The sequence below is a fragment of the Eurosta solidaginis genome, chromosome 2 (assembly GCF_040869045.1).
Source record: "Eurosta solidaginis isolate ZX-2024a chromosome 2, ASM4086904v1, whole genome shotgun sequence".
NCBI classification, from domain to species: domain Eukaryota; kingdom Metazoa; phylum Arthropoda; class Insecta; order Diptera; family Tephritidae; genus Eurosta; species Eurosta solidaginis.
In genome coordinates this window covers 132,669,687-133,823,119 of record NC_090320.1, presented here as the reverse complement: position 1 = coordinate 133,823,119, position 1,153,433 = coordinate 132,669,687, and the positions used below count along the sequence as shown (strand labels likewise).

The 1,153,433-nt window shown below is 38.4% G+C and overlaps 4 protein-coding genes, 2 long non-coding RNA genes and 4 pseudogenes across 24 annotated transcripts; 4 read left to right on the top strand and 6 right to left on the bottom strand.

Annotated features, from left to right (window-relative positions):
* Window positions 1-84,523: 84,523 nt before the first annotated feature.
* Window positions 84,524-85,852, bottom strand: LOC137241655 (methionine synthase reductase-like; annotated as a pseudogene).
* A 32,359-nt stretch (window positions 85,853-118,211) lies between these two features.
* Window positions 118,212-130,176, bottom strand: LOC137241654 (histone deacetylase 6-like; annotated as a pseudogene).
* A 37,845-nt stretch (window positions 130,177-168,021) lies between these two features.
* On the top strand, window positions 168,022-169,350 carry LOC137242367 (uncharacterized). 2 transcript variants are annotated; one of them, XR_010950204.1, is made up of 3 exons: window positions 168,022-168,450; window positions 168,505-168,582; window positions 169,086-169,350. It is a non-coding gene; the product is annotated as an uncharacterized lncRNA (long non-coding RNA). The 2 variants fall into 2 exon arrangements; XR_010950203.1 differs by having other exon boundaries at window positions 168,505-169,014.
* Window positions 169,351-169,576: 226 nt separating this feature from the next.
* LOC137241653 (proton-coupled amino acid transporter-like protein CG1139) lies at window positions 169,577-172,694 on the top strand (annotated as a pseudogene).
* Window positions 172,695-189,447: 16,753 nt separating this feature from the next.
* LOC137242366 (uncharacterized) lies at window positions 189,448-196,122 on the bottom strand. The gene is made up of 2 exons (XM_067769680.1): window positions 192,537-196,122; window positions 189,448-192,472 (listed from the first exon to the last, which is right to left on the bottom strand). The coding sequence occupies exon 2, from the start codon at window positions 191,504-191,506 to the stop codon at window positions 190,388-190,390; it is 1,119 nt and encodes a 372-aa protein (XP_067625781.1). The 5' UTR covers window positions 191,507-192,472; window positions 192,537-196,122; the 3' UTR covers window positions 189,448-190,387.
* Window positions 196,123-202,494: 6,372 nt separating this feature from the next.
* LOC137240235 (uncharacterized) lies at window positions 202,495-212,990 on the bottom strand. Of its 3 annotated transcripts, XR_010949643.1 has the most exons (6): window positions 211,142-212,990; window positions 210,689-210,816; window positions 210,435-210,623; window positions 209,905-210,067; window positions 209,630-209,841; window positions 202,495-209,577 (listed from the first exon to the last, which is right to left on the bottom strand). XR_010949643.1 is itself a non-coding variant. In XM_067766242.1 (5 exons), exons 1-5 carry the CDS (start codon window positions 211,161-211,163, stop codon window positions 209,702-209,704), a joined length of 642 nt encoding a protein of 213 aa, XP_067622343.1. In that variant the 5' UTR covers window positions 211,164-212,990; the 3' UTR covers window positions 202,495-209,701. The 3 variants fall into 3 exon arrangements, 2 of the variants coding, with proteins under 2 accessions (XP_067622343.1, XP_067622344.1); XM_067766242.1 differs by having other exon boundaries at window positions 202,495-209,841; XM_067766243.1 differs by lacking the exons at window positions 209,630-209,841; window positions 209,905-210,067.
* A 131-nt stretch (window positions 212,991-213,121) lies between these two features.
* Window positions 213,122-1,148,214, bottom strand: LOC137240233 (protein abrupt-like). 16 transcript variants are annotated; one of them, XM_067766228.1, is made up of 10 exons: window positions 1,147,798-1,147,927; window positions 922,656-923,187; window positions 886,866-887,302; window positions 886,441-886,774; window positions 697,691-697,942; window positions 697,440-697,638; window positions 570,650-570,799; window positions 444,655-445,311; window positions 229,455-229,799; window positions 213,122-213,703 (listed from the first exon to the last, which is right to left on the bottom strand). In XM_067766228.1, the coding sequence occupies exons 3-10, from the start codon at window positions 887,219-887,221 to the stop codon at window positions 213,339-213,341; spliced, it is 2,658 nt and encodes an 885-aa protein (XP_067622329.1). In that variant the 5' UTR covers window positions 887,222-887,302; window positions 922,656-923,187; window positions 1,147,798-1,147,927; the 3' UTR covers window positions 213,122-213,338. The 16 variants fall into 16 exon arrangements, with proteins under 16 accessions (XP_067622329.1, XP_067622327.1, XP_067622326.1 ...); XM_067766226.1 differs by lacking the exon at window positions 922,656-923,187 and adding an exon at window positions 921,038-921,999 and having other exon boundaries at window positions 1,147,798-1,147,921; XM_067766225.1 differs by lacking the exon at window positions 922,656-923,187 and adding an exon at window positions 1,097,481-1,097,585 and having other exon boundaries at window positions 1,147,798-1,147,915.
* Window positions 220,100-229,050, bottom strand: LOC137240234 (uncharacterized). The gene is made up of 7 exons (XM_067766241.1): window positions 227,268-229,050; window positions 226,815-226,942; window positions 226,562-226,750; window positions 221,959-222,121; window positions 221,723-221,895; window positions 221,472-221,631; window positions 220,100-221,399 (listed from the first exon to the last, which is right to left on the bottom strand). Exons 1-7 carry the CDS (start codon window positions 227,287-227,289, stop codon window positions 220,891-220,893), a joined length of 1,344 nt encoding a protein of 447 aa, XP_067622342.1. The 5' UTR covers window positions 227,290-229,050; the 3' UTR covers window positions 220,100-220,890.
* Window positions 829,776-830,148, top strand: LOC137240237 (V-type proton ATPase subunit e 2 pseudogene; annotated as a pseudogene).
* LOC137240238 (uncharacterized) lies at window positions 859,536-861,287 on the top strand. Its single transcript, XR_010949644.1, has 4 exons — window positions 859,536-860,199; window positions 860,260-860,489; window positions 860,546-860,888; window positions 860,942-861,287. It is a non-coding gene; the product is annotated as an uncharacterized lncRNA (long non-coding RNA).
* Window positions 1,148,215-1,153,433: the final 5,219 nt, after the last annotated feature.

Here is a 1,153,433-nt window from a genome sequence, read left to right as displayed (position 1 = left end):
ACGCCTTGTATGTTTTAAATTTATCAAAAACTTCGTTCTTCGTTTTTAGAAAATAAATACTAATAAACCTTGATTTATCATCAATTAGTGTCAAAAAATAACGCGAACCACCTACTGATTGTATATTTATCGGGCCACATACATCTGAATGTATTAGTTCTAGCTGTTAAAATGGGGCTAAAATTGCGAATATATATATATATATTATATATATATACTATATATACCACCATATATATACTATATATACCACCGATCTGTATGATTTTTTCAGACAACAATATATGCTATATACGTAAGCATTCGTTGAAATTTGAAGCCTCTAGCTCTTAAAATAGGGTAGCAATTACGAAAAGATTCTTATCTGAACAATCGGTTGTGGGGGATATATATTATATATATACAACCGATCTCATGATTTTTTCAGGCAACAATATGTGCAATATACGAAATTATATGGTGAAGTTTGAAGCTTCAGTCTGTTAAATTGAGTAAGATATTACAAAAAACCTCTTTTTCTGAAAAATTGGTTGTATGGAGGATATATGCTATAGTGGTCCGATCCGGCCGGTTCCGACAAATGTCTAATCGGACAACCAAATACATCCGCTCACCAAATTTTATCAAGATATCTCAAAAATTGAGGGACTAGTTTGCATACAAACAGACAGACGGACAGACGGACATGGCTAAATCAACTCAGCTCTTCAACCTGATTATTTCGGTATACTTAAAGGTGGGTTTATTTATTTTCCTTTAAGGACTTACAATTTTCGGCTTCGTGACGAAATTAATATACCATTTCATTTTCATGAAAGGTATAAAAATAGGTAGGTACTTTGTGTGAGGATGCAAAGTTTCAGTTTTTTTGTGGTCTGCGTGTAAAAACTATGACTACGAAACACGTATTTCAACAATATATGACGTAAACGTAACTATTTGATGAAATGTTATGAATTTTGAAGCTTCTAGCCGTAAAAAAGGCGCAAAAAAAATACAGTTTATATGGGGTATATAATATATGTACCACCGATCTCTTTGATTTTTTCAGACAAAAATATACGCTATATACGTAAGCATTTGGTGAAATTTGAAGCTTCTAGCTGTTAAAACGGGGCAGAAATTAAGCAAAGTTTCTTATCTGAACAATCGGTTGTATGAGATATATACTATATATACCACCGATCTCAATGATTTTTTCAGACAACAATATATACTATACACGTAACCATTTGGTGAAATTTGAACATATCTAAACGATTTTTAAGATAAATATAAAATAAAAAATAGGTAGGTACTTTGTGTGAGGATGTAAAGCTTCACGTTTTTGTGGTCTGCATGTAAAAACTATGACTACGAATCACGTATTTCAAAAATATATGAAGTAAACGTAACTATTTGATGAAGTTTGATGAATTTTGAAGCTTCTATCCGTAAAAAAGGGGCAAAAATGACAGTTTATATGAAGTATATAATATATATACCAACGATCTCTATGATTTTTTCAGACAACAATATATGCTATATATGTAAGCATTTGGTAAAATTTGAAGCTTCTAGCTGTTAAAATCGGGTAGAAATTGCGAAAAGTTTCTTATCTGAACAATCGGTTGTATGAGATATATACTATATATACAACCGATCTCTATGATTTTTTCAGAAAACAATATATGCCATATACGTAAGCGTTCGGTGAAATTTGAAGCTTCTAGCTGTTAAAATGGGGCTAAAATTTCGAAAATATATATATATACTATATATATACAATATATACCACCACATTTGTACTATATATACCACCGATCTGTATGATTTTTTCAGAAAACAATATATGCTATATACGTAAGCATTCGTTGAAATTTGAAGCCTCTAGCTCTTAAAATAGGGCAGTAATTACGAAAAGTTTCTTATCTGAACAATCGGTTGTGGGGGATATATACTATATATACGACCGATCTCATCACTTTTTTCAGGCAACAATATGTGCAATATACGAAAGTATATGGTGAAGTTTGAAACTTCAATCTGTTAAATTGAGTAAGATATTACAAAAACCCTCTTTTTCTGAAAAATCGGTTGTATGGAGGATATATGCTATAGTGGTCCGATCCGGCCGGTTTCGACAAATGTCTGATCGGACATCCAAATACACCCGCTCACCAAATTTTATCAAGATATCTCAAAAATTGAGGGACTAGTTTGCATACAAACAGACAGACGGACAGACGGACAGACGGACATGGCTAAATCAACTCAGCTCTTCAACCTGATTATTTCGGTATACTATTTTCCTTTAAGGACTTACAATTTTGGATTTCGTGACGAAATTAATATACCATTTCATTTTCATGAAAGGTATAAAAATAGGTAGGTACTTTGTATGAGGATGCAAAGTTTCAGCTTTTTTGTGGTCTGCGTGTAAAAACTATGACTACGAATCACGTATTTCAACAATATATGACGTAAACGTAACTATTTCATGAAATGTTATGAATTTTGAAGCTTCTAGCAGTAAAAAAGGGCAAAAAAATACAGTTTATATGGGGTATATAATATATGTACCACCGATCTCAATGATTTTTTCAGACAACAATATATACTATACATGTAAGCATTTTTAGGCAATGTAGGCAATTTATTTAGGCAATTTAATTATTAGTACATTAAGATAATTAAATCTTTTATAGTACAACGAACAGATGTCATAACCATTGTGGTTTATATAATATTAATTAACTTACATATATATAGTTCTATATCTTAAGCTGTGTTTCAAAATATAGAAAATAGATGAGAGTGAAGTAGAAACAGAAAGGTTAAGGAGTATAGAGAAATATGTAGATATCAAAAATGCCAATAGATAAAAAGCTCAAGTGCTATCACTAGAGAAAAAACTATAAAGAATCTGTTTATATTTGTTTTGGTTCAGAGAGTTTCTTACAGCAGTAGGAATAGAATTCCAGAGACGTATGGTGTTGACGAAAAACAACCTAGTAGACTCTACGTAGTTCAAGATAGGGACAGCTAAGTTGCATGATCTTGTCGATTTATTAAAGACTATTTTATCGTATAAGTACAGCGGCGTCTTTGTTGAAATAAGACGGAAAAGAAAAATGCAGCTCCTAGCCTTATGGTAATCGAATATGTTGCATCCTAAAATTCGATTTCTCCATGCTGATATATGGTCGAACTTGCCCAGTCCATAAACATAACGCATAACTTGATTAAGCACAACCTCAATTTTATGAGCCGACCTTGAGTCTAGCTTGTTGTAAACTAACTCAGAATACGTAATGATCGGGACCATGAGTTGGATGGCAAGTTTTTTCCTGATTTGAAGAGGGGTATAGGGCGCAGTTTGCCTCAAATTACGAAGAGTCCCATATACCTTACCCACTACTGTGTTAACATAATCGATCGCAGTGAAGCTCGAGTTCAACACAACTCCAAGGTTTTTAGCTTTATTGACGGTTGTTACAGCAGCGTTCCCGATGCTTATTTTAGGTATTTAAAGCCTCGAAGCATCCTTTTTCGCAATGGGCAAGCAGTACGATTTTCCAGCATTGAGGCACAAGCCATTGTTATTAGTCCAATCAAATATCGCCGATAAATCGCTATTGATTTTAGGCAAAGATCAGGAGTTGCACTAAAGTCACCAGCCAAATACAGCTGAAATACATCATTGAACACATCATTAATAAAAAGACTAAAAAGCAAAGGGCCAAGTATAGATCCCTGGGGAACCCCCGCTATTATTTCCATCGGCTCTGACACATCTGTTCCATTCATAACAATTTGAATCCTACCTGATAAATAGCTTTCCATCATCTTTCGAGCATTATTACTGAATCTAAAATAATTTTTTAGCTTATAGCACAGTAGTGTGTGATCGACTGAGTCAAAGGCTTTCGAGAAATTGAGTAGACACAGGATTGTTAGTTGGCCTTTGTCAAAGGGTACGCGTATGTCATCCAAGATTTTTATAAGAGCAGTTGAGCAGCTGTGACCAGCTCTGAAGCCTGACTGGTATGGCGAGAGTAGATTGTGTACAGACACGTGGGTCCTGATTTGTTCCGCCAAAAAGCTTTCGAACGCTTTTGATAAAATCGGTAAGATATTAATAGGCCTGAAATCTCCCGGGGAAAACGCTTTTCTATTTTTGGGGTGAGGTCGAGCTTTGGGCACTTTCCACGATTCCGGGAAGCATGAGGTTGTTATCGAATGGTTGATTATATGGGTAACTGTCCCGACAATGAGAGGCAGAATCATTTTTACAAATGTAATTGGAATTCCATCTACTCCGATTTCTTTGGTCTTAATTTTAAGAATGCATCTTATTACATCGGCTTCCGGTACCGTAGAGAATTCAAACGTGAAACCTTGAAAACAAGCAGATTCACTAAAAACATTCGTTGGACTTAAAGTAGATACGGCACTACTAACAAACGCATTATTAAGGACAGTTGAGCTCAGAGTAGACTCAGGAAGATCTTTACCACATACTCGCAGACTTTTAAGATTTCGCCATAGGACATTAGGCGGAAGTTCAGGACCGAGACGTGATGAAAAATACCTACATTTTTCTATTCTAATGGTCTTTGTGGCGAGATTCCTCGCATTTCTGTAGGAGTCCCATTCCGAGTTACGTCTTTTCTTCTTCCAGTTAAAGTACGCCTTATTCCGCCCTTTTATTGCAGCTATAACTTTGTTATTAAACCAAGGACATGATACGGACTTGACGTTTCGGGTGCGCAGGGGTACATGCTTATCAAAAGCTTCAACTATTTTATTATTTCGAAAGTCAAGCTTGTCATTAACAGATGGGAGACGCCAGCATTCACACCAATCGACACTGGACAAGTCGGAGAAAAGGGCATTATTGTCAACTAAACGGTAGCCTCTAAAACTATATGTACTTTCTATACTGGGTTGGTCAAATCTAAAGTTCAGGGCACAAAAAATTAAGACATGGTCAGACAAGAACGAAAGCTGGTCAAATTTTAAAACACTTTTACGATCAGAAACAATGAAGTAGTCCAGCAGACTAGGACAGCAGTTATTGGCATATCTTGTGGGTACGTTTCTATTAACAATAGAAAGGCCAGCCGCGGCAACATTCTCTAATAATCTATCACTGTAGCAATCAGAAGCAAGTAAGTTAACATTTAAGTCTCCACAGATAACGAAATAATCAAAGTCTACTAAATACGAGGCTAAGGACGAAAAGAATGTGTCGAGACTTATAGACTTATGGGGGTTGTACACGCAAGACACTAACATTTTAACAGATCTATTGAATAGCTTAACAATTAGATATTCTACTCCTGGGCCTTCAGATATTAATATTGGCTGCATTTGAATAGTATTTTTATAATAAATTGCAACACCCCCTCCCCTCTTATGCATTCTGTCGTTTCGAATCAGCCTGTAGCTATTGATATTAAAATGAATGTTGTCCAATTCATGTGTAAACCAAGTTTCGGTCACGCAGATTACATCAACGGCAGACGACTCAAATGCAAATTTTACGTAGTCCATTTTTTCATTATTAAGGCTTCTCGCGTTAAAGTGCACTATGTTAAAGCCTTTATGTTGATGGCATAATACGTTTAGCATTACAAAGCTGTTATCGACTGCACCACCAACGTCTCTACTAGAAGACATAAACAACCGACATAAAACCCAAAACAACTATAACATTACCAGAAAAACATATAATTATAATGCATGGATTGAGTATAGCACTTGAATTAAAAATCTTTACAATAAATATTAGGTGAAGCATGGTTTGAAAGGAAAAGAGAAGAAAAGAAAAACATAAAAATAAACTTATACAGGAACAAAGCGAATGTTTGTCAATATCTCGTTTCATATTAGTTTATGCATGTATTAAGCTCATCAAGAGTTGATATCTTTGTTGGCTGAGAGTCTTGGTTTTCTCTTATGTAGACTTCGCCTCTTAAGGTGAACGCAGACTTAATTTTACCTACTCTTTTAAGCCGTATTGCAGCTTGTAAGAGTTTTCTTTTCTCCACTGGTATACTCTCAAATATTCTAAAGTGGCCGTCGAGCCCAACCACAGATAATGATATCGCTGTTTTTGTTTGCTTACGATGCTCTCTGAAAGAGCGCAGCGTCCTATTCCTATCGTGAGGGCTATGAAATTTTATTATTACAGCGCTACTTGCTCTTTCCGCCTGCACTGTACGGAAAATATCACGAATTTGTGGAACGAGAAAATCGATAGAAAGGCAAATTTGGTTGAAAATGCTTTTTAAGTTTTCTCCATCCACGTATGGTACACCAAAAATGACAACGTCAGCAGCTAAGTCCGAAGTCAATTTCGCTGACTCTAATATTTTTATCTCACTTTGTAGTTCCACCAATTTGTTGTTGATTTGGTGAAATTTGAAGCTTCTAGCTGTTAAAATGGGGAAGAAATTGTGCAAAGTTTCTTATTTGAACAATCGGTTGTATGAGATTATATATACCACCGGTCTCTATGATTTTTTCAGACAACAATATATGCTATACACGTAAACATTTGGTGAAATTTGAACATATCTAAACGATTTTTAAGATAAATATAAAATAAAAAAATTTAACATATCTAAACGATTTTTAAGATAGATATAAAATAAAAAATAGGTAGGTACTTTGTGTGAGGATGCAAAGCTTCACGTTTTTTGTTGTCTGCATATAAACACTATGACTACGAATCACGTATTTCAAAAATATATTAAGTAAACGTAACCATTTGATGAAATTTGATGAATTTTGAAGCTTCTATCCGTAAAAAAGGGGCAAAAACGAAAGTTTATATGAAGTATATAATATATATACCACCGATCTCTATGATTTTTTCAGACAACAATATATGATATACACGTAAGCATTTGGTGAAATTTGAAGCTTCTAGATGTTAAAACGGGGCAGAAATTGCACAAAGTTTCCTATCTGAACAATCGGTTGTATGAGATATATACTAAGTATACCACCGATCTCAATGATTTTTTCAGACATCAATATATGCTATACACGTAAGCATTTGGTGAAATTTGAAGCTCCTGGCTGTTAAAATGGGGCCGAAATCGTAAAAAAAATATATATATACCATATATATATACTATATATACCATCATATATATATTATCACGGATATTAGCATCACTAAGTTATCCCATCACTAAGGCGATGCTAATGCCACGATAAGCAGTATTTACGTCAATAATCAAATCATGTATACACATATATAAGGCAGCCGAAATAAGTCACACACAGATGCATTTACTTATACGCCTATTTATGCGCGAGAGACTGTAAACTACAAACATTCACATCAATAATTCAATCATTATGTATCTACATAAACGAATAAATAATTGCGTCTACACATATGTACGTAAACGAACAGCGGAGCGGCAATGCACAAACACATGCATATATCTTATCTGAGTTGTCACAAGAGAGAGCAATAATTTGTGCACGTAGTTGTGGCTGGCGATTTTGTAGCCGAAACAAACTAGTAAGTTCTGGAAATCGAAGAGCCTAGAAGTATGCAGCGTAAACTATAAAAGCGGGACAGGCGAGTAAGAAGTAATTCAGTTTGAGTTGAGCTATCAATCAGTTTGCTTAAGCACGCGATCTGGCGGCCAATAGTAGAGTTTCATTTGAGTTATTAATCAGTTTGGTTATTAAGCCAGCGAGTAGCAAAGTATAAGTGTTATTGTGAAGTACTTTAATAAATGCCATTTTTCCATCATTCAATATTGGAGTTATTTATTCAACAGTTTAGTGATTCGAACTTAGCAGAGGATTGCAAATAAGAGGATTTGCAGCAAATTCGTTACAATTGGTGTCAGAAGAGGAATTGTTGAATAAATTCCAGAAGACAACAAGGATATGGCAAAGTTCAGTGAATTAAAGATCCAGCAACTGAAGAAGGAGTTGGAGAGCCGTGGATTGAATACAAGCGGCGTTAAACTCGAACTTCAGGCACGGCTACGAGAGGCAATGGAAGCAGAAGGAATTGATGTGGAAGAGTATGTCTATCACCTTGATGGCGAGGAGACAACAAAAATTGAAGAGAAAAACGAAACATCGCAGACGGTTACCAGCACAGACTTGAACATGATTTTGGCTGCAATATCTGCTCAAACATCGACAGTGACTTCTCAACTGGAATCTCAGAAGACAGATATAACATCTCAACTGGCATCTCAACTAGAAGAATAGAAAACGTATATGTCATCACAGATGGAATCTCAAGAGACACGAATAACATCGAAGATAGAAGCACAAGAAACACGTATTTCAGAAATGTCGACACAAATTTCTACATACTGGAATCGCAGGAAACCCGTATAAATCAAAGATGGAAGAACAAGAGGAGCACTTATCATTGCAGGTGGCACAAATGTCTTCACAGTTAGAAGCACAGGAAGCAAGGGTAACATCAAAGCAGGAAGCGCAGGATGCAAAAATCGCTCAATTTCAGGCAGAAGTCGATGATTTGAAGGGTCGTATGGAGCAGTTACAATTAAATCGTCCAGCAGTTTCAGCGAGTAATCCAAAGGTAAAAACACCATCCTTTGACCTCCTCCAGGTCTTTAAGCTACAGTTTGAGAAGACCGCAGCAGTGAACAACTGGAATGCGGAAGATAAAGTTGCTGCACTGTTCGTGGCATTGAAAGGACCTGCAGCGGAAATCTTACAGACGATTCCAGAGTACGAACGGAACAGTTATGAAACATTGATGGCTGCTGTAGAACGACGTTATGGAAGCGAGCATAGGAAACAGATATTCCAAATTGAGTTGCAAAACCGCTACCAAAAAGCAAATGAGACATTGCAGGAGTTTGCTGCAGATATTGAAAGGTTGGCTCATCTTGCAAATGCGGACGCACCCGTGGAATACGCTGAAAGGGTAAAAATCCAGAGCTTCATAAATGGCATACGAGATGTGGAAACGAAGCGGGCTACATATGCGAATCCAAAACTAACGTTTGCTGAAACGGTATCGCATGCACTGACTCAGGAAACAGCCTCACTTTTGAGTAAGCCAGCGTACAAAGCTCATCGAGTGGAAGTGGAAAAGCCAGACTGGGTAGGCGCAATTTTGGAAGCATTGAAGGGATCACAACAGAAAAATGCCGGAGTGATTAAATGTTTCAAGTGCCGCAACCCAGGTCATATTGCACGACATTGCAGCACCGGTTCCAATAGCTCCAAAAATATGGGTGGCCGTAAACGCAGAGCTGAAGGAGATGAGCAAATATCCAAGTCCACTCAATCGTTAAACTAAAGCGAGTCAGCCGCAAGGGGCGACAGCTGGCTCCCTCAATTGAATGCCCCATAATCTCTATTTCACAAATTGGAAGAAGGTCAAACAATCTTACTGTCGGAGGACATGTGGATGGAAAGGAACGTTTACTGACTGTAGATACGGGTGCATCTCATTCCATCATTCGAGCGGATTTAGACCATTGCATGGAGCAAGATTGCGTACAGCCACTGGAGAAGACAGCACGGTTCTAGGAGAAGTATCATGTGAAGTCACAATTGGGAACGTCACGGTAGTACACAATTTTATAGTGGCAGAGATTGTTGATGAAATCATAATTGGAGTGGACTTCTTAATCGACCAGGGCATCAAGATTGACATGCAAAGCAAGACGATGCGATATAAGAACATGGATGTACCACTTAATTTCGGCTACGAGAGAGGCTACAGCAGTAAACGAGTGCTGGTGGAAGAGAGTCAGCGAATACCACCAAAATCCGAAGCAGTCATCTGGGCAAAGGTTGATGGAGATTGTGGGTCAAACAAATTGTGAGTTGTCGAAGCAGCAAACAAATCAGCACTGAACATACTTGTAGGAAAAACCCTGGCGATGACAAAACAAGATGGACGTATTCCGGTAAGAGTACTCAATGAGTTCAAGTCACCACTCAAACTGACTAAAAGAGCTATTTTGGGAAGATGCCAAGAGGCTGAAGTAGTTACTAACTGTGAATAGCTCCAGGAACACGTCTCAACTAGTAATACTGATCTTTCAAATGACATCACGGCATGGATGCAGGGGCTAGAGGACGCCTATCAGAGTAAGGCAAAACAACTGCTAATAAAGTACGCGATCATATTTGACCAGGATGGTTCCAAACCAGGCCGCACCAATGTTGTGAAACATAAAATTGACACTGGAGACGCGAGGCCGATACGTCAAGCTCCACGTAGTGTTCCACTGGCGAAGCGGGAAGTTGTTAGTCAAATCATACAAGAAATGAGCGGCAGCGGCGTTATCGAACCATCAGCTAGTCCGTGGAGCTCACCGGTAGTACTTGTAAAGAAGAAGGATGGAAAAATGAGGTTTTGCGTGGACTACCGGAAGTTAAATGACGTTACGAAAAAGGATAGCTACCCATTGCCAAGAATTGACGACACTCTGGACTCGCTATCTGGTATGAAATGGTTTTCCACACTGGACTTGAAAAGCGGCTATTGGCAAGTTGAGGTGAAGGAGGAAGATAAAGAGAAAACAGCTTTCAGTGTCGGTGATGGTCTTTGGCAATTTACAGTGATGCCTTTTGGACTTTGTAATGCACCAGCTACTTTTGAGAGACTCATCGATCAGGTACTGAAAGGACTACATTGGAAAACATGCTTGGTGTACCTGGACGACATCATCGTATTGGGCAAGAGTTTTGATGAACATCTTAAGAACTTGGAGGAAGTTTTCCAGAGAATAGCTGGCGCTGGTCTGAAGTTAAGTCCCAAAAAGTGTACGCTGTTTAAAAAGGAAGTAAATTATTTGGCCCACAAAGTAACTACAGAAGGTGTCTGTACAGCGAATGAAAAGATAGAGGCAGTAAAGGATTGGCCAAGGCCACAGAACCTACATGAATTGAGAAGTTTTCTTGGGCTGTGCACATATTACCGCCGATTTGCACCAAATTTTTCCACCGTAGCCCATAGCCTCCATGAGCTTACAAGAAAAAACAAAGCTTTTGAATGGAAGAAGGAGCAAGAAGTGGCTTTCCAACATTGAAGGAGCGTTTATGCACTGCCCCAATGTTAGCATATCCGATTCCAGGAGCAACATTTATTCTAGATACAGATGCGAGTGGATATGCTATAGGAGGCGTTTTATCACAACTGGTCGATGGACAGGAGAAGGTAGTTGCATATTACAGCCGTTCGATTGGAAAACCAGAGAGGAACTACTGTGTTACGCGGAGAGAGCTGTTGGCATTGGTAGAGTGCATTAAACATTTTCACAAATACCTCTACGGCCAGCGATTCCGTGTCAGGACAGATCACGCAGCGTTGAAATGGCTTCTGCAGTTCCGTAATCCGGAAGGACAATTGGCACGGTGGATCGAGCGACTACAAAGCTACGACTTTTCCATTGAGCATCGAAAAGGTAGTACCCATGGAAATTCTGATGCAATGTCACGAAGACCATGTAGTTTGGAATGCAAGCACTGTTCAAAAGCCGAGGCTAAAGAAGACATTATAGATGTCCGGCTAATGAATATAACATGTACAGATGAATGGGACAAGGAACGGCTAAGAAAGATGCAGATCTGTCACGTGTTATGCAAGGGCTCGAACGAAATGAAAGACCAAACAGAGAAGAGATGTCAGCAGAGAGTCCCATTGCGAAGTCATATTGGGCACAGTGGAACAGTTTAGAATTGATATCCGGTTGCCTTCATCAAGTATGGGAGAGTGAGGATGGTAAATACAAGAATAAACTGATAGTTGTTCCCAGAAAGAGGATTCCTGACGTGCTCAGCGAGCTGCATAATGGTCCAAGCGGAGGTCATCTTGGAATCACGAAGATGCTCGAGAAGATTAAACAGAGATTCTATTGGGTTGGTTGCCGTCAGTCGGTCACTGAGTGGATTGGGAACTGCGATGTTTGCAGCAGAGCGAAGGGCCCAGAACACGAAGTCATTGGCCAGATGAAGCAATATAACTCAGGTGCGCCATTTGAAAGGATCGCCATGGATGTCGCAGGTCCATTTCCTACTAGCAACCGCGGAAAAAAATACGTACTGGTGGTTATGGATTATTTCAGTAAATGGCCAGAGGTATACCCAAATCCCAAACCAAGAAGCAGAAACAGTAGCAGAAAGTGGTTAAAAACGAATGGGTTACAAGGTATGGTGTACCAATGGAGTTACATTCTGACCAAGGCAGGAATTTCGAATCAAGCTGTGTTCCAGGAAATGTGTAAGTCATTGGGCATTCGAAAAACACGGACAACTGCATTGCATCCTCAATCCGATGGTATGTAGAACGATTCAATAGAACATTGGAGGAGCACTTAAGGAAAGTAGTAGACAAGTACCATAAAGAATGGGATACCCGCATACCATTATTCTTGATGGCTTACCGATCAGCAGTGCATGAGACAACAGGCCAACCCCTGCAAAAGTAATTTTTGGCAATGACCGTAGACTGCCAGCTGATTTGAAGTTTGGGATAGATGCCAATGCGGAGAGAAATGTCAGGAATCCACTAGTAATTTGGAAGAAGAGCTAAGAGAAATACATGATCTGATAAGGCAACGAACAAAGATTATGAGTGACAAGATGAAAGCCAGATATGATAAAGCAATTAATTCAGAAGGTTTTCAGGAAGGAGATTTGGTGCTGTTATACAACCCACAACGTAAAAAAGGTTTGTCCCCAAAATTGCAGTGTAATTGGGAAGGGCCCATACAAAGTTGTAAAATGGATCAACGATGTAGTGTACCGCATACAAACCATCGATAAACCACGAACCAAAACGAAAGTGGTCCATTTGGAAAGGCTGGCAACGTTTAGATCGAGAGATTTGTCTGACCGGGACGATCAGACTTAGGTGGAGGCAGTGTCACGGATATTAGCATCACTAAGTTATCCCATCACTAAGGCGATGCTAAGTCCACGATAAGCAGTATTTACGTCCAATAATCAAATCATGTATACACATATATAAGGCAGCCGAAATAAGTCACACACAGATGCATTTACTTATACGCCTATGTATGCGCGAGAGACTGTAAACTACAAACATTCACATCAATAATTCAATCATTATGTATCTACATAAACGAATAATAATTGCGTCTACACATATGTACGTAAACGAACAGCGGAGCGGCAAGCACAAACACATGCATATATCTTATCTGAGTTGTCACAAGAGAGAGCAATAATTTGTGCACTTATTGTGCTGGCGATTTTGTAGCCGAAACAAACTAGTAAGTTCTGGAAATCGAAGAGCCTAGAGTATGCAACGTAAACTATAAAAGCGGGGCAGGCGAGTAAGAAGTAATTCAGTTTGAGTTGAGCTATCAATCAGTTTGCTTAAGCACGCGATCTGGCGGCCAATGTCGAGTTTCATTTGAGTTATTAATCAGTTTGGTTATTAAGCCAGCGAGTAGCAAAGTATAAGTGTTATTGTGAAGTACTTTAATAAATGCAATTTTTCCATCATTCAATATTGGAGTTATTTATTCAACAGTTTAGTGATTCGAACTTAGCAGAGGATTGCAAATAAGAGGATTTGCAGCAAATTCGTTACAATATTATATATATCACCGATCTCTATGATTTTTTCAGACAACAATATATGCTATATACGTAAGCATTTGTTGAATTTGAAGAATCTAGCTCTTAAAATAGGGCAGTAATTACGAAAAGTTTCTTATCTGAACAATCGGTTGTGGGGGATATATACTATATATACGACCGATCTCATCAATTTTTTCAGGCAACAATATGTGCAATATACGAAAGTATATGGTGAAGTTTGAAGCATCAATCTGTTAAATTGAGTAAGATATTACAAAATCCCTCTTTTCTGAAAAAATCGGTTGTATGGAGGATATATGCTATAGTGGTCCGATCCGGCCGGTTCCGACAAATGTGTAATCGACACCCAAATACACCCGCTCACTTTATTTTATCAAGATATCTCAAAAATTGAGGACTAGTTTGCATACAACAGACAAGACGGACAGACGGACATGGCTAAATCAACTCAGCTCTTCAACCTGATTATTACGGTATACATAATGGTGGGTCTATATATTTTCCCCTTCAAGGACTATACAATTTTGGTTTCGTGACGAAATTAATATACCATTTCATTTTCATGAAAGGTATAAAAATAAGGTAGGTACTTTGTGTGAGGATGCAAAGTTCAGGTTTTGTGGTCTGCGTGTAAAAAACTATGACTACGAATCAGGTATTTCAACAATATATGACGTAAACGTAACTATTTGATGAAATGTTATGAATTTTGAAGCTTCTAGCCGTAAAAAAGGGGCAAAAAATACAGTTTATATGGGGTATATAAAATATGTACACCGATATCAATGATTTTTTCAGACAAACAATATATACTATACATGTAAGCATTTGGTGAAATTTGAAGCTTCTAGCTGTTAAAACGGGCAGAAATTGCGCAAAGTTTCTTATCTGAACAATCGGTTGTATGAGATATATGCTATATATACCACCGATCTCAATGATTTTTCAGACAAACAATATATACTATACACGTAAGCATTTGGTGAAATTTGAAGCTTCTAGCTGTTAAAATGGGAAGAAATTGCGCAAAGTTTCTTATCTGAACAATCGTTTGTATGAGATTATATATACCACCGTTCTCTGTGATTTTTTCAGACAACAATATATGCTATACACGTAAACATTTGGTGAAATTTGAAGCCTCTAGCTGTTAAAATAGGGCAGTAATTACGAAAAGTTTCTTATCTGAACAATCGGTTGTGGGGAATATACACTATATATACTACCGATCTCATCAATTTTTTTCAGGCCACAATATGTGCAATATACGAAAGTATATGGTGAAGTTTGAAGCTTCAATCTGTTAAATTGAGTAAGATATTACAAAAATCCCTCTTTTTATGAAAAATCGAGTTGTATGGAGGATATATGCTATAGTGGTACGATCCGGCCGGTTCCGATAAATGTCTAATCGGACACTCAAATACACCCGCTCACCAAATTTTATCAAGATACCTCAAAAATTGAGGGACTAGTTTGCATACAAACTGACAGACGGACAGACGGACATGGCTAAATCAACTCTGCTCTTCAACCTGATTATTTCGGTATACTTAACGGTGGGTCTATCTATTTTCCTTTAAGGACTTACAATTTTGGGTTTCGTGACGAAATTAATATACCATTTCATTTTCATGAAAGGTATAAAAATAGGTAGGTACTTTGTGTGACGATGCAAAGTTTCACGTTTTTTTGTGGTCTGCATGTAAAAACTATGACTACGACATCACGTATTTCAAAAATATATGAAGTAAACGTAACCATTTGATGAAATTTGATGAATTTTGAAGCTTCTATCCGTAAAATTACAGTTTATTATGAAGTATATAATATATATACCACCGATCTCTATGATTTTTTTCAGACAACAATATATGCTATACACGTAAGCACTTGGTGAAATTTGAAGCTTCTAGCTGTTAAAACGGGGCAGAAGTTGCTCAAAGTTTCTTATCTGAACAATCGGTTGTATGAGATATATACTATGTATACCACCGATCTCAACGATTTTTTCAGACATCAATGTATGCTATGCACGTAAGCATTTGGAGAAATTTGAAGCCTCTAGCTGTTAAAATGGGGCCGAAATCGCAAAAAAAAATATATATATACTATATATATATACTATATATACCACCATATATATATTATATATATCACCGATCTCTATAATTTTTTGACACAACAATATATACTATATACGTAAGCAATCGGTGAAATTTGAAGCTTATAGCTGTTAAAATGGGGTAGAAATTGCGAAAAGTTTCTTATCTGAACAATCGGTTGTATGAGATATATACTATATATACAACCGATCTCTATGATTTTTTCAGACAACAATATATGCCATATACGTAAGCGTTCGGTGAAACTTGAAGCTTCTAGCTGTTAAAATGGGGCTAAAATTGCGAAAATATATATATGTACTATATATATATACTATATATACCACCATATATATACTATATATACCACCGATCTGTATGATTTTTTCAGAAAACAATATATGCTATATACGTAAGCATTCGTTGAAATTTGAAGCCTCTAGCTCTTAAAATAGGGCAGTAATTACGAAAAGTTTCTTATCTGAACAATCGGTTGTGGGGGATATATACTATATATACGACCGATCTCATCAATTTGTTCAGGCAACAATATGTGCGATATACGAAAGTATATGGTGAAGTTTGAAGCTTCAATCTGTTAAATTGAGTAAGACATTACAAAAATCCTCTTTTTCTGAAAAATCGGTTGTATGGAGGATATATGCTATAGTGGTCCGATCCCGCCGGTTCCGACAAATGTCTAATCGGACACCCAAATACACTCGCTCACCAAATTTTATCAAGATATCTCAAAAATTGGGGGACTAGTTTTCATACAAACAGACAGACGGACAGACGGACATGGCTAAATCAACTCTACTCTTCAACCTGATTATTTCGGTATACTTAATGGTGGGTCTATCTATTTTCCTTTAAGGACTTACAATTTTGGGTTTCGTGACGAAATTAATATACCATTTCATTTTCATGAAAGGTATAAAAATAGGTAGGTACTTTGTGTGAGGATGCAAAGTTTCAGGTTTTTTGTGGTCTGCGTGTAAAAACTATGACTACGAATCACGTATTTCAACAATATATGACGTAAACGTAACTATTTGATGAAATGTTATGAATTTTGAAGCTTCTAACCGTAAGAAAGAGGCAAAAAAATACAGTTTATATGGGGTATATAATATATGTACCACCGATCTTAATGATTTTTTCAGACAACAATATATGTTATACATGTAAGCATTTGGTGAAATTTGAAGCTTCTAGCTGTTAAAATGGGGAAGAAATTGCGCAAAGTTTCTTATTTGAACACTCGGTTGTATGAGATTATCTATACCACCGGTCTCTATGATTTTTTCAGACAACAATATATGCTATACACGTAAACATTTGGTGAAATTTGAACATATCTAAACGATTTTTAAGATAAATATAAAATAAAAAATTTGAACATATCTAAACGATTTTTAAGATAAATATAAAATAAAAAATAGGTAGGTACTTTGTGTGAGGATGCAAAGCTTCACGTTTTTTGTGGTCTGCATGTAAAAACTATGACTACAAATCACGTATTTCAAAAATATATGAAGTAGACGTAACCATTTGATGAAATTTGATGAATTTTGAAGCTTCTATCCGTAAAAAAGGGGCAAAAATGAGAGTTTATATGAAGTATATAATATATATACCACCGATCTCTATGATTTTTTCAGACAACAATATATGCTATACACGTAAGCATTTGGTGAAATTTGAAGCTTCTAGCTGTTAAAACGGGCAGTAATCACGAAAAGTTTCTTATTTGAACAATCGGTTGTGGGGGATATATACTATATATACGACCGATCTCATAAATTTTTTCAGGCAACAATATGTGCAATAAACGAAAGTATATGGTGCAGTTTGAAGCTTCAATCTGTTAAATTGAGTAAGATATTACAAAAAACCTCTTTTTCTGAAAAATCTGTTGTATGGAGGATATATGCTATAGTGGTCCGATCCGGCCGGTTCCGACAAATGTCTAATCGGACACCCAAATACACCCGCTCACCAAATTTTATCAAGATATCTCAAAAATTGGGTGACTAGTTTGCATACAAACAGACAGACGGACAGACGGACATGGCTAAATCAACTCAGCTCTTCAACCTGATTATTTCGGTATACTTAATGGTGGGTCTATCTATTTTCCTTTAAGGACTTACAATTTTGGGTTTCGTGACGAAATTAATATACCATTTCATTTTCATGAAAGGTATAAAAATAGGTAGTTACTTTGTGTGAGGATGCAAAGTTTCAGGTTTTTTGTGGTCTGCGTGTAAAAACTATGACTACGAATCATGTATTTCAACAATATATGACGTAAATGTAACTATTTGATGAAATGTTATGAATTTTGAAGCTTCTAGCCGTAAAAACGGGGAAAAAAATACAGTTTATATGGGGTATATAATATATGTACCACCGATCTCAATGATTTTTTCAGACAACAATATATATTATACATGTAAGCATTTGGTGAAATTTGAAGCTTCTAGCTGTTAAAATGGGGAAGAAATTGCGCAAAGTTTCTTATTTGAACAATCGGTTGTATGAGATTATATATACCACCGGTCTCTAATATTTTTTCAGACAACAATATATGCTATACACGTAAACATTTGGTGAAATTTGAACATATCTAAACGATTTTTAAGATAAATATAAAATAAAAAACTTGAACATATCTACACGATTTTAAGATAAATATAAAATAAAAAAATAGGTAGGTACTTTGCGTGAGGATGCAAAGCTTCACGTTTTTCGTGGTCTGCATGTAAAAACTATGACTACGAATCACGTATTTCAAAAATATATGAAGTAAACGTAACCATTTGATGAAATTTGATGAATTTTGAAGCTTCTATCCGTAAAAAAGGGGCAAAAATGACAGTTTATATGAAGTATATAAATATATATACCACCGATCTCTATGATTTTTTCAGACAAAAATATATGCTATACACGTAAGCATTTGGTGGAATTTGAAGCTTCTAGCTGTTAAAACGGGGCAGAAATTGCACAAAGTTTCTTATCTGAACAATCGGTTGTATGAGATATATACTATGTATACCACCGATCGCAATGATTTTTTCAGACATTAATATATGCTATACACGTAAGCATTTGGTGAAATTTGAAGCTTCTAGCTGTTAAAATGGGGCCGAAATTCGCACAAAAAAATGTATATGCTATATATACCATCATATATATATTATATATATCACCGATCTGTATGATTTTTTGACACAACAATATATACTATATACGTAAGCAATCGGTGAAATTTGAAGCTTATAGCTGTTAAAATGGGGTAGAAATTGCGAAAAGTTTCTTATCTGAACAATCGATTGTATGAGATAAATACTATATATACAACCGATCTCTATAATTTTTTCAGACAACAATATATGCCATATGCGTAAGCGTTCGGTGAAATTTGAAGCTTCTAGCTGTTAAAATGGGGCTAAAATTGCGAAAATATATATATATACTATATATATATATATACTATATATACCACCATATATATACTATATATACCACCGATCTGGTGGAAAACAATATATGCTATATAGTATGTAAGCATTCGTTGAAATTTGAAGCCTCTAGCTCTTAAAGTAGGGCAGTAATTACGAAAAGTTTCTTACCTGAACAATCGGTTGTGGGGGATATATACTATATATACGACCGATCTCATCAATTTGTTCAGGCAACAATATGTGCGATATACGAAAGTATATGGTGAAGTTTGAAGCTTCAATCTGTTAAATTGAGTAAGATATTACAAAAATCCTCTTTTTCTGAAAAATCGGTTGTATGGAGGATATATGCTATAGTGGTCCGTTCCGGCCGGTTCCCACAAATGTCTAATCGGACACCCAAATACACTCACTCACCAAATTTTATCAAGATATCTCAAGAATTGGGGGACTAGTTTTCATACAAACAGACAGACGGACAGACGGACAGACGGACATGGCTAAATCAACTCTGCTCTTCAACCTGATTATTTCGGTATACTTAATGGTGGGTCTATCTATTTTCCTTTAAGGACTTACAATTTTGGGTTTCGTGACGAAATTAATATACCATTTCATTTTCATGAAAGGTATAAAAATAGGTAGGTACTTTGTGTGAGGATGCAAAGTTTCACGTTTTTTGTGGTCTGCATGTGAAAACTATGACTACGAATCACGTACTTCAAAAATATATGAAGTAAACGTAACCATTTGATGAAATTTGATGAATTTTGAAGCTTCTATCCGTAAAAATTACAGTTTATATGAAGTATATAATATATATACCACCGATCTCTATGATTTTTTTAGACAACAATATATGCTATACACGTAAGCATTTGGTGAAATTTGAAGCTTCTAGCTGTTAAAACGGGACAGAAATTGCACAAAGTTTCTTATCTGAACAATCGGTTGTATGAGATATATACCATGTATACCACCGATCTCAATGATTTTTTCAGACATCAATATATGCTATACACGTAAGCATTTGCTGAAATTGGAAGCTTCTGGCTGTTAAAATGGGGCCGAAATCGCAAAAAAAAATATATATATACTATATATATACCAATCATATATATATATTATATATATCACCGATCTCTATGATTTTTTGACACAACAATATATACTATATACGTAAGCAATCGGTGAAATTTGAAGCTTATAGCTGTTAAAATGGGGTAGAAATTGCGAAAAGTTTCTTATCTGAACAATCGGTTGTATGAGATATATAACTATATATACAACCGATCTCTATGATTTTTTCAGACAACAATATATGCCAATATACGTAAGCGTTCGGTGAAATTTGAAGCTTCTAGCTGTTAAAATGGGGCTAAAATTGCGAAAAATATATATATATTATACTATATATATATATACTATATTTACCACCATATTTATACTATATATATACCACCGATCTGTATGATTTTTTCAGAAAACAATATATGCTATATACGTAAGCATTCGTTGAAATTTGAAGCCTCTACCTCTTAAAATAGGGCAGTAATTACGAAAAGTTTCTTATCTGAACAATCGGTTGTGGGGGATATACACTATACTATATACTACCGATCTCATCAATTTTTTTCAGGCAACAATATGTGCAATATACGAAAGTATATGGTGAAGTTTGAAGCTTCAATCTGTTAAATTGAGTAAGATATTACAAAAATCCTCTTTTTATGAAAAATCGGTTGTATGGAGGATATATGCTATAGTGGTCCCATCCGGCCGGTTCCGATAAATGTCTAATCGGACACTCAAATACACCCGCTCACCAAATTTTATCAAGATATCTCAAAAATTGAGGGACTAGTTTGCATACAAACTGACAGACGGACAGACGGACATGGCTAAATCAACTCAGCTCTTCAACCTGATTATTTCGGTATACTTAATGGTGGGTCTATCTATTTTCCTTTAACGACTTAAAATTTTGGGTTTCGTGACGAAATTAATATACCATTTCATTTTCATGAAAGGTATAAAAATAGGTAGGTACTTTGTGTGAGGATGCAAAGTTTCAGGTTTTTTGTGGTCTGCGTGTAAAAACTATGACTACGAATAACGTATTTCAACAATATATGACGTAAACGTAACTATTTGATGAAATGTTATGAATTTTGAAGCTTCTAGCCGTAAAAAAGGGGCAAAAAAATACAGTTTATATGGGGTATATAATATATGTACCACCGATCTCAATGATTTTTTCAGAAAACAATATATACTATACATGTAACCATTTGGTGAAATTTTAAGCTTCTAGCTGTTAAAATGGGAAAGAAATTGCGCAAAGCTTCTTATTTTAACAATCGGTTGTATGAGATTATATATACCACCGGTCTCTATGATTTTTTCAGACAACAATATATGCTATACACGTAAATATTTGGTGAAATTTGAACATATCTAAACGATTTTTAAGATAAATATAAAATAAAAAATTGGAACATATCTAAACGATTTTTAAGATAAATATTAAATAAAAAATAGGTAGGTACTTTGTGTGAGGATGCAGAGCTTCACGTTTTTTGTGGTCTGCATGTAAAAACTATGACTCCGAATCACGTATTTCAAAAATATATGAAGTAAACGTAACCATTTGATGAAATTTGTTGAATTTTGAAGCTTCTATCCGTAAAAAAAGGGCAAAAATGACAGTTTATATGAAGTATATAATATATATACCACCGATCTCTATGATTTTTTCAGACAACAATATATGCTATACACGTAAGCATTTGGTGAAATTTGAAGCTTCTAGCTGTTAAAACGGGACAGAAATTGCACAAAGTTTCTTATCTGAACAATCGGTTGTATGAGATATATACTATGTTTAGCACCGATCTCAATGATTTTTTCAGACATCAATATATGCTATACACGTAAGCATTTGGTGAAATTTGAAGCTTCTAGCTGTTAAAATGGCGCCGAAATCGCAGAAAAAAAAATATATATACTATATATATATACTATATATACCATCATATATATATTATATATATCACCGATCTCTATGATTTTTTGACACAGCAATATATACTTTATACGTAAGCAATCGGTGAAATTTGAAGCTTATACCTGTTAAAATGGGGTAGAAATTGCGAAAAGTTTCTTATCTGAACAATCGGTTGCATGAGATATATACTATATATAAAACCGATCTCTTTGATTTTTTCAGACAACAATATATGCTATATACGTAAGCATTCGTTGAAATTTGAAGCCTCTATCTCGTAAAATAGGGCATTAATTACGAAAAGTTTCTTATCTGAACAATCGGTTGTGGGGGATATATACTATATATAACGACCGATCTCATCAATTGTTTCAGGCAACAATATGTGAGATACACGAAAGTATATGGTGAATTTTGAAGCATCAATCTGTAAAAATGAAGTAAGATATTACAAAAATCCTCTTTTTCTGAAAAATCGGTTGTATGGAGGATATATGCTATAGTGGTCCGATCCGTCCGGTTCCGACAAATGTCTAATCTGACACCCAAATACACCCGCTCACCAGATTTTATCAAGATATCTCAAAAATTGAGGGACTAGTTTGCATACAAACAGACAGACGGACATGGCTAAATGAACTCAGCTCTTCAACCTGATTATTTCGGTATACTTAATGGTGGGTCTATCTATTTTCCTTCAAGGACTTACAATTTTGGGGTTTCGTGACGAAATTAATATACCATTTCATTTTCATGAAAGGTATAAAAATAGGTAGGTACTTTGTGTGAGGATGCAAAGCTTCACGTTTTTTGTGATCTGAATGTAAAAACTATGACTACGAATCACGTATTTCAAAAATATATGACGTAAACGTAACTATTTGATTAAATTTGATGAATTTTGAAGCTTCTATCCGTAAAAAGGGGCAAAAATGACAGTTTATATGAAGTATATAATATATATACCACCGATCTCTATGATTTTTTGACACAACAATATATATTATATACGTAAGGAATCGGTGAAATTTGAAGCTTATAGCTGTTAAAATGGGGTAGAAATTGCGAAAATTTCTTGTCTGAAAAATCGGTTGTATGAGATATATGTATACTATATATACAACCGATCTCTATGATTTTTTCAGACAACAATATATGCCATATACGTAAGCATTCGGTGAAATTTGAAGCTTCTAGCTGTTAAAATGGGGCTAAAATTGGGAATATATATATATACTATATATATATATACCACCATATATATACTATATATACCACCGATCTGTATGATTTTTTCAGAAAACAATATATGCTATATACGTAAGCATTCGTTGAAATTTGAAGCCTCTAGCTCTTAAAATAGGGCAGTAATTACGAAAAGTTTCTTATCTGAACAATCGGTTGTGGAGGATATATACTATATACACGACCGATCTCATCAATTTTTTCAGGCAACAATATGTGTAATATACGAAAGTATATGGTGAAGTTTGAAGCTTCAATCTGTTAAATTGAGTAAGATATTACAAAAATCCTCTTTTTCTGAAAAATCGGTTGTATGGAGGATATATGCTATAGTGGTCCGATCCGGCCGGTTCCGACAAATGTCTAATCGGAAACCCAGATACACGCTCACCAAATTTTTTCAAGATATCTCAAAAATTGAGGGACTAGTTTGCATACAAACAGACAGACGGACAGACGGACAGACGGACATGGTTAAATCAACTCAGCTCTTCAACCTGATTATTTCGGTATACTTAATGGTGGGTCTATATATTTTCCTTTAAGGACTTACTATTTTGGGTTTCGTGACGAAATTAATATACCATTTCATTTTCATGAAAGTTATAAAAACATAAATAAAAAGCCTAAAAATAAAAAACAAAAATAAAAAAATATAAAAAAAAAAAAAAAAATTAAAAATTAAATGTAAAAATAATCGAATGAATTTACCTTCTATCAAGATTACAAAATATATAATTTTCTTCCTAAAAAAAATAATATAATTTTATGAATTTCGAAGTTTTTACAGTGTACTTTTTACTAGCTCCGTCGCCATATTTTTTATTTTTGGATTTCAAAGTAGGTGTGGTCACGCTTCCATAAGAAGCTGGTGGCGATCCCCGGTTTACTCCTATAAAAAAGCAAATGGAAATACATAGAGTCACTGTTACTCATACGCCCAGTGCTTATAAATTTGTTAGTTATATTTTTGGAACGTTTTGTTGTGCGGCCAACGTGGTGTGATGGTAGCGTGCTCCGCCAACACCGTATGCCCCGGGTTCAACCCCCGGGCAAAGCAGCATCAAAATTTTAGAAATAAGGTTTTTTAATTAGAAGAAAATTTTTCTAAGCGGGGTCGCCCCTCGGCAGTGTCTGGCAAGCGCTCCGAGTGTATTTCTGCCATGAAAAGCTATCAGTGAAAACTCATCTGCCTTGCAGATGCCGTTCGTAGTCGGCATAAAACATGTAGGTCCCGTCCGACCAATTTGTAGGGAAATTCAAGAGGAGCACGACGCAAATTGGAAGAGAAGCTCGGCATTAGATCTCTTCGGAGGTTATCGCACCTTACATTTATTTTTTTATTTTTTTGTGTATGCAGCTTAATAGCATAATTAGCATAATTAAGTGCAAGTCGTTAGAAGTTATATATGGTTTTGAGTATCTATTCACTTTCCGCAATAGCGTTTTCTCAAAAAATCGTACGTGTAACGTCGCAGTGATATGTTGTAATGTGGCAGTGCTCAAAAATATACTTATAACGTATGCTGTAATGAGCTTTTACGCAAACAGAAGGTGTCTATCTATGATCTCCTCTTTTTCCCATGACACATAAAACAGGGAATATTATCAGATTCGTAGATTCGCAGATTTTTCACAAAACTTCCCATAACAGCCGAAACCACTTCCGAAATTACGTAACGTGGCAGTGCAACTAAAAACGGCTTAGCTTTAAATTTATAACAGATATAAAGAAATGCCAATATAAATACAATGCTATTCATCGGTCTCTTTATACGTGCATAGTAGATTATTCATTTAGTATATACTTTGATAGTTTTAAGCTTAAACAAACTACGACTGTAACGTGGCAGTGGGAAATTTTGACCATATGTGCATACGTCTATAGCCATACCTGGCCATTAATATTTTTGACGTAGTCGGGATAGTGTCTTGTGCATACCGCCATGTCCAGCCGACGGTGAGCTGTGAGACGACTCTACCAGCCCCGGTCGCAACTCAGACTGAACGCAGAGCTTCCAGGTCTGGTCCGCTAGGAGATCATCCCCCTGTCGAATTGCGTCCGTTTTTAAACGTAGCCGTCTGACAGACAAAAGTCGGGTAATTTGTCCTTGTTCTCGGTCACCGTTTTCTTTAACTCCGTATACTCCTCCGACTTGAAGTATGGCGACTCGAAACACACGTCGATGGCTCTGTCGTTCGTCTGTATTTCGTCCATGTGCATTCGTGAGAGTGTGTCAGGAATCACGTTTTGTGCACATTTTCGATATTGGATATCGAAATCATAACCATGGAGTTTCAAACTCCACCTTGCCAGCCTCCCAGAAAGATCTTTCTGATTCATGAGCCATTTGAGGCTGGCATGATCAATGTTCCCTCCACGTAAGGTCGGAATCTCTTGACACTCACGATGGCGGCGTAGCATTCGAGTTCCCTAATGCTGTAATTTTTCTTCGCCTTATTTAATTTTGCCGAAAAGTATGCAATAGGTCTTTCGTTCTGGTAATCGTTCAACTGAAACAAAACCCCCCCATTCCGTCAGTCGATGCGTCACATTGTATATAAAAACGACGATTAAAGTCAGGATGTGTGAGCACAGATGCAGAAACCAAACTCTGCTTTAAAATTTCAAATAATTTTGTTGCTTCGTCCGTCATTGCAAACCGTTTGATTTTGTCTTTCTTCAGGCAGGCGTGCAGCGGAGCCGCAATAGTCGCGTAGTCTTACATGAAACGTCGGTACCAGCCCGACATGCCCAGGAACCGTCGTAGTTGCTCCGGGGTTTTCGGAACTGGAAAGTCCCTCACAGCTAGCACTTTGTTGGCGTCCGTTCGTACCCTAAATATCGTACCTCCTTAAAACAAAACTTGCTCTTTTCTACATTAATTGTTAGCTTAGCCTCACGAAGACACCGAGCGACCTTTTCCAATAAACACATATGAGACGCGAAATCTTCGGAACACACTAACAAATCGTCAAGATAAATAAAAGCACACTCACGTAAAGCGGCCGGAATGACTTTGTCCATAAGACGACACATACGTTGTGCTGCATTGCACAACCCGAAAGGCATAACAATAATTGGTATAGGGGTCGGCCAGGGACAGTGAAGGCAGTCTTCTCACGTAATTTTCTCTCGAGGGGAATCTGCCAGAAAGCGTCCTTGAGGTCAATTGCAGAGATATATATAGTGTTATATAGCTGGCTGAGTATTCCAACGATGTGGGGTAACGGGTATGCGTCTTTAACTGTTCTCTCATTCACCTTACTAGCGTCCAAGCATATGCGATTCTTTTTTCCTTTAATGAACAGGGAGACCGGTGAATTCCAGCTGCTATTGGACTCCTCTATAACTCCCATGCCTAGCATCCTGTCTAACTCTGCATATATTAATTTTTGTATGGCTGGTGATATTTGATAATGTCGTTGCTTGACTGGCAGATTCTCGTCCACCACCTCGACGACGTGTTCCTCTTTGTCTGTCCGGCCTAACCGCAGTACCGCGAAGGGCGGGTATAGGGCCTTCTCACGCTCCAACATATTATGCTGTTCCGTCGTTAAAACGTGGTGCACGGCATCGAAAGACAAGTCACCCTCGGCGGGTACAAGCTCAGCCACACTTGGCAACATTTGGACACACATTCCCATTCATACCTTTACTCACAACACCCATACCAAAGGCTGCAAAAGTCTATCCCAAAATATACTTCCTGTTGCTTCAGGAACTATCAAAAATTCCAATTCTCTGGTCGTATTATCCCACACGACTGGTAACTTTATGACCCCTACCACGGCGGTTTCCTCCCCGTTCGCGGTTCGGATATTTTGGCCCTTGATTGGCACAATCGAGGCCTCTTTACTACAAAAGAGTGCCGCTGAGCATTTTCCTAAGCAGGTGGCACTCGCCCCTGAGTCTAAGAGAGCCAATACTTCCTGACCTCCCATATTGTTTTTAGCAAAAAATCGATTGTCTCCTTTCTCGGTCACAATTGTGGCAACTTATTCTTCTAAAATGTTTCCTCTTTTCCCTCATCTTTTCTATTTTCTTGAAGTTTCTACTTTTCCTCCTGCTATTAAATGCCTCGCAAAATATTTTTCTTCTAGCCTCCTCGTATTCTACCTTCCTCTGATGTAAGCTCTTTATTTCCTGCCTTTCGGTTACCCCTCCCTCTACTTTAATAACATTCTCCTTCTTTTCCCTCCTCAAAATCTTTACTGATGGGTTGCCGGGTTGCGTATCTCCTGGCTAGAGTTCCCGGTCAACTCCGCCAGCCTGGGGTTTCCCTGTTTTGTTTAAAAACACAAAAGGAAGAATCACTACTACAAGAAAAACATACCATATTGTGGAATGATGACGAACATTTATTTGGCTTTTTGTGCTTCTGCCGGGATGTTCACAAAGTGATCCACCGGCATACCACACGAAAAACACCACATTAAATGGAAGGGTGATGCACAGAATGAATTGACGGTAGACTTGGACGTAGACGGATTAACACAGGGACTAGTACTACTAGGATTGGCTGTGGTTGGGATTTGGAGTTGGGGTTGGGGTACCTAGCAAAAGCTTCTACCTTCCTTTCTTCTGACATTTCAGCCCTTTCAAAATCTAACTCATTAACCACCCTTGACCTATTTTTATTATCCTTAATGAGTTTTTCGGCTCTCTTGCACTCAGTTTTGAGCTCCGCCAGAGAGTCCATTTTTATGGCGAAGGTCAAGTTGGCTAGGTATGGTTTAAGATATCCCCTAATTATGCCAACCAATTCCCTCTCAGGGATTTTCTTCCGCAAACGGAATGTCAAATTATGTGCTTCGCTATAGAAGTCGTCGAAAGCTTCAGCAGGTTGCTGCTCATCTCCTTGATTTCACGGATTATTTGATAATCGGACTCAGCGGCCTTGAAGTGGCTTAGCATCTCCGCTTTCAACTCGAAGTAATCGAAATCGGGCTCATCGGCATGGTCTTCGAGGACCTGCCAATACCACTTCAAGGCACCGCCGCAAACCAGAGAATGAAAGTAAGTGAAAAGTTGGAAGAAGGAAATAGCATGTTGTTCCCGCATTCGGTCAACACGAAAGATGAAGCTTTCAACGCTCATCCCTTTCTTGGTCACATCGAATTTGATGTTCCATTTTTCCAAATCTAACTTTTTCCACCTGGGGGGTTACTGGAATCTCGCCCGGCACTCCGATTTGCTCATCGATATTTCTAGTGCCCCCCCCCCCCCCCCCCCCCCCCCTCCCTTCCTATTCTGATGCTGGGGCGTGGACGACAAGGCGGACCGATGTCCCGACGCTTGCGCAGACGCCCCCATCTCTGCCACGCGGCCACCAAGGTTTCCAACATTGGTTTTGATGTTCCGCACCTCTGTCGCCCTTTCTACAACCAAATCTTGCTGTTGCGCCAGCATTGCCATCATTCGGCTCAGCTGTTCAACGTTGGTTGCGGTTTCATTGGCATCAGCACGAGCAACACCAAGATCGGAAGCTGTTGGTGGTGCGTTCCCCACCGGAACACCGCCTCCCTGGTTACCCACTTCCTCGCTATCTACCATCTGGCACACCAAATCGATTTTTGGGAAAAATTCAGGCTGTCCCCTGACTCGTTGAAAGACACCCTGTTTGCGAAAAAGTCCCTAAGCGGACGTTCAGGCCAACAGATCCGAAGATCCGCGAAGCGCACCTATTAAAATAGTCTGTGGGCACAAAGTCTACGGTCCGCGGGATCCCAGTGTCGATCTGGTTGAAAACCGAACCCGCTATTTGGTTTTGTAGAGCGCGTGTTCAGCACCTAGTAAGACGCCTATTGGAATATAATATTCCTAGTCCCCCGAAAGTTCATTCCTCTGTCTCCTCTTCAGACATTCATTGCCTGGGTCGTAAGTTAAAGCAAAGAAAAACTCCAATAAGTTTGGTATTGGACACCCCAATGTACCTAATGTACGTTTTAGCTAAAGACGCTGCCATCATGATGATCCCTGTCCTAAGTCGGAAGATGTAATAGAGATCAAGGTTTCGAAAAAAAAGAAAGGGTATAAGTAGATGAAAACTTTGTAATTAAGGATAGACACAAGAACAGCAGGAGTGTGATAAAAAGAAAATATGAAGGCATAATTAAAAAAATGCAAAATTTAAAATGACAAATGAAAAGTCGGTAATCTAGCATTAAAACAAAATTTTAATTTGTGTTTACGCGGTGTAGCCTGTCACCTGTCCCATCTCCCTCCTTTTTTTATACGTATCGCTATGAATTTATATATATAACCCGTACTTGGTATTATATTCGACTATTGAATTGTATTATATCGAATATCTATGAATTTATATATATATCCCGTCTCTTGTATTGTATTCGATTATTGAAGTGTATTATATTGAATTATCCCCTAAAATCAATGCATTGTATTTACCCTTAAATTCCCTATTGGGAATCCTCATGTCCGTGTGGCAGCCTCCACCGCGCAAAATCCACCAAATCAAATTCGCCGCAAGGACAGGATGGCGATCTGGCATGATCGCCATCTGTCAGAAAACCACCACCGTTTTTATTATTATATTTTGTGCTATCGTGCGAACTAAAAGTTTTTATTTTTTGATTGGCATTTTTTTTTGATATTCCCTTGTGATATGCAAATCAGCATCGGCTTGAAAATTTCTTATTATTGTTATACTTTGAGCTCAATAAGCTTAATCAAAATTGCTCCGCGGTTTGTGGTAAATCGCCTTTTTCACGGCTAAAGAATCATACAGTGAACTCAGATTCAAATTAAATGTACAAAATTTCTCGAGTAAATCAGCATTGTGTTGCTTTCTGAAACCTCATTTGTGAATTTGCGATTATATACTCATACTAATTTGCCATTTTATTGTCATTGAAAATCATCGAGCGAAAAATAAAAGTTACAGCATTGAATCGCAGCATTTTCTAATGAAAACAACTCTTTCTAAGTAAAAGGTGAAATCTATTGATATAACGACGGAATACTTATATGCGAAAGCGTATAGCATAAAGAAGCTCCTAGTAGTGTGAAATACGTTCCCTTGGGGAAAGGTCAGCGACAGCAGGAACCTCAGTAAAAGCAGCACAGAATCACCACCATCGCCGTCACGGAGTCATTGCTGTCGGGCACATCCTCAGCAGCCTATATAATCCGCAACACTGCATATAAACTGGTGAGTACCATCCCATAGTAACTAATGGTCCTTCGTCGCCATTGACGGAACCAGCGTCTTTCAATAATATACATACATATACATATATTCGGTATATCCCCACGAATAAATTTTGGTGGCTCCCGCCAAATACAAATTTCTCCCGCCAGAATTATATTTTCCCGCCCAAAAATACATTTTATACATATGTATATGTACATTCTCACACCAATTTACACCTGTACATAAAAGCGGTGCATTAAAAAATTTCGAGGCAAATCCCACACACTTGCACAAAGTTAGCTCATTGCCCTTTAATACTTGAGTTCCTTGCGGTATAATTTAAATACATATCCCCACTTCTACATTGTTAGCGACACCCAGCAAAAAATTCAGCCATATTCACATACTTTGAAATACCCAGCAGCAAATTCTGCAGGTCATCCCAACTGGTCCCAGACTACTCCCAATTGAGTCTAACTGGTCCTAGCCTACTATACTCTCGACCAATAGGAAAACTTATCCCTTTGGTTTTCCCGCATAAATAAACCCTCGGCAATCTCCAAAAATAACCAAAATAGCCAAAATTAAATTAAGCAAGTCCCTCTTCAGAATGGCCAGCGTAGTCGAAAGTAAATTTATATCCGAAACGGATCTCTTTTCGGATTACTGCGCTCGGTTCGGTACAACCGACATCCAAGATAACACCGAGGCATCCCTAAAAATAAAAGACAAAAATATCGATGTGTTCTGGGAAAGGCTACAGAGCGCATATGACGCTGTCGTAGAGTCAGATGACAATGATCTTCCCGTCGACTTTAAGGCCTCAGCCTTCAATAAATACCGCGACTGCCTTATAGCATATGAAGACACAAAGGCAAGAATAGGCGATCAGCTCCAGCTAAGGGTACTAAGCAATCCCGTCCCCGCTACATCCACCACTCCCCAAGAAAGTTCCGGGATGCACCTCAAAGTACCCGCCTGTGACACCGAAGTATTTTACGGGAGTTATGATCAATGGCCGTCCTTCCGTGACATGTTCACGGCGGTCTATATCAACCATCCCAAACTCTCAAGCGCCCAAAAACTGTACCACCTCAGGTACAAAAACCCAAGGAAAAGCCGGCCAGATAGTAAAGCAATTTCCACTGAGTGATGACAACTTTGCTCTGGCTTGGGAAGTTCTTAAATCCCGTTATGAAAATAAAAGAGTCCTGGTCGACAATCAAATAAAAGTCCTCATGAACCTCAAGCCCATTCCGACTGAAAAACAGCGAAGACATTCAGCGATTGCAATCCTCCGTTAATAACTGTCTCCAGATATTAGCAACCCAACAAGTTTCGACAGATAGTTAGGACCCCATATTAATATATCTGGTAATCTCAAAACTCCCGGAAAATACGGTTGCGCTTTGGGAGCAATCTTTAAGCTCTAGAAAAGACCTACCGAACTGGTCCCAAATGGATCAGTTTCTGCTACTCGCTACGAGATAGTGGAAAGGGTGGATCAATGGCGACCAGCCAAATCCCGATATAATCCACCCCTCCACCAATTTCTCAAAGCCTCCCTCAAGTCAAAACAATCCCCAGTTCAGGCAGGCTCCAAACCCCTAACCAAAACCGCAACCCCCCGCAGAACAACAACTACTCCCAAAATCGTACAAATGCTCATGTGGCCGAGCATCAAAAAGCATACGCCTGCAGAATGTGCAAGCAGAACTCCCACACGCTACAAAGCTGCTTGCATTACACAAAGCGTGCAATCCCTGAACGGAAAAAATTCGTGAAGGAAAACAATCTGTGCGAAAATTGTCTATCTCAAACCCACCTCCTAAAAGACTGCACAAGCACAAGAACGTGTCTCTACTGCCAAGGTCGCCACAACTCCACCCTCCACGATACCGGACTATCACACCAAACCAATGGCCCTCGAAGAGCGGCAGCCCAAGTAGCAAATAGTCAGGACGTTACCAACCTAGATTCCAATGAGGAACCAACCACCTCAAACGCTGCCCGCATCCAATCTTTGCATGCAGAAAATGATAGCAAGATCATTCTCCCCACAGCGATAGTGTCCATAGAACACCTAGGGGACTGCTTCAGGCTCAGAGCCTTAGTGGATCAAGGGTCAGAGCGTAGCTTCATCTCGTCGAAAGCTCAAATCAAGCTAGGCTTCCCATATACCCACTCCCTATTTGAAATATCGGGAATGGGAGGCGAAGTAGTACAAACCTCCAACAAGCTATGCTCACTGACCCTAGTCTCAAATGACCACAAGGTGAAAATAAAGGCCCAGGCAATAGTGCTACCTCGGCTCACTAGGCAACTCCCAACACTCAGGCTAAATAAGGACCAAATGCGTAAATGATCCCATCTCAAGCAAGCAGACCAGAACACTCAGAACCCCTCCCAAATTGATCTGGTATTAGGCAGTGATCTTATCCCACAAATAATGCTAAATGGCATAGAAAAGATCTCGCCCACACTGCTAGCACAAAACACGATATTTGGCTGGATAATAAGTGGCCAAACCCCCGAAAAGGTCGGATCACACTCTTTTCAAGCGTGGGAAGTGACGAATGTCCAGCTGAATGAACAGCTAAGGCAATTCTGGGAAATCGAAGAAATACCCAGAATGCGAGTGGAAACCCCAGAAGATAAAATGTGCGAAGACTTTTATCAAAGCACAACCACTCGCATGGATGACGGTCGATATATGGTTCGGCTCCCCTTTAAACCAACATTCCCGAACGATATCGACCTAGGTCAGTCCCGTACTGCAGCCCTACGACAGTTCCATGGCATGGAACGTACTCTCGCAAAAAAGGGCGATCTCAAGCAGCAATACGACCAGGTACTCGAGGAATATCTGTCCCTAGGCCACATGGAAGAATGCAGTCCCAATGAAATAAAATCCCTTGGTAAATACTGCTCATTCTATCTCCCTCACCATGCATTCGTAAGGCCAGACAAAAAGACAACAAAAGTCAGAGTTGTGTTCAACGCCTCCAAAAAGTCGGGTCCCGGTCACTCCCTCAACGATGTTTTATGTACCGGACCAACCCTCCAACCCGATCTCCGACTTATGTTGCTGAAATGGCGAACATATAAATATGTGTTTAATGGCGACGTCGAGAAAATGTACCGCCAAATTCTCTTGCACCCCGATGACCGAGACTACCAACGGATAATATTCCGAACCCCCGAACACAGTCCAATAAAGGACTACAAGTTAAAAACGGTCACCTTCGGGGTTAACTGCGCGCCTTTCCTGGCTATTCGCACTCTACACGAGCTGGCGAAAGACATAGCCGACTCCCATCCACGCGCAGCCCCAATACTAAAATCCGAGACGTATGTTGACGATATTTTATCTGGCAGTCATGATCTTCAATCAGCCCTGATCTCTCCAGTTTTTTCGCCTCGCGAAACCTGGCATTGTCACCGACTAAATCTTCCGCGACCTTATTTACAACATGGACGCCCCAAATGTCGACCATATTGAACATCCACGTCGATGGCACTACGCTACCGACTGTCCTACACCCCAAAATCTTGGGTGTGACGTTTGATCAGGATCTACATTTTGGTGCGCACGCAACCGCAATTGTTCCAAGAATTCAGAGCCGTAATAAAATCCTCAAATCCCTTGCTGGCAGTACCTGGGGAAAAGATAAAGAAACGCTCTTGACCACATACAAAGCAATTAGCCAGCCGATTACGTGCTACGCGTCACCCATATGGTCGCCAAGCCTAAAAACCACCCACTGGAAGAAACTACAGGCCTGCCAAAATACTGCTCTCAGAATCGCCACGGGCTGTCTTCTTATGTCCACAGAACACCATCTGCATAATGAGAAGAGAATACTCCCCATCAGGGAGAGAAATGAGATGCTGACTAAACAGTTTCTGTTGAATACCCAGAAACCTGGGCATCCCAACAGACATCTGATTGACGAACCAGCACCGCCTAGGGGCCTAAGGAGTCATCTCCGTAAGCATTTTGAGGAAATACGGCACCTGAGAACCCAGCCGTATGAAGCGGAAAAACACAAGCAGGTCCTTGGTGAACTCCATAGACAGGCGTCGGACCTTTATGTCGGGAATTGCCCGGTGAATCCAGTACTTGAAGAAAAATATCCAGAACTCGCAGAAGAGGAACGCATACTCCCCAGGGAAACGCGTGTCACTCTTGCTCAACTTCGTTCTGGATACTGTAACAGGTTAAACTCTTACCTATCCAGAATCAACTACGACATACAAAATGTATGCCCTGCTTGCAATGTGTCCCCACATGACACCAACCATCTCTTTAATTGTAATGTGGAACCAACGCCTCTAACACCCCTTTCCTTATGGTCCACCCCTGTTGAAACGTCAAGTTTCCTTGGACTCCCGTTAGAGGATATTGATGACAATTTGTGATCGGTCGCGCCTATTGGGTGGGGCGAGCATTGCTACAACAACAACAACAACATCTTCAATCAGCCGAGCAATCCCTAACAGAGACTACAGACGCTCTCAATTCAGCCGGCTTTCCCCTAAAAAAGATCACGGCAAACCATCCCAACATCCTCCAAAAAATATCGAAAACTGATCTGCTGGAAACAAACTTTCTCGAGTTCGAAAAGACTAGCACAGCCAAGACCCTGGGCATCCAGTGGAACGCCCTAACCGATACATTCTCGTATACCGTCGACTTAAATCCGGCATCCACTGCAGCCAGGAAGCGGCAAATCCTCTCCTCCATTGCGAAATTTTCGATCCCGCAGGGTGGCTGACGCCCATAATGATCCAAGCAAAAATCTTGATGCAAGAGCTATGGCTAGACGGGACTGGCTGAGATGAGCCAGTGAAGCCCCTCCGTCTCATCAAGTGGGCGCAGTTCGCCGAAAATCTCCCAACGATCTCGGAGATTCAAATACCACGCTGGATAAACTACAACCCCGATAAACCAGTTGAGCTCCATGGCTTCTGCGACGCCTCGGAAAAGGCTTATTGCGCGACACTTTACGTAAGAACCACCGTAGGAACTTAAGTCTTCTCTCACCTTTTAGTCTCTAAAGGGAAAGTGGCCCCCCTAAAAACCATAAGTTTGCCACGACTAGAGTTATGCGGCGCGGTCTTATTAGCCAAATTAGTCGCAGTTGTCCAATCCCATCTCGGCCTCAGTCAGCGAAAATTAACCATGTGGTCTGACTCCGAAATCGTTCTAGCCTGGCTTGAGAAACCACCTCATTCCTGGAAAACCTATGTCTCCAACCGAATTGCGCAGATCATCGACCTCATCGGCAATGCCACTTGGCGTCATGTACGCAGCAAGGATAATCCCGCAGATATGGGCACCAGAGGATGCACCCCACTCGAGCTAGCTAACTCATCGCTATGGTGGAATGGCCCAGAGTGGCTTTCCCGACCCCCCGAGGACTGGCCAACACCAACGGCCAGAAATATTGTACCCCCCGAACTTCGCCGAGTCGAATCACTGCATGCAGCGGAAGAGTCAGAAGACTTCTTGGAACGGTTCTCCTCTTATCCCCGCGCCCTACGCGTAACAGCGTACATGTTGAAATTTGTAACTCGGCTGAGAAATGCTGTAGGAGGCAATCGTACCCCTAACGATCCCGCCCTCTCTTACGCCGACGTCATTCGCGCGAAAAACAGTCTGCTGAGTTTGACTCAGTCGATATGCTTCGCTTCCGAAAGAGCCTCCCTCGAAAATTCAAAACCAATCGGAAAGCGAAGTCCACTACTGGCCCTTGACCCCTTCCTGGATACAAACGGGATTCTCCGTGCCAACGGAAGATTAGTAAACGCCGACATGAATACAATGAGTGTCATCCCATCATTCTCCCCGAAAAGGCTAGATTTACTACCCTTTATATAAGGTTTCTGCATGAGAGCTTCCTCCATGCGGAAGTCCTACTCCTGCAACAAGCTATGAGGCAGGAATTCTATACCCCCCGAATCAAACCTCAGCTGAAAAAATGTATTTTCCAATGTAAAGTCTGCACCATTCATAAGCGACAAACGCAATCCCAAATAATGGCAGCTTTACCCCCCCCCCCCCCCCCCCCCAACGATGCACTGTCGCGCCCCCCTTCACCACTACTGGCGTAGACTTCGCCGGCCCGTTTCAAATCAAAGCTTCGATTCTCCGATCTCCAACCCTCGTAAAAGTTTATGTGGCCGTTTTCGTTTGCTTCACTACCAAGGGATCCACCTGGAATTGTGTTCGGATCTCACTAGTAAGGCTTTTCTCGCTGCCTTCGCCCGGTTTGTAGGGCGTCGAGGGTACCCGAAGCAAATGATGAGCGACAACGACACAACATTCATTGGTGCTATGCGAGCTACCGAAGTAGAGTTCGTCACCTTCCTCAACGAAGTCTCGACAGATATTGTCCAAAAGTATGCGCCACAAGGCATCGATTGGAAATTTATACCCCCCGGCGCACCCCATATGGGCGGATTATGGGAATCTGCCGTCAAAAGCTTTAAAACCCATTTTAAAAAGGTTGCCGGAACACACAGCTTCACCTTTGAAGAATTCTCAACTCTATTAATTCGTATCGAGGCCGTTCTCAATTCTCGCCCTATCTCCCCGCTTTCCCAGGACCCAGCGGATCTCACCGCCCTTATACCTGGCCACTTTCTCCGAGGCGCACCCCTCCTCGCCATCCCCCCCGAGCCGAACTATGAACACCTCTCTATGATCAACCGTTGGGACCGGTTGAAAGTTTTACATCACCAATTCAGCAAGCGCTAGAAGAATGACTATCTCATGGAGTTACACAAGCGTTATCGATGGCAAACCGCTCAGCCTCCCCCTAAAATCGGCGATCTAGTCGTCATCAAGGAAGACAACCTACCCCCTACCGAATGGTGCCTAGGACGCGTGGAAGACACCCATCTTGGAAGAGACGGCCATATCCGAGTAGTCGACGTACGCACCCAGAATGGCGTTCTCACCAGACCGCTGACAAAATTGTGCTTCCTGCCACCAACAGAGCCCGACTCAGATCCCCATGGTTCCCTATCATCGCCCGAACCAACTACAGACCACTAAGCTTACCTATCGACACTATTTCAGAACCCAACTGAATCGTCCCGTGTCTCTCACAGGCAGTCCCTAACTCGACGCGTCTTCTCAGGCGTAAAACTAACATACATCTATATGCTTTCTTCCGACAGATGGATCGTCAGCGCCCTCCGGTTCCAACCCCCGACGCTCGCTGTCATCGCAAGTGGTTGTGCCCGTGGCCCGCTCGCAACGTAACGAGACAGTGCCGGATTATCTAAAATGCCGATTGTGCATGCGGCATCACGCACTCCTGAGGTGCCCTGTCTTCGCAACTATGCAGCCGCAACAACGTACGTTAATCGCTAGGGCACACCAGTACTGTCTCAATTGTTTGGCGCTGCCCCATCGCACCAACGAGTGCACCTCCACCGAACGCTGTCGGGTCTGCGGGCATCCTCACCATACATTGCTACACCGGGAAACCGGAGGTCGCCAGCCGCCGTATGTCGTACCGTCACAACAGGCAACTTGTTCGCAACCACGTCATCCGGAGCAGCGCCGTCCCGATCCCGCCGTTCAACATCGCACTGCTCGTCGTCAACAATCTAATGGGCGCGCACCACCCACGCATCCAACCCCGCGACCTAGCGTCGGAGACCGTACCATCCGGTGCACTGCCACCGGCTTGCGCACATCCATGTATAAAAAAAAGGTTGGAAAGATCCTGATCCAGGAAGCAGTACGCGCCTTGCAGGAGCTGAAACAGACATTAGGCGCTTAGTGCGCCTAGGCGGCCCAGGATGTTAACGCGGTGTAGCCTGTCACCTGTCCCATCTCCCTCCTTTTTTTATACGTATCTCTATGAATTTATATATATAACCCGTACTTGATATTATATTCGACTATTGAATTGTATTATATCGAATATCTATGAATTTATATATATATCCCGTCTCTTGTATTGTATTCGATTATTGAGGTGTATTATATTGAATTATCCCCTAAAATCAATGCATTGTATTTACCCTTAAATTCCCTATTGGGAATACTCATGGCCGTGTGGCAGCCTCCACCGCGCAAAATCCACCAAATCAAATTCGCCGCAAGGACAGGATGGCGATCTGGCATGATCGCCATCTGTCAGAAAACCACCACCGTTTTTATTATTATATTTTGTGCTATCGTGCGAACTAAAAGTTTTTATTTTTTGATTGGCATTTTTTTTTTGATATTTCCTTGTGATATGCAAATCAGCATCGGCTTGAAAATTTCTTATTATTGTTATACTTTAAACTCAATAAGCTTAATCAAAATTGCTCCGCGGTTTGTGGTAAATCGCCTTTTTCACGGCTAAAGAATCATACAGTGAACTCAGATTCAAATTAAATGTACAAAATTTCTCGAGTAAATCAGCGCTGTGTTGCTTTCTGAAACCTCATTTGTGAATTTGCGATTATATACTCATACTAATTTGTCATTTTATTGTCATTGAAAATCATCGAGCGAAAAATAAAAGTTACAGCATTGAATCGCAGCATTTTCTAATGAAAACAACTCTTTCTAAGTAAAAGGTGAAATCTATTGATATAACGACGGAATACTTATATGCGAAAGCGTATAGCATAAAGAAGCTCCTAGTAGTGTGAAATACGTTCCCTTGGGGAAAGGTCAGCGACAGCAGGAACCTCAGTAAAAGCAGCACAGAATCACCACCATCGCCGTCACGGAGTCATTTCTGTCGGGCACATCTTCAGCAGCCTATATAGTCCGCAACACTGCATATAAACTGGTGAGTACCATCCCATAGTAACTAATTTGAAAGAAGTCTAAAAAAAAAAAACTACCAAGTTGTCTTGTTAAGGATATAAGATATAGCAAAAAAAAAAAAAAAAACAAAAACTGAGAGCAAATTTTGGAAACTAAAAGGTTAAGTACTTAATTTAAATGATAGTTAGAAGTTAATGCGGATAACAAAAAAAAAAAAACTGAGAAAACTTGAAAGTAAAAAATGACTGAAGAAAAAAAAACAAGGAAAAACTAAAAAGAAAGATGATCGGGCTATTATCGTTGGGCGCCATTGTTACGTGGCTGACTGTTTGGATGGCGAGGAGCGGCGGCAAGCAGGTATGCTTGCATTCCAGGTTAGCTCGTCAGATTGGGCGGGGTATTGCACCACCGTCCTCATCCGCAACCTGCATTGTGGAAAAGAAAAGAAATTGCTGAAAAAGATGTAAATATACATGTTCTGACTGCTACTTCCTTACGGTAAAATGAATGCAATTTTAATTTGTGAGGTCGATATTTATATATGCACAAAAAATAAATTGGCAGAGAAGAGCATAACGCATAATGCTACAGGTTCCAGGGCACCCATCTCAGATCGCTATTTAAAATGAACGAAATCGGATTACAACTACGCCCACTTTTTCGATATCGAAAATTTCGAAAAACAGAAAAAGTGCGATAAGTCATTACCAAAGACAGATAAAGCGATGAAGCTTGGTACGTGGGTTGAACTTATGATGCAAAATCGAAAATTTATTAAATTTTGGACAGTGGGCGTGTCACCGCCCACTTTTAAGAGAAGGTAATTTAAAAGTTATGCGAGTCGTAATTTAGCAGTCGTTGAAGATATCATGATGAAATTTAGCAGGAACGTTGCTCCTATAACTGAATGTGTGCTAAATAAAAATGAGCAAAATCGGATGACGAACACGCCCAATTTTTAAGAAAAAATTTTAAAGTCAAATTTTAACAGAAAATTTAATATCTTTACAGTATATAGGTAAATTATGTCAACATTCAACTCCAGTAATGATATGGTGCAAAAAAACACAAAAATAAAAGAAAATTTCAAAATCGGTGCGCCTCCGCCCTTTTTCATTTAATTTGTCTAGAATATTTTTAATGCCATAAATCGAACAAACACTTACCAATCCTTGTGAAATTCGGTAAGGGCATAGATTCTACGGCGATAACTGTTTTCTGCTAAAATGGGCGAAATCGGTTGAAGCCACGCCCAGTTTTTAAGTAGAAGAAAATGAAAAGTTCTGCAGGGCGAAATCAAAAGCCCTTGGAATATTGGCAGGAATACTGTTCGTGGTAGTATGTACATATATAAATAAATTAGCGGTAGCCGACAGATGATGTTCTGGTCACCCTGGTCCACATTTTGGTCGATATCTCGAAAACGCTTTCACTTATACAACTAGGGGCCACTCCCTTTTAAAACCCTCATTAATACTTTTAATTTGATGCCCATATCGTACAAACACATTATAGAGTCACCCCTCCACCTTTATGGCGATATTTCGAAACTAAGGCCCACTTCCTTTTAAATAATCATTAACACCTTTTATTGGTACCAATATCGTACAAACGCATTCTAGAGTCACCCCTGTTCCACCTTTATGGCGATATCTCGAAAAGGCGTCCACCTATAGAACTAAGGATCACTCCCCTTTAAAATACTCATTACCACCTTTCGATTGATACCCATAACGTACAAAAACATTCTATAGTTACCCCTGGTCCGCCTTTATGGCGATATCCCGAAATGGCGTCCACCTATAGAACTATGACCCACTCCCTTTTAAAATACTCTTTAATACTTTTCATTTGATTCCCATATCGTACAAACACGCTCTAGAATCACCCCCGGTCCACCTTTATGGCGATATCTCGAACTAAGGCCCACTCCCTTTTAAAATACTCATTAGCACCTTTCGTTTGATATCCATACCGTACAAAGACATTCTATAGTCACCCCTGGTCCACCTTTATGGCGATATCTCGAAAAGGCGTCCACCTGTAGAAATAAGGCCCACTCCCTTTTAAATAATCATTAACACCTTTTATTGGTACCAATATCGTACAAACGCATTCTAGAGTCACCCCTGTTCCACCTTTATGGCGATATCTCGAAAAGGCGTCCACCTATAAAACTAAGGGTCATTCCCCTTTAAAATACTCATTACCACCTTTCATTTGATAACCATAACGTACAAAAAAATTCTAGAGTCACCCCTGGTCCGCCTTTATGGCGATATCCCGAAATGGCGTCCACCTATAGAACTATGACCCACTCCCTTTTAAAATACTCTTTAATACCTTTCAATTGATTCCCATATCGTACAAACTTGTTCTAGAATAACCCCTGGTCCACCTTTATGGCGCTATCTCGAAAAGGCGTCCACCTACAGAACTAAGGCCCACTCCCTTTTAAAATATTCATTAACACCTTTCATTTGATTCCCATATCGTACAAACACATTCTAGAGTCACCCCTGGCCCACCTTTGTGGCGATATCTAGAAAAGGCGTCCACCTACAGAATTAAAGCCCACTCCCTTTTAAAATACTCATTAACATCTTTCATTTGATACCCATATCGTAAAAAACACATTCTAGAGTCACCCCTGATCCACATATACGGCGATATCTCGAAAAGGCGTCCACCTATAAAAATATGGCCCACTCCATTTTAAAATACTCATTAGCACCTTTCATTTGATACCCATATCGTACAAACACATTCTAGAGTCACCTCTGGTCCACCTTTATGGCGATATCTCGAAAAGGCGTCTACCTATAGAACTAAGGCCCACTCCCTTTTAAAATACCCAGTAACACCTTTCATTCGATTCCCATATCGTACAAAGACATTCTAGAGTCACCCCTGGCCCACCTTTATGGCGATATCTAGAAAAGGCGTCCACCTACAGAATTAAGGCCCACTCCCTTTTAAAATACTAATTAACGTCTTTCTTTTGATATCCATATCGTAAAAAACCCATTCCAGGGTCACCCCTGGTCCACCTTTATGGCGATATCTCGAAAAGGCGTCCACCTGTAGAAATAAGGCCCACTCCCTTTTAAATAATCATTAACACCTTTCATTCGTACCCATATCGTAAAAACGCATTCTAGAGTCACCCCTGTTCCACCTTTATGGCGATATCTCGAAAAGGCGCCCACCTATAGAACTAAGCATCACTCCCCTTTAAAATACTCATTACCACCTTTCATTTGATACCCATATAGTACAAAAACATTCTAGAGTTACCCCTGGTCCGCCTTTATGGCGATATCCCGAAATGGCGCCCACCTATAGAACTATGGCCCACTCCCTTTAAAATACTCTTTAATACCTTCCATTTGATACCCATGCCATACAAACACAATCCAGGGTTACCCGAGGTTCACTTTCCTACATGGTGATTTTCCCTTATTTTGTCTCCAAAGCTCTCAGCTCAAAATGTAATGCTCGGTTACATCCCAACTTAGCCTTCCTGTTGAAGACATGAGCGATAACCTTATAGAGTTTGAGGATTAAAATAAATTTATATATATAATACATACATATTATCTGAAAAGAAAAATTATAATTATACTGAAATGAATTAATTTCTAATACTTACATTATAAATATTTACCTTTTACTTACCTTTGAAATATTTACCTATATGAAATATTTGCTTAAAATTACTTACCTTTATTCTATACTCACCCTTTTTGGAATACCATGTATATTTACCTGTTTGAAGAACCCTGTAAATAAGAAACATAATTACTGTTTAGCGTACACATATCTATGTATACCCACATACATATGTATGCTCTCAGCAAAAGAAGTAAACGGTCCAGTGGAATGTGCTGGGCCGTTGTAAAGTTAGTTATTCGCCATCAACCTAACTAATCACGCCGCTAAATATAATAACTACGAAAACGTGAAAATTGTTAAATTAAATAATTCAACAAATAGAAATAAAGTTTATATTTTTTATACGTTTAACCTGAAAGTTATCGCGTTTTTTATTTGATAAAGTGACGTACTACCGCCCCTTAATCCCTCAGTGCACCAACTTCATAGTGCAAAAATTATACATGGTCCTTTGGTACCATACAGTGAACTAGTGACCTAGGAAATAGTGAAAATAATAATTAAATATTAATTACATTGAAAACAATATATTAGAACACTAAAAACCGGTAGACGCGACGCGCTAACATATTAATCTAATACAAAGTGCTGAAAATATAAAAAGAAACAAAATTTTTAAAATACTTTAAAAATACATTACAAGTGCTGAAAACATAGAAAGACAAACAAAAGTTTCAAAATACCTACGATATATACATTATATTAAAAATTATTAGAAATAAAATAAAAATACAAATTAAGTGAGAAATATTAAAGAATACAAATATACAAGTACAGAAAAAGTAAAAGCAACAAAAGTGCATCCAATTTTACTGAGAAAGTGAGTGAGGTGAAGTGAAGAACGCAAACGGTGAAGCTACAGTGGCGAAATTCTGAAAAAAAGACGGTGAAAATAAAAAAGGAATAAAAACCTAGAAATTATTAAAAAGAAAAAGAAGAGATATTATATAGAAAAAGTTGTCGAAAAACAGGAAGAAAAACAAAAGTTTGAAAATATTAAAAAAGGAAAGAACGTAGGAAAATAAAAGAATTTTTATAATAAAAAAAAAAAAACGTGGAGCGCTTGTTGAAAAAAATAAAAATAAAACCAAATTAGACATAATTTACAAAAAAAAAAAAACGATTTTCAAAGTGGTTTGGAAACGCATCCACAAAGTTTTTATTTTTAAACCACGAGCAGTAGACCTGCAAAAGTGGTACCCGGCAGCAAAACCGACGCAACAACAACAAAGCAGTACTGCCGCTAGCGCAACAGCATCAGCGACACCGAGCGACAACAACAACAACAATCCAGCAACAGAAAAATCAGGTGGTAAAAGCAAATATGCCAAAGTAAGTACACCTTGCCCAAAACATATGCATATATAAGTGCAGCGGAATTCCCCTAAGCAAATAATCGCACTCATCTACGGTAAAGTTGACAGGATCTTGGAAAGAATCCGTACAAAACACCGCTTTGCGCAAATCTCTCTCATTTAATAAAATTCCGCTGAGCTCTTCTTATATATACATAGGTATATTGGTAATACTCTCAAATTTGTGATTCTTACATATATCCATATATACTCATACCCATATCACATATTTACTTATATACCAACCCGCTGTAAGATTTGTCGGGTCTTATACTAGAATTTCCCCTTAAAATTTTACCGTATACCGTTTCTCACAGCCACCACAACAAATTTGCTCTCCTAGAATAAATTACTTTGGATATTGGTTGCGACTTACAAAAGTACAAAAGTTACATATATACACATATGTATTCGTCCCAAATCAAAAGGCAAACTCCGCCTTAAAACTGCAAAATATTTAATGCTGTTTCGGTCCCTGAAACATTCAAAGTTAATCAGCGCAGTATTGACTCTCTCAATTCCTTTTAGGTGTACTTATTATAACACCATTTAATTTAGGTAATTTGCAAATTAACTCCGCCCAACACTATTTATTTCTGTTCGCTGAATATATATATTTGTATGCACATAAACATACTTGGACTTAGATGCGCTAAGACAAGTATTTCCCACCCTCACTTGTTTATGCAAATCCGGCTAGTCAAAAGTACAGTGGCCCTCAACTTATAAAAAACAACTCAAAATACAGTGGGTCAAAAGAACTCAAATCACCCTGAAACTTTTGATACAATTTTAGAACCCCTAAATCAACTTCTTCCTATTGAATTAAATTCACAATGGGCGGCACAGGTGAAGAAAAACCACAATCCCTTCTACCCCAAGCACCAAAGAAAACAAGAGCGAAATCTCAGAGTGACGAAGAGGAAGCAGCAATCTTTAATAAAAAATTCATGTTTGAAGCCACAAGATTAGAGAAATTTTGCGACAAGTGGTGGAACATTGCGGAAACTGACCACTCGGAAGCTGGCCTCAAGACCTATCTGGAGCAACTAAACAAACACATGGCTTTGGTGGACATGGCGAATGAAAACCTTCAGATGAGCAACATTTAAGAGACAATAAGGAAATCGAGTGAGGAAAGATACGACCACATCAACGATTCAGGATTAAATACGAGACTACGGATAAATGAGATCCTCAGTAGTATTAGGCCAGCCCCAGAAGAAGATAGCAGAACCGATCCGACTCCGCTGGCAACGCTCCCCCCTTCTAATCAACCCAATTATTTAAAGGTACCTGCATGTGACACAGAGGTCTTCTACGGAGGATATGAAGACTGGCCATCCTTTAGGGACATGTTCACTGCAGTGTACATTAGTCACCCCAAACTCTCTCCTGCCCAAAAACTTTACCATTTGAGGCAAAAAACCCGAGGTAAAGCAGCCCTCCTTATTAAAAATTACCCGCTTAATGACCAAAGTTTTGAGCTTGCGTGGAATGCATTAAAGCATCGATATGAAAACCGCAGAATTCTCGTCGACAACCAGCTCATAACCCTCTTTAATATCCAACCCGTAACCAGCGAAAATGGTGAACGCATACAATATGTGCAAACCACAATCAATAATTGCCTCTCAACCCTTCAGGCAAACGGAGTATCCACAGCTAATTGGGACCCGATGCTAGTATATCTCTGCTCCTCCAAATTGCCAGACGAAACCCTAGCTTTATGGGAGCAATCCCTCAACTCTCGTAAGGAGTTACCTCTTTGGTCCGAATTGGACCAGTTTCTGACTACTCGGTATGAGGTGGTTGAACGCCTAACCACATATAGGCCTAACAAACCAAAGCCTAATCAATCGAATTTCACCCCGCGGTCTTCTACTCCTACTAATAACTCGTTCCACTCAAGGAACTAGACACACTCATTGCACACTGACCCAAAAAGGCAGGCTTCGTGCAAATTGTGCAACAGTAATCACTCGCTGATGAATTGTGTCAAATTTAAAGAGCTCTCAGTTCAAGATAGAAACAAATTCGTAAGGGAAAACAGGTATTGCCAGAACTGTTTGGCTTACTCCCACTCAGAAAGACAATGCGGAAGCAGTTTCACTTGCGTTTACTGCCAAAAGCGACACCACTCCCTCCTACACTACTCAGCCAACAACCAAACGCAAAACAGCTCAAAACCGAAGAAAAATCTCGTCACATCTCACGCGACCATCGATGAAGAAAAGCCTTGTACCTCTCAACAAGCGGCATCGATGAACTCTGAGCTAGCTCCTCAAAACAGCACGAAGAACGTACTCTCACACTTCTCTAGTAGTAGAGAGCGAACCTTGCTCCCTACAGCAAACATTCCCGTGTTACACAAAGGAGAAACCTTTAATATTCGTGCTCTTCTGGACCAAGGATCCCAAAAAACTTTTGTAACCTCTAGAATACAAAAGCTACTTGGTCTACCCGTTCAAAAGACCAATTACGAAATATTGGGAATGGGCGGACGAACAGTCCAGAAAGCAGATAAGGTGTGCTCAATCACCATATGTTCTCCAGATCTCAATATTAAAATCGCAACTAATGCTATCATACTCCCTCAACTGACGCAATTCTTGCCAACGTTTAAAGTCTCTTATATAGACCTCAAAGAGTACTCAACACTCTCTCTAGCAGACCCCAACTGTTTCGCGCCTGCCAAGATAGATATGGTACTAGGTAGCGACATACTCCCTCAAATACTGATTCCGGGCCTCAAAACCAATGTAGCTGGAAGTTTAATAGCCCAGAACACAATCTTCGGGTGGATATTAAGCGGGCCACTTAAGGAACAGATCTCAACATTCTCAACTCAAGTAGTTGAAAGGCAAAAGGAGTTCCTCGAAGACCTACTCAAAAGGTTTTGGGAACAAGAAGAAGTGTCATCGGCTTCCTCTCTCAAAGACGATGATCTAATATGCGAAGAGATCTACAAAAGTATCACAATCCGAAGAAATGATGGCCGCTACGTAGTAAAACTCCCATTTAAAGACTCGTTTCCCAACTCAATAGCTTTAGGGCACTCTAGACCCGCTGCTCAGCAACAATACCTCAGCGTAGAACGAAGCATTGAGAAAAAACCAGAGCTTCGAACGACCTACTCCAACGTCTTAGCGGAATACTTAACCCTAGATCATATGGAGCCCACAACCCCTCGGGAAATTATACGTTATGGAAAGTATTTCTCGTTTTACTTACCACATCATGCCGTACTCAAACCCGATAGTAAAACTACTAAAGTCCGAGTAGTTTTCAATGCATCCAAACGATCTCACTCCGGCATCTCACTCAACGACGTGCTTCATACAGGTCCCGTTTTACAAAATGATTTAATGGTCGTTATACTCAACTGGCGACTCTACAAATATGTATTTAACGGCGACATTGAGAAGATGTATCGGCAAATATATGTCCACAAGGAAGATCAAGACTTCCAACGAATACTCTTTCGTCAATTTCCTCAAGGCCAAGTAGAAGATTTTAAATTTAAAACAGTAACCTTCGGTGTTAGCTGTGCTCCCTACTTGGCGATTCGCACCCTGCAGCAGCTCGCAGAAGACTGCAAAGCCGAACTCCCCCTCGCTACCAACGTTCTCCTGCGAGAGACCTACGTGGATGATATTCTCTCAGGCGGACATAACATACAGTCCATTCGCGAAACCATGACTCAGTTGATCGAAGCACTAAAGTCAGCAGGCTTCCCACTCAAAAAAATGACAGCGAACCACCCAGAAATATTGGAATCAATCCCCGAATCTGATCTTCTCGACGCGGACTTTCTAAAATTCCACGACTCAAGCTCCACAAAAACTCTTGGAGTACGCTGGAACGCACTCGAAGACTCCTTCTCTTATTCTTACAACCCCATATCAGACGCACACTCGGCAACCAAGCGATATATTCTCTCGTCCGTCGCGAAACTTTTCGACCCGGCAGGAAGGCTATCGCCTATAATGATAGTAGCAAAAACTCTCCTGCAACAGCTCTGGATGGAAGGAACGGATTGGGATGAGCACGTCAAACCCGGTTCACTTCTCAAATGGAAATCCTTTACGGAAGACCTCTCAGCAATTGGAGATATAAAAATTCCACGTTGGGTTCAATTCACCCCCAACGTGCCCACTCAGATACATGGTTTCTCCGACGCCTCTGAAAAGGCATATTGTGCCTGCGTCTATTTAAGAGTTCAACACAGCGATAACTCTATATCCTCTCACTTACTCGTAGCAAAAAGTAAAGTTGCACCCCTACAAACAGTGAGCCTTCCCCGATTAGAGCTCTGCGGAGCGTTACTCCTCTCAAAATTAGTAAAGCATATTCGAACTTCGCTTAAACTCACAGAGAGCAACTTGACTCTGTGGACAGACTCCTCCATAGTGCTGGCTTGGCTCGAAAAGCCACCACATACATGGAAAACCTATGTAGCAAACCGCGTATCCCAGATACTCGACAATGTCAGTAACGCAACGTGGCGACATGTACCCAGTGGAGAAAATCCAGCCGATATGGGCACTCGGGGATGTCGACCCCAGGACTTGGTCGACTGTTCACTCTGGTGGAACGGCCCAAGGTGGCTCGTACACTCCCTTCCTGACTGGCCGAAAGATAGCCATCATAATGACTCACCCCCAGAACAACGACGGATAGAAGCCCTGCACTCACTGGAAAATCATGACTTTCTGGACCAGTTTTCGTCATTTGCTCATGGCAGTTTATCCCTCCGTACGCCCCCCACATGGGAGGATTGTGGGAAGCAGCAGTGAGAAGCTTTAAAATTCACTTAACCAAGGTTGCCGGAAATCAGAAGTTTACCTTTGAGGAGTTCAACACTCTCCTCATTCGCATAGAAGCGGTCCTCAACTCCAGACCGCTTTCACCAATGTCACAAGACCCCGTCGACCTAAAAGCTTTAACTCCAGGTCATTTTATACGCGGTGCTCCCCTTCTGTCTATTCCTGAGCCTAACTGTGAGAACCTCTCTTTAGTGAACAAATGGCAAAGGCTAAAGGTACTGCATCACCAATTCAGCAAATGCTGGAAAACCGAATACCTTCAGGAACTCCACAAGCGATACAAATGGCAACGCAAAGAAGCCAACATTAAGGAAGGTGACCTCGTCGTCATTAAAGACGATCTCTTACCACCCAACGAATGGCGGTTAGGCCGAATCACAAAACTTTATACTGCTCGTGATCAAAGTGTTCGCGTAGTAGATATCCGAACCGAGGGCGGAACTGTCACTCGCAACATAACAAAACTCTGTCTGTTACCCCCGCCTAATCGTATTCCTCAGTTTTTATAGGACCCCTCATGATATCCGAATGTAATCTCTCCTCATCACACATACCCCCTTCTAATAAGGTTTCGACGTTTTTTCCAGATCCAAGGATTATCGGAAGTGCCGCCTCTGCTGCCGCATTCACTCACTTCGATTTTGCCGCGCTTTTCTGGCTATGACTCCAGACGAGCGCTATGAATCCGCAAAGGCGCACCGTTACTGCATAAATTGTTTAGCCACCTCACATGTAACGGGCGCCTGTGACTCTCCAACAAGTTGTCGTCGCTGCGGGCTAGCACACCATACTCTGCTTCACAGGCCCCCCGCGCTCTATCAAAACGCTCGCCAAATCATGACCGCGAAACAAATCGACCTCCGAGGAATCAGAAACAGCGAACTAGCACGGCAAGCAGGCCGAAGTCCACTACTCAGTCCCAGCGCAGTCGTGTAGAGAAGCCGCGCCAACCACGTCGTCCTATCCTCCAAAGGCGTCTTCGCGGCTTATTCAATCAAGCCAAGGAAACGCTGGAGGAGCTGCAGGATCTCATGCAGATCACCTCGCCCCAGGCCCGCCGGCATGTTGAAGACATGAGCGATAACCTTATAGAGTTTGAGGATTAAAATAAATTTATATATATAATACATACATATTATCTGAAAAGAAAAATTATAATTATACTGAAATGAATTAATTTCTAATACTTACATTATAAATATTTACCTTTTACTTACCTTTGAAATATTTACCTATATGAAATATTTGCTTAAAATTACTTACCTTTATTCTATACTCACCCTTTTTGGAATACCATGTATATTTACCTGTTTGAAGAACCCTGTAAATAAGAAACATAATTACTGTTTAGCATACACATATCTATGTATACCCACATACATATGTATGCTCTCAGCAAAAGAAGTAAACGGTCCAGTGGAATGTGCTGGGCCGTTGTAAAGTTAGTTATTCGCCATCAACCTAACTAATCACGCCGCTAAATATAATAACTACGAAAACGTGAAAATTGTTAAATTAAATAATTCAACAAATAAAAATAAAGTTTATATTTTTTATACGTTTAACCTGAAAGTTATCGCGTTTTTTATTTGATAAAGTGACGTACTACCGCCCCTTAATCCCTCAGTGCACCAACTTCATAGTGCAAAAATTATACACTTCCTTACTTGTTATTATTAATTATATTATTTATTTGGTTCTCTAATGTTTCTAAATGGTCATGATCTGGATTTCCAGAAATCCGTTTCCAAACTTTTCATATTTATTTTATTGGTTTTTGAAATTTTTAGGTTTAAGTCTATTTAGATATGTTTGTGTTGGATTTAATTCATGAATGAATGAGGTAATAGGGAACTTTCTGCAGTTATCTTGGTTTAATCGTACTGCTTGTATTATTCAGTGTTCTTTGGCATTCTTCTAAGCCTATATTATGTATAATTCTATACATATTGTTACGAATATTAGCAAAACTAAGGGGTGCTGCCATCTCTAAGCCGATGCTAAGCAGCGCCTTGCATGCACATCCGTAGATCAATCATTATGTATGTACATAAACGAATCAATCATTATGTCTACACATATGTAGGTACACGCAGCTGAGAGCAACGCACAAGCACATGCAGATATCTTATCTGGAATGCTCCTAAAGGTATGCAGTTGTGATTGTGGAAGTCTCGCTCACACATACAAGCGCATGGGGTATGAGAGAAGCCATAAAAATTATACATCGGTAGTTGTAGCTGAGAAATTTATAACTAAGTAAATTCTGGAAGCGCCTAGAAGATGCCACGAGGAAATCACAGATTATAAAAGCATCAGCGGTAGAGGCGCTATGAGTAGTTTTCAGTTAAGCACGCTATCTGTCGGGCAATAGATCAGTTTCATTTAAGCTATCAGTCGCTTTGGTTACTAAGCAAGCTAGTTGCAAAGTATAAGTGTTATTTTGAAGGACTTTAATAAAGTCCATTTTTCCATTATTCAATATTGGAGTTATTTATTCAACAGTTTAGTGATTCGAACTTAGCAGAAGATTGCAAATAACAGGATTTGCAGTAAATTCGTTACAATATGTTCCTGCTTAAATTTTCGTCAGCACGTTATCGAAACGTGCAAATTGACAATTTGTATTGTCTATTATTTGAAGGTCGGCGTATACTAGGTGCACAAAAAATCTGCAAGAGAGAGAAAATCTTCACTAGATTTATTCTCTTTTACGATTTCTTTTCTATATGTAGCCGTTAGCTTCTTCTAACTTAAATTATGTCTCGGGGAGCGTATGTTTTGATTAGTTTCCGTGGTTTATATCAATTTCCATGCCTTTTCTTGTCTTTTATGAAGAGTTGCTATATTTTCGAGAGTCTTAATATTGTTTTGGGTCTATCGAAACGCGTCTACCGAAAAATGTTTCTATATGCCGTTTTCTTGCTGCTGAGTGTATAAGTAGTTATGTTCATATGTGCATCGATCTATTAGTTTGGATGCAACGCACAATTTTATATAAATGGGATCAAATCTCTCGTATGGGGGTGATGCTGAATTTAAAGTCTTCTCTTTGTCCGTAAGTATTGTTTTGGGTATACCGAAAGCGAAAGTTTTGGTTTATCAGGGTGGCGATCATATTTATTCTCGTTACAAATTTTGCAGAGTTTAATTATGTTTTCTATTTTTGTTTTCAACTTAGGAAAGTAACATCTTTGTATAGCGTGCTCCGCCTACTACACCGAAGATTCTGGGTAAAGCAACATCAAAATTTTAGAAACAAGTTTTGTCAATTAGATGAAAGTTTTTCTAAGCGGGGTCGCCCCTAGGCAGTGTTTGGCAAGCACTCCGAGTGTATTTCTGCCATGAAAAGCTCTCAGCGAAAACTCATCTGCTTTGCATATGCCGTTCGGTGTCGGCATAAAAACAAGTATGTCCCGCCCTCCAATTTGTAGGAAAAATTAAAAGAAGCACGACGCAAATTGGAAGAGAAGCTCGTCCTTAAATCTCTTCGGAGGTTATCGCGTCTTTCTTTTATTTATTTTATTGCTATGTCCCCGTTTGTGTTCCTTTAGTATATCTTCTTCTTCATTTGCTATATCTTATATTTTTATATGAGCGTAACGAATTTTATAATTAGAAAAATGAAGTGGGTAGATTCCTTGAATTTTTGCCATTATTTCCTCAGAGGTATAAATACCATTTATCACTGAAGGATTTAGGTAGCGTTTCAATAATTAAGTTAAATTTTCTATAGAAACATCGGTTTTACTGATTACATGTGAAGCTCAAGATATGTTAAATATGTATATGTGTTGGGTCACCTGACGATACACCCAGCATGTTGCCGTAGGTCAGGAATACTTGCAAATGCATTTACTTTAAAAGGTTTTTTGTGGTCTGCATGTAAAAAATATGACTACGAATCAACAATATATGACGTAAACGTAAGTATTTGATGAAATTTGATGAATTTTGAAGCTTCTATCCGTGAAAAGTGGGCAAAAATTAGAGTTTATATGGGGTATATAAAATATATAACACCGATCTCTATGTTTTTTTCAGACAACAATATATGCTATATACGTAAGCATTTGGTGAAATTTGAAGCTTCTGTCTGTTAAAATGGGGCAGAAATTGCGCAAAGTTTCTCATCTGAACAATCGGTTGTATGAGATATATACTATTGTAACGAATTCACTGGAATTCCTCTTATTTGCAACCTTCTATTAACGCTCGAATCACTAAACTGTTGAATAAATAACTTCAATATTCTATAATGCAAAATGTTCTTTATTAGACTACTTTCAAAATAACACTTCTATTGCTCGACAGATAGCGTGCTTAATCAAACTGATTGTCGTGCCTCTACTGTTGCTGCCTTTTGTACTCTGTGATTTCTCGTTCGCATTCTCGCATACTTCTAGGCGCTTCCAGAATTTACTTAGTTACTGCTATAAAATTATAACTACAGATGCACGTGTATAGCTTCTCATATGCGCGTGTATATGTGAGTGACACTTCCACAGATAATTGGCTACTTTTGGGAGCATCTCACATAAGATATATGCAAGTGTTTGTCTTTTCTCCGCTGTTCGTATCGACATATGGGTAGACATAATAATGGATTTGTTGATGTGCATACGAGTCACTGCTTAGTATCGGCTTAAACATGATAGTACCCCTTAGTGTTGGTAGTAGTTGTCACACTGCCCTCCATCTAAGTCTGATCGTCCCGATCACACAAATTTCCTGATCTAAACGCCGCTAGTATCTCCAAATGTACCACTCTTCTACTTCGTGGTTACCCAATGGTTTGTATGCGGGAGATGGTGTCACTGATCTTCTTCACAACTTTGTACGGGCCTTCCTAACTGCACCGAAATTTTGATGGAACACCTTTCTTCCGGTGAGGGTTGTACAACAGTACCAAATCTCCCTCCAAGAAACCTTCCGAATTATTGTTCTCATCGTACATGCGTTTCATCTTACTACTCATTATCCTGGATGGTTTCCTCGCACTCTGTTGTTTGGCCAATGAAGAACTATTTCGCAGAGCTTGATCTTGACCAATCGACTTTGCATCTTCAGTATCGTCTTGACGGTTCACAAGAGTAGTGCGCGCTGACTTGAAACCACCTTTGCATTTTTTCTGGAAAATTTTTTCAGTCGTTTTAGTGCATCCATTAGGGTTTGTCAATGCCAGTTTTTTTCTCGCAGGTACCTTTAGTTTTGATTTGTTTGGCCCATTCGTTCCATCAACGCTTGAACGATCTGCTGCGCTCCTCTTGTGGTTCCATCTTGGATGTAATCTGTGTCGATATTTCTGAAATACGCGTTTCTTGTGCTTTCAACTACTCAGCCAATTGCGATGTCATATGTCTTCTGTTCTTCAAGTTGAGTTTCCATTTTAGATTCCATGTGGGATTCTAGTTGAAATTCCAAGTGCGACAATATTGAATGTACTGTCGATGTTTGTGCAGATATTGCAGCCAATATCAATTCTGTGCTGGTAACTGTCTGCGATGTTTCGTTTTCCTCTTCAATTTTTGTTGTCTCCTCGCCATCAAGATGAAAGACATACTCTTCCACGTTAAATCCCTTTAATTCCATTGCCTCTCGTAGTCGTGCCTGAAGCTCGATTTTATTGCCGGTTGCATTCAATCCACGGCTCTCCATCTCCTTCTTCAGTGGCTGGATCTTCAATTCACTCCACTTTGCCATGTCCAAGTTGTATTCGCAATCTTCGGAATTTATTCAACAATTCCTCTTCTGACACCAATTGTAACGAATTTACTGAAATTCCTCTTATTTGCAACCTTCTACTAACGTTCGAATCACTAAACTGTTGAATAAATAACTCCAATATTCGATAATGCAAAATGGTCTTTATTAGACTACTTTCAAAATAACACTGCTATTGCTCGACAGAGAGCATGCTTAATCAAATTGATTGTCGTGCCTCTACTGTTGCTGCCTTTTATACTCTGTGATTTCTCGTTCGCATACTTCTAGGCGCTTCCAGAATTTACTTAGTTTCTGCTATAAAATTATAACTACAAGTGCACGTGTATAGCTTCTCTTATGCGCTTGTATGTGGGAGTGACATTTCTACAGATAATTGCCTACTTTTGAGAGCATATCAGATAAGATATATGCATGTGTTTGTGCTCTTCTTCTCCGCTGCACGTATGGACATATGGGTAGACATAATGATTCATTTGTTGATGTGCATACGAGTCCCTGCTTAGTATTGGCTTAGAAATCATAATACCCCTTAGTGTTGCTAGTATTCGTCATGTAGTATTCGTATGTATGCCACCGATCTCTCTGATTTTTTCAGACAACAATATATGCTATACACGTAAGCATTTGGTGAAATTTGAAGCTTCTAGCTATTAAAATGGGCTGAAATCTCAAAAAAATATATATATATATTGTAACGAATTTACTTGCAATCCTCTTATTTGCCCTTTTTGCTAAGTTCGAATCACTAAAATGTTGAATAAATAACTCCAATATGTAATACTGCAAAATGTCCTTTATTAAAGTACTTCACAATAACACTCAAACTGTGCAACGAATAGCTTGCTTAATAACCAAACTGATTGATAGCTCAAATGAAACTCTACTATCGGCCGCCAAATCGCGTGCTTAATGAATAACTGCTGGATAGCTCAACTCAAACTGAATTTCAGCGCCTCTACAATTGCCGCCTTTTATACTCTTTCATTTCAACCTTCGCATCTTCTAGGAGCTTCCAGAATCTACTAGTCTACCAGCTCTCAAACTTCTCAGCTGTAACTGCAATTGCACAATTTTATAGTTTTTCTCATTGCATACTTATAGGAGTATCTCAGATATATGCATGTGTTTGTGAATTGACCCTCCGCTGCTCGTATACGTAAATGGTACATATATGTAGACGCAATTATTGTTTCGTTTATGTAGATACATAATGATTGATCTATGGATGTGAATTCACGTCACTGCTTAGCATCGGCTTAGAGATAGCAGCACCCCTTAGTTTTGCTAATATTCGTAACACTGCCCTCCACCTAAGTCTGATCGTCCCGATCAGACAAATTTCCCGATCTAAACGTCGCTTGCATCTCCAAATGTACCACTCTTCTACTCCGTGGTTTCTCAATGCTTTGTATGCGGTAGATGGTATCACTGATTTTCTTCACAACCTTGTACGGGCATTCCCAACTGCACCGAAATTTGGCTGGAACACCTTTGCGCCGGTGAGGGTTGTTTAACAGTACCAAATCTCCTGCCAAGAAACCTTCCGAATTAAAGTTCTTGTCATGCCAGTGTTTCATCTTACTACTCATTACCCTGGGCCGTTCCTTCACACTCTGTTGTTTGGCCAATGAACTACTTCGTAGAGCTTGCGCTGGACGGATTTGCTTTGCATAATCAGTATCGTTCCGACGCTTCACAACAGTAGTGTGCCTTGGCTTGAAACCACCCTTGCATTCTTTCTGCGAAATCCTTTCGTTCGTTTTAGTACGTCCGTTAGGGCTTTTCAATGCCAGTGTTTCTTTCACAGGTACCTTCGGTTTTTATTTGTTTGGCCCATTTGTTCCATCAACCTTTACCTTTGAATTTCGTGGCCTTTGTCGAGTCTTCTCCACCAGTACCCGATTACTGCTGAACCCTTTTTCCAAACTAAAGTTAAGTGGTATGTCCTGGTTCTTATAGCGCATAATTTTTCTCCGCATATCGATCCTGATGTCATGGTCAACCAAGAAGTCCACTCCCAATATGACTTCATCGACAATCTCCGCCACAACGAATTTGTGTAAAACCGTGACCTTCCCAATTAGGACTTAACATATGTGACCTGTGACCGTACGCAACCTTGCTCCAGGTAATGACTTTACTCTCCTGTATACCAAATCAGATCGAATCAAGGAATGAGATGCGCCTGTATCTACAGTCAGTACATGTTCTTTGCCATCCACATTCCCTCTGACGGTTAGACTGCTCGATTTTCTACCAATTTGCAACAGAGATATCACAGGACATTCAATAGCTGGATCTAGCTCTCGATCTCTACCTCTTACTCGATCTTGCTCATCTCCTCCAGCTTTGCGTTTACGGCCACCCACATTGTTGGAACTATTAGGATCAAGATCGCAATGACGGGCAATGTGACCGGACTTCCCGCATTTGAAACATTTGATAACTTTTTCACTCCGCTTATGCGATCCTTTCAGCGCCTCCAATATTGCGTCTACCCACTCTGGCCTTTCTACTTCCACACGGTGTGCTTTGTAAACTGGCTTACACAGATGCGAACCTGTTTCCTGAATCAGAGCATGTGATACCGTTTCTGCGAATGTTGGCTTTGGGTTTGCGTATGTAGCTCCCTTTATTTCGACATCCCGTATGTCATTTATAAAGCTCTGAATCTTTACCCTTTCAGTGTAGGCTTTCAATATTCGACGCAAACTCTTGCAATGTTTCACCAGGCCTCTGGAAGCGGTTCAGCAACTCAATTTGGAATATCTGTTTCCTATGCTCGCTTCCGTAACGTCTATCTAAAGCGCTCATCAATGTTTCGTAGTTATTCCGCTCGTACTCTGGGATGGTCTGTAAGATTTCCGCAGCTGGTCCTTTTAAAGCTACGAACAATGCAGCAACTTTATCTTCAGCATTCCAGTGGTTCACTGTTGCGGTCTTCTCAAATTGTAGCTTAAAGACTTGGAAAGGAACAGAACCGTCAAAGGATGGTGTTTTTACCTTTGGATTACTCGTTGAAACTGCTGGGCGATTTAGTTGCAACTGCTCGATACGTCCTCTAAAGGCATCCACCTCGGCCTCGATTTTTTCTTCAAACTGTAAAATTTTTGTATCTTGCGCTTCCAACTTCGAAGAAATACGTCCTTCTTGCTCTTCCAGTTGAGCAGAGATTTGCGATGATATCTGTGCTGAAATTTGCGCCGACATTTCGGATATCCGTGCCTCTTGTGCTTCAATCTTCGCTGTTATACGGTTCTCCTGCGATTCCAGCTGAGTTTCCATCTTGGATGTCTTGCGATTCCAATTGCGATGACATATTGGTAGATATTTGGGATGACATTTCGGACATTTGTGCCGATATTGCAGTCAATACTATGTTCAGGTATGTGTTCGCCATTGTTTGCGGTGTTTAATTTTTCTCTTCAATTTTTGTTGTTGTCGCGTCCCCATCAGGATAAAAGACATACTCGTCAACATCAATTCCTCCTGCTTCCATTGCCTCTCGTAGCCGTGCCTAAAGTTCGAGTTTAACGCCACTTGTATTCATTTCACGGCTCTCCAACTCCTTTTTCAGTTGCTGGATCTTCAATTTACTGAACTTTGCCATGTCCTTTTTGTCTTCTGGAATTTATTCAACAATTCCTCTTCTGACACCATTTGGAACGAATTTACTTGCAATCCTCTTATTTGCCCTTTTTGCTAAGTTCGAATCACTAAACAGTGGAATAAATAACTCCAATATGTAATAATGCAAAATGGCCTTTACTAAAGTACTTCACAATAACACTCAAACTGTGCAACGAATAGTTTGCTTAATAACCAAACTGATTGATAGCTCAAATGAAACTCTACTATTGGCCGCCAGATCACGTGCTTAATCAATAACTGCTGGATAGCTCAACTCAAACTGAATTCCAGCGCCTCTACAATTGCCGCCTTTTATACTCTTTGATTTCAACCTTCGCATCTTCTAGCCGCTTCCAGAATCTACTAGTCCAGCAGCTCACAAACTTCTCAGTTGTAACTACAATTGCACAATTTTATTGTTTTTCTCATTGCATACTTATAGGAGTATCTCAGATATATGCATGTGTTTGTGCATTGACTCTCCGCTACTCGTATATGTACATGGTACATATGTGTAGACGCAATTATTGTTTCGTTTATGTAGATAAATAATGATTGATCTATGGATGTGAATTCACGTCACTGCTTAGCATCGGCTTAGAGACGATAGCATCGCTCAGTGCTGCTAACATCCGTTACAATGTATATATACTATATATACATATATACTATATATACCATCATATATATATTATATATATATCACCGATCTCTATGATTTTTTCGCACAACAATATATACTATATGCGTAAGCAATTGGTGAAATTTGAAGCTTATAGATGTTAAAATGGGGTAGAAATTGCGAAAAGGTTCTTATCTGAACAACCGTTTGTATTAGATATATACTATATATACCACCGATCTCTATGATTTTTTCAGGCAGCAATATATGCTATATACGTAAGCATTTGGTGAAATTTGATGCTTCTAGCTAGTGAAATGCTGAAATTGCGAAAAAAAATATATATACTATATATATTGTGACGAATATTAGTGACACTAAGTGATACTCACATCACTAGTCTGATGCTAAGTAAATGAAGACACAACAGCAATAAAGCAGGCACCCAACAAACACTGAAACCAAAAATTTCAAATGTTTGAGAAAAACATTGATTCTCAGTTTGATATTCAACATTATTTATCATTTGAAACAAAACATTTTCTCGACTTTTTCTCAAACTTCGATCTTCAACTTGAGAAAAATTTGAGACATACTTGACCATTTTTTTTCTCTGAAATGTTTGAGAAAACATTAATTCTCAGTTTGATATTAAGCATTATTAATAATTTGAAACTAAATATTCTCTCTACTTTTTCTCAAACGTTGTTCTTCAACTTGGGAATGGTTTGAGATATATTTGCATTTCGTTCCATTCCTGAAATGTTAACGTAGCAAAGATATAGAAATCTATCAAATTGGTGGATAATCGTTGATCTCTAATTTGCATACTTTAGCTGGAAATGTAGACAAGCGATTTTATTGAGTGAAGTTGGATATGAAGTGAAAAAATAATGTAGTATTTATATATTTTAAAAATATTAAGTGATATTGTACTATATTATGCATAAATCTAAACGAGTGAAAAGTGAAATGATTCAAATAATAAATTTGCTTAGCGAAAGTGGCACAACAGTGGTACCACGAATAATAGAAAGTTCAGGAGTAGGCGCCAACTTAGGCGAAGGCCCTTTTATTTCCAATAGTGTTATTTATGAGCGAGGTGATTCAGAAAGTGTGTATTATTCCGACTATTCGGAATCTGACATTGATGCAGAAAGTGAAATGGAAAGTGTTACGAGAAGAGCTAGCTGGATGGACTGTCCATTTTAATATTTCCACTGATGCAACTAATGGTTGTTAGGAATACTTCGGAAATATATTACTGGCATTCCAAAAGATGGCGGGACATAGACATGTACTCCCAAGATACCGCCAGTGAAAAAAATGGGGGTAACGTTTTACAAGACGGTGCACCGCCTAATTTTTATCAAAAATTATCAAAGGTGGTACCAAATAACGGGTATCGACCTCCGTTTTTAGAATCCGGAAGGGGAAAATTAAAATTTTTATTTCTTGTAACGAAGCTTTTTTCCTGCCCCGGTGCTTCTTCAATAAGTGCTTGGGGTATACTCGCCGTGTCCAAGGTTCACTTACAATAAATTTGTAATTCGGGACACCTTGCAAATCGTTTTCATATAAAATTCACTTTATTTCCTTAACTCTATATATTTTATAACTATAATAAAAATAATGTAATAAAAGAAAGATGTATTTGTATTATTCACTTCGCTCTGTGCTTGCTCTATGGTTAGTGGTGGGCTAACGGTCCTCGTGTCCCGTTAGGATCGTCCCGTTAGGACGCCTTGCTGGTCCTTGCCTGGGTGTGTGTAAATGTATTTCTGTGACGCCCTGCGTCGGCGTGTCCCTCGTACGGCTAGCGACTGCGCTGTCTCTGCTGCTGCTTATGTCGGTGCGTCTGCGTGCGTGTGTGTAACTCTAGTATAGTTGACGTCGTGTATTTGCGTAACTCTGCTGCGGTCAACGTAGTATGCTTGCGTAGCGCTGTTGCGGCGAGCGTCGTAGGTAGGCGTGACTCTGCAGTGGCCCACGTGGTATGTTTGTTTAGTGCCGTTGCAGCCGGCGTAGCGTGTTTGCGTAGCGTTGTTGCGGCCAGCGTCGTATGTTAGCGTAGTGCGGTTGCGTAGCGCTGTTGCGGCCAGCATCGTAGGTTATCGTGACTCTGCTGTGGCCAACGTAGTATGTTTGCGTAGTGCTGTTCCGGCCAGCGTAGTGTGTTTACGTAGCGCCGTTGTGGCCCGCGTCGTATGTTAGCGTAGTGCTGGGACCAACGTAGTGTGTTCGCTATTGCGGCCAGCGCCGTATGTTGGCGTGACTCTGCTGTGGCCAACTTCGTATGGCTGCTGTGGCGCAGGCGGGCGGACGTCACCTGTTCTCGGGTGCGCGTTACTGTGCAAGCCGTTGCTTACGAAGTATCAAGCGGTGTTTGGTGGTATAACCGACACATTCACCACTTGAGGCCACGACTCACTCCTATGAAACGATCTCTCCGGATGGTAAAACCGATAACTTCGAGGGACGCTCCACTGGTAGCTCCGGTCACGACCACAGCTCCGTGCTAACTAGCTTCTGTACTGCTGTGTCGCTCCTGGTGTTGCTAGCTCAAATGGTTGCGTTGCCATGGTTACCGTGTTCCTATTCAATGTTGCGAACGCTCGTTGTTTTGCTGAGACTTGTTAGTTTGTGGTGTTGCTAATTAAGTGTTGTGATTGCTAGTCGTGTTGCTGAGACTTGTTGGTTTGTCGTGTTGCTAGGGCCTTTGTGACTGGCTGTTGTCTTAAAGCTGTGTTGAATATGTTGTGGGGTCGTTTTGTGTGGGCCAAATTAATGGTGTTTTATTTAGTCCTCACAATCCCCCTCCCCCCACCCGTCCCCGTGTTGGGCCTCGGTCGTTATTACTTGATGGCCTCCTGTTGTTGGTCGTGGCTTCGTTTTGGTGTCTGGTATCAGGGAGTGAGTGTCGTCTTCGGTGCTTGATTGTGGAACTGCGTGAGGGTGGTATGTGGTTGTTGTTGTTGTAGCAGTGCTTGGCTCCACCTAACAGCCGCGACCGATCACAAATTGTCATCAATATCCTCTAACGGGAGTACAAGGAAACTTGCTGTTTCAACGGGGGTGGACCATAATGAAAGGGGTGTTAGAGGCGTTGGTTCCAAATTACAATTAAAGAGATGGTTGGTGTCATGTGGGGACATATTGGAAGCGGGGCATACATTTTGTATGTCGGGGTTGATTATGGATAGGTAAGAGTTTAACCTGTTACAGTATCCAGAACGAAGTTGCGCAAGAGTGACACGCGTTTCCCTGGGGAGTATGTGTTCCTCTTCCCAAAGTTTTGGGTACTTTTCTATGAGTACTGTATTCACTGGGAAATTCCAGACATAAATGTCCGACGCCTGGTTGTGGAATTCATCAAGGACCTGCTTGTGTTTTTTTGCTTCATACGGCTGGGTTCTCAGGTGCCGTATTTCCTCAAAATGCTTACGGAAATTACTCCTTAAGCCGCTAGGCGGCGTTGGCTCATCAATAAGATGTCTGTTTGGATGCCCAGATTTCTGGGTATTCAACAGGAACTGTATGAACTGTATGTAGACGGTGTTCTGGGGACATAAGAAGACAGCCCGTGGCGATTCTGATAGCAGTATTTTGGCAGGCCTGTAGCTTCTTCCAGTGGGTAATTTTTAGGCTTGGTGACCATGTGTGTGATGCGTAGCACGTAAACGGCTGGCAAATCGCTTTGTATGTAGTAACGAGCGTTTCTTTATCTTTTCCCCAGAACAATTGTGGCTGCGTGCTCACCAAAATGTAGATCCTGAACAAACGTCACACCCAAGATTTTGGTGATGTTCAAACTGGTCGACATTTGGGACGTCCATGTTGGAAATAAGGTCGCGGAAGATTTAGTCGGTGATAATGCCAGGTTTCGCGAGGCGAAAAAACTGGAGAGATCAGGGAGGTAGCCGTTTATTCTGTTGCAGAGCTCATCGATCTGTGGGCCTGGGCCTGTGGCCATTATTGTGCACTCATCGGCGTAGGAAACGATAGTGACTCCTTCTGGTGGTGAAGGTAGCTTAGATATGTAGAAATTAAACAAAAGTGGGGATAGAACACCACCCTGTGGCACCCCTTGTTTAATTTTTCTTGGTTTTGATGTTTCGTTTCTAAATTGCATCGATGCCTGCCGACCACCCAGATAATTTTCGGTCCACCTTTTAAGACATGAGGGAAGGGTAGACCCTTCCAGGTCTTGCAGTAACGTGCCATGGTTGACCGTATCAAAAGCTTTTGATAGATCTAGCACTAGTACTGTTCTGTGGTGGGGGTTTTGATTTAAACCGCAATTTATCTGGATGCTGATGGCATTTAGCGCGGTGGTGGTGCTATGGAGTTTTCTGAAGCCATGCTGATGAATGGCTTCAAGCGTCTTTGATACTGGCGATAGGAGAGATATCGGACGATGCGACTCTCCTATGTTAGCTGGTTTCCCAGGCTTTAGTAGCGGGACCACCTTGGCCATTTTCCATTTTTCGGGTATGACAAAGGTGGAAAGAGACAGGTTGAAGACATGTGCTAAGTATTTGAAACCCTCTTTCACTAGGCTTTTAAGCATCGGCATGGCTATGCCGTCTGGGCCCACTGCTTTGGATGGTTTAGCTTGACCAGTGACATCTTCAACCTCTCTGGTGGTGATGGTAATTGGTGACGCGCTGAATTTATGTTTATATGCGTGTCTGTTGCCCCTCCATCTATCTTTGTCGACCGTAGAATGCATTACATATTGACGGCAGAAAGCGCTCGCGCATTTTTTCGAATCCGACAGCACTTTATCGACGAAGGCGATGGAAACTTTGTCATTGTGCTTAGACGGATTTGATAGGGACTTTACGGTGGACCAAAGTTTACCCACACTGGCAGAGAGTTTACAACCTGTTAGGTGCTCCTCCCGTTTCGCCCGCTTGTGTTCATCCACAAGCAATCTGATGCGTTGGTCGCCTGGGTCGAGCTGGCTTATAAAGTCAAGTTCTCTCGTTAAATTTGCGGCCTCCGCCGGGAAGTGGAGCCGAATATCGGAAATGAAATTCTCCCGGCGGGAATGAAACGTGCCGAGGCGGATTCAATGACCTTGCGGAAAGCACGCTCCCCTTGGCGGGAATCAGTCGGAATAGGGAGGGCAGCAAAGAGGTTGTCTGTAAAAGATTTGTATTCGTCCCACTTTCCTTTTTTAAAGTTTATGAAAGTGCGTCTTTCTGTAACGATGAAGTCGGCGCTACACTCGAACGAAATAAATATAGGTAGGTGGTCGGATGCCAATATTACTATCGGCTGCCAGTTGACGCAGTTTACGAGTTCTGCGCTCACGATTGAGATATCCGGCGAACTTTGACAGCTTCCTACCATACGTGTGGGGGCATCTCCGTTTATTGTGCAGAACGTCGTTTCTTCTACATGATCCGCCAACATCTCACCCCTACTGTCCGCCCGCAAGTTTGAATGCCATAGATCGTGATGGGCATTAAATTCGCCTAAGATAATGCGATTGTTGCCAGTGAGTAAGGCGCTAATATTAGGGCGGTATCCACTGGGGCAACAAGCGGCAGGAGGGGTGTAGATGTTGATGATTTCTAGGTTTGCATCGCCTGACCGGAAGGATAGGCCTTGCCGTTCTAAGACAATGTCCCTGCGGTCGATGGCAGGATCAAATATATGATTTTGCACAGAGTGGTGTATGATAAAAGCGAGGCCGCCTCCATTTCCGCTCATGCGATCTCTTCTATGGATATTATACCCAGAACAGGTTTGCAGTGCAGATATTGCTGCGAGTTTAGTCTCTTGAATCGCAGCAATGCGGATGTTGTGCCGCTTCATGAAATCGACTATCTCCGTGATCTTCCCAGTTAGTCCATTACAGTTTAACTGCAGAATTCTGAAGTGCATAGGGGGAGACGTCGCCACTCTGGGTCGGGTGACTACGCCTGGGTTGAGGAGGGCCAGGATGCAACTGCCGTTGTGGCCCTGGGACTGGGCGTCCTTGGGCAAGCATTGGGGTTCCAGGTAGATTGGGGTTTGCGACCTGGCAACATGGCGTAATGAAACCCGTCGGGGGGTTGCCTTCGCGGAGACCAGAACATCTAGGAAAGTAGCACCGCCCAAGGCAGGAGCTGCATTGTGCGGATGTCGTAAACATATATATTCTGTGCTGGCAAACGGTGCAATCTTGGTAAGGGACTAAGAGTCTGTTTCCCTGACCTACACAATTGCTGCCGGAAAAGAGGGGGGAGAAGACGGGGGCAGGGGCTGATGCTCAGCATTGCTATCGACCCTGCTACGAAGATAGTAGTTATGAGTGGTAGCAGCTGTTTGAGTTGTTGGCGCCGCGGAGCGGGAGCAGCAGCGGGTACTAATTGTGGCTTGCTGAGCAGCTGGGCTGCTGGAAGGTAGTGGGGGCGCTAAGGCGTAGACTACGGGACGCTTTTGGACGTGAACAGCAAGGAGCCAGAAAAGATTTATAAAAGTTACGTGGACGTCGAGTTTTGGGATCAAGCCCAGAACAACTTGTCCGATGCAACCATCCCTTACACGAGACACACTGAACAGAGTATGACCATCCTAAAAAGATTCTTTTCCGGCAGATGGGGTGGTATGTGGTGGTAGTGTTTTAATTGATCTCCTGGGGTTTTCGACCTTCTCGTAGGAACCGTGTCAGCATTTCTGTGCACTTCTTGCTCACCATTTCCTCCGTGAACGGCTGTCTACACAGTCCAGGTGTTCCTTCTCCGCTCCCCGTGTATCGTAAAATCCTCTCCATATTCTCGGCTACGTAGACGCCACAGTCGTTGTTGTTGTATTGTTGTGGCAACTCGAGTACTAGCTCCTGAGCTTTAAAACCGTGGTGCCCGTACCGCTGTATGTATTCCCACCGGAGGGAATCTGCCCAAGCCTGTGTTGCGTGCGGAACTTTGGCCCTGTGCATTGAGTCCGCTACCCATACATATCGCTCCTGCCAGCATTCCGTTTCGGCAACGTGGTTGGTGACTGCTGCGTTTGCCAGACCGAGTAGGTACCAGTATTTGGCTGTGTTTTGGGGTGCTAGGATCACACTCTTGCCAAACAGGTCGACGTTACGGACCCATCGGTGAATGCGTTGGTAGTCTTTCTCCGTGTTCCTCTTCTGGGTTAGCTGCCAGATCAAGAACCAGTCCCTTTGCCCAAGTGTCAATGATGGTGTCGGTCAACCATTTCGATCCTTTGAGGGTGTCGAGGTCAGTATAAATGGGTATGCCGCCTGGTCCTGCCGGGAATATTATCTTAGGCGTTTATCTCGCCGGTGGGGCTGTGTCCTCATCCGAGGAGAGCTCGTTGATTTTCGGCGACTGTGACTTTTCCGGTGGAGCTGTGCCCTCACTCGAGGAGAGCTCGATGGCTGCCGGCAAATGCCCTGCCTCCACGTCTATCTCACCAAGTGTGACTGTTAGCGGTGAAGTTCCGGTCCCATTGTGCGCCTTGACCGCGGCTGATTCGGTGTTCGTGGTGTTGGCGTCGGTGCCCGTAATTTGTGGTGGTTTAATGATGCATGCAACGTTTGCGCGTGTAGTTGCACGCATGTTGTTGACGTCGCCGCCTGTAGTGTTTAATGGTGTAATGATGCGTGCGACATCAGCGTACGTGTTTGCTCGCATAGTTGCACGCATGTTGTTGACGTCGCCGCCTGTAGTGTTTAATGGTGTAATGATGCGTGCGACATCAGGGTACTTGTTTGCGCGTATAGTTGCACGCATATTGCTAACGTCGGCGCCAGTAGCTCCTTCCAGCAGTACGGCCCTAGGGCGTTTTGCTTTCTCCTGCTGGCGCATACGCTTGACGCTGTTGGTCAGTTTAGCGTTATAGCTCTGCATTGTAGATTGTTGTTTTATGAAAAAAATTCGTAGCAAAAGAAAACGTTGTTGTGACCTCGGTGGTTTGCGATAGAATGACCGGTGCTTGCTTATTCTTGATATTAATTAATAATTTCCCGCGATGATCTCTGCTGCATGATATGCCTTTAGCTCTGCGATGTTGACCGATTTCTCCTTTCCTCCGTTGGGCTTTCGTATTTTAAGTATCACTGGGACACATATCCTAGGATTTGGTAGGGTCTGTCATATTTGGGGTCAACTTTGCGGCGAAATTTTCCCCGGCCTTGGAGAGATGGTGTTCGTTTGCGAGCACTAGTTCGCCGACTAGGGGGTCCATTTTCTACGTGGTAGGTTGTAATGCCGTGCTTGGTCTGCCGCGGCTCGTTCCATGTTCTGCCTTACTATTCTGAATGCCTCTTGTATTCTGTTGGATTTTTCTTCTGCCGTGTTGGGGGCTGTGCCCGTCCCCAGGTTGACTTCGTCAAACAATGCCCCTGGTAGTCGCGGCTCCCGTCCTTGTACGAGGAAAGCTGGACTGTATCCGGTGGACGCGGTCACACTGGTGTAGATGACCAGCTCGATCTCTGGGAGAAAGTCGTCCCATCTGTTGTGCTGTGATCTGGTGAATTGCGCTTTGGTCCTCTTGACTATTCTGTTTGCGTTTTCCGTTGGGTTTTCTTGCGGTGTGTAGGGCGCCGTGAATTGTTGTCGTATCCCCATTTCCCTGAGGTAACGCTGCCACATTGTGCTGGTGAACTGAACGCCGTTGTCCGATATTAGTATCTTGGGAGCACCAAACCTTGCGAGGATGCGTTCTCTGAACGCGCGGCGAAGGCCCTCTGCTGTAGCACGCCTCATGGGGACCAATTCCACCCATTTGCTGAAGCGGTCGTAAAATACTAATAGCATCGTGTTCCCGTGTGTGGATCGTGGGAGTGGTCCGACGAAATCGACGCATACCGTGGCGAATGGTTCTTGGGCCTCCTGTGTGAGCATATTTCCAGCTGGCTTTTGCTGTGCTTCCTTGTATTTCTGACAAGACTCGCCCTGTCGTACATATCGACTGATGTCCCGAAACATAAAGGGCCAGTAATACCGGTTGACAATCCGCGCTACCGTCCGGCGGATGCCCATGTGCCCAGCGCTAGGGAAGTCGTGGTTTTCTTCTAATACTCATTGTCGCAGTGGTGTGGGTACATAAAATTTCCAAGGGACCTCTTCTTCATCGTGTGACCGGCAGGGAGTATGGCGGTACAGTTGTCCATCTTGTATTATGTAGTCGGCGTATTTTGCGGGTTGGTGCGTACTTCGCCGACGCGCTTGTGCCACCACATGCATTGTGGCTTTGTTGTCGTTGTAAGTCGTATGCGATCCGCCTCGCCATGTGTGTCGTCGTTAATTCGATTAATGTTGTCGTGCTTGTAGTTACTTCTGCTCGGTGGTGTTACACTCTGAATGGTTCCTGACGTGGCTCCAGGGGTGTCGTACCTGGCTTTGCTCGTACTCGCTGGTGTTATGCTCTGAGCAGTTCCAGGGGTGTAGTACATGGCGTTACTCGTTCTCGCTGGTGTTATACTCTGAATAGTTTATGACGTGGCTCCAGGGGTGTCGTACTTGGCATTACTCGTCCTCGCTGGTGTTATACTCTGAATAGTCCCAGGGGTGTCGTACCTGGAGTTCCTCGTACTCGCTCTCGCTGGTGTTATACCTGGCGGTCGTACCTGGGTGTCGTACCTGGCGTTACTTGTCCTCGCTGATGTTATACTCTAAATAGCCCCAGGGTTGTCGTACCTGGTGTTTCTCGTACTTGTCCTCGCTGGTGTTATACTCTGAATAGTTTCTAACGTGGCTTCAGGATGCGGTGTGTGCTGAGCACGGGATATGGTTAGCACGAGGTGGCCTTCTCCACATGATGTGGTGGCTCCCATGCTTCCTAACGTATCCAGGCCCAGTATGATATCTTCGATCGCCCCGGGCATGACGCGTAAAACTGTGTGGAGTGAAGCTTCTCCGAGGCGTACCTCAGCCCTTATGGCGCGAAGATTGTGATGCTAGTCCCGTTTTCCATCGTTATTTTGATGGCCACTCTCACCACTTCTCCGTTTCCAGAGTTTACTACACGTTCTGCAAGGCTGCTCGAAACGAAGCTTCTCGATGCCCCTGTGTCGATCACCGCCTCGGCTGATTCCGCGCCGAGCCTGGCTACGGCGTAAAGGCACCCATGCTCTTGGTACATTACCACTGCCGATTCGGCGCTGGGTTTTTGGGCTCACTGCGCCTTATTCTTCGTGAAGCCCTCTGTCGTTTCCCTGTGGTCGACGGCAGCATTCGATTGTGCGTATATCACTGCGTGAGTTTCGGCATCTATTGGCGTATTGTCCTTGTTCGCCGCACCTCCTGCATACGTTGTTGGGGTCGAATCCCTGATTGCCGGGAGGCATGTGGTACGGTATGTTCGGTGGTGGTGGTGGTGCAGGTTTGGTGGTGATACCAGGGTCATGTCACTTGCGATGTGGCGCGTAACTTCGCGGTGGTACCCCCCTGATGGTCTTCAATAGTCCTCACGTATGCTGTCGTATTCCTCGGCAAGGGTTAAGAGTTCCGCGAGATTGGTGAAGTCCCTCCGACTGATGTAAATTTGGTAATCGGGGTGGCCGTTACGGAAGATTTGTTCCAACTGCTGTTCGCTGTATCCACGTTTAGCGCGTACACTTCAACTAACTCCTCCAGCCGGGTCCCGTCCACCTTCATATTTTACCGACCACTTTCTTACCTCGTCGATGATGGGTGCGAATATAACGGTCGGTGCCTGAGATGTACCGTTGGATGGCACCGCTTTTCCTGACGATAAGTACTGGTGTGGGGGTGCTGTACTCCTGGGAGGGAACGCGAACTGGTCTTGCTCCGCTGGTCTATCGGCGAAGTTCGTGGTGCCCCCCCCCCCCCCCCCCCCCCCCCCCCGTTAGATGGAATTGGTGTCTTAACCTCATTTAAATCACTCGTATCTGTAGTTTCCTTATAAGCGGCTTCTAGGGATAGAAATTTTTCGCGTATTTCCGAGTCCACGTTTGCTCTCGAGGGCAGTGCTGCTATGCACTTTCGGATTTCTCGTGTGGAACCAGTCTGCTCAATACCCAATTCCTGTGTGATGGATATCAGCTGCTCCTTTGAAATGTTGTCTAACCACGTGGTATCGATCTGGTCGGCCATTTTATGGTTAGGTTTCTAGTCAGGAATGATTCTTCTGACGTTGGACGATTTGCGGGGTTCCTGCTCGGGCGCCAATTGTAACAAAGCTTTTTTTTTCCTGCCCCGGTGCTTCTTCAATAAGTGCTTGGGGTATACTCGCCGTGTCCAAGGTTCACTTACGATAAATTTGTAATTCGGGACACCTGGCAAATCGTTTTCATATAAAATTCACTTTATTTCGTTAACTCTATATATTTTATAACTGTAATGAAAATAATGTAATAAAAGAAAGATGTATTTGTATTCTTCACTTCGCTTTGTGCTTGCTCTATGGTTAATGGTGGGCTAACGCTCCTCGTGTCCCGTTAAGATCGTCCCGTTAGGACGCCTTGCTGGTCGTTGCCTGGGTGCGTGTAAATGTATTTCTGTGACGCCCTGCGTCGGCGTGTCTCTCGTACGGCTAGCGACTGCGCTGTCTCTGCTGCGACTTATTTCGGTGCGTCTGCGTGCGTGTGTGTAATTCTAGTATGGTTTACGTCGTGTATTTGCGTAACTGCTGCGGTCAACGTAGAATGCTTGCGTAGTGCTGTTGCGGCCAGCGTCGTAGGTTAGCGTGACTCTGCTGTGGCCCACGTGTTATGTTTGTGTAGTGCCGTTGCAGCCGGCGTAGCGTGTTTGCGTAGCGTTGTTGCGGCCAGCGTCGTATGTTAGCAGAGTGCGGTTGCGTAGCGCTTTTGCGGCCAGCGTCGTAGGTTATCGTAACTCTGCTGTGGCCAACGTAGTATGTTTGCGTAGTGCTATTGCTGCCAGCGTAGTGTGTTTACGTAGCGCCGCTGCGGCCCGCGTCGTATGTTGGCGTAGTGCTGGGGCCAACGCAGTGTGTTCGCTATTGCGTCCAGCGTTGTATGTTGGCGTGACTCTGCTGTAGCCAACGTCGTATGCTTGCGTATGGATGCTGTGGTGCGGTCACAGTCGGCGCAGGCGGGCGGACGTCACCTGTTCGCGGGTGCGTTTTCTGTGGTAGGGCCGTTGCTTACGAAGTCCCAAGCGGTGTTTGGTGGTATAACCGACACATTCACCACTTGAGGCCACGACTCACTCCTATGAACCGATCTCTCCGGATGGTAAAACCGATACCTTCTAGGGACGCTCCACTGGTCACGACCACGGCTCCGTGCTAACTAACTGCTGTGTCGCTCCTTTTATAGCTGTTGTGTTTGGTGTTGCTAGCTCAAATGGTTGCGTTGTCATGGTTACCGTGTTGCTATTCAATGTTGCGAACGCTCGTTGTGTTGCTGAGACTTGTTGGTTTGTTGTGTTGCTATTAAGTGTTGTGATTGCTACTCGTGTTGCTGTGACTTGTTGGTTTGTCGTGTTGCTAGGGCCTTTTGTGACTGGCTTTTGTGTTAAGGCTGTGTTGAATATGTTGTGGGGTCATTTTGTGTGGGCCAAATTACTGGTGTTTTATTTGGGACTCACATTCTGTCAAAAGATATAAGCAAAAAATCGGTTATAATTTTCATGTGGTTGTTGTTTTTTGTCATATTTGTTGTACACACACACACACTAATGCATAAAAATATTCTGCGCGCATTTAGTTTTGATCCCCACCCGATCATCCCCCACCCAGGGTAAATTTTTATAAGCGCGGCCGAAGGCCGCCAACGCAGAAAGGTGTTCTATGCAAAAAACTATGGATATGGCCCCGATTTCGGACTTTCTCGTGTCATTTTACGGTTTTTTGCGAATAACTTTCGACAGAAATAAAATTTTTGATTTCCGCTTTCCGATTCTTAAAACGGAGGGCGATACGCGTGAATTTTCCAAATTTGAAGCAAAAATTCGAAGCTTTGAGAATAAATATAACGATTTGGTGAATATCCTAACGATTTAGCTATTCAATTAAAATGCAGCTATTTTATACATGTTTATTTTTTCCAGGTGGACGAACTGCAGACCATCATCTGTGCAAGTACAACTAAATTCATAAAAATGGCTTGGCGCAAAATAATAACTGACAATGTTGCGCAATCGTATTCCTGGCAAGGAACTAAAACAAAGGCACCAGCTAGGGCGCTAAGGCTAATACTGTTTTCACACAGACGGCTTATTGAATAATAAAGGCAGTTTTCTACATTGAGACGCTTATTGAGCTCAATCTTCCCTACAAAATTCGAATCTATTATTATTTCATTAGTAGCTAATCGAATGCCTAATGAAGTCAAAAGCACAATGCAACTCTGTTGGCAGCGTTCCGCTTCCGTTTCCGCTTCTTAGTTTTCAAAGCAAATGTCATTGTCTGCATGGCGGAACGATACAAGGTGGCCGCATCGAACAGCTGATTATAACCTTTTTTATTTGATTTGATACATCAACTACCGGCGCAGTACGATTTTGACATTTGTCCATCGAATTTACAAGTACAGGGAATTTTTTTGTTTGTAGGTATGTCACCATGCTCCCACCTTGTATCGTTCCGCCATGATTGTTTGTCTCATCCTTGATACTAATCGAGCAGTTACTTCTGTGTGAAAGCAAAAAATTTACGTTAGCAGATGAAATTATATCATTAAGTTTCTGTGTGAAAACATTATAATAGGAGCACTGAAACGTAATTACGCGTATGATCTTATGTTGTGGCTTTAATTATTTTGTTGATAATATTTAGAAGCCTTTTATCTCCTAATGTGGCCAACGACAGTGAGTTTGAACGAGCGACAATCAATTTCTTCCAACACGCTAGTACTAGGCTAAATAAAAAGGTTGATTACCAAAAACAGAAGAATGCTAGCTTGCAATAGATTATAATCTATATATAATAATTGTTAGATGAATTTTATTTATTTATTTGTTTATTTATTATTTAATTTTCGTTTTTCTAAAAAACGCAGGATATTTCTGTTGTACTTTTGAACTACAAAAATGTAGTTTGAATTTTTGTATTAAATTCTTTTCACTTCTTCAACTAAATTGAAAGAACGTTTATATGTGTAACCCGTAGGAGTTTTTCTAGCTCATATGCATTTTTTGTATCCTCTTATGTAAATTTATTCTTTATTTATATGAAATAATAGGCCTGTTCATTTACAAAAAAATTGTTACTGGAATTCACTAATTGTTGATGTTTTGTATGATCAATGACAGAAATTCGTAATTTCCAGTAATAATTTTTTTGTAGATGAACAGACCTAATATGTTAGGTTTGTATACATGCCACTAATGGGAGCTTTTGTACCTCCTCTGCACTTTTCTTTGCAACCTTAAATTTTTGTGCCTAATTATTTTGTTTACCTATATATGTACCTAATCAACATGAAATAATTTTTTAATGTATTCACCATATATATATAACTAGTTCGAGTTTCTCTACATCCTATGCAACCTTAAATTTTTGTGCCTAATTATTTTGTTTACCTATATATGTACCTAATCAACATGAAATAATTTTTTAATGTATTCACCATATATATATAACTAGTTCGAGTTTCTCTACATCCTATGCTTCCTTGTAACATTAAATTTGATCTTATTTTTTTGATTTTCTTGAAATAATGATTTTTTTATAATATAATTTTAATTTTCTTATTGACGTATCTATCAACATTAAATAATATAAAATGTATACATATTTGTAACAGTATATTTTAATATAATAGCAAGATGGTTGAAAAACTGGTATGTAAAACTAATTGTTTGCATTGATATAATTTTTTGAATTAACTAAATAAAGAAAATTTAAAAAATTTGTCAAAACTCATAAAAAAGAACTCTTATTATTAAAACTGGGTATTTCTTTTACTGCGTAGGTAACACTGAAGAAACAATTAAATTCGAGTGATTGGATTCCATCTCGTTCGCTTTATTATCGCTTGAGAAAAAGTTGAGAATCCAAAAATTCTCAATTTGAAAATAAAGAAAAATTCCATAATAAAAATGAGCCGTTTAGCTTGAGCATGCTATCAACGGTTATTTTAAATGCATTTGAAAACTAACGTTCGAAATGTGAGAAATGGGCTGATTCTCAAATGTATCTCAAACTGAGAATTGACAAAAATATTTATTGGGCAGTCACTTGAATCTACATAAACGAATCAATCATTATATCTACATATATGTACGTACACGCAGCGGAGAAGCGACGCACAAACACATGCATATACCTTATCAGAGATGCTCCCAAAAGTAGGCAATTATCTGTGGAATTGTTACTCACATATACACACGCATATGAGAAGTTATACACGTGCATCTGTAGTTATAACTTTATAGCAGTAACTAAGAAATTTCTGGAAACGCCTAGAAGTATGGAACGAGGAAATCGAAGAGTATAAAAAGCTGCAACAGTAGAGGCACGACAATCAGTTTGATTTAAGCAAGCTATTAGTTGCGAAGTATAAGTGTACTTTCAAGTAGTCTAATAAAGACCATTTTTGCATTATTCAATACTGGAGTTATTTATTCACAGTTTAGTGATTCGAACGTTGGCAAAAGATTTGGAATAAGCGGAATTGCAATAAATTCGTTACAATATATACTATATATACCACCATATATATACTATATATACCACCGATCTTAATGATTTTTTCAGACAATAATACTACATGCTATATACGTAAGCACTCGTAGAAATTTGAAGCCTCTAGCTCTTAAAATATGGCAGTAATTACGAAAAGTTTCTTATCTGAAAAATCGGCTATGGGGATATATACTATATATACAACCGATCTCATCACATTTTTCAGACAACAATATGTGCAATATACGAAAGTATATGGTGAAATTTGAAGTAATGTGTTCTCAACAGATGCATTAGGACGCATTTATGGAGTTCATCCAAATAATGCTGAGTGTTTTTACTTGCGACTGTTGTTAATTAATGTTCGTTGCCCAACATCACTCCAAGCTTTAAGAACAATTAATGGTGAATTGTGCGCTACATATCGTGAAGCATGTCAACAATTAAATTTGTTGCAGTATTATAAACATTGGGAAGACACGCTTGCCGCTTCAGCTGTAATAGCCAGTCCAAATCAAATACGAACATTATTTTCGATAATAATTGAATGTGCTCCCCATCTAATCCATTGAAGTTATGGAATAATTTCAAAGATTATATGGCAGATGATATTTTAAAGCAAGTGCGTCGAAATACTGCAAATTGTGAGTTGGAATTCACACTGGAAATTTACAATGAAGCATTGATAAAGATTGACAACATTTGTTTGTCGATTTCAAATAAATCGTTGGTACAATTGGGCAGTAAATCGTCCAATGCATGATGTTTAGGCAGGATGCCTAACTTGCGATCCCCCCAATGCAACTCTGCAAATCGATACTCAATACTCGAGTTAATTTTTAACCACCCACACCATCACCCTCATGCATGTACATGCACGTGTATGTGTGCTTTTTGTCAGCACTAATGCATATGCATGTCGGGGTTGATGTGTGGGTGCCTCTCCCCTCCAAAACGGGGTATTTTGCGGGTCAACGGTTGTAGCTTGCTATACAACCGCTCTCTTGGATTTCAATAGGCGTACAGCTCACATCTGCCGCCTGCGATATCTGCCGTTTGTCAAAAATATATTCAGGTAATATTGTAACCAACCAATTTATACATTTACCCAATAAAACATCTATTATAACGAGAAATCTCGTATTCTCTTATTTGTATTTCCACACGCCATATTCCCACTGAGATCGATCCCGGTGCGCCCACCTCTCGCAAGGATCAGACGCACCCCGGCCGAACATTTGGTCATATCTCCCCGAGAAAGGAATTAAAGCGCCTATATACAGTCCACATCACAAGATATTAAAGCTGACCGCACCACAAAGGTTATCCGACGAAAGTTATTTGCCACAATCAACAGCTATAGGACAAAAAGTCTGATATTTAATACCAGCGTGCAAAACATTGAGCAAGCGACAGCAAGTAAAGCCACTGCAACACATCAAGTCATCTTGCCACATCAGCACCATATAAATCACCAAAAAGTTCAAAGTAAATGCAATATTTCTTGCCACATTTTTTTGGTTAAAATAATAAATAAAAAGTGCGAAAAATCGATTTAAAGTGCATACGTGATTGTAATTAACCGCGAAAAGTGTGAAAAAACTGTGTAGTGACAAAAAGAAAATAAGTGCAAACGCGGATCGTTAACGTTGTTAAGATTCCTTGTGACTATCTGGCCTGTCCCCCCACCAGCGGCAAGGCTCTCCGGACACAGCACAAGGAATAGGTGCACATAACCTCACTTTCACTAAAATTTTACGCCATTCGATTGCGGCAAATTTCAATTTCTCTTTTGCATCACTATTATTTTTTTTTCACTAGTTTTTCTAATCAATTTTTATTACACAGTTTTTCTTTGTCTTTGTTGCACAAATTTATCACACGTTTTCACAGTCTTCGTCGAGATTCATATCAGCGCGCGCACTTATTTATAATAAAGTTGAACGTTTGAGTGGCGAGTGGCCCCCTTTATTTCCGTCAAAGACACTGTTGTTGTTTTCCCCTTCTCCCTGATTTTTCGGTAGGAAATCAGCTGCAGTGACAGAAAAAATAAACAAATTAAGAGTAATAAATCAATTTTGCTTAATTTTAATAGTTCTTGGTTGGGTGATTCGCTCAGGTTTTCAAAGTTTTTTATCCCTTGGTTAATTTGCTCTCCACCTTTCAACCATGAACATGGATTCTTACATTAGATTGGCCGATCGAATAATCGAATTCGAGGCCGATTTTAATGATATCAATGCGGCTCTGCACACTGTACACACTCTGGCAATACACCAAAAGGAGTTGCAAGCTAAGTGGGAAAAAGCTGAGAACGCCCTAGAGGAGTTGCTTGGCTCTGACACGCTCGACGCAAAGAAAATTGCAGCGGTCAAGATCAAGCATAAAGCGGCATAAGCCGTATTCTTGCGATGCATGTCGAACATGGCTGAACTTCAAGCCAAATTGAAGCAGGAAAGAGATAGTCAGGTTCGACATGAAGGAGAGCGTGCGCGTGAACACAGTATCCGCCTGCCAGCTTGCGATACTGAGGTATTCAAGGGCGACTACCTATCTTGGCCAACGTTTCGTGACCTGTTCACGGCCATCTATAAAAATAACAGTCGCTTAAGCCCGGTAGAAAAGTTGTTCCACCTTAACCAAAAAACCAAAGGTGAGGCAAAGGACATTGTCAAGAAATGTCCTTTGACAAATGAAGGCTTCGAAACAGCCTGGAAAAACCTATGTGAGAGATACGAGAATAAACGGATTCTCGTAAGCTCACAACTACAAATTTTGTTTAATCTAAAAAAGATAGATAGCGAGTGCGGTAGCTCAATCAAAACCTTACAGCGCGACATAAATAATTGTTTAGCATCCTTAAAACCCATCAGATTTATGTTTCAAATTGGGATGCGATTATTACTTATTTATGTTCGACAAAATTACCTGAAAATACGTATGGGAGCAGAGCATTGGCCACAAAACGGACATATCCAAGTGGGAGGATATGGACAAATTCTTGTCAAATCGTTTTCAGACAGTTGAAACCGTGTCTGGTTTTACAGGGAATGCCACTTCTAAAGTGCAAAAGTCAAACACGTCGCGCCAGTCGACAGAAAACCCCACAAAAAGATTTGGTGCTTTTCAAACAAAAGTAACCAAGCAAACAACAAAATCAGTGTGTAAAATGTGCAAATCTACGGAGCACAGATTACGCAACTGTTCACGTTTTTGCGATTTAAACCCGGTAGAAAGGATTAAATTCGTCAAATCCACAAATGGCTGCCTGAATTGTTTATCCCCAGGACGCACAGTGACGAGGTGCACCAGTTCGTACAACTGTTCCAAATGCCACTCTCGTCACCACACGCTCCTGCATGCGGACACACTTCAGCAACCGGCGGTGCGCAATCCTTTCAAAGATGAGGATAATACCCCGGCAACTTCGGCACAGGCAAGGAAAAGTCAGGAATCGGGACAACCACCTTCCTCTGCGAATCATAATGTCAAATTCTGCCATGCCAATTCCAGCATAGGTGTGCTATTAAGAACTGCTCGCGTACACATTCACCATAATGGTACCGACTTCTCCGCGCGGGCATTAATTGATTCTGGGTCTGAATGTTCCTTTATAACTGAAAGACTGAAACGCAGAATAAATTTGCCAGCGTGGAAAATGCATGCCCAGGTTTCAGACATCACAAATGCGGTGTCAGCTCAGGTGAAAGAAGCATCCACCATCGAATTACGTTCACCAGTGGATCCCTGCTTCAGCCTGACTACACCCGTACTAGTTCTAGCGAAACTCACTGGGAATCTTCCATCCTGCCATATCCACGCAATGACTATGCAGGCATTCCCAGACTTGGTTCTGGCAGACAAGAGTTTCTACGTCAATGAAGACGTAGACCTCATACTTGGCGGAGACATATATCCCCAAATTATAATGAGCGGTATAAAAAAGAATGTGCTAAACACACTCTTAGCCCAAGAGACAGTGTTCGGTTGGATACTAACGGGTCGTATCGAATCGCCGAATCCAACGAAGAGCATTATGTCTTTCTACAACGAGGTTGCGTTAGACAATCAACTCAAAGCTTTCTGGGAGGTAGAAAATGTACCAAAAAATAAAATATTAAATGAAGATGAGAGGTATTGCGAAAAATTATTTAAAGAAACAACGAAACGTGATGAAGATGTAAGATACACCGTATCACTACCATTCAGGCAGGATTACCCTAATAACATTAATTTAGGACCGTCCCTGAAACGCGCATGCTCTCAATTCTCCCGGAATGAGGGGCGGCTAATAAAGAACTCAGATTTAGGGTTGTCAGAATATCAAACGTTCGGACATATGGGAAAATTAAAAAAGAATATCACATCCGACGATTCGGATCATTACTTCCTGCCCCACCACGCCGTTATTAAAGCGGAAAGTACCACTACAAAGGTACGCGTAGTATTTAATGCCTCGAGCCCTACGGCCAACGGTAATAGCCTAAAGGATATTCTCCTCCCAAGCCCAATTCTACAAGCCGATCTACCCATCCTTATCTTACGATGGAGACTATACCGTTTCGTCTTCAATAGCGACATCGAAAAGATGTATCGACAAATTTGGGTGAACGAAAATCACACCAAATTTCAACAGATTGTGCATCGCACTTCCCCGAATGACCCTATTAGTCTTTACGAATTAAAGACGGTTACCTTCGGAGTGAATTGCGCTCCATATCTCGCGATAAGAACGCTCCTACAACTAGCTGACGACGTCGGAAATTCACACCCTACAGCGGCTAGCATACTAAGAGAGAGTATGTACGTAGATGATGTTTTATGTGGAGGATACACAATAGCGTCAACCATCAAAGCCAGAGATGAAATTCGTCAAATCCTACACTCCGCGGGCTTTCCACTTCGCAAATGGACATACAATTCAGAGGACATTCTAAGGGACACCCCCAAAGCAGACTTCCTCAGCGAAAACTTCCTGGCCTTCGAAGATACCAGTTCAGTTAAAGCATTAGGAATTCGATGGAGTACCCTCTCCGATTTATTTTATTTTAAAGCAGGGACGCTGGACAACCCGGAAAACATTACAAAGACAGCGATACTATCAGCAATCGCCAAACTTTTCGTCCTCGCGTGGATAAGGAAATCGCCTTGTTCCTGGTCCACTTTCGTCGCACATCGGATCACCAAGATCATCGACATGGTCGGAAATAAGGACTGGTTGCACGTAAATTCAGAATCAAACCCACCAGATTTAGGTAGCAGAGGATTACCTGCGTCTGAGTTGGTCAACAATTCGTTGTGGTGGCAGGGACCTTCTTGGCTGCAAGAAGACACTTACCAATGGCCAGCACAAGAAAGTGACTACATCACCTCCGTAGAGGAAAAGAGGGCGAAGACCTGTGCAACAACAACCGTAAATACTGCCGATATTCTTCAACGCTTTTCCGACCTACCTAGGGCTTTACGGGTGTTATCATTCGTTATGAGGTTCTACCGAAGAACTCACCCCAAAACAAAAAAATCATTTCAGGTCAAGTCACCTTTAATCTCCCCTGATGAGATCAAATCAGTAACTCAACTTGTCATTAAAATCTATCAGAAACAACATTATAGTTCAGAATATAATGACCTAAAGGCCGGAAAACCAATTGCAGGGAAAAGTGCAATACTCTCACTTAATCCCTACTTAGACCAAGATGGCATCATTCGGGTAGGAGGGCGACTCGGGGCGTCAAAGGACTTAGCTTTTAATGAACGCTAACCAATCCTCCTCCCATATAACTGCAGGTTATCCCGTCTGACAGTCCTAATGTTTCATCAACAAAGTCTGCATGGGGAAAACCAACTCATGTAACGTCTGATACGCACCCAATACTGGATACCTAACATCAAAACCATGATTAGGTCAACCATTTATAATTGCAAAAATTTGCACTATATGCCGAAAGCGTGCACAGACCCAACTTATGGGTATTCTCCCTCGCGAACGCACGACATTCAGCCGCGCATTCACGAATACTGGAGTCGACTTCGCCGGACCCTTCGACATCAAAAGTTACCGCGGTAGAGGGTGTCGACTATCCAAAGGCTATGTCTGCCTTTTCGTGTGTCTTTTCACACGGGTGATTCATCTGGAGGCCACTACTGACCTCAGCACCCCATCATTTCTTGCGGCTTTTGCCCGTTTTATATCTAGACGCGGATGTCCCAAAAACGTCTACTCCGACAATGGGAAAAACTTTGTCGGAACTTCACGATCTCTACGATCGGAATTCAAAACTTTCATTTCACAAGCCCGAGACAATGCTGTCTCGAAGTACAGCCACCAATCACTCACTTGGCATTTCATCCCCGCGGGCGCTCCCCATATGGGAGTGCTATGGGAGGCTGCAGTGAAAAGCTTCAAAAGCCACTTCAAAAAGATAGCCTCACCACACAAATTCACCTTCGAGGATTTCCATACACTCTTGTGCCGCATCGAGGCATGCCTGAACTCGCGGCCACTCAGCCCGGCATCCAATGACCCAACGGACCTAGAGCCACTTACTTACTTACTTACTTAATTGGCGCTTAACCGTCTAAACGGTTATGGCCGTCCAACAAGGCGCGCCAGTCGTCCGCCAACCGGCGCCAATTGGTCACACCAAGGGAGTTTAAATCTTTTTCCACCTGGTCCTTCCAACGGAGTGGGGGCCGCCCTCTACCTCTCTTTCCATAGGCGGGTTCCGATAGAAACACTTTCTTGGCCGGAGCATCATCTTTCATTCGAATAACATGGCCTAGCCAGCGCAGCCGCTGCGTTTTAATTCGCTGGACTATGTTGATGTCTGCGTAAAGCTCGTACAGCTCATCATTAAATCTTCTTCGGTACTCGCCATCGCCAACGCGTAGAAGTCCATAAATCTTTCGAAGAACTTTTCTCTCGAACACTCCCAAAGCCGCTTCATCTGCTGTTGTCATGGTCCATGCTTCTGTCCCATATAGCAGGACGGGTACGATAAGTGACTTGTAGAGTATGATTTTCGTTCGCCGAGAGAGGACTTTACTTTTCAATTGCCTACCTAGTCGAAAGTAGCATTTATTGGCAAGATTGATTCTTCGCTGAATTTCAGTGCTGATGTTGTTGCTAGTGTTGATGCTGGTTCCCAAATAAACGAAGCCACTAGAGCCACTTACCCTAGGTCATTTCCTCACTGGAAGCCATCTACTGGCTCCGCCAGAGCCGGATACTAGTGAGAGCCCTGCCTCGATGGTCAATCCGTGGCATAAACTCAAAGCCCTCCACAACACTTTCTGCAAGCGATTGGAAACCAAATATCTCACCGAGATCCAGAAACGATACAAGTGGAAATATCCACAATCTAATCTAAAACCCGGAGACCTAGTTGTTATCAAAGAGGACAACCTCCAACCCAACGAGTGGAGAATGGGGAGAATCGTCAACACACACCCAGGCTCTGATAACCGTGTGCGTGTTGTTGACGTCCATACAACCAAGGGACAAATAACTAGACCAATTACGAAATTGGTACTCCTTCCGTCCCACGACAAGGAGGATTAAATGTAAGGGGCCAAATTCCGCCCTACAAAAACCCAAAACCCAAAATTCTATGTCCCCACACTACCTAAAATCAGAGGCCCACGGTTAGTGATAGCACTCAAAGCATATCCAGGAACCCGCATCTTCGTGTCTCTCTATCCCTAAGCCTGTGTTTCTCCCGAGCCATATATTATAATCAACCCCCCGGTCTCATGATGGTGCGAGTCTACCGGAGGGGAATTCTAAAACGTACTACGCGATGGCAATGGGGAAAGGGAGCGCGGGACATAAAGACGCGTTCAACCACTCGCCGTGATGCCCCGCTATCCCTAAGCTTGTGTCTCTCCCGAGGCCCTGGTTCTAATCAACCCCCCGGTCTCGTGATGGTGCGAGTATACCGGAGGGCGATCCTACATCTTACTACGCGATGGCAATGGGGAAGGGGAGCGCGGGACGTGAAGACGCATTTAACTATGCGCCGTGATGCCCCGCTACTCCTGAATGTGTTTCCTCCCGAGCCATGTATATCGTGTGTTTTTTTTTTTGTTCTCTACCCCAGGTCTCGTGTCAAGTCTACCGGGGGTAATCCTAAGCCTTACTACTGGTGGGCAATGGGGAAAGGGAGCGAGATGCACGAAGACACGGGAGAGCTTACCAAAAGCTCGCAAAACCAAAATGCAAAACTTAGGCTTCATAATAAGACTAACCGGGGCCCCTTGAAGGAACTATCCCACGATTTACTCGATCACCCCGAGCGAGGACCCCAGAAACCATTCCCATTCACTCGTCATCCCATATCGAGGACACCAGAAACACCAAAAAATTCACTCGTTCACCCGAAACAAGGCCAACCAACAAGCCTATCACAGATCGGCGAACCGATCTGCCACCGAAAACCTAGCTCTCGTTCACCACGAAACGTGGCTAACCATACAAAATGCTAAAATGTACAGCGACAGCTAGTTGAAAAGTGTGAGTCCTAACTCAAAGACAAACCTTTCGAATCTATACCAGTTTTCGCACAGAGACTTAATCGAAAAGCCGTCATATTTAATGAAATGCTTAAGGTTCACTCTTCATACAGGGCCTTCCGCTTCATTAAAACTCCGTGTGAAACTGGCATTAACCGCATAAGCACAGGTATGGAATACCGCAGTTTAAATTAGCCGTCAAAACACAGCTATTGAGTTTCGAACTTTGGAATTAGACCGATCATAGGTGGTTTTTGTGTTTAACTTATGCCGTATCTCAGAAAGAATTCGTTCAAATGCGCCATTTCTCAAATTTTATTTCCGTTCCAGAACTCACACTCACAAATTTTTTTTAAATTTTTTTATTTTTATTCTGGTTTTGTTTTCATAGCAAAATATAACAAACCGCAATATAAATACCGATATTACTAATTGCGTTCTAGCATCAATATTAAGATATTTGACGCAAACCCGAATTTTTTTTATTGGTGGAAAAAAAAATCTCCACGCCCACAATTTTCAGTTCTAAATATTTTGTGGTCTCCACCAAAAAGAAGCATCAGGCCACCATCCTCTTCTGAGGAATTTTCTTCGACGAATTATTGGTTAGAAATTTATCTGCTTCTGCGCGACTACAAAAAAAAAAAAAAAAAAACAAGAAAAAAAAACAAACCCAATTCACTCTAATTGAAACTTGTCATCTACTTTCACGCTAGAAAGTGCACGAGTAGCGTAGGCTTCTAATACGGGTAAAGAATTCGGAACGATATCAAACAAAAACCACCTGGTACCTCGCTGGTATCTTTAGGGTTCTCGTGCTTAAAAAATCGATCGTAGAGTCTTACTTCGAATTTAATAGGCTGTGAGGCCCATTGTATAAATGCCTTGGGCTTTTTCTTTTTTCTCGGTTTTTCCTGCATATGCACATTTACAAATAACTAACTCAACTCTGCCGGTGAAACGTCCTGAATTGCACCTTTACTGAGGGTGGTATTAAGATATTCGCACGGCCAACAGCGAACTTTGAGGTCGATTATTCAAACCAGTATGGAAAATGTTCCCTCTATGATCAATAAGTTCCCTACATCTTTATAGAACTACTTACCTGCATTCCATTTATATATAGTCTGCATCTATACGCACGCGGATAGGAATTCTGACGCTCACACCGGTGCAGAGTTAACATACCGTTTCGTTTCGAGCTCCCTTAATTGGCCAGGCAGTGTGGCGGTGAAGCCGGCAGCACCAGCACCTTCGACTATGCATCCCTCCTCCACGGCTAAACGTAATATTGAAAAGTGCGGCCCATACGTCACTTACCACAACAACCTTGTCAATGACAGCCGATGACAGTGCCAAAGAATTAGAACCCACAATTGGAACCAGCAAACTATCAGCTAATGAACTATTTGGTGGTATTTAAACGCGTAACCCCTTCTCCAATGCGCGAGGACAACTGGGACGTATGGTGTTCTGTTTACGATTTTATGAAAGTGAGTTTTCACGCTCGAATGTCCGTGAAAGCGGAAAATCACAAAACTATCTACCAACGTTAGTTTATTCTACATAAGCATGCAACATTAATCATAAACCAATTACAACCATCCATCGTCGCGATATTTGCTATTCCTTTTAAAAGTTTTCGTAACTTCCTTAGCTTCATCCCACGTTATTTTCTGCACTTGCGCTAAAAATTCAGTAATGGCTTTGTCGATTGATTGTGATATTTGTCCACCATCAGCACATGCGTACAAAACAGTATTTTCTCGCATTAAGATTTCGACGAATTCTACTCCCAATGCTGATATTTGAGCTTGTATATAACGATAGCTTGCATCCGGTACACGAGACAGACATTCAAAATAATGTTGAAACACATCCGATTCGTTATACGCCAATCTGCGTTCTCTTTGAGGTAGACTTCTCTCTGTAGTAGCGCCAACAAAAAGCCAAGTTTTACCAAATGATTTAGCTGTGTTATCGGCAATCAGTTGTGTTTTCAGTTCAAAAAAAAAAAACAAACCTAAAAATGGTGAAATAGCTGTACGAACACCAATTAATATATGATCATGTTCGCCGGCTGCTTTTGCAGTGAAACGAAATTGATTTGTTTGTCGTCCAAACGCAATTATTTTGGGCAAATGCTCAACAAGTTGGACTAATCTTGGTCTACAAGATGGGCATAATATTAACAACTCGCATAATATTAGTCCGAGATCTAAAACAAGTTTGCTATAGAAACCGCTCCCTTCTTTTGAAGATAAATACTTCAGGAATGCGCATTCAGCTGCATACGTGCAACTGTTGGCAAGCGCGCTAAGGAATTGCCTTTGGTATGTCATGTATATTAAGACAATCGCGCAGCCATTGATATGGTGGGCAATAACGAGGAATGTAAGGTGGGACTTTTCAAGTTATCTTCGTGCACTTGGATGAAAGTTGCCGTTGAAAAAAATGTTTTCGGATTTTTTCACCTAGTTGCATGTGGTTCAGTAACTTATATATCTCCTTAGAATCATTGGATGGTAACAGGGCAACCGCATCTCCTGGTTGATAAGAATCAGTTGCATATTCCATAGCCATTGTTAATTATACTATACGTTTCGGATTTCTGTCATTTGCGTTGGTAAGCAATCAAACAGCCTTAATGGGAACTTCTGTAGGAGAATTTCCACATCTGTTAAATGGCCAAACAAGATTTGAGCATCGAAGCTGTGCATGTTTGGCCAACCGCCTGCATCTCCACTACCATCCACGTGAAAAAATAAGAAAAGAAATCAAAAGTTGTCAATGAAATAAAAGAAATAAAAATTTACATTAATGAAATTGAAAGGAAAATCTAACCTACGACATTACCGCGTACCCTTTTTTCAATGGAATTGTCATATTTTTTTTCACGTCACGTACCGGTTTGCAATTCCACCACAGCAATCACTACACACAATGGAATCAGAAATGGAAGAGTTGCCATGTTAGCTAACTCGACCACACAATGGCGCGTTTCACTACGTCTCTGTCAGTGTCATGGATGTTTTTTTTAATCACAACCGACGACTACGATGATTACTACCAACCGCTTCGGGCAATCCCAGCACCGAAACGGAAGCAATCTCATATGCCCATTTAAGTGAGCTACTAGACCCGAAACGGGAGAGATGGTGCGGGTGCACACACGGCATTGGAACGCACCGTGGGGTGGCCGCCGCCACCACAATATGCCCTCGAGACTCGCGTAGAACGTCCTGTACCAGGCGTTAGTATTCCCACGCATGTGAACCGCAAGAGGCGTCCGCCTCTGTTGTTTTCACCAACAAACATCACAAACACTCATTATAAGGGTTCGGTACAAAAACAATCCGAATCCCGAAATTAAAGAGTCCAGAAAAGAATAAGTCCCGAAATTGAAAAAAGTCAACTGTTTCTACTGGCTTAGTGTGCCACTGCCCCACTGACCTAGTTTTGTTTTTCAAGGGCAAGCAAATACATATATGTATATATATATACTCGCACGCCACAAATTCACCATACCAGCTGTCAGCTAACCAATAAATACACGACAGGGTTGCATTGAATCTGAGAATGGTACGTGCAGATAGAACGCGTCGTGGAGAACGCATCGCCAATCTGCACGCAAGCACCGGTAGTTGCTACACTTTCGATTTTAATTACGATTTGCGCTATTCGTCATGAGCTGTCGCACAAAATTAAATCCATACCTTAGTCGGTCCCTACGCTTCGTGTTAAACTCGCTTTATTCATCTATTTTAGTATACGTTTTGTAACAAAACACATCCGCTTCACCCAACCAACCTCACGGCCGCACGCCCCGGCACATCCATAAAATGCCACAGTTGCCTTGAGAGCGATACGACAAGTTAGACGCTGGAACGGAGACCTCGGCCTCTTCGTCCAGCCCAGAAAAACCTCAAATCCTCGAGTCTGGAACGCCTCTTCGTCCAACCAAACAAAAAAAACCGCAAGTCTGGAACGGAGACCTCGGCCTATCCATCCGGAACAAACAAAAAAACAAAGAATAACAAAAAAATGGTGCCATTCTGGAACGGAGACCGCGGCCTCTTTGTCCAGCCTTACTGGCCATCGATTATACATATATCACGTTCTGAACTTCTATATATTAGAGTTACGTATAAACCAATGGCAAGAAATATTCACTTCTAACTGTTCATAACCGCTAATTTTCTCATCTTAGCTCAGGTGGCATGCTAAGCAAGTCGGAAAGGATTCCCGGCAATTTTGCGTCGCAGACGAACTCCTCATTTAGATTAAGTTTAGTGTGTAAGTCTTATATTCATTTTTCTCGTTTCCGCGGAGGTCATTGGCGGAAAACGATGTTGCGTATCGCAAGGGGGCTGGCATGTTTAGGCAGGATGCCTAACTTTCCGAATCAGATTGCGATCCCCCCAATGCAACTCTGCAAATCGATACTCGACTTAATTTATAACCACCCAGACCAACACCCCCATGCATGTACATGCACGTGTATGTGTGCTTTTTGTCAGCACTCATGCATATGCATGTCGGGGTTGATGTGTGGGTGCCTCTCCCCTCCAAAACGAAGGATTTTGCGGGTCAACGGTTGTAGCTTGCTATACAACCGCTCTCTTGGATTTCAACAGCCCTACAGCTCACATCTGCCGCCAGCGATCTCTGCCGTTTGTCAAAAATATATTCAGGTAATATTTTAACCAACCAATTTATACATTTACCTAATAAAACATCTATTATAACGAGAAATCTCGTATACTCTTATTTTTATTCCCACACGCCATATTCCCACTGAGATCGACCCCGGTGCGCCCACCTCTCGCACGGATCAGACGCACCCCGGCCGAACACATGATATGTTCAATCGAGAACTGCTACACTTTCGATTTTAATTACGATTTGCGCTATTCGTCATGAGCTGTCGCACAAAATTAAATCCATACCTTAGTCGGTCCCTACGCTTCGTGTTAAACTCGCTTTATTCATCTATTTTAGTATACGTTTTGTAACAAAACACATCCGCTTCACCCAACCAACCTCACGGCCGCTCGCCCCGGCACATCCATAAAATGCCACAGTTGCCTTGAGAGCGATACGACAAGTTAGACGCTGGAACGGAGACCTCGGCCTCTTCGTCCAGCCCAGAAAAACCTCAAATCCTCGAGTCTGGAACGCCTCTTCGTCCAACCAAACAAAAAAAACCGCAAGTCTGGAACGGAGACCTCGGCCTATCCATCCAGAACAAACAAAAAAACAAAGAATAACAAAAAAATGGTGCCATTCTGGAACGGAGACCGCGGCCTCTTTGTCCAGCCTTACTGGCCATCGATTATACATATATCACGTTCTGAACTTCTATATATTAGAGTTACGTATAAACCAATGGCAAGAAATATTCACTTCTAACTGTTCATAACCGCTAATTTTCTCATCTTAGCTCAGGTGGCATGCTAAGCAAGCCGGAAAGGATTCCCGGCCATTTTGCGTCGCAGACGAACTCCTCATTTAGATTAAGTTTAGTGTGTAAGTCTTATATTCATTTTTCTCGTTTCCGCGGAGGTCATTGGCGGAAAACGATGTTGCGTATCGCAAGGGGGCTGGCATGTTTAGGCAGGATGCCTAACTTTCCGAATCAGATTGCGATCCCCCCAATGCAACTCTGCAAATCGATACTCGACTTAATTTATAACCACCCAGACCAACACCCCCATGCATGTACATGCACGTGTATGTGTGCTTTTTGTCAGCACTCATGCATATGCATGTCGGGGTTGATGTGTGGGTGCCTCTCCCCTCCAAAACGGAGGATTTTGCGGGTCAACGGTTGTAGCTTGCTATACAACCGCTCTCTTGGATTTCAACAGCCCTACAGCTCACATCTGCCGCCAGCGATCTCTGCCGTTTGTCAAAAATATATTCAGGTAATATTTTAACCAACCAATTTATACATTTACCTAATAAAACATCTATTATAACGAGAAATCTCGTATACTCTTATTTTTATTTCCACACGCCATATTCCCACTGAGATCGACCCCGGTGCGCCCACCTCTCGCACGGATCAGACGCACCCCGGCCGAACACATGATATGTTCAATCGAGAACTGGAGCGTGGATACCATTATGATTGTAATGAACTAAGCACATTTGTAACATCAAATTAAAAAAAAAGCTACGACCAAAAGCAACATGTTTATGATACAACCATGAATAATGTTAGCCATGGAACTGGTGGATTGTTTTTCTTGGATGCTCCTGGGGGAACAGGAAAGACCTCTTTGATTTCATAGATATTAGCAACAATTCGATCAGATAATAATGTTGCATTGGCATTCCCTTCTTCCGGAATTGCAGCTACATTACTGGAAGGAGGTCGCACAGCACATTCTGCATTAAAGTTGCCTTTGAATATGCAGGTAAATGAAACACCAACATGTAATATTTCGAAAACATCTGGAATGGCAAAAGTTCTTAAAGTATGTAAGCTCATCGTATGGGACGAGTGTACTATGGCACACAAGAAATCATTGGTATAAAAAAATTATGTAATGAGAAATAAGGCAGAGTTTCCTAAAAAAAATTTAAATGAAAGAAAAAAAAAATAAAGTACTTAAAGTGCGAAAAAATTAAGTGATGTGAATGTGAATATAAAAACGCAATAAGTGCACTTGGACCTTTTTCCGGGTTTTAATGTTATCATTGTGGAAATATGAAGATTCTAATATTCGGATATTTAATGTTGGGATTCCCATTGAGATCTATGTACGTAATTAATTTGTATAAAATTTGTAAACATTCATATTCATGAAATGGAGATGAATATATATGACCATATCTACCATAAAATATCGTCTGTGAACGATATAATACTAAGATATAGCAAAGCAGAATAAATTAGAAAAAAAGAAAAAGAAACAAAAACATTGACATTATTCACGCAAACATATTTGCTAAAATAAAATTGATTTCATAATTTTAAGCGACATAAACAAATTAGGATTAGGGATCTAAGCATCCGATTAATGGGCATATAATCAAACAAAGTTAGCCTAATAATAAATATAGTGGGTAATATACTGCCTATGCAATATTTCGACGTAAAATCGAAAACGTTTGTGGGTCGTTTTTTTTTCGTTTAATATACGACGTGAAATTTTCCGATTCAATCAAATTGCATTTAAATAATAATAAACTAAGTTGATAGTAAAATAAAATAAGAAATAAAATAAATTAGCATAAAAGACAATATAAAAAAATTTTATTTTATATTTTTGTAACAAATTTATTTTTTTTTGTTCAGTATAAGACGTACTTTATCTGAAATGAGGATTAAATCTGCAAATGCATAAACATTTTCGGGCAAATTTGCCATTAATTGTTCTAAATAAATTTAGTTTGTTTCAACAAAAGTTAAATCATTATTTGATAATTCATGTCTTTTTGAAAGCAACTAAAATAACAATCAAAGAATCTGTTAAATAAAGACCTATGTATTTACGTGTAAGTGAAATTGGCACAAAAAATGAGCCGGTTCAAAAATTAATTCTATTTAAGTTTTTTTGTACGCTACAAATTATTTTGAAACATTTTTTTAGGATTTACAACTTACGCAGATGACGTTGCAATTGTCATAACTGGAAAGTGCCTTCCAACGATTAGTTCTTTGATGGATCGGGCACTTCGGGATACTCATACCTGGGTAATTAATGTCGGGTTGAAAGTCAATGTGGAGAAGACGGATATGGTCTTGTTTACAAAGAGGTACAAGGTCCCAAATTGGACCAGACCTAAGTAGGGAGGGGTGACCTTGCAGGAGAGACCTTGCACAAAATATCTAGGAATCATCCTAGACAGTAAGCTGTCATGGAAGCTCAACGTGGAGGAGAGGGTCAAGAAGGCCTCAAAGGCACTCTATGCACGTAAAAGAATGCTGGGGTGTGCGTGGGGCTTATCGCCCTCTTTTTCTCATTGTGTTTTTACAGCGAATGTAAGCCCTATTCTATACTACGGAGTTCTTGTTTAGTGGAAAGCAACACAAAAAACAACATACCTCAAAAAATTAGAGGGGGTGTGCAGACTATCGATGCTTAGCATTACCGGAGCCCTGAAAATAACCCCGACAGCTGCACTGTATGCCATTCTGCACATTCCACCTGTAGACCTGGTAGAAAAGAACATAGCATTAACATTCGCAGCCAGGCTCGGTGCCTCGGGGCAGCTTGTGCGCCGACCATATGGCTATAGTAGTATAGCGTCATCAATCACAAGACGAACAGACTTCCTGAATCCCTATCTGCGCTTCGAGGGAGATCTTAAGGCCACAATATAGGTGGACGGTTGGCGCAAGGGTGCGCAAATGGCGGACGAGGCTATACATGTGAACACAGATTGTTCCAAAGCAGTGGAAGGAGTAGGGTCTGCGGTATAGTGCTGATCCGGAAATAGGCAGATCCTACAGGCTGCCGGATTACTGTAGCGTTTTCCAAGCGGAAATATTAGCCGTAACCAAAGCAGTAGAAACCCTAGCAGAGAATAGCTTAAGCTGCAACCGTTTTAACTTTTATATTGACAGTCAATCAGCAAATAAGCAATAATCTCGCATAGCACAGCATCTAAATGCGTGTTAGAGTGTAAGCAGTCTGTGGAGAGACTCGGGATAGGGAGAAGCATAGAAGCATACATCTATATTGGGTCCCAGGGCATATGGGAATTGATGGGAATGAAAAACGGGCGAACTAGCTAAAAAGGGCGCATCCCTTGAAGCTTACTCCGTAGACGTCAAATTCTGACTGGCCACTGCCTTCTAGCGTCACATGCCTTTAAATTAGGCTGCACTTGTCAGGCTAAGACTCCAGCTGTTAGGAGTGATACAGCTGTCAGATCTAGAAGCAGCAAGTGGCTTAAGTCCTAGGAAGCTTCTAGTATTTGCCAGGAGGACGGAGTTATTTTATAACATAGGTCCTGGTTTTAGGGTTTTTAGTTTGGTCGATAAAACAACTTCTGGTAACACTACGGACCCAATCAGTCTATGTGAGGTCCTCATGGACCGACCAGTTCAACCTAACCTAACCTTTAGGATTTTGATAGAGGCCACCAGAGGTAAGTGGCAACAATGGGAAACCATGTTTTATTATTTCACCGTTTGGCGCGTACGCATATGTATATAGGTGAATCATTTGAGCAACACGACTACACAGCTTTTCGAATTCATGTGTGTCTTAGAGAACTTACATAATTGGTCCTACAGATGGTGCGCTTTTGTGCACGAAAATAAATTTCGATATTTGGAGATTGTTCGAATTTACAAAAAATTTTTCTATTAATTATAAACAAATAGAGTAATATTTGTTACCAAAAATAGGCCGGTGCACTGCGGCTAATCCATGCGAACCGATTCATATAACTTTTATATGAATTTACGCATGCTAAGTATGCGAAACAGCCTGTCAGTTGATTGTATGACAATTTTGTTAGCGTATTAATATATAGATAGTAGGTAATATACGGCTTATGCAATACGGCCGCTAGATGCCGGTTGCCTATATCGAGCAAATGAGAAACATATCAAATAAGCTTTTTTTACAAATCGCTTGGTTGCGATTTTCAATTGTTGATTTAACTTAAGGTGTTATGCCACTATTTTTCAGCCAGCCTATTTTCAAATAGGTAATTTTTCCAACAGCAAAATATACTACAGAGTTAGACAGCCTTAAAAATCAGCTATGTAAATGTAGGTATATGTATTAGAGCACTTACAATAATTGGTCCTACAGATGGTGCCCTTTTGTGCACGAAAGTAAATTTCGATATTTGGAGAGATTGTTAGAATTTATAAAAAAACTTTTTCTATTAATATAAACAAATAGATTAAAATTTGTTAACAAAAATAGGCCTATGCACTGCGGCTTATCCATACGAATCGATTTATTTAACTTTTATATGATTTTACTTATGCTAAGTCGCATACTTAAGCAGCATTTCGAATTTCGAATTCGGGTTCGTGTCTTACAGCACTTACATAATTTCTCCCACAGATGGTGCGCTTTTGTTTACGAAAATAAATGTCGATATTTGGAGATTGTTCGAATTTACAAAAAACTTTTTCAATTAATTATAAACAAATAGAGTAATATTTGTATGAGTTAAGCGGGGATTGCCCGTATTGCTTTAAATGTATGAAAACATTTATTTGAAGGAATTTTTAATTTTATAATTTATTTAATAATTTGGGAAAACTTAAACAACGTGACATCAGGATGGACAAGTCGACAGTGGTATTTGCACCGGCACTCCTACGATGGTTGAAGTGTTACAAACGCATTCAACCAAGTCATGCCTTAGTTGTTGTAAAGTTTTTCCCAATTGCCTTGTTTGCATATTTTGTTCTTTTACCCACTACATACTTGGTATGTAATTATGTGTTAAAGTTATGCTTGTTGGCAAGGCGTTTTTCAAAGAAACTGGTATTGTTGTTGTTTTTGTTCTGTTTTATAGAACTGCAACGAATTAACCAATGTTGTATATTTGTATGAGTTAAGCGGGGATTGCCCGTATTGCTTTAAATGTATGAAAACATTTATTTGAAGCAATTTATAATTTTATAATTTATTTAGTAATTTGGGGAAAATTTAAACAACGTGACATCAGGACGGACAAGGCGAAAGCTGTTTCGATTATACCTTGTAAATCTCTTCAAAACCTTTTCTCCCGGGAGTGGGTTTCTTTTAAAACCGCCTTAACAAAAGCATAACTTTAACACATAATTACATACGAAGTATGTAGTGTGTAAAAGAATAAAATATGCAAAGAAGGCAATTGCGAAAAACTTTACAACAACTAAGGCATAACGTGGCTGAATGCGTTTGTAACACTTCAACCATCGTAGGACTGCGGGTGTAAATCCCACTCCCGGGAGAAAAGGCTTTGAAGAGATTTACAACCAGCCAGCTTCCTATACAATTAATGGCCAAACTCGGGAAAGCGTTGATGTTTTTGTCGACTTGGGAGTTACAATGAATTGCAAACTTAGTTTCAACCCTCATAATAATGCCACAGTCAATAAAGCGAGAGGAGTTTTAGCATTTGTGAAAAGATGGGCAAAAGAGTTGAGTGATCCTTACGTTACAAAAACCCTTTTTACATCATTGGTGAGGCCGATATTAGAATATGTATCGATAATTTGGAATTCACGTTATCAAGTTCATGTGGATAGACTAGAATCAATTCAAAAACAGTTTTAACTTTTCGCCTTGAGAAATCTTCAATGGGACCCTCCGTATAATCTTCCTCCTTACACTAATCGGTTAAAACTAATAAATCTTCCTACCCTTGAAAGTCGTAGAGAAATGCTAGGTGTACTATTTATGGCTAGACTTTTAAATGGATCGATTTCAAGCGCGTTTCTTTCGAAAGAAGTAAACTTGAATGTTCTATGTATGAATTAAAAAAAACAAAAACAAATTAAAAACCAATAACAGGCTTAGCCTGTTTCATCGGGCCACTTGAGGGCAGTGCGCTGCCACAACGTCCGAGAAAAAAAAAAAAACAGAAAAAAAAGATATAATCGAAACAGCTGTCGCCTTGTCCGCCCTGATGTCATGTTGTTTAAATTTTTCCCAAATTATTAGATAAATTATAAAATTAAAAATTGCTTCAAATATATGTTTTCATACATTTTAAGCAATACGGGTAATCCCCGCTTAACTCATACAAATATACAACATTGGTTAATTCGTTGCGGTTCTATAAAATAGAATAAAAACAGCAACAATACCAGTTTCTTTGAAAGCCGTCTTATCAACAAGCATAACTTTAACGCATAATTACATACGAAGTATGTAGTGTGTAAAAGAATAAAATATGCAAAGAAGGCAATTGGGAAACACTTTACAACAACTAAGGCATGGCGTGGCTGAATGCGTTTGTAACACTTCAACCATCGCAGGAGTACGGGGTCAAATCCCACTCCTGTTACAAAAGGCTTTGAAGAGATTTACAAGGTATAATCGAAACCGCTGTCGCCTTGTCTGTCCTGATGACATGTTGTTTAAACTTTTCCCAAATTATTAAATAAAATAGAGTAATATTTGTTAACAAAAATAGGCCTATGCACTGCGGCTGATCAAAAGGAATCAATTCATATAACTTTTATATGATTTTACGTGTGCTAAGTATGCGAAACAGCCTGTCAGTTGATTGTATGGAAAGTTTGTTAGCGTATTAATATATAGATAGTAGATCATATACGGCCGCTATGATGCCGGTTGCCTGTACCGAGCAAATGAGAAACAAATATACAAATTAGCTTTTTTTTACAAATCGCTTGGTTGAGATTTTCAATTGTTGATTTAACTCAAGCTGGTATGCCACTATTTTTCAGCCAGCTTATTTTCAAAAAGGTAATTTTTCCAAAAGCAAAATATATTACAGCGTAAGACATCCTTAAAAATCAGCTATGTACATGCTGGTTTATGTCTTAGAGCATTTACATAATTGGTCCTACGTATGGTGCCTTTTTATGCGCGAAATTAAATTTCGATATTTGGAGAGATTGCTCGAATTTACAAAAAACTTTCTATTAATTATAAACAAATAGATTAATGTTTGTTAAAAAAAACGGCTATGCACTGCGGCTGATCCATACGAATCGATTTATATAACTTTTATATGATTTTACGTATGCTAAGTATGCGAAACAGCCTGTCAATTGATTGTATGGAAATTTTGTTAGCGTAGTAATATATAGATAACTGTCGCACTGGCATTTCAATATTAGAGCATGAATTTATAATACAAACAGACATGTATGTATGTATGTACCCACATAATTAATATACACAAACGCATGTATACCTACCTAATCGTGATAGATTTTGTCACTTTGCCATTTCCATCCTTCGTGTATATTCTCGCACGGTTCGTGGTAGCACGGAGAATATATATGTATACTAGTAGACCCGGCAGACATTGTTCTTCCCCAAATTTGGCCTATATGCATACATTTTAATAAGCTTTTTCCGTCTAACTCTACCTCCCCCCCTCCTCTTCACTTTTTCCTAATCCTTTTATTCACTCCTCACTCCGTCTTTTTCGCTTCATCTATCTCCATCGAAAACGAAAAGTATAAATGGATGTATTTCCCTGCGGCTATCGAACATTTGTACGTGGTAATGTGCTTGTAGTCAGTTTATTTATTTATTTATTTATTTAAAATACACATATAAGACATAGTCTTTTACAGTGCCATATTTGTTATTATTCTTATTACTAGTACAAAGAAAGTTTAAAAGCAAGAAACAAAAATAGAAGTAACATTCAAACCATACAGCATATGTTCCATGGTGGTAAGTAAAAAAGAAAAAGTAAAACACATAAGAATGTTCAAGAACAAAGGGTACGATGTATAGCTAATTTGAAGCGCTTAGGATTTGATTCTAACTTTATTTTATTAGGCAAAGCATTCCACAACTGCACAGCCCTAACGAAAGACATTCTCGATGTTACTGAATACTTAAAATGCGGTACAATTAGATTGCAAGTACGGGATGATTGTGCGAATGTGAGTTTTACAAAAAGGTATTCCGGTGTACGAGAAAAGATATTCTTATGTATAAATATTAGTAAACGACGGTCAAAGAACGCTGATAAACTGCATTCAAGAATAGTTTTTGAGAAGTTCGAAATATGACCATACATATTTCCGTTTAAGATAGATATATCTGGCACAATAATTAATCAGTAGTTGATATTTGTTCATGGAAGCTTTATCCAGGTAACCGTATATCAATTCATGGTAAGATATTATTGGTATTAATAGACTTTTGACAAGTTTAAGTTTTATATCTTCTCGAATAAAATAAGCCGTTTTCCATAAATGCCTTAACATATAATATAACATTGAGGAATTCACAGGATCAACAGAAGTAAGATGCTTATTTAAGATAAATCCAAGAGTTTTGACAGTCTTCTCATATTTCACAACAATTCCATTTATAACTATCGGAGAAATGCTATTCAGATTGTACAAAAAATGTGTAATAGCGATCGCCTGTGTTTTGGATGCATTAAGGTGTAGCCTATTCATATTAGACCATTGAAATATAGCTTCTAAATATTCATTTAATCGGCAAACTAAATCCTCCATTAAGCCAAGAGGGGCAGAAAGGTATATCTGAGCATCATCCGCGTAGAGATGAATGGATACATTACGACACCATTTTTCTATTTCATTAATGTACAAACTAAATAAAATTGGACCAAGAATAGAACCATGTGGTACCCCAGATTTTACTGGTAATAACCTGGACCCACTATCCCCACATATTACCCGTTGGTACCTGTATGTCAAATAGCTCTCAAGTAGCTTTACAGCATCGCTACTGAATCCAAAATATTTTTTTAGCTTATGCAGGAGGATTCTGTGGCAGACCATGTCGAATGCCTTAGAAAAGTCCAACAACGTAAGAATTGGGAGTTCGCCATTGTCAAAGTTTGGTCGCATGTCTTCTAAAACCTTGAGCATAGCGGTTGAGCAACTATGTCCAATGCGATAACCTGATTGAGCAGATTTTCTTCAGTCAGATATTTCCTAATCTGGTTCGATAAGATATTTTCCAAAACTTTTGATAAACATGGAAGAATACTTATTGGCCGAAAATCACATGGTTTAGAAACATTACCCTTTTTTGGAATAGGTATAATATTAGCGACCTTCCAAGCATCAGGAAAACTTAGAGATGTTTAAGCAAAATTTAAAATATGCGTCAATGGCGCAATCACATATAATGAATTTCATATCAAAGGCTGAAAAAAATGTACATTTTGAACCCGACACCCTCAGAATTTGATGAAGTTTTGCATGGGGTTACATCTTACCCACCCAAACACAACCTCATTTTTAGAAATTGCATTTTCGAAAAATTGTGGGCGTGGCAAGGTATCGAAATATTCGAAAATATTAGAAAAATGACGATAATAGGTACTTTTAAAGTGTGATTACTACGGAATGGCTTTACCGATTTCAAAGATCTTCATACCATTAGAAAGGTATTGAAATAATCTTTCAAAAAAATACACCGTAAAAAATTTTTAGTACACTAAAAAAAATTTTTTTTTTAATTAAAACTTAAAACTGAAAAAACACTTCAAAGATCAAGCGATTTTGAAAAATAAAATTTTATTTTAGAAAGGTCTATTTAATATATATAACATATCTGAAAACTAAAATGGGGGGTTTTTTTTTAATGTATTTAAGTAAATGCATCTCTTGGTTACTTTCTGATATTTTGATATCACGCGTAAATTAATCAACCAATTTGAAAAATTTTTATACCGTTAGAAAGGTATTAAAATCACCTTTGAAAACATATACTGTAAAGATTCTATATTACACTGAAAGAAAACATTTTTTTTAATTTTTTTCTAAATTTTTTTTTTCAAACTGGGAAAACACTTCAAAGACCAAGCGATTTAAAAAAAAATTTTTTAGAAAGGCGATTTAATATAAAAGCTAGAATGGTGTTTTTTTTTCTTTTAAAAAAATTTATAAGTAAAACCATCTCTTGTTAACTTTTTTTTTTATTTTGCTATTATTGTGTGACAAAAAAGTACCTAGCTATACTTTGGAAGTTATACAGATACAGAGACTATGACTAAGTATTCTAATAGATTCGAACAAGAATCGTATTATCAAATTTTTCAGACACGCACAATAAATAGACATACACTTAATGAAGTTAATTTTTTATTTTTATTTATTTAGATTTAATATACTACCTTGCGCAGCTCATACTGCTGACTTTCGGAATATTTGCTTACTTTTGGTGATGTTTCATCTAAAGGTACAAAAGAATGGAAGCTTTGAGTTCCCGTAATAGGCTTGGCATTTTTGTATCTTGAAAGTAGCTCTTCTTTTGTTTTGTTGTATTAATCAGCGTCTGCGTAAGCAACTTCTATGGAGGTGTTATACGTTTGTGAAGCTCAATGATAAAGGTCCTTCGCCGTTTGAATTTGATTTTTATTTGCCATGCTATAATCCCGAGCGCCTCTTTTTAATGTCCCACCTAATTCGTAATTTTCGTAATTGAATTGCTTATATTAGTCTTAACAAAATTAATCATTTTTGAAATATATACATGAACTGCTATGCTATCATGGATATTACAATCGGATATTATGGCAAAGGTTCTATTAATTAAATTATCGTTATCTTTATTCCAATGATATCCTTGAATGACATCTTGTATAACAAACGCATAGTTTTCAGCGAAATCCATTTGAATTAGCAGTTCTCCTGGCAGCAGTGTCATTTTTCGTTCACTTACGAAGCGGGACTGGCGCTTAGCTGTGAAATGATGTGACACCAGCTTATTGATGTGTTGTACAAAATCTTCAACAAATGTTTTTGTAGTAGAGGAAATGGTTTCGAAATTACATCTGAGTGTTGTGTTCCATTTTTTGTAAATGACTTCTTGAATCGAATTTTTTTCGTAATATTCCAATATCATCGTTCTAAGGTTCGTAAGGTCGTAGCACCGACCACACATTGATACGCAACACTCGCTGTTTTCTATATTACCATTACAGACAACGAATTTAATAACTTCTTTATAGCTTCTGAAATTATGTTGACCTTCCATCGATTTCAAACCGGATTTTTCGAACATCAGTTTTACATTCTGATGCAATGTGCACACACAAATATTTTGCTGGTTTCCAACCCCAAGTTTGATACTATTCTCTGGTCGCAACATGGTAAATTTTGTAAATCCTAATTGAAGGGAAGGATGTATTTTTCTAAATTCATAGTAAGTTTCACGAAGCGATGACAGCATTAGTCTTTTTTGAACTTTCTCGCGTATGTTTCCTTGTCTTACTACAATTGAGTCTTGTGACCCAAGCATGATTCGGCTGATTTTATCATCTTCATAAAACAATTTTACTGTGTTTAAAGTTTGTTCAGGTAAACTACGCCTGTCCATGCTAGAGCGTTTGACGTCCGAAAACTTTGTTTTATTTTTTGTATATCTTTGCTAATTTTTATCAATTCTTAAGATAAATCATGCCCAAAAATGTCTTTAATTTCTTTAGATGTCATGGTGTTTGGTAATAGAGATAATATTTTTTGCTTATCCAAATTATTTGAGCAGTTTTCGATTTGATATTTCATGTTCTCCAAAATTTGTTCGTAGTAAGCTTTGATCTTCTTTAGGTCTTCTGATAAAGTTGACAGTGAACCACCTCCAAGTGAATCCGAAATACTTTGCGCAATTTGCTGTGTTTTTTCTTTTGCAGTATGAATCCCTTCCTAAATATTTTCGCTTCATTGGCGATGGATGGCTTCCAAGATGAGGAATAACATGCTTATTTATATTGTCGACGAGTTCGTTGCGTTCGAGTGATTTAGTATAGCTACTGCATGTTGGAACTTCCTTATATTCTTGATACAATTCACCGCTAGTCAAGATTTCTTGTGCCTCTTCACTTTCCGTTTCAGTAGAACGCTGATTATTAGCAATCTTGATAGCATCCTTAAGTTTAAAGCGACAACTTTCGCAAATACGGCAACGATGAATGTCGGAGACTGCTGGAAAATGCTCAGATATCAGCGCTGCTTCGTTTAAGCTAATGTTTCGAAGTTGAGAGGAACATTTTCTTGATAGCTGCACACATCTGTATTTATTAGTTGATTCCATATCAATGCCTAGTTTCGTTCTGGTCTGTGTCTATCCGTTGCGTTGTTTTTTATAGTCCATGGGTGCTGTGGCAGGTAATGTCAAACTATGTGTCCGTGGTAGGTAACGTTAATATGCGTGTGTGTGCGCGCGGTATTGATACGTCCGAATTGTTACCTTTTCCAAGGGTTGTTTTTGTAGGTATCTAGACATACCGCTTGTTAGCTAAGCGGTAGGTTGAGGTAGGTAGAAATCGGTGATTTTTGCCGTTTGGTAAATTTTTCGTTTTTGCTTGTTCATTGTTCCGTGTTTGGTTGCTGTACCTTCTGGCTTGTGCTGTTTTTTGTAAACTAGTTTTAAGAATTCAAATATTTCGTCAGAGATAGTGTTGGTTTGTTCGTTTATTATCCTGCCGTCAAATGTTTTTAACTTGTATATCTCCATGTTCTCAAGTACATTGAGCCGCCGACCTTTTCCTTGTACGTGAAGTATTCGAGCCGTTGCTTTGATGTTAGCTGGGGTGCACCTAACTGTATAAAAATTTTTGAAATCGGTTGATTAGTTTACGCGTGATATCAAAATATCAGAAAGTAACCAAGAGATGCACTTACTTAAATAAATTTAAAAAAAAAACCCATTTTAGTTTTCAGATATGTTATATATATTAAATAGACCTTTCTAAAATAAAATTTTGTTTTTCAAAATCGCTTGATCTTTGAAGTGTTTTTTCAGTTTTAAATTTTATTTTAAACAATTTTTTTTTTCAGTGTACTAAAAATTTTTAGAGTGTATTTTTTTGAAGGCTTATTTCAATACCTTTCTAATGGTATGAAGATCTTTGAAATCGGTAAAGCCATTCCGTAGTAATCACACTTTAAAAGTACCTATTATCGTCATTTTTCTAATATTTTCGGATATTTCGATACATTGCCACGCCCACAATTTTTCGAAAATGCAATTTCTAAAAATGAGGTTGTGTTTGAGTGGTGATGTAACCCCATGCAAAATTTCATCAAATTCTGAGGGGGTCGGGTTCAACGCATATTGGATTTGATATGAAATTCATCATATGGTAATATAAGTTTAATAAACCTTAGACTTATTTTATCTTCCCCTGTTGCATTTGATTTTGTTGAAAGTATGGACTGTATTGTTTCAGATTCAGTGATATTAGAAAAATTAAATTTACTGCACCAATCAAACAAAGAATCGTCGTTGGAAATATTTGACTCACTCTCATTCGGTAACATGGTAGCAAAGAAATCATTCATTACATCAGCCTCAATCGAGCATTCCGATTTTAAATCATTCTTAATACCAAGTTGTTTTAGATTATTCCAGAGAATCTTTGGTGGTAGGCATACATCAAGTTTGCTTTGGAAATAACCCCTTTTGGCATACTTAGTAATTTTCGTAGCTCTGTTTCGCAATATTTTATAAGCCTGCCAGTTTTCTTCACAAGAGGATTTCCTCCAAAGTGAATAGCTTTTAATATTTTGTTTTTAGGCTAATTGACCTATTGTGGGTTCCAGTAAGAAATAAAAAGATGGTAATTATTCCACTGTTGCGGCCCTACGTTTCGCTAGCCGTCCTAGCTTCTTCAGGGGCGAAGTCTATTTATTTTCAACAATAAAACATAAGAAATAATTACATTAGTTTTTTGGTCACAATTTTTGAAATTATTTACATCAACAACAATAAAGTGTCACAAAACAACAATTTTAGCTAAGCTAATACTAATTAAGGTACAAAAAGGACGCACATACATATATACACGTAAACAAAATTAACATCACTCACATGATATTTTTTTTCTTAACTCTAAAAATTGTTTGGTACCACTTACAATGGGTATCATAGTCATACTAAACATAAAAATATTATAAAAATAAAAGAAAGCTTGCTGCAATCGCTTCTGTATCCTCCTTCTTGTTTATCGTGATTTCCCTTTTTTGCATTATTCGGAGGCTCTCTAACGTGTATCGGACTTTTCCTCTTTTGTTTTTGTCTATTATTGTGGTATTCGCGAGATCAGCTGTATGTCCAGTTGATGTTATGTGTTGTGATAACGCAGTGTTGTTCTTTTTCTTCTGTATGTCAGCTTCGTGTTCTCTTAGTCGTACGCTTAGATTTCGCTTTGTGGTCCCAATATATACCCGGTTGCAATTTTCGTTAACTTTTTTGTTTCCCATGCAACTGATTTCATACACAACATTATTTTGTTGTAGGATCTCGATGTGAATAGCTTTTATTTCTTGCTTTTATTGCATGAAGTACATCTCAATTGAAGCACGGTTGCTTATTTTTGTTCGCTCTAATTTTCTTAAGTGGGACATATTTATTAAATAGGTAGTTAACCAATTTGGAAAAATGTTCAACTTTTTTATTTATGTCTGCTTCAAACCAACTGTCATTCAAAGGAAGTGAATATGCTTCAGCAGCTAAAGCTCTGACATTGATTCTATTGTAATCATGGACGTACAGGTTGCCAATGGAGATAGTATTCGTAGATTGCAAAACTACATTATAACTCAAAAAAATTAAGTCATGGTCGCTAACACCTCCCAGAGAAAGCTGATCAAAATGTAAGACATTGCTCATGTCAGCCGCACAAAATACATCTAGTAAACTAGGTTTGCAATGGGGTCCGAAACGAGTAGCAAGTTTATTTACAAGTTCCAATCCTACGCCTGATATGCTATCAACAAAATGTTTGGACCGATCGTTTTCCACAAGCAGATCTATATTTAAGTCTCCAAGCAAGAGTATGTGTTCATAAATTGCACTATATTTATCGAAAATTTTAAAAAATTTACCCAAATAATATGACTTTTTCGGATTATATACAAATACAACAAGGCAACGCTCAGAATTATTGAAGAACTCAAACATCAAAAACTCCACAGGATCAAGTTGATCTGACCTGTCAATTACTCTTCCCTGTACTGCCTTTTTATAATGAATCGCGATACCACCACCGAGCTTGACTTGCTCTCTGTCATTCCTTACAATACAGTAATCAAGAAATTGGTAATTATAATCAGCCATATCATTTGGAAACCAAGTTTCAGTAATACACAGGACATTGATACACGCAGAGCTAAATACGTGATTTAAGTAATCAAGTTTTGTTTGATTCAAATTTCTCGAGTTAAAATGACAAACCTGAAATCCAGGATGACAATCACTCAAAATCTTCAGTACTATCTTATTGTTACATTCGTTAGAGCCAACAGCTGAGCTATTTACCTTCATATATAAATCCACAAGTGTGCGTTTCAAATTGCCAACATACTAGGGTGCATAACATCGAAAGGTTAACAGGAGAGTACATATGAAAAGTGATTAAATAATAAAATAAAAACTTATACATATTAATAAATATTCCTAATTCAAAAAAACAAAGAAATATAACTAAAAGTATGGTCAGTTTTGTAGTTAATTTATGTATTTTATTTTGTAGTTTATCTATGTTTCCGCTGGGGATATGGGTTAATTCTCTGGGATTTCGTTTTTTTTTGTTTTCATTTCTTGGACTTGCTATCTGCACCTTTTTGTTGACTTCTGCTTTTTTTTTAATTTTGAAATAAAAGTTTTTATTTTTTACGCCGATAGATAATTACAGCCAAAATGCACCAAAGACGCCATTATGAAATTCCTACGTAAAATCACCCCCTGATTCCGAAAATCAAGGTTATTTTTAATTCTATAGTAACGGTTTTGAGATATTTACGAATAACCGTTTTTTTCAAAAAAAAAAAAAAAAAAACAATTTGGTCTACATAATCATATATATCTCAAGAACTATATACTATAAACTATGCATACAACACTTTTTGCTAGACCCTGCGGATTCAAAGATAACGAATAATCATTACGGATTTTTCCAATTTTTTTTTGTAAAAATATAAATGATGTTGTTTTTATTGTTATTTAAAAATATAAATAAAATTGTACTTTGTGAGAAAGGATCTCGAAAACTTTTTATTTTTTACAGATTTTTTTTCTCTAAGCTCTGTTTTATTACAAAAAAATATGCTTTCATTCAACAAAACGATAAACTAATACAAAAGTTATAAACATTCAAATAAATATATCCTTATAGTAAAACTTAAGTACCCTACAAATAATAGCATATGTACATATGATTCTGTCTTAACTCTATGATCTTATTTTATAATTGAAAAATTTATGTGACTTGTTTTGACGCTTATTTAGATTAGGATCGATTTCTCTTATGAGAAACCAACAGTAGTCACCCATCATAGCGACATCCCAGAATCCTTAAGACCGATGATTGAAATTTCATTTGCTGGTGAAACCTTTCGCCATGTTCGTCACTTTCGTCGCCAAGATTTTGCGGGAAAAAATTTAAATGGGAGTATAGAAAATGAATTTTTAAAGACATATATACTCCTGAAAGAAAATAAAAAAGTATATTAGATAAATACATAAGTCACACATTAGTATATAATTTTCTTAGGCTGGAATTATTTTTCAATTCAGAACAAATTTTTTGTTTACATTTTTCTCGTTCTTGTTTGTTCGGAACTGGACGATGAATTCAGATTCAGGGCTATATATTCTCAAGTAAATTTAAAAATTTTCATACAAATTTTTGGTTTATCGGGCAGATAGGTTTTGAAGTTAACTCAGAAAACGGTCTTTAATTGGTTTTTTTATTTACCCATTTCCGCATAGTTTTTGATTAAGTCGTTCACTATTATCTCGTAGTTAGGACTTTTGTGTTTGCCTAAAAAAGAAGTACCGACCTTTTCAAAAGAATTCCACGCTGCTGCCTCCACTGGTGACAATAGTTCTTTGAAATGGTTGTTGGTCATCATTTTCCTTATTTGCGGTCCCACAAAAATCCCTTCCTTTATGTTCGCTTCTGAAATCTCTGGAAAGATTGTCTTCAAATTATGAAAAGCTTCGCCTTCTTTATCCAAAGCCTTGACAAAGATTTTGATAAGGCCGAGCTTGATGTGGAGCAGGGGTAGAATTATTTGTTCCTTCTTTATAAGTTGGGAGTATTTTATGTTATCCATCCCAACGTGCAACTCGATTCGTTCTGGTCAATCCATTATGTAGTGGTCTTGACGAGCTCGGCTATCCCATTTGCATAGAAAGTAACAGTATTTTGTTTATCCACTTTGTAGACCACATAGCATTCCAACGACTTTAGATCGGCACATATTTTCCAATCATATTCCTCGTATTTGATTAAATTGAGCAAATTTTGCATTATATCATACGTTTCCTTCATATTTACTGCATCCGTGATCGGGATAAATGGCTTTTGGTTGCAAATATGGAATAATACGGACTTTAAATTCAATTTATTACCGTCTATGAACAATCGCCACTCTTTTGAATGACATGGTTCACCAAACTGTTTGAATAGGCCAGCAATGTCTTTGCAGTAACAAACACTGTCCTCCTTCATATAGTACTTGGAAAATTGTTCGTGACGAGTTCTATATGTTACCTTAACATCGGATGAAACAAATTTAAATTGTTGCATACGAGAGGCGAGTAGTTCGGCCTTTTCCTTTCACAATTCCAAATCCTTTATCCAATCATTGAGTTTTGCTTGTGACAAAGAGTTTCTTTCGATTTCCGTTAGAAATCCAGTACAACATGCCGCGTAATCAGATACTGCTGTTGACAATGAAACTGGAGCCGGAACTAAAGTTAAATTTGTTTCTGGTAATGTAGCTTCCGTTTAATTTAGTTCTGGTAATGACACTGTAGATACGCTGGCATAGGTAACTTTTCTTGACTTTGCAACCCCAAGTACTTATGTAGTACAAATATAGCAGTCCGTTGAATGGCGAGTTGGTTCCCTCCACTTCATTGGTGTAATACATTTCATATATCCCCAAAATAGATAGTTTCAGAAATTAGTCAGCTATGCATTAAAGGGGAGCAAATTCCTAATTTTTACAACGCACCTTTTTGTTCCGGTTTCCGAAAAAATCAATTCGACTCGACATGTGGTGCACACCATATTCGGTGTTCATGGTTTTTCATTGTTTTTAAGCTCATTTCCAAAATATTTATAGTATGTAACTTTCAAAGGATTTGAAACCACACGTTGCATCCTTTTAACGATAAATTGACTGCAGGTGAAACAGAACATATCTGGATCATTTGTACACTCAAACTATCGCGCTCTTTTATTCATATTATATTTTTAAGTAAATGACGGGTTATAAACTGGATATACTTACTTGAATGCTTATAACTTTTGTATTAGTCCATCGATTTTTTTGAATGAAAGCTTATTTTTTTCTATAATAAAACAGAGCTTAGAGAGAAAAAAAATCTGCAAAAAAATAAAAAGTTTTCGAGATCCTTCCTCGCAAAATACAAATTTTTTATATTTTTCCAAAAAAAAATTAAAACATCCGTAATGATTATTCGTTATCTTTGAATCTGCAGGGCCTAGCAAAAAGTGTTGTATGCACAGTTTATAGCAAATTTTATTACCTTTTAAAAGCTTCTAACCGTTTTGGAATGGCTCAATTCGTTCTTGAGACATATATGATTAAATGGGCCTTGCTTTGAGTTTTTTTTTTGTTTGTTGAAAAAACGGTAATTCGTAAGTATTTCAAAAACGTTACCACATAATTAAAAAGAACCTCGATTTTCTGAATTAAGGGGGTGAGTTTACATAGGAATTTCATAATGGCGTCTCTGGTGCAGAAAAAAAATTGGAATTTGTGATCCAGTGTAATTAGATGTGGCATTACCTATTCTGACGAAGTGGAATGTCTTAAGTTTCTCCACTTGTGTCAATGGCGGGGGGAAGAAGGACCAGTTTGGCCAAAGGCCTTGTGATTTGACCTTTTTCAGTTGCGATGTCGACTACTCTAACAAGATCGTCTGATCCAGGGTGTAGTTTGACTACTCGTCCCAACCTCCATTCATTTGGAGCGAGATTGTCTTCTTTCAAGACGACGAAATCACCTAATTTAGTGTTGGCTTTCGGGTGTTTCCGTTTAACCCGCTTCTGCATTTCTAAGATATACTCTCATTTCCATCTTTTGCAAGAGGTTTGATGCAAAGCCTTTAGTTTGTGCCACCTATTGACTATGGAGTCAGTATTCTCATTGGGATCTATTTCAGGCGGTGTGAGAAGATCTCCGCCCACCAGGAAATGACCAGGGGTTAGGGGTTCTAAGCAATCGACTCGTCAAGCCTCTATTCGGCAGAGTAGGTTTGAGAATTGCTCGAAGGAATACTTATACCCAGATGCCACTTTTCCAAAGTGCCTTTTGAAACTTTTTCCCCTGCCTCCCTGTTTAGGCAGGATGCCTAACTTTTTCCGCATCTGTCTACGATCCCCCCAATGCAACCCTGCGAATCGATACTCGATACTCGAATTAATTTGTAACCACGCACACCCTCACCGCCACATGCATGTGCATGCATGTACATGTACGTGTATGTGTGTTTTTTGTCAGCACTCATGCATATGCATGTCGGGGTTGATGTGTGGGTGCCTTCCCCTCCAAAACGGAGGATTTTGCGGGTCATCGGTTGTAGCTTGCTATACAACCGGCCTCTTTGATTTCAACAGCCAACCAGCACGCATCTGCCGCCAACGGTCTCCACTGTTTTCCAGAATATATTCACGTAATATTGTAACCAGGTTATATATATATTCACATAATAAAGTTCACCCATTATAACGAGGAAAATCCTCCCGTGTTCTTCTTTCTTTTCTATTGAGTGAATCATCCATTGAGCGAGATCGACCCTTGTGCGCCTACCCACTGCCGGTTTACGACGCACTCAGGCCGAACATTTGGTCCTTCTCACCAGGAATTAGAACAGAGCGCCTATATACAGTCCACATCCACACAAAATCTTCTATATACACTTTGATGGTAAAATTCTTTTAAGAAGCTGAAATACACGTTTGGTGGTACACTTTGGTGGTAAAATTCTTTTGGTGACATTAAAATCATAGCTGATCGCACACACTTAAAAATTCCTCATAAAAAATTTATCCGGGAAAAAAGTATTATTTTCACATCAGCGTCAATCACTGAGCAATCGACAGCGAGCGGAAGCCACTGCAAGACATCAAGCCATCTTACCACATAAGCACCACTATACAAATCGCCATAAAAAGCCAGAGTAAGTGCAATATTTCTTGCCACATTTTTTTGGTTGGTTAAAAACAATAAATAAAAAGTGCGAAAAATCATTTAAAGTGCCATACGTGATTGCAGTTAACCGCGAAAAGTGTGAAAAAACTGTGTAGTGCCAAAATAGAAAATAAGTGCAAACGCGTTGCATTAACGTCGGCTAAGATTCCTTGTGACTATCTGGTCTGTCCCCCCACCAGCGGTAAGGCTCTCCAGACACAGCACAGGGAAGAGGTGCACACAACCTCACTTTCACAAAAATTTCACGCCATTTGACTGCGGCAAAATTTAATTTCTTTTGCGTCACTAATTTCCTTAATCAATCTTGTTACACAGTTTTTTGTTCTTTGTTGCATAAGATCTATTTCACGATTTCACACTTTTCGTCGAGTTTTATATCAACGCGCGCACTTAATAAAATTAAAGATTGAATTGGCGAGTGGCCCCCTTTGCCTCACACAGCACACATTGGTGTTACTCCCCCTGCTCTCTGTCTGACAGCACAAATAATCTGCAAATTTATTTACACACACCGATACATACATACATATATATACGTGCGGGTGGCAATAGGTTACACCATTACCTATCTTCACTTTTGAGAAAATATCAGACAAGTCGGCCAAATCTAAAATAAATAAATAAAAGCGACTTTTCAAAGCATTGTTTCCTTTTTTGTTCAAAGAATTAATTTGTTTTTAGTTGGGTAGGAATAATTTGTTGAGAAAATGGAAAATTATGTCCGATCAGCTGAGTTAATCTCAGAGTTTGAACAGCAGTACAGCCTTATTCCAGAGGAAAGTCATAACAAGCACACTCTTGCGATACAGCAAGAAGAGTTGCGCTCCTTATGGAAGAAGGTTAAGTCTGTGTTTGACTCACTGATGGGATCAGAAGATGTCGACGCAAATGATGTGTTGGCCATCCGGAAAAAGCATATGACTACCTACTCAATATATATGCGATGCTTATCCGCAGTATCTGCTGAGGCAGAGAAATTTAAAAAGGTAGAAAATATTGCTATCTCTGAGCAAGCACCCCCAGCCGCACCTCGCGGGCATAAGATCCGCCTCCCTCCTTGCGACACGGAGATTTTCAAAGGTGACTATTTATCATGGCCAACCTTCCGTGACCTGTTTACGGCCATATACATAAATAATTCCGACCTACAGGGGGTGGAAAAACTATTCCATCTGAACAACAAGACACAGGGCGAGGCCAAAGATATTGTAAAAAAATGCCCTCTAACAAATGATGGGTTCGATATGGCCTGGAAAAACCTCTGCGAAAGATATGAAAACAAGCGTATATTAGTCAACACGCAATTGCAAATTCTTTTTAATTTAAAGAAGGTAGAGAGTGAGTGTGGGAGCGCGTTAAAGAAATTACATAGCGATATAAACAATTGTCTATCGTCCCTCAAGTGTCACAAAATCGACACATCCAATTGGGATGCAATACTAACTTATTTGTGTTCGACAAAGTTACCGGAAAGTACCCTGGCTCTATGGGAACAAAGCATAGACCATAAAATGGACATATCTAAATGGGAAGATATGGACAAATTTCTATCAAATAGGTTTCAGACACTGGAAACAGTGTCTAGCTTCACCGGCACTAACGCCCAAAAGGGACAAAAGCCAGCGAATACTCGGCATACAACCGAAACCCCCATAAAAAGACTTGGTGCCTTCCAAACGAAGGTATCCAAAGCTACCTCAAAATCAACATCAAGGGTTTTTTGCAAAATGTGCAAAGCTGAACACAGGTTACGGAATTGTCCCCGATTCTGTGATCTGACCCCAGTGGAGAGAATCAACTTCATCAAATCCACGGGGGGATGCCTGAACTGTTTATCCCCACGACACACAGTGACGAGGTGCACCAGTTCGTACAACTGCGCCAAATGCCATTCTCGTCCCCACACGCTCTTGCATGCGGATACAGTTCAGCAAACTACGAGGCGCAATCCTTTCAAAGACGCGGATCATATCCCGTCAACTTCAGCACAAGCACAAAGAAGACAGGAATCGGGGCAACCAAATTCTTCTGCGAACCAGAATGTAAAATCCTGTCATGCTAATTCCAGCACAGGCGTGCTATTAGGAACTGCTCGCGTACACATTCATCATAATGGTACCGACTTCTCCGCGCGGGCATTAATTGATTCAGGGTCTGAATGCTCTTTCATGACAGAAAGACTAAAACGCAGAATCAATTTGCCGGCAAGGAAAATGCATGCCCAAGTTTCAGGCATCACCAACGCAGTATCTGCTCAAGTTAAAGAGGCATCCACCATCGAGCTACGTTCACCAGTGGACCCATGCTTTAGCTTGACTACTCCTGTTCTAATTTTAGCCAAACTAACTGGGAATCTGCCATCCTGCCATGTCGAAACAATGACGATGCAGGCGTTCCCAGGCTTAGTTTTGGCAGACAAGAGGTTCTACGTCAATGAAGATGTAGACCTCATACTTGGTGGCGATATATATCCCCAAATTATACTAAGCGGTATAAAAAAGAATGTACTTAATACACTTCTGGCCCAAGAGACAGTGTTCGGTTGGATACTAACCGGTCGTATTGAAGCACCGAATCCAACAAAGAACATTGTGTCGTTTTACAACGAAGTCGCGCTGGACAACCAACTAAAAGCTTTCTGGGAGTTAGAAAATTTGCCAAAAGGCAAAAGCATTAATGCAGATGACGCATATTGCGAACAGCTGTATAAAGAAACAACAAGAAGAAACGAAGATGGGAGGTATATAGTATCCCTCCCATTCAAGCAAGGCTACTCAGAAGAGCTGAGTTTAGGAGGATCCCTTACGCGCGCATTCTCACAATACTATCGAAACGAGTCCCGGTTAATAAAAAATCCGGACTTAGGGAAAGAATATATTAGGGTACTCTCAGAATACGAGACTCTTGGACATATGAAAAAAATCAGCAGTGTCGTCGCAGCAGATGAAACAAATAATTACTTTCTGCCACACCACGCCGTTGTCAAAGCAGAAAGTATAACGACGAAAGTCCGAGTCGTTTTCAATGCCTCAAGCCCGACGGCCAATGGCAGCAGTCTAAACGACATTCTCCTACCTGGTCCAATACTACAAGCAGATCTCCCAATTCTTATTCTGCGTTGGAGACTCTATCGATATGTCTTCAATAGCGATATAGAGAAAATGTATAGGCAAATTTGGATGGATGCCAACCATACCAAATTTCAGAGGATTGTTTTCCGAAAAGACATTAGTGAACCAATAGGCCTCTACGAGTTAAAGACTGTGACGTTCGGAGTTAACTGCGCTCCATACCTGGCCATCAGAACGCTTCTACAGCTAGCGGACGATGTGGAAAATTCCCATCCAACAGCATCGAGCATCCTGCGAGAATGCATGTATGTAGACGACGTATTAGCGGGAGGACACACCATCGCATCGGCCATTAAGGCAAGGGATGAAATACGACAGGCACTACAGTCAGCTGGTTTTCCACTTCGGAAATGGACATCAAACTCGGAGGCAGTTCTAAAAGACATCCCGAAAACTGATCGACTAAGCGAAGACTTTCTGGCGTTCGAAGACACCAGCACCGTGAAGGCATGGGGCATAAGATGGAATGCGCACTCCGATCTCTTTTATTTTAAAGCAGGACCACTGGAGGATCCAGAAAAACTAACTAAGCGAGAAATATTGTCAGCCATCGCCAAGCTGTTCGACCCATTAGGGTGGCTCGTCCCAATGGTCATAGTGGCGAAAATATTAATGCAGAATATTTGGTTAGAAGGCACCGGATGGGATGAGCCTGTCTCACCAAATACATTAGAACGGTGGAAAACCTTCACCCAACACTATGGCGAAATAGATAACATACGGATACCGCGGTGGGTAAATTTTTCCCCGGAAGGCGAAATAGAAATCCACGGGTTCTGTGACGCTTCCGAGAAAGCATATGCTGCAGCGATATATATGCGCGTAAAAAGAGACGATCAGGTTTTCATACACTTACTCTTAGCAAAAACCAGAGTAGCTCCAGTGAAAACCATCTCGCTACCACGTTTAGAACTCTGCGGCGCCGTGCTTCTCGCAGAAATGATGGAATCAATATTCCGAAATATTCATTTGGGACCAGTAAAAGTTCGCCTCTGGACGGATTCAACCATCGTACTCGCATGGATACGCAAGCCGCCCTGTACTTGGTCAACCTTCGTCGCACATCGAATCACCAAGATCCTCGATATGGTCGGTAATAAGGACTGGCTTCACTCGGAATCTAACCCAGCGGACTTAGGGAGCAGAGGACTACAAGCGTCAGATTTGGTCAACAATTCGTTGTGGTGGCAGGGACCTTCTTGGCTGCAAGAAGACAATTCCCACTGGCCAGCACAAGACACCGAATACAACACGTCAATGGAGGAAAAGCGGATAAAGGTTCATGCAGCGTCAGTAAACAACAACCCTAACATCCTTGATAGGTTCTCCGACCTTTCAAGGGCGCTGCGGGTTATATCTTACATTTTTCGATTTGCCCGCCGAACACATCCCAAAACTAGAGTTTCCTTCAATAGGCAGTCTCATACAATCGCACCTGATGAAATCGAAACTACGTCACAACGATTGATAGCTATATGCCAAAGGAAATATTATCAAGCAGAGTATGCCAACTTGAAGTCAGGGAAACCAATTCATGGGAAGAGTGAAATTTTACCCTTAAACCCATTTATCGATTCTGATGGTATAATCAGAACTGGTGGTAGGATTAACGCATCCAAAGATTTGCCCTACAACGAACGACACCCAATTATCTTGCCGTACACTTGTCGGCTATCCAGACTCCTAGTTGAGTTTATACATAAGATCTCCCTCCATGGAGAAAACCAGCTGATGCTACGCTTTATTCGCACTCAGTACTGGATACCGCGTGTTAAAACCATGATTAGGTCTGTCATCCACAAATGTAAAGTGTGTACTATTTACAAGAAGCGGGCACAAACTCAACTCATGGGCATCCTTCCCAAGGAGCGCACCACTTTTGCCAGGGCCTTCACAAATACAGGGGTAGATTTCGCCGGACCTTTTGACATAAAGTCCTACCGAGGGAGAGGGTGTCGGACCTCAAAGGGATATGTATGTTTGTTCGTCTGCTTTTCAACGAAAGCTATTCATCTTGAAGCGACAAACGACCTTAGTACCGGGTCCTTCTTGGCTGCCTTTTCCAGATTTGTATCCAGACGAGGATGCCCAAAAAACGTCTACTCCGACAACGGTACAAACTTTGTCGGAGCTTCACGATCCTTGAGATCGGAGTTCAAGACATTTCTTCGGGAAGCGAGGGACGATACCATGAATAAATATAGCTACCAAACTCTCGCATGGCATTTCATACCCCCAGGTGCTCCTCACATGGGAGGCTTGTGGGAGGCAGGGGTAAAAAGTTTTAAAACCCACTATAAAAAAATCGCGTCCGACCATAAATATACCTTCGAGGAGTTTACGACCCTGTTATGCCGAATAGAGGCATGTCTTAACTCTAGACCACTGAGTCCCTCATCAAATGAACCTTCCGACCTGGAGCCGCTTACTCCAGGCCATTTTCTTGTGGGTGGGCATCTGTTAGCTCCACCCGAACTCGACTGTGACGAGAATCCTGCCTCAATAGTCAACAGATGGCAAAAAATGAAGGCCTTGCATCATACTTTCTGCCAAAGATGGAAATCGGAATATCTCACCGAGATCCAGAAACGATATAAGTGGAAACATCCACAATCCAATTTAAAATCCGGAGACCTGGTCGTTATCAAGGAGGATAACCTCCAACCTAACGAGTGGAGAATGGGGAGGATCGTCAACATACACCCAGGCTCTGACAACCGTGTGCGTGTTGTTGACGTCCAGACAACCAAGGGACAAATAACTAGACCAATTTCGAAATTGGTACTCCTTCCGTCCCACGACCAGGAGGAGGAAATGTAAGGGGCAAAATTCCGCCTCACAAACCCCCAGAAAACCACAACACTATTTCCCCCGACTACCTACAATTAGAGGCCCACGGTTAGTGATAGCATCGAAAGCATCTTAAGGAACCCACGTCTTCGTGTCTCTCTATCCCTAAGCTTGTGTTTCTCCCGAGCCATATATTATCATCAACCCCCCGGTCTCGTGAGGGTGCGAGTCTACCGGAGGGGAAACCTAAGGCGTACTACGCGATGGTAATGGGGAAAGGGAGCTCGGGACATAAAGACGCGTTCAACCACGCGCCGTGATGCCCCGCTATCCCTAAGCTTGCGTCGCTCCCGAGGCCCTAATTATAATCAACCACCCCGGTCTCGTGATGGTGCGAGTCTACCGGAGGGCGATCCTACATCTTATTTTTCTCTTTTTTTCTACCCCCGGTCTCGTCGTGTCGAGTCTGCCGGAGGGAATCCTACACCTGACTACTGTTGGGCAATGGGGAAAGGGAGCGAGATGCACGAAGACGCGGGAGAGCTTACCAAGAGCTCGCAAACAAAAAACATTTTTTTTTTCTGAGTTTTTTTTCAACAAGACTAACCGGGGGCCCCCTGAGCAGAAAACCCCACAATTCACTCGCTCACCCAGAGCGAGGCGCCAGAAAATAACCCAGCTCTCGTTCACCCCGAACGAGGCCAACACACCGATATCCCAGCTCTCGTTCACCCTAAACGAGGCCAACCAACAATCCTAACGCAGTTACGCAACCCGCTACAGAACCTAAAGGCATTCGGCCCATTATATTTAATAATTTTTAAAAACCCATCCAAAATTCACTCGCTCACCCAGAGCGAGGACACGAGAACCCTGACGCAGACTCACGGTCTGCCACGGACGCCAGCTTCTGAAAAGGATAATTACTTGAAACCAATGTTACATCATTGGAAGTATTGACATTTGCAAATAGTGGAAATGCCAGCTATTTGTCGATAATAGCATACGTCGTTGAGGTTCATCAACTAAAAATCAATGAACATCCTCTCAGATTTTGACGCACATACTACTGCACGGGTGCGGGGTGTACCTATGACCCAACGTTCATAAACGTTTTACATCGCCATATGGGCGAACGTTGTTTCAAATTGAATCATATGATCTGGCATCAACTGATTTGGACACACATGATACGACGTGACTTCATTTAATACGATTTGCTATGATTTCTCACGTGATATACTTTAAAAAGCTTTGGGTTTGGTTTAACACGATAATATGGGATCTAATATCTCATCTCTGCTTAGTAATTTTACTGATCTTAGCGCTATAATTTTTACATTTAAAAGGATTTTCATACGCATTTTGTCGAACTTTCCGACTGTTTTAGATATTTCAGCATCTGACGCTCAATCATTCCATCCGTCAATGACGATGTTAACAGATGCGCCGTTTTATACAGCTTTTGATTATGACGTCACACGATACAGAGATCACATCTAAACAGACTAAAGTAACGGACCTGAGCTCTATAACGTTTACTATCAAAAGTTTTAAATGCATTTTTCAAGTTTACTTGATCTGATATCTGATTTAGTTTGACATTTTAAGTTGTGTGCAATTTCTACATTTTTCAAATCAATATTTATTTGCACAGTTCATTTTTTTTATTGGTACTGAAGAGTTTAATTTGAAGGGCATATAATTGTAATGTAAATCCGCCTTATAGGTCACAAGCCAGCCTAATAAAACCGCACTGCGTTTCTTTGCGCACGCAAACAATCGGCGTTTTGCCCCAACCCAAATAAGCATGGGTGCAAACGTCAAATCTAAATGTCACGCAGAACAAAAAATTGGAAATCGAGTTAGGATTTCACGCAGCAAATTCAATTTGGCCTGCTCTCATTCAAGTTGTATGTGCATGAAACATTTTTGACTGAAAATGACTTGCGTGCGTTTACATTAGGTTGGCTTGTCAAACCGTTTCAAAACCAGTATAAAAGAACTTACTATAAACTAACGTGGTCGTTTCCACCAAATTAAATTCGACTTACGTTCTTGGTCGCAACGTCGGTCCAATCGCTAATGCATCGTTTGAGGAACGTGATTCTTGATCTGCAATTGTTTGTGTAGTTGCCTCGCATGTATGTCCTGGACACACCTGCAAATTTCAAAACAAGACTGAGAAACTAATTCGTCATCAAATTCAGCGCTACTGGGTTTATAATTACCTGGTCAACGAGTTTTTTCCGATAACGGTCAGATATTAATTATGCTTCAAGTAGTAATGTGCTCAGAGTCCCGTAACCCATCTTGTGGGGGAGGTGAAAAAGAGCAGACCCATAATTCGAACGTTTCTCTTCTTCGCAAGACGTCATAAAAGCAGTCACAGCTACTTCACCCACTGCAGCTACGTACAACAAACATGCGTATGCCATCCATACGATTTGCTGTAAGCATCTCATGCGGGTTAATATATTTTACAGCCATAAACGATACACTGTCCGCACCGATAGTGCGATATACAGTGTGCACACCATTGGCATTGACGATATTCAAACGTCCATCTTCGCGAACGGTAGCTATCTCCTTTTCCTACGTTGAAGTACCAGTGCATGGGGCTGCATCTCCGCTGCCATCAAATTTGTGGAAAATGTCACTTTGCGGTTTCTGCTTCAAAAGATCTTCAACTGCGCGCTTTACCTCTAGTATGCTTATACGATCATCCGCACCGCTAACGGCACAAAAATCATTTCCTATGAATTCCATGACCGGAGTGTCGCTATTAAAGGATTGCCTGTCACTGCACTGTGAGACAAACTCTCGAAAATTTTCCCGAATTAAATTACGCAGCTCACGATCTAATTTTTGGTAATTCGAATAGTGGCTGTAAATTTGGAATGACCTGCTTCTCGAGTATCTTATTCAATGAATTATACACGCCTGTACGTATTTTATCCTCATGCCTTACATCAAAATTTTTCATAATACGGCCAAGAAAATCCAATAATGTGCTGCTAACAAAGGGATGCTTACGTATTGAATGATACATTACTAAATTGCCCAGTTCCATGTTCATAATATTATCCTTGATTGGAGCAAAAAAAAAAAGGAGCCAGTCGTAAAATAATGATAGCTTAGCATTCGCCAATGCAATCGGATTTGTACAAGATGATATAAGCCAACCGATTAGGGCCCCCCGTGGGATAATATTCGAACAAAACATACCGTTTGCAGGATGTATTACATTTAGTATAAAGCGTATTAAATCCGAACGCAAACTATGTGATTCTGGTGTTGCGAAATATTCGTCCTGAAACCAGTCCTGATAGCGCTTTCGATTACCAAGTTTGACTGATGATGCCAGAAATGTTAGTCTTTTTTCGATTTCTGGAGTTAAACGGCTTTGCAAAAAAAAAAAAAAACCGCGACGGACAACTCTCACAACGATAGATAGTTAATTTCTTGGTTTTTGCTTCTTACGGCTTTTGAGGCCGGTGTTTTGACAATTTTTAGTTTATTCCTTGCGCTTCATCAGAGATTTCCATGATGGACATCCCAATCAATGATTAAAACTCTATTTAGACCGTGATCTCTTATGGCATATTGCGCAGCTATAGCAACATTATTGAATATACACAAACCATGGGGTACATACGGCTCGGCGTGACCAGGCGGGCGTACAATGCAAATACCGCTTCGGGCCTCACCCTTCAAAACTTTATCAACCACTTGCAATACCGAACCTGCCGCCATTGTAGCACCTTCAAAAGTTTTTGGATGAAAATAAACTGAATTATATTTTTCACCCATACCTTGCAATTCATCCTTATGGCTTATGCGTCGAATAAAATTTAGATGCGCACGCGTATGCGCTAAACAAATTTCATCTGTAGTTGCTGTACGTGGTGGCAGATGTTTCATGCGTTCCGTGAGTTGATAGTCTTGAGGCATTTCATGAATACGTTTAATGTGCTCGGGCTGTTCGGGATGACCCTCTTCGAAGGAGTTACTATGCTGAAGCATTAAATCATCATATACATAACAAACGCGTATTTGTGGAGAAAGCAATTTGGTTTCACTTTGTAAATACTTCAAGCGCTTCTCATTCTGTGCAACAATTTCTGGTGCTATAACCAGGGCAGTGTTTCTTGTAGGAAAACGTGCAGGCAGTGACTTACCGCCAATGAATAGGCGACTAATTTTATGCAACTTTGGCTGCGGATTAACATTATTCAGTTCTTCCATGGTATATATGGGCTGAATTTGCAAAGAGCGCCAATAAGAACGATGTGCATAAATGCAATTGAGTATTGCATCTTGTACAACTTCACGGGGTGGATCAAGTTTTTCTACTAGCCTTGGGCATGTCCCGCCCAAAAGGGTGCGTAGGGTGAGTGCTGCACCTTCTGCTAGCGAGTCCAAACAGTAACCACCTTCTAAAACCACAGCTACATGCGATTGCGACAATTTCATTAATGTACTTAACATATGCGGATAAAATGCTGGTGTGACTTCCATTTCGCCTTCCGGACAGCCTAAAGCTGCATCATAACCAGCCGATATAATAACCAATTCAGGTTGATATTCCACAGCAACCGGTATAAGTAACTGTTGAAAGATTGCCATGTAATCACCATTGCCCATTTTTGTTTTATTTAAGGGCACATTAAAATTATAACCCAAGCCATTGCCATAACCAATAGCATCAAAATCGGATTCCTTTAGATTGGCCAAAAAGGTGCCATGCTCAAAACGATGTATAGAAAAATAAGAACCCTTTGATCATTGTAGAAGAAACGTTGCGTACCCTGTCCATGATGTATGTATATCCCAATCGACAATTCTCATTTTGCTTAACTTCAAAATGTCTAAAGCGTATTGTGCTGCTATGGCCACATTGTTGAAGAAACAGTAACCGTTGAATAAATTTTCTTATAATCAACGTAAATTTAATGCAAATAAATTGTGTTTTGCTGGATTCTTAAATTTCTTTACGCAAAAATTGTGCACAAGAACCTTTCATCACCAATACCTGAAACGAGAAAAGACAAAAGTAAAGAAGTTAGAAAATGTACAAAACACTAAAAAACGGAACGATACCGGCATACTTACCCATCCACTGTTCTGGACCTCCACCACCAGTCACCTGAAAAAGAAAAGAAAATGTATTAAAAATCTGAAATAACATAAAACATAGTTATTGAAATAAAATTATTGCAAAATGTTTTACTACTTACCCTTGTGTCCAGCAACGCGTAAATTTCACATGAAGTGAAGAAAAACGGTAAAATAAATCTTTCGATTCATTTTTGTTTTTGCTTCACTCTCTATACTGGAATGTTCAACCAACGTAGGTATGTATGAATGATACATACAAGAAAACGAGAAACGGCAGAGTTGCCACGTTACCTAACGCGACCACCAAATGGACCGTTTCACAACGCCTCTGCCAGGTTGACCACGATCCAAATAAGAACATCGACAGTATTTGTGAGCATTAAATTTTATTCCATTTTATTTTATAACACTTCATACAACTCATAAGTACAAAAAAAAAAAAAAACAAATTCAAATGTCAAAAATTGACTGATTAATGCATCCGTTTGCGGTGCAGGGATAACGCAGCCGAAGACGTATACCGCTTTAGACAATCCCCGCACCGGTACGGGAAAAAGCCCATATGCCCATTCAAATGGGTAATTAAGCACGCGAACGAGCTTAGTGCCCGCTGGCACACCCGGCAACTAAACTGCCAATGAGGCACTGGATCCTGGTGCGGCCGCCGCACCCATAACACTCCCTCACACCCGCGGTAAAACGTGGAGTACCACGTCGTGGCCCTCCCGCGCACCCTCACGACAATGGGCGTCCGCCTAGCACGGAGCACCCCGGGGTCGGCGCACCGCAGCGCCTCCCTCACTGCATGCTGCAGAACCTCGACCGGCGCAAAACATGGCCAGGAGCCCCTTCGCCGCTCCGTATAGCGGATGTCCGCGACCACCTCAATGGGTTCCGCACCCTCATCCGCTGACTCCAGTGTCACATAGATGTACTGCCTTGGGTCCATTTGACACTGAAAAGGAAAGAAAATAGAAAACCCATTAGAAAAAATTATGAAAAATTCGTTAGGAACCCGTCATACTTACGGTTTACTTTACCAGCTTGAAACTTCTTTTGTAAATAACAAAGTGGTGGGGCTAATTTATCCACCACAATCCTGCATTACTGTATCCTGGAAAATTCCTGTTACGGGAAACCAACTGGATGGCAACCCGCAACCTAACAACGGCAGCCTCATTAGTGCTGTCCAACTAAGGGCGAATACCGAACACTCAATAGACAAAATCAGTACCGAAAATCGCAAAACCTCAAAATTGGGACTGACGTGTTTTTTTCTATTTTTTCACTCATATGGGCATCTCATGCAGTACCAACCAGGCATACACAACCAAAAAAAAAAAAGGAAAAAACAAAAAAAAACCTCTCTTTACACAAAAATTTCACATTTTTTTTACAAAGAATTTTTTTTTGATTTTTCCACCCTTTCCGTTTTTTGGGTACGGTTTTCTGGCGGGGGGCAGGACTTGTTGTTTTTCAACAACAAACAGTCATTATAAGGGCTCGGTACAAAACAATCCGAGTCCCGAAATAAAACAATCCCGACACGACAAAATCCCGAAATGGGAAAAGTTTACTGTTTCTACCGGCCTAGTGTGCTACTGCCCCAGTGACCTAGTTTTTTTTCAAGGGCAAGCAAATACATATATGTATATATATATACTCGCACACCACAAATTCACCATACCAACTGTCAGCTAACCAAGAAATACACGACAGAGTTGCATGGTACATTTAGCATAATGGTACGTGCAGATAGAACGCGTCGTGAAGAACGCATCGCCAATCCGGATGCAAGCACCGGCAGTTGGTACACTTTCAAGTTTAATTACGATTTTCGCTATTCATCATGTGCTGTCGCACAAAATTAAATCCATACCTTCGTGAGCCTCTCCGCTTCGATTTAAACTCGGTTTATTCCCCTATTCTAACGTACGTTTGTTAATAAAATAACACGCGTATCACGAAAACAGGTAATTTTGCGCGGGTGGCTTGGAATCACGTCCGCTCCAACCTCCCACACACCGCAACCTTGCTGGTTATGTTGAAATATATAAGCTGCTCGAAATCACAGCACTAACTACTTTGCAAAAACGCTCTCGTCACTCCACGTTATTTGACTAGTCATTTTACGGTGACAGGTTATATTCGTAGTCACATTTGCATGGGCGTGGGTAGGTGTGACCAGGTGTTTTGTAGGGTAATAATATAATACACAACTGACGAAATACATGCGCTGCAGTGAAAACGCGCATCACCCAACCAACCTCACGGCCACTCGCCCTGGCACATCCATAAAATGCCACAGTCGCCCTGAGAGCGACACGATACATTAGACGCTGGAACGGAGACCTCGGCCTCTTCGTCCAGTCCAGAAAAACCTAAACCAAAATAATGCGAGTCTGGAACGGAGACTTCGGCCTCTTCGTCCAACCAAACAAAAACAATGCGGATCTGGAACGGAGACCTCGGCCTCTCCGTCCAACAAAAAAAAAAAAATTTTTTTCTGCCAGTCTGGAACGGAGACCTCGGCCTCTTCGTCCAGCACTATTGACCTTCTACGTCATATCACTTATGGATCCTATCTATATCTAAGAATTATGTATGACCAAAGGCAAGAAATATTCACTTTCCTCCACTTCTAATGTTTATTTTTATCCTAGCTTAGGTGGCATGCTGCGCAAGTCGGGCAGGACTCCCGGCCACCCGCGACGCTGGCGAAATACGCGATTTTAGGTTGTTTAGTTTTAATGCACACGTTTTTTTTCTCGTTGCTTTTCAGCGGTCGGAGATCGGTGGGGGTAAAAACGATGTTGCGTATCGCAAGGGGGGCCGGCATGTTTAGGCAGGATGCCTAACTTTTTCCGCATCTGTCTGCGATCCCCCCAATGCAACCCTGCGAATCGATACTCGATACTCGAATTAATTTGTAACCACCCACACCCTCACCGCCACATGCATGTGCATGCATGTACATGTACGTGTATGTGTGTTTTTTGTCAGCACTCATGCATATGCATGTCGGGGTTGATGTGTGGGTGCCTTCCCCTCCAAAACGGAGGATTTTGCGGGTCAACGGTTGTAGCTTGCTATACAACCGGCCTCTTTGATTTCAACAGCCAACCAGCACGCATCTGCCGCCAACGGTCTCCACTGTTTTCCAGAATATATTCAGGTAATATTGTAACCAGGTTATATATATATTCACATAATAAAGTTCACCCATTATAACGAGGAAAATCCTCCCGTGTTCTTCTTTCTTTTCTATTGAGTGAATCATCCATTGAGCGAGATCGACCCTTGTGCGCCTACCCACTGCCCGTTTACGACGCACTCAGGCCGAACACTCCCACAAACCTCCCATATATGGAGAGGCGGTGGGGATAATATGCCATTGCAGAAGTTGATGAGCGTATTTAGATAATGCGTTCTCACGCGAATCTGTTATAACCGCCTGAAATTCAGATATCAGAGATCGTGAGGCTCCGACAAAGTTAGTTCCATTGTCGGAGTAAACATTTTTTTGGAATCCCCTCCTGGAGATAAACCGCGAGAATGCCGCAAGGAAGGATTGGGTGCTGAGGTCGGTTGTGGCTTCCAAATGTACATATGGCTTTCGTACTACAGCAGACAAACAGACAGACATAAACTTTTGATATACGGCACCCTTTACCTCTATAACTTTTGATGTGGAATGGTCCTGCAAAATCTACTCCGGTGTTGGTAAATGGTCGGGAAAATGTGGTACGTTCCTGAGGAAAATTCCCCATGAGTTGGGTTTGTACCCGTTTCTTATAGATCTTGCAGACCTTACAGTTGTGAAAAATGGACATTGTCATATTTTTAACCCTAGCAATCCAGTATTGGTTCTAATAAGCCTAAACATTTGTTGATTTTCTCCATGCAAAGAGATTTCGTGGATAAACTGAATTAAAAGGCGGGACAATTTGCATTTGAATGGTAAAATGATTGGATGGCATTCGTTATAGGGTAAGTCAAGAGACGCCCGTAAGCGAACACCAGCCCTAATGATGTCATCCTTATCTAAGAAAGGGTCAAGAGGAAGCACTTCGCTTTTAGAATCGACCGGTTTACCTGATTTCTACCGGAGCTACTTTTGTTTTTGCCAACAGCAAATTGATGAGAACTTGGTCGTTGTTTTCCCTTCGTAGGTATACCGCCGCGGCATACGCTTTATCTGATGCATCACAAAAACCGTGGATTTCCACTTTGTTGTGCGGGGAGAAGTTCCGTAGTAATTGGTGATACCAGGTTTTTCCCAAGATTTAGCGCATAGTGAACATCTGGTTGATGGTAGAGTTACCAGGGTCTGAAGCCGCACTGATAATATTCAATCAGCTGATTCACGGTGGGCTTCATTCAGTTGACCTTGTATTGCTATATTAAGAAGGCTGATTCCTCGACAGTTTGCGGGACCCCCTTTCTTGCGAACTGCTCAAATAACACTTGGATTCCAATCGGCGGACTGCACTCGTCCGACCATATTTTGCAAAGAAGCTGATGCATGCGCCTTACCAACTTCTTGCAGCCGTATTTGAATAGGTTAGGTTAGGTTTGGTGGTAGCTGCCCTGAGAGGTAAAACTCACTTGGACAACATGAAGTCCGTTGTGATACCACATACAGTAAAATAGCGGTGATTTAAATATACGTAGCTACTTACAGAATCCAATTACTTCGGCAGACCTCCTGCCATCCACTGGATAAGAAATTCACTGGAGTAGCACTGGATAGCATTTCATCCACAGCATCATTAATCGCAGCAACTTACGCTTGAAATACACTGCAGTGATCAGCCAACTTAAATTTGCGGCTCATATTTAGCTCTTGACGAAAAACCACCACCAACCTTTCCTTCGAATTTCGACCCATCCGTAAACAAGTTACCCGTTCCCCTGCCCCAGATGAATCCTCTTCCTCACTCCTCTCTCGGGGAATAGCTGGGGTGAAGGTTGTATAGGGTGCACTTATCGGCATAAAATAGTCCGTCCTGTCCGGGATAAAATCGAACATAATAAGAAGGTTAGGGTGTCCCAAGTCAGAAAGCCCATAGCCCATATCACGAAGCCTGACCAACTAGATAGGGTATCGAATTAAAGGTATTAATAAGGGTTTTAAAAGGGAGTGGCCCTTAGTTGTATATGTGAAGGCGTTTTCGAGATATCGACCAAAATGTGGACCAGGGTGACCCAGAACATCATCTAGCGGATACCGCTAATTTTTTATATATGATTTGTTATTTAAATGTCAAATTCTTAAAAATGTACAAATTTTTATTCAATTAGTTTCGTACTTCATGTTCGCTGTTTTCAAAATTTCAATTTTCATGTCGTTAAATTTTAATTTACATATGTAAATGCTCTTAAATATTTCTTATTGTAGATTTAAATTTTTTCAAATTAATGTCCATTTCATAATTTCAGGGTCAAACGTTGAACCGGCTGGTGTTGGCATATCCAATATTGCCCATGGCAAAGGGGCCCGCATGTTTAGGCCAGTGGCCAAATTAATTTCCTATCGGGTAGCCGCCCTCGACTTAACTATTTTTTCGTTTGTCAGCAAGGAACGGCTGACTTCCAATCGTCCTCTTGATCCAGCATTTTCTTTCGTTTAGAGCGAAAATTCGTGGTTCGGTGGCGATTTGGAAGTTGCCGTCGGCTCTGATTTAGTTTGCAATTCAACAAGTCACCAGCTGCTCTTGCGTTTGCCGAGTTTTCATCTTTGCATATTTCAAACATAATAAAACGTAAGTTCCTATTTCCTGCATTCTTGTGGTATTTATACATATAGACGAAATAAAGACTGATTTTAATTATTATACATATTTCTAGGTATAAATACTAACTATCGTGTTTTTATTTCTTTTCCGTAAAACACAATTGGTTTCATTCCCGCCAATTGTATCCAGCCAGATTTGGGACGGTCCGAGCCGTTGGAAACTACACGAGGTTTCAGACACAGTGCACCGTATAGTGCTATTACTTTCTGAAGGTATATTATTAGGCTTTTCCGGTCTAAGTTTTTTTTGTTTTTTTAAGTGCGAAATAAAATTACATTATTCCACTTTTCTAACCCAACGTTTCGCTAATAACTTTTTAGCATCATCAGGGGTATGTGTTTATTTGTTAAAACTGTTACAAACAACAAAATACAAAAAATGTTAAATTATATACAAAATATATTGAGTTTGATAAATCCGTGTGAAAAATCAACTAAAAACAGATAATAATACATAAATATTGCACCCTGCCGAGGGTTTTTCCTCTTTTGAAATTATTTAAAACTATTGTTTTTGAACATACCCCACTTTTGAAAAACATAAAAACATTGAACATTTATGGACAGTAAATCAATACCATCTTAACACTATGGTAATCTCGTCAATACTAAAAGCTATTTTCCTAAACACGTAATGTAAGCAGATGCTATATTTTCTGTATCTCCTTTCTTGTTAATCGTCTTTTCTCTTCTTTCCATGATTCCCAGGCTTTCTAAAGTGTATCTTGTTGTTTCTTTCCGTTCCCTGTCAATAATCTTCGCATTAGTAAAGTCAGCTGAGTGTCCACTTGATATTCTGTGTTGTGATAACGCTGTACTGTTCTTTTGTTTTCTTATATCCGCTTCATGTTCGCCCAGTCTAACACCTAAGGGACGCTTTGTTGTGCCAATATATATTTTGCCGCATTCGTCGTTTGGTTTTCCTTTGCAAGTAATTTCGTAAATGACGTTGTTTTGTTGATGGAGATCTACAGGACACTTTGTTCTTGTAAATATCGTTGACAAAGTGCGGTTTGACTTATAGGCAATTGTTGTGTTTGTTGTTTTTATTATGCTGTGTCCAATATTTTCGGTAAGTTTGGGTATGTATGTGACGCTGTAAAACTTTTCGCTGCTTTCGTTTCTAAATTTGTTCTTTTGTTAGGTTGGTTGCTGGATTTCATGATTTCTTGGTTTATCAGCTCTCGTATTAAATTATTAGGATAATTGTTGCTGCGTAAAATATTATAAATTTTTTGCATATTGGCACTATGAAAAGTTTTGTGGCTTAAGGTCAAAATTGTATGTATGAAATTGTTTGCTGTATTAATTTTATATTTGGTCGGCTGCGGGGAAAGGTAGTTTATTAAGCGTCCAGAAGAGGTAGGTTTTTTCTTTTATTTGGTTCCATTTTCCTAGAATTATTTTCGAGGCTAACATTGTTGGTATGTCAGTGAACAATGAAACGACATCAAAGGACACTAGAATATCATCATCACATAACCTTATATTGGCTAATCTATCTTTTAGGTTGAACGAATTCTTAACATTGTATTTTCCCGATATTAAAACTTGTAGAGTATCTCCAACGTACTTTGACAATTTGTAGCAGGGGACCATAACTGAAGAAACAATAGGACGTAAAAGCATTTCAGGCTTATGTATTTTTGGCAATCCATATATTCTAGGTGCCGAAGCGGCTGAGCAAATGAGTTGTTGTTTCTCTCTATAATTGATATGTTTGTTTTTGTAAAGATCGTCCACTATTCTGTTGTTTTTCTTTTGTAAAGTATTTGTAGGGTCAGTTCTTGTTCCTTTATAAGTGCTTTTGTCTTCGATTAGCTTACTCATTTGCTCTGTGTACTCAGTTTTATACATTGCTACAGTTTTATTTCCCTTGTCAGCCTCTGTTAAAACAATTGCGTTCTTGTATTTGCCGACGAACGCTTTCGCCTTATAAAATGCCGCTAATATAAATTTTTGGGCTTCATTATGATTAGTGTTACGCTTAAATTGGAGAATTCTATTGCTCACTCTGTTACGCGCGATTTCTTTATCCTTTTCGTTTTCTAATGATTGTATAATTTGTTCAATTTCGGCTATGATGTGTATAGGTGAATAATTTGATTTTGTTGTTGGTAATGTGAACTTTTTCCAAGTGACAATATCTATTTAACTTCGTTAGGGAAATCAATCGTTGTTTTATTTACGAACCAGTTATCGTTTGTTGTTATTTTAAGTTTCTTCATTTTTTCGTTCTTTAGTTTATTTATTTTCGACGTAAGTATAGTTCTCTTTCTTTCTTCGATCCTGCGACTGAGGAAACCTTGTTTATTGACAAATGTGTTAAATTCTACCTCATTAAAAGTATATTTTAATTGGTGTTGAGACTGATTTAATAGATCTTTTGTAAGCTTGGTGTTAATGTTGGTTTGCGTGATTTCTAAATTTAATATTTTCATCAGAAAACTTTGTTTTGACTTATCAATCTGTTGTCTTACCTTTTCAGAAGTGGTTTCAACGTGTGTGATTGAATTTGTTAGGTGATAAGGGATAAGTCCGTATCGTTTGCATTCTAAGAGAACTTTTAGATCTCCTTTATGCTTAGATAGTTTCTATATTTGTTTGCTGTAGTGTTTGAGGGATATGCATGCTAAATTTCCATGCTTATAGCTTATATGCTTGTGAAAATGCTCATTTTGGTTGGCTTTGTAAATATTGTTCGTAGCAGAAAAAATAAAGAGATTATTCGGCAGGCCTTCCGAGTTTGAATATCATGTATTTCCGACCAGTTCTTGTTGAATCTGAAGGTATATTATTAGGCTTTTGAGGTCAAAGTTTTTTTTTTTAAGTGCGAATTAAAATTACATTATTCCAATTTTCTAACCCAACGTTTCGCTAATAACTTTTTAGCATCATCAGGGGTATGTGTTTATTTGTTAAAACTGTTACAAACAACAAAATACAAAAAATGTTAAATTATATACAAAATATATTGAGTTTGATAAATCCGTGTGAAAAATCAACCAAAAACAGATAATAATACATAAAAAACCAACTTACAATATTGCACTCTGCCGAGGGGTTTTCCTCTTTTGAAATTATTTAAAACTATTGTTTTTGAACATACAACACTTTTGAAAAACATAAAAACATTGAACATTTATGGACAGTAAATCAATATCATCTTAACGCTATGGTAATCTCGTCAATACTAAAAGCTATTTTCCTAAACACGTAATGTAAGCAGATGCTATATTGTCTGTATCTTATTTCTTGTTAATCGTCTTTTCTCTTCTTTCAATGATTCTCAGGCTTTCTAAAGTGTATCTTGTTGTTTCTTTCGGTTCCCTGTCAATAATCTTCGCATTAGTATAGTAAGCTGAGTGTCCACTTGATATTATGTGTTGTGATAACGCTGTACTGTTCTTTTGTTTTCTTATATCCGCTTCATGTTCGCCCAGTCTAACGCATAAGGGACGCTTTGTGGTGCCAATATATATTTTGCCGCATTCGTCGTTTGGTTTTCCTTTGCAAGTAATTTCGTAAATGACGTTGTTTTGTTGATGGAGATCTACAGGACACTTTGTTCTTGGAAATATCGTTGACAAAGTACGGTTTGACTTATAGGCAAGTGTTGTGTTTGTTGTTTTTATTATGCTGTGATCAATATTTTCGGTAAGTAAAACTTTTTCGCTGCTTTCGTTTCTAAATTTGTTCTTTTGTTATGTTGGTTGCTGGATTTCATGATTTCTTGGTTTATTAGCTCTCGTATTAAGTTATTAGGATAATTGCTGCTGCGTAAAATATTATAAATTTTTTGTATATTGGCATTATGAAAAGTTTTGTGGCTTAAGGTCAAAATTGTATGTATGAAACTTTTTGCTGTATTAATCTTATATTTGGTCGGCTGCGAGGAAAGGTAGTTTATTAAGCGTCCAGAAGAGGTAGGTTTTGAATACCAGTCAAGAAAAAGGTTGTATTTCTCCCTATGGATGCAGACATCAAGAAAAGGTATTTTGGAGTTGGCTTCCATTTCCATTGTAAATTGCAGTTTTTTGTGATATTTATTCAGAATATCTAGAATAATGTTCGCGTCGTTACGTTTAGTTATATCCAAGAGATCGTCCACATATTTACATATAAATTTTATGTCTATGTCAAATCGTTGCTTAAGTTCCAAAATAGCATTGTCAACGATTGTAGGTGAAATTGGATTGCCCATAGGCATTCCAAACGTTTGCGTATAAAGCTTATTATCAAATATAAAATAATTATTATCTTTAAGGCAGAAATCTAATATCTCCTGGAATTTCGGCTTTGGAATATTGGTTTTTTCTTTTATTTGGTTCCATTTTCCTAGAATTATTTTCGAGGCTAACATTGTTGGTATGTTAGTGAACAATGAAACGACATCAAATTACACTAGAACTTCATCATCACATAACCTTATATTGGCTAATCTATCTTTTAGATTAAAGGAATTCTTAACATTGTATTTTTCCGATATTAAAGCTTGTAGAATATCTCCAACGTACTTTGACAATTTGTAGCAGGGGATTATTACTCTCATTTGATTCTGGAGAAAATTATGCTAGCTGCAGAAGTTAACCGCTCTGAAAAAATAATCTATACACGCATGCAATTAGTGGCTTACGACATTGACATCATGGGCCTAAACACCCGCGCCGTAGGTTCTGCTTACTCCAAACTGGAAAAGAAGCGGAAAAGATGGGTTTCATGTTGAATAAGAACAAAATACAGTACCTGCTGTCATCAGGAAAAGAGTCGGCGCATTTGCGTTGGAATTCATCGTATCCGTCCTGCTATATGGTACTGAAGCATGTACCATTACAACATCAGATGATGTGCTGTGAGGGTGCTTGGGAGAAAATTTCTTTGAAAGATATATGGACCCCCAGCGAATTAAAGCACAGTGGATACGTTGGCTAGGCCAATTTTTACGAATGAAAAATGATCATTGTACAGTTTTTGTTGAATTTTTTCGTAGGCTAATCCAATCTCACCACTGCTTAGTGCAAATGAAACATTCCACTATTTTTCCCGACTAAAACTTTTTTAGCATCTTCAGGGGCATTTCCATTTTATTCGCTGGTGAAGAAAGGAATTACAAATATAAATTTTAGTTCAAAGGCCATAACAAACATATCTACTTGGTAATCCCAAACATTCACGTAGACACATATAACATAGTCAATTGACTCACAATATATAATTCACATAATGTGACCGGCATTTCATCTTCCAGCTCACAGAAACGACAAATTTGGGTATCGGATAGATTTAACTTACTTAGGTGATATCGTATCCTCGCGATGGAAACACATCTTGCCGCGACGCGAGGGCTTAGTCGCTGACCAAGGGAATATGCTACCCAGTAAGATGGAGGTTCATATGGATCTCAATGACTGCGGTGGCTTAGTACTAGGGTGAGCGATGACCAAGATCTGCCCCTCCCAATCCAGGTTGTTATGCGGCACCGTGTTCATTGGATGTTTGCAGCCAGGAGGTTAGTCTGGCTGTATTTGTACGGAGCCTCTCTGACACCGGCCGCCTCAGAGAGTAGAAATGGTCTTACCGCGGTAAGGGGCTCTGTCGCGGCTGACGACACTTTTTCGCCTTTCCAATAAATTGACCCTAAGCTGGTCTCGTCTAGCAATGGGACGTACGAACAAGATGAATAACGACAAAAAGCATCAAGTAAGGAAGGCTAAGATCGGGTGTACATACTCAGCTGACAGCTTAGCTGCGTTGGTTTCGTATATGGTTTATAAGTGGATTTTGATTCCATATCACATACGTTTGGAAATATCGACCAAATTGTAGACCAAGGGTGACGTTTTTGGAATGATTTTCCTTCATCCTTTGTCAAATAAGGCAAAATCTTCATGTAGGAAAATGAACCCAGGGTAACCCTGGAATGCGTTTGTATGACATGCGTTGTGGTTACTGTAGCAGTGCTTCGCCCCTTCCAATAGGTTCAACCCATTACAAATTGTCATCAATACCCTCTAACGGGAGTCTAAGGAAACTTGCTGTTTCAACAGGGGTGGACTATGTTGAGAGGGGTGTTAGAGGCGTTGGGTCCACAATACAATTAAAGAGATGGTTGGTGTCATGTGGGGACACGTTACAAGCAGGACATATGCTTTGTATATCGGGGTTGATTCTGGATAGGTAAGAGTTTAACCTGTTACAGTATCCAGATCGAATATAAGCTAGAGTGACACGCGACTTACGGAATTACCTTTTTGTGAGGTACTCCAATTTATATGCTTCAGCACAGTAATAAAAGTTCTCGTACTGGATTTGCTATATTTAGCAAATATAACACATGTTTTGCCGCTTTCAGCAAAAATTATCACTTTTCTTTCGAAGTTTAAATAAATCAACACCTTTTAATAGAGTTATTTTTATTTTCCTTTAATCTAGCATGAATTAAATTAAACAAAACACTTTAGTTTTCGTCACCAACTTTAACTTGTATGTTTTAATTTAATTTGTATGTTTGCGATTGAGCAAGGTATTGTTCTTTGAGTACAGTATTAACCGGGCACATCCAGGCATACAGGTCCGACGCCTGTTCGTGAAGTTCATTGAGGACCTGCATGTGTTTTTTGGCTTCATACGGATGTGTTCTCAGTTTCCATATTTACTCTTAATGCTTACGGAGATAACTCCTTAAGCCCCTGGGCGGTGTTGGCTCATCAATCAGATGTCTGTTGTAATTCCAAGGATTCTGGGTATTCAACAGGAACTGTTTGGTTACCATTTCATTTCTCTCCCTAATGTGAAGTATTCTCGCCTGATTATGTAGATGGTGTTCTGGGGAGGACATAAAAAGACAACCCGTGGCGGTTCTGAGGGCAGTATTTTGGCAGGCCTCTTCCAGTGGGTAGTCTTTAGGCTTGGCGACCATATCGGGGACGCGTAGCATGCAATCGGCTGGCCAATTGCTTTGTAAGTGGAAACGAGCGTTTCTTTATCTTTTCCCCAAGTACTGCCAGCATGAGATTTGAGAATTTTATTACGGCTCTGGATTTTCGGTACAACTGCGGCTGCATGATCCCCAAAATGTAGATCCGGATCAAACGCCACACCCAAGATTTTGGGATGTAAGACAGCCGGTAGCGTAGCACCATGGACGTGGATGTTCAAAATGGTCGACACTTGGGATGTCCATGTTGTAAATAAGGTTGCCGATGATTTATTCGGTGATAATGTCAGGTTTCGCGAGGTGAAGAATATGGAGAGATCAGGGAGGTAGCCGTATATTCTGTTGCAAAGCTCATCGATCTGTGGGCGTGTGCCTGTGGTCATTATTGTGCAGTCATCGGCGTAGCAAACGATAGTAATTCCTTCTGGTGGCGAAGGTAGATTTGATATGTAGAAGTTAAACAAAAGTGGGGATAGGACACCACCCTGTGGCACCCCTTGTTTAATTCTTCTTGGTTTTGATGTTGCCTTTCTAAATTGTACCGATGCCTGCCGACTACCTAGATAATTTGCGGTCCACCTTTTAAGACTTTCGGGAAAGATAGACCCTTTCAGGTCTTGCAGTAACGTGCCATGGTTGACCGTATCAAAAGCTTTCGATAGGTCTAGGGCAACGAGTACTGTTCTGTGGTGGGGATTTTGATTTAAACCGCAATTTATTTGGGTGCTAATGGCATTTAGCGCGGTGGTTGTGCTATGAAGTTTTATAAAGCCATGCTGATGACATGCTAGTTGCAAATTTGCTTTGAAATAGGGGAGCAAAATGGCCTCAAGCGTCTTGGCTACTGGCGATAGGAGAGATATCGAACAACATAAGCCTCCTATGTTAGCTGGTTTCCCAGGCTTTAGTAGCGGGACCACCTTGGCCATTTTCCATTTCTCGGGAATGACAAAGGTGGAAAGAGTCAGGTTAAAGACATGCACTAAATAGTTGAAACTCTCTTCTCCTAGGCTTTTAAGCATAGGCCCACTGCTTTAGATGGTTTAGCATGACCGATGGCATCCCCAACCTCTTTGGCGGTGATGGTAATAGGGGACGCACTGAATTTATGTTTATGTGCACGTCTGTTGGCCCTCCATCTAGGTTTGTCAACCGTAGAATGCATTATATATTGTCGGAAAAAAACGCTCGCGCATTTTTTCGCATCTGACAGCACTTTATCGCCAAAGGCGATGGAAATTTTGTCATTGTGCTTGGACGGACTCGATAGGGATTTACGCCGCGTCAAAGCTTACCCACACCGGCAGAGATGTTACAACTACTTAGATCCTTCCATTTCACCCGCTTGTGTTCATCCACAAGCAATCTGATGCATTGGTTTATATCCTTTATTTGGGGGTCGCTGGGATCGCGCTGTCTTATATGGTCATGTTCTCTCTCTAGATTTGCGGCCTCCGCGGAAAGTGAGGCCGAATTTCGGATTCAATGACCTTGCGGAAAGCACGCTCCTCTTGGTGACCATCAGTCGTGACAGGGAGCGCAGCAAAGCGGCTGCCTGTAAAGGATTTTATTCATCCCACTTTACTTTTTTAAAGTTTATGAAAGTGAGTTTTTCAGTGACGATGAAGTCGGCGGTACGCTCGAGCGAAATAAGTGTTGGCAAGTGGTCGGATGCCAATTTTATCATCGGCTGCAAGTTGACGCAGTTTACGAGTATTGCGCTCACGATTCATATATCGGCCGAATTGTGACAGTTTCCTACCATACGAGTGGAGCTTATCCGTTTATAGTGCAGAACGTCGGTTCTTCTATTTGATCCGCCAACATCTCACCCCTGCTGTCAGCCTGCACGTTTGAATGCCATAGATCGTGATGGGCATTGAAATTGCCTAAGATAATGCGATTATCCCCAGCGATTAAGTGGATACCGCCACTGGGCCAACAGGTGTCAGGAGGGATGTAGATTTTGATGATTTCTAGGTAAACATTGCCTGACCGGACAGATAAGCCGTGACGTTCTAAGACACAGTCCCTGCGGCCGATGTCGAGATCAAATATATGATATTGCACTGAGTGGTGTATGATAAACGCGAGACCTCCTCCATTTCCGCTCTCGCGATCTTTTCTGTGAACATTATGCCCAGAACAGGTCTGCAGAGCAGATCTTTCTGGGAGTTTAGTCTCTTGAATCGCGGCAATGCGGATGTTGTGCCGCTTCATAAAATCGACTATCTCCGTGAACTTCCCAGTTAATCCATTACAGTTTAACTGCAGAAATCTAAAGTGCAGCGGGGGAGACGTGGTCACTCTAGGGGTAAGTGACGGGTGACTATGCCTGAGTTGTGAAAAGCTAGACGCAGTTGCTGTTGTGGCCCTGGGACTGGATACGCCTGGGTAAGCATTGGGGTACCCGGTGTATTTGGGTTTGCGGCCTGGTTACATGGCCAAATGAAACCCGCCGGAGGGGGGGGGGTTGCCGTCGCGGAGACCAGGACATCTAGGAAAGTTGCACCGTCCAAGGCAGGAGCTGCATTGGGCAGATGTCGCAAACGTATATGTTCTGTGCTGGTGGAAACGGTGCAAAAGTTGTGTGGACTAAGAGTGTGACCTACACGATTACTGCCGGAAAATAGGGGGGAAGAAGACAGGGGCGAAGGGTGATAGCCCGCATTGTTACCGACTCTTCTACGGAGATTGTAGTTATGAGTGGTAGCGGCCGTATGAGCTGGTGGCGCCGAAGGGCGCGAATAGCAGCGGGTACTTATTGTGGCTTGCTGAGCAGCAGGGCTGGTGGAAGGTAGTAGAGGAGGGGGGCGCTAAGGCGTAGACTACGGGACGCCCTTAACGTAGACGTCGAGTTTTGGGATCTAGCCCAGAACTACCTGTCCGACGCAACCATTTCTTGCACGTGATACACTGACAAGAGTATGACCATTCTAAAAAGATTCTTTTCCGAAAAACGCAGCAGAACCACTTTTCAAGACCGGGGTCAGGAGCCGGACCTGGATTTTGTTCGATACCTTCCCATAGCAGGAGAGAATGGAGCAATCGCGCTGCAAGCAGCTGCTGGGAGGATGGCAATTTGTGGGAGGGACAATACAAATTAAATGGGGTTACACTGAAATGACAGTCCTTGGTCGCGAAAAATCCATAGTCGCTCCGATACATAGAACCGATTTCCTTAGGAAGCATATGACATGGGTATCAAATGAAATTTATTAAAGAATATTTTAAAAGGGAGTGGGCCTTAGTTCTAAAGGTGGACGCCTTTTAGAGATATCGCCATAAAGGTGGATCAGGGGTGACTCTATAATGTGTTTGTACATTATGGGTACCAAATGAAAGGTGTTAATGAGTATTTTAAAAGGGAGTGGGCCTTAGTTCTATAGGACGCCTTTTCGAGATATCGCCATAAAGTTGGACCAAGGGTGGCTCTATAATGTGTTTGTACGATATGGATATCAAATGAAAAGTATTTTTGAGGGTTTTAAAAGGGATATGTGAATGCTTTTGTGAGATATCTACCAAAATGTGGACCAATGTGACCCAAAACATCATCTGTCGGGTACCGCTAATTTATTTATATATGTAATACCACGAACAGTATTCCTGCCAAGATAAAGTGAGTTCAGATAAGTATTTGAACTAAGTTTAGTAAAGATATATCGATTTTTGCGCAAGTTATCGTGTTAGCGGCCGAGCGGAGGGGCAGACGGTGGACTGTGTATAAAAACTGGGCGTGGCTTCAATAGATTTCTCACATTTTCACAGAAAATAGTTATCGTCATAGAAGCTATGCCCTTACCAATTTTCACTAGGATTGGTAAATTTTTGTTCGACTTATGCCATCAAAAGTAGTTTAGACAAATTAAATGAAAAAGGGCGGAGCCACGCCCATTTTTATTTTTTTTAATTTTTTTATTTTGTTGCCCATATCATATCCTAATTTTTATTTAGAACACATATAATAATATGAGTAACGTTCCTGCCAAACTTCATCATAATATCTTCAACGATTGCCAAATTACCGGTTATAAAACTTTTAAATTACCTTCTTTTCAAAGTGGGCGGTGCCACGCCGTTTTACTAATTTTCTATTCTACGTCATAAGGTTGACTTACTAAGTTTCATCGCTTTATCCATCTTTGGTGATGAATTATCGCACTTTTTCGGTTTTTCGAAATTTTCGAAAACGAAAAAGTGGGCGTGTTTATAGTCCGATTCCGTTCATTTTAAATAGCGATCTGAGATGAGTGCCCAGAAACTTACATACCAAATTTCATTGAGATACCTAGAAATTTACTCAAGTTATCGTGTTTACGGACGGACGGACGGACATGGCTAAATGAATTTCTTTTTTCGCCAAAATCATTTTGATATATAGAAGTTTATATCTATTTTATGTCGTTACGGGGTACCGTTATGCGAACCAAATTAATATACTCTGTTAGCTCTGCTCAGCTGAGTATAAAACCAATATCCGTCCTCCCCCACAAGAGGAAGGACAACAACAAAGGAACCCATACACCCTTTGTACTAGGTAGGCTACCACGAATAGAGGGAAGGTGACTTGGCGGGGGTCGGTACCAGTATGGCGGCGAAGGGAGTTGCGCTGGCAACGGCGAACCCTGACGCGCCTGCTGATGCCGGACACCGACTAATCGCCGGAACGGCAACCATTTTTCCCACGGCTGTGGCAGGGGTCTCCCCACCTGGCCACTCCGAGCTAAGGGAAAAGGGGCCGCAACAGCCATTTCTACCGGGGGAACGACTGCGTTGGAAACGATGGGTCAGCTCCCCACGGACGACAAAAGGGCAACTTCATTAAATTCGGTCTTAAGTGATCTGACGGGGCAAGCACCAGTATGGCGGCGAAGGTAGTTGCGCTGCGAATGGCGAACACTGACGCGTCTGCTGATGCTGGGCGCCCGTCCGACGCCGGTACGGAGACTGTTCTCCCCACGGCTCAGCAAAAGGAGAAAGGAGCCATGAACAAGACATCATCCGGGGGTACGTCCACGAGGGCAACTACGGGTCGGAGCCCTCTCAAGAAGAGTCCCACAGGGGATGGTTCCAAAAGAACAAAAGAAAGACTGCAAAAATACTGTCAAGGTATGAAGGCATTTCGCTGGAAACGCTGTCAGGGAACGCCAGGAATTCGGAGGAGACGGCGCGAGCTTTGCTGCCGAATTTTCGGGGTTCTCTGGCAACAAAAGTAGAAAGCGCAACCCCTTTACAAACATCTAAGTTCCGACGAGGATATCAAACCCCCGCCCAAAAGACGCCAGAATCGCCCCGCGGTAGCCAAACCCGCTTTGCGAGTTAGACAAGGGCCGGATCCTTATAGGAATTCTGGACCGAGAGAATAACCGTGGTGCATTCCCTAACGCCGTTCTCGACGTACTGATGGAGTCTCCGAGTAGTCCGCCGCGAGGATCTGACCCAGGATGGTACCAGTATCAGATAAAGTCCTCGCTTGCGAAGACGCAAGGTCTGTTGCGCTGTACAAGGCAGCAGCCGCAAAGCTGGGACAAGTATATGCCGGGACGATTATTGAGGTCGTCGACTGGAAGGACATTCCGGCTCGGCCAAGGGCATGGGTTCCAGCAGTTCCAGCAGAACTTGAGAGAATTTTCAGGATGCTGCAGCTAATGAACTAAGCTCTCCCAACGCAGAATTGGAGTGTCATTCAGGTCGAGGACGCTGGCCCCCGCGCCCACCACGTACAGTGGTATGTAACCAACTTTTATTACTAAAAACCGTAAAGAGGTCATTGACCCCCTATTTGTAGCGAAAGCGTTTATGGGTGGGTAAAAAACGGCGTGTTCTTGAGGAACATTCCTTCTCAGACCCCCGGTATATTGAAGTAATATTAGAGTTCTTCGTTGATCAGCCCATTGCGAGACGTAAACCACGTAATACAAACTGGGAACTACATAATGAGCTGTTACAAGTAGAACTACCAGCACTGCCCTCACAAAGTCCCTCATCAACGGAGGAGCTAGAGGGTCTGGTAGAAACCTTCTCATCGGCATTCTCAAATGCCCTAGAACACGCTTGTCCAATGCCAAAACCGCGCGGTAAGCGTAAACCTCACTGGTGGTCCCATGATCCGGACTTACTTCGTAAATCCTGTAGAGAACAGTTTAACAAAGCCAAATTCCTTGATAATCGGTCACAATGGCTAGAATACAAGGGCACACTAAGGACCTACAAAAAAGTCCTGAGACAAGGGAAAAGAATTTCGTGGAGAAATTTCTGCACTAGAGTGGAAAGTGTCACTGACACATCAAGGCTACGGTGCGTGCTTTCTAAGGTGCAAACAGCTATTAGCTTTCTGCGGAGACCAAATGGTACCTGGACCAGCACAGAAGGGGAAACCATAGAGCTGCTCCTGGACACATATTTCCGGGGAAACATGACCAACGCACCGGAAGTACTTGCAGTAAACCAAGCTGTAAATATACCGATCACTGAGGAGAGCGTTAGGCGGTCAAGTAAAAGTTTTAAACATTTTACGGCTGCTGGACCAGACTGGATTGTCCCCGCTCAACTTATCTACTCTTTGGAGTTATCAGCCAACTGGCTGCGGCACATATATAACGCTTGTTTGGCTCTAAACTATATGCCGTGTGCATGGAGGAGGGCCACGGTCATATTCATTCCTAATGCAGGCAAAGCTTCTCACTACAAACCGAAGGACTACAGACCTACCAGTCTTTCATCCTGCGTACTCAAGACCCTAGAGAAAATAATTAGCAATTTTCTCACTACAAACATTGATAGGAACCTCATTTTGGGCTGTCAACACGCGTACACCCAAGGTAAAGCTGCGGAGACTGCGCTACAGAGCTTAGTCTCTACTATAGAAACATCATTGTTCGAAAAGGATTACTATTTTGTTGCCTTCCTCGACATTGAAGGAGCATTCAACAATATAAATCCAGACGTCGTTAACAATGCTTTAACTGGTCTGGACGTAAATAGACCTCTAGTGGGACTGATTGATCAACTGCTCAAGGGAAGGAAAGTGCTTTCCTCACTGGGGAAGGTTGATATAACACGATTTGTCGCAAAGGGCACGCCCCAGAGTGGTGTTCTTTCCCCTCTACTATGGAACCTAACGGTAAACTCGCTATTAAGAGATACTAGTTGGGGGAGCGGGAAGGTTGTGGCATATGCTGATGACCTAGTGATTGTCTACAGAGGCAAGTTCCCTCAAACTTTATGCAGGTAAAAGTTGAGCTTATCTTATATACCAAACGATACAAAACACCATCGTTAAACCTACCAGAACTAAATGGTCGACGCGTCGCCTTGAAAGCAGACGTAGGGCGACACCAACAATCAGTTTGGGGAGGCAGGTGAAGGAAGACTTGGCCTCCCTTGTTTGTTGTTTTTGTAACAATAAGGAAACTCCCCGAAGGTTGCGAGAATGTTATCGATGTTGATGGTCCTTTGCCGGATATAGATTCGGTACTTTCCGGTAACAAGTACTAATAAGGTACTAGCCCGAACATCTCGGAAACGATCTAGATTCATGAAACTGGATTCGCCACGGGTAGGTGAGGTTGGAGAAGCTATTAATTACGCTGGCGACCCCTTGACAGGCTGCGCTACACAACCCATCGAATCAATTTGGTATTTTACTCGCCTTTTACGACAGGCATACCTGCCGCGGGTATATTCTAGGCCCTCTAACTCTCTGGGGATTCCTCACTACGTGTTTCCTATTGGCGTCAGTTATCGCGCTAGTTAATGATGATGATAATCTTTAAATTTTTTTCGAAATGGGGAAAAGAATTCTCGTGGCTCAATTTAATGTTTGTCAAAGAAAATAAAGTGATCGTCGTCACGAGTGGACGTGGTTTTCGGTGTGTGTGGGGTGCGCGCATTTGATTATTTCGTTTCACTAAACTGATTTAGTTTTTTCTTTTTTTTTTCTTTTACACTAAATAATTTACATAAATAATTATGAACTGTCAAGTTTGCAAGCAAAAAGTTGACCGCGCAGATCCTGCCAAAGTCACCTGTGCAGATTGTAAGTGGATATTTCATTGTTTGTGCGCCAAGATGGACAAGGCTGATGTGGAATATATGAAAGCCAATAATTTTAACTATAGATGTGAGGGATGTTCCATCCTCCGTCGCAAATCGATGCAGACGCAGCCTCTGGCACCAATGGAAGCTGTTTCTGATCCACCTGTCGCCTCCACAACTCCCACTGCGCTGGACACTAATTCGGCTACAGCAGGTGCAGAGCAACAAAAACAACGTGCAGCTCAGTGTAACACACATGCCAATACGATTAGCATGAAAATTGAAGGTAATAATCAAATAAAAAGTCAAATTCAGGCATCTACGGGTTAACAACCTTGCGGTTTACCGAATAGCAGCAAAAAGCCAATAACTCTACAGCTGCTATATGAAGAGATAGTTGCCCTCAAAAGTGTTAACTCTGAAATGCTTAGCACACTGATTATGCTTGCTGATGAAAACAAAGCATTAAAAGAAAAGGTGACTACGTTAGAGAGCAAGCTTAACTGGAGAGACCAGAGAGACCTTAACAACGTGATTGAAATTGCTGGCGTTCCACATGAACACAGCAACAATGCGGAAGAATGTATGCAGAAAATCGTGGACACTTTGGGCATCTCAGTAACACCATCTGCGATTGAAAAATGCGTAGTAAGAAGCATAAAGCAAAAAAATGACGCTTCGCTCACCCGCAATGTTATACGCGTGCATTTCTCCTCAACTGATACCAAGAAGAGAGTTATGGCAGCGAGAAAAACAAAATCACGTAAGCTGACAGCGCGAATGTTTGATGGAACTAGCAATAACAAAATATATATTAATGATGCACTCACAGGTTTTAATCGAGCTTTGTTTACGGCAGCATATAAATTAAAGAAAGAGAAGCACTACAAATATTTATGGTTAGGGAAATCGAGCTTCCTATTAAAAAGAGAAGAAAATGACAGGGTTATCAACATCAGAACTTTTGAAGACATAAAATTTTTGTTGATTAGCTACTCTGTAGCTATACTCTTTGTTCTTTTTTTCTTCATTTATTTTTCTTCGATGTTTGTTGACGTTCTGATTGATGATAACCCAATCATCGCTAGCAAAAATTTTTTTCAAAAAGCGCCCTCAGTAGGTTCTAACGATATAAAAGTTGTGCATCAGAATATACGTAGCCTTAGGCAGAATTTTGATTCATTTTTAAGTCATATCGATGCATTAGGTTGCCTACCAGATATTATATTTTTAACGGAAATTTTGATATATTCTTATGAAGTAAGTGACTACAGCATACCTCATTTCAATTTTTATGCCAATGCGAATGATAGATACAGTGCGGGAGGTGTTGGAGCCTTTGTGCGCGATACTTATGAGTGTACCTCAGTAAGTAAAAATCTTTATAGTGCTGATATGCTACAACTTTCTCTTAATATAAAAGGCGAACAATTTGTTTTCCTAGGGGTATACAGACTACAATCTGTTCCTATTTCTGTATTTATTCAAGAATACTCCAGTTTCGTGCTGTGTGAAGAAACTACAAACTTTTTCATACTGGGTGATTTTAATTTAGACCTTTTGCATCACTGTAATACAACTGACGATTATTTGCCCTTGATGGTTGGAAATGGTTTTAGTTCCTATATTAATGAGCCGACGCGCTTAAGTTCGGGTACGTGTATTGATCATATTTCTTGCCGCTTTAATGCCGTACCATATAGATATTGTAATAGTTTTAACATTAACTTGCAAGTAACTGATCACACGATGACGGGTTTGCAAATATTTGGAATTGTTTTCGACAAACCAAAAGCAAATCGCGTTCAGAAATCATATACCAAAGTTAATTTCCCTATGCTGAACCATAAGCTATGTTTCGAAAGTTGGTCGAATGTCCTCGCTGAAAATGACATATCAGTAGCTTTTTACATATTTTTAGATACCTTAAACGCGCACATTCTCAACTCTTCGTATACTGTGAATAATCGTAAAAAAAATGTGAGACTTAAGCCTTGCATTACTCGGGATCTCCTAAAGAAAATAAAGCTCAAAAACCAACTAAGAAAAAAGTGTGCTAAGCATCCTAGTAATAGAAGGCTCCGCACTAGATACAACAAAATAAGTAATAGCACCAATAAGGCCATATGACTGACGCGGGAAAACTTCTTTCGAAACAAGTTTAATTCAGCACTTGGCAATATTAGGAAAGAATGGGAAGTTGTCAATAATCTTCTTAATCGAAACGGTGAAAAAGATAATAAGCCAATAGTATTGAAAGCTGGAAGTCAGTCGATTACGTTTGCTGTGGAAGTAGCTAATAAACTTAACACGCACTTTACAACGGTTGGGAACACAGTATTAACTAACTGCAATTGTCGGTTTGCGACCCATTTACCATCGGGCCAAGATGCTCGAAATAGCTTCTTTTTTGACCCTATCACAGGTTTCGAAATTATAAGTATTATAAAAACCTTAAAAAACTCTAGTTCATGCGGTGAGGATGGTATTTCCAATTTAATTTTAAAAAAAATATATTTTAATGTGGTTGATATACTGATATACTTATTCACCACCAGCATTACTCAGGATATTTTTCCCGATGGTTTGAAATGTGCGATTGTAATTCCGATCTTGAAAAAAGGGGATAAAAAACATGTTAATAATTACAGACCTATTTCACTACTCTCGGCCATATCTAAGGTTTTTGAAAAGGCTGTTAAAACCAGAATTGTTGATTTTCTAAATAAAGCGAGCTTTTTTAGCTCCATTCAGTTTGGCTTTCGTTCTGACCTTTCAACAGAAGACGCTTTGCTAGATTTTTGCACCAACGTCTACAAAGCTCTGGATGAAAAAAGAAGTTGTGCTGGTCTCTTCGTGGACATAACAAAAGCTTTTGATATGGTCGATAAGGGTGTACTATTGGATAAACTATATAGTGCAGGATTCCGCGGTGTTATGCATAAGTGGCTTAAATCGTATCTATCGGGCAGAACACAAAAAGTTAAAGTAGAATGTAGCTACAGTAGCTTACAGCTTGTTAAACTGGGCGTTCCCCAAGGCTCAGTTCTTGGTCGAATATTGTTCTTTGTCTATATTAATTCAATATTTAAGCTTCCATTGAGAGGCAAGGCCACTGCCTTTGCAGACGATCTTGCAATTGCGTACAGTACACCGAATTACTTTGAATTAATATGTGACATTAACCATGATATACATTTGTTACGAACCTGGTTCGCTTCACAAAAACTGATTGTAAGTAGTAAAACTAGACTTATGTATTTCAGTCATGTTCTCAAAGAACAACCAAGTTATGATGTCATATTTCACTCCGCAGTGTGCTCTCGCTTAAACATGCACCATATAGCGTGCACTCAAAGTGACGCGATGAGATCTTTTGATTGTAATAGAAACTATAGTGAGAGCTGCTTCAGGGTTGAAGTTGTTGAAAATTTCAAGTATCTAGGAATTATAATAGGCAACCGCTTGAGTTGGTCTGAGCACATTAATGCTCTAAAAAAATACTTTCTCTATATATCGTCTGAAAAAGTTATGTTCAATATCCACTCTAAAAACAGTTATTACGGAATATTTCAATCTAAACTGCAATATGGTATCACATGCTGGGGCGGCGCTTCGGCTAATAAGCTGTCAGCAGTGGTAACAATTCAAAAGGGGGTTATAAGGCGAATCTGTAGGGCAAACTATAGGTCTCACTCTATGCTATATTTTAGGAAACTAGATATATTTCCGTGTCGACATCTCTATCTTTACAAAGTTTTAAAAACATTCTTTATACGGTGTGGCTACCTGGAAAGCTTTCCTTCGGAAGTCTACAACTTACGAAGAAATCTACTTCCTATGGTACAAATTCCGCATACTAGGACGTCGCACTTTAGAAGTTTTTACACATACACGTCGTGCAAATTTTTCAACTCCCTTCCTGCCACTGTACAGGTAATAAGAAATGTCAACTTATTTAAAAAAGAACTTAAGCTGCATCTTTTTGGTTATAATCACTTTGAATTAGAAACGATGCTGAGGACGACCCTATAAACCGTACATACCTTAGGAAGCTGGAAATGATTAGTATTGATTCTCTTTCATATCTTTGATGATTTAATTTAATGTATATCTTAAACTCTTTATGAAATTTTTATTTTTGTTTTAATGAGTGGATACTCTTTATTGGTTCTTCAGTAAAAAGTCTAAAAGTAGTGTTGTTGCACAACATAAACGAATATGTCCCGATTCCGGTGCCTCATTCTGTAGAAATGAAAGAAAATTACGATTCGATGTCACTAGTTCTTCAAGCAATAAAATATTCAGAACATTCTTGGTTGAGTTGTGGTGACTTGAAAATAATAACCATACTCCTGGAGCGGCAGTCTGGTTACACAAAATGTCCATGCTTCTTATGCGAATGGGATAGCCGAGATTGGAAAAACCATTATTTGAAAAAAATGTGAGGAATCTTTACAACCTGGTTCTAAGAATGTTCTTAAAGAGCCGCTTGCTGAACATTAGAAACTTTTACTACCACCTCTCCACATCAAACTCGGTTTGATTAAACAGTGGGTGAAAGCTCTAAATAAGGAAGGGGAGTGCTACGGTCACCTGAGGGAAAAGTTTCCAAAAGTAACAGAAGAAAGATTGAAGCAAGTAGTATTTGACGAATTTTCGTCAAGAAAATGCTAAAAGAAGAAAAGGATGCGTGGCTAAGTTTCAGAGGCGTCGTCAAACATTTTCTTGGAAATAATAAAAGCGAAGATTACGCAAAAATAGTAGTTGCTATGGTAAAAAACTATAAAAAAAAATCGGTTGCTTGATGACTCTGAAATTGCACTTTTCGGATTCTCATTTATATTACTTCCCGGAGAATTCGGGCGATTTTAGTGGGGTATAAGGAGAAAGATTACATCAGGACATTAAGGCTATGGAGAATCGTTATCAAGTTCGGTGGGACATCAACATGCTGGCTGATTTTTGTTGGTGTCTCAAACGAGACATACCGATCAAAGAAGAGAGTGTAAGACGATTGTCCTTACACAGATCATTTGAAAATAAGAGTGAGATACCACAAAAAGAAAGAATAGATGCAACGACCATATATGGTCGTATAAAATTCAATAAACCCTGTAACGACAGCCTGTCTCCATACTGGCTTGAATGAGTGGCAGCGTGTATATATGTCTATGTGTTTATGTGTTTTGTGTCCAGGTTCGGGCCTTAGCCGCAATGTTGCCACTAAGCTAATAACATCGCATACTGACAAGATTGTAGCTATAGCTAACATAATGTTGCGGCGGAAGTAAAGCGCCAAATACACGATACGAACATTTCCGCGAACATTTCCGTTATGTCATGTTTCTGCGTCCTTTTCTGTCGTGTATGGTGGTGTTTGCCAGTTCGCCAAAAATCAAAATATTTTTATTTTTGGCGAACATTTGCGCGAACTGTTCGTGCGTGTATGGCGAAATAGCTCATAATCGTAGTAATTTATGAACGTGTAACGAAGCTTTTTCGTGCCCCGTTGCTTCTTTGATATTTGCTGGGGTACACTCGCCGTGCCCAGCGTTCGTTTACAATAAATTTGTATTAAAGAGGCACCTTGCAAATCGATTTAATATAAAAAAACTTCACTCTCTTTATTGGTTCTAAATTCTATAATATAAAATAAAACGTGTTTGTATACTTCATTTTCAATTTCACTTGGATTATCTTGCGGTATCCTTGATTGCGGTGGCGGGCTTTAGCGGTCCGGCCGTATTCCGTTAGCTGGGTCCCGTTAGTATGTGGCGTCGGTGCCTTGACGCGCCTTATGACGGCGTCTGTCTCTGCTGCGGTGCTCTGTCGCGCCTTACGTCGGCGTCTACTTGTATTGCTGAGGCGATGCTCTGTCGCCGTGTTCCGTTAGACGGATCCCGTTAGTATGTGGCGTCGGTGCCTTGACGCGCCTTACGTCGGCGTTTACTTGTATTACTCTGCTGCGCCTTGCGTCGGCGTCTATTTGTATTGCTGGTTGCTGGGTGATTCTCTGCCACGCCTTGCGTCGGCGTCTACTCGTATTTGCTGGGCGATACTCTGTCGCGCCCTACGTCGGCGTTTACTTGTATTGCTGAGGCGATGCTCTGTCGCGCCCTACGTCGGCGCTTACTTGTATTACTCTGTCGGTGTACCTCTGCTGCGCTCTGCCGCCGCGCTTGGCGCTGGCTTAGCCTGGATTCGCTATGCGTCGCCGCGTTGACGTGACCCCTGTCGGCGTACCTCTGCTGCCGCGGTTCGCGCTGGCTTACCCTGGTTACGTTGTGCGTCGGCGGACCTCTGCTGCGCTTTGCTGCCGTGCTCTGCGCTGGCTTACGTGCGTTGCCGCTCTGTTGCGGCCTCTGCCGGCGTACTTCTACTGACGGAGGTGAGCGGGTGTCACCTGTCGCGGTTGCGCGTTACTGTGGCGGGACCTTTGGTCTTTGGGGGTGATGCGTAGAGAAGGTCAACCGCAATCACCATTCCACGACTCGCTCCTATGGAGTGGATTCCTATTGCATAGAGAAGGTCAACTGCAATAGGGATATACTTCGCTAGTAGCTCTGGTCACGACCACAGCTCCGTGCTGACTCACTGCTGGTTTACGTGCGTTGCCGCTCTGCTGCGGCCTCTGCCGGCGTACTTCTACTGACGGAGGTGAGCGGGTGTCATCTGTCGCGGTTGCGCGTTACTGTGGCGGGGCCTTTGGTCTCTGGGGGTGATGCGTAGAGAAGGTCAACCGAAATCACCATTCCACGACTCGCTCCTATGAAGTGGATTCCTATTGCATAGAGAAGGTCAACTGCAATAGGGATATACTTCGCTAGTAGCTCTGGTCACGACCACAGCTCCGTGCTGACTGCCTGCTGTGCTGCTGTGTCGCTCCTTTTATGGCTGTTGTGTTTGGTGTTGCTAGCTCAAATGGTTGCGTTGCCATGGTCACCGTGTTGCTGTTGAATGTTGCGAGCGCTCGTTGTATTGCTGAAATTTGTTGGTTAGCCGTGTTGCTGTTAAATGTTGCGACCGCTCGTTGTGTTGCGGAGACTTGTTGGTTGATCGTGTTGCTAGAGCCTTTTGTGGCCACTTGTTGTGTTAATGTCGTGTCAAATATGTTGTGGGGTCGTTTTGTGTGGGCCAAATTAATGAGGATTTATTTGGTCGTCACACTCGCCCTCCCCACTTCAGAAATTTAGCCCTCGGTGCCCAGTATTCGTATGCGGGCCCTGCCTTTTACCACCGTGACGGTGTATTCCCGTGTGCGAAAACTTACGCGGGAGCGTCCTTTGCCTTCGGCGATGCATCGGAAAATGTCTCGCACGCTTTCTGCAATTTTCGGGAATTGGTTTAGCGTTGGTCCATCCGTGTCGTGGGCCTCGATTACCACCTCTTGGTGGCCTGCTGTTGTTTGTTGTGGCTCTGTTTCGGCGTCTGGTGCTACCGATTCAGTGTTGTCTTCCGGGATTGGTTGTTTGACTGTGTAAGGATTGTATGTGGTGGTTATGGTTTGCGTAGTCTTCGTGGACTCTCGACCGTCCCGTAGAAATCGGTTGAACATTTCCGTGCGCTTCTGGCTCACCATTTCCTCGGTGAACGGCTGTCTGCACAGTCCGGGTACTCCTTCTCCGCTCCCTGTATATCGCAATACCCTCTCCATGTTCTCGGCTACGTATACGCCACAGTCGTTGTTGTTGCATTGTTGAGGGACCTCGAGTACTAGCTCCTGGGCTTTAAACCCGCCATACCCGTACCGCTGTACATACTCCCACCGAAGGAAATCCACCCAAGCCTGTGTTGCGTGCGGAACTTTGGCCCTGTGCATCGAGTCCGCTATCCATACGTACCGCTTCTGCCAGCATTCCGTGTCAGTGATGTGGTGTGTGACTGCTGCGTTCGCCAGGCCGAGTAGGTACCAGTGTTTGGCTACGTTGTGGGGCGCAAGGATCACGCTCTTGCCAAACAGGTCGACGTTCCGGACCCAGCGGTGTATGCGTCGGTAATTTTCCTCCGTGTTCCTCTTCTGGGTCAGCTGCCAGATCACGAAAGGGCTGAGAGTCGTATTGTGTTGTCCGTGTTGCTCTTCCAGTCCCTTTGCCCAAGCGTCAATGACGGTATCGGTTAGCCATCTAGATCCCTTGAGGGCGTTGAGGTCAGTCGCGTAGAGTGCTATGCCGCCTGGTACTGCCGGGAATATTGTTTTGGTCGTTTCCCTCTCTGGTGGGGCTGTGTCCTCATTCGAGGAGAGCTCAATGATCGCTTGCTGTTGTTGTTCCGGTGGGCCTGTGTCCTTGCCAGAGGAGAGCTGGATGGCTGCCGGCAACTGCCCTGCCTCCACGTCTATCCTACCCAGTGTGGCTGTTAGTGGTGATGTGCTGGTCTTGTTGTGGGACTTGGCCGCGACTTCCTCCCATTTAGATATGCGCGTGGTGCGTGTCACGAGTTCCGTTGCCCGTCTGGCTGCTTCCGCCGCGCGTCTGATGTTGGTGCTGGCATAAGCTGCGGCTGCGACTGACTCGGTCTTCGTGGTGTTGGTGTAGGTGTCTGCAGTGTTTGGTGATGTAATGGTGCGTGCGACGTCAGCGTACGTGTTTGCGTGTGTAGTTGCACGCATGTAGTTGACGTCGCCGCCTGTGGTGTTCGGTGGTGTGATGATACGTGCGACGTCAGCGTACGTGTTTTCGCGCTTAGTTCCACGCGTGTTGCTGACGTCGGCGCCGGTAGCTCCTTCCAGCAGTACTACCCTGGGGCGCTTTGCTTCCTCCTCCTCGTAATGCTGGCGCATACGCTTGACGCTGTTGTTTAGTTTGGCGATTTGGCTCTCCATTTAGGTTGTTGTTTTTTTATTTTGGAAAAGAAATTCGTAGCAAAAGAATGTGTTGTCACCTCGGTGGTTTGCGACAGAATGACCGGTGCTTGTTTATCCTCCCATCTTTGATATTAATTAGATTATTTTCCCTGAATTTATTTTAATTTCCCGCGATGGTCTCTGCTGCATGATATGGCTTTAGCCCCCAATATTGACCGTTTTCTCCTTCCCGACGTTGGTTTTTCGTACTTTGAGTATCACTGGTGATACATATACTAGGATCTGGTAGGGTCCGTCATATTTGGGGGCCAACTTTGCCGCGAAATTTTCGCCGGCCTTGGAGAGATGGTGTTCCTTTGCGAGCACTAGTTCGCCGACTACGGGGGTCCATTTTCTCCGCCGTAAATTGTAGTGCCGTGCTTGATCTGCCGCCGCTCGTTCCATGTTCTGCCTCACTATTCTGAATGCCTCTTGCATTCTGTCAGATTTCTCTTCTGCCGTTGTGGTAGCTGTGCCCGTCCCCAAGTTGACCTCGTCAAACCATGCCCCTGGTAGTCGCGGTTCCCGTCCTTGTACGAGGAAGGCTGGACTGTATCCTGTGGACGCGGTCACACTGGTGTTGATGGCCAGCTCGATTTCTGGGAGACGGTCGTCCCATCTGTTGTGCTGTGATCTGGTGAGTTGTGCTATGATTCTCTTGATTGTCCTGTTCGCCCGTTCCGTCGGGTTTTCTTGCGGGGTGTAGGGCGCCGTGAACCGTTGTCCGATATCAGTATCTTGGGAGCACCTAATCTTGCGAGGATGCGTTCTCTCAACGCACGGCGTAGGCCTTCTGCTGTCGCACGCCTCATGGGGACCAGTTCCACCCATTTGCTGAAGCGGTTGAAAAATACTAGTAGCATCGTGTTCCCGTGTGTGGATCCTGGGAGTGGTCCAACGAAATCGACGCATACCGTGGCGAATGGTTCTTGGGCCACTTGTGTGAGCATCTTTCCGGCCGGCTTTTGCTGTGTTTCCTTGTACTTCTGGCAAGACTCGCACTGTCGTACGTATCGACTGATGTCCCGAAACATGCCGGGACAGTAGTACCGGTTGGCAATCCGCGCTACTGTCCGGCGGATGCCCATTTGTCCAGCGCTTGGTATATTGTGATTTTCTTCTAATACTCGTTGTCGCAGTGGTGTGGGTACACAAAGTTTCCAAGGTACCGCTTCCTCATCTTGTTACCGGCAGGGAATATGGCGGTACAGTTGTCCATCTTGTATCATGTAGTCAGAATATTTCTCGCGGTTAGTGCGCACTTCATTCACGCGCTTGTGCCACCACTTGCATGGTCGCTCTGTTGTCGTTGCCAGCCTTAGGGTCTCCAGTGGCTGTCGTGATAGTGCATCCGCTGCCAGGTTTAGCTTTCCTTTCCTGTACTCTATGTCGAAGGTGTGCTGCTGAAGTTCCAAGGCCCATCGTGCTATACGGCCGGAGGGGCTTTCGATGGAGTTTAGCCACTTTAGAGACATATGGTCCGTGATTACCCTGAATCGGTACCCTTCCAAGTATGGCCTCATCTTGCGTATTCCCCAGACGATCGCGAGGCATTCCTTTTCGGTAGGCGAGTAGTTGGTTTCCGCCTTGTTTAGTTTCCTGCTGGCGTAGGCGATCACGCGTTCCCCGCCTTCCAAATCCTGTGTCAATACGGCGCCTAGCCTGAAATTGCTTGCGTCCGTTTGCAAGGTGAAGGTCTTGGTGAAGTCCGGACAGGCAAGTATCGGTGCTTCCGTTAGTTTTTGCTTTAAGACCCCGAAGGCTTCCTGTTGTTCGGCTCCCCACTTCCAGTGTTTGCCCTTTTTCAGCAGGGTTGTGAGTGGCTAGCTGATCGTCGCGAAGTCGGGCACGAATCGTCGGTACCAAGATGCTATACCGAGATATTGACGCACCTCTTTCGCGTTCGTTGGTGGTTTCAGGTCTTTGATGGCTGCAACTTTCTCGGGGTCGGTGTGAATTCCCCTGTCGCTTACTACGTGTCCTAGGTATCGAATTTCTTTCTTGAAAAACTCGCATTTCTCCGGATTTATTCTGAGGTTGGCGCGCGGTAAGCGCGAAAGCGTAGGGTTCCATCTCCGGTCCAATAACCTGATCTAGTGCTCTTTGAAACGTTGCAGGTGCGGAGTGTAGGCCGAACGGCATAACGCGCCACTGGAATAACCCGCGTCCCGGTACCGTGAAAGCTGTGTAGGGACGGCCCTGGGGCTCCAGTGGTATTTGCCAGTAGCCATTTTTCAAATCCAAACTGCTGATATACTTCGCCCGTCGTAGCTTGTCCAATATATGTTGTATTCTGGGTAAGGGGTACGCGTCGGGTACGGATCGGGCGTTAAGCTGCCGATAGTCCACGCATAACCTCCACTTCCCGTTTTTCTTCTTGGCTAGTACGATTGGTGCGCTGTGTGGGCTACAGGATGGCTCGATGCATCCTTTCTGAAGTAATTCGTCAATTTCGTTGTTGATGATGGTCTGCATAGCTGGGTTGCGTGGGAAGTAACGTTGCTTGATAGGGCGGTCGTCCGTCAGGATACTCCTGTGCTCGGCTATTGTCGTCACCCCACTCATGCTCTCAAATTTTCGGAGTTCTTCTGCCAGAAAACTGTGCACTCGTTCCGCCTCGTCCTCATCTTAGGCCCCATTGATCCTGTTGATCCTATCATCTATGTTATTGCTGCTCTCACCTGGTGGCGGTACCTCCTCCGTGATCTGTGTCGGCTCGGCTGATGGCAATGTATGCTGTGTGACTGGCCTGGATAGCGCGAGGTGACCTCCTCCACAGGATATGGTGGCTCCCATGCTCCCTAGTATATCTAGGCCCAGTATTATGTCGTCGATTGCTCCGGGCATGACGTGTAAAACCGTGTGGTGTGACGCTTCTCCGAGGCGTACCTCAGTCCTTATGGCGTCGAAGATTGTGGTGCTAGTCCCGTTTGACATCGGTGTTTTGATGGCCACTCTCACAATTTCTCCGCTCCCAGAGTTTACCACACGTTCTGCAAAGCTGCTCGAAACGAAACAACTCGACGCCCCTTTATCGATGACTGCCTCGGCTGATTCCGCGCCGAGCCTGGCTACGGCGTAAAGGCGGCCGTGCCCTTGGTACATGGTTACTGCCGATTCGGCGCTGGGTTCCTTGGGCTCACTGCGCCTTGTTCTTTGTGAAGCCCTCTGACGTCGACGGCAGCATTCGATTGTGCGTATATCACTGCGGCCACACTCCCAGCAAAAAATTTTCCGTGGGTTTCGGCATCTATACGCGTAGTGTCCTTGTTCACCACATCTCCTACATACGTTGTTGGGGTCAAACCTCTGATTGCCTGGAGGCGAGTGGTGCGGTATGTTCGGTGGTTGTGGCGGTGATGGGGTTACAGGTTGCGGTGGTGGGGTTACAGGTTGCGGTGGTGGAACCAAAGTTGTGTCACCTACGACGTGTCGCGTAACTTCGCGGCGATGTCCCTCTGATGGTCGTCGATAGCCCTCATGTATGCTCTCGAATTCCTCAGCAAGGGTTAAGAGTTCTGCGAGATTGGTGAAATCCTTCCGACGGATATAAAGTAGGTAATCGGGGTGGCTGTTACGGAAGATTCGTTCCAGCCGCTGTTCGCTGGTGTACCCTGCGTGTCTCATCAAGCTCTGTATAGCTAGCACGTAATCCTTGTACTTTTCCTTGTTATGCTGCCTTCGTTGGCGTATGTCGTCCTCGAGACGCTCGAAATACCTGACTGGCAGGAAGAAAAATAAAAAATCCTGTTTGAAGCTTGTCCACCTTTCCCAGTGCGCATTGTTATTCCGATACCATTGTAGCGCGGTGCCCGCTAGTAGCTCTGGCATGGTTTTTGGTAGGAGATCCACGTTTAGCGCGTACACTTCGGCTAACTCCTCTAGCCGCTCGATGAACGCTAACGGATCCCGTCCACCGTCGTGCTTTACTGACCACTTCCGCACTTGGTCGATGATGGGTGCGAACACAACGGTCGGTGCTTGAGTTACCTGAGACGTATAATTTATGGCTGATGCCCTTGTCCCTGATGGTAAATACGGTTGCGCGCGTTGCGTATTCCGTGGAGGAAATTCCAGTGGGTTCTGCTGTGGTTGACCCCCGGTCGTGGTTCCTTCTGCGGCCTGAGGGATTGGTGTCTGGGAGGTGCCGTTGGCTGGTACTGCTATTCCTGATGATAAGTTCCTTTGTGGGGGTGCTGTGTTCCTGGGAGGAAACGCGAACTGGTATCGCTCTGCTGGTCTATCAGTGTTGTTCATGGTTTCCCCTCCGTTTGACGGAATCGGTGTCTTAACCTCATTTAAGTCACTCGTGTCTGTAGCTCCTTTATAAGCGGCTTCTATGGATAAAAATTTTTCCTGTATTTCCGAGTCAACATTTGCTTTCGAAGCCAGGGCTGCTATGCGCTTTGGGATCTCCCGGGTGGTGCCTGTGTGCTCAATACCCAATTCCTGTGCGATGGATATCAGCTGCTCCTTTGAAATGTTGTCTAACCACGTGGTATCAATCTGGTCGGCCATTTTACGGTTAGGTTTCTAGTCAGGAATGTTCCTTCTGACGTTGTACGATTTGCAGGGTCCCTGCTCGGGCGCCAATTGTAACGAAGCTTTTTCGTGCCCCGTTGCTTCTTTGATATTTGCTGGGGTATACTCGCTAGGGTTCGTTTACAATAAATTTGTATTAAAGGGGCACCTTGCAAATCGATTTAATATAAAAAAACTTTACTCTCTTTATTGGTTCTAAATTCTATAATATAAAATAAAACGTGTTTGTATACTTCATTTTCAATTTCACTTGGATTATCTTGCGGTATCCTTATTGCGGTGGCGACCCTTAGCGGTCCGGCCGTATTCCGCTAGCTGGGTCCCGTTAGTATGTGGCGTCGGTGCCTTGACGCGCCTTATGACGGCGTCTCTCTCTGCTGCGGTGCTCTGTCGCGCCTTACGTCGGCGTCTACTTGTATTGCTGAGGCGATGCTCTGTCGCCGTGTTCCGTTAGACGGATCCCGTTAGTATGTGGCGTCGGTGCCTTGACGCGCCTTACGTCGGCGTTTACTTGTATTACTCTGCTGCGCCTTGCGTCGGGGTCTATTTGTATTGCTGGTTGCTGGGTGATTCTCTGCCACGCCTTGCGTCGGCGTCTACTCGTATTTGCTGGGCGATACTCTGTCGCGCCCTACGTCGGCGTTTACTTGTATTGCTGAGGCGATGCTCTGTCGCGCCCTACGTCGGCGCTTACTTGTATTACTCTGTCGCTTGGCGCTGGCTTAGCCTGGCTGCGCTATGCGTCGCCGCGTTGACGTGACCTCTGTCGGCGTACCTCTGCTGCCGCGGTTCGCGCTGGCTTACCCTGGTTACGTTGTGCGTCGGCGGACCTCTGCTGCGCTTTGCTGCCGCGCTCTGCGCTGGCTTACGTGCGTTGCCGCTATGTTGCGGCCTCTGCCGGCGTACTTCTACTGACGGAGGTGAGCGCGTGTCACCCGTCGCGGTTGCGCGTTACTGTGGCGGGGCCTTTGGTCTTTGGGGTTGGCCATGTTGCTGTTAAATGTTGCGACCGATCTTTGTGTTGCGGAGACTTGTTGGTTGGTCGTGTTGCTAGAGCCTTTTGTGGCCACTTGTTGTGTTAATGTCGTGTCAAATATGTTGTGGGGTCGTTTTGTGTGGGCCAAATTAATGAGGATTTATTTGGTCCTCACAAACGGAACAGACGTGCGCGGAAAAGTAAAATGGACAATAAAAAATTGCTGCTCGTTTTTTAAACCATTCTTTGCACCAAATTCTTTTTTTGCGATCTTTTCTCTTTTTTACGCTTAATTGCCACAGCGAGCAATATTGCTGCAGCACAATTGTTGTCCGTATTCATCGCTGGCTGAAAGAGAACTAATGTTCGGCCAAAAGTTCGTATGGTGTATGGCCAAAGCTGCGAACAAGATTGCGGAATGTTCGCGGAAATGTTCGTATCGTGTATTTGGCGCTTAAGAAGTCGCTTGGGCATCACTTAGTGCATTAACAACAACCATGTTGTCAAAGGCGTAGCAACATTGCGGCCAAGACACGAACTAAATGTATCTGTGTAAGTGTTGGTTTGCGCAAGCATTTAAGTCTGTGAATGTATGAGTGTGGAGATTAGTAAATGAAAATACGGGAAAGCCGAAAGATAGTTTTGTACGTATAGGTAAAAAGTGAAGTGCGCGACTTTAACAACGAACAAAAAAAGTGCCAAAGTGTAGTGAAGTGCGCGGCTTTAAATTCGAACAAAAAGAAAAAAGTTTTTGTTTTGTTTTTTTTTTGCTGTGCGCGCCGCAAGTTTTCGCGCGTATCCTCACCAGTGTCAAGCGAGGACCACGAAAACAGGAAACCTGCCCAGAAAATCGAGAGTCGAGGTAAGTCAAAACCATCTGCTACTTGGCATGCATACAGGTAATTTGTAAATTTCCCAAGCAAGCCAAATAGAAAATTGCATTAATACGCAGATGTGTGCATATGCGTCTGCGGCCTAGCAAACACAAAAACCGCCGATGTACATACATATGTCTGAAATTGGTGAAATATTAAATAATATATACCCGACCCCTTTAGAATTGGCTGAAAGTTTTTCTTCTTTTTCTAGCTTACGAAAGACGTTTTTCAGAATTTTTCAAATTTTTTCATACAACTCAAAAAAAGTTATGAATTTTTAGAAAAACACCGTTTTTATTTTCAAAATGCTATAAATTTTTCAAAAATTGACCGTTTGGGATCTTTTTTTTAAATTTTTTTTTTAAATATACTTTTTGAAAAAAATACAAAAAAATTTTTAAAGTTTTTTTTTTAATTTTTCAGTTTTTCGAGATTTTTCGAATTTCGCCATTTTTTTGTCTCTCATAAAAAACTTCAATCAATTCTGCAATCATCCCCACTAATCCCGGAGTGGGCCAATTCTTTTTTTTAATTTTTTTTATTTAATATAACAAAAAAATGTAAGAAAATGGTTTTTAAGTATTCGTTTTTTTATATATTATGGTAATCCACGATTAAAATAACCAGGATTAATGACTGACACAGTAAACATGTAATTTAATCGTAGATTACCATAATATATAAAGAAAAGAATACTTAAAAATAATTTTCTTACATTATTTGTTATATAAATAAAATTGATAAAAAATTTTTTTTTATTTTTGAAAATTTTTTTTTTTCAATTAAATAAAAAAAAAATATAACAAAAATCGGCCCACTCCGGGATAAGTAGGGATGATTGCAGAATTAATTGAGAAAAATGGCGAAATTCGAAAAATCTCGAAAAACTGAGAAATTAAAAAAAATACTTTAAAAATTTGTTTGTATTTTTTTCGAAAAGTACATTTAAAAACAAACTTTAAAAAAAAAAGATCCCAAACGGTCAATTTTTGAAAAAGTTATAGCATTTTGAAAACAAAAAGGTGTTTTTTTAAAAATTCGTAACTTTTTTTGAGTTGGATGAAAAAATTTTTAAAAATTCTGAAAAACGTCTTTCGTAAGCTAGAAAAAGAAGAAAAACTTTCAGCCAATTCTAAAGGGGTCGGGTTCAAAATTGGTCGAAATGGGATGGAATACCCCATGGTAATCTACGATTAAAATAACCAGGATTAATGACTGACAGTAAACATGTAATTTAATCGTAGACTACCATAATATATAAAGAATAGAATACTTAAAAATGTCTTTTTTTTGTTTTATAAATCAAATTAAATAGCATTTTGAAAACAAAAACGGTGTTTTTTTAAAAATTCGTAACTTTTTTTGAGTTGGATGAAAAAATTTGAAAAAATTCTGAAAAACGTCTTTCGTAAGCTACAAAAAGAAGAAAAACTTTCAGCCAATTCTAAAGGGGTCGGGTTCAAAATTGGTCGAAATGGGATGGAATACCCCATGGTAATCTACGATTAAAATAACCAGGATTAATGACTGACACAGTAAACATGTAATTTAATCGTAGATTATCATAATATATAAAGAATAGAATACTTAAAAAAAAATCTCGAAAAACTGAAAAATTAAAAAAAAACTTTACAAATTTTTTTGAATTTTTTCCGGGAAAGTACATTTAAAACCAAATTTAGAAAAAAAAGATCCCAAACGGTCAATTTTTGAAAAAGTTAGAGCATTTTGAAAACAAAAACGGTGTTTTTTTAAAAATTCATAACTTTTTTGAGTTGGATGAAAAAATTCTGAAAAACGTCTTTCGTAAGCTAGAAAAAGAAGAAAAACTTTCAGCCAATTCTAAAGGGGTCGGGTTCAAAATTGATCGAAATGGAATGGAATACCCCAAATATACTATTGTACATTAAGTAATCTCCACCAACTTTCATTCCAGGTCACACCGCCTACGCAAAAACCCACTAGGCACCACTTCCGGCATAGCACGCCTACAACAACAACGGCACACAACCCCAACAGCAACACCACCATTTAATTTCACCGACAGCACATCACGTTTACAACAGCTACACGCATTGGCTTTTTTGGACTGCACGCAACGCCTTCAACAACTACACATATTTTTTCACCGATGGCACACAACGGATGAAACAACACCACACATTTTTTTATCAACGGCACACCATTTGCCTTCACCAGCAACTACACATTGTTTTTTTGTCATCGGCGGCTCAACGCCGACAACAAGTACGACACCTTTTTCTACTGGCAATTAAAATTCCCACCTGCGGCCACATACTTTGGTATCGGCAACATATTGTCACAACAACACCATCTTCATCACCAACCAGATCAACAAATTATATTTTTCAGCATCACCCATATAATAAAGAAGCCTAAAAGCGGTTTTGGTGGAAATCACTTCCGACTACAAAAACAAACCACAACGGCAGCAGCAGACAAAATCAAAATCTAATTTCAAAAATTTGTGTTTGTTTTGTTTCCAACAAACTATACTTTTGTATTTTCTCACATACCTTTTTTAGCATATTTACGCATATTGCATATTTATTAGACATAAGCTTTCGTAGGAAAAGGTTGGTAAAAAGCTAAGGGCTTTGAGCTTTATTGTCGTGGTCTTCTTTAAAATCTTTTTTTTTTTTTGTAAGCAATCTTTTTGTTTGCCAAGTAATTTCACTTCGCTTTTAAAGTTTTGTTGGTAACTTTCATTTTTATAGCTGAGTAATTGCACTCCGCTTTTTAAATTTTTGTTGGCAATTTTGCATATACACGTTTTCTTCTTTTAGACACTTATTTGATTTTCTTTTGTGGATAATTACTATATTCAAAGTACACCGATCTTTACCGGCGTGCTCTGCCTATATTCCCACTTCCGCACATGATTTTTTTTCCTTTTCTGTTAGACCGCGACTAACTCGATATTATGAAATTTTGAATATCTAAGATTTTTTTCTTTGAACAGATTGCGCATACAGATATTCGTCAGAATGTTTCCGGCAAAGTTACCTGTGTCCTTCCGGCATTTAGAATTAGGGGCTTGCTTAAAAACACCCACATTTAATTTCTTTTATCTTTTCCATATTTTTTTTTACGATTTTATACGTACGTTTTTTCCTTGGACATTGTCATCACGGTTAAAATTTATTACTAACTATACACTCATTATCCAAGATCGTAAGCGATCGATCTGGATCTGTGTTTGAGCGTGGTTATATGTACATATGTATGCTTGAGTTTTTTTTTTTTGTTTCAGCTAATCAACGGCAGCGGCGACGTTGGAGAAGAAGAGTAATTGGTGAGTGTTTTGAGAGAAACATTAAAATTTATCAAAATACACCCGTTTAGTTGTATGTACATATCTTAGCAAAGATTCCTGCTCTTGCAAAAATAGAACATTAATTAACAAATAAGAAAAAGAACAAAAGATCCCAACGAACATATGTGCATCCATAAAAATTTCACAAACATATATTTACACTTACATAACTTTTTTTGATTTACATATAAATTCTTTTTACTTCGATGTCCAACTTTTTCTTTGTGAAAAATTGATTTTGGATCTACTTGTGCGTTTGCGGTAAGTCAGGGATAAGTGTTTTGAATTTTTTTGTTCGCCGTTTTATTTTATTTCGCTTGCATTTTGTATATGCAGAGTTTAAGATAGGAGTTGGTAGAATAAGATATTAGGGTGGTCTATAAATCTTTTTTTACTTGTATAAGAAACCTCACCTCTCGTTTTCTTTTTTACTTTAATTGTTTTTTTTCTTTACAAACAATTGTATCGAACTGAATTGAATTTAAATCGTATATTATTATTTTGTTTTGCTTTTGAGCGGTTTTTTAGTTCTTACAAATATCGCTGGTTTTCATCATGTAGGTTAGGTAGCTCTAGGGTGTAGACTTAAGCGATTGAGTTGTTAAATAAAATTTTGAAATGTGGCTGAAAACATAGGTTTTTTAATAATGCAAGGCTAAGTACGAATTCTTGGTGTTGGTGCTGCGCTTGTGCGTGGCAAAGTAAAGAGAAGGTGAGTGGTAGGGAAAAATGACTGAGTGACAGAAGAACAGTCTAGTGTCAGGTTTGGGGGAACTGTAAGTAGATAGGAGTCAGCAGAGTGCCCATGGTGCAGTGCAAGTTGCACTGCAGAGGGTGGGCAGACTCCACTTGACAGGAGAGGCTATCACCTTTTTCTTCCCTTATGCTTTCCCCTTTATAAATTTGCCCCTCACGTCTATTAAATCTTCTTCAGCTTTTCCTTTCACTACACATGCAGGTATGAACCCTTTTTGTTCATGTGGCTGCGGGTGAGGACGGTGGTGTAATACCCCGCACAAGACGACGAGCTAGCCTGGGATGCAAGCATACCTGTTTGACGCCGCTCCTCACCACCCCAAACAGTCAGCCACGTAACAATGGCGCCCAACGATTATAGCCCAATCACCTTTTTTTTAGTATATCAATTTTTATATATTTTTTTTTCAAATAATTTTTTAATTTGTAGTTTGTTTTGCAGTTTTTTTTTCATCTCCATTAATCCTTCAAGTTCCGCTTTAATTTTTTTGTTTCCAAAATTTTCTTTCGGTTTTTAGCCTTTTTATTCTCAAAGCAATAGCCAATAATCTTTTAATCTTTCCCATATTTCCATCTAGTTGCAACCTCTTTGTACATATTACAACCTTTTTTTCAGTTCCCAATGTAATAAACAAATGACGTTTTGTTGCTTACAATTTTTTTTATTTCACCCCTTTTGTTTTTTCTCATTTTCGCTACTTTTAAAGCTTTTTCTCCCCACTTTTATTTGTAATCTAGATCCCTATTTCCGTCTTTTGACAGGACAGGGACCGTCATGATGACAACGCCGATTGGGCTCGCCTGGTCGAGATGTATCATCATGACAAAAGTATAAGGAGTAGCTTAGGTGCATGCCAGGGTTCCTTTTTCGGGTTCCTACAATTTGATCAAGCGGTACATGGTATGATATACCATAAAAATATAAAAAAAAAAAATCGGCCCACTCCGGGATAAGTAGGGATGATTGCAGAATTAATTGAAGTTTTTATGAGAAAAAAAATGGCGAAATTCGAAAAATCTCGAAAAACTTTAAACTTTAAAAATTTGTTTGTATTTTTTCCGAAAAGTACATTTAAAAACAAACTTTAAAAAAAAAAGATCCCAAACGGTCAATTTTTGAAAAAGTTATAGCAGTGTTTTTTAATAGTGTTTTTTTTTTAAATTCGTAACTTTTTTTGAATTGGATGAAAAAATTTGAAAAAATTCTGAAAAACGTCTTTCGTAAGCTAGAAAAAGAAGAAAAACTTTCAGCCAATTCTAAAGGGGTCGGGTTCAAAATTGGTCGAAATGGGATGGAATACCCCATGGTAATCTACGATTAAAATAACCAGGATTAATGACTGACACAGTAAACATGTAATTTAATCGTAGATTACCATAATATATAAAGAATAGAATACTTAAAAATGTCTTTTTTTTGTTTTATAAATCAAATTAAATAGCATTTTGAAAACAAAAACGGTGTTTTTTTTAAAATTCGTAACGTTTTTTGAGTTGGATGAAAAAATTTGAAAAAATTCTGAAAAACGTCTTTCGTAAGCTAGAAAAAGAAGAAAAACTTTCAGCCAATTCTAAAGAGGTCGGGTTCAAAATTGGTCGAAATGGGATGGAATACACCATGGTAATCTTCGATTAAAATAACCAGGATTAATGACTGACACAGTAAACATGTAATTTAATCGTAGATTACCATAATATATAAAGAATAGAATACTTAAAAATTTCGAAGTTCGAAAAATCTCGAAAAACTGAAAAATTAAAAAAAAAAACTTTACAAATTTTTTTGAATTTTTTCCGGGAAAGTACATTTAAAACCAAATTTAGAAAAAAAAGATCCCAAACGGTCAATTTTTGAAAAAGTTAGAGCATTTTGAAAACAAAAACGGTGTTTTTTTAAAAATTCATAACTTTTTTTGAGTTGGATGAAAAAATTTGAAAAAATTCTGAAAAACGTCTTTCGTAAGCTAGAAAAAGAAGAAAAACTTTCAGCCAATTCTAAAGGGGTCGGGTTCAAAATTGGTCGAAATGGGATGGAATACCCCATGGTAATCTACGATTAAAATAACCAGGATTAATGACTGACACAGTAAACATGTAATTTAATCGTAGATTATCATAATATATAAAGAAGAGAATACTTAAAAATTTCGAAATTCGAAAAATCTCGAAAAACTGAAAAATTAAAAAAAAAACTTTACAAATTTTTTTGAATTTTTTTCTGGAAAGTACATTTAAAACCAAATTTAAAAAAAAAAAAGATCCCAAACGGTCAATTTTTGAAAAAGTTAGAGCATTTTGAAAACAAAAAGGTGTTTTTTTAAAAATTCGTAACTTTTTTTGAGTTGGATGAAAAAATTTGAAAAAATTCTGAAAAACGTCTTTCGTAAGCTAGAAAAAGAAGAAAAACTTTCAGCCAATTCTAAAGGGGTAGTGTTCAAAATTGGTCGAAATGGGATGGAATACCCCATGGTAATCTACGATTAAAATAACCAGGATTAATGACTGACACAGTAAACATGTAATTTAATCGTAGATTACCATAATATATAAAGAATAGAATACTTAAAAATGTCTTTTTTTTTGTTTTATAAATCAAATTAAATAGCATTTTGAAAACAAAAACGGTGTTTTTTTAAAAATTCGTAACTTTTTTTGAGTTGGATGAAAAAATTTGAAAAAATTCTGAAAAACGTCTTTCGTAAGCTAGAAAAAGAAGAAAAACTTTCAGCCAATTCTAAAGGGGTCGGGTTCAAAATTGGTCGAAATGGGATGGAATACCCCATGGTAATCTACGATTAAAATAACCAGGATTAATGACTGACACAGTAAACATGTAATTTTATCGTAGATTATCATAATATATAAAGAATAGAATACTTAAAAATTTCGAAATTCGAAAAATCTCGAAAAACTGAAAAATTAAAAAAAAACTTTACAAATTTTTTTGAATTTTTTCCGGGAAAGTACATTTAAAACCAAATTTAGAAAAAAAAAAGATCCCAAACTGTCAATTTTTGAAAAAGTTAGAGCATTTTGAAAACAAAAACTTTGTTTTTTTAAAAATTCATAACTTTTTTTGAGTTGGATGAAAAAATTTGAAAAAATTCTGAAAAACGTCTTTCGTAAGCTAGAAAAAGAAGAAAAACTTTCAGCCAATTCTAAAGGGGTCGGGTTCAAAATTGATCGAAATGGAATGGAATACCCCATATATACTATTGTACATTAAGTAATCTCCACCAACTTTCATTCCAGGTCACACCGCCTACGCAAAAACCCACTAGGCACCACTTCCGGCACAGCACGCCTACAGCAACAACGGCACACAACCCCAACAGCAACACCACCATTTGATTTCACCGACAGCACATCACGTTTACAACAGCTACACGCATTGGCTTTTTTGGACTGCACGCAACGCCTTCAACAACTACACATATTTTTTCACCGATGGCACACAACGGATGCAACAACACCACACATTTTTTTATCAACGGCACACCATTTGCCTTCACCAGCAACTACACATTGTTCTTTTTGTCATCGGCGGCTCAACGCCGACAAAAAGTACGACACCTTTTTCTACTGGCAATTAAAATTCCCACCTGCGGCCACATACTTTGGTATCGGCAACATATTGTCACAACAACACCATCTTCATCACCAACCAGATCAACAAATTATATTTTTCAGCATCACCCATATAATAAAGAAGCCTAAAAGCGGTTTTGGTGGAAATCACTTCCGACTACAAAAACAAACCACAACGGCAGCAGCAGACAAAATCAAAATCTAATTTCAAAAATTTGTGTTTGTTTTGTTTCCAACAAACTATACTTTTGTATATTCTCACATACTTTTTTAGCATATTTACGCATATTGCATATTTATTTATTTATTTGCATAAGCTTTCGTAGGAAAAGGTTGGTAAAAAGCTAAGGGCTTTGAGCTTTATTGTCGTGGTCTTCTTTAAAATCTTTATTTTTTTTTTTTTTAAGTAATCTTTTTGTTTGCCAAGAAGTTTCACTTCGCTTTTAAAGTTTTGTTGGTAACTTTCATTTTTATAGCTGAGTAATTGCACACCGCTTTTTAAATTTTTGTTGGCAATTTTGCACATACACGTTTTCTTCTTTTAGACACTTATTTAATTTTCTTTTGTGGATAATTACTATATTCAAAGTACACCGATCTTTACCGGCGTGCTCTGCCTATAGTCCCACTTCCGCACATGGGTTTTTTTTCCTTTTCTGTTAGACCGCGACTAACTCGATATTATGAAATTTTGAATATCTAAGATTTTTTTCTTGAACTCACTTTTAAAATACTCATTAACACCTTTCTTTTGATACCCATATTGTACAAACAAATTCTAGGGTCACCCCTGGTCCACCTTTGTGGCGATATCTCGAAACGGCGTCCACCTATGGAACTAAGGATTACTCCCTTTTAAAATACTCATTAGGACCTTTCATTTGATACCCATAACGTACAAACGCATTCTAGAGTCAACCCTGATCCACCTTTATGGCTATATCCCTAAATGGCGTCCACCTATAGAACTATGGCCCACTCCCTCATAAAATAATCTTTAATGCCTTTCATTTGATACACATGTCATACAAACACATTCCAGGGTTACCCTCGGTTCATTTTCCTACATGGTTATTTTCCCTTATGTTGCCACCATAGCTCTCAACTGAGTATGTAATGTTCGGTTACACCCGAACTTAACCTTCCTTACTTGTTTTGTTTCAGCTAATCAACGGCAGCGGCGACGTTGGAGAAGAAGAGTAATTGGTGAGTGTTTTGAGAGAAACATCAAAATTTATCAAAATACACCTGTTTAGTTGTATGTACATATCTTAGCAAAGATTCCTGCTCTTGCAAAAATAGAACAGTAATTAGCAAATAAGAAAAAGAACAAAAGATCGCAACGAACATATGTGCATCCATAAAAATTTCACAAACATATATTTACACTTACATAACTTTTTTTGATTTACATATAAATTCTTTTTACTTTGATGTCCAACTTTTTCTTTGTGAACATTGATTCGCCCTTTTATTTTATTTCGCTTGAATTTTGTATATGCAGATTTTAAGATAGGAGTTGGTAGAATAAGATATTAGGGTGGTTTATAAATCTTTTTTTACTAGTATAAGAAACCTCACCTCTCGTTTTCTTTTTTACTTTAATTGTTTTTTTTTTCTTTACAAACAATTGTATCGAACTGAATTGAATTTAAATCGTATATTATTATTTTGTTTTGCTTTTGAGCGGTTTTTTAATTCTTACAAATATCGCTGGTTTTCATCCGGTAGGTTAGGTAGCTCTAGGGTGTAGGTTTAAGAGATTGAGTTGTTAAATAAAATTTTGAAATGTGGCTGAAAACATAGGTTTTTTAATAATGCAAGGCTAAGTTCGAATTCTTGGTGTTGGTGCTGCCCTTGTGCGTGGCAAAGTAAAGAGAAGGTGAGTGGTAGGGAAAAATGACCGAGTGACAGAAGAACAGTCTAGTGTCAGGTTTGGTGGCACTGTAAGTAGATAGGAGTCAGCACAGTGCCCATGGTGCAGTGCAAGTTGCACTGCAGAGGGTGGCAAGAATCCACTTGACAGGACAGGCTATCACCTTTTTCTTCCCTTATGCTTTCCCCTTTATAACTTTGCCCCTCACGTCTATTAAATCTTCTTCAGCTTTTCCTTTCACTACACATGCAGGTATGAACCCTTTTTGTTCATGTGGCTGCGGGTGAGGACGGTGGTGTAATACCCCGCACAAGACGACGAGCTAGCCTGGGATGCAAGCATACCTGTTTGACGCCGCTCCTCACCACCCCAAACAGTCAGCCACGTAACAATGGCGCTCAACGATTATGGCCCAATCACCTTTTTTTTTAGTATTTCAATTTTTATATATATATTTTTTTTTCAAATAATTTTTAATTTGTAGTTTGTTTTGCAGTTTCTTTTTTTTCATCTCCATTAATCCTTCAAGTTCCGTTTTAATTTTTTTGTTTCCAAAATTTTCTTTCAGTTTTTAGCCTTTTTATTCTCAAGGCAATAGCCAATAATCTTTTAATCTTTCCCATATTTCCATCTAGTTGCAACCTCTTTGTACATATTACAACCTTTTTTTCAGTTCCCAATGTAATAAACAAATGACGTTTTGTTGCTTACAATTTTTTTTATTTCACCCCTTTTGTTTTTTCTCATTTTCGCTACTTTTAAAGCTTTTTCTCCCCACTTTTATTTGTAATCTTGATCCCTATTTCCGTCTTTTGACAGGACAGGGACCGTCATGATGACAACGCCGATTGGGCTCGCCTGGTCGAGATGTATCATCATGACAAAAGTATAAGGAGTAGCTTAGGTGCATGCCAGGGTTCCTTCTTCGGGTTCCTACAATTTGATCAAGCGGTACATGGTATGATACTTACCTAGAAGACGGACGTTAACAGAAGGTCGTGGCGAGCTTTTTAAGCTACCTTACCGCGATTCCAGCACTGCCGGTGAGTGAGGTTTGCAGTCGTCGCCACGATGGTTATGAGAAGAGGTGTGGCATCCACTCTTAGGGTCTAGCTCATGAGCGTGGTATGCCACACTTCCACGGACAGTACGAAAACTGAATAGACAGTAGTTAGATACGGACGAGCATACTGCCTTCACCGAACCTTCGCTAAGGCAGCACCGAAACACCAAAACAGCAATTCAATTTCAACTTTTAATCTTTCTTTTGCTCTGATTCTCTGGTACTACTCTCGCATACACCCGCAACCTGGATTTTGTTTGCATACACAAACATTGTGTGGGAATTTTATGTCAGTTTTAAGTATTTTTTTTTTTTTTTTTTTGATATATGTATAAACATAATAGTTTTTTTTTTGATTTTGGTTTTTGGAAAAATTTTTCTTTTTTTTTTAATTTTTATATATGTATTTTTGTGTTTTATTACCTTGAGAAAACACATACACCTTCACACGTAGAACGTCAATCAGAGTTTTGGATATACATACATACATACAGCCAATCAAACACACAAACACATTTCTTGAATTTCAGTTTGTTTGATATACACACATTCCTGAATTTTCATTCACATACATACATCCACACAAATTTAGTTTTTGAATTTTATTTTACACACACATAATACCTGAATTTTCACATACATATATACAAACATATTATTGGAATTATTTTGATATACTTACATCTATCTTTTGATTGATTTTTGCACAAACGGCAAGCTATGGGAACACATTGGCGTGTTCTTCCGTTTTAGAGCGCTTCAGAGTGAATCCAGTCATTTCTGGAAGTGGGAGCGTTTAGTATTATGGTCGTGTTGTGCTTGTTGGGTGGCCAATGGTGTTTGGGTGGAGTAAAAGTTAAGATATCCCATATATTTTCGCAAAATAAAGCAAGAAATTTTAATTGAAATAAAAGATTAAAGGCCATAAGTAAATACTTATTTGCCCAAAGAAACGAAAAAACTGATTTTAGCACCTTTATTTCGACTTTTGTCGACATGTAGTGTGGTATTTGCGTGTAGCAGCGCATGAGGCCTAATGTCGGTATTGGCGTGCATTGACAGTCACAAATGAAGCGTAGAAATTTGACATTTGCTACGCTTTTTCATTTCCTGAATAGTAAAAAGGTCATTAATTTAACACGCGGTGGTGAGTATACTTGTTGCAGATTCGGTTATCTTTTTATTAATTAATTTTTCTTTTTCTTTTCAGGTAAACAGTTACAAATGTATCCAATAAAGGAGAAGCATAGCAGTGAAATGTTTGAAATACGCAAAAATTAATAAAATATAGTTTAATTGACGAATTAACGGAATTAACAACCATCCGTCAATCCATGGTAAAACAAACGAGTGCCATTTTAGATATCGTCGATACATCGAACAACATTTTGCTGCAAATTTAAACTGCGCGAAGCAGCAGCAGTACAAGTTACTCCCATATCAATAAAACAAACAATCCCCCGCTCAAAAATATGCACACGCTTGCAGTTGGTTTTAGTACGTTTTTATGTTTGGTGGTTATACCAACGCATATTTTCACGTTGCTAATAATACTCTTAATTCAATTCGTGTCGACGACACCTGTTCCATACGTTCTTCAATCAGACTCAACGAACTTGAGTACGTTAATATTTGGGATGCTAAACGTAAATCCGTAATATATCAATGTATGGTAGCTGATAAAATGTGTATAATTTTAGAGCACGTAGCAGATAAAATTGTTGGAAAAGAATGCATAAATTCTCGTATCATGAATACATCACCGAGCAACTGGAGGGGTATGTACGTTTTAATAGTTTTATAAAGGGGGGGGCAAACGTTGATCAGTACGCTCCAAGTCGGCAGTCTAAAGCAAACAAAGCTGTACATTCCGCTTCAAAACGCTCTATTAGTTTTGCTCGCTTCTCTGCTTTCGACGTTCAGAGAATTATTGTATTGCACGACTAAAAATCAGCAATTACTACACCAAAATTGATTATAGACCAACAATTTGCCAGTAAATCTATTCTTGGTGCCGTTTTCGTTGCATAAAATTCGTATTTACGAAGATTTCTGCTTATGGACCCTTTAAGGACAAATGGCTTTGCGGGGTGGGCTATCGCCAACAGAGCAACAAGTATTCGCATATTTGTATAGGGAGGTATGCGTTCAAGACGCAAACGTGCACTGGATTGCTATAAAAATGTGCCCAAGCTCAAACTCATGAATGTGTATGATAGCCAACTTATTGATGAAGACACCATTCCTATACTTAATGCAATTTTTCTTGGTTTCCCCGCAGGTTTCCTATATATGAAATACGCGGCCATATGCAGTTCATATTTCAATGCACTTTTTTAGAAGCAACGTAAGCACCTGTCCTTTCATAGAAAGTTCCAACATCGATGGCGATATTTTCAGACGTTTAATCACCTTTGATATACCGGAGAGAGATAAAAATGGTATGTGTGTTTTTCGTATTTTTATTAATAGCGAAAGTGTGTGCCAATATTTATATATATTAAAACTTAATAAACGCTAATATAGTAAGGGAACATGTCTCGTAATCTGACTATCACATATACTTATTTTGTGCTTTTTTATTGGCACTACATTTGCTACAAGCTGCACTAGTCCCTAAGTGAAGCATAAGTATCCGCATATTATGTACGCATAGTAATCCAAACACGATGCAATGAATTGATTCACGATCCTAGAATAAATAAAGGAACAAACGATTGCGAAGAAGTAACTATTTGCACTTGTGTTTCATTGGAATATCAAGAAAGATCAATGGAAGGCATAACGCCTCTCACAAATCTTAAAACAGCTGTAAATACCTAATCAGTGAATATTTTTTCCGTTTCCTGATATTCTAAGTTAAACTGTTGGCCCAATAGTAAATAAGAAAATGACTAAACGACAACCTATCTGGCTTCAGTCCGATGTTACGGGCTCTGAGGACTGGCAATTACCTCGTAAGGATATCTGAAGTTCTCCTGATAATACATTAGTAAATGTTCAAAACGTTTGTGGCGATTCAACTGTGAGTATGAACAAATCTGCATATAATCCTTCTCCACACCGACCGTTAAAGCATCCGACATCCTTTTTTGACACATTAGTGCACTTGTTAAAAGGCAACATCGGCACAGGAAATTTGGCCATGCCAGATGCATTCAAAGTTGCTGGTTTATATGTCGGACATGTTGGAACGCTCATGATAGGTGCCATTTGTACGCATTACATGCACATCTTGTGAGAAGCTCTCACGAACTTTGTTGACGATTTGACGATTTCAACAGCCTTCACTATTTTTTTTGTTTGCTTTTGTCAGAAGTAGCCTTTGTTCTTTTGGTACAAAACCAAGTGGTTTACGGCGTTATTCTCGTGTTGCGGGACGTATGATAACAACGTTCCTTTTCATAACTTAAATTGGGTTTTGCTGTGTGTATTTTGTTTTTGTGGCAGTTAATATGAAGAAAGTGGTGGATCGTTATTTTCCAAATAATTATATATATGTTAACGTATTCCTGAGTTTTGTCTTATTTCCGGTTTTCCGAAGAGGAACTCTTAAATATTTAACGCCAGTTTCGCTAGCGGCAGCGTTGCTTAACATTTTAAGATTGGCATACTGGGGTTTCTACATTATGCGCGATTTGCCTTATACAGACACAGTAAAGCCAATTGCAACTTGGGCACAACTACCATTGTATTTTGGAACGGCTCTTTATGTAATGGAAGGTATCGGTGTTATATTACCCCTTGAAAATAATGTGAAGAGACCAGAGGATTTTGGACGTACAACTGGAGTGTTAAACACTGGATTGACTGTTGTGGCATGTCTTTACACAACGGTTGGATTTTTGGTTCCCTGAAGTATGGAGAAAATTTCAAAGGGAGTATTACGCTGAATTTGCCCCCAGGTCAGCTTCCTTTGCAGTTCGTTCGCTTCGCCATGGCTATAGCAATGGCTTTATCTCCCCACTCCTACACTCTCCAATTCTATGTACCTGTTAATATTGTTGACCCCTTCATTCGCAATCAGTTTGTGGATCAAAACAGAAAAGAATTAGCATCGACGGTGCTGAGGATTGTATTAGTCATATTTAAATTTCTCTTGGCTCTCTGCGTACCAAATTTGGGTAAAATTATTTTCCTAGTGGGCGCTGTAAGCAACTCAGCATTAGCGTTTATTGCACCACCAATTATATCATATTCTATCCGGTTGGTTTGTGCAAGTATAAATGGATACAGTAGAGGCTCACAAATTATAACCACTTTGTTTTTAGGGTGATTCTAATTGCTGAAAAATTGTAATTACTGGACGTTTTTTTATTTGCATAAAACCTTAAAAATTAATTCAACTTGCATTAAAAAAATACAATGCAATTTTTTCTTGTTCAATTTTATTCACAAAAAACGATAAAACACAAGATAACAATCCCGTACAAGTCATATCAAAATTTTTTTTATTTAATATAAATATATGTATATATATGCTAAATCAAAAAAAGATCCGAAAAACAAAAACTCCAATTACAGTAAATATATTTTTTCATTAAAAGTACATGAAAGATCTATAGAAATATATTAAAAAAGGCAAAAATTAATCAAAAACTTAATAACTAATATTCAGCGATGTGCAATGGTTCCTTGTTAGCCTCATGATAGGTATTAGAAACAGCGATTAGAATTGATGATTTATTCGATTTGATAAAGCTGATTGCAGATGGAGCAGGATCAACTTCTAGGGCTAACCGTTTCCCTCAACACCCTTGTCAAGCTTTTCCAAGATCTGAACTTTGGTTTCCAAGGACAAAGAATTTCTCTTACGTTTATTTGGCATTTCAGCGAATTACTTTTACTTTTAAACAAACAATGCCTAAAGACGTGCACGCGTATCGAATTTCGCGCAAACTAACAAAAAGTGTACAGAACCGCGACGAAAATCTAACGACTACCGACTGTAATGCTTAAAAAACACATTGCCGAGCGGCGACGATATACGCCTCGTCGGGCGATGACATTACGCCCAGACATTTTGTCTACTTAAAACACAATGCCGGACGAAATTGACGCTGTTTATTCAGAGTGGCCATTATTTGGAAATAAAGATGAAAACAATTAAAACTTTTTTTAATTCTAAATTTAATTCAGACGAACAGACAGACATATCCCTTTGAGGTCCGACATCTCCTCCCTCGGTAAGACTTTATGTCGAATGGTCCGGCGAAATCTACCCCTGTGTTGGTGATTACCATAGTAAAGGTGGTTCACTCCATTGGAAGTATTCCCATAAGTGGACTTTGTGCCCGCTTCTTGTAAATAGTGCCGATTTTACAGTTGTGGAAGACAAACTTAACCATGTTTTTAACACGCGGATTCCAGTACTGAGTGCGAATAAGGCATATATATGTATAAATTTAACTAGGAGTCTCGTTAACCTACAAGAGTATGAAAAGATAATGGGGTGACGCTCATTGTAGGACATGTCTTGGGATGAATCGACCCGCCCACCAGTTCTGATTATACCTTCAGTATCGATGAATGAGTTTAAGGATAAAATCTCACTCTTCCCATGAATTAGTTACCCTGACTTCAAATTTGCCTACTCTTTTTGATAGTATCGCCTTTGGCATATTGTCAATCGTTCTGTCGTTGTTTTTATTTCATCAGGTGCTTTTAAATGAGAGTGCCTTCTGAAAAAAGCTTTAGTTTTCGGATATGTGCTTTGGAAAAAACGAAAAATGTATGCTATAACCCGCAGAGCCCTTGAAAAGTCGGAGAATTTATCAAGGATGTTAGAATTATTATTAACAGACGTTGCTCGAACTTTAACCCTCTTTTCCTCAATATTCGTGTTGTAATCTTCAACCTGTGTTGGCCAATTTTCGTTGTCTTCTTGTAACCAAGAAGGTACCTGCCATCACAAAGGATTGTCGATTAGATCCGAAGTGAAGAGGCCTCTGCTCGAGAAATCTGCAGGATTTGACGCGGAGTCTATGTGCAGCCATACTTTGTCTCCTACTTTGTCAATGATTTTTGTTATTCGATGTGCCACGAACTTTGACCACGAACATGGTGGTTTTCGTATCCAGGCCAGCACTATAGTTGAATCTGTTCAGAGGGTTACTTTAATGTTCGAAACTGCACCAAACTGCACCGCAGAGTTCAACTCGAGGCAAACATATGGCTTTGACTAGGGGCTACTCTCGTCTTAGGCGCCAACAAGTTGGTGAAGACTTGATCCTTGGTTTATACCCGTAAGAGAATTGTAGCGGCGTATGCTTTTTCCGAGGCGTCGCTGAAGCCATGTATTTGGATGTTGTTCTTCATTGTATAATGGACCCATCGCGGTATGCGTATGTCGTTGATTTTCTCGTAATCTGTCATGAACGATTGCCGCCGATGTAAAGTGGTTTCAGTCACGACTTCATCCCAGCCTGTACCTTCCAACCAACATTTTAAACTTCCTTAAAATTAGTAAAAGTTGACATATTGCTGACAAAGAAAATATATTTCAGTCCCGAGGACTTTAAATGATAACTAAACGTCACATATAACAGATAATAACAATTTATAATTTATAATTATTCAACAAACATTTATTGGCTGTAACTCGATGGATGTGTTATTTTCATGGTGGTGTGTCACGGTATGGTCTGGTACCGCTTACGTGCTCCACATAGATGTCCCGAGACTAGCGGATGGTATCGCTTATCATGAGCCTCCTCATCAGGCTTGCATAATAGCGCGTGATGTTCAGGAGGTTTATGACCCGTTCGTTTGCCGGGTCCCATCCGCCCAGCGCTTCAACTATAAAGGCCTCCACTCTGACTTCGTACCAAAGTGTCGACAGCTGGTCAGCAAGCGGCTGGTATTTCTGTAGCTTTTGCTGCCGAGCATCCTTAAAATCATCGCCTCTATTTGCGAACGGAATAGCCACGTCGATCAGAGTGATTCGTTGGCTTACGTCGTCACGTATGACGATGTCCGGTCTTAGGGTGCCAGCAGTACCGTGGGAGCCCTCTACGATTCTATTTACTCTCACGTTCCCGGGGCATCTCAGGGCTCATACGAGTCTGTCTTGGACGTTGTTGTGGCGCCGCTGACGTGCCGCGGAGTAGGGGGTGCAGTGGTTAAGCACATGTGGTATTGTCTCCAGGTCTCTTCCGCATTTGCGGCAGCGCTTGTCTGCGTCTATAAGCCACCTCTTTGCAGCGTTCAATGGGAGGACATTGAGACGTGCCGGTGTAAAAAACGCCAGTCGCAAAAGCGGGTGAATTTTCCCGAGCGGAGAAAGTGGTTAGCTGGTGGTGTCTTGCACGTCACTTCGAACACCTTGCCTTGGTCGGGTTTGTTTATTAGTATGGCTGCGTAGTGTTGTGTCACACACCGTCGAAGTGTCGAAATGATGCGATGGGTGTCCCCCGATTCGATAACTGTGAAGTTCGGATCAGTTGGTGTACCGCACTGGATCCAAAACTCGGACTCCGGTGAGGATCACGTCCGACGTAGTTTTACCTTGCTGCTAGTTCTGGCCGTTGCCGTCCTCACCTTAGTCCAATGGTTCTCGATACTGTTTGAACGCGGGACGTTAGATTCGCTAGACAGATAACTCGCCATGTCTATATGACATGCTGGTTTTCTTTGCCTTTCCGCCGTAGCCTGTATCAGCGATGAAACTGCTATATCACTCACGACGTGGTCTTTTGAGTTTAACATCTTAAATGCATGGGCCACGGTGAGGAGATCCGTCAGGTCTGCCAGGGGTAGCAGCCCGCCACCAACTTTGTGGGGCGGTATGAAGACGAGTTCTGCACTAGCCCGTTGGGGCAGGTTCATCCAGCGTTTGGCTGTTCTCTTTATTACCTTATCGGCCTCGCTCAGATACTCTTTGTCCACGTCTGCCCCTTGCAAAATAAAGTCTAGGCGTGGCAATAGAAACATTGCCGTAGCATCTATCTTCTGCCATGGGACCAGCCCTGAGTGGTCCAGTGTACGCACGTTGCTCAGCAGTCCAGTTATGGTGCTCACCGGTGTCTGGCTAATCTGGAAGCCAGAGAGTATTCCGAGTTGGTCGTAATACTCCCCTGGCCCCAATGCTCGAACAGGCTGGCCCTGGACTAGGAAGTTCGTAACCATTGCGTCATTGCCCCTCCCTGGTATGTGGAGCGTTGCGCATTTGGCAGTATTATATTTAAGCACAATAGCCCTCGCCCGCTTTCGGATACTGGCCGGGGTATCAGCTATTAGCGCCACGTCGTCGGCATATGCCAGGTTATTAATTAGGGCGTTGCCCAGTTGGTATCCGATCCCTTCTTGGGCCACCGTGCGAACGACGACCTCCAGAGTGAGATCAAACACTATAGGACTCAAGGGGCATCCCTGGCGAACTCCGGCCTGCATGGTAATGGGCGGGGCATGCCCTCTGATACCTTGAGTCGTGTTGTCATGCCGGTGTAATTCTGATTGATTGTATTAATTATTTTTCTCGGTAGGCCATGTGCTTCCAGAAACATAAAAATTATAGAGTGTGGAACGAATGTGAACGCGTTGGAAAAATCTAGCCACGCGACTACCGCTTCCTTTTTATTTTTCTTAGCGACACGCAGTACTTCCTGCAGAACGTAATTGTGCTCAAAACACCCTTCAAATTTCAAAAACACTTTTTGGGAGGGGCTTATACGGCTATTGGTCATGGCCCACTTTTTTCGCCGGTCAGCTAGTCTCGCGGCAAAAGCTTCGGCACCGTGTCCCCTAGGGATATCGGTCTCCAGTTTGCCACCTCTTTAGCGTCGCCCTTTTTATACTCAGTTGAGCAGAGCTCACAGAGTATATTAAGTTTGATTGGATAACGGTTGGTTTTACATATATAAAGGAATCGAGATAGATATAGACTTCCATATATCAAAATAATCAGGATCGAAAAAAAATTTGATTGAGCCATGTCCGTCCGTCCGTCCGTCCGTCCGTTAACACGATAACTTGAGTAAATTTTGAGGTATCTTGATGAAATTTGGTATGTAGGTTCCTGAGCACTAATCTCAGATCGCTATTTAAAATGAACGATATCGGACTATAACCACGCCCACTTTTTCGATATCGAAAATTTCGAAAAACCGAAAAAGTGCGATAATTCATTACAAAAGACAGCTAAAGCGACGAAACTTGGTAGATGAATTGAGCTTATGACGCAGAATAGAAAATTTGTAAAATTTTGGACAATGGGCGTGGCACCGCCCACTTTTAAAAGAAGGTAATTTAAAAGTTTTGCAAGCTGTAATTTGGCAGTCGTTGAAGATATCATGATGAAATTTGGCAGGAACGTTACTCCTATTACTATATGTACGCTTAATAAAAATTAGCAAAATCGGAGAAGGATCACGCCCACTTCTAAAAATAAAATTTTTTTAAAGTAAAATTTTTACAAAAAATTTAATATCTTTACAGTATATAAGTACATTATGTCAACATTCAACTCCAGTAATGATATGGTGCAACAAAATACAAAAATAAAAGAAAATTTCAAAATGGGCGTGGCTCCGCCCTTTTTCATTTAATTTGTCTAGGATACTTTTAACGCCATAAGTCGAACAAAAATTAACCAATCCTTTTGAAATTTGGTAGGGGCATAGACTATATGACGTTAACTGTTTTCTGTGAAAATGGGTGAAATCGGTTGATGCCACGCCCAGTTTTTATACACAGTCGTCCGTCTGTCCTTCCGCATGGCCGTTAACACGATAACTTGAGCAAAAATCGACATATCTTTAATGAACTTAGTTCACGTGCTTACTTGAACTCACTTTATCTTGGTATGAAAAATGAACGAAATCCGACTATGACCACGCCCACTTTTTCGATATCGAAAATTACGAAAAAAGAAAAAAATGCCATAATTATATACCAAATACGAAAAAAGGGATGAAACATGGTAAGGTAATTGGATTGTTTTATTGACGCGAAATATAACTTAAGAAAAAACTTTATAAAATGGTTGTGACACCTACCATATTAAGTAGAAGAAAATGAAAAAGTTCTGCAGGGCGAAATAAAAAACCCTTAAAATCTTGGCAGGTATTACATATATAAATAAATTAGCGGTATCCAACAGATGATGTTCTGGGTCACCCTGGTCTACATTTTGGTCGATATCTGGAAAACGCCTACACCACTCCCTTTTAAAACTCTTATTAATACCTTTAATTTGATACCTATATCGTACAAACTCATTCTAGAGTCACCCCTGGTCCACCTTTATGGCGTTATCTCGAAAAGGCGTCCACCTATAGAACTAAGCCCCACGCTCTTTTATAATACTCATTAACACTTTTCATTTGATACCCATATCGTACAAACATATTCTAAAGTCACCCCTGGTCCACCTTTATGGCGATATCTCGAAAAGGCGAACACCTATAGAACGAAGGCTCACTCCCTTTTAAAAATACTCATTAGCACCTTTCATTTGATACCCATATCGTACAAACAAAGTCTAGAGTCCCCCTGGTCCACCTTTATTACGATACCTCGAAAAGGCGTCCACCTATAGAACTAAGGCGCACTCCCTTTTAAAATACTCATTAACTCCTTTCGTTTGATACCCATATTGCACAAACGAATTCTAGAGTCACCCCTGGCCCACCTTTATGGCGATATCTCGAAACGGCGTCCACATATGGAACTAAGGATTACTCCCTTTTAAAATACTCATTAACACCTTTATTTTGATACTCATATTGTACAAACAAATTCTAGGGCCACCCCTGCTCCACCTTTATGGCGATATCTCGAAACGGCGTCCACCTATGGAACTAAGGATTACTCCCTTTTAAAAATACTCATTAGCACCTTTCATTTGACACCCATATCGTACAAACAAAGTCTAGAGTCCCCCAGGTCCACCTTTATTACGATACCCCGAAAAGGCGTCCACCTATAGAACTAAGGCGCACTCCCTTTTAAAATACTCATTAACTCCTTTCGTTTGATACCCATATTGCACAAACGAATTCTAGAGTCACCCCTGGTCCACCTTTATTACGATACCTCGAAAAGGCGTCCACCTATAGAACTAAGGCGCACTCCCTTTTAAAATACTAATTAACACCATTTGTTTGATGCCCATATTGTACAGACAAATTCTAGGGTCACCCCTGGTCCACCTTTGTGGCGATATCTCGAAACGGCGTCCACCTATGGAACTAAGGACTACTCCCTTTTAAAATACTCATTAGCACCTTTCATTTGATACCCATAACGTACAAACGCATTCTAGAGTCAACGCTGATCCACCTTTATGGCTATATCCCTAAATGGCGTCCACCTATAGAACTATGGCCCACTCCCTCATAAAATAATCTTTAATGCCTTTCATTTGATACACATGTCATACAAACACATTCCAGGGTTACCCTCGGTTCATTTTCCTACATGGTTATTTTCCCTTATGTTGCCGCCATAGCTCTCAACTGAGTATGTAATGTTCGGTTACACCCGAACTTAACCTTCTTTACTTGTTGTATAATAGAATTGTGTGGCTTTCTTTCCATTTTGCTGGAACCGACTCCGTTCTCAGCACTGCGTTGAACCACGCTGTCAGCACTTGAGCCTTTGGGTCGGCCTTCCGCAGGTCGGAGTAGATCAGGGCCGGGAGATGAATTTGCCCAACCTTTCAGCCTGTCCATAACCTCTTCTCTGGTGAATGGACGAGTCAATGCCTCGTTGCTTGAGGTGGAGGGGTCTTCACGACCGAATACATTCAGCCAGTCTTCCTCAACATCCGTAGGCGCAGCCAGGGTACGAAAGTGGTGCTCGAGGGTTGCTAAAGGTATCTGGCAAGTCCTATTGGAACCTGTCAGAATTCCTTGCACCGCTTTCTTCCTGTTGTTCCTATAAAGACGCTGTAGTCTGGCGGCCTCCCGCATACGATCTGAAGCCCTCCTCTGCATGGGGGGTTTCTTCCAGCACGACCTGGGTGAGTTCCTCTCACAGTCTGTCGGTCTACACGGACGGATAACTTCGATAGGTACCTCATAGCCTCGACTGAGGCTTCATCTAATTGCCCTTGGTCGTTTGATAAGTTCAGAGCCTCGATTATTCGCCGTTTATCTGCGTTTGTACCGAAGGGGGGGGGGCATTTAATGGCTCTACTGGTGATGGTGAGTTAGTACCCACCATTGGTATGGGGTATAGCGTGGCCACTAACGGTGGGCTTGTATGTGGGGTTACTCTTTGCGAATTAGCCTCCTCTGACTACACCGGGGACTACGGCACTGGCGGTGATTGCATGGAAATTAGTATGTTGCTATTGGCTATTGTATTTCCTGCTATTTCCGTTGGTGTAGGTGTTTGGATAATAATTGCGGGTGGGGAGGGTGTCGCTGGTGGTAACTGATCGGCATTTACCAGTGTGTTATCAGAAATTATGTTTTCAGTTCTTTGTGTAGCGGCAGTTGAAGTTGACGACGGGTTCGATGAACCCGAAGCATCCACTGCATACACTTCGTTACTCGTGAGCGGCTGCGTAAGCAGTATAGTCGCTCTTGATTCTATTGTTGAGCGTGTACCACAATTATGACTGGTACCAGCCAGTCAAGAGGGTCGAACAATTTTGCGATCGCAGAAAGTATTGATCTTTTTGCTGCAGCATGGTTATTGTCAAAGGGCTTCGCTGTAAAGTAGAAGTAGTCTAAATGGGCGTTCCACCTAACACCGAGTGCTCTTACCGTGCTGGTGTCTTCAAACTCAAGAAAATCTTGCCCTTGTTGCACTTTCGATGCTGTGTCCACCGGCGAGTACATCATCAACGTACATACAATTTCGCAGGATATCTGCTGACATTGGATGCGAGGTCTCCACGTCATTAGCGAGTAGGTGCAGCGTCCGAATCGCAAGGTATGGAGCACAATTGACCCCAAAGGTTACCGTTTTTAATTCCGAGAGGCTAATTGGGTTCTTGGGGCATTTTCGAAATATGATTCGCTGGTATTTTTTTTTTGGTCTTCGTTGACCCATATTTGGCGATACATCTTCTCTATGTCGCTGTTGAAGACGTATTTGAACAGCCTCCAACGAAGGATTAGGATAGTTAGGTCGGACTGAAGAATCGGACCTGGATATAGGGTATCATTTAGACTTTTGCCGTTCGTGGTTGGACAAGATGCATTAAATACCACTCTGACTTTTGATGTTGTACTTCCCTCCTTTATAACAGCATGGGAAGGGAGGAAGTAACAGTCGGTTGAGTCTGGCGGGATATTACTGACTAGTTTCATATGCCCTAAGGTTTCATATTCAGATACAGCTCTATTGTATTCTGTTTATAAATCGTTAGTTTTAATTAGACGTGTCTTTTTATGATAAAATTGAGAACACGCACTTTTTAGAGAGGGACCTAAGCTAAATTTCTTCCTAAAGGGTAAGGAAACCACGTATTTGCCACCATCTCTCCGAACTGTTTTAGATTTGAAAGCTCCTTGCAGTACCTATCCTCGCTGTTGATGCTTCTTTTCCTTGGAATCTCCTCTAGTTCCCAAAATGCCGTCAGCTGTTTTTCCATTGTGACCTCGTTAAAATATGACACTAAGGTTTTATTTGTATCAACCGCATCTGTCCGACCTGTCAAACACCGAACACCGTTTTCTGTGCTATTAATGTGGTTAGCACATCTTTCCTAATGCCGCCTAACATAATTTGGGGGTATATGTATCCGCCCAGAATTAGATCGGCTGGCTCATTGACAAAGAATCTTTTGTCAGTACTAAGTTAAGCATTCCCTTGCCTAGTCATAGCGTTTATGTGAGGAGTTGGAAGATTCCCTGTTAGTTGTGTTAAAACCAGCATGATCGTATTGATCTCGATTAGTGGGTCTGTTGGTGACCACAGTTTTATGTTGTACGCTTCTTTTACTTGTGCAGACATTGTATAATTGATGCCCGAAACTTGGGCATGCAGGTGTTTGGATGGCAGATTAATTCAGCGCCTGGGTTTCTCGGTAATGAATAAGCAGTCAGATCCCGGGTCTATTAGGGCTCTCTCCGAATAGTCAATACAATTAAAATGAATGTTGACTTGAGCTGTCCCTAGTAATACCCTTTTACTTGTATTTGCGAAACATGAGCTCACATTATTAATCGGAGCATTATCTCCTTCAGCATTGCGCCGTATTTGAGCTTCTCGTGAAGTTGATGCTCCGATTGAATCTGAAGTATTTGTGGGTTTTGGCTGATTCGAAATAACATGTGGCACAGTTCTTTTGACTGGTGCACTTTGTTACCGAATGGCCATCAGAAAGGCAGTTTATACACCCACGACTGCTCTTAATTTGTTCAAACCGTTTAGTAGGCGTTAAACGTAAGAACTTTTCACACTTTGAAATTCGATGTGCAGGACTTTTGCACATCTTACATGTAGGTTTGGCTACACTTGCCTGATAGGACCCCAATTTTTTAGCCGATGTATCTGTTGTCGAACGAGATACTAGTGGCTTAGAGGGTTTGGAAACTATATCCCCTCTCAAATCACTCACGGTTTCTAGGGTTTGGAAACGATTGGATACGAATTTATCCATATCAGCCCATTTTGAAATTTCCTTCTTGTTTTCAATGGTTTGCTCCCAGAGTGCCAGTGTGGTTTCCGGCAGTTTTGTGGAACATTGATATGTAATAATTGCATCCCAGTTTGATATGTCGGTATGATGACACTGTAGCGCTGATATGCAATTATTTATTTCCCGTTGCAGTTTCTTTTTGGAGCTATCGCATTCACTCTCAACTGCTTCCAAACTAAAAATAATTTTTAATTGGGTATTTACTAAAATACGTTTATTTTCGTATAGGTCACATAGATTTTTCCATGCTGTTCCGAAACCGTTTTTCGTTAAAGGACATCGTCCAACTATTTCTTTAGCCTCACCTTGAGTCTTTTGATTTAAATAATATAACTTGTCTACTGCTTCGAGGTTATTGTTACGTATATATATAGCAGTGAGCATGTCTCTAAATGACGGCCAAGAAAGGTAATCTCCTTTGAAAACGTCCGTATCACATGCTGGCAGGCGCACCCGATATTCCCTATCTCCTGAGCTTTCTTCTTTCTTTTCAGCTTTCTCAAGTTTTTCCGAAAGTTCAGCCATTGCTTCCTGGCACTTGAGAACGATGAAGTGTGTAATTTTGTGCTTCTATGGCCGAAAGCTCCTTTGGCTCGAGTTCTGAGGAGCTGAAGATTTCTTCATATGTCCGCTTCGTCTTTTCCCATAGCGATTTCAACTCCTCCGTTTGGAATAAAAGGGTGTGTTTTTTATGGGCTGAAGGGAACATATCATTATAGTCATTTTCAAACTCTGTAACTGCGTCTGCTTGGCATATATAGGTATCCATTATATCAGAAAATTTATTGAAATATTAATTAATTAATTGCCTTTGCAGATAGTATTAAGTGAAAATGTGCTGGAATGGAGGACTGTTAGAGAGAGATTTCTCGGGGAAGTGGCCTTTAAGCTTGCGAAAAAGCTAGTAATTTAAAAGAATGTGCTAATGCAGATTTGCTAATAAATTTGTAAGCCAATATGTAATGGCTAGTGAAAGTGGTGTTAGTGAAAAAAGCTAAAAACTCGTTATGGACTTTTTGATGACTTAACCAAGGACTGTATTTAGACTTTATAGTACTTAGTGATCTTTTCTATATCACTAAAAAACAGATCAGTCAAAACTTGTATGTATATTGCCGCAAGTGAAAATCAAATATTTCAATGTTTTTGAAAAATTGAACAACAAATAAGCCTATTGGCCTATTGAAGTCGTACTGCTGGTGTAAATGCAAGTGATTTTGTATGTGGAAACATTTGTTTAATTGGATGTACGCGTAAATTTAATTTACAGGTTTCTATTCAAATAACCTTAACAAATCAAAATTTATTTCTGTGAATATTTTGAAAATGAAAATTATGCTAAAATGAATATAGAAAAGTGGCGCAAAGCGGTGTTTGAGGTTATGTTAACCTTTAGAGCAGTGTTGTTCTACCTTGGGCATTGTCCGGTCAATCTTACCGCGGGTGGGGGATTGTTGCAGATCGTCTCAAGACGTAATGCACACACTTTTAATAACGGGTTAAACGCCCCGCCTCGAACGACCATGAACAAATGCGTAATGGCAACGGCACGCACCCACGTATTTATGTTCCGGCAGTGAACGCACCACCAACGTGTTCCGGCGGTCTTAGTGCTCCGTGCCCGGGAGCCAATGAAAATGCAACCAATGCTGAACAGCTGAGCCGAATGATGGCGATGATGGCACAACAACAAGGCTTTGTTGTAGAAATGGCGGCAGTTTGAAACCGTGGTGGTCGCGTAGCTGAGATGTAGGCATATGCGCAACCGTCGGGACACCGGACCGCCTTGTCATCCACACCCCAACCTCATAAGCAGGGGCGGAAAACTACCGGACGCGATGGTACCCCGACTGGCAATCGGACTACCGAGCGAGATAGTAGTAATCTTCAAAGATGGAAAAAATTTGACTTAGAAAAATTGCACATCAAATTCTATAGGACCAATAGGGGCATAAGCGTCCAAAGCTTCATCTTTCGGGTTGAACGTATGCGGGAGCAACATGCTGTTTCCTACTTCCATCTTTTCACGGACTTTCATTATCTGGCTTCCGCCAGCGCCTTGAAGTGGTACTGGCAGGTCTTCGAGGACCATGCGAAAGAGCCCGAATTCGGCTATTTCGAGCTGAAGGCCGAACTGCTAAGCCACTTCAAGTCCGCCGAGTCCGACTATGAAATCATCCGTGAAATCATTGGAAAGGAAACGAAAAGCCGAAGCTTTCGACGACTTTTATAGCGAAGTCCACAACCTGACATTCCGTTTCCGGAAGAGAATCCCTAAGAGGGAATTGGTTGGCATACTTAGGGGAAATCTCAAACCGTACCTAGCCAACTTCATCTTCGCCATATAAATGGACTCTCTGGCTGAGCTCAAAACTGAGTTTAAGAGGGCCGAAAAACTTATTAGGGAAAATAGGGGTAGGTCCAGGGCTATAAATGAGATAGATTTTGAAATACCAGATTTAGGTGAGAGAAAAGTAGAAGCGTTCGATAGGAAACCCCACCCCCAACGCCAAATCCCAACTCATCCTAATACTGCTAGTCCTTCTGTTAGTCCTGCGTCTAAGTCCACCGTCAATTCTTTCTGTGCGTCTCCATTTCACCTAATGTTTTATTTTTCGTGCTGTATGCCGGTGGGTCACCATGTGAAAAGCCTGGCAGAAGCACAAAACCCAAATAAATGTTCGTCCTCGTTCCACAATATGGTATGTTTTGCATGTGGAAGTGATCCGTCCTTTTGTGTATTCAAACGCAAACAGGGAAACGCGAGATTGGCGGAGTTGACCGGGGACTCCAGCTGGGAGGCAGGCAACCCGGCAGCGCTCTAGTAAAAATATTAGAAAGATAGATAGAAAATCGGGGAGAAGTCGGGAAGGCGGATACTACTGAGAGGAAGAGGGAGGAAAAATTTACACCAACGAAAATTAGAATATGAGAAGCTAGGCGAAGAGTCGATGAAAAAGGATAGGAATAAGAGTAGAAATTTGAAGAAAGTAGAAAAGATTGAGGAGAAAAGGAAATTTTTTAAAAGAGTAAAAAATAAGACTGTTTCAACCATAGTTACCGTGAAAGGTGATAACAGATTTTTTCTAAAACCGAAAAGGAGGTCGTGAGGTCCTGGGTTTCTTAGACTCAGGGGCGAGTGCCAGCTGTTTAGGAAAAGGCTCAGCGGCATTCCCGGGTAGTAAAGAGGCCTTGATTATGCCAATCAAGGGACAAAACATCCGGACCACGAACGGGGAGGAAACCGCCGTGGTAGGGGTAAAAAAGCTACATGTGGTGTGAGATAGCACCACCATAGACCTTGAATTTTTAATTGTTCCCGGCCTCCAGCAAGAGGTATACCTTGGGGTCGATTTTTGGCAGGCATTTTGAATGAGTGTGGTCAGTAAGGGAGTGAATGGTAGTGTGAATGTTGCCAATGCGGCAGAGCTCGTGCCCGCTGAGGAAGACTTGTCTTTTGACACCGTGCAACATGTGTTAACGCCGGAACAAGGCGCAGTGTTGGAGCGTGTAATAGCCCAATTCCCGTCCCTCGCCGTATTAGGGTTAGGCCACACCGACAAAGAAGAGGTTGTCGACGAAAATCCCCGATTTCACCAGCTGTTCAAAAACTAATTTGTGCCAAGTTGGATCGTATGATAAGCTTGGGAGTGATCGAGGAGTCCAACAGCAATTGGAATTCGCCGGTATCACTGGTAATAAAAGGGACGAAAAACCGCCTGTGCCTTGACGCTCGCAAAGTTAACGAACGAACAATTAACGACGGCTACCCCTTACCCCATATCCTCAGCCGGCTAAAAAATACAAGATTTATAGCCGCGATCGGTTTGAAGGACTCTTTCTGGCAGATTCCTCTGGAGAAGAAGTCAAGAGAAAAGAGTGCTTTTACTGTCCCTGGCCGACCATTATACCAATTTACTGTTATGCCTTTCGGGTTATGTAATGCAGCACAACGTATGTGTCGTCTTATTGACAAGGTCATTCCGACCGCTTTACGTGAGAAACTTTTCGTGTATCTAGACGATTTTTTAGTTTTTTCTGAGGATTTTATGTCACATATGTGTCTGTTAAAAAAGGTCGCTCGGTGTTGTCGCGAGGCAAGAGTGGCTATTAATGTAGAAAAAATCAAGTTCTATTTTAAAGAGGTGCGATATTTAGGATACGTAGTCGGGGATGGGTGCAGGACGGTTCCTGGGTACGTCGGGTTGGTACCGACGTTTCATACACGACTATGTGACAATTGAAGCTCCGCTGCACGACTGCCTCAAGAAAGACAAAATAAAGAAATTTACTATGACGGACGAAGCAATCAAATCATTTGAAATTTTAAAGCAGAGTTTGGTTTCTGCACCGGTGCTTACGCACCCTGATTTCAACCGAAAATTGTATATAAAATGTGACGCATCCACTGACGGAGTGGGAGGGGTTTTGTTTCAACTGGACGATGACCAGAACGAAAGATCTACAACTATATTGTTCTTTTATTTCCTCATAGGCGGCGAAACACCGACAACAAATACGAAGCCTTTTTCTACTGGCAATTACAATTCCCACCTGCGCCCACATATTTTGGTATCAGCAATATATACCACAACAACAACTACAACAACACCATCTTCATCCACCAACCAGATCAACAATTTAAATTTTATCAGCATCACCCAGATAATACGCTACATCCAGAAAAATCGTGTTGAATCAACACTTTTTTTAACACTTTTTGTGTTTAAAATTTTTCAAACCGAAGCAGGGTGTAATCTTCGTATTAAACGTGTTAATTCAACATGTACTTAAAGCGCTTATTCAACACTATGGAAAGTGGTGATTGAACACTAAAATTTGGTTACTTTAACACGACGGTGGTTACTATTAAATTAACAGGAATTATTGTAAAAAGTGTTAATTCAACATTAACTTAAAGTGTGTTTTTAACACTATGAAAAGTGTTGATTTTACACCAAAATATTGTTGATTTTACATTCTATTTAACATGATACCTATGGTTAAACTAACAGGAATTAATGTTGAATTAACAATGTATGATCGTGTTAAACCAACAGTAAATCATGTTAAGTTTAACACTATCCCCTATTGTCTTACCCTTAAGTAAAAGTATTATTTTAAAGTTTACTCTAAAATGATTGTATTTATTAAACACATGCAATATACCTTTGATTAGATTATGGAGGGAATACTTCTCAGCTCTCCTAAATGGAGGCAGCAATTCACCGCGCAGAGATGAAGAACCCGATCCCGCAATCGATGATTATGGAATATATCCCCCCCCCCCCCGATTATGACGAAGTTAGAATAGCAATAACCAGATTGAAAAACAACAAGGCCGTGGGCGCTGATGGATTGCCCACGGAGCTATTCAAGTACGGCGGCGAGGAATTGGTAAGGCGCATGCAGCAGCTTCTTAGCAAAATATGGGCGGACGAGTGCATGTCCGACGGTAGGAATCTAAGTGTTCTTTGCCCAGTCCACAAGAAGGGGGACACTGCAAAATGCACCAACTATCGTGGAATCAGCCTTCTTAATATCGCATATAAGGTCCTTTCAAGTGCATTGTGCGAAAGATTGAAGCCCACCGTCAACCGGCTGATTGGACCTTATCAGTGCGGTTTCAGACCTGGTAAATCTACCATCGATCAGATTTTCACAATGCGCCAAATCTTGGAAAAAAACCCGTGAAAATAGAATCGACACACATCACCTCTTCGCCGACTTTAAAGCCGCCTTCGACAGCACGAAAAGGAGCTGCCTATATGCTGCTATGTCTGAATTTGGTTTCCGCGCAAAACTTATACGGCTGTGCAAAACGACGTTGAGCAACACCATCAGCTCAGTCAGAATTGGGAAGGACCTCTCCGAGCCGTTCGAAACTAAACGCGGTTTCAGACAGGGTGACCCCCAATCGTGCGATTTCTTTAATTTGATGCTGGAGAAAATTATACTAGCTGCAGAACTTAACCGCACTGGAACAATGTACTATAAAAGCGTGCAATTACTGGCATATGCTGATGACATTGATATCATCGGCCTAAGCACCCGCGCTGTTAGTTCTGCTTACTCCAAGCTGGAAAAAGAAGCGGTAAAGATGTGTTTGATGGTGAATGAGGACAAAACGAAGAACCTGCTGTCATCCAGCAAAGAGTCAGCGCATTTGCGCCTTGGCAACCACGCTACTGTTGGCAGCCATAATTTCGAAATAGTAAAAGACTTCGATTATTTGGGAACCAGCATCAACACTAGCAACAACATCAGCACTGAAATCCAGCGAAGAATCAATCTTGCCAATAAATGCTTCTTTGGACTAGGTAGGCAATTGAAAAGTAAAGTCCACTCTCGGCGAACGAAAATCATACTCTACAAGTCATTTATCGTACCCGTCCTGCTATATGAGGCAGAAGCATGGACCATGACAACAGCAGATGAAGCGGCTTTGGGAGTGTTCGAGAGAAAAGTTCTTCGAAATATTTATGGACCTCTACGCGTTGGCGATGGCGAGTACCGAAGAAGATTTAATGATGAGCTGTACGAGCTATACGCAGACATCAAAATAGTCCAGCGAATTAAAACGCAGCGGCTGCGCTGGCTAGGCCATGTTATGCGAATGAAAGATGATGCTCCGGCCAAGAAAGTGTTTCTATCGGAACCCGCCTATGGAAGCAGAGGTAGAGGGCGGCCCCCACTCCGTTGGAAGGACCAGGTGGAAAACGATTTAAACTCCCTTGGTGTGACCAATTGGCGCCGGTTGGCGGAGCGATGGAGCGACTGGCGCGCCTTGTTGGACGGCCATAACCGTTTAGACGGTTAAGCGCCAGTTAAGTAAGTAAGTAATATACATATATTTTTAATTTAAATCTTGTGATAAATGAAATTAATTCAGCGTTCTTACATTAGTATACTTATGTAATCAGACTTGAGAAAAATCTTATGCGAATAATGCCCGCTATATATAATATATAATAATAATATATAATATATAGTAATAATTTAAATAATACTTTATTTCTTTTAAAAAACTTTTCAATGCTCTTTAAGGCGTCTTGTTTTACTAACATATTTTAGGCTTTTTTTAAATAATTTTTATATACTTAAATAAGTTTTACAATTTTGTTTTTAATTTTTATTAGTCCAGGCATATTAGACGAAAAATCAATACTCTTTCGGACCATAGCTTCCTTTGGTTTATCGAATTCTCCCACTAATGAATATGAAACGTTGAAAAAAAAAATTTCCAGAGTATACTTTGCCGCAGCCATTTAAAGTGCATTTTTTGGGTTTTTTTTTTATTATTTCGAGAATGGCAGCCCCTGTCAAAAAATGTTTGGTTAATTTTTTCAACGTTTCATGTTCATTAGTAGGAGAATTCCATAAACCAAAGAAAGCTATGGTCCGGAAGAGTTCCACCTGAAATGCTAATATGCCTGGACTATATTTGAAATACGAGAATGGCGAACATATTTATATGTCTTTTTTATTCCACTATTATGAAAAAAATGTATGTTTAACAATAAAATAAAGTCTCGTATGATATGAAAATTCAGCATTTTTTATATACATATGTAAATACATATATATTTGTATATTCAGTCTTCCACAAAATGTGTAGATAATATATATGTAACTTTCTTTATAAAAAATATTAATATAAAACTTGTTCCTATACATACATATGGGACAAATCATGTTTTTAAAATGTTGTATTCATATCAAAAACTTTTCAAATATATAACCTTTTAATTATTTCGTAAAATATGTGCATGTAGGGGTGGAGAATATATGTCCCCACTATTTATAATAAAAAAATTGGGTGATTTTTCCCCAATATATATGCTTGAATATGTGGACTAAAACTTATATTATATTTTGAACATATGAAGAAAAGACTTTGTAAAGGGCAAACAGCAATGTCTTCAATTTCAAATAAAGTTCAAGTTGCTCGTTGTGTAACAAAAAAAAAAAATTCTCTTGAATTCTAAGCCTTTGTAAGTTATTTTGGAATAGAATTGATATTTCTGTAACTCTTATTTAATTTGAAAATCCGTAGTATATTTTGATACGTTACTAGAATGTAGGAGAAATTTAATATTTGAAATTAAATCTGGTTGAAAAAATATTTAGTTTTCTAAATTCTAAACAAATTTTAAGGAGGCTTTTATGGAAAGACTCCAAAGCACATTTATTCTAGAATTCATTGAATTTGCTTAAATCTTGAAAACTTTATGAACTGCTTAAAATCTCATACACCAAATGTGTTTTAAAGGCCCACATTTTTTTATTGATGTAACGTAGTGAACAAGAAAATGAAATTTCGGTTTAGATGTTTATTAAAAAGTGATATATACAAACTATTATGCTGTTTAATCAGAGAATCTAATCGTTTCAAATAAACTTCATCTATATCAGACATCATAAGAATATCCACAATTCGAATTAGAATAAAAAAAAAATCTATATTTCATCATTTTCAAGAACTAAGTCACCAATTATTAAAGGAAGATGGTGCAAGAAAGTCATTATTTCCCTAGCTGACATACGAAAGTTAGAAGTTTTTAAATTAACTAAAGTTATAGGAGGACAAATATTCCCGATTTCTGTCTCGCCGTACTGAAACATTTGCTTACGATAATTAAGGGTTTCAATCCTGAAATACTTTTTCGTTACAATAAATTTAAAAGAACTTCAGAAATATCATAGCTACAAACACCTTCAAATATGTATATCGTGCATCATATCAAAATAGAAATTATCAACTGCGTCAAAGCTTTGTATGTCGTTTAAAATACATGCTTCCTTAATACCAGTCAGTGCTTCATTTTTAAGGGAACAGTCAAGAGAATAATTTTCTCTGTCTCAAATATTCTGGAAGCTCTTCAACATCTTACCTTAAATTTACTTTTTGTCTTTTACAGTTTCGACAGTAAACATTTGAATTGAAACTAGTGGTGAACCCCAATATTGACTTCAAACCTAAATTATCACCAATTATTAGCGCCAATACAAACTAAACACGATATTCTCCATACGAAGTATTTAGAATCAATCCTTCTGTTTCTAATTGTTGAATAACCTCTACTAAAGGTCCGAATGAATACATATTTCCATATTCCTTTCGATGTATCCATTTGAAAAATCCTGCAACAAAATTTATTTTCTAATGTGGACTGGCTGTGGTTTGATATAGTAGCAAAGCTGTAATAAATTCCGCAAACAGTTTGAACTGCAGCATGTGATCCCAGTGGATTATCAATTCCAAAATCATCATAATATATAATATATGGAATAACTAGTTTTTCATTGAAGTCGCAAATCTTCTTTTCCCAAGTTTCACCATGTATGACATTTGTATAACATTGGTTGTTATATTTTAAAGTTTGCATATTTTCCAATGTATCTTTTAAATTGCTTTTCGATTGAAAATATTTAGCAATTTGAAATTTTATGGGCATAATGACTCCTACGACTTTATTGGAATGCAATCCGGGACTATTATTGATAACAATTTCGGAAATCTCTTCACTAATAGTATATGAAGAGGGAAATTTAAAAATTTCTTCGTTTTCTATAGATTTCAAAAAACGATACTCGCTAGAAATATGTTCAAAAGGTGAAACAAATTTTCGGAATTGATTTTGGATAAATATTCTTTGATTGAGGTCTGGTATTAGTGGTGAAATTGACATTAAAACATGTTCCTGAATTAGTTTTAAAATTTTTTCATTTACATTGTCTAAAACATAAAGCACATCCTTTCTATTAAAATTATTTTTGTCATGTAGAGATAAAATGAATCGATTAATATCCAACTGAGCTATATTTTCACTGCTTGCAGTAGGGCCAATTTGTCGTACGTTTTCGTGTGTTTCCCTTGCACTGTAAAATGCTTGTTGTTCTTGCGAACTCGTAACTACAGCCGAACGTGCGTGAACTCTCTTTAAATGGATTTGAAAGGTATAAACGTTTGAAAAGCACTGCCCACATTTAGGTACATTACAAATAAATTTTTTTATCTTATTAAACGTATGAAAAGTTTTTAAATGAGCGACCAAACTTTTTGCGTCTAACGCAACAAAATTGCAAAGAAAACATTTAAACATGCTGTTAAATTATTTTACGGCCTGTAGGTAGCTTGTAAGTAAGACAATATTTGGAGTTGCTATGAATTCAATATCAAAAAAAAAAATTTGTTGTATAAAGTTGTACAGGTTTTTCGCTTCCGCAGGATACTCAAAATTCAGGAAATGAAATAACTTAAATATAGTATCAAGTGCCTTTAAAAATGTAGGCACCTTATATAGAATAACATCGAAAAGAATATAAAAACAAGCCAAACTAGCTATATCTGGCCCAATAACTAAAATTATAGGTTGCAGTGGAAGTTCTTTCCCCATAACCTTCAACTTAAGTTCTTCATATAGTCTTTGGTAATCATTAATGCATTTACAGTGCAGTACTGTAACGTTTTGAGCATCGCCTATAGACGGCTTCCATTTCAAACGTTTGCCGGTTTGAGCACAGCATGTAAAAGCAACGTAATTATACAATCTTTTGAATCTGCGATAAAAAGTAAATTACATTAATACATATATGCTTATATACTTATTATTTATGCTAAAGTATAGGTATTAAATTACCGTCATTAAGGGATGTCTCAATTTTAGCCAATAAATTTTTGGATGCTGAATCCTTTACTTTTTCCTTCTGACAGCCGGATATCGAGATAATACATAGCCAATATTAAAAACGTTTGTTTTTTAAAATCTTACCAAATCTTCTATAGGAAATAATACTATAATTTGTTCTGAAAAATTAATGATATCCCTCATTATCATAGGGATCGACCGCTCAGAAAAATTTTGGGCTATGATATTTACCAAGGCTTGGCGATGTTCGCCTAGCAACAAACAATGTTCCTTATATTGTTGCAAAATGGTTTGGCCCCATGGAATTGCTTTTAGTATTTCACCTAGACTCTTCACAGGTGTACTTGCTGTGACAGGTTGAGATTTGTGGCTGCAACTAAGCGAACTATTTGAAGATTCCAAAAAACACATTATATTTTCCTGCAATAAAAAATGAAATGCAAAAAAATATATATGTGAACATTTAACTAAACCCAACGCTTACTTTATTTTTCTTCAAATTGGCTAGCCTTTGCTTAAATTTAATTCTAGTCCCAAGCATTGAAATAGGGAAAAGCTCATTGATATCGTCTTCTTTAATTAAAAACAGGCTCTCAATGTCCATTCCACAGTCTGAAAATATAAAATCGCAATATGTATATTTATGAATATAGGTGGGCCTTCTTTTGCAAATTTGTCAAACAAAGAAAGAATTTGCTGACCGTTAGCAATTTCTGGTAGGTTGTCGCATTGTCATATCTTGAAATATTTCCACAGATCACGTTTTCACTACCTAACATACATTTCCGAAAGGTTCTTGATTTGTTCCTTAATTCAAATTTGCCTCCATACAAATATGGTGCACACTAATATGAACACTTATTAACAAACATACAATTGAAGATTGAACGAATAGGTTCCGGTTCATAAAAACTTAATTAAATTATCTTACCTATCATTCTTTTGTCACACATCTTCGCCAAAATCCATTTTTCCGCAAATTATGTCCCTTAGATTCGTGTTCTCGCACGTCGGAGCTGCTGTGGTGCCGCTCTGAGGCAGAAAAGTCTCAATTTCACCAAAAGACAGCAGCTCACCACTGGGCCCAATAATAAATATTTGGCTGGATTCTTGGTCAAAATCACTCACTACACTGTTCATTTTATTAACGAAATGCTTTAATTAAATATTTATGAAACAACTTGCGCAATTATCAAAACAAAATAGATTTTATTAACAACTCACAATATTATATTGCAAGCGACGCTGACATTTCGAGAAAATTTACGAATTTGTAACGGGATAGTTGCTGTTATTCTTTTTTCAACACTTTTCAGTGTTACTTTAGCAGTAAAATATTGTTATCGGACTACTTAATGTTACATGAAGTCGAAGAAGTTGTTGCTGTTGTTCTTTTTTCAACACTTTTCAGTGTTACTTCAACAGTAAAATATTGTTATTAGACTGCTTCATGTTACATGATGTCTAAGTCACCATTTTTAAATGTTACTTGAACAGTAAAATAATGTTATCAGACTACTTCATGTTACATGAAGTCGAAGAAGTTGTTTCTGTTGTTCTTTTTTTCAACACTTATCAGTGTTACTTCAACAGTAAAATACTGTTATCAGTATACTTCATGTTACATGAAGTCGAAGAAGTAAAAATCTTGTTTGCCAGATCGTGTTAATTTAAAAAAATTTCAAAAATTGTTGTTGCTTTGCATGTTAAAACCGATCGTGTGAAATTAACATGAATCGTGTTACTTAAAAATTACGATTTTTTCTCTGGGTGCACCATATAAGGAAGACTAAAAGCGGTATTGGCGGAGATCACTTCCGACTACAAATACAAACCACAACGGCAGCAGCAGAAAAAATCAAAATCTAATTTCAAAAATTTCCAACAAACTATACTTTTGTATTTTCTCACATACTTTTTTTGGTATATTTAAGCATATTGTAAATTTTTTTAGACATAAGTTTTCGTACGAGAAGATTGGTAGAAAGCTAAGGGCTTTGAGCTTTATTGTCGTGGTCTTCTTTAAAATATTTTTTTTTTAATTTTTTTAAGTAGTTTAAGTAATTTCACTTCCCTTTTAAAGTTTTGTTGGTAAGTTTCATTTTTTTAGCTGAGTAACTGCACTCCGCTTTTTAAATTTTTGTTGGCAATTTTGCATATGCAATTTTTCTTATTTCTGACACTTATTTGATTTTCTTTTTTTGGAAAATTACTATATTCAAAGTACACCGATCTTTACCGGCGTGCTGTGTCTACAGTCTCACTTCCGCACATGCGTTTTTCTTTGTTTTTTTTTTTTCATTTTCGGTTAGACCGCGACTAACTCGAAATTATGGAATTTTGAATATTTTTTTCTTTGCACAGATTGCACATACAGATATTTGCCAGAACGTTTCCAGCAAATTTACCTGTGTCTTTACGGCATTTAACATTAGGGGCTTGCTTATAAGCACCCACATTAAAATTTTTTTATCTTTTTCATACTTTTTTGCACACGTTTTTTCCTTGGACATTGTCATCACGGTTAAAATTTATTACTAGCTATACACTCATTATCCAAGATCGTAAGCGATCGATCTGGATCAGTGTTTGAGCGTGGTCATATGTACATATGCTTCATACAAGTGAAATTGGTGAGTGTTTTGAGAGAAACATAAAAATTTATCAAAATACACCTGTTTGGTTGTATGTACATATGTTAGCAAAGATTCCTGCTCTTGCAAAAATAGAACAGGAATCAGCAAATAAGAAAAAAACAACAGATCGCAACGAACATATAATTTTTTTTACTTTGATGACCTAGTTTTACTTTGTGCAAAATTGATTTTGGATCTACTTGTGCGTTTGCGGTAGGTCAGGGATTAGGGCTTTCAACTTTTTTGTTCGCCCTTTTATTTTATTTGGCTTGAATTTTGTATCTGTAGATTTTAAGATAGGAGTTGGTAGGATAAGGCATTAGGGTGGTTCATAAATCTACTTTTTTTTACTGGTATAAGAAACCTCACCCCTCGTTTTCTTTTTTAATTTATTTGTTTTTCTTTACAAAAAATTGTATCGAATTGAATTGAATTTAAATCGTATATTATTATTTTGTTTTGTTTTATGTTGAAATAAAATTTTAAGCGGTTTTTTTATTCTTACAAATATCGATGGTTTGCACCCGGTAGGTTAGATAGGTTTAGGGTGTAGACTTAAGAGAGATTGAGTTGTTAAATAAAATTTTGAAATGTATGGCTGAAAACATAGGTTTTTAGTAATGCAGGGCTAAGTTCGAATTCTTGGCGTTGGTGCTGCGCTTGTGCGTGGCAGGGTAAGGTGAAGGCGGGTGGTAGAGAAAAATGACCGAGTGACAGACGGACAGACTAGTGACTGGTTTGGTGCACTGTAAGTAGATAGGAGTCAGCACAGTGCCCATGGTTCAGTGCAAGTTGCACTGCAGAGGGTGGGAAGACGCCACCTGACAGGACAGGCCTTCACCTTTTTCTCCCCTTATGCTTTCCCCTTTGTAACTTTGCCCCTCATGTCTATTCATATCTTCTTCAGATTTTACTTTCACTACACCTGCAGGTATGAACCCTTTTTGTTCATGTGGCTGCGGGTGAGGACGGTGGTGTAATACCCCGCCCGAGCAAGCCTGGGATGCAAGTATACCTGCTTGCAGCCGCTCCTCACCACCCCAAACAGTCAGCCACGAACAACTCACGATTAATTTTAAGACTTATAAGTTATACCGCCTTTTTTCACTTTCCTCATTGTGTCTAACATCACGTCAAGTATAACAGAACAGATGAGGTTAGGTTAGGTTAAATTATGTTGTGTAAAGTTAGGTTAGCTTAGGTTAGGTCACTTTGTAGGTTAAGGCGCATTAGACGAATTTTGGTTTGGTTATATGTTGGTGGTAGATCAGAGGATATCAAGTAGTTTAGGTCAGGTTAGGTTAGGGTAGGTCTCCTTGTAGGTTAAGGCTTACTAGCTAAAATTTTTTCTATGTTGCTGTTTGTGTGTTACAGCATATCGAATAGGTTAGGGCAGGGAAAGTTAGGTTATGTAGGGTCAGGTTAGTTTTGGGTGCATTCTGTAACATTTTTACGCTCACAGTTTTTTTCTGCGGCTCTGGATTTTTCTGCCCAAGTTTTAAGCCTGCACCATTTAAGAACAAAACTCCACGGTATTTTTGATCGAATTTGACCGTTTTTAGGTTAGGATTAGTTAGGTTGAGTCACAAATAATGTTTTGATATATGTTGAGGGTTGAGTTATCAATATCCAAGGTCATTATCGTATTAAGTTACGAGATTGAACTCGTTAATTGTTCCTATGTCTCAAAAACTCGAAAAACGGAGTTTTTGAGGTTAGAAAAAAAAAACAAGAGCTAACATTTGAATTCTGACAACGGATTCGTGATCAGCGACCAAAAATCCATAAGAATTGACCTGTCTGCTCAGTTGAACATTCCACTTTTTTTTCTGTGGATTTTGATGCGCTGAATCCAAATCTGGCCCCAAAATTGCTCTATCAGCTCTGGTTTGGAGTAGGTGTAGGAAAATTTAGAAATACGAAAATTTCAAAATACGATATCTCAGCAAAAAAAAAATGAGTTTTGAGCAAGCTCAACACCATTGGAAAGAAGAAGAATTTTATTTAAAGATGCCACCCTTTACTTTTGGTGAAAGAAAACATTTGCAAGGCTACAAAACCTCAAATATGGGCAAAAACGGTGTTGTTTGGACTTTTAGGTTAGGATATCTCGAAAACCAGAGCTGATAGAGCAATTCTGAGGCCAGATGTGCTTGTAAGTAAGACAATATTTGGAGTTGCTATGAACAATATAAAAAAAAATTGTTGTATAAAGTTGTACAGGTTTTTCGCTTCCGCAGGATACTCAACATTCAGAACATGAAATAACGTAAATATAGTATCAAGTGCCTTTAAAAATGTAGGCAACTTATGTAGAATACCATCAAAAAAATATAAAAACTAGCCAAACTAGTTATATCTGGTCCAACAACAAAAATTATAGGTTGCAGTGGAAGTTCTTTCCCCATAGCCTTCAACTTAAGTTTTTCATATAGTCTTTGGTAATCATTAATGCGTTCACAGTGCAGTACTGTAACGTTTTGACCATTTCAAACGTTTGCCGGCATTTGCTTGCTGGACAGAAATCATTGATGGCTTGAGCACAGCATGTAAAAGAAACGTAATTATACAATCTTTTGAATCTGCGATAAAAAGTAAATTACATTAATACATATATACTTATTATTTATGCTAAAGTATAGGTATTAAATTACCGTCATTCAGGGATGTCTCAGTTTTAGCCAATAAATTTTTGGATGCTGAATACTTTACTCTTTCCTTCATGTATGGAAGTATAGTCGTTGTAAAATTAGGCCATTCGGTGAACAAACTTTGGGATTTGTCCTGGTATTTGAATTCGAAATCAATTTCAATCTACGTATATATGTATGAAGAAAAAAATTTTATGAATATACTTTTTACTTACATATGATCATATTTAAAATTCAAGGTCAATTATTCTTACCCAGGAGTATCCAAGTGAATGTTTTAAAAGCGGCCATTCAATAAGCATATTTTTGCTTTTTTTTTTTTTGACATCTTCTGTTCTTAAGGCAATCGTATCTCTCCAGTTTTGTTCTACAACACTCCATGGTTCCACGTTGTGTGAAAGCCATACTTTTTTGCCCAAAGCATCTTCATCTACCAATATAATAAAAATAAATATAACAAAACACAAATTGTACATTTAAACAAAATGTATACCTTCGGTTTGAGGGTCTATCTGTTCGATTATTTTATAACTATTTATATCGATTTCCAAATCCTTGACTTTTGTACCCCTTTTCATTTTACGGCGGACATTTGTTGCTTTGTCATATAATTTTCCGGTAGGATTTTTCCATTGCGTTTGTTGCAGTAATATCTCTGTATATATATACATAAGTAAAATAATGAAGCAAATGATTTATAAGGGAGACCCGAATTCAGATGCCATTTTGGAATAATCATAGTATTAAATCTAAAGCTTTGTATCGTTTGTGAATTCACTTTACCATTACTCGGCCAATACATTAAATCAAACATGGCACAACATTTTAGCTTTGATACTACTTATAACAAAACTGACAGCCGGATATCGAGACAATATTAAAAACGTTTGTTTTTAAAATCTTACCAAATTTTCTATAGGAAATAATAATATAATTTGTTCTGAAAAATTAATGATATCCCTCATTATCATAGGGATCGACCGCTCAGAAAAATTTTGGGCTATGATATTTACCAAGGCTTGGCGATGTTCGTCTAGCAACAAACAATGTTCCTTATATTGTTGCAAAATGGTTTGGCCCCATGGAATTGCTTTTAGTATTTCAGCTAGACTCTTTACAGGTGTACTTGCAAGGTTGAGATTTGTTGCTGCAACTAAGCGAACTATTTGAAGATTCCAAAAAACACATAATATTTTCCTGCAATAAAAAATGAAATGCAAAAAAATATATATGTGTACATTTAACTAAAACCAACGCTTACTTTATTTTCCTTCAAATTGGCTAGCTTTTGCTTAAATTTAATTCTAGTCCCAAGTATTGAAACAGGGAGAAGCTCATTGATATCGTCTTCTTTAATTAAAAACAGGCTCTCAATGTCCATTCCACAGTCTGAAAATATAAAATCGCAATATGCATATTTATGAATATGCACTAGGGTGGGCCTTCTTTTGCAATGTTGTCGAACAAAGAAAGAATTTGCTGACCGTTAGCAATTTCTGGCAGGTTGTCGCATTGCCATATCTTGAAATATTTCCACAGATCACGTTTTCACTACCTAACATACATTTCCGAAAAGTTCTTCATTTGTTGCTTAATTCAAATTTGCCTCCATACAAATATGGTGCACACTAATATGAACACTTATTAACAAACATACAATTGAAGATTGAATGATTAGGTTCCTGTTCATAAAAACTTAATAAAATTATCTTACCTATCATTCTTTTGTCACACATTTTCGCCAAAATCCATTTTTCCGCAAACGATGCCCTTTAGATTCGTGTTCTCGCACGTCGGAGCTGCTGTGGTGCCGCTCTGAGGCAGAAAAGTCTCAATTTCACCAGAAGACAGCAGCTCACCACTGCGCCCAATAATAAATATTTCGCTGGATTCTTGGTCAGCATCACTCACTACACTGTTCATTTTATTAACGAAATGCTTTAATTAAATATTTATGAAAAAACTTGCGCAATTATCAAAACAAAATAGCTTTTATTAACAACTCACAATATTATATTGCAAGCGACGCTGACGTTTCGAGAAAATTTACGAATTTATAACGGGATAGTTACTGTTATTCTTTTTTCAACACTTTTCAGTGTTACTTCAGCAGTAAAATATTGTTATCGTTACATGAAGTCGAAGAAGTTGTTGCTGTTGTTCTTTTTTCAACACTTTTCAGTGTTACTTCAACAGTAAAATATTGTTATCAGTATACTTCATGTTACATGAAGTCGAAGAAGTAAAAATCTTGTTTGCCAGATCGTGTTAATTTGAAAAATTTTCAAAAATTGTTGTTGCTTTGCATGTTAAAATCGATCGTGTGAAATTAACATGAATCTTGTTGCTTAAAAATTACAATTTTTTCTCTGCGTGTACCATATAAGGGAGCCTAAAAGCGGTATTGGCGGAGATCACTTCCGACTACAAATACAAACCACAACGGCAGCAGCAGAAAAAATCAAAATCTAATTTCGAAAATTTCCAACAAACTATACTTTTTTATTTTCTCACATACTTTTTTTGGTATATTTAAGTATATTTTATAATTTTTTAGACATAAGTTTTCGTAGGAAAAGATTGGTAAAAAGCTAAGGGCTTTGAGCTTTATTGTCGTGGTCTTCTTTAAAATCTTTTTTTTTTTTAATTTTTTTAAGTAATCTTTTTGTTTGCCAAGTAATTTAACTTCGCTTTTAAAGTTTTGTTGGTAAGTTTAATTTTTTTAGCTGAGTAACTGCACTCCGCTTTTTAAATTTTTGTTGGCAATTTTGCATATACAATTTTTCTTATTTCTGACACTTATTTGATTTTCTTTTTGTGGATAATTACTATATTTAAAGTACACCGATCTTAACCGGCGTGCTGTGTCTACAGTTTCACTTCCGCACATGCGTTTTTCTTTGTTTATTTTTTTCCTTTTCGGCTAGACCGCGACTAACTCGAAATTATGGAATTTTGAATATTTTTTTCTTTGCACAGATTGCACATACAGATATTTGCCAGAACGTTTCCGGCAAATTTGCCTGTGTCTTTACGACATTTAGCATTAGGGGCTTGCTTATAAGCACCCACATTAAAATTTGTTTATCTTTTTCATATTTTTTTGTACACGTTTTTCCCTTGGACATTGTCATCACTGTTAAAATTTATTACTAGCTATACACTCATTATCCAAAATCGTAAGCGATCGGTCTGGATCAGTGTTTGAGCGTGGTCATATGTACATATGTATGTTTGAGTTTTTTTTGTTTCAGCTACTCAACTGCAGCGGCGCCGTTGGAGAAGAAGAGTAATTGGTGAGTGTTTTGAGAGAAACATCGAAATTTATCAAAATACACCTGTTTGGTTGTATGTACATATGTTAGCAAAGATTCCTGCTCTTGCAAAAATAGAACAGGAATCAGCAAATAAGAAAAAGAACAACAGATCGCAACGAACATATAATTTTTTTATATGATGACCTAGTTTTACTTTGTGCAAAATTGATTTTGGATCTACTTGTGCGTTTGCGGTAGGTCAGAGATTAGGGCTTTCAACTTTTATGTTCGCCCTTTTATTTTATTTGGCTTGAATTTTGTATCTGTAGATTTTAAGATAGGAGTTGGTAGGATAAGACATTAGGGTGGTTCATAAATATTATTTTTTACTGGTATAAGTAACCCCACCTCTCGTTTTCTTTTTTAATTTATTTGTTTTTCGTTACAAACAATTGTATCGAACTGAATTGAATTTAAATCGTATATTATTATTTTGTTTTGTTTTATGTTGAAATTAAATTTTAAGCGGTTTTTTTATTCTTACAAATATCGATGGTTTGCACCCGGTAGGTTAGATAGGTTTAGGGTGTAGACTTAAGAGAGATTGAGTTGTTAAATAAAATTTTGAAGTGTATGGCTGAAAACATAGGTTTTTAGTAATGCAGGACTAAGTTCGAATTCTTGGCGTTGGTGCTGCGCTTGTGCGTGGCAGGGTAAGGTGAAGGTGAGTGGTAGAGAAAAATGACCTAGTGACAGACTAGTGTCTGGTTTGGTGCACTGTAAGTAGATAGGAGTCAGCACGGTGCCCATGGTTCAGTGCAAGTTGCACTGCAGAGGGTGGGAAGACGCCACTTGACAGGACAGGCCTTCACCTTTTTCTCCCCTTATGCTTTCCCCTTTGTAACTTTGCCCCTCATGTCTATTCATATCTTCTTCTGATTATCCTTTCACTACACATACAGGTGTGAACCCTTTTTGTTCATGTGGCTGCGGGTGAGGACGGTGGTGTACTACCCCGCCCGAGCAAGCCTGGGATGCAAGCATACCTGCTTGCCGCCGCTCCTCACCACCCCAAACATTCAGCGACGTAACAACTCACGATTAATTTTAAGACTTAGTAGTTATACCGCCTTTTTTCACTTTCCTCATTGTGTCTAACATCACGTCAAGTATAACAGAACAGATGAGGTTAGGTTAGGTTAAATTATGTTGTGTCAAGTTAGGTTAGCTTAGGTTAGGTCACTTTGTAGGTTAAGGCGCATTAGACGAATTTTGGTTTGGTTATATGTTGGTGGTAGATCAGAGGATATCAAGTAGTTTAGGTCAGGTTATGTTAGGTCAGGTTAGGTTAGGTCAGGTCGCCTTGTAGGTTAAGGCTTACTAGCTAAAATTTTTTCTATGTTGCTGTTTGTGAGTTACAGCATATAATAAGTTAGGGCAGGGAAAGTTAGGTTATGTAGGGTCAGGTTAGTTTTGGGTGCATTCTGTAACATTTTTACGCTCACAGTTTTTTATTCGGCTGTGGATTTTTCTGCCCAAGTTTTAAGCCTGCACCATTTAAGAACAAAACTCCACGGTATTTTTGATCGAATTTGACCGTTTTTAGGTTAGGATTAGTTAGTTTGAGTCACAAATAACGTTTTGATATATGTTGAGGGTTGAGTTATCAATTATCGTATTAAGTTACGAGATTGAACTCGTGAATTCCTATGTCTCAAAAACTCGAAAAATGGGATTTTTTTGAGGTTAGGAAAAAAATCAAGAGCTAACATTTGAATTCTGACAACGGATTCGTGATCAGCGACCAAAAATCCATAAGAATTGACCTGTCTGCTCAGTTGAACATTCCACTTTTTTTCTGTGGATTTTGATGCGCTGAATTCAAATCTGGCCTCAAAATTGCTCTATCAGCTCTGGTTTGGTGTAGGTTTAAGAAAATTTAGAAACATGAAAATTTCAAAATACGATATCTCAGCAAAAAAAAATGACTTTTGAGCAAACTCAACACCATTGGAAAGAAGAAGACTTTTATTTAAAGATGCCATCCTTTACTTTTGGTGAAAGAAAACATTTGCAAGGCTACAAAACCTCAAATATGTGCAAAAACGGTGTTGTTTGGACTTTTAGGTTAGGATATCTCGAAAACCAGAGCTGATAGAGCAATTCTGAGGCCAGATGTGCTTGTAAGTAAGACAATATTTGGAGTTGCTATGAACAATATAAAAAAAAAATTGTTGTATAAAGTTGTACAGGTTTTTCGCTTCCGCAGGATACTCAAAATTCAGGACATTAAATAACTTAAATATAGTATCAAGTGCCTTTAAAATGTAGGCAACTTATGTAGAATACCATCGAAAAGAATATAAAAACTAGCCAAACTAGCTTTATCTGGTCCAACAACTAAAATTATAGGTTGCAGTGGAAGTTCTTTCCCCTTAGCCTTCAACTTAAGTTCTTCATATAGTCTTCGGTAATCATTAATGCATTCACAGTGCAGTACTGTAACGTTTTGAGCATCGACTATAGACGGCTTCCATTTCAAACGTTTGCCGGCATTTGCTTGCTGGACAGAAATCATTGATGGCTTGAGCACAGCATGTAAAAGCAACGTAATTATACAATCTTTTTAATCTGCGATAAAAAGTAAAATACATTAATACATATGTACTTATATACTTATTATTTATGCTAAAGTATAGGTATTAAATTACCGTCATTCAGGGATGTCTCAATTTTAGACAATAAATTTTTGGATGCTGAATCCTTTACTTTTTCCTTCATGTATAGTCGTTGTAAAATTAGACCATTCGGTGAACAAATTTGGGATTTGTCCGGGTATTTGAATTCGAAATCAATTTCAATCTACGTATATATGTATGAAGAAAAAAATTTTATGGATATACTTTTTACTTACATATGATCATATTTAAAATTCAAGGTCAATTATTCCTATCAAGGAGTATCCAAGTGAATGTTTTAAAAGCGGCCATTCAATAAGCATATTCTTGCTTTTATTTTTGACATCTTCTATTCTTAAGGCAATCGTATCTCTCCAGTTTTGTTCTACAACACTCCATGGTTCCACGTTATGTGAAAGCCATACTTTTTTGCCCAAAGCATCTTCATCTACCAATATAATAAAAATAAATATAATAAAACACAAATTGTACATATAAACAAAATATATACCTTCGGTTTGAGTTTCTGTCAGTTCGGTTATTTTATAACTATTTATATCGATTTCCGCATCCTTGACTTTTGTACCCCTTTTCATTTTACGGCGGACAATTGTTGCTTTTTCATATAATTTTCCAGTAGGATTTTTTCCATTGCGTTTGTTGCAGTAATATCTCTGTATATATGTAAGTAAAATAATGAAGCAAATGTTTTATAAGGGAGGCCCGAATTCAGATGTCATTTTGGAATAATCATAGTATTAAATCTAAAGCTTTGTATCGTTGGTGAATTCACTTTACCATTACTCGCCCAATACATTAAATCAAACATGGCACAACATTTTAGCTTTGATACTACTTATAACAAAACTGACAGGTGGATATCGGGATAATACATAGCCAATATTAAAAACGTTTGTTTTTTAAAATCTTACCAAATCTTTTATAGGAAATAATAATACAATTTGTTCTGAAAAATTAATGATATCCCTCATTGTCATAGGGATCGACCGCTCAGAAAAATGTTAGGCTATGATAGTTACCAAGGCTTCGCGATGTTCGTCTAGCAACAAACAATGTTCCTTATATTGTTGCAAAATGCTTTGGCCCCATGGAATTGCTTTTAGTATTTCACCTAGACTCTTTACAGGTGTACTTGCTGCGACAGGTTGAGATTTGTGGCTGCAACTAAGCGAACTATTTGAAGATTCCAAAAAACACATGATATTTTCCTGCAATTAAAAATGAAATGCAAAAAAATATATATGTGTACATTTAACTAAAATCAACGCTTACTTTATTTTCCTTCAAATTGGCTAGCCTTTGCTTAAATTTAATTCTAGTCCCAAGCATTGAAAGAGGGATAAGCTCATTGATATCGTCTTCTTTAATTAAAAACAGGCTCTCAATGTCCATTTCACAATCTGAAAATATAAAATCGCAATATGTATATTTATGAATATGCACTAGGGTGGGCCTTCTTTTGCAAATTGGCCAAACAAAGCAAGAATTTGCTGACCGTTAGACATTTCTGGCAGGTTGTCGCATTGCCATATCTTGAAATATCTCCACAAATCACGTTTTCACTACCTAACATACATTTCCGAAAAGTTCTTGATTTGTTCCTTAATTCAAATTTGCCTCCATACAAATATGGTACACCCTAATATGAACACTTATTAACAAACATACATTGAAGATTGAATGAATAGGTTCCTGTTCATAAAAACTTAATTAAATTATCTTACCTATCATTCTTTTGTCACACATCTTCGCCAAAATCCATTTTTCCGCAAGTGATGTCCTTTAGAGTCGTGTTCTCGCTGCTGTGGTGGCGCTCTGAGGCAGAAAAGTCTCAAGTTCACCAGAAGACAGCAGCTCACCACTGCGCCCAATAATAAATATTTGGCTGGATTCTTGGTCAACATCACTCACTACACTGTTCATTTTATTAACGAAATGCTTTAATTAAATATTTATGAAAAATCTTGCGCAATTATCAAAACAAAATAGCTTTTATTAACAACTCACAATATTATATTGCAAGCGACGCTGACGTTTCGAGAAAATTTACGAATTTATAACGGGATAGTTGCTGTTATTCTTTTTTCAACACTTTTCAGTGTTACTTCAGCAGTAAAATATTGTTATCGGACTACTTAATGTTACATGAAGTCGAATAAGTTGTTGCTGTTGTTCTTTTTTCAACACTTTTCAGTGTTATTTCAACAGTAAAATACTGTTATTAGACTGCTTCATGTTACATGAAGTCTAAGTCACTATTTTTAAATGTTACCTCAACAGTAAAATAATGTTATCAGACTACTTCATGTTACATGAAGTCGAAGAAGTTGTTGCTGTTGTTCTTTTTTCAACACTTTTCAGTGTTACTTCAGCAGTAAAATATTGTTATCAGTATACTTCATGTTACATGAAGTCGAAGAAGTAAAAATCTTGTTTGCCAGATCGTGTTAATTTAAAAAATTTTCAAAAATTGTTGTTGCTTTGCATGTTAAAATCGATCGTGTGAAATTAATATGAATCGTGTTGCTTAAAAATTACGATTTTTTCTCTGGGTGTACCATATAAGGAAGCCTAAAAGCGGTATTGGCGGAGATCACTTCCGACTACAAATACAAACCACAACGGCAGAAGCAGAAAAAATCAAAATCTAATTTCGAAAATTTCCAACAAACTATACTTTTTTATTTTCTCACATACTTTTTTTGGTATATTTAAGCATATTGTATAATTTTTTAGACATAAGTTTTCGTAGGAAAAGATTGGTAAAAAGCTAAGGGCTTTGAGCGTTATTGTCGTGGTCTTCTTTAAAATCTTTTTTTTTTTAATTTTTTTAAGTAATCTTTTTGTTTGCCAAGTAATTTAACTTCGCTTTTAAAGTTTTGTTGGTAAGTTTAATTTTTTTAGCTGAGTAACTGCACTCCGCTTTTTAAATTTTTGTTGGCAATTTTGCATATACAATTATTCTTATATCTGACACTTATTTGATTTTCTTTTTGTGGATAATTACTATACTTAAAGTAGACCGATCTTAACCGGCGTGCTGTGTCTACAGTCTCACTTCCGCACATGCGTTTTTCTTTGTTTTTTTTTCCCCCTTTTCGGTTAGACCGCGACTAACTCGAAATTATGGAATTTTGAATATTTTTTTCTTTGCACAGATTGCACATACAGATATTTGACAGAACGTTTCTGGCAAATTTACCTGTGTCTTTACGGCATTTAGAATTAGGGGCTTGCTTATAAGCACCCAAATTAAAATTTTTTTATCTTTTTCATATTTTTTTGCACACGTTTTTTCCTTGGACATTGTCATCACTGTTAAAATTTATTACTAGCTATACACTCATTATCCAAAATCGTAAGCGATCGATCTGGATCCGTGTTTGAGCGTGGTCATATGTACATATCTATGTTTGAGTTTTTTTTTTGTTTCAGCTACTCAACTGCAGCGGCGCCGTTGGAGAAGAAGAGTAATTGGTGAATGTTTTGAGAGAAACATCGAAATTTATCAAAATACACCTGTTTCGTTTTATGTACATATGTTAGCAAAGATTCCTGCTCTGGCAAAAATAGAACAGGAATCAGCAAATAAGAAAAAGAACAACAGATCGCAACGAACATATAATTTTTTTACTTTGAAGACCTAGTTTTACTTTTTGCAAAATTGATTTTGGATTTACTTGTGCGTTTGCGGTAGGTCAGAGATTAGGGCTTTCAACTATTTTGTTCGCCCTTTTATTTTATTTGGCTTGAATTTTGTATCTGTAGATTTTAAGATAGGAGTTGGTAGGATAAGACATTAGGGTGGTTCATAAATATTATTTTTTACTGGTATAAGAAACCCCACCTCTCGTTTTCTTTTTTAATTTATTTGTTTTTCTTTACAAACAATTGTATCGAACTGAATTGAATTTAAATCGTATATTATTATTTTGTTTTGTTTTATGTTGAAATTAAATTTTAAGCGATTTTTTTATTCTTACAAATATCGATGGTTTGCACCCGGTAGATTAGATAGGTTTAGGGTGTAGACTTAAGAGAGATTGAGTTAAAATTTTGAAGTGTATGGCTGAAAACATAGGTTTTTAGTAATGCAGGGCTAAGTTCGAATTCTTGGCGTTGGTGCTGCGCATGTGCGTGGCAGGGTAAGGTGAAGGTGAGTGGTAGAGAAAAATGACCTAGTGACAGACTAGTGTCTGGTTTAGTGCACTGTAAGTAGATAGGAGTCAGCGCAGTGCCCATGATTCAGTGCAAGTTGCACTGCAGAGGGTGGGAAGACGCCACCTGACAGGACAGGCCTTCACCTTTTTCTCCCCTAATGCTTTCCCTTTGTAACTTTGCCCCTCATGTCTATTCATATCTTCTTCAGATTTTCCTTTCACTACACATACAGGTATGAACCCTTTTTGTTCATGTGGCTGCGGGTGAGGACGGTGGTGTAATACCCCGCCCGAGCAAGCCTGGGATGCAAGCATACCTGCTTGCCGCCGCTCCTCACCACCCCAAACAGTCAGCCACGTAACAACTCACGATTCATTTTAATACTTATAAGTTATACCGCCTTTTTTCACTTTCCTCATTGTGTCTAACATCACGTCAAGTATAACAGAACAGATGAGGTTAGATTAGGTTAAATTATGTTGTGTCAAGTTAGGTTAGCTTAAGTTAGGTCACTTTGTAGGTTAAGGCGCATTAGACGAATTTTGGTTTGGTTATATGTTAGTGGTAGATCAGAGGATATCAAGTAGTTTAGGTCAGGTTAGGTTAGGTCAGGTCGCCTTGTAGGTTAAGGCTTACTAGCTAAAATTTTTTCTATGTTGCTGTTTGTGAGTTATAGCATATAATAAGTTAGGGCAGGGAAAGTTAGGTTATGTAGGGTCAGGTTAGTTTTGGGTGCATTCTGTAACATTTTTACGCTCACAGTTTTTTTTCTGCGGCTGTGGATTTTTCTGCCCAAGTTTTAAGCCTGCACCATTTAAGAACAAAACTCCACGGTATTTTTGATCGAGTTTGACCGTTTTTAGGTTAGGATTAGTTAGTTTGAGTCACAAATAACGTTTTGATATATGTTGAGGGTTGAGTTATCAATTATCGTATTAAGTTACGAGATTGAACTCGTGAATTGTTCCTATGTCTCAAAAACTCGAAAAATGGGAGTTTTTTGAGGTTAGGAAAAAAAACAAGAGCTAACATTTGAATTCTGACAACGGATTCGTGATCAGCGACCAAAAATCCATAAGAATTGACCTGTCTGCTCAGTTGAACATTCCACTTTTTTTCTGAGGATTTTGATGCGCTGAATTCAAATCTGGCCTCAAAATTGCTCTATCAGCTCTGGTTTGGTGTAGGTTTAAGAAAATTTAGAAATATGAAAATTTCAAAATACGATATCTCAGCAAAAAAAATGACTTTTGAGCAAACTCAACACCATTGGAAAGAAGAAGAATTTTATTTAAAGATGCCATCCTTTGCTTTTGGTGAAAGAAAACATTTGCAAGGCTACAAAACCTCAAATATGTGCAAAAACGGTGTTGTTTGGACTTTTAGGTTAGGATATCTCGAAAACCAGAGCTGATAGAGCAATTCTGAGGCCAGATGTGCTTGTAAGTAAGACAATATTTGGAGTTGCTATGAACAATATAAAAAAAAAAATGTTGTATAAAGTTGTACAGGTTTTTCGCTTCCGCAGGATACTCAAAATTCAGGACATGAAATAACTTAAATATAGTATAAAGTGCCTTTAAAAATGTAGGCAACTTATGTAGAATACCATCGAAAAGAATATAAAAACTAGCCAAACTGCTTTATCTGGTCTAACAACTAAAATTATAGGTTGCAGTGGAAGTTCTTTCCCCTTAGCCTTCAACTTAAGTTCTTCATATAGTCTTCGGTAATCATTAATGCATTCACAGTGCAGTACTGTAACGTTTTGAGCATCGACTATAGACGGCTTCCATTTCAAACGTTTGCCGGCATTTGCTTGCTGGACAGAAATCATCGATGGCTTGAGCACAGCATGTAAAAGCAACGTAATAATACAATATTTTTAATCTGCAATAAAAAGTAAATTACATTAATACATATGTACTTATATACTTATTATTTATGCTAAAGTATAGGTATTAAATTACCGTCATTCAGGGATGTCTCAATTTTAGCCAATAAATTTTTGGATGCTGAATCCTTTACTTTTTCCTTCATGTATAGTCGTTGTAAAATTAGGCCATTCGGTGAACAAATTTGGGATTTGTCCGGGTATTCGAATTCGAAATCAATTTCAATCTACGTATATATGTATGAAGAAAAACATTTTATGAATATACTTTTTACTTACATATGATCATATTTAAAATTCAACGTCAATTATTCTTATCAAGGAGTATCCAAGTGAATGTTTTAAAAGCGATCATTCAATAAGCATATTCTTGCTTTTATTTTTGACATATTCTATCCTTAAGGCAATCGTATCTCTCCAGTTTTGTTCTACAACACTCCATGGTTCCACGTTATGTGAAAGCCATACTTTTTTGCCCAAAGCATCTTCATCTACCAATATAATAAAAATAAATATAATAAAACACAAATTGTACATTTAACCAAAATGTATACCTTCGGTTTGAGTTTCTGTCTGTTCGGTTATTTTATAACTATTTATATCGATTTCCGCATCCTTGACTTTTGTACCCCTTTTCATTTTACGGCGGACATTTGTTGCTTTGTCATATAATTTTCCAGTAGGATTTTTTCCATTGCGTTTGTTGCAGTAATATCTCTGTATATATGTAAGTAAAATAAAGAAGCAAACGTTTTATGAGGGAGGCCCGATCTTTAGATGCCATTTTGGAATAATCATAGTATTAAATCTAAAGCTTTGTATCGTTGGTGAATTCACTTTACCATTACGCGCCCAATGCATTAAATCAAACATGGCACAACATTTTAGCTTTGATACTACTTATAACAAAACTGACAGGTGGATATCGGGATAATACATAGCCAATATTAAAAACGTTTGTTTTTTAAAATTTTACCAAATCTTTTATAGGAAATAATAATATAATTTGTTCTGAAAAATTAATGATATCCCTCATTGTCATAGGGATCGACCGCTCAGAAAAATGTTGGGCTATGATATTTACCAAGGCTTGGCGATGTTTGTCTAGCAACAAACAATGTTCCTTATATTGTTGCAAAATGCTTTGGCCCCATGGAATTGCTTTTAGTATTTCACCTAGACTCTTTACAGGTGTACTTGCTGCGACAGGTTGAGATTTGTGGCTGCAACTAAGCGAACTATTTGAAGATTCCAAAAAACACATGATATTTTCCTGCAATTAAAAATGAAATGCAAAAAAAATATATATGTGTACATTTAACTAAAATCAACGCTTACTTTATTTTCCTTCAAATTGGCTAGCCTTTGCTTAAATTTAATTCTAGTTCCAAGCATTGAAAGAGGGATAAGCTCATTGATATCGTCTTCTTTAATTAAAAACAGGCTCTCAATGTCCATTCCACAGTCTGAAAATATAAAATCGCAATATGTATATTTATGAATATGCACTAGGGTTGGCCTTCTTTTGCAAATTTGCCAAACAAAGCAAGAATTTGCTGACCGTTAGCCATTTCTGGCAGGTTGTCGCATTGCCATATCTTGAAATATTTCCACAAATCACGTTTTCACTACCTAACATACATTTCCGAAAAGTTCTTGATTTCTTCCTTAATTCAAATTTGCCTCCATACAAATATGGTGCACGCTAATATGAACACTTATTAACAAACATACAATTGAAGATTGAATGAATAGGTTCCTGTTCATAAAAACTTAATTAAATTATCTTACCTATCTTTCTTTTGTCACACATCTTCGCCAAAATCCATTTTTCCGCAAATGATGTCCTTTAGATTCGTGTTCTCGCACGTCGGAGCTGCTGTGGTGCCGCTCTGAGGCAGAAAAGTCTCAATTTCACCAGAAGACAGCAGCTCACCACTGGGCCCAATAATAAATATTTGGCTGGATTCTTGGTCAAAATCATTTTATTAACGAAATGCTTTAATTAAATATTTGTGAAAAAACTTGCGCAATTATCAAAACAAAATAGCTTTTATTAACAACTCACAATATTATATTGCAAGCGACGCTGACATTTCGAGAAAATTTACGAATTTGTAACGGGATAGTTGCTGTTATTCTTTTTTCAACACTTTTCAGTGTTACTTCAGCAGTAATATATTGTTATCGGACTACTTAATGTTACATGAAGTCGAAGAAGTTGTTGCTGTTGTTCTTTTTTCAACACTTTTCAGTGTTACTTCAACAGTAAAATATTGTTATTAGACTGCTTCATATTACATGATGCCTAAGTCACCATTTTTAAATGTTACTTGAACAGTAAAATAATGTTATCAGACTACTTCATGTTACATGAAGTCGAAGAAGTTGTTTCTGTTGTTCTTTTTTCAACACTTATCAGTGTTACTTCAACAGTAAAATATTGTTATCAGTATACTTCATGTTACCTGAAGTCGAAGAAGTAAAAATCTTGTTTGCCAGATCGTGTTAATTTGATAAATTTTCAAAAATTGTTGTTGCTTTGCATGTTAAAACCGATCGTGTGAAATTAACATGAATCGTGTTACTTAAAAATTACGATTTTTTCTCGGGGTGCACCATATAAGGAAGCCTAAAAGCGGTATTGGCGGAGATCACTTCCGACTACAAATACAAACCACAACGGCAGCAGCAGAAAAAATCAAAATCTAATTTCGAAAATTTCGAACAAACTATACTTTTGTATTTTCTCACATACTTTTTTAGTATATTTAAGCATATTGTATATTTTTTTAGACATAAGTTTTCGTAGGAAAATATTCGTAAAAAGCTAAGGGCTTTGAGCTTTATTGTCGTGGTCTTCTTTAAAATCTTTTTTTTTTTTAATTTTTTTAAATAATATTTTTGTTTGCCAAGTAATTTCACTTCGCTTTTAAAGTTTTGTTGGTAAGTTAAATTTTTTAGCTGAGTAACTGCACTCCGCTTTTTAGATTTTTGTTGGCAATTTTGCATATACAATTTTTCTTATTTCTGACACTTATTTGATTTTCTTTTTGTGGTTAATTACTATATACAAAGTACACCGATCTTTACCGGCGTGCTGTGTCTACAGTCCCACTTCCGCACATGCGTTTTTCTTTGTTTTTTTTTCCTTTCGGTTAGACCGCGACTAACTCGAAATTATGGAATTTTGAATATTTTTTTCTTTGCACAGACTGCACATACAGATATTTGCCAGAACGTTTCCGGCAAACTTACCTGTGTCTTTACGGCATTTAGCATTGGGGGCTTGCTTAAAAGCACCCATATTAAAATTTTTTTATCTTTTTCATATTTTTTTGCACACGTTTTTTCCTTGGACATTGTCATCACGGTTAAAATTTATTATTAGCTATACACTCATTATCCAAGATCGTAAGCGATCGATCTGGATCAGTGTTGTTTGGACTTTTAGGTTAGGATATCTCGAAAACCAGAGCTGATAGAGCAATTCTGAGGCCAGATTTTGATTCAGCGCGGTTTCTGGGTGTGAGATGCTGTCGGCCTCTGTAATCTTGAAATTTGTTTCAAAATAGGGGAAAGAATTAAATTTTTTCGTGGCTAAATTTGATGTTTGTCAAAGAAGGATAACTTCGTTGCAAGTACGAACAAGATTTTAAAAATTTTTTCAATAATGTTGTTCTTGACTTTCAAATGAGTTTACGTCAGCGTCACAGTATCTAAATGATAAAAATTTTTGAGTAGCCTTATGTGAACGTACGCATGTAACAGTTTTTGAACCGTGAAAGATGCAATTTATTACTTTACTATTATAATCAGTTATGACATATGAACTTTTGCCAAATATAGTGGATAATATCAGCTAGGCTAATAGTATTTCACCGATAATATGTCAATTATTAACTTCATCTTATTAACATGGTTCTGCTTTTGGCGAAGTGTCTTCTTCCAGATGAACAACCTCATTTTCAAAATTGTTTAATTTACTCTATGAGGAGTGAAGCTTACTGGCTGACATTTGCGCTGTTTGCATTGATTCGCACTCATCTCTCTTGGGGTCGTTGAAAGAATGTTCCATATCTGCCGTTGATGAGGATAGTGTTTGAATATTCTCGCTGAGCGAAACACCGCAAGAAAGTTGGTGTCTTAAAATTGGTTCAGGGGAACGGTTTGGTTTTTCAGAGAGATTGCTCACAAATGCTTCCTTAGTAATGGATTCTGTAGACAAATTATATTTTGAATGCATCATTGTAGATGGAAAGTTTTCAAAGCCTTTTCCAATAGCATTTAATTGTACCATTTTTGCTGCTTGTATTGTAGCTGTAGATGTACGATCTTGCGATATTCCCATACCTGCAAAACATAAATAAAAATGTTTATAAAAAATATGTAACACATGAATAAAAAGTAAATTGCTTTAAGACAAAAATTAAAGCTTTACAACTTTTCCAGTTTAAGTTCAGAAAATTACAATTCAAGTTCAGAATTTCCAATCTAAATTCAGAAATTTACAATTCAAAGTCAGAAATTTCCAATTAAAGTTAGGAAAATTACAATTTAATTTCAGAAAATTACAATTCAAGTTCAGAATTTTTATTTCAAATTCAGAAAAATTGCCACGTATTTTTTCTTTCATCCTATTGAAATAAATGTGTGTAATTGGTATCTATGTCTTTACGAAGCATTTTACTTCTTAACTCGTTTAAATCAATTTTGCGAGATGGCGAAGAAAAACCCCTTTCCTCTCTTCTCTCTCGCTCATAAAAAGCGATTGCAATGCCATCCAGCTATATTCTTAGTGCCACAACCATTGATCTGCACTGAGAATGGCAACAGTGATGACGAAGATATGACCACTTAAACAGTCAACGGAGCGTCCACACTCCCGCAAGTAACGTATAGGTACTGCCTGCATAGATCTTGGCGCCATATGTCAAAATATCTCAACTTATTCGCCATCATCATCATGAATTGGCACTTAATCGCGATTTTTCGAGTTTCGTAACCAATCACGCCAGCTTTCCCTGTTTCGCGGTAACTCTGTGGAAGTCTCTCCCTTCCACTGCTTCCAAACTGCAGTTTCGACTGAAGTACTTTCTTGGCCGGAGCGTCATCATGCACTTGTTGGAAAGAATTATCCTCCGTTTGATTTCAAGGTTCGGATGTACACTATACCCAAGCAACGGTTTTGGCAACATGGTCAACGAAGCATCAACACTTCCGCAAGTAACATATAAGTACAAAATTAATTAATTAAAATAACTTTTGAAAATTAACACCCTACTTATAAATTTCTGAATTTGAAATATAATTTTCGGAACATGAATTGTAATTTTGTGAACTTGAATTGTAATTTTCTGAACTTGAAATGAAAATTCTGAACTTGTATTTCAGTATGATATCGTGTAAACAAAAAATTAAGTAAGGTCGGTTTGAACTGGGTGTTCATTAAGGACCGCACACGGACTGAATGTGTCTGAGGTGTTACCAGAATTGTCAAAAACGATCAATGGTGCTATCCTTCCGCCATCCTTTATCCTTCAATTGTTTTTATTAACACACTTTTACTACCTTTACCTGTATGTTTGTTTGTTTGCAACCCTTCATTCGCTTCATCGCGGCAGCTGCTTATTAACATGCTTTTACAATTAGCTTAGCCATATTTTAATCATTTTTAAATGGCTTTCGGGATCCCGCCTGGGTCATTTCGGGACTTTTTCGAGACTATTTCGGGGTCATTTTGGGACTCTTCCGGAATCAACTCTGAATGGTTTTCGGGATCCGTCCGGGATTCCTTCGGGGTCGTTCCGGGACTATTTCAGGATCATTTAGGGACCCTTCAGGTTTCATTTCTGGATAATTTTCGGGATTCGTCCGGGATCTCGTCAGGGTCATTTCGGGACTATTACGGGATCTTTGAGGACCCCTCCGGCATCATTTTTGGATGGTTATAGGGATCCGCCCGGGATACCGTTGCGGTCATTTCGGGACTTTTTCGGTACTATTACGGGATCATTTTGGAAGACTTCCAGGATCATTTCGGTATGGTTTTCGGTATCCATCCGGATCCCGTCGTGGTTATTACGTGACTTTTTCTGGACTATTTCAGGAATGATTTAGGGATCCTTCCGAGATCATTTCGGGACTATTTCAGGATCATTTTGGGACACTTCCGGGATAATTTCTGGATCCGTGCGAGATCCCGTGGGGGTAATTTCGGAACCTTTTCGGTACTATTTCGGGATCATTTTGGAAATTTTCCGGGATCATTTCTGGATGGTTTTCGGGATCCGTCCGGGAGCCCCTCAGAGTCATTTCGGACCTTTTTCGGGATCTTTTGGGTACCCTTCAGGGATCGTTTCTGCATTGTTCCCTGGATCAGTCTAAAAAACGTCGTTGTCATTTCGGGACTATTCCGGAACCTTTTGGAGACCCTTCCAGGAGAATTTCTGGAGGGTTTTCGGGATCCCTCCGCGATACCGTCGGGGTGATTTCGTTGCTTTTTCTGGACAATTTTGGAGTCATTTGTGTACCCTATCCGGCTATCAGCTCATTTGGTTCTATTTTTTACTCTATTAAAAATAAAATACATAAAACAGAAAAAATGGTTAAACAGATAACTTGCTAATCAGGCTAACGTGAATAGCCCATATATTTACTTTTTTCCTTGCAGCGTCCCAGCAAAAGCCTAGTAATATTATAAATGCGAAAGTTTGGGTGTTTGGATGCTTGAATGTTTGTATGGCCAGAAGTTTGCTTTTGTGACTCAATCACGCAAGAACGGCTGGACGGATTTGGATGAAATTTGGCACACATGTAGCCAATAGTCTAGAAGGATCGACAAGCAAAATGCTTTCGAAAAGGGGGGAGGGGGCCCCCTATTAACAGTTATAATTTAACCCTCAAACAGGCAAATCTTCAAAACTAAAAAACAAAGTGCAAATATATTTTTTTTTAAGTTAAATTGTAAACCAAGAAGTAAGGTAGATACGATTTTCAAGTAAAAACTATTTTCATTTCTGCATTAGAATGGAAAAAAGGAAGGCTGCCTTAAGGCATCCGAGCCTGTTGCGGTATATTTTAATAGAAAGGCACGGAAAGTAACGAATACAATTTTATTCAAAAATATATATATATATAAAATACAGAGTAAAAGTTTTTGATATTATTTTTTGGCATGGTATTCGGCAAAACAATTTTTCGAACTCGAACAGCATAGGTTTATTTGGCATTTTTGGCAAATGCATTACGTCTGTGATGATTTACAAAACATGCATTTTTTCTTACCGTGTTCTATTTCCAGCCACTTTGGAACGTGGTCATATCTATTGTAACGAACGTCATCAACCAGATGCTTTGCTCTCTTGCCTATTCCGATCTCTACCCCTTCTTTTACCTTTTCAAGTGCACTTGCTTCTCGTCCCGGAGGTCGTCTCTCCCTGTAAGCTACTAGACCAGCTGCAATTTCTTCGCGGAATTGTGGTAATTGATACGTTTTTTCTCCACTTGTACTACAGCTAGAATCGCTTGACTTTTCAGAAAGCGTTCGACGGTATAAAATATACGAGTTTGTTGCAGCCATGTCAATCAGATGATAAAAAATTCGAATCATTGGATTTCGAGTGTTCGCTCTAATATGGTACCGGCCCATAAGACCGTCCATTAGATCAACCCCACCCATATGCTTATTATAATCCCTTATTATCTGAGGGCAGTCTACTTCGAGGTACTTTTTCTGTTTCCGATCGTAGCGTGCCACCTTTGACTCCTGAAGTGGGGGATTTGACCTGGAAAATGGTTCAGTTCCAACGTATGCTGACGCTAATCGTACACTCTTATTGTATTTCCATAGGACTGTATTTATTTCAACGCCATACGATGATGCAACAAACTCTACTGAAAATCCTCTCCCTTGTTTTTTCACTTCGAGGTCGGAAGGTAATTTACAGTTAGGAATCCTATTGACCCTGATTGTACCTAGACTAAAAATTCCACGTGCTCGTAAATATACCAATAACGGAAGCGTTGTGTAAAAATTATCAAAATAAAGGATATGGTTTCTAAAATTTGGTATTGTTTGGGACAACCGAACAAAAACATTGGCCGTGCTTCCCAAGTCCGGTGAGTTAAGTAAGATAACATTGTCACATGCGCCATCATAAATTTCAAAGCGATAAGCAAATCCATTAGTATCGCAGATTACAAATAGTTTTAAATGTTACTTCAACAGTAAAATAATGTTATCAGACTACTTCATGTTACATGAAGTCGAAGAAGTTGTTGCTGTTGTTCTTTTTTCAACACTTTTCAGTGTTACTTCAACAGTAAAATATTGTTATCAGTATACTTCATGTTACATGAAGTCGAAGAATTAAAAATCTTGTTTGCCAGATCGTGTTAATTTGAAAAATTTCAAAAATTGTTGTTGCTTTGCATGCTAAAATCGATCGTGTGAAATTAACATGAATCGTGTTGCTTAAAAATTACGATTTTTTCTCTGGGTGTACCATATAAGGAAGCCTAAAAGCGGTATTGGCGGAGATCACTTCCGACTACAAATACAAACCACAACGGCAGCAGCAGAAAAAATCAAAATCTAATTTCGAAAATTTTCAACAAACTATTTTTTTATTTTCTCACATACTTTTTTTGGTATATTTAAGCATATTGTATATTTTTTTAGACATAAGTTTTCGTAGGAAAAGATTAGTAAAAAACTAAGGGCTTTGAGCTTTATTGTCGCGGTGTTCTTTAAAATCTTTTTTTTTTTAATTTTTTTAAGTAACCTTTTTGTTTGCCAAGTAATTTCACTTCGCTTTTAAAGTTTTGTTGGTAAGTTTAATTTTTTTAGCTGAGTAACTGCACTCCGCTTTTTAAATTTTTGTTGGCAATTTTTCATATACAATTTTTCTTATTTCTGACACTTATTTGATTTTCTTTTTGTGGATAATTACTATATTCAAAGTACACCGATCTTTGCCGGCGTGCTGTGTCTACAGTCTCACTTCCGCACATGCGTTTTTCTTTGTTTTTTTTTTTTTTCCTTTCGGTTAGACCGCGACTAACTCGTAGACCGCGACTAACTCGTAGACCGCGACTAACTCGTAGACCGCGACTAACTCGAAATTATGGAATTTTGAATATTTTTTTCTTTGCACAGATTGCACATACAGATATTTACCAGAACGTTTCTGGCAAATTTACCTGTGTCTTTACGGCATTTAGCATTAGGGGCTTGCTTATAAGCACCCACATTAAATTTTTTTTATCTTTTTCATATTTTTTGCACACGTTTTTTCCTTGGACATTGCCATCACGGTTAAAATTTATTACTAGCAAAATCGTAAGCGATCGATCTGAATCAGTGTTTGAGCGTGGTCATATGTACATATGTATGTTTGAGTTTTTTTTTGTTTCAGCTACTCAACTGTAGCGGCGCCGTTGGAGAAGAAGAGTAATTGGTGAGTGTTTTGAGAGAAACATCGAAATTTATCAAAATACACCTGTTTGGTTGTATGTACAATTGTTAGCAAAGATTCCTGCTCTTGCAAAATTAGAACAGGAATCAGCAAATAAGAAAAAGAACAACAGATCGCAACGAACATATAATTTTTTTTACTTTGATGACCTACTTGTGGATCTACTTGTGCGTTTGCGGTAGGTCAGAGATTAGGGCTTTCAACTTTTTTGTTCGCCATTTTATTTTATTTGGCTTGAATTTTGTATCTGTAGATTTTAAGATAGGAGTTGGTAGGATTAGACATTAGGGTGGTTCATAAATATTATTTTTTACTGGTATAAGAAACCTCACCTCTCGTTTTCTTTTTTAATTTATTTGTTTTTCTTTACAAACAGCTGTATCGAATTGAATTGAATTTAAATCGTATATTATTATTTTGCTTTGTTTTATGTTGAAATTAAATTTTAAGCTGTTTTTTTATTCTTACAAATATCGATGGTTTGCACCCGGTAGGTTAGATAGGTTTAGGGTGTAGACTTAAGAGAAATTGAGTTGTTAAATAAAATTTTGAAATGTATGGCTGAAAACATAGGTTTTTAGTAATGCAGGGCTAAGTTCGAATTCTTGGCTTTGGTGCTGTGCTTGTTCGTGGCAGGGTAAGGTGAAGGTGAGTGGTAGAGAAAAATGACCGAGTGACAGACGGACAGACTAGTGTCTGGTTTGGGGCACTGTAAGTAGATAGGAGTAAGCACAGTGCCCATGGTGCAGTGCAAGTTTCACTGCAGAGGGTGGGAAGACGCCACCTGACAGGACAGGTCTTCACGTTTTTCTCCCCTTATGCTTTTCCCTTTGTAACTTTTCCCCTCATGTCTATTTATATCTTCTTCAGCTTTTCCTTTCACTACACATGCAAGTATGAACCCTTTTTGTTCATGTGGCTGCGGGTGAGGACGGTGGTGTAATACCCCGCCCGAGCTAGCCTGGGATGCAAGTATACCTGCTTGCCGCCGCTCCTCACCACCCCAAACAGTCAGCCACGTAACAACTCAAGATTCATTTTAAAACTTATAAGTTATACCGCCTTTTTTAACTTTCCTCATTGTGTCTAACATCACGTCAAGTATAACAGAACAGATGAAGTTAGGTTAGGTTAAATTATGTTGTATCAAGTTAGGTTAGCTTAGGTTAGGTCGCTTTGTAGGTTAAGGCGCATTAGACGAATTTTGGTTTGGTTATATGTTGGTGGTAGATCATAGGATATCAAGTAGTTTAGGTCAGGTTAGGTTAGGTTAGGTCGCCTTGTAGGTTAAGGCTTACTAGCTAAAATTTGTTCTATGTTGCTGTTTGTAAGTTACAGCATATCGAATAGGTTAGGGCAGGGAAAGTTAGGTTATGTAGGGTCAGGTTAGTTTTGGGTGCGTTCTGTAACATTTTTACGCTCACAGTTTTTTTTCTGCGGCTGTGGATTTTCTGCCCAAGTTTTAAGCCTGCACCATTTAAGAACAAAACTCCACGGTATTTTTGATCGAATTTGACCGTTGTTAGGTTAGGATTAGTTAGTTTGAGTCACAAATAACGTTTTGATATATGTTGAGGGTTGAGTTATCAATATCCAAGGTCATTATCGTATTAAGGTACGAGATTGAATTCGCGAATTGTTCCTATGTCTCAAAAACTCGAAAAACGGAAGTTTTTTGAGGTTAGAAAAAAAAAAACAAGAGCTAACATTTGAATTCTGACAACGGATTCGTGACCAGCGACCAAAAATCCATAAGAATTGACCTGTCTCCTCAGTTGAACATTCCACTTTTTTTCTGTGGATTTTGATGCGCTGAATCCAAATCTGGCCCCAAAATTGATCTATCAGCTCTGGTTTGGTGTAGGTGTAGGAAAATTTAGAAATACGAAAATTTCAAAGTACGATATCTCAGCAAAAAAAAAATGAGTTTTGAGCAAGCTCAACACCATTGGAAAGAAGAAGACTTTTATTTAAAGATGCCATCCTTTGCTTTTTGTGAAAGAAAACATTTGCAAGGCTACAAAACCTCAAATATGTGCAAAAACGGTGTTGTTTGGACTTTTAGGTTAGGATATCTCGAAAACCAGAGCTGATAGAGCAATTCTGAGGCCAGATGTGCTTGTTAGTAAGACAATATTTGGAGTTGCTATGAACAATATAAAAAAAAAATTGTTGTATAAAGTTGTACAGGTTTTTCGCTTCCGCAGGATACTCAACATTCAGAACATGAAATAACGTAAATATAGTATCAAGTGCCTTTAAAAATGTAGGCAACTTATGTAGAATACCATCGAAAAGAATATAAAAACTAGCCAAACTAGCTATATCTGGTCCAAAAACTAAAATTATAGGTTGCAGTGGATGTTCTTTCCCCATAGCCTTCAACTTAAGTTCTTCATATAGTTTTCGGTAATCATTAATGCATTCACAGTGCAGTACTGTAACGTTTTGAGCATCGACTATAGACGGTTTCCATTTCAAACGTTTGCCGGCATTTGCTTGCTGGACAGAAATCATTGATGGCTTGAGCACAGCATGTAAAAGCAACGTAATTATACAATCTTTTGAATCTGCGATAAAAAGTAAATTACATTAATACATATATACTTATTATTTATGCTAAAGTATAGGTATTAAATTACCGTCATTCAGGGATGTCTCAATTTTAGCCAATAAATTTTTGGATGCTGAATCCTTTACTTTTTCCTTCATGTATGGAAGTATAGTCGTTGTAAAATTAGGCCATTCGGTGAACAAACTTTGGGATTTGTCCGGGTATTTGAATTCGAAATAAATTTCAATCTACGTATATATGTATGAAGAAAAAAATTGTATGAATATACTTTTTACTTACATATGATCATATTTAAAATTCAAGGTCAATTATTCTTACCAAGGAGTATCCAAGTGAATGTTTTAAAAGCGGCCAATCAATCAGCATATTTTTGCTTTTATTTTTGACATCTTCTATTCTTAAGGCAATCGTATCTCTCCAGTTGTGTTCTACAACACTCCATGGTTCCACGTTATGTGAAAGCCATACTTTTTTGCCCAAAGCATCTTCATCTACCAATATAATAAAAATAAATATAATAAAACACAAATTGTACATTTAAACAAAATGTATACCTTCGGTTTGAGTTTCTGTCTGTTCGGTTATTTTATAACTATTTATATCGATTTCCGCATCCTTGACTTTTGTAGCCCTTTTCATTTTACGGCGGACATTTGTTGCTTTGTCATATAATTTTCCAGTAGGATTTTTTCCATTGCGTTTGTTGCAGTAATATCTCTGTATATATGTAAGTAAAATAATGAAGCAAATGTTTTATAAGGGAGGCCCGAATTCAGATGCCATTTTGGAATAATCATAGTATTAAATCTAAAGCTTTGTATCGTGGGTGAATTCACTTTACCATTACGCGCCCAATACATTAAATCAAACATGGCACAACATTTTAGCTTTGATACTACTTATAACAAAACTGACAGGTGGATATCGGGATAATACATAGCCAATATTAAAAACGTTGTTTTTTAAAATCTTACCACCCTCGCGAAGGGCAGACATCTTGCCGCGATGCGAGGGCTTAGTCGCTGACCACGGGACTATGCCACCCAGTAGGATGCAGGTTCACATGGATCTCCATGGCTGCGGTGGCCTAGTCCTAGGGTGAGCGATGGCCAAGATCTGTCCCCTCCCAATCCAGGGTGTTATGCGGCACCGTGCCCATTGGATGGTTTGCAGCCGGGAGGTGGCTATATTTGTACGGAACCTCTCTGACACCGGGCCGCTTCAGAGAGTAAAAATGGTCTTACCGCGGTAAGAGGCTCTGCCGCGGCGGACGACACTTTTCCCCCTTTCAATAAGGTGACCCTAAGCTGGCCTCGTCTAGCAAGGGGTCGTACGAACAAGATGAACAACAAAAACAAAGTAAAAGATAATTCGTCCTCCTCCACAGGGAGAAGGACAACAGCATTGGCATCCATACGCCCTAGTGAACGAGGGAGGGCTACCAATGCTACCAACGCTAAAGGGAAGAGCGACTTGGTGAGGGTAGGCAATAGTATGGCGGCGAAGGGAGTTGCGCTGGCAACGGTGAACCCTGACGCGCCTGCTGTTGTCGGACACCGACCAAGCGCCGGAACGGCAACCTTTATTCCCACTGCTGTGGCAGGGGTCTCTGGACCTGGCCACTCCGAGCCAAGGGAAAACGGGGCCGCAACAGCTACTTTAACGCGCGCGAGCGACTGCGTTGGAAACGACGGGTCGGCTCCCCATGGACGACAAGAGGGCAACCTCAGTCAACACAGTCTTAGGTGATCGGACGGGGGCAAGCACCAGTATGGCGGCGAAGGTAGTTGCGCTGGCAACGGCGAACACTGACGCGCCTGCTGATGCTGGGCGCCCGTCTGACGCCGGTATGGCGACTGTTCTCCCCACGGCTGTGACAGGGGTCCCACGATCTGGTCACACTGAGCCAAAGGAGAAAGGAGGTATAATGAAGACATCATCCGGGGGTACGACCGCGAGGGCAACTACGGGTCGGACCCCTTCTCAAGAAGAGTCCCACAAGGGATCGTTCCACAGGAACAAAAGAAGGGCTGCAAAAGTTCTGTCAAGGTATGAGGTTGTTCCGCTGGAAACGCTGTCAGAGAACGCCAGGAATTCGGTGGAAAGGGCGCGAGCTCTACTGCCGAATTTTCGGGGTTCTCTGCCAACAAGCGCAACCCCATATAAACGTCAAAGGTCCGATGAGGACATCAAACCATCGCCGAAAAGGCACCAGAATCACCTCGCGGTAGCCAAACCCAGCTTTGCCGAGGTAGCCAAGGGCCGGATCCTTATAGGAATCCTGGACCGAGGGAATGACCGTGGTGCAATCCCTAAAGACCAGTGGCCGTACGTCCGGAATGAAATCGGCAGGATGGTACCAGGGCCAAATCAAGGTACTCGCTTGCGAGGACGCAAGGTCTGTTGCGCTGTACAAGGCAGCAGCCGCAAAGCTGGGACAAGTCTATCCCGGGGCGATTATCGAGGTCGTTGACTGGAAGGACATTCCGGCTCGGCCAAGGGCCAGGGCATGGGTTCCAGCGGTTCCAGCAGAACCTGAGAGAATTCTCAGGATGCTGCAACTGATGAACCCGGTTCTCCCAACGCAGGACTGGAGTGTCATCCAAGTCGAGGACGCTGTAGGACCTAGGAGACAGGTCGTGTTAGCCCTGAATAAGGAAGCTCTCGAGCCCCTTAGACGGAGCAAAGGAAGAGTGTTTTATGGCCTCGGGGAGGTCGTAATTCATGTATACCGTAGGGACGCACAGCGCGCATCCCCTTCGAGTGCCTCTTTGGACACGGACATTGAGGCATCCGAAGTGGAAGCGGAAATCTCCGACGCCGAAAGCCTGGTTTCCGCCACGTCAAATTGCGCAGGGGCTCTGGGCAATTTGTCGATGAAGGATGCTCTGCTGGATAGCGACGGAGAGGATCCCAACATCACGGTGATGGAGGCAGGGGAGTCTGAGCAAGCTCATGCTGAGGTTGCTCCAGATAAACCTGCACAAAAGTAAGGCAGCCTCGGCTGCTCTCATCAGTCGCCTTTCTAAAGGCGACGTCGAAGTGGTCCTTATCCAAGAACCCTGGGTGAACAACTCAAGGATTTGCGGATTGGGGGCCACTGGGTTTAAGCTCATCCGAGCTGCAGATGAAGGTAAATTGAGAACATGCATTTTGGTAAAGTCTGAGCTAAATACCTTTCTCTTGCCTAATTATAGCAATGGTGACGTCACAGCGGCCAGCTTGGCAAGCGGAGGCACCCAATTAACGCTAGCCTCCGTTTATATGCCGTACGACGCAGAGGAACCTCCTCCGCAAAAGACGGTAAAGGATCTGGTGGCCGACTGAAGCAAAGGCCATCTGATAAATGGGACAGACGCAAACGCCCACCACGTGCAGTGGGGTAGTTCCGACATAAGCACTCGGGGTGAGTCACTTTTTGAGTACCTTTTAACAACTAACCTTGTAGTTTGCAATGTAGGTAATGAACCAACTTTTATTACTAAAAACCGTAGAGAGGTTATTGACCTCACTATTTGTAGCGAAAGCGTTTATGGGTGGGTTAAAAAATGGCGTGTTCTTGAGGAACATTCCTTTTCAGACCACCGTTATATTGAAGTAATGTTAGAGTTCTTCTTCGATCAGCCCATTGCGAGACGTAACCCACGTAATACAAACTGGGAACTACATAATGAGCTGTTAGCAAGAGAACTACCAGAACTGCCCCCACAAAGCCCCTCATCAACGATGGAGCTAGAGGGTCTGGTAGAAACCTTCACATCGGCTTTCTCAAAAGCCTTAGAACAGGCCTGTCCATTGCCAAAACCGCGCGGTAAGCGTAAACCTCACTGTCCCATGTCCCATGATCTGGACCTACTTCGTAAATCCTGTAGAGAACAGTTTAGCAAAGCCAAATTCTTTGATAACGGGTCACAATGGCTAGAATACAAGGACAAACTAAGAACCTACAAAAAAGTCCTGAGACAAGTGAAGAGAATTTTATGGAGAAACTTCTGCACTGGAGTCGAAAGTGTCGTGGACACATCCAGGCTACGGTGCGTGCTTTCTAAGACGCAAACAGCTATTAGCTTTCTGCGGAGACCGAATGGTACCTGGACCAGCACAGAAGGGGAAACTCTAGAGCTGCTCCTGGACACACATTTCCCGGGAAATATGACCAACGCACCGGAAGTACCTGCAGCAAACCAAGCTGTGAATATACCCATCACTGAGGAGAGAGTGAGATGGGCAGTCAAAAGTTTTAAACTTTTTAAGGCTGCTGGACCAGACGGGATTTTACCCGCTCAACTTATCTACTCTTTGGAGGTATCAGCCAACTGGCTGCGGCACATATATACCGCTTGTTTGTCTATGAACTATATTCCGTGTGCATGGAGGAGCGCCACGGTCATATTCATTCCTAAGGCAGGCAAAGCCTCTCATTACGAGCCGAAGGAGTATAGACCTATCAGTCTTTCATCCTTCGTACTCAAGACCCTAGAGAGAATATTTAGCGATTTTCTCACTACAAGCATTGATAGGAATCTCATTTCGGACTATCAACACGCCTACACCAAAGGTAACAGTCAAGCCGACGAAAGATGGCTACAAACACCGGGATGTCGAACGTCGAAAGAAACCTGGCCTAAATGGGATCCTAAAAGGTCCCGTCACGTGTACAACCTAAGAAGGGATACAATTTCCACACTTGTGGGGGCACTAACGGGTCATTGCTCATAGGTAGGCATGCAGAAAGGCTAGGAGCGCCTTATCGTCGTTGCTGTAGGAGTTGTAAAGAAGATGAGGAGGAGGAAACAGTGGTTCGCCTCATTTGCAACTGCCCAGCGCTAAGCGGAGCACGGCAGCGATTTTTGGGAGCTCCATTTCTTGATACTATGAGTCAGGTTGTGGAGCATGCCGCCAAGGACCTGGTAGCTTTCATCAGGTCCTCAAAATGGTTCGAAGAGGAGAGGTAACGGTGTTTTTCGTGGTATCACAACGGGCCTAGTACTACTGGCCTAAGTGTGCCCTCGGGCAGCCACCCCAACCGAACCTAACCTAAAATCTTACCAAATCTTTTATAGGAAATAATAATATAATTTGTTCTGAAAAATTTATGATATCCCTCATTGTCATAGGGATCGACCGCTCAGAAAAATATTGGTCTATGATATTTACCAAGGCTTGGCGATGTTCGTCTAGCAACAAACAATGTTCCTTATATTGCTGCAAAACGGTTTGGCCCCATGGAATTGCTTTTAGTATTTCACCTAGACTCTTTACAGGTGTACTTGCTGCGACAGGTTGAGATTTGTGGCTGCAACTAAGCGAACTATTTGAAGATTCCAAAAAACACATGATATTTTCCTGCAATTAAAAATGAAATGCAAAAAAATATATATGTGTACATTTAACTAAAATCAACGCTTACTTTATTTTCCTTCAAATTGGCTAGCCTTTGCTTAAATTTAATTCTAGTCCCAAGCATTGAAAGAGGGATAAGCTCATTGATATCGTCTTCTTTAATTAAAAACAGGCTCTCAATGTCCATTCCACAGTCTGAAAATATAAAATCGCAATATGTATATTTATGAATATGCACTAGGGTGGGCCTTCTTTTGCAAATTTGCCAAACAAAGCAAGAATTTGCTGACCGTTAGCAATTTCTGGCAGGTTGTCGCATTGCCATATCTTGAAATATTTCCACAAATCACGTTTTCACTACCTAACATACATTTCCGAAAAGTTCTTGATTTGTTCCTTAATTCAAATTTGCCTCCATACAAATATGGTGCAGCTTAATATGAACACTTATTAACAAACATACAATTGAAGATTGAATGAATAGGTTCCTGTTCATAAAAACTTAACTAAATTATCTTACCTATCATTCTTTTGTCACACATCTTCGCCAAAATCCATTTTTTCCGCAAATGATGTCTTTTAGATTCGTGTTCTTGCACGTCGGAGCTGCTGTGGTGCCGCTCTGAGGCAGAAAAGTCTCAATTTCACCAGAAGACAGCAGCTCACCACTGCGCCCAATAATAAATATTTGGCTGGATTCTTGGTCAGCATCACTCACTACACTGTTCATTTTACTAACGAAATGCTTTAATTAAATATTTATGAAAAAACTTGCGCAATTATCAAAACAAAATAGCTTTTATTAACAACTCACAATATTATATTGCAAGCGACGCTGACATTTCGAGAAAATTTACGTATTTGTAACGGAATAGTTGCTGTTATTCTTTTTTCAACACTTTTCAGTGTTACTTCAGCAGTAATATATTGTTATCGGACTACTTAATGTTACATGAAGTCGAAGCAGTTGTTGCTGTTGTTCTTTTTTCAACACTTTTCAGTGTTACTTCAACAGTAAAATATTGTTATTAGACTGCTTCATGTTACATGATGCCTAAGTCACCATTTTTAAATGTTACTTGAACAGTAAAATAATGTTATAAGACTACTTCGTTACATGAAGTCGAAGAAGTTGTTTCTGTTGTTCTTTTTTCAACACTTATCAGTGTTACTTCAACAGTAAAATATTGTTATCAATATACGTCATGTTACCTGAAGTCGAAGAAGTAAAAATCTTGTTTGCCAGATCGTGTTAATTTGAAAATTTTTTTAAAAATTGTTGTTGCTTTGCATGTTAAAACCGATCGTGTGAAATTAACATCAATCGTGTTACTTAAAAATTACGATTTTTTCTCTGGGTGCACCATATAAGGAAGCCTAAAAGCGGTATTGGCGGAGATCACTTCCGACTACAAATACAAACCACAACGGCAGCAGCAGAAAAAATCAAAATCTAATTTCAAAAATTTCCAACAAACTATACTTTTGTATTTTCTCACATACTCTTTTAGTATATTTAAGCATATTGTATATTTTTTAGACATAAGTTTTCGTAGGAAAATATTCGTAAAAAGCTAAGGGCTTTGAGCTTTATTGTCGTGGTCTTCTTTAAAATCTTTTTTTTTTTTAATTTTTTTAAGTAATCTTTTTGTTTGCCAACTAATTTCACTTCGCTTTTAAATTTTTGTTGGTAAGTTAAATTTTTTTAGCTGAGTAACTGCACTCCGCTTTTTAGATTTTTGTTGGCAATTTTGCATATAAAATTTTTCTTATTTCTGACACTTATTTGATTTTCTTTTTGTGGTTAATTACTATATTCAAAGTACACCGATCTTTACCGGCGTGCTGTGTCTACAGTTCCACTTCCGCAGATGCGTTTTTCTTTGTTTTTTTTTCCTTTCGGTTAGACCGCGACTAACTCGAAATTATGGAATTTTGAATATTTTTTTCTTTGCACAGACTGCACATACAGATATTTGCCAGAACGTTTCCGGCAAACTTACCTGTGTCTTTACGGCATTTAGCGTTAGGGGCTTGCTTAAAAGCACCCATATTAAAATTTTTTTATCTTTTTCATATTTTTTTGCACACGTTTTTTCCTTGGACATTGTCATCGCGGTTAAAATTTATTATTAGCTATACACTCATTATCCAAGATCGTAAGCGATCGATCTGGATCAGTGTTGTTTGGACTTTTAGGTTAGGATATCTCGAAAACCAGAGCTGATAGAGCAATTCTGAGGCCAGATTTGGATTCAGCGCGGTTTCTGGGTGTGAGATGCTGTCGGCCTCTGTAATCTTGAAATTTGTTTCAAAATAGGGGAAAGAATTTAATTTTTTCGTGGCTAAAGATTTTAAACATTTTTTCAATAATGTTGTTCTTGACTTTCAAATGAGTTTACGTCAGCGTCACAGTATCTAAATGATAAAAATTTTTGAGTAGCCTTACGTGAACGTACACATGTAACAGTTTTTGAACCGTGAAAGATGCAATTTATTACTTTACTATTATAATCAGTTATGACATATGAACTTTTGCCAAATATAGTGGATAATATCAGCTATGCTAATAGTATTTCACCGATAATATGTCAATTATTAACTTCAACTTATTAACATGGTTCTGCTTTTGGCGAAGTGCCTTCTTCCAGATGAACAACCTCATTTTCAAAATTGTTTAATTTTCTCTATGAGGAGTGAAGCTTACTGGCTGACATTTGCGCGGCTTGCATTGATTCGCACTCATCTCTCTTGGGGTCGTTGAAAGAATGTTCCATATCTGCCGTTGATGAGGATAGTGTTTGAATATTCTCGCTGAGCGAAACACCGCAAGAAAGTTGGTGTCTTAAAATTGGTTCAGGGGAAAGGTTTGGTTCTTCAGAGAGATTGCCCACAAATGCTTCCTTAGTAATGGATTCTGTAGACAAATTATATTTTGAATGCATCATTGTAGATGGCAAGTTTTCAAAGCCTTTTCCAATAGCATTTAATTGTACCATTTTTGCTGCTTGTATTGTAGCTGTAGATGTACGATCTTGCGATATTCCCATACCTGCAAAACATAAATAAAAATGTTTATAAAAAATATGTAACACATGAATAAAAAGTAAATTGCTTTAAGACAAAAATTAAAGCTCTACAACTTTTCCAGTTTAAGTTCAGAAAATTACAATTCAAGTTCAGAATTTCCAATCTAAATTCAGAAATTTACAATTCAAATTCAGAAATTTCCAATTAAAGTTCAGAAAATTAAAATTTAATTTCAGAAAATTACAATTCAAGTTCAGAATTTTTATTTCAAATTCAGAAATTTTGCCACTATGGTATCTATGTCTTTACGAAGCATTGCACTTCTTAACTCGTTTAAATCAATTTTGCGAAGAAAAAACCCTTTCCTCTCTTCTCTCTCGCTCATAAAAAGCGATTGCAATGCCATCCAGCTATATTCTTAGTGCCACAACCATTGATCTGCACTGAGAATGGCAACAGTGATGACGAAGATATGACCACTTAAACAGTCAACGGAGCGTCCACACTCCCGCAAGTAACGTATAGGTACTGCCTGCATAGATCTTGGCGCCATATGTCAAAATATCTCAACTTATCCGCCATCATCATCATGAAATGGCACTTAATCGCGATTTTGCGAGTTTCGTAACCAATCACGCCAGCTTTCCCTGTTTCGCGGTAACTCTGTGGAGGTCTCTCCCTTCCACTGCTTCCAAACTGCAGTTTCGACTGAAGTACTTTCTTGGCCGGAGCGTCATCATGCACTTGTTGGAAAGAATTATCCTCCGTTTGATTGCAAGGTTCGGATGTACACACCTTGAAGAAAACTTGGGGTACACTATACCCAAGCAACCATTTTGGCAACATGGTCAACGAAGCATCAACACTTCCGCAAGTAGCATATAATTACAAAATTAATTAATTAAAATATCTTTTGAAAATTAACACCCTACTTATAAATTTTTGAATTTGAAATATAATTTTCGGAACTTGAATTGTAATTTTGTGAACTTGAATTGTAATTTTCTGAACTTGAAATGAAAATTCTGAACTTGTATTTCAGTATGATATCGTGTAAACAAAAAATTAAGTAAGGTCGGTTTGAACTGGGTGTTCATTAAAGGCCGCACACGGGTTGAATGTGTCCGAGGTGTTACCAGAATTGTTAAAAACGATCAATGGTGCTCTCCTTCCGCCATCCTATATCCTTCAATTGTTTTTATTAACACGCTTTTACTACCTTTACCTGTATGTTTGTTTGTTTGCAACCCTTCAGTCGCTTCATCGCGGCAGCTGCTTATTAACATACTTTTATAATTAGCTTAGCCATATTGTAATCATTTTTAAATGGCTTTCGGGATCCCGCCTGGGTCATTTCGGGACTTTTTCGAGACTATTTCGGGATCATTTTGGGACTCTTCCGGAATCAACTCTGAATGGTTTTCGGGATCCGTCCGGGATTCCTTCGGGGTCGTTCCGGGACTATTTCAGGATCATTTAGGTTTCATTTCTGGATAATTTTCGGGATTCGTCCGGGAACTCGTCAGGGTCATTTCGGGACTATTACGGGATCTTTGAGGACCCCTTCGGCATCATTTTTGGATGGTTTTCGGGATCCGCCCGGGATACCGTTGCGGTCATTTCGGGACTTTATCGGTACTATTTCGGGATCATTTTGGAAGACTTCCAGGATCATTTCGGTATGGTTTTCGGTATCCGTCCGGATCCCGTCGTGGTTATTACGTGACTTTTTCTGGACTATTTCAGGAATGATTTAGGGATCCTTCCGAGATCATTTCTGGATTCGTCCGGTATCCCGTCGGGGTCATTTCGGGATATTTCGGGACACTTCCGGGATAATTTCTGGATCCGTGCGAGATCCCGTGGGGGTAATTTCGGAACTTTTTCGGTACTATGTCGGGATCATTTTGGAAAACTTCCGGCATCATTTCTGTATGGTTTTCGGGATCCGTCCGGGAGCCCGTCAGGGTCATTTTGGACCTTTTTGGGGATCTTTTGGGTACCCTTCAGGGATCATTTCTGCATTGTTCCCTGGATCAGCCTAGAAACACGTCGTTGTCATTTCGGGACTATTCCTGAACCTTTTGGAGACCCTTCCAGGATAATTTGTGTACCCTATTCTGCTATCAGCTCATTTGGTTCTATTTTTTACTCTATTAAAAAATAAAATACATAAGACAGCAAAAATGGTTAAACAGATAAATTGCTAATCAGGCTAATGTGAATAGCCCATATATTTAATTTTTTCCTTGCAGGGTCCCAGGAAAAGCCTAGTAATATTATAAATGCGAAAGTTTGGGAGTCAGAAGTTTGCTTTTGTGACTCAATCACGCAAGAACGGCTGGACGGATTTGGATGAAATTTGGCACACATGTAGCCAATAGTCTAGAAGGATCGACAAGCAAAATGCTTTCGAAAACGGGGGAGGTCCCCGCCCCCTATTAAGAGTTATAATTTAATTGTTGTATTTTTCGTCTTTGTGACTGCATCACGCCAGAACGGCTAAACGGATTTTGATGGAATTTGGGACACAGATAGACAGTAGTCTACTGGCGAAATTTTTTTCGAAAATGGAAAGGGCGGGCGACCCACAACCCTTCGAGCGTTTACTTTTTAATAGTTTTTACACATTATAACTTTACGTATACTGACCTTCACCAGTATTACAAACTCAATGGGTCAAATAAGTCCAGGGCTTACGAAGTGAGCAGTGACTGATTCGCCACCCCCCCCCCCCCCCCCCCCCCCCCCCCCCCTCCTCCCTCCCTTCTCCGCCACTGGTGCAAAATCTATAAATTGTTATAACTCAATATAAATTTTCTCATACTTATATACATATCGAGATCTAAAAAAATTTGGAAAAACGGTCGGTGGTGCTCTCTTTCTCCTTCCGCCATCTTCCTTCCTTCAACTGTTTTTATTAATACGCTCTATTACCTTTGCCTGTATGTTTGTTTGTTTGTAACCCTTCATTCGCTTCAAGGCGGCAGCTGCCTTATTAAGATGCTTTTTTAATTAACTTCACCATATTTGTAATCATTTCTATATGGCTTTCGGGATCCAGTCGGTGTCATTTCGGGACTATTTCGGGAACATTTTGCGACCCTTCCGGTGTAATTTCTGAATGATTTTCGGGATATGTCCAGGATACCGAATGAGTTATTTGGGGACTATTCCTGGATCATTTATGGATGGGTTTCGGGATCTCGTCGGGGCCATTTCGGGACTATTTCGGGATAATTTCGAGACCATTCCGTTATCATTTCTGCATGGTTTTCGGGATCCGTCCGGGATCCCGTCGTGGTCATTTCGGGATCATTTGGAGACCATTCCGCCGTCATTTATGGATAGTACTGGGGACCCATCTCGGACCCCGTCAGATATATTTCAAGACTTTTTCGGGATCATTCGGGGACCTTCAGGGATCCTTTATAGACGGTTTACGGAATCCCGGCGGGGTCATTTCGTGACTTTTTATGGATTATTTCGGGTTCATTTGGGGAGCCTTCCGGCATCAGTTCTGGATGGTTTGCGGGATAAAACTGGGATCCCGTCAGGGTCATCTCGGAATTATTTCGGGATTATTTGAAGATCCTTCCGGGATTATTTCTATATGGTTTTCGGGATTCGCTCGGAATCCCTTCAGAGCCATTTCTTGACTTTTTCTAAACTATTTCAAAATGATTTGGGGTCCCTTCTGAGATCATTTCAGGTCCCGTCCGTGATCCCATCAGTGTAATTTCGGAAAATTTTTGGGACTATTCCGGGATCATATGGGGGTTCTTCCGGTATCATTTCTGGGTAGTTTTCGGGATCCGTCCGGGATCTTATCATGGTCATTTCGTGACTTGTTCTGGAATATTTCAAGATCACTTGGGGACCCTTCTAAGATAATTTCAGGTACGGTCCGGGATCGCATCAGGTTTATTTCGGAACATGTTTGGGTCTATTCCGGGGTCATTTGAGGACCCTTCCGGCATAATTTCTGTATAGTTTTCGGTATCGGTCTGAGATCCTCTCGTGGTAATTTCGGGATCATTTGGATATTTCTCGGGATCCATCTGTGATCCCGTCGGGGTTATTTCAGGAATTTTCCTGGACTATGTCGGGATGATTCGGAGAGCCTTCCGGGATCATTTGTGGATGGTTTTTGGGATCCAGTCCGGGTCATTTCGTGACTTTTTCTGGATTATTTCGGAATGATTTGGGGACCCTTCCGGAATTATTTCTGGATGGTTTTCGGGATTTGTGCGGGATCCCGTCGGCATCATTTCGGGACTATTTGGTATCATTTTGTGACCCCTCCAGGATTATTTAAGGACCCTTGGAAAACGGTAGTTCAACACACATACCTTTTTAAATTATGAGCTTTTATGGCCATGGATTTGCTGCAAATTACTCGTAATTAAAACTCGGTATGTTTTATCTTTAATATCTAACACATCTTTTTCGTTCTATTTTTGATTTTTTAAATGAATCCTGTAACTAACTATTATAACTATAATTACACCATTTGTAATATTTTAACCAATTAAATACCAGAAAAGCAACACTAGTTTTATATAAAAAATTCTCTTTGGTTTTAGCTAATTGTAGTTTCATTCCTTTGTTGTATGAATAGTAATTCCTCCACTCCTATCATATAAATAAAAATAACTTAAAAACAAAATGCATTTTTTGCTGAGCTGGCGACCCCTATACTCTATTACAAAGACGAGTACAGGGATCTACTGAGGATCTACAAGCGTGAAATTTCCAGGGCGAACACAATCTTACGGATACGTTTCGTAAGTCTAAATCGCCAGGCCCAAGCTACAAGTTTCAAGCAGAGCGGTCGTTGATTGGTTTAAAATAATATTCAATGGGTGCATAAGACTGAATTATGTACCACACTCTTGGATAACTGCTCCTAAAGCTTTCCTACCAAAGGCAGGGAAGATCGGTCACGTGTATCCCAAAGACTATAGACCCATTAGTTTAACTTCATTTCTGCTCAAAACCTTTAAGCGGCTGATAGATGTGTACATAAAGTCCAACGTGGATGAAAAGCTGCTCTCGACAACACAGCATGCGTACACCAAAGGCAAGTCGGTAGACACCACATTGCATAGGGTGGTAATAAGCATAGAGAAAGCCCTAGAATATAAGGAATATGCTCTAGGAGTCTTCTTAGACATTGCCGGGGCTTTTAATAATGTTTCTAAATGGGCGATAATGGATGGTCTTAATTAAATTAACGTACATCCAGCCTTAACAAGATGGATCGGCTACATGTTAAATTTCAGGAGGATTACTTCACAATGGGGATTGTATGAGGGCACGAAATCAGTGGACAGTGGCACGCCGAAAAAAGGGGTACTACCACCTTTGCTGTGGACGCTGGTCATCAACCAACTCCCAGGCGATCCGATGAGGGACCCGTAAAACTTACGGCTTAAGCAGATAACGTTGCAATTGTCATAAGTGGAAAGTGCCTTCCAACGATTAGCTCTCTGATGGATCCGGCGCTTCGGGATATTCATACCTGGACATCTAATGTCGGGTTGAAAGTCAACGCGGAGAAGATGGATATCGTCTTGTTTACAACGAGGTACAAGGTCCCAAATTGGACCAGGCGTAAGTTAGGAGGGGTGACCCTACAGGGGAAATCTTGCAAAGACAGTAAGCTGTCATGGAAGCTCAACGTGGGGGAGAGGGTAAAGAAGGCCTCAACGGCACTTTATGCATGTAAAAGAAAGCTGGGGTGTAGGGACTTATCGCCCTCTCTTTCTTATTGGGTTTTTACAGCGATTGTAAGACCTATTGTATACTATGGAGTTCTTGTTTGGTGGAAAGCCACACAAAAAACAACCTACCTCAAAAAATTAGAGGTGGTATGCAGATTATCAATGCTTAGCATTACGGTAGCCTTGAAAACAACCCCGGCGGCTGCACCGTATGCCATTCTGCACATTCCACTTGTAGACCTGGTAGCAAAGAACATAGCGTTAATAACTGCAACCAGGGTCGGTGCCTCGGGGCAGCTTGAGGGCCGACCATACGACTATAGTAGTACAGCGTCATCAATCACAAGACGAACAGACTACCTGATTCCCTATCTGCATTTCGAGCGAGATCTTAAGGCCAAAATAGATGTGGACGGTTGGCGCAAGGGTGTTCAAATGGCGGACGAGGCGATACATGGGTACACAGATGGTTCTAAAGTAGTGGAAGGAGTAGGTTCTGCGTTATACTGTACTGATCTGGAAGTAAACAGATCCTATAGGCTGGCGGATTACTGTAGCGTTTTCCAAGCAGTAGAAACCCTGGAATAGAATAGCTTAAGCTGCAACCGTGTTAACTTTTATATTGACAGTCAAGCAGGAATTAAGATAATAATCTCGTATAGCACATCATCTAAATGCGTGCTAGAGTGTAAGAACTCTCTGGAGAGAATCGGGACAGGGAGAAGCATACACCTATATTGGGTCCCAGGACATATGGGAATAGATGGGAATGAAAAAGCGGATGAACTATCTAAATCGGGCGCATGCCTTGAAGTTTGTTCCGTACACGTCTCAATTAGACTGAGTGAGATTAAGCGAAGGCGAGAGGTGCACATGATCGACCAAGCGGGAAAGGCGTGGGTTCAAGCGCGGGCTGTAAAGTGTTGAAGATTATGTGCAGGTCTTACAACCTTAGACTAACAAAGATGCTTCTATCATTAAAAAGAGAGGACTGTAAACTCATGACGGTTATTCTGACTGGACACTGCCTTCTGGCGTCACATGCTTTTAAATTAGGCTTAGTCAGTGATAGCAGGTGTAGGAAGTACGGGTAGGAGGAGGAAACGATCGAGCACGTTCTGTGCTCGTGCGCTGCGCTTGCCAGGCTACGACTCCAATTATTAGGAGTGATACAGCTGTCAGATCTAGAAGCAGCAAGTGGCTTAAGTCCTAGGAAGCTTAGAGTATTTGCACAGAGGAGGGAGTTATTTTATAACATAGGTCCTGATTTCTGATAGGGTTTTTCAGTTTGGCCGTTAAAACAAACTTCTGGTAATAGTACGGACTCATTCAGTCTATGTGAGTTCCTCATGGACCGGCCAGTTCAACCTAACCTAACTCGATTACAAAAATAAAATACATTAGACAAAAATAATTTTTAAACAGATAACTTGATAAGCATGCAAACGTGAATAGCCCATATATTTTACTTTCTCCTTGCGGATGGGGCCGCGGGAAAAGCTAGTACATAATTAAAAGCAAGGTAATTATATTACAAATTTGAAAGTAAGTATTAAAATGTAAGTATAAAATAAATAAATAAATGTAAGGCGCGATTACCTTCGAACAGATTTGATTTTGAATTTATCCTATATATTAGCGGAACGGGTCGGGACCTACTTGTTTTATGCCGCTTAGAAAATGTTTCATCTAATTGAAAAATCTTGTTTCTAAAATGTTTGAAGTTGCTGTACACAGGGCATGAACCCAGGATCCTCGGTATGGTAGGCGGAGCACGCCTATGGTATAAGTATGGTATATTTTAATATGTGTAAATATATTAATCCTTTAATTCACTCCTCCCTCCGCCTTTTTCGATTCATCTATCTCTATTTCATCTCACTCTATCTCTTTCTCAGCCTCCTTCTCCTTCCCTCTTTTCTATTCTCTCAAGTTCTTCTCATTCTCCTTCATCCCTTATTGCCAGTCCCAGAGGGTGGTATGGAATTTGATCCAGTCCTATTCCGAGTCCCAGTCCCACTCCGAGTCTCAGCTCCAGTCCTAGTTTTAATCGCAGTCCTAGTCCGTCTCTGGTCTAGTTCCCGGAAAAAAGGATCGTAAATACTAATGCAGGCAAGTTAATACACCAAATTTCAGGCAAATCGAATAGGACGTACATATGTATATAGTTATGTGGGTATTATTAATTCATGTCGTTATTTCGGATTCGCATGCTTATTTATTTGTTTTGCCAGGTCGATGCGACTAAATCGAATATGACAATGGAAATTATTTTAAAGCTCTCAGCAACAGCTTTCGTTTGATATCCATATTGTATAAACACATTCTAGGGGTACCCGGTCCACGTTTTGGCCTATATCTCGAGACCCTAGTTACCAATAGGTATGAAAATTACCCTGTACTAAAGCACTCATTAACAGATTTCATTTGATATCCGTATTGTATAAACACATTCTAGGGGTGCCCGGGTCCACGTTTTGGTCTATATCTCGAGATCCTAGTCACCAATAGGCATGAAAACTACCCTGTGCTAAATCACTCATCAACAGATTTCATTTGATATCCATATTGTATAAACACATTCTAGGGGTGCCCGGGTCCACTTTTTGGCCTATATCTCGAGACCCTAGTCACCAATAGGTATGAAAACTACGCTGTACTAAAGCACTCATAAACAGCTTTCATTTGATATCCATATTGTATAAACACATTCTAGAGGCGCCCGGGTCCACGTTTTGGCCTATACCTCGAGATCCTAGTCACCAATAGATATGAAAACTACGCTGTACTAAAGCACTCATAAACAGCTTTCATTTGATATCTATATGGTATAAACACATTCTAGGGGTGCCCGGGTCCACGTTTTGGCCTATATCTCGAGACCCTAGTCACCAATAGGTATGAAAACTACGCTGTACTAAAGCACTCATAAACAGCTTTCATTTTATATCCATATTGTATAAACACATTCTAGGGGTGCCCGGGTCCACATTTTGGCCTATATCCCGAGACCCTAGTCACCAATAGGTATGAAAACTACACTGTACTAAAGCACTCATAAACAGCTTTCATTTGATACCCATATTGTATAAACACATTCTAGGGGTGCCCGGGTCCACGCTTTGGCCTATATCTCGAGACCCTAGTCACTCAGGGGTACAAAAAATACCCAGTATCAAAGTACTCATCAACAGCTTCCATTTGATGCCCATATTGTACAAACATTTCCTGGAGTTACCCGGGTACATGTTTTGGCCTATATCTCGAAACCCTATTCACCCGGTATCAAAGTACTCATTATACACACCTTCCCCGTGGAAAAATACATATATATACCAATTTTCATAATAATCGGTTTAGTAGTTTTTGAGTTTATCGGTGACATACATACAAACTTTCATTTATATATATATAGATGTTGGTACTGGTGCTTGATGAAACTTGACTCATATACTCAAGACACAATATCATGGACCAAAATAAAAAAAGAACACGTAAGGAAGGCTAAGTTTGGGTGTAACCGAACATTACATACTCAGCTGAGAGCTTAGCTGTGTTGGTTTCGTAGATGGTTTTTAAGTGGTTTTTAATTCCATGTCACATACGTTTGGGAAATAGCGACCAAATTGTAGACCGAGGGTGACGTTTTTTGGAACGATTTTCCTTCATCCTTTGTCAAATAGGGGAAAACCACCATGCAGGAAAATAAACCCAGGATAACCCTGGAAAGTGTTTGTATGTCATGGGTATCAAATGAAAGGTGTTAAAGAGTATTTTGAAAGGGAGTGTACCTTAGTTTTACAGGTGGGCGCCTGTTCGAGATATCGCCATAAAAGTGGACTAGGGGTGACTCTAGAATATCTTTCAGCGATATGGGTATCAAAGGAAAGGTGCTAATGAGTGTTTTAAAAGGGATTGGGCCTTAGTTCTATAGGTGGACGCCTTTTCGAGATATCGACATAAAGGTGGACCAGGGGTGACTCTATAATGTGTTTGTACGATATGGATATCAAATTAAAGGTATTACTGGTTTTAAAAGGGAATGGCCTTTAGTTGTATATGTGAAGGCGTTTTCGAGGTATCGGTCAAAATTTGGAATAAGGTGACCCAGAACATAATCTGTCAGGCACCGCTAATTTATTTATAATTGTAATACCACGTATAATATTCCTGCCATGATTCCAAGGGCTTTTGATTTCGTCCTTCAGAACTTTTTCATTTTCTTCTACTTAATATGGTAGGTGTCACACCCATTTTACAAAGTTTTTTCTAAAGTTATTTTTGCGTCAAAAAACCAATCCAATCCAATATTTCATTCCTTTTTTCGTATTTGGTATAGAATTATGGCATTTTTTTCATTTTTCGAAATTTTCGATATCGAAAAAGAGTGGGATTTTGCCCATTTTTAATACCAAGAGAAAGTGAGTGCAGATAAGTACGTGAACTCAGTATAGTAAAGATATATCGCTTTTTGCTCAATTTATCGTGTTAACGGCCGAGCGGAAAGACAGACGGCCGACTGTGTATAAAAACTGGGCGTGGCTTTAACCGATTTCGCCAATTTTCACAGAAAACAGTTATCGGCATAGGAGCTATGCACTTACCAGATTTCACAAGAATTGGTAAATTATTTTTCGAGTTATGGCGTTAAAAGTATTCTATACAAATTAAATGAAAAAAGGGCGAAGGCACGCCCATTTTGAAATTTTCTTTTATTTTTGTATGTTGTTGCACCATATCGTTACTAGAGTTGAATGTTGAGACAATTTACGTATATACTGTAAAAATTTTAAATTTTTTGATAAAATTTGACTTTAAAATTTTTTTAAGTGGGCGTATTCGTCATCCAATTTTGATAATTTTTAGTACCGTTCCTGGCAAATTTCATCATGATATCTTCAACGACTGCCAAATTATAGCTTGCAAAATTTTAAATTAACTTCTTTTAAAAGTGGGCGGTGCCACGCCCATTGTCCAAAGTTTTACTAATTTTCTATTTTGCGTCATAAGTTCAAACCACCTACTAAGTTTCATCGATTTATCCGTCTTTTGTAATGAAATATCGCACTTTTTCAGTCTTTCGAAATTTTCGATATCGAAAAAGTGAGCGTGGTTATAGTCCGATTTCGTTCATTTTAAATAGCGATCTGAGGCGAGTGCCCATGAACTTACATACCAAATTTCATTAAGATACCTCAAAACTTAGTCAAGTTACCGTGTTTACAGGCGGACGGACGGACATGGCTAAATGAATTTCTTTTTTCGCCCAGATCATTTTGATATATATAAATCTATATCTATCTCATTAGTTTATGCCGTTACGGTGTACCGTTATGGGAACAAAATTAATATACTCTGTCAGCTCTGCTCAGCTGAGTATAAAAACGGAGCAGGCGCTTGTAAATGCGGAGATCGCAATGTCATTGATACCACAGGAGGAACTGGAGCACGCAAGACACATGTGCAGGGAAATAATAAAAATGGAGGCTAAAGCACAGGAAGGACCAAAAGCTAATGCAGAAGAGAAACAATAAAGAATCTACAGTATAAACTTAGGAAAAATAATATTGTCGCAACCAAAGCCGATAAAGGAAACACCACAGTGTTAATCGAAAAAGAGGAATACATTACCAAAACCAAAGAATTCATAGAGGAATTAAAATGAAGTAGAAAAGAGATAATCCCACGGATGAATACCAGAAAGGAATGCAACAGATATAGTAGATTCTAAGATGGCACATTGATTGGAATGAAACCTTCGGGCCCGCCACAGATTGCGCTACTAAAAATCCACAAGCCGGATACTCCAATGAGGCCCATCTTTAATTTTAAATTTAAAAATGATATTGAAAGATAATCTGGAACTAAGGTATTGTAACGAATTTACTGAAAATCCTCTTATTTGCCCTTTTGCTAAGTTCGTATCAATAAACTGTAGAATTAATAACTCCAATATTGAATAATGGAAAAATGGCCTTGATTAAAGGACTTCACCATTACACTTATACTTTGCAACTAGCTGGCTTAATAACCAACTTATAGCTCAAATGAAACTGACTTTCAAAATAATACTGCTACTGCTCGCTAGATAGCGTCTTAATCGAAACTGCCCATAGCGCCTCTACCGCTGATGCTTTTATACTCTGTTGTTTCCTCGTGGTATCTTCTAGGCGCTTCCAGAATTTTACTTAGTTATAAATTTCTCAGCTACAGATGTATAATTTCTCATTTGAGTAATACTTGCACAAATTATTGCCCTCTCTTGTGACAACTCAGATAAGATATATGCATGTGTTTGTGCATTGCTTCTCCGCTGCTCGTATACGTACATATGTGTAGACGCAATTATTGATTCGTTTATGTAGATACATAATGATTGAATTATTGATGTGAATTCACGTCACTGCTTAGCATCGGCCTAGAGATGGCAGCACCCCTTAGTTTTGCTAATATTCGTAACACTGCCCTCCACCTAAGTCTGATCGTCCCGATCAGACAAATCTCTCGATCTAAACGCTGCTATCCTCTCCAAAGAAACCACTTTCATTTTGGTTCGTGGTTTGCCAATGGTTTGTATGCGGTACACTACATCGTTGATCCGTTTTACAACTTTGTATGGGCCTTCCCAGTTACACTGCAATTTCGGGGACAAACATTTTTTTCGTTGTGGGTTGTATAGCAGCACCAAATCTCCTTCCTGAAACCCTTCCGAATTAATTGCTTTATCGTACCTCGCTTTCATCTTGTCACTGATAATCTTTGCTCGTTGCCTTACCAGATCGTGTATCCCTCTCAGCTCTTCTTCCAAGACACCAGTGGATTTCTTGACTTCAAATCAGTTGGCAGTAGAAGATTATTGCCAAAAATTAGATTTGAGGGAGTTTGGCCCGTTGTATCATGTACTGCCGATCGGTAGGCCATCAAGAATAATGATATGTATGTATCCCAGTCCTTATGGTACTTGTCTACTACTTACCTTAAATGCTCCTCCAATGTTCTATTGAAACGTTCCACCATACCATCGGACTGAGGATGCAATGCAGTTGTCCGTGTTTTTCGAATGCCCAACTTCTTGCACATTTCTTGGAACACAGCTGATTCAAAATTCCTGCCCTGGTCAGAATGTAACTCCATTGGTACCCCATACCTTGCAACCCATTTGTTTGTAACCACTTCTGCTACTGTTTCTGCTTCTTGGTTTGGTATTGGGTATACCTCTGACCATTTACTGAAATAATCCATAACCACCAGTACGTATTTGTTTCCGCGGTTGCTAGTAGGAAATGGACCTGCGACATCCATGGCGATCCTTTCAAATGGTGCACCTGAAATATACTGATTCATCTGGCCATGACTTCGTGTTTTGGGCCCTTTCGCTCTGTTGCATACCTCGCAGTTGGCAATCCACTCGGTGACCGACTGACGGCAACCAACCCAACAGAATCTCTGCTTAATTTTCTCGAGCGTCTTTTTGATTCCAAGATGCCCTCCACTTGGACCATTATGCAGCTCGCTGAGCACGTCAGGAATCCTCTTTCTGGGAACAACTATTAGTTTCTTTTTGAATTGACCATCCTCACTCTCCCATACTCGATGAAGGCAACCGGATATCAATTCCAAACTGTTCCACTGTGCCCAATATGACTTCGCAATGGGACTCTCTGCTGACATCTCCTCTCTGCTTGGTCTTTCGTTCCGTTCGAGCCCTTGCATAACATGTGACAGATCTGTATCTTCTAGCTAACACTTTCTTAATTGTTCCTTGTCCCATTCATCCGTACACGTTATAGTCATTAGCCGACATCTATAATGTCTTCTTTAGCCTCGGCCTTTGAACAGTGCTTGCATTCCAAACTACATGGTCTTCCTGACATTGCATCGGCATTTCCATGGGTACTACCTTTTCGATGCTCAATGAAAAAGTTATAGCTTTGTAGTCGCTCGATCCACCGTGCCAATTGTCCTTCCGGATTACGGAACTGCAAAAGCCATTTTAACGCTGCGTGATCTGTCCTGACACGGAATCGCTGGCCGTAGAGGTATTTGTGAAAATGTTTAATGCACTCTACCAATGCAAACAGCTCTCTCCGCGTAACGCAGTAGTTCCTCTCTGTCCAATCGAACGGCTGTAATATGCAACTACCTTCTCCTGTCCATCGATAAAACGCCTCCTATAGCATATCCACTCGCATCTGCGTCTAGAATTAATGTGGCTCCTGGAATCGGATATGCTAACATTGGGGTAGTGCACAACCGCTCCTTCAATGTTTGGAAAGCCACTTCTTGCTCCTTCTTCCATTCAAAAGCTTTATTTTTTCTTGTAAGCTCGTGGAGGCTAGGGGCTACTCTGGAAAAATTTGGTACAAAACGGCGGTAATATGTGCACAGCCCTAGGAAACTTCTCAATTCATGTAGGTTCTGTGGTCTTGGCCAATCCTTTACAGCCCCTTTTTTTCGTTCAAAGTGCAGATGCCCTCTGTCGTTACCTTGTGACCCAAAAAATTCACTTCCTTTTTAAACAGGGTACACTTTTTGGGACTTAACTTCAGACCAGCGCCAGCTATTCTCTGGAAAACTTCCTCCAAATTCTTAAGATGTTCATCAAAATTCTTCCCCAATACGATGATGTCATCCAGGTACACCAAGCATGTTTTCCAATGTAGTCCTTTCAGTACCTGGTCCATGAGTCTCTCACAAGTAGCTAGTGCATTACAAAGTCCAAAAGGCATCACTGTAAATTGCCAAAAACCATCACCGATACTGAATGCTGTTTTCTCTTTATCTTCCTCTTTCACCTCAACTTGCCAGTAGCCGCTTTTCAAGTCCAGCGTGGAAAACCATTTCGTACCAGATAGCGAGTTCAGAGTGTCGTCAATTCTTGGCAATGGGTAGCTATCCTTTTTCGTAACATCATTCAAATTCCGGTAGTCCACGCAAAACCTCATTTTTCCATCCTTCTTCTTTAGGGTAGAAGTGGGAAGCTTCGACATGAGGGAGGCTTCGACTTTTTCAAATTTGAAAAAACTCTGGAAAAACCGAGGTACACTTTTTGGGACTTAACTTCAGACCAGCGCCAGCTATTCTCTGGAAAACTTCCTCCAAATTCTTAAGATGTTCATCAAAATTCTTCCCCAATACGATGATGTCATCCAGGTACACCAAGCATGTTTTCCAATGTAGTCCTTTCAGTACCTGGTCCATGAGTCTCTCACAAGTAGCTAGTGCATTACAAAGTCCAAAAGGCATCACTGTAAATTGCCAAAAACCATCACCGATACTGAATGCTGTTTTCTCTTTATCTTCCTCTTCCACCTCAACTTGCCAGTAGCCGCTTTTCAAGTCCAGCGTGGAAAACCATTTCGTACCAGATAGCGAGTTCAAAGTGTCGTCAATTCTTGGCAATGGGTAGCTATCCTTTTTCGTAACATCATTCAACTTCCGGTAGTCCACGCAAAACCTCATTTTTCCATCCTTCTTCTTTAGGGTAGAAGGGGGAGGCTTCGACATGAGGGAGGCTTCGACTTTTTCAAATTTGGCCGCCGTTATTACTGCCATTGTTCTTATTCCACCAATAAACATTAACCAAATTGAGTGTGACGCTGTCATGAAAGCTATTCAGTGCTTGTTCAACGGCGATAGTATGCAGACGAGATTTTTTATTTTTGAAAAGTGTTGATGTAAAAATTGCTGGTAAGTGTTCGCGTGTAAAGTGTACAATATAGAATATATAACATGAGTTTTCTGCCCATTATTATTGCAATAAAATTAAGATTTATTGCTTTTAAAGACTTTTTCAATAACACTAAGATGTATATTTTGGAGCGAAAAATCTGAAATAAGTGCACGGGGGAGGGTTCGACAATATGTTTTGGGAGGCTTCGACAAAGTTTTTACTTAGCAAGTAATATTTTACAGGCTTCAAGATGCCAAATATCTACAAAAGAAAGTTCCCTGAAAAGATCATCAACGAAGACAAAATGAAAAAAGCCATCGAGGAGATAAAACAAAAAAAAGAAACGCGCTGTTATACTTCAAGAAATGTTCAAATCTTCATCATGGATTGACGTATGACTAGGCTAGACGATTCGTTTTTGTTTTTGTTATTATGTTCACTGACAAAACAAATTTCTTTTACACTGGTGTAGTCGTGGAATTTGAAAATTCGACGTGCGTCGCGAAATTCCTCAGACATCAAAATAAAACCCAATATTTCTATGAACCGATTGTAGAAGACAGACACTTGTTTTCAAAGCAGGATATAATAAGTATATTGCCCGCAACTGAACATCCACCAGGAACTTCACGTGCGCAAAGCAAGTTTATTTTTAACTTTGATTTTTCAAATTTAGATGTTCGTTAAAAGTGCAGTTATACTTTATTTTTCGCTTAAATTTTTTATGTTTTTGTTTGAAAAATTTGTTACTGTATTGAAATAAATAACATCAAATATGAATTAAAAATCGTATTTAGAGTTTTTTCCAACATCCTTTTTTTGTTTTGCTGGTTAAATTGCTATATTTGATAAATGTCGAAACCTCCCACGCAATGTCGAAGCCACCCAGATGACTGACGAAGCCTCCCGGAAAAAGGGAGGTTTCGTCATATTTTTTGTTTTTGGTTATTTGATTATAACTTAGAAAAAAAAGCATGTGGAATATTAACCACAAATCCGAAGTGTCATAAACATACATGGCATCAGTAATTATGGAAGGAGTTATCTATTTCTCATTCTAATTTCTCTAAAAAAATCATTTTCTCTTAACCTGTCGAAGCCTCCCCCCTCTACCCTAAAGGTACTACCGGTGAGCTCCAGGGACTAGCTGATGGTTCGATGACGCCGCTGTCGCTCATTTCTTGTATAATTTGACTCACAACTTCCCGCTTCGCCAGTGGAACACTACGTGGAGCTTGACGTATCGGCCTCGCGTCTCCAGTGTCAATTTGATGTTTCACAACATTGGTGCGACCTGGTTTGGAACCATCCTGGTCAAATATGTTTGCGTACTTTAGGAGCAGTTGCTTTGCCTTACTCTGATAGTCTTCCTCTAGCCCCTCCGTCCATGCCGTGATGTCATTTGAAAGATCAGTATTACTAGATAAAACGTGTTCCTGGAGCTGTTCACAGTTAATAATTACTTCAGCCTCCTAAAATAGCTCCTTTGGTCAGTTTGAGGGGTGACTTGAACTCAGTGAGTACTCTTACCGGAATACGCCCATCTTGTTTTGTCATAGCCAGGGTTTTTCCTACAAGTATGTTCGGTGCTGATTTGTTTGCTGCTTCGACAACCCACAATTTTTTTGTCCCATAATCTCCAGAAACCTTTGCCCAGATGACTGCTTTGGATTTTGGTGGTATTTGCTGGCTCTCTTCCACCAGTACTCGTTTACTGCTGTAGCCTCTTTCGTACCCGAAATTGAGTGGTACATCCATGTTCTTATATCGCATCGTCTTGCTTTACATGTCGATCTTGATGCCTTGGTCGATTAAGAAGTCCACTCCAATTATGATTTCATCAACAATATCTGCCACTATAAAATTGTGTAGTACCGTGACGTTCCCAATTGCTACTTCACATGCTACCTCTCCAATTACCTTGGTGTCCTCTCCCGTGGCTGTACGTAGTCTTGCTCCAAGCAATGGTCTTATCTCTTTGTTGACTAAATCTGATCGAATGATGGAATGAGATGCACCCGTATCTACAGTCAGTAAACGTTCTTTTCCGTCCACATGTCCTCCAATAGTGAGGTTGCTCGATCTTCTTCCAATCTGCGATATAGAGATTATGGGGCCTGCATTTGCCGGAGCCAGCTGTCGCCCCTTGCGGCTGACTCTATTTAGTTTAACGATTGAGTGGTCTTGGAGATTTGCTCATCACCTTCTGCTCTGCGTTTACGACCACCCACATTGTTGGAACTGTTAGGGTTGGTGTTTCAATAACGCGCAATATGCCCTGGCTTCCCACACTTAAAGCATTTGACTGCATCATTATTCTTCTGCTGCGTACCCTTCAATGCTTTCAGAATTGCGTCTACACAGTCTGGCATTTCCACTTCCACGCGATGAGCTTTGTATGCGGGCTTACTCAAAAGCGACGCTGTTTCTTAAGTCAGTGCATAGGATACCGTTTCTGCGAATGTGGGTGTTGGGTTTGCATATGTCGCTCGCTTCGTTTCTACGTCCCGTATGCCATTTATAAAACTCTGGATTTTTACCCTCTCGGTGTACTCCACGGGTGCGTCCGCATTTGCCAAATGAGCCAACCTTTCAACATCCGAAGCAAACTCTTGCAAAGTCTCATTAGCGTTTGGTAACGGTTTTGCAATTCTATTTGATACATCTGTTTCCTGTGTTCGCTTCCGTACCTTCGTTCTACAGCAGCCATCAATGCGTCATAACTGTTCCGTTCGTACTCTGCAATAGTCTGTAAGACTTCCGCGGCAGGCCCTTTCAGTGCCACGAACAGAGCTGCAACTTTATCTTCAGCATTCCAGTGGTTCACTGCTGCGGTCTTCTGAAACTGAATCTTAAGCACCTGTAAAGGAACAGAACTGTCAAAGGATGGTGTCTTTACCTTTGGATTACTCGCTGAAACTGTTGGGCGATTTATTTGCAACTCCTGTATACGACCTTTCAAAGCTTCTATCTCGGCATCCATTTTGTCCTCGAGCTGTACAATTTTTGTATTCTGTGCTTGTAAATGCGAAGACATTTGTGCCACCTGCAATGATAAGCACTCCTCTTGTGCTTCCATCTTGGATGTAATCTGTGTCGACATTTCTGAAATACGCGTTTCTTGTGATTCAATCTTCGATGTTATTTCTGACGACATTTCTGCAATACGTGTCTTCTGTTCTTTTAACTTGGATGCCAGTTCAGATGTTATATCTGTCTTTTGCGATTCCAGTTGAGATGACATTTGTGACAACATTTCTGAAATACGCGTTTCTTATGCTTCGATCTTTGATGTTAATCGTGTCTCTTGGGATTCTATCTTGGATGTTATACGGTTCTCCTGCGATATTAGCAAAACTAAGGGGTGCTGCCATCTCTAGGCCGATGCTAAGCAGTGACGTGAATTCACATCAATAATTCAATCATTATGTGTCTACATAAACAAAACCATAATTGCATCTAAACATATGTACCATGTACGTATACGAGCAGCGCAGAATCAATGCACAAACACATGCATATATCTGAGATACTCCTGAAAGTATGCAATGAGAGAAGCTATAAAATCTTGCAATTGTAGTTACAGCTGAGAAGTTTGAGAGCTGATGGCAACTAGTAGATTCTGGAAGCGCCTAGAAAATGCGAAGGTTGAAATCAGAGAGTTTAAAAGGCAGCAAATGTAGAGGCGCTGAAAGTCAGTTTTCATTTGAGCTATCAATCAGTTTTGTTATTAAGCAAGCTATTCGTTGCAAACTATTAGTGTTATTGCGAAGTACTTTAATAAAGGCCATTTTTCCATCATTCAATATTGGAGTTATTTATTCAACAGTTTAGCGACACGAACGTTGGCAGAAAATTGCAAATAAGGGGAATTGCAGTAAATTCGTTACAATTGGTTTCAGAAGAGGAATTGTTGAATAAATTCCAGAGGACAACAAGGACATGGCAAAGTTCAGTGAATTGAAGATCCAGCAACTGAAAAAGGAGTTGGAGAACCGTGGATTAAATACAACCGGCAATAAAATCGAATTTCAAGCATGGCTACGAGAGGTAATGGAATCGCAAGGAATTGATGTGGTTGACTTTGTCTTTTATCCTGATGGGGACGAGACAACAACAAAAATTGAAGAGAAAAACGAAACATCGCAGACAACTACGAGCACAGATGAACATCGACAGTATCATCTCCGATGGAATCCCAAGAGAGACGAATAACATCGAAGATTGAAGCACAAGAAACGCGTATGTCAGAAATGTCGACACATATTACATCGAAGATTGAAGCACAAGAAACGCGTATGTCAGAAATGTCGACACAGATTACATCCAAGATGGAAAATCAACTGGAAGAGCAAAAGACACATATGACATCTGAGTTGGCTGAGCAGTTGAAAGCACAGGAGGCCCACATATCCTCGCAGCTGGAGGCATAGTAGATAAGGGTAACATCAAAGCTGGAAGCACAGGATATACAAATTTTGCAGCTCGAGGACAAAATTGATGCCGAGATAGAAGCTTTGAGAGGTCGTATACAGGAGTTGCAAATGAATCGCCCAGTTGTTTCAGCGACTAATCCAAAGGTAAAAACACCATCCTTTGACGGTTCTGTTCCTTTCCAGGTGTTTAAGATTCAGTTTGAGAAGACCGCAGCAGTGAACAACTGGAGTGCTGAAGATAAAGTTGCTGCACTATTCGTGGCGTTGAAAGGGCCTGCAGCTGAGGTTTTACAAACCATTCCAGAGGGCGAACGCAACTGTTATGAAGCATTGATGGGCGCTCTAGAGAGACGATACGGAACTGAGCATAGGAGACAGATATACCAAATGGAGTTGCTGAACCGCTTCCAGAGGCCTGGTGAAACATTGCAAGAGTTTGCGTCGGATATTGAAAGGCTAGCACATTTAGCGAATGCGGACGCATCCGTGGAATACACTGAAAGGGTAAAGATTCAGAGCTTTATAAATGGCATACGGGACGCCGAAACAAAGCGAGCTACATACGCAAACCTAAAGCCAACATTCGCAGAACCGGTGTCACAAGCTCTGATTCAGGAAACAGCGTCGCTTCTGTGTAAGCCAGTTTTCAAAGCACGCCGTGTGGAAGTAGAAAGGCCAGAGTGGGTAGACGCAATATTGGAGGCGCTGAAAGGATCGGAAAAGCGGAGTGAAAAGTTATCAAATGCTTCAAATGCGGGAAGTCCGGTCAGATTGCACGTCATTGCGATCTTGGTCTTAATAGTTTCAACAATGTGGGTGGCCGTAAACGCAAAGCTGTAGGAGATGATCAAGAGCGTGTCAGATGTAAAGAACGAAAACTTTCCCCAGCTATTGAATGTCCTGTTATATCTGTGTCGCAAATTGGTAGAAAATCGAGCAGTCAGAGGAAATGTGGATGGCAAAGAATGTGTAATGACTGTAGATACGGGCGCATCTCATTCCTTTATCCGATCTGACTTGGTCAACAGGAGAGTAAAACAATTCCCTGGAGCAAGGTTGCGTACGGTCACTGGCGAGTATAACCAAATCCAGGGAGAAGTGATATGTGAAGTCCTATTTGGGAAGGTCATGGTTTTACATAAATTCGTTGTGGCGGAGATCGTTGATGAAGTCATATTGGGAGTGGACTTCTTGTTTGACCATGATATCAAGATCGATATGCAGAAAAGGGTGATGCGTTATAAGAACCAGGATATACCAGTATCTAGTACTGGTGGAGAAGACTCGACAAAAACCGCGGAAGTCAAAAACAAAGGTTAATAGATAGAATGGGCCAAATAAAGCCAAATCAAAAGTACCTGCAAGAGAAACACTGGCATTGACAAAACCTAAAAGACGCAGGAAAACGAAGCAACGAATTTCCGAGAAAGAATGCGAGGGAAGCCGGAAGCGCACTACTGTTGTGAAACGTGGGAACGATACTGATTATGCGAAGCCAATCCGTCAAGCGCAAGCTCAACGAAGTAGTTCATTGGCCAAGCAACAGAGTGCGAGGGAACGATCCAGGATAGTGAGTAGTAAGATGAAACACAGGTACGACAAGGAAAATAATTCGGAAGGTTTCCGGGAGGGAGATTTGGTACTGCTATACAACCCTCACCGGCGGAAAGATGTTCCATCCAAATATCGGTGCAGTTGGGAAGGCCCGTACAGAATTGTGAAGACGATCAGTGATGTCATCTACCGCATACAAGCAATTGGGAAATCACGAAATAGAAGAGTGGTACATTTGGCGATGCTAGCAGCGTTTAGATCGAGAGATTTGTCTGATCGGGACGATCAGACTTAGGTGGAGGGCAGTGTTACGAATATTAGCAAAACTAGGGGGCGCTGCCATCTCTAGGCCGATGCTAAGCAGTGACTTGAATTCACATCAATAATTCTATCATTATGTATCTGCATAAACGAAACCATAAATGCGTCTACACATATGTACCATGTACGTATACGAGCAGCGGAGAATCAATGCACAAACACATGCATATATCTGAGATACTCCTGAAAGTATGCAATGAGAGAAGCTATAAAATCTTGCAATTGCAGTTACAGCTAAGAAGTTTGAGAGCTGATGGCAACTAGTAGATTCTGGAAGCGCCTAGAAGATGCGAACGTTGAAATCAGAGAGTATAAAAGGCAGCAAATGTAGAGGCGCTGGAAGTCAGTTTTCATTTAAGCTATCGATCAGTTTGGTTATTAAGCAAGCTATTCGTTGCAAAGTATAAGTGTTATTGTGAAGTACTTTGTTATTGTGAAGGCCATTTTTCCATTATTCAATATTGGAGTTATTTATTCAACAGTTTAGCGATACGAACGTTGGCAGAAAATTGCAAATAAGGGGAATTGCAGTAAATTCGTTACAATAAAAAAAAATTTGCAAATCACAAACACGCTAAGAACCACTTTGCGTCAAAACTATTTTCAATTCATATAGACAAACAAACTGTCTTGGAATGTGAAGCCCCACATCAGCCATTCTTATGGAAGTGTTCATGCCAAATCTGGAAGAAAAGTAGATTCAGGAACAGAAGTTCACATTAGGCGTGTCATTCTACGCTAGATACGTGGATGACACAAAATGCGTTTTAACTACTAATAACGAAGAGTACCTCAACAAGCAGCACGGGAATATAAAATTCACAATGAAACCCGAAAATGAAGGAGGAATCAACTATCCCCACGATAAATATTGATAAATTTTCCAAAAGATTTCACTACGACATATATAAAAAGCCAACGGTCACCCACAATAATGCATTATACCTGGCACGTACAGAATCAAGGTAGATTCTCTTTGAAATGGCTTTGTCATATTTCGCGAAGAAAATGACTTTAATAATCTCTTGATGCCCGAAAAATTTAACACGTGAAATTTTATACTGCTCACCCCACTTTTTCCCTTTATTGACTGACAAAAGAAAAAATGTATTGCTTTTATATTTTGTATATACAATGTACATTGTACATGTATTTTGTATATAAATGACAAAGAATGGTGTGTTCCTGAAGACTTATATCAAACTGAGTTATGTTATATGGCGTGTTTCCATACTGATCGGTTCTGAAATCCATCATTCTTCCGGCCATGGGAACATTGTTGTCACTGGACTTGCGTTAAACAGGCTGTATATCAAATCCAAATGACTTTACTTGGAGGGGAGAATAAGTGACTGCACCAAATTTGTGTAGCAATAGTTGTTTCTGTTAAAGAACAACTTGTTATACTATGTCCGTAGACCGAAATCCCGTAATTTAGGACAGGGAATGCTTGTAAGGGGTCCCACCACTACGTTGTGTGCACTGGTTCTTAGCCGGAGCTTTAGTTTCGTAGGTTCAGGTAAATAGTCGTGAGACCTAGCCTTTTCCCTACCAGCCTAGGTAGTAACAAGACAGTATAATATTTGCACACGCGAAGCTATGTACATACCTCTACAGCGCAAGGTATCACATTTTTGCAGGAAAAGAAAATAATTTTTTTTTTTGGAGTCGAAAAAGTCCTGGTCAAAAAATTGTCCTAGGTGAAAATGTTTGAGTTTCCAGGTATCCCTATAGCAATATCATGTCGAATCATGCATCCTTTTTATTTTGCGAACTTCTTCCATAAAATGCCACATATAAAAGTAAAATCTGTATTTTTAATTTTTGAGTCCGATAGAACTAGTTACACTCGGACTTTTAAAAATAAAAGTCCGGAAATAAAAGTTAATTCAAGACTTTTATTTTTTAAGGCTGAAATAAAAGTCCCGCTTGGTAACAAAGAAACGGCTTATTCGAATTAAAAACAAAAAATTATTTCGGATAAGCCGTTTCTTAGTTATCTAGCGGGACTTTTATTTTTAAAAGTCCGAGTTTAACTAGTTCTATCGGACTCAAAAAATAAAAATCCGAAAATAATTTTTATTTTGATCCAAATATATTTAAAGTCCAAAATTAATGGTTTTGCAAGGAATTATATTATAAAAGGAATAAAGGTCTCAGCCCCTGCATTTTTGCCCATAATAAGAATAGCAGCGTAGATATATATGGGGTATTCCATCCCATTTCGACCAATTTTGAACCCGACCCCTTTAGAATTGACTGAAAGTTTTTCTTCTTTTTCTAGCTTACGAAAGACGTTTTTCAGAAATTTTTCATATTTTTTCATCCAACTCAAAAAAAGTTATGAATTTTTAAAAAAAACATCGTTTTTGTTTTCAAAATGCTATAACTTCTTCAAAAATTGACCGTTTGAGATCTTTTTTTTTAAATTTGTTTTTAAATGTACTTTTCGGAAAAAATACAAAAAATTTTTAAAGTTTTTTTTTTAATTTTTCAGTTTTTCGAGATTTTTCGAATTTCGCCATTTTTTTTTCTCATAAAAAACTTCAATCAATTCTGCAATCATCCCCACTAATCCCGGAGTGCGCCGGTTTTTTTTTATAGTTTTTTTTATTTAATTGAAAAAAATTTTTCAAAAATAAAAATTTTTTTTACCAATTTTATTTATATAACAAAAAAATGTAAGAAAATGATTTTTAGGTATTCTTTTCTTTATATTTATGGTAATCTACGATTAAATTGACTCGCTTTCTGTGACAGTCATTAATCCTGGTTATTTTAATCATAGATTACCATAATATATAAAGAAAAGAATACTTAAAAATCATTTTCTTCCATTTTTTGTTATATAAATAAAACTGATAAAAAAAAATTTATTTTTGAAATTATTTTTTTTTAATTAAATACAAGGCTATCAAAAATCAGCAATATGATTAAATAAAAAAATATTAAAAAAAATCGGCCCACTCCGGGATAAGTGGGGATGATTGCAGAATTGATTGAAGTTTTTTATGAGATAAAATGGCGAAATTCGAAAAATCTCGAAAAACTGAAAAATTAAAAAAAAAACTTTAAAAATTTTTTTGTATTTTTTCCGAAAAGTGCATTTAAAATCAAATGTAAAAAAAAAAAAAGATCCCAAACGGTCAATTTTTGAAAAAGTTATAGCATTTTGAAAACAAAAACGGTGTTTCTTTTAAATTCATAACTTTTTTTGAGTTGGATTAAAAAATTTGAAAAAATTCTGGAAAACGTCTTTGGTAAGCTAGAAAAAGAAGAAAAACTTTCAGCCAATTCTAAAGGGGTCGGGTTCAAAATTGGTCGAAATGGGATGGAATACCCCATATACATATATAAATTCGTTATAGGCTTTTGTTGGGCTTCTGTTCACCCACCCTTCCATGGCATTGTTGATGGTAATAATGCCCCATTAGACAACCTACACTCCCTTTCCAATCAAATCAACTATATATTAAAATTAGAAATCCATTATCTTATTTATTTTTTTAGAATTCAACTCATTATATATTACAGTTATACGCTTAGTCCTTTAGTAACTATAAATATTACTATAATTTGTTTTCTGTTAAACTGTCTATTTACTGTAGTAAATATGACTCTAATAATAACTCACTTTTTTGTTTCTTTTTTTCTTTTTTGAGAGTAACTTGAACAACAAACCCTAACCTACCCCAACAGCTGTTTCGTTATAAGCTCATTGACCCTCATTTCTAGTTAATCAAATAAGTAAAAGAAAATATTGGCCTATCTATATATATACGTATACATGTTTGCTCGTACGAAAAAAAAACCAAATCTGAGAGCCCTAAAGACAATTTGTGATTGAAATCAGGTATATGTATATGTACATATATGGCTATAGATATACTTATATCAATAGTTGTCATAGACAGATTGGGAGAGTTCTCAAATAAAAAAAGATCAGTAGTTTAAAACACAACAAAAATGTTAATCAGCTACTGCATTCATATGTACATCGAAATATCACTCTCCGTATTAGATTGCAACAACAAGAAAAAAAAAACATTGCACTAGCGATCCTGGCTCAATCTCACCTATTCGCCTGCTTACATATTTGTGTACTTATGAATGAATAGCGATAGAGATATAGAACATCATAGCTTGTAGAAAAAACAAATTTACTTACTGGTTTCGCCGTCCCACCTAGCGTCGAGGCCTCACCGCTGTGTAGTCGTGCTGCTTTAGTTTTTATTGATTACACTGAAAAACAAATTCCAATTTTTTTTCTACACCAGCGACGCCATTATGAAATTCCTATGTAAAGTCATCCCCTGATTCCGAAAATCAAGGCTATTTTTAATTCTATGGTAACGTTTTTGCGATATTTACGAATTACCGTTTTTCAAAAAAAAAAAAACAAGAATAATAATAATAATTGGGTCCACTTAATCATATATACCTCCAGAACGAATTGAGCAATTCCAAAATGGTTTGAAGCCTTTAAAATTTGCTATAAACGTGCATACAACACTTTTTGCTAGATTTAAAGATAGCGAACAGTCAATACGGATTTTTTTTAATTTTTTTTTGTAAAAATGTAAAAAAATTTGTACTTTGCGAGGAAGGATCTCCAAAAACTTTTTAGTTTTTTGCAGATTTTTTTATCTCTAAGCTCTGGTTTATTAAATAAAAAAATAAGCTTCCATTCAACAAAATCGGTGGACTAATACAAAAGTTATAAGCATTCAAGTAAATATATCCATTTAGTACTTAAGTACCCTACTGGTACATATGTGTTAGATTTCATATATCAGTTAGTTAGCATGTAGATTTTCCAAGGGTTATTAGATACAAAAAAATGTTAGTGTCGTTTTCTCAAACCCAGGTACATTTCAAACAAGAGCATATTTTTAAGGCAGGTAGTGTTTTCTTTGTAAAACCAGGGAACTATTTTGTCTAGGTAGGCTTGAATTTTTACTTGATCTAAGTATAAATAATAGTACATGCGCCTTGTTCCTTCATAATATCTGCAAGGCTCGCCGGATACTGCTCAGTTTATAATTGCAGTCATTTACTTAAAAATATTATATGAATAAAAGGGCGCGAGAATTTGAGTGTACAAATGATCCAGATATTTTCTTTTTCATCTGCGGTCAATTTATCGTTAAAAGGATGTGACGTGTGTTTTCAAATCCTTTGAAAGTTACATACTATAAGTATTTTGGAATTGAGCCTAAGAACCATGGACACCGAATACTGTGTGCACCACATGTCGAGTGGAATTGATTTTTTCGGAAACCGGAACAAAAAGGTGTGTTGTAAAAATGAGGAATTTGCTCCCTTTGAATGCATAGGTGACCAATTTCTGAAACTATCTATTTAGGTGACATATGAAATTTATTACACCAATGAAGTGGAGGGAACCAACTTGCCATTCAACGGACTGCTGTATTTCTACTATAAAGTACTTGGGGTTGGAAAGTCAAGAAAAATAACCTATGCGAGCGTATCTACAGTGTCAATGCCAGAACTAAATTCAATGGAAGGTACATTGACAGAATCAAATTTAACTTTAGTTCCGGCTCCAGTTTCATTGTCAACAGCAGTATTTGATTACGCGGCATGTTGTACTGGATTTCAAACGGAACATGATAGAAACTCTTTGTCACAAGCACAACTCAATGAGTGGATAAAGGATTTGGATTTGTGAAAGGAAAAGGCCGAACTACACGCCTCTCGTATGCAACAATTTAAATTTGTTTCACCCGATGTTAAGGTAACATATTATAGAACTCGTCACGAACAATTTTCCAAGTACTATACGAAGGAGGACAGTGTTTGTTACTGCAAAGACATTGCTGGTCTATTCAAACAGTTTGGTGAACTATATGATTCAAAAGAGTGGCGATTATTCATAGACGGCAAGAAATTAAGTTTAAAGCCCGTAGTATTGCATATTGGAAACCAAAAGCCATCTATCCCGATCGCGCATGCAGTAAATACGAAGGAAACAAAGAGATAATGCAAAAATTGCCCAAATTAATCAAATACGAAGAACATGATTGGAAAATATGTGCCGATCTTAAAGTCGTTGGAATGCTATGTGGTCTACAAAGTGGATACACAAAATACTGTTGCTTTCTATGCAAATGGGATAGCCGAGCTCGTCAAGACCACTACATCATAAAGGATTTTCCAGAACGAATCGAGTTTCAAGTTGGGGTGGATAACATAAAATACTCCCCACTTAAAAAGAAGGAAAAACTAATTCTACCTCCGCTCCACATCAAGCTCGGCCTTATCAAAAACTTTGTTAAAGCTTTGGACAAAGAAGGTGAAGCTTTTCATTATTTGAAGAAAATCTTTCCAGAGATTTCAGAAGCAAAAATAAAGGAAGGGATTTTTGTGGGACTGCAAATAAGGAAAATGATGACCAATAACCATTTCAAAGAACTATTGTCACCAGTGGAGGCAGCATAGTGGGATTCTTTTGAAAAGGTCCTTACTTCTTTTTTAGGCAAATACAAAAGTCCTAACTACGAGATCATAGTGAACGACTTAATCAAAAACTATGCGGAAATGGGTAAATAAAAAAACATATTTAGGACCGTTTTCTCAGTTAACTTTAAAACCTATCTGCCTGATAAACAAAAAACTTGTACGAAAATTTTTAAATTTACATGAGAATATATAGTCCTAAATCTGAATTCATTGTCCCGTTCCGAACAAACAAGAACGAGAAAAATGTAAACAAAAAATTTGTTCTGAATTGAAAGATAAATCCAGCCTAAGAAAATTATATACTAATGTGTCACTTATGTATTTATCTAATATACTTTTTTATTTTCTTTCAGGAGTAAATATGTCTTTAAAAATTCATTTTCTACACTCCCATTTAAAACTTTTCCCGCAAAATCTTGGCGACGAAAGTGACAAGCATGGCGAAAGGTTTCACCACCAAATTAAAATGATTGAAAGTCGGTATCAAGGAATCTGGGATGACGCTATGATGGGTGACTACTGTAGGTTTCTCATAAGAGAAATCGATCCTAATCTAAATAAGCATTAAAACAAGACACATAACTTTATCAGTTATAAAATGAGATCATAGAGTTAAGACAGAATCATATGTACATATGCTATTGTAACGAATTTAGTGCAATTCCGCTTATTTGCAACCTTCTGCTTACGTTCGAATCACTAAGCTGTTGAATAAATAACCCCAATATTCGATAATGCAAAATGGTCTTTATTCAAGTACTTCCAAAATAACACTTCTATTGCTCGGCAGATAGCGTGCTTAATCAAAACTGATTTTCGTGCCTCTACTGTTGCTGCTTTATACTCTGTGCTGTGTCGCTCGCATACTTTTAGGCGTTTCTATTTCTAGAATCTACTACTTATTTATCAGCTATAAACTTATCAGCTATAACTACAGATGCAGATGATTTTATAGCTTCTCTCATAGCCCATGCCTGTGTATATGTGAGTAATACTTGCACAACTATTGCATACTTTCGGGAGTAACTCAGATATATGCATATGGTTAGGTTAGGTTAGGTTGAAGTGGCTGCCTCCGGTGTCCAAGCGGAGACTCACGTAAGCCGTTGTGGGCCGTTGTGCTACCACGCGGGGGGGTTTCTATTTCCCTACTTCCGAAGAATGTTTAGACCCCAGTGAGGCTAAACCAGCGCGTTTGCCTGATGAAACGCAAGATGTCATTTGTGTGTGCAGATTCAAGCTCCGAAAGACCCTCAAAGGATCCGTGAATAGAGATCGCAAGCAGTTCTTGCAGGTGTTTAGAGGAGGGCTGGCCCAAGCAGCGGAGCTTATTGTTTGCAGATTGGTGCCTTCCCTAGCTAGCTCGTCCGCAGCGCAGTTTCCTGAAATGTCACAGAGGCCAGGAACCCATATAGTGCTCAGGTTGCATTTTTCAGCTAGCTTGTTGAGGGTTTCCTTGCACTTCAACGCCACTAGTGACGAGGTGTTGCTGCATTGGAGGGATTTTATGGCAGCCTGACTGTCCGAGAAAATTGAAATAGAATTGGTCACCTGCAGGTAAGCAAGATAGAGGCCTGCTTTCCAGATAGCTATAAGTTCAGCCTGAAAACACTGCAGTGGTCGGGTAAGCGTAAGCTTTCGCTTAGATTGAGCTTCTCTGAGTATATTCCGCTGCCGACTCTGTTGTTCAGTTTAGAGCCATCTGTAAAAACGGAGATTTCGTGAGATCCCGGCTCCCTGCCGTTTGCCCACTCCTTCCTCTTTGGGATTCTTATGGAGAATTTGTTGTCTCAGCAAGGGGACGGTATTGTATGTTCCAATTTTAAGAAGGTTTCTGGGGCCTGATCTGCAGTCCATACATGGCTCGATGGAGTTGAGCCTTGCCGCGTTGCAGGAGACACAGTATTTTCCATACAGATCAGTGGGGAGAAGGAATATATGGTTTCAAGAGCTTTGGTGGGAGTGGGGAAGGGCACATCTAGTAAGCATTGCCGCCATTCTCTGCACTTTCGTTACTTTGCTCTTGTTAGATGCGATATCGAGTGCCGTCCACCATACGGTGGCGGCGTAGAAGAGCATTGGTCTCACCACTGCCGTGTAGATCCAATGCACGATGCGGGGCTGGAGACCCCACCTTTTTCCTATTGTCGACTTGCAAGCGTAGAGAGCCATTGTGGCTTTCCGGGATCGCTCCCCCACATTCCTCTTCCAGTCTAACCTCCTGTCTAGAATAACTCCGAGAAATTTAACCTCGGTAGAGAGTTTGATTTCCCTCCGTTTAGGGACGGGTGGGTAAATTCCGGTATAATGCGTTTGCGGGTAAACAGCACCATCTCAGTTTTATCACTGCTGAGTCCGCATTCCCTAGACCAAGTATTTTTTAGATTAAGAGCATATTGCAAGATTTCGCCAACCACGTTTGCATGTGATTGTGCGTTGCTTTTCCGCTGCGTGTACGTACATATGTGTAGACTTAATGATTAATTTGGTTATGTGCATCCAAGTCACTGCTCAGTGTCGGCTTAGAGATGATAGTACCCCTTAGTGCTGCTAGTATTCGTCACACTGCCCTCCACCTAAGTCTGATCGTCCCGATCAGACAAATCTCTCGATCTCAACGCTGCCAGCATCTCTAAATGAACCACTCTTCTATTTCGTGGTTTCCCAATGGTTTGTATACGGTAGATAGTATCACTGATCTTCTTCACAACTTTGTACGGGACGCCCCAACTGCACCGACATTTGGATAGAACACCTTTCCACCATTGAGGGTTGTATAGCAGCACCAAATCTCCCTACCGGAACCATTCCGAATTAAAGTTCTTGTCGTACCTGTGTTTCATCTTACTACTCATTACCCTGGGCCGTTCCCTCACACTCTGTTCTTTGGCCAATGAAGAACTACTTCGCAGAGCTTGATCTTGACGTATTGACTTTGCATCATCAGTATCGTCTTGACGTTTCACAACAGGTGTCCGCGCTGGCTTGAAACCACCCTTGCATTCTTTCTGGGAAATTCGTTCCTTCATTTTTGTGCGTCCATTTGGTTTTGTCAATGCCAGTGTTTCTCTCGCAGGTACTTTTGATTTCGTTTTATTTGGCCCCTGAAGTTAAGTGGTATATCCTGGTTCTTATAACGCATAATCCTTCTCTGCATGTCGATCCTGATGTCATGGTCAACTAAGAAGTTCACTCCCAATATGAATTCATCAATAATCTCCGCTACAACGAATTTGTGTAGAACCATGACCTTCCCAATGAAGACTTCACAGATCACTTCTCCCAGGAACTGGTTATACTCGCCAGTGACCGTACGCAAGCTTGCTCCAGGTAATAGCTTTACTCTCCTGTAGACCAAATCAGATCGAATCAAGGAATGAGATGCGCCCGTATCTACAGTCAGTACACGCTCCTTGCCATCGACATTCCCTCTGACGGTAAGACTGCTTGATTTTATTGCAATTTGCGAGACAGATATCACAGGACATTCAATAGCTGGGGCAAGTTTTCGAGCTTTACAACTGACTAACTCTTGCTTATCTCCTCCAGCTTTGCGTTTACGGCCACCCAAGTTGGAACTACCAGGACCGGTGCTGCAACGACGAGCAATGTGACCTTTATTACCGCACTTGAAACATTTGATCGCACAATTATTCTTCTCTTGTGTTCCTTTTAAAGCTCCTAAAATTGCGCCTACCTACTCTGGCCTTTCTACTTCCACACGGCGTGCTTTGAAAACTGGCTTACACAAAAGCGACGCTGTTTCCTGAATCAGAGCATGTGATACCGTTTCTGTGAATGTTGGCTTTGGGTATGCGTATGTAGCTCGCTTTGTTTCGACATCCCGTATGCCATTTATAATCTGAATCTCTACCCTTTCTGTGTATTCCACGGGTGCGTCCGCATTCGCTAAATGTGCCAGCCTTTCAACATCCGACGCAAGTTCTTGCAATGTTACACCAGGCCTCTGGAAGCGGTTCAGTAACTCCATTTTGTATATCTGTCTCCTATGCTCAGTTCCGTATCGTCTCCCTAGAGCACCCATCAATGCTTCATAACAGTTCCGTTCGCCCTCTGGAATGGTTTGTAAAATCTCAGCTGCAGGCCCTTTCAATGCCATGAACAGTGCAGCAACTTTATCTTCAGCATTCCGGTTGTTCGCTGTTGCGGTCTTCTCAAACTGACGCTTAAACACCTGGAAAGAAACAGAACTGTCAAAGGATGATGTTTTTACCTTTGGATTATTCGCTGAAACTGCTGGCCGATTTAGTTGCAACTCCTGTATACGACCTCTCAAATCATCGATTTCTGCCTGAAATTGAGCGATTTTTGCATCCTGCGCTTCCAGCTTTGATGTTACCCTTGCTTCTAACTGCGGAGACATTTGTGCCACCTGCAATGATAAGCGCTCTTCTTGTTCTTCTATCTTGGATGTTATACTTTTCTCTTGCGATTCCAGTTGGGATGCTATACTTGTCTTCTGTTCTGCCAGTTGAGATGACTTTGTGACGACATTTCTGATATGCGTGCCTCCTGTGCTTCCATCTTGGATGTTATATATGTCGACATTTGGTTCAACACTGCTAGTATCGCATTAGCGTCAACACTTGCCAATGGATTCGGAGTCTCTATCTTCTCTTCCCTTTAGTCGCTGGCTCTTCCACATCAGGATAAGAGACATACTCGTCTACATTAATTCCATCCAACTTTAATACCTCTCGTACCGTGCTTGAAGTTCTATCTTATTGCCGGTTGTATTCAATACACGGTTCCTCAACTCCTTTTTTAGTTGCTGGATCCTTAATTCACTTAACCATGTCCTTGTTGTGCTCTGCAACTCAGGAATTTATTCAAGAATTCCTCTTCTGACACCAATTGTAACGAATTTAGTGCAATTCCGCTTATTTGCAACCTTCTGCTAACGTTCGAATCACTAAACTGTTGAAAAAATAACTCCAATATTCGACAATGCAAAATGGTCTTTATTAAAGTACTTCCAAAATAACACTTCTATTACTCGACAGATAGCGTGCTTAATCAGAACTGATTTTCGTGCCTCTACTGTTACTGCTTTTATACTCTGTGCTGTGTCGCTCGCCTATTTCTAGGCGTTTCTATTTCTAGAATCTACTACTTATTTATCAGCTATAAACTTATCAGCTATAACTACAGATGCAGATGATTTTATAGCTTCTCTCATAGCCCATGCGCGTGTATTTGTGAGTAATACTTGCACAATTATTGCATACTTTCGGGAGTATCTTAGATATATGTATGTGGTTGTGCGTTGCTTCTCCGTTGCGTGTACGTACATATGTGTAGACATAATGATTAATTTGGTTATGTGCATGCAAGACGCTGCTCAGTATCGGCTTAGAGATGATAGTACCCCTTAGTGTTGCTAGTATACTTAAGTTTTACTATATGGATATATTTATTTGAATGCTTATAACTTTTGTATTAGTTCATCGATTTTGGTGAATTATTTTTTTGTAATCAAACAGAGCTTAGAGAGAAAAAAAATCTGCAAAAAAATAAAAAGTTTTCGAGATCCTTCCTCGCAAAATACATATTTTTTTATATTTTTACAAATGAAATTGAAAAAATCCGTAATGATTTTTTTTCACAGGTCGATTTCTATTCCTGCATGTATTATGTGTTCCAAATATGAGCCAAATCGGACCCCAAATGCGAATTTTGCGAATATCTCGATCCTTGCGCCACCTAGCGGCGATTTTTTTTCTTATTATTGCACTGTCATCGGGTTCTGAACTATATTCCAAGTTTCAAGCTTGTAGCTTATCGGGAAGTTACTTAAATTTCAATTACAAGATTCGTTCACAACGGCCGGCCTGTCAACTCAAGCTAAATAAAACTGTTTAAAAATAGAATGTGTGAGATATTTCTGCATACATATGTACATCCGAACATTGGTAGGAGTTAGCTTTTGCGTTAGTTCTCAATATTTATAACGGTGTCTTTTTTTGTTTGGTGGTCAATACTGCTGCTAAAGATTTAGTAAAGATGTAAAAAATTTAGTATGATATGGTGCGGTAAGCTATTCATTTCGCGATGACAACTAGAAGTAATATTTGGATGTATTTCGAAAATAATACAGACACGGGTTTAGCTATTTGTACAAAATGCCAAAAGAAGCTTAAAAATAATAGAGTGTCTAATTTAAAAGCGCACTTAATTAATTTGCACAAAATTTATTTAAACGAAAGTGAAGTGGAGTCGTCAAAAAGTTTAGTTAAAACCATACGCAAAAAGAAAATTAAAATTGAAGTCAATAAAAAACAGTTAATGAGGTCATATATAGGATTGGTAACTGATGACTGTATTCCATTTAACATTTTAAATTCACCAAATCTTCGAAATTTCATTGATCCTATATGTGATGGTCTTGCTGCTGTGGACGGAAAAAAATGACTTTGAATGCATCAAACTGCAAAAAAACATTACATACTATTGCTAATAAAATTAAATTGGAAATCGCCAAAGAAGTTAAAGGTCAGTTGTTATCCTTGAAAATAGACAGCGCTACACGACTGTCCAGAAACATATTTGGTATAAGTGCTCAACTTATTAGTGCCGGTCAAATAAAATCTATTATTTTGGGAATGATAGAATTAAAAGGATCTAGCACATCCAAAAATCTCGCTGTTGAAGTTTTAAATGTGTTCAACCGGTATGACATTAAATTGAATCAAATAGTCTCGATAACATCTGATAACGGTGCAAATGTGCTGAAGGCCACAAATATTTTATCTTTCGTGTCTGAAGAGGATGTAGAAGAAAACGATGAGTTATATACAAATGATGAATATATAAAAAAAATGAACTTGTGGAAAGGGTACCAAATGTTTTAATAGGAATATACAAGTTTGTCGATGTGCAGCACACACAACACAGCTAGTGGCTCTTGATGTTACCAAATACTCCAACGTAGCTAAATACCTTTGGAATTGCCGTAATCTCACTAAATATATAAGGAAAACGTCAAATGGATTTCGTGAAATATTTGAATTTAAACACTTTAAAATGCCTCAACTTGATTGCCCCACTAGATGGGGATCCACATATTCTATGTTAGAGGATTTATTAGCAGCCAAACATATGCTTGCAAAGATTCACTCAATCAAAAATTTTTCTGAAGATGAAACTTTCGAAGTTGATGCATCGTTTTGGGATTTTATTGAGTGTTACTGCATAGCTTTTCATCCCTTACAAAAAACAATAAAAATATTTCAAGAAGAGCAACTACACTATGCTAATTTTTATGCACAGTGGCTGAAACTAAAAATTAAAACTGAAAATCTTGTTAACGACTCAAGTCGGGAGCTTGTAAGAAAAATTGGAAGCATGATATTGCAGTCGATTGAAAAAAGAAACAAAATTTTATTTGATAATAAATTCTTAGTTTCGTGTTTGTTTTTAGACCCTCGATTCCACCATTCTTTAAACCCTCGACAGAAAAACGAAGCTATTTCTCACTTGAAAACAGTTTGGGATAGAATTTATGAAATCAGCTCAATTGAATCGCTATGCTCACAACCAACTTCTACTTGGGTACAGGCTGACAATTATATTGATGAGGAAGACGAACTAATGTATAACTATTTAGTTCAAAGCGCTCAAGTGGAAACCAAAGGGCCTCTCGACGCTCATATTAAAATTGAAAATTTTAAACTCCCCTGTCAAAGAATTGATGATGTGTTGAAGTTTTGGAAGGGAAAACAGTATTCCGATCCAGAGTTGATCGCTATAAGCAATGTTTGTTTTGCAGTGCCACCAACTCAGGTAAATATAACGATTTCATTCTACAATAAGATTATGAAGCTGTTCTAATATTGCAAGAGTTTTAAACCATAAGATTTATGTTACCATTCATTCATTCATTAAAAAATATGGAACGAACTCATATTTATTTCATAAGTATATACCGCTGAATAAGCGATCAACTTTATTTTCGTTTGTTATTATTTAGTATTCACAAAATAATACTAGCATGTGCCTAGATAACCATATAACCATAAATATTGACGAAAGCTGTAAATATTTTCATTTGTTTTAGGTCACCATTGAACGAGCATTTTCAACACTGAGGCTGGTGCTTACTGACTACCGCAATCAACTCAGTGAAGAGACACTGGAAGATATTTTATTAGTAAAACTTAACCCAAGTTTTCTTGACACAGCCATAGAAAATTTACCCCTTTTTGACCATGAGGATTTTTAACTATCGTTTTGCTTTATTATTTATTTATTTATATTTCAATTAAAGACAATTACATGAATTTAAATTTAAAATGTTTCAAAATAAAATATAACATATGTACATATGTACATATGTATGCAGAAATATCTCATATTCTATTTTTTAATATACTTGAAATGGAAATGTATGTATGTACAAAAATATTACAGCGCATTACGTACAGCGCTGTAGGGCCTCGTCTCAGTAAACAAAAATCATAAGAAAACGCAAAAATCAGTCGCTTGCAGTTCGCAAAAAGCGTTGATTTTCATATTTCACGACTGCTGCTTTTTGCGACTGTTGATTTCTGCGACTGTTAATTTTTGCGACTGTTAAAATCAACACTTTTGATTTTACAGCGACTGTGGGAACTGACGAAAGCCGCAGTAATATCAATAATTAAATATACGAAGGCGCGACTGTTTACGGCATTTCATTTCTTTCGCTTTTCGTTTTTTGTTTGTGCTAGAACTGAGACTGTTGTTTTTCTCAAAATCGCAAGTACAAGCAAAATCAAATAACATAACAGCTCACACAGTTTTTTAAACACTGATGCACAATGAGTAAGGCCATTGTTGTTGAGATAAGATTGTACGCACCTTGAAACAAATTACACAGCTTCGAATGAGACGACGAGCATGGTTGCGAACATCTAAAATACAATAAATTTGTCGAATTTGACTGACGGTGACTTGGGGCCCTCCATGTAACGTGAGGCGAGGATAATGGTATACGATTAATGTCGTTAGGTGGCTCTCTGATGGTAGTATTATTGGAAATTTCTCTTCAAACGACTTATAAGCATTATGCAAGCGGCCTATGGCACGAATAATATTATCATAGCGATAAATGGATTAAGACGAAATAGATTGCTAGATTTTGGAATTGGTTGCTTAGTGTGAACTGTTTTGAGCTCGGATGAGAATTCCGTGGATTAGATCCAGCGGATGAGTGACAATTCGATAACTGCAGGAGGAGGGATATGTTGAATTAGTTGGCTCATCGGGTTCGAAATCATTGCATTTAAAGGACGTTGCCGATTGTGTTTGATTGAAGACCTCACAAGTTTCACAAAACGGGTGGCATATGCGACAACACGAACAAGGCGATTGAAGTTCGAAAATCGTTTAAGGAGTGTTTCCAATCCACACTCTTCTTTCGTAGTAAGATTTATGGTTTTGAATCGTGAATGTTCGTATGATGAGCTTTACCATTCAGCTTGAGATAAAAAAAGAAATAGAGGTCCGTCCTGCCATAGTGAAGAATTGCACAATTCGACAATGGTTAGACACCGACAATTGAGATCGGCTCGATTAGCTAGGGAAGAGACATGATTCTATTGTACAACTTCAGTCGACGCAAGAATTTTATGAACGCAACAGCATACGGAGACAACCCAGCGATTGGGATCTCCTCGAGTCCATGATAATACGACTGAACCCTCCAAGAGGGTGTCGACTGGAAATGGACACTACAGTATTGAGCCTGTGCGATGTGATGACGGTGTCCACCTAAGATCAGGAATCAGGGCTGTGTGCCTGACTCATTAATGGTCTAGTTATACGATTCTTGACCATGGTATCTGGGGTATCTTTCTATTACTTTTTCTTTCACTTTTCTTTCTTTCCTTCTAGGTGGCTGGGTCAAGGCGTTATGCGTTTCCGTGCCGAGGATCAGCCAGGCTGGGCCCCTAAATAGTCCAGTCACGAACAGAGCCCTCCTGGCACCAGGTCGCACCAGGCTGTACGAAGGCCTTATCCGGGTTTTGCGGATCTCTGCACGGGTTGACCTTCCTTTTCTTCGCCACTCGTGGGAACATGCGTAAAAATAAATAACAACAAAAAATGCAACAAAACAAAAAGAGAGAATCGCTCTTCAAAGGCCGGAAGGGCTTCTGCCCACCACAACGGTGACCAGTGCGATGCGGGTCATTCTAACCGCCAGAAAATGGCTAAAAAAGGGGATGGGTCAGGACCAGTGGCGATGCCGGGTCAGAACCCTCTCCCCATCAAAACTTTTGGCAGTATAGCAGGGCAAAGGGGCATTCTCCGGGCTACTCCTGGCACGAGCACAGACGCAGTAGGTGTGCATAATGCAGCCTAAGTTGAAGCTGGTGCACAGGCCCCGCTTGGTCCACCACCAACACCCACGGCCTTCACGAAGCCTAATGAGAGGCCAAACCCCAGTGAAGTTGGAGACAACGTACGAGAAATCCTGGCGGAAATTAATTGGGTGAAAGAGGTGATACCGGACTTTCGTCCGGCAAAAGAAAGGGAGCCACAAGGGGCAACCAGAAGGGCAAATTCAGCGCAAGTAGTGCCAATCAAACCGAAGAGGCCGAACGTGCATGGGCACTCGTTTCCAGAAATGGCAGAGGACAAAATCCTGCTAGTGGTCCTTAACGACAATCAGGAAGACGGCGCAGTCAAGAAGGAGAAATGGAAATGGGTGAAGAGCGAGCTGTCGAACATTACCCTGAACGTGCTTATGCGCAATCCTGGACCGCTACCGGTATGCAAGAACGCCGTGTGGTTCCATGGCAACATCAAGGTCGTAACATGCGGCCCGCAGCTATATATAAAAAGGCGATAGAATCGGTAGGTGAAGTCTACCCTGGAGCGAAGCTCAGGCCGGCTGACTTCAAAGATATATAGACACGATCACGAGCAAGGGTGTGGCTACCGACAAAACCAGCCGAACCGGAGAGGATATTCAGTATGGTAAGTACGGTAAGTGTAGCATTACTTTGAATGCACTTCTTTCAAATGGTACTATATACATACACTCATATCGACCGCCCAAATATTCAAGTTAAACCGATATACATAATTTGAATACAGAGGGAGTCCAACATCACTCGTGCATGCCCACGCACACGACACTTGTTTATTTACATTTGTCAACTCGTCACATTGCACAACACACTTATCGATCAGTCAACGATCATTGTGACTGCCAAAATATTTATATGCATCTAAGTACATCTGTCCATAAATAGGTCATTGTAATAATAATATGCTGACTTGGTATATATACACTAGGAATGCAGGTACTCTTTAGTTTGTAAGTATTAGTGTAAATACGTATTTGTAATTTAAGAAATTTTGTATAAAAGAGAAAGTATTTTCCAATAAAAATCAATTATTGTCGGACGATAACCAACTCCGCTTATGTTTTATTTATTTCACTTATACTTTGAAATGAGCAAGAATGATAACGCATACGCACATACGCAAACGCAATCGCAAACAGGAATCATGGAATTATTTCCAAACAACCAAATTACAAGCAATTTTGAAAGCACTACAGCATGAGAGAATAAAACAAAGGGGCGGCGTACCTGCAACACATCTCATAGCAATCAACAAACCTCCTCTATTATGCATAAAAAGGGTGGAATAAATACTATCAATGAAAATCCAGCAATTTTGACTGGCAGCAAAAACAAGAACGGCAGAAAGACAAGACTGGCAGCAAGAGAAAAATAGTTAAAATAGAATAAGTATAAAATTTAGAACAAATTTAGCAGCCTCACGGCCGCTCAAGCAAGAGCAGACATTTTTAATTTCTGCTTAGCATTTTCATACCCAGTTGAGCAGAGCTCACAGAGTATATTAAGTTTGATTGGATAACGGTTGGTTGTACAGGTATAAAGGAATCGAGATAGATATAGACTTCCATATATCAAAATCATCAGTATCGAAAAAAAATTTGATTGAGCCATGTCCGTCCGCCGTCCGTCCGTTAACACGATAACTTGAGTAAATTTTGATGTATCTTGATGAAATTTGGTGTGTAGGTTGCTGGGAACTCATCTCAGATCGCTATTTAAAATGAACGATATCGGACTACCATGCCCACTTTTTCGAATTTCGAAAAATTGCGATAATTCATTACCAAACACGGATAAAGCGATGAAACTTGGTAGGTGAGTTGAACTTATTACGCAGAATAGAAAATTAGTAAAATTTGGACAATGGGCGTGGCACCGCCCACTTGTAAAAGAAGGTAATTTAGAAGTTTTGCAAGCTGTAATTTGGCAGTTGAAGATATCATGATGAAATTTGGCAGGAACGTTACTCCTACTACTATATATATGCTTAAAAAAATTAGCAAAATCGGAGAACGACCACGCCCACTTTAAAAAAAAAATTTTTTTTTAAGTCAAATTTAAAAAAAATGTGAATATCTTTACAGTATATAAGTAATTTATATCAACATTCAACTTCAGTAATGATATGATGCAACAAAATACAAAAATAAAAGAAAATTTCAAAATGGGCGTGGCTCTGCCCTTTTCCAATTAATTTGTCTAGGATACTTTTAATTCCATAAGTCGAACAAAAATTTACCAATCCTTGTGACATTTGGTAGGGGCTTAGACTCTAGGACGATAACTGTTTTCTGTGAAAAAGGGCGAAATCGGTTGAAGCCGCGCCCAGTTTTTATACACAGTCGACCGTCTGTCCTTCCGCTCGGCCGTTAACACGATAACTTGAGCAAAAATCGATATATCTTTAGTAAACGTAATTATCTAAACTCACTTTGTATTGGTATAAAAAATGGCCGAAATCCGACTATGACCACTCCCAATTTCTCGATATCGAAAATTACGAAAAATGAAAAAATTGCCATAATTCTATACCAAACGAAAAAAGGGATGAGGCATGGTAAGTGGATTGGTTTATTGACGCAAAATATAACTTTGGGTTTGACACCTACCATATTAAGTAGAAGATAATGAAAAAGCTCTGCAGGGCGAAATCAAAAGCCCTTGGAATCTTGGCAGGAATACTGTTCGTGGTATTACATATATAAATAAATTAGCGGTACCCGACAGATGATGGTCTGGGTCACTCTGGTCCACATTTTGGTCGATATCTCGAAAACGCCTTCACATATGCAACTACCACCACTCCCTTTTAAAACCCTCATAAATACCTTTAATTTGATACCCACAAACAAATTCTAGAGTCACCACTGGTCCACCTTTATGGCGATATCTCGAAAAGGCGTCCACCTATAGAACCAAGGCCCACTCAATTTTAAAATACTCATTAACACCTTTCATTTGATACACATATCGTATATACAAATTCTAGAGTCACCCCTGATCCACCTTTATGGCGATATCTCGAAAAGGCGTCCACCCATAGAACTAAGGCCCACTCCCTTTTAAAATACTTATTAACACCTTTCGTTTGATACCCATATTGTACAAACGCATTCTAGAGGCACTCCTGGTCCACCTTTATGGCGATATCTCGAGAAGGCGTCCACCTATAGAACTAAGGCTCACTCCCTTTTAAAATACTTATAAACACCTTTCATTTGATACCCATATCGTACAAACAAGTTCTAGAGTCACCCATGGTCCACCTTTGTGGCATATCTCGAAAAGGCGTCCACCTATAGAACTAACGCCCACGCCATTTTAAAAAACTCATTAACACCTTTCATTTGATACCCCTATCGTACAAACAAATTCTAGAGTCAGCCCTGGTCCACCTATAGAACTATGGCCCACTCCCTCTTAAAATACTCTTTAATACCTTCCATTTGATACACATGTCATACAAACATATTCCAGGGTCCCCCTAGGTTCATTTTCCTACATGGCGATGAAGCTCAATAAGCTTCAATTCAATATATATTTTCAGGTCAAATTTATTTTATTTTATAAAAATTTTCTTTTTCAACAATTTGATTTTAAACATATAACTTCTAAATTATTTTATATATTTTTAGCAAGTTTCAAATTGAACAAGTTATAAAGAAAATATGAACACTACATATACTCCCCCTTCAAAATAAATAAGGATGATAATATAATAGTTATTATTATTAAAAATAATCATTGAAAATTCAGCGTTATAGTTATTTAAACTAAACAAAATGTATCTCTCTTTTTAGGTTTTGTTTGAATATTGTTAAAATTATTCTCTATAAATGCTGGTTTAATTCTGTCAATTGATATATTTTTGTAAGTGTTGTGTATTTGTATTTTAAAATATTTTGGATGCCTTTCAACGACTTCGTATGGTCCTTCATATGGAGGTTTAAATCCTGCTTTATTGTTATCAGCTCGTACAAAAACTTGTTTACATTATTTCAAATCCTTAGTTACATAAATTTTATTTAAATTTTTATGATGTGATACACCCGAATGAAAATTTTGAAAATGGAGCCTAATTTTTGTAAGAAACTCGTTAAAATTAAAATTGTCTTCAGACTGTACTACTATTTCACTAGGTAAACCCAACCCAACAAAACTATAGGATGTTCATCAGACCAATTTAGAGAATTTCCCCTTGCTAAAATAAAAGCTTTCAACTGTCTATGAAAACGTTCAATCATGCCATTAGCTTGAGGATGATATGCAGTTGTTGTAACGATAACTTCTAAATTATTTTATATATTTTTAGCAAGTTTTAAATTGAACAAGTTATAAAGAAAATATGAACACTACAGCGATTTTCCCTTATTTTGTCTCCATAGCTCTCAACTGAGTATTTAATGTTCGGTTTCACCCGACCTTAGCCTCTCTTACTTATTTTTTAATATTTTAGGATGAACTAAAAATTTTTTTTTACATAAAGTTTGATATCAGCTTTGAAAATGGCACAAACTCAGCCTAAAATAGGGAAAAACTTGAAGCCCAAAGTGGTGTAGAAAAGACAATAATAGCATAAAAATTAATTTTAAACAATACTTTGGGAGAGCGACGAGGACGTAGATATGAAAGCATATGGAGGTGAGCCGGATACGTTGGACGGCTACACCTCGTCTACCTCGTCTATGGGTATAGCCGGGTTACACCTGCAATACACGGCGTAGGAGCTGATGATGGGAGATTGGGCCAACTCCACGCTCAAGGCAGTCAAGCAGCGCTAAAAGCCCTTGACTATGTCAAAACTAATTCTGAAACTGTATTAAGCTGTCGCAGATCACTTAACGTGATGACTGAACAGTTTACTCCGCATCTGGTATTGGTTCCGGGGCATAGGGACATGCCAGGTAATGAGATGGCTGATGAGCTTACAAGAAAGGGTACCTCCCTTCAACTTTCGCCAGCTCGAGTTGGGCATGCCGCTCTCCACCTGACAGCTCAAGATTAAGGAGGCTCTACTGATGGAAGCGGGAGCCAGGTGGAAGCATCATGATGGACAGCACACCGCAAAACTCATATGGCCGTAATGGAATGAGAAGAGATCGTGTGAGCTTCTCACCCTGCGTAAGAGGGATCTTTCCTTAGTTGTGGGTCTTCTCACTGGTCACGTTTGTATTGGAACGCATGCGGAAAGGATTGGCGCTCCGTTTAATGATTATTGTAGAAGCTGCGGCAACGAAGAAGAGACTGAAACTGTTAGGTATCTACTCTGCGAATGTCCATCTCTCCGTAGAAGAAGACAACGTTTTATGGGCAAGATGTTTGTCGTTGATCTGACTGATATAGCTGAGGTCAATACACGATGCTTAGTTGGCTTCACAAACTCAACGAAGTGGTTTGATTAGGAGAGTAGAAAAAATTCGTGTGGTTTCACAATGAGCCTAAAGGCCTAGGTGTTCCGCTCCGATACGGACGGCAGCCACTTGAACCTAACCTAAGTCTAAATGATTGTTTGACAGCATCAAGTAATGCGACCGCCAGCGTCCCCACATAGTTCTGCTCTAGGTGTAGTTAAATGTTTTCGAATTGGTGCCAGTTTACTCTTTGCTGCTAATATGTTGACATAGACGTATCCGTTTACGTCGACCGTTCGGAAATAAATTGATGTGGCGTATGCCTTGTTTGAACTATCGCAGAAAACGTGAAGTTGGTTCTGTCTGTTAGTTGAGGATGTATGGAACTAGCGAGGTATTCCAATATGCTTGATTAACTGAAGGTTATCCATGGTTTGGTTAAATTCAGACTGTAGATTGATGTACGTTATTGTTTAATCCCAATCAAATTTCTGCTCCCATAGCTTGTTTAGAAAAAAATTTCCTTTGATGACGAATGGATTCAACCTACCGGGTGGGTCGAACATGTAGAAAACGAGGTTTGAAGTTTGGAAATAATAATAAAACACGTCTTTTCGTTTCAGCTTTACTAAGAATTATAATTAAGGTTTTATTATTAAGAGTTGAGTAGGTAGATAACTGCAAGCTATATGTATGTACATATATTTCCATACACTTGTACATAGTATGTATAAGAGAATTTAAATAACAGTAAGAAATGAATAAATGTGCACTGTGTGCAAGATAGGTAAATAATTTCTATAAAATTAATTCCAACACCTTGCCTTAGAAAATATTTACTTTTTGTTAACTTATTAAATCATTACAAGTTTCAATAAATTTTCATTGCTATCAAGTTTCAGTATACAATTACCAGATATTTCATTTCAGTGACTTCAATAATTAACTATTTAAAAATATATTAATTAATTTTCAATTCAAATTTAGTTCTTTAGAGCAAAATAATTGTTTGTCCGCCTGCATTGGCTTTGTAAGAAAATCTGCGACATTGAGTTTAGAATCAATATGATTAAATTTAACATTCTTAGATTTTACATGCTCACGTAAGAAGTGATGTCTTATATCTATATGTTTTGTTCGCGATTGATATAAGTTATTATCCGCCAGACAAATAGCACCCCTATTGTCACAGTATATGGAAATCGTGCCTGGTGCATTTGCCAATAATTCACGTTACAGATTGCGAAGCCAAATTGCTTCTTGTGTTGCAGAACCCATTGCCATGTACTCTGATTCGGTCGTTGAAATGGCAACAGTAGGCTGCTTCTTTGAATTCCACGATAAAGGACCTCCTTGAATAGTAAACATGTATCCAGCCGTAGATCGACTGTCATTTTCATCGCCAGCCCAGTCCGCGTCACAGAAACATTTCAGATCAGATTCGAGGTGTTTGTTGAACGTCAATTTATAGTTCAATGTACCTTTTAGATAGCGCATAATTCTTTTCACAGCAACCCAATGACCATAACCGAAACTGTTGTTGTATCGACTGACTGCTCCAACCGCGAACTGTATGTCACGGCGTGTTGTTTGTGCCGCAAATAAAAGGCTTCCAACAGTCTCTTGATACGGAATCCCTTTGATTTTCTCAAGGGCCGACTCATCAGAAGGACACATTTCCTTAGTTAAACGCTGATTAACATCGGCTGGAGTACTGACCGGATTACATTCTAACATAACTTCGCCAAAATGTCTTCGATTTAAAGCGATTGATCGAGTGATATTATACCCTTATTCCAATCTCTCGTAATATTCATGCCCAGCAACTGTTTTGCCGCTCCTAAGTCTTTCATACGAAACCTTTCGTGCAAAAAGGTTTTTAATTCATCTCTACAGACAGAGTTGTTCGATAAAATAATCAGATCGTCTACGTAAATGGCAACTATCAAAAAGCTATTTTTATAATTTTTCTTATAATCACATGTGTCTGTCAAACACGACGAAAAGCAAAATTCTTTGAGAGCACGGTCAAGCTGATGGTTCCACACACGACTTGCTTGCTTGAAGCCGTAAAGCGATTTGTGCAAGAGACCTACCTTTTCTGAACCATCAGAAAACATTTCAGGTTTACCCATATATATCTCCTCCTCTAATTCTTCGTGTAAACACGCAGTAACTGCATCCATATGATGGATGTGTAAGTCATATTTAGCGGCACCGACTTGAGATTGCCTTTCGTCCTGGTGGCAAATCAGTTAGCGTCCGTGTTTGGTTTTCTTTCAATGATTGCATTTCCGTTTGCATAGCTTTGATCCAATGAGAAGACTTCGGACTTGACAAGACTTCCTTCACTGAATTGGGATCACCTACCTGTGCGGTCATCGCCAACTGATTTAGACGACTAGCTGACCTCAGTATCGGACCTTCGTCATCGGCAGTTTCATCTAGTATGTTTTCCGGTGGAACGTAAGTTTCATCATTTTGATCATAGCTTGACAGTACAGTCTCATCTTGCTCCTCCCCATTGTTATTACTAAAGTTCGATTCGTCTGCGCTTGTAATTCGTCAGCCCTCTCCGACTCAGCTCCGGAAAACGATTCATCTTTGCTTACATTGATTGCTTCGGGGTTGGTATCCACTTCATTTGTATTGTCGTGAACATAGAAATACAAATGACTAGAATTATTTGAAGTGCAATCAATTACATCTGACTCCATGAACACTACGTCACGACTGATGAAAATTCTCTTTGATTCTGGGTTAAACAGTCTATAAGCCTTACTGTTTTTATCATAGCCCACAATAATGCATTCTTTCGATTTGGATTGGAGTTTTCCACGTTTTTGCTTTTCGATGTACATTAATGCTTTGCATCCGAAAACTCGAATATTACTGACGTCTGGTTTTCTCCCTGTCTATATTTACTCAGAAGTCTTTTCTATACAACTTGCAAAAGGAGAACGATTAATAACATAAGCTGCAGCGCATACAGCTTCAGCCCAAAATCTACTGTCTAAGTTGCCATCAAGCAATAAACATCTTACTTTTTCTACCACCGATCGGTTCATCCGTTCCACTGTTCCATTTTGTTGTGGTGTGCAAAAATTTTGGAATATAAAGATATTGCATGCGCGGTGGAAAGCAGCGGAGCGTAACAAAATTCTAGCAGGTCAGTTTCACCACACCAAAAACTTTAACACAATTTTTAACATAATTTAAGCACAGAAATACACTGATTGGAGTTTTAGTGAGTAAAAGTTAACATTCTGAACACATTAGCTGAAAAAAAGTGTACAAATAATTATTAAATAACAAATACAGACAGTGGTAGTTTAACAAATTCTGCTGTGGTAAGTAGTGAATGTGACCTACTAGAATTTTTTGAAGCTTGCCTCACACTATTTTTCGTCTATGCAATGTCTCTCTATTATATCGTTTATGTGGTGTGTATGGGGCGCTTAGTTCATGGCGAATTCCGCATATTCGTAGAAAATTTTCGAAGCTTTTTCCGCAAAATTCGCCTCCGTTGTCGGTCCGAAAAGTCTTTATTTTTGCATTGGTTTCATTCTCCACCATCACTTTGAAATTCCTTGAATTTTTGGAATACGTCTGATTTATTTTTAATAGGAAAGGGGAATATCTTTTTGCCAAAGTCATCTAAAAACAGTAAAAAGTATTTCGCACCTCCGAAAGAGTCAATTGGCATTGGCCCACAGACAGCATGAATTAGCTCGAGTACACGCGATGTCTTAGATTCACTTCGTTTGAATTGCAAACGTGATTGCTTACTATTGACACAAATAATGCATTGATTCGGTATTACTTTTTTAAGATCCAAACCCTTAACCGTGTTTGTCTTTAACTTGTTCAAATACTGGTCACAAATGTGGCTAAATCTGCGGTGCCATAAATCTTGTTTCGCTTCCCGTGAGGCATAAAAAACTTTGTCGCTCATAACATTAAGTTTGTATACGTTATTTTGTAAGTCAGCCTTGCCTACAATTTCTCCCGTTTTGTCCCGTATTGTGCACGAACTATCATTAAAGACAACTGTTTTGCCATTTTTCACCAATTGACTGACAGATAATAAATTCGCACTAAGGTTTGGGACACATAATACGTCATTTACGTTAGCTACTGCTGCAACTCCGTCAATACCCAGGTTCAGTTTAACTGTTCCAGAGCACTCAACATCAATATTATTACTGTTTGCAACAGGTACACTTTCTTGCTGTGAAACGTTTTGGTTTTTAATTAGATTTCTGTCGTGGGTCATATGAGCTGACGCTCCTGAGTCTATGTACCAGTCATTCGATTTTACAACTCCAGTCGCTAGACAAGTGTAACTAAACTCACGATTTTGCCCATATTTTCTTTGTTTTTCTCTTACGGCACAGTCGCGAACATAATGACCTTCTTTTTGACATTCGAAACATTTGACAAACTGCTTTGATTCTTGATTCGATTTAGCCGATCTAGAGTACATTGCCATTTCACCTTCCCTGGATGTATAAGTGTCCTGAAGCAATTTCCTTTTGATAAAATCTGATGAAATTGCTGTACTAAAACTTTCAATCGCCATTATCATTGGCTTGTATTCTTCTGACAAGCCCGCCAATAACAATGTGCCAACCAAATCATCACTTATATCGAATTTAGCGTTTCTTAATTTGTGAGCAGTGGCAACTATTTTGTCTACATACTGCTTTATGTTGTTACACTCTCCAAGCCTAGTGCTGATCAGCGTCTGCAACAAACCAACACGTCTGGCTAGCCCCGAATCGTCAAAAGCTTTTTCCAAATTGTCCCAGACATTTTTGGCAGTCTTAGCATCTTGTATATGGGATATATTCACTGGATCTATGAGCAAAATCAGCCTAGAACGCGCTATAGACTCCTGCCGTAGTTTTTTCAATTCATCTTTTTCGTCATGTTCACCCGTAACATAACCACAAAGTTCTTCAGATTCCAGATATGCACGCACAACAAATTTCCATGTTGCGTAATTGTCGCTTCCTCTTAACTTTTCAATGGTGTTTAAAAAGTTATTTGCCGCCATCTTCCCTAGTTTTCGTAAACAAAAAAATGCTAAAATATTGATTAATAAGAAATTCATATATTTTATTTATCCCAGTGCAAAAGGTCCATAACCTATAGAAAACGAGGTTTGAAGTTTGCAAATAATAAAACACGTATTTTTGTTTCAGCTTTACTAAGAAGAAGAAGTTAAGGTTTTATTACTAAGAGTTGAGTAGGTAGATAAATGCAAGCTATATGTATGTACATATATATTCATACACTTGTACATAGTATCAGGGCCGTAGAGAGAAAATCCGGCCCCGGGACTAAACAATTTACGGGCCCCTATAAAAAATCCACTAATACATTTCTGTGGAATTGTGACAAAACAATTTATATCAAATGTAACAACTTTTCAGGAGAGCAAAATATGTGATTTGAATAAGACTGAAAAATATTTAAGGCAAAGTATACAGCGGATATAATAAAAGGAAATTGGTTTCGTATTTTAAAATGTATTTCCTAATTTTTAATGCAGTACTTTTCTTTAAAATGTCTTTAAAATTAAATATGTTGTTATGTCAAATTTTTTTTTATGTAAAACTTATACTTATTTCAATTATGCTGTTTTGTTAAAACTATTTTCTACACAAAATAGATACAAATTTCCACTTATTTTAAAATAGGTTGTTTTGCAAGCAAACAAGTGTGAAATAAGGTGAAACGTAAAAAACACATAGCATATTTTTATGGAAATCCAATAACTTTTATGAATAGTTACACATGCATTTATTCAAAATATTATATTTTATTATTATTATTAAAATCTCGTTATTCATTTTCTTCGATTTCATTAATATTTGAGTCTACTTCCACTTCGCAATCGCCTTCAACTTTTAAAATTTTGTAGTAACAGTGGAACTCTGTATTTATATAAAAAAAGGTAACACATCTGTTTAAGCGACTTAAACTATGACTTTTTTTCTTTCGTTTGTTTCATTAGCCATTGAGTGTGCTTGTAATTCTCAACTTGTTAGTGAAATATTCTAAAGACATAGTTTTAGTTTTTAATTTAAAATTGAGGTCCTTCGAGTAGAAGATGGGCTGCCAATACCTCAGAGCCCAGTGCTCGCCTCCATATCACATTTTTTAAGGGTTCTTCAAATAGGAGATGAGGTGGCTCATTAGAGGGAAACCTCACATCCCCCAGTGCTCGCCCCCAATGAATAAATACAAGAGGTTCTTCAAATAGAAGATGAGGTGGCTCATTAGAGCGAAACCTCAGAGCCCCCAGTGCTCGCCCCCAATGAATAAATACAAGAGGTTCTTCAAATAGAAGATGATGTGGCTCATTAGAGCGAAACATCAGAGCCCCCAGTGCTCGCCCCCAATGAATAAATACAAGGGGTTTTTCAAAGCAAAACAAGGTGGCTCATCCCGCAGCCAATACCATGGAGCCCCCAGTGCTCGCCCCAATGAATAAATACAAGGTGTAACAGGTACATAGTGACTTCTCTCTAAACAAATTTAAAAATAACAAACAAATACATTAAAATAAAGATATCATAAATAAGGTGTACCGATGCTTTGCATCGTCCCGTATTTTAAATACACCATAAACAAAGTAAAATAACATACAGTCCATTAAAATAGTAATTTATAAAATAAAAAAGATAATAAATTTAAAAAAATGCTTGCTTGCAGTGGGCTTTGTACCCGCAACCCCAAACGTGTGAGTCGGGTACGTCGTCCACTGTGCCACGACTCATACGCCTACAAGCACATCAAATTACTCCCTTATAACTCACATTAAACTGCTCGCCCTCAACTGCCCCAACCTTAGCTAACATCCAACAAGTCTTTCTTCTTGCTGAAAGAAATAGCCAGGGTTCCTGCGTTGCAATTATTTAACGAAAAGTCCAAATTTTTTCGTCGTCTTTGATTAATATTTAAATCCTTGAAACTTTCATTACAGTCAAGGGAATTTTTATAATGCAATACGCCTGGTGTAGACTTTTTATACCGCAACCAGCGTATCTTTTTCCATTCGAATTTCTCGCCTGTGGGAAAACATAATTTAAAAGTGCATAAATGAAGTATATATTTATACATATCATCAAAAGTTTAAAATGCTGCCTCCGGGTTTGAAAACGTCTCTTTATGACTATTTCAAAAAGAAATTTTTGCAGTGTGCTGCTTATTCCATTTTTGAAATCCATTTTTGACAACTTGTGAACCGGGAAAAATATTTTCTACTATAGCTTAAGATAATATGATAATGCTTAACAGATTTGTAAAAGCAAAACGGATTCGCATAGTTTTACAGATATTATCGAAGTCTGAATGTATTATCAAGCTATCTTGGCTGCAAGTTCGAAAACGATAAGTATAAGAAAAAGGTTTGATAACGCTTATCTCAGAATTTTTCTTTAAATCCCATATTTTAGTGGATAATGTTTTGAGCTTATGCTGAAACAAATAAGGTGTTATTAAAAAAAATACTGGCATAGGGCGCTAAGAAAATTCTTATAAAGTCCTTCAAAGATATAGAGTTATAGTATAGTAGATTACTGAGACAGGGCCTTCTCGAAACGCCAGCGCACCTAAAATAATTTTTCACTCAGACTTTGATAAAATAAAGTATGTGTGTACCTGAGCTATTTGCTGTTTTCCAATTAAAGTTATTTTTAACACGCCGGAAAAATCAAAGAAGTCGTTTTGTTTAAGTTCATGAACGATACACTTTTTGTTCGCAGCTGCTATAAGGTTTGCCAAGTCATGTGGATACTGGATAGATCCTGAAGATTTTTTTTCTTTTTTTCGATTTGGGCATGTACTGTGTCACATTCCATATGGGTGTGACCAACTACAAAAAATTTGTGGTCAATAGTTTCAATAGTTGTGCTTTTTAAAATCATTTGAAGCATTGCACAGATATTGGCATTACGATTTTGTACAGAGAATGAGTCACTATATAAAATCATGTGTTTGACCATCGGAGGTACCGTTGAAAGGCATTTAAAAATACACGACCCTATATCATTTGATCCCCTCTTTGCGATTGTCTCATTCCAAATGAAACAATGGGCTTTGTTTTTATATCCCTCATGCATTGTGAAATTATATTTCCATAACGGACGCTTGTAAAAAACATTGATGCATTTATATGTGGAGACGGCAAACATTGTTGTAAATCCATTGAAAACATCATGACAGTTTTGTCGGCTACAGAAAGTTGTTTTTCGACTATAGGCAAAGTCTGGTGGGTCGTGATGCTCTTTTTGTAGTGACTTAGAACTAGGATTTTCTTCGGCATCCAAAGGATTTTGTATTTGCACCACAAACTTCTCGCAAATGTCGCACAAAGGTGCGGCTTTTTGAATTTGATATTCAAAGAACGAAAAATTTCACAATATTTCGATTATGGAACTGGATCATCAAATTTTTCCACATACAGAATGTATAACTTCGAAATATTGAGATCACTACAACATGTTGGTGTGTTTACGGCTATTATGACTTTGATGTTTTGGTATGCTGCCTATGTGCTCCAAAACTCCATTATGCTTTTCGATTGAGAGTTTGTGTGATGCAGCGTGTTATCCGCGGCGATCTCCCTTAATAAGTCCACCACACTCCAGCTGAACTTTGTATTTGTTTGCTGTTTTGATCATTTTTTCTTTTTACCCAAATATTTTTAAGAAACACATTTTACATACCCGATGTCTTTCGGAACTAATCTCAAAGTGATACAAATAGTTATATTTGCGATCTCGAGGATTTTCTGATTTTCGAAAAGTTTCAGAACTTTTCGCCTCAACTTCAATTATACTTGATACAAATTGTCGGCGTTTAGTGTAGTCCCCCAAACTCCAATAATTTTTAAAAAGGGTTTTCTGCTGGTCAAAGTTTAGTTTTAAGTGACAGTTCCTGCAGCATTTTTTTAACCTTTCAACTTGTTTAGCTGGCATTTTTTTATTTTTATTAGTATAGTACTCTTTACCCAAATTTATGTTTTCCTTATTAAGTTTTTTCATTTTCTGCATTCTTGGGGGAGAATTATTTTCTTCGGGTAGATCCCAATTATTACTATAACTTGCGACTATTGATCTGTCTTTGATATTCTCCGAAGTAGAACTCAAATTCGACAGAGTAGATGGTATATAATCTGTAAAGAAAATCTGTCTCATAAAAAATATCTTCATTATCACAAGATTATGAACTTTCTGTATCACTTTCACTGTTTTTCGTATTTTGTTGTTGCACGTTATATGAATTTACTATATCAATAACACCAGTATCAAAAGTTGTCATTGTTTCATTAGGTAGTGGCTGTAACACTAATCCATCATCATGAAAATATGGCTTTGACACACTTGGCTCTGATAAATGAACTAGATTTGTATTTTTAGACACCTTCCTAGCCATATCTGCCATCTGGCGTCCCCTTTGCATATTTAGTTTTAATGGTTTTATTGTAACCGAAATCCCTTATTTTTGAAATTTTTTCAATACAGCACTTGGCAAAAGCATTTATTTATAGATACAAAATATATTGAACACTCTTTTCACTCTACAAAAGTACGTATTTCAAAATAAGACGTATTGTTTTTTCAAAATTACCCCGATACCAATTTCACAAAACAAGCTATTTCAACATAACTTGCCAAAAAAATTAATTGTAATTTGACATAACAATTTATTTGGAAAAAGGTTGCTTTGTGCAATACGATTTTTATTTTCATGGTCGCCTTAAATCGAAATAAGTTGTTATAGAAAAACAACAATGATTACAATTATTTGAAGTTTTTTGAATTTTTCGACTTAACTGAGAAAAGTTGTTTTCACCGACGCACAGTGTTTCGTGTAGAACAAGCTAGCTGGACAAAAACAAAGTTCTTATTCCAAGAAAAGTGTAATGAGAAATGAAAGAAAACAAACAAAATAACGGGATTTTTGCTTTTTTTTGATATTTTTGCTCATATACATATATTGAGTAATTGAAGTAAGAAGGCAGGAGTGGCCGTAAAATGCATTGATTAATTTGCAAAATTCTTGTTGAATATTAAGCTTCATATTTCTTTTAGGTGAACACTTTTATACAATTTTTTTGATGGATTCTAAGCTCGAAGGTAAGTAAAATTTTTTAATAGTAATTCTTTCGCAATTAGGGTATTTTCAATATATTTAACATTCCGTTATTAAGAAGAAAAGTTATTTTTCTCTATATTTTTAACTTTAGGGACAAAAAAGTTACATACACCCGCGGATATCGGGGCTAAATTTTACATATGTTATAGTCGCAAGTATTCTCTAATAGTCGAAAGAAAAAACCATTGCGAATTCTTTGTACATATTTTTTTAATTTTTTATTTTGTAGATTTAGTTATCTCTACATATAAAATATGATGTATGTACGTACCAGCTCCGACGAGATATTTTAACCTCTAAAGCTGATCTACAAGCGGCAAAACCAATTGCCAGGTACAGGGAACAAACACGTAGCCATAAAACACACAAAAATAAACGCGCAAGGTCAACAAGAGTACACCAAAAGCAAAAAGGCGAAGATGACTGACTTCAACCTGACACAACCTACCGCACCAGTCACCAAGGCATAAAAACAAGTACATAAAAAGCAATCCTAATGCAGGTATAACCACACAGGAACGCTACACAAAACAACCCCTTTTGGTAGCATCTACGCCAATACCTGAATGTAATATAAATACTGCACAACTGATAACAAATCAGAACGATCAACGACACTTGAGATGGCAGCACATCATCAACTATTCACCCTGTCGGAAAATCAACAACACAAAGCAGTTTAGTTATAACGTACCAAGAACGGAGTTTTTTGACATTTGGGTTCAACATTCGAAGGAAATCAGATATAAAGAATTATTGAGTTTTGTTGTATTTAACTACGATGCAGCCGAGTATTCGATAAATAGTTTAAGCTTACAAATATCGGCATATTCGTCGAAGCTGGATCAAAAGTGGAACACCCCTGGAAGACATAAGGAGCGATTTTTGAATAAAATCTCGGAGTGGCTTTCGGGTCCAGACTTCACATTTACAATAACTGTGGATTCAAAGTTGCCATCAGACCAACCAACCACTTCTTCAGGTAACCCCGGCCCCGAAAGATGAAAGAAGGACTTTGTTAGCTGCAGTGAAGAAACCAAGCGGCGTCGAGTGGATGACCTCTTGCAATCTAGAAGTCCTGGTAAGTTACTTTATGTGGCAGAAGTATCAACGCGTATTTCCGGCAACAGAAATGTTCCTAGCATTATAAAAAAATCACCGGAAACCACTCAAATATCCGGCAAAAAGATGACATGTGAGCCAGATGCAAGATGCTTGAGCAATGTAGAAGCTTTAGCATACTACGTAGATAGCAAGTCGACGACTCATGGGTACAAAACGACTCGGAAGTGGAGCATCAAGGCTGGCCATAAGGTTTATCCATCATTTTACAGTCTAAGAGAAGCTAAGGCAGAATGCTATCCAATTGAAATTGATGTGGGTGAAACACGTGCGGAAATTAAAGTCCAGTTCGTATTAGATAAAACTATTGAGCGTTTAGTTTTAGCAAATCAAGAAGTTTTTGTTAGTTTATTACCTACAAACTTGACGTATACTTTAATCAACAAGTGGGGTTGCGATGTAAGCTCTGACCATAGCACATATAAGCAAAAGTTTTCATGCAGTTCTGACACTGATGAGTTTTTGTTTATATTTTCTTTTGTTCCTCTTCAATTACGCGATGAAAAAGGTAACATTATTTGGCAGAATTCCCGACTTTCTTCTACCATGTATTGTCGTCCAATTATATTTATTTTTTCTAAAGAAACAAAAGATTTTATTGTTTTTGAAACGAACAAAGTTTTAGAGGAGATAAATGCGTTGTTGCCAACAAAGTACATGCCCGAAGAATACGAAGTTTCCGTAAATCACAATATGCTTCTAACAATGATTGACGGAAAAGTTTGCATTGCTTTCACTGAAAATTCTTCCGCACAAAAGTGTTATATTTGTCGTGCCACTCCAAAAGATATGAATAATGAGTTACGGGACTTTACGCCTAACCGAGATATTCTTGGTTTTGATTTGTCTACTCTCCATGCATGGATAAGATGTTTTGAATGCTTGCCTCCCATAAGTTATCGCCACGAAGTAAAAAATGGCAGCTTGGAATGAGGCAGATAAAGAGAGTGTAAAGCTACGTTCCAACGAAATCCAGAATAAATTTAAAACTGTACTTGGATTGATAGTAGATAAACCAAAACCAGGTTTCGGCAATACCAATGACGGCAACACTGCTCGTAGGTTTTTCGAAAATTCTGAGCCTAGTGCTGAGATTACGGGGATTGGATGTAACGCTCATCAAAAGATTCAACACTCTCCTTCGCGCATTAGCATCTGGGCACAATATAAATATCCAAAGATTTGAAAAATTTGCGGTCGAGACTAAAAAACAATACATAGATCTCTATCCATGGTTTAATATGCCTGTTACAGTTCATAAAATCTTAGTGCATAAGTAGTACTGATATTATAAATAAAAAGCAGTTGCGTGAAGCCACGAATAGAGATCTTTTGAATATGTTGTTTATAACATCGGATCCTTTATGTTTGCTGGGTAGGAGCTGCTTCGGCCGATAGATTAGTGAAGAAAAACCAAAAAGTTTTTACTTTTTCCCTCTATGCATTTCGGCGCTTTCGCGTCATCATCAGGAAGGTCTACATTTATTTTAAAAAACAGAAACATGAAAACACAAAATGAAATATAAGAATACAGCACAATCAATTGACATAAAAATTAAGATTTGGAACTTTACTCACATTAATTTGATTAATTTTTTAAATTACAAAAACATCACATATTAAAATTAAACATATTGTTTTTATATTATTATTTGTTTACATGTTTGATGACAGCTGTGTAAGCGCTGTTTGTGTTGTCCACGTCTTCTTTAAAATTCATTACGTTTGTGAGTTGCTGTTGAATTCGGAGACTTTCCAGTGTCATCCGTCTTTTTTCTCTTCTCTCAACATCCAAAATCCTAGCGTTCGCAAAATCAGCTGTGTGTTCATTTTCGATCAGGTGTTGAGAAAGCGCTGTTGTTGTTTTGTTGTTTTTCACGTCCATTTGATGTTCGTATAGTCTCGATACTAATGCCCTTTTAGTTGTGCCTATGTAACACTTATTGCAGTTATTGTTGTTGTTACTTTTGCATTGGATTTCGTAGACTACGTTGCTTTGCTGTTCCTTGTCTATCCTGTCTTTTGTTTTTGGAAAGATTCTCCTTAGTGTATTGTGCGGTTTATAGGCAAAATTTATGTCGTCATTTTTCATTATTTTTCTTAGCGCTTGATTGTCGGTTAGGCCAGGCACATATGTAACGCCGATGAATTTTTTGTTGGTATTTGCTTCGGTTAGCTCATTTGCAATATTAGGTTGGCTCATTTTTTTCGTAGTATTATTTAGTAAATTTTCTATTAACTTATTAGGGTAGTTATTTTTAAATAGAATACTTCTTATTATCTTCTTATTTTCTTCAGTGAATTCATTATCGCTTAGGAGATATATTTTTCTTATTAGGCTGGTTGCCGTATTTATTTTTTGTTTCCATGGGTGATTTGAATGGAAATTAATAATTCTACCCGATGATACCGTCTTTGCATACCAGTTAAGAATCAAGTTCTTATTTCTTCGATGTATTTCCACGTCTAGGAAGGCAATTCTGTTGTTTTGTTCTATTTCCTTTGTAAATTGTATTTTGGTATGCTGTGCGTTAAAAATTGTCAATATGTCTTCCACGTCTTTGGTTTTTACAATAGCGAATATGTCATCTACATATTTGGCTATGTATTTGGATCCTTTAGTTAACAGTTTTAGGGAGATACCTAAGAAAAAATTTAAGAGTCTAACTTCAGAAGTCTTAAATTTACTGTCCCCCGATAATGTTGAGGAGTCAACAAATACCCCAGTTGTTTCAAGCTTTCACAGTAGTGTTGCTGATGCTCATGACTATTCCACAAGTGACTCATCGGATGAAAGTGATGATAGCGAATAATAACATAATTATAAAAGATAACCTACCCTATAACTTTTTGTTGGATCAGGTTTTATTTAATTTAAATCTATTGTCTTTTCTACTTTGTATGATACTTTACTTATAAGTTTTTGTAATAAGTAATTTTCACATAATTAATTTAATTATTTACATTATTATTATTATTATTGTAATTCACTTTTACATTCCTGATTGGTACTATAAAATAATTTTGTAAAAATTGTAGTGCCAGGATAAATACTCAAATAAATACAAAATATGTATCTACAATGTACAGTCACTCACATAAATAAGTAGACACCCCTTTTTGGACAATTCTTACAATTTTCGCTTTCGCAAATTTATTTTAACTAATTTCCTATAAGAAAATTTGTCACGATCTATAACAAAAACTAAATTATATTTAAAAAATGTTTGAAAAATTCGACAAAACTTTCATATTTTAACTAATTTCCCATAAGAAAATTTTTCACGATCTATAACAAAAACTAAATTATATTTAAAAAATGTTTGAAAAATTCGACGAATTTTCATAAAAAATTTTAATTTTTTTTCCGAATTTTTAAAATTTTTTAGAGTACTGAGATTTGTAGTCCATTCAATTAAAGTACAATAAAGTAATATTCTTAAGTCCATTGAATTTTTTGGATCTATGTCACTTATTCACATGAGTTACTGTGTATGAAATAAGCAAATGTATGCATATGAAGTAAAATTTTGGAAAAAAATAAAAAAAAGAACATATGGCTGAAAAAAATGACGTATTTGTAATAAATGACTGCATATGAAACGGGAAATCTCATAAAATAATTTTGTCCAGCTAGCTTGTTCTACACGAAACACTGTGCGACGCAGTTTGGAAAAAAATGAGTTAAGTTGATTTTTCGGATACTGTAGCCCGTAAGACCAAAATATACATACCAAAGGAAAAAATTACATGCAATTAATATCTAAAATATTTACCTACTACCTTGAGATAAGTTGTTTTGTCAAAACTCCACAGATTTGATTTACTTGAATTAATGGCGTCTCTTTCATGAATCATTATTGATGGATTACATTAAAAAAAATGTTTGCCACCTAAACTAAATGATTTTTAGACTAGGATCTGACAATAAAATTAACACAGAATATTCCATATATGTAATACTCCTATATTGCTACAAAACGCTAGGTATATTCCCAAACATCAGAGTGCCGATATATTGCTGTTTAAATGGTTTTGTTTTTGTATTCAATAACCGAGTGTACCTAAATCTAAATTTTTTCTTGTCACACTTATGCTGCTAAAATCACAAAAATTTTATAGGCTGTCTTGTTTTGATTTCGAATTCAAAACACATTGCGAGTGTTTTCTATTAGCAATATAGGAGTGATACATATATGGAATATTCACTATTTATACTATTTTATTGTAACGTAGAAATAAAATCTCTTTTAACAGCCACACATTGTTTCAAATAATCTTTTCTAGTTATTTGGTAACATTTTATAGAAACATATTCGATTGTTTCTTAAATTTAAGGAACTGGTTTTTAATTTAATAATTCAATTACAGAGTTTAATATTATATTTGAAATTAATTAATAGAATGGGATTTTACGATTTTAGTTTCTCCGATTGATACGCTTCGCTTCCTCGTTAACTACTACAGTCCTTCGTTAATTGGATTCGTATCACCATGTTTCTTCTGGGTTGCCAGTGAGAGTTACAACAGGGTCGTTATTGTTAGGTCGATAGCGGGGTTGCTTGCAATCGGCCATTCGACTCAATGGGAATGACCTCGTTACCGCAACCAGGATCAGAGTCTCGATCAGGTTCATCATCGATTTCTTCTTCGGGTGGCAATGAGCACCACCTTTTCAATTTATCGGCAGAAAAGATAGATGTATAATGTTTTTGTGAGCGTTTTGATTTTGGTAAGTCTTCAATCACGTATCGGTCTTTGTCGAGAACCTTCGTGACGATGAACGGGCCCTTAAAACGAGGCTCGAGTTTCCGTGAACACCCAGTGCTAGGAGGCTCGTTTTGAGCAAGTACTAAATGGCCTTCTTCAAAAGACTTTGGTTTTACACATTTTCTATCGAAGCGTAGCTTAGCGGCTGCTCGTTAACTCGCTGCGGTAGTTCGAATGTTTTGGAGTTCCTCGTCGCTAATATAGTCGCTGTTATGTAGGCTAGAGACGATTTTATTCTTCAGGATGTCGCGTGGTTGAAAACCATATAGTAACTCATAGGGAGTACAATGCGTAGTTGAATTGTTTATGGTATTGATGCACCACTGGTGTTGCGGATATTTTCATCCCAGTGCTTGTCGTTTTCAGTGGATGGGAGAAGCATCGACAATGTGGTGCGATTGGTTCGTTCGGCGTGACCATTTGCTCAAGGCGTTCGCACCGCAGTTAGGATATGTTTGACGTTGTTGTCGTCGCAGTATCTCTTGACATCACGCGAGGTAAATGCTGTTCCGCGGTCGGTGACAACTCGCTCGGGTATGCCTGTGAAACTACTTACATCATTCAATATATTAATTACGCATTTAGTGGACGTGTTCTTTACTGCTCGCAGAATAGTAAAATTGGTGAACGCGTCGACGATGACCAAGAGATGTTCATTTCACTTAGTGCTCTTGGGGAATGGTCCGAGGTGGTCCATGTGAACAGTTTTAAATGGGATGGACTCAATATCGTCGAAATGGTACTAGGCTTCCATTTTCCCACCCTTATTCATGTAGAATGCACACTCCACGCAAGAATTTAAATAGTTTTTAACGTATTTGCCCATCCTGGAAAACCAGAGGTGATCCATCAGTCGTTGTATTGTCTTCTCCACCCCCATGTGTCCAGCACGGTCGTGAGCGTTTGCTTGTGGTCTACTCACCGAAATAGCCTATTATCTTTAATTACGTAGTCTCCGTCGGCTGATAGACCCTTAGCCTGGATTTCGTTGATGATACCTCGCAGTGTGTCGTCCTGGAGTTGCATGCTGAATAGCCAGTCTGTTTCGTCGATCACTACTTTGGTACGCGTAGATGTACTGTATCTGATTCTATCGATTCTTCCACTGGAGCTCGGCTTAAGGCATCGACATGCTCCATTCTTCTGCCAGGTCTTTGTTGTATGTCAATATCATAATCTTGAATCTTCAGCCAGCAACGCCCTATACGTGGAATCAACTCCTTTTTCTTCAATGCCGTTTGAATTGCATTGCAATCGCATCTTATGACGATACTCTTGCCGTATATGTAATTCCTGAAACGTTCAAGCGACTCCACCACAGCCAACGCTTCCAGCTCGAAACTGTGGAACTTCTTTTCATTGGGAGACGTTGCTCGGCTATAGTAGGCAACAGGCTTGATGTCGTCACCTTCTCGCTGCATCAGAATACCAGCCAACCCTGATGGAGCTTGCATCTGTGTGGAGTTCGTGTTCAGCATCCACTCGATAAGCAGTTAGTATAGGTTTTGACGTTAATGCACGTTGGAGTTGGGTATATACCTCGCTTTGCTCTGATGACCATTGGAAATCGACGCCCTTCCTCAAAAGTTTTCATAACGGTTTAGAGATCAATGCAAAGCCAGGGATAAATTTTCGCAAATAGCCGCTAAGTCCGAGAAAACGGCGAACGTCATTTACGTTCTTTGGTATAGCAAATTCTGATATAGCTTGTGTTTTCACCTCGCCTGGCGTTATACCGTCAGGGGTGATTTCGTGGCCCAGGAAAGTTATAGACATTTTTAACAAGTAAGGAAGGTTAAGTTCGGGTGTAACCGAACATTACATACTCAGTTGAGAGCTATGGTGACAACATAAGCGAAAATAACCATGTAGGAAAATGAACCGACGGAAACCCTGGAATGTGTTTGTATGACATGTGTATCAAATGAAAGGCATTAAAGAGTATTTTATGAGGGAGTGGGCCATAGTTCTATATGTGGACGCCATTTAGGGATATAGCCATAAAGGTGGATCAGGGTTGACTATAGAATGCGTTTGTACGATATGGGTATCAAATTAAAGGTGTTAATGAGTATTTTAAAAGGGAGTAATCCTTAGTTCCATAGGTGGACGCCGTTTCGAGATATCGCCACAAAAGTGGAACAGGGGTGACCCTAGAATTTGTTTGTACAATATGGGCATCAAACGAATGGTGTTAATGGGTATTTTAAAAGGGAGTGGGCCTTAGTTCTATAGGTGGATGCCGTTTCGAAATATCGTCATAAAGGTGGACCAGGGTTGACTCTAGAATGTGTTTGTACGATATGGGTATCAAATTAAAGGTATTAATGAGGGTTTTAAAAGGGAGTGGTGGTTGTTGCATAGGTGGTCGCCTTTTCGAGATATCGCCATAAAGGTGGACCAGGGGTGACTTTAGAATGCGTTTGTACGATATGGGTGTCAAATGAAAGGTGTTAATGAGTATTCTAAAAGGGAGTAATCCTTAGTTCCATAGGTGGACGCCGTTTCGAGATATCGCCATAAAGGAGGACCAGGGGTGACCCTAGAATTTGTTTGTACAATATGGGTATCAAAAGAAAGGTGTTAATAAGTATTTTAAAAGGGAGTAATCCTTAGTCCTATAAGTGTTCGCTTTTTCGAGATATCGCCATAAAGGTGTACCAGGGGTGAATTTAGAATATGTTTGTACGATATGGGTATCAAATGAAAGGTGTTAATGAGTATTTTAAAAGGGAGTGGGCCTTAGTGCTATAGGTGGACGCCTTTTCGAGATATCGCCACAAAAGTGGAACAGGGGTGACCCTAGAATTTGTTTGTACAATATGGGCATCAAACGAATGGTGTTAATAAGTATTTTTAAAAGGGAGTGGGCCTTCGTTCTATAGGTGTTCGCCTTTTCGAGATATCGCCATAAAGGTGGACCATGGGTGACTCTAGAATGAGTTTGTACGATATGGGTATCAAATTAAAGGTATTAATGAGAGTTTTAAAAGGGAGTGGTGGTAGTTGTATATGTGAAGGCGTTTTCCAGATATCGACCAAAATGTGGACCAGGGTGACCCAGAACATCATCTGTTGGATACCGCTAATTTATTTATATATGTAATACCTGCCACGATTTTAAGGGTTTTTTATTTCGCCCTGCAGAACTTTTTCATTTTCTTCTACTTAATATGGTAGGTGTCACAACCATTTTATAAAGATTTTTCTAAAGTTATATTTCGCTTCAAAAAAACAATCCAATTACCTTACCATGTTTCATCCCTTTTTTCGTATTTGGTATAGAATTATGGCATTTTTTTCATTTTTCGTAATTTTCGATATCGAAAAAGTGGGCGTGGTCATAGTCGGATTTCGTTCATTTTTCATACCAAGATAAAGTGAGTTCAAGTAAGAACGTGAACTAAGTTCATTAAAGATATGTCGATTTTTGTTCAAGTTATCGTGTTAACGGCCATGCGGAAGGACAGACGGAGGACTGTGTTTAAAAACTGGGCGTGGCATCAACCGATTTCGCCCATTTTCACAGAAAAGAGTTAACATCATAAAATCTATGCCCCCACCAAATTTCAAAAGGATTGGTTAATTTTTGTTCGAGTTATGGCGTTAAAAGTATCCTAGACAAATTAAATGAAAAAGGGCGGAGCCACGCCCATTTTGAAATTTTCTTTTATTTTTGTATTTTGTTGCACTATATCATTACTGGAGTTGAATGTTGACATAATTTACTTATATACTGTAAAGATATTAAATTTTGTGTTAAAATTTTACTTAAACAAGTAAGGAAGGTTAAGTTCGGGTGTAACCGAACATTACATACTCAGTTGAGAGCTATGGTGACAACATAAGGGAAAATAACCATGTAGGAAAATGAACCGAGGGAAACCCTGGAATATGTTTGTATGACATGTGTATCAAATGAAAGGCATTAAAGAGTATTTTATGAGGGAGCGGGCCATAGTTCTATAGGTGGACGCCATTTAGGGATATAGCCATAAAGGTGGATCAGGGTTGACTCTAGAATGCGTTTGTACGATATGGGTATCAAATGAAAGGTGTTAATGAGTATTTTAAAAGGGAGTAATTCTTAGTTCCATAGGTGGACGCCGTTTCGAGATATCGCCACAAAGGTGGACCAGGGGTGACTCTAGAATGTGTTTGTACGATATGGGTATCAAATTATAGGTATTAATGAGGGTTTTAAAAGGGAGTGGTGGTTGTTGTATAGGTGGTCGCCTTTTCGAGATATCGCCATAAAGGTGGACCAGGGGTGACTCTAGAAAGCGTTTGTACGATATGGGTATCAAATGAAAGGTGTTAATGAGTATTTTAAAAGGGAGTAATCCTTAGTTCCATAGGTGGACGCCGTTTCGAGATATCGCCATAAAGGTGGACCAGGGGTGACCCTAGAATTTGTTTGTTCAATATGGGCATCAAACGAATGATGTTAATGAGTATTTTAAAAGGGAGTTGGCCTTAGTTCTATAGGTGGATGCCGTTTCGAAATATCGCCATAAAGGTGGACCAGGGGTGACTCTAGAATGTGTTTGTACAATATGGGTATCAAAAGAAAGGTGTTAATGAGTATTTTAAAAGGGAGTAATCCTTAGTTCCATAGGTGGACGCCGTTTCGAGATATCGCCATAAAGGTGGACCAGAGGTGACCCGAGAATTTGTTTGTACAATATGGGTATCAAAAGAAAGGTGTTAATGAGTATTTTAAAAGGGAGTGATCCTTAGTTCCATAGGTGGACGCTGTTTCGCGATATCGCCATAAAGAAGGACCAGGGGTGACCCTAGAATTTGTTTGTACAATATGGGTATCAAAAGAAAGGTGTTAATGAGTATTTTAAAAGGGAGTAATCCTTAGTTCCATAGGTGGACGCCGTTTCGAGATATCGCCGTAAAGGTGGATCAGGGGTGACCCGAGAATTTGTTTGTACAATATGGGTATCAAAAGAAAGGTGTTAATGAGTGTTTTAAAAGGGAGTAATCCTTAGTTCCATAGGTGGACGCCGTTACAAGATATCGCCATAAAGGTGGACCAGGGGTGACCCGAGAATTTGTTTGTACAATATGGGTATCAAAAGAAAGGTGTTAATGAGTATTTTAAAAGGGAGTAATCCTTAGTTCCATAGGTGGACGCCGTTTCGAGATATCGCCATAAAGGTGGACCAGGGGTGACCCGAGAATTTGTTTGTACAATATGGGTATCAAAAGAAAGGTGTTAATGAGTATTTTAAAAGGGAGTAATCCTTAGTTCCATAGGTGGACGCCGTTTCGAGATATCGCCATAAAGGTGGACCAGGGGTGACCCGAGAATTTGTTTTTACAATATGGGTATCAAAAGAAAGGTGTTAATGAGTATTTTAAAAGGGAGTAATCCTTAGTTCCATAGGTGGACGCCGTTTCGAGATATCGCCATAAAGAACGACCAGGGGTGACTCTAGAATGCGTTTGTACGATATGGGTATCAAATGAAAGGTGTTAATGAGTATTTTAAAAGGGAGTAATCCTTAGTTCCATAGGTGGACGCCGTTTCGAGATATCGCCATAAAGAAGGACCAGGGGTGACCCTAGAATTTGTTTGTACAATATGGGTATCAAAAGAAAGGTGTTAATGAGTATTTTAAAAGGGAGTAATCTTTAGTTCCATAGGTGGACGCCGTTTCGAGATATCGCCATAAAGGTGGACCAGGGGTGACCCGAGAATTTGTTTGTAAAATATGGGTATCAAAAGAAAGGTGTTAATGAGTATTAAGGGAGTAATCCTTAGTTGCATAGGTGGACGCCGTTTCGAGATATCGCCATAAAGGTGGACCAGGGGTGACCCGAGAATTTGTTTGTACAATATGGGTATCAAAAGAAAGGTGTTAATGAGTATTTTAAAAGGGAGTAATCCTTAGTTCCATAGGTGGACGCCGTTTCGAGATATCGCCATAAAGAAGGACCAGGGGTGACCCTAGAATTTGTTTGTACAATATGGGTATCAAAAGAAAGGTTTAATGAGTATTTTAAAACGGAGTAATCCTTAGTTCCATAGGTGGACGCCGTTTCGAGATATCGCCATAAAGAAGGACCAGGGGTGACCCTAGAATTTGTTTGTACAATATGGGTATCAAAAGAAAGGTGTTAATGAGTATTTTAAAAGGGAGTAATCCTTAGTTCCATAGGTGGACGCCGTTTCGAGATATCGCCATAAAGGTGGACCAGGGGTGACCCGAGAATTTGTTTGTACAATATGGGTATCAAAAGAAAGGTGTTAATGAGTATTTTAAAACTGAGTAATCCTTAGTTCCATAGGTGGACGCCGTTTCGAGATATCGCCATAAAGGTGGACCAGGGGTGACCCGAGAATTTGTTTTTACAATATGGGTATCAAAAGAAAGGTGTTAATGAGTATTTTAAAAGGGAGTAATCCTTAGTTCCATAGGTGGACGCCGTTTCGAGATATCGCCATAAAGAACGACCAGGGGTGACTCTAGAATGCGTTTGTACGATATGGGTATCAAATGAAAGGTGTTAATGAGTATTTTAAAAGGGAGTAATCCTTAGTTCCATAGGTGGACGCCGTTTCGAGATATCGCCATAAAGAAGGACCAGGGGTGACCCTAGAATTTGTTTGTACAATATGGGTATCAAAAGAAAGGTGTTAATGAGTATTTTAAAAGGGAGTAATCCTTAGTTCCATAGGTGGACGCCGTTTCGAGATATCGCCATAAAGGTGGACCAGGGGTGACCCGAGAATTTGTTTGTAAAATATGGGTATCAAAAGAAAGGTGTTAATGAGTATTAAGGGAGTAATCCTTAGTTCCATAGGTGGACGCCGTTTCGAGATATCGCCATAAAGGTGGACCAGGGGTGACCCGAGAATTTGTTTGTACAATATGGGTATCAAAAGAAAGGTGTTAATGAGTATTTTAAAAGGGAGTAATCCTTAGTTCCATAGGTGGACGCCGTTTCGAGATATCGCCATAAAGGTGGACCAGGGGTGACCCGAGAATTTGTTTGTACAATATGGGTATCAAAAGAAAGGTGTTAATGAGTATTTTGAAAGGGAGTAATCCTTAGGTCCATAGGTGGACGCCGTTTCGAGATATCGCCATAAAGGTGGACCAGGGGTGACCCTAGAATTTGTTTGTACAATATGGGTATCAAAAGAAAGGTGTTAATGAGTATTTTAAAAGGGAGTGGGCCTTAGTTCTATAGGTGTACGCCTTTTCGAGGTATCGCAATAAAGGTGGACCAGGGGTGACTCTAGACTTTGTTTGTACGATATGGGTATCAAATGAAAGGTGTTAATGAGTCTTTTTAAAAGGGGTGGGCCTTCGTTCTATAGGTGTTCGCCTTTTCGAGATATCGCCATAAAGGTGGACCAGGGGTGACTTTAGAATATGTTTGTACGATTTGGGTATCAAATGAAAGGTGTTAATGAGTATTTTAAAAGGGCGTGGGACTTAGTTCTATAGGTGGACGCCTTTTCGAGATATCGCCATAAAGGTGGACCAGGGGTGACTCTAGAATAAGCTTGTACGATATGGGTATCAAATTAAAGGTATTAATGAGAGTTTTAAAAGGGAGTGGTGGTAGCTGTATATGTGAAGGTATTTTACAGATATCGACCAAAATGTGGACCAGGGTGACCCAGAACATCATCTGCAATGATAAATTTTTACTCACATTATTTTAAAGGGTGTTCCAACGATGTTTGCGCAAACAGCAGGAAGTATTGTGGATACCGAAATGAAAATATGCCACCATCTTATAAACTAATTACTTAGAGTTCTTTTGCGAGCGTAAAAAAAATGCTATTCTTTTGATCAATTATTTTTTTGGTTTCTTTTCGTCTTTTTGATTTTAAAGAGATTTAAAACAAAAAGCAGAAAATTAATTTTAATGGCAAGTTTTAACTGAGTAAATACCATATATTCATACATATATACACATATGTGAATGCGTATAAGTTTATATATTAAAGTTCTTGATTTTTTTTTCTTTCCTTTTTTTTTTTTTTTTTGTTACTTCATATCAATTATTGTTCTTATCAAAAGTTAATTAGGTTTGACCCAAGAGTTTACAATTTATCAATTCATACAGGAAAAAAAATATATGTAGGAAAATGGGGATATGCAAAAATTAGTGAGCGAATCCCTAACAAACTGATGTTTAGGATTCCCCCTTTTTCTTTCAAAGATTTTTAAAAACCAAACCACACTTTAGCTCGGAAAAAAAAGACGAAGTTTGGATGCGCTGACAAGTTGTGTTCACCGGCAGCTTATGGCTTCTCTCGAGTTATGTAAACCCCACGTGTCACTCCAACAATCTTCCTAGCTGAATTTAGTTATTCTGGGCGTGCTCAGTGTTTCCCTTGGATGATTCTGAGTAGCCTTGGGAAGCGTTCTAATAGGAATGAGTACTAAATGAAATTGTTCGATCATTTAACCTAATTTAAGTGGGCTTACCCGTAAATAACAATTTGTTCACTTTTCATGAAATAATGTTAATTATATTGAGGTCAGTGCCGCGTTATGGTCGCAAGAACGCGCAGTCCTCCAGCGGATGCCTCAGGCACGTGGGCCAAATGTGCTCCACTCACCTTGGTATTCAGGGATTAAAGTTTCTCTGTTACGACGAAATTAAATTTTACATAGCTGATAGATCTCGATATACACACAACAGGATTCCGGTAAAATTCTTCGATTTCTTATTCTTTAAAATTATATATATACACAAAAGCATATATATAGTCACTTTTTAATTTATTACCAAACATGTGGTTCACTACCGCTCTCAAAATGAAATGGCGGAAGAAATGATCGTGACAAATGAAAAAGGTCGATTTTGGTATTCAAGCCAGTGTTGTATAGCGAAAAAAAAATCAAATGATTAAGATACCTTACGACTGCTGTTCGTGGTGAGATTAATTTTAGGTACATAAACATAATGATTGTACAAGATATGTTATCAAGGCAAGGTACTAAGTTAATCAATTTTTGCTGGGTTTTTTTTTTTTTTTTCATAATGAGTTCTCCGTCAGCCATCACACAAGGCGAGTAATCCGCATTCGAGTTTTTGTCGAGAATGTGACGTAGTGCTCCTTTGTAAGCTTCTTTCATATTGGCGCCGTTATCGTACCCTTGTGCACGACAATCTTTTAATGGGATTTCATGTTTACCTAGAGTATGGCAAGTTAGATCAGCGATTTTCTGACCAGTTTTTTGGTTACAATTCACGAAAGCCAAAGACCGTTCTTGAATTGTAAAATTTGTTGCTTTCGAATTAAAATCGAGTTAACGCTAAATGCATCAGGCATAGCATCAACGATAATAGCAAAATACTTGGCTTACTTGCCTTGATCTAATATAGTTTCCCTTACGTGCTTTGCACAAATTTCTATAAACTCGTTCTGAATGTCTGGGGAAAGATACTGAACTTATAAACGTTTGTGCTGCTGTTGTGAAATCCTAACTTTCTCCAAATGATCTCTAAGTATCGGATCATATTGGTTTATGAGATTTTAGATGTCCATTATTTTGTTCACCAAGATATACATATACTTCCGCCTTTGAAAGCTAGGCGTCTTTCACCCAAAAATAAAATAGTGTCCAAAATTCTATATAAAATTTCTTTCCACTTTTGAGTTTCAGTGATTAGCTGTTCATTGATAAGCTTCAATTGTAGCCTCCTTTTGAATTAGATTTTGTAAAGATCGCCATTGAATATAACATTTAATGTGATCTTGAGTATTTTCCTGTGATGGCATGTTATCGCATAGCTTCTTCCATACCTGGAATTTTGAATATCCACAAGGACAACAAATTTTAAGTCGATTTAAAGTATTGGTGCTTAACAGACAACATGGCAGGCAATAAAAAGCATTGTTACTGGCACTCCACACTAACCAGTCCCGCTCAACTTTCTCTCCATTTGGCAAGATTCTGTTTAACAACGAGGTAGGAAATGCCTCGCCATGACAATCACGAGGAAAAACAAGTAAGGAAGGCTAAGTTCGGGTGTAACCGAACAATACATACTCAGCTGAGGGCTCTGTGAGCTCTGCTCATCTGAGTATAATTATAGCTGCGTTGGTTTCGGAGGGTTTCGTAGATGGTTTGTAAGTGGTTTTTAATTCCATATCACATACGTTTGGGAAATATCGACCAAATTGTAAACCAAGGGTCACGTTTTTTGGAACGATTTTTCTTCATCCTTTGTCACATAAGGGAAAATCATCATGTAGGATAATGAACTTAGAGTAACCCTAGAATGTGTTTGTATGACATTGGTATAAATGAAAGGTGTTAATGAGTATTTTAAAAGGGAGTGGGCCTTAGTTCTATAGGTGGACGCCTTTTGGAGATATCGCCATAAAGGTTGACCAGGGGTGACTCTATAAGGTGTTTGTACGATATGTGTATCAAATTAAAGGTATTAAAGATGGTTTTAAAAGGGAGTGGCCTTTAGTTGTATATGTGAAGGCGTTTTCGATATATCGAGAAAAATATGGACCAGGGTGACCAAGAACAGCATTTGTCGGGTACCGCTAATTTATTTGTGTAATAACACGAACAGGAACCTTTCATGATTCCAAGGGCTTTTGATTTCGCCCTGCAGAACTTTTTCATTTTCTTCTACTTAATATGGTAAGTGTCACACCCATTATACAAAGTTTTTTCTAAAGTTATATTTTGCGTCAAAAAACCAATGCAATCACCATGTTTCATCCGTTTATTCGTATTTGGTATAGAATTATGGCATTTTTTTCATTTTTCGAAATTTTCGATATAGAAAAAGTGGGCGTGGTCATAGTCGGGATGATAAAGTGAGTTCAGATAAGTACGTGAACTAAGTTTAGTAAAGATATATGGATTTTTGCTCAGGTTATCGTGTTAACGGCTGAGCGGAAGTACAGACGGTCGACTGCGTATAAAAACTGGGCGTGGCTTCAACAGATTTCGCCCATTTTCACAGAAAACAGTTACCGTCATAGAAGCTATGCCCTTACCAAATTTCACAAGGGTTGGTAAATTTTTGTTCGGCTTATGGCACTAAATTACAAATTATACAAATTAAATGAAAAAGGCCGGAACCACGCCCATTTTGAAATTTTATTTTATTCGTTAGCAAAATAGTAATTAACGGTGAATGCCTCGAGAAGGAATACGATATAGCCAATGCCCTAAATACATTTTTTGTACAGAGCATAGCTGAAATTAATGATAGCATTGAAATAATTCCAATTGCGGCAGAAACAAGTGTAAATAATGCAATTAAAACTTTTCAATTCACCGACGTAGAGTTAGATGATATAATGAACATTACTAAATCTTTTAGAAACAAATATGGTGGAAAAAAGCTTTTGTCGGAGGGGGTATTTAAAGATGCCATGATTTACATTGCTCACTTCTACAAAGATATAATAAATGAATCAATAAACAGTAGCATTGTTCCAAATTGCTGGAAAGTATCAACTATAGTACCTGCGGAAAAAGTCAAAAATACAGTAAGGCCAGAGGAACTGCGCCCAATTAATACGCTACCCGCAGATGAAAAAATTATGGAAACGGTGGTTAAAAATCAATTAGTGGCATATCTAGATAAATACCAAATTATTATACCTGAACAATCTGGGTTTAGGAAAAGCCATTCTTGCGAAACCGCACTGAATATGGTTATTGCGGAATGGAAAGAGGATATAACTGATAAGAAAGTTGTGATCTCAGTCTTTTTAGACTTAAAACGTGCTTTTGAAACTGTGGATAGAGAGGAACTGCTGAATGTTATGTTTAATAATGGGATAAGAGGAAAATCCTTGGAATGGTTCAGAAGCTATTTGAGTAATAGAAAACAGAAGACGATAATTGGAAGTGCAGTTTCACCGGTTGCTGATGTACATATTGGGCTACCGCAAGGTTCAGTATTGGCACCGCTATTGTTTACAATATATATTAACGATATTAAAGAATGCTTGAAATATTGCAATATTCGACTATTTGCGGATGATGCATTGATAACCATTAGTGAAAGAAGTGCGGGCTTTGCGGTATCGAAAATGCAAGAAGACTTAGACTCCCTTTACACATGGCTATGCCATAGAAAGTTGAAAGTGAACGTGGATAAAACCAAAAGTATGATATTTTGCAAAAATCAAAGCATTATGGGTGCCAATAACCTTAGCAATATTACTCTGAAGATAAGAAATGTTGAAATTCAGCAAGTAGACAAGATCAAATACCTAGGAGTCTGGATCGACAAAAACCTTAGATTTGGAGAACACATAAGTTATTTAGAAAACAAAATTGCAAAAAAAATTGGTTTTATGTACAGAACTTGTAAATATATTAGTCAACGACACAAATTATTAGTGTATCGATCAATTATTGAACCGCACTTTATCTATTGTCCAACAATCCTGCTATTAGCAAATGACACACAAATAAAAAAACTGCAGATACAACAAAACAAGGCAATGCGATTAATTTTAAAATGTTCGCTTAGAACACCAAAAACTACAATGCTAAATATGTTAAACTGGCTCAGTGTAAAACAGTCGATATATTATTTCACATTGAAATTTATACATCATATGAAATTAGGAATAACACCGAATTATCTCAACGGGAGAATACATTTTAATCATGAAATACATAACTATGGAACTAGAAGCAGCGGAAATATAAGACTGCCTAGAGTAAGGACGGAGTTCGCGAAAAAGACTTTAGAATATATAGGTTATAAAATGTACAATGAATTACCAAATGCGATAAAAGACTGTGAAAATATTAATAAGTTTAAAGCAAAATTATTTTTATACTGTAAGTCATTAAGCATGTAATGTATACAATTTATTTATATATATATATATTTTTTTTTTTTTTTTACCTTGAACTAGGTCTTAAAGACCGTAAATAAATAAATTATTATTATTATTATTATTGTATTTTGTTGCACCATATCATTACTGGAGTTGAACGTTGACAGAATTTACTTATATGCTGTAAAGATATTAAATTATTTGTTAAAATTTGACTTTACAATTTTTTTTTTAAGTGTGCGTGTTCGTCGCCTGCCAAATTTTATCACGATATCTTCAACGACTGCGAAATTACAGCTTGAAAAACTTTTAAATTAAAAAATAAAAAAAAAGTGGGCAGTGCCACACCCATTGCCCAAAATTTTACTAATTTTCTATTTTGCGTCATAGGGTCAACCCACCTACTAAGTTTCATAGCTTTATCCGTCTTTGGTAATGAATTATCGCACTTTTTCAGTTTTTCGAAATTTTCGATATCGAAAAAATGGGCGTGGTTACAGTCCAATTTCGTTCATTTTAAATAGTGATCTGAGATGAGTGCCCAGGAACTTTCATACCAAACTTCATTAAGATACCTCAAAATTTACGAAAGTTATCGTATTTACGGACAGACGGACATGGCCAAATGAATTTCTTTTTTTAGCCCAGATCACTTTGATGTATAGAAGTCTATATCTATATCGATTAGTTTATACCGTTACGAGGTATCGTTATGCGAACAAAATTAATATACTCTGTGAGCTCTGCTCAGCTCGACGGGACTTCGTTGAGGCTATTATGAGAGAATTAGCAAGTGAAACAAGCATTAAAGAAAAGGAAAGCCTGGAAGAAAAAATTGGTTTACAATACATTATGATAGAAAGAAAATGGAAGGACGTCTATCGTAACAATTCAAAATTTCTAAGTAAGCATGAAAAGTGGCTAGCTGACAAAACTTGTTTGGATGAAGAAACGCCTAGCACGTCAACCAATCCAACTAGAGGGAGACCAACAAAACCCATAGAAGAGTGTTCTACCTACACAAGGAAAAGGAAGCTGTCTGATACCACAAAAGCTATGGCCACGACTCATCTTTCAGAAGCTCTGACTTTTAAATATAAAAAAGACGAAGAAAACGTAAAGTCTTATATAACAGAAGCAGTTGGGGTAGCAAGTCCAGTGCGACTGATGAGGATCAAAAACAGCATTCCCACACCACCAAATGCGCTACCTAGGAAATGCACTCCCGAAGAACCTTTGGATCTCGGTTTAACGAAGAAAAAATATATTATATTGCGTAAGTCATTATTGCAACGTAATGCCGATATTTTACCTGGATACAAAAACATTACTCAAGCCAAGAAAGAAGCAGTTCCTCTGAGTCCCAAAATAACCGAAGTATCAGCTGAAATTGAGCTACAAAACCTAATGGATCACACGTCTACACGACTCCTTCAAAGTTTTACTGAAGAAAAGTTGAAATCGCTGCCAAAGGAGCTAGCATTGATAACTAAGTGGGGATGTGATGGATCATCAGGACTAAGCGCATACAAACAAAGAATAAATTTAGACGATGAAACAATTGCAGATAGTAATATGTTTTTGGCTTCTATTGTTCCATAACGACTAAAAGATGAAGCTTCAGAATATTGGAAAATCAACGTCCGTTATATAGTTGTGCCGTATACTAGTTGTGTCGCTCCATATTATATAAATACGAGAAGGAGTCTTCGGAACTCATAAAAGCTACAGTGAGTGATATAAAAAATCAAATTGCCAAATTAGAACCACCAATAATTGAAATTGAAGAGGGGAATGTCATTACAATAAAGCATGATTTTCTTCTAACAATGGTCGATGGACAAGTTTTGAACTTAATAACAAATACGACATCTACAATGATATGTCCAATTTGTAAGAAGAGCCAAAAGGACTTTGAAAATCTTGATGATTCAATAACTGGCGAACTAAATTATGAGTATGGAATATCTCCTTTGCATGCTAGGATAAGATGTATGGAATTTGTTTTGAAGCTGGCTAATACACTACCAGAACAAGAGAAGTTTTCGGCGACAATACAACATGTAAGGAGAAACAAAACAGGAGAAAAAAATAATTCAATATGCGTTCTATAAAGAAATTGGTCTTAGAGTTGACTGTCCAAAGTGTGGATACGGAAATACAAATGATGGTAACTCCTCAAGAAGATTTTTTGAAAACGATGAAGTGACTGCTCGCATAACAGGAGTTGACATGGATATTGTGAAAAGATTGGGAGCAATTTTAAATATTTTAAACTACCATGAACCAGTTGATGGACCCAAATTTGGAGAATATGCATCTAAAACTAGAGAGTTGCTGCATCTAAAGTATCCTGAGAAGAAACTTACACCAACGGTACATATAATTTTAGCACATGGAAAGATTTAATAGAGTACCAGTGCTTACCATTAGGAGAATTGTCTGAAGAAGCTCAAGAATCTAAGGAACAGGACTACAAAAAATATAGATGTATGAACACCTGCAAAGTATCACGAGTTAGACAAAATGAAGACCTTTTCAACATGTTAGCTATCTCTTCTGATCCATTCATATCATCTATGAGGTATGTAAGAACACAAAAAGATCTTACAGATGCTTATAGCTCAGAAATGGTTGCTTTGTTAGATATATGTTCCAGTGACGATGACTATGTTAAGATAAAATAAGTTTCTCACTTCTTATCACAACAATGAAAAAGAGATTTACTAATCAATTTTGTTACTTTATTGAAAAATAAGATATCTATGTAGAAGTTAATTTTTTATTTCAAATAAAAGAATTAATTAATTTAGTAATTTATAAATATATACTTTTCGTTATTGCATTTCTCTAAAGTTTATCAAATTTATTTTAAAGCTTAGGCATTTCGCCTTCAAACGAGTATTAAATTTTTATAGAAATCAATACGAAGATCAAACTTTTTAGCATAAATGGGCAGTGCCACCCCCTTTTACAAAATTCGTTGGCTGTTTAATCTTCAGCTCAAATAAAATTTCATTGAACCACTTTCAATAACTTTTAGTTATTAATAAAATACATATTTGGCTTGTAAATTAAAAAAAAAAAAAACATGTAAAATTTTACGATGAATTTTGAAGCACCTTGTTATTGTGGCACCAAAAACGGACATTTGAGTTTTATAAGAGTATTGCCATTTAAAAGAAACAATACGTCTATCGATTTGTGATAGTTATTGATTACGTGACTACTTAGATACAACTTTTCATCATAAGTGGGCAGTGCCACGCTATCTTATCAAAATCATTCGTTTAGCTTATTCAATGCTGAAATACGTCATTATAAGACAAATCTCGTTTTATTTTTTTTATTTTTTACTAAAAACATTTTGTTTTTGAATTTTGCTAAACATTTTTTTTGAAGCACCCTGTACCTGTGACATTCTGAGGTTTTCCACAATAAAACTTCAAATAATTAGCTTTCATTCGCGTTTTAAATTTTTAAAATATCTTCATTGGTTCAAAAGTTATGATTTTTGCAAAGATAAAACTCAAAAGGCGCCACTGTGCGTCGTAGCGGTTGAAAACGTTGAAGTGAAACTTCGTATGAGATAGGATTTGAATGGTAGACGCACCATAAATTTTCCATGGTAAAACCTTTCTGTCCATGTATTTTCTTCGGATACCGATCTGACAGTAGGTACTTCCTCCAGTTCATAAAACCTTGTTGTGGAAATATGGTTACACTGAGTTAATGGTAATTTCTCAAACAAAATCCACCCTAAAGCCATGCATTCAGCAACAGGATCGCCGATCTCACCCTACACACCCCGTTTTCAAGAATGCAGCCCTATATGTACATCGCCGGCCAATAACAAAATTGACTTGATATGCATCGGAGTTGCATAGTGAGGATCAGCCTTCCTGAAAAGTTTTCATAACGGTTTAGAGATCAATGCAAAGCCAGGGATAAATTTTCGCAAATAGCCGCTAAATCCGAGAAAACGGCGAACGTCATTTACGTTCTTTGGTATAGCAAATTCTGATATAGCTTGTGTTTTCACCTCGCCTGGCGTTATACCGTCAGGGGTGATTTCGTGGCCCAGGAAAGTTATAGACATTTTTAAAAACGTACACTTCTTTGCGTTTAGGGTAAGCCCGGCTTGTCTTAAGGCAGAGAGTACGCGTCGCAACTTATCTACCATTTCGTCAACCGAATTGCCGCCTATCAAAATATCGTCCATGTATAATAGCATATCGCCTTGTTTCGTCTTATCCTGGACTTTCGCCGTTAATCGTTGAAAAGCTATAGGAGCATTCCTGAGGCCAAAAGGTATCATTTTGAACTCATATAACCCGTCCGGAGTAATAGAGGCTGTAAACTTTCGAGAACTAGTAGCCATTTTTTCTTAACCAGGACGAGAGTAATAGCATATTCTCACTCAGATTTGGTTATTATATCGTTGGTTTCGAGTTCACTTATCATTTGTGTAACTAAAGCTTTTTTTGGTGCCGGTATACGATACGGAGATTGCGCTATGATTTTATTATCGTTAAGTTCGATGGTCATTTCGATTAGATTCGTCTTACCGATGCCGCTTAAGCCGTCCGCGAACAGATCACCGAATTCTTCTAGAACCGCGTATACTTTTGAACGATTTGACTGGTCTTGTATATCTGCCACCAATTGTCCAACATCGAAATTTTTACTGTCATATACTACCACGCGGTTGATTACCAAAATTGGCTGGCCATCGTTTACTTCGAATTTTACCGATTTGTTCGTTAATATATCTTGACCGATTAGAAAGTCTGTTTGTAACAATAAGTCATCAACCACGTAGAATATAGCATTAACATTCGCTTCACCTATTTTTATATTCAAAGTGCACATTTCTGGTATAACTTGACTACCGCCCCAAAGCCTTTTAGTTGCATTTGACACTGGTCGAGTGTCATGTTTAGTGTTTTAGCTACCGACGACCGCACCATACTACACTGGCTGCCAGTGTCTATAAATGCCTTAAAAGTTTCAGAGCCAACTTCGATTGGTTTTGTGAAGCACTGATCTAATTTTGACATTTCGGTTCGACGAACATCATATTCCCGCTTACCACAATTTTGTGGTTCATTTTTAGCATGTACATTGCTACAATCTACACACCTAGCGCCGCTGCAGCTTGGGACATTTACTAGAAATATGATCGACCTCTTTGCAGTTATAACACTATATTGATGATTTCGTTGTTTGCTGTGGTTTTTGTTCCTGCACGTTTACCGACACATTTCTAGTTTTTACTTCGCTGATTTTATTACGATTGGAAAGATAGTCTTCTATTACTTCACGCATTTCTTTGACAGTTTTAAATATCATCGCGGAAATTGATATTTGCAGTTCACGATGTTGTAAGCCGGCGCGTATGTAATTAATTATCGCGGATTCACTAAGTCGGTATTGTCTACCAAGCGCGCAAATACGGAAACAGTAATCTTTAATTCGCTCATTTTGTTTAAGCGACTTAAACTATGACTTTGTTTTCTTTCGTTTGTTTCATTAGCCATTGAGTGCGCTTGTAATTCTCTACTTGTTAGTGAAATATTCTAAAGACATAGTTTAAATTTTTTATCCCAAAGAGGGGTTGTTCAAAGCAAAACAAGGTGGCTCATCCCGCAGCCAATACCTTGGAGCCCCCAGTGCTCGCCCCCAATGAATAAATACAAGGTGTAATAGGGGGTTTTCAAAGCAAAACAAGGTGGCTCATCCCGCAACCAATACTTTGGAGCCCCCAGTGCTCGCCCCCATTGAATAATACAAGGTGTAATAGGGGTTTTTCAAAGCAAAACAAGGTGGCTCATCCCGCAGCCAATACCTTGGAGCCCCCAGTGCTCGCCCCCAATGAATAAATACAAGGTGTAATAGGGGTTTTCAAAGCAAAACAAGGTGGCTCATCCCGCAGCCAATACCTTGGAGCCCCCAGTGCTCGCCCCCAATGAATAAATACAAGGTGTAATAGGGGTTTTTCAAAGCAAAACAATGTGGCTCATCCCGCAGCCAATACCTTGGAGCCCCCAGTGCTCGCCCACAAGGAATAAATACATGGTGTAACAGGTACATAGTGACCCCTCTCTAAGTAAAATAACATACAGTCCATTAAAATAATAATTTATAAAATAAAAAAAGATAATACATTTAAAAAATGCTTGCTTGCAGTGGGCTTTGAACCCGCAACCCCAAACGTGTGATTCGGGTACGTCATCCACTGTCCACGACTCATACGCCTACAAGCGCATCAAATTACTCCTTTATAACTCATATTAAACTTCTCGCCCTCAACTGCCCCACGCTTAGCTACGGTCCTTCGAGCCGGATGACCGGCTCCTATGGAATTACAACTAGACGACTAAGCCGTCTAGGGGGAGCATGTTTAAGCGTCTTAAACTATGACTTTGTTTTCTTTCGTTTGTTTCATTAGCCATTGAGTGTGCTTGTAATTCTCAACTTGTTAGTGAAATATTCTAAAGACATAGTTTAAATTTTTTATCCCAAAGAGGGGTTTTTCAAAGCAAAAAAAGGTGGCTCATCCCGCAGCCAATACCTTGGAGCCCCCAATGCTCGCCCCCAATGAATAAATACAAGGTGTAATAGGGATTTTTCAAAGCAAAACAAGGTGGCTCATCCCGCAGCCAATACCTTGGAGCCCCCAGTGCTCGCCCAAGGAATAAATACAAGGTGTAACAGGTACATGGTGACCTCTCTCTAAGTAAAATAACATACAGTCCATTAAAATAATAATTTATAAAATAAAAAAAGATAATAAATTTAAAAAATGCTTGCTTGCAGTGGGCTTTGAATCCGCAACCCCAAACGTGTTAGTCGGGTACGTCATCCACTGTGCCACGACTCATACGCCTACAAGCGCATGAAATTACTCCCTTATAACTCACATTAAACTGCTCGCCCTCAACTGCCCCACGCTTAGCTACATTTGATTTTCGAAAATTTTCACCCATCACCCGATGTATCTGAGCCTCTTCAAGGTGAACACCAAATTCCGCCACTAAATCATTTGAAAAATCGTTCAATGAGGTGTGTACTCTTGGTTGGGCATCGAGCCACATACGAGCTACGCCACGCGATCTACTATACACAGTTAGAAGTACATATTTTTCATCAAATTGATACGCTTGCACAACGCTACTAAGCGATTGGGGGTTTGTCGGATCAAATTGCTGAATTGTTTCACTTATTTCTTTAACAGATTCTTTCGCTCATTCTGGCTTTGCAAACTAGTTGTTGTCATAGGAGTTGTTACCGATTCGCGCGAAGGTTCGTTTTTTACATTTTCAAAAGCGCCCCGAAGCTCATTTATTTGCTCTTGAACATTAGAACCCGCACTCACATTTGCATTTGAATTTACTCTTGACATCACCGGTCGCACTTGCATCTCAATTTCGTCACAACCATTGTTGTCAAGCAAACGCTGCACAAGTTCAGCGCGAGAGCCAGTCGTTGCTAAATTTCTTTGCAATAATACCTATTTGGGGAATATTTTGAATAAGGTGCCACAATTTTCAAACTTTTGTTGATTTGTAGGGGTAGAGGGGATCCTAAAAATCACAAAATTATCATCCGCAGCTCTAGGAAACTCTTAGTTTATGAAATATAAGCTTTTTAATTTCCAAATTTAGTAAAATTTTAACTTAAGTCCTGCACTTAAAATTCGGGTCGCACATATCGATAGCGGTATAAAAAGACGCGTATTTGCGTCAAGATTCAGAATCCGAAAGCAGAAACTATATTTTTTATCTCGTTTAAAAGTTATTCGCGGAAAACACGTCGGTACTATTGTCGCTTTTTTCGTTGTTGCAATTAAACAAACGAAAACAAATGAAGGTGGTGAATAGTGTTGCCAGCTCCGCAACAATATCTTTTTATCTTGGTAGAACATTATAAGGTGGTGGCACGTCGACATAAATGCAAACACACAAATGAAATTTGACAAATGAATAATTTGAAATTATTGTATTTAATTGGAACAAGTGCAGAATACATACATTTGTCAAAAAAAAAAAAAAATAAATAAATAAAAAATCGGACTTTATAGAGATTTTTATGCTAATTCCAACGGTAATTCTGCGTAGAACACCTTTCTGCATAGGTGGCCTTTGGCCGCGCTTATAAAAAATAACCCTGGGCTACGCCATGCCAAGTCCGGGCGTGTGGTATAACCGTGGCTACCGCCACGGTGATGTCCTTCTGCGTAGTACACCCTTCTGCGCAGCAGTGTTTTACAAAAACACCTTATAATGTTCTTCAAAGATAAAAAGATATTGTTGCGGAGCTGGCAACACTATTCACCACCTTCATTTGTTTTCGTTTGCTTAATTGCAACAACGAAAAAAGCGACAATAGTACCGACGCGTTTTTCGCGAATAACTTTTAAACGAGATACAAAATATAGTTTCTACTTTCGGATTCTGAATCTTGACGCAAATGCGCGTCTTTTGATACCGCTATCGACATGTGGGACCCGAATTTTAAGTGCAACTTAAGTTGAAATTTTACTAACTTTGGAAATTAAAAAGCTTATATTTCATAAACTAAGAGTTTCCTAGAGCTGCGGATGATAATTTTGTGATTTTTATGGCCCCCTGTACCCCTGCAAATCAACAAAAGTTTGAAGATCGTGGCACCTTATATAAAATCCAACCCACCTATTTTAATTGATCGATTTTCATATGGACAATTTTAATTACGGCCACCGTGGTGTGATGGTAGCGTGCTCCGCCTACCACACCGTATTCCCTGGGTTCGCACCCCGGGCAAAGCAACATCAAAATTTTAGAAATAAGGTTTTTTAATTAGAAGAAAATTTTTCTAAGCGGGGTCGCCCCTCGGCAGTGTTTGGCAAGCGCACCGGGTGTATTTCTGTCATGAAAAGCTCTCAGTGAAAACTCATCTGCCTTGCAGATGCCGTTCGGAGTCGGCATAAAACATGTAGGTCCCGTCCGGCCAATTTGTAGGGAAAATCAAGAGTAGCACGACGCAAATTGGAAGAGAAGCTTGGCCTTAGATCTCTTCGGAGGTTATCGCGCCTTACATTTATTTTTTATTTAATTTTAATTACTTCACATTGATCGTTCTGCTGCATATCACTTTGCACTTTGTTTTGTTTTGGTTTCTGATTTCCACCCATATTTTCGTTTTTGTTTTGTTTACGACTTTGCCGTTCACATTTCGTTTCAGTCGTTTCTTTTTATCGCTTTTATTTTTCACTAGGTTCTTTGCTTCGTTCAACCGATTCCGCCGTTTATTTGTCGCACTTATTTTCGTTTGTTCTTGCCTCGTTTTCACACGTTTGAAATTTTGTCGTTACTCGCTAATATTTACGTTGTTGTTGGTGTAAATGCTATTCGCGTTGCAATTACACTACCGCACATGCGCGCACAAGATATGATGAAATTCACTAACACACCGACGTCAGTAATTTCTCGAACGTTCGGCACGTGTATGTATGTACGTATGTTGCAAACCGATTTCACCACGAATATCCCAGTTAAACTTTTCGACCGTGCATATTCTATATGTCGCAAAGCAGTTATAAGTACAAAACTTTATATTTTACATAAACTCATGCGTAATCATGCATATTTTTATGCCAACACAGTTTGTACAGAGATTTTTTCACTGCGCGCACGCATATCCATACATATAATTTGCAAAATCACTCACACTTTATTTTTCTTGGGCAATAATCCCTTCTTCTGAACTATAAAAACATATCCGATTGTTTTTTTTAAATTTGAGGAACTGGTTTTTAATTTAATAATTCAATTACAGAGTTTAATATTATATTTCAAATTAATTTATAGAATGAGATTTTACGATTTTAGTTTCTCCGATTGTTACGCTTCGCTTCTTCGTTAACTACTACTGTCCTTCGTTAATTAGATTTGTATCGCCATGTTTCAACTGGGTTGCCAGTGAGAGTGACAACAGGGTCGTTATTGTTAGGTCGACAGCAGGGTTGCTTAAAATTTTAATACATTTCTGATAAATTTAATGGTGATTATAAATTTTAATTATTCAATATAGAAGGTTCGGATATCAAAGAGTGGATTTCTTGCTTTTTCGCTGCAAATTTTTTTATAATAATATGAAAATTTAACTGCCTTGCCGAAACGGATTCAACACAAATCGTGGTAAGTTCTGAAGCGTGGAAAGTCCTGAAGGAACGTTCTGCACTAGCCACAGTGACAGGTATAGTGCAAAATATACGCAAAGCGACACAAATGTTGGGGAAAATTGTATACAGATTTTGAACATATGTAGATGGCATTTAGCAATTCCAACCTTTATTCAAATTTGCTTAGTAAATGTGTTTCAAGTGAATTATTTCTCATTCTAAGCTTTGAGAAATGTCAGACTTGTATTTTTCAACAAATTTTTTTGCGATCGCCCGAACCGTAGTTTCATCCATGTCTTTAAATTGCCACAAAAAGGAAAACGTCTCGCTCAAATTTCTCATAGCTGCAAATCGTTCAGTAATGCCAATGATTACCGAATAAACGATCACCAGGAATGCATTGTTTTTAAAATCAGACTCTGAATCATTCTTAATCATCTCATTTAAATTATCTTCAGAACGTCCTTTGGGTTTTCTCTTTCGAATATCCGGAAACTTTGGCGCGATGTTCAATTAAATAGCAACTGTTTTCCATTCGTTTAAAAGTGTTTCCCATTGGTTCCTGATCAACTTCAAATCAGCTAATAAGGCATATAGATGTCTGACCCCAAGACCTGTGGTGGCGTCTCTAGCTTGGAGGACCACGTTTCTTTCATTAATGGTAGTCAGTATTTTGAACCAAATTGAGGACAGCAAGATACATTCGAACTTGTGGATGTACTTGAGAATGCCGATAACATCTCCGTATGCTTGCGCAGTCAAATTTGGCTTTTGGCTGAAAGACTATGAAAAAAGCTCGGTACATATTTTTAGGATGTCCCATGGTTGTGGAGTGCTGTTGAAAATAGTAAAACATGTCTGTATAACTCCGAAGAAAGTAATTGTAGCCGTACAACATTCTGCAGCAACAACACCACATAAATTGAGACTGTGGGTTGCACAAGGCGAGTAAACAGCATTCGAGTTTTTGTCGAGAATGTGACGTAGTGCTCCTTTGTAAGCTTCTTTCATATTGGCGCCGTTATCGTACCCTTGCGCACGACAATCTTTTAATGGGATTTTATGTTTACCTAGAGTATGGCAAATTAGATCAGCGATTTTCTGACCAGTTTTTTGGTTACAATTCACGCAAGCCAAAGACCGTTCTTGAATTGTAAAATTTGTTGCTTTCGAATTGAAATCGAGTTAACGCTAAATGCATCAGGCATAGCATCAACGATAATAGCAAAATACTTGGCTTACTTGCCTTGATCTAATATAGGTTCCCTTACGTGCTTTGCACAAATTTCTATAAACTCGTTCTGAATGTCTGGGGAAAGATACTGAACTTATAAACGTTTGTGCTGCTGTTGTGAAATTCTAACTTTCTCCAAATGATCTCTAAGTATCGGATCATATTGGTTTATGAGATTTTAGATGTCCATTGTTTTGTTCACCAAGATATACATATACCCAAAAATAAAATAGTGTCCAAAATTCTATATAAAATTTCTTTCCACTTTTGAGTTTCAGTGATTAGCTGTTCATTGATAAGCTTCAATTGTAGCCTCCTTTTGAATTAGATTTTGTAAAGATCGCCATTGAATATAACATTTAATGTGATCTTGAGTATTTTCCTGTGATGGCATGTTATCGCATAGCTTCTTCCATACCTGATATTTTGAATATCCACAAGGACAACAAATTTTAAGTCGATTTAAAGTATTGGTGCTTAACAGACAACATGGTAGGCAATAAAAAGCATTGTTACTGGCACTCCACACTAACCAGTCCCGCTCAACTTTCTCTCCATTTGGCAAGATTCTGTTTAACAACGAGGTAGGAAATGCCTCGCCATGACAATCGCGAGGAAAAACAAGTAAGGAAGGCTAAGTTCGGGTGTAACCGAACATTATATACTCAGCTGAGAGCTCTGTGAGCTCTGCTCATCTGAGTATAATTATAGCTGCGTTGGTTTCGGAGGGTTTCGTAGATGGTTTGTAAGTGGTTTTTAATTCCATATCACATACGTTTGGGAAATATCGACCAAATTGTAAACCAAGGGTCACGTTTTTTGGAACGATTTTTCTTCATCCTTTGTCACATAAGGGAAAACCATCATGTAGGGTAATGAACTTAGAGTAACCCTAGAAGGTGTTTGTAGGACATTGGTATAAATGAAAGGTGTTAATGAGTATTTTAAAAGGGAGTGGGCCTTAGTTCTTAGGTGGACGCCTTTTGGAGATATCGCCATAAAGGTGGACCAGGGGTGACTCTATAAGGTGTTTGTACGATATGTGTATCAAATTAAAGGTATTAAAGATGGTTTTAAAAGGGAGTGGCCTTTAGTTGTATATGTGAAGGCGTTTTCGAGATATCGAGAAAAATATGGACCAGGGTGACCAAGAACATCATTTGTCGGGTACCGCTAATTTATTTGTGTAATAACACGAACAGGAACCTTTCATGATTCCAAGGGCTTTTGATTTCGCCCTGCAGAACTTTTTCATTTTCTTCTACTTAATATGGTAAGTGTCACACCCATTTTACAAAGTTTTTTCTAAAGTTATATTTTGCGTCAAAAAACCAATGCAATCACCATGTATTGGTATAGAATTATGGCATTTTTTTTCATTTTTCAAAATTTTCGATATAGAAAAAGTGGGTGTGGTCATAGTCGGGATGATAAAGTGAGTTCAGATAAGTACGTGAACTAAGTTTAGTAAAGATATATCGATTTTTGCTCAGGTTATCGTGTTAACGGCTGAGCGGAAGTACAGACGGTCGACTGTGTATAAAAACTGGGCGTGGCTTCAACAGATTTCGCCCATTGTTACAGAAAATAGTTACCGTCATAGAAGCTATGCCCTTACCAAATTTCACAAGGGTTGGTAAATTTTTGTTCGGCTTATGGCACTAAATTACAAATTATACAAATTAAATGAAAAAGGCCGGAACCACGCCCATTTTGAAATTTTATTTTATTATTGTATTTTGTTGCACCATATCATTACTGGAGTTGAACGTTGACAGAATTTACTTATATGCTGTAAAGATATTAAATTATTTGTTAAACGACTGCGAAATTACAGCTTGAAAAACTTTTAAATTAAAAAATAAAACAAAGTGGGCAGTGCCACACCCATTGTCCAAAATTTTACTAATTTTCTATTTTGCGTCATAAGGTCAACCCACCTACTAAGTTTCATAGCTTTATCCGTCTTTGGTAATGAATTATCGCTCTTTTTCAGTTTTTCGAAATTTTCGATATCGAAAAAATGGGCGTGGTTACAGTCCAATTTCGTTCATTTTAAATAGCGATCTGAGATGAGTGCCCAGGAACTTTCATACCAAACTTCATTAAGATACCTCAAAATTTACGAAAGTTATCGTATTTACGGACAGACGGACGGACGGACATGGCTAAATGAATTTCTTTTTTTAGCCCAGATCACTTTGATATATAGAAGTCTATATCTATATCGATTAGTTTATACCGTTACGAGGTATCGTTATGCGAACAAAATTAATATACTCTGTGAGCTCTACTCAGCTCGACGGGACTTCGTTGAGGCTATTATGAGAGAATTAGCAAGTGAAACAAGCATTAAAGAAAAGGAAGGCCTGGAAGAAGAACTTGGTTTACAATACATTATGATAGAAAGAAAATGGAAGTAGGACGTCTATCGTAACAATTCAAAATTTCTAAGTAAGCATGAAAAGTGGCTAGCTGACAAAACTTGTTTGGATGAAGAAACGCCTAGCACGTCAACCAATCCAACTAGAGGGAGACCAACAAAACCCATAGAAGAGTGTTCTACCTACACAAGGAAAAGGAAGTTGTCTGATACCACAAAAGCTATGGCCACGACTCATCTTTCAGAAGCACTGTTAAATATAAAAAAGACGAAGAAAACGTAAAGTCTCATATAATAGAAGCAGTTGCGGTAGCAAGTCCAGTGCGACTGATGAGGATCAAAAACTGCATTCCCACACCACCAAATGACCTACCTAGGAAATGCACTCCCGAAGAACCTTTGGCACTATTTATAGATCTCGGTTTAACGAAGAAAAAATATATTATATTGCGTAAGTCATTATTGCAACGTAATGCCGATATTTTACCTGGATACAAAAAAATTACTCAAGCCAAGAAAGAAGCAGTTCCTCTGAGTCCCAAAATAACCGAAGTATCAGCTGAAATTGAGCTACAAAACCTAATGGATCACACGTCTACACGACTCCTTCAAAGTTTTACTGAAGAAAAGTTGAAATCGCTGCCAAAGGAGCTAGCATTGATAACTAAGTGGGGATGTGATGGATCATCAGGACAAAGCGCATACAAACAAAGAATAAATTTAGACGATGAAACAATTGCAGATAGTAATATGTTTTTGGCTTCTATTGTTCCATAACGACTAAAAGATGAAGCTTCAGAATATTGGAAAATCCACGTCCGTCATCAACTATATTGTGTCGCTCCATATTATATAAATACGAGAAGGAGTCTTCTCATAAAAGCTACAGTGAGTGATATAAAAAATTAAATTGCCAAATTAGATCCACCAATAATTGAAACTGAAGAGGGGAATGTCATTACAATAAAGCATGATTTTCTTCTAACAATGGTCGATGTACAAGTTTTGAACTTAATAACAAATACGACATCTACAATGATATGTCCAATTTGTAAGAAGAGCCAAAAGGACTTTGAAAATCTTGATGATTCAATAACTGGCGAACTAAATTATGAGTATGGAATATCTCCTTTGCATGCTAGGATAAGATGTATGGAATTTGTTTTGAAGCTGGCTTATACACTACCACAACAAGAGAAGTTTTCGACGACAATACAACATGTAAGGAGAAACAAAACAGGAGAAAAAAAATAATTCAGTATGCGTTCTATAAAGAAATTGGCCTTAGAGTTGACTGTCCAAAGTATGGATACGGAAATACAAATGATGGTAACTCCTCAAGAAGATTTTTTGAAAACGATGAAGTGACTGCTCGCATAACAGGAGTTGACAGAGATATTGTGAAAAGATTGGGAGCAATTTTAAATATTTTAAACTGCCATGAACCAGTTGATGGACCCAAATTTGGAGAATATGCATCTAAAACTAGAGAGTTGCTGCATCTAAAGTATCCTGAGAAGAAACTTACACCAACGGTACATACAATTTTAGCACATGGAAAGATTTAATAGAGTACCAGTGCTTACCATTAGGAGAATTGTCTGAAGAAGCTCAAGAATCTAAGGAACAGGACTACAAAAAATATAGATGTATGAACACCTGCAAAGTATCACGAGTTAGACAAAACGAAGACCTTTTCAACATGTTAGCTATCTCTTCTGATCCATTCATATCATCTATGAGGTATGTAAGAACACAAAAAGATCTTACAGATGCTTATAGCTCAGAAATGGTTGCTTTGTTAGATATATGTTCCAGTGACGATGACTATGTTAAGATAAAATAAGTTTCTCACTTCTTATCACAACAATGAAAAAGAGATTTACTAATCAATTTTGTTACTTTATTGAAAAATAAGATATAAGAATTAATTAATTTAGTAATTTATAAATATATACTTTTCGTTATTGCATTTCTCTAAAGTTTATCAAATTTATTTTAAAGTTTAGGCATTTCGCCTTCAAACGAGTATTAAATTTTTATAGAAATCAATACGTCTATCGAGTTTGGTACAAATTGGTAATGCGGATACTAAGATCAAACTTTTTAGCATAAATGGGCAGTGCCGCCCCCTTTTCCAAAATTCGTTGGCTGTTTAATCTTCAGCTCAAATAAAATTTCATTGAACCACTTTCAATAACTTTTAGTTATTAATAAAATACATATTTGGCTTGTAAATTACAAAAAAAAAAAACATGTAACGTTTTACGATGAATTTTGAAGCACCTTGTTATTGTGGCACCAAAAACGGACATTTGAGTTTTATAAGAGTATTGCCATTTAAAATAAACAATACGTCTATCGATTTGTGATAGTTATTGATTACGTGACTACTTAGATACAACTTTTCATCATAAGTGGGCAGTGCCACGCTATCTTATCAAAATCATTCGTTTAGCTTATTTAATGATTAAATACGTCATTATAAGACAAATCTCGTTTTATTTTTTTTATTTTTTACTAAAAACATTTTGTTTTTGAATTTTGCTAAAAATTTTCTAATTTTTTTGAAGCACCCTGTACCTGTGACATTCTGAGGTTTTCCACAATAAAACTTCAAATAATTAGCTTTCATTCGCGTTTTAAATTTTTTAAATATCTTCATTGGTTCAAAAGTTATGATTTTTGCAAAGATAAAACACAAAAGGCGCCACTGTGCGTCGTAGCGGTTGAAAACGTTGAAGTGAAACTTCGTATGAGATAGGATTTGAATGGTAGACGCACCATAAATTTTCCATGGTAAAACCTTTCTGTCCTTGTATTTTCTTCGGATACCGATCTGACAGTAGGTACTTCCTCCAGTTCATAAAACCTTGTTGTGGAAATATGGTTACACTGAGTTAATGGTAATTTCTCAAACAAAATCCACCCTAAAGCCATGCATTCAGCAACAGGATCGCCGATCTCACCCTACACACCCCGTTTTCAAGAATGCAGCCCTATATGTACATCGCCGGCCAATAACAAAATTGATTTGATATGCATCGGAGTTGCATAGTGAGGATCAGCCTTCCTCAAACGTTTTCATAACGGTTTAGAGATCAATGCAAAGCCAGGGATAAATTTTCGCAAATAGCCGCTGAGTCCGAGAAAACGGCGAACGTCATTTACGTCCTTTGGTATAGCAAATTCTGATATAGCTTGTGTTTTCACCTCGCCTGGCGTTATACCGTCAGGGGTGATTTCGTGGCCCAGGAAAGTTATAGACATTTTTAAAAACGTACACTTCTTTGCGTTTAGGGTAAGCCCGGCTTGTCTTAAGGCAGAGAGTACGCGTCGCAACTTATCTACCATTTCGGCAACCGAATTGCCGCCTATCAAAATATCGTCCATGTATAATAGCATATCGCCTTGTTTCGTCTTATCCTGGACTTTCGCCGTTAATCGTTGAAAAGCTATAGGAGCATTCCTGAGGCCAAAAGGTATCCTTTTGAACTCATATAACCCGTCCGGAGTAATAGAGGCCGTAAACTTTCGAGAACTAGTAGCGATTGGTATTTGATAGTAGCCGCTATTTAAGTCTAAGACCGTAAATAATTTGTACTGCTTCGCCTCGTACAAACGCTATTCTATATTAGGAACCGGAAATATTTCTTTTATCATTAATTGATTCAACCGTCGATAATCTACGCAAAGGCGATCGCCGCCGTCTTTTTTCTTAACCAGCACGAGAGTAATAGCATATTCTGACTCAGATTTGGTTATTATATCGTTGGTTTCAAGTTCACTTATCATTTGTGTAACTAACGCTTTTTTTGGTGCCGGTATACGATACGGAGATTGCGCTATGATTTTATTATCGTTAAGTTCAATGGTCATTTCGATTAGATTCGTCTTACCGATGCCGCTTAAGCCGTCCGCGAACAGATCACCGAATTCTTCTAGAACCGCGTATACTTTTGAACGATTTGACTGGTCTTGTATATCTGCCACCAATTGTCCAACATCAAAATTTTTACTGTCATATACTACCACGCGTTTGATTACCAAAATTGGCTGGCCATCGTTTACTTCGAATTTTACCGATTTGTTCGTTAATATATCTTGACCGATTAGAAAGTCTGTTTGTAACAATAAGTCATCAACCACGTAGAATATAGCATTAACATTCGCTTCACCTATTTTTATGTTCAAAGAGCACATTTCTGGTATAACTTGACTACCGCCCGAAAGCCTTTTAGTTGCATTTGACACTGGTCGAGTGTCATGTTTAGTGTTTTAGCTACCGACGACCGCACCATACTGCACTGGCTGCCAGTGTCTATAAATGCCTTAAAAGTTTCAGAGCCAACTTCGATTGGTTTTGTGAAGCACTGATCTAATTTTGACATTTCGGTTCGACGAACATCATATTCCCGCTTACCGCAATTTTGTGGTTCATTTTTAGCATGTACTTTGCTACAATCTACACACCTAGCGCCGCTGCGGCTTGGGACATTTACTAGAAATATGACCGACCTCTTTGCAGTTATAACACTTTATTGATGATTTCGATGTTTGCTGTGGTTTTAGTTCCTGCACGTTTACCGACACATTTCTAGTTTTTACTTCGCTGATTTTATTACGATTTGAAAGATAGTCTTCTATTACTTCACGCATTTCTTTGACAGTTTTAAATATCATCGCGGAAATTGATATTTACAGTTCACGATGTAGTAAGCCGGCGCGTATGTAATTAATTATCGCGGATTCACTAAGTCGGTATTGTCTACCAAGCGCGCAAATACGGAAACAGTAATCGTTAATTCGCTCATTTTGTTTAAGTGACTTAAACTATGACTTTGTGTTCTTTCGTTTGTTTCATTAGCCATTGAGTGTGCTTGTAATTCTCAACTTGTTAGTGAAATATTCTAAAGACATAGTTTAAATTTTTTATCCCAAAGAGGGGTTTTTCAAAGCAAAACAAAGTGGCTCATCCCGCAGCCAATACCTTGGAGCCCCCAGTGCTCGCCCCCAATGAATAAATACAAGGTGTAATAGGGGTTTTTCAAAGCAAAACAAGGTGGCTCATCCCGCAGCCAATACCTTGGAGCCCCCAGTGCTCGCCCCCAGTGAATAATACAAGGTGTAATAGGGGTTTTTCAAAGCAAAACAAGGTGGCTCATCCCGCAGCCAATACCTTGGAGCCCCCAGTGCTCGCCCCCAATGAATAAATACAAGGTGTAATAGGAGGTTTTCAAAGCAAAACAAGGTGGCTCATCCCGCAGCCAATACCTTGGAGCCCCCAGTGCTCGCCCCCAATGAATAAATACAAGGTGTAATAGGGGTTTTCAAAGCAAAACAAAGTGGCTCATCCCGCAGCCAATACCTTGAAGCCCCCAGTGCTCGCCCACAAGGAATAAATACAAGGTGTAACAGGTACATAGTCACCCCTCTCTAAGTAATATAACATACAGTCCATTAAAATAATAATTTATAAAATAAAAAACGATAATAAATTTAAAAAATGCTTGCTTGCAGTGGGCTTTGAACCCGCAAACCCAAACGTGTGATTCGGGTACGTCATCCACTGTGCCACGACTCATACGCCTACAAGCGCATCAAATTACTCCCTTATAACTCATATTAAACTGCTCGCCCTCAACTGCCCCACGCTTAGCTACGGTCCTTCGAGCCGGATGACCGGCTCCTATGGAATTACAACTAGACGACTAAGCCGTCTAGGGGGGAGCATGTTTAAGCGACTTAAACTATGACTTTGTTTTCTTTCGTTTGTTTCATTAACCATTGAGTGTGCTTGTAATTCTCAACTTGTTAGTGAAATATTCTAAAGACATAGTTTAAATTTTTTATCCCAAAGAGGGGTTTTTCAAAGCAAAACAAGGTGGCTCATCCCGCAGCCAATACCTTGGAGCCCCCAATGCTCGCCCCAATGAATAAATACAAGGTGTAATAGGGGTTTTTCAAAGCAAAACAAGGTGGCTCATCCCGCAGCCAATACCTTGGAGCCCCCCGTGCTCGCACCAAGGAATAAATACAAGGTGTAACAGGTACATGGTGACCTCTCTCTAAGTAAAATAACATACAGTCCATTAAAATAATAATTTATAAAATAAAAAAAGATAATAAATTTAAAAAATGCTTGCTTGCAGTGGGCTTTGAACCCGCAACCCCAAACGTGTGAGTCGGGTACGTCATCCACTGTGCCACGACTCATACGCCTACAAGCGCATCAAATTACTCCCTTATAACTCACATTAAACTGCTCGCCCCGAACTGCCCCACGCTTAGCTACATTTGATTTTCGAACATTTTCACCCATCACCCGATGTATCTGAGCCTCTTCAAGGTGAACACCAAATTCCGCCACTAAATCATTTGAAAAATCTTTCAATGAGGTGTGTACTCTTGGTTGGGCATCGAGCCACATACGCGCTATGCCACGCGATCTACTATACACAGTTAGAAGTACATATTTTTCATCAAATTGATACGCTTGCACAACGCTACTAAGCGATTGGGGGTTTGTCGGATCAAATTGCTGAATTGTTTCACTTATTTCTGTAACATATTCTTTCGCCCATTCGGGCTTTGCAAACTAGTTGTTGTCATAGGAGTTGTTACCGATTCGCGCGAAGGTTCGTTTTTTACATTTTGATTCGGTACGCTTTGTTGCAATAACGCGGCTATATTATCAAAAGCACCCCGAAGCTCATTTATTTGCTCTTGAACATTAGAACCCGCACTCACATTTGCATTTGAATTTACTCTTGACATCACCGGTCGCACTTGCATCTCAATTTCGTCGCAACCATTGTTGTCAAGCAAACGCTGCACAAGTTCAGCGCGAGAGCCAGTCGTTGCTAAATTTCTTTGCAATAATACCTATTTGGGGAATATTTTGAATAAGGTGCCACAATTTTCAAACTTTTGTTGATTTGTAGGGGTAGAGGGGGTCCTAAAAATCACAAAATTATCATCCGCAGCTCTAGGAAACTCTTAGTTTATGAAATATAAGCTTTTTAATTTCCAAATTTAGTAAAATTTTAATTTAAGTCCTGTACTTAAAATTCGGGTCGCACATGTCGATAGCGGTACGAAAAGACGCGTATTTGCGTCAAGATTCAGAATCCGAAAGCAGAAACTATAATTTTTATCTCGTGTAAAAGTTATTCGCGGAAAACACGTCGGTACTATTGTCGCTTTTTTCGTTGTTGCAATTAAACAAACGAAAACAAATGAAGGTGGTGCCAGCTCCGCAACAATATCTTTTTATCTTGGTAGAACATTATAAGGTGGTGGCACGTCGACATAAATGCAAACAAACAAATGAAATTTGACAAATGAATAATTTTAAATTATTGTATTTAATTGGAACAAGTGCAGAATACATACATTTGTCAAAAAAAAAAAAAATAAATAAATAAAAAATCGGACTTTATAGAGATTTTTATGCTAATTCCAACGGTAATTCTGCGTAGAACACCTTTCTGCATAGGTGGCCTTTGGCCGCGCTTATAAAAAATAACCCTGGGCTACGCCATGCCAAGTCCGGGTGTGTGGTATAACCGTGGCTACCGCCACGGTGAGGTCCTTCTGCGTAGTACACCCTTCTGCGGAGCAGTGTTTTACAAAAACAAACTACATTGATAGTGTATGTTTGTTTGCATTTATGTCGACGTGCCACCACCTTATGTATAATGTTCTACAAAGATAAAAAGATATTGTTGCGGAGCTGGCCACACTATTCACCACCTTCATTTGTTATCGTTTGTTTAATTGCAACAACGAAAAAAGCGACAATAGTACCGACGTGTTTTTCGCGAATAACTTTTAAACGAGATATAAAATATAGTTTCTGCTTTCGGATTCTGAATCTTGACGCAAATACGCGTCTTTTGATACCGCTATCGACATGTGGGACCCGAATTTTAAGTGCAACTTAAGTTGAAATTTTACTAACTTTGGAAATTAAAAAGCTTATATTTCATAAACTAAGAGTTTCCTAGAGCTGCGGATGATAATTTTGTGATTTCTACGGCCCCCTCTACCCCTGCAAATCAACAAAAGTTTGAAGATCGTGGCACCTTATATAAAATCCAACCCACCTATTTTAATTGATCGATTTTCATATCGGCAATTTTAATTACGCCCACCGTGGTGTGATGGTAGCGTCCTCCGCCTACCACACCGTATTCCCTGGGTTCGCACCCCGGGCAAAGCAACATCAAAATTTTAGAAATAAGGTTTTTTAATTAGAAGAACATTTTTCTAAACGAGGTCGCCCCTCGGCAGTGTTTGCAAGCGCTCCGGGTGTATTTCTGCCATGAAAAGCTCTCAGTGAAAACTCATCTGCCTTGCAGATGCCGTTCGGAGTCGGCATAAAACATTTAGGTCCCGTCCGGCCAATTTGTAGGGAAAATAAAGAGGAGCACGGCGCAAATTGGAAGAGAAGCTTGGCCTTAGATCTCTTCGGAGGTTATCGCGCCTTACATTTATTTTTTATTTAATTTTAATTACTTCACATTGATCGTTCTGCTGCATATCACTTTGCACTTTGTTTTGTTTTGGTTTCTGATTTCCACCCATATTTTCGTTTTTGTTTTGTTTACGACTTTGCCGTTCACGTTTCGTTTCAGTCGTTTCTTTTCATCGCTTTTATTTTTCACTGGGTTCTTTGCTTCGTTCAACCGATTCCGCCGTTTATTTGTCGCACTTATTTTCGTTTGTTCTTGCCTCGTTTTCACACGTTTGAAATTTTGTCGTTACTCGCTAATATTTACGTTGTTGTTGGTGTAAATGCTATTCGCGTTGCAATTACACTACCGCACATGCGCGCACAAGCTATGATGAAATTCACTAACACACCGACGTCAGTAATTTCTCGAACGTTCTCCACATGTATGTATGTACGTATGTTGCAAACCGATTTCACCACGAATATGCCACTTAAACTTTTCGACCGTGCATATTCTATATGTCGCAAAGCAGTTATAAGTACAAAACTTTATATTTTACATAAACTCATGCGTAATCATGCATATTTTTATGCCAACACAGTTTGTACGGGGATTTTTCACTGCGCGCACGCATATCCATACATATAATTTGCAAAATCAATCACACTTTATTTTTCTTGGGCAATAATCCCTTCTTCTGAAATATAAAAACATATCCGATTGTTTTTTTTAAACTTGAGGAACTGGTTTTTAATTTAATAATTCAATTACAGAGTTTAATATTATATTTCAAATTAATTTATAGAATGAGATTTTACGATTTTAGTTTCTCCGATTGTTACGCTTCGCTTCTTCGTTAACTACTACTGTCCTTCGTTAGTTGGATTTGTATCGCCATATTTCAACTGGGTTGCCAGTGAGAGTGACAACAGGGTCGTTATTGTTAGGTCGATAGCAGGGTTGCTTAAAATTTTAATACATTTCTGATAAATTTAATGGTGATTATAAATTTTAATTATTCAATATAGAAGGTTCGGATATCAAAGAGTGGATTTCTTGCTTTTTCGCTGCAAAATTTTTTATAATAATATCAAAATTTAACTGCCTTGCCGAAACGGATTCAACACAAATCGTGGTAAGTTCTGAAGCGTGGAAAGTCCTGAAGGAACGTTCTGCACTAGCCACAGTGACAGGTATAGTGCAAAATATACGTAAAGCGACACAAATGTTGGAGAAAATTGTATACAGATTTTGACATATGTAGATGGCATTTAGCAATTCCAACCTTTATTCAAATTTGCTTAGTAAATGTGTTTCAAGTGAATTATTTCTCATTCTAAGCTTTGAGAAATGTCCGACTTGTATTTTTCAACAAATTTTTTTGCGATCGCCCGAGCCGTAGTTTCATCCATGTCTTCAAATTGCCACAAAAAGGAAAACGTCTCGCTCAAATTTCGCATAGCTGCAAATCGTTCAGTAATGCCAATGATTACCGAATAAACGATCACCAGGAATGTATTGTTTTTAAAATCAGACTCTGAATCATCCTTAATCATCTCATTTAAATTATCTTCAGAACGTCCTTTGGGTTTTCCTTTCGAATATCCGGAAACTTTGGCGCGATGTTCAATTAAATAGCAACTGTTTTCCATTCGTTTAAAAGTGTTTCCCATTGGTTCCTGATCAACTTCAAATCAGCTAATAAGGCATCTAGATGTCTGACTCCAAGGCCTGTGGTGGCGTCTCTAGCTTGGAGGACCACGTTTCTTTCATTAATGGTAGTCAGTATTTTGAACCAAATTGAGGACAGCAAGATACATTCGAACTTGTGGATGTACTTGAGAATGCCGATAACATCTCCGTATGCTTGCGCAGTCAAATTTGGCTTTTGGCTGAAAGACTATGAAGAAAGCTCGGTACATTTTTTTAGGATGTCCCATGGTTGTGGAGTGCTGTTGAAAATAGTAAAACATGTCTGTATAACTCCGAAGAAAGTAATTGCAGCCGTACAACATTCTGCAGCAACAACACCACATAAATTGAGACTGTGGGTTGCACAAGGCGAGTAATCCGCATTCGAGTTTTTGTCGAGAATGTGACGTAGTGCTCCTTTGTAAGCTTCTTTCATATTGGCGCCGTTATCGTACCCTTGTGCACGACAATCTTTTAATGGGATTTCATGTTTACCTAGAGTATGGCAAGTTAGATCAGCGATTTTCTGACCAGTTTTTTGGTTACAATTCACGAAAGCCAAAGACCGTTCTTGAATTGTAAAATTTGTTGCTTTCGAATTAAAATAGAGTTAACGCTAAATGCATCAGGCATAGCATCAACGATAATAGCAAAATACTTGGCTTACTTGCCTTGATCTAATATAGTTTCCCTTACGTGCTTTGCACAAATTTCTATAAACTCGTTCTGAATGTCTGGGGAAAGATACTGAACTTATAAACGTTTGTGCTGCTGTTGTGAAATCCTAACTTTCTCCAAATGATCTCTAAGTATCGGATCATATTGGTTTATGAGATTTTAGATGTCCATTATTTTGTTCACCAAGATATACATATACTTCCGCCTTTGAAAGCTAGGCGTCTTTCACCCAAAAATAAAATAGTGTCCAAAATTCTATATAAAATTTCTTTCCACTTTTGAGTTTCAGTGATTAGCTGTTCATTGATAAGCTTCAATTGTAGCCTCCTTTTGAATTAGATTTTGTAAAGATCGCCATTGAATATAACATTTAATGTGATCTTGAGTATTTTCCTGTGATGGCATGTTATCGCATAGCTTCTTCCATACCTGGAATTTTGAATATCCACAAGGACAACAAATTTTAAGTCGATTTAAAGTATTGGTGCTTAACAGACAACATGGTAGGCAATAAAAAGCATTGTTACTGGCACTCCACACTAACCAGTCCCGCTCAACTTTCTCTCCATTTGGCAAGATTCTGTTTAACAACGAGGTAGGAAATGCCTCGCCATGACAATCACGAGGAAAAACAAGTAAGGAAGGCTAAGTTCGGGTGTAACCGAACATTACATACTCAGCTGAGGGCTCTGTGAGCTCTGCTCATCTGAGTATAATTATAGCTGCGTTGGTTTCGGAGGGTTTCGTAGATGGTTTGTAAGTGGTTTTTAATTCCATATCACATACGTTTGGGAAATATCGACCAAATTGTAAACCAAGGGTCACGTTTTTTGGAACGATTTTTCTTCATCCTTTGTCACATAAGGGAAAATCATCATGTAGGATAATGAACTTAGAGTAACCCTAGAATGTGTTTGTATGACATTGGTATAAATGAAAGGTGTTAATGAGTATTTTAAAAGGGAGTGGGCCTTAGTTCTATAGGTGGACGCCTTTTGGAGATATCGCCATAAAGGTTGACCAGGGGTGACTCTATAAGGTGTTTGTACGATATGTGTATCAAATTAAAGGTATTAAAGATGGTTTTAAAAGGGAGTGGCCTTTAGTTGTATATGTGAAGGCGTTTTCGATATATCGAGAAAAATATGGACCAGGGTGACCAAGAACAGCATTTGTCGGGTACCGCTAATTTATTTGTGTAATAACACGAACAGGAACCTTTCATGATTCCAAGGGCTTTTGATTTCGCCCTGCAGAACTTTTTCATTTTCTTCTACTTAATATGGTAAGTGTCACACCCATTATACAAAGTTTTTTCTAAAGTTATATTTTGCGTCAAAAAACCAATGCAATCACCATGTTTCATCCGTTTATTCGTATTTGGTATAGAATTATGGCATTTTTTTAAATTTTTCGAAATTTTCGATATAGAAAAAGTGGGCGTGGTCATAGTCGGGATGATAAAGTGAGTTCAGATAAGTACGTGAACTAAGTTTAGTAAAGATATATCGATTTTTGCTCAGGTTATCGTGTTAACGGCTGAGCGGAAGTACAGACGGTCGACTGTGTATAAAAACTGGGCGTGGCTTCAACAGATTTCGCCCATTTTCACAGAAAACCGTTACCGTCATAGAAGCTATGCCCTTACCAAATTTCACAAGGGTTGGTAAATTTTTGTTCGGCTTATGGCACTAAATTACAAGTTATACAAATTAAATGAAAAAGGCCGGAACCACGCCCATTTTAAAATTTTATTTTATTATTGTATTTTGTTGCACCATATCATTACTGGAGTTGAACGTTGACAGAATTTGCTTATATGCTGTAAAGATATTAAATTATTTGTTAAAATTTGACTTTACAATTTTTTTTTTTTAAGTGTGCGTGTTCGTCACCTGCCAAATTTTATCACGATATCTTCAACGACTGCGAAATTACAGCTTGAAACACTTTTAAATTAAAAAATAAAAAAAAAAAAGTGGGCAGTGCCACAGCCATTGTCCAAAATTTTACTAATTTTCTATTTTGCGCCATAAGGTTAACCCACCTACTAAGTTTCATAGCTTTATCCGTCTTTGGTAATGAATTATCGCACTTTTTCAGTTTTTCGAAATTTTCGATATCGAAAAAGTGGGCGTGGTTACAGTCCAATTTCGTTCATTTTAAATAGCGGTCTGAGATGAGTGCCCAGGAACTTTCATACCAAATTTCATTAAGATACCTCAAAATTTACGCAAGTTATCGTGTTTACGGACAGACGGACGGACGAACATGGCTAAATGAATTTCTTTTTTTAGCCCAGATCACTTTGATATATAGAAGTCTATATCTATATCGATTAGTTTATACCGTTACGGGGTATCGTTATGCGAACAAAATTAATATACTCTGTGAGCTCTGCTCAGCTCGACGGGACTTCGTTGAGGCTATTATGAGAGAATTAGCAAGTGAAACAAGCATTAAAGAAAAGGAAGGCCTGGAAGAAAAAATTGGTTTACAATACATTATGATAGAAAGAAAATGGAAGGACGTCTATCGTAACAATCCAAAATTTCTAAGTAAGCATGAAAAGTGGTTAGCTGACAAAACTTGTTTGGATGAAGAAACGCCTAGCACGTCAACCAATCCAACTAGAGGGAGACCAACAAAACCCATAGAAGAGTGTTCTACCTACACAAGGAAAAGGAAGCTGTCTGATACCACAAAAGCTATGGCCACGACTCATCTTTCAGAAGCACTGACTTTTAAATATAAAAAAGACGAAGAAAACGTAAAGTCTCATATAACAGAAGCAGTTGCGGTAGCAAATCCAGTGCGACTGATGAGGATCAAAAACAGCATTCCCACACCACCAAATGCGCTACCTAGGAAATGCACTCCCGAAGAACCTTTGGCACTATTTATAGATCTCGGTTTAACGAAGAAAAAATATATTATATTGCGTAAGTCATTATTGCAACGTAATGCCGATATTTTACCTGGATACAAAAAAATTACTCAAGCCAAGAAAGAAGCAGTTCCTCTGAGTCCCAAAATAACCGAAGTATCAGCTGAAATTGTGTTACAAAACCTAATGGATCACACGTCTACACGACTCCTTCAAAGTTTTACTGAAGAAAAGTTGAAGTTGAAATCGCTGCCAAATGAGCTAGCATTGATAACTAAGTGGGGATGTGATGGATCATCAGGACAAAGCGCATACAAACAAAGAATAAATTTAGACGATGAAACAATTGCAGATAGTAATATGTTTTTGGCTTCTATTGTTCCATAACGACTAAAAGATGAAGCTTCAGAATATTGGAAAATCCACGTCCGTCATCAACTATATTGTGTCGCTCCATATTATTTAAATACGAGAAGGAGTCTTCGGAACTCATAAAAGCTACAGTGAGTGATATAAAAAATCAAATTGCCAAATTAGAACCACCAATAATTGAAATTTAAGAGGGGAATGTCATTACAATAAAGCTTGATTTTCTTCTAACAATGGTCGATGGACAAGTTTTGAACTTAATAACAAATACGACATCTACAATGATATGTCCAATTTGTAAGAAGAGCCAAAAGGACTTTGAAAATCTTGATGATTCAATAACTAGCGAACTAAATTATGAGTATGGAATATCTCCTTTGCATGCTAGGATAAGATGTATGGAATTTGTTTTGAAGCTGGCTTATACACTACCACAACAAGAGAAGTTTTCGACGACAATACAACATGTAAGGAGAAACAAAACAGGAGAAAAAAAACAAGTAAGGAAGGTTAAGTTCGGGTGTAACCGAACATTACATACTCAGTTGAGAGCTATGGTGGCAACATAAGGGATAATAACCATGTAGGAAAATGAACCGAGGGTAACCCTGGAATGTGTTTGTATGACATGTGTATCAAATGAAAGGCAATAAAGATTATTTTATGAGGCAGTGGGCCATAGTTCTATAGGTGGCCGCCATTTAGGGATATAGCCATAAAGGTGGATCAGGGTTGACTCTAGAATGCGTTTGTACGTTATGGGTTTCAAATGAAAGGTGCTAATGAGTATTTTAAAAGGGAGTAATCCTTAGTTCCATAGGTGGACGCCGTTTCGAGATATCGCCACAAAGGTGGACCAGGGGTGACCCTAGAATTTGTTTGTACAATATGGGCATCAAACGAATGGTGTTAATGAGTATTTTAAAAGGGAGTGGGCCTTAGTTCTATAGGTGGATGCCGTTTCGAAATATCGCCATAAAGGTGGACCAGTGGTGACTCTAGAATGTGTTTGTACGATATGGGTATCAAATTAAAGGTATTAATGAGGGTTTTGAAAGGGAGTGGTGGTTGTTGTATAGGTGGTCGCCTTTTCGAGATATCGCCATAAAGGTGGGCCAGGGGTGACTCTAGAATGCGTTTGTACGATATTGGTATCAAATGAAAGGTGTTAATGAGTATTTTAAAAGGGAGTAATCCTTAGTTCCATAGGTGGACGCCGTTTCGAGATATCGCCATAAAGGTGGGCCAGGGGTGACCCTAGAATTTGTTTGTACAATATGGGCATCAAACGAAAGGTGTTAATGAGAGTTTTAAAAGGGAGTGGTGGTTGTTGTATAGGTGGTCGTATTTTCGAGATATCGCCATAAAGGTAGACCAGTGAAATGTTAAAAAAGATGTTTAGCTTTCAATGTTCCAACATTAAATCTTGTTTTATTAAATAAATTCTTGTCTTTTATAGTAATTTACTTAACCTATACATTCATAAATATCTTAATACTAATAACTAAAAATAAGTACATAGGAAATGGGTTATGCATACATGTACGTTTGTATACAGTCTTTGTATACATGTAGTTTTGTATGCATAACTCCATACATGTAGTTTTGTACATTTAGCAGCGTCAGCAGATCAATTTGAGTGTTTTAATATTTTCCCACCATGGGTTGTATGTTTGTATGTATAGTTTATGAGCTGTGAATGGATATGGGTCTCATATTCGGCATTCCATTGATGTTGGTTAGCCGTCTGGGTTAGTTCAATAATTTATGTTGGAAAATATTGTAATATGATTATTACTAAAATATATTTGGAGTTTGTTATGCGTAATGTCGCGAATATGTTACAGTGAGTGTGACGTATAATGATACAATACAGTGGGTGTGACGTATAATGCTACACCAGGGGTGACCCTAGAATTTGTTTGTACAATATGGGTATCAAACGAAAGGTATTAATGAGTATTTTAAAAGGGAGTGGGCCTTAGTTCTATAGGTGGACGCCGTTTCGAAATATCGCCATAAAGGTGGACCAGTGGTGACTCTAGAATGTGTTTGTACGATATGGGTATCAAATTAAAGGTATTAATGAGGGTTTTGAAAGGGAGTGGTGGTTGTTGTACAGGTGGACGCCATTTCGAGATATCGCCATAAAGGTGGACCAGGGGTGACCCTAGAATTTGTTTGTACAATATGGGTATCAAAAGAAAGGTGTTAATGAGTATTTTAAAAGTGAGTAATCCTTAGTTCCATAGGCGGACGCCGTTTCGAGATATCGCCATAAAGGTGGACCAGGCGTGACCCTAGAATTTGTTTGTACAATATGGGCATCAAACGAAAGGTGTTAATGAGTATTTTAAAAGGGAGTGGGCCTTAGTTCTATAGGTGGGCGCCGTTTCGAAATATCGCCATAAAGGTGGACCAGGGGTGACTCTAGAATGTGTTTGTACGATATGGGTATCAAATTAATGGTATTAATGAGAGTTTTAAAAGGGAGTGGTGGTTGTTGTATAGGTGGTCGTATTTTCGAGATATCGCCATAAAGGTGGACCAGGGGTGACCCTAGAATTTGTTTGTACAATATGGGTATCAAAAGAAAGGTGTTAATGAGTATTTTAAAAGGGAGTAATCCTTAGTTCCATAGGTGGACGCCGTTTCGAGATATCGCCATAAAGGTGGAGCAGGGGTGGCCCTAGAATTTGTTTGTACAATATGAGTATCAAAATAAAGGTGTTTATGAGTATTTTAAAAGGGAGTAATCCTTAGTTCCATATGTGGACGCCGTTTCGAGATATCGCCATAAAGGTGGACCAGGCGTGACCCTAGAATTTGTTTGTACAATATGGGCATCAAACGAAAGGTGTTAATGAGTATTTTAAAAGGGAGTGGGCCTTAGTTCTATAGGTGGACGCCGTTTCGAAATATCGCCATAAAGGTGGACCAGGGGTGACTCTAGAATGTGTTTGTACGATATGGGTATCAAATTAATGGTATTAATGAGAGTTTTAAAAGGGAGTGGTGGTTGTTGTACAGGTGGACGCCATTTCGAGATATCGCCATAAAGGTGGACCAGGGGTGACCCTAGAATTTGTTTGTACAATATGGGTATCAAAAGAAAGGTGTTAATGAGTATTTTAAAAGTGAGTAATCCTTAGTTCCATAGGCGGACGCCGTTTCGAAATATCGCCATAAAGGTGGACCAGGGGTGACTTTAGAATATGTTTGTACGATATTGGTATCAAACGAAAAGTGTTAATGAGTATTTTAAAAGAGCGTGGGGATTAGTTCTATAGGTGGACGCCTTTTCGAGATAACGCCATAAAGGTGGACCAGGGGTGACTCTAGAATGAGTTTGTACGATATAGGTATCAAATTAAAGGTATTAATAAGAGTTTTAAAAGGGAGTGGTGTGAAGGCGTTTTCCAGATATCGACCAAAATGTAGACCAGGGTGACCCAGAACATCATCTGTTGGATACCGCTAATTTATTTATATATGTAATACCTGCCAGGATTTTAAGGGTTTTTTAATCCGCCCTGCAGAACTTTTTCATTTTCTTCTACTTAATATGGTAGGTGTCACAACCATTTTATAAAGTTTTTTCTTAAGTTATATTTCGCGTCAATAAAACAATCCAATTACCTTACCATGTTTCATCCCTTTTTTCGTATTTGGTATAGAATTATGGCATTTTTTTCTTTTTTCGTAATTTTCGATATCGAAAAAGTGGGCGTGGTCATAGTCGGATTTCGTTCATTTTTCATACCAAGATAAAGTGAGTTCAATCAAGTAAGCACGTGAACTAAGTTCATTAAAGATATGTCGATTTTTGCTCAAGTTATCGTGTTAACGGCCATGCGGAAGGACAGACGGACGACTGTGTATAAAAACTGGGCGTGGCATCAACCGATTTCGCCCATTTTCACAGGAAACAGTTAACGTCATAAAATCTATGCTCCTACAAAATTTCAAAAGATTTGTTAATTTTTGTTCGACTTATGGCGTTAAAAGTATCCTAGACAAATTAAATGAAAAAGGGCGGAGCCACGCCCATTTTGAAATTTTCTTTTATTTTTGTATTTCGTTGCACCATATCATTATTGGAGTTGAATGTTGACATAATTTACTTATATACTGTAAAGATATAAAATTTTTTTTTAAAATTTTACTTTAAAAAAATTTTTTTTTTAAAAGTGGGCGTGATCCTTCTCCGATTTTGCTAATTTTTATTAAGCGTACATATAGTAATAGGAGTAACGTTCCTGCCAAATTTCATCATGATATCTTCAACGACTGCCAAATTACAGCTTGCAAAACTTTTAAATTACCTTCTTTTAAAAGTGGGCGGTGCCACGCCCATTGTCCAAAATTTTACTAATTTTCTATTCTGCGTCATAAGTTCAACTCATCTACCAAGTTTCGTCGCTTTAGCTGTCTTTTGTAATGAATTATCGCATTTTTTCGGTTTTTCGAAATTTTCGATATCGAAAAAGTGGGCGTGGTTATAGTCCGATATCGTTCATTTTAAATATCGATCTGAGGTGAGTGCTCAGGAACCTACATACCAAATTTCATCAAGATACCTCAAAATTTACTCAAGTTATCGTGTTAACGGACGGACGGACGGACATGGCTCAATCAAATTTTTTTTCGATCCTGATTATTTTGATATATGGAAGTCTATATCTATCTCGATTCCTTTATATATGTACAACCAACCGTTATCCAATCAAACTTAATATACTCTGTGAGCTCTGCTCAATTGAGCATAAGAATTCAGTATGCGTTCTAAAAAGAAATTGGCCTTAGAGTTGACTGTCCAAAGTATGGATACGGAAATACAAATGATGGTAACTCCTCAAGAAGATTTTTTGAAAACGATGAAGTGACTGCTCGCATAACAGGAGTTGACAGAGATATTTTGAAAATATTGGGAGAAATTTTAAATATTTTAAACTGCCATGAACCAGTTGATGGACCCAAATTTGGAGAATATGCATCTAAAACTAGAGAGTTGCTGCATCTAAAGTAACCTGAGAAGAAACTTACACCAACGGTACATACAATTTTAGCACATGGAAAGATTTAATAGAGTACCAGTGCTTACCATTAGGATAATTGTCTGAAGAAGCTCAAGAATCTAAGAAACAGGACTACAAAAAATATAGATGTATGAACCCCTGCAAAGTATCACGAGTTAGACAAAACGAAGACCTTTTCAACATGTTAGCTATCTCTTCTGATCCATTCATATCATCTATGAGGTATGTAAGAACACAAAAAGATCTTACAGATGCTTATAGCTCAGAAATGGTTGCTTTGTTAGATATATGTTCCAGTGACGATGACTATGTTAAGATAAAATAAGTTTCTCACTTCTTATCACAACAATGAAAAAGAGATTTACTAATCAATTTTGTTACTTTATTGAAAAATAAGATATCTATGTAGAAGTTAATTTTTTATTTCAAATAAAAGAATTAATTAATTTAGTAATTTATAAATATATACTTTTCGTTATTGCATTTCTCTAAAGTTTATCAAATTTATTTTAAAGCTTAGGCATTTCGCGTTCAAACGAGTGCTAAATTTTTATAGAAATCAATACGTCTATCAAGTTTGGTACAAATTGGTAAAGCGGATACTAAGATCAAACTTTTTAGCATAAATGGGCAGTGCCACCCCCTTTTCCAAAATTCGTTGGCTGTTTAATCTTCAGCTCAAATAAAATTTCATTGAACCACTTTCAATAACTTTTAGTTATTAATAAAATACATATTTGGCTTGTAAATTAAAAAAAAAAAAAAAAAAAACATGTAAAATTTTACGATGAATTTTGAAGCACCTTGTTATTGTGGCACCAAAAACGGAAATTTGAGTTTTATAAGAGTATTGCCATTTAAAAGAAACAATACGTCTATCGATTTGTGATAGTTATTGATTACGTGACTACTTAGATACAACTTTTCATCATAAGTGGGCAGTGCCACGCTATCTTATCAAAATCATTCGTTTAGCTTATTTAATGCTTAAATACGTCATTATAAGACAAATCTCGTTTTATTTTTTACTAAAAACATTTGTTTTTGAATTTTGCTAAAAATTTTCGAATTTTTTTGAAGCACCCTGTACCTGTGACATTCTGAGGTTTTCCACAATAAAACTTCAAATAATTAGCTTTCATTCGCGTTTTAAATTTTTAAAATATCTTCATTGGTTCAAAAGTTATGATTTTTGCAAAGATAAAACTCAAAAGGCGCCACTGTGCGTCGTAGCGGTTGAAAACGTTGAAGTGAAACTTCGTATGAGATAGGATTTGAATGGTAGACGCACCATAAATTTTCCATGGTAAAACCTTTCTGTCCATGTATTTTCTTCGGATACCGATCTGACAGTAGGTACTTCCTCCAGTTCATAAAACCTTGTTGTGGAAATATGGTTACACTGAGTTAATGGTAATTTCTCAAACAGCATCCACCCTAAAGCCATGCATTCAGCAACAGGATCGCCGATCTCACCCTACACACCCCGTTTTCAAGAATGCAGCCCTATATGTACATCGCCGGCCAATAACAAAATTGATTTGATATGCATCGGAGTTGCATAGTGAGGATCAGCCAGTGCTAAATTTGCAAGATGAGGCCAAGAATTCACTCCGACTGGATGCAAAAGCAACTCCGATGTGATTGATGGAAGAACTGCAAATTTCGATTTAAAATTAAAGTTAGGATTAACAGGTGATTGAATACTGAGGATAACGCGCTTATCAGCAATTTTGTATTGAGATTTCCCCATGGGCCGATAACCTGTACAGAAAGGAATGAAGGGTAATTCCAATCGTTGAGCCACGCGTGTTGGAAAGATGGATTGCTGCGAACCATTGTCGATTAATGCACGGAGCCGGACAGGCTGGCCAGATGCATTAATGGCATTGACAATTTCTGTTGCAAGTAGAATTGTGGAATCTGTATGTACCAAATTGTTGGAAACAATTTGTGGATTAACTAAAGCGCATGGTTGACGTGAGGTGAGTTCGATACCGGTTGTGGGTGTCGAAAAGATGTTGTATTTGATGATAAATTTGATGGGTTGAAATGCAGTAAAGTGTGATTACTACCAACATATGTGAAACAAGTATGTTTGCTAGAAGCATTGTGTTGAGGTTGAATGATCGCGACAATTAAAGCACAGCTTATGGTTACTTGCGAACGCTTTGCGGTCAACAAACGTCCATTGGAAAAATTGTTGGCACTTGCGAAGGACATGTAATCCCTTAGACCCTTCGATCGGACAAATGATTGATTTTTTCGCTACATGAAGATTTCGTATTTCCTTTCTGCTAACAGGTTTAATGGAGATATTGTTAGACTTTGCATTAAGTGGTGGTTTGGAATTGGTGTGGTGACTTACATGAGCTGCGGCATCAACAATGAGACATGTCGATTTCAGAAATTATAGTATTTGTTGAAGTTTTGCAACTGTCTTCGGTTCCTCATGAGTGATGTAAAGAGAACTTGATCATTACTATAACGATCCTTTAAAGCATTGAGGGCTTCATCAAATGTCTCATCCATAACCTCCTTGCGGTATCTTTCTAAATCAAGATTAGAGCTTTTCGAGTAAATGGAACTTAAAAAACTCACAATTTTCCTCGGTATGAAACTTTAGGTTCTTCAATTGAACAACGCAAGCACGTGCAGAGTCATGAAATGATTTAAGCTCAGCTGCCGATTCATCTTGTCTATAAGTCGGCAAATTCATAAATTTTCTCATGAATTTTGTAAAGAGAACTTGATCATTGCCATAACGATCCTTTCAATCATTGAGGGCTTCGTCATATGTGTCATCCATAACCTCGAAATGAGCGATAGATGATGTTACGTCTGTGGTAGGAAATGATTTAAATACACAAATTGTTGGTGCTTTGATAACTTTGGATTATTATAGATAGCTTGAAATAATGCAAAAAAGGTTGGCCATTGACTTGGTTCGCCGCCAAATTTTTCTATTTTCAATTCAAGAGGTCTAAATGTACTATCGGTGTGAACTTTGCGTATGATCGTATTAATCGTTTCCGTCGTGGTAGCAGCCGGTGCAGCATAATTAAGAGAAGTGGTTTGGTTTTTATGTTTTTCATTTGGATACAGTTGGTCGAATACATTTTCAATATAATTGATTGCATCAGCATGCTCAGATTGAAAAGACGCTAAGATGTACCTTTCTATATATTCGTCACACCGAGATAATCTGTAACGTACCAATATGCGATGATTCGCATTGAAAATTAAAAGAGTCTGCGAGATTCGATTGAGGCGTGTAGCAAACTGGCCCTTAGAACGTCGATTTGGTCCATCTTTAACGAAATTTGGTCGCTCTTTACGTAATCGTTGGAGCAAATCGGGTTGTTCAGCTACCAGCTGCTCTTCTTCAGTGAGAGCTACTGATTTCTCAGCCGGTGACTCATTTTCCGGCATATCGTTAGATAAAAAAAAATTGCAAACGAAAAGGTAAAGTCACTTACCTCGAAATTCTGTTGCCTTTCGTCATAATTGGTTTTACAAATTCGAAAGGCCTTGATAGTGTATGCTGATAAAGCGATGGGTGCCAAAATCTCTTAACAAACTATACTTCCAATTCTTCGTAATTCAACGAAAGAGATGTGATGAGCGTTGATCTCTTATCGATTCCAAACAGTCAGATTTGTTCGCGTAACGAATGAATGACTAAGCGTGTTTGGCGATGCTATTTGAGGTTATGCTGATATAATCGAGCGGTAAATGTATTGCGATTTTCTGGACATTAGGGCTGATTACATCCAACACGGCGCTTACATATCATAATCACAATAAAGCAAAGCATGACGACAACCGTAGCCAAGCATTGGCTTCTTGATTACTTTGAAAGCAGCAGCCAGCAATATAACTTACAGCAAACAGTAGAAGAAAAAATATTAATTATGTTTAAAAATCGCCCAAAAGGATGATTTTTGCTTTTATTGTCTGGTATTTACTTCTATTTTAGTTTTTATTGACAAAATGAAAACTCACTACTCAATGTTGCTTCCCAAAAATAGAATTAGGTTTAATCTGGCTACGACAGCTTTAGTAGTTGATTGTCGTGAAGCTCTGTTGCGCTGAAAATAACGACACTCATAATGTGGGGGCTATACCGCCGTCGTGAATGTGATCAGCCCTATTAAGTTAATTAATTTACATTTCGCGAAAACTGATCCCGATCGAAGGACCAGTGGCGCGTACAGAATCAAGGTAGATTCTATTTGAAATGCCGGTTCATATTTCGCGAAGAAAATAACTTAAACTAGTATCGCCTGTGGTCGAAATTCGAACAACTTGTTGGTCAAATGAGCAACTATTCCCACAGAGGTCGCGTCACCCAGAACACAGAACACGTTAGCCAACACTCCACACTTGACACAAGCAGACAAATACACACATATACATAGAAACTTATTGTAACAAAACACATCACACCTGTCAACCTCTTGTTTACATGTTTATCACAATTTTGCGTACATCAACGCGACAACACGACGATCTATTGTGCCGCCAATAAAGTGCTTTCCTTCGCCTCAAACTCGTGTGTTACGATTTATTTAAATTTGCAATCGAAGTAAGTAGTACCATGCAAGTGCCCCTTGGTCTCTCTTGAGTGAGTGAAACGCCCCAAAGTCAGCTGCATCACGCTGGAACCCGCTTTAAAAAAATCCAAATTTTTTTTTGTGATTTCTATAACTATAAACGATGCAATTGACTGTAGTGAAATTCATTTTTTTGTAGTTCTTATAGTTACTCCGAAAATATAATACATTGTGCGGAAACCAAGCAATTTAAGTAAATTTGGTTTTTTTCTTTTTGAAATACGTTTTAAATCGTTTGTAGTTTTTCATACGAAAAAAAAAAATTTCTTTGGTCCACAGGTTTCGGAGATATCGCTAACGCATCTCAAAAAAACCAAGAACGCAGCAATTTGGAAGCACTAAAAGTACTTTTCCTATAACTAAAAACAATGAGATTGATTGTAGTGAAATTTATTTTTTTGTAGTTTTTATAGTTACTCCGAAAATATAATACATTGTGCGGAAACCAAGCAATTTAAGCAAATTTGGGTTTTTTTCTTTTTGAAATACGTTTGAAATCGTTTGTAGTTTTTCATAGGAAAATAAATTTTTTTTTGGTCCACAGGTTTCGGAGATATCGCTAACGCATCTCAAAAAACCAAGAACGCAGCAATTTGGAAGCACTAAAAGTACTTTTCCTATAACTACAAACGATGAAATTGATTGTAGTGAAATTCATTTTTTTGTAGTTTTTATAGTTACTCCGAAAATATAATACATTGTGCGGAAACCAAGCAATTTAAGCAAATTTGGGTTTTTTCTTTTTGAAATACGTTTTAAATCGTTCGTAGTTTTTCATAGGAAAACAATTTTTTTTTGGTCCACAGGTTTCGGAGATATCGCTAACGCATCTCAAAAAAGCCATGAACGCAGCAATTTGGAAGCACTAAAAGTACATTTCCTATAACTACAAACGATGAAATTGATTATAGTGAAATTAATTTTTTGTAGTTTTTATAGTTACTCCGAAAATATAATACATTGTGCGGAAACCAAGCAATTTAAGCAAATTTGGGTTTTTTCTTTTTGAAATACGTTTTAAATCGTTTGTAGTTTTTCATAGGAAAAAAATTTATTTTTTGGTCCACAGGTTTCGGAGATATCGCTAACGCATCTCAAAAAAACCAAGAACGCAGCAATTTGGAAGCACTAAAAGTACGTTTCCTATAACTACAAACGATGAAATTGATTGTAGTGAAATTCGTTTTTTTGTAGTTCTTATAGTTACTCCGAAAATATAATACATTGTGTGGAAACCAAGCAATTTAAGCAAATTTGGGTTTTTTCTTTTTGAAATACGTTTTAAATCGTTTGTAGTTTTTCATAGGAAAAAAATTTATTTTTTGGTCCACAGGTTTCGGAGATATCGCTAACGCATCTCAAAAAAACCAAGAACGCAGCAATTTGGAAGCACTAAAAGTACATTTCCTATAACTACAAAAGATGAAATTGATTGTAGTGAAATTCATTTTTTTGTAGTTCTTATAGTTACTCCGAAAATATAATACATTGTGTGGAAACCAAGCAATTTAAGTAAATTTGGTTTTTTTCTTTTTGAAATAAGTTTTAAATCGTTTGTAGTTTTTCACACGAAAAAACATTTTTTTTTTGGTCTACAGGTTTCGGAGATATCGCTAACGCATCTCGGAAAAACCAAGAACGCAGCAATTTGGAAGCACTAAAAGTACTTTTCCTATAACTACAAACGAAGAAATTGATTGTAGTGAAATTCATTTTTTTGTAGTTTATATAGTTACTCCGAAAATATAATACATTGTGCGGAAACCAAGCAATTTAAGCAAATTTGGGTTTTTTCTCTTTGAGATACGTTTTAAATCGTATGTAGTTTTTCATAGGAAAAACAATTTTTTTTTTGGTCCACAGGTTTCGGAGATATCGCTAACGCATCTCAAAAAAACCAAGAACGCAGCAATTTGGAAGCACTAAAAGTACTTTTCCTATAACTACAAATGATGAAATTGATTATGGTGAAATTCATTTTTTTGTAGTTTTTATAGTTACTCCGAAAATATAATACATTGTGCGGAAACCAAGCAATTTAAGCAAATTTGGGTTTTTTCTTTTTGAAATACGTTTTAAATCGTTTGTAGTTTTTCATAGGAAAAAACATTTTTTTTTGGTCCACAGGTTTCGGAGATATCGCTAACGCATCTCAAAAAAACCAAGAACGCTGCAATTTGGAAGCACTAAAAGTACTTTTCCTATAACTACAAATGATGAAATTGATTATGGTGAAATTCATTTTTTTGTAGTTTTTATAGTTACTCCGAGAATATAATACATTGCGCGGAAACCAAGCAATTTAAGCAAATTGGGTTTTTTCTTTTTGAAATACGTTTTATATCATTTGTAGTTTTTCATAGGAAAAAACATTTTTTTTTTGGTCCACAGGTTTCGGAGATATCGCTAACGCATCTCAAAAAAATCAAGAACGCAGCAATTTGGAAGCACTAAAAGTACTTTTCCTATAACTACAAACGATGAAATTGATTATAGTGAAATTCATTTTTTTATAGTTTTTATAGTTACTCCGAAAATATAATACATTGTGCGGAAACCCAGCAATTTAAGCAAATATTTTTTTTTCTTTTTGAAATACGTTTGAAATCGTTTGTAGTTTTTCATAGGAAAAAAAATTTTTTTTTTGGTCCACAGGTTTCGGAGATATCGCTAACGCATCTCAAAAAAACCAAGAACGCAGCAATTTGGAGGCACTAAAAGTACATTTCCTTTAACTACAAACGATGAAATTGATTATAGTGAAATTCCTTTTTTTGTAGTTTTTATAGTTACTCCGAAAATATAATACATTGTGCGGAAACCAAGCCATTTAAGCAAAGTTGGGTTTTTTCTTTTTGAAATAAGTTTTAATTCGTTTGTAGTTTTTCATAGGAAAAAAATTTTTTTTTTGGTCCACAGGTTTCGGAGATATCGCTAACGCATCTCGAAAAAACCAAGAACGCAGCAATTTGGAAGCACTAAAAGTACTTTTCCTATAACTACAAACGATGAAATTGATTGTAGTGAAATTCATTTTTTTGTAATTTTTATAGTTACTACGAAAATATAATACATTGTGGGGAAACCAAGCCATTTAAGCAAAGTTGGGTTTTTTCTTTTTGAAATAAGTTTTAATTCGTTTGTAGTTTTTCATAGAAAAACATTTTTTTTTTGGTCCACAGGTTTCGGAGATATCGCTAACGCATCTCGAAAAAACCAAGAACGCAGCAATTTGGAAGCACTAAAAGTACTTTTGCTATAACTACAAACGAAGAAATTGATTGTAGTGAAATTCATTTTTTTGTAGTTTTTATAGTTACTCCGAAAATATAATACATTGTGCGGAAACCAAGCAATTTAAGAAAATTTGTGTTTTTTCTTTTTGAAATACGTTTTAAATCGTTTGTAGTTTTTCACAGGAAAAAAAATTTTTTTTTGGTCCACAGGTTTCGGAGATATCGCTAACGCATCTCAAAAAACCAATTTTTATAATTACTCCGAAAATATAATACATTGTGCAGAAACCAAGCAATTTAAGTAAATTTGGTTTTTTTCTTTTTGAAATACGTTTTAAATCGTTTGTAGTTTTTCATACGAAAAAAAATTTTTTTTTGGTCCACAGGTTTCGGAGATATCGCTAACGCATTTCAAAAAAACCAAGAACGCAGCAATTTTAAAGCACTAAAAGTACTTTTCCTTTTGTAGTTTTTATAGTTACTACGAAAATATAATACATTGTGCGGAAACCAAGCAATTTAAGCAAAGTTGGATTTTTTCTTTTTGAAATAAGTTTTAATTCGTTTGTAGTTTTTCATAGGAAAAAACATTTTTTTTTTTGGTCCACAGGTTTCGGAGATATCGCTAACGCATCTCGAAAAAGACAAGAACGCAGCAATTTGGAAGCACAATACATTGTGCGGAAACCAAGCAATTTAAGCAAATTTGGGTTTTTTCTTTTTGAAATACGTTTTAAATCGTTTGTAGTTTTTCACAGGAAAAAAAAATTTTTTTTGGTCCACACGTTTCGGAGATATCGCTAACGCATCTCAAAAAACCAATTTTTATAGTTACTCCGAAAATATAATACATTGTGCGGAAACCAAGCAATTTAATTTAAATAAATTTGGTTTTTTTCTTTTTGAAATACGTTTTAAATCGTTTGTAGTTTTTCATACGAAAAAAATTTTTTTTTTTGGTCCACAGGTTCACAGTCAAATTCATTTTTTTGTAGTTTTTATAGTTACTACGAAAATATAATACATTGTGCGGAAACCAAGCAATTTAAGCAAAGTTGGGTTTTTTCTTTTTGAAATAAGTTTTAATTCGTTTGTAGTTTTTCATAGGAAAAAACATTTTTTTTTTGGTCCACAGGTTTCGGAGATATCGCTAACGCATCTCGAAAAAACCAAGAACGCAGCAATTTGGAAGCACTAAAAGTACTTTTCCTATAACTACAAACGAAGAAATTGATTGTAGTGAAATTCATTTTTTTGTAGTTTTTATAGTTACTCCGAAAATATAATACATTGTGCGGAAACCAAGCAATTTAAGCAAATTTGGGTTTTTTCTTTTTGAAATACGTTTTAAATCGTTTGTAGTTTTTCACAGGAAAAATTTTTTTTTTTGGTCCACAGGTTTCGGAGATATCGCTAACGCATCTCAAAAAAACCAAGAACGCAGCAATTTGGAAGCACTAAAAGTACATTTCCTATAACTACAAACGATGAAATTGATTGTAGTGAAACTCATTTTTTTGTAGTTTTTATAGTTACTCCGAAAATATAATACATTGTGCGGAAACCAAGCAATTTAAGCAAATTTGGGTTTTTTCTTTTTGAAATACGTTTTAATCCGTTTGTAGTTTTTCATAGGAAAACATTTTTTTTTTTTGGTCCACAGGTTTCGGAGATATCGCTAACGCCTCTCAAAAAAACCAAGAACGCAGCAATTTGGAAGCACAAAATGTACCTTTCCTACAACTACAAACGATGAAATTGAGTGTAGTGAAATTAATTTTTTTGTAGTTTTTATAGTTACTCCGAAAATATAATACATTGTGCGGAAACCAAGCAATTTAAGCAAATTTGGGTTTTTTCTTTTTGAAATACGTTTTAAATCGTTTGTAGTTTTTCATAGGAAAACAATTTTTTTTTGGTCCACAGGTTTCGGAGATATCGCTAACGCATCTCAAAAAAGCCAAGAACGCAGCAATTTGGAAGCACGAAAAGTACTTTTCCTACAACTACAAACGATGAAATTGATTATAGTGAAATTCATTTTTTGTAGTTTTTATAGTTACTCCGAAAATATAATACATTGTGCGGAAACCAAGCAATTTAAGCAAATTTGGGTTTTTTCTTTTTGAAATACGTTTTAAATAGTTTGTAGTTTTTCATAGGAAAAAAATTTATTTTTTGGTCCACAGGTTTCGGAGATATCGCTAACGCATCTCAAAAAAAACCAAGAACGCAGCAATTTGGAAGCACTAAAAGTACTTTTCCTATAACTACAAACGATGAAATTGATTGTAGTGAAATTCATTTTTTTGCAGTTCTTATAGTTACTCCGAAAATATAATACATTGTGTGGAAACCAAGCAATTTAAGCAAATTTGGGTTTTTTCTTTTTGAAATACGTTTTAAATCGTTTGTAGTTTTTCATAGGAAAAAAATTTATTTTTTGGTCCACAGGTTTCGGAGATATCGCTAACGCATCTCAAAAAAACCAAGAACGCAGCAATTTGGAAGCACTAAAAGTACATTTCCTATAACTACAAAAGATGAAATTGATTGTAGTGAAATTCATTTTTTTGTAGTTCTTATAGTTACTCCGAAAATATAATACATTGTGTGGAAACCAAGCAATTTAAGTAAATTTGGTTTTTTTCTTTTTGAAATAAGTTTTAAATCGTTTGTAGTTTTTCACACGAAAAAAAATTTTTTTTTTTGGTCTACAGGTTACGGAGATATCGCTAACGCATCTCGGAAAAACCAAGAACGCAGCAATTTGGAAGCACTAAAAGTACTTTTCCTATAACTACAAACGAAGAAATTGATTGCAGTGAAATTCATTTTTTTGTAGTTTATATAGTTACTCCGAAAATATAATACATTGTGCGGAAACCAAGCAATTTAAGCAAATTTGGGTTTTTTCTCTTTGAGATACGTTTTAAATCGTATGTAGTTTTTCATAGGAAAAACAATTTTTTTTTTGGTCCACAGGTTTCGGAGATATCGCTAACGCATCTCAAAAAAACCAAGAACGCAGCAATTTGGAAGCACTAAAAGTACTTTTCCTATAACTACAAATGATGAAATTGATTATGGTGAAATTCATTTTTTTGTAGTTTTTATAGTTACTCCGAAAATATAATACATTTTGCGGAAACCAAGCAATTTAAGCAAATTTGGGTTTTTTCTTTTTGAAATACGTTTTAAATCGTTTGTAGTTTTTCATAGGAAAAAACATTTTTTTTTGGTCCACAGGTTTCGGAGATATCGCTAACGCATCTCAAAAAAACCAAGAACGCTGCAATTTGGAAGCACTAAAAGTACTTTTCCTATAACTACAAATGATGAAATTGATTATGGTGAAATTCATTTTTTTGTAGTTTTTATAGTTACTCCGAAAATATAATACATTGTGCGGAAACCAAGCAATTTAACCAAATTTGGGTTTTTTCTTTTTGAAATACGTTTTATATCGTTTGTAGTTTTTCATAGGAAAAAACATTTTTTTTTTTGGTCCACAGGTTTCGGAGATATCGCTAACGCATCTCAAAAAAATCAAGAACGCAGCAATTTGGAAGCACTAAAAGTACTTTTCCTATAACTACAAACGATGAAATTGATTATAGTGAAATTCATTTTTTTATAGTTTTTATAGTTACTCCGAAAATATAATACATTGTGCGGAAACCCAGCAATTTAAGCAAATTTGGCTTTTTTTCTTTTTGAAATACGTTTGAAATCGTTTGTAGTTTTTCATAGGAAAAAAAAATTTTTTTTTTGGTCCACAGGTTTCGGAGATATCGCTAACGCATCTCAAAAAAACCAAGAACGCAGCAATTTGGAGGCACTAAAAGTACATTTCCTATAACTACAAACGATGAAATTGATTATAGTGAAATTCATTTTTTTGTAGTTTTTATAGTTACTCCGAAAATATAATACATTGTGCGGAAACCAAGCAATTTAAGTAAATTTGGTTTTTTTCTTTTTGAAATAAGTTTTAATTCGTTTGTAGTTTTTCATAGGAAAAAACATTTTTTTTTGGTCCACAGGTTTCGGAGATATCGCTAACGCATCTCGAAAAAACCAAGAACGCAGCAATTTGGAAGCACTAAAAGTACTTTTCCTATAACTACAAAAGAAGAAATTGATTGTAGTGAAATTCATTTTTTTGTAGTTTTTATAGTTACTCCGAAAATATAATACATTGTGCGGAAACCAAGCAATTTAAGCAAATTTGGGTTTTTTCTTTTTGAAATACGTTTTAAATCGTTTGTAGTTTTTCACAGGAAAAAATTTTTTTTTTGGTCCACAGGTTTCGGAGATATCGCTAACGCATCTCAAAAAAACCAAGAACGCAGCAATTTGGAAGCACCAAAAGTACATTTCCTATAACTACAAACGATGAAATTGATTGTAGTGAAACTCATTTTTTTGTAGTTTTTATAGTTACTCCGAAAATATAATACATTGTGCGGAAACCAAGCAATTTAAGCAAATTTGAGTTTTTTCTTTTTGTAATACGTTTTAATCCGTTTGTAGTTTTTCATAGGAAAACATATTTTTTTTTTGGTCCACAGGTTTCGGAGATATCGCTAACGCCTCTCAAAAAAACCAAGAACGCAGCAATTTGGAAGCACAAAATGTACCTTTCCTACAACTACAAACGATGAAATTGATTGTAGTGAAATTAATTTTTTTGTAGTTTTTATAGTTACTCCGAAAATATAATACATTGTGCGGAAACCAAGCAATTTAAGCAAATTTGGGTTTTTTCTTTTTGAAATACGTTTTAAATCGTTTGTAGTTTTTCATAGGAAAACAATTTTTTTTTGGTCCACAGGTTTCGGAGGTATCGCTAACGCATCTCAAAAAAGCCAAGAACGCAGCGATTTGGAAGCACTAAAAGTACTTTTCCTACAACTACAAACGATGAAATTGATTATAGTGAAATTCATTTTTTGTAGTTTTTATAGTTACTCCGAAAATATAATACATTGTGCGGAAACCAAGCAATTTAAGCAAATTTGGGTTTTTTCTTTTTGAAATACGTTTTAAATCGTTTGTAGTTTTTCATAGGAAAAAAATTTATTTTTTGGTCCACAGGTTTCGGAGATATCGCTAACGCATCTCAAAAAAACCAAGAACGCAGCAATTTGGAAGCACTAAAAGTACGTTTCCTATAACTACAAACGATGAAATTGATTGTAGTGAAATTCATTTTTTTGCAGTTCTTATAGTTACTCCGAAAATATAATACATTGTGTGGAAACCAAGCAATTTAAGCAAATTTGGGTTTTTTCTTTTTGAAATACGTTTTAAATCGTTTGTAGTTTTTCATAGGAAAAAAATTTATTTTTTGGTCCACAGGTTTCGGAGATATCGCTAACGCATCTCAAAAAAACCAAGAACGCAGCAATTTGGAAGCACTAAAAGTACATTTCCTATAACTACAAAAGATGAAATTGATTGTAGTGAAATTCATTTTTTTGTAGTTCTTATAGTTACTCCGAAAATATAATACATTGTGTGGAAACCAAGCACCTAAGTAAATTTGGTTTTTTTCTTTTTGAAATAAGTTTTAAATAGTTTGTAGTTTTTCACACGAAAAAAAAATTTTTTTTTGGTCTACAGGTTACGGAGATATCGCTAACGCATCTCGGAAAAACCAAGAACGCAGCAATTTGGAAGCACTAAAAGTACTTTTCCTATAACTACAAACGAAGAAATTGATTGTAGTGAAATTCATTTTTTTGTAGTTTATATAGTTACTCCGAAAATATAATACATTGTGCGGAAACGAAGCAATTTAAGCAAATTTAGGTTTTTTCTCTTTGAAATAAGTTTTAATTCGTTTGTAGTTTTTCATAGGAAAAAACATTTTTTTTTTGGTCCACAGGTTTCGGAGATATCGCTAACGTATCTCAAAAAAACCAAGAACGCAGCAATTTGGAAGCACTAAAAGTACTTTTCCTATAACTACAAATGATGAAATTGGTTATGGTGAAATTCATTTTTTTGTAGTTTTATAGTTACTCCGAAAATATAATACATTGTGCGGAAACCAAGCAATTTAAGCAAATTTGGGTTTTTTCTTTTTGAAATACGTTTTAAATCGTTTGTAGTTTTTCATAAGAAAAAACATTTTTTTTTGGTCCACAGGTTTCGGAGATATCGCTAACGCATCTCAAAAAAACCAAGAACGCTGCAATTTGGAAGCACTAAAAGTACTTTTCCTATAACTACAAATGATGAAATTGATTATGGTGAAATTCATTTTTTTGTAGTTTTTATAGTTACTCCGAAAATATAATACATTGTGCGGAAACCAAGCAATTTAAGCAAATTTGGGTTTTTTCTTTTTGAAATACGTTTTATATCGTTTGTAGTTTTTCATAGGAAAAAACATTTTTTTTTTTGGTCCACAGGTTTCGGAGATATCGCTAACGCATCTCAAAAAAATCAAGAACGCAGCAATTTGGAAGCACTAAAAGTACTTTTCCTATAACTACAAACGATGAAATTGATTATAGTGAAATTCATTTTTTTATAGTTTTTATAGTTACTCCGAAAATATAATACATTGTGCGGAAACCAAGCAATTTAAGTAAATTTGGTTTTTTTCTTTTTGAAATACGTTTTAAATCGTTTGTAGTTTTTCATACGAAAAAAAATTTTTTTTTTGGTCCACAGGTTTCGGAGATATCGCTAACGCATTTAAAAAAAACAAAGAACGCAGCAATTTGAAAGCACTAAAAGTACTTTTCCTATAACTACAAACGATGAAATTGATTGTAGTGAAATTCATTTTTTTGTAGTTTTTATAGTTACTCCGAAAATATAATACATTGTGCGGAAACCAAGCAATTTAAGCAAAGTTGGGTTTTTTTCTTTTTGAAATAAGTTTTAATTCGTTTGTAGTTTTTCATAGGAAAAAACATTTTTTTTTTGGTCCACAGGTTTCGGAGATATCGCTAACGCATCTCGAAAAAACCAAGAACGCAGCAATTGGGAAGCACTAAAAGTACTTTTCCTATAACTACAAACGAAGAAATTGATTGTAGTGAAATTCATTTTTTTGTAGTTTTTATAGTTACTCCGAAAATATAATACATTGTGCGGAAACCAAGCAATTTAAGCAAATTTGGGTTTTTTCTTTTTGAAATACGTTTTAAATCGTTTGTAGTTTTTCACAGGAAAAAAAAAATTTTTTTTTGGTCCACAGGTTTCGGAGATATCGCTAACGCATCTCAAAAACCCAATTTTTATAATTACTCCGAAAATATAATACATTGTGCGGAAACCAAGCAATTTAAGTAAATTTGGTTTTTTTCTTTTTGAAATACGTTTTAAATCGTTTGTAGTTTTTCATACGAAAAAAAAATTTTTTTTTTGGTCCACAGGTTTCGGAGATATCGCTAACGCATTTCAAAAAAACCAAGAACGCAGCAATTTGAAAGCACTAAAAGTACTTTTCCTATAACTACAAACGATGAAATTGATTGTAGTGAAATTCATTTTTTTGTAGTTTTTATAGTTACTACGAAATTATAATACATTGTGCGGAAACCAAGCAATTTAAGCAAAGTTGGGTTTTTTCTTTTTGAAATAAGTTTTAATTCGTTTGTAGTTTTTCATAGGAAAAAACATTTTTTTTATGGTCCACAGGTTTCGGAGATATCGCTAACGCATCTCGAAAAAACCAAGAACGCAGCAATTTGGAAGCACAATACATTGTGCGGAAACCAAGCAATTTAAGCAAATTTGGGTTTTTTCTTTTTGAAATACGTTTTAAATCGTTTGTAGTTTTTCACAGGAAAAAAAATTTTTTTTGGTCCACAGGTTTCGGAGATATCGCTAACGCATCTCAAAAAACCAATTTTTATAGTTACTCCGAAAATATAATACATTGTGCGGAAACCAAGCAATTTAAGTAAATTTGGTTTTTTTCTTTTTGAAATACGTTTTAAATCGTTTGTAGTTTTTCATACGAAAAAAAAATTTTTGTTTGGTCCACAGGTTTCGGAGATATCGCTAACGCATTTCAAAAAAACCAAGAACGCAGCAATTTGAAAGCACTAAAAGTACTTTTCCTATAACTACAAACGATGAAATTGATTGTAGTGAAATTCATTTTTTTGTAGTTTTTATAGTTACTACGAAAATATAATACATTGTGCGGAAACCAAGCAATTTAAGCAAATTCGGGTTTTTTCTTTTTGAAATAAGTTTTAATTCGTTTGTAGTTTTTCATAGGAAAAAACATTTTTTTTTGGTCCACAGGTTTCGGAGATATCGCTAACGCATCTCGAAAAAACCAAGAACGCAGCAATTTGGAAGCACTAAAAGTACTTTTCCTATAACTGCAAACGAAGAAATTGATTGTAGTGAAATTAATTTTTTTGTAGTTTTTATAGTTACTCCGAAAATATAATACATTGTGCGGAAACCAAGCAATTTAAGCAAATTTGGGTTTTTTCTTTTTGAAATACGTTTTAAATCGTTTGTAGTTTTTCACAGGAAAAAATTTTTTTTTTTGGTCCACAGGTTTCGGAGATATCGCTAACGCATCTCAAAAAAACCAAGAACGCAGCAATTTGGAAGCACTAAAAGTACATTTCCTATAACTACAAACGATGAAATTGATTGTAGTGAAATTCATTTTTTTTGTAGTTTTTATAGTTACTCCGAAAATATAATACATTGTGCGGAAACCAAGCAATTTAAGCAAATTTGGGTTTTTTCTTTTTGAAATACGTTTTAATCCGTTTGTAGTTTTTCATAGGAAAACATTTTTTTTTTTTTTGGTCCACAGGTTTCGGAGATATCGCTAACGCATCTCAAAAAACCAAGAACGCAGCAATTTGGAAGCACTAAAAGTACTTTTCCTACAACTACAAACGATGAAATTGATTGTAGGGAAATTCATTTTTTTGTAGTTTTTATAGTTTCTCCGAAAATATAATACAATGTGCGGAAACCAAGCAATTTAAGCAAATTTGGGTTTTTTTATTTTTGAAATACGTTTTAAATCGTTTGTAGTTTTTCATAGGAAAAATATTTTTTTTTGGTCCACAGGTTTCGGAGATATCGCTAACGCATCTCAAAAAAACCAAGAACGCAGCAATTTGGAAGCACTAAAAGTACTTTTCCTATAACTACAAACGATGAAATTGATTGTAGTGAAATTCATTTTTTGTAGTTTTTATAGTTACTCCGAAAATATAATACATTGTGCGGAAACCAAGCAATTTAAGCAAATTTGGGTTTTTTCTTTTTGAAATACGTTTTAGATTTTTTTCCTATGAAAAACTACAAACGATTTAAAACGTATTTCAAAAAGAAAAACCCAAATTTGCTTAAATTGCTTGGTTTCCGCACAATGTATTATATTTTCGTAGTAACTATAAAAACTACAAAAAAATGAATTTCACTACAATCAATTTCATCGTTTGTAGTTATAGGAAAAGTACTTTTTGTGCTTTCAAATTGCTGCGTTCTTGGTTTTTTTGAGATGCGTTAGCGATATCTCCGAAACCTGTGGACCAAAAAAAAAATTTTTTTTTCGCATGAAAAACTACAAACGATTTAAAACGTATTTCAAAAAGAAAAAAACCAAATTCACTTAAATTGCTTGGTTTCCGCAAAATGTATTATATTTTCGGAGTAACTATAAAAACTACAAAAAAATGAATTTCACTATAATCAATTTCATCATTTATAGTTATAGGAAAAGTACTTTTAGTGCTTCCAAATTGCTGCGTTCTTGGTTTTTTTGAGATGCGTTAGCGATATCTCCGAAACCTGTGGACCAAAAAAAAAAATTTGTTTTCCTATGAAAAACTACAAACGATTTAAAATGTATTTCAAAAGGAAAAAACCCAAATTTGCTTAAATTGCTTGGTTTCCGCACAATGTAATATATTTTGAAAGCACTAAAAGTACTTTTCCTATAACTACAAACGATGAAATTGATTGTAGTGAAATTAATTTTTTTGTAGTTTTTATAGTTACTACGAAAATATAATACATTGTGCGGAAACCAAGCAATTTAAGGAAATTTGGGTTTTTTCTTTTTGAAATAAGTTTTAATTCGTTTGTAGTTTTTCATAGGAAAAAACATTTTTTTTTTGGTCCACAGGTTTCGGAGATATCGCTAACGCATCTCGAAAAAACCAAGAACGCAGCAATTTGGAAGCACTAAAAGTACTTTTCCTATAACTACAAACGAAGAAATTGATTGTAGTGAAATTAATTTTTTTGTAGTTTTTATAGTTACTCCGAAAATATAATACATTGTGCGGAAACCAAGCAATTTAAGCAAATTTGGGTTTTTTCTTTTTGAAATACGTTTTAAATCGTTTGTAGTTTTTCACAGGAAAAAATTTTTTTTTTTGGTCCACAGGTTTCGGAGATATCGCTAACGCATCTCATAAACCAAGAACGCAGCAATTTGGAAGCACTAAAAGTACATTTCCTATAACTACAAACGATGAAATTGATTGTAGTGAAATTCATTTTTTTTGTAGTTTTTATAGTTACTCCGAAAATATAATACATTGTGCGGAAACCAAGCAATTTAAGCAAATTTGGGTTTTTTCTTTTTGAAATACGTTTTAATCCGTTTGTAGTTTTTCATAGGAAAACATTTTTTTTTTTTTTGGTCCACAGGTTTCGGAGATATCGCTAACGCATCTCAAAAAAACCAAGAACGCAGCAATTTGGAAGCACTAAAAGTACTTTTCCTACAACTACAAACGATGAAATTGATTGTAGGGAAATTCATTTTTTTGTAGTTTTTATAGTTACTCCGAAAATATAATACAATGTGCGGAAACCAAGCAATTTAAGCAAATTTGGGTTTTTTTATTTTTGAAATACGTTTTAAATCGTTTGTAGTTTTTCATAGGAAAAATATTTTTTTTTGGTCCACAGGTTTCGGAGATATCGCTAACGCATCTCAAAAAAACCAAGAACGCAGCAATTTGGAAGCACTAAAAGTACTTTTCCTATAACTACAAACGATGAAATTGATTGTAGTGAAATTCATTTTTTGTAGTTTTTATAGTTACTCCGAAAATATAATACATTGTGCGGAAACCAAGCAAAAAACCATAGTTACTACGAAAATATAATACATTGTGCGGAAACCAAGCAATTTAAGCAAATTTGGGTTTTTTCTTTTTGAAATAAGTTTTAATTCGTTTGTAGTTTTTCATAGGAAAAACATTTTTTTTTTGGTCCACAGGTTTCGGAGATATCGCTAACGCATCTCAAAAAAACCAAGAACGCAGCAATTTGGAAGCACTAAAAGTACATTTCCTATAACTACAAACGATGAAATTGATTGTAGTGAAACTCATTTTTTTGTAGTTTTTATAGTTACTCCGAAAATATAATACATTGTGCGGAAACCAAGCAATTTAAGCAAATTTGAGTTTTTTCTTTTTGTAATACGTTTTAATCCGTTTGTAGTTTTTCATAGGAAAACATATTTTTTTTTTGGTCCACAGGTTTCGGAGATATCGCTAACGCATCTCAAAAAAACCAAGAACGCAGCAATTTGGAAGCACTAAAAGTACTTTTCCTATAACTACAAACGAAGAAATTGATTGTAGTGAAATTCATTTTTTTGTAGTTTTTATAGTTACTCCGAAAATATAATACATTGTGCGGAAACCAAGCAATTTAAGCAAATTTGGGTTTTTTCTTTTTGAAATACGTTTTAAATCGTTTGTAGTTTTTCACAGGAAAAAATTTTTTTTTTGGTCCACAGGTTTCGGAGATATCGCTAACGCATCTCAAAAAAACCAAGAACGCAGCAATTTGGAAGCACTAAAAGTACATTTCCTATAACTACAAACGATGAAATTGATTGTAGTGAAACTCATTTTTTTGTAGTTTTTATAGTTACTCCGAAAATATAATACATTGTGCGGAAACCAAGCAATTTAAGCAAATTTGAGTTTTTTCTTTTTGTAATACGTTTTAATCCGTTTGTAGTTTTTCATAGGAAAACAATTTTTTTTTGGTCCACAGGTTTCGGAGATATCGCTAACGCATCTCAAAAAAGCCAAGAACGCAGCAATTTGGAAGCACTAAAAGTACTTTTCCTACAACTACAAACGATGAAATTGATTATAGTGAAATTCATTTTTTGTAGTTTTTATAGTTACTCCGAAAATATAATACATTGTGCGGAAACCAAGCAATTTAAGCAAATTTGGGTTTTTTCTTTTTGAAATACGTTTTAAATCGTTTGTAGTTTTTCATAGGAAAAAAATTTATTTTTTGGTCCACAGGTTTCGGAGATATCGCTAACGCATCTCAAAAAAACCAAGAACGCAGCAATTTGGAAGCACTAAAAGTACGTTTCCTATAACTACAAACGATGAAATTGATTGTAGTGAAATTCATTTTTTTGCAGTTCTTATAGTTACTCCGAAAATATAATACATTGTGTGGAAACCAAGCAATTTAAGCAAATTTGGGTTTTTTCTTTTTGAAATACGTTTTAAATAGTTTGTAGTTTTTCATAGGAAAAAAATTTATTTTTTGGTCCACAGGTTTCGGATATATCGCTAACGCATCTCAAAAAAACCAAGAACGCAGCAATTTGGAAGCACTAAAAGTACATTTCCTATAACTACAAAAGATGAAATTGATTGTAGTGAAATTCATTTTTTTGTAGTTCTTATAGTTACTCCGAAAATATAATACATTGTGTGGAAACCAAGCACCTAAGTAAATTTGGTTTTTTTCTTTTTGAAATAAGTTTTAAATCGTTTGTAGTTTTTCACACGAAAAAAAATTTTTTTTTTGGTCTACAGGTTACGGAGATATCGCTAACGCATCTCGGAAAAACCAAGAACGCAGCAATTTGGAAGCACTAAAAGTACTTTTCCTATAACTACAAACGAAGAAATTGATTGTAGTGAAATTCATTTTTTTGTAGTTTATATAGTTACTCCGAAAATATAATACATTGTGCGGAAACCAAGCAATTTAAGCAAATTTGGGTTTTTTCTCTTTGAGATACGTTTTAAATCGTATGTAGTTTTTCATAGGAAAAACAATTTTTTTTTTGGTCCACAGGTTTCGGAGATATCGCTAACGCATCTCAAAAAAACCAAGAACGCAGCAATTTGGAAGCACTAAAAGTACTTTTCCTATAACTACAAATGATGAAATTGATTATGGTGAAATTCATTTTTTTGTAGTTTTTATAGTTACTCCGAAAATATAATGCATTGTGCGGAAACCAAGCAATTTAAGCAAATTTGGGTTTTTTCTGTTTGAAATACGTTTTAAATCGTTTGTAGTTTTTCATAGGAAAAAACATTTTTTTTTGGTCCACAGGTTTCGGAGATATCGCTAACGCATCTCAAAAAAACCAAGAACGCTGCAATTTGGAAGCACTAAAAGTACTTTTCCTATAACTACAAATGATGAAATTGATTATGGTGAAATTCATTTTTTTGTAGTTTTTATAGTTACTCCGAAAATATAATACATTGTGCGGAAACCAAGCAATTTAAGCAAATTTGGGTTTTTTCTTTTTGAAATACGTTTTATATCGTTTGTAGTTTTTCATAGGAAAAAACATTTTTTTTTTGGTCCACAGGTTTCGGAGATATCGCTAACGCATCTCAAAAAAATCAAGAACGCAGCAATTTGGAAGCACTAAAAGTACTTTTCCTATAACTACAAACGATGAAATTGATTATAGTGAAATTCATTTTTTTATAGTTTTTATAGTTACTCCGAAAATATAATACATTGTGCGGAAACCCAGCAATTTAAGCTAATTTGGCTTTTTTTCTTTTTGAAATACGTTTGAAATCGTTTGTAGTTTTTCATAGGAAAAAAAATTTTTTTTTTGGTCCACAGGTTTCGGAGATATCGCTAACGCATCTCAAAAAAACCAAGAACGCAGCAATTTGGAGGCACTAAAAGTACATTTCCTATAACTACAAACGATGAAATTGATTATAGTGAAATTCATTTTTTTGTAGTTTTTATAGTTACTCCGAAAATATAATACATTGTGCGGAAACCAAGCAATTTAAGTAAATTTGGTTTTTTTCTTTTTGAAATACGTTTTAAATCTTTTGTAGTTTTTCATACGAAAAAAAAATTTTTTTTTTGGTCCACAGGTTTCGGAGATATCGCTAACGCATTTCAAAAAAACCAAGAACGCAGCAATTTGAAAGCACTAAAAGTACTTTTCCTATAACTACAAACGATGAAATTGATTGTAGTGAAATTCATTTATTTGTAGTTTTTATAGTTACTACGAAAATATAATACATTGTGCGGAAACCAAGCAATTTAAGCAAAGTTGGGTTTTTTCTTTTTGAAATAAGTTTTAATTCGTTTGTAGTTTTTCATAGGAAAAAACATTTTTTTTTTGGTCCACAGGTTTCGGAGATATCGCTAACGCATCTCGAAAAAACCAAGAACGCAGCAATTTGGAAGCACAATACATTGTGCGGAAACCAAGCAATTTAAGCAAATTTGGGTTTTTTCTTTTTGAAATACGTTTTAAATCGTTTGTAGTTTTTCACAGGAAAAAAAATTTTTTTTTGGTCCACAGGTTTCGGAGATATCGCTAACGCATCTCAAAAAACCAATTTTTATAGTTACTCCGAAAATATAATACATTGTGCGGAAACCAAGCAATTTAAGTAAATTTGGTTTTTTTCTTTTTGAAATACGTTTTAAATCGTTTGTAGTTTTTCATACGAAAACAAAATTTTTGTTTGGTCCACAGGTTTCGGAGATATCGCTAACGCATTTCAAAAAAACCAAGAACGCAGCAATTTGAAAGCACTAAAAGTACTTTTCCTATAACTACAAACGATGAAATTGATTGTAGTGAAATTCATTTTTTTGTAGTTTTTATAGTTACTACGAAAATATAATACATTGTGCGGAAACCAAGCAATTTAAGCAAATTTGGGTTTTTTCTTTTTGAAATACGTTTTAAATCGTTTGTAGTTTTTCACAGGAAAAAATTTTTTTTTTTGGTCCACAGGTTTCGGAGATATCGCTAACGCATCTCAAAAAAACCAAGAACGCAGCAATTTGGAAGCACTAAAAGTACATTTCCTATAACTACAAACGATGAAATTGATTGTAGTGAAATTCATTTTTTTTGTAGTTTTTATAGTTACTCCGAAAATATAATACATTGTGCGGAAACCAAGCAATTTAAGCAAATTTGGGTTTTTTCTTTTTGAAATACGTTTTAATCCGTTTGTAGTTTTTCATAGGAAAACATTTTTTTTTTTTGGTCCACAGGTTTCGGAGATATCGCTAACGCATCTCAAAAAAACCAAGAACGCAGCAATTTGGAAGCACTAAAAGTACTTTTTCTACAACTACAAACGATGAAATTGATTGTAGGGAAATTCATTTTTTTGTAGTTTTTATAGTTACTCCGAAAATTTAATACATTGTGCGGAAACCAAGCAATTTAAGCAAATTTGGGTTGTTTTATTTTTGAAATACGTTTTAAATCGTTTGTAGTTTTTCATAGGAAAAATATTTTTTTTTGGTCCACAGGTTTCGGAGATATCGCTAACGCATCTCAAAAAAACCAAGAACGCAGCAATTTGGAAGCACTAAAAGTACTTTTCCTATAACTACAAACGATGAAATTGATTGTAGTGAAATTCATTTTTTGTAGTTTTTATAGTTACTCCGAAAATATAATACATTGTGCGGAAACCAAGCAATTTAAGCAAATTTGGGTTTTTTCTTTTTGAAATACGTTTTAGATTTTTTTCCTATGAAAAACTACAAACGATTTAAAACGTATTTCAAAAAGAAAAACCCATATTTGCTTAAATTGCTTGGTTTCCGCACAATGTATTATATTTTCGTAGTAACTATAAAAACTACAAAAAAATGAATTTCACTACAATCAATTTCATCGTTTGTAGTTATAGGAAAAGTATTTTTAGTGCTTTCAAATTGCTGCGTTCTTGGTTTTTTTGAGATGCGTTAGCGAAATCTCCGAAACCTGTGGACCAAAAAAAAAATTTTTTTTTCGTATGAAAAACTACAAACGATTTAAAACGTATTTCAAAAAGAAAAAAACCAAATTCACTTAAATTGCTTGGTTTCCGCAAAATGTATTATATTTTCGGAGTAACTATAAAAACTACAAAAAAAATGAATTTCACTATAATCAATTTCATCATTTATAGTTATAGGAAAAGTACTTTTAGTGCTTCCAAATTGCTGCGTTCTTGGTTTTTTTGAGATGCGTTAGCGATATCTCCGAAACCTGTGGACCAAAAAAAAAAATTTGTTTTCCTATGAAAAACTACAAACGATTTAAAATGTATTTCAAAAGGAAAAACCCAAATTTGCTTAAATTGCTTGGTTTCCGCACAATGTAATATATTTTCGGAGTAACTATAAAAACTACAAAAAAATGAATTTCACTATAATCAATTTCATCGTTTGTAGTTATAGGAAAAGTACTTTTAGTGCTCCCAAATTGCTGCGTTCTTGGTTTTTTTGAGATGCGTTAGCGATATCTCCGAAACCTGTGGGCCAAAAAAAAAATTTTTTTTTCGTATGAAAAACTACAAACGATTTAAAACGTATTTCAAAAAGAAAAAAACCAAATTTACTTAAATTGCTTGGTTTCCGCAAAATGTATTATATTTTCGTAGTAACTATAAAAACTACAAAAAAATGAATTTCACTACAATCAATTTCATCTTTTGTAGTTATAGGAAATGTACTTTTAGTGCTTCCAAATTGCTGCGTTCTTGGTTTTTTTGAGATGCGTTAGCGATATCTCCGAAACCTGTGGACCAAAAAAAAAATTTTTTTTTCGTATGAAAAACTACAAACGATTTAAAACGTATTTCAAAAAGAAAAAAACCAAATTTACTTAAATTGCTTGGTTTCCGCAAAATGTATTATATTTTCGGAGTAACTATAAGAACTAAAAAAATGAATTTCACTACAATCAATTTCATCGTTTGTAGTTATAGGAAATGTACTTTTAGTGCTTCCAAATTGCTGCGTTCTTGGTTTTTTTGAGATGCGTTAGCGATATCTCCGAAACCTGTGGACCAAAAAAAAATTTTTTTTCCTATGAAAAACTACAAACGATTTAAAACGTATTTCAAAAGGAAAAAACCCAAATTTGCTTAAATTGCTTGGTTTCCGCACAATGTATTATATTTTCGGAGTAACTATAAGAACTACAAAAAAATGAATTTCACTATAATCAATTTCATCATTTATAGTTATAGGAAAAGTACTTTTAGTGCTTCCAAATTGCTGCGTTCTTGGTTTTTTTGAGATGCGTTAGCGATATCTCCGAAACCTGTGGACCAAAAAAAAAAAATTTGTTTTCCTATGAAAAACTACAAACGATTTAAAACGTATTTCAAAAAGAAAAAACCAAAATTTCCTTAAATTGCTTGGTTTCCGCACAATGTATTATATTTTCGGAGTAACTATAAAAACTACAAAAAAATGAATTTCACTACAATCAATTTCATCGTTTGTAGTTGTAGGAAAAGTACTTTTAGTGCTTCCAAATTGCTGCGTTCTTGGTTTTTTTGAGATGCGTTAGCGATATCTCCGAAACCTGTGGACCGAAAAAAAAAATGTTTTCCTATGAAAAACTACAAACGAATTAAAATGTATTTCAAAAAGAAAAAACCCAAATTTGCTTAAATTGCTTGGTTTCCGCACAATGTATTATATTTTCGGAGTAACTATAAAAACTACAAAAAAATGAATTTCACTATAATCAATTTCATCGTTTGTAGTTATAGAAAAGTACTTTTAGTGCTTCCAAATTGCTGCATTCTTGGTTTTTTTGAGATGCGTTAGCGATATCTCCGAAACCTGTGGACCAAACAAAATTGTTTTCCTATGAAAAACTACAAACGATTTAAAACGTATTTCAAAAAGAAAAAAACCAAATTTACTTAAATTGCTTGGTTTCCGCACAATGTATTATATTTTCGGAGTAACTATAAGAACTACAAAAAAATTAATTTCACTACAATCAATTTCATCGTTTGTAGTTATAGGAAATGTACTTTTAGTGCTTCCAACTTGCTGAGTTCTTGGTTTTTTGAGATGCGTTAGCAATATCTCCGAAAGCTGTGGACCAAAAAAAAAATTGTTTTCCTATGAAAAACTACAAACGATTTAAAACGTATTTCAAAAAGAAAAAACCCAAATTTGTTTAAATTGCTTGGTTTCCGCACAATGTATTATATTTTCGGAGTATCTATAAAAACTACAAAAAAATTAATTTCACTATAATCAATTTCATCGTTTGTAGTTATAGGAAAAGTACTTTTAGTGCTTCCAAATTGCTGCGTTCTTGGTTTTTTTGAGATCCGTTAGCGATATCTCCGAAACCTGTGGACCAAAAAAAAATTTTTTTCCTATGAAAAACTACAAACGATTTAAAACGTATTTCAAAAAGAAAAAAACCCAAATTTGCTTAAATTGTTTGGTTTCCGCACAATGTATTATATTTTCGGAGTAACTATAAAAACTACAAAAAAATGAATTTCACTACAATCAATTTCATCGTTTGTAGTTATAGGAAAAGTACTTTTAGTGCTTCCAAACTGCTGCGTTCTTGGTTTGTTTGAGATGCGTTAGCGATATCTCCGAAACCTGTGGACCAAAAAAAAAAAATGTTTTCCTATGAAAAACTACAAACGAATTAAAACGTATTTCAAAAAAAAAAAAAACCCAAATTTGCTTAAATTGCTTGGTTTCCGCACAATGTATTATATTTTCGGAGTAACTATAAGAACTACAAAAAAATGAATTTCACTATAATCAATTTCATCATTTATAGTTATAGGAAAAGTACTTTTAGTGCTTCCAAATTGCTGCGTTCTTGGTTTTTTTGAGATGCGTTAGCGATATCTCCGAAACCTGTGGACCAAAAAAAAAAATTTGTTTTCCTATGAAAAACTACAAACGATTTAAAACGTATTTCAAAAAGAAAAAACCAAAATTTCCTTAAATTGCTTGGTTTCCGCACAATGTATTATATTTTCGGAGTAACTATAAAAACTACAAAAAAATGAATTTCACTACAATCAATTTCATCGTTTGTAGTTGTAGGAAAAGTACTTTTAGTGCTTCCAAATTGCTGCGTTCTTGGTTTTTTTGAGATGCGTTAGCGATATCTCCGAAACCTGTGGACCGAAAAAAAAAATGTTTTCCTATGAAAAACTACAAACGAATTAAAATGTATTTCAAAAAGAAAAAACCCAAATTTGCTTAAATTGCTTGGTTTCCGCACAATGTATTATATTTTCGGAGTAACTATAAAAACTACAAAAAAATGAATTTCACTATAATCAATTTCATCGTTTGTAGTTATAGAAAAGTACTTTTAGTGCTTCCAAATTGCTGCATTCTTGGTTTTTTTGAGATGCGTTAGCGATATCTCCGAAACCTGTGGACCAAACAAAATTGTTTTCCTATGAAAAACTACAAACGATTTAAAACGTATTTCAAAAAGAAAAAAACCAAATTTACTTAAATTGCTTGGTTTTCGCACAATGTATTATATTTTCGGAGTAACTATAAGAACTACAAAAAAATTAATTTCACTACAATCAATTTCATCGTTTGTAGTTATAGGAAATGTACTTTTAGTGCTTCCAACTTGCTGAGTTCTTGGTTTTTTGAGATGCGTTAGCAATATCTCCGAAAGCTGTGGACCAAAAAAAAAATTGTTTTCCTATGAAAAACTACAAACGATTTAAAACGTATTTCAAAAAGAAAAAACCCAAATTTGTTTAAATTGCTTGGTTTCCGCACAATGTATTATATTTTCGGAGTATCTATAAAAACTACAAAAAAATTAATTTCACTATAATCAATTTCATCGTTTGTAGTTATAGGAAAAGTACTTTTAGTGCTTCCAAATTGCTGCGTTCTTGGTTTTTTTGAGATCCGTTAGCGATATCTCCGAAACCTGTGGACCAAAAAAAAATTTTTTTCCTATGAAAAACTACAAACGATTTAAAACGTATTTCAAAAAGAAAAAAACCCAAATTTGCTTAAATTGTTTGGTTTCCGCACAATGTATTATATTTTCGGAGTAACTATAAAAACTACAAAAAAATGAATTTCACTACAATCAATTTCATCGTTTGTAGTTATAGGAAAAGTACTTTTAGTGCTTTCAAAATATATTACATTGTGCGGAAACCAAGCAATTTAAGCAAATTTGGGTTTTTTCCTTTTGAAATACATTTTAAATCGTTTGTAGTTTTTCATAGGAAAACAAATTTTTTTTTTTGGTCCACAGGTTTCGGAGATATCGCTAACGCATCTCAAAAAAACCAAGAACGCAGCAATTTGGAAGCACTAAAAGTACATTTCCTATAAATACAAACGATGAAATTGATTGTAGTGAAAATTCATTTTTTTTGTAGTTTTTATAGTTACTCCGAAAATATAATACATTGTGCGGAAACCAAGCAATTTAAGCAAATTTGGGTTTTTTCTTTTTGAAATACGTTTTAATCCGTTTGTAGTTTTTCATAGGAAAACATTTTTTTTTTTTTTGGTCCACAGGTTTCGGAGATATCGCTAACGCATCTCAAAAAACCAAGAACGCAGCAATTTGGAAGCACTAAAAGTACTTTTCCTACAACTACAAACGATGAAATTGATTGTAGGGAAATTCATTTTTTTGTAGTTTTTATAGTTACTCCGAAAATATAATACAATGTGCGGAAACCAAGCAATTTAAGCAAATTTGGGTTTTTTTATTTTTGAAATACGTTTTAAATCGTTTGTAGTTTTTCATAGGAAAAATATTTTTTTTTTGGTCCACAGGTTTCGGAGATATCGCTAACGCATCTCAAAAAAACCAAGAACGCAGCAATTTGGAAGCACTAAAAGTACTTTTCCTATAACTACAAACGATGAAATTGATTGTAGTGAAATTCATTTTTTGTAGTTTTTATAGTTACTCCGAAAATATAATACATTGTGCGGAAACGCAAGCAATTTAAGCAAATTTGGGTTTTTTCTTTTTGAAATACGTTTTAGATTTTTTTCCTATGAAAAACTACAAACGATTTAAAACGTATTTCAAAAAGAAAAACCCAAATTTGCTTAAATTGCTTGGTTTCCGCACAATGTATTATATTTTCGTAGTAACTATAAAAACTACAAAAAAATGAATTTCACTACAATCAATTTCATCGTTTGTAGTTATAGGAAAAGTACTTTTTGTGCTTTCAAATTGCTGCGTTCTTGGTTTTTTTGAGATGCGTTAGCGATATCTCCGAAACCTGTGGACCAAAAAAAAAATTTTGTTTTCGTATGAAAAACTACAAACGATTTAAAACGTATTTCAAAAAGAAAAAAACCAAATTCACTTAAATTGCTTGGTTTCCGCAAAATGTATTATATTTTCGGAGTAACTATAAAAACTACAAAAAAATGAATTTCACTATAATCAATTTCATCATTTATAGTTATAGGAAAAGTACTTTTAGTGCTTCCAAATTGCTGCGTTCTTGGTTTTTTTTGAGATGCGTTAGCGATATCTCCGAAACCTGTGGACCAAAAAAAAAAATTTTTTTTCCTATGAAAAACTACAAACGATTTAAAATGTATTTCAAAAGGAAAAAACCCAAATTTGCTTAAATTGCTTGGTTTCCGCACAATGTAATATATTTTGAAAGCACTAAAAGTACTTTTCCTATAACTACAAACGATGAAATTGATTGTAGTGAAATTAATTTTTTTGTAGTTTTTATAGTTACTACGAAAATATAATACATTGTGCGGAAACCAAGCAATTTAAGGAAATTTGGGTTTTTTCTTTTTGAAATAAGTTTTAATTCGTTTGTAGTTTTTCATAGGAAAAAACATTTTTTTTTGGTCCACAGGTTTCGGAGATATCGCTAACGCATCTCGAAAAAACCAAGAACGCAGCAATTTGGAAGCACTAAAAGTACTTTTCCTATAACTACAAACGAAGAAATTGATTGTAGTGAAATTAATTTTTTTGTAGTTTTTATAGTTACTCCGAAAATATAATACATTGTGCGGAAACCAAGCAATTTAAGCAAATTTGGGTTTTTTCTTTTTGAAATACGTTTTAAATCGTTTGTAGTTTTTCACAGGAAAAAATTTTTTTTTTTGGTCCACAGGTTTCGGAGATATCGCTAACGCATCTCATAAACCAAGAACGCAGCAATTTGGAAGCACTAAAAGTACATTTCCTATAACTACAAACGATGAAATTGATTGTAGTGAAATTCATTTTTTTTGTAGTTTTTATAGTTACTCCGAAAATATAATACATTGTGCGGAAACCAAGCAATTTAAGCAAATTTGGGTTTTTTCTTTTTGAAATACGTTTTAATCCGTTTGTAGTTTTTCATAGGAAAACATTTTTTTTTTTTTTGGTCCACAGGTTTCGGAGATATCGCTAACGCATCTCAAAAAAACCAAGAACGCAGCAATTTGGAAGCACTAAAAGTACTTTTCCTACAACTACAAACGATGAAATTGATTGTAGGGAAATTCATTTTTTTGTAGTTTTTATAGTTACTCCGAAAATATAATACAATGTGCGGAAACCAAGCAATTTAAGCAAATTTGGGTTTTTTTATTTTTGAAATACGTTTTAAATCGTTTGTAGTTTTTCATAGGAAAAATATTTTTTTTTGGTCCACAGGTTTCGGAGATATCGCTAACGCATCTCAAAAAAACCAAGAACGCAGCAATTTGGAAGCACTAAAAGTACTTTTCCTATAACTACAAACGATGAAATTGATTGTAGTGAAATTCATTTTTTGTAGTTTTTATAGTTACTCCGAAAATATAATACATTGTGCGGAAACCAAGCAAAAAACCATAGTTACTACGAAAATATAATACATTGTGCGGAAACCAAGCAATTTAAGCAAATTTGGGTTTTTTCTTTTTGAAATAAGTTTTAATTCGTTTGTAGTTTTTCATAGGAAAAACATTTTTTTTTTGGTCCACAGGTTTCGGAGATATCGCTAACGCATCTCAAAAAAACCAAGAACGCAGCAATTTGGAAGCACTAAAAGTACATTTCCTATAACTACAAACGATGAAATTGATTGTAGTGAAACTCATTTTTTTGTAGTTTTTATAGTTACTCCGAAAATATAATACATTGTGCGGAAACCAAGCAAAAAACCATAGTTACTACGAAAATATAATACATTGTGCGGAAACCAAGCAATTTAAGCAAAGTTGGGTTTTTTCTTTTTGAAATAAGTTTTAATTCGTTTGTAGTTTTTCATAGGAAAAAACATTTTTTTTATGGTCCACAGGTTTCGGAGATATCGCTAACGCATCTCGAAAAAACCAAGAACGCAGCAATTTGGAAGCACAATACATTGTGCGGAAACCAAGCAATTTAAGCAAATTTGGGTTTTTTCTTTTTGAAATACGTTTTAAATCGTTTGTAGTTTTTCACAGGAAAAAAAATTTTTTTTGGTCCACAGGTTTCGGAGATATCGCTAACGCATCTCAAAAAACCAATTTTTATAGTTACTCCGAAAATATAATACATTGTGCGGAAACCAAGCAATTTAAGTAAATTTGGTTTTTTTCTTTTTAAATACGTTTTAAATCGTTTGTAGTTTTTCATACGAAAAAAAAATTTTTGTTTGGTCCACAGGTTTCGGAGATATCGCTAACGCATTTCAAAAAAACCAAGAACGCAGCAATTTGAAAGCACTAAAAGTACTTTTCCTATAACTACAAACGATGAAATTGATTGTAGTGAAATTCATTTTTTTGTAGTTTTTATAGTTACTACGAAAATATAATACATTGTGCGGAAACCAAGCAATTTAAGCAAATTCGGGTTTTTTCTTTTTGAAATAAGTTTTAATTCGTTTGTAGTTTTTCATAGGAAAAAACATTTTTTTTTGGTCCACAGGTTTCGGAGATATCGCTAACGCATCTCGAAAAAACCAAGAACGCAGCAATTTGGAAGCACTAAAAGTACTTTTCCTATAACTGCAAACGAAGAAATTGATTGTAGTGAAATTAATTTTTTTGTAGTTTTTATAGTTACTCCGAAAATATAATACATTGTGCGGAAACCAAGCAATTTAAGCAAATTTGGGTTTTTTCTTTTTGAAATACGTTTTAAATCGTTTGTAGTTTTTCACAGGAAAAAATTTTTTTTTTTGGTCCACAGGTTTCGGAGATATCGCTAACGCATCTCAAAAAAACCAAGAACGCAGCAATTTGGAAGCACTAAAAGTACATTTCCTATAACTACAAACGATGAAATTGATTGTAGTGAAATTCATTTTTTTTGTAGTTTTTATAGTTACTCCGAAAATATAATACATTGTGCGGAAACCAAGCAATTTAAGCAAATTTGGGTTTTTTCTTTTTGAAATACGTTTTAATCCGTTTGTAGTTTTTCATAGGAAAACATTTTTTTTTTTTTTGGTCCACAGGTTTCGGAGATATCGCTAACGCATCTCAAAAAACCAAGAACGCAGCAATTTGGAAGCACTAAAAGTACTTTTCCTACAACTACAAACGATGAAATTGATTGTAGGGAAATTCATTTTTTTGTAGTTTTTATAGTTTCTCCGAAAATATAATACAATGTGCGGAAACCAAGCAATTTAAGCAAATTTGGGTTTTTTTATTTTTGAAATACGTTTTAAATCGTTTGTAGTTTTTCATAGGAAAAATATTTTTTTTTGGTCCACAGGTTTCGGAGATATCGCTAACGCATCTCAAAAAAACCAAGAACGCAGCAATTTGGAAGCACTAAAAGTACTTTTCCTATAACTACAAACGATGAAATTGATTGTAGTGAAATTCATTTTTTGTAGTTTTTATAGTTACTCCGAAAATATAATACATTGTGCGGAAACCAAGCAATTTAAGCAAATTTGGGTTTTTTCTTTTTGAAATACGTTTTAGATTTTTTTCCTATGAAAAACTACAAACGATTTAAAACGTATTTCAAAAAGAAAAACCCAAATTTGCTTAAATTGCTTGGTTTCCGCACAATGTATTATATTTTCGTAGTAACTATAAAAACTACAAAAAAATGAATTTCACTACAATCAATTTCATCGTTTGTAGTTATAGGAAAAGTACTTTTTGTGCTTTCAAATTGCTGCGTTCTTGGTTTTTTTGAGATGCGTTAGCGATATCTCCGAAACCTGTGGACCAAAAAAAAAATTTTTTTTTCGCATGAAAAACTACAAACGATTTAAAACGTATTTCAAAAAGAAAAAAACCAAATTCACTTAAATTGCTTGGTTTCCGCAAAATGTATTATATTTTCGGAGTAACTATAAAAACTACAAAAAAATGAATTTCACTATAATCAATTTCATCATTTATAGTTATAGGAAAAGTACTTTTAGTGCTTCCAAATTGCTGCGTTCTTGGTTTTTTTGAGATGCGTTAGCGATATCTCCGAAACCTGTGGACCAAAAAAAAAAATTTGTTTTCCTATGAAAAACTACAAACGATTTAAAATGTATTTCAAAAGGAAAAAACCCAAATTTGCTTAAATTGCTTGGTTTCCGCACAATGTAATATATTTTGAAAGCACTAAAAGTACTTTTCCTATAACTACAAACGATGAAATTGATTGTAGTGAAATTAATTTTTTTGTAGTTTTTATAGTTACTACGAAAATATAATACATTGTGCGGAAACCAAGCAATTTAAGGAAATTTGGGTTTTTTCTTTTTGAAATAAGTTTTAATTCGTTTGTAGTTTTTCATAGGAAAAAACATTTTTTTTTTGGTCCACAGGTTTCGGAGATATCGCTAACGCATCTCGAAAAAACCAAGAACGCAGCAATTTGGAAGCACTAAAAGTACTTTTCCTATAACTACAAACGAAGAAATTGATTGTAGTGAAATTAATTTTTTTGTAGTTTTTATAGTTACTCCGAAAATATAATACATTGTGCGGAAACCAAGCAATTTAAGCAAATTTGGGTTTTTTCTTTTTGAAATACGTTTTAAATCGTTTGTAGTTTTTCACAGGAAAAAATTTTTTTTTTTGGTCCACAGGTTTCGGAGATATCGCTAACGCATCTCATAAACCAAGAACGCAGCAATTTGGAAGCACTAAAAGTACATTTCCTATAACTACAAACGATGAAATTGATTGTAGTGAAATTCATTTTTTTTGTAGTTTTTATAGTTACTCCGAAAATATAATACATTGTGCGGAAACCAAGCAATTTAAGCAAATTTGGGTTTTTTCTTTTTGAAATACGTTTTAATCCGTTTGTAGTTTTTCATAGGAAAACATTTTTTTTTTTTTTGGTCCACAGGTTTCGGAGATATCGCTAACGCATCTCAAAAAAACCAAGAACGCAGCAATTTGGAAGCACTAAAAGTACTTTTCCTACAACTACAAACGATGAAATTGATTGTAGGGAAATTCATTTTTTTGTAGTTTTTATAGTTACTCCGAAAATATAATACAATGTGCGGAAACCAAGCAATTTAAGCAAATTTGGGTTTTTTTATTTTTGAAATACGTTTTAAATCGTTTGTAGTTTTTCATAGGAAAAATATTTTTTTTTGGTCCACAGGTTTCGGAGATATCGCTAACGCATCTCAAAAAAACCAAGAACGCAGCAATTTGGAAGCACTAAAAGTACTTTTCCTATAACTACAAACGATGAAATTGATTGTAGTGAAATTCATTTTTTGTAGTTTTTATAGTTACTCCGAAAATATAATACATTGTGCGGAAACCAAGCAAAAAACCATAGTTACTACGAAAATATAATACATTGTGCGGAAACCAAGCAATTTAAGCAAATTTGGGTTTTTTCTTTTTGAAATAAGTTTTAATTCGTTTGTAGTTTTTCATAGGAAAAACATTTTTTTTTTGGTCCACAGGTTTCGGAGATATCGCTAACGCATCTCAAAAAAACCAAGAACGCAGCAATTTGGAAGCACTAAAAGTACATTTCCTATAACTACAAACGATGAAATTGATTGTAGTGAAACTCATTTTTTTGTAGTTTTTATAGTTACTCCGAAAATATAATACATTGTGCGGAAACCAAGCAATTTAAGCAAATTTGAGTTTTTTCTTTTTGTAATACGTTTTAATCCGTTTGTAGTTTTTCATAGGAAAACATATTTTTTTTTTGGTCCACAGGTTTCGGAGATATCGCTAACGCATCTCAAAAAAACCAAGAACGCAGCAATTTGGAAGCACTAAAAGTACTTTTCCTATAACTACAAACGAAGAAATTGATTGTAGTGAAATTCATTTTTTTGTAGTTTTTATAGTTACTCCGAAAATATAATACATTGTGCGGAAACCAAGCAATTTAAGCAAATTTGGGTTTTTTCTTTTTGAAATACGTTTTAAATCGTTTGTAGTTTTTCACAGGAAAAAATTTTTTTTTTGGTCCACAGGTTTCGGAGATATCGCTAACGCATCTCAAAAAAACCAAGAACGCAGCAATTTGGAAGCACTAAAAGTACATTTCCTATAACTACAAACGATGAAATTGATTGTAGTGAAACTCATTTTTTTGTAGTTTTTATAGTTACTCCGAAAATATAATACATTGTGCGGAAACCAAGCAATTTAAGCAAATTTGAGTTTTTTCTTTTTGTAATACGTTTTAATCCGTTTGTAGTTTTTCATAGGAAAACAATTTTTTTTTGGTCCACAGGTTTCGGAGATATCGCTAACGCATCTCAAAAAAGCCAAGAACGCAGCAATTTGGAAGCACTAAAAGTACTTTTCCTACAACTACAAACGATGAAATTGATTATAGTGAAATTCATTTTTTGTAGTTTTTATAGTTACTCCGAAAATATAATACATTGTGCGGAAACCAAGCAATTTAAGCAAATTTGGGTTTTTTCTTTTTGAAATACGTTTTAAATCGTTTGTAGTTTTTCATAGGAAAAAAATTTATTTTTTGGTCCACAGGTTTCGGAGATATCGCTAACGCATCTCAAAAAAACCAAGAACGCAGCAATTTGGAAGCACTAAAAGTACGTTTCCTATAACTACAAACGATGAAATTGATTGTAGTGAAATTCATTTTTTTGCAGTTCTTATAGTTACTCCGAAAATATAATACATTGTGTGGAAACCAAGCAATTTAAGCAAATTTGGGTTTTTTCTTTTTGAAATACGTTTTAAATAGTTTGTAGTTTTTCATAGGAAAAAAATTTATTTTTTGGTCCACAGGTTTCGGATATATCGCTAACGCATCTCAAAAAAACCAAGAACGCAGCAATTTGGAAGCACTAAAAGTACATTTCCTATAACTACAAAAGATGAAATTGATTGTAGTGAAATTCATTTTTTTGTAGTTCTTATAGTTACTCCGAAAATATAATACATTGTGTGGAAACCAAGCACCTAAGTAAATTTGGTTTTTTTCTTTTTGAAATAAGTTTTAAATCGTTTGTAGTTTTTCACACGAAAAAAAATTTTTTTTTTGGTCTACAGGTTACGGAGATATCGCTAACGCATCTCGGAAAAACCAAGAACGCAGCAATTTGGAAGCACTAAAAGTACTTTTCCTATAACTACAAACGAAGAAATTGATTGTAGTGAAATTCATTTTTTTGTAGTTTATATAGTTACTCCGAAAATATAATACATTGTGCGGAAACCAAGCAATTTAAGCAAATTTGGGTTTTTTCTCTTTGAGATACGTTTTAAATCGTATGTAGTTTTTCATAGGAAAAACAATTTTTTTTTTGGTCCACAGGTTTCGGAGATATCGCTAACGCATCTCAAAAAAACCAAGAACGCAGCAATTTGGAAGCACTAAAAGTACTTTTCCTATAACTACAAATGATGAAATTGATTATGGTGAAATTCATTTTTTTGTAGTTTTTATAGTTACTCCGAAAATATAATGCATTGTGCGGAAACCAAGCAATTTAAGCAAATTTGGGTTTTTTCTGTTTGAAATACGTTTTAAATCGTTTGTAGTTTTTCATAGGAAAAAACATTTTTTTTTGGTCCACAGGTTTCGGAGATATCGCTAACGCATCTCAAAAAAACCAAGAACGCTGCAATTTGGAAGCACTAAAAGTACTTTTCCTATAACTACAAATGATGAAATTGATTATGGTGAAATTCATTTTTTTGTAGTTTTTATAGTTACTCCGAAAATATAATACATTGTGCGGAAACCAAGCAATTTAAGCAAATTTGGGTTTTTTCTTTTTGAAATACGTTTTATATCGTTTGTAGTTTTTCATAGGAAAAAACATTTTTTTTTTGGTCCACAGGTTTCGGAGATATCGCTAACGCATCTCAAAAAAATCAAGAACGCAGCAATTTGGAAGCACTAAAAGTACTTTTCCTATAACTACAAACGATGAAATTGATTATAGTGAAATTCATTTTTTTATAGTTTTTATAGTTACTCCGAAAATATAATACATTGTGCGGAAACCCAGCAATTTAAGCTAATTTGGCTTTTTTTCTTTTTGAAATACGTTTGAAATCGTTTGTAGTTTTTCATAGGAAAAAAAATTTTTTTTTTGGTCCACAGGTTTCGGAGATATCGCTAACGCATCTCAAAAAAACCAAGAACGCAGCAATTTGGAGGCACTAAAAGTACATTTCCTATAACTACAAACGATGAAATTGATTATAGTGAAATTCATTTTTTTGTAGTTTTTATAGTTACTCCGAAAATATAATACATTGTGCGGAAACCAAGCAATTTAAGTAAATTTGGTTTTTTTCTTTTTGAAATACGTTTTAAATCTTTTGTAGTTTTTCATACGAAAAAAAAATTTTTTTTTTGGTCCACAGGTTTCGGAGATATCGCTAACGCATTTCAAAAAAACCAAGAACGCAGCAATTTGAAAGCACTAAAAGTACTTTTCCTATAACTACAAACGATGAAATTGATTGTAGTGAAATTCATTTATTTGTAGTTTTTATAGTTACTACGAAAATATAATACATTGTGCGGAAACCAAGCAATTTAAGCAAAGTTGGGTTTTTTCTTTTTGAAATAAGTTTTAATTCGTTTGTAGTTTTTCATAGGAAAAAACATTTTTTTTTTGGTCCACAGGTTTCGGAGATATCGCTAACGCATCTCGAAAAAACCAAGAACGCAGCAATTTGGAAGCACAATACATTGTGCGGAAACCAAGCAATTTAAGCAAATTTGGGTTTTTTCTTTTTGAAATACGTTTTAAATCGTTTGTAGTTTTTCACAGGAAAAAAAATTTTTTTTTGGTCCACAGGTTTCGGAGATATCGCTAACGCATCTCAAAAAACCAATTTTTATAGTTACTCCGAAAATATAATACATTGTGCGGAAACCAAGCAATTTAAGTAAATTTGGTTTTTTTCTTTTTGAAATACGTTTTAAATCGTTTGTAGTTTTTCATACGAAAACAAAATTTTTGTTTGGTCCACAGGTTTCGGAGATATCGCTAACGCATTTCAAAAAAACCAAGAACGCAGCAATTTGAAAGCACTAAAAGTACTTTTCCTATAACTACAAACGATGAAATTGATTGTAGTGAAATTCATTTTTTTGTAGTTTTTATAGTTACTACGAAAATATAATACATTGTGCGGAAACCAAGCAATTTAAGCAAATTTGGGTTTTTTCTTTTTGAAATACGTTTTAAATCGTTTGTAGTTTTTCACAGGAAAAAATTTTTTTTTTTGGTCCACAGGTTTCGGAGATATCGCTAACGCATCTCAAAAAAACCAAGAACGCAGCAATTTGGAAGCACTAAAAGTACATTTCCTATAACTACAAACGATGAAATTGATTGTAGTGAAATTCATTTTTTTTGTAGTTTTTATAGTTACTCCGAAAATATAATACATTGTGCGGAAACCAAGCAATTTAAGCAAATTTGGGTTTTTTCTTTTTGAAATACGTTTTAATCCGTTTGTAGTTTTTCATAGGAAAACATTTTTTTTTTTTGGTCCACAGGTTTCGGAGATATCGCTAACGCATCTCAAAAAAACCAAGAACGCAGCAATTTGGAAGCACTAAAAGTACTTTTTCTACAACTACAAACGATGAAATTGATTGTAGGGAAATTCATTTTTTTGTAGTTTTTATAGTTACTCCGAAAATTTAATACATTGTGCGGAAACCAAGCAATTTAAGCAAATTTGGGTTGTTTTATTTTTGAAATACGTTTTAAATCGTTTGTAGTTTTTCATAGGAAAAATATTTTTTTTTGGTCCACAGGTTTCGGAGATATCGCTAACGCATCTCAAAAAAACCAAGAACGCAGCAATTTGGAAGCACTAAAAGTACTTTTCCTATAACTACAAACGATGAAATTGATTGTAGTGAAATTCATTTTTTGTAGTTTTTATAGTTACTCCGAAAATATAATACATTGTGCGGAAACCAAGCAATTTAAGCAAATTTGGGTTTTTTCTTTTTGAAATACGTTTTAGATTTTTTTCCTATGAAAAACTACAAACGATTTAAAACGTATTTCAAAAAGAAAAACCCATATTTGCTTAAATTGCTTGGTTTCCGCACAATGTATTATATTTTCGTAGTAACTATAAAAACTACAAAAAAATGAATTTCACTACAATCAATTTCATCGTTTGTAGTTATAGGAAAAGTATTTTTAGTGCTTTCAAATTGCTGCGTTCTTGGTTTTTTTGAGATGCGTTAGCGAAATCTCCGAAACCTGTGGACCAAAAAAAAAATTTTTTTTTCGTATGAAAAACTACAAACGATTTAAAACGTATTTCAAAAAGAAAAAAACCAAATTCACTTAAATTGCTTGGTTTCCGCAAAATGTATTATATTTTCGGAGTAACTATAAAAACTACAAAAAAAATGAATTTCACTATAATCAATTTCATCATTTATAGTTATAGGAAAAGTACTTTTAGTGCTTCCAAATTGCTGCGTTCTTGGTTTTTTTGAGATGCGTTAGCGATATCTCCGAAACCTGTGGACCAAAAAAAAAAAATTTGTTTTCCTATGAAAAACTACAAACGATTTAAAATGTATTTCAAAAGGAAAAACCCAAATTTGCTTAAATTGCTTGGTTTCCGCACAATGTAATATATTTTCGGAGTAACTATAAAAACTACAAAAAAATGAATTTCACTATAATCAATTTCATCGTTTGTAGTTATAGGAAAAGTACTTTTAGTGCTCCCAAATTGCTGCGTTCTTGGTTTTTTTGAGATGCGTTAGCGATATCTCCGAAACCTGTGGGCCAAAAAAAAAATTTTTTTTTCGTATGAAAAACTACAAACGATTTAAAACGTATTTCAAAAAGAAAAAAACCAAATTTACTTAAATTGCTTGGTTTCCGCAAAATGTATTATATTTTCGTAGTAACTATAAAAACTACAAAAAAATGAATTTCACTACAATCAATTTCATCTTTTGTAGTTATAGGAAATGTACTTTTAGTGCTTCCAAATTGCTGCGTTCTTGGTTTTTTTGAGATGCGTTAGCGATATCTCCGAAACCTGTGGACCAAAAAAAAAATTTTTTTTTCGTATGAAAAACTACAAACGATTTAAAACGTATTTCAAAAAGAAAAAAACCAAATTTACTTAAATTGCTTGGTTTCCGCAAAATGTATTATATTTTCGGAGTAACTATAAGAACTAAAAAAATGAATTTCACTACAATCAATTTCATCGTTTGTAGTTATAGGAAATGTACTTTTAGTGCTTCCAAATTGCTGCGTTCTTGGTTTTTTTGAGATGCGTTAGCGATATCTCCGAAACCTGTGGACCAAAAAAAAATTTTTTTTCCTATGAAAAACTACAAACGATTTAAAACGTATTTCAAAAGGAAAAAACCCAAATTTGCTTAAATTGCTTGGTTTCCGCACAATGTATTATATTTTCGGAGTAACTATAAGAACTACAAAAAAATGAATTTCACTATAATCAATTTCATCATTTATAGTTATAGGAAAAGTACTTTTAGTGCTTCCAAATTGCTGCGTTCTTGGTTTTTTTGAGATGCGTTAGCGATATCTCCGAAACCTGTGGACCAAAAAAAAAAAATTTGTTTTCCTATGAAAAACTACAAACGATTTAAAACGTATTTCAAAAAGAAAAAACCAAAATTTCCTTAAATTGCTTGGTTTCCGCACAATGTATTATATTTTCGGAGTAACTATAAAAACTACAAAAAAATGAATTTCACTACAATCAATTTCATCGTTTGTAGTTGTAGGAAAAGTACTTTTAGTGCTTCCAAATTGCTGCGTTCTTGGTTTTTTTGAGATGCGTTAGCGATATCTCCGAAACCTGTGGACCGAAAAAAAAAATGTTTTCCTATGAAAAACTACAAACGAATTAAAATGTATTTCAAAAAGAAAAAACCCAAATTTGCTTAAATTGCTTGGTTTCCGCACAATGTATTATATTTTCGGAGTAACTATAAAAACTACAAAAAAATGAATTTCACTATAATCAATTTCATCGTTTGTAGTTATAGAAAAGTACTTTTAGTGCTTCCAAATTGCTGCATTCTTGGTTTTTTTGAGATGCGTTAGCGATATCTCCGAAACCTGTGGACCAAACAAAATTGTTTTCCTATGAAAAACTACAAACGATTTAAAACGTATTTCAAAAAGAAAAAAACCAAATTTACTTAAATTGCTTGGTTTCCGCACAATGTATTATATTTTCGGAGTAACTATAAGAACTACAAAAAAATTAATTTCACTACAATCAATTTCATCGTTTGTAGTTATAGGAAATGTACTTTTAGTGCTTCCAACTTGCTGAGTTCTTGGTTTTTTGAGATGCGTTAGCAATATCTCCGAAAGCTGTGGACCAAAAAAAAAATTGTTTTCCTATGAAAAACTACAAACGATTTAAAACGTATTTCAAAAAGAAAAAACCCAAATTTGTTTAAATTGCTTGGTTTCCGCACAATGTATTATATTTTCGGAGTATCTATAAAAACTACAAAAAAATTAATTTCACTATAATCAATTTCATCGTTTGTAGTTATAGGAAAAGTACTTTTAGTGCTTCCAAATTGCTGCGTTCTTGGTTTTTTTGAGATCCGTTAGCGATATCTCCGAAACCTGTGGACCAAAAAAAAAATTTTTTCCTATGAAAAACTACAAACGATTTAAAACGTATTTCAAAAAGAAAAAAACCCAAATTTGCTTAAATTGTTTGGTTTCCGCACAATGTATTATATTTTCGGAGTAACTATAAAAACTACAAAAAAATGAATTTCACTACAATCAATTTCATCGTTTGTAGTTATAGGAAAAGTACTTTTAGTGCTTCCAAACTGCTGCGTTCTTGGTTTGTTTGAGATGCGTTAGCGATATCTCCGAAACCTGTGGACCAAAAAAAAAAAATGTTTTCCTATGAAAAACTACAAACGAATTAAAACGTATTTCAAAAAAAAAAAAAAACCCAAATTTGCTTAAATTGCTTGGTTTCCGCACAATGTATTATATTTTCGGAGTAACTATAAGAACTACAAAAAAATGAATTTCACTATAATCAATTTCATCATTTATAGTTATAGGAAAAGTACTTTTAGTGCTTCCAAATTGCTGCGTTCTTGGTTTTTTTGAGATGCGTTAGCGATATCTCCGAAACCTGTGGACCAAAAAAAAAAATTTGTTTTCCTATGAAAAACTACAAACGATTTAAAACGTATTTCAAAAAGAAAAAACCAAAATTTCCTTAAATTGCTTGGTTTCCGCACAATGTATTATATTTTCGGAGTAACTATAAAAACTACAAAAAAATGAATTTCACTACAATCAATTTCATCGTTTGTAGTTGTAGGAAAAGTACTTTTAGTGCTTCCAAATTGCTGCGTTCTTGGTTTTTTTGAGATGCGTTAGCGATATCTCCGAAACCTGTGGACCGAAAAAAAAAATGTTTTCCTATGAAAAACTACAAACGAATTAAAATGTATTTCAAAAAGAAAAAACCCAAATTTGCTTAAATTGCTTGGTTTCCGCACAATGTATTATATTTTCGGAGTAACTATAAAAACTACAAAAAAATGAATTTCACTATAATCAATTTCATCGTTTGTAGTTATAGAAAAGTACTTTTAGTGCTTCCAAATTGCTGCATTCTTGGTTTTTTTGAGATGCGTTAGCGATATCTCCGAAACCTGTGGACCAAACAAAATTGTTTTCCTATGAAAAACTACAAACGATTTAAAACGTATTTCAAAAAGAAAAAAAACCAAATTTACTTAAATTGCTTGGTTTTCGCACAATGTATTATATTTTCGGAGTAACTATAAGAACTACAAAAAAATTAATTTCACTACAATCAATTTCATCGTTTGTAGTTATAGGAAATGTACTTTTAGTGCTTCCAACTTGCTGAGTTCTTGGTTTTTTGAGATGCGTTAGCAATATCTCCGAAAGCTGTGGACCAAAAAAAAAATTGTTTTCCTATGAAAAACTACAAACGATTTAAAACGTATTTCAAAAAGAAAAAACCCAAATTTGTTTAAATTGCTTGGTTTCCGCACAATGTATTATATTTTCGGAGTATCTATAAAAACTACAAAAAAATTAATTTCACTATAATCAATTTCATCGTTTGTAGTTATAGGAAAAGTACTTTTAGTGCTTCCAAATTGCTGCGTTCTTGGTTTTTTTGAGATCCGTTAGCGATATCTCCGAAACCTGTGGACCAAAAAAAAATTTTTTTCCTATGAAAAACTACAAACGATTTAAAACGTATTTCAAAAAGAAAAAAACCCAAATTTGCTTAAATTGTTTGGTTTCCGCACAATGTATTATATTTTCGGAGTAACTATAAAAACTACAAAAAAATGAATTTCACTACAATCAATTTCATCGTTTGTAGTTATAGGAAAAGTACTTTTAGTGCTTTCAAAATATATTACATTGTGCGGAAACCAAGCAATTTAAGCAAATTTGGGTTTTTTCCTTTTGAAATACATTTTAAATCGTTTGTAGTTTTTCATAGGAAAACAAATTTTTTTTTTTGGTCCACAGGTTTCGGAGATATCGCTAACGCATCTCAAAAAAACCAAGAACGCAGCAATTTGGAAGCACTAAAAGTACATTTCCTATAAATACAAACGATGAAATTGATTGTAGTGAAATTCATTTTTTTTGTAGTTTTTATAGTTACTCCGAAAATATAATACATTGTGCGGAAACCAAGCAATTTAAGCAAATTTGGGTTTTTTCTTTTTGAAATACGTTTTAATCCGTTTGTAGTTTTTCATAGGAAAACATTTTTTTTTTTTTTGGTCCACAGGTTTCGGAGATATCGCTAACGCATCTCAAAAAACCAAGAACGCAGCAATTTGGAAGCACTAAAAGTACTTTTCCTACAACTACAAACGATGAAATTGATTGTAGGGAAATTCATTTTTTTGTAGTTTTTATAGTTACTCCGAAAATATAATACAATGTGCGGAAACCAAGCAATTTAAGCAAATTTGGGTTTTTTTATTTTTGAAATACGTTTTAAATCGTTTGTAGTTTTTCATAGGAAAAATATTTTTTTTTGGTCCACAGGTTTCGGAGATATCGCTAACGCATCTCAAAAAAACCAAGAACGCAGCAATTTGGAAGCACTAAAAGTACTTTTCCTATAACTACAAACGATGAAATTGATTGTAGTGAAATTCATTTTTTGTAGTTTTTATAGTTACTCCGAAAATATAATACATTGTGCGGAAACCAAGCAATTTAAGCAAATTTGGGTTTTTTCTTTTTGAAATACGTTTTAGATTTTTTTCCTATGAAAAACTACAAACGATTTAAAACGTATTTCAAAAAGAAAAACCCAAATTTGCTTAAATTGCTTGGTTTCCGCACAATGTATTATATTTTCGTAGTAACTATAAAAACTACAAAAAAATGAATTTCACTACAATCAATTTCATCGTTTGTAGTTATAGGAAAAGTACTTTTTGTGCTTTCAAATTGCTGCGTTCTTGGTTTTTTTGAGATGCGTTAGCGATATCTCCGAAACCTGTGGACCAAAAAAAAAATTTTGTTTTCGTATGAAAAACTACAAACGATTTAAAACGTATTTCAAAAAGAAAAAAACCAAATTCACTTAAATTGCTTGGTTTCCGCAAAATGTATTATATTTTCGGAGTAACTATAAAAACTACAAAAAAATGAATTTCACTATAATCAATTTCATCATTTATAGTTATAGGAAAAGTACTTTTAGTGCTTCCAAATTGCTGCGTTCTTGGTTTTTTTGAGATGCGTTAGCGATATCTCCGAAACCTGTGGACCAAAAAAAAAAATTTTTTTTCCTATGAAAAACTACAAACGATTTAAAATGTATTTCAAAAGGAAAAAACCCAAATTTGCTTAAATTGCTTGGTTTCCGCACAATGTAATATATTTTGAAAGCACTAAAAGTACTTTTCCTATAACTACAAACGATGAAATTGATTGTAGTGAAATTAATTTTTTTGTAGTTTTTATAGTTACTACGAAAATATAATACATTGTGCGGAAACCAAGCAATTTAAGGAAATTTGGGTTTTTTCTTTTTGAAATAAGTTTTAATTCGTTTGTAGTTTTTCATAGGAAAAAACATTTTTTTTTGGTCCACAGGTTTCGGAGATATCGCTAACGCATCTCGAAAAAACCAAGAACGCAGCAATTTGGAAGCACTAAAAGTACTTTTCCTATAACTACAAACGAAGAAATTGATTGTAGTGAAATTAATTTTTTTGTAGTTTTTATAGTTACTCCGAAAATATAATACATTGTGCGGAAACCAAGCAATTTAAGCAAATTTGGGTTTTTTCTTTTTGAAATACGTTTTAAATCGTTTGTAGTTTTTCACAGGAAAAAATTTTTTTTTTTGGTCCACAGGTTTCGGAGATATCGCTAACGCATCTCATAAACCAAGAACGCAGCAATTTGGAAGCACTAAAAGTACATTTCCTATAACTACAAACGATGAAATTGATTGTAGTGAAATTCATTTTTTTTGTAGTTTTTATAGTTACTCCGAAAATATAATACATTGTGCGGAAACCAAGCAATTTAAGCAAATTTGGGTTTTTTCTTTTTGAAATACGTTTTAATCCGTTTGTAGTTTTTCATAGGAAAACATTTTTTTTTTTTTTGGTCCACAGGTTTCGGAGATATCGCTAACGCATCGCAATTTGGAAGCACTAAAAGTACTTTTCCTACAACTACAAACGATGAAATTGATTGTAGGGAAATTCATTTTTTTGTAGTTTTTATAGTTACTCCGAAAATATAATACAATGTGCGGAAACCAAGCAATTTAAGCAAATTTGGGTTTTTTTATTTTTGAAATACGTTTTAAATCGTTTGTAGTTTTTCATAGGAAAAATATTTTTTTTTGGTCCACAGGTTTCGGAGATATCGCTAACGCATCTCAAAAAAACCAAGAACGCAGCAATTTGGAAGCACTAAAAGTACTTTTCCTATAACTACAAACGATGAAATTGATTGTAGTGAAATTCATTTTTTGTAGTTTTTATAGTTACTCCGAAAATATAATACATTGTGCGGAAACCAAGCAAAAAACCATAGTTACTACGAAAATATAATACATTGTGCGGAAACCAAGCAATTTAAGCAAATTTGGGTTTTTTCTTTTTGAAATAAGTTTTAATTCGTTTGTAGTTTTTCATAGGAAAAACATTTTTTTTTTGGTCCACAGGTTTCGGAGATATCGCTAACGCATCTCAAAAAAACCAAGAACGCAGCAATTTGGAAGCACTAAAAGTACATTTCCTATAACTACAAACGATGAAATTGATTGTAGTGAAACTCATTTTTTTGTAGTTTTTATAGTTACTCCGAAAATATAATACATTGTGCGGAAACCAAGCAATTTAAGCAAATTTGAGTTTTTTCTTTTTGTAATACGTTTTAATCCGTTTGTAGTTTTTCATAGGAAAACATATTTTTTTTTTGGTCCACAGGTTTCGGAGATATCGCTAACGCATCTCAAAAAAACCAAGAACGCAGCAATTTGGAAGCACTAAAAGTACTTTTCCTATAACTACAAACGAAGAAATTGATTGTAGTGAAATTCATTTTTTTGTAGTTTTTATAGTTACTCCGAAAATATAATACATTGTGCGGAAACCAAGCAATTTAAGCAAATTTGGGTTTTTTCTTTTTGAAATACGTTTTAAATCGTTTGTAGTTTTTCACAGGAAAACATTTTTTTTTTGGTCCACAGGTTTCGGAGATATCGCTAACGCATCTCAAAAAAACCAAGAACGCAGCAATTTGGAAGCACTAAAAGTACATTTCCTATAACTACAAACGATGAAATTGATTGTAGTGAAACTCATTTTTTTGTAGTTTTTATAGTTACTCCGAAAATATAATACATTGTGCGGAAACCAAGCAATTTAAGCAAATTTGAGTTTTTTCTTTTTGTAATACGTTTTAATCCGTTTGTAGTTTTTCATAGGAAAACAATTTTTTTTTGGTCCACAGGTTTCGGAGATATCGCTAACGCATCTCAAAAAAGCCAAGAACGCAGCAATTTGGAAGCACTAAAAGTACTTTTCCTACAACTACAAACGATGAAATTGATTATAGTGAAATTCATTTTTTGTAGTTTTTATAGTTACTCCGAAAATATAATACATTGTGCGGAAACCAAGCAATTTAAGCAAATTTGGGTTTTTTCTTTTTGAAATACGTTTTAAATCGTTTGTAGTTTTTCATAGGAAAAAAATTTATTTTTTGGTCCACAGGTTTCGGAGATATCGCTAACGCATCTCAAAAAAACCAAGAACGCAGCAATTTGGAAGCACTAAAAGTACGTTTCCTATAACTACAAACGATGAAATTGATTGTAGTGAAATTCATTTTTTTGCAGTTCTTATAGTTACTCCGAAAATATAATACATTGTGTGGAAACCAAGCAATTTAAGCAAATTTGGGTTTTTTCTTTTTGAAATACGTTTTAAATAGTTTGTAGTTTTTCATAGGAAAAAAATTTATTTTTTGGTCCACAGGTTTCGGATATATCGCTAACGCATCTCAAAAAAACCAAGAACGCAGCAATTTGGAAGCACTAAAAGTACATTTCCTATAACTACAAAAGATGAAATTGATTGTAGTGAAATTCATTTTTTTGTAGTTCTTATAGTTACTCCGAAAATATAATACATTGTGTGGAAACCAAGCACCTAAGTAAATTTGGTTTTTTTCTTTTTGAAATAAGTTTTAAATCGTTTGTAGTTTTTCACACGAAAAAAAATTTTTTTTTTGGTCTACAGGTTACGGAGATATCGCTAACGCATCTCGGAAAAACCAAGAACGCAGCAATTTGGAAGCACTAAAAGTACTTTTCCTATTACTACAAACGAAGAAATTGATTGTAGTGAAATTCATTTTTTTGTAGTTTATATAGTTACTCCGAAAATATAATACATTGTGCGGAAACCAAGCAATTTAAGCAAATTTGGGTTTTTTCTCTTTGAGATACGTTTTAAATCGTATGTAGTTTTTCATAGGAAAAACAATTTTTTTTTTGGTCCACAGGTTTCGGAGATATCGCTAACGCATCTCAAAAAAACCAAGAACGCAGCAATTTGGAAGCACTAAAAGTACTTTTCCTATAACTACAAATGATGAAATTGATTATGGTGAAATTCATTTTTTTGTAGTTTTTATAGTTACTCCGAAAATATAATGCATTGTGCGGAAACCAAGCAATTTAAGCAAATTTGGGTTTTTTCTGTTTGAAATACGTTTTAAATCGTTTGTAGTTTTTCATAGGAAAAAACATTTTTTTTTGGTCCACAGGTTTCGGAGATATCGCTAACGCATCTCAAAAAAACCAAGAACGCTGCAATTTGGAAGCACTAAAAGTACTTTTCCTATAACTACAAATGATGAAATTGATTATGGTGAAATTCATTTTTTTGTAGTTTTTATAGTTACTCCGAAAATATAATACATTGTGCGGAAACCAAGCAATTTAAGCAAATTTGGGTTTTTTCTTTTTGAAATACGTTTTATATCGTTTGTAGTTTTTCATAGGAAAAAACATTTTTTTTTTGGTCCACAGGTTTCGGAGATATCGCTAACGCATCTCAAAAAAATCAAGAACGCAGCAATTTGGAAGCACTAAAAGTACTTTTCCTATAACTACAAACGATGAAATTGATTATAGTGAAATTCATTTTTTTATAGTTTTTATAGTTACTCCGAAAATATAATACATTGTGCGGAAACCCAGCAATTTAAGCTAATTTGGCTTTTTTTCTTTTTGAAATACGTTTGAAATCGTTTGTAGTTTTTCATAGGAAAAAAAATTTTTTTTTTGGTCCACAGGTTTCGGAGATATCGCTAACGCATCTCAAAAAAACCAAGAACGCAGCAATTTGGAGGCACTAAAAGTACATTTCCTATAACTACAAACGATGAAATTGATTATAGTGAAATTCATTTTTTTGTAGTTTTTATAGTTACTCCGAAAATATAATACATTGTGCGGAAACCAAGCAATTTAAGTAAATTTGGTTTTTTTCTTTTTGAAATACGTTTTAAATCTTTTGTAGTTTTTCATACGAAAAAAAAATTTTTTTTTTGGTCCACAGGTTTCGGAGATATCGCTAACGCATTTCAAAAAAACCAAGAACGCAGCAATTTGAAAGCACTAAAAGTACTTTTCCTATAACTACAAACGATGAAATTGATTGTAGTGAAATTCATTTATTTGTAGTTTTTATAGTTACTACGAAAATATAATACATTGTGCGGAAACCAAGCAATTTAAGCAAAGTTGGGTTTTTTCTTTTTGAAATAAGTTTTAATTCGTTTGTAGTTTTTCATAGGAAAAAACATTTTTTTTTTGGTCCACAGGTTTCGGAGATATCGCTAACGCATCTCGAAAAAACCAAGAACGCAGCAATTTGGAAGCACAATACATTGTGCGGAAACCAAGCAATTTAAGCAAATTTGGGTTTTTTCTTTTTGAAATACGTTTTAAATCGTTTGTAGTTTTTCACAGGAAAAAAAATTTTTTTTTGGTCCACAGGTTTCGGAGATATCGCTAACGCATCTCAAAAAACCAATTTTTATAGTTACTCCGAAAATATAATACATTGTGCGGAAACCAAGCAATTTAAGTAAATTTGGTTTTTTTCTTTTTGAAATACGTTTTAAATCGTTTGTAGTTTTTCATACGAAAACAAAATTTTTGTTTGGTCCACAGGTTTCGGAGATATCGCTAACGCATTTCAAAAAAACCAAGAACGCAGCAATTTGAAAGCACTAAAAGTACTTTTCCTATAACTACAAACGATGAAATTGATTGTAGTGAAATTCATTTTTTTGTAGTTTTTATAGTTACTACGAAAATATAATACATTGTGCGGAAACCAAGCAATTTAAGCAAATTTGGGTTTTTTCTTTTTGAAATACGTTTTAAATCGTTTGTAGTTTTTCACAGGAAAAAATTTTTTTTTTTGGTCCACAGGTTTCGGAGATATCGCTAACGCATCTCAAAAAAACCAAGAACGCAGCAATTTGGAAGCACTAAAAGTACATTTCCTATAACTACAAACGATGAAATTGATTGTAGTGAAATTCATTTTTTTTGTAGTTTTTATAGTTACTCCGAAAATATAATACATTGTGCGGAAACCAAGCAATTTAAGCAAATTTGGGTTTTTTCTTTTTGAAATACGTTTTAATCCGTTTGTAGTTTTTCATAGGAAAACATTTTTTTTTTTTGGTCCACAGGTTTCGGAGATATCGCTAACGCATCTCAAAAAAACCAAGAACGCAGCAATTTGGAAGCACTAAAAGTACTTTTTCTACAACTACAAACGATGAAATTGATTGTAGGGAAATTCATTTTTTTGTAGTTTTTATAGTTACTCCGAAAATTTAATACATTGTGCGGAAACCAAGCAATTTAAGCAAATTTGGGTTGTTTTATTTTTGAAATACGTTTTAAATCGTTTGTAGTTTTTCATAGGAAAAATATTTTTTTTTGGTCCACAGGTTTCGGAGATATCGCTAACGCATCTCAAAAAAACCAAGAACGCAGCAATTTGGAAGCACTAAAAGTACTTTTCCTATAACTACAAACGATGAAATTGATTGTAGTGAAATTCATTTTTTGTAGTTTTTATAGTTACTCCGAAAATATAATACATTGTGCGGAAACCAAGCAATTTAAGCAAATTTGGGTTTTTTCTTTTTGAAATACGTTTTAGATTTTTTTCCTATGAAAAACTACAAACGATTTAAAACGTATTTCAAAAAGAAAAACCCATATTTGCTTAAATTGCTTGGTTTCCGCACAATGTATTATATTTTCGTAGTAACTATAAAAACTACAAAAAAATGAATTTCACTACAATCAATTTCATCGTTTGTAGTTATAGGAAAAGTATTTTTAGTGCTTTCAAATTGCTGCGTTCTTGGTTTTTTTGAGATGCGTTAGCGAAATCTCCGAAACCTGTGGACCAAAAAAAAAAATTTTTTTTTCGTATGAAAAACTACAAACGATTTAAAACGTATTTCAAAAAGAAAAAAACCAAATTCACTTAAATTGCTTGGTTTCCGCAAAATGTATTATATTTTCGGAGTAACTATAAAAACTACAAAAAAAATGAATTTCACTATAATCAATTTCATCATTTATAGTTATAGGAAAAGTACTTTTAGTGCTTCCAAATTGCTGCGTTCTTGGTTTTTTTGAGATGCGTTAGCGATATCTCCGAAACCTGTGGACCAAAAAAAAAAATTTGTTTTCCTATGAAAAACTACAAACGATTTAAAATGTATTTCAAAAGGAAAAACCCAAATTTGCTTAAATTGCTTGGTTTCCGCACAATGTAATATATTTTCGGAGTAACTATAAAAACTACAAAAAAATGAATTTCACTATAATCAATTTCATCGTTTGTAGTTATAGGAAAAGTACTTTTAGTGCTCCCAAATTGCTGCGTTCTTGGTTTTTTTGAGATGCGTTAGCGATATCTCCGAAACCTGTGGGCCAAAAAAAAAATTTTTTTTTCGTATGAAAAACTACAAACGATTTAAAACGTATTTCAAAAAGAAAAAAACCAAATTTACTTAAATTGCTTGGTTTCCGCAAAATGTATTATATTTTCGTAGTAACTATAAAAACTACAAAAAAATGAATTTCACTACAATCAATTTCATCTTTTGTAGTTATAGGAAATGTACTTTTAGTGCTTCCAAATTGCTGCGTTCTTGGTTTTTTTGAGATGCGTTAGCGATATCTCCGAAACCTGTGGACCAAAAAAAAAATTTTTTTTTCGTATGAAAAACTACAAACGATTTAAAACGTATTTCAAAAAGAAAAAAACCAAATTTACTTAAATTGCTTGGTTTCCGCAAAATGTATTATATTTTCGGAGTAACTATAAGAACTAAAAAAATGAATTTCACTACAATCAATTTCATCGTTTGTAGTTATAGGAAATGTACTTTTAGTGCTTCCAAATTGCTGCGTTCTTGGTTTTTTTGAGATGCGTTAGCGATATCTCCGAAACCTGTGGACCAAAAAAAAATTTTTTTTCCTATGAAAAACTACAAACGATTTAAAACGTATTTCAAAAGGAAAAAACCCAAATTTGCTTAAATTGCTTGGTTTCCGCACAATGTATTATATTTTCGGAGTAACTATAAGAACTACAAAAAAATGAATTTCACTATAATCAATTTCATCATTTATAGTTATAGGAAAAGTACTTTTAGTGCTTCCAAATTGCTGCGTTCTTGGTTTTTTTGAGATGCGTTAGCGATATCTCCGAAACCTGTGGACCAAAAAAAAAAATTTGTTTTCCTATGAAAAACTACAAACGATTTAAAACGTATTTCAAAAAGAAAAAACCAAAATTTCCTTAAATTGCTTGGTTTCCGCACAATGTATTATATTTTCGGAGTAACTATAAAAACTACAAAAAAATGAATTTCACTACAATCAATTTCATCGTTTGTAGTTGTAGGAAAAGTACTTTTAGTGCTTCCAAATTGCTGCGTTCTTGGTTTTTTTGAGATGCGTTAGCGATATCTCCGAAACCTGTGGACCGAAAAAAAAAATGTTTTCCTATGAAAAACTACAAACGAATTAAAATGTATTTCAAAAAGAAAAAACCCAAATTTGCTTAAATTGCTTGGTTTCCGCACAATGTATTATATTTTCGGAGTAACTATAAAAACTACAAAAAAATGAATTTCACTATAATCAATTTCATCGTTTGTAGTTATAGAAAAGTACTTTTAGTGCTTCCAAATTGCTGCATTCTTGGTTTTTTTGAGATGCGTTAGCGATATCTCCGAAACCTGTGGACCAAACAAAATTGTTTTCCTATGAAAAACTACAAACGATTTAAAACGTATTTCAAAAAGAAAAAAACCAAATTTACTTAAATTGCTTGGTTTCCGCACAATGTATTATATTTTCGGAGTAACTATAAGAACTACAAAAAAATTAATTTCACTACAATCAATTTCATCGTTTGTAGTTATAGGAAATGTACTTTTAGTGCTTCCAACTTGCTGAGTTCTTGGTTTTTTGAGATGCGTTAGCAATATCTCCGAAAGCTGTGGACCAAAAAAAAAATTGTTTTCCTATGAAAAACTACAAACGATTTAAAACGTATTTCAAAAAGAAAAAACCCAAATTTGTTTAAATTGCTTGGTTTCCGCACAATGTATTATATTTTCGGAGTATCTATAAAAACTACAAAAAAATTAATTTCACTATAATCAATTTCATCGTTTGTAGTTATAGGAAAAGTACTTTTAGTGCTTCCAAATTGCTGCGTTCTTGGTTTTTTTGAGATCCGTTAGCGATATCTCCGAAACCTGTGGACCAAAAAAAAATTTTTTTCCTATGAAAAACTACAAACGATTTAAAACGTATTTCAAAAAGAAAAAAACCCAAATTTGCTTAAATTGTTTGGTTTCCGCACAATGTATTATATTTTCGGAGTAACTATAAAAACTACAAAAAAATGAATTTCACTACAATCAATTTCATCGTTTGTAGTTATAGGAAAAGTACTTTTAGTGCTTCCAAACTGCTGCGTTCTTGGTTTGTTTGAGATGCGTTAGCGATATCTCCGAAACCTGTGGACCAAAAAAAAAAAATGTTTTCCTATGAAAAACTACAAACGAATTAAAACGTATTTCAAAAAAAAAAAAAACCCAAATTTGCTTAAATTGCTTGGTTTCCGCACAATGTATTATATTTTCGGAGTAACTATAAAAACTACAAAAAAATTAATTTCACTACAATCAATTTCATCGTTTGTAGTTATAGGAAAAGTACTTTTAGTGCTTCCAAACTGCTGCGTTCTTGGTTTGTTTGAGATGCGTTAGCGATATCTCCGAAACCTGTGGACCAAAAAAAAAAAATGTTTTCCTATGAAAAACTACAAACGAATTAAAACGTATTTCAAAAAAAAAAAAAACCCAAATTTGCTTAAATTGCTTGGTTTCCGCACAATGTATTATATTTTCGGAGTAACTATAAAAACTACAAAAAAATTAATTTCACTACAATCAATTTCATCGTTTGTAGTTATAGGAAAAGTACTTTTAGTGCTTCCAAACTGCTGCATTCTTGGTTTTTTTGAGATGCGTTAGCGATATCTCCGAAACCTGTGGACCAAACAAAATTGTTTTCCTATGAAAAACTACAAACGATTTAAAACGTATTTCAAAAAGAAAAAAACCAAATTTACTTAAATTGCTTGGTTTCCGCACAATGTATTATATTTTCGGAGTAACTATAAGAACTACAAAAAAATTAATTTCACTACAATCAATTTCATCGTTTGTAGTTATAGGAAAAGTACTTTCAGTGCTTCCAAATTGCTGCGTTCTTGGTTTTTTTGAGATGCGTTAGCGATATCTCCGAAACCTGTGGACCAAAAAAAAATTTTTTTCCTATGAAAAACTACAAACGATTTAAAACGTATTTCAAAAAGAAAAAAACCCAAATTTGCTTAAATTGCTTGGTTTCCGCACAATGTATTATATTTTCGGAGTAACTATAAAAACTACAAAAAAATGAATTTCACTACAATCAATTTCATCGTTTGTAGTTGTAGGAAAAGTACTTTTAGTGCTTCCAAACTGCTGCGTTCTTGGTTTTTTTGAGATGCGTTAGCGATATCTCCGAAACTTGTGGACCAAAAAAATAATTTTTTATACTCAGTTGAGCAGAGCTCACAGAGTATATTAAGTTTGATTGGATAACGGTTGGTTGTACATATATAAAGGAATCGAGATAGATATAGACTTCCATATATCAAAATAATCAGGATCGAAAAAAAATTTGATTGAGCCATGTCCGTCCGTCCGTCCGTCCGTCCGTCCGTCCGTCCGTTAACACGATAACTTGAGTAAATTTTGAGGTATCTTGATGAAATTTGGTATGTAGGTTCCTGAGCACTCATCTCAGATCGCCATTTAAAATGAACGATATCGGACTATAACCACGCCCACTTTTTCGATATCGAAAATTTCGAAAAACCGAAAAAGTGCGATAACTCATTACAAAAGACAGCTAAAGCGACGAAACTTGGTAGATGGGTTGACGTTATGACGCAGAATAGAAAATTAGTAAGATTTTGGACAATGGGCGTGGCCCCGCCCACTTTTACAAGAAGGTAATTTAAAAGTTTTGCAAGCTGTAATTTGGCAGTCGTTGAAGATATCATGATGAAATTTGGCAGGAACGTTACTACTATTACTCTATATGTGCTAAATAAAAATTAGCAAAATTGGATTAAGAACACGCCCACTTTTTAAAAAAAATTTTTTTTAATTCAAATTTTAACAAAAAATTTAATATCTTTACTGTATATAAGTAAATTAAGTCAAAATTCAACTCCAGTAATGATATGATGCAACAAAATACAAAAATAAAAGAAAATTTCAAAATGGGCGTGGCTCCGCCCATTTTCATTTAGTTTGTCTAGAATACTTTTATTGCCATAAGTCGAACAAAAATTTACCAATCCTTCTCAAATTTGGTAGGAGCATAGATTCTATGACGGTAACTGTTCTCTGTGAAAATGGGCGAAATCGGTGGAAGCCACGCCCAGTTTTTATACACAGTCCACCGTCTGTCCTTCCGCTCGGCCATTAACACAATAACTTGAGCAAAATCCGATATATCTTTACTAAACTTAGCCCACGTACTTACCTGAGCTCACATTTTCTTGGTATAAAAAATGGGCGAAATCTGACCATAACCACGCCCACTTTATCGATATCGAAAATTACGAAAAATGAAAAAAATGCCATAATTCTATACCAAATACGAAAAAAGGGATGAAACATGGTAACTGGATTGGTTTGTTGACGCAAAATATAACTTTGGAAAAATCTTTGTAAAATGGGTGTGACACCTACCATATTAAGTAGAAGAAAATGAAAAAGTTCTACAAGGCGAAATCAACAGCCCTTGGAATCTTGGCAGGAATACTGTTAGTGGTAATGCATATATAAATAAATTAGCAGTACCCGACAGATGATTTTCTGGATCACCTGGTCCACATTTTGGTGGATATCACGAGAACGCCTTCACATATACATCTAAGGGCCACTCGCTTTTAAAACCCTCATTAATACCTTTAATTTGATATCCATATCGTACAAAAACATACCAGAGTCACCCCTGTCCCACCCTAATGGCGATATCTCGAAAAGGCGTCCACCTATAGAACTAATGCCCCCTCTCTCTTAAAATGCTAGTAACACCTTTCGTTTGATACCCATATCGAACAAACATTCTAGAGTAACCCCTGGCCCACCCTAATGGCGATATCTCGAAAAGGCGTCCACCTATAGACCTAGTGTCCACTCCCTCTTAAAATGCTCAGTAACACCTTTCGTTTGATACCCATATCGTACAAGCATTCTAGAGTCACCCCTGGCCCACCCTAATGGCAATATCTCGAAAAGGCGTCCACCTATACACCTAATGCCCACTCCCTCTTAAAATGCTCAGTAACAGCTTTCGTTTGATACCCATATCGTACAAACATTCTAGAGTCACACCTGGCCCACCCTAATGGCGATATTTCGAAAAGGCGTCCACCTATAGAACTAAGGATTACTCCCTTTTAAAATACTCATTACCACCTTTCATTTGATACCCATATCGTACAAACATTCTAGAGTCACACCTGGCCCACCCTAATGGCGATATCTCGAAAAGGCGTCCACCTATAGAACTAAGGATTACTCCCTTTTAAAATACTCATTACCACCTTTCATTTGATACCCATATCGTACAAACACATTCTAGAGTCACCCTGGCCCACCCTAATGGCGATATCTCGAAAAGGCGTCCAGCTATAGACCTAATGCCCACTCCCTCTTAAAATGCTCAGTAACACCTTTCGTTTGATACCCATACCGTACAAACATTCTAGAGTCACCCTTGGTCCAGCTTTATGGCGACATCTCGAAAAGGCGTCCACCTATAGAACTAAGGATTACTCCCTTTTAAAATACTCATTACCACCTTTCATTTGATACCCATATCGTACAAACACATTCTAGAGTCACCCTGGCCCACCCTAATGGCGATATCTCGAAAAGGCGTCCACCTATAGACCTAATGCCCACTCCCTCTTAAAATGCTCAGTAACACCTTTCGTTTGATACCCATATCGCACAAACATTCTAGAGTCACCCTTGGTCCACCTTTATGGCGATATCTCGAAAAGGCGTCCACCTATAGAACTAAGGATTACTCCCTTTTAAAATACTCCTTACCACCTTTCATTTGATACCCATATCGTACAAACACATTCTAGAGTCACCCCTGGCCCACCCTAATGGCGATATCTCGAAAAGGCGTCCACCTATAGACCTAATGCCCACTCCCTCTTAAAATGCTCAGTAACACCTTTCGTTTGATACCCATATCGTACAAACATTCTAGAGTCACCCCTGGCCCACCCTAATGGCGATATCTCGAAAGGGCGTCCACCTATAGACCTAATGCCCACTCCCTCTTAAAATGCTCAGTAACACCTTTCGTTTGATGCACATATCGTACAAACACATTCTAGAGTCACCCCTGGCCCACCCTAATGACGATATCTCGAAAAGGCGTCCACCTATAGACCTCATGCCCACTCCCTCTTAAAATGCTCAGTAACACCTTTCGTTTGATACCCATACCGTACAAACATTCTAGAGTCACCCATGGCCCACCCTAATGGCGATATCTCGAAAAGGCGTCCACCTATAGACCTAATGCCCACTCCCTCTTAAAATGCTCAGTAACACCTTTCATTTGATTCCCATATCGTACAAACACATTCTAGAGACACCCCTGGTCCACCTTTATGGCGATATCTCGAAACGGCGTCCACCTATGGAACTAAGGATCACTCCTTTTCAAAATACTCATTAACAGCTTTCATTTGATACCCATATCGTACAAACACATTATAGAATCACCCCTGGTCCACCTTAATGGGGACATCTCGAAAAGGCGTCCACCGATAGACCTAAGGCCCACTCCCTCTTAAAATGCTCAGTAACACCTTTCATTTGATACCCATATCGTACAAACAAATTCTAGAGTCAGCCCTGGTCTACCTTTATGGCGATATCCCTAAATGGCGTTCATCCATAGAACTATGGCCTATTCTCTCTTAAAATACTCTTTAATACCTTTCATTTGATACACATGTTATACAACCACATTCCAGGGTTACCCCAGATTGATTTTCCTTATTTTGTCTCCATAGCTCTCAACTGAGTATGTTATGTTCGGTTACACCCGAACTTAGCCTTCCTTACTTGTTTTCCTATGAAAAACTACAAACGATTTAAAACGTATTTCAAAAAGAAAAAACCCAAATTTGCTTAAATTGCTTGGTTTCCGCACAATGTATTATATTTTCGGAGTAACTATAAAAACTACAAAAAAATGAATTTCACTACAATCAATTTCATCGTTTGTAGTTATAGGAAAAGTACTTGGACCAAAAAAAAAATTTTTTTTCGTATGAAAAACTACAAACGATTTAAAACGTATTTCAATAAGAAAAAACCAGAATTTACTTAAATTGCTTGCTTTCCGCACAATGTATTATATTTTCGGAGTAACTATAAGAACTACAAAAAAATGAATTTCACTACAATCAATTGCATCGTGTGTAGTTATAGAAATCACAAAAAAAATTTGGATTTTTTCAAAACGGGTTCCAGCGTGATGCAGCTCCCAAAGTCCCCTAGCCCTTAGAACCCGGAAACATTGCGCGAGTGCGAATACCCCTGAGCCCATACCCAATTGTGTATGGTCCATCTGAACCACTAGGAAAGGCACCTGTGGGTATTTGAAAAGAAAAAAAAAACACAAGCTACAGTCCAAAACAAAAAGAAAAAACGTAAACTGAAAGTGAACAATATACATTTTAAAATAAAATATAATAATTTCGCGCACATAACAATTAAAAACAAAAAGTGCTGTGAAGACAAATTCCCATACATACATACTCAAAAAACCAAAAAGAAAATAACGGTGAAAGAGGAAAAAACATATATACAGTAGGGTGATTCAAAAACTGAAAAATAAAAAAGTTTAATAAAATCAAAAATTAAAGAATACTGAAATATTGAAAAAGACTTATAAACTTACCAGCAAAAAAATCACCTGTAAACAACAAGAAACAAAATCAACATCGATACGAAATCCACGCCAACAAGAAAAACAAAGGCAAAAATAACAACAACAACAACAGCAGCAACACCATAAGAAAGAGCAGGAACGTAGATTGACTGACAACGAGGGAATCAACTAAAAAGAAAGTTTGGATCCATCCACCCCCAAAAGAAACATTTTAACCCCCTAAAAAATCGCAGTGAGTTGTATCGTCACCAATTTCCATATATTTACATATATTGATATTATACGGTCTTTCTTCTAAAACCGTATAGGTAGCTAGAATTTGTTTCTCCTGCAAACAATCTAATTTCTGTGGAAAATTCCAAAAAAAATCACCTGGTTACGTACGGTATAAATACATATAAGGTATCCCCCGTTGGTTTCAAACCACCTACCAATTTCATATTACTTTACCGCAGAACACAAAAAAAATAAACACCCAATATTAAACACATTTATATAGGCATACATACATATATATATATATATATATATCTATTTAAAATACCTATTTAATATACCTATTTAAAAATAAAATATCGAACTCGGCTCTGCTGCTTATTTCTTCGTGTTGTTAAACACCAATAATCCTCCAACAACAACTTCAAATTCAAGTATCCACTTATATTCATAAGTCTAGCAAAGGCAGGATTGTGTAAAGAAAATAAGCCGTAAAAAAATAAAAAATAAAAATCTAACTGCTTTAAATCCCAACAAATTATCATACAGCGTACGTATATATTAAATATACACACGCTCAAACGCTTGGCAAGCTACAAAGCGGCAGTCCAGAACTGCATAAGAAATTAAGTTCCTTGCACACAACATAAGGTAATTTAGCGAAAAGAAAATCGAACCAAAACAGAGAACTGAAACAATTTGATCTGTTGCTTATTATTTTATACCTATAACAATAGGCATAGACAGAAATGTGTATACAGCCACCCTCGCTAGCTAATAAACCTACATATCGATGGCTTAATATAGAAAAGTCGTATCTACACTTTTCGTTTCTTTTCAGGAGAAGGAAAAAACTTAATAAAACCTTAAAAACTTAAGATGCGAAAAAAATTTCTATTACAATTTTTATTCAAAAAAGGTAACAAATTCAATTCTGGTATAATTTTGTTATTATTTTTAATTTCTTTTAAGTTATTTGAGATTAGGCTTTTTATACTCAGTTGAACAGAGCTCACAGAGTATATTAAGTTTGATTGGATAACGGTTGGTTGTACATATATAAAGGATTCGAGATAGTTATAGACTTCCATATATCAAAATAATCAGGATCGAAAAAAAATTTGATTGAGCCATGTCCGTCCGTCCGTCCGTCCGTCCGTTAACACGATAACTTGAGTAAATTTTGAGGTATCTTGATGAAATTTGGTATGTAGGTTCCTGAGCACTCATCTCAGATCGCTATTTAAAATGAACGATATAGGACTATAACCACGCCCACTTTTTCGATATCGAAAATTTCGAAAAACCGAAAAAGTGCGATAATTCATTACAAAAGACAGCTAAAGCGACGAAACTTGGTAGATAAGTTGAACTTATGACGCAGACTAGAAAATTAGTAAAATTTTGGACAATGGGCGTGGCACCGCCCACTTTTAAAAGAAGGTAATTTAAAAGTTTTGCAAGCTGTAATTTGGCAGTCGTTGAAGATATCATGATGAAGATTGGCAGGAACGTTACTCCTATTACTATATGTACGCTTAATAAAAATTAGCAAAATCGGAGAAGGATCATGCCCACTTTTAAAAAAAAAATTTTTTTTTTTTACAAAAAATTTAATATCTTTACAGTATATAAGTAAATTATGTCAACATTCAACTCCAATAATGATATGGTGCAACAAAATACAAAAATAAAAGAAAATTTCAAAATGGGCGTGGCTCCGCCCTTTTTCATTTAATTTGTCTAGGATACTTTTAACGCCATAAGTCGAACAAAAATTAACCAATCCTTTTGAAATTTGGTAGGGGCATAGATTTTATGACGTTAACTGTTTTCTGTGAAAATGGGCGAAATCGGTTTATGCCACGCCCAGTTTTTATACACAGTCGTCCGTCTGTCCTTCCGCATGGCCGTTAACACGATAACTTGAGCAAAAATCGACATATCTTTAATGAACTTAGTTCACGTGCTTACTTGAAGTCACTTTATCTTGGTATGAAAAATGGCCGAAATCCGACCATAACTACGCCCACTTTATCGATATCGAAAGTTACGAAAAATGAAAAAAAAATGCCATAATTCTATACCAACTACGAAAAAAGGGATGAAACATGGTAAGGTAATTGGATTGTTTTATTGACGCGAAATATAACTTAAGAAAAAACTTTATAAAATGGTTGTGACACCTACCATATTAAGTAGAAGAAAATGAAAAAGTTCTGCAGGGCGGATTAAAAAACCTTTAAAATCTTGGCAGGTATTACATATATAAATAAATTAGCGGTATCCAACAGATGATGTTCTGGGTCACCCTGGTCTACATTTTGGTCGATATCTGGAAAACGCCTTCACACCACTCCCTTTTAAAACTCTTATTAATACCTTTAATTTGATACCTATATCGTACAAACTCATTCTAGAGTCACCCCTGTTCCACCTTTATGGCGTTATCTCGAAAAGGTGTCCACCTATAGAACTAAGCCCCACGCTCTTTTAAAATACTCATTAACACTTTTCATTTGATACCCATGTCGTACAAACATATTCTAAAGTCACCCCTGGTCCACCTTTATGGCGATATCTCGAAAAGGCGAACACCTATAGAACGAAGGCTCACTCCCTTTTAAAAATACTCATTAGCACCTTTCATTTGATACCCATATCGTACAAACAAAGTCTAGAGTCCCCCTGGTCCACCTTTATTACGATACCTCGAAAAGGCGTCCACCTATAGAACTAAGGCGCACTCCCTTTTAAAATACTCATTAACTCCTTTCGTTTGATACCCATATTGCACAAACGAATTCTAGAGTCACCCCTGGCCCACCTTTATGGCGATATCTCGAAACGGCGTCCACATATTGAACTAAGGATTACTCCCTTTTAAAATACTCATTAACACCTTTATTTTGATACTCATATTGTACAAACAAATTCTAGGGCCACCCCTGCTCCACCTTTATGGAGATATCTCGAAACGGCGTCCACCTATGGAACTAAGGATTACTCCCTTTTAAAATACTCATTAACACATTTCTTTTGATACCCATATTGTACAAACAAATTCTAGGGTCACCCCTGGTCCACCTTTATGGCGATATCTCGAAAATACGACCACCTATACAACAACCACCACTCCCTTTTAAAACTCTCATTAATACCTTTAATTTGATACCCATATCGTACAAACACATTCTAGAGTCACCCCTGGTCCACCTTTATGGCGATATTTCGAAACGGCGTCCACCTATAGAACTAAGGCCCACTCCCTTTTAAAATACTCATTAACACCTTTCGTTTGATGCCCATATTGTACAAACAAATTCTAGGGTCACGCCTGGTCCACCTTTATGGCGATATCTCGAAACGGCGTCCGCCTATGGAACTAAGGATTACTCACTTTTAAAATACTCATTAACACCTTTCTTTTGATACCCATATTGTACAAACAAATTCTAGGGTCACCCCTGGTCCACCTTTATGGCGATATCTCGAAATGGCGTCCACCTGTACAACAACCACCACTCCCTTTCAAAACCCTCATTAATACCTTTAATTTGATACCCATATCGTACAAACACATTCTAGAGTCACCACTGGTCCACCTTTATGGCGATATTTCGAAACGACGTCCACCTATAGAACTAAGGCCCACTCCCTTTTAAAATACTCATTAACACCGTTCGTTTGATACCCATATTGTACAAACAAATTCTAGGGTCACCCCTGGTCTACCTTTATGGCGATATCTCGAAAATACGACCACCTATACAACAACCACCACTCCCTTTTAAAACTCTCATTAACACCTTTCGTTTGATGCCCATATTGTACAAACAAATTCTAGGGTCACCCCTGGCCCACCTTTATGGCGATATCTCGAAACGGCGTCCACCTATGGAACTAAGTATTACTCCCTTTTAAAATACTCATTAACACCTTTCATTTGATACCCATATCGTACAAACGCATTCTAGAGTCACCCTTGGCCTACCTTTATGGCGATATCTCGAAAAGGCGACCACCTATACAACAACCACCACTCCCTTTCAAAACCCTCATTAATACCTTTAATTTGATACCCATATCGTACAAACACATTCTAGAGTCACCACTGGTCCACCTTTATGGCGATATTTCGAAACGGCATCCACCTATAGAACTAAGGCCCACTCCCTTTTAAAATACTCATTAACACCATTCGTTTGATGCCCATATTGTACAAACAAATTCTAGGGTCACCCCTGGTCCACCTTTGTGGCGATATCTCGAAACGGGGTCCACCTATGGAACTAAGGATTACTCCCTTTTAAAATATTAATTAGCACCTTTCATTTGATAGCCATAACGTACAAACGCATTCTAGAGTCAACCCTGATCCACCTTTATGGCTATATCCCTAAATGGCGTCCACCTACAGAACTATGGCCCACTCCCTCATAAAATAATCTTTAATGCCTTTCATTTGATACACATGTCATACAAACACATTCCAGGGTTACCCTCGGTTCATTTTCCTACATGGTTATTTTCCCTTATGTTGCCACCATAGCTCTCAACTGAGTATGTAATGTTCGGTTACACCCGAACTTAACCTTCCTTACTTGTTGTTATTAATTTTCTTGAAAATAAATTTAAGTTAGGGCTTTTTGTTTTAAGTTAAAATTAGGACAAACTTATATAATAATTCATGTTTGAAGTAAAATAAATAAATAATTAAAACTAAAATACATATTTCAAGGCAGATGTTATTATACTGAAAACAAATTAGGTTTTATAAGGTAAATTGTCATAAAAATGGTGGCAACCTGCTGGAAGAAATTTTTTTAGATCTTGCAAATGGTCCCACTTTTTTTAGATATGGCTATTTTCTCTTTATAAAGACAATCGGGGGACACATTTTCAATTGGAAACTTCGATCTCTGTGGGAGTAACTGATATTCATTTGCTACATTTGTTTTAAAATAAATTGATCCTGACGAGTCATACGCCAAGGTCCCTGCCTGTAATTTAAGAAAAGCTTAAGTACATATACATATATATCAATTAACGTTTTATAGTACGTTTTATATTTTTTAAAAAGGTAGCGGACTTGTGTCCGCTTTCATATTTATTGGTTGTGATTCAACTTAAGAATAATTACAATGAATGTCTTAACTTAAAATTACACCTATCATTGGCCATACGTCACGTTGCATTTGCATGTGTGCCCTATTTCTTGTTATTGCCCAAAATCGAGCTATTGCTGATTGTTGTTTACTGCGATCGTTGCTGACTGTTGTTTACTGTGCTTATTGCTGACTGTTGTTTGTTACAATTAAACCGATGATGAAGCATTTAATGAAGTTGCGCGTGCAGGCCGTTGGTAAGGGTCAACTTGGTAAGGGTTGCCTTAACTCTTCCCCCTTTAAGTGTGAGCGTCCTCGATCATTAGTAGAATGGCAAATTGTTAAAACTCACATATGTTGGAATATGATTTTCTTGACTTGACTGGCTAACTTCTTGATTCGTAATGGATTGTACTGGCTTTGCTATTTCTTCTTTTACATATCGTATTTCCACGGATCGTTTCCTTAGGGAGAAAATAAGTATTATGATTATTAGGAATGCTGCCGTTGTGAAACTTCCGACAGAGAGTGTCGCTTTTTTAATAGAATTGATTTGATGCGTGTTTTTGATGTGCAGGTCTTTTAAAGCTTCTAGGGAGAGTAATTCAATGTGGTCTTTTTCTAATGGAGTTGGCTGTAGTATTGCGGGAATGGTTTCAATTGGTCTTGCTTCAACATTTTCGAATGTTTGGCCGTTTATTTTTATTGTTGCATTGTTAAATATTATCACATGCGTTCCATTGATTGGTTGAGATAATTTATCAGTTTGCACTTCGCCTTCGAACCGGTTTAGCAATATTATTCCGGGTTTGATTTCTTCTAATGTAGGGACGTGATGGCCGTTTGTTGTCGAACAAGTCGAATTTAATCTATTTATTATTCTAGCTACACATAAGTCTTTACTTAAATCTATAACATTTGTTTCTTTACAGATCCTTAGATCATTATAACTTTCACAATCATTTTTTATTCCGTACAGTGAATATTTTCCTTTTAGTATTTCATTATACTCAGTTTTTATTATAGTATTTTTTTCCCTTTTAACAGGTCGTATGATAATTCTTCTAAATATTTCTTTCACTGTCAGCGGTATTTTAACCATGTATAAAATTTTCATTCCTTTACTTAGTACATTTATTTGTGATATTTCTAGTGCTTCTTCGGCACTTTTAAATGGTATTTTTTCCTTTTTCATCTTGTTGATTGACAATTTTATTTCTTCTTTGCTTAGTATTACAGAGTTCAATATATTTTCTTTTGCCCATTGGATGGCATATTTTATATTTATTAATTCTTCCTTAATTAACCTAATTCTATTTTGCAAATTTATTATGATTTCCGTTACAACATTTTCCTCTTTTCTAATAGTGTTTATCATTCTATTAACTATATTAGTTATGTTATTTATTCTTTTTTCAAATAGGTTATTAATTACTACTTGCTCATTATTATTTTCGTTTAGATTATTTAAATTATTGGTTATTATGTTTAAATCTTCGTGGTCGGGAGATCCAGCTATGTATTTCCATGCCGTTCCCAATATATCAATGGATCTTCTAGTTTTATAATTGATGTTAGAGGGTTTAAGTGTATTTAGGATTTCAAGGGTTTGAATGGTTTCATGTTTGAGGAGGGGATATAGGAAGTGATCGTTAGGGATTTGGTTATTTATCTCTTCATATGTCTCTGTCAAAAATTGTTCGTATTTTTCTAAGTCGATGAGGTGAATAAGTCTAAATGTTCCGTCTTGTATTTTCGCTTGTCCATTGTCTATTGTTACTAGTTGGGATTTGCTGTAGTCTAGAATTCGAACGTCTGAGGAAGAGGTAGTAGTAGTAATGAGGAGAATAAGAAGTTTGTAGAGGTACATTTTGCCTGGAAATTTAATTAGGTTTTTATTAGAGATTTGTGAATTGTTCGTCCTGATTCTGTTTTAACTGTTGTCCTGTGATTTTCCAAGACTTCCTCCTTTTTATACTTTGGAGTTAGCTTGGAACCTAGTCTCTTGTTAATTTTAACATAGATTATTTCTCCTATGGGGAAATCTTTATTTTCAGGTCTGTTTTTGTTGTGATACGAGAGATCCTGTTCTTGTTTTTTCCTGAGTAAGGCAATGTTTTCTTGCCTTTTCTGTTCTAATTGTTGTGGGTCATTGTAAAGTCTATTTCCGAAAAATATCTCTATGGGTTTGTTCTTTGTGGTTGAGTGAATCGACGAATTGTATTCCTGTACCGATTTAAATAGAAGTTCTTTGAATGTTATTGTAGGCTGATTGCTTTTGAGACATCTCATTATTTCTGAAAGTGTGCTGTGGAATCTTTCTACGTGACCGTTACTTGTGCTACTGTACGGTGGTGTGGTGTGGACATTAATGGACATTTCATCCTTAAGTAAGGATGAGATTGAGGCAGAGTTAAGAGATTTTTCGTTATCAATTACTACGAGTCTTGGTATTCCAAATGCGATCATTAGTTCTCGAATCGGATCTTTAATATGCTCTATTTCTCTAGAAGGTATCATTTTAACCTGGGCGTATTTAGAGAATTTATCAATTGCGGTAAGTATTAATTTTTTCTCAGTGGAATATATGTCAACGTGAACTATTTCACCTGAAGACTGAGGAATGGGGGTCGGCTGAATTTGCGGTTTTGCTGGATGCCTATCGTATTTTTGGACGCGACAAGTTGAACATTTTTTTTTACAAATTGTTCGATTTTCGCATACATTCTTGGAAAGTAGAATTTACGTAAAATTTGGGTTTTATTTTAGCGGCTGTTTCTGTGAGCTCGTTGATGTTCTTCGCTTATAATTTGATCCTGTTCTGTTTCTGATGTGACGTCCTGAAGTACAGTTTGTGTGTAACGAATTTTAACATTACTAAAGTGGAGAGGAAATATTTCCTGAATTTTACCCATCAACCATTCTGTAGTGTACAGACCGTTGACGAGGGCTGGATCTAAATATCTTTTAAATATATCAATGATGTCCTGTGTAGAAAAGTTTGGCTTTGTAATTGTATGTCTGTGGAAAGTAGGGAATGGTAACTGGAACGAGTAGCTATCCTCGTTGCCAAACATTAGAAACAATTGATTCTTAAAAGCATTTATGGGGGCTTCAGTGGCAGGAATGAGAGGGTGTGAGGAGCTTTCGTTGCTATGTTCTGTAGTTGTGAGGGTGTTAATGTCAATTTGTGGCGGTCTTGATAGTGCATCTGCAACAACGTTTGTTTTTCCGGGCTTGTACTTCATCTCATAGTTGTATTCTTCCAGGATACACTTCCATCTTTTCATTTTTCCATTGTGGTTTTTATTGCTCAATGCAAAAGTGAGTGGCTGGTGATCGGTGAAAATTACAACCTTTGCAGATCCATAAAAGTAGTTTCGTAAGGAAGTGAGGGCCCAAATTATTGCCAGCATTTCTTTTTCATTTGCGGCATAATTCTCCTCAGTTTTTTTTAGTGATCGAGATATGAAAGTTATCGGTTTCCCCGATTTTTCAAGGACGGCACCTAAAGCGTAGTTTGAAGCGTCTGTGGTGAGGTGGAATTCTTCTTTGAAATTAGGGTACGATAGTATGACTTCTTACGATGTTAATGCTGATTTTATTTTATTGAAGGCATCAATAGCGTCATTATCGAACACAACCGGCTTTTTGTTGGAAGAATTTTTGGACGCATGTCCATCTTCCCCTCTTAAAAGCGAGGTCAGAGGTTTTGCTAGCTTAGCGTAATCTCTGATGAAGCGTCGATAATAGCCCGAGAGGCCAAGAAAAGATCTTAGGTCTTTCAATGTTCGTGGACATGGGAATTCTTGAATGGCTTTTACTTTAGCGGGATTGGTCTTTATACCTGTGGGGGATATGATAAATCCTAAAAATTCGACCTCTTGACGAAAAAATTCGCACTTGTCGAGCTGGACTTTCATGTTCGCTTTTTCTAGCGTATGAAAAATTTTTTCGACGTTTTGAAGATGGCTTTGTTCGTCTTTGCCAAACACTATTATATCGTCTATGTAGACATAACATATTTTTCCTATGTGCTCCTTCAATATATCGTCGAGTGCACGCTGGAAAATAGAGGGTGCGTTCTTTAGTCCGAACGGAAGTCTTGTGAATTCGTACTTCCCGTTGTTAATCGAAAATGCTGTCTTTTCAATGTCTGATTCTTTTAATGGAATCTGATGGAAGCCACTTTTCAGGTCGAGAACGGAAAAATATTTGTTGTTTCCCAGCTGTGAGATAACCTCATTGATTTCTGGGATTGGGTATCTGTCAGCTATTGTTTGAGTGTTAAGTTTTCTTTAATCTATTACTAGTCTATATTTTCTTTGTCCTGATGCATCAATTTTTTTTGGCACAACCCACACGGGTGAGTTATATGGTGAACGGGATGGTCTGATGATTCCATCTTTTAATAGATTTCCTATTTCTTTTGTTACGAAGTCTCTCATAGCAAGGGGGTATGGGTAGTATCTTGTATAGACTGGGGTATCAGAGGAGGTCCTGATTTCTCCTACTACTGTAGTGGTGTATGTTAATTTTTCATCGGGCTCTGAAAAAAGATGTGGATAACGTCTAGTCAAATGGTGTATGTGTTGTTTTTGTGTAGCTGTCATATGGTCAGTTCTAATGTCAATTTTATTAACGGTTGGAGAAAGTTTTTGTTTAATTTTTATTCTTAGGCCATTACCTAATGTCAGGGTATCGTCGCGTATATTTATTGTTGAACAAAGGTCCTTAAGACTGTCATTTCCTATTATTCCATCAAAGGATTTTAATGTGGGAAGTAAGAAGAATTTCAAAGGTGTGTCATTCTTGCCGAATATATTAATGATGGTATGGTGGGTAATTGCAACCTGTCCGGCAATAGAGTTCGCGATGAAGGGTTCGTCGTTGGGTATTTTCTTTGGGACATGACAGGGTTGGATATAGTTTTTGCTCGATCCTGTATCGATCAACATTTTAAGAATTTTCCCGTTCTTCGTTCTACATTCGACGTAGGGTAACGAAGAACTTTTCATTCTAAAAAATGGATATCAATATGGTCCTGCTTTTCAGGATATGAGCATCCCTCAGCGTATTCCTGGACTGATTGTCCATTTCCTTCTGCTGTTAATGCTGTCTCGTACTCCTGTGCAGTAGGAGTCCAGTTTGGTTGATAGTATTGGTCAGTGTTGTATTGTGGATCTTGTTGGTAGTTTTGTTAGTGGTCTTGCTGGTAATCTTGCTCACTTGCCTCTACGTGGAAATTCCTCTGCTGTTTTAGGGGTACTTGTTGTGAGGAGTTTGATTGTCTCTTCACACCATTATTGGCTTGTGGTCTATTCATATAGTTTACCACTCTTGAATGTAGGGATTTGTCGACGTCCATTGTTTCTGGACGTGGATGTTGAGGCTTGAAAGGGGTTTGTTGACCAAATGGTCTATTTGGTTGATTATTTTGGAAATTGTTAAAGGTAGGTTGAGGGCGATAGTGATACGCAAGATTCTGGGCTTGCATCTGAGGTCTTGGCATGTATGCCAACTGGGGGTAAAATTCATTGGCTGGTCTTTTGGGTGGTAGAAGTGGTCGGAAGTCATGAGGCTTCCTATTTGCGCTATTGCTATTCATTGCGTAATGGGAACGAAAGCTTTGGTTCTCCAATTTTAGGCACAAGTGTGAAGAGCCTGGGGAAGATCTACTGGCTCTCTCATTCCAAGCAATCTTGGTAGATCACCTTTCAGTCCTCGTATGAAAGTGTCGAGGGCTTTATCACGGTATGTGCGGGTAAGTAAATGCATATATTCTGCACCGACTTCCATGCATCCGAGCTTATTGAGGATAAGGGAGAGATGGGAATAGACGCGTTGGTAGAATTCTTGAATAGTGAGGTTGCCCTGCACTAGAGAGGTCATTTGGTACTCGAGAGTACCTAAATCTCGCTTATCGGCGTAATGGAGAGTAAGGCATCTTGAAATAGCCTTCCAATCCAATGGTGTATTGTAAGATTCGAGAGTAATATCGGCGTTGCCCACAACTTTGTTCCTTATAACATTAAGGATGCCGTAGTATTTTGGCGTTCCTTTTAGGGGCTCGTAGATCTGAAGGATACGATCTACGCTTTTTTTCCAAGAGTTAAACTCTCCTGGATTACCAGAAAATTCGCGGAGGCATCGAACAACGTCCGGTATTTTGTCGAGTTCCGTTATGTTGTTCAAGTGGTTTTCGTCTATGGTTACGTCAGATATGTTGGAAAAGCAAGCGTTTGGGTTAAGGGCTGCCTGTACTAAATTTCGTCCTTCCTGCTTAAGCATATTGGTGACAAGTCCTGTCACTATGGTTGTTAATTGATCCATATTAAATTGGCCTGAAGGAGCGGTAGTTGGTTGAGAAGGTGGGTTAGGCGCATTTGCATTTAACACAGGGGGTCGGATTATGCCATTAGGGTTTGACATTGTTTGAAAAATTTATATTATTTCAGTTTGCTATTATTAATACTATTATTATATTTTTTTTTCGTGTTATTATTCTCTGGAGGGTCCCTTTGGTGGTGAATCGCAGAGAATATTCGCTGTTATAAGCTGGAGGCTCCCCACGAACGTGGTGAATCGCAGCTTTGAATTATATTATTTTATGGCAGGACATCTCCCAAAACACGCGTGGACTCCTTAAACGTCGAACACTTTCTCACCGCACTTTTTACACAAAATCGTGATGAACATGGCTCTCCTAATTGCCTAGAAGGTTTTTGATAAAGTTCTTTTTTTGATATACCCAAATATTCCACGCCTTCCCTTCTTTTTTTTTTTTTATTTACATTTTGTTTCCATTCGGATTTGTTAGCAGTATTTTTCCTTTTTGGTACACCATCTGAATAAGAATTTTCTTTTGCACCATTCATGTTATTAAAACTTTCAATAAAAAACTGTTTCCAACACAAAAACGTTAATTGAACTGACACAACAAAAAAAAAAAAAAAAAACGCACCGACGAACGCAACGTAGCACAGAAAATATTCTAGTGCTAGACAAACTCGGGGAAATCCCTTCTTCTTTTACAGTAAATACAAAAGCAAAACAATAAGAATAGACGCACAATCAAGGCAACAAAAAAATTCGCCAAGAAAAAACCTAAATTTCGCCATATTACAAGCAATTATATTCTGCGAAATTTTAGTGTTGGCTCGGCGAATAGCTTGGCGAATTTTGGTATGGCAATTTCTGTTGTGGCTTTGATTGTGTGTCTATTTTAAATTCAACTTTAAATGACTTAGGGCTTTTTTCTTTCAAAAAAAACTTCGAATAAGTTAGGGCTTTTTTTATATGACTATAAATCCGTTATTTGCGATCATAGCCCACTAATTTTTTAAGGGGAGGTGTATTTGACAGTGGTCTACCAGAATACATTAAAAACTCGATTTCGAAAAAAATGTAGATACGCCTTTTCTATATTAAGCCATCGATATATACATTTCGGTAAACCGTAACCCACCAAAAAATAGTGAAAGTGCTTACACAGTAATTACATACAAAAATACTGTAAGTACTTACAAAAAAAAAAAATATAAGGTAAAAATAAGCGGTAGTAATTCGAATTAGCCTTTGGCATATATTTAGGATAAAAAGCCAAATTAGAAATAACACTTGCGAGCAAAATATAAGCAGCGCATACGAATAAAACCTCATACCCACAAAAATACACCTAAAATTATACATTTACTTACATACATAATAACACCTTTTTTGTTAAAAAAGAGAAAACCAACGTAAGTTCAAAAAATGACCCCACCCCCGAAATTAGTTGTATCAAAGACGGTTGATGAGGAAAAGGCCCAAAGTAACCCTGCCGACAACACCCGCTCAAAACAAGGGGCAACACCAAAAAACAAAGAATTTTCGGTCACAAAATTCATTGCGGAAGGTGACAGACTTATAAAGTACTGCACAAAATTTTCGCAGTCCGCAATCGAAGACAATACAGAATTAGTTCTGATAATAAAAAAAATTAGTCTCGATGATTTTTGGGCTGGCTTGCAGCCCATATACGATAATATCTTGGCAGCTGAGGATTCCGATTTACCCGATGGCTTCAAAGCTTCCGCGGAATCTAAATATGAACACTGCCTTGACCCATATGAAAGACGAAAGCCAAGATCTCCGATCAGCTCAACATATTAAAGCCAAGAAGTGCACCTGCTCCACCCCCGAGAGTCAACGAGCCTCAGATGAAAGAGGTCAACTCAGGCATTTACCTCAAAGTGCCAGCTTGTGATACGGAGGAGTTTCACGGAGGATGTATACCGCCGTGTACATAAACCATCCGAAACTATCACCAGCACAAAAATTGTATCACCTCAGGAACAAAACAAAAGGCCAGGCAGGCACTATAGTTAAACAATTCGCTCTAAGCGATGATAATTTTAGTCTGGCTTGGGAAGCTCTTAAAGAGAGATACGAAAACACTCGAGCACTGGTAGCTAAACAAATAGGGATTTTAATGAGTTTGCCAAAAATTCAGAGGGAAACAAGCGAAGAGTTTATTAAATTACAGTCCAGATTACTGGGATCCGATTCTGGTACACATATGCCCTCAGCATTACCAAAAAAGTCGCTATTATTATGGGAACAGTCGTTAACGTCCCGTAAAAAAGTCCCTACATGGCAACAAATGAAAGACTTCCTAACCACCCAATATGAAATCGCAGAGAGAGTAGATACAAAAACACTCAATCCCGAAAATGCACAAAATGATAGTTATAGAAGTTTCACAAAACCCCAAGCCAGCAATAAGAATAACAGAAATCGAAGCTACAATCGATCACTAACGTATATGTCTGAAAATAGATATGGTTCGTGCGAAGCCTGCGGAGAGAGTCATGCCCTAAGATCTTGCGAGAAATTCAAAAGGATGTCAATAAATGACAGATACAATGTCGTAAAAACCAAAGGTCTATGCATCAATTGTCTTTCACACTCCCACCTTTTGAAAGATTGTGACAGTAATTTTGACTGCGAGTATTGTCAAAGGAGACATCATTCAATGCTCCACATGAATGGCAATACAAATACCCCCCAAAATAGTTCTCACCACAGAAGAACAACAGGTCTAGTTGCAACAGCTAGAACCGATAGTACAGAGACGCAAAATACCGAAAGGCAAAATCCCGAAATGCACCCTGAGCAGGGGTCTTGCTGCTCACATGCATCGAATGTACAAGCACTTCATTCGAATAATGAAAGCAGAATATTATTGCCCACTGCCATAGTCTCCATCGAGCACCGTGGAGAACTATTCAAACTAAGAGCTCTAATCGATCAAGGCTCACAAAGATCGTTTATCTCTTCTAAAGCACAGAACCGGTTGAAACTTACCACTCAAACCTCTAGCTTTGAAATTTCAGGAATGGGCGGACGAGTTGTACAAAACTCTAATAAAATCTGCTCATTAACTCTAGTTTCCCCCGATGCGGATATAAGAATACGGGCACAAGACATTGTATTACCGCAACTAACAAATATGCTCCCCAACTATAAATTAAACAACAAAGATAGGCAAAAATTTGCACATCTGAAGCTGGCAGACCCCAATTGTCATACACCTGCTCAAATAGATATGCTCTTAGGCAGTGACCTTATACCCCAGATAATGCTAAGTGGTATTGAGAAAATCTCAAATTCATTATTAGCTCAAAATACCATCTTTGGATGGATTCTGAGTGGTCAAGTGACGGAACAAATCTCCTCGTTGACAACTCAAGTGACAGATATATCAAATGAATATCTGAACTCCCACCACAAAAAATTTTGGGAGCTGGAAGTACTTCCCCCCGTGCAAGTCACTACACCAGAAGACAAAGCTTGCGAAGACTACTACGCAGCCACCACAACGCGTCCCGAAAACGGTCGATACACCGTACGACTCCCCTTCAAACCCGAATTCCCCGACACACTCGCATTAGGTCGCTCCCGAATCGTTGCGCTTCAGCAGTTTTTAAGTATGGAAAACAAGCTGCTTAAAAAAGGCGAGTTAAAATCAGTATATGATGGTGTCCTGGAAGAGTATATCGAATTGGATCATATGGAAAAGGTAAATCCATATGAGAAAAGAACCCAAGGTAAATACATCTCATTTTACCTTCCCCGTCACGCGGTGGTAAAACCAGATAAAAAAACCACTAAAGTCAGAGTAGTCTTCAATGCCTCCAAATCAACAAGCTCAGGTAATTCCCTCAATGATGTTTTATACACTGGCCCCACATTACAACCCGATTTAATGCTTCTCATTTTAAATTGGCGTATGTACAACTACGTATTTAATGGTGACGCCGAAAAAATGTATAGGCAAATACTGATGCATAAAGACGACCAAGATTACCAGCGCATCATATTCAGAAATTCCCCAAATAGTCAAATACTTGACTATAAACTAAAGACGTTAACATTCGGCGTCAATTGCGCTCCCTTCTTAGCCATTCGTACCCTGCATGAACTAGCAGAGGAAATAAGGTACAAATTCCCCAAGGCAACCCCGGTGTTAAAAACACAAACGTATGTAGACGACATCCTGTCGGCCAGTCACAGTTTACCACTTGCATGTGAATCACTATCCCAAGTGATAAAAGCGCTCAGCTCAGCAGGATTCCCGCCGAAAAAGATTACAGCGAATCACCCCGAAATCCTCAAGGATATAGATCCAGACCATATGCTGGACTCGAATTTTCGAATATTTGAAAAAGAGAGTACCTCTAAAATTCTTGGTATTCAATGGAATGCGATAACAGATACATTTTCATATACCCTCGAAACAATATATGCTATATCGGCAAAGACAAAACGGCAAATTCTGTCGTCTGTGGCAAAACTTTTTGACCCCGCAGGATGGCTATCGCCAGTAATGATACATGTCAAAATGCTTATTCAAGAGCTATGGCTAGACAGAACCGAAGGGATGAGTCCGTAAAACCACTCCGCTTACTAAAATGGTCCCAATTCTCGAAAAATTTACCCTCAATTTCATAGATACAGATACCTCGATGGGTCAAGTTCTCCCCCGACCATCAAGTCGAAATACACGGTTTCTGCGACGCTTCCGAAAAGTCATACTGCGCAGTTATATACGTGCGAACACTGCGAGCCGATGGCAAAACGACAAGTCACTTGTTAGTCTCAAAAAGTAAAGTCGCTCCTCTAAAAACTGTGAGCCTACCACGGCTAGAGCTATGCGGCGCACTTCTATAGCCAAGTTAGTCTAAACCGTACGAGCTCATTTAATTCTCAACGATCGGAAACTGTATCTGTGGTCTGACTCCGAAATCGTCTAAGCCTGGCTGGAAAAACCACCCCATACATGGAAAACGTACGTTTCCAATCGCACAGCCCAAATCCTTGATTTAGTCGGACCAGCCATTTAGCGACATGTAGCCAGTGGTGATAATCCCGCTGAGCTTGGTACAAGAGGCGGCAATCCCCAACAACTAGCCAGCAGCGCTTTATGGTGGAATGGCCCAAATTGGCTAGTAGAATCGCCAGAATCCTGGCCATATGCTCCAGCGCGGAACATAATACCCCCGAAGGTCGAAAAGTTGAATGCTTTCACATTTCTATGGATGAACCCGACATCCTTGAGAGATTTTCTTCATTCCCCCGAGCCATGCGAGTCGTTGCGTATATGATTCAATTTATACAACGCCTTAAAAATAAGGTAAATAATAGGCCGAACCCCCCACATGCCGCTCTGAGTAACCAGAATCTACAGAGAGCAAAGGTATATCTCATAGCGGTCACCCAATCACGCTACTTCAGTCGTGAAATATCAATGCTTCAAACCTCCAAACCCATTGATAAAAAGAGCGCACTTCTAGTCCTCAACCCGACATGACGGGCTTATTTCGTGCCGATGGACGGATAGTAAATTCGACCTACACTTATAACGAACGATATCCAATAATAATTCCGGAGAAGACCGCACTTGCTTCTGTGTACTTAAATTTTCTCCACCTGTTAATGCTACATGCTGAACATCGCCTGATGCAACAAATGGTCCGTCAAGATTTCTACATCCCACGCCAAAAGCCGCAAATCAAAAAATGCATTTTTACGTGTAAAATATTTACGTGTAAAACTTGCACTATGCATAAACAAAGGATGCGCACTCAGATCATGGCAGCTCTTCCCCCGGAACGCTGTAACTTCGCCCCGCCCTTCACCATCACTGGTGTTGACTTTGCTAGGCCTTTTCAGATAAAAGTCTCCATGTTAAGGTCTTCCACCTATTCAAGGGGCTATGTGGCCGTCTTTGTTTGTTTCACAACAAAAGCGGTACACCTCGAGTTATGTTCTGATCTGACCACAGCGGCTTTCTTCGCGGCATTTGCTCGCTTCGTCGGACGGCGAGGATTTCCCTCTAAAATGATGAGTGATAATGGAAAAACTTTTGTCGGAACTAAAAGAGCAACCGAAAGACAATTTGTCAAATTCGCGGAAAAAGTCTCCCCAGAAATCATAGCAAAATACGCACCCCAAGGTATCGATTGGCAATTCATCCCACCTAGGGCCCCACATATGGGCGGCTTATGGGAATCAGCTGTAAACAGCTTCAAAATGCATTTCAAAAAAATCGCTGGAACTCACAAGTTCAATTTCGAGGATTTTACCACCTTACTCACCAAAATCGAAGCCGTTCTTAACTATCGTCCACTCTCTGCGCTCTCGCAAGATTCCTCCGATTTCACAGCCCTCACCCACGGGCATTTTCTTACAGGAACACCACTTTTGGCCACCACTGAACGAAGTGTTGACTCTATTTCCCTTCTAAGTCGATGGGAACGAATAAAGGTTCTACATCACGAATTTAGCCACCGATGGAAGGAGGAATATCTCAAAGACCTCCATAAACGAAACCGGTGGAAAGACACACAAAAGGCCCCAAATGTTGGAAAATGCGTCCTAATAAGCGACGACATGTCACCACCGCAACGTCGACAAGTGGCAGCCGCGCACGGGTACTGCCCTAATTGCCTGGAACACACGCATGTCGCAACGGAGTGCACATCAGGCAAAGTGTGCCAAATCTGTTACCAACCCCGCCACACGATGTTCCATCGAGGCCCACAAGGCCATGAGAAACCGCCGCCGTCGAAAACCTGCAACGTCGAGAGAAACGCAGCGCGCCGGTAGTTACGCACCCGTCGCAACCTCACGAAGCAGCCGTCCCGTAGTACGTCAAACTTCTCAGCAGCCGCAGCAGCGTCGACTATCTCGGCCTCCCCCAGCTACTCATCGTCATCGTCAGCCGCCCCGATCGCATCACCGACGCGCCACCGGGCTAAGCAACGTCGTGGAGACGTTGCAACAGTTACAACGTTTGCTAGGCAAAGTATACGCCTAGGGGGCCGGGATGGTCAAATGCGCAACTATTCCCACAGAGGTCGCATCATACAGAACACAGAACACGTTACCCAACACTCCACACTTGACACAAGCAGACAAATACACACATATACATAGAAACTTATTGTAACACAACACATCACACCTTTCAACCTCTTGTTTACATGTTTATCACAATTTTGCGAACATCAACGCGACAATACGTCGATCTATTGTGCCGCCAATAAAGTGCTTTCCTTCGAAGTAAGTAGTGCCGTGCAAGTGCCCCTTGGTCTCTCTTGAGTGAGTGAAGCGCCCCAAAGTCCCCTAGCCCTTAGAACCCGGAAACATTGCGCGAGTGCGAATGCCCCTGAGCTCATACCCAATTGTTTACTTGTATTATTTTCAACTCAGTCTATGCATCCAGTGTTTGGGGTAGTGCAATAATGCGTTAATAGTTAAGCAGTGAGTGGAAATATAGTAAACTGGTATAACTTACTTAAATTTTTCATTAAAATTTTGAATTTGATCTAAGACGTTTTACTTTTGATTTTATTTTCTTAAATTTTCTACAAACTTTTCAAATGTAACGCTTGGTATGGAGCTCCTTAAACAAATATAAAACAAGTAAGGAAGGCTAAGTTCGGGTGTAACCGAACATTACATACTCAGTTGAGAGCTATGGAGACAAAATAAGTAAAATCACCATGTAGGTAGGGTAACCCTGGAATGTGGTTGTAGGACATGTGTATCAAATGGAAGGTATTAAAGAGTATTTTAAGAGAGAGTAGGCAATAGTTCTATGGATGGACGCCATTTAGAGAGATCGCCATAAAGGTGGACCAGGGCTGACTCTAGAATTTGTACGATATGGGTATCAAATGACAGGTGTTACTGAGCATTTTAAGAGGGAGTGGGCCTTAGGTCTATCGGTGGACGCCTTTTCGAGATATCGCCATTAAGGTGGACCAGGGGTGACTCTAGAATGTGTTTGTACGATATGGGTATCAAATGAAAGGTGGTAATGAGTATTTTAAAAGGGAATGGGCTTTAGTTCCATAGGTGGACGCCGTTTCGAGATATCGCCATAAAGGTGGACCAGGGGTGTCTCTAGAATGTGTTTATACGATATGGGAATCAAATGAAAAGTGTTACTGAGCATTTTAAGAGGGAGTGGGCATTAGGTCTATAGGTGGACGCCTTTTCGAGATATCGCCATTGGGGTGGGCCAGGGGTGACTCTAGAATGTTTGTACGATATGGGTATCAAACGAAAATTGTTACTGAGCATTTTAAGAGGGAGTGGACATTAGGTCTATAGGTGGACGCCTTTTCGAAATGTCGGCATTAGGGTGGGCCAGGGATGACTCTAGAATGTGTTTGTATGATATGGGTATCAAATGAAAGATGGTAATGAGTATTTTAAAAGGGAGTAATCCTTAGTTCTATAGGTGGACGCCTTTTCGAGATATCGCCATAAAGGGGGACCAAGGGTGACTCTAGAATGTTTGTACGATATGGATATCAAACGAAAGGTGTTACTGAGCATTTTAAGAGGGAGTGGGCATGAGGTCTATAAGTGGACGCCTTTTCGAGATATCGTCATTAAGGTGGGCCAGGGGTGACTCTAGAATGTGTTTGTACGATATGGGTATCAAACGAAAGGTGTTACTGAGCATTTTAAGAGGGAGTGGGCATTAGGTCTATAGGTGGACGCCTTTTCGAGATATCGCCATTAGTGTGGCCCAGGGGTGACTCTAGAATGTTTGTACGATATGGGTATCAAACGAAAGGTGTTACTGAGCATTTTAAGAGGGAGTGGGCATTAGGTCTATAGGTGGACGCCTTTTCGAGATATCGCCATTAGGGTGGGCCAGGGTGCCTCTAGAATGCGTTTGTACGATATGGGTATCAAATGAAAGGTGGTAATGAGTATTTTAAAAGGGAGTAATCCTTAGTTCTATAGGTGGACGCCTTTTCGAGATATCGCCATAAAGGTGGACCAAGGGTGACTCTAGAATGTTTGTACGATATGGGTATCAAACGAAAGGTGTTACTGAGCATTTTAAGAGGGAGTGGGCATTAGGTCTATAGGTGGACGCCTTTTCGAGATATCACCATTAGGGTGGGCCAGGGGTGACTCTAGAATGTTTGTACGATATGGGTATCAAACGAAAGGTGTTACTGAGCATTTTAAGAGGGAGTGGGCATTAGGTCTATAGGTGGACGCCTTTTCGAGATATCGCCATTAGGGTGGGCCAAGGGGTGACTCTAGAATGTTTGTACGATATGGATATCAAAAGAAAGGTGTTACTGAGCATTTTAAGAGGGAGTGAACATTAGGTCTATAGGTCGACGCCTTTTCGAGATATCGCCATTAGGGCGGGCCAGGGGTGACTGTAGAATGTTTGTACGATAAGGGTATCAAACGAAAGGTGTTACTGAGCATTTTAAGAGGGAGTGGGCATTAGGTCTATAGGTGAACGCCTTTTCGAGATATCACCATTAGGGTGGGCCAGGGGTGAATCTAGAATGTGTTTGTACGATATGGATATCAAATTAAAGGTATTAATGAGGGTTTTAAAAGCGAGTGGCCCTTAGATGTATATGTGAAGGCGTTCTCGCGATATCGACCAAAATGTGGACCAGGTGATCCAGAAAATCATCTGTCGGGTACTGCTAATTTATTTATATATGCAATTCCACTAACAGTATTCCTGCCAAGATTCCAAGGGCTGTTGATATCGCCTTGTAGAACTTTTTCATTTTCTTCTACTTAATATGGTAGGTGTCACACCCATTTTACAAAGTTCTTTCCAAAGTTATATTTTGCGTCAATAAACCAATCCAGTTACCATGTTTCATCCCTTTTTTCGTATTTGGTATAGAATTATGGCATTTTTTTCATTTTTCGTAATTTTCGATATCGATAAAGTGAGCGTGGTCATAGTCGGATTTCGGCCATTTTTTACACCAATATAAAGTGAGTTCGGATAAGTAGGTGGGCTAAGTTTAGTAAAGATATATCGGTTTTTGCTCAAGTTATTGTGTTAACGGCCGAGCGGAAGGACAGATGGTGGACTGTGTATAAAAACTGGGCGTGGCTTACACCGATTTCGCCCATTTTCACATAGAACAGTTACCGTCATAGAATCTATGCCCCTACCAAATTTGAGAAGGATTGGTAAATTTTTGTTCGACTTATGGCATTAAAAGTATTCTAGACAAACTAAATGAAAATGGGCGGAGCCACGCCCATTTTGAAATTTTCTTTTATTTTTGTATTTTGTTGCATCATATCATTACAGGAGTTGAATTTTGACTTAATTTACTTATATACAGTAAAGATATAAAATTTTTTGTTAAAATTTGAATTTAAAAAATTTTTTTTTAAAAAGTGGGCGTGTTCTTCATCCAATTTTGCTAATTTTTATTTAGCACATATATAGTAATAGTAGTAGCGTTCCTGCCAAATTTCATCATGATATCTTCAACGACTGCTAAATTACAGCTTGCAAAACTTTTAAATTACCTTCTTGTAAAAGTGGGCGGTGCCACGCCCATTGTCCAAAATCTTAATAATTTTCTATTCTGCGTCATAACGTCAACCCATCTACCAAGTTTCATCGCTTTAACTGCCTTTGGCAATGAATTATCGCATTTTTTCGGTTTTTCGAAATTTTCGATATCGAAAAAGTGTGCGTGGTCCGATATCGTTCATTTTAAATAGCGATCTGAGATGAGTGCCCAGGAATCTACATACCAAATTTCATCAAGATACCTCAAAATTTACTCAAGTTATCGTGTTAACGGACAGACGGACGGATGGACATGGCTCAATCAAATTTTTTTTCGATACTGATGATTTTGATATATGGAAGTCTATATCTATCTCGATTACTTTATACCTGTACAACCAACCGTTATCCAATCAAAGTTAATATACTCTGTGATCTCTGGTCAACTGAGTATAAGAATATGTAAAATCAAATGAAATTGACATAGAATTATAGTGAAATTACTTGCAATTGAATTGAAAAATAGCTTTTTCCACAACACCCGGGAGGTCCCCGTTGGCGCTCTACCGAAGTTACTGTTGGGTGCTCGGTTCCTCAGTAGGCCTATATCACCCATTTACTTCAATAGTGGCACAATTCAAAAAACACGAACTTTTAGTTAAAACGAATAAACGTGCTGAAGGAATTTAGCCTATTTCACGCCACCCGTTAGGTATGCAATTGGCGCTTTACCGAGTTTATCTTCTAATATCGGTGTTAGAGGCGTAACGGTGTTAGAGGCGTAACTTCTCCGAAACGGCTGAACCGATTCTCATGAAATTTTGTGGGCATATTGGGTAGGTCTGAGAATCGGCCAATGTCTACCTTTTTTTTCGCTACGTGCCTAGGGTCTTGAGATCAAAACGTGGACCCGGTTACCCTAGAATGTGGTTATATAATATGGATATCAAATGAAAGCCGTTGATGATTGCTATGGTACAGGATAATTTTCATACAACTGGGAGGCTAGGGTCTCGAGATATAGCCCAAAACGTGGACCCGGGTACCCCTAGAATGTGTTTATACAATATGGATATCAAATGAAAACTGTTGATGAGTGATTTAGTAGAGGATAGTTTTCATACCCCTGGGTGACTAGGGTCTGGAGATATAGGCCAAGCGTGGGCCCGTGAACGCCTAGACAATGTTTATACATTGTGGGTATCAAATTGAAGCTGTTGATGAGTGCTTTAGTACCGGGTAGTTTTCATACCTATTGGTGACTAGGGTCTCGAGATATAGGCCAACACGTGGATCAGGGTAACACTAGGATGTGTTTTTACATTATGGGTATCAAATTGAAGCTCTTGATGTGTGCTTTAGTACAGAGTAAGTTTTATGCCGCTGGGTGACTAGGGTCTCGAGATGTATGCCAAAACTTGGACCCGGATACACCTAGAACGTGTTTTTACATTATGGGTATCAAATTGAAGCTGTTGATGTATGCTTTAGTATAGAGTAAGTTTTACACGGCTGGGTGACTACGGTCTCGAGATATAGGCCAAAACATGGGCCCGGATACACCTAGAATGTGTTTTTATATTATGGGTACCAAATTGAAGCTGTTAATGCGTGCTATAATACAGAGTAAGTTTTACACCGCTGAGTGACTAGGGTCTCGAGATATAGGGCAAACATGGACCGGGATACCCCTAGAATGTGTGTGTTATGGATATCAAAAGAAATCTTTTGCTGAGAGCTCTAAAGTTCATTGTCATATTCGATTTAGTCGCATCAACCTGGGAAAACTGATAAATATGCATGCGAAGCCGAAATAAAGGCAAGAATTAATATTACCCGCATACCTATTTACATACGTCCTATTCGATTTGCCTGAAATTTCGTATATAAATTTGCCTATATTAGTATTTACGATGCTTTTTTCCGGGAAGTATACCAGAGACGGACTGGGACTGGGATTAGGACTAGGACTGGGACTGAGAATGAGACTCGGAGTGGGACTGGGGCTGAGACTCGGAATGGGACTAGAACAAAATACGTACCACCCTCTGGGATTGGCAATAAGAGATAAAGAAGAATGAGAAAAAATTGAGAGAAGAAAAAAGAGAGAAGGGTACTGAGAAAAAGATTGTAAAAAATGAACTAAATTTCTTGAACCCGGCTTTAGCAAATAAATAAAACTCTTCAATTAAAATACTTTAAATTTATTTCGATTATTTGACAAATTTAAAAATAAGGTTAAAAATTTTTTAGTTTTGCTGCTGTCCGTTTCAAGCGAGGTTTTCAGAATGATTTTTCATACTCCCGTTTGCCAGTTGCTAGCCACGCCGCATTCCGCGCCGGGCCCTCTAGAGATTTTCGGAGCCTCAAAAGGTTCTCCGCACCGGAAAACCCACATAGCTCAGTTGTTTGGTTGAAAGTGGCGTAAAAGAGTGGCCACTCTGATGGCTAGCCATCGAACTTAGGTATTTCCTTAGCGATGCTACTTCGAGCGGCGATTTGCTCTCTTTTTCCTAAAATTGTCTGAATTTATATACAAATATGAACATATTTTGGTCTGTGGTGACTTCAACACAGACCTATTAAACAATGACTTGAGGTCAATGACATTAATGGATAATTTGTATTCCGCTGGATTAGACGTTGTCAATAAATCTCCTACTAGATTTTCACCAAATTGCAAATTTGGCTTGCTAGACCTGATATGTACCTCGGAATGTTCCATTGTACTTTATTTTGACCAGTTCTCAGTTGCGAGAATATCGGATCATGATATGTTGTTTATATCGTATGATATAGATTTTAATTGCAATGCCGAAACACCATTTTATTATAGGGACTTTAAGTCAGTTAATCTCTCTGAACTAATGTGCGAAGCTGATTCTTTACATTGGAACCGCGTATGGATGTTTTCAGATATTAACCAAAAACTCAGTTATTTCATGTTTCTTTTAAATTACCTATTTACTAAATATGTTCCTCTAAAGGCGGTAAAGTCGCAAACAAATAAACAGCCGTGGTTCACAAAAGAGGTTCTGCTGGCTATCAAAGCTCGTAGTAAGTCTTACAAAATTTGGAAGCAACATCCCACAAATGAAAACTGGCAATATTATCTGGCCAGAAATCATGCTACACTCACAGTAAGAAATTCTAAAAGACTTTTTTTTCAAACAAAGCTTGACGCGAAATTATCAACCAAGAACTTGTGGAAAAATTTCAAATCAATAGGGATTGCATGTAAAAATGATTCGAAATGCGATTTGGACCCTGACTCCATCAATGGCTTCTTTTTACAGTCGAGTAGTTATATAAATAATCAAAATTTCAAACTTAATGAAAATGTGATATACACACCAGATAATAACAAATTTAAATTTTTCGGAGTTACAGAGGATGATGTCATAAGAAGTCTATTCTCAATAAAGTCCAATGCCGTTGGTGACGACGGTATAAACTTTAGGTTTGTAAAACTTATTGCAATCAACATTGTTTCAACGTTAACACATATTATTAACTTTTCGATAACGACTTCAACTTTTCCCGATGCTTGGAAGATAGCAAAAGTTATTCCTATTGATAAAAAGCCATCGGCTGTTTTGCCAATGGATTTTCGGCCGATAAGCATATTATCCGCTCTTTCTAAAATTTGGGAAAAGTTAGTGGTGGCCCAAATCACCGAACACCTCAATAAGAACAACCTTCTCTCAGAAAGCCAGTCTGGTTATAGAGCGAGCCATAGTTGAGCGACGGCTTTACACAAGGTAACTGAAGATATCCGCCCTGCCTACGATAGGGGTGATTTGACTGTGATGTCACTTTTAGATTTTTCGAAAGCCTTTGACACAGTAGATCATTCCATTCTCTAAATGAAATTACGACACTACTTTGGATTCTCTTCTAGTGCTTCAAGATTGCTCGAAAACTATCTTACAAATCGTTGGCAGAAGGTAGTAGTTAAAAGTGGCTGCTCTGAGACGAAGTACCTGTGCTCGGGGGTGCCTCAGGGATCTATACTTGGACCAATTTTGTTCAGTATGTTCATTAACGATATTACTCATTGCTGGAAAAGTGTTTCAATACATCTATATGCTGATGATGCACAAATATATTTATCTCACCCTATTGGCTTATCTGAAGATTTGGTTTGTAGGATGAACGAGGATCTCGGAAGCATCTCTTCCTGGTCGAGTGATAATAATTTAAATCTAAATGCGTCTAAAACAAAAGCTATTTGCATTTCGCACTCTCCGCAACTAGTAGAGAGTTTGCCATCGGTTATACTACAGGATATTACCATTGAGTATGAGTCGGTCGTTAGTAGTTTAGGGTTCAAACTAAATTCCAATTTTAACTGTGTTGACCATATTAACTACGTTTTATCAAAAATTTATTATGTGTTAAGGAAATTGTGGTACACAGCTGCTTTCATTCCTCCAAATGTCAAATTAATGTTAGTCAGATCACTAATAGTTCCTTTCATTTCGTTGGGAGGGTTAGTGTTTGGTAATATAGACTGCATGTCTAGAAATAAGCTACAAATTGCATTGAACAATTGTGCAAGATATATCTAAATTTGACCACATATTATAGTTTTCGTTTAAAATACTTGATTGCAGTCTTACTACCTTCCTAAACTATCGCAATCTAATTTTCCTGAATAAATTATTTTATAAAAAACAACCAGAATACCTATTCCGAAATTTATGTTTAGCTAGATCTGACAGAACCTGTAACCTCATCGTTCCTCGCCATAAATATCTCTCATCATCAAGGACGTTCTTTGTCAGTACTATCAAAGTATGGAACTCATTACCTAATTTTATTAAAAATGAGCCCAATGCATCGCGCTTTAAATTGGCTTTGTCTGAATTTTTACATATACGAAAAACACTATTCTAGCTATTTTCTCGAATCTATTTTGTCCATTTCTGTTATTTCTTTTATATTAATATAAATATTGTTATACTCACATTATTATATTGTACACATATCCAAATATCGATGTACTTTAAGAGACAATACTCACTTGTACAAATATGTTAAATAAATTGAATTGAATTGAATTGAATTAATCGATGAGGATAAACCATGGAGCATGCCGTAGTGAATCGTAGATCAGCAGGAGGTACTGATGAGTTTTGCAGAGGAAAGCAAACCTGATTCGTTGCAGATGTTATTCGGAGCTGTTGTTCCAAACACGATATTCTATTTAATAATGTCTGTATGTCAGTCGCCGGTGGGTTGATAGCTCCCGGTTGGCTTCTCCGAATTTCAGGTAAAACGCCATTACCTGTATTTAGGTGACCTACGTTCGATGCACATACTGAATTCGATACATGCGACTTAAAGGGTTGGTTCGCATTAAATTTGCCTGGAATCAAGGTCAAGCATTCGCACGGTTGCTCTGATACGTCTTTAGCGTGATCATCCAAGCATATTGTTTCGATGCGATCCAAGAGTTCACGTTCTTGTACTACAAGAGCTTCCTTCTGCTTCAGTATCTCCCCCTGTTCTTGAAGTAGTTCAGCTCTGCGCCGATATTCTTATGCCTTAAGCTGCACCGATCGTGAACTAGTGGAAGATACTGAGTCACTACGGCTGGCATGACGATGTATGGATAATGGTGGTGCACATGAATTGATGGCGGTCACTTTACTCGATACGATAGTAGATGGCCGTAGTTGCTCTCCGGTAGCCTCTCCAAACCAGTTGTTGGTGGCCATAGCAAATGCCAGCGATGTTGGGGCACTTGTGTTTGCACCCGACGTAAACTCTGTTTGAAGTAGCCTCGGCAACGTATTCTGCGGAGCTGCATGATTGGCAGTGGTATTTTCTCCGGAAAATATATTGCGTTCAAGCCAGTTGTTGGTGGCATTGGCATTGGCAAATGCCAGCGATGTTGACGCACTTGTATTTGCTCCCGACGTTAACTCTGCTTGAAGTTGTCTCGGCAACGAATTCTGCAGAGCTGCAAGAGTAGCAGTGGTATTTTCTCCGGAAAATATATTACGTTCAGCGTTCTGGTGTATTTCCAGACCTCCAGATGTATCATTCAAAGCTGCAAAATTGGCAGCGGTATGTCCATCAATATGATTTTGCGATTCCGTATTTGTCGACATATTTAAGGAAATTTTTTAATTTTGTAAAAAATTAACTAAATTTCTTGAACCGGCTTTAGCAAATAAATAAAACTCTTCAATTAAAATACTTTAAATTTATTTCGATTATTTGACAAACTTTGCCGTAGGTTAAAATATTTTTAGTTTTGCTGCTGTCCGCTTCAAGCGATGTTTTCAGAATGATTTTTAATACTCCCGTTTGCCAGTTTCTAGCCCGCATGAATAATTACGGACTTCTACCCTTTGTCGCTTGCCTTATTTAACAACCAATCGGCGATCGATATATGACGTGCTTTATTTGTCGCAATGAAAAGCTCTTGATGGTGATGCTGCCAGGCTGTTCGTAACAGAGATAGAATGAGTCGAAGATGGAGATAGATGAAGCGAAAACGATGGAGGGAGTAGTGAATAAAAATATTAGGAAAAAGTGTAGAGGGGTAGGGCAGCGTTAGACGGAAAAAGCTTATTAAAATGTATGCAGATAGACCAAATTTAGGGCAGAACAACGTCTGCCGAGTCTGCTAATTTTGTAAAAATACATACGTAATATGTAAGTGTGACAAAAAACGAAAGTTGCGAATAAAATAGAGGATACCTTCATAAAAAATAAAATAAAAATATAAAAAAATTATGTAATGAGAAAGAAGGCAGAGTTTACTAAAAAATTGAGATGAAAGAGAAGAAGTAAAGTACTTAGAGTGCGAAAAAATTAAGTGAGGTGAATAAGCAATTCCATATAAAAACGCAATAAGTGCACTTAGACTTTTTCCGGGTTTTAATGTGATCATTGTGGAAATATGAAGATTCTAATGTTCGGATATTTAATGTTGGGATAATAATAAATATAGAGGGTAATACACTGTCTATGCAATGCGACCGCTATGATGCCGGTTGCCGTTTTGAGCTAAAATCAAAAATGTTTTTGGGACGTTTTTTTTTTTTCGTTTAATAAACAATGTGAAATTTTCCGATTCAGTCAAGTTGCAATTAAATAATAATAAACTAAGTTGAAATAAAAGAATATAATAAGAAATAAAATAAATTAGCATAAAAGACAATATAAAAAATTTAATGTTATATTTTTGTAGCAAATTTATTTTTTTTTTTTTTTCAATATAAGACGTACTTTATCTAAAATGAGGATTAAATCAGCAATGCAAAACATTTTTTGGCAAATTTGCCATTAATTGTTATAAATAAATTTAGTTAGTTTCAACAAATGTTAACTCAATATTTGTGATTTCATGTTTTTTTAAAGCAACTAAAATAAAAAACAAAGAATCTGTTAAATAAAGACCTATGCATTTACGTGTAATTAAAATATGTCCAAAAAAATGGGCCGGTTAAAAATTAATTCTCTTTCAAGTTTTTTTTTGCGCTAACAATTATTTTGGAACAGTTATTTTAGCATTTTGGTACAGACAAATATAGGTAAATGGCAACAATGGGAAACCATATTTTATTCTTTCACAGTCTGGCACGTACGTATATGTATATGTGTAGATGAAACATTTGAGCAACGCGACTACGCAGCTTTTTAGAAATCAGCATAATACATATGTAGGTTTGTGTCTTAGAACACTAACATAATTGGTCGTACAGATGGCGCACTTTTGGGCACGAAAGTAAATTTCGAAATTTGCATAGATTGTTCGAATTTACAAAAGCTTTTTCTATTGATTATAAACAAATAGAGTAATATTTGTTAACAAAAATAGGCCTATGCACTGCGGCTGATCCATACGAATCGATTCATATAACTTTTATATGATTTTACGTATGTTAACTATGCCTGTCAATTGATTGGGTGGAAATTTTGTTAGCGTATTAATATAAAGATAAACTAAGTTGAAATAAAAGATAATATAATAAAATAAAATAAGAAATATCAAAATAAATTAGCATAAAAGACAATATACAAATTTTAATGTAATATCTTTGTAGCAAATTTATTTATTTTTTGTTCACTATAAAATGAGCTATATCTAAAATGAGCATAAAATCTAGAAATGCAAAAAACATTTTGGGGCAAATTTGCAATGAATTGTTTTAAATAAATAAATTTAGTGAGTTTGAACAAGATTAACTCATTATTTGTGATTCATGTTTTTTTGAAAGCAGCTAAAATAAAATAAAATCTGTTAAATAAAGACCTATGCATCTACATACCTGTAAGTAAAATTTGTCCAAAAAAATGGGCATTATTATTTCTCTTTAAATTTTTTTTGTGCGCTAACAATTATTTTGGAAACATGTTTTAAGGATTTTGGTACAGACCAATATAGGTAAGTGGCACCAATGGGGAAACAATATTTTATTCGAACTGAAAAGAGTGAGGGAGTAGTTCTCTCGCCATTTGGTGCTTGCGAGCATTTACAGTTTTGAAATGGGAAAAAGCCGTTATGGTGCCGGCTGCCGTTTTGACCTAAAATCGAAAACGTTTTTGGGACGTTTTTTTTTTCGTTCCATATACAATGTGAAATTTTCCGATTCAGCCAAGCCGTTTTCTTTTCGTATTGAAAATTTATAAAGTGGGGCCACGTGTACAGTTTCAACTTTTGTGAAATTTTTCAGCCAACAATTTAACATTTTCGAATTATTGTAATGGGCATATTATAATCGAACAAAGTTAACCTAATAATACATATAATAGATTAATATACGGCCTATGCAATATTTCGACCTAAAGTGGAAAACGTTTTTGGATCGTTTTTATACTCAGTTGAGCAGAGCTCACAGAGTATATTATTTTTGATTGGATAACGGTTGGTTGTACATATATAAAGGAATCGAGATAGATATAGACTTCCATATATCAAAATAATCAGGATCGAAAAAAAATTTGATTGAGCCATGTCCGTCCGTCCGTCCGTCCGTCCGTTAACACGATAACTTGAGTAAATTTTGAGGTATCTTGATGAAATATGGTATGTAGGTTCCTGAACACTCATCTCAGATCGCTATTTAAAATGAACGATATCGGACTATAACCACGCCCACTTTTTCGATATCGAAAATTTCGAAAAACCGAAAAGGTGCGATAATTCATTACAAAAGACAGCTAAAGCGACGAAACTTGGTAGATGAGTTGAACTTATGACGCAGAATAGAAAATTAGTAAAATTTTGGACAATGGGCGTGGCACCGCCCACTTTTAAAAGAAGGTAATTTAAAAGTTTTGCAAGCTGTAATTTGGCAGTCGTTGAAGATATCACGATGAAATTTGGCAGGAACGTTACTCCTATTACTATATGTACGCTTAATAAAAATTAGCAAAATCGGAGAAGGATCACGCCCACTTTTAAAAAAAAAAATTTTTTAAAGTAAAATTTTTACAAAAAATTTTATATCTTTACAGTATATAAGTAAATTATGTCAACATTCAACTCCAGTAATGATATGGTGCAACAAAATAAAAAAAAAAAAATAAGAGAAAATTTCAAAATGGGCGTGGCTCCGCCCTTTTTCATTTAATTTGTCTAGGATACTTTTAACGCCATAAGTCGAACAAAAATTAACCAATCCTTTTGAAATTTGGTAGGGGCATAGATTTTATGACGTTAACTGTTTTCTGTGAAAATGGGCGAAATCGGTTGATGCCACGCCCAGTTTTTATACACAGTCGTCCGTCTGTCCTTCCGCATGGCCGTTAACACGATAACTTGAGCAAAAATCGACATATCTTTAATGAACTTAGTTCACGTGCTTGAACTCACTTTATCTTGGTATGAAAAATGAACGAAATCCGACTATGACCACGCCCACTTTTTCGATATCGAAAATTACGAAAAAAGAAAAAAATGCCATAATTCTATACCTAATACGAAAAAAGGGATGAAACATGGTAAGGTAATTGGATTGTTTTATTGACGCGAAATATAACTTAAGAAAAAACTTTATAAAATGGTTGTGACACCTACCATATTAAGTAGAAGAAAATGAAAAAGCTCTGCAGGGCGAAATAAAAAACCCTTAAAATCTTGGCAGGTATTACATATATAAATAAATTAGCGGTATCCAACAGATGATGTTCTGGGTCACCCTGGTCTACATTTTGGTCGATATCTGGAAAACGCCTTCACACCACTCCCTTTTAAAACTCTCATTAATACCTTTAATTTGATACCTATATCGTACAAACTCATTCTAGAGTCACCCCTGGTCCAACTTTATGGCGATATCTCGAAAAGGCGTCCACCTATAGAACTAAGCCCCACGCTCTTTTAAAATACTCATTAACACTTTTCATTTGATACCCATATCGTACAAACATATTCTAAAGTCACCCCTGGTCCACCTTTATGGCGATATCTCGAAAAGGCGAACACCTATAGAACGAAGGCTCACTCCCTTTTAAAAATACTCATTAGCACCTTTCATTTGATACCCATATCGTACAAACAAAGTCTAGAGTCCCCCTGGTCCACCTTTATTACGATACCTCGAAAAGGCGTCCACCTATAGAACTAAGTCGCACTCCCTTTTAAAATACTCATTAACTCCTTTCGTTTGATACCCATATTGCACAAACGAATTCTAGAGTCACCCCTGGCCCACCTTTATGGCGATATCTCGAAACGGCGTCCACATATGGAACTAAGGATTACTCCCTTTTAAAATACTCATTAACACCTTTATTTTGATACTCATATTGTACAAACAAATTCTAGGGCCACCCCTGCTCCACCTTTATGGCGATATCTCGAAACGGCGTCCACCTATGGAACTAAGGAATACTCCCTTTTAAAATACTCATTAACACCTTTCTTTTGATACCCATATTGTACAAACAAATTCTAGGGTCACCCCTGGTCCACCTTTATGGCGATATCTCGAAAATACGACCACCTATACAACAACCACCACTCCCTTTTAAAACTCTCATTAATACCTTTAATTTGATACCCATATCGTACAAACACATTCTAGAGTCACCCCTGGTCCACCTTTATGGCGATATTTCGAAAGGGCGTCCACCTATATAACTAAGGCCCACTCCCTTTTAAAATACTCATTAACACCTTTCGTTTGATGCCCATATTGTACAAACAAATTCTAGGGTCACGCCTGGTCCACCTTTATGGCGATATCTCGAAACGGCGTCCACCTATGGAACTAAGGATAACTCCCTTTTAAAATACTCATTAGCACCTTTCATTTGATACCCATAACGTACAAACGCATTCTAGAGTCAACCCTGATCCACCTTTATGGCTATATCCCTAAATGGCGTCCACCTATAGAACTATGGCCCACTCCCTCATAAAATAATCTTTAATGCCTTTCATTTGATACACATGTCATACAAACACATTCCAGGGTTACCCTCGGTTCATTTTCCTGCATGGTTATTTTCCCTTATGTTGCCACCATAGCTCTCAACTGAGTATGTAATGTTCGGTTACACCCGAACTTAACCTTCCTTACTTGTTTTCGTATAATATTGTGACGAATATTAGCACCACTACGGGATACTGTCATCTCTAAGCCGATACTAAGTAGTCATTTGTATGTACATAAACAAATAAATCATTATATCTACAGATATGTTCATCCGAGCAGCGGAGAAATACGCACAAACACATGCATATACCTGAGATACTCACAAAAGTATGCAATCATCGGTCGAATTATTACTCACATATACACGCGCATATGGCAATGCGAAGGCTTTAAACGTGCATCTGTGATTTATAGCTGGTAAACAGGTAGTAAATTCTAGAAAAAGAGACGCCTAGAAGTAGGCAAACGAGACAGCAGAGAGTATAAAAGGAGCGAAAGCTGAGTAAACAGCAATCAGTTTGTTTTGAACACGCTATCAGTTGCGAAGTGAAGTTAATTGTGAAGTACTTTCGAAGCAGTCTAATAAAGACCATTTTGTAATACAGAATATTGGAGTGTTTATTCAACAGTTTAGCGAAACGAACGGTGGTAGAAGATTGCAAAGAAGCAGAATTTCACTAAGTTCGTTACAGTTGGTGTCAGAAGGCAAATTGTTGAATAAATTCTGAAGATTTCGAATACAACTTGGACATGGCAAAGTTAAGTGAATTAAGGATCCAGCAAGTGAAAAAGGAGTTGGAGAACCGTGGATTGAATACAACCGGCAATTAGATAGAACTCCAAGCACAGCTACGAGACGCTATGGAGACGGAAGGAATTAATGTGGACGATGATGTCTTTCATCCTGATGGGGACGAGACAGCAACAAAAATTTACGAGAAAAACGAAAAATCGCAGGCAGTTACCAGCGTAGACTTGAACACGATTTTGGCTGCAATATCTGCACAAACATCGACAGTAACATCGAAGATTGAAGCACAAGAAATGCGTATTTCACAAATGTCGTCACAAATATTAACAGAAATGTCATCCCAACTAGAATAACAGAAGACATACATGGTATCCCAACTAGAATCCCAGGAGGACCGTATAACATCTAAGACGGATACTCAACTAGAAGAACAGAAGACATATGTGACATCTCAGTTGGCTGAGCAATTGAAAGCACAACAGGCCCGCATATCCTCAGAGCTGGGAGCACAGGAAGAAGGGTATCATCAAAACTTGAATCGCAGGATGCAAAAAGCGCACAATTTCAGGAAGAAGTCGATGATTTAAAAGGTATAAGGAGCAATTACAACTAAATCGCCCGGCTGTTCCAGCGAGCAATCCAAAGGTAAAAACACCATCCTTTTACGGTTCTGTTCCTTTCCAGGTGTTTAAGCTTCAGTTTCAGACCACCGCAACAATGAACAACTGGAATGCTGAAGATGAACTAGCAGCTCTATTCGTAGCATTGAAGGGGTCAGCGGCCGAAATCCTAAAACGATTCCCGAAGGAGAGCGGAACAACTATGAAGCATTGATGGCTGCTGTAGAACGACGTCGCGGAAGCGAACACAGGAAACAAATCTACCAAATAGAATTGCAAAACGAGATACTATCTAACGAGAAATCTAACGAGACTTTACAGGAGTTTGCTTCGGGTGTTGAAAGGTTGGCTCATTTGGCAAATGCGGACGCACCCGTGGAATACACCGAAAGGGTAAAAATCCAGAGCTTTATAAATGGCATACGGGACGTGGAAACGAAACGATCGACATTCGCACATCCAAAACCTACATTCGCAGAAACGGTATCGCATGCTCTGATTCAGGAAACAGCGTCGCTTCTGTGTAAACAAACCAGTTTTCAAAGCACGCCGTGTGGAGTTAGAAAGGAGAGACTGGGTGAACATAATATTGAGGGCGCTGAAAGGATCGCAAAAGAGGAGTGAAAGATTTATCAAATGCACGTCATTGCAATCTTGATCCTAGTGGTTTCAACAGTATGGGTGGTCTTAATAACAAAGCTGGAGGGGATGAGCAAGAGCGAGTCAGATGTAGAGAACGACAGCCAGCCCCAGCTATTGAATGTGCTGTGATATCTATCTCGCAAATTGGAAGAAACTCGAGCAGTCTTACCATCAGAGGAAATGTGGAAGGCAAAGAACGTGTACTGACTGTAGATACGGGCGCATCTCGTTCCTTGATCCGATCTGATTTGGTCAACAGGATAGTAAAGCCATTACCTGGAGCAAGAAGGGAGAAGTGATCTGTGAAGTTTTAATTGGGAAGCTCATGGTTCTACACAAATTCTTTGTGGCGGAGATTGTTGATGAAGTCATATTGGGAGTGGACTTCGTAGTTGACCATGACATCAGGATCGAAATGCAGAGAAGGATTATGCGTTATAAGAACCAGGATGTACCACTCAACTTCAGTTTTGAGAAAGGGTTCATCAGTAAGCGAGTGCTGGGGGAGGCGATTGGACAAAGACCACCAAAGTCAAAGGCAGTAGATCGGGCAAAGGTTGATGGATCGAATGGACTAAATAAATCAAAGGTACCTGCGAGAGAAACACTGTTCCATCCAAATTTTGGTGCAGTTGGGAAGGCCCGTACAAAGTTACGAAGAAGATCAGTGATACCATCTACAGCATACAAACCATTGGGAAACCACGAAATAGAAGAGTGGTTCATTTGGAGATGCTGGCGGTGTTTAAATCAGGAAATTTGTCTGATCGGGACAATCAGACTTAGGTCGAAGGCAGTGTGACGAATATTAGCAACACTAAAGGATACTATCATCTCTAAGACGATACTAAGCAGGCATATGGCTATGCGTACATCTGTAGCTTATAGCTGGTAAGTGTATAGCTGGTAAACAAGTAGTAAATTCTAGAAGAAGAAACATCTAGAAGTATGCGAACGAGACAGCAGAGAGTATAAAAGGAGCGAATGCTGAGCAAACAGCAATCAGTTTGTTTTGAACACGCTATCAGTTGCGAAGTGAAGTTAATTGTGAAGTACTTTCAAAGCAGTCTAATAAAGACCATTTTGTAATACAGAGTATTTGAGTGTTTTATTCTACAGTTAAGCGATACGAACGGTGGTACAAGGTTGCAAATAAGCATAATCTCATTAAATTCGATACAATATACAACATGGAATTTTCCGATTCAATTAAGTTGAATTTAAGTTGTAATAAACTAAGTTGAAATAAAAGATAATATAATAAAATAAAATAAGAAATGTCAAAATAAATTAGCATTAAAGACAATATACAAATTTTAATGTTATATCTTTGTAGTAATTTTATTTATTTTGTGTCCAGTATAAAACTTGCTATATCTGAAATGAGCATAAAATCTGGAAATGCAAAAAACATTTTGAGGCAAATTTGCAATTAATTGTTATAAATAAATTTAGTGAGTTTGAACAAAAGTTAACTCATTAATTGTGACTTCATGTTTTTTGAAAGCACCTAAAATAATAAAAAACAACAAGTAAGGAAGGTTAAGTTCGGGTGTAACCGAACATTACATACTCAGTTGAGAGCTATGGTGGCAACATAAGGGAAAATAACCATGTAGGAAAATGAACCGAGGGTAACCCTGGAATGTGTTTGTATGACATGTGTATCAAATGAAAGGCATTAAAGATTATTTAATGAGGGAGTTGGCCATAGTTCTATAGGTGGACGCCATTTAGGGATATAGCCATAAAGGTGGATCAGGGTTGACTCTAGAATGCGTTTGTACGTTATGGGTATCAAATGAAAGGTGCTAATGAGTATTTTAAAAGGGAGTAATCCTTAGTTCCATAGGTGGACGCCGTTTCGAGATATCGCCATAAAGGTGGGCCAGGGGTGACCCTAGAATTTATTTGTACAATATGGGCATCAAACGAAAGGTGTTAATGAGAGTTTTAAAAGGGAGTGGTGGTTGTTGTACAGGTGGACGCCATTTCGAGATATCGCCATAAAGGTGGACCAGGGGTGACCCTAGAATTTGTTTGTACAATATGGGTATCAAAAGAAAGGTGTTAATGAGTATTTTAAAAGTGAGTAATCCTTAATTCCATAGGCGGACGCCGTTTCGAGATATCGCCATAAAGGTGGACCAGGCGTGACCCTAGAATTTGTTTGTACCAGGGATGCACCTTAACGTTAAGCTAATCGTTTATCAAAAAATTTCCACCGTTTCCGTTGAAACACTTCGAAATATTATCGATAAAGAAATTATCAAAATAAATTGTATCTCGTTTTTAACCGAAACGAAAAGCTTTCGTTAACGTTAAAACCGTTAACAAAAACGTGATACTTTATGTTTGAATTGTGCTGGCAATGCTACAGCCATGGTGAAGCCTTAAGGTGGCAACAACGAGCGCACATACACACACAAACTCTATGTAATTTGTTTGTGTAATTCGTTGGTGGTAATGTCAAAAATACTCTGAGAAATGTTCGTACTGTCAAAATTCAAGAGAAAAGTTGCAATCAGCTTGGCTAATGCTTTCACCTTTAATGACTCCGCCATCAATCAGCTTTGCCAGCATAGTTTGAAATTAATAATCAACATAAACGATTTGATTTCGTTTTGATATGGCAGAAAACGAAACGAAATCATTTCGTTAATTTGACGATCTTAACGTTAATAAACGAAACGAAATGAGTTCGTTTCGTTTATTAACGTTGATTATCGTAACGAAATGATATCGTTTCGTTGGTTAAGCATGCCTGGTTTGTACAATATGGGCATCAAACGAAAGGTGTTAATGAGTATTTTAAAAGGGAGTGGGCCTTAGTTCTATAGGTGGACGCCGTTTCGAAATATCGCCATAAAGGTGGACCAGGGGTGACTCTAGAATGTGTTTGTACGATATGGGTATCAAATTAAAGGTATTAATGAGAGTTTTAAAAGGGAGTGGTGGTTGTTGTATAGGTGGTCGTATTTTCGAGATATCGCCATAAAGGTGGACCAGGGGTGACCCTAGAATTTGTTTGTACAATATGGGTATCAAAAGAAAGGTGTTAATGAGTATTTTAAAAGGGAGTAATCCTTAGTTCCATAGGTGGACGCCGTTTCGAGATATCGCCATAAAGGTGGAGCAGGGGTGGCCCTAGAATTTGTTTGTACAATATGAGTATCAAAATAAAGGTATTAATGAGTATTTTAAAAGGGAGTAATCCTTAGTTCCATATGTGGACGCCGTTTCGAGATATCGCCATAAAGGTGGGCCAGGGGTGACTCTAGAATTCGTTTGTGCAATATGGGTATCAAACGAAAGGAGTTAATGAGTATTTTAAAAGGGAGTGCGCCTTAGTTCTATAGGTGGACGCCTTTTCGAGGTATCGTAATAAAGGTGGACCAGGGGGACTCTAGAATTTGTTTGTACGATATGGGTATCAAATAAAAGGTGCTAATGAGTATTTTTAAAAGGGAGTGAGCCTTCGTTCTATAGGTGTTCGCCTTTTCGAGATATCGCCTTAAAGGTGGACCAGGGGTGACTTTAGAATATGTTTGTACGATATGGGTATCAAATGAAAAGTGTTAATGAGTATTTTAAAAGAGCGTGGGGCTTAGTTCTATAGGTGGACGTCTTTTCGAGATAACGCCATAAAGGTGGACCAGGGGTGACTCTAGAATGAGTTTGTACGATATAGGTATCAAATTAAAGGTATTAATAAGAGTTTTAAAAGGGAGTGGTGTGAAGGCGTTTTCCAGATATCGACCAAAATGTAGACCAGGGTGACCCAGAACATCATCTGTTGGATACCGCTAATTTATTTATATATGTAATACCTGCCAAGATTTTAAGGGTTTTTTAATCTGCCCTGCAGAACTTTTTCATTTTCTTCTACTTAATATGGTAGGTGGCACAACCATTTTATAAAGTTTTTTCTTAAGTTATATTTCGCGTCAATAAAACAATCCAATTACCTTACCATGTTTCATCCCTTTTTTCGTATTTGGTATAGAGTTATGGCATTTTTTTCTTTTTTCGTAATTTTCGATATCGAAAAAGTGGGCGTGGTCATAGTCGGATTTCGTTCATTTTTCATACCAAGATAAAGTGAGTTCAAGTAAGCACGTGAACTAAGTTCATTAAAGATATGTCGATTTTTGCTCAAGTTATCGTGTTAACGGCCATGCGGAAGGACAGACGGACGACTGTGTATAAAAACTGGGCGTGGCATCAACCGATTTCGCCCATTTTCACAGAAAACAGTTAGCGTCATAAAATCTATGCCCCTACCAAATTCCAAAAGGATTGGTTAATTTTTGTTCGACTTATGGCGTTAAAAGTATCCTATACAAATGAAATGAAAAAGGGCGGAGCCACGCCCATTTTGAAATTTTCTTTTATTTTTGTATTTTGTTGCACCATATCATTACTGGAGTTGAATGTTGACATAATTTACTTATATACTGTAAAGATATTAAATTTTTTGTAAAAATTTTACTTTAAAAAAATTTTTTTTTAAAAGTGGGCGTGATCCTTCTCTGATTTTGCTAATTTTTATTAAGCGTACATATAGTAATAGGTGTAACGCTCCTGCCAAATTTCATCATGATATCTTCAACGACTGCCAAATTACAGCTTGCAAAACTTTTAAATTACCTTCTTTTAAAAGTGGGCGGTGCCACGCCCATTGTCCAAAATTTTACTAATTTTCTATTCTGCGTCATAAGTTCAACTCATCTACCAAGTTTCGTCGCTTTAGCTGTCTTTTGTAATGAATTATCGCACTTTTTCGGTTTTTCGAAATTTTCGATATCGAAAAAGTGGGCGAGGTTATAGTCCGATATCGTTCATTTTAAATAGCGATCTGAGATGAGTGCTCAGGAACCTACATACCAAATTTCATCAAGATACCTCAAAATTTACTCAAGTTATCGTGTTAACGGACGGACGGACATGGCTCAATCAAATTTTTTTTCGATCCTGATTATTTTGATATATGGAAGTCTATATCTATCTCGATTCCTTTATATATGTACAAACAACCGTTATCCAATCAAACTTAATATACTCTGTGAGCTCTGCTCAACTGAGTATAAAAATGGGCCGGTTAATTTATTACTTCTCTTTAAAGTTTTTTTGTGCGCTACGAATTATTTTGGAACAATGTTTTAAGAATTTTGGTACAGACCAATATAGGTGAGGCCTGAGCGGTTTACAAAAACAATTGCGTGAAAGCGCTTATGAGGTGGCGATCCATGTTTCAACTAGTAAAAAATGAATTATAGTATTTCGGAATGAACATTTTTTCATAATGCACGCGTATAATCTTAGGTTCATTCCCTTTTAGAGATTTTTATACTTAGTTGAGCAGAGCTCACAGAGTAGAATATAATAACTATAAGATAGATATAGACTTCCATATATCAAAATCATCAGTATCGAAAAAATTTTGATTGAGCCATGTCCGTCCGTCCGTCCGCCCGTTAACACGATAACCTGAGTAAATTTTGAGGTGTCTTGATGAAATTTGGTATGTAGGTTCCTGGGCACACATCTCAGATCGCTATTTAAAATGAACGAAATCGGACTAAACCACGCCCACTTTTTCGATATCGAAAATTTCGAAAAACACAAAAAGTGCGATAATTCATTACCAAAGACGGATGAAGCGATGAAACTTGGTAGGTGAGTTGAACTTATGACGCAGAATAGAAAATTAGTAAAATTTTGGACAATGGGCGTGGCACCGCCCACTTTTAAAAGAAGGTAATTTAAAAGTTTTGCAAGCTGTAATTTGGCAGCCGTTGAAGATATCATTATGAAATTTGGCAGGAACGTTACTCCTATTACTATGTGTATGCTTAATTAAAATTAGCAAAATCGAAGAACGACCACGCCCACTTAAAAAAAATTTTTTTTAAGTCAAATTTTAACAAAAAATTTAATATTTTTACAGTATATTAGTAAATTATGTCAACATTCAACTCCAGTAATGATATGGTGCAACAAATGACAAAAATAAAAGAAAATTACAAAATGGCCGTGGCTCCGCCCTTTTTCATTTAATTTGTCTAGGATAATTTTAATGCCATAAGTCGAACAAAAATTTAACAATCCTTGTGAAATTTGGTAGGAGCTATTTTCTAGGACGATAACTGTTTTCTGTGAGAAAGGGCGGAATTGGTTGAAGCCACGCCCAGTTTTTATACATAGTCGACCGTCTGTCCTCGTCTGTCCTCTGCTCGGCCGTTAACAAGATAACCTGAGCAAAATCGATATATCTTTACTGAACTCAGTTCACGTACTTATCTGAAATCACTTTGTATTGGTATAAAAAATGGCCGAAATCCGACTATGACCACGCCCACTTTTTCGATTTCGAAAATTACGAAAAATTTAAAAAAAAATGCTATAATTCTATACCAAATACGAAAAAAGGGATGAAACATGGTAATTGGATTGGTTTATTGACGCAAAATATAACTTTAGAGAAAAACTTTGTAAAATGGGTGTGACACCTACCATATTAAGTAGAAGAAAATGAAAAAGTTCTGCAGGGCGAAATTAAAAGCCCTTGTAATCATGGCAGGAATACTGTTCGTGGTGTTAAATATATAAATAAATTAGCGGTACCCGAAAAATAATGTTCTGGGTCACCCTGGTCCACATTTTGGTCGATATCTTGAAAACGCCTTCACATATACAACTACCACCACTCCCTTTTAAAATCCCCATTAGTACTTTTAATTTGCTACCCATATCGTACAAACACATTATAGAGTCACCCCTGGTCCACCTTTATGGCTATATCCCGAAAAGGCGTCCACCCTAGAAATAAGGCCCACTCCCTTTTAAAACACTCATTATCACCTTCCGGTTGATACCCACATTGTACAAACGCATTCTAAGGTCACCCCTGGTCCACCTTTATGGCGATATCCCGAAAAGGCGTCCACCTATTGAACTTAAGGCCCACTCCCTTTTAAAATACTCATTAACACCTTTCATTTGATACCCATATTGTACAAATAAATTCTAGAGTCACCCCTGGTCCACCTTTATGGCGATATCTCGAAAAGGCATCCACCTATAGAACTAAGGCCCATTCCCTTTTAAAATACTCAATAACACCTTTCCTTTGATACCCATATCGTACAAACACATTCTAGAGGCACCCCTGGTCCACCTTTATGGTAATATCTCGAAAAGGCGTCCACCTATAGAACTAAGGCCCACGCGCTTTTAAAATACTCCTTAACACCTTTCATTTGATACACATATCGTACAAACAAATTCTAGAGTCACCCCTATTACACCTTTATGTCTATATCTCGAAAAGGCGTCCACCTATAGAACTAAGGCCCACTCCCTTTTAAAGTACTCATTAACACCTTTCATTTGATACCCATATCGTCCAAATAAATTCTAGAGTCACCCCTGGTCCACCTTTATGGTGATATCTCGAAAAGGCGTCCACCTATAGAACTAGGCCCACGCCTTTTAAACTTCTCATTAACATCTTTCATTTGATACCAATATCGTACAAACAAATTCTAGAGTCAGCCCTGGTCCATCTTTTTAGCGATATCTCTAAATGGCGTCCACCTATAGAACTATTAAAATACTCTTTGATACCTTCCATTTGATACACATGTCATAAAAACAGATTCCAGGGTTACCCTAGGTTCATTTTCCTACATGGTGATTTTCCCTTATTTTGTCTCCATAGCTCTCAGCTGAGTATGTAATGTTCGGTTACACCCGAACTTAGCCTTCCTTACTTGTTTTTTTTTTTGAGCTTATAAAAAAATAAATGCATGACACGATAAACTTAAAAGAGATTTGAGGCCGAGCTTCTCTTCTAATTTGCGCTGTGCTTCTTTTTAATTTTCCCTTTTTAAATTGGCGGGAAGGGACCTACGTGTTTTACGCCGACTCCGAACGGCATCTGCAAGGCCGACTAATTTTCACTGATAAGCTTTTCATGGCAGAAATAAACTCGAAGTGCTTGCCAAAAAGCTTTCTTCTTATTGACAAAGCTTATTTCTAAAATTTTGATGTTACTTTGCCCGGGGCGTGAACTCAGAATCTTCGGGGTTGTAGGCGGAGCACGCTACCAGCACAACACGGTGGCCGAGTTAATAATTTGTCATATTCACATACTAGACATTTTGTGCTCCTGGGGATGGATTCATTAACTATGGATTTTATTTACTTATTTATTTATTTAAACTTGAAATTGTTACATTTCGTACAGGCTAATTACTAGGCCAGGTCGATTTTTGGGGAGGCAAAAAAATCGCCCATTTGCTCTGTGAAAATCATATTCTAGGGATCAAAATAAGAAACTTTGTCGAAGGAACCATACCTCTAAAACGAATTCTTATGTCCCCCCCCCCCCCCCCCTTTGGGTCGTAGGGGCAAATTTTGAAAAATCCAATTTTGAAATGTAATAGAAAAAAATTAATAAAAATTATTAGAAGTTAGCGTTTTTACAACCCTTTTAAAACCAAGGCATCACTGTGATGCATTTGCATGTCGTAAACATAGTTGTGTGGGTTTTTTAGTCAACCATTTTAAAAAATGAAGGTATCACTGTGATACAATTACAGATCGTAAAATTGCTTGTGTTGTTTTTTTTAAGCCACCACAAGACACAGCGGGTAGAATTGAAATTGCCCCTACCCAAAACTTCGACCCAAAGTGTGGGACATCAGAATTCGTTTTAGAGGTATGGTTCCTTCGGCAAAGTTTCTTACTTTGATCCCTAGAATACGATTTTCACAGAGCAATGAGCGATTTTTAAATCGACCCGCCCTACTAATTACAAATGTAGGCAAATACCAACTAACTTAAATGGTCATTAAGTAGCATTTTAAACCTATTTTCACAAAAGGAGCAATCCAAAACTGAAGAATTCGGAAGCAAATTGAACTCTTTAAGAGCTCTGACAACAGGAGCATTAGCAGCATAATTGGTCCTCGCCAGCATGTGGCATGATTCCTTAAACAAATATTAGCAATAAGAAAGAAAATACGTTCAATTAAAAAGGGGCAGTCCACCACCCCAGATATCAAATTAAAAATGAAAGTTAGCGATAAGAAGGTTCTCCTACAATTTAGTATCTTAAGGCCGATAAGTAAACATCTAGACTCATAAGCGGGAACTGGAAGCTCAAAAAGGAGGGGTCGCAGAGCGTACTTAATAAAAAGTTTCTCAAATCTCACCTGAACTAATATGACAAGAATAATGCGGACGCCAAACAAAAGCTGCATATTCTAGTTTCGAGCGTACCAGTGAAGTAAAGAGTGTCTTTAAAGTATACGGATCAGAGAAATCTGAACTGAAACGTCTGACAAAAGCCAGCATAGAGTACGACTTAGCTATGGTGTAGTTAAGATGGCTATGAAAAGTACACTTGGAATCAAAGACCACCCCAAGATCAGTGATTTTAGAAACAATGTCTAGTTGTGAGCCACCAATAAGATATGAAGTAGGGATAAGAGTACGGGACTTGGAATAGGGCACATGGGAGCATTTTTTAATATTTAAGGGGAGCATATTTTTCTGACACCAAGCTACAATATTGTCAAGATCACTCTGAAGTTTCGCCGAGTCAGAGGAACACGTTATATTGCTGAAAATCTTCATGCCATCAGCATACAAGAGAAATTTAGAATATTTAAAACAAGTAGTAATATCATTGATGAACATCACAAAAAGAATCGGACCCAAAATATTTCCTGAAGAACCCCAGAGGAGGCATTGAAAGAATACGAGGACACCCCATCAACTACAACTTCACAAGATCGATTAGAAAGATACGATTTAATCCAATTTAAAAAATTTGAAAAACCCATCATTACTCAAGTCAGGGTCAGCCTCGAAATTCGTACTGAAAAAATCTGCAAAAACATTTGCAGCATCTAAAGCCGAATCCGCTTGCGTATCTTTGTAAAATAAAGCCGAGGGAATACTAGAACACGATCTCTTTGACTTCACATAACGCCAAAAAGCCTTCGGATTCACTTTAAGATCGTCTTCAAATTTACTTATATAATTCCGCTTCAAAACTTTGCTCAATGACTTAAAGTCTTTCAAATATTTTAAATACAATTCTTTGTAAGTAGGAGACCTGGATTTTTTTAATTTTTTGAAAAACTTGTTTCGCAAATTCTTCACTTTTTTCAACTCTTTTGTGAACCAAGAAATTTTGTAAACCTTTTTTTTACACTCGGAATATGTTCACAACAAATGCAATTTAAATTATTCTTAAAAATATTAAAACAACCGGTAGCTTCAACCTCAGCAAATAGCGAATCCCAATCAATAGACTCAATTGCCGTATTAACAGCACCAACATCGTAATTTTTAAAACAAAATTTGGAAAGTGAATCTTCTACGTAATAAGTATTAAACTCATAAAATTTCAAATGGATAACAAGCGGTACATGATGGGGACCAGGAGTGGACAAAGGGTCTAGACATTCCTGGAGGCAAAAATTCATATTATCACATACAAATATGAGATCTAATATTCTATTAAGACTGTTGTTAAAACTGTTAATCTGACTAAGGTCACATCTTGAGAAGCCGTCAATCAAATAGGTTTCAGCAAACGCATTTGAAGACTTATGAAGAAGCCCCCGACTATTATCAAAAGTAGACCATTCTAGATTACTGAGGTTGAAGTCGCCAAAAACGCAAAAATTTTCATGACTAGATGCTAAAGCTAAAATTTTATCAACATGCTCTTTATAAAGTAAATCGCTACTAGTAGGCGGTACATAAGTAGCACAAATTAAAAGTTTAGAAACTCCATGAACAGAAACGCAAAGCATATCTAAAAGAGAATCAGCATTCGGCAATGGCACCAAAGTCGCTCGAAATTTTCGTCGAATCGTAATTAAAATGCCTCCTCCTCTAGACAGACCAGTTTTTAATGCATCGCGATCTTTACAAAATACGCAGAATAAATTTTCATCGAAAAATTCACCATCCATAAAATTGTTATTTATCCAAGTATCGACAATAACAAAGATGTCATAATCCAAGTTTGAACTCATCGTATAGGGTAAGACTTGTTTCTTAGACCTGATACGCTTTGAAAATAAATTTTAAGATCCTTGAAAGAATGAATATTAGCTACATCCCGTGTCGAGGTTTGCATAGAAATATTTAAACGGTTCCTTGTACTATCTGACCCAACCGATTGCCATTGGGCATCGGTTGAACCTTGTGGTTTTTTGAACGGAAATTAAAAGGACGCACAGCAATATTTGAAGACCATAACTCAGTCACCAATAGCTTAGGTAGTGTACTTTCCTCAACACCCAATTTAAAATTTATATATCGCAGAGAATTGGGATCCACGCCAATCTTCACCAACGGAAAACAAGCAATGGAGTTAACATCAATGCCCGTATATTGAGAAATATGAAATTTTAATTTATCGGATGTGACCGAGGCAGAGAAAGAGGAAATATGCAGCCACTTCCTTTTTGAAACAGCACTTAAGTCACCATTAATGCCCGACCCAACAACTAAAGGTGACGCTAGGAAGCGCGAATTAATTTTATTACCATTATTGGGGGTGTGTTATCATTAGCATTGGCAGCATTATTGTTGCTTACGGCATTATCCGGCATTAAACTAGTACCTGTTGTACCTGCATCAGCATTATCATTGTTAAAAGCGCTTTCTTTGTTATGTTGTATTTTATTTTTAATTCTTCGTTTGCATTTTTTTTTATCTAGCACTGTCTTCCATTCGTTTTGGTTACCAACAACTGCAGGAAACGAAGAAGATTGCAAAGCAACGGCGTTAGAAATTGGCGTCACAGTTGAAATGTTGTTAGCAACAGCAGCATCGTTCGGCAACAACAACAACGGTGGATGAGCAGCAGTACCAGTACCAGCTGATAATACATCGGCAATAGCGGCGACGTCGACAGAGCCAGTAGCACCCGTTGGGGCGCACGCAGAGGCTGGCTGCATTGATGTAGCAGAGTTTTTTTTGTTTACACTACAGAAACTTTCAAATTGTGCGAGCAAATGAGATAATAAAGAATTATTTTCGTTGAGCTTACAGTGCAAGTCACGAACCTCAGCTTGAAGAGAATCGGTTTTATGACGTAAGCACTCATTGTCTTCGCGCAAAGCAGTCACAGCAGAAAGAAGTTGAGTGTTGACAATTTTCAACTCAGCAAAATTATTAACAATATCAGAGCGCGGAATTGGCATTTGCATTTGTGTGGCTTGTTGTCGGATGGAAACAAAAATTGCCTAAAATCAGGTAATTTTCATAGAGGCTTAAGATTAGCATCTTATTATATTAAAATTGAATAAGCTACAAAACTGCGTACTCGAAAAAATTCTTAGATGAAAGTTGAAAAATTTTTATGAAAATTCGCAAAATTTACAAGAAATAAAAAATCGTCATCCGATGACATGCTTACGTCTGCACGCTACGAATTTTCAATAAAAATGGCGCTTGATGCTTTCTGCTTGTGTGGTGGCCGGGCAAGCGCCAATCACCCGAAACGCACACAACTACACGTTGCTATGGTAACCATCAAGCAAATTTTGTGCGTTGCCCCGCAGCTTATATGTTATCGGCATTATTAAGATGATTGAAATCGGCAGTCATGTCACCAACAACACAATTAATATGATAAATTTCTCTGCAATTTTCACACTGCACTGAAATTTGAGCGCGCTCAACTCTGTGGCCATAGAAACAAGGCACAATAAATCAAAATTTAAAATATGATAAGCGCAGAAAAAAAGGCAAACAAGACTCAATGTCTCTAACACAATTTTTGATTGTTAAACGGCATTAAATAAAAAAGTTAAAAACTCAAAAATTAAACTAAAAATAGAAGAAAAACTCAGAGCACGGAAAAAACACAACCGTTCACGGTGACGTACTCGATTACTGTCAGGAGCTCAACATTTCTAGTAAGTAGTTTTAAAGTGTACACTGGAAATTAGGTATGTAAACTTTAAAATTCTGCTTCTGCAAAGCAAAGTTGTGAACAAGAACACTCACTGATAAAAACTTCGTGAATTTTCTTGACGGTCACTATTATGACATTCAAGTGCGTATGAGCATTATTGCCTGACTGTTTTGTTTTTATGGCGTTTCATAAATATTTGCTCACTAGGGGGACTCATTTAACCTTATAAATGCCTTATAAAGTGTGTAAACGTATAAATTGATCTAGTGCGTAAACGAAGTTTCAAATTTTGTATGAAAAATCATTTACCCAATTGTATAAATTTACGCGCACATTTCATGGTGTAAACGCGGTAAACTCAAAAGAATGCAACCTTGCAGACATAACTGCCGTCCTTTTCATCAGAAATCTCCAACATCAGCAAGTCATTAACAAAAATTTCTTAGTAAAGATGTTTTAGTTTTGATTTTTCACTCAATCTTAGCATTTTTTAATTTGCATAACAATAAAACATTTTTTTAGCAATAATACAGCTGATCGACAATTAACTTTATCAAGAATATTACTGGATGCATTCATATAACAGTATGTGTAAATGGATATAATTTTACACCTTATAAATTTATATGCTTCTATGAGTGCCCATACTGACATATGACTTTACATTGAGCGCTCTTTCAGCAAAACGGTGTGCACAATACCCTACAGAATGGCATGAAATTTTAAAGTGTAAATTTTGTGTGCAAATGAGTTTTAAATCAGTGAAGATTCTTCAATTTTTCACATTTAGAGAATTCAGCCCCAGGTTGAATATAACAAGGTTAATATTTAACTATTCCAAAATGGAAAGTACAGTATGCTGCACAATGTTACCATACAGAAAATGTGTCAGAATGGTAACCGAAAATGTGGCAAAAGTCAACTAATCGTAGCAAAGCGAGTAGTCGATTCCAAACGGGTTTAACCGCTAGCCGAATGAGTAAATTTTTCAAGAGCCTTACTGTGAATACGGAACGAAAACTTACCGCTGTTATTACAAAATCTGGAAAAAAACACAACTGCTATATTTTTCCTAAATTCAATTCAATTAATTTTAATGCAAGTATTCAGATATGCTGTTGCTACTCACCAAAAGTATTCTCAGTTATTAACTGCAGAAGGTGAAGATCTAAGAGAGGCTGGTTTGGTGTGCGCTGACTGACGGAAAGCTCTTTATGTTTTCTTAATGCAGCAGCTGCAGCAGCAATTGCGGCTTCATTTTGGAAACGGGCAGTTGTAGTACTATTCATTAAACTTTTTGGCGTGGTATCATCCCCGGTAGAAGTATTACAAAAGGTCGCTGCAGTTAAATCTTCTGCATCGTCCTCGGACTCAGAATTTTTTCCACAAGGTTGAATATTGTATTGACTGTTGTAAGTATAATCTGGGCAGCTTGCGTTGTTGCTATTGGCGGCAGAGGCACTGTCGTGTAACTCATCCGGTGAAATTTTTACTCCAACTTTCGCTAAAAGACGTGAAGCCAAAACAGGATCGAATGGACATGGCATCGGTAACACTGGTAAATCTTTCGTGGAAATTCCACGGTGTTGTCGCGACATATGGGAATGTAGTGAATTCCGAGATTTCGCAACAGTACCACATAAAACACACCTGTAACCTGGACATGCCGTGTGCTTATCCTCTAAATGAGTACGAAGTGTATGGGCAGACCTATATATTTTTCCGCATTTTGGGCAAGGACGTGGATCGGTGGCACGAACTCGTATTTCTACACAACGTTGAGAGCCTGCACGTGACAAAGCAAAGAAAGTTTTCATTATTTTAAAAATATATTATTCAGCTTTTCAGACATGTATTGTTTCAATATTTTATAATTTAAAACATAGGCTCTACGCTTAAATTTATAAATTCTACAAATCGCATGTTCGCCCCTTAAAACATTCGGGCTCCAAAGAGTCAGATATATCACATATATCACATTTATCAGAATTCCTATGGCGTAAAAACTTTAGAGCATGAGAATCTGCACAAATCCTGTCTTGAGTTATAGCTTCAAAAATATAAACTTTGACTCAAACCTTGCACCAACCTGGGATAGTGGTAAATGAAGCAAATTTGCTAAACTTTGTATCAGGACGAAGAATTCTAAACCTGGAATCCTGTGGTTTTTAACACCAAAAATATGAAAATCATTGAGTAAATCACCTTCAAAGCAAACTTAAATAAATAAAATTCATGTATACTTTAAACTCAATAGACTGAATGAGTCCATAGTGAGTTTGCTCAACGATCAAACTGAAAAAACCCTATCATGACCTATGTAATAAAATATGTAACTTCGTCTTCTTGGTAAATATTAAAAGCTTTCTTTGACTGATAGGATCTGCAGCCTGAAGACCACAGGACACGAGCACAATACTCCTAAATGTGTTCCGCTTCTAGCCAGCATTTCCTACAATTTCTATCACTGACCGGGCCTAATTTAAGAGCATGTGATACTCGAAGGCAGTGTAAAGTGAGAATAACCATAATTTGCCTACAGGCCTTTTTTAGTGACAAGAGTAAATTTGTTAGTCTACGGTCAAGGGCCTATATACGATTTTCGTCACTTCTGCTCTTTTAATCTAGCCCGATCTTGAGCGCCTTTACACCAACCTTCCACCTCTATTGTACCCTAAGAGCCCATAGAAGCGCAGGTACGGGGTCAGGTAAGCTTTTCATCCAATATTTGATAACGTCAAGCTAACGCCTAGGCGAATTCGGGACCTATGCCTCTTTGTATATTAGACCATATTCTTCATTTCCACGTTGGTGGTCAGCCAGGAATTAAATACTCTGGTATGTACATATATTCCGAAGCGCCCGATCCATCAAAAAATTAATTGTAGGAAGCAATTTTCTACGTATAACAACTTCCACGTCATCTCCGTACTCCGAAGCTAAGAAGGTCTCGGGAAAACTTTCTACATTTTTGCTAGTTCTGGCATATGTAGCCGAAGTTCGGTTTTTTATTGCAACCTTGTTATTTGAGCTCTACACTTCCTTCTACTATTCGTCTTATCTAGCCGACTTTATAAATGGGTGTTTCAGGAAATGTGTAAACCAAGGTTAAAGAAATAAGTTTTGACGTAGATAATTTTATACACACGAAATATTGGGCTAATAAGTTGGCAGATAAAGAATATATTAATGGTTAATAGTCCACAATATGGAAATATATTTAGTAAAATATAAAGATTAGGAATAAATTGTTTGCAAGCTTTCGGACGCAGTTTACTTAATAAGTTGGAACCATTTGGAATCAAAATTCATAGAGAAAAAGGACCAAGTTTGTTTTGTTTTTTTATTAATATACAAATAATTGGCCACTTGAAATAAATGTCAAATTCATTTCAAATGTATAATTTTAAATTATTTTCATGGTTTCTTTTATACGATTTGCTTGAAATCATAGCACATACGACAAATAGGAGACAATGTGAATTGTCTAAATATAGTAGCTTCAAAAATATGATTTAATTTAAATTGCACAAATAAACATAAAAAGTGTTTTTGATATAAAGTTTTTATATTTCTAGGAATAATCTGCCTTACACCAACCAAATGTTGTGGACTTAGTTTTGCTCACATAGTTTTAAGTTCCAGCGTGGTGGTGTTAACCGAGTGCAGTTGGGCTTAATTAAGGCACGGTTCAAAAAATTTCCGTTCTGCAATTCTTCGAAGCATTTTTATAGATGGGAAAATGTTCGTTTTAAAACATCCATACAAGGCCTCAGATTACAATTTAGAAGTTTGGAAGTCTCTATTGTGTAATACCTAAATGAAACTGGTTTACCTCTGGTTGAAATACTGTGGAAACATTGAACAAAATATCAAGCTCTAGGTCAGACAAAGTATATAAAATGAAACAACAGACTAATTTCTATACAAAACCACATATTTGTCAGTTGTTTTAACTATCGATGTTTCGACTTATTTATGAAGTCGTGTTCAATAGTGGAATTCACTAACTTTTTTAACATTTGCCATCGCTTTATTTGCGAACCGATAACTATAACGATTTCGTTATTCAGTAACTATTTTGTATCGATATTTGTTTATCGACGATCAGCTGCGTTGTTAAATAAACGGCAAATAAATTGGCTGCGTTAAAAATGACGAAATTAATATTTCTGGCAATTTTAGTTAAAAAAGAAAACCGGAACTTTAATGAAACACTTTCAAACACGAAAAGCTGCTTTATAAATCAAATGGCGTTTGAGTATTTGGCGTACGTTTTATCAGAAGATGAAGAATTACTAAGTCCATCGCCATTGGACAGACACCTTCTTAGAGAAGTAGAGAACCCATTCCACTTGAATGCAACGGAGTTTTGAAAGCTGTACCGACTCACCCCAGACTTGGCTCATGATATTATTTCTCCACTTGATGATCAGTTAAGGGGTACAAGAATATCTGCGATATCAACAAGGAAAAAAAAAGAAATGAATAATGCATTTACTTACTTTTTGTTAAAATATATACAAACTTGCGCAATAATGACTTTTAAAAGCAGTTAGTATACGAAATTTATTTATTTTTGACATTCCTTTTGTGCTTTTCGCACCTTTCTACTATTAAAACGAAATTTAAATGTCTCGTTAAAACTAAGTTAGGCACAATCAATAAGGCAAGCAACAAAATCGTTAATTTAAATCTCGACAAATCGCATCATTATAAGTTAGTGAATTCCACTGCAGGTGTGAAAAACGAGTTGCATAAAACCAAAGATTATAAAAACTTTGCAAATACACATGTAGTGTACTTTTATTGTATTGTTCTTGTTATTTTAAATTTAATACAACTTAACTCATGTTTCACTTTGAATTGTTTTAATACTTATCAAGTTATTTAAATATTTATTTTCAAATGTTTCTTTCAAAAATTTTCATTCGGTCGTAATATATAAAATTCAAATAATAACATAATTTTAGGAGTGAACAAAAAAAAAATATCTTTTCTTATAAATTAATAGTCGTAAATTTATGCCAATACAACACACATTCTTGAATGTATCCGTTCGACTAGTTTAACAATTTAAAAGATATACATAAGTAAAGAGAAAGAGTATGTTAACAATTAAGAAACGTAATTGTAAAAAAATATTATACCAACAATAATACATTGACTTCTGATGACAACATACAAACGGACAAAATTTTCTTATCACGGACCACTGTTGTTGCTTATAAGTTTTTTATAAGCATAGGCGCACTTGTCTGTATCTGCTTTAAAGTTCATGCGTTGATGTATTGCTACAGTTTCCAAATCATAGGCATGGCCTCGCAATGTTATGTTATGTTAAAGCCATTGTTCACTCATTAGGGTGGTCCCTATATTTTACGTTTGATTCATGTGCGGAAATTCTTCTATTTAACACAGAGACATAATATTTATAAGTTTTGTCGCATAATCGTTGCTTTATAATAATTTTTTAATGAACATTTAATTTTTGTTCAATAATATTACTTTGTCAACGTTTAGCTTTTATTTTTCCTTCAAATATTATTCGTCAGCGTTTATTTTTTAAGTTGCTTGATAATTATTTTGATCAATAAATGTCTTTTTTCGTTGGCATTACAGGTTGTAATTTTAATAGAATTTGGAGTGGATATTATTGTTTTCTTTGCTTTTTAGTTTTCGAACTCTCATTTGGTATGGTTCGCATAATTTAAGATGATGTACCATTTTATACGCAGTTTGTTTTCGGGCTATCTACTGCTACAATGAGCAAGATGTCGGATGCTCTCAAGGATTTGTATATGAAGAAAATCTGGCCGAATAGTGGCGTTTATGGTTTGGTTCAGCCTTTGCTATCTGAGATAAAACTCACGTTACGTAAAAAGTCATCAAGGAGGGAATGATCGGCATCACCCTGGTGACCACATTGATGGTGATTTCCATAAATTAAAAAAAGTGAAGGACTTAATATGGTAATTTGACTAAGTGGAGAATTGAAAACTGAGTTTCCCTCACCTTTGACGCGCCTTTATCTATGGGTATCAGTATTACTAATTGGTAATATTTCCTTATTGATATTAGAGAAAAATTGAAAAGTTTACAAATGGCGATGGTTACTGGGACATGTTTCTGAATTTCACTTCTTCATCAGCTAGGTTTTCGGGAGCTGAGTATTGAACTCGAATCTCCAACATTCATACTTCATACTAGTGTAAAGGCACTTTGAAAGCTTTGTAACATTTGTATGAATTTTTACAGTATGTGTTTTTTAATACTTCCGCTGTTACTATTATATCTATGTTATCATATATATTTAATTAGCGAGATAATTGTATGAATTTTATTTAAGTAGCGAAACACATGTATAAAGGAAATTATCTAGATATGTTGGATATATCCTTAAAGTTTTGGTATCTGAGGAACTCAATATAAAAAATTCTTTTGAACTCAAAGAAAAAATTCACACCATAAATGTGACCGACGACGACATGCTGGTGTCGCTCGATGTAGTATCATTGTTCACTAATATACCTACTATGCTCGCGACCAAAATAATAATAAACAAATGGGAAGAGATCTACAGAAGTAATTACATCACAAAAAAACAATTTCTGGAATTATTGAACTTTTGTTTAAAAGTTAATAATTACACTCTCCTTTTATAGCCGACTTGGTGATGAATGATCTATTAAATGACACTATGGCAGAACTTAAAGAAAGGTCAAATATAAATATAAAATTCTTATGCAAATAAGTGGATGATATGTTTGCTATTGTGAAGAGAAAAACCTTAGATAAAATCCTACATACCCCCGACAAGTACCACAACAAACTCAATTTCACGGTGGAAGTTGAACATATTGACAACATCCCCTTTCTAGACACACGTATCTGCGGAATGGATAATAAACTTGTGCTAGATTGGTATACAAAACCCACTTCATCTGGGCGCTTAATTAACTATTGTTCAGCCCAGTCCTTTAAATATAAAAAAAAAATTTTGGGATAAGAATTTGAACAAAATCACTAAAACATTGATACAAAATAATTACCCTCACACACTCAAACACATACAAAATCGAGTAAAACAGGAAATGGAACAGATTAAACAAAAAATAAACAACTCTACAGAAAATACCAATGGCAGGCCTAAACAATATTATAGGGTAACAGATATACCTAGGCTAACAGACAATTATGACAAAAGCTTACTCAAAAACAAAGACAACATATGTTTGACATATAAATCTAATATAACCCTGTCGAGTATCTATACCAAAACAAAAACGCCGATTCCAGCTACACAACAAAACAATGTAGTTTACGAAATCGAATGTAAGGAACAGAACAGAACTTGTAATAAAAGATACATAGTGTAACAAATTTAGGGAAACTCCGCTTATTTTACACCTTCTGCAAACGATCGAATCGCTAAATTGTCGAAAAATAACACTAATATTCAATAATGCAAAATGCTCTTTATTAGACTACTTTGAGAGTACTTCACAATAACTCTTACTTCACAACTAATTGCGGGTTTAAATCAAACGGCTTACTAACTACTCAGCTTTCGCTGCTTTTATACTCTCTGTTGCCTCCTCCACGCATTTATCCTACGGTCTAGTAACTTCGCGAACTTCATGCTTGGTTACCAGCCATATATATACATATACAATATTTGTAGTTTATAATCTCTCGCCTAGCCATATGCGTGTGTATATGTGAGTACTACTTCGCCTGATGGTGAGTATCTCTCTGCTGCTGATGATATTGATTTGTTACGTACATACAAGTGGCTGCTTATTATCGGATTAGGGATGTTAGAATCACTTAGTGGTGTGAATATTCGTCACACTGCCCTCCACCTAATCCTGATCGTCCCGATCAGACAAATCGCTCGATCTAACCGCTGCTAGCCTCTGCAAATTAACCACCCTTCTATTTCGTGGTTTCCCAATGGTTTGTATGAGGTATATGCTATCACTGATCCTCTTCACAACTTTGTACGGACCTTCCCAACTGTACCAAAATTTGGATGGAACATCTTTCCGCCGGTGTGGGTTGTATAGCAGTACCAAATCTCCCTCAAAGAAACCTACCGAATTATTGTTCTTGTCGTACCTGTGTTTCAACCCTCTACACATTATCCTAGACCGTTCCCTCACACTCTGTTGTTTGGCCAATGAACTACTTCGAAGAGCTTGCGCTTTACGGATTGGCTTCACAATAGTAGTGCGCCCTGGCTTGAAACCACCCTTGCATTCTCTCTGGGAAATTCTTTCGTTCGTTTTAGTGCATCCATTAGGGTTTTTCAGTGCCAGTGTTTTTCTCGCGAGTACCTTCGGTTTAGATTTGTTTGGCCCACTCATTCCACCAACTTTTGCCCGATTTACTTTCTTTGACTTTTGTGGTCTCTGTTGAATCTCCTCCACCAGCACTCGCTTACTGCTGAACCCTTTCTCCAAACTGAAATTAAGTGGTATATCCTGGTTCTTGTAGCGCATATTCCTTCTTTGCATGTCGATCATGATGTCATGCTCAAATAAGAAGTCCACTCCCAATATGACTTCATCAACAATCTCCGCCGCAACGAATTTGTGTAGAATCGTGAACTTTCCAATTAAGACCTCACATACCACTTCTCCTTGGACTTGGTTATACTCGCCAGTGACCGTACGCAACCTTGCTCCAGGTAATGGCTTTACTCTCCTGTTGACCAAATCAGATCGGATTAAGATGAGAAGCGCCCATATCTACAGTCAGTACACGTTCTTTGCCATCCACATTTCCTTTGACGGTAAGACTGCTCGATTTTCTTCCAATTTGCGAGATAGATATCACTTTCAACACATTCAACTCACTTCCGACTCACTGTATCTGTTTGACCGATGCGAGAAATTCTTGATTAAATAGAATTGAGGATAAAATCGGGTTTGGTATTGTTGCATGCTGGTCGAACTCTGCTCCATTTTCGCAAGCGACGGTAACCGTATTCATTGCCCGTAAATTGTTCAAAAACGTTTCGGCGGCATCTCGTTGGCTCGTCCGTCGGCTTGGTCAAGCAATTTTCCTGAACACACACAGCGGTTCGGTGGCTCATAAGCTGCACGCAGCGTTTTCACCAACTTTTTGATATTAATCGAATCAGCTACTTGGAACGGTACATTGCAACCATAAAAAAACAACGCTGTGAGCGACTCAAGCTGATTTTTTTCGGCCGGCTTCACTTCATCCATAAAACGTTTCAATTTTTGATGCTTCGGTGTCGATGTTCTAAATTGCAATGTTGACCGCTAAATTGAAATTAATTCAAAAAAATCAGTCCACTACCTACTGTACATTATAAATATAAAAAATAACTTACATGATGTAAATTAGAACTTAATCTTGAACTCGGACGTGAATCTTCGCTGTCAGTGACAAGTGCTTGCAATTCGCTGCTTACTGAGTCAATGACTATATCGTTGGCAGATGGGCATTGTCAGCAGATTCGTTTTCTTCAATGTTGTCGAAACAACACTTTTCACTACAAAACATATAGATATCCAAAACATATAGATATCCAAAAACTTGAAATTAAATTCACAAAAACATTAGAAAAATTAACATTACCGATGGCTTAGTAAACCTGCTTTTGTGGTGTATTTGATGAGTTTTGAGCAATTGATACATTTTTCCGCAATTCTTCCATTGTTTTCAATCTTTTCATAACCAGTCCATTGGTCGTGCATTGGTCGGCCTCTGGCGATGTCGATGGTAATGATTTGCCACCTTCTGACATTAACCTTTAAATGCGCTTGCCATTTTTAAAATAAATAACGAATAATTCGATAATTTTTACGATAAATGATGTACAAAATAAAGATGCAAATGATGAAATTATGAGTACGACAGCGGCAGGAAAACTCACGGTTTGACAGTGTAGTTGACATTCCAATTTGATTATGTTTATGCCGATATTAGTGCTCATACTTCGCTGATGCATACATATATAGGCACGAGCCGAAATGTAGTAAAAGAAACAAGAGAAAGAAAGGAGATGAATATATTCATACACTTCTCACATTCTCTTGTTTTGTTACACTTCGAATCACGCATTTTGGATGTGAACAAGCGAAGAACATGTATGTAGATGCATTCAAGACTTGAAGCGAGTAAAAAGGATATTTGAATGAGTCATCCTCCAAGTTTTTGAAGTTTTGAGAGTTTTCGACAAGCACAAGGTTTTCGATATGTCGAAAAGTAGAATACAGTTTTGGACGTAGGATACATACAAGGCCTACAAATCGTTGTCGAATACCAACCGTGACAAGCAGAGAAAATCATGCGAGTCAAGTAACCAATAGCCAGCAAAGCGACAACGAACATACGCACGAACAATAGCAAAGCAGAGTGCCGCTACCAAATTTAAGCAACAGCGAACACACGCATGAACATGGTAAAATGCACGGCCGATATTGGAAAGCGCGGCATGCATATGGACAAGCATACAAACATATGAACGGCAGTAGGGACCAGTGCACGGACTTTACCACTTTATTGGTAGATCTCCCAACTTTTTAGTCCATTTTCATTTTCTACCACTTCTACCACCAATGCCCAAAAATCTACCAAAATTTGCCTTTATAAGGAAATTAAGAGACGATTCAATTTCGAAGACGAAAAATTACGAAATTACAAAAATTACATTCATCTAGTCAAATGACAACGCTTGTTCCCTTACTTAAAGCTTTTCCATTTCACAAGACAACGAATGGCGAACATTAATGTTGTATAAGAACAAAATATAAGAGATATTTTCCGACGATATTCTTAAACGATGGATAAACTTGGGAACTGAAAAGAGTCTTTTAGAAGAAAATTTGTTTGAAATTTTGAGTGAATAAATATGCTCCTTAACAATATTACCTCACAGTAGTGCAGCCGCAGAAAAGTCGTTCTCTATAATGAACGACATAAAAACCGCCAAGCGTAATGGATTAAAAATTTAAAGCATTCCAATCAAATATTAATAACAATACCCTTGAATCGGACGGACTTTATTTCAGCCTCCAATTGAATTAATAAAATTTTATAAAATATTTTAATTTGTAGTAGGTGATTTTCTTCCTTGTCTATATATATACAAATCAAATTCTGTGTGCGCGTGAGTTTATTGTTTCCATATGGAAACGTATTTCCCACATTTCAATCATCACCAAATATTGACTATAGGTTCTTTCGATCATGACGAAGGTTTTTCATGTTTCAGAACTAAGAATTTCCCATTCTGGCTAGGGTCTTGAGCTCAAAACGTGGACCCGGGTAATCCTGGGATGTGTTTGTGCAATAAGGGTATAAAATGTAATCTGTTTATGAGTACTTTGATACGGGGAATTTTTGGTAACCCCTGGTGACTAGGATCTCGAGATATTGACGGACCCGGGTACCCCTAGAATGTGTGTGTAATATGGATATCAAATGAAAGCTGTTGCTGAGAGCTTTAAAGTAATTTTCATTGTGATATTCGATTTAGTCGCATCAACCTGGCAAAACTGATAAATATGCATGCGAAGCCGAAATAAAGACATGAATTGTTAATACCCACATACCTATTCGATTTTCCTGAAATTTGATATATAAATTTGCCTGTATTAGTATTTACGATCCTTTTTTCCGGGAAGTAGAGCAGGGACGGACTGGAACTGAGACTCGGAGTCGGACTTGGACACGGAATGGGATTGGAATAAAATACATACCACCCTCTAGGACTGGTAATAAGGTATGAAGAAGAATGAGAAGAACTTGAGAGAAGAGAAAAGGGAGAAGCAGAAGGAGACTGAGAAAGAGATAGAGAGAGACGAAGATAGAGATAGATGAAGCGAAAAGACGGAGGGAGGAGTGCATAAAAGGATTAAGAAAAAGTGAAGAGGGGGGAGGGCAGAGTTAGACGGAAAAAGCTTATTCAAATATATGCAGATTAACCAAATTTAGGGCAGAACAATGTCTGCCGGGTATGCTAGTATTTAATAACGCCCATATGGCACTACATAGAATTTTCTTATGTTTTTTTCTGACAATTTTTTTTTTTTTTTTGCACTATTTTCATCAGCTTTTTATGAATTATTTTGAATGAAAATAAAAAAAGTTTTAAGTAAACGATAACATCCCAAACTCGGTTATTTTTTGGCAGAAAAATACTGGTACATTGGAAAATTGTTTTAATTATACGTAGGGTAAAACCGGGATAGATGCCTCAAAGGCATATATGCCCCATATTCAAAAAATCGAATTTAACGAACTCGTACCTAAGAATTAATTACATAGGTAGAAGCCGCAGTCCACCCGCATTTTAGTTACCGAAGGGCATTCGTGCAGTGAAGACGCGTTTAGTTGTTGTGCGATACTATTTTCGAGGCGAAGGTTAAAAACACTTAAAAGTTTTAAAGGTTTGTATTTGGCGTCGTATAACTTTATAATTTGTAACAAACTCCAATATATTTTTTATTACCTCAATATATTGGTTCATTGAGATTGCATACAGGTGTAAATAGATGTTTTTGTTTATAATTTATTAAAAAAAAAAAAAAAACCTGGGCGTCTATCCCTATCCAAAAGGATAGTTGCCCTGATTTTTGAAGGTATAAGTGCCCTTAAGGGCATCTATCCCTCAAAATATCACATATGGAGTAAGTATATATTTTTATAATATTTGTAGAGTCTGACATATTTTTCATATATTTACGTATACCTAAATTCGAACTTTTTACAGATTTCAGAAAAACGATATCGAGAAAATATAAAAGAAAAGAAGGAGTGCGACCTCGAGCATGTCATTGGACAACGGAAGGCCTTCAGGTCGCGTTCAATTAAATGGACAAAAACAACGTGGGGATAAACAAAATATCCCGAAAATTTGGAATACCATCGAGGACATTGCGAAGACGATATGCTTCTTTGATAACATTACGAAACTGCCTGATGATGAATTCGTGGCGGCTTTCGAAATGGTACCATTGCAATATGCCAGTAAATGTTTCTTCCTTCCTTTTCCGTTTCTCTTAGAAAAACATAATAATTGAATATTCAATTATTATAAGCCGGTGTTAAGCTCATGAATTCTTAATAATATGAATAAATGGAACACACCATTAAAACAAACAAACATAAATATTGTAACGATTTTTGGGATATCGTGCTCATTTTACACCTTCTACTAACGTTCGTATCGTTAACCTGTTGAATAAATAACTCCAATATTCAATAATGCAAAATTGGTCTTTATTAGACTACTTTGAAAGTACTTCAAAATAACATTTAACTTCAAAACAAATAGCGTGCTTAAATCAAACTGATTACTGATTACTCAGCTTGTGCTGCTTTTATACTCTCTGCCAAAATGTCTAGACATTTCTTTTTCTAAAATCCTCTACCTGGTCGCCAGCCATACGCGCGTGTATTTGTAGTGTGTAACCATATGCGTTTGTATATGTGAGTACTACTTCGGCTGATGATGACATGCGTTTGTGAATATCTCTCTGCTGCTTGTATGTATGTATGTGCATGATGATTAATGTGTTTATGTAGCTTGCTTTAAGGTTTTTGTTGTTGTGCATTTGTTTAGTTATGTGAATATTCGTCACACTTCCCTCCACCTAAGTCTAATCGTCCCGATCAGAAAAATCGTTCGATCTAACCGCTGCTAGCCTCTCCAAATGAACCACCCTTATATTTCGTGGTTTCCCAATGGTTTGTATGCGGTAGATGGTATCACTGATCCTCTTAACAACTTTGAACGGGCCTTCCCAATTGTACCAAAATTTGAATGGAACACCTTTTCGCCGGAGAGGGTTGTATAGCAGTGCGAAATCTCCCTCCAAGAAACCTTCCGAATTATTGTTTTTGTCAAACCTGTGTTTCATCTTACTACTCACCTGGTTCGTTCCCTCACATTCTGTTATTTGGCCAATGAACTACTCCGTAGAGCTTGTGCTTGACGGATTGGCTTCGCATAATCAGTATCGTTCCGAAGTTTCACGACAGTAGTGCGCCCTGGCTTGAAACTACCCTCGCATTCTTTCTGGGAAATTCTTTCCTTCGTTTTAGTGCGTCCATTTGGGTTTCTCAGTGCCAGTGTTTCTCTGTTGTTGTTGTTGTGTGACCTTTGTGTGGCCCAATCATTCCATCAGCCTTTGCCCGATCTACTGCCTTTGACTTTGGTGGTCTTTGTCGAATCGCCTCCACCAGCACTCGCTAACTGCTGAACCCTTTCTCCAAACTGAAATTAAGTGGTATATCCTGGTTCTGGTAGCGCATAATCCTTCTCTACACCTCGATCCTGATGTGATGGTCAACTAAGAAGTCCACTCCCAATATGACTTCATCACCGATCTCCGCCACAACGAATTTGTGTAGAACCGTAATACACAATACCTCAAATCACCCCCAACAACATAAAAATGCAGCACTAAGGCACTTGGAACATAGACTTGAAAGAACACCTCTTACACAAGAGGCATATAAGAGAGAACTTGAGATCATATATAATATCGCTGCAAAGAACGGATATAAAAAAGCCATAGTATATAAGATCAGAAGGACAAATGGGGAACCAAAAAGAAATAATGAAAAGGAAAATAATAGATGTACCTGTGTGATTACTTTGTTTCTTGTAAACAAGTTTTAAAGGCTCGAATATTGTGTCAGAAATTGTGTTTATCTGTTCGTTTATTATTCTACCGTCGAATGTTTTCTGTTTGTACATTTTCAAGTTTTCGAGTACGTTGAGACGTCGGCCTTTTGCTTGTATGTGAATGACCCTAACTGTTCTATTGATGTTTGCTGGGGAACATTCATTCTCGACCATGTGATTCGCGCAGTTAGACTCGGATATAATGTTTGGATTCCGTATTTTTTTTTTTGTAATCTCTAATATGTTCTCTGAACCTCATTCTTATTTGCCGTCCTGTTTGTCCTATGTAACTACGCTGGCATCCGCAGTTAAGCTTGCATACGCCGTGGCTGCTAAACGGATCCTCTGAGTTAGTGTTAGTTCTTAGTTTTCGCCCTAGATTGTTCGATGTTTTGAATGCTGTGTTAATGTTATATTTTTTAAAGAAGTTTGCCAATTTATATGTTGATTTTCCAGTATATGTCATAGTCGTCCATCTATTATTTTCTCTTTCGTTATTTCTTTTTGGTTCTCCATTTGTCCTTCTGAACTTATCTACTGGTGCTTTTTTATATCCGTTGTTTGCAGCGATATTAGCCGTGTTTTTTTTCACACGCGTATACGTTTACGATTGCGCGTAAAAAAAACGCTTATCCTCGCTTAGATAATGCTTAGGAGACCCATCTAGCGGCAGTGGTTAAATAACTCCAGCTACAGCACAGGGCGTACCGACAAGCGGAGACACAACCCTCTGATGGCCATAGGGTATAACATACATCTGAATCAGTTGCGATGAATTGTGGACACACATAGAATACATACATGGAATTAGTGTAGAGGGTGAAACATAGGCACATATTTCAGTTACATCTGAGTATAATGCGTATTGAAATTTAGTAGGACAAATCTTATGCGCAGCAATTTCAGAGGTGTATTTAAAGTTTGTCGCTTAGCAGTCCATATAAAGTTTAAGCGTAAATGCATATAGAAGTAAAAAAAAACACAGCTATTATATATGACCTCAAGTTCTCTCTTATATGCCTCTTGTGAAAGAGGTGTTCTTTCAAGTCTATGTACCAAGTGCCTTAATGCTGCATTTTTATGCTTTTGGGGGTGATTTGAGTTATTATTTATTATTGTGTCGGTGGCCGTTGGCTTTCTTTATATATCATTTTTAAATCTTTTGGCTTCTTTATCAATATTTATCGTGAGGTCTAGATTGTTGATTTCTCCGTCTTTTTCGGTTTCCATTGTAAATTTTATATTTCCGTGCTGCTTGTTGAGGTACTCCAGCACAGGCTCTTCGTTATTAGTAGTTAAAGCCCATATTATGTCATCCACGTATCTAGCATAAAATGACACACCTAATTTGGACTTCAGCTCCTGTATGTACTTTTCTTCCAGATTTTGCATGAACACTTCCATAAGAATTGCTGATGTGGGGCTTCCTATTCTAAGACCGTTTGTTTGTCTATATATTTTATTGTTGAATTGAAAATATTTTTGACTAAAAGTGGTTCTAAGCGCACTTTGTTTTTTGTATTATGAATTATTGTTGAGCTAACTATGTCCAAGGTCTCCGATAGTGGCATTGATGGGTATAAATCTTTTATGTCAAAAGATACCAATTTGCTGTTCTTTGTTAGCTCTACGGTCTGAAGTCTCTCTATTAGTTCTGTTGTGTTAGCTATTGCATATTCGTTCCTTAGCTCCAGATTATCTTTAAAAACGCTATTAAAAACGACATTGAAAGATACTTTGGAGCTAAGGAACGAATATGCAATAGCTTACACAACAGGTACAACAGACCAACACACAACAACAAATAAACACAAAACAATTAACACACCAAAACAGCAAGCCCACGAAGAAGGTCAAACGCCTAAAATTACGGATTTTTACCTACCCCAGTCAACCACAGAAATCGATTAGTAAACCACCCTCGGTTCTGAATGAACACACAGCACATACACAACTAAATATACACAAACATCTATTTCGACAATACCTGCTCATGTACCTACGAACTATAAATACAGGACAAACGACAACAACAGGCCAGAACGAAAATCGACACTGACGATGGCACAACGCTGGAACCGGTTTGTCTCAAAACGAAATTTCGACAAGGGAAATCGTTCCAATATACGTCAGAGTCAGAATGTCTCAATGGTGTTGTTAGTGAAGAAATGAGATAAACTGAATTAAGCAAGGAAACAAATACAAGCAGGATAGCCTAGTGGTTAAGACAACGGCAGTCCCATAGTGTGATTTGCGGTTCGAATCTCGGTGAAACCTTTGATAACATTACAAAATTGACTGTTGATGAATTAGTGGCGGTTTTTAAATGGTACCATCGCAATATACCAGTAAATGTTCCTATCTTTCTTTTCAGTTTCTCTTAGAAAAACATAATAATTGAATATTCAATTATTATAAGCCGGTGTTAAGCTCATGAATTCCTAATTAAAATTAAAGAAAAATAAAGGAACTGATAATTATTTAAAAGTAAACCAAGGCCGAGCACCTCTAAAAAGACAAATTATTTACAGTTCAAGCAGCGAAGATGAAGACAATCCAGCAAGTAGAGATAACTGCATTGAATATTTTGAAAACTATATAAGTATGAAGTCGCAATCCGACTGGATTCAGAACTGGCTTCATGAAACCTTAACACTTTTCAAAAACTATTGCACAAGATGTGGAAAATTAAAAGAACTATCAGACTGAAGTCCAATTATTATTTTATTTATGATTTTATTTATTTTTATTTTTAGTTTAGTTTTAGCTTATTTTTAGTTTAATATAAAAATGTATGTTAAAATGAATTTTTATTTTTTTGTTGAATAAACGCTTGCAAAATACAAAATATAACTATACATTTTAATTCTTAAGAATTTATTGTTTAGTTAAGCAAAAGCTTTAGTTTAACTATGACCATAAATGTGATATTAGAATTATATTCTAATCATAACAATTAAAAGATTAAAAAAGAACACAAAATGTTTTCTTTATTATGGTTTTGCAGTAGGAGTAGAAATATCTTGCATTTGTTTTGGTTTTTTCGATTACATGGTATAAAGGGCATCTATCCTGCATTGTAGGCATCTATCCCTCTCAATATTTTCAAGGTGGGGCAACTATCCATAAAGGTAGGCATCTATCCCCAAAAAAAGGGTTTCACGAAAAGCAAATTTTTTCAAAAACTGTTTACGATAGGATAAAAAATAATAATAACAATTCAAGTTAAAAGATTGAACTAGCTACATTAATAAAAACTATTGGTATAAAATTAATATTTTTAAAATTAGGCGGTTTACCCAAAAAGTGTGGCATCTATCCCTTTTTTACCCTATCCGTAAAGTTACCTCAGTATTTCAAGCTCAAAGTACAGGAAAAAAGCAAGTATCATATAGGCATAAGCTATGTATATACAAATTTACATGAATTTACATGCGAGCACGAAACCAATAATGATGCAGGTGGGGCAACTATCCATGTAGGTAGGCAAAAAAAGGCAACTATCCCCAAAAAAGGGTTTTACCAAAAGCGGTGCTAAGCTCATGAACTCTTAATAATATGTATAAATGGAACACACCTTTAAAATAAACAAACATAAATATTGTAACGATTTTTAGGATATCCTGCTTATTTTACACCTTCTACTAACGTTCGTATCGCTAAACTGTTGAATAAATAACTCTAGTATTCAACAAAGCAAAAATGTTCTTTATTAGACTACTTTGAAAGTACTTCAAAATAACATTTAACTTCACATCAAATAGCGTGCTTAAATCAAAGTGGTTACTGATTACTCAGCATGTGCTGCTTTTATACTCTCTGCCCAAATGTCTAGAGGTTTCTGTTTTTTATCGGCCTATTGATAAATGATTCAAGGTTCGATTCGAGCTCAAGGCCAGAACAATAATTTTTTTCTATGATAATTATTGTTATTTTTTAATTTTTCTAAATTTGAAAAATTGTATTTTGTTTTTGGAATAGTGAGTAGAAAATTTTTCAGACAACCTGCCATAGCTGCGCAGATAGATCCATTTCGAAGGGTGCTAAGCCTTCATCATCAGTACGCTTTAGGCATGCTGCGCTAACCATTTAGCTATACAGCGGTGGTTTGTTTGACTGGCAAATTTGCTACTGCTATTCCTTTTTACCAACTATATTTATCCAGTGTTGCGTCATCTGGTGCAAATCACTGATAATGCTGGATTTTTGTTTATTGTCAATTACTTTGTTTGACATTCCCAAGTGCTCATGGTTTATTAACAATTGTTTTTGTTTTTTATCGGCCTCTTGATAAATGATTCAAGGTTCGATTCGAGCTCAAGGCAAGAACAATAATTTTTTTCTAATGATAATTATTGTTATTTTTTAATTTTTCTAAATTTGAAAAATTGTATGTTGTTTTTGGAATAGTGAGTAGAAAATTTTTCAGACAACCTGCCATAGCTGCGCAGATAGATCCATTTCGAAGGGTGCTAAGCCTTTATCATCAGCACGCTTTAGGCATGCTGCGCTAACCATTTAGCTATACAGCGGTGGTTTGTTTGACTGGCAAATTTGCTACTTCTATTCCTTTTTACCAACTATATTTATCCAGCGTTGCGCCATCTGGTGCAAATCACTGATAATGCTGGATTTTTGTTTATTGTCAATTACTTTGTTTGACATTCCCAAGTGCTCATGGTTTATTAACAATTGTTTTTGTTTCTTTTTCTAAAATCCTCTACCTGGTCACCAGTCATACGCGCGTGTATTTGTAGTGTGTAACCATATGCGTGTGTATATGTGAGTACTACTTCGGCTGATGATGACATGCGTTTGTGAGTATCTCTCTTCTGCTTGTATGTATGTGTGTACATGATGATTAATGTGTTTATGTAGCTTGCTTTAATGTTTTTGTTGTTGTGCATTTGTTTAGTAATGTGAATATTCGTCACGCTGCCCTCCACCTAAGTCTAATCGTCCCGATTAGACAAATCGTTCGATATAACCGCTGCTAGCCTCTCCAAATGAACCACCCTTCTATTTCGTGGTTTCCCAATGGTTTGTATGCGGTAGATGGTATCACTGATCCTCTTCACAACTTTGAACGGGCCATCCCAACTGTACCAAAATTTGGATGGAACACCTTTTCGCCGGTGAGAGTTGTATAGCAGTACCAAATCTCCCTCCAAGGAACTTCCGAATTATTGTTCTTGTCAAACCTGTGTTTCAGCTTAGTACTCACCTTGTTTGTTCCCTCACATTCTGTTATTTGGCCAATGAACTATTTCATACAGCTTGCGCTTGACGAATTGGCTTCGCATAATCAGTATCGTTACGACGTTTCACAATATTAGTGCGCCCTGGCTTGAAACTACCATCGCATTCTTTCTTGGAAATTCTTTCCTTCATTTAAGTGCGTCCATTTGGGTTTGTCAATTCCAGTGTTTCTCTCGCAGGTATCTTTGATTTTGCTTTGTTTGGCCCATTCTTTCCATCAACCTTTGCCCGATCTACTGCCTTTGACTTTGGTGGTCTTTGTAGAATCGACTTCACCAGCACTCGCTTACTGCTGAAACCTTTCTCCAACCTGAAGTTTAGTGGTATATCCTGGTTCTTGTAGCGCATACTCCTTCTCTGCATTCCGATCCTGATGTCATGGTAAACTAAGAAGGCCACTCCCAATATGACTTCATCAACGATCTCCGCCACAACGAATTTGTGTAGAACCGTGACCTTTCCAATTAAGACTTCACATATCACTTCTCCCTGGACGTGGTTATAATCGCCAGTGACCGTACGCAACCTTGCTCCAGGTAATGGCTTTACTCTCCTGTTGACCAAATCAGATCGGATAAGGGAATGAGATGCTTCCGTATCTTTAGTCAGTACACGCTTCTTGCCATCCACATTTCCTTTGACGGTAAGACTACTCGATTTTTTTCCCATTTGCGAGGTAGATATCGCCGGACATTCAAAAACTGGGGAAAGTTTTCGATCTTTACATCTGACTCGCTCTTGCTTACCTCCTCCAGCTTTACGTTTACGACCAGCCAAGTTGGAACTACCAGGACCGTTGCTGCAATGTTACCAGGCTTCCCGCATTTGAAGCACGTGATTACCCTTTTACTCCGCTTTTGCGATCCTTTCAGCACCTCCAATATTGTGTTCACCCACTCTGGCCTTTCTACTTCCACACGCCGTGCTTTGAAAACTGTCTTACACAGAAGCGATGCTGTTTCCTGAGTCAGCGCATGGGATACTGTCTCAGCAAATGTTGGCTTTGGATTTGCGTATGTCGCTCGCTTCATTTAAAAGTCCCGTATTCCATTAATTAAGCGCTGGATTTTTACCCTCTCGGTGTATTCCACGGGTGCGTCTGCATTTTCGAGATGACCCAATTTTTCAACATCCGACGCAAATTCCTGTAAAGTCTCATTCGCCTTTTGGTAACGGTTTTGGAACTCAACTTGATATATCTGCTTCCTGTATTCGCTTCTGTATCGTCGTTCTACAGTAGGCATCAATGCTTCACAGTTGTTCCGCTCTACTTCGGGAATCGTCTGGAGAGGATGGAGTTTTTACCTTCGTATTACTCGATGAAGCAGCCGGGCGATTAAGTTGCAACTGATGGATAAGTCCTCTCAAAGCATCCACCTCGGCCTCGATTTTTTCCTCAAACTGCAATATTTTCTCGTCTATACGCGCTTCGAGTTTTGATGATATATGCGCCTCTTGTGCTTCGAGTTGTATTTTTATGTGTGTCTCTTGTTCTTTCAGTTGTGTTTCCATATTTGATGTTATGCGTGTCTCCTGCCATTCCAGGTGGGATGCCATATATGTCTTCTGTTCTGCCAGTTGAGATGACATTTGCGAAGACATTTCTGAAATACGTGCCTCTGTGCTTCCATCTTGGATGTTAATGTCGATGTTTGAGAAGATATTGCAGCCAAAATCGTGTTCAAGTCTGTGCTCGTAACTGTCTGCGGTGTTTCGTTTTTTTCTTCCATTTTTGTCGTTGTCTCGTCGCTATCAGAATTAAAGACATACTCGTTAGCATTGATTCCTTCAAATACCATAGCTACCCATGGTCGTCTTTGTAGCTGGGATTTATGGCCAGTAGTAGCCAATACACGGGCTACCAACTCCTCCTTCAATTGCTGAATCTTCAATTCACTCAACTTTGCCATGTCCAAGTTGTATTCCCAATCTTCGGAATTTATTCAACAATTCCTCTTCTGACATCAATTGTAACGATTTTTGGGATATCCTGCTTATTTTACATCTTTTACTAACGTTCGTATCGCTAAACTGTTGAATAAATAACTCCAATATTGAATAATGCAAAATGGTCTTTATTGGACTATTTTGAAAGTACTTCACAATAACATTTAACTTCACAACCAATACTTACTTACTTACTTAATTGGCGCTTAACCGTCTAAACGGTTATGGCCGTCCAACAAGGCGCGCCAGTCGCTCCTTCGCTCCGCCAACCGGCGCCAATTGGTCACACCAAGGGAGTTTAAATCGTTTTCCACCTGGTCCTTCCAACGGAGTGGGGGCCGCCCTCTACCTCTGCTTCCATAGGCGGGTTCCGATAGAAACACTTTCTTGGCCGGAGCATCATCTTTCATTCGCATAACATGGCCTAGCCAGCGCAGCCGCTGCGTTTTAATTCACTGGACTATGTTGATGTCTGCGTATAGCTCGTACAGCTCATCATTAAATCTTCTTCGGTACTCGCCATCGCCAACGCGTAGAGGTCCATAAATCTTTCGAAGAACTTTTCTCTCGAACACTCCCAAAGCCGTTTCATCTGATGTTGTCATGTTGTTGTTGTTGTAGCAGTGCTTCGCCCCACCTAACAGACGCGACCGATCACAAACTGTCGTCAATATTCTCTAACGGGAGTCCAAGGAAACTTGCTGTTTCAACAGGGGTAGACCATAGGGAAAGGGGTGTTAGAGGCGTTGGTTCCACATTACAATTAAAGAGATGGTTGGTGTCATGTGGGGACACATTGCAAGCGGGGCATACATTTTGTATGTCGGGGTTGATTCTGGATAGGTAAGAGTTTAACCTGTTACAGTATCCAGATCGAAGTTGAGCCAGAGTGACACGCGTTTCCCTGGGGAGTATGCGTTCCTCTTCCGCAAGTTTTGGACACTTTACTTTGAGTACTGGGTTCACCGGGCAATTCCCGGCATAAAGGTCCGACGCCTGTTTGTGGAGTTCACCAAGGACCTGCTTGTGTTTTTTCGCTTCATACGGCTGTGTTCTCAGATGCCGTATTTCCTCAAAATGCTTACGGAGATGACTCCTTAAGCCCCTAGGCGGTGCTGGCTCGTCAATCAGATGTCTGTTGGGATGCCCAGGTTTCTGGGTATTCAACAGGAACTGTTTGGTCAGCATCTCGTTTCTTTCCCTGATGGGGAGTATTCTCGCCTCATTATGTAGATGGTGTTCTGGGGACATAAGAAGACAGCCCGTGGCAATTCTGAGAGCAGTATTTTGGCAGGCCTGTAGCTTCTTCCAGTGGGTAATTTTTAGGCTTGCCGACCATATGGGTGACGCGTAGCACGTAATCGGCTGGCTAATTGCTTTGTAAGTAGTCATGAGCGTTTCTTTATCTTTTCCCCAGGTACTGCCAGCAAGGGATTTGAGGATTTTGTTACGGCACTGAATTCTCGGAACAATTGCGGCTGCGTGCTCACCAAAATGTAGATCCTGATCAAACGTCACACCCAAGATTTTGGGGTGTAGGACAGTCGGTAGCGTAGAGCCATCGACGTGGATGTTCAAAATGGTCGACATTTGGGACGTCCATGTTGTAAATAAGGTCGCGGAAGATTTAGTCGGTGATAATGCCAGGTTTCGCGAGGCGAAAAAACTGGAGAGATCAGGGAGGTAGCCGTTTATTTTATTGCATAGCTCATCGATCTGTGGGCCTGGGCCTGTGGCCATTACTGTGCAGTCATCGGCGTAGGAAACGATTGTGACTCCTTCCGGTGGTGAAGGTAGCTTAGATATGTAGAAATTAAACAAAAGTGGGGATAGGACACCACCCTGTGGCACCCCTTGTTTAATTCTCCTTGGCTTTGATGTTTCGTTTCTAAATAGCACCGATGCCTGCCGACCACCCAGATAATTTGCGGTCCACCTTTTAAGACATGGGGGAAGGGTAGACCCTTCCAGGTCTTGCAGTAACGAGCCATGGTTGACCGTATCAACAGCTTTTGATAGGTCTAGCGCTACGAGTACTGTTCTATGGTGGGGGTTTTGATTTAAACCGCAATTTATCTGGGTGCTAATGGCATTTAGCGCGGAGGTAGTGCTATGGAGTTTTCTGAAGCCATGCTGATGGGAGGCTAGTTGCAAATTTGCTTGGAAATAAGGGAGCAAAATGGCTTCGAGCGTCTTTGCTACTGGCGACAGGAGAGATATCGGACGATACGACTCTCCTATGTTAGCTGGTTTACCAGGCTTTAGTGGCGGGACCACCTTGGCCATTCTCCATTTCTCAGGTATGACAAAGGTGGAAAGAGACAGGCCTGCGCTAAATATTTGAAACCCTCTTTCCCTAGGCTTTTAAGCATCGGCATGGCTATGCCGTCTGGGCCCACTGCTTTGGATGGTTTAGCGCGACCAATGGCGTCCTCAACCTCTTTAGCGGTGATGGTGATTGGTGACGCGCTGAATTTGTGTTTACGTGCGTGTCTGTTGGCCCTCCGTCTAACTTTGTCGACCGTAGAATGCATTGTATATTGTCGGCAGAAAGCGCTCGCGCATTTTTTCGCATCCGACAGCACTTTGTCGCCAAAGGCGATGGATACTTTGTCTTTGTGCTTAGTCGGATTCGATAGCGACTTTACGGTGGACCAAAGTTTACCCACACCGGTAGAGAGGTTACAACCTCTTAGGTGCTCCTCCCATTTCGCCCGCTTGTGTTCATCCACAAGCAATCTGATGCGTTGGTTTATATCCCTTATTTGGGGGTCGCCTGGATCAAGCTGCCTTATAAGGTCACGTTCTCTCGCTAAGTTTGCGGCCTCCGCCGGGAAGTGGGGCCGGATTTCGGGAATTCTCCCGGCGGGAATGAAACGAGCCGAGGCGGATTCAATGACCTTGCGGAAGGCACGCTCCCCTTGGCGGGCATCAGTCGGGATAGGGAGGGCAGCAAAGAGGTTGTCTGTAAAGGATTTATATTCTTCCAACTTTCCTTTTTTAAAGTTTATGAAAGTGCGTTTTTCGGTGACGGTGAAGTCGGCGGTACGCTCGAGCGAAATAAGTATAGGAAGGTGGTCGGATGCCAATGATACCATCGGCTGCCAGTTGACGCAGTTTACGAGTTCTGCGCTCACGATTGAGATATCTGGCGAACTGTGACAGCTTCCTACCATACGTGTGGGGGCGTCTCCGTTTATTGTGCAGAACGTCGTTTCTTCTATTTGATCCGCCAACATCTCGCCCCTACTGTCCGCCCGCAAATTTGAATGCCATAGATCATGATGGGCATTGAAGTCGCCTAAAATAATGCAATTGTTTCCAGTGAGTAAGGCTCTGATATTAGGGCGGTATCCACCGGGGCAACAGGTGGCAGGGGGGATGTAGATGTTGATGATTTCTAGGTTTGCATCGCCTGACCGGACAGATAGGCCTTGACGTTCTAAGACGTTGTCCCTGCGGTCGATGCCAGGATCAAATATGTGATATTGCACAGAGTGGTGTATTATAAACGCGAGGCCACCTCCATTTCCGCTATCGCGATCTTTTCTGTGGACATTATACCCAGAGCAGGTCTGCAATGCAGATCGTGCTGTGAGTTTAGTCTCTTGAATCGCAGCAATGCGGATGTTGTGCCGCTTCATGAAATTGACTATCTCCGTAATCTTCCCAGTTAGTCCATTACAGTTTAACTGCAGAATTCTGAAGTGCATGAGGGGAGACGTCGCCACTCTGGGGGTAAGTGACGGGTGACTACGCCTGGGTTGAGGAAGGCCAGGACGCAATTGCTGTTGTGGCCCTGGGACTGGGCGTCCTTGGGCAAGCATTGGGGTACCCGGATGATTTGGGTTTGCGACCTGGCAACATGGCGCGATGAAACCCGTCGAGGGGTTGCCGTCGCGGAGACCAGAACATCTAGGAAAGTGGCACCACCCAAGGCAGGAGCTGCATTGGGCGGATGTCGCAAACATATATATTCTGTGCTGGCAAACGGTGCAAACGGAGGTAGGGACTAAGAGTCTGGTTCCCTCACCTACACGATTGCTGCCGGAAAAGAGGGGAGGGAGAAGACTGGGGCAGGGGCTGTTGCTCAGCATTGCTTCCGACTCTACTACGAAGATTGTAGTTATGAGTGGTAGCAGCTGTTTGAGTTGTTGGCGCCGTAAGGCGCGAGCAGCAGCGGGTACTTGTTGTGGCTTGCTGAGCAGCGGGGCTGCTGGAAGGTAATGGGGGGCGCTTAGACGTAGACTACGGGGCGCCCTTGGGCGTGAACAGCAAGGAGCCACAAAAGATTTATAAAAGTTACGTGGACGTCGGGTTTTGGGATCAAGCCCAGAACAACCTGTCCGATGCAACCAACCCTTACACGAGACACACTGAACAGAGTATGACCGTCCTAAAAAGATTATTTTCCGGCAGATGCAGCAAAACCATTTCTCAGGACCGGGGTCAGGAGACGGACCCGGATTGGATTCGATACCTTCCCGGAGCAAGAGAATATGGAGCAGTCCTGCTGCAAGGAGCTGCTGGGAGGATGACAATTTGTGGGAGGGACGAAACAAATTAAATGGGGTTACACTGAAATGACAGTCCTTGGTCGGGAAAAATCCCGAGTCGCTCCGGTACATAGAACCGACTGCCTTGGGAAGCGCTGCTGTTGCATTGGTCCATGCTTCTGCCCCATATAGCAGGACGGGTACGATAAGTGACTTGTAGAGTATGATTTTCGTTCGCCGAGAGTCCAAAGTAGCATTTATTGGCAAGATTGATTCTTCGCTGGATTTCAGTGCTGATGTTGTTGCTAATGTTGATGCTGGTTCCCAAATAAACGAAGTCTTTTACTATTTCGAAATTATGGCTGCCAACAGTAGCGTGGTTGCCAAGGCGCATATGCGCTGACTCTTTGCTCGATGACAGCAGGTACTTCGTTTTGTCCTCATTCACCATCAAACCCATCTTTACCGCTTCTTTTTCCAGCTTGGAGTAAGCAGAACTAACAGCGCGGGTGTTTAGGCCGATGATATCAATGTCATCAGCATATGCCAGTAATTGCACGCTTTTATAGTATATTGTTCCAGTGCGGTTAAGTTCTGCAGCTAGTATAACTTTCTGCAGCATCAAATTAAAGAAATCGCACGATAGGGGGTCACCCTGTCTGAAACCTCGTTTAGTTTCGAACGGCTCGGAGAGGTCCTTCCCAATTCTGACTGAGCTGATGGTGTTGCTCAACGTCATTTTGCACAGCCGTATAAGTTTTGCGGGGAAACCAAATTCAGACATAGCGGCATATAGGCAGCTCCTTTTCGTGCTGTCGAAGGCGGCTTTAAAGTCGACGAAGAGGTGATGTGTGTCGATTCTCTTTTCACGGGTTTTTTCCAAGATTTGGCGCATTGTGAAAATCTGGTCGATGGTAGATTTACCAGGTCTGAAGCCGCACTGATAAGGTCCAATCAGCCGGTTCACGGTGGGCTTCAATCTTTCGCACAATACACTTGAAAGGACCTTATATGCGATATTAAGAAGGCTGATTCCACGATAGTTGGTGCATTTTGCAGTATCCCCCTTCTTGTGGACTGGGCAAAGAACACTTAGATTCCAACCGTCGGGCATGCTTCCGTCCGCCCATATTTTGCTAAGAAGCTGCTGCATGCGCCTTACCAACTCCTCGCCGCCGAACTTGAATAGCTCCGCAGGCAATCCATCAGCGCCCACGGCCTTGTTGTTTTTCAATCTGGTTATTGCTATTCTAACTTCGTCATAATCGGGCGGGGGGACATATATTCCATCATCATCGATTGCGGGATCGGGTTCTTCATCTCTGCGCGGTGAATTGCTGCCTCCATTTAGGAGAGCAGAGAAGTGTTACCTCCATAATCTAAGCACTCTCTGGACATCAGTTACAAGGTCGCCGTTTTCATTCCTACAGGAGTTTGCCCCGGTCTTAAAACCTTCCGTCTGTCGCCGTATTTTTTGGTAGAATTTTCGGGCGTTATTCCTGGCGGCTAGCAGCTCAAGCTCCTCGCACTCACGCCTTTCTGCTTCTGCTTTTTTCTTCCTGAAAAGGCGTCTCGCTTCCCTTTTCAACTCACGATAGCGTTCACCCACTCCTCTTGTCGCGCTCGCTCTTAACGTAGCCCTGTAGGCAGCGTCTTTTCTTTCGGTTGCAACGCGGCATTCTTCATCATACCAGTTGTTTTTTCGTGGCCGCCGGTAACCAATTTTTTCCTCGGCGGCAGTATGAAGTGCTTTGGAGATATGCTCCCACTGCTCCTGTATTCCTTCAGGATGAGTTGTGCCCTCAGAGAGCAGGTGTGAGAGTCGAGTTGCGAAATCATTGGCAGTCTCTTGTGATTGAAGCTTTTCGACGTCTAGCTTTCCTTGTGTTTTTTGTTCCTTGTTTTTAGCCGCGTTGAGGCGGGTGCGTATTTTGGCTGCAACGAGATAATGGTCCGAATCGATGTTAGGTCCTCGGATTGTTCGCACATCTAAAACACTGGAGGCATGCCGTCCGTCTATCACAACGTGATCGATCTGATTGCGAGTATTTCGATCAGGAGACAGCCATGTAGCTTGATGTATCTTTTTATGCATGAACCTCGTGCTTGATATGACCATGTTTCGAGCACCGGCAAAGTCAATCAGCCTCAGTCCGTTAGGAGAAGTTTCATTGTGTAGGCTGAACTTTCCGACTGTAGGGCCAAAAACACCTTCTTTGCCCACCCTGGCGTTAAAGTCGCCAAGCACGACTTTTTTATCATGACGGGGGCAGCGCTCGTATGTGCGTTCTAATTGTTCATAAAAAGTGTCTTTCACCTCATCGTCTTTCTCCTCTGTCGGCGCATGGGCGCAGATGAATGATATATTAAAAAATTTTGCTTTTTCACAACCAATAGCGTGTGTTTAAATCACTAGCACTGAGTTTATCAAGAAATGGCACTAAAGGCGCGGAATTAAAAATTGAAATATGTATTTTATTCGCAATTCAAACGCATTAAATATAAACAAAGCTATACAAATTGAAATTAATTATATGTATGTGACATAGATATGAAGCAGGAAATATTTGCGCGACGGCGAACAGGCGATGCGATGCGGGCACGATCGGTGTGTAATAGTGGGTAGTTAATGATAAACTAATTGAGAGTGAGCGCGGTTTGATCGGCAAGCACAGCTTGGCCGCACTGGCCGGGTGTTGCCAGACGGAGGGGGCGGACTTAGTCTGAAAACTGGATCATGTCTTCAACATGCTCCCCCCCCCCCCCGCCGCCCGACGCGTTGATGGGTTAAGGGCGGCATCAACCCTATCAAGGGCCGCCCGTGCCTTTTCGACCAATTTACGAAGTTGTTCGTCCTTGTGACGAGCCGATCGGCTTTGTACCGCGCTCTGGCGGTTTTCCGTGCGGGCTCGTGGGGTTGCCCTGTCTCTTCGTCGGCGATCGTTGTCCTGGCGTCCAGCATTTTTGTTCGATCGAGCCCGGTGGAGCAAAGTGTGGTGGCCGAGGGAGCATTTTCGGCAGCTGCTTGGGGAGTCGCACGCCCCGGTGGAGTGTGAAATTGCGAGGCAGTTGAGGCAGTGCCGGTGGGTTTTCGCACACTGATATCGTTCCTCCGGTTGCATCGCTAAAAAGGCCCGGCACTGTCTAAACACATGCCGTTGACCACAGAGGCGACACTTTGGTCCCTCGGTTGTTCTGCGGGTCCTGTAAAGACAAGAAAAGAAAAATATTCGTATTTGCAGGCCTGGGTGAGGGTAGCTTATATATCTCTTTCAGACTGCTAGGGGCATGAAACAGAGGGTACCAGAGGTAGGGTTGGCACTACTAGGCAGTTGGTAGCACACACAGTTTGGCAATATTACGGGTGATTAGTCCATTTTGGGTTTTGAGTTCCACAACTCGAACATGGTTATCCGATCCAGGGTGTAAAGTGATTACCCGTCCCAAACGCCATTCGTTCGGGGGTAGTAAATCATCCTTTACCACGACTAAATCTCCAACTTGAATATTGCGTTGAGGGCATTTCCATTTGTACCGCTTATGCAGCTCCTTGAGGTACTCGTTCTTCCATCGTATGCTGAACTGGTGGTGAAGCACTTTCAGTTTCTGCCATTTGTTGACCAAGGTGAGATGCTCTGCAATTGGCTCCGGTAACGACAAGAGCGGCGCGCCACGTAGGAAATGCTCTGGGGTTAGGACTAGGGGATCCATTGGATCTTCGGACATAGGGGAAAGCGGTCTGGAGTTGAGGACCGCCTCTATACGTACTAAGAGGGTAGTAAGCTCTTCGAAGGAGAACTTCTGGTTTCCTGCTACTTTCGTAAAGTGTCCGCTGGGTTATCCTTACGGGAAACGTGCCTCCAAGTGGCGTTGTCGACGTTCTTAAGAATTTCAGAGGTTCTGTTGGCGACATACGTCTTCCAGGTATGGGGTGGTTTTTCTAACCAGGCCAGTACGATGGCAGAATCGCACCAGAGAATGAGTTCGTGTTGGGGTAGATTCAGCTTACTTCGCAGCTGTTTCACTAAATTGGAGAGTAAAACTGCTCCACAGAGTTCCAACCGTGGAAGATTCACGGTTTGGAGGGGTGCTACTTTGCTTTTAGCAGCTAGCAAATGGGATGAAAAACGATTTTCATGGGTTTGTACTCGTAAATATATACAGGCACAAAATGCTTTTTCTGAAGCATCTGAGAATCCATGCAGCTGGATTAGTTTATCGGGGGAATACTGTACCCACCTAGGGATTTTAATGTCTCTGATGTGAGGTAAATTTTCATAAATTGAGGTCCATTTTTGGAGAGCTCCGGGCTTCACGTCTTCGTCCTAATCCGTTCCTTGCATCCAGAGATGTTGCAGCAACATTTTTGCAAGAATCATTATTGGTGAAAGCCATCCTGCGGGGTCAAACAGTTTTGCAACTGCTGATAAAATCTGCCTTTTTGTAGTCGTGTTTTCTGCTGATGGTGGATCATACGTGTAGGTGAAGGTGTCGGTTAGCGCGTTCCACTGAATTCCAAGGATTTTTGTTGAACTCGAATCATGGAATTTGAGGAAGTCGACGTCTAGCAAATCAGGGTCGGGAACGGGTTGTAAAATTTCAGGGTGATTTGCCGACATCTTCCTCAAAGGGAACCCTGCCGATTTTAAGGCTTCGATAACTTGAGTCATAGAGTTCAAAGTGGACTGTATATTATGACCGCCTAACAAAATATCGTCAACATATGTTTCGTTTAATAAAATGTTTTTAGCGAGCGGATATTCGTCTTGACAATCGTGGGCGAGTTGGTGTAGGGTTCGAATCGCCAAATATGGCGCGCAATTTACACCAAAGATAACTGTTTTTAGTCGAAAATCTTGTATCGGCAGAGTTGGGTGTTTTCGAAAAACGATTCGATGAAAATCTTTATCTTCTTCGTGGATAAGTATTTGGCGATACATTTTCTAATAATCGCCGTTGAAAACAAACTTATAAAGTCGCCATTTAAGTATGACGAGCATTACGTCATTTTGTAGAATGGGGCCTGTATGAAGCACGTCGTTTTGATGCGTTGAAGACGACCCGCACTTTTGTGGTTTTGCTGTCGGGTTTTATGACAGCATGATGGGGTAGATAAAACGATAGATATTTACCATCTCTAATTATCTCTTGTTGGGAGGCGGGTTCCATGTGATCCATGGTTAAATATTCATTAAGGACTTCAAAATATTTGTCTCTTAATTCGGATTTTCTTTCGAGCGTGCGTTCGATGCTGATGTACTGCTGTTGTGCTGCGGGTCGTGAATGACCGAGTGCCAGATTGGCTGGAAATTCCGATTTGAATGGTAGTATGACTCTGTAGCGTCCATCTTCCTCACGAATTGTGGTTGTCCGGTAGAGTGCTTCACAGTATTCATCATCTGCTGATCGTTGTTGGGTTTGGTGAACTTCTTCCTGCTCCGAAAATTGTCTCAAAAGTTGGTTGATGGGGTCATCGGTGCATTCCGTGACATGAGTGCTGAAGGTTGATACCTTTTCAGCTACAGGGCCGCTTAATATCCATCCGAATATTGTGTATTGGGCAAGTAATGTTCCACTCACATTTCGTAGGAGCCCTTCGGTGAGGATTTGCGGTGTGATATCGCTGCCGATTACCACATCGATTTTCGATGGTATCGAATACTGTGGATCGGCTAACGGTAAATGGGACAGTTCTTCGAGATCGATGCTTGAAACTCTGACTGTGGGCAAGAACTTAGTTTCGGCAAAATTATTGCTTGTGCGTCTATCATTTGGGTTAAGTCTGCTGAACAGAATGTTGTCTGGCAGACTTTATTGGCATTTTTCACAACCGTTCCACCCATTCCAGATATCTGGTGGAGAGACTCTTTTGTGGGTAGACCAAGCACCTTTTGTATACGGGATGATACAAAAGTTTTTTGTGAACCTTGGTCTATTAGGGCACGAATTTTATGAAATTCGCCATCAAAGCATACTGATACTATTGCTGTGGGTAGTAAGGTTGTTCCATGATTACTCGAAAAGAGTGTAGAAACCGGGTTCTTGTCCTGAGACTGTTGGGAGGAGGTGGCTCTTGCGGCGGCTTTCGATGTTGAGGCTCGCTCGTCGTCCGTTCTCCTAGGGGTGCCGGTTTGGGCATTTTGAGCTCTGGGGTTTGGTTGTGATTGTTGGGGTTTGGGCTGCAAATGCAGTAGTGAATGATGACACTTTTGGCAATAAACGCACGTGAAACTACTTTTACATTCGTTCTTGGGGTGTGACGTTGATAAACAGTTTCCACAGTAACTATTTTCTCTCACAAATTTGATTCGGTCTGATACCGATAAATTCCTAAACCTGACGCAAGATTTGACTGCGTGGTATTGGTTGCATAATCTACACGAAGCCGGTCTATTGAACTCGGTGTGATATGCATGAGTTTTATTATTATTGGGTTGGGTCGAGTTTTGATTCACCGTTCGTGGCGTAAAACTCGAAAATTGGGGTTTCACCTTGCCTGGTCTATATGTACTTAGTCTTTCTACTACCCCGTATCTACTGGTGAGGAATTTATTCATATAATCCCAAAGTGGGAGTTCTTTTCGGGAGCTGAGGGATTGTTCCCATAGTGAAAGGCTTTCACTTGGCAGCTTTGATGAGCACAGATAAACGAGGATCGGGTCCCAGTCCGTTGTCGGGATTCCTTGGGTGTTTAAAGTTGACATGCAGTTGTTGATTGTTGTCTGCATCTTCTGGATTTGTTCTCCGTTTTCTGTGAATATTGTGGGTAGGTTGAACAGCGTCTTTAGTTGATTGTCGACGAGTATCCTTTTATTTTCGTACCTCGATCTAAGTGCTTCCCAGGCAAGCTCGAAATTATCATCGCTCAGTGGATATTGTTTTACAATAAGTCCTGCTTGACTTTTCGTTTTCAGGCGCAGGTGGTATAATTTTTGAGCGGGTGATAATTTAGGGTGGTTTTTATAGACTGCCGTGAACATATCTCTAAAGGATGGCCAGTCTTCGTATCCACCATGAAATACTTCGGTGTCGCATGGTGGTACTTTTAAATAAAAACCGTTTGTGTTTGAATTGTTCATTGGGTGGGCGGGTATTTGTTGTTGGTTGGTGCTAGCAGTATTAAAAAGCTGTAAGGCTTCTAAAATTTCCGATTTGCATGTTTGGTACGTTTCCATGCATTTAGCAAATTTTTGCTCAACCGAGCCGCTGACATCTGTATAATTGTCAAAGAAACTTACATCTCGATGGGACTCTAGCACCTTTGCCCATAGTTTATCTAGGTCTTCTAATTTGACCTTAAGCATACACTCTGATAAATCGGTAGCTTGGGAGGGTGACTTTTCTTGAGCAGTAAACTTCTACTTGGTTACCGTCAGATATGAATTTCTGCAGGCATTGGTCTGCAGTGGTAAATTTTTGGGTTTCGTTTGTTTTTGGCATTATAATTTAATTTTACCAAGAAATGGGAGCTTTTATTAAGCTGTGAAAATCGAAAAAAAAATTTGTCAAAAGGGCAAAAAAAATTTTTTTTGAAACCAGCCTAATGTACGCTTGGTTTTTAATACGGGCTTGTCTCAGCGCTTCTGAGTACAAGTAATGTGAGTATATAGTAATATAAATATTATAATATTTGTGTTCACCTGGTTTGTTATTTTTTATTTTTTGAGACCGGCCTAATGTGTACCTGCTTTTTGGTTTGTTATATGTACTTGTCTCAGCGCGTCTGAGCACAAGTAATATGGGTATATAGTACGTATGTATGTATATATATATATATGGGTAAAATATATTTGCCGGTAAACCGTGGTGTACCAACAATACCTTTTTTTTTGCCGTGCCAATGCACTTGATTTATTGACAAAGTAAATGTATGCAAATATGTGATCGATGATCTTTTTGTTGCTTCCTTCTATTATGTAGTTACATATGGTCATGCTGTCATCGAGCAAAGAGTCAGCGCATATGCACCTTGGCAACCACGCTACTGTTGGCAGCCATAATTTCGAAATAGTAAAAGACTTCGTTTATTTGGGAACCGGCATCAACATTAGCAACAACATCAGCACTGAAATCCAGCGAAGAATCAATCTTGCCAATAAATGCTACTTTGGACTAGGTAGGCAATTGAAAAGTAAAGTCCTCTCTCGGTGAACGAAAATCATACTCTACAAGTCACTTATCGTACCCGTCCTGCTATATGGGGCAGAAGCATGGACCATGACAACAGCAGATGAAGCGGCTTTGGGAGTGTTCGAGAGAAAAGTTCTTCGAAAGATTTATGGACCTCTACGCGTTGGCGATGGCGAGTACCGAAGAAGATTTAATGATGAGCTGTACGAGCTATACGCAGACATCAACATAGTCCAGCGAATTAAAACGCACCGGCTGCGCTGGCTAGGCCATGTTATGCGAATGAAAGATGATGCTCCGGCCAAGAAAGTGTTTCTATCGGAACCCGCCTATGGAAGCAGAGGTAGAGGGCGGCCCCCACTCCGTTGGAAGGACCAGGTGGAAAACGATTTAAACTCCCTTGGTGTGACCAATTGGCGCCGGTTGGCGGAGCGAAGGAGCGACTGGCGCGCCTTGTTGGACGGCCATAACCGTTTAGACGGTTAAGCGCCAATTAAGTAAGTAAGTAAGTATATGGTCATGCAATTACTTTGTTGAGGGTGGGTTTTTGGCTTATGCAAAAAGATATACAAGTGCGTGTGGGTTTTATGGGTGCATATACTTGTAGATTTGTAAGCAAATTTAATTTTGGGTGCACCGGTAAAATAAACTTTAGGAAAAGTGACAAAATTTGGCAAAGCTCGTTGCTATGGGTTTTTTATAAAATATATTTTATGTAATATATGTATATAAGGGTAAACTGGGCAGCGGTGCTTTTCACGCTGAAAAAATATGTAGCTCGGGTGATATTACCGAACTAAGTGTATATTACATATGTATATACGTATATATTTTTATAATTATGTATATATTTAGCGCAACGAACTTATTGGGTATATAGAACCGGGCAGTGGATTTTCCGTTGGTACGGGAATGCAAATTTATTTGTTGAAAAATTTATATGGGTTTTTTGAAGGGACTGTACCTGTTGGTAACAGTGAGTAAGCAAATGAAATATTTTGCCGTTTAGGCTTTTTGATGTGGGTTATATACCCAGGGTCCGGATCTTTAGATCGGAGGGATATATATGTATGTATATATATATAGGTAACAAAGTCCTCACTCTGACATGTTATTTCTTTTTACGTGTTTTTGTCCTGGTTTTTGTAGAAATTCCTCCTTGTTGGTGTAGTTATTTAATGTTGTTGTTGTATCTTCTTTGATGTTGTATGTCTTTGTTGTATTGTTGTGATGGTGATGTGTGTTTTTTTTTTCAATTAAGTTTTACAAACAAATTTTTTCCAAAAACTTTTTCCTTTTTAGCTGAGTTTCTTTAAAATAAATAGTAATTTACCCTTTTTTTTGGTTTTACTTTCTTTTTCTTCAAAAATTTTACACTTGCTGTTATCTTTTTTCCCCTTTTCCAAGGATTTTATTTTTTCCTTCGCTTTTTTTTTTTGAATATAACCAACAGTTTTTTCCTCAAATTTCCAAATATTTCAATTTTTAGTTAAAAAATTTTTTTTTATTTTCTTTAAACTTTTCTTTGCCTTTCACCTTCACCCACTTTTTTGACAACTTAATTTTGTTTAATGTTTCGTGTAAATAAATCTTGTGTTACGTTTTTTTTTTTTGTTTTTGTTTTTGGTTTTGAAAAACAGATTTCTTTTCAATAGTGTGTTTAAAATAAATTGAGTTTTATTTCTTTTATATATTTTTCTTCTTACTTAAATTTTATTTTTATTAGCAAAAAAAATTATTTTCTACTTTACACTTTCTTTTTTTTCCGTGTAAATTTTTCAATAATTTGTTTTTTTTTTTTGTTTAAATTATTTCCAATTTAAAACTTTTTTTTTGACACCTTAATGTTGTGTTTTTAAGGCATAACACTTAATTTTTGTTATGTTATTACGTTTTGTTCTGTAATAGTTTTTTTTTTTTTCACACCTTAATGTGTTTTAATTATTTATGTATTTATGTATGTGCACGTACCGAGCGCGTATTATTTAAATGTAAAAAATTAATTTTTTTTTGTTTTTATTTTTGGGTCGCTGGTAGCCTTTTCCAGCACAAAAGGACCATGTTTAAATCACTAGCACTGAGTTTATCAAGAAATGGCACTAAAAGCGCGGAATTAAAAATTGAAATATGTATTTTATTCGCACTTCAAACGCATGAAATATAAAGAAAGCTATACAAATTGAAATTAATTATATGTATGTGACATAGATATGAAGCAGGAAATATTTGCGTGACGGCGAACAGGCGATGCTATGCGGGCACGATCGGCGTGTAATAGTGGGTAGTTAATGATAAACTGATTGAGAGTGAGCGCGGTGTTGGTCGGCAAGCACAGCTGTGCTGCAATTGCGCTTGGCCGGGTGTTGCCAGACGGAGAGGGGCGGACTTAGTCCGAAAACTGGATCATGTCTTCAACAGCGTGCTTAAATCAAACTGTGGCGGCCACCGTGGTGTGATGGTAGCGTGCTCCGCCTACCACACCGTATGCCCTGGGTTCACACCCCGGGCAAAGCAACATCAAAATTTTAGAAATAAGGTTTTTCAATTAGAAGAAAATTTTTCTAAGCGGGGTCGCCCCTCGGCAGTGTTTGGCAAGCGCTCCGGGTGTATTTCTGCCATGAAAAGCTCTCAGTGAAAACTCATCTGCCTTGCAGATGCCGTTCGGAGTCGGCATAAAACATGTAGGTTTCGTCCGGCCGATTTGTAGGGAAAAACAATAGGAGCACGACGCAAATTGGAAGAGTAGTTCGGCCTTAGATCTCTTCGGAGGTTATCGCGACTTACATTTATTTTTTTATTTATTTATTATCCTACCGGCGAATGTTTTCTGTTTGAAGATTTCCATGTTTTCGAGTACGTTGAGGTGTCGACCTTTTGCTTGCATGTGTAGAACCCTGACTGTTTTATTGATGTTTTCAGGGAACGTTCATTCTCGACCATGTGATTCGCGAAGTTAGACTCGGGTATAATGTTTGGATTCCGTATTTTTGGTTGTAATCTCTAATATGTTCTCTGTACCTCGTTCTTATTTGCCGTCTTGTTTGTCCTAAGTAACTATGCTGGCATCCGCAGCTAAGCTTGTATAAGCCGTGTCTGTTTTGAATGCTGTGTTAATGTTGTATTTTTTAAAGGAGTTCGCCAATTTATATGTTGTTTTCCAGTATATGTCATAGTCGTCCATCTATTATTTTCCTTTTCATTATTTCTTTTTGGTTCTCCTTTTGTCCTTCTGAGCTTATCTACTAGTGCTTTTTTATATCCGTTGTTTGCAGCGATATTATATATGACCTCAAATTCTCTCTAATATGCCTATTGTGTAAGAGGTGTTCTTTCAAGTCGATGTACCAAGTGCCTTAATGCTGAATTTGTATGCTGTTGGGGGTGATTTGAGGTATTATGTATTATTGTGTCGGTGGCCGTTGGCTTTCTCTATATGTCATAGTTAAATCTTCTGGCTTCTTTATCAATATTTATCTTGAGGTCTAGATAGTTGATTCCTCCGTCTTTTTGGGTTTCTATTGTAAATTTTATATTTCCGTGCTGCTTGTTGAGTTACTCCAGTACAGGCTCTTCGTTATTAGTAGTTAAAACGCATATTATGTCATCCACGTATCTAGTATAAAATGACAGACCTAATTTGGACTTCAGCTCCTGTATGTACCTTTCTTCCAGATTTTGCATGTACACTTCCATAAGAATTGATGTGGGGCTTCCCATTCCAAGACCGTTTGTTTGTCTATATATTTTATTGTTGAATTGAAAATAGTTTTAACGTAAAGTGGTTCTTAGCGTATTTGTGATTTGCATACTTTTCACTTTGATTTTTGTATTATGAATTATTGTTGAGCTAAGAATATCCAAAGTCTCCGATAGTGGTATTTATGGGTATAAATCTTTTATGTCAAAAGATACCAATCTGCTCTTCTTTGTTAGCTCTACGGTCTCAAGTCTCTGTATTAGTTCTGTTGTGTTAGCTAATGCATATTTGTTCCTTAGCTCCAGAGTATATTTAAAAACGATATCTGGAAGAAAATACATACAGGAGCTGAAGTCCAAATTAGGTGTGTCATTTTATGCTAGATACGTGGATGACATAATATGCGCTTTAACTACTAATAGCGAAGAGCCTGTACTGAAGTACCTCCAAAAGCAGCACGGAAATATAATATTTACAATGGAAACCGAAAAAGACGGATGAATCAACTATCTAGACCTCACGATAAATATTGATAAAGAAGCCAAAAGATTTAACTATGACATATATAGAAAACCAATGGCCACCGACACTATAATACATAATACCTCAAATCACCCCCAACAGCATAAAAATGCAGCATTAAGGCTCTTGGTACATAGACTTGAAAGAACATCTCTTACACAAGAGGCATATAAGAGAGAACTTGAGTTCATATATAATATCGCTGCAAACAACGGATATAAAAAGCTCTAGTAGATAAGCTCAGAAGGCAAATGGAGAACCAAAAAGAAATAATGAAAAGGAAAATAATAGCTGGACGACTATGGCATATACTGGAAAAGCAACATATAAATTGGCAAACTTCTTTAAAAAATACAACTGTTGCGGGGGGAATGTGGCACCCGGGTCGTAGGGCGCGATCGCACGCAAATAAAGAAATAAAAAAGAGAGAATTAATATCGAGTAATCACAATGTATTATTATTTATTTATCAAATATAAAGTGAGGTATTAGCGACGAGCTACGTTATGTGTTTACAAAAATGAAACTCTCACAAACTAATTATTTCACAATATAAATAGTTATTCCGATTTAATATGCAGTGGTGCAATTAGAAGGAAATTAATGGGAATACAAAGTGCACTTGGCACTTTCAAATTCATGCAAATGACTTGCAAAAAAAGGCAAATTGAAAATTAAAAGTTATGTGACAATGGCTAGGAGCCAAAATTATACAAAATAAATTCACTAGGCAATTCAGATTTATAACATTAATGATTTGCAAATCTTAACTCACTGACACTCGCACTGTATAAAATGGTTGGTTTTTTATCTTACTCACCTGGGGCTAGCTGCTGGCTCTTTGACGTTCCAAATAGAAAAAAAAGATCAAAACCGCGAACAAGTCCGCGGCACCTGCCGATAGCTAACTTTCGTTGAGTTTTTCCCCTTCAAAGTTAGCTTTCGGCTGGTGTTAGCCGTTACCGGTAATAATAATAAATAAATAACTAATGCGCGTGTTAGGGTGGTCCGAAATATTTAGGCTGGTGGCCTAAACAACAACATTAACACAGCATTCAAAACATTGAACAATCTAGGGCGAAAACTAAGAACTAGCAGTAACTCAGAGGATCCGTTTAGGAGCCACGGCGTATACAAGCTTACCTTTGGATGCCAGCATAGTTACATAGGACAAACAGGACGGCAAATAGAGAACGAGGTTCAGAGAACATACTAGAGATTACAACAAAAAAAAATTAGCAAAAGGCCGACGTCTCAACGTACTCGAAAACATGCAGAAAAACAAACAAACAGAAAACATTCCACGGTAGAATAATAAACGAAGAGATAAACACAATTTCTGACACAATATTCGAGCCTTTAAAACTTGTTTACAAGAAACAAAGTAATCACACAGGTACAACAGACAAACACACAACAACAAGTAAACACAAAATAATTAACGCACCAAAACGACAAACCCAAAAAGAAGGTCAAATGCCTATAATTACGGATGTTTACCTACCCCATTCAGCCACAGAAATCGATTAGTAAACCACACTCAGTTCTGAATGAACACACAGTACATACACATAGCAAGCATCAATTTTGACAATACCTGCTCATGCCCCTACGAACTATAAATACAGGACAAACGACAACAACAGATCAGAACGAAAATCGAAACTGACGATGGCACAACGCCGAAACCGGTTTGTCTCAAAACCAAATTTGACAAAGGATGACGGAAAATCGTTCCAATATATATCAGAGTCAAAATGTCTCAACACAATTGAGATAAACTGAATTAAGCAAGGAAGCAAATGCAAGCGGGACAGTCTAGTGGTTAAGGCAACTGCAGTTTCATCGTGTGATTCGCGGTTCGAATCTCAGTGAAACCTTTGATAACAGTACGAAACTGCCTGATGATGAATTCGTGGCGGATTTCCAAATGGTACCATCGCAATATGCCAGTAAATGTTTCTTTCTTTCTTTTCAGTTCCTCTTAGAAAAACATAGTAATTGAATATTCAATTATAATAAGCCGGTGTTAAGCTCATGAATTCTTAATAATAAGTATAAATTGAACACACCATTAAAACAAACAAACATAAATATGTAAAACTGAGCCCGAGTTTACAAAGCTTCTCACTTGCAACGAAAAAGAAACTTTACAAAAACAAATCTACATAACAGGCAGATTAATAGGGTCAGAATGTCTCAATTGTGATGTTAGTGGAAAAATGAGATAAACTGAACTAACCAAGAAAACAAATACAAGCAGGATAGCCTAGTGGTTAAGGCAGAGGCAGTTTCATCTTGTGATTCGCGGTTCGAATCTCGGTGAAACCTTTGATAACATTACGTAATTGCCTGATGATGAATTCGTGGCGGTTTTCGAAATGGTACCATCGCAATATGCCAGTAAATGTTTCTTTCTTTCTTTTCAGTTTCCCTTAGAAAAACATAATAATTGAATATGCAATTATTATAAGCCGGTATTAAGCTCATGAATTCCTAATAAAAAATTAAAGAAAAATAAAGAAACTGATAATTATTTAAAAGTAAAATAAGCCCGAGCACCTCCAAAAAGACAAACTATTTGCAGTTCAAGCAGCGAAGAAAAAGACAATCCAGCAAGTAGAGATAACTGCATTGAATATTTTGAAAACTATATAAGTACGAAGTCGCAATCCGACTGGATTCAACGTGTAATGTGTCAGAACTGGCTACATGAAACCTGTACACTTTTCAAAAACTGTTGCACAAGATGTGGAAAATTAAGAGCACTATCAGGCTGAAGTCCAATTATGATTTTATTCATTTTTATTATACTCAGTTGAGCAGAGCTCACAGAGTATATTAAGTTTGATTTGATAACGGTTGGTTGTACATATATAAAGGAATCGAGATAGATATAGACTTCCATATAGCAAAATAATCAGGATCGAAAAAAAAATTGATTGAGCCATGTCCGTCCGTCCGTCCGTCCGTCCGTTAACACGATAACTTGAGTAAATTTTGAGGTATCTTGATGAAATTTGGTATGTAGATTCCTGAGCACTCATCTCAGATCGCTATTTAAAATGAACGATATCGGACTATAACCACGCCCACTTTTTCGATATCGAAAATTTCGAAAAACCGAAAAAGTGCGATAATTCTTTACGAAAGATAGATAAAGCGACGAAACTTGGTAGATGAGTTGAACTTATGACGCAGAATAGAAAATTAGTAAAATTTTGTACAATGGGCGTGGCACCGCCCACTTATAAAGAAGGTAATTTAGAAGTTTTGCAAGCTGTAATTTGGCAGTCGTTGAAGATATCATGATGAACTTTGGCAGGAACGTTACTGGTATTACTATATGTAAGCTTAATAAAAATTAGCAAAATCGGAGAAGGACCACGCCTACTTTTAAAAAAAAAATTTTTTTAAAGTAAAATTTTAACAAAAAATTTAATATCTTTACAGTATATAAGTAAATTATGCCAACATTCAACTCCAGTAATGATATGGTGCAACAAAATACAAAAATAAAAGAAAATTTCAAAATGGGCGTGGCTCCGCCGTTTTTCATTTAATTTGTCTAGGATACTTTTAACGCCATAATTCGAACAAAAATTAACCAATCCTTTTGAGATTTGGTAGGGGCATAGATTTTATGACGTTAACTGTTTTCTGTGAAAATGGGCGAAATCGGTTGATGCCACGCCCAGTTTTTATACACAGTCGTCCGTCTGTCCTTCCGCATGGCCGTTAACACGATAACTTGAGCAAAAATCGGCATATCTTTAATGAACTTAGTTCACGTGCTTACTTGAACTCACTTTATCTTGGTATGAAAAATGAACGAAATCCGACCATGACCACGCCCACTTTTTCGATATCGAAAATTACGAAAAATGAAAAAAATGCCATAATTCTATACCAAATACGAAAAAAGGGATGAAACATGGTAAGGTAATTCGATTGTTTTATTGACGAGAAATATAACTTTAGAAAAAACTTTATAAAATGGTTGTGACACCTACCATATTAAGTAGAAGAAAATGAAAAAAGTTCTGCAGGGCGAAATAAAAAACCCTTAAAATCTTGGCAGGTACTACATATATAAATAAATTAGCGGTTTCCAACAGATGATGTTCTGGGTCACCCTGGTCCACATTTTGGTCGATATCTGGAAAATACCTTCACATATACAGCTACCACCACTCCCTTTTAAAACTCTCATTAATACCTTTAATTTGATACCCATATCGTACAATCTTATTCTAGAGTCACCCCTGGTCCACCTTTATGGCGATATCTCGAAAAGGCGTCCACCTATAGAACTAAGTCCCACGCCCTTTTAAAAAACTCATTAACACCTTTCATTTGATACCCAAATCGTACAAACATATTCTAAAGTCACCCCTGGTCCACGTTTACGGCGATATCTCGAAAAGGCGAACACCTATAGAACGAAGGCCCACTCCCTTTTAAAAATACTCATTAACACCTTTCATTTGATACCCATATCGTACAAACAAAGTCTAGAGTCACCCCTGGTCCACCTTTATTGCGATACCTCGAAAAGGCGTACACCTATAGAACTAAGGCCCACTCCCTTTTAAAATACTCATTAACACCTTTCTTTTGATACCCATATTGTACAAACAAATTCTGGGGTCTCCCCTGGTCCACCTTTATGGCGATATCTCGAAACGGCGTCCACCTATGGAACTAAGGATTTCTCCCTTTTAAAATACTCATTAACACCTTTCTTTTGATACCCATATTGTACAAACAAATTCTAGGGTCACCCCTGGTCCACCTTTATGGCGATATCTCGAAACGGCGTCCACCTATGGAACTAAGGATTACTCCCTTTTAAAATACTCATTAACACTTTTCTTTTGATACCCATAATGTACAAACAAATTCTCGGGTCACCCCTGGTCCACCTTTATGGCGATATCTCGAAACGCCGTCCACCTATGGAACTAAGGATTACTCCCTTTTAAAATACTCATTAACACCTTTCTTTTGATACCCATATTGTACAAACAAATTCTAGGGTCACCCCTGGTCCTTCTTTATGGCGATATCTCGAAACGGCGTCCACCTATGGAACTAAGGATTACTCCCTTTTAAAATACTCATTAACACCTTTTTTTTTGATACCCATATTGTACAAACAAATTCTAGGGTCACCCCTGGTCCACCTTTATGGGGATATCTCGAAACGGCGTCCACTTATGGAACTAAGGATTACTCCCTTTTAAATACTCATTAACACCTTTCATTTGATACCCATATCGTACAAACGCATTCTAGAGTCACTCCTGGTCCTTCTTTAGGGCGATATCTCGAAACGGCGTCCACCTATGGAACTAAGGATTACTCCCTTTTAAAATACTCATTAACACCTTTCTTTTTATACCCATATTGTACAAACAAATTCTCAGGTCACCCCTGGTCCACCTTTATGGCGATATCTCGAAACGGCGTCCACCTATGGAACTAAGGATTACTCCCTTTTAAAATACTCATTAACACCTTTCTTTTGATACCCATATTGTACAAACAAATTCTCGGGTCACCCCTGGTCCACCTTTATGGCGATATCTCGAAACGGCGTCCACCTATGGAACTAAGGATTACTCCCTTTTAAATACTCATTAACACCTTTCATTTGATACCCATATCGTACAAACGCATTCTAGAGTCACCCCTGGTCCTTCTTTATGGCGATATCTCGAAACGGCGTCCACCTATGGAACTAAGGATTACTCCCTTTTAAAATACTCATTAACACCTTTCTTTTTATACCCATATCGTACAAACGCATTCTAGAGTCACCCCTGGTCCTTCTTTATGGCGATATCTCGAAACGGCGTCCACCTATGGAACTAAGGATTACTCCCTTTTAAAATACTCATTAACACCTTTCTTTTGATACCCATATTGTACAAACAAATTCTCGGGTCACCCCTGGTCCACCTTTATGGCGATATCTCGAAACGGCGTCCACCTATGGAACTAAGGATTACTCCCTTTTAAAATACTCATTAACACCTTTCTTTTGATACCCATATTGTACAAACAAATTCTCGGGTCACCCCTGGTCCACCTTTATGGCGATATCTCGAAACGGCGTCCACCTATGGAACTAAGGATTACTCCCTTTTAAAATACTCATTAACACCTTTCTTTTGATACCCATATTGTACAAACAAATTCTCGGGTCACCCCTGGTCCACCTTTATGGCTATATTTCGAAACGGCATCCACCTATAGAACTAAGGCCCACTCCCTTTTAAAATACTCATTAACACCTTTCATTTGATACCCATATCGTACAAACGCATTCTAGAGTCTACCCTTATCCACCTTTATGGCTATATCCCTAAATGGCGTCCACCTATAGAACTATGGCCCACTCCCTCATAAAATACTCTTTAATGCCTTTCATTTGATACACATGTCATACAAACATATTCCAGGGTTTCCCTCGGTTCATTTTCCTACATGGTTATTTTCCCTTATGTTGTCACCATAGCTCTCAACTGAGTATGTAATATTCGGTTACACCCGAACTTAACCTTCCTTACTTGTTTAAGTAAAATTTTAACAAAAAATTTAATATCTTTACAGTATATAAGTAAATTATGTCAACATTCAACTCCAGTAATAATATAGTGCAACAAAATACAAAAATAAAAGAAAATTTCTAAATGGGCGTGGCTCCGCCCTTTTTCATTTAATTTGTCTAGGATACTTTTAACGCCATAAGTCGAACAAAAATTAACCAATCCTTTTGAAATTTGGTAGGGGCATAGATTTTATGACGTTAACTGTTTTCTGTGAAAATGGGCGAAATCGGTTGATGCCACGCCCAGTTTTTAAACACAGTCCTCCGTCTGTCCTTCCGCATGGCCGTTAACACGATAACTTGAGCAAAAATCGACATATCTTTAATGAACTTAGTTCACGTTCTTACTTGAACTCACTTTATCTTGGTATGAAAAATGAACGAAATCCACTTTTTCGATATCGAAAATTACGGAAAATTAAAAAAATGCCATAATTCTATACCAAATACGAAAAAAGGGATGAAACATGGTTAGGTAATTGGATTGTTTTTTTGAAGCGAAATATAACTTTAGAAAAATCTTTATAAAATCGTTGTGACACCTACCATATTAAGTAGAAGAAAATGAAAAAGTTCTGCAGGGCGAAATAAAAAACCCTTAAAATCTTGGCAGGTATTACATATATAAATAAATTAGCGGTATCCAACAGATGATGTTCTGGGTCACCCTGGTCCACATTTTGGTCGATATCTGGAAAACGCCTTCACATATACAATTACCACCACTCCCTTTTAAAACTCTCATTAATACCTTTAATTTGATACCCATATCGTACAAACTCATTCTAGAGTCACCCATGGTCCACCTTTATGGCGATATCTAGAAAAGGCGTCCACCTATAGCACTAAGGCCCACTCCCTTTTAAAATACTCATTAACTCCTTTCGTTTGATACCCATATTGCACAAACGAATTCTAGAGTCACCCCTGGCCCACCTTTATGGCGATATCTCGAAACGGCGTCCACCTATGGAACTAAGGATTACTCCCTTTTAAAATACTCATTAACACCTTTCTTTTGATACCCATATTGTACAAACAAATTCTAGAGTCACCCCTGGTCCACCTTTATGGCGATATTTCGAAAATGCGACCACCTATACAACAACCACCACTCCCTTTTAAAACCCTCATTAATACCTTTAATTTGATACCCATACCGTACAAACACATTCTAGAGTCACGCCTGGCCCACCTTTATGGCGATATTTCGAAACGGCGTCCACCTATTGAACTAAGGCCCACTCCCTTTTAAAATACTCATTAACACCTTTCATTTGATACCCATATCGTACAAACATATTCTAAAGTCACCTCTGGTCCACCTTTATGGCGATATCTCGAAAAGGCGAACACCTATAGAACGAAGGCCCACTCCCTTTTAAAAATACTTATTAACACCTTTCATTTGATACCCATATCGTACTAACAAAGTGTAGAGTCACCCCTGTTCCAACTTTATTGCGATACCTCGAAAAGGCGTCCACCTATAGAACTAAGGCCCACTCCCTTTTAAAATACTCATTAACTCCTTTCGTTTGATGCCCATACTCATTAACACCTTTCTTTTGAGACCCATATTGTACAAACAAATTCTAGAGGCACCCCTGGTCCACCTTTATGGCGATATTTCGAAAATGCGACCACCTATACAACAACCACCACTCCCTTTTAAAACCCTCATTAATACCTTTAATTTGATACCCATATCGTACAAACACATTCTAGAGTCACCCCTGGTCCACCTTTATGGCGATATTTCGAAAATGCGACCACCTATACAACAACCACCACTCCCTTTTAAAACCCTCATTAATACCTTTAATTTGATACCCATATCGTACAAACACATTCTAGAGTCACCCCTGGTCCACCTTTATGGCGATATCTCGAAACGGCGTCCACCTATGGAACTAAGGATTACTCCCTTTTAAAATACTCATTAACACCTTTCTTTTGATACCCATATTGTTCAAACAAATTCTCGGGTCACCCCTGGTCCACCTTTATGGCGATATCTCGAAACGGCGTCCACCTATGGAACTAAGGATTACTCCCTTTTAAAATACTCATTAACACCTTTCTTTTGATACCCATATTGTACAAACAAATTCTCGGGTCACCCCTGGTCCACCTTTATGGCGATATCTCGAAACGGCGTCCACCTATGGAACTAAGGATTACTCCCTTTTAAAATACTCATTAACACCTTTCTTTTGATACCCATATTGTACAAACAAATTCTCGGGTCACCCCTGGTCCACCTTTATGGCTATATTTCGAAACGGCATCCACCTATAGAACTAAGGCCCACTCCCTTTTAAAATACTCATTAACACCTTTCATTTGATACCCATATCGTACAAACGCATTCTAGAGTCTACCCTTATCCACCTTTATGGCTATATCCCTAAATGGCGTCCACCTATAGAACTATGGCCCACTCCCTCATAAAATACTCTTTAATGCCTTTCATTTGATACACATGTCATACAAACATATTCCAGGGTTTCCCTCGGTTCATTTTCCTACATGGTTATTTTCCCTTATGTTGTCACCATAGCTCTCAACTGAGTATGTAATATTCGGTTACACCCGAACTTAACCTTCCTTACTTGTTTAAGTAAAATTTTAACAAAAAATTTAATATCTTTACAGTATATAAGTAAATTATGTCAACATTCAACTCCAGTAATAATATAGTGCAACAAAATACAAAAATAAAAGAAAATTTCTAAATGGGCGTGGCTCCGCCCTTTTTCATTTAATTTGTCTAGGATACTTTTAACGCCATAAGTCGAACAAAAATTAACCAATCCTTTTGAAATTTGGTAGGGGCATAGATTTTATGACGTTAACTGTTTTCTGTGAAAATGGGCGAAATCGGTTGATGCCACGCCCAGTTTTTAAACACAGTCCTCCGTCTGTCCTTCCGCATGGCCGTTAACACGATAACTTGAGCAAAAATCGACATATCTTTAATGAACTTAGTTCACGTTCTTACTTGAACTCACTTTATCTTGGTATGAAAAATGAACGAAATCCGACTATGACCACGCCCACTTTTTCGATATCGAAAATTACGGAAAATTAAAAAAATGCCATAATTCTATACCAAATACGAAAAAAGGGATGAAACATGGTTAGGTAATTGGATTGTTTTTTTGAAGCGAAATATAACTTTAGAAAAATCTTTATAAAATCGTTGTGACACCTACCATATTAAGTAGAAGAAAATGAAAAAGTTCTGCAGGGCGAAATAAAAAACCCTTAAAATCTTGGCAGGTATTACATATATAAATAAATTAGCGGTATCCAACAGATGATGTTCTGGGTCACCCTGGTCCACATTTTGGTCGATATCTGGAAAACGCCTTCACATATACAATTACCACCACTCCCTTTTAAAACTCTCATTAATACCTTTAATTTGATACCCATATCGTACAAACTCATTCTAGAGTCACCCATGGTCCACCTTTATGGCGATATCTAGAAAAGGCGTCCACCTATAGCACTAAGGCCCACTCCCTTTTAAAATACTCATTAACTCCTTTCGTTTGATACCCATATTGCACAAACGAATTCTAGAGTCACCCCTGGCCCACCTTTATGGCGATATCTCGAAACGGCGTCCACCTATGGAACTAAGGATTACTCCCTTTTAAAATACTCATTAACACCTTTCTTTTGATACCCATATTGTACAAACAAATTCTAGAGTCACCCCTGGTCCACCTTTATGGCGATATTTCGAAAATGCGACCACCTATACAACAACCACCACTCCCTTTTAAAACCCTCATTAATACCTTTAATTTGATACCCATACCGTACAAACACATTCTAGAGTCACGCCTGGCCCACCTTTATGGCGATATTTCGAAACGGCGTCCACCTATTGAACTAAGGCCCACTCCCTTTTAAAATACTCATTAACACCTTTCATTTGATACCCATATCGTACAAACATATTCTAAAGTCACCTCTGGTCCACCTTTATGGCGATATCTCGAAAAGGCGAACACCTATAGAACGAAGGCCCACTCCCTTTTAAAAATACTTATTAACACCTTTCATTTGATACCCATATCGTACTAACAAAGTGTAGAGTCACCCCTGTTCCAACTTTATTGCGATACCTCGAAAAGGCGTCCACCTATAGAACTAAGGCCCACTCCCTTTTAAAATACTCATTAACTCCTTTCGTTTGATACCCATACTCATTAACACCTTTCTTTTGAGACCCATATTGTACAAACAAATTCTAGAGGCACCCCTGGTCCACCTTTATGGCGATATTTCGAAAATGCGACCACCTATACAACAACCACCACTCCCTTTTAAAACCCTCATTAATACCTTTAATTTGATACCCATATCGTACAAACACATTCTAGAGTCACCCCTGGTCCACCTTTATGGCGATATTTCGAAACGGCGTCCACCTATAGAACTCAGGCTCACTCCCTTTTAAAATACTCATAACACCTTTCATTTGATACCCATATCGTACAAACATATTCTAAAGTCACCCCTGGTACACCTTTATGGCGATATCTTGAAAAAGCGAACACCTATAGGACTAAGGATTACTCCCTTTTAAAATACTTATTAACACCTTTCTTTTGATACCCATATTGTACAAACAAATTCTAGGGTCACCCCTGATCCACCTTTATGGCGATATCTCGAAACGGCGTCCACCTATGGAACTAAGAATTACTCCCTTTTAGAATACTCATTAACACCTTTCATTTGATACCCATATCGTACAAACGCATTCTAGAGTCACCCCTGGTCCACCTTTATGGCGATATCTCGAAAAGGCGACCACCTATACAACAACCACCACTCCCTTTTAAAACCCTCATTAATACCTTTAATTTGATACCCATATCGTACAAACACATTCTAGAGTCAACCCTAGTCCACCTTTATGGCGATATTTCGAAACGGCATCCACCTATAGAACTAAGGCCCACTCCCTTTTAAAATACTCATTAACACCATTCGTTTGATGCCCATATTGTACAAACAAATTCTAGGGTCACCCCTGTTCCACTTTTGTGGCGATATCTCGAAACGGCGTCCACCTATGGAACTAAGGATTACTCCCTTTTAAAATACTCATTAACACCTTTAATTTGATACCCATATCGTACAAACGCATTCTAGAGTCAACCCTGATCCACCTCTATGGCTATATCCCTAAATGGCGTCCACATATAGAACTATGGCCCACTCCCTCATAAAATACTCTTTAATGCCTTTCATTTGATACACATGTCATACAAACACATTCCAGGGTTTCCGTCGGTTCATTTTCCTACATGGTTATTTTCCCTTATGTTGTCACCATAACTCTCAACTGAGTATGTAATGTTCGGTTACACCCGAACTTAACCTTCCTTACTTGTTTTTAGTTTAGTTTTGGTTTATTTTTAGTTTAACATAAAAATGTATGTTAAAATTTATTTTTATTTTTTTGTTGAATAAGCGCTTGTTTTTCAAATTTAGAAAAATTAAAAAAAAAAACAATAATTATCATTAGACAAAAATTATTGTTCTGGCCTTGAGCTCGAATCGAACCTTGAACGTGTGTGAAATTGAATTTATTAAAAAAATATAACTATACATTTTAATTCTTAAGAATTTATTGTTTAGTTAAGCAAAAGCTTTAGTTTAACTATGACCATAAATGTGATATTAGAATTATATTCTAATCATAACGATTAAAAGATTAAAAAAGAACACAAAATGTTTTCTTTATTATGGTTTTGCAGTAGGAGTAGAAATATCTTGCATTTGTTTTGGTTTTTTCGCTTACATGGTATAAGGGGCATCTATCCCTCTCAATATTTTCAAGGTGGGGCAGCTATCCATACAGGTAGGCATCTATCCCTAAAAAAGGGGGTTTCACGAAAAGCTAATTTTTTCAAAAACTGTGTACGATAGGATAAAAAATAATAATAACAATTCAAGTTAAAAGATTGAACTAGCTACATTAATAAAAATTATTGGTATAAAATTAATATTTTTAAAATTAGGCGGCTTACCCAAAAAGTGTGGCATCTATCCCTTTTTAACCCTATCCGTAAAGTTTTCTCAGTATTTCAAGCTCAAAGTACAGGAAAAAAGCAAGTATCATATAGCAGTGTTTAAAAAACTGCAGTCGGAATAGTAAGTCACCAAAATTTCGATTTTCATAGACTTTACTCTTCGTCGACTTATTAATACGAACACTTGCTTGTGCTTACGCTTTTGAGAAAAACAACAGTCTCAGTTCTAGCACAAGCAAAAAACGAAAAGCGAAAGAAATGAAATGCCCTAAACAGTCGCAGCTTCGTATATTTAATTATTGATATTATTGCAGCTTTCCTCAGTGGCCACAGTCGCTGTAAAATTAGAAGTGTTGATTTTAACAGTCGCAAAAATCAACAGTCGCAAAAAGCAGCAGTCGTGAAATATGAAAATCAACGCTTTTTGCAAACTGCAAGCGACTGATTTTTGCGTTTTCTTATGATTTTTGTTTACTGAGACGTGGGGCTACAGCGTAGTACGTAATATGCTGTACACACGTATGTACATACATGCATTTCCATTTCAAGTATATTAAAAATAAAATAATTAAACAAAATTTTTTAAGTTAAACGGTTTTATTGAAAACAATACTTACATGAAATAATAATAATACGAAAAGCTAGAAAATAATTAGGTAGGTCCTAGGTACTAGTCATCACACTCCTTATCAATCTAGGGCGTTGATCAGACAAGTAAAACCAACTGAACCTTAATCAGGTTATGCTACGCCTCACATTTTTAGAAATTTCACGCGCCCAACGCTTTTATTTAATTGTCTGATCAACGCCCTACATTGATAAGGAGTGTGATGACTAGTACCTAGGACCTACCTAATTATTTTCTAGCTTTTCGTATTATTATTATTTCATGTAAGGTATTGTTTTCAATAAAACCGTTTAACTTAAAAATTTTTTTTAAATTATTTTATTTTCAAGTTTTTAGTCTTTATTTAATTGCCTGTTATTTCTCATTCTATTTAATTCATTTAGTGACACATTATTACAAGGACTCTTTCCTGACATTTTGTTACAACCTAAGTCCTCAATACATAATCCTTCCAAAGACTTTACTCGACTGCGCCACGTATGCTTGTCCCTCCTCCAACTCCAAAATATTTTGATGTCACTTCTACTGGACTGTATGCAATATTTGTTCCAAATATGAGCCAAATCGGGCATCATAGGTCGCTTTCTATTCATGTATGTATTATGTGTTCCAAATATGGACCAAATCAAATCGGACCACAAATACGATTTTTGTGAATATCTCGATCCATGCGCCACCTAGCGGCAATTTTTTCACAGGTCGATTTCTATTCTTGCATGTATTATGTTTTCCAAATATGAGCCAAATCGGACCACAAATGCGAATTTTGCGAATATCTCGATCCTTGCGCCACCTAACGGCGATTTTTTTCTTATTATTGCATTGTCATCGGGTTCTGAACTATATTCAAAGTTACAAGCTTGTAGCTTATCGGGAAGTTACTTAAATTTCAATTACAAGATTCGTTCACAACGGCCGGCCTGTCAACTCAAGCTAAATAAAACCGTTTAAAAATAGAATGTGTGAGATATTTCTGCATACCTATGTACATCCGAACATTGGTAGGAGCTAGCTTTTGCGTTAGTTCGCAATATTTATAACGGTGTTTTTTTTGTTTGGTGGTCAATATTGCTGCTAAAGATTTAGTAAAGATGTAAAAAATTTAGTATGATTTGGTGCGGTAAGCTATTCATTTCGCGATGACAACTAGAAGTAATATTTGGACGTATTTCGAAAATAATACAGACACGGGTTTAGCTATTTGTACAAAATGCCAAAAGAAGCTTAAAAATAATAGAGTGTCTAATTTAAAAGCCCACTTAATTAATTTGCACAAAATTCATTTAAACGAAAGTGAAGTGGAGTCGTCAAAAAGTTTAGTTAAAACCATACGCAAAAAGAAAATTAAAATTGAAGTCAATAAAAAACAGTTAATGAGGTCATATATAGGATTGGTAACTGATGACTGTATTCCATTTAACATTTTAAATTCACCAAATCTTCGAAATTTCATTGATTCTATATGTGATGGTCTTGCTGCTGTGGACGGAAAAAAATGACTTTGAATGCATCAAACTGCAAAAAAACATTACATACTATTGCTAATAAAATTAAATTGGAAATCGCCAATGAAGTTAAAGGTCAGTTGTTACCCTTGAAAATAGACAGCGCTACACGACTGTCCAGAAACATATTTGGTATAAGTGCTCAACTTATTAGTGCCGGTCAAATAAAATCTATTATTTTGGGAATGATAGAATTAAAAGGAGCTGGATCTAGCACATCCAAAAATCTCGCTGTTGAAGTTTTAAATGTGCTCAACCGGCATGACATTAAATTGAATCAAATAGTCTCGATAACATCTGATAACGGTGCAAATATGCTGAAGGCCACAAATATTTTATCTTTCGTGTCTGAAGAGGATGTAGAAGAAAACGATGAGTTATATACAAATGATGAATATATAAAAAAAATTGAACTTGTGGAAAGGGTACCAAATGTTTTAATAGGGAATATACAAGTTTGTCGATGTGCAGCACACACAACACAGCTAGTGGCTCTTGATGTTACCAAATACTCCGACGTAGCTAAACACCTTTGGAATTGCCGTAATCTCACTAAATATATAAGGAAAACGTCAAACGGATTTCGTGAAATATTTGAATTTAAAAACTTTAAAATGCCCCAACTTGATTGTCCCACTAGATGGGGATCCACATATTCTATGTTAGAGGATTAATTAGCAGCCAAACATATGCTTACAAAGATTCACTCAATCAAAAATGTTTCTGAAGATGAAACTTTCGAAGTTGATGCATCGTTTTGGGATTTTATTGAGTGTTACTGCATAGCTTTTCATCCCTTACAAAAAACAATAAAAATATTTCAAGAAGAGCAACTACACTATGCTAATTTTTATGCACAGTGGCTGAAACTAAAAATTAAAACTGAAAATCTTGTTAACGACTCAAGTCGGGAGCTTGTAAGAAAAATTGGAAGCATGATATTGCAGTCGATTGAAAAAAAAAAAACAAAATCTTATTTGATAATAAATTCTTAGTTTCGTGTTTGTTTTTAGACCCTCCATTCCACCTTTCTTTAACCCCTCGACAGAAAAACGAAGCTATTTCTCACTTGAAAACAGTTTGGGATAGAATTTATGAAATCAGCTCAATTGAATCGCTATGCTCACAACCAACTTCTACTTGGGTACAGGCTGACAATTATATTGATGAGGAAGGCGAACTAATGTATAACTATTTAGTTCAAAGCGCTCAAGTGGAAACCAAAGGGCCTCTCGACGCTCATACTAAAATTGAAAATTTTAAACTCCCCTTTCAAAGAATTGATGATGTGTTGAAGTTTTGGAAGGGAAAACAGTATTCCGATCCAGAGTTGATCGCTATAAGCAATGTTTGTTTTGCAGTGCCACCAGCTCAGATAAATATAACGATTTCATTCTACAATAAGATTATAAAGCTGTTCTAATACTGCAAGAGTTTTAAACCATAAGATTTATGTTACCATTCATTCATTCATTAAAAAATATGGAACGAACTCATATTTATTTCATAAGTATATACCGCTGAATAAACGATCAACTTTATTTTCGTTTGTTATTATTTAGTATTCACAAAATAATACTAGCATGTGCCTAGATAACCATATAACCATAAATATTGACGAAAGCTGTAAATATTTTCATTTGTTCCAGGTCACCATTGAACGAGCATTTTCAACACTGAGGCTGGTGCTTACTGACTACCGCAATCAACTCAGTGAAGAGACACTGGAAGATATTTATTAGTAAAACTTAACCCAAGTTTTCTTGACACAGCCATAGAAAATTTACCCCTTTTTGACCATGAGGATTTTTAACTATCGTTTTGCTTTATTATTTATTTATTTATATTTCAATTAAAGACAATTACATGAATTTAAATTTAAAATGTTTCAAAATAAAATATAAGATATGTACATATGTACATATGTATGCAGAAATATCTCATATTCTATTTTTTAATACACTTGAAATGGAAATGTATGTATGTACAAAAATATGTACAGCGTATTACGTACAGCGCTGTAGCGCCTCGTCTCAGTAAACAAAAATCATAAGAAAACGCAAAAATCAGTCGCTTGCAGTTTGCAAAAAGCGATGATTTTCATATTTCACGACTGCTGCTTTTTGCGACTGTTGATTTCTGCGACTGTTAATTTTTGCGACTGTTAAAATCAACACTTTTGATTTTACAGCGACTGTGGGCACTGACGAAAGCCGCAGTAATATCAATAATTAAATATACGAAGGCGCGACTGTTTACGGCATTTCATTTCTTTCGCTTTTCGTTCTTTGTTTGTGCTAGAACTGAGACTGTTGTTTTTCTCAAAAGCGCAAGCACAAGCAAAATCAAATAACATGACAGCTCACACAGTTTTTTAAACACTGTCGTATAGGCATAAGCTATGTGTATACAAATTTACATGAATTTACATGCGAGCACGAAACCAATAATGATGCCTTTTTGGACTTAAAACTTAAACACAATACCGACGGAGTTATCGAATTCAATATTTATCGGAAGCCGACATCGACTGAACGCTTTATCTCAATTGAGTCGAACCATCACTACTCCCACAACTTAGCTGCTTTCAATTCGATGGTGCATCGTCTTGTAAATGTCCCACTGAGTGATGACGCATATAAAAAAGAAAATCAGACAATAATAAATATTGCAGAAACAAATGGTTATTGCTCCAGCAGTATAGAGCAGCTAGTGAGAAAACACCGAACCAAAAAAGATCGACGTGAGAGCAGTCCTTTTTTCGAAACGATAGGTTTGGAAGATAAAAATATGTCTTGGTGTAGCATGACATATAATTCGCGGTACATTAATAAAATTAAAAAAATATTCAATGAAGTAGATATAAAAGTCGCTCCGAAAACGACAACAAAACTTAAATCCTTACTGAATTCAGCCAAAGATAAGTGTGAAAGTCTGGACAAACCTAGAATTTACTTCATCACTTGTTCATACAAAGATGACGACGGGAAAGAATGTGGCGCAAAATACATAGGCCAATCGACACGCATTGTTCGGACCAGGTTCAACGAACACTTGAAATACATAAAAAATATTGAACCGAAAATTGGAATCGCTGAACACGCTTTATCGAATCAGCACTCGATAGGTTTTGACGATTGCGAATTAATTAAATCTGAATCCAATGTAAATAGATTGAATATTTTAGAATCGTTACATATTTATGTAAAGAAAAATTTATCAGTAAATCGATATACTGGTCCACTGTAATCTAGTCTCTGCACTGCGTTGCAGTAAACTTCGCTAGTTCCGTATCTTGTTAGTACATATTAATTTTGTTATTGCATATTAATTTTTTATCTTTTTTCATTTCTCTCTACATCGTATTTGCATTGTATAAGTTTTTTAATGCTTCACTGAGTGATTTTGTTAGGCTTACTTGTTAATATCTGTTGACAATGATTAGTTGAAAACTAGCAACTGATGATGACACCACGTGTGTGTCGAAACAATTGTATTATTATAAATAAAACTAATTTAAAATACTAAAAGGTGTTTCAATTTTATATGTTATTTCGTATAAGTCGTTTAGCATTCAAAAATTAAATTGTTTAAAAATAAATTTTTTTGTTTTGTTTGCATGTTTTTTTAAAAGTGTTATTTCCGGGAAACGTGCGTTATTTGTCTTACAATCAAATATGAATTGTTTTGTACAAATATAAAGTGTAGCTATTGGTTTCTTGGAAAAAAATCTACCAACTTCTACCACTGTTTTAATTTTTCGTCTACCAACATTCTCTTTTTAAAGGTTCGTGCAGTGCTAGGAACATTGATTTTTAAGTATATTAGGGCTCCCGAAATTGGGGTAAAGCTGAATGCCTGGATAACGGATTACCCTACATGATTGAAAGTATGCATATATACATACACACAAACCAGAGGCATGACAATGGAAAAGGGAAATGTATGTTAGCATGTGTATATAAATAGGTATATGAATAGAATACAACGAAAGTACCGTTAGGCTATTATTCGAGTTTATAACTTAACTTTTTATACCCAGCTATACTTGTACACAGTGCATTATAACTTTGATTGGATAACGGTTGGTTGTACAGGTATAAAAGAATCGAGATAGATATAGACTTCCATATATGAAAATCATCAGTATCGAAAAAAATTTTGATTGAACCATATTCGTCTGCTCGTCCGTCCGTCTGCCCGTTAACACGATAACTAGAGTAAATATTGAGATATCTTCACCAAAATTTGGTACACGAGCTTATCTGGACCCAGAATAAATTGGTATTGAAAACGAGCGAAATTGGATGATAACCACGCCCATTTCTTATATATAGAACATTTTGGAAAACACAAAAAACCTGATTATTTAGTAAATAATACATCTAGAATGATGAAATTTGACGTGTGGACTGATGTTATCACTATTGATAAAAAAATTTACAATAGGCGTGGCACCACTCACTTGTCATAAAATCAATTTTAGAAATATTATTAATCATAAATCAAAAATCGTTAAACATATCCTAACAAAATTCGGCAGAGAGGCTGCCTTTACTATTAGGAATGCCTTGAAGAAAAATTAACAAAATCGGTTAAGGAGCACGCCCACTTTTATATAAAAGAATTTTAAAAGGGTTGTGGACGAATAAAATAAGCTATATATTTGTAGAAAAAAGCTTTGTATCAGTGGTATTTCATTTCCCAAGTGGATTTATAACAATAAATAGAAAAAACTTCAAATTTAAAAAAATGGGCGTGCCACCGCCCCTTTTATGACTAAGTAATCTTCTATGTTTCGGGAGCGATAACTCGAAAAACAGTTCAGAATAGAACCATATGTATATGTAATATTGCGCAGTCTACAAACGGCGATAGTTACTAGGACATGTTTTTGAATTTCATTTCTTCATGGTGAATAAAAGGAATAGAAACAAAAAGGCAATTCTTAGAGACCAATTATAAAGCAAGCAACGGAACATTCATATGGCTGAATATCTAAAGGCATTTGCCTTTGCACTGGTATGAATATTGGAGAATCGAGTTCAATGCTCAGCTCCCGAAAAGCTAGCTGATGAAGAAGTGAAATTAAGAAACATGTCCTAGTAACCATCGCCGTTTGTAAACTTTACAATTTTTCTCTATTATCAATAACAAAAACCATTGTATAAAGCAATATGAGCAAAGCTCGCTAATTAAATACATATGATTTTTTTTATTATATATGTTCTTTTATTTCCACTTAGTTTATTATTATTTAAATGCAACTTGACTGAATCGAAAAATTTGACATTGTATATTAAACGAAAAAAAAACGTCCCTAAAGTTTTTTGGTTTTAAGACAAAACGCCAGCGGAATGATGGCGGTCTTTTCCCCATTTTAAAATTATAAATGCTCGAAGCTGCCACTTGCTTGATTATTTTTGTACCAAAAACAAGTAAGGAAGGCTAAGTTCGGGTGTTACCGAATTACATACTCATCTGAGAGCTTAGCTGCGTTGGTGTAGTAGGGTTACGTAGATGGTTTATAAGTGGTTTTTAATTCCATATCACATTCGTTTGGGAAATATCGACCAAATTGTAGACCAAGGGTAACGTTTTTTGGAACGATTTTCCTTCAGTCTTTGTCAAATAAGGGAAAATCACCATGTAGGAAAATGAACCTAGGGTAACCCTGGAATGTGTTTATATGACATGGGTGTCAAATGAAAGGTGTTAATGAGTATTTTAAAAGAGAGTGGCCTTAGTTCTAGATATTCGAGATATCACAATAAAGGTGGACCAGGGGTGACTCTAGAATATCTTTGCACGATATGGGTATCAAATGAAAGGTGTTAATGTGAATTTTAAAATGGAGTGGGCTTTAGTTCTATAGGAAGCCTTTTCGAGATGTCGCCATAAAGGTGGACCAGGGGTGACTCTATAATGTATTTGTGCGATATGGATATCAAATTAAAGGTATTAATGAGGGTTTAAAAGCGAGTGGCCTTAGTTGTATATGTGAAGGCGCTTTCGAGATATCGTTTAAATTATGGACCAGGGTGACCCAGAACATCATTTGTCGGGTACCGCTAATTTATTTATATATGTAAAACCACGAAGAGCCTTCCTGGCATGATTCCAAGAGCTTTTGATTTCGCCCTGCAGACCTTTTTCATTTTCTTCTACTTAAAAAGGGAGATGTCACACCCATTTTACAAAGTTTTTTCTAAGTTATATTTTGCGTAAAAAAACGAATCCAATCACCATGTTTCATCCCTTTTTCGTATTTGGTATAGAATTATGGCATTATTTCATTTTTCGAAATTTTCTATATCGAAAAAGTGGTCGTGGTCATAGTCGGATTTCGCCCATTTTTGACACCAAAATAAGGTGAGTTCAGATAATTACGTAAACAAAGTTTAGTAAAGATAAATCGATTTTTGTTCGAGTTATCGTGTTAAAGGCCTGGCGGAAGGACAGACGGCCGACTGTGTATTAAATCTGGGCCTGGCTTCAACCGATTTCGCCCATTTTCACAGAAAACAGTTATCGTCATAGACCACAAGGATTGGTAAATTTTTGTTCGACTTATGGCTTAAAAGTATTCTAGACAAATTAAATGAAAAAGGGCGGAGCCACTCCCATTTTTAAATTTTCTTTTATTTTTGTATTTTGTTGAATCATATCATTACTAGAGTTGAATGTTGGCGTAATTTACTTATATCCTGTGAATATATTAAATTTTTTGTTAAAATTTGACTTAAAATTTTTTTTTTAAGTGGGCGTGTTCGTCATCCGATTTTGCTAATTTTCATTTATAACGCATACATTAATAGGAGAAACGTTCCTGCCACATTTCATCATAATATCTTCAACGACTGCCAAATTACAGCTTGTAAAACTTTTAAATTACCTTCTTTTAAATGTGCGAGGTGCCACGCCCGTTGTCCAAAATTTTACAAATTTTCTATTCTGTTCTGTTTCATCGCTTTAGCCGTATTTTTTTTAATGAATTATAGCACTTTTTCGGTTTTTCGAAATTTTCAATATCGATTTCGTTCATTTTAAATAGCGATCTGAAATGATTGGCCGGGAACTTACATACCAAATTTCATTAAGATACCTCAAAGTTTACTCAAGTTATCGTGTTTACGGACGGACGGACATGGCTAAATGAATTTCTTTTTTCGCCCAGATCATTTTGATATATAGAATTCATATTTATCTCGCTTAGTTTATACCATTACGGATTACCGTTATGCGAACAAAATGAATATACTCTGTGAGCTCGGCTCAGCTGAGTATAATAAACCAATGTACCCTGCTATATTTATTATTAGACTAAGTTCGTTGGATTATATGCATATTATATCGGATGCTTAGATCCCATAACCATAATTCGTTTATGTCACTTAAAGTTATGAAATTAATTTTATTTTAGTAAATATGTTTGCGTGAATAATTTTTTAAATTTTCTTTCTTATATCTTGGTATTATATCGTTCACAAACGATATTTTATGATATTTTATAGTATATTTTATGGTCTATAGATACGGTGATATATCGTCGCCCGCTTGCCAGAAGCATGAATGTGCCAAAATGATAATGTTGGGAAATCGAGTTTCAAAGTTTATTGCTCTCTCAAAATTAGAAGAATTAGTTTCTAGTGTAAAAATGTACTTATGTATTATACTCACACTGTGCTCTTTTAACTGAGGTAACTGTTTTGCTCGCATCTCTTCTATTATCTGAGATTTAGCATATTCATTTTTCTGGCACAACAAAAATTAAAAAACTGATATATTTTTTGTATGTTTGTTTAATGGTGTGTTCAGTTTATATTTATATTTAAGAATTCATGAGCTTAACACCGGCTTATAATAATCGAATTTCAATTATTATGTTTTCTAAGAGAAACTGAAAAGAATGAAACATTTACTGGCATATTGCGATGGACCCATTTCGAAAACCGCCAACGTAATCATCATCAGGCAATTTCGTAATGTTATCAAAGGTTTCACCGGGATTTGAACCGTGAATCACATGGTGAAACTGCAGTAGCCTTTAACCACTAGGCCATCCTGCTGGTATTTGTTTTCATGCTTAATTCAGGTTTTCTCATTTCTACACTAACAACACAATTGAGATATTTTGTCTCTATATTGATTTGTGTGTAATGTAGATTTGTTTTTGTAAAGTTCTTCTTCGTTGCGAATGAGAAGCTTTGTAAACTCGGGCTCAGTTGAACATATTTATGTATGTTTGTTTAATGGTGTGTTCAGTTTATACTTACATTTAAGAATTCATGAGCTTAACACCGGCTTATAATAATCGAATTTCAATTATTATGTTTTCTAAGAGAAACTGAAAAGAATGAAACATTTACTGGCATATTGCGATGGACCCATTTCGAAAACCGCCAACGTAATCATCATCAGGCATATTTTGTAATGTTATCAAAGGTTTCACCGGGATTCGAACGGTGAATCACATGGTGAAACTGCAGAAGCCTTTAACCACTAGGCCATCCTGCTGGTATTTGTTTTCATGCTTAATTCAGTTTTTCTCATTTCTTCACTAAAAACACAATTGAGACATTTTGTCTCTATATTGATTTGTGTGCCATGTAGATTTGTTTTTGTAAAGTTCTTCTTCGTTGCGAATGAGAAGCTTTTAAACTCGGGCTCAGTTGGACATATTTATGTATGTTTGTTTAATGGTGTGTTCAGTTTATACTTATATTTAAGAATTCATGAGCTTAACACCGGCTTATAATAATCGAATTTCAATTATTATGTTTTTAAGAGAAACTGAAAAGAATGAAACATTTACTGGCATATTGCGATGGACCCATTTCGAAAACCGCCAACGTAATCATCATCAGGCATATTTTGTAATGTTATCAAAGGTTTCACCGGGATTCGAACCGTGAATCACATGGTGAAACTGCAGTAGCCTTTAACAACTAGGCCATCCTGCTGGTATTTGTTTTCATGCTTAATTCAGTTTTTCTCATTTCTACTCTAACAACACAATTGAGACATTTTGTCTCTATATTGATTTGTGTGCCATGTAGATTTGTTTTTGTAAAGTTATTCTTCGTTGCGAATGAGAAGCTTTGTGAACTCGGGCTCAGTTGGACATATTTATGTATATTTGTTTAATGGTGTGTTCAGTTTATACTTATATTTAAGAATTCATGAGCTTAACACCGGCTTATAATAATCGAATTTCAATTATTATGTTTTCTAAGAGAAACTGAAAAGAATGAAACATTTACTGGCATATTGCGATGGACCCATTTCGAAAACCGCCAACGTAATCATCATCTGGCAATTTTGTAATGTTATCGAAGGTTTCACCGGGATTCGAACCGTGAATCACATGGTGAAACAGCAGTAGTCTTTAACCACTTCAGTTTCTCTTAGAAAACATAATAATTGAAATTCGATTATTATAAGCCGGTGTTAAGCTCATGAATTCTTAAATATAAGTAAAAACTGAACACACCATTAAACAAACATACAAAAATATATCAGTTCTGTATCTGTATCTGTAGGACGCATTATGTTCACAAACCCCCCTGAGTAAATAGCTCCAAATTCTCAATTGTTGCGTTGCTCAAATGTTTCATCTCTACATATGTATATATTTGTACACGCCAAACGGTGAGAGAACTACTGCTTCGCTCATTTTCTGTTGAAATAAAATATTGTTTCCAATTACCTATATTGGTTTGTACCAAAATCCTTAAAAAATTGTTCTAAAATAATTGTTAGCGCACAAAAAAACTTTAAAGAGAAGTAATAACTTAACCGGCCTATTTTTTTGGACAAATTTTACTTACACGTAAAAGCATAGGTCTTTATTTAACAGATTCTTTGTTTTTCATTTTAGGTGCTTTAAAAAAAATGAAATCAGAAATAATGAGTCAACTTTTGTTCAAACTCACTAAATTTATTTATTTATAACAATTAATTGCAAATTTGACCCAAATGTTTTTTGCATTTCCAGATTTTATGCTCATTTTAGATATAGCACGTCTTATAGTGAACAAAAAATAAATAAATTTGCTACAAAGATATTACATTAAAATTTGTATATTGTCTTTTATGCTAATTTATTTTGATATTTCTTATTTTATTTTATTATATTATCTTTTATTTCAACTTAGTTTATTATTATTTAAATGCAACTTTATTGAATCGGAAAATTTCACGTTGTATATTAAACGAAAAAAAAACGACCCAAAAACGTTTTCGATTTTAGGTCGAAATATTGCATAGGCAGTATATTACCCACTATCTATATATTAATACGCTAACAAAATTTCCATACAATCAATTGACAGGCTGTTTCGCATACTTAGCATACGTAAAATCATATAAAAGTTATATGTTTGTTTAATGGTGTGTTCAGTTTATACTTATATTTAAGAATTCATGAGCTTAACACCGGCTTATAATAATCGAATTTCAATTATTATGTTTTCTAAGAGAAACTGAAAAGAATGAAACATTTACTGGCATATTGCGATGGACCCATTTCGAAAACCGCCAACGTAATCATCATCAGGCAATTTTGTAATGTTATCGAAGGTTTCACCGGGATTCGAACCGTGAATCACATGGTGAAACAGCAGTAGTCTTTAACCACTTCAGTTTCTCTTAGAAAACATAATAATTGAAATTCGATTATTATAAGCCGGTGTTAAGCTCATGAATTCTTAAATATAAGTATAAACTGAACACACCATTAAACAAACATACAAAAATATATCAGTTCTGTATCTGTATCTGTAGGACGCATTATGTTCACAAACCCCCCTGAGTAAATAGCTCCAAATTCTCAATTGTTGCGTTGCTCAAATGTTTCATCTCTACATATGTATATATTTGTACACGCCAAACGGTGAGAGAACTACTGCTTCGCTCATTTTCTGTTGAAATAAAATATTGTTTCCAATTACCTATATTGGTTTGTACCAAAATCCTTAAAAAATTGTTCTAAAATAATTGTTAGCACACAAAAAAACTTTAAAGAGAAGTAATAACTTAACCGGCCTATTTTTTTGGACAAATTTTACTTACACGTAAAAGCATAGGTCTTTATTTAACAGATTCTTTGTTTTTCATTTTAGGTGCTTTAAAAAAAATGAAATCAGAAATAATGAGTCAACTTTTGTTCAAACTCACTAAATTTATTTATTTATAACAATTAATTGCAAATTTGACCCAAATGTTTTTTGCATTTCCAGATTTTATGCTCATTTTAGATATAGCACGTCTTATAGTGAACAAAAAATAAATAAATTTGCTACAAAGATATTACATTAAAATTTGTATATTGTCTTTTATGCTAATTTATTTTGATATTTCTTATTTTATTTTATTATATTATCTTTTATTTCAACTTAGTTTATTATTATTTAAATGCAACTTGATTGAATCGGAAAATTTCACGTTGTATATTAAACGAAAAAAAAACGACCCAAAAACGTTTTCGATTTTAGGTCGAAATATTGCATAGGCAGTATATTACCCACTATCTATATATTAATACGCTAACAAAATTTCCATACAATCAATTGACAGGCTGTTTCGCATACTTAGCATACGTAAAATCATATAAAAGTTATATGAATCGATTCGTATTGACCAGCCGCAGCGCATAGGCCTATTTTTGTTAATAAATATTACTCTATTTGTTTATAATTAATAGAAAAAGTTTTTTGTAAATTCGAAAATCTGTGCAACTATCGAAATTGCCATCTGTAGGACGCATTTACAAACCCTCCTGAGTAAATAGCTCCAAATTCTCAATTGTTGCGTGGCTCAAATGTTTCGTCTCTATATATGTATATATTTGTACACGCCAAACGGTGAGAGAACTACTGCTTCGCTCATTTTCTGTTGAAATAAAATATTGTTTCCCATTGTTTCCAATTACCTATATTGGTTTGTACCAAAATCCTTAAAAAATTGTTCTAAAATAATTGTTAGCGCACAAAAAAACTTTAAAGAGAAGTAATAACTTAACCGGCCTATTTTTTTGGACAAATTTTACTTACACGTAAAAGCATAGGTCTTTATTTAACAGATTCTTTGTTTTTCATTTTAGGTGCTTTAAAAAAAATGAAATCAGAAATAATGAGTCAACTTTTGTTCAAACTCACTAAATTTATTTATTTATAACAATTAATTGCAAATTTGACCCAAATGTTTTTTGCATTTCCAGATTTTATGCTCATTTTAGATATAGCACGTCTTATAGTGAACAAAAAATAAATAAATTTGCTACAAAGATATTACATTAAAATTTGTATATTGTCTTTTATGCTAATTTATTTTGATATTTCTTATTTTATTTTATTATATTATCTTTTATTTCAACTTAGTTTATTATTATTTAAATGCAACTTGATTGAATCGGAAAATTTCACGTTGTATATTAAACGAAAAAAAAACGACCCAAAAACGTTTTCGATTTTAGGTCGAAATATTGCATAGGCAGTATATTACCCACTATCTATATATTAATACGCTAACAAAATTTCCATACAATCAATTGACAGGCTGTTTCGCATACTTAGCATACGTAAAATCATATAAAAGTTATATGTTTGTTTAATGGTGTGTTCAGTTTATACTTATATTTAAGAATTCATGAGCTTAACACCGGCTTATAATAATCGAATTTCAATTATTATGTTTTCTAAGAGAAACTGAAAAGAATGAAACATTTACTGGCATATTGCGATGGACCCATTTCGAAAACCGCCAACGTAATCATCATCAGGCAATTTTGTAATGTTATCGAAGGTTTCACCGGGATTCGAACCGTGAATCACATGGTGAAACAGCAGTAGTCTTTAACCACTTCAGTTTCTCTTAGAAAACATAATAATTGAAATTCGATTATTATAAGCCGGTGTTAAGCTCATGAATTCTTAAATATAAGTATAAACTGAACACACCATTAAACAAACATACAAAAATATATCAGTTCTGTATCTGTATCTGTAGGACGCATTATGTTCACAAACCCCCCTGAGTAAATAGCTCCAAATTCTCAATTGTTGCGTTGCTCAAATGTTTCATCTCTACATATGTATATATTTGTACACGCCAAACGGTGAGAGAACTACTGCTTCGCTCATTTTCTGTTGAAATAAAATATTGTTTCCAATTACCTATATTGGTTTGTACCAAAATCCTTAAAAAATTGTTCTAAAATAATTGTTAGCACACAAAAAAACTTTAAAGAGAAGTAATAACTTAACCGGCCTATTTTTTTGGACAAATTTTACTTACACGTAAAAGCATAGGTCTTTATTTAACAGATTCTTTGTTTTTCATTTTAGGTGCTTTAAAAAAAATGAAATCAGAAATAATGAGTCAACTTTTGTTCAAACTCACTAAATTTATTTATTTATAACAATTAATTGCAAATTTGACCCAAATGTTTTTTGCATTTCCAGATTTTATGCTCATTTTAGATATAGCACGTCTTATAGTGAACAAAAAATAAATAAATTTGCTACAAAGATATTACATTAAAATTTGTATATTGTCTTTTATGCTAATTTATTTTGATATTTCTTATTTTATTTTATTATATTATCTTTTATTTCAACTTAGTTTATTATTATTTAAATGCAACTTGATTGAATCGGAAAATTTCACGTTGTATATTAAACGAAAAAAAAACGACCCAAAAACGTTTTCGATTTTAGGTCGAAATATTGCATAGGCAGTATATTACCCACTATCTATATATTAATACGCTAACAAAATTTCCATACAATCAATTGACAGGCTGTTTCGCATACTTAGCATACGTAAAATCATATAAAAGTTATATGAATCGATTCGTATTGACCAGCCGCAGCGCATAGGCCTATTTTTGTTAATAAATATTACTCTATTTGTTTATAATTAATAGAAAAAGTTTTTTGTAAATTCGAAAATCTGTGCAACTATCGAAATTGCCATCTGTAGGACGCATTTACAAACCCTCCTGAGTAAATAGCTCCAAATTCTCAATTGTTGCGTGGCTCAAATGTTTCGTCTCTATATATGTATATATTTGTACACGCCAAACGGTGAGAGAACTACTGCTTCGCTCATTTTCTGTTGAAATAAAATATTGTTTCCCATTGTTTCCAATTACCTATATTGGTTTGTACCAAAATCCTTAAAAAATTGTTCTAAAATAATTGTTAGCGCACAAAAAAACTTTAAAGAGAAGTAATAACTTAACCGGCCTATTTTTTTGGACAAATTTTACTTACACGTAAAACATAGGTCTTTATTTAACAGATTCTTTGTTTTTCATTTTAGGTGCTTTAAAAAAATGATGAGTCAACTTTTGTTCAAACTCACTAAATTTATTACTAGAGTTGAATTTTGGCGTAATTTACTTATATCCTGTGAAGATATTCAATTTTTTGTTAAAATTTGACTTAAAATTTTTTGATGTATATTGGAACGATTTTCCGTCATCCCTTGTCAAATTTGGTTTTGAGACAAACCGGTTTCGGCGTTGTGCCATCATCAGTGTCGATTTTCGTTCTCTATATTTTTTGTATGTTTGTTTAATGGTGTGTTCAGTTTATACTTATATTTAAGAATTCCTGAGCTTAACACCGGCTTATAATAATCGAATTTCAATTATTATGTTTTCTAAGAGAAACTGAAAAGAATGAAACATTTACTGGCATATTGCGATGGACCCATTTCGAAAACCGCCAACGTAATCATCATCAGGCAATTTCGTAATGTTATCAAAGGTTTCACTGGGATTCGAACCGTGAATCACATGGTGAAACTGCAGTAGCCTTTAACCACTAGGCCATCCTGCTGGTATTTGTTTTCATGCTTAATTCAGTTTTTCTCATTTCTACACTAACAACACAATTGAGATATTTTGCCTCTATATTGATTTGTGTGCCATGTAGATTTGTTTTTGTAAAGTTGTTCTTCGTTGCGAATGAGAAGCTTTTAAACTCGGGCTCAGTTGGACATATTTATGTATGTTTGGTTAATGGTGTGTTCAGTTTATACTTATATTTAAGAATTCATGAGCTTAACACAGGCTTATAATAATCGAAATTCAACTATTATGTTTTCTAAGAGAAACTGAAAAGAATGAAACATTTACTGGCATATTGCGATGGACCCATTTCGAAAACCGCCAACGTAATCATCATCAGGCAATTTTGTAATGTTATCAAAGGTTTCACCGGGATTCGAACCGTGAATCACATGGTGAAACTGCAGTAGTCTTTAACCACTAGGCCATCCTGCTGGTATTTGTTTTCATGCTTAATTCAGTTTTTCTCATTTCTACACTAACAACACAATTGAGACATTTTGTCTCTACATTGATTTGTGTGCCATATAGATTTGTTTTTGTAAAGTTATTCTTCGTTGTGAATGAGAAGCTTTGTAAACTCGGGCTCAGTTGGACATATTTATGTATATTTGTTTAATGGTGTGTTCAGTTTATACTTATATTTAAGAATTCATGAGCTTAACACCGGCTTATAATAATCGAATTTCAATTATTATGTTTTCTAAGAGAAACTGAAAAGAATGAAACATTTACTGGCATATTGCGATGGACCCATTTCGAAAACCGCCAACGTAATCATCATCAGGCAATTTTGTAATGTTATCAAAGGTTTCACCGGGATTCGAACCGTGAAACACATGGTGAAACTGCAGTAGCCTTTAACCACTAGGCCATCCTGCTGGTATTTGTTTTCATGCTTAATTCAGTTTTTCTCATTTCTACACTAACAACACAATTGAGACATTTTGTCTCTATATTGATTTGTGTGCCATGTAGATTTGTTTTTGTAAAGTTATTCTTCGTTGCGAATGAGAAGTTTTGTAAACTCGGGCTCAGTTGGACATATTTATGTATATTTGTTTAATGGTGTGTTCAGTTTATACGTATATTTAAGAATTCATGAGCTTAACACCGGCTTATAATAATCGAATTTCAATTATTATGTTTTCTAAGAGAAACTGAAAAGAATCAAACATTTACTGGCATATTGCGATGGACCCATTTCAAAAACCGCCAACGTAATCATCATCAGGCAATTTTGTAATGTTATCAAAGGTTTCACCGGGATTCGAACCGTGAATCACATGGTGAAACTGCAGTAGTCTTTAACCACTTCAGTTTCTCTTAGAAAACATAATAATTGAAATTCGATTATTACAAGCCGGCGTTAAGCTCATGAATTCTTAAATATAAGTATAAACTGAACACACCATTAAACAAACATACAAAAATATATCAGTTCTGTATCTGTACTTGTAGGACGCATTATGTTCACAAACCCCCCTGAGTAAATAGCTCCAAATTCTCAATTGTTGCGTTGCTCAAATGTTTCATCTCTACATATGTATATATTTGTACACGCCAAGCGGTGAGAGAACTACTGCTTCGCTCATTTTCTGTTGAAATAAAATATTGTTTCCCATTGTTTCCAATTACCTATATTGGTTTGTACCAAAATCTTTAAAAAATTGTTTTAAAATTTGTTAGCGCACAAAAAAACTTTAAAGAGAAGTAATAACTTAACCGGCCTATTTTTTTGAACAAATTTTACTTACACGTAAAATCATAGGTCTTTATTTAACAGATTCTTTGTTTTTCATTTTAGGTGCTTTAAAAAAATAAATCAGAAATAATGAGTCAACTTTTGTTCAAACTCACTAAATTTATTTATTTATTACAATTAATTGCAAATTTGACCCAAATGTTTTTTGCATTTCCAGATTTTATGCTCATTTTAGATATAGCACGTCTTATAGTGAACAAAAAAATAAATAAATTTTCTACAAAGATATTACATTAAAATTTGTATATTATCTTTTATGCTAATTTATTTTGATATTTCTTATTTTATTTTATTATATTATCTTTTATTTCAACTTAGTTTATTATTATTTAAATGCAACTTGATTGAATCGGAAAATTTCACGTTGTATATTAAACGAAAAAAAACGACCCAAAAAAGTTTTCGATTTTAGGTCGAAATATTGCATAGGCAGTATATTACCCGCTATATTTATTATTAGACTAACTTTGTTTGATTATATGCCCATTAATCGGATGCTTAGATCCCATAATCCTAATTTGTTTATGTCGCTTAAAATTATGAAATCAATTTTATTTTAGTAAATATGTTTGCGTGGATAATTTCAATGTTTTTGTTTCTTTTTCTTTTTTTTTTCTAATTTATTCTGCTTTGCTATATCTTAGTATTATATCGTTCACAGACGATATTTTATGGTAGATTTGGTCATATATATTCATCTCCATTTTATGAATATGAATGTTTACAAATTTAATAAAAATTAATTGCGTACATAGATCTCAATGGGAATCCCAACATTAAATATCCGAATATTAGAATCTTCATATTTCCACAATGATAACATTAAAACCCGGAAAAAGGTCCAAGTACACTTATTGTGTTTTTATATGGAACTGTTTATTCACATCACTTAATTTTTTCGCACTTTAAGCACTTTATTTTTTTTCTTTCATTTAAATTTTTCTAGTTAAATCTGCCTTCTTTCTCATTACATAATTTTTTTATATTTTTATTTTTTATGAAGGTATCCTCTATTCTATTCGAAATTTTCGTTTTGTGTCACACTTATGTACATACTACATATATATTTATACAAAATTAAACTCGGTAAAGCGCCAATTGCATACCTAACGGGTGGCATGAAATAGGCTAAATTCCTTAAGCACATTTCTTCGTTTTTAACTAAAAGTTCGTGTTTTTGAATTATGACACTATTGAAGTAAATGGGCGATATATGCATATGGGAGATATAGGTATACTGGGGAACCGAGCACACAAAACTAACTTCGGTAGCGCCCCAACGGGGACCTCCCGGGTGGTGTGGAAAAACCTATTTTTCAATTTAATGTCAAGTAATTTCACCTTAGTTCTATGTCAATTTCTTTTGATTTTACATATTTTTTATATTTTTGTTTAAGGAGCTCCATACCAAAAGGTTATAATTACATTTGGAAATTTTGTAGAAAATTTAAGAAAATACAATAAAAATTACAATGTCCTAATGAAAAATTTAAGTAAGTTAGACCAGTTTGCTATATTTCCGCTCACTGCTTAACTATTAACGCATTATTACACTACCCCCAACACTGGATGCATAGACTGAGTTGAAAAAAATAAGAGTTGGTCGAATTTCGACCACAGGCGATACTAGTACTCATTAATACCTTTCATTTGATACCCATATCGTACAAAATAAATTCTAGAGTCAGCCCTGGTCCACCTTTATGGTGATATCTCGAAAAGGCATCCACCTATAGAACTTAGGCCCACTCCCTTTTAAAATTATCATTAACACTTTTCATTTGATACCCATATCGTACAAATAAATTCTAGAGTCAGGCCTGGTCCACCTTTATGGTGATATCCCTAAATGGCGTCCATCTAGAGAACTATGGCCCACTTCTTCTTAAAATACTCTTTAATACCTTCCATTTGATACAAATGTCATACAAACACATTCCAGGGTTACCCTAGGTTCTTTTTACAACATGGTGATTTTCCCTTACTTTGTCTCCACAGCTCTCAACTGAGTATGTAATGTTCGGTTACACCCGAACTTAGCCTTCCTTACTTGTTTTTCTATCACTTTAAGTGGCTAAATATAAGCAATACACAAAATTTCAACAAAATCCATCTATGTTAAGGTTTCTGTCAGTAATGGGTTAAATACATTATATTCTATTATTTAGATGTACTTATTTTTATTTATTTATTTATTATTTAAAGTCGACGACAAACTATGGTCGACTGCATAATATAAAAGATATATAAATATACAACTCAAAAGATAAAATTTAAGATATATCGAGATTTCAACAATGTTATATTACAAACAAATAAATATTAATGAACATTACTATTTAATTTCAGAATATAATAATAATAAGAAATATGAGTAGAAATAACATCTTATGCCGAAATCTTATACTGGCGGAATGCATCAGATTCCGCTCAGGATGATTTCGGAATTAGTGGATTCCAATCTCCCTGTTGGAATGCAACAAGATTCCAATCAGCATGTCATGGGAATCCGCCAGTGCTAAGAGTAGTGTAATGAGGATACGCCATCACAAGGCATAAAAAAGTAACATGACCTGTACTGTTGGAATGCACCGGATTCCAATAAGCTCGATGCCTGACCCATAAAATTATACTGCCGGAATGCATACGATTCCGGTCAGTGACTCATGAAAAAGCATGTTTTTTACATTGTTGGAATGCACCAGATTCCAATCACCACAGTACTGTCTTGTTCCTTCTTAATGATACATGTTGATAAATGTTCCTCCATCCTTAAGCGAGATAGTTCCTGTTTTTTATCGAAGGAATAAAATGCCGGCAAATTTAATTAGCTTGTATCTCTTAAATTAGATAGGCAAGTATAGCATTACGTATAGTGGCAAAAGTACATTCAAGACTGATGCAGCTATACAAGTCATTGTAGTGCGCGCACCAGATAAGAAGAGGATTATTATACTCAGTTGAGCAGATCTCACAGAGTATATTAACTTTGATTGGATAACGGTTGGTTGTACAGGTATAAAGGAATCGAAATAGATATAGACTTTCAAAATCATCAGTGTCGAAAAAAAATTCGATTGAGCCATGTCCGTCCGTCCGTCCGTCCGTCTGTCCGTTAACACGATAACTTGAGTAAATTTTGAGGTATCTTGATGAAATTTGGTACGCAGGTTCCTGGGTACTCATCTCAGATCGCTATTTAAAATGGACGATATCGGACAATAACCACGCCCACTTTTTCGATATCGAAAATTTCTTAAAATCGAAAAAGTGCGATAATTCATTACCAAATACGGATTAAGCGATGAAACTTGGTAAGTGAGTTGAACTTATGATACAGAATAGAAAACTAGTAAAATTTTGGACAATGGGCATAGCACCGCCCACTTTTAAAAGAAGGTAATTTAGAAGTTTTGCAAGCTGTAATTTGGCAGTCGTTGAAGATATCATGATGAAATTTGGCAGGAGCGTTACTTTTATTACTATATGTCTGATTAATAAAAATTAGCCAAATCGCAGAACGACCACGTCCACCTTTAAAAAAAAATTTTTTTAATTCAAATTTTAAAAGAAAAGTTAATATCTTTACAGTATATAAGTAAATTATGTCACCATTCAACTCCAGTAATGATATGTTGCAACAAAATACAAAAATAAAAGAAAATTTCAAAATGGGCGTGGCTCCGCCCTTTTTCATTTAATTTGTCTAGGATACTTTTAATGCCATAAGTCGAACAAAAATTTACCAATCCTTGTGAAATTTGGTAGAGGCTTAGATTCTAGGACGATAACTGTTTTCTGTGAAAAAGGCGAAATCGGTTGAAGCGACGCCCAGTTTTTATACACTGTCGACCGTCTGTCCTTCCGCTTGGCCGTTAACACGATAACTTGAGCAAAAATCGATATATCTTTACTAAACTCAGTTCACATACTTATCTGAACTCACTTTGTATTGGTGTAAAAAATGGCCGAAATCGGACTATGACCACGCCCACTTTTTCGATATCGAAAATTACGAAAAATGAAAAAAATGCCATAATTATATACCAAATACGAAAAAAGGGATGAAACATGGTAATTTTATTGGTCTGTTGACGCAAAATATAACTTTAGAAAAAAACTTGGTGTGACACCTACCATATTAAGTAGAAGAAAATGAAAAAATTTTGCAGGGCGAAATCAAAAGCCCTTGGAATCTTGGAAGGAATACTATTCGTGGTAGTCCATATATAAATAAATTAGCGGTACCCGACAGATGATGTTCTGGATCACCCTGGTCCATATTTTGGTCGATATCTTCCACTCCCTTTTAAAACCCTCATTAATACCTTTAATTTGATACCCATATCGTACAAACACATTCTAGAGTCACCCCTGGTCCACGTTTATGGCGATATCTCGAAAAGGCGTCCACATATAGAACTAAGGCCCACTCCTTTTTAAAATACTCATTAACACCTTTCATTTGATACCCATATCGTACAAAAAAATTCTAGAGTCACCCCTGGCCCACCTTTATGGCGATATCTTGAAAAGGCGTTCACCTATAGAACTAAGGCCCACTCCCTTTTAAAATACTCATTAAGGCCTTTCATTTGATACCCATATCGTACAAACAAATTCTAGAGTCTCCCCTGGTCCACCTTTATGGCGATATCTCGAAAAGGCGTCCACCTATAGAACTAAGGCCCACCCCCTTTTAAAATACTCATTAACACCTTTCATTTGATACCCATATCGTACAAACAAATTCTAGAGTCACCCCTGATCCACCTTTATGGCGATATCTTGAAAAGGCGTCCACCTATAGAACTAAGGCCCCGCCCTTTTAAAATACTCATTAACGCCTTTCATTTGATACCCATATCGTACAAACAAATTCTAGAGTCACCCCTGGTCCACCTTTATGGCGATATCTCGAAAAGGCGTCCACCTATAGAACTAAGGCCCACCCCCTTTTAAAATACTCATTAACACCTTTCATTTGATACCCATATCGTACAAACAAATTCTAGAGTCACCCCTGATCCACCTTTATGGCGATATCTTGAAAAGGCGTCCACCTATAGAACTAAGGCCCACGCCCTTTTAAAATACTCATTAACGCCTTTCATTTGATACCCATATCGTACAAACAAATTCTAGAGTCACCCCTGGTCCACCTTTATGGCGATATCTCGAAAAGGCGTCCACCTATAGAACTAAGGCCCACGCCCTTTTAAAATACTCATTAACGCCTTTCATTTGATACCCATAACGTACAAACAAATTCTAGAGTCACCCCTGGTCCACCTATATGGCGATATCTCGAAAAGGCGTCCACATATAGAACTAAGGCCCACTCCCTTTCAAAATACTCATTAACACCTTTTATTTGATACCCATATCGTACAAACAAATTCTAGAGTCCCCCTGATCCACCTTTATGGCGATATCTTGAAAAAGCTTCCACCTATAGAACTAAGGCCCACGCCCTTTTAAAATACTCATTAACGCCTTTCATTTGATACCCATATCGTACAAACAAATTCTAGAGTCACCCCTGGTCCACCTTTATGGCGATATCTCGAAAAGGCGTCCACCTATAGAACTAAGGCCCACCCCCTTTTAAAATACTCATTAACACCTTTCATTTGATACCCATATTGTACAAACAAATTCTAGAGTCACCCCAGGTCCACCTTTATGGCGATATCTCGAAAAGGCGTCCACATATAGAACTAAGGCCCACGCCCTCTTAAAATACTCATTACCACCTTTCATTTGATACTCATATCGTACAAACAAATTCTAGAGTCACCCCTGGTCAATCTTTATGGCGATATCTCGAAAAGGCGTCCATCTACAGAACTTAGGCCCACGCCCTTTTAAAATACTCATTAATACCTTTCATTTGATACCCATATCGTAAAAAATAAATTCTATAGAACTTAGGCCCACTCCCTTTTAAAATTACCATTAACACATTTCATTTGATACCCATATCTTACAAACAAATTCTAGAGTCAGGCCTGGTCCACCTTTATGGCGATATCCCTGAATGGCGTCCATCTATAGAACTATGGCCCACTTCCTCTTAAAATACTCTTTAATACCTTCCATTTGATACACATGTCATACAAACACATTCCAGGGTTACCCTAGGTTCTTTTTACAACATGGTGATTTTCCCTTACTTTGTCTCCACAGCTCTCAACTGAGTATGTAATGTTCGGTTACACCCGAACTTAGCCTTCCTTACTTGTTTTTAGCAAAGTTTCGTCGACAAAGGGGTAAATAGAAAGGAACGTAGTGTCTGGATACTCTAGGGGGAACCGCAAAAAACAAGCGGCTGAGGAGGTCCGCGGAATCAATTTCTCCAATAATGAGCTTATGGATGAACAATACCCCCAGTAATATTCTCCGATTTTCCAGAGTGGGTAAGTTAATAAGAAGAAGTCTACTTCTGTATTAAGGAAGGTGGAGACTTGAGTCCCAATTAAGGCCGCGCAATGCAAATATCAAAAATTGCTTTTGAACTGACTCAAGACGCTTTATATGCTTTTGGGAAACAGGGGACCAAACGCATGAGCAATGTGTAAAGAACCTTAGTGAGCGATGTGTAAAGAACCTTAGTGAGGACGAATCATCGAACTCTTTAGCCCATCTTTTAACAAATCCAAATAAACCCAACGCTTTGTTGGCTATAGATGAAATATGCATGTTAAAATTCAATTTCGGATCAAAAAGGACATCTAGATCATTTGCAATAGATATACGCTCCAAAGGCGTACCATCTATTACATAAGATTTCAATGCTGGCTTCACTCGGTGAAATGTCATATGCTTACATTTAGAGCAATTTAAAGCTAGTAAATTTGTTGTGCACCAACATTGGAACGAGTCCAAGTCGGCCTGAAGAAGATCCAAGGAACTCAAATCGGTAGGACAAAAAGTGTAGCAAAGGTTTACATCATCCGCATACATTATAGTATGGGAATATAATATTGTCTGTGGCAAGTCATTAATGAAAAGGGCAAAGAGCAAAGAGCCTAGATGACTTCCCTGGGGTACGCCGGAGGAAACTCCGAACGATTCCGACAGATTGCACTTGAACAGGACTTTTTGGGTCCGGTTAGAAAGATAGCTTTTCAGCCACATTAATAGGTGAAACGGAAAGCCGAGTAAATCAAGCTTATGAATAAGCAACTCATGGTTGACAGTATCAAATGCTTTGCTGAAGTCCGTGTAGATGACATCCGTTTGCTTGTTCGCTAAAAATCCTTCCATAACTATAGAGGTGAATACAAGCAAATTTGTAGTGGTTGACCTTTGACGAATAAAACCGTGTTGGCATGCAGATAAAAGACTAGAACACTGATATTGCAGTTGACTGGTGACAATCTGTTCAAAGACTTTAGGAATGACTGAAAGTTTAGCAATACCCCTGTAGTTTTCAACTTTTGACCTACTACCTTTTTTATGCAGGGGTATAATAAAAGACTGTTTCCAAAGTGCCGGGAATGACGCAGATCCCAGAGATAGCTCAAATATTTTAAAATAGGCTCATACATGTTTTCGGCGCAGTACCTAAGCACGCAACTAGGAAAACCGTCCGGTCCCGGAGAAAAGGTGGGCTTCAAAGATTGAAGACTCTGAAGAACAATATTACCATCAATAGCAGGATTCCTAATGTAATTCGAGCTATCTACGTGATAGGGATATTGACCGGAATGAAAACCACTGGAAAAATACGTGGACTTAAAGAACTCAGAAAATAGTTCAGCAACGTCGTCATCAGTGCAAGCTTTTTTACCTCCAAAGGTTAATGAGGAAGGATACCCAGAAGTTTTCCGCTTTGAATTTACGAAACTGTAAAACTTTTTGGATTTCTAAAAAATTGGGCTTTACAACAACTCAAGTAATTTTTATAACAAAGCTGATTAAGACAGTGAAATTCAGAACGAGCTATTAGATATTTAGAGAGGTCTGCAGATGCTCCAGATTTCTTGAACCTCTTATAAAGCCTACATTTAATGTTATTAAGTCTGATAAATTGCTTTGAAAACCAAGGGGGCTTATTCGAACATAGGGTATAGCGAGTAGGAATGCAGGTATCAAAGAAGCCATCAAGCGTACTGTAAAATATAGAGATAGCCGAATCGACATCAGTGCAAGCATAGATATCCGACCAATCATGGGAAGCCAACAGATCATTGAGCATAATGAAATTCGCTTTGTAGAAGCATCTAGATCGGGGACGAGACTGTACTTGAATCCTACGGGGTAGGCTGATATCAAGTGATATCTCTAGCGTAGGGTGAAGAGGGTCTTCTGGAAGGGATAAAGGTGATATTCGCGTAAGGGCAGTACCCACCGAGCCATCCACAAATACTAAATCCAGCATTTTATTTCCACTATTTGGAACATTGTTAATCTGTAAAAGAGATGAGTCTAACAAGCAATTGAGAAACTCATGTTGAGCAGTGGGAGTTAAAAAGTTTGAATCACTTATATTAACCCAACTAACTGTTGGCAAGTTAAAGTCACCAACAACAACAAGTCGATCGTTATCTCCCAACTGCGAATGCAAATCACAGATGGCCGAGCTATGACTAGCATAAACATCCATATCCGAACGAGGTGGTATATACGAACAGCAAACAATTACGCTATAGCTACCGAATGAAAGCCTAACTGCTATGAATTCGATATGAGAGATATTGTCCAGCGAAATCAACTCAGACGATAGGTTAGATTCAACAGCAATAAGGACACCTCCCGCTCTAGAGATTCGATCACGCCGATAAACAGCATATTTATTTGAAAAAACCTCAGAATTGTAATTATCAGGCTTTAGCCAGGTCACCGTAAAAGCTAAAACTTGTGCAGAAAAGTTGAAAGAATTAAGGAAGAATGGAACAAGTTTTGATCGTAAACCACGAACATTTTGGTAATTAATGAGAAGACGGGACAGATCAGCAATTACCTTTGTGTTGTTATTACTGTGTTCTTCATACCGTTTTTTGGCTGTAATAAAACAGGTTCGGCCCTCGCCTTTCTCGTGAACAAGTGAACCACAGTATGCTTGGGCCAAAAAGAGGAATCAAGTACCTTATCGAAATATTCATCTGAAAGGGATATTTTAAATGAGGAGATGTCTCTCTCATATTTAAAGTTAAATTTATACACATTGATGTTACTAGTGGGTGCAACATCAAGTTTAGAGCAAACGTAATGAGCAATGTCATTTTCGGTAAGCGAGGCGTGTAATCGGGACACAAATACAGCCCTACGAGGTGGCACGGCAGTCACCTGCAAAGGAGTAGCGGATAGCGCACCAGAGAGCTGGGAAGGTGCGGCCGTTATAGCGTTGGTTATCGAGCCCGTACTATTTTTTTTCAGGTACACTTGTATCGCTAGCAACAACCCCAGTATCGGTAACTGTTATTGTTGGAGCTAAAGATACCGGTGGAGGTGTAGGATGAATTGGGGAGTCCAGCGAAATCAACATTGGTGACGTAGAACAAACAGCCGCAAAGGTACCACTATTAGTTCGTGCATCGTTTAATTTGTCAGAGATCGTCTCACTGGAAGTCTCGACACAACCTTGTGGAGATTCTCGTGGAGATTCCTGAGCTGCATTGTTCATAAAGTCTTTGGTAAGCCTGTTCGTATCAGTCAACGCGGTTCAAGGGACATTCGTAGGAGGACAGCTTTGCCCCTGACTCCAAGACAAGTTGGAGTCATTGTTGGGCATACATTTCTTACGTTTTGGGGTTTCAGATATCACTTTAAATTTTTTAAAGTGAGCCTCCATCGTTTTGAATCTTTCGTTAAGGTCACGAAACCCAATAAAAATGTTGTTGAACTCTTTCTCTGTTTGCCTCATAAAAGCTCGCATGTCATTTTCTACGGAACGACAATCATGACATGTCCAGTTCAGTCCAATTTTGCTGGATATTAGGTCAACCACCCGACCACCTATGTGAGAGAAACCGGCACAGATAACATGAGCCATATTATCACAGAGCCAACAACAAACATAAGTATCACCACGGGAAATTTTCTTTTGATTGTTGCACTTCTTGACACAGCAATCCAACATAATTGCAAAGTTAAACAAACCCAAAAGAAAAATAGGCAAAAGAAACTATAAGTATAGGACAAATTGAACAGCTGTTCAAAAATTATGGGCGAGAGTTATTTTGGAGCACTGGATGCAAATCGCAAGACAGCGTATAGCTAGCAGCGAACACAACACAAAGTAAAAAAGGCACACAATGACTTGCTAATAGCAGCTACCAACAAAAAGGTATGCAGGTATCACACATTTTTGTGAAAGTCTATGATATATGAACACACAGACTGAATGTTTAAATTGCACAAAAAGCCACTATGTATATTGCACTGTGTAAAGATTTAATACCAAATTAAACTTATAAACTGTTTTCTATTATATGAATAAATATTTATAAAAGATAAAACTTGTTTACAAAGTAAAAATAATAACAATTCGAAGAGCGATCAAAAACACGTCCGCGCACGGCAAAGTTACCAGATGAATAATTATTTGTTATTTCCGTTTGTTATTTTTAGCAATTTTTATACCTTTCATGAACATGAAATGGTATATTAACTTTGGTCCGATGTTTGTAACGTTGAGAAATATAGAAGATAGACTCACCATTAAGTATACCGAATTGATCAAGGCGACGAACTGAATTGATATAGCCATGTCCGTCTTTCCGTCCGTCTGTCTGTTTGAACGCAAATTTGAGGGACTAGCTCAAATTTTGAGATGTCTCAATGAAATTTGGCACAAGGACGTATTTTTTATTATATTAGACATTTGTCGGATCCGGTAGGATCGGACCACTATAACATATATCTCACATACAACCGATCGTTCAGATAAGACGATTTTGGTCATTCCTGCCGCAATTTAGAAAGTATAAACGTGAAACTCGGTGATATATGTTCTAATATATCTTAGAAGATATCCTGAAAAAAACACTTTGATCGGAGCTATATATATTATATATCCCATACAACCGATCGTTCAGATAGAAAGATTTTTGGCAATTTTTCCCTGAATTTCCAATATAAAAACGTTAAATTTGTTGATATTTATTCTAATATATCATAGAAGATTTCCTGAAAAAATTACTTTGGATCGGAGCTATATGTATATGGTATATACATATCCCATACAACCGATCGTTCAGATAGAAAGATTTATGGCCATTTCTCCCTTTGTTTCGAATATAAAAACGTGAAACTTGGTGATATATTTTAATATATCATAGAAGATTTCCTATAAAAATCATTTCGATCGGAGCTATATATAATATATATCCCAACCGATCGTTCAGAAAAGGGGGTTTTTTGCCATTTTTTATTTTATATTTATCTTAAAAATCGTTTAGGTATGTAGATATTTTCACTATATATTTCTTATCTTATACATCCGATTATTTGGAGATTACGAACGGGATAAGATTATTGTTCAGCCCCATTCATTCGGCACAGCCGAAGACAGTCCCGTCCTTACTTGTTTTTTACTAATTTTATCATTTTTAAACTTTTTCTATTGTTAACAATGGAGTTCTCTGTCGTTTTTGAAACCATTTCAATTCTTTTATTTTTCAGTTCTTTCTGGTCTGCGACATTGAATATATTTTCATACCATTTCGATGCTTCACTACTGCCAAGTTTTATTAGAGAGTTATATCGTTTTTCCATATATGAAGCTAATATCTTTGTTTAATATCACTATTATTTTGTAAGATTAATATGGTATGTGTATGTAATCGTGCTCTTTTTATTTAGTTGATTTATGGAAAAACGATGTAACTCGACTTTACCATTATTCTACACATCCCCTCAATTGTTGACCAATAGCTCCGTAATATGCTCTAGGGACCGAATTGCAACCATTTAAGGTCACGAATAAATGGCGGAAAGGTATCTCATTAGCATGAAGCAAGCAAATACGCCATTGTAACGGTCTTCCCAAATACTTTTCTAAATATTGAATTATGCCACCCTTCTAACCAGTGTTCGTTGCAGTTCTGTCACATCCAACGCAAACAACATCATCTAAATTCCAATTTGGTCCCTCTAATAATGTTTTTATCGACTTACGAATTTCCTTTGCAGTGCCACGATTTGGTACTGCGTTACCTAAATAAATAGATCCGGGTTCTGTTAAAATGGAGATGTGCTCTTCTAAAACTTCTTTCCGATGGTAACGATCCTCCATTGTCTCATAAGAGTTTTGTCTTTGCGTCCATCAACATAAATGCTTATTATGTCAATGTGTTCAATATTTTCCAAAGCTTCTTTCCGTGCTTTAGAAACTGCTCTATGAATATTGTTTTTATACTCAGCTGAGCAGAGCTCACATATCGAAAAATTTAAAAAATTAAAAAATATCATAATTCTATACCAAATATGAAAACAGGGATGAAACATGGTAATTGGATTGGTTTTTTGACGCAAAATATAACTTTGGAAAAAAACTTTGTAAAATGGGTGGACACCTACCATATTAAGTAGAAGAAAAGGTTCTGCAAGGCGAAATCAAAAGGCCTTGGAATCATGGCAGGAATACTTTTCGTGGTAATTCATATATAAATAAATTAGCGGTACCCGACAGATGATGTTCTGTCACCCTGGTCCACATTTTGTTCGATATCTCGAAAACGCCTTTACATATACATCTAAGGGCCACTCCCTTTTAAAACCCCCATTAATACCTTTAATTTGATACCCATGTCGTACAAACATATTATAGAGTCACCCCTGGTCCACCTTTATGGCGATATCTCGAAAAGACGTCTACCTATAGAACTAAGGATCACTTCCTTTTAAAATACTCATTACCACCTTTCATTTGATACCCATATCGTACAAACACGTACTAGAGTCACCCCTGGTCCACCTTTATGGCGATATCTTGCCTATAGGGCTATGGCCAACTCACTTCTAAAACACTTTTTAATACCTTCCATTTGATACCCATGTCATACAAACACATTCCAGGGTTACCCTAGGTTAATTTTGCTAAATGGTGATTTTCCCTTCTTTTGCCTCCAAAGCTCTCAGCTGAGTGTGTAATATTCGGTTACACACGAACCTAGTCTTCCTTACTTGTTTTATATAACGAGAGTGAAATCATCCTTTGTAATCAAATCGACGTCAGCTAAAACCGCAGAGGCAACAGCAGCGGCTGATCGCGTCGATAAGCCTTATCTACATATCACAAATTTTTGCAACTGTTGGAAATGGCAATATATTCCGTTTCGCCGACGAGACTGACGGTTTGTTTACCAATGGAATCGGACATAATTCTGAAGATGATTCACGCATTAAATCTTCATATACGTTTTCTGAGATAATACCTGCTTCTTGAGTACAAAGTTTTTTTTTTTTGTCTCATTGACTCTTCAACTTTTCTCTGATTTCCCTTCGTTAATCTAACTGTTTCTTTCTTATCAAGTACGCTAATGACCATATTTCTATCACTTCTTTGATCCAACAAAAAACGTCTCTCATTAATAGGAACTTTCTTTAGCTTTAGGCAATTACAATATTCAAATGAAGAGCATTTCCAAGCTGCAACGTCGAAGAGCTTTTCAGATGACTCTAAAAAACACTTCAATTTGTTGTCATCATAGCTATAGGGTATCTTTCCAAGAAGAGGTAATCTCCGAAACAAGTTTTCAGCAACTGAATAACTCGTTCTCTAGAAACAATAGGAATTGAAGCTTTAGTCCAATTTGAATTTTAATCCAAATTTATGATATTGAAAATGTATGATATTCTCAAGAATAATTGAATATATGTCTGAATTGGATAGGTCCTTGCCACTATACTTCAACTTCAACTCGTGCTTTACATATAAAATAAATTTAATGACATCCTTTATTGTTGGTAACTGCCTATCGCCAAGTTCCAACTGGTCCAAATATGACACAAGTAGTTTCAATACGCGTCGAGGTCATTATCTAAAAATTTTAAAATTTGTTTTTAAAATACATATAAAAATAGCAGCTATGCGTTTGTGGCAAAAAATTACTATTTGTGCAACGGAAAGCCTACCCGTTGGTAAAGTGAACGTGGTGTTTTAAAAAGGGAAAAAAAATGAAAGGTTGAAACTTCGTGCCTGTCTTGAACCTATGTAGAACTAAGTAATTTTAGTATGGGAGCTGAAATTTTGGAAAATATGATCATAAAAATAAAATATTACCGTGCAATATGGCTGTAATTGCTGAATTGGTGGAACACAATTTTACTAATTTCGGAAGTTTGAGAAAATACTTATAAGCTCGAAGCTTTAGTTGAAGAACGAAGCACGGTTTCTTTTGTAGCGTTCTATCCGGTTACTTTCTAAAAACTGAAGGCAAATAAAATGCAAATCAAATTCAAAGAAGCGGCAGAAATATGTATGCACTTTGTAATTTTTTAGAATTCAGCTTTTTCTACATAAAATTGCGCTAAATTGTCTATATGTATGTACGTTTAGGTAAACTTCAAATCAAATGCAAACGAATATGAATTTATTGAAAGGAAAGGAATTAGTAAGAATGCAGAAAATATAATAGGTTACAATATATGATAGGTTGAGTGACTGTTTTGCAGCAATAACAATATTTCTTAACTTTGAAGATCGGTAAGCCCTAAAGATACAGTTGCTTATCATTTTTAAAGATTGTTCCGTAATCTGCGATTAAAACCGCAAATTTTGAGGGGCCTTGCGTTAAGTAAATCCCCAAACAAATTTTTTCGGAACACACTAATTAACAGGTCAACTATTCATAAAACATTAACTTACTTAAGGCGTTTACAAAAAACCACAAGAACAATAATGTTTGTTTCGCCTTGTACGGTGCTGTGCAAAACTAAAGCAACAAACAGCTATTTCGGAAATGAACCTTTCTCCCTTAGTAGGTCAATATAGTTCGCACCTAAAGGTGTGATAGGGCTTCGAGTAGTCACTCCTCATTGATGTTTTAAGGCGGGAATTAACGGTTTCGTGCCAAAAAAAGCTTAACTGGGATAAGAGTTATTGTTAGGCCTTGCGCCCGATTCCAACCCGCGATCTTACAAGTGACACTATGGCATCATTGCCATAAAACAACTCCAATTTTCACATCGTTTATGCCACAGATGTCGCAACGCTGTGAAAAGCAATTGGCAAGAAAGAGGATAGAAGTAGAAATAATGAAGACAAACAAGCAACCGGTGTGATGACTGAATGGTTATAGCATCGGCGCCTAAACTTTGCCGATGAAGGAGTTTAGCAGTTCTCGAATCTATACAACGAGCTTTGACAGTTGTTTAAATTTTTTCTTTCTTCTATTCATTTAAGAATAATAACAATAATAAGATAAACTAATTATTGTTAGGCCTTGAGCTCGATTCGAACCCGTGAATGAAGTCATTTTATTTATTTTTTTTTTTTTTCAAAAAGGTATGGTGTAATGGACAGCGGTTTTCAGCACAATTGCACTTTACATTATAACAATATTGCCAGAGTCATTTAACTCTTAACCATATTATATTGTTCGACTTATTAGCAGCAAAATATACTTTCGGTATTTCGATATTCAATACCTTCTGACCTACTTAATTGTCTAATGTGCTTTTACATTACCATTCACACCAAACAGAGGTTTGCCCTGTATGCATGACTTATTAGTTTTAAGTTATAGATAGAAATGAATATCGAATTAAGACGATTGATAAGCCAAGTTCAGAGAGAGAAAGTTATTGTCAACAGCTTGAAGCACTCAAACTAAGTAAAACATACAATTGTATTAAATTATTAATTCCTTTGCTTTTATTCACGGGTATCAATTTATTAATAGAAAGCAACACAATGACGCTAAGGGACTAGTTGTATGAAGATGTATGTAAAAGCCCCGTCACATAAGCAGTTTTTCATATTGTAACGAATTTGCTGGAATTCCTCTTATTAGTAACCTTCTGCTAACGTTCGAGTCACTAAACTGTTGAATAAATAACTCCAATATTCGATAATGCAAAATGGCCTTTATTAGACTAATTTCAAAATAACACTTCTATTGCTCGCCAGATAGCGTTTTAAATCAAACTGATTTTCGTGCCACTACTGTTGCTGCTTTTAAACTCTGTGCTGTGTCGCTCGCATACTTCTAGGCGTTTCTATTTCTAGAATCTACTACTTATTTATCAGCTATAAACTTATCAGCTATAACTACAGATGCAGATGATTTTATAGCTATTCTCAAAGCCCATGCGCGTGTATATGTGAGTGATAATTGCACATTTATTGCATACTTTTGGGAGTATCTCAGATATATGCATGTGGTTGTGCGTTGCTTCTCCGCTGCGTGTACGTACATATGTGTAGACATAATGATTGATTCGTTTATGTAGATACAAGTGACTGCCTGCCGTATTTTTATTGTGGCTCCATTTACTTAGCATCAGACTAGTGATGTGAGTATCACTTAGTGTCTCTAATATTCGTCACACTGCCCTCCACCTAAGTCTGATAGTCCCGATTAGACAAATCTCTCGATTTAAACGCTGCTAGCCTCTCCAAATGAACCGCTTTAATTTTGGTTCGTGGTTTGGCAATGGTTTGTATGCGTTACACTACACCGTTGATCCGTTTTACAAATTTGTATGGGCCTTCCCAATTACACTGCAATTTCGGGGACAAACCTTTTTCCGTTGTGGGTAGTATAACAGCACCAAATCTCCTTCCTGAAAACCTTCCGAATTAATTGCTTCGTCGTATCTGGCTTTCATCTTGTCACTCATAATCTTTGCTTGTTGCCTTACAAGATCGTGTATCTCTCTCAGCTTTTCTTCAAAGCCACCAGTGGATTTTTTGATATTTTTCTCCGCATCGGCATCTATCCCAAACTTCAAATCAGTTGGCAGTCGAAGGTCATTGACAAAAATTAGCTTGGCGGGAGTTTGGCCCGTTGTCTCATGCACTGCCGATCGGTAAGCCATCAAGAATAATGATATATGTGTATCCCACTCCTTATGGTACTTGTCTACTACCTTCCTTAAATGCTCCTCCAATGTTCTATTGAAAAGTTCCACCATACCATCGGACTGAGGATGCAATGCAGTTGTCCGTATTTTTCGAATGCCGAATGATTTACACATTTCCCGGAACACAGCTGATTCGAAATTCCAACCTTGGTCAGAATGTAACTCCATTTGTACACCATACCTTGCAACCCAACACAAACATTTCTGCTACTGTTTCCGCTTCTTGATTTGGGATTGGGTATACCTCTGGCCATTTGCTGAAATAATCCATAACCACCAATACATATTTGTTTCCGCAGTTGCTAGTAGGAATTGGACCTGCGACATCCATAGCGATCCTTTCAAATGGCGCACCTGAGTTATATTGCTTCATCTGGCCATGACTTCGTGTTTTGGGCCCTTTCGCTCTGCTGCAAACCTCGCAGTTCTCAATCCACTCAGTGACCGACTGACGGCAACCAACCCAATAGAATCTCTGTTTAATCTTCTCTAGCGTCTTCGTGATTCCAAGATGACTTCCGCTTGGACCATTATGCAGCTCGCTGAGCACTTCAGAAATCCTCTTTCTGGGAACAACTATCAGTTTCTTCTTGCATTGACCATCCCCACTCTCCCCTACTCGATGCAAATAACCGGATATCAATTCTAAACTGTTCCACTGTGCCCAATATGACTCCGCAATGGGACTCTCTGCTGACATCTCTTCTCTATTTGGTCTTTCGTTTCGTTCGAGCCCTTGCATAACATGTGAGAGATCTGTATCTTCTAGCTGACACTTCCTCAGTTGTTCCTTGTCCCATTCATCCGCACACGTTATAGTCATTAGCCGGACATCTATAATTTCTTCTTTAGCCTCGGCCTTTGAACAGTGCTTGCATTCCAAACTACATAGTCTTCGTGACATTGCATCGGCACTCCCATCAGTACTACCTTTCCGATGCTCAATGGAAAATTTTTCCATTCAAAAGCTTAAAGTTTTCTTGTTAGCTGGTGGAGGCTATGGGCTACGCTGGCAAAATTTGGTACAAATAGCTGGTAATATGTGCACAGCCCAAGGAAACTTCTCAATTCATGCAGATTCTGCGGTCTTGGCCAATCCTCCGTCGTTACTTTGTGACCCAAGTAACTAACTTGCTTCTTGAACAGAGAACACTTTTTGGGACTAAGTTTCAGACCAGCACCATCTAGTCTTTGGAAAACCTCCTACAAGTTCTTCAGATGTTCTTCGAAATTCTTTCCCAATACGACGATGTCGTCTAGGTACAGTAAGCATGTTTTCTAATGTAGTCCTTTCAGTACCTGATCCATGAGTCATTCAAAGGTAGCTGGTGCATTACACAGTCCAAATGGCATCACTGTAAATTGCTAAAGACCATCACCGACACTGAAGGCTGTTTTCTCTTTGTCTTCCTCCTTCACTTCCACTTGCCAGTAGCCGCTTTTCAAGTCCAGTTTGGAAAACCATTTCATACCAGAGAGCGAGTCCAGAGTGTCGTTAATTCTGGGCAATGGGTAGCTATCCTTTTTCGTAACGTCATTCAACTTCCGGTAGTCCACGCAAACCTCATTTTTCCATCCTTCTTCTTTACAAGTACCACCGGTGAGCTCCATGGATTAGCTGATGGTTCGATGACGCCGCTGTCGCTCACTTCGTGTATGATTTGACTCACAACTTCCCGCCTCGCCTGTTGAACACTACGTGGAGCTTGACGGATCGGTCTCGGCATCTCCAGTGTCAATTTGATGTGACAACGTTGGTGCGGGCTGGTTTGGAGCCATCTTTATCAAATATGTTCGCGAACTTTAGGAGCAGTTGTTTTGCCTTACTCTGATAGTCTTCCTCTAGTCCCTCCGTCCATGCCATGATGTCATCTGAAAGACCAATATTGCTAGTTAAAATCTCTCCCTGGAGCTGTTCACAATTGATTATTACTTCAGCCTCTTGGTATCTTCCCAAAATATCTCCTCTGGTCAGTTTGAGTGGTGAATTGAACTGATTGAGTACTCTTATCGTGATACGTCCATCTTGTATTGTTATAGCCAGAGTTTTTCCTACAAGCACCTTCGGTGCTGATTTGTTTGCTGCTTCGACAACCCACAATTTGTTTGTCCCACAATCTCCATCAATCTTTGCCCAGATGACTGCTTCTGATTTTGGTGGTATTTGCTGGCTCTCTTCCACCAGCACTCGCTTACTGCTGTAGCCTTTCTCGTAGCCGAAATTAAGTGGCACATCCATGTTCTTATATCGCATCGTCTTGCTTTGCATATCGATCTTGTTGATTTGGTCGATTAGAAATTCCACTCCAACTATGATTTCGTCAACAATCTCTACCACTATAAAATTGTGTAGTACCGTGACGTTCCCAATTGCTACTTCACATGCTACTTCTCCAATTACCTGGGTGCCTTCTCCCGTGGCTGTACGTAATCTTGCTCCCAGCAATGGTCTTATCTTCTTGTTGACTAAATCTGATCGAATGATGGAATGAGATGCACCCGTATCTACAGTCAGTAAACGTTCCTTTCCATCCACGCTCTTCCTCCGACAGTAATATTGCTTGACCTTTTTCCAATTTGCGAGATAGAGATTATGGGGCATTCCATTGCGGGAGCCAGCTGTCGCCCCTTGCGGCTGACTCGCATTAGTTTAACGATTGAGTAGATTTGGAGATTTGCTCATCTCCTTCAACTCTGCCTTTACGGCCACCCACATTGTTGGAAATATTGGGACCGGCGCTGCAATATCGTGCAATGTTACCAGGGTTGCCGCACTTGAAACATTTCATAACTTCGGCATTTTTTTGTTGTGCTCCCTTCAGTACTTCCAAAATTTTGTTTACCCAATCTGGTCTTTCCACTGCCACACGATAAGCTTTATACGCTGGCTTACTCATGCATGGGATACCGTTTCAGCAAATGTTGGTTTTGGGTTCGACATGTAGTTCGTTTCGTTTCTACGTCACGTATGCCATTTATAAAACTCTGAATTTTTACCCTCTCGGTGTACTCCACGGGTGCGTCCGCATTTGCCAAATGAGCCAACCTTTCAACATCCGAAGCAAACTCTTGCAAAGTCTCATTAGCTTTTTGGTAACGATTTTGCAACTCAATTTGGTATATCTGTTTTCTATGCTCTCTTCCATAGCGTCTCTCGACAGCGACCAGCAATGCTTCATAGTTGTTCCGCTCTCCTTTGGGAATCGTCTGTAGGATTTCGGCTGCTGGCCCCTTCAATGCTACGAATAGAACTGCTACTTTATCTTCAGCATTCCAGTTGTTCACTGCTGCGGTCTTCTCAAACTGTAGCTTAAAGACCTGGAAGGAAGAGAACCGTCAAAGGATGGAGTTTTTACCTTTAAATTGCTTGCTGAAACAGCTGGGCGATTTAGTTGTAACTGCTCCATACGACCTTTTAAATCATCTACTTCTGCCTGAAATTGAGCCATTTTTTGCATCCTGCGCTTCCAGTTTTGATGATACCTGTTCCAAAATTTCTGCCGACATTTCAGATATACGTGCCTCTTGCGCTTCCAATTGGGATCCCATAAATGTCTTTTGCTCTTCCAGTTGAGATGACACTTGCGACGTCATTTCTGAAATACATGCCTCCTGTGATTCCAGTTGGGATGTCATATATGTCTTCTCCTCTTCACGTTGGGATGCCATATATGTCTACTGTCTTCGTGCTGACATATCTGTGGATATTTGTGGTGTCTCCTGTGCTTCCATCTTGGATGTTACTGTCGATGTTTGTCCAGATATTGCAGCCAAAATCATGTTCAAGTCTGTGCTGGTAACTGTCTGCGATGTTTCATTTTTCTCTTCAATTTTTGTTGTTGTCTCGTCAACATCAAGATGAAAGACATACTCTTCCACGTTAATTCCTTCTGCTTCCATTGCCTCTCGTAGTCGTACCTGAAGTTCGAGTTTAATGCCGGATGTACTCAATCCACGGCTCTCCAACTCCTTCTTCAGTTGCTGGATCATCAATTCACTTAACTTTGCCATGCCCTGGTTGTCCTCTGGAATTTATTCTACAATTCCTCTTCTGACACCAATTGTAACGAATTTGCTGGAATTCCTCTTATTTGCAACCTTCTTCTAAAGTTCGAATCACTAAACTGTTAAATAAATAACTCCAATATTTGATAATGCAAAATGGCCTTTATTAGACTACTTTCAAAAGAACACTTCTATTGCTCGCCAGATAGCGTCTTAAATCAAACTGATTTTCGTGCCTCTACTGTTGCTGCTTTTATACTCTGTGCTGTGTCGCTCGCATACTTCTAGGTGTTTCTATTTCTAGAATCTACTACTTATTTATCAGCTATAACTACAGATGCAGATGATTTTATAGCTTACCTCATAGCCCATACGCGTGTATATGTGAGTGATACTTGCACAATTATTGCATACTTTTGGGAGTATCTCAAATATTTGCATGTGGTTGTGCGTTGCTTATCCGCTGCGTGTACGTACATATGTGTAGACATAATTATTGATTCGTTTATGTAGATACAAGTGACTCTCTGCTTTATTGTTGTTGTGGCTTCATTTACTTAGCATCAGACTAGTGATGTGAGTATCATTTAGTGTCACTAATATTTGTCACAATATTGATGCGTTCATCGCAATCTTATGCAATATAAGCAGATTGCACGTATTTTTATGGAGAAGGACAAGTGAGCGACACTAGCGCCATCTGACTTAAAAAAGTAGCCATCCTTCAACTTTTGTTGCAAGCAAAGCGTAAGAAGAAGAATTTTACAAGTGCTTTCACACTTTGCAAGTGAAATTTATTTTCCATTTTGTTGGTAACTTTTCAAACATTTTTCACAGTTAAAACTGCAATTTAACAAAAGAATAGGACACAAAATATGTTAGCAAGTATATTTCTTGTGTAATGAGAATGCGTATAACAGTGATTTGAAAAATTTTGTACGTGAATGGGCCAAGTCTGAAGTTCCTTCATATTTACAAACGCAATATCTTGAGTTATTGTGGCGATGTTACTGGCATACATTAGATTGCGTTGAAAGCATTTATCTGAAAAACTTTCATTGTGTCTCGACCATAAGTGTGTTGCCTTATAATTGCAAATCAACGGTGGCAGCCACATTTTAACTTAACTTAAGGGCTTATTACTGATACTTATCATAGACTTTAAGTCTTTAAAGATCTGTCACTCCTTTAATACGTGGCACATTCTTACTCGGCATTGTATTCAGCTACTTAATTTCATTACTTTCTAACTGTTATTTTTCTTCATATATACTTATAAAAATATGATCTGTATATATATTATATTTCTTCACTTCTCATCAAACTGCGTGAATAAACATAGCATATGTTTTGTACGTGCTAAGTTTGCACTTGATAGCATTTTATTTCATCAGGTTATGGGCCCAGATTTGCTTAAGATGACCGAAGAAACAATCCATATTTTCCACCGTCTAAACAACAGCAACTACAGGTTGTGGAAGTTCAATGTCGATGCAGTATTAAAAGGCCATGGTTTACTAGGAATAGTATAAGGGATAACCAAATTCAACGATTCGGTACCCCATCATCAGAAGGACTTATCGATGAAGCGTGACGGTAAAGCAATGGGAATTCTTATATCTTCCATTGAAAAGGATCAAGCAAACCACGTACTAACATGCACTAGCTCAAGCGAAGTCTACCTCAAATTAGCAAATATTCACGACAAATAAAGTGAGGTAAAAGTTATGTGCCTTTATGAAGAATATTTTTCGCTACGAATGCGGGTAGACGAGTCAGTCGCAGATCATGTGTCAAAGGTGTCAGCAATGGCAGCGGAAATAGAGGCACAAGGGGAAATGTTAGCCGAAAATATCAAGATGATACGAATCATAAGCAGTTTGGCACCAAGGTTCCAAAACTTCAAAACTGTTTGGTATAACGTAAAAGAAGGCAGAACTATAGACAATTTGATGGCAAAGATCAACTCAAGAAGAGTAGTGACGGAGCTCTAAGCGAAGCAGCTTTCAATGCAAAATCCGAAAAACCAAAAAAAGTAAATAGCCCAAAGAAAGTCGTGCAAAGAAAAAAAAAGTGTGTGCGGTGCACACCCAAGGGAAGTTTACTTCTTTAATTTAGCATTTCGCCGTCTATCACGAGCCCCGTTGTTATCTTTCGGCATATCGGTCCCTAAACGTAACCAACAAAATTATGAAAATTCATTTGTTTACAGATTCTATTCTATAATTCTATTTCTCACAAAATATCACAACCGTAATAAATTGCATTACAAAGACAAATCAAATGCAATTATGATGTAAGTGACGTTTCGCATTAAATGATTAAAAAAACATATATTAAAGATAAAAAAAAAAAATTATATGAAAAAAAAAACAAATTAGAAAAAGTAGCCAGCCTAGAACCCGCGCCTTTGCGTGCTCATTCGCACGCTTACCACATGTGCCATACAGACGTTTTCACTTTCATGTCAAATGCCGTACCTAAGATTGTCTATGGTGCTTTTGCTATATGAGTGTGAGCAGACTCAGGTGCTACCGAACACATGACTTCACATAAAGAATGGTTTACCGATTTAAAATTGTCAAATTCCAATCGATTTGTTTACATTGCAAATAATGAGAAATTGCCAATCTTAGGTTGCGTCGATGTAAAAATTTATGGTCTTGTGTACAACAAATGGATACCTCGCGTTCTCACTAACGTCCAATATGTTCCTCAACTAAAACAAAACCTGTTTTCTACAGGCTCAGCAACAACAAAAGGGTTTTCGATGCGTGCAGATAGACAAAAATAAAACCATGTGGCCGCCGGTATTCGTGACTCTCAAAATCAATTTAGAATGTTATTTAAGCAAAGAAATGATTATAAAGCAAATTCGGCAAAGATCAATACAATGCAGCAAATGGCACTGCAGACTTGGGCACATAAATACAGCAACAATCAAAACCATGTGTGACAGAGGTTTAGCTGATGGCATAAATGTGACGGAACACAACAATTTTTTCTGTGTAGATTGCTAGCGAAGAAAATGCATCGGTCTTTACATGCAGCTGCAATACGATGCGAAGCACGCATGTGCGAATATTTTCACGTGGATTTATGCGGCCCTATGTCTGAATCTGGTATCGGTGGAGTTCGCTATTTCATGTTGCTTAATGATGAAGGCACATGCTTCAGATACATTTATTTTTTATCCAACAAATCTGAAGTTCTTCAAAAACTTAGATGTTTTATTTCTATGTTACGCAACATGAATGGCGAATCGGTAAATACATACGGTGCGAAAATGGTACCGAGTTAAAAATAAAGAAGTAGCTGAGCTGCTGTCAGATAATGGTATTCTTCTGGAGAAAATCTCACCATACATCCCCCAAATGGCTTTATTGAAAGAGACAATAGGACTGTTCAAGAGCCAGCCCGGACGATGTTGTTGGCCAGCGGGCTAAAAAAAATTTTGTGGCCTGAAGCCGTGAGATTGTCCGTATACATCCTTAATCGATCAGCATCGGCTAGTCGGGCAAAAACGCCATTCGAATACTGGTTTGGCAAGAAGCCCGATTTGAGTCACTTAAAGGTTTTTGGCACTGAATGCATGGTTTATCTGCCCAAACAACTTGGGAGGAAAACGTGGGATGCTAAAGCAAAGAAAATGTATCTAGTTGGCTATGAACCTTCAGCAAAAAATTTTCGTTTGCACGATCAGGAGTCAGCAAAAATAATTGCTAGTTGCGATGTTGTTTTTAATGAAAAGGCAATTAGAATTTGGTCATTTAGCAAAGACGACGAGGGTGATACGAGTAATGAAAACACTGAACAAGATGAAAGGGTTTCATCGCCTTTTCAGCCGCATATGTCCAGCACTCCGAAGAATTCTATGAAAAAAGAGACTTCAGCAACCGATATGCCAAATACACCAAATGGTTCTACGTTACAAGATCTGTTCCTGACGCAAGAGAGCATAACAGGTATGGCTTGAGTAAGGAAGTTTTACCACCAGAGCGATTTGGATACAATTACATGGGCTATTTAGCTACTATTTCAGAACCAGATTCATATGAAGATGCCATAAATTCGGAACACGCCGTGAATTGGAGAGCGGCATTAAATGATGAAGTCAATTCCCTTGAGCTTAACCAAACTTGGGAGTTGGTAAAAAACCCCGTGATAAAAATATTGTGGGATGCAAATGGGTGTTTAAAATTAAATCAAACCCAAATCAAAAACCAGTGTTTAAGGCGCGATTAGTGGCTAAAGGCTATTCTCAAGAACCTGGTATCGACTATAAAGAAACATATTCGCCAGTAGTGCGATATGATTCAGTGAGAGTGGCTATGGCGGTAGCAGCCTTTGAAGGTAATTTTTATGGACGTTCAACAAGGCATCAATGTCTCTCAAGCTCAAATCAAGTTTTTCGCCTTAAAAAGGGTCTGTATGGGCTTAAGCAGGCATCTCGTAATTGGAATTCAAAGTTTGTGAAATTTCTGCAAACATTTAAAATGCAGCAGTCTAGTGCTGACCGTTGTGTGTTTCACGGCAATATTGAAAATAGTAAGATTGTTTTGCTTCTATACGTTGATGATGGGTTGATATTATCCCAAAACAAATCCGCTTTAAATTTATTCATTGAAAAATTATCGAGTGAATTTCGTATCACTTATGGTGAAAACAACTATTATGTTGGGCTTGAAATTTACCGCGATATTGTTATATACTACCAAACTCCAAATCAGTTTTCTACCGCAACTGACCTAGGGAGCTCGGAGAGGGCGTGCATGCTTGCTTTAACCGGGCTTAGTTACTCGGGAGGTCGGGGTTCTTGCTGCGATCCACCCTAGTGTGAGCGTATGTATATAACTATAAATTTTCATGCACTATGCGGACTAAGCCGCCTAAAGACAAAGAGTCAAAATAAAAGCACAAAAGCAAAAAGCACACAGCCTATATTCGTTGCTTACTCTATGGACTGGCATAGTAGGAACGGACGGACTTATTACAACAGTGGAATGAAAAACCTCAAGTTGAAGGTCGTAACACACAACCAAAAAACAGGACTACGCAAAAGTAAAGTGTGCTTCAGCAAAAGGAAAATGTATACACCAGCGTGCGGAGGAGATAGGTGGCGTTACTCCTCTGAGTGTCTTCTCAATTCCCTGCCCTACCTTGTATTGAGAGTTACTGGCACTCTCCAATACCCAACCAAAATAAATAAACTCACGACTACACATTTTACTTACAAGACCAAAACAATAATCTACACTTTATTCCTTATTTGAAAACTATAATTTTAACAACCTTATGTATGTGAACTACGGTGCCCTTTATATTCTTGCACAGGCATTTCTATAAAAGTTTTTACAAACGGCTTAAAGCAAACTGGCTTTGTGAAGCTACGCAACGCATTTTCAGTATTCGATAATTCATTCAGCTTCTTTCAGAAAAAAAATAACGTATATAAGAGTTGGAGGCAAACGATTATAAATATTTGGATCCTAAACCCATTTGTAAATGATTACCAAAACTCTAGAAAATAATTCGTCAATGCGGTTTATCTTAACATTTCTTCTATTAGTTTCATAAAAAAAATTGTATACCTACGTAAGAGGATAGTACATCGAACATCTCCTTACATGATTTAGATACTCCTTATAATTGTATGATATTAGAAAATATATGTGTGCATATATATACGCTTATATGGTTTCATGTATCTAATAGATAGTAACGTCTCCAAATGAGAATTTTCATTTATAAAGAAAGAAAAAAACTTGTCTTAGGATGACTTACAAATTTACATTTATAGCGTTTTAGCAACGAGCCATTTCATTTATTCGCGCTTATTCAAAGAAAACTTAAAGTTTAACTTTTCATCCGAATTTACAATATGTATATTTCGTTCGTTGGGTTATATGCCCGAAAGGTCTATTCTCTATTAATTACGATATTCTTACATAATTGTCTTCTCATCATTTAGCTAAATAAATTTGACATACATTTCCACACCTATATGTATCACGAACCAACTCTTTATCGGGAATTCCTGCATACTAATTCGTATATATATTTATGTACATATGTTCGTATGTTTACAAATGAAAGGAGGAAATGTAATTTAGGAAAACGCGAATGATGTTCATTCAAACCTTGAATCATGTTCGTTCAAACTTTGAATGATTTGAAGAAAAGAAATACGGTAGTTAGCGTCAACTACTATTTGTTTATAATAAAAAAATATATAAAGTAAATACATATAACAATTTTTGTTGTTATATCGGCCTACTGATTTTAAGATCGCGGGTTCGAATCGAGCTCAAGGCCTAACAATAATTTTTTATCATTATTATTGTTATGATAAATTTTTTCTTAATTGAACAAATTTTTAAATTAGAATAGAAGAAAGAAAAAATTTTAGACAACTGCCAAAGCTCGTTGTATAGATCCATTTCGGGAACTGCTAAATTCCTTCATCGGCAACGTTTAGGCGCCGCTGCTATAACCATTCAGCCACCACAGCGGTTTTTTGTTTGTCTTCATTAATCCTACTTCCATTCTGGTTCGTGCCAATTGATATTCACAACACTGCGACATCTGTTGTTAGGCCTTGAGCACGATTCGAACCCGCGATCGTAAATACATATATATATATATATATATATATATATATATGTGTGTGTAAATATACAATACGGTGTGACTTACATTGGGGTGGGTGCTCCAGGCTTGTTTGCGCAAACACCTGCAGGCTCCACTGTAAAAATTGTCTTTACGTTGTTTGGTTTAAAGATATACAAATGTACACCCTAAAGATTTTCTTTTCTTATTCTTTACATATTATACATCGTTGCGAATATTATTTCTTTTTCTTTTGGTTTTCCTTTTAAATCTACAATACAATCTTAATAAGAGTAAACTCTTATTTATTGATTTTCGTTTACTGGCACATTTTAGGTAGGAAACTAAATAAATGCTTTGCTTGTCTTAAGGACTGAGCGGTCAGCTCCGTAAGGATGTTATTGACTTAGTTTTATGGTTTTTGTTTATACCACCTACGTTATGGCGACCGCATAACAGTGCCACAACTACGTGCACTAGTAATGTTAGGAGTTACATTTCCCAAATCATTAGATAAAATGTAAATACAGTTTACAAAACCAGCCTAGCATGATTTTTGCGTAGGAGGCACAAAAGTTGACTCTTCCTTGTAAATTAATGATGCATGCGGAGTGCTTCGGACGTAGCCCTGTCGAATGTATAACAATAACAATTTTACACAGCCAATGTCCCGCGGTCTATGCGCTCCTCTACTGGTGATTTGAGTATCAATTCCCTCTACTCTTCCACTTCTGCGGATTCGTTGTGGAATTCAGTGATGATGGCAGCTTTAGCGACAGCAAGCTCGACGTTACTTGGGTTCGATTAAGGTAATCCTTCACTTCTCAATCACGTTGGTCCTCTGTTTTTGTACCTGCATCCGATGTTGTGTTGGTCCTAGGAATATTCTCATCAGATGACGGGGGATAATCGATAACCATTTCACATTTGGCCTTCAGGATCGCCTTAGCTCAGCAATTGGAGTCTTTGGCAGCTTTTATTGCCAAGGATTGCCCTAAGGGCAAGCGCAGTATCCTCGTTAGGGGAAATAATTGTTTGCAACCACGAATTCTTATTTTTATTCGCGAAATACAGGCGCGGATAAACCTATGTGGCTTTTCCTAACTCAGCCGTGCTAAACTTTTTTCGTGATTACTAACGATTGCGTATATAAATCCCGATATAAAACTTAACTTTTTAACTTTTTGGTGACAAAATAAATTTTTTTCTTCCCTTCTCCTGAGTAGAAGTGGCTTCCTTTCGGTATTCGATCAAAATGGCCGAGCCAAAACAATTTCTTTCGCATCACCCTCTTTCTTCTCTCTTTCTCAGCTGTTTTTCTTCTGACACACCGTTGTAGTGTTGGGTAACGCAAAAGAATAAGGTATATTCAATTTACTACTTAGATCACATCAGGTGGGTTGATATGATGACTGATTCTACCCTAAACAAATCCCTACCCACAATTCTAGGAGAATGCAAAAAAATTAGTTAAGATAGCTGACAGCCATAACAAATCAGGTTTTAAAGATGCTAAAATAATAAAACATCTTTAAAAACTAAAAAATGGCGAATTGTTATGTCTTAGCTGAGAGGTTGAATATCCTTCGCGTGGAACGTACCTAATAATTTGCCTGATGTGTCCTCTAGAACATAGCATGATCTCCCCACCTTACTTCGAACTCTAGCTTTTAAGAATGTTTTAGCTAATTTGCTGTTATACTTCTCGGAAGCTTTACTCAGGGTGAAGTTTCGACGCAGTACCTCCTGACCAATATTAAAACTAACGGGTTGAGAACGTAAGTTGTATCTTTTTGAACTAGTTTCGTAAGCTTTCTGTATATTTTCACGAGCCATGTCCCTTACAAGAGCCAAACCGTCATGTCTATTTTCTTGAGTTTCAACCTTCCCTTCGTTTATCATATTTATATTTCTTAGCAACTCGTAGTCGTTACCATGGGTGATCATATGTTGTCCGAATAATACGAAATAAGGGGATTGACAAATGGTCTGATGTATTGAATTTCTCAAGGCACAGTTTATCCTGCTTAAATGTAGATCCCAATCCCGCTGGTCGGCTTTTATATAAGCACGAAGTGCAGCATTGATGGAGCGATTTACTCGTTCCGAGCTGTTACTTTGGGGTGAGTATATGGCCGTTAGAATATGTTTAACCCCACACTTCTTTAGGAAACCTTCGAAATCATGTGACCGAAATTGGCTACCGTTGTCACTCACAATAAAATCAGGCACACCGAATGTGTCGAATACATGTTGCTTCAAAAAACGTATAATAGGTAATGTTGTAAACTTCTTAAGTGGACACAAGAACGTGAACTTAGACATATGATCGAGTACAATTAATTGTCCTATCAAATCAATCTTTGAAAGATTCGTTCGGTTGGCGTAAAGTTACCCATAGGTGGTCTGAGAACTTTGGTAGAATGTTTCGTCGTCTTACAAACTTCACAACGCGAAATATACTCCCCCGCAGCGCGATATAAACCTGTCCAGTAGAAATATCTCCTTATTCTTTCTAGTGTTTTAGCAACTTCGCCATGCGAGGCTGTCTCCACGTTATGGGCATTAAATAAAACTATAAAGTAAATACATATAACAATTTTTGTTGTTATATCGGCCTACTGATTTTAAGATCGCGGGTTCGAATCGAGCTCAAGGCCTAACAATAATTTTTTATCATTATTATTGTTATGATAAATTTTTTCTTAATTGAAAAAATTTTTAAATTAGAATAGAAGAAAGAAAAAATTTTAGACAACTGCCAAAGCTCGTTGTATAGATCCATTTCGGGAACTGCTAAATTCCTTCATCGGCAACGTTTAGGCGCCGCTGCTATAACCATTCAGCCACCACAGCGGTTTTTTGTTTGTCTTCATTAATCCTACTTCCATTCTGGTTCGTGCCAATTGATATTCACAACACTGCGACATCTGTTGTTAGGCCTTGAGCACGATTCGAACCCGCGATCGTAAATACATATATATATATATATATATATATATATATATATATATGTGTGTAAATATACAATACGGTGTGACTTACATTGGGGTGGGTGCTCCAGGCTTGTTTGCGCAAACACCTGCAGGCTCCACTGTAAAAATTGTCTTTACGTTGTTTGGTTTAAAGATATACAAATGTACACCCTAAAGATTTTCTTTTCTTATTCTTTACATATTATACATCGTTGCGAATATTATTTCTTTTTCTTTTGGTTTTCCTTTTAAATCTACAATACAATCTTAATAAGAGTAAACTCTTATTTATTGATTTTCGTTTACTGGCACATTTTAGGTAGGAAACTAAATAAATGCTTTGCTTGTCTTAAGGACTGTGCGGTCAGCTCCGTAAGGATGTTATTGACTTAGTTTTATGGTTTTTGTTTATACCACCTACGTTATGGCGACCGCATAACAGTGCCACAACTACGTGCACTAGTAATGTTAGGAGTTACATTTCCCAAATCATTAGATAAAATGTAAATACAGTTTACCAACCCAGCCTAGCATGATTTTTGCGTAGGAGGCACAAAAGTTGACTCTTCCTTGTAAATTAATGATGCATGCGGAGTGCTTCGGACGTAGCCCTGTCGAATGTATAACAATAACAATTTTACCCAGCCAATGTCCCGCGGTCTATGCGCTCCTCTACTGGTGATTTGAGTATCAATTCCCTCTACTCTTCCACTTCTGCGGATTCGTTGTGGAATTCAGTGATGATGGCAGCTTTAGCGACAGCAAGCTCGACGTTACTTGGGTTCGATTAAGGTAATCCTTCACTTCTCAATCACGTTGGTCCTCTGTTTTTGTACCTGCATCCGATGTTGTGTTGGTCCTAGGAATATTCTCATCAGATGACGGGGGATAATCGATAACCATTTCACATTTGGCCTTCAGGATCGCCTTAGCTCAGCAATTGGAGTCTTTGGCAGCTTTTATTGCCAAGGATTGCCCTAAGGGCAAGCGCAGTATCCTCGTTAGGGGAAATAATTGTTTGCAACCACGAATTCTTATTTTTATTCGCGAAATACAGGCGCGGATAAACCTATGTGGCTTTTCCTAACTCAGCCGTGCTAAACTTTTTTCGTGAACACTAACGATTGCGTATATAAATCCCGATATAAAACTTAACTTTTTAACTTTTTGGTGACAAAATAAATTTTTTTCTTCCCTTCTCCTGAGTAGAAGTGGCTTCCTTTCGGTATTCGATCAAAATGGCCGAGCCAAAACAATTTCTTTCGCATCACCCTCTTTCTTCTCTCTTTCTCAGCTGTTTTTCTTCTGACCCACCGTTGTAGTGTTGGGTAACGCAAAAGAATAAGGTATATTCAATTTACTACTTAGATCACATCAGGTGGGTTGATATGATGACTGATTCTACCCTAAACAAATCCCTACCCACAATTCTAGGAGAATGCAAAAAAATTAGTTAAGATAGCTGACAGCCATAACAAATCAGGTTTTAAAGATGCTAGAATAATAAAACATCTTTAAAAACTAAAAAATGGCGAATTGTTATGTCTTAGCTGAGAGGTTGAATATCCTTCGCGTGGAACGTACCTAATAATTTGCCTGATGTGTCCTCTAGAACATAGCATGATCTCCCCACCTTACTTCGAACTCTAGCTTTTAAGAATGTTTTAGCTAATTTGCTGTTATACTTCTCGGAAGCTTTACTCAGGGTGAAGTTTAGACGCAGTACCTCCTGACCAATATTAAAACTAACGGGTTGAGAACGTAAGTTGTATCTTTTTGAACTAGTTTCGTAAGCTTTCTGTATATTTTCACGAACCATGTCCCTTACAAGAGCCAAACCGTCATGTCTATTTTCTTGAGTTTCAACCTTCCCTTCGTTTATCATATTTATATTTCTTAGCAACTCGTAGTCGTTACCATGGGTGATCATATGTTGTCCGAATAATACGAAATAAGGGGATTGACAAATGGTCTGATGTATTGAATTTCTCAAGGCACAGTTTATACTGCTTAAATGTAGATCCCAATCCCGCTGGTCGGCTTTTATATAAGCACGAAGTGCAGCATTGATGGAGCGATTTACTCGTTCCGAGCTGTTACTTTGGGGTGAGTATATGGCCGTTAGAATATGTATAACCCCACACTTCTTTAGGAAACCTTCGAAATCATGTGACCGAAATTGGCTACCGTTGTCACTCACAATAAAATCAGGCACACCGAATGTGTCGAATACATGTTGCTTCAAAAAACGTATAATAGGTAATGTTGTAAACTTCTTAAGTGGACACAAGAACGTGAACTTAGACATATGATCGAGTACAATTAATTGTCCTATCAAATCAATCTTTGAAAGATTCGTTCGGTTGGCGTAAAGTTACCCATAGGTGGTCTGAGAACTTTGGTAGAATGTTTCGTCGTCTTACAAACTTCACAACGCGAAATATACTCCCCCGAAGCGCGATATAAACCTGTCCAGTAGAAATATCTCCTTATTCTTTCTAGTGTTTTAGCAACTTCGCCATGCGAGGCTGTCTCCACGTTATGGGCATTAAATAAAACTTGATTATGCAATCCGTTCGGTACGACGAGTTCCCAGGCGGTTTCTTGTTGGTCTGTATTTCCGCTGTGAAACTCAGTCCTATGATATATATATATATATACAACTTTGAAGTCGGGATATTGGCTTTCCTTGTCCCTGATTTTCTCCCTTAGCTCTGAGTACATGTCACTGTCAAACACGTCTGAGTTTAAATCGATTCCAGGAACATTTTCGCAACTAAAAGATAGCACGTCTAGATTTTCGGCGTTCACTCTAGACAAAGCATCTGGTACGATATTGGCTGAGCCCTTACGATGTTCAATCATAAAATCAAAAGCTTGTAATTTAAGTGCCCAGCGCGCTAAACGACCACTGGGATCAGTTTGCTTCATCAACCATCGTAGGCTGGCATGATCGGTGATAATACGAAAGACTTGGCCTTCACTGTAAGGTCTGAACTTTTTCACAGCTCGAACTGCCGCTAGAAATTCTTGTTCAGTCACGGAATAACCACGCTCATATACGCAATAGGGACTTCCTCTCCCATCTCATTTGTTTGAGCGAGGACTGCGCCTATGCCGTACTGACTCGCATCACACTGTATTAGAAATGGTTTACTGAAATCGGGGTTCGCTAATAAAGGTGCTGACGTTAAACTTTGCTTCAGAAGCTCGAAAGCCTTCTGTGCTTCTTCAGTCCAATGGAAACCGTTACCCTTTTTCAGGAGTTCAGTAAAGGGGTGGGTAATCGCAGCAAAATTCGCTATAAATCTCCTGTACCAGCCAGCCATTCCCAAGAAGCGGCGTAACTGTTTCACAGATTTCGGTGGCGGATATTCTACGATTGCTGACACTTTATCAGGGTCAGTTCGAAGGCTACCACGTCCCACAACATAACCTAAGTAGCGAACTTGCTTTAAACAAAATTTACTTTTCGAAATGTTGATGGTTAGGCCAGTTTTCTGAATATGCAGCGCAACTTCTATCAAAAGTTGTAGGTGAGATTCAAAATCTTCTTATATCAACAGGAGGTCGTCAAGGTAGACGAAGACGCGTTCTTTGAGGTAATAAGGAATAACCTTATCCATTAACCGGCAAATGGTTTGGGGTGCATTGCACAACCCGAATGGCATTACTTTAAATTGATATAATGGCCTATTGGGCACAGTAAACGCTGTCTTTTCGCGCGAATCCAACTGAAGCGGGATTTGCCAGAATGCGTCCTTAAGGTCTAAGCTAGAAATAAACTCTGCCCGTGGTAATCTGCTAAGTATGCCTTCTATGTGCTGTAAGGGATAAGCATCCTTTACTGTCAAAGAGTTAACCTTTCGGCTATCTAAACATAAACGAACTTTACCCGGTTTTCTGACTAAAACTACTGGCGAGGACCAGGAGCTATTCGATTCTTCGATTACTCCCATAGCTAACATTCGGTCTAATTCTTGGCCCATCAACTTTTCAATTGCCGGAGATATAGGAAAATGACGTTGTTTTATCGGAGTTGCCTCCCCAACGTCAATAACATGCTCCTCAAGGGTTGTCTTTCCTAAGCCCTTTTCTTCAAATGAAGGGTAGCAACGAATAGCTGCGGCCAACTTTTCATTTGGCGAGAGGACATGTGCATTTTCATCTTCTCCGTTGCAGTCAGTTCGCTTACTATGTTTGGAGAAATTCGAAAACGTTGCCAAAAATTTACACCGAGGTAAACATCTTGCTTTAAACTAGGAACAAGGTAAAATTCGATAGGATAGGTTTTGTTTTCATAAAGTACATCTAACGTTACAATGCCTAGAACTGATTGGGTCGAGCCATCGGCGGTGCATAGGCTTGTGTCCAGTTTCTTAATCTTCAGGTTCTGCGAAAGCACATCTGTTACCCATTTGGAACCTAAACAACTAACCGAAGCTCCAGAGTCGAGTAACCCTAAAACTTGTTTTCCTAAAATTTCTACAGATGCGTAAGGTCTAAGATCCCCTCGTTTGCAAACTACCGTGGCTGATAAATGTTCTTGTTTTGTCTTTACATTTTTCCAGTATTCCTTGGCTCGTGCAGTCGAACGGGAATCAGAAAATATTTTCTGTCGCTTCAATGCATACTCTTCTAACCTAAGATGGAGCGGTTGGATCGGGTGAACTGGTATGTTTGATACAGCCTTTTTAGTGGTATTTTGTAATACAGTGATTTTTGGCCTTAGTTCGGGGTTTGTTTGGGATGCCTGCTGGTGGTGTTTTAGACACCCCTTTGCTTGTTTTCCGGATTATTGCAGTTCGGGCAGTTTGGCAAGAATAATGCAAGTAATCCACATCCGTAGCAAAACACTCTACGAGGTTTGAGACACTGCTTATAACTATGCCCAGACGCATCGCAGTTCCAGCATTTCCTTTCTATTACTTCAATATTTGGGGTCACTTCAGGTCCCGTCAAATCGTTTCCTATATTTGAGTTCTGATCGTCTTGCAATATTTCTGCTAGCTGTCTTTTATTCTGGGGCATTTGAGGTCGCGTAGTATTTCATTTTACCGTTTCAAAAAAGTTTTCGCGGCTCCTACATGCACGTCTTAATGCAGAAATGGAAGATACCTCTAAGTGAAGCAACTCCAAACGTATCTCCGGAAATAGGTTTCGAATGAGGGTTTCAACTAATTCTTGCTCTGACATTGGTTCTCTCAGATTATCCGTAAGTTTCATGACACTTTCTAAATACTGCTCAAATGTTTCCCCCTGTTTCTGTTTCCTATTCCTTATACTTTCCTTGATATCGTAATCTGTTCGAATATCCTTAAAATTGCTTTTTAACGCTTCGCATAATTCGAACTAGTCTACACCTCGCACAGAATGGTGATACCTCCAGTACCAATTCTTTGCCTTTCCTTCAAAAAGTATGTGCGTATTTTGACAGAGAGCATTAAAGTTGCCTCGTAATGATGAAATAGTCAATGCGTTTATCCTGTAAATGAATTCGTCAACGGAAACATTTTCCAAAGAGCCATCAAAGGTTAACTTCCAGTTAATGATAATCTTTGAAATTGCTTCTGGCGATAGATTTTGTGAGTTCCCATTACTCCGGTTACTGTTGGAATTATTTGGAGTATCATGGTCGCTACGGTTATTAGTATTTTGTTGCTGTTGAGATGCAGAAAGTCGTGTTTCTCTTGTATTGGGCAGGTCTAATAAGTTTCGGGGAGACTCTTGGTCTGGTCTTTGCCTATTATCCCGGTTGTTATTCAAACTAAGATTTTGTAGTTGAGACTCTAACGTCCGAGTTACTATTTGGCTTACCATTTCGGAGATTTCGCGTGTCATGGTAAGCCTCTGACTCTGAGCACTCTCTTCTACCATTTCCTGTATTCTATCAATGTCTAAATTAGTATAACTCTGATCTACTCGATTGTGTCTGTGGTTGCGTCCGCGGCGCATATAAGCAGGCGACCGCGTGTCGTAGTGTAAGGCTATGTCGTGTACATTATGATTAGCAGCCCTAGACCTAGGTGTGAGACCTCTAAAACTATTGTTAGCATTTCTGGGTACTGCGCCTTGTGATGGTTCATTCTCAATTCCCGTGCGAAGTTCTTGTTCGGAGAAGCTCCTCAAAGAATGAGAATCAATCGTCCTCCTACACAATGGACATGACTCGTTATCTGTTAACCAGATCGTCAGACACGATCGGTGAAACCCGTGCAAACATGGCGTGGAGACAAAATTAAAATTCGTACAAATATTCCCCGGTGTTGGGTAGTTGTTTAAATTCTCATTACTGTGACGTACAGACATTTTAAATTTATTGGGATTCAATTACCCAAATACGCAATAAAAGAAAAAAGTATGTTTGTGGTGTCTATGTATAAGCTCTATCATTAACAAAAATAGGTCTTGTAAGTAAATGAAAGTCGTGAGTTGAATAAACTGGTATACACATTCTTCTAACGCACACTTAAAAATAAAAGTAGCTGGTGCAAAATTTTGTCTTATCTCTCTTACTATTTCGCATTCCAACATGCACACGTGCACGCTTTGAATAATGCAAAAAGGGTAAGGGAGAACTCCTAAATATATTTCGGGGATAACACTGGCAAGACATACTACCTAAAACTAAGTAAACCTTGTTCCAATATTGCTAATACCAGAAATTACATTAGGAAGAATTCACTATCTTTTCTGAGTTGGTTAGATGGACGACCAATCGCATCCAAACTAATTCCGTCACTCGTGAAAACTAGCATTGAAAAGAAAAAAAATGTTGGGAGCTCCAAAAGTAATATTCTAAATATCACGTTTTGGATCTTCGCTGACTGCTATTATTTGCAAACACTCAACTTATCCAAGCCAAATTACTGGTAGAGTGTAATAAACACATACTACTTCAACCCTATTCCAAATGAAAGGCAATTGGAGTCTAAGCCGACCATATGTTTACAAAGTATAACAGGTTAAGAAATTTTTCGTCCAAGTTTTAGAGATTGCGGTTAGGCAAACACCAATCGCATTATACCTAATTCCAAAGCTCTCCAAACTTAACCTGATAAACAGAAATAGTTATTATTCGGGTACCCACTAAATCGAGGGCCCCACTTTGGGCGCCATTTATTGTTATATACTACCAAACGCCAAATCAGTTTTCTACCGCAACTGACCTAGGGAGCTCGGAGCGGGCGTACATGCTTGTTTTAACCGGGCTTAGTTACTCGGGAGGTCGGGTTCTTGCTGCGATCCACCCTAGAGAGAGCGTATGTATATAACTATAAATTTTCATGCAATATGCGGACTTGGCGGCCACCGTGGTGTGATGGTAGAGTGCTCCGCCTGCCACACCGTATGCCCTGGGTTCGCACCCCGGGCAAAGCAACATCAAAATTTTAGAAATAAGGTTTTTCAATTAGAAGAAAATTTTTCTAAGCGGGGTCGCCCCTCGGCAGTGTTTGGCAAGTGCTCCGGGTGTATTTCTGCCATGAAAAGCTCTCAGTGAAAACTCATCTGCCTTGAAGATGCCGTTCGGAGTCGGCATAAAACATGTAGGTCCCGTCCGGCCAATTTGTAGGAAAATCAAGAGGAGCATGACGCAAATTGGAAGAGAAGCTCGGCCTTAGACCTCTTCGGAGGTCATCGCGCCTTACATTTATTTTTTTTATGCGGACTAAGCCGCCTAAAGACAAAGAGTCAAAATAAAAGCACAAAAGCAAAAAGCACACAGCCTATATTCGTTGCTTACTCTATGGACTGGCATAGTAGGAACGGACGGACTTCTTACAACAGTGGAATGAAAAACCGCAAGGTGAAGGTCGTAACACACAACCAAAAACCAGGACTACGCAAAAGTAAAGTGTGCTTCAGCAAAAGGAAAATGTATATACCAGAGAGTGGAGGAGATAGGTGTCGTTACTCCTCTGAGTGTCTTCTCAATTCCCTGCCCTACCTTGTATTGAGAGTTACTGGCACTCTCCCATACCCAACCAAAATAAATAAACTCACGACTACATATTTTACTTACAAGACCAAAACAATAATCTACACTTTATTCATTATTGGAAAACTATAATTTTAACAACCTTATGTATGTGAACTACGGTGCCCTTTATATTCTTGCACAGGCATTTCTATAAAAGTTTTTACAAACGGCTTAAAGCAAACTGGCTTTGTGAAGCTACGCAACGCATTTTCAGTATTCGATAATTCATTCAGCTTCTTTCAGAAAAAAAATAACGTATATAAGAGTTGGAGGCAAACGATTATAAATATTTGGATCCTAAACCCATTTGTAAATGATTACCAAAACTCCAGAAAATAATTCGTCAATGCGGTTTATCTTAACATTTCTTCTATTAGTTTCATAAAAAAAATTGTATACCTACGTAAGAGGATAGTACATCGAAAATCTCCTTACATAGTTTAGATACTCCTTATAATTGTATGATATTAGAAAATATATGTGTGCATATATATCGCGTATATGGTTTCATGTATCTAAATGTCTCCAAATGAGAATTTTCATTTATAAAGAAAGAAAAAAACTTGTCTTAGGATGACTTACAAATTTACATTTATAGCGTTTTAGCAACGAACCATTTCGTTTATTCGCGCTTATTCAAATAAAATCCAACGTTTCTATTTGGCTTAAAGTTTAACTTTTCATCCGAATTTACAATATGTCTATTTCGTTCGTTGGGTTATATGCCCGAAAGGTCTATTCTCTATTAATTACGATATTCGTACATAATTGTCTTCTCATCATTTAGCCATGGTTCAACTATATACAGGTTGGCTCATCTGTAAAGCAACAAAATATGTCTGTTCAAATTGTCAAAATCTGTGTATTGGTGTTGGTGCGAATGGTATGGAATGGAAACATAAAACTTAACAGTTTTTGTATGTGTAAGTAAAATGTTGCCAATATGTTGGTTTCATTTTGAGTTTGCCATCTCCTTTTGACAATCCGTTCGACCATGCAATGACATTAATAAAATCAGCTGATGAGATGAGCCAACCTTTACATAATTGAACCATGTCATTTAGCTAAATAAATTTTACATACATTTCCACACCTATATGTATCACGAACCAACTCTTTATCGGGAATTCCTGCATACTAATTCGTATATATATTTATGTACATATGTTCGTATGTTTACAAATGAAAGGAGGAAATGTAATTTAGGAAAACGCGAATGATGTTCATTCAAACCTTGAATCATGTTCGTTCAAACTTTGAATGATTTGAAGAAAAGAAATACGGTAGTTAGCGTCAACTACTATTTGTTTATAATAAAAAAATATATAAAGTAAATACATATATATATATATATATATATATATATCTATGTGTAAATATACAATACGGTGTGACTTACATTGGGGTGGGTGCTCCAGGGTTGTTTGCGCAAACAGCTGCAGGCTCCACTGTAAAAATTGTCTTTACGTTGTTTGGTTTAAATATATACAAATGTACACTCTAAAGATTTTCTTTTCTTAGTCTTTACATATTATACATCGTTGCGAATATTATTTCTTTTTCTTTTGGTTTTCCTTTTAAATCTACAATACAATCTCAATAAGAGTAAACTCTTATTTATTTTTACATTTTAGGTAGGAATCTAAATAAATGCTTTGCTTGTCTTAAGGACTGTGCGGTCAGCTCCGTAAGGATGTTACTGACTTAGTTTTATGGTTTTTGTTTATACCACCTACGTTATGGTGACCGCATAACAGTGCCACAACTACGTGCACTAGTAATGTTAGGAGTTACATTTCCCAAATCATTAGATAAAATGTAAATACAGTTTACCAACCCAGCCTAGCATGATTTTTGCGTAGGGGGTACAAAAGTTGACTCTTCCTTGTAAATTAATGATGCATGAGGAGTGCTTCGGACGTAGCCCTGTCGAATGTATAACAATAACAATTTTACCCAGCCAATGTCCGGCGGTCTATGCGCTCCTCTACTGGTGATTTCAGTATCAATTCCCTCTTTCTTCCACTTCTGCGGATTCGTTGTGGAATTCAGTGATGATGGCAGCTTTAGCGACAGCAAGCTCGACGTTACTTGGGTTCGATTAAGGTAATCCTTCACTTCTCAATCACGTTGGTCCTCTATTTTTGTACCTGCATCCGATGTTGTGTTGGTCCTAGAAATATTCTCATCAGATGACGGGGGATAATCGATACCCCTTTCACATTTGGCCTTCAGGATCGCCTTAGCTCAGCAATTGGAGTCTTTGGCAGCTTTTATTGCCAAGGATTGCCCTAAGGGCAAGCGCAGTATCCTCGTTAAGGGAAATAATTCTTTGCAACCACGAATTCTTATTTTTATTCGCGAAATACAGGCGCGGATAAACCTATGTAGCTTTTCCTAACTCAGCCGTGCTAAACTTTTTTCGTGATTACTGACGATATAAAACTTAACTTTTTAACTTTTTGGTGACAAAATAAATTTTTTTCTTCCCTTCTCCTGAGTAGAAGTGGTTTCGTTTCGGTATTCGATCAAAATGGCCGAGCCAAACCAATTTCTTTCGCATCACCCTCTTTCTTCTCTCTTTCTCAGCTGTTTTTCTTTTGACACACCGTGGTAGTGTTGGGTAACGCAAAAGAATAAGGTATATTCAATTTACTACTTAGATCACATCAGGTGGGTTGATATGATGACTGATTCTACCCTAAACAAATCCCTACCCACAATTCTAGGAGAATGCAAAAAAATTAGTTAAGATAGCTGACAGCCATAACAATATACGAAACCAATCTATAAAAATTAGCCAACGTTCCTACATAAAGAAAATTCTTCAACGCTTTAACATGGATGATTCAAAAGGTATTTCAACGCCTAGTGACGGTAACACATATCTATCAAAACGTAGTGAGGAAGCTACTGTAAGGTACCCATTCAGAGAAGCTGTTAGCTGTTTGATGTTTGCTGCTACAGTATCCAGACCAGATATATGATATGCCGTTGCACAATGGTCTGAAATATCCAAAATTAGTTTTTCTTATTTCAAAAAAATAGGTACGCAGTATTAATTGAGACATTTCAGTGGTGTAAAATATACAAAAAATTATTTTGATATGGCAACTCTGTTCTAAATATGAGCTGTAAAACATAATGCTTCTGAAGCAACAACAAACTTGTAAACAGTTCAGTAAAATATTATAAGAAAACAGCTGTTCGATAATAGTTAAAAAGGAAAAAAAGAAATAAATGTATAATGGAAGAATATAAGAAAGGTATCTATTTTTTAACTTAATGAAAAAAAAAAATGTGGTTTATTGTGTCATATCTGTATAGTGTGCAATTTTGTTTAATAGCTTTTTTAACCAAAAATTTCGTATTAACCTGTGTTCTGTGGAGTGAAAGTTGTGTGTATTGTCCCGTATTGTTCCAGATTTTTATGTTCCGTGGAAGTTTGGGGTATGTTCTTTAAAATCATGTATGTAACATTTGCCCGTTTTTGCCCCATTTAAGTATATTTGTAATTTTCAGCAACCTTTAAATTCCAACACGAATAAAAGCTTGGAGTTTGGATAGAGGGCGATCGCAAAACTAATGTTGTTTTGGATTGGGGTTTTAAAAAAAATAATACTAATGAGTTAAGTTTAAAGAAAAAAGATGAAATAAGAAAAAAAATACAAAATTTATTAAGATGTGTTAGCAAAAATTTATCAAAATGTAATTGTATTGTTAATAGATTTAAAGAGAAATACCCCCAGTGGGTTTCCGCAACAACTATTATTGAAATTTCTGAGAATGATTTTGAAAAACCCTGTTCAAGTAAAGCAGGCCGACCAAAGGTTAGCTACACAGATGCAAAAGATCGGCTTAAGAGGAAGCTGGCAAGTGATCTTTCTTGTGAAAACAATGACGATGTTGATTTTTTGATTCATGCAGCTACTGTTGCATCAAAAAAATCAAAACAAAGTGATTTAGCATTTATTTTAAAGAAAACTGCGCATCAAGCAGAACAAAGCGAAATAAGAAAAGCTGTTACCTCCAAAAAACCCGAAGCAGTTCCACTAACTCCGGGAGAAGCTCTCGCATTTTTACTTGAAAATGATTTAAGCAAAAGACAATATATCAACATGAGGTTGTTAAATAAAGAATGGAATTGCATTATATATCCAAGCTATGAGGAAGTAATTAAATGCAAGCTACTTTGCCGGCCTAAGGAGATATCTGTGTCGGAGTCTTCAGCAGAAGTATCACTGCAAAATCTCTTAGACCATACCGTACAACCCATTCTTTTATTCCAAAAAGATGTTTTGCACGTCATGGCAGAAATTTCGAATGTTGTTTTAATTGCTAGCTATGGGTTTGACGGTATAACGGGACAAAGTATGTTTAAACAAAGGTTTGAGACAAGTACACCTCAAATTTTTGACCAATCACTGTTTATAGATACCATTATAGCTTTAAAAATGTTGGAAAGTTCTGGCAAAATTATTTGGAGGAATCGCACTACGCAATCAGTGCGGTTTTGCAGGCCATTAAAAATGCAATTAGCAAAAGAATCTACAGCTCTAATTCTATCAGAAAATAGTCAGCTAGATATGCAAATATCTTATTTAAATCCATTTGAATATTACCTTGATAACGGAAAAAAAATTATTGTCAATTATGATTTGCATATGATTTTGATTGATGGAAAAGTACTAAATGTTATAGCAAACACCAATTCTAATCAAAAATGCCCAATATGTGGTGCTACACCAAAACAATTCGTAACAACTAAAAATTTTAATTCTGATTTTTTAAACCCAAACTTACATCCCTTAGATATGGTGTTAGCCCGCTACATGCATGGATTCGAGTATTTGAATTCGTTGTACACATTGCTTATAGAATCGAATTAAAAAATGGCAAATAAGGGAAGCTTCAGATAAAAAAGCATTCCAACTTCGTAAACAAGAAGTACAAAAGAGGTTTTGGGAACAAATGGGCCTTTATGTAGATAAGCCTAAAGCAAATGGTAGTGGAACGTCAAATGACGGCAATACTGCCAGGAAAGCATTTAACAATTACAAATATTGATATAGAAATTTTGAATAACTTTAGAGTTATATTAATTGCTATTTCCTGCGAGTATCCTATAGATACCAAAAGATTTTTGCAAAATAACTGCCTTCTTGTACATGGAAAAATATTTATGGTTTCCAATGTCAGCAACAGTTCATAAAATATTAGTTCACGGCTCACAGATTATAAAAAATTGCGTAATTCCTGTTGGTTGTTTTGGTGAAAATGCGTCAGAAGCTCGAAATAAATTATACAAGAGAGATCGCAACGCACATGCAAGAAAAAATATAAGAAAAAACAATATGACTGATGTTTTCAATAGAGCAATGGATTCTTCAGACCCCCTTCTTTCCAGCTTGTCTTTATCCGCTAGAGAAAAATATCGGAAAAGAGAGAAGCTACCAGAAAAAGTAATACAATTGCTTGCACCTTCAAGTGAGCTTTAAATTTTCAACCACTTGCCAGGGGGATCTGAATACGATTCGGATAGTTCTGATTCCGATATATCGGAAGCAGACGTTGTGGAGAACGCTTTAGTCTTAGATACGGAAGACTGTGATTTCGAATGATTTGCTTGGTACATATAACTTTTTATATTATATTCAAGTGAATTTAATAATTCTGTAACTTCTCTCTCATTTCAGAAGTACAGTTAATGTTATTATAAAAATAATTGTTTCAGTAAAAACATATGTATAAATATATAATTTGGATAATAAAATTATTTGGCCACTTTTGCCTATCATATGGAAATTTTTCATTTTATGAAAGCAAATTTTTACTATAGGTCCAAGGGAGGTACTCCTAGAGACTGGCCGATTTCAACTATTTTTGGTATCGTCGATGCGTATTACGAGAATAACATATTTACCAATTTTCGTGAAGATATTGCAATTTTTGGAGCTGAAATTCAAAAATTTTTACTATAGGTCCAAGGGAGGTACCCTTGGGGAATGACCGATTTCATCCATTCTTGGAATTTTTCTTAACTAAATCATATATAACCTGTATGCGAAATTTCAATGGCCTAGTACCACTCCTTCAAATTTATGCCAGAAAATTTGAATTTCAGACCATTGTGCGTTGGTGAAGTGAGCAAATTTACAGAAAATCGTAAAAACTCCCACGTACAAGCTGTTAAGAGGATTTTTCGTTACCTAAAAGCAACTATAAACTACTGTATAGAATATAGGTCAGGCAATTCTCTTAAATTTGAAGGTTATACTGACGCAGATTTTGCTCGTGATGTCGCTACAAGAAGATCTACAACCGGCTATGCATTTCTATTAAACGACAGCGTTGTGACATCGAGAAGCCACCGTCAAAAGGCTGTTGCGTTGTCAACAACAGAGGCCGAGTGCATGGCCGCTTGTGAAGGAGCTAAAGACCTAATTTGGCTTCAACAACTTTTGGATAATTTTGCTTATAACCTGGATTCCCCTGCGGCTCTTAATATCGATAATCAGGGTACAATTCGACTAATTGGAAATCCGGGATTACACCATAGTACAAAGCATATCGACATAAATTACATTTCATCAGAGATTTGCAAAAGGCCAAAATGGTTGAGTTCAAATACGTCAACACATAACTACAACGTGCTGATATATTTACAAAGCCAATGACAAATCAACGCTTTAGGAATAATTTGCAGCTTTTAGGAATGTCGCCAGTCAAACAATGAGTGAGAGTTTTAAGAAGCACTCCTTTGATACGTGGCACATTCTTACTCGGCATTGTATTCAGCTACTTAATTTCATTACTTTCTAACTGTTATTTTTCTGTATTTTTTCTTCATATATACTTATACAATAACGACCGCGTGAATAAACGTAGCATATATTTTGTACGTGCTAAGTTGCACTTGATAGCATTTTATTTCATCACTTCTAAGTCAAGTTAAGTGTTGCCAAGTTTTGATTGTTTTTTTTTTTGCGTTTTTGCCCATAAAATTGAAGGCAAGCAATAAAAACGCGCAAAATTCACAATAACCGTTTCTTTTCTGAAATAAATTGTTGTCTAAATAAATGGTAAAGAGTTACTCCTACCCCAGAAAATTTTCAACATTTATAGTGCATGCAAAGAACATAAATGGCTACCCCGTGTATTAGCTGATTTTCACAAACATGCTGTCAATTATAATAAAATTAATTAGCAATATTTCCTTCATTTTAGTTGTCTTCGCTAAAAATATGTGAATTTCATATATGTAATACTTCTATATCACTACTACTGAACTGAGCAGCCTGTCAAATATTACAGTACAGATATACAACGAGAGAAGGAGACAAAATCTTAAGGCTGCCGTTAAATTTTTGTAAAAAAGGGGCTTAAATATATGTATAATTCAATAAGCCGTATTGCTTCTATCAATATTGTACATTAGGCTATTTCGTTCTCCAAATGAAAAAGTAAGCTTTTGTTTTCTATTAGTATTATAAAATTTTCAAATCATATTGCAATTTAAAGACGCACGCGCAGGGATTCGAGGAATATATCTCTTCATTGCTAATGGCACCCTTCTGGTTCAATCTGGCCGGCAAACAGGATTTATTGGTATGATCGTTGCTTTAAGAAATATTTTTGCACTATTTGAGAAGCTTAAAAATTTTGGCATGACATACTTTTTAACTTATAAGCGTTCACAAGACTTCCTGGAAACCTTTTTTGGTGCAGTTAGGGTAAGAGGGGTTTCAACAACAATCCCAGCGCAGTTCAAAATAAAAAGGCATACAGACGACTCTTAGTAAGGCACGAGTTAAGTGCGACTGAAAGTGGGAATTGTACCTACGACGGTGAATCCATTCTGGAGGGATCTTCAGCGTCTACTAGTATGCTTAAAAAAATTGCGAGGTAATAGATTTCGAGTTAGCAAATGTTTATGTTAATACGATGTGGGGATTGTATATGTGGACAATGTTGTTCGTTATATTGCTAGCTATGTTGCTTGGAAGGTACAAAAGAAAATGAAATGTTTCACATGTCAAAGGCAATTGATAAGTGAAGAAATGCCTTTACTTTCAGCGCACAAAAATATAGGTCCGTTTGTTGCACCATCTGTGGACGTATGTAATATTTGTATAGTGTCAGAGAAAGCTTTAAGACAAGTTCTCAAGGCATGCCCAATTGGAAATACAAAATTCAGTTTAATAAATAAAATTTTTCAAAATACAAATGATGCATTCTCCAATAGTATCATGGACGATCACATAGCCATCGAAAATTTATTATCAATGACATCTATAATAATCACCGGATACAGCTGTGTAAGGAAGTAATAAGTTTTTATTTGGATATTCGTTTGTTTTTTGAAACGAAAAAAAGCACGGACGAAAAAGAGTATGTTACAAAAAATTTACTGATATTTTATTTATTTCATCAAAAATTTACTTCATTAAAAAACTCAAAATAAGCAAAATTTTGAAAACGGTTATATATCGTTTGTTCAAGCTAATTCACTTTAAATTATTTTTAAAAACGTTTAAAGAAATGCTTCTTGGGATGTATGTATAAGTATAGTTTTATACATGTATATTAAAATTTTTTTCATTTCAAAAATATGAATTCTTCGCCTTGTTTTTTTTTTTACTATTTATGTAAATAATGTACTTTGTATGGCTGCAGCCCATGTTTAAATAACAAATACATCAAGCTTTATATTGTATTTGTTGGCGTTTTCGTTTTTTAATCGACTAAACTGAGATTATATAACAATTAGTATGCACAAGTTGGGTAAAGGGGATAGTGACCCGTTGTTACCCCTTTAATACTTTTTTTATATACACTACTACAATTCACCAACACTAACAAAGCTCGCGCATGCTCAAAACATAAATTTGCACAGTTTCAGCAAATAATGATTGACATAAAATTTGCACATTATAAAGATAGGAATGTATTGATATAGAAGTATTATATTGTAACGGATTTACTGAAATTCCGCTTCTTCCAAATCTTCTACTAACGTTCGAATCACTAAACTGTTGAATAAATAACTCCACTTTTCAATAATGCAAAGTGGCCTTTATTAAAGTACTTCACAATAACGTACTTCAAAATAACACTACTATTGTTCACCAGGTGGCTTCTTAAATCAAACTGATTGTCGCGCCTCTACTGTTGCTGCCTTTTATACTCTTTGATTTCTCGTTCGCATCTTCTAGGCGCTTCCATTTCCAGAATCTGTTATCTGCTATAAATTTCTGAGCTATAACTACAGGTGCACAATTTTTATAGCTTCTCTCATAACTCATGCGCGTGTGTTTCTGAGTAATACTTCCACAATTATTGCATACTTTCAGGAGTACATACATGCGTGTACATACATTCGTGTAGACATAATGATTAATTTGGTTATGTGCATATAAGTTACTGTTTGGCATCGGCTCAGAAATGACAGTACCCCTTAAAAAAAAAAGTTGCTAATATTCGTAACACTGCCCTCCACTTAAGTCTGATCGTCCCGATCAGACAAATCTCTCGATCTAAACGCTGCTAGCCTCTCCAAATGAACCACTTTCATTTTGATTCGTGGTTTGCCAATGGTTTCTATGCGGTACACTATATCGTTCGTTTTACAACTTTGTATGGGCCTTCCCAATTACACTGCAATTTCGGGGACAAACCTTTTTTTCGTTGTGGGTTGTATAACAGCACCAAATCTCCTTCCTGAAACCCTTCCCAATAAATTGCTTCATCGTACCTAGCTTTCATCTTGTCACTCATAATCTTTGCTCGTTGCCTTATCAGCTCTTCTTCCAAGACACCAGTGGATTTCTTGACATTTCTCTCCGCATCGGCATCTATTCCATACTTCAAATGAGCTGTCAGTAAATTCATTGCCAAAAATTACCTTTGCGGGAGTTTGGCCCGTTGCCTCATGTACTGCCGTTCGGTAGGCCATCAAGAATTATGATATGTGTGTATCCCAGTCCTTATGGTACTTGTCTACTACTTTCCTTAAATGCTCGTGCAATCTTCTATTGAAACGTTCCACCATACCATCGGACTGAGGGTGCAATACAGTTGTCCGTGTTTTTCGAATGCCCAACTTTTTGCACATTTCTTGGAACACAGCTGATTCAAAATTCCTGCCTTGGTCAGAATGTAACTCAATTTGTACACCATACCTTGCAACCCAATCGTTTGTAACCACTTCTGCTACTGTTTCCGCTTCTTAGTTTGGGATTGGGTATACCTCTGTCCATTTACTGAAATAATCCATAATCACCAGTACGTATTTTTTCCGCGGTTGCTAGTAGGAAATGGACCTGCGACATCCATGGCGATCCTTTCAAATGGTGCACCTGAAATATACTGCTTCATCTATCCATGACTTCGTGTTTTGGGCCCTTTCGCTCTGTTGCAAACCTCGCAGTTTGCAATCCACTCGGTGACCGACTGACGGCAACCAACCCAATAGAATCTCTGCTTAATTTTCTAGAGCGTCTTCGTGATGACCTACACTTGGACCATTATGCAGCTCGCTGAGCACGTCAGGAATCCTCTTTCTGGGAACAACTATCAGTTTCTCCTTGCATTGACCAACCTCACTCTCCCATACTCGATGAAGACAACCGGATATCAATTCTAAACTGTTCCACTGTGCCCAATATGACTTCGCAATGGGACTCTCGCTGACATCTCTTCTCTGTTTGGTCTTTCGTTTCGTGCGAGCCCTTGCATAACATATGACAAGTCTGTATCTTCTAGCTGACACTTTCTTAGTTGTTCCTTGCCCCATTCATCCGTACACGTTATAGTCATTAGCCGGACATCTATAATGTCTCCTTTAGCCTCGGCCTTTGAACAGTGCTTGCATTTCAAACTACATTGTCTTCGTGACATTGCATTAGCATTACTATCGGAACTACCTTTTCGATGCTCAATGGAAAAGTCATAGCTTTATAGTCGCTCGATCTACCGTGTCAATTGTCCTTCCCGATTACGGAACTGCAGAAGCCATTTCAACGCTGCATGATCTGTCCTGACACGGAATCGCTGGCCGTAGAGGTATTTCTGAAAATGTTTAATGCACTCTACCAACGCCAACAGCTCTCTCCGCGTAACGCAGTAGTTCCTCTTGGGTTTTCCCATCGAACGGCTGTAATATGCAACTATCTTCTCCTGTCCATCGACCAGTTGTAATAAAACGTCTCCTATAGCATATCCACTCGCATCTGTATTTAGAATAAATGTTGCTCCTGGAATCGGATATGCTAAAATTGGGACAGTGCACAAACGCTCCTTCAATGTTTGGAAAGCCACTTCTTGCTCCTTCTTCCATTCAAAAGCTTTATTTTATCTTGTAAGCTCATGGAGGCTATGGGCTACGCTGGAAAAATTTGGTACAAATCGGCGGTAATATGTGCACAGCCCAAGGAAACTTCTCAATTGATGTAGGTTCTGTAGTCTTGGCCAATCCTTTACAGCCTCTATCTTTTCGTTCGCAGTGAAGATGCCCTCTGTCGTTACCTTTTGACCCAAGTAATTTACTTCCCTTTTAAACAGCGCACACTTTTTGGGACTTAGTTTCAGACCAGCACCAGCTATTCTTTGGAAAACTTCCTCCAAGTTCTTAAGATGTTCATTAAAGTTCTTGCCCAATACGATGATATGATGATGTTTTCCAATGTAGTCCTTTCAGTACCTGGTCCATGAGTCTCTAAAAAGTAGCTGGTGCATTACAATGTTCAAGAGGCACCATTGTAAATTGCCAAAGACCATCACCGACACTGAAGGCTGTTTTCTCTTTATCTTCCTCCTTCACCTCAACTTGCCAGTAGCCGCTTTTCAAGTCCAGTGTGGAAAACTATTTCCTACCATAGAGCGAGTTCAGAGTGTCGTAAATTCTCGGCAATGGGTAGCTATCCTTTTTCGAGACGTCGTTCAACTTGCGATAGTCCACGCAAAACCTCATTTTCCCATGCTTCTTCTTCACAAGTACCACCGGTGAACTCCATGGACCAGCTGATGGTTCGATGGCACCGCTGCCGCTCATTTCATTACGATTTGACTCACAACTTCCCGCTTCGCCAGTGGAACACTACGAGGAGCTTGATGTATCGGCCTCGCGTCTCCAGTGCCAATTTGATATTTCACAACGTTGGTGCGGCCTGGTTTGGAACCATCCTGGTCAAATATGTTCGCGTACTTTAGGAGCAGTTGTTTTGCCTTACTCTGATAGGCTTCCTCTAGCCACTGCGTCCATGTTGTGATGTCATTTGAAAGATCAGTATTACTAGATGAAACGTGTTCATGGAGCTGTTCACAGTTAATAACTACTTCAGCCTCTTGGCATCTTCCCAAAATAACTCCTTTGGTCAGTTTGAGTGGTGACTTGAACTCATTGAGCACTCTTACCGGAATACGTCCATATTGGTTTTTCATAGCCAGGGTTTTTCCTACAAGTATGTTCAGTGCTGATTTGTTTGCTGCTTCGACAACCCACAATTTGTTTGTCCCACAATCTCCATCAACCTTTGCCAAGATGACTGCTTCGGATTTTGGTGGTATTTATTGACTCTCTTCCAACAGCACTCGTTTACTGCTGTAGCCTCTCTCGTAGCCGAAATTAAGTGGCACATCCATGTTCTTATATCGCATATTCTTGCTTTGCATATCGATCTTGATGCATTGGTCGATTAAGAAGTCCACCCCAATTATGATTTCATCAACAGTCTCTGCAACTATAAAATTGTGTAGTACCGTGACGTTTCCAATTGCTACTTCACATGCTGCTTCTCCAATTACCTGGGTGTCCTCTCCCGTGGCTGTACGTAATCTTGCTCCAAGAAATGGCCTTATCTTCTTGTTGAATAAATCTGATCGAATGGGATGCACCCGTATCTACAGTCAGTAAACGTTCCTTTCCATCCACATGTCCTCCGACAGTATGATTGTTTAACATTCTTCTAACTTGCGAGATAGAGATTATGTGGCATTCAATTGAGGGAGCCAGCTCTCGCCCCTTGCTGCTGACTCGCTTTAATTTAACGATTGATTGGTCTTGGAGATCTGATCATCTCCTTCAGCTCTGCGTTTCCGGCCACCCACATTGTTGGAACAATTAGGACCGGTGCTGCAATACGTGCAATGTGGCCTGGGTTGCCGCAATTGAAACATTTCATAACTCCAGAGTTTTTCTCTTTAAATCCCTTCAGTGCTTCCAAAATTTTGTCCACCCAATCTGGCCTTTCTACTTCCACACGATGGGCTTTGTACGCTGCCTTACTCAAAAGTGAGGCAGTTTCCTGAGGCAGTGCATGCGACACCGTTGCAGCGAATGTTTGCTTTGGGTTCGCGTATGTGGCTTGCTTCGTTTCGACGTCCCGTATGCCGTTTATAAAGCTCTGAATCTTTACCCTTTTAGTGTATTCCACGTGTGCGTCCACATTTGCAAGATGAGCCAATCTTTCAACATCCGAAGCAAACTCCTGCAATGTCTCATTTGCTTTTTGGTGACGGTTTTGCAACTCAATTTGCTATATCTGTTTTCTGTGTTCGCTTCCGTAACGTCTCTCTACAGCGGCCATCAACGCTTCATAGTTGTTCCGCTCTCCTTCGGGAATAGTATGTATGATTTCGGCTGCTGGCCCCTTCAATGCTACGAATAGAGCTGCCACTATATCTTCAGCATTCCAATTGTTCACGGCTGCGGTCTTCTCAAAATGTAGCTTAAAGCCTGGAAAGGAACAGAGCCGTTAAAAGATGGAGTTTTTACCTTCGTATTGCTTGCTGAAATAGCTGGGCGATTTAATTGCAACTCCTCTTAAACGACCTCTTAAATCATCCACCTCGGCTTCGATTTTTTCCTCAAACTGCGTTATATTCTCGTCCATACGCGCTTCGAGTTTTGATGATATACGCGCCTCTTCCGCTTCGAGTTGTACTGTTATGCGTGCCTCTTGCTCTTTCAGTTGTGTTTCCATCTTTGATGTAATCTGTGTCTACATTTCTGAAATACGCATTTCTTATGCTTCAATCTTTGATGTTATGCGTGTCTCCTGCGATTCCAGTTGAGATGCCATATATGTCTTCTGTTCTTCCATATTGGATGTTATTCGGTTCTCCTGGGATTTCATGTATGTCTTCTGTTCTGCCAGTTGAGATGACACTGTCGATGTTTGAGCAGCTAAAATCATATTCAAGTCTGTGCTCGTAACTGTCTGCGATGTTTCATTTGTCTCTTCAATTTTTGTTGTCTCCTCGCCATCAAGAGAAAAGACATGCTCTTCCACGTTAATTCCCTCTAATTCCATTGCCTCTCGTAGTCAGGCTTGAAGTTCGATTTTAATGCCTCTTGTATTCAATCCACGGCTCTCCAACTCCTTCTTTAGCTGGTGGATCTTCAATTCACTCCACTTTTCCATGTCCAAGTTGTATTCGAAGTCTTCGGAATTTATTCAACAATTCCTCTTCTGACACCAATTGTAACGAATTTACTGAAACTCCGCTTCTTCCAAATCTTCTAGTAACGTTCGAATCACTAAACTGTTGAATACATAACACCACTTTTCAATAATGCAAAATGGCCTTTATTAAAGTACTTCACAATAACGTACTTCACAATAACACTATTACTGCTCGCCAGGTGGCTTCTTAAATCAAACTGATTGTCGAGCCTTTACAGTTGCTGCCTTTTATACTCTCTGATTTCTCGTTCGCATCTTCTAGGCGCTTCCATTTCCAGAATCTGTTATCTGCTATAAATTTCTCAGCTATAACTACAGATGCGCAATTTTTGTAGCTTCTGTAAAAGCTCATGCACGTGTGTTTGTGAGTAATACTTGCACAATTATTGCATACTTTCAGGAGTATCTCAGATATATGCATGTTCTTGTGCGTTGCTTCTCCGCTGCGTGTACGTACATATGTGTAGACATAATGGAAAATTTGGTTATGTGCATACAAGTTAATGCTTAGCATCGGCTCAGAGATGACAGTACTCCTTAGTGTTGCTAATATTCGTAACAATATATATGGTGAATTTACAAAAATAAATTATCACGATCAGCTGGTTTAGCAGAGTTGCACTGTCACACCACCATTTTATGCAGGGTAAAAGTGGAACGCTTTTGCGTTGCCAGCAGCAAACAATTTTCACAATAGAACGAAATACCCCGTACCTGCTTTTTAGAATAGAACAAAATATATTTACAACCCTTGCGCGGTGTACAAAAAGCGTAACACCTTCGCAAGAAAAGAAAACTCTATAAATTACCAACCAAAAGCAGCTGTTATGTGAACGCATGCAACTATGCATGAGACTTAGACAAATACCTGAGTTTATGCGCGCCAGGAACAGTTTATGAGGCATATTGAGATTAACTACGCACATTTTCGCGCACCAATATCACACATTGCTTTACACATTATGAAGGATGGAGCCGAGAACTATCAAAAATGCTCGTTACTGACGAGGCTTCCATAATTAAACATTACATACACGAAGCGTGCCAGCTTTACAACTTTTAAAAGTGATTTATGTATACTAGTATCGCCTCTGGTCGAAATTCAACCAACGTGTATTTTTTTCAACTCAGTCTATGCATCAAGTGTTGGAAATATAGCAGACTGGTCTAACTTACTTAACTTTTTCTGTAAAATTTTGAAATTTATCAAAGACTTTGTACTTTTTGATTATATTTTCTTAAATTTTCTACAAACTTTTCACATGTAATTATAACGTTTTGGTATGGAGCTCCTTAAACAAAAATATAAAAATTATGTAAAATCAAATGAAATTGACATAGAATTATGGTGAAATTACTTAAAATTAAGTGAAGTGAACAAACAGTTCCATATAAAAACGCAATAAGTGCACTTAGACTTTTTTCCGGGTTTTAATGTGATCATTGTGGAAATATGAAGATTCTAATCTTCGGATAGAGCACTTATATAATTTGTCCAAAGATGGTGCGCTTTTGTGCAAGAAAGTAAATATCCATATTTGGAGAGATTGTTGGATTTACAAAAAATGTTTTCTATTAATTATAAACAAATAGAGTAATATTTGTTAACAAAAATAGGCCTATACACTGCGGCTAACTATGCGAAACCGCCTGTCAATTGTTTGTATGGAAATTTTGTTAGCGTATTAATATATAGATAGTGGGTAATATACTGCCTATGCAATACGGCCGCTATGATGCCGGTTGCCGTTTTCACCTAAAATCAAAAATGTGTTTGGGACCTTTTTTTGTTTCGTTTAATATACAACGTGAAACTTTCCGATTTAGTCAAGTTGCACTTAACTAATAAAAAACCAATTTGACATAAGAGAATATATAATAAAATAAAATAAATTAACATAAAAGGCAATATAAAAAATTTAATGTTATATTTTTGTAACTTTTTTTTTGTTCAGTTTAAGACGTACTTTATCTAAAATGAGGATTAAATCTGCAAATGCAAAAACATTTTGGGGCAAATTTGCCACTAATTGTTATAAATAAATTAGTTAGTTTCAACAAAAGTTAACTCATTATTTGCGATTTCATGTTTTTTTGTAAACAACTAAAATAAAAAACAAAGAATCTGTTAAATAAATACTTATGTATTTACGTGTAAGTGAAATTTGCCACAAAAAATGGGCAGGTTAGAAATTAATTCTATTTAAGATTTTTTGGTACGCTACAAATTATTTTGGAACAATTATTTAGGATTTTGGTAGAGGCTATTATAGGTAAGTGGCAACAATGGGAAACAATGTTTTAATCTTTCACCGTGTAGCGCGTACGCGTATGTAGGTTTGTGGCTTAGAGCACTTACATAATTTGTCCAAAGATGGCGCGCTTTTGTGCAAGAAAATAAATATCCATATTTGGAGAGATTGGTGGATTTACAAAAACTTTTTTTTTTGTCTTACATAATTTGTCCAAAGATGGCGCATCTGTGCAAGTAAATAAATATCCAAATTTGGAGAGATTGTTGGATTTACAAAAAACTTTTTCTACTAATTATAGACAAATATAGTAATATTTGTTAACAAAAATAGGCCTATGCACTGCGGCTGATCTATACGAATCGATTCATATCACTTTTATATGATTTTACGTACGCTAACTATGCGAAACCGCCTGTCAATTGTTTGTATGGAAATTTTGTTAGCGTATTAATGTATAGATGTACATATATGTACGTCGTTTTCAAGCATTCACTTTTAATCTCGCGGGTAGCAAAAAACCTAAATTGCGTTGCTAATACTTCATAATTACCGAAAGAAATAACTAATATAACGCTTCAACTATCCAAATGCTGTTATTTTCCAATTCTCCTCCTTGGTACATTGCTGAAAAATATTGCAAAGTTATGTTTGCTACTTTATTTTAGTAAAGGTACATACTATTATAGTTAGATATTTGTATAATTAACTTTGATAGTTGCAAATACACAGTAAACACGCAGCCGAATTAATACTTATTTCAATTGAATCGTTTATTATTAAAAGTGCACTTGTCAACATTTTCAAATTATTCAGCAAACACAAAAAACGGCCATGAAATGATCCAATTTCAAAGTAAATGGAAAACTACAACGCCTATAAAATCGATCAGGATAATTGTTGACATGTGGAATTTTAACTATATATCAACACCTAGATAAAAAGTATACATTGCGACCAAAATATCATTTTTGCCCACAGTTGCCCTTTTAATAATAAACGATTCATTTTGTCTCACATTTAGTCTTAACGTCCAATCTATTTGGCAAAGGTCCAGCAGATGAGCGCATTACTTTCATTTTGGCCCACTGTTGCGTGTGCTTAATACGCATATGATTCCTTACGGAATTCGGATGGGCAAATCGACGACCGCACTCTACAACTGGACAAACAGGGCTATCGCGTGGATAGTGATCGTCTAGGTGTTGGCGAAATAGCTTCTGTTCTAATGGTGCCTCACATAGAGGACAAGGTAGCCAATATTTATTATTGTTTCTGTAAGTAAAGCTATGAACACCGGAATCCGCTGGGGTGGTTAGTGTCATTTCCTTCGTATTTTCACTTTCATCAAATGTAAAAGTTGTAGCCATCAAGTTAGCATTCAACATTTGTTGATGGTTAATTGCAGATTTCTGAATTTCAAAGAGATACTCATGTAAAGGCTGCTGCTTCTCAAAGCAGTTGTGGAACTTATATTGCGATGGTAACCTAATATTTTCGGATTTACCCTTAACTTGGTGTTCTTCCGTAAACATGCTTTCTCCTAAATAACTTGACTTGTTTTTCAATCTTGCAGTTTTCACCATTAGTGACAGTGCTGTGGATTTTGCCACAAAATTATCCGTAGACAAATTGTTCTGATTACCTGATCTGCCAGTAAATCCAATTTCCTCATCTAATACATCTTCATATTTTGCATTCCAAAAGCTGTTGTACCATATTGTTGACATTGGCTGTGTCTTGCTATTTGCATTCGCCTTTACTATCATGTTGCTGGGCATTTCACCAGGAATCTCTGTTGTATGAAAGTTATTTACTCGTACGTTAACAACTTTTTTGATATAGAGCATACTTATAATTGTAACTGAATGGGTCTCAAGCTTTAAAAAAATGTGAAAAACTAGCTAATACATTGAGATCATAAATGGACTATATTTCGAAATAATCACATTTTCATTCGCAGGCTAGTAATACATCCGCTGTTATAACTTTACGGTAGATTTGAGCTTATTAGGATAATATAGATAGATATTGATTATATTTACTTATTTATTCTGAGACTTTTCTTGTATATATCCTTAGCCGGTGACAAAAGCTGAACAAAACTTTAATATGCAAATGCAAGAGCTTCGTGATATATTTATCTGACTAAATTGGGATCCATTTAAGATGTTTAAGCCCATTACTTTAGCTGCGGCGGCGGCTTAGGGTCCGTGCTATACCGACGATAGAGACGACGGCATATTCACCATACATAATTTTCTTTTCTTATTTCAAAACAATATTCAGGAGATATTTTGAAAATATTGGAAATACCGTTAATCTGAAGTAGACCATTTTAAACCTTCCAAGGAAACTATAATTCCGAGATTAACAAATACTTATCTTTACTGCTCAAAAAATATATTAAATATAATTCGTTTTTCAAGAAGTTCAAGTGCTTGAATGGCCTGTTGCCGACGTTTCGACCGTTTATTGATGTCTTCTTCAGGGCCTAGTTACAATTTATAAAGAAATTAAAATAACTTAATATATATATATATCTGTAACTTTAACTCTATAGAACTGCGAAACTAAATTAAGTTATTCTAATTTCTTTATAAATTGTAACTAGGCCCATATATATATATATGGACATTCAATTGACAAAACATTTCTTACTTAAAAATCTCTGCATTCTTCTTCGTCAGGTTTTGCTTTTTCTTTTAAAAAAACATAGTTACTTTAATACTTAATTGAGAATACGGAAATTATTTTACAAATTAAAATTACTATTTTCAGTAGACAACCAACAATTTATATTTCAAACTCAACTTTGTATGTAAGTACATATGTATGTATACATATTTGACGTTTGTTGATCACCGGCGAATTCATGCTTGATGGATTACTACAGTTTCATTTGAGTATACACGCATAGATGTCTATTTCTTGCTTGTATACTTCTTTTGTTTACACATTGTCTGCTTTTATGTGTATTTCTCCCAGAAGCATTCTTTTTTGCCAGTTTGTTTCTCTTGCTATAGTGACGAATTTACTTGCAAATCCTCTTATTTGCAATCCTCTGCTAAGTTCGAATCAGTAAACTGTTGAATAAATAACTCCAATTTGTAATAATGGAAAATGGCCCTTATTAAAGTACTTCACAATACACTCAAACTGTGCAACGAATAGCTTGCTTAATAACCACGCTGATTGATAGCTCAATGAAACTCTACTATTCAAAATAATACTGCTATTGCTCGCTAGATATCGACTTAATCGATATTCACTATTTGGTGAGCGGGTGTATTTGGTTGTCCGATTAGGCATTTGTCGGAACTGGCCGGATCGGACCACTATAGCATATATCCTCCATACAACCGATTTTTCAGAAAAAGAGGATTTTTGTCATATCTTCCTCAATTTAACAGATTGAAGCTTCAAACTTCACCACATACTTTCGTATATTGCACATATTGTTGTCTGAAAAAATTGATGAGATCGGTCTTATATATAGTATATATCCCCCACAACCGATTGTTCAGATAAGAAACTTTTCGTAATGACTACCCTATTTCAAGCACTAGAGGCTTCCAGTTTCAACGAATGCTTACGTATATAGCATATTACTTACTTACTTAATTGGCGCTTAACCGTCTAAACGGTTATGGCCGTCCAACAAGGCGCGCCAGTCGCTCCTTCGCTCCGCCAACCGGCGCCAATTGGTCACACCAAGGGAGTTTAAATCGTTTTCCACCTGGTCCTTCCAACGGAGTGGGGGCCGCCCTCTACCTCTGCTTCCATAGGCGGGTTCCGATAGAAACACTTTCTTGGCCGGAGCATCATCTTTCATTCGCATAACATGGCCTAGCCAGCGCAGCCGCTGCGTTTTAATTCGCTGGACTATGTTGATGTCTGCGTATAGCTCGTACAGCTCATCATTAAATCTTCTTCGGTACTCGCCATCGCCAACGCGTAGAGGTCCATAAATCTTTCGAAGAACTTTTCTCTCGAACACTCCCAAAGCCGCTTTATCTGCTGTTGTCATGGTCCATGCTTCTGCCCCATATAGCAGGACGGGTACGATAAGTGACTTGTAGAGTATGATTTTCGTTCGCCGAGAGAGGACTTTACTTTTCAATTGCCTACCTAGTCCAAAGTAGCATTTATTGGCAAGATTGATTCTTCGCTGGATTTCAGTGCTGATGTTGTTGCTAATGTTGATGCTGGTTCCCAAATAAACGAAGTCTTTTACTATTTCGAAATTATGGCTGCCAACAGTAGCGTGGTTGCCAAGGCGCATATGCGCTGACTCTTTGCTCGATGACAGCAGGTACTTCGTTTTGTCCTCATTCACCATCAAACCCATCTTTACCGCTTCTTTTTCCAGCTTGGAGTAAGCAGAACTAACAGCGCGGGTGTTTAGGCCGATGATATCAATGTCACAGCATATGCCAGTAATTGCACGCTTTTATAGTATATTGTTCCAGTGCGGTTAAGTTCTGCAGCTAGTATAATTTTCTCCAGCATCAAATTAAAGAAATCGCACGATAGGGGGTCACCCTGTCTGAAACCTCGTTTAGTTTCGAACGGCTCGGAGAGGTCCTTCCCAATTCTGACTGAACTGATGGTGTTGCTCAACGTCATTTTGCACAGCCGTATAAGTTTTGCGGGGAAACCAAATTCAGACATAGCGGCATATAGGCAGCTCCTTTTCGTGCTGTCGAAGGCGGCTTTAAAGTCGACGAAGAGGTGGTGTGTGTCGATTCTCTTTTCACGGGTTTTTTCCAAGATTTGGCGCATTGTGAAAATCTGGTCGATGGTAGATTTACCAGGTCTGAAGCCGCACTGATAAGGTCCAATCAGCCGGTTCACGGTGGGCTTCAATCTTTCGCACAATACACTTGAAAGGACCTTATATGCGATATTAAGAAGGCTGATTCCACGATAGTTGGTGCATTTTGCAGTATCCCCCTTCTTGTGGACTGGGCAAAGAACACTTAGATTCCAACCGTCGGGCATGCTTTCGTCCGCCCATATTTTGCTAAGAAGCTGCTGCATGCGCCTTACCAACTCCTCGCCGCCGAACTTGAATAGCTCCGCAGGAAATCCATCAGCGCCCACGGCCTTGTTGTTTTTCAATCTGGTTATTGCTATTCTAACTTCGTCATAATCGGGCGGGGGGACATATATTCCATCATCATCGATTGCGGGATCGGGTTCTTCATCTCTGCGCGGTGAATTGCTGCCTCCATTTAGGAGAGCAGAGAAGTGTTCCCTCCATAATCTAAGCACTCTCTGGACATCAGTTACAAGGTCGCCGTTTTCATTCCTACAGGAGTTTGCCCCGGTCTTAAAACCTTCCGTCTGTCGCCGTATTTTTTGGTAGAATTTTCGGGCGTTATTCCTGGTGGCTAGCAGCTCAAGCTCCTCGCACTCACGCCTTTCTGCTTCTGCTTTTTTCTTCCTGAAAAGGCGTCTCGCTTCCCTTTTCAACTCACGATAGCGTTCACACACTCCTCTTGTCGCGCTCGCTTTTAACGTAGCCCTGTAGGCAGCGTCCTTTCTTTCGGTTGCAACGCGGCATTCTTCATCATACCAGTTGTTTTTTCGTGGCCGCCGGTAACCAATTTTTTCCTCGGCGGCAGTATGAAGTGCTTTGGAGATATGCTCCCACTGCTCCTGTATTCCTTCAGGATGAGTTGTGCCCTCAGAGAGCAGGTGTGAGAGTCGAGTTGCGAAATCATTGGCAGTCTGTTGTGATTGAAGCTTTTCGACGTCTAGCTTTCCTTGTGTTTTTGTTCCTTGTTTTTAGCCGCGTTGAGGCGGGTGCGTATTTTGGCTGCAACGAGATAATGGTCCGAATCGATGTTAGGTCCTCGGATCGTTCGCACATCTAAAACACTGGAGGCATGCCGTCCGTCTATCACAACGTGATCGATCTGATTGCGAGTATTTCGATCAGGAGACAGCCATTTAGCTTGATGTATCTTTTTATGCATGAACCTCGTGCTTGATATGACCATGTTTCGAGCACCGGCAAAGTCAATCAGCCTCAGTCCGTTAGGAGAAGTTTCATTGTGTAGGCTGAACTTTCCGACTGTAGGGCCAAAAACACCTTCTTTGCCCACCCTGGCGTTAAAGTCGCCAAGCACGACTTTTATATCATGACGGGGGCAGCGCTCGTATGTGCGTTCTAATTGTTCATAAAAGTGTCTTTCACCTCATCGTCTTTCTCCTCTGTCGGCGCATGGGCGCAGATGAATGATATATTAAAAAATTTTGCTTTTATTCGAATAGCGGCGAGACGCTCGTCCACAGGCGTGAACGCCAGCACTTGGCGACAAAGTCTTTCTCCCACCACGAATCCGACGCCGAAACTGCGCTTATTCGCATGGCCACTCCAATATATGTCACAATTTTTGATCTTCTTTCTTCCTTGCTTCGTCCAACGCATTTCTTGGATGGCGGTGATGTCAGATTTTGCTTTGACGAGGACATCAACCAGCCGGGCATCTGCACCAATCCCATTCAGGGAGCGGACGTTCCAGGTGCATGCCCTCAATTCATTGTCCTTCAAACGTTTGCCATGGTCGTCATCAATAGAGAGTGTATTTATCCGAGGCTTGTTGTTATATTTCATTGGAGTATGGTTTTACGTGGCGGGTCCCAAGCCCAGCGCACAACCCGCTCAGCGGGGGTGAAAATATTACTTGGCACGTTTATATAGCGAGCCGCTTGCTCCAAGACAGACGCCCGCTTGCAGCCGCACCTAGAGGTGTACAGACGCTGCCGATGAAATCTCCCCCGGCTAGCCCTTAAACCGATTATGTCAGAGTGGCCTAGCCAGGTTGTCGCCTTCTCACATTAGCTCACCGCTAAACGGGTGTTTAGCGGCTACCCAGAGGATACTTGGCCGCAAGCGACCGGCAGTAGTGAGCTGCTTGAACCGCATGCAAAAGAATCGCACTGGCCATTCCCAGGTGAATGGCGGTCAGAAGCTTTCCCCACTTTCGTGGACTTCTACACACGGCCCCACCTCCCTAGTATATAGCATATATAGTCTGAAAAAATCATAAAGATCGGTGGTATATATAGTATATATATGGTGGTATATATAGTATATATATAGTATATATATATATATATATATATTTCAGCCCCTTTTGAACAGCTAGAAGCTTCAAATTTCACCGAATGCTTACGTATATAGTATATATTGTTGTCTGAAAAAATCATAGAGGTCGGTGCCGCTATTGACAAATCGCTAATAGTTATAGCTATTGCAATCCAAATATATCAGTGATTGGCGATTTTCCTTCATTCGATTCTTTTGAATGACAATCACCTCTGGCAGAATATCGCCAATAGCGATTATAGCGATTGGCTATTTTCCTTCAGCATGAAATTCTAATACTAATAGTGATAGCGGCTATGCAATCATCGATAGTGAAATATCGTTCATCACTACTCATCTATGTGCTTTACTTTCCGACTGAGTAAAAAAGTTTATTGGATACAAAAAGGAATAATTTTCTCGAAAATTGGAAAGAAAGATCGCCATAGCTGTAAAAAAATAGCCACATCTATATTCACTGATAACTCAAAATCGCTGTAAACCCTATCATATCTTCTGTATAGAATCGCTTGTTAAAATAAAGCGATCGCTATAGCTATAAAAAATAACCGCGATTCAAAAACAGCCATATCTATTTTCACTTATAGCTCAAAATCGCCATATCGTCCATCGCTATCTTGCTATTACTTTGGCATTATCAAAATCAAATTTGTGCCCAAAACTAATGGCATGGGGTGAGCAGGAGCACTTTTTTCTGTGCGTTTGTGTCAACGTCTTTGCTATGTTGACCCCATATATATAATACTTCTATATCAATACCTTCCTATCTGCTTAATGGGCAAATTTTCTGTCAATCATTATTTGCTGAAACTGTGCAAATATTTGTTCTGGGCACGCGCGGGCTTTGTTAGTGTTAGTGAATTTTAGTAGCGTGTGTAAAAAAGTATTAAAGGGGTAACAACGGGTCACTATCCCCTTTACCCAACTTCTGCATACTAATTGTTATAAAATCTCAGTTTAATCGATTAACCAATGAAAAGGCCAACAAATACAATACAAGGCTTGATGTATTTCTTATTTAAACAAGGGCTGCAGCCGTACAAAGTACATTATTCACATAAATAGTAAAAAAAAAACAAGGCGAAGAATTCATATTTTTGAAATGAAAAAAATTCAAATATACATGTATAAAAATATACTTATACATGCATTTCTTTAAACGTTGTTAAAAATAATTTATAGTGAATTAGCTTGAACAAACGATATATAACCGTTATCAAAATTTTACTTTTTTTGAGTTTTATTTTGAGTTTCTCGCAAGTTTCTGCATCTTTTGGAAAGCTGGGGTTTAAATGAAAATTTTGTAACTGTTAATTCTGTGCATGAGAAATTCGTAGTTGTCAGTTGGCATTATTTGCTTGTTTTTGTTGATTTTGGTTCACTAAGGGCTCATTTACATACGTATATCGGCGCACTCAGCACAAATCGGTAATGCTATTCTGCGGAGTTCTTAAAACAATAAACATTTTATAATACTAATGGAAAACAAAAGCTTACTTTTTCATTTGGAGAACGATATAGCATAATGTACAATATTGATAGAAGCAAGACGGCTTGTTGAAATACGCATATATTCAGGGCCGTAGAGAGAAAATCCGGGCCCGAGACTAAATAATTTACGGGCACCCTATAAAAAATCAACTAATACATTTGATTAACTTGAATTAATGACGTCTCAGTCATTAATAATTATTGATTGATTACATAAAAAAAAAATGTTTGCAACATCAACTAAATGATTTTTGGACTAAGAACTGAAATTAAAATTAACACAGAATATTTACTATTTATACTGTTTTATTGTAACGTAGAAATAAAATACTCTTTTAACAGCCACGTATTGTTTTAAATAATCCTTTCAAGTTATTTGGTAATATTATAGTACATTTCTGATAAATATAATGATGATTATAAATTTTACTTATTCAATATATAGAAGGTACGGATATCAAATAGCACTTTTTCTTGCTTTTTGCGCTGCAAAATTTTTTATAATAATATCAAAATTTAACTGTCTTGCCAAAACATATTCAACACAAAGCATGGCAAGTCCTGAAACTCGCTCTTGAGATGAAAGTTTTTGATTCTTGCAAGGACGCCAAAAGAACCTTCTGCACTCGCTACGGTGACAGGTATAGTGCAAAAGATACTTAAAGCAACACAAATTTTGGGGAAAATCGTATACAGATTTTGAACATAGATGTCATTTAGCAATTCCAATGGTGACATATCTTTATCAAAATTTGCTTCGTAAATGCGTTTCAAGTGACTTAATTCGGATTCTAAGCTTTGAGAAACGTCTGACTTGTATTTTTCGACAAATTTTGCTGCGCTCGCACAAACCGTAGTTTCATCCATGTCTTCAAATTGCCACAAAAAGGAAAACGTCTCGTTCAAATTTCTAATAGCTGTAAACCGCTTAGTAATGCTAGTGATTTCTGAATCAACGTTCACCAAGAATGTATTGATTTTAAAATCAGACTCTGGATCATCCGTAATCATCTCATTTCCATTATCTTCAAAACGTCTTTTGGGTTTTCTCTTTCGAATGTCCGGAAACTTTGGCAAGATGTTCAATTGAATAGCAACTATTTTGCATTCGTTTAAAATTGTTTCCCATTGGTTCTTGATCAACATCAAATCAGCAAATAAGGCAACTAGATGTCGGACCTCAACATGTACGGTGGCGTCTCTAGTTTGGAGTACGACGTTTCTTTCTTTAATGGTTGTCAGTATTTTGAACCAAATTCAGGACAGCAAGATACATTCGAAATTGTTGATGTACTTGAGAATGCCGGTAACATCTCCTTATGCTTGTACAGTCAATTTTAGCTTAAGTAATGCGTTTAGTACTTGTGTTAATCCTGGAACATGGTTTGCGATTGGTCCGATTTCCCCAATTCTAGCCGACCACCTAGTGTCTGACAGACTGTGAAGAGAGCTCGGTACATTTTATTTTGTCCATCGTTGTGGAGTGCTGCTGAAAATAGTAAAACATTTTTAAAACTCCGTAGAAAGTAGTTGCAGCCGTACAACATTCTGCAGCATCAAGACCACATAAATTCAGAGAGTGGGTTGCACAAAGCGAGTAATCAGCATTCGAGTTGTTGTCGAGAATGTGTCGTTGTGCTCCGTAGTAAGCTCCTTTCATATTGGCGCCGTTATCGTACCCTTGTGTACGACAATCTTTTAATAGGATTTCAAGTTTACCTAGAGTATGGCAAATTAAATCCGCGATTTCCTTACCAACTTTTTGGTTACAATCCACGAAAGCCAAAAACCATTCTTGAATTGTAAAATTTTTTGCTTTCGAATTGAAATGGAGTTAGCGCAAAATGAACGTAGTCTGTTCAAGGTGACTACCATCAGGCGCAGCATCATCGATCATAGCAAAATACTTGGCTTTTTTGCGCTGATCTAATGTAGTTTCCCTCACGTGTTCTGAATGTCTGGGGAAAGATAGTGAACCTGTAAACGTTTGTGCTGCTGTTGTGAAATCCTAACTTTCTCCAAATGATCTCTATATAATGATCGAATCATAATGGCTTATGAGTTCTAAGATGCCCAAAAAATTTCCATTGTTTCGTTCACCAAGATATATACTTTCGCCTCTGAAAGCTAGGCCTCCTTCACCCAAAAATAAAATTGTGTCCAAAATTCTATATTGTAACGAATGTTAGCAGCACTGAGCGATGCTACTGTCTCTAAGCCGATGCTAAGCAGTGACGTGAATGCACATCAATAATTCAATCATTATGTATCTACATAAACGAAACAATAACTGCGTCTACATATATGTACCATGTACGTATACGAGCAGCGGAGAGTCAATGCACAAACACATGCATATATCTGAGATACTCCTATAAGTATGCAATGAGAAAAACTATAAAATTGTGCAATTATAGTTACAGCTGAGAAGTTTAAGAGCTACTGGACTAGTAGATTCTGGAAGCGCCTAGAAGATGCGAAGGTTGAAATCAAAGAGTATAAAAGGCGGCAATTGTAGAGGCACTGGAATTCATTTTGATTTGAGCTATCAATCAGTTTGGTTATTAAGCAAGCTATTCGTTGCACAGTTTGAGTGTTATTGTGAAGTACTTTAATAAAGGTCATGTTGCATTATTAAATATTGGAGTTATTTATTCAACAGTTTAGTGATTCGAACTCAGCAAAAGATTGCAAATAAGGGGAATTGCAAGTAAATTCGTTACAATATAATATTTCTTTCCACTTTTGAGTGTTAGCTGTTCATTTCAGTGATTAGCTGTTCATTGAAAAGTGTATCAATAGTAGCCTCCTTTTGAATTCGATTTTGTAAAGATCTCCATTGCATATAACATTCAATGTTATCTTGAGTATTTTTGTGTGCTGGCAGTTTATCGTATAGCTTGTTCCACACCTGGAATTTCGAATGTACGCCAGGACGACAAAATTTAGGTAGATTTAAAGTATTGGTGCTTAACAGACGACATGGGAGGCAATAAAAAGCATTGCTTCTGGAACTCTACACCAAGCAGTCACGCTCCACTTTCTCTCCATTTGGCAAGATTCTGTTTAACAACGAGGTAGGAAATGCCTCGTCATGTCGTGGAAAAATTAGAAGAAACTTTAGATAACCTCGACAAATTATTTCGTTGACTTCTTGAGATCGCAAAAACTCATTATTCACGGTACCGATATCGAATTCGTTTAAATAATCTGGACTTTGATACAGAGGTGGTGGTATTGTTGGAAGACTTTTTGAAGATAAACTTTCATCCGTGTCACCACGAAAACTTTACGAGTTCGGATTCATGTAAACATGCATTTTTGTTTGATGATTTTATTGTCTCCTCACTGGCGGCACAATGACATTTTTCATATAGATGCGTTTAACACAAGCTTATGCATTCCAATAACATCGCCACAATCAATCAAGATGTATGAAGGAACTTCAGACTTGGCAATTGTAGTTTATTACGCCTTGCCCATTCACATACAAAATTTCGCGAAGCACTGTTGTAAACATTTTCCCTATACAATAAAAATACTTGTTAACATATTCTGTGTCGTATTTGATTGTTATATTGCAGTTTTCAATTGCGAAAAATGTTAGAAATTTTACCAACCAGTGGGAAAAATAATTTCACTTGCAAAGTGTGCCAACACCCTTAGCCAAAGCAAATGTCAAATTCTTCTTCTTATGATTTGCTTGGAACAAAATTGGGGAGTTGGCTACTTTTCAATATCAGATGGCGCTAGTGTCGCTCATTCTACCGTTCTCCATAAAAATACGTGCAATCTACTCATGCCAGGGTGCAGAAATGACAGAACATACTACTTACATGTATACCGATGACTCCAAGTTAACGGAAAATGTCGGGTCTGCTGTTTACTCTGGCGATCAAGAAATAAGTAGATCCTACAGGCTGCCATATTACTACAGCGTCTTTCAGGCGGAAATTATAGCCTTGAGGCCAGCAGCAGAAATCCTGGAGGAAACGAGCTTAAGCTGCAGTAGTGGCGGCAGAGTTGCCACACCTCGAGGCAGCAATTAAGCCAGGTGCTAGAAAAGTTCTGATATTTGCCAAGAGGATGGAGTTTTTCTATAACATAAGTCCTGGCACCTGATTGGGATTCTTCCGGTTTGTCGTGAAAGAAATTCTGTAGCAATATGGACACATCCAGTGTATGTGAGGTCTTTATTGACCTAACCTAACCAGCGAAATGAATATTCCTTTAAAATTGATGTTTCCTTGAAAGATTTCGACGCTATTTTGAACAGTTCCTTTTGGCCGCCTGACGGTTTAGTTCGAGACTTTGAATATAGGCTGTAAACAACTGTTCAAAATGTGGCAAAAACCTTAAATACTAATACTGCTTCAAAAAACTACGAGTTAATCGGATAAACATATTTTACCAAAACATAAGAGGTTTAAATACAAAAATAACCGAATTTGTTTTAAAATCCAGGGTGTTATGCGGGCCGTGTGTTTTGGATTGGATGAATTACAGCCAGAGGTATTTTCGGGTGTATTTGAATGGAGCCTTCGGACCGCCTTGGGAAGTAACGATAGCCTTACCACAGCAAGAGGCGCTGTTGTGGTGGTCGGTTTTCACCCCCATTTTTAATATTATACCGTAGAGCTGGCCTTGTCGGGCAGGTGTTCGTTGGCCCAAGATGAATTCAAAAACTTCTAAAGAAGGTAAGGATTATAAGGAAAAGGCGATGGCCTCGCTAGCCGGGAAAACAGAAATCGCTATCAGGGATGATTCGGACATGGATAGTGAGTACGCAGTCAGTGCGCTTGGTAACGGTCTACAAACTCGGACAAAGAAGTAACGTTAAAATGGGAAAAATCAGATAGAGAGCTTATAAAACCCTCTCACAACACCGGGAAGCACTAATAACTATACAGAGGTTTGGTCCAGTTGCTAACCCAACCAATGCCGATAGCGATAGCCTGGTACGTGCCAGATAGACAGTGAAAGAATGTCGAAGACAGATCACTGACAAAAACTTTGCTATTACCAATCCTCAATTTCAACTCCATTGAAGAGGAAGAAGCACGGAGAGGCAAAGGTCCGCAATCGGCTGAACCTAACAAGCTTCCTTTTAAGAGGCAGACGGATGAGGGCAAGCCCCACAGACCAATGACCAAGAGGCGGAATAGCCAGAATTACAGGAACCAGACCTAAACATCTGCACAGCGGGGAGAAGAGGGAAGTTTTCGAAAGCTTGCACCTCAAAAGTTGTAATGCAGAAAGGGAAAAGAAGAAATAAAGACGTAAATGCTAAGGAGCTGAAGGGAGGTAACGATACGACTCCAGTATTATGATCAAAATGATTCATAATGAGCCGCTACCATCCTTCGAAACAGGTGGATGGCATAGTGGATTGAACTTATGACCTGCACCAAAAACGCGACTTTTGAATGGCTGCAGAGAGTTTCTCCAGACCTTCAAAAACAAAAACGCGCTCGGTTGAAGGTGGTGGGTAGAAACATTTCAGGAGTAGCTCCTTGCACAGGGATTGCCCTCGTTTACTTACTCCAGAGAGGCTTCGAACCTAATCCCGGTCTTTGGAATTGGTACTGCTGCATCTGCTGAAAAAATAGAGATATTTAAAATGGTCACACTTTTGTCTGTATATCTCGTGCAAAGAGTAGTTTCACCTGGGCTGAACTCCTAATAATCGTCGCGAACACAATTTCTTTAAATCATTTGTGGCTCCTTGGCGGTCACGCAAAAAGGCGACTTATGGTTGCTATTAATGGTCTATTAATGCTCATGACTCTCGTGGCACATGGCGCCTCCATTTTTTTGGCTGTTTTTAAGAGCTGCAATTCCCGATGTGCGAACAGTAGCAATCCCGATCACCCGTCGCTACTACGCCTCCTGACCCTCACACCATATGCCAGCACAGAAGCTATGGGGCTGCGACTTCAAACTTATACCTTCGTCGACGTCACTTTCCTAGAAGCTCTAGGTATAGTTCCGAAAACTTTCTAACGGATGTTTTTGTCGCGCTATGCTGGCGAGCTACACCAGAGAAACACCTTGAAACGTTAGGGAGTGACTATTCGGCCAAGGATGCCGCCCTCGAAATCATAAGCAGTCTAAGTGGATGTCATTGCATAACTCATGGGTGAAAATTGTATAATCCTCGGCGCATCTACATAATTACAATTTTACAAGGACCCTGGATAAAATTTTTAAAATCTAGACCAAATTTGCAGACATTTGTGTTCACAACATTCATTTCAATAGCCTTCGTCAAAACGATATTTTAGAAAGAAAGTCAACCGATTTTAAGTTGAAAAATGTCAACTACTTTTTTCCGGCCTTATGATATAAGAGCTCATTATAAATAACCGTGTAGCTTCAGTGTGCAGACTAGTTCAGTTCGACTGTCCGCTACGTTAGGGTAGTAGCACACACCGTCATTAGTTCGACTGTCTTGGGAAAGCTTTTGCTTCACCACTTTGACTGTTCTTGCGAAGGACAATGCCTCACATGGTAAATCTATATGCCTACGAATTCACATTTGTAAAAGGAGCAGTAACGTGTAGGCGATATTTAAACTTGGTTGATAGGCTATAATCAATGTTATTCACTCCAAGGGACTAGTTTTGGATAGGGCCGCCAACTTTAGGAAATGTCAAACCGGGAGACTTGGATGTTAAAGGATGAATTGTGAAAATCAGAATTAAAATTTCAGACGCTATTGCATAGTTTCGCAAATAAAAAACAGTTCGAATGATTGATTTTTCAAACCCCTCTCATACGTATATATGTATTCAACTTAAGTATGAGGTAAGAATCATTTCAAAGGAGTGTTTATGCCCCTACAACCTACTAAAGGATTTTGCATCACTGATTTCGTTTATTCTTTTAGGCAATCGGGATATAAAATTTTTTCAAAAATCGGCACCTTTTTCGGGTAATTTGCTTTTTTAACAAGTTGAGGACAATTTTATTTGAATTCATTGTTCATTATTATTTTGTTGGAAAAAATATGCAAAGAGAGCATTTAAATATATTATAAGTTAAGCAGGTCCTTTTGGTCCTTGCGCAATATTTAAAATAAAACACAGCACTTTATATTACTGCTTTATCTCATACGCTTGATTGCGTCTTCCAAATAAAATTAAACAATTGACTTAATCCTACTGCCTTAAATACCTTTCTTAACGCTAGGAAGCCCATGTGAAAGGGGTTGCGGTTGTAGGTGCATATTGTTCTTACCGCTAGCCTGTGCCTGTGCCATATTGCTTAACAACATACGTTTACCCTAATTTGTTGCTACGCTTTGCTCTAATGCTTCGGTGATGGTTATGAGCTTAACTCCTGTTACATTCCATCACGCAGCATCAGCAGTTGTTGGGAGTACCATGCTGCTGGGGCAAAACATGGTAGTGGTTGCTAGGCGGTGATCAACCCACGCTTACAACGAGTTTTGCAGCGACGCTATTGCTAGGACAGAAATAACACGCTAGTTTATGTTGCTTGGCCAAACTTGTGCAAGCAAACAGGTTATGCGCTGTCGCTGTTGCTATGTTGGTGGTGATAAGGAAAGCGTTTGTTGTCACATCTTAGCTGTGCTAGGTAGCAATCAAGCCATACTTAGCGCCTGTTACATTCCTCGCATGATAAGCGCAAACAGGTTTTTAGTTATTGATAAGATAACTAAAGCGAAGCAAGAAATTGGTGTTGCTTAGTTGTGACCAGGAGCCAAGCTTACTCCTGTTATATGTAATTATAAAATAAATTATATTAAATTGTTGGTAAATATGTTCAGGCACAGTGGGCCTAATGTGATAACTGACACAGTGGGTCTAATGTGATAACTCCTCCCCCTCTTAAGTTCGGAACGTCCCTGATCCGACGGGCTTCTTTTAATTATATTAGTTCATTTTTTTTTCTTAGCCTATTAAATGTCTGCTATAATTTTAGTTTTCAAATTTTATATATAGAATTTCATTTTTAGTTCATTTGTAGGTTTTTTTAAAAAAATTTAGATATTCCTATAGTAATATTTTTTTTAACAAACATTTTTGTTTAAAAATGCTTTCTTACTCACAAATATATACGTTTACGATGCAGATTCTATCTTTTTTATAAATTTATACAAAATATAGTATTTTAACAAAATTTTAAGGCGTTCACATTCTTGAAATAGTATGCTTTTCCAAAGAAATTTATTTTGGTTTTAAGTTATAAAAATATAGTGCATTTCTTTGCATTGTTTTTATATTTGTTGAAGTTCATCAAAAATAGTGTATCGTATTGATTTATGAAGAATTTTTTATATATCAACTTTGTAGTATAATATTAGTAAGATGTTTGGATTACAAATGATATAGATATTGAATAAGATCATCATCAGAATAACATCATTTTTTACAAAAAATTAAGTTCTTCTAAACAAATTTTTTAAAGTAGATTAAGCATTACATTCTAATTTAGATGATTCAAAATCAATCAATTTAACGATAACTCTTTCTTCTTTGTAATGTTGTATTTTTTGTTTTACATGGCATTGTATTTGTAATTTTCTGTAGTAGTTATATTTATCGTTATGAAGTATTTATTTTAAAAATGTTAAAGTCGTTGGTAGGAGTAGTTCTAATGCTTCATAGAAGAAAAATGAAATATACTTTCCTTGAAGACATTTTAAACATTAAAAATAAGTAAAATCTTAGCGTATATTATCTTTATGAACTTGTTTGCCATTTATTAGCACAGTTGTCCTAAGTCCTTTCCTACTACGTTTTCAACGTATACCTTATTTAATTTATTCCCTAAACGCTTATTTCGACGAACATATACCTTTTCTCCTTCCTTAAATGTTCTTTGCTTGGTTTTTGATTTTTTTAAAATATTTTCTTGTGCAGAAATCAGTGTTTTTTTAATATCGTTTAGATGATCTTTTGGAAAATTATTCAGAATATCTATTGGTTTAGGATTCACCGTCGAATGTATTGAGTTATTATATTTATGTGTCGCAAGTAAGATTAATTCTTTAATATCAGTTACGTTTTGTTCTGCTTTTATGCATCGTGCGATTTCAGTCAGCGTTGAATGTACTCTCTCTACTTGACCATTACTGTTACTATGTAACGCTGGTATGAAGAATTGGTCTATTTGAAAATGATTTTTCAGTAAACTAGATATTGTATTCGATTGGAAAGATTTTTCGTTATCGGAAATAATTGTCTTGGTGTTTCTGAATTTATTAAGTACCATTAGTAGTGCACTTTTGACATCAATTGTTGATCTTGATTCGATCGGAAATGTCATTGTGAACTTCGAAAACTTATCAATGCATGCAAGGAAATGAAACTTATCTACAGAAAATATATCTATATGAAGAATTTGTCCTGGATATTCTGGTATTAGCGTTTTGCCTACTTCTGTTTTTAAAGGGTGCCGATTGTACTTATTTTCTAAACATGTTCTGCAATTTTTGACTATTGTTGTTAAAGTCTGCTTTATTTGTGGAAAAAATATTCTGAAATCAGTTGTTTGTAATTTTCTTGAACTGATCGGTGTGCCCTATTATGTTCCATAGTAGCAACCTCGATTTGGTCTTCTTTTCTTATAAGATCTATTACTAGTTTTTCGGTGTGTACAAATTTCACACCCGGAAAGTTTGACAAAAGTAAACATTGTATCCTGGCTAAAGTTTGAAGATCGCAACAGATTCCGTTAACTACATTCGGATCTATCTTCTCTCGGACGGTTTGCAAGAGATATTCAGCACTTTTAAAATTTATGGTATGCCTTATCAGTTTTTGAAATAAAATTTTGGTCGATTTGCTGTTTACCTCGGATGGTATAAGGACTAGTTGCGCATTAAATTGATTGACAGGATTCTTTATTGATTTTATTACGCCTGAAAGAGAAATCTCAATGTGAGCAGTCGACAACGAGTCGTCGAGGTTGTGGGTGTATTGACGTGAAGGTGCGTCTGCTACCTTATTTTCTTTTCCAGGTTTGTAAAAATATTTTGGTGCAAATGAGTTTATAAATATTGTCCACCTTTTGATTTTTGAGTTCGGATTTCTATCCGATATGGCAAACGTCAATGGTTGATGGTTGGTGAAAATGTTAATATTTTTGATACCGTACAAACAATGCCTTAGTTTTTGGAAGGCCCAAACTATTGCCAGAAGCTCTCGTTCGTTTGTGGCATAGTTTTCCTCTGTTTTTGATAATGTACGCGAAATCATTGTAATGGGCTTTCCCTTTTGTGAAAGAACAGCTCCTAAGGCGACGGACGAAGCATCCGTGGTTATCTCAAATGGCTTTGAGTAATCTGGATGTTGAAGGAGAACATCTTCTGCTAAAATATTTTTAAGCTTATTAAAGGCTTTGATTGCTTCCTCGTCAAGTGATATATTAATATTTTTAGAGTGCCTGCTATTGGCTTGGCCATTTTCGCCTCTCAAATATTTTGTAAGGGGCTTAGATATATGGGCATAATCTTTTATGAATCTACGGTAGTAGCCGAAAAGTCCTAAACACGAACGCAGGGACCTCAATGATTTCGATTGCTGATAATTAAGGATTGCTTCAACTTTGTTGGGGCATGTTCTAGTTCCCTTATATGAAACACTGAAGCCTAAAAATTCGACTTCTTCTTTGAAAAATTTAGACTTTTCCAAGGACACTCGCATTCCTGCACGCTCAATTTTTTTCAATATAGAATCAACATGTTTGTAGTGAGAGTTTTCATCAGGCGAAAAAAATATGATGTCGTCAACATATACATGACATATATTCCCAATATCCTCTCGCAGGATGTCGTCTATGGCTCTCTGGAATATGCTTGGAGCATTTTTCAAGCCAAATGGCAGACGACAAAACTCATACTTGCCGTTGTTTACGCTAAAAGCAGTCTTACATCTATCTTTTTCTAGGAGACGGATTTGATGAAAACCCGACTTAAGATGCTAGTGTCGTAAAGAGTTTCGATTTTCCTAGGTTCGAAAGAATAACCGTAGTGTCCGGAATTGGGTATTTATCGGACGTGGTTTGCTCATTGAGCTTTCGAAAATCGATAACCATTCTCATTTTCTGGTTACCTTCATCGTCTAAGCCTTTCTTTGATACAACGTGTACCGGTGAGTTATAAGGTGAATACGATTTTTTTTATAATCCCATCTTTTAGTAAAATTTTATTTCTTTGTTAATAAAATTTGATGCAGAAATGGGATATGGGTAACTTTTTGAATAAATGGGGTTTTCACTTTTTATATCTATTGTGGAAACTCCATTTGTGTTGTATGGAAGCGCTCTGTTAGGGTTGGCAAATGCATTTTTGTTTCTTTCTATAAGCAAATCAATTCTATTTGGTATTTCTAGTTTATTTGCCGTGGGAATATTTACCTGTTGGCACTGAAAAAAGTTGAGTTTCTCTTTTCCAGTTCTATGGAAAATGAGACAAACTTTTGTATCAATCTTTGCTTCGATACCTTTCAACAAATCATATCCTATGATCCCATCAAAGGTATCTAGTTTTGGTAAAATGTAAAATGTAACAATTTCACCTAATATATTTATTCTGCATTTTTCAGAAATTTTGTTTACACCATTTATGGACTTTAATTGGAAGGGACTATCTACAGGAGGAATTCCCTTTAAAAATGAATGGCTTTTTATGTAATTTTTGGCTGTACTTGTATCTATAAGTAAGTTAAGCAGTTGCCCACTCGGAAGAGTTCACGTAATAAAGGGCAAGTGGGACCTTAACCTAAAAAATTAACTTCATCCAGTGAATTATCATCGTATTCAAAGTCCTCCCGCTCTGAGTAATATGGTTCATCATTCATGGCGTTGACCCGTTGAACCTTGTTCACTGGTGCTTGCGTGGACGTATTGGCACCTTGTCTTTTAGGGGCACTGTATTGTCGCTGCTGCTGAGCAGGACTATATGCTGGCTGCTGTGCTTGCCGCTGAAATGAATTTGAAGGTATGAAACTATTTCCCTGTTGAATGAAGTCTTTGCTGTTGAGGGCCACGTCTTGATTGGCCAGAGGTATTCTTTTGGAACGTAGAGTTTCGTTTAAAGCAAGAGCTTCCAGGATCCGCATCCATTGGAGTGGGGCTTTGGTTCCGAAAACTGTTCTGCCCAGAAGTCGCATCCTTAAACTGGTAAAGGGGCTCTGATTGGCGTTTTTGTGGCAATCTACCTGTTGCATAAGTCTGTGCAAACTCATACCTTTGTCGGTTATGTTGCAGCTCTTGTGCCACTGCAAGTGCGATGGGTAAGTCTGGTGGACTAGCTGCAAAAAGTGTGTCACATAATGGGCGTCTCAAACCAGAAATAAATACTCTCAATGCATTCTCCCTAGCTTTTTCGGTGAACGCACTAGTGAGCTCCTCATTATTACTATGGGTCATTATAATTTTGTTTACTATTAGGGTAAGCTGCCTATCAACTCCATCGTAATACTCATTAATAGACATTTGACCCTGTCTCAAAGTATTGAGCTGGCTTTCTAAAATATGTAACGGCCTTTTATCTGCGTACAGCTGAATTAACCTAGCAATTATAGCCTTGAAATTTAAAGGGGTATTAAAAGCGCTCAGATTTTCATTTGCCGAACACGTTATTTTATTTCTTATAATCCCCATCGCGATATAATACGGCTCTGAGCCTTCACTATAATAGCTCAATGCAAATTTAGCTGCTTCTCTCCAAGCCGGATATTCCGACATTTTACCCTTAAATTCTGGAAGTGACTTGATTAAACTAAGGTCAGTATGAGTACTTTGTACTCCTTCTACAATTTTTACGGGCCTATGAGTTTCAATTTTTTGAGGAAGAACGCTTTGAATTGCCTGAGTTAACTCAGCAATTTGTCTTTCAAAGGTTTCTTTAACTACTCCTACCGCGGAATCTACTATATGCTTTACAGTTCCTTGATCCATTTTTAATAAATTGGATTCTAATTAATACAGTTTTTTTAAATCGAGACTATGTATAAGTGGGTGAAAAAAAATTTCAGTTTATTAACCAAAGCTTAAATTTCTAGGTGATATTTTAAACTTCAATAACTTACTCTAAGTCCTTTTCTTGTCCTATTCTTGTCCTAGATGGCTCAGATGTCAAGGCTTACTGCTGCTCTAGATTCCATCTGTGATGATCCTTGTCGAGTGATGATTTTTTTTTTTTTTTCGTTGTAATTTACAAAAAACGTAATTTTTATTTTCTTAATACGCAATTCAGTATTATTTTTATTATTATCACAATTACTTCAATCATGACTTTAAATATTTCAGCTATATTTTCTTTTACAGCAAACTTCAAGTGGTTCTAATATTTTTTTCTTAAATCAAGAATGCTTTTTCTTTTTTTAAAATTTTTGCAATTTTTATTACGAAAGTTATTTAATTTTCGCGATTTTTCTATGTATCGAAATTTTTTATATATTTACGTATATGTTCACAAATAATGATGATTTTTTAAAACTTTTTTCTTTTTAATGTCATTCAATTGTTATCGTTTTTACAAGGATATTTTCAAAAAAAATTTAGTCTCACAGCAAACACGGTTTGCAGGATCTGCATCCTCTTTACAAAGATGTATCAAAAGTTTTTTTTTTATTGTCACTTTAATCCTGTTTATAAGGACTCTATTTTGCACTGCACAATCGTCGTTTTTATTTTTTATTTTTATAGCTGTCCCTTTAATCCTTTTTATAAGGATTTTATTTCGCACTACACTATCCTTTTTACAAGGGTCTGTTTATTTTTATCCTTTTTATAAGGATACACTTCACTTTTAGGTTCGTGACCATTAGTTGGGCGCCAGTTAGACAGGTCCTTTTGGTCCTTGCGCAATATTTAAAATAAAACACAGCACTTTAAATTACTGCTTTATTTCATACGCTTGATTGCGTCTTCCAATTAAAACTAAAACAAATGACTTAATTCTACTGCCTTAAATACCTTTCTTAACGCTAGGAAGCCCATGGAAAAGGGGTTGCGGTTGTAGGTGCATATTGTTCTTACCGCTAGCCTGTGCCTGTGCCATATTGCTTAACAACATACGTTTACCCTAATTTGTTGCTACGCTTTGCTCTAATGCTTTGGTGATGGTTATGAGCTTAACTCCTGTTACATTCCATCACGCAGCATCAGCAGTTGTTGGGAGTACCATGCTGCTGGGGCAAAACATGGTAGTGGTTGCTAGGCGGTGATCAACCCACGCTTACAACGAGTTTTGCAGCGACGCTATTGCTAGGACAGAAATAACACGCTAGTTTATGTTGCTTGGCCAAACTTGTGCAAGCAAACAGGTTATGCGCTGTCGCTGTTGCTATGTTGGTGGTGATAAGGAAAGTGTTTGTTGTCACATCTTAGCTGTGCTAGGTAGCAATCAAGCCATACTTAGCGCCTGTTACATTCCTCGCATGATAAGCGCAAACAGGTTTTTAGTTATTGATAAGATAACTAAAGCGAAGCAAGAAATTGGTGTTGCTTAGTTGTGACCAGGAGCCAAGCTTACTCCTGTTATATGTAATTATAAAATAAATTATATAAAATTGTTGGTAAATATGTTCAGGCACAGTGGGCCTAATGTGATAACTGACACAGTGGGTCTAATGTGATAACTTATATAACTTTTCTTTTAGTGTTCTGTTTTAATAACTTTGTGAATTCGGTGATGCAAAATTCGTGTTAAGCTGGTATCGAATGCGCTTGTTATACTCAGTTGAGCAGAGCTCACAGAGTATATTAAGTTTGATTGGATAACGGTTGGTTGTACATATATAAAGGAATCGAGATAGATATAGACTTCCATATATCAAAATAATCAGGATCGAAAAAAAATTTGATTGAGCCATGTCCGTCCGTCCGTCCGTTAACACGATAACTTGAGTAAATTTTGAGGTAACTTGATGAAATTTGGTATGTAGGTTCCTGAGCACTCATCTCAGATCGCTATTTAAAATCAACGATATCGGATGATAACCACGCCCACTTTTTCGATATCGAAAATTTCGTAAAACCGAAGAAGTGCGATAATTCATTACCAAAGACAGATAAAGCGACGAAACTTGGTAGAAGAGTTGAATTTATGACGCAGAATAGAAAATTAGTAAAATTTTGGACAATGGGCGTGGCACCGCCCACTTTTAAAAGAAGGTAATTTAAAATTTTTGCAAGCTGTAATTTGTCAGTCATTGAAGATATCATGATGAAATTTGGCAGGGACGTTACTCATATTACTATATGTACGCCTAATAAAAATTAGCAAAATCGGAGAAAGACCACGCCCACTTTTAAAAAAAATTTTTTTTTTAAGTAAAATTTTAACAAAAAATTTAATATCTTTACAGTATATAAGTAAATTATGTCAACATTCAACTCCAGTAATGACATGGTACAACAAAATACAAAAATAAAAGAAAATTTCAAAATGGGCGTGGCTCCGCCCTTTTTCATTTAATTTGTCTAGGATACTTTTAACGCCATAAGTCGAACAACAATTAACCAATCCTTTTGAAATTTGGTAGGGGCTTAGATTCTATGACGGTAACTGTTTTCTGTGAAAATGGGCGAAATCGGTTGAAGCCACGCCCAGTTTTTATACACAGTCCACCGTCTGTCCTTCCGCATGGCCGTTAACACGATAACTTCAGCAAAAATCGACATATCTTTAATGAACTTAGTTCACGTACTTACCTGAACTCACTTTATTTTGGTATGAAAAATGAACGAAATCCGACAATGACCACGCCCACTTTTTCGATATCGAAAATTACGAAAAATGAAAAAAATGCCATAATTCTATACCAAATACGAAAAAAGGGATGAAACATGGTGAGGTAATTGGATTGGTTTATTGACACGAAATATAACTTTAGAAAAAACTTTATAAAATGGTTGTGACACCTACCATATTAAGTAGAAGAAAATGAAAAAGTTCCGCAGGGCGAAATAAAAAACCCTTAAAATCTTGGCAGGTATTACATATATAAATAAATTAGCGGTATCCAACAGATGATGTTCTGGGTTACCCTGGTCCACATTTTGGTCGCGATCTGGAAAAAGCCTTCACATATACAACTACCACCACTCCCTTTTGAAACTCTCATTAATACCTTTAATTTGATACCCATATCGTACAAACACATTCTAGAGTCACCCCTGGTCCACCTTTATGGCGGTATCTCGAAACGGCGTCCACCTATGGAACTAAGGATTACTCCCTTTTAAAATACTCATTAAAACCTTTCATTTGATACCCATATCGTACAAACGCATTCTAGAGTCAACCCTGATCCACCTTTATGGCTATATCCCTAAATGGCGTCCACCTATAGAACTATGCCCACTCCCTCATAAAATACTCTTTAACACCTTTCATTTAATACCCATATCGTACAAACGCATTCTAGAGTCAACCCTGATCCACCTTTATGGCTATATCCCTAAATGGCGTCCACCTATAGAACTATGGCCCACTCCCTCATAAAATACTCTTTAACACCTTTCATTTAATACCCATATCGTACAAACGCATTCTAGAGTGACCCCTGGTCCACTTTTATAGCGATATCTCGAAAAGGCGACCACCTATACAACAACCACCACTCCCTTTTAAAACCCTCATTAATACCTTTAATTTGATACCCATATCGTACAAACACATTCTAGAGTCACCCCTGGTCCACCTTTATGGCGATATTTCGAAACGGCGTCCACCTATAGAACTAAGGCCCACTCCCTTTTAAAATACTCATTAACACCATTCGTTTGATGCCCATATTGTACAAACAAATTCTAGGGTATCCCCTGGTCCACCTTTGTTGCGATATCTCGAAACTGCGTCCACCTATGGAACTAAAGATTACTCCCTTTTAAAATACTCATTAACACCTTTCTTTTGATACCCATATTGTACAAACCAATTCTAGGGTATCCCCTGATCCACCTTTGTGGCGATATCTCGAAACTGCGTCCACCTATGGAACTAAGGATTACTCCCTTTTAAAATAGTCATTAACACCTTTCATTTGATACCCATATCGTACAAACGCATTCTAGAGTCACCCCTGGTCCACCTTTATGGCGATATCTCGAAAAGGCGACCACCTATACAACTACCACCACTCCCTTTTAAACCCCTCATTAATACCTTTAATTTGATACCCATATCGTACAAACAAATTCTAGGGTCACACCTGGTACACCTTTATGGCGATATCTCGAAACGATGTCCACCCCTGGAACTAAGCATCACTCCCTTTTAAAATACTCATTAACACCTTTCTTTTGATACCCATATTGTACAAACGCATTCTAGGGTCACACCTGGTCCACCTTTGTGGCGATATCTCGAAACGGCGTCCACCTGTGGAACTAAGCATCACTCCCTTTTAAAATACTCATTAACACCTTTCTTTTGATACCAATATTGTACAAACAAATTCTAGGGTCACCTCTGGTCCACCTTTATGGCGATATCTCGAAACGGCGTCCACCTATGGAACTAAGGATTACTCCCTTTTAAAATACTCATTAACACCTTTCTTTTGATACCAATATTGTACAAACAAATTCTAGGGTCACCTCTGGTCCACCTTTATGGCGGTATCTCGAAACGGCGTCCACCTATGGAACTAAGGATTACTCCGTTTTAAAATACTCATTAGCACCTTTCATTTGATACCCAAATCGTACAAACGCATTATAGAGTCACCCCTGGTCCACCTTTATGGCGATATCCCGAAAAGGCGACCACCTATACAACTACCACCACTCCCTTTTAAAACCCTCCTTAATACCTTTAATTTGATACCCATATCGTACAAACAAATTCTAGGGTCACCCCTGGTCCACCTTTATGGCGGTATCTCGAAACGGCGTCCACCTATGGAACTAAGGATTACTCCCTTTTAAAATACTCATTAACACCTTTCTTTTGATACCCATATTGTACAAACAAATTCTAGGGTCACCCCTGGTCCACCTTTATGGCGGTATCTCGAAACGGCGTCCACCTATGGAACTAAGGATATATCCCTTTTAAAATACTCATTAACATCTTTCATTTGATACCCATATCGTACAAACGCATTCTAGAGTCAACCCTGATCCACCTTTATGGCTATATCCCTAAATAGCGTCCACCTATAGAACTATGGCCCACTCCCTCATAAAATACTCTTTAAGACCTTTCATTTGATATCCATATTGTACAAACAAATTCTAGAGTCAACCCTGATCCACCTTTATGGCGATATCCCTAAATGGCGTCCACCTATAGAACTATGGCCCACTCCTTCATAAAATACTCTTTAATGCCTTTCATTTGATACACATGTCATACAAACACATTCCAGGGTTTCCCTCGGTTCATTTTCCTACATGGTTATTTTCCCTTATGTTGTCACCATAGCTCTCAACTGAGTATGTAATGTTCGGTTACACCCGAACTTAACCTTCCTTACTTGTTTTTATACTCAGTTGAGCATAGCTCACAGAGTATATTAACTTTGATTGGATAACGGTTGGTTGTACATATATAAAGGAATCGACATAGATATAGACTTCCATATATCAAAATCATCACTATCGAAAAAAAATTTGATTGGGCCATGTCCGTCCGTCCTTCCGTCTGCCCCTTAACACGATAACTTGAGTAAATTTCGAGGTATCTTGATGAAATTTGGTATGTAGGTTCCTGGGCACTTCTCTCAGATCACTATTTAAAATTAACGATATCGGACTATAACCACGCCCACTTTTTCGATATCGAAAATTTCGAAAAACCTAAAAAGTGCGATAATTCATTACCAAAGACGGATATAGCGATGAAACTTGGTAGGTGAGTTGAACTTATGACGCAGAATAGAAAATTAGTAAAATTTTGGACAATGGGCGTGGCACCGCCCACTTTTAAAAGAAGGTAATTTAAAAGTTTCGTTGAAGATATCATGATGAAATTTGGCAAGAACGTTACTCCTATTACTATATGTATGCTTAAAAAAAATTAGCAACGTCGGAGAACGACCACGTCCACTTAAAAAAAATATTTTTAAGTCAAATTTTAACAAAAAATTTAATATGTTTACAGTATAAAAGTAAATTATGTCAACATTCAACTCCAGTAATGATATGGTGCAACAACGTACAAAAATAAAAGAAAATTTCAAAATGGGCGTGGCTCCGCCCTTTTTCATCTAATTTGTCTAGGATACTTTTAATGCCATAAGTCGAATAAAAATTTACCAATCCTTGTGAAAGTTGGTAGGGGCTTAGATTCTAGGACGGTAACTGTCCTTTTAAAATGCTCATAAACACCTTTCATTTGATACCCATATCGTACAAACAAATTCTAGAGTCACCTCTGGTCAAACTTTATGGCGATATCTCGAAAAGGCGTCCACCTATAGAACTACCATATTGTACAAACGCATTCTTGAACTCTGGTCCACCTTTATAACGATATCTCGACAAGGCGTTCACCTATAGAGCTAAGGCCACTCACTTTTAAAATACTCATTAACATCTTTCATTTGATACCCATATCGTACAAACAAATTCTAGTCACCCCTGGTCCACCTTTATGGCGATATCTTGAAAAGGCGTCCACCCATAGAACTAAGTCCCACTCCATTTTAAAATACTCATTAACACCTTTCGTTTGATACCCATATTGTACAAACGCATTCTAGAGTCACCCCTGGTCCACCTTTATGGCGATATCTCGAAAAGGCGTCCACCTATAGAGCTAAGGCCCACTCTCTTTTAAAATACTCATTATTAACACCTTTCATTTGATACCCATATCGTACAAGCAAATTCTAGTTTCGCCCCTGGTCCACCTTTATGGCGATATCTCGAAAAGGCGTCCACCTATAGAACTAAGGCCCACGCCCTTTTAAAATACTCATTAAAAACTTTCGTTTGATACCTGTTTGAGTTGCTTGTTCCCGTTTCCTTCAATTGAATGTAGGTGTAATAACGATACACCGTTCGATTCTTACTTTGTTTTAATTTTAAGGAAAATTCACGATTGAAACTTCTGGTGGACAATTTATTTATATGATAATTAGAGATGTACATTGGTAAGTAAGTTTCTAAAGGTATCGAAATCGATACATGCGTGGTAACACTGCACTGCGTTTGCATTATGGCGAATGCATACAAAACATAACATTCTCCCGCCGATGACGAATGAAATTCGTTATGAACTTAAATATACATTTTAGGTGTATGCAATACAAATACAAATCATTTCAATTAATAAATGTATATGAAAGTAATTACTATAAAGTGAAGAGCTATATTAATGTGAAAATACTTATAGCTGCTATGAGTTCAGGCTGAGTAGGTTATGGCCAAGTTTGTCGGCACGTCCGTCCGAACTATGGAATACGTAAGTGGTTAGTTAAATGATTGACGGCATATTGTTGGCTAAGCATGGTTAGGTGTAGGAACTTTACACAATTTCGTAATCGGTCTGTTGAGCACACTATGGCATGTTCGAACGGTAGCGACGCGAATGAGATCATCGTCGCCTGGATGAAGATCAATTACACGACCCAAAAGCCATTAGTTGACTGGAAATCTGTCATCCTTAATGATAACTAAATCATTTTTATTGATTTTCGGTTGTTGACTTTGCCACCTGTTACGAATTTGCATGCTGGAGAGAATATCGCTTCGAAATCGGGTCCAAAAATGTTGCACTAATTGTTCCATTAGCTGATGCCTCTTGACTGGGTTTTCAAAGGTTGGTGATTGTGGTCGAGCAAGTAGGGGACTGGCAATAAGGAAATGTCCGGGTGTAAGAGCCGTGAAGTCATTTGGTGAGTCACTGACCAGCGAAATAGGACGCGAGTTAAGAACTGCCTCGATGCGTTTCAGTACTGTTAAAAATTCTTCAAAGGTTAGCTTTATAATGCCAATGATACGTGCGAGATGAAATTTCATTGACTTTACTGCAGCTTATGCTAGTCCGTTGAAGTGAGGTGCCGCAAGTGGGCTACAATGCCATTGTATATGGCGGTTAGCTAAATGTGGAATGATATCCGCCTTTATTGTTACCTCTAACACCTCTTGTGCATGGTTAAGAATATTCGCTGCTCCAATGAAATTAGTTCCACAATCGCTACAAACGTCGTGGCATAAGCCGCGAGTCGCAATGAATCGATCAAAGGCGTGTAAAATGGTTTGTGTCGATAAATCTCCTACCGCTTCCAAGTGAACGGCCTTGGTTGCCATGCATGTCAATATGGCTACATATCCTTTATAGGAGGATTGACCTCGACCCTTTGACGCACGGATGTTATACGGCCCGGCATAATCAATAATAGTTGCAGAAAATGGTTTTGATTGATAATTAACGCGATGAAACGGCAAAGACCCCATTAATTGATTGGAAGCAATAGGCTTGCTTTTAAAACATCGAACACACTTATGTATGAAATGCCGTGCGAAATTTCGAATATTACGAATCCAATAACGTTGCCGTATTTGATGAACGGTAACCAAAGGACCTCCGTGCAGTGTCTGCTTGTGATAAAAATCCACTATTAAGGAAACTATTCGATGTTTCGTTGGCAAAATGATTGGAAATTTCTCGTCGTATGATATTTGTGCGTTGTGTAGCCGACCGTTTACCCGCAGAATACCATTTTGATCTATAACCGGATTCAAGCGTATCAACTGGCTTGATTTAGAAAGTGGCTGATTTTGTTATAATGAATTGATTTTCGAATGAAAATGTTCATTTTGTATCCATCTTATGATGGATAGTTCCGCCTTTTCTAATTCTTGAACGGAAGGCGGTGAAATTTCTGAGATTTTTTCTTTGATCAAATCCTTTGAAATTAGCGTCAGTTGCTGGGTTTTCTTAACCGTGTTTCGTAGCCGTTGCACATAGCGAAGAAAATATGCGATACTATACCGAAGACGATTGAAATTTGAAAATCGATTAATAATAGAGTCAATACGATTCACTTTCTTGATTGTAGCATGGACCAATTTCAATTTTGGCCGCAGCTCCTGGGGATCGTCATCGAGAACGTTGAATGGCGAATAGGGCGACTGTTCTGAGGGCAGCGAAAGCCACTTCGGGCCTTTCCACCACAAATCGAATGCCAGTAGTTGCTCAACGGATAAGCCGCGGCTATTACAATCAGCCGGATTTTCCTTCGAAGTGACATGTCTCCACTGATCGATTTCGGTGGACGAAAGGATTTTATGAATACGATTTGAAACAAATGTTGTCCATCTATTCGGGTCACCACGTATCCATGACAGCACAACTGTAGAATCTGTCTTTGATTGATATTAAGTCGAAAATTAAATTTTGCGAATTCTAACAGTTTACAAGCTAAAACTGCGCCGCACAATTCCAATTTGAGGATGGTAATAGGCTTACGAACGGGCTCCAGTGCACTCTTAGCCACGAGCAAATTAACATGAACCCTTCCCGACGATGTTACTGTACGTAGATACACTGAAGTTGAATAAGCCCTCTGAGAGCTGTCGCAGAATACGTGCAATTCATTGCTTGTATTGCCACTTGTTGTTTGTACAAAGCGAGGAATTTTGATTTTGTTTAGATACTTTAACTGATGTATAATTTCTTGCCAGGCTGAATTTAATTTTGGTGGCAATGTTTCATCCCAATCAATTTTCTGCTCCCACAATGTGGTAAGAAACAATTTCGCTCGAGTTACAAATGGATTTATCCACCCTAATGGATCAAAGAGACGAGCGATGAGCGAAAGTACCGTTCGTTTGGTATGCGGATAATCCCCTAAAGAAAAGTTTATGTTGAATGAAAAACAGTCTTGTTTTGTTGACCAACAAAGACCGAGGGCTTTAACGTTATCGCTCGAATTGAACAAACATGTTGTGTTTTGATTGCGATACTCAAGTGGGATATGACGAAGAATTTCTGGAGAATTCCTGACCCATTTCCTGAGCTCGAAACCAGCACCCCGAAGCATTTGAATAAGTTGATTAGTTAGTTCGATCGTTAGCTCACTTGTTTCGTTTCCCGATGTAACATCAAGAACATAAGTTTCATTGATTATAGCTGCGGAATCAAGTGGATATCGCTTATTTTCCAGTTTTCCTAATGTATGCAATGTTTTTATTGCTAAAAATGGCGAAGGTTTAAGTCCGAATGTGACTGTTTGAAGAGAGTATGTCTTGATCTGATTGTCTTCTTCCCAAATTATTTGTTGATAGTTTGTGTCGTCAGCGTGAACATCAATACAGCGTTAAATTTTTTCAATGTCAGCAACAAAAGCAAACTTATGAGTTCAACAATTTAAAATCATCGAAACAATGTCAGATTGCAGCGGTGGACCTATCGTGAGCACATCATTAAGTGAATTTCCGTTGGATGAAGGTGCTGATCCATCGAAAACTTGTCGAAGTTTCGTGGTGAGACTGTCTTGCTTCATCACCGCGTGGTGTGGTAAATAAAAGTGCCTAATCACGTCGTGTGACAGATAGTCATCATTTATCGTTTTCACTTCTTTTACTTGGCGTAAGAGTTTATATTCATTAAACGTTTCAACATACGCCTGGTGAAAGTCACTGTCACGTCGAAAGCGCCTTTGAAGACAATGAAAACGTTTAAGCGCCATAGAGAAAGTCGATCCCAATTGCATTGATGAATCAAAATACGACTTGAATGGCAAGCGAACCAAAAACTTTCCATTAGATTGTCGAATAGTGGTTTTTTCATAAAACTGTTCTGTCCACTCATCTTCTTTAGACCTTTTCCTTTCTGCTGGTACTTGTTCCAATTCTTGGAATCGCCTAATGTATTCCGCTATTTCAGTGGTCGAAACGTGAAAACAATCAGTTAACGGAAATGCTGCTATATGATTCTGCTGCTTGAGTTCGCCTGACAAAATCCAACCTAAACAAGTGTTTTGTGCAATGGGGTCGCCTTCTTGGCCTTTACATAAACCACTTTGTAAAATTTTTGCATAAACGTCCCCACCAAGCAAGACATCGACTTGGCCGGGTTCAGCGTAATACGAATCCGCAAGGGTCAAGTTTTTGAGATGATTCCATGATTGTACTTGCACGGGTTTTAATGGTAAAGCAGAAGAAATTGAAGGAATAATAGCAGCCAGTGACTGCAGCTTAAAACTCGAGTCGACAATGGAATGTATTTCAATAACGATTCCTTTATTAGCAATTTTATAGTGTGATTCACCCATTGGCCGATATCCCATATAAATTGAAGTAATGGGTATATTTAAACGTTGAGCTGCTCTTTCTGTGATAGTCGTCTGCTGTGAGCCTTGATCGACTAAGGCGCGAAGACGTATGAGCTGACCGTGGACATCTGGTATGTCTATTAACGCTGTGGCGAGAAGCACGATATGATTCGAATGAACTAAATTGTTTGAAGCGAACGAAACATTTGCAGGTTTCGTTATCAACTCAGAGTGAGATGGTTTAAAGCTGTTTGCTTGCGGATGCAGAGAAATGGGCGATGGAGTTGATGCATCGTGATGTAGAAGGGTGTGGTGTTTTCCACCACAAGTAAAGCATGTTTTAGTACTAACACATTTTGTCAAAGTAGAATGACCTAAGAAATTTGTACACCAGTGAGCCTTTTCTGCAAATGATTTTCGGTTCAGTGGCGTTAGCTCAAGAAAGCGCTGACATCTTCTTAAAGGATGGGACTGTTTGCACATTGCGCATGAAATATTTTTCGTTGAGATATGAAAATTTCTTACATCTTTACGATTGCAAGGTTTACTTGATGATGAATGATTCGATGGCAACGGCTTACCTGTTTGTGGATAAAGAGCTTCAAGCGTTTGTCAATGAATTCAATTAATGAGTCGAAAACTGGAATTCTTGTTTCTTTCCCAAGGTGCTTCTCCCATTCTAGACGAGAGGCATGTGGTAATTTTTTAATTAAAATATGAGCGAATAATTCACCGCATGCCTCAGTTTTAATGCCTAACTCTCCCAAATTAAATACACATGCCCTAGATAGATCATGCAATTGTCGAATATTTTCCGCACTCTCATTGACTATGCTAGGCTGATTTAAAAATTCCTCCATATATGTGCTAAACAAAACGCGCTTATTATTGAAACGTGCAACCAAAGCTGCCCATGCTGTATCATAGTTATCAGCTGTAATAGTTAGATGACCGATCAGGGTTTTTACCTTAATGTCAAGAGCTTCTTTAAGATATTGAAATTTTTCATGTTGGGTTAACTTCGAATTTTCATGAATCTGAAGAAAGGAATCATGAAAAGAAGGCCACTTAATGTAATTTCCGTTAAACTTTGGAACACTTAATTTAAAAGGTGATTGTGTTGGCGGAAGCATTTGGTATGTGACCGAAGTATTTTGATCAGGTGAAGCAGTTACAGGCCGTGTAGGATAATACCTTTCGAAGGCTGCCTGAATTTGTGCAACTATGTCGACATGGTAGTTCTCGAACTGATTGCAAAGGTCTTCTTTAATATAGTCACACTCATTTGCTCCTTCAATACCTATAATTGCGTAATGCGTTGCAATGAAGTCCGAACGAAGGGTTTCAATTCGACTTAAATGTATTTTAAAATGTTGTTGTAATTTTCATTCAGATCCGCCCTTTTTGAAATTTGTAAATTCCTTTTTTAGACGATCATACCTTTCCCGTTGCCGCTTAACAGCTTGATCAATTTTTCCTGTAGACATACTACCTATTCGAATAGCCAAACAAATGCAAATCAATCACTTACCCTTGATTCCAATAGTCCGGCACCGAGATCGAGATATATTCCAAATCAGATGTTTTTTAAGTAATTGTCCCCACAGGTTATATAAATATGCCCAGTGACAATACAGGTGATGGCTCCAGTCGTGGATGACGTACGATTAAAATCTGTGATGTTTGTTTCGATCGGTGAGCACGTGCAACGATTCAGTGTAATTTGTTTAAGCAAACTCCCAACGAATTTTAAGAGGAATCCGGCTTGTAAGGACCAATGTTTGAGTTGCTTGTTCCCGTTTCCTTCTAGTGAATGTAGGTGGAATAACGATACACCGTTCGATTCTTACTTTGTTTTAATTTTAAGGAAAGTCACGATTGAAACTTTTGGTGGACAATTTATTAATATGATAATTAGAGATGAACATAGGTAAGTAAGTTTCTAAAGGTATCGAAATCGATACATGCGTGGTAACACTGCACTGCGTTTGCATTATGGCGAATGCATACAAAACATAACAATACCCCTATTGTACAAACGCATTCTAGAGTGAACTCTGGTCCACCTTTATAACGATATCTCGAAAAGGTGTCCACTTATAGAACTAAGGTCACTCCATTTTAAAATACTCATTAACACCTTTCGTTTGATACCCATATCGTACAAACACATTCCAGGGTTACACTAGGTTCATTTTCCTACCTGGTGATTTTCCCTTATTTTGTCTCCATAGGTCTCAGCTGAGTATGTAATGTTCGGTTACACCCGAACTTAGCCTTCCTTACTTGTTTTAAATAACTTTTGAACAGTTATAAAGAGTTAAATTTCGCAACTGGATTCTGTTGTAGTTGTTGTCGTTGTTGTATCCCCATCCAACAGGTGCGACCGATCACAAAGTGCCATCAATATCCAAGGAAACTTGCTGTTTCAACAGGGGTGGACCATAATGAGATGGGTGTTAGAGGCGTTGGTTCCACAATACAATTGAAGAAATGGTTGGTGTCATGTGGGGACACGTTACAAGCAGGACTTATGTTTTATAGGTTGGGGTGGATTCTGGATAGGTAAGCGTTTAATCTGTTACAGTATCCAGATCGAAGTTGAGCTAGAGTGACTCCCATTTCCCTAGGGAGTGTGCGTTCCTCTTCTGCAAGTTTAGGGCATTGTTCTTTGAGTACAGGATTCACCGGGCAATTCCTGGCATAGAGGCCCGACGCCTGTTTGTGGAGTTCCTTAGGACCTGCTTGCGTCTCTTGGCTTCATACGCCTATGTTCTCAGTTGCCGTATTTCCTCATAATGCTTACGGAGATGACTCCTTAAGCCCCTTGGCGGTGTTGGCTCATCAATCAGATGTCTGTTAGGACGCCTAGGTTTCTAGGTATTCAACAGGAACTGTTTGGTTAGTATTTCATTTCTCTCCTTGATGGGGAGTATTCTCGCCTAATTATGTAGATGGCGTTCTGGGGACATGAGAAGGCAACCCGTGGGGGTTCTGAGGGCAGTATTTTGGCAAGCCTGCAGCTTCTTCCAGTTGGTAGCCTTTAAGCTTGGTGACCATATCGGGGGCGTGTGGCATGAAATCGGCTGATCAATTGGTTTGTAAGTGGTAATGACCGTTTCTTTATCTTTTCCCCAAGTACTGCCAACAAGAGATTTTAGGATTTTATTGCGGCTCTGGATTTTCGGTACAATTGCGGCTGCATGCTAACCGAAATGTAGATCCCGGTCAAACGTCACAACCAAGATTTTGGGGTGTAAGACAGTCGATAGCGTAGTGCCAATGACGTGGATGTTCAAAATGGTCGACATTTGGGCCGTCCATGTTGTAAATAAGGTCGCTGATGATTTATTCGGTGATAATGTCAGGTTTCGCGAGGCGAAAAAGCTGGAGAGATCAGGGAGGTAGCCGTTTATTTTGTTGCAAAGCTCATCGATCTGTGGGCCTGGACCTGTGGCCACGAACGATAGTAACTCCTTTTGGTGGCGAAGGTAGCTTTGATATTTAGAAGTTAAACAAAAGCGGGGATAGGACACCACCCTGTGGCACCCCTTGTTTCATTCCTCTTGGTTTCGATGTTGCGTTCCCAAATTGCACCGATGCCTGTCGGCCACCCAGATATTTTGCGGTCCACCTTTTAAGACTTGTGAGAAGGGGAGGCCCTTCCAGGTCTTGCAGTAATGTGCAATGGTACCGCATCCAAAGCTTTTGACAGGTCTAGCGCAACGAGTACTCTTCCATGGTGGGGTTTTGATTTAAACCGCAATTTATCTGTTTGCTAATGGTATTTAGCGCGTTGGTTGCGCTATAAAGTTTTCTAAAGCCATGCTGATGACAGGCTAGTTGCAAATTTACTTTGAAATAGGGGACATCCTGCAAGTTTGAAGCCATAGATCGTGATGGGCATTGAAATCGCCTAAGATAATGCGATTATCGCCAGTGAGTAAGGTCGGTATCCACTAGGGCAACAGGTGGCAGGAGGGATGTAGATGTTGAAGATAAGCCGTGACGTTCTAAGCCATTATCCCTGCGGCCGATGTCGGGATCAAATATATGATATTGCACTGAGTGGTGTATGATAAACGCGAGACCGCCTCCATTTCCGCTCTCGCGATTTTTCTGTGTGTTTACTGGCAGATTGGTTTAAGCCTATTCTTATGGATTATTATTTCCTTATCTTTATTTTTCTTATTGCTATTTCTTATTCTATGTGGTATTAATGTGAAGTTGATGTTTTTATCAATACTTTTAACTCTATAATATCCTTTATATCTATTATCTAGCTTATGGCCTCTCTAAAAGGCGAGATTTTCTTAGGTGAAACCGGGCGAATAAATGCTTATATTTATTTCTTTAATGTGTAAAAATATTTTTCCTATTAACATTTTCTATTCTACCGGGGGTTAAAGTAAATATATTTTTCCTATTATCTAAAATTATGACCTCTCTAAAAGTGAGGTTTCCTAACTGAATCCAGCCAAACTTATGTTTATTTTGATATTTCTAACAACTAATAAAGATAAAAGAGTTAGATTTACTTATTTCTATTAAACAATGCTTTTCATTGTTGTATCTTCTAATTTTATTTTAGTTCTACTAAACTAAGATCATATAAAAGAAGTAATCTGTGACTATCCATAAAATTTTTGAGCTGTAGTTGATGGCAAAGCAAGGTAGTTTATGGCAGTGGAAGTAGTTTAATTAATGGGTAAGAAGGAAGGTACAGTGGATGCACAAATTTTCATATCTTTAGATATTCTTTTTATATTTTTTGTATTTTCCAGCAATGTTTTTAATCTTATATGTAATGCGATTTCTGGATGGCGAGGCCAGAATCGTCATGATTTTTAAGAAGAATTATTTTAATTTTATCGCGATTTGTCACCTGCATAACTTCTAAGGTTAACGCAATTATTTGATATTTGAGAACTTGGGTACTTATCTGTATATTTAAATTTGCCCACTGTAGTAAATATTATTATTTTTCACAAATTTGTCCCTCAGGGCAACTGTGTTTTTTATTCTTTACAGATTGGTGGCAATTGTACAGCATGTGTACAGCCTGATAATCAATTGTCCTAAGTCAATCTTATCATCAACAATCAGGTTGTTCGTATTTCTTACGCTACTATTTTTCTATCCTAAGATGAAAACGAGCGCAACATGTCTTATTGTTGCAAATTTATATAGCGCTTTATATATATATATAGGTTCTCTTGTGACTTTTTCTTCATTTTTTGTTGTTAATATGGCTGTTTTTTTTTTTTTTTTTGTATTTTAGTGTTTTGCATACTTTCACTTATAAAGCTTTTTAATCAAGCAATGCTTGTGAAAAATTATTGTTTTGTCAGCGCTGTGGTCTAAATTTTCTACTTCGACGGCCTTGATAACTTCCATAGGAACTACTATTGTGAAGCTTCCTGAATATCTTTGCCTTCAATAATATCAGGAGCTTTCAAAGAAATTATGCAATTCTTGATTTGCTATCTAACTTAGACCGGGCTGATGAAACTGTCTTTATTGTTGATTGAGATTATTTTGGGGTTTACTATTTATGTGATGAAGGTTTATTTTTAATTGTCTACTGCTCTTGCTGAAATTGGATAAAAGAACTTTACATACGATCTTATACGGTTTTAACTGCCTATATTTAATTTTCATATAATTTTTGAGTATCATAGCTATTGCAACGGTCAATAGTACGATTACACAAATCAAAACAGCTACCCAAACATCAAGAATGTTTGGGTTCGTTTTTGTCTCTACCTCGGCTGGTGGTTCGTATTTAACCATTCTTTCTCTGGTATTTCCGAATTTTCTTTCCCTAATTCGTATCCGGCTATCGATATCATGATGCCGTGCGCAATCTTTGTCCACCAGGACATTTTGAAATTCTCTATAATTATTTTCCTGCTTCTGTGAGAAAGGGACTAAATTAAATTTTTATAAAATCTTTGATTTTATTCTTTATCCTATGCATTCGATTTTACTTATGACCTTTATTATCTTTTTCTTATTTAGTTAACATTATAAAAGTTATTATTGAAAAGTCTAAAAAAAATTGTTCTTAACGGAAAAATTTGTTTAATTTAAAATTTTTAGCATTTTAATATAATTTATGTTTTTTTTCAATTTACAAAATACTTTAAAAATTAATTTCTATCCATTTTCAATATTGCCGTTAATATCCCCTTTTTCCCTTAAACAAAATTTGTTTAGATTTTAACCTTTAAAATTTCCTTTTTTTCTCTAAATATTATCCCTAAGCAAAAATTAAAACTTTGCTCTTAGTTAAGCGTCCGTAAGGCCGCCCAATTTATTCTAATATTCTATACTTAATTAATAGCCGCCAGTCAGGTTTGGGATTGTTGGTGTACCGTCTTTTGGAGCCGAAATGTCTATGCCACTCGATTATGCATTCGCTGCCATGCGCCCGTTGTTGTACACTTTTTGTAAAATGGGATCAGTAGCATCCTTGCAAACAGATTAAATAGTTTGTTCTCGAAAAATTGATTTAAATCCTTTTTAGGATTTTGATAATTGCTTTTAATTACTTTAGCCTTTCAGATCTTTAGCAGGATCTGGCAGGCTCTTCTTTCAAGATGATCGCCTTTCGCAATTTTCTGCTTGTTCAGCAAATTTTATGCTTATTAAGGATCGAACTGGCAGGGTCGCCATGAAATAAGAAAAATAAAATAAATGAACGTCGATGTTTAGCATTTGAACATAATTGAATTTATCGGAGAAATGCATTTCCTTTTATCTTTTTATTATCTATTTCTTACTTTACATATACGTAGTTACACTAATACTTACAAACTAAAAGTACACCATTTCACATAAGCAATTGCTTGTCAGCATATTATTGTTGTGACCTACATATTGTCAATATGACCCGCACATATGTCGGCTGGTGTGACTAATCGATATATGTGTACGGTCGTAACACACTCATGCTGATTTCAAGTGGTTGTCTAGGTCAGTAAACTATGAGAGCTTGGGTAGTCGATATTCGTGCATGGATTTTTGTAACGTTAGGGTGAGGTGCATTCCAATAACACTTCACCTTGAAGCTTGCTCCGTAGACGTCTCAACTAGACTGGTTGATATTAAGTTAAGGCGAGAGGTGTTCATGATCGGCCAAGGTGGAAAGGCGTGGGTTCAAGCGCGGGGCTGTAAAGTGTCGAATATTATGTGTAGGTCTTACAACCTTAGACTAACAAAGTTGCTTCTATCATTAAAAAGAGAGGACTATAGACTCATGACGGTTATTCTGACTGGACACTGCCTTTTGGCGTCACATGCCTTTAAATTATGCTTGGTCAGTGATAGCAGATGTAGGAAGTGCGGGTTAGAGGAGGAAACGATCGAGCACGTTCTGTGCTCGTGCCCTGCACTTGCCAGGCTAAGACTCCAGCTATTAGGATACAGCTGTCAGATCTAGAAGCAGCAAGTGGCTTAAGTTCTAGGAAGCTCCTAGGATTTGCCAAGAGGACGGAGTTATTTTATAAAATAGGTTCTGGTTTTTGATAGGGTTTTACAGTTTGGTCGTTGAAACAAACTTTTGGTCACACTACGGACTCATTCAGTCTACGTGAGGTCCTCATGGACCGGCCAGTTGAACCTAACCTAAGCTTTGTCTTTTGAATCGCAGCAATGCGGATGTTGTGCCGCTTCAAGAAATCGACTATCTCCGCGATCTTTCCTTTTAAGCCATTACAGCATAACTGTACATTTCTGAAGTGCAGCGGGGGAGACGTCGTCACTCTAGGGGTAAGTGACGGGTGAATACGCTTGAGCTGTGAAACACTAGGACGCAATTGCTGTTGTGGCCCTGGGACTGGACGTCCCTGGGTAAGCACTGGGGTACCCGGTGTATTTGGGTTTGCGGCCTGGCAACATGGCACAATGAAGCCCTTCGGGGTGTTGCCGTTGCGGAGACCAGAACATCTAGGAAAGTGGCACCGTCCAAGGCAGGAGCTGCATTGGGCGGATGTCGCAAACATATATATTCTGTGGTGAAAAACGGTGCAAAAGGTGGTAGGTACTAAGTGTCTGTTTGCTTGACCTACACGATTGCTGCCGGAAAAGAGGGGAAAGAAGACGGGGCAGGGCTGATGCTCGGCATAGCTACCGACTCTACTACGGAGATTGTAGATATGAGTGGCAGCGACCATATGAGCTGGTGGCGCCGTAGGGCACGAGCAACAGCGGGTACTTCTTGTGGCTTGCTGAGCAGCAGAGCTGCTGGAAGGTAGTGGGGGCGCTAAGGTGTAGACTACGGGACGCCCTTGGGCGTGAATGGCAAGGAGCCACAAAAGATTTATAGAAGTTACGGGGACGTCGGGTTTTGGGATCTAGCCCACAAAAACCTGTCCGATGCAACCGTCCCTTGCACGTGACACACTGACAAGAGTATGAACGTTCTAAAAAGATTCTTTTCCGACAAACGCAGCAAAACCACTTCTCAACACAACAAATTAAATGGGGTTACACTGAAATGACAGTCCTTGGTCGGGAAAAATCCCAAGGCGCTCCGATACATAGAACCGACTGCCTTGGATTCTTATAACTGGCAGTGATGCGCATCCGTTGATACCAATTTCGACAAATTTTCGACATGCAACAATAAATGGCCTAAAGAGCCTTAAACGAGTAGAAAACATAGTAATGCGCCGCTATTTTTGACATTCGGCTGCGGCGTGCGAAAAACGACAAAACCGGCGACGGCAGCGGCGTATATCTAGTATATACGCTAAATCAAAAAAAGATCCAAAAAACAAAAACTCCAATTACAATGAATATATTTTTCCATTAAAAATACATAAAAGATCGATAGAAATACATTAAAAAAGCCAAAAATGAGTCAAAAATTTCATAACTAATATTCAGCGATGTGCAATGATTTTTTGTAGGATTTTATACAAATAAAAAAACGTCCAGGAATTAGAATTTTTAAGAAATTAGAATCACCTGAAAAAAAAGTGGTTCTAATTTGTGAGCGTCTACTGTATATCAATGATATCATCAAAATTTATCATTTAAAATTTTTCTTTTTCCATACTTAATAATGTTAGGTCACTTAGGCGACCTTGCCTCATCGTTGATCGTAAATATGTCAAAATCAGTTTTAATTTGCTGAATGAACGTTCGCAGCTGTTGTTGTTGTTGTAGCAGTCCTTCGCTCCATCCAATAGGTGCGACCAGGGACGCAACAAACTAAATGGGGTTACACTGAAATGACAGCCCGTTGTTGGGAAAAATCCCGAATTGCTCCGGTATATAGAACCGGCTGCCTTGGGCAGCGAACGTTCGCAGCTAGCAATTGATACTATGATAATCAAGAGTATTTGAAGTGCCACTCGCAAGTTTGGAAAACCATCTTCTCCAAACGAGATTATAAAAGTAATAGAACTAATGGAGTTTTAGGTTGAATTTGTTTTCTACTGCGAAGTAATATTTTGCAGCCACATATTTCGATAAAAAGTTCTGTTCCATCGAAATCTGTATTACAAAATTCACCCAAGTTCTTACAATTTCTTTCTGAGTCGGTTTTATCTTTGCTTAACAAATTACCAACATCTAAGAGAACTCCAAATCTAAAATTAAGGTCATTTAGACGTGTAAATCGTGTATGTATTTTTTGTTAGAGACGATCGAGAACACTTTTTATTACATGAGAAATTTCACATTCTGCGGAGAGTCCAACATCTCTAGCCTATTCTCCGGGCATTTTGCGGCGCCTTCTTATACGCTTTACTATATGAATATCCCATTTTTCACAATGAGACTTCGTTTTTCTATTGGTTCTTCGCAGATAGTGTCTTGAATTTCGGAGAGTTCAGACCCTAATCATTTAAGATCATGATACGCGTCTCTAAAATTCGTGTATATCTAAATTTAGTGCATATACACTTGCTGCTTCGCATACAAAGATTTTTTTGTTGGCCCGCTGTAGCTTGTGTTTGATCACTGAAAAGTCTTATACTGTTTTCACACAAAAACTTAATGATCTCATTTCACCTGCTAATGAAATCGTAAATTTTTTGCTTTCACACAGAAGTAACTGCTCGATTAGTATGAAGGATGAGACAGACAATCATGGCGGAACGATACAAGGTGGGAGCATGTTGACATACCTACAAACAAAAAAAATTCCATGTACTTGTAAATTCGATGGACAAATGTCAAAATCGTACTGCGCCGGTAGTTGATGTATCAAATCAAATAAAAAAGGTTATAATCAGCTGTTCGATGCGGCCACCTTGTATCGTTCCGCCATGCAGACAATGACATTTGCTTTGAAAACTAAGAAACGGAAACGGAAGCGTAACGCTGCCAACAGAGTTGCATTGTGCTTTTGACTTCATTAGGCATTCGATTAGCTACTAATGAAATAATAATAGATTCGAATTTTGTAGGGAAGATTGAGCTCAATAAGCGTCTTAATGTAGAAAATTGCCTTTATTATTCAATAGGCCGTCTGTGTGAAATTAGTATTATGCTTGCATTATTTAATGTTTCTAATCAACTTTACTACATACATAAATACATACATATGTGTTGCTTTGTACGGAATTGACTGTGTTGATTTTCAGAGTTTGTCGCAAAACAATATCAAAGCAAACGAGTAAGGAAAGCTAAGTTCGGGTGTAACCGAACATTACATACTCAGCTGAGAGCTTTGGAGACAAAATAAGGGAAAATCACCATTTAGCAAAATGAACTTACCCTAGGAATGTGTTTGTATGACACGTGTATCAAATGAAAGGTGTTAATGATTATTTAAAATGTAGTGCGCCTTAGTTCTATAGGTGGTCGCCTTTTCGAGATATCGCCATAAAGGTGGACCAGAGGTGACTCTGGAATATATTTGTACGATATGGATATCAAATGAAAGGTGTTAATGAGGGTTTTAAAAGGGAGTGGTGGATGTTGTATATGTGAAGGCGTTTTCCAGATATCGACCAAAATGTGGACCAGGGTGACCCAGAACATCATCTGTTGGATACCGCTAATTTATTTCTATATGTAATACCATGAACAGTATTCCTGCCAAGATTTCAAGGTTTTTTTATTTCGCCCTGCAGAACTTTTTCATTTTCTTCTACTTAATATGGTAGGTGTCACACCCATTTTACAAAGTTTTTTCTAAAGTTATATTTTGCGTCAAAAAACCAATCCAATTACCATGCTTCATCTCTTTTTTCATATTTGGTACAGAATTATGGCATATTTTTTAATTTTTCGTAATTTTCGATATCGAAAAAGTGGGCGTGGTCATAGTCGCACTCCAAAAAAAGTTATCATCAAGGCGATGGCATCTAGGCATCAATGTGCAATTTTTTCTTATCTTTTTTTCGTCATCAATGATCTTATGTTATTGACATTTTTGAAATATTAGTTTGATACTTGTATTTTTCAAGTTAATAGGCTACATACAAATGTAATGCGTTTTATAATCAATCTAGTATTAAATGTTATCATAATGAAACTAGGAAATTTATACAGGTATCATTTTGATACATTTTAAGGGCGAAACAAATATTTTCCATGGGCAAAACAATAGTCAAGATACAAAATTGATACTTTTAATTATACTTTTTATAATATTTATCTTTGCATTGAAACCACGAAATTGATACCGTTTATGGTTTCATTTTTGCACATCGTGTATTAAATTAATAGTGATACTTTTTTTTTCAGTGCGGATTTCGGCAATATTTTATACCAAGATAAAGTGACTTCAGATAAGTACGGGAACTAAGTTTAGTAAAGGGCGGAGTTACGCCCATTTTGAAATTTTCTTTTATCTTTGTATTTTGTTGCACCATATCATTACTGGAGTCGAATGTTGGCATAATTTACTTTTATACTGTAAAGATATTAAATTTTTTGTTAAAATTTGACATTTTAAAAATATTTTTATTTGCCTTCAAATATTATAATTTATTAAATTTTGATGAGCTCGAGGCAGTTTAAAAAATTGAAACACAGTTTATAATATTTGAAGGCAAATAAAAATATTTTTAAAATGTTCAAACGGAGAGCACACCGAGAGAAAAACAGTACAACCAGAGTGTACAAAAACATCAAGCATAACTATGACGCCCAGACCAACAAATACATAAAACACTACCAACATATTACGAAACAAGTCACAAGACTAACAACATCAACTAAATTTTTGGAAAGGTGCAGAAGAGATGGCTTAACTCCTAATTTTATTGATAATGCAACAAAGAATATAATGTACGTAATTACTAATACTACCAGCAACAACAAAATACCCAAACAATTTTCCAAAGTGGTGGCCACATTTATAAATAATGTGAAAAGCAAACTCATCAACCTTTTAATCAACATCAAGCATGAACTTTTAAGACACAACAAAAAAGAGGTAAATATATTGAGAGCACTGATAACTCAATGTCCTGAAGCAACACATTCCACTCAATTTTTTCAAAGTGAGGAGTTGTTAGCGACCAAACAAACGGCGCAGATTAAAACCAATCAAATTAAGAAATACGAAAATCTCAAAAGTAGACAAAGAGAAAATTTAAATATTAGGGTGGTCCCAGAATGGTTTCATAATATTTCGTCTATAGATTTTCCCACGGACATTCGTTGGCTCTTATCTCTGGGTCCGAAATATGCCCTTCCAATTCAAGATAAAGGGTTGCCTTTATTCCAACTTATAGTAGACGGGGAGAATGTTATACGCACTATTGAAGACAAAGAAAAACAAGAAATAGGAAGAAGTAATTTTACTAAACTTATACACGAGCATCTTAATAGGAATAAAATTTCTGCTAGGGATAAATTTATAAACAAAACGGTACTCGCCACAAAAACATTTCTGAAAAAGAATAAAGATATACTGATTCTAAATGCAGATAAGGGTAATGTAACGGTAGCGTTGGAAAAAGCCGAATATGATAGAAAGATGCAAACGATTGTTAATAACATTTCAACATATAGAGTGTTAAAACGAGACCCTAATAGTAAATTACAAGAGAAGAACAATGCGTTAGTTCAAAAAATGCTTGATAATGGTGTTATCAATGAAATAGAAAAACAGCGACTTTTAAGCAAAACTGCCAACCCACCTAGAATTTACGGTTTGCCTAAAATTCACAAAGAAGGGGGGCCACTTCGACCTATTTGTTCCTCTATTTGCTCACCGTCGTATGAATTATGCAAATATGTTGTTAACATATTGGAAAATATAACTAAATCGTCTAAATTTAATGTTAAAGATGCGATTGAATTCAAACGAAAAATAAATAATACCTATATCTATGATGATGACATTCTAGTGTCTTTTGATGTAGTGTCCTTATTCCCGAGCATTCCAGTAGACTTGGCAATAAAGATAATATCCTCAAAATGGAATGAATTAAAAGACCATACAAAGTTAACGCAAGAGCTGTTTTTAAACATAGTTAAATTTTGCATAATGGAAAATCGTTACTTTAAATATAATGACAAAATATATGAGCAACGGTCAGGAATGCCAATGGAATCACCAGCATCACCTGTCGTAGCGGATATAGTCATGGAGGAACTACTATCCAAATTCATGATGGAAACTGCCAACAAACCGCGCTTATTAACTAAGTACGTTGACGACTTGTTCAAGATTGTTAGGACACAAGATGTCGACAAGATGCTCAAAGATCTTAACAACTTCAATAAATCAATTCAATTTACAATAGAAACGGAAAAAGATGGAGAGCTACCCTACTTAGACACTCTTATTATCAGAAAGAATAACAAATTGTTGATTGACTGGTATAAAAAGCCCACGGCATCTGGAAGACTTGTTAATTTTAATTCAAAACATGACAAAAAAGCAATTATAAACACCGCAAGCAATTTCATTAGAAGAGTTCTCTCGATGAGCGACACGATTTTTCACGAAAAGGATATTGACGAAATAAAAGTAACCTTGACAAAGAATGACTTCCCTATGACAACTATAAATCAATTACTTCGAACATACTTTACCGAAAATAAGGAGAGAACCAACATAGCCAAAGGAGAGGGAAAAATATACAAATCAGTAGTTCATGTTCCAGGAATAACGGAAAGAATAAAATTTTCAAAGCTCTATGACAGAGATAAATATCAGATCGCGTCAACTTATAAACACACGCTAAGAAAACTCTACAGCAATACAAAGGATAGAATTCCCAAACAAGAGAAGTCTAATGTAGTTTACAGGATTCCGTGTAATGGTGACGGGTCCCACTTATGCAAAAAGGTATATGTGGGGACAACAAAAATGAAACTCAAGACAAGGATTTCCGCTCACAGGTCAAATGTGAAATTAAGAAGCAGTTTTTCGGACAATAAGACGGCATTGTCATCACATTGCAAAGATACCGGGCATTATCCCGATTTCGTTAATGTATCCATTTTACACGAGGAGAAAAATTACGGCAAAAGATATACTTTAGAAATGCTGCACATATCGAACACCCCTAATGACACGAAAATGAATTATAAAATAGACACTGATCAGCTGGCGCGCGTTACCGCGACTTAGTTTTAAGACAACAACACTGTTCTAGTTAGAATTGCAGCTCAACACAACAAATGCAGTGGGATGACCAATATATATGTACATATGTACATTTGTATGTTAATGCAAATGATTATGTCTTTTTGTTCGTCATTCTATGTATTGTTGTTTTTGTAGATTTTTGTTTATACTTACGGTGTTTTAAATTGTTTATATTTTCATATTTATTTGACTTCTACGCTTTCTTTTTTCGTACATCTTGTTAGTCGGTAAAACATATTCAATTGTGTAAGTGGTATTATGTTTAGGTTTTGAAAACTGTTTACATGTAAACTAATTGTTGTTTTTGTCCACAGTTCCTGAGGATGATCTCAGAATGAGATCGAAATATCGACCAAATAAAATTGAAATATAAAAATTTAAACTGTGTTTCAATTTTTTAAACTGCCTCGACCTCATCAAAATTTAATAAATTTAATAAGTTAAAATTTGACTTTAAAAAATTTTTTTTTTAAAAGTGGGCGTGTTCGTCATCCGATCTCGCTAATTTTTATTTAGCACACATATAGTAATAGGAGTAACGTTCCTACCAAATTTTATCATGACATCTTCAACGACTGCCAAATTACAGCTTGCAAAACTTTTCAATTACCATATTTTAAAAGTGGGCGGTGCCACGCCCATTGTCCAACATTTTTCTAATTTTCTATTTTGCGTCATAAGGTCAACGCACCTACCAAGTTTCATCGCTTTATCCGTCTTTGGTAATGAATTATCGCACTTTTTCGGTTTTTCGAAATTTTCGATATCGCAAAAGTGGGCGTGGTTGTAATCCGATTTCGTTCATTTTAAAGAGCGATCTGAGATGAGCGGCCCTCCCCTTTTTAAAATACTCATTAATACCTTTCATTTGATACCCATATCGTAAAAACAAATTCTAGAGTCACCCCTGGTCCATCTTTATGTAGATATCTCGAAAAGGCGTCCACCTATAGAACTAAGGCCCACGCCCTTTTAAAATACTCATTAACATCTTTCATTTGATACCCATATCGTACAAACAAATTCTAGAGTCACCCCTGGTCCACCTTTATGGCGATATCTTGAAAAGGCGTCCACCTAGAGAACTAAGGCCCACTCCCTTTTAAAATACTCATTAACACCTTTCATTTGATACTCGTATCGTACAAAAAAATTCGACGGTCAGCCCTGGTCCACCTTTATAGCGATATCCCTAAATGGCGTCCACCTATAGAACTATGTCCCACTCCCTCTTTAAATACTCTTTAATACCTTCCATTGGATACACATGTCATACAAACACATTCCAGGATTACCCTAGGTTCATTTTCCTACATGGTGATTTTCCCTTATTTTGACTCCATAGCTCTCAACAGAGTATATATTGTTCGGTTAGACCCGAACTTAGCCTTCCTTACTTGTTTTTCTTTGATTTTTAAGGTTTTTTCATCCTATTTAAAAAATTTTCATTTGCTTTTAAAATTTTCATGTATACCCTGTCGGACTCACAACTATCCGCTAAAAACTTTGGCGATAACAGTTTTTTGAAAAAAAAAAAAATATTTTTTGGGTTTTGAGGGGTGTTTTGGTGAAAAAATTTATTTATTTGTTTTGGTCGAAATCGATTTTTTTTTTATTTCAAGGCTCCAAATCATTTTTTATGTATGTAGGATGTGAATTCATTTATTTATTTTTCAAAGTACAATTGATTGTTACATTTATAATGATAATGAGTTAAATGAAGTATTTGATGATTAAAATATGTGTTAAATGAATTAAACTGTATATTGGCGTGTTACTTCGTTGAAATTCGTACGTAAACTAACTTGTCGTCTTTTCGGTTTTTACTCGTCTGTTTCGTTTAGGTTTTAAAGTGAGGGTTGTATTTGTACATCTGGGTTGCATTTTTACGTCTGGGTTGTTAGTCACTATGAGGGTTGTATGTCACCGTAAGTACGTCCACTTCTGTTACGTCCCTTATCCGTTCCTACAATAGGCCGTCCTGACATTCGTTCGTCCCCGAACGAAGCTTGCCATTTTTTCATAAATTCCGCTACCGTCGTCGTCCGATTTGGCCCTTCGTGCTCGCCTACCTTTTCGACATCATACCGACCGTGATTTAATTTACGGACAACTTTATAAGGGCGGGACCATACTGTGCACGTTTTATAGCTACTAGCTCCTTTTCTTCATACGTTTGTTCGGCTTTTCGCTTTGCATTAAAACTTTTCCGATTCTCTTCTTGAATTGCCTGAATGCTATCCCTTGCTGTTTCCCTAATACGTTCGCGCTCTGTCTCCAATTCTTTTATTGCGTCATCCACAATAAACTCATTTAAATCTATATCTTATGTTAAACGCATATTAAGTCCTGTCAAAAGTTTAAATGGGGATACTTTCGTGCTACGACTGGGACAATTATTTAAAAACTGCTGTATATTCCCAACGTTTTTGTACCATTGGCCCGGATTGTTCAAAGAAAGTTTCGTCAACATTGGAATTACGGTTCGGTGGATACGCTCCACTTGACCGTTACCCCTCGGAACTCCTGTCGCTATATAGAGGTGTTGTATTCCTTGCTCACTACAGTAGTCTTTAAAAGCTTGTGAAGTAAACGCTGCAACTCTGTCAGTTACAATTCCTTTTTGGGTTTCCGAAAACGGCGGCTAGTTTGCCCAACCTGTCAACTACTGCTGATGCTCCCGTATCTCTTGTTGGGTATAACCAAACAAACTTGGAGAATGCATCTACTACTGCCAAAATATGGTTATAACACTTTGTTGTAACTGTCAGAGGTCGTAAGTTGTCTAAATGGTACGTGCATAACGGTTGATCCTCTTCCATCTGACAAGGCACAACCACAAGCTCTTTGGAAGGGTCTTTGCATAAGATGCCATGGGATATATAAAAATCTTCATAGGGTCCCTTTTCAAGAATCGTCCTAACAGCTTTTATCCAATCATCGTTCAACTGAGATTGCAACAACCGATGCTTTAAGGTATCTTCCATCTGTAGGCAATGCATTCTGCTTAAGGCATCTACATGCCTCATCTGAGTTCCAGATCTGTGTAGAATTTGACAGTCAAATTCTTGTAAGAATTCTTGCAATACGAGGCGGCACGTCTTCTTTGCGCATCGTAAGTGCGAAAGCGTTACAGTCGGTAACGATGGTGAACTTAACACCTTTCAAATAAATTCGCCACTTTTTAAGAGCAGCAATGACTGCCAAAACCTCCAATTCATATGAACTGTAGTTCTCTTCTGCGTGACTTGTTTTTCTACTTAAAAACTGAAAGGGATGAAAATTTAGTTCTTCACTCCATTTTGCATGTAGATCGCCCCATAACCAAATTTTGACGCATCCGTGTGAATCTCCGTCGTTGCGTTAGGGTTATATAACCGAAGAACTGGTGAAGTGGTTAAAATGCTTTTTAACTTTTCGAAAGAAGCTACTTGCTCTTCTATTTTAAAAATACTCTCTTTTTTAACAAGTCAGATAAAGGTTTCGCTAAAATTGCATACTTGTTTATGAACCGCCTAAAGTATGACGTTAGTCCAAGGAAACGTTCGAGAGTTTTCTTGTCCCTCGGCATTGGGTAGGACTCAATCGGTTGGATCTTTTCTTCAGATGGCCTAATTGTACCTGCCTCAATGATGTATCCCAGAAAATTAACTCTTTTCTCTAAAAATTGGCATTTCTTCCATTTGGTACGAACACCGTACCGCGACCCTACTTCTAAAACGCGTTTAAATTTTAGCAAACCCTCATCAACATCTTGCGATGGAATGATGATGTCATCCATATACATCGCAATAGTCCCATCTTGTATTAGTTCTCTGAACAGAGAGCTTACAAACCTACAGAAAACCGCCGGCCAGTTGCATATACCAAACGGAACGTATTTAAACTCGTATTGTACGTCGGGTGTCACAAAAGATGTGTACTTCCTTGAATCTTTGGCGACTGGAACATGTAAAAACCCATCTTCTAAGTCCAATGTTGTGAAAACCTGACCTCTTTGCAACCTGTCCAGCACGTCATCGATGCGCGCCATGGGAAAATTATCTCGGATATTTTTTTTTTTGTTTAACAATGGGTAATCACAACATAATCTTTTTGACCCGTCTTTTTTGCCTACTATTACGATGGGAGATGCGTAGTTTGAAAAGCTTGGCTGTATAATATCTGCTTTCAACCATTCTTCAACTTGTTGCCTCACAAAATTTTTATCATCCAAGGCCAATCTGCGTGGACGCTGAAATACATGTACTTCGTCAGTAAAAAGTATCTTCATTTCAGTTTGGCACTTTTCGATACGTTGTGGCTTGTAACTTTCTATTAACTCTTGAATAATTGTGTTTTCGCTGTAGACTCCTTCAGTCATACATAACTTTGCAAACTCTTCTAATAACTCCATCTTTTTTCCCTCACTACTTTCTCCTGATTCTGATAACGTATTAATCCTCTTCTCGAATTTTGTACCTTCTGGCTTTACACTAATATTCACTTTATCGAGTACCGAAGTACCTATAAATACTGAATACGGAATCGCGCTTTCACTAGTAATGTGAAATTTGTGTAAGAACTTCAAGCCATCTACTTCAAGCTCTGTGACGAAACTACGGCACGTCGAAAACTCTTTTGCCCAAGCGCCGTACAAGGTTCGCTTGTCGTCGGTAACCCCACCGCTGAAATTAAGTTTGTTGAACACATCACGCCGGATTAAGCATAAACAACACCCTGTATCGACCAAAGCATCAGTTTCCAACCCACCCACCTTTACAATTTTCAGTGGCAACTGTATTTTTTCTTTTTCCATATTTACAACATTAATTTTTTCAGACTCTTCTTTAACTTTCACGCTTTCAGTACCCTTACACTCAAAAGACTTGTATCCAATGCCATTGCACTTAAAGAATTTAGTTTATTGACTGGTGCAGTCACGAATGAGATGTGTGTTACTTCCACATCTAAAACATGACCTTGACACCTTTTGAGCGCTAGAGGTACTTGCTGCACTCTGGATTGGCCTAGGGTTTTGATTGATCGTTTTGCAATGAATTTTTTCATATATTTTAATTTTTTCTTTAAGCTCACCAACGGTCTTTGCCTCATACAAAACCGTTTTGTTTAGCCTGGTGTATACTATGCCCTCTATAAAGTATGATATCAAACTTTCATTGTCAATATTTATTGATTTACCAATTTCAGTAAGTACATACAAATACTCACGAAAGGGTTCGCTTGCTTTCTTTTTACGGTTTCTTAATTTGCTATGTACTTCAGATGAAGAAAATTTTTTCCCAAATTCCTCGATAAGTGCATATTTTAATAACTCCCAACTGACTAAACCTCGCTGACTTCTAATAAATAATTTCGCTGCCCCTCTTAGCAACTGCTTCCCATATATGAATTTATGCACACTATTACACCCTACTACCAAGGCATTATCTTCAAATTCGTTTATCCATAGCTGTACATCAACGTTACCATCACCATTGAATTGTGTTAGACTTTCCTGTATGTCTTTAAAGGTAAACGTTGATCTACCAGCCGGTGCGACGGCGGCAGCGGAATTTGTTTCTGGCGCGTCTTCATACGTGCTACCTGATTCGTCATTGTCATCGTTGTTATTCATCTCGTATCCGTAGTGTGACAATAATCTTTGTTGTAGCTCCGCTTTACGTCTCACAGTAGATTGGTCAAGTTCATGGAGTCCTTGCTGCAACTCCTTTAAATTAAACGTCAGTATTGCCTGTCTGTCTGTCCATTTTTCACGCTACGCCTTTGTAGTATTTAAAGTAGGTATTATGTTATAAATGAAATTGTTTGTTTACCAGTAAGAAAAAATATTCAAATGATAAAATAAAAGATCAATTAAACAAACTACTTCAAATTAAATACATAAGTGTGTATGAATATATGTAAGTTCTTTTCTTCGCTCTGTTGTGATATTGAGATCCACTTATCTGTTGCCTTTCCTTTGCTTCAATTTATTCACTGTTTCTTTGTCTACTTCTTTTACTTCAATTTGACTTTGTATTATTATTGGTTTCTTCTCATTTGCTGTCTATTCTTTGCTCTTCTTCCTTTGATGTCTCGGATTTATTTATTTACCTTGACTTCGCTTTAGTTTGTTTTGTTATCGGTTCCTCCTTTACTTCATTTGATGCTGCATAACCTTGAATTGTTTCTGCTTGTGTCAGTCGTTCTATTTTCTCGCTGCTTATGTTGCTACGTTTTCTCTGCTCTGATTTCCTTCTTATGTATTGTACTATTGCCTTCGCTAAGGTATGTTTTGACGTTGATTTCATTACTTAATTTGATGCTGCACAACTTCGCATCGTTTTATTTTCTTGCTGTTTGTATTGCTACGTTTTCTCTGCTCTGCTTTCTTTCTGATGTATTCTATTCATTTGATGATGCACAACTTCGCATCGTTTTATTGTGTCGCTGCTTGTGTTTCTACGTTTTTTCTGCTCTGCTTTCTCTGATGTCTTCTTTTATTCTCATTTGCTCGTTGTCGTTATATTTGTTCTACTTCTATACGAATTCGCTTTTTTCGTGCCAACAATTTGTCTACTCAAATTGTATTCGTCGCGTTTTGAACGTAACGCAGTTTAAAATTTTATTTGGCTTCGTTGCCAATTTTCACGAGCTTTTGATTACGCTTGCTTAATTTCGCAAATTGTATGCTGCGATCGACTGCACAGTGTTTGACGACGCTTTTGTGTCTTTCGGCGTTGAAAATTTATATAGCGCTTGGAGACGCTTGCTTCGTTATGAAGGTTTTCACGTACGAATGAAGTCTGCACAAATATTTTACTGCGTTTGATGACGCTTGTTAATTCTTTTGCGCTTTACGACGTTCAAAAGTTCAACTTTTTAGCGTTTGGCGACGGTCACACACAGCACACTACACGTTTCATGGCACGATCCCGGTTGAGCCACCAATTTGTAGGATGTGAATTCATTTATTTATTTTTCAAAATATATTAATTGTTACATTTATAATCATAATGAGTTAAATGAAGTATTTGATGATTAAAATATGTGTTAGATGAATTAAACTGTATATTGGCGTGTTACTTCGTTGAAATTCGTACGTAAACTAACTTGTCGCCTTTTCGGTTATTACTCGTCCGTTTCGTTTAGGTTTTAAAGTGAGGGATGTATTTGTACATCTGGCTTGCATTTTTACGTCTGGGTTGTTAGTCACTATGAGGGTTGTATGTCACCGTAAGTACGTCCACTTCTGTTACGTCCCTTATCCGTTCCTACATGTATATGTTTCCGTTAGACCCACCAATAAGTATACCAAAATGATCAGGGGACGAGCTGAGTTGATTTAGACATATCCGTCTGTCCGTCCGTCCGTACGTCCGTCCGTCCGTCTGTCCGTTTGTTTGAACGCAAACTAGTCCCTCAATGTTTGAGATATCTTGATGAAATTTGGTAAGCAGTATTTTGATAAGGAATTGACATTTGTCGGAATCGACCGGATCGGACCACTATAGCATATACCTCCCATACAATCGATTGTTCAATTAGCAGGTTTTCGCCACTTCTGCCTCATTTTAACAGCCAGCAACATCAAATTTTACCACAAGCTTACGTATTGGGCATAGATGGTTGTCTGAAAAAATCGTCAAGATCGGACATATTTATTTTTATTTATTTTTTATCCCATACAACCGACTGTGCAGGTAAGAGGATTTTCATCATTTTTGTCGAAATCTATTTTTAGTCCGATTTAGACGATTTTTTCAGACAACCATCTATGCCCAATACGTAAGCTTGTGGTAATATTTGATGTTGCTAGCTGTTAAAATGAGGCAGAAATGGGGCAGAAATGGCGAAAACCGTCTTATTGAACAATCGGTTGTCAAATCTCCCATCAAAATATGCCTGCTTACAAAATTTCATCAAGATATCTCCGGGTTTTATTATGATAAGTAAGATCTTTAAGCTGTTTATTTCTTTACTCAGAGATGTTTTCTTCCCTCGCTCTTTCAAATTGGCTTGGGCCAGTGGAGACTCTTCTTCCGAAGAACACCTCTATTGGTTTCTTTTTCGTTGTTGAGTGAATTGAATAATTATATTCGTAAACAGAGTTGTCGAGAAGTTCGGCGAATGAAGTGAAGGTGCGTTCTGCTTTTAACCAACGCATTATTTCTGAGAAGGTCGAGTGAAATCGATTCACTTGACCGTTAACGGAACTGGTATAAGGTGGTGTTTTGAAAACTTGTATGTTTAAAGTGTCCTCCATTAAAAATCGTATGGAAGCTGAGTTCAGGGATGTTTCGTTATCTATTATAACATATTCGGATACGCCAAATTAAAAAAGTATTTCACGGAGAGGTTCCTTAACGTGTTCTATTGCTCTGCATTTAAGTATTTTGGTTTGATCGTATTTCGAAAATGTGTCTCTTGCTGTCAAGACTATGTTTCGGTCGGTCATGTAAATGTCGATGTGCAAAATTTGACCTCGGAATTGAGGTATGGGAGTTTCTCCTAATTTTGGTTTACTACGATGTGTATCATATTTATTTTCTTTACAGGTTGGACATTGTTGAATTATTGTTTTAATTTTTGTAGTCATAGAAGGGAAGTAGAAATTTTCGAGAATTTGAATCTTGTTTTCTCGACAATTTCTGTGAGCTCTTTTATGGGGTTTGATTATAATTTCTTCTTGTTCGTTTGTCACGTCCTGGACTTGAAGTTGTGTAAACCTGATCTTATAGTTGCTAAAGTGGATTGGGTATATTTCCAAAATTTTTTCAATAATTCGTTCTTCTGTCTTAATGCAGTTAACTGCGGAGGGGTTGAGGTACCTTTTAAGGCGGTCTATAAAAATTTCTGGGCTATAGTCCGGTTCCTCTAAAATGTGCCTGTGGTATGTAGGAAATACTATTTTAAATTGGTACGTTGAAGTTTCAGCTACTTTCAGAAATAGCTGATTTTTGAAAAGATTTATTGGGATTTCTACGTGAGGCATTAAATAATCCGATGAACTCTCGTCAATATGTTGAGTTGAGGATAAGGATTTAATTGGTTCAGGTGGCATTTTTGAAAGAGCGTCAGCGCAACGTTAGTTATGCCAGGTTTAAAATGGAGTTCGTGGTTATATTCCTCTAAAATGGATTTCCAGCGTTTCATTTTAGAGTTGTTGTTTTTATTGCTAAGAGCCTGAGTAAGGGGTTGATAATCTGTAAATATTTTTAATTTGGCTGAGCCATAAAGATAGTTCCTGAAATTGTTTAGGACCCATATTATAGCTAAAAACTCTTTCTCGTTTGTAGCATAGGCTTCTTCTGTTTTGCTGAGTGTTCTTGAAATGAATGCGATGGATTTTTTATCCTGAGAAAGGACTGCACCAATCGCATAATTTGAGGCATCAGTTGTTAAATGGAAACCTTTGCTGAAATCGGGGTATGCGAGTATAACATCGTCAGACATAAGGGATTTTTTTTATTTTATTGAAAGCATCTTTTCCTTCTTCATTTAGTTCGATATTTATTTTAGCTGATTTACCCCTCTTAAGAGTATCGTTAGGGGCTTAGCCAACATGGCGTAATTTTGAATGAAGCGACTGTAGTAGCCGGAAAGGCCTAAGAATGAGCGAAGTTGCTTAGCGGTTTTTGGGTAAGGTATTTTTGCTATTGCTTCAACCTTTGCAGGGTTTTTTGTAATTCCTCTTGAGGACATAATGAATCCTAGGAACTGCACAGAGAAAAATGGCATTTATACAGTTGGATCTTGATTTTGGAGTCTTCTAGAGTTTTAAAAATTTGCTGTGAGTGGAGAGCGTGCTCTTCTTCAGAGTTGCTGAAGACGACTATGTCATCGATATAGACGTAGCATAGTTTGCCGATGTGATGACGAGGAATGTCATCTAGGGCTCGCTGGAATATTGACGGGGCATTTTTGAGTCCGAATGGCAATCTCGTGAACTCGTATTTGCCATTGTTGATTGAGAAAGCCGTTTTCTCAATATCGCATTTCTTGAGCGGGATTTGATGAAATCCGCTTTTTAGATCTAACACGGAAAACAATTTTTTTCCCGAGCTGAGACAATACCTAATTTATCAGGGGTATTGGCGATAGTCAATAACGACTCGATACTGCTTGTTGCCTTGGGAGTCAGGCTTTTTTGCCACCACCCAAACGGGTGAGTTGTAAGGGGACCATGATGGTCGAATGATGCCGCCGTATAGCATTTTATTTATTTGGGATCCAACTACGCTTTTAAGCGGCATGGGGTAGGGATAGTATCGTGTATAAACAGGAGTATCTTTATTGGTTCTGATTTCGCCTACGACTTTAGTGGTGTATGTAAGTTTATCGTTGGGTTCCGCGAAGAGACTAGAAAAGTTTTCTACTAGATTATTGATTTTACTTTGCTGACTTGGTGACATGTTGTCTTCCTTAAGATCAATTTTGTTAATTGATCCCGAAGCTAACTCTTTTGTCCTAATTCTTCTGTTTCCTTTTATTTCCATAAAGTCATCCTTGACGTGTATGACAGCTTCGACTTCCTTGAGGCTGTCGTTTCCAAGGATACCATGGAAGGATCTTAATGTGGGAGAAGGTAAAACTTCAATTTGTTATCGGCTTTAAAATTATAGAGATAGGTATGTTCTTTGATTTCGATATATTCCGCTATTGATTTTGCAAACAAAATTTTGTCGTTTCTGATTGGATTGAGTACAATGGAGGGCTGTATATAGTTTTTTGTAGATCCTGTATATATTAAAAATTTTACAGTGCCTCCACTCTTCAGTTTGCACTGAAAGTAAGGCAGCGAAGAGTGGTTCATCCTAAAAAAGGTAGGTCTATTGTGTCTAAGTAATTGTCCTTCTGTTTTTCCTCGCAGTTGTTAGGAGTGGTATAAGTTGCGTCGTTGTAATAATCTGCATTTATCTGATCGTCATTTGTCATGGTAGGGGAATATTCCTCAGGTTGGTCGGCATCTATATGGAAGTTCCTTTGGATTTTGTTGGGGGGAACTTGTGCTGGAGGGTTTCCGGTAGGAGGTCTTTTGTTAGTTGCGTCACTAGGACGCGGCCTATTCATATAATTTATGTTGCGTGTTCTTAGTGACTGGTCTATATCCATGGGTTCTGGACGTGGCTGAGGCTCCTGAAAGGGCCTCGGTGGTGGATAGTTTGGTTGCTGACCATGATGATTAGCTGGTTGTGGACATTGGGCTTGACCACTCTTCTGTGGTGGCTTGCATGGGTGGGTTGAGTACAACCAGGGTTGGGGCATGTATGCCAATTCTGGGTAGAGTTCATTATTTATCCTTCTAGGAGACAAAGGTGGTCGAAATTCCTGCAGATTTCTACCTTGGTCATTATTGCTTAGAGTATAATGTGACCTGAAATTCTGAGTTTCTAGTTTAAGGCACAAGTGGAGTGCTTGAGGGAGGTCCACCGGTTCTCTAATTCCAAGACGTCTGGGTAGGTCTCATTTGAGGCCAAGGACAAAAGTGTCTAGGGCTTTATCCCTAGAAGTTCGGGTTAGTAGGTGCATGGCTTCCCTGCCGACTACCATTCAGCCTAGTTTGTTTAATATTAAGGACAAATGAGAGTATACCCTTTGGTAACACTCTTGGATCGTAAGGTTATCCTGTACGAGTGAAGTCATTTGGTACTCGAGGGTACCAAGGTCGCGCTTGTCCGCGTAATGGAGTGTCAGGCATTTTTATATGGCCTGCCAGTCTAATGGAGTGTTGTACGACTCCAGGGCGACATCGGAGTTGCCCACAATTTTATTCCATATGACATTAAGTATCCCATATTATTTGGGAGTTCCTCTTTGGGGCTCGTATATCTGGAGGATTCTGTCCACACTTTTCCTCCAGGATGTGAATTCTTCTGGGTTTCCAGAGAATTTGCGAACACATCTTACGACATCCGGAATTTTGTCAAGTTTGGAAACATTACCGGTTAAATTTGTATCGATTGTAATGTCCGTAAAGTTCGAAAAATTCACGTTGGGGTTTAGGGCAGCTTGAACCAGGTACCGCCCTCGGTTTTCAGGACATTTCTTACTAGTCCTGAGACAATATTTGTAAGTTCTTCCATCGAAAACGCATTGGGGTTACGAAGAGCTTGCTGACCAGAAGGTGCAGCTGGGGCTTGGGGTGCGTTCAGTATTTGTGGACGAATGAGGTTTTTTGGATTCATTTCAACTTTTAAATTTATTTGTTATAATTAATTTCTTCTATTAATAGTAAAATTCAATGAACCAAACCAATTAAAAATCTAAAGTATAAAAACCTTTCTTTAAGTTTTTCACTAGAAGTGATAAATTTAATTATTTAAATTTTGGTAATTGTTAAGAATTCCAAAAAAATATATTTGTAGGGTCTTTACGACCTTCCCCTCACTAGGGTAGGCACCTTGTCGTTGGTGTGAGGGCTTAGCCGAACTCCATAGCGCCCGACTATGAGGCGGAGCTGTTTAGGACTGACATCTACGCCGTTTCGCCTCATAGGAGGGCGGCGGGATGTCGGTGACCAAGAACTGCCAACCCCCTAATCCAGGGTGTTATGCGGACCGTGCCTATTGGACGATTTGCAGCCAGGGGATAAATTCGGCTGTATTCGAACGGAGCCTTCCCGATACCGGGCCATCTCGGGAAGTATTTATGGCCTTACCGCAGTAAGGGGCGCTGCTGTGGCGGACGGTTCTTTCCCCGTATATAATACTGGACCGCTGAGCCCGCCTTGTCGGGCAGGTGGTCGTACGACCAAGATGAACAACTCATTACCTGAATGTAATAAGGAGGATGTATAGAGGAGGACTGAGTCGCAATCCAAGGACGACAAATACGAATTAAGCGATGCGTCGGACTCGGGGAGCGAGAGTAGTGCTGATTCAATGAACTCAGTGTTGGAGAAGCACACAAATGAAAACGGAGTAGAAGAGTGGAGAAGGGTACGGAGCAGAGGAAGTAAAATAGCTATCTCGCAGTACTGTGCAGCATCAAGAATTGTACAACGCTTGGGAGCAGTGGTCGACCCAACAGAAGTGGAGATCGAGCGCTTGGAATGGGCCCATGAAGCGGTAGAAGTAGGTCGAAGGCAGTTCAAAAGGTTTGCTGCGAGAAACCCTCGGTTCTGCAACCGGTACGAGGAGGAAGAAGCGTCGAATGGCGGAATGAAGAGGCAACGTTCGGCAGAAGGCGACAAGCCTGCTTTCAAGAGGCAGAAAGGACCCAGTCCTAGAGCCGCGAGGCAGGGCAGTCGCATAGACAAGACAAGTAGGCCCAAAGCTGTAAGACAGATGGGTTCCAATAGCGAGGTAGCAACTACCTCGAAAGCTGCCAGTCAGAGGGAAGTTCCAACTACGGAAGTAGGAGATAAGCCAAAGGGAGATAACGCTAAGACTCCGGCTTTCTCGGAGGCGCTAAAGGGAGTTAACGCGAAGACTCCGGTGTTCTCGGAGGTTCCAAAGGGAGATAACACTAAGACTCCTGCTTTTCCCGAGAAGATGAGTGATGTGGCAAAGCATTCACTGACTGTGGCGCTGGTTGATCGTAGCAGTCCGTTCGGACAAATGACTACTGAAAGGTGGAGATCTGTGGAAAGGGAGCTTATTAGCTTAATGCTTAAGATGATGCGGGAACAACCAAGTAAGCCCCTTCCAACCTTTGATTCGGGGGGATGGTATAATGGTGTGAAGATGATAGCGTGCGACAACATCGCGAGCTTGCGGTGGCTGGAGGAAGTCGTTCCAAACCTCCAAAGGCAAGGCACGAACGCGCGGTTTGAGGTGGTGGATAAAGCGCAAATCCCCACGGTACCAAAAGTTAAGGTATGGATACCATGCGTGATGAAGTCGGAGGATACACTGCGACTTCTGCAGAATCAGAATCCGAACATACCGACACAGGATTGGAAGGTACTTACTATATCTCGGCCTACCGAGGATGGTCAGTTCTACATCTTCCAAATAAACAAGCAGGCGGAGGATATTTTGTACACGCAGCTTGGCAAAATGTCCTTTGGCACTGGCAAAATTTACATGCGACTCAGGAAAAGAAGTCCCGAGGATAAAAATCCTAACACGCTGGAAGTGGGCGAAGTCGAAAAGGACCTCAGAAGCCTAAGGGAAAAAAGACAGGTGGAGGTCCTCGACGTCACCACGAACGTGCTAGAAGAGGACCAACCGCTAAATGGTGCTGTGACTCGCACAGAGGAACACACGGCACAACATTCACGAGGGGCTGAAGGGGGCCTCGAATACTCTAAACCAAAAGGGCAAGAGGAGGACGACGACGTCAAGACGAAGGTGCTGGAGGGGGACAAACAGCCCGATGGTGCTGCGAGTCCTACAGATAAACCTCCAACACAGTAAAGTGGCGTCGAGCGAACTCCTCCTAACCCTTGAGGAGGGTTCGTTTGACGTGGCGCTGATCCAGGAGCCGTGGCTCTCATCGGGAGGAAAGGTTTCTGGACTTAGCGCGCGCGGGTTTGGCGTTTACTACGCACAAACGGAAGGACGGGTGCGAGCTGTAGTAATGGTAAGGAAACAGCTGCATTCATATATGCTGCCTAATTACACCACCGAGGATCTCGTAGCGGTGGCCGTTGAGCAAAAGAATAAGCAGGCATTTATCCTGGCGTCCTGCTACATGGCCCATGCTGCGGAGGTTCCACCGATGGAGTGCAAAAGGCTAGTACAGGAGGAAGGGCGCAAAGGGCGGTTGGTCATAGGCGCAGATGCAAATGCGCATCACAATGCATGGGGAGGAGCAGATACGAACGAGAGAGGCGAATCTCTATTTTGTTACATCCTGCAAACCAATTTGCAGATAGCCAACAGGGGAAATGTTCCTACATACATTGGTCCAACATCCAGCAATGTTCTGGATATTACATTGAGCTCCGAGCGTGATATATCAAGGTATGATTGGATGGTTCTCGATAGACCATCCTTCTCCGACCATGCATATATAAGCTTCAGCATCCCACTAAAGAGGGTAGAGAAGGGAGGAACCTTTAGAAACCCTAGGGCAACGAATTGGACTAAATTCCAGAAACATGTAGAAACGAAACTGGGACAACCCAAAGAGGTTGCTAATGTAGAGGAACTGGAGGAGTCGAATGAATTCCTAACAAGGACGCTTATGACTGCGTATAACAAAGCTTGCCCTCTAAGAAGATTCAGAGGAAAAGCAAAGCCGCCATGGTGGAGCAATGAGCTGAGTCTTCTAAGAAGACAGGTAAAAGAAATGTTTAAACTCGCAAAGACCGCGGAAAGCGAAGCGTTTTGGGACGAGTACAGGGATCTACTGAGGATCTACAAGCGTGAAATTACCAGGGCGAAGAGAAACTCATGGAAAAGTTTCTATACGGACATAGAGTGCTCAAGTGAAACAGCAAGTTTGAAAAAGTCCTAGCAAAGGGAAACATAGTCCAGGGACTAATAAAGAAAGAGAACGGGGAATGGTCACGTGATAGTGAGGAATCCTTTGAGGTGCTTCTCGATACACATTTCCCATCGGGAGACGGTTTAGAAGAACCAGCAGACATCACTCACACTTCGATCACGGAGCTAGTGGTGCCGGGCTTGGTGACCGATACCAAGATCGAGTGGGCAGTGAAGACGTTTTCTAAGTTTAAATCGCCGGGCCCAGATGGTATATTCCCGGCCATGCTACAAGTCTCAAGTAGGGCGGTCGTGGAATGGCTTAAAATAATATTCGATGGGTGCATAAGACTGAATCATGTACCGCACTCTTGGAGAACTGCTCGTGTAGCTTTTCTACCAAAGGCGGGGAAGATCGGTCACGTGTATCCCAAAGACTATAGACCCATTAGCTTAACATCATTTCTGCTCAAAACCTTTGAGAGGCTGATAGATGTGTACATAAAGTCCAACGTGGATGAAAAGCTGCTCTCCACAACACAGCATGCGTACACCAAAGGCAAGTCGGTAGACACCGCATTGCATAGGGTGGTAATAAGCATAGAGAAATCCCTGGAATATAAAGAGTATGCTCTAGGAGTCTTCTTGGACATTGCTGGGGCTTTCGATAATGTTGCAAAATGGGCGATTATGGATGGTCTTAATTACATTAAAGTACATCCTGCCTTAATCAGATGGATCGGCTGCATGTTAAATTGCAGAAAGATTACATCACAAAGGGGATTGTACGAGGCCACGAAATCAGTGGACAGGGGCACGCCGCAGGGAGGGGTGCTATCACCTCTGCTGTGGACACTAGTCATCAACCAACTGCTCAGGCAATTCGATGAGGGACCCGTAAAACTTACGGCTTACGCAGATGACGTTGCAATTGTCATAAGTGGAAAATGCCTTCCAACGATTAGTTCTTTGATGGATCGGGCGCTTCGGGATATTCATACCTGGGCATCTAATGTCGGGTTGAAAGTAAATGCGAAGAAGATGGATATGGTCTTGTTTACAAAGAGGTACAAGGTCCCAAATTGGACCAGGCCTAAGTTAGGAGCGGTGACCTTACAGGAGAAACCTTGCACAAAATATCTAGGAATCATCCTAGACAGTAAGCTGTCATGGAAGCTCAACGTGGAGGAGAGGGTCAAGAAGGCCTCAACGGCACTCTATGCATGTAAAAGAATGCTGGGGTGTACGTGGGGCCTATCGCCCTCTCTTTCTCATTGGGTTTTTACAGCGATTGTAAGCCCTATTCTATACTATGGAGTTCTTGTTTGGTGGAAAGCCACACAAAAAATAACATACCTCAAAAAATTAGAGGGGGTATGCAGACTATCGATGCTTTGCATTACGGGAGCCCTGAAAACAACCCCGACGGCTGCACTGTATGCCATTCTGCACATTCCACCTGTAGACCTGGTAGCAAAGAACAAAGCGTTAACGACCGCAACCAGGCTCGATGCTTCGGGGCAGCTTGAGCGCCGACCATATGGCCATAGTAGTATAGCGTCCTCAGTCACAAGACGAACAGACTACATGATTCCCTACCTGCACTTTGAGGGAGATCTTAAGGCCACAATAGAGGTGGACGGTTGGCGCAAGGGTGCGCAAATGGCGGACGAGGCGATACATGTGTACACCGATGGTTCCAAAATAGTGGAAGGAGTAGGGTCTGCGGTATACTGCGCTGATCCGGAATTAAGCAGATCCTGGAGGCTGCCGGATTACTGTAGCGTTTTCCAAGCGGAAATATTAGCCGTAACCAAAGCAGTAGAAACCCTGGAAGAGAATAGCTTAAGCTGCAACCGTGTTAACTTTTATATTGACAGTCAAGCAGCAATTAAGGCAATAATCTCGCATAGCACAGCATCTAAATGCGTGTTAGAGTGTAAGCAGTCTCTGGAGAGAATCGGGACAGGGAGAAGCATACATCTATATTGGGTCCCAGGGCATATGGGAATAGATGGGAATGAAAAAGCGGACGAATTAGCTAAAAAGGGCGCATCCCTTGAAGCTTGCTCCGTAGACGTCCCAATTAGATTGGGCGAGATTAAGCGAAGGCGAGAGGTGCACATGATCGACCAAGCAGAAAAGGCGTGGGTTCAAGCGCGGGGCTGTAAAGTGTCGAAGATTATGTGTAGGTCTTACAACCTTAGACTAACACAGTTGCTTCTATCATTAAAAAGAGAGGACTGTAGACTCATGACGGGTATTCTGACTGGACACTGCCTTCTGGCGTCACATGCCTTTAAATTAGGCTTGGTCAGTGATAGCAGGTGTAGGAAGTGTGGGTTGGAGGAGGAAACGATCGAGCACGTTCTGTGCTCGTGCCCTGCACTTGCCAGGCTAAGACTCCAGCTATTAGGAGTGATACAGCTGTCAGATCTAGAAGCAGCAAGTGGCTTAAGTCCTAGGAATCTTCTAGTATTTGCCAAGAGGACGGAGTTTTTTTATAACATAGGTCCTGGTTTTTGATAGGGTTTTTCAGTTTGGTCGTTAAAACAAACTTCTGGTAACACTACGGACTCAATCAGTCTATGTGAGGTCCTCATGGACCGGCCAGTTCAACCTACCTACCTTTACGACCTTTATTGAGTCACATCAAAAGTAGAACTAACTTTACAAAAATTATTAACTTACAACTAAACTTAATTAATTGGCCGACTCCGCTGGCGTCGCTGCTGCTTTTTGCTATTCCCCGAATTAGCCAACTTTAGTTGCGCGTGTTGGGCTTCCTGTCTAAATGAATTGGAGCTTTAATTTGCTGACATCGCGTCTGGCAATTTTGTGGGAAAGTATTGAACTTGCGCTCTACATAAATTTAAACTCATTTTGCTGACATTGCGTCTCGAGCTTTTGTGTGAAATATTGTGCAACAAGAGTTGCATATCTGCTTTACCTGCATTTATTATTGCTTACTAACTATTTATTGTTGTAGCAATTGTTAACATATGCCATGTCAACATACTGAGTCGATTTGTATGACCGAAAGTTAACCGATATCGCGCCATGGATTTTTCGATAGGATTTGGGCTTAGGAAAAAAAGTTCCACTACGCATACCCAAAAAAATAATTTTCGAGCCTGAAAAAAAAATGGAGAAAGGGTTAAGCACTCCTCAAAGCCCTAGAAATATTTTTTTTTTTCAAAAAACTGTTATAAAAACGTTGGCGATAACAGTTTTTGAAAAAAAAAAAAATAAAAAATATGTTTAGGGCTTTGAGGAGTGTTTTGGTCGAAAAATTTTTTTGGGTATGCGTATGGGAACTTTTTTTCCTAAGCCCAAATCCTATCGAAAAATCGATGGCGCGATATCGGTTAATAAATCGACCCAGTCTAATGTACATAGTGTGGCTCGCTTCAATGTTTTTGTGTTGGGAGTTTATTACTAGGGATGGTAATATTCATCACAATATTTATCTAATACAAAAGTGCTGAAAACATAAAAAGACAAACAAAAGTTTTAAAATACCTAAAATATGCATTACAAGTACTGAAAACATAAAAAGACAAACAAAAGTTTCAACGTGAAGAATTAAATTGAGTGACTGGTGTTCAGTTGAGGATAAGGAATTAATTGGTTCAGGTGGCATTCTCGAAAGGGCGTCAGCTACAACCTTAGTTGTACCAGATTTAAAGTGGAATTCGTGGTTATATTCCTCTAAAATGGATTTCCAGCGTTTCATTTTAGAGTTGTTGTTTTTATTGCTAAGAGACTGAGTAAGGGGTTGATGATCTGTAAATATTTTTACTTTTGCTGAGCCATAAAGATAGTTCCTGAAATTGTTTAGGGCCCATATTATAGCTAAAAACTAGGCTTCTTCCGTTTTGTTGAGTGTTCTTGAAATGAATGCGATGGGTTTTTTATCCTGAGAAAAGACTGCATCAATCGCATAATTTGAGGCATCGGTTGTTGAATGGAAATCTTTGCTGAAGTCGGGGTATGCGAGTATAACCTCGTCAGACATAAGTGGTTTTTTAATTTTATTGAAAGCATCTTTTACTTCTTCATTTAGTTCGATATTTAAGTTAGCTGATTTGTTTTTGGATATACGCCCTTCTTCCCCTCTTAAGAGTATCGTTAGGGGCTCAGCCAACATGTCGTAATCTTTAATGAAGCGGCGGTAGTAGCCGGAAAGGACTAAGAATGAGCGAAGTTGCTTAACGGTTTTTGGGTAAGGTATTTTTGCTATTGCCTCAACCTTTGCGGGGTTTTTTGTAATTCCTCTTGAGGAAATAACGAATCCTAGGAACTCTACAGAGTCCTTAAAAAATTGGCATTTATCTAGTTGGATCTTCATGTTAGAGTCTTCTAGAGTTTTGAAAATTTGCTGTAAGTGGAGAGCGTGCTCTTCTTCAGAGTTGCTGAAGACGACTATATCATCGATATAGACGTAGCACAGTTTGCCGATTTGATGACGAAGAAAGTCATCTAGGGCTCGCTGGAATATTGGCGGGGCACTTTTGAGTCCGAATGGCAATCTCGTGAACTCATATTTGCCATTATTGATTGAGAAAGCCGTTTTCTCAATATCGGATTCCTGGAGCGGGATTTGATGAAATCCGCTTTTTAGGTCTAACACGGAAAAACATTTATTTTTCTCGAGCTGAGACAATACTTAATTTATCTGAGGTATTAGGTAGGGGTCTGCTGCAGTGATCGCGTTAAGCTTGCGATAGTCAGTAACGACTCGGTACTGCTTGTTGCCTTGGGAGTCAGTCGTTTTGGCTACCACCCAAACGGGTGAGTTATTTGGGATTCAACTTCGCTTTTAAGCTACATGGGGTAGGGATAGTGTCGTGTATAAACAGGAGTATCTTTATTGCTTCTGATTTCGCCTACCGTTTAAGTGGTGTATGTAAATTTATCGTTGGGTTCCGCGAAGAGACTAGAAAAATTGTCTACTAGATTATTGATTTTACTTTGCTGACTTGGTGACATGTTGTCTTCCTTAAGGTCAATTTTGTTAATTGATCCTGAAGCTAACTGTTTTATCCTAATTCTTGTGTTTCTTTTATTTCCATAAAGTCGTCCTTGACGTGGATGACAGCTTCGAGTTCCATGAGACTGCCGTTACCAAGAATACCATGGAAGGATCTTAATGTGGGGAGAAGGTAAAACTTCAATTTGTTATCGGCGTTAAAAAGATTGAGATAGGTGTGTTCTTTGATGTCGATGTCTCCCGCTATTGATTTTGCAAAAAAACTTTGTCGTTTTTGATTGGATTGGGAACAATGGAGGGCTGTATATAGTTTTTTGTAGATGCTGTATCTAATAAAAATTTTACAGTTTCTCCACTCTTCAGTTTGCACTGAAAGTAAGACAGGAAGAGTGGTTCATCCTAAAAAATGTAGGTCTGTTGTGTCTAAGTAATTGTCCTTCTGTTGTTCCTCGCAGTTCTCAGGAGTGGCATAAGTTTCGTCGTTGTAATAATCTGCATTTATCTAATCGTCATTTGTCATGGTAAGGGAATATTCCTCAGGTTGGTCGGCATCTATATGGAAGTTCCTTTAGATTTTGTTTGGGGGAAGTGGTGCTGGAGGGTTTCCGGTAGGAGGTCTTTTGTTAGTTGGGTCATTAGGACGCGGCCTATTCATATAATTTATGTTGCGTGTTCTTAGTGACTGGTCTATATCCATGGGTTCTGGACGTGGCTGAGGCTTCTGAAAGGGCCTCGGTGGTGGATAGTTTGATTGCTCACCATAATGATTAGTTGGTTGTGGACGTTGGCCTTGAACACTTATCTCTGGTGGTTGGTATGGGTTGGTTGCGTACAACCTAGGTTGGGGCATGTATGCCAATTCTGGGTAGAATTCATTATTTAGCCTTCTAGGAGGCAAAGGTGGTCGAAATTCCTGCGGCTTTCTATCTTGGCCATTATTGCTTAAAGCATAATGTGACCTGAAATTCTGATTTTCTAGTTTAAGGCGCAGGTGGAGTGCCTGAGGGAGGTCCGCCGGTTCTCTCATTCCAAGGAGTCTGGGTAGGTCTCCTTTGAGGCCACTGACAAAAGTGTCTAGGGCTTTATCCATATAAGTGCGGGTTAGTAGGTGCATGGCTTCTGTGCCGACTTCCATGCAGCCTAGTTTGTTTAATATTAAGAACAAATGAGAGTATACCCTTTGGTAAAACTCTTGGATCGTAAGGTTACCCTGTACGAGTGAAGTCATTTGGTACTCGAGGGTACCAAGGTCGCGCTTGTCCGCGTAGTGGAGTGTCAGGTATTTTGATATGGCCTGCCAGTCTAATGGAGTGTTGTACGACTCCAGGGCGACATCGGCGTTGCCCACAATTTTATTCCATATGACATTAAGTATCCCATAGTATTGGGAGTTCCTCTTTGGGGCTCGTATATCTGGAGGATTCTGTCCACACTTTTCCTCCAGGATGTGAATTCTCCTGGGTTTCCAGAGAATTCCCGAAGACATCTTACGACATCCGGAATTTTGTCAATTTCGGAAGCATTACCGGTTAAATTTGTATCGATTGTAATGTCCGTAAAGTTCGAAAAATTCACGTTGGGGTTTAGGGCGGCTTGAACTAGGTTCCGCCCCTCGGTTTTCAGGATATTCCTTACTAGGCTTGAGACAATATTTGTAAGTTCTTCCATCGAAAACGCATTGGGGTTACGAGGAGCTAGCTGACCAGAAGGTGCAGCTGGGGCTTGGGGTGCGTTCAGTATTGGTGGACGAATGAGGTTGTTTGGATTCATTTCAACTGTTTATTTGTTATAATTAATTTCTTCTATTAATAGTAAAATTCAATGAACCGAAACAATTAAAAATCTAAAGTAAAAAAACTTTTCTTTAAGTTTTTCACTAGAAGTTATAAATTTAGTTATTTAAATTTTGGTAATTAATTCACTTTTATCATACAAATTTTCTCAGGGTTGTCACTAATTATTCACAAAGGGTTAATTCATCAGTCTTTTTATTTTACTTTTTATCAATGTAGCTCTCATTGCAGGCTTGTTACTTTTTCTAAAATTTTAATTCTAAGGCGAATCCTTTTTCACTAATTTATATTTTATTTCCTTTGGCAATTTTTCGTTCCTCTAATAAATTATTTGTCAAATTAATTTTTCCTTCTACTTTAACTTCAAAATAATTTTTTTTCAACTTCACTTTTCAAACAATTTCCTTAGTTATCTACTATTTTTTTTTTTTTTTTTTGGGTTAAGATACTTGGCTTGGATATCGAATTGTCACACGTGATTAGCTATCACGTCCTGAACGAGGTGCCCCTGCTTCTACTGATGATGGAAAATCTAGAGAGGACAACTCTATAAAACCGGCACCCCTGAGTCATTATGCCGAGCTCAGGGGAGGGAGAACCCTTTTAAGGGTCAAGATCGGTACACAACGGTGACGAACTGGATTGTTAGGGACTTTGATTTTGACTATGTTTAGGAATTGATGACTTTGGGCTGGTAGGTGCGGTATTCTGCCACCTTAGTAGGTCGGGGTGAAACCCAATCGAAACGGCTGGTAGGCTAATGCTGCATCTGCCCACGTCCCGTTAAAACCGGGGCGGGCCTCAAGGTACGTTCCAGCTCCATCGCCGTTGAGTTGGTGGTGTAGGTGCGGTTGAAGATTTTCCCGCTTTGCGTCCGGTCTGGCTCTGAACGCATTACCCATAAGGTAATGCGTCAACCCTCGCGTGGCCTCCCTGCGCAGCATAGATAGCCAAGGGACCCTTGAAGGGCGACTACACAATCGGCTGCATAGCGGCCTTAGAATGGACACGAAACAAACAAAAGGAGGGTAGGAGTGACGGCGAAGGTCGTCATGGTGCGAGGGACGCAAAAGGTGCGGATAGCGCTCCGAAGCAGGTCGCTGGCAGCCGAGAAAGCTCCCGGCGGGTCAAAAGGGCTGATCAGACGGATCAGCGCAGGGGTTTGCTTTCAAACCCCGTAGGTACGGGTAGTTCGGGCAGTGGAGGGGTGTCGACATCCACTGCAGGCCCATATGGGGCTGTGACAGGCAAAGATGGAGGTCCGGCGAATGCACGGACCAGCCCAGTACCAGTAAGGAAGCCCTGTCGCAAGGAGCTTTCCCAACGGGAGCACTGGGGTCGAAGCGTGCCAGGAAAGGTAGGCGATCGACGCCGCGTAGAAAAGCTCTGGGTGATCGGCGCCTAGCTGAGAAGGTATTGGAGCGCTACGGCGGAAGGGATGCAGCTCAAATTTCTGAGAAGCATTCCCGGACGCTGGAGTGGGCCAGGAGCGTCGTAGCTTGCGACGACCACACACCGGTGTCGAACGATGCGGGTGAGCAGCAGGCTAGGAAGTGGAAAGTGGAAGTGGAAGAGCGGAATGCCTCAACGACAAAAAGGGCCCGAGGAGGTGGGGGCGCAATTGCGTTTAGCGAAATCGCTAAGCGAGCGGGCTCCATCACCCTTGGGGTCCTGGATAGGATGGGGAGGAGTAGGGAAGATGGTGCCATCTCCCGAGAGGAGGGGCCGTGGGTCGCCAGCGCCAGATCAGAGGCCTATATGCCCGCTGTTACGGAGAGCCCAGGTACGCGGCCATGCTTCGAATACACGGGGTGGTATCATGGATTTAGAATGATTACTTGTGCTGACGAGCGGTCGGCCTGTATCTTTAAGAAAATAATTTCTTTGGTTGAGGAGGTCTGGAGGGGAGCCAGACTCGAGGCCGTGGAACGGAGGGATCTCCCCCTTCGACCGAGGGCTCGAGTGTGGTTGCCTGCCGGGCCCTCTCAGCCGGAGAAAATATTAGAGTTAATGCGTTATTGCAACCCGAACCTTCCGACGCATGACTGGAGGGTCCTCAGAGTAGAGGACCACGTCGGCAAGTGCTGATTCTGCTAAACGCAGAGTCCACCGGTCCTCTCTCTGACACGAGGGGGGTTATCTCCTATGGCCCCGAGCGTGTGGTTCTCAAAATCTACCACGCCGATTCCAGGGGAGATGGTTCCTCTCCCCCAGAGACTATTCGGGAGGTGGAGGCGTCCTCAGGGGAGCCAGTGCCCATGGTTGTGGATGCTGACCCTGCTAATTTGGACAGCGAAAGCACTGTTGACGTCCCGTCAATAGCGGGATCTGTCATCAGTGCTAGTCGTCTGGCTGATAGGGCAGAGGAGGAGCTCCTAGCCACCGGGCGCGAATCATCGATGGCGGGATCCGTCATCAGTGTAAATCATCTGTTTTGGATGGGGGGGGGGGGGGGGGGGGGGGGGGGAGGATCTCCTAGTTTCCGAGGGCGAAGCCGCCAAGGAGAGAGGTGTTGATGGAAATCCGTTAAATCAATCTTCAGCATTCTAAGGCGGCTTCCGCAAACTTGTTGCTCTGTCTTGAGAAAGGCGTAGTGGATATAGTCCTTGTCCAGGAGCCGTGGCTTAGTAGTAACCGCGGAAAAATTTCTGGATTAAGGACGGGAAAATTCAACACTCTGGTGCATGGGGAGGCAGGTAGGCCTAGATCCTGTGTGCTTATTAAAAAGGAACTTAAAGGTTTTATTCTCTCTAATTTCAGCAATGCTGATGTAGCCACGGTCTGCCTCGAACGAGGCAGTAACGAATTGTGGGTGGTCTCAGCGTATATGCCTAATGGGGACCTAACGGGACCAACACCTGTTATACTGGGCGAAATCACCGCTGAAGCAAGGCGGAGAGGCGTTGTCGTAATCATAGGTGCCGATGCTAATGCACACCATAGCATATGGGGTAGCTCGGATACGAACACCAGAGGTGATTCTTTATTTACTTTTATTGTAGATGAGGGACTTTGTATATATAAAAGGGGGAATGACCCGACTTTTATTACTGCGGTAAGGGAGAGGGTCCTGGACCTCACCCTGGTTAGCAGAGAACTGGAAGTTCGGAAATCCGGCTGGAGGGTTTTCAACGAGCACTCCTTCTCTAATCACCGATATATTAAGTTCTCGGAGAACGAAGAACGTCCCAGTTAAATATCTTTTAGAAACCCTAAAAGTACCAACTGGGACTTGTATTGTAGGAAGTTGGGTGGTGTATTGCCTGAAGCGCCTATCGTTGGTTCGCACCTGTCCGAATCTGAAATAGACGGTCTGGTGGAAAACTTCACCTCGGCAAGTAATAGCGCCTTTCAACTGTCCTGCCCACTGAAAACTTACAGGGTGGTCTGATTCTCTTGACGACCTAAGAGCGTCCAGTAGGCGGCTCTTTAACAGATCCAGGAGGAGTAAATTACCCTCGGACTGGGAGCTCTATAAGGTGAGTATGGGGATTTATAAATATGAAATAAAGATAGCCAAGCGAGATTCATGGCGATGTTTCTGCGAAAACGTTGAAGGCTGCAATGAATCCATGAGGCTTAGAAAAATACTCTCTAGAAATCCCGCCACTCGGGGGTATCTGAGAGATGATGGTGAGGACTGGTCGGTGGGTAGCGAGGAGTCCCTAAGACTCTTACTGGACAATCATTTTCCCGATGTCCCAGTTGCACAGGGATCTTCGCTTGCGTGGTCGGAAGTTGCTGGCCATGCAGAAATGCCTGCCATTCCACTACGGGAAAGTGAAATATCCTATGCTATAAGTTCGTTCAAGCCCTATAATTCACCCGGCCCGGATGGCATCATTCCTGCGCAACTTCAAAAGTCTTTAAGGTTTTCCTGCCGCTGTTTGCCCATCATCTACATTAACTGCCTCAGGCTTAACTATATCCCTAAGTCGTGGAACACGGTTAGGGTCACCTTCATTCCGAAGGCCGGCAGGAGCTCTCATGCATCACCTAAGGATTTCAGGCCAATCAGTCTCTCGTCGTTTCTTCTTAAGACGTTTGAGCGGTTGATTGACCTGTACCTACGGTAAAGGATACCTCGGGGGTTACGGCCGGCTTCACAGCATACGCACTGCAAGGGCAGATCGACGGAAACGGCTCTCCATTCGATTGTAAAGCAATTAGAGGGGTCCCTAGAACACAAAGAGTATGCTCTGGGTGCCTTTCTAGACATAGAAGGGGCTTTTAACAATGTCTTACCGGGAACAAAGAGCTCTGGTGGATTTAGGAGTCGAAGCGGCTCTGGTTGAATTTATTAGCAAACTTCTATGCGGCAGAATTCTCGCAGCGGAATGGGGAGGGGCCATAACTAAGAGGAAGGTGTGCAGGGGCACGCCACAGAGAGGTGTGCCATCACGTCTGCTCTGGGTAGTGGTAGTCAACGAGCTTCTTGTGGAGCTGGAAGCCAATGGTTGTCGGGTGGTTGCCTATGCAGATGACCTCGCTATCCTAGTCAGAGGCAAATTTCTGGGCACCCTGCGCGATGTTCTGCAGGGCTACCTGGATACTGTGGCTAGGTGGGCTGAATCATGTGGATTGGCGGTCAACCCGGGAAAAACAGAATTGGTTCTTTTTACAAGGAGATATAAGATACCCGACTTCAGAACTCCTTCGATTGGAGGGGTACCGTTGGTATTTACTGACAGTGTTAAATATTTGGGAATTGTTCTGGACAAGAAGCTGTCCTGGAGCCCCAATGTGGAAGATAGGGCCAGGAAGGCCGCGGTTGCCTTGTACTGCTGGAGGGTGGCTATCGGAAAGAGATGGGAGCTCTCGCCAGGAGTAGTACACTGGCTTTATGAGATGATGGTCAAACCGATTCTGCTCTATGGGGTGCTGGTCTGGTGGAAAGCACTGCACACGGCGAGCACCTCCAAAATGTTAGTGTCAGTGCAACGGACGGCGCTTATCGGTATCAGTGGCGCTATGAGAACAACACCTACCTTGGCACTGAATGTCATGCTGAATATACATCCAGTAGATATTGCGGGAAAGACAGCCGCGGCCCGGTCGTTGGTCAGGCTTCGTGATATGGGTTATATGCTTTCTGATTTCGGACACTCTAGCCTTCTTACTAGTTTCGACTTTATCCCGGACAGGACGGACTATTGCATGCCGGTGGCCGCTCCCTATACAACCTTCACCCCAGTTATTCCCCCGAGGGAGGAGTGGAGAAGAGGAATTATCTGGGGCATGTGACCGGTTAACTTGTTCACGGATGGGTCGAAGTTGGACGGAAAGGTTTGCGGGGGTCTTTTGTCAAGAGCTAAATGTAAGCCGCAAGTTTAAGTTGGCTGATCACTGCAGTGTATTCCAAGCGGAAGTTGCTGCGATTAAGGATGCGGTGGATGAATGCTATCCAGCGCTACTACGATTAGGGAATTTAACATCTACTCTGATAGCCAAGCGGCTATAAAGGCCTTGAGCTCAACTACCGTGCGATCGAGGGTGGTCTGGGAGTGCCTGACCTCACTTGCGATTGCATCGAATTATTTTACAATTAATATTATCTAGGTCCCCGGCCATAGTGATATTCCGGGTAACTGTTAAGCGGATCTCTTAGCCCGAATCGCCACAACTGAACAGGGTGGAGATGGCTGTAGGGATTTCTGGATTCCGCTAGCCACCTGTGGATTGCTCTTCCATAGCTGGGCCTCGAGTCTGCTCAGCAAACATTGGGCGGACACTACGTCTTGCAGGGTAGCAAGATGTTTCTGGCTGAAAGTGGATGGCAGGAGGTCTGCTGAAATAATTGGGTTCACTACGGCTCACCTATCAATGGTCATTGGGGTTTTGACAGGGCACTGTCCCATGGGTATCCATGCGGTACGTCTCAATATATTGGAAACTCCATCCTGCTGCAGCTGTATGGAGGATGATGAGGTGGAATCACCAAATCACTTTATGCTTGATTGCCCAGCTTTTGCCAGAACTAGGCGAGAGTATTTCGGTCGCGACTCACTTGGATCTCCCGAGGAGCTATCCAAGGTTGAGATCGGGATCATTCGGAACTTTATCGTTGCTACCCAACGATTCTCTAAGTAGTTATATCTACGTCACCGTTATTTTAGTTTATTATATGTGGTATCACAACGGACCTTCATGTTGTCCAAGTGAGCTTCCCCTATCAGGGAAGCTACCACCCAACCTACCTACCTACTGTTTATTTACTTTTAAGATTTAAATATTTTTATTTCACAAATTTCTTTCACTCTCTTATTTCTAAACTTATCTAACATTGTTAGCTTCTCCATTTTTTTTGGGGAATGTCATTTGCGTACCGGCTGACGACTGGGCGTCTCCTTTTTGTCCTTGGTCGGTATACTGGTGGCCGATATACGCTGCTCCTATTCTCTGGCCTCGGTTGCTGCTTTCGTTGCTTCTTTCGTTTTTTCCTCTTCTTTAATTATTCCACTTGAATATTGCACGCTTATTTAATCGCGCGATTTGGCACTTTTTTTTTAGTGTTTTTCGGAAAGGAATCTAAAGAATATTAACTACTGCTATTTTTAGGGTCTTTACGACCTTTATTGAGTCACATCAAAAGTAGAACTAACTTTACAAAAATTATTAACTTACAACTAAACTTGATTAATTGGCCGACTCCGCTGGCGTCGCTGCTGCTTTTTGCTATTCCCCGAATTAGCCAACTTTAGTTGCGCGTACTGGGCTTCCTGTCTAAATGAATTGGAGCTTTAATTTGCTGACATCGCGTCTGGCAATTTTGTGGGAAAGTATTGAACTTGCGCTCTACATAAATTTAAACTCATTTTGCTGACATTGCGTCTTGAGCTTTTGTGTGTAATATTGTGCAACAAGAGTTGCATATCCGCTTTACCTGCATTTATTATTGCTTACTAACTATTTATTGTTGTAGCAATTGTTAACATATGTCATGTTAACATACTGGGTCGATTTGTATGGACGAAATTTAACCGATATCGCGCCATCGATTTTTCGATAGGATTTGGGCTTAGGAAAAAAAGTTCCACTACGCATACCCAAAAAAATAATTTTCGAGCCTGGCGAAAGGTAAAGCACTCCTCAAAGCCCTAAAAATATTTTTTTGTTTTCAAAAAACTGTTATAAAAATGTTGGCGCTAACAGTTTTTTGAAAAAAAAAAACAAAAAAATATTTTTAGGGCTTTGAGGAGTGTTTTGGTCGAAAAATTTACCCTTTCGCCATTTTTTTGCAGGCTCGAAAATTATTTTTTTGGGTATGCGTATTGGAAGTTTTTTTCCTAAGCCCAAATCCTATCGAAAAATCGATGGCGCGATATCGGTTAATAAATCGACCCAGTCTAATTTACACAGTGCGGCTCGCTTCAATGTTTTTGTGTTGGGAGTTTATTACTAGGGATGGTAATATTCATCACAATATTTATCTAATACAAAAGTGCTGAAAACATAAAAAGACAAACAAAAGTTTTAGAATACCTAAAATATATATTACAAGTGCTGAAAACATAAAAAGACAAACAAAAGTTTCAACTTGAGGAATTAAATTGAGTGATTGATGTTGAGTTGAGGATAAGGAATTAATTGGTTCAGGTGGCATTCTCGAAAGGGCGTCAGCTACAACCTTAGTTGTGCCAGGTTTAAAGTGGAGTTCGTGGTTATATTCCTCTAAAATGGATTTCCAGCGTTTTGTTTTAGAGTTGTTGTTTTTATTGCTAAGAGACTGAGTAAGGGGTTGATGATCTGTAAATATTTTTACTTTTGCTGAGCCAAAAAGATAGTTCCTGAAATTGTTTAGGGCCCATATTATAGCTAAAAACTCTTGCTCGTTTGTAGCATAGGCTTCTTCCCTTTTGTTGAGTGCTCTTGAAATGAATGCGATGGGTTTTTTTATCCTGAGAAAGGACTGCATCAATCGCATAATTTGAGGCATCGGTTGTTGAATGGAAGTCGGGGTATGCGAGTATAACATCGTCAGACATAAGTGGTTTTTTAATTTTATTGAAAGCATCTTTTACTTCTTCATTTAGTTCGATATTTAAGTTAGCTGATTTGTTTTTGGATATACGCCCTTCTTCCCCTTTTAAGAGTATCGTTAGGGGCTTAGCCAACATGGCGTAATCTTTAATGAAGCGGCGGTAGTAGCCGGAAAGGCCTAAGAATGAGCGAAGTTGCTTAACGGTTTTTGGGTAAGGTATTTTTGCTATTGCATCAACCTTTGCGGGGTTTTTTGTAATTCCTCTTGAGGAAATAATGAATCCTAGGAACTCTACAGAGTCCTTAAAAAAATTGCATTTATCTAGTTGGCTCTTCATGTTAGAGTCTTCTAGAGTTTTGAAAATTTGCTGTAAGTGGAGAGCGTGCTCTTCTTCAGAGTTGTGAAGACGACTATATCATCGATATAGACGTAGCACAGTTTGTCGATGTGATGACGAAGAAAGTCATCTAGGGCTCGCTGGAATATTGACGGGGCATTTTTGAGCCCGAATGGTAATCTAGTGAACTCATATTTGCCATTATTGATTGAGAAAGCCGTTTTCTCAATATCGGATTCCTTGAGCGGGATTTGATGAAATCCGCTTTTTAGGTCTAACACGGAAAAACATTTATTTTTCTCGAGCTGAGACAATACTTAATTTATCTGAGGTATTGGGTAGGGGTCTGCTGCAGTGATCGCGTTAAGCTTGCGATAGTCAATAACGACTCGGTACTGCTTGTTGCCTTGGGAGTCAGGCTTTTTGGCTACCACCCAAACGGGTGAGTTGTAAAGTGACCTTGATGGTCGAATGATGCCGTCGTCTAGCATTTTATTTATTTGGGATTCAGCTTCGCTTTTAAGCGACATAGGGTAGGGATAGTATCGTGTATAAACAGGAGTATCTTTATTGCTTCTTATTTCGCCTACGACTTAAGTGGTGTATGTAAGTTTACCGTTGGGTTCCGCGAAGAGACTAGAAAGTTGTCTGCTAGATTATTGATTTTACTTTGCTGACTTGGTGACATGTTGTCTCCCTCAAGGTCAAATTTGTTAATTGATCCTGAAGCTAACTGTTTTATCCTAATTCTTGTGTTTCCTTTTATTTCCATAAAGTCATCCTTGACGTGGATGACAGCTTCTAGTTCCTTGAGACTGCCGTTTCCAAGGATACCATGGAAGGATCTTAATGTGGGGAGAAGGTAAAACTTCAATTTGTTATCGGCGTTAAAAAGATTAAGATAGGTGTGTTCTTTGATTTCTATGTCTCCCGCTATTGATTTTGCAAAAAAAATTTGTCGTTTCTAATTGGATTGGGAACAATGGAGGGCTGTGTATAGTTTTTTGTAGATCCTGTATCTATTAAAAATTTTACAGTTTCTCCACTCTTCAGTTTGCACTGGAAGTAAGGAAGCGAAGAGTGGTTCATCCTAAAAAATGTAGGACTGTTGTGTCTAAGTAAATGTCCTTCTGTTGTTCCACGCAGTTCCCAGGAGTGGTATAAGTTTCGTCGTTGTAATAATATGCATTTAACTAATCGTTATTTGTCATGGTAGGGGAATATCCCTCAGGTTGGTCGGCATCTATACGGAAGTTCCTTTAGATTTTGTTTGGGGGAAGTCGTGCTGGAGGATTTCCGGTAGGAGGTCTTTTGTTAGTTGGGTCACTAGGACGCGGCCTATTATTAGTTGTTTATGTTGCGTGTTCTTAGTGACTGGTCTATATCCATGGGTTCTGGACGTGGCTGAGGCTTCTGAAAGGGCCTCGGTGGTGGATAGTTTGGTTGCTGACCATAATGATTAGTTGGTTGTGGACGTTGGCCTTGACCACTTATCTGTGGTGGTTGGTATGGGTTGGTTGCGTACAACCTGGGTTTCTGCATGTATGCCAATTCTGAGTATAATTCATTATTTAGACTTCTAAGAGGCAAAGGTGGTCGAAATTCCTGCGGCTTTCTACCTTGGCCATTATTGCTTAAAGCATAATGTGACCTGAAATTCTGATTTTCTAGTTTAAGGCACAGGTGGAGTGCCTGAGGGAGGTCCGCCGGTTCTCTCATTCCAAGGAGTCTGGGTAGGTCTCCTTTGAGGCCACTGACAAAAGTGTCTAGGGCTTTATCCATATAAGTGCGGGTTAGTAGGTGCATGGCTTCTGTGCCGACTTCCATGCAGCCTAGTTTGTTTAATATTAAGAACAAATGAGAGTATACCCTTTGGTAAAACTCTTGGATCGTAAGGTTACCCTGTACGAGTGAAGTCATTTGGTACTCGAGGGTACCAAGGTCGCGCTTGTCCGCGTAATGGAGTGTCAGGCATTTTGATATGGCCTGCAAGTCTAAATGAGTGTTGTACGACTCCAGGGCGACATCGGTGTTGCCCACAATTTTATTCCATATGACATTAAGTATCCCATAGTATTTGGGAAATCATCTTTGGGGCTCGTGTATCTGCAGGATTTTGTCCACACTTTTCCTCCAGGATGTGAATTCTCCTGGGTTTCCAGAGAAATCCCGAAGACATCTTACGACATCCGGAATTTTGTCAAGTTCGGAAACATTACCGGTTAAATTTGTATCGATTGTAATGTCCGTAAAGTTCGAAAAATTCGCGTTGGGGTTTAGGGCGGCTTGAACTAGGTTCCGCCCCTCGGTTTTCAGGATATTTCTTACTAGTCCTGAGACAATATTTGTAAATTCTTCCATCGAAAACGCATTGGGGTTACGAGGACCTTGCTGACCAGAAGGTGCAGCTGGGGCTTGGGGACGGATGAGGTTGTTTGGATTCATTTCAACTGTTAAATTATTTGTTATAATTAATTTCTTCTATTAATAGTAAAATTCAATGAACCGAACCAATTAAAAATCTAAAGTATAAAAACCTTTCTTTAAGTTTTTCACTAGAAGTGATAATTATTTAAATTTTGGTAATTGATTCACTTTATCATACAAGTTTTCTCAGTGTTGTCACTAATTATTCACAAAGGGTTAATTCACCACTCTTTTTATTTTACTTTTTATCAATGTAGCTCTCATTGGAGGCTTGTTACTATTCCTCCTTTTTCACAAATTTATATTTCATTTCGCTTGGCAATTTTTCGTTAATCTAATAAAAGTTCTCAAATTAATTTTTCCTTCTACTTTAACTTCAAAATAATTTTTTTCAACTTCACTTTTCAAACAATTTCCTTAGTTATCTACTATATATTTACTTTTAGGATTTAAAGATTTTTATATCACAAATTTCTTTCACTTTCTTTTTTGTAAACTTAACGTACATTGCTAGCTTCTCCATTTTTTTGCGGAAGGTCATTTGCGTACCGGTTGACGACTAGGCGTCTCCTTTTTGTCCTTGGTCGGTCTACTGGGGTCCGATATACGCTGCTCCTATTTTCTGGCCTCGGTTGCTGCTTTCGTTGCGGCTTTCATTTTTTCCTCTTCTTTAAGTATTCCACTTGAATATTGCACGCTTATTTAATCGCACAATTTTACACGTTTTTTTTAGTGTTTTTCGGAACGAGATATAAACGATATTAACTACTACTTTTTGCAACCCGCGAACAACCTTAGGCCCCACATTGGGCGCCAGTTAAGGATTCTTTTATTAAGAATTCCAAAAAAATATATTTTTAGGGTCTTTACTACCTTTATTGAATCACATCAAAAGTAAAACTAACTTTACAAAAATTATTACCTTACAACTAAACTTAATTAATTGGCCGACTCTGCTGGCGTCGCTGCTGCTTTTTGCTATTCCCCGAATTAGCCAACTTTAGTTGTGCGTGTTGGGCTTCCTGTCTAAATGAATTGGAGCTTTAATTTGCTGACATCGCGTCTGGCTATTTGGTGGGAAAGTATTGAACTTGCGCTCTACATAAATTTAAACTCATTTTGCTGACATTGCGTCTTGAGCTTTTGTATATATATTTTTATATATATATATATATATATATATATTTTTAAATTAAAATAAACCGAAAAATAAAGTTAGGAGCAGACCATTAGGATGTGTAAATGTACCTAAGCATTTAAATAAAAACATGTTTGGTTTAAATTTTTGTATTTAAGGGGGGTTTTCTTTTTCGAATTTATTTACACATATGTAAGGATAGTACATACATATAAATTTGATTCACATTGGCGCGCGTGGATTCATTTAGTGCCCAACAGCCTAGCTCCACTAGAGCTCAGATGCAGTTGATTTTAGTATTTAGATGCAATTTTTTTTGCATTATCCTGCTTAGTAGGATAGATAAAAATTAATTTTTTTTCTCAACACATAAAGCTTCGATAAATAACACCGATGTGTATAAATTTAGATGGAATTAGAAAAAAAGAAAACTTCTAAGTAAGACTTAGAGATTTTCATAAAAACGGTTAAATCATTTCAAAAGAGGTCGACTTTTTTTTAGGAGTGTTTTAAGAAAGTTTCGAAGTTTTACGTGGGTTTCCAGACACTTTTTGCTTTGACCATCGAGTTTTGTTGGATGTTTCAAAGTTTTGTTGGAGAAAAAAGGAAAAGAGGGGGAATCAAGGCTCGTTTTGAAATACTTGGATAAGTTAAATTGGCAAAACTCAAAAACCTTGTGACTTTTCCAAGTAAAACTGCGATAGTTCCGTAAACATTTCCTAACAGGAGGTTTTTCTTTCAAAAATGGAAAAATTTCGATATTTAGTAGATTTGTGAACACTTTAACTTCGGAAATTTTCGAAAATGGTTTTGAAGCTTCACTGTAAAAGATCCGGGCGAATTTCGAAGTACCTCGAGAAGCTAAATTAACAAAACTCAACCTTTCCAAATAAAACTGCCAAACTTTCATAAACATTTTTCCCACTTTAGATTTTTTTTCTCCTCTTCGATAATGGTTCCGAAATTGTTTTGGAGAGTCTTGAGATGTTAATGAAGAATGTTGAACACATTTGAGCTTTCGAACGAAAATAAATGAAGGGAGATGATAACTGAAAATAATTGTTAGTAACTTTCAATGCTATTTTCGTACTCACTGCTGTAGGTAATTCAGCATTCTATCTTTCTTTCTTTTTTTTTATCATTAAAGGCCATAGAATTGCATTGGCAACAAATGAATTGCTTTTAGCCAGACCCTATCAAGAAACTGGTAAACCAATTATTATACTGAATAAAAATTTATACGAAAATTGTGAACAACCAACAAAAGCCCAAGCTCCAATGCTATTGATATTGTATGTACATGATATATTTGTAATACGTATGTAGCGAGCAACCGCTTATGTAAACTATTAATGACATAAATTGACACTAACCAATTAATTATGACTACCCTAAAATAAGTTATACAAGGGAAAAAAACACGACTCTATCGTTAAACGCTGCCAAAATAAGCTAGAGCTATATAGAATATATTTATTATAACGTCCGGAAAGCGCAAAGTGTAGGTTCGAAGATCGAAAGGAAGTATTGAAAATTGTATGGTCAGGTTAGCGAGTTTGACATAGCCGAATAACAACGAATTCAAGTTCGGTTAATTTTGTTTCTGTTTTTTCTTTTGCGTGTAGTTTTTTTTTGGATTTTGAATTGAATTTAACGGTCTGTCCGTGACATCCGGTTCGGCCGGATATTGTTTTAGTTTGAATTATAGTGTTTTGAAAGAGTTCTGCGCTTTTTGACAGTTTGTTTTGAATAGACATGATAGGAATTTTTCTGTTTATGGCGCAGGACAGCAGGGTTGGCAAGAACCCCGCCCAGCCGACATGACTAGCCAGAGTGCACCCCTAGATCATGCCGACTGCCTTCCTTGCTGCTCCATTTTAGATGCGTTTCCACAACAGGGTAATGTAGTGTTAACGGAGGCGGATAAAGGAAACGAAGCGGCTCTGATGAACAAAACTGAGTACTTACAAACAAAAAATGAGTGATCTACTTAGTGACAGAAAGGTAAAACTATAAGAAAAGGTCCAACGCAACAACTTAAGCGAAAGAACTAGCTAGTACAGCAGCCGTCGCGCCAAGGTTATACGGTCTTCCTAAAATCTTTCCTACATCTGCTATCACTGACCCAGCCTAATTTAAAGGAAAGTGACGCCAGAAGCAGTGTCCAGTCAGAATACCCGTCATGAGTCTACATTCCTCTCTTTTTTATTAAACGGTTTTATTCAGCTTCACTTGACAGGCTGGTTGGTTGGCTGGCTGACACGAATTTTGTAATTGAAATTTAATAGCGTTTTCTTTTCTGGCTAAAGTGTTACGCTTTTTGTACGCCGTGCAAGGGTTGTTGTTCTATTCTAAAAAACAGGCAACGCTTTTACGGGGTATTTCGTTCTTTTGTGAGAATTGTTGCCTGCTCGCAAGGCAAAAGCGTTACACTATTATCCTGTATAAAATGGCGGTGTGGCAGTGCAACTCTGTGAAACTCTCAATTCGCTCTTAAGTTCCACATATACTTTGTTAATATGAGTGCACAAATCAAATACCCAGATTGCGCATTCACGAGTTCAAAATTGCTTCGTTCTGCGCATATGCGTCACAGTTGACTGTTTGAGCGAATGAAAGAAAGAGAGAAAAAGACAAGAGCTAAAGGAAAATGACGTAAGAATTGCCCATAAAATAGAGCTGATCTAATGTTTACATGCGCAATGAGCAAGCTTCTTGTGTGATTTGTAATATGAGTGAATATGGTGAGTTGAAGTGTTCTTTGTATGCACTATAAATGTTGACAATTTTGTGGGGTGGGAGTAATTCTATTAAGGCTTTACCATTTACTTAGGCAACTATTTATTTCAGAAAATAAAACGCTATAAGTAACTTCCCGATAAGCTACGAGGTTGAAACTCTGAATATAGTTCAGAACCGGATGACAATGCAATTATAAGAAAAACATCGCCGCTAGGTGGCGCAAGGATCGAGATATTCACAAAAATCGTATTTGTGGGCCGATTTGGCTCATATTTGGAACACATAATACATACCAGAATAGAAAGCCACCTATGAAAAAATTGCCGCTAGGTGGCGCAAAGATCGAGATATTCAAAAAAATCGTATTTGTGGTCCGATTTGGTCCATATGTGGAACACATAATACATACATGAATAGAAAGCGACCTATGATGTCCGATTTGATATAACATAAAGTCCGGCAGAAGTGACATCAAAATATTTTGGATTTGGAGGAGGGACAAGCATACGTGGCGCAGAGTGGAGTAAAGTCTTTGGAAGGATTATGTGTTGAGGACTTATATTGTAACAAATTGTCAGGAAAGAGTCCTTGTAATAATGAGTCACTAAATGAACTAAATAGAATAAGAAATAATAGGCAATTAAATAAAGACTAAAAACTTGAAAATAAAATAATTTAAAAAAATGAAACAATACTTACATATAGTAATAATAATACTAAAAGCTAGAAAATAATTAGGTAGGTCCTAGGTACTAGTCATCACACTCCTCATCAATCAAGGGCGTTGATCAGCCAATTAAATAAAAGCGTTGGACGCATCAAATTTCTATTGATAGTCATATATAAGACCAACTGAACCCTAATCAGGTTATGGCACGCCCCACATTTATAGAAATTTCACGCGCCCAACGCTTTTATTTAATTGTCTGATCAACGCCCTAGTGTGATGAGGAGTGTGATGACTAGTACCTAGGACCTACCTAATTATTTGCTAGCTTTTAGTAATTTATTACTACATGTAAGTATTATTTTCAATAAAACCGTTTAACTAAACATTTTTTTTTTAATTATCTTATTAATGATAGAAGCAACATTGTTAGTCTAAGGTTGTAAGACCTACACATAATCTTCGACACTTTACAGCCCCCCCTGGAAAAGAGAAGGACATATACATCAAAAACATCAACAAGTATGTAGATGATGTATTCGAAATCATAATAAAACTATTAAAAAAAATTTTTTTAGTTAAACGGGTTTATTTAAAACAATACTTACATGTAGTAATAATAATACTAAAAGCTAGAAAATAATTAGGTAGGTCCTAGGTACTAGTCATCACACTCCTCATCAGTCTAGGGCGTTGATCAGATAGTTAAATAAAAGCGTTGGGCGCGTGATATTTTTAAAAATGTGAGGCGTAGCATAACCTGATTAGGGTTCAGTTGGTCTTATATATGACTATCAATAGAAATTTACGCGTCCAACGCTTTTATTTAATTGTCTGATCAACGCCCTAGATTGGTGAGGAGTGGGATGACTAGTACCTAGGACCTACCTAATTATTTTCTAGCTTTTGGTATTATTATTACTACATGTAGGTTAGGTTAGGTTGAACTGGCCAGTCCATGAGGACCTCACATAGACTGAATAAGTCCGTAGTGTTACCAGAAGTTTGTTTTAATGACCAAACTGAAAAACCCTATCAAAAACCAGGACCTATGTTATAAAATAACTCCGTCCTCTTGGCAAATACTAGAAGCTTCCTAGGATTTAAGCCACTTGCTGTTTCTAGATCTGACAGCTGTATCACTCCTAATAGCTGGAGTCTTAGCCTGGCAAGCGCGGGGCAAGAGCACAGAACGTGCTCGATCGCTTCCTCCTCTAGCCCGCACTTCCTACATCTGCTATCACTGACCAAGCCTAATTTAAAGGCATGTGACGCCAGAAGGCAGTGTCCAGTCAGAATATCCGTCATGAGTCTACAGTCCTCTCTTTTTAATGATAGAAGCAACTTTGTTAGCCTAAGGTTGTAAGACCTGCACATAATCTTTACAGCCCCGCACTTGAACCCACGCCTTTCCTGCTTAGTCGATCATGTCTAATTGGGACGTCTACGGAGCAAGCTTCAAGGGATGCGCCCTTTTTAGCTAATTCATCCGCTTTTTCATTCCCATCTATTCCCATATGTCATGGGACCCAATATATATGTATGCTTCTCCCTGGCCCGATTCTCTCCAGGGACTGCTGACACTCTAACACGCATTTAGATGCTGTGGTATGAGATATTATTGCCTTAATTGCTGCTTGACTGTCAATATAAAAGTTAACACGATTGCAGCTTGGGCTATTTTCTTCCTAGGTTTCTACTGCTATGGTTACGGCTACTATTTCCGCTTGGAAAACGCTACAGTAATCCGGCAGCCTGTAGGATCTGTTTATTTACGGATCAGCCCAGTATGCCGCAGACCCTACTCCTTCAACTATTTTGGAACCATCTATGTAAACATGTATCGCCTCGTCCGCCATTTGAGCTCCCTTGCGCCAAACGTCCACCTCTATTGTGGCCTTAACATCGCCCTCGAAACGCAGATAGGGAATCAAGTAGTCTGTTCGTCTTGTGATTGATGACACTATACTAGTATGGCCGTATGGTCGGCGCTCAAGCTGCCCCGAGGCACCGAGCCTGGTTGCAGTTGTTAACGCTTTGTTCTTTGCTACCAGTTCTACAGGTGGAATGTGCAGAATGGCATAAAGTACAGCTACCGGGGTTGTCTCAGGGCTCCCGCAATGCTAAGCATTGATAGTATGCATACCCCCTCTAATTTTTTGAGGTAGGTTGCTTTTTGTGTGGCTTTCCACCAAACAAGAACTCCATAGTATAGGATAGGGCTTACAATCGCTGTAAAATCCCAATGAGAAAGAGACGGCGATAAGCCCCACGTACACCCCAGCATTCTTTTACATGCATAAAGTGCCATTGAAGCCTTCTTCACCCTCTCCTCCACGTTGAGCTTCCATGACAGCTTACTGTATAGGATGATTCCTAGATACTTTGCGCAAGGTTTCTCCTGTAGGGTCACCCCTCCTAACTTAGGCCCGATCCAATTTGAGACCTTATACCTCTTTGTAAACAAGACCATATCCGTCTTATCCGCGTTGACTTTCAAGCCGACTTTTGATACCCAGGTATGAATATCCCGAAGCGTCCGCATCATCAAAGAGCTAATCGTTGGAGGGCACTTTCCACTTATGAAAATTGCAACGTCATCCACGTAAGCCGTAATTTTTACGGGTCCCTCATCAAATCGCCTAAGCAGTTGGTTGATGACCAGCGTCCACAGCAGAAGTGATAGCACCCCGCTCTGCGGGGTTCCCCTGTCCACTGATTTCGTAGCCTCGTACAATCCCCATTATGATGAACATGCAGCCGATCCATCCGGTTAAGGCTGGATGTACTTTAATGTAATTAAGACCATCCATAATCGCCCATTAGAGACATTATTGAAAGCCCCTGCAATGTCTAAGAAGACTCTAGGCTCTATTCCTTATATTCCAGGGCTTTCTCTACGCTTATTGCTACCCTATGCAATGTGGTGCCTACCGACTTGCCTTTGGTGTACGCATGTTGTGTTGTGGAGAGCAGCTTTTCATCCACGTTGGACTTTATGTACACATCTATCAGCCTCTCAAAGGATTTGACCAGAAATGATGTTAAACTAATGGCATACACGTGACCGATCTTTCCCGCCCTTGGCAGAAAAGCTACACGAGCAGTTCTCCAAGAGTGCGGTATATGATTCAGTCTTATGCATCTTCACTGCCCACTCGATCTTGGTATCGGTCACCAAGCCACGCACTACCCGCTCCGTGATCGAAGTGTGAGTACTGTCTGCTGGCTCTTCTAAACCATCTCCCGATGGGAAATGTGTATCGAGAAGTACCTCAAGGGATTCCTCACTATTACGTGACCATTCTCCGTTCTCTTTCTCTATTAGGCCCTGGCCTATATTTCCATTTGCTAGGACTTTTCTCAACCGTGCTGTTTCGCTGTTTTCCATGAGATTCTCTTCGCCCTGGAAATTTCACGCTTGTGGATCCTCAGTAGATCCCTGTACTCGTCCCAACACGCTTCGCTTTCCTTGGTCTTTGCTAGCTTAAACATTTCTTTACATGTCTTCTTAGAAGACTCCGCTCATTGCTCCACCATGGCGGCTTTGTTTTTCCTCTGAATCTTCTTAGAGGGCAAGCTTTGTTATATGCAGTCATAAGCGTCCTAGTTAGGAATTCATTAGACTCCTCCAGCTCTTCAACATTGGAAACCTTTGGGTTGTCCCAGTTTCGTTTCTAACTGTTTCTGGAATTTAGTCCAGTTTGTTGACCTCGGGTTTCTAAAGGTTTCTCCCTTCTCTACCCTCTTTAGGGGGATGCTGAAGCTGATATGCGCATGGTCGGAGAGGGATCGTCTATCAAGAACCATCCAATCATACCTTGATATATCACGTTCTGCGCTCAGTGTAATATCCAAAATATTGCTTGATGTTGGACCAATGTACGTAGCGACATTTCCCCTTTTGGCTATCTGCAAATTGGTTTTCAGGATGTAACAAAATAGAAATTCGCCTCTCTCGTTCGTATCTGATCCTCCCCACGCATTGTGGTGCGCATTTGCATCCGCGCCTATGACCAACCGCCCTTTGTGCCCTTCGTCCTGTACTAGCCTCTTGCAGTCCATCGATGCCAGGATAAGTGGCTGCTTATTCATTTGCTCAACGGCCACCTCTACGAGGTCCTCAGTAATATAGTTAGGCAGCATATATGAATGCAGCTGTTTCCTTACCATTACTACAGCTCGCACCCGTCCTTCTGTTTGCGCATAGTAAACGCCAAATCCGCGCGCTAAGTCCAGAAACTTTTCCTCCCGATGAGAGCCACGGATTCTGGATCAGCGTTACGTCAAACGAACCCTCCTCACGGAATAGGAGTTCGCTCGACGCCACTTTACTGTGTTGGAGGTTTATCTGTAGGACTCGCAGCACCATTGGGCTCTTTGTCCCCCTCCAGCACCTTCGTCGTGACGTCGTCGTCCTCCCCTTGCCCTTTTGGTTTAGGGTATTCGAAGCCCCCTTCAGCCTCTTGTAACTGTTGTGCCGGGTGTTCCTCTGTGCGACTCACAGCACCATCTGGCTGTTGGTGCTCTTCTAACACCTTCGTGGTGACGTCGGCTACCTCCACCTGTCTTTTTTCCCTTAGGCTTTTAAGGTCTTTTTCGACTTCGCCCACTCCTAGCGTGTTAGGATTTTTATCCTCGGGACTTCTTCTACAGAGTCGCATATAAATTTTTCCTGTACCAAAGAACATTTTGCCAAGCTGCGTGTACAATATATTCTCCGCCTGCTTGCTTATTTGGAAAATGTGTAAGTACCTTCAAATCCTATGTCGGTATGTTCGGATTCTGATTCTGCAGAAGTCGCAGTATCCATAACTTAACTTTTGGTACCGTGGGGATCTGCGTTTTATCCATCATTTTAAACCGCGCGTTCGTGCCTTGCCTTTGGAGGTTTGGAACCACTTCCTCCAGCCACCGCAAGCTCGCGATGTTCTCGTACGCTATCATCTTCACACCATTATACCATCCCCCCCGAATCAAAGGTTTGAAGTGGCTTACTTGGTTGTTCTCTCACCATCTTAAGCATTAAGCTAATAAGCTCCCTTTCTACAGATCTCCACCTTTCAGTAGTCATCTGTCCGGAAGGACTGCTACGATCAACCAGCACCACAGTCAGTGACTGCTTTGCCACGTCACTCATCTTCTCGGGAAAGCCGGAGTCTTAGTTTTATCTCCGTTTGGCACCACCGAGAAAGCCGGAGTCTTAGCGTTAACTCCCTTTAGCACCTCCGAGAAAGCGGGCGTCTTAGCGATATCTCCCTTTGGCTTATCTCCTACCTCCGTAGTTGGAACTTCTCTCTGACTCGCAGCTTTCGAGGTAGTTGCCCATCTTTTTTACAGCTTGTTTTGTCTATGCGACTGCCCTGCCTCGCGGCTCAGAGACTGGGTCCTTTCTGCCTCTTGAAAGCAGGCTTGTCGCCTTCCGCCGAACGCTGTCTCTTCATTCTGCCATTCGACGCTTCTGCCTCCTCGTATCTGCTCCCAAGCGTTGTACAATTCTTAGTGCTGCACGTGACTGCGAGAGAGCTCTTTTATTTCCTCTGCTCCGTACCTTTCTCTACTCTTCTACTCCGTTTTCATTTGTGTGCTTTTCCAACACGGAGTTCATTGAATCAGCACTACTCTCGCTCCCAGAGTCCGACGTATCGCTTAGTACGTATTCGTCGTCCTTGGCTTGCGACTCAGTCCTCCTCTTATCGTCCTCCTTATTACAATTTGGTAATGAGTTGTTCATCTTGGTCGTGCGACCACCTGCCCGACAACGCGGGCTCAGCGGTCCAGTATTATATACGGGGAAAGAACCGTTCGCCACAGCAGCGCCCCTTACTGTGGTAAGGCCATCAATACTTCTCGAGGTGGCCTGGTATCGGGAAGGCTCCGTTCGAATACAGCCGAAATCCCCTGGCTGCAAATCGTCCAATAGGCACGGTCCGCATAACACCCTGGATTAGGGGGTTAGCAGTTCTTGGTCAACGACATCCCGCCGCCCCCTATGAGGCGAAACGGCGTAGATGCCAGTCCTAAACAGCTCCGCCTCATAATCGGGCGCTATGGAAATCGGCTACGCCCTCACACCAACGGCAAGGTGCCTACCCTAGTGAGGGTCCATGTAAGTATTGTTTTCAATAAAAATGTTTAACTAAAAAATTTTTTTTAATAATTTTATTTTCAAGGTTTTAGTCTTTATTTAATTGCCTTTTATTTCTTATTCTATTTAGTTCATTTAGTGACTCATTATTACAAGGACTCTTTTCTAACAATTTGTTACAATATAAGTCCTCAATACATAATCCTTCCAAAGACTTTACTCGACTCTGCGCCACGTATGCTTGTCCCTCCTGCAACTCCAAAATATTTTGATGTCACTTCTACTGGCCTGTATGTAACATTTGTTCCAAATATGAGCCAAATCGAACATCATAGGTCGCTTTCTATTCGTATATGTATTATGTGTTCCATATATGGACCAAATCGGATCACAAATACGATTTTTTTGAATATCTCGATCTTTGCGCCACCTAGCGGCGATTTTTTTTCACAGGTCGCTTTCTATTCTTGTGTGTATTATGTGTTCGAAATATGAGCCAAATCAGACCACAAATACGATTTTTTTGAACATCTCGATCCTTGCGCCACCTAGCATCGACTTTTTTCATATGTCGCTTTCTATTCATATATGTATTATGTGTTCCAAATATGAGCAAAATCGGACCACAAATACGATTTTTGTGAATATCTCGATCCTTGCGCCACCTAGCGGCGATTTTTTCTTTTTATTGCATTGTCATCGGGTTCTGAACTATATTCCAAGTTTCAACCTTTTAGCTTATCGGGAAGTTACTTAAATTTCAATTACAAAATTCGTGCCAGCCAGCCAACCAGCTTGTCAAGTCAAGCTAAATAAAACCGTTTCAAAACCAAGGACGCGGGAGACTCTTACAAATATTAAATGCGCAACATACACGCATAAAATTCACTCTGGAATAAGCAAAGGAAAATAAAATAGCTTTGTAGTGGTATAAATTTACCAATATTTATTTAAATTAAAAGGAATTTTATTTGCTCCTAAATTTAGTTATTTTTATTTTTTTATATTTTAAAAACTGAATGGAAATTTCTGAGAGAATAATTTGAAAAAAAAAATGTTTAAACTACCTGATAAATATTAAAACAATTCAAAGTGAAACGTGAGTTAAAATTAAAATAACAATACAATAAAAGTACCCTACAATACTCCCCCTTCCGACAATTAATTGTGCAACAACCTTACTTTTTTCTTTTTAATGGTAGGTACATCAGTGTAATTGGTGGTGTTAAATGTTAAAGCCTTTTCAATTGTTGCTGGCTTCAATCTGTCAATATGAATTGTTTTTACTTCATTTATTTCTATTTTAAAATATTTCTTATTTTTTTCAATAACCTTGTAAGATCCTTCATATGGTTGTTGAAGAGATCTTTTATTAATAGTTCGTACAAAAATAAATATACAATTTTGTAAATCTCTCGGAATATATATACCAGTGTCTAAATTTTGATGATGTTTCAAATCTGAGCTAACATTTCTAAAACGTTCGCGTAATTTATTCAAAATTGCATTTGAAGGTAAATGTTCATTAGTTGAAACAATTAATTCACCGGGTAAACATATATTTTGTCCAAAAACCATTTCAGCTGGTGTAGCCAAAATATCTTCTTTAAGGGTCGATCGCAATCCTAACAGAATAATAGGTAATTCTTCATACCAATTTCTGGTTCCATTTCTGGCCATTATCCAAGATTTTAATTGTCTATGGAAACGTTCCGCCATACCATTTGCTTTCGGATGATATGAAGACGTTGTAATGCGATGATTGCCAAGTAACTTTGTTAATTCCGAGAATAAATTAGACATAAACCGTGTACCTTGATCTGTAGTTATTTCTAACGGCACACCAAAACGAGATATATATTCATTTACAAATTTATTTGAAATCGTAGATGCAGTAATGTCTCTTGTAGCGTATGCCCCTGGCCAACATGTAAACCTATCAATAATTGTAAAAATGTAACGATATCCTTTCGAAATGGGCAGAGGTCCTAAGATATCTAAACAAATGTGTTCGAATCTTGTTTTTGGAATTGGAACTTTATTAACTGGAGATTTCGTATGGCAATAGATTTTTATTTTTGGCAGCTTATACATTCTTTTGACCAAATGTTTATTTTTTTGTTCATATTTGGCCAAAAGTAGTTCTTAACTATTAAACGGCGTGTGGCTCTAGTTCCAGGATTTGATATACCATGTAACATATCAAATACGCTTTTGCGTAAATTAATTAGAACGAAAGGTCTAGGATTTTCTCCTGACACTTCACACCAAATATTAAAGTTTAGAAGAGCAATTTTTATTAATTTAAGATTTTGAAAGGTTTGCTGGGATATAATTGAATGAAGTTCACTGTCTTGTTGTTGTGCACTTTGCAAAATTTTGAAATTTAATTCTGAACTTTTAATTGCATCTACTTCGAACGCACGAGATAATGTATCAGTTACAACATTTTCTTGTCCCTTAATATATCTGATATCATTTGTGAATTGAGCAATGAATTCCATATGTCTAGTTTGTCTTGGACTACGTTTTGTTTTTGAATTTAAAGCAAATATAAATGATTTGTGATTTGTGAAAACTGTAAACCTGCTGTCATCGAGCAAAGAGTCAGCGAATACGCGCCTTGGCAACCACGCTACTGTTGGCAGCCATAATTTCGAAATAGTAAAAGATTTCCCGCGTCGATTTGTGGGGAGGCAAAAAAATCGCCCATTGCTCTGTGAAAATCATATTCTAGGGATCAAAATAAGAAACTTTGCCGAAGGAACCATACCTCTAAAACGAATTCTGATGCCCCCAATTTGGGTCGAACTTTTGGGTAGGGGCAAATTTTGAAAAATCCCACTTTGACCCATTTGGAGTGCTCCAATCGAGTCCAAATGTATGACCGACCCCCACTAACTTTGGAGGTCTGACCCACCAATGCCAGTGGCACACCCCCTGGAACCCCCCTGGGGGTTCACCATACAAACATTTCAAAAAATGGCCGGTTTTGCAGTTTACATGAAAAAATCAGCGAAATGCCTATGTTTTTTATACTCAGTTGAGCAGAGCTCACAGAGTATATTAAGTTTGATTGGATAACGGTTGGTTGTACATATATAAAGGAATCGAGATAGATATAGACTTCCATATATCAAAATAATCAGGATCGAAAAAAAATTTGATTGAGCCATGTCCGTCCGTCCGTCCGTCCGTCCGTCCGTCCGTTAACACGATAACTTGAGTAAATTTTGAGGTATCTTGATGAAATTTGGTATGTGGGTTCCTGAGCACTCATCTCAGATCGCTATTTAAAATGAACGATATCGGACTATAACCACGCCCACTTTTTCGATATCGAAAATTTCGAAAAACCGAAAAAGTGCGATAATTCATTACAAAAGACCGATAAAGCGACGAAACTTGGTAGATGAGTTGAACTTATGACGCAAAATAGAAAATTAGTAAAATTTTGGACAATGGGCGTGGCACCGCCCACTTTTAAAAGAAGGTAATTTAAAAATTTGCAAGCTGTAATTTGGCAGTCGTTGAAGATATCATGATGAAATTTGGCACGAACGTTACTCTTATTACTATATATACGCACAATAAAAATTAGCAAAATCGGAGAAGGACCACGCCCACTTTAAAAAAAAAAATTTTTTTAAAGTAAAATTTTAACAAAAAATTTAATATCTTTACAGTATATATGTAAATTATGTCAAGATTCAACTCCAGTAATGATATGGTGCAACAAAATACAAAAACAAAAGAAAATTTAAAAATGGGCGTGACTCCGCCCTTTTTCATTTAATTTGTCTAGCATACTTTTAACGCCATAAGTCAAACAAAAATTAACCAATCCCTTTGAAATTTGGTAGGGGCATATATTTTATGGCGTTAACTGTTTTCTGTGAAAATGGGCGAAATCGGTTGATGTCACGCCCAGTTTTTATACACAGTCGTCCGTCTGCCCTTCCGCATGGCCGTTAACACGATAACTTGAGCAAAACTCGATATATCTTTACTAAACTCAGTTCACGTACTTATCTGAACTCACTTTATCTTGGTATGAAAAATGAACGAAATCCGACTATGACCACGCCCACTTTTTCGATATCGAAAATTACGAAAAATGAAAAAAATGCCATAATTCTATACCAAATACGAAAAAAGGGATGAAATATGGTAAGGTATTTGGATTGTTTTATTAACGCGAAATATAACTTTAGAAAAAACTTTATAAAATGGTTGTGACACCTACCATATTAAGTAGAAGAAAATGAAAAAGTTCTGCAGGGCGAAATAAAAAACCCTTAAAATCTTGGCAGGTATTACATATATAAATAAATTAGCGGTATACAACAGATGATGTTCTGGGTCACCCTGGTCAACATTTTGGTCGATGTCTGGAAAACGCCTTCACATATACAACTACCACCACTCCCTTTTAAAACTCTCATTAATACCTTTAATTTGATACCCATATCGTACAAACTCATTCTAGAGTCACCCCTGGTCCACCTTTATGGCGGTATTTCGAAAAGGCGAACACCTATAGAACGAAGGCCCACTCCCTTTTAAAAATACTCATTAACACCTTTCATTTGATACCCATATCGTACAAACAAAGTCTAGAGTCACCCCTGGTCCAGAAAGGCCCACTCACTCTTAAAATACTCATTAACTCCTTTCGTTTGATACCCATATTGCACAAACGAATTCTAGAGTCACCCCTGGCCCACCTTTATGGCGATATCTCGAAACGGCGTCCACCTATAGAACTAAGGCCCACTCCCTCTTAAAATACTCATTAACTCCTTTCGTTTGATACCCATATTGCACAAACGAATTCTAGAGTCACCCCTGGTCCACCTTTATGGAGATATCTCGAAAAGGGGTCCACCTATAGAACTAAGCCCCACGCCCTTTTAAAATAATCATTAACACCTTTCATTTGATACCCATATCATACAAACATATTCTAAAGTCACCCCTGGTGCACGTTTATGGCGATATCTCGAAAAGGCGAACACCTATAAAACCAAGGCCCACTCCCTTTTAAAAATACTCATTAACACCTTTCATTTGATACCCATATCGTACAAACAAAGTCTAGAGTCACCCCTGGTCCACCTTTATGGCGATATCTCGAAACGGCGTCCACCTATGGAACTAAGGATTACTCCCTTTTAAAATGCTCATTAACACCTTTCATTTGATACCCATATCGTACAAACGCATTCTAGAGTTACCCCTGGTCCATCTTTACGGCGATATCTCGAAAAGGCGTCCATCTATAGAACTTAGGCCCACTCCCTCTTAAAATACTCATTAACTCCTTTCGTTTGATACCCATATTGCACAAACAAATTCTAGCGTCACCCCTGGTCCACCGTTATGGCGATATCTCGAAACGGCGTCCACCTATGGAACTAAGGATTACTCCCTTTTAAAATGCTCATTAACACCTTTCATTTGATACCCATATCGTACAAACGCATTCTAGAGTTACCCCTGGCCCATCTTTACGGCGATATCTCGAAAAGGCGTCCATGTATAGAACTTAGGTCCACTCCCTTTTAAAATACTCATTAATACCTTTCATTTGATACCCATATCGTACAAACGCATTCTAGAGTCAACCCTGATCCACCTTTATGGCTATATCCCTAAATGGCGTCCACCTATAGAAATATGGCCCACTCCCTCATAAAATACTCTTTAATGCCTTTCATTTGATACACATGTCATACAAACACATTCCAGGGTTTCCCTCGGTTCATTTTCCTACATGGTTATTTTCCCTTATGTTGTCACCATAGCTCTCAACTGAGTATGTAATGTTCGGTTACACCCGAACTTAACCTTCCTTACTTGTTTTTTTTGGAGTTTATTTTTCTCTTTAGAAATTTATTTAGCCAGAACATATGTAAATGAAAAAATGAATTTAACTTAGTAATAGAAAAGAAATTTAAAAAAATGATTAGAAATTAGCGTTTTTACAACCCTTTTAAAACCAAGGCATCACTGTGATGCATTTGCATGTCGTAAACATAGTTGTGTGGGTTTTTTATTCAACCGTTTTAAAAAATGAAGGTATCACTCTGACACAATTGCAGATGGTAAAATTGCTTGTGTTGTTTTTTTAAGCCACCACAAGACACAGCAGGTAGAATTAAAATTACTTACTTACTTACTTACTTACTTAATTGGCGCTTAACCGTCTAAACGGTTATGGCCGAAAAATAAATGTAAGGCGCGATAACCTCCGAAGAGATCTAAGGCCGAGCTTCTCTTCCAATTTGCGTCGTGCTCCTCTTGATTTTCCCCTACAAATTGGCCGGACGGGACCTACATGTTTTATGCCGACTCCGAACGGCATCTGCAATGCAGATGAGTTTTCACTGAGAGCTTTTCATGGCAGAAATACAATCGGAGCGCTTGCCAGACACTGCCGAGGGGCGACCCCGCTTAGAAAAATTTCTTCTAATTGAAAAATCTAATGGCGCGCCTTATAAATAAATAAATAAATAAATATGTTATGTACTAGTGAATGTTCTATACCACTTTAAGCCTATTTTGATGGATTATTATTATTATTTTTTTTTATCTTTATTATTCCTATCATTGTTTTCTAGCTAGATAGCTATTTTGCTATCGAAATTTTTCTATGTATATAAGTTAACGTAAAAATTCTTATTGTTTATCTTACAAGAGGCCTTTACCTAATTAGTTAGGTCTCCTATTCTACCGAGGGTTCGAGTAAAAATATTTTCTTATTAATATTTTCTATTCTACATGTGGCTAAAATAAAAATATTTTTCCTATTATGTAGTGCTTATGACCTCCAGGTGCCTGAATATTTTTATGTTTATTTCTAATAACTAAAGATGATTGATTTTTGTTGTTTGGACACATAAAGTAAGGAGTCTGTTACTAATTGTGCGAGAAAAAAAAAATTTTTGGGGTTGTGACTGATGGAAGAGCATAGTAGTTTTAATTAATGCGTATAGCGGAAGGTACAGTGGATGTAAAAATGTTTCATATCTTTAAGTGTTCTTTTTATGTTTTGGATATTTTCATATTTTCCAGCAATTTCTTTGATCTTATTTGTCATGCGATTTCTGCGGCGGCCACCAAGACAGGATCGTCATGACATTTATGAAGAATTATTTTTATTTCTATACCGGGATTGTCACATGCACAACCTCTTGGGTTACTGCAATTATTTGATCTTTGAGAACTTGGGTACCTACTTTTATTGTTTTAAATTTGCCTACTCGAGTAAATATTCCATTATTTTTCAACAATTTGTCCCTCAGGACAACTGTGTTTTTCTTAAAAATTTCAAGTGCTGGATTGGCGGCATTTGTACAGCCTGATAAGTAATTGTCCTAAGTCAACGTTATCATCTACAATCAGGTTGCTTGTATTTCTTACGCTACCATTTTAGGAGCGCTACATGTCTTATTGCTGCAAATTTATATAGCGCTTGTGACTTTTCTTCATTAGTTTTTTTTGTTTTTTTTTTTTTGCTGTTTTTAAAGTTTCTGTATTTTTTTTCGCTCTTAGTTTTTGCCTGCTGCCACTGTCCTAAAAGTTCCTATTGCTTCATGACCATGTTTGTCAGGAGCATTCACAGGAATTTATGCAAATTTTTGATTCGATGTTCGCTTTAGGCAGGGCTGCCTGTGCTGTCGATTGTGACACTTATATATTTACTATTTGAGATCTACTTGAATTGTTTATTGCTCTTCCGCAGTTTTGGGTAAAAAGAATTTAGTTGTTTGAGAAGGAGAGAAAAAAAATTTTAGATGCGGTCTTGAACGAGTTTTAGTTGTCTGTACTTATGCTTCATATATTTCTCTAGTATTGTGGCTATTGTAATGATCAATAGCCCGATCAAGCAAAGCAAAACGGCTAGCCAAACATCTGGAATGTTTGGTGTAATTCCTGTCTGTGGTTCAGCTGGTGATTCATATTTTATTAGTCTATTCTCAGGTACTTCAGAATTTTCTTTCCCTAATTCATATCCGGCTATCGCTATCAGGATGCCGTGGGCAATCTTTATCCACCAAGCCATGTTGAATTTTTCCTATAATTATTTTGCCTGCTTCTGTGTGAACAAAAATTTTGGTTTTATTCTTTATCATATGCATTCCATTTTACTTTATTATCTTTTTTTTCTTATTTAATTAGCCTTGTTATTATTTAGAAAAAATCTTTAATCTTTAAAAAAAAAATTATTTTAAATTTAGCATTTCTAATTCAGATATTTCAAATTTTCTTACAAAATTTTCAAAATATTAATTTTACAAAGTATTTAAAAAAAATTATTTCTGTTATTTTTTTTCTTTTTGTTTAATTAATTTTACAAAATAATTAGCATTTTTCTTTAAATTTTAGTAATAGTAGTTTTTCTTTTCAATTTACAAATTATTTTAAAATTTAATTTTTTTGCCATTTTGCTATTTTTCTTTATTTAGTTAACATTACAGAAGCTATTGTCTAAAATTTGTTTCTAAAATTTTTGATTTTCTTAAAAAAAGATAATAAATTTAATATTTTTGATATTTCTATTTTTCTTAAAATTGAAATTTATTTATTTTTTTTTTTTGGTTGAATTTACATTGCAAAGTATTGTTTAAAATTTAATTTTATTCTATTGTTATTTTTCTATGCCACTTTGGGCTTCAATTTTTTCTCTATTTTTGGGTTTAGTTTGTACCATTTTCAAGGCTGACGCCAAACTTTTGGAAAAAAAATGTTTTCATCCTACCATATTAAAAAAAATTCCTAAGCAAAAATTTTGGTTTTTGCTAATGGTTTAGCGTCCATAAGGCCGCTCAATTGATTCTAATCTTAAATTAATTATGATACTTAAAAATTTACGCCGTCTTACTGCCCGTCAGAATGTTGCCAATTAATATCTTCTTTTCATGTAATATTCCATCCTGTTATGCGGTCATGTCGTCAATGGAAACCTTTTCAGGTAATATTCTGCTTCCTTTGCCGCTAGTTACTGTGTCAATATTTTGCTTCTTTGTGTGACAGTCATTTGATGGTTGTTATTGTTCCTTGAGACCAATCGCCAATTCTCAAAGTATTACTGAATGTAAGTTGTTCATATCGCTATGTTTAATCATCTTCGATGGATTCAAAATAGTTTAACCCGTTGTTACAAGGAAATATATGATCCTCTTTTTGTCAGGATTTAAATTTTAACCGAGTCTTCCTTGAGCAAAATTAATGGTTTATTATACTACGCGAACTGGCAGGATCTCTAACCATCTAGATCTTTAGCAGTTTTACCAATTCTTGATCTAAGCTGGCAGAATCGCCATGAAAAGTTAAAATTGATAAGACGAAAGGTTTCAGCTTGAGAGTCTGACAATAATTCTTTTTATTAAATAAATTCTTTCCTATTTATACAAAAGTTCTTAACCTACACATACGTACTTACATTAATGCTTACATACTACAATGTACATAGTTTTATAATAAATAATGGTCAGTCAGCTTAATGTGTAGTGACTTACATACCGTTACTGTGACTCATGCATAAGTTGGTTGACCGATATATTGAATGGTTTGGTAAGTGCAAATGAACTCAATGTATGATTCATACATAAGTTGGGTGATTGAATGGTTTGGTCAATGTAAATGAACTCAAGTGGTTATTTGAGTAAGTAAAAATGCATTGGCGTAAAGGCATACTGTATCATGCTACACTTCGTTTATTTGGGAACCAGCATCAACACTAGCAACAACATCAGCACTGAAATCCAGCGAAGAATCAATCTTGACAATAAATGCTACTTTGGACTAAGTAGGCAATTGAAAAGTAAAGGCTTCTCTCGGCGAACGAAAAATCATACTCTACAAGTCACTTATCGTACCCGTCCTGCTATATGGGGCAGAAGCACGGACCATGACAACTGCAGATGAAGCGGCTTTGGAAGTGTTCGAGAGAAAAGTTCTTCGAAAGATTTATGGACCTCTACGCGTTGGCGATGGCGAGTACCGAAGAAGATTTAATGATGAGCTGTACGAGCTATACGCAGACATCTATAATCTACAAGTCACTTATCGTACCCGTCCTGCTATATGGGGCAGAAGCACGGACCATGACAACAGCAGATGAAGCGGCTTTGGAAGTGTTCGAGAGAAAAGTTCTTCGAAAAATTTATGGACCTCTACGCGTTGGCGATGGCGAGTACCGAAGAAGATTTAATGATGAGCTGTAAGAGCTATACGCAGACATCAACATAGTCCAGCGAATTAAAAAGCAGCCGCTGCGCTGGCTAGGCCATGTTATGCGAATGAAAGATGATGCTCCGGCCAAGAAAGTGTTTCTATCGGAACCCGCCTATGGAAGCAGAGGTAGAGGGCGGCCCCCACTACGTTGGAAGGACCAGGTGGAAAACGATTTATACTCCCTTTGTGTGACCAATTGGCGCCGGTTGGCGGAGCGAAGGAGCGACTGGCGCGCCTTGTTGGACGGCCATAACCGTTTAGACGGGTAAGCGCCAATTAAGTAAGCAAGTAAGTAAGAAAACTGTAAACTGTCGTCCTTCTAACAGATAGCGAAAATATTTGATATTCAAATAAATAGCTAATAGTTCCCTGCCAAATGTACTATATTTAATTTCGGATGTAGACAGTTACTTGGAAAAGATTGCAAGTTGTTCTGATTTACCATTAAATGTTTGATGTATGACACAACCATGCCGTATTAGATGCATCTGCGTTTAAAGATAGTTTTGCATCTTTGTTAAAATGATTTAATAATATCATAGATGCAAATCGGTCTTTAATGTATTCGAAGGCTTTATTAGATGTGTCGCCCAAATTAAAGTCTTGTCTCATTTCTTACTTCCGATTGATTAAATCATAGATAGCTGTCGTAAACTCTGCTAATTTTGGTATATATCGGTGGTAATAATTTACCATACCAATAAAATTTTTAGATTGTTTAATCGATTTTGGGCATTCAAAATTACGAACTGCTGTCACTTTTTCCTCTGAAGATCTTATTCCCGTTGCATAGATGTTATGTCCCAAAAATCAACATTAGAAACGCCAAAAGTACATTTGCTTGGTTTAATATTCAAACCGTACTCTGTATGACGTTGAAAAAGTACTCGAATATCTTCAAAATATTGTTCCTCGTTTTCGCTTGAGACTAAGAGATCATCGATATATGTAAAAACCAAATCTAAACCATTGAGTACTTCACTAATGAATCGTTGAAAAGTTTGTGCCGAATTTCTAAGACCGAAAGGCATTCGTACAAATTCAAACATACCAAAAGGTGTAGTAATGGCAGCTTTATAGATATCCTCTTCTGCCATTGGAATTTGGTGAAAAGCTCTTACCAAATCTAATTTCGAAAATATGGTATTATTTCTGAGATTCATGTTGAAATCGTGAACATGAGGCTAAGGGTAACGGTCTGGCACAGTAATAACATTTAATCTTCGAAGGACGCCTGCCGCTTAATTCTTTTTAGCTACAAGATAGAGTCGAGATGCCACAGATGAATTTGAAGGTCTACGTATCACTCGGTTTTGGCTACTTTGAATTTTATTGGATCTAAACGCCTTGGTTTAGAGTATGGAAGATTTCCTTCAGTAACTAGCCTATGAACTGTTGAATGCTTAACTGGTTGCGAATAATCTGGTTCAGCAAACAGTGAAGGAAAATCTTTTAACAACTTAGTATATTTGTTATCAACATCAAAAATTGTAAAATATTACAAGCGCATGAAATTGTATTAACTGAAAGATTTGTTACTCGGTCAATTAAACGTTTACATCTGATATCAACTAAGAGACCATATTTGGATAGAAAATCAGCACCAATAATTGGTTTCGCTATATCAGCTATCAAAAATGTAAACGGAAACTCGCGACGTAAACCCAAATTGATGTTTAAAAGTTTTCTACCATACGTTAAATCGTTGAACCGTTAGCTGCAGTAATAAATAAATCTGACGAATGTTTTGTGAAAGGACATTTTATCAATGGAAGAACCGATATTTCTGTCCCACTATCAATTAAAAAATTCAATTTGTTTGTTTTATCAAAAATAAATATGCGACGTGTAGGAATGTCTGAATTTCCGCTGCAACAACGGATGAGTTTAGTTTAGTTTAACATCATATTAGTAGTTTTAATTAAATTTTTAAGGATTGGATTTGGTAATTTAGAATTTTGAAAGTTACTAATACCCACCCAGCATTTTTTGAAATTACTAATCATATTAGAGTCTTTTTCGAGTCTCCAGCATGATCAAAATAAGCTTATATGCGCTCATTTTCTGATCAGAAAAGACTTCCTCGTCGGGAGAAAATGGTACCCTACGCGCGACTACACTTGGTTAGCCCCTTTTAACCTATATCTGTAATCAGTATTTAGTCTTTTTCAAGTCATATTTACCATCATTTATGAGTCTTGTGGGAATAATTTTTAAGTATGTTTTAAATCTTTTGCGATTCTTTCTCGAGACATTTAAGAGTCTATTTGGAATCTTATTTTAATCATTTTTTGTGATCGCTTTACATTTTGTTGTTGCTTTTTCAATAAATCATATTTCATTCATAAGGGGGAGTCGATTTCGAGTCTTCTTTTGATCACAGAATTGATTAAACAGTTTTTGGTCGTCAAAAGGAGTCGAAAATGTCTCATTGTGGTGATTTATACTTTAATCAATCTTCCATATACTATGTGGGTAGTTGATGTTTCAGATTTGTTGATTGTTTCCCAAATATTATCAACAATTCTAGTCAATTCATTAATATCAGCGGTGTTAGAACTTGCTAAAATTACGTTAAGATTTTTAGGTAATTTTCTCACCCACAGCTTTTTAAGAATGCCTTGGCTAAAAGGAGAACCCGAAAGAAATACTAAAGACCTATAGAATTCCGAAGGTTTACGATCTCCCATTTCCGAATCAGAAAACATTTTATCTAGTCTGGCATTTTCCCTTAAGGTATGTCTTTCTATTAGAATCTTTGTTAGTGCCGAATATTTATTACTATCTGGAGGATTTTGAATTGATAAATTATCAGATAGACTGAATGTGTCCATAGTGTTACCAGCATTTGTTTGATGACCAAAAGGAAGAACCCTAATCAGGTGCCAGGACATATGTTATAGAATAACTCCGTCTTCTTAGCAAATAATAACAGTTTTATAGGACCCAGCTTAATTACTGCCTCAAGATCTGGAAATTCTGCGGCCCTTAATAGCTGAAGCCTTGAACTGGCGAGCGCAGGACATGAATACAGAACGTGCTCAACCGTTTCTTCCTGCAGCTCACAGTTTCTACACTTGCTGTTACTGACGAGGCCTAACTTATAAGCATGTGACGCCAGTAGGCAGTGTCCAGTCAGTGTGCCTATCGTGAGCCCTAGGTCTTCTCTCTTCAGAGATATGAGCCACTTTGTGAGTCTAATATCGTAGGTTTTGCACCTGAGAAATTTTGTAGCCCCGAACTTTTGTCCACGCCTTTCCTGCTTGATGGATCATATGCAACTCCTGTCTCCTTTTGATTTCTCCCAAACGGATTGGGACGTCTATCGTCCACTCAGTGAGTGTTGCACCCTCCTATGCCAACTCGTCGGCCTTTTCGTTACCCTCTATCCCTTTATGGCCGGGAACCCAGTACTGTGTGAGATTATTGCCTTAATCGGAGCCTGACTAGCAATGTATAAATTGACGCTCCTGCATCTTAAGCACGCTTTCTGCTGCTTTCTTCACTGCTATAACTTCCGCTTGAAAAACGCTGCAGTAATCCGGCAGCCTGTAGGATCTAGTTATTTCTGGGTTGACACAGAAAACAGCAGACCCAACCCTCTCCATTAATTTGGAACCATCCGTATACACGTGTATAGCACGTTCTACCATTTCTACACCCCGGCACCAACCCTATGGCTCAATTGTGGCCCCGATTAATGTAAGTACATAAAAAATTGTGTGATGTGTTAGTTTCATGTTTATTGTTAGAAAGAAGTATCAAATGTTAATACATATGTATATTATTTCTACATATTTATCATTAAAGAAATCCTCAGAAAATGACGTGAGAAAAAGAACATCGAAACGCGTCGGGAAAAAACAACAAGAACTGTGTTATAATTTTTGACCATATGTGCTCAACCCAGCAAACACAAAATGCTTACACTATATATTGTAACGAATTTACTTGCAATTCCGCCTATTTCAAATCTTCTACTAAGGTTCGAATCACTAAACTGTTGAATAAATAACTCCAATATTGAATAATGGAAAAATGGCCTTTATTAAAGTACTTCACAATAAATAATACTGATATTGCTCGCCAGATAGCGTCTTAATCAAAACTGCTTGATAGCTTCAATGAAACTGATCTCTTGTGCCTCGACTGTCGCGCCTTTTATACTTTTTGATTTCTCTTTGCATACTTCTAGGCTTTTCCATTCCTGAACTTACTAGTTAGTTATCAGCTACAAAATCACCAGCCGCAACTACGTGAGTAATACTTGCAATACAAATTATTGCCCTCTCTTGTGATCAACTCAGATAAGATATATGCATGTGTTTGTGTGTTGCTTGATGTGCATTCACGTCACTGCTCAGCATCGGCATAGAGATGGCAGTACCCCTTAGTGTTGCTAACATTCGTAAGACTGCCCTCCACCTAAGTCTGGTCGTCCCGATCAGACAAATCTCTCGATCTAAACGCTGCTAGCATCTCTAAATGAACCACTCTTCTACTTCTTGGTTTCCCAATTGTTTGTATGCGGTAGATGGTGTCACTGAATTTCCTCACAACTTTGTACGGGCCTTCCCAACTGCACCGAAATTTGGATGGAACACCTTTCCGCCGGTGGGGGTTGATTAACAGTACCAAATCTCCCTCCAAGAAACCTTTCGAATTATTGTTCTCATCGTACCTGTGTTTCATCGTACTACTCAATACCCAGGTGGGTCCCCTCGCACTCTGTTCTTTGGTCAATGAACTACTTTGTAGAGCTTGCTCTTGACGGATTGGCTTCACATACTCAGTATTTTGACGACGTTTCCCAACAGAAGTGCGCGCTGGCTTGAAACCACCCTTGCATTCTTTCTGGAAAATTCCTTCAGTCGTTGTAGTGCGTCCATTAGGTTTTGTCAATGCCAGTGTTTCTCTCGCAGGTACTTTTCATTTCACTTTATTTGGCCCATTCGATCCATCAACCTTTACCTTTGACTTTCGTGGTCTCTGTCGAATCTTCTCCACCAGCACTCGCTTACTGCTGAACCCCTTTTCCAAACTGAAGTTAAGTGGCACATCCTTGTTCTTATACTGCATAATCCTTCTCTGCATATCGATCCTGATGTCATAGTCAACTAAGAAATCCACTCCTAATATGACTTTATCCAACGATCTCTGCCACAACGAATTTGTGTAGAACCATGACCTCCCCAATTAAGACTTCACATACCACTTCTCCCTGGACTTGGTTATACTCGCCAGTAATCGTACGCAATCTTGCTCCAAGTAATGGCTTTACTTTCCTGTTGACCAAATCAGATCGGATCGAGGAATAAAATGCGCCCGTATCTACAGTTACAGCAAATGTTGGCTTTGGGTTCGCGTATGTGGCTTGCTTCATTTCGACGTCCCGTATGCCGTTAATAAAGCTCTGAATCTTTACCCTTTCAGTGTATTCCACGGGTGCGTCCGCATTTGCAAGATGAGCCAATCTTTCAACATCCGAAGCAAACTCCTGAAATTTCTCATTTGCTTTTTGGTAACGGTTTTGCAACTCAATTTGGTATATATGTTTTCTATGCTCGCTTCCATAACGTCTCTCGACAGCGGCCATCAATGCTTCATAGTTGTTCCGCTCTTCCTCGGGAATCGTCTGTAGGATTTCGGCTGCTGGACCCTTCAATGCTACGAATAGAGCAGCAACTTTATCTTCAGCATTCCAGTTGTTAACTGCTGACGTCTTCTCAAATTGAAGCTTGAATACCTCGAAAGGAACATAGCCGTCAGAAGATGGAGTTTTTACCTTCGGATTGCTCGCTGGAACAGCTGGGCGATTTAGTTGTAACTGTTGCATAAACCCTTTCAACGATTCTATTTTGGGATCAATTTTTTCCTCGAGTTGTAAAATTTTTGCATCCTGCTCTTCCAGTTTCGCAAAGAGCTGCGATGGTACCTGTTTCGAAATTTTTGATTCCAGATATACGTGCATCTGGCGCTTCCAGTTGAGATGACATATATGTCTTATTTTCTTCCAATTGAGATGACATTTGCGACGCCATTTCTGAAATGCGTGCCTCCTGTGACTCCAGCTGAGATGCCATTGTCGATGTTTGTACAGATATTGTGCTCGTTACTGTCTGCGGTGTTTCGTTTTTTTCTTCCATTTTTGTTGTTGTTTTGTTGCTATCATAATGAAAGACATAATCCTCAGCATTGAAGATTCCTTCAAATACCATAGCTACACTTAGTCGTTTTTGTAGCTGGGATTTATCGCCAAAAGTAGCCAATCCACGGATTTCCAACTCCTCCTTCAGTTGCTGGATCGTCAATTCACTCAACTTTGCCATGTCCAAGTTGTATTCCCAATCTTCGGAATTTATTCATCAATTCCTCTTCCGCCTATTTCAAATCTTTTACTAAGGTTCGAATCACTAAACTTTTTAATAAATAACTCCAATATTGAATAATGGAAAAATGGCCTTTATTAAAGTACTTCACAATAAATAATACTGCTATTGCTCGCCAGATAGCGTTTTAATCAAAACTGCTTGATAGCTTCAATGAAACTGATCTCTTGTGCCTCGACTGTCGCGCCTTTTATACTTTTTGATTTCTCGTTGCATACTACTAGGCTTTTCCATCCCAGAACTTACTAGTTAGTTATCAGCTACAAAATCACCAGCCGCAACTACGTGAGTAATACTTGCACAAATTATAGCCCTCTCTTGTGAGCAACTCAGATAAGATATATGCATGTGTTTGTGCGTTGCTTCTCTGCTGCGTGTATGAAAATATGTGTAGACATAATGATTGAATTATTGATGTGCATTCACGTCACTGCTTAGCATCGGCATAGAGATGGCAGTACCCCTTAGTGTTGCTAACATTCGTAACAATATGCTACTTAAATGGACCATCTTTAAATTTTTAGAGGGTATGGATTGAAGGAAAAAAGAGAGAAAACAAAAGAAAAAGACACAAATAAAATTATAGAACAACCAGGCACATACATATTTACATATGTACACGTGCATGTTTTAAGAGCAACGGAGCTCATCGAGTGCAGATATTTGAGGGGTTGGGATTTATTTTCTCCTTGAAATATACTTTCCCTCTTAACGTTGTTACGGTTGACTTGCGCCGAAAAGCATGTTATTTGACCTCAAATGAGATTGAAATAATTTCTCAATAAACCGTAGAGATAAATCAGATGGTATTGGGAGAAATTGGTTTTTGAGTGACGAGCATGAAAACCCGGTGAAGTCTAGGAAGCAGTTAGAAGGGTTAAGCCCTTTTCAAGTTCGGCAAGCTAGGATCTAGAGACGTCTCAAGAGATGGGTTTACGGATAGCGTTTTGAAACTGTATGCTCGATGATGTGAGCACCTATGACTACAGAAGTTCCATGTGCACAGACTCATCACACTCACAAATATATACAAAAACACTCACTTACCGGAGCGTACCGGATATATATCCGGCAAAGAACTGTAACTACACCCTAAGATCAACTCACCACATCAACCATACATCAGCTGATGTATGTACTAGTTGACCGAACACGCTCGCACGGGAGATGGCAACCCGGCGCGTGAGTAACTCGGAATTATAATTTGGCAGCAAAAGTAAGGACAACTTACCTAATATATATACTTGTGAAACAGTTTTGAAAATAAGTTTATTGAAACCAAATAAAAACTAAAAGCTAAAAAAAGGAAAACATAAAGTGTTTATAATTTATTCATTGTTGAATGCGCTCTATTGGAAGCCCTCCAAGATCCTCATTACACATTTTTTACAAAGACGTAAGTAGAGGTCACATGGCGACCGTGGCATCGCAACTACGCCATGCGAAATACAAAATGGTGGCATTACCTGATTTTCGTGGTTATGAAGAGGTAACCAAAATTAAATTGGCCTGGCAAAGGATAATCCAAATTTGCCAAAAAGTTTTACGTGGTAGAGTCAGTCGCGACACCACTTCACAATTTCACAATATCATTAATACGCTGAGTATCACCATTTCACAAACTTTAACTTAAATTCATGACACATTCATTCTGTCAAACATTTTTTTGGGATGCCGATTTTAGTCCATACGACTACAATACAGTAAGTGGCATATTTTCAAGGTACAAGAACCAGTAGGAACCAGCAAAGACCAGCAGTGAAAATATGTATATAATATTTATGTATGTATTACATTATTTTTAATTACGTCTTTTTATTAAACACATATGTATGTGTACAAAATATTGCAATCTTTATTAAATGCAATGCGTTCGCATAATATATTTCGGATTTTGATTACAACGGTCTGTTAATAAAACACCTGGATTTTTTTACTAAAACGGTGCGTGTGTCTAAATTCTAAACTTAACCACTAATACTTCCGCAGTTTTCAACAATTTTTAAAATTTCTAAACCATTTAATAACTATCAACATTTTCAAGTCTGCAATTTTTATTTTGCCTCAAATTTTTCAACTTATTTTCAAATTTCCAATTTAAAAATTTATCAATTCATTTTACAAATTCTCATATTTTCAAGCTTCCATCATCATCTCAGAAATCTCCCATTTAAAATTTCTCTTACTCCAGGTAGAATTTCTTTAATACGTTCATTTTAACAAAATATCACCATATAAGATTGAGTGAACTAGATAAACAGTCTGCAGGTACCCTATAAAATTGAAAATTTTTTAATATAGGCGGTGGTTCCGTTAAAAACCAATTAAGATTTTTTTTGATATAAACGGTGGTTCCGTGAAAAGCCAATTGAGATTTTTTTTTGTAATAAAGCGGTGCGTCCGTGAAAATATACGAATTTTTTTGAACAAAGCGTGAATATAAATGGATTTTTGAACAGTATACCACAATTTTGAGGTTTTTACCAATTCATACCTATACACTTTTGTGCAAATTTTAAATTCAATTACTTCTTACAGATTTTTCATACAAGTACTGCGGTTTCAATTAACTATTCCAATAAATTGTTAAATATTTATTTAGCGACTATCCACCTGTAAATCAGTTCCCTTTTACAAAATTTTGTTTCCTCTTTTTCCTCAACATTTCAGCTTCAAATATAAATTCAGATATTCAAACAAGTGCTTCATTAATTTCATAAAAATAAAAAAATAAATGTAAGGCGCGATAACCTCCGAAGAGATCTAAGGCCGAGCTTCTCTTCCAATTTGCGTCGTGCTCCTCTTGATTTTCCCTACAAATTGGCCGGACGGGACCTACATGTTTTATGCCGACTTCGAACGGCATCTGCAAGGCAGATGAGTTTTCACTGAGAGCTTTTCATGGCAGAAATACACCCGGAGCGCTTGCCAAACACTTCCGAGGGGCGACCCCGCTTAGAAAAAATTTCTTCTAATTTAAAAACCTTATTTCTAAAATTTTGATGTTGCTTTGCATATGTACCTTAGAAGTGGTAAGCAAGTACAAAAAAATTCACACTCAGAAACTGATTCCGATAATTCAGCCTCAAGCTACAAAAGTTTAGCTTCATCTTCGGCCGAAGAAGGCACAAACCAGAAAAATAGGTTATCTTTGTCAACAGATTTTCCAGGCTTCAATTAACTTCTAATTTAGTTTCAAATCTTAACGATTCAAATAGTGCAAAATTAATTCCACTTCGCTTCAACCTCGCTACTGCAGATTTAACTGGTACTTTTAAAGCGTTCTTAAAACCAAAACTAGAGGGTAAAGCCCGTGAAGCAATACCAAGACAAGTAAATTCGGTTAATGAAATTAAAACAGCTCTACGTAATAGGATAAAACCAGACAACTCGAAAGTTGTAGCAGGGAGAATTGCAGCGTTGCACGTTAGCAATAACAATTACACAGATTTTGCAAAAAAGTTGAAGATTTAGCTGACTCACTTGAGCGGTCTCTTATTATTGAAGGGATCACTCAAGCGGAAGCTCATGAAATTGCAGTCGAACAAAATGTTCGTGTCATTTAAACGCAAAATCAAATTTAGTGAAAATCATTTTAGCCTCAACGGCGTTTACAGATCCGAAAGACGTGGTAGTAAAACTAATTGTAGAACTGAATAACGAAGTAACAAAGCGTCAGGTTTTAGCTTTTCGATCACGTGGTAACAATACATTCAGAAATTCACGTGGTAGTTATCGAGGTTTTTACCGAAATCGCAGCTATACTGGTTATAGAAATAATAGCCCATTTTCATACAACGGCAACCGTAACGGCAACAAGAATCAAAGATATAGGAATTATAACGGAAATAGATACCAAAATAGCAACAATGGTAATACACGTCTAAATTCCAATTCAAATACAAATAGCAGTAACAATAGAAGTAACAATTCAAGATCATCCAGCGGTAGAGGTGGAAATGCAAACGTTCGCGCTTTAAACGCGAGTGCCCCTCAGGAGCGAACACTGGGGGAGGACGAACTAACCGAGTAAGCGAATTTCCCTCACCAATAGTCATATCTTGTTTAAACCTAAATTATTCAGATTTCATAGAATTGCAACTTAACGAGTCACAAAAATTTTGTTCTTTCCTAGTAGACACTCAAGCCGACATTTCTCTAATAAAAATATCATGTATAGACAGTAATATTTCCTTAAATACAAACGACATTATTAACATTACCGGTGTCACTTCTAATTCAGCTTCTACTTTAGGGAAAATTACAGCAAATTTAAATTTTTCAAACTTTTCTATTAAACATACTTTACATGTAGTAAATGAAGACTTAAATATTCCATCCGATGGCATACTGGGTGAAGATTTTCTGAAAATTAACAAATGCATTATTAATTATGAAAGAAATAGTGTTTCCTTTTGGGTAGGTAATGAAAAAGGCGCGATACCAATCCTGCACGGAACAGAAAGCGACAGTTGTATCATTCCTCCCAGATGTGAAATATTCAGACTTTTTGATTTAGGAGATCCTTCCGAGCCACTTTTCGTGGACTCGCAGGAAATTGCAAAAGGCGTTTTCACATCTAGGTGCATTGTTGATTCCAGTAATCCAATAATTAAAGTCATAAACACCACAGATGATGTCAAGTATGTGAAATGAAACAGTATTCGGACAGAAAAACTTTCAGATTATAATGATTATACAAAAAACAAGACAGAAGACAAACGTACGAAAATACTTACTTCAATTTTAAAAAATCAAATACCTCAATATGCCCCAAGTAAATTAATTGACCTTTGTATACATTATGCCGACATTTTCGCTCTTGACACGGACAAAATGACTTTAAACAACTTCTACGAGCAAAAATGAAGACTGACAGACAGCGAGCCGGTATATGTTAAAATTATCGATTGCCATACTCTCAACGCGAAGAAATAAATCGCCAAGTAAATACACTGTTAGAAAACGATTTGATTGAACCTAGTTACTCTAATTATAATAGTCCTTTTATTGTAGTCCCCAAGAAAGATATTAAGAGTTCACAGGGTCAAAAAGCTAATCGTATGTGCGTAGATTTTCGCGCAGTAAACAAAAAACTCATTGCTGATAAATTTCCACTAGCTAGAGTTGACGATATTTTAGATAATCTTGGTAGAGCAAAGTATTTTTCCACATTAGATCTTTTTTCGGGATTTCGTCAAATCCCTTTGCATTTTGACTCACGTGACATCACTTATTTCAGCACTGACCGAGGTGCATTTAGATGGAAAGTGCTTCCATTCGGTTTAAATATAGCACCTAATTCATTCTCACGAATGATGACTATAGCTTTTTCGGGTACACCACCAACGCCGCATTTTTGTACGTCGACGATATTATCGTCATAGGTTGTAGTAAAGCACACCATTTAAAAAATCTTTCAAAAGTTTTCGATACTTGTAGGTCTTTCAATCTCAAACTTAACCCAAATAAATGCAACTTTTTACGACCAGAAGTTACATTTTTAGGTCATAAATGTTCAGCCAAAGGTTTGCTGCCAGACGACTCCAAAATAAACGCAGTTAAAAGGTAACTATTACAGACGGTTTATACCTAATTTTGCGTCTCTGGCAGCGCCTCTAAACCGATTAAGCACAAAGAGAGTTGAATTCGTTTGGGATGTTGAGTGCGAAAGAGCATTTTATCGTTGAAAGCAGCGTTACCTTCACCAAAATTACTTCAATATCCGGATTTAACTAAACAATTCATTATTACCGTAGATGCTTCAACAACTGGATGTGGCGCTATTTTAAATCAAGAATAGCAAGGTAGAGATTTACCAATTTATTTCGCTTATAAAGCATTTCATAAAGCGGAGCAGAAAAAAACTAATTATAGAATTGGAGCTCTTAGCTATCTATTTCGCAATAAAGCAGTTTCGACCATACGTTTATGGCACAAATTTCATAGTAAAGTCAGACCATAGACCTCTAGTATACCTATTCAACATGAAAGAGCCCTCTTCAAAACTTTCGAAAATTAGGCTAGAATTAGCAGAATACAACTTTACTGTAGTTTATATAAAGGGTAAATCAAACGTTGGCGCTGATGCACTATCGCGCATTACAATGGATGGCATTAAAGAAGCTAACAAACAAATTTTGGCAGTACAGACAAGGGCAATGACAAAACAGGCAAACGACAAAAATTTACATAGGAAAATAGACAAAAACGATGAAAAACAACTTACTTTACATGTCTACGACAAATTTTCATTTAATTTTTCAAAAAAGATTCCACGAATAAGATCTGCAATTACTTACGATAAAAATAATAAAACAACAAATTTAAGAATTTTTGCGCATATTAAACAAAAAAAACTCGAGTAACTTAGTTTTGAGCTTGTTAACGAAAAATGACTTTAGAGAAATTACTTTCGAGGCTTGAATCAGAAACCCTCAAACGCAAAATTAAGCAGATTGAATGGCCTAAAATTTTGTTCGAACATTATACTATTAGAAATTTCAAAGATATTGGAAATAAGATTTTAAAATCATTAGAAATTATACTAACAGATCCAGTGGGGACAGTAACTGATGAAGATACAAAATTAAAGCTAATGAAAATTTACCATAATGATCCCATTTCTGGTGGACATTGCGGAATGAAAAAACTTTACGCAAAATTACGAACCAAATTTTATTGGAAAGATATGACTCGTGATATATCGAAATATATCAAAAATTGTAATGATTGTCTATTAAACAAGGATAAACCTAAAACAAAAGAAAAACCTGTTTTAACACCAACTCCTTGTAAACCATTCGATATACTAGTAATTGACACAATAGGACCCCTACTTTACTACTTTAAATTGCTCTATCTTAGCGAAGAGAAAGACTTCTTCTTTAAGATGCTATGTGTGCTTTAAAAAAAAAAATCTTTCGTTTATATATAACCTCAAAAATAGGCAAAAACGGTGTTTTTTGCACATATAGGTTAGGATATCTCAAAATCCTGACGTGATAGAGAAATTCTGCGTCCAGATTTGAATTCAGCGCATCGAAAACCTTTAGGAAAGAATGGTCTGGTTTATGGTCAAAAAAATCGGTCTCATTTTGTCGGCCTGTGTTATCATTTTATAGCGGAGGAATGGAGAGAAAATGCCCTTACTTAGCTGGGAACTTCAAGATGATAATGATTTGAAATTCACTGTTGTTTCCAGTTACCACTCACACGAAAAATCTTATAAAATAATGAAAAGGGTGACCCGAAAAGTCACCCACAACAACCGGAGAGAGTTCTTATACACATACTAGCTTGTAGTGTTTCAATTACTTTCGCAATTGAGGAATGGAATGGGAAATTCAAAATTACTTTTTCCATTCTTATTCCTTTCGAAAGTACTGGGGAAAAAATTGCAATTGCGCAAAGTATTTTTTTTTTTGTTTCAATTACAAACACAAGATTTGTTGTAATGGAGCCTCAAAAAACGAAATTAATTTTGATATTTTTTTGGGGAATTGAAATGTAATCAATTCCTTTGCTATTCAGAACAGGAATTGATTACTTTTTCCAATTATTGAAGAATGTAATTTAATTGAATTTACCCGGCTATGCCTGGCCAGCGCAGTAAAGGAATTTATAAAAGCTGTGAGGTCTGCAAGTCGAGTAAGGCTCAAAATGCTATAACGAGACATATGATGGGGAAAAGGATTGAGACCGAGAGGAACCTGCAACGTCTCTACATTGACTTTTGCGTACCATACCCAAGGTCTTGCGATGGCAATGCGTATATACTTGTAGTGTTAGATCATTTTTCGAAGTTCCTATTTGTGAAGCCAATGAGAAATTCCACAGCCAAGGAAGTTACTTGACCGGAGACTATCCATTCTGATAATGGGCGTCAATTTATCTCTGAAACGTTCGCGAGCTTCCTTCAGACAAACGGTGTCAAATATGTTAGAGCGGCTGCGTACTCTCCATAGGCGAATGCCTCGGGGAGAAAAAATAGGTCGCTTTTGTCGATAATAAGGTCGTACATATAGAGATGAAGTGGATCAAAAATCATGGGACGCTCACCTGTCGAAAGCGGGGTTTCCGCTTTGGAGTGCAGTGCACGAGGCAATACGAATAGAGCCATATAAGGCAAGCAATTGTCCAACATGGCGAAACGTATGCAATTCTACGCAAACTCGATAACATCTGCAGCTACTGCGTAATAAAGTAGTGCAGGGTCTAGAAAAGGCTACCTCAAGGGAAAAAAGGTTTAAGATACGCGCGTCAAGCCGATTACCTTCATAACGGGTCAGCTTGTCTTTAAAAGAAACGATTAATGCTGCGAAGAGTTTCACTGTCAAGCTGGCGAAAAAGTTCACCAAGGTGATAGTTTTGAGAGCAGTTGGGAATTGCCTATGCGAGTTGGGTGATATGAGAGGTAAGTCTTTAGGAGTCTTCCATGCCAAAGATTTGAGAGTATAGTGAATGGTCAACTCATCATTCGAATTATCCATCTCACTAGTGACATCGTATAACTCGCCCTGTTACTGTTGACTTGCACCTAAGCATGCTAAGGTCTTAACTGCATGCGTAAAGTAATAATAGATTTATATGCGCCCTGCGTAAAGCTGATTATAGCTAATCGCAGCCATGGTTGCGGATTTGTGTTTCAGGTTCTCTCTTGGATATTGACGTTTGCGACGACAAAGTAGAAAAAAGCCAGTCTCATCAGAAACTAAATTTACAAAGAAAGCATTTTTGCTATGTATGTTGGTAAACTGTAAGACGGTGATATAAAGTCTTACTTGTCGTGGATTCAACATATTTAAGCTTTTTTTTGTGAAATCGAGAAGAGGAGATGAAAATATCATTCAATGGTGGTCGGCAACGAACACAAGAGAGTGTAGCCCGCTATAAAATCTCTGAAAAACATTGCGATTAGTTACATCGGTTCATTTATTGGAGGCAACAATCACTACTATGGGAAATATTCCGAATGCTGCAAGTTAACTCTTCGCAAAACAATTGTATCAAAGAGTAAAACTCTATCTTGAAGTAGCAAAGCAACACATAGTGTAAATAAATATTATAAATTCAATATCTTTGCAATCACTTAATTTGTGAATATCGTACTTTTATTATCATTATAATTTGACCTTTTGGATCAAATTGATTGAAATAATTTCTTAATAAGCCGTAGAGATAAGTCAGACGGGATTGGGAGAAATAGGTTTTTGAGTGACGATCGGGAAAGGCAATGAAGTGTAGGAAGCAGTTAGAAGGGTTAAGCTTTATTCAGCTTCAGCAAGGTAGGATCGAGAGACGTCTCAAGAGATGGGTTTGCGGATAGCGTTTTGAAATTGTATGCTCGATGATGTGAGCACATACGACTCCTTTCACTTTAAGCACACAAAATCTATGCACCCCATAGTTGTAATAAAGATTAAGTCATTAAGAATTGTGTGAATAATAAACAATGAATTGCTAAAGAAGAATTAGTGTGTGATGAATCTAATTATGGAGCTGGACAGACAGACGCTACGACGAAATGTTCAGCCTTATTAAGGCAATTCAGAACATTAACAATGGATTCGAGCGCTTTGTAAGCTACTGAGAATTGAGAGTGATGCGGATAACACTCCGTTTCTCAGAACTGTGTACGTAAATTTGTTTTTCTTTATTGACAGCGCTGTGAAATGAAGAACCAAGGTAACCCATCCACTTCGACGAGCAGAGTCGGTCGCCACAAGCGTACTCAAGGGTCATCGTGTTCTCAAGCGCGATCGAAGTTTTCGATAATAGCAACAACGTGAAAGTGGATTTTATTTTCCCTTCTCTTCTTAGTAGCACCGCCGTTTGAAATATTTTTCTATTTAGTAGAGGCAGACTCTCAAATAAACCAACAAAAGCCAAAGCAATCCCTGATTCCATTCGGTTATGATGCTCGACAAAGGCACGGAGCGTTGGCTTACGATCATACGGGCTGTATCACAGCACTGTTTTGTTTATTCGCAGAAGTAGCAGCTCGAAATATATCGCTAATTTGTGGAGAGGGGAAGTCAACCGAGATAAAAACTTGACTGAAAATACTCTTCAAGTTTTCCCCTTTCTACAGCACTTCAAAAACTACCGCATCAGCAGCAAACTCAATTGTTAGGTTTTCTTCTTGTTTACTCTTCAATTGACGCTTAAATTGTGCAACATCTGTTTCAAAACCAATCGCCTCAGCCTCCAATATCACTATTCGCTTTACTTACTAAAACAGCAACCTCTTAATCAATTCTACTTATCAATCTGTTCTCCAGCTCAGTTAATTTGTCAGATATGTTCTAAAATTAACGATTGCAACTTTTCAGATTGTTTTTGTATCTTCTCCTCTACCTCACGTAGCGTAGCAGCAACTGTAGAAAAAAATACGCTCTCTCATCTAATTTGGGATTTCTGCTTTGATGACGTTTGACGTTAGTAGCGGGTGGAGGAGACATTACAGTGGACAGATAAATGTATGTACGAAACAAACAGAGTGTTTATTTTAGATATAATGAATATTAGCCGTGTTTTTTTTTTTTACACGCGTATACGTTTACGTTTGCGCTTAGATAATGCTTAAGAGACCAATCTAGCGGCAACTAGCTACAGCACTATATATACTAGTATCGCCTGTGCTCGAAATTCGACCAACGTGTATTTTTTTCAACTCAGTCTATGCATCAAGTGTTGGAAATATAGCAAACTGGTCTAACTTACTTAACTTTTTCTTTAAATTTTGAATTTGATCTAAGACTTTGTACTTTTTGATTGTATTTTCTTAAATTTTCTACAAACTTTTCACATGTAATTATAACGTTTTGGTATGGAGCTCCTTTAAACAGAAATATAAAAAGTATGTAAAATCATATGAAATTGACATAGAATTATGGTGAAATTACTTGAAATTGAATTGAAAAAATAGGTTTTTCCACACCACCCGAAGGTCACCGTTGGCGCACTTCCGAAGTTAGTTTTGGGAGCTCGGTTCCCAGTAGGCCTATATCACCCATATACACATATCGCCCATTTACGTCAATAGTGTCATAATTCAAAAACACGAACTTTTAGTTAAAAATTAAGAAATTTGCTAAAGGAATTTAGCCTATTTCACGCCACCCGTTTAAGTTAGTATAAATACATATCTAATATGTAAGTGTGACACAAAACAAAAATTTCATAAAAAATAAAATAAAAATATAAAAAAATTATGTAATGAGAAAGAAGGCAGAGTTTACTAAAAAAATTTTTAATTAAAGAAAAAAAAAATAAAGTACTTAAATTGCGAAAAATTAAGTGAAGTGAACAAACAGTTCCATATAAAAACGCAATAAGTGCACTTATACTTTTTTCCGGGTTTTAATGTGATCATTGTGGAAATATGAAGATTCTAATATTCGGATATTTAATGTTGGGATCCCATTGAGATCTATGTACGTAATTAATTTGTATTAAATTTGTAAACACTCCATTTCATGAATATATATGACCATATCTACCATAAAATATCGTCTGTGAACAATATAATACTAAGATATAATAGAGCAGAATAAATTAGGAAGAAAGGAAAAACAAACAAAAACATTGAAATTATTCACGCAATCATACTTACTAAAATAAAATTGATTTCATAACTTTAAGCGACATAAACCAATTAGGGTTTTTGGGATCTAAGCATCCGATTAATGGATATATAATCCAAAAAAATTAGCCTAATAATAAATATAGTGGGTAATATACTGCCTATGCAAGACGGCCGCTATGATGCCGGTTGCCGCTCTGACCTAAAATCAAAAAAGATTTTGGGACGTTTTTTATTTCATAATTAGCATAAAAGAAAAATTAAAATTGTAATGTTATATTTTTGTAACTTTTTCTTTTTTGTTCAGTAAAGGCGTACTTTATCTAAAATGAGGATTAAATCTGCAAATGCAACAACATTTTCGAGAAAATTTGTCATTAATTATTATGAATAAATTAGTTAGTTTCAACAAAAGTTAACTCATTATTTGTGATTTTATGTTTTTTTGAAAACAACTAAAATAAAAAACAAAGAATCTGTTAAATAAAGACTTATGTATTTACGTGTAGGTAAAATTTGCCACAAAAAATTCTTTTTAAGATTTTTGGTACGCTATAAATTATTTTGGAACAATTTTTTTATTGTACGAAAATTTTGTTAGCGTATTAATATATAGATAGTGGGTAATATACTGCCTATGCAAGACGGCCGCTGTGATGCCGGTTGCCGCTCTGACCTAAAATCCAAAAAGTTTTTAGGACGTTTTTTTGTTTCGTAATTAGCATAAAAGGCAATATAAAAATGTAATGTTATATTTTTGTAACTTTTTTTTTTTGTTCAGTATAAGACGTACTTTATCTAAAATGAGGATTAAATCTGCAAATGCAACAACATTTTCGAGCAAATTTGCCATTAATTGTTATGAATAAATTAGTTAGTTTCAACAAAAGTTAACTCATTATTTGTGATTTCATGTTTTTTTGAAAACAACTAAAATAAAAAACAAAGAATCTGTTAAATAAAGACTTATGTATTTACGTGTAGGTAAAATTTGCCACAAAAAATGGGCCGGTCAAAAATTAATTCTATTTAAGATTTTTGGTACGCTATAAATTATTTTGGAACAATATTTTGGGATTTTGGTAGAGGCTATTATAGGTAAGCGGCAACAATGGGAAACAATGTTTTAATCTTTCACCGTGTAGCGCGTACGCGTATGTAGGTTTGTGGCTTAGAGCACTTACATAATTTGTCCAAAGATGGTGCGCTTTTGTGCAAGAAAGTAAATATCCATATTTGGAGAGATTGTTGGATTTACAAAAAACGTTTTCTATTAATTATAAACAAATAGAGTAATATTTGTTAACCAAAATAGGCCTATGCACTGCGGCTGATCAACACGAATCGATTCATATAACTTTTATATGATTTTACGTATGCTAAGTATGCGAAACAGCCTGTCAATTGATTGCATGGAAATTTTGTTAGCGTATTAATATATAGATAGTGGGCAGTATCCTATGCAATACGGCCGCTATGATGCCGGTTGCCGCTCTGACCTAAAATCAAAAGTTTTTGGGACGTTTTTTTTGTTTCGTAATTAGCATAAAAGGCAATATAAAAAATGTAATGTTATATTTTTGTAACTTTTTCTTTTTTGTTCAGTAAAGACGTACTTTATCTAAAATGAGGGTTAAATCTGCAAATGCAACAACATTTTCGAGCAAATTTGCCATTAATTGTTATAAATAAATTAGTTAGTTTCAACAAAACTTAACTCATTACACAAAAGTTAACTCATTATTTGTGATTTTATGTTTTTTTGAAAACAACTAAAATAAAAAACAAAGAATCTGTTAAATAAAGACTTATGTATTTACGTGTAGGTAAAATTTGCCACAAAAAATTCTTTTTAAGATTTTTGGTACGCTATAAATTATTTTGGAACAATTTTTTTATTGTACGAAAATTTTGTTAGCGTATTAATATATAGATAGTGGGTAATATACTGCCTATGCAAGACGGCCGCTGTGATGCCGGTTGCCGCTCTGACCTAAAATCCAAAAAGTTTTTAGGACGTTTTTTTGTTTCGTAATTAGCATAAAAGGCAATATAAAAATGTAATGTTATATTTTTGTAACTTTTTTTTTTTTGTTCAGTATAAGACGTACTTTATCTAAAATGAGGATTAAATCTGCAAATGCAACAACATTTTCGAGCAAATTTGCCATTAATTGTTATGAATAAATTAGTTAGTTTCAACAAAAGTTAACTCATTATTTGTGATTTCATGTTTTTTTGAAAACAACTAAAATAAAAAACAAAGAATCTGTTAAATAAAGACTTATGTATTTACGTGTAGGTAAAATTTGCCACAAAAAATGGGCCGGTCAAAAATTAATTCTATTTAAGATTTTTGGTACGCTATAAATTATTTTGGAACAATATTTTGGGATTTTGGTAGAGGCTATTATAGGTAAGCGGCAACAATGGGAAACAATGTTTTAATCTTTCACCGTGTAGCGCGTACGCGTATGTAGGTTTGTGGCTTAGAGCACTTACATAATTTGTCCAAAGATGGTGCGCTTTTGTGCAAGAAAGTAAATATCCATATTTGGAGAGATTGTTGGATTTACAAAAAACGTTTTCTATTAATTATAAACAAATAGAGTAATATTTGTTAACCAAAATAGGCCTATGCACTGCGGCTGATCAACACGAATCGATTCATATAACTTTTATATGATTTTACGTATGCTAAGTATGCGAAACAGCCTGTCAATTGATTGCATGGAAATTTTGTTAGCGTATTAATATATAGATAGTGGGCAGTATCCTATGCAAGACGGCCGTTATGATGCCGGTTGCCGCTCTGACCTAAAATCAAAAGTTTTTGGGACGTTTTTTTTGTTTCGTAATTAGCATAAAAGGCAATATAAAAAATGTAATGTTATATTTTTGTAACTTTTTCTTTTTTGTTCAGTAAAGACGTACTTTATCTAAAATGAGGGTTAAATCTGCAAATGCAACAACATTTTCGAGCAAATTTGCCATTAATTGTTATAAATAAATTAGTTAGTTTCAACAAAACTTAACTCATTATTTGTGATTTCATGTTTTTTTGAAAACAACTAAAATAAAAAACAAAGAATCTGTTAAATAAAGACTTATGTATTTACGTGTAGGTAAAATTTGCCACAAAAAATGGGCCGGTCAAAAATTAATTCTATTTAAGATTTTTGGTACGCTATAAATTATTTTGGAACAATATTTTGGGAATTTGGTAGAGGCTATTATAGGTAAGCGGCAACAATGGGAAACCATATTTGTATGCAGGTGAAACATTTGTGCCTTCGAATTTAGCGGGGATACATAAAATTTGAAATTCACATTAAACACTTAGATAATTGTTCCCAAAGACGGCGCGCTTGTGCATAAAGGTTTAGGTCTTTGAAATTCGCATTAGAAAACTTAGATAAATGTTCCCAAAGATGGCGCGCTTGTGCACGATAATGAATTACGATATTTGTATGAATTGTTCGAATTTACAAAAAACTTTTCTATTAATTATAAACAAATAGAGTAATATTTGTTAACAAAAATAGGCCTATGCACTGCGGCTGATCAATACGAATCGATTCATATAACTTTTATATGATTTTACGTATGCTAAGTATGCGAAACAGCCTGTCAATTGATTGTATGGAAATTTTGTTAGCGTATTAATATATAGATAGTGGGTAATATACTGCCTATGCAAGACGGCCGCTATGATGCCGGTTGCCGCTCTGACCTAAAATCAAAAAAGTTTTTGGGAGGTTTTTTTGTTTCGTAATTAGCATAAAAGGCAATATAAAAAATGTAATGTTATATTTTTGTAACTTTTTTTTCTGTTCAGTATAAGACGTACTTTATCTAAAATGAGGATTAAATCTGCAAATGTAACAACATTTTCGAGCAAATTTGCCATTAATTGTTATAAATAAATTAGTTAGTTTCAACAAAAGTTAATTCATTATATGTGATTTCATGTTTTTTTGAAAGCAACTAAAATAAAAAACAAAGAAACTATTAAATAAAGACTTATGTATTTACGTGTAGGTAAAATTTGCCACAAAAATGGGCCGGTCAAAAATTAATTCTATTTAAGATTTTTGGTACGCTATAAATTATTTTGGAACAATATTTTGGGATTTTGGTAGAGGCTAATATAGGTAAGCGGCAACAATGGGAAACCATATTTGTATGCAGGTGAAACATTTGTGCCTTCGAATTTAGCGGGGATATATAAAATTTGAAATTCACATTAAACACTTAGATAATTGTTCCCAAAGACGGCGCGCTTGTGCATAAAGATTTAGGTCTTTAAAATTCGCATCAGAAAACTTAGATAATTGTTCCCAAAGATGGCGCGCTTGTGCACGGTAATGAATTACGATATTTGTGTGAATTGTTCGAATTTACAAAAAACTTTCTATTAATTATAAACAAATAGAGTAATATTTGTTAACAAAAATAGGCCTATGCACTGCGGCTGATCAATACGAATCGATTCATATAACTTTTATATGATTTTACATATGCTAAGTATGCGAAACAGCCTGTCAATTGATTGCATGGAAATTTTGTTAGCGTATTAATATATAGATAGTGGGCAGTATGCCTATGCAAGACGGCCGCTATGATGCCGGTTGCCGCTCTGACCTAAAATCAAAAAAGTTTTTGGGACGTTTTTTTGTTTCGTAATGAGCATAAAAGGCAATATCAAAAATGTAATGTTATATTTTGTAACTGTTTCTTTTTTGTTCAGTAAAGACGTACTTTATCTAAAATGAGTATTAAATCTGCAAATGCAACAACATTTTCGAGCAAATTTGCCATTAATTGTTATAAATAAATTAGCTAGTTTCAACAAAACTTAACTCAATATTTGTGATTTCATATTTTTTTGAAAACAACTAAAATAAAAAACAAAGAATCTGTTAAATAAATACTTATGTATTTACGTGTAGGTAAAATTTGCCACAAAAAATGGGCCGGTCAAAAATTAATTCTTTTTAAGATTTTTGGTACGCTATAATTTATTTTGGAACAATTTTTTATTGTATGGAAATTTTGTTAGCGTATTAATATATAGATAGTGGGTAATATACTGCCTATGCAAGATGGCCGCTATGATGCCGGTTGCCGCTCTGACCTAAAATCAAAAAAGTTTTTGGGACGTTTTTGTTTTCGTAATTAGCATAAAAGGCAATATAAAAAATGATATGTTATATTTTTGATCTAAACCTTTATGCACAAGCGCGCCGTCTTTGGGAACAATTATCTAAGTGTTTAATGTGAATTCCAAATTTTATGTATCCCCGCTAAATTCGAAGGCACAAATGTTTCACCTGCATACAAATATGGTTTCCCATTGTTGCCGCTTACCTATAATAGCCTCTACCAAAATCCTAAAAAATTGTTCCAAAATAATTTATAGCGTACCAAAAATCTTAAATAGAATTAATTTTTGATCAGCCCATTTTTTGTGGAAAATTTTACCTACACGTAAATACATAAGTCTTTATTTAACAGATTCTTTTTTTTTTTATTTTAGTTGTTTTCAAAAAAACATGAAATCACAAATAATGAGTTAAATTTTGTTGAAACTAACTAATTTATTTATAACAATTAATGGCAAATTTGCTCGAAAATGTTGTTGCATTTGCAGATTTTATCCTCATTTTAGATAAAGTACGTCTTATACTGAACAAAAAAAAAAAAGTTACAAAAATATAACATTATATTTTTTATATTGCCTTTTATGCTAATTACGAAAAAAAAAGTCCCAAACACTTTTTTGATTTTAGGTCAGAGCGGCAACCGGCATCATAGCGGCCGTCTTGCATAGGCAGTATATTACCCACTATCTATATATTAATACGCTAACAAAATTTCCATGCAATCAATTGACAGGCTGTTTCGCATACTTAGCATACGTAAAATCATATAAAAGTTATACGAATCGATTCGTGTTGATCAGCCGCAGTGAATAGGCCTATTTTGGTTAACAAATATTACTCTATTTGTTTATAATTAATAGAAATTTTTTTGTAAATTCGAACAATTCACACAAATATCGTAATTCTTTACCGTGTACAAGCGCGCCATCTTTGGGAACAATTATCTAACTTTTCTGATGCGAATTTCAAAGACCTAAACCTTTATGCACAAGCGCGCCGTCTTTGGGAACAATTATCTAAGTGTTTAATGTGAATTTCAAATTTTATGTATCCCCGCTAAATTCGAAGGCACAAATGTTTCACCTGCATACAAATATGGTTTCCCATTGTTGCCGCTTACCTATAATAGCCTCTACCAAATTCCCAAAAAATTGTTCCAAAATAATTTATAGCGTACGAAAAATCTTAAATAGAATTAATTTTTGACCGTCCAATTTTTTGTGGCAAATTTTACCTACACGTAAATACATAAGTCTTTATTTAATAGTTTCTTTGTTTTTTATTTTAGTTGTTTTCAAAAAAACATGAAATCACAAATAATGAGTTAACTTTTGTTGAAACTAACCAATTTATTTCTAACAATTAACGGCAAATTTGCTCGAAAATGTTGTTGCATTTGCAGATTTAACCCTCATTTTAGATAAAGTACGTCTTTACTGAACAAAAAAGAAAAAGTTACAAAAATATAACATTACATTTTTTATATTGCCTTTTATGCTAATTACGAAACAAAAAAAACGTCCCAAAAACTTTTGATTTTAGGTCAGAGCGGCAACCGGTATCATAGCGGCCGTCTTGCATAGGCATATATTACCCACTATACCACTATATTTATTATTAGGCTAACTTTGTTTGAGTACTTAGATCCCATAATTCTAATTTGTTTATGTCGCTTAAAATTATGAAATCAATTTTATTTTAGTAAATATGTTTGCGTGAATAATTTCAATGTTTTTGTTTCTTTTTCTTTTTTTTCTAATTTATTCTGCTTTGCTATATCTTAGTATTATATCGTTCACAGACGATATTTTATGGTAGATATGGTCATATATATTCATCTCCATTTTATGAATATGAATGTTTACAAATTTAATACAAATTAATTACGTACATAGATCTCAATGGGAATCCCAACATTAAATATCCGAATATTAGAGCCTTCATATTTCCACAATGATAACATTAAAACCCGGAAAAAGGTCCAAGTGCACTTATTGCGTTTTTATATGGAACTTTTTATTCACATCACTTAATTTTTTCGCACTTTAAGTACTTTATTTTTTTCTTTCATTTAAAGTTTTTTAGTAAACTCTGCCTTCTTTCTCATTACATAATTTTTTTATATTTTTATTTTTTCTATTCTATTCGAAATTTTCGTTTTGTGTCACACTTATGTACATACTACATATGTATTTATACAAAATTAAACTCGGTAAAGCGCCAATTGCATACCTAACGGGTGGCGTGAAATAGGCTAAATTCCTTAAGCACATTTCTTCGTTTTTAACTAAAAGTTCGTGTTTTTGAATTATGACACTATTGAAGTAAATGGGCGACATATGTATATGGGAGATATAGGCCTACTGGGGAACCGAGCACACAAAACTAACTTCGGTAGCGCCCCAACGGGGACCTCCCGGGTGGTGTGGAAAAACCTATTTTTCAATATAATGTCAAGTAATTTCACCTTAATTCAATTTCTTTTGATTTTACATATTTTTTATATTTTTGTTTAAGGAGCTCCATACCAAAAGATTATAATTACATTTATAGGTTATAGGTTAAAATTATATTTTGTAGAAAATTTAAGAAAATACAATAAAAATTACAATGTCTTAATGAAAAATTTAAGTAAGTTAGACCAGTTTGCTATATTTCCGCTCACTGCTTAAATATTAACGCATTATTTCACTACCCCCAACAAAATAAGAGTTGGTCGAATTTCGACCACAGGCGATACTAGTTATTATTATTTCATATAAGTATTGTTTTCAATAAAACCGTTTAACTTAAACATTTTTTTTTTATTATTTTATTTTCAAGTTTTTAGTCTTTATTTAATTGCCTATTATTTCTCATTCTATTTAGTTCATTTAGTGACTCATTATTAAAAGGACTCTTACCTGACAATTTGTTACAATCTAAGTCCTCAATACATAATCCTTCCAAAGACTTTACTCGACCCTGCGTAACGTATGCTTGTCCCACCTCCAACTCCAAAATATTTTGATGTCACTTCTACCGGACTGTATGTAATATTTGTTCGAAATATGAGCCAAATCGGACATCATAAGTCGCTTTCTACTCATGTATTATGTGTTCCAAATATGGGCCAAATCGGAGCACAAATAAGATTTTTTTTTAATATCTCGATCTTTGTGCCATCTAGCGGCGCTTTTTTCATAGGTCGCTTTCTATTCTTGTAGTTATTATGTGTTACAAATATGAGCCAAATCGGACCACAAATACGATTTTTGTGCATATCTCGATGCTTGCGCCACCTAGCGGCGATTTTTTCATAGGTCGCTTTCTATTCTTGTATGTATTATGTTCCAAATATGAGCCAAATCGGACCACAAATACGATTTTTCAGAATATCTCGATCCTTGCCCCACCTAGCGGCGATTTTTTCATAGGTCGCTTTCTATTTTTGTATGTATTATTATAAATATAAGCCAAATCGGACCACAAATACGATTTTTGTGAATATCTCGATCCTTGCGCCACCTAGCGGCGATTTTTTCCTATTATTGCATTGTCATCGGCTCCTGAACAATATTCCAAGTTTCAAGCTTGTAGCTTATCGGGAAGCTACTTAAATTTCAATTACAAAATTCGTTCACAACGGCCGTGCACGCGGTTGTGCATGCGGCCGTGCGGCCTGCCTGTCAAGTCAAGCTAAATAAAACCGTTTAACCAGGTTTTGCAAATATTTTAGATTGTAATTAACCCGACCACTATTCGATTATTAACAACTTTTAAGGGTGGTGTTTAGTTTTTTATAATATCACAAAAACTTAGTTTGAATGAAAAATATGCATCCGTACTCGACAGACTGTCGAATTTTTTGTTTATTTTTTTAATGGTATTCCTTTTCTTATTCATTGGAAAATAATTTCAGAAAGAAATACACAAACTTACGAGAGAGTGGAGAGGTTCCTAAAATTAACTGTACGATAAAAGCCCCTGAGTATATAATATTCGGTTAACTCTATTAGAATTAAAATTAGATTTAAAAAATGTTACTAGAAATAGGTTACTTATATTAGCTATAAAAAGGGCTATGTAATGGCATATCTGGGTTAAGTGTGTAAACTTAATTCTAATTATAAATATTGGAAAGAATAAACATACATACCAAAATCATTTAAATTTATAACAGGATGTTGTTCCATATGCTTTGGACCTCCCAGTAATATACTATGCACAGCGGCTCCTTGCTGGCCAATGGAATCTTTCATTCCGTGGGTTTTATCGTCATGGTCAGAATTATCATCGTTACTTCTGTTGGACTCTTCATCGGCGCTTTCTTCATGCTTTGATTCAATATCTATATGCTGTAGTGAAGAAGTTAAGAATGATATGAAAATTACTTTATCAATCTCTTACTTGATTTAGTGACTGCGGTTTTTCGTCCTTTACAAGCCCGAATTTTAACTCACTTCCTTCTACATGTTTCCGATCACGTGCTAAGGAATGATGTACAAATGAAGAAAATTCCTTTTCGGATAGAGCACGGTCGGAGCTGATGCCATGTTGAGCACGAAACAAATCTGCACTTTTTATCCGTTTATGGGGTGGAGGGGTTAAATGGTGTTTACGATTGCGAAATACATCGGAATTCTCCCATTGAAGACAGGCCTGTGGTTCGTGATAACATATGAATATGCACTTGATTAGAACATTCATATACATACATTATATGTGACTATATCAGAGGTATATGCAGCAGCAAAGCACGGAGGAGCAAGTTTTATGAACATATATATATATATATATATATATATATATATATATATAAATACATATTGTAAGAAAACAAGTAAAATAGTACACAAATAAGTTTTCTTTCGTATACTTTCAAGGGAGATATTATTGCCGTCATAGTACGGCGACGGCGATATAAATAAATCTATCGTCGAGTAATGCCATAGCTCTTGGCTTTCATTATGATCAAGTTCACGCAACAACGGGAATTTTATTTTGACTAGGCGAACCTCGTTGCACGTTTTTCGCTGGGCCTCGGTATTGCGCTTACGCTTAAGGCCCCGTCACATAAGCAGCTTTTCATATGCGTTTAACGCAATCTACGTATGTATTATTATAGAGAACGGCGGATTGAGTGATACTGAAACCATCTGACATGAAAAAATAGCCAACTTGCAAATTTTGTTGTATGCAAAACACAAGAAGAATAATTCAACAATTGTTTTGGGTTCGAGATTTTTCACACATTGCAAGTGAAACTATTTTTCCACTCGTTGCTTCTTTTCTAACATTTTTCACAAGAAAATACTGTAATTTAACGTATGAATAGCCACAAGATATGCTAGTAAGTACTTTTCTTGTATAGAAAATTTTTATAACGCTATCTGACGGGCAATAGCAGTGTTATTTTGAAAGTAGTCTAATAAAGGCCATTTTGCATTATTGAATAGTGGAGTTATTTATTCAACAGTTTAGTGATTCGAACATTAGCAGAAGGTTGCAAATAAGAGGAATTGCAGTAAATTCGTTACAATATGAACTTTTCAAGTTTAATAAATGTAATAATTAGTTTCTTACAAAACTTGTTTTTCATTAATAGTCCATACATATATTGTTCTAGCCAATGCGAATCCATACCAGGTGGTGGCAAAGCGTATTGAACCAATTCGCCGTGCAAAAGAATGTCAAGTCAAAAGAAAATTTTCATTGATTTCGATTAACTGACATATTGTTGTACAAGGCTTTGTATATAAAATTATCAAGAAGAAGCAATCAGCTGTTGGGATAACACCACCTCTACTGAATTCGCTTTGGTTATAGCAGTGCCACACACAAAGATGACCACACATATCTTTAGTGTAAGTGGCATCATCGACATTCGTGCTCACTGCGAATTTCTGCGTATGTATGTATGGATTTACAATGTTCGCGAACGAAAAGAGAAAAAAGAATAACATTAGATAAAATGAACTAAAAGAACAAATGAAGTAAAAGAACAAATAGAACCGAAATCGAAGATCTAGTTCACTTGTTCAGTTGAGAGACCCGGTTAATTGAACAAGTTCAGAACCAAACGACCCAACTCTATGGTTAATCTTTTCGCGGTTCTACTGTATTTACAAACGCAACATCCTGCGTGATTGTGACGATGGTACTGGCATACATAAGATTGCTTTGATCGCATCTACATGAAAGAATGTATTGCGGATCGGCATTTAAAGGCTAAAATATTTCTTCAAAGTGATAGTTTTGATCGTAAAGATGGAGATTCGGTCTATTAGCGAGCTTTGGGCAATTTTGGTCATAGTGATTTTGTTTAACTATATTTTATTAAAATCATTTGTTAAAAATAAACGATAGTGAGCACAAAAAGAAATCTATTTATACTATGGCACTGTTATGAATATTTGCACCGCATTACCGGCAGTTGCTAAAGTTCGCGAGATGGCAGCGCAGCTGTAAGTTTTAATTGATTGATAGAACAGCTGATTTCTGTTGATATTTGATAAAAAACTTTTATATTTGTTGCCCAACATGCGCACGGGTCCGGCTCGTATCTTTAATTTATCTTTAAAGCATACGTATGTTGAAAACTACAGATGGAAACACGTTATGTTCAATATATCAGTTTCAGTTGGAATGTTCTTTATTATGACGGCAATAAAGATACTTATTTTTAGCCCAAACGTTAAAACGACATTTAAAGGCTAAACAATTTTTTCAAAATGATAGATATAACTTTGCAAATGTGCAACGAATTGCGATAAAAAAAAGTAATTTTTATATTCAGCTTTTCATTTCATTTCATTTATACATTACATTAGTACAGTAAATAATTGTTGTCGTCAAGACCACCTTTATTATTTTTGTAAAATGTATATTTTACAAGTTATATTATATTAAATAATTATACATAGAAAACGAACAAATTAGAAAAAACAAAGTTCATAGACCGTGTAGCCGACTATTTCATAACCCATGACGGTTTATCATCAGCGATCCACACATTGAAGGCTTGACGTTTTAACGCATCAGGCCATCAGTGCACTTTGCAAGTTTCTATTTATAACTCATTTTCTATTCTTTGTTGTTTATATTCTTTACCACCGTCAATTGAGTGCGCCAATCAGGTGCTATTATCTCTTTAGACGAGGATTTTGTTGCAGCCCATATAGTTTTTCCTTCAAGCTCTTGCTTTCTTAGGATTCCAGGGTGCTTTTTCGGTAGACATTTTACAAAAGTAATAAAGGTGGTCTTGAAGAAAACAAATTAATATTATAATTAATTATTTACAGACCAATAAAACCAAATCTAACATTATATACTTTCAGTCTACGGAAAAAGCACCCTGGAATCCTAACAAAGCAAGAGCTTGAAGGAAAAACCATATGGGCTGCAACTAAATCCTCGTCTAAAGAGAATATAGCACCTGCTTGGCGCACTCAATTGACGGTGGTAACCAGGCATGCTTAACCAACGAACCGATATCATTTCGTTACGATAATTAACGTTAATAAACGAAACAAAGTCATTTCGTTTCGTTTATTAACGTTAAGAACGTCAAATTAACGAAATGATTTTGTTTCGTTTTCTGCCATATCAAAACGAAATCAAATCGTTTACGTTGATTATTAATTTCAAACTATGATGGCAAAGCTGATTGACGGCGGAGTCATTAAAGGTGAAAGCATTAGCCAAGCTGTTTGCAACTTTTCTCGAAAAGCTTTTCGTTTCGGTTAAAAACGAGATACAATTTATCTTGATAATTCCTTTATCGATAATATTTCGAAGTGTTTCAACGGAAACGGTGGAAATTTTTTGATAAACGATTAGCTTAACGTTAAGGTGCATCGCTGGTGGTAACGAATATAAACAGCAAAGAATAGAAAACGAGTTATAAATAGAAACTTGCAAAGTTCATTGATGGCCTGATGCGTTAAAACGTCAAGCCTTCAATGTGTGTATCGCTGATGATAAACCGTCATGGGTTTTGAAATAGTCGGCTATACGGTCTATTAACTTTGTTTTTTCTAATTTGTTCGTTTTCTATGTATAATTATTTAATATAATATAACTTGTAAAATATATATTTTACAAAAATGATAAAGGTGGTCTTGAATACAACAAATTAATATTATAATTAGTACAGTAAGATAGTTTATCTTTTATAGTACAACAAACAGTGTCATAGATATGTATTTAACAAGATTGAATATAATTTTGGAATAAAAAAGGGATACACAGTATTTCTAAAGTTAACCTAAGTTAATGATGCTATGAAAAGTACAGTAGTAGTGATATAAAATATATATAGATATAGTAGACACATTAAAGACAATAAATTAAAAATATACTCAAAGTAAACGGCTTAGGAAAAAATTGAATAAAAAAGAAATAAAAAAAAATGGTCAGATTAAGATTAATGTGTACAGAAATAATTGAAAAGAATGCGCTGATAATTGCTTTGGTTTACATTGTTCCTTATTGCAGCTGGGATTGAGTTCCATATATAAATGGTGTTGACGAAAAACAGCTTTGTAGAGACAACAAAATTGAAGCTGGGTACAACTATACTACAGCACCTGAGAGATCTAGCAAATGTGAGTTTTTAATATAAGTACGGTGGGGATTTAGTAGAAATCAACCTGAACAAGAAAATTACACTTCTAGCCTTCTGATAGGCGAATATGTCACATCCTAAGAGTTGAAACCGCCACGCAGGAATATGATCGAACCTGCGGAACCCAAATACGTAGCGAGTTACCTGATTGAAGGCAATCTCAATTTTATGTGCAGAGCACGAATCTAATTTGTTGTAAACTAGCTCAGAGTAGGTTATTACTGGCAATATAAGCTGTACGGCAAGCTTTCTTCTAATTTGAGGAGGCGTAAACGGTGTAGATTGCCTAAGATTGCGCAATGTACCATACACTTTACCAACAACAGAGTTGATATGGTCAACACAAGTTAGGTTTGAGTTAATTACGAAACCCAGATTCGTGATTTTAGTAACAGTTTGTAGAGCAGTATTACCAATGCATATAGTAGGAGTTAGTACATCGACGACCATTTTCTTAGAAATAGGTAATACAAACGTTTAATTAGCATTAAGGCAAAAAAGACCATTACTATTGGCCCAGTACTGCACGCATGATAGGTCATTATTTACTTTGACACCAAGTGTGCTTAAGTTACGAAACTACCAGATAAATACATTTGTATATCATCTGCATACGCATGCATGCTCATGTGCTTACACACTGAAAAAATGTCGTTTATAAAAATACTAAATAATAAGGGCCCAAGGATGGAGCCCTGCAGAACACCTTGGATCAAGTTTTTCATACCCGATACTTCACTTCCTGTGTTGACAAATTGAACTATTCCAGTTAAATAGCTTTCCATTAGCATCAAGGCGCTTTTAGTAAATCGGAAGTATAGCTGTAGTTTATAACGGAGCAACTCGTGGTCGACAAAGTCGAAAGCTTTTGAAAAGTCTAGTAAGCAGAGCAGGGTGGAGCTGGTTATTATCGAAGGGTATTCGGATATCATCGATTACTTTTAGTAATGCAGTTGCACAGCTGTGATTAGCTCTAAAACCGGACTGGTACGGCGAAAGTAGATTATGCCTCAAAATATGTGAGTTGATTTGATCTGCTATCAGCCTTACAAAAACTTAAGATAATACTGGCAGAATGCTTATGGGCCGATAATCAGTGACTAAGCTCGCAGACCGTTTTTTAGGAACAGGCTTAAGTATTGCACACTTCCACGACTCAGGAAAGCAAGATGACGTAATGCAGTGGTTAAGAATGTGTGTAAGGGTACTCAATACAAATGGTAAAATAATTTTTATAAATTTAATTGGTACACCATCAATTCCAGTTGCGTTGGACTTTATTTTAAGAACACTTCTTACTACCTCACATTCAGTAACCGCAGAGAATTCGAATGGACTTCCAGAGAAACACACAGAACCATTTGGAACAAAATTACCAAAGTCAACATACCAACCACTGAACTACGCACAAACGCACCATTAAGGGTATCTGCATTCAAAGTAAAATCTTGCCTTTTATTTTCATATATTCCAAGACTCTTTTAATTACGCCAAAGAGATTTAGGATGTAATGAGGGATTTTTGAAGTGAAGAACTTACATTTTTGGTTTCTTATAATCCTTGTAGCAGAGTTTCTAGCGATTCTGTAGGCCTGCCATGCTACATCAGTTTTAATCCTCCTCCACGATTTGTATGCCTTATTGCGCGCTTTAATTGCAGAAATAACTTGGCCGTTATACCAGAGACAGGACCTATTTGTAGGGTTGCTATAGCGAGTGGGGACATGCTTGTTATAGGCATCTAGAATCTTATATTAAGAAACTCAAGTTTTTCATTGGCAGTAACGAGGCGCCAGCATTCACTGAAATCAACATGAGACAAATCGGATTACAAAGCATTGTTTTCAAGAAAACGATAATACCTAATAGCAAAAGAGCTATTTGCATCACAGCGGTCAAAGTTAAAGTCAAAGGAACAAAAGATAAGGTAATGGTCTGATAGAAATGGTATCTGGTCAAATTTTAAAACAACAGCCAAGTCAGAAACAATAAAATAATCAAGTAGACTAGGACAACAATTAATACAAAACCTTGTAGGAATATCCCGATTTACAACACTAAGACCAATACCACAGAAGTCATTCAATAGACTGGAACTATACGAGTCACGAACGAGGAGATTAACATTGAAGTCGCCACAAACAATTATACTATCATAAGCTACAATGTGCGAGGACAAGGAAGAAAGTAACAAGTCATGACTATTAGTTTTATGGGGACTGTAAACGCATGACACAAGGACCTTTGTGAGCGCAGAACTCGTAAACTGCGTCAACTGGCAGCCGATGGTAACATTGGCATCCGACCACCTGCCCATACTTATTTCGTTCGAGCGTACCGCCGACTTCATCGTCACCGAAAAACGCACTTTCATAAACTTCAAAAAAGGAAAGTGGGAAGAATATAAATCTGCAACAGACAGCAGCTTTGCTGCCCTCCCTATCCCGACTGATGCCCGCCAAGGGGAGCGTGCCTTCCGTAAGGTCATTGAATCCGCCTCGGCATATTTCATTCCCGCCGGGAGAATCCCCGAAATCAGGCCCCACTTCCCGGCGGAGGCCGCGAGCTTAGCGAGGGAACGCGACCTTATAAGACAGCTTGATCCAGGCGACCCCCAAATAAGGGATATAAACCAACGCATCAGATTGTTTGTGGACGAACACAAGCGGGCGAAATGGGAAGAGCACCTAAGAGGTTGTAACCTCTCTACCGGTGTAGGTAAACTTTGGTCCACCGTAAAGTCCCTATCGAATCCGACTAAGCACAAAGACAAAGTCTCCATCGCCTTTGGCGATAAGGTGCTGTCGGATGCGAAAAAATGCGCGAGCGCTTTCTGCCGACAATATATAATGCATCCTATGGTCGACAAAGATAGACGGAGAGCCAATAGACACGCACATAAACACAAATTCAGCACGTCACCAATCACCATCACCGCTAAAGAGGTTGAGGACGCCATTGGTCGTGCTAAACCATCCAAAGCAGTGGGCCCAGACGGCATAGCCATGCCGATGCTTAAAAACCTAGGGAAAGAGGGTTTCAAATATTTAGCGCATGTCTTCAACCTGTCTCTTTCCACCTTTGTCATACCCGAGAAATGGAAAATGGCCAAGGTGGTCCCGCTACTAAAGCCTGTGAAACCAGCTAACGTAGGTGAGTCATATCGTCCGATATCTCTCCTATCGCCAGTGGCAAAGACGCTTGAAGCCATTTTGCTCCCTTATTTCCAAGCACATTTGCAGCTAGCCCCTCATCAGCATGGCTTCGGAAAACTCCATAGCACTACCTCCGCGCTAAATGTCATTAGCACCCAGATAAATTGCGGTTTGAATCAATATCCCCACCATAGAACAGTACTCGTAGCGTTAGACCTATCAAAAGTTTTGATACGGTCAACCATGGCTCGTTACTGCAAGACCTGGAAGGGTCTACCCTTCCCCCATGTCTTAAAAGGTGGACCGCAAATTATCTGGGTGGTCGGCAGGCATCGGTGCAATTCAGAAACGAAACATCAAAACAAAGGAGAATTAAACAAGGGGTGCCACAGGGTGGTGTCCTATCCCCGCTTTTGTTTAATTTCTACATATCTAAGCTACCTTCACCACCGGAAGGAGTCACGATTGTTTCCTACGCCGATGACTGCACAATAATGGCCACAGGCCCAGGCCCAAAGATCGATGAGCTATGCAATAAAATAAACGGCTATCTCCCTGATCTCTCCAGTTTTTTCGCCTCGCGAAACGTGGCATTGTCACCGACTAAATCTTCCGCGACCTTATTTACAACATGGACGCCCCAAATGTCGACCATATTGAACATCCACGTCGATGGCCCTACGCTAGCGACTGTCCTACACCCCAAAATCTTGGGTGTGACGTTTGATCAGGATCTAGATTTTGGTTCGCACGCAACAGCAATTGTTCCAAGAATTCAGAGCCGTAATAAAATCCTCAAATCCCTTGCTGGCAGTACCTGGGGAAAAGATAAAGAAACGCTCTTGACCACATACAAAGCAATTAGCCAGCCGATTACGTGCTACGCGTCACCCATATGGTCGCCAAGCCTAAAAACCATCCACTGGAAGAAACTACAGGCCTGCCAAAATACTGCTCTCAGAATCGCCACGGGCTGTCTTCTTATGTCCCCAGAACACCATCTGCATAATGAGGTGAGAATACTCCCCATCAGGGAGAGAAATGAGATGCTTACCAAACAGTTTCTGTTGAATACCCATAAACCTGGGCATCCCAACAGACATCTGATTGACGAACCAGCACCGTCTAGGGGCCTAAGGAGTCATCTCCGTAAGCATTTTGAAGAAATACGGCACCTGAGAACCCAGCCGTATGAAGCGGAAAAACACAAGCAGGTCCTTGGTGAACTCCATAGACAGGCGTCGGACCTTTATGTCGGGAATTGCCCGGTGAATCCAGTACTTGAAGAAAAATATCCAGAACTCGCAGAAGAGGAACGCATACTCCCCAGGGAAACGCGTGTCACTCTTGCTCAACTTCGTTCTGGATACTGTAACAGGTTAAACTCTTACCTATCCAGAATCAACCCCGACATACAAAATGTATGCCCTGCTTGCAATGTGTCCCCACATGACACCAACCATCTCTTTAATTGTAATGTGGAACCAACGCCTCTAACACCCCTTGCCTTATGGTCCACCCCTGTTGAAACGGCAAGTTTCCTTGGACTCCCGTTAGAGGATATTGATGACAATTTGTGATCGGTCGCGGCTATTAGGTGGGGCGAGCATTGCTACAACAACAACAACAACAAGGACCTTTGTAGCAGCACCACGTTACTCAACAAACAAATACTCTGTACCGGGGCCCCCCGACTTGCAAATAGGCTTCATATTTATATATTTTTTACAATAAATTGCAACGCCTCCACCCTTTTTACCCACTCTGTCATTACGAACCAGATTATAGTTGCTTATATTGAAGTGCCTGTCATCAAGATCTTCAGCAAACCAAGTCTCTGAAACACATATAATGTCAACATTCGAATTTTCAAAAACATACCTTACAAAATCTATCTTCTCAGCATTCAAGCTTCTGGCGTTAAAATGTACAATATTAAAAGCATTCCCACGCTGACATAAAACATTTATCATAGCAAGACTATTATCGCCCGCACCACTCAAATTGCTGCTAAGGGTCACCATAATGTATGCAAACAAAAGCAACCATAAGACGAACACACAAAGTTACAGCAGCGAAAGTAGTCAAAGACGAGAAACATAAGTAAAAGAGTTATAAGAGATTTAGTCCGAAAGATTTAGGGAATTAAGAAAATCAGTTGGATAACACTGAACTTTTGAGTTTCATCTTGCTCAACTGTATCGCAACTTAGATACACTCTTCTCTCACCTGACAATAAATTAGATACAATAAACTGATTAAAAGTTGAGAAATCGTAATTTTTTGGACATAAAATAGCTTTTGAATGAAAATTAGATATGGTTCTGTCATTTATTTCATTTGTTCCAAAGACTTTAGCAGTGAGGTTATTATGATCAATGTAGCATTTTCGAGGTATTTTAATCGTATCTTCGGATATATTTCATTTAATTTCTAAGTCACCATTTCCCATTTTGTAGTAATCGTCGAATTTTTAATTTTGCCCACAACGGTGAGCGTTTTATACAATTTTCAATCAATCCCCAAAATGGCGAATTAACATTCATGATGTTTTGTGACGGTATCATTGCGTTCTATGAGGATTTTTAATTCTTCGCATATAGAAATTTGCGGCAAACTCACCTTCCCCTTGTGACAACAAATTCAGGAATTGTTATCGCTAACCTCCCCTGTTTAAAGTTTCGCCGTGCAGAACAGACATTGCTGGTCCATACGCCCAACGCTATGTTGTTCTACTGAAATTCCGAGGCGTGCGCAACAATACGTTTTTGGAAGCTTTTCCTGCGCCCTCCTAGCGTTCACATCACTTCTTAGCCTTAAAATGTATGACTGTTGCAAATCACTTCTACGCTGACCTATTGTCTGTTCACTTTGTTCTTGTCGGTGTTTACGCACACGCTGGCTTAAACGCTGTAGATCAATATTTCTTTGCGGACTTGGTTGACTCCGTCTAGCGTTTTACCGATTTTTTCGCTCAGCTAAGGCATTTAAGGTCCTCCTTCTAGGTATTGTAATATCTGGATAGTAGTAAATTGTGAGCAAAATAATTGATAAATACAAATTTAACAACTTACTACGTATGTATATATGTATGTAGGTATTTAACTTAAACGTTTTTCAAAGTTTCAAATCAAAAATCAATAGAAATCAGCTGTTCTAATTTGCTTATATGCGGCTACGATGTCACCATCAAAATTGCGAAAATTGTATTGTGGAATGTTTTATGAACGTATGTATGCATGTATGTATATAAAAGTCTTTTGCTAAACATCAACAGAAATCAGCTGTCAATCAATTAAAACTTACAGCTCGCGCTACATAACGCTAGATGGCATGATGAATGCAGTGCAAATATTCACAACAGTGCCATAGTACAAATAGATTTCTTTGTATGCTCACAATCGTTTATTTTTAACAAATTATTTTAATAAAATATAGGTAAACAAAAGCACTACGACAAAAGTTGCCCAAAGCTCGCTAATAGTTCGAATCTCCATCTTTACAAACAAAACTTTATTTATAGATTTGGACTCCAAATAAGAGCGAAAAAGGGACCCGTACATAAAAACAGCAGTTAGAAGTAATATATATGATGATAGGCCCATAGTCAGAGTCGAATTCAAATAGAGTTTTATTGGGTTAAATACAGTTCCAAATTATGCAACATTTTAAGGCCCAGTTAAAGTTGACTACAGTTTAACCCTGCCACTTTGGCCGCTTAAGCTGAGATGAGCAGCAAGATTTTATGCTATAGAACAAAATGGCAAGGTCAAATTGTAGTCAAATTTAACTGGAGTTTAAACTCGCAGTGAAAAACCGGGCATACGTCTGTTAGAGTCAACTTAAACATTATTTTCTCTCTGAAAAATTATTTTAAATTTAAAATGACGTAAGCGCGATGTTAAAAATTTTCCCAAATTATTAAATAAATTAAAGTTAATAATTGCTTCAATCAAATGTTTTCATATATTTAAAAGCAATAATTTAATTCCCGCTTAATTCGAACAAATAATTCTTTGCATTTCTGTAAACAGAACAAAGAAAAGACCAGTTTCTTTGAAACCTGCACAAGGTAGCACAAGAAGCATATCTTTGACACATGATAAATACTGTAACGAATTTATTTGCAAATCCTCTTATTTGCCCTTCTGCTAAGTTCGAATCACTAAACTGTTGAATAAATTCCGAAGATTGGGAATACAACTTGGACATGGCAAAGTTGAGTGAATTGAGGATCCAGCAACTGAAAAAGGAGTTGGAGAACCGTTGATTGAATACAACCGGCAATAAGATCGAACTTCAAGCACGGCTACGAGAGGTAATGGAGTCGCAAGGAATTGATGTGGACGAGTATGTCTTTAATCCTGATGGCGACGAGACAACAACAAAAAGAGAAAAACGAAACATCGCAGACAGTTACGAGCACAGACTTAAACATGATTTTGGCTGCAATATCTGCACAAACATCGACAGTAACATCAATGTCGTCGCAAATGTCATCTCAACTGGAAGAACAGAAGACACATATTGCAGAAATGTCGTCAGAAATAACATCGAAGATTGAAGCACAAGAAACGCGTATGTCAGAAATGTCGACACAGATTACATCAAAGATGGAAACACAACTGAAAAACAAGAGGCACGCATAACAGTACAACTCGAAGCGCAAGAGGCGCGTATATCATCAAAACTCGAAGCGCGTATGGACGAGAAAATAACGCAGTTTTAGGAAAAAATCAAAGCAGAGGTGGATGCTTTGAGAGGTCGTATACAAGAGTTGCAATTAAATAGCCCAGCTGTTTCAGCAAGCAATCCAAAGGTAAAAACACCATCCTTTGACGGTTCTGTTCCTTTCCAGGTCTTTAAGTTACAGTTTGAGAAGACCGCAGCAGTGAACAACTGGAATGCTGAAGATAAAGTCGCAGCTCTATTCGTGGCATTGAAAGGGCCAGCAGCCGAAATCCTTCAGACGATTCCCGAAGGAGAGCGGAAGAACTATGAAGCATTGATGGCCGCTGTCGAGAGACGTTATGGAAGCGAGCATAGGAAACAGATATTCCAAATTGAGTTGCTAAACCGTCAACAAAGAGCGAATGAGACTTTGCAGCTCTCAAAATGATGTGGTGTATAAAATAACATGCAATGGTCGCGATGATGATAAATGTGGAAAATGTTATATTGGAACAACCAAACGACAATTGGGTATACGTATCAATGAACACCAAAAAGACGCAGCAAACAAAAAAACGAACATCGGTTTAGCTCATCACTTAACAAAGAGCAACCATATAGCGGACTTCTCAAATGTCGAAATATTAGATATTGAAAAAAGAGAAAAAACGAGAATGTCTCTAGAAAGCATAAGAATGCAACAACAAATACACAACACACTAAATTTTAAAGAAGACTTTGACAACATCAGCAGCGTCTACTCAGCTGTTATTCAGATATGCAAATCAAAGTAAACAAAAAAATGCAAGTGCCAACTCTTTATGTTTGTTTAAAAATAACGTGCAATTTATAATTTAATTGTAATATAATTAATGTAAGTAAAAGAAAAAAATTTGTGTGAAGTGTTAGTTTCATGTTTATTGTTAGAAAAAAGTATCAAATGTTAATATGCATATTATTTTTACATATTTAGCATTAAAGAAAATCCCCAGAAGATGACGTGAGAAAAAAGAACGTCGAAACGCGTCGGGAAAACAACAACAACTGTGTTTTAATTTTTTGACCATATGTGCTCAACCCAGCAAACATAAATATCAGAAATTGGTCCATATATAAATATAAAGATTGCCTCGGATGTTGAAAGATTGGCTCATCTCGCAAATGCGGACGCACCCCTGGAATACACCGAGAGGGTAAAAATCCAGAGTTTTATAAGTGGCATACGGGACGTGGAAACGAAGCGATCTACATACGCAAACCCAAAGCTGACATTTTCTGAAACGGTAAAACATTCATTGACTCAGGAAACTGCCTCCCTATTGAGTAAACCAGCATATAAGGCTCATCGTGTGGAAGTAGAAAGACCAGAGTGGGTAGACACAATTTTGGAATGCAAGCACTGTTCAAAGGCCGAGGCTAAAGAAGACATTATAGATGTCCGGCTAATGACTATAACATGTACAGATGAATGGGACAAGGAAAGAAAGTGTCAGCTACAGATCTGTCACGTGTTATGCAAGGGCTCGAACGAAACGAAAGACCAAACAGAGAAGAGATGTCAGAAGAGAGTCCCATTGCGAAGTCATATTGGGCACAGTGGAACAGTTTAGAATTGATATCCGGTTGCCTTCATCGAGTATGGGAGCGTGAGGATGGTAAATGCAACAAGAAACTGACAGTTGTTCCCAGAAAGAGGATTCCTGACGTGCTCAGCGAGCTGCATAATGGTCCAAGTGGAGGTCATCTTGGAATCACGAAGACGCTCGAGAAAATTAAGCAGAGATTCTATTGGGTTGGTTGCCGTCAGTCGGTCACCGAGTGGATTGCCAACTGCGAGGTTTGCAACAGAGCGAAAAGGCTCAAAACTCGAAGTCATGGACAGATGAAGCAGTATATTTCAGGTGCACCATTTGAAAGGATCGCCATGGATGTCGCAGGTCCATTTCCTACTAGCAACCACGGAAACAAATACGTACTGGTGGTTACGGATTATTTCAGTAAATGGCCAGAGGTATACCCAATCCCACTTCTGACACCAATTGTAACGATTTACTGCAAATCCTCTTATTTGTCCTTTTGCTAAGTTCGAATCACTAAACTGTTGAATAAATAACTCCAATATTGAATAATGGAAAAATGGCCTTTATTAAAGTACTTCACAATAACACTTATACTTTGCAACTAGCTGGCTTAATAACCAAACTGATTGATAGCTCAAATGAAAACTCCTATTGCCCGACAGATTGCGTGCTTAAACAATAACTGCTTGATAAATCAAACTGAAAACCAGCGCCTCTACATTTGCTGCCTTTTATACTCTCTAATTTCAACGTTCGCATCTTCTAGGCGCTTCCATTTCCAGAATCTACTAGTTGCTATCAGCTCTCAAATTTCTGAGCTGTAATTACAATTGCACGATTTTATAGCTCCTCTCATTGCATACTTTCAGGAGTATCTCAGATATATGCATGTGTTTGTGCATTGATTCTCCGCTGCTCGTATACGTACATGGTACATATGTGTAGACGCAATTATTGATTCGGTTATGTAGATACATAATGATTGAATTATTGATGTGCATCAAGTCACTGCTTAGCATCGGCTTAGAGAGGATAGCATCGCTCAGTGCTGCTAACATTCGTTACAATACGAAGTACGTACTGTGCAAAGAATAAAATATATGTACAAACACTCCACTCATAGGAGAAAAGGCTTTGAAGAGCTATACTATGCTATTAATCAAAACAGCCATCGCCAAACTATTAAATAAATTAAAAACAAGTAAGGAAGGGTGTTTACTTTTGCACTAACACATCACTATGTGTATTTATAAAGAAGGCGCGGAGTTAAATTAAAACATGTATTTTATTCACACTTCAAAGGCTTGCAATATAAAACAAAGTTATAAAAATTTAGATTAATTATATAAAAGAAATAAGAGTGGGATATTTGCGCGACGGCGGGCTGGCGATTCGGTTTAGCACGGCGAAAATCTTTTGACGGGCATGATCGAGGCATGCAGTTGGGCAGTTATAAGTAAACTAACTGAGAGTGAGCGCGGTGTTGGTCGGCAAGCACAGCTGAGCTGCACTTGCGCTTGGCCGCACTGGCCGGGTGTTGCCAGACGGAGGGGGGCGGACTTAGTCCGAAAACTGGATCATGTCTTCAATATGCTCCCCACCCCCCTCGGTCCCTCGGTTGTTCTGCGGGTCATGTAAATACAAGAAAAGAAAAACAAAGATTCGTATTTTTTAGGCATGGTTGAGGGTAGCTTATATATCTTTTAAGATTGCTAGGGGGCATGAAGCAGAGGGTACCAGAGGTAGGGTTGGCACTACTAGGCAGTTGGTAGCACGCACAGTTTGGCAATATTTCGGGTTATTAGTCCGTTTTGGGTTTTGAGTTCCACAACTCGAACATGGTTATCCGATCCAGGGTGTAAAGTGATTACCCGTCCCAAACGCCATTCGTTCGGGGGTAGTAAATCATCCTTTACCACGACTCAATCTCCAACTTGAATATTGCGTTGAGGGCATTTCCATTTGTACCGCTTATGCAGCTCCTTGAGATACTCGTTCTTCCATCGTGTGCTGAATTGGTGGTGAAGCACTTTCAGTTTCTGCCATTTGTTGACCAAGGTGAGATGCTCTGCAGTTGGCTCCGGTAACGACAAGAGCGGCGCGCCACGTAGGAAATGCCCAGGGGTTAGGACTAGGGGATCCATTGGATCTTCGGACGTAGGGGAGAGCAGTCGGGAGTTGAGGACCGCCTCTATGCGTACTAGGAGGGTAGTAAGCTCTTCGAAGGAGAACTTCTGGTTTCCTGCTACTTTCGGAAAGTGTATCTTGAAGCTTTTCACGGCCGCTTCCCATAGGCCACCCATGTGGGGAGCGTATGGTGGGATGAATTTCCATGAGAATTCGTGAGTTGCATACTCTTCGGCGACGTTTGTAGCGACTTCCGACGAACGTCTTTCCGTTGTCAGAATATATCTGGTGGGGTAGGCCACGGCGGCCAGTAAATCGGGCAAAGGCTGCGTTGAAGGCATTCGTGGTGAGATCAGAGCACACCTCTAAATGAACAGCCTTTGTGGAAAAACAGACGAACACACAAACGTAAGCTTTGACATACGAAGCTCGGCTAAGGGGAGAAGTTTTTACCATAAATGGTCCAGCAAAGTCGACTCCTGTTGTATGAAAGGGTAGGGAATACGTTGACCTCTCGGGTGGCAAGGCTGCCATTATCTGCGTTTTCATCTGCTGTTTATAGATGTAGCAGGTTTTGCAGTGGAAGACGAGCTTTTTAACCTTTTGCTTCAAACATGGAATGTAGTACTGTTGCTGTACCATTCGGATCATCAGCTGTTTGTCGGCGTGCAGCAGGTGCGAATGGAGGAAGTCTAACAGAAGAGAACAAAATCGAGAGTTTTCGGGTATGATAATTGGGTGCCGCTCATTAAAGCTATAGGTGGCATATGCTAATCTTCCAGAAACTCGCATGATTCCTGAGTCATCTAGCATGGGGTTTAATGTCAGAAGGGTTTTCTTTTTGGGTAAGGGTCCTGACGTTTGAAGCAGCTCTATCGTGTCTCCGTAATGATTCCGTTGAGTTTGAATGATGATTTTGATTTTGGCATCATCCACTTCGGCGTGGGTGAGGTTAAGCGTGGCTGGAACTTTCAGTTTCCTTGCTTTCTTGATAAACCGCAACATATAGGTCACGACTCTAAGCGCTCGAGAAAACGACGAAACCCGGTCGAGTATGTCTATATTTTCTTCCTGCAGGGTGTGGAATACGTCCACATGTCGTTGTTCGGGGGGAGTTGGGTGATGAGAAATATCCTTTGGCCACGAAGTTGATGGGTTGATAAGCCAATTAGGTCCTTCCCACCATAATGGACATTGGACTAAATCCTGAGGCTTGCAGCCTCGAGTTCCCAAATCCGCTGGGTTATCCATACTGGAAACGTGCCTCCAAGTGGCGTTGTCGACGTTCTTAAGAATTTCAGAGGTTCTGTTGGCGACATACGTTTTCCAGGTATGGGGTGGTTTTTCTAACCAGGCCAGTACGATGGCAGAATCGCACCAGAGAATGAGTTCGTGTTGGGGTAGATTCAGCTCACTTCGCAGCTGTTTCACTAACTTGGAGAGTAAAACTGCTCCACAGAGTTCCAACCGTGGAAGACTCACGGTTTAGAGGGGTGCTACTTTGCTTTTAGCAGCTAGCAAATGGGATGAAAACTTATTTTCATGGGCTTGTACTCGGAAATATATACAGGCACAAAATGCTTTTTCTGAAGCATCTGAGAATCCATGCAGCTGGATTAGTTTATCGGGGGAATACTGTACCCACTTGGGGATTTTAATTTCTCTGATATGAGGTAAATTTTTATAAATTGAGGTCCATTTTTGGAGAGCTCCGGGCTTCACGTCTTCGTCCCAACCCGTTCCTTCCATCCAGAGTTGTTGCAGCAACATTTTGGCAAGAATCATTATTGGTGAAAGCCATCCTGCGGGTCAAACAGTTTTGCAACTGCTGATAAAATTTGCCTTTTTGTAGTCGTGTTTTCTGCTCATGGTGGATCATACGTGTAGGTGAAGGTGTCGGTTAGCGCGTTCCACTGAATTCCAAGGGTTTTTGTGGAACTCGAATCATGGAATTTAAGGAAGTCGACGTCTAGCAAATCAGGGTCGAAAACGGGTTTTAAAATTTCAGGGTGATTTGCCGACATCTTCCTCAGAGGGAACCCTGCCGATTTTAAGGCTTCGATAACTTGAGTCATAGAGTTCAAAGTGGACTGTATATTATGACCGCCTGACAAAATATCCTCAACATATGTTTCGTTTAATAAAATGTTTTTAGCGAGCGGATATTCGTCTTGACAATCGTGGGCGAGTTGGTGTAGGGTTCGAATCGCCAAATATGGCGCGCAATTTACACCAAAGGTAACTGTTTTTAGTCGAAAATCTTGTATCGGCAGAGTTGGGTGTTTCCGAAAAACGATTCGATGAAAATCTTTATCTTCTTCATGGATGAGTATTTGGCGATACATTTTCTCAATATCGCCGTTGAAAACAAACTTATAAAGTCGCCATTTAAGTATGACGAGCATTAAGTCATTTTGTAGAATGGGGCCTGTATGAAGCACGTCGTTCAACGAGTTGCCAGAATGCGACATTTTTGATGCGTTGAAGACGACCCGCACTTTTGTGGTTTTGCTGTCGGGTTTTATGACAGCATGATGGGGTAGATAAAATGATGAATATTTACCATCTCTAATTATCTCTTGTTGGGAGGCGGGTTCCATATGATCCATGGTTAAATTCTCATTAAGGACTTCAAAATATTTGTCTCTTAATTCGGGTTTTCTTTCGAGGGTTCATTCGATGCTGATATACTGCTGTTGTGATCCGGCTCGAAGCACCATGTTTACTTTTGCACTAACACAGCACTATGTGTATTTATAAAGAAGGCGCGGAGTTAAATTAAAACATGTATTTTATTCACACTTCAAAGGCTTGCAATATAAAACAAAGTTATACAAATTTAGATTAATTATATAAAAGAAATAAGAGTGGGATATTTGCGCGACGGCGGGCTGGCGATTCGGTTTAGCACGGCGAAAATCTTTTGACGGGCACGATCGAGGCATGCAGTTGGGCAGTTATAAGTAAACTAACTGAGAGTGAGCGCGGTGTTGGTCGGCAAGCACAGCTGAGCTGCGCTTGCGCTTGGCCGCACTGGCCGGGTGTTGCCAGACGGAGGGGGGCGGACTTAGTCCGAAAACTGGATCATGTCTTCAATAAAGGGTAAGTTCGGGTGTAACCGAACATTATATACTCAGCTGGGAGCTTAGCTGCGTTGGTTTCGTAGGTTTTCGTAGATGGTGTATAAGTGGTTTTTAATTCCATATCATATACGTTTAGGAAATATCGACCAATTGTAGACCAAGGGTGACGGTTTTTGGAACGATTTTACAATGTAGGAAAATGAAACTAGGGTAACACTGAAATGTGTTTATATGACATGGGTATGAAATGAAAGGTATTAAAGAGTATTTTTAAAGGGACTGGGCCTTAGTCCTATAGGTGGACGCCTTTTCGAGATATCGCCAAAAAGGTGGACCAGGTGTGACACTAGAATGTGCTTGTACGATATGGGTATCAAATGAAAGATGTTAATGAGTATTTTAAAAGGAAGTGCGCCTTAGTTCCATAGGTGGACGCCTTTTCGAAATATCGCCATTAAGGTGGACCAGGGGTGGCCATAGAATGTGTTTGTACGATATGGGTATCAAGTGAAAGGTGTTAGTAAGTATTTTAAAAGGAAGTGGGCTTTAGTTCTATGGGTGGACGCCTTTTCGAGATATCGCCATAAATGTGGGCCAGGGGTGACTCTATAATCTGTTTGTTTTGAAAAGTGGGCGTGGTCATAGTCGGATTTCTCCCATTTTTAATACCAAGATAAAGTGAGTTTAGATGAGAACGTGAACTAGGTTTAGTAAAGATGTACAGATTTTTGCTCAAGATATCATGTTAGCGGCCGAGCGGAAGGGCAGAAGGTTTACTGTGTATAAAAACTGGGCGTGGCTTCAACCGATTTCGCCCATTTTCACAGAAAACAGTTATCGTCATAAAAGCTATGCCCTTACCAAATTTTTCAAGGATTGGTAAATTTTTGTTCGTCTTATGGCATTAAAAGTATTCTAGACTAATTAAAGAAAAAGGGCGGAGCCACGCCCATTTTGGAATTTTCTTTTATTTTTGTATTTTGTTGCACCATATCATTACTGGAGTTGAATGTTGACATAATTTACTTATATACTGTAAAGATATCAAATATTTTGTTAAAATTTGACATAAACATAACTTTAACACATGAATATACGACGCACAGTGGCGCCTCTGCCGTTAAAGCATGGCAAAAATCAAAAAAATCATGAAAGCGTTCGCTAAATCTAATACATGTTTCTAATAGAGAATTTTCCAGGTATCAAGAATATTCAACTGCTTTTTCACAGAAAATTATAGCTTACCAGGTAGAGCCGCTCAAAATTGACCAATTTTCAACATTGGGAAAAATTTTAAATTTTTCTTCTTTTTCGTTGTATTTAAAAGGGTTTTGTGAGTTAATAAGGCGGCCGGTTGTCGTTTTCTAGTATAGCAATTGAAGATAATTTAATTTAGGATTGAAACAAAAAAAAAAATTGTTTTTTTTTTATTAAAAGTTGGCGGATATACCTGTTTTTCGAAATTCTTATTTTTAGGCCCTTTTTAAAACTTTGATGAGAAAAAAATAATTTAAAATATGTGCTCCGTCAAATTAACAGTAGTTATTTGTGAAATATTCAGTTACCTAAATTCATAAAGTCTACCTGCGCCCAGCTGCAACTTCACTTTTTACATCAAATAAAGTTAAACAACCTTGGGCATAAAAACCCGCCTGAGCAGGTATATATAATTCAGTACGGCCGTAAGGTCGTTTTTGTTATTGGAACTTGTTAACAACAAAAATTTTTTTCGTTACGAAATGTATACCTGAAATTCATTTTAATAATTTGAGTAGGTATATAAAGCAATCCATCATACAATGCATATTATCATTCGTCTTTTGGAGATTAAGGAACTAAGTATTCTGTTTACTTAAATGAAGTGAATAGTATTTTTAAATATAGTTGACAGTTTAATATTTAGTCAGATGCACTCGAAGCCAATTCTAATATGTATCTAGAAAACTCGAAACTATTTGCGGTGTTTAAGTCTACAAAGTCAAGACGGGACTTCGTTGAGGCTATAATGAGAGCATTAGCGGGTGAAACAAGCATTAAAGAAAAGAAAGGCCTGGAAGAAAACGTTGGCTTACAATACATTATAACAGAAAGAAAATGGAAGGAGGTCTATCGTAACAATTCAAAATTTCTATGTAAGCATGAAAAGTGGTTAGCTGATAAAACTTTTTTGGACGAAGAAACGCCTAGCACGTCAAGCAATCCAACTAGAGGGAGATCAACAAAACCCATAGAAGAGTGTTCTACCTACACAAGGAAAAGGAAGCTGTCTGATACCACAAAAGCTATTGCCATGACTCATCTTTCAGAAGCACTGGCTATTAAATATAAAAAAGACGAAGAAAACGCTAAGTCTCATATAACGGAAGCAGTTGCGGTAGCAAGTCCAGTGCGACTGAGGAGGATCAAAAACAGAATTCCCACACCACCAAATGCGCTACCTAGGAAATACACTCCCGAAGAAGCTTTGGCCCTATTTATAGATCTCGGTTTAACGAAGAAAAATATATGATATTGCGTAAGTCATTACTGCAACGTAATGCCAATATTTTACCTGAATAAAAAAAAATTACTCAAGCCAAGAAAGAGGCAGTTCCTCTAAGTTCCAAAATAACCGAAGTATCAGCTGAAATTAAGCTACAAAACCTAATGGATCATACGTCTACACGACTCCTTCGAAGTTTTACTGCAGAAAAGTTGAAATCACTGCCAAAGGAGCTAGCATTGATAACTAAGTGGGGCTGTGATGGATCATCAGGACAAAGCGCATATAAACAAAGAATAAATGTAGACGATGAAACAATTACAGATAGTAATATGTTTATAGCTTCTATTGTTCCATTACGACTAAAAGATGAAGCTTTAAAATATTGGAAAAATCCACGTCCGTCATCAATTATATTGTGCCGCCCGATATTATTTAAATACGAGAAGGAGTCTTCAGAACTCATAAAAGCTACAGTGAGTGATATAAAAAATCAAATTGCCAAATTAGAACCAACAATAATTGAAATTGAAGAGTGGAATGTCATTAAAATAAAGCATGATTTTCTTCTACCAATGGTCGATGGAAAAGTTTTTAACTTAATAACAAATACGACATCTACAATGAAATGTGCAATTTGTACGAAGAGCCAAAAGGACTTGGAAAATCTTGATGATTCAATAACTGACGAACTAAATTATGAGTATGGAATATCTCCTTTGCATCCTAGGATAAGATGTATGGAATTTGTTTTGGAGCTGGCTGATACACTACCACAACAAGGATAAGTTTTCAACGAAAATACAACATGTAAGGAGAAACAAAACAGGAGAAAAAAAATAATTCAGTATGCGTTCTATAAAGAAATTGGCCTTAGAGTTTACTGTCCAAAGTATGGATACGGAAATACAAATGATGGTAACTCCTCAAGAAGATTTTTTGAAAACGATGAAGTGACTGCTCGCATAACAGGAGTTGACAGAGATATTGTGAAAAGATTGGGGTAATTTTAAATATTTTAAACTGCCATGAACCAGTTAAAGGACCCAAATTTGGAGAATATGCATCTATAACTACAGAGTTGCTGCACCAACCTGTATCCTGAGAAGAAACTTACATCAACGGTACATAAAATTTTAGCACATGCAAAAGATTTAATAGAGTGCCAGTACTTACCATTAAGAGAATTGTCTGAAGAAGCTCAAGAATCTAAGAACAAGGACTGCAAAAGATATAGATGTATGAACACCTGCAAAGTATCACGAGTTAGACAAAACGACGATTTTTTCAACAGGTTAGCTATCTCTTCTGATCCAGTCATATCATCTATGAGGTATGTAAGAACACAAAAAGATCTTACAGATGCGTATAGTTCAGAAATGGTTGCTTTGTTAGATATATGTTCCAGCGACGATGACTATGTTAAGATAAAATAAGTTTCTCACATCTTATCACAACAATGAAAAAGAGATTTACTAATCAATTTTGTTACTTTATTGAAAAATAAGATATCTATGTACAAGTTAATTTTTTATTTCAAATAAAAGAATTAATTAATTTAGTAATTTATAAATATATACTTTTCGTTATTGCATTTGTCTAAAGTTTATCAAATTTATTTTAAGGCTTAGGCATTTCGCCTTCAAACGAGTATTAAATTTTTATAGAAATCAATACGTCTATCGAGTTTGGTACAAATTGGTAAAGCGGTTGCTTAGATCAAACTTTTTAGCATAAATGGGCAGTGCCACTCCCCTTTTCCAAAATTCGTTCGCTGTTTAATCTTTACCTCAATTAAAATTTCATTGAACCACTTTCAACAACTTTTAGTTATTAATAAAATACATATTTGGCTTTTAAATTAAAAAAAAAAAACATGTAAAATTTTACGATGAATTTTGAAGCACCTTGTTATTGTGGCACCAAAAACGGACATTTGAGTTTCATAAGAGTATTGCCATTTAAAAGAAGCAATACGTCTTTCGATTTTGGTAGTTATTGATTACGTGACTACTTAGATACAACTTTTTATCATAAGTGGGCAGTGCCACGCTATCTTATCAAAATCATGAGTTTATCTTATTTAATGCTTAAATACGTCATTATAAGACAAATCTCAATTTATTTTTTTTATTTTTTACTAAAAAAATTTTGTTTTTGCATTTTTCTAAAAATTTTCGACTTTGACGAATTTTTTTGAAGCACCCTGTATTTGTGAAATTCTGAGATTTCACACAATAAAACTTCAAATAATTAGGTTTCATTTGCATTTTTAAAATATCTTCATTGGTTCAAAAGTTATGATTTTTGCAAAGAAAAAAAGGCGCCACTGTGCAAAGAACAAAATATGCAAAGAAGGCAATTGGAAGGTTTCAAGCCAGGGTCAAATTTCTCTCAGAACAAAAGGCGCGATTTGGTAACCAATGTACAGAGAGTGCTTCGATCTTAGAAATATTTATATATGTGTGTGAAGAATTACAAAAAAGCATAAATTTTCAGGGGAGATTAGCAGCTATCCTAAGTTTCAGTATTGTGGATTTAGCGGTCCAGGAGCTACGCGACATGGAAATAATTCTTTTAGGGGTAGTGCCACATCCCCTTTCCCAATCCAGCCTGCTTTTCTAATTTGTTATAGAAGTGATGTTTTCATCTAGCTGCCAGGTATTATTACCCTCGCATTATTTCCTTCAGATACACTTTTTAAACGGTGCGCCCAAAACAAGTGCTGAAAATTTGAGTGTGGGGTTCTATTTATTTAAAATTTAAGTGCTATTAGCTTGGGTAAGTTTCTACTTTATACATACTATATATGTACTTTTATTCTGGATATGGTGGGCAATATAATAAATAAAAATGATAAAAATTTTGTTTGCAGAGGTTTAAAATATATGTAGTGTTTTAACTCACCTTATCTGACTGAAAAAATAAAAGATAGGGATATCCCGTAAATTCGTACCAAGCATATTTATAATAAAAATATCTTTTTTTAGTATTTTATTATAAAATTCATAACTGGTTGGGTCCCTGGAGTGTACAAAAAAATCTTAAAAACGCAAGAACAACGAGAAAATTTTCGATTGTTTTTTGGAAAAATGTATCTCCGTGAAGAAAATTTCGATTTCGAATTTTGATACCTCTCCCAACATTCTTGGAGGTGTTTTAGCATTCGACCGCCAATGTAATTTTTTCGTATTCTGCTGTTGCAGTTAATGATAGAACGATACGAGTACTGAGTGAGTAGAATCGATACTTTTCCAAAACATACTAGAGTATTTCGTCCTCGATGTTTTTTCCAATACTTAGTAAAGTAACAATACTTTACCACGATACTTAAACAAGTGCATGTTTAAGATCAACAAAGTTCAGTTCATTGACACTATAGCTTGAGCATAAATTGACATCGTCGACGATACGGTAAAAGCTCCGCATTTAACTTAAACCGACCTTTTGTAATGGTGGAGTGGAGGACGACTCCTGCATATGGTGTAAAAGAAAAGTGTGTGCTTATTGTCCAGAATCATTAACTCCAACAAAATTATGAAGAACTGCTAACTCCATAAAATTTCAATACATTTGAACTTGTCATTCAATATAGCTTTTTCGTTCTACTGTGAAATGAGGAAGGAGTTAGCAGCTTTTACAGCATCGTCGACGATATGATGGTATTGAAAATGGTCGAAGTCAGACAATATCTAAGCGTACTTTCAAAAATGGAAAAAAGTGAAACTTGATGACAGGAAAAAAAGTTACGATGCAAAATATAAATTTATTAAAAAAAAAATAAATAAATGCAATTCGCGATAACCTCCGAAGAGATTTTAAGCCGAGCTTCTATTTCAATTTGCGTCAGGCTCCTTTTAATTTTTTCTACAAATTGGAGGGACGGGACCTACATCTTCTACGCCGACTCCGAACGGCACCTACAAGGCAGATAAGTTTTGACTGAGCAGGAGGATCTGCCAAATCATTGGCGACCCCGCTCGAAAACTTTTTCTCAAATTGAAGAAACTTGTTTCTAAATTTTTGATGTTGCTTTGTCTGGGGCTTGAAAACAGCATCTTCAGAATGGTAGGCGGATCACGCTACGACGACGATTGCCGCGGAGCAGTCGAAATATATTGGTTGAGAGAAAAGAAAAAATCATCAACGGTGTTTTATTTTACAACACAGACCTCGAGCCAGCTAAATAAGATAGTTATTTGAAAAATAAAGTCGCCAAAAAATACAAAATACAATTTAGTGGAATTTCTTTAAAAAATTCATTTCCCGGTAGAAGTGACGTCAAAATATTTTGGAGCACATAAGGGAACGTACCCAAATTACGTGACCCCTTTATGGGGGAGGGGGGTTTCTTTAGGTATTACACCTGGTCACAGGGGGGGGGGGGGATTGGGGCTTTGTCACGTAGTCAATAATCTCTAGAAAATCTCGCAATTTTTTTGTGGAATTGGGGCTATGTCACGTAGTCAATAATCTCTAGAAAATATAGCAATTTTTTTGTGGAATTTATTTCGCGTCATAAATTTCCATGAAAAATCATCAGAAAAACGTACACGGTAATGCAATGGGCGACGCGTCTCCAGGAGACCAAAAGAGATCTTATGTATCGTGGAGCAAAGCGCGGAGTGGATAAACATTGAGGAAAAAATAATCACGTCTGAGGAAACTCCAGAAGCTATTGCTCCCATAATCTACGATGTATCCCAGTGGCTTGATGCTGGAAGCGTATTCTTTATAAAGTTGAATTAGATGAAAAGAAATAAAATGGAAAAAGACTTTATAAATAAGGTTGTTGTTCGAAAATGTTTTTAAATATATTTTTTCTTCTTAATATTATTAACTTGTAATTATATGTATGCACGCACGGTTCGCGTAACGCGACGGGTGCCGAATTAATAAAAACAAACATAAATCAAATAAAATTTGTTTTAAGTTAGCAAAGAATAATTTAAAATCATACGTATGAACTACTACGTGAAAACTATGATATAACCAGTTTTTCACATAATTTTTCAAGTATTTTAGTTTTGATTCGAGAAGAGGCAACGGCTTCGAATAAATCGGTTCATCTTCAATTAAATAGCTATCTTTTTCTTCGGATATTCAGCTATTTAAAATTCGTCAACGCCATTTTTTATACTAAGATAAAGTGAGTGCAGATAAGTACGTGAACTAAGTTTATTAAAAATATACCGATTTTTGCTCAAGTTGTCGTATTAACGGCCGAGCGGAAGGACAGACGGAAACTGTATATAAAAACTGGGCGCGGCTTCAACCGATTTCGCCCATTTTCACAGAAAACAGTTACCGTCATAGAAGATATGCCCTTACCAAATTTCACAAAGATTGGTATATTTTAAAGTTTTCTAGACAAACTAAATGAAAAAGGGCGGAGCCACGCCCATTTTGAAATTTTCTTTTATTTTTGTTGCACCATATCATTACTGGAGTTGAATGTTGACATAATTTACTTATATACAGTAAAGATATTAAATTTTTTGTTAAAATTTAACTTTTAAATTTTTTTTTTGAAAAGTGGGTGTGTTCCTCATCCGATTTTGCTAATTTTAATTTAGCACATATATAGTAATAGTAGTAACGTTCCTGCCAAATTTCATCATGATATCTTCAACGGCTGCCCAATTACAGCTTCCAAAACTTTTAAATTACCTTCTTTCAAAAGTGGGCGGTGCCACGCCCGTTGTCCAAAATTTTACTAATTTTCTATTCTGCGTCATAAGGTCAACCCACCTACCAAGTTGCATCGCTTTATCCGTCTTTGGTAATGAATTATCGCACTTTTTCGGTTTTTCGAAATTTTCAATATCGAAAAAGTGGGCGTGGTTGTAGTCCGATTACGTCAATTTTAAATAGCAATCTGACATGAGCACCCAGGAATCCGCATACCAAATTTCATCAAGATATCTCAAAATTTACTCAAGTTATCGTGTTTACGGTCAGACGGACAGACATGGCTAAATGAATTTCTTTTTTCGCCCAGATAATTTTGGTATATAGAAGTCTATATCTATCTCGATTAGTTTATGCCGTTACGGATTACCGTTATGCGAACAAAGCTAATATATTCTGTGAGCTCTGCTCAGCTGATTATAAAAACGTAGCGACCACCTAGCTGGTATAAGAAAGTTGGGTAATAGTCTAGTTGAGGGGTCAACTGCTAATACGCGTCCAAAAATGTCGAGAGAGATGTCAAACGACGCGTCTCGACATCAGTATTAATAACCCGAAGGCGGAAATAAAAATTTTAACTCGTTCAAAAGATATTAACGAAAAACCGAAAAATGACCCGCGGGTCCCTCCGCAACCGGGGGTGGGATCCGTAGTATTTTTGCGCAGAACACCTTTCTGCGTTGGCGGCCTTTGGCCGCTCTTGTAAAAAATTGCCTTGGGTGGGTCCAACACCGGTTTGGAGACCAAAACTATATCCGCGCAAAACACTTATGTTCACAATATTTTTTTTTGGGTAGAACTACATTACAACAACCACATGAAAATCACCAACTTCAACTGCAAATATCTCTGGACAGAGTTAAAATATTTCTTTTCCGCATTCGGATTATTGTTTTCGAGGTCAATACGCGCCTTTGACACCTCTCTCGATATAGGTAGCGTATTAGCAGTCGACCCATCAACTAGAATTTTACCGAAAGTTGATAGAGTTCAGCAAGGATGTGCAGTCAATGTCACCATTAATAATTCCATAAATCAGAGACAAAGAAAGCGTCGTCCTTCTAATTGCTAGGGATTTTAAATTAATAAGAAGCAGGCGGGAGGTATAGGAAGTGATTGGATCGGAGAATTGTAGAGATCTAAAACAAAATTTGAGAAAAACCTTTTGTACTCGTTCAATTCTGTCAATTGCAAACTTATGGTACGGCCTCCAAATAAAGGCCGCATATTCAAGTTTGGAGCGTACAAACGGATTTGATTAGGGATTGAAGAGGAGCACCTGAGATACTTATATGCCGTTGGTAAGGCATTGTGGATTTTTCGACTGTCATATGATGGCATTTGTTAAGATAAAGAAATAGATGCGAGCCTCGGCACCAGAGTGATAATATATTTATGTCTTCTTGTATACACTGTGCATCTTCAGACGTTTTAATTGTTGGAAAGACTTTTAGGTCATCAGCATAGAGTGAGAACTCTGACGAGGTCAAAAATTTGCCAATATTATTAATAAACAAAATGAAGACAAGAGGACCTAGGATACTCCCTTGGGGTACGTCAGAGGTGGCAGTAAAAAACTTCGAGGATAAGCCTTCGATTGATAGCTTACAGCATCAATTCGACAGGTAGGAACACAACCAATTGAGGAACGTGGTGTGTAAACCAAGCGAAGCTAACTTTTGTAGCAACAAATTGTGAGATACCTTGTCCAATGCATTGGAGCAATCCGTGTAGATACTGTCCACTTGATGGCTAGATGAGAAAGCATTCAAGCAATATTCACTGAACACTGCTAAATTAGTGACTGTAGACTGACCAACAACAAAACCGTGCTGATTTGGCAGAATACAGTGTTTTACTGCGAAATACATTTTTTCTTTTACAATCCCTTCCATGAGTTTCGAAATAATAGATAACTTAGATATTGGCCTATAGTTTGGAACATCATTCTTCATACCATTTTTGAAGATTGGGGTGATATCCGCAATTTTCCAAGTATCCGCAAAGATCCCGGAGCTAAGAGACTGGTTAAAAAATATCATTAAGGGACAACAAGCAGGCACAAGAGAAGCTCGGCCTTAGATCTCTTCGGAGGTTATCGCGCCTTACATTTATTTTATTTTTTTAAGGGACAACAATAAAATAAATAAATAAAATAAATGTAAGGCGCGATAACCTCCGAAGAGATCTAAGGCCGAGCTTCTCTTCCAATTTGCGTCGTGCTCCTCTTGATTCTTCCCTACAAATTGGCCGGACGGGACCTACATGTTTTATGCCGACTCCGAACGGCATCTGCAAGGCAGATGAGTTTTCACTGAGAGCTTTTCATGGCAGAAATACAATCGGAGCGCTTGCCAGACACTGCCGAGGGGCGACCCCGCTTAGAAAAATTTTCTTCTAATTGAAAAATCTTATTTCTAAAATTTTGATGTTGCTTTGCCCGGGAGTTGAACCCAGGGCATACGGTGTGATAGGCGGAGCACGCTACCATCACACCACGGTGGCCGCGGGACAACAATAGCAGGACAATTTTTAGGAGGACAGCGCTTAATCCATCTCGATCAGTTTGAGTAGAGTTTTTCAATCCTCTAGTACCGTTATTAATGTCATTGGAGGTAAGTTGCAGATCGCCAAAATTCAAAATTGCAAATAGGTATATAATGTTCGGTTTCGTCCAAACTTAAACTTCATTACATATTTTCTATTAAATTCAAACCATACGATCTCATTTTAAAAAAAGTTTCTTCACTTTTGGTAAAAATTCCGAAGTACTCACTTGGATCGAGTATACTCGATACCTTTTACTCAGTATGAGTACTAGCATCGATACTTTGATCCGAGTATTTTATTTAAGTACCGGTATCGATACTTTTTCTAAATGTTCTATCACTAATTGTGCGAAAGATTGAAGCCGGCTTCAGACCTGGTAAATCTACCATCGACTAGATTTTCCTAAAGCACCAAATCTTGGAAAAATCCGCGAAAAAAGAATTTACACACATCACCTCTTCGTCGATTTTAAAGCCGCCTTCCACAGCACGAAAAGGAGCTGCCTATCAGCCACTATGTCTTAATTTGGTTTCCCTGCAAATCTTACCCGGCTGTGCAAAATCACATTGAGCAACACCATCAGTTCAGTCAGAATTGGGATGGACCTCTCCGAGCCGTTCAGTACTGAACCAGGTTTTGACAGGGTGACCCTCGATCGTGCGATTTTTTAAATTTGATGCTGGAGAAAACTATACTAGCTACAGAACTTAACAGCTCTGGAACAATATTATATAAAGGTGTGCAATTACTAGCGTATGCTGGAGAAAGATGCGGAAAATGTAGGTTTGATGGTGAATGAGGACAAAACGAAGTACCTGCTATCATCGAGCAAAGTCAGGGCATTTGCGCCTTGGCAACCACGCTACTGTTGGCAGTAATAATTTCGAAATAGGAAAAAACTTCGCTTATTTGGGAAACAGCATTAAGACAAACAATAACATCAGCTCTGAAATCCGTCAAAGAATCCCTTTTGCTAATATGTGCTACTTTGGACTAGGTACATTTATGATGAGCTGTATGAGCCTTACGCATATATCAACATAGTCCAAGCGCAGCGGCTAAGCTGGCTAGACCATGTTATGCGAATGAAAGATCGCTCCAGCTAAGAAATGGGGCAGTTAAACATTGCTAATTTATTGCCAAAATTTTTTTTACATGCGTCTCAGTCCAAGAACCAGGAGGCGAATTAGCCGGAATCACAGGAACCAAACCTCAAAGTTTGCAAAGCGGATCGAAGAGGGAAATATTAGTACTTGAAAGCCATGTACCTCAAAAGCTGTAATGCAGGAAAAGGAAGGCAATAATGACTTGAGAAGCAAGGACACAAGTGTTAATAAGCTAAAGGGAGATAAACAGACTCCAGCTAACTCGATGATACTACAGGGAGCTAACGCTGAGACTCCGGTTATCCGGGAAGAAGATGAGCGAAGTTGCGAAGCAGTCCCTGACTGTAGCACTAATAGACTGCAGCGTCCCCAATCGGCAGATGTCAACCGAAAGGTGGAGATCCGTAGAAGGGGAGCTGATCAGTATTATGATCAAAATGAAGCATGGTGAATCAAACAGATCGCTACCAGCCCTCGAAACAGCTGGATGCCACAATGGGGTTAAACTGCACCAATAAGGCGAGTTTAGAATGGCTGCAGAGAGTTCTTCCAGACCTTCAAAAGCAAGAAGGCGTAAGGTTGAAAGTGGTGGATAGAGCACTTATCCCCACAGATACCAAAGGCCAATGTTTGGATCCACCGAGTGGTGAAGGCGGAAGACACGCTTAGCATGGAGAACCCGAACATACCAACACGGGACTGGAGGGCACTCCACGTATCCCGACCCAAGGAAGGGGCCGAATACTACATCCTTCAAATTAATAAGGAATCGGAGGATCTGCTGCACGCATTGCATGGGAAAATGTCCTGGGCGCAGGTAGTATATTTAAGCGCCTTAAAAAGAGGAGTCCTCAGGACAATAACCCCAATATGCTTAAAGTAGGGGAGGTGGAAAATGCCCTCGATAACCTGAAATTCGTGGTAAATGATGGGGGCAAAGGCAAAGTGGCAGAAGTGCACGTGCAAATCAATGGTGCTGAAAACTTCAAGAAAACCCAAAACATGCTAAAAGCAGGAGAGGTGGGAAAGGGCCACGAGGGCCTGGAAGTAGCAGAAAAAGAAAAGGGTATAAGCGAAGAGGGGTAGTTATTGGAACTGAACAAACAGCTCAATGATGCTGCGAGTCGAACAAAGACGCTTCGAACAGGGGAGGGAGAAACAGACCTCAAGACTCGGAAAACAGCGGAAAAAATGCATTCCATGAGCCCAGTGGTGGAAAATTTGGAAGGAGACAAACAGCTCAATGGAGCTGCGACTCTTAAAGATAAACTTCCAACACAGTAAAGTGGCATCGAGCGAGCTCCTACTGACCTTTGAGGAGGGTTCGTTTGACGTGGCGCTGATACAGGAGACATGGCTTTCATCTGGAGGAAAGGTTTCTGAACTCAGTGCTCAGCGTTTATTACGCAAAGATGGAAAACAGGGATAGAGCTGCAGTCATGGTAATGAAACACCTAAACTCGTGCATGCTATCTAACTTGAGCACCGAAGACCTAGCGGTAGTCGCACTAGGGGGAAAAAAGAACCTTCCCTTATCATGGCATCCTGCCACATGGCCCATGATATGGAAGCCCTACCAGAGGAGTTCAAAAGGCTGGTGAATCAAGAAGGGGACGGAGGACGGCTTGTCATAGGCCGGGATGCGAATGCGCATCACAGCGTATGGGGAGGGGACGATATTAATGATAGAGGTGAGTTCCTTTTTTGTTACATACTACAGAGTAGTCCAGAGGAGGCCAATAGGGGTAGCGTGTCTACATATGATCATCCTACGTCAAGCACTATGATTGATATCACATTGAGTTCTGAACATGATATATCGGGGTATGAATGGAGGGCCCTTGACAGGCCCTCAATTTACTTGAGCTCACAACTCACATTGCGAATGTGTTCAAAGAAAATCGACATGTATACCAAGATTTTACTAAGCATTCGATAAAGTATGCCACACTTTACTTATTTATAAACTTGGCCTGCTTGGCTTACAACCTGGTCAGACTCTTTGGACTTCCTCCTACCTCTATTGCACAAAGAGTTATCTCTCCCCCAGTTTTCGTACTCAAACAATAGTAACTCATATTTTATATTTTTATACTCAGCTGAGCAGAGCTCACATAGCATATTAATTTTGTTCGCACAACGGTACCCCGTAACGGCATAAACTAATCGAGATAGATATAGACTTCTATATATCTAAATGATCTGGGCGAAAAAGGAATTCATTGAGTAAATTTTGAGGTATCTTAATGAAATTTGGTACGTAAGTTCCTGGGCACTCATCTCAGATCGCTATTTAAAATTAACGAAGTCGTACTATAACCACGCCCACTTTTTCGATAACGAAAATTTCGAAAAACCGAATAATTGCGATGATTCATTACCAAAGACGGATAAAGCAATGAAACTTGGTAGGTGGTTAACCTTATGACGCTGAATTGAAAATTAGTAAAATTTTGGACAATGGACGTGGCACCGCCCACTTTTAAAAGAAGGTAATTTAAAAGTTTTGCAAGCTGTAATTTGGCAGCTGAGTATGTAATGTTTGGTTACACAACTTAGCCTTCCTTACTTGTTATAATACAATTTACTGTTAACATATTAAAAGTAAAAAAATTTAAAAAATCCCGATACTTCAAGTTGTATAAGAAGACGGGTTTACAGTCTTATTATTCACAGTACTCGATTCTGCGCCATAGGTATTTTGAATTCAATAAAACGTGCTGTAAATCTCCTTAAATTGAAAAGGAATATAACCCATAATCCAAAGGCGTTCTATCGTTTCGTAGATTCTAAACGTAGGGTAAAAGGGTTTCCTTCATCTATGAAATACCAAGATAATATTTCTAGCAACGAGCATGATATTGCTAACTTATATGCAGATTCTATCCAATCCAGTTACTCAAAAAAACTATAATATAGATAGATAGATACATAATTAATTGAGGATCGCACTGCCAAAATTGGTCTATTGTGCCCTCAGCTTCTTCAGAGCACCTCGTCCAAGCCGACATCTCTGATTAACCCTAGCAGTTCACCAGGCTTCATGGATTTAATGTGAGAATGCTCTGGCCATGGTCAGCCTATAAACTTAGCCCTGCGTCTTGAGATTGCGTCACACTCCAGGAGGATATGATCCGCCGTCTCCGCTAATCGATCACAAAATCGGCATGTGTTGTTCGATAGTATGCCCAGCTTCTGCATGTGGCTGTTCGGTCTACAGTGTCCTGTAAGAATAGTGGTTAGGATTCTTAGGTTATCTTTCGCGAGGCCTATTATATATATATCGAGTTACGCTGTAACCTCCAAACAGTAACTTATAGCGTTTTCTTTTCTGGCTAAAGTGTTACGCTTTTTGTACGCCGCGCAAGGGTTGTTGTTCTATTCTAAAAAACAGGCAACGCCTTTACGGGGTATTTCGTTCTTTTGTGAAAATTGTTGCATGCTCGCAACGCAAAAGCGTGACACTTTTACCCTTTGTAAAATGGCGGTGTGGCATTGTAACTCTGTGAAACTTTCAATTCGCTCTTAAGTTCCACATATACTCTGTTAATATGAGTGAATATGATGGGTTGAAATGTACTTTGTATGCACTATAAATGTTGAAAAATTTCTGGGGTAGGAGTAACTCTAAGGCTTTACCATTTACTTGGGCAACAATTTATTTGAGAACAAAAAACGCTATTAGATCGTCACAGGCCTGGCATATTGCGCCAGTGTTCTTCTCTCTTTTCCCTCTATTCTACTAATAAATGACCACTAATTTCCTACGGGCCTACTGCCAGGAACGGCTCGGGACCAAGGGGTCGAATAATTTTACAAATTCGGTCCTGACATGATCCCGACTCCTTTCTTATAAAGTATGCTGTTTACATTTATCAGCTTCTCGCTGACTTGTTTAATTTGGCTTTAAAATATGGTATTTTTCCAACTAGGTGGAAATAATCTTTCATTATTCCTCTTTATAAGAACTGGAGTAGATCTTCAATAGAAAACTATCGGGGCCTAGCTCACTTGTCCGCTATCCCAATGTTATTTGAAGCTATTGTTATCCATCAGCTTACATTTCTATATCTTCTTTAATTGCAAGCTTTCACCATGGGTTCTGTAAGGCCAAATCCACCATCACTAACTTACATGACTTTACAACTCATGTTTCTAAAAGTGAGCAACGTTATTTACTTCAAATGGATTTAAACAATTAAATTACTTGGTGCAATCTTAAAAAATGTAAATTTATGTGTCTTTCTCGAAGAAATTTGCGACCAGTTTCATATAAAATTAACAACTATAGTCTAGAGATTGTAAATAATTTTGTTGACTTGGAAGTCATGATGGATTCCAAACTTAGTTTCAACCTTCATATTAGTTCTGCAGTCAATAAAGCCAAGATTGTTTGTCCTTTTGTTAAATAGTGGTCAAAAGAGTTTAACGACCCTTATGTTACTCAAGCTCTTTTTATAACATTAGTTAGGCCAATATTAGAATACGGCTCGATTATCTGGAACCCTCGCTATCAAGTTCATGCAGACAGGCTCGAATCAATACAAAAGCAATTTTTAATATTTGCCTTAAGAAATTTTCAATCGGAATGTTAATTTAATCAAAACTTTTAAAGCTATTCAATCTTCCAACTCTTGCTAGTCGAAGGAAAATGCTTGGTATATTATTTATGGCAAAACTACTAAATGGGTCGTTTACAAGCCCATTTCTTCTTATTAAAGTGAATTTCGGTGTTCCCTCTCGAACTACAGATTGAGGGGATTATAACTCTAACTCAAACATATTTGATAGCTCGAAATCAATTTTTTCTATAAAAAAGACTGTCTTGACTGACTTTATATAAATAGAATGTAGTATTTCTATGTTTCTAATATTTTTTCTCTATTTATTAAAGTATTACACTCACCTGATGATATTTCTTCTGTATAACTGAGCAGTTTTAGATCTCGACGCCTGCCAAACCTCTGTCTACCAACGACTCGGCAAAAAAAACTTATAAATGTAATATATATATATAACCAAATCAAAAGCACCAAACACCGAAAAAAGCAACGTTATATATAATATTCCTTGCAAAGGTAATGATAAGGAATCGTGTAATAAAATTTATGTGGGCACAACCAAAGCAAAATCAAAAACTTGACTCTCACAACACAAATCTGATTTTAACCCTAGGATTTTACCCAACTTTTACTACGACTTCTTATACCCGGGTACAGGTGTGGCCAGTAGCCTGTTTTACCCGTTTTTTCTCATTTTTTCTGAGAAACAATTTATTTTTTTTAATGTAATGTTGTAGCTGACTGTCTTACGAACAATTTAAGTAGTTATAAACATATATTTGTAGCCTGCTTCTAAGAATTGCGCGCATTCTAAGTTATTTCTAAGAGGTAAATAATTTCTATTGCCTAAAAGTAAATTCAATGCTAAGGGAAAAGCGTATGTAATGGTTGGTTACGGTAGTGCTACCAAGGGTTATCGCTTGTATGATTCTGCCACAAGAGGAATTATTTTAAGACGTGATGTATCATTTATAGAACCAACTATTCCGAAAGAAAATTTAAACGTTGATTTATATATTTTAAAGTCAAATCAAGACAAGCCAGAAGGTGAATGTGTAAGCACTGAAGACAAGCTAAAGAGTGAGTGGGTTAGCACTGAAGACAAGCCAGAGAATGAACGTGTTAGTGCTGAAGACGACCCAGAGAGTGATTATAAATCTGCAAAAGAAGAAAGTGATGAAGAGCCTGCTACTAAACGAGTAGGACCTGGTCGGCCTAAGTTGGTGCGGTCAGGGAAACCAGGAAGGCCAAAGAAAGAATACCATTATGCAAATTTTCTCTATGATGTTGATATTCCGAATACAGTGGGTGAAGCCATGTCTAGTGACCATGCAAGTGAGTGGCGTAAAGCAATGTGTGCTGAATATCAAGCTCTTTTAGACAACGATACATGGGAGCTAGTAGAGTTACCAAAAAATCAGAAAGCTATAAAGTGCAAATGGGTATTCTCGATCAAGAAAAACAAGAACGGTGAAATTGATCGATTTAAGGCAAGGCTAGTAGCCAAAGGGTGAAGCCAAGTATATGGGGTGAACTATACCGATACGTTTTCACCTGTGGTGCGGTATTCTACGATCCGTACAATTTTCGCGTTAGCTGCAGAGTACCAGCTATACCTACACCATGTTGACGTTTCATCTGCGTTTTTAAATGGTATCATAGATGACGAAATATATATGGTGCAGCCTGAAACATTTACAAACAGCGAGTATCCCAATAAAGTCTTAAAGTTAAAGAAAGCTTTATATGGTTTGAAACAGGCAGGACGTCAATGGAATATGAGGTTGCATGACATTTTAATTAATATTGGTTTTAAACAATGTGTAACAGAGCCTTGCGTATATACGAAGCATCACGACGGGCATATCAATTTGTTAGCAGTGTATGTAGATGATTTGCTAATAGCCAGCACAAACAAGAAAGAGATGAGCTCTATTAAGCACGAAATTTCGAAAAGACTGTAAGTGGTAGATAGGGGTTCTGTTCAATTATTTCTTAGTATGGAAGTCGAAAGAGAAGGTGAAAGGGGCGCAATAGCTATACGACAAAAAGGGCAAATCAAAGAATTGCTGCAACAACATGACATGTTAGACTGTCGTCCTATAGCAACACCACTCGATCCTAAGCAACAAATATTATGCGCTGATTCTAGTTGCAAGCGCGTTGGCAAACAAGAGTACCAGTCGCTAATAGGCTCGTTGTTGTATCTGGCGTTGTGCACATACAGTGTGTAAGCTTGCGCAGCATAATAATGAGCCACATAGCGAACACTTGGCAGCGGCAAAAAGGGTGTTAAGATATTTATGTTCTACGATTGATTTATCGCTCACGTACAGTAAGAAGGGAACGCCGATACAATGCTATACTGATGCTGATTGGGGTGGAGAGTCACTCGAGCGCAAATCGTTCACTGGCTATGTATTTCTTTTAGCCGGTGGTGCGGTGTCTTGGGAGTCGAAGAAGCAATCAATAGTGGCCTTGAGCAGCACTGAAGCGGAATACATATCGTTGTCAACTGCCGCAAAAGAGGTTATGTTCATAAAACAATTTTTGGACGAAATAAATGTACATAGGCCTGACAAAATTGTTGTAAATGGTGATAATTTAAGCTCATTACATCTTATCAAAAATGCAGTATACCATACAAGATGTAAGCACATAGAAATTAAATATCATCATATAAGAGATATGTATCAGAAAAATTTAATTGAATTACAATATTGTTCAAGCTCAGATAATATTGCAGATGTATTTACGAAAAATCTAAACAAGTTAAATCATAACAAGTTTGTAAAATTGTTAGGTTTAATCTAGTACATGTAAAATATCTTAAAATTTTTTTTTGAGTTAAATTATTAATTTGTGACTGCAAATGAATACCAGATTTGAGGAGGAGTGTTGAAATTCTATTTCATGTAGCAACTCTGTTTTTCATTTGCAACTTGTAATCGTATTTTTGCTTTGCGAATTCATTCTTTATATTCGCCATTTTAACTTACGAATAATTCTTTTCTATCTCTGTGTATCTAACCGACGTTAAAGTAAGTCGAAATATACATTCTTTATTGTTCAGAAGAGCGGCTGTTTTTATTTTAAATTAGAGGACCTCCAACATAAATAATACACCTAGAATTTTGAAATTTGTGGACTGATATTGATACTCTTGATACAAATTTGAAAAAAATGTTTAAGATGGGTGTGGCACCGCCAACTTGTAATAAAATCAATTTTACAAATATTGTTAATCATAAATCAAAAATCGCTAAACATATCGTAACAAAATTCGGCAGAGAAAAATTAGGAAATCGGTAAAGGACCACGCTCACTTTTATATAAAAGATTTTTAAACGGGTCGTGGACGAATAAAATAAGCTATATCTTTGCAAAAAAGAGCTTTATATTAATGGTATTTCATTTCCGAAGTGGATTTAGAACAATAACTTCAAATTTAAACAAATGGGTGTGGCACCGCCTCTTTTATTACTAAGCAATTTTCTATGTTTCGGGAGCCATAACTCAAAGAAAAAATTGTTCAGAATAGAACCATAAGTATATGGGCAAATCCCAAAAACTTTTACTTTTTTGAATACCCGGGTTTTACACACGGGAAAATAACTTAAGGCCAGAAAAAAGTACAAGGACAGTAAGTTTGACCTTTTGACTATCCGATCTGATGACTCTAAAAACCAAGAAAGTTGATGCAAAACTTCGAAACGTAAAAAACGTCGATTTTTACACTTTTTCAAGCGATTCACTTGACTTTTTTTTTTTTTTTATTTTTTCGTTAAAATTTTGAGGCATCGCTGAACGATATATGAAATTTAAACTGAATTTTGTTTTTAAAACGTAGATTCTAAAAGTATGTGCAAAATTAATGTGCCCCTCCAATACTCAAAACTATGATCAATCAAATTAGCGATACTTTTTTTATCAATTTCAATATTGACAGTTTTTTGCTTATAGCTTTTTGGGGCAACTGAGTATTGAAATTTGGATTATGCACGATAATAGCCTATCAGGGACTAAAAATACCTAGGGCTTCAAATTCGATGTGCCCCTTTCAGTTTTGAAGGTAGAGGCAGAAAAGTGGAAGCGCTTAGTTGCGTAAATTTTTTCAGGAGCATGTTTTTTTGTGAGCACAGCTTCAATATTATTTTTATCACTTCATACCCGTTTGTTAATTTTTTTTCTACACCAAAGTAGTATACCAATAATTGCCTCATCTTGGAATATTCACGCAAGGAAAGTTATTGATGTTTGTACATGGGGCAAATATACGAAATTTTCGACAAAAATTGGCAGTCGTCAAAAAGTGTAGACATTTTTTTTTTATTTAGTTTTGTGTACAATATTAATGTTTTAATGAAGATTTGTGCTTACCTACTTTTTTCATGTAATAGCCTTAAGCCTTACTACAGTAAGTTAAATGTCTTTAAAATACCTTTTGTTTGAAATCCATATTGCAGGTAAAAAAATATTTGACGGTTACCCGGTTTCATATTTTTGTCGATATCTGTAAAACCGGTTTTCGGGTATCAACAAAATTTTACCTAAATATACCCCACATAGATATGTACATCCTGATAAAATTTCAACGCAATCGGTTAAGAAGTGTTTAAATAAGTAAAACAATTTAAAGTTTTCCGGGTTTATATTTTTATTAATATCTCCAAAACCAGATCTCGGCTATTAACACTTTTTTACCTAAAGATACTTCGTTCACATATCTATATGTTTTTAAAGTTTCAAAAGAATCGGTAGAAAGATGTTAAAATAAATTTGTTGCAAACTTTGCAGTAAAAACTATTTGGCGGTTATTCGGTTTTATATTTTTACCGATATCTACAAAACCGGGTCTCGTGTATCAAAAAAATTTTACATAACTAACAGTTGCATATATCTCCAAATTTTGTTAAAATTACGATATAATCGGTACAGAAGTGTAGCAATAAATGTATATTTAACATTACGACCTCAATTTATATATATTTTGCTCGATCTTTTGACTATATCTTTGCGATGCACTATAGCTCCAATTTACCCCTCAATGTTCCTAACAAAAACATATTTGCGTACTACCATGTTTAAAAAAATTTTTTTTTCTCCAAAAAACCAAAGTTTAGCGGATTTCCCCATATGTATTATTGCACAGCCTTGTAACACTATTAAGCACACGAAAAAAACAACAGCATTTGAAATGTACAGCTGGGTTTGTAATGTTCGGTTTCACCAGAACTTAGACTTCCTTACTTGTTTTTTATTGTTAATAGTATAATAATATACAAAAACTTATTGTGTTTTTATTACACCTGACCTCGAGCCAGCTTAACTCAAAGATAAATTAATAAAGGGCACCAAATTAACTTTATATAACAATTTCAAATAGTAACAATTTCAAAAAAATAAAAAATTAAAAAAAAAAACTTTGAACAGGATTAGTCTGGTTGACGCCGGGACGAACCGATGGAATCCCCAAACCCATCCCAGAATGTCCCCCAAATTATCCCGAAGGAGTCCCCAAACCCATCCCGGGATGTCCCCCCAAATTACCTCGAGGGAGTCCCCAAAACCATCCCAGAATGTCCCCCAAATGACCCCGGGAGGACGCGATGGAGTCCCCGAAACCATCACAGAATGTCCCCCAAATGACCCCGAGGGAGTCTCCAAAGCCATGCCCAAATGACCCCGAAAAAACCCCGCGGATTATTTTTTCCTATTCCCATTTCGGGGTTAGCAGCATAAAATGAGATATATCGCTCCAATTGCTCATGCGTAGCGCGTTCCACTTTTGATTTCCTTGAAAAAAACATTATTTTAAAATATTTGTTACAAAAAATAATGAACAATATTTAATTCTTACGTTTATTCCATTTCGCGATTGTTGCACTAAACAGCGATTTCGATTTACTTTATTTAGGTCACCACATTATGGTGAAAAGCACAGGTTGTAGAGCCTTTTAGAGTTGTCAAGTTATGCACAGAATAGAAAAAAGAAAGAAGAAAAAAAGAATTTACACACATCACCTCTTCGTCGATTTTAAAGCCCCCTTCCGCAGCACGAAAAGGGGCTGCCTATCAGCCACTATGTCTTAATTTGGTTTCCCTGCAAATCTTACCCGGCTGTGCAAAGTCACGTTGAGCAACACCATCAGTTCAGTCAGAATTGGGATGGACCTCTCCGATCCGTTCAGTACTGAACCAGGTTTTGCAGGGTGACCCTTGATCGTGCGATTGCTTAAATTTGATGCTGGAGAAAACTATACTAGCTACAGAACTTAACAGCTCTGGAACAATATTATATAAAGGTGTGCAATTACTAGCGTATGCTGGAGAAAGATGCGGAAAATATAGGTTTGATGGTGAATGAGGACAAAACGAAGTACCTGCTATCATCGAGCAAAGTCAGCACATTTGCGCCTTGGCAACCACGCTACTGTTGGCAGCAATAATTTCGAAATAGTAAAAAACTTCGCTTATTTGGGAACCAGCATTAAGACAAACAATAGCATCAGCTCTGAAATCCATCAAAGAATCACTTTTGCTAATATGTGCTACTTTGGACTAGGTACATTTATGATGAGCTGTATGAGCCTTACGCATATATCAACATAGTCCAAGCGCAGCGGCTAAGCTGGCTAGACCATGTTATGCGAATGAAAGATCGCTCCAGCTAAGAAATGGGGCAGTTAAACATTGCTAATTTTTTGCCAAAATTTTTTTACATCGATTTCAAAAATAATAATGGGTAACCTCTTATGCTATCCCTCACATCCCTCACTATAGCAGGCACCTTGTTGGTGGTTTTAAGCCCTCACACCGATATCCATAGCACCCGCTTATGGGGCTGAGCGGTTTAGGGCCTGCATCTACGCTGTTTCGCTTCATAGGAGGGAGGCGCGATGTCGGTGACCAAGAACTGGCAGTCCCCTAATACAGGGTGTTATGCATATTGTGCCTATTGAACGATTTGTAAGAGGCAGCGATCGGCTGAACCTGACAAGCCTGCTTTTAAGAGGCAGAAGGGGGAGGGTAAGCGCCTCAGTCCAAGAACCAGGAGGCGAATTAGCCGGAATCACAGGAACCAAACCTCAAAGTCTGCGAAGCGGATCGAAGAGGGAAATATTAGTACTGGAAAGCCATGTACCTCAAAAGCTGTAATGCAGGAAAAGGAAGGCAATAATGGCCTGAGAACAAAGGACACAAATGTTAGTAAGCTAAAGAGAGATAACAAACAGACTCCAGCTAACTCGATGATACTAAAGGGAGCTAACGCTGAGACTCCGGTTTTCACCGGGAAGAAGATGAGCGAAGTTGCGAAGCAGTCCCTGACTGTAGCACTAATAGACTGCAGCGTCCCCAATCGGCAGATGTCAACCGAAAGGTGGAGATCCGTAGAAGGGGAGCTGATCAGTATTATGATCAAAATGAAGCATGGTGAACCAAACAGATCGCTACCAGCCTTCGAAACAGCTGTATGGCACAATGGAGTTAAACTGATGACCTGCACCAATAAGGCGAGTTTAGAATGGCTACAGAGAGTTCTTCCAGACCTTCAAAAGCAAGAAGGCGTAAGGTTGAAATTGGTGGATAGAGCACTTATCCCCACGGATAACAAAGGCCAAGGTTTGGATCCCCCGAGTGGTGAAGGCGGAAGACACGCTTAGCATGCAGAACCCGAACATACCAACACGGGATTGGAGGGCACTCTACGTATCCCGACACAAGGAGGGGGCGAATACTACATCCTTCAAATTAATAAGGAATCGGAGGATCTGCTGCACGCATAGCATGGGAAAATGTCCTGGGGCGCAGGTAGTATATTAAAGCGCCTTAAAAAGAGGAGTCCTCAGGACAATAACCCCAATATGCTTAAAGCAGGGGAGGTGGGAAATGCCCCCGATAACCTGAAATTCGTGGTAAATGATGGGGGCAAAGGCACAGTGGCAGAAGTGCACGTGCAAATCAATGGTGCTGAAAACTTCAAGAAAACCCAAAACATGCTAAAAGCAGGAGAGGTGGGAAAGGGCCACGAGGGCCTGGAAGTAGCAGAAAAAGACAAGGGTATAAGCGAAGAGGGATAGTTATTGGAAGTGAACAAAGAGCTCAATGATGCTGGGAGTCGAACAAAGATGCTTCGAACAGAGGAGGGAGAAACAGACCTCAAGACTCGGAAAACAGCGGAAAAAATGCATTGCATGAGCGCAGTGGCGGAAAATTTGGAAGGAGACAAACAGCTCAATGGAGCTGCGACTTTTAAAGATAAACTTCCAACACAGTAAAGTTGCATCGAGCGAGCTCCTTCTGACCTTTGAGGAGGGTTCGTTAAACGTGGCGCTGATACAGGAGCCATGGCTTTCATCTGGAGAAAAGGTTTCTGGACTCAGTGCTCAGCGTTTATTACGCAAAGATGGAAAACAGGGATAGAGCTGCAGTCATGGTAATGAAACACCTATACTCGTGTATGCTATCTAACTTGAGCACCGAAGACCTAGCGGTAGTCGCAATAGAGGGAAAAAAGAACCTTCAATTATCATCGCACCCTGCCACATGGCCCATGATGTGGAAGCCCCACCAGAGGAGTTCAAAAGGCTGGTGAATCAAGAAGGGGACGGAGGACGGCTTGTCATAGGCACGGATGCAAATGCGCATCACAGCGTATGGGGAGGGGGCGATATTAATGATAGAGGTGAGTTCCTTTTTTGTTACATACTACAGAGTAGTCCAGAGGAGGCCAATAGGGGTAGCGTTTCTACATATGATCATCCTACGTCAAGCAATATGCTTGATATCACATTGAGCTCTGAACATGATATATCGGGGTATGAATGGAGGGCCCTTGACAGGCTATCATTCTCAGACCATGCACATATCCCTCCAGCGAAACCGCGTGACTGAGGAAAGTGCTATCTAAAGTAGATGCAGTCCAGGGACTGATAAAAACAGACGACGAGGAATGGTCACACAATAGTGAAGAGTTCGTTGAGCCGTTACTTAACACTCACTTCCCATCAGGAGACGATGCGGAAGAGATATGTAACCACGTCTACAGTCCTAATACGGAGCGAGAGGTACCAGGTATGTGACAAAGACCAAAATTGAATGGGCAATAAAAAAGATTATAGATTGGCTAAGAATAATCTTTGATAATTGGCTAAGAATAATGACTGAATTTCCATTTCACTATTGATTGCAAGTTCTCAGCCTGGGTTTTTAAGAGCAAATCCACCATGATCAATTTACTTCAGCTCACAACTCACATTTCGAATGTGTTCAAAGAAAATCGACATGTATACCACAATTTTACTAAGCATTCGATAAAGTATGCCACACTTTACTTATTTATAAACTTGGCCTGCTTGGCTTACAACCTGGTCAGACTCTTTGGACTTCCTCCTACCTCTATTGCACAAAGAGTTATCTCTCCCCCAGTTTTCGTACTCAAATAATAATAACTCATATTTTATATTTTTATACTCAGCTGAGCAGAGCTCACATAGTATATTAATTTTGTTCGCACAACGGTACTCCGTAACGGCATAAACTAATCGAGATAGACATAGACTTCTATATATCTAAATGATCTGGGCGAAAAAGGAATTCATTTAGCCATGTCCGTCCGTCTGACCGTCCGTAAACACGATAACTTGAGTAAATTTTGAGGTATCTTAATGAAATTTGGTACGTAAGTTCCTGGGCACTCATCTCAGATCGCTATTTAAAATTAACGAAGTCGTACTATAACCACGCCCATTTTTTCGATAACGAAAATTTCGAAAAACCGAATAATTGCGATGATTCATTACCAAAGACGGATAAAGCGATGAAACTTGGTAGGTGGTTGACCTTATGACGCTGAATTGAAAATTAGTAAAATTTTGGACAATGGACGTGGCACCGCCCACTTTTAAAAGAAGGTAATTTAAAAGTTTTGCAAGCTGTAATTTGGCAGCGGAGTATGTAATGTTTGGTTACACAATGTAGCCTTCCTTACTTGTTATAATACAATTTACTGTTAACATATTAAAAGTAAAAAAATTAAAAAAATCCCGATACTTCAAGTTGTATAAGAAGACGGGTTTACAGTCTTATTATTCACATTACTCGATTCTACGCCATAGGTATTTTGAATTCAATAAAACGTGCTCTAAATCTTCTTGAATTGAAAAGGAATATATATAACCCATAATCCAAAGGCGTTCTATGGTTTCGTAGATTCTAAACGTAGGGTAAAAGGGTTTCCTTCATCTATGAAATACCAAGATAATATTTCTAGCAACGAGCATGATATTGCTAACTTATATGCAGTTTCTATCCAATCCAGTTACTCAAAAAAACTATAATATAGATAGATAGATACACAGTTAATTGAGGATCGCACTGCCACAATTGGTCTATTGTGCCCTCAGCTTCTTCAGAGCACCTCATCCAAGCCGACATCTCTGATTAACCCTAGCAGTTCACCAGGCTTCATGGATTTAATGTGAGAATGCTCTGGCCATGGTCAGCCTATAAACTTAGCCCTGCGTATTGAGATTGCGTCACACTCCAGGAGGATATGATCCGCCGTCTCCGCTAATCGATCACAAAATCGGCATGTGTTGTTCGATAGTATGCCCAGCTTCTGCATGTGGCTGTTCGGTCTACAGTGTCCTGTAAGAATAGCGGTTAGGATTCTTAGGTTATCTTTCGCGAGGCCTATTATATATATATCGAGTTACGCTGTAACCTCCAAACAGTAACTTATAGCGTTTTCTTTTCTGGCTAAAGTGTTACGCTTTTTGTACGCCGCGCAAGGGTTGTTGTTCTATTCTAAAAAACAGGCAACGCCTTTACGGGGTATTTCGTTCTTTTGTGAAAATTGTTGCCTGCTCGCAGCGCAAAAGCGTGACACTTTTACCCTTTGTAAAATGGCGGTGTGGCATTGTAATTCTGTGAAACTTTCAATTCGCTCTTAAGTTCCACATATACTCTGTTAATATGAGTGAATATGATGGGTTGAAATGTTCTTAGTATGCACTATAAATGTTGAAAATTTTCTGGGGTAGGAGTAACTCTATTAAAGCTTTACCATTTACTTAGGCAACAATTTATTTGAGAACAAAAAACGCTATTAGATTGTCACAGGCCTGGCATATTGCGCCAGTGTTCCTCCCTCTTTTCCCTCTATTCTACTAATAAATGACCACTAATTTACTACGGGCCTACTGCCAGGAACGGCTCGGGACCAAGGGGTCGAATAATTTTACAAATTCGGTCCTGACATGATCCCGAATCCTTTCTTATAAAGTGTGCTGTTTACATTTATCAGCTTCTCGCTGACTTGTTTAATTTGGCTTTAAAATATGGTATTTTTCCAACTAGATGGAAATAATCTTTCATTATTCCTCTTTATAAGAACTGGAGTAGATCTTCAATAGAAAAATATCGGGGCCTAGCTCACTTGTCCGCTATCCCAATGTTATTTGAAGCTATTGTTACCCATCAGCTTACATTTTCTATATCTTCTTTAATTGCAAGCTTTCAACATGGGTTCTGTAAAGCCAAATCCACCATCACTAACTTACATGACTTTACAACTCATGAATCTAAAAGTGATCAACGTTATTTACTTCAAATGGATTTAAACAATTAAATTACTTGGCGCAATCTTAAAAATTGTAAATTTATGTGTCTTTCTCGAAGAAATTTGCGACCAGTTTCATATAAAATTAACAACTATAGTCTAGAGATTGTAAATAATTTTGTTGACTTGGAAGTCATGATGGATTCCAAACTTAGTTTCAACCTTCATATTAATTCTACAGTCAATAAAGCCAAGATTGTTTTTCCTTTTGTTAAATAGTGGTCAAAAGAGTTTAGCGACCCTTATGTTACTCAAGCTCTTTTTACAACATTAGTTAGGCCAATATTAGAATACGGCTCGATTATCTGGAACCCTCGCTATCAAGTTCATACAGATAGGCTCGAATAAATACAAAAGCAATTTTTAATATTTGCCTTAAGAAATTTTCAATGGGAATGTTAATTTAATCAAAACTTTTAAAGCTATTCAATCTTCCAACTCTTGCTAGTCGAAGGAAAATGCTTGGTATATTATTTATGGCAAAACTACTAAATGGGTCGTTTCCAAGCCCATTTCTTCTTATTAAAGTGAACTTCAGTGTTCCCTCTCGAACTACAGATTGAGGGGATTTTATAACTCTAACTCAAACATATTTGATAGCTCGAAATCAATTTTTTCTATAAAAAATACTGTTTTGCCTGACTTTATATAAATAGAATGTAGTATTTCTATGTTTCTAATATTTTTTCTCTATTTATTAAAGTATTACACTCACCCGATGATATTTCTTCTGTATAACTGAGCAGTTTTAGATCTCAACGTCTGCCAAACCTCTGCCTACCAACGACTCGGCAAAAAAAAACTTATAAATGTAATATATATATAACCAAATCAAAAGCACCAAACACCGAAAAAAGCAACATTATATATAATATTCCTTGCAAAGGTAATGATAAAGAATCGTACAATAAAATTTATGTGGGCACAACCAAAGCAAAATCGACTGTCAAAACACAAATCTGATTTTAACCCTAGGACTTATACCCAACTTTTAGTACGACTTCTTATACCCGGGTACAGGTGTGGCCAGTAGCCTGTTTTACCCGTTTTTTCTCATTTTTTCTGAGAAAAAAGTTATTTTTTGTAATGCAATGTTGTAGCTGACTGTCTTACGAGCATTATAAGTAGTTATAAACATATATTTGTAGCCTGCTTCTAAGAATTGCGCGCATTCTAAGTTATTTCTAAGAAGTCAATAATTTCTATTGTTGTTAGAATTTTTAGAATACAACCTTTTTCGCGCACTCTTAATTATTTAGAAGAAGACATTATATTGTACCCTTGCTAGAATTTGCTGACAAACAACATTTGATATAATCCAACTACCTGGCAGGTAAGAAATGCTTCCAGAAACTTAAGGGTTGCAGCTATATAAACGGCAGTTTTGCGAGTTTATATTCATTGTAAAGCGTTCTTTTGAAGTGTGAAGTTGATTTATATTTGTGAAAATAACAAGTCAGAAAAAATTTAAAATATTACAACATGGATAGCAGAAGGATCATGGAATATTTGTCTTCGAATCAATATATGAGGTAAATACAAATAACTCAAATAAAATTTCATAAATGGAAAAAAATTAATTATTTTTATATAGATTATCTGACGCTGAAAAAGAGCAGTACATACAAAACCTGTTTGACGAAATCTCAGATGATGAATTATTTTCTGACCGTGAAGGGGATGAAAGCGAACAAGTAGCAGATGGCGTGGTTGAATCGGATGTAGAAGACCCTGATTACACAATTGACAATGCCCAGGTAGATGAGGCTGATTACGAAGAATCTGACAATGAATCCGATGCTGCAGATGATTCTGGTGAGATTAATTTGCGTGCAGCTGAATTCGTAGCACGTGATAGTACCATATGGAGCTCACAGCCACGACTTGCACGCCAAACTAGGCAACAAAATATTTTGCGACAGCGAAGTGGGCCCGCAAGATCAACTACTATGATGTCAATAGTCAATACATATAAATGTTTTATGACTCCGGAAATGGTGGATATTATAATACGCTACACCAACAAAAAAGCAGAAGCTACATATGCGGAATTAAACGCAAAACATCCAGAGGCGGAACCAAGAACATGGAAGAAGGTTACTTTGAGCGAAATGTATGCGTTCATTGGAGTGCTTATTATGACTGGCGCTAACCACAGCAATGCCGAATGTGCGCCGGATGGCATTAACCGCTTTCAGGCCACACTGCGGTTTATAAGGTTTGACGATGGCAACACACGGGCACAACGTTTGGTAACTGACAAATCTGCACCAATATCCGAGCTGTGGACCATGATGAAATACAACTTTGAGCAGTCATATAAGCCAAGTGAATATCTAACGGTAGACGGGCAGCTCTTTCCATACCGTGGCCGCACCCGTTTCACGCAATACATCCCATCGAAACGGGCAAAATATGACATCAAAGTGTGGTTGGTATGTGATGCCAAAAACGCATATCCACTGCATGGAGAAATATATACTGGCCAAGCACCTACGGGACGGGAAACTAACCAGGGTGAACGCGTGGTCAAAGTTTTAGCACGCCGCTTTCATGGCACCGGCCGAAATATAACGATGGACAATTTTTTTACATCCCTAAATCTACTGGAAAGCTTGTCATCCATGAATTTGACGGTAGTTGGAACTCTGCGGAAAAATAATCCCTACATACCAAAGGAGATGTTGGCACACAAAGATCGTGCAGAGAGGTCAAGTACATTCGGTTTTAGGCCCAAACTATCCATTTGCTCCTATGTGCCGAAAAAAACAAGGCAGTTATATTACTATCATCAATGCATGACGATGATCACATTGGCGAAAGCGGCAAACCAGAATTGATCGAGTTTTATAACAAGACAAAAGGAGGAGTGGGCATGATGGACCAATTGCTTGGAGAATATACTTGCCAAAGGATGACAAAGCGTTGGCCGTTGTCCCTATTCTTCAATATGATTGATTTGACGGCATTGGCAGCGTACATCATATATTATGAGAATAATGCCAACATCAGATGCACCAATGCGAAGCGTAAGAGATTTCTTCGCCAGCTCGCCAAGGAACTGTCTATGCCCATAATTGAAGAGCGGTCGGTGAATCAGCAAGTGATGCGGAACTTCAACACAAAAATTGCAGTCGCGAGTTTCATAAGTACGGCCTTGCAAGGAAGTGCTGACAATAGGCCATCAACGTCTGCAGCTGCTGGTGCAAAACCAAAGAAACAGCAGGTTGGAAGCTGTTTTCTCTGCTACATCCATGACCAACACAGAAGACGAACGCGTAACATGTGCAGAATATGTTAGCGCCCAATATGCATACAGCATTCTTCAAATACATTTACATGTAATATTTGTGAAAATAATGAAGACAATTGAATAATTTAAATTTGTTTGCATATTTGGTTATAAGAAAAAATCTATAAAATAATATTTTATAAAGAAAATAATAAATAAAAATTTGTTTCGTTCAAAAAATGAGAAAAAACGAGAAAAAACTACTGGACACACCTGTACCCGGGTATAAGAAGTCGTAGGTGTCAACTTTGAAAGCTTAAATCTCATCAATGCATGGACCTAGCATGACAAGTATTGGTGTAATCGACGTAGATTTACTTCATTTCGATCAAAAATTTCAAGTCAATATCTTTAGCGATTTAGGAGCTACATCACTCCAAAGTAGCTACTGGCCACAACTGTACTTGGGTATAAGGCCTAGGGTTAAACAATATAATTGTACTAGAAACCATTAGACAGCTTTCATGGCCAACTGTCCCAGCACCGAACTTCGACGTCCATTCAATTATTGAGAAGGAAGAGAAATGGAAGAAGAGATACACACTAGAAATGTAACATGACTAACACACCTTTTTTAGGGGGTTAAGATACTTGGCTTGGATATCATACGTGGTTCCAGGCTCTGGATCAGGGACTGGTATCAGTCTTAGACCGGCCATAGTGACGAATTGTCACACGTGATTGGTTGTCACGTCCTGCACGAGGTGCCCCCGCTTCTACTGATAATGGCGGATCTAGAGGGGACAACTCGATAAAACCCGCACCCCTGAGTCATTGTGCCGAGCTCAGGGGAGGGAGGACCCTGTTAGGGGTCAAGATCGGTATTCAACGGTGACGAACTGGATTGTTAGGGACTTGATTTTGACTATGGATAGGAATTGATGACTTTGGGCTGGTAGGTGCAGTATTCTGCCACCTTAGTAGGTCGGGGTGAAACCCTATCGAAATGGCTGGTAGGCTAACGCTGCACCTGCCCACGTCCCGTTAAAACCGTGGCGAGCCTCAAGGTACGTTCCGGCTCCGTCGCCGTTAAGTTGGTGGTGTAGGTGCGGTTGAAGATTTTCCCGCTTTGCGTCCGGTCTGGCTCTGAACGCATTACCCATAAGGTAATGCGTCAGCCCTCGCGTGGCCTCCCTGCGCAGCATAGATAACCACGGGACCGATGAAGGGCAACTACACAATCGGCTCCGGATAGCGGCCTTGAGGGGGGACTTCTTAGAATGGACACGAAGACGAACAAAAAGGAGGGTAGGAGTGACGGCGAAGGTCGCCATGGTGCGAGGGACGCGACAGGTGCGGAGAGTGCTCCGAAGCAGGTCGCCGCCAGCCGGGAAAGCTCCCGGCGGGTCAAAAGGGCTAATTAGACGGATCAGCGCAGGGATTTGGTTTCAAACCCCGTAGGTACGGGTAGTTCGGTTAGTGGAGGGGTGTCGAAACCGACACCCAATGCAGGCCCATATGGGGCTGTGACAGGGAAATGCAGAGGTCCGGCGAATGCGACGGACCAGCCCAGTACTAGTAAGGAAGCCCTGTCGCGAGGAGCTTTCCCAACGGGAGCCCTGGGGTCGAAGCCTGCCGGGAAAGGTAGGCGATCGACGCCGCGTAGAAAAGCTCTGGGTGATCGGCGCCTAGAAGGTATTGGAGCCTGAGAAGGTATTGGAGCGCTACGGCGGAAGGGATGCAGCTCAAATTTCTGAGAAGCATTCCCGGACGCTGGAGTGGGCCAGGAGCGTCGTAGCTTGCGACGACCAAACACCGGTGTCGAACGATGCGGGTGAGCAGCAGGGTTTGGGGGCTATGAAGCGGCAAAGGTCGGATGAGCGGAATGCCTCAACGACAAAAAGGGCCCGAGGAGGTGGGGACGCAATTTCGTTTAGCGAAATCGCTAAACGAGCGGGCTCCATCACCCTCGGGGTCCTGGATAGGAGTAGGGAGGATGGTGCCATCTCCCGAGAGGAGTGGCCGTGGGTCGCCAGCGCCATATCAGCGGCCTATATGACCGCTGTTATGGAGAGCCCAGGTACGCGGCCATGCTTCGAATACTCGGGGTGGTATCATGGTTTTAGACTGATTACTTGTGCTGACGAGCGGTCGGCCTGTATCTTTAAGAAAATAATTTCTTTGGTTGGGGAGGTCTGGAGGGGAGCCAGACTCGAGGCCGTGGAACGGAGGGATCTCCTCCTTCGACCGAGGGCTCGGGTGGGGTTGCCTGCCGGGCCAGCTCTGCCGGAGAAAATACTTGAATTAATGCGTTACTGCAACCCGAACCTTCCGACGCATAACTGGAGGGTCCTCAGAGTAGAGGAGGCTGTTGGGCCACGTCGGCAAGTGCTGATTCTGCTAAACGCAGAGTCCACCGGTCCTCTCTCTGACACGAGGGGGGTTATCTCCTATGGCCTCGAGCGTGTGGTTCTCAAAATCTACCACGCCGATTCCAGGGGAGATGGTTCCTCTCCCACAGAGACTGTTCGGGAGGTGGAGGCGTCCGGAGGGGAGACAGTACCCATGGTTGTGGATGCTGACTCCGCTAGTTTGGACAGCGAAAGCACTGTTGACGTCCCGTCAATAGCGGGATCTGTCATCAGTGCTAGTCGTCTGGCTGATAGGGCCGAGGAGGAGCTCGTAGCCTCCGAGGGCGAATCATCGATGGCGGGATCCGTCATCAGTGTAAGTCGTCTGTTGGGGGGAGGAGGATCTCCTAGTCTCCGAGGGCGAAGCCGCCAAGGATGGGGTGCAGAAGAAGAAGGGTGGTGTTGATGGAAATCCGTCAAATCAATCTTCAGCATTCTAAGGCGGCTTCCTCAAACTTGTTGCTCTGTCTTGAGAAAGGCGGAGCGGATATAGTCCTTGTCCAGGAGCCGTGGCTGAGTAGTAACGGCGGAAAAATTTCTGGATTAAGGACGGGAAAATTCAACACCTTGGTGCATGGGGAGGCAGGTAGGCCTAGATCCTGTGTGCTTATTAAAAAGGAATTTAAAGCTTTTATTCTCTCTAATTTCAGCAATGCTGACGTAACCACGGTCTGCCTCGAGCGAGGCAGTAACGAATTGTGGGTGGTCTCAGCGTATATGCCCCATGGGGACGTAACGGGACCACCGCCTGTGATACTGGGCGAAATCACCGCTGAAGCAAGGCGGAGAGGTGTTGGCGTAATCATAGGTGCCGATGCTAATGCACACCATAGCATATGGGGGAGCTCGGATACGAACACCAGAGGTGAGTATTTACTTTTATTGTAGATGAGGGACTTTGTATATGTAATAGGGGGAATGACCCGACTTTTATTACTGCGGTAAGGGAGGAGGTCCTGGACCTCACCCTGGTTAGCAGAGAACTGGAAGATCGGATATCTGGATGGAGGGTTCTCAACGAGCACTCTTTCTCTGATCACCGATATATTCAGTTCTCGGTGAATGAAGAACGTCCCGGTAAAATATCTTTTAGGAACCCTAAAAGTACCAACTGGGACTTGTATTGTAGGAAGTTGGGAGAGCTATTGCCTGAGGCGCCTATCGTTGGTTCTGACCTGTCCGAATCTGAAATAGACGGTCTGGTGGAAAACTTCACCTTGGCAAGCAATAGCGCCTTTCAACAGTCCTGCCCACTGAAAACTTATAGGGGAAGGACAAGCCGCCCTGGTGGTCTGATTCCCTTGACGACCTAAGAGCGTCCAGTAGGCGGCTCTTTAACAGAGCCAGGAGGAGTAAACTACCCTCGGACTGGGAGCTCTATAAGGTGAGTCTGGGGATTTATAAATATGAAATAAGGTTAGCCAAGCGAAATTCATGGCGAAGCTTCTGCGAAAACGTAGAGGGCTGCAATGAATCCGCGAGGCTTAGAAAAATACTCTCTAGGAATCCCGCCCCTCGGGGGTATCTGAGAGATGATGGTGGGGACTGGTCGATGAGTAGCGAGGAGTCCCTGAGACTTTTACTGGACAATCATTTTCCCGATGTCCCAGTTGCGCGGGGATCTTCGCTTGCGTGGTCGGCGGTTGCTGACCATGCAGAAATGCCTGCCATCCCACTACGGGAAAGTCAAATATCCTGGGCTATAAATTCGTTCAAGCCCTATAAGTCACCCGGTCCGGATGGCATCATTCCTGCGCAACTTCAAAGGTCTTTAGGGATTTCCTACCGCTGGTTGGCCATCATCTACACTAACTGCCTCAGGCTTAACTATATCCCTAAGTCGTGGCACACGGTTAGGGTCATCTTCATTCCGAAGGCCGGCAGGAGCTCTCATGTGTCACCTAAGGATTTCAGGCCAATCAGTCTCTCGTCGTTTCTTCTTAAGACGTTTGAGCGGCTGATTGACCTGTACCTACGAGAAAGGATACCTGGGGGGTTACTGTCGGCTTCACAGCATGCGTACTGCAAAGGCAGATCGACGGAAACGGCTCTCCATTCGATTGTAAAGCAAATAGAGGGGTCTCTAGAACATAAAGAGTATGCTCTGGGTGCCTTTCTAGACATCGAGGGGGCTTTTAACAATGTCTTACCGGGGACAATCGAAAGAGCTCTGGTGGGTTTAGGAGTCGAAGCGGCTCTGGTTGAATTTATTAGCAAACTTCTATGCGGCAGAATTGTCGCAGCGGAGTGGGGAGGAGCCATAATAAGGAGGAAGGTGTGCAGGGGCACGCCAAAGGGGGGTGTCCTATCTCCTCTGCTCTGGGTTGTGGTAGTCAACGAGCTTCTTGTGGAGCTGGAAGCCAATGGTTGTCGGGTGGTTGCCTATGCAGATGACCTCGCTATCCTAGTCAGGGGCAAATTTCTGGGCACCCTGCGCGATGTTCTGCAGGGATACCTGGATACTGTGGCTAGGTGGGCTGAATCATGTGGATTGGCGGTCAACCCGGGAAAAACAGAATTGGTTCTTTTTACAAGGAGATATAAGAGACCCGACTTCAGAACTCCTTCGATTGGAGGGGTACCGTTGGTTCTTACTGACAGGGTTAAATATTCGGGAATTGTTCTAGACAAGAAGCTGTCGTGGAGGCCCAATGTGGAAGATAGGGCCAGGAAGGCCGCGGTTGCCTTGTACTGCTGCAGGGGGGCTATCGGAAAGAGATGGGGGCTCTAGCCAGGAGTAGTACACTGGCTTTATGAGATGGTGGTCAAACCGATTCTGCTATATGGGTTGCTGGTCTGGTGGAAAGCACTGGACACGGCGAGCACCTCCAAAATGCTAGTGTCAGTGCAACGGACGGCGCTTATCGGTATCAGTGGCGCTATGAGAACAACACCTACCTTGGCACTGAATGTCATGCTGAATATACATCCAGTAGATATTGCGGGAAAGGCAGCCGCGGCCCGGTCGTTGGTCAGGCTTCGTGATATGGGTTATATGCTTTCTGATTTCGGACACTCTAGCCTTCTTACTAGTTTCGACTTTATCCCGGACAGGACGGACTATTGCATGCCGGTGACCGCTCCCTATACAACCTTCACCCCAGTCATTCCCCCGAGGGAGGAGTGGAGAAGAGGAATTATCTGGGGCATGGGACCGGTTAACTTGTTCACGGATGGGTCGAAGTTGGACTGAAAGGTTGGCGGGGGGGTCTTTTGTCAAGAGCTGAATGTAAGCCGCAAGTTTAAGTTGGCTGATCACTGCAGTGTATTCCAATCGGAAGTTGCTGCGATTAAGGATGCGGTGAAATGCTATCCAGCGATACTACGGTTAGGGAATTTAACATCTACTCTGATAGCCAAGCGGCTATAAAGGCCTTGGGCTCAACTACAGTGCGATGGAGGGTGGTCTGGGAGTGCCTGACCTCACTTGCGATTGCATCGAATTATTTTACAATTAAGATTATCTGGGTCCCGGGCCATAGTGATATTCCGGGTAACTGCCAAGCGGATCTCTTAGCCCGAATCGGTACAACTGAACCGGATGAAGATGACTGTAGGGATTTCGGGATTCCGCTAGCCACCTGTGGATTGCTCTTCCATAGCTGGGCCTCGAGTCAGCTCAGGAAACGTTGGGCGGACACTACGTCTTGTAGGATATCAAGATCTTTCTGGCCGAAAGTGGATGGCAGGAGGTCTGCTGAAATAATTGGGTTCACTAAGGCTCACCTATCAATGGTCATTGGGGTTTTGACAGGGCACTGTCCCATGGGTATCCATGCGGTACGTCTCAATATATTGGAAACTCCATCCTGCTGCAGCTGTATGGAGGATGATGAGGTGGAATCACCAAATCACTTTATGCTTGACTGCCCAGCTTTTGCCAGAACTAGGCGAAAGTATTTCGGTCGTGACTCACTTGGATCTCCCGAGGAGCTATCCAAGGTTGAGATCGGGATCATTCGGAACTTTATCGTTGCTACCCAACGATTCTCTAAGTAGTTATATCTACGTCACCGTTAGTTTAGTTTATTATATGTGGTATCACAACGGACCGTCATGTTGTCCAAGTGAGCTTCCTCTATCAGGGAAGCTACCACCCAACCTAACCTAACCTAACACTCCTTTAAACATACAAATAAACTACAAAACTGATATTGATAAAACTGCACAGTCATAAAGACACTTGTTAACAAAAGAAATATACAGTATAATATTCGACGTTAGACGGTGCAAGCGCGAAAATAAATGTATGTAATTAGTTAAAAAAAAATACTTTTATTATTTGTGACATATTGTTCATTATAATTCATGTTGTTATATATACCCAGCTGTATTTGTACACAGGGTATTATAACTTTGATTGGATAACGTTTGGTTGTACAGGTATAAAGGAATCGAGATAGATATAGACTTCCATATATCAAAATCATCAGTATCGAAAAAAAATTTGATTGAGCTATGTCCGTCCGTCTGTCTGTCCGTCCGTCCGTCTGACCGTTAACACGATAACTTGAGTAAATATTAAGATTTTTTCACCAAATTTGGTACGCGAGCTTATCAGGACCCAGAATAGATTGGTACTGAAAATGAGCGAAATCGTATGATAACCACACCCACTTTTTATATATATATATAAAAAAAAAAAAAAAAATATATAACATGTTGGAAAATATAAAAAACCTGATTATTTAGTAAATAATACACCTAGAATGTTGAAATTTGTGGACTGATATTGAGACTCTTGATAAAAATTTGAAACAAATTTTTAAGATGGGTGTGGCACCGCCCACTTGTAATAAAATCAATTTTACAAATATTGTTAATCATAAATCAAAAATCGCTAAACCTATCGTAATAAAATTCGGCAGAGAGGTTGGATTTACTATAAAGAATGCTTTGTAGAAAAATTAGGAAATCGGTTAAGGACCACGCTCACTTTAATATAAAAGATTTTTAAACGGGTCGCGGACGAATAAAATAAGCTATATCTTTGCAAAAAAGAGCTTTATATTAATGGTATTTCATTTCCGAAGTGGATTTATAACAATAACTTCAAATTTAAACAAATGGGCATGGCACCGCCTCTTTTATGACTAAGCAATTTTCTATGTTTCGGGAGCCATAACTCAAAGAAAAATTTGTTCAGAATAGAACCATATGTATATGGGCAAATCCCAAAAACTTTTACTTTTTTGGATACTCGTGTTTTACACACGGGAAAATAACTTAAGGCCAGAAAAAAGTACAAGGACATTAAGTTTGACCTTTTGACTATCCGATCTGATGACTTTAAAAATCAAGAAAGTTGTTGCAAAACTTCGAAACGTAAAAAACGTCGATCTTTATACTTTTTCAAGCGATTCACTTGACTTTTTTTTTTTTTTTTTAATTTTTTCGATAAATTTTTGAGGCATCGCTGAACGATATATGAAATTTAAACTGAATGTTGTTTTTAAGACGTAGATTCTAAAAGTATGAGCAAAATTAATGTGCCCCTCCAATACTCAAAACTATGATCAATCAAATTAGCGATACTTTTTTTATAATTTTCAATATTGACAGTTTTTTTCTTATAGCTTTTTGGGGCAACTGAGTATTGAAATTTGGATTATGCACGATAATAGCCTATGAGGGACTAAAAATACCTATGGCTTCAAATTCGATGTGCCCTTTTCAGTTTTGAAGGTAGAGGCAGAAAAGTGGAAGCGCTTAGTTGCGTAAATTTTTTCAGGAGCATGTTTTTTTGTGAGCACAGCTTCAATATTATTTTTATCACTTCATACCCGTTTGTTAATTTTTTCTCTACACCAAAGTAGTATACCATCAATTGCCTCATCTTGGAATATTCACGCAAGGAAAGTTATTGATGTTTGTACATGGGGCAAATATACGAAATTTTCGACAAAAATTGGCAATCGTCAAAAAGTGTAAATTTTTTTTTAACCAGGTTTTATTTAAAAGTAAATGAAAAGAAACAGAAATTTGGTACAAAAATTAAAAAAAAAATCAATTAATTTTGTTCTGTGTACAATATTAATGTTTAATGAAGTTTTGTGCTTACCTACTTTTTTCATGTAATAGCCTTAAGATGTAGGAATATCGATATGACAACTACAGTAAGTTAAGTGTCTTTAAAATACCTTTTGTTTGAAATCCATATTACAGGTAAAAAATATTTGACGGTTACCCGGTTTCATATTTTTGTCGATATCTCTAAAACCGGGTTTCGGGTATCAACAAAATTTTACCTAAATATACTCCACATAGATATGTACATCCTGATAAAATTTCAACGCAATCGGTTAAGAAGTGTTTAAATAAGTAAAACAATTTAAAGTTTTCCGGGTTTATATTTTTATTAATATCTCCAAAACCGGATCTCGGCTATTAAAACTTTTTTACCTAAAGATACTTCGTTCACATATCTATATGTTTTTAAAGTTTAAAAAGAATCGGTAGAAAGGTGTTAAAATAAATGTGTTGCAAACTTTGCAGTAAAAACTATTTGGCGGTTATTCGGTTTTATATTTTTACCGATATCTACAAAACCGGGTCTCGTGTATCAAAAAAATTTTATATAACTAACAGTTGCATATATCTCCAAATTTGGTTAAAATTACGATATAATCGGTACAGAAGTGTAGAAATAAATGTATATTTAACATTGCGACCTCAATTTATATATATTTTGCTCGATCTTTTGACTATATCTTTGCGATGCACTATAGCTCCAATTTACCCCTCAATCTTCCTAACAAAAAGATATTGCGTGCTACCATGTTTAAAAAAAAATTTGTTTCTCCAAAAAACCAAAGTTTAGCGGATTTCCCCATATGTATTATTGCGCAGCCTTGTAACACTATTAAGCACACGAAACAAACAACAACAGCATTTGAAATGTACAGCTGGGTTTGTAATGTTCGGTTTCACCAGAACTTAGACTTCCTTTCTTGTTTTTTATTGTTAATAGTATAATAATATACAAAAACTTATTGTGTTTTTATTACACCTGACCTCGAGCCAGCTTAACTCAAAGATAAATTAATAAAGGGCACCAAATTAACTTAATATAATAATTTCAAAGAGTAACAATTTAAAAAAAAAAAAATAATTTGAAAAAAAAAATTTTTTCAAAAAAAAAAAAAACGTTGAACAGGATTAGCCTGGTTGACGCTGGGATGAACCGATGGAATCCCCAAACCCATCCCAGAATGTCCCCCAAATTATCTCGAAGGAGTCCCCAAAACCATCCCAGGATGTCCCCTAAATTACCCCGAGGGAGTCCCGAAAACCATCCTAGAATGTCCCCCAAATGACCCCGGGAGGACCCGATGGAGTCCCCGAAACCATCCAGTAATGACCACCAAATGACCCCGAGGGAGTCTCCAAAGCCATGCCCAAATGACCCCGCGGATTATTTTTTCCTATTCCCATTTCGGGGTTAGCAGCATAAAATGAGAATATCGCTCCAATTGCTCATGCGTAGCACGTTCCACTTTTGATTTCCTTGAAAAAAAACATTATTTTAAAATATTTGTTACAAAAAATAATGAACAATATTTAATTCTTACGTTTATTCCATTTCGCGATTGTTGCACTAAACAGCTGATTTCGGTTTACTTTATTTAGGTCACCACATTATGGTGAAAAGCACAGGTTGTAGAGCTTTTTAGAGTTGTCAAGTTATGCACAGAATAGAAATATTTGTCAACTTGATAAAAATCTTGATTACTTGTCAACTTATTGACAATTTGTCAAGTACACAGAATCGGGCCGTTAAAATATGTGAATATACTTCATGTATGCTTGTAGCGATAAAGTCGCAAGAAGCATTCGAACAATTGAATTTGTGGTACACAGTGTTGACACCTTTTTGGAAAATGGACTGCATCGGCAGTGTAGCTTGAAAACTTTTTATTGCATTTTGGAAACAAACATTCAAACAAATTGGAACTCTGTTCCATATGCGCATATAAATGCAAATGATAACTCCTTAGTTTGCAGAACTGCTTTGCACACACTTATTCACATATTTGTAATTATATTTTAAAGCTTATTAACTTTTTCCCACCACGAGGCGAAAAACGCGACGATTTCACAGAAAACAAAAATTTACAGTTACCTGCAGACAAAAAACGATAATAAAGTGACCGAAATTTACACATTGTTGTGCGAAATTACAGAGCAGGTATACTTTTGCCCACTTCTTGTGTTAAACTACCTACTTTTCGGGTGTAAATCAAAATATTACAACTTTTTTTTTGTAATATCATCAATTTTTTTATTTTCAACATGAATACGTACAAAAAATGGGCATTTTTACACCAGAAAATTATTTAAACAGGAATTCACCCCCGTTTTAATCTTAATTTCATACAAAAGTTTTAGAGTGTACATTTGTAGCAAATTTGGAAAAATAAATAAAATAAAAAGCTCGACAAAACCAGTTCCAGAGGTTTTTAGTAGTTTTCTAATTATTTTTTCAAAGTAAATTAATTGCATAAAATTATTCGAACTGTTATTTTCATGACCTTCAGGCCCTACTTAAAAAACACCATCTCTGAGCTGGTAGTTTACATTTGTAAACATTTCGTAAAATGTATGGAACATTTCATTATAATCTTGACTTCCATTTGTTGAAACATGATTTTTTTATGGAGGCGTTCACTAGGGTAGGCACCTTGTCGATGGCGTGATGGCGAAGCCGAACCCCATACCGCCCCAGTGGCGTAACTTTGCTATCTGGAGCACTTGGAAAATTTTTTGATGGGACCCTATCACTAATTGCCATAGCCTTCCTCTCTTAGGTAAGAGAGAATGGTCTGTAGGTACCCAATGGGAAACCTGAATACATTTACAATGAAATAAAAATAACCATTTAATATCAATAAGATATTTGTTAAGAAAAATCTTTCTTTCCAAATTTCTTTTCCGTCTATAACATCACCAAAGTTTAAAGATCGGACTATAGAAATTTTAATAGGCAGACTAGCCAAGTTACATCACCTGTCTTGTCTCATGAGAATATGAATAGAGTTTCTTATAGCGTTTTCTTTTCTGAAAAAAACTGTGGCTTAAATATATTGTAAAACCTTAATAGAGTTATTCCTGTCAACTTTTATAGTGCATGAAAAGAACATAAATGGCTATCCCATGTATCACCTGATTCTCACAAGCGCGTTGTCAAAATAATAAAAATTCATTAACCATTATTGCCTTCATTTCAATTTTCTTCGGTAAAAATTTCTGGAGTTACGAATCGCGATCAGCAAGGTTACACTGCCACGCCGTCATTTTATGCAGGGTAAAAGTGTAACGCTTTTGCGTTGCGAGCAGGTAACAATTTTCACAAAAGAACGAAATACCCCGTAAAGGCTTTGCCTGTTTTTTAGAATAGAACAATTTATATTTACAACCCTTGCACACAAAAAGCGTAACACTTTTGGCAGAATAGAAAAAAATTTTAAATAGGTTTTAATCGAATTTAATTTTGAAAATTATCGTTCAACACTAGCTGTAGTCCCAGGACAAGACATAAAATGATTTTTTATTATTAATAAATCAGCAAGGTCTCTAATACACGACGATTTTTCTATTTCGTCTCTGAAAGTGTGTCGAAAACTGAGAATTTCTCTGGCAAATGATTCAGATATGTGTTTTTTTTTATATATGTATATCAACAAATTCTAGAGTTTTTTTAATAGATTAGTGCTATTAATCGAATGAGCCAAGATCCCGCATTCCGGAATTGTTGTATTTGTAATTGAATTTGAAAAAAAGGTTTGATGACGTAGCGTTTTGAAATTCTTCGATTTATTACATTTCTCTCTTGTTTCGCTACCAGTGTTCCGAGTATTTAAAACTGTTACCTGAGTAAACGACTACGCCGAAGTAAAATATAAATTTTCGGAGTATATTTTTGCTTCCTTTTTGAAAGCGGGCGAACAACTAACATCAAATTGATTTGGTGGCTTGTCAAACCTTTCGGTTGTATTTTTGCCATGAAATTTTTCTCAGCAAAAAAGTTATCTGCCTTATCAAATGCACATGGAGTCGGCCTAAAACGTGTAGGATGACCAATTAATGCTTCCTGAAGAAATGAATACCCACTTGGTCTTTCTTCGCTACACTCACTTAGTCGAAAATAAGAAGTTTGATAGTTTTTTTTCTTAAAACGTTATAATATTTAATAATGTGTTCACTTCTTTAACACGATAAAATATACTTATATAAGTAGGTTCTAATTTTGGAAAAAACTTTATCTTTAGATTTTAGATAAATGTATATAAAGAGTATTCGCATGTATGCAACAATACAAAGGAGCGCGTCCGCGGTTGCCGAGTGATAATGCTTGACTAGCGAATGGAATATTGTTCCTCGCCGATTGCAGTGGTGGATGTTCGTTGGCGCCTTTCCATTCGCCGCGTACGGCTGCGCATAGGAATTGCCGCCATCTAATGGGGATGGAGGCGGCTTAAACATCCTGCCCGCCCTGCAGGGAGGTGCTTGTAAGGACCTTCTGCAGTTCCTGCAAGGCGCAGATGGTGGTATTTGAGGCGCGACTGGCTATATTACGTCGTTGGCAGGCCTTGTGGGGTGCGCGTGATCGTGCGCTTGGCCATATGTTCCGGTTTGGGGGTTGCCGCTGGTTTCTTCGATCTGTCCGCTGCGCGTGGTAGTGGAGGCAGAGCCGACACTGAAGGCAGCTGTCGGTCTCTGCCGTGGGAGCCAGATGGGTGTCGTCCTGGAAGTATAAGAGCAGACAGAGAAACGAGAAGTAGTTGGATACAGCGGATGATAAACGGAAAGATAATTAGACAGGGGAAACGTATATAAGTTAGAGCGCTGTGCTCGAAGGGTGCTCCATTGGAAGGAAGCACAGTTTAACTAAGGGGCGTATAACAAGCCGATTTTGGGTGCGAACCTCTACAACCCGAACATGGTTGTCAGGTCCGAGGCGAACGTTCTCGATTCGTCCCAGACGCCACTCGGGTGGTGGGAGCGAATCTTCTTTAATTGCGACGAGGTCGCCTGGTTGAGGATTTCGCTGTGGCGTTTGCCATTTATAGCGCTTCTGAAGGTCATTCAGATAATCCTCTTTCCAGCGTCGACTGAATTGGTGATGAAGCGATTTGAGTTTTTCTCATCGATTTATCCAGGAGAGGTCTTCCGCGTTTGGCTCAGGAATGGCTAATAGCGGTGCACCTCGAAGGAAATGACCCGGAGTGAGCGCTGTGAAGTCAGCTGGGTCCTGGGATAGTGAGGTTAGAGGCCTCGAATTGAGAACTGCTTCAATACGCACCAACAGCGTCGTGAATTCTTCGAATGTAAACTTGTGGGATGCAGCGGTTTTTTTGAAGTAGGTTTTAAAACTTTTTACTGCGGATTCCCACAAGCCGCCCATATGAGGGGCGCTGGGTGGAATATATTGCCAGTTTATTCCCTGGGGGGCATATTTCTGCACAATGTCCGCAGAGCATTCGTTAAGAAATTTAACGAAGTCCCGTTCGAGTGCGCGCTGAGCGCCAATGAACGTTTTACCATTGTCGCTCATTGCAGCGCTCAGGTGGTAGAGCTGCCGTTATTTGCGTGCGCGTCTTCTGTTTGAACAGCGTGCACGATTTGCATTGGAAAATGCATTTTTTAATGAGAGGCTTTAGTTTTGGTACGTAGTACTCTTGCCTCACCATTTGGAGTATCAACCGTATTTCTGCATGAAGAAGCAGGCGGTGTAAAAACTCCAGATACAACTTGTATAACCTTGAATCCGGAGGAAGGATTACTGGATGCTTCTCGTTGTATTGCATTGTAGAATTTTCCAATCTTCCACCGATACGTAGGAGCCCGTATCCATCCAGAAATGGGTCAAGAGCCAGAAGGGAACTCTTTTTGCTTATTGGCATATTGTTTTGTAAGGCGCTCTTTTCCGCCCCGAAATGGCGAGATTGTGCCATTGCCACAAGTCGCGTTTTCACATGTTGCAACTCTTTGTACGTCAGATGGGGATTATGTGTTGTTGCCACCGATTTGGATTTGTTTCAGGCATTGTTCGCAAAGCGGAACACGTATGCAATCACACGGAGAGCTCGAGAGTATGAGGAGAAACGTTGAAGAATGTCGTCCTCTTCCTCGAGTGCGTGATATGCTTCGACCTTGCGTTTCTCGGGTGGAGAAGCGCTACCTGCTTTCGGCTTTGGCCATGCCGAAATGTGGCAAGAAAGCCATTGCGGTCCGTGCCACCAAAGTGAAGAGCCTATCAAATCATGCGGCTTGCAACCACGTGTGCCAAGATCAGCAGGGTTGTCTTGGCTAGATACATGGCGCCAGGTGCCGCTGGGAAGATATTCTCGAATTTGAGAGGTACGGTTGGCCACATAAGTCTTCCAGGTCGATGGAGATTTTTCTAGGAGGCTAGTACAATCTCAGAATCTGACCATAGAATGTGTTGCATGCTTGTAAGTCGAGCTGTTTTCGAACAGTTGAAGCCAGTTTTGCGAGTAGGACCTCACCACATAGCTCTAAGCGGGGTAAGCTTACAGTTTTTATGGGGGCAACCTTGCCTTTCGCAACCAAAAGAGAAGATTTTATTTGGTTGCCCACATGTGTGCGGATGTAAATCGCTGCGCAATATGCTTTTTCCGAGGCATCACAGAACCCGTGGATTTGGGTGTCTTGCCCTGGAACGGCATTAACCCATCGAGGGATTTCGATGTGGCGAATGGCTGGCAGATTTTCTGCGAAATGTTGCCCTTTTGATAATGTTGCGGGTTTGGCGCTTTCATCCCAATCGCTGCCATCCAGCCAGATTTCTTGGAGAAGCATCTTGGCCTGGATCATAACTGGCGAAAGCCATCCTGCCGGGTCAAAAAGTTTTGCAACAGAAGATAAAATTTGTCGCTTTGTGACCGAATTTTGGGTGTGTTCCGGCAGAATGGTGTATGAAAATTTGTCCGTGAGCGCGTTTCATCGAATGCCAAGAGTTTTGGTATTGGAAGTGCTCTCAAATTTTAAGAAGTTGGAGTCTAGAAGATCCTCCTTCGGAAACTGTTCTAATATGGCCGGGTGATTAGCCGTTAGTTTCTTTAGTATGAAACCAGCTGATTTTAGGGCGTTTATCACTTGAACGAGTGATTCAGTGGTGTTATCGATGGTATGACTTCCGGATAGGATGTCGTCGACATACGTTTGCGTCTTGAGAATTGTTGCAGCCAACGGGAATGTCGCTTTCGTGTCATCGGATAGTTGATGCAACGTACGAATAGCGAGATATGGTGCACAATTGACGCCGAATGTAACCGTTTTTAGATTGAAATCGCTAACCTTGGAGTTGGCCGATTTGCGAAATAGGATTCGCTGGAAATCTTTGTCGTCCTCGTGTATAAGGATCTGACGGTACATTTTTTCAATGTCTCCATTGAACACATACTTATGCATGCGCCACTATAGAATTAGTAGCATGAGATCTGGTTGGAGAGTTGGACCAGTGTATAGCACGTCATTCAGGGATTTTCCTGACCCAGATTTTTTAGAGGCGTTGAAAACCACACGAACTTTGGTGGTGACCGTATCTGGTTTGACTACCGCATGATGTGGCAAGTAAAATGAGAAGACCTTGCCTTTCGAAGTTATTTCGCATGGGTCGGTAGATTCCATGTGATCAAGGTCGAGATATTCTTGCAACACATTGTTGTACATTGTACCTAACTCCCCCTTTTTCTGAAGCGATCGCTCCATGCTGAAAAACTGCTGCAGAGCAGCCGGGCGGGATTTGCCGAGGGAGAGTTTTTCAGGAAACTCTTCCTTGAATGGAAGTCGCACAATGTATCGACCGTTTGGTGCACGTGTCGTTGTTGTTGCGTATATCTACTCACACGCTTGATCCTCGGGGGATATCTGTGGAGGTTGTGGAATTTCCTCCTCTTCCCAAAATTTTCTCAGTTGAGAACTGAGTGTCTCGTTTGACGCTTGGACTTGTGTCGAGAATGACACAACATTTTCAGTTATTGGACCACTGAGAATCCAACCAAAAATGGTTTGTTGTACAAGTTTGCTACCGCACACCTTTTTTATACCTTCCAGCCGAATTTGTGGAAGTATGTCGCTGCCAATGACCATATCAGTCTGACTTGATATGTGGCAACTGGGATCAGCGAGCTCAAGGAGTTTGAACTGCTGCCAGATTTTGCGACTAATGGTGGAAGTTGGTAGATTTTTTGTTAGTTGCGGCAATACAATGGCATGAGCCTTTATCCTTTTCATCGCCTTGGATGCAACCAGTGTCAAAGGACAAAGCTTGGATGACTTTTGTACGACTTGTCCACCCATGCCAGAGATTTCGAACTTTGAATGTTCGAATGGAAGTTTCAACCGTTTTTGAACTTTCGAGGAAATGAAAGTTCTTTCCGAGCCCTGATCAATAAGGGCTCTCAGTTGAAATAATTCCCCTTCGTATTCGACTGCGACCATAGCAGTAGGAAGGAGAATTTGGTTATCATTGGCTGCATGCAATGATTGAACCGGTGCGTGTTTTGAACAACACGGTAGCTCGCTAGAATCGGAGCTATTCTGCGTTTGTCGAACGGTAGGTGTTGACTCAGCAGTTGTGTGCTGCACGTTTGGTGCATTCGTTCGCGGGGTGGAACGTTGAGCTTGTGGGCTCGCATGCAACAGCGTGTGATGCCGTTGATGACATGTCGAACATGACAACTTGCTCGTGCACTCATTGATGATATGAGTGCTGCTAAGGCAGTTTGTACACAGCTTAGCTTGGTTTACGAATTTTGTCCGGTTTTGCACAGACATTCGCTTGAATTGTGAACAGAATCTAATAAGGTGCAGGGAGTTGCAACATTGGCAAGTTTCCTTTTTAGATTCTGCCACAAGGGTTTGCGTCCTGTTGAAGGACCTGTTTTGCGCAGAATTTTGATGAGCGACTGGTTTTTGTTTGCTAGGTTGAAGCCTATTGACTCTTTCAACGACTTCATATCTCGAGGTGAGAAAGTCGTTCATTTGTGACAATGAGGGTAGATCTCTTCGAGAAGAGAGAGACTGTTCCCAAAGTGACAGGGTGGTTTCTGGGAGCTTTGATTAACAAATGTACACCAGAATCGGATCCCAACTGTCTGTCGTAACTCCTTGGGAGTGAAGGACGGATAGGCAGTTGTTGATTGTATTTTGCAATTTCTGAAGTTGCTCACTGTTTTCGGATGGAATAGTGGCAAGAGTCAGTAAGAATTTTATCTGGTTGTCAACCAAGATACGCTTGTTTTCGTATCGTGACCGTAAAGCTTCCCAGGCAAGGTCAAAGTTATCATCACTCAACGCATATTGTTTGACGATGGAGCCGGCTTTGTCTTGCGTTTTGTACCGGAGATGGTACAATTTCTGAGCACGGGAGAGCCTTGGGTGGTTAATGTACACCGCTGTGAACATGTCACGAAAAGCGGGCCATTCCTCATAGCCACCATAAAAGGTCTCCGTGTCGCATGCTGGGACTTTGAGGTAAATATTTGCCTCAGCCGGGGGTTGTTCCACGCGGGGTGGTGGAATCGGCGTTGCCATCATTTTGATCAACGAGAGCTGATCGGCAATCTTTGCTTTAGTCACTTCATACGTATCAAGGCAGGCGCATTGTTTGCTTTGCACTGAACTCTTGAAGTCTTCAGGGAAACTTTCGTCTGGTTTCGAAAATATCAGATCGTAAACCGATTGAAGTCGTGCCCAATAATCATCTAGTGATTTGTCCTTTATCATGAGATACGATTCAGTGTGATCCTGAATCGGTGCTTCGTTGAATTTTGCACAGTATCTCATCAGATTGTCACTTTCCGCTATGAACTTTTGCGCGGATGGGTCAACTGATTTGGATTTCTGGCGGGGGGATGTTGACCGTTCCTTGGCCGTTTCTTCCTTTGGGCCACCTTTTGGTTTTTTCCGGTTTCGGAAGTTTTTGGGGGACTGAGAGGCATTTTATGCAAACTTTTGGGTTTTCACCAAAAAAAACCGAATAAAATATTTGTCCGCTCAGAGAACGTTCGCAAAATTCGAAGATGGAAAACTCTTCTTGCCACAGAAATTTAAAAAATGGAATTTAAATTGGTGGCGGTGTTTGTGTTTTTTTTTTTTTTTGAACAATAGAGTCAAGCACGGACAACGGGACGTTCCTTAAATGATTTAAAGCCGCGAAATTCGGAATTTAGTAGTATGTATAATGTTTTGTAAAAACAAAATGTATAAAATTAAAAAAAAAAAAAAATCACAAACACTTTTCACTAATATATACGTGTAAATATACGTGTGGAAATAAACGTGTATTTGTAAATTACTGGTATATATAGGTATGTATATATTAGAAAATAATAATACTTGAGGTTTGTAGGGATATTTTTTAAAAAGTTCCTATAGGGACGAAAATATCTCAAACTTAGTTTTGTACGCCAGAATAAGTACAAATGTACGTGCGCAGTATACAAACGTATGTATGTATATATTTGTTTGTGCGAACGTATGCACGAGAATCAGATGAGCTTCTCTGTTTATGTTTACAAACATAAGAGTTTTTTTTGATTCGCTTCTTCGTCGCTTTAATGTCGCGCTTCTTTGTGAAGCTGAGTGCGCTTGATTGCACTGTTGGGAGAGTGCAGCAAAGACAGATGAAAAACTGGCAAATATGAGAGAGGTTGAGAACTTTGATCAGCAGTACACAGCTCTCGTTGCTAATGTAGCTATATGTGCTGGGAGAATGTCGCTGGAAGAGCGACTCGAACGTGTGAGTAAACACGTATGATGTCCTGTGAGTGGAGAAATAGGAATGTTGGAAAAGCAACTTGAAATTATTTGTACATGTATGTAAGTATGTACGTATGAATATTATGATTTTTATATATGCTGGCAAGCAAGAAAAAATCACTTGGAAGAAGTTGAACTGTATCGACAAGTTCAACGCTCTGTGCGAACAACGGGGTAAACTCAGCTGTAGAAGAAGTTTTTGCCGATGTTGTTCTTGCACAGTGGGTTTGAGTAGGCAAATAAACTGCAATTTTTTGTTGGTTAAATACCACTAGAAATATGTATACGTATATATATATATATAATTGGCGGATTTTGCCTATTGGTATAGCGGAATATTTTCTACCAATTTTTGGTTGCAAAAAAGTTGCAGTAAAACCAACGGTAAGAAAATTTCCGCAATATTCATGTATATATATGTTTTTGCAGTTTACAAAAATAATATAACTTTGCGGAAAAAAGTTGTATTATTTTCTGGTATTTTTTTTTTTTTTTTTTATGGAAAATAAAAAAAACTGCCTACTCACCAATTCTTGTATATACTGCTTCTTATTGTGTTGTTGTTGATTGTTGCTGATGATTATATAGTTGTTGTTGCTGCTTGGCTGCTGGGTAAAGGTGACTTCGATAATTGCAAAGCTTTTTCCACACTGGCACTTAAGATTGGTGCGCTCACAATTTTTCAACAAAAATTTTGTCTTCTTTTTTTAAAAATAAAAAAAAAAATTTTTTTTGTAAAATTTTTTTGTAAACGTATATATATTTTTTTTGCAATTTTTTTTGTGTGTATATATTGATAAGTGTATATATGTATATATTTTTCCACTTTCCAACTCTTTCGCAGACTTTGATAAAAAAATTCAAACGGAACTTGATTTAAATTTTTCGTTTTTCGCACTTATATTTTTTTGACAATTTTTTTCCAAAATTTTTTGTTTACATTTGTACGCTTTTTGTCTATATATGTAGGTAAATGTTTTTCTGTTTTTCAGCACTTCCTTCACTCCTCAGTTTTATAGTTAAATGTTCTTTTGTATATATGTATGTGTAGATACAATATATTATATTTTAAAGTAGACGCTATAGTTTTTTTTTTTTTTTTTTTTATATCACTTTTTTTTATTTATTTACGAACGAAGATTCAATTTTAGGGGCGGGCCAAAGATGGCTGCGAAGGACCATGAAGAAATGAATACTCACTTCGTCTTTCTTCGCTACACTCACTTAGTCGAAAATAAGAAGTTTAATAGTTTTTTTTTCTTAAAACGTTATAATATTTAATAATGTGTTCACTTCTTTAACACGATAAAATATACTTATATAAGTAGGTTCTAATTTTGGAAAAAACTTTAACTTTAGATTTTAGATAAATGTATATAAAGACGCATCTATGCAACAATACAAAGGAGCGCGTCCGCGGTTGCCGAGTGATAATGCTTGACTAGCGAATGGAATATTGTTCCTCGCCGATGGCAGTGGTGGATGTTCGTTGGCGCCTTTCCATTCGCCGCGCACGGCTGCGCATAGGAATTGCCGCCGTCTAATGGGGATGGAGGCGGCTTAAACACTCCCATTAACACACCACATTCTATATCCCCGGACATTTATCGCGAAAACATATTATTATTATTTTCGGTTTACCATACATATTTCATTCTCTTTTAATGACAGAAGATTTCAAGACCGGCGCAGATTCCTGTATGAACGATAATGGCGACCTGGTAACTGACGTACAGAGTGTGGGGAAGATGAACCCGATACCCCGATCGCCGATGATGAAAAAACTCCCCGGCATCCAATATCACGGCTAAAAAATCGCAAGGTGCCAAGTAATGAAGGGATACCCGCCGGGCTGTTCAAACGTGGAGGCGAAGAGTTGGTATAAGATAAAGAAGCAAAAAAAGTGTGTCTTGCAGTAAATTGGGACAAGACAAAGTACTTCCTGTCATCGTGGCCTTTGTACCCACTTCACTGTTGAGGGATATAAATTCGAGACTGTAAAGAATTTCGTTCATTTGGGGAGCAGCATTAAAGACAAAAACAATGTCGGCCTAGAAATCAAACGTATAATAACTCCTGCAATTGAAAAGAAAAGTCCTCTCTCGACGAAAAAAATTCTTGTTTTACAAGTCACTCATCGCACCTGTCCTGATGTATGGCTCGGAATCATGGAAGGTGTCGAGAGTAGATAAGTTGGCTCTTGGAGTATTCGAGAGAAAAGTTCTCCGGAAGGTTAATAGTCCTATCCGTGATTTTGCCGGCGGGTATCGAAGGAGCTATAATGATGAGCTACATATATGAGCTTTACGTAATCATGACGATAGTGCAGCGATTGAAAATCCAAAGGCTTCGCTAGCTAGGACATGTTATGCGGATGAACGAATACGCTCCGGCAGTTTGTAAACAGAGGAAAGAGAAAATCTTCACTGAGTTGGGAGAGAGAGTTGGAGGAAGATTTGACCTTGCTTGGTGCCCCCAATTGGCGACTGTTATCACAAAACAGGCTTAGCTGAAGTACTGTATGTGGAATTTTGGCAGGATTTGCAGATCGGGCCCGGACACATGTTTTGCTTACATTTTACTCCTTCTTTTCTCATTCCGTATGAAAAAAGTACAAAAACTGTGTGTTCGAGGGAGCAGGAGACCTTGGGCTCGTCCGACGAAATAAATGAAAAGATCGAAAATTGAGAATTAGCATTCACGTTATAACAAATATTTTATTTAATTAATTAAATATACAAATTATTTGATTGATTACAATATGAAATTGTAATGTGTTTGTGTGTATATGTATATATGTTTATATTAATAAGTATATAATTTTATTTCGACTTACGGAAATCGTGGTGGCTGGAGACTGCTGTTCCTTGGATGATCGCAAAAGAAGTGAAAGAGCCTTCTTTTGCATAAAATCCTCTAACTCGCGAAACGGTAAAATTGAACGATTATTGTAATTAACTGTTTGACAAAAGTAGTCAAAGTAATTAAAAGAATGCATACTAAGGCTGCCGAAAACATTTATGTTCCTAGGGCTTCCGCATATATTTATGTTTTGGCCCGCAGGCATAAACATGCTGGCCCCCTTGCGATAAGCAATTTCCTAGCAGGACAACAGCCAGCCACCAAGATCCAAGTTTACGAGTTTTCCAATGGTACGCTGTTGGAAAGAAATTCAAAAAGGAAAGAAAATGTATGGACGTGTATTAAAAATTTCAGATGCACTTGTTTATTACGAAATTCAATTGGTTAGCGTATAAAATTTGATGCAGTATAAATTCAACACTTAATATATGTATATAAATTCAAAATATGAATGTTTGAAAAACGAAAGAAAAAAAATGTTGACGTACACTCAGAGAAAAAATCGTTCTAAAACGTACGAAACAAGTTCAAAATTAAGAACATTCGTTGACAAAAGTCTGTTAAGTACGTTTTTTCTTAACTCGTGACCGATGGGCTTGTTTTAAGAACAGTTTTTCCGAGCACACCATTCGTATTTTATGACCAATTTGGTATTGATGTGTAAACCTCCTGTGCTCATTTCAAGCACTACTTGGGCTTGTTTTAAGATTTTTCGTTCTCACGCTTCGAGAACGTTTTGTGGTCGATTTAACAGTTTCCGGTCTTAATTCAAGAACGGTTTGTGCTTGATCATTGGTGGGAGGAAGGTAATTTTTTAATTACTACCCATTTATTTATTTTTTATTAATAAATATTTTTTTGTTATTAATTAAAAATATTAATAACAAAAAAAAACTATTATTAAAACCCAAAAGGTTTGAAAAAACGCATAATATTCTCTTATTGAGAAATTTTCCTTATTTGATGATGCAATATGAATATATATTTAAAACATTTCATAACAAGTTTAAGAATTACCTGTGCATATATTAATGAAACTGAACGAAAAATAAGAGTTAAAAAAATAGAATATAAAAAAATTGTTTTAAAAAACTTCAGAGTTTGACGGTGATCGAACTCGCGCCACACGATCGCAACCGCAAAATTCATAGCTGCTGGGCCACTACAACTGCTTAATGGCTTGTGCCAAATGTTGTATTTAACATTTTAGTGCACACAAATTATACCGTTTCTTTTTTCTTGAACTTAATTTCAGAACATTGTTCTTAATTTAAGAACATTGTTCTCATTAATAGAACATTTGTTCATATTTTAAGACCAGCCGTTCTATTTTCAAGAAAATGGTTGTCAGTTCAAGAACAAGGTTGTTGTTTTGAGAACAGGTCGTTCGTTTTTCAAGAAAAAAAAGTAAAAACATGAAGAGCTTGAATTGAGTCCGGTGGTGCTGGATTTTAGAACGGCGTTTTTCTCTGAGTGTATATGTTTTTAGCAGGCCCCAGATAGCACGAACCCAAAGACGGTGTCTTGGGCTAGTAGCGGACCAAGAGTGCCTGCTGGGATTGTGCCCTGTATATTTTAGGGAACACGTCTGCTGCTAGTAATAGGCGTACCGGGCAGGACTATGAGTAATACGCTCTGACGATTGCACTATCAACCTCGTTAGCCGGTGAGCGCTTGGAGAAGTTCCGCAGAACTATAGAATGCGTTGTTACCGTACTCGCATGCCCGTAGTTGCCTCGTAATTTGATAAAGCAACCTTTTTGCTTATTTGTCGCCGTCGTAGATAGGCTTAAATCTTTTACAAGGCCGTCCGAAATAATTGAGGTACTGGCGCTTGGATCAATTAGCACACGAACTAAATGTTTTCGCTCTCCGGATTCGACCTTGACGACTGTAGTCGGTGTAATCGCGGTGGTATACTGTATGCTCATTAACGCAGCAGTTTCCTGAACACCAGATCGAAAATTATTGCTAACCAGAGCCCGGAAAGCGTAGGGTTCCGCTCTTCTCCGGCGTTTGTTTAGTTTTTGGCGATGTGTTTTGGCATTTTGTTGTCGACGGTGCGGCTTAGTCGCTCGTGACGCATCTTGTTGCCTTTTTTTGTGCGCAACAATGGTCTAAATCGTTGGTCGGTCATATCGCTGCTTCGTGCGGTTGGGAGTGCATCTGGCCCCTTTTCTCGTTGGTGTCTCTGCGGGAAGCACTAGTTCCCGCTTGCGAGACAGATATTTCACCTTCCTCCAACTCTACAGGCGCATTATCTTCAGCTTCGACCACTGATGCTTCTAACGAAATGATGTCGTCATCGTCGTCGTCTTCGTGGCGTGAATACCTTGATGGGTTGTGCGTTGTTCTTCGCGGGTCGGCAGAGGTGTCAATATGGAGAAGACTGTGGTGGTCGTCGTTGCATCGACGAAATCTTCCCTCATTTGAGCAACTCTCTGTTCGATGAGTGCCTGCCAGTCAATTTGTTCAATAGCGGTGTATGAGCACCGCACGTAAACGATCTTCCGGTTTTTTGGCCCGAAAGATTGGACTAAGCCGAATCGGATGATATCGGCCGCAGAATTTGCACTTGAGGCTGTATTGTCCTCCGAACTCAATGCGTTTGCGCATAGCAGAATAACGGGTCATGTTGTGCTGTAATGACATTTTTCCCCGTTGAGGTAACAATGGTATAATGGAAAATGTCATGTATATATGCTGGCGAGCAATAATTCTACCGATTACCTCGATTAGAAACTGAGGTGGTTTGAGCGGCTTTAATAATAGCGGCTGCGACTTGTGGCTAAAGTGATTATTCTGGGTGGCGGCCACCGTGGTGTGATGGTAGCGTGCTTCGCCTATCACACCGTATGCCCTGGGTTCAACTCCCGGGCAAAGCAACATCAAAATTTTAGAAATAAGGTTTTTCAATTAGAAGAAAATTTTTCTAAGCGGGGTCGCCCCTCGGCAGTGTTTCGCAAGCGCTCCGGGTATATTTCTGCCATGAAAAGCTCTCAGTGAAAACTCATCTGCCTTGCAGATGCCGTTCGGAATCGGCATAAAACATGTAGGTCCCCTCCGGCCAATTTGTAGGGAAAATCAAGAGGAGCACGACGCAAATTGGAAGAGAAGCTCGGCCTTAGATCTCTTCGGAGGTTATCGTGCCTTACATTTATTTTTATTTTAAATTTTTACCCAGAAACCAAAATTTTGTAGCTTATTAGACTCGAGCATATACATATGTATGTTGCTTTATTGAAAATGCGATCCAAAAAGAAAAGCAAAAGATTTCGTACGACCATTCTGCAAATAAGTAAATTAAATCTTCAGCAACACTTGACGTATTTTGGAGCGATTTTTGTTAATCTGAAGCATTTAGTATCCTCCCCCTTTAATTTTCATTAATTTTGCCTTTATACGGACTAAAATAGTAAATTTTACTTTTCGGTATTTTTGTGAAGTTCGATTAAATTTCAATGAATGCAAAAATTACATAAATTAAAAGATATGCAAACGCAAAAAGTTTATATGGAAAAAAAATGAATTTTATGGGCAACTCCAATACCATTGGTAATTTGGATTACAGCACTATAATAAAACAAAATGTTTGTATTTTACGGGTAAAATAAACGAGATGCGATGAGAAAAAAATGTTTTGAACAACGAAAATACGAATGAATGTCGAGGTGGTAGTTTTAAGTAAGAGGAAAGAATTTTTTTTTGTTAAAATTTGCCTAACAGCTAAGTTGCTGAATAGGGTTTTGCCTAGATCTCGTTTCCCTTGAAGGAGGTTCCTCATTTTCAATGGTATCTGTTGGTAGTAGTACCAACTTCACTAACGGTCGTGTAACCTGACCATATTCTGTAATAAGGTCTACGACGCGAACTCGGTTATCGGAACAGGGATATAAATTGATCACTCTGCCCCTTCTCCATTCGTTAGGTGGCAAATTATCCTCTTTGATGACGACAACATCACCGACCTTTATGTTAGTATGTATGGTGTATATAGACCTCGTACATCAAAGCTGTGTATAGTTTTCAGTTTCTGCCATCGATTAACAATCGAACCATGACCACCCTATTATATTCTTGTTGTAACTCGGGCCTTTTCGCTAGTCGTGATTCGTTTGAATACAATTGTGAACAGGCTTTTCCTAAAGAAGGGCCTAAATTAATGTTGCTTGGGAAATCTGATCGGAAAAGAAGTGAAACGATATATCTTCCCTGATCATTCCGCACAGTTGTACGTTTGAAGAACTCTTCGCATTGTTGCTCATCTTGCGTACGAATTTTTGCTTTTGGTACATCTTCCAGTTCCCAAAAGCTTCCTAATTGTTTCACTAATGAAACTTCATTGAAATAGGATGCCCGATTGTTAGATGGTTTTACTGCGTCCGCTTGACCAGTTAAAATCCACCCGAACACAATTTCTTGGGCTAAAAGTGTATTAAGCACGTTTTTCCTAATACCCTCTAATATTATTTGTGGGTAAACGTCTCCACCCAAAACAAGATAATTTGCTCGTTGATGAAGAACCGCTTATCCGCCAAGATAAGATCTGGAAAAGCTTGTTGTGTCAACGCCGAAATTCGGCATGTTGGCAAGTTCCCAGTTACTTGTGGCAAAACAAGAACCATAGCCTCGATAGCACCCAGTGGGTCGACAGGTGACCGCAGTTGGATCATGCACGCTTCCTTTACCTGCGCAGAAACCGTACTATTGATGCCCGAAACTTTAGCATGCATTTTACGTGTTGGCAGGTTTATTCTGCGTCTGAGCCTCTCCATAATGAAGGAACACTCTAATCCTGAATCTATAAGTGCTCTGGTAGAAAATTTTGTACCATTGTGATGTATGTTAACCCGGGCCTACCTAATAAAATCCCCTTGCTTGTATTAGCATGATGGGATTGTACATTGCTAGCAGATGGTTTGTTACTGCTAATAGAATCGCGTGTTTGTTGTGCTTGTGTAGAAGTGGACTGTATATTATCCGAAGGTTTCTGTGATTTGTTAGACGGTTTCGACCGTTGATTCTGTAAATGCAATAAAGAATGATGTCGAGAGTGGCAAGTGCCGCAATTGTACGGGCTAGTACATCTCGACACCGAATGTCCCGAGGAGAGGCAATTGAGGCAGCAGCCATTGGATTTAATAAAACTAATCCTTTTGCTAACCTCTAACCTTTTGAAATTGGGACATCTATGAAGTTTGTGCTCTTTTGATTTGCACATCTTGCACGCATTATTGGCGACACTAGATTGATGTGCGCCAAGCTTCTTTTGTGAAGGTTCGGGGGAGAATTTAGGTGTACTATTTGATTTCTGAACCTTGGGTTTGGCCACTCGGAGACCTGAAACGCTTTCCAAAGTCTGAAATTTATTAGTGAGGAACTTGTCCATGTCCCTCCACTTATATATGTCCGTCTTATTTTCGACCGACTGCTCCCAAAGCGATAGTGTTAGTTCAGGTAATTTTGTTGAACATAAGTAGGTGATAATTGCATCCCAGTTAGTAATGTCAATTTTGTGACATTTAAGGGCGGATATACAATTGTTGATATCCCTCTGCAATTTTTTAATAGAAGTCCCGCACTTTGACTCCATTGAATCTAAATTGAAAAGAATTTTCCCCTTGTTTTTCGCTTCCTCTTCAAGCGATTCGCAAAAACTATGTATTTTTGACATAGTTCTAATATAAGTTGCATAGCACATTTTATGCTTTTTGCGAATTGAAGAAACCGCTTTTTGGTCAATGGTTTCATCTGCCAACAATCCATCAAATGCTTCTTTCACTTTTTCATACATTGCCTTAAAATCGGCTTGCTGAATTTTCAGCGCATGGAATGTATGATTTTTTGCAGGAATTTCATTAAATTTTTGTCGAAATCTACTACTGAATCAGTAGGTCTGGTAAAGTTTTCCATTTTGTTACAAAAAAAAAAAACCGAATGAAAAGCTTACAATGAAATGAAATGAAGCAAAGGTTGTGAAATACATATGTATTTGACGGGTTTACTAACTGCCACCACAGATGTCACGCAAAAAAAAAATATTTCCAGCCAGAAAAATACTTTATTGTTACTTAAAACTAAGAAAAAACGTATTTATTTTAAAATTTGATAATGGGTCGATGGTTTCGTGATAGTTTTGTACTGCTGTGCTAGGAATTTGTTGGTTCTAGAAACCAGATTTTATTTTTCCTGTACAACCCTAAGCTGTGTCGGATATTCCTTACCAGGGTAGGGGGAAATAACCGATAGCAAAGAGCTTTGATGTACGAGGTCTATATATATATAAATGAAATTTTCCTTGTACAACCCTAGGCTGTGTGGAATATTTCTTACCAGAGTATGGGGAAATAATCGATAGCAAAAGGTTTTTTTTTTGTACAAGATAGATTTTAAACGCACAGAATTTCACAATAGCTAACACAACCGGACACCCTGTAGTAATGCAAAAACGTATGTTTGTATAAACATATGACCGCCCGTACTAAATGCACATATATGTATGTATAATTGTAATTGAATATATTGCTCGCCAGCCAATTTGTAAATAATTTAAACACAAGTCAGTGATATTGTAAAATAATTAAATTTTTAGGGTGATATTCTTCACAAAAATGAAAGTGAATGGTGATAAAAGCTTTACTTTAAAAACTCGTATACATGCGCGGGCCAAGTGTTAAAAAAGTGAGGTTATGTGAATATAGTGAAATGCAAAACTGAGAAAAACTTTAAACCTTTGAAAATATTAACTTTTAATCTTATTTTGGAAAATTGTTCAAAATTAACATCAAATTACGGCCTTTGCGGGCACTTGAAAATTGAAAGTAAAGCAAGCATTTGAATGTGCGTGTGTCACGAACAAAAAGAAATCAACCCTTATCCCTTTAATTAATTTACACGACCACTATCACCTTTGTTCGGCCGGGGTGCGTCTAATCCTGGAGGTAGGTGGGCGCACCGGGTCGATCTCAATGAACGGGTTGGGTTTTTGGAATAAAGAAGAAAAATGAAGATGAGAATTTCTCGTTATAATAATCTGTTTTATTGGGTAGAAGTAAAATAAACTGGTTACAATATTACCTGACTGTATTGTAGAAAAAACGGCAGAGATCGCTGGCGGAAGATGTGTACGCGTTGGCTGTTAGAATCCAAGAGGCCGGTTGTATAGCAAGCTACAACCGTTGACCCGCAAAATCCTCCGTTTTGGAGGGGAAAGGCACCCACACATCAACCCCGACATGCATATGCATCAGTGCTGACAAAAAGCACACATACACGTGCATGTACATACATGCACATGCATGAGGGTGATGGTGTGGGTGGTTATAAATTAATTCGAGTATCGATTTGCAGAGTTGCATGGGGGGGATCGCAATCAGATGCGGAGAAGTTAGGCATCCTGCCTAAACATGCCGGCCCCCCTTGCGATACGCAACATCGTTTTCCGCCAATGACCTCCGCTGAAACGAGAAAAATGAATATAATACTTACACACTAACTTAATCTAAATGAGAGTTCGCCAGCTTCGCGGGTGGCCGGGAATCCTTCCCGACTTGCTCAGCATGCCACCTAAGCTAGGATGAAAAGTTAACGGTTATGAACAGATGTAAGTGAATATTTCTTGCCATTGAGTTATACGTAATTCTTAAATCTAGAAATTCAGAACGTAATATATGTATAGTCGATGGCCAGTAAGGCTGGACGAAGAGGCCGAGGTCTCCGTTCCAGAATGGCACCATTTTTGTTATTCTTTGTTTTTTTTTGTTGTTCCGGATGGAGAGGCCGAGGTCTCCGTTCCAGACTTGCAGTTTTTTTTTTTTTGGTTGGACGAAGAGGCAGAGGTCTCCGTTCCAAACTCGACGGTTTTGAGGTTTTTATGGGTTCGACGAAGAGGCCGAGGTCTCCGTTCCAGCGTCTAACTTGTCGTATCGCTCTCAAGGCAACTGTGGCATTTTTATGGATGTACCGGGCCAGCGGCCATAAGGTTGGTTGGGTGAAGCGGAGGTGTTTTATTACAAACGTATGTTAGGCTAGATAAATTAAGTGCATATGCGAAGCGTATTTTTAAATACACTTTTTACCAAGCAGAGATGCGTTATTTACGTTCACCTGACATAAATTTGCAGATTGACGATGCGTTCTCCGCGACGCGTTCAATCTGCACGTACCATTATGCCAAATGGACCATGCAACCCTGTAGTGTATTTATTGGTCAGCTGACAGCTGGTATGGTTAATTTGTGGTGTGCGAGTATATATATACATATAAGTATTTGCTTGCCCTTGAAAAAAAAAAACTAGGTCACTGGGACAGTAGCACACTAGGCCGGTAGAAACAGTTGACTTTTTCCCATTTCGGGACTTTGTCGTGTCGGGATTATTTTACTTCGGGACCCGGATTGTTTTTTTTTCGAGCCCTTATAATGACTATTTGTGATATTTGTTGTTGAAAAACAACAAGTCCTGCCCCCAGCCAAAAAAAAACAAGCAGTACCGAAGGCAGAAAAATCAAAAAGGAATTTTTTTTTGTTTTTTTTTTTTTTTGTAAATGAGACCACAATTATTTTTAAATGAGGTTTTCGCCTTTATTTTTGTGCGTAAGTATGTTTTGGGACTGCCCGGGCGCCCATATGGGTTAAAAAAATGCCAATCCCGATTTTGTGTTTTGCGGGTTTTCGGTACCCGGTTGCCTCTTTTTATGCAACACTAATATGATATGCCGAGCCCTTGGCATACATACATACATATGTACACAGGTTTGTTACAAATATGCCAACGGCAAAAGACAAAGCAACTGAACATTCATACACACCCGTGTATAGAATGTAAAATTCCATTGAATTGAAAGAAGCGGTAAAAAAATCGAATGATTTTTTTCTCGTTCTTTCAATTATTTTTACTACGGCGCATGGACAATTGAGGAGGAAAAATGGTAAGTTAGTTTTAATATTTATTCATTTGAATAAATAAAAGAATTTTTTATTTTTGATTATTAATTAATATTCCTTTTATTTTCAGGTGCCTAGTGATGGATGCAGGCGGTTGGCGTGATCCGGAGAATTATTGGTTTTGTGTGTCGTTCCTTTTTTTTTATTTTCTAGGTTACCGGCATTAAAAAAGGGGTGCTCCATCTGCGCCGTCGGCCGCGCCGTCAGTTGTCACACCTTTGTGATGCCCATTTGTGCATTTATTAATGGATTTTTTTCTCTTCTGTTTCATTTCAGATAAGTACTTCTTTAAAAATATAGCCGGCTACAGATGTTGAACTGATTCTTTTCGAGCGTTATCCAAGGAATCATTTGGAAGTGTTGAGTAGAGACTCATTTTTTTTCACCCAGAGTCGGAAAAATTTTTTTTTTTGTTTGCTGTATGGGAGTGGTGCGAGCATTCTTATCAAGAATGGGTCAAAAAACAACAAGAACAGATTTCGAATGGGTATACACTGAAGAGTCCCACTCTTCATGTCGGAAATTAATAATGGAAAAAATATCCGCAAATCAAAATGCTGTTTGGACATGATCCAAAATTTAAAATGGGTTGGCAGTATTAACAACGCATCCGTTTCAAATATCAGAACTGGGCCTGGTAACCTGAGGCAAACTGAAGTTTCAAATTTAGGCACTACCCCTACAGAAGATGAATCTTATGATGTAGACATTTCAATGGTAGTACCTTTGCTCATTTAGGAAGCCGTCATAAAAAATGTTGATTGGGTTTTTTTTTAAAAACACTAATTGATTGTGCTTTTAAAAGAACTTTAAGCTTTAATCAGTAAATCGAGGTACTCAAACTAATTTCCAACGGCTATGGGAGTTGTTGCACATGCATAAACAGTTGAGGCCAATAGCGATGCAGCTAAGTGCTACACGGAAAATTTTATTTTTCAAACCTATGGCCATTTTTATGGATGTAACGATTAAGTTATCGAGCCCAAATGCTTTAGTCCCAGCTCCCCGGTTGATTCTGTCGTCGGCAAGGCCTTATTTTAAAGAGTTATTCCAGACTTGACAAAGGAATATGTCCTCAAATTGAAATCGGCGAAATCGATAATGTTACATTTGAACGCTTAATCATTTTTGCTATACCGAAACACCACTCATAACCATCGACAGTGTGGACAAAATTTTAAAAACAGCTATGAAGTTACAATTGGAGTCTGCCGTGGAAGGTTGTGCTCATTTCATTATAGAACATATATCCATATACACTTTGCAGCGAGCATACGTCTTACAAAGTGAAGCTCATTGTGAGCTGTTAGATTAGAAAATTTTCGAATATAAATTAAGACTTCATGAACATAATGCAAAATGCAGAACTCCCAACAAACTACTCCAGCTCTTAGAAAATAATGATTTAACCATGGAATCGGAGAAAGATGTCTTTGCTGCCATAAAGCGTTGGTACGAGCATGATGATTTTGTGCGAAAACAACACTTTACCCGAGTTGATAGCCTCTTCGGCTAACACAATTTGAGACGGACTTTATTGTGATTAACTTCAGTCGTTACCGGGTTGTAGTAGTTTGGCACGGGACGCCATATCCTGTATCACTTGTCCAATAGATCGTTCTAATCTCAAATTAACTATCCAAAGCTACGCGAAGTGCAGGAAGAATCATTGATGGCATTTTATCTTGAGGCTGAAGGCTATGAGCCTGGAGCCATTTTTCAATATAACAAAGCTGCAGATGTATGGCATAAATGGATTCATATCGAAACACAAAATGATTTTATGAAATTCAGACCAATTTTTATGAGAATTTAACTTTCATTGGCGGGACTCGAAAAAGGAGATACGAAGTTAGCAGCTGGAGTCTCAGAAGTACAACATTTAAACAATTGCCTGCAATAAATAGGTCACGAAGTTCACCCGATGTTGTGGTATGGCATGAAAAAATCTATGCAATTTGAGGAGAGGGTAACAGCAATTAGTGGAAAAGTGCTCAGTTTCGAATGGTTGGAAGTTAATGCGAAGTATGGATACACCACGTCGTTCTTCTAGCGTAGTAGCTCTAAACGGGAAAATTTATGTAATAGACGGATATAATGATGCCGTATTAAAATCTGTTGAATGCTATGATCCTCTGACCAACTCCTGGGCTCAGGGTGCATGTATGAATGAAGGTCATGAATAGCCTGGTGCTCTTGTGCTCAATGAGCGTATACTTATTGTCGGAGGTACTAGTGAAGCGGACCACGTTACGATGAACAAAGACTTGAATGGACTAAGATTTGTTCTTTTAATGCTGGACGTTGGACGAGTGGTTGCATTTCTATGAATAATCAATTATGGGCTATCGAAGGCATACATACTAATGACGCCTATAAAGATCATGTTTCAGTTTACGATGGTTTTATGTTCTCGAAATGTTTATATGCTTCAATGACAATGTAAAACTAGCTTGAATTAAAATAAAAAAGCATTTACAGCAAAACAAAAAAAAAACAGTCGGCCCCAAGCGATATTTTACAGAAAGAGCAGCTTCAACATGGATTGATTGGTGGCGCTCAAAAAAAACAACCACAAGAAAGAACAACCCAACAAAGATGGAAGCCAACAAACGGATTGTGCATTAGACTCCACAAATTGGCTAGATTCGATGTGAGGAACCTTTGCACAAAAGCGCTGCTAAGCATTTCTAGATAATTGCACACCACGCCGTATACAAACACATATTCTATTCTGCTTCCTGGACCCCGGCAGTACGGATGGGAAATACGACAATTAGAGAAGCGAAAAGCAGCTGTTACTGAGGTTTAACTATACCAATATTTTTCCCCTCTAACCTATGCGTAATTTACTTTCTCCTTTTCTCGCAGGTATCCTAAAATGTGAAATACGCAAATCATCCGGGCCTATTACGCTTTGTTGCCTTTATGTTTGGCGGCCATATACAGGGCATCACATGCAAAATGAGTAACTCTACGCCGTTGGTGAGTCACGTAAGTTTTGCTTAGTTTTACTGTTTGCTGAAAACTAACTCCATTTCTCCACTTTTTGGTATTGCCCAAAAGGTTATTCTGTAAAAAATAGGGGTTTTGTGGCAGATGGGGGATCTGCTTTAGGGTTCTGGTGTCCTCGCTCGGAGGAGCGAGTGAATGTAGGTTGACTTTTGGAAATTGAAAAATATAAAAGGCTGAAAGCCCTTAGATTCTGTGGCAGATCGGTTCGCCCTTCTGCGGTAGGCTTTTCTGGTGTCCTCGTTCCGGGATAACGAGTGAGTTGGGGTTGTTTCTTGTGTCCTCGTTCGAGGTGAGAGAGTGAATTTGGGTTGGTTTTTTTTTTAAGTAGGGATATGGAGGACGGAAGGATTGTTAGGAGCTCGTCGCCTTCTCGCAATCCGTATCTTCCGGTGGAAGAAGGATCATTTTGACCAAAGGTCGTCTGACTTGACCCTTCTCGGTTTTGAGGTCGACTACGCGTACTCGGTCATCTTCGCCGGGGTGTACGTAGGCAACTCGACCTAACCTCAATTCGTTGGGAGATAAGTTGTCCTCTTTGAGGACAGCGAGATCTCCCACTTTTATATTCTGACTGGGATGCCTCCACTTCACTCGTTTTTGAAGTTCGGATAGATATTCGGTTTTCCATCGCTTGCAGAAAGCGTGATGGAAGGCATTGAGTTTCTGCCACCGATTGATCATCGAGGCAGGGCTCTCACTAGCATCCGGCTCTGGCGGAGCCAGTAGATGGCTGCCAGTGATGAAATGACCTGGGGTAAGAGGCTCAAGGCGGCCACCGTGGTGTGATGGTAGCGTGCTCCGCCTATCAAACCGTATGCCCTGGGTTCAACTCCCGGGCAAAGCAACATCAAAATTTTAGAAATAAGATTTTTCAATTAGAAGAAAATTTTTCTAAGCGGGGTCGCCACTCGGCAGTGTCTGGCAAGCGCTCCGATTGTATTTCTGCCATGAAAAGCTCTCAGTGAAAACTCATCTGCCTTGCAGATGCCGTTCGGAGTCGGCATAAAACATGTAGGTCCCGTCCGGCCAATTTGTAGGGAAAAATCAAGAGGAGCACGACGCAAATTGGAAGAGAAGCTCGGCCTTAGGTCTCTTCGGAGGTTATCGCGCCTTACATTTTTTTTTTTTTTTTAAGCGGCTCAAGGTCCGTTGGGTCATTGGATGCCGGGCTGAGCGGCCGCGAGTTCAGGCATGCCTCGATGCGGCACAAGAGTGTATGGAATTCCTCGAATGTGAATTTGTGTGGTGAGGCTATCTTTTTGAAGTGGCTTTTGAAGCTTTTCACTCCAGCCTCCCACAGCCCTCCCATGTGGGGAGCGCCCGCAGGGATGAAGTGCCAAGTGAGTGACTGGTGGCTGTACTTCGAGACAGCATTGTCTCGGGCTTGTGAAATGAAAGTTTTAAATTCCGATCGTAGGGATCGTGAAGCTCCGACAAAGTTTGTACCGTTGTCGGAGTAGACGTTTTTGGGACATCCGCGTCTAGATATAAAACGGGCAAAAGCCGCAAGAAATGATGGTGTGCTGAGGTCAGTAGTGGCCTCCAGATGAAGTGCTCATGTGGAAAAACACACGAAAAGGCAAACATAGCCTTTGGATAGTCGACACCCTCTGCCGCGGTAACTTTTAATGTCGAAGGGTCCGGCGAAGTCGACTCCAGTATTCGTGAATGCACGGCTGAATGTCTTGCGTTCGCGAGGGAGAATACCCATAAGTTGGGTCTGAGACGCTTTCGGTGTACAGTGCAAACTTTGCAATTGTGAATTGTTTTGCCCTAATCATGGTTTTGATGTTAGGTATCCAATAGTGGGTGCGTATCAGTCGTAACATGAGTTGGTTTTCCCCATGCAGACTTTGTTGATGAAACATTAGGACTGTCAGACGGGATAACCGGCAGTTGTATGGGAGGAGGATTGGGTGGCGTTCAGTAAAAGCCAAGTCCTTTGACGCCCCGAGTCGCCCTCCTACCCGAATGATGCCATGTTGGCCTAGATAGGGATTAAGTGAGAGTATTGCACTTTTCCCTGCAATTGGTTTTCCGGCCTTAAGATCACTATATTCGGAACTATAGTGTTGTTTCTGATAGATTTTAATTAAGAGTTGGGTTACTGATTTGATCTCATCAGGAGAGATTAAAGGTGACTTGACTTCTTTGCTAGAACCTCATAACGTATGAGAGCACCCGTAAAGCCCTAGGTAGGTCTGAAAAGCGTTGGAGAACATCGGTAGTATTTACTGTTGTTGTTGCGCAAGTCTTCGCCCTCTTTTCCTCTACGGAGGTGATGTAGTCACTTTCTTGTGCTGGCCATTGGGAAGTGTCTTCTTGCAGCCAAGAAGGTCCCTGCCACCACAACGAATTGTTGACCAATTCAGACGCAGGTAATCCTCTGCTATCTAAATCTGCTGGGTTAGATCCTGAGTTTACATGCACCCAGTCCTTATTTCCGACCATGTCGATGATCTTGGTGATCCGATGTGCGACGAAAGTGGACCAGGAACACGGAGATTTCCTTATCCATGCGAGGACGATTGTTGAATCCGTCCAGAGGTGCACTTTCACTGGTCCCAACTTGAGGTTCCTGAAAATTGATTCGGTGATTTCCGCTAACAGCACGGCTCCGCAAAGTTCCAATCGTGGAAGAGAAAGAGTTTTCACTGGGGCTACTCGGGTTTTGGCTAGAAGCAGGTTTGTTCAGATGTCATTATCCGTTTTTACGCGCATGTAAACGGCTGCTGCATAAGCCTTTTCGGATGCGTCACAAAATCCATGGATATCGATGTCGGTTCCTGGTGAAAAGTTGACCCATCTAGGTATCCGGATCTTATCGATTGCATGGTATTGGTCGGTGAAGGTTTTCCATCGTTCCAGCGTACTGGTAGATACTGGTTCGTCCCAAGCGGTGCCTTCCAACCAAATACTCTGCATGAGTATTATTGCCACAATGACCATTGGTGCCAGCCATCCCAAGGGATCGAAAAGTTTGGCGATTGCTGATAGTATCGCTCTCTTCGTAATGTTTGCCGGGTTGTCCAGCGGCCCTGCTTTAAAATAAAATAAGTCGGAGAGGGCATTCCATCGAATGCCTAACGCTTTAACTGAACTGGTATCTTCGAATGCCAGAAAGTTTTCATTGAGCAGGTCTGCTTTGGGGATGTCCCTTAGAATGTCTTCTGAATTGGATGTCCATTTGCGAAGTGGAAAGCCCGCTGAGTGTAGGACTTGACGAATTTCATCTCTGGCTTTAATAGTCGATGTGATCGTATGTCCACCCGCTAACACGTCATCTACATACATGTATTCTCGTAGTATGTTAGCCGCTGTAGGGTGTGAATTTGACACGTCGTCTGCCAGTTGTAGGAGCGTTCTTATCGCGAGATATGGAGCGCAATTCACTCCGAAGGTAACCGTCTTTAATTCATAAAGACGAATAGGGTCATTCGGGGACGTGCGATGCACTATACGTTGAAATTTTGTGTGATTTTCGTTCACCCAAATTTGTCGATACATCTTTTCGATGTCGCTATTGAAGACGAAACGGTATAGTCTCCAACGTAAGATAAGGATGGGTAGATCGGCTTGTAGAACTGGGCCTGGGAGGAGAATATCGTTTAGGCTATTACCGTTGGCCGTAGGGCTCGAGGCATTAAATACTACGCGTACCTTGGTGGTTGTACTTTCTGCTTTTACAACGGCGTGGTGGGGCAGGAAGTAATGATCCGAATCGTCGGATGAGATATTCTTTTGTAATTTTCTCATATGTCCGAGCGTATCATATTCTGACAACACTCGAACATACTCTTTACCTAAATCTGGGTTTTTTATTAGTCGCCCCTCATTCCGGAAGAATTGAGAGCATGCGCGTTTCAGGAACGGTCCCAAATTAATGTTATCAGGGTAATCCTGCCTGAATGGTAGTGATACGGTGTATCTTCCATCTTCATCACGTTTCGTTATTTCCTTAAATAATTGTTCGCAGTACCTTTCCTCTTCATTTAATATTTTATTTTTTGATACATTTTCTACCTCCCAGAACGCTTTGAGTTGGTTGTCTAACGCAACCTCGTTGTAAAAAGACATAATGCTCTTCGTTGGATTCGGTGATTCGATACGACCGGTTAGTATCCAACCGAACACTGTCTCTTGGGCTAAGACTGTGTTTAGCACATTCCTCTTTATACCGCTCATTATAATTTGGGGATATATATCTCCGCCAAGTATGAGGTCCACGTCTTCGTTGACGTAGAACATCTTGTCTGCCAAACCAAGTCTGGGAATGCATGCATAGTTATTGCGTTGATATGGCAGGATGGAAGATTCCCAGTGAGTTTCGCTAGAACTAGTACGGGTGTAGTCAGGCTGAAGCAGGGATCCACTGGTGAACGTAATTCGATGTTGGATGCTTCTTTCACCTGAGCTGACACCGCATTTGTGATGCCTGAAATATGGCATGCATTTTCCTCGCTGGCAAATTGATTCTGCGTTTCAGTCTTTCAGTTATAAAGGAACATTCAGACCCAGAATCAATTAATGCCCGCGCGGAGAAGTCGGTACCATTATGGTGAATGTGTACGCGATCAGTTGCTAATAGCACACCTGTGCTGGAATTGGCATGGCAGGATTTGACATTCTGGTTCGTAGAAGAAGGTGGTTGTCCCGATTCCTGTCTTTTCCGTGCCTGTACCGAAGTTGATGGGATATTATCCGCATCTTTGAACGGGTTGCGCACCGCCGGTTGCTGAAGTGTGTCCGCATGTAGGAGCGTGCGGTGACGAGAGTGGCATTTGGAACAGTGTATGAACTGGTGCACCTTGTCACTGTGTGTCCTGGGGATAAACAATTCAGGCAGCCATTTGTGGATTTGACGAATTTAATCCTTTCTACCGGGTTTAAATCGCAAAAACGTGAACAGTTGCGTAATCTGTGCTCCGTAGATTTGCACATTTTACACATTGATTTTGTTGTTTGCTTGGTTACTTTGGTTTGAAAAGCACCAAGTCTTTTTGTAGGGTTTTCCGTCAACTGGTGCGGACGTGTTAGACTTTTGCACTTAGAAGTAGCATTCCCTGTAAAACCAGACACGGTTTCAAGTGTCTGGAAACGATTTGACAAGAATTTGTCCATTTCCTCCCACTTGGATATGTCCGTTTTGTGGTCGATGCTCTGCTCCCATAGAGCCAACGTATTCTCAGGTAATTTTGTCGAACATAATTAAGTAATAATCGCATCCCAATTTGAAACGTCAATCTGATGTGTTTTTAAGGATGCTAAACAATTATTTATGTCGCGCTGTAAGGTTTTGATTGAGCTGCCGCACTCGCTATCTATCTTTTTTAGATTAAATAAAATTTGTAGTTGTGAGTTCACGAGAATCCGCTTATGCTCGTATCTCTCACATAGGTTTTTCCAGGCTGTTTCGAAGCCTTCATTTGTCAAAGGACATTTCTTGACAATGTCCTTTGCCTCACCTTGGGTTTTTTGGTTAAGGTGGAACAACTTTTCTACCGGGCTTAGGCGACTGTTGTTTTTGTAGATGGCCGTGAACAGGTCACGAAACGTTGGCCAAGATAGGTAGTCGCCCTTGAATACCTCAGTATCGCAAGCTGGCAGGCGGATACTGTGTTCGCGCGCGCGTTCTCCCTCAGGTTTGACTGCCCTATCTTTTTTCTCCTTCAATTTGGCTTGAAGTTCAGCCATGTTCGACATGCATCGCAAGAATACGGCATATTCCGCTTTATGCTTGATCTTGACCGCTGCAATTTTCTTTGCGTCGAGCGTGTCAGAGCCAAGCAACTCCTCTAGGGCGTTCTCTGATTTTTCCCACTTGGCTTGCAACTCTTTTTGCTGTATTGCAAGAGTGTGTACAGTGTGCAGAGCCGCATTGATATCATTAAAATCGGCCTCGAATTCGATTATTCGATCGGCCAATCTAATGTAGGAATCCATGTTCATGGTTGAAAAATTTGTGGACAAATTGAGTGAGGAATGTAAATTTGTATAAACCTGTTCGAATCACCCAACCAACAATTATTATATTACGCAAAATTTTAGTTATTGCTCCTAATTTGTTTATTTTGTCTGACTTTGCAGAGTATTTGTGCTGTAAAACAGGGAGTAGGGGTGAGCAACACCAATGTGTACTGTGTGAGGTAAAGGGGGCCCCTCGCCAAACGTTTAATTTTATTATAAAATAAGTGCGCGCGTTGATATAAACTCGACGAAAAGTGTGAAATCGTGAAATAAATCTTATGCAATAAAGAACAAAACTGTGTAACAAAGATTGATTAGAGAAATTAGTTAAAATAATAGTGACGCAAAAGAAAGTGAAATTTGCCGCAATCGAATGGCGTGAATTTTTTGTGAAAGTGAGGTTATGTGCACCTCTTCCTTGTGCTGTGTCTGGAGAGCCTTACCGCTGGTGGGGGACAGACCAGATAGTCACAAGGGATCTAAGACAACGTTAATGTCCCGCGTTTGCACTTAATTATCTTTTCGACACTAATAAATTATTCACACTTTTCGCGGTTAAATACGATTACTACGTGTATGGCACTCACAATATATATTTTTACACGGTTTTTTGTATAGTTTATAACCAAAAAAAACGAATTGTGGCAAGAAATATTGCGCTTACGTTGTGGCTGTTTGCTGTTCTGGTGATGATGTGGCAAGATGACTTGTGGTGTTGCTGATGGCTTAAGCTGGCTGTCGCTTGCTCAGTGTTTTTTTCACGTTTTGATATCGAATATAACCTTTTAGTTTTGGTTTTGTATAGCTGTTGGTGGGCAAATATTTTTCCGTATAAATTTTCGGGCTAATTATGTTGTGGACTGTATTGTTAAGGGTGCTGTTTCCAATTCCTGGTGAGATAGGACCAAATGTTCGGCCGGGGTGCGTCTAATCCTGGAGGGAGGTGGGCGCACCGGGTCGATCTCAATGAACGGGTTGGGTTTTTGGAAGAAAGAAGAAAAATGAAGACGAGAATTTCTCGTTATAATAATCTGTTTTATTGGGTAGAAGTAAAATAACTTGGTTACAATATTACCTGACTGTATTGTAGAAAAAACGGCAGAGATCGCTGGCGGCAGATGTGTACGCGTTGGCTGTTAGAATCCAAGAGGCCGGTTGTATAGCAAGCTACAACCGTTGACCCGCAAAATCCTCCGTTTTGGAGGGGAAAGGCACCCACACATCAACCCCGACATGCATATGCATGAGTGCTGACAAAAAGCACACATACACGTGCATGTACATACATGCACATGCATGAGGGTGATGGTGTGGGTGGTTATAAATTAATTCGAGTATCGATTTGCAGAGTTGCATGGGGGGGATCGCAATCAGATGCGGAGAAGTTAGGCATCCTGCCTAAACAACCTTTTAAATGTAATTTTAAATTTAAATTGAAATTAACTTTTATTATTATATTTTTTTTTAAAGTTACAAATAAATTTAAGTGCACTGAAATATTTTCACTACACGTACCTTTTTAATAATAAACCTGCAGATTTATGTTGAAAATCGCTGGATGGCTGCTTGCAATATTATTTGCTGGATTTTTCCAATAAATGATTTTGGTACGCTAGACCGCCAATAATTTTTGATATTCTGTTGGATCACGAAATTTAATGCTGGACCACCGATTAAAGTTGGATGAAATTATATCCTTACAAAGTTGAAAATGTTTGGTCACTGGAAAATAAATTTGTTTCTCATTTAACGGCTCTGATGGACCATGTTCGAGGGAGCAGGAGACCTTGGGCTCGTCCGCCGAAATAAATGAAAAGATCGAAAATTGAGAATTAGCATTCACGTTATAAAAAATATTTTATTTAATTAATTAAATATACAAATTATTTGATTAATTACAGTATGAAATTGTAATGTGTTTGTGTGTATATGTATATGTATATATGTGTATATTAATAAGTATATAATTTTATTTCAACTTACGGAAATCGTGATGGCTGGAGACTGCCGTTCCTTGGATGATCGCAAAAGAAGTGACTTGCGAAACGGTAAAATCGAACGATTATTGTAGTTAACTCTTTGACAAAAGTAGTCAAACAGTTGCTGTTAACATAAGGTTAACAGAATGCATACTAAAGCTGCCGAAAACTTTTATATTCCTAGGGCTGCCGCAAATATTTATGTTTTGGCCCGTAGGCATAAACACTGCGAGTCAAACGTGAACAAACATGTCTTAAGGCGCAAACAATGAATTCACGTCATTTTATCTAATCGTCACTTGTAAACAATCAGCTTTCCATACGTATACAATAAAAACTACAACCAAAATACATAAATTTTTCACTCGAATAATATCAGGTTAATTACTCCAAATATTTTTTTTAGTAACAACTAAAAGCATTCTGAAATCCCAAACGAACCGTTAAAGCTATATAAATAAAATTGGTACCAATGGATTGGTATTTTTTCTGCAATCCAAAGAGGAATATGCTTGTTTAAGATCAGACGTTTCCTTTTTAATTTTAAATAGTATCATCTATATACAATACGATACACGCCAATGATTCAACTGTTTTTTGTAAGCACCGCTTCGCCGATTTATTTGCAACATGCTCAAATCTCTAGGAAAATCCCTCAGTGTCCAGCGGTCAATTTCGATATATAGGAGCCGTGGCTTCTGATATATTGACGAACATATGAAAAATCATATATCTTTGAAGCTAATAATGCTTGGGTAATGACATTTTCCGTTAGATGCAAAACATATTTTTTGTAACAACGGGGAGGTGTAAGTGAAATTGGAAAAGGGAGAGTGGCACCTCGCATACACATTTTTATTGCCATCAACGGGCGAAACTGTGAAAAATATAAGACTTTAAGTTTTAACAATAATAGTATTAGCATTCAAAAATCTACAGAAAAGCTGCTAATCCGCCTCCGATTCCGTATGTGTGCACGTGAGTAGAGGCAATCTAAATAAAATTTCCTCGTTTATCTGGCCAGCGTAAATAACAGAGGGGTTATGGTCAGTATTTACGTAAGGAATGCCTGCCCCATGGCATGAGAGTGGAGACTCGCGCCAAATAATTAACACGTTTTATGCTAAATTAAACTATATTTATTTTGTGATAACAATAGGGAAAATGTAAATTGTATGAATTCGATGTCTCAACGCGCACTTCTCGGTCTGACGAAAACGAATAGAAGAATAGCGAGAAAGTGCGAAGAAAAAGAATAAAAGCAATGTCATATCGCAGTGCTGTATTTTCGATGTAATATTTTTATTATACTTATTTGCTGAGCTTGTTCAGCTGAGTGCGCCACATCACTCCCCCCTTAACGGAAAGCGAAATTTAACTTTACGTCCGGATCGTGTCCGATACTCTTCGGCTGCCGGTAGTGACGGCGGTGTCTCATTTTCATTGATAACATATGCTGCTTTCAGTCGATCGATGCTGACGTTCACATGTTTGCCATGAACATTGACTTTAAAATACTTTTCGTATCGTTTTATTACCGGAAAAGGGCCTTCATATGGTGGTTGAAGTGGTCGACGAACAGAATCTGTTCTTATAAAAACAGCTGACGTAGTAGTCAAATCAGTCTCGATGAATGGAGATGATCGCGTATGATTTGTCGTTTGCGAAGGCCTTAGCTGACGCATTCTGCAACGAAGGCGGTTTGTAAACTCATGTTCGGAAGTCATCTCATTGCTTCCCTGAGATGGTTGCAAAAATTCTACTGGTAGACGAAGAGAGTCTCCATAGACCATTTGCGCTGGTGTAGATTTTAAATCTTCTTTGTATGCCGATCGATAACCTAGTAGGATTATGGGAAAAACATCGACCCATTTTTCCGTCTGGTGAGATTTGATGCTTGCCTTTAGCGTTCTGTGCCAACGTTCTATTATGCCGTTTGCTATCGGATGGTACGCCGTGGTTCTTAGATGTTGTATTCCCAAAATATTGTTGAGTTCACGGAATAAGGAAGATTCGAATTTCCGCCCTTGATCCGTAGTGACCCGGAGGGGAACACCAAATCTGCTGATCCAATTCGAATAAAATGTATGGGCTATAGATTCACCCGAAATATTTTCAATAGGATACGCTTCTACCCATCTCGTATAACGATCGATGCACGTAAGGCAATAACGGAATCCTCTGCAAGGTGGTAAAGGTCCGACTATGTCGATGTTCACATGTTCGAAACGCTTATTTGCAAGTGTGTACGTAGATAATGGGGCTTTATTATATCGAAATACTTTTGCTTTTTGGCATGCGATGCACGCTTTGGTCCACTGGTGGCAGTCTTTTCTGCGGTTAGGCCATATGAACTTTTCCGCGACGAGTTTGATGGTTTTTGCCGCTCCACTATGACATATGTTGTGCATCGACAAAAGACCTATTTTCGAAATGGCTGGGTTAGAAATTGTCGAATCTTACCTGTGCTAACGTCACAATAAATTTCGGTATTTACATCAAATGATGAAAATGGCTTAAGGACTAAACCTGACTTATTATAGTGAAGTAGTTTCCGTAGCTCTTCATCGTTACGCTGACTTTCTGCCAATTTATGGTAATCAATGTGACTATTGACATGTACTGCTTCAATGCGTGATAAGGCATTGGCGACGACGTTGTCTTTTCCTGGTAGATGCCGAATATCTGTAGTAAATTGGCTTAAAATAATCGAGATATCGTATTTGTCTTGGCGATGCTTTTTCCAGCTTTTGCTGGAATACGAACTGGAGCAGCTTATGATCCGTAAATAAACAAAAACTTTGACCTTCACGCATGTGTCGAAAATATTTGACTGCTTTGTACGCGCCTAATAATTCACGGTCGTATGTACTGTAGCGTTCAGAATAGAACCCGAGTGGCTGCCATTCGTTGCCATTTTTTTGTTGTAAAACGGCGCCGACAGCGTGGCTAGAGGCGTCTACTGTAAGTGATAGAGGTGCACCTGGCTTCGGAAAAACTAACGAAGTTGCTTCAGAAAGCTCTTTTTTGCACTGCTCAAAAGCACTAACTGTGGTTTTATTCCATATAATTTTTATAGTGTCATTTTTTCTGTTGCCTTTTATTAGCCCTGAAAGTACGCCTTGACTTGCTGCTGCCTTTGGCAAAAAACGTCGAAAGTAGTAGAGCATACCCAAAAATCGCCTAAGATCGCAGATTCGTTTGGGCAACTCAAACTCATTGATAGCCTTCACTCTCTCAGCTGGTGGCGTAACCCCATCTTTGCTGACAACGTAACCCAAAAAATAATATTTCTGGCTTGCCCCAAATGCATTTAGATGGGTTTATTATAACATTATACTCACGCAATCTTTTAAGTACGGTGCAAAGGTGTTGCCGATGCTGCTCTTCGTCCTTAGATGCAACTAAGATGCCGTCTAAGTAAGCCCATGCAAAATCCAAGTCTCTTAGTATGTGGTCCATAAACTGTTGAAACGTTTGACTCGCATTGCGAAGCCCAAAGCACATGAAAACAAATTCGAATAACCCAAAAGGTGTCGTGATCGCCGTTTTGGGAAAGTCTGCTGGCTCTACTGGCAGTTGATGGTATGCACGGCGTAAGTCTATTGTCGAAAAAATAGTGCAACCGTGCAAGTTATGCGTGAAATCGTGCAGATGCGGAACCGGGTAACGATCAGGCTCCGTTATACTGTTCAACCGTCTAAGGTCTCCACACGGCCTCCACTCGCCATTCTTCTTTCGCACCATATGAAGCGGACTTGCCCAGGGGCTTCTTGATGGGCGACAAATACCAGCGTCCATGAGCGATTGGATTTCAGCTTTAGCAGCCTTAAGTTTATCCGGTGCTAAACGTCGTGGTTTGGAAAACACTGGGGGTTCTTTAGTTACAAGGTCTATAAATTCTGCCAATATGTCCTGAAAAAGCATATCGCTTTTGATGAATGATAACCGGCCTGTGTACCCGTTTAATATTTTGACGGAGCAAAGTTGCGACACGTTCGTTGTGCTTTCGATAAGTTTACGCTGATGCAAATCGACGAGAAGCTTAAAATGTGCTAGAAAATCAGCTCCTAATATGGGCTGAGAAATGTCAGATACAATAAAATTCCATTGAAATTTCCTAAAACCTAGATTTAAACATACAATACGTTCACCAAAAGTTTTTATTGCCGCATTGTTGGCTGCGTATAGAAACGTTTTATTGTGCGGATTTTTACGTTGCAAAGATGTTGGAGGTATTACGCTAACTTCTGCCCCGGTGTCTACCAAAAATTGCAGTTTACTCTCTCGGTCGACAATTAAAAGGCGGCGGTTTTTCGAAAGGGCCTGTCACATACCGCCGTTTGTGCCAGGGTTTTCATTTTAACGACTGCGAACAAGGTGCTCGGCATTTGGTTGCTTTTTCACCGAATGTTTTATGGTACCAGCAAATCGTATCGCCTTTGTGGGGGGTACTCGAGCGCTTACGCGAGACCGACCGTCGTGTTTGCCTGCCACGTTGCTTTAACTGCGCCTTCAATTCAGCAACCTCTTTTGTTAATGCCGCCATTTTGCGATTCATGTCCGAGCGGTCATCATCGTTGTGTTCTGCGACTGCATGTATTTGCGGGCCGTCGCTAACCTCAATTATTTTATCGGCTAACAGAGCGACTTTGTCGAGTAGCTCGCTGCTAATTGAAATGATAGAGCGCATATTTTGTGGTAACCTGTTTAGCCAAATTGATCTCAACATGCTGTCATTCATTTCGGAACCTGCCAAATGGCGCATTTCACGTAGCAAATGTGACGGTTTCATGTCGCCCAGCTCAATATCTTGTAATAATTTTTTGATTCGTTTTTGTTCCGAATCGGCAAACTGCTCAAGAATGCGCGTTTTTAACGTTTGGTACATATCATTAGCCGGTGGGCGCAATATTAAATCGCTTATTTGTGCGATTACATTACTCTCGATAGCGGCTACCACGGTATGATATTTTGATCTATCGCTGCTGATTCCCGCTGCAACAAATTGTGATTCCACCTGTGCTAACCACAACTCGGGCTTTGCATGCCAGAATGGTGGAATTTTCACAGTAACACGTGATATTTCGTTTCCATTAGCTACAGGGGGTGCCGTTGCCGGGGAGAGTGTAGAGTTTTGGGATATCGTCTGTTCGGTGCTCTCCTTTGATTCATCAGTAGGCATTTTGATTGTCGGGGTCACCAATATGTAGACTCGCACCAAATAATTAACACGTTATATGCTAAATTAAACTATATTTATTTTGTGATAACAATAGGGAAAATGTAAATTTTATGAATTCGATGTCTCAACGCGCACTTCTCGGTCTGACGAAAACGAATAGAAGAATAACGAGAAAGTGCGAAGAAAAAGAATAAAAGCAATGTCATATCGCAGTGCTGTATTTTCGATGTACTATTTTTATTATACTTATTTGCTGAGCTTGTTAAGCTGAGTGCGCCACAAGAGCATCGGAAGAGCCAACGTAGTATTCAATATCGAAAATTTAGGCCTAGCTATTATACAGTTTTAGATAAGCCATGGGCTAAATTTGGTGAAGAGTTCTCAGTTTTTGTCCCAGATGTATGAGAGAGTGGTTTTATCCTTTATATAAATGGACAAAATCACCAAAAATTTGTTTTTATATAAGAACGTATTCTTGCTGAACTTTGATTTTATAATTTTGACATAGAAATTGTAAAAATATTTATGAGAAATAAAAATATGAAAGTGGAGCGCATATTACTTGAATTGGAAAGTTTGCAGAAAAGGAGTCAACTTATCAATATATAGTCAATTAATTGCGATCCACTTTTATATTAAAAATATTTTGAAAATTTCTATGTCAAAATTTTAAGATCAAAGTTCAGCAAGAACATGGCTTTATATAAAGACATGTTTTTTGCTGATTTCGTCCACTTATATAAGGGAAATAGGTGGTAAAAAACAGTGCCTTATTTATTACAAGGTGAAAAACTTACTTTTATTAATTCAGAATGCATACAATACTACTTTTTTTTTTTTATTTTATTTTATACAATATACTACACATCTGAAAAATACATCAAGCTACATTAGCTTTTAAGCTACTTTAAAATTGTTCATATATGCCAAGCTTGAGTTGCTACAAGTGAGTATGTGGATGAAGTTCCAAGATTGTAGCTCAATGGGAAGTTTGTTTGATCGGAAGATTCCCCCCGTTTTGTACGATTCTTCTTAATATCCCAATTCGTGCGCTCCCTATCGAAAATTTTGTATTATGTTTTATACTGTCATCGACCTCTGAATTAAGTTTGAAATTTCAAGTCTCTAGCTCATCGAGAAGTTACTTAAAAGCCGGCTTCATGTGTTAAAATTCTCATTTAATTATTTCGATCCGGGGGCCACCTAACGGAATTTTTTTCCTTTTGTTCCTTTGTCACGGTGTCTTAACCTATATGTGAAGTTTCACGTTTGTAGCTCAATGAGAGGTTACTTAAAAATCGATCTGAAATTTCCCAGCTTCCAAACTCCTCTCCAACTATTTCGATCCGTAAGGCTCCTAACGGATATTTTCCCTTTTTGTTGCATTGTCTCGGTGTCTCAACCTATAAGTGAAGTTTCACGTTTGTAGATCAATGAGAAGTTACATGAAAATAGATATCAAATTTCTAAATTTGTATTTAATTATTTGGATCCGTGCGCCACCTAATGGAATTTTTTCCCTTTTGTTGCATTGTCTCGGTGTCTTAATCTATCTGTGAAGTTTCACGTCTGTAGCTCAATGAGAAGTTACCTAAAAATGTATATAAAAATTTGTCAAATTCTCATCTAAATATTTCGATCAGTGCACCATATAAAGGAATTTTTTCTCCTTTTGTTCCTCTGTAGTAGTGTCTTAACTGTCATCGGCCACTGAATTAAGTTTGAAATTTCAAGTATCTAGCTCATCGAGAATTAGCTAAAAGCCGGGTTATGTTCGCATCTAATTATTTCGACCCGTGCGCCACCTAACGGATTTCCCCCCTTTTTGTTGCATTGTCTTGGCGTCTTAACCTATATGCGAAATTTCACGCTTGTAGCTAAATAGAAGTTACTTAAAAATCAATCTAAAAATTCCAAATTCTTATCTAATTATTTCGAAACGAGAGCCACCTAACGGATTTTTTTGCTGTTGCATTTTCTTGGTGTCTTATCCTATCTATGAAGTTTCATATTTGTAGCTCAATTAGAAAATTCGCTCGATCTTTTTGTTGCATTGTCCCGGTGTCTTAACACATCTGTGAAGTTTCACGTTTGTAGCTCAATGAGAAGTTACTTAAAACCCGAGTGCCGTTCCGTACGATTTTTCTAAATATCTCGATGCGTGTGCCCCCTAGCGAAATTATTTAGTATGCGTTTTATACTGTCATCGGCTTTTGAATTAAGTTTGAAATTTCAAGTCTCTAGCTCGTCGAGAATTACCTAAAAGCCGGTTTAAGTTCTCATATAATTATTTCGATCCGTGCTCCAACTAACGGATTTTTTCCCCTTTTGTTGCATTTTCTTGGTGTCAGAACTTATATGTGAAATTTCACGATTGTAGCTCAATGAGAAGTTACTTAAAAACCAATCTAAAAAATTACAGATTTCCAAATTTTTATCTAATTATTACGATCCGTGCGCCACCTAACAGATTTTCCCTTTTTCTTGCATTGTCTCCGTGTCGTAACCTACACGTAAAGTTTGTAGCTCAATGAGAAGTTACTTAAAAATCGATTGCAAGATTTGTATTGAAAATGCGGACAAACATTCAACCGACTTAATCAAAACAAAATAATAAAAAGGAGTCGAGCCACACCCATTTAAAAAAAAATTAACTGTCGGACTTTACTATAGCATATCACTACTGAGGTTAAATATCATTATCATTTTATAACGTACATATATAATATTCTGTTAAGTTATTGCACTATTTATTACCATTCGATTCTTAAATTTGTGTTTCAAGGAAGCATGGTGGCATTACAATTTTCTTAATATCTGTTTATTCCCACGGTCCAAAACATAAATATTTTCAGTAGCCCTAGTATGCGAGATGTTTACATTATGTTAACATCAACTGTTTGACTACTTTTTCAAACAGTTAACTATAAGAATGGAAAGATCTTACGGTTTTCAAGAGTTAGCGAAACTCTTGAAAGCGGCGGCTCTTCCACTTCTTTTGCATTCATCGAAAGGACAAGCAGCAAACTCCAGCCACCGCGATTCACGTAAGTAAAGGCCGTGACACAATGACATTTTTCATAAAGATGCGCTTAACACAAGCTTATGCATTCCAATAACATCGCCACAATCAACCAAGATGTTGCGTTTGTAAATATGAAAGAACTTCAGACTTGGCAATTGAAGTTTATTTCGCCTTGCCCATCCAAATAAAAAATTTCGCAAAGCACTGGTATAAACATTATCCGTACACAACAAAGATACTTGCTAACATATTTTGTGTCGTATTCATTTGTTTTATTATTGTTTTTACTTGCGAAAAATGTTAGAAAATTTACCGACCAGTGGGAAATATAATTTCACTTGAAAAGTATGTCAACACCCTTAACCAAAACATTTGTCACATTCTTCTTCTTATGCTTTGCTTGTAACAAAATTTGGGAGATGGCTACTTTTCAATATCAGATGGCGCCAGTGTCGCTCATTCTACCATTCTCATTCTACTGCGTGCAATGTACTCATAATGCATAACTTACTTACTTACTTAAGTGGCGCTTAACCGTCTAAACGGTTATGGTCATCCAACAAGGCGCGCCAGTCGCTCCTTCGCTCCGCCAACCGGCGCCAATTGGTCACACCAAGGGAGTTTAAATCGTTTTCCACCTGGTCTCTCCAACGGAGTGGGGGCCGCCCTCTACCTCTGCTTCCATAGGCGGGTTCCGATAGAAACACTTTCTTGGCCGGAGCATCATCTTTCATTCGCATAACATGGCCTAGCCAGCGCAGCCTCTGCGTTTTAATTCGCTGGACTATGTTGATGTCTGCGTATAGCTCGTACAGCTCATCATGAAATCTTCTTCGGTACTCGCCATCGCCAACGCGTAGAGGTCCATAAATCTTTCGAAGAACTTTTATCTCGAACACTCCCAAAGCCGCTCCATCTGCTGTTGTCATGGTCCATGCTTCTACCCCATATAGCAGGACGGGTACGATAAGTGACTTGTAAAGTATGATTTTCGTTCGCCGAGAGAGGACTTTACTTTTCAATTGCCTACCTAGTGCAAAGTAGAATTTATTGGCAAGATTGATTCTTCGCTGTATTTCAGTGCTGATGTTGTTGCTAGTGTTGATGCTGGTTCCCAAATAAACGAAGTCTTTTACTATTTCGAAATTATGGCTGCCAACAGTAGCGTCGTTGCCAAGGCGCGTATGCGCTGACTCTTTGCTGGATGACAGCAGGTACTTCGTTTTGTCCTCATTCGCCATCAAACCCATCTTTACCGCTTCTTTTTCCAGTTTGGAGTAAGCAGAACTAACAGCGCGGGTGTTTAGGCCGATGATATCAATGTAATCAGCATATGCCAGTAATTGCACGCTTTTATAGTATATTGTTCCAGTGCGGTTAAGTTCTGCAGCTAGTATAATTTTCTCCAGCATCAAATTAAAGAAATCGCACGATAGGAAGTTACCCTCTCTGAAACCTCGTTTAGTTTCGAACGGCTCGGAGAGGTCCTTCCCAATTCTGACTGAGCTGATGGTGTTACTCAACGTCATTTTGCACAGCCGTATAAGTTTTGCGGAGAAACCAAATTCAGACATAGCGGCATATAGGCAGCTCCTTTTCGTGTTGTCGAAGGCGGCTTTAAAGTCGACGAAGAGGTGATGTGTGTCGATTCTCTTTTCACGGGTTTTTTCCAAGATTTGGCGCATTGTGAAAATCTGATCGATGGTAGATTTACCAGGTCTGAAGCCGCACTGATAAGGTCCAATCAGCCGGTTATCAGTGGGCTTCAGTCTTTCGCACAATACACTTGAAAGGACCTTATATGCGATATTAAGAAGGCTGATTCCACGATAGTTGGTGCATTTTGCAGTATCCCCCTTCTTGTGGACTGGGAAAAGAACACTTAGATTCCAACTCGTCCGCCCATATTTTGCTAAGAAGCTGCTGCATGCGCCTTACCAACTCCTCGCCGCCGTACTTGAATAGCTCCGCAGGCAATCCATCAGCGCCCACGGCCTTGTTGTTTTTCAATCTGGTTATTGCTATTCTAACTTCGTCATAATCGGCGGTGGGACATATATTCCATCATCATCGATTGCGGGATCGGGTTCTTCATCTCTGTGCCTTGAATTGCTGCCTCCATTTAGGAGAGCAGAGAAGTATTCCCTCCATAATCTAAGCACTCTCTGGGCATCAGTTACAAGGTCGCCGTTTTCGTTCCTACAGGAGTTTGCTTCGGTCTTAAAACCTTCCGTCTGTCGCCGTATTTTTTGGTAAACTTTTCGGGCGTTATTCCTGGTGGCTCAAGCTCCTCGCACTTACGCCTTTCTTCTTCTACTTTTTTCTTCCTGAAAAGACGCCTCGCTTCCCTTTTCAACTCACGATAGCGTTCACGTACTCCTCTTGTCGCGCTCACTTTTAACGTAGCCCGGGAGGCAGCGTCTTTTCTTTCGGTTGCAACGCGGCATTCTTCAAAGTACCAGTTGTTTTTTCGTGGCCGCCGGTAACCAATTTTTTCCTCGGCGGCAGTACGAAGTGCTTTGGAGATATGCTCCCACTGCTCGTATATTCCTTCAGGATGAGTTGTGCTCTCAGAGAGCAGGTGTGAGAGTCGAGTTGCGAAATAATTGGCAGTCTGTTGTGATTGAAGCTTTTCGACGTCTAGCTTTCCTTGTGTTTTTTTTTTTTGTTCCTTGGTTTTAGCCGCTTTGAAGCGGGTGCGTATTTTGGCTGCAACGAGATAATTGTCCGAGTCGATGTTAGGTCCTCGGATCGTGCGCACATCTAAAACACTGGAGGCATGCCGTCCGTCTATCACAACGTCATCGATCTGATTGCGAGTATTTCGATCAGGAGACAGCCATGTAGCGATGTATCTTTTTATGCATGAACCTCGTAGCGAGCCGCTTGCTCCAAGACAGACGCCCGCTTGCAGCTGCACCTAGAGGTGTACAGATGCTGCCGATGAGATTTCCCCCGGCTAGCCCTTAAACCGATTATGTCAAAGTGGCCTAGCCAGGTTGTCGCCTTCTCACATTAGCCCACCGCTAAACATAGGTGCGGCTACCCAGAGGATACTTGGCAGCAAGCGACCGGCAGTAGTGAGCTGCTTGAACCGCATGCAAAAGAATCCCTCTGGCCATTCCCAGGTGAATGGCGGTCAGAAGCTTTCCCCACTTTCGTGGACTTCTACACACGGCTCCACCCTCCTCAATGCAGGTTAACTCACGTAGCCCATTTTAGGAAGACAAACATTCTAAAAGGGAAGAAACGTGGTGCGATGGTAGCGTGCTCAACCTACCACACCTTATGCCCTGGGTTCACACCCCGGGCAAAGCAACATCAAAATTTTAGAAATAATGTTTTTCAATTAGAAGAAATATTTTCTAAGCGGGGTCGCCCCCCGGCAGTGTTTGGCAAGCGCTCCGGGTGTATTTCTGCCATGAAAAGCTCTCAGTGAAAACTCATCTGCCTTGCAGATGCCGTTCGGAGTCGACATAAAACATGTAGGTCCCGTCCGCCAATTTGTAGGGAAAATGAAGAGGAGCACGACGCAAATTGAAAGAGAAGCTCTGCCTTAGATCTCTTCGGAGGTTATCGCGCCTTGCATTTATTTATTTATATTTTATTTAAGAAACGAAAAAAAAACTTTGATAAAATACCCTAGTACTTTCGAAAATAACAAAGTAATATGGCATAAAATATTCGTGTTCAAAGTGTTTAAGCAGTAGACGAGTTTCGAACATACGTTATTCTGTATTATAATATTGTGCATTGTAAATCTTATCAAGTAGCGCAACTCACAACTGATCGCTCAAAGTCAGCATTCACACAAACATTACTCGGCTCCATATTAAAAAATGTTTTATACTGTTTTCACACAGAAACTTAATGATCTCATTTCACCTGCTAATGAAATTGTAAATTTTTTGCTTTCACACAGAAGTAACTGCTCGATTAGTATGAAGGATGAGACAGACAATCATGGCGGAACAATACAAGGTGGGAGCATGGTGACATACCTACAAACAAAAAAAATTCCATGTACTTGTAAATTCGATGGACAAATGTCAAAATCGTACTGCGCCGGCAGTTGATGTATCAAATCAAATAAAAAAGGTTATAATCAGCTGTTCGATGCGGCCACCTTGTATCGTTCCGCCATGCAGACAATGACATTTGCTTTGAAAACTAAGAAGCGTAAACGGAAGCGGAACGCTGCCAACAGAGTTGCATTGTGCTTTTGACTTCATTAGGCATTCGATTAGCTACTAATGAAATAATAATAGATTCGAATTTTGTAGGGAAGATTGAGCTCAATAAGCGTCTTAATGTAGAAAATTGCCTTTATTATTCAATAAGCCGTCTGTGTGAAATTAGTATTAGAAAGTACTTAGTTAACAATCAGGCACAAATGTTCCTATTTTTGGGATATATAGCATTTCTAAAACATTATTTGCAGTAAGAAAGAGAAAATTTTAGTTTATATTGAAGTATTTAGTAATATTTTTACATTTATCTGTAATATTGATGCAATGTACCGCTGTTCTTCCTGCCACTCCATTCGACTCCCTACCACTCAATTCGCTACATACCCATAATTAAGGCTGCCAAACTTTAGTGAACAATGATATTGCAAATTAAATATTATATATGAATTAAATATTAAGCTGTTAATATAAGTATATATTATAAATTATACCGATTGATTGTAAATACATGTCATAGATCTCAAAAAATTTAAAATATAACTTTGTATCCTTACTAATTGGGGTAAGTACACATTTTTAAACAATTATTCGGCTTGGGCAATTTTTCAAAGTTATTTTACTTAAGTTCCAACCCCCTCACTTCATATTCTGTTTAATTTTATTAGCCTTAAATTTAAAACTCAATTAAACAATGCCTCATAAATCTGAATATTTGTTTAGAAACACAAAAGTTTAAAAAATCTAAAAATAGAATGTTGTAAATACTTAGATAGTTGTATACATATTCAGTAAACTAACAAAGCCCAAGAGTTAAAATTGATTGGTGAAAATCTAGAATTAATAATTTCGTTTGTGAAGCAAGTCATAGACTCTTTTTCGAAACATTTTATTATACATATGTATATGTTTTGTTCTACAGAGGCGATAGCTTGGTAGACGGAGCAAGCTACTGCAATCCGCGGCACGTCGGTTCGAAACCAAGCCACATACCATTCGATTTTTCCTTTTTTACTGCAAGTGTAGATTTCTGTGGTTTAATATTTAAACAAAATTCTATGCGATAGTTTTCAGGAAGTCCGGGTTAGTCATATATGGAGTACAAAAAAGTTTATGATTTAGGCTTCGTGTAATAACGTGTATTAAAATTTTAATGCATAAGCTTGTGTTAAACTCATCTATATGAAAAAGTGCTTATGTGTCGGGGCTTTAATACCAATCTGAAATTAAATGTTGTAGCATAAGTATAATTTACCCTGCAAAAATCGTGTGGCCAAAAACGCACACATTCACTTGAGTTTTTTGACAGCCACAAATACACCCAGTGTATATGTGAGAATTCGGAGCATAGAGTTCAGAAAATGAAATATCATGATGAAATATTTATTTTATATTTATTATCTCACTCTTTTTCTCACATTATATGAATACGGATGGTGAAATTTGAAAATTGTCAGCGGGAGTTGCGCGCTATTTTATTTCGTCCAAGTGCTAATTCCAAACTGTGATTTCATCTGCGCGTAACGTCAGCGATGGAAAAATTTATAAAATCAGAAAATTCTGCGGAGGGATCACTTAAAAATCAAATATTCCGGTAAGGATCATATAATTCTTTCTCACCAACATCATTTTGTGTTAAAATACAAAAATATAAGAGATCTATGCCGAGCTTTCCTCCCAAATTTGTGACGTACTCCATTTTTAATTTTGCCTACAAATTGGCTTCCAAATACTGTGGGTGTGCTTCCATACGTGGCCCCTCGATTTTTCTACATTTGTAGCAATTTGAATTCATGTATATTGTATAAAACTATAATGAATTGCGATTGTTTGAGCAGCGTATGTGCGCTAGTGCTTCTACATTTGCCGCGTGTAAGCGAAGCTTTCATAGACACCGTTGACGCTCACAATGAAAGCTTTTTCGAGAAGGTGGAAGGTAGCACAAATTCGTTGTAACATTTGAAATTATTGAAGGTTCTTTCCTGGACATTGACATCAAAATAACTGAGCCGGATAATAATGTTATACATGACAGTGAGAAGAAATCTTATGCCAAGGTATATACCACAACAGTAACCGTATAATGTATGCTAATACAACTAATATAATTCAAATATTACTGATAATTATTTTTGTATTATTTTCTTTAGCAACCACCTACACCTGGTACAGGTATATATCAAAAGCCGCAACAGTATGATCAAGCCCAACGCCGTTTATATCACGATCAGATGCCAAATCCGATAAGCGTTATCATTGAAAATCAAAATAGCGCTGGTTTTATTACTAATGGACAGGGTTTACTACCACCATTGGTGACCACAAAATATACCCCAGCGGGTCAGGGGATCAGAATATACCCGCGGTAGGTATGCCTTTCGTAAGAGGCGACTATAATACCACATTCAAGGGGCTGTGTAGCGCAACCCTTCAGGTTGCCAGCGCAATATATAGCTTCTCTAAAACCAATTGTCAATCTCACCTATCCGCGGCGAATCCTGTTCCACTAACAGACGAGGCTCTGGCGACCCCAAGCTCCTCATGGAACTTGGGGGTGGGGAGGGAGGGAATGGCCTGAAGGTTTAATGTGGCCACATAAATCGTTCCCGAGATGGTCTGGCTAGCACTTTAATGGTGGTGAGTTACCGGAGTGTACCGGATATGTATCCGGCAAAGGACCATCACATCGATAACACTCCCCAAAGCCTTTGGGAGCAACCTTATCGCTACAACAACAACAACAACCACAAAATATGTGGTACAAGATCAGGATAGCTCCTCGCCACGTTACGTTAGGTTTTGATATTCGAAATTAATATTTTGTTTGGCAATCATATTGATATTTCTCGTTTGCAGGTCCTCTTTGTATTGCATACCTGCAACATCTGATTTATTAAAAACAACAGCCTTGTCCATTACACTTACCACCTCACCAATGGCACGCACGGTTGAGGGTGAATATGAGCCACCCATTGTAAATTTTAGTGAATTGGTTCCAATTAGATGAAATCGTTGCAAGGCTCATATGCAATTTGTAGATGCTGGTCGTCGTTTCCAATGTCTTATGTGTAAAGTAACAACAGATGGTAAAAAAAATCTTTCACTTTTACTTGTGTTCATTGATCCATATTTTTTCTCAACAGTTCCAACTGAAAATTTCCAACATTTGGGCCACACCGGACAGCGTGTCGATAAATATGAACGTCCTGAACTTGTATTGGGTACATATGAGTTTTTGTGTAAAAAATGTTTGGGTGCCGATATCTGTCAAGGTAAACCTCAACTCTTATCCAACATCAATGCCTCGCAATCAATTGTGGACGCTGTACGCACTGCATTGGGTCCACGCAGTATGGACAAGCATATTGTTGATTCCAGTGGTCAGGCCACAATTTCAAATGATGGTGCAATCATTATGAAACTATTGGATATTGTGCATCCAGCCGTAAAACTCTAGTCGACATCGCCAAATATCAAGATGCTGAGGTAAGTTTTTTGTTATATTAGAATGTGTAGAATAAAAATTTTTCTCTTATCATGTCGGCGATGGCACCACTTCAGTAATAATTTAAGCAGGTGAAATCTTAAAACAAGTAAAGCCATTATATGTTGAGGAAGGCGTGCATGTACGTATCATCATTAAAACTATACGAAAAGCATTACAATTATGCATGACCAAAATACGACATGGCTGTTCATGTCGAAGCGCCAATCAAAAGAACAACAACGTGCATTATTGAAAAAATGCGCTGCCACAGCTATCAATAAAAATCGTCACGTTGTACTCCGTTAAGTTTAATAAACTTTGAGATTTTAAGCGTACTCAATTACACGTTGTATATGTTCCACAAATGGCCATAGGCTTCCTCTCTTAGGTAAGAGAGAATGGTCTGTAGGTACCCAATGGGAAATCTGAATACATTTACAATGAAATAAAAATAACAATTTAATATCAATAAGATATTTGTTAAGAAAAATCTTTCTTTCCAAATTTCTTTTCCGTCTATAACATCATCAAAGTTTAAAGATCAGACTATAGAAATTTCAATAGACAGAATAGCCCAATTACATCACCTTTCTCGTCTCATGAGAATATGAATAGAGTTTCTTATAGCGTTTTCTTTTCTGAAAAAAAACTGTTGCTTAAATAAATTGTAAAACCTTAATAGAGTTACTCCTGTCTACTTTTATAGTGCATGAAAAGAACATAAATGGCTATCCCGTGTATCCCTGATTCTCACAAGCGCGTTGTCAAAATAATAAAAATTCATTAACCATTATTGGCTTCATTTCAATTTTCTTCGGTAAAAATTTCTGGAGTTACGAAAAGCGATCAGCAAGGTTACACTGCCACGCCGTCATTTTATGCAGGGTAAAAGTGTAACGCTTTTGCGTTGCGAGCAGGCAACAATTTTCACAAAAGAACGAAATACCCCGTAAAGGCTTTGCCTGTTTTTTAGAATAGAACAATTTATATTTACAACCCTTGCGCAGCGCACAAAAAGCGTAACACTTTTGGCAGAATAGAATGAAAATTTAAGTAGGTTTTAATCGAATTTAATTTTGAAAATTATCGTTCAACACTAGCTGTAGTCCCATGACAAGACATAAAATGATTTTTTATTATTAATAAATCAGCAAGGTCTCTAATACACGACGATTTTTCTATTTCGTCTGTGAAAGTTGGTCGAAAAATGAGAATTTCTCTGGCAAATGATTCAGATATGTGTTTTTTTTATATATCTCAACAAATCCTAGAGTTTTTTTTAATAGATCAGTGCTATAATCGAATGAGCCAAGATCCCGCATTCCGGAATTGTTGTATTTGTAATTGAATTTGAAAAGAAGGTTTGTTGACGTAGCGCTTTTGAAATTGTTCGATTTATTACATTTCTCTCTTGTTTCGCTACCAGTTTTCGGAGTATTTAAAACTGTTACCTGAGTAAACGACTACGCCGAAATAAAAATTAAATTTCCGGAGTATATTTTTTCTTCCTTTTTGAAAGCGGGCGAACAACTAACATCAAATTGATTTGGTGGCTTGTAAAACCTTTCGGTTGTATTTTTGCTCTTTTAATAACAGAAGATTTCAAGACCGGCGCAGATTCCTGTAGGAACGATAATGACGACCTGGTAACTCACGTACAGAGTGTGGGGGAAGATTAACCCGATACCCCGATCGCCGATGATGAAAAAACTCCCCGGCATCCAATATCACAGCTAAAAAATCACAAGGTGCCAAGTAATGATGGGTTACCCGCCGGGCTGTTCAAACATGGAGGCGAAGAGAGAAACAAAAAAAGTGGGTCTTGCAGTAAATTTGGACAAGACAAAGTACTTCCTGTCATCGTGGCCTTTGTACCCACATCACTGTTGACGGATATACATTCGAGACTGTGAATAATTTCGTTCATTTCGGGAGCAGCATTAAAGGCAAAAACAATGTCGGCCTAGAAATCAAACGGAGAATAACTCCTGCCAACTAGTGCTTCGTAAGGCAATTGAAAAGAAAAGTCCTCTCTCGACGAACAAAATTCTTCTTTTAAGAGACACTCATCATACCTGTCTTGATGTATGGCTCGGAATCATGGAAGGTATCGAGAGTAGATAAGTTGGCTCTTGGAGTATTCGAGAGAAAAGTTCTCCGGAAGGTTAATAGTCCTATCCGTGATTTTGCCGGCGGGTATCGAAGGAGCTATTATGATGAGCTACATATATGAGCTTTACGTAATCATGACGATAGTGCAGCGATTGAAAATCCAAAGGCTTCCCTAGCTAGGACATGTTATGCGGATTAACGAATACGCTCCGGCAGTTTGTAAACAGAGGAAAGAGAAAATCTTCACTGATTTGGGGGAGAGAGTTGGAGGAAGATTTGACCTTGCTTGGTGCCCCGAATTGGCGACTGTTATCACAAAACAGGCTTAGCTGAAGTGTCGTCTGTGGAATTTTGGCAGGATTTGCAGATCGGGCCCGGACACATGTTTTGCTTACTTTTTACTCCTTCTTTTCTCATTCCGTATGAAAAAAGTAAAACAACTGTGAGTCAAATGTGAACAAACATGTCTTAAGACATAAACAATGAATTCACGTCATTTCATCCAATCGTCACTTGTAAACAATCAGCTTTCCATACGTATAAAATAAAAACTTCAACCAAAATACATGACTTTGTCACTCGAATAATATCAGGTTAATTACTCCAAATATTTTTTTTAGTAACAACTAAAAGCATTCTGAAATCCCAAAAGAACCGTTAAAGCTATATAAAAAAAATTGGTACCAATGGATTGGTATTTTTTTTGCAATCCAAAGTGAAATATGTTTGTTTAAGATCAGACGTTTCCTTTTTAATTTTAAATAGCATCATCTATATACAATACGATACACGCCAATGATTCAACTGTTTTTTTGTAAGCACCGCTTCGCCGATTTATTTGCAACATGCTCAAATCTCTAGGAAAATCCTTCAGTGTCCAGCGGTCAATTTCAATATATAGGAGCTGTGGCTTCTGATATATTGACGAACATATGAAAAATCATATATCTTTGAAGCTAAGAAACCTAGGGTAATGACATTTGCCGTTAGATGCAAAACATATTTTTTGTAACAACGGGGAGGTGTAAGTGAAATTGGGAAAGGGAGAGTGGCACCTCCCATACACATTTGTATTGTCATCAAAGGGCGAAACTGTGAAAAATATAAGACTTTAAATTTTAACAATAATAGTATTAGCATTCAAAAATCTACAGAAAAGCTGCTAATCCGCCTCCAATTCCGTATGTGTGCACGTGAGTAGAGGCAATCTAAATAAAATTTCCTCGTTTATCTGGCCAGCGTAAATAACAGAGGGATTATGGTCAGTATTTACGTAAGGAATGCCTGCCCCATGGCATGAGAGCATCGAAAGAGCCAACGTAGTATTCAATATCGAAAATTTAGGCCTAGCTATTTTAGATAAGCCATGGACTAAATTTGGTGAAGAGTTCTCAGTTTTTGTCCCAGATGTATGAGAGAGTGGTTTTATCCTTTATATAAATGGACAAAATCACCAAAAAATTTGTTTTTATATAAGAACGTATTCTTGCTGAACTTTGATTTTATAATTTTGACATAGAAATTGTAAAAATATTTATGAGAAATAAAAATATGAAAGTGGAGCGCATATTACTTGAATTGGAAAGTTTGCAGAAAAGGAGTCAACTTATCAATATATAGTCAATTAATTGCGATCCACTTTTATATTAAAAATATTTTGAAAATTTCTATGTCAAAATTTTAAGATCAAAGTTCAGCAAGAACATGGCTTTATATAAAGACATGTTTTTTGCTGATTTCGTCCACTTATATAAGGGAAATAGGTGGTAAAAAACAGTGCCTTATTTATTACAAGGTGAAAAACTTACTTTTATTAATTCAGAATGCATACAATACTTGTCTGTACTACTTTAAAATTGTTCATATATACCAAGCTTGAGTTGCTACAAGTGATTATGTGGATGAAGTTCCAAGATTGTAGCTCAATGGGAAGTTTTTTGATCGGAAGATTCCCCCCGTTTTGTACGATTCTTCTTAATATCCCAATTCGTGCGCTCCCTATCGAAAATTTTGTATTATGTTTTATACTGTCATCGACCTCTGAATTAAGTTTGAAATTTCAAGTCTCTAGCTCATCGAGAAGTTACTTAAAAGCCGGCTTCATGTGTTAAAATTCTCATTTAATTATTTCGATCCGGGGGCCACCTAACGGAATTTTTTTCCTTTTGTTCCTTTGTCACGGTGTCTTAACCTATATGTGAAGTTTCACGTTTGTAGCTCAATGAGAGGTTACTTAAAAATCGATCTGAAATTTCCCAGCTTCCAAACTCCTCTCCAACTATTTCGATCCGTAAGGCTCCTAACGGATATTTTCCCTTTTTGTTGCATTGTCTCGGTGTCTCAACCTATAAGTGAAGTTTCACGTTTGTAGATCAATGAGAAGTTACATGAAAATAGATATCAAATTTCTAAATTTGTATTTAATTATTTGGATCCGTGCGCCACCTAATGGAATTTTTTCCCTTTTGTTGCATTGTCTCGGTGTCTTAATCTATCTGTGAAGTTTCACGTCTGTAGCTCAATGAGAAGTTACCTAAAAATGTATATAAAAATTTGTCAAATTCTCATCTAAATATTTCGATCAGTGCACCATATAAAGGAATTTTTTCTCCTTTTGTTCCTCTGTAGTAGTGTCTTAACTGTCATCGGCCACTGAATTAAGTTTGAAATTTCAAGTATCTAGCTCATCGAGAATTAGCTAAAAGCCGGGTTATGTTCGCATCTAATTATTTCGACCCGTGCGCCACCTAACGGATTTCCCCCCTTTTTGTTGCATTGTCTTGGCGTCTTAACCTATATGCGAAATTTCACGCTTGTAGCTAAATAGAAGTTACTTAAAAATCAATCTAAAAATTCCAAATTCTTATCTAATTATTTCGAAACGAGAGCCACCTAACGGATTTTTTTGCTGTTGCATTTTCTTGGTGTCTTATCCTATCTATGAAGTTTCATATTTGTAGCTCAATTAGAAAATTCGCTCGATCTTTTTGTTGCATTGTCCCGGTGTCTTAACACATCTGTGAAGTTTCACGTTTGTAGCTCAATGAGAAGTTACTTAAAACCCGAGTGCCGTTCCGTACGATTTTTCTAAATATCTCGATGCGTGTGCCCCCTAGCGAAATTATTTAGTATGCGTTTTATACTGTCATCGGCTTTTGAATTAAGTTTGAAATTTCAAGTCTCTAGCTCGTCGAGAATTACCTAAAAGCCGGTTTAAGTTCTCATATAATTATTTCGATCCGTGCTCCAACTAACGGATTTTTTCCCCTTTTGTTGCATTTTCTTGGTGTCAGAACTTATATGTGAAATTTCACGATTGTAGCTCAATGAGAAGTTACTTAAAAACCAATCTAAAAAATTACAGATTTCCAAATTTTTATCTAATTATTACGATCCGTGCGCCACCTAACAGATTTTCCCTTTTTCTTGCATTGTCTCCGTGTCGTAACCTACACGTAAAGTTTGTAGCTCAATGAGAAGTTACTTAAAAATCGATTGCAAGATTTGTATTGAAAATGCGGACAAACATTCAACCGACTTAATCAAAACAAAATAATAAAAAGGAGTCGAGCCACACCCATTTAAAAAAAAATTAACTGTCGGACTTTACTATAGCATATCACTACTGAGGTTAAATATCATTATCATTTTATAACGTACATATATAATATTCTGTTAAGTTATTGCACTATTTATTACCATTCGATTCTTAAATTTGTGTTTCAAGGAAGCATGGTGGCATTACAATTTTCTTAATATCTGTTTATTCCCACGGTCCAAAACATAAATATTTTCAGTAGCCCTAATATGCGAGATGTTTACATTATGTTAACATCAACTGTTTGACTACTTTTTCAAACAGTTAACTATAAGAATGGAAAGATCTTACGGTTTTCAAGAGTTAGCGAAACTCTTGAAAGCGGCGGCTCTTCCACTTCTTTTGCATTCATCGAAAGGACAAGCAGCAAACTCCAGCCACCGCGATTCACGTAAGTAAAGGCCGTGACACAATGACATTTTTCATAAAGATGCGCTTAACACAAGCTTATGCATTCCAATAACATCGCCACAATCAACCAAGATGTTGCGTTTGTAAATATGAAAGAACTTCAGACTTGGCAATTGAAGTTTATTTCGCCTTGCCCATCCAAATAAAAAATTTCGCAAAGCACTGGTATAAACATTATCCGTACACAACAAAGATACTTGCTAACATATTTTGTGTCGTATTCATTTGTTTTATTATTGTTTTTACTTGCGAAAAATGTTAGAAAATTTACCGACCAGTGGGAAATATAATTTCACTTGAAAAGTATGTCAACACCCTTAACCAAAACATTTGTCACATTCTTCTTCTTATGCTTTGCTTGTAACAAAATTTGGGAGATGGCTACTTTTCAATATCAGATGGCGCCAGTGTCGCTCATTCTACCATTCTCATTCTACTGCGTGCAATGTACTCATAATGCATAACTTACTTACTTACTTAAGTGGCGCTTAACCGTCTAAACGGTTATGGTCATCCAACAAGGCGCGCCAGTCGCTCCTTCGCTCCGCCAACCGGCGCCAATTGGTCACACCAAGGGAGTTTAAATCGTTTTCCACCTGGTCTCTCCAACGGAGTGGGGGCCGCCCTCTACCTCTGCTTCCATAGGCGGGTTCCGATAGAAACACTTTCTTGGCCGGAGCATCATCTTTCATTCGCATAACATGGCCTAGCCAGCGCAGCCTCTGCGTTTTAATTCGCTGGACTATGTTGATGTCTGCGTATAGCTCGTACAGCTCATCATGAAATCTTCTTCGGTACTCGCCATCGCCAACGCGTAGAGGTCCATAAATCTTTCGAAGAACTTTTATCTCGAACACTCCCAAAGCCGCTCCATCTGCTGTTGTCATGGTCCATGCTTCTACCCCATATAGCAGGACGGGTACGATAAGTGACTTGTAGAGTATGATTTTCGTTCGCCGAGAGAGGACTTTACTTTTCAATTGCCTACCTAGTGCAAAGTAGAATTTATTGGCAAGATTGATTCTTCGCTGTATTTCAGTGCTGATGTTGTTGCTAGTGTTGATGCTGGTTCCCAAATAAACGAAGTCTTTTACTATTTCGAAATTATGGCTGCCAACAGTAGCGTCGTTGCCAAGGCGCGTATGCGCTGACTCTTTGCTGGATGACAGCAGGTACTTCGTTTTGTCCTCATTCGCCATCAAACCCATCTTTACCGCTTCTTTTTCCAGTTTGGAGTAAGCAGAACTAACAGCGCGGGTGTTTAGGCCGATGATATCAATGTAATCAGCATATGCCAGTAATTGCACGCTTTTATAGTATATTGTTCCAGTGCGGTTAAGTTCTGCAGCTAGTATAATTTTCTCCAGCATCAAATTAAAGAAATCGCACGATAGGAAGTTACCCTCTCTGAAACCTCGTTTAGTTTCGAACGGCTCGGAGAGGTCCTTCCCAATTCTGACTGAGCTGATGGTGTTACTCAACGTCATTTTGCACAGCCGTATAAGTTTTGCGGAGAAACCAAATTCAGACATAGCGGCATATAGGCAGCTCCTTTTCGTGTTGTCGAAGGCGGCTTTAAAGTCGACGAAGAGGTGATGTGTGTCGATTCTCTTTTCACGGGTTTTTTCCAAGATTTGGCGCATTGTGAAAATCTGATCGATGGTAGATTTACCAGGTCTGAAGCCGCACTGATAAGGTCCAATCAGCCGGTTATCAGTGGGCTTCAGTCTTTCGCACAATACACTTGAAAGGACCTTATATGCGATATTAAGAAGGCTGATTCCACGATAGTTGGTGCATTTTGCAGTATCCCCCTTCTTGTGGACTGGGAAAAGAACACTTAGATTCCAACTCGTCCGCCCATATTTTGCTAAGAAGCTGCTGCATGCGCCTTACCAACTCCTCGCCGCCGTACTTGAATAGCTCCGCAGGCAATCCATCAGCGCCCACGGCCTTGTTGTTTTTCAATCTGGTTATTGCTATTCTAACTTCGTCATAATCGGCGGTGGGACATATATTCCAGCATCATCGATTGCGGGATCGGGTTCTTCATCTCTGTGCCTTGAATTGCTGCCTCCATTTAGGAGAGCAGAGAAGTATTCCCTCCATAATCTAAGCACTCTCTGGGCATCAGTTACAAGGTCGCCGTTTTCGTTCCTACAGGAGTTTGCTTCGGTCTTAAAACCTTCCGTCTGTCGCCGTATTTTTTGGTAAACTTTTCGGGCGTTATTCCTGGTGGCTCAAGCTCCTCGCACTTACGCCTTTCTTCTTCTACTTTTTTCTTCCTGAAAAGACGCCTCGCTTCCCTTTTCAACTCACGATAGCGTTCACGTACTCCTCTTGTCGCGCTCACTTTTAACGTAGCCCGGGAGGCAGCGTCTTTTCTTTCGGTTGCAACGCGGCATTCTTCAAAGTACCAGTTGTTTTTTCGTGGCCGCCGGTAACCAATTTTTTCCTCGGCGGCAGTACGAAGTGCTTTGGAGATATGCTCCCACTGCTCGTATATTCCTTCAGGATGAGTTGTGCTCTCAGAGAGCAGGTGTGAGAGTCGAGTTGCGAAATAATTGGCAGTCTGTTGTGATTGAAGCTTTTCGACGTCTAGCTTTCCTTGTGTTTTTTTTTTTTGTTCCTTGGTTTTAGCCGCTTTGAAGCGGGTGCGTATTTTGGCTGCAACGAGATAATTGTCCGAGTCGATGTTAGGTCCTCGGATCGTGCGCACATCTAAAACACTGGAGGCATGCCGTCCGTCTATCACAACGTCATCGATCTGATTGCGAGTATTTCGATCAGGAGACAGCCATGTAGCGATGTATCTTTTTATGCATGAACCTCGTAGCGAGCCGCTTGCTCCAAGACAGACGCCCGCTTGCAGCTGCACCTAGAGGTGTACAGATGCTGCCGATGAGATTTCCCCCGGCTAGCCCTTAAACCGATTATGTCAGAGTGGCCTAGCCAGGTTGTCGCCTTCTCACATTAGCCCACCGCTAAACATAGGTGCGGCTACCCAGAGGATACTTGGCAGCAAGCGACCGGCAGTAGTGAGCTGCTTGAACCGCATGCAAAAGAATCCCTCTGGCCATTCCCAGGTGAATGGCGGTCAGAAGCTTTCCCCACTTTCGTGGACTTCTACACACGGCTCCACCCTCCTCAATGCAGGTTAACTCACGTAGCCCATTTTAGGAAGACAAACATTCTAAAAGGGAAGAAACGTGGTGCGATGGTAGCGTGCTCAACCTACCACACCTTATGCCCTGGGTTCACACCCCGGGCAAAGCAACATCAAAATTTTAGAAATAATGTTTTTCAATTAGAAGAAATATTTTCTAAGCGGGGTCGCCCCCCGGCAGTGTTTGGCAAGCGCTCCGGGTGTATTTCTGCCATGAAAAGCTCTCAGTGAAAACTCATCTGCCTTGCAGATGCCGTTCGGAGTCGACATAAAACATGTAGGTCCCGTCCGCCAATTTGTAGGGAAAATGAAGAGGAGCACGACGCAAATTGAAAGAGAAGCTCTGCCTTAGATCTCTTCGGAGGTTATCGCGCCTTGCATTTATTTATTTATATTTTATTTAAGAAACGAAAAAAAAACGTTGATAAAATACCCTAGTACTTTCGAAAATAACAAAGTAATATGGCATAAAATATTCGTGTTCAAAGTGTTTAAGCAGTAGACGAGTTTCGAACATACGTTATTCTGTATTATAATATTGTGCATTGTAAATCTTATCAAGTAGCGCAACTCACAACTGATCGCTCAAAGTCAGCATTCACACAAACATTACTCGGCTCCATATTAAAAAATGTTTTATACTGTTTTCACACAGAAACTTAATGATCTCATTTCACCTGCTAATGAAATTGTAAATTTTTTGCTTTCACACAGAAGTAACTGCTCGATTAGTATGAAGGATGAGACAGACAATCATGGCGGAACAATACAAGGTGGGAGCATGGTGACATACCTACAAACAAAAAAAATTCCATGTACTTGTAAATTCGATGGACAAATGTCAAAATCGTACTGCGCCGGCAGTTGATGTATCAAATCAAATAAAAAAGGTTATAATCAGCTGTTCGATGCGGCCACCTTGTATCGTTCCGCCATGCAGACAATGACATTTGCTTTGAAAACTAAGAAGCGTAAACGGAAGCGGAACGCTGCCAACAGAGTTGCATTGTGCTTTTGACTTCATTAGGCATTCGATTAGCTACTAATGAAATAATAATAGATTCGAATTTTGTAGGGAAGATTGAGCTCAATAAGCGTCTTAATGTAGAAAATTGCCTTTATTATTCAATAAGCCGTCTGTGTGAAATTAGTATTAGAAAGTACTTAGTTAACAATCAGGCACAAATGTTCCTATTTTTGGGATATATAGCATTTCTAAAACATTATTTGCAGTAAGAAAGAGAAAATTTTAGTTTATATTGAAGTATTTAGTTATATTTTTACATTTATCTGTAATATTGATGCAATGTACCGCTGTTCTTCCTGCCACTCCATTCGACTCCCTACCACTCAATTCGCTACATACCCATAATTAAGGCTGCCAAACTTTAGTGAACAATGATATTGCAAATTAAATATTATATATGAATTAAATATTAAGCTGTTAATATAAGTATATATTATAAATTATACCGATTGATTGTAAATACATGTCATAGATCTCAAAAAATTTAAAATATAACTTTGTATCCTTACTAATTGGGGTAAGTACACATTTTTAAACAATTATTCGGCTTGGGCAATTTTTCAAAGTTATTTTACTTAAGTTCCAACCCCCTCACTTCATATTCTGTTTAATTTTATTAGCCTTAAATTTAAAACTCAATTAAACAATGCCTCATAAATCTGAATATTTGTTTAGAAACACAAAAGTTTAAAAAATCTAAAAATAGAATGTTGTAAATACTTAGATAGTTGTATACATATTCAGTAAACTAACAAAGCCCAAGAGTTAAAATTGATTGGTGAAAATCTAGAATTAATAATTTCGTTTGTGAAGCAAGTCATAGACTCTTTTTCGAAACATTTTATTATACATATGTATATGTTTTGTTCTACAGAGGCGATAGCTTGGTAGACGGAGCAAGCTACTGCAATCCGCGGCACGTCGGTTCGAAACCAAGCCACATACCATTCGATTTTTCCTTTTTTACTGCAAGTGTAGATTTCTCTGGTTTAATATTTAAACAAAATTCTATGCGATAGTTTTCAGGAAGTCCGGGTTAGTCATATATGGAGTACAAAAAAGTTTATGATTTAGGCTTCGTGTAATAACGTGTATTAAAATTTTAATGCATAAGCTTGTGTTAAACTCATCTATATGAAAAAGTGCTTATGTGTCGGGGCTTTAATACCAATCTGAAATTAAATGTTGTAGCATAAGTATAATTTACCCTGCAAAAATCGTGTGGCCAAAAACGCACACATTCACTTGAGTTTTTTGACAGCCACAAATACACCCAGTGTATATGTGAGAATTCGGAGCATAGAGTTCAGAAAATGAAATATCATGATGAAATATTTATTTTATATTTATTATCTCACTCTTTTTCTCACATTATATGAATACGGATGGTGAAATTTGAAAATTGTCAGCGGGAGTTGCGCGCTATTTTATTTCGTCCAAGTGCTAATTCCAAACTGTGATTTCATCTGCGCGTAACGTCAGCGATGGAAAAATTTATAAAATCAGAAAATTCTGCGGAGGGATCACTTAAAAATCAAATATTCCGGTAAGGATCATATAATTCTTTCTCACCAACATCATTTTGTGTTAAAATACAAAAATATAAGAGATCTATGCCGAGCTTTCCTCCCAAATTTGTGACGTACTCCATTTTTAATTTTGCCTACAAATTGGCTTCCAAATACTGTGGGTGTGCTTCCATACGTGGCCCCTCGATTTTTCTACATTTGTAGCAATTTGAATTCATGTATATTGTATAAAACTATAATGAATTGCGATTGTTTGAGCAGCGTATGTGCGCTAGTGCTTCTACATTTGCCGCGTGTAAGCGAAGCTTTCATAGACACCGTTGACGCTCACAATGAAAGCTTTTTCGAGAAGGTGGAAGGTAGCACAAATTCGTTGTAACATTTGAAATTATTGAAGGTTCTTTCCTGGACATTGACATCAAAATAACTGAGCCGGATAATAATGTTATACATGACAGTGAGAAGAAATCTTATGCCAAGGTATATACCACAACAGTAACCGTATAATGTATGCTAATACAACTAATATAATTCAAATATTACTGATAATTATTTTTGTATTATTTTCTTTAGCAACCACCTACACCTGGTACAGGTATATATCAAAAGCCGCAACAGTATGATCAAGCCCAACGCCGTTTATATCACGATCAGATGCCAAATCCGATAAGCGTTATCATTGAAAATCAAAATAGCGCTGGTTTTATTACTAATGGACAGGGTTTACTACCACCATTGGTGACCACAAAATATACCCCAGCGGGTCAGGGGATCAGAATATACCCGCGGTAGGTATGCCTTTCGTAAGAGGCGACTATAATACCACATTCAAGGGGCTGTGTAGCGCAACCCTTCAGGTTGCCAGCGCAATATATAGCTTCTCTAAAACCAATTGTCAATCTCACCTATCCGCGGCGAATCCTGTTCCACTAACAGACGAGGCTCTGGCGACCCCAAGCTCCTCATGGAACTTGGGGGTGGGGAGGGAGGGAATGGCCTGAAGGTTTAATGTGGCCACATAAATCGTTCCCGAGATGGTCTGGCTAGCACTTTAATGGTGGTGAGTTACCGGAGTGTACCGGATATGTATCCGGCAAAGGACCATCACATCGATAACACTCCCCAAAGCCTTTGGGAGCAACCTTATCGCTACAACAACAACAACAACCACAAAATATGTGGTACAAGATCAGGATAGCTCCTCGCCACGTTACGTTAGGTTTTGATATTCGAAATTAATGTTTTGTTTGGCAATCATATTGATATTTCTCGTTTGCAGGTCCTCTTTGTATTGCATACCTGCAACATCTGATTTATTAAAAACAACAGCCTTGTCCATTACACTTACCACCTCACCAATGGCACGCACGGTTGAGGGTGAATATGAGCCACCCATTGTAAATTTTAGTGAATTGGTTCCAATTAGATGAAATCGTTGCAAGGCTCATATGCAATTTGTAGATGCCGGTCGTCGTTTCCAATGTCTTATGTGTAAAGTAACAACAGATGGTAAAAAAAATCTTTCACTTTTACTTGTGTTCATTGATCCATATTTTTTCTCAACAGTTCCAACTGAAAATTTCCAACATTTGGGCCACACCGGACAGCGTGTCGATAAATATGAACGTCCGGAACTTGTATTGGGTACATATGAGTTTTTGTGTAAAAAATGTTTGGGTGCCGATATCTGTCAAGGTAAACCTCAACTCTTATCCAACATCAATGCCTCGCAATCAATTGTGGACGCTGTACGCACTGCATTGGGTCCACGCAGTATGGACAAGCATATTGTTGATTCCAGTGGTCAGGCCACAATTTCAAATGATGGTGCAATCATTATGAAACTATTGGATATTGTGCATCCAGCCGTAAAACTCTAGTCGACATCGCCAAATATCAAGATGCTGAGGTAAGTTTTTTGTTATATTAGAATGTGTAGAATAAAAATTTTTCTCTTATCATGTCGGCGATGGCACCACTTCAGTAATAATTTAAGCAGGTGAAATCTTAAAACAAGTAAAGCCATTATATGTTGAGGAAGGCGTGCATGTACGTATCATCATTAAAACTATACGAAAAGCATTACAATTATGCATGACCAAAATACGACATGGCTGTTCATGTCGAAGCGCCAATCAAAAGAACAACAACGTGCATTATTGAAAAAATGCGCTGCCACAGCTATCAATAAAAATCGTCACGTTGTACTCCGTTAATTTTAATAAACTTTGAGATTTTAAGCGTACTCAATTACACGTTGTATATGTTCCACAAATGGCCATAGGCTTCCTCTCTTAGGTAAGAGAGAATGGTCTGTAGGTACCCAATGGGAAATCTGAATACATTTACAATGAAATAAAAATAACAATTTAATATCAATAAGATATTTGTTAAGAAAAATCTTTCTTTCCAAATTTCTTTTCCGTCTATAACATCATCAAAGTTTAAAGATCAGACTATAGAAATTTCAATAGACAGAATAGCCCAATTACATCACCTTTCTCGTCTCATGAGAATATGAATAGAGTTTCTTATAGCGTTTTCTTTTCTGAAAAAAAACTGTTGCTTAAATAAATTGTAAAACCTTAATAGAGTTACTCCTGTCTACTTTTATAGTGCATGAAAAGAACATAAATGGCTATCCCGTGTATCCCTGATTCTCACAAGCGCGTTGTCAAAATAATAAAAATTCATTAACCATTATTGGCTTCATTTCAATTTTCTTCGGTAAAAATTTCTGGAGTTACGAAAAGCGATCAGCAAGGTTACACTGCCACGCCGTCATTTTATGCAGGGTAAAAGTGTAACGCTTTTGCGTTGCGAGCAGGCAACAATTTTCACAAAAGAACGAAATACCCCGTAAAGGCTTTGCCTGTTTTTTAGAATAGAACAATTTATATTTACAACCCTTGCGCAGCGCACAAAAAGCGTAACACTTTTGGCAGAATAGAATGAAAATTTAAGTAGGTTTTAATCGAATTTAATTTTGAAAATTATCGTTCAACACTAGCTGTAGTCCCATGACAAGACATAAAATGATTTTTTATTATTAATAAATCAGCAAGGTCTCTAATACACGACGATTTTTCTATTTCGTCTGTGAAAGTTGGTCGAAAAATGAGAATTTCTCTGGCAAATGATTCAGATATGTGTTTTTTTTATATATCTCAACAAATCCTAGAGTTTTTTTTAATAGATCAGTGCTATAATCGAATGAGCCAAGATCCCGCATTCCGGAATTGTTGTATTTGTAATTGAATTTGAAAAGAAGGTTTGTTGACGTAGCGCTTTTGAAATTGTTCGATTTATTACATTTCTCTCTTGTTTCGCTACCAGTTTTCGGAGTATTTAAAACTGTTACCTGAGTAAACGACTACGCCGAAATAAAAATTAAATTTCCGGAGTATATTTTTTCTTCCTTTTTGAAAGCGGGCGAACAACTAACATCAAATTGATTTGGTGGCTTGTAAAACCTTTCGGTTGTATTTTTGCTCTTTTAATAACAGAAGATTTCAAGACCGGCGCAGATTCCTGTAGGAACGATAATGACGACCTGGTAACTCACGTACAGAGTGTGGGGGAAGATTAACCCGATACCCCGATCGCCGATGATGAAAAAACTCCCCGGCATCCAATATCACAGCTAAAAAATCACAAGGTGCCAAGTAATGATGGGTTACCCGCCGGGCTGTTCAAACATGGAGGCGAAGAGAGAAACAAAAAAAGTGGGTCTTGCAGTAAATTTGGACAAGACAAAGTACTTCCTGTCATCGTGGCCTTTGTACCCACATCACTGTTGACGGATATACATTCGAGACTGTGAATAATTTCGTTCATTTCGGGAGCAGCATTAAAGGCAAAAACAATGTCGGCCTAGAAATCAAACGGAGAATAACTCCTGCCAACTAGTGCTTCGTAAGGCAATTGAAAAGAAAAGTCCTCTCTCGACGAACAAAATTCTTCTTTTAAGAGACACTCATCATACCTGTCTTGATGTATGGCTCGGAATCATGGAAGGTATCGAGAGTAGATAAGTTGGCTCTTGGAGTATTCGAGAGAAAAGTTCTCCGGAAGGTTAATAGTCCTATCCGTGATTTTGCCGGCGGGTATCGAAGGAGCTATTATGATGAGCTACATATATGAGCTTTACGTAATCATGACGATAGTGCAGCGATTGAAAATCCAAAGGCTTCCCTAGCTAGGACATGTTATGCGGATTAACGAATACGCTCCGGCAGTTTGTAAACAGAGGAAAGAGAAAATCTTCACTGATTTGGGGGAGAGAGTTGGAGGAAGATTTGACCTTGCTTGGTGCCCCGAATTGGCGACTGTTATCACAAAACAGGCTTAGCTGAAGTGTCGTCTGTGGAATTTTGGCAGGATTTGCAGATCGGGCCCGGACACATGTTTTGCTTACTTTTTACTCCTTCTTTTCTCATTCCGTATGAAAAAAGTAAAACAACTGTGAGTCAAATGTGAACAAACATGTCTTAAGACATAAACAATGAATTCACGTCATTTCATCCAATCGTCACTTGTAAACAATCAGCTTTCCATACGTATAAAATAAAAACTTCAACCAAAATACATGACTTTGTCACTCGAATAATATCAGGTTAATTACTCCAAATATTTTTTTTAGTAACAACTAAAAGCATTCTGAAATCCCAAAAGAACCGTTAAAGCTATATAAAAAAAATTGGTACCAATGGATTGGTATTTTTTCTGCAATCCAAAGTGAAATATGTTTGTTTAAGATCAGACGTTTCCTTTTTAATTTTAAATAGCATCATCTATATACAATACGATACACGCCAATGATTCAACTGTTTTTTTGTAAGCACCGCTTCGCCGATTTATTTGCAACATGCTCAAATCTCTAGGAAAATCCTTCAGTGTCCAGCGGTCAATTTCAATATATAGGAGCTGTGGCTTCTGATATATTGACGAACATATGAAAAATCATATATCTTTGAAGCTAAGAAACCTAGGGTAATGACATTTGCCGTTAGATGCAAAACATATTTTTTGTAACAACGGGGAGGTGTAAGTGAAATTGGGAAAGGGAGAGTGGCACCTCCCATACACATTTGTATTGTCATCAAAGGGCGAAACTGTGAAAAATATAAGACTTTAAATTTTAACAATAATAGTATTAGCATTCAAAAATCTACAGAAAAGCTGCTAATCCGCCTCCAATTCCGTATGTGTGCACGTGAGTAGAGGCAATCTAAATAAAATTTCCTCGTTTATCTGGCCAGCGTAAATAACAGAGGGATTATGGTCAGTATTTACGTAAGGAATGCCTGCCCCATGGCATGAGAGCATCGAAAGAGCCAACGTAGTATTCAATATCGAAAATTTAGGCCTAGCTATTTTAGATAAGCCATGGACTAAATTTGGTGAAGAGTTCTCAGTTTTTGTCCCAGATGTATGAGAGAGTGGTTTTATCCTTTATATAAATGGACAAAATCACCAAAAAATTTGTTTTTATATAAGAACGTATTCTTGCTGAACTTTGATTTTATAATTTTGACATAGAAATTGTAAAAATATTTATGAGAAATAAAAATATGAAAGTGGAGCGCATATTACTTGAATTGGAAAGTTTGCAGAAAAGGAGTCAACTTATCAATATATAGTCAATTAATTGCGATCCACTTTTATATTAAAAATATTTTGAAAATTTCTATGTCAAAATTTTAAGATCAAAGTTCAGCAAGAACATGGCTTTATATAAAGACATGTTTTTTGCTGATTTCGTCCACTTATATAAGGGAAATAGGTGGTAAAAAACAGTGCCTTATTTATTACAAGGTGAAAAACTTACTTTTATTAATTCAGAATGCATACAATACTTGTCTGTACTACTTTAAAATTGTTCATATATACCAAGCTTGAGTTGCTACAAGTGATTATGTGGATGAAGTTCCAAGATTGTAGCTCAATGGGAAGTTTTTTGATCGGAAGATTCCCCCCGTTTTGTACGATTCTTCTTAATATCCCAATTCGTGCGCTCCCTATCGAAAATTTTGTATTATGTTTTATACTGTCATCGACCTCTGAATTAAGTTTGAAATTTCAAGTCTCTAGCTCATCGAGAAGTTACTTAAAAGCCGGCTTCATGTGTTAAAATTCTCATCTAATTATTTCGATCCGGGGGCCACCTAACGGAATTTTTTTTCTTTTGTTCCTTTGTCACGGTGTCTTAACCTATATGTGAAGTTTCACGTTTTTAGCTCAATGAGAGGTTACTTAAAAATCGATCTGAAATTTCCCAGTTTCCAAACTCTTCTCCAACTATTTCGATCCGTAAGGCTCCTAACGGATATTTTCCCTTTTTGTTGCATTGTCTCGGTGTCTCAACCTATAAGTGAAGTTTCACGTTTGTAGCTCAATGAGAAGTTAAATGAAAATAGATATCAAATTTCTAAATTTTTATTTAATTATTTGGAAACGGCAGAGATCGCTGGCGGCAGATGTGTACGCGTTGGCTGTTAGAATCCAAGAGGCCGGTTGTATAGCAAGCTACAACCGTTTACCCGCAAAATCCTCCGTTTTGGAGGGGAAAGGCACCCACACATCAACCCCGACATGCATATGCATGAGTGCTGACAAAAAGCACACATGCACATGCATGTACATACATGCACATGCATCAGGGTGATGGTGTGGGTGGTTATAAATTAATTCGAGTATCGATTTGCAGGGTTGCATGGGGGGGACCGCAATCAGATGCGGAGAAGTTAGGCATCCTGCTTAAACATGCCGGCCCCCCTTGCGATACGCAACATCGTTTTCCGCCAATGACCTCCGCTGAAACGAGAAAAATTCATATATAATACTTACACACTAACTTAATCTAAATGAGAGTTCGCCAGCTTCGCGGGTGGCCGGGAATCCTTCCCGACTTGCTCAGCATGCCACCTAAGCTAGGATGAAAAGTTAACGGTTATGAACAGATGTAAGTGAATATTTCTTGCCATTGAGTTATACGTAATTCTTAAATCTAGAAATTCAGAACGTAATATATGTATAGTCGATGGCCAGTAAGGCTGGACGAAGAGGCCGAGGTCTCCGTTCCAGAATGGCACCATTTTTGTTATTCTTTGTTTTTTTTTTTGTTGTTCCGGATGGAGAGGCCGAGGTCTCCGTTCCAGACTTGCAGTTTTTTTTTTTTGGTTGGACGAAGAGGCAGAGGTCTCCGTTCCAAACTCGACGGTTTTGAGGTTTTTATGGGCTCCACGAAGAGGCCGAGGTCTCCGTTCCAGCGTCTAACTTGTCGTATCGCTCTCAAGGCAACTGTGGCATTTTTATGGATGTACCTGGGCGAGCGGCCGTGAGGTTGGTTGGGTGAAGCGGAGGTGTTTTATTACAAACGTATGTTAGGCTAAGTATGTTTTGGGACTGCCCGGGCGCCCATATGGGTTAAAAAAATGCCGATCCCGATTTTGTGTTTTGCGGGTTTTCGGTACCCGGTTGCCTCTTTTTATGCAACACTAATATGACATGCCGAGCCAAGTAGGCATACATACATACATATGTACACAGGTTTGTTACAAATATGCCAACGGCAAAAGACAAAGCAACTGAACATTCATACACACCCGTGTATAGAATGTAAAATTCCATTGAATTGAAAGAAGCGGTAAAAAAATCGAATGATTTTTTTCTCGTTCTTTCAATTCTTTTTACTACGGCGCAAGGACAATTGAGGAGGAAAAATGGTAAGTTAGTTTTAATATTTATTCATTTGAATAAATAAAAGAATTTTTATTTTGGATTATTAATTAATATTCCTTTTATTTTCAGGTGCCTAGTGATGGATGCAGGCGGTTGGCGTGATCCGGAGAATTATTGGTTTTGTGTGTCATTCCTTTTTTTTTTATTTTCTAGGTTACCGGCATTAAAAAAGGGGTGCTCCATCTGCGCCGTCGGCCGCGCCGTCAGTTGTCACACTTTTGCGATGCCCATTTGTGCATTTATTAATGGATTTTTTTCTCTTCTGTTTCATTTCAGATAAGTACTTTTTTACAAATATAGCCGGCTACAGATGTTGACATGATTCTTTTCGAGCGTTATCCAAGGAATCATTTGGAAGTGTTGAGTAGAGACTCATTTTTTTCACCCGAAGTCAAAACAATTTTTTTTTTTTTCCTGTATGGGAGTGGTGCGAGCATTCTTATCAAGTGGTTTGCGGGGCAGTGGACCCGGGGAAGTCGGGCGTGTGCGTTGCAAATAAAAGAAATAAAACACCGAATTAGTATCAAAACAATAACAATTTATTCACTATGTAAAGAAGATGTGGTTATTAATTATCAAGGGTTCGCTAAGGTGAAAGTTCAAAACACAAAAGGTGTGCAAGAGTACACTCGCGGTATGTAATGAAGGGGCCTAATTAATTCCAACCCAAAGTATTGGGTAAAGAGAGAATTAATTAAACGCACGCTTCACTATGCACAAATAATTACTTGCAATATTAATTCCCGGAATTTAAGATGGGAATTAATTTAATGCACAAGGATGAAAATAATTATTTGCACACCCTTCAACATACAACTTATTACCGCGTACAATATGCACTTGGCACATTCAAATTCATACGAATGAATTGCAAAAAAAGGCAAATTGAAAATTAAAGTTATGTGACAATGGCTAGGAGCCAAAATTGTACAAAATAAATTCAAGAGGCAACTCAGATTTTTAACATTAATTATTTTCAAATCTTAATTCACTGACACTCGCACTGTATAAAATGGCTGATTTAAATAACTCACTTTTTTCTTACTCACCTGGGGCTAGCAGCTGGCTCTTTGACGTTCCAAATAGAAAAAGAAAGTTCAAAACCGCGAACAAGTCCGCGGCACCTGCCGATAGCTAACTTTCGTTGAGTTTTTCCCCTTCAAAGTTAGCTCTCGGCTGGTGTTAGCCGTTACCGGTAATAACAATAAATAAATAACTAATGTGCGTGTTAGGGTGGTCCGAAATATTTAGGCTGGTGGCCTAAACATGCCGGCCCCCTTGCGGCGAGCAACTTGAAACTCGGTGAGTACGCCAGCAACCTTCCTAAGGTGGGATAAACTAAATAAATTTAAAAAATATGAGACGGTGAGTGCGCCAGCAACCTTCCCAAGGCGGGATAAAACAAATAAATTTAAAAAATATGAGACGTATGTATAGTAGGATCGTAAGTACGATCTCCGGCGGACATCCGTGCTCGCAGTAATGCAGCCTCGCTGAACTTGTGGTATAGTTTACGGTTTTATAGTGGGTGGGCTCCGGACACGACGAGGCCGAATATTGTGGCTTGGGTGAAGAGCCCGCCGACAGTCGACGCGGGTGTGCCGCCGACCATAATATTGGCGTAGACGTCGGCGCCCAAAGTGAGCAACACTGGCGACGATCGGTAAAACGTCGGATCGGCCAGCTTCATGAACTGGAATGGGGCCGCTACCGACGGGTCCAGATTTGCCGTGGGGTTTAACCTGGCATAGTTTGCTATTACGGTGGCTTGGGTCGTGATCTTTCCCGCGACCCCATACTTTCCTCGAAGAACGATGGTGCACCTCGACAGACGTGCGGTATTGTTACGCTCCAGGTGTAGATCCTTGCACAAATTGGCATCGATAATGCTGGTGGGAGCGCAGGCATCTAACAGGGCGCGGACCAGGTGTAAACGGCCTCCTGCCTCAATTCGGACTATGGCTGTCGGCGCGATGGCGATCAATGCTCTAGTTATAGTCGGTGCCGCTAAACTATCCCGGAGTCGACCACTTCTGAAGCCGGCTGGGGTTGTTGTTTGGCGAGCGAGGGTGGTTGTGGTACCCTCCTTGCGTGGTTGATACGGGGCCGCTCTGCCAGTAGAGAGTCGGGTCGAGCGGAACGGACGCGGCTCCGCGCCGCCCCGGCGCCCACTGGCATTGCGGTGCGATGGGCGGAAAGGACGGGTCTCCGCGCCATCCCCGTGTTCCATGTGTCGCTGATTGCTTTTCTGCTTCTCATGCTGAAGCAGCGGTCGGAAGGATCGTGCTTCTCCACTGGCCGTTGGGGCGATGGCTAAGGCGGCCGCACCTCTCGTGAACTCTTCCATCTCCTTCTCCTCCTCTTCCACCTGTTGGGCCCACGATCGTGTGTCCTCGGTGATGTTGATCGATATCACCTCGTCGCTTTCGTCGTCGTCGCGCTCTTCGCAAGGGATCGGGCGTGGCCGTGCTTGCTCGTCCTCCATGTGAAGCGTAGTGTGGTGTGGTTCACGGCAGCGGTGGCAACGGTCGTTGCTAGGGCATATCTCTAACCGATGGAACGGCGATAGGCAATTAGGGCAGTGCCGGTGTATAAGGACGGCCCGGAGGCGTTCTTCTGCCGACATTCCCCTGTACCGCGGGCATAGTCCTATGCCGTGGTTCTTCTGGCACAACCGGCAGGAGACGGTGAAGGAGTCAACGCGTTGCTCCGTCTTGGTGCGTTTGACCGAGAAACCCGTCATTCTGGAACGGGAACTTGTTATTATTTGTTTTGCATTTTAAGGGAGTTGGGTGGCGTATGGGCAGAGAGTAGAGGCTTAATTGGTCGAGCTTGTGGTTGGCGTACTCGGGATAAAGGGTTGTGTGGAACGAATAATCTTATTAAGTTATTCTGTCGATGTAATGATGGGTTTGTAGTGGTTGAAACCACTGTTATATTTAATATAATTTTATTGAGATACGCCTAAAGGTATCTTTAATTTTGGTAAATATCCTCATCATAATGAAATTCTGATATTGAAAGCAGTCATTTTTTGGTGTTTGCCTAATACAGGCAATATGCGGTAATATACGCTACATTTGTGTAGCAGATGGTATCACGAGTTACCCGTGTACTTTCACGGCTCCTTGTAGTTGCCCTACAAAAATTTGGTCACAAAACTCACCCACGCCGATACAAATGTGGCTGTGAATATAACCTATGAATCCCTGTAAAATGACTAGTCAAATGACGTCGTGCATATAAATGTGCGACAAATGTAAAGAGGCCTTTACTCGCTGTCTGGGAACACTCTTTGTGTTGATTTGGGCCATGTTGTGTGAGAATCACAAGTTGTGGTGTGTTTGTTGATTCCAACACAACCCTGGCGGGAATAGCCTACACTAACGAGTGTGGCAATTTGTAGGGCTGTCAGCTGTTCACTCTTCCAATCGTTGGAATGAGACCGCTGTGCGGTGCTGCCCATTGCAATGTATTGATACATAATGGTCATGTCATGAAAGTATTTAGGGACAGCTTGCGTCTGAGTCCTGACGCGACATTAAATTTAAAGTCTGTTCTAAAAAGTTTAATTTCTCCCTTGTTTGTAACATCGAAAGCATAGATGACACTACTTTATTCCTGCTGGGATTTCAAGCAAAAAAGGGACTGACGAAAGTCTGTCGAAACTTCAATACACAAACAAAGCAATTTCTGTCATGAAAGCGAGACCACTATTGAGTGTGACATGTTTAAAATGTAAAACACAAACAAAATCATGCACAGATAAACCGCGAAAATTATTTCGGTCTCGAGTGGTTAACCCCCCTTTTTTTCCAAGCAGGCTGATTTTGATTGTGTTTTTATGCCCAAATTTTCAAACTAAAAACTTTTCTCAAAAAAAAAAGAAAGAAGCAAAAAGACGGCCGAATGTCAGGAAAGCTATCGAAATACAACCTGGCGCGTGTGTTTTCAGTGAAACCAGGCTGTATCTTCAGGGTTTTCGTTAGTTGATTTTTGTTCGGTTACTAACACTAGAGTTTGTTGGATCCCGCGGATCCGAGTTGTGATACTCTTTGGACCGCGCAATGTGCTTACTACGTAAGAACCGAAAAAAACAAATGTCATCGAGTGGCAACCTTGTTTCGTTCATTCAAAATGACATTCATTCATGGAAATGAGTATAGAGACATTTTGAATGAATTTTTATTATGAAGAAAAACCTGTAATGGTAAGTATGCTGGTATCGTTCCCGTTTTGTAATTTTATAAATTTTCTAACTTTTTATTCTTTTGTTTCGTTTCAGCTAATTACCTTGTATCGTTCCGTCATGCGCTACTTGGTAAAATTTATAATGAAATAAATTTCAACAGCCGAGGGACCAAAATATTTATTTGATATATACTAAAGATGGCACTATCAGTAATGCTCCGCAATGCCGGCAGGTTGAATGTTGTTGGACTCGCGAAGGCCCCTGCCCAGCTCTCATTACAATTAAAAACAATGACCACGACTGGTGCTATTTCAGCTAAGAGCTTGAAGGCGCTCACAACAATTAAGAATACACAGTGTTTGCAAAAGACAGTGGGCGCCGGGGCGGCGCGGAAATCTTTCAATTTAACAGTATTAAAATCTATACTATTGAACTATGGCGGAAGCCTGGGTTGCACCCGTTGTAATGACCTGCATTTGGGGATTCATTGGGATAATATGTCCGTTTTTCGCTCGTGGACCCAACAAAGGTGTCACTCAATGTTGTCTAATGTTAGTTGCGGCAACCTGTTGGTTGTTTTGGCTGTGCTGTTGCATGACTCAGATGAATCCACTTATCGGGCCCAAACTATCCATGAACGAAATCATGATAGTTGCGCGTGAATGGGGTAATCCAATTGAAGACACTATCGACATTACATGCTAGTAGCTGCTTCAATTGAAGACACTTCGTAGTCAACATAGATGTTGAAGGCTATTTGCTGTTATGTATTTATTTTTTTATTTTCTTAAGTCGATTTCGTTTTTCAAAGTAAATGCACCTATATCTTTATGGGGTTACTTCAGTCCCGAAACGGGCTACGCTTACAGGTGGATATTTCTCACAACAATCGCAAATATGTAAACTAAAGTGTCTTTATATATAATATACAATCATTTTAAATTAGATGCGTAAATAAACACCGAAAATTGAGTCATTGAATATAAAGGTGCCAATATACAGTTGCTCGATTTGCCTAGAATTATTGAGGGTGCCGCGCAGGGCAAAGGTCGGCAGGTAATCGCTGTAGCACGTACTGCCGATTTAGTTATCATGATCCTGATGTTAGGTGCACCTAACCCAAATGTGCTCGAATGTGAGTTGGCATTTGAAGGCATACGACTAAAAGGAAAGGGTGGCAGTCGTAGTCTCAACTCGACTCGCGCTTTTTTCGCGTTGTAACGAAGAAAATAGGTGCGCGCTAAATATTTTATTGTACCGTCAGTACACGCTAATAAAGACTTAATTTTTTATTGCAGCTTAACGACTAATCGAACAAAAGGCATTGCCCAATATGATGGCACCCACAGGGTCTCGAGGGGACTATGGAAGAAAGATGATGGTGAGTGAAAAAGTATACATAACAATTTTTGTTAGGCGCCTCTTATGACCGTAATACCGCTCCTAAATCCATGGCGCGTGGCCATAGTCACTACAAAATATGTTCCAAATCCACCGCAGCTTTGTGACATAAATTTTATGAGCTATCTGTCAAAAAGGCTGCAAATAAATACAAAACCTATCCCACCCTGACCACGGCTACGCGACATTCGTTTGTTGTTCTTTGGTATATTGTCGTTGTATTAATTTGCCCTGTTGTGCAGCGCAGGGCTTAGGTTTCTTCGATTTTAATTTAAGGACTTGTTCAAGTTTGAAAAAAAATAAAATTATCATAACAATACTTATGACTTAAAATTAAAGCGATATAAACAAGTTAGAAGAAAATGTAATAGTCTCATTAACTAACTTGATTTTCCCTACAAAATCTTGCTATTCTCCTCAGAAGAAAGAATCCTATATTTATATCTGATTAACACCGTATTATCTTTACATAAGAGCTAAATATTGCTTAAAGAAATTTTGATTATCCGGCTCGAAGGACCAATGGTTTGTGGGGCAGTGGACCCGGGGAAGTCGGGCGTGTGCGTTGCAAATAAAAGAAATAAAACACCGAATTAGTATCAAAACAATAACAATTTATTCACTATGTAAAGAAGATGTGGTTATTAATTATCAAGGGTTCGCTAAGGTGAAAGTTCAAAACACAAACGGTGTGCAAGAGTACACTCGCGGTATGTAATGAAGGGGCCTAATTAATTCCAACTCAAAGTATTGGGTAAAGAGAGAATTAATTAAACGCACGCTTCACTATGCACAAATAATTACTTGCAATATTAATTCCCGGAATTTAAGATGGGAATTAATTTAATGCACAAGGATGAAAATAATTATTTGCACACCCTTCAACATACAACTTATTACCGCGTACAATATGCACTTGGCACATTCAAATTCATACGAATGAATTGCAAAAAAAGGCAAATTGAAAATTAAAGTTATGTGACAATGGTTAGGAGCCAAAATTGTACAAAATAAATTCAAGAGGCAACTCAGATTTTTAACATTAATTATTTTCAAATCTTAATTCACTGACACTCGCACTGTATAAAATGGCTGATTTAAATAACTCACTTTTTTTCTTACTCACCTGGGGCTAGCTGCTGGCTCTTTGACGTTCCAAATAGAAAAAGAAAGTTCAAAACCGCGAACAAGTCCGCGGCACCTGCCGATAGCTAACTTTCGTTGAGTTTTTCCCCTTCAAAGTTAGCTCTCGGCTGGTGTTAGCCGTTACCGGTAATAACAATAAATAAATAACTAATGTGCGTGTTAGGGTGGTCCGAAATATTTAGGCTGGTGGCCTAAACATCAAGAATGGGTCAAAAAACAACAAGAACAGATTTCGAATGGGTATACACTGAAGAGCCCCACTCTTCATGTCGGAAATTAATAATGGAAAAATATCCGCAAATCAAAATGCTGTTTGGACATGATCCAAAATTTAAAATGGGTTGGCAGTATTAACAACGCATCCGTTTCAAATATCAGAACTGGGCCTGGTAACCTGAGGCAAACTGAAGTTTCAAATTTAGGCACTACCCCTACAGAAGATGAATCTGATGATGTAGACATTTCAATGGTAGTACCTTTGCTCATTTAGGAAGCCGTCATAAAAAATGTTGATTGGGTTTTTTTTTAAAAACACTAATTGATTGTGCTTTTAAAAGAACTTTAAGCTTTAATCAGTAAATCGAGGTACTCAAACTAATTTCCAACGGCTATGGGAGTTGTTGCACATGCATAAACAGTTGAGGCCAATAGCGATGCAGCTAAGTGCTACACGGAAAATTTTATTTTTCAAACCTATGGCCATTTTGATGGACACAACTTAATCGATGTAACGTTTAAGTTATCGAGCCCAAATGCTTTAGTCCCAGCTCCCCGGTTGATTCTGTCGTCGGCAAGGCCTTATTTTAAAGAGTTATTCCAGACTTGACAAAGGAATTTGTCCTCAAATTGAAATCGGCGAAATCGATAGTGTTACATTTGAACGCTTAATCATTTTTGCTATACCGAAACACCACTCATAACCATCGACAGTGTGGGCAAAATTTTAAAAACAGCTATGTATGAAGTTACAATTGAAGTCTGCCGTGGAAGGTTGTGCTCATTTCATTATAGAACATATATCCATATACACTTTGCAGCGAGCATACGTCTTACAAAGTGAAGCTCATTGTGAGCTGTTAGATTAGAAAATTTTCGAATATAAATTAAGACTTCATGAACATAATGCAAAATGCAGAACTCCCAACAAACTACTCCAGCTCTTAAAAAATAATGATTTAACCATGGAATCGGAGAAAGATGTCTTTGCTGCCATAAAGCGTTGGTACGAGCATGATGATTTTGTGCGAAAACAACACTTTACCCGAGTTGATAGCCTCTTCGGCTAACACAATTTGAGACGGACTTTATTGTGATTAACTTCAGTCGTTACCGGGTTGTAGTAGTTTGGCACGGGACGCCATATCCTGTATCACTTGTCCAATAGATCGTTCTAATCTCAAATTAACTATCCAAAGCTACGCGAAGTGCAGGAAGAATCATTGATGGCATTTTATCTTGAGGCTGAAGGCTATGAGCCTGGAGCCATTTTTCAATATAACAAAGCTGCATATGTATGGCATAAATGGATTCATATCGAAACACAAAATGATTTTATGAAATTCAGACCAATTTTTATGAGAATTTAACTTTCATTGGCGGGACTCGAAAAAGGAGATACGAAGTTAGCAGCTGGAGTCTCAGAAGTACAACATTTAAACAATTGCCTGCAATAAATAGGTCACGAAGTTCACCCGATGTTGTGGTATGGCATGAAAAAATCTATGCAATTTGAGGAGAGGGTAACAGCGGTATCTTACAATTAGTGGAAAAGTGCTCAGTTTCGAATGGTTGGAAGTTAATGCGAAGTATGGATACACCACGTTGTTCTTCTAGCGTAGTAGCTCTAAACGGGAAAATTTATGTAATAGACGGATATAATGATGCCGTATTAAAATCTGTTGAATGCTATGATCCTCTGACCAACTCCTGGGCTCAGGGTGCATGTATGAATGAAGGTCATGAATAGCCTGGTGCTCTTGTGCTCAATGAGCGTATACTTATTGTCGGAGGTACTAGTGAAGCGGACCACGAAACAGGGTACGTTACGATGAACAAAGACTTGAATGGACTAAGATTTGTTCTTTTAATGCTGGACGTTGGACGAGTGGTTGCATTTCTATGAATAATCAATTATGGGCTATCGAAGGCATACATACTAATGACGCCTATAAAGATCATGTTTCAGTTTACGATGGTTTTATGTTCTCGAAATGTTTATATGCTTCAATGACAATGTAAAACTAGCTTGAATTAAAATAAAAAAGCATTTACAGCAAAACAAAAAAAAAACAGTCGGCCCCAAGCGATATTTTACAGAAAGAGCAGCTTCAACATGGATTGATTGGTGGCGCTCAAAAAAAACAACCACAAGAAAGAACAACCCAACAAAGATGGAAGCCAACAAACGGATTGTGCATTAGACTCCACAAATTGGCTAGATTCGATGTGAGGAACCTTTGCACAAAAGCGCTGCTAAGCATATCTAGATAATTGCACACCACGCCGTATACAAACACATATTCTATTCTGCTTCCTGGACCCCGGCAGTACGGATGGGAAATACGACAATTAGAGAAGCGAAAAGCAGCTGTTACTGAGGTTTAACTATACCAATATTTTTCCCCTCTAACCTATGCGTAATTTACTTTCTCCTTTTCTCGCAGGTATCCTAAAATGTGAAATACGCAAATCATCCGGGCCTATTACGCTTTGTTGCCTTTATGTTTGGCGGCCATATACAGGGCATCACATGCAAAATGAGTAACTCTACGCCGTTGGTGAGTCACGTAAGTTTTGCTTAGTTTTACTGTTTGCTGAAAACTAACTCCATTTCTCCACTTTTTGGTATTGCCCAAAAGGTTATTCTGTAAAAAATAGGGGTTTTGTGGCAGATGGGGGATCTGCATTAGGGTTCTGGTGTCCTCGCTCGGAGGAGCGAGTGAATGTAGGTTGACTTTTGGAAATTGAAAAATATAAAAGGCTGAAAGCCCTTAGATTCTGTGGCAGATCGGTTCGCCCTTCTGCGGTAGGCTTTTCTGGTGTCCTCGTTCCGGGATAACGAGTGAGTTGGGGTTGTTTCTTGTGTCCTCGTTCGAGGTGAGAGAGTGAATTTGGGTTGGTTTTTTTTAAAGTAGGGATATGGAGGACGGAAGGATTGTTAGGAGCTCGCCGCGTTCTCGCAATCCGTATCTTCCGGTGGAAGAAGGATCAGTTTGACCAAAGGTCGTCTGACTTGACCCTTCTCGGTTTTGAGGTCGACTACGCGTACTCGGTCATCTTCGCCGGGGTGTACGTTGGCAACTCGACCTAACCTCCATTCGTTGGGAGATAAGTTGTCCTCTTTGAGGACAGCGAGATCTCCCACTTTTATATTCTGACTGGGATGCTTCCACTTCACTCGTTTTTGAAGTTCGGATAGATATTCGGTTTTCCATCGCTTGCAGAAAGCGTGATGGAGGGCTTTGAGTTTCTGCCACCGATTGATCATCGAGGCAGGGCTCTCACTAGCATCCGGCTCTGGCGGAGCCAGTAGATGGCTGCCAGTGAGGAAATGACCTGGGGTAAGCGGCTCAAGGCGGCCACCGTGGTGTTTTTCAATTAGAAGAAAATTTTTCTAAGCGGGGTCGCCCCTCGGCAGTGTCCGGCAAGCGCTCCGATTGTATTTCTGCCATGAAAAGCTCTCAGTGAAAACTCATCTGCCTTGCAGATGCCGTTCGGAGTCGGCATAAAACATGTAGGTCCCGTCCGGCCAATTTGTAGGGAAAAATCAGGAGGAGCACGACGCAAATTGGAAGAGAAGCTCGGCCTTAGATCTCTTCGGAGGTTATCGCGCCTTACATTTTTTTTTTTTTTTTTAAGCGGCTCAAGGTCCGTTGGGTCATTGGATGCCGGGCTGAGCGGCCGCGAGTTCAGGCATGCCTCGATGCGGCACAAGAGTGTATGGAATTCCTCGAATGTGAATTTGTGTGGTGAGGCTATCTTTTTGAAGTGGCTTTTGAAGCTTTTCACTCCAGCCTCCCACAGCCCTCCCATGTGGGGAGCGCCCGCAGGGATGAAGTGCCAAGTGAGTGACTGGTGGCTGTACTTCGAGACAGCATTGTCTCGGGCTTGTGAAATGAAAGTTTTAAATTCCGTACCGTTGTCGGAGTAGACGTTTTTGGGACATCCGCGTCTAGATATAAAACGGGCAAAAGCCGCAAGAAATGATGGTGTGCTGAGGTCAGTAGTGGCCTCCAGATGAAGTGCTCATGTGGAAAAACACACGAAAAGGCAAACATAGCCTTTGGATAGTCGACACCCTCTGCCGCGGTAACTTTTAATGTCGAAGGGTCCGGCGAAGTCTACTCCAGTATTCGTGAATGCACGGCTGAATGTCTTGCGTTCGCGAGGGAGAATACCCATAAGTTGGGTCTGAGCACGCTTTCGGTGTACAGTGCAAACTTTGCAATTGTGAATTGTTGCCCTAATCATGGTTTTGATGTTAGGTATCCAATAATGGGTGCGTATCAGTTGTAACATGAGTTGGTTTTCCCCATGCAGACTTTGTTGATGAAATATTAGGACTGTCAGACGGGATAACCGGCAGTTGTATGGGAGGAGGATTGGGTGGCGTTCAGTAAAAGCCAAGTCCTTTGACGCCCCGAGTCGCCCTCCTACCCGAATGATGCCATGTTGGCCTAGATAGGGATTAAGTGAGAGTATTGCACTTTTCCCTGCAATTGGTTTTCCGGCCTTAAGATCACTATATTCGGAACTATAGTGTTGTTTCTGATAGATTTTAATTAAGAGTTGGGTTACTGATTTGATCTCATCAGGAGAGATTAAAGTTGACTTGACTTCTTTGCTAGAACCTCATAACGTATGAGAGCACCCGTAAAGCCCTAGGTAGGTCTGAAAAGCGTTGGAGAACATCGGTAGTATTTACTGTTGTTGTTGCGCAGGTCTTCGCCCTCTTTTCCTCTACGGAGGTGATGTAGTCACTTTCTTGTGCTGGCCATTGGGAAGTGTCTTCTTGCAGCCAAGAAGGTCCCTGCCACCACAACGAATTGTTGACCAATTCAGACGCAGGTAATCCTCTGCTACCTAAATCTACTGGGTTAGATTCTGAGTTTACATGCACCCAGTCCTTATTTCCGACCATGTCGATGATCTTGGTGATCCGATGTGCGACGAAAGTGGACCAGGAACACGGAGGTTTCCTTTTCCATGCGAGGACGATTGTTGAATCCGTCCAGAGGTGCACTTTCACTGGTCCAAACTTGAGGTTCCTGAAAATTGATTCGGTGATTTCCGCTAATAGCACGGCTCCGTAAAGTTCCAATCGTGGAAGAGAAAGAGTTTTCGTTGGGGCTACTCGGGTTTTGGCTAGAAGCAGGTTTGTCCAGATGTCATTATCCGTTTTTACGCGCATGTAAACGGCTGCTGTATAAGCCTTCTCGGATGCGTCACAAAATCCATGGATCTCGATGTCGGTTCCTGGTGAAAAGTTGACCCATCTAGGTATCCGGATCTTATCGATTTCATGGTATTGGTCGGTGAAGGTTTTCCATCGTTCCAGCGTACTGGTAGATACTGGTTCGTCCCAAGCGGTGCCTTCCAACCAAATACTCTGCATGAGTATTTTTGCCACAATGACCATTGGTGCCAGCCATCCCAAGGGATCGAAAAGTTTGGCGATTGCTGATAGTATCGCTCTCTTCGTAATGCTTGCCGGGTTGTCCAGCGGCCCTGCTTTAAAATAAAATAAGTCGGAGAGGGCATTCCATCGAATGCCTAACGCTTTAACTGAACTGGTATCTTCGAATGCCAGAAAGTTTTCATTGAGCAGGTCTGCTTTGGGGATGTCCCTTAGAATGTCCTCTGAATTGGATGTCCATTTGCGAAGTGGAAAGCCCGCTGAGTGTAGGACTTGACGAATTTCATCTCTGGCTTTAATAGTCGATGTGATCGTATGTCCACCCGCTAACACGTCATCTACATACATGTATTCTCGTAGTATGTTAGCCGCTGTAGGGTGTGAATTTGACACGTCGTCTGCCAGTTGTAGGAGCGTTCTTATCGCGAGATATGGAGCGCAATTCACTCCGAAGGTAACCGTCTTTAATTCATAAAGACTAATAGGGTCATTCGGGGACGTGCGATGCACTATACGTTGAAATTTGGTGTGATTTTCGTTCACCCAAATTTGTCGATACATCTTTTCGATGTCGCTATTGAAGACGAAACGGTATAGTCTCCAACGTAAGATAAGGATGGGTATATCGGCTTGTAGAACTGGGCCTGGGAGGAGAATATCGTTTAGGCTATTACCGTTGGCCGTAGGGCTCGAGGCATTAAATACTACGCGTACGTAGGTGGTTGTACTTTCTGCTTTTACAACGGCGTGGTGGGGCAGGAAGTAATGATCCGAATCGTCGGATGAGATATTCTTTTGTAATTTTCTCATATGTCCGAGCGTATTATATTCTGACAACACTCGAACATATTCTTTACCTAAATCTGGGTTTTTTAATAGTCGCCCCTCATTCCGGAAGAATTGAGAGCATGCGTGTTTCAGGGACGGTCCCAAATTAATGTTATCAGGGTAATCCTGCCTGAATGGTAGTGATACGGTGTATCTTCCATCTTCTCACGTTTCGTTGTTTCCTTAAATAATTGTTCGCAGTACCTTTCCTCTTCATTTAATATTTTATTTTTTGATACATTTTCTACCTCCCAGACGCTTTGAGTTGGTTGTCTAACCCAACCTCGTTGTAAAAAGACATAATGCTCTTCGTTGGATTCGGTGATTCGATACGACCGGTTAGTATCCAACCGAACACTGTCTCTTGGGCTAAGAGTGTGTTTAGCACATTCCTCTTTATACCACTCATTATAATTTGGGGATATATATCTCCGCCAAGTATGAGGTCTACGTCTTCGTTGACGTAGAACCTCTTGTCTGCCAAAACCAAGTCTGGGAATGCCTGCATAGTCATTGCGTTGATATGGCAGGATGGAAGATTCCCAGTGAGTTTCACTAGAACTAGTACGGGTGTAGTCAGGCTGAAGCAGGGATCCACTGGTGAACGTAATTCGATGTTGGATGCTTCTTTCACCTGAGCTGACACCGCATTTGTGATGCCTGAAACATGGGCATGCATTTTCCTCGCTGGCAAATTGATTCTGCGTTTCAGTCTTTCAGTTATAAAGGAACATTCAGACCCAGAATCAATTAATGCCCGCGCGGAGAAGTCGGTACCATTATGGTGAATGTGTACGCGAGCAGTTCCTAATAGCACATCTGTGCTGGAATTGGCATGGCAGGATTTGACATTCTGGTTCGTAGAAGAAGGTGGTTGTCCCGATTCCTGTCTTTTCCGTGCCTGTACCGAAGTTGATGGGGTATTATCCGCATCTTTGAACAGGTTGCGCACCGCCGGTTGCTGAAGTGTGTCCGCATGCAGGAGCGTGTGGTGACGAGAGTGGCATTTGGAACAGTTGTATGAACTGGTGGACCTCGTCACTGTGTGTCCTGGGGATGAACAATTCAGGCAGCCATTTGTGGATTTGACGAATTTGATCCTTTCTACCGGGTTTAAATCGCAAAAAACGTGAACAGTTGCGTAATCTGTGCTCCGTAGATTTGCACATTTTACACATTGATTTTGTTGTTTGCTTGGTTACTTTGGTTGAAAAGCACCAAGTCTTTTTGTAGGGTTTTCCGTCGACTGGCGCGTCGTGTTTGACTTTTGCACTTTAGAAGTGGCATTCCCCGTAAAACGAGACACGGTTTCAAATGTCTGGAAACGATTTGACAAGAATTTGTCCATATCCTCCCACTTGGATATGTCCGTTTTGTGGTCGATGCTCTGCTCCCATAGAGCCAACGTATTCTCAGGTAATTTTGTCGAACATAAATAAGTAATAATCGCATCCCAATTTGTAACGTCAATCTGATGTGTTTTTAAGGATGCTAAACAATTATTTATGTCGCGCTGTATGGTTTTGATTGAGCTGCCGCACTCGCTATCTATCTTTTTAAATTAAATAAAATTTGTAGTTGTGAGTTCACGAGAATCCGCTTATTCTCGTATCTCTCACATAGGTTTTTCTAGGCTGTTTCGAAGCCTTCGTTTGTCAAAGGACATTTCTTGACAGTGTCCTTTGCCTCACCTTGGGTTTTTTGGTTAAGGTGGAACAACTTTTCTACCGGGCTTAGGTGACTGTTGTTTTTGTAGATGGCCGTGAACAGGTCACGAAACGTTGGCCAATATAGGTAGTCGCCCTTGAATACCTCAGTATCGCAAGCTGGCAGGCGGATACTGTGTTCGCGCGCGCGTTCGCCCTCAGGTTTGACTGCCCTATCTTTTTCCTCCTTCAATTTGGCTTGAAGTTCAGCCATGTTCGACATGCATCGCAAGAATACGGCATATTCCGCTTTATGCTTGATCTTGACCGCTGCAATTTTCTTTGCGTCGAGCGTGTCAGAGCCAAGCAACTCCTCTAGGGCGTTCTCTGCTTTTTCCCACTTGGCTTGCAACTCTTTTTTGCTGTATTGCAAGAGTGTGTACAGTTGCATTGATATCATTAAAATCGGCCTCGAATTCGATCGGCCAATCTAATGTAGGAATCCATGTTCATGGTTGAAAAATTTGTGGACAAATTGAGTGAGGAATGTAAATTTGTATGAACCTGTTCGAATCACCCAACTAACAACTATTAAGTTACGCAAAATTTTAGTTATTACTCCTAATTTGTTTATTTTGTCTGACTTTGCAGAGTATTTGTGCTGTAAAACAGGGAGTAGGGGGGAGCAACACCAATGTGTACTGTGTGAGGTAAAGGGGGCCACTCGCCAAACGTTTAATTTTATTATAAAATAAGTGCGCGCGTTGATATAAACTCGACGAAAAGTGTGGAATCGTGAAATGAATCTTATGCAATAAAGAACAAAACTGTGTAAAAAAGATTGATTAGAGAAATTAGTGAAAATAATAGTGACGCAAAAGAAAGTGAAATTTGCCGCAATCGAATGGCGTTAATTTTTTGTGAAAGTGAGGTTATGTGCACCTCTTCCTTGTGCTGTGTCTGGAGAGCCTTACCGCTGGTGGGGGGACAGACCAGATAGTCACAAGGGATCTAAGACAACGTTAATGTCCCGCGTTTGCACTTAATTATCTTTTCGACACTAATAAATTATTCACACTTTTCGCGGTTAAATACGATTACTACGTGTATGGCACTCACAATATATATTTTTACACGGTTTTTGTATAGTTTATAACCAAAAAAACAAATTGTGGCAAGAAATATTGCACTTACGTTGTGGCTGTTTGCTGTTCTGGTGATGATGTGGCAAGATGACTTGTGGTGTTGCTGATGGCTTAAGCTGGCTGTCGCTTGCTCAGTGTTTTTTTTCACGTTTTGATATCGAATATAACCTTTTAGTTTTGGTTTTGTATAGCTGTTGGTGGGCAAATATTTTTCCGTATTAATTTTCGGGCTAATTATGTTGTGGACTGTATTGTTAAGGTGCTGTTTCCAATTCCTGGTGAGATAGGACCAAATGTTCGGCCGGGGTGCGTCTAATCCTGGAGGTAGGTGGGTGCACCGGGTCGATCTCAATGAACGAGTTGGGTTTTTGGAATAAAGAAGAAAAATGAAGACGAGAATTTCTCGTTATAATAATCTGTTTTATTGGGTAGAAGTAAAATAAACTGGTTACAATATTACCTGACTTTATTGTAGAAAAAACGGCAGAGATGGCTGGCGGCAGATGTGTACGCGTTGGCTGTTAGAATCCAAGAGGCCGGTTGTATAGCAAGCTACAACCGTTGACCTGCAAAATCCTCCGTTTTGGAGGGGAAAGGCAACCACACATCAACCCCGACATGCATATGCATGAGTGCTGACAAAAAGCACACATACACGTGCATGTACATACATGCACATGCATGAGGGTGATGGTGTGGGTGGTTATAAATTAATTCGAGTATCGATTTGCAGAGTTGCATGGGGGGATCGCAATCAGATGCGGAGAAGTTAGGCATCCTGCCTAAACACAGTATATAAGTAAATTATGTCAACATTCAACTCCAGTAATGATATAGTGCAACAAAATACAAAAATAAAAGAAAATTTCAAAATGGGCGTGGCTCCACCCTTTTTCATTTAATTTGTCTAGGATACTTTTAACGCCATAAGTCGAACAAAAATTAACCAATCCTTTTGAAATTTGGTAGGGGCATAGATTTTATGACGCTAACTCTTTTCTGTGAAAATGGGCGAAATCGGTTGATGCCACGCCCAGTTTTTGTACACAGTCGTCCGTCTGTCCTTCCTTCGTTAACACGATAACTTGAGCAAAAATCGACATATCTTTAATGAACTTAGTTCACGTGCTTACTTGCACTCACTTTATCTTGGTATGAAAAATGAACGAAATCCGACTATGACCACGCCTATCGATATCGAAAATTACGAAAAATGAAAAAAATGCCATAATTCTATACCAAATACGAAAAAAGGGCTGAAACATGGTAAGGTAATTGGATTGTTTTTTTGAAGCGAAATATAACTTTAGAAACAACTTTATAAAATGGTTGTGACACCTACCATATTAAGTAGAAGAAAATGAAAAAGTTCTGCAGGGCGAAATAAAAAACCCTTAAAATCTTGGCAATTATTACATATATAAATAAATTAGCGGTATCCAACAGATGATGTTCTGGGTCACCCTGGTCCACATTTTGGTCGATATCTGGAAAACGCCTTCACATATACAACTACCACCACTACCTTTTAAAACTCTCATTAATACCTTTAATTTGATACCCATATCGTACAAACTCATTCTAGAGCCACCCCTGGTCCACCTTTATGGCGATATCTCTAAAAGGCGTCCACCTATAGAATTAAGGCCCACTCCCTTTTAAAATACTCATTAACTCCTTTCGTTTGATACCCATATTGTACAAACGAATTCTAGAGTCACCCCTGGCCCACCTTTATGGCGATATTTCGAAACGGCGTCCACCTATGGAACTAAGGATTACTCCCTTTTAAAATACTCATTAACACCTTTTCCTTTGATACCCATATTGTACAAACAAATTCTAGAGTCACCCCTGGTCCACCTTTATGGCGATATTTCGAAAATGCGACCACCTATACAATAACCACCACTCCCTTTTAAAACCTTCATTAATACCTTTAATTTGATACCCATATCGTACAAACACATTCTAGAGTCACCCCTGGTCCACCTTTATGACGATATTTCGAAACGGCGTCCACCTATAGAAATAAGGCCCACTCCCTTTTCAATTACTCATTAACACCTTTCATTTGATACCCATATCGTACAAACATATTCTAAAGTCACCCCTGGTCCACCTTTATGGCGATATCTCGAAAAGGCGAACACCTATAGAACGAAGGCCCACTCCCTTTTAAAATACTCACTAACACCTTTCATTTGATACCCATATCGTACAAACACATTCTAGAGTCACCCCTGGTCCACCTTTATGGCGATATTTCGAAACGGCGTCCACCTATAGATCTAAGGCCCACTACCTTTTAAAATACTCATTAACACCTTTCGTTTGATGCCTATATTGTACAAAAAAATTCTAGGGCCACCCCTGGTCCACCTTTATGGCGATATCTCGAAACGGCGTCCACCTATGGGACTAAGGATTACTCCCTTTTAAAATACTTATTAGCACCTTTCTTTTGATACCCATATTGTACAAACAAATTCTAGGGTCACCCCTGGTCCACCTTTATGGCGATATCTCGAAACGGCGTCCACCTATGGAACTAAGGATTACTCCCTTTTAAAATACTCATTAACACCTTTCATTTGATACCCATATCGTACAAACGCATTCTAGTCACCCCTGGTCCACCTTTATGGCGATATCTCGAAAAGGCGACCACCTATACAACAACCACCACTCCCTTTTAAAACCCTCATTAATACCTTTAATTTGATACCCATATCGTACAAACACATTCTAGAGTCAACCCTGGTCCACCTTTATGGCGATATTTCGAAACGGCATCCACCTATAGAACTAAGGCCCACTCCCTTTTAAAATACTCATTAACACCATTCGTTTGATGCTCATATTGTACAAACAAATTCTAGGGTCACCCCTGTTCCACCTTTGTGGCGATATCTCGAAACGACGTCCACCTATGGAACTAAGGAATACTGCCTTTTAAAATACTCATTAACACCTTTAATTTGATACCCATATTGTACAAACGCATTCTAGAGTCAACCCTGATCCACCTTTATGGCTATATCCCTAAATGGCGTCCACCTATAGAACTATGGCCCACTCCCTCATAAAATACTCTTTAATGCCTTTCATTTCATACACATGTCATACAAACACATTCCAGGGTCTCCGTCGGTTCATTTTCCTACATGATTATTTTCCCTTATGTTGTCACCATAGCTCTCAACTGAGTATGTAATGTTCGGTTACACCCGAACTTAACCTTCCTTACTTGTTCTAAATATCTCGATGCGTGTGCCCCCTAGCGAAACTATTTGGTATGCGTTTTATACTGTCATCGGCTTTTGAATTAAGTTTGAAATTTCAAGTCTCTAGCTCGTCGAGAATTACCTAAAAGCCGGTTTAAGTTCTCATCTAATTATTTCGATCCGTGCTCCACCTCACGGATTTTTTCCCCTTTTGTTGCATTTTCTTGGTGTCAGAACTTATATGTGAAATTTCACGATTGTAGCTCAATGAGAAGTTACTTAAAAACCAATCTAAAAAATTACAGATTTCCTAATTTTTATCTAATTATTACGATCCGTGCGCCACCTAACAGATTTTTCCCTTTCTTCTCTCCGTGTCGTAACCAACACGTAAAGTTTGTAGCTCAATGAGAAGTTGCTTAAAAATCGACCGCAAAATTCCAAATTTCCAAATATTTTTCTAATTATTTCGAACCGTGTGTCACCTAACGGAATTTTTTCTACTGCTGTTGAATTGTCTTGGTGTCTTAACCTATCTATGAAGTTTCACATTTGTAGCGTGATTAGAAGTTACTTAAAAATCGATCTTTTTGTTGCATTGTGCCGGTATCTTAACACATCTGTAAAGTCTCACGTTTGTAGTGTGAACTCCTGTTTTACCCCAAGCCGGCAAATTGATGGCAGCCAGATATCTACGTGGAGGGCGCCGCCTCCAAATATGTGCCCTCTTCTTCACAATTCCCGTAATGGTTGTTTTACAGGTTTCTAATCGCTTATCGACCCGAATTAAAAGGAATTAAAAACACTTTAGTTATTTTGAATAAAAAGTACAATTTTCTTTTATTAAAATCGGTGGTTGCACTCCAAAAGATGTCTACGCTCGTTGTGTTATGAGCTGATAGCCTGAGCCTGGCGAAACTGAAGTATCAGTTCAACGAGAGGGTCTTGTGATGCTGCCAACCGCTAAGACGTGTGCACTCGCTTGTTCCCGGAGTTTCAGCCTGGGCGGGTAACATTCTTAGCGGTTGACCAAGCTCCTTCCTCCTCAGACTATGACCCTAACAAAACTTAGTTTGCACACTGAATAGACACAACTCCAGGCTAACCGTCTCCCGCTTTGGGTTAGTCATGCCCCTACACCTGATGCAGCGCCTGCTTGTAATGATATTGGCGACTGCCCTGCACCCACCCTACCTTGGCTTTGTTGATGTTCTAAAAGCCCCGTTCTACCACCTACACCTCCTTCTAAGGCAGACCAAAAATGATTTAATTTACCAAATCATAATTAAAAAATTTTTTTTTTGTAATTAGATATATCTTGAATACATATTAAGAAAAAAATGTACAAAGATCGAATTTTACAACATTGCCATACAAGGATTTTATTAATGTGAATCAAACCTTACAAGAATTCAAAAACAATAAAGTATTTTAAAATACATATATATGTATATTGGTATTTAGCAAAATTTCACTTTCTGATTTTAACTAGACTAACATTATTTTTTTGGTGGGTATTTAAATATAAATCCCTAACCTACCTCAACATATGTTTTTTTTTTGTAGCCTTGAACTTCAAATTCATTCGAACATATTTTTATACATATATAGAGAAATAAAAAGGGTTGGTATTACGTAGACATAAATATGTTTATGAGTTATTACTCCCAAAAATCTCTTAGAGCAAAAAAACTTTGGTACTCACATATGTATGAAAATAAAAAGCAACCAAATAGAAAATACTGATACAGTTGCTTCTAATTAAACTAACCATATTAATTAATCTTCACTCACCCACATTATCGGCGATGCAATCCCACGTAGCGTTGAAGGCCTTCCCGCTTTTGATCGCAGCATATTGTTGTAGGTGTCAGTGTTGGCGGTGTTACACATTAATACGTTTAATTCGTTTAATGTATCATAAATTACTTTGTCAAAATGTTGGTAGACAAAAAAAAAAGAATGTTCTACTCTTAGCGATCACACTGTAGCATGGAGCGGAAAAGCCAGAGAGATTGGGAGAGGAATCATCAGGAGTTTATGAATGAAATTCCTTAGTTTATGATCTCTCTGGAAAACTTACCATGTAATCGAAAAGTAAATTGGCAACATGTTGAGATAAGTTATGGGTTGCTACCAAGAGGTTCTAAACCACATGGTTACAACAAAACTTAAACTATAATTATGCATGTATAACTAAATTATTCTTGCCGCTTGGACTTAAAATATACTAGGGGAATTTCAAAAAAAAAATATTAAAGGACGATAGTCATATTGTCATTTAATGTTTAAGCTTATTTTAAGACATGCCTTTTTCTCATTTTTTTCTTTCTTTCAAAAAATTTTGTTTTTTTTTTATTTTAGTTGAAGATGCATATATGTGTGTTTAAAGATATATAGACGTAGCTAACAAGTATGCGTGAAAAATGATTTTCCTTTTTTTCAAAAGAATGAAATAAACTCTTAAAAAACTATATTACATTTCGGAAAGTTTTTGGTAAAAATTATCAAACCAAACTATATGTACGAATTCATATTTTTAGATAAGTTTGATTTTGAAATTACGCATATTTCCGCGTATTACGTGGTTTATACATATATAGACCACGGCAGTCTACATATGTGTATAAAACCAACTCTACGCGTTTTTCAATATTACCAAGATTCTATGTATGATAACAATTAGGGCTTCATAGACTTCATATGTTTGTTTGAGTTATTATTGATTTTCTGGATCGCCGGAGGTGAAGAAGACTGGAGGGTGACGTCTACGATTTGTCCGAGGTTAGGCGTACTATTAACGGGATGGCCTTTTGGGTGTTCCCCATGAGGCAGAAAGATGTTTTTCCCGCACAAGAAAATACATAAGAAAGCAACTCGTTTTAGACACTTTTCACTACTCTTGCACTACACTTATAATTTAAAAATTCGGGAAAAACTTACCAATTAAGATTCTCTGAAATAGAAAAAAATATTGTAGAAGTGGATAGCTCCTACGCCTTGTTGCTAGTTCGTGCTAATTAAGACACTCGGAGTTGGTAACAAAAGGAGATACACGTTCACCACTTAACTGCTTTGAATTTTACTTTTAAAACTATCGCGAGTTTAAAAAAAACTTCCCACGATGTATGTACACTGCTGGCTGGTTCGAATCGGAAAGGAAGATAATCTTCCTGCGGAAATAGTCAGAAGGGCAGCGTGCAACTTGCAATCATATGATATATCGATATCGTAAAACATATGTTCTTAAAATGAACTTAACTATATCGTATGTTGTGTTTAATAAGCCCTTAGATTCCTAACTATAGATGCTCACTAATCCCGATTTATGTTTTTTAAAACTAGTAAAAAAAACGACCAAACTCCTGGACTTTAAATATCAAAATATGAAGTTAATTGGTATGAAGGTGTTTTTGGTTGTACATACATATATATATACTGACATGATTGCGTGGATAATATCTACTTATGGAAAAAGTTTTAGCAAGCTAAAATTGCCGAAGATTAATGAAAGAAAAAAGTTAAGTATATACACATTTATGGGAATGGCATAAATCTATAGCGACTATGTACCCACGGTACAGTTGCTGCCGAAAATTATCTTTTTTTCATGATGGCCGCCTTTTCTTCTTTTGCCGACCTCCCCGTTTCCAACTTGTTTCAACACCTCTTGTCTATTCACAATAGACAACAGGGTTGCACCAAGTGGGAAACAGGGTGAGATCATAAGGCTGCTGTTACACCATCCCCCTTTTCGAAAAAAAGGTTAAAGTCGACAAGTTGATCAAGTTTGTCGGCTTCAACTTTTTTGGTGGTATGGGTTTCAAATGCCTTCCGAATAGCAAATTGAATGAATTGAGAAAAAAAATTGGACTTTTGTGGCAGATATAGTTAAGTCAACTTAGTTAATATAACTAATTACATTTAAAATTAGAACCTTTGCGGCAGATATAGCTAGGTAATCTAGTTAATTTAATTGATTACATTTATTTGTACTTATATGTGTTATGCTTAGTTTTTCATTTATTGTAAGCCTACATATTTACATATATGAATAATAATAGTTTATTTATTATTCTCTTTTTTTCTGTAAGTTAGCTTAGTTAATTTAATTAATTACATTTATCTGTGCTTTAAGCATACATATTTACATATATGAATATTAATAGTTTTTATAACTTTTTGTTTGTTTTCTTTGTACATCAAAACTTCATTTATATCGGTTTTGTATAGTAACTTATACATACATTTTCTATTTGTTTATTTTACTTTTACTTACGTTACGTATTGTTTTCATCGTTTGACATATTTTTATTTAAATTTTCTTTTACTTAAATTAAGTATGGTTTTAAAGTATGATAAATTTTGGTTTAAATTTGCTTTATTAGCGTAATGAAATAGTAAAAAAAAATTTTTTTTTGACTATCTCAAAATGAAATTGGGTACATCAGATTGTATTTATCTAGGTACTCCTCTTATGCGGTTTTTATGCACCGTTTGTATTTTTTGTTTTCATTATCCAAAATGGTTACATTTACACCGTCTATATTTGTTACTAGGTATGGACCCTGATATATGTTTTTATGTTTTTCCCGTGGTTCTTTTTGAAGTAAAACCATGTTTACTACTATTGGTTGTGCATTTTTGTCATATTCATCTTAATTCCTTATTTTGTGTTTTTCTACTAACTCTTTAGCCAAGGCGTGGCATTTTTGCATTCGGTACTTTACTTCTTTTGAATAATTTTCGATATTATAAATTGGTTCAATTCTTTCGTTCTTCAGTTCAGATCGCACAATGGCCTTTTTACCAAACATTAGTTCAAAAGGAGTAAGTTTATTATCGAATACCGTATTTGGCGTTGTGTTATGCCAAAACGTAAAATATCTCAAATATGTATCCCATTCATCAAAGGAATCGTCTAAGTACGCACGTAGATACTCGTTAAAAACTCTATGGTTTCTTTCGACAGTTCCTACGGTTTCGTGGTGATATGGGGTAGAAAAGTTGTGATCAATATTTAATAAACTCGTTAAATTTGCAAAAATTTCATTTTTGAATTCAGTGCCTAAAACTGATTTAATGGATTTCATAGCCCCGTATATTAAAATAAAGCCTTCGAATAGTGCTGACGCGATGGTTTTTGCACTTTTATCAGGTATTGATTGTAACTAAGTATTTTGTCAGATCGCAGATTATGGTAAGCGCGAACTTATTACCATATCTCGATTCTGGCAATGGGCCTATGGTATCAATTACGACAATGTCAAAAGGTTTATTAGGAGTAGGAGTTAGAACGAGTTTCTTCTTTATTTCCTATTTTGACTTTATTTAGAAGACATTTTTCGCGTTTCCTAACATAACTAGCTATGTCTTTTGTTATGTTTTTCCAGTAAAATTTGTTTCGTAATTTGGCGCATAATTTTTTTGTTCCACAGTGACCTCCAGTGATGGGATCATTGTGATAAATTGCTAATAATTTAGATTTTTGTTTCTGATCAGTGATTGTTTCAATTGGATCCTTTAAAATAATTTTTAAAAATTGTAAAAGCTTATTTCCTCTTTCTTTAAAATTTGTAATTGTAATGTATTTGAAAATTAAATCGTTTTTTGGCCATACTATTTCCTTAATATTAAGTTTTCCGGCTTCTTTTTCTAGCATCGAAAGTAAAGTATCGAAATTCTTTATTTCGTTAGAAAATTCTAAATCAAGTAAAATTGTTCTTTTATGCTTTATATGCGCGCATATTCTTAAAAATTGTTTATTGTTTTTATCATGAAATATTTCTGATCTAATACGAAGAATTTTTTTTGAAAAGTTATGAGTGAATTTATCATACACGTTTAATGTTTGTATATTTTCACATAAGTCTATATTTCCGATAGAACTACATTTATCTTTTTTCTTACTCATAGCCCTAGTCTGAACTGCAAATATATGTTTGGTTGCTTCTTTTATTTCGCCAATGGTTATACGGGAAAGTGCATCAGCTCCTACATTTGATTTTCCCTTTATGTACTCTATTGTGAAATTATATTCTGCCAACTCAAGTCTAATTCTAGAAAGTTTTGAAGATGGGTCTTTCATAGTGAATAAATAGACTAAGGGCCTGTGATCTGATTTACAATAAAGTGATTTCCCATAAACGTAGGGTCTGAATTGTTTAATGGCAAAATAAATGGCTAATAGTTCTAACTCAATGATGGCTTTCTTTTGTTCTGCCTCATTAAAAGATTTTGACGCATAACATATGGGTAAATCGCTGCCTTAATGTTCTTGGCTGAGTATTGCTCCACATCCCGTCTTAGAAGCGTCTACTGTAATGGTAAACTGTTTGGAAAAATCTGGGTATTGTAATATCTTTGGTGACATTAGGGATGCTCTTAGTGCATCAAAGGCTTTATTGCATGATTCGTCCCAGTTAAATTCTACTCTTTTTCTATTCAGTCTATTCAGAGGTGCTGCGAGAGATGCAAAGTTTGGAATAAAGCGTCTGTAGTAGTTGGTAAAAGATACAAACCGTCTTACAGTGTCCTTGTCTGTTGGCTTAGTATAGTTACGAATTGCGTCTATTTTAGATTCGTCTGGTGACAGACCTTCAGCTGAGCATTTGTCTCCTAGGAATGTTACTTCTGGTCTTAGAAAATTACATTTACTTGGATTGAGTTTAAGGTTCAATGATCTACAAGTATTGAATACTTTAGACAAATTTTTAATGTGATGGGATTCGCTACAGCCGATGACTATAATGTCATCTACATAAAGAAAAGCTAAATTAGGTGGTATTCCTGAAAATGCGATGGTCAACATCCTAGAAAACGAATTTGGTGCAATGTTCAACCCAAATGGCAATACTTTCCATCGATACGCCCCGCGATCAGTAGAAAATGAGGTTATATCGCGTGAATCTACGTGTAATGGTATTTGGAGAAATCCAGAAAAAAGGTCTCCTATTAGCTTCTTGTTAACTGCGCGAAAGTCAACACACATTCGGTATGCTTTTTTGCCATTTATTTTCTTTTTAGGAACTAAGATAAGAGGACTGTTGTAGTTAGAATAGCTTTCTTCTATTAAATCATTTTCTAATAATTTTGTAACTTGTCTGTTAATTTCTTCCCGCTGCTAATAGGGTAGACGATAATTCTTTACATATACTGGTTCGTTGTCAGTTAACCACAATTTCTGCTCATAAAAATTATTTAACGTCATCTTATCGTTGTCAAGCGCGAATATGTCAGCATATTGTATGCATAGATCTAAAAGTTCAGATGGTGCATATTTTGGAATTTGATCTTTCAAAATCGAAGTTATTTCGTTAATTCGCTTCTCATCTGAACTAGTTTTGTCGATTACGTAGACGTGATAATTAGATAAGCTTTCTGCTTTAATAGAATTTTTGTGTAAGAATTGTACCTCACTTGTGGTATTGATTAATTTTATGATTGGATTATTGGAATTTGTAATACATCTTGCGGTAAATACGCCTTTTTGTATTTCTTGAGATTCAACGAAAAGTGGAGTTGTTGAGTGACCTAAGTCGAAAATTCGAAAAACTTCGCATCTTGGTGGTATAATACACATATCTCTTTCTGTTCCGTGTAGGATTGGCATAATGACTTTTTCTTTATTTGCCCAGAATGAGATGCTACTATTTGAATAATTTAAGAAAAAAGAGAATGCAGCTCGTTTTTCGATATAGTGGGTAAAAAAGATAATCAAGTTTTTTGTAGCATAACTTATGATACGCATTATTTCAAACATATTAAAAGATTGTTTAATAAAGTAAACGTAAACGTTGCGCCTAAAAATAAATCTAAATTGAAATCGTTGCTTAAATCGACGAAGGACAAGTGTGACAGTTTGGATAAACCGGGGGTTTATTCCGTGACGTGCTCACAAATGAATGACGATAGAACGGTATGCGGCGCGAAATATATAGGCCAATCGAGTCGCACTGTACGAATTAGGATGAATGAACATCTCAAATACATCAAAAATATTGATCCAAGGAGCGGAATCGCGGAGCAGGCTTTATTGAACAAGCATGCATTAAGTGAAGAGGACTGTAAATTAATTGTATCAGAATCCAATATAAATAAATTAAATATTTTAGAATCACTACACATCTATGTTAATAAAAATGTTGCAGTTAATCGTGATAGTGGCCCACTGTACTTTAGTGTTTTTTCAGCCTTGCATTAAATTTTCTGTTTTACTTTTTATTGTTGTTGCGTTGCCAATGCGCATTTTCTTATTGCTCTTTTTTGTACTGTATGATATTATAATATTGGAAATTATTTGTTTTTTATTGTTAAGTATTGCTAGGCTTTATTTGTCATCTGATGGACAATGGTTAGTTGACACAAACAACTGAAGAAGGCACCACGCGAGTGTCGAAACAATTTGTATTGTTTTTGTAATTTAAGCTACAAAATAAAAGTTATTATTTAAGTGACATTAAGGTGTGTGTTTTTTTATTTTTTTGTATAAAATAACTGTTGAAATTACTATTGTTGTTGTATCTATTATTGTTGTTGTAATAGTTATTGCCTCTATTGTTATTGCGAAAGTTGGTTTGATTGTTAAACCTTAATCGAAAAGCTAATACCTGTCTTTCTGTAGCCTGATTGTTTTGTTCGACTATCATTTTTGCTACGACGTGTTTTGCGTCACTAAAAGAGGTTGATGCGAGAATTGATTTGACTAAAGTTACGTTCCATTGAGACTTGAGCGAGATACGGATAGAAATTTAACATGCAAATGCAACAACAACGTTGTGATCCTGATATTTATCTGGTTCAATTTCTGATCCGTATAGCAGTTCTGTTCGTTTCGTTTTCTGTAGTAGATTTTTTGACAGCTAACCACTTTTGAGTTGGTAGCACTCATGGTTCAACTATATGGTTGGTTCATCTCTACAGCAACAACATACATTTGTTCACATTGCCAAAATCAGAGTGTTGCTGTTAGACGAATGGAATGGAATGAAATCATAAAACTTAGCAGCATTTGTATGTAGTAAGAAAATGTTGTAAATTCGTTGGTTTCATTTTAAGTTTGCCATCTCCTTCTGACATTCTCTACTACAGTGAAATGAAAAAAATAAAATCAGCTGGTGAGATGAGCCAACCATATAGTTGAGCCATTGTAGCACTGAACTAAATATGTGTACATTTGTGTATACATAAAAGAATTCGCCATATTTAAAAGCAAAAACACTGAAAGAGTAAACAACTTGAAGATGATGTAAGGAAAATAAATAGTTTGCTTACGTGCGAAACTATTTAAATGTTAATAATTCTATCAGTATCTTAAAATTTTGTGTACGTTTCTTCTTATTTTCAACAAAACAGATGTTTCATATTAGTGCTGCCAGTTCTCATAAAGTTGATCCAGATCGTTCCAATGAGATTTGAGCCAGAGCCAGAGCTCGATAAACCAATGGAACGGCCCTTAAGTCTGAGCGCGTATTTAGCCTACAAACGTTTACTGACTCTTCGACTGCCATCTCGTGCGCTTTGGCTTTTGATATGCCCTCGATAATTAGAGACCTCTCTAAAGCATCAGATAATTCCTCTACTCATTTAGCAAACTCGGTTAAATTATTGTTTGTAACTTTTAGTGAAGCTATTTTCCCTGCAACGACTTTTGAATTGTCTGGCTTTATTCGACTTTTAAGCGCATCTTTAATTTCTTGAATAGATGTTATATTTGTCGGAATTGCTTCTCTTGCTTTCCCTTCGAGCTTCGATTTAACCAATGAAATGAAAGTTGACATAAGATCTATATCTATACAGCCTTCTACTTCTTCAATTTTATCTATGAAGGAGTCTAGCGTTAAGGGGTCACCGTTATAGCTTTCCCTAAATAAGGGCGCACACTACCCAATAAACTGTCTCTTTTGCTCTGGTGCAGCCATTACTGTTGGTTCAAGAAAATTAGTACGAGATTGGTTGGAATTTGAGAAAGTTCTTAATAGCCCTAAAGAATAGTTTGATGTAACGACTGGGTTATCGAAACCACAGAAGTTTTCTTGCAATGAAATATTTTCAGTATGCGGTAAAGAACAACTTTGTTCACCGATACGACTTTCGAGTGTTTCCGGCTTTGGTGAGTCAGAGAGTTCTTCTTCTTCCTCAGATTCGATTTTGTATGCGACGAAGGATTCCTTTTCTTTCCGATCATTATCTGATATAAAAGTGTTCTCTTGGACTAAGTCGCTGTAATTGGTTGGTACTTTAACTGTGCAGTTGAGTTTTGTAAAACATTTAATTAATTCATCCTTACAACGTGATAAACTTTTATTCACAGCAATTGGCCTAGGACGGTTTTCAAAATGACCATTTACCTCTACTAAAATGTTATTATATGCCTCAATTAAAGAATTTTTATATTCATCTAACTTCTCTTGCCTTGTCGGTAAGGAACGACTTGTATGCAAAACGCGTTTTTTAATTTTAAAGAAATTTTCTCTCAATTCTTTGAATTTTGTTTCGAAATTTGACATTAGCAGAAGGAAGACTCTTACACTTGAAGCTTTGTATGCTTGGATATTAAGGATTTTGAATGAAAAAGAAGGTTGAAATGATTTTATAATCTAAATTGAATTGTGAAAAAGTTGCAAGTTTGAGGTATGAATGTGAACGGATTTGAATGAAAAAGAAATTTTGAATGGTTTTAGAACCTAAATTGTTTGAGTTACGAATATGGACAAATTTGAATGGAAGAGAGATATCAAGTATCTAATTTGAAACTGCGCTACTTGAACTGTGTATTGAATTTTAGCATAAATTTGTTAGGGTTATTTGAAGTTAGAATTGCTTGAAAGTGGATTGAATTGTATTCCAGATGAACCGTCAATTAATACTAGGTTCAAACACACACCAAATTGGCAATTTATACTATTTGGGCAATTTGTTACGCAATTTGTCATATAATAAATTGTAATAATAAATTGCCAATTTAAAAAAATTGCGTAGTAAATTGTTTCAAACTGCAAATGCAACATTGTAAAGTGTGTTTATTGAGTATAATTAAACGTCACTTACGCATGGCTGAACTATATGGTTGGCTCATCTCATCAGCTGATTTTATGTCTTTCATTTCACTGAAGTAGGAATTGCCAAAAGAAGATGGCAAACTCAAAATGAAACCAAAACATTGAACACATTTTCTTACAACACACAAAAATTTCAAAGTTTTATGTTTTCATTCCATTTCATTCGCCTAATACCAACACGCACATTTTGACAGTCTGAACAAAGGTATGCTCTTGCTGTAGAGATGAGCCAACCAGCTATCAAATTACTATTGTGTAAGCTAAATCGAGTTGTATGAACAGCACTGAATTCAAATCGAAATTTCCTTAATTTATTTATCTGTTTGAACATAGTATAAGTTTTGGCTTTGGAAATTTTCGTTTTGTATCGGGTGTGCTACCATATACGGCCTAAAATGGAAGACCGATCTATTTTTTCAATTTGGGCAAGACGATAGTAATTTTAAACGGGATATGTTTATTGCAATTTAGTATTTATTACAATATTATTTAACGTGTCGGCCGCACCGTTGCACAAAAAAAAATCATTAAATTTTACGTAACGGCCGCACCGTTGCACTAAAAAGCATTAATTATTTTAGAATTTTTACGGACGGACCGTTTTCATCAAAAATATATTCATTGTTTAACGTGACGGCCGCACCGTTTCACAGCAAAATGTTCAGTAAATGAAAAAATGTATTGCATTTTCATTATTTAATGTGTCGGCCGCACCGTTTCACAGCAAAATGTTTCTTTTTATTGTATTAAAAAAAATTTTTGTATTAAATTTTATTTTGTTTTATCTTTTTTTCTGTTGTTTTTTTTTTTGTATTTTCAAAGTATAGGATATATTACGAATTTAATAGTTTTTAATGTAGTAAATTTTTAATTTCTTTTAAAAGTATTTAATGTGTTGGAAAGTAATTAAATTTTCACAAAGCGTGTCAATGTATATGCATACGTCATTTTAAAATGCTCTAAGTATATTCTCTTTTAGCCACGATTTATATGCAGATACGTACACACCTTATAAAAATTTCTACCAAATATAGATTTGCATTACTTGTGTATCGCCAATTTCAATTTTTGTGTCAAAAAAATTTTTTTGTTTGTAAATTTTATTATTAGTTGTTTGACGCGAAAAAAATTCAAAGTTAGATTCAAATTCAAGTTTATATAATGTTTAAAGTGTTGCACCGCGTACGGAAAAGTAGTGAATACATAAATATATACTTATGTGTTTGCCGCTTCATCTGTTACCTGCGTCGATGCTGGTTTTAGCGCTGCTACCGTTTGTCGCTGCTGGTGTTGCTGCTGCTGATGGTGTTCGCTGGTGGTGGTGCTGCTGACGTTCGCTGGTGTTGGTGGTGGATTAAAAATGGCGAATACTCTGCCGTTATATAGTGGCGTGGGTTTTTATGCCGTTATGCAATTCCGTACAAGTCTCTATTTTTCGACTTTAGATCATCTCTGATTTCCCTTATATTTTTCTATTATTTCATAGATTTTGTGTTATCTCTGTTCAAATTAATCGTCGTATTAGATTCTTTTATTATAAATTTTCTTTTCTCCCAGTATTTAATTCTGTGTTATTTCCGATGTATTTATTTTGTAGTTTTTAGAATACCTTTATTATTTAAAATATTATTGTTGTATTATTTCTGTTTAGTTTAGTCTTAGTTTTAGTTTCTTTTATTAAACAATTTTCTTTTCTCCAAGTATTTAGGTTAGGGTTGTTTCCTATATATTTAGTTGTAGTTTTTAGATATTTCTATTATTTAAGCGATTATTGTATTATCTCTGCTGTAGTTACATTTTTTTTTTTAGTTTAATTTTATTAGAATTTTTCTTTTTCACGCACTACCACTTTTCATATCTTCGAGCAAAAATGTTCCCACACCACCACCTACCTTGGTCACGGTCGCCATGTGAACTCCTTTGTTACCCCAAGCCGGCAAATTGATAGCAGCCAGATATCGACGTGGAGGGCGCCGCCTCCATATATGTGCCCTCTTTTTCACAATTCCCGTAATGGTTGTTTTACAGATTTCTAATCACTTATCGACCCGAATCAAAGGGAATTAAAAACACTTTAGTTATTTTGAATAAAAAGTACAATTTTCTTTTATTAAAATCGGTGGTTGCACTCCCAAAGATGTCTACGCTCGTTGCTGCCGAAAATTATCTTCTTTTTCATGATGGCCGCCTTTTCTTCTTTTGCCGGCCTCCCCGTTTCCAACTTGTTTCAACACCTCTTGTCTATTCACAATAGACAACAGGGTTGCACCAAGTGGGAAACAGGGTGAGATCATAAGGCTGCTGTTACAGTAGCTCAATGAGAAATTATTTAAAACCCCATCTAAAAAATGCCAGATTTCCAAATTTTTCTCTAATTATTTCGATCCGTGCGCCACCTAACATATTTTTTCCTTTTTGTTGTATTGTCTCTTTGTCGTAACCTACACGTGAAGTTTCACGCTTGTAGCTCAATGAAAAGTTGCTTAAAAATATATCTCAAAACTCCAAATTTCCAAATTTTTTTCTAATTGTTTCGACCCGTGCGCCACATACGGAATTTTTCCCTTTTGTTGCATTGTCTCAGTGTCTTAATCTATCTGTAAAGTTTCACGTTCGTAGCTCAATGAGAAGTTACTTAAAAATCGATTGCAAGATTTGTATTGAAAATGCGGGCAAACATTCAACCGACTTAATCAAAACAAAATAATAAAAAGGAGTCGAGCCACACCCATTTAAAAAAAAATTAACTGTCGGACTTTACTATAACATATCACTACTGAGGTGAAATATCAGTATCATTTTATAACGTACATATATAATATTCTGTTAAGTTATTGCACTATTTATTACGATTATATTCTTAAATTTGTGTTTCAAGGAAGCATGGTGGCATTACAATTGTCTTAATATCTGTTTATTCCCACGGTCCAAAACATAAATATTTTCAGTAGCCCTAGTATGCGAGATGTTTACATTATGTTAACATCAACTGTTTGACTACTTTTTTCAAAAAGTTAACTACAAGAATGGAAAGCCAAACTCTTGAAAGCGGTGGCTCTTCCACTTCTTTTGCATTCATCGAAAGGACAAGCAGCAAACTCCAGCCACCATGATTCACGTAAATAATACCAACCTGAAATTAAATGTTTTAGCATAAGTATAATTTACCCTGCAAAAATCGTGTGGCCAAAAACGCACACATTCACTTGAGATTTTTGACAGCCATAAACACACCCAATGTACATGTGAGAATTCGGAGCATAGAGTTCAGAAAATGAAATAGCATGATGAAATATTTATTTTATATTTATTATCTCACTCTTTTTCTTACATTATATGCATACGGATGGTAAAATTTGAAAATTGTCAGCGGGAGTTGCGCGCCATTTTATTTCGTCCAAGTGCTAATTCCAAATTGTGATTTCATCTGCGCGTAACGTCAGCGGTGGAAAAATTTATAAAATCAGAAAATTCTGCGGAGGGACCACTTAAAAATCAAATATTCCGGTAAGGATCATATAATTCTTTCTCACCAACATCATTTTGTGTTAAAATACAAAAATATAAGAGATCTATGTCGAGCTTTCCTCCCAAATTTGTGACGTGCTCCATTTTTAATTTTGCCTACAAATTGCTTCCAAATACTGTGGATGTGCTTCCATACGTGGCCCCTCGATTTTGATACATTTGTGGCAATTTGAATTCATGTATATTGTATAAAACTATAATGAATTGCAATTGTTTGAGCAGCCTATGTGCGCTAGTGCTTCTACATTTGTCGCGTGTAAGCGAAGCCTTCATAGACACCGTTCACGCGCACAATGAATGCTTTTTCGAGAAGGTGGAAGGTGGCACAAATTCGTTGTAACATTTGAAATTATTGCAGGTGGTTTCCTGGACATTGACATCAAAATAACTTGGCCGGATAATAATGTTATACATGACAGTGGGAAGGAATCTTATGCCAAGGTATATACCACAGCAGCAACCGTATAATGTATGCTAATACAACTAATACAATTCAAATATTACTGATGATTATTTTTGTATTATTTTCTTTAGCAACCACCTGCACCTGGTACTGGTATATATCAACAGCCGCAACAATATGATCAAGCCCAACGCCGTTTAGATCACGATCAGATGCCAAATCCGATAAGCGCTATCATTGAAAATCAAAATAGCGCTGGTGGTGCTTTTATTACTAATGAACAGGGTTTATTACCACCATTGGTGACCACAAAATATACCCCCAGCGGGTCAGGGGATCAGAATATACCCGCGGTAGGTATGCCTGTCGTAAGAGGCGACTAAAATACCAGATTCAAGGGGCTGTGTAGCGCAACCCTTCAGGTTGCCAGCGCAATATATAGCTTCTCCAAACCCAATTGTCAACCTCACCTATCCGCGGCGAATCCTGTTTCACTAACAGACGAGGCTCTGGCGACCCCAAGCTCCTCATGGAACTTGGGGGTGGGAAGGGAGGGAATGACCTGAAGGTTTAATGTGGCCACATAAATCGTTCGCGAGATGGTCGGGCTAGCACCTTAATGGTGCTGTGTTACCGGAGCGTACCGTATCTGTATCCATCAAAGGACCATCACATCGATAACACTCCCCAAAGCCTTCGGGGAGCAACCTTATCGCCACAACAACAACAACTACAAAATATGTGGTACAAGATCAGGATAACTCCTCGCCACGTTACGTTAGGTTTTGATATTTGAAATTAATGTTTTGTTTGGCAATTACATTAATATTTCTCGTTTGCAGGTACTCTTTGTATTACATACCTGCAACAGCTGATTTATTAAAAACAACAGCTTTGTCCATTACAATTACCATCTCACCAATGGCACGCACTGTTGAGGGTGAATATGAGCCACCCATTGTAAATTTTTGTGAATTGGGTCCAATTAGATGACATATTTGCAAGGTTTATTTGCAATTTGTAGATTCTGGTCGTCGTTTCCAATGTCTTATGTGTAAAGTAACAACAGATGGTAAAAAAATCGTTCACTTTTACTTGTGTTCATTGATCCATATTTTTTCTCAACAGTTCCAACTGAATATTTTCAACATTAGGGCTACACCGGACAGCGTGTCGATAAATATGAACGTCCTGAACTTGTATTGGATACATATGAGTTTTTGTGTAAAAAATGTTTGGGTGCCGATATCTGTCAAGGTTAACCTCAACTCTTATCCAACATCAATGCCTCGCAATCAATTGTAGACGCTGTATGCACTACATTGGGTCAACGCAGTATGGACAAGCATATTGTTGATTCCATTGGTAAGGCCACAATTTCAAATGATGGTGCAACCATTATGAAACTATTGGTTATTGTGCATCAAGCCGTAAAACTCTAGTCGACATCGCCAAAGATCAAGATGCTGAGGTAAGTTTTTTGTTATATTAGAATGTGTGGAATAAAAACCTTTCTCTTATCAGGTCGGCGATGGCACCACTTCAGTAATAATTTAAGCAGGTGAAATCTTAAAACAAGTTAAGCCATTATATGTCATTAAAGCTATACGTAAAGCACTACAATTATGCATGACCAAAATACGACATGGCTGTTCATGTCGAAGCGCCAATCAAAAGAACAACAACGTGCATTATTGAAAAAATGCGCTGCCACAGCTATGTCCCCCAAACTTATACATCAACAAAAAGATTTATTTTCTAAAATGGTTGTGGACGCTGTACTTTCCTTTGATGGACTCAACGTCATACAAAAAATATAAAATCGCATTATTAAATATAAAATTCGAAATCAAGGCTGAACGTGATAATGCTGAAGTACGTGTTGATAATGTTCAAGAGTATCAGAAAATTGTTGATGCTGAATGGCGTATTCTGTACACTAAATTAGCTAAGTAAGGCGCCAATGTTGTGTTATATGTACTACCAATTGTTAATGTTGCTACAAAGTATTTTGCAGATTGTGATATGTGAAAGCTTGTGGTGGTGCTGTTATGAATACAGCTAATGATATTAACTCAAGTGTTTTGGGTAAATATGATTACTTTGAAGAACGTTAAGTTGGTGGTGAATGTTTCAACATTTTTAAAATACGTAGCCGTCGAACGTTTTACATGACTTGGCGGTGTACCTATCATAAACAGCTAAGGCTGAGTAACACAGCACTGTGCTGTGTTATTGTGTTAACACTCAGTAATGTGCGGCACGCACACGCACACTTATCGATTAATTTATAACACAGTGGCACACTCGATGCCACGAAGCTGACTGTGCAATGCAGCTCAAACTGGTAAATGCTCATAACACAGTAACACGCTCTATATCACAGAGAATGACACTCAGATCGTAAGTGCACATACATACATAGTCCATTGTGCTTGTGTGTTGATTGTATTGCTTTCCAATGACACTTTACTCAAAACATATTTATACACATGATACAAATATTACAAGATAAAACCGGTGAGAGGATAACGACATTTAAAAAGATTATAAAATTCTCACTGCGCTCTCATAATTTTTATTTTATTTTGTCACAAAACAAGTAAGGAAGGTTAAATTCGGGTGTAACCGAACATTACATACTCAGTTGAGAGCTATGGTGACAACATAAGGGAAAATAACCATGTAGGAAAATGAACCGACGGAAACCTTGGAATGTGTTTGTATGACATGTGTATCAAATGAAAAGCTTTAAAGAGTATTTTATGAGGGAGTGGGCCATAGTTCTATAGGTGGACGCCATTTAGGGATATAGCCATAAAGGTGGATCAGGGTTGACTCTAGAATGCGTTTGTACGATATGGGTATCAAATTAAAGGTGTTAATGAGTATTTTAAAAGGGAGTAATCCTTAGTTCCATAGGTGGACGCCGTTTCGAGATATCGCCACAAAGGTGAAACAGGGGTGACCCTAGAATTTGTTTGTACAATATGGGCATCAAACGAATGGTGTTAATGAGTATTTTAAAATGGAGTGGGCCTTAGTTCTATAGGTGGATGCCGTTTCGAAATATCGCCATAAAGGTGGACCAGGGTTGACTCTAGAATGTGTTTGTACGATATGGGTATCAAATTAAAGGTATTAATGAGGGTTTAAAAGGGAGTGGTGGTTGCTGTATAGGTGGTCGCCTTTTCGAGATATCGCCATAAAGGTGGACCAGGGGTGACTCTAGAATGCGTTTGTACGATATGGGTATCAAATGAAAGGTGTTAATGAGTATTTTAAAAGGGAGTAATCCTTAGCTCCATAGGTGGACGCCGTTTCGAGATATCGCCATAAAGGTGGACCAGGGGTGACCCAAGAATGTGTTTGTACGATATGGGTATCAAATTAAAGGTATTGATGAGGGTTTTAAAAGGGAGTGGTGGTTGTTGTATAGGTGGTCGCATTTTCGAAATATCGCCATAAAGCTGGACCAGGGGTGACTCTAGAATTTGTTTGTACAATATGGGTATCAAAAGAAAGGTGTTAATGAGTTTTTTAAAAGGGAGTAATCCTTAGTTCCATAGGTGGACGCCGTTTCGAGATATCGCCATAAAGGTGGGCCAGGGGTGACTCTAGAAATCGTTTGTGCAATATAGGTATCAAACGAAAGGAGTTAATTAGTATTTTAAAGGGGAGTGGGCTTTAGTTCTATAGGTGGACGCCTTTTCGAGGTATCGCAATAAAGGTGGACCAGGGGTGACTCTAGACTTTGTTAGTACGATATGGGTATCAAATGAAAGGTGTTAATGAGTATTTTTAAAATGGAGTGGGCCTTCGTTCTAGAGGTGTTCGCATTTTCGAGATATCGCCATACAGGGGTGACTTTAGAATATGTTTGTACGATATGGGTATCAAATGAAAGGTGTTAATGAGTATTTTAAAAGGGAGTGGGCCTTAGTTCTATAGGTGGACGCCGTTTCGCAATATCGGCATAAAGGTGGACCAGGGGTGACTCTAGAATGTGTTTGTACGATATGGGTATCAAATTAAAGGTATTAATGAGGATTTTAAAAGGGAGTGGTGGTTGTTGTATAGGTGGTCGCATTTTCGAAATATCGCCATAAAGGTGGACCACGGGTGACTTTAGAATATGTTTGTACGATATGGGTATCAAATGAAAGGTGTTAATGAGTATTTTAAAAGGGAGTGGGCCTTAGTTCTATAGGTGGACGCCGTTTCGAAATATCGCCATAAAGGTGGACCAGGGGTGACTCTAGAATGTGTTTGTACGATATGGGTATCAAATTAAAGGTATTAATGAGGGTTTTAAAAGGGAATGGTGGTTGTTGTATAGGTGGTCGCATTTTCGAAATATCGCCATAAAGGTGGACCAGGGGTGACTCTAGAAATTGGTTGTACAATATGGGTATCAAAGGAAAGGTATTAATGAGTATTTTAAAAGGGAGTAATCCTTAGTTCCATAGGTGGACGCCGTTTCGAGATATCGCCATAAAGGTGGGCCAGGGGTGACTCTAGAATTCGTTTGTGCAATATGGGTATCAAACGAAAGGAGTTAATGAGTATTTTAAAAGGTAGTGGGCCTTAGTTCTATAGGTGGACGCCTTTTCGAGATATCGCCATAAAGGTGGACCAGGGGTGACTCTAGAATGAGTTTGTACGATATGGGTATCAAATTAAAGGTATTAATGAGAGTTTTAAAAGGGAGTGGTGGTAGTTGTATATGTGAAGGCGTTTTCCAGATATCGACCAAAATGTAGACCAGGGTGACCCAGAACATCATCTGTTGGATACCGCTAATTTATTTATATATGTAATACCTGCCAAGATTTTAAGGGTTTTTTATTTCGCCCTGCAGAACTTTTTCATTTTCTTCTACTTAATATGGTAGGTGTCACAACCATTTTATAAAGTTTTTTCTAAAGTTATATTTCGCTTCAAAAAAAACAATCCAATTACCTTACCATGTTTCATCGCTTTTTTCGTATTTGGTATAGAATTATGGCATTTTTTTAATTTTTCGTAATTTTCGATATTGAAAAAGTGGGCTTGGTCATAGTCGGATTTCGTTCATTTTTCATACCAAGTTAAAGTGAGTTCAAGTAAGCACGTGAACTAAGTTCATTAAAGATATGTCGATTTTTGCTGAAGTTATCGTGTTAACGGCCATGCGGAAGGACAGACGGTCGACTGTGTATAAAAACTGGGCGCGGCATCAACCGATTTCGCCCATTTTCACAGAAAAGAGTTAACGTCATAAAATCTATGCCCCTACCAAATTTCAAAAGGATTGATTAATTTTTGTTCGACTTATGGCGTTAAAAGTATCCTAGACAAATTAAATGAAAAGGGGCGGAGCCACGCCCATTTTGAAATTTTCTATTATTTTTGTATTTTGTTGCACTATATTATTTACTGGAGTTGAATGTTGACATAATTTACTTATATACTGTAAAGATATTAAATTTTTTGTTAAAATTTTACTTTAAAAAAATTTGTATTAAGCGTACATATAGTAAACGTAGTAAAGTTCCTGCCAAATTTCATCATGATATCTTCAACGACTGCCAAATTAAAGCTTGCAAAACGTTTAAATTACCTTCTTTTAAAAGTGGGCGGTGCCACGCCCATTGTCCAAAGTTTTACTAATTTTCTATTCTGCGTCATAAGTTCAACTGATCTACCAAGTTTCGTCGCTTTATCTGTCTTTTGTAATGAATTATCGCAATTTTTCGGTTTTTCGAAATTTTCGATATCGAAAAAGTGGGCGTGGTTATAGTCCGATATCGTTCATTTTAAATAGCGATCTGAGATGAGTGCTCAGGAACCTACATACCAAATTGCATCAAGAAACCTCAAAATTTACTCAAGTTATCGTGTTAACGGACGGATGGACATGGCTCAATCAAATTTTTTTTCGATCCTGATTATTTTGATATATGGAAGTCTATATCTATCTCGATTCCTTTATATATGTACAACCAACCGTTATCCAATCAAACTTAATATACTCTGTGAGCTCTGCTCAACTGAGTATAAAAATGGTGTCCACAGGGGCACTTACTATCCTCTTGATCAGATGATATGACTTTGAAAAATTGGAGTATGAAAGATGATAAATGTTGCCATGATTTACTCTTCTAAATGGCGTCAAACGTGGCGTTAGAGATAAGTAACACAGCACTGTGCTCTGATATTGTGCCTACACTCATATCGACTTTCGATAATCAGTTATAACACAATTGTGTCAACACAATGTGTTAACACTGCAAAGTGTGCCTGTGCTACTGTGTTAACACTCAAAAAATAATGTCATTACCCACCACTAAAAACAGCTGGAGTTTGACACCGCCAGCTGCTCCGTAGTGGATGTTCAACACAGCCCACCATATACCTCACTCTACGACTTATACGTCAAGAGTCCCTTGTTTTTGAATTGCCGCTCCTTTTTAATGATTTTTGAGTCGGCTTCCGTTGATTTACAATAAAAGTTCTTATAACTAAGCTAAGTATACTAAATATATATTTGTACGCATGTGTGTTCGCTATTGTTTGACAATTTCATTTCTCCTTGTTCGCTTATACGTAAGTATGTATGTTTGTGAATAATTATATGAGTTCTTACACTCTGCGATAAAAGTTTTCATCTCCTATATATAATTTAATATGTATTATCATTATATACGTTTTAAAATGTATGTATGATTCAAAATGTATGTACATATATGTATAAGTAAATTCATTCCATTCCATATATATATAAATTATTTTACTTCAGTTTATAATTTTAATATGAAATTGTATTATCTACAATGAAAAATCAAAATTTGTGGAGGCCCCGAAAGCCTGTAATTTTGGGGCCTTCACAAGCTCAAAACCAACCATGTTAGAACAAACAAGTAAGGAAGTCCAAGTTCGGGTGAAACCGAACATTACACAGCTGTACACTTGAAACGCTCTTGTTGTTTGTTTTGTGTGCTTAATAGTATTACAAGGCCGCGCAATAATACATACATATATGGTTCTTATCTGAACTAATTTTTCTTCGCGTTATGGCTCCCGAAAAATAGAATATTGCTTAGTCATAAAAGGGACGGTGCCACGCCCATTTTTTTAAATTTTAAGTTTTTCCTATTTATTGTTATAAATCACATTGATATAAAGCTCTTTCTTGCACAGATATAGCTTATTTTATTCGTCCACCACCCTTTTAAAAATCTTTTATATAAAAGTGGGCGTGGTCGTTAACCGATTTCGTTAATTTTTCTTCAAATCATTCCTTAAAGTAAACGTAACCTCTCTGCCGAATGTTGTTTCGATAGATTTATAATTAATAGTATTTATAAAATTGATTTAGCACAAGTGGGCCGCGCCACGCACATTTTAAAGAAGTTTTTCAAATTTTTATCAAGAGTCTCAACATCAGTCCACACGTCAAATTTCAACATTCTAGGTGTATTATTAACCAAATAATCAGGTTTTTGTGCTTTCCAAAATGTTATATATATAAAAAGTGGGCGTGGTTATCATTCTATTTCGCTCATTTTCAATACCAGATAAGCTCGTGTACCAAATTTGGTAAAGATATCTCAACATTTACTCAAGTTATCGTGTTAACGGACAGACGGGCGGACGTACGGATATTACTCAATCAAACTTTTTTTTAAACTGATGACTTTGATATATGGAAGTCTATATCTCTCTCGATTCCTTTATACCTATACAACCAACCGTTATCTAATCAAACCCTGTGTACAAGTACAGCTGGGTATAAAAAGAAACAATTCCGGCTCTATTGGCAAGGATTTAAAAAAGTAAAAAAAAAAATCACAGCCCCTCTCAACGTAAGTTTTAAATTTAGGGGTGGACTTTGCAACTTTCTTTTCGTCCAAGTCTAGAGTATACCTTGTCTGTGCCAGCAATATAGAAGTAATACATATGGCTCATTCCGTCCAAGAGGACACCCTGGATAAAAAAAACTGTAAATAAATTGTTGTCTTTTAAACACATGAAGAATATGTACCAATCCTCTAGTAATCATACGTGCTATGCACTGTGCTTCCAATGCAGCGGGAGGGACAACCGTCACAACCTTAAATGAGCTGCTATTTCTTCTTTGCTAAATACCCAAGATATGTTAAGGTAAAAATTGGATCATAGTTTCTCATTCAAGCATATGCTACATCCAATCCTAAAAAAGATCTATATAGGCTGTAAGACTAAAGCATAATCTTCGACACTTTGCAACCCCGTGCTTGAGTCCACACCTTTCCCTCTTGGTCGATCATCTGCACCTCTCGCCTTCTCTTAATCTCGCGCAACCTAATTGGGACATCTACGAATCAAGCTTCGTGGGATGCGCCATTTTTAGCTAGTTCATCCGCCTTTTCATTCTCATCTATTATTATATGCCCCGAAACAACTCATTTATTTACAACTCATTTATTTATTTATTATTATTCACATGATTTATAACAGGATTACACTTAACCCGCGAAGCTAGGAGCTTGTCTGCATACAGATGTAAGCTCCTCCCTGTGCCTCTTCTTTCCCGAGGCAAAGATCCTCGGTGCAGTTGTTAACGCTATGTTTTTTTCCACCAGGTCTAGAGGTTGAATGTGCCGAAAGGCATAGAGTGCAGCCATGGGGGTTGGTTCAGGGCTCCCGTTATGCTAAGCATTGATAGCCTGCACACCCCCACTAATATTTTGTGGTACGTTCTTTTTTGTGTGGCTGCCCACCAAACAAGGACTACATTGTAGAGGATAGTTCTGTTCGATGAATGCTGGTTTAACTCGATCGACTGAAACAGTTTTGTCTGTGTTGTTTATGTTAATTTAAGAAAAATTCGAGTGTTTTTAATTCTCCTTGACCATAAACCATCTCTACGGCAGTCGCTTTAATATTTTCTTTGAAACAAAATCTGACACCTCACAATACTATTGGTAGTTCATCAGTCCTTACTACAGAGAGCGAAATAACTAAAAGGGACTGTTACTCTTCCACTGGGTGTGTACAAACTTTCCAATAAATGCGTTTTTTGTTGTTCCTAAATTGCTATTCTATACCTGTATATATAACAACAAATTGTATTTTTTCGTTTTCCTTTTCTAAAGTACCGTTTTTTTTTTTAAATTGCTATTCAAAGTCATAACAAGTAAAACGAAGTAGTTGTAGAAGACAAGCGCGCTTCATCACACGTGTTAATAAAAAACTGTGCCTGTTCTTACTTTTGGCTTATCAAAACCGGTATCAACGGTTTTTGAAATTGAACTGTTTACACAAAAGTAAACAGATTAATAAAACTAATTTCTCGATAAGGCGTCCACCTGTAGAACTAAAGCCCACACCCTTTTAAATAATCATTAACCCATTTCATTTGATACCCATATCGTACAAACGCATTCTATAGTCACCCCTGGTTCACCTTTATGGCGATATCCCGAAATGGCGTCCACCTATAGAACTATGGCCCACTCCCTTTTAAAATACTCTTTAATACCTTCCATTTGATACCCATGTCATACAAACACATTCCAGGGTTATCCTAGGTTCACTTTCCTACATGGTGATTTTCCCTTTTTTGTCTCCAAAGCTCTCAGCTGAGTATTTAATGTTCGGTTACACCCGAACTTAGCCTTCCTTACTTCTTTTTATTTTACCTTAGAACGCTGAACAGTCTTCGTCACTGTTTATTTGAATATTCAATAACTCCGCCAAAACTGAAATACGCATTCGACCACGTTTATCGAACCATTGATATTTCGCAAAGGAAAATTTGCACTCCATTGCGGAAGACGTCCCTGGAATGCACAAAATAAATTCCACCATTTTCATTAAATTTATTATTTTAATATGAGTTAGCCCTGCTCTGCTTCCTCAGCTATCCCATCTGTCTACACAGGTTACTGCTTTCCATTTTTCTGTTCCTTTTTCAGGTTTTATAATATCATTGATTAGTGAAATTTCATAAAAAATTCCATCGCTGTTAAACTCCGGAACGAAGGCATGCTTAGTAATTACGCCAATACTTATTTCAACGTCTTCCTATTGGAATCAGTATCAAGTTTAATCCATCTAAATCTAGATACTTCTTCATAATTTCTCTGCCAAGTAGTTAAATAACTAATTGCTTTGTCATAGAAGTTCAGTACATAATTTTTTAAATCCTCCTCAGAATTAGGAAACTCGCGCCGAAATTTTAAACATCTTTGCTTTGCTGCAAAAAGTATAACAATTTCTTTTCTTCGATTTTGAGGTTTTTTAGTAAGTCTGTGTAAACATAAAAAATTTCAGAGGCACTTATTTCATCAGCTTCCACAACTCAAATTGCATTCTGAACAAGTAAGGAAGGCTAAGTTCGGGTGTATTTTTTATTTTTATTTTTTATTACATATTCAGCTGAGAGCTTAGCTGCGTTGGTTTCGTAAAAGGTTTATAAGTGGTTTATAATACTATATCACTTACGGTTGGGAAATATCGACCAAATTGTAGACCTGGGGAGACGTTTCTAGGAACGATTCTCCGTCAACCTTTGTCAAATAAGGGAAAATCACCATGTAGGAAAATTAACCTAGGGTAACCCTGGAATGTGTTTGTATGATATGGGTATCAAATGGAAGGTACTAAAGAGGGTTTTAAAAGGGAGTGCCACTTAGGTTTATATGTGAAGGCATTTTAGAGATATCGACCAAAATTTGGACCAGGGTGACTCAGAACATCATCTGTCGGGTAACGCTAATTTATTTATATATGTAACTATCAGAACCGGCAGACGTTGTTCTGCCCTAAATTTTGTCTATCTGCATACATTTTAATACGCTTTTTCCGTCTAACTCTGCCCTCTCCCCTCTATACTTTTTCCCAATCCTTGTATTTACTCCTTCCTCCGTCTTTTTCGCTTCATCTATCTCCATCTTCGTCTCATTCTATGCCTTTCTCAGTCTCCTCTCCTTTCTCTTCACTCAAGTTCTTCTTATTCTTCTTCATCCCTTATTTCCAGTCCCAGAGGGTGGTATGTATTTTGTTCCAATCCCATTCCGATTCTCAGTCCCAGTCCCACTTCGAGTCTCAGTCCCAGTCCTAGTCCTAATCCCAGTCACAGTCCGTCTCTGGTCTACTTCCCGAAAAAAACGATCGTAAATACTAATATAGGCAAATTTATATACCAAACTAAAAATTTCATGGCAATCTTTCTATCCGTTCTCGAGTTATGGAGTGACAATCAAAATATACACTTCTTTTAATTTTTTTTTTCAAATTTGACTTTTTTGAAAATAACTCAAGAATGGCTAAACCGATTTGGGATTTCGAAATCAACTAACCATCATCTCTCCTTCCTGTATCTTTCCTAAAAATTTCATGGCAATCTTTCTATCCGTTCTCGAGTTATGGAGTGACAATCAAAATGTACACTTCTTTATATATATATATATACCAAGAACAGTATTCCTGCCAAGATTCCAAGGGCTTTTGATTTCCCAGAACTTTTTCCCTTTCTTCAACTTAATATGGTAGGTGTCACACCCATTTTACAAAGTTTTTCCTAAAGTTATATTTTGCGTCAATAAACCAATCCAATTACCATGTTTCATCCCTTTTTTCATATTTGGTATAGAATTATGGCATTTTTTTATTTTTCGTAATTTTCGATATCGAAAAGTTGGGCGTGGTCATGTAGGATTTCCGCACTTACCAAATTTCACAAGGACTGGTGAACTTCTGTTCGACTTATGGCATTAAAAGTATTATAAACAAGTTAAATGAAAAAGGGCGGAACCACGCCCATTTTGAAATTATCTTTTATTTTTGTATTTTGCTGCACCATATCATTACTGGAGTTGAATGTTGACATAATTTATTTATATGCTGTATAGATATTAAATTTTTTGTTAAAATTTTACTTAAACATTTTTTTTAAGTGGGCTTGTTCGGCATCCGATTTTGCTTATTTTTATTTAGAACATAAATAGTAATAGAAGCAACGTTCCTGCCAAATTTCATCATGATATCTTGAAAGACTGCCAAATTAGAACTTGCAAAACTTTTAAATTACTTTCTTTTAAAAGTGGGTGGTGCCACGCCCATTGTCAAAAATTTTACTAATTTTCTATTCTGCGTCATAAGGTCAACTCACCTACCAAGTTTCATCGCTTTGTCCGTCTTTGGTAATTAATTATCGCACTTTTTCGGTTTTTCGAAATTTTCGATATCGAAAAAGTGGGCGTGGTTATAGTCCGATTTCGTTCATTTTAAATAGCGATCTGAGATGCCTGATAGGGAACTTACATGCCAAATTTGATTAAGATACCTCAAAATTTACTCAAGTTATCGCGATTACGGGCGGACGGACGGACATGGCTAAATGAGTTTCTTTTTTCGCCCAGATCATTTTGATATATAGAAGTCTATATCTATCTCGATTACTTTATGCCGCTACGGGGTACCGTTATGCGTACAAAATTAATATACTCTGTGAGCTCTTCTCAGCTGAGTATAAAAATGGAGAGGCTTCCATGTAGGAACAATGTATATATTTCGTTCATAGGGTTACTAAAATATGATTTAATCACATTCGGACATTTATTTACTTCGCCAAAGTAAATTTAAAGTGGTCTTACATTTGCAATATTCGTCCGATTTGCCGGTTGTAAAACGCTTTTCTATCCCTGTCTAGCTGAAACACCAAAATTTGTATTGGAACTATCGGCTGATAAAGCAATCACTTTTTTGGTAAGATTATATTTCTGTAACGCGGTTGAAATATTATCTTCTGTTAAAATATCCGATGTTTCGCCTGGTATGTCACTCAACTTCTTCATTTTCATGATTTTTACACCGGATTAGAAGTTGAAGTATCTCACAAAGATTGGTAAGAGCTTAACACCTTGTCTATTAGAACTGTAAAGAAAATTGCCATTTTGATTTCATTTGGGACTACTAAAAAATATATATTGAGCCCAATAGCCCCGGCCGCCAATGTTTGCACGTTAGTTTTACCAGCACTAAACTTTTTATCATACACATTTTTTATTAATTTGGAGAAGCAATCGGATGCATTAAAACTTAAATGATGCTTTGCGCATTGATATGCAAAGTTCATTTCCTTAGCTATACATTGCAGTTTATTATTTGTAGCATCTTGCATTTTAAAAATTCCTAAATGGAAGATTGTTGCGTAACTTTCATGGCATCCTTGTGTTTATTTGATTTCAAATGTCTCTCGATGTCAGCTTTTCTTCTAGACCCAATTGAAAAAGCAGATTTGCAAATTGTACATGCTACTTTTGAGTTGTTATCGCTTTTAAGGAAGCCGTACTTCGCTTTCAACTTCTTCGTATATAAGCACTTTACTTTTGAAATTTTCAAAACAGACCAAAAACAAACTGCAAATTAGGTGATTGAAAGATTTAAAAGCCATTCCGTAATTAATATTTTTTAAGAAATTACTAACGACCAGGTGATGAAATTTTCGATGACACTGAACGAAAGGTAGCAAGGAGTTATCAATAATCGAAGAAAGCATATACTTCGCTTATTCTACACTAGACAACATTACTGAGTACATGTAAAATTAGTGAAAGATCTAATACTCTTTTCACACAGATACTTAATGATCTCATTTCACCTTCTAATGAAATCGTAAATTGTTTGCTTTCACACAGAAGTAACTGCTCGATTAATATGAAGGGTGAAATGTCAAGCGAATAAAATGACAATGCTATATGACAGACAATCATGGCGGAACGATACAAGGTGGCAGCATGGTGACATACCTACAAACATAAAAAAATTCCATGTACTTGTAAATTCGATGGACAAATGTCAAAATCGTACTGCGCCGGTAGTTGATGTATCAAATCAAATAAAAAAGGTTATAATCAGCTGTTCGAGGCGGCCACCTTGTATCGTTCCGCCATGTAGACAATGACATTTGGGCAAGGTGCACACGAGGCTACGCGTCATAGACGCGTACAAGATATTTTATGTAGCTACAATTCCTCTACGCTTCGCATACGTAGCTACTTACAAGCGTCGCTACAAAAATTTATTTATGCTGTATAATTGCCATTATACAAAAGTTCATTTTGTATAAAATTAAAAACAAAAGTTTTCACCACCGCGCATAAGAGAAAAAAAAAGAATTTTCAATTCAAAACGGTTTTCAATAACAATTTTTGTTTGTATCGGTCAACATAAGCATGTCCAGCGACGAAGAATTGGTATTGCTAAATTTCCTTCGTCGCAGAAAGGAAAAGAAAGCAAAGAGAAAATATTGGGCACATCCATATACTCAGAAAAATGTTAATTGTAGACTGTTTGTATGTGCAAAGGAGTTGTCTCAGGATGATACAAAGTTCCGGACATTTTATCGCATGTCAAAAGCTACATTCAAGGATTTGGTTATGCTCGTTGGTGCTTCCATACAGAAAGAAAACACCAATATGCGTGAAAGTGTTCCTCCTGAAGAACGGCTTATGGTAGCATTAAGGTATGTGTATAACATTGTTTCATTCAATGTACGGGATTCAATTGTGTAGGGCCTCATTTTCGGAAAAGGTTCAGTAACGTTGTTGTTGTTGTTGTAGTAATGTTTTGCCCCACCTAATAGCTGCGACCGATCACAAATTGCCATCAATATCCTCTAACGCAGGGATGCACCTTAACGTTAAGCTAATCGTTTATCAAAAAATTTCCACCGTTTCCGTTGAAACACTTCGAAATATTATCGATAAAGAAATTATCAAGATAAATTGTATCTCGTTTTTAACCGAAACGAAAAGCTTTCGTTAACGTTAAAAACGTTAACGAAAACGTGATACTTTATGTTTGAATTGTGCTGGCAATGCTATAGCCATGGTGAAGCAGTAAGGTGGCAACAACGAGCGCACATACACACACAAACTCTATGTAATTTGTTTGTGTAATTCGTTGGTGGTAATGTCAAAAATACTCTGAGAAATGTTCGTACTGTCAAAATTCATGAGAAAAGTTGCAATCAGCTTGGCTAATGCTTTCACCTTTAATGACTCCGCCATCAATCAGCTTTGCCAGCATAGTTTGAAATTAATAATCAACATAAACGATTTGATTTCGTTTTGATATGGCAGAAAACGAAACGAAATCATTTCGTTAATTTGACGATCTTAACGTTAATAAACGAAACGAAATGACTTCGTTTCGTTTATTAACGTTGATTATCGTAACGAAATGATATCGTTTCGTTGGTTAAGCATGCCTGCTCTAACGGGAGTCCAAGGAAACTTGCTGTTTCGACAGGGGTGGACCATAATTAAAGGGGTATTAGAGGCATTGGTTCCACATTATAATTAAAGAGATTGTTGGTGTCATGTGGGGACACATTGCAAGCGGGGCATACATTTTGTATGTCGGGGTTGATTCTGGATATGTAAGAGTTTAACCTGTTACAGTATCCAGATCGAAGTTGAGCTAGAGTGACTCGCGTTTCCCTAGGCAGAGTGCGTTTCTCCCGTTGTTGTGTTAACAGTGGTCGTTCCTCTTCTGCTAGTTTTGGGTATTGTTCTTTAAGTACTGGATTCACCGGGCAATTCCTGGCATAGAGGTCCGACTCTTTGTAGATTTCACTGAGGACCTGTTTGTGCTTTTTAGCTTTATATGGCTGTGTCCTCAGGTACCTTATTTCCTCATAATGCTTACGGAGATGACCTCTTAAGCCCTGGGCGGTGCAGCCTCATCAATCAGATGTCTGTTGGGATGTCCAGGTTTCTGGGTATTCAACAGAAACTGTTTCGTTATCATTTCATTTCTCTCCCTAATGGGGAGTATTCTCGCCTCATTATGTAGATGGTGTTCTGGGGACGTAAGACGACAGCCCGTAGCGGTTCTGAGGGCGGTATTTTGGCAGGCCTGCAAATTCTTCCAGTGAGTAGCCTTTAGGCTTGGCCACCATAACGGGGACGTGTAGCATGCAATCGGCCGGCCAATTGCTTTGTAAGTGGTAATGAGCGTTTCTTTATCTTTACCCCAAGTGCTGCCGACAAGAGGTTTGAGGATTTTATTACGCCTCTGGATTTTCGGTACAATTGCGGTTGCATGCTCTCCAAGTTAAACAAAATAGGGGATAGGACACCACCCTGTTCCACACCTTGTTTAATTCCTCTTGGTTTGGATGTTGCATTCCTGAATTGCACCGATGCTAACCGACCAGACAGATAATTTGCGGTCCACTTTTAAGACTTAGAGGAAGGGGAGACGCTTCCAGGTCTTGCAGTAACGTGCCATAGTTGACCGTATCAAAAGCTTTTGACAGGTCTAACGCAATGAACATTGTGAATGATGACAAAGTGTGATCTCTTATCTGTCAACTGCCTGACAGGCTGTTCAATATGGCTACTTTTCAGCGTTTTGACAGGCTGTTCAATATGTCGGCGCCTATCTTCAGCGGGTGATAGAAAGAGATACAGAATGAGACAGCGATAGTCAAATACGAATCAGGTGATCCAATCACTTTGGAATTTTGACGTTTATGCAGAAGAGATCACACTTTGTCATCATTCACAATGGCAATGAGTACTGTCCGATGATGAGGGTTTTGATTTAATCCGCAATTTATTCGAGTACTAATGGCATTTAACGCGGTGGATGTGCTGTGTAGTTTTCTGAAGCCATGCTGATGATTGGCTAGTTGCAAATTTGCGTTGAAGTAGGGGAGCAAAATGGCTTCAAGCGCCTTGGCTACTGGCGACAGGAGAGATATTGGCGATATGACTCTCCTATGTTAGCTGGTTTCCCAGGCGGGACCACCTTGGCCATTTTCCATTTTTCGGGTATGACAAAGGTGGAAAGAGACAGGTTGAAGACATGCACTAAATATTTAAAACCCTCTTTCCCTAGGCTTTTAAGCATCGGCATGCCTATGCCGCCTGAGCCCACTGCTTTGGATGGTTTAGCATGACCGATGGCATCGCCAACCTTTTTGGCGGTGATGGTAATTGGTGGCGCGCTGAATTTATGTTTATGTGCGTGTCGGTTGGCTCTCCGTCTATCTTTGTCGACCGTAGAATGCATTATATATTGTCGGCAGAAAGCGCTCGCGCATTTTTTCGCATCCGACAGGACTTTATCACCAAAGGCGATGGAAACTTTGTCATTGTGCCTAGACGGATTCGATAGGAACTTTACGGTGGACTAAAGTTTACATACAACGGCAAAGAGGTTATAACCGCTTAAATGCTCCTCCCATTTCGCCCGCTTGTGTTCATCCACAAGCAATCTGATGCGTTGGTTTATATCCCTTAATTGGGGGTCGCCGGGATCGAGCTGTCTTATAAGGTCACGTTCTCTCGCTAAACTTGTGGCCTCCGCCGGGAAGTGGGGCCGAATTTCGGGAATTCTACCGGCGGGAGTTAAACGAGCCGAGGCGGGCATCAGTCGGGATAGGGAGGGCAGCAAAGAGGTTGTCTGTAAAGGATTTGTATTCGTCCCACTTTCCTTTTTTAAAGTTAATGAAATTGCGTTTTTCTGTGACGATGAAGTCAGCTGAACGCTCGACCGAAATAAGTATAGGCAGGTGGTCGGATGCCAATGTTACCATCGGCTGCCAGTTGACGCAGTTTACTAGTCCTGCGCTCACGATTGATATGTCCGACGAACTGAGACAGCTTCCTACTATACATGTGGGGGCGTCTCCGTTTATTGTGCAGAACGTTGTTTCTTCTATTTGATCCACCAACATCTCACCCCTACTGTCCGCCCGCAAGTTTGAACACTATAGATCGTGATGGGCATTGAAATCGCTTAAGATAATGCGATTGTTGCCAGTGAGTAAGTCGCTGATATTAGGGCGGTATCCACTTGGGCAACAGGTGGCAGGAGGGATATAGATGCTGATGATTTCTAGGTTTGCATCGCCTGACCGGACAGATAAGCCTTGACGTTCTAAGACACTGTCCCTGCGGTCGATGCCGGGATCAAATATATGATATTGCACAGAGTGGTGATAAACTCGAGGCCGCCTCCATTTCCGCTCTCACGATCTTTTCTGTGGACATTATACCCAGAAAACGTCTGCAGTGCAGATCGTCGCGGAGACCAGAACATCTAGGAAAGTGGCACCATGACAGGAGCTGCATTGGGCGGATGTCGCAAACGTATATATTCTGTGCTGGCAAACGGTGCAAAGGGAGGTAGGGACTAAGAGTCTGTTTCCCTGACCTACACAATTGCTGTATTCAACTATTGAGCGAGCGATTGGATTTGATTGTGGTGAAAGCTATGAGCCGCCGTTATCACTAAATTGCACATAACCGCCTAGGCCATTTAAACTAACTGCTATGGAATGCTTGGTTATGACATCTGAATAACACGAACTCCTCCTTGTTGAAGATCGAAATGATATGCTAAACAAGCTGCTTCTGAAATTTTCTAAGCCGGGATTTCCCGACCGAAAACCGTTTTATCCAGCTAAATACGCGCTGGCCCGCAAAGGTTTCTAAACACAGTTGGCTTAAACCGCATTTCCATACGTTGCAGATGAGTACGCACATTTCCAGGGCCCGATACCATCTCGCCTTTCTTAATGTGGTTAAAGTACTTTCAATAATGCTTAGTCCCTCCAAAACCGTCCGGGACCTGGGGTAATTAAACACTTCCCAGTGAGTTCCTTGTCACCTTGTCACTTGCTCAACTTCGATATTGTTACAGAGTAAATTCTTACTTATCCAGAATCACCCCGGCATGCGTCATGTAATCCGCATGACATACACCACCGAGTCTATTGTAATGTAGAACCAACAACTCTAGCAGTAATTTCTTTGTCGTCCAACTCTGTTGAAAATCCTAGTATTAGGTGTTGCTACAACAACAGCTACCCTGTTCTGATGACAAATTCGATTTATTATAGGAATATTTTCTGAGTCGGAGCTTTTCATTAGAATGAGTCTCTTTGAATTGAGGCCACTACTGAGTTGGTGGCGAACATGTTGTTGTGTATGTGCGTGGTCTAAATTCTTTATAACTTTTTGTTTAGGTATCTGGCTACAGGATGCACGTTCAATGTGCTTGCTTTATATTTTCAAAGAGGAGAATGTACAATCGGAGTAATTGTTGAAGAAACAACAAAAGCTATATGGAGTTCATTAAAAGATTGTTATATGACGTTGCCAAATGAGGAGCGTTGTAAGAGTATTGCGGGACGGTTCTCTGATCTATGGCAGCTGCCAAATTGCTTAGGGGCTATCGACGGAAAGCATTCAGTAATATTACTTGCCTGTTGCGATGCCGACGGGATATTTACATCAATAGAATGCGGATTTGCAGGACGAAATAGCGACGGGGGAGTTTTTAAAATTTCGGCTTTTGGACGTGGGTTAGAAAGTTACAATAATTCACCATCCCCAAAGGAACTACCGCATGACGACAGTGGAAATAAGTTGCCATATTATTTCGTAGCAGATAACGCCTTTCCTTTAAGGAAAAATGTTATGCGGCCTTATCCGGAAAGAAACATTGTCAACAAGATGCGCATATTTAATTACAGACTAAGTCGCGGTAGGAAGAACATAGAGTGCAGTTTCGGGATGATGGTAAAAAAATTTGGAGTTTTCTCAACACCTATACGATGCCAAAAGTACGAAACAATCATTTCAATTATACAAAGTGATTGTATCCTACATAATTTTATAAGGAAAAAAGATGGCATATCATACACGACCTTCCTTCCCGATATCGAAAACCAGCAACCAGTTCAACGGAACCCAAGTACTCTGCCAGAGTTCGATAATGTAAACATAATGGAAAATTCTGACCCACAAAACTTACGACACTATTTAAGCAATTATTTTTTATTTCCAAATGTTTCTTTGCCCTGGCAGTGGAATTATTGTTTATAAAAACTGTTAGAATGTTTTACTTTCCATTTAACAACATCTAATGCAATAAATTTAATTCAAATAGTTGAAAAAAAAGTGAATAATAATTCATATCAAATAATATTACGAATAGTACTCGATCTGTTCTGCGAATGAGGCTAGTTTGAACTATGTGTACACATGCGAATAAAATTATAGCAGCAAAAATTAATTGCAAGTTGTTTCAGCTACTTCCTTTTTTGTTTTCACTATTTTTAAATAAAACTTAAATGAATTGCAGAACGAAAACTATGCAAACCGATTTCAAAAACATGTTCTAAATTTTGGGAAACATTTTAAGCATGTGATTTTTTAGTCCATCTTATTTATATATATATTTATATAATTATTTTTCTAAAGCAAAACTAGGTGAAAACCGCAAAAAGGCCTTGTGCCAATACTTACTTCCCTGGGTGTACATGTATTCAAACTAGCATCCACTTGTAACACTGGTACTTTTTTCGTTCACTATTGTATCGTCTAATTCATGACTACTTCTATGTATTAAGATACTTATGAGATCAGCCCACTGAAAACATACCCATTCTAACATCTGTTTATAACTAAATAATAGTATAATTATATAACAAATAATATACAAAAACGCAAGTTTACTCGTTTGTGTAAAAGGCTCTTTCATTTTCACAGTCAATTGTTTCAAATAGTACTGGAGTATAGGTTGGAGTATCATCGGCCGAAGGAGCTGGGGTGCAGACTTCTATATTTTGGCCATAAGACGTTGCTGGATCAAACAGTTCCCGCCTGACAGATTGTGCCCTTTGTTCATTTAAAAGCTCCTCTAGCAGCATCATAGATCGAATTTTAAATGTGCGCAAATTCTCGAGAGAAAGACTTCTTACGTCGGGAAGTAAGCTCATTAGAAACATTTTTTTTTGGATCTTCCGAAGTTGTATTTCCCTTTTTTGTTTTAAGGTAATTTAGCACCGCCACATCGACATCATCTCGGGCTGTTTTCTTTCTTTTCTTGGCACTAAATGCAAAATTGCTTTCTTTGGCTGGATGTGATTCTAGGTTGTTGCAGATCAAAGACCCTGTCTTCGTGGGGGCACAATCGCTGTAGTTGTCGTCAGCAGTTGATCCATTTTCAATTTCATCCAAATATTGTTCTTCCATTTCTGATATTATAATGTTGCTGGTATTTTCAGAATGATGCACTGGGGCCCTATTCAGTAACTGTGAGTTTTAAAATGTACACTTTTTCTTCATATAATTTGTATGAAAGAAAAATGTACATTTCAAAACTCATAGTTACTGAATAGGGCCTCGGGTTTTACATATGGAAGAACGAATTGCATAATGTCGTGCAAATAGCAAGGCCTCTTCGCTTTAGTAGAAGATCCACTAGGAAATGGCTTGAGACTTCTTACAAAGCCATTTCGCAAGTTCTTCCACCTTTCTTTGCAATCAGGCACTGTAAGGAAGAGTGTAATAAATTTAGATCTATTTAGACATATTCTTTGTTTTTATCTATAAAAAGAAACCCAAAATCTACACAACTGACCAATTCATTTCCACACCAACTGCTGCCCAGGCTCTTTCTGTAACATCTTTCTTCGAATATTCTGCTAAATTATTTTTGTATAGGCAAGGATAATTCTCAACCAATTGAACGAATTTAGTCGCGTCGACCATTTTATATTTTTTTATATGAAATAAATTCAATATATATTTATAGCAACAGAAGCACAGCACACAAGCTTGCAAACGAAAAATTGTAAACAAACATCTTCTTCTTGCTCTTTTCTAGGCGTATTTACGCCTAGCGACCAACATTGCTGTACGCCTAGCTACACAAAAATTTCATGCTTTGTCGCTTTCATGCAGCTGACGCCTCGTATGCAGCTCTCCATTCAAATACATGTGTTCGGCATCAAAGCGTACGAATTTCGCTTGCAGCGTCTAATACGCGTAGCCTCGTGTGCACCTTGCCTTACTTTGACAAATGACATTTTTAAGCACTGAACACACCAAAAACTAAGAAGCGGAAACGGAAGCGGAACACTGCCAACAGAGTTGCACTGTGCTTTTGACTTCATTAGGCATTCGATTAGCTACTAATGAAATAATTATAGATTCGAATTTTGTAGGGAAGATTGAGCTCAATAAGCGTCTTAATGTAGAAAACTGCCTTTATTATTCAATAAGCCATCTGTGTGAAAACAGTATAAGAAAACTAAGCAAAAATGCAAAATTATATGTACGCAAAATGCATGGCAAAAGACGGTGTTGGCCTGATTGCCTGACAAGGTGATTAAAGCCTGTGTATCAGGCGAAATGCCTGACGTATGGCAAGCCTATTTAAAGTGCAATGTTTTTATTTGTTTTGAATATACATATTATCCCTAACGAATTGGCGCTTTATTCCCATTCCCCTTCTAAAACTAAACATAGGCGATTATACATATGTTTGTAGTATTTTTGTCAATTATTATTATTCCATACTCCATTAGGAGCTTAAGGATTCAACAAAAGTTTTCCAATTATCTCTGTTTCGTGATATTTGCCTTAATTCGTTAAACGATTTGCCAGTTTCCTGAAGAAACGTTCTCCTCCAAGTCATCTTTGGTCGGCCCCTGCATAGTGTCCCTTGAGGATTCCAGGTTAAGGCAGGATGTGCAACGTCATCGTATGGCTTCCGTAATGTGTGGCCTATCCAGCCATATTTACGCTTCCGTATTTCAATATGTACACTGGTTTGGTTGGTCAGCCTCCATAACTCTTTGTTCGATATCGTTCTAGGCCACAATATCTGCATTATATTTCTCAAGCAGCGGTTAATGAAGGCCTGTAGCTTGGCTATAGTTTCAGCAGTTACAAGCCAAGTTTCCGAGCCGTACAACAAACCAGACTTCACAAATGAGTTAAAAATTTTTATTTTTCTTTCAGTTCGAAGGCTGTTAGCTCGCCATACACCAAGAAGTCTGGCAAAAGATCCCCGGGCTTTTTGGACTCGAGCGTTTATATATATTTTTGCACCACCATCTGCGGCGAGAATATTTCCCAAGTATGTAAAGCTTTCGGTATCTGCAACATTTTGGCCGTCAATTGTGGAATTTGCTGAGTTGTTACCTTTAATGTTCATAGACTCTGTTTTTCTTATATTTATTTTCAATCCAAACTTTGACGACTGGTGATGCAGGTGGTCGAGTTTTGCCTGCATGTGCTGGTGTGTGTGTGATAGCAGGACAATGTCATCTGCGTAATCCAAATCCTCAAGACTGGAGTTAAGTCTGCAGTTTATGCCCCTATTTTGCGAGTCAAATATTTCAAGCACCCAGTCCAAGACCACAATAAACAGCAATGGTGATAATATACACCCCTGCTTGACACCTGTAGTCGATTCAAATGCATTGCTTAGTTTCCCATTATGCAACACTCTGCATTTTGAATTTTCATAGCTTTTCCTTATAATGTTAATAATTTTTTGAGGAACTCCAATTCTCTGCAAGGCAAGCCAGATGCAGTCCCTTTTAATAGAATTAAAAGCCTTCTCATAGTCTACGAAAATTGCATAGAACGTGCTGTTGTACTCAATACATTGTTCTATGATAGCTCGCATAGCGTTAATGTTGTCAATACAGGAGCAATTAGGACGAAAACTAGACTGTTGCTTTAGTAGACGTTCGTTTAGAGGCTGAACAATGCGCTCCACGTACATGCTTCGGTTAGATTTATCATTGCAAAGCTTCCGAGTGATACCAAAAACTTCTTTCAAGTATCCTTTAGATGCAGCAACCTCAGCCTCACGAGCTAATCTTTCATAATATGCTCTCTTATCTTCCTTGGGTAGAATCGCGATATCTCGGCGCAGCTGTAGGCCACTTCTCACGTTTGGTTGGCTTAATAATTTTTCCCTTTTCGACCTTCGTGCTTCAACTAATTGCCAAAACTCCGCACTTAGCCACTCCCTATTATTTCTTGTTGGTACACCGAGTATTTCGTTGGCTGATTCAAGCATAGATGATTTTATATTGTCTCATAGATCGCTTACTTGTGTTTCACTATCTGTTCTGTAGCCGTTCTCATACTTTGTGCGCATCGATCGAACAAAGTTTGATTTCGTGTTGTCTTCTTGCAGCCTGTTAATTTGAAATTTTTTCCTTCCACTAGTGTGGTTGCGTACAACTTTTGAGAGCTGCTGCCTGATTTCGGCTATTACAAGATAGTGGTCGGAGCCTATTTCTGTGCTTCGTTTGCTCCTAACATCCAGTAAAGGTTGGATCCATCTTTTACTGACATATATATGGTCGATTGGAAAATGTTGGTTTTGCAACGCTGGGTTGGGTGCTGTCCATGTCATTTTATGTGGCTCTTTGTGAATAAAAATTGATCCACCAACCATGAGACCATGGCTGGAACACGTTTCTATTAAAATTTCTCCAGTTTCGTTCCTCTGTCCCATTCCACGTATTCCAATGACGTGCTTTGGGGGTTGTAAGGGGTCTTGACGCGTCTCCAACAGCCTCTCCGACTCAAATGTCAACCTCGTCCTTCTCGTGGTACGCCCTGTTCCCACAAAAGAGGCTCTGACGAACGAGTCCATGGCGGGATAGCCATGCCAAAAACTAGCTCATAGTAGGAAATGACTATAGCTATCTGGCGTGATCTGGCATGTTTGGAGGCCATATCTGCACAAAATCAGCTCTAAGGCAGCAGCCCTGCCACCAAACTATGGAAGTTTTAGGTTGATACCCTATGATTTCCTAAACACTCAAACAACAATAATTCAACAAGAGTAACAAATCGGACGGACTATTTGATGACGAACATTGGCTTGCGTAAAAGGACTCGATTTGTTCAGTGGAACGTACGAACACTCAACCAATAAGGAAAACTGGCACAACTAACATCGGAATGCAAAAGGCTAAGCATTGAGGTTCTGGGAATAAGCGAAATGAGATGGAATACTTCAGGCGAACAACGAACCGCAGACGGCGATTTAATAATCTACTCAGGTATGCCCAACTCAAACGACTCGCGTATCAACGGTGTTGGCATATACTTCAGCCGGAAAATCAAAACCTCCTTTCTAGAATGGCATGCAATCTCCGATAGAATTATTACCGCTCGGTTGGTAGCGACAACGCAGGATTGGACAACGCAGGATTGGATTTTTGTCAATACCAGGCTATTAATGCAAAACGAAGTATTCCATATATTTTACTAGCAGACCCGGCAGACGTTGTTCTGCGCTAAATTTGGTCTATCTGCATACATTTTAATAAGCGTTTTCCGTCTAACTCTGCCCTACCCCTCTACACTTTTTCCTAATCTTTTTATTCACTCCTCCGTCTTTTTCGCTTCATCTACCTCCATCTTCTTCTCATTCTATCTCTTTCTCAGTCTCCTTATCTCTTTTCTCTTCTCTCAATTTTTTCTCATTCTTCTTCATCTATTATTGCCAGTCCCAGAGGGTAGTATGTATTTTGTTCAAGTCCCATTCCGAGTGTCAGTCCCAGTCCCACTCCGAGTCTCAGTCTCAGTCCCAGTCCTAGTCCTAATCCCAGACCCAGTCCGCCTCTGGTATACTTCCGGAAAAAGGCGTCGTAAATACTAATATAGGCGAATTTATATACGAAATTTCAGGCAAATCGAATAGGACGTATGTAAATAGGTATTATTAATCCTTGTCTTTATTTCGGCTTCGCATGCATATTTATCAGTTTTGCCAGGTTGATGCGACTAAATCGAATATCACAATGAACTTTAGGGCTCTCAGCAACAGCTTTCATTTGATATCCATAATATAAACACATTCCAGGAGTATCCCGGTCCATGTTTTGGCCTATATCTCGAGACCCTAGTCACTCAGCGGTGTAAAACTTAATCTGTATTACAGCACACATCAACAGCTTCAATTTGATACCCATAATATAAAAACACATTCTAGGTGTATCCGGGTCCACATTTTAGCCTATATCTCGAGACCGTAGTCACCCAGCGGTGTAAATCTTACTCTGTAATAAAGCGTACATCAGCAGCTTCAATTTGATAGCCATTGTAAGATCATAAATGCAACCATGTCAACTAATTAATACAATAAGCAAAAATACATCAATGTTAAGGAAGAAAAGAGAAGATGGTGGACTTCCGGTTTATTCTTGGATTGACGGCTGAAGAATAAAGTATTAAGATAATTAATCCGGACGTTTCATCTGTTTTATTAACCATCGAAGGTATAAATTACACCATAATGTAAAAACATATTCTAGGTATATCCGGGTCGACGTTTTGGCCTACATCTCGAGACTCTAGTCACCCAGCGGCATAAAACTTACTCCGTACTAAAGCACACATCAACAGCTTCAATTTGATACCCATAATGTAAAAAACACATCCTAGTGTTACCCTGATCCACGTTTTGGCCTATATCTCGAGACCCTGGTCACCAATAGGTATGAAAACTACCCTGCACTAAAGCATTCATCAACAGCTTCAATTTGATACCCACAATGTAAAAACATTGTCTAGGCGTTCACGGGGCCACGTTTGGCCTATATCTCCAGACCCTAGTCACTCAGGGGCATGCAAATTATCCTCTACTAAATCACTCAACAACAGCTTTCATTTGTTATCCATATTGTATAAACACATTCTAGGGGTACCCGTGTCCACGTTTTGGCCTACATCTCGAGACCCTAGTCACCCAGGGGTACGAAAATTATCCTGTACTATAGCACCCATCAACAGCTTTCATTTGATATCCATATTGTATACACACATTCTAGGGGTAACTGGGTTCACGTTTTGACCGGGTTCACGCCAAGACCCTAGGCACGTAGCGAAAAAAAGGTAGACGTTGGCCGATTCTCATACCTACCCAATATGCTCACAAAATTTCATGAGAATCGGTTCAGCCGTTTCGGAGGAGTTAAACCTCTAACACCGTGACACAAGAATTTTAAGTATTAGATAACACATTCCAAATGGCGAGATGGTGGTCAGTATGTAAAAAAAATATAACCATTGCTCCCAACCCCGTGGAGCGTGCAACATTAGTGCACTAATCATTTTGTTTGGGAGAAAAACCGTAAATATTTGTCGTTTGATAACCACGGAACTATTAATTTCTTATATTGATGATGATAATAAAAAAGAAATACTTCTTACTGTGGTTGAAGTTTCTGTATCCTCTATAGCTGTTGAATTAACACCGGTACTACTACTGTTGGAGACCATTGGAGGTTCTGAAGAGCCTTTGTATTTTGGAAAATAATTACATTTCTCTCCTGATTCAATTTCAAAAACGTCTCTATTAGAATCCAGTTTACATGTTTCATTAGCGCTTAAAGTATCTATCGATTTTCCTTCTGATGAGATACATCCCGAAGAATAATAGTTTTCTGAAACATCAGTTAATCCACGAATTTGTAATAAATGGGCGGTTTTCAAAAAATCAGGTAATTGGTCATGCCTTACGTTAACCTCTCCATTATACATAAAACTGTAGGAAGATAAGCAAATATAGTGTGTTTAAACGGCGCTATTACTAATTGGATATGTTATATGTGACGAAAACTAAAATTGTTAGTTACCTTAAAAGGCATTCCATATTATCTGAGTGCACATCTCGTAAAATCACAATGGGATGTTTACAAGGGTTTGTTTTCAACAACTTTCGGAAGTAAGGACTACAGGCACTGAGTACTATTCTATGAGCAGAAAAATTTCGCTGATCGCATGATAAGGTAACATCCACAAAATCTTCTTCGTCTCGCAATCTTTGAAAACAATTAAGTATAGAAGATTGGTAATCGCTCCATTTTAACGCATACTGCTGATGTTGCTGTTGTTGGATTGTTAATTTTTGTGGTAACGAAATCTGTTTCTTTTCTTCCAAAGACATAAAATTTGGAGACAACGAGCACATTTTTGTATGACCTTTTAACATTGTTAAAATACTTGGTTGGTATGTGCGATGAAGACGTTTGAATATTCAGTTAAGTAAATTTTTCCTACTCCTTGTAAAAATCTGAAAAGTAAAAGAAAACGTATTTGTAGCACTAATGCAAATACATACAACTAACTGTTCGAATAAAGTCAAAATAGCCAATCATCTCCTAAAAGCATTTCTCTTCAATTCTTTTGGCGAAAGCTGGCGGAAGGTGATAATGAGAGCAATAGTTCTGAGCACAAGAAAGCATGCAAGACTATGATTTTTGAAACCTTAAAGGTACGCCCCGTTTTTAAAACACCACGTAATGCACTTTTTTGTAGAATCGGTTCTTCTTATTTCTGGCGAAATCCAATACTAAAGGTTAAGACAGTAAGTACAAGGATAGTACACTCAGAGAAAAAATCATTATAAAACGAACGAAACAAGTTTAAAATTAAGAACATTCGTTGACAAAAGTCTGTTCGTGCGTTTTTTCTTAACTCGTGACCGATGGGATTGTTTTAAGAACAGTTTTTCCAAGCACACCGTTCGCATTTGGTATTTATTTGTGAACCTGCGTGCTCATTTCAGGCACTGTTTGTGCTTAGGTTAGGTTAGGTTGAACTGGCCGGTCCATGAGGACCTCACATGAGTCCGTAGTGTTACCAGAAGTTTGTTTTAACGACCAAGCTGAAAACCCTATCAAAAACCAGGACCTATGTTATAAAATAACTCCGTCCTCTTGGAAAATACTAGAAGCTTCCTAGGACTTAAGACACTTGCTGCTTCTAGATCTGACAGCTGTATCACTCCTAATAGCTGGAGTCTTAGCCCGGCAAGCACAGGGCACGAGCACAGAACGTGCTGGAACGTTTACTCCTCCAACCCGCACTTCCTACATCTGCTATCACTGATCAAGCCTAATTTAAAAGCATAAGACGCCAGAAGAAAGTAGAGCTGGATTCGATTCGATTTTTTTAAGAATCGATTTTTTCGATTCGATTCTAGAAAAAAATCGATATAATCGATTAAATCGAACCAAACAAGGTTAGGTTAGGTTGAACTGGCCGGTCCATGAGGACCTCACATATACTGATTGAGTCCGTAGTATTACCAGAAGTTTGTTTTAACGACCAAATTGAAAAGCCCTATCAAAACCAGGACCTATGTTATAAAATAACTCCGTCCTCTTGGCAACTACCAGAAGCTTCCTAGGACTTAGGCCACTTGCTGCTTCTAGATCTGTCAGCTGTATCACTCCTAATAGCTGGAGTCTTAGCCTGGCAAGTGTAGGGCACGAGCTCAGAACGTGCTCGATCGTTTCCTCTTCCAACCCGCACTTCCTACATCTGCTATCACTGACCAAGCCTAATTTAAAGGCATGTGACGCCAGAAGGAAGTGTCCAGTCAGAATACCCGTCATGAGTCTACAGTCTTCTCTTTTTAATGATAGAAGCAACTGTGTTAGTCTAAGGTTGTAAGACCTAGACATAATCTTCGACACTTTACAGCCCCGCACTTGAACCCGCTCCTTTCCCGTTTGGTCGATCATGTGCACCTCTCGCCTTCGCTTAATCTCGCCCAATCTAATTAGGACATCTACGGAGCAAGCTTAAAGGGATGCGCCCTTTTTAGCCAGTTCGTCCGCTTTTTCATTCCCATCTATTCCCATATACCCTGGGACCCAATATAGATGTATGCTTCTCCCTGTCCCGATTCTCTCCAGAGACTGTTTACACTCTAACATGCATTTAGATGCTGTGCTATGCGAGATTATTGCCTTAATTGCTGCTTGACTGTCAATATAAAAGTTAACACGGTTGCAGCTTAAGCTATTCTCTTCCAGGGTTTCTAATGCTTTGGTTACGGCTAATATTTCCGCTTGGAAAACGCTACAGTAATCCGGCAGCCTGTAGGATCTGCTTATTTCCCGATCAGCGCAGTATACCGCAGACCCTACTCCTTCCACTACTTTGGAGACATCGGTGTACACATGTATCGCCTCGTCCGCCATTTGCGCACCCTTGCGCCAACCGTCCACCTCTATTGTGGCCTTAATATCTCCCTCGAAGGGCAGATAGGGAATCAGGTAGTCCTTTCGTCTTGTTATTGATGACGTTATACTACTATGGCCATATGGTCGGCGCTCAAGCTGCCCGAAGCACCGAGCCAGGTTGCAGTCGTTAATGCTTTGTTCTTTGCTAACCGGTCTACAGGTAGAATGTGCAGAATTGCATACAGTGCAGCCGTCGGGTTTGTTTTCAGGGCTCCCGTAATGCTAAGCATCGATAGTCTGCATACCCCCTCTAATTTTTTGAGGTATGTTGTTTTTTGTGTGGCTTTCCACCAAACAAGAACTCCATAGTATAGAATAAGGCTTACAATCGCTGTAAAAACCCAATGAGAAAGAGAGGGCGATAGGCCCCACGTACACCCCGGCATTCTTTTACATGCATAGAATGCCGTTGAGGACTTCTTGACCCTCTCCTCCACGTTGAGCTACCATGACAGCTTACTGTCTAGGATGATTCCTAGATATTTTGTGCAAGGTTTCTCTTGTAAGGTCACCCCTCCTAACTTAGGCCTGGTCCAATTTGGAACCTTGTACCTCTTTGTAAACAAGACTATATCCGTCTTCTCCGCATTGACTTTCAACCCGACATTAGATGGCCAGGTATGAATATCCCGAAGCGCCCGATCCATCAAAGAACTAATCGTTGGAAGGCACTTTCCACTTATGACAATTGCAACGTCATCTGCGTAAGCCGTAAGTTTTACGGGTCCCTCATCGAATTGCCTGAGCAGTTGGTTGATGACCAGCGTCCACAACAGAGGTGATAGCACCCCTCCCTCCGGCGTGCCCCTGTCCACTGATTTCATGGCCTCGTACAATCCCCATTGTGATGTAATCTTTCTGCAATTTAACATGCAGCCGATCGATCTGATTAAGGCAGGATGTACTTTAATGTATTTAAGACCATCCATAATCGCCCATTTTGCAACATTATTGAAAGCCCCGGCAATGTCCAAGAAGCCTCCTAGAGCATACTCCTTATATTCCAGGGATTTCTCTATGCTTATTGCCACCCTATGCAATGCGGTGTCTACCGACTTGCCTTTGGTGTACGCATGCTGTGTTGTGGAGAGCAACTTTTCATCCACGTTGGACTTTATGTACACATCTATCAGCCTCTCAAAGGTTTTGAGCAGAAATGATGTTAAGCTAATGGGTCTATAGTTTTTGGGATACAAGTGACCGATCTTCCCCGCCTTTGGTAGAAAAGCTACACGAGCAGTTCTCCAAGAGTGCGGTACATGATGCAGTCTTATTCACCCATCGTATATTATTTTAAGCCATTCCACGACTGCCCTACTTAAGACTTGTAGCATGGCCGGGAATATACCATCTGGGCCCGGCGATTTAAACTTAGAAAACGTCTTCACTGCCCACTCGATCTTGGTATCGGTCAACAAGCCCGGAACTACTAGCTCCGTGATCGAAGTGTGAGTGATGTCTGGCTCTTGTAAACCGTCTCCCGATGGGAAATTTGTGTCGAGAAGCACCTCAAGGGATTCCTCATTATTACGTGACTGTTTAAGCTTTAAATCAATCACGTTATAATTCCTCGTATTGCCTTTATTTTGTATAAGTACTATGTCTTTGAACTTAAGCGTGTATATTATATATCGATAAGTTGCGATAATAAATTTATAGCAATGCCATTATATCGAATTCATTCACATCTTTGATATATAAATAATAAAACAAAATGTCTTTCTAATTCTTCACGAAACTTCCGATTGTTCGCATGTTTGCCTTTTTTTAATCGTAAAATATTATATCGAGCGCCAACCATCTTGTGAACTAAAAACGCTTAGTTTGCTTAAAAACAGTGACCATTCCCCGTTCTCTTTCTTTATTATTCCCTGGGCTATGTTTCCCTTTGCTAGGAATTTTCAACCGTTCTTTTTAGTCCCTGGACTTTGTTCCCCTTAGCTAGGACTTTTTTCAACCGTGCTGTTTCGCTGGAGCACTCAATGTCCGTACAGAAACTTGTCCATGTGTTTCTCTTCGTCCTGGTAATTTCACGCTTGTAGAGCCCTGCACTCGTCCCGACACGCTTCGCTTTCCGCGGTCTTTGCGAGCTTAAACATTTCTTTTATCTGGCTTCTTAGAAGACTCAGCTCATTGCTCCACCATGGCGGCTTTGCTTTTCCTCTGAATCTTCTTAGAGGACAAGCTTTTTTATACGCAGTCATAAGCGTCCTTGTTAGGAATTCATTAACTCCTCCAGCTCCTCTACATTAGCAACCTCTTTGGGTTGTCCCAGTTTTGTTTCTACATGTTTCTAGAATTTAGTCCAGTTCGTTGACCTAGGGCTTCTAAAGATTCCTCTCTTCTCTACCCTCTTTAGGGGATGCCGAAGCTGATATCGCATGGTCGGAGAAGGATATTCTATCAAGAACCATCGAATCATACCTTGATATATCACGCTCGGAGCTCAATGTAATATCCATAACATTGTTGGATGTTCGACCAATGTATGTAGGGACATTTCCCCTGTTAGCTATCTGCAAATTGGTTTGCACGATGTAACAAAGTAGAGACTCGCCTCCCTCGTTCGTATCTGCTCCTCCCCACGCATTGTGGTGCGCATTTGCATCTGTGCCTATGAACAACCGCCCTTTGCACCCTTCCTCCTGCGCTAGCCTTTTGCACTCCATCGGTGGAACCTCCGCAGCATGGGCCATGTAGCAGGACGCCAGGATAAATGCCTGCTTATTCTTTTACTCAACGGCCACCGCTACGAGATCCTCAGTGGTGTAGTTAGGCAGCATATATGAATGCAGCTGTTTCCTTATCATTACTACAGCTCGCACCCGTCCTTCCGTTTGCGCGTAGTAAACGCCAAACCCGCGCGCGCTAAGTCCAGAAACCTTTCCTCCCGATGAGAGCCACGGCTCCTGCAGCAGCGCCACATCAAACGAACCCTCCTCAAGGGTTAGGAGGAGTTCGATCGACGCCACTTTACTGTGTTGGAGGTTTATCTGTACGACTTGCAGCACCATTGGGCTGTTTGTCCCCCTCCAGCATCTTGTCTTGACGTCGTCGTCCTCCCCTTGCCCTTTTGGTTTAGAGTATTCGAGGCCCCCTTCAGCCTCTCGTGACTGTTGTACCGTATGTTCCTCTATGCGAGTCACAGCACCATTTAGCGGTTGGTCCTCTTGTGTGTTAGGGATTTTATCCTCGGGACTTCTTTTCCTGAGTCGAATGTAAATTTTGCCAGTGGCAAAGGACATTTTGCCAAGCTGCGTGTACAAAATATCCTCCGCCTGCTTGTTTATTTGGAAGATGTAGAACTGACCATCCTCGGTAGGCCGAGATACAGTAAGTTCCTTCCAATCCTGTGTCGGTATGTTCGGATTCTGATCTGCAGAAGTCACAGTATATCCTCCGACTTCATCACGCATGGTATCCATACCTTAACTTTTGGTACCGTGGGGATTTTCGCTTTATCACCACCCCAAACCGCGCGTTCGTGGCTTGCCTTTGGAGGTTTGGAACCACTTCCTCCAGCCACCGCAAGCTCGCGATGTTGTCGCACGCTATCATCTTCACACCATTATACCATCCCCCAATCAAAGGTTGGTAGGGGCTTACTTGGTTGTTCCCGCAACATCTTAAACATTAAGCTAACAAGCTCCCTTTCCACAGATCTCCACCTTTCAGTAGTCATTTGTCCGAAAGGACTGCTACGATCAACCAGCGTCACAGTCAGTGACTGGTTTGACACATCCCTTATCTTCTCGGGAAAAGCAGGAGTCTTAGTGATATCTCCTTTTGGCACCTCCGAGAAAGCCGGAGTCTTAGCGTTAACTCCCTTTAGCGCCTCCGAGAAAGCCGGAGTCTTAGCGTTATCTCCCTTTGGCTTATCTCCTACTTCCGTAGTTGGAACTTCCCTCTGACTCGCAGCTTTCGAGGTAGTTGCTACATCGCTATTGGAGCCCATCTGTCTTACAGTTTTGGGCCTACTTGTCTTGTCTATGCGACTGTCCTGCCTCGCGGCTCTAGGGCTAACTTTTCTGCCTCTTGAAAGCAGACTTTTCGCCTTCCGCCGAACGTGCCTCTTCATTCTGCCATTCGACGATTCTTCCTCCTCGCAGAACCGAGGGTTTCTCGCAGCAAACCTTTTGAACTGCCTTCGACCTACTTCTACCGCTTCATGGGCCCATTCCAAGCGCTCGATCTTCACTTCTGTTGGGTTGACCACTGCTCCCAAGCGTTGTACAATTCTTAGTGCTGCACGGTACTGCGAGAGAGCTCTTTTACTTCCTCTGCTCCGTACCATTCTCCACTATTCTACTCCGTTTTCATTTGTGTGCTTCTCCAACACGGAGTTCATTGAATCAGAGCTACTCTCGCTCCCCGAGTCTAACGCATCGCTTAATTCGTATTTGTCGTCCTTGGAGGACTGACCTCCTCTTTACATCGTCCTTATTACAATCAGGTAATGAGTCGTGGAAAGAACCGTCCGCCACAGCAGCGCCCCTTACTGTGGTAAGGCCATAAATACTTCCCGAGGTGCCCGGTATCGGGAAGGCTCTGTTGGAATACAGCCGAATTTATTCCCTGGCTGCAAATCGTGCAATAGGCACGGTCCGCATAACACCCTGGATTAGGGGGTTGGCTGTTCTTGGTCACCGACATCCCGCCGCCCTCCTATGAGGCGAAATGGCGTAGATGTCAGTCCTAAACAGCTCCGCCTCATAGTTGGGCGCTATGGAGTTCGGCTAAGCCCTCACACCAACGACAAGGTGCCTACCCTAGTGAGGGCGAACCAAACAAAGTTTATTTAAATTTTGCTTATTATATTTAATTATACAGTGTACTTGCTTACGTACTTAACCATTTACACGATTTTTCCCGAGAAATAAAGCTGGACAGTTTCTCTCTCGTTTCGTTGCCTGCCTACAAAATTGGAAGCATCAAGGAATGCCACATGGGTCTTCACTTGATCCTTTCATCGGAGTGAGATAATTAGTATAGTCTTTACCGAAATGTCATACTTTTTGCGCTTTTTTGAATCTTTTATCTCAAAATGTAGGGAAACCAACCTTGGGAACATTAACCAATACACTTTCTTCTTTAACACTTATTATTACAATATGTATAATGTTCTCGCTCCGTTTACGGCATTAGAATCGATATTAATGTTACTCGTTAAGGAGGATCCAAGCATTGTGTAAAAGATCTTAATCCGTTATCTTCGACAATCCTAAAGGGTTGCATATCTGTGGCAATTATTCTAATCAAAGCACAATCAAGTTGTTTTTTCGCTCATTTACAGACTGAGACTTCCTTATGTTGTTGTTATTAGGTTCAAAAAAAGATTCTGTAAGAGCTGTTGATGAAGACATTTCCATCAACGTTGGATGTGACCGCTTCAAATGATTTAACAAATTGGTTGTATTTCCACCTGTTTTGCATTTTTTTCCGTACGTTTTAATTGTCCAGAATCGCCCTGCACTTGACTAAAATAATTCTAGACAACAGATCTGTGAATCTTTGGATTACTTATAAGATTGAATTCCCCTTCAGTCACTTTCAATTGGCTTACTAGAATCTAAAACTGTGGTATTAATTTGATACTTAACACAATATCATCCTCAAGCATCTGTAAAGTAGATAGTGATGAAAACTTCGATGCCTAAAGAATCGAACGATTTAAAAAAAAATGGATTCTACATTTCTAAATAAAGATCGATTAAATCGATTAAGAATCTAAATTAAATCCCGCTCTAGAAGGCAGTGTCCAGTCAGAATACCCGTCATGAGTCTACAGTCCTCTCTTTTTAATGATAGAAGCAACTTTGTTAGTCTAAGGTTGCAAGACCTACACATAATTTTCGACGCTTTACAGCCCCGCGCTTGAACCCACGCCTTTCCCGCTTGGTCGATCATGTGCACCTCTCGCCTTCGCTTAATCTCACCCAGTCTAATACTGACGTATACGGAGCAAGCTTCAAGGGTTGCGCCCTTTTTAGCTAGTTCATCCGCTTTTTCATTCTCATCTATTCCCATGTGCCCTGGGACCCAATATAGATGTATGCTTCTCCCTGTCCCGATTCTCTCCTGAGACTACTTACACTCTAACACACATTTAGATGATGTGTGCTTGATTTAAGATTTTTCGCTCTCACGCTTCGAGAACGATATGTGGGGTGGGAAGGTAATTTTATTAATAGGTACCCATATATTATTTTCATCAATAATATTTTTTTTTTGTCATTAATAAGAAATATTAATAACAAATAAAATTATCATTAAAATCCAAAAGTTTAAGAAAAAACACATAATATGAATTTTTTCATATTTTTCTCTAATTGAGAAATTCTTGTTGTTGTTGTTGTTGTTGTAGCGATAAGGTTGCTCCCCGAAGGCTTTGGCGAGTGTTATTGATGTGATGGTCCTTTACCGGTACGCTCCGGTACCACAGCACCATTAAAGTGCTAGCCCGACCATCTCGGGAACGATATATGTGGCCACATTAAACTTTCAGGCCATCCGTTCCCTACCCACCCCAAGTTCCATGAGGAGCTTGGGGTCGCCAGAGCCTCGTCTGTTAGTTAAACAGGATTCGCCGCGGATAGCTGAGGTTGACAATTGGGTTTGGAGAAGCTATATATTGCGCTGACAACCTGAAGGGTTGCGCTACACAGCCCCTTAAATCCGGAATTTTAGTCGCCTCTTACGACAGCCATACCTACCGCGGGTATATTCTGACCCCCTAACCCGCTGGGGTGAAATTTTTCTTATTTGGTGATGTAATCTGCATATATTCCTACATTAAACATTTCATAACAAGCTTGAGAATCGCCTGTGCATATGTGAAGAGAAAATCGAATTGAACGAAAAATAACAGCTAAAGGAAAATAGAAGATAAAAAATGGTTTTTAAAAATTTCAGAGTTTGACGGTGATCGAACTCGGGCCACACGATCGAAACCGGAACATCATAACCGGTAGGCCACTACGACTGCTTGATAGCTTGTGCCAAATATTGTATTTAATATTGTACTGCACATGAACTGTACCGATTCTTTTTCCTTTAACTTAATTCCAGAACATTGTTCTCAATATTGGAACATTTGTTATATTTTAAGACCAGCCGTCCTCTTTTCAAAGTCCAGTGGTGCTGAATTTTAATTATTTATTCAAAGTCGACAACAAACGTAAAATGGTCGACTACATGATAAAAATAGACATATATATTTATGTATACAGTTCAAAAGCTAATATTTAAATATATCAAAATTTTAACAATGTTATACTACTACATAACACACGAATAATATATATAATACAATTAAATTTCTGAATATATAGGTAGAAATAAAAAAAAAAAGATTCCGCTCAGCAAACATTCTGAAAGCGCACGGTTCCGATCGGCTTCCTGTGGGAATGCAAACAAGATTTCAATCAGTATTTAGTCAGAATGCGGCAGAACTCCGGTAGTATAGTGTTGTATACCATCACAATGCACAAAAAAGTAACATGACTTGCGTTGTTGGAATGCACCGGATTCCAATCAACTCAATGCCTGACTCATAAAATTATACTGCCTGAATGCATGCGATTCCGGTCAGTATCTCGTGAGAAAGCATGTCAACATACTTCCGTATTGTTTGTTTTTAATGTTCCAGGTTGAAGAGTCAATGTATCCAACCCATCCTTATACGATATCGTGTCTAGGTTTTTTACGAGACAAATAATGCCGGCGTGTAAAAAAAAAAACAGAAATTAGATGCTACCTCTCAGGTTAAATAGGCGAGTATTGCATAACTTAAAGTGGCAAAAGTACATTGAAGACCAATAATACAGCTATACAAGTAATTGTAGTGCGAGCACCAGATAAGCAGAGGATTATTTTTAGCAAAGTTTCGACGACAAAGGGGTAAATGAAAAGGTAAATAGTGTTTGGATACTTTAGGAGGCATTTCTCCAATAATAAACTTATGGATAAACAATACCCCAAGTAATATTCTACGATTTTCTAGAGTGGTTAAGTTAATAAGAAGAAGCCTACAGGTGAAAGTTTGAGTCCCAATTAAGACCACGTAATTGAAATATCAGAAATTACTTTTGTACAGATTCAATACGCTTTATATGACATTGAGAGACAGGACACCAAACGCATGAGCAGTACTCAAGTATTGGACGGACAAGCGATGTGTAGAGAGTCTTAGTGGGGTACGGGTCATCAAACTCTTTAGCCCACCTTTTAACAAATCCAAGTACACTAGACTGGCTCGAAAGCTCTTAAGCTACGAAGTCGTTTTCACATGATTGGGTCAGCTAACAAAATTTGCCCCCCCCCCCGCCCCTCCCCCTAATGTATGTTTTTTTCCTTACCAAACGAAAGTACTTAAAAATTCCAGAAAATGTTGCTTTGAAACCATATTACCAAAATAATAAACAAAGAAGTAATTTTTTTTTATTAAGTTATAGCACTTTCAATATTTATTGCAACTGTTATTTTACCTGATTCTTATTATACTTAGACCTGAAACTCATGATATTTTTGAGGAAAAATTGCAGGTTTTGCATTGAAAAGTTAATAAAGATATGCCAAATATCATGAATAGATCCATGAGGAAATTGGGGTCGCCAGAGCCGCGGCTGTTGAAGAAACAGGATTCGCCACTGGTAGGTGAGGCTGACAATTGGGTTGGAGAAGCCATATATTGCGCTGGCAACCCCTTCAAAGGGTTGCGCTACACAACCTCTTGAATCAATTTGGTATTTTAGTCGCCTCTTACGACAGGCATACCTCCTGCGGGCATATTCATAGCCCGTTCTTCGTCATACCAGTTGTTTTTCCCTGAACGCCCGTAACCAATTCTTTCCTCAGCATCAGTACGAAGTGCTTTGGAGATATGCTCCCACTGCTTCTGCATTTCTTCGGTATACAAGAATAGAAAGAGACATATGAAAAAAATTTGCCGCAAGGTGGCGCAAGGATCGAGATATTCACAAAAATTGTATTTGTGGTCCGATTTGGCTCATATTTGGAACGCAAAATACGTACAAGAATAGAAAGCGACCTATGAAAAAAATTTCCGCTAGGTGGCGCAAGGATCGAGATATTCACAAAAATCGTATTTGTGGTCCGATTTGGCTCATATTTCGAACGCATAATACATACAAAAATAGAAATTCATAACTTTTTTGAGTTGGATGAAAAAATTTGAAAAAACGTCTTTCGTAAGCTAGAAAAAGAAGAAAAACTTTCAGCCAATTCTAAGGGGGACGGGGTCAAAATTGGTCGAAATGGGATGGAAACCCCATATATACTATATATATTACCATATATATACTATATATACCACCGATCTTTATGATTTTTTCTGACAACAATATATGCTATATACGTAAGTATTCGTTGAAATTTGTAGCCTCTATCCCTTAAAATAGGTCAGTAATTACGAAAAGTTTCTTATCTGAACGATCGGTTGTGGGGGATATATACTATATATACGACCGATCTCATCACTTTTTCAGGCAACAATATGTGCAATATACGAAATTGTATGGTGTAGTTTGAAGCTTCAATCTGTTAATTTGAGTAAGATATTAAAAAAATCCTCTTTTTCTGAAAAATCGGTTGTATGGAGGATATATGCCATAGTGGTCCGATCCGGCCGGTTCCGACAAATGTCTAATCGGACACCCAAATACACCCGCTCACCAAATTTTATCAAGATATCTCAAAACTTGAGGGACTAGTTTGCATACAAACAGACAGAGGGACAGACGGACATGGCTAAATCAACACAGCTCTTCATCCAGATTATTTCGGTATACTTAATGGTGGGTCTATCTATTTTCCTTTAAGGACTTACAATTTTGGGTTTCGTGACGAAATTAATATACCATTTCATTTTCATGAAAGGTATAAAATCAAAAATTAAAACCACTACATGCCCCAATACCTAAGTCTTACCGTTTGTCATCAATTTGCAGAAGAACAATGAGGTATATATGTACAAAATATCCTGCGTTCACATACTCCCAAATATTTTCAACAGAGAGTGTACGAGCTCATAATCACGTGTTAATACAGCGTAGCGGGTTACAGGGAATACAGCAGTTCAGTTTACGCTGGTTCCCAAGTAGACCAAGTCCTTCATAACATCGAGGAGTTGGTATCTGACAACAGTGAGAAACTTCCTACAGAATATTCCAAGAATTGTCTTATAAGAGCTTTATACAGTGAGACTTTTTTGTCGTCGCGTGGAGACCGCACATCACAATTGCGTACTGAGTCCGATTTAACACTTTTTGGCGAGAATAAGTTTGATTTAACGTTAGGAATTTGTTCAGCTACTCAATAATCCACCGAGTGTGTCTTGGTACCAACAAAATTTTGCTAATAAGCACCCATCTTTAAGTATTGAAAAAAAATCAACTGGCGAGAAAATAGCATAAATTCATTGCACTTGATGAGAAGTTTGGCATATTTTGTGCATACATGTCCTATAGACTCATGCTCACGACGAGACTGGGTGTGGTCTATATCGGTAGCTGTGTAATTCCATTTATGTATATTTCACCCGTTCTTCATCAGAATTTGAACAGTTGGATATGAAAGTAAGCCAACGATACCCGCTCCCCCTCTCTTCCCCTACCTATTATTTTTTCCCGGAACGTTGCACTCCCGGATAAGTTTGAAAGGTCCTTAGTTCGCGAATGGATCATTCGGGTACTAATCAACAAGTCCATATGGCGGGTAAAGTGCATTAGTAAAGCTCTGTTCGAAAAGCGTACACAAGATTAACGATTTTTTTTAAGTGAGCGAACTTTTTTTAATCATGAGAGTAGGAAATAAATAAGCCTAAGTTAAGGTATGTACATTAAGGTGGGCCGGCTTGTATGGACGAAAGTTAGCCGATATTGCGCCATCGATTTTTCGATATGATTTGGGCTCAGGAAAAAAATATTTCACTACGCATACCCAAAAAAAAAATGTTTCGATCCTTCGAAATTTAATGTTTTTTAATACATAAAAATCGTATTTGTGGTCGGATTTGAATCATATTTGGAACACATAATACGTACAAGAATAGAAAGCGGCCTATGAAAAAAATCCCCGCTAGGTAGCGCAAGGATCGAGATATTCACAAAAATCGTATTTGTGGTCCGATTTGGCTCATATTTCGAACGCATAATACATACAAGAATAGAAAGCGATCTATTCACAAAAATCGTATTTGTGGTCGGATTTGAATCATATTTGGAACACATAATACATACAAGAATAGAAAGCGACATATGAAAAAAAAATTGCCGCTAGGTGGAGCAAGGATCGAGATATTCACAAAAATCGTATTTGTGGTCCGATTTGGCTCATATTTGGAACGCATAATACGTACAAGAATAGAAAGCGACCTATGAAAAAAATCCCCCCTAGGTGGCGCAAGGATCGAGATATTCACAAAAATCGTATTTGTGGTCCGATTTGGCTCATATTTCGAACGCATAATATATACAAATATAGAATAATAGAAAGCGATCTATGAAAAAGCCGCCGCTAGGTGGCGCATGGATCGATATATTCACAAAAATCGTATTTGTGGTCGGATTTGAATCATATTTGGAACACATAATACATACAAGAATAGAAAGCGACATATGAAAAAAAATCCGCTAGGTGGCGCAAGGATCGAGATATTCACAAAAATCGTATTTGTGGTCCGATTTGGCTCATATTTGGAACACATAATGCATACAAGAATAGAAAGCGACCTATGAAAAAAAATCGCCGCTAGTTGGCGCATGGATTGAGAAATTCACAAAAATTTTATTTGTGGCCGACTTGGCTCGTATTTGGAAATCATATTTGACATACAGAAATAGAAACCGCTTTAGTAAAAAAATTCACGCTAGGTGTCGCAAAAATTAAGATATTCAAAAAACTCGTACTTGTCTGTCCGATTTGGCTCTTTGAACAAATATTATATACGCATTATATACAGTTCAAATTTTGTTGGTGAAATTTCTGTAAAAAATTCATTTCCCGGTAGAAGTGACGTCAAAATACTTTGGAGCACATAAGTTCAGATTTTGTTACTGAAATTTCATTACAAAAACGCATTTCCCGGTAGAAGTGACGTCAGAATACTTTGGAACACATAAATTCAAATTTTGCTAGTCAAATTTCAGTATAAAAATTCAAGTCCCGTTAGAAGGGGCGTCAAAATACTTTGGAGCACATTCAAATTGTGTTAGTGAAATTTTAGTAAAAAATTCATTTCCCGGTAGAAGTGACGTCAAAATAATTTGGAGCACATAAGTTCAAATTTTGTTAATGAAATTTCAGTAAAAAATTCATGTCCCGTTAGAAGTGACGTCAAAGTACTTTGGAGCACATAAGTTAAAATTTTGCTAGTGAAATTTCAGTAAATAGAATAGATAAAAAAAAAATATTAATTAAACGGTTTTATTGAAAACAATAATTACATTAAGTAATAGCAATACTAAAAGATAGAAAATAAAATAAAAAAAAAATTTAAGTTAAATGGTTTTATTGAAAACAATACTTACATTAAGTAGTAATAATACTAAAAGATAGAAAATAATTAGGTAAGTCCTAGGTACTAGTCATCACACTCCTTATCAATCTAGGGCGTTGATCAGACAATTAAGCAAAAGCGTTGGGCACGTGAAATTTCTAAAAATGCGAGGCGTAGCATAACCTGATTTAGGCTCAGTTGGTCTTACTTATGAATATCAATAGAAATTTAACGCGTCCAACGCTTTTATTTTTATTTTTTTTTAGTTGCTAAAAAACCGTCGGCTGCTGTTTCAACAGATTATCGTCCCATAAGTATATTGCCAGTCTTGTCAAAAGTCTGGGAGAAACTAGCGGCTGCACAAATTACAGAATATCTTAATGCAAACAGGCTCTTGAGCGAATTTCAGTCTGGTTACAGACCCTTCCACAGTTGTAATACCGCCATGCTCAAAATTATCGAAGATATCCGACCTGCCTATGACAGAGGTGAATTAACTGTGCTGGCGCTTTTGGATTTTTCCAAAGCTTTCGACACAGTGGAGCACTCTATTCTTTTACTAAAATTAAGCAAATACTACGGATTCTCTGATAGTTCCGTAAGATTGCTTGAAAGTTATCTTGGAGGTCGCTTACAGAAAGTAGTGGTTGGAACTAGCTGCTCGGAGATGAAACGCCTTGATTCAGGGGTGCCTCAGGGATCCATTATCGGTCCAATACTATTTTCTATTTTTATTAACGATATGACCTATATTTCCAAGAGCGTATCGATACATCTGTATGCTGATGATGCTCAGGTATATCTTTCTCGTCCAATTGGCCTATCTGATGATCTGGTGTGCAGAATGAATGAAGACCTTCAGCACATATCTTCATCGCAAATGACAATAAATTAAATCGAAATGCTTCTAAGACCAGGCCTATGTGTTTGGCGTATTCCCGGCAGCTCGTTACGACATTGCCAACTTTATCCTTGCAAGGCCTTGATATTAATTATGAGTCTGTGGTTACGAGCCTTGGATTTAAGTTGAACTCATACCTTGGATACAAGGTCCATGTAAACTATACCTTAAGCAAAATATACGACGTCCTAAGAAAGTTGTGGCATTCAGCAGATCTAATTCCATTTATGTGAAACTGAAATTGGTGAGAACTCTTATAGTTCCATTGATATCCTTTGGGGGGATCGTTTTTGGAAATATTGACAGTGAGTCACTGAAAAAGCTGCAGACAGCTTTAAACAACTGCGCTCAATATATATTTTCTAGGCGGAAATTTGATCATATATCACAGTTTTCCTCCAAGATACTCAATTGCAGTCTCGTGAGCTTTCTGAATTATCGCAATTTGGGGTTCCTGCACGATTTAATCCATAAAAGGCAACCGGAATACCTCTTTAGAAATTTACGTTTTTCAAAATCCGACAGAACTGGCAACCTTATTGTTCCACGCTATAAGTATCTTACATCTTCCAGAACATTCTTTGTCAGTGCTATAAAATTATGGAACTCACTACCAAATGACATTAAAAATGAACGCAATAACAGACGCTTTAAATTGGCTTTATCAGAATTTTTGCAAAATATACATGCATAATATCTTTTTTTTAATTTTTCTGAATCAGATTCATTCTTTTATTTTTGTTTCTTATTTTGTTTTATTTTTGTGCTTTCATACAAATATACACACATAGAATAGCTGATATTAATTCTACGATTAGTTTTAATAAACTACTTATTTAACATAATATATATTAAAAATAAATTTAGAAATTCGAAATTTTGTATAAGATCCGAATGTTGATGTACGTTAAGAGACAATAGTCTCACTTGTACAAATTTATTAATAAACTATTGAACTATTTAATTGTCTGATCAACGCCCTAGATTGATGAGGAGTGTGATTACTAGTACCTAGGACCTACCTAATTATTTTCTATCTTTTAGTATTCTTACTACTTAATGTTTTTTTTTTAATTATTTTACTCACTTTTATTGCAGCTGTTTGCGTTGGTTTGCTAAGTGTCAACATACAGTGGCCCTAAACCGGCTCGTTGATATTTCTAAAACTGTTCGCATGTATTTCAAACTTTCAGGGTTGCTCTATTTACCATAAATTTTAGTGCTTACTATTTCATTATATATTTAAAAATATTGATCTGCATTTACAACACCTGCCAGGTAAAAAGCGAGTTAGAACGCTTTCTGTCTTGCTGGCTTTGTGATGGGCTCACCCATTCAAAGTGCGCGGGATTGACAGATAGAGGTGTGACAACATCAATGATCACACCAAAGGAGTACGTTGGTCATATCCTAAATGCAGATCAATTGAAGTAGATCTTTTTAGGCTGTTTAAGTAAACGCGCAATGCGTTTTCTGAAATATCCAAAGAGTTTTCCGTAATAAGTGAAAAGTTTAGCGCATTACTTGTTCAATTCTTTTAAGTAAGAAAAGTAGAAATTTTTCAAATATTCAGAAGATGAGGGAAAGGGTAAATTCTTTTGGTGGCTTCGAAACAAAATAATATCAACAATTGAAAGACTAATATGCGTTTTTAACCAAATCGGAGATGGGAGGTAAGTAGGTCCTTGCTCTCTCGGACTCAGGGGCGAGTGTCAGTTGCATGAATAATGGCTCAGCAGCACTCCAAGGTGGCAAGGAAGCCGTGATTGTGCCAATAAAAAAAATAAATAAATGTAAGGCGCGATAACCTCCGAAAAGATCTAAGGCCGAGCTTCTCTTCCAATTTGCGTCGTGCTCCTCTTGATTTTTCCCTACAAATTGGCCGGACGGGACCTACATGTTTTATGACGACTCCGAACGGCATCTGCAAGGCAGATGAGTTTTCACTGAGAGCTTTTCATGGCAGAAATACAATCGGAGCGCTTGCCAGACACTGCAGAGGGGCGACCCCGCTTAGAAAAATTTTCTTCTAATTGAAAAATCTTATTTCTAAAATTTTGATTTTGCTTTGCCCGGGAGTTGAACCCAGGGCATACGGTGTGATAGGCGGAGCACGCTACCATCACACCACGGTGGCCGCCAATAAAAGGCCAAAATATCTGAACTGCGAGCGGGGAGAAGCCCGCCCTGGTAGGGATGATAACGTTACTTCTTTTGTGGGATAAAGCTACAAGGAACTTGGAAGTTTTAATTGTACCTGACTTTCAGCAGGAGGTGTACATAGATGTCGACTTTTGACAGCCGTACGGTATGAATATTGTTAGTAAGGGTGTGAATGGGAGTGTGAAGGTAGATAGTGTAGCAGAGCTCATGCCCGCCGAGGGTTACTTTTCTTTCGATGAGGTACAACATGTTTTAACAGTGGAACAGCAGAATATGTAAGAGCTACACGCTCTTTACCATTCTACACGCCCAATTACTGTTGTTCGCGGTATAAGGGTTAGGCCGGACAGACAAGGAAGAGCATAAAATAGAGGTTGTCGACGAGAATCTGAAAGTAAACAGCGCCACCATAAAAGGAAAATTACAGATGCATATGAGTATGCACTCTCAGCTGCCTACAAAATACCAAATTTATCTTCGCAATCGACTTAAAGAACGCTTTCTGGCAGATTCCACTCGAAAAGAAGCAAGCCCTTACGGTCCCTGGCCGACCCCTATACCAATTCACTGCCTTTCGGTTGTGCCATGCTCAAAATTATCGAAGATATCCGACCTGCCTATGACAGAGGTGAATTAACTGTGCTGGCGCTTTTGGATTTTTCCAAAGCTTTCGACACAGTGGAGCACTCTATTCTTTTACTAAAATTAAGCAAATACTACGGAATCTCTGATAGTTCCGTAAGATTGCTTGAAAGTTATCTTGGAGGTCGCTTACAGAAAGTAGTGGTTGGAACTAGCTGCTCGGAGATGAAACGCCTTGATTCAGGGGTGCCACAGGGATCCATTCTCGGTCCAATACTATTTTCTATTTTTATTAACGATATGACCTATTTTTCCAAGAGCGTATCGATACATCTGTATGCTGATGATGCTCAGGTATATCTTTCTCGTCCAATTGGCCTATCTGATGATCTGGTGTGCAGAATGAATGAAGACCTTCAGCACATATCTTCATCGCAAATGACAATAAATTAAATCTAAATGCTTCTAAGACCAGGCCTATGTGTTTGGCGTATTCCCGGCAGCTCGTTACGACATTGCCAACTTTATCCTTGCAAGGCCTTGATATTAATTATGAGTCTGTGGTTACGAGCCTTGGATTTAAGTTGAACTCATACCTTGGATACAAGGTCCATGTAAACTATACCTTAAGCAAAATATACTACGTCCTAAGAAAGTTGTGGCATTCAGCAGATCTAATTCCATTTATGTGAAACTGAAATTGGTGAGAACTCTTATAGTTCCATTGATATCCTTTGGGGGGATCGTTTTTGGAAATATTGACAGTGAGTCACTGAAAAAGCTGCAGACAGCTTTAAACAACTGCGCTCAATATATATTTTCTAGGCGGAAATTTGATCATATATCACAGTTTTCCTCCAAGATACTCAATTGCATTCTCGTGAGCTTTCTGAATTATCGCAATTTGGGGTTCCTGCACGATTTAATCCATAAAAGGCAACCGGAATACCTCTTTAGAAGTTTACGTTTTTCAAAATCCGACAGAACTGGCAACCTTATTGTTCCACGCTATAAGTATCTTACATCTTCCAGAACATTCTTTGTCAGTGCTATAAAATTATGGAACTCACTACCAAATGACATTAAAAATGAACGCAATAACAGACGCTTTAAATTGGCTTTATCAGAATTTTTGCAAAATATACATGCATAATATCTTTTTTTTAATTTTTCTGAATCAGATTCATTCTTTTATTTTTGTTTCTTATTTTGTTTTATTTTTGTGCTTTCATACAAATATACACACATAGAATAGCTGATATTAATTCTACGATTAGTTTTAATAAACTACTTATTTAACATAATATATATTAAAAATAAATTTAGAAATTCGAAATTTTGTATAAGATCCGAATGTTGATGTACGTTAAGAGACAATAGTCTCACTTGTACAAATTTATTAATAAACTATTGAACTCTTTAATTGTCTGATCAACGCCCTAGATTGATGAGGAGTGTGATTACTAGTACCTAGGACCTACCTAATTATTTTCTATCTTTTAGTATTCTTACTACTTAATGTTTTTTTTTAAATTATTTTACTCACTTTTATTGCAGCTGTTTGCGTTGGTTTGCTAAGTGTCAACATACAGTGGCCCTAAACCGGCTCGTTGATATTTCTAAAACTGTTCGCATGTATTTCAAACTTTCAGGGTTGCTCTATTTACCATAAATTTTAGTGCTTACTATTTCATTATATATTTAAAAATATTGATCTGCATTTACAACACCTGCCAGGTAAAAAGCGAGTTAGAACGCTTTCTGTCTTGCTGGCTTTGTGATGGGCTCACCCATTCAAAGTGCGCGGGATTGACAGATAGAGGTGTGACAACATCAATGATCACACCAAAGGAGTACGTTGGTCATATCCTAAATGCAGATCAATTGAAGTAGATCTTTTTAGGCTGTTTAAGTAAACGCGCAATGCGTTTTCTGAAATATCCAAAGAGTTTTCCGTAATAAGTGAAAAGTTTAGCGCATTACTTGTTCAATTCTTTTAAGTAAGAAAAGTAGAAATTTTTCAAATATTCAGAAGATGAGGGAAAGGGTAAATTCTTTTGGTGGCTTCGAAACAAAATAATATCAACAATTGAAAGACTAATATGCGTTTTTAACCAAATCGGAGATGGGAGGTAAGTAGGTCCTTGCTCTCTCGGACTCAGGGGCGAGTGTCAGTTGCATGAATAATGGCTCAGCAGCACTCCAAGGTGGCAAGGAAGCCGTGATTGTGCCAATAAAAAAAATAAATAAATGTAAGGTGCGATAACCTCCGAAGAGATCTAAGGCCGAGCTTCTCTTCCAATTTGCGTCGTGCTCCTCTTGATTTTTTCCTACAAATTGGCCGGACGGGACCTACATGTTTTATGCCGACTCCGAACGGCATCTGCAAGGCAGATGAAATTTCACTGAGAGCTTTTCATGGCAGAAATACAATCGGAGCGCTTGCCAGACACTGCCGAGGGGCGACCCCGCTTAGAAAAATTTTCTTCTAATTGAAAAATCTTATTTCTAAAATTTTGATGTTGCTTTGCCCGGGAGTTGAACCCAGGGCATACGGTGTGATAGGCGGAGCACGCTACCATCACACCACGGTGACCGCCAATAAAAGGCCAAAATATCTGAACTGCGAGCGGGGAGAAGCCCGCCCTGGTAGGGATGATAACGTTACTTCTTTTGTGGGATAAAGCTACAAGGAACTTGGAAGTTTTAATTGTACCTGACTTTCAGCAGGAGGTGTACATAGATGTCGACTTTTGACAGCCGTACGGTATGAATATTGTTAGTAAGGGTGTGAATGGGAGTGTGAAGGTAGATAGTGTAGCAGAGCTCATGCCCGCCGAGGGTTACTTTTCTTTCGATGAGGTACAACATGTTTTAACAGTGGAACAGCAGAATATGTAAGAGCTACACGCTCTTTACCATTCTACACGCCCAATTACTGTTGTTCGCGGTATAAGGGTTAGGACAAGGAAGACAAGGAAGAGCATAAAATAGAGGTTGTCGACGAGAATCTGAAAGTAAACAGCTCCACCATAAAAGGAAAATTACAGATGCATATGAGTATGCACTCTCAGCTGCCTACAAAATATACCAAATTTATCTTCGCAATCGACTTAAAGAACGCTTTCTGGCAGATTCCACTCGAAAAGAAGCAAGCCCTTACGGTCCCTGGCCGACCCCTATACCAATTCACTGCCTTTCGGGTTGTGCGATACGGTATTTTATTTATATTATTGTGACGAATATTGGGAAGTTCCGCTTATGTGAAAAATGTCCGCATATTTCTCCTAAGATCTAGACGTTTCACCTTCGAGAATTGTTTATCTCATACTTGGTAATAGAGCTATATGCGTGCGTATGTGTGAGTAACAACTTCGGCTGATGACTACATGTGTGTGTGTGTGTGATATCGCTTCACTTCGAGCTGCTGGTTATGTGTGCGTACATGCACCTAAATCTGATCGGTCCAATAAGACAAATCCCTCGAACCAACCGCTGCTGGCCTCTCCAAATGAAACACTCTTATATTTCGTTGTTTTCCAATTGTTTGTATGCTGTAGACGGCATCACTGATCCGCTTCACAACTTTGTACGGGCCTTCCCAGCTACATTGAAATTTGAATTGAACACCTTTCCGCGGGTGAGTGTTGTATAACAGTACCAAATCTTTATCCAAGATACCTTTCGAATTTTTGTTCTCGTCGTACCTGGGGTTCATCTTACTACCCATAATCCTAGTTCGTTGTCTCAGTCTCTGTTGTGTAGCCACTATACTACTTCGAAGAGCTTGAGCTTAACGGATTGGCTTTGCATAAACAGTATCGTTCTGTCGTTTCACAACAAGAGTGCGCCGTGGCTTGAAACCACCCCTGCATTCTTTCTGGGAAATTCTTTCCCTTATTTTAGTGCGTCCATAGGGGGTTGTCAATGGCAGTGTTTTCTCGCAGATACGTTCGGTTTTGATTTGTATGCCCATTCGTTCCATTAAACTTTGCCCGATCTACTGGCTTTGACTTTTGTGGTATTTGTCGAATCTCCTACACCAGTACTCTCTTACTGCTGAACCATCTCTTCAAACTGAAGTTACGTGGTACATCCTTGTTCTTATAGTGCATAGTCCTTTTTTGCCTGTCGGTCCTGAAATTCTTTCCCTTATTTTAGTGCGTCCGTAAGGGGTTGTCAATGCCAGTGTTTTCTCGCAGATACCTTCGGTTGTGATTTGTATGCCCATAATGGAAATTCTTTCCCTTATTTTAGTGCGTCCGTAAGGGGTTGTCAATGCCAGAGTTTTCTCGCAGATACCTTCTGTTTTGATTTGTATGCCCATTCGTTCCATTAAACTTTGCCCGATCTACTGGCTTCGACTTTTGTGATATTTGTCGAATCTCCTACACCAGCACTCTCTTACTGCTGAACCATCTCTTCAAACTGAAGTTAAGTGGTACATCCTTGTTATTATAGCGCATAATCCTTTTTTGCATGTCGATCCTTATGCCATGGTCAACAAAGAAGTCCACTCCCAATATTACTTCATCAGCAATCTCTGCCACAACGAATTTGTGTAGAACCGTGAACCTTGCAATTAACACTTCACATACCACTTCTCCCTGGACTTGGTTATACTTGCCAGTGACCGTACGTAATATTGCTTTATGTAATGACTTTACTCTCATGTTCACCAAATCAGATGATGACAAATCTAGATTCACCTGTGTTTAATTCCTAAAAGTGAAAAGCGAAGTATTTGGGAAATTGAAAATGTACAAGACATACGTAGAACGGCAAATGAATCGCAAAATCAAAGCACTTAGAAGCGATAATGGTAAGGAATACGTTAATAACGAGTTTGACATTTTTCTAAGGCAGCATGGCATACGACATGAGTTGACGGCCCCATACACTGCACAACAACATGGGGTGGCTGAGCGAGCAAATCGAACTCTAGTGGAGATGGCAGGGTGCATGCTGTTACATGCAAAAGTGAAACAAAACTTGTGGGCGGAGGCAGTATCAACGGCGGCATACATAAGAAACATATGTCCTACAAAAATCCTAAAATGCCAAACTCCTTATGAAATGTGGTTCAAGCGAAAACCAAAAGTTAGTCATATGAAAACGTTTGGAGCTGTTGCAGTTGCACCCAGCGAGAAAAGTTCGCAGCAAAAGGTAAACAGCTAATTATGGTTGGATATTCCTTAGAATGATTGTACGATGAAGAGTTAAATAAAATTGTTGTTAAGAGGGATGTACTCTTTGGTGAAAATTGTCCTAATAAGGACAGAAAATGTAGTGATTTAGTTAAAGAGAACGAAAATGCCGATGTGCTAAAAATATTTATTCAGGAAGAAGGGATTCAAAATACTTCTACGCTACCAACAAGCAATAAAGAGTTGGAAACAGATAGTTCGACGTATGATAGCGCTGATGGGTATGATGCATGTGTGACAAGTTACAATCAGGAGGAGATAATAGAAAGTGAAAACAAAAATGGTAGAGGTAGACCTAAGTTATTACGAACTGGCAAGCCTGGTCGTCCGAGAAAGCAATATAATGCAATAAATGGTATTGCCAATGAAGATATTCCTACAAGTTTCAAGGAAGCTTTATCAAGTTCTAAATGTAGCGAATGGAAAATGCGATGGAAGCAGAATTTGCAACACTAAAAATGAACAAAACTTGGACATATGTCGATCTTCCTCCAGGTAAGAAGTATATAAAGGGTAAGTTGGTATTTGCATTAAAGGGGAAAAAAACGCAGAACACAATTGCTTTAAGCAGTACAGAGGCAGAATAAATTGCCGCATCAAATGCAGCTAAGGAGGCAATATATTTGCAGAGATTACTGACAGAACTTGGTTTTTGTGCAAATGATCCCATTTTGTTACACATTGACAATCAGTCTGCAGAGAAATTATCATCCAATCCAGTATACCACAATCGCGCAAAACATATAGATGTTCGATATCATCATATAAGACAATTGGTTCATGACAAGAACATTGTATTATCATATTGCCATAGGGATGAGATGACGGCAGATATTTTTACAAAGAACTTGGCAAAGCCCAAGCATATGCAGTTTACAAAGAAAATGAATTTATTATGAACCAACGCTTTAGTCTTAGAAAAGGAGTATCAACGTTGAGGAGGAGTGTTGAAATACTTGCTTAAACATCTACTTGTTTCAGACAACTTAGAAACCAACGTAGATCTTTTCTTATTACAAATTATATTAGACATTGTATTCAAATATATTTTCAGTATTAATAAAACTTTTGATTCGAGAACATTCATTCGTGTTAACTTCAATAGATGCAAAATCTTTAAGTAGGCCCCAGTGGTTTAAAATCTCCTTTGAAATGAATCTCAGCTCATACTTAAGTTGCATATGCATTAGACTGGGTCGATTTATTAACCATTATCGCCATCGATTCTTCGATAGGATTTGTGCTCAGGAAAATAAGTTCCACTACGCATACCCAAAAAAAATAATTGTCGAGCCTGTGAAATTTAATTTTTTTTAGTTTTTTTCGACTTTCATTTTTAAGGTTTTTTTCATGACCTACTATAAAAATTTTCATTTGATTGTAAAATTTTCATGTATACCCTGTCCGACCCAAAAATTTCTTTGTACGTGCCTTCCCAGCTACATTGAAATTTGTATGGAACACCTTTCCGCCGGTGAGGGTTGTATAAAAGTACCAAATTTTTATCCAAGAAACCTTCCGAATTGTTGTTCTCGTCGAACCTGTGTTTCATCTTACTACTCATCATCCTAGTTCGTTGCCGCAGTCTCTGTTGTGTGGCCACTGTACTACATCGAAAAGCTTGAGCTTGACGGATAGGCTTTGCATAGTCACTATCGTTCTGACGTTTCACAATAGTAGTGCGCCGTGGCTTGAAACCACCCCTGCATTCTTTCTGAGAAATTCTTTGCCTTATTTTAGTGCGTCCGTAAGCGTATGTCAATGCCAGTGTTTTTCTCGCAGATACCTTCGGTGTTGATTTGTATGCCCATTCGTTCCAATGAACTCTGCCCGATCTACTGCCTTTGACTTTTGTGGTATTTGTCGAATATCCTACACCAGCACTCCCTTACTGCTGAACCGTCTCTTCAAACTGAAATTAAGTTGTACGTCCTTGTTCTTATAGCGCATAATCCTTCTTTGCGTGTCGACCCTGATGCCATGGTCAAAAAGGAAGTCCACTCCCAATATTACTTCATCAACAATCTCTGCCACAACAAATTTATGTAGAACCGTGGCCCTTCCAATTAACACTTCACACACCACTTCTCCCTAATTGGTTATACTCGCCAGTGACCGTATGGAATCTTGGTCTACGTAATGACTTTACTCTCTTGTTCTCCAAATCAGATCGGATTATGGAATGAGATACGCCCGTATCTATATTCAGTAAACGCTCATTGCCATCCACATATCCTTTTCGGCAAGTCTGCTCGTTTTTCTTCTGATTTTTGATACAGATATAACACTCAACAGCTGGAGCTAGCTCTTGGTCTTTACATCTGGCTCGCTCTTGCTCATCTCCTCCAGCTTTGTACTTAAGACCACCCATGCTGTTGGAACCGCTAGGGTCAAGGCCGCAATGACGTTCAATGTGACCTCGCTTCCCGCATTTAATAGCTCTTTCACTCAGCTTTTGTGATCCTTTCAGTGCCTCCAATATTGTGTTCACCCAGTCTAGCCTTTCTAATTTGATAGTCGTTTGATAATGATTGATAAGCTTCGATATTTGTTAGATAGTTATTCGTTTGTTAGAAAATAAAAATTTAAATATCTATGTGAAGTTAGCCCCCCCATATAATATTGTAACGAATTTACTGAAATTCCGCTTCTTCCAAATCTTCTACTAACGTTCCAATCACTAAACTTTTGAATAAATAACTCCACTATTCAATAACGCAAAATGGCCTTTATTAAAGTTCTTCACAACAACACTACTATTGCTCGCCAGATAGCGTCTTAAATCAAACTGATTATCGTGCCTCTACTGTTGCTGCCTTTTATACTCGTGCTGACTCGTTGCATACTTCTAGGCTTTTCTATTCTAGAATTTACTAGTTAGTTATCAGTTATAAAATTACTCAGCTGTAACTACAGATGCATGATTTTATAGCTTTTCTCAACCCCATGCGCTTGTATATGTGAGCGACACTTGCACAACCATTGCATACTTCCGGAAGTATCTCAGATTTATGCATGTGGTTGTGCGTTGCTTCTCCGCTGCGTGTACGTACATATGTGTAGACGTATTGATTGAATTATTGATGTGCATACAAGTCACTGCTTAGCATCGGCTTAGAGATGATAGTATCCCTTAGTGCTGAAAATATTCGTTACACTGCCCTCCACCTAAGTCTGATGGCCCCGATCAGACAAATCTCCCTAAAATCTAAACGCTGCCATCCTTTCCACTTTCATTTTGGCTCGTGGTTTGCCAATGGTTTGTATGCGGTACACTACATCGTTGATCCGTTTTACAACTTTGTATGGGCTTTCCCAATTACACTGCAATTTCGGGGACAAACCTTTTTTTCGTTGTGGATTGTATAACAGGACCAAATCTCTTTCCTGAAACCCTTCCGAATTTATTGCTTTATCGTATCTGGCTTTCATCTTGTCACTCATAATCCTTGCTCGTTGCCTTACCAGATCATGTATCTCTCCCAGCTCTTCTTCCATAACACCAGTGGATTTCTTGACATTTCTCTCCGCATCGTGTTTTGGGCCCTTTCGCTCTTTTGCAAACCTCGCAGTTGGCAATCCACTCGGTGACCGACTGACGGCAATCAACCCAATAGAATCTCTGTTTAATCTTCTCGAGCGTCTTCGCGAATTCAAGATGACCTCCGCTTGGACCATTATGCAGCTCGCTGAGCACGTCAGGAATCCTCTCTCTGGGAACAACTATCAGTTTCTTCTTGAATTGACCATCTTCACTCTCCCATGCTCGATGCAAGCAACCGGATCTCAACTCTAAACTGTTACACTGTGCCCAATATGACTTCGAAATGGGACTGTCTGCTGACATCTCTTCTCTATTTGGTCTTTCGTTTCGTTCGAGCCCTTGCATAACATGTGACAGATCTGTATCTTCTAGCTGACACTTTCTTAGTTGTTCCTTGTCCCATTCATCCGCACACGTTATAGTCATTAGTGGGACATCTATAATGTCTTCTTTAGCCTCGGCGTTTGAACAGTGCTTGCATCCCAAACTACATGGTCTTCGTGACATTGCATAGGCATTCCCATGGGTACTAACTTTCCGATGCTCAATGGAAAGGTCATAGCTTTGTAGCCGCTCAATCCACCATGCCAATTGTCCTTGTAGATTACGGAACTGCAGAAGCCATTTCAAGTCAATTTCGCAATAGTTCCTCTCTGGTTTTCCAATCGAACGGCTGTAGTATGCAACTACCTTCTCCTGTCCATCTACCAGTTGTGATAAAACGCCTCCTATAGCACATCCACTCGCATCTGTATTTAGAATAAATGTTACCCTTGGAATCGGATATCCCAACATTGGGGCAGTGCACAAACGCTCCTTCAATATTTGGAAAGCCACTTCTTGCTCCTTCTTCCGTTCAAAAGCTTTATTTTTTCTTGTAAGCTCATGGAGGCTATGGGCTACCCTGGAAAAGTTTGGTACAAATCGGCGGTAATATGTGCACAGCCCAAGAAAACTTCTCAATTCATGCAGATTCTGTGGTCTTGGCCAATCCTTTCCTGCCTCTATCTTTTCATTCGCTGTACGGATACCTTCTGTCGTTGCCTTGTGACCCAAATAATTTACTTCCTTTTTAAACAGCGCACACTTTTTGGGACTTAACTTCAGACCAGCGGCAGCTATTCTCTGGAAAACTTCATCTAAGTTTTTAAGATGTTCATCAAAGTTCTTTCCCAATACGATGATGTCGTCCAGGTACACCAAGCATGTTTTCCAATGTAGTCCTTTCAATACCTGATCCATGAGTCTCTCGAAAGTAGCTGGTACATTACATAGTCCAAAGGGCATTACTTTAAATTGCCAAAGACCATCTCCGACGCTGAAGGCTGTTTTCTCTTTGTCGTCCTCCTTCACTTCCACTTGCCAATAGCTGCTTTTCAAGTCCAGTGTGGAAAACCATTTCGTACCAGAGAGCGAGTCCACGGTGTCGTCAATTCTTGGCAATGGGTAACTATTCTTTTTCGTAACGTCATTCAACTTCCGGTAGTCCACGCAAAATCTCATTTTTCCATCCTTATTCTTTACAAGTACTACCGGTGAGCTCCAGGGACTAGCTGATGGTTCGATGATGCCGCTATCGCTCATTTCTTGTACGATTTGACTCACAACTTCCCGCTTCGCCAGTGAAACTCTACGAGGAGCTTGACGTATCGGCTTCGCGTCTCCAGTGTCAATTTGATGTTTCAAAACATTGGTGCGGCCTGGTTTGAAACCATCCTGGTCAAATATGTTTGCGTACTTTAGGAGCACTTGCTTTGCCTTACTCTGCTTATCTTCCTCTAGCCCCTCCGTCCATGCCGTGATGTCATTTGAAAGATCAGTATTACTAGATGAAACGTGTTCCTGGAAGTGTTCACAGTTAATAACTACTTCAGTCTCTTGGCATCTTCCCAAAATAGCTCCTTTGGTCAGTTTGAGTGGTGACTTGAACTCATTGAGTACTCTTACCGGAATACGTCCGGCCAGGGTCATAGCCAGGGTTTTTCCTACAAGTATGTTCGGTGCTGATTTGTTTGCTGCTTCGACAACGCACAATTTGTTTGTCCCACAATCTCCATCAACCTTTGCCCAGATGACTGCTTCGGATTTTGGTGGTATTTGCTCACTCTCTTCCACCAGAACCCGTTTACTGCTGTAGCCTCTCTCGTAGCCGAAATTAAGTGGCACATCCATGTTCTTATATCGCATCGTCTTGCTTTGCATATCGATCTTGATGCCTTGGTCGATTAAGAACTCCACTCCAATTATGATTTCAGCAACAATCTCTGCCACTATAAAATTGTGTAGTATCGTCACGTTCCCAGTTGCTACTTCACATGCTACTTCTCCAATTACCTGGGGGTCCTCTCCCGTGCCTGTATGTTATCTTGCTCCAAGCAATGATCTTATCTGCTTGTTGACTAAATCTGATCGAATGATGGAATGGGATGCACCCGTATCTGCAGTCAGTAAGCGTTCCTTTCCATCCGCATGTCCTCCAACAGTAAGATTGCTTGACCTTCTTCCAATTTGCGAGATAGAGATTATGGGGCATTCAATTGGGGGAGCCAGCTGTCGCCCCTTGCGGCTGACTCGCTTTAATTTAACGATTGAGTGGATTTTGAGATTTGCTCATCTCCTTCAGCTCTGCGTTTACGGCCACCCACATTGCTGGAACTTTTAGGATTGGTACTGCAATAACGTGCAATGTGCCCTGGCTTTCCACATTTAAAGCATTTGTCGGCACAATCGACAATCGATCGATCTGCTGCGTTCCTTTTAATGCTTCCAAAATTGAGTCTACCCAGTCTGGCCTTTCCACTTTCACGCGATGAGCGTTGTATGTGGGCTTACTCAAAAGTGAAACTGTTTCCTGAATCAGCGCATGGGATACCGTTTCTGCGAATGTGGATTTTGGGGTTGCATATGTCGCTTCGTTTCTAAGTCCCGTATGCCTTTATAAAACTCTGAATTTTTACCCTCTCGGTGTACTCCACGGGTGCGTCCGCATTTGCCAAATGCCGGGTCGAAAAGTTTCGCGACGGACGAGAGAATATGTCGCTTGGTTGCCGAGTGTGCGTCTGATATGGGGTTATACGAATAAGAGAAGGAGTCTTCGATTGCGTTCCAGCGTACTCCAAGAGTTTTTGTGGAGCTTGAGTCGTGGAATTTTAGAAATTCAGCATCGAGAAGATCAGATTCGGGGATTGATTCCAATATTTCTGGGTGGTTCGCTGACATTTTTTTTATCGGGAAGCCTGCTCACTTTAATGCTGCGATCAGCTGAGTCATGGTTTCGCGAATGGACTGTATGTTATGTCCGCCTTAGAGAATATCATCCACGTAGGTCTCTCGCAGGAGAACGTTGGTAGCGAGGGGGAGTTCGGCTTTGCAGTTTTCTGCGAGCTGCTGCAAGGTGCGAATCGCCAAGTAGGGAGCACAGTTAACACCGAAGGTTACTGTTTTTAATTTAAAATCTTCTACTTGACCTTGAGGGGATTGACGAAAGAGTATTCGTTGGAAGTCTTGATCTTCCTTGTGGACATATATTTGCCGATACATCTTCTCAATGTCGCCGTTAAATACATATTTGTAGAGTCGTCAGTTGAGTATAACTACCATTAAATCATTTCGTAAAACGGGACCTGTATGAATCACGTCGTTGAGTGAGATGCCGGAGTGAGATCGTTTGGATGCATTGAAAACTACTCGGACTTTCGTAGTTTTACTATCGGGTTTGAGTACGGAATGATGCGGTAAGTAAAACGAGAAATACTTTCCATCACGTATAATTTCCCGAGGGGTTGGGCTCCATATGATCTAGGGTTAAGTATTCCGCGTATAATTTCCCGAGGGGTTGTGGCTCCATATGATCTAGGGTTAGGTATTCCGCTAAGACGTTGGAGTAGGTCATTCGAAGCTCTGGTTTTTTCTCAATGCTTCGTTCTACGCTGAGGTATTGCTGCTGAGCAGCGGGTCTAGAGTGCCCTTTTGCGTTTCAACTACTTGAGTTGAGAATGCTGAGATATGTTCCTTAAGTGGCCCGCTTAATATCCACCCAAAAATTGTGTTCTGGGCTTTTAAACTTCCAGCTACATTGGTTTTGAGGCCCGGAATCTGTATTTGAGGGAGTATGTCGCTACCTATTACCATATCTATCTTGGCAGGCGCGAAGCAGTTGTGGTCTGCTAGAGAGAGTGTTGAGTACTCTTTGAGGTCTATATAAGAGACTTTAAACGTGGACAAGAATTGCGTCAGTTGCGGGAGTATGATCGCATTAGTTGCGATTTTAATATTGAGATCTGGAGAACATATGGCGATTAAGCACACCTTATCTGCTTTCTGGACTGTTCGTCCGCCCATTCCCAATATTTCGTAATTGGTCTTTTGAACGGGTACACCAAGTAGCTTTTGTATTCTAGAGGTTACAAAAGTTTTTTGGGATCCTTGGTCTAGAAGAGCACGAATATTAAAGGTTTCTCCTTTGTGTAACATGGGAATGTTTGCTGTAGGGAGCAAGATTCGCTCTCTACTACGAGAGAAGTGTGAGAGTACGTTCTCCGTGCTATTTTGAGTAGCTGGCTCAGAGTTCATCGATACCGCCTGTTGAGAGGTACAAGGGTTTTCTTCATCGATGGTCACGTGAGATGTGACGAGAATTTTCTTCGGTTTTGAGCTGTTTTGCGTTTGGTTGTTGGCTGAGTAGTGTAGGAGGGAGTGGTGTCGCTTTTGGCAGTAAACGCAAGTGAAACTGCTTCCGCATTGTCTTTCTGAGTGGGAGTATGCCAAACAGTTCTGGCAATACCTGTTTTCCCTTACGAATTTGTTTCTATCTTGAACTGAGAGCTCTTTAAATTTGACACAATTGATCAGCGAGTGATTGCTGTTGCACAATTTGCACGAAGCCTGCCTTTTTGGGTCAATGTGCAATGAGTGTGTCTTATTCTTTGAGTGGAACGAGTTATTAGTAGGAGTGGAAGACCGCGGGGTGAAATTAGATTGATTAGGCTTTGGTTTGTTATGCTATATGTGGTTAGGCGTTCAACTACCTCATACCGAGTAGTCAGAAACTGGTCCAATTCGGACCAAAGAGGTAACTCCTTACGAGAGTTGAGGGATTGCTCCCATAAAGCTAGGGTTTCGTTTGGCAATTTGGAGGACCAGAGATATACTAGCATCGGGTCCCAATTAACTGTGGATACTCCGTTTGCCTTAAGGGTTGATAGGCAATTATTGATTGCGGTTTGCACATATTGTATGCGTTCACCATTTTCGCTGGTTACGGGTTGGATATTAAAGAGGGTTTTGAGCTGGTTGTCAACGAGAATTCTGCGTTTCTCATATCGATGCTTTAATGCATTCCACGCAAGCTCAAAACTTTGGTCATTAAGAGGGTAATTTTTAATAAGGAGGGCTGCTTTGCCTCGGGTTTTTTGCCTCAAATGGTAAAGTTTTTGGGCAGGAGAGAGTTTGGGGTGACTAATGTACACTGCAGTAAACATGTCCCTATAGGATGGCCAGTCTTCATATCCTCCGTAAAAGACCCCTGTGTCACATTCAGGTACCTTTAAATAATTGGGTTGAATAGAAGGGGGAGCGTTGCCAGCGGAGTCGGATTGGTTCTGCTAGCTTCTTCTGGGGCTGGCCTAATACTACTGAGGGTCTCATTTATCCGTAGTCTCGTATTTAATCCTGAATCGTTGATTTGGTCGTATCTTTCCTCGCTCGATTTCCTTATTGTCTCTTCAATGTTGCTCATCTGAAGGTTTTCATGCGCCATGTCCACCAAAGCCATGTGTTTGTTTAGTTGCTCCAGATACGTCTTGAGACCAGCTTCCGAGTGGTCAGTTTCCGCGATGTTCCACCACTTGTCGCAAAATTTCTCTAATCTTTTGGCTTCAAACATGAATTTTTTATAAAAGATTGCTGCTTCCTCTTCTTCACTCTGAGATTTCGCTCTTGTTTTCTTTGGTGCTTGGGGTAGGAGGGATTGTGGTTTTTCTTCACCTGTTCCTCCCATTGTGAATTTAATTCAGAAGGAAGAAATTGATTTAGGGGTTCTAGAATTGTATCAAAAGTTTCAGGGTGATTTGAGTCCTTTTGACCCACTGTATTTTGAGTTGTTTTTTATAAGTTGAGGGTCACTGTACTTTTGACTAGCGGGATTTGCATAAACAAGTGAGGGTGGGAAATACTTGCCATAGCGCATCTAAGTTCAAGTATGTTTATGTGCATACAAATATATATATTCAGCGAACAGAAATAAATAGTGGTGGGCGGAGTTAATTTGCAAATAACCTAAATTAAATGGTGTTATAATAACTACACCTAAAAGGAATTCAGAGAATCAATAATGCACTGATTAACTTTGAATGTTTCAGGGACCGAAACAACGTTAAATATTTTGCAGTTTTAGGGCGGAGTTTGCCTTTTGATTTGGGACGAATACATATGTATATATATGTAACTTTTGTACTTTTGTAAGTTGCAACCAATATATAAGGTAATTTATTCGAGGAGAGCAAATTTCTTGTGGTGGCTGTGAGAAACGGTATCCGGTAAAATTTTAAGGGGAAATTCTATTGGAAGACCTGACAAATCTTACAAAGGGTTGGTATGTAAGTAAATATGTGATATGGGTATGTGTATATATGGATATATGTAAGAATCACAAATTTGAGAGTATTACCAATATACCTATGTATATATAAGAAGAACTTAGTGGAATTTTATTAAATGATAGAGATTTGCACAAAACGGTGTTTTGTACGGATTCTTTCCAAGATCCTGTCAACTTTACCGTAGATGTGTGCGATTATGTATTTGCTTAGGGGAATTCCGTTGCACTTATATATGCATATGTTTTGGGCAAGGTGTACTTACTTTGGCATATTTTGCTTTTACCACCTGATTTTTCTGTTGCTGGATTGTTGTTGTTGTCGCCGTCGCTCGGTGTCGCTGATGCTGTTGCGCTAGAGGCAGTACTGCTTTGTTGTTGTTGCGTCGGTGCTGCCGGGTACCACTTTTGCAAGTCTACTGCTCGTGGTTTAAAAATTAAAACTTTGTGAATGCGTTTCCAAACTACTTTGAAAGTCGTTTTTTTCGTAAGTTATATCTAATTTGGTTTTATTTTTTTTTTCAACAAGCGCTCCACTTTTTTTTTTGTTTATTATAGAAATTCTTTTATTTGCCTACGTTCTTTCCTTTTTTAATATTTTCAAACTTATGTTTTTCTTCCTGTTTTCGACAACTTTTTCTATATAATATCTCTTTTTTTTTTCTTTTTAATAATTTCTAGGTTTTTATTCCTTTTTTATTTCATCGTCTTTTCTTCAGAACTTGGCCAGTGTAGCTTCACCGTTTGCGTTCTTCACTTCACCTCACTCACTTTCTCAATAAAATTGGATGTACTTTTGTTGCTTTTACTTTTTCTGTACTTGTATATTTGTATTTGTATGTATGTATTCTTTAATATTTCTCATTTAATTTGTACTTTTATTTTATTTCTAATAATTTTGAATATAATGTATATATCTTAGGTATTTTGAAACTTTTGTTTGTCTTTCTATGTTTTCAGCACTTGTAATGTATTTTTTAAGTATTTTAAAAATTTTGTTTCTTTTTATATTTTCAGCACTTTGTATTAGATAAATATGTTAAGCGCGTCGCGTCTACCGGCTTTTGTCTTTTAATGTATTGTTTTCAATGTAATTAATATTAAATTATTATTTTCACTATTTTCTAGGTCGCTAGTTCACTGTATGGTACCAAAGGACCATGTATAACTTTTGCACTAATGCGACTAGACGCACTGAGCTATTAAGGGGAGGTAGCACTTCACTTTACTAAATAAAATAAAAGCGCGATAACTTTCGATTTCAAATATAAACTTTATTTATTAGGGTTAACTATTTGTTTTAATAATTTCGAATTTATCACTTTTGTTTATTTTGAATATTTATATTTGCGACGATTATACTTAGGCTGATGGCGAATAACTAATTTTACAACGGCCCAGCACATTCCACTGGACCGTTTACTTCTTTTACTGAGAGCATACATATGTATGTGGGTATATATAGATGTGTGTACGCTAAACAGTAATTATGTTTGTTATTTACAGGGTTCTTCAAACAGGTAAATATACATGGTATTCCAATAGGTAAATATTTCAAAGGTAAGTAAAAGGTAAGTATTTATAATATATGTATTAGAAATTAATTCATTTCAATAAAATTATAATTTTTCTTTTCAGATAATATATATTATATATATAAATTTATTTAATACTCAAACTCTATGAGGTTCTCGCTCATGTCTTCAACACTAGGTTAAATCAGCTGTACGCTGATAAGCGCCCCCTCCATATATTAGAAAATCAGCTTAATACATTGAGACAGGGTCAAATGTCTATTAGCGAATACTATGATGCGGTTGATAGGCAGCTAACTCTAATAGTAAATAAAATAATAATGATACATAGTAACAATGAGGGGCTCACCAATGCTTTTAATGGAAAATGCGTTAAGAGTATTTATTTCCGGCCTTAAACGTCCATTATGCGACACCCCTTTTGCAGCTAATCCACCAGACTTGCCTATCGCACTTGCAGTGGCACAAGAGCTACATCACAATCGACAAAGATATGAGTTCGCTCAAACTTATGCCACAGGAAGAATGCCACAAAATCTCCAAGCAAGACCCTTTCCAACGCGTTTCAGTAGTACAAATTCTAAACCAAATAGCTCCCAAAACGTTTCAAATGAAAGTCCTACACCGATGGATGTAGATTCAGGAAGCTCTTGTTTCAGGCGACAGTCTGAGTTTAAAAATAATACCTCTGGTCATTTATATAACGGTTCCCAACAGCAAACGTTTAGGCAAAGAAATAATTCAAACTTCCAGAACTCGTCTCAGCGGTAGATACGGCAACAAACCTATAATCCTGCTCAAACACGGCACCAACACGTCCACTGAAGCACCCATAAATAAACATCAACGAGTCAATGCAATGAAAGACGAACCATATTATTCTGAAATAGAAGATTATGAAAGCGAAGATAATTCTTCCGACCAAATCAATTTTTTAGGCTAAGGTCCCACTTGCCGTTCATTACGCGAACCCTCCTGAGCGGACAAGTCATTAACCTGCTAATAGATACAGGAACGTCTAAAAATTATATAAAAAACTAGCTGACCCCGGCAAACTTCATTTTTCCCAAAATATATTGTTTTAATGAACTTAACTTAGGTTATATATTTATTAAAATTATGATTTGAATTAAATCCACAACGCTAAGTATATTTTTTTCAGAAAATAAAATTAAATTAAATATTGTGTCATTGAATTCTATTCATCTTATTGCAACCTATAAAAAGGGCAGAGTAATTAGTGTGCTCAATTCAAAGCTGCACGATACACAACATTTTAAGTTTTCTGATCTGGAGCGTAAATAAAAAGTGTTGATGGTTTCCCAACTCGGGAACACGCTACAAATAGATGGCCGTTTGAAAAGCATGGCATCCCTTAATTTATGCCACAGACTTGCAACGACTGTCCTTGTAACTTGTTAATGGTCATCGCATATGCAAGTTTCACTGGAAACTGAATGCGCCTAAACTGAAACGGCAAATCATTTGAAGTCAAGGGTATTCTCGGAATCAGGGATTCCTCTCCCTTGAACGGTCTTTTTCAAAGCTTTGCCATTATCAAATTGCTCATAAACTTGGGTACAATCAATCTTGTTCCATTACACAATTTTGGTGCATGCAGATTACGAAGCATAATAACTACAAATCCAACTTTGAGACGCAAATGATGAGGGGGCATTCCAGGCAAATCTAAAGAATTTAAAAATTCTGTAGGATAATTTAATATATCCTCCTCAATATCAAATCGATCGATTGATTTTTAGGATTGCAATTCTCCCGGAATTTGGTTTTGGATCGTCCAATTTAACTCATTAACATCACTATTTTTGGCTGCTAAAATTGCGCGTTCACTCAACCAAGTTAGGTTAAGATAGTTTTCATCAAAGAGAGTAGATTAATAAGAGCAAAGACTCTCTAAATATCTCTCTAAAAATCTACGCTCTTTGGTCATATAATGACCTACGAATATTATAGCATGAACGGGCGACATCTGTAATCGAGCGTTGCTGCTATTCAACACTGCGCGTAATACGCGAGAATGGGATTCACCACGTCGAAAAAAAATTTTCTCATATAAAATAGCATGGTTAATGCCATACCCTATCCCATTTTTACTATATAGTTTGGCAGCTTAAATTGAAGTTATGTTGCAATAGAGTGGAAGGCACTCGAATGCAGTGAAAGAAGGCACTCGAATGGAGTGGAAAGAAGAACAGTAGGAAGAGCAGGGTTGTATCAATATTAAAGATAAATTTAGAAAAAATAATTAAATACTTGAGTATAAGCAAATATTTTCTTTCAATTACGGTGTCCTAGATGCTATATATTCCAAAATTATAACATTTTATGTCTGTTTAAAAATTGAACTTGAATTTCTCTAAATATTTCCGTAATATGGCCATTAGTGATGTTTGTGTGTGTGTACTAATTTTGAGCGATCAGCTGTTAGTTGCGCTACTTGGTAAAGTTTACAATGGAAGTAATGGCATGAAATATTGCTTGATAGCATCTGTTGAACCTTCTTGTTACTTCTATTCACCCAGCGGTATAAAAAATACTCTTTACGAATGCCCTTATCAACAGCTTTCATTTTATATCCATATTGTATAAACACATTCTAGTGGTACCCGGGTTCACGTTTTGGTCTCAAGACCCTAGCCACCCAGCGGTATGAAATATAGCTTATAGTCTATTCGGGTAGCTAGATAATATACCTACAAAATTTTATAAACGTCGGTCGAGTAGTTTTCAAGTTTTAAGCATCCGAACATACACTCACCACTATACTTTTTTATATATATGTATAGATTATTCATTTTTAAAAGAAAGTCTCTTTCAATTAAAATCCATTAACGGAGTTAATAAAATTACAGAAAAGTGCAGAATCGATATATTAGGGATAGTTGCCACATTTTACATTTTACCAAAGTTAGATACTTTTGATGGAATCATAGGGTATGATTTATTGAAAGGTATTGAAGCAAAAATTGGCATACAAGTTGGTCTCATCTTCCATAAAACAGGAAGAGAGAAACTCAACTACTTTTATTGTCAGCAGGTCAATATGGCTACAACAAATAAAACGGAAGTACATGAAGGTGTTGAGTTGCTGATAGAGAAAAATCAAAATGCATTTGCCAACCCCAACAGAGCCCTACCATACAACACTAAAGTAATTGCGAGAATAGATACCCAAACTGATACACCCATTTATTCAAAAAGTTATCCATATCCAATTTCAGCAGAAAATTTTATTAATAAAGAAATATAATCTTTACTGAAAGACTTACCTGTTCACGTCGTTTCGAAAAAAGGGCTGGACGACGAAGGTAATCAGGAATTGAGGATGGTAATAGACTTTTGAAAACTCAATGAGCAAACTACATCTGATAAATACCCGATTCCAGACACAAGCGTAATTCTTTCAAATTTAGCCCTAGAATATCATACTTCGTCGAAACGACGACGCATGTTTTTGTTTTTGGCTTTTCTCCTTAAATTATATGTTTTTTTTTTGCTGATTTTTTGTATAGATAATATTAAAAAGCTAAACTGTCTTTGTCTTATTTCATTAAAATACATTAAAAAGAATTTATTAATACAAATTTAAACATCTTTTTAAACAGGAGACATCCTTTGTACCCTTTTAAATATTACCGTAGTCGATTCGACGAAGTATGATGTTTACGTATTAAAAATAAGTATGCTATTCTAGGGTTAGGAAAATCTAAGCTATTTACCACGCTCGATCTCAAATCCGGTTTCCACCAAATTTGCCTGCTAGAAACAGAGAGATGTAAGACAGCATTTAGTGTAAACAATGGCAAGTACGAGTTTTGCCGATTACCCTTTGGTCTGAAAAATGCACCAAGCATATTTCAGAGAGCAATAGACGACATCATGCGGGAGGATATCGGAAAAATATGTCATGTTTATGTGGATGGCGGCCACCGTGGTCTGATGGTAGCGTGCTCCGCCTATCAAACCGTATGCCCTGGGTTCAACTCCCGGGCAAAGCAACATCAAAATTTTAGAAATAAGGTTTTTCAATTAGAAAATTTTTCTAAGCGGGGTCGCCCCTCGGCAGTGACTGGCAAGCGCTCCGAGTGTATTTCTGCCATGAAAAGCTCTCAGTGAAAACTCATCTGCCTTGCAGATGCCGTTCTGAGTCGGCATAAAACATGTAGGTCCCGTCCGGCCAATTTGTAGGGAAAATCAAGAGGAGCACGACGCAAATTGGAAGAGAAGCTCGGCCTTAGATCTCTTCGGAGGTTATCGCGCCTTACATTTTTTTATTTTTATGTGGATGACATCATTATTTTTTCCCCGGATGAGAATTCACACTACAAAGACGTTGATGCTATATTAAAAAAAATCAGCGCGCTGGAATGCGAGTGTCTGTAGAGAAATCCAAATCTTTTCAGGAAGAAGTTGAATTTTTAGGTTTCACCGTATCATACAAGGGTATTCGAACATGTCCCAGCAAAGTCGAGGCAATACTGAACTATCAAGAACCGAAGTCATTAAGATCTTTACGTTCTTTCTTAGGTCTATCCGGTTACTACCGCAGATTTATAAAAGACTACGCTCACATATCTAAACCACTCACAAAATACTTAAGATGCGAAAATGGACACTTTAGCAGCCGACATTCAAAAAAAAATCAATATAGCATTTGACGAAGACTCTATCGCTGCCTTTAACAAGCCTAAGGGTATTTTGGCTTCGGAAGATGTCCTTCTCCAACACCCAGATTACACCAAGACTTTCAAAATAACCACAGATGCATCGTCCGTCGCTTTAGGTGCTGTACTATCCCAAAATGGGAAACCGATAACGATGATATCGCGCACCTTATCGAAAGCTGAAGAAAACTACGCCCACGAATAAGCGTGAACTTCTGGTAATAGTTTGGGCCTTCCAAAAGCTACGGCACTATTTATATGGTATCAAAAATATCCACATTTTTACGGACCATCAACCATTGACGTTCGCCATATCAGACAGAAATCCTAATTCAAAGATTACAAAATGTACTGCGTTTATAAACTCATTTGCGCCAAAATATTTTTATAAACCTGGCAAAGAAAACAAAGTGGCAGACGCGCTTTCACGCCAGTATACTCATAACCTCGATGATTCATTTTCAACGGCTCACAGCGAGATTTCCTTGTCAGGTGTAATAAAAACGATAAAAAATCCTTTCAATCAATTTAAGGCTCAGTTAATACTCTCACCATTAGAAGTTAACAGTAAATCCACGAAAATTTTATTTCAGAAACTTGTCAGGCACACCATAAACTTCAAAAAGGATTCAATCTTTACTTTTGTAAAATTTTCCGAGTGTAAAATTCATACATACAGAAAAATTAGTAATAGATCTGACAAAGAAAGAGCATCAAATCGAAGCAGCCACAATGGAGCATAATAGAGCTAGTGTCAAAGTATTTTTTTCCAGAAATTAAGAAGACCTTAACAACAATAGCCAAAAATTGTAGAATATGCTTGGAAAACAAATATAACAGGCATCCTGCAAAAACAGAGTTAGGCAAAACACCCATACCGGAATATCCGGGGCATATTCTGCATATGGGCATATTTTCTGTGGATAAATCCCATTTCCTTACTTGTATAGACAAATTTTCCAAATTTACAGTCACAATTCCGATAGAGCCCAGATCAACAATTGATATCAAAAATGCACTTTTAATCGTACTTAACAATTTCAGAAAAACTAAGTTAATAGTTTATGACAATCCTTTCAATCCCATGCCATAGCCAATTTATTGAAGGATCAGTTTGAAATCAATCAATTTTTCATACCTGCTTTCCATAGCAATAGTAATGGTCAAATAGAGAGGGTGCATTCAACTCTGACAGAAATCGCACGTTGCATGAAAGCAGAGCAAAATTTAACCGATACCAAAGAACTGATCTTACTTGCAACTTATAAATATAATAATTCAATGCATCGACGGTGAATGCAAAACCGATTTATATATTAAATAATTTTCCAAAAGACCACCTAAGTTCAATTAAGGCTGCTCTAATTAATGCACAAGAAAATAGCATTAATAAATCTAAAGCTACCCCAAGGACATCCAAAAAAGGAGAAAAGGTATATGTTCGCTGCAATAAGCGCCTAGGGAATAAACTTAATAAAGTATATGTCGAAAATGTAGCACAAAAGGACCTAGGAACAACCGTCCTAATAAATGGCAAAAAAGTCCACAAGGACAATATAAGATGACTTTTTACAACCACTTATATAAGTACAATGAAGAAACAATACCTGTTTGCGGAAATATTTTGGAAGTTTTGTTAATATTTTTTTTTATTAGACTTTAACTGCTTCTACCAACGACACTTAATTTTGTATTGCGTAAATAGCAATATGATTAAATAATTCAAAACCAAATTCGCTATATAAAATACGCTATATGCAAATAGTAGGTACAACTACAGATAAATACAATTATACAGAAAAAAAATCGGATCTATTATAAGGAAATGGTAAAACCAATAATTTGTGCAAAATTCGAGAAATAATTGCGTATTTATTTTTTTTTACTTTTCTAAGTTAGTTAATTCGATAGTAATTGGCTAATTTTTCAACGCCAGTACAAACGTACATACATATGTTTTTGTAAAAACTTCAACAATTTCTGAATAAAATAAAATAAATAAATTATTAATTCTTCACATTTTTGTAGAATCTTTAAAAATTTATGAATTTATAAAAAAAAGTTAAATTCTTCACATTTTTATAAAAACTTTAAAATTTGTGAATTTATAAAAAAAACAATTAAATTTTTCACATTTTTGTAAAAACTGAGAATTTGTCAATTTATAAAAAAATTCAATTTTTCACATTTTTGTAAAAACTTTAAGAATTTATGAATTTATTAAAATTCCTAAAACAAATTGAATTTATGAAAATAATTTAATTCCTCATACTTTTGTAAAACTTTGAATTTATAAAAAATTTTAAGTACCTAAAACATAATGGAAAAGATTTATATCATATATTTCTATTAAGACCACAGCGGTAAAATACATACATGCGAGTTTTTGTAAAAAACAAAATTTACACATACATATGTCAAATATAATGTACTATCGCTTAGTTGTGTAAAACTTCAACCATATTATCAAACAACATTTTCGCTATTTATAGAATATCACATACATATGTATGATATAGATACTTTTATTTTGTAAACGTTGAAATGCATACGAAAAACAGCAATCAGCAAACATTTTCTAACTTTAGAGGAATTTTTGTAGGCACGTTATATAACTAGTGTAATTATTGAGCCGAGAATGATTAGACAACTAACTCAGTTCAAGTTAGAGTCCCATTGGAGATTAAAAAACGGGGCTTATTCGCTAATCTTTCTCAAATCGATATCAAAATTCTACTCTATATTAAAATTTCATAAAAAAAATAGTTCATACATAGTTATTTATTGTTAAACTTTCTTAATCCTATGTAAAGCTAAATTGAATTCACACTTTATATTAGTTTTTAAAAAGTTCGTCGGATCAGGGACGACCCGAATTCAAAAGAGGGAGGAGTTATCATATTATGTCTGGCTCTAATATTTGGCAACAATATTACCCAGCAGTTAGCATTGCCTTGATCTTGTTTTTAACAAACAAACACGCCGTCTATAAATTCTGTGTAGTAACCACTAACACGCCATAAAATGTCCAGTTATGGGATTCAACAATATCCCAACTAGATCATCACCGGCCTAGTAACAATAAGAGCTAGCATAAAAAACCAATGCCCAAAGCTAATACCTAATACAAAAGTACAACCCAATTTATTTCATCACTTGCTTAGGAACATTAAAAAACCCTAAATCCCTTTATGGTACCCAGAAACCAAACTAAGAGCACTGCTTAAAAGCAGCTTAGTATTATGTTTGGGTCAGCCAAGCATTACAACAACATGATGGGCTTGGGTTTGCAATAAGTACTAATAACAATTCTATAATAGACTTGGGTTGGTCAGGCATTGCAACAACAACTTCACAGTGGATGTTTGATAGCAATGCATCCCAATAACAGTTTCACCAATCACACAAGATCACGGCAAATGACAACTAGTTTTTTGATTTAACACGATAAGTCGTGGTCGGAGTAAAAACCGTGATCGCTAAAAAAATTTATTAAATATTAAAAGTTGTGATCGCTGAATAAAGTTTATTGTTACTAAAAATTCAAAGGTGTTTTAATTGTGACTGTGAAAAACTTAATTCTACACTAACTGCCACAGGCTTAACTATATCCCGAGGTCTTGGAACACGGTTAGGGTTATGTTCATTCCGAAGGCTGGCAGAAGCTCTCATGTATCACCTAAGGATTTCAGGCCAATCAGTCTCTCGTCGTTTCTTCTTAAGACGTTTGAGCGGTTGACTAACCTGTACCTACGGGAAAGGATACCTCGGGGGTTACTGTCGGCTTCACAGCATGCGTACTGCAAGGGCAGATCGACGGAAACGGCTCTCCATTCGATTGTAAAGCAAATAGAGGGGTCCCTACAACACAAAGATTATGCTCTGGGTACCTTTCTAGAAATCGAGGGGGCTTTTAACAATGTCTTACCGTGGGCAATCGAAAGATCTCTGGTGTGTTTAGGAGTCGAGGCGGCTCTGGTGGAATTTGTTAGCATACTCCTATGCGGCAGAATTGTCGCAGCGGAGTGGGGAAGGGCCACAATTAAGACGAAGGTGTGCAGGGGCACGCCACAGGGGGTGTCCTATCTCCTTTGCTCTGGGTTTTGGTAGCCAACGAGCTTCTTGTGGAGCAGGAAGACAATGGTTGTGGGGTGGTTGCCTATGCAGATGACCGCGCTATCCTAGTCAGAGGCAAATTTCTGGGCACCCTGTCCGATTTTCTGCATGGCTATATGGATACTGTGGCTAGGTGGGCTGAATCATGTGGATTGGCGGTCAACCCGGGAAAAACGGAATTGGTTCTTTTTACAAGTAGATATGAGATGCCCGATTTCAGAACTCCCTCGATTGGAGGGGTACCGTTGGTACTTTCTGGTAGGGTTAAATATTTGGGGATTGTTTTGGACAAAAAACTGTCCTAGAGACCCAATGTGGAAGATCGGGCCAGGAAGGCCGCCGTTGCCTTGTACTGCTGCAGAGGCGCTATCGGAAAGTCTGGATTGTTACTTTTTTGGTGTATTCCACGGATGCGTCTGCATTCGCTAAATGTGCCAGTCTTTCAACTTTAATTCTTGGCTGGTAAGTTTATGTACGTTCTTTTCTTTCAATTGAATCTATTATTCTTAAAAAATATTCGTCGCAAACTCTTGCAATGTTTCAAAAGATCTCTGGAAGCGGTTCAGTAACTCCATTTGGTAAATCTGTCTTACATGCTCGGTTCCGTATCGCCTTTCTAAATCACCCATCAATGCTTCATAATTGTTCCGTTCATGCTCTGGAATAGTCTGTAAGATTTCAGTTACATGCGCTCTCAGTGCCACGAACAGTGCAGCAACTTTATCTTCAGCATTCCAATTGTTCACTGCTGCGGTCTTCTGAAACTGTAGCTTAAAGACCTGGAAAGGAACAGAACCGTCAAAGGATGGTGTTTTTACCTTTGGATTACTCGTTGGCACTGTTGGGCGATTTAGTTTCAACTTCTGTATACGATATTTCAATCTCGGCAGCGATTTTGAGTTGTAAAATTATTGTATCCTGCGCCTCCAGCTTCGAGTTGTAAAATTATTGTATCCTGCGCCTCCAGCTTCGATGATACCCTTATCTCCTGTGTTTCCAGCTGAGAGGATATGCGGGCCCCCTGTGGTTTGATCCGCTCAGCCAAATGAGATGTCATATATGTCTTCTGTTCTTCCAGTTGTGTTTCCATCTTGGTGGTTATACGGTTCTCCTGCGATTCCAGTTTAGATGCCATATATGTCTTGTTATTGTTGTTGTTGTTGTAGCGATTAGTTACTCGATGTGATGGTCCTTTGTCGGATACAGATCCGATACGCTCCGGTAACACAGCACAATTTAGGTGCTGGCCCGACCATCTCGGGAACGATTTATATGGCCACATTAAACCTTCAGACCATCCCTCCCTCCCCACCCCCAAGTTCCATGAGGAGCTTGGGGTCGCCAGAGCCTCGTCTGTTAGGGAATCGGGATTCGCCGCTCGAAGGTGAGGTTGACAATTGGGTTGGAGAAGCTATATATTGCGCTACACAACACCTTGAATCCCCCATATATGTCTTCTGTTCTTCCAGTTGGGATGTTATACTTGTGGATATTTGTGATGACATTTCTGTTATGCGTGTTTACTGGGTTTCCATTTTTGTCGATATCTGTGATAACAAAGCTAATATATAAAGCTAATTAGTCTCGCCGCTTGCGACTGGATTGGGACTTCCGTTCTTCTCTTCCAATTTTTTTAATGTCTCGTCCGCAAAAGGATGGAACACATACTCGACCACATTAATTCCTTCCGACTCCATAACCTCTCGTAGCCGTGCTTGAAGTTCAGTCGTATTGCCAGGTGTATTTAATCCACCGTTCTCGAACTCCTTTTTTAGTTGTTGCATCTTCAATTCACTTAACTTCGACATGTCCAAGATGTATTCGAAATCTTCGGAATTTATTCAACAATTCCTCTTCTGACGCCAATTGTAACGAATTTTGGGAAATTCTTCTTAACTCCAATATTCGGTATTGCAAACTGGTCTTTATTAGATTACTTTGGGAGTACTTCACAATTAAACTTCACTTGCGCTGCTTTTATGCTCTCGGTTTCCTCGTTCACCCATTTCTCCTAAGGTCTAGTAATTTCGGGGACAGTTGTATCTCCTGCTTGGTAACTGAGCTATATTCGTGTGTAAGTGTGAGTAAAAAATTCGGCTGATTACTACATGTGTGTGTGTGAGATATCTCTTCGTTGCCTTGTACATAGGTGTTGCTAGCTTTAATGTGTTGGTACATGTACATAATGGTGTCTGCTTCATATTTTTGTTGTCGCGTGATTATTTACAAACAGCCTGGTGATTCAACATTCGCCACACTATGTATAACTACCAACATGAGCTTTGTAACACAATAAACAGCTAACTTCCTGATCTCTCCAGTTTCTTCGCCTCGAGAAACCTGACATTGTCACCGACCAAATCATCGGCGTCCTTATTTAAAACACGGAGAAATGTCCACCATATTGAACATCCACGTCGATGGTATTACGCTACCGACTGTCTTACACCCTAAAATCCAGAGGCGTAATAAAATCCTCAAAGCTCTTGCCGGCAGCACTTGGGGTAAATATAAAGAAATATTCATCACCACTTACAAAGCAATTGGCCGGACAATTGCATGCTACGCGTTTGCGATATGGTTGCCAAGCCTAATGGTTACTCACTGGAAAAAAATACAGGCCTGCCAAAATATTGGCCTCATAACCGCTACGGGCTTTCTTCTTATGCCCCAGAACAGCATCTATACAATAAGGCGAGAATACTCCCCATTAGGGAGGGAAATGGAATGCTAAACAAACAGTGTCTGTTGAATACCCAAAAATTTGGGCATCCCAACAGACATCTGATTGATGAGGCTACACCATCCAGGGGCTTAAGGGGTAATCTCCGTAAGCATTATGAGGAAATATGGCAACTGAGAACACAGCCGTATGAAGATAAAAAGCACAAGCAGGTCCTCAGTGGTACCCACACACAGGCGTCGGATCTCTATGCCAGGTATTGCCCGGCTAATACGGTATTCAAAGAAAAATACCCAGAACTAGCAGAGGAAGAACGCACTCTCGCTAGGGAAACGCCCGTCACTCTTGCTCAACATTGATCTGGGTACTGTAATAGGTTAAACTCTTACCTATCCAGAATCAACCCCGACATGTAAAATGTATGTTCCGCTGTCCCCACATGACACCAACCATCTCTCCACTTGTAATGTAGAACTAACACCTCCAACACCCCTCTCATTATGGTCCACCTCTGTTGAAACAGCAAGTTTCCTAGGACTGGTTGTTTTATACAATAATGTGGGGAATATGAGCATCACTGTGCTGTTAGTAAATAATCACAACACAAATACAGCAAGCAGCCAAACTTATGTGTGCATGTACACCAGCGGTCCTCAGCTAGTCAAATAATTAGTGGCGCCATTTCACACGTATTATTATTTTTTTTTTCGTCGTTGTTCGCCTTTGGTTGTCGCTGTACAAGCAGAGTAGCAACATCGGATGAGGCTGTTGTTTATTTGCGCCTTTACAAAAAGATATTTTGCAAACACACGCTCATGACGAGAATGTTTTCATAGTTTAATGTTAACAATTTATTTTGTTTGAATTTTTCCTTAGACTCAAGCAATAAAGTAGTATTTGTATGGCATATTTAGGAATTTCTTTTTGTGTGTTAACAAACATGCGTCCATACGCCCTGCCTCATTGATTTTTCATCAACAACTATACCACTACCAATAAGGTGATTTAGTTTTACTCACACAGCCACAATTTTCATTTTGGGGACCACTGATGTACACTACAGGTTTACGCCGGTCACTTAATCAGCCCGGCGGCGGCGTGTCCGGCGCGCCGACAAAGTGATCGGCGTAAACCTCTGAATTGAATGGTTGGACTTGAGAATATCACATAATCAACAACTAGTGAATATGGAAACATGCTGCTGACGTAAATGGTGTGTGTTTGGCGATATGGAACAACATCATTAACTTGCGGATGAATATCTGGGAGGGCTGTAAAGCGAAAATTTAAAAATATAATATTTGGAAAGGTTTTGTTTATATGTACTTAATGAAATCGACGTTTCGGCCATTTCGGAGATCCGCGGTTTTTGCCTCAAAATCTCGCGGATCGTTCAGAAAATTTTCGTGCGGAGAGAGGGAGAAATACTTAAAATGGTAACACTTTTGTAGCATAGTTTCACTGAAGGAGATGTTCTGGGCTAACTATAATACCCGTCGTCGGCACGACTCCTTCAAATCATTTGTGGCTACATGCTGGTCACGTACAAAGGCGACTTAGGGTTGCTATTAATATCTACTATGACTCTTGTGGCACAGTTGTAACGATTAGCATATATTCTAGCTTATTATTGATCGCGCCAAATGGCGCCTTCAGTTTTTTCGGCTGTTTCTAAGAGCTACAATTCCCAACGAGCGAACAGTAGCAATCCCGACCACCAGTCGCTACCACGCATCCTGGCCCTTATACAATATACCACCACACAAGCTATAGGACCGCGACTTCGAACTCATACCTTCGTCGACGTCACTTTCCTAGAAAATATAGGTGTAGCTACGAAGACTTTATGACGTATGTTTTTGTTGCGCTATGCTTCCGAGCTACACCAAAAAACACCTTGAAACATTAGGAAGTAACTATTCTGCCAAGGATGCCGCCCTAGACATCATAAGCCCTTTAATTGGATATCATTGCGTAACTCATGGGTGAAAATCGTATAATCCTTGGCGCATCTATGTACATAATTTAAACTTACAAGGACCGTGGATAAATTTTTAAAATGTAGACCAAAATTTGTGTTCGATAAATTTACTTCAATAGTCTTCATTTCCGGCCTTATATTATATATATTTATTTATTTATTACGACTCTAAGAGCCTAGTTCAAAACTTAAAAATATGATTGCATTAATTAAAAATGTGTACTTAATCTAAATTTTTAAATTAAAAAAAATTTTAATTATGACACATTTATCACTAATGCATTTAAATCTCAACGACTATATCATTTAATCGGCCTAGATTTGGTGTAGTCATACAATCGGCTGCTAAATAAGTTTCTATCACAATTTTTTATATATTCAGGTAGTTCGTTGAAGTATTTCAACCCTTTGTAAAAAAGACTATTTTGTTCCGATTCTGTTTTATAATTTGGCAATTTAAAATTATTTCTCTACCTTGTATTTATATCATGGACCTCGTAATTAAATGTAATACATGTTCTGAGATACTCTGGCAAAATTCCGTGCTTTATATTATAAATAAATTTCATTGTGTTAAAGAATATTTGATGTTTAACGCTCATCCAATTTAAACTTAGAAGCATGTATTTTATAGGAGTATCATAGCGTTTGTTTAAAATAAAGCGCATTGCTTTATTTTGCATTTTTTGCAACTTATCAATTTGCGAATCTTTCATAATAAAAAATATTGTTGAGCAATAAATAAAGTAAGGCTCAACTATGGATCTACAAACCTTTACATTGTAATAATTAGTTAAGATTTTACAAGTTCTTTGATAAACCATACTTTTTTGCTATTTTACTTACTGTATAGTCAACATGGGCATCAAATTTTAATTTGCAATCAATTTGACACCCAAATATTTAATCGTATTTACTTTTTCAATTTCAATATTATTTATTGTAATAATTTCAAAATTAGCAATGTTTTTTCTTGAAATAAGCATGCATTTAGTTTTTTCTATATTAATTTTAAGTCTGTGTACCAGCCAGATATAAAGTGCGTTTAAGTCACTTTGTAACTTGATTCTTATATCATTTTCATTTTTGCCATTTATAGAAATTAGAGCATCATCAGCGAAAAGTCTTATGGAGCTGAATTTCAAAACAGAATTTATATCATTAATATAAATCTTGAATAAAATTGGTGCAAGAACAGAGCCTTGGGGTAGGCCAATCTTAACATCCACTTCGTCTGATATTTTCGAACCAATGATATAAGAGCTGATTATAGATGGCCGCCTTCAGTTTTCATACTAGCTCGACTATTCCCTACGTTAGGGTAGCAGAACACCCGGTTATTTGATCGACTGTCTTGAGAAAGCTTTTGCTTCACCACTTTGAGTGTTCTTGCGAAGGACAAATCCTAACCTGGTTAAATAATGTGCCTACGTATTCACATTTGTAACAGGAGCCGTAACGTGTAGGTCATATTTAAACATGGTTGATAATGTGATTCAGTCCACGGTAATTGTTGGGGATAGGGCCGCCAACTTTAAGAAATGTCAAACCGGGAGACTTGGGTATTGAATGATGAAGTGTGAAATACAAAATTAAGATTTTAGACCCTATTTTATAATTAAGCAAATGAAGTGATTTTTCCAACCCTTCTCATACATGTTGAAAATATGGGTCGATTTGTATGGACGAAAGTTAACCGATATCGCGCCATCGATTTTTCGATAGGATTTGGGCTCAGGAAGAAAAGATCCACTACACATACCCAAAAAATAATTTTCGAGCCAGCAAAATTTCATTTTTTACTATTCTTCCGCTATGATTTTTAAGGTTTTTTTCATGACCTAGTAAAAAAATTTTCATATGTATACCCGTCCGACCCAAAAATGTCCACTAAAAACTTTTTTTTTTTTTTTCAAAAAACCGTTATCGTCAACGTTTTTAGCGGACATTTTTGGGTTGCACAGGGTATACATGAAAATTTTACAATCAAATCAAAATTTTTTAGTAGGCCATGAAAAAAACCTTAAAAATCAAAGTCGCAAAAAATTCAAAAAAATTTAATTTCGCAGGCTCGAAAATTATTTTTTTGGTTATGCGTAGTGGAACTTTTTTTTCCTTTTTTTGACATTCGGCGGCGGCGTGCGAAAAACCACGCGAATCGGCGGCGGCGTATATCTCTAATGTACACGCACATAACCAGCAGCTCGAAGTGAAGAGATATCTCACACACACATATGTAGTCATCAGCCGCAGTTGTTGCTCACATATACACACACATATAGCTCAATTACCAAGCAGGCGATACAATAGTTCTAGAAGGCGAAACGTATAGACCTTGAGAGAAATATGCGGAAGAGGCAACAGAGAGTATAAAAGCAGCGCAAGCTGAGGAATGACTAATCAGTTTGATTTAAACACGCTAATAGTGAAATTGTGAAGTACTCCCAAAGTAACGTAAATAAAGACCAGTTTGCAATATTGAATATTGGAGTTATGTATTCGAAAGTTCATCGATTCGAACGTAAGCAGATAGTTTCAAATAAGCGGATTTCCCAAAATTCGTTACAATTGGTGTCAGAAGAGGAATTGTTGAATAAATTCCAGAGTAGTGGAGGACAACAAGGGCATGACAAATTTGAGTGAATTGAAGATCCAGCAACTGAAAAAGAAGTTTGAAGCCCGTGGATTGAATACTACTGGAAATAAATCCGAGGAATTGGAAGGCATCGACGTTGACCCCACTTTTCACCCTGACGAGCAAGAGTCAACAACAAAAATGTAAGTAAAAACTAAAACACCGCAGACAGTGACGAACACAGACTTGATCATGATATTGCCTGCAATATCTGCTCAAATATTGACAATAACTAGCAAACGAATATCGAAGCGTATCAATTATTATCAAACGATTAGCGTTTTAAAAAATTAAAAATGTTTAGTGGGGGGAGGGGGGGGGGCTTACTTCACATAAATATTAAAAAAAAATGTTTTCTAACAAACGAATAACTATCAAACGAATATAGAAGCGTATCAATCGTTATCAAACGATTACCGTTTTAAAAAATTAAAAATTATTAGTTGGGGGGCTAACTTCACATAGATAATTAAAAAAATTTTGTTTTTCTAACAAACGAATATCGAAGCGTATCAATCACAATTTCACTATTAGCGTGTTTAAATCAAACTGATTAGTCATTCCTCAGCTTGCGCTGCTTTTATACTCTCTGTTGCCTCTTCCGCATATTTCTCTTAAGGTCTATATGTTTCGCCTTCTAGAACTATTGTATCGCCTGCTTGGTAATTGAGCTATATGTGTGTGTATGTGTGAGCAACAACTGCGGCTGATGACTACATATGTGTGTGTGAGATATCTCTTCACTTCGAGCTGCTGGTTATGTGCGTGTACATTAGAGATATACGCCGCCGCCGATTCGTGTGGTTTTTCGCACGCCGACGCCGAATGTCAAAGAAAGGAAAAGTTCCACTACGCATACCCAAAAAAATAATTTTCGAGCCTGCGAAATTAAATTTTTTTGAATTTTTTTCGACTTTGATTTTTAAGGTTTTTTTTTTCATAGCCTTCTAAACAATTTTGATTTGATTGTAAAATTTTCATGTATACCCTGTGCCACCCAAAAATGTCCGCTAAAAACGTTGACGATAACGGTTTTTTGAAAAAAAAAGTTTTTAGTGGACATTTTTGGGTCGGAAAATTTTTTTACTAGGTCATGAAAAAAGCCATAGCGGAAAAATAGTAAAAAAATTAAACTTTGCTGGCTCGAAAATTATTATTTTTGGGTATGCGTAGTGGATCTTTTTTTCCTGAGCCCAAATCCTATCGAAAAATCGATGGCGCGATATCGGTTAACTTTCGGCCATACAAATCGACCCATATTTTCAACATGTATGAGAAGGGTTGGAAAAATCACTTCATTTGCTTAATTATAAAATAGGGTCTAAAATCTTAATTTTGAATTTCACACTTCATCATTCAATACCCAAGTCTCCCGGTTTGACATTTCTTAAAGTTGGCGGCCCTATCCCCAACAAGTACCGTGGACTGAATCACATTGGATATAGCCTATCAACCATGTTTAAATATGACCTACACGTTACGGCTCCTGTTACAAATGTGAATACGTAGGCACATTATTTAACCAGGTTAGGATTTGTCCTTCGCAAGAACACTCAAAGTGGTGAAGCAAAAGCTTTCTCAAGACAGTCGATCAAATAACCGGGTGTTCTGCTACCCTAACGTAGGGAATAGTCGAGCTAGTCTGAAGCTCTTATATCATTGGTTCGAAAATATCAGACGAAGTGGATGTTAAGATTGGCCTACCCCAAGGCTCTGTTCTTGCACCAATTTTATTCAACATTTATATTAATGATATAAATTCTGTTTTGAAATTCAGCTCCATAAGACTTTTCGCTGGTAATGCTCTAATTTCTATAAATGGCAAAAATGAAAATGATATAAGAATCAAGTTACAAAGTGACTTAAACGCACTTTATATCTGGCTGGTACACAGACTTAAAATTAATACAGAAAAAACTAAATACATGCTTATTTCAAGAAAAAACATTGCTAATTTTGAAATTATTACAATAAAAAATATTGAAATTGAAAAAGTAAATACGATTAAATATTTGGGTGTCAAATTGATTGCAAATTAAAATTTCATGCCCATGTTGACTATACAGTAAGTAAAATAGCAAAAAAAGTATGGTTTATTCAAAGAACTTGTAAAATCTTAAGTAATTATTACAAAGTAAAGGTTTATAGATCCATAGTTGAGCCTTACTTTATTTATTGCTCAACAATATTTTTTATTATGAAAGATTCGCAAATTGATAAGTTGCAAAAAATGCAAAATAAAGCAATGCGCTTTATTTTAAACAAACGCTATGATACTCCTATAAAAGACACGCTTCTAAGTTTAAACTGGATGATCGTTAAACATCAAATATTCTTTAACAGAATGAAATTTATTTATAATATAAAGCACGAAATTTTGCCAGAGTATCTCAGAACAGGTATTACATTTAATTACGGGGTCCATGATATAAATACAAGGCAGAGAAATAATTTTAAATTGCCAAATTATAAAACAGAATCGGAACAAAATAGTCTTTTTTACAAAGGGTTGAAATACTTCAACGAACTACCTGAATATATAAAAAATTGTGATAGAAACTTATTTAGCAGCCGGTTGTATGACTACACCAAATCTAGGCCGATTAAATGATATAGTCGTTGAGATTTAAATGCATTAGTGATACATGTGTCATAATTAAAATTTTTTTTAATTTAAAAATTTAGATTAAGTACACATTTTTAATTAATGCAATCATATTTTTAAGTTTTGAACTAGGCTCTTAGAGTCGTAATAAATAAATAAATATATATAATATAAGACCGGAAATGAAGACTATTGAAGTAAATTTATCGAACACAAATTTTGGTCTATATTTTAAAATTTTATCCACGGTCCTTGTAAGTTTAAATTATGTACATAGATGCGCCAAGGATTATACGATTTTCACCCACGAGTTACGCAATGATATCCACTTAAACTGCTTATGATGTCTAGGCCGGCATCCTTGGCAGAATAGTTACTTCCTAATGTTTCAAGGTGTTTTTTGGTGTAGCTCGGAAGCATAGTGCAACAAAAACATCCGTCATAAAGTCTTCGTAGCTACACCTATAGTTTCTAGGAAAGTGACGTCGACGAAGGTATGAGTTCGAAGTCGCGGTCCTATAGCTTCTGTGCTGGTATATTGTATAAGGGCCAGGATGCGTGGTAGCGACTGGTGGTCGGGATTGCTACTGTTCGCTCGTTGGGAATTGTAGCTCTTAGAAACAGCCGAAAAAACTGAAGGCGCCATTTGGCGCGATCCATAATAAGCCAGAATAGATGCTAATCGTTACAACTGTGCCATAAGAGTCATGACTATTAGTAGATAATTGATAGCAACCCTAAGTCGCCTTTGTACGTGACCAGCATGTAGCCACAAATGATTTGAAGAAATCGTGCTGACGACGGGTATTATAGTTAGCCCAGAACATCTCCTTCAGTGAAACTATGCTACAAAAGTGTTACCATTTTAAGTATTTCTCCCTCTCTCCGCACGAAAATTTTCTGAACGATCCGCGAGATTTTGAGGCAAAAACCGCGGATCTCCAAAATGGCCGAAACGTCGATTTCATTAAGTACATATAAACAAAACCTTTCCAAATATTATATTTTTAAATTTTCGCTTTACAGCCCTCCCAGATATTCATCCGCAAGTTAATGATGTTGTTCCATATCGCCAAACACACACCATTTACGTCAGCAGCATGTTTCCATATTCACTAGTTGTTGATTATGTGATATTCTCAAGTCCAACCATTCAATTCAGAGGTATACGCCGATCACTTTGTCGGCGCGCCGGACACGCCGCCGCCGGGCTGATTAAGTGACCGGCGTAAACCTCTAGTGTACATCTGTGGTCCCCAAAATGAAAATTGTGGCTGTGTGAGTAAAACTAAATCACCTTATTGGTAGTGGTATAGTTGATGAAAAATCAATGAGGCAGGGCGTATGGACGCATGTTTGTTAACACACAAAAAGAAATTCTTAAATATGCCATACAAATACTACTTTATTGCTTGAGTCTAAGGAAAAATTCAAACAAAATAAATTGTTAACATTAAACTATGAAAACATGCTCGTCATGAGCGTGTGTTTGCAAAATATCTTTTTGCAAATGCGCAAATAAACAACAGCCTCATCCGATGTTGCTACTCTGCTTGTACAGGACAACCAAAGGCGAACAACGACGAAAAAAAAATAATAATACGTGTGAAATGGCGCCAATAATTATTTGACTAGCTGAGGACCGCTGGTGTACATGCACACATAAGTTTGGCTGCTTGATGTATTTGTGTTGTGATTATTTACTAACAGAACAGTGATGCTCATATTCCCCACATTATTGTATAAAACAACCAGTCATAGGAAACTTGCTGTTTCAACAGAGGTGGACCATAATGAGAGGGGTGTTAGAGGTGTTAGTTCTACATTACAAGTGGAGAGATGGTTGGTGTCATGTGGGGACACTTTGCAAGCGGAACATACATTTTACATGTCGGGGTTGATTCTGGATAGGTAAGAGTTTAACCTATTACAGTACCCAGATCAATGTTGAGCAAGAGTGACGGGCGTTTCCCTAGCGAGAGTGCGTTCTTCCTCTGCCAGTTCTGGGTATGTTTCTTCGAATACCGTATTAGCCGGGCAATACCTGGCATAGAGATCTGACGCCTGTGTGTGGATACCACTGAGGACCTGCTTGTGCTTTTTATCTTCATACGGCTGTGTTCTCAGTTGCCGTATTTCCTCATAATGCTTACGGAGATTACCCCTTAAGCCCCTGGATGGTGTAGCCTCATCAATCAGATGTCTGTTGGGATGCCCAAATTTTTGGGTATTCAACAGACACTGTTGTTTAGCATTCCATTGCCCTCCCTTATACAAGGTTCAAACACACACCAAATTAGCAATTTATACTATTTGGGCAATTTATTACGCAATTTATCATATAATAAATTGTAATAACAAATTGCCAATTTAAAAAGAATTGCGTAATAAATTGTTTCAAACTGCAAATGCAACCTTGTATAGTGTGTTTATTGAGTAGATTTCGACGTCAGTTGCGCATGGCTGAACTATATGGTTGGCTCATCTCATCAGCTGATTTTATGTCTTTCATTTCACTGGAGTAGGGATTGTCAAAAGAAGATGGCAAACTCAAAATGAAACCAAAACATTGAACACATTTTCTTACAACACACAAAAATTTCAAAGTTTTATGTTTTCATTCCATTTCATTCGCCTAATACCAACACGCACATTTTGACAGTCTGAACAAAGGTATGTTCTTGCTGTAGAGATGAGCCAACCAGCTATCAAATTACTATTGTGTAAGCTAAATCGAGTTGTATGAACATCACTCAATTCAAATCGAAATTTCCTCAATTTATTTTTCTGTTTGAACATAGTATAATTGGTAGTATTCTCGCCTTATTGTGTAGATGCTGTTCTGGGGCATAAGAAGAAAGCCCGTAGCGGTTCTGAGGGCAATATTTTTTCCAGTGAGTAACCATTAGGCTTGGCAACCATATCGCAAACGCGTAGCATGCAATTGGCCGGCTAATTGCTTTGTAAGTGGTGATGAGTATTTCTTTATATTTATCCCAAGTGCTGCCGACAAGAGCTTTGAGAATTTTATTACGCCTCTGGATTTTAAGGTGTATGACAGTCGGTAGCGTGGTACCATCGACGTGGATGTTCAATATGGTGGACATTTCTCCGTGATTTAAATAAGGACGCCGATGATTTGGTCGGTAACACTGTCAGGTTTCGCCAGGCGAAGAAACTGGAGAGATCAGGAAGATAGCTGTTTATTGTATTACAAAGCTCATGTTGGTAGTTATACATAGTGTGGCGAATGTTGACATCACCAGGCTGTTTGTAAATAAGCACGCAACAACAAAAACATGAAGCAGACACTCTTATGTACATGCATACATTAAAACTAGCAAAACTTATGTACAACGCAACGAAGAGATATCTCACACACACACATGTAGTAATCAGCCGAATTTTTTACTCACACATACACACGCATATAGCTCAGTTACCAAGCAGGAGATACAACTGTCCCCGAAATTACTAGACCATAGGAGAAATGGGTGAACGAGGAAACCGAGAGCATAAAAGCAGCGCAAGCTGAGTAATAATGAATCAGTTTGTTTTAAAATTAGTTGCGACCACCGCGGTGTGATGGTAGCGTGCTCCGCCTACCACACCGTATGGCGTGGGTTCGCACCCCGGGAAAAGCAACATCAAAATTTTAGAAATAAGGTTTTTCAATTAGAAGAAAATTTTTCTAAGCGGGGTCGCCCCTCGGCAGTGTTTGGCAAGCGCTCCGAGTGTATCTCTGCCATGACAAGCTCTCAGTGAAAACTCATCTGCCTTGCAGATGCCGTTCGGAGTCGGCATAAAACATGTAGGTCCCGTCCGGCCAATTTGTAGGGAAAAACAAGAGGAGCAAATTGGAAGCGAAGCTCGGCCTTAGATCTCTTCGGAGGTTAAAGCGCCTTAAATTTATTTATTTTTATATTAGTTGCGAAGTGAAGTTTAATTGGGAAGTACTCCCAAAGTAATCTAATAAAGACCAGTTTGCAATACCGAATATAGGAGTTATTTAGAAGGTTTCAAATAAGAAGAATTACCCAAAATTCGTTATAATTGGCGTCAGAAGAGGAATTGTTGAATAAATTCCGAAGATTTAATACATCTTGGACATGGCGAGTTAATTGAATTGAAGATGCAACAACTAAAAAAGGAATTCGGGAACCGTGGATTAAATACAACTGGCAATAAGACTGAACTTCAAGCACGGCTACGAGAGGTTATGGAGTCGGAAGAAATTTATGTGGACGAGTATGTGTTCCATCCTGTTGCGGACGAGACATTAAAAAAATTGGAAGAGAAGAACGGAAGTCCCAATTCAGTCGCAAGCGGCGAGACTAATGCGATATTGGCTTTGTTATCACAGATATCGACAAAAATGGCAACCCAGGAAACACGCATAACAGAAATGTCATCACAAATATCCACAAGTATAACACCCCAACTGGAAGAACAGAAGACATATATGGCATCTAAACTGGAATCGCAAGAAAGCCGTATAACCACCAAGATGGAAACACAACTGGAAGAACAGAAGACATATATGACATCTCATTTGGCTGAGCGGTTCAAACCACAGGAGGCCCGCATATCCTCTCAGCTGAAAGCACAGGAGATAAGGGTATCATCGAAGCTGGAGGCGCAGGATACAATAATTTTACAACTCGAAGACAAAATCGCTGCCGAGATTGAAACATCGTATACAGAAGTTGAAACTAAATCGCCCAACAATGCCAACGAGTAATCCAAAGGTAAAAACACCATCCTTTGACGGTTCTGTTCCTTTCCAGGTCTTTAAGCTACAGTTTCAGAAGTTCGCAGCAGTGAACAATTGGAATGCTGAAGATAAAGTTGCTGCACTGTTCGTGGCACTGAGAGCGCCTGTAACTGAAATCTTACAGACTATTCCAGAGCATGAACGGAACAATTATGAAGCATTGATGGGTGCATTAGAGAGGCGATACGGAACCGAGCATAGGATACAGATTTACCAAATGGAGTTACTGAACCGCTTCCAGAGATCTTTTGAAACATTGCAAGAGCTTGCGACGAATATTTTTTAAGAATAATAGATTCAATTAAAAGAAAAGAACGTACATAAACTTACAAGCCAAGAATTAAAGTTGAAAGGCTGGCACATTTAGCGAATGCAGACGCACACGTGGAACACACCGAAAGGGTAAGAATCCAGATCTTTATTAATGGAATACGGGATATCGAAACGAAGCGACCGTCATACGCAAACCCAAAACGAAAATTCGTGGAAACGGTATCACATGCTCTGATTCAGGGAACAGCATCGCTTCTGTGTAAGCCAGCATACAAAGTTCATCGTGTGGAAGTAGAAAAGTGAGACTAGGTGAACACAATATTAGAGGCCCTGAAAGAATCGTAAACGCGGAGGGAGTTATCAAATGCGGGAAGCCAGGCTACATTGCACGTCATTGCGATCTTGATCCTAGTGGTTCCAATAGCATGGGTAGTCTTATGAACAAAGCTGGAGGAGATGAGCAAGAGCGAGTTAGATACGCTTCCCAAGGCAGTCGGTTCTATGTACCGGAGCGACTCGGGATTTTTCTCGACCAAGGACTGTCATCTCAGTGTAACCCCATTTAATTTGTTGCGTCCCTCCCACAAATTGTCATCCTCCCAGCAGCTCTGCTTCATATTCTCTTGCTCCGGGAAGGTATCGAATCCAATGCGGGTCCGTCTCCTGACCCCGGTCCTGAGAAATGGTTTTGCTGCATCTGCCGGAAAAGAATATTTTAAGACGGTCATACTTTGTTCAGTGTGTCTCGTGTAAGGGATGGTTGCATCGGACAGGTTGTTCTGGGCTTGATCCCAAAACCCGACGTCCACGTAACTTTTATAAATCTTTTGTGGCTCCTTGCTGTTCACGCCCAAGGGCGTCCCGTAGTCTACGCCTAAGCGCCCCACTACCTTCCAGCAGCCCCGCTGCTCAGCAAGCCACTACAAGTACCCGCTGCTGATCGCGCCCTACGGCACCAACAACTCAAACAGCTGCTACCACTCATAACTACAATCTTCGTTGTAGAGACGGAAGCAATGCTGAGCAACAGCCCCTGCCCCCGTCTTCCCCCCCCCCCCCCCCCCTCTTTTCCGGCAGCAATCGTGTAGGTCAGGGAAACAGACTCTTAGTCCCTACCTCCGTTTGCACCGTTTGCCAGCACAGAATATATATGTTTGCGACATCCGCCCAATGCAGCTCCTGCCTTGGGTGGTGCCACTTTCCTAGATGTTCTGGTCTCCGCGACGGCAACCCCCCGACGGGTTTCATCGCGCCATGTTGCCAGGTCGTAAACCCAAATCATCCGGGTACCCCAATGCTTGCCCAAGAACGCCCAGTCCCAGGGCCACAACAGCAATTGCGTCCTGGCATTCCTCAACCCAGGCGTAGTCACCCGTCACTTACCCCCAGAGTGGCGACGTCTCCCCCCATGCACTTCAGAATTCTGCAGTTAAACTGTAATTGACTAACTGGGAAGATTACGGAGATAGTCGATTTCATGAAGCGGCACAACATCCGCATTGCTGCGATTCAAGAGACTAAACTCGCAGCACGATCTGCATTGCAGACCTTTTCTGGGTATAATGTCCACAAAAAAGATCGCGAGAGCGGAAATGGAGGCGGCCTCGCGTTTATAATACACCACTCTGTGCAATGTTATATATTTGATCCTGGCATCGACCGCAGGGACAATGTCTTAGAACGTCAAGGCATATCTGTCCGGTCAGGCGATGCAAACCTAGAAATCATCAACATCCACATCCCCCCTGCCACCTATTGCCCCAGTGGATACCGTCCTAATATCGGAGCCTTACTCACTGGCAACAATCGCATTATCTTAGGCGATTTCAATGCCCATCACGATCTATGGAATTCAAACTTACGAGTGGACAGTAGGGGTGAGATGTTGGCGGATCAAATAGAAGAAACGACGTTCTGCACAATAAACGGAGACGCCCCCACACGTATGGTAGGAAGCTGTCACAGTTCGCCAGATGTCTCAATCGTGAGCGCAGAATTCGTAAACTGCGTCAACTGGCAGCCGATGGTAACATTGGCATCCGACCACCTGCCTATACTTATTTCGCTCGAGCGTACCGCCGACTTCATTGTCACCGAAAAACGCACTTTCATAAACTTTAAAAAAGGAAAGTGGGAAGAATATAAATCTTTTACAGACAACCTCTTTGCTACCCTCCCTATCCCGACTGATGACCGCCAAGGGGAGCGTGCCTTCCGCAAGGTCATTGAATCCGCCTCGGCACGTTTCATTCCCGCCGGGAGAATTCCCGAAATCCGGCCCCACTTCCCGGCGGAGACCGCAAACTTAGCGAGAGAACGTGACCTTATAAGGCAGCTTGATTCAGGCGACCCCCAAATAAGGGATATAAACCAACGCATCAGATTGCTTGTGGATGAACACAAGCGGGCGAAATGGGAGGAGCTCCTAAGAGGTTGTAACCTCTCTACCGGTGTGGGTAAACTTTGGTCCACCGTAAAGTCCCTATCGAATCCGACTAAGCCGACAATATATAATGCATTCTACGGTCGACAAAGATAGACGGAGGGCCAACAGACACGCTCATAAACACAAATTCAGCGCGTCACCAATCACCATCACCGCTAAAGAGGTTGAGGACGCCATTGGTCGCGCTAAACCATCCAAAGCAGTGGGCCCAGACGGCATAGCCATGCCGATGCTTAAAAGCCTAGGGAAAGAGGGTTTCAAATATTTAGCGCAGGTCTTCAACCTGTCTCTTTCCACCTTTGTCATACCCGAGAAATGGAAAATGGCCAAGGTGGTCCCGCTACTAAAGCCTGGTAAACCAGCTAACATAGGAGAGTCGTATCGTCCGATATATCTCCTATCGCCAGTGGCAAAGACGCTCGAAGCCATTTTGCTCCCTTATTTCCAAAAAAATTGCAGCTAGCCTCTCATCAGCAGGGCTTCAGAAAACTCCATAGCACTACCTCCGCGCTAAATGCCATTAGCACACAGATAAATTGCGGTTTAAATCAAAACCCCCACCATAGAACAGTACTCGTAGCGCTAGACCTATCAAAAGCCTTTGATACGGTCAACCATGGCTCGTTACTGCAAGACCTGGAAGGGTCTACCCTTCCCCCATGTCTTAAAAGGTGGACCGAAAATTATCTGGATGGTCGGCAGGCATCGGTGCAATTTAGAAACGAAACATCAAAACCAAGGAGAATTAAACAAGGGGTGCCACAGGGTGGTGTCCTATCCCCACTTTTGTTTAATTTCTACATATCTAAGCTACCTTCACCACCGGAAGGAGTCACAATCGTTTCCTACGCCGATGACTGCACAGTAATGGCCACAGGCCCAGGCCCACAGATCGATGGAGATATGTAATAAAATAAACGGCTGCTGTAGCATTATACGTCATACCCACTGTAAGGTACCATTATACCTCACAACGACTGTAACACACTTGCGGTATTACGCTGTATAAATTCCAAATATATTTTAGTAATAATCATATTACAATATTTTTCCCAACATAAATTATTGAACTAACCCAGACGATATGGAATGCCGAACATGAGACCTATATCCATTCATAGCTAATCAATTATATATATAAACATACAACCCATTGTAATTATACATACTAACATACAAGCCTCTTTTGGGAAAATACAGAAACACCCAAACTGATCTGCTGACGCTGCTAAATGTACAAAACTACATGTATGGAGTTATGCATACAAAAATACATGTATACAAAGACCGTATACAAACAGACATGTATGCATTCTCCATTCCCTATGTACTTATTTTTAGTTATTAGTATTTAGATATTTATTAATGTATAGGTTAAGCAAATTAGTATAAGAGACAAGAATTTATTCAATAAAGTGAAGATTGAAGTCGCAACCTTTAACTTGCAACGTCTTCTTATTCCATCAAACTTTTCACTACCTCCCTGATCTTTCCAGTTTTTTCGCCTTGCGAAACCTGGCATTATCAACGACTAAATCTTCCGCGTCCTTATTTACAACATGGACGTCCCAAATGTCGACCATTTTGAACATCCACGTCGATGGCACTACGTTACCGACTGTCATACACCCCAAAATCTTGGTTGTGACGTTTGATCAGGATCTACATTTTGGTGAGCACGCAGCCCCAATTGTTCCGAGAATTCAGAGCCGTAACAAAATCCTCAAATCCCTTGCTGGCAGTACCTGGGGAAAAGATAAAGAAACGCTCAGGACTACATACAAAGCAATTAGCCAGCCGATTACGTGATACGCGTCACCCATGTGGTCGCCAAGCCTAAAAATTACCCACTGGAAGAAGCTACAGGCCTGCCGAAATACTGCTCTCAGAATTGCCACGGGCTGTCTTCTTATGTCCCCAGAACACCATCTGCATAATGAGGCGAGAATACTCCCCATCAGGGAGAGAAACGAGATCTCTGACCAAACAGTTCCTGTTAAATACCCAGAAACCTGGGCATCCCAACAGACATCTGATTGATGAGCCAGCACCGCCTAGGGGCTTAAGGAGTCATCTCCGCAAGCATTTTGAGGAAATACGGCACCTGAGAACCCAGCTGTATGAAGCGAAAAAACACAAGCAGGTCCTTGGTGAACTCCACAAACAGGCGTCGGACCTTTATGCCGGGAATTGCCCGGTGAATCCAGTACTCAAAGAAAAGTATCCAAAACTCGCGGAAGAGGAACGCATACTCCCCAGGGAAACGCGAGTCTCTCTGGCTCAACTTCGTTCTGGATACTGTAACAGGTTAAACTCTTACCTATCCAGAATCAACCCCGACATACAAAATGTATGCCCCGCTTGCAATCTGTCCCCACATGACACCAACCATCTCTTTAATTGTAATGTGGAACCAACGCCTCTAACACCCCTTTCCTTATGGTCCACCCCTGTTGAAACAGCAAGTTTCCTTGGACTCCCGTTAGAGGATATTGATGACAATCTGTGATCGGTCGCGGCTGTTAGGTGGGGCGAAGCACTGCTACAACAACAACAACAACAGCGAGTTAGATTTATGTATAGGGAGCTAGCTCCATCTCCATCAATCGAGCAGTCTTACAGTTAGAGGATATGCAGATGGCAAAGTGCGTGTACTGGCAGTAGATACGGGCGCATCTCATTCCATAATCCGGTCTGATTTGGTCAAGAGGAGGGTATAGTCATTACAAGGAGCAAGGAGCGAGTATAACCAAGTCCAGTGAGAAGTGGTATGACCACAATAGCCAAAGGCATTAGGCAGGGCAAAGATTGGTGGAACGAATGGAACACACAAATCAAATTCCAATGTACCTGCGGGAAGAACAATGCCAGTGGACGCACTAAAACGAAGGAAAGAATTTCCCAGAATGAATGCAAGGGTGGTTTCAAGCCAGCGCGCACTACTGTTGTGGAACGTCGAATCGATACTGATTATGCAAAGCAATTCCGTCAAGATCAAGCCCGAGGAAGTAGTTCATTGGCCAAACAACAGAGTGTGAGGGAACAAACCAGGATAACGAGTAGTAAGATGAAACCCAGGTACGACAAGAACAACAATTCGGAAGGTTTCCTGTAGGAAGGTTTGGTAGTCTTATACAACCCTCACCGGAGGAAAGGTGTTCATTCCAAATTTCAATGTACCTGGAAAGGCCCGTCCAAAGTTGTGAAGCAGATCAGTGATGTTTTCTACCGCAAACAAACAATTGGGAAACCACGAAATAGAAGAGTGGTTCATTTGGAGAGGCTAGCAGCGGTTATTTTATTTATTTATTTATTTATTAAATGAACAATAGCAATAAAATTACTATTCTACATACAAAAAGGAGCGCTAGCTGCCAGGGCTTTCGGCTCGCTCTCTAATAAAATATGGTTTAATAAGCTAGATTTAAATTAAAAGAGATCTTATAGCCTTAAATAATATTACAGCATATATTAATAATTGATATTAATAATGAGAATAATTTAATTGTGTGAAAAAAGGAAGTAAGATAGTTAGACAGGTCAATACCAACTAAACCCTTCAGGGGTACCCACTCATTCCCACATAGAAGGAATGGAGATGGGGGAAATTCCCCGGAAGAGATTATTTGGCATTGGGGTGATAGTGTAATTCTAAACTTATAATTAATTTAAATAGTTTTCCTTATGTCAGCTCTGATCAAAAACTCTGCAATTTTTTCGATGTTGTCCTTGCAGACAGATTTTAGCAACTCTGACGGGTTTCCGTTGTTAAATAACGATTCTCTAGTTTCTTTGAAGTATTCGCAGTTGTCTACAAGATGTTTCGTTGTTAGAGGTGCTGTTTTACAGTATGGGCAGGGCATTGGCCTCCCTCCGTTAAGTAGGTGATAATGTGTGGCAGTTGTATGTCCTATGCGGAGGCGAACAAAGGCAGTTATGTCGCCTGTACGACAATTTGATGGGTAAATGGCCCTGGTGGCTGTGGGATTGATTTCGACTATCAGACTTAGGTGGAGTGCAGTGTGACGTATGTTGACATCACCAGGCTGTTAGTTAATAATTACGCAACAACAAAAACATGAAGCAGCCACTCCTATGTATATGTACACATCAAAACTAGGAACACTTATGTACCAGGCAACGAAGATATATCACACACACACACATGTAGTCATCAGCCGAATTTGTTACTTACACATACACACGCATATATCTCAATTACCAAGTAGGAGATACAACTGTTCGCGAAATTATTAGACCTTAGAAGGAATGTGTGAACAAGGAAACCGAAAGTATAAACGCAGCGCAAGCTGAGTTATAATGAATCAGTTTGATTTAAACACGTAAACAGTTGCGAAGCGAAGTTTAATTGTGAATTACTCCCACAGTAATCTAAATAAATCTAAATAAATACCAGTTTGCAATACTTATTTATTTGACAGCTCAGCGAACGAACGTTAGCAGAAGTTTTCAAATAAGCGGAATTTCCCAAAATTCGTTACAATAGTTTAAAATTATATATATTTTGTACCTTTTAAAGAGAATTCTTATTATAGGGGTGTAATTATTTTATCATGATATTGTAACGAATTTTTAGAATTTCTGATTACTATGCACCTTCTCTTAACGTTCGAATCGCTGAACTGTCGAAGTAATAACTCCGAACTGAATGTATGGCAAAATGGTCTTTATTTACAACTCTACTACACAATTACAATTACCACGTACTTCACAAAAGCGTGTTTATATCAAACTGAGTGATTATCTTTTGCACCGCGCTGCTTTTATACTCTCACCTAGCCTCGTTCACCTATTTCCCCTAAGATGTAGACTTTTCATGAGCATGCCCTCTGAAACGGCTGTATGTCATACTGGGTTATTTAGCTATATATGTACATGTATTCCTGTATTTTTTGTTTTTTTCTAGCTATTTGCATGTATATGTGTGAGTAACAACTTCTGCTCTTAGCTATGACTATATGTGTATGGAAAATAGTATCTTTGCTGCAAGCTGCTGATTATGTGGGTGAAATATTCTTCGTCGCCTTCTATGTATATGTGTAAATGGCTTACTGTTGTCGCGCTTATTTACAAACAGCATAGTATTGTTAGATCTGCTAACATTCGATACACTGCCCTCCACCGATCTAAACGTTGCCAGCCATTTCAAATGAACCATTTTCATTTAGTTTCGTGCTTTGCCAATGGTTTGTATGCGGTAAACAACATCGTTGATCCTTTTTACAACTTTTTATGGGCCTTTCCAGTTACACTGCAATTTCGGGGAGAAATCTTTCTTTCGATGTGGGTTGTATAATAGCACCAAATCTCCTTCCAGAAAACCTTCCGAATTAATTAATCTTGCCACTAATAATCCTGCTACGCTGTCTTACAAGATCGTGTATTTCTCTCATTTCTTCCTCCAAGGCACCAGTGGATTTTTCCAAACTTCAAGTCAGCTGGCAGTCGAAGGTCATTGCCAAAAATTACCTTTACGGGAGTTTGGCCCGTTGTCTCATGCACTGAGTCATCAAGAAAAATATATGTGTATCACCCTCTTTATGGAACTTGTACACTACTTTCCTTAAGTGCTCCTCCAAGGTTCTATTGAATTGTTCCACCATACCATCGGACTGAGGTTTTTCGAATGCTCAATGTCTTACACATTTCTTGAAACACACATTATACAAAATGCCTGCCTTGGTCAGAATTTAACTCCACTGGTACACCATACCTTGCAACCCAATTGTTTGTAAACACTTCTGCTACTATTACCACTTCCTGATTTTTAATTGGGCATACCTATGGCCATTTGATGAAATAGTTCATGACCACCCGTACGTATTTGTTTCCGCGGTTGCTAGTAGGAAATGGACCTGCGATATCTTTGGCGATCCTCTCAAAGGGTGCACCTGAAATATATTGCTTCTTCTGGTCATGACTTCGGCTTTTGGGTCATTATGTAGCTCACTGAGAACATCATGAGTCCTTTTCCTTGTTTCCTCTTACACTGACCTCCTAACTCTCCCATATTCAAGTGAATGACCGACTGACGGCAACCAACCCAATAAAGCGTCTTCGTGATTCCCAGATGACATCCACTTGGACCATTATGTAGCTCGTTGATAACGTCAGGAATCCTTTTCCTGGGAATAACTATCAGTTTCTTCTTGTATTGACCATCCTCACTCTCCCATACTCGATGCAAGCAACTGGATATCAATTGTAAACCATTCCACTGTGCCCAATATGACTTAACAATAGGACTATCTTCTGGCGTTTCCTCTCTATTTGGTCGTTCGTTTCGTTCGAGCCCTTATATAATATGTGTCAGCTAGAAAATGACACTTCCTTATTTATTCCATCCCATTCATCCGTACATGTTATTGTCATTAGCCGAAAATATAGATAATGTCTTCTTAGCCTCAGCATTTGAACAGCGTGTGCATTATAAACTACATGGTCTTCGTGACATTACATCAACATTCCCATGGGTACTACCTTTTCGATGCTCAATGAAAAATTCATAGCTTTATAGTCGCTCGATTCAATGTGCTAATTGACCTTGTAGATTACGGAACTGCAGGAGCCATTTCAACGCTGCGTGATCTGTCCTGACGCGGAATCGCTGCCCGTAGAGCTACTTCTGAAAATGTTTAATGCACTCTATCAATGCCAACAGATTTGTTCTTGTAACACAAAAGTTCCTCTCTGGTTTTCCAATTGATCAGCTGTAGTAGGCAGCTATCTTCTCCTGTCCATTGATGAGTTAGGACAAGACCCTTTCTATAGCATATCCACTAGCATCTGTATCTAGAATAAAAGCTGCTCTTGGAACGGGATATGCCAATATTGGGGCAGGGCACAAACGTTTTTTAAATGCTTGGAAGGCCACTTCTTGCTCCTTCTTCATTCAAAAGCTTTATTTTTCCTTGTAAGCTTATGGAGGCGATGAGCTATGTATGTAGGTAAAGTTTGGTACAAATCTGCGGTAATATGTGCAGAGCCCAAAGAGTCTTCTTAGTTCATGCAGGTTGGCTTGATTGTAACAATATAATTTCTAAATTCCAGACGGGTTTCCGTAAAGGCTATTCTACAATGGGCTATTTGTTTAATTTAACTAGTACAGTTCAGTTAAACTTTGGTGCGAAGAAGAAAACTTTCGCTTTTTTTGTTGATTTTTCATGTGCTTTGGACACAGTTCCACGGAATATGCTTTTCTATAAGTTAGCCCAGCTAGGCCTCTCCAGCCACATTATAGAGGTTTTGCGCTCGATTTATGAAGAAACAGCCAGTCAGGTATGGATGGATGGAGTGCTTTCAGATCCGTTTACTGTTAACCACGGTGTACGGCAAGGTTGTTTGCTGAGTCTAACTCTGTTCTCATTATACATCAACGATTTAAGTGGCAGTCTCTCCGGCGGTATAAAGGTTGCTGACACAACAGTAAAAGTACTTACGTACGCCGACGATATCGTTCTTTTAGCAGACTCTGCCACTGTCTTACAGAAAATGATAAATGAGCTTTACGTGTATAGTACGCAGTGGGGTTTGAGAGTTAACCTGGCCAAATCTAAAATATTAGTGTTCAGGGAAAGTAGAAGGTGTCCTTCTTTTCGTTGGTCTTATTGTAGCGAGTTTATTGAGATTATAAATGACTAAAAGTATCTGCGAGTTCTCTTGAATTACAAAATATCTTTTACAAAGCACCTCGAGGCAAAACTAGCTGAGGTTAAAACAGCGATAAATGCTACCTGGTCAAAATAGTTCTTTTCAGTCGTCACATGATCTTTACTCCGACTTTCTCCCTATGCACTCTACCTATTTTAACGATGAGTATTCTGCGTACGCCATAAGTCTGATTTTCCGAGCAAAGGGTGGCTTGCTAAATCTTAATGCTCGATGTTTTAAAAATATTTTTTCCAAAACTGTTCTGTGTGCAATTATGTGTAGCTGAAGACATCACCTCATTGGGATATGTCCTATATATAAAGACATACGGTTTAATTGTTTTGGTGAGAAAGTTTTAGATCTGCAGGGTTATAACTATAATTCACTCTTTGTTTATATAAGAAATTGCCTTAAGTATAGAGAACTTATTGTCACCGAATTTTCCTAAATGAGTTGTTTAGGTTTAAGTGATATTAAGACACACAACATATATTGTTTTGTCTGGAACTTTATTAATTTTTATATGTTTATAGTTTTAATTCATTTTGCTTTACTTTTGTAATTATTAGTTGAAAGAAAATAAATAAATCACTACTAGTACTACTACTAGTTCATGCGGGTTCTGTGGTCGTGGCCATTCCCTTACAGCTTCTATCATTTCGTTCGCAGTGCAAATGCTCTCCATCGTTACCTTATGGCCAAAAAAACTTAATTCCTTTTTAAGCAATGAACACTTTTTGGGACTAACTTTTCTCTAACTAACTTTCTTCCAAGTTCTTTCCCAATACGATGATATTGTCTAAGTACACCAAGTATGTTTTCCAATTAAGTCCTTTCAGCACCTAATCCATAAGTCTCTCAAAAGTAGCTGGCGCATTACATAGTCCAAAAGGCATTTCTGTAAACTCCCAAAGTCCATCTCCGACACTGAAGGCTGTTTTCTCCTTGTCTTCCTCCCTCACCTCCACTTGCCAGTAGTAAGTCCAGTGTGGAAAACCATTTTTTACCAGATAGCGAGTCCAGAGTGTCGTCAATTCTTGGCAATGGGTAGCTGTAATTTTTCGTAACGTCGTTTAACTTCCAGTAGTCCACGAAAAACCTCATTTTTCCATCCTTCTTTTTTACGAGTATTACCGGTGAAATCAGTGGACTAGCTGATAGTTCGATTACGCCGCTATCAATCATTTCTTGTATGATTTGACTCACAACTTCTCGTTTGGCCAGTGGAACAGTACGAGTAGCTTGAGGGATCAGTCTCGCATCTCCAGTGTTGATTTGATGCTTCACAACGTTGTTGCGGCCTGGTTTGGAACCATCCTGGTCAAATATATTTTCGTACTTTAGGACCAGTTATTTTACCTTACTCCAAAAGTCTTCCCCTAGCCCCTCCATCCATGCCGTGATGTCATTTGTTTTGTCATAGCCTATGGTTCTTCCTACAAGTATATTTGGTGTTGATTTACTCACTGCCTCTACAACCCACAATTTGTTTCTCCCATAATCTTCCTCAACATTCGCCCAGACTACAGCCTCCGATTTTGATGGTATTTGCTGGCTCTCTTCCATCAGCGCTCGTTTACTGCTGTAGCTTTTCTCGTAGCCGAAATTATGTGGCACATCCATGTTCTTATATCGCATCGTCTTGCTTTGCATGCCGATCTTCATGCCTGTACGTAATCATGCTCCATTCAATGGCCTTATTTTCTTATTAACAAAAACGGATCGAATGATGGAATGAGATTAGCCCGAATCTACAGTCAATAAACATGCCTTTCCGTCCACATGTCCTCCGACGTTAAGCTTGATCGACCTTATTCCAATTTGCGAGATAGAGATTATGGGACATTTAATTGCGGGAGCCAGCTGTCGCCCTTGCGGCTGACTCGCTTTAGTTTAACAATTGAGTGGACTTGGAGATTGGCTCATCTCCTTCAGCTCTGCGTTTATGACCACCCACATTGTTGGAACTATTAGGGTAGGTGCTGCAATAACGTGCAATGTGCCCTGGCTTTCCACACTTAAGGCATTTGACGGCACCATCGTTTTCCTTTTAATGCTTCCAAAATTTTTGCTATCCATTCTGGTCTTTCCACTTCCACGCGACGAACTTTGTATGCTGGCTTACTCAAATGTGATGCTGTTTCCTGATTCAGTGCATGGGATGCCGTTTCAACAAATGTTGGCTTGGGTTTGCGTAGCTCGCTTCGTTTCGACGTAGGGTATGTCATTTATAAAGCTCTGAATTTTTACCCTCTCGGTGTATTCCACGGGTACGTCTGCAGATGGGCCAGCCTTTCGATTCGCTTTTTGGTAACGATTTTGCAATCAATTTGGTATATCTGTTTTCTGTGCTCGCTTAAATAACGTCACTCGACAACGGGTATCAATGCTTCATTGAAATGAATTTTGGGAATTTCTGATTATATGCACCTTCTGTTAACGTGCGAATCGCTGAACTGTCGAATAAATAACTCCGAACTAAATGTATGGCAAAATGGGATTTATTTACAACTCTACTTCACAATTACAATTAACGCGTACTTCATAAAAGCGTGTTTAAATCAAACTTATTGATTATCTTTTGCACCGCGCTGCTTTTATACTCTCAGTTAACCTCTAGCTTTTCATAAACATGCCTTCTGGAACAGTTGTATCTCAAACTTGGTTATTTAGCTATATACATGTATATCTGTAGTTTATGTTTTTATACCAAGCTGTACTTGTACACAGGGTATTATAACTTTCATTCGATACGGTTAGTTGTACAGGTATAAAGGAATCGAGATAGATATAGACCATATATCAAAACCATCAGTATCGAAAAAAAAAAAATTGATTTAACCATGTCCGACCGTCTGTCCGCCGGTCCGTCTGTCAGTTAACACGAAAACTTCAGTAAATATTTAGATATCTTCACCAAATTATGTACACTAGCTTACCTGGACCCAGAATAGATTGGTATTGAAAATGAGCGAAATTAGATTATAACCACGCCCACTTTTTATACATACAATATTTTGGAAAACCTCAAAAACCTGACTATTTTATTTAGTAAATAATACAACTAGAATGTTGAAATTTGACGTATGAACTGATATTGAGACTCTTGATAAAAATCTAAAAAAAAATTTTCAAATGGGCGTAGCTCCGCCCACTTGTGATAAAATCAATTTTACAAATATTATTAATCATAAATTAAAAATCGTTACACCTGTCGCAATAATAAAGAATGCTTTGAAGAAGAATTTACGAACGCGGTTAAGGCCCACTTGAATATGGTTGCACTACTTACAATTTTACCAAACCACTTCTTGCGAAATAAAATTTGATTGAGCCATGCCGTCCGTCCGTTAACAAGATAACTTAAGTAAATTTTGCGGTATCTTGATGAAATTTGGTATGTAGGTTCCTGAGCACTCATCTCAGATCGCTATTTAAAATGAACGATATCGGACTATAACCACGCCCACTTTTTCGATATCGAAAATTTCGAAAAACCGAAAAAGTGCGATAATTCATTACCAAAGACAGATAAAGTCATGAAACTTGGTAGGTGGGTTGAACTTATGACGCAGAATAGAAAATTAGTAAAATTTTGGACAATGGGCGTGGCACCACCTACTTTTAAAAGAAGGTAATTTTAAAGTTTTGCAAGCTGTAATTTGGCAGTCGTTGAAGATATCATGATGAAATTTGGCAGGAACGTTACTCCTATTACTATATGTACGCTTAATAAAAATTAGCAAAATCGGAGAAGGACCACGCCCACTTTTAGTAAAATTTTAACAAAAAATTTTATATCTTTACAGTATATAAGTAAATTACGCCAACATTCAACTTCAGTAATGATATGGTGCAACAAAATACAAAAATAAAAGAAAATTTCAAAATGGGCGTAGCTCCGCCCTTTTTCATTTAATTGTCTAGGATCCTTTTGAAATTTGGTAGGGGCATAGATTCTATGACGTTAACTGTTTTCTGTGAAAATGGGTGAAATCGGTTGAAGCCACGCCCAGTTTTTATACACAGTCGTCCGTCTGTCCTTCCGCATAGCCCTTAACACGATAACTTGAGCAAAAATCGACATATCTTTACTGAACTTAGTTCATGTACTTACTGAACTCACTTTATCTTGGTATAAAAAATGAACGAAATCCGACTATGACCACGCCCACTTTTTCGATATCGAAAATTACGAAAAATTCCATAATTCTATATCAAATACGAAAAAAGGGATGAAACATGGTAATTAGATTGGTTTATTGACGCGAAATATAACTTTAGAAAAACTTTGTAAGATGGTTGTGACACCTACCATATTAAGTAGAAGAAAATGAAAAAGTTCTGCAGTGCGAAATAAAAAACCCTTGAAATCTTGGCAGGTATTACATATATAAATAAATTAGCGGTATCCAACAGATGATGTTCTGGGTCACCCTGGTCCACATTTTGGTCGATATCTGGAAAACGCCTTCACATATACAACTACCACCACTCCCTTTTAAAACTCTCATTAATACCTTTAATTTGATACCAATATCGTACAAACACTTTCTAGAGTCACCCCTGGTCCACCTTTATGGCGATATCTCGAAAAGGCGTCCACCTATAGAACTAAGCCCCACTCCCTTTTAAAATAATCATTAGCACCTTTCATTTGATACCCATATCGTACAAACACATTCTAGAGTCACCCCTGGTCCACCTTTATGGCGATATCCCTAAATGGCGTCCACCTATAGAACTATGGCCCACTCCCTCATAAAATACTCTTTAGTGCCTTTCATTTGATAGACATGTCATACAAACACATTCCAGGGTTTCCCTCGGTTCATTTTCCTATATGGTTATTTTCCCTTATGTTGTCACCATAGCTCTCAACTGAGTATTTAATGTTCGGTTGCACCCGAACTTAACCTTCTTTACTTGTTTTGTATACTTTCATGTGTTTCGTTCTTTTATTTCACTGAACCTGGATCAAATATTAATTACACGGGAATTTCAAATTTGTTTATAAATTTTTGGATTTTTCAAAATAGGAATATTAATCACAAACTACAATTTATGAAAGCACAAATTTTCGACCGATTACGAATTGAATACGTATGACTGCGCGGCCGAGCATACGTTGAGCATACAAATATACATATACAAAGGTGCATAAGTAAATAGAACACAGGCATGCTTAACCAACGAACCGATATCATTTCGTTTTCTGCCATATCAAAACGAAATCAAATCGTTTATGTTGATTATTAATTTCAAACTATGCTGGCAAAGCTGATTGATGGCGGAGTCATTAAGGCGAAAGCATTAGCCAAGCTGATTGCAACTTTTCTCATGAATTTTGACAGTACGAACATTTCTCTGAGTATTTTTGACATCACCACCAACGAATTACACAAACAAATTACATGGAGTTTGTGTGTATGTCCGCTCGCTGTTACCACCTTACGGCTTCGCCATGGCTATAGCATTGCCAGCACAATTCAAACATAAATTATCACGTTTTTGTTAACGTTTTTAACGTTAACGGAAGCTTTTCGTTTCGGTTAAAAACGAGATACAATTTATCTTGATAATTTCTTTATCGATAATATTTCGAAGTGTTTCAACGGAAACGGTGGAAATTTTTTGATAAACGATTAGCTTAACGTTAAGGTGCATCCCTGATAGAACAGAAGCGGTAGTTTTCTAATCACTTCTTAAGAGTTTTACATCAGGACTTTAGGGTGAGTATGGAAATAAAGTATAATTTTTGGTAAGTATTTAATTTAAAGGTTAAGTATATACATATGTAGGTACCAAGGTAGGTATGTAAAAAGGTAAGTAGTGCAAATTTCAAATTTGAGTGTAGATTCAGCTATGCAACTTAAAATCAAAAATTTAGAACAACATATGCTAGCAATACGCCTATTGCTCGGGCACTAAGAGAATTAAATGCTCTGTTCTCTTCATCAACTAAGCTTGACTTTGCACTACCAAAATCTGATTTTGTAAGAATTCTAAATTCAATTTGTCTATAAGTTATAACAATCAATTACAATACATACTTCTTCTCATTTGCACGAGATTATTTTACATTATTCTAGTCTGTAAGGTGTCCTGGGGCCCTATTCGCTAACTGTGAGTTTTAAAGTGTACACAAGAAATTGTGTAAACTTTGAAATTCTGATTCTGTAAAGCAAAACTGTGAACAAAAAAACTCATTGATAAAAACTTCGTGAGTTTTCTTGGCAGCCCGTGTACACTATTCTGACATTCAAAACTCATACGCACTGTTGCAGAATGACTTTTTTGTTTTCATGGGTTTGATGAATATTTTCTCACTGACATAAGACTTTTATATTCAGCGCTCATTAAGCAAAACAATGTACACAATAATTTACAGAATCGCATGAAAATTTAAAGTGTAAATTGTGTGTGCAAATGATTGTACATTTTTCAGTTTTTCACAGTTACGGAATTGACCCCCTGTACTACAGACTTAATTTAAATAAATAAATAAATAATAAAATAAAAAGGTAAGTATTTAACAGGTAAGTTAATCAAATTTTCATCCATGTCTTCAACATGGCGGCCGGCCTGCGGAGTCGACAAATTTAGAAGCTCTTGAAGTTTCTGTAAAGAAACCTTTTCTTGAATAACCAGCTTCCTTATGTTACGTTCGCTGGACGTTCAATTATACGGTGTCGCGCTCTTCGTTGTTCTTCGGGCCTATGACGCGCGGGTGGCGGAGGCGTTGAATGTCGGTCGCGTGTTGTTATTGGAACGGACGGACTGTGCAACAAAGTATGAGGAGCTCGGCGCAGTGGCGGCAGCTGCCGGCGGAATTGCACTCGCCGGTGGTATGTGACGTGGCCAAGCAGTTGACGCAGTAGCGATGGCCGCGTGCGGACTTATGTCGCTCTGCAGGAGTCATTATTAAAAATGCGTGGCATTGGCGTAAAGCGTGATGGCGGCAACATAGGCGGCATTTTCCCAATTCCATGATAGGATCTGTGGAGAAAAACAAGTAAGGAAGGCTAAGTTAGGGTGTAGCCGAAGATTACATACTCAGCTGAGAGCTATGGAGACAAAATAAGGGAAAATCACCATGTAGGAAAATGAACCTAGGGTAACCCTGGAATGTGTTTGTATGAAATGTGTATCAAATGGAAGGTATTAAAGAGTATTTTAAGAGGGAGTGGGCCATAGTTCTATAGGTGGACGTCATTTAGGGATATCGCCAAAAAGGTGGTAGAATGCTTTTGTACAATATGGGTATCAAACTAAAGGTGTTAATGAGTATTTTAAAAGCTCGTGGGTCTTATTTCTATGGGTGGACGCCTTTTCGAGATATAGCCATAAAAGTGGACCAGCGGTGACTCTAGATTTTGTTTGTACGATATGGGTATCAAATGAAAGGTGTTAATGTGTATTTTAAAAGGGGTGGGCCTTGGTTCAATAGGTGGACGCCTTCTCGAGATATCGCCATAAAGGTGGACCAGGGGTGACTCTAGAATTTGTTTGTACGATATGGGTATCAAATGAAAGGTGTTAATGAGTATTTTAAAAGAAAGGGGCCTTAGTTCTATAGGTGGACGCCTTTTCGAGATACCGTTATAAGAGTGGACCAGGGTTGACTCTAGAATGCCTTTGTACAATATGGTTATCAAACGAAAGGTGATAATGAGTATTTTAAAAGGGAGTGGGCCTTAGTTCTATAGGTGGATGCCTTTTCGAAATATTGCCATAAAGGTGGCCCAGGGTTGGCTCTAGAATGCGTTTGTACAATATGGGTATCAAACGAAAGGTGTTAATGAGTATTTTAAAAGGGAGTGGGCCTTGTTTCTAAGGTGGACGCCTTTTCGAGATGTAGCCATAAAGGTGGACCAGGGGTGACTCTATAATGTGTTTGTACCATATGGGTATCAAATTAAAGATATTAATGAGGGTTTTAAAAGGGAGTGTTAGTAGTTGTATATGTGAAGGCGTTTTCGAGATATCGATCAAAATGTGGATCAGGGTGACCCAGAACATCATCTTTCGGGTACTGCTAATATATTTATATATGTAATACCACGAACAGTATTCCTGACATGATTCCAAGGGCTTTTAATTTCGCCCTGCAGAACTTTTTCATTTTCTTCTACTTAATATGGTAGGTGTCACACCCATTTTACAAAGTTTTTCTCTAAAGTTATATTTTGCGTCAATAAGCCAATCCAATTACCATGTTTCATCCCTTTTTTCGTATTTGGTATAGAATTATGGCATTTTTTTAAATTTTTCGTAATTTTCGAAATCGAAAAAGTGGGCGTGGTCATAGCCGGATTTCGGCCATTTTTTATACCAATACAAAGTGAGTTCAGATAAGTACGTGAACTGAGTTTAGTGAAGATATATCGATTTTTGCTGAAGTTATCGTGTTAACGGCCGAGTGGAACGACAGACGGTCGACTGTGTATAAAAACTGGGCGTGGCTTCAACCAATTCCGCCCTTTTTCACAGAAAACAGTTATCTTCCTAGAATCTAAGCTCCTACCAAATTTGACAAGGATTGTTAAATTTTTGTTCGACTTATGGCTGTAAAAGTATCCTAGACAAATTAAATGAAAATTTTATTTTATTTTTGTCTTTTGTTGCACTATATCATTACTGGAGTTGAATGTTGACATAATTTACTTATATACTGTAAAAATATTAAATTTTTTGTTAAAATTTGACTAAAAAAAGATTTTTTTTAAGTGCGCGTGGTCGTTCTCCGATTTTGGTAATTTTTATTAAGCATACACATAGTAATAGGAGTAACGTTCCTGCGAAATTTCATAATGATATCTTCAACGACTGCCAAATTACAGCTTGCAAAACTTTTAATTACCTTCTTCTAAAAGTGGGCGGTGCCACGCCCATTGTCAAAAATTTTACTAATTTTCTATTCTGCTCATAAGTTCACCTACATACCAAATTTACTCAAGTTATCGTGTTAACGGACGGACGGACGGACATGGCTCAATCAAATTTTTTTTTCGATACTGTTGATTTTGATATATTGAAGTCTCTATCTATCTTGATTCCTTCGTACCTTTACAACCAACCGTTATCCAATCAAAGTTATTACACTCTGTGAACTCTGCTCAACTGAGTATAAAAAAGAAAAAACTCAGCATTTGGGTAAATTGAAGTTGAACTGAGCATTTGGCTGGGAAGAAAAAGGCAAGAGAATTAGGAGGGGGACAATAAATAGATTTTGGTTTTTGAATTTTCCGCGTTATTACAACATTTTGAGTACGAATATCGATGACGCGAACATTTCCATCGACACCTGCAAGCAGTTTTGAAATGCGTCCGAGGCGCCACTCATTGGATGGCAACAGATCATCATTAACAACGACTAGATCGCCTCCTTTCAGGTTCATCTGAGGTTTTTTCCATTTTTGTCGTTTATGCAGTTGTTGAAGATATGCGCTCTTCCAGCGGTTGCTGAACTAATGGTGAAAGAACTTCAGTTTTTGCCATCGGTGAAGGAGACTAAGATTGTCGGGATTGGGTTCTGGAAGACACATCAGGGGGGCTCCTCGCAAAAAGTGCCCTGGGGTTAAAACCAGTAAATCCTGGTGGTCTTCGGACATTGGAGAGAGCGGTCTGGAATTGAGGAGCGCTTCAATTCGAACTAGAAGTGTCGAGAACTCTTCGAGCGAGAATTTGTGGTTCCCGGTGACTTTATGGAAGTGTATTTTGAAGCTCTTCACTGCTGCTTCTCAGAGACCGCCCATGTGAGGAGCGTAAGGGGGGTGAACTGCCACGAGAGGCCATGCAGAGCGTATTTGCCGGCTATGTCCGAGGCGGCTTCGCTTAGAAAAGAGGATAATTCCTTCTGAAATGCTCGTTGGGCTTCGACGAACGTTTTTCCATTAACTGACATCATATGAGGGAGGCCACGGCGACCGGTGAAGCAAGCAAAAGCGGTTCTAAATGCTTCCGTTGTTAGGTCTGATCAGGCTTCTAGGTGAACAGCCTTGGTAAAGAAGCAGACAAACACACAGACGTAAGCCTTTGTGTGGGAGGCTCGACGGAGTGGCGATGTTTTGACGAGAAACGGGCCGGCAAAATCGACACCTGTTGTGTGAAAGGGTAAGGTATATGTCGTCCTTTCCGCTGGTAGAGCAGCCATTATCTGCGACTTCATCTTTTGCTTGTACACCGTACATGGTTTGCAATTAGAAATACAGGAATTTATTTTGAGCTTTAATTTAGGGATGTAGTATTCTTGTTGTACCATTCGGACCATGAGTTGTTTTTCTGCATGGAGAAGCATTGAGTGGAGAAAATTGAGAAACAATATGCAAAATCTTGAAGTTTCCGGAATTATTATAGGGTAATGCTCGTTGTCGCTCATAGGCGCCTTACTGAGCCGCCCGTTCACGCGTAGGTGGCCCCTGGCCTCGAGCATGAGATTTAAGGATAATAGAGAGCGTTTTTTATTTATGGGTTTAGATGCTTTTAATAGTAAAATCGTGCCTCCATAATGCATTTGTTGCGTTTGGAGGATGAGGCGTTCGTTTGTGTGTGTTATTTCGGCATGAGAAACCGAGCTTGTCGGGGGGATTGGGAGTCCCTTTGCCTTATGAATGAAGCGGTAGACGAAGGACATTACGCGCAGCGCCCGAACATAGGAGGAGAAGCGTTCCAGCAAATCGATGCTTTCAGTGGTGTGAAGAGGGACGATTGGTTTTTGTTCGAGGGGGGTGTCGGTTTAGGCGTGGTGTTTGGCCAGAGCTGAGAGAGCTTGGCTAATCATTCTGCTCCGTTCCACCAGAGTGGGCAGTCGACTAAGTGTTGGGGCCGACATCCTCGAGTTCCTAGGTCAGCTGGGTTGTCCTTGCTGGCTACATGTTTCCAAGTCGCGTTGGTTACATTTTTGACGATCTGAGAGGTGCGGTTTGCAACGTAGGTTTTCCACATATGGGGTGGCTTTTCTAGCCATGCTAACACTATTGAGGAATCCGTCCATAGCGTTAGTTCGTGAGGTGGTAGTTTTAGCTGACGTCGAATTTGTTTTATTAATTTTTAGAGAAGAACTTCTCCGCAAAATTCCAGTCGAGGGAGACTAACCGTTTGTAAGGGAGCGACTTTACTTTTCGCCATAAGCAGGTAACAAGCGTACACGTTTGGAGATTGCTGTGTTATTATGTATAAGAGGCGCAGAGGGCTTTTTCAGAGGCGTCTGAGAAACCGAGTAATTGAGTGGGTATGTCGGGGGAGAGTTGAACCCAACGGGGAATCCCTACGTCGCATATTGCCATGAGACTTTCGTGAAAAGCCGTCCATTTTTGAAGGACGCCGTCTTTGACTTCCTCATCCCAATCAGTTCCCCCATCCATAGTTGTTGCAGTAGGATTTTAGCCGTGATCATAATTGGCGATAGCCATCCTGCCGGGTCGAAAATTTCGCTACCGCTGACAGAATTTGCCTTTTCGTTCGCGAATTATTCGACGGACTGGGGTCGTAGGAGTACGTGAAGGAATCTGTAAGTGCATTCCATCTTATTCCAAGCGTTTTGGTGGAAATCTGAGAGAGATCTGAGTGGGATATGCCTTCGAGTAATGAGGATGTCATTTACATATGTTTCATGCAGAAGTACATTTTTGGCGAGCGGGTATACTTCTTTGGCATGTTCGGCTACTTGGCGGAGGGTTCTAATCGCGAGGTAGGGTGAGCAGTTGACATCAAAGGTGCCTATTTTTAACTTGAAATCTTCAAGCTTGGAGTTAGAAGATCTGCGAAAGAGGATTCGTTGATAATCTTGATCTTCTGGGTAGACGATAATTTGGCGGTATATTTTTTCTATGTCACCGCTGAAAACAAATTTATAGAGGCGCCACTGTAGGATTATAAGCATTAATTCATTTTGAAGTATGGGGCCGGTGTGTAGTATGTCATTCAATGAGTTTCCGGAGTGAGTTGGTTTGGAGGCATTGAAAACTACTCGTACCGCGTGGTGAGGCAAATTGAAGAAGTATTTGCCTTTGTTAATAACTTCGCGAGGTGAAGTTGGCTCCATGTGGGCCAGAGTTAAGTGTTCTTCTAATACTTCAGAGTACTTTTCCCTTAACTCTGTTTTTTTCTCTAGGGTTCTTTCTACGCTGATATATTTCTGCTGGGCTGCGGGTCGAGAGTGGCCGAGAGCTATAATTTCGGGAAAACCTTGCTTGAAGGGGAGTTTGACCATGTATCTACCGTCTCTTTTCCGAACGGTGGTTTTTTTTTGTACAGCTCCTCACAAAATATATCATCGTCTGTTATGGATGAGGAAGTTGGTACCTCTTCTTGTTCCCAGAATCTTTTGAGCAGTTCATTTAGAGAATTATCTGGATTATCAATTACGTGGATGGAGAATGCCGAAATTTGTTCGTTAACCGGACCACTTAGTATCTATCCAAATATTGTTTGTTGTGCGATAAGAGTTCCTGCCACGTTAGTTTCCAGGCCGTTTAGCAGAATTTGAGGGATTACATCACTACCAAGCTCCATGTCAATTCTTGCTGGGGAGAAGCGATTGAGGTCTGCCAGAGACAATGAAGAGAACTTCTGGAAATCCACGTTTTTGGCTTTGAATGATGGCAACAAGTGAATTAATTGCTACACGTGACGAGGAACGATGATTGTTGGAGTTGACCGATGGAGTGGTCTGATAGTGGAGGAGATAGTGGTATCTCTTTTGGCAATATACACATTTGAAGTTGAGAGTTGAGGTTTTGCAATATTGATTTTGTTTAACAAAATTGTTTCGCTCTGCGACACTGAGTTGTTTGAATTTTATGCAATTCATCATAGAATGATTCGAATTGCATTATGTACAGGATGCCTGTCGAGTCGATTCGCTATGATATGAGTGGGACTTATTTTTGAAGTTATTCGACTGATTTGGGGGAAATTCGGCTTGGAAGATGCTTGGACATTTTCCGATTGGTTCGGGGGCCGAAGAGCTCCGCTCCTATGCCCTCCGTTGGCTTCGAGCCATCGGTGTACCACATTATAGTGTGTTCCTGGGGAAGCGCTTCAATTCTGGAGGTGTCCTATGTACACTTGTTCCCCTGCTCTATTTTGAAGCGCTTCTCAAACTTAATTAGTTTCCTCGTGTCATCACTGGGAAGTTGGATGAGTGGAATCTGCTCTTTCAGCTTCTCCATGTTCCGTGACTCTATCACTTTGCCTCTTCCGCATCCCTCTTTTGCTATGTTTACTAAAGTACTCCTGGCTGACTGCTCAATTATTAGTAGAGGCGTTAACTTAAGCTGCACCTATATTGCCACCGTCGGCCATGTTCGCATAGCTCCCATAATGCAGACACATGCCAAGCGTTGAAGCTTCGTGACTGACTTTTGTACGGCCACCATGGTTGTACTTGATGGCCACGCAACTACTTCATACACTATGACAGGTCTGACTATAGTAGTGTACATACATCTTAGGATCTTTGGGCTGTATCTCCAGGATCTTCCTGTAATTGGTCTGCACACCAATGGCTGTCTTGTTAGGGTTGATACTTAGCTCCACTTCAGTACACCATTCTTTCGTTACCCTCAATGCCTTTTGAATTATGTCCAAAGGGTGTTTTCAAATCTGCCTCCTACAATTATAACAATATTATCCGCGTAACCCTGACATCGGATTCCGTTCTCGGAGAGCCTTTGTTGAAGTTCATCTACTACCAGGCTCCACAGCAGGGGTGACAGGACGCCCCCTTTTGGACATCCCTTCGTTGTCCTGATCTCTACTGTACCGTCCCCACTCGAGGGTTCGGCAATCCTCGTATGCAGTAGGGCGTTTATCCACATACGGATTGGACGTTGTATCTCTCTTCTCTCGAGTGCCCCATTCACACACTCGTGGGCCGTGTTGTCGAATGCCCCCTCTATGTCCAAAAATGCGCACAGCGCAACCTCTCCGCATTCGGACGCACTTTGGATTTCTGACAGCTAATACAATGCAGTTTCTGTCTACCTACCTGCACTATATGCATGCTGATCTCGAAGTAGTGGTATTCTATCGAGAGCCTTTGATCTAATCTCGTGGCCTACAATCTTCTCCATTGCTCTCAGAGCAAATGATGTCAGATGCTGTAGTGACCAATCAACTCAATTTGCGGCTTACATTTACCTCTTGACAAAAGGCCCCCACCAACCTTTCCGTCCATATTCGACCAATCCGTGAACAAGTAAACCGGTTCCCTTCCCCGGATGAGTCCTCTTCCCCATTCCTCTCCCGGGGAATAACTGGGGTGAAGGTTTCACAGGGAGCAGTTAGTTTCTTTTTGGGCAGTTAGGATCTCTTGAGCCTCATTCTTATGGCTCTTCCTCTTCTCCATCTTTTTATATCCCTCTCTCTCATTCTCCTTCCCCTCTATCTCCTCCTCTCCCTCCGCCTTTCCTCTCCCCTCCCTTTCTTTTCCCTCTTCCTTCCCCTTTTCCTTTTCCGTTCCGTTTTTCTTCTTTCCTTCCCCTTCTTTTCGTTTCCTTTTTCCTTCCTCTTTTCCTTCTCTCTTTTCTTCCTCTTTTCCTTTTTGTTCTCCTTTCCTTTCCCTTTTCCTTCCCCTTCTCCTTTTCCTTTTCTTCTCCTTTAAATCTCCGTCGCCCACTCCTCTTCCATCTTTTTATCCCTCTCCTTCTCAGTCTCTCTCGTTCGCCCTCCCGATCTCTTACTCTTCTCCATTTCCTTTTCCCTATACTTTTTAATTTTCGTTTCCGTTCCCTTTTCCTTCTCCTATGCCTTTTTCCTCCCCCTATTCCTAAGCTTTTTCTATCCTTATCTGTATTATTCTTATTCTTGTATCTATTGTTATTCGTCGGATAGGGACCATTCTGAGGAAGTGGGTTTACCTCAAGAGGTATGTATCATTACTATATATATATTGTACTAGCCTTTACCCGTGGCCTCGTCCGCAAGGAGAAAATAAAATATATGGAATATTCACTAAATAGTTAGTTTAGAGCGGTAAACGACTCACACATACGACAATATAAAATTGATACAACTTAAAGTTGTTTAAACAATATATTTATTGTTTTTGTCTTTATTAAAATTAAAATAAAAAAGCAATACAATTGTTGCGACACATACGTAGTGTCTTCATCAGTTGCTACGATCAACTAACCAAAACAAAATAAAAATAAACAAAGTAAGCCTAATTAAATCAAACAAACGAATTTAGAAAAAGCTAATACAATGTAACAAGTTAAAGAGAGTTACAAGAACAAAAAAAGTAATTATATATGTATGTCTGCGAAGAGACTCGAATCCAGTGGGCCTGTATCACGATTTACCGAGTCACATTTGTTTACATACATATGTAAAGGTTCTAGTATATTTAATCTGCTATTATTTGTTTCTGCTTTTATTAATTGGCAATCGTCTTCGCTTATTCGGTGCCTATTAGATAAAGCATGTTCAGCGATTCCACTTCTCGGGTCAATATTCTTTATATATTTTAAATGCTCATTTAACCGAATTCGTACAATGCGCGACGACTGACCAATGTACTTTGCGCCGCATATATTCCCATCGTCGTTTTTCTGCGAGCACGTTATTGAATATACGCCCGGCTTGTCCAAATTTTCACATCTGTCCTTCGTTGTTTTCAATAGTGATTTTAACTTTGTTGTTGTTTTTGGGGCCAACATTACGTTTACTTGCCTATAAAGTTTTTGTAAGTCATTAAAGCTGTTTGGATCATAAGTCATGCTACACCAAGTCTTCTTATCATCCACGCCCACTGTGTCAAAGAATGAACTACTCTCCCTTCGTTCCTTTTTGTTGTGGTGCTTTTTAATTATTTGCAATATAATGCTGGAGCTATAACCATTTGTTTTCGCGATGCTCGCGATTTTTTCTCGGTTGTTGAAGCTCGCATTTGGATGGCGAGGTTTGCTTGGCCAATACGTACCGAGCCGTTCAACTACTTCATATCGGGTCGTTAGGAACTTGTCCATTTCAGACCAGAGGGGTAATTCCTTCCTAGACTCAAGTGACTGCTACCATAAGGCGATAGATTCATTGAGGAGCTTAGAGGCGCATAAATATATAAAGATGAGATCCCAGTTGTTGGTGGGGACGTTGTTGAAATTTAGGGTCGAGATATAGTTATTTATCGTGGTTTGGATCTCTTGGATCCTTTTACCATTTTCATAAAAGACGGGTTGCATGTTAAATAGAGGCTTCAGTTGGCTGTCCACTAGAATTCTACGATTTTCGCATCTGGACTTGAGTAATCCCAACCTAGCTCGAAATTTTGATCATTGAGGGTGTATTTTTGTATTATTAAGGCAGCTTCACCACGGGTTTTTTGTCTCAAGTGGTAACGTTTTTGTGCAGGGCATAATTTGGGGTGGTTTATGTAAACCGCTGTAAACATGTCCCTAAATGACGGCCATGTTTCGTAGCCCTCGTGGAACACTTCAGTATCGCATGCAGGGACTGGGAGATAGGGTTCAGACCTGGGCATTATAAGTGGCACCATGGGTTGTCCTTGGCTGATGGGGTTCGGTTCCAGTTGCGCGAGCAGCTCGTTCATCGTGGTCCTTGTGTTCAGTGTGGTCTCCATCACCTTGTCATAATTTTCGTCCAGTGTTGACACACTGTGACGTTCATATGCGCTGCTTCGTATGACCATTCTACTGCGAGTACGAGTCTGTTGAGTTCCTCCATATATGTCTGCAAGCCGGGTTTGGTGTGATCTGTCTCAGAGATATTCCACCATTTGTCGCATATCCGGTCGAGTTTTCCTATTTCGAATAGGGACTTCTTCAAGAATCCTTCTTCTTCTATCTGGGACATGCTCTGAATCTTGGTCCCTTTGGGTAGAGAGAGTTTATCTGTTTTGTCGTCGGTCATCCTGATGCTGAGGGTTTTTGCTCAAAATACAAAAACTAGTTGCAGACTCTTTGATTTGGGAGGTCAAAGCTAATGTTCGCTTATGTATGCGACAGGAAGTGTATCAGAGGTACACGAGAGGGTATTTTCGAGGTGTGTATTTGGAGTAAACAAAAAATATTACTATGCGAAAGCTTGTTTATTATATAAAATATATTGAGGGGTATATTTCTATAATTGTTTTATAGTTTGGGGTTTAAAAAAATTAATAAAAAAAATTTCCTTCGCTTTTATGTGTTTTTTTCCACTGTATTTTTGATACAAGTTTTATTTGCTGTGGCCCACTGTGTGAATTATGTTAGCGGCACTTATTTCAATGCCTATATATATGTATGTACAAGTATATAGCTGCACTGAATTACTATGTTAACGGGGTGGGTTTATGCATTTGTTGCAGCGCTTCTGAGTACAAGCGTATATATGTACATAAGTGTGTACCAATTGTGGGTGGGAGCGGACTGGGTATGTAAATGGTGTTGAGATTGTGCACTTGTCTCAGCGCTTCTGAGTATAAGTGTATATATGTATGTATATCTGTAAAATTTTTTTTTTTTTTTTTTTTTTTTTGTGAAGCTAATAGGGCAAAGCGTCGTTAAGCTAATGTTTTCGGACAGAAATTTACTTGTGCGGTAATAATTAGGTATGCAAAAAATTATGCTGTTGCTGGGCTAGGTTGATGTGTGAAAACTAACGGAGAATATGTGCTGTGTGCGGGTAAGTTAAAACTGCTTAAAGTAAATGAAGCGTTGTTTAATACTTTATTTTCAGGGACGTTCCAGGGCAGGCAAAGGGGAATATAGGGGTATACATTTAAAATATATTAATATGTAAGTTGTTTCGAATGTGTTATTTATGTGTCTTAACGGATTGGGGAGAGTGTATATAGAAAATTAGAGATTTTCCGTTAAAATTGAGAACATAAGGGGTTTCTCGTAATGCTTTAGATATCCGATAATTTACCTACATAAATGTGGGTAGGTATGTGTTGTAAGAGAGTTTTCTTTGCACTTACTTTTTTCCTGGGATACCTCTCTATTTACTGTTCTGCGTTGCTGTAACGGGTCTGCTTTGGTGCTGGTAACGGAACTGTTGCTCTTGCGGGTAGCGGTTTTTGCTGCCTGTGCTGGTAAATTTTCTATTGCTTGTGGACTGTACCTTCTTGACCATTTTGTTTGTAATGTCTATGTTCTTAATTTTTCAGGTTCGGCACCCTACTTTTTGTTACCGCTGTTTAAATTTCAAGTTTCTATGTTAGGCTCACAAACCTCTTTTGTTCGCACTGAGCACGCTAATCTTATTTATTTTCAGCTTTTATCAGTATTATCTTTTGTCTTGTAGGATTTTACAGAGCCCCTTACTTTTATTTTCAGGTTATTACGAGAACCTTATTTTTTACAGCACCTTATTGATAATATGTCCTTTTTATTTTCTGGTTTTTCCAAGCACCAAAATATTTTCCTCTTATTTTCAAGTTTTCATTGAGCACCTTATTTTTATTTTCAGGTTTTTCCAGCACCTTATTAATATATTTTGCTTTTTTTCAGGTTTTCATCTAGCACCTTATTTTTATTTTCATGTTTTTTCCAGCATCTTATTAATATATTTTGCTTTTATTTCAGGTTTTCTTCTAGCACCTTATTTTTATTTTCAGGTTTTTCCAGCACCTTATTAATATATTTTGCACTTTATTTTTATTTGCAGGTTTTACGCGCACCTTATTAAAATCTTTTCCTTTTTTTCAGGTTTTTATCTAGCACCTTATTTTTATTTTTAGGTTTTACGAGCACTTTATTAATGTATTTTGATTTATATTATCAGGTTTACACGGCTTAAACACTTTTTTCTTAATTTTGGCATGTTTCGTTTATTTTCAGTTTTTTTTTTCACTAGCCTGATCGCTTAGTCAGCTGTATTTTTACACCTTTGCCGTAAATATGGAACTTTTTGTTGATTTTACACCGCTTTTCAATACAATGTAGCTCTTATATACATTTTTTAGTTGTAATTTAACTTATTTTTCGCCACAGAAATTTTCTTTTTTTCTTTTTCACTGTTTATTTTGAGCCTTCCTTTTATAACCGCGGGCAAAAAGACATTTATAAATTTTTCCTTTTTACAGCACCCCAATGTGCCGTTCACTTTTGTACAATTGTATGTATAATTGTTGTAGTTTTTTTTTTCAAATTAATTTCAACTAGATTTAAATTCAATTTTCACTTAATGTTTTTGTTTTTATTTATTTTGATTTTATTAACCCTCTCGCGTTCGCGTTTATTTATGATTTCCTTTGACGACGTCGAAAGGACCATAAATATGGTTGCACTACTTACAATTTTACCACACCACTTCTTGCGAAATAAAGCACCTTTTTTTTGTATACTTTCATGTGTTTCGTTCTTTTATTTCACTGAGCCTGGCTCAAATATTAATTACACGGGAATTTCAAATTTCTTTATAAATTTTTGGATTTTTCAAAATAGGAATATTAATCACAAACTATAATTTATGAAAGCACAAATTTTCGATCGATTACGAATTGAATACGTATATTTGATTAGCGCGCTCAACGACAACTGACTGCGCGGCCAGCGTTAACAGATTGACGACGCCATCGTCATTTTGACGATTTTCAACTAGAGTGACGCTTGGACGATTTTGTAATGAGAAATGACGATTTAAGCCTGCCTTCTATGTAAGATTTATTTTAAATATTCAAACACCAAGAAATAGATCCAATAATGTTGATTTTAGATGGACACTACAGTAATAAATATTGAAGTGATCAACTTAGCTCGTGAAAACGGAGTGGTGATGATATCATATCCTCCGCATGAACACTCACTCATGAGCCCACTCAATACTTATTACAGTAACGAATTAAAGTATTTTATGAGAGAGAATGAACGAAAACTTACTCAATTCGATTTAGTTGGTATCTCTTCCAAAACGTATTGTAACGAATTTAGTTAAACTCCGCTTATTTAACACCTTCTACTAACGTTCGTATCGCTAAACAGTTGAATAAATAACTCCAATATTCAATAATGCAAAATGGTCTTTATTACACTACTTCACAATTACACTTATACTTCGCAACCAATAGCGTGCTTAAATCAAATTGATTGATTTTTACTCAGCTTTCGCTCTTTTTATAGTCTCTGCTGTTTCGTTCGCATACTTCTAGGCGTTTTTCCTCTAGAATTTAGTACTTGTTTACCAGCTATAAACTTATCGCCTATAAAGTACAGATGTACGATTATAGCTTCTCGCATAGCCATATGCGCGTGTATATGTGAGTGATAGTTCCACCGATGATTGCCTAATTTAGGGAGTATCTCAGATATATTCATGTGTTTGTGCATTTCTCTCCGCTGCTTGTATGGATATATGTGTAGACATAATGATTAATTTGTTTATGTGCATACAAGTCACTGCTCAGTATCGACTTAGAGATGATAGTGTCCCTTAGTGTTGCTAATATTCTTCACAGTATTTAAGGTTCAGACTGGCAAGGTTGCAGTTAACGGTTTCAGATGTACTTGTATTCGATCGAAATATTTTTATTGATGCAGACTATATTGCTGCAAATGATATGTATCATCACGTAACTACTGAAAACTCTGAAGTTTCCGAGCAAAATAAAGCAACTTCGGATACTGGACGTACTCTTGCTTCGCCGACATCTAATACAAATCGAGTGACTTCTCAAGAACCGGTGGCATCAACCAGTAAAGGAGTCGTTTCACCATGGCATATTTTACTATAGCCAAAGATTATAAAGCCAGTTGCTACTGGAAGGGAAAGAAAGTCAAAAGCGTCAGTATTAACAAAATCACCGTATAAGGATTAGTTGGAAGAAAGCATTCGGAAGATCCGGGAAAAAGTGAAGCCAAAAATTAGAAAAGAAAAAGAACCTTCAAAAAACCAGCAGCGAAAGCTAGAAAAGCTGAATGTGAAGAGTTAAACTGTGACTCCGAAGTAAGCGTGGTCTACGCAGAATCCAACCAAGGGGATTTTGTTGAAATGCCCCCAGACAGAGCAATTTGCTCCTTTTGTGAAAAGTTATGGAAGGTCGAAAGAAATATAGCAGAATGGAGGGCTTGTTTACGGTGCGATGCGGTTTGGGCTCATCACGTCTGCATTCCCAAAAAAAATCTAATTTTTATTTGCCAGTCTTGCACATATTGAAGTTTTTAAGAAATTTTGATATTCCCAATAATTTAATAATTTTTAATATTGTAACGAATTTAGGGAAATTCCTCTTATTCCAAATCTTCTGCTAAGGTCCAAATCACTAAACTGTTGAATAAATAACTCCAATATTCAATAATGCCAAATGGTATTTATTAAAGTACTTCACAGCAACACTTATACTTCGAAACCAATAGCGTGCTTAAATCAAGCTGATTACTCAGCTTTAACTCCTTTTATACTCTGTGATGTCTCGTTCGCATTCTTCAAGGCGTTTCTTCTTCTAGAATTTACTACTTGTTTACAAGCTATAAACTACAGATACACTTTTATAGCTTCTCATATGCGCGTGTATATGTGAGGGGTACTTGCAGAAATAATTGCCTACTTTTGTGAGATATATGCATGTGTATGTGTGAGAAATACTTTGCTGATGATGGCATACTTTTGTGAGCATCTCTCCGCTGCTGGCATGTACATATGTGTAGACATAATTATTTATTTGTTTATGTACATACAAGTCACTGCTTAGTATGGGCTTAGAGATGATAGTATCCCTTTGTGTTGCTAATATTTGTCATAATATCAACGAGCCAAGGAGGCATTTTATTTTATCTTTTATTTATAAAATTGGTAAATTTTAAAAGAAGTTATTTAATCTTTTCTTTAGTAAAACTGATCTGGTTATTATTCGGGTTAAATGATATACCAAATTACGTTTGCGTACCCGTTACCCGCCAATTTTTGGGGAAGCGGCATTTCGGACTCACCCGAATTTCGTCTTGAGTGGTATACAACTTTTGATAAATTACGCTATAGATGATATTTCACCAAACAAAATGTGATGAAAAAATGGTGAATTGGACTTTTAGTTAGGCCAAAATTACCCAAAAACTAAACGCTATACCACAAATGCCGCAGCTCTTCTATTTTGCATACATTTCTAAGGATCCTCCAGAAGTTTTTTAGAAAACTACTTCTACTATGAAAGAGCTGACTCTGCATACGCTTTTTTCAATTTATGTGTATTCGTTGCAGATCTAGTGTGCTTGCCACACTCTTCAGCGAATGTAGAACGAATTTTTTATAAAATTAATTTAAACAAAACAAAAATCCGAAACCGTCTGGAAACTGATACATTAAAAGGAATATTGCTAGCACAAGATTATTTAAAATTTAGTAACTTTTCCTGTCATAATATTGAACCGCAAATAAATATGCTAAAAAAATGAAGGCGAAAATATAAAACTAAGAAACTAAAATGATATAGAATGTTCGATTCGTGCGCTTTTAAAGTTAATTTTGTTGAATGAAATCCGGCGATCTCATTTTGGTTTACGACGAATTCAATCGTACGTCCTAACTCAACTTTGGTTGTTATTGGTTGTTGCCATAGATATGACGATTTTTGACAATTTTTTGAGCGGCGTCTGACGATTTGGAAAAAAAATATATGGCAACGCTGTGCGCGGCCGCCGATCGCCGATCGCCGCTCACTAAGCTGTGCAGTGAGCATACAAATATACATATACAAAGGTACATAAGTAAATAGAACAGAAGCGGTAGTTTTCCAATCACTTCTTAAGAGTTCTACATTAGGACTTTGGGGTGAGTATGGATATAAAGGGTAAGTATAATTTTTGGTAAGTATTCATTTTAAAGAGTAAGTATATACATATGTAGGTACCAAGGTAGGTATGTAAAAAGGTAAGTATAAATTTCAAATGTGAGTGTAAATTCAGCAATGCAACTTAAAAAGCAAGTATTTAACAGGTAAGTTAATCAGATTGGATCAAATTTTCATCCATGTCTTCAACACCACTTTTATGTAAAAGATTTTTAAAAGGGTCGTGGACGAATAAAATAAGCTATATCTTTGCAAAAGAGAGCTTTATGTTAATGGTATTTCATTTCCCAAAAAATGGACATAGCACCGCGCCTTTTAGGACTAAGCAATTTTCTATGTTTCGGGAGCCATAATTTGAGGAAAAATTAGTTCAGAATAGAACCATATGTATATGAATTATTGCGCAGCCTTGTAACACTATTAAGCACACAAAACAAACAACAACAGTTCAAGTGTATAGCTGGGTATGTAATGGTCGGTTTGACCCGAACTTAGACTTCCTTACTTGTTCTTCTAGCTATGTGCGTGTGTATATCTGAGTAAAGACTTCTGCTCTTAGCTGATGACTAAACATGTGTATGTGAAATAATCTCTTTGCTTCAAGCTGCTGGTGTGTAAATAGCTTAATGTTGTTTTGTTTATTTACTAACAGCATAGTTATGTTAGAAATGCTAATATTAGACACAATATCTTGCTAAAGCGGTTATTAAAATTTTCAATTATATTCTTTTATGTGCCCAAAACTCATAAAATATCGTGGTTCATTACTATATTTATGAAAATTTCAGCAATAAGCATTTTAAAATGTAAAAAAAAACAAAGACATGTTAAGTGTTGAATGTTAATTCTTTTATTTAGAGGAAATAATTAAAATGTATTCACTTAATTGTGCAAAGAGAAAGAGAATGCATTTTCAGAGTAAATCGCGGATGCCATTTGGCCACTGGACTACTTCGAAGAGCTTCAGCTTAACAGATTGGCTTCGCGTAATCAGTATCGTTCTGACGTTTCACAAGAGAAGTGCACCCTGGCTTGAAACCACCCTTGCATTCTTTCTGTGAAATTCTTTCCTTCGTCTTAGTGTCCATTAGGGTTTGCCAATGCCAGTGCTTTTGTCGCAGGCACCTTCGGTTTTGATTTGTTTGGCCCATTCATTCAGTCAACCTTTGCCCGATCTACTGCCTTTGACTTATTTGGTCTTTGTCGAATTTCCTCCACCAGCACTCGCTTACTGCTAACCCTTTCTCCAAACTGCAGTTATGTGGCAGATTCTTGTTCTTATAGTGCATAGTCCTTCTTTGCATGTCAACTAAGAAGTCCACTCCCAATATGACTTCTTCAACGATTTCTGCCACAACCGAGACCCTCCCAATTACGACTTCACATGTCTCACTTCGCCCTGTACTGGGTTGTACTCGCGAGTGACCGTACGCAGTCTTGCTCCGAGTAATCGCTTCACTCTCCTGTTTACCAAATCAGATCGGATTATAGAATGAGACGCGCCCGTATCTACTGTCAGTAAACGCTCCTAGCAATCCACGTTTTCTGTGACGGTAAGACTGCTCGATTTTCTTCCGATTTTTGATACAGATATCACAGCAAATTTAATAGCTGGAGCAAGTTCTCGATATTTACATCTGGCTCGCTCTTGCTCATCTCTTCCAGCTTTGTACTTAAGACCAACCGTGCTGTTGGAACGACTAGATTCGAGACCGCATTGAAATGAAAAGTTACTTAGCTTCCCGCATTTCAAGCATTTGATAACTCTCTCACTCCGCTTTTGCGATGGTTTCTGTGCCTCCAATATTGTGTTAATCCAGTCTGGCCCTTCTTCTTCCAGACGGCGTGCTTTGAAAGCTGGCTTATACAGAAGTGAGGCTGTTTCCTGGGTCAGTACATGTGATACCATTTCAGCAAATGTTGGTTTTGGATTCGCATATGTAGCTCGTTTCGTTTCGGCGTCCCGTATTCTATTTATAAAGCTCTGAATTTTAACCCTCTCGGTGTATTCCACGGGTGCGTCTTCATTTGCGAGATGAGCCAATCTTTCAACATCCGACGTAAACTCCTGCAAAATCTCATTCGCCTTTTTGGTAACGGTTTTTCAACTCAATTTGGTATATTTGTTTTCTATGATCCCTTCCATAATGTCTCTCGACCGCTGCCATCAATTCCTCATAACTGTTCCGTTCGTACTCTGGAATAGTCTGTAAAATTTCAGCAGCAGGCCCTTTAAATGCCACGAACAGTGCAGCAACTTTATCTTCAGCATTCCAGTTGTTCACTGCTGCCGTCTGCTCAAATTGAAGCTTGAATACCTGGAAAAGAACAGATCCGCCAAAAGATGGAGTTTTTACTTTCGGAATGACCGCTGGAACAGCTGGGCGATTTAATTGTAACTGCTCCATACGACCTTTTAACGCTTCTCTCTCGGCATGAATTTTGTCCTCGAGTTGTAAAATTATTGCATCCTGCTTTTCCAGTTTCGCAAAGAGCTGGGATGATACCTGTTCCGAAATTTCAGATGTACGGGCCTCTTGCGTTTCCAGTTGAGATGCGATATATGTCTTCTGTTCTTCCAGTTGAGATGACATTTTCGACGACATTTCTGCAATGCGTGCCTCCTATGCTTCCATCTTGGATATTATACTTTCTGTTATACGTGTTTCTTGTGTTTCTGTTTTATCGATATCTGTGATAACAAAGTCAATATCGCATTATTCTCGACGCTTGCGACTGGACTCGGACTTCCGTTCTTCTCTTCCAATTTTGTTAATGTCTCGTCCCCATTAGAATGAAAGACATACTCATTCACATTAATTCCTTTCGATTCCATATCCTCTCGTAGTCGTGCTTGAAGTTCTATTTTATTACCGGTTGTAGTCAATCCACGGTTGTCCAACTCTTTTTCAGTTGCTGGATCTTTAATTCACTTAACTTTGCCATGCCAAGTTGTTCAATAATTCCTCTTCTAACACCAACTGTGACGAATTCTGCGGATTCTGATATTCATTGCACCTTCTGCTAACGTTCGAATAGCTAAACTGTTGAATAAATCACTCCAATATTCAGTATTGTAAGCTGGTCTTTATTTAGATTACTTCGGGAGTAATACGTCACAATTATACTTCACAACCAATAGCGTGTTTAAATAAATATTGATTAGTTATTACTCAGCTTGCGCTGCTTTTATACTCTCGGTTTCCTTGTTCACCCCTTTCTCCAAAGGTCTAGTAATTTTCCGAACAGTTGTATGTCATGCGTGGTTAATTACGAACTATATACATGTATATCTGTAGTACACGCATCCCCCATAGCTATATGCGTGTGTGTGAGTAACTACTTCGGCTGATGACTACATCTGTGTGTGTGAGATATCTCTTCGTTGCCTTTTACATAAATGTTGCTTGCCTTAATGTGTACATAAGTTTCGTTGCTTGCTGTTTTGTTGTTGTGATTATTTTCTGACAGCTTAGTGATGCTAATACTCGTCACAATACATATGTCACCGAATGTTCTGGAAGCTGAGCCTTGCATGGAGCGTGCCACAATATCTTCTAAAAATGATGATGTAATTTCGTTACGATTTGCATTATTTCGCGAGGGTGACGGTGGACTTATTATTACTTTTACGAAGCGAATTATCTATGAATGTTTCTTTACCCGTAACCTTCGTTCATTACTTTCATCTAACGCGCTTTCGAATTTTCATTAAACTTGTGCTCGCAGAGCTTTTCGACCAGCTTCGCTTTGTTACCGGCGGTGGACAATCCAAGTTCACGTCAACGCTGGCGCAAACCTACCACTGTCATTTCTCTAAACTTTTCCATTCTAATTTTGGTTATTTTTTAGGTCTAAATTACGTGTCTCACTTCTGAACTGCCAGAGACTTACCGACTGGTCCTCTTCGATTTCACTGTTTAGCAGGGTTTTTTATATAAAAAGATAATTAGTATTTAATGACTCAAAAGAATGGAAATTACGTAGTTTAGGAAAAACAAAGTTTATGATGTTTTAAATTTCAATTATTTTGCCACTGCCGCGCGATACCAATTCCTTTCAATAGTCTTCGTCAACACTCGTCATCTCACTGCTCTTACGCTTAAGCTAAGAACACATTGAGCTGCTTTACACTACGCTCCACTTTTTTGCCTATTTGATCAACATGGCCGTGCCGCGCAGTGCTGCTGCCGCTAGGTGAGAATTGTTTCATAAGAATACAAAACGAAGAATATTTTGCAGCGCAGTGTAGTGCGGCCTTAGCTTTAAAGTAGCTCTTCGTTGTCATGTCAAGTAGGGTTGAATTTTTACGTATGTGACACACTGTTGTTAGAATAAGTGACACTGTTTCCTTTTTATTAGAGATAATCGAAATATCTACTAGGGTTGAACATTATATGTATGTGCTATTACGTAAACAAACATATTAACTTGTTTAGGAAAATAACCAATTACCAAACCTCATATTTTGTGAAATAGGGAAAATAATTAATAAAATTTACTTAAGAACACATTAACTTGTAAGCATACTGTATATAATTTCATGTAGGTCATATTATTTTAAAAACGAATTCACTTGTAAAAAATTTCAATAAATTCTGTGCCAGCACAATTGAGTATATATATATTAAGAAAAGGGTTTACTGAGTTTAAGAAAAAATTGGTTTGATTATTCAGTCAATATTTGCTTAATTTTAGGTGAAAAATAATTCTTACTTCGGACGAAACCGAACATTATGTACCCAGCTGTGCATTTGAAACGCTGTTGTTGTGTATAAAGCTGCGCAGTAATATATATATGGTTGCCATATTTTGTTTTGTTGATTTTGCGACAGGGTGGACAAATAATGTATATTGGAACGAATTTCCGTGATCCCTTGTCAAATTTGGTTTCGACGTTATACCATCATCAGTGTCGACTTTAGTTCTCGAAACGATGATGGCACAACGCCGAAATCGATTTGTCTCGAAACCAAATTTAACAAGGGATGACGGAAAATTGTTCTAATATACATCACATATATGGTTCTATTCTGAACTCATCTACGCCAAAAGATTGACTTGTGTACAAGTACAGGTGGTTAAAAAAATAGAAATGTCTTTCAGGCGATTTCGCTGTCCCAGCGGGTTATGGGGCTTAGAATATAATGCCTGCCGGAAGAAGGGACTAAAATAGCAAACTCATTCATGGAGTTGTGTAGCACAACCCTTTCAACGGGTTGCCAGCACAATATATACCTTCTCCAAAACAATTGTCAACCTCACCTACTCGTGCCGAATCTTGTTTCTGTAATAGCCGATGCTCTGGAAACCCCAAGTTCCTTATGGATCTAGGGGGTGGGAGGGCGGTATGGCCTAGAAGGTTTAATGTGGTCATACCAAATCGTAGCCGAGATGGTCAGGCTAGTACCATAATGGTGCTTTATGAAGTGGGTTTTGTCTAAGGCTGGGGTAACGCTCAGTCAATCCAGAGTACACAATATTTATGTGTTACGAACACACGCACACACGGCTGGAGGTGTTAGGAGGGCAGCAGCTTACCGTTCCGAGACGGTGAGGGGCGGAGCGGCGGCTAGCGGTCGTCGTAGCAGAGGAGGTATCGGCAGGACAGTTGAACGGTGGTCGGGTAACGGACGGATTGGTACGGCGGTATGAAAACAGCGGCGGGATAGAAGCAGCGGCCTAACGGCGGTAGGATGGCGGACGGCCAACGGCCGTTGTTGCAGCGGCGGGACGGAAGCAGCGGCGACACCAGAAGGGCGACGATGCGACGGCAGTGGCGGTGGGCTACGGAGCCCGTACTAGGGCCGAGGAGAGAGGGGAAGTGGGCTGGCGATGGGGTTTACCTGGACAGCGGCCGCTCGTTCCGAGCCGGGTTGGTTGACGGATCGGCGGGATCGGATTGATAGGTAGTCTTCGGCAGGATCGATAGTCGGCGGGGTCTGTCACCTGGGGAAGAGACTGCGTGGACTCGGGTTAGTGCTGGACACCCCCGCCTCCCTACTTGCACGCTAATAGAAGGTGCGTAAGGGGGGCGGGGCTGTACCAGCCGAGACACCGATGATCGATCCGTACGCGGAGTGGAAGTGCACCTTAACGGCACAGCGGTAGCCCCTTGTGCAAACGCATCGGCTCACGGCCGAACCCAGAGCTGTGGAGAGGGGGTCGTGCGGTCGTTCGGGCGGCGAGCCATCCCCTGCCTGGCCAGGGCGACGGAGGGAGATAGTCCTAAGGCACCACTCTCGTCGTCCGGGCGTAGCAAGGGGGGTGACCCGCGCCCCGGCCGCACTCTCTTCTCCCCAGCTCGCTAGTGGGAGTGGTTAAACCCGCTCCAACCAGCTTATTATACAAGAGCTGAGTGGGGAGGGATCGCTTGGTTGTTCGGCGTCGCGCCACTCGACACCTGGGTGTGATCGGTCGCCGCTATTAGGTGGGGCGAGCATTGCTACAACAACAACAACAACAACAACACCTGGGTGGGCGACGGAGGGAGATGGTCCGAAGAGACCACTCTCGCCGTCCAGCCCAGGTGAAGGGTGACCCGCGCCTCCTTCCGCTCAGTCCGAGCTGCGGGGGATGGGTGGTTTAGTCATTAGAGCGTCGTGCCCCCACACCTAAGTGGACGACGGAGGGAGATAGTTGCAAGACACCACTCGCGCCGTCCAGCCCAGGCTGAGGGTGACCCGCGCCATGACAGCGCCCCTTCCTCTCAGCTAGCTAGCCGGAGTGGCAATTTTGTCTTTAAAAAGACAACCACTCCCGCTAGCTCACCTGCGAAGACTGAATTGCAAAATGCAAATTCGCTGTTTTTATACGGGTGGTGCCGCAAACTGCTTGAGAAATTAATACACCACTATTGTGATTGTCTCTTGTGATGATCTTGTTGACAAAACACACCATTGGTTTGCCATCAGTCGTTGGTAGCGTGTGGTCATTTACCATAGTGGTTGCTGGCTATGCTATAGAAAAATAAGTACAGGGGGTTCAGGCTTAAGTGAAGAAAAGGAAGTACGGGGGGCTATGTAATTGTAACGCTACGTTACAGCTTGTTACCGGAACGTACCGGATCTGCATCCGGCAGAGGACCATCAATATCAGTAACACTCCGCAAGGCCTTCGGGGAGCGTCCTTATCGCTACAACAACATCAGACGAGTTCGCTCATTTTCAGAGCAAACAGTTGTAGCTTTGAAAAAAATTTGTATGCCAAATTTCGTTCGGATTGGGAGATTTTTGTTCGGCTTACGGCATTAAAATTATTTTGGATAGAGTAACAAAGAAAGGAGCGGATCACGCCCATTTTCAAAAATTGTTTAAATTTTATTCTTAACTCAACTGTACCACTACTGAAGTAGAATATCAGTCAAATGTTAAATACCATAGATTTATTGCAAACTTTGTTAGGGTTAGACCTTTAGGAAAAGTGAGCGTAGTCTTTAACCGAGTTAGATTATCTTCATTCAGTCTATTTAATTTGGCAAGGATAGTGTCTCTGCCAAATTCCAATATAATATCTCTAATGGCTTTAGATTTATGGCTTGTTAAACTTCCAAATTTTATTCTTCTAAATGTGTGGAGTGCCACGCCGATAATCAAAAATTTTTTAGAATTTATGGTTTTCGTCATAAAACCCATCCACTTACCAAACTTCATTAGCTTAGCGGTATTCGTTTTTGAATTATCTAATTTTTTCCATTTGTCTAAATTTTCGATATCGAAAAAGTGGACGTGGTTTTCGTCCGATTTCGCTCATGTTCAATACCAGATTAACCTATATACCGAATTTGGTGAAGCTATCTCAATATTTGCTCAAGCTATCGTGTTAACGGATAGACAGACGGATAGATGGACATTGCTTAATCAAATTATTTTTCGATACTGGTGATTTTGATATATGAAAGTCTATTTCTATCTCGATTCCTCTAAACTTGTACAACCAACCGTTATCCAATCATGGTTGTAATACGCCTTGTACAAATACAGCTCGGTATAAAAAGTTCTTTCTTAATAATTGATATTTTACCAAGCAAAAAATGTTTTAACTTAAGTATATATTTTTTTAATTTTGCAGCTGACCCAATAAAATATATACTTAATTTAAGGAAACAATTTTTAATTATTTTAGTGGTTATCATGATTCAATCACAAGAGGTTTGCTTGGTTGACAAAATTTTTGGCAATTGCAGCCATTTTGCCCCCAAATCGAATCGACATCCATTAACTGTGTTGTTTCTTTGCAAACTTATGAAATATACTAGCAGCTCGTATGCGACGTTGCTCGCAAATTGGATGTTTATTGTTCTACAAAATAATAGCAAATTATACGTGAGATATGTTATTGATATTAGAAAAGAGAATTACTCTAAATATATATATGTGGTATTTATTTAATTCTATAACTTAAAGTACTTCCGAATACACCTCATTTTTAGTTTTATTATCTGAAGGTAGCAGTATACACTCACGGTCAAAAAAAAAATCCGAGGAAACTGTTTCCCTGTTATGGCGTTTCCTAAGTCACTACAGATGTGTAACGAAACTTTTTAGTTATTGTGGTTAATATTTATTTATTTATTTATTTATTTGTTAGTCTACGAATTTTAAAATTAATCAGACTAAATATGAATGAATGAATGAATATAAATGCGGATTACAGTGTAAAATTAACAAGCATACATAGTGACCAAAATTATATTATAAAATATGTATATACATATATTATTGAATAAGTTGTCGGGATGGACTGTGATGCCGAGCAACGGAATTGAATATCATTGATGTCGGAATGGACGTGATTTCGAGCAGCTGATGTATATTTAACACACAATAGTAGGGCTGCGATGTGTGGGAGGTTGGAAAGGACGTGATTCCAACCCACCCGCCCAAAGTAACTATAGATTATTAGTGCTGTCGGAATGGACGTGATTTCCGGCAGCCTATGTATATTTAACACACAATGAGAAGGGCTGTGATGTGCGGGATGTTGGAAAGGACGTGATTCCAAGCCACCCGCCAAAAGTAACTGGAGCAAGTAACAGATTTAGTTTAACGTGGGATTTTGAAACAGTTATGAGTTCAAGGCAGTGAGTCTATATTTTTTTATACTGTAAAGTGTGTCGCAAGTATCAATATTATTGCAGTGATTATTGAAATCTTGACACAGACAACGAAGAGGTACATGCATTTGAAAATTCGATCTTTATGTATTTAAATATAGCGGTTGGAAATACCGAGAGGGCCTAAAAGGGACATTAAACATCACCTCGCCAAGAAGAAATGGACTGTTTATCATCCCCCTTAACAATTTTACCATAAATAAAACGCCAAGCATCTCCCTACGGCTCTGTAGTGAAGGCACCTGTAAAAGTTTTAACCGGCTGCAATAGGGCGGTAGGTTCCTAGATGGATCCCAGGGCAAATGATTTAAAGCAAAGAGCAAAAATTGCTTCTGGACCGATTCCAATTTTTCGCTATGAACCTGATAACGCGGGTTCCAGATAATGGAAACATATTCCAATATAGGTCTTACTAACGATAAAAAAAAAGAGTTTTAGTGACATAGGGGTCATTGAATTCCTTTGACCACCTTTTTACGAAAGCCAAAGTGCCTCTAGCCCTATTCACACGCGATTCGATATGTAATTTTAAGGCCAGTTTACGGTCCATTATAACGCCAAGATCAGTAAAGTTTGTGACTTGCTTAATGATATAATCGCCTATCATGTACTGATAGGTTTTAAAAGATTTCCTCGTAAAACACATAAACTTGCACTTCGGTAAATTTAGTGACACGACGTTCACGTCACACCACTCAACCAGGTTATTCAGATCCAATTGAAGAAGTGCCCTATCTTCAGGTGAGCGAATGGGCATAACGAGTTTGACATCGTCAGCGTACATCAGCGGTATGCAGCGCTTCAAAACATTTGGGAGGTCATTAATGAAGAGCAGAAACAACACTGGACCAAGGTGACTGCCCTGTGGAACTCCAGAAGATACATTGATGAATTCAGACAAGCAATTGTTAAACACAAGGGTTTGCTTTCTACATACGAAGTACGAAGAGACCCAAGAGAGAAGCCGTGATGGAAACCCCAATCGATCGAGTTTTAGTAGGAGTAAGGAATGGGAAACTTTATCAAAAGCCTTACTGAAACCAGTGTAAATGACATCAACTTCGCACTTCGTCCTTAAGTTATTGGATAAGAGGGTTGTGAACTCCAGGAATTTAGACACAATGGACTTACCCCTACAAAAGCCATGTTGTGACAGGTCCACTGCTGAAGATACTGGAAAAGCCAGTTGATTTGTGACAACTGATTCAAATAGTTTTGGAACAGCACAAAGTTTGGCTATTCCTCTATAGTTTGTGACACAAGATCTACTCCCACTTTTATTAAGTGGTATTATAAACGACTCCTTCCACTTCTTAGGGAATATCCCTTGCCTCAAAGAGGCATTAAATAAGCAGGTAAGGGGTTGACAAAGAAATTGTGCGCAAGTTCTCAGCAAAACAGATGGTATTTCATCAGGTCCACTGGAGTAGGAAATTTTCAGACTTTCCAGATGCCTTAGTACCTCATCTGTATGAATATATGGGATACCTACTGAGTTAAGCGAAGGTAACATGTATTGATAATCCACCGGAGGGGAGTCAGGGATAGTCGAGTAATTAGATTTAAAAAAGTCAGAAAACATATTTGCAATCTCGGAGTCAATACTAGAAATCCGATCGTTATACTTCATTACAGAAGGAAACCCTTTAATTTTTCTTTTGGAGTTGACGAAGGCATAAAATGTTTTTGGATTGGAAAAGATCCGATGCTTACTCTTCATCAGATAATTCTTATAGCATCTTATCTGTAGCCTGTTGTACTTAAGGCGCAAGAAGGAGTATGCAGCATAGTCACTATTAGAGCCAGATAATTTGAAACGCTTGAAGAAGCGTGTTTTTGTTTTTTAGATAATTAAGTTCTCTAGGGCTCCAAGCAGTAGCTGGAGACGCTGAGGAGGTTTTGGAAAAAGGCACACATTTGAGCAATATCGCATGTAAAACGTTGGTGAAATGGACGGAGCTCGCTTCAATATCTCCGTCGTACTCAGGCCACTTTATTTTAGAGACTTCGTCGATTAGTAAAGACCAATGGCCTTTCTAAACAGAAACCGGCGCGAAGACGCATTCGGATCGGTAGTATTCCGCACCGGTAAGCCAAGATAATCCAGGTAAATTGAAAGTGCTGGATGATAAACATCCTCAGGCAATACCACTGGATCACATCGAGTAACCGAACAAATCGATGTGTCGTCTGTAAAAATCAAATCAAGATATTTGCCAAATTTATTATGAATTCTGTTAAGTTGATAAAGAACAATGCCTGCAAGGTCATTTAAAAACTCGTAGAATACAACATTACAAGCAGTGGGAACTAGCATTCCGTCAATAAAATTCCACGACACAAAGGGCAGATTAAAATCGCAGCCACTAAGACAGAATCAACAGACCTTGACATAGCAAATATAAATTTCAGTAGGGAAGAATGTTTTAAGTATATAGAAATATCTGACTGGGCGGAATATAAGACGCAACAAAATATTTATAAGTAGATAAAAGTTTAACTCGCACGCAGAGGATTTCAACATCAGAAGAATCATCGAAGTACACTTCCTCAGCAGAGAACCTGGTATGTACGGCGATTAACATGCCTCCACCAACTCTGTTTCGTCGGTCTTTTCTAAAGATCTCATAAGAATCTGCTAATATCTCAGAGTTAGCCACAGTTGGTTTCAACCATGTCTCAGTAAAAACCAAAACGTCATAACAGAATTCATGACTACGGAGAAAAAGATCAACTAGTTTAGTATTTAGACCCCTAACTTTCTGATAATAGACGTTGAGGCCATTATGAAAGGTGTCAGACAAATCTAGGACTCCGCGGGAATTTCTACATCTTTTCGAAAAAAAACGGAAGGGCTTAATGTATACATTACTGGGCCCAAGAGAAGCATTGACAAGTTTGCTATATTCACTTTCAATAACTCGAACTTTAAAAGCGACTCTCACTAAAGTGTTAATGTCGACATCTCTCTTTACTAACTTAAAATAAGCGACATTATAATCAGCAATGCCAAAGTGATCAGAGATGTATTTAACAATACTCTCCTCAGTGACCGATGGCTTAAATGAGGACAAATGAATCCATTTGTACCGCGCAAATACATCTAATTCAGCATTGTCATTGCTACCACTAACAACACGCGATTTTTGCGTAATTTCTTTTGATGCACTCTTTCGTTGTCTGTCAGAAACATCAACAGATGGCACATTTGCATTAAATGCGCTAGCTGCAGCATCTGCATACGATACAGTGCCAGCAGAACGCAACACTGCACTAGTATTTGTCACATTGTTGACAACCGTTTGAGCATCAGACTTATTGGAATTATCAGAAGGCACATTTGATTATTTTTATGATTGTTAGCTTTAGTTGATTTAGATGTGGAGGCAGTAGATTTAGTTTTAGATGTAGAATTGGAACTAATTGATGTTGATTTATATCCAGATGTAGACGTAGTGTTAGACGAATAAGAGACTTTAGAAGATGAGGCGTTTTTAGATGTAGATGTAGATGCAGGCGAATTAGAAGTTGTATTTGTAGTAGAACTAGTAGAGAGAATTTTCGATGTTTACGGATGAGTAATAATAGCAGCAGGTATAGATGTAAGAGTAGTAGTAGGTGCAGGTGATGAAGCACTAGCTGTCAGATTATCGATAGGGGAATTAGAGAACTCCGTGCCAAGCGTGGTAGCGGGAAAATCCATTAGGTTGCTTTGTATTAAGTTGTTGTTATTGGATGCCATGGGGAGAGCAGAAATAAATAGCGCACTATTTCTGACATTCGGACAACCATATGACTCAGCAACATATAAGTTGTTGTTGGATGACTTCAAAGAGTCCATTTTATGATTTTTTAAATCATCGAATTTTTTAGACACAGCATTGGAAATTATGTCAAAACCTTGTTTTTGAGCCACAAGAATAGCGTTCAAAATATTAGATAGCTTGTCCGGATCGTTCACACACTTTTCACACAAGTAAAGCAAATGCGGGTTAGCCTTGATTAGCTTTACTTCATAGTCCGATATACCCCTACAGACTGTGTGGAAAATCCTCTTGCGGAACCCATTACACGGCACTAGACTATTGTCACCAGTTCTGGAAAATTGTTGATTACACTTTCCACAATATTCATCCATTTTGGCAATTTAAAGTAAAAGAAAATATAAGAATACGTGAAAATATGAGAGCGATTAAAAACACGTCCGTACGCGGCGAGAGAACAATTACAATATCGAAATTCCTTAACTAGTTATGTGGTATGGTATGTGAATGCCATTTTTGATTTTATAACTCAAGAACGGGCTCACCTATTCAAACCAAATTTTTAGGCTTTGTTTTGCCTCTTCAGAAGATGGTTTGTGTTTTGAAATTTTAAGAATCGGATACCAGAGTCTCGAGATATAGGCCAAAACGTGGAACCGGGTAACCCTAGGATGTGTTTGTACAATATGGGTATCAAATGAAGCTGTTGATGAATGCTATAGTATAGAGTATTTTTCATGCCGCTCCATGACTAGGGTCTCGGGATATAGACCACAACGTGGACGCGGATAAATTTAGGATGTGTTTATACAATATGGGAAGTAAATGGGAGCTGTTGATGATGCTATAGGATAGATTATTTTTCATGCCCCTCCGTGACTAGGGTCTCGAGATATAGACCAACACGTCGACGCGGATAACTTTAGGATGTGTTTGTACAATATGGGTAGCAAATGGGAGCTGTTGATGATTGCTATAGTATAGATTACTTTCCATGCCCCTCCGTGACTAGGCTCTCGAGATATAGAACAAAACGTGGACCCGGATAACCCTAGGATGTGTTTGAACCCATGATTATCCATTGTAAGTTGTTGATAAATGCTAATGAAAAGAGGGCTTTGCTTTTCGCTGTGTAACTAAGGACTCGAGATATAAACCAATTGGGAACTCGCCTTCAGGTTAAGAGATTGCATTCTTATGTACTACAACCAGTTAAAATGGTATAGTCAATCACATAACAATATAATCTTTTTACCTGAAGGAGCTGAAAAGCGCTCAATTTGTGGTGACATTATTTTGAAAAACACACCAAAAGACTATTTGTTTGGTCAGATTCATCCCACTTATCCAGCGGATTATACGTTTTCATATTAACGTACATACATCAATAATAGTTTAATCATTTACTAAACGATTTGTTACCTACTTAGCTACGGTCTTTCGCTCTCAAAATTTATGTACTTTCGTCTTAACTAGCTTACTTATTATTCCCACCTACAAACTTACTTGCATTATATTTATATCAACATGTATGTATGTAGCAGGCAGATCGACAAACAAAGTATGCTTTGAAAAGACATCGAACAATATTACGGTGCATTTTTTTTTTTTTTTTTTTGCATAGAGAAATACATGAATATTTTGTATAGATAGGTATATAGAGCTTTGGCTCTTAGCATTAAGAAATTTCAAATTACGAGAATAAATGACATTGGAGTGTAAACATCGTTGGGGCGTTTTCTTTGGCCTCAACACCATTCCTTAGCAGAATAAACGAAGCAGCCCAATATGTTCAGTAGTGTCCGAAATTACCGCGGTGCAAATCATTACATAAAAATGTAAATAGTGTTTTAGTTTAATAATTATTGAAGTTTGTGTGAACTTGTGAAAGGAAGAAATATAGTGCAAAGCGAATTTCCGAGCAAAAAACGGTAAGTTTTGAACTGTTGAAGTGAATAACACGAATGCATGTGTATTTCCTTATTTGAAAAAACATATGGTGTAGGTATCACTATTAATGTAAACATTTTTTTAAATTTAATTTATTCTTTTTTAGGTGGAAATATAGGTCGCTAGGTTCACTATTAATGTAGACATTTTTTTAATTTAATTTATTCTTTTTTAATTGAAAAAAAATGCCACGACCCACACGAGGAAATATAGGTCGCTGAACGCGTCATGCAAATGCTGCGGCATTACAAAGGCGATCAAAGACTCCAGATGAACGAGCACAAGCTAATGCATCGCAGCGTGAACGTAATGAACGAAATAGGTCTGTTGTACCAGAAATTATGCGTGCTGCTTTTAACTACAACAGTCAGATTGATTACAGTATGTACGGATATATTGGAATAATGGACGCAATATGTCCACATTGTGATGCGGCTAAATTTCCAGGTGAAACGCCCGGCATGTGTTGTGCTAATGGCAAAGTGAGATTGCCAGCATTAGAAACTCCACCCGAACCATTGTCTTAATTAATTTTCGGGACTTCTGAAAATTCGACGCACTTTTGGAGTCATATTCAACAATACAATTCGGCATTTCAAATGACTTCTTTTGGTGCTACTAACATTATTAGAGATAATTTTATGCCGACGTTTAAGGTAAATACTTAAACAGGATTGTCCCAATCAATCTGAATCATAAAAGTATTATATATTTTTAAAAATTATTATACAACATATACCTAAAATTGCATACATGTTGCAGATTCAGGGCCAAATTTATCATCAAGCTGGTTCGTTATTGCCATACCCCGGCGCTGATTATAAATTCTTGGAAATTTATTTTATTGGTGATGAAAATCGTGAATTGGGTCAACGTTGTGCAATTGCTTTGAATACAAGACGAGAAATTATTTGTGAGCTACAAAGGTTTTTCCATCAGCATAACGCATTAGTTCAATTGTTCAAAATTGCTCTCGATCGTATGCCATCTGATAATCACAAAATCGTAATAAGGGCTGATAGAACACCTTTTGGAGAGCATGAAAGGCGATTCAATGCACCGACAATTGATGAGGTTGCAATTGTAATTCTTGGCGATCAGTTTCAATTCCGTGATATTATACTTCATCGCAGAAATGAGCAATTGCAACGTGTTTCGGAACTTCATCGACGCATTACAATACCCAATATTGCATTGGAAAGGTGACGATGGCTACCATATCAATATACCAATGGTTGATCCACGAACAGGTAAATAATATTTTCAGTGTGTTGACATTTCATCATTTGTATAAATTTCTTAAGTCACATTTTGCACTTATTTTCAGGTCTACATGTACAGAAAAAAGTTAGTGGCATGGATTTTTATTCGTATCGATTGATGGTTCGTCCACAAGAACAAAATTATATCTTGAGATGTGGTAAACTATATCATCAGTACATCGTTGATATTTATGCCAAAATAGAAACAGAACGTGTTAATTTTATTCGTTTCAACCAAGCAAAATTAAGATCTGAACAATATATTAATTTGTAAGATGCGATAGCGAATGATGCTAATATTAATGACATCGGACTTTTAACTATATTGCCATCTTCGTATATTGGTAGCCCACGGAATATGAACGAATAGACGCAATGTGTTATGTACGAAAATACAGGTCGACCGGATATTTACTTCAGACACAATAACGGGCAATGACGGATATCCGTTGTGTCGACGTAGATCACCTAATGATAATGGCAAAACGGCAACCATTAGAATGCATAATCAGGAAGTTGAAGTTGATAATCGTTGGGTGATTCCGTATTGTCCATCATTATCGAAAATATTCAATGCTCATATAAATGTGGATTATTGTAATTCTGTCAAATCCATTAAAGATATTTGCAATTATGTAAATAAAGGGAGCGATATGGCAATTTTCGGTGTTGCTGGTGATAATACAAATGATGAAATTACTCAGTATCAAATGGGGCGCTATATTAGTAGCAATGAACCTGTCTAGAGGATTATGTCGTTTCCAATGCACGAAAGATATCCTGCGGTTGTTCACTTGACTGTACCTCTTGAGAATGGCCAACGTGTTTATTTTAATATAGCAAATGTATTGGAAAGAGCAGCACAACCACCAGCAACTACGTTAACAGCTTTTTTCAAAATATGCAAAACTGATACATTTGCGATAACTTTGTTATATTCTGAAGTGCCTCAGTATTACACATGGAATGTGTCTTCGAAAAAATTTCAAAGACGTAAACAAGGAACAGCAGTTCTTGGGCATCCTGGCATTTTCCAAACAGATGCAATTGGGAGAATATATACAGTACATCCAAACAAAGTTAAGTTTTTTTATTTGAGATTGTTATTTGTTAATGTGAATGGCCCAAAATCATTTCAAGAATTGAGAATAGTCAACGGTAATTTGTGTCAAACATACCGTGAAGCATGCCAACTTTTGCATTTGTTGGAGGATGATGCACATTGGGATTCAACACTTCATGATGCACCTATTTCGGCTCATCCTCAACAAATACGAATGCTATTTGCAAGAAATCCTGATTTGTTGATAACTTTGGAAATGTACAACGAAGCTTTGATAATAATTGAAGATATGTGTCTAACGATTGCAAATAAAACATTAGTACAATTGGGTATGATCGCACCAAATCGTGAGATGCATGATCTTGTTGATAGAGAATTGCAACGTGAGCAGGGAGTCAATTCTAATGAATTGCGTTTATTTGTACAATCGAATATAACCAAAATGAATATTCAGCAAAAACATGTATATGACACAATCATGCAAGCCATTTCCAATAATGCAGGTGGATTATATTTCTTGGATGCACCTGGTGGTACAGGCAAAACGTTCGTTATATCACTGATTTTAGCGACTATTCGATCGGAACAGAAAATTGCATTGGCAATTGCATTTTCGGGAATTGCTGCTACATTATTAGAAGGTGGTCGGACAGCACACTTTGCATTAAAATTGCCATTGAATGTACAGGTGATTGAAACTCAAACTTGCAATATTTCTGCTATGGCAAAAGTTCTGCGATTAGCGTCAATTATTTTATGGGATGAGTGTACAATGGCGAACAAAAAATTACTAGAAGCATTTAATCGAACAATGCAAGATTTACGTGGTAATCAACAGCTTATTGGTGGTGCTTTGTCAGGGGATTTTTGACAAACATTGCATGTCATACCTTGATCAACTCCTGCTGATGTAATAAATGCCTGTTGGAAGTCATCAGTTCTTTGGAGATATGTACAAAAATTGACACTGAACATTAATATACGTATTCACCTACAAAATGATCCAGCTGGCCATAAGCTTTCAAAACAATTGTTAGAAATTGCTGATGGCAAAATGCAAATCGACAGAACCAACGGATTGATCACTGTACTGAACAATTTTTGTACAATTACGAAATCGATAGATGAATTGATTGAATGTGTTTTTCCAAATATTCTTCAGAATTACAGAAATCATGATTGTTTGAGAGAAAGCGCCTTTTTAGAACCGAAGAACATTCATATTGTTACGAATATTAACAACACTAAGGGGTACTGCTATCTCTAAGCCGATGCTAAGCAGTGACTTGATGCACATCAATAATTCAATCATTATGTCTACACATATTTACGTAGACGCAGCAGAGAAGCAACGCACAAACACATACAGATATCTTATCTATGCAATATAATTGTGGAAGTGTCAAACACGCGCGCATGAGCTGTGAGAGAAGCTATACACATACATCTGTAGTTATAAGTATAACAGATAACCAACTAGTAGATTCCAGAACAGAAGAGCCTAGAAGATGCAACGAAGAAATCAAAGAGTATAAAAGGCAGCAATATTAGAGGCGCTTAAATCAGTTTTGATTAAGCACGCAATCTGTCTGGCAATAGTAGAGTTATTTATTGTGAAGTACTTTAATAAATGCCATTTTGCATTATTAAATATTGGAGTTATTTATTCAACAGTTTAGTGATCTGAACTTAGCAGAAGGTTGCAAATGAGAGGATTTGCAAGTAAATTCGCTACAATTGGTGTCAGAAGAGGAATTGTTGAATAAATTCCGAAGACTTCGAATACAACTTGGACATAGCAAAGTGGAGTGAATTGAAGATCCAGCAGCTGAAGAAGGAGTTGGAGAGCCGTGGATTGAATACAAACGGCATTAAAATCGAACTTCAAGCACGACTGCGAGAGGCAATGGAAGCAGAAGGAATTAACGTGGAAGAGTATGTCCTTCCTCTTGACGGCGAAGAGGCAACAAAAATTGAAGAGAAAAATGAAACATCGCAGACAGTTACGAGCACAAACTTGAACATGATATTGGCTGCAATATCTGCACAAACATCGACAGTAACATCAATGTCGTCGTAAATAACATATCAACTGGCAGAACAAAAGACAAATATAACATCACAAATGGAAGAACAGAAGACACGTATTGCAGAAATGTCGTCAGAAATGACATCGAAGATTGAAGCACAAGAAACGCGTATTTCAGAAATGTCGACACAGATTACATCCAAGATGGAAGCACAAGAGGAGCGCTTATCATTGCAGGTGGCACAAATGTCTTCGCAGTTAGAAGCACAAAATACAAAAATTGTAAAGCTCGAGGACAAAATGGATGCCGAGATAGAAGCTTTGAGAGGTCGTATACAGGAGTTGCAACTAAATCGCACAGTTGTTTCAGTTTGCAATACGAAGGTAAAAACTCCATCTTTTGACGGCTCTGTTCCTTTCCAGGTGTTTAAGATTCAGTTTGAGAAGACAACAGAAATGAAGAACTGGAGTGCTGAAGATAAAGTTGCTGCACTATTCGTTGCATTGAAAGAATCTGCTGCTGAAATGTAAGGCGTGATAACCTCCGAAGAGATCTAAGGCCGAGCTTCTCTTCCAATTTGCGTCGTGCTCCTCTTGATTTTCCCTACAAATTGGCCGGACGGGACCTACATGTTTTATACCGTCTCCGAAAGGCATCTGCAAGGCAGATGAGTTTTCACTGAGCTCTTTTCATGGCAGAAATACACCCGGAGCGCTTGCCAAACTGTCAAGGGGTGATCCCGCTTAGAAAAATTTTCTTCTAATTTAAAAACCTTATTTCTAAAATTTTGATGTTGCTTTGCCCGGGGTGCGAACCCAGGGCATGTGGTGTGGTAGGCGGAGTACGCCACCATCACACCACGGTGGCCGCCAAATGCTGCTGAAATACTACAGACTATTCCCGAGGGAGAGCGGAACAACTGTGAAACATTGATTGGCGCTCTAGAGAGACGATACGCAACTGAGCATAGGAGACATATATACCAAATGGATTTACTGAATCGCTTCCAGAGGCCTGGTGAAACATTGCAAGAGTTTGCGTCGGATGTTGAAAGGCTGGCACATCTTGCAAATGCGGACTCACCCGTGGAATACACTGAAAGGGTAAAGATTCAGAGCTTTATAAATGGCATATGGGACGTCAAACCAAAGCGAGCTACATACGCAAACCCAAAGCCAACATTCGCAGAAACGGTGTCACAAGCTCTGATTCGGGAAACAGCGTCGCTTCTGTGTAAGCCAGTTTTCAAAGCACGCCGTGTGGAAGTAGAAAGGCCAGAGTGGGTAGACGCAATATTGGAGGCGCTGAAAGGATCGCAAAAGCGGAATGAAAGAGTTATCAAATGCTTCAAAAGTGGGAAGTCCGGTCACATTGCACGTCATTGCGATCTTGCTCCTAATAGTTCCAACAATGTGGGTGGCCGTAATCGCAAAGTTGGAGGAGATGAGCAAGAGCATGTCAGATGTAAAGAACGAAAACTTGCACCAGCTATTGAATGTGCTGTGTCGCAAATTGAAAGAAAATCGAGCAGTCTTGCCGTGGAAGGAAAGCTGGATGGCAAGGAGCGTGTACTGACTGTAGATACGGGCGCATCTCCTTCCTTAATCCGATATGACTTGGTCAACAGAAGAGTAAAACCGTTACCTGCAACAAGGTTGCGTACGGTCACTGGCGAGTATAACCAAGTCCAAGGAGAAGTGGTATGTGAGGTATTAATTGGAAAGATCATAGTTCTACACAAATTCATTGTGGCTGAGATTGTTGATGAAGTTATAGTGGGAGTGGACTTCTTAGTTGATCATGACATCAGGATCCATATGCGGAGAAAGATGATGCGCTATAAGAACCAGGGTATACAACTTAACTTTAGTTTAGAGAAAGGGCTCAGCAGTAATCGGGTACTGGTGGAGCAGACTCGACAAAGACCACGGAAGTCAAAGGTAAAGGTTGATGGATCGAATGTGCCAAATAAAGCGAAATCAAAAGTACCTGCGAGAGAAACACTGGCATTGACATAACCTATTGGACGCACAAAAACGAAGAAACGAATTGAAACGAATGAATGCGAGGGTAGTTTCAAGCCGGGCGCACTACTGTTGTGAAACATGGGAACGATACTGATTATGCAAAGCAAATACGTCAAGCGCAAGCTCTACGAAAAAGTTCATTGGCCAAACAACAGAGTGTGAAGGAACGAACCAGGGTAATGAGTAGTACGATGAAACACAGTACGATGAGAACAATAATTCGGAAGGTTTCTGGACTGAAGATTTGGTACTGTTATACAACCCTCACCGGCGGAAAGGTGTTCCATCCAAGAGTCGGTGCAGTTGGGAAGGCCCGTACAAAGTTGTGAAGAAGATCAGTGATACTGAAATGTTGGAATTAATAAGAGGAATGTTTAAGTTTGAATGTCTGACAATAATTGAATTTATTAAAGAAATTCTTTCTCTTTTATAGATAATTTTTTAACCTACACATTCATAATTATCCTAATACTAACAAACTAAAAATAAGTACATTTTTAATAGTGGTATGCATACATGTAGATTTGTATTAATGGTATGCATACATGTAGATTTGTTTGCACAGTCAGCAGATTGATATTCATGTAAAATGTTTGTATGTGAATATTTTGTTAATTCACATTATTGGTTGTAATTAAATATTTTGGTGACAAACTAACATAGACGATCAGCAGTGTATTGACCGGAGTATGTGACTAAGCAGAATGTATTATGTGTGGACTGACAAAGGTTTCATATTCGGCATTCCATGGATGTTAGCTAACCGCTGTGTTAGGTCAATATAATTTATGTCGCACAATGTTGTAATATGATTATGCTATTACTAAAATTTATTGGCATAGAAGTTCATGGTGCGTAATGCCGCAAATGTATTGCATAGGTGGGCATGACGCATAATGCTACACCATCCGCTTTAGAAAAAGAGGATTATATAATTATTTTGTGAACAATTCTATAAGACTCTTTGATTTTGTTATTTTACTGTAACTTGATATTGTAGTGAAAGAGTTTGTGTACTTTGTTTCTAATTTGCTGACCTTGATACTTTTATTATTTTTACATTTTTTATATATATTTTTTTTTTCAATATTTTGTACAAGTCTTTTTTTTCAAAATTTTAAATTTAACGATTATTTTACGTATGAAAATTTTTTAAATTTAACAATTTTTTTACTAATTTTACTTATTCTATTTATTTTACAGCCGGATTTTAAATGTGTGCACCCACTTAAAATCCGCTTGTCTGAAGATATTCTCTATTATTTATGTATTTATAATAATTTATGTAAATATGGAACTGAGAGAAAAAAAATTCGTTTTCATTTTCTTAGATATCTAATGTGCGATGAGTAAAGTGGAATGCTTAATTTAAGATTATTATCAAAAGGTATTTCAGATGTGTTTAAGCCTATTCTTATGGATTATTAATTCCTTACCTTTACTGTTCCTATTACTAGTTTCTTCTCTATGTGGTATTAAAGTAAAATTGTTATTTTTGTCAATTTTCTTTAACTTATACCGTCCTTTATATCTATTGTCTAGCTTATGTCTAGCTTCTTCTCTAACTAATACTAGATCGCCTAATTGTATTTCCTTACTGGTGCTATTTTTATCATAATTAACTTATTGTTTTTCCTTAGCTTCTTTCACTAATTTTCTAGCTCTTTGTTGTGCTATTTGAGTCTATATTTAATTTCCTTATCATATGCCTCGTGATTATATACTGGGCTTATTTTATTCTCGTTTAAGAATTCGTGCGTCGGGGGATTTTTCGCAAATATAAACTCGTAAGGGCAATACCGTGTACTGTCGATGGGGTCGTGTTGTAGCAGTTCGCGAAATACCTGAGGTATTCGTCCCAGTCATCTTTATCACTTGATATGTATGAACGTAAATATGTCCTATGACTACGTTCTATAGTGCCCAAAGTTTGATGATGGTATGGTGTTGAGGTTTTATGCTCAATTTTTAAGAGTTTGCATAGTTCTTCGAATAAGCAACTTTTGTATTCGGTTCCCATGTCTGTTAGGATTGTTTTCATGCAACTATAAATCAGAATGAAGAGCTCAAATACAGCTTTGGCAACTGTTATCGCGTTTTTGCTCGGAACTGGAATGGCTACCAAATATTTGGTGAGATCGCATACGAAGGTAAAAGCGTATTCGTTTCCGTTTATTTATCTCGGTAATGGTCCGACCGTATCGATCTGTACTATATCAAAAGCCTTCGGAAGTGTCTCCGTTATTGTCATTGGCTCTTTTATATGCTTATTTATTTTGTTTTTCTGACAGTGGATGCAGCTCTTTACGTATTTTCTTACGTAATTTTTCATGTTTAGCCAGCTATATTTCTGCTTGATTTTATTTGTCATGCGATTTATTCCTGGGTGGCCACCACTAATAGGATCTTCATGATATTTTTGCAGAATTTCCTTAATTTTCCCGGGTTTAGTCACATATATAACCTCTGGGGTTAGTGCAATTGTTAGTTTTTTGAGAACCTTGTTTCCTATTTCAATAAATTTTCCTACTGCAGTATAATTTCTTTTAAATAATTTGTCCCCTAGGACAACTGCATTTGTACAAGGCCTAAATTGCCGGCTTCTCTTTCGAGCCTGGCAAAGAATTGTCCTAAGTAAATCTTATCCTTAACAATTAGGTTGCTTGTATCAAAATCGCTACAAATTTTCTTTCCTTTTTTGAAATAGAATTTTGAAGGATTGAAAACGAGCTCGACTAGTCTTTTTACTTCAAATTTATTTAGCGCTTCATATATTTTGGGATTCTCTGTTTCTTTAATTTTAATGTTATTTTTTATATTTTAGCTGCTGATCTAGTTGAAACTTTCATTATTTTGGACGCTTCCACTGACATTTCTTTTAAATTTGTTATGTTGATGCGAGACAATGCGTCCGCGATATGATTTTCTTTTCCAGCAATGTACTCCACTTCGAAATCGTATTCTTCTAAATCGAGTCTTACTCGTGTTAACTTAGATGAAGGGCTCTTCATCGAGAAAAGGTATGTTAAAGGGCGATGGTCGGCTTTAATTAGAATTTTCTGCCATAGGCGTATGGTCTGAAGAAGGTTATGGCCCAGTGGATTGCTGCTAATTCTTTTTCTGTTGTAGCTTTGTTAGTTTCACCTTTTGTGAAGGATCTAGAAGCGTAAGGAATTGGTAACTATTTGCCATCGTGTTCTTGGCTAAGGACTGTTCCATAAGCATACCCACTAGCGTCTGTTGTTGTGCAGAATTCTTTATTGAAGTCGGAGTATTGCAAACGTTTTGGGCTGATTAATGCTTCCTTTAAATAGACAAAAGCTTTTTGACATTCTTCTATCCAGTCGAAGGAAACATTCTTTTTGCAAAACCTAGTTAATTTTCTTGAGTATTCTGCGAAATTCGGTACAAATCTTCTGTAATAATTGCAGCATGCTACGAATCTTTTAACTTCATCTGCTGCTTTTTGGTGTTGGGTAATTTTGAACTGTTTCAACGTGAAATTTATGATAAATTAGAAGGTCATCGCCTTTTAAATCAGCTTTAACTGTGCCTAATGTACTGGTTATACCCTGACCAATGCTCTTTAAGTCTGTTATTTGTTCTGTATTTATTTTTGTATGATTAAGTACTTGATTCTTTTTAATTATGGAGATATCTGCTCCTGTGTCTACTAAAAAATTTGAAATTGAGTTATTTAATGATGTTTTTGTAGATATATAACTATTTAAGTGTAGATTTAGTACACATATTTTCCTGTCTACTGATTTTGAAGTGGAGTTTCTTGGTTTTCCTGCTGGGTACAATTTCGCACGTTACGCGTCCGATTGTACTGTCTATTGTCATTTTGGGTTCCTCTTTGAGCATTGTTATTTGTTCTTGAATTATTGTTGTATCTTGGCTGTGGTCTAAATCTTCTGCCTCGGTAATTCCCATAGTTGTTACTTCGGTAACCTCTGCGGAAATTTCTTCGATATTGATTTTGTTGGCGTATATTTAAAATTGTGTTCGAGCTGCCTGTGATTTCCGTGCAGCTGTTTGTGAACTTTGAGATTGCGTCGTTCATTGTTGTGAACATTCCCGCCTGCATAATCATTTTCACTTTTTCATTGGAGCAGTTCTTACACATAGCTTTGACTGCTGCTTGGGTAGCATATCTAGTTGCCAAATCTGGGTTTAATCCGTCCGAGATATAGGCTCCCTCCAATGACCTAGTTATCTTTTCTTTTTCTGCAGTATACTGGTTTGCAGTTTTGCTGCGCTGTTGGATATTTAGTAGTTTTGCTGTCAAAACTTCTACTGATTCGCCTTTTATTGCTGTTCTTAATTTTAATTTTATTTGCTCAATTGTAGTTTCGGTGCTAATTAAATTTCTTGCGGTGCCCTTTAGCTTGGTCTTTATCATGGTTATCGCTAAAGCTTCATGATTGTCCTTGATTTGATGTAGAATATCAAGAGCATCTAAGAAACTATGCAAATTCTCAGGCTTGCCATCGAACTCTGGTAGCACTGAGGAGGCAGTTTTGATAAATTCTACTACTGTTTGCGCCATTGTGACGTTTATTAGGGGTATATGTAGTGGTTTATGTTCTTCCCTTGATGAAGTTTGACTCAATGATGGTGAAGGGGTACGGTTTCTTGAAGGCTCGGTTAGAACGGAGTTAAAATCAATTTGAAAACTTTCTTCTATAGTAGTTGGTATGGGGATTTTGATGTTATATCTTGCTAATGAATATACTAATTTATCCCGTAATATTGAAAAAATTTGTTGAGCCTCTTTTTGGTGATCGTTAGTAAGTATGTGATTTACTTTACTGATCAACTCTTTTATAACATTTAAGGCTTCTCAAATTATGTTCAAATGTTTTGCTATCGTTTCTTATTTTATGGTAATATTTTTGTTTATGCACTTGTATGATTTATCGGCTTTTAATTTTTCTTCTGTTAGTTTATCACGGGTTTCTTGCCATGTATTCATTTCCCTTTGAAATTTCTTTTAAACGCTTTGTACATTATTCAATTGTCTCAATTTTTTTTTTATATAATTTTTTATTAGAATTGCAATTGCGACAATCAAAAATGTAGTTACACAAACAAAAATAGTTAACCATTTATAGGAGATTTCTTCTTTATTTTCTATAATTGCTTTTGGTTCGTACTTGACCAATTTATTTTCGAGATTGTTTTTTGTATTTTCCTTACCAACTTCGTATCCTGCAATACCTATTAGTATACCATTTAATATGGTTTTCCACCTTGCCATTTTTAAAAATTAATGAAGAAAATTTGTATTAAATTTTTATTTATTTATTTATTTGTCAACGAATACATGACTTAGTATTATGTTTTAATTTTAAATTTGTAATTTTGTTTTGTTTTAAAAATTTATTTTTCATTTGGGAAGACCATTCGTAACATCCTAGCTGTTTCTTCTTCCCTTGTTGTAGGGTTTTTCACATCTTCTATTGTAGGTTCCCTCTGCATACCTATTTTCTTCCAAAATGGTTTCAACCATCGAAGCTCTTTTTCATAATCTACCTTTCCTTTATCTATAATTACTTTATCTTCCCATGCAATGGGTTGTTCCCATGGGGTGTTCCCAGTATTTAGCTGGCATTCCAATTTACTCAAAAAGTTATATTTATTTTTTGTTTCTCAATTCTCTAATTTTTATACTCAGTTGAGCAGAGCTCACAGAGTATATTAACTTTGATTGGATAACGGTTGGTTGTACAGGTATAAAGGAATCGAGATAGATATAGACTTCCATATATCAAAATCATCAGTATCGAAAAAAATTCGATTGAGCCATGTCCGTCCGTCCGTCCGTCTGTCCGTTAACAAGATAACTTGAGTAAATTTTGAGGTATCTTGATGAAATTTGGTATGTAGGTTCCTGGGCACTCATCTCAGATCGGTGTTTAAAATGAACGATATCGGACAATAACCACGCCCACTTTTTCGATATCGAAAATTTCGAAAAATCGAAAAAGTGCGATAATTCATTACCAAATATGGATTAAGCGATGAAACTTGGTAGGTGAGTTGAACTTATGACGCAGAATAGAAAACTAGTAAAATTTTGAACAATGGGCGTGGCACCGCTCACTTTTAAAAGAAGGTAATTTAGAAGTTTTGCAAGCTGTAATTTGGCAGTCGTTGAAGATATCATGATAAAATTTGGCAGGGAACGTTACTCTTATTACTATATCTCTGCTTAATAAAAATTAGCAAAATCGGAGAACGACCACGCCTACTTTTTAAATTTTTTTTTTTAAATTCAAATTTTAAAAGAAAAGTTAATATCTTTACAATATATAAGTAAATTATGTCAACATTCAACTCCAGTAATGATATGGTGCAACAAAATACAAAAATAAAAGAAAATTTCTAAATGGGCGAGGCTCCGCCCTTTTTCATTTAATTTGTCTAGGATACTTTTAATGCCATAAGTCGAACAAAAATTTACCAATCCTAGTGAAATTTGTTAGAGGCTTAGATTCTAGGACGATAACTGTTTTCTGTGAAAAAGGGCGAAATCGGTTTGAAGCCACGCCCAGTTTTTATACACAGTCGACCGTCTGTCCTTCCGCTCGGCCGTTAACACGATAACTTGAGCAAAAATCCATATATCTTTACTAAACTCAGTTCACGTACTTATCCGAACTCACTTTATATTGGTGTAAAAAATGGCCGAAATCCGACTATGACCACGCCCACTTTTTCGATATCTAAAATTATGAAGAATAAAAAAAAATGCCATAATTATATACGAAATACGAAAAAAGGGATGAAACATGGTAATTGTATTGGTCTATTGACGCAAAATATAACTTTAGAAAAAAACTTGGTAAAATGGGTGTGACACCTACCATATTAAGTAGAAGAAAATGAAAAAGTTTTGCAGGGCGAAATCAAAAGCTCTTGGAATCTTGGAAGGAATAATGTTCGTGGTATTACATATATAAATAAATTAGCGGTACCCGACAGATGATGTTCTGAATCACCCTGGTCCACATTTTGGTCGATATCTCGAAAACGCCTTCACATATACAACTAAGGGCCACTCCCTTTTAAAACCCTCATTAATACCTTTTATTTGACACCCATATCGTACAAACACATTCTAGAGTCACCCCTGGTCCACGTTTATGGCGATATCTCGAAAAGGCGTCCACATATAGAACTAAGGCCCACACCTTTTTAAAATACTCATTAACACCTTTCATTTGATACCCGTATCGTACAAACAAATTCTAGAACCACCTTTATGGCGATATTTCGAAAAGGCGTCCACTTATAGAACTAAGGCCCACGCCCTTTTAAAATACTCATTAATATCTTTCATTTGATACCCATATCGTACAAACAAATTCTAGAGTCACTCCTGGTCCACCTTTATGGCGATATCTCGAAAAGGCGTCCACCTATAGAACTAAGGCCCACGCCCTTTTAAAATACGCATTGACACCTTTCATTTGATACCCATATCGTACAAACAAATTTTAGAGTCACCCCTGGTCCACCTTTATGGCGATATTTCGAAAAGGCTTCCACCTATAGAACTAAGGCCCACGCCCTTTTAAAATACTCATTAACACCTTTCATTTGATACCCATATCATACAAACAAATTCTAGAGTCACCCCTGGTCCACCTTTATGGCGATATCTCGTAAAGGCGTCCACCTATAGAACTAAGGCCCACACCCTTTTAAAATACTCATTGACACCTTTCATTTGATACCCATATCGTACAAAGAAATTCTAGAGTCACCCCTGGTCCACCTTTATGGCGATATCTCGAAAAGGCGTCCACCTATAGAACTAAGGCCCACTCCCTTTTAAAACACTTATTAACACCTTTCGTTTGATACCCATATTGTACAAACGCATTGTAGAGTCAACCCTGGTCCACTTTTATAACGATATTCCGAAAAGGCGTCCACCTATAGAACTAAGGCACACTCCCTTTCAAAATACTCATTAACACCTTTCATTTGATACCCATATAGTACAAACAAATTCTAGAGTGACCCCTGGTCCACCTTTATGGCGATATTTCGAAAGGCGTCCACATATAGAACTAAGGCCCACGCCCTTTTAAAATAGTCATTAACACCTTTCATTTGATACTCATATCGTACAAACAAATTCTAGAGTCACCCCTGGTCCATCTTTATGGCGATATCTCGAAACGGCGTCCATCTATAGAACTTAGGCCCACGCCCTTTTAGAATACTCATTAATACCTTTCATTTGATACCCATATCGTACAAAATAAATTCTAGAGTCACCCCTGGTCCACCTTTATGGCGATATCTCGAAAAGGCGTCCACCTATAGAACTTAGGCCCACTCCCTTTTAAAATTATCATTAACACATTTCATTTGATACCCATATCGTACAAACAAATTCTAGAGTCAAGCCTGGTCCACCTTTATGGCGATATCCCTAAATGGCGTCCATCTATAGAACTATGGCCCACTTCCTCTTAAAATACTCTTTAATACCTTCCATTTGATACACATGTCATACAAACAAATTCCAGGGTTACCCTAGGTTCTTTTTACAACATGGTGATTTTCCCTTACTTTGTCTCCACAGCTCTCAACTGAGTATGTAATGTTCGGTTACACCCGAACTTAGCCTTCCTTACTTGTCTTATTTAATTTTAACCTATCCTCGGTATTTGTTGTTAAATTTAATTGTTTTAAGGTCTCAGCTATCTCTTTCTTTATTTTAAATTGTTTACCTCCCCGTTTTCTTTTTCGGATTTTTGGGGTAGGTATTTTGGGTATTTCTTCCGTTTTTATAGACTGGGTCCGTCGCCAATACTCTTCTATAGTAATTGGTGTCGGACTCTGTTTGGTGGTGTTACGGGTTTTAAGAACTTCCTCAGAAATTTTTATGAATTCTCTTATAGTGTCTTCACACTTTTTAAAAATTCTGTGAAATTCTTCTTCTGTTTCTATTTCATGCATACTAGAGAGATAACTGAGCTCCTTTATTATTATTATTTTTTTTTTTTTTTCAAATAAACAAATTTGTTCAACGTTTAACATATATGTTCTGCCTATTTCTATTTTATTAAATTTTCTTTACAACGAATCTTTTTTTTCATATTAATTATTTTCAATTCCTACTTAGAGAGATAGAAAAAAAATTCTAAGCAAAAACTTTCGTTTTTGCTCATAGTTTAGCGTCCATAAAGGCCGCCCAATTTGTTTCTAAATTTTATACTTATACTTTATATTGCTGCCAGTTTTGCTGTCGCCTCAAACGGTACGCCACCAATTGATAAGATACCTTTCGGTCCCGTTATGCTGTTAAATTGCCCAATTCATTCCACCCTTTTATGCGTTGTAGAGAATACCATGAAATACGTAGCCATATATGTATGAAGGATGTAAATATGTAAATATGTCAGCATTGCTTGTCCGTTGGTTGTTTGAAAATAGATCCTTGGTTTGTGTTTGTGATTGCTTTTGCGGATGCGTTATCGGTTTTTTCCTTTCAAAGTATAAGTTTTTCTAATTTGGCAGGATTTTTTTTTTTATTTATTGTCCTGCTGAACTGGCGGAATTTCCTCCAGTCAGATCGTCTTAGCAATATTTGCTTGTTCAGCAAATTTGTATGCTTATTAAGGATCGGACTGGCAGGATCGCCATGAAATGTTCGAATTAATAAGAGGAATGTTTGAGTTTGAATGTCTGACAATAATTGAATTTATTAAAGAAATTCTTTCTCTTTTATAGATAATTTCTTAACCTACACATTCATAATTATCATAATACTAACAAACTAAAAATATGTACATTTGTAATAGTGGTATGCATATGTACATGTAGATTTGTATTAATGGTATGCATACATGTAGGTTTGTATGCAAAGTCAGCAGATCGATATTCATGTAAAATGTTTGTATGTGAACATTTGGTTAATTCACATTATTGGTTGTATGTAAATATTTTGGTGACAAACTAACATTGACGATCGGCAGTGTATTGACCGGAGTGTGTGACTAGGCAGAATTTGTTATGTGTGAACTGACAAAAGTTTCATATTCGGCATTCCATTGATGTTAGCTAACCGCTCTGTTAGGTCAATGTAATTTATGTCGCATAATATTGTAATATGATTATACTATTACTAAAATATATTGGCATAGAAGTTCATGGTGCGTAATGCGCAAATGTATTGCATAGGTGGGCATGACGCATAATGCTACAATATCGTCTACTACATACAAACCATTGGGAAACCACGGAGTAGAAGAGTTGTACATTTGGAGATGCTAGCGGCGTTTATATCGGAAGATTTGTCTTATCGGGACGATCAGACTTAGGTGGAGGGCAGTGTTACGAATATTAGCAACACCAAGGGGTACTGTCATCTATAAGCCGATGCTATCAGTGACTTGATGCACATCAATAATTCAATCATTATGTCTACACATATGTACATACGTATACGCAGCAGAGAAGCAACGCACAAACACATTCAGATATCTTATCTATGCAATATAATTGTGGAGATGTCAAACACACGCGCGTGAGCTGTGAGAGAAGCTAAACACGTACATCTGTAGTTATAAGTATAACAGACTAGCAGACCCCTCAGACGTTGTTCTGCCCTAAATTTAATCTATCTGCATACATTTTAATAAGCTTTTTCCGTCTAACTCTGCCCTCCCCCCTCTTCACTTTTTCTTTATCCTTTTATTCACTCCTCCCTCCGTCTTTTCCGCTTCATCTATCCCTATCTTCGTCTCACTCTATCTCTTCTTTATCTAGTCTCCTTCTCCTTCCCTCTTTTCACTTCTCTCAAGTTTTTCCCACTCTTCTTAATCCCATATTGCCAGTCTCCGAGTCTCAGTCCCAGTCCTAGTCCTAATCCCATTCCCAGCCCGTCTCTGGTCTACTTCCCGGAAAAAAGGTCCGTAAATACTAACATGTATAGGCAAATTTATATACTAAATTTCAGGTAAATCGAATAGGACGTATGTATGTAAATAGGTATGTGGATATTATTAATTCATGTCTTTTTTCGGCTTCGCATGCATATTTATCGGTTTTGCCAGGTTGATGCGACTAAATCGAATATCGCAATGAAAATTTCTTTAAAGCTCTCAGCAACAGCTTTCATTTGATATCCATATTACACACACATTCTAGGGGTATCCGGGTCCACGTTTTGGCCTATATCTCGAGACCCTAGTCACCCAGCGGTATAAAATTTACTCTGTACTAAAGCACACATCAGCAGCTTGAATTTGGTATCCATAATTAAAAAACACATCCTAGTGTTACCCTGGTCCACGTTTTGGCCTATATCTCGAGACCGACCCCAGTCACCCACGGGTACGAAAAATATCCCGTATCAAAGTACTCATAAACAGCTTCCATTTGAAACCCATATTGTACAAACATAAAAATACCAAACAATTAAACTTTTGTTTAAGAATTTTAAGGAAATGTTCAATATTTTTAACGAAAGAGTATATTTGAAGAGATATATGCATTCTTAACCATTTATGTTGCATTAACTTGGCAACAATGCATAAATATGTCAAGCTGATATGATATGAAAACACATACATACATCCATACATATAAATGTACTCCCGAAGTTAAATAAAGCAGTGAATTCTATGTATGTATGTGTCGCATCACGCCTTACTCAAAAGCAATTTGCTCGCACAGTTGACACCGAACAATCACACACACGAGTTTTTTGGTAAAAATGTTACTTTTGTTTAAACAATTTGGCTGATATAAAAAAGGAATCAAGTATTTTTTTTGATGCAGATCGAAGGTAAATATTTCAAAGTTTTACTGAAAAGTAGAGTTTTTAAATCCATCCATCCGTTAATGAGTTAAAGCTGTGTAAACAAAAATTTTATGATTTTTTACTATATTTTGGCAATTTGCCACGCCCCTATAATATATATCTTCAAATGATATTAACTGTACCATCTCACGTAGCTAAGCTTTCAAATGCAAAAAACCGTTTTAAAATCGGAGCATTCTGTGTGAAGTTATGTGCATACATGGCATTTAGCGACTTTATTTTATAAGATTTATAGATATATATAGATAACCAACTAGTAGATTCCAGAACAGAAGCGCCTAGAAGATGCAACGAGGAAATCAAAGAGTATAAAAGGCAGCAATACTAGAGGCGCCAAAATCAGTTTTGATTAAGCACGCAATCTGTCGGGCAATAATAGAGTTATTTATTGTGAAGTACTTTAATAAAGGCCATTTTGCATTATGAAATATTTGGAGTTAATTATTCAACAGTTTAGTGATTCGAAATTAGCAGAAGATTGCAAATAAGAAAATTTGCAAGTAAATTCGCTACAATATCAATGCCATTAATTTTCAAATTCAAGCAAAACTCCCAGGTGTAGTCACGACATATAAATCAATTGACAGTGCTATGAATAAAGATGAGGCAATGAATTATCCAATTGAATTTTTAAATTCATTGGAACCGGCTGGTATGCCACCGCATTGTTTGAATCTGAAAGTGGGCTCTTTGATTATATTATTGCGAAATATTAATCCCCCAAAACTGTGTAATGGTACCAGATTGGCAGTGAAAAATTTATTGGCAAATTTGATTGAAGCTACGATCTTAACTGGTAAATCAAAAGGAGAAGTTTGTTTAATACCGCGTATACCTATGATTCCAACTGATATGCCATTTGAATTCAAACGATTACAGTATCCTGTGCGTTTATCATTTTCGATGTCCATCAACAAAGCCCAAGGCAACACTTAACGTTTGTGGTGTGAATTTGGAGGAATCATGTTTTTCATATTGTCAACTTTATGTTGCCTGTTCCAGAGTCGGTACCCCCAACCATTTGTTTATTCATGCTCACAATGGAAAAACAAAAAGTATTGTTTATCCAAATGTTTTGGATTAAGTTTTAAAATTGCTAGCAAATAATAAAATATCTGTTTTTTGTAATAAATGAGTTTGATTTAATATTTCACTTTATACGTAGCGAAGCACGTACCGGGCCGCTAGTATTTCATATAAGTAATAATTTTATCTTGGAAGAAAAAATTAATATAATTGTCTAAAAAGAACAAATCCGGCAAAATATGGAAAACGTCAGCGGGGAACATTATAATGAATTATCCCTAATGTAAAACTCTTTATTTAAATAGTGTAAAACTCTTTATTTAAATAGTTTAATTTTAGATTCTTTATTCGCTCTTATTTTTTGCGTGCAAGTGCCAAGTCTCGTCGTTTTTCAATGTCCGTCTTGTACTTTTTGGTGTTTCACTTGTTCAGTTCTCTGTCTTGTTCCTATTCGTCTTTATGTCATTGCCAGTATTAAATTCTCATTCTTATTCGATTCTATCACTTTATTGCAGATTTCAAGCGTGGCCACATGAACTCATATCCTATAACTTCGGCCAATCCTGACAATAAATCGCCTCGATTTATAAGTTGTGCTGGATAACGCTTGCGTCTCATGAACTCACTAATAATAACGATTAAATTTAATATCGAAGTGCTGCCTTTAGTGGAAACACCGGATATATCAGATTCGGAGTCGTCTACCCTTTGAACCTATCTTTTAATCCTCGCTGCCTCAACAACACCATCATAAAGCAATTGAGGCAATTTTCACCACTTACTACATAGAGATCATGTGGCAGAACTTTGTGGATTACATAGGGACCGCGATACTTTGGCATGCATTTTTTATTGACTCCGGCAGTCGTGTCTACGTTGCGAATGACTACAAAATCTCCTTCCGAATGAGTCTTTGGGGGCGTAGTCCGTTGGCTAAGTCGAGTCTCGTTGTACTTCTGCGATCTTTGAATGTTGTCTAAGGCTAATGCTCGGATTTCCTGTAAATCGGTGACACTGTCATCATTCTGTTTCCCATCTATATATTCCGTCAACTGGTCTGTTATATCTCCCTTTTGTTCTACGCCGAAAAGGAGCTTACTAGGGACACATTACTCTTGATTAAGAACTCTTTAAATTCGAGTGATGTAAAGCATGTACCGCGGTCAGTTATATTTCGTCTTGGCCTACTATAGTATCTGAAGTACTTGTTGAGACATGCAATAACTTCGTTGGTACTAGTGGAGTTCGTGGGATATAAACGTACGTATTTGTTAAATTAATCAATTACCACAGGACTATGTTAGCGCTTCGAGTTAATAGATGGCAATTACCAAAGTGATCTAGATGCAAGGTATCGAAAGGAAAAGGTCTTTTGGGGATACTATATAAGTTTCGTTCATGTAGCCGAACTGGCGCTGAACACATGATACATTTAATGCAGTTTTTAATAAACCGATCTACTTTTTTTCCACTTTGGGAACCAATAATGTTTTTGCAATTGCACACATGTTTTTTCTGTACCTAGATGGCCGATCTCTTCGTGAATCATCCTTATGTTGTTGTTGTTATAGCAGTACTTCGCCACATCCAATAGGTGCGACCGATCACAAATTGTCATCAATATCCTCTAACGGGAGTCCAAGGAAACTTACTGTCTCAACAGGGGTGGGCCATAGTGTGAAGGGGGTTAGAGGCAATGGTTCCACATTACAATTAAAGAAATGGTTGGTGCCATGTGGGGAAACATTGCAAGTAGGGCATACACTTTGTATGTCGAGAAAGTTTTAAATTAATTAATTAAGAAATACACATCCTTCCATCGATCTTAAAAATATTCAATGCCATAGAACCAGGGAATCCAGTTCGCATTTGAAAAAGAACAACCAAATATGCTAACATTCTTGGATATGGTTATTTTCAGAAACACACGGGATGGAACCTTTAACACGGACTGGTACCGTAAAGCAGTCTCATCAGGTCGTATCCTTAATTATAGGTCAATACATCCATTAACCCAAAAAATCAGCACCGCAAAAGGGTTAATAAACAGAGTTCTTAACTTAAGTGATGAAAAATATCACAACAAGAACAAACTAATTATAAAAGGCATCCTCAAAGCGAATGATTATCCGCAAAAATTAGTTTCAAGATTATTAAATCATTAAAAATGCCCATCAACAACAAAAACACCAATATTAACCAGCACCAACGCCCAACAACAATCAGCAGAAATTAAAACTTTGACAATTTCATATTTCCCGTATGTAAGCAAATGTATTACAAACAAATTCGAAGAGTTCACTGCCAACGTCCGTTTTGCGTACAAAATCAATAACAATGTTGGGAAAATGTCCAACAAGATTAAAGACAAAATTCCAACAAAGAAAGAAAAGAACGTTGTATACAAAAAAAACTGCATCGACTGTCAGTGAAGAAAAAGTTACATAGGCACTACATCTCAACATTTATACAAACGCCTAAATCAACATAAAAGAACTGTTGAGAAGAAACAGAAAAAAGTGCATTCGCCCTCCACGCTATTACCTTTGGACATAGATTTGATTTCGAAGGAACCAAAGTATTGGCTAGAGAGAAAAGTTGGGGAAAAAGAATCCTATTAGAAGTAATATTTATAAAAGCTGATAAAAACTGTGTTAATAAAACAAGGGTAGGAGCTAAAAACATCAGTGACATCTACACGTGTATTTTCTAACGATTTCAACAATCGTCAGCTGCCCTACATAGTCCATCAAGCACGAACTGGCTGACAAAAGTATCAACAAACGCCAAATACGTATATACATATATAGTTCGTTGTTTGAATTACATTGCGTTCATTTTATTACATTTTTATTTTTCAATTTTATTCAAATTTAAAAAACTTATCTCAAAGCCCTATAATTTAAAATTTTTATATATGACCATTTCTGCACAATGCAGAAAACAAAATATTTATACAAAACTACTGGGCAAAGAAGAACGCAGTAATTTTGAGTGAGAACCTGTGATTTCAATAATTGTGTTATATATGTACTTTTGATTATATATGTAATTATTATTAACCCTCTATTATAATAGGGGGACTCATGTAACCGTATAAATGCCTTATACAGTGTGTAAACGTATAAATTTATCTAGTGCGTAAACGAACTGTCAAATTTTGTATGAAAAATCATTTACACAATTTGTAGAAATTTACGCGCACATTTCATTGTGTAAACGCGGTAAACTCAAAGGAATGCAACCTTGCAGACATTACAGCAGGCATTTTCATCAGAAATCTCCAACAACAGCAAGTCATTTACAAGAATATCTTAATAAAGACGTTTTAGTTTTGATTTTTCACTTAATCTTGGCATTTTTTAATTTGTATAACAATCAAAAAATTTTTGTTTGGCAATAATACAGCTGATAAACAATCAAGTTTATCAAGAGTATTTCTAGGTGCGTTCATATAACAGCGTGTGTAAATGGATATACTTTTACACCTTATAAGTTTATATGCTTTCATGAATCCCCCTAATGCAAGGCCTTATATACTAAGTTTTATGGTTTTTGTCATTAGGCCCTGAAGAAGACCAAAGTAAAAAGGTCGAAACGTTGGCGAAAAAATAAAAAAGGCGTTTTCTGATTTATTGAACTGTAAACCCGAAACCAAAAACAAATTTGCGATAAGCCTTGACGTTCTAAGACACTGTCCCTGCGGCCGATGTCGGGATCAAATAAATGACATTGCAGAGAGTGGTGTATGATAAACGCGAGGCCACCTCCATTTCCGCTCTCGCGATCTTTTCTGTGGACATTATACTCAGAACAAGTCTGCAGAGCAGATCTTGCTGCGAGTTTAGTCTCTTGAATCGCAGCAATGCGGATGTTTTGCCGCTCCATAAAATCGGCTATCTTCGTGATCTTCCCAGTTAATCCATTACAGGTTAAATGCAGAATTCTGAAGTGCAACGGGGGAGACGTCGTCACCCTGGGAGTAAGTGACGGGTTGCTACGCCTGGGTTGAGAAAGGCTAGGACTCAACAATGTTGTAGCCCTGGAAATGGACGTTCTTGGGTAAGCATTGGGGTACCCGGTGTGTTTGGGTTTGCGACCTGGCAACATGGCGCTATAAACCCGTCGGGGAGTTGCCGTCGCTAAGACTAGAACATCTAGGAAAGTGGCACCGTCCAAGGCAGGAGCTGCATTGGGCGGATGTCACAAACATATATATTCTGAGCTGGCAAACGGTGCAAAAGGAGGTAGGTCTGTTTCCTGACCTACACGACTGCTGCCGGAAAAAAAAGGGGGGGGGGGGGAAAGAAGAGGGGGCAGGCGCTGATGCTCGGCATTGCTTTCGACTCTACTACGGAGGTATGAGTGTGAGCGGACGTATGAGTTGGTGGTGCCGTGGGGCGCGAGCAGCAGTGGGTACTTGTTGTGGATTGCTTAGCAGCGGGGCTGCTGGAAGGTAGTCGGGGTGCGCTAAGGCGTAGACTACGGGACGCCATTGGACGTGAACAGCAAGGAGCCACAAAGGAATTATAAAAGTTACGTGGATGTTGGATTTTGGGATCTAGCCCAGAACAACCTGGCCGATGCAACCATCCTTTGCACGAGACACACTGACAATAATATGACCGTCCTAAATACTTTCTTCCTAGATACTTTTCCGGCAGACGCAGCAAAAAAATTTCTCAGGACCGGGGTCAGGAGACGGACCCGGATTGGATTCGATAACTTCCCGGAGCAGTCCCGCTGCAAGGAGCTGCTGGGAGAATGACAATTTGTGGGAGGGACGCAACAAATTAAATGGGGTTACGTTGAAATGACAGTCCTTGGTCGGGAAAAATCCCGAGTCGCTCCGGCACAAAGAATCGACTGCATTGGGAAGCGTCCTTATGATATTGTTCTCCATTTCCCTGGGGACAAGCAATTGTAATCTGTTAGTTGTACACTTCCTGAACACCAACCTATCTACAAATTCGTATCCAGGTACGGAACCTTGCTTAAGTTTGTCTGTCAAACATCTAATGTCGCTATCTCGGCTCTGAGTTGGCTGAATATGGAAATCAACTAGTTCGGAATCTGAAACGCACACCCTACCGCTAACGCCACCACCTTTAAGACTATTCCTGGCTATTGCAACTAGCGTTGAATCGCTTGTTACTGCGGTGGGATATCGGCTGAGTGCGTCTACATGGCCCATACTTACACCCCCGCGGTGGTGAATGGTGTAGTTGTAGTTCTCCAATTCAAGTGCCCACCTAGCTATCCTTGCATTGAGCTGCTGTTTGCTGAAAGTTAGGGTCAAGGAACTGCAATCAGTTGCTATTTTAAAAGGTACGCCTTTATATTAAGAAGTCGCAAGTAAAATAAAGTACACATGCGAACACGATGACGTCTATTGGCATACTGTCATTTATTAATAATTCATTTATGATAGATGTCAGATGTAACACCTACCTCGCCCTATTTTACAAATTATATATTTTTCTTTATATATGGTTAATTTGTGAAATAGATCAATGCCCGTTTTACAATTCAATATTTTACATTTAAATTTCATTATTATATTTTTTTATAACAAGAAAATTACGACTCCTATCGCTTCCTCACATTTTAGTGTACTGCCGTCTATCTGGTTGTTTACGAACTCTCTCGGAACGTCTACTTAAGCCTTCCCCGGAATCGTGGACCAACGGTGCCTGCGCTTCGGCCGGGGTATTTTTGCTTTCAGTAGCAAGTTGGTGCATCGTTATTGGTGATTGCATCGCTATTCCTGTTGGAAACATCAAAAGAATTATTAGGTTGTATATTGGTTATACCTTTTTCCCCCACAAACCCCCTTGACGGAGAGCTCGCCACGACATCGCCAACTTTTCGTAGTTGATCTACATGCCTCTTCCACATTCGCGTATTGTCCAATTGAATATCGTAGTGCAGGTCCCCAACCGGCCTGACGATTTTACCGAATTGCCACTTGTTAGAAGACATTTAGTCACGTGCTGAAACTCGTTCTACAACTGCAAACGTTTTCATTGGAGGCTTTCGCTCCATATCGACGATTCTATTCCCTGGTAGTAGGAGGTCTATTCGTGTTTGAATTTGTCGTTCAAACATTAGCATCGACGGAGACTTATTTGTTGCTGGATGAATCGCCCGCCGATATGCCATTAAAATCTTTAACAACTCTTTGTGCATTGTTGCTGCTGTAAAGTTTGCTGCTTTAAGTTTTTGCTTTACTGTTTGTATAAATCTTTCCGCCTGTCCGTTAGTGGCAGGGTGATAGGGTGCTCCCTGTTTGTGCACAATACTGTTGCTTTTCAAAAACTGTTTCTGAATTAAATTGGGTCCCATGATCCGAAACTATTATGTTAGGAATCCAATATGTTGGAAAAATGTTTCGGCATTTGGAAATGGTAGTATTCGCTGTAGTATTTGAAATAATGTGTACTTCTGGCCACTTACTGTAGGCATCGATTAGTACCATTAGGTCTTTTCCGAAAAGAGGGCCCGCAAAGTCGATGTGGACACACTCAAATACTTTTTTTGGTCGCATACATCAGTGTACCGGCTCCTTTTTAGGTACCGACCTTGTAAGTTGACACTCTGAACAGTTTAATGTCACCTTGTCGATATCCGCATATATACGTGGCCACCAGCAGTAAGCGCGTGCCAATGCCTTCATCTTCGCCGTTCCAAAATGCGCCGTATGCAGTTCCGCAAGCACACGCTGTCTCAGTTTAGGTGGAATGTACACACGACCATTTCGCAACAAACAACCTCTTTGTAAAGAGAATTCTACTTGGGGCACGCCAAATCTTTGCGCTCGCTCACATACATTAAACAACGTATCAAGGATCTTACCTCTTCTTCTTTGTTGTATTTATTCAGCTCATCTACCGATACCGGCATAGTTTCTAAAGCTTCTGCTTCAAGAACATCGATTTCCTCGATGCTGTTTTATATTTCCGGGCTTGGCAACCGTGACAACGCATCTGCGTTGGCGTTCTCTGTGGATTTCTTTAAACGTATTTCGTAGTTGAATGATTCCATAAATATAGCGTAATGCTGCATACGTGTCGCAGACAGCGTGGGCAGGCCTTTTGTTGGTGAGAAAATTTGTGAGATGGCCTTATTGTCGGTTACCAGAATGAATTTCCTTCCGTACAAATATTGATAAAATCGCCTTACTCCAAACACAATTGCATATGCTTCGCGGTCATACTGGCTATGACGTTGCTGCACTTTGTTCAAAGTTTGCGAAGCAAATTGTATTAGGCGCTCGGTTCCATCCGGGCAAATATGGCTTAGCACGGCTCCCACCCCCCGGGGCTCGCATCCACTGCTAATACAACAGGCCACCTAGGGTTACAATGTGCCAACACCACATCGGACTGGATTTGCCGCTTTACCTCGTTGAACGCTTTTTCGCATTTTTCATCAAAAACGGATTTCGTGTTGTTATGTAATAAACAACTTAGTGGATAAACAATCGTACTCAAATTTTGTATAAACCGCCCATAGTATTTGACAAGTCCAACGAACGAACGTACCTCGTCTTTGTTTTTCGGTTTTCTCATTTCTTGAATAGCCTTCATCTTGCTATCCATTTTTCGAATACCCTTTCGATCGATCACATAGCCGCAATATTCTATGTTCTCTGCCAAAAACTCCGATTTCTCCCAATTCACGCGCATGTTGTGCTCATTCAGTCGTCGGAAAACTTCTTCTAGTCTCTTTAAATGTGTGCAATCATCTGGTGCTGTTACCTTAATATCGTCCAGGAAAACCGAAACTCCTGGGATATCGTTAAGCAGCTCCTCCATAAATCTTTGCCACTTGGCAGGGGCGCAGGCAACACCAAACATCATACGAGTTGGTTCATACAGCCCTTTGAGGGTATTTAATGTCAGCAGGTGTCGATCATCTGGATGTATTTCCAGTGTAAATACGCTTTCGACAAATCAATTTTCTAAAATTTACTCCCACCGGACATCGCACTAAACAGTTCGTCGATTGTGGGCAAGGGTGCTCATCAACCAACAAATGTGGATTCAGCGTCACTTAATAATCGCCGCATAGTCGAACCTTACCATTGTTTTTTGGCACGACAATCAGCGGAGTAGCCCATTTGCTTTTCTCTTCTTTCACGTATATGCCTTGCTGCACCATGTCATCCAATTCTCGCTCCACCGCACTTGTTAATGAAAACGCCACCCTTCGCGCTTTCACAAATTTCGGTACCGCATTTTCGCTGAGAAATAAACGAGCCTTATGGCCAGTAATTTGGCCCATTGTTGACAAAAACAGGTTAGGAAACTTGTCTTTCCAGTTCTGCATGTAACTATTTTCACACGAAATTTTGTTTACCACCCCTGAGGACAATGCCTCGATCCATTTCGGTTTAAGCATCTTTATCCACTCTCGCCCACACAGTGACTTGTGCTGCGTACGAACAATATACAAATTAAGATCATGTGTTTGTTTTTCGTGTGAAACATTCACCTGTATATACCCGACATACTCCAAGTGTGTTTGACAATATCTATACAGTTTTAAATCACTTTTCTTTACCTTTAAACTGCCGAAAAATTTCTTTGCTTCGTCAAGACTCATTACTGAGGCTCGTGCGCCTGTATCTAATTGGAACTTCATAGGTATTTTATTTATATTCAAAGTTAATTCAATTTTTTGCAGAGCAGCAGCTTTTTGATCTAAGCTCGCAATTTCACCATGTTTTGTTATTGTATGCATGTGTAAAATTTCATCAACTGTCAATTCATTATTACTCTGTGTTTCACTTGTTATTCGCTTAACTCCGTTCTTCTCTTTCATGCACACAATTCGTGACCTTTAATCGAACAAAAACTGCAAACAGTATTTTTATTTTTACATTCGTTTGCAAGATTTCTTATTATTCCCGTCCGATGGCGCTGATGCAAGTTTTGACTTTTGTACCTTCTTCTTCGTATTGATTCGCTTATTTCCATGTATTTTGTTCACCGTTTCGGCAATACTTTGATGTAATTCTATTCCTCCCTTTTCAGCTCCTTCGTATGCTGCTGAATCCGAAAGTGTCTCTTCCAACTTCAGCGTTTTTTTTCTTAAAGTCTACTTTGTATTTTTTGGTTTGTAAGCCCGAAAACAAATTGATTTCGTAGTGCTGTGTCTAAGTATGCTCCAAAATTGCAGTTTACTGATAACTTACGTAATGCCACGAGGAATTGTTCACACGTTTCTTCTGTTTTTTGTTTTCGCAAATGAAAACGATAGTTCTCCAGAATTTCGTTAGGCTTCGGATCGAAATGCTCATCTAAGGTACTTACAATTTCCGCGTATGACTTAATATATAAAATATATTCTGAAGCACCGAAGGGCATATATAATGTCCAATGCTTCCAGCTCAAAGCTGTGGTACCTTGATTCAGCAGCATTAGTTGCTTTAGAGAAAAACATCACTGGATGAAATTTGCCGTCAGTTGCTTTTGTAAAAGCACTGCGCCGAAAACAATGGAGCTGGCATCACAGTGGAGTTCGGTCTGTCTTGAGAGATCGTACATTGAGAGAAATGTCACTGATAGTAGTCTAGATTTTAGTTCTTTAAACGGCCTCACACATTTTTCAGTAAGTGCAAATGTAGTCCCTTCCCGCGTTAGCAATCTTAGTGGTCTGGTTGGCATAATCGGCAACAAATTTTCTGAAGCAAATAGTCCTAGACATGCCTTAATATCTTTTGTACTTGTTGGTAACGGATAGTCGCGGGTCCCCTTTAATTATGCATCACTGGGTCGCACCCCTTCCGGTTTAACCCGATAACGAAGATAATACATTTCTTTATAACCAAAACTGCACTTGCTAAGCTTCAACTCCAGCCCCTTCTCTCTTATGATTGTTAATACCTTCCCTAACAGTTTTAAATGCGATTCAAAATCTGCAGTTGCGACGATAATATCGTCCATATATATCATTATTAGCTTTTCGTCTATCAATTCTCTAAAAATGTTGTTTAGATAGCGCTGGAATACCGCTGGTGCATCTTTAAAACCGAGAGGCGTACGTAAGTACTCAAATTGACTCAACGGCGTCGTGAAAGAAGTGTATTTTATGGAGTCAGGGCCATCTTTACGTGGAAAAAACCATTGCGAAGGTCCAAAGTGCTGAAGTAAATTTTCCCACCTAAATAGTCTATTCAATCTTCTATTAATGGTAACGGATGGTTATCTCTAATTGTTAGCTTATTTAGTGATCGGAAGTCTACACACTTGCGTATTTCACCCCTTTTCATTTTAACTAAAACTATAGCAGATGCGTAGGGAGACGCACTTGGCCTAATAATATTATTTTGCAGTAACTTATCGATAATTGTTCTTAGTTCGTTTCGCTCATAATATGACAGTCGCCTAGGAGGGGAATGGAAGTGGACATTATTCATTAATCTTATTTTCATTTCGTAACTATAAGGTTTTGATTCTGTAGGCCTCTGGTTCAAATATCCTTCATTAACTACTTGCTGTATTGTTCTGTACTGTTCTTCAGAAAGTTCTATATTTCCATCTACCTTAGCCATGGAAAATCTAAATTTCAACAATTATCCATACTACATTCGCTTTAAGGTACGACCTCTATTTTCGCGGTCATAGGGATTTCTGACAGACCCCGAGTTTCAACTTCACAACTACTACGTAAGTTAAGCGCAGAGTAATTCGATTCATTCTTGAGACAACTTTTATTAAAATATAGTTGCCGTTTATAAAACTAATTATAACACACACGTGGACTTAAAACATAATGTCAGAAGTGAAAGAATGGCATCAACTTTAAATTTGTGTTTACCACAACCGTTGGATTGCTCCGATTTAGCTATAGAGTGGCCAAAATGGAAGCAAGCATTCATGATATACTTAATAGCAAACAACAAAATGTCTGCATCTGAGCAAAATAAAATAGCTTTAACAAACGTATAAGGGTAATATACTTGCAACATTTAGACGTTCATAAGCAGCTAACATATGTCGCAAAGTACAAACTCGTAGCACAAATTTTCTCCTTGTAATTGCTAAATATATGACTTGTTGCCATGTGCTTTTTCAAGATTTACAATTCATCGTGAATTATATTTTTATGTATGTATCATAATTTCACTCCCATCCAGCAAGTGGTACCCCCATCATGTTAATTTGTTAAATAATTCAGCTTTTTGGGTAATTCCCAGTGGTGACTTGTTATCTTTATGTAGATTATTAATTTTTTAATTGTAAAGTTGTAATCGTAGAAATTTTTTTAATTGTAAAGTTGAAATCAGGTTAGACAAGGTATTGTAAAGCGGTTATTATAGTTGTTATGTCATGCTTATTTGCTAATATTTACACTGCAATGCGCTTGTTATAGTTATTATTTTATGCTTTTTTGCCAATATTTACTTAAACTTATTTTTGTAAATGTATATTCGTCATATAAGGTGTCGTACTTTCATAAATTTATATTCATTCCAATAATTTCCATTTTACAGATTTATAACTCCGTTATATCATAAACTTCTGATAATTTTAGAATAATCTTTCACATAATTTCAATTCGTCTTCATATTTAGCGTTTTATTTTGAAAACTTTATATTTACTCGTCATGTGTACATGACTGTACATTAAAAAATAAAGATGTTTTCTATTCCGTTATATGTCCTCGGTGGTCTTGTATGTATCTTTGTAAATTGTATATGAGGTAATCTCTACCCCGTTACATGTTCCGTTTCTTGCATACTTTTTTGCTCCAATTTTATACAAAACCTGATTATATGTACATATGTCTATAAGCTTATGTATTAATTAAAATATGAAGATGCTTTCCATCCCGTTATTTGTCCTCAGTAGTGTTATATGTATTATTGTAAATTATATATGAGGTAATCTCTACCCCTTTACATGTTCCGTTATTTGCACTTAGATTTTATCAGTTATGTATATATGTAATGAATCTTCGTCGTATCCGTTGTCATATTTTATTGAACTTATATTAATTTTTTGTCCACTTTAGTTTATATATTTTCAATTTATAGTTAATATCTTTTTATATTGCACATAATTACATTTTTAATAAACGAGAGTAGTAACATAACTTTAAATTACACACTGTACATATTTTCTTTTTATATTGCACATAATTACAGTTTTAATAAACGAGAGTAGTAACTAATTATAACTTTAAATCACACACGGTACATTTTTTCTACAACAAAATATAATATTATATTAAAACGAGCATGTAATATTTATAACGCGAACATTTTAACCATTACGATGTTGCTACTTCAGCGATGTTTTTGCGAGTGGCTTAAACTTTATATGGACTGCTAAGCGACAAACTTTAAATACACCTCTGAAATTGCTACGTATAAAATTAGTACTACTAAATTTCAATACGCATTATATTCAGATGTAACTGAAATATGTGTCTATGTTTCACCCTCTTCACTAATTCTAAAAATTCTATGCGCGTCCACTATTTATCACAATTGCTTCAGCTATATGTTATACCCAGAAATACAACAGAGGGTTGTGCCTCCGCTTATCGGTACTACCTGTTGCTGTAGCTAGTTGTTTAACCACAGCCGCTAGATGGGTCTCCTAAGCATTATCTAAGCGAGGATAGGCGTTTTTTTTCATGCGCACACGAAACGTATACGCGTGTAAAAAAAAAAAAGCACGGCTATTTATGTGGTTGATTGGCCAGTGCGGAGTGGAAATATTTAACACATTATTCCCTAATAATGGGAGTTGCGACCGCATGTTCGACAGCGTTGCTGAACAGGCAGAAAATCAAAATGGCGGTGGTGAAGGAAATACGCCACCTACAAATCAAATCATTTGTACAATGGATAGTGTCATCAAAGCTTTTGACGATTTTTGTTTGCCGAAAAAAATACCACGATGGAAACATTCAAGTTCAATTTAATATCGCAAAAAGAAAAACAACCATTTGCTGAATATAAAACTGCACTTCGCACCCAAATGAAATTTTGTGAATTTGAATGTCAAAATTGTAAAAAATGTGACGCTGATCGCATGCTGTTAGATCGAATCGTCATAGGCATTCATGACAGAAAGTTAAACTAAAATTGCTTGACGCAAAACATGAATCGTTGTCATCAGTTATAGAAACATGCAAAATATTTGAAGCGGGAGCAGAAAACAAGCAAACGTTGGATCGAGGTGCATCGATACCACTTGAAATTAAATCTGTGGAAGAGAAATGTGAGAGGGTTGCTGCAATTAAACAGCATTGCTATAAATGTGGGAAGGTTTTAAACGGTCAACATCGGCGTTTTTGCCCAGCACTCAACATTAAATGTCGGTCGTGCCAAAAAGTCGGCCTTTTGAAAAATTTTGCAAATCAACGTCGAAAGAGAGGGAAGATTGTAATCGGTCGTATGGTAAAGGGGTCGCCAAAAGTGATGGGAAAGCAATTCACACAGTCAATTGGTGTGACGAAGGTAATAGTTTTGTAGGTTATGCAAACCAGATTGACAATGCACGTAAAACTTGTTCTTTAAGTAGTTGTTTTGATTTAAACAGAATAAACATGGATCGCATCAGATGGAGGAAGAAACTCGTTATTGGAAAATGGCCCATAGACTTTAAAACTGATACCGGTTCTGATGATAGTTGCATTCCACTTAGTTTCATTCGAAGGGTCAACGTTCCCTTTTCAAGTCATACAAACTTTGATGTTGTTGATTACAGCTCAAATAAAATAAAAGTTTTTGGCCAAGTTAAATTAACATGTGTTGATATGGAAAATCAAATAAATCATAAATGCAACATCTTGATTGTTGATGAAACTTTCGAGCCCATACTAGGGCTAGAATCTTGTGTTGCAATGGGGTTTGTTCAAAGGATCGATGCGATTGGGGTCGAGTTTCCCGTCAATGTCAAGGAATTCCTTCAAAGGAACAAGCAACTATTTGATGGTTTGGGCGTATTACCAGGTAAATGCTCTATTGTATTGAAGGAAAATTCTGTTCCATCGCTACACTATAAGAAGCGTATTCCATTAAGCCTTCATAGTAAATTGAAAGATAAACTAGAGTTAATGCAAAAAGAAGCAGTGATTAGTTTTGTAGACTATCCAACCGACTGACAATTTGCAATTTGTAGAAAAGAAAAATGGTGACTTTCGCATTTGTATGGTGACTTTCGCATTTGTCTTGACCCTAAACCTTTGAAAGCGTACATAAAACGGGAACATTATCTTATTCCAACTTTTGACGACGTAATAAGTCGCCTGTCGGATAAGTGCATTTTTATGGTGTTTGATTTGTGTAATGGGTTTTGGCATATGGAGCTAGATAGAGAAAGTTCCGATCTCACAGCATTTATGACACCATTTTGCAGGTATCGGTGGAATCGTGTACCATTTGGATTAAATAACGTGCCTGAAATGTTTCAGAAGCGCATGTTCAGCTCTTCGGTAATATACCAGGTGTTGGTGTATATTTTGACGATATTTGTATATCTGCTGAAACATTGGAAGAGCACGATAGAACACTATCAATAGTTCTCGCGTGCGAGCAGGGCAATAATGTGAAATTTAACTGTTCAAAAACACAATATCGCACAAATAAAATTACTTTTATGGGGTTCATTATTGTAGACGGTCATGTGAAGCCCACTGACAAACATATTAGGGCTATAAAAGAAATGCCAGTACCTAGGAACAAAAGTGATGTCTTACGCTTGCTAGGCTTCTTCAAATTTCTTGCAAGATTCATTCCAAATTTATCTCAAAGCTCAGCTTCTTCCTTGCGAGGTATAACAAAAAATAATGTTTAGTGGAACTGGATGCACACTCAACTGAACTTAATAGCCTTCTTCAATCAATTTCCAGTTCTCCTGTGCTAGCTATATATGATCCTAATAAGCCATTAATTATTCAGATAGACAGTTCAAAAGACGGGCTAGGAAGGGTATTACTTCAGGAAGGAAGACCAGTTGCGTATACATCACGCACACTTTCAAAATGCGAGCAAAAAATAGGCTCAAATTGAAAAGGACCATAGAAACTGGCCATAGTTTTTGCCTGTGAACGTTTTCATTATTTTTTGTATGGAAGACAGTTTGTTGTACATTCTGATCACAAGCCATTAGAAACCTTAGTAAAGAGGGACATTGACGACGTCAGTCCTCGTCTGCAAAGGATGTTTTTGCGATTATTGAAATATCAAGGCATGATAATTGAGTACAAGCCGGGAAAATAAATGTTAATTGCTGATTGTCTATCCAGAGCGTCATTGTCTGACTTTAAAGAATTTGATCAGGATATTTCAATTATGGTTCACCCGTTAACTCGCCAGGCCTGCCTATCGAAAGATAACTACGACTTATACATACGGATATTGAAGGACGACGAACCTATAACTAGATATGTAGTTTCAGGTTGGCCTGGATATCATCAGGTCGATGATTTAAGCCAATCATTTATAGATAAAAAGACGAGCTTCATTATGAAAACCAACTCCTCTTTATGAACCATCGTTTGTATATTCCTACCAAGTTACAAAGTAAGATTTGTAAGTTAGTTCATGAGCCACATTTAGGCATAGAAAAGACATTGGCTCGTGCCCGACAACAATTTTTCTGGCCAGGAATGACATCTGATATTACGAAAGTAGTAAAACACTGCAAAGTTTGCGAAAAATTTGCTCGAAATAACCAGAAAGAGACGCTGTTGTAGGAAAAAACGCCTCAGTATCTCTTTCATATACTAGCGACTGATATTTTCGAATATGCTGGCTGTGACTTTTTAGCATTAATCGATGCCTATTCAGGAATCATTATAGTACGTAAATTAAAGGAGAAAAGAGCTAGACATCTGATCGACACATTAGGCCAGATATTTAATTGTTATGGATACCCAACGGAAATGAAAAGTGATAATGTTCCATTTAACACACGTGAGTTCGAGTAATACTCAGATGCCTTAAATATTGTCCTCAAGTTCTCAAATCCCGGGTATTCCCAGAGCAATGGTCTCATTGAAAAGGGTGTCGCGATTGCGAAAAATATTTCCAAACCCTGCTGTGAAGCATCAGAACAAGAAAGGTTTCAGCACAGAATTCTTGAATACAATACTAACCCAGTAGCAAGTATGCGCTTGACCCTGTCCCATTCATTTTGTGGTCGGCTAGTGAAGAATCGGCTACCTCTTTCGGGAGCGCTACTGCACCGAAAAGAACTGATAGAGGTGGGAGTACAGGGCAGATTGGAAAATAAAAACAATAATCAAAAGCGATATTATGATCGACATGCCAACGATCTATCAGTTTTAGGAGTCAGTGAGAAAATCATGTTTAACAAGTAAGGAAGGCTAAGTTCGGGTGTAACCGAACATTACATACTCAGTTGAGAGCTGTGGAGACAAAGTAAGGGAAAATCACCATGTTGTAAAAAGAACCTAGGGTTACCCTGGAATGTGTTTTTATGACATGTGTATCAAATGGAAGGTATTAAAGAGTATTTTAAGAGGAAGTGGGCAATAGTTCTATAGATGGACGCCGTTTAGGGATATCGCCATAAAGTTGGACCAGGCCTGACCCTAGAATTTGTTTGTACGATATGGGTATCAAATGAAATGTGTTAATGATAATTTTAAAAGGGAGTGGGCCTAAGTTATATAGGTGGACGCCTTTTCGAGATATCGCCATAAAGGTGGACCAGGGGTGACTCTAGAATTTGTTTGTACGATATGGGTATCAAATGAAAGGTCTTAATGAGTATTTTAAAAAGGAGTGGGCCTTAGTTCTATATGTGGACGCCTTTTCGAGATATCGCCATAAAGGTGGACCAGGGGTGACTCTAGAATTTGTTTGTACTATATGGGTATCAAATGAAAGGTGTTAATGAGTATCTTAAAAGAGAGTGGGCCTTAGTTCTATAGGTGGACGCATTTTCGGAATATCGTTATAAAAGTGGACCAGGGTTGACTCTAGAATGCGTTTGTACAATATGGGTATCAACCGAAAGTTGTTAGTAAGTGTCTTAAAAGGGAGTGGGCCTTAGTTCTATGGGTGGACGCCTTTTTGGGATATCGCCATAAACGTGGACCAGGGGTGACTCTAGAATGCGTTTGTACAATATGGGTATCAAATTAAAGGTGTTAATGAGTATTTTAAAAGGGCGTGGGCCTTAGTTCTATAGGTGGACGCCATTTCGAGATATCGCCATAAAGGTGGACCAGGGGTGACTCTAGAATTTGTTTGTACGATATGGGTATCAAATGAAAGGTGTTAATGAGTATTTTAAAAGGGAGTGGGCCTTAGTTCTATGGGTGGACGCCTTTTCGAGATACCGCCATAAAGGTGGGCCAGGGGTGACTCTAGACTTTTTTTGTACGATATGGGTATCAAATGAAAGGTGTTAATGAGTATTTTAAAAAGGAGTGGGCCTTAGTTCTATATGTGGGCGCCTTTTCGAGATATCGCCATAAACGTGGACCAGGGGTGACTCTAGAATGTGTTTGTATGATATGGGTATCAAATTAAAGGTATTAATGACGGTTTTAAAAGGGGGTGGCCCTTAGTTGTATATGTGAAGGCGTTTTCGAGATATCGACCAAAATGTGGACTACGGTGATCCAGAACATCATCTGTTGGGTACCGCTAATTTATTTATATATGTAATACCACGAACAGTATTCCTTCCAAGATTCCAAGAGCTTTTGATTTCGCCCTGCAAAAATTTTTCATTTTCTTCTACTTAATATGGTAGGTGTCACACCCATTTTACCAAGTTTTTTTCTAAAGTTATATTTTGCGTCAATAGACCAATACAATTACCATGTTTCATCCTTTTTTCGTATTTGGTATATAATTATGGCATTTTTTTCATTTTTCGTAATTTTCGATATCGAAAAAGTGGGCGTGGTCATGGTCGGATTTCGGCCATTTTTTATACCAATACAAAGTGAGTTCAGATAAGTACGTGAACTGAGTTTAGTAAAGATATATCGATTTTTGCTCAAGTTATCCTGTTAACGGCCGAGCGGAAGGACAGACGGTCGACTGTGTACAAAAACTGGGCGTGGCTTCAACCGATTTCGCCCTTTTTCACAAAAAGCAGTTATCGTCCTAGAATCTAAGCCTCTACCAAATTCCACAAGGATTGGTAAATTTTTGTTCGAATTATGGCATTAAAAGTATCCTAGACAAATTAAATGAAAAAGGGCGGAGCCACGCCCATTTTGAAATTTTCTTTTAATTTTGTATTTTGTTGCAACATATCATTACTGGAGTTGAATGTTGACATAATTTACTTATATACTGTAAAGATATTAACTTTTCTTTTAAAATTTGAATTAAAAAAATTTTTTTTTTAAAAAGTGGGCTCCGATTTTGCTAATTTTTATTAACCTGACATATAGTGATAAGAGTAATGTTCCTGCCAAATTTCATCATGATATCTTCAACGCCTGCCAAATTACAGCTTGCAAAACTTCTAAATTACCTTCTTTTAAAAGTGCGCGGTGCCACACCCATTGTCCAAAATTTTACTAATTTTCTATTCTGCGTCATAAGTTCAACTCACCTACCAAGGTTCATCCCTTAATCCGTACTTGGTAATGAATTATCGCACTTTTTCGATTTTTCGAAATTTTTGATATCGAAAAAGTGGGCTTGGTTATTGTCCGATATCGTTCATTTTAAATAGCGATCTGAGATGAGTGCCCAGGAACCTACATAGCAAATTTCCTCAAGATACCTCAAAATTTACTCAAGTTATCGTGTTAACGGACAGACGGACGGATGGACGGACATGACTCAATCGAATTTTTTTTCGATACTGATGATTTTGATATATGGAAGTCTATATCTATCTCGATTCCTTTATACCTGTAGAACCAACCGTTATCCAATCAAAGTTAATATACTCTGTGAGCTCTGCTCAACTGAGTATAAAAAGAATGGGAAGAGGTGTTGTGGTCAGGTTACCAGGAAAGTAAATGATAGGTCCTAAATTGTTGCGGATGACTTTGGTAATCAATTTCGTCGCAATCGACGTCTGATAGTATCTGATAATCGTGACTTTAACCCAGGACATATAATATTAAACAGACAGTCTGAGCAAGTAGGAGGCCATATAATGCGTATGCACAGAGACAACGCTGGAAGAACGGTGGTTAGTTCTCAGGGGCGTGACGGCGTAGACTCCGGGCCAGTGGCAGATCCCTTGATTGAGAACCACCACTGCAACAGTGATCATAGTATTGAGGGTAATTATGAAATCCCTGAAGTATCCACTCCAATGACTAATATTCAACCTCCAACTGATGTTGAAACATATTGTAAAACGAGGAGTGGTCGAGTAGTAAAACCACCTTCAAGACTTAATTTGTAAATAAAATAAAAAAAAATAAAAAAAGGAAGCGTGTAATAAATATGATTATCATTTAATTTATAGCTATGTTCAAATACCAAATGTAACTTAGCCTAAGTCAACTATATGTTGAAGTATTAAATGTACATAACTTAGCCCTAAGCCAACTGCTTTATATTAATTAGTGTTATCGGTGATACATGTTTATCATCCCTAAAAAGAACGTTAGAATTTTATTCATTACCACAAGCCCGCTTATATAAGCAGGTTGTTGAAATAAAGTTGTCGTTTATAAAACTAATTATAACACACACGTGGATTTAAAACACTTAACAGATTTACGGCACCCAATGTACTTGGCAACTCTCCATCATCATCATCGTCGTAGTACGTTGGCCCCTCGTCGGGAGCTATGGTAACAGCAGCAGCGGTCTTCTTTGGCACGAGAGCTTTTTTCGGGTTATTCCAGTTTCATTGATCGTGACCTTTACCCCAGCAGCGGAAACAGGTGTTGTCCGGCCTTTTTTCATACGGGCATCGGCTCTGACTGAACGACCAAACTCTTTTACCAGTAGGGATTTCAACTCCTCGTAATTGAAAATGTTTTTGTTGCTGACTAACTTTGCCGTACCGGTTAATGAATTGTATAGTGAGGTATATTTAAATATTTCGCCAGCTTTAATCATCAGCATAAGGCGCTCAAAACTTCGTAGAAAATAACGTATATTATATGCGCAATCTTCGACATCAAATTTGACAATTGATTATTCGATGTCGCGAAATGATAAGCGGTTCGGTGGCGCAACTGAAATTGTTTGCGAAAGGTTGCGCTGCTCGCCTTGTTCGAAATTGGCGATGGCGTTCTGCAGTGTAAGCATTTCGTGTCATTTTCGTAAAATTCTCAAAGCTCGGTCAAGCTCATCTTCTTCTACTCGGTTTTCGGTGAAAGCTGTAGCATCGGTGGCAGCGGTGGCATCGGGGCGGTTTTCGATAGATACGAGCGCAGCTGCGCTGTCTTCTTTGCGACTTCGACAATAGCGTTTTTGATTGGCCTCTGGTGGCCACCAGAGTGTCATAAATCTCTTTAACCTAGTGGCCGTAGCGTTTGCTTGCACATTAAAGGCGGCTGCTTGCAATGCGGCCAGCATATCTTGTTTAGTCACCCGACTTGACATTGTGAAATTTACGTTTTATTGTGATTTTGGGTTCACCCCACACCTGAGGCTGTAAAAATCTTTATTTAAATAGTGTAAAACTCTTTATTTAAATAGTTCAATTTTAGTTTCTTTATTCGCTCTTCCTTTTTGCGTGTACGTGACAAGTCTCGTCGTTTTTCAATGTCCGTCTTGTCCTTTTTGGTGTTTCAATTGTTCAGTTCTCTTTCTGTCTTGTTCCTATTCATCTTTATGTCATTGCCAGTATTACATTCTCATTCTTATTTCATTCTATAACTTTGTTGCAGGCGTCAAGCGTTGCCACATCAACTCATATGCTATCCTTAGGAGATTCTGGACGAAAGATATTGTATAAAAAAATTATTAAAATAAATGTAAGGCGCTATAACCTCCGAAGAGTTCTAAGGCCGAGCTTCTCTTCCAATTTGCGTCGTGCTCCTCTTGATTTTCCCTACAACTTGGCCGGACGGTACCTACATGTTTTATGCCGACTCCGAACGGCGTCTGCAAGGCAGATGAGTTTTCACTGAGAGCTTTTCATGGCAGAAATACACTCGGAACGCTTGCCAAATACTGCCGAGGGGCGACCCCGCTTAGAAAAATTGTCTTCTAATTGAAAAACCTTATTTGTAAAATTTTTGATATTGCTTTGCCCGGGGTGAGACCCCGGGGCATACGGTGTGGCAGGCGGAGCACGCTACCATCACACCTCGGCGGCCGCATTATTCACACGTTATTAAAGTGGACGACCACGAAATGCCACTGAACGCGCTAATAAGAATATCGTCAGAATAGCTCCTCTGAATACATTTAAAATTGTTAAACATGAAAACTATAATATTGTTAGTCCACCCTCACTTGAGGTTAAATAATTAGATAGTCCCTGGCTAGAACAAAACCAGCTTCTTAGCACAAAAATTATTCCTCCCTACTAAGCTGGTTCTGCAAAAAAAGAAACTGACCTCGGAGTGACTTATTCTCTGAATAGGACAAAATAAATAAACTCAATTCAGTCTTGTAATGCGTGTTTATCCCCAAAAATAATAAAAATATGGATTCACAGCTGCGTTCAGATTACTGTGCTCTATTAGCCCCCAATTCTTGGTGAGATGCCGTCTTGAATGCTGTCAATGTAGGCGGCGGAGTTATTTTAACTCCCCATTAACAAAACCTAAGCAACTCTCACGGCTTTTAATGCGTTCCACACCATTATATACAGAGAATCCTTCACTGTTGCCTTAACACAGTTTTGACTCAATCCTCCTGATTTTTGGAGCTTACTACGCTTAGCGAATCTTATCTGAATAAAATTTATTTTGCACTCATAAGAGGATATCATGGCCAATTTATATTTTTGTGTTATCAGTTAGCGTGCGGGATCGCTTTTTTGTGGTGGAAAGTAGGTATGTTTTTGGCCATGGGCCATCATATTATTTTTTTTCAAGAGACACTGTGCCGTTGCTATTGTAGTTTTCATGTTTATATTATCCTTCAATTCCGCGGAAGTTTCTGGAGCAGTTTTAAATGTATTCAGAAGAGCCATGATGACGTCCACTTCGAAAATGAAGATATAATAAAGTCACCTATTTAATATAGTTATATTGTCACCTTTCTTCAGGCTAGTTTATCATAAGGTTGCAAGCTCTTGTTGCAAGTAGCCTCGAAATATCCTATAATTTTGGGTTGGAAATTAAACATCTTTAATTTATAAATTAAAATTGGTTTTTATTTCTTCAATGCGTTCAGTCGCATGTACATTTCCAGACTAACTTATTCTCCATTCATTTAACATAACCTTAGTTCTTCTGTACCTCTTAAATGAATGTATGTATACTTATGTATCTGCTTATGTCTCTAGTCTTAAAGAGTTATCATCAAAGCTTAAACAGGGTTTGAGAACAAGCGTTTGGTGATAACGAATTAAACAACGCTTGATGCTTGCTGCTAAAAGAGAAGGTGTATTTGTAAATACATCATATAATACATCATAGTAGCGATATCCACGAAAGATCTTGTAAAAAATGAGCCGTTACGTATTTCGTTAATTTTTCGATAGTAGTAAGATACATAACATTTTTCTGAGGGTACCAAATATCGATGTGTATAATATCATTACATTTTGTGGGTGTATCGGTAATATTTAAATTGTATTTAATTGGGTGTCTATCATATTTAGCAGAGTTGGCAAATTTTACAATTATTTATATACTTATGTATTTCTTTTTGCAAATTAAGATAATAGTACAATTTTTTTATTTCTGCTAAATTTTCGTTAACCCCTCTATGATTATTATTTAAATGTTCTTTTTCGATAATCTTTAAAATAACTTCTTTGTCGGTAATATCCGTTAGTGCCAAGCATGATTTTAGTATTTTTAAATTTTTATTATTCGAAAAATATTGCCTATAACATTCTTTAAATTTAAGATATAATTTTATGTTTTCACAGAAAACTGCAACTAGACCCTTTTCTGGCAGTATATCTTGCAAAAACCTTAAAATGTTTGGACTGTCTCCGTTTATTCTTAAAAAATATATTATTTTGCTCTTATACAAAATATTTGTCGTTCTTGATTCTTTATGGGACTCATTTATCACTATTTGTGTTTTATATAAGTTAAGTGCCTTTTCCGTAACTTGTATGCAACTCCGATTATCAAATCGGGCACAGTGAACCGTTCTTAGGTCCTCCCGTTGGTTCGTGAACAAGTTAATTAAGTCTGCTGAAAAATCAGGTTCGTAGCTCCCATTGTTACCTTTCACATTCTCCCTCTCTACCTCTACAAAAAATATGTCTGTGTCTTCCGTTATTAAGGTCTCGTCCGTGTTTAGCCATTGAACGTCATCTACAATATTATCTACAATTCTACTAAGACCATCTGCTAGGGCGTTTTCCTTCCCTTTTATAAAAACCAAATCGAAATCGAATTCATTCAACTGAATCTTCCACCTTTGTAGTTTTAGATTGGGCTCCTTTAAGTTGTTCAGCCACACTAAAGGGCGGTGATCCGTTTTGATTATGAACTTTCTTCCGTATACATAATATTTGAATTGTTTTGTAGTCCATACTATCGCTAAGAGTTCCTTTTCGATTGTACTATAATTAAGTTCGTGATTTTTAAGTGAGCGGCTCGCATAACAAACAACTTTTTCGTCTTGCATAAGGATTGCTCCTAGTGCATAGTTGCTGGCATCCGTCACAATCACAAATTGTTTCCTAAAATCTGGGTAAACAACGATAGGTTCATTTTTAATCATTTCTTTTAATTTTTTGAAAGCTGCAATTTACTCTGGCTCTTTTACGTTTATTCTTGTATTTTTTTTTTTTCAAATACTTTATCAGATATTTTGCAATCTTAGAGTAGTCTTTAATATAACGGCGCAGATAACTAGTCATTCCCAAAAAGTTCGTAATTTGTTTTTGATTTATTGGTAACTTTATTTTTTCTATTGCCTCCACCTTCTTTGGATTCAGTTTCAGCCCTTCGGCGTTGATAATGTGACCTAAAAACTCTACTTCGCTTTTGGCGAATTCACATTTGTCAAGTTGAAGTTTTAGGTTTGCCTTCATGAGGCAATTCATGAGAGTAGTTAGATGCTCAACATGTTCTTCAATACTTTTTGAAAAAATGAGAATATCGTCCATGTAGACTAGACAAATGTGGCCTACATACGAGCTAAGGATATTGTTCATGAGTCTTTGGAAGGTAGATGGCGCATTTCGAAGTCCAAATGGCATTCTCAAAAACTCGTAATGGCCATGAGCAGTAGAGAATGCAGTTTTTGGGATGTCGGACTCATGCATTTCAATTTGATAATAACATTTCGCCAGGTCTAGTGTTGAAAAACATTTACACCCCCCCCCCCCCCCCCCCCCCCCAAGCTTATCGAAAATTTCATCGATATTCGGAATAGGAAAACGATCTTCCACGGTTTCGTTATTTAGCTTTCGATAATCAAGGACTAAGCGCTACTTCTGCTTGTTAGATGCATCCATTTTCTTTTGAACAACCCATACTGGACTATTGCATGGGCTTTTGAAGTGCCTTATAATTCCCTGTTTCAACATGTCGCTAATTTATTTGTCGCTCGTGAACCCTGGGGTACCTATATCCTTTTGAGTAAATTGGAATGTCATTTTTTGTTAATATTCTATGTTTAACTTCATTGGTGAATGTTAAGTCATCCCCCTCTTTGTAAAAAATATATCTGAATCTCTCAGCCAATGAATTTATTAAGTGTTTTGATCTAGGAGCAAGGTGATCAGTCCGAACCAAATTGCAACTTATCTCATACACAGTTTTTCGATGAGGTGTTTGCATAAGCATATCTAAAAAACGTCATTTATTCTAATTTTTCTCTGTGCGTAATCTATAACCGCTTTTAAGTCGTTCAATATATTTCCCCCTATCAATCCCTCAAAATCATTATTGAAGTTATACTCTAAGAACTCACAGTAATAATTTTCTACACCAAATTCTTTGAATGCACTTGGAAAATACTGCCCATTGCTTTAATGCTGACGGAGACTCCTTTTCTCCATTTTGGGTGGCAAATATTTTCATTAATGCCACTGAATTCTGCTCCAGTATCAATTATTAAATAAAGGTTTCTGACTTTAGTTTTAATTTCTATATAGGGTAAATATCTGGTCCCTCTAGTTCAAAATTTGCACTGGACTGGCCTATTTCCATCGGTTGAGTACTTCTCTTACTTTGCCCTGTTTGGGGAACGTTCGATGTAGTTGTTGGCATACGCGAACTTGTTGATGGGCTGTTAAAATTCTGACGTTCTTGATTTCTATTATTTGTGATATTTTTACTTCTTTCCCATTTCATTGAAGCTTATCTACTTGAATTTTGCCTAGAGCTATTCAATTCATCTATGTTTACTTCCTGATTCTGTGATTCGGGAAATATTTGTTCATTGTGATTTCGTCTGTCGTTGCTAAAGTTGGATCTATAATTTTGTTTACTATTTACGTTCCTTTTAGTAGGGCCGTACAAAGTGTAACCTTGATTTTGAGCTTCTTCAATGATCTTGTATGCATCATCAAGGTTTCCCCGATTTCATGCAAAAATCATTGTTTTTGTTGGTTCGGGTAGATTTTCCCTGAAAACACGGAGTGCTATGCGATTAACTTCTACTGTAGTGTAACTATTGTCGCCCTGTGTCAGAATACGATTGTGCAGTCTGTTAGCAGTTTCGTTAATTTTGTCATAGAATTGTTCAATTGTTGACTCCACCCTGCACAGTTTCAACATATCCATAAGCACGCCGCTATTTTCCTTCTCCCCAAAATGCTTAATCAGCATTCTTTTTGCTATTATTTTGAAAGTATTATACCTCTGCAAAAGTGGTAGGTATACAATATTAAGCTGATATACTACCTCGCTAAGCCGCTCTTTGATGATGATAAAATTCCCACGTACCGTTGTTCGAAATTCCTTCTACTTAGTGCTGCCTTTTGATTTTGTTTTTTGTAACCACACGTGTGCCGTACAGTTTTTTTTATCTTTGCGTGTTTTAGAGTTTTTAATCTTTGCAAGAAAATGATCCTTTACTTGGTTCTACTCCCCAGTTCAGTTTTTTTTTTTTGTAATTCTCACAACATGTGATATTTTTGCTATTAGCGAAGATCCGATCTAACCAAGTGTTTAGCACGCACTCAAACGCTTATTAATATTTTAAGTTTTTTTTTTTTGTAATTTCCACAACATGTGATGTTTTTGCTATTAGCGAAGATCCGATCTAACCAAGTGTTTAGCACGCAATCAACCGCTTATTAATTTTTTAAGTTTTTTCCTCGTCGCCAGTTATATTGTCAACTTTCTTCAGGCTAGTTTATCCTAAGTTTGCAAGCTCTTGTTGCAAGTAGACTCGAAATATCCTATAATTTTGGGTTGGAAATTAAACACCTTTAATTTATAAATTAAAATTGGTTTTTATTTCTTCAATGCGTTCAGTCGCATGTACATTTCCAGACCAACTTATTCTCTATTCATTCAACATAACCTTAGTATTCTTCTGTACCTCTTAAATTAATGTAAATTAATGTCTTAAAGCGTTATCATCAAAGCTTAAACAGGGTTTGAGAACAAGCCTTTGGTGATAACGAATTAAGCAACGCGTGATGCTTGCTGCTCAAAGAGAAGGTGTATTTGTAAATACATCATATGTATGCGTATAGGCATACCTATGTATACCCATATGTGACTATATATTTCGTCCATAATCTTTTTAAGAATAATTCATTGTAATGTACCGCCTACTATGTCCATATTTTGCGTGATAATGTATAAACTTTTTCTACAAGGATAAAACTATTACTTTTATGGAACATTGTTGCTTTTACGCAAACTGCTAAGAACTTTCTGGCTTTTTCACCTTAACCCTTAATCACATACCCTGAGTCCCTGGGACTCACTAAAAATTTCAAAGCCTCATAACAAACTCATTGTTTTACTTTAACCGCACACGTTCGTATACCTTCGCGTAATCGAGTGAAGAACGCACGAGAGAAAAGACATTAGTACGGTAGTGTTGGAAATCTGAAATATAGGTAAGTGCGAGTGGTAGCTAGGTAGTGTTTTACGTGACAAAAGTTGTTTGTGTTTTCTAACAGTATTAAACAATATGTCCGCCGAACGTAGAAAATGTGAAAGTGTGAACGCTATAAGTAGGAATGCTGAAACAAAAATATCAAAATGGCTCAAAGAGGATGAAAATGGAAGCGATTTTGACGAAGAAAACTTAGACTATGTAGGAACTTCTCGAGATTGTATATCTGAAATATTTTCGGACGAGTATGATGCTGACTTCATTCCAACTGACTACGATACTCCACAGAGTATTCCAATATTGATAGCAAAGATGGTGGTGAAGATGAAGAGGAGGAAGACGCAAATAATAATTATTTATATGGTAAGAATAGATTTAAATGGTCAGTGGTCCCTCCGACACGAAATGTTCCAGTTGCTGCACACAATCTCTTACGTGTGGACTATCAGCCGATGATGGACTACCTAAGCCCAGTAGATGCTTTTCTAAAAATTTTAATACAAATATGTAGAATTTAATACTTACTTGGACGAACAAAAAACTTGAAGAACTGCGTCTTAAGCATCCAAGTATAAAACATGACTTCAAAGAAACAAACCAGATAGAAATGAAGGCATTCGTTGCAGTTTTAATATATATATCTGTTTTTAAATCTAACAGAGAAAGTATTTTATCATTATTTGCAACCGATGGTACAGGAAGAGAGATAATTAGAGCGAGTATATCCAAGAATCGCTTTTGTGCACTACTTATCGCGCCGAGATTCGATAATTTTGAAGACAGACACATTAACATTCCCAATGATCCAGGATATGCTGTAACACAAATTTTATCGATATTTGTTTCTAATTCCAAAGAAAATTACACTCTCGGACCAAATGTTACCGTTGATGAAACGTTGATTAAGTTTCGTGGTTGATCAAAATTTAAGATGTACATGCCCAGCAAACCAGGAAAATATGGGTTAAAAATGCAGATGATGGTGGGTTCAAAATTGTTTTGTATATACAATCTTTATCTTTATACCGGGAAAGATTCTGATAGCAGAGGTTTGTCAGATGAAGACCAGAGACGACCTGTGCCAACAACACAAGCCGTTTTGCGCGTGTGTGAACCTATTTTTGGGTCCAACCGCAATATCACTTCTGATAACTGGTATTCGTCTATGGATTTAATTACATGTTTGAAAACCAAGGATTTAACTACCGCGGGAACGCTTAAAAAAATAAGGCTGAAATACCAAAGCAGTTTCTACCAAATAAAAGTCGGCTGTGAATTCTTCATCTTTTGGATTTACCAAAACCGAGCAGTGATTTTGTACTCATCCATGCATCACGATCGTGCAATAAATCAAACATCAAATAAACCGCATATAATACATTACTACAATAGTACAAAAGGAGCAGTGGATTCAGTGGATGAAAAATATTCAGTTTATTCATGTAGACGCCGTACACCACGCTTTTTATGTACTTTATCATACAACCAGGCTAATGCCAAAAAAATAGTGAGACTAAATTTTTTAAAAGCAATTGCTGAAAACGAAATGAATTTGAAAACCCGTTTGTATAACACTTCTATGCCGAGAGAGGTTCGTGTGGCGATTTCTCGTATAATTAAAGTTGATATGCCCCAGGAAATAAGTTCATCGGAAACTAAAAAATCAGCGAGGGATCAAAGGAAATATTGTTATACTTGTGATTATATAAAAAGAACCAAAACTGCGTACCTCTGTTTTGCTTGTAAACAACCAATTTGTCTAACATGTGCTAAAAAAGTTTGTATGACATATGCTTCGATTGAATGACTTCACCCGTTGCACGATTTTTTATTTGGTATGGAGACTAAACCTTCTTAAGTCTATTTCTTAATAAATATGTCATGTTTAAGTGAAATATATAAAACCCTTAATTTTTCTGGCATTATGTTAGGTTAGGTTGAACTGGCCGGTCCATGAGGACCTCACATAGACTGATTGAGTCCGCAGTGTTACCAGAAGTTTCTTTTAACGACCAATCTGAAAACCCCTATCAAACACCAGGACGTATGTTATAAAATAACCCTCTTGGCAAATACTAGAAGCTTCCTAGGACTTAAGCCACTTGCTGCTTCTAGATCTGACAGCTGTATCACTCCTAATATCTGGATTCTTAGCCTGGCAAGTGCAGGGCACGAGCAAAGAACGTGCTCGATCGTTTCCTTCTCCAACCCGCACTTCCTACATCTGCTATCACTGACCATGCCTAATTTAAAGGCATGTGACGCCAGAATGCCGTCCAGTCAGAATACCCGTCATGAGTCTACAGTCCTCTCTTTTTAATGATAGAAGCAACTTTGTTAGTCTAAGGTTGTAAGACCTACACATAATTTTCGGCACTTTACAGCCCCGCGCAAGAACCCACGCCTTTCCCGCTTGGTCGATCATGTGCACGTCTCGCCTTCGCTTAATCTCGCCCAGTCTAATTGGGACGTCTACAGAGCAAGCTTCAAGGGATGCACCCTTTTTAGCTAGTTTGTCCGCTTTTTCTTTCCCATCTATTCCCATATGCCTTGGGACCCAATATAGATGTATGCTTCTCCCTGTCCCGATTCTCTCTAGAGACTTCTAACACTCTAACACGCATTTAGATGCTGTGCTATGCTTTGGTTACGGCTAATATTTCCGCTGGGAAAACGCTACAGTAATCCAGCCTACAGGATCTGCTTATTTCCGGATCAACACAATATACCGCAGACCCAACTCCTTCCACTACTTTGGAACCATCTATGTACACATGTGTGGCCTCGTCCGCCATTTGCGCATCCTTGCGCCAACCGTCCACCTCTATTGTGGCCTTAAGATCTCCCTCGATGCGCAGATAGGGAATCAGGTAGTTTGTTCGTCTTGTGATTGCTGACGCTATACCTCTATGGCCATATGGTCGGCACTCAAGCTGCCCCGAGGCACCGAGCCTGGTTGCGGTTGTGGAATGGCAGAATGGCATACAGTGCAGCCGTCGGGGTTGTTTTCAGGGCTCCCGTAATGCTAAGCATCTACGGTCTGTATACCCCCCCCCCCCTAATTTTTTGAGGTATGTTGTTTTTTGTGTGGCTTTCCACCAAACAAGAACTCCATAGTATAGAATAGGGCTTACAATCGCTGTAAAAAACCAATGAGAAAGAGAGGGCAATAAGCCCCACGTACACCCCAGCATTCTTTTACATGCCTAGAGTGCCGTTGAGGCCTTCTTGCCCCTCTCCTCCACGTTGAGCTTCCATGACAGCTTACTGTCTTGGATGATTCCTAGATATTTTGTGCAAGGTTTCTCCTGTAAGGTCACCCCTCATAATTTAGGCCTGGCCCAATTTGGGACCTTATACCCCTTTGTAAACAACACCATATCCGTCTTCTCCGCATTTACTTTCAACCCGACATAAGATGCCCAGGTATGAATATCCCGAAGCGCCCGATCCATCAAAGAACTAATCGTTGGAAGGCACTTTCCACTTATGAAAATTAAATTGCAACGTCATCTGCGTAAGCCGTAAGTTTTACGGGTCGCTCATCGAATCGCCTGAGCAGTTGGTTGATGACCAGCGTCCACAGCAGAGGTGATATCACCCCTCCCTGCGGCGTGCCCCTGTCCACTGATTTCGTGGCCTCTTACAATCCCCATTGTGATGTAATCTTTCTGCAATTTAACATGCAGCCGATCCATCTGATTAAGGCAGGATGTACTTTAATGTAATTAAGACCATCCATAATCGCCCATTTTGCAACATTATTGAAAACCCCGGCAATGTCCAAGAAGACTACTAGAGCATACTCCTTATATTCCAGGAATTTCTCTATGCTTATTACCACCCTATGCAATTTGGTGTCTATCCACTTGCCTTTGGTGTACGCATGCTGTGTTGTGGAGAGCAGCTTTTCATACACGTTGGACTTTATGTACACATCTATCAGCCTCTCAAAGGTTTTGAGCAGAAATGATGTTAAGCTAATGGGTCTATTATCTTTGGGATACACGTGACCGATCTTCCATGCCTTTGGTAGGAAAGCTACACGAGCAGTTCTCCAAGAGTGCGGTACATGATTCAGCCTTATACACCCATCGAATATTATTTTAAGCCATTCCAAGACCGCCATACTTGAAACTTGTAGCATGGCTGGGAATATACCGTCTGGGCCTGGCGATTTAAATTTAGAAAACGTTTTCACTGCCCATTCTATCTTGGTATCGGTCACCAAGCCCGGCACTACTAGCTCCGTGATCGAAGTGTGAGTGATGTCTGCTGGCTCTTCTAAACCGTCTCCCGATGGGAAATTTGTGTCGAGAAGCACCTCAAGGGATTCCTCATTATTACGTGACTGTTTAAGCTTTAAATCAATCACGTTATAATTCCTCGTATTGCCTTTATTTTGTATAAGTACTATGTCTTTGAACTTAAGCGTGTATATTATATATCGATAAGTTGCGATAACAAATTTATAGCAATGCCATTATATCGAATTCATTCACATCTTTGATATATAAATAATAAAACAAAATGTCTTTCTAATTCTTCACGAAACTTCCGATTGTTCGCATGTTTGCCTTTTTTTAATCGTAAAATATTATATCGAGCGCCAACCATCTTGTGAACTAAAAACGCTTAGTTTGCTTAAAAACAGTGACCATTCCCCGTTCTCTTTCTTTATTATTCCCTGGGCTATGCTTCCCTTTGCTAGGAATTTTCAACCGTGCTGTTTCGCTGGAGCACTCCATGTCCGTACAGAAACTTTTCCATGAGTTTCTCTTCGCCCTGGTGATTTCACGCTTGTAGATCCTCAGTAGATCCCTGTACTTGTACCGACAAGCTTCGCTTTCCGCGGTCTTTGCGAACTTAAACATTGCTTTTACCTGTCTTCTTAGAAGACTCAGCTCATTGCTCCACCATGGCGTCCTTGATTTTCCTCTGAATCTTCTTAGAGGGCAAGCTTTGTTATACGCAGTCATAAGCGTCCTTGTTGGGAATTCATTCGACTCCTCCAGTCCCTCCACATTGGCAACCTCTTTGGGTTGTCCCAGTTTTGTTTCTACATGTTTCTGGAATTTAGTCCAGTTCGTTGATCTAGGGTTTCTAAAGGTTCCTCCCTTCTCTATCCTCTTTACGGGGATGCTGAAGCTGATATTCGCATGGTCGGAGAAGGATGGTCTTTCAAGAACCATCCAAACATACCTTGATATATCGTTCGGAGCTCAATGTAATATCCAGAACATTGCTGGATGTTGGACCAATGTATGTAGGGTCATTTCCCCTGTTGGCTATCTGCAAATTGGTTTGCAGGATGTAACAAGGTAGAGATTCGCCTCTCTCGTTCGTATCTGCTCCTCCCCACGCATTGTGGTGCGCATTTCCATCTGCGGTTATGACCAACCGCCCTTTGCGCCTTCCTCCTGTACTAGCCTTTTGTACTCCATCGGTGGAACCTACGCAGCATGGGCCATGTAGTAAGACGCCAGGATGAATGCCTGCTTATTCTTTTGCTCAACGGCCACCGCTACGAGGTCCTTAGTGGTGTAATTAGGCAGCATATATGAATGCAGCTGTTTCCTTACCATTACTGCAGCTCGCATCCGTCCTTCCGTTTGCGCGTAGTAGCCGCCAAACCGGCGCGCGCTAAGTCCAGAAACCTTTCTTCCCGGTGAGAGCCACGGCTCCAGGATCAGCGCCATGTCAAACGAACCCTGCTAAAGGGTTACGAGGAGTTGGCTCGATACCACTTTACTGTGTTGGAGGTTTATCTGTAGGACTCGCAGCACCATTGGGCTGTTTGTCCCCCTCCAGCACCTTCGTCGTAACGTCGTCGTCCTCCCCTTGCCCTTTGGTTTAGAGTATTCGAGGCCCCTTCAGCCTCTCGTAACTGTAGTGCCGGGTGTTCCTCTGTGCGAGTCACAGCGTCATTTGGCGGTTGGTCCTCTTCTAACGCCTTCGTGGTAACGTTGGGGACCTCCACCTGTCTTTTTTCCCTTAGGTTTTTGAGGTCCTTTTCGACTTCGCCCGCCTCTAGCGTGTTGGGGGTTTTTATCCTCGGGACTTATTTTCCTGAGTGGCATGTAAAGTTTGCCAGTGCCAAATGAAATTTTGCCAGGCTGCGTGTACAAAATATCCTCCGCCTGCTTGTTTATTTGGAGGATATAGAACTGACCATCCTCGGTAGGCCGATATACAGAAAGTACCTTCAAATCCTGTATCGGTATGTTCGGATTCTGATTCCGCAGAAGTCGCAGTGTATCCTCCGACTTCCTCACGCATGGTATCCATACCTTAACTTTTTAACTTCAAATTATGGGGCGGTATGCCAGAGGGGTTAAGCGAATTTAAAAATTCACTTGGATAGAGCACGGCATCTTCAATATTAAGAACAATGTCATTTGATATATACTCTTTAACTTCGCCAGGAACTCTATCAAGAGTTATGTTATTTATTTCGTCTACAGCTTTATTCCTTGGTGGGGGTTGAGGGTTGGCAGTTCTTGGTCACCGACATCCCGCCGCCCTCGTATGTATGAGGAGAAATGGCGTAGATGCAGGCCCTAACGGTTCAGCCCCATAGTAGGGCGCTATGGAGTTCGGCTAAGCCCTTACACCAACGACAAGTTGCCTGCTATAGTGAGGGCAGTGTGAGCCAACCCCCTAATCCAGGGTGTTATGCGGACCGTGCATATTGGACGTTTTGCAGCCAGGCGCTGTATTTGAACGGAGCCTTCCTGATACCGGGCCGCCTCGGGTAGTAATGATGGCCTTACTACAGCAAGGAGCGCTGTTGTGGCGTATGTTTTTTATCCCCATTTTTAACATTAGACCGCTGAGCCCGCTTTGTGGGCAGGTGGTCGTACGACCAAGATGAATTCAAAAGCTTTAAGAGACAGTAAGGATGCGAAAGAAAAGACGATGGCCTCGCAAGCTGGGGTAGAGGAAATCGCTTTCAGCGATGACTCGGACGCGGATAGTTATGATAGTGTGCAGTCAGTGTGCTCGGTAAAGGAGCGGCATACAACATAAACAACGATATAGGGAGCTTAAGAAAACTCTCTCAAAATATCGGGCTGCATTAAGAATTATGCAGCGCTTGAGACCAGTGGTTCACCCAACCAACGATGAGAGCGATCGCTTGGCATGGGCCCGTGAGACAGTGGAAGAATGTCGAAGGCAATTCACAGACGACAGCTTTTCTGCGAACAACCCTCAATTTTGTAACCGCATCGAGGAGGAAGAAGCTCCTGGAGGCAAGAGGCAGCGATCGGCTGAACCAGACAAGCCTGCTTTTAAGAGGCAGAACCCTTCTGGGTAAACGCCCCGGTCCAAGAACCAGGAGGCGAATCAGCCGGAATGACAGGAACCAAACCTCAAAATCTGCAAAGCGGATCGAAGAGGGAAATATAAATACTGTAAAGTTATGTACCTCAAAATCTGTAATACATTAAGAAGAAGGCAATAGTGGCTTGAAAAGCAAAGACACAGGTGTGAATAAGCTAAAGGGAGATAACAGTCACACTCCAGCTTACTCGATGATACTAAAGGGAGCTAACGCTGAGACTCCGGTTTTCACCGGGAAGAAGATGAGCGAAGTTGCGAAGCAGTCCCTGACTGTAGCACTAATAGACTCCAGCGTCCCCAATGGACAGATATCAACCGAAAGGTGGAGATCCGTAGAAGGGGAGCTGATCAGTATTATGTTGAAAATGATGCATGATTAACCAAATAGAAGTCTACTAGCCTTCGAAACAGCCGGATGGAACAATGGGTTAAACTGATGACCTGCACCAATAAGGCGACTTTAGAATGGCTGCAGAGAGTTGTTCCAGGCATTCAAAAACAAGAAGTTGAAGGTGGTGGATAGAGCACTTATCCCCACGATACCAAAGGCTGCGGTTTGGATCTCCCGGGTGGTGAAGCCGGAAGACATGCTACAGCGGCAGAACCCCAACACGGGATTGGAGGGTACCCCTCGTACCCAGACCCGTGGAGGGGGCCAGTACTACATCCTCCAAATTAATAAGGAATCGGAGGATCTGTTGCATTCACAGCCCGGTAAAATATTCTGGGCGCAGGTAGTATATTTATGCGCCTTAAAAAGGGGAATCCTCAGGACAATAACCATAATACGCTAAAAGCAGGGGAGGTGGAAAAGGACCTCGATAACCTGAAAGTAGCGACTAATGATGGGGGCAAAGACTGCAAAGAACTGCGGCAGAGGTGCACGAGAAAACCAATGGCGCTGAAAACCTTAAGAAAAACCAAAACATGCTAAAAGTAGGAGAGGTGGAAAAGGACCACGAGGGCCTGGAAGTAGCAGAAAATCGCAAGGGCTTATGCGTAGAGGCGGAGGTATTGGAAGTGGACAAACAACTCAATGATGCTGCGAGTATAACAAAGACGCTTCGAACATGGGAGGGAGAAACGAACCTCAAGACTCGGAACACAGTGGAAAAAATGCACTGCGTGAGCGCAGTGGCGGATAATTTGGAGGGAGGCAACCAGCTCAATGGCGCTGCGAGTCTTACAAATAAACCTCCAATATAGTAAAGTGGCATAGAGCGAGCACCTCCTGACACTTGAAGAGGGTTGCTTTGGTGTGGCGCTGATACAGGGCCACGGCTTTCATCTGGAGGAAAGGTTTTTGGACTCAGCGCCCGCGGACTTAGCGTTTATTACGCAAAGATGGAAAATAGGGTTAGAGCTGCAGTTATGGTAAGGAAACAACTATACTCGTGCATGCTATCTAACTTCAGCACCGAAGACCTAGCGGTAGTCGCAATAGAGAGAAAGAAGAACCTTCCCTTATCCTGGCATCCTGCCACATGGCCCATGACGTGGAAGCCCCACCAGAGTAGTTCAAAAGGCTGATGGATCAAGAAGCGGGAAGAGGACGGCTTGTCATAGGCGCGGATGCGAATGCGCATTACAGCGTATGGGGTGGGGACGATATTAATGATAGAGGTGAGTCCCTTTTTTGTTACATACTACAGTGTAGTCTAGAGGTGGCCAACAGGGGTAGCGTGCCTACACATGCTGGTCCTACGTCAAGTAATGTGCTTGATATAATATTGAGTTCTGAACATGATATATCGGGATATGAATGGAGGGTCCTTGACAAGCCATCATTCTCAGACCATGCATATATCAGCTTCAGAATCCCCCAGCACCCAGATAAATTGCGGTTTGAATCAATATCCCCACCATAGAACAGTACTCGTAGCGTTAGACCTATCAAAAGCTTTTGATACGGTCAACCATGGCTCGTTACTGGAAGACCTGGAAGGGTCTACCCTTCCCCCATGTCTTAAAAGGTGGACCGCAAATTATCTGGGTGGTCGGCAGGAATCGGTGCAATTCAGAAACGAAACATCAAAACAAAGGAGAATTAAACAAGGGGTGCCACAGGGTGGTGTCCTATCCCCGCTTTTGTTTAATTTCTACATATCTAAGCTACCTTCACCACCGGAAGGAGTCACAATCGTTTCCTACGCCGATGACTGCACAATAATGGCCACAGGCCCAGGCCCAAAAATCGATGAGCTATGCAATAAAATAAACGGCTATCTCCCTGATCTCTCCAGTTTTTTCGCCTCGCGAAACCTGTCATTGTCACCGACTAAATCTTCCGCGACCTTATTTACAATATGGACGCCCCAAATGTCGACCATATTGAACATCCACGTCGATGGCACTACGCTACCGACTGTCCTACACCCCAAAATCTTGGGTGTGACGTTTGATCAGGATCTACATTTTGGTGCGCACGCAACCGCAATTGTTCCAAGAATTCAGAGCCGTAATAAAATCCTCAAATCCCTTGCTGGCAGTACCTGGGGAAAAGATAAAGAAACGCTCTTGACCACATACAAAGCAATTAGCCAGCCGATTACGTGCTACGCGTCACCCATATGGTCGCCAAGCCTAAAAACCACCCACTGGAAGAAACTACAGGCCTGCCAAAATACTGCTCTCAGAATCGCCACGGGCTGTCTTCTTATGTCCCCAGAACACCATCTGCATAATGAGGCGAGAATACTCCCCATCAGGGAGAGAAATGAGATGCTGACCAAACAGTTTCTGTTGAATACCCAGAAACCTGGGCATCCCAACAGACATCTGATTGACGAACCAGCACCGCCTAGGGGCCTAAGGAGTCATCTCCGTAAACATTTTGAGGAAATACGGCACCTGAGAACCCAGCCGTATGAAGCGGAAAAACACAAGCAGGTCCTTGGTGAACTCCATAGACAGGCGTCGGACCTTTATGTCGGGAATTGCCCGGTGAATCCAGTACTTGAAGAAAAATTTCCAGAACTCGCAGAAGAGGAACGCATACTCCCCAGAGAAACGCGTGTCACTCTTGCTCAACTTCGTTCTGGATACTGTAACAGGTTAAACTCTTACCTATCCAGAATCAACCCCGACATACAAAATGTATGCCCTGCTTGCAATGTGTACCCACATGACACCAACCATCTCTTTAATTGTAATGTGGAACCAACGCCTCTAACACCCCTTTCCTTATGGTCCACCCCTGTTGAAACGGAAAGTTTCCTTGGACTCCCGTTAGAGGATATTGATGACAATTTGTGATCGGTCGCGGCTATTAGGTGGGGCGAGCATTGCTACAACAACAACAACAACAATAGGAAAACCTTTAGAACCGCCGACTGGTACAAATTTCAGAATGAGTTGGAGGAGTGCAAAAACTTCTTATCAATCGCGCTGACAACTGCGTACAACAGAGCTTGTCCACTGAGAAGATTCAAAGGAAAAGCAAAGCGACCAAGGTGGAGTAAGGAGCTGAGTCTTCTTAGAGGGCAGGTAAAAACGATTTTTAAGCTAGCAAAAGTTGCGGAAAGCCAGAACCGCTGGGGCGAATATGGAGATCTATTGAGGATCTATAAACGTGAAATCAACAGGTCAAAGCGAGTTTCATGGAAGAATTTCTGTGTCGACAGAGAATGCTCCTGCGAAACGGCGAGACTGAGGAAAGTGCTATCTAAAGGAGATGCAGTCCAGGGAATATTAAAAAGTACGACGGGGAATGGTCACACAGTAATGAAGACTCCCTTGCGGCACTACTTAACACACACTGTCCATCAGGAGAAGATGCGGAAGAGTTACGTAGGCACTTCTACAGTGCTAATACGGAGCGAGAGGTACCAGGATTAGTGACAAAGACCAAAATTGAATGGACAATAAAAACGTTTGCTATGTTCAAATAGCCGCGCCCTATGGTGAAGATGGCCGGTGGAACGATTATAGAATGGCTAAGAATAATCTTTGAGGGTTGCATGAAACTGAACCACGTCCCGCAATCTTGGAGAACGGCTCGAGTATTCTTCATACCGAAAGCGGGAAAAGCCAGTCATCTGCACCCGAAAGACTATAGGCCTATTAGTTTGATATCTTTTCTACTCAAAACCCTAGAGAGAATAATAGATGTGTATATTAAATTAGAAATAAACGACGAATTGTTCTCTTCAACACAACATGCTTTCACCAAAGGCAAGTCAGTCGATATTGCATTGCATAGGGTGGTTATGAATATAGAGAAGGCTTTGGAACACCAGGATATGCCCTAGGTGTTTTTCTGGATATTGCCGGAGCTTTCAACAATGTCTCGAAAAGAGCAATCATGGACGGTCTCAACTCGATTGAAGTTCATCCAGCTTTAGCAAATTGGTTCGGCTCCATGTTAAGCTGCAGAATGATCACATCGCAATGGGGTCTGTGCGAGGCAACAAAATCTGTAAACCGAGGAAGGCCACAGGATGGGGTTTTATCACCAATGCTGTGGACGCTGGTTATAAACCAATTGCTTAGGCGGTTCGACGGAGGACCCGTCAAACTAACGGCATATGTTGATGACGTTTCTGTCATCATAAGCGGCAGATGCCTAAAAACACTCAGCTCTCTGATGGATCGGGCACTTCGGCATGTACATGCCTGGGCATCTGGAGTCGTGTTAACCGCCAACGCGGGAAAACCCGAACTAGTATTATTTACTACGAAGTCCCTAATTGGACCAAGCCTAAGTTTGGAGGGGTAACCCTGCAAGAAAAATATAGTACAAAGTATCTAGGAGTCATACTAGATAGCAAGTTGTCGTGCAAACTCCGTTTGGAGGAGAGAACGAAGAAAGCCCCCGCGGCACTCTATGTATGCAAGAGGATGCTAGGATGCACGTGGGGCCTATCACCCAAATCAGGCATGCTTATCCAACGAAAAGATATCATTTCGTTACGATAATCCACGTTAATAAACGAAACGAAGTCATTTCCTTTCGTTTATTAACGTTAAGAACGTCAAATTAACGTTGGGTCTGCTGTTTACTGTGTCGACCGAGAAATAAGTAGATCCTACAGGCAGCCGGATTACTGTAGCGTTTTTAAAGCAAAAATTATAGCAGTGAAGAAATCAGCAGAAATTCTGGAGGAAGCGTGCTTAAGCTGCAGTCGCGTCAATTTATATATTGATAGTCAGGCTGCGAAGAAGTGTTCTGGAATGCAAAGAAGCATTGGAAAAACTTCGCTCAGGCCGGACCATACATCTTTACTGGTTTCCCGGTCATAAAGAGATAGAAGGTAACGAAAAGGCCGATGAGTTGACAAAGGAGGGTGCAACACTCGCTGAGTCGACGATAGACGTCCAAATCCGTTTGGGAGAAATCAAAAGGAGACAGGTGTTGCATATGATCCATCAAGCAGGAAAGGTGTGGACAAAAACGCGGGGCTGCAAAATTTCTAAGATCATGTGCAAAACCTACGATATTAGAATCACAAAGTGGCTCATATCTCTGAAGAGAGAAGACCTAAGGCTCACGATGGGCATACTGACTGGACACTGCCTTCTGGCGTCACATGCTTATAAGTTAGGCTTCGTCAGTAACAGCAAGTGTAGAAAGTGTGAGCTGCAGGAAGAAACGGTTGAGCACGTTTTGTGTTCATGTCCTGCGCTCGCCAGGTCAAGGCTCCAGCTATTAGGGGCGGCAGAGTTGCAAGATCTTGAGGCAGCAATTAAGCTCAGGACATGTCCTGGCACCGGGTTGGGGTTCTTCCGTTTGGTGGTCAAACAAATTCTGGTAACACTATGGGCACCTTCAGTATATGTAAGGTCTTTATTGGCTGGCCAGCTCAACCTAACCTAACCTTATTCCTTGGTGAAATGATAGCCTGTTCGCATAGCCAAGTATATGGCTTGTTGGATAGCTCTTCAATATTTGGGTAAACTTCTGATATTATTTCGCATACGTTATGTACCACATTCCCAAGCTTTGCATCTACTATAAAGTAGCCGTTATCAGTGAAAAGTTTACTATCTCCAATATCTAATAAATTCTGGGTAAATGTACTTATAGTTCCGTTAAGATGCGCTCTCATGTTTGTTCGCAGACACAATTTTTCGAGGTAAATCCATAAAAACGATGATTTGAAGCAAGATTTAACAATATCAGCTCGCCCTTTTGCCACTACTGGCAAAGTCTGACGAAAAACCCCGCAAAAAGGATTGTTATCTCATCAAAGGGTTTTTCGTTTAATCTTCGGTCTTTTAATGTACGATCTACTGCTTCAATATGTGCTCGGTTAGTCATTGTACACTCATCCCACACTATAAGAATTACCTCTTGTATTATTTTAGCCATATAAATAAATAATAAATTTTAGCCAAATAAATAAATAAATTAATTAAGTAAAAAGGTTTTTCCCCAACCACCAGGAGCATCTAAGAAAAATGCTTGACATTTTTTTTTTCAATGCTGTCAACGACTTTATCATAAGTCAGCTTCTGATCCAAAACCATTTTCGATATATTAGATTGAAGGTAGACATTTAAATAATTTAAATCACATGGGCGCCTCAGGATTGTCCCAAAAGAGCATTCCGGTAATTGAATATCACGATTTGCGGAAGGCAACCAAAAACATTTTTTTCGCAAAGGCCTATTACTTTGTCCTCGAGCTGCCTCAGCTATGGCATATTTCCAATGATCTTCGTTTTCCAAAAGTTTTAGTTCTCTGCAAGCGGATTGGAAAGTTGGGAAAACTACACCATTTACAGTCCTCAAGCTTTCAAAAGGGATAGGACCTCGAATATTGTGAAGCAATAAACGTACATAAAAACATTCCGTTTGATTGGGGTGCACATTGTAAACTTTGCCAGGCGCCGAATCCTTTTTAATAGATATTCCGCGCTTCCTTCTGGAAAATTTATTATTGCTATAATAAGATGGCACTTCATGATAAAGAAGAGTTTTCCAAAAAGAATCGGTAGCGCATATTCAAAAAATGCCATCAACGTAATTTTACGGGGGTTTTCTAGAACTCGGTGTAGATTATCTTCCGAGAAGTGCACTCGTTGCCCATTATCTAAATGCACTGCTAAGTGTACAACAGTTGCATATCGCTCATGGATGGGAAAATGAAAAAAAACGTCTGAAAGACGCTGAAGTGCTTATATACCGACCGCTGAGATATTTTTTAATCTCATCGGAAGTATTTTGAAAAGAAAATGTAGCTTGATCTGTGCCCTTATTAACATATTTGCAGATGTATTTAATAGCTTTAACGGAATAATAGTATTTAACGTTAATATGTGCCGAGAAACATCGCAGGAGTACAGGGCAATAAGGAACGACCCATCTATTATCTATCCTGTTCATAGTTACACGTACATTGAGGTCGGCAGTATTACCTCACGTCACGTATTACGTCTCAGCGCTATAATTGCGGGGAAATCTCTTCACACACTTACCATCTGCCATGCATGGGGAAAATATATTATGTTTTCCACATGGTCCATGTATCATATTTTTGCACACAATTTCGTACAGGAGTGGGTCATCGGGTTGGCTGGGTATTTCAGCACAAATAATGCTACCTATTTCGTGTCGTTGAATTTTCGTCTGCAGCCAAAGCATTATATGACAATGCGGTAACTCACGTTTTTGGCATTCTACTGAGACCATGTGGCACCTAACTTCTCCAAATATACATTTTTTGGTTAAAATAAACATAAGCTTTCTTATTTTTAAATGAAAAACTTTAGCTACAATATCATGTCGATCATATGACTTTTGTGAATAAAAAATCTCTTAGAGTTATTTCTGGCCATTCAGGATTACATGTGAATGTTATACATAAATCAGGGCGTCCATAATGACGTACATATGCCATCGAGTCTTGTGTTTTTTCCTGCATATAACGCGCTGAGCCCGTAAATGACGATGAAAATATAACTTTTTTGGCGTATAGTAGAAACATTAATATTAGAACCTTCATTGATAGCATAACGTAAGTGTATATATTCTTCAGCACGTAGTTTTTACTGATTTCTGCGTATGAAATTCAATCTTTCGGAAATCATCTTTGCCATCATGTACACGGAGTATTTATTCAATAAATTTTTAAAATAATGAAGGTGATTTGAAACGGTTACCTCTGATCATGAACCGGTCAGCATATTAATATTTTGTTTGATCACAATTTGGCATGTTCAAAACAGCATCCGTCTTCTCCTCTTACAAACATGGTCGGACATTGAAGAGGATCATACGCTCGATGTAGCTCAGAGATTCGTTGGAGTTGCCTGTGCAACAGTGCAATACTCTATCTCTAGGCCCCTTGTCTTCGTCTATCAAATGGACGGCTGCTTCATTTACTAAAGGTGCATTATATCGTCCTCTGTAATCATTAGTTGGTAATTTGTCCGCGTGTATAACTAAAAGAAAATCATTCGCAGACTCGAGCGTGGACATATGTTCTATATTGCACTTAAAGCTTGAAATTAATGAATTATACATGTGCAATAAAAATTGAAGCATTTCAATAATTTCCACATTTAACGAAGGATTAATTTTTGAGCGAATAGATGTTTGGTCAGCTTCAGAAATAAAATAAATTTACAATTTTTGTTGTTATATCGGCCTACTGATTTTAAGATCGCGGGTTCGAATCGAGCTCAAGGCCTAACAATAATTTTTTTATCATTATTATTGTTATGATAAATTTTTTTCTTAATTGAAAAAATTTTTAAATTAGAATAGAAGAAAGAAAAAATTTTAGACAACTGCCAAAGCTCGTTGTATAGATCAATTTCGGGAACTGCTAAATTCCTTCATCGGCAACGTTTAGGCGCCGCTGCTATAACCATTCAGCCACCACAGCGGTTTTTTTTTGTCTTCATTAATCCTACTTCCATTCTGGTTCGTGCCAATTGATATTCACAACACTGCGACATCTGTTTGCAGGAATAGCTGTGAAAAATTGGACTTGTTTGTTGGCAATGCTGCCATAGTGTCATATTTTATTGACACTTTTTTCCCCGTGCTCTGGGATGTATTAACAATTTTTGTTGTTATATCGGCCTACTGATTTTAAGATCGCGGGTTCGAATCGAGCTCAAGGCCTAACAATAATTTTTTATCATTATTATTGTTATGATAAATTTTTTTTCTTAATTGAAAAAATTTTTTAAATTAGAATAGAAGAAAGAAAAAATTTTAGACAACTGCCAAAGCTCGTTTGTATAGATCCATTTCGGGAACTGCTAAATTCCTTCATCGGCAACGTTTAGGCGCCGCTGCTATAACCATTCAGCCACCACAGCGGGTTTTTTTGTTTGTTTTCATTAATCCTACTTCCATTCTGGTTCGTGCCAATTAAGAAAAAAATTTATCATAACAATAATAATGATAAAAAATTATTGTTAGGCCTTGAGCTCGATTCGAACCCGCGATCTTAAAATCAGTAGGCCGATATAACAACAAAAATTGTTAATACATCCCAGAGCACGGGGAAAAAAGTGTCAATAAAATATGACACTATGGCAGCATTGCCAACAAAGAAGTCCAATTTTCACAGCTATTCTGCAACAGATGTCGCAGTGTTGTGAATATCAATTGGCACGAACCAGAATGGAAGTAGGATTAATGAAGACAAACAAAAAACCGCTGTGGTGGCTGAATGGTTATAGCAGCGGCGCCTAAACGTTGCCGATGAAGGAATTTAGCAGTTCCCGAAATGGATCTATACAACGAGCTTTGGCAGTTGTCTAAAATTTTTTCTTTCTTCTATTCTAATTTAAAAATTTGTTCAATTAGGAAAAAAATGTATCATAACAATAATAATGATAAAAAATTATTGTTGGGCCTTGAGCTCGATTCGAACCCGCGATCTTAAAATCAGTAGGCCGATATAACAACAAAAATTGTTAATACATCCCAGAGCACGGGGAAAAAAGTGTCAATAAAATATGACCCTATGGCAGCATTGCCAACAAACAAGTCCAATTTTCACAGCTATTCTGCAACAGATGTCGCAGTGTTGTGAATATCAATTGGCACGAACCAGAATGGAAGTAGGATTAATGAAGACAAACAAAAAACCGCTGTGGTGGCTGAATGGTTATAGCAGCGGCGCCTAAACGTTGCCGATGAAGGAATTTAGCAGTTCCCGAAATGGATCTATACAACGAGCTTTGGCAGTTGTCTAAAATTTTTTCTTTCTTCTATTCTAATTTAAAAATTTTTTCAATTAAGAAAAAAATTTATCATAACAATAATAATGATAAAAAATTATTGTTAGGCCTTGAGCTCGATTCGAACCCGCGATCTTAAAATAAATTAAAATACATCCGGTTCTGGCAAAAATGATCCCTTTGAATTTTGTATGTCGGCATGAAATTGCCTTCTCTTATGTCTTGGCCGGGCCACAGCTGAGGGATGGTGCCGGTCAAGATATAGTGCAGAAAAGAAGAAAAGTTCGGTATTAGAATTTAATTAATATAATATCTTTATTTAACATAAATATCGTGCACAAAATTAATATATTTACAATTTTAGATTACCTTTTAGTTGGTGAAGCTGGAACTGCGGCGGGATACGTCCTTTGTACTTGGTGTGTGAAAACAAGTGAAGTAAAAAATATATAACAGGTCAATACCGCTTGACAGTCAAACTGTTTATTTATTCCAGCGATGTTAATTTGTATGGTTAACATAAACAGTTTGACTTGTACTGTCAACCAATATAAGAAAATATGCGAGGGAGACCTTTTATGTTTGGAGTTTGGGCTGTTGGCCTAAACATGCCGGCCCCCTTGCGACACGCAAGATCTATTTGGAGATATTCCGCCGCTGGTTCGCAGAATTTGTTTAAATTAAGCTTAAAACTATTTTCAGCTCAGGTTCCGTTTGAATTACTTAAAGTCGAAAATTGAAGAAAAATAAATAATAGATGTACATGTTCAATCTCAGTGGCACATTCATTTTTATTTCATGTATGTATGTATAAAATATGTCATTGGTTATGTATATGCATAAGCAGTATTCGAAATAAATTTTTTTTTTTTATAAAAAATATGTTGTATAAGAAAGGTATTTACAATTCATCAAGGCACTCGTTGGATGGAGGTGGAATGCAGGTGATTCAAATCTCCTTGCGGCGCGACCATGACGCGCTTGCTGCTTGCGTCGATTCTTCTTGCCTTTTCCATTGTAGCTATTTTTGGGCGGTTGGAAAATTTGCATTTCCAATCCGCTTGCGATCACCTCATGTCGAAGTAGAGGACGAAAACGGCGCAGTTGGAAAGTTTTCATTTCCAATCCGCTCGTAGAAGGTGGGTGGAATGCAGATGATTCCACTCCACCTGAGGCCTCCGGACGGAAAGCAGACGTTTCCGCTGCAGAGGACTCTGCTTCGACCTCCGATGCGTTAATGGAGAGGGTGTCGCTTTCCTCATCGGTGGTTCTGATTTTATCGACGGAGCGAGCGTATTTCGGTTGGCGAGCAATTCTGGTAAGGTAAATGTAGATTTCACCTTATAAGGGGTTATTGGTGGAAGCAGGGTACAGTATGCGATATATAATTACGCGATGGCTGTATTGTAATGTAGTATAACTGATATTCATTTGTTTTGCAAATGATACCCTCGGACCCCCAACACAGAAACAACGCCAACCGAAACATTAACAGGGAAGATTTTTTCAGATAATGTCTAATTTATATATTTCCAAGCATTTATAGCATTTAGTTTTGATTACTAACTCGTTTTTCAAAAATGTATATGTTTACGTCATGTTTTCCATATGTGAAGCATGTAACCTGACGTATAATTGATGATGTGTCAGCACCCTTATTCTACCGTACTAGTGTATCGACTGTTTGCAATATCGATATATTGCATGTTTCAATAACTTCCGTAAGTAATTAATGAAAAACGAAAAGAAAGAAGCGTGTCCGCGAGTGATTTTTTTGTTTTGTGATTGCAATTTTAATTAGTGTGTGTGCGGGCGAGTGACGAAAATCGCGGCCATTTAACGTTTCCGTTGGTATTTTGTTAGTAGTGAATAGTGTTGCCAGGTTAGCCTTTTCGAGGCTAGATTTAGCCTTTTAATTTTGCCTTTAGTCTCGAAATTTTGGGTTTAGCTTCGTGACTTTTTTCTAGCCTTTTTTAATCCGAATGTATTTTTAATAATTTCTAAAATAAAATAATTTCAATAGTTCCTGTGAACACCTAATACCTAATAATATGAGTTCTCTACAAAAGATTAATTCTTTTTCTGCTGAAAATTCGTTGAAAGTTTCAAAGCCAGATGTATTTTCTTACTTTGAAAAAGAGAAGTATAGTTATTCTTCAAGTCAAATAGCATTAATAGATCTGCAGTGGCGAAAACTTATAAATATACAATGCAAAAATGTACACCCCACCATGGATTTTTGGTTGGAAGTCCGAGAACATAAAAATGCATTAAACGAACCACCTTTTTTAGAACTTGTCGAATTCATATTTGGTTTTTTAGTATTACCACTCAGTATTGCGGAGGTTGAAAGAATTTTTAGTGGCATGAAAATTCTGAAAACTAAATTAAGGAACAAACTAAAAATTAAAATGCTTAATGCGCTGCTTAATATTAGATGCTCGTTAAAACGCTTATCTAAATGTTGTAATGATTTTGAAATTACCGATGATCTCATATCTATGGTAAGTAGCCAAACTTTATACGCAGACTTAAGCTCTTCTGATTTTTCAGACGGGGCATATTTTATATAAATAATTAGTTTGTAATATTTTTTTTTGTGTATATACACATATGCAATCATTTAAAGTAATTCCATGTGCTAGTCAAGGAAAATGTGCCTGATATGTTTTGAAAAAAGAAGTTATGTTAGTTAAGTAGTGTTTATAAGTTTTTATTTACAAATCTGTAAACTAAAATATAAAAAAAAAAATTTATGAATTAACCAAAAAAATTTCTGGCCTTTTTTTAGCTTCTTTTTTTTCTAAATTTAGCTTTTTCTAACCTTTTTTTTTTGCCAATCTAGCTTCTTTTTTTTCATCACCTGGCAACACTGGTAGTGAAGTGTTTTAGTCCAAAAATAAAATATGCATATATTGCAAATAAAAAAGAGAGGAAAGAAAAAAATGTGATAATAAAGACCTATGAAAGGTCATGCCAAAATCCTCCACCAAAGCAAAGCAACAAGTTATGTGAAAAGTGTGTAATTGTGTTTTGTTGTTGCTACGATTCGCAATAAAATCATGCGATCGTACATTATAGTAGGGTGTGGGTGTGCATTTTTTTATTGTGAAAAAAAGAAAATTTTTGAGTGGATTTTTTTTTTTTGTTTTGTTTTGAGTTTTTTGCTTCGAAAAGCAAAAAGCTAAATTGCATTGATTGCAATATGTTAAATTAGGGTGTCGGAAATTTCTCCAAAATTTTTTTTCCTTGTTAGAAAATGTTTGTTCCTGGATTTTTTTTTTTTTTTTAGTATTTAAAAACCTTTTACTTCGAAAAGTAAAAAAACGAATTGTGTTATGTGCCGTGCATTATATTATGGTGTCCTCAATTGAAAATTTCTATTTGCGTGATTTTTTGTTTTTTACTTATTTTATTTTTGTTTGCATTTTTATTTTGATAAAAAACGGGTGTACGCAATGGAATTGGTAGCGGTTTTTTTAATTTAAATGCCTTTGCCATTGTACTATCCTTTTTTTCGTTTCTTCCCAACAAAAATAAAAATTATGTTTATGTGAGCACCCTTATATATAATGCGTTAGGCAAAAAGAACAAAGGAAATATTTATTTGAGGGAAATTTCGTGACTGAATATGTGGTTTGCGAACCCCCGATTCTTTTGATTGCCTAAGCAGACCCGAAAATGTTTCCTTAATGATTCCATGCAGTTCAATGCACACAGTCATTATATACATATTTGTGCACATGGTTTCGGTGGAGACTACCCTGTGATAACTTCACTTGGTAGTGAGTGTATAAAAACGCATTAAAAATTGAACATTTAATAATACAATGTGTTCATCAATTGTAGCAAAATATTGTTGCTTTTGTAAATGTAAACCATACCACCCATGTGCGCAAGCATGCACATGTACGTATGTAACATTAGGCTGGATCAAAAAAGGACATTTTTGTTTCCACTATAAGTTTTGTTGAAGTTGCTTAGTTTTGGTTAGGAGAAGTTTTGATATTGTGTGGAGATTTTGTAACTCCAATTGTAGCGTTACTGCTGAAGATTAGGGTCTGTCATGTTTTCGGTTTCTGCTGTACATGGTTGTAATAATATTAGTTTGACAAGTGGTCTTGTTACTTGCGCCCTCTCAGTTCTTATATCCACAACGCGAACCCGCTTGCCTGAACCAGGGTGTAACTTAACACACGCCCCAATCTCCATTCGTTGGGAGGAAGATTGTCCTCCCGTATAACTACCATATCTCCGACTTGCATATTTGATTTAGGATGCTTCCATTTTATCCGTTTCTGTAGTTCCGAAAGATATTCTGATTTCCATCTTCTGCAGAAGTTTTGATGTAATGCCTTGAGTTTCTGCCAGCGATTGACCATTGAGGCAGTATTTTCATCAACGCTGATTTCCGCTGGTGCTAGAGTAGATGTCCTCCAATCAGAAAGTGTCCTGGTGTTAGAGGCTCAAGGTCCGATAGTTCATTTGAAGCGGGGCTAAGAGGGCCAGAATTGAGACACGACACAATTCTACATAACAATGTCCTAAATTCCTCAAAAGTGAATTTTTTGTTTAAGGCCACTTTTTGGAAGTGGCTTTTAAAGCTTTTCACTCCCGCTTGCCATAGTCCCCCCATGTGTGGAGCTCCTGCTGGAATGAAATGCCAATTTAAGGCCTGATGGGAATATTTTGATAGGGTTTTATTTCTTGCATCGGCAAGAAATTCCTTAAATTCCGTTTTTAATGCACGTGTAGCACCGACAAAGTTGGTTCCGTTGTCTAAGTAAATGTTTCTTGGACATCCTCGTCTAGCTACGAATCTTGAGAGCGCAGCTAGAAATGAGGAGGTGCTCAAATCACTAGTGGCTTCTAAATGTATGGCCTTAGTAGAAAAGCAAACGAATAGAAAAACGTAACCCCTTGAGGTACGACACCCGCGCCTACTGTAACTCTTAATGTCGAAAGGCCCTGCGAAATCTACCCCTGTATTGGTAAATGCACGCGAAAATGTGGTGCGTTCTTGAGGTAGAATTCCCATGAGCTGACTTTGAGATCGTTTTTTGGAGATCGTGCAGATCTTACAAATATGAATTATGGATCGTATCATGGTTTTAACTTTTGGTATCCAGTATTGAGTTCTAATGATGTGCAGCATTAATTGGGTTTCACCATGGAGAGACATTTCATGGAAAAACTGAACATACAGGCGTGTAAACCTACAATTGTACGGAAGTATTATGGGATGGCGTTCAGACTCGGTAGTATCTTTGGATGCACCAAGTCGTCCACCCGTTTTCACTACTTCGTCTTTTTGAAGATATGGAGTGAGCGAAAGTGTTTCGCTTTTAGATCCAATTGGTGTTTTGGATTGCAAGCTTGAAATTTCTGATCCGTAATATTGCTTCTGAGCAAGTTTTATTAAACGGGTTCTTGTAGCTTTAATTTCATCTGGGGAAATTAAATAAGATTCAGGTTGACTACAATCTTTCGTTTTAGAATGCGTTCTATGAAAAAACCTGAGTATGTATGAGATAACTCTTAAAGCCCTAGGAAGATTTGAAAACCTATCGAGAATATCATTAATATAGCTCGAAATTGCGGTTGCATGTACTTGCATGCGTTTTTCTTTAATATTCGTGTTAAAATCCAAATCTTCGGTTGGCCACTTTTCCTTCTCTTCTTGGGGCCAAGAAGGACCCTGCCACCACAGAGAATTGTTGACTAAATCCTCGGCTGGTATTCCTCTACTGGTTAAATCTGCTGGGTTTGTACGTGAATCCACGTGATACCACGATGAACTTCCAACTTTGTCGACGATTTTTGTAATTCGATGCGCAACGACAGTTGACCATGAGCACGGAGGTTTACGTATCCAAGCTAGCACGATTGTCGAATCTGTCCAAAGATGAATGTTTTGTTGACCTTAATCAAGGTTAGCGCAGATAGATTCGGTTATCACCGCTAATAATACTGCCCCGCAAAGTTCTAGTCGAGGAAGTGAGATGGTTTTGACTGGAGCCACTCTTGTTTTTGCCAAAAGCAGATTCACATGTATGACGTCGTTGGTTTCCACTCTCAAATACACGGCTGCACCATACGCTTTCTCGGAGGCGTCGCAGAATCCGTGGATTTAGACCTTTTCTGTTGGAGAAAAGGCTACGCATCGCTGTATTGGTATTTTGTCGATCTCCTTGTACGTATTGGTAAAATTTTTCCACCTGTCTAATGTTGAAGACGAAACGGTTTCATCCCAGCCAGTATCCTCTAACCAGATATTTTGCATAATAATTTTTGCCACGATAATTGTTGGAGCTAGCCACCCTAATGGATCAAGGAGTTTTGTGATAGTAGATAGTATCGCTATTTTTGTGGGCTCGGTAGTCTGTTCTATAGATTTTGCTATGAAGTAAAACTGTTCGGAACGAGCATTCCACCTAATACCGAGCGCCTTTACGCTACTTGAATCTTCGAATTCCAAGAAATCTTCGCTCAGTAGATGAGCTTTGGGAATCCCCTTTAATATTTCACTGGAATTTGCGTAATCTATTTGCCTAATGGAAAACCAGCTGAACTTAAAACATCTGAAATTTCATCTCTTGCTCTGATCGCAGATGCAATAGTATGCCCTCCCGAAAGAACGTCGTCGAAATATGTATTTTTTTGTAGAATATCTGAGCCGATTGGATGAGATTTTTCGAAATCATCAGCCAGTTTAAGTAATGTCCTTATTGCTAGATAAGGAGCACAATTAATACCAAATGTCACCGTTTTGAGCTCATACAGACTGATTTGATCATCTGGACTTGAGCGGAAAACTATTCTTTGGTATCTTGTATGATTATCATCTACATCTTGTCAGTATCGCTATTGAAGACGTATCTGAAAAGTCGCCAGCGAAGAATTAATGTTGGTAGATCAGCCTGAAGCACAGGACCAGGAAGAAGAACATTGTTCATGCTGACACCATTCGAAGAGCGTGAAGAAGCATTGGAAACAACTCTAACCTTGGTAGAGATGCTTTCTTCTTTTATTACTGCATGATGTGGTAAATAGTAATTATCGACTGCATTGGCTGATTGAATTGAATCTAATTTTGACATATGCCCCATAGGCTCGTATTCTAGTATGACTCTATTTTATTCTTTCTGTAAATCGAGATTTTTTCTAAGTCGCGTTTCATTTTTATAGAATTGAGAGCACGCTATTCTTAATGATGTACCTAGATTTATCTCTCCTGGAAATTCTGACCTGAACGGAAGCGACACAGTGTATCTATGCTACGTTGTGCGTTGATACTATTCCTCAAAATATGTATCTTCTAATGTGGATGCTTTAGCTTTCGGTGTGTCTTCGAGCTCCCAAAATGACCTTAGCCGCTTGTCTAAAGCCACCTTATTGTAAAAGGATACCCGATTATGATTGGTTGGACTGGCTGCATCAGCACGACCAGTCAGTATTCAACCAAAGACAGTTTCTTGAGCTAAAAGAGTGCTAAGAATATTTTTTGATACCGTCCAATATGATTTGCGGATAAATATCCCCGCCCAGAACAAGATCAACTGGCTCATTCACGAAGAAACGTTTATCCGCAAGCACGAGATCAGGGAATGCTTGTTGTGTTAATGCACTCACATCGCATGTTGGCAAATTACCTGTCAAATGTGGTAGAACTAAAACTAAAGGTCAATAGAAATTAGTGGCTCAACTTGGGACCGCAAATGAATGCCGCATGTCTATTTTACCTGCGCAGAAACTGATTTATTGATGCCCGAAACTTGAGCATGCATCTTTCGAGTTGGCAGGTTGATTCTTCGTCTGAGTCTCTCAGTGATAAAAGATCATTCAGATCCGGAATTTATGAGAGCTGTGGCCGAAAAATCTGTACCATTATAATGAATGATGACGCGAGCTGTGCCTAGTAAAACACCTTTGCTGGTATTAATAAAATTAGATTTTACTGTAGTTTTATCTTTCTGCTTTTCTTGTTTTGCAGATTCGTTTTGAGATTGAGCTTGCTTTGAAGTGAACGGTTGCTCATCCGATAAATCTGCAGATTTATTTGCCTGTGTAGGTTTTGCCTTACTTGTCTGTAAATGCAGAAGGGTATTATGTCTTAAATGACAGTTGCTGCAATTGTATGCACTTGTACATTTTGACACTGAATGCCCCGATGACAGACAGTTTAGGCAGAAGTGATTTCTGTTTATCAAAGCAAGTCTTTCATTGGTGTTCAAATTTTTGAGCTTTGGACACGCATACATTTTGTGATCATTGCTTTCACACATTTTACAAGTGCCTTTAGCTACACTTGCTTGGAAAGCAAACAGCGGAGATTTATTTGTGCCACAAGCAACCACAACTTCATATTGATTTCATCAGTTTGACCAAACCCAATCCGGCTCGAAGGACCAATGTCTTGGCCGGGCCAGAGCTCAGGGATGCTGCCGGTCAAGATATAGTGCAGAAAAGAAGAAAAGTTTGGTATTAGAATTTAATTAATATAATATCTTTATTTAAATAAAGATTGTGCACAAAATTAATATATTTACAATTTTATATTACCTTTTAGTTGGTGAAGCTGGAACTGCGGCGAGATACGTCCTTTGTACTTGGTGTGTGAAAACAAGTGAAGTAAAAAATATATAACAGGTCAATACCGCTTGCCAGTCAAACTGTTTATTTATTCCAGCGATGTTCATTTGTATGGTTAATTTAACAGTTTGACTTGCACTTTCAACCAATATAAGAAAATATGAGAGGGCGACCTTTTATGTTTGGAGTTTGGGCTGTTGGCCTAAACATCTTATCTCATGTGTACCAAAAGACGTCATTTGAAATAAGCTATTGTACTTTCTTGCATTATTTAGAAAATGCTCGCTACTCCATTTTTGCGCACAGCAATGTACACAAAATCTTGCCAATAAATGCTACTTTGGACTAGGTAGGCAATTGAAAAGTAAAGTCCTCTCTCGGCGAACGAAAATCATGCTCTACAAGTCACTTATCGTACCCGTCCTGCTATATGGGGCAGAAGCATGGACCATGACAACAGCAGATGAAGCGGCTTTGGGAGTGTTCGAGAGAAAAGTTCTTCGAAAGATTTATGGACCTCTACGCGTTGGCGATGGCGAGTACCGAAGAAGATTTAATGATGAGCTGTACGAGCTATACGCAGACATCAACATAGTCCAGCGAATTAAAACGCAGCGGCTGCGCTGGCTAGGCCATGTTATGCGAATGAAAGATGATGCTCCGGCCAAGAAAGTGTTTCTATCGGAACCCGCCTATGGAAGCAGAGGTAGAGGGCGGCCCCCACTCCGTTGGAAGGACCAGGTGGAAAACGATTTAAACTCCCTTGGTGTGACCAATTGGCGCCGGTTGGCGGAGCGAAGGAGCGACTGGCGCGCCTTGTTGGACGGCCATAACCGTTTAGACGGTTAAGCGCCAATTAAGTAAGTAAGTAATGTACACAAACTACATTGATTCTTCCTATTTGAAGGTCTTTTGAATTAGGTCTATATTTGCATGGTAATCAAACGCGCATCTATTGTAAAACAAATAAACCCGCACCCGTTCTTATACACGATACGAAGCAGCCATTAACGCATTGTTCGGTGTTTTCCGAGAGAGTCTCGTTCGAACTTTCAACTTTTTTCAATTCGTAAAAACTAACTTTCACTGATTTTAATTATTTTAAGTTAGTCTTAAATGCACGCACATTAGCTACATAAACTTTCACAAAAGTAAAAAAATACTTATACGCAAATATTATCTTTCAAACAAACCGAAAATCGTAACGAATTGTCTAAAACTAGGGGGTTAAGATACTTGGCTTGGATATAATACGTGGTTCCAGGCTCTGGATCAGGGACTGGTATCAGTCTTAGACCGGCCATAGTGACGAATTGTCACACGTGATTAGTTATCACGTCCTGCACGAGGTGCCCCTGCTTCTACTGATAATGGCGGATCTAGAGAGGACAACTCGATAAAACCCGCACCCCTGAGTCATTGTGCCGAGCTCAGGGGAGGGAAGACCCTCTTAAGGGTCAAGATCGGTACACAACGGTGACGAACTGGATTGCTAGGGACTTTGATTTTGACTATGTTTAGGAATTGATGACTTTGAGCTGGTAGGTGCGGTATTCTGCCACCTTAGGGGGTCGGGGTGAAACCCTATCGAAACGGCTGGTAGGCTAATGCTGCATCTGCTCACGTCCCGTTATAACCGCGGCTGGCCTCAAGGTACGTTCCGGCTCCGTCGCCGTTAAGTTGGTGATGTAGGTGCGGTTGAAGATTTTCCCGCTTTGCGTCCGGTATGGCTCTGAACGCATTATCCATAAGGTAATGCGTCAACCCTCGCGTGGCCTCCCTGCGCAGCATAGATAACCATGGGACCGTTGAAGGGCGACTACGCAATCGGCTCCGGATAGCGGCCTTGAGGGGGGACTCCTTAGAATGGACACGAACACAAACAGAAAGGAGGGTAGGAGTGACGGCGAAGGTCGTCATGGTGCGAGGGACGCGACAGGTGCGGAGAGCGCTCCAAAGAAGGTCGCTGGCAGCCGGGAAAGCTCCCGGTGGGTCAAAAGGGCTGATCAGATGGATCAGCGCAGGGATTTGGTTTCAAACCCCTTAGGTGCGGGTAGTACGGGTAGTGGAGGGGTGTCGAAACCGACACCCAATGCAGGCCCATATGGGGCTGTGACAGGGAAAGGTAGAGGTCCGAATGCGACGGACCAGCCCAGTACCAGTAAGGAAGTCCTGACGCCAGGTGCTTTCCCAACGGGAGCCCTGCGCTCGAATCCTGCCAGGAAAGTTAGGCGATCGACGCCGCGTAGGAAAGCTCTGGGCGATCGGCGCCTAGCTGAGAAGATCTTGGAGCGCTACGGCGGAAGGGATGCAGCTCAGATTTCTGAGAAGCATTCCCGGACGCTGGAGTCGGCCAGGAGCGTCGTAGCTTGCGACGACCACACACCGGTGTCGAACGATGCGTGTGAGCAGCAGGGTTTGGAGGCTAGGAAGCGGCAAAGGTGGGATGAGCGGAATGCCTCAACGGCAAAAAGGGCCCCAGGAGGTGGGGACGCAATTGCGTTTAGCGAAATCGCCAAACGAGCGGGCTCCATCACCCTCGGGGTCCTGGATAGGAGTAGAGAGGATGGTGCCATCTCCCGAGAGGAGTGGCCGTGGGTCGCCAGCGCCATATCAGCGGCCTATATGACCGCTGTTATGGAGAGCCCAGGTCCGCGGCCATGCTTCAAATACTCGGGGCGGTATCATGGATTTAGACTGATTACTTGTGCTGACGAGCGGTCGGCCTGTATCTTTAAGAAAATAATTTCTTTGGTTGGGCAGGTCTGGAGGGAGCCAGACTCGAGGACGTGGAACGGAGGGATCTCCCCCTTCGACCGAGGACTCGAGTGTGGTTGCCTGCCGGGCCCTCTCAGTGGAGAAAATACTAGAGTTAATGCGTTATTGCAACCCGAACCTTCCGACGCATAACTGGAGGATCCTCAGAGTAGAGGAGGCTGTTGGGCCACGTCGGCAAGTGCTGATTCTGCTAAACGCAGAGTCCACCGGCCCTCTCTCTGGCACGAGGGGGTTATCTCCTATGGCCTCGAGCGTGTGGTTCTCAAAATCTACCACGCCGATTCCAGGGGAGATGGTTCCTCTCCACCAGAGACTATTCGGGAGGTGGAGGCGTCGGCAGGGGAGCCTGTACCCATCGTTGTGGATGCTGACCCCGCTAATTTGGACGGCGAAAGCACTGTTGGCGTCCCGTCAATAGCGGGATCTTGTAACGGCGACCTAAACTCAAACACACCACATCAAACATGCATCAGCTGTTCATGTAAGAGTTGACCGAATGCAACCCAGCGCTTGTTTGGCTCGGCAATGATAATTTGAGACTTTGCTACAAGTGGTTGTGCCTAAAAAGATAATTTTACAATATAAGTTGGAAAAACATTAAATATAGATATTTAAATAAACTTTTAAATAAAGTGAAGTATGTTTAACAAGACGATTTGTGTATTAATACCACTTTGGAGATAAAATAAAGTTTTCAATATAGGCATATGCTTAAATGTGCTAAATGGCGACCGTGACGCGCGGGCCAGCCGCGAATGGAAATTAAAGGCATATACAAGGGCGTGGAGACAAAATGGTGGCGTACGCCACCACCTCTCATTTTTTTCAGGCTTGCAATTTTATCCGGCTGCATCGCATACATCATGCCATTGACAAACAATATATTCACGTTTAATTACGGGAATAACGAAAACTGTGGTAAGCATCTAAAATAACCTCAATTTTTGTGACTGCGGCGCGGGAGCACCTAAAATAACCTCAATTTTTCTGACTGCGGCGCGGGAGCACCTAAAATAACCTCAATTTTTCTGACTGCTGCGCGGGAGCACCCAAAATAACCTCAATTTTTATAACCACATTGACTTTGACATTTCACAATTTTTATACTCAGTTGAGCAGAGCTCACAGAGTATATTAAGTTTGATTGGATAACGGTTGGTTGTACATATATAAAGGAATCGAGATAGATATAGACTTCCATATATCAAAATAATCAGGATCGAAAAAAAATTTGATTGAGCCATGTCCGTCCGTCCGTCCGTCCGTCCGTCCGTCCGCTAACACGATAACTTGAGTAAATTTTGAGGTATATTGATGAAATTTGGTATGTAGGTTCCTGAGCACTCATCTCAGATCGCTATTTAAAATGAACGATATCGGACTATAACCACGCCCACTTTTTCGATATCGAAAATTTCGAAAAACCGAAAAAGTGCGATAACTCATTACAAAAGACAGATAAAGCGACGAAACTTGGTAGATGGGTTGACGTTATGACGCAGAATAGAAAATTAGTAAGATTTTGGACAATAGGCGTGGCCCCGCCCACTTTTACAAGAAGGTAATTTAAAAGTTTTGCAAGCTGTAATTTGGCAGTCGTTGAAGATATCATGATGAAATTTGGCAGGAACGTTACTACTATTACTCCATATGTGCTAAATAAAAATTAGCAAAATTGGATTAAGAACACGCCCACTTTTTAAAAAAATTTTTTTTTAATTCAAATTTTAACAAAAAATTTAATATCTTTACTGTATATAAGTAAATTAAGTCAAAATTCAACTCCAGTAATGATATGATGCAACAAAATACAAAAATAAAAGAAAATTTCAAAATGGGTGTGGCTCCGCCCATTTTCATTTAGTTTGTCTAGAATACTTTTATTGCCATAAGTCGAACAAAAATTTACCAATCCTTCTCAAATTTGGTAGGAGCATAGATTCTATGACGGTAACTGTTCTCTGTGAAAATGGGCGAAATCGGTGGAAGCCACGCCCAGTTTTTATACACAGTCCACCGTCTGTCCTTCCGCTCGGTCATTAACACAATAACTTGAGCAAAATCCGATATATCTTTACTAAACTTAGCCCACGTACTTACCTGAGCTCACATTTTCTTGGTATAAAAAATGGGCGAAATCTGACCATAACCACGCCCACTTTATCGATATCGAAAATTACGAAAAATGAAAAAAATGCCATAATTCTATACCAAATACAAAAAAAGGGATGAAACATGGTAACTGGATTGGTTTGTTGACGCAAAATATAACTTTGGAAAAATCTTTGTAAAATGGGTGTGACACCTACCATATTAAGTAGAAGAAAATGAAAAAGTTCTACAAGGCGAAATCAACAGCCCTTGGAATCTTGGCAGGAATACTGTTAGTGGTATTGCATATATAAATAAATTAGCAGTACCCGACAGATGATTTTCTGGATCACCTGGTCCACATTTTGGTGGATATCACGAGAACGCCTTCACATATACATCTAAGGGCCACTCGCTTTTAAAACCCTCATTAATACCTTTAATTTGATATCCATATCGTACAAAAACATACCAGAGTCACCCCTGTCCCACTCTAACGGCGATATCTCGAAAACGCGTCCACCTATAGAACTAATGCCCCCTCTCTCTTAAAATGCTAGTAACACCTTTCGTTTGATACCCATATCGTACAAACATTCTAGAGTAACCCCTGGCCCACCCTAATGGCGATATCTCGAAAAGGCGTCCACCTATAGACCTAGTGTCCACTCCCTCTTAAAATGCTCAGTAACACCTTTCGTTTGATACCCATATCGTACAAGCATTCTAGAGTCACCCCTGGCCCACCCTAATGGCAATATCTCGAAAAGGCGTCCACCTATACACCTAATGCCCACTCCCTCTTAAAATGCTCAGTAACAGCTTTCGTTTGATACCCATATCGTACAAACATTCTAGAGTCACACCTGGCCCACCCTAATGGCGATATTTCGAAAAGGCGTCCACCTATAGAACTAAGGATTACTCCCTTTTAAAATACTCATTACCACCTTTCATTTGATACCCATATCGTACAAACACATTCTAGAGTCACCCTGGCCCACCCTAATGGCGATATCTCGAAAAGGCGTCCACCTATAGACCTAATGTCCACTCCCTCTTAAAATGCTCAGTAACACCTTTCGTTTGATACCTATATCGTACAAACATTCTAGAGTCACCCCTGGCCCACCCTAATGGCGATATCTCGAAAAGGCGTCCACCTATAGACCTAATGTACACTCCCTCTTAAAATGCTCAGTAACACCTTTCGTTTGATACCCATATCGTACAAACATTCTAGAGTCACCCCTGTCCCACCCTAATGGCGATATCTCGAAAAGGCGTCCACCTATAGACCTAATGCCCACTCCCTCTTAAAATGCTCAGTAACACCTTTCGTTTGATACCCATATCGTACAAACATTCTAGAGTCACACCTGGCCCACCCTAATGGCGATATCTCGAAAAGGCGTCCACCTATAGAACTAAGGATTACTCCCTTTTAAAATACTCATTACCACCTTTCATTTGATACCCATATCGTACAAACACATTCTAGAGTCACCCTGGCCCACCCTAATGGCGATATCTCGAAAAGGCGTCCAGCTATAGACCTAATGCCCACTCCCTCTTAAAATGCTCAGTAACACCTTTCGTTTGATACCCATACCGTACAAACATTCTAGAGTCACCCTTGGTCCATCTTTATGGCGACATCTCGAAAAGGCGTCCACCTATAGAACTAAGGATTACTCCCTTTTAAAATACTCATTACCACCTTTCATTTGATACCCATATCGTACAAACACATTCTAGAGTCACCCTGGCCCACCCTAATGGCGATATCTCGAAAAGGCGTCCACCTATAGACCTAATGCCCACTCCCTCTTAAAATGCTCAGTAACACCTTTCGTTTGATACCCATATCGTACAAACATTCTAGAGTCACCCTTGGTCCACCTTTATGGCGATATCTCGAAAAGGCGTCCACCTATAGAACTAAGGATTACTCCCTTTTAAAATACTCCTTACCACCTTTCATTTTATACCCATATCGTACAAACACATTCTAGAGTCACCCCTGGCCCACCCTAATGGCGATATCTCGAAAAGGCGTCCACCTATAGACCTAATGCCAACTCCCTCTTAAAATGCTCAGTAACACCTTTCGTTTGATACCCATATCGTACAAACATTCTAGAGTCACCCCTGGCCCACCCTAATGGCGATATCTCGAAAGGGCGTCCACCTATAGACCTAATGCCCACTCCCTCTTAAAATGCTCAGTAACACCTTTCGTTTGATGCACATATCGTACAAACACATTCTAGAGTCACCCCTGGCCCACCCTAATGACGATATCTCGAAAAGGCGTCCACCTATAGACCTCATGCCCACTCCCTCTTAAAATGCTCCGTAACACCTTTCGTTTGATACCCATACCGTACAAACATTCTAGAGTCACCCCTGGCCCACCCTAATGGCGATATCTCGAAAAGGCGTCCACCTATAGACCTAATGCCCACTCCCTCTTAAAATGCTCAGTAACACCTTTCATTTGATTCCCATATCGTACAAACACATTCTAGAGACACCCCTGGTCCACCTTTATGGCGATATCTCGAAACGGCGTCCACCTATGGAACTAAGGATCACTCCTTTTCAAACTACTCATTAACAGCTTTCATTTGATACCCATATCGTACAAACACATTATAGAATCACCCCTGGTCCACCTTAATGGGGACATCTCGAAAAGGCGTCCACCGATAGACCTAAGGCCCACTCCCTCTTAAAATTCTCAGTAACACCTTTCATTTGATACCCATATCGTACAAACAAATTCTAGAGTCAGCCCTGGTCTACCTTTATGGCGATATCCCTAAATGGCGTTCATCCATAGAACTATGGCCTATTCTCTCTTAAAATACTCTTTAATACCTTTCATTTGATACACATGTTATACAACCACATTCCAGGGTTACCCCAGATAGATTTTCCTTATTTTGTCTCCATAGCTCTCAACTGAGTATGTTATGTTCGGTTACACCCGAACTTAGCCTTCCTTACTTGTTATGATTACATTAGTTTAAATAAGTGATTAAGTCTACAATATAGTTAGCCACATCTATTCGAACAAGTGTAGTATTGTTTTGCTTGCATGTGTACAATTATTATTACACACGTATATTTTCTTTTGCATGTGAACTTTACAGGTTATGTATGTTATAAAGCGATTTAAAGTGAACCCAAAAGTGCAATTTTTGCAAACGGTATTTCCCTAAACTCTTAACGTGTTCTTAAACCAATTTTTCAAATAGTCTCTTACAGATATTTTTCTTTTCAAATTTTCGGGCATTTTGACCTATTTCCACGTAAAAAAACCTTAATGAGATTTTTCATATAAAACGATGGTTCCGGAAAAACCAATTAAGATTTTTTTTAATAAACCGGTGCGTCTGTGATTACCACATACCTATATACTTTTGAACCAATTTCAAATTCAGTTATTTGCTACAGATTTTTCATACCAATAGTGCAGTGTCAATCAAATTTTCCACTGAATTTCTAAATATTTCGTCAGCGACAATTCACTGTAAATAAGTTCCTTTTTTTCAAATTTCTTCTGCTCAACATTTCAACTTCAAATATAAATTTTGACATTCAAACAAGTGCTTCTATAATTCCATAGTTTGAACTGAACTTTTTTGCTATTCCGATAACTACATATGTACAACCTTAGATATAGGAAGCAAGTGCAAAAAACTTCAGATTCAGAATCCGATTCCGATAAATCAGCTTCAAGCTACGAAAGTTTAACGTCATCCTCGACCGAAACCGTCACGAATCAGAAAAATAAATTATCCTTGTCGACAGATTTCGCAGGCTTCGAAGATTCCTCTAGTAAAATTTTAACTTCTACTTCAGATCTAAATTTTAACGATACAAACAGTGCAAAATTAACTTCACCTTTTTCCAATTTAAAGTCAATTTCTGAAGATTCAATTAATACAAAAGTTGCCTCACTTTCTTCTAATTCAGCTTCAGATCTTAACGATCAAATCATGGCAACACTTGAGGAAAAGAAAACTTTCATTAACATGTGTGCTACTTCGATTAGAGAAAACTGCAGCGGTGATCCTCTAGCACTCGAGACCTTTATAGATAAAATTGAATTACTGGAAGAGTTTGGCGATGAAGCTTTAACTGGTACTTTTATAGCATTCCTAAAATCAATACTGGAGGGTAAAGCTCGTGAAGCAATCCCGACGCAAGTAACTTCAGTTAACGAAATTAAAATAGCTCTACGTAATAGGATAAAACCAGACAACTCGAAGGTCGTGGCTGGAAGAATCGCGGTGTTACAAGTAAATAACAACAACTATACTGATTTTGCTAGACGTATTGAGGAATTGTCGGACTCATTGGAGCGTTCGTTAATTATTGAGGGTATAACCCAGGCTAAAGCGCATGAAATTGCTATTGAGCAAACTGTAAACGTTTGCCGGTTAAATGCAAAGTCAAGCCTCGATAAGTCAATTCTCGCTTCTACTTCATTCAATGGCTCAAGGGATGTCGTAGCAAACATAATAGTTGAACAGTCTATCGAGGTTAAGGAGCGCCAAGTACTCGCTTTCAGGTCTCACGGCAACAGCGATTTTCGAAATATTCTAGGTGGCTATCGGGGTCGTAATTTTTCCAATCAAAATAATCGTAACTTCAATGGTAAATAGGCAAAATTTCAATAACTTTCACAATTCAAATCGTGGTAATCAACGTCAAAATTTTCGTTTTTCAAACGGTAACCGGTATCAGAACAACAACAGCAACAATAGTAGTAATAACGATCGCGTGAATAATGCGAATCGAAGAACTTCCACTCCTAGGAGTACTAACAACGCAAACGTGCGTGCTTTAAACGCTCATGCCCCTCAGGAGCGAACACTGAGGGAGCAAGAGACTTACGATTAACCGATTCTTCAAAAAATTTTTCGACAAAAAACATTTATTGTCTAAATCTTAATTTCTCAGACTTTATCCAATTAAACATAACCGGATCTAACAAATGTTGCACCTTTTTAGTCGACACGCAAGCCGACATTTCATTAATTAAAATCTCATGCATTAACAAAAATTTATCAATCAATGATAATGATAAAATTAATATTACGGGAGTTACCTCAGATGTGGTTCCTACCTTGGGAACATTCACAACAAATTAATATTTTCCAAATTTTTTTATTAAGCATACGTTGCACGTGGTGAATGACGATTTCAATATTCCGTCCGATGGAATATTAGGTAAAGACTTTTTGAAACAAAACCAATGTGAAATCAGCTATGCGACAAATAGTTTTTCTTTTTGGATAAAAGGCAAAAAAGTCTCACTTCCAATCCTACACGGTACGGAAAGTGACTCTTGTGTTATTCCGCCAAGATGCGAAGTTTTCAGAATTTTTGACTTAGAAAAGTCACCAGAACCACATTTCGTGGACTCACAAGAAATAGCCGGAGGCGTCTTTACAGCAAGATGCATCACCGATACCGATAATCCGATAGTAAAAGTTATAAATACCACAAATACAATTAAATGCATAAAAAGTTGCAACATTCGTACAGAAAAACTATCTAAATATAACGTTTACAAAATCAATAAAACAGACAATAGAACCAATCGTGTTAGCGAACTAAAACAAATTTTACAAAACCAAATACCCAAATATGCAGAAAGTAATTTGCTTGAATTATGTTTAGAGTATTCGAACATTTTTGCGTTAAATAATGACAAACTGACACAAAACAACTTCTACGAACAAAAACTCCGACTTTCAGATACAACGCCAGTGTATATCAAAAATTATCGCCTTCCACACTCTCAGCGCGAAGAAATAAACAACCAAGTTAGTAAATTATTGCAAAATGATTTAATCGAAGAAAGCTTCTCAAACTATAATAGCCGACAAATTTCCGCTAGCTCGAGTAGATGATATTCTTGACAATCTTGGCCGTGCAAAGTATTTTTCAAAGCTTGGCCTCTTTTCGGGTTTCCACCAAATACCTCTACACCCCGACTCACGCGACATAACCTCGTTTAGCACTGACCGTGGATCATTCAGATGGAAAGTATTACCTTTTGGATTAAATCTTGCACCTAACTCTTTTTCCAGAATGATGACGATTGCTTTTTCAGGCATTCGGCCTAACGTAGCTTTTTTGTATGTGGATAACATTATAGTGATTGGATGTAGCGAAAAGCATCACATTAAAAATCTGTCTCAAGTATTCAGCACATGTAGAAAGTTTAACCTTAAATTAAATCCTAATAAATGACCTTTTTGGGTCACAAATGTTCGGCAAAGGGCTTGTTGCCAGACCCGTCAAAAATCGAAGCAATTAATAAATATACAAAACCAACCGACAAAGACGCTGTGCGACGCTTTGTAGCGTTTGCGAATTATTATCGAAGGTTTATACCTAATTTTGCTTCTCTGGCAGCACCTTTAAACCGCTTGAATAGGAAAAAAGTAGACTTTATTTGGGATAGTGCTTGTGAAAACGCATTTCAATCATTAAAATTCGCTTTAATGTCACCACAGTTACTACAGTATCCTGATGTCAAAAAACAGTTCATAATTACGGTAGATGCATCCAAAGCAGTTTGTGGTGCTATATTGAGTCAGGTTCATGAAGATAACGATTTACCCATTTGTTTTGCGTCTAAATCATTCACTAAGGCGGAGCAAAAGAAACCAATTATTGAATTAAAGTTATTAGCGACATATTTTGCGATAAAGCAATTCAGACCATATATTTATGGAACCAACTTTCTAGTAAAATCAGATCATAGACCCTTGGTTTATTTGTTTAGTATGAAGGATCCGACGTCAAAATTAGCAAGGATACGTTTCGAACTAGCAGAGTACAACTTCACAATAGAGTATATCAAAGGAAAAAGTAATGTTGGTGCTGACGCACTCTCACGCATCTCATTTGGCGAAATAAAGGACTCGACTAAACAAATTCTTGCGGTAAAAACACGGGCGATGTCAAAACAACAATCTGATATAAATTTACCAACTATTTCTAACGACTCAGACAATACAATACAGACAGCCCAGGTTTATAACATATTTTCTTTTACATTTTCTAATAAAATTCCACGTATTAGATCCACAATTTTCTATGATGAGAAAACTAAAATTTCAAAATTACTAATTCACGCGCATATCAAACATAAAAAATTTGAACTAGTTAATACTGAGATTGCTAACGAAATAACAAATCTAGACGAGTTACTTTCGAGGTTACAATCCGAAGCCGACAATCACGGTATTAATAAGACAGATTGGCCAAAAGATGATTTATTTTTCAAATATTGTACTATTTTAAAGTTAAAACAAAGTGGAAACAAAATATTAAAGACGATAGAGATAATACTGACCGACCCGGTAGAGATCATAACAACGGAAAACAAAAAACTCAAAATTATGTCAATTTATCACAACGATGCCATCTCAGGTGGACATTGCGGTGTTAAAAAGCTGTACGCAAAAGTTCGTACTAAATTTTGTTGGAAAAACATGACCAGAGACATTGCGAAAATTGTGAAAAATTGCCAACACTGCCTATTAAACAAAGTTAAACGAAAAACTAAAGAAAAGCTAGTGTTAACACCAACACCTTGTAAACCATTTGAAATAGTAGTCATTGATACAAGAATCGAAATATGGTAACAGGTTCGCAGTTACCATAATTTGCGATTTAACGAAGTACTTAGTAACAGTAGCGGTTCCGGATAAAAGTGCGAAAACCATAGCTTCTGCGGTATTCGAGTCATTTATTTTAACATATGGTCCAATGAATTCTATCAAATCTCATCTAGGCACGGAATATAAAAATGAAGTGTTTTCAGAGCTGACAAAACTTCTAAAAATCAAACACGATTTTTCCACAGCGTATCATCATGAAACGTTAGGTTCAATCGAACGAAACCATCGAGTATTTAACGAATACTTGCGCGCATATCTTAATGACACGTTGTCGGACTTGGATACTTACTTGAAGTATTTCACGTTCTTTCACAATACCACTTCGAATGCAACTTTTGATAATAAATTTACTCCGCTCGAATTAGTATTCGGTAAAAACCCCATTTTACCTAGTGAACTTCAAAAAGCAAAAGTTGATCCAATTTATGATGTAGAGAATTACGCGAAAGAGTCGAAATACCGCATGCAAAAATCACATATATTGGCGCAAGAACTTTTAAACAAACATAAAGTTCGAAATAAATATTATTATGACAAACATGCCTGTCCGTCAAAAATTAGCGTAAATGATAAGGTTCTAATACAAAAAGAACCGCGCGATAAACATCCAAGTATATATCAGGGGACGTAGGTAGTTAAAGAAATAGATTGGAAGAACGTAAAAGTGTTTGATAAAGAAAAGAAAAAATTAAAAACTGTTCACAAAAACCGTGTACAAAAAGTACAATAAATCTTTAGGCAACTCACATTTTATTTACAAATACAAGTTACAAATTTAGAATGCTAATATTTACACAATAACTTATTTTAAACGCATTTCTATACAATGTTAAAAAAAAAAAAACTTGTAATGTATTAAATTTACAAATAAATATAAGATGTAAACATACGACTTAGTAGCTAAAATAAAATTCCACACAAAAGCTAAACCATAAACATATGCGATTTAATGATGAATTATTATTATTTTTTTTTTTTTTATATAAATCCAAAAATCTGAAATTTCAAACAAATTATATTATTTATATACATTTGCATATCAAATTATCATTATAAGTTTTTCTTCAAAAAAAAAACGGAAAAAAGTCTTACTTACGTAACAAAGAGAGAAACACATATAATTATATTTACATACTTAAACATAAGACAAACATATGTTAAACTAAACACTCGATAAATGTTGTGTTACAACGAAAATACTATATTATAATTTATAATACTTAAAATTTTACAAAATAATCTGAGTAATGAATTGAAACTGAATACTTATACCAAAATTGTATAAATATACCATAACTATATTATTTGCATATTGCAATGCAAAACTTTCAATTACATTGTACATAGACATTTAATCACCAGTAATTAAAACTTTAAACAACTTCAATAACATGTATAAGTAAATCTCATCATTAACTGAAACTACTCTACATATTAAATAAGTTTATAAATTTTTGTATCAACTAGAAGATAAGTTTTGTTTGAGTTCATAAATGTAACATTATTCAATCAAATGTCAGGTAAGAAGAAGCCAGCAGAATTGATCACTCTGCTGACTTCTTCTTTCCAAAGGAGGGTGATGTAACGGCGCCCTAAACTCAAACACACCACATCAAACATGCATCAGTTGTTCATGTACGAGTTGACCGAATGCAACCCAGCGCTTGGTTGGCTCGGCAATGATAATTTGAGACTTTGCTATAAGTGGTTGTGCCTAAAAATATAATTTTACAATATAAGTTGGAAAAACATTAAATATAGATATTTAAATAAACTTTTAAATAAAGTGAAGTATTTTTAACAAGACGATTTGTGTATTAATACCACTTTGGAGACAAAATAAAGTTTTCAATAAAGGCATATGCTAAAATATGCTAAAATCTGTCATCAGTGCTAGTCGTCTGGCTGATAGGGCAGAGGGGGAGCTCTTAGCCTCCGAGGGAGAATCATCGGTGGCGGGATCCGTCATCAGTGTAAATCGTCTGTTTGGGGGGGGGGGGGGGGGGGGGGGAGGATCTCCTAGTCTCCGAGGGCGAAGCCGCCAAGGATAGGGTGCAGAAGAAGAAGAGTGGTGTTGATGGAAATCCGTCAAATTAATCTTCAGCATTCTAAGGCGGTTTACGCAAACTTGTTGCTCTGTCTTGAGAAGGGCGGAGTGGATATAGTCCTTGTCCAGGAGCCGTGGCTGAGTGTTAACGGCGGAAAAATTTCTGGATTAAGGACGGGAAAATTCAACACTTTGGTGCATGGGGAGGCAGGTAGGCCTAGATCCTGTGTGCTTATTAAAAAGGAATTTAAAGGTTTTATTCTCTCTAATTTCAGCAATGCTGACGTAACCACGGTCTGCCTCGAGCGAGGCAGTAACGAATTGTGGGTGGTCTCAGCGTATATGCCCCATGGACGTAACGGGACCACCACCTGTGATACTTGGCGAAATCACCGCTGAAGCAAGGCGAAGAGGCGTTCTCGTAATCATAGGTGCCGATGCTAATGCACACCATAGCATATGGGGTAGCTCGGATACGAACACCAGAGGTCAGTCTTTATTTACTTTTATTGTAGATGAGGGACTTTGTATATGTAATAGGGGGAACAACCCCACTTTTATTACTGCGGTAAGGGAGGAGGTCCTGGACCTCACCCTAGTTAGCAGAAAACTGGAAGATCGGATATCCGGCTGGAGGGTTCTCAACGAGCACTCCTTCTCTGATCACCGATATATTCAGTTCTCGGTGAAGAAAGAACGTCCCAGTAAAATATCTTTTAGGAACCCTAAAAGTACCAACTGGGACTTGGATTGTAGGAAGTTGGGAGAGATATTGCCTGAGGCGCCCATCGTTGGTTCGGACCTGTCCGAATCTGATATAGGCGGTCTGGTGTAAAACTTCACCTCGGCAAGTAATAGCGCCTTTCAACTCTCCTGCCCACTGAAAACTTACAGGGGGAAGGGCAAGCCGCCCGGGTTGTCTGATTCTCTTGACGACCTAAGAGCGTCCAGTAGGCGTCTCTTTAACAGAGCCAAGAGGAGTAAATTACCCTCGGACTGGGAGCTCTATAAGGTGAGTCTGGGGATTTATAAATATGAAATAAGGATAGCCAAGCGAGATTCATGGCGAAGCTTCTGCGAAAACGTAGAAGGCTGCAATGAATCCGCGAGGCTTAGAAAAATACTCTCTAGGAATCCCGCCCCGGGGGTATCTGAGAGATGATGGTGGGGACTGGTCGATGAGTAGCGAGGAGTCCCTAAGACTTTTACTGGACAATTATTTTCCCCATGTCCCCGTTGCACAGGGATCTTCGCTTGCGTGGTCGGCGGTTGCTGGCCATGCAGAAATGCGCGCCATTCTACTACGGAAAAGTGAAGTATCCTGGGCTATAAGTTCGTTCAAGCCCTATAAGTCACCCGGCCCGGATGGCATCATTCCTGCGCAACTTCAAAGGTCTTTAAGGATGTCCTGCCGCTGGTTGGCCATCATCTATACTAACTGCCTCAGGCTTAACTATAGCCCTAAGTCCGTGAGTCATCTTCGTTCCGAAGGCCGGCAGGAGCTCTCATGTATCACCTAAGGATTTCAGCCCAATCAGTCTCTCGTCGTTTCTTCTTAAGATGTTTAAGCGGTTGATTGACCTGTAACTACGGGAAAGGATACCTCTGGGGTTACTGTTAGCTGCACAGCATGCGTACTGCAAGGGCAGATCGACGGAAACGGCTCTCCATTCGATTGTAAAGCAAATAGAGGGGTCCCTAGAAAACAAAGAGTATGCTCTGGGTTTCTTTCAAGACATCGAGGGGGCTTTTAACAAAAACTTACCAGGGGCAATCGAAAGAGCTCTGGTGGGTTTAGGAGTCGAAGCGGCTCTGGTTGAATTTATTAGCAAACTTCTTTGCGGCAGAATTGTCGGGGCCATAATTGAGAGGAAGGTGTGCAGGGGCACGCCACAGGGAGGTGTGCTATTCCTCTGCTCTGGGTTTTGGTAGTCAACGAGCTTCTTGTGGTTGTCGGGTGGTTGCCTATGCAGATGACCTCGCTGTCCTAGTCAGAGGCAAATTTCTGGGCACCCTGCGCGATGTTCTTCAGGGCTACCTGGATACTGTGGCTAGGTGGGCTGAATCATGTGGATTGGCGGTCAACCCGGGAAAAAGAAGAATTGGTTCTTTTTACAAGGAGATATAAGATACCCGACTTCAGAACTCCTTTCGATTGGAGGGGTACCGTTGGTACTTACTGGCAGGGTTAAATATTTGGGAATTGTTCTGGACAAGAAGCTGTCCTGGAGGCCCAATGTGGAAGATAGGGCCAGGAAGGCCGCGGTTGCCTTGTACTGTTGCAGGGGGGCTATCGCAAAGGGATGCGGGCTCTCGCCAGGAGTAGTACACTGGCTCTGTGAGATGGTGGTCAAACCGAATCTGCTCTATGGGGTGCTGGTCTGGTGGAAAGCACTGGACACGGCGGCACCTCCAAAATGTTAGTGTCAGTGCAACGGACGGCGCTTATTGGTATCAGTGGCGCTCTGAGGACAACACCTACCTTGGCACTGAATGTCATACTGAAAATACATCCAGTAGATATTGCGGGAAAGGCAACCGCGGCCCGGTCGTTGGTCAGGATTCGTGATATGGGTTATATGCTTTCTGATTTCGGACACTCTAGCCTTTTTACTAGTTTCGACTTTATCCCGGACAGGACGGACTATTGCATGCCGATAGCCGCTCCCTATGCAACCTTCACCCCAGTCATTCCCCCGAGGGAGGAGTGGGGAAGAGGAATTATCTGGGGCATGGGACCGGTTAACTTGTTCACGAATGGGTGGAAGTTGGACGGAAAGGTTGGCGGGGGGTCTTTTGTCAAGAGCTAAATATAAGCCGCAATTTTAAGTTGGCTGATCACTGCAGTGTACTCCAAGCGGAAGTTGCTGCGATTAAAGATGCGGTGGATGAAATGCTATCCAGTGCTATTACGGTTAGGGAATTTAACATCTACTCTGATAGCTAAGCGGCTATAAAGGCCTTCAGCTCAACTACAGTGCGATCAAGCGTGGTCTGGGAGTGTCTAACTTCACTTGCGATTGCATCGAATTATTTTACAATTAAGATTATCTGGGTCCCGGGCCATAGTGATATTCCGGGTAATTGTCAAGCGGATCTCTTAGCCCGAATCGGTACAACTGAACCGGATGAAGATGTCTGTAGGGATTTCGGGATTCCGATAGCCATCTATGGATTGCTCTTCCATAGCTGGGCCTCGATCCAGCTCAGCAAACGACTTTTCTAGCCGAAAGTGGGTGGCAGGAGGTCTGCTGAAATAATTGGGTTCACTAAGGCTCACCTATCAATGGTCATTGGAGTTTTGACAGGGCACTGTCCCATGGGTATTCATGCGGTACGTTTCAATATATTGGAAATTCCATCCTGCTACAGCTGTATTGAGGATGATGAGGTGGAATCACCAAATCAATTTATGCTTGATTGCCAAGGTTTTTCCAGAACTAGGCGAAAGTATTTCGGTCGCGACTCACTTGGATCCCCGAGGAGCTATCCAAGGTTGAGATCGGGATCATTCGGAACTTTATCGTTGCTACCCAACGATTCTCTAAGTAATTATATCTACGTCACCGTTATTTTAGTTTATTATATGTGGTATCACAACTGACCTTCATGTTGTCCAAGTGAGCTTCCCCTATCAGGGAGCTACCACCCAACCTAACCTAACCTGTCTAAAACTAAATTCAACTAAAGGCTAAATTCATATTTTTTAAATAACAGCTGATAAAGCGACATTATAGCCAATGACATTACGATTAGACAGCCAAAAAAAAATGCAATCCCCATCGCTAGTTAATAAATGCAGGTGTGCGATTTATCATCTCCTTTCCCGGCGCTTTTGATTCCTCTCCCCTCTGCTGCTTCCCTTAACTCCCGTTCTCATTCTACTCCACCCTCATATTTGGATTAATATCCCCAAAAGAAATATTCAAATAAAAACGGTTTTGTATAGATGTAACCGTCAATACCTTTTATTTGATACCCATAATATATGTAGGTATATAAACCTTCTGAGGTTTGATAATATATTTATTTATTTGTATAAACAATTTGTACAAGTAAGACTAAATTTTTTAGGAAGTACATCAATCAGTCTTAAAGATTACAAAGGAAATATGACACATATAAATATAATTCCAAAGAAATAATACAAAGAAAACCATAATAATACTAATAACATTAATGTCTTAAAAATAGCATTATACATTTTAACACAAAAACATTTTCGGTACACAGATTAAGAATCAAAGATCTCGAACTATCGTTTAGGATAAGTTAAGAGCTGAGGAAAGTTATTACTGCTTGTTTTAAACATCCTGCTTTTTACCCTGGTCAACATTTTCGTTATCTCCCAAACCAACTAAGGTAACAAAATTAAAAATACCTTGCATTAATATCCTCGTCAATGCCTATCGTTTGATACCCATATCGTATGAACACATTATAGAGTTATCCTGTCCACATTTTGGTCGATATCTCGCAAACTAACTTGGATATTGAAATAAAATCAACTTTACGTTAAAACCCCCGTCAATACATATCGTTTGATACCCATATCCACATTTTAGGGTTGCCCTGGTCCACATTTTGATCCATATCTCAAAAACGTTTCAAAATCGCTCAGTTTTTTAGCCTATAACCATGTCGAGCCACCACCCAATCTATGCTCAAAATTTCATTTCAATCGGTTCAGCCGTTCTCGAGCTTTGCGGTCCAGAAAAAACGGCTTTCAAAATACTGTAACGAATTTAGAGAAATTCCGCTTATTTGAAACCTTCTGCTAACGTTCGAATCACTAAACTGTTAAATAAATCACTCCAATATTCTGTATTGCAAAATGGTCTTTATTAGAATACTTTGGGAGTAGTACAATTATACTTCACAATTAAACTTCACTTCGCAACTGATAGCGTATTTAAATCAAACTGATTCATAATTCCTCAGCTTGCGCTGCTTTTATACTCTCTGTTGCCTCGTCAGCATATTTCTCCAAAGGTCTAGACGTTTCACCTTCTAGAATCTCCTGCTTGGTTACCAGCGATATACAAGTATATTTGTAGTTTATGCGTGTCCAATAGTCATATGCGTGTGTACATACTTCGGCCGATGACCCCATGTGTGTGCGTGAAATATCTCTCCGTCGCCGTTCTATGTATGTGTATAAATAACGATTTATGTGTTCATGTACACCAGTTTGACTTGCTTCACGTTTTTGTTGTTGCCTAGTGATGTCAACATTTGCCACACTGCCCTCAACCTAAGTCGGATATCCCCGATCAGACAAAATTTCTGATCTAAACGCTGCGAGCCTTTCCAAATGTACCACTTTCATTGTGTTTCGTGGTTTGCCAATGGTTTTTATACGGTAAACTACATCGTTGATCCGTTTTACAACTTTGTATGGGCCTTCCCAATTACACTGAAATTTCGGGGACAAACCTTTTTCTCGTTGTGGGTTGTATATCAGCACCAAATATCCTTCCCGAAAGCTTTCCGAATTAATTGCTTTATCGTATGTGACTTTCATATTGTTAGTCATAATCTTGGTTTGCTTTCTTACAAGGTCGTTATTTCCCCCATCTCTTCCTCCAAGACACAAGTCGATTTCTTGGAATTTCCTTCCACATCGGCATTTATCCCAAACTTCAAATCAGTGGCAGTCGAAGGTCATTGCCAAAAATTACCTTTGCGGGAGTTTGGCCCGTTGTCTCATGCACTGCCGATTGGCAAGCCATCAAGAATAATGATATGTGTGTATCCCACTCTTTATGGAACTTGTCGACTACTTTCCTTAAGTGCTCCTCCAAGGTTCTATTGAAACGTTCCTCCATACCATCGGAATGCGGATGCAATGCAGTTGTCCATGTTTTTCGAATGTCCAACATCTTACACAATTCTTGGAACACAGCTGATTCAAAATTCCTGCCTTGGTCAGAATGTAACTCCATTGGTACACCATACCTTGCAACCCAATTGTTTATAAACACTTCTGCTACTGTTTCCGCTTCCTGATTTGGGATTGGGTATACCTCTGGTCATTTGCTGAAATAATTCATAAATACTAGTACATATTTTTTTTCCGCAGTTGCTAGTAGGAAATGGACCTGCGACATCCATAGCGATCCTTTTAAATGGCGCACCTGAGTGATATTGCTTCATCTGGCCATGACTTCGGGTTTTGGTTCCTTTCGCTCTGCTGCACAACTCGCAGTTAGCAATCAACTCATTGACCGACTGACGGCAACCAACCCAATAGAGCGTCTTCGTGATTCCCAGATGACCTCCACTTGGACCATTATGTAGCTCGTTGAGAACGTCAGGAATCCTTTTCCTGGGAACAACTATCAATTTCCTCTTACATTGACCATCTTCACTCTCCCATACTCGATACAAGCAACCGGATATCAACTCTAAGCTGTTCCACTGTGCCCAATATGACTTCGCAGTAGGACTCTCTGCTGACATCTTCTCTCTATTTGGCCTTACGTTTCGTTCGAGGTCTTTCATAACATGTGACAGATCTATATCTTCTGGCTGACACTTCCTTAGTTGTTCCTTGTCCCATTCATCCGTACACGTTATATTCATTAGCCGCATATCTATAATGTCTTCCTAAGCCTCAGCTTTCGAACAGTGTTTGCATTCCAAACTACATGGTCTTCGTGACATTGCATCAGCATTTCCATGGGTACTACCTTTTCGAAGCTCAATGGAAAAGTCATAGCTTTGTAGTCGCTCGATCCACCGTGCCAATTGACCTTCTGGATTACGGAACTGCAGGAGCCATTTTAACGCTACGTGAACTCTTCTGACGCGGAATCGTTGCCCGTAGAATTATTTGTGAATATGTTCAATGCACTCTACCAGTGCCAACAGTTCCTAAATAAATTTAGAAGCTGAGACAATATTTTGTATATTTACTTGGCTTATTTGACACGTAAACCAAAAAGGGGCATCTGCCCGAAAGGGAATTAGTCGTTCGTGTAGTGTAATATTTTCGTTTGGCACATAAAGCAGTGGTAAATTAGCCATCCACTTCTCGTAGAGCAAGTTTGTCATTCAGTTTTCGAGCCCGTCTATTATCCCTCTCATGGAACCTCAAAACGCGATTTATTTCAAGAAACCTAGCAAGTAGTGTTGCTGGAACTTTTTCAGAAAAAAGGTTAGATTGGCAAAACTAAAAAGCTAAAAAAGGATAAATAAAATTTTTTAAGATCTTTGATCTAATCGTCTATTCATTTATTACATTCGTAAATTTAATGAGTTTCAGACGTATTCATATTTATTTATTTATTTATTAACATATTAATGTTTATCTTGACACAACAATTTAAAACAAAATTATCTTAAAGTGCCAGTCACGTGTTATACAATTTAATTTCTTAGGTGTAATTAATTAGACAGAAAGAAAGGATGAAAGTAGTAGCAGAAGTAGAGAGAAGGAAAGCGAAATATACCAAAAATAATTAAGATTAACATATTAGAGAAAAAAGATATATATAGATTGTAAAAGAATACATATATGTTCATATATACTCGTGCTGTACATAACTAGTATTTATCCATTATTGTAATTATTGTAAAAACTGGTCACCTCGTTTTTGAAAAGCAGTGTATTAGTTAGTTGCCTTAATCTAACAGGAAGAGAGTTCCAAAGACGAACCGCACTTATAAAGAACTGGCGTTCAGAGGTGAGAGTTCTGTGTCTACTATAGACAAGCTGTGCTGACCTTGAAAATTGGAGAAACTACAGCCTTTGAAACAGGTAGCTTGGCTCCTTAGTATGGATAACCTTATGTATGAATACTACCACTCTGACTTTTAACAGGTTTTCAAAGGAAATGTTTTGCAACTTTTTGGCATAAGCAGACCCATTGGCAAGTCTTTTAAGCCCAAATACATACCTAGCAATGTTGTTATAGACAACATTAAGTTTGTTCTTACATACATAGTCACAGTTAGCAAAAATCTCACATCCATACAGTAGCGTAGGTATTAGGTACGCTTTAGCAAGAATAAGTCTAATGTTGAAGGGAGTGAAGTACTGTGTTAATAAGAGTGTAGGAAGCATTCCATACGCTTTACCTACTGAACTAAAGATGTGATTATTCCATGTCAGAGGATTGTTAAAGATTAGACCAAGATTTTTCGCTGTGTCAACATATTCAATGACTGCTCCGCCCACCATTATCTTGTTTAAGGCTTGTGTATCGAAGGTCTTCCTGCGAATGACAATACATTTCGATTTGTCAGGATTTATTGACAAGCCATTGGCAGATGCCCATGTACCTATTTGGTTCAAGTCGGAGTTAAGTTCGTTAATACATATATCAATACTATTTTGGGGACAGCATACATATAATTGGACATCATCAGCATTAATATGAACATTACAATATCTTAAAGTAATAGGTAAGTCATTAACATACAACGCGAACAACAGAGGCCCCAGGATAGAACCTTGCGGAACGCCCTTGAGTACACAGCGTTGTTGTTATTGCTGTTGTAGCAATGCTTCGCCCAACCTAACAACCGCGACCGATCACAAATTGTCATCAATATCCCCTAACGGGAGTCCAAGGAAACTACCATAAGGAAAGGGGTGTTAGAGGCGTTGGTTCCACACTACAATGAAAGAGATGGTTGGTGTCATGTGGGGACACATTGCAAGCGGGGCATACATTTTGTATGTCGGGGTTGATTCTGGATAGGTAAGAGTTTAACCTGTTACAGTATCCAGAACGAAGTTGAGCAAGAGTGACACGCGTTTCCCTGGGGAGTATGCGTTCTTCTTCCGCGAGTTTTGGATTCTTTTCTTTAATTACTGGATTCACCGGGCAATTCCCGGCATAAAGGTCCGACGCCTGTTTATGGAGTTCATCAAGGACCTGCTTGTGTTTTTTCGCTTCATACGGCTGGGTTCTCAGGTGCCGTATTTCCTCAAAATGCTTGCGGAGATGACTCCTTAAGCCCCTAGGCGGTGATGGTTCATCAATCAGATGTCTGTTGGGATGCTCAGGTTTCTGGGTATTCAACAGGAACTGTTTGGTCAGCATCTCATTTCTCTCCCTGATGGGGAGTATTCTCGCCTCATTATGCAGTTGGTGTTCTTGGGACGTAAGAAGACAGCCCGTGGAAATTCTGAGAGCAGTATTTTGGCAGGCCTGTAGCTTCTTCCAGTGGGAAATTTTTAGGCTTGGCGACCGTATGGGTGACGCGTAGCACGTAATCGGCTGGCCAATTGCTTTGTATGTAGTCATGAGCATTTCTTTATCCTTTCCCCAGGTACTGTCAGCGAGGGATTTGAGGATTTTGTTACGGCTCTGAATTCTCGGAACAATTTCGGCTGCGTGCTCACCAAAATGTAGATCCTGATCAAACGTCACACCCAAGATTTTGGGGTGTAGGACAGTCGGTAGCGTAGTGCCATCGACGTGGATGTTCAAAATTGTCGACATTTGGGACGTCCATGTTGTAAATAAGGACGCGGAAGATTTAGTCGGTGATAATGCCAGGTTTCGCGAGGCGAAAAACTGGAGAGATCAGGGAGGTAGCCGTTTATTTTATTGCATAGCTCATCGATCTTTGGGCCTGGGCCCGTGGCCATTATTGTGCAGTCATCGGCTTAGGAAACGATTGTGACTCCTTCCGGTGGTGAAGGTAGCTTAGATATGTAGAAATTAAACAAAAGTGGGGATAGGACACCACCCTTGTTTAATTCTCCTTGGTTTTTCGTTTCTAAATTGCACCGATGCCTGCCGACCACCCAGATAATTTGCGGTCCGCCTTTTAAGACATGGGGGAAGGGTAGACCCTTCCAGGTCTTGCAGTAACGAGCCATGGTTGACCGTATCAAAAGCTTTTGATAGGTCTAGCGCTACGAGAACTGTTCTATGGTAGGGGTAATGATTTAAACCGCAATTTATCTGGGTGCTAATGGCATTTAGCGCGGTGGTAGTGCTATGGAGTTTTCTGAAGCCATGCTGATGAGAGGCTAGCTGCAAATTTGCTTGGAAATAAGGGAGCAAAATGGCTTCAAGCGTCTTAGCTACTGGCGATAGGAGAGATATCGGACGATACGACTCTTCTATGTTAGCTGGTTTCCCAGGCTTTAGTAGCGGGACACCACCTTGGCCATTTTCCATTTCTCGGGTATGACAAAGGTGGAAAGAGACAGGTTGAAGACATGCGCTAAATATTTGAAACCCTCTTTCCCTAGGCTTTTAAGCATCGGCATGGCTATGCCGTCTGGGCCCACTGCTTTGGATGGTTTAGCGCGACCAATGGCGTCCTCAACCTCTTTAGCGGTGATGGTGATTGGTGACGCGCTGACCAAAGTTTACCTACACCGGTAGAGAGGTTACAACCTCTTAGGTGCTCCTCCCATTTCGCCCGCTTGTGTTCGTCCACAAGCAATCTGATGCTTTGGTTTATATCGCTTATTTGGGGGTCGCCTGGATCAAGCTGTCTTATAAGGTCACGTTCTCTCGCGTTTACGGCCTCCGCCGGGAAGTGGGGCCGGTTTTCGGGAATTTTCCGGGGGGAATGAAACGTGCCGAGGCGGATTCAATGACTTTACGGAAGGCACGCTCCCCTTGGCGGGCATCAGTCAGGATAGGGAGAGCAGCAAAGGGGTTGTCTGTAAAAGATTTATATTCTTCCCACTTTCCTTTTTTGAAGTTTATGAAAGTGCGTTTTTCGGTGACGATGAAGTCGGCGGTATGCTCGAGCGAAATAAGTATAAGCAGGTGGTCGGATGCCAATGTTTCCATCGGCTGCCAGTTGACGCAGTTTACGATTTCTGCGCTCATGATTGAGATATCTGGCGAACTGTGACAGCTTCGTACCATACGTGTGGGCCGTCTCCGTTTATTGTGCACAACGTCGTTTCTTCTATTTGATCCGCCTACTGTCCGCCTGCAAGTTTCAGTGCGATAGATCGTGATGGGCATTGAAATCGCCTAAGATAATGCGATTGTTGCCAGTGAGTAAGGTTCTGATATTAGGGCGGTATCCACTAGGGCAACAGGTGGCAGGAGGGATGTAGATGTTGGTGATTTCTAGGTTTGCATCGCCTGACCGGACAGATAGGCCTTGACGTTCTAAGACATTGTCCCTGCGGTCGATGCCAGGATCAAATATATAATATTGCACAGAGCGGTGTATAATAAACGCGAGGCCGCCTCCATTTCCGCTCTCGCGGTCTTTCCTGTGGACATTATACCCAGAGCAGGTCTTCAATGCATATCTTGCTGTGAGTTTAGTCTCTTGAATCGCAGCAATGCGGATGTTGTGCCGCTTCATGAAATCGACTATCTCCGTAATCTTCCCAGTTAGTCCATTACAGTTTAACTGCAGAATTCTGAAGTGCATAAGGGGAGACGCCGCCACTCTGGGGGTAAGTGACGGGTGACTACGCCTGGGTTGTGGAAGGCCAGGACGCAATTGCTGTTGTGGCCCTGGGACTGGGCGTTCTTGGGCAAGCATTGGGGTACCCGGATGATTTGGGCTTGCGACCTGGCAACATGGCGCGATGAAACCCGTCGGGGGGTTGCCGTCGCAGAGACCAGAATATCTAGGAAAGTGGCACCACCCAAGGCAGGAGCTGCATTGGGCGGATGTCGCAAACATATATATTCTGTGCTGGCAAACGGTGCAAACGGAGGTAGGGACTAAGAGTCTGTTCCCTGACCTACACGATTGCTGCCGGAAAAGAGGGGGGGGGGGGGAAGACAGGGGCAGGGGCTGATGCTCAGCATTGCTACCGACTCTACTACGAAGGTAGTAGTTTTGAGTGGTAGCAGCTGTTTGAGTTGTTGGCGCCGTGGGGCGCGAGCAGCAGCGGGGCTGTTGGAAGGTAGTGGGGGCGCTTAGGCGTATACTATTGGACGCCCTTGGGCATGAACAGCAAGGAGCCACAAAAGATTTATAAAAGTTACGTGGACGTCGGGTTTTGGGATCAAGCCCAGAACAACCTGTCCGATGCAACCATCCCTTACACGAGACACACTGAACAGAGTATGACCGTCCTAAAAAGATTCTTTTCCGGCAGATGCAGCAAAACCATTTCTCAGGACTGGGGTCAGGAGACGGACCCGGATTGAATTCGATGCCTTCCCGGAGTAAGAGAATATGGAGCAGTCCTGCTGCAAGGAGCTGCTGGAAGGTTGACAATTTGTGGGAGGGACGCAACAAATTAAATGGGGTCACACTGAAATGACAGTCCTTGGTCGGGAAAAATCCCGAGTCGCTCCGGTACATAGAACCGACTGCCTTGGGAAGCGCGCGTACACAGCGTGAGATCTGTCAGCAAGGTAAGACCCAATCAAAGCAATGGCATGACTATAGAAATTAAATAAATTTTTAAGCTTACAACATAGAACGTCGTGGTCGACTGAGTCAAATGTTTTTCAATGGTCGAGCAGTGTTAAAAAGGCTAGATTACTGCCATCAATTTCCATCCGAATGCTCTCGATTACGTCCAACAGTACCGAAGTGCAACTACGCTTCGGTCTGAAACCGGACTGTCGGTCTGTAAGAAGTTTGTTATCCAGCACATATGACATTATTTTTTTATGCATGATATGCTCAGTTACTTTTGATAGGAACGGTAGGATAGAAATGAGTATGTACTCATTATTTTTCTTATGTATAGAAACAATCTTGGCAGCTTTCCCGCACCTAGGAGAAACACGAGTTGTTAAGATAGAATTTATTAAGTAGGTCACATGCGGCAGGATCATAGGTAGTATAATTTTAAGAAACTTTGCACTGATTCCATCAAATCCAGCAGCATTGGATTTTTCTGTAAGTATGTACATACAAACTTATACCCTAATATAAAGAAAAATAAAATGTTCAATAATGGAAAATCATGAGTTCAATATTAAGATAACCTTTAGTTCACAATCTAAAAAATATTTATGTGTTGTACGGGTGTGATCCGACAGGCCCGTTTTGCAAACGAGAAAAAAAGGGAGGCGGCACTACAAGTGCCCATCGACTCCTTTTTGTAGACGAGAAAAAAGGGGGTTGGGGTTGGGGGTTGGGGGTTTGGGGGTTGGGTGTTTGGGGTTGGGGTTGGGGTTGGGCGGTAGTACAGGTGCCCAACTGCTACTTTTTGTAGACGAGAAAAAAGAGGGGGTAGGGGGGATTGGGGAGCAGTCGCTCGATTAGAAATCTATGGGACTCTTTAAAACGGCTCGGGTGAAGTCTAGGAGTCATTACAAATATGAAAAGACATTTAAAAATTTGCGGCCCAAACTGGCCTGAAAATAATGAACTGGTCCCATTCCTAAGACCAGACTGGTGGCAGGCTGTCCAAAAGTAAAGAGTTTTTAGGGTGAGACATGCACCGAGCTTTCCATACAAGATATGATCCAGAACCGGCATTTACATTCTACTCATTTCCCATCGGGAGATGGTTTAGTGCAGACAGCACTCACACTTCCAACACGAAGCGGGAAGTGTCGGGCTTGGTGACCGATACCAAGACCGAGTGGGCAGTGAAGACGTTTTCTAAGTTTAAATCGCCGGGCCCAGATGGTATATTCCCGGGCATGCTACAAGTTTCAAGTAGGGCGGTCGTGGAATGGCTTAAAATAATATTCGATGGGTGCATAAGGCTGAATCATGTACCGCACTCTTGGAGAACTGCTCGTTTAGCCTTCCTACCAAAGGCGGGAAAGATCGGTCACGTGTATCCCAAAGATTATAGAAACATTAGCTTAACATCACTTCTGCTGAAAACCTTTGAGAGGCTGATAGATGTGTACATAAAGTCCAACGTGGATGAAGAGCTGCTTTCCACAACACAACATGCGTACACCTAAGGCAAGTCGGTAGACACCGCATTGCATATGGTGGTAATAAGCGTAGAGAAATTCCTTGAATATAAGGCATTTGCTCTAGGAGTCTTCTTAGACATTGCCGGGGCTTTCAATAATGTCTCTAAATGGGTGATTATGGATGGTCTTAGTTACATTAAAGTACATCCAGCCTTAACCAGATGGATCGGCTGCATGTTAAATTGCAGGAAGATTACATCACAATGGGGATTGTACGAGGCCACGAAATCAGTGGACAGGGGAACGCCGCATGGAGGAGTAGGTAGGTAGGTTGAACTGGCCTGTCCATGAGGACCTCACATAGACTGATTGAGTCCGTAGTGTTACTAGAAGTATGTTTTAACGGCCAAACTGAAAAACCCTATCAAAAACCAGGACCTATGTTATAAAATAACTCCGTCCTCTTGGAAAATACTAGAAGCTTCCTAGGACTTAAGCCACTTGCTGCTTCTAGATCTGACAACTGTATCACTCTTAATAGCTGGAGTCTTAGCCTGGCAAGTGCAGGGCACGTGCACAGAACGTGCTCGTTCGTTTCCTCCTCCGACCCGCACTTCCTACATCTGCTATCACTGACCAAGCCTACTTTAAAAGCATGTGACGCCAGAAGGCAGTCAGGGAGGAGTGCTATCACCTCTGCTGTGGACGCTGGTCATCAACCAACTGCTCAGGCTTCGATTCGATGAGGGACCCGTAAAACTTACGGCTTAAGCGGATGACGTTGCAATTGTCATAAGTGGAAAGTGCCTTACAACGATTAGCTCTTCGATGCATCGGGCGCTTCGGGATATTCATACCAAGGCATCAAATGTCGGGTTGAAAGTCAACGCGGATAAGACGGATATGGTCTTGTTTACAAAGAGGTACAAGGTCCCAAATTGGATGAGACCTATGTTAGGCGGGTTAACCCTACAGGAGAAACCTTGCACAAAGTATCTAGGAATCATCCTAGACAGGAAGCTGTCATGGAAGCTCAACGTGGAGGAGAGGGTCAAGAAGGCCTCAACGGCACTCTATGCATGTAAAAGAATGCTGGGGTGTAGATGGGGCTTATCGCACTCTCTTTCTCATTGGTTTTTTACAGCGATTGTAAGCCCTATCCTATACTATGGAGTTCTTGTTTGGTGGAAAGCCACACAAAAAGCAGCCTGCCTCAAAAAATTAGAGGGGGTATGCAGACTATCAATGCTTAGCATAACGGGAGCCCTTAAAACAACCCCGACAGCTGCACTGTATGCCATTCTGCACATTCTACCAATAGACCTGGTTGCAAAGAACATAGCGTTAACAACTGCAGCCAGGGTCGGTGCCTCGGAGCAGCTTGAGCGCCTACCATACAGCCATAGTAGTATAGCGTCATCAATCATAAGATGAACAGACTACCTGATTCTCTACCTGCGCTTCGAGGGCGATCCTAAGGCCACAACAGAGGTGGACGGTTGGCGAAAGGGTGCTCAAATGGTGGACGAGGTGATACATCTGTACAAAGATGGTTCCAAGGCAGTGGAAGGAGTGGGATCTGCGGTATACTGTGCTGATCCGGAAACAAACAGATCCTACAGGCTGGCGGATTACTGTAGCGTTTTCCACGCGGAAATAGTAGCCGTAACCAAAGCAGTAGAAACCCTGGAAGAAAATAGCCCAAGCTGCAATCGTGTTAACTTTTATATTGACAGTCAAGCAGCAATTAAGGCAATAATCTCGCATACCACAATATCTTAATGCATGTTAGAGTGTAAACAGTCCCTGGAGAGAATCGGGACAGGGAGAAGCATATATCTATATTGGGTCCCAGGGCATATGGGAATAGATGGGAATGAAAATGCGGATGAACTAGCTAAAAATGGCGCATCCCTTGAAGCTTGCTCCGTGGACGTCCCAATTAGACTGGGCGAAATTAAGCGAAGGCGAAAGGTGAAAATGGTCGCCCAAGCAGGAAAGGCGTGGGTTCAAGCGCGGGGCTGTAAAGTGTCGAAGATTATGTGCAGGTCTTACAACCTTAGACTAACAAAGTTGCTTCTATCATTAAAAAGAGAGGACTGTAGACTCATGACTGGTATTCTGACTGGACACTGCCTTCTGGCTTCACATGCCTTTAAATTAGGCTTGGTCAGTAATAACAGATGTAGGAAGTGCGGGCTGGAGGAGGAAACGATCGAGCACGCTCTGTGCTCTTGCTTTGCGCTTGCCAGGCTAAGACTCCAGCTATTAGGAGGGATACAGCTTTCAGATCTAGAAGCAGCAAATGGCTTAAATCCTAGGAAGCTTCTGGTATTTTCCAAGAGGACGGAGTTATTTTATAACATAGGTCCTGGTTTTTGATAGGGTTTTTCAGTTTAGTCGTTAAAACAAACTTCTGGTAACACTACGGACTTAGTCAGTCTATGTGAGGTCCTCATGGACCGGCCAGTTCAACCTAACCTAACCTAAAGTACTTATCAACAGCTTTCATTTTTTGTTCATATTCTATAAACACATTCTAGGGGTACACGGGTCCACGTTTTAGCCTATATCTCCAGACCCTAGTCACCCAGGGGTACGAAAAATATCCCGTATCAACGTACACATTTGATACCCATATTGTACAAACACATCCCAGGGTTACACAAGGCCGTTTTGATCTCAAGACCTTAGCCAGAATGGGATAAAAAGTACCCTGTGTACGTCTCCTGGTTCTAGGCTACCTCTCCACCAATTTTCAGCGAAATCGGTCCATCCGTTCTTGAGTTATAAATACTGTAACTAACACCACTTTCTTTTATATAAATGGCAGACACCGGAGACGTTGTTCTTCCCTAACCTTGGTCTATCTGCATAGCTCTTAAGAAGTTTTTAACTCTTACCTCACCACACCCAGTTTTAGTCCCAGTCCCAATACCAGTTTCAGTTTCAGTCCCAGTCACAACTCCAGTCCCAATCCTACTTCCAGCCGGTCCCTGGTCCATTTCCTGGAAAAAAAAGTTTCGTAAATACTAATCTAGACAAAGATCTACCAATATACCAAATTTTAGGCAAATTAAACGTTTAATAGAATTTGTTTGATTAGATCGGACCCTGGTCCACTTCCCGAAAAAAAAAATCGTAATTCCTAATTTAGACAAAGGGCTACCTATATACCATATTTCAAGCAAATCTAACTATGAACAGAACTTGTTCGAATATATGGGTCCCTGGCCCGAAGTGTCGTGAATACGAATCTAGGCAAACGGAACCTTAATACGAAATTTCAGGCAAATCGAACGAATCCCCGCTTCACTTTCCGGAGAGAAGTTTCGTTAATACTAATCTAGGCAAAGGGTCTACCTATATACTAAATTTCAGGCAAATCGAACAGTAAATAGAAATGAATGGATCGGTCTTTGGTTCACTTCTTGGAAAGAATTTTTCTCTCCATAAGAATCATCTTCTAAAAAATTAAATAAATCGGTCCAACCGTTCTCGAGTTTTGCGCTTAGCAGCGACTCATTTTTATATTATAGACTAGTAGACCCGGCAGACTTTGTTCTACCCTAACTTTGATCTATCTGCATAACTTTTAGGAAGTTTTTATTCTTACTCTCCTTCCCCATCTCTCCCCATTTTCTCTATCTTTTTATCACCCCTCTCTCTGTCATTCTCCCCTCCGCTTTTCCCACCCTTCTTTTCTCCCTCCCTTCTTACCTCCCTCTCCCTACTCCTCCGCTCAATGTATCTCTATCTGTATATCTTCATCTAACACGATCTGTTTCTCAGTTTCTTCTCTTTCTTTCATTTTCTTTCTTTTACTTTCCTCTTCTTCACTTAGCATATAAAAGTTATAACAGCAGTATCCAGCGGTTGACCCATTTACTCAAGTTGCTGAGCATGTGGCCGCGCTATGTTGCGTGTTGAAGTTTCGCTGACGCAGCACACGCCCAGAATAAGCGGAAGTTAATTGGGACAACGATTGGTGTGTTGCAGAAATTGTGGTTGAACAGCATAATCTAGTTTTAGTTAAGTAAACTATTTTTTATACAATAATTGGTTAGCATAGCATAATTACTTTAGCACAAGAACTTAGCTGCTAGGTAAATTACTTTGTTCGAGTTAGTTCAATTTGGATCGTGCAAGAGCACAGATTAAATTTTATAACGTTAACATATTTCTCGTGTTTATTTTAATTCGGTGAACGGACAGTTCACCGCGACTTTAATTTTTTATCGCCTCGCCTGCTGTGCTGGCGCCAGTTAAGCCCGAACAGTTCTCGGTGCAGAGTGTATAAAATTTGATAAAAAAGGACCAATTAATAAAAGTATTTAAATCGAACACAAAAAAAGTAAAGTGAAAGTAAAGTGAAACAAAATTTGGTAAAAAAAGGACCAATTAGCAAAAAGAGTATTTAAATCGAACACAAAAGGTAAAGGGAAAGTAAAGCGAAACAAAATAATACGCACTAAAGAAAAAAGTATTTAAAACAGACACAAAAATAAAGTAAAGTGAAACAAAATAATAAGTACTAAGGAAAACATAAATAAGTAAATCGAGCACGCAGGAAAAACAGAGTGAGAGCGAAATCATAAAAAAGAAGTACCAAAGTGTCAAGAACCAAAACACCAACAGCGGCCGAATGAAATTTTGCTATTTGTGAGTAGATAGCGCAACTGTTAACACCTTTTTTTCTTTTCTGTATATTCCTAGAAACATGAACACTGAGGAAATGAAAAAATCCCTTTTGGAAATGAATGGCGCAGTAAACGCCATTCTCTCGCAACTAAACCGCTTCGAGGAACGCCTAAAAAGTGTTGAAACAAAGAGCAATGTAGAGTCCATACAGGGACTCAGCCAAAATCTGGTAAGACTAGAAGAACAGCTAGAGGATGTGCGCAGACAATCTGCAGACACCGACCCACAACCATTAGAGGAGCCACTCGTAAGCCCTCGGACTGAGGGCGAACTGAACGAAATTTCAAAACTCCCAGATTCTGTCAAGGAACTCCAAATATTTGACGGATCACGAGAACACTATTCCTCTTGGATCCACAGCGCAGAACAAATCGTTAGGGATTATCATGTTGTTCGGCACAAGCCGATCTATAGGGCCATATTAAGGCATATTAGGTATAAGATTAGGGGGGCAGCAGACGCTGCACTGGTATCCCACAATATCCTGGATGCTGATTGGAAAAGTATTAAGGAAATCCTTTCCCTGCACTATGCCGATGCCAGAGACATTGAAACGCTCGATCAACAACTAACCCACATTACCCAAGGACGCCAAGAAGTCTCCGAATTTTCCGCTCAAATTAACAAGCAATTAACCCTGATGATAAATACTATCAATACGGAAAAATACGAGCATAAGGAAACAGTTAAGGCTTTGGCGGAGACGCACCGAAGAAGGGCACTCGACGTCTTTATAAGAGGTCTGAATGGGGACTTGCCGACGCTGCTCCTCATACAGAAACCAAAATCCTTACCAGAGGCATACACATCATGCCTCGCATTTATGAACGTGGATAGCAGAAATGCCATTTATAGAGCCCCACAAACATTCAACAGAAATAACAGAATGTTCACTGATGTTTATCAATCGCATCATTTGCAGCAAGGTAACAGGGATTACCCACCTCAGTACCAATCTAGATATAGGTACACAGCCCCAACAAACAAAAGTCTTATAAATAGAGTCCCAAGCCAGTTAGGACCAAACCCATACCACCCAGGGTCAGGACAATCTCGCGTTAGTAATCAATATTCGCAGAGCTGGCGCAACAACAACAGCCCCTCAGGCGTCACAAGAATGGATGCTGATCAATCTTCCCAAAGCCGGCAATCCAATAACTCCAATTTCCGAAGAAGTCTAAAAAGGGGACCTAGTTCTTCAGGGTTTTCAGCAAAGAAACAACAAAAATTGTTTCATTTGGTGCCAATAGATGAAGAGGAGGGCTTAGAAGGCACTATAGAAAGCAATAAGGATCAACCCACCGAAGATCAGGTAAATTTTACGGTAGGGGCCTCGGGTCCGGCGTACCGTATTTAGAATACACCACGCAAGGTCAGGGAACACTCAAGTTTTTAGTGGATACGGGGGCAAACAAGAACTATATTAGCGAGCGTATAGCTCAAAATACCATACCGGTGGAGAAGCCTTTCCATATATTCTCTGCGGGGGGATAAATAAGAATAGACAGAAAAGTGTGCGGAAATTTTTTTAAATTCGTTGGTAAAGACCTACATACCACATTCTTTGTTCTTCCAGGACTCAAATCCTTCGATGGTATCATAGGTGACGATACACTAACAGAGATTAAAGCAGTGTTAGATAGGGAGTTAAATCTTCTCATACTAAAACCAGATATTTTTCTTCCCCTTAAGCGACAAAAGGTACAAGAAGTTAATAGTATCAACGTAGACATTCCCTTTGACCCCAGTATTTCTGACTCTATTAGGAAAGGACTGAGAAAGATACTCAACAAATATGAAAACGTGTTCGGTCCAGTCGATCGTAGAATGGAGATCGAAACCAACGCCCGGGCAGAGATAAGAACCGAAACGGAAAACCCCATTTACACTAAAAGCTACCCCTACACAGTCAACATGCGTAGCGAAGTAGAAAAACAAATATAAATTTTAAACGTCTAAATGCCGTAATCATTCCTGACACATACCCTATACCAGACATTAATGGCACCATCGCAAGCCTGGGAAATGCAAAATACTTTACTACCTTACCTCCGGGTTCCACCAAATTCCTATGAAGGAGAGCGACATTCCAAAAACCGCATTTTGCACCATGAATGGAAAATACGAATTTTTGCGACTCCCTTTCGGCCCTAAAAATGCACCCTCTATCTTCCAACGCATGATAGACGACGTGATCAAAGAATTTATAGGCCGCATTTGCTTCGTATACATTGATGATATCATCATCTTTAGCAAAGATGAGGCCACTCATTTAAAAGATATCGAAGCAATTCTTGCTAGACTCTTAACAGCTGGTCTTAAAGTCAACTTAGAAAAAACACAATTCTTAAGAGCAAGCGTGGAGTTTCTGGGATATATTGTGACATCCGAGGGTATACTACCAGACCCAAAAAAAGTAGTCTCAATAAGAAACATGCTCCCTCCCTCCAATTTAAAAGAACTCAAAAGTTTTTTAGGATTAACTTCTATATCAACATTCAAGTTGATATTTTAAAAAAATCTTTTATTTTGGTTTGCAATATAAAATTTATTTTTGTTTATTTTTGAGTTTAAATATTTTCCAACTAATTAGAATTTTCTTTTTTTGAAGTTATTCAAAACTTTAAGTTAACACGAAAACTCAATTAAAATTATTTTAAAAATTAAAGTAAAGAGTACAAAGTAGTTAACACTATATTTATTCCCCCTCTAAGAAAATTTGAAACAAACAAATTATTAATTAATATTAAATGTAACCTTTTTTTGTTTTTTGTTGTTTAATGTATTTGTATTTAAATTAGTGTTAATAAGTATGTTTGCTGGTTTAAGTAAATCAATTGAAATATTTATAATATTTTTTTTTGTACTGAATTGTAAATGTTTTATGTTTCTTAGAGATAACTTTAAAAGGTCCTTCATAAGGTGATTCTAAATTAGATTTACGAAAAACTTTAACAAAAACATACTCACAATTTTCTAATTGTTTAGGAACGAAAAAATTTTCTTTGTTATGATGAAAAACTTTAGAACGAACAAGCGAAAAATATTCTCTTATTTTATGAAAAGCGTCATTAGAAAAATCATGTTCTTTATTACTATTTGAAATAATTAATTCACCAGGTATTCTAAGTGTTTGGCCATAAACAAGTTCAGCAGATGAACATTTTAAATCTTCTTTAATAGAAGTTCGTAAACCAAGTAGAATGAATGGTAAAATGTCAGACCAATGAACCGAGTCGTTTGATGCTATAATTGCTGCTTTTAAAGTTCGATGAAATCTCTCTATCATGCCACTTGCTTGGGGATGGTAAGGAGATGTATGAATTTTATGAGAACCTAAAAGTTTAGTTAATTCCGTAAAAAATTTTGAAGTGAATTGTGAACCTTGATCTACTGTAATATTTAATGGTATACCAAATCGTGGTATATAATTTTGAATAAAAGTTTTTACTATAGTATTTGTTGAAATATCTTTAAGTGGATAAGCTTCAGGCCAGCGTGAAAATCTGTCAATAATTGTCAAAATATAAAAATTTCCATTTGAAACTGGAAGAGGTCCAACAATATCCATATGAATATGTTCAAAACGGCCTGATGGTATTTGAATTTTTTGGATAGGAGATTTAGTATGTCTGGAAATTTTGGATTTTTGACAATTGATGCAAGATGAAGTCCAATCGTTAATCTCTTTACGAATGTTAGGCCAATAATATTTATTTTGAATTAATTTTCTAGTTGTTCTTATACTTGGATGAGATAATGAGTGAATTTTGTCAAATATAATTCTTCTCATAGAATGTGGAACATAAGGTCGAAAAGGTTGTAGAGAAACATCACACCATATGTTTAAATTAATAACTGGAATATGAATTTCTTTTAAATTATTTATAGAATTTGGATCAGAAATGGTTTTTTGTAAAAATGTATCAGTTTGCTGTTCTTTATATAAAGTTTCTAAATTTATATCTTGAGTTGAAATTGCATTTATTTCTGGAATACGGGAAAGTGTGTCGGCAACTATGTTGTCTTTTCCACGTATATATTGAATATCATTTGTAAATTGAGCAATATATTCAAGATGACGTAGTTGACGAGGAGATCTATCTACTTTAGAATTTAGAACATGAATTAAAGGTTTATGATCAGTATAAATTGTAAAAGTTCTACCTTCAAGAAAATGTTTAAAATGTTTAATTGAATTATAAATTGCCAAAAGTTCACGATCAAATGTTGAATATTTAGTTTCTGTTGTAGTTAATTTTCTTGAAAAATAAGCTAAGGGTTCTAGTATATTATTGCTAGTTTGTTGAAGTACTGCTCCAATAGCAACATTTGATGCATCTACTGCTAATGATAAAGTACCATTTTTGTCGAAATGTGTAAGTAAAGTATTTTTAGCAAAAAGTTTTTTAACATTTTCGAAAGCTGTTGTGGTTTCATTTGTCCAATTTAATTGTTTGAGCTTGTTTTTAATTGCATGTGTTAACATTTCATGCAGAGGACTAAGTTCTGTTGCTAACATTTTAATATATCTGTGATAGTAATTTATCATACCTAAAAATTTTTGTAATTTATTTATAGAAATTGGTTTTTCAAAATTTGTTATGATTTCAATTCTATCTAAAGATGGTTTAATACCTTCGCCTGAAATTTCGTAACTTAAAAAATTTAATTTATTTACACCGAGAGTACATTTTGAAGGTTTGATATTTAAATTATATTCTTCAAGTCTTTTGAAAACTGATTTTAAATGATTTATATGTTGATCTTCATTATCACTGGCAATAAGAATGTCATCAATGTATGTAAATACAAAATCGAAATCAGAAAATACTTCATTAATAAAGCGTTGGAAAGTTTGAGCACTGTTTCGTAAACCGAAAGGCATTCTTACGAATTCAAACATTCCAAAAGGGGTAGTTATTGAAGTTTTATGAATGTCTTCTTCTGCCATTGGAATTTGGTGGTAAGCACGCACAAGATCAATTTTGGAAAAAAATTGTTTGTTTTTTAAATCAATTGTTAAATCGTGAATATGTGGTAAAGGATACCGATCTGGTGTAGTAATAAAATTAAGTCTTCGATAGTCTCCGCAAGGTCTCCAATCATTTGGTTCTTTTTTAGGAACGAGATGAAGTGGAGATGTAATAGGAGAATTTGATGGTCTGCATATACCCGTTTTAACTAAAAATTCAAATTCAGCTTTAGCAATTTTAAGTTTGATTGGATCAAGACGTCTGGGTTTCGAAAATGGTAAAATACCTTTTGTTTCTATCCTGTGAACCGTATGGTGTTTAACTTTTTTAGTATAATCTGGTTCACAGGTAATAGATGGGAATTCATTAAGTAATTTTGAAAACTTATTTTCGACAATAGGAATTTTGAGTGAGAAAATATCAGAAAATCCAGAAGATCCAGCAACTTTAATTTTTGTAGTAGAATCCATTATTTCTTCACTTTTAATATTGACAATAATTCCGAATTTTTCTAAAAAGTTTGCTCCTAAAATTGGTGTATCAATGTTCGCAATAATGAATGGAAATTCAAAATCTCTTCTTAAACCTAAATCAATTTTAAATAGTTTTGTACCGAAAGTTTCAATTGAAGAACCGTTTGCTGCGGTCAAAGTAAGATCCGAATTTCTTTTATAAATTTTAAATTTAGAAAAAGGAATAACTGATACAACTGCGCCGGTATCGATAAGAAAATTAAGTTTATTGAATTTATCAAATATGAATAGGCGACGAGTAGGTTTAATAATAGTTCCATTATCCGTCACCGTCATAATGGATCGTTTCAGTTTAAATTTTGTTCGCAATTTGAATTATGATTTTGATTAAAATTGCATGGGGGTATACATTTAAGAGCGTTATTCTTAAATTTTTTGTGATACCAACAAATAGTTGTTTGTGAATTAAATTTACGATTGTTTGAAAAATGTCTTGATCTTGAAAAATTTCGAGATTTAGATCTATTTCTATCTTTATATCTTGAACGGATTTGTAATTGATTAATATCATTAGAAATTTTATTTAAATTTTGATAAATAGCAGTAGTTAATTCAGTTAAATTTTTAACGCATTGTTCTAAAATATTATTATTTATACTTGAGACTACGGGAGATTTGGAAGAATGAGGTTTATTGATTAAATCAAAAAGTTTGTCAGCTAAAATAATAATTTCATCTCTGTTTTGATTATTATTGGAAGTCAAATGAATTTGTATTTCTTGTGGTAATTTACGAATCCACAATTTAAAGAGTAATTCTTGGCTAACTATGGAGTCAGAACCTATAAGTGATTTCATAAATCTGAATAATTCAGATGGTGAACGATCACCAAGTTCAGTTTTTGAAAATAATTGTTCTAATCGTTTTTCTTCGCTAAGAGAAAATCTTTCACATAGAATTTTTCTGATTGTATCATATTTATTAAAAAGAGGAGGAGGGTTAATAACATCTACAATTTTAGATATAGTATCTCGTTGAAGAGGAATTAGAACATTTTGAAATTTTAAATTATCATCATTGATATTGTTAATTTCAAATTGTCCTTCAACAAGCAAAAACCAGGCATCGGGAGATTCTTGCCAAAATTGTGGTAATTTAATAGATTTAGTAAAAGAAATATTTGTAAAGTTATCTTGTGTTGAAGTATCTTGTGTTATATTAGAGATGTTGTTTTGTGTTGTATTAATGTTAGAATTTTGAGTTGTATTGTGAGTCATTGTGTTATTTGAATAGTTGTTGTTTTGATTTTCCGAATTTGTAAACTTACGGGTTCGTATTTGTGAACGTAGAACCATATGAAAAAAAACAAAAATTTAATGAAAAATTTGAAAATTAGAAAATATTTAAGATTTTTTTTGGAAAGGGAGTTAACAATTTAAATAAAATATTTAATTTTATATAAAAAATAAGTAAATTTAAATAATTTATATTAAAATTGTTAAAATATAAAAATAATCTTAAAATAAATTTGAAAGTTTAACAGGTTTAAAATTTTAATTTAAATTATAATTGAAAAATTTGTAATATGATATTGAAATAAAAATTATAGTTACATATAAATATATAAAAATTAATAAGTATTTGATTGATGATTGTAGAGATTTTGAGGGAATAAATGGCGTTTTTTGGACGTGATAACAATTAAATTCATTGCTGTTGCTATTTATGTAATAGCTCTGTTATTTTCTTTATAAATCTCATCATTTTCATCGTGATGTCTTATACTTTAAATCCGTTCTTGTGTGTATTTTGCGTAAAATTGTTGTAATAGCTCTTGTTGTAGTGAAGTGGAAAACTTAACCATTGTTTTAAGCGTAGTATGTTGTTTTTTAGAGTTCTTTATTAATTTCCGATTCGTAGAAAAATTTTATTTTTATTTATGTTGCATAAAATTTATAGCATGTCTACTAGTAAATTTCTGCTATAAGTACTTTCTGTTTTTATTTGATTGTCCGCACTTATTTTTTGTTTTTGTTTCGTATATAGAATTTACAGCGACTGTTATATGCAATTTGCACAAAATATTGTTTATTAATTGAAGTATATTTAAGTTTCATTTTTTTTTAAATCGATGTGCGATTTACAATTATGGTACTATGATTTTACTTTTTAATTTTTTTATTGTTTCTTTAAAAGTTTTAACAATTGGTTAAACTGTTTTGTTCATCAAATCTGCTAAAATTTGGTTTCCGTTTTCGGGTGTTTCCACACAGTCACATCTACGAATGTCTGTGGACTTTCACTTAATTTCACAATAGTAAATGTTTTAGGCACTTTCAAAACGAAATACTTTTAAAGTTAATTATAGCTTCGTATTATAATCACTAAATTCATAATTTTTTTGTTTCTGTTTGCAAGTGTTGATTCTCAAATAATTTTTGTTTTTTGTTGATGCCGAATGTATTTCCAAATTGGATTTTAAGTAAACAAACTGATAGCTGTTCGTTTAGTCTGTTTCGCACAACTATTTAAGTCGTTGTAAATATGACGGAGTAGTTACTTTAAAATTGCGAAATTTTTTGTTCAAAAATCATTTATCACAAGCACGAGGTATTATATATACAAGCGCGGACAGATATAGATTCAGATAATAAATGCATTTTAATTAAAAATTAGCGAATGGAAATTTTCGTAATCATTACAGTCATTAATGAAATAAAATATTTGCGTAGGATCGTTGGTAGGATCGCCAATATATCAACATTCAAGTTGATATTTTAAAAAAATCTTTTATTTTGGTTTGCAATATAAAATTTATTTTTGTTTATTTTTGAGTTTAAATATTTTCCAACTAATTAGAATTTTCTTTTTTTGAAGTTATTCAAAATTTTAAGTTAACACGAAAACTCAATTAAAATTATTTTAAAAATTAAAGTAAAGAGTACAAAGTAGTTAACACTATAACTTCCTACTACAGGAAATCATCCGCGATTATGCAAAAATCGACAAACCACTAACCAACCTAACACGGGGCGAACACGCACAAGTAAGAGCAACACAATCAAGAAAAGTAGCAATAATAATGGATGAAGAAGCACAAAAGACATTCAGTAATCTTAAGGAAATACTGACGACCGCGGATGTCCTGACATTCTCCAACTTTGAGAAGGCCTTCAATCTAACGACTGATGCGTCCGATGTTGCGATCTGTGCGGTGCTCTCACAAGACCATAATGGCAAAGACAAGCCTATAGCGTTTATATCACGAAGCTTGACCACCACAGAGGAGGGGTACGCAACGAATGAAAAAGAAATGCTAGCCATCGTCTGGGCCTTAGACAACCTCCGAAATTATTTGTACGGTGCAAAGAAGATTCGAATTTTTACCGATCATCAACCGCTAACCTTCTCTTTAAGCAACCGTAATTATAACGCCAAGCTCAAGCTATGATAATCTAGGATAGAGGAGTATAATTACGAACTCATCTATAAGCCAGGAAAATCGAACGTGGTAGCTGACGCTTTCTCTCGGCTAAAAACTCAGGGAAATCAACTAACAACGACGTCCGAATCCGAATATGCCAGCGAAAACGCAACCATGGGCTCAACGTCGTACTCGGCGAACGGTGGCAACTCAACCTGCGACACCGTCCATAGCGCAGATCGGGATAACTCAGATTTAATTCCATTCGTCGAGGTACCTCTGAACGTGTTCAGGAATCAAATTGTGTTTGGGGGTAGGTTACAAATATGCGAGGAACCTCATCCTGGTTACCTGCGACACTATGTAGGAATAGAGGGTATAGGCGAACAAGAACTCGTTAATGTGCTTAAGGAAAAGCTTAGACCGAATGTAATCAACGGCATCAAAATGCCAGAAAGTCACTTAGGGTTGCTCCAGAAGTTATATTTAGAAAACTGTTTACACTATAAAATACGGGTAGCTTAAATTCTTGTAGAAGACCTACGAAACCCAGATAGAGTCCTTGAAGTCATATGGGAGGAGCATAGAAGAGCGCATCGAAACCCCACTGAGAATAGAAAGCATATCCTAGAGCGATACTACTTTCCGGGAATGAGCAATAAGATTAGAACATGTGTTTCATCGTGCGAAACATGTAAACTTAGCAAGTATGATAGGCACCCAAATACGCCAGAACTACAAAGTGTGAAATCATTCACATAGACATATTCGAAATTCAAGGGGAAAAGTTTTTAAGCTGCATAAACAAATTCTCAAAGTTTGCTAAACTTTTCCACATTAGAAACAAATCTACTCTGCACGTTAAAGAAAAAATGGTGAAACTATTACACTATTTTACGACCCCTACAATTTTGGTAACCGACAATGAACGAGGATTGATAAGCCCGATAATACAAAATTTACTCAAATCGTTAGGAATCAGCCTTTATCGTACGCCATCCCAGAGAAGTGAGGTGAATGGCCAAGTAGAAAGGCTCCCTTCCACCCTTATCGAAATATTTAGGTGTTTAAAATTAGACAGTCCCACTTTCAAGACAAAAGAGCTGGTAAATATAGCGGTAGATCGCTATAACAATACCATTCACTCGGTAACAAACCGAAAGCCAAGTGAGATATTTTTCAATCATTTAAAAGCCTTTAATTACCAGGAACTCCTAGACAAAAGTAGGAAAATAAATAAATACCTGGAAACACTGCTAACCCAAACGCAAATTGCCCAGATCGAACGGCATAACAGGAAAAGATCGCTACCGGAGCGTTATGACGAAAACGATGTCATATACGTGAAGGATAAACAGATTAAGGGAAAACAGAAACCACCTTTCAAAAAAGAAATAGTTGCCAAAGACAACATAGTCACAGTAACCACACTTAGTGGTAAAAAAATCCATAAATTGCACATAAAAAATTTAAAGAAACGCGGCAATGCACATAATGAATAGAAACCATTCGAAATCACAGCTACAAGAGCGGGCTTATTAGTGGGGCCAATCGTGCCTTAGTAGGTTGTGGCGCCATCGAAATTGACAAATGGCTACTCCAAAAGGGATACCCACGATCCCCCATAGCTGGTTCGAGAACAGCATGATGAACAAAAAAACAAAAACAAAAAAAAAAAACAAAAAAACATATTTCTGAATTTCGTTATTACTTGCTACAACAAAAAAGAAAAGAAAAACCAAAGAAATGTATTTCTGAATTTTGTTATTACTTGCTACAACAAAAAAGAACAAAAAAGAAAAAAACAAAAAAAAGAAAGACAAAAAACAAAAAATCACCAACGAAATGTATTTCTGAATTCCGTTATTACTTGCTACAACAAAAAAACTAAAAAATACAAACTTAAATAGTACAACATTGAAATTATTAGATACTACTCTGTAGCGCAAAAACAAAACCAACAAAAAACAAATATACAAGGAACCGAAATGATATGTACAAAAAAAAAAAAAACAGAAAAAAAAAGAAAATATAATGAAAAAACGTCCCTTTTCTAACAATTTTTTCACTCCCACTAATCTCCTAACCTCACATTAACATAAATAACTTCCAACAACCACTAACCTACTAACACCAATAATGTTAGGTATGGTCTTTCCAATTGCAGACTCCCACTGTTGGCATCGGCCATCAGCGGCCTCCACATTTTCTACTATAAGGCACCAATCGTTAGTATCCAGAGCGGAAATGGGTGGATCATAAGCGGATCCTTCAAACTTATACATGCTATCAACCTCCAGCAGTACGCTACTATTATATCGAAGATGCAAAAACTGGCTTACCAACTACTAAAACGAACTAACGACCAGCTCCTAGCACAAGTCTATATCAACCAAACAATGCAGCGCCTCGAAGAGCTGACGGGGTACACGAAAAGAATCAGACCCTCCCGATCTATTGACTGGATAGGCTCTGCGTGGAAATGGCTAGCAGGATCACCCGATGCCACTGATTGGGACAATATCCTCCACAACCAGGGTGAAATCATAGAAAACAATAATCACCAATACAAAGTAAACAAAGATCTATTCACGGCAACTTTAGAAATTTCCAAAAAAATTAATGAAATTGTAAGCCGCACTAATTCGGTAATGAAGGAAGCTGAGGCAGAACAATTCGAGCAGAGCGCCCTTCATAATATCGTGCTCGTCCGAGAAGAGGTCAATGAAGTAGTACGGGCATGTCAGCTAGCTAAACGTGGAATTATTAACACTAACCTACTCGACATGGACGCAGTTAATCAGATCCTGTCAGAAATAGAGACACTACCTTACCAAAATATAATTGAGGCAATTGAATACGGAAAACCATCAATATATACAAATAGGACTATGCTCCTATACGTTCTATCAATACCCAAAGCAACAGAGAAGAAGTATAACCTATTAATACTCGCGCCGGTATCTACGAAGGCAAACAACTGGACCTTCCATTCGATAAAATGCTCGTAAACCAAGAAAAACATATGGACTCAAGGAAAATCGCTTGACAATCAGTTCATCTACGGTATGTGAATCAGAGTCCTTGAGCAAATTGGAAGAGAATACCTGCCTACCTCGGTTGCTAAAAGGAGGTGACGCTAGCTGCCAATTCGTCAGGCGCAATGGAACGATAATCGAATTGATAAACGATAACACAATTTTTATCTCAAACTACCAAGGTGTAGTGGAAAGTAATAACGATACTAGTAATATAAATGGCACCTACGTTATCCAGTTAAGTAACGAAACGATAAAAATTGGCAACCAAGTGTTCTCCAGCAACGCAGCAATCACAGCTCAAGCCTTGCCAGCCGTACTAGCAAACGTCAAAAACCACACTACAAAGATCAATCTGGAGTACGTTCATGATATCACGATGGAAAACGTTAGATATCTAGGGTATGTAAACGGGAAAACTAACTTCTCGTTAGTCACGGAAGCTGCCTCGATATTCGCAATAGCCCTCATCGTCACCATGCTATGGAAATGGTACACTAGGAAGCTAGATATTCCACCAGTTCAAATTCCGATGCAATGGGCCACAAACACGAAGATCTTCAATCTGCCCATGAAATCCGTAACGTGGACGACAGCGCACCAGTCAAGCCAGTCAGAATCAACATTACACCAAGTAACCAGATCGACTCTATAAAAGATATATCCACTTCACATTTTTCATGCTTCGATCTGCGGGACGCAGATCTTTAAAGGGGGAGGAGTTGTAACAGCAGTATCCAGCGGTTGACCCATTTACTCACGTTGCTGAGCATGTGACCGCGCTATGTTGCGTGTTGAAGTTTCGCTGACGCAGCACACGCGCAGAATAAGCGGAAGTTAATTGGGACAACGATTGGTGTAGTTGCAGAAATTGTGATTGAACAGCGTAATCTAGTTTTAGTTAAGTAAACTATTTTTTATACAATAATTGGTTAGCATAGCATAATTACTTTAACACAAGAACTTAGCTGCTAGGTAAATTACTTTGTTCGAGTTAGTTCAATTTGGATCGTGCAATAGCACAAAATAAATTTTATAACGTTAACAGATTTCTCGTGTTTATTTTAATTCGGTGAACGGACAGTTCAGCGCAACTTTAATTTTTTATCGCCTCGCCTGCTGTGAGGCTTAACTTACATACTGTAACGATTTTACTGCAATTCCCCTTATTTGCAACCTTCTGCTAACGTTCGAATCGCTAAACTGTTGAATACATGACTGCACTATTCAATAATGCAAAATGGTCTTTATTAAAGTACTTCAGAATAACACTACTAATGCTCGCCAGATAGCGTCTTAAATCAAACTGATTGTCGTGCCTCTCTCTACTGTTGCGGCCTTTTATACTCTGTTAGTTACTGCTATATAATTATAACTACAGATGCACGTGTATAGCCCTCATATGCGCGTGTATTTGTGAGAGACACTTCCACAATTATAATTGCGTACTTCATCTCAGATAAGATAACTGCATGTGTTTGTGCGTTGCTTCTCCGTTGCGTGTACGTACACATGTGTAGACATAATGGTTGAATTATTGATGTGCATACAAGTCACTGCTTAGCATCGGCTTAGAGAAGATAGTATCCCTTAGTGCTGCTTATATTCGTTACAATACAAATGTAGGTACCAAAAAATATAATTATACCTTTCATGAACATGAAATGGTATATTAACTTTGGTCCGATGTTTGTTACGTTGAAAAATATAGAAGATAGACTCACCATTAAGTATACCGAATTGATCAGGGCGACGAACTGAGCCATGTCCGTCTTTCCGTCCGTCCGTCTGTCTGTTTAAACGCAAACTAGTCCCTCAAATTTTGAGATATCTCAATGAAATTTGGCAGAAGGATGTATTTTTGTATTATATTAGACATTTGTTGGATCCGGTAGGATCGGACCACTATAACATATATCTCCCATACAACCGATCGTTCAGATAAGACGATTTTGGTCATTCCTGCCGCAATTTAGGAAGTATAAACGTGAAACTCAGAGATATATACTCTAATATATCATAGAAGATATCCTGAAAAAATCACTTTGATCGGAGCTATATATAGTTATATCCCATAAAACAGATCGTTCAGATAGAAAACCTTGATGATTTTTTCAGACAACAATCTATGCCCAATACGTAGGCTTGTGGTAAAATTTGGTGTTGCTAGCTGTTAAAATGAGGCAGAAATGGGGCAGAAATGGCCAAAACACTCTTATTCAACAATCGATTGTATGGGAGATATATGATATAGTGGTCCGATCCGGTCGATTCCGACAAATGTCAAATCCCCCATCAAAATATGCCCGCTTGCCAAATTTCATCAAGATATCTCAAAAATTGAGGGACTAGTTTGCGTTCAAACAAACTGACAGACGGACATAGCTAAATCAACTTAGCTCGTCCCCTGATCATTTTTGTATACTTATTGGTGGATCTAACGGAAACATATACATAAAAAATGATTTGGAGCCTTGAAAATGAAAAAAATCGATTTCGACCAAAATAAGTCCCAAAACTGTTAATGCCAACGTTTTTATCGCATAATTTTAAGTGGGGTAGGAACTATGAGACAAATTCGTTTTCATCGGCAACACTTTTGCACGTTTCTGAAGAAACCCTTAAACAAAAGACGAAAAAATAAAATTTTTCACCAAAACACTCCTCGAAACCCAAAACATATATTTTTTTTTTTCAAAAAATTGTTATCGCCAAATTTTTTAGCGGACAATTGTGAGTCGGACAGGGTATACATGAAAATTTTAAAATCAAATGAAAATTGTTTAAGTAGGTCATGAAAAAAACCTTAAAAATCAAAGAAAAAAAGTCAAAAAACTCAAATTTTGCAGGCTCAAGAATTATTTTTTTGGGTATGCTTAGCGGAACTTTTTTTCCTGAGCCCAAAACCTATCGAAAAATCGATGGCGCGATATAGGTTAATAAATCGACCCAGCTTAATATACAACCGATCGTTTAGATAGAAACATTTTTGGCCATTTATCTCTTAGATTCTAATATAAAAACGTGAAACTTGGTGATATATCATAGAAGATTTCCTGTAAAAATCACTTCGATCGGAGCTATATATAATATATATCCCATACAACCGATCGTTCAGATAAGGGGGTCTTTTGCCATTTTTTATTTTATATTTATCTTAAAAATCGTTTAGGCATGTACATCTGTTCACTATATATTTTTTATCTTATACATCCTATTATTTGGAGATTACGAATTGGACAACATTATTGTTCAGCCTCATTCATGAAAGGTATGAAGTCTTCGGCACGGCCAAAGATAGCCCGTCCCGACAATTTATTTATTTATTTATTTATTTATTTATTTATTCATATTATAGTCTAGGACAATCAGAACCTCCTTACAGACTATTTACTAATATATCTTAACTAATAAATATATAATATTCAAATTATTTCATTCAATAGCAGTTTAAACCTAAATTTATTTAATGCAAAATCAATATCTATAGAATACAGCAAATTAAACTCCCTCATTGCCCTAGCAATTGGAGAGTTGGAAGCATAAGTCGTTCTAAATCTATCTAACCAGAAAAAATCGTGACATCGAAGGGTTCGCGATGGTACATTGAACCGTATACGTTCTAAAAGATAGGGCGAGTCGACCGTCCCATTGATGATATCATATAAAAATGTCAATGAAAGCATTGATCTTCTACTCACTAAAGATTTAAGGTTAATTAAAAGACACCTAGAACTGTATGTTGGAACAGGGTCCTGAAAACGCAAAGACCGGAGGGCAAATCGCAAAAATATTTTTTGAATACGCTCAAGTCGGTCTATATGGCAGGCATGGTACGGCCTCCAAATGAAAACAGCATATTCTAGTTTAGACCGCACTAGGGTTGTAAATAAAAGTTTTAAAGTATAAGGATCACTAAAATCCATACTGAAACGGCGAATGAACGCGAGTGTGGAATAAGACTTCGCAATGACATAATTAATCTGACTGTGGAATAGAAACTTCGCATCAAAGACTACACCAAGATCTGATATTTCATCAACAACCCTCAGCGTAGAGTCCCCAATATGATACGAAACAGGAAGAACATTTCGAGTTTTAGCAAAGGTAATACTAAAACATTTACTTATATTTAAAAGCAGACGATTCCGTTTACACCAGTCCATTACGTTATCAAGATCAGCTTGGAGCATAGTGGACTCAGATTGAGTCGTGATTGATGCAAAAATTTTCAAGTCATCAGCAAACAATAAGAATTCAGCATAACTGAAACAATGACGTATGTCATTAATAAAGATAACAAATAATAAGGGACCCAACACGCTCCCTTGGGGTACACCAGAATTGGCAGTAAACGACCGCGAAGAAATACCATCTACCACAACAACACAGCTACGATCTGCCAAGTAAGATCTCACCCAAGATAGCATACTAGAATGGAAGCCGAAGCCAGCAAGTTTAGATATTAGTAATGAATGGTTGACTTTGTCAAAAGCCTTCGAAAAATCGGTATAGATAGTATCAACTTGCGCCCTCCTATTAAATGAAGAAATACAGTATTCAGAAAATACTGCTAGATTAGTTACAGTTGATCTGCCAGGCATGAATCCATGCTGATTAGGTGAAATCAAGGTCTTTACTGCGAAGAATATTTTATCCTTAACTACAATTTCAAACAATTTCGAGACAGTGGAAAGTTTAGAAATAGGACGGTAGTTGGCAACATTACTTTTATTACCACTCTTGAATATCGGGGTAATAGACGTTACCTTCCAAGCGTTTATGAAATCTCCATTCCTGAGAGATTTATTAAAAATTAATAAGATTGGATACGCAACTGCTGCAATATTTTTAAACAAAAAAGAACAGAACCCATCTACATCCATTTGCACTGACGACTTGATCACCGAGATGCCACAAATGACATCTTCAAGAGTCAGGGACAATTGACCAAAATTAATAGGGGTGTCATTTTCCGTATCTAGTTCCTCGGTGAGAAACGTCCCAGTCTCAAAATTCGCCCCGAAAAAATCAGCAAAGAGGTTGACAGCTTCGCCGAGGGAATACGCAGATTTTCCATTGTAAGAAACTTTAGATGGGATACTTGCACACGACTTTTTAGCCTTAACGTAACGCCAAAAAGATTTAGGGTTTAACTTAATATTCCTTTCAAATTTAGCAACATACTCTTTATGAAGTTTCTTACTCAAAGATTTAAACTTACTTGAGTATAATAAATATTTATCCTTATGAAGACGCATCTTCGATAATTTATACCTTTTAAAAAACTTATTCCTTAAATTTTTAAGTCTTTTCAACTTTCTTGTATACCAAGGTATTTTGTAACATTTCCTTTTCACTCGAGGAATTAAAGTGGAGCAAATTTCATTGACTTTAACTTTGAAAAGATCAAAGCATTCATTTACACTCTTCCCAGAAAATATAGTATCCCAATCATGCAAATTGATTCTATCGCTAATGGCATTAAAGTTGCAATTTTTGAAACAGTAATTATCCGGTAGCAAATCTAAGTCGACATTTCTAAATTCGTAAAACTCCAGTTGCAGGACAAGAGGAACATGATGCAAGCCGGGGCATGACAGAGGGTCGAGACATTCTTCCAAAGAAAAACTCATATCTTCACTTAAAAAAATTAGATCTAATGTTTTAAACAGTTTATTTAAAATTGAATTAATTTGAGTAAGATTGACGCTTAATAAGTTGTCAACAACATACGTTTCGGAAAAGCTAGTTACATTGTTGGGGTACAAAGTTAAACTCTCGCCCACTGGCGCCCAGCTCACATCTCCTATATTGAAATCACCTAAAATACAAAAATTACACTCTGATTTCGTAGAAACTAGGTCTATAAGATTATCAGTATGTGCTTTATACAAACTGTCAATACTACCAGGCGGAATGTAAGATACACATATAAAGAGTGTCGACGACCCATTGACACATACACACAGTGGATCCAACCGAGTGTCCTCATTCTGCAGTGAAATAGATGATGAGTGATATTTACGCCGAACAGCAATTAAAGTACCACCTCCTCGGGACAGGCCAGTTTTTAACGTATCTCGATCTTTTCTATATACGTTGTACATTTCGGGATCAAAATACTCGTTGTCATAGAAATTTTCATTTAGCCAGGTTTCCACGAAAACGTAAACATCATAACCCAAAAGTGAACTAAATTCATATACTGCTTTAGACTTAGTTCTAAGCCCAGAAGCATTTTCATAATATATACTAAACGGCAAAGAGTTCGGTTTGAAATTCAGGGATGTTGCTACACCACTTGTTGAGTTGCACCGCCCCTTGGAAAAAAACGGAACGGCCGTAGAATTACATTAACAGGCCAGATGTTCGCATCAATAACTTTGTTGTAATAAGATTCCGATACGCCTAGTTTAAAACTGACTCGCCTTAGTTCGGACAGATTGGTACCACTTTTTACGAGCTTGTCGCATTTCAAATAAGTTTTACCAATGCCAGAATGTTTCGTGACATAGCTTAAAATATCATCCTCAGTCACTTTGGGCAAGAACGATGAGACGTGCAGCCACTTCATACTCGAAGCTACACACAGTTCCGAGTTGGTATTTACGCCAAGAACCAGTGGCTTACTTAGATTCTTCTTGGCACTCCTCCCTACCAGTAAAGGTGCAGGAACATTATCATTATTCTGCGTGTTACTCACAGTATGAGCATCCCGCAGTCCAAAATTTGCAGTTGATGGGTTATTATTTTGGGCTACCACCGTAGCGAAACTCATTGGCAACGAAGTATTAGTACCAGTGGCACAAGTAGTAGAAGAGGTAGTAGTGTTGATAGACACAGAGGCAGTAGAAAGTGGCACCGAAGCAGCGGAAACATTCGTTAACACTGGTTTAGTTTTGCTTTTCTTACTACCCTTCACAGTCGGACTAGAGTTAGTACGGTTCGCACCAAGTTTATTATCTGCACCCTTTGAAATAAACGGCTGGGTATTATTATTCGGCAAATGTATGTCTCTGACATTATTATGTTCAGTCGCATTACCTTTTAGCAAAGACTGAGTGAGAGAGTTATTTGTCAACACGGTCATGCTATTAATAGACGTATCAACAGTATTTGATTTTGGTACGCCAGCAACATCATCGGGAGCAGCAGCGACAGCATCCCGCATAACCAAAGAGCAAGCAGGAACATTAACATTATCAGACAACTCTTTTTGTTTGTTTACATTAAGAGCATTGTCCGAAACCAGCTTAAGCAAATCGACTACAGCCTTTCTCAAATCTACTATTTCCGACTTAAGAGAAGTTATAACAGCATCTCTGTCTTGTAGGTTTGTGGACAATAACTTAAATTCGGCACATAAAGCATCAAACTTTCGTGATAACTTTTTATTGTCATCACGAAAGAAGCGTAAAGAGGAATGCATATTAGCATCTTCTGCATGCAAACCATCGCGTTCATTGTCCACAGTGGGTTTCGCATTATTTATATTGTTTGTATTGTTTGTGTTCAATGAAGAACTTTCAAGTGGTCGTTCGCTAATATAAAAGGAATACAAGTATTTTTTTTGATGTAGAACGAAGGTAAATATTTCAAACTGTTACTGCAAAGTTGAATTTTTTAAATCCATCCATCCGTTTATGACTTATAGCTGTGTAAACAAAAATTTTACGATTTTTTACTACATTTTGGCAATTTTCCACGCCCCTATATATTGACAGTATCCATCGTAAATCGGAGTATTCTTTCTGAAGTGATGTGCGTACAACGACATTTATCGACTTTATTTTATAAGATTTATATATACTTAGATATCTTTTGATTCACTTTTTTATTCCACTTTTGTCTTTGTCGAACCGCACTTGTACACTATTAAACATCGGGAAATATACTAGAACGAAATCAAATCAATCGAAATGCACAGCAATCGAATTCAACTTTACAAAGCAACAAAGCAAAGTTTTAGCTTCGCAACCTTCGTTTGTTTTCGGCGTATCGCTGTTTACCTACATACACCATGTATATCGCTGTATAAGAATTTGTATAAGAATTTGCAACTTTATGCTACAAAGCCGACACCAAAAATCAACAACACCTTATGCGGGGTGCAGACACGTTAAGAGATTTGTAAAATTTATTGAAATTTAAAATGATTGCTATCTACGAAAGGTGATTAAAGGTGTGGTTTGTTTATTTTCTGGGAGCAAAAAGCTTGGATAGCATTTTGAGGTTCCCGGGGCCCTCCAAAGCCCAGGCCCGGGTTAATGACGCCCTCAGCGCTGAATTTGATCTAAGACGTTATCCATATTTTTTGATTGCATTTTCTTAAATTTTCTACAAACTTTTCAAATGTAATTATAACGTTTTGTTATGGAGCTCCTTAAATAAAAATATACAAAATATGTAAAATCAAATGAAATTGACGTAGAATTATGGTGAAATTACTTGAAATTGAATTGAAAAATAGCCTTTTCCACACCACCCGGGAGGGATACCCCGTTGGCGCGCTACCGATGTTAGTTTGGGGTGCTCGGTTCCCCAGTAGGCCTATATGACCCGTATAAATTACATATACATATATCGCCCGTTTACTGCAATAGTGTCATAATTCAAAAAACACGTACTTTTAGTTAAAAACGAAGAAATGTGCTAAAGGAATTTAGCCTATTTCACACCACCCGTTAGGTATACAATTAGCGCTTTACCGAGTTTAATTTTGTATAAATACATATCGTTAGCTTAATGTGAAAATGTGCTAAGTGAACTTTTACGAACTTTACAGGAGACGAAAAAAATTAATAATTTTTGAAATACCCCTTTTTTCAAAACTGTGAATGAGGATAACATAATTGCAACACTTTTGAGTGTAGAAGCTTTGAAAAAGATAAATAACAAGTAAGGAAGGCTAAGTTCGGGTGTAACCGAACATTACATACTCAGCTGAGAGCTATGGAGACAAAATAAGGGAAAATCACCATGTAGGAAAATGAACCAGGGGTAACCCTGGAATGTGTCTGAACATGTGTATCAAATGGAAGGTATTAAAGAGTATTTTAAGAGGGAGTGGGGTATAGTTCTATAGGTGGACGCCATTTCGGGATATCGCCATAAAGATGGACCAGGGCTGACTCTAGAATTTGTTTGTAAGATATGGGTATCAAATGAAAGGTGTTAATGAGTATTTTAAAAGGGAGTGGGCCTTAGTTCTATAGGTGGACGCCTTTTCGAGATATCGCCATAAAGGTGGACCAGGGGTGACTCTATAATGTGTTAATGAGAGCTATGGAGACAAAATAAGGGAAATCACTGTGTAGGAAAATGAACCAGGGGTAACCCTGGAATGTGTTTGTATGACATGTGTATCAAATGGAAGGTATTAAAGAGTATTTTAAGAGGGAGTGGGGTATAGTTCTATAGGTGGACGCCATTTCGGGATATCGCCATAAAGGTGGACCAGGGCTGACTCTAGAATTTGTTTGTACGATATGGGTATCAAATGAAAGGTGTTAATGAGTATTTTAAAAGGGAGTGGGACTTAGTTCTATAGGTGGACGCCTTTTGAGATATCGCCATAAAGGTGGATCAGGGCTGACTCTAGAATTTGTTTGTACGATATGGGTATCAAATGAAAGGTGTTAATGAGTATTTTAAAAGGGAGTGGGCCTTAGTTCTGTAGGTGGACGCCTTTTCGAGATATCGCCATAAAGGTGGACCAGGGGTGACTCTAGAATTTGTTTGTACAATATGGGTATCAAATCAAAGTGTTAATGAGTATTTTAAAAGCGCTTGAGCCTTAGTTCTATAGGTGGACGCCTTTTCGAGATATCAAAATAAAGGTGGACCAGGGGTGACTCTAGAATTTGTTTGTACGATATGGGTACCAAATGAAAGGTGTTAATGAGTATTTTAAAAGGGAGTGGGCCTTAGTTATATAGGTGGACGCCTTTTCGGGATATCTCCATAAAGGTGGACCAGGGGTGACTCTAGAATTTGTTTGTACGATATGGGTATCAAATGCAAGGCGTTAATGGGTAATTTAAAAGGGAATGGGTCTTAGTTCTATAGGTGGACGCCTTTTCGAGATATCGCCATAAAGGTGGACCGAGGCAGTCGGTTCTATGTACCGGAGCGACTCGGGATGTTTCCCGACCAAGGACTGTTACTTCAGTGTGACCCCATTTAATTTGTTGCGTCCCTCCCACAAACTGTCATCTTCCCAGCAGCTCCTTGCATATTCTCTTACTCCGGGAAGGCATCGAATCCAATCCGGGTCCGTCTCCTGACCCCGGTCCTGAGAAATGGTTTTGCTGCATCTGCCGGAAAAGAATCTTTTAGGACGGTCATACTCTGTTCAGTGTATCTCGTGAAAGGGATGGTTGCATCGGACAAGTTGCTCTGGGCTTGATCCCAAAACCGGACGTCCACGTAACTTTTATAAATATTTTGTGGCTCCTTGCTGCTCACGCCCAAGGGCGTCCCGTAGTCTACGCCTAAGCCCCGCCGCTCAGCAAGCCACAACAAGTACCCGCTGCTGCTGGTGCCCCACGGCGCCAACAACTCAAACAGCTGCTACCACTCATAACTACTACCTTCGTAGTAGAGTCGGTAGCAATGCTGAGCATCAGCCCCTGCCCCCGTCTTCTCCCCCCTTGTCCGCCAGCAATCGTGCAGGTCAGGGAAACAGACTCTTAGTCCCTACCTCCGTTTGCACCGTTTGCCAGCACAGAATATATAGGTTTGCGACATCCGCCCAATGCAGCTCCTGCCTTGGGTGGTGCCACTTTCCTAGATGTTCTGGTCTCCGCGACGGCAACCCCCCGACGGGTTTCATCGCGCCATGTTGCCAGGTCGCAAACCCAAATCATCCGGGTACTCCAAAGCTTGACCAAGGACGCCTAGTCCCAGGGCCAAAACAGCAATTGCGTCCTGGCCTTCCACAACCTAGGCGTAGTCACCCGTCACTTACCCCAGAGTGGCGGCGTCTCCCCTTATGCACTTCAAAATTCTGCAGTTCAACTGTAATGGACTAACTGGGAAGATTACGGAGATAGTCGATTTCATGAAGAGGCACAACATCCGCATTGCTGCGATTCAAGAGACTAAACTCACAGCAAGATCTGCATTGCAGACCTGCTCTGGGTGTAATGTCCACAGGAAAGTCCGCGAGAGCGGAAATGGAGGTGGCCTCGCGTTTATCATACACCACTCTGTGCAATATTATATATTTGATCCTGGCATCGACCGCAGGGACAATGTCTTAGAACGTCAAGGCCTATCTGTCCGGTCAGGCGATGCAAACCTAGAAATCATCAACATGGCAACACTGGCAACAATCGCATTATCTTAGGCAATTTCAATGCCCATCACGATCTATGGCATTCAAACTTGCGGGCGGACAGTAGGGGTGAGATGTTGGCGGATCAAATAGATACGCCCCCACACGTATGGTAGGAAGCTGTGACAGTTCGCCAGATATCTCAATCGTGAGCGCAGAACTCGTAAACTGCGTGAACTGGCATCCGATGGTAACATTGGCATCCGTCCACTTGCCAATACTTATTTCGCTCGAGCGTACCGCCGACTTCATCGTTACCGAAAAACCCACTTTCATATACTTCAAAAAAGGAAAATGGGAAGAATATAAATCTTTTACAGACAACCGCTTTGCTGCCCTCCCTATCCCGACTGATGCCCGCCAAGGGGAGCGTGCCTTCGGTAAGGTCATTGAATCCGCCTCGGCACGTTTCAGTCACGCCGGGAGAATTCCCGAAATCCGGCCCACTTCCCGGCGGAGGCCGCAAACTTAGCGAGAGAACGTGACCTTATAAGACAGCTTGATCCAGGCGACCCCCAAATAAGGGATATAAACCAACGCATCAGATTGCTTGTGGACGAACACAAGCGGGCGAAATGGGAGGAGCACCTAAGAGGTTGTAACCTCTCTACCGGTATGGGTAAACTTTGATCCACCGTAAAGTCCCTATCGAATCCGACTAAGCACAAAGACAAAGTTTCCATCGCCTTTGGTGACAAAGTGCTGTCGGATACGAAAAAATGCGCGAGCGCTTTCTGCCGAAAATATATAATGCATCCTACGGTCGACAAAGATAGACGGAGAGCCAATAGACACGCACATAAACACAAATTCAGCGCGTCACCAATCACCATCACCTCTAAAGAGGTTGAGGACGCCATTGGTCGCGTTAAACAATCCAAAGCAGTGGGTCCAGACGGCATAGCCATGCCGATGCTTAAAAGCCTAGTGAAAGAGGGTTTCAAATATTTAGCGCATGCCTTCAAACTGTCTCTTTCAACCTTTGTCATACCCGAGAAATGGAAAATGGCCAAGGTGGTCCCGCTACTAAAGCCTGGGAAAGCAGCTAACATAGAAGAGTCGTATCGTCCGATATCTCTCCTATCGCCAGTAGCAAAGACGCTTGAAGCCATTTTGATCCCTTATTTCCAAGCAAATTTGCAGCTAGCCTCTCATCAGCATGGCTTCAGAAAACTCCATAGCACTACCACCGCGCTAAATGCCATTAGCACCCAGATAAATTGCGGTTTAAATCAATACCCCCACCATAGAACAGTACTCGTAGCGCTAGATCTATCAAAAGCTTTTGATACGGTCAACCATGGCTCGTTACTGCAAGACCTGGAAGGGTCTACCCTTCCCCCATGTCTTAAAAGGTGGGCCGCAAATTATCTGGGTGGTCGGCAGGCATCGGTGCAATTTAGAAACGAAATATCAAAACCAAGGAGAATTAAACAAAGTGTTCCACAGGGTGGTGTCCTATCCCCACTTTTGTTGAATTTTTACATATCTAAGCTACCTTCATCACCGGAAGGAGTCACAATCGTTTCCTAAGCCGATGACTGCACAATAATGGCCACAGGCCCAGGCCCAAAGATCGATGCGCTATACAATAAAATAAACGGCTACCTCCCTGATCTCTCCAGTTTTTTCGCCTCGCGAAACCTGGCATTATCACCGACTAAATCTTCCGCGACCTTATTTACAACATGGACGTCCCAAATGTCGACCATTTTGAACATCCACGTCGATGGCACTACGCTACCGACTGTCCTACACCCCAAAATCTTGGGTGTGACGTTTGATCAGGATCTACATTTTGGTGAGCACGCAGCCGCAATTGTTCCGACAATTCAGAGCCGTAACAAAATCCTCAAATCCTGGCAGTACCTGGGGAAAAGACAAAGAAACGCTCATGACAACATACAAAGCAATTAGCCAGCCGTTTACGTGCTACGCGTCACCCATATGGTCGCCAAGCCTAAAAATTACCCACTCCAATAAACTACAGGCCTGCCACAATACTGATCTTAGAATCGCCACGGGCTGTCTTCTTATGTCACCAGAACAACATCTGCATAATGAGGCGAGAATACGCCCCATCTGGGAGAGAAATGAGATGCTGACCAAAGAGTTCCTGTTGAATACCCAGAAACCTGAGCATCCCAACAGACATCTGATTGATGAACCAGCATCGCCTAGGGGCTTAAGGAGTCATCTCCGTAAGCATTTTGAGGAAATACGGTACCTGAGAACCCAGCCGTATGAAGCGGAGAAACACAAGCAGGTCCTTGGTGAACTCCATAAACAGGCGTCGAAACTTTATGCCGGGAATTTCCCGGTGAATCCAGTACTTAAAGAAAATTATCCAAAACTCGCGGAAGAGGAACGCATACTCCCCAGGGAAACGCGTGTCACTCTTGCTCAACTTCGTTCTGGATACTGTAACAGGTTAAACTCTTACCTATCCAGAATCAACCCCGACATACAAAATGTATGCCCCGCTTGCAATGTGTCCCCACATGACACCAACCATCTCTTTAATTGTAATGTGGAACCAACGCCTCTAACACCCCTTTCCTTATGGTCCACCCCTGTTGAAACGGCAAGTTTCCTTGGACTCCCGTTAGAGGATATTGATGACAATTTGTGATCGGTTGCGGCTGTTAGGTGGGGCGAAGCATTGTTGTTTGTACTATATGGGTATAAAATGAAAGGTGTTAATGAGTATTTTAAAAGGGAGTGGGCCTTAGTTCTATAGGTGGACGCCTTTTCGAGATATAGTTATAAAGGGGGACAGGGTTGACTCTTGAATGCGTTTGTACAATATGGGTATCAAACGAAAGGTGATAATGAGTATTTTAAAAGGGAGTGGGCCTTAGTTATATAGATGGACGCCTTTTCGAGATATCGCCATAAAGGTGGACCAGGGGTGACTCTATAATATGTGTGTACGATATGGGTATCAAATTAAAGGTATTTATGAGGGTTTTAAAAGGGAGTGGTGGTAGTTGTATATGTGAAGGCGTTTTCGGGATATCGGACAAAATGTGGACCAGGGTGACCCAGAACATCATCTGTCGGGTACCGCTAATTTATTTATATATTGTAACGAATTTACTGAAATTCCGCTTCTTCCAAATCTTCTACTAACGTTCGAATCACTAAACTGTTGAATAAATAACTCCAATATTAAATAATGCAAAAATGGCCTTTAATAAAGTACTTCACAATAACACTTCGCAACTAATAGCTTGCTTGCTTAAACAAAACTGATTATCGCGCCTTTACTTCTGCTGCTTTTATACTGTGTGATTTCCTCGTTGTATCTTCTAGAAGGCGCTTCCAGAACTTACTTAGTTACTGGTCAGCTTTGCCATAAAATCGCCGCCCAAAAATCGTCAAAAATCGTCATATCTATGGCAACAGCTAATAACAACCAAAGTTGAGTTAGGACGAAGTAGGGTTATTACCAGGGGACGTACGATTGTATTCGGCGGAAACCAAAATGAGATCGCCGGGTTTCATTCAATAATGTTAACTTTAACCCTTTAATTTTTAATTTTGCTCTCAGTCTCCCACAATCGTAAAGAGAGGACACTCTCATTTTCAGTTTCTCAACAACCATTTCCAGCTTGTCAGTGGGGGATTTTTTTCAGTAGTAAATTTTTTGTTTGCTGAAATATATACCATTGTTTTTTAAAAATACGTCTAAGAGACATATCGTTATCTTTTACTTGACTACAAATTTTATATGTAATTTTTGCCTAAAATGGAAATTTAAGCTATTATTCTTTAAGTATAGCTTAAAACAGTTAATTCATTCAATTGAAGTACAAAAAATTTATTTTATTTTAATTTTTTTGCTATAAACTGAGGTCATTCGAAAAAGACTGATTTTGTAAGGACAAGTCCAAGACAAGTCAAACTTAATTTTTAATATATTAAAAAACAATATTTTCGTTAAAAAAACATTTAAAACAAGTGAATATATATCAAATAAATAGTAAAAAAAAAAACAAAAAAAATTTCAGTTGTTTTTATATCTTCAGGGTGCTTAAACTTGAACACGTCTCTCACACGTACGTTATCTTTCTAGGGTAGAAAGCGCTTTTCTGAAAATTCTCTTTGATTGTTATTTTTTGTTTTGCCACATACAACATATAAAATCGTTTTCATATTTATTTTATAAATAGCAAAAACGTCTTAAAAGATAAATTTTGTATTACATACAATAGGGTACTTGTTTTCAGTAATTTTAACAATTATTATTATGTTTTTTTTTTTTCTTCTAAAAAAAAAATCACGAACGACGAGCCCGAAATGCCGCTTACACAAAAATTGGCGGGCAATGTGGTACGCAAACGTAGGCTTATTTGGTATAATATACCATTTACCCGAATAATAACCAGCTCAGTTTTACTAAAGAAAATATTAAATAACTCCTTTTAAAATTTACCAATTTTAATAATAAAAGATAAATAACTTCTCAAAAAATAAAATAAAATGCCTCCTTGGCTCGTTGATAAAAAATGAATCAGTTATTGGAAATATCAAAATTGCTTAAAAACTTCAATTTGTGTAAGACTCGCAAATAAAAATTTGATTTTTTTGGGAATGCAGACGTTATGAGCGCAAACCGTATCGCATTGTAAACAAGCACTCCATTCTGATACATTTCTTCCGTCCTTCCTTAACTTTTCGCAAAAGGAGCAAATAGCTCCGTCTGGAGGCATTTCAACAAAATCCGCTTGGTTCCATTATTCGTAGACGATGTTTACTTCGGAGTCACTAGTTAATTCTTCACATTCAGCAATCAACGTTATTGTATCCATTTCTTGGTGTTTGAATATTTAAAATAAATATTACATAGAAGGCAGGCTTAAATCGTCATTTCGCATTACAAAATCGTCCAAGCGTCATTCTAGTTGCAAATCGTCAAAATGACGACGGCGTCGTCAATCTGTCAACGCTGTTACTGGTATATGAGCCGTTTATTTTGAAAGTGGCATAAGTCATTTCATGTCGTTTAGGTTCAGTGATAATTTGTTTGTATCTCTTCTCGCCTCCAGTTTGTTAGAGTCCAATATCCAAAAGATGGAATTCTTATTATTATTTTATAATTGTAGAACCATATATATATGCATTCGTTCAAAAACAACAATGCATTTAAGACCATGAGTTGGAAATGACTTATGCCACTTTCAAAATAAACGGCTCATATAATTATAACTACAGATGCACGTGTGTAGCTCTCATATGCGCGTGTATTTGTGAGCGACACTTCCCAATTACAATTGCATACTTTTGGGAGCATCTCATACAAGATATCTGCATGTTTTTGTGAGTTGCTTCTCCGCTGCGTATACGTACCTATGTGTAGACATAATGACTGATTTATGGATGTACATACAAGTCACTCTTAGCATCGGCTTAGAGATAACAACACCCCTTAGTGTTGCTAATATTCGTAACACTGCCCTCCAACTAAATCTGATCGTCCCGATCAGACAAATCTCTCGATCTAACCGCTGCTAGCCTCTCCAAATGAACCACCCTTCTATTTCGTTGTTTGTATGCGGTAGATGCCACCACTGATCCTCTTCACAACTCTGATATTTGGATGGAACTCCTTTCCGCCGGTGAAGGTTGTATAAGACTACCAAATCTCCCGCCAAGAAACCTTCCGAATTATTGTTCTCATCGTGCCTGTGTTTCATCGTACTACTCATTGCCCTGGTTCGCTCCCTCACACTCAGTTGTTTGGCCAGTGAACTACTTCGTAGAGCTTGCGCTTGACGGATTTGCTTTGCATAATCAGTATCGTTCCGACGCTTCACAAGAGTAGTGTGCCCTGGCTTGAAACCACCCTTGCATTATTTCTGCGAAATTCTTTCCTTCGTTTTAGTACGTCCGTTAGAGCTTTTCAATGCCAGTGTTTCTCTCACAAGTACCTTCGGTTTTGATTTGTTTGGCCCATTTGTTACATCAACCTTTGCTCGATCTACTATCCTTGACTTTCGTGGTCTTTGTCGAATCTCCTCCACCAGCACTCGCTTACTGCTGAACCCTTTTTCCAAACTGAAGTTCAGTGGCATATCCTGGTTCTCATAACGCATCACCCTTCTCTGCATATCGATCTTGATGTCATGGTCAACCAACAAGTCCACTCCCAATATGACGTCATCAACAATCTCTGCCACAATGAAATTGTGTAGAACCATGACCCTCCCAATTAAGACTTCACATATCACTTCTCCCTGGACTTGGTTATACTCGCCTGTGACCGTACGCAACCTTGCTCCAGGTAACGGTTTTATTTTCCTGTTGACCAAGTCAGATCGGATTAAGGAATGAGATGCGCCGTATTTACAGTCAGTAAACGCTCCTTTCCATTCACATGTCCTCCGACAGTGAGATTGCTTGATCTTCTTCCAATTTGCGAGATAGAGATTATGGGGCATTCAATTGAGGGAGCCAGCTGTCGCCCCTTGCGGCTGACTCGCTTTAGTTTAACGATTGGATGGATTTGGAGATTTTCTCATCTCCTTCAGCTCTGCGCTTACGGCCACCCACGTTGCTGGAACTGTTAGGATTGGTACTGCAATGACGTGCAATGTGCCCTGGCTTTCCATATTTAAGGCATTTGACGGCACCATCGTTTTTCTGCTGCGTTCCTTTTAGTGCTTCCAAAACTGTGTCTACCCAGTCTGATCTTTCCACTTCCACGCGATGAGATTTGTATGCGGGCTTACTCAAAAGTGATGCTGTTTCTTTAGTAAGTGCATAGGATACCGTTTCTGTGAATGTGGGTTTTGGGTTTGCATATATCGCTCGCTTCGTTTCGACGTCCCGTATGCCGTTTATAAAGTTCTGTATCTTTACCTATCTTTCAACATCCGAAGTAAACTCTTGCAAAGCCTCATTAGATTTTTGGTAGCGGTTTTGCAATTATATTTGATAGATTTGTTTCCTGTGTTCACTTCCGTAACGTCGTTCTACAGCAGCCATCTATGCTTCATAGTTTTTCCGCTCTCCTTCGGGAATCGTCCGTAGGATTTCGGCTGCTGGCCCCTTCAATGCTACGAATAGAGCTGCAACTTTATCTTCGGCATTCCAGTTGTTTACTGCTGATGTCTTCTCAAATTGAAGCTTAAATACCTGGAAAAGATGGAGTTTTTACCTTCGGATTGCTTGCTGAAACAGCTGGGCGATTTAGTTGCAACTCCTGTATACGACCTCTCAAAGCGTGTCTCCTGTGATTCCAGGTGAGATGCCATATATGTTTTCTGTTCTTCCAGTTGAGTTTCCATCTTGGATGTTATACGTGTCACCTGTGACTCCAGTTGAGATGCCATTGTCGATGTTTCAAGTCTCTGCTCGTAACTGTCTGCGATGTTTCATTTTTCTCTTCAATTTTTGTTGTCGTCTCGTCGACATCGAGATGAAAGACATACTCTTCCACGTTAATTCCTTCTGCTTCCATTGCCTCTCGTAGGCGTGCCTGAAGTTCGAGTTTAACGCCGCTTGTATTCAATCTACGGCTCTCCAACTCCTTCTTCAGTTGCTGGATTTTCAATTCACTTAACTTTGCCATGTCCTTGTTGTATTCGAAATCTTCGGAATTTGTTCAACAATTCCTCTTCTGACACCAATTGTAACGAATTTTTCCGAAATTCCGCTTTTTCCAAATCTTCTACTAACGTTCGAATCACTAAACTGTTGAATAAATAACTAAAATATTGAATAATGCAAAAATGGCCTTTATTAAAGTACTTCACAATAACACTTCGTAACTAATAGCTTGCTTGCTTAAACCAAACTGATTATCGCGCCTCTACTCTTGCTGCTTTTATACTGTGTGATTTCCTCGTTGCATCTTCTAGGCGCTTCCAGAATTTACTTAGTTACTGGTATATAATTATAACTATAGATGCACGTGTGTAGTCATATGCGCGTGTATTTGTGAGCGACACTTCCACAATTACAATTGCATACTTTTGGGAGCATCTCAGACAAGATATCTGCATGTGTTTGTGCGTTGCTCCTCCGCTGCGTGTACCTACATATGTGTAGACATAATGTTTGATTCGTTTATGTAGATACATAATTATTGATTTATAGATGTGCATCCAAGTCACTCTTAGCATCGGCTTAGAGATGACACTACCCCTTATTGTTGCTAATATTCGTAACAATATGCAATACCACGAACAGTATTCCTGCCATGATTCCAAGGGCTTTTAATTTCGCCCTGCAGAACTTTTTCATTTTCTTCTACTTAATATGGTAGTTGTCATACCCATTTTACAAAGTTTTTTTCTAAAGTTATATTTTGCGTCAATAAACCAATCCAATTACCATGTTTCATCTCTTTTTTCATATTTGGTATAGAATTATGGCATTTTTTTCATCTTTCGTAATTTTCGATGAAAAAGTGGGCGTGGTCATAGTCGGATTTCAGCCATTTTTATACCAATACAAAGTGAGTTCAGATAAGTACGTGAACTGAGTTTAGTAAAGATATATCGATTTTTGCTCAAGTTATCGTGTTAATGGCCGAGCGGAAGGACAGACGGTCGACTGTGTATAAAAACTGGGCGTGGCTTCAGCCGATTCCGCCCTTTTTCACAGAAAACAGTTATCGTCCTAGAATCTAAGCCCTTACCAAATTTCACAAGGATTGGTAAATTTTTGTTCGACATATGGCATTAAAAGTATCATACACAAATTAAATGAAAAATGGCGGAGTCACGCCCATTTTGAATCTGTCTTTTATTTTTGTATTTGTTGCACCATATCATTACTGGAGTTGAATGTTGACATAATTTACTTATATGCTGTAAAGATATTACATTTTTTGTTAAAATTTTACTTAAAAAAATTTTTTTTTTAAAGTGGGCGTGGTCGTTCTCCGATTTGCTAATTTTTATTAAGCATACATATAGTAATAGGAGTAACGTTCCTGCCAAATTGCATCATCATATCTTCAACGACTGCCAAATTACAGCTTGCAAAAGTTTTAAATTTCCTTCTTTTAAAAGTGGGCGGTGCCACGCCTATTGTCCAAAATTTTACTAATTTTCTATTCTGTGTCACAAGTTCAACTCACATACCAAGTTTCATCGCTTTATCAATCTCTGGTAATGAATTATCTTACTTTTTGTGTTTTTCGAAATTTTCGATATAGAAAAAATGGGCGGGGTTATAGTCCGATTTCGTTCATTGTAAATGAGAAGAGTGCCCAGGAACCTATATACCAAATTTCATCAAGATACCTCAAAATTTACTCAAGTTATCGTGTTAACGAACGGACGGACGGACATGCCTCAATCAATTTTTTTTCGATACTGATGATTTTGATATATGGAAGTCTATATCTATCTCGATTCCTTTATACCTGTACAACCAACCGTTATCCAATCAAAGTTATTATACTCTGTGAGCTATGCCACATACTTTATCTACAAACTAAATATTAAATCTCTTAATCGTTGTCAAGAGAGTATAGACTTGGGTGTAATTTTTAACTCCAAACTCTTTTTTTCTAGTACCATTGACTTCGTTGTTTCAAAATTTGTTGCAATGGTTGGGTTCAATAGACGTAACACCAGTAACTTTAAGGACCCTATGACGTTGAAGGCACTTTGTACATCAAGCCATAACCGCACAAAGGGCGTAACCGACATTATTTTTAATTTTTTCTATTTGATGGAAACCGAAAGGCCATTACCATATGCACCAGCTCCAAAAAAATCAAAGTCCTACGAAATACCGATACGAAGTTATAGATAAGCCAACTTTGGCTCAAGTGCACAAAACACTTTGATTATATTTTTTTTGTGCTCGCAATGTATAGGTTAAGCCTTTTTTTCCGAGAAAATTTTGTCATTTTAATACAATGTTTTATATTTTGGTATGCATATTTCGTAATTTTCGTGTTTTTAATTTAAATATGGACTTCTTGCAAACACAGGTGTTATTTTTTAGATTAAAATTTTTCTTAATAAGGAGTATAATGAATATAGCCAAATTATTGTTGCAGATTTCAACTAAAGTTGCAATAGTTTCATATAGCGACACCGATTCTTCAGAGGAAATAGTTGAAGAAAATACTTGTGTTGGGAAACGAGCTAGGAGGATACCGAAAGCACTACCCAAAAGACCTACGAAAGTAGGGACCTTCTACTTCAGTTAATACAGGAGCTTACAGAGAATTTTATCGTTAAATTGTTAACATTTGAAATCACTTTGTAATAAAAATATAATTCCCGAAATTTTCCACAGAGAGTACCTCAACTTAAAACACAACTCTTTTATCACAGATACATTACCAGTTACTGATGTAGAAGACGACAATGTGAAATGAATATATTGCACCTTAGTTATGTATAATTTTTATTTGGAAAAACTGAGTTTAGTTGTAAATTTAAAATATTTGTTAACCAGTCTGCATCTTTAAATATGAATTCCGTATTGAATTCTGAATAAAAACATTGATCTGCATCACCAACCACTGTTTTTATGGTTTTCAAATGTGAATTTTTTAATATTTTAGTTTTGGCTTAACCGACACTTTCAAGTAATGATGTCTTTTTTTTGGAAAGCAAAAAGGGCGTAAGCGACAAATGCGTCATTTTAATTAAAGAAATGCAAAAAAATCCCACATTAGTATAGGTCAATTATATAATCTTATATACACACCAACTTTCACGTTACTATCTAAAGTAATCGCAATATAAATACAAAAAAACCGTATACTGAAAACTTTTGTTTATGCCGGTTAAGCCCTTTCTGCGGTTATGGCTCGATATCCTTGGTCAGAAGTCGTCTTGAATATTGCTCAATAATATGGAATCCTTCCTAATCTAACTTCTATAAAATTGAGAGAGTTCAAAATTTTTTTACAAAAATTGCTTTGCTTATGCTTCACTGGCCAGACGGCAAATTGCTTGGTCTTCAAGCTTTGTATGACGGAAAAACTTTTATCCCAATTATGATTGCCTATAATGTAAAAAACTTTAGCACGAATTGCTATGATTTATCTAATTTGTCCATTCCTGCGTGATCTACGGCATAGTAAATTATTTATCTAAATAACTCAAAAAACGAATTATGCTATGAATGAACCTATAACTAACGTTAACATTTAGCCAATCGATTCAGTAGTGTTCTTAATTTTAATAACAGCTTATATAAGTTTAAGCTTGAATAGTTTTTTATTTTTAAGTAGTATGTAACAAAGTATGTAGTTGTCGACATGTAAGAATTGAAGTAGATTATGGTAAGCGCAAAGCATTTATCAAACACCAAAAGCATGTCTCAATTTCGTGAATCCAATTTCAAGGGGTAGTGTAGCGCAACCCTCTCAAGGGGTTGCCAGCGCAATATATAGCTTCTCCAACCCAATTGTCGACCTCACCTACCCGTGGCGAATCCTGTTTCGTTGACAGCCGAGGCTCTGGCGACCCCAAGTTCCTCATGGAACTAGGGGGTGGAGAGGGCGGTATGACCTAGAAGGTTTAATTTAGTCATATAAATCGCTCCCGAGATGGTCGTGCTTTGTTAACGGAACGTACCGGATCTATATCCGGCAAAGGACCATCAACATCGGCCCAAAGCCTTCGGGGAGTGCCTTTATCGTTAATACAAAAACAAAAACAACAAAGAATGCACTTTTAGACTGAATGAACTAAATAAGTAAATAAAATGCGCGCACAAAGAATTGACTAGTAATTCAGATTGATATTATTGGCAGGTTGACCTAGCACATCCTTTTTAACAGCTGACGACTAAGCACAGTTACACATCATTGCCAACCGCACGTAAAATCGAAAAATAAAAATATTTTTGTTATGTTGTTTGGGCCAATTTATAAATATTTGGTTTGCTAAAATGAGCATTTGTGGCCATAAATTAAAACAGGGTATATTTGTTTATCCCGACGCGTTTCGACGTTACCTTACGTCTTCTTCTTTGGGGATCTGTTTAATGTTAAGTATATAAAATTAAATACATTAAACTTTATTTTAAGATATCTAACAATAAACATAAAACTGGTACATCACTTAACACTTATTTAGCTACTTACATTAATATTCACATTAATAATTATTTTTTTCAGGTACTAAAAAAATTTTGCACAACATTATTAACATAGTTACATTAAACTGACATTTGTTTATTTTTTTACATTCTCCTGCATCTCTGTATAATAGCTGAGTAGGCGCTGCTTATGTTGTCAAAATCTTCTTTGAAGTTCATCGCGTTTTGTAGTTGTTGTTGAATGCGAATACTTTCCAGCGTCATTCTCGTTTTCTCTCTCCGTTCAATGTCTAAAATTTTAACATTTGAGAAATCCGCTACGTGTTTGCTCTTTGTAAGGTGTTGTGCTAGACCGGTCGACGTTTTTTTTGTTTTCTGCATCTTTCTTATGTTCATTAATTCTTATACCTAGTTGCCGTTTTGTTGTACCGATGTAACATTTTTGTTTTTGTGATCGATGTATTTTGAATTCAATTTTAAAACTGCATTAAAATACAATTTTTCAAAAAAAGTGACTTAGCACACTTTCACATTAGGTTAACGATATGTAATATGTAAGTGGGACACAAAACGAAAATTTCGAATAGAATAGAGGATACCTTCATAAAAAATTAAATAAAAATATAAAAAAATTAGGTAATGGGACAGAAGGCAGAGTTTACTCAAAAAAAATTTTAAGAAAAATAAATAGAGTATTTAAAAAGCGAAAAAATTAAGTGAAGTGAATAAAGAGTTCCATATAAAAACGCAATAAGTGCACTTAGACTTTCTTTCGTGTTTTAATGTTATCATTGTGGAAATATGAAAATTCTAATAATCGGATATTTGGTTTTGGGATTCCCATTGAGATCTGTGTACGTAATTAATTTATATTAAATTTGTAAATAATTTCGTCTGTGAACGATATAATACTAAGATATAACAAAGCAGAATAAATTAGAAAGAAAAGAAAAACAAACAAAAACATTGAAATTATTCACACAAACATATTTACTAAAATAAAATTAATTTCATAACTTTAAACGACATAATTAGGGTTATGGGATCTAAGCATCCGATTAATGGGCATATAATCCAACAAAGATAGCCTCATAATAAATATAGTAGATAATATACGGCCTATGTAATACGGCCGCTATGATGTCGGTTGCGTTTTCACCTAAAATCAAAAACGTTTTTGGGACGTTTTTTTTTTTGTTTTTTTGTTTAATATACAACGTGAAATTTTCTGATTCAGTCAAGTTGCATTTAAGTAATAATAAACTAAATTGAAATAAAAGAATAAATAAAATAAGAAATAAAATAAGTTATCATAAAGGACAATATAAACAAGTAAGGAAGGCTAAGTTCGGGTGTAACCGAACATTACATACTCAGTTGAGAGCTATGGAGACAAAATAAGGAAAATCACCATGTAGGAAAATGAACCTAGGGTAACCTTGGAATGTGGTTGTATGACATGTGTATCAAATGGAAGGTATTAAAGAGTATTTTAAGAGAGAGTAGGCCATAGTTCTATGGATGGACGCCATTTAGGAATATCGCCATAAAGGTGGACCAGGGCTGACTCTAGAATTTGTTTGTACGATATGGGTATCAAATGAAAGGTGTTACTGAGCATTTTAAGAGGGAGTGGGCCTTAGGTCTATCGGTGGACGCCCTTTCGAGATATCGCCATTAAGGTGGACCAGGGGTGACTCTAGAATGTGTTTGTAGGATATGGGTATCAAATGAAAGGTGGTAATGAGTATTTTAAAAGGGAATGGGCTTTAGTTGTATAGGTGAACGCCTTTTCGAGAAATCGCCATAAAGGTGGACCAGGGGTGACTCTAGAATATGTTTGTACGATATGGGTATCAAAGGAAAGCTGTTAATGAGTATTTTGAAAAGGAGTGATCCTTAGTCCATAGGTGGCCGCCGTTTCGAGATATCGCCATAAAGGTGGACCAGGGGTGTCTCTAGAATGTGTTTGTACGATATGGGAATCAAATGAAAGGTGTTACTGAGCATTTTAAGAGGGAGTGGGCATTAGGTCTATAGGTGGACGCCTTTTCGAGATATTGCCATTAGGGTGGGCCAGGGGTGACTCTAGAATGTTTGTACGATATGGGTATAAAACGAAAAGTGTTACTGAGCATTTTAAGTGGGAGTGGGCAATAGGTCTATAGGTGGACGCCTTTTCGAAATGTCGCCATTAGGGTGGGCCAGGGGTGACTCTAGAATGTGTTTGTATGATATGGGTATCAAATGAAAGATGGTAATGAGTATCTTAAAAGGGAGTAATCCTTAGTTCTATAGGTGGACGCCTTTTCGATATATCGCCATAAAGGTGGACCAAGGGTGACTCTAGAATGTTTGTACGATATGGGTATCAAACGAAAGGTGTTACTGAGCATTTTAAAAGGGAGTGGGCATTAGGTCTATAAGTGGACGCCTTTTCGAGATATCGTCATTAGGGTGGGCCAGGGGTGACTCTAGAATGTGTTTGTACGATATGGGTATCAAACGAAAGGTGTTACTGAGCATTTTAAGAGGGAGTGGGCATTAGGTCTATAGGTGGACGTCTTTTCGAGATATCGCCATTAGTGTGGGCCAGGGGTGACTCTATAATGTTTGTGCGATATGGGTATCAAACGAAAGGTGTTACTGAGCATTTTAAGAGGGAGTGGGCATTAGGTCTATAGGTGGACGCCTTTTCGAGATATCGCCATTAGGGTGGGCCAGGGGTGACTCTAGAATGTGTTTGTACGATATGGGTATCAAATGAAAGGTGCTAATGAGTATTTTAAAAGGGAGTAATCCTTAGTTCTATATGTGGATGCCTTTTCGAGATATCGCCATAAAGGTGGACCAAGGGTGACTCTAGAATGTTTGTACGATATGGGTATCAAACGAAAGGTGTTACTGAGCATTTTAAGAGGGAGTGGGCATTAGGTCTATAGGTGGCCTTTTCGAGACATCGCCAATAGGGTGGGCCAGGGGTGACTCTAGAATGTTTGTACGATATGGGTATCAAACGAAAGGTGTTACTGAGCATTTTAAGAGGGAGTGGACATTCGGTCTATAGGTGGACGCCTTTTCGAGATATCGCCATTAGGGTGGGCCAGAGGTGACTCTAGAATGTTTGTACGATATGGGTATCAAACGAAAGGTGTTACTGAGCATTTTAAGAGGGAGTGGGCATTAGGTCTATAGGTGGACGCCTTTTCGAGATATCGCCATTAGGGTGGGCCAGGGGTGACTCTAGAATGTGTTTGTACGATATGGATATCAAATTAAAGGTATTAATGAGGGTTTTAAAAGCGAGTGGCCCTTAGATGTATATGTGAAGGTGTTCTCGCGATATCGACCAAAATGTGGACCAGGTGATCCAGAAAATCATCTGTCGGGTACTGCTAATTTATTTATATATGCAATACCACTAACAGTATTCCTGCCAAGATTCCAAGGGCTGTTGATTTTGCCTTGTAGAACTTTTTCATTTTCTTCTACTTAATATGGTAGGTGTCACACCCATTTTACAAAATTTTTTCCAAAGTTATATTTTGCGTCAATAAACCAATCCAGTTACCATGTTTCATCCCTTTTTTCGTATTTGGTATAGAATTATGGCATTTTTTTCATTTTTCGTAATTTTCGATATCGATAAAGTGGGCGTGGTTATGGTCGGATTTCGGCTATTTTTTATACCGAGATAAAGTGAGTTCAGATAAGTAGGTGGGCTAAGTTTAGTAAATATATATCGGTTTTTGCTCAAGTTATTGTGTTAACAGCCGAGCGGAAGGACAGACGGTGGACCGTGTATAAAAACTGGGCGTGGCCTCCACCGATTTCGGCCATTTTCCCAGAGAACAAGTACCGTCATAGAATCTATGTACCTACCAAATTTGAGAAGGATTGGTAAATTTTTGTTCGACTTATGGCATTAAAAGTATTCTAGACAAACTAAATGAAAATGGGCGGAGCCACGCCCATTTTGAAATTTTCTTTTATTTTTGTATTTTGTTGCATCATATCATTACAGGAGTTGAATTTTGACTTAATTTACTTATATACAGTAAAGATATTAAATTTTTTGTTAAAATTTGAATTAAAAAAATTTTTTTTTTAAAAAGTGGGCGTGTTCTTTATCCAATTTTGCTAATTTTTATTTAGCACATATATAGTAATAGTAGCAGCGTTCCTGCCAAATTTCATCATGATATCTTCAACGACTGCCAAATTACAGCTTGCAAAACTTTTAAATTACCTTCTTGTAAAAGTGGGCGGTGCCACGCCCGTTGTCCAAAATCTTACTAATTTTCTATTCTGCGTCATAACGTCAACCCATCTGCCAAGTTTCATCGCTTTAGTTGCCTTTGGCAATGAATTATCGCATTTTTTCGGTTTTTCGAAATTTTCGATATCGAAAAAGTGGGCGTGGTTATAGTCCGATATCGTTCATTTTAAATAGCGATCTGAGATGAGTGCCCAGGAATCTACATACCAAATTTCATCAAGATAGCTCAAAATTTACTCAAGTTATCGTGTTAACGGACGGACGGACGGACGGACGGACGGACGGACGGACGGACGGACGGACGGACATGGCTCAATCAAATTTTTTTTCGATCCTGATTATTTTGATATATGGAAGTCTATATCTATCTCGATTCCTTTATATATGTACAACCAACCGTTATCCAATCAAACTTAATATACTCTGTGAGCTCTGCTCAACTGAGTATAAAAACAAATAACCCGTTAAATAAAGACCTATGTATTTACGTGTAAGTGAAAATTGCCACCAAAAATGAGCCGGTTAAATTAATTCTATTTACATTTTTTTGTACGCTACAAATTGTTTTTGAAAAATTTTTTAGGAATTTGGTAGAGGCCACTTATGTAAGTGGCAAGAATGGGAAGCCATGTTTTATTCTTTCACGTCTGGCGCGTACGTATATGTATGTAGGTGAAACATTTGAGCAACACGACTGCGCAGTTTTTCGAATTTCGAATTCAGCGGGGTTACAAAATATGTAGGTTTGTGTCTTAAAGCACTTACATAATTGGTCCTACAGATGGTGCGCTTTTGCACAAAAATAAATGTCGATATTTGCAGAGATTCTTCGAATTTACAAAAAACTTATTCTATTAATTATAAACAAATAGAGTAATATTGTTAACAAAAATAGGCCTACGTACTGCGGCTGATCCATACGAATCGATTCATATAACTTTTATACAATCTTACGTATGCTAAGTATGCGAAACAGCCTGTCAATTGATTGTATGGAAATTTTGTTGGCGTATTAATATATAGTCAAAACCTTAGTACGGGATACCAGTTAGTCAGGTCAAACTGCAACAGAACTATTAATATTAAAAAAATACTACTTTTGGTAGTACTTGTATTAAGGTTTGTTAAAATAAATAAAAAATTTAATACGTTTATTCGAAAAAAAGTTTTGTTAAAAAACAAATAGTTTTTACGGGACACGTGTGAAATTCAGCTTCCAAATTTCAGTTTTGCTTTATAATATATAGCGCAGCTTGCTCCACCTACCACGCCGAATATACTAAGTTCAAGTCCCGGACAAAGCAATATCAAAAATTTAAAAACAAATTTTCTCAATTAGAAACCTTTTTCTAAGCGAGGTCGCCCCTCGGCAATGATTTCGGGTGTACTTCTGCCATGGGAATTTACTCAGTGAAAATTCATCTACCCTGCCAATTCCGTTCGGAGTCAGCGTAAAACATATAGGAACACTCCCTACAATTTGTAGGAAAAATTAAAAGGTGCACGCAAGTTGGAAGAGAAGCTGGGCCTAAATTCTCTTCTGAGGTATATCGCTCTTTGTATTTTGTATAGACGAATTTATGCAGTGGTTATATAAAGCAATGTTTATACATGGAAATTTACTCCAGTTTAATCATATTCACATACATATTTTCAGAAATGAACATTCCGCATTTTGCAACCAATAATATGAAGCAATAATATAATGGTTGCTTGGGAATTTTTGAGAATTACATATTTGATTTCTTAATTTTTTTTCTATACCGATTTTTTTTTATTTTTAAACTTTTTTCTTAGGCTGGTGTGATACATTAAAAATATATTGGCGTTAAAAATTATTGATGAGGGCAATTCAAAAATCCGCGAAATAACAATTTTCCATGGAATGCTCGTACTATAGACTTTGGCATTGTACTTTTAGCCAGATTCGCCACGCGTAAGCGAAATAGGTATGTTAAAGCACTTGCGGTTGTGGCGACCAATGTGCCAAATGTGAAACAGACAGTCACAGAAAACTTCCTCAGAAGATAAACATTGGAGGGATTTCACCAAGTTATTAAAACAAAACACTAAAAGAAAAGTTATATACAAAATTTAAATGATCACTTTGCATAATTTAAACATGTTGGCTGTGCATGAGACATTTTTGACAGAAAATGACTTGCGTGCGTTTATATTAGGTTGGCATCTAAGGAACAATGAGTTCAAGTAAAATGATTCCAGTCGAACATGTTTTCAAATTGTCCATAAGTTGTTAAAAAAGCAAGTTACCCGAAAAAAGTGCCAATTTTTTCAAAAGTTTTATATTCAAATTGGTTAAAATAATAAGCGGAATCAGTCACGCAAAACCTTTTAGTAAGTTCCAGGGGTTTAAACACTCCTTTGAAACGATTCTCACCGCATACTTAGGTTGAAGATATTTGTACGTATGTGAAGGGTTTGAAAAATCACTTGGCCTTATATTCAAACATCTGTTGTTATAACCAGCTGTACTCGTACACAGGATATTATAACTTTGGATAACGTTTGGTTGTACAGGTATAAAGGAATCGAGACAGATATATATTTCCATATATCAAAATCATCAGTATCGAAAAAAAATTTGATTGAGCCATGTCCGTCCGTCCCTCTGTCCGTCCGTCCGTCTGTCCGTTAACACGATAAATTGAGTAAATATTGAAATATCTTCACCTAATTTGGTACACGCACTTATCTGGACCAAGAATATATTGGTATTGAAAATGAGCGAAATCGGATGACCACGCCAACTTTTTATATACATATATAACATTTTGGAAAACACAAAAACCTGATTGTTTAGTAAATAATACACCTAGAATGTTGAAATTTGACGTGTGGACTGATATTGGGACTCCTGATAAAAATCTGAAAACAAGTTTTAAAATGGGTGTGGCACCGCCCACTTGTGATAAAATCAATTTTACAAATATTAATAATCATAAATCAAAAATCGTTAAACCTATCATAACAAAATTCGGCAGAGGCTGGCTTTACTATAAGGAATGCTTTGAAGAAAAATTAACGAAATCGGTTAAGGAACACGAATAAAATAAGCTATATCTTTGCAAAAAAGAACCTTATATCAATGATATTTCATTTCCCAAGTGGATTTATAACAATAAATAGGAAAAACTTCAAATTTTCAAAAATGGGCGTGGCACCGCCCCTTTTATGACTAAGCAATTCTCTATGTTTCGGGAGCGATAACTCGAAGAAAAATTAGATCAGAATAGAACCATATGTATATGTATTATTGCGCAGCCTTGTAACACTATTAAGCACACAAAACAAACAACAGCATTTCAAGTGTACAGCTGGGTATGTAATGTTCGGTTTCACCCACACTTAGACTTCCTTACTTGTTTATTTTTGAAACTTTAAAATAGCGTCTGAATTTTGATTTTGATTTTCACACACTGATGTTGCTTTGCCCGGGGCGTGAACGCAGGATCTTCGGTATGGTAGGCGGAGCACGCTACTATAACCCCACCTCTGCAGCATAGCGCGACAAAAAAAATCAGTTAGAAAGTCTTCGGAGTTACACCTAGAGCTTCTAGGAAATTGAAGTAGAGAAAGGAATGAGTTCGAAGTCGCGGTCCTATATCTTCTGTGCTGGCATGTGGTGTAAGGGCCAGGAGGCGTGGTGGTGGCTCTTAAAACAGCCGAGAAAACTAGAGGCGTCCTTTGCCGCGGTCAACGATAGGCCAGCGATGGTGCTAATCGTTAAAACTGTGAAACGAGAGCCACGAGTATTAAAAGACCATTAATAGCAACCGTAAGTCGCCTTTGTGCGTGACCAGCAAGGGGCCACAAATTATTTAAAGAAATCGTGTCGACAACAAGTATTAGAAGTTAGACCACAATATCTCGTTCGGTGAAACTACGCTTTGTACGAGACATACAGAGAAGTGTGACCATTTTAAGTACTTAAATTTTTTACCACCAGTCCCTTAGACTGGGGTAGGTTCGAAGCCTCCCTGGAGTAAGTAAATGATGGACTGTCCCTCCACAAAGAGATGCTCCTGAAATTTGTTGAACGATGCGCGAGACTTTGAGGCGAAAGCCCCGGATCGTTCCGAAATTACCAAAACGTTGATTTTCTTAAATACATGCAAACAAATCCTCTACTAAGTAAATATTATTTTTTAAATAGAACAAGTAAAGACGGGACTGTCTTCGGCTGTGCCGAAGACTTTATACCTTTCATGAATGGGGCTCAACAATAATCTTATCCCGTTCGTAATCTCCAAATAATCGGATGTATAAGATAAGAAATATATAGTGAAAAGATGTACATACCTAAACGATTTTTAAGATAAATATAATATAAAAATGACAAAAAATCCCTTATCTGAACGATCGGTTGTATGGGATAGTTATATACCATATACATATAGCTCCGATCAAAGTAATTTTTCAGGAAATCTTCTATGATATATTACAATAAATATCGCCAAGTTTAACGTTTTTATATTGGAAATTAAGGGAGAAATGGTTAAAAATCTTTCTATCTGAACGATCGGTTGTATGGGATATATATTATATATAGCTCCGATCGAAATGATTTTTTCATGAAATCTTCTATGATATATTAGAATAAATATCACCAAGTTTAACGTTTTTATATTGGAAATTAAGGGAGAAATTGCCAAAAATCTTTCTATCTGAGCGATCGGTTGTATGGGATATATACTATATATAGCTCCGATCAAAGTGATTTTTTCAGAAAATCTTCTACGTTATATTAAAATATATACCACCGATTTTCACGTTTATACTTTCTAAATTAAGTAAAAAATGGCCAAAAATCTTCCTATATCAACGATCGGTTGTATGGGATATAACTATATATAGCTCCGATCAAAGTTATTTTTTCAGGATATCTTCTATGATATATTAGAATATATATCACCGAGTTTCACGTTTACACTTTCTAAATTGCGGCAGAAAGACCAAAATCGTCTTATCTAGGGGGGGGATATATGTTATAGTGGTCCGATCCTACCGGATCCGACAAGGGTCTAATATAATACAAAAATACATCCTTGGGCCAAATTTTATTGAGATATCTCAAAATTTGAGGGACTATTTTGGATTCAAACAGACACACGGTCGGACAGACGGACGGATGGACAGACGCACGGAAGGACAGACGGACATGGCTCAGTTCGTCGCCCTGGTAAATTCGGTATACTTAATGGTAAGTCTATCTTCTATATTTCTCAACGTAACAAACATCGGACCAAAGTTAATATACCATTTCATGTTCATGAAAGGTATAAAAATCTTGCTTTATAAAGTAAGAACGCAGGCGTACGCCGGCGCGCCGCCGCCGGTACGTAATAGTGGCTTTTGGGGTAGGGAAATATACATCTAGTAAAAAAATAAATTGATTTGGTTTTCCAATTTCATAGAAGATAAATAAAACAATTTAGAGATGCACTTTGTGTTTTATAATAATTGTTTTATGTAAAGTATTTCACCACTCTTCCACTATTACTACCACAACATATCTATGAAGTTGGTATACACAATTCGGAAATATGACGGTCAGTATTCATATTTAACCAAAACTAGTGTTCGTAGAAGTTTTTAATAATTCTGAGGTTCCTAAAAGGATAAAACAAAAATCTGTAAAATGTGATAACTTGGCGTAATTTTGCAGAACTTTTTTTCTCCTTTTAAGAACATGCAATTTTTAATTGGTTCGGGTCAGTCCGTAATGACAGCATATACAATGGCATAGATCTTTTGTTTATCTACGAACTTAAAAAATTATATAAATGTTTCTGAAATCAAAATTTTATTTTTTCTCGGAAGCAGTTTTGAAGCAAATGAAACAGCCTACTTAATCAAATGCGAAACACGGACGAAAATGATATTAGGTTGATGTTGCATTAATAAAATTATTATACCTCAATTTCTGCCTACCATCATGATAGCATTATCTGTTCTTAAGCCCCTCAAACCAAATTCATGCTTTAAATTTAATTAATTAATTAAAATTGCAGTTGTTGGACAGTTAAAAATTTGTATGGCTGATGTATCTGCCGTAGAGTCTGTCAAATTTTTATTTGATATTATGATGCGAATATAAGGTATTCATTCGTAGTTGACTCCAAAATTTTTAAAAAGCATTGCAGGCGAATTTTTTAATTAAAAATCGAGCGATTTTCTATTCGCATTGTGATATGATATTAGGATATTTTTTGAACTAATTTCCAGAGCTAAAACAAAATTACATGATTGCCGAGCAGTCGTGTCGTTTTATTCCAAATTTTCGCGGTTTTTTTTCAACTTTCGAAAAACTATCCTAATATCGTATCATAAAATATATCTGCATATATAGAAAACTTGCCTGTGGCGCGGAAATTAATTCGAAACACTATCTTTATATCGGAATATTATATGAATAGTAAATTTAAGATGGATTTTTATTCCAATGTTTGGTGATGGTGTCCATAAGTCATGACAGACGTAATATTTATTTATTGCCCTTCCGCAGTATTTCGTTACGGTGAATTTCACCGTCTTCTTAGTTTCCCTGTTATTACCTTTAAATTGCAGCGTTTTTGACAACGTACTCTACCGCGATTAACGACCGATATATAACGGAATCGCTTTCGAGGAAACCAATCCTTTAGCCAAGTCCGTTCATCTGTCTATCCGTTCGTGCGTTTGAACTCAAACTAGCCCCTGAATATTGAGAAATCGATATGAAATTTGGTGAGCGGGTTTGCTTAGGTGTCCGATTAGACAATGTCAGAACAGACCGGATCGAACCACTTTGGTGGATATGTGCTCCCCTACAACTGATTTTTCAGAAAATAGTTTTTTTTTTGTTGTCATAAAAGGCGCGATAACCTCCGAAGAGATTCTAGGCAGAGCTTCTCTTGCAATTTACGTCGTGCTCCTTTTTAATTTTTCCTACAAATTGGTGGGACGGGACCTTTACGCCGACTCCGAACGGCATCTGAAAGACAGATGATTTTTACTCCGGCATTACAAACGGTTTTATTTAGCTTGACTTGACTTGTAATTAAAATTTAATGACTTCCCGATAAGCTACAAGCTTGAAACTTGGAATATAGTTCAGAACCCGATGACAATGCAATAATAAGAAAAAAACTCCGATAGGTGGCGCATGGATCGAAATGTTTGAAAAAATAGTATTTGTGGTCCGATTTGGCTCATATTTGGAAACCATAATACAAACATGAATAGAAAGCGACCTATGAAAAAATCGCCGCTAAGCTATAGAGGTAGCTAGAAAATAATTAGGTTGGTCCTAGGGATTAGTCATCACACTCCACAATCTAGGACGCCGATCAGGCAATTAAATAAAGGCGTTGGGCGCGTGAAATTTCTAAAAATGTGAGGCGTAGCAATACCTGATTAAGGTTCAGTTGGTCCTACTTGAGACTATCAAGAGAAATTTGACGCGTCCAACACTTTGATTTAATTGTCTGATCAACGCCCTAGATTGATGAGGAGGGTGATGACTAGTGCCTAGGAACTACCTAATTATTTTCTAGCTTTTAGTATTATTATTACTTAATGTAAGTTTTGTTTTCAATAAAACCGTTTAACTAAAAACCATTGTTTTATCATTTTATTCTACACTCACATCTGCACTTCAATTTTGTATGGTCTGCTACGCGCACTTCACTATGGACATATGTATTCAGTCAAAGTGAGGTCTCAATTGGCCGGCTAGTTCAATCTGAGCGCGCAGAGTTTTTCTACACTGCACATAAAACTAGTACTGCTTAATTTCACTACGCCTTATACTCAGCTGAATATGGAAGAGAGTCCACGTTATACGCCATTAGGAAAAAGGTACGTGTCTCCACTTTTACCACTACGGAGGTGCTAGTACTTGGTTTACCATTACGTTATTTATCACTTTCAACACTACCGATCTGGGTATGCGTGACACACTATGATCGAAAAACGTGTGTGTCCTCGCTTTTCCTTTATTAACCACTACCGAAACGTATACAACATACACAAGTGCCGATGGCCGCTTCTTTACTCGGAAAAGCAAAAAAACTCTTAATATCTGCTTCACTTTAGATTCCGCAAACTTTGTGTAGCCAGATAAAGGTGAGGTCATAGATTTAAGTCACCTGTCAAGCGACCCTATATCCGAGTAAAGCATTTTATTATCTACCCACTTTTTATTTTTTCATTGTCCAAGGGGCTTTGTTCAAAGCGTGTGTGTATGAGCTATAGAGGGCTTACCTTTTCTTCCTGAAATTCGGAATCTGTTTTTTGACTTGCCTGTAGCTAGTTTAAAGAAAAATCAATACATATTCAATTAAAGCACCAACAGCTTTGGTGTGTTATAAATATAACTCATTGCTCACATTAATTCTATTCGAAACACTACAACGAGGCACATCTTCAACATAAAAATGCTTTTGGTCCCATGAAAACCCTACATAGGGGCATATATAAAACCGATGCATTTGAGGTCCATATATAGGCCATATACATACATGTACCCTTATAACAAAAGGAGTTCCGAGTTTTGTCACTTTGTTGTTGAAAAGTTATCATATGTTATGTAAAAAGATGCGATGATGGTGGACTCTGCGACCAAAATCTATTCAATTTCTTGTACAAAAATACATATTGCTTATGGACACAGCTATACAACTTCAGGAAAATAAATGACAACCTTTCTATACACGGAGTAAATATGTACATATATAAAATATATGTTATAATGACACAAACTTAAAATGTTTTAAATAATACTTTAATTTGCGTCGTAAATGTATTTATGTACATATTTTATTTGAACACACTGTTATGTGTTCTGTACGTATGTAGATATGGGCAGATTGAATTTTATATCTACAAGTCTAGGTACAAATTGGCCAAAAACTTTGCACAGCCACCTTGTGTTATTTACCGAGGTAAAGTCTTCCAACTTACAATGCCATTTAATTTTTCATATTTGAGTGATTCAACCGTTGGGTTACAACCGAGTTTTACAAATCTTCTTAAATATTGCTTTCTATTCTTTAAAAGGTACAAAAACGTGTTACCGGTTTGCTTTCATTCTAAATACTGCTGACAAGAATACATGGATACAATGAAAAATGTATTCAGTACATATGTAGGTGTAAATACAAACCAAGCGTCACGATTCAGTCCATATCGTTTTTGGATATGAGTGCAGTGGTGAATTATGTATGCTTTTTTTGACAATTGCTTTTGTGTGGATGTGTGTATACTGTGGTCAACCAGAAACCTGCTACATTTTAAGATAAAGTGCCACTAAAACTACATATATACATTGCACGGTGATACGTTCATTGTCAGTAGCAACGGAATTGAAAAAAAAACTAATAGTGGCAAATTGAACGAAAGCGCTCGTATCCTGGCTGAGTTCTTGTTTTTCATAGCAATTACCTAGATATGAAATGCTGAAAATACTAGTTTACATCCGCCCAGTTGAAATATAAGTGCTTCTAAAAGCACTTTTTTCCATAGTTATTAGGAGCGCTCTTGTTTAGTTTGTATAATCATTGGAGTCCTGCATAAAGTGGCTTTTTGAAACGAAACCGAACCGAGCGTTTGTTTTTGAATTAACATGTGCATTATCGAAGCCAAATAACCCATATTTTTGTTTTAAAGAAATAGGGGTTTCGTAACTGCTTTTTAAACATACATATCGCCGTCGGCGATCACAATTATCAGCACAAAAAAAAAATTGTTCAGCGAGCCATGTCCGTCCGTCCGTAAAATTAACTCTTGTAGGCCGGCTTATATGGACCCACAATAGATTGATATTTGAAATCGAGTGATAACCACGCCCACTTTTTCGATAGCGAAAATTTCGAACAATGGAGTTCTTTGCCAAAAACGCATTTAAAAGAAGAAACAGAAATTTTTAAAATCTTTGGAAAATGAACTTGAGACTGCCCACATTAGACGCCGTAAATCAAAACCTCTTGAAGATATTGCGTTGGTATTAAGAATGAATGTTGTCCTTGCCATTATACACACACGATATGAAAACCAACAAAATCGGTTGGAAACCACGCCCAGTTTAAAAAAAAATGGATATCGGAAATTAAAAATGGGGCAGTGCATTACTAAAGACCGATAAAGTGAAGAAATTTCATAGCTAGGTGGACTTTATAACGAAAAATTTTAATTGAACACGGTTTCGGTTGGTCACCACGCCCGCTTTAACAAAAGTCGACATCGAAAGTAAAAAAAAAAACATTCCACAATTCATTACCAAAGACTGATGAAGTGATGAAATACGATGCGTGGGTTGCCTTTGTGACAAGAAATAAAAATTTGGTAAAATTTTGGAAAAAGACAGTGGCACCGCTGACAATTAGATGTAGAAAATTAAAAGGTTTTGCAAGCCGTAAAGCAAAAGTCACTGAAGATATCATGATGACATTTGGTTGCCTCTGCAATTATATAAACACTTATTTAAAATTAAAAAAAATTGGTTTGTGGTCACGCCCACTTATTAAAAGGATAAGAAATTTCAAAAGCTTTGGAAACCGAAAATCAGAAATCGTTAGTATTTAAATTCATATTTATTTATATTAAGTCGATGACAACAACCTTACTCAGTTCATTTACATATAAACTCGAAACTGAAAACAAGTAAGGAAGGCTAAGTTCGGGTGTAACCGAACATTACATACTCAGTTGAGAGCTGTGGAGACAAAGTAAGGGAAAATCACCATGTTGTAAAAAGAACCTAGGGTAACCTTGGAATGTGTTTGTATGACATGTGTATCAAATGGAAGGTATTAAATAGTATTTTAAGAGGAAGTGGGCCATAGTTCTATAGATGGACGCCATTTAGGGATATCGCCATAAAGGTGGACCAGGCCTGACTCTAGAATTTGTGTGTACAATATGGGTATCAAATTAAATGTGTTGATGATAATTTTAAAAGGGAGTGGGCCTAAGTTCTATAGGTGGACGCCTCTTCGAGATATCGCCATAAAGGTGGACCAGGGGTGACTCTATTTATTTTGTACGATATGGGTATCAAATGAAAGGTATTAATGAGTATTTTAAAAGGGCATGGGCCTAAGTTCTATAGATGGACGCCTTTTCGAGATATCGCCATAAAGATGGACCAGGGGTGAATCTAGAATTTGTTTGTACGATATGAGTATCAAATGAAAGATGTTAATGAGTATTTTAAAAGGGCGTGGGCCTTAGTTCTATATGTGGACGCCTTTTCGAGATATCGCCATAAAGGTGGACCAGGGGTGACTCTAGAATTTGTTTGTACTATTTAGGTATCAAATGAAAGGTGCTAATGAGTATTTTAAAAGGGAGTGGGCCTTAGTTCTATAGGTGGACGCCTTTTCGGGATATCGCCATAAACGTGGAACAGGGGTGACCCTAGAATGCGTTTGTACAATATCGGTATCAAATGAAAGTTGTTAATGAGTATTTTAAAAGGGCGTGGGCCTTAGTTCTATAGGTGGACGCCTTTTCGAAATATCGCCATAAAGGTGGGCCAGGGGTGACTCTAGAATTTTTTTGTACGATATGGGTATCAAATGAAAGGTGTTAATGAGTATTTTAAAAGGGAATGGGCTTTATTTCTATAGGTGGATGCCTTTTCGAGATATCGCCATAAAGGTGGAGCAGGGGTGACTCTAGAATTTTTTTGTACGATATGGGTATCAAATGAAAGGTGTTAATGTGTATTTTAAAAAGGAGTGGGCCTTAGTTCTACATGTGGGCACCTTTTCGAGATATCGCCATAAACGTGGACCAGGGGTGACTCTAGAATGCGTTTGTACAATATGGGTATCAAACGAAAGGTGTTAATGAGTATTTCAAAAGGGCGTGGGGCTTAGTTCTATAGGTGGACGCCTTTTCGAGATATCGCCATAAAGGTGGGCCAGGGGTGACTCTAGAATTTTTTTCTACGATATGGGTATCAAATGAAAGGTGTTAATGAGTATTTTAACAAGTAAGGAAGGCTAAGTTCGGGTGTAACCGAACATTACATACTCAGTTGAGAGCTATGGAGACAAAATAAGGGAAAATCACCATGTAGGAAAATGAACCTCGGGTAACCCTGGAATGTATTTGTATGACATGCGTATCAAATGGCAGGTATTAAAGATTATTTTAAGAGGGAGTGGGCCATAGTTCTATAGGTGGACAGCTTTTCGAGATATCGCCATAAAGGTGGACCATGGGTGACTTTAGAATTTGTTTGTACGATATGGGTATCAAATGAAAGGTGTTAATGAGTATTTTAAAAGGGAGTGGGCCTTAGTTTTACAGGTGGGCGCCTTTCCGAGATATCGCCATAAAGGTGGACCAGGGGTGACTCTGGAATTTATTTGTACGATATGGGTATCAAATGAAAGGTGTTAAGGAGTATTTTAATAGGGAGTGGGCCTTAGTTCTATAGGTGGACGCCTTTTCGGGATATCGTTATAAAGGTGGACCAGGGGTGACTCTAGAATGCGTTTGTACAATAAGGGTATCAAACGAAAGGTGTTAATGAGTGTTTTAAAAGGGAGTGGGCCTTAGTTCTATGGGTTGGCGCCTTTTAGAGATATTGCCATAAAGGTGGACAGGGGTGACTCTAGAATTTGTTCGTACGATATGGGTATCAAATGAAAGGTGTTAATGAGTATTTTAAAAGGGAGTGGGCCTTAGTTCTATAGGTGGACGCCTTTTCGGGATATCGTTATAAAGGTGGACCAGGGGTGACTCTAGAATTAGTTTGTACGATATGGGTACCAAATAAAACGTGTTAGTGAGTATTTTAAAAGGGAGTGGGCCTTAGTTCTATGGGTGGACGCCTTTTCGAGATATTGCCATAAAGGTGGACCAGAGGTGACTCTAGAATTAATTTGTACGATATGGGTATCAAATGAAAGGTGTTAATGAGTATTTTAAAAGTGGGTGGGCCTTAGTTCTATGGGTGGACGCCTTTTCGAGATATCGCCATAAAGGTGGACCAGGGATGACTCTAGAATGCGTTTATACAATATGGGTATCAAATGAGAGGTGTTAATGGGTATTTTTAAAGGGAGTGGGCCGTAGTTCTACATGTGGGCACCTTTTCGAGATATCGCCATAAACGTGGACCAGGGGTGACTCTAGAATGCGTTTGTACAATATGGGTATCAAACGAAAGGTGTTAATGAGTATTTCAAAAGGGCGTGGGCTTAGTTCTATAGGTGGACGCCTTTTCGAGATATCGCCATAAAGGTGGGCCAGGGGTGACTCTAGAATTTTTTTGTACGATATGGGTATCAAATGAAAGGTGTTAATGAGTATTTTTAAAGGGAGTGGGTTTTAGTTCTATAGGTGGATGCCTTTTCGAGATATCGCCATAAAGGTGGGCTAGGGGTGACTCTAGAATTTTTTTGTACGATATGGGTATCAAATGAAAGGTTAATGAGTATTTTAAAAAGGAGTGGGCCTTAGTTCTACATGTGGGCACCTTTTCGATATATCGCCATAAACGTGGACCAGGGGTGAATCTAGAATGCGTTTGTACAATATGGGTATTAAATGAAAGGTTTTAATGAGTATTTTAAAAGGGAGTGGGCCTTAGTTCTATAGGTAGACGCCTTTTCGGGATATCGATATAAAGGTGGACCAGGGGTGACTCTAGAATGCGTTTGTACAATAAGGGTATCAAATGAAAGGTGTTAATGAGTGTTTTAAAAGGGAGTGGGCCTTAGTTCTATGGGTTGACGCCTTTTCGAGATATTGCCATAAAGGTGGACCAGGGGTGACTCTAGAATTTGTTTGTACGATATGGGTATCAAATGAAAGGTGTTAATGAGTATTTTAAAAGGGAGTGGGCCTTAGTTCTATAGGTGGACGCCTTTTCGGGATATCGTTATAAAGGTGGACCAGGGGTGACTCTAGAATGCGTTTGTACAATAAGGGTATCAAATGAAAGGTGTTAATGAGTATTTTAAAAGGGAGTGGGCCTCAGTTCTATAGGTGGACGCCTTTTCGGGATATCGTTATAAAGGTGGACCAGGGGTGACTCTAGAATGCGTTTGTACAATAAGGGTATCAAATGAAAGGTGTTAATGAGTATTTTAAAAGGGAGTGGCCCTTAGTTCTATAGGTGGACGCCTTTTCGAGATATCGCCATAAAGGTGGACCAGGGGTGACTCTAGAATGCGTTTGTACGATATGGGTATCAAATGAAAGGTGTTAATGAGTATTTTAAAAGGGAGTGGGCCTTAGTTCTATAGGTGGACGCCTTTTCGAGATATCGCCATGAAGGTGGACCAGGGGTGACTCTAGAATGCGTTTGTACAATATGGGTATCAAATGAAAGGTGTTAATGAGTATTTTAAATGGGAGTGGGGCTTAGTTCTATAGGTGGACGCCTTTTTGGGATATCGTTATAAAGGTGGACCAGGGGTGACTCTAGAATGCGTTTGTACAGTAAGGGTATCAAATGAAAGGTGTTAATGAGTGTTTTAAAAGGGAGTGGTCCTTAGTTCTATGGGTTAACGCCTTTTCGAGATATTGCCATAAAGGTGGACCAGGGGTGACTCTAGAATTTGTTTGTACGATATGGGTAT

What these genes read in the sequence shown, in the direction of transcription:
- LOC137242366 (XM_067769680.1), bottom strand. Translation starts at nt 191,506, where the DNA reads ATGTTTAAATGTTTTCTTTGCAATTTTGTTGCGTTAGACGCAAAAAGT.
- LOC137240235 (XM_067766242.1), bottom strand. Translation starts at nt 211,163, where the DNA reads ATGTGTGACAAAAGAAAGATAG. An exon ending in CCAATTTGAAGGAAAATAAA is followed by an intron (nt 210,624 to 210,688) that starts GTAAGCGTTGAT and finishes TTTTAATTGCAG; the next exon opens with GAAAATATCATGTGTTTTTT. An exon ending in GACAGAAACTCAAACCGAAG is followed by an intron (nt 209,842 to 209,904) that starts GTATACATTTTG and finishes TTATATTGGTAG; the next exon opens with ATGAAGATGCTTTGGGCAAA.
- LOC137240234 (XM_067766241.1), bottom strand. Translation starts at nt 227,289, where the DNA reads ATGTGTGACAAAAGAATGATAG. An exon ending in GTGTGACAAAAGAATGATAG is followed by an intron (nt 226,943 to 227,267) that starts GTAAGATAATTT and finishes TTATATTTTCAG; the next exon opens with ACTGTGGAATGGACATTGAG. An exon ending in ATTCACTTGGATACTCCTTG is followed by an intron (nt 221,632 to 221,722) that starts GTAAGAATAATT and finishes ATATATACGTAG; the next exon opens with ATTGAAATTTATTTCGAATT.
- LOC137240233 (XM_067766230.1), bottom strand. Translation starts at nt 887,221, where the DNA reads ATGTTAAAAGGTCATACAAAAATGTGCTCGTTGTCTCCAAATTTTATG. An exon ending in TATAAATTTAAATGATTTTG is followed by an intron (nt 570,800 to 697,439) that starts GTATGTATGTTT and finishes TTCATACAACAG; the next exon opens with AGATTCCTGGTGAAATGCCC. An exon ending in AATAACTGAGAATACTTTTG is followed by an intron (nt 229,800 to 444,654) that starts GTGAGTAGCAAC and finishes TATGTTTTGCAG; the next exon opens with GTATGGGAATATCGCAAGAT.